This window comes from Hippopotamus amphibius, chromosome 7 (genome assembly GCF_030028045.1).
Source record: "Hippopotamus amphibius kiboko isolate mHipAmp2 chromosome 7, mHipAmp2.hap2, whole genome shotgun sequence".
NCBI classification, from domain to species: domain Eukaryota; kingdom Metazoa; phylum Chordata; class Mammalia; order Artiodactyla; family Hippopotamidae; genus Hippopotamus; species Hippopotamus amphibius.
The window spans coordinates 87,296,791-88,411,781 of record NC_080192.1 but is presented as its reverse complement, the minus strand read 5'-3'; the positions used below and the strand labels follow the sequence as shown (position 1 = coordinate 88,411,781).

General features: G+C 40.2%; 4 protein-coding genes, 1 long non-coding RNA gene and 1 other non-coding gene across 35 annotated transcripts; 1 reads left to right on the top strand and 5 right to left on the bottom strand.

Annotated features, from left to right (window-relative positions):
• Positions 1-74,875: 74,875 nt before the first annotated feature.
• On the bottom strand, positions 74,876-76,278 carry LOC130857311 (acyl carrier protein, mitochondrial-like). The gene is made up of 2 exons (XM_057742857.1): positions 75,797-76,278; positions 74,876-75,011 (listed from the first exon to the last, which is right to left on the bottom strand). The coding sequence occupies exon 1, from the start codon at positions 76,273-76,275 to the stop codon at positions 75,805-75,807; it is 471 nt and encodes a 156-aa protein (XP_057598840.1). The 5' UTR covers positions 76,276-76,278; the 3' UTR covers positions 74,876-75,011; positions 75,797-75,804.
• A 164,911-nt stretch (positions 76,279-241,189) lies between these two features.
• LOC130857170 (uncharacterized) lies at positions 241,190-249,584 on the bottom strand. The gene is made up of 3 exons (XR_009054772.1): positions 249,415-249,584; positions 243,021-243,332; positions 241,190-242,351 (listed from the first exon to the last, which is right to left on the bottom strand). It is a non-coding gene; the product is annotated as an uncharacterized LOC130857170 (long non-coding RNA).
• Positions 249,585-417,579: 167,995 nt separating this feature from the next.
• LOC130856942 (cytochrome P450 26B1) lies at positions 417,580-438,424 on the bottom strand. 18 transcript variants are annotated; one of them, XM_057742031.1, is made up of 8 exons: positions 438,307-438,424; positions 437,801-437,879; positions 436,347-436,754; positions 432,636-432,860; positions 423,583-423,858; positions 423,148-423,303; positions 421,425-421,709; positions 417,580-421,053 (listed from the first exon to the last, which is right to left on the bottom strand). In XM_057742031.1, the coding sequence occupies exons 1-8, from the start codon at positions 438,342-438,344 to the stop codon at positions 420,661-420,663; spliced, it is 1,860 nt and encodes a 619-aa protein (XP_057598014.1). In that variant the 5' UTR covers positions 438,345-438,424; the 3' UTR covers positions 417,580-420,660. The 18 variants fall into 18 exon arrangements, with proteins under 18 accessions (XP_057598014.1, XP_057598020.1, XP_057598025.1 ...); XM_057742037.1 differs by having other exon boundaries at positions 436,347-436,537; positions 438,307-438,325; XM_057742042.1 differs by lacking the exons at positions 437,801-437,879; positions 438,307-438,424 and adding exons at positions 434,278-434,406; positions 435,541-435,601 and having other exon boundaries at positions 436,347-436,420.
• A 25,439-nt stretch (positions 438,425-463,863) lies between these two features.
• On the bottom strand, positions 463,864-1,112,407 carry EXOC6B (exocyst complex component 6B). 13 transcript variants are annotated; one of them, XM_057743617.1, is made up of 24 exons: positions 1,112,147-1,112,286; positions 1,088,772-1,088,909; positions 1,038,897-1,039,062; positions 1,034,362-1,034,409; positions 1,032,587-1,032,677; positions 1,032,430-1,032,475; positions 1,020,200-1,020,404; positions 858,823-858,999; positions 834,596-834,664; positions 795,214-795,297; positions 794,804-794,850; positions 793,084-793,204; positions 780,917-780,988; positions 780,105-780,202; positions 778,271-778,376; positions 777,294-777,403; positions 758,864-758,975; positions 747,610-747,744; positions 734,391-734,570; positions 645,919-646,060; positions 644,126-644,173; positions 616,988-617,061; positions 471,382-471,494; positions 463,864-467,228 (listed from the first exon to the last, which is right to left on the bottom strand). In XM_057743617.1, exons 3-24 carry the CDS (start codon positions 1,039,026-1,039,028, stop codon positions 467,102-467,104), a joined length of 2,337 nt encoding a protein of 778 aa, XP_057599600.1. In that variant the 5' UTR covers positions 1,039,029-1,039,062; positions 1,088,772-1,088,909; positions 1,112,147-1,112,286; the 3' UTR covers positions 463,864-467,101. The 13 variants fall into 13 exon arrangements, 11 of the variants coding, with proteins under 11 accessions (XP_057599600.1, XP_057599598.1, XP_057599599.1 ...); XR_009054872.1 differs by lacking the exon at positions 1,088,772-1,088,909 and adding an exon at positions 498,225-498,310 and having other exon boundaries at positions 467,214-467,228; positions 1,112,147-1,112,407; XM_057743615.1 differs by lacking the exon at positions 1,088,772-1,088,909 and having other exon boundaries at positions 1,112,147-1,112,407.
• On the top strand, positions 644,709-644,781 carry TRNAR-UCU (transfer RNA arginine (anticodon UCU)). Its single transcript has one exon. It is a non-coding gene; the product is annotated as a tRNA-Arg (tRNA).
• Positions 1,067,132-1,067,991, bottom strand: LOC130857815 (histone H3.3A-like). The gene has a single exon (XM_057743627.1). The coding sequence runs from the start codon at positions 1,067,885-1,067,887 to the stop codon at positions 1,067,477-1,067,479; it is 411 nt and encodes a 136-aa protein (XP_057599610.1). The 5' UTR covers positions 1,067,888-1,067,991; the 3' UTR covers positions 1,067,132-1,067,476.
• Positions 1,112,408-1,114,991: the final 2,584 nt, after the last annotated feature.

Genomic DNA, 1,114,991 nt, shown 5'->3' with positions numbered 1-1,114,991 from the left:
CCTTGGAGCCAGGTGGCCACACCTTGCACAGGACAGGCAGCGGGGACCGCTATTTCCCAACCCTCTGGGTCATGAACCTTCCCTGAATACCCACCGTGCGTGCCTGTGTGGACGCGGTGAGTCGGTGATTCCATGGAGAGGACTGGAGGCGAAAGGAAGGAAGAGGCGGGGCTGCAGCTTCAGGAGGTGCTGAGAGCGCTTTAGAGGCTGGAGAGACCTGAGAGTATTTGTAGGGAGGAGGAAGCCACTGGGGAGGGAAAGATCAAAGGCGCAAGAGAGAATATGGAAAAACTAATGAAACAAGCTTCTAGAGAAGGCGAGAGGGTGTTAGCTTTGGAAAGAAAGTTCTCTTTTTCTTACAGGTACAAGAAGGCTGGAGGAAATAAGTGCATACCATGCAACTATCAGCTGCATTAAATGAGTTTAATTAAATTAAATGGGACATTGTGCCCACTCATTAATTTTTTCCTTTATTTATTTGCCTTTTCCTACCGCTTTGAGTTGCAGATAATAGAAAGCATTACTTAAACTAGTAAAGAGAATATAATGGCTTTATAGAAATGAAACTTTCAGAAGGATTAGCTTCAGGCAAGGGCTGATCCAGCTCCTCAGGTCACCAAGACTTTGCATTCTCTCTCTGCTCTACCCTTGTCAGAGTTGGCTTCAGTCTAAAGCTGACTCTATTCCTTGGGCTGGGGTTAAAACTGCTCCCTGGAACTATATAGGCCACCAAGCAAAACTCAAGGGGAATGAGGAGCCCATGGTGAGGAGACACCATATTGAGAGACTCCACGTGGCTGCCCTAGAGCAGGTTCTGAGGAGATAGGAGTGAGTTACTTATGACTCCTGACCTCCCATAGCTCCCAGGGTCGGGGGGGAAGTAGACCAGGAAACCATGGTTATTTGTACCCTTAGGAGAGTATCAGAGAATGGACACCCTGGGGCAGGGAAGGGATGTCTTCTGAGTGGAACGTTGGACTGGCCCAGTGGCTAAGAAGGGAAAGCTGTGCTGAGCAGCAGAGGTAGAGATCAAGTCTCTCTGGCTGTCCGAGAGCCCGGCTCCTTCAGGGCGAGGCTGGGTGTTGAAGGGCCTGTGTCTGCAGCTGAGGAGTTAGAACTTCATTCTGGAGGTGAGGAAGAAGCATGGAAAGATTTAAAGCTGCACTGGCCTTGATCAGAGTTGTGGCTCCTTAGTGCTTATCTTGGGGGACAGGAGTCTTCTGGGAGTACATGATGGAGCTTCAGGTTGTATAAACCTAATGACCTTTGAGGGGGTGAGGGTCCAGGGATCTCACCCAATTCTCAACAAGGTCTATGATCACAAGTGGTGAAGAACACTTGCTCAGGATGCTGTGTGGCCAATTGCAGAGGCCATTCTGGAAGGCTGGTTCATTAGTCCAGAAGCCAAATGGGAAAGATCTGAAAGGCAGGGTAGGAGTCACTCACTCATTCATTCATTCACTCATTCATTCATGATACACAGACACACACACACACACAGAGCCATAGTACCAGGCAGGGTGCTAGGCTCTAGAGACACAATGCTGAGCAGGAGAAACGTGGTTCCTGCCCTCCCAGAGCTCACAATTGAGTAGGGGAGGGAGACAAGCAGATAGGTAATTACAACACATTGACAGGCAAGGGTTACAAGGTCAAGGGCAGGGAGTGGAAAAGACAGCAGAGAGAGCAAAGACTAATCCTGACCAGAAACGGTTCAAAGATCTGTAAGTCTCCATAGGACGCAGAGCCGTGGTTCTCCACCAGGGCTGATTTTTGCCCCTAGGGCACGTTTGACAATGTCTGGAGATGGTTTTGATCATCATGACTGGGAGTAAGGGGTGAGGGTGCTATTGGCATCCAGGAGCTCCTAAACATCCCTCAGTGCACAGGACACACCCCCCGCCCCAAATTATCCCGTCCAAACTGCAGATAGTGCTGCTGTTGGAAACTCTTGCATAGAGATTGTGGACTGCAGAGACTCTGAGTTAGAACTAACAAGCCTGGGGGATTGACTGGTTAGAGCTGGGGTGGTGGGTGGGAGCAGTGGGGCAGTCCCACTTGCCTGGCTTTAGGAGTGGTGCGACCATTCATGAAGTCCATTTTGGACAAGAAAGTTCAGACATTTTTTAGGGCGCTGTCAAAATACCCTTCCTGCCTTCCATGTCTCCCTGCTGGTCAGGGAGGAGGTCAGGTCTCTTCTCTCTTCACAAAGCTCTAGAAAGCATCATTTACACTTGCTGTCTCCATGCCCTTATCTTGCACTCACTCCTCCACCCACTGTGGTCTGATTTATTCCTGTGGTGGACTCAGTGGGTCTCCTTCTCCAACAGCCATCCCTCTCTTTCCCCCTGTGGCCCTGTGCTGAGAAAGGAGCCCTGCCCAGGCCCTCGAGGAGGGTGTCCTATTAGAGCAAGCCAATTATAGTAAAGCCATTACCCTTGTGGATGATTGGTTTAGAGAGAGACGTGTGACTCGTTTATGGCCAATGAGATGTGAGAAGAAGGTGGTGGTTATGGGGCAGGGGCTGAGGGGGTGGTGCTGGAAAATTTTCTAGTAAAGTTTTATCCCCAATAACAAAGCACATACAAGGAGGCACATCTTCATGTTTTGCCTTTTGATCTTATTGTGGAAAAAATGTAATGCCTGGAGCCATGGTTGCCATCTTGTGATTGTGAGGGGCAAGCCTGAGGAAGAAAGTCAATAGACAGAGGATGGCAAGAACCTGATTCTCCAGGAAGCTATCAAGAAAGAACCACCCCTGGAACGTCCCTACTTCCAGAAGTCTTGTTGTGTGGGATCATAAATTCCTTATTGTTTAAGCCATCTTTGGTTGGTTAGTGTGCTACCCACAGCTCAAAGCATCCTTGTTGGTAGATTTCGTTCTGCTCCCCTGAAGACTGTTTTTACTGCAGTTGCCAATAACCAGGGCGGCCGTGTACAGGCACCACATCTAAGGCCCCATGAGTTTATTATTTATTATAACAATTTTCCCACAGATGGCAGTAAAGTGTTTTGTTCTAATAAAATCAGTGTGTTACGGTTTTCTGATAGAAGTAAACTACCTTGAGGAAGGGGCACCTTGTTCTAATTCGCAGCAGGGCCCCATCTACCCTGGTTGTTAAACCTGTGGACACTTATCCTCCTGACTCCCTGCAGCAGCTGGCAGCACTGACCGTTCTCTGCATCTTGATGCACTTTCAGCTTTTGGCCTCCATGGCACCACCGTTGCCCGATATGCCTCTTTTCTCTCCAGCCCTGCCTTCTCTGTTGGTCTATAGTGTTCCCAGGGCTCTTGCCCCACCCTCTGTCCTTACTCTGCACATCTCCCTGGCAGCCTCACCCACTCCTATGGCTTTGGTTGTTCTCTAGAGGCTTCTAACCCCGGAATCCCTCCCTCTAGCCCCATTTATGCTCTGTGCTGCAGCCATGTTATCCAGCTGCTTACCCAGTGGGCACCTCCCCCAGGGTGACTTACAAGCACCACTGACTCAACCCCCACCTCCCATCCCCATCAACATCTCTATCCTCCACCCCACGAGAACAGGTCCTGCCCTGTGGTTTCCTCCATTGACCCAGTTGAATGTGCGGGAAGCATCCTTGAGTCCTACCTCCTCCTAAGCCTGTATCCAAAACAGCAGATCCCACAATTTTTGGCTCTTGAGTTTCTCTGGATCAGGCTACGTTTCTTCCCAATACCACCGCTTCCAATGAATGATCAGGCCCCCAGGAGCTTGGTCCTTGGAACGCAGGTGCCACTCCAGCAGCCTTCTCCCTCCCCATGCCTCAGTTCACTGCCCCAGGCGGGCAGCCCTGGACACAGCTGTGGTCCCCTCCTCCCAGCCCCCATCCTCACAAGGGAGGTCAACCAGGCTGGTGCAGGGTCCTCAGAGGGCAATCCCGCTGCACTTGTTGCCTCACCTGCCGCTTTCCCCTCTGCGCTACTGAGTGGGACCCTGAGCAAGTCTGGCCTTGGCCCATGGCAGGGCCGCAGCGTGGCCCCTTCCTCTGGGCGGTTTCCTCTGACCTGTCCTGGTGCCCGTCCACCACTGAAACCCAGCACACTTGACTGTCCCCGCCTCCCCCGACCCCTAGTCTGTGCCTCCAGGGCTGAAATCACATCTCAGCCCTTAATGAGATGTCTGCTTCCTTCACGAAAGGGACTTTACTAAGGGTTTCATTGCATGTTCTCTTTAAATAGGCAGGTCCTCGGAGCCATTGCAAATTGGATTTTTATGTTCTGAAATTCAGTTAGTTTTCAACATTTGAGGCCTATTCTTTTGCAAGGTGGAGAATCACTCTCATCTGTTAAAAAATGGTTCAGTAAAACTTCATAAGCCTTTTATATGCAGAATACTCTGTTCCCTGCCTTTATTTTCTCTGCTGGTATTTTGGAGAGAGATATTCTGCTCGCGTACTCAGACACATACGTATACACACACACACACACGTGCATGCACACACACACCATTTTCTGTTCCTTTTCCAGAACTCTGTGGACAGCCCAGGCTGGGGTGACAGGTAGCTTGGACAGACAGGAAGAGCTGTAAGCACAGCCCTGGCCTGTAGCCCCCTCCCCATTGCCTCCGCCCCCAGGGAACGCAAACTTGTCTCAATCCTCTCTCCATGTGTTTCATAAATGCAGGATTAGGGGATTTCCAGGGGAGCCAGGTGGGCATCCCCTGCCTGGGACTCGGGGACAGCCCAGGAAACAATTTTTTGCTCACAGAGGAGAACAGGGTAAGGGCCAGGGTTTGCCTGCCAGGCTGGCCCTTAAATAGTGGCTGAAATTCCCACGTGAAGAGTGGGACATTCCCTCTCCCTCCTTCTCCCTGTGCTGCTGTTCCATTCTGTCCTCTGGGTTCGACTACCTGCAGCTTCTGTGCCCTGTGGCTTGGCCCAGTGTGGGTTTCAGGCCGTTTCTCTGCCTTTGTTTCGGTCTCGGTTTTTCATGGTGTGTGTATGTCTGTGTGTGCGCGTGCGCGCGTGCATGTGTGTAAAAGAGAGACAGCAGATGAGACAGATGTTGAGAGACAGATTCATGGTGGGGGACAGACACAGAGACAGACACGCAGGAAGACTGCAGCGGGGGCAGGAAATGGACCATAGCCTCTCACGTGCATGCTGGACGGAGCATGGCCTCAGCTCCCCTCATCCCTCCAGGGCCAGCTCCCTGCTGCCCTCCCTACTGGCTCCCACGTTTGTTCGGTTAGACCCTGAATGTAGGAGGAAGAGAGACACACCTGCCTGGGCTGGCCACCCCAAATCCAGTTGGGGAAGCCTCACATTTTCCTGGGAACCCAGTAGTTTGCTTTAGACTCCATCGGTTACCCCGGCCTCCATTCCCCTTCACTCTACAGGGGAGTGTGTCTGGGGTGAGGTAGACTGGGATGCAGTGGTTGAGTCAGCTCCCTGACTGGTTCTCCATGTTTCCATCACGAGCCTGGGGCTGGCGCCTGGTTGCCTCTTCCCGCAGCAGGCTCAGGAGACCCCTGGGGCCTCCAGCAGCCTTTCCGGGATGATGCACAGGGCCTGACATATAGCGAGCGCTCGATTTCCTTTGAAAAAGAGCTCTGAGCTGCTGGGGGTGTTGGGACACGGGAGAGTGCTAAAGAAAAAGACAAGGCAGGTCGGGGGGCTCCCCTCTTGGGGGCCTCCTCCAGTGTAAGGGTGACAGTGGCCCCGTTTCTTTGCCTGGGAAGGATGGGACTTGTTGCTCTTGGATGTGGGAAAGGAGGGAGAGAAGCCGTGCAGCTGTTCTGCCACCTGGGCGGTGCCCACTGCACAACTGTCTCGGCCACTACGTCCGGGCTTTGCTTCCTGGAGGATAGCATGACCTCAGCTAGTCTGCATGCCCCCTTGGGGTGGGCTGGGTGACAGTCGCCCACCAATGACCAGAATGGGGATTCCTACAGAGACGTGCACCAGAGGACGCCCCCGCCCCATACAGACCCCCTCATGCAGCCTGTCACGGCCAGTCATGCTCAGACCCACGCAGGAAGCACCGTGCTCTCTGGAACACGGTCACAGATGCAGGCATAGCCACAGGCGCAAGCGGGTGCATTCAGGGCACATGTGTTTCTGTGTGTGTGTGTGTGTGCGTGCGTGTGTGCCTGTGTGCTTCACATTTTTGGCCAGAATACGCTCTGGAAACCTAAGCAGAAAAGAGCGTGTGAATGTGGCCATCATTAGGGATAAATTAATCCCAGACATGTAAAGGGTTTTCTTTTTTCATTCTCAGCCTGACTGCAAATTCAATTACAACTCTCTGCCAGCTACCGAACCGAGGGGACAAGTACGGACGTGGCTGAGCCTGGAAAATGGGGCAGGGCAGGGGACCCTCTCACTCCACACCCTCACCCCCCTTCCCTGCTGTCCGGGATCCAGGAAAGAGTTGCAGTCATTCCTGGATACCACACACCGACAGAGCTTTGGGGCAGCAGCAAGGTGCCATCCAAGAACGTGGACCTGGCGGAAGCAGAACTGCCCTCTGAGACCTGAGTGAGGAAATGACCACACGTGGGCTCAGAGCACAGGTTGGCAAAGGCTCCCTCAGGAGGCGACGGGTCCCAGGGCCTGGCAAACCTTGGTGGAGCACGTGGCCACCCACCCAGGGAGAGACGCGTGAGACGCACCTTGACTGTGTCCAGGGAGGAGAGACGTGGCTGGGGAAACCCTTGGCAAGGCTTTCTATCTCCCATGGCTGTTGGGGCCTGTGGCCATGAAACCCTGACGTTCCCCCTCACCCCTCACCCTCGCAGGCAATCTTCTGATGGCGATTCGGCTTCCAGCGCAAGTCTGCTTGTGGGGAGACGCAGGGCCTGCTGCCCCCCGAAGACTTGCCTACTGGCTTCACTGCTTGTACACCCCTCTCTGAGCTCTGCTAACGAGGGGCTCCCCTTGGAGCTGGACCCCTCTCCCTCCGACACATACAGTCCGGGGTCTCAGCCTGAGAGGCTCTAGTCCAAGTGCCCCTTGAGACGCCTCCTGGGGGAGAACACGGGCATCCTCTCCTCGGCCCTACCCTTTGCTCGGGCTGTGGGAGGTTTGGGCCTTCCTGCCTGCTCCAGGCTGAGAACGAATGCGGCCCCTCTGGGACCGAGGCTTGGCCCTCTGCGACGGCTCCCTTCTCGTCTCATCCTTCCCGAGGCAGGGAGCGGAACTGAGTTACTCGAAGGGGACTGCCAGGGTGGGGGGAATTGGGAACGTCTGGTTCCACGAGAATTCCCATAGAAGGTCAGGTGAGGCTAGTTTTCAAAGAGAATGGGTGAGTTGGCAGAGTTTCGATTTTGAAAGGGGGTGTTGTGAGTGGGCAGTCGGGGACTTTGAGGCTGGGAGGGAGCTGGGGGAGGTAGGCATGGCCTCAGTGACCCTGAACAGAAAGACTTGAAGGGGAGCCAAGGGGCCCCACAGGAAGAGGCCTGGAGGGGCAGGCCTCAGGCTGGAGGTAGGGGCTCTGTCTGCCCCTTCCCCCGGGCCTCTGGGGCCTTTTACATAACCTGGGCCTGGCCAAGGAGAGCCGGATTTTCACAGTTAGGCTCAGGCTGCCAGAAGAATGAGAAAAATGGGCCTCAGGGAGCACCTCCACCACAGAGAACAGGAGGGAGGAGGGTGGGGGCCAGGGATCCTTGTGTGTGTGTGTGTGTGTGTGTGTGTGTGTGTGTGTGTGAGAGAGAGAGAGAGAGAGAGAGAGGGAGAGCGAGTGAGCGCCACGCTGGCTCTCTGAGCTCCTGGCTGGCCCTGGAAGGGCCTCCAGTGCCTGGCTTCCCCAAGGGCCTCAGAGCAGGGAGGCTCCCGCTGCATCCAGTCAGGCCGCCTCAGAAGCCTGAGACTCACGTCCCACCAGGTCAGGGTCTCCAAGGGCACCTGCCGCTCTCCTTTCCTGTCCCCATCAAGGTGGGGGAGCAGGGGCCGCCTAGGAAGACCCAGGCCTTCCCAGCCTCAGAGCTGCTCAGCCCGCGGCTAAGGATGAAGTCGGAGGCTGCTGAGAAAGGAGCCCTTGGCGACTGAGTGCCGACCTGTCAGGGGCTGTGCTAGGCCCATCGTCCCCTTTCTTCCTCACCTGTGAGAGGCAGCTATCTGACGCCCCGTTTTAGAGACAAGAAGACAGAGGCTCAGGGAGGCCACACAGCTGTTAAGGGAAGGTAAACCCAGCCACGGCGACTCAGAGTCCTTGCTCTCTGTCCCCCTCCCCACACCCGGCCAACCCCCATCTCACACCTGGGCCTGGGGAGGGGGAGCAGAGTCCCTGTCTTCTGACAGGACCCAGAGCCCCTGCCTGGGAGGCAAGAGGCGGGTGAGGGTGATTGTGTGTGGAGGTGGCCCTGACACTGTGACGTTTTCAGGTTTTCACTCACTCAGCAAGTATTTTTTGAGCACCTGTCGTGCCCAGGCTACGTTCTAAGCACAGAATTCTTGCCCTTGTGAAAGCTCTCAGTCGGGGACCCAGATGAGAAACCATTTCAGGTAGTCATGAGTGAATGCCAGGAGGGAAATTAAAGCAAGGGGAGGAGACGGAAAGGATGGTGGGTGGGAGTGAAACTTTTCAAAAAGGTTGGAGGCAAAGCCCTCTGAAAATGTGACATTGGCGGACGTGAGAGAGCGAGTATGCAAAACCCGGGTGAGAGCGTTCCGGGCAGAGGGCAGGGCAGGTGCAAAGGCCCAGAGGCGGGACAGAGCTTGGCTCGCCCGCCTGCTTGGGAGGCTTGCACTGGCCACCGCCTGAGAGTTGGCCAGCATCCCCTGTATGGCTCCTCTGGAACCCCTTCTGGCCTCAGCAATGTCACTGTGGTTCATCCCTGCTGTTCCGTGTGCTGCCCCCGCCAGGACTGAGGCGGGCACTTCAGCTACTCGAGGCTGACTGTGACACAGACCCCCGGCCGTCCTCTTTCCCATGGTTGGCAGCTTGGGGAAATGCTTCGGGCGCTCACACTCTTCACTGCCCACTCTAACCCCTGCCGCCGATCTACGCAGCAAGAGGGACTATTTATTTTATTTTTTAAAATAGCCTTTATTGGTTTTTGTCGTATTACAAAAGTAATCTACGCTCATTATAGAAATCTGAGAAAACAGCTAGCCAAAGGAAGAGTATAGAAGAGCCACTAACTAATCCCATTGCCCAGAAAGAACCACTGTTGGCACTTGGGCATCTCTAGAATTTTCCATGTGAGTATAAAATATATGTTAGTATTTTTAAAAAATATGACCTCACTGTTTATAGTGGTTTGCAACCACCATACTGTGACTCTCCATCCCCATCACTGAGTGTGCCTCTGCCACGTGGTTTTATGGCTCCACAATAGTCTATCATTTGGATAAGCTATGGCTTATTAAACTAGGCCCCTATTGATGGACTTTCAGGTAGTTCCCCCCGGCCCCCCCTTTTTCTCGAGCATCTTGTCCACAGGGCTTTTCCCCGGCCATTCTAGGGGGCTCTTTGAAGTGTCTAGAAAATTCTTGAGATGTGAGGCAGGGTAATACGCCTCTGGGTGCCGGAGGTCAGGACAGGGGTCTGCGCTGGGCAGGTGAGTCCCTGCTTCCTTCTCGAGGTCAGGGACCCTTTAGGCCCTTCAGCTATCCCCAAGCCAAGGCTGAATCACTGAGAAGACCGAGGAGATAGGATTTAACTAAGAAAACTGCGTTTGCCCTGCAGTTGTCCACAAACAGTGCTGCTTCGGGAAAAAGGAAGCTCTGGACGTCCAGCCTGCCTGCAATACGCTTGGGGCGGGGAGTAGGGGGAGGGGTGATAGGGGAACTGAATCCTAGAGCAGGGAGCGGGGTGGGAGGCCAGGATCTCCTGCCTTGAGGTGACGGTCCTGAGAGTCTGCAGGCTGCAGGTGCTCCCGCAGCATTGCATTGTGGGAAAGCTGCGGGGTGGTGGTGGTGGGAAAGGTGAGGACAGCCAGGGGAGTGGAGGTGCCGTATGGATAAGTGAGGCTGTCTGAGCATCACTGGTGATGAAAACCCCTCTTGCCTCCTCCACGAAGCTGCCTCTGGTTTCTCCACCAGGGCAGGCTCAGCGCCTTTGCTGTCATGCCTTGTATCTCCCTCACGGCCCTCACACCCACAGCCCACCATCTCAGCAGTGATGGGGTCAGCCTGACCTTGACTCCCAGCTCTCGGGATTCTCTCACCACCATCTGTGAGGCCTGGGGCAGTCCCGTTCCCTCCACCAATTGTGGAGTCATCATACCCCCTTTAGAGTGTTCCTGTGAGGTCCAGAGGCCAGGAATGTAGAGCGCGGCACATGATAGATGCTCACTTTTTAAATATTTCTTTTGCATTTTCCTTTCTCTCCTTAGGCGAAGTCTTTGAGGGGATATAAAATGTCTTCATCACCTCTGTGTCTTCCCCCACCCCAAGTGGGTCTCCATAAACTTCAGGAGGTACACAGTACTTCACCGGGGTACAGGAGGAAAATATTTACAAAATCATAGCTGTCACTCTTGCCTAACATGTAATGTTCAGATTGATCCTAAACTCCACTTATGCCATATCGGCATGGGTTTTATGTCACAAGGTATTAGTGGCATCACCTTTGTTTATCAGTTTTTGGTGTATTCGCTTTTGGTGCGAGCCTGGTTAAGAGAATTGACAGATTACATTATCTGGATTTAACTTAAGTAACCCTCACAAAAAGGACACTTGACTTAGAAAGATTCTTGCCATGAAAATACTCTGACTAAAGATAAGCTAACAAAGCAGCCAGAAAAGAATAGCAGATCGAAGAGAAGCTAGCAATGCAAAGCACAAATGCCAGGCAGAGCCAATATACACATCTCCCAGCCCAACAAGGGCTCACCGGACAAGTTCATTAGGAAGCAAAACCAACCAACCAACCAACAAAAAAACACAACCCCAAACCAACAAGGACTTAATCAGATCTGACAAGAAGTCAGTGACACCAACTGAGATATTGAGAGGACTAGTTGAAATTAGGACTGTACCAGTGAACCCTGTCCTAAACATGGCGTGAGCCTTGAGACCTCAACTCATGGCAGTTGTGCATGGATGTAATTTATGAAGAGATGAATAGCCATGTATTGAGTGTGTGTTCAGGTTTTTTAGTGATATCAAAGGGTTTGGAGAGCCCTGCCCCCAGCCTCCAGCACCAGGCCTGGCACACAGCAGGGCTCAGGAAGCTTGTGTGGGGCTGCCTTGTGCTTCGTGTGTGTGTCTATAGAAGGTTTTTATGGTTGTACGAGTGTTCTGTTCCCTCCTTCATCCAGAGCACTTTCCCCTCCTCCTCCTGCACACCCCCCTCCATCACTTTTCCTCTCATTTTATCCCCTCCTGCCAGTGGGTGCCCCTGCCTGACCCTCATTAACTCAAGGTGTAAAAACCATTTGTCTGCAGCCCCCTTTCTCCCCTCCTCTCCACGCTGGGGCCTGGGGCCAGGCCCTTCTTTCCTCCCATGACTGTCTGAGCCCAGGCTGCTGTGCTTTTATTAGTTAGATCCGAATCTGCTAGGCCCCGAGAGCAGGCAGGACTTGTTAGGGGATGGCCTCAGGCTGTCCAGAAGACCTGCAAAGAATGGACAAAGAATAGGCAAACCCAGATCTGCCCCTCACTCCTCAGAAGGCCACACAGGATGTGCACTGTACACTGCTGAAGACCCAGCCTTCAGGACAGTGATGGGGATGGCACCCCTCCTCTGCAGGGCCAGGTAGGACATGTGTGGTACCACCATGGTGGACACCCTCTTCAGCTCTCTCCTCTCCATCCCTGCCCCAGCCTTCAGGGCAGCTCCTGCCCCAAGGACCTCTGCCTCTAGCCTTCTGACCTGGAAGGAGTGACAGGGAAGAAGAGGGGGCAACTGGGCCTGAGAGTAAACCAGATAATAAATGTCAAGTTGGTGGGAACGCTGTAGAAGTGTTTGCTGTGGGACAAAGCAGGTATTTGAGGAATAGGGCCTGTGGCCCTTGGGTGGTAGCACTGAAGGTGCTGAGGGCTGGGGACAGTCTGTAAATGAAGAGGGAACCAGCCCGGAGTGGGCTCCTGGGGGCTGTGCATGGCATCCCCAGGCCTTGTGGTGGTCCCGCCGGGGAGGGGACCCCATCCTCCGCTGGCTCAGGCTGCGCAGGCCGCCCGAGGGGCTCATCGCCTGCCTCTCTGAGGGTGGCCCAGCAGGGCGGGCAGAGGCGAGCCAAGGGGGGTGTCCCTCCTCCACCCCCACGCTGGCAGTGGCCCAGGGGAACCCAGGAGTCAGAAGTGGATCCAGGGTTTGTGGCGGGGAGCCCAGCCTGGCCTGGCATAAAAAGGTGCTTGAGTTTTCCTTACTCAGGGGGAGCCGCAAATTGTCTTGATGAGCGTGGTTGGGCGTATGTAACATAAACACCTCAGCACATAGCGTCCACCTTGCAGGGCGGGGTGCTGGAGGCACCAGTGGGGACTCGCCAGCCTCACCCAGGAGCTGGGTGGGGGCCCCTGAGGCAGCGTGCCAGGCTGGCACAGAGTCCCAAATTCCCCTGTCTGTGCTTTACTCACTGGCTTTGCAACCACTTCTCCTGGCTCCTTATTTAAAGAACAACCCACTTTCTGCTCCCAACTGAGGGTAATGGAACAGGTCTCCCCCGTCAGGGTAAGTTAGCGGAAACCCTTGCTTTCTCCTTCTACCCTCCCAACGTTCATGGCCCAGAGCATCCTCAGGGACCTGGAGGGAGGCAGGTGGTGGCCCTTAAGTAGGAGTGGGCATGGGGCTGGGGACCAGGCTCTGTCACGTGGTAGGGAGGGCAGAGCCAGGGTAGGAAGGCTTCTGGCACTCAGGCTCTCTTGTTCCTTGGCCCAAGGCAGGTTTGACCCGTGTTGCTTGGTGGGCTGCCTGGGTGGTTCCCAGCGGCCCTGGGCCGCCCACCCGCCTCCTCACTCCCTCACGGCTGTCCCAGCCCAGCCCCTCACTAGCCCCTGTGGTGGCTTTGGGACACACTCAAAGCCACCGCTGACCTGCCTCCCTGCCCGCCAGGGTAAAAATAGATGTTTCCACCACGGCCACCTCCGCAGCCTCAACTTTCTCCCACTTGAGCTCCTGCCAGCGCTTGCTCAGTGGAGCACGAATTGCAGAGCTGAGCCTGGCCGCAGGCCCCGCGGAGGGGCCAGGCTGCTGGTGAATGCCCCTTTGTTCCCGGAGGTGACCCCGTGTGTCCCTCCTCCGGGCCTGGGACCTGCCCCGCTCCCCTCCAGGCCTCTTCCCCTTCTCTTTGGCTCTGTGCCTGTCTGGCCTCTCAGCTACTTGCCCTTCACCTTGTTGGATGAGTGGCATAGTCCCTCCCTTCCAGGGCCGGCCCCACGGGCAGGTGACCTGTGCCTGGGACCCCGTGCTGAGAAGGGCCCCAAGCTTGGTTTTGTGCTCTGCTGTCACTGCCTTGAAATTCTTAATACTTTTTTTTAAAAAGGGGGCCCTATGGTTTAATTTTGTACTGGGCACCGTGAGTTATGTGACCGGGCCTGTTCCATTAGGAGTCACAGTCTGAGGAGGCAGCCGCAGATATGATGGGAGAGGCGCATCCTCTCCTTTAGGGAGCCCAGAGGTTGCAGAAAGAGGCATGGAAGCTTCAGGACACAAACGGTCCAGGGCAGACACTGGCCCCTGTGAGCCCCAGGCTGATGGGGGACACACTATCCTTGCTTTCAGGGAGCCTCAGGTTGCCAACCCCTGAGCGGGCAGAGCCCTGGGATTAATGCAGAAGGCACGGCCACCACTCTTAGAGAGAGTGAGCACATATTCTGATGGGGGAGGCAGAGTCCTTTAGTAAGTTCACAATCAAATGGTAGAGACATAGCCTCTCTCCTTGGAGACTCTTAGAACCAATGGCAAAGACCAGAGAGAACCATGGGTGGCAGGGTTGGTCCCAGTTGAAACTCAAGGATGTTCAAGTGGGTGTGGAGGAGTCTTACTAAGAGCAGGGCATGGGGCCCCAGGGTGGCCCTGATTCCTATGGGAGCTGTCAAGGGAGAAGAGCTTGGGCCTGACTGGGTCCCAGCAGGAGAGGAGGGGAGATGGAGAGGAAGGCAGGTGTGCTGGTCCTGCGGGGGTGTGGACGGGCTTCCGAGGGGCTTGAGAACTTTTCTGGGGACTCCAGGGAGCATAGCAGAGGGTGGTGGCCCTAGAATATCGTGAATGCTGGTATTTCTGCTGCAGAGCAGCTCCCGGCCAGGGTCTGTGTGCCGGAGGCCGATGGCAGAGTGCAGAAGTGGCTGGGAGCATGGCAAGCCCCAGAGAGCCAGAACCCCTGCTTGAGCCCCTGGGACCCATGGAACTTCCTGGGGGTGGGTAGGGGTGAGGGGTACTCACTGGGACCCTATGGGAAGAGGAACACTGGTAACTGGGTGCAGGGCTACCTGCCTCACAGCCCCAGAGAAAGTAAGTGGGAGGCAGTATTTGCCCTTGCCCTTCAGGGTCAAGGGACCACAGAACACAGGAGGGAGTTGCTTCCCCATGAAGGGAGGCTTCCTGGAGGAGCTGACCCACCTGAGCGGTTGGGTTTACAGGAGTTCTGAGAAAGCCTCTGTCTGCCCACCAGAGCATCACTCCTTGCCCTCTCAAGACTCCTGGTTTAAATCGACCTCCAAGAGTCACCTGGAGGAGAAACCTTTCTGAACAGTGCTGAGCCCCCTCACCCTTTGAGGAGTTAGCGTGCTCCCTGGGTAGAGACACGTGGCTGAGAAGGTGAGCCTTGGCATCTGTCCCCTGCCATGTGAGGTTGGTGCTCTACCCTGGAGGCATCCTCCCTGCATGCAGAGCCCGGCTGTAGGGTGCTGACTTTCCTCTTGCCTCCTACTTTGGCCTGGCACCCCGGGCCAGAGGCAGCCGGGCCTTGGAAAGCTCCCAATGGTGTTCTCAGTACACAGAATTCCTGGGCGCCCTCTGCATGGCCAGGGGCCATGGAAATTGTTTGCCCCAGGGTATGAAGCTCAGAGTATGCAGTGGGGACCCTGGGATCCAGGAGGACCCTTCCAGTAGAGTGACAAATGGAATCCTTCCACCAGGAATATAGGAGGAAGGGGGCTGTCGAGGAGGAGAGAAGGGAGGATGGAGAGATGGTGGGGAGAGGGCCTTGGGGGACTAGGGCAAGGGCTGAGCACAGATGTTTTTCGTTTAGCAAAATGTGTCCACCCAGGCCTGCCTTCTCAGCAGACAGTGTCCCTGAACCAAGTATTGCGGGCATGGCGCCTGCCATGCTCAAGACCTGACTCTGCAGGGTATGGTGTGAACACGTGCAGCAGATGTTGGAGAGGGTGTTGGAAAAACTCAGTTCAGTCTAACTCTGGGGTAGAGAAAAACCCGGTGTCTCTCCTGTGAGTCTCCTTCACTGTTCACACATAACACTTTACTTCGGACACTTCTATTCACCAAATGTGTGGAGGTTTCCCCCACACCAAGCAATTTTCTGCGACCCCAGCTGGGTGTCCTCTAATTTAGCTTCATTCTGATACTATCTACCTGGAGTCAGTGTCAGATCCCACAGGTTAAGGGCTCAGTCCCTCAAATCTGTTCCCATCCCACTTCTGATGCCAATTGCCAGTAGTAGGTCCCCAGGTTAGCCACAGCCTCTGTCCAGTTTGGCTACAAATTGGAGGGTCCATGACCCCTTCCTTGAGCTAATTTGCTAGGGCAGTTCACAGCACTCAGGGAAATATTTTCTTACATTGACTAGTTTATTAAAGGATCTGATAAAAGATACAGATGAATGGCCAGATGAAGAGTTGCTTAGCATGAGGGTCCCAAGCACAGGAGCTTCTGTCTCCGTGGAGTTGGGGGTGTGTCATCCTCTCTGTACTTGGATATGTTAGCCACCTTGGAAGCTCTCCAAACCCCATACTATTGGGATTGTGTGGAGGTTCCCTCGTGTAGGCATGAGCAGTTATTAACTCTATTGCCAGGCCCTCTTCCCACTCGGGAAGATGAGAAATAAGGCTGACGATTCCAAGCTTCTGATCACGGTTTGGTCTTTCTGTTGACCAACCCTGTCCAGGAGTCATCCAGAAGCTCACTCAGAGTTTCCTCATTAGAACAAAAGATGTTCCTAGTGCTCTTACCACTTAAGAATTTATAAGGGTTTCAGGAGCTCTGTGCCAGGAACTGGGAGCAGAAACCAATATATATTCTCTATTATCTCACAGAGAGTGAGCGCCAAGATGCTAGTTCTCATGAGTCCTCACGTGCCCACGGTGGCTGAGTGGTGGGATGTATGTAGCGGCTGTTTTTTGGGGGAGTGGGTGGGGTGGGTGGGGAACAGAGAAGAGAAAAAGGGCAGCCTTCCTATACCCTCTGTCCTTGTCTGACCCTTTGAATTTGCACCGACAGCAGGTCAGACAGCAGGAGGGAATGCAGTCAGACACCAAGGAGAACTTCTGGATGGCGCCAGGCATGGATAAGTCCTGCACCAATGAGCCAGGCACTTGGTGAGTTTCTCTTTCCTGGGAATCAAGGTGGAGGACTCAGCCTCCATCCACACCTGAAGCTGGGTGGATCAAGTTGCAGCCTCCTCGGGGGCAGGAGCAGCTCTTCTCTTTCTCCCCCAACCTAGGTTGCCACATGCAGAGCTCAGGTCAACCCCCTCCCAGAAGCGCTCCAACAGCTGTGTTTGCCTTCTCTGTCCTCTCAAAGCAGTTCCTGTGTGCCTTTCAGCCCCAGCCCCTCAGATCCTACCATGTAGGGGGAACAGCAGCACCCCCGCCCCCCAGCTAGTGCAACTCCCTGAGGCCAGAGACAGCAAGGAAGCTGCCTAAGCCTATACAGCCAAGTAGGGGAGAGCGGAACGCGGGGCTCCTTGCTCTGTCTCCCAGGCTGCCGCTCTGTATGAGTGCCGTCCTGTCAATCGTTTATTCACTCAGTCAGTGGGAATTTACTGTGTGCTGGGTACAGCAGCTTGTGCAAGGAGGGCAGACAAATGAGACTGAGGCTGCCCTTGGGGAAGTGGATGCGTGACTCTGGGAGAGCAAGCATCCCTGTGCCCTGCAGCGTGGCTTCTGCACCTGGGCGGTTGGTCCACCTGGAGGTGGGAATCCCTTGGAGTCTTCAGAGGGAGAGACTCCTGGCCCAGCGCTTGTGGGAGGTGGAGGATGGGGTGAGGCCGGAGCTGAGACGGAGGGCCAGGACGTCTTGGGTTGCGGGGAACCCAGCATCTAACCCTCCTCTAGGTCTCCCCCCAACCGAGACTGTGACCTGTCGTCTGCTTGACCTGGCCTCTCACCTCTGGACCGCGGCCCCCTCAGCCACCTCCTTTGCTGCCCCTTACACCTCCTGAGGAAGTGTCCCCCTCTCTTGACCGGGCTCCCACCTTCTTCTCCCCTCCCTGTCACCTCCACTCCAGAAAGAAGCCTTTGCTTTCTCCACCTGCCTCTCCCCTCGCAACCCCCAGCATCTGTGGGGGAAATTGGGCCATTTGAAGAATAAAGGAGAAGGCAGGGGGGAGAAAACTCCCGTCGCAGGGCCCGGCCCACAGCTGGGGTGAAAACCTGGTCCTCATTAACACCCTGAGTCAGGGACCAGAACGGGGGTGTCGTGTCTCCTCAGCCTCCCGCAGGGCCGGGAGGTGAAAGGCATGCTGGGAGAGGGTAGTTGGGAGTTATTGGGAGCAGATGGGAAGGGATGGTGGAGGGGCAGAGACGCTGGGGAGGGAGAGGGGCAGGCTGGGGTGGGGGTGGGGGGATCATGTGTGGGAGGAAACCAGACAGACCCTTACCAGACCCCTGGGTCCTGAGCCAATTATCTGAAAATATCTCCTCCACGGGAAGCTCTTGGGTCCGGACGACAGGAAAATCCACACTTGAGGTACACAGAGGCCTTCAGGAAGGGCAATGCCGAGAGCCCTGTCTGTCCGGGTGTCTGTCCCAGCAGAAGCCCCAGTGTATGGCCACCGGGGGTCCACGTCACTTGACTCCCTCCTGGACCCCTCTGGGGTCTGAGGACCCATGTCCAGGGCACTGACAGGGGCGGGGTGAGGGGTGGGAGCATGTGTTAAGGTTGGACTGTGCCCAGGGAAGCTGGGGCTGCTAGACCCGGGGCCGGAGGCTGGGCCCGGGCCCCGGGGGGGCGGCGGGACAGAGGCTGATTCAGTGGAGGGGGTTCTCAAGGGCATTGTGGGCCAGTGACCAGCATTCAGAGGGTTGACAGTGGTGGGGACAGTGATGGTGACTGTGGTGCTGGTTGCAGTGCTGACAGTGACCGTGTGATGGCAGCGAGGGGGTGATCATGCCAGAGACAGAAGTCTTCAGCGTGGCTCCACTCAGATGCCCGCTTTTATGGAGTTCAGTTGGCGAAACTTGCCTGACTTTCTGTTTAACAAGACTCCACACTCTCAGCTCCAGTCCTTGGAAACACCTTGGATTTAGCTGAGCTGAGTCCTGGTCTTCATCCCTAACCCCCTCTGTAGTCCCCAGCCCTTGCCCAGAGCTGAGTCTCTGCAGAGAGGAGCTGGACTGGGTTGGAGTCCCCAGCCACTTTAGAATCCGAGTGATTTAGGCCCTGGAGGAAGAGGTGGGGATGGGAAGGGTGGAGTCAGGGCTGCAGTTGTGGACCCCCTTGGCCCCTACTCCTCAGGCTCTCCTCCCTCTTATCCCAGGCCCAGGCCCAGGCAGGCCCGCCGTCTGCACTTCCTGCTCCACGTGTCTTGGGTCCAGATTCCTCCTCCGATGTTTTAATTAGATCCCATGCTCATTAGCTGCCCAAATGCCTTCCAGACCCACTGCAGCTGCTCTGGCCCTCCCCACACCTGCCCATCCAGCTGGGCCTCCCCCACACCTGGAAGACATCGGGGCCTCCAATGAGGGCCCTGAACTCCAGCCCCTCCCTGTGACCTCAAACAGCCAGGACCAGGAGAGGAGACGCAGACCCCTCAGCTGAGGGGGCAGGGGGTGGGGGGCGGGGTAGGAGGCCACAGGAGGGAAGCCTGGGAGGTAAGTTGTGGCCACAGCACAAGAGACAACGGGTCGGATGCCCCTGTCCGCCATGGCCAGGGGAGCCTGCTCTCTGGTCCTCTGCTGCCTCGCTGTGCGCAGGCCCTCCTCCACTGGGCCCAGGCCCTCCCCCACTGGGCCCCCTGCTTGAGTCAACTGGTCAGTGCTCAGGTTGTTGCCTTCTATGTGAGTGTAGTGGCCAAGAAGCGGATGTGAGGGAGACAGATAGCTCAGAAAGGGGGCTTTGGGAAGCTGGAATTCTATTTCAGCAGGTTTTCCTGCAGGCTTTGCCAGCCCAGATCATCATTCAATGAGTGGCAGAAAGAGGGTCATATCCAAGGTCGAGGAAAATGGCCCGGGTTTGAACTCAGATTTGCCCCTAGCAGCAATCTCCCTTCCTGGTCTGCTGATTTGATTTGCACCAGCTCCAGGGGGTACCAGGCACATAGAATCAAATGAATTCATTTACATTCATTTATGTACACTTATGAGGAAGCACTGTTATAAGGACTTTGCAAATATTAACTCACTTAATCTCACAATAAACCTATAAGATAGGAACTATTTTTTACCCGCATTTAACAGAGCAGTTGAACAGCTTGTTCAGATTCACCCAGGTTTTAAGAGGCCGATGGCAACAGGATTCTAATCCCTGCAGCCTTTGTTCTCAGTCCTTGGGCTCTGCTGTGCCTCTAGAATAAACCGTGAGTGGTGTTTCCTGGAAGAGGATGGGTGGCTGTACTTAAGGCTTCCCTCCAGTAACCAGTGCTGGGATTGCTGCCTCCCCAGGGGAGATGGAAGATTCTGGTTGTATGGCCAGGGGCAGGCAGGTCAGTTCATGCCTTCCTGACTCAGTTTGTGTCCCGTGAAATGGGAAAACCATCCTTAACTCAGCACTGCCTTGAGCATTAAACAGAGAGTGGCAGAGGTGCCACCACCCCCACCCTGGCCCTGGTCTGCCGTGTCTCCCCGTCATAATTCTAATCCTGCCGAGGGGGATGAAAGTATCAGCTACTGTTCAGCACCTTTGCTTCCAAACCCCCAACCTAACCCCTAGGATGATGGCTGTTTAGGATGTAGATCTGTTTCACTAAATGAATGTATGAGGACCCCAATTTATTAAAGTGGGTGAAAGCAGAGCAGAGCTGGTTAAAGTTGGGTGAGGATGGGAGTGATGGTGAGGGGGTGGATGCTGGGCTTCCTGGCCCCCGGCTCTCCTCTGTCCCCCAAGACACTTTGAAGAGGCTTAGGACTCCCCAGAACTCAGAATCATTGTCCTAAAGGGGCCAACTGACCATCTTCTGGAGGGCCAGCTGGAACCCTGTTTGATGGCCCCGATAGTCCCTTTGCAGTTTGCCTTAGGGCTCTCTCCCTCCCCTCACGTGGTGACAGTTCTGGGCTGAATACGTTGGTCTGAGAGGATGCACGGAAATGAAAGCATTGAGGCAGGGTTCACTTACATGCGGGGAGAGAAGAAGGGAAGTAGAGAGAGAACCCGCCTGCCTAGCAGCCATCCTGGCTGTGTGAGTGTGTGTGTGTGTGTGTGTGTGTGTGTATGTGTGTGAGATTAGTACCTTAATTAGCTTTTCCATCCACCCTCCACCCCTCATTGTCAGTTTCCCCAGCAGGAGTCTGGGACAGGCTGGCTGCCAGGACCATCTCTAAATGTCAAGGCCTGGAAAATCCCACCAGCCCCCTGGAACCCTATATCCCCACCCCAGGTGGCAAGGTCATGGGGACAGGCATGGGAGAAGAATGATGAAGTTATTCCTTCTGTGTCCCACCTCTGCAGAATTACTCTGCTCCTAGCCTGGACTCTGGGCCTCCCAGATCCAGGCTTCTCCCCGCGCCATTCCACACACCTGCACCCATGCAGACCTTGTCATGGCCCTTCTGCTCAAGAACCTACAGTGGCCCTCACTGCCCAGCTAGGCTGATAGTAGGTCCTCAGCCTAGTACTTAAGTATCTGCCATCAACAGGTCTCTTCAGTTTCATCCCTGGTTACTTCAAACCTGACCACTCCATGCCACCTTCTAGAAGCAAACTTCTCCAGGAAAACTTCTTTGATCAACAACAATTTTTCTTACTACCTAGTCTTGTGCTTAGGGAGAAAGCTCCCATTCAGCATGAGTGGGAGTATCATACCAGGCACGTTGAGTGCAGCCTCTGCACGTTGGGGTCTTGTCTTCTGATTCAATCGGAGCTGAGTTCGAATTGTGTGTCCAGGTCCACCCAGCTGTGACTTTGGACCACTCAGTTCATGCTTATGGACGTTAGTGTCTAAACCTCTAAAATGGGGATCACAGTCCATTTCCTGTCTATACAAACTCATAAGGTTCCTTGAAGATCAAGGATATGAAAAGTGCAACTTGCATCCTGCAGTCCTAAGGTGAGTTCCACGGCGCCTTATAGGTGGATATATTAGTCTGCTCGGGCTGCCATCCAGAGTACCACAAACTGGGTGGCTGAAACAACTGAAATGTATTTTCTCACAGTTCTGGAGACTAGAAGTCCAAGATCAAGATGCTGTCAGGGTTGGCTTCCGGTGAGACCTTTCCTCCTGGCCTGTAGATGGCCACCTTCTCACTGTGTCCTCACATGGCCTTTCCTCTGTGCAAGCAGGCGGAAGGAAAGACAGAGCTTGTGTCTTCCTCTTTTTATGAGAACATCAGTCCTGTGGGATTATAGTTCCATCCTTAGGATCTCATTTAAACCTTAGTTATCTACTTAAAGGCCCTGTCTCCGAGCACAGTCACATTGGGAGCCAGGGGAGTTACAACATATGAATTTGGTAGGGACACAATTCAGTCCATAACAATAGGTTAAAAAAAGTTTCGAGGTTGAGTAAGTTTGGGTACTTAAATGAGTTAAAACAAATTAAACAGGCTTTTTAAAAATATTTATTTATTTATATTTATTGGCTGCATTTGGGTCTCCGTTGCTGCGCAAAGGCTTTCTCTAGTTGTGGGGAGCTGGGGCTACTCTTCGTTGCAGTGTGTGGTCTTCTCATTGCTGTGGCTTCTCTTGTTGCGGAGCACGGGCTCTAGGCATGTGGGCTTCAGTGGTTGTAGCACACGGGCTCAGTAACTCTGAGGCACGTGGGATCTTCCCACACCAGGGATTGAACCCATGTCCCCTGCATTGGCAGGCAGATTCTTAACCACCGTGCCACCAGGTAAATCCCTAAACAGAGTTCTTGACTGAAGGTCTTCTCATAGCCTTTCACTGTGAACAGGATGCTCTAAGGTGGGACTGTGTTTCCCAAACACATTTGACCTCGGAACTCATTTCTGATCGATGTTGCCAAGCTAGGGTTTTCAGGAGCTCTGTTTGGGATCCTCTGCCCTAATCAATTGCTGCACAGCTTTTTCTAATTCGCGTACCTATGGGGAAGGTCAGCATTACTGTTCCATCACAGAAAAATAACCAGACAGCTTTTCCTGGTTATTTTGCATCTCCGGTGAGTAACCCCAGTTTGTGACATTGTTGACTTTGCCTGTTAGAATGCTGAGTGAGGCCCCCAAACCTACAAGTTTCTTTCTTTCTTCTTTTATTTATTTATTTTTTGGGGGGGAGGCCGGGACTGGCAGCTGAACCCGTATGTGGCTCCAGATCATAGTGGTTCAGCCTGGGCCCCTGGAGGGAAGCTCTTTGCCATCATGTGCCATTAGGCCTTTGCAATCTTTCAGTTGTAGCCTTGCCTGGAGGCTGAGTGACGGACAACCCTCAGTGGGGTAAACGTCACCTTCCCCTTCCACCTTGCATGCATGATCCCCCAGCACCTTTGCTTAAATGGGTGCCGTCCAGGAAGTTGTGGTCTGGAGCCTTGTACTCCCAGATCTGAGGACCAGCAGCATAGCGTCATCTAGCTTGTTAGAAATGCAGCATCTCAGGTCCCATTGCAGACCTATTGAGCCAGAATCTGCATTTAGTAAGTTCCCAGGTGATTTGTAGGCAGGCTCATTAAGGTTTGAGAAGTGCTAGTCTGCAGCAGTGATTTTCAGAACCATAGGTGATGACTCTAGTGGTTTTTGAAGATGATACAATCACCATTAAAAGAAAATAATGAGTAGAATTGAAAACATAGGATGCCCTAAGCAAGTATTTTTTGGGGGGGAAATTTTGTGTGTTCTGGGTTGTGACATAAAATGTGTGTCGCTATCAAAAAAGTTTGAAGATGCCCATCTAGAGGCAATCATGGTAGTAAGGCAGGGGACTGACTGTGGAGACCTCTGCCTGGCCCCGCCCACCCCTGCTCACCTGGCCTTTCCCCAGCTGCCCTGGATGCCTAAGGATGTCCTGCCACTGACCACACACACCTTGTCACCACACCCTGTGGCCCAATTCCTGGATTTTGGGGTGTGGTGGGGGAGAGCTGGAACCCAAAAGAGTGACTTTTAAAATAGGTTCTTCTCCACATTTATTTTCCCCTGGCTCCTTCTCCCCTTTCCTTTTCCAGCTCCTCGCCCTGGTCCTCCCTCTCCCTCTCCTGTTCCAAGCTGGAAGGCGAAGCCAAATCCAGCTCATCAGAGAGTCTCCTCCCAACACACTGTACATTTCTCCTTCCCAAGGCCCCTCACCCCATGCTGAGGAGTCAAAATAACCCGGCTGACCCCGTGCCTGCAGGGCCATTCCCACCTCTGGCAGTCGGCCACCAGCCCCACGTCTGCCAGAAAATTTATCTGATCTTTGAACTTAGCACTCCCCTGGAGATAAACCTGGGCGACTGCTAAAGGCATCAGCGCTGCTGCAGAGTCAGAGAGTCGGGGCATTTGAAGGTGAGCAGGGCGGGGAGAGGGCAGGAGGCCCCTGGGCAGAGAGACTGGGAGGCAGAGGGACTGCCTGCAGCCTTTTCTCCCTCACTTTGCCCTCAGATCCTGGCCCACGGCCAAAACAGAATGTCTGAAAATCTACCAGGGGCTCTTCCACTTTGGTAGAAGGCATGGGGTAACCCCATAGCCCCATTTGCCTGGAACATTGGGCTTCACATCTATTGTCTGGGTGTAATTATTAATAGGGCCTTGTTTCACTGTTAAGAGTGTTCCGGTTTGGATTTTAAATTATCATGTCAATTATTCTTGTCTATGTACGAAAACTGAGGAAAAATCTACCAAAGGTCATAAAGCTGATAAGCAGTTCAGCTAGGACTTGATGCAAATTATACGCTCCTCCCAAGATGCCTTATGCCCTTCCTAGGATGCCTCATGCCCTTCCCAGGATGCCTCATGTCCCTTCCCAGGATGCCTCATGCCCTTCCCAGGATGCCTCATGCCCTTTCCAGGATGCCTCATGTCCCTTCCCAGTGTGCCTCATGCCCTTCCCAGTGTGCCTCATGCTCTTCCCAGGATGCCTCACTTCCTGCTTCTCCCTCCACCTGGTGAGAAGGGTAGTGTGGATTGGTGTGTAAACCTGTGTGCTGGGGTCCTAAACTCCTCACAGGACTTGAGAGCTAGTTAGAGAGACCTCACTTCACCCTCTGACAATCTTTCTTAGCTGTAGGGTACAGTAGAACTGAGAGAAGTTTCTGAAGCCTCAAATTCCTCTTCATGGATGGATGGGGCTGAGATGGAGGTTGAATTATTACTCAGGGTGCGGGATCTTTTCTCAGGGTGCTCAGGGTGTTTCTTTGGGTTTTCCCTTCAGGCTTGCTCAGAATCCTGGTTGTGGACCTGTGAACTTTCTGAGGGTGCTTCCTCTTCCTGTTCTCTGCAAGGGTGTGTGTGGAGGGTAGAGTGGGGCAGGTGGACCTGGGAGTTAGTGGTCAGGTATGAAGCAGGGCCTATGCTTTGTATGCTGAGGGGCCTGGGGTCTGGGGCCTGGGAGCAGGATTTTGGGATAGAAGGACAGCATTAGCTGCAGGTGGTGTGTGCTGGCAGTAATAGCTCATGAGCTTGGACTTGGTGTTGGGGGAGCAACTTTGAGGCACAAGTCCACCCCAAGGGCTGCTGGTATCCTTGTTCCTCGAAGCCACCCATGGGCATTGAACTGTTGACAGTTTCCTGGCTCTGTCAAGGCTACTGGCCACAGGCTCAGAAGGCCTGGGATCTTGTTCCACTGAACCCAAGCCCTGGAGCTTTGCTGGGAGTCTGCCACATCTAGTCCAAGTATTGTGCAGGAAACACAGGCAGGCAGTGTGCCTCTCCAAGGAGCACGTTGCTGGTCAGGGGTGGAAGAGCAACATATTCTCAAAAACATATATGTATACAAAAGCACACATGTAGACACACCCCATATGTAACACATTCACAATATGCACATAACCCATGCACACCCACATACATACCAAACACACAGTCACTTCTAGACACCTCTCACATGCTCATATACATCCGCTATATCCTTACATATATGTATATGTGTGCAAACATGTACAATCACACACACATTCATGTACACATGTAGGTACAGCTGCATTTATGCATACAGGTATGCACACATACTGCATAGCAGGTACTCACATGTGCAGTGTCCCCTGGCCAGCCATGCAGGGATGGGGAATGGCTCCCTGCCATGAGAGGGGAGGTCCAGAGCTCTCAGAATAGGGGCTGTGTGTATGGAGAACATCCTGGTTCTCAGGGACTTGAGGCTCAGGAACACTGGGGGAGGAAGAGTGAGTGGGGCTTGAGCATAGGGCAGCAGATGGGGTGGGGAGATGGTATGACCAAGGCACCCTCAGCAAGGCTCCCACTCCCTTGCCCACACAATGTCCCAAGGGATGAACTTCTCTTTGCCCTTTCTGTCCCATAACCCCTCTCCTCCTGACTCATTGGAAGAGAATGAACAGATTACCTAAACAATGGAACCCAAATCAAATTGACACCAGACTTCTCCCCAGCTACGATGTATGCAAAAAGAGAATTTTGTTGGGGGATGCAAGGCACAGCTCTGTGAATACTCTTGGATTGGAAGGTTGGGAAAAGAAGATCCCTCTAAAAGTGACCCTTTTAGGGGACACTTCCTGTGGGGATCATATGGGTCAAAATGTTTGAAAACCTATATAGAACCGTCAGACTGGCCTTCTCAGCCAGGTGTACTGGACATGGCAAGAAAAAGAGTAAGCAGAAAGGAGAAGAAGGCCTGTCTGGTGGGGAACTACAGGACAAAGTCCAGAGGCCAAGCAGGCTGGTATACTTGGCAGTTGCTTGGCCCTTTCTGGTATTCCAGAGGGTGCTTCTGAGCTGTCTTGCCTTGGAGCAGTCACTCAGGACCTGTCTGCTGCAGGAGGCTTGGAGTTTACACAGGACAGACCCTCTTCCTCCAGGCACACATGGCTGTCACTCAAGTATAATCAGACTGCTACACCTGTGAGGCTGTGCTATGGTTTTGGTGGATTCCACTAACTCTATTCATGGGTCAGAGGTCAGCCTGTGGTCAGGGTCAGCATCAGTTTTGCAGCGGGGGTCAGGGTTAGTCTTAGGACAGGGTCAGTTTTGTGGCCAGTGTCAGAGGTTGGTCATGGCCAGGGCTGGAATCAGTCTGAGTCAGTTTCAGGGTCAGTCTGCGGTTGGTCTGAGGTTACATTGATGTGACCTCAGAATTAGGACTGAGTGTGACTGGGAAGCAGTTTATTCTCCATGTAGCTGATGTGGATGAGACTTGCAGTGAGTCCTGTGGCCTCCCAAAGCCCCAGCTGTTGAAAGGTTGCCTGGCCCCTCCTCCAGCGGAGACATTACACTATCTTGACATTAGTAGCTCCGTGTCCAAAGTCCGCGGTGAGGCCTGGGGTGGGAGCAGCAGATCTGTCACTCCACGTGCTCCACAACTGGAAGGCCCCAGCTCCCCCCCGCAGGACTCCTGCACGTGGCTGCAGTCTGGGAGGTCTCATGGGGGCCATGGCAGATGGTGGCTCTGACTCTGGAGCTTGGCATCTGGAGGCCAGGCTTTGACGTGGAATGTGGGCCATGGCAAGGGCTCTTCAGATGTGACACAGCTGGTCATGGGCTTTGTGGGGCCTCCAGCAAGTCTGAGTGACAACCTTCGTCTCATTCAGACCCATTCCTCGTCCCCCTGAAACAACCAGCAACCCCACTCAATGCTGCTCCTCTGCCCGAGGAAAGGCACAACCACACAGTTTGTTTGCCCTGAGCTTATACCTCTTTCAACGTTTTGTCCTGGGTGCTATCCATTCCAGAAGGAGAAGCAAGGAAAGGAAGGGGCTGGGAAAGCTAGGAAAAGGCCAGGCGCCTCTGCTCTGGGTCAGCCCAGTGTCAAAGCAAGCTTGCAGTAGATGATCCTACTGGAGGCTGGAATCCTGAGACCCTCCGATGCATATCACCCTACTGCCATCAGCTGAGGACCCTGCCTGGCCGAGGCTCTGCAGGAAATTCAGAATTGAACCAGCTTCTCACCCTCAAGTCTTCACACAGAGGGCTAGAGAAATGGATTTACTGTATGTGGGCTGACAGCAAATGCTAGCATTGCTCCCATGCCCAGTGGTCCTGAAGCCAATCTGCACGTTAGAATCACCTGAGGAGCTTCTGAAAAATCGGGATGTCCACACTCTCCTCCAGACCAACTGAAATCCGAATCTACGTAAATCAACATCTAGGAAGCAAAGACTTCCTTCAAGCATAATCAGAAATGATGCTGATGCTGATTAACAGTAATAATAAGAGCTACTCTTTGTCGAGCCCCTGCCATGTGTCCCCAAATCCTCACAACAACTGTGATGGGTTAAAAGCATGGCCACCAAATTCTCTGACACCCTTTCCAATGATAGGTGGGGGTCTATGTCCTCTGCCCTTGCATCTGGGCTCTGTGGCAGCCTGGCCAACAGAATGTGGTGGAAATGATGCTGTGCGCGTTTGTGGGACCAGGTCTTAAGAAACGGGCAGCTTCCGCTTCCTGTCTTTTGGGACATTTGCTTTTGGAAGCCAGCCACCACACTGTGAGGAAGCCAAGCAACCACAGGGAGAGCACACACGTAGGTGACCTGACCAACGGTTCCAGCTGAGGTCCCAACTGACAGCCCCCACCAACTGCCAGACAGGTGAGTGAGCAGGACTTCAGGCACTCCTCCCGCGACAGTGCGTCACTCCCTGCCTTAAGCCACCCCACGTGATCCTAGAAGGAGCAGAGACAACTTGTCCCCACTGAGTGCTGCCAGTAAAACTTTATTCTTCTTCTGATATTTTCTCAACTCTTTAAAAATATAAGAAACCATTCTCAGCCTTTTGGCTGTACAAAAACACAAAGTGGGCCATAGTTTGCCCACCCCTGTTTTAAGCCATTAGGATTGAGGTGGTCTGTTACGCAGCAGTAGATAACTGGAACAGCAACCCAGCCCTGTCGATGGTTTAGTGAAATTGAGGCAGGGCACTAAGACACTCCTTTGAGTTCACAGCTACAGTCCTTGTGTACTTCGTGTGTTCATGCTTAGCTCATTTATAAGAGGGTTGGTGGGTTGGAACGGTGAGATTACGATGAAGAGGCTCTGAGGAATAAGAGCTGTTTGTTGCTTTCCAGCCGTATTCAGGGACGAGAGGCTCAGGAGATGGGGGAGGGCTGTCTCTTGTGGAGTTGAGATATTTTATTAGGCTTCCTTGGAGCACAGTAAAATCTCCCTCCAAACCATTCCACACCCCTTTTCTAGTTCCACATTCACAAAGCAATCATCTGAGTAAGAATTTGTCTTCTCAGGTAGTAGAGCTCTTGTTATTAACATTTATGGGGTACTTAGTGTATTGCAGGCACTGTTCTAAGTTCTTTACGTGTATTAACTCTTTATCTTCACCATAATCTGTTATTATCCCAAATCTGTAAATGAGGAAACTAAAACTCAGAGAGCTTAAGTTAAAATGTAGGGCTAGGCTTTGAACCCAGGCAGCCTGGTTCCTGACCCCATGTATTTAACTCTTCTGCTATTCTGTTCCCTAGCCCAGTCCTGAGAAAGGGTGCCCTGGAGTGCAGGGTACATTTTAGGCCTGAAGAAGGGGCAGCCCCGGCTACAGAAGAATGAACTGGCATCTGGTTTGTACACTGGCTTGTGTGAATTGAGTTAATTCAAGTCTGTGTCTGAGAATAACCAAGACCCTTCAGCACTGAGCTAGGACTTGAAGGGCAAAGGCCTCCACCTAGAAAGGCAGAGGCCTGGCTGGAGGTCTTGCCTGGGGTGAGGAGGACATCTGGCGGGATAGGCAGACAGTCAGCTGGCTGGCATCATGGTCAGTGTCCCCACAGGTCATTTTACTTGACCTCTCAGTAGCATACAACTTTATTCACTAGCGGTTTGTCAATTTTATTAGTCCTTTCAAAGACTCAAATTTTGGCTTTGCTGAACCTCTCCATTATATGTTTGTTTTTGATTTTATTCCCTTCTGTTCTTATTTTTCTATTTCCTTTTATTATATTTGGGTTTGTTTTGGTGTTCTTCTAACACTGAAATTGATGCCTAGCTCATTATTTTTCAACTTCTTTCCTTTTCTAATATATCAAGGCAGTAAATTTTCCTCTTTCTGCTTTGGTTGCATTACAAATTTTCATATATAATATTTTCATTATTGTGTAGTTCAAAATATTTTCTAGTTTTCATATTTATTATTTGACATTTAAGTTATATGCATATGTGTTTCTTAACTTCCAAATATAACAGGATTTTTCTGTTATCTTTTTTGTTACAAATTTCTCATTTAATTGCATTGGAATTAGAGAGCATGTTCTTTATAGTTTTATTCTTTTACATTTATTGAGATATGCTTTGGAACACAGTACTATATGGTCAATTTGTATAGATCTTGCAAGTGTGCTTGAAGAAAAAAAGTCTCTTCTGTAGTTGCTGGGTGCTGTTTTCTACATATGTCCATTAGCTACAGTTTGTTAATTGTGTTTTTCGAAATTTTTATATCCTTATTCATTTTTTCTTTTTGTTGTATCAATTAAAAGAATGTGTTAAAATCTCCCACTGTGATTGTGGGTTTGTCAGTTTTTTGGAAGTTCTGATAAGTTTTACTTTATACACTTTTGGTGCTATGTTATTAGGTACACATAGTGTAAACCTGTTATACCTTTCTGGTGAACTAAATCTTTTTTGATTGTGAATAGATAGCCTTATCTTAGTAGTGCCTTTTTCTTAAAGTCTCTCTTGTCCATTACTGCATCTTTTCTTTGGTAAGTATAGCCATGATGTATATCCTATGCTTTTGATTTCTTATGTAAACACACTTAATTGGATTAAAAATACTGTATTTTAGCCCATTGATGTCTCGCCTTGCAGCCTGCCTAGGGATCCACCCTACCCAGCCTCGCTGTGCCCCGAGGGTCCCGAGGACCACTATGCCTGACGGATTGTCCGAGGCACAATGCCCTGAGTTTAGCAGGCTTCTAATTGCCTTGTTTTACATTTGAGGCTCCTGGAGACCCAAGACAGTGAATATCACCTGGAGATTAGCGCCTGGGCTAGAACCGCGATGTCTCATGCCTGCATTGTTGCAAAACAGAAAAACAAAACGCAAAGGCCCATTCTGATCCCTGACTGTGGGACTTTGCTAAGTATGCCTCGAGTCCAGGCTGTGTGCCAGGGCAGACCGAGGGCACTGAATCAACCAGGCAAATCTCCCTGGAAGCTCATTTTACTTGGATTAACCAAATAGGAGGGGAGGACGTTCAATAACTGGGTAAGGGAGTTACTTTAAAAATGATTTACAAATTAATAACAGAATAACATGCATGACAACCATTGTGCTTTGGATAAAACAGGAAACTTGAAAAAAAAACCCAAAACAACTGTATTTTAAATAATATAAATAGTGAAAAAACTGTATTTCCTTGACTTTACTGCCTGAGATTCTCATTGCCCCCAAATCAACAACTCTAGCCCCAACTCCTCTCCTGTGCACCACAGCATATGTCCAGTTGCCTACTGGATATTCCTCTTGAATCTTTTGCAGACACCTCAAAATCATCTTGTTCAAAGCTGAACTTGTCATTTCCTCCCACACTGGCTCCTCAGTATTATCACCTCAACAAAAGAGCATCACCACCCGCTAGCTCTTCACTGGATACTCAACAGTGTAACTACCTAAGATCTCTAGTATCAAATTATACTTACCAAACATAGGAGTAGTGAATGCCAATGTTATGGGTTGAACTGTGTCCGCCTCCAAATTTATACGTTGAACTCCTAACCCCAGTACCTCAGAATGTGACCTTATTTGGAAGTAGGGTCTTTGAAGATGTAATTAATTAGGTTAAGATGAGGTCACTAGGGTGGGCCCTAACCTGATATGACTGATATCCTTAATAAAAAGGGGAAATCAGGACAAAGACACACACATAGGGAGATTGCCTTGTGAAGATGAAGGCAGAGATTGGGGTGATGCTTCTACAAGCCAAGGAAAACCGAAAATTACCAGCAAACCACCAGTATGCAGGGGAGAGTCATGAGACAGATTCTCTCTCAAGTCCTCGGAAGGAACCAGCCCTGCTGACACCTTGATCTTAGGCGTCTAGCCTCCAGAACTGTGAGATAATGAATTTACATTGCTTAAGCCACTCAGCTTGTGGTTTTTGTTACAGCATCCTTAGAGAACTAATAGAGCCATTTTTTCCCCATAAAGCAGTTAAAATAATCTTTCAAAAAAGTGTAAATCAGATCATGTCCCTCCCATGCTTAATTAAAAACCCTCCAGTGACTCCCCTGTTCACTTAGAATAAAATGCAAATGCCTCACTGTGGTCTACAAGATCTGGCAGCTGCCTAACCCTCCAACCTCATTTTCTCCAAGCTTCTCCTCACTCACTACACCCCAGTTACACGGGTCTTTCTTCTCTTCCTCAAAAACTGCAAATTTTTCCCCACTCTGAGCCTTTGCATTTTGGTTCTCTCCTCTGGAAATGGCTTCAAAGCACATCCTGTCTAAGGTAAGCCCTTTCCTCAAACCACTCGGTATTATTTACCCTGTTTTGTTACCTTCAGGACATTTACCACTACCTAAAATGATATTGGATTTGTTAATGTGTTTATTTTACACTGTCCCTATGTAGCTAGAATGTAACCCCCAAGAGCAGAGACCTGTTGTCTCGCTCACTGCTCTATCCCCAGTGCTTAGCGAAGAACTTCATGTGTTAGATGTACGTCATAGCTGATAAGTGAATGTATGAATGAATGAATGAATGAATGAGTGAATGTTTTACTTCTGTCTCTCCACCCCACATCCAAGTATTCACCATATCTTATGGTTTCTGTTTCCTAAATACATCTCAGGACGGCCCAGCTCTCTCCACCCCCTCCACCTATCTTCAGGCTACCACTATCCCTAGGCATCTACTAGTGCCTCCTAACTGGTCTGCCCATATCCTGTCTACCTCCACCCTCCACCCCAATCACTCTCCATACTGTGGCCAAAGGATGCTTCTGACCTGGAAACAGATCAGGTTACCCCCTATTAAAACCCTTCAGTGGCTCCCTATTGCCCTCATGAGGATTCCCCTTAACATGGAGTCCAAGGCATGGTCTGGCCCCCTCTCCCTCCTCCAGCATCCTGCATCTCCTGTCTCTCTCCCCTCTCATTCTCAGCACCAGCTACACTGCCCATCTTCCACATCCTCCTCTCAGCCTGGGCCTTTTACGCACAGGATCCCTGCCTGGAATCCCTTGCCCTCTCTGCCTCCCTGGTCTCCAGAGGCCTTCCTGATCCCCGGTTCAGCTTCCTGCCGGCCCCCGTCATCACTCCCAACACACCTGACTGTGAGCTGTTTCCAGAGCAGCTCCTGGGCCTCATTTATTCAAAGCCATGGTAACTAGCAAACCACCTGGCAGATGGTGGGCTCTTGGGCATCTTTGTGAAATGAAGGGCCAGTGCCCCACACTGGGACCCCAGAGTTGACTGCACTGGGCCTGCATGACCAGCCTTTTCCCCACACTTTTGCAGCACCCCTGATGGCTGCAGCCTGGGGAGGCTGAAGGGTTCCTCTTGGCATTCTCCCTGCTGAGCTGCACAGAGTACTTGGCCCGGGCACCCTCGCCTTCTGAAGTGGGGAGTACAGCATGGCTTCCCACAGACCGCACTCGAAGAGGATTCCCCTGAATTGGAAGGATGTTGATGGAAGGGCAAGCAAAGTGTGCTAAGTGTGGACCACACCCTTGGCAGAGAGAAAATTGCTGAACTTTGTGGGATGTGGGGCACAGGCAGTGACACTTGGGGACCCACAGCACAGTAACAGGGACAGAGATGTTCTTTTTGTTTCTCTGTGGGGCGCTGATGACTCAAGGCTTGGGGAGGATCAGAAGGAAAGCCGTACAGTTTAGCCTTCTGCAGGCTTGGTGACCTTCGGAGCTTGGGGACACCTGGGCATGGAGGGAGTTTTCAGGGGACAGCAGCCGCAGGGGTTAAGGCAAGTGTCCTTCAGGTGGCTTACCGTAGGGGGCAGGTGAGGAGGCTTCTCCCCCAACCCCGAGTGAGATGCGGCCTGAACCTCCCAGGATGTCCGTGATGCCTCTGTGCAGGCGGGCGGCCTCAGACCTGGCCTTGCTGCCCTGTTTACTATTGCCTGTGAACGCTTGAAAGGTGGGCACACTGACTCCCTCAAATCCAGAGCTCAGAACCAAGCTCCTGCTTCAGCGGAGCAGCTGAAGGGGGGTGGGAGGGAACTGTTAGGAGCAGAGAAACGATTGCCAAGAATGTCACCCCTAGCAGCACCTTGGCATCAACCCGGGGCCTACCGGTCCAAGACCCTGTGCTCTGGAGACCCTGAGGGAAGGAGGGGCCATGGCTGCTTTTCTGAGGCCACTACCTGAGTCAGGCCTCTTGCTTGCTTCAGAGCTCCCTCAGGGCCCTGGACTCCAGAGCTTTCCATGTGTCTCACTTCCATTTCTGCCCTGGCCTGAGCCTTCTGGAAGAAGAGGCCTCAGCATCAGTCCTTCCGGAGTTGGAAGATGCATGGGGTCTTAACCAGCTGGTTTGGTGAACGAGATATCCTCTCCCCATCAAACTGGCACTTCTAGAAGATGCCAGCACGGCTGCTGCTCTTGGTCCCTAGTTTATTTGCAGATTTCTCCAGCCCCTTGAGCCCCATGGCAGCAAGGTCCCTCCAGCTCCTCCCCTCCAAGCCTCTGGCTCTCACATCCTTTGGGAAAAGGAGATCCAAGCTGACTTGGGAAACACTCTGTGCAGAGGAGGCTGGCCCCACGTCCAGGTCGGCGAGACTATGTTTAACTGGCTATATTTGCAGTCCCACTCACTTGTCCCAACCCTGGCCCCGCCTGCCACCCCTCTCCCCCCTCGGTAGCCTGTCCTGCACCATCCAGCCCCACGTCACCCCTGCTCACCCTGCTCCAGCTGTGCAATTGTGGTCTGGGCCACAGGCTATTTTTTGCTCGGTGCCAAAGATTATTCAGTTATCAGGAATGTGTGTTTAAGTGGCTGTCTCCGGAACAAGGATTATAAATAGGAACTTGGGGTCAAGGCCTGGGCCCCAGTGTCCTCCTCTTTGTCCCAGTTCCTGTCCCGGCTCCTGGACTTTTCTTGGGGTGAACACCAGGAGGCCATGGTGAGGTTGTCTGGGGGAAAGGACCCTAGACCGGGAGGCCAGAGGTCCAGGACTGAGTCTTTCCTGACAGGCAAGTCACCCAGCCTCCGTGAGACTTGCTTTCTCCATCCCGGAAACGGGGAGACTCAGACCCGTTCGTTGAATGGCAAACACATGGTTAATCTCTGTTAGTCTATGCAGGAAAATCCAAGTTAGACAGTTGGGTGTCTTGGAGGAGAAAGTATCAACCAGTTTTTTGGGGGAGATAGCAGGGTACTAAAAAGAAAAGAATAACCAGGAAACAATCTTGGGAGTAAACATGTAGAAGCAGAGGGGAGAGACACCCAGAATTTGCCCTTAGGAAGCTCTCTAAGGATGGAGGCCAGGCCCAGGCATGACTCCAGCACGGGGCGGCATAAGCAGAATGAAGTGGGCACATGGGGGCACAGGTGCTCGAGAGGAGCCTAATCTTTCTCCGGCAGAGCGAGGGCCGGTTCCAAAGGTGCCCCTTCTCCCGGACAACAGGTCCAGGCCAGAGGCCCTGGCCCAGAAAGTTTAGCTGGTCCGTGTGGGGGATGGCACCGGCCAAGAGGGTTGGGCCCCTTCCTGGTGACCGTGGCCCCTCCTGTTCTGTTGAGAGCCACCCTCGTTGACCTGGCTCCGGCAGCTCTGGCTCCCCTTCACCCCAGCCGTGGGGCGAAGACAGGGCTCCACCAACATGTGAGGCTGGGACCAGCCCCTGCGGGCTCTGTGAAGAAGGGGGCCAGCGAGGAAGGACACAGTGGCCTCTCTTCCCCTTAGCTATTCTCTCTGTAAAACGGCAGAAACCACGCACAGCCTCCCTCCCTGGAGCTGTTAGTTATGAGAGGGATCTGAAAGGAGACTCTTAATAAATGACAATGATATGCTGCGCAGAAGGGCATTAACCGACCTGAGTGCTGCCAACCTCCCAGTGTCACCAAACTAGGCCAAGGCCCGCGGGTGCTGTGGCTGCTGTCCCCACACTGCGGGCCTCGGTCTTTCCTTCACGTGCAGTTCTTTCCTCTGTCCTGAAATCTGAGTGGCCTTGCCCGTACGTCCCCCACTTTGGCAGGCCCAAATGACATCTGGGGCACGCTTATGGAGACCCCTTCCTCCCTCACTCCACATCTCTGGACCTGACAGGCCCCCTAGCTCTTTCTCCTCTTTGGGTGGGGCCAGAACCCGTCCCACATTCTGTCACCAGGGTGGGACGGTGTTGCCAGGCAGGGTGTGCACCTGCAGCTTCAGCCCTCATTCTAGATCCATCAGAGTACATGACAGTCTCTTCTTTCTTATGATGTTGGTGCATTCCATGTGCACTGTGATTAAATGAAATTGATTTTTGTATCTCGGTAAGGCTTTTCATTGACATTTGCAAGTAAGAAAACAAAATCTTTGGACCGACCGCAGCTGGCTTTAAGAAGAGTAGCCGTAGATGGAGGAGTGAGGCACTCCCAAATGGAGGTGGGGGTTGGGCAGGGGGCTGCCTCCCGGGCTGAGGATTCAGAGGGCTCTGCAGGGAGGAGAGTGGGTGGATAGCCAGGCTAGCCACCTGGCAGGAGAGAGTTCTGGGGACGGCAAGCCCATGGAGTGTCTTCATTACAGGCTCTTGGGGAGCCCTTGCTGGGTCATTGCCAAGGGTTCCCTTGCCTTTACTTCCGGCGGCCGTTCTAGCTTGGTTTGACTGTTCTGAGGGTCCTAGGGGACCTCAGTCTGGTTCCACAGGTAACAACACATGACACCAGCGGGGATGTTCCAGGAGGTCACTTAGTATTGTGAGGGGGGAGGTCAATCAGGAGGTAAAGAGGGAGTCAGGGACGTGATCCTCTGTGATCCCTGATCCCCACCCCTCCCCTGGACCCAGGCCACGGCTGCCCCTCAGGTGGCTCCTGGGGGGCTTTGGGGTGGGACGTGGACTTGCACTAGGCAACGGCTAGGATTCAGTCGCACACAGCACTGAATCAAAAGGGAGACTTAAATATCTTTCTCCGAGGGCTCAGCTGCCAACTTCTTTTCCTGTGACAAGACCAGAATGAGTCTCAGTCCAGAGACTTCCTCAGCTCCTGGCCGTGAAGCCCCCAGAGGGGAAAGACCCTCCCCTCACTTTCCCCAGGATGCATGCTGTCCACGTTCCTTGGCGCGTGGCTCTGGCATTCCAGTCTTTGCTTTTGTTGTCATTCTGCCTTCTCTTATTTCATCCTCTCTGTCCCCTTCAGTCCAAGGGAGCAGTGTCTCTGCTGACATAATATCCTCAAGACCCTCTCTTGGGTGACCCAGCCTTGGCCTTCTCTCCCTCCTGTCAGCCCCTCAGCTTGAATCCTGCTGGCCTCCACGGCCTGTTTTGAATAACAGGCCTTTACCTTGGCCTTCTGCCCCCTCCGCTCCCACCCAGGGGCCTGGCCTTGAGACCCGTCTTTTCAAGAGACGATGAGCTCCTCCTCAGGGCTAGTGCCCAGGGCAAGGGGAAATGATGTTGGCCAGCACAGCCCCACCTTGGAGATGCTGGAAGGCAGGGCCAAGATTCTAGACCTGGACCACACTGCCATGGGCAATGCCACCCACTGCAGACAGAGGCAGGACCGGGACAGTGGGCTATTATGCTTCACAGCAGCTCTATAGGGTAGGCGTTACCATTACTTGTTTATGGATGAGGAACCTGAAGCCAGAGAGGAGCAGAAGGTGGCCTGAGGTCACACTGCTAGTAAAAGACACAACTTGCCCCCCAGCAGCCCCCCTCCCCCATCATAGAGGTACAAGGTGCCCTGCTGAGATATCACTGCCTCTAGTCTCAATACCATCCTTAGACCTGGGAAAGGCAGGCCCTGTGCCTTGGGGTGCATTCCTTAAAAATTTTAGGTCCCCTTCTGTGGTTAGGACTGACAAGGGCTGGCAGTGCCATCTGAGTGGGGCACCCTGAACTTTAACTGGGACCTGTGTGGGCCCCAATCCCTCTTTCTCCTCCTTCAACTGCCCTCCAACCCTCCACCCATGTGTGGGGTTGACCAGGTGCCCCAACAAGCAATGCAACTCCTACCTATGCAGTCATCCTGGGGCCTCAGAGCCACGCTCAGTACCAGGCAGGCAGTCTGGTTGGTGAAGTATTTTTTATGTGGGATCACACGAGACTGGGGTTTCAGAATGGTGCTGACATGCTGATTTTGAATGACTCAAATTGTTTACGTAGATAGGAGCCTGGCAAAAATATATTTTCCTGGGGTCCCACACAACCTAGGGACAGCTCTGCCATTCCCCTGACATTAAGCCATCCTGCTGTATTGTTACTTATTGTATTAATTGATTTTCCCTTTGTTGCTTTGAAACCTCTTTAAAAAGACCTACACCAAGGGATATTTCCCAAATTCCCTTTATTACCCCCTCCCCATCATGTTTCACAATCCTTAGATTTTAAAATTGAATCCAGATCTGACTTCCAGGCCCTAGTTCTTCAGCTCAAACAATCTTCCTTTGTCTTGGTCTCTGTGGACAGTGCTCAGCCCTATCCGACCCTTAGCCTTCTCACAAAAAAGCAGGAGGCCTGCCCACACCCTGGGATTTCCAGGAGCCCAAACATGTAATAAAACCTGGCAAGGATCATATGGTTGTCCAAGGAGGTATGGGATTGTCACAGCTTATACTTCCAGCCTGAGATGGAGCACTCTGGATGGTCAGTGGAGACCATGGCTGAAAGGACCCCATCAGGCAGACATCCTTTGTGCTTGGCACCTGCTCCCCTCTCCTCTCTTTTTAGCCTGCTTGCCCAGGTCCTGATCCCTTGGGCCTCCTTCTAATGCATGCCCTGGCCTGTGCTCCCCAGTTAAGTTGGGATGAAGGGTTGGAATGAAACAGGCACGGTCCAGGGAGCAATTGTCCCTTGGCGGATAGAGGTGAACGGACCATCCCTCACCCCGGGAGGTCAATGCTGTGAACCACATTTCCTTCCCATCATCATCTGCCCATGGGCCCCTCTCTGAGCCTCTTTGTCTCTCTCTTCTCAGTGGGGCTGTCAAAAGCTGAGCCTCACAGGTTGTGACTAATCACTAGCAGATTTTTTTTCCATCCCAGAAGAAGGAGATGAAGAAAAACCCCAACAGTGAATAACTCGGAAGAGTTTCCAACATGTGGGTGTTTTTCTGGGACCAAAGATCAGGAAGATTCCAAATGTAAACAATCCCAAAATAGCTCAGCTCTCCCAACCCCAGGCATTCCCAGGACTGGATGTCCACACTCCCCCTCTCTCCCTCTGGGAACTCGAGGTCAGGGAGAGGTGGCAGGGCTTGGGCACTGTGAAGAATTGTTTGAGTGAGGCCTGCAGGCAAAGCATAGGCTCTGTGAGGCTGGGATTGAAACTTCTTCATCAGATAGCAATCTTTTTAAGAGAAGGGCTTCTTTCTGCCTCATCCGATCAGACCTCCTTGAGATCAGGGACCATGACAATGGCTCTCTCTGCTCAGAGTCATAACCCATTGTGCTTAAACCAAGCTCCTGAGATTTCTTGCCAGCATAGTGTAATGGAAAGAATATGGACTTTGAAGTCACACAGGGTTGGAATCTTGGCTCCAACACTTATTAATTGTGTGGCCTTGAGTATGTTATTTAGCATCTGGGAATCTCAGTTTCCTCCTTGTAAAACTGGGGCAATGATTCTTACCAGAGAAAATACTCTAACTCGTGTGCCTAGTATGATGTCTATTACCTAGAAAGGGCTCAGTGAATGTTCCCTTTCCACCCCATTCCTTCCCAGTATACAGCTTGAGCTGGAGAAACCAGTAGGTTCTTTTCCACCCCTGTCTTTTAGAAGAATGCTGTGTGTTCAAAGGTATACATTACTCCTTATCCATGTACTGGTAATCACTTTTGCAACCCAAAAAGAAAAATATATTCAATATATTGTTTAAAAAAACTTTCCTGAGGTGATAATCCTTGAGAAGATGATGAAAATCTTGGTGAAAATCATGGAAGTGGTAACAATGGAGTTGATGCTATTACGATGATGAGATAATGATGGTAGAAGGTGTGGTGGTATTGTCAGAAGTAATGGTGGTGATGGACACCAAAGAGTATAGATGGAGGTGGTGGTTGTGGTGATGGTAGGGGCAGTAGTGGAGATGGTAATGGAGGCTATGATGAAGTCATGGCAAGGGTAACAGTGATGGTGATGGTGATGGTGGTAATAAAGGCCACGATAAAGGTGATGATGTTTGTGTTGTTTGGGATAATTGTGTTCCACTTGATTTGGAGTCATGGTGAGATATGGTGATTTGTGATCAGGACTACCTTCAACCAGTTATCCACTCCAGGAGATAAAGGCACAGAAGGGGCAGGCAGAGCAAGGTGAAAGAATGCTTTATGATTAACTGTTACTTTTGCCCTAAACTCTAATAGAGAACATTAGACTTCTTAATCTTTGCTGATTGAACATACATGTTTATCTTGGCTACTTTCAGAAGCCTCACTAAAATGTCTTAATATGGGCTTCCCTGGTGGTGCAATGGTTAAGAATCCTCCTGCCAATGCAGGGGACACGGGTTCGATCCCTGCTCCCGGAAGAAGATCCCACATGCCGCGGAGCAACTAAGCTTGTGTGCCACAACTATTGAGCCTGTGCTCTAGAGCCCATGAGCCACAACTATTGAGCCCACGTGCCGCAACTACTGAAGCCCACATGCCTAGAGCCCATGTTCCACAACAAGAGAAGCCACTGCAATGAGAAGCCAGTGCACTGCAATGAAGAGTAGCCCCCGCTCGCCGCAGCTAGAGAAAGCCCACGTGCAGCAATGAAGACCCAACACAGTCAATAAATAAAAATATATATATATAAAAATAAAATAAAATGTCTTAATAGAATTAAAAAAATTAATAAACCTACAAGGAAAAAGAGAATGGGAGAGGAAACAGCAGCAGATAAGAGAAGTCAAGAATTTGAAAATTAGAAAGTGAATAGATGGGTGGTACCTGACTTAGCAGATCACAAAAAGCTGCAACCCAAGCCTGCAAGGTTGTGGGGGTAGATAGCAGGAGCAAATAGGTAGCAAAACATTTCTAGCCACAGAATCCCAGAAAAGCCTGGGAATTGGAAGGACCAGTTACTTCTGAAAGCAGGGATTCAGAATGAGGGTGAAAAAACGGGAGGATTGATTACAAGTTTTTTTAAAAAACCAGTAAGAACCTCCCCACCTCAGACTTATTCCCTACCCTATGCAACTGGATAATCATTTCCTCTTATGCTGGCAGAATGCAGAAGGTTTATGTTCTGAGATGTTGAAGCTAAAATGTTCTGAACGAAAGCATCAGGCAGAGCAGGGGGAGAGATGAGGAGCCAATCTGAAAAGAAGACTGTTTCCTGAGAGGTTAGGATTTCTACTCTCTTCCTCATCAATCCCCAGGGTACTGGAAGCCAGGTTAATATCACACAGGGAAGCTATTGGAGGAGACTTTCCTGGGGAAACTGATTTTCTGAAGTAAAGGCCTATATGTTTTGATATTTGTTCTTCCAGTGAAACAGTGAGTCCCACTCAATTACCATTAGGTGAAGCCCACATATGAACAACTTTCTCTCTTCTGCCGACATTTGTTATCAGAATTTTAATGCCTCACCCTTTAATATGAATGGACAGCTAAGAATTACTTGATATTTCAGGAAGGCCTTCAACATGAAAGGCAGAGACCAAAACAAACTAAGAGGGAAAAGGAACATAAAGGAAACAATGAAGAAGAAAGTGTGGAAATTATGATTAACATTTTAAGCATAATATTAAAAAGATGATGCTTCCTTTAAGTGAGAACTGGAGGTGACTTTTTAAAAAGGAGCAGAAAAAAGAAAGTTCTTAGGAATATAAATATAACATCCATATTTTAATAAAAGTCAAAATAAGGATGGAAGATAAAGTCAGAACAAATTCCAAAAAAAGGAGAACAAAAATACCAAAGAGATGGAAATTGACAGAAATGATGATCAGTCTAGGGGCATTATCTAAAAATATAAGTTCTAGAGAATAAATAAATAAAATAAAGGAAGGAGGTAAAAATTACCAAAGAAGCAATATAAGAAAACTTCCTAGGACTGCAGAACATGAGTTTATAGATTGAAAATTTCTATGAGTACATGTCAAACTGAATTTAAAAACAAAAACAACTCACCCCAAGACACATTGCAGTGAAATCAGAAAACACTGGAAATAAAAACTGTAAAAGTTTCCAGAATGGGGAAAAAAGATTATTTACAAATTATTGGGAATCAGTACTGTGTCAAAGATCTCAACAACTGCTATACAAAGTAGAAGGAAATGAATGCTTCTATATTCTGAGGAAAATAATTTCCACACTAGAGCTCTATACCCAGCCCAAGTAGCAATTGAATGTGACAATAAAAATAAGGATATTTGGGGCATGAATGATCTTTAAAAATTACCTCCCAAGTACTATTTTCCAGGAGAATATTGAGGAAAGTTATCCACCTTAATTAAGAAGTAAGCCAAGAAAGGGGAAGGAGCCAAAGATCTAGCAATCAGGATAGAGACAAAGGGAAGTCTGTGAATGATGGTGAAGTAGAGTCAGGATGACAGTTGCACAAAATATGCAGAGGACGGTCACTCCATATTGGCCACGAGGATGAAGGAGGGAAGTCTTCAAGAAGAAAGTAAAACTGACAGTTATGTACATTCAAAGGAAATTTTCACTTCCATTGGAAAATTTGGGGATGAATTAGTAAATGACACATAGAAAATTAAGCAAATAGAGAAACAAGGTAAGTATTAATTTCAAGAGAACCAAAAAATTGTGCAAGAAAGGAGAAGTGGCTCAACTGTGAATGATAGCAATTTAGTAATAGTAATGCAAAGCCTGGATATGGTTGTGATCAATATCAATATTGCTGTGCAAATGTGTGTGTGTGTATGTGCGTGTGTGTGGTGTTGTAAGAGCGCTGATTCCTTGTCTTCCATTGCAGAAGTCCAGTAGATAAAATTTAAAACTGAAAAATGCAAGAAATATCAGTATTACCATGTCATTCATAAACATGGAAATAAACACTAGAAGAAAGAGTTAAAACAATTCAAAGTGCTTGCCTCAGGGAAAGAGGACTCAGAAGTGAGCAGGACTGGAGCAGAAGTCTTATGGTTTTCATTATAAGCTTTGTAGAACATTTTACCTTAAAAAATATGTACATGTATGACTGATAAAAAATAAAGATTTAAATAGAATATAAAAATGAAAACTCTGGTGAGCCATGCTAGATTATGTGGAGAACTTCTTGACCAAATAAGTCAGTCCAAATGGCTTGGAACCAAAATCAGCTGAAAGACCTGCTCCATCTACCGCCTCTAGGTCCAAACCCAAGTCTTGGATGTGTCCACACTCACCAGAAAGCCACAAAAGGGAGCTCAAGAAACACAGAAACATCTTGCATTTGCTCCATTGCTCAGGCCTTTCCAGAACCATGTGGCTGCCACATGGGAGAGAAAGAGAGGAGTGGGAAGAAAAGGTTCAAGTCAAAAAGGAGAGATGATTGGATTTTCTCCCTGGGGGAGCAGGCTGTAGCCCTCATATTGCACCCATGTTGGCTAGACATTCACCCTACTACCTCCTAAACTAGCACAGTGCACCTTAAGATATTTTTAGATATGAGTAAGCACTCAGCACTCCTTCTTGAGGATAGAACAAGCAGGAAGGGGAGAGCTGTGAATGACCTGTAGAATCTACCAGTGAGGATGGCAGTGAAGCTGGAGATGATACTGTGCTGATGGAGCTGACAGAGGTAGAGAAATTGGCCGTGACAGTGGGAGTTTTGTAATGAGCATAATAGAGGAAGAGACGGGAGAAGTGATAGAAGCAATGATAATGCTAGTGACAGTGCAAATGATATTGATGATGATCTTGGAAGTAATGGTGAAAATTATTATCATGGAATGATGAAAGTGATTGCATTAGTGATGACCGAGGTGCTAAGATGGAGATGTTAGAGAAAGGGATGTTAGCAGTGATAGTGGAAGTGATATTGATATGGTGGTGATAGTGGTGGTGGTGAGAGGGATGGTAATAGTGGGGCTGATGACAGTGATGGGAGTGATACAAAGAGAGGTGACAGTAATATGGTTGACATTGACAATTATAGTAATGAAGGTGGAAGTGATAGTGATTGGGCTTAGCGGTGATAATGGTGAGAATGATGGGAGAGATTGTGGCACTGACGTTGGAGGTGGCAGTGGTGGGAATGTTGGCAGGGATGATGGATTTCATAGTTGTGGGGATGTTGGAGTGATTATGGTCAAGATATCAGATTTCACAATGGTGAGGATGGTGGTCTTGGTAACAGACGCAGTGATGCTGGATGTAGCAATGACAGACACCATATGACCAGTATGGGAATATTACTCAAGATCATAAGACAGCCACATATGTAGGGCATCTAAAGACAATAGTGTGGATAGGCTGGGTTATGCTGTAATAATGAGTAGCCCCCATACTTTAGCGGGTTTACACAGCAAAAGTTTAATTCTAAAACTATGTGTTAGAAGGTGGTTCTGCTCTCACAGTCACCCATGGATAATGCTGATGGAAGATCTAATTGCATGTGCTTTTAGGATCACTGCGGCAGTAAGAAGAGAATGGGGTGAATCATACATTGCTTCTGTATTGGTCAGCTTGGGCTAGGTTAGTGGGTGGTAATGAAAGGATCCAAAATTTCTACAGCTTTCAATAACAGACTTTCTCACTCACCTCTACGTACATTGCAGGTTGGCTGTGGCTTTGCTCCATATCATTTTCACTCTGGGATCCAGGCTGATGGAGCAGCCTCAAGGCATCTGTAACTTTGCCACTCTTGCTGTAGAGGGAAAAGAGAATACAGTGAAGCATGTTTGGGGTTTTCAAGATTCTGCTCAGAAGTGACACTTTTCATGTCTGCCTACATTTTATTGCCCAAAGGAAGAGTAATTTCCAAAGAGGCAGGGAAGTGCAATCTTCTGAGGGGCGTGGAAAAATGAAAACTGGAATATTGGTGAATTCTTTAATGACTGATAGCTGCTGTCTGCTCACAGAGTACAGGAGGCAGTGAGGACAATGGAGGCATCATGGGAGGGTGGTATGGTCATGGAGGAAGGATTTGGTCAATGTGGAGGGGCTCTGGGTTGAGGGGAAAGCAATTTAAAGGGAGGAAACTCCATGGGCTAGAGGCAGGACATAGCACAGCAAAGTCCTCAAACCTGCTTGCCATTCCTCCTCGGTTTCCAAGGTATTTCTGGCTTCCCAGAAATTCAGCAGAATCTGGGAAAGTAGTTTGGAGCACAAGATTCATAGAGAGAAGCAGCAGAATATAAGGACAGAAAGGTTGGCTGGAGCCAGAGCAGGAAGGACTTTGAATGCTTTGCTGAGGTATTTTGCAACCTAAACCACAGATCAAATCCTCAGCCAAACAAGCTTGCATGCTGAGCTTATATACCCCTCTTATACACGGACTCTCTTCACACCAGGAAACTCACTGCTATTCTCAATACCTGGCTTCCGGTCACCCTGGGTATCAACCTTTTGGTCAGCAGGACAGGAAAGAACAAAGAACGTTTTTACGGACCAGGCCAGGAAGTGGTGCACATCACTTCTGCTCAAGTATCATTGGATATAACTTAGTGACGTGATTGTACCTAACTGCAAGGGAGGCTGGGATGTGTAATCCTGATGTTTGCCCAGATCAGGAGAGATGAAGTTTTGGAAGAGAGCTAATGTTCTCTTCATGACAGCTCTCCTTAAATCTTTAAAGGACTTAAGTGTGAATAAAGGCCAAAAAAATTTCTCAGTATTGCTTGAGTAGGGGAGGAAGAGATTAGTAGGTAGATGTTGGCTCAATGAATAGAAGGACTTTCTTGACCATTTTCACATAACTCTGGACTGCCTAGATTGGGAGAACTCTGTTTAGAAACCTCTAATGTTGGAGCACTCTTCGTGTGTGAGGCAGCCTGTTCCATTTCCAGAGTTCTGATGGCTAGAAATATTGATCACTGAACTCACACAGACTTGCGAACAGGAGCAAATGAGCAAAGGTAAATATTTTTATCCTGTGCCCATCTCTACCTCCACACCTTTCTTCAACAACCAGGGCCATATATGTGGCAGCTTTCATTTGCACTGTGGAGGTCATGTTTTTGAGGTTGGATCCTTGCAAGCACAGCCCACGTGACAGCTTCAAGAGTGATCTCTAGCCCTTACTCTTCTGTAAAGTCCGTCTGTCACCTCTGCTTCTCATTCTCATTGGCTACCACATTGCCCCGCTCCAGCTCTCTCCCAATTCCCAGGCGCCCTTTCCTGTACCCCTGGGTTCTCTCCAGGACTGTCAAATTTTTGTTTTCCTATGCTGAACTATGACTTCCCTTTGCATCCCATCTCTCTTTCCTGAGGCCAGCTTTGCAAACCACATGGTTCTTCAAGGGACTTTGCTTGACACTAAAGCATCTACTTAGAAGAGGCAGATATTATATCACTATATCACTCCCTTAGGGGGCAAAAATCACTGCAGTTAGGGTGTCAGATGACTTAGGGCTTTTCGCCCCTGCTGTCCATCCATTCATCCAATCATTCAGTACCTTATTCATTGAGTACCTACTATATGTCCGACACATGACAAATAAAGTCCTAGCACAGATCAAGGACTCAATAATGGGCAGCTCATTTTCTTTTCTCCTTTCTCTTGGAAAATTCTCCCTGTAGGTGAAATGACACTTCCCATCACAAGGGGTGCCAGGGAGAGCTTCCATCTGTGGGACTGGCTTCCCCTGAAGATAGGGCTGCCTGTCCCTCAGGCTCCCACAGTGGAGATAATGACCTGGAGAGAGGTCAAGCCTGAGTGTTCAACCTCTAAGGCCACTCTGGACTATTACATCTGTGACTGACAATGGCAGTGACCCTGACAGTCTAATGTTCCCTGTACAGACAGGAAACCCAGGCTTCTGTTGTAAACTAACAGGGGTTCTGGGTGGTCCTCTAGGGAGGTCTGTTCTAGTCTCCCAAGCACCAGAGCTGTCCCTGTCTCTTCCATAGTCTCATTGACTGTCTCACTAACTGCAGCCTCTCTGATCTTGTCCTAATTTGGTGAGATGCAACCAGCCAGCTTCCTCCTGTAGACTCCCCTGGGAAGCATGACCTTGTTTAGACTAGAATGTCCTAAGCAGGACTGTCCTCCTGGCTCCCAGAGAGCCACCCACTGGTCAGGTGAGCAGGGTAGCCCCATTCCCCAAGCAGGGAACCTCCCAGACAGCCATTTTCCCAGCCATCAGTTTGGGTCTACAGGTCTGCACCACTCCCAAGAGCACCATTCACAGCACAGGGAGTGGTGGGCTTATGGGCTACAGGGTGAATGGTGCCCTGGGCAGCAGCCATAAGAAAAGTACACTGTACCTGCATCAGTAGTGTGCTCCCCTTGAGTGCAAAGAGCTGTGAGGTTTCAAAGCCCACTTTTGTACTTTCAAACGATCCTCAAAACACTCTAAGGTCAGATTGGGAAACTGAGGCTCTGAGACAGAAAGTGACTTTGCCAGGGTCACAGGGCTATGAAGCGGTGGAGCGGGAGCTGGGGCCAGATGCTCTGACTCTTGGCACAGTGCAGCATCACGTGGCAGCCCCTTGCCTCCTCCCATGATGCCCTCAGCTCTGCCAGGCTCCTGCCACCCTGACTACCTCTTCTGCTATGTTTCCTGTTCCTTTTGGGTCCAGGACCCTCATTTCCAAAGCAAATATGTGATAAGTAGTCTGGGCTGATGGGAGAGGAGAGAGATGCTGTTGCTCCTCCAGGTAACACAGGTGTGTTTTCTTTGGGGCCTGGTCATTATGGCTCCTTTGGTGCCTTAATGGGAAGTGAGGAGGGAAGGTCACCTATTTTGATCTGGTCTAGGACAGAGCCAGGCAGGCAGGAGCAGCAGTGGCATGGAGGGGAACACCGCTGTGCCCTACATCCCACCTTGGGTCTGTATCCCAGTCGCCTCTTGTCCTCCCCTCCTATCTGTCAGATGTGCCTGACATCCAGAAATCTGAGATGCCTGGAAAAGAGGGGAAGAGGCGCAAGCAGCTATGAGCTCATCCTTGCCGGCCGGCGCCGGGTGCCCCTGCGGGACCCTTTTTCCATTGGCGGGGTCCAGGCTCCTCTGGTAGTGATGACTTCAGGGCTGGAGATTCCCCACTGGCTGCCCCGGGGGATGGATGCTAGCTTCTGGTGCATTCCAACCATGCTCCCCTCAGCCCTGGAGACGTGAGAACCAGAGCCCGAGACCCTCTGTCTCCCAACTACTCTCCAGGGGAGCCTCAGGCCCAGTGTGTCCCCAGCCGTCTACTCATCACCTCCTCCTGACCCAGACCTTTCCAGTCCCCACTCTTCCTGTTCCAGGGATGGAAAGTCCAGGACAAAGAGATGGGTCCCTCCTTCTTTCTCTTGGCCTAGCTTTCTTTCTGTCTTCCTCCCTCCTCCATCAGGCACCCGGTCTGCCCTGAGCCCTTGACCCTGCTGGCCCAGCAGACATCGGCCCAGATGGAGCCAGAGACTGGATACAGACTGACGGCTCCGTGAAAGTTGCGACCTGAGAGAGGCAGTTGTGGGCAGACCTCATATCTGCCTTTCATGCTGATGATGGGGAATGGGCTTACCCTTCTCCTTCCCAAACCCGCCATGAAACACTCCAGGCCCACCCTTGTACAGGCCTCCCTGCTGTCTAGCCCCAAGTGGCCACTGATTCTCCCACCTCCCACTGCTTTGGTAGTTTTTTGCTTTCTCTTGGTCTCTTTCATGATCCTGGGGTGTGTTGTGGGCCCTGTGGACAGCGTGTACCCACCAACCACTCCTCATGTATCCATCCCAGTCTGGCTAACCCAGCCACCGTGCTGTAGCCCAGGACTTATTTTTCCTCAAGGGCATCCCCACAACTAAGGGGTTTCCCTGGACCCCTTCCCTCATGATCCCCCACCTCTGCCAGCCCTGCACACCTCTTCCCACTGTCTCCACACTGCTGGTAATCGTGGCTCTCCCTCTCAGCCTGCCCTCTTTAACTTGTCTACATCTGTTTCTCCACTCAACTTGACATTCACAGCTCAGCCTACTCCACTTGGACTCAGGCTGCTCTACCCCACTGAGTCTGTGTTCACTGTGGTCACCAGGGGCCTCATGGCCAAGTCCTTCTCTGACCTCTCTCCTTTGACCTCCATGGTGTCTGATTACATCGATCACCCTCCTCCTTGATCCCCCACTGAGCTAAAGGATCCCCAAATACAGTGGCTTTGGCAACAAGGAAATTTACTTCTCTCTCAAGGAAAAGGCTGGGTGCATGGCAGATGTGTCAGTGGGATGGTTTCAGGACCCAGCTCCTGTTTGTTCTGCCATCTTCCATGTGCCACTTCCATTACTTGGTCCTGGATGGCTGCTCCAGATCCTGCCATCCGTGGGGAGTGCAATGTCACATCAGCTCATAATCCACTGGCCGGAATGTAGCACATGGCCATACCAAGCTGGGGACGGTGATCCCTAGCCAGGCAGAAATTCCCTCGCATGTGAGGAAGGGAGAACAGATACTGGGGGACAACTATGTCTGATGGGTCCTTGTTAGTACTTTTCATGGGCAGTTTTCCTCTGTCTGCCCCTTTAAATGTTGGTGCTACCTCTTCAGGCCCACTTTCCTCTCTCTGTATGTGTTTTCTGTAGAGACCTAAAACATCCCATGGATTCAAACCCTGCCTTCCCAATGTAAGAGTTCTCATGTCTATATCTTTAGTGTAGAAGTACCTCCTGACTCTACAACTTCACAATGGGGTTATTTTTTAAGGAGGTCCCCCAACACCTCAAAATCAAATCTAACTCATGGTTTTCTTCCCAAACTTTCTTTTCCTTGGAGGGACCTTTCTGCTGTGTGGCCCCCTATTCCTCCCTAGGTTCTCTTCATATGTCCCCATGTAATCCATCCCTCGAGCTCCCTCAAAGCTGTCCCTTCGGCTCCATGCCCCACCTCAGTTCAGGTCTCATCACTTCTCTCCTGGCTTCACAGCTGCCTGCTAGGTGTCCTTTGCCTCCCCTTTGGACTTGCCTCTCCAGGTCTATGGTGCAGCCAGACTCTTTCTTACATGTGAATCCCCTCCTTACACATCTTCCATGTCTCCCCACTGCCCACAGTGCACACCCAGCTGCCTGCCGTTTCTCTTTCTAGCCCAGGCCCCTCTTCTTCTTATTCCTGGTTTGCTATTCCAAATGGCTCTGTGACCTCTGAAAACCGCACATCCTGTTCCTTGGCCTGGGTTCCCCCTCATCCACTCTCTACATCTCCGCAACCATGTGGCAGACACCTGCTCCGTCCCCAGGACGTGGCCCGAGTATTGAGCCCTCTGGGTAGCTTTTTCTCCCCCCTCTTCAATGCCTTTTGGGGGCACTAGGTCATAACTGCAGGCCTGGTCTCTATGGCATAGCCTCTGTCTGTGTCAGAGCCAGCACTATGACCATCCATTTCTGCCTCTCTTCCTCACCTGCCCAGCAGCTCTCTGAGAACAGGACCAAGCACTTTCAGTCCCTCTGTCCCCAGCACCTGGCACAAGGCCTGGAAAAGAGCAAGCATCCAGGACGTATTTGTTGCATGAATGAATGATCATATCACCCTGGCTAAAACAACATTAGTGGCTTCTCAATGACTGTATAATAAAGTCAAAGGACCATCAGGTTTTTCAGGCCCAACCCCCACCCCATCACCCAGACACACCATCTCTTGTCATATCCACATCCCTCAGGCTCCAGGATCTTTTGCCATTTGCTGTTCTCAGCTTGGAGGGACTTTCCCCTCTTCTTCACTCACTGCGGTGCTACCTTCTTCGATCCACCCAACTCAGTCACATATTTTTTGCTCTGCACTCCTGCTGCTTACACTGGCATTATGGTTCTTTATTGTGATGGTCAATGGACCGCAGTGTCTAGCTGTGGTGTTAATATCCAGCCCCCCTCATTCCACCTGGAGTTCTTTCCCTTCCCTGCTGTCCTCACCACCCACAAGGCTGAATATAGGGGACTGTCCTGGTCTTTGGCAACCCTGCTTTTATGGTCACCATTGGGACTTTCCCAAGCTGGGTCAACCATAGCTCTTTACCCTTCTGGTTCTTGTTCATTGGTTCAGGACCAACCACCTCAACTCAATTTCATATCCCTGATATGCTTTTTAAAACAGAAACTGAGGAGAATGAGAAGAAGTGGTATGATGGAAAACTTGGAGGGTGTTGGACGCCATTTTTCTTTATGTGAAGGAAGCTGTTGTGCAGTAAGAGAAGGAAGCCAATATTCAGAGAGTCATGGATGAGAGATGGAGATGGACATGGAGATGAGAGATGGAGATGAGAAATGGAGATGAGAAATGGTGATGGAGATGGAGATCAAGAGACAGACAGACAGACAGACAGACAGAGAAACCTGGGGGTACATGAAGGTTTCCTGAAGCCCAGTTGCATCCTTGCTCTTGCCATGACTTGGCTGAATTCTCTGAGGAAATATTCATCTTTTTTTCCTAAACTGGTTCAAGTTGCAACCAAAAGCCCTGAACTATACATGTACCTGTCTGGTTCTGCTTATTACTGGAGCTGTCTGAGTGCAAATCTGACCCCTCCCCAACTGTCTCCAAGTCTGTAGAGAGTACAGCCCCCATTGGGTGCCCCCATGAGGACAGAGGCCCCACCCAGGCCCAGGGCCCCAGACCAGGACTGGTCCACCTTTGCTAACTCAATGACTAAATACCGCCATACCGTGATGATTGGGCTGCTGCCTGACCATGGCTTTCCTCCCATTTTAAGCTGTGTAAACCCATCAACAATCAGCAAATTAATAGTCTGTGAGCCAAGGTCGCTTGTGGTTTGTTTACTGCAGCCGCTGTTCCCCTGGGTTGAGGAGTTCTTTCCACAGGTGTTTCTTCAGCCTGGGCTTGATTTATTCCTTTTCCCTTTCCTCCCTCACCCAGGCTAATTATTGCTTTTGTTTATAACCAAGTTAAGTAAACTGACCTCCATGTTGCCCAGCACAAGTCTCCATGCCTACATGGTCCATTAATGCTGCTGTGGTGTGGCTGGACACTGGCCAGGCTGCAGGACACCAAACATCTGGATACTGAGGAGGCTTCAAGGGTCACTGCCGGAGGGCAAGTGCTGCAGCTCAGGGAAAGGGAGGCTACAGAAGACTTTCATTGCCAGTGACCCGACACTTTGCCTGGCATTCACACCAAACCTTTCCTGAAACAAAATGGAGAGGTTGGCCTGGGTGTACATTCTGAGCTGTGGGCCAGGCCTGGGAGGAGAGCAGCATGCCTTCCTGGGAAGAGACCATGGAGCAGATCTATAGAAAGGGATGGCCAGCTGGTTGTGGATGAACAGAGGAGGAGGCTTTGATGGGGGTGAGGGAGGCACCATTCTCTGCTTTGCTGGGAGCTGCTGGGATGGGCAGTCACTGGAGCCCTTTTTGGTGGAGCTGCCTGCACTGGAATTGAAGCTGCAAGGACTGAGTCCAACAGTCTCCAAGGCCCAACCATGGGCCCAGAAATATTGGGTTGGTTTTCGTATATAAAGACCAGCCCCAGGCCCGTCGGCAGGGTATCCTCAGCAGGGAGGAACAGGCACACTCTACTCTGGCTCCCGTGTGGCCCAGCACATGGGGAGCTGTCTGCATGGGGGCTACCAGTCAGAGTTTGGCTGTCCCCCAGCCCCTTGCCCTAAGCCCTGATGTCACCGGCCTAGACATCTGGCTGTCGGGTCTCATTGGGCTTACGCTTGGAGGTAGCTGTGGTCCAGGAAGCCTAACTCCATGCACAGCCATGCCACCCAGCCAGGACCATTCACAGACACGGACCACACTGAAGTTGACGTCCTCATAGGTCTAGGGGGGAGAATAACAGCTCAGGCCTGGCAAGGTTGTCCCGAGGATGAACAAAGATTGTGAGCTGAATGTATTCAGCATGCAGGACCTGGCAGACTGTAAGTACCCAAATAGTGATAGCTACTACTTACTAGATTACATAACAAGCTGCTCCTATGTGACACCAACAAGTTGTGTGACCTTGGGCAAGCCATTGTCTCTGAGCCTCAGTTTCCTCATCTGTAAATTAAGAGAATTTCCACTGATTTTCCTTTCAGAAGCCAAAGTTTCATTATTTGTAAAATGAGGATGACATTATTTTTAAAATTGTCTTCATGGGGGCTGGGAGGAAGGAAGAGGCTCAAATGGCATGTGGTCAAAATGATGAAGCTTTGAAAAGTTAAAGAACTGTTCTAATCAAGGGATAATACTAATAATCAGCAATAATGATAAGTGCTAATTAATGTTAGTAGTTTCCTCATCTGATTCTATCTGCTTGTCAAGGGTTGGAGGGGAGAATTTCCAGTGTTTCTGTTGAGGAAGAAGTCTGGCAAGTGGTCCTGCGCAGAATGGAAATTCTGCAGGGATGCTGCTGAACTGGAGACTTTCAGCCCACTCTTGGGATGTTTCCAAATTATTAAGTGTGTGGTTTGGACAAGCTCCTCACGTCGTGCTGATGCGTTTGACTCCCACCCGGTTACCCTTCTTGGGTATTCCTCACTTTAGCTCAAGGCTTTGAGGCTTGTTGTAAAGTCAGTGCCCCAGGGATCCCATTCACAGCTATTCTCAGCTAGTCACGCCTGTGTGTGATTGAGATTTCTGCAAGGGAAGAGTCTGGACTAAGATGCAGTAGACTTGGAGTTGGAGCATGCAGGGAGAGCTCCACAGAAGGGAGGACTACAGGCAAATAGCACCTTTGCCAACAGTCCTTATGTGTCTTCATTTTGTATTGGCTGAGATCATTTTTGTTGCTGTGTTCTCAGGCTCTAGATTACAGTATCTTGGCCTCTTTAAATCCATGTTTCCTTTCTCTCCATTGGTCTGCCCCTTTCTCAGAAGGAGTCAATTGCTATCTTTTGCATATCTCTGGGAGTCAAGCTGAGTGTGGTAAGCTTTACTTTCTTGCCTTGTATTGTGAGGGCAATACGTTTCCTTTTTTGAACATAGTGTATTATAATGTAGATTAAGTATCCTGGGTGGGATCCCCTAGAAGCAGTCCTGAGACAAGGATTTGAGTGCAAGTAGGGAAGTTAACCTGGAAACTACGGGGAGTGCAGAAATGAGAAAGGGAAGGAAAGAAGCCAAGTGTGCCATCAAGTAGCTCTCAGTGTGAGCAACTGGGGCTCAGTTTCAATGGGAACTTGGGAGACAGAGTCATCCCATGCAAGAGGAAGGAAGCTGGGGTAGCTACTCACCACTGCTCCATCTTTCTTTGGCTGAGGACTGCCTCCAGGAGCACTAAGCATCCGGCACCTTAGGCTTTCCCTGTGCATAGGTAGAGCATCTATAGCAGACAGTCTTCAGTCTGTCAGGTGACTGCTGAGGACGATGGCAGGGCACCAAAAGAGCCCGCTGCAGTGTGCTTTTACATCCCCTACTCTTGCCTTCAGTCTCACCAAGACTGTGACATACAATTCAGAGTTGGAGATGGCAGGGTTTTCGGACAATGCCAGAGGTGGTTACTATGAGATGATTGAAAAAATGGATTGAGCCTCCTATTAGGAGAGAATGTTCCATGGGTCTCTCACGCACTGCTTGCCAGCACAGGCCCAGTCTCGCTTTGTGCTTGATGACCTTTTCAAGGTTGTTTGCATGGTTAACAGTCTAGGAAGACAGAAGAGTTGTCTCCCTCTGGAGCAGAGGGCAATTTTGTTTACTGTTCAGTACAACAAAGAGAATGTCTTCCTCTGGGTCAAGTTTAGGCATTACTGCCTATTATGAAACAGTCAGGCTCCCTAAACTCAGGGATCCATTCCTGTAATGCAACCTACAGGTGTGTGCAGGCATCACCAGGCCCTCTTAGCCTCACCCTGTAGGAATGAGGGTTCCTAAAATGGGCTCAAATGCTGATGATCTGGGTACCGCTATCACTGTGAGTAAGAAACTCTCCTTTGTCTCTGACCCAGGAGTCTTGTGTCTTCTGCCAGCATCCCTGAAGCAGTGTCATTCAAACTTGCTAGTTTGCAAGTAGGGTAAAAACCTTAGCTCCTTGTATAATTCTTGAATCTCTCCCACCTGTCCCCCAAATCAAGTGCCTTGTCATTATGTAAGTGATGAAAAGAGACATAAGACCTCCTGCTCATGAGCTCAAAATCTACTAGTAAGGCAAACGAATAGGAAGTAAGAAATCATCACAACATGGTCATCAGGCTCAGAGCATTGTGCTTGATTGAGTGGGGGCTCTGAGGGGAGGGGCTGGGGGAAGGGAGAAGAGCTGGAGCAAACAGGGAGGTGGAGTAAATGCCGACTGTCCATGCAGTCCTGGAGAGAGGTGAGGGTTGGCCCCAACACAGAGTCAGGGGTGTCCAGTGAAGAATGCAGACTGGGCCCTGGGGGTCCTGGAAAGACCTGGAAGCCCCTCCATCCTATTGCTGGTTTCTCCCATGCTTCACTCTTATCTTTTCTGGGACTCACTGCCCTGACTCCTTCATCTCCCTCAACTCATGGTGCCCAAGGTGTCTTAGAAAACCCCCCAGAGAATACATGGCACTTTTTGAGGCACGTAGTTGTTTGCGTGGCCCGGGAGCCAGGGTGGAGGCTGAGTCCTGAGTCCATAAGCGCCTTCACCTGCTCACCCCAGTGGCAGCCAAAGACCACCAGGAACGTACAATGGGTAGAAGATTTATGGTCGAGTCAGGAGAAGCATCCTTGTGAAGATACCTACATAGTCATTTCAACGGGAGAATTTACAAGCATCCTCCTTTGCTTGCTACTGAGTGGAAAAATACACTGGGCCCAGAGCTGTGAGCTCCTTGCCAAGGCCTGTGACTCATCCCCAAGTCATAAATAACGGGTCCCTCATGACAAAGCAGAGAAGAGAGCTGGGCCCAGGGCCACATATTTATTAGAAAAGAGAGTGGAACCATTAGTTGGGGGGCTTGGCTTCTGGAAAACTCAAACCACACCACATTAGAAAAGGTCAGGAGGCACTTCCACAGGGATGCAGACCTGACATTCTTTTCATTCTCAACCTTTCATCTGGGGTGGAGAACCCCCCGTCCCCCACCCCGGCAATGCATCCACCAGCAGCATCCCTGGCCACCTAGTTCCATGGGCCAAGATGGGGCCTTGCCATGTCCCAGGCCCTGCTGGGCACTCCCTCCACCTCCTGATGCTCCTGAAGGCTGCAAAGGGAGGCAGAGGGGTGAGCCTCGGTGGCCACCACACTATGAGCATCAGGAAACGTTTGCTGCCTGTAAGTGTGACCTCTGGCAATTTATGGTCCCTCGTGGGGCCTCCATTTCACAAGGCTTCAAGGGTCGCTGTCAGAATGAGGTGAGAGAGTGGATGCAGGCCCTGCACAGGCCCCAGGACTGGTTCTGCCTCGTGAGAGGCCCAGTCCAGGGGCAGAAGGAGAGAGAAGGACAGACTCGCTCCTCTCTGATCACTTTCTCTGGGGCTCTCTCCCCATCTTCATGCTTCTCTCTGCCTTTGGGGCTATAGGACCAAGAATCCAAAGGATGATGAGTGCAGACAGGGAGGAATAATAAATCATTTCTAAATTGTCCACAAAACCTTTTATGCTTGAAGAAAACACGGCCGTGTGTGATTCAGGGAAAGCTGAATCTTCCTCTAAACCCACTCCAGTGTGTTCAACACTGCCTTTCTAGTTGCTCAGGCTGGAAAACCAGGTGTAGGATGGTACCCTGCATCCCCTCTCCCTGCAGCAGCAATGAAGGCTGGTGCATGCTCCCTTTACCCTGTCCCCTCCTTGCTGCACCTGCTCAGGGCACTGCTGTGCTTCACCTGCTGGCACAAGCCTGAGCAAGTTGCACTTCCAGCCCATCTGTGGCCTCTGGCTGAAGTCCATTCCCTCCAGCGTGGTTCCCAGCCCCCTGGGATGTGGGCCTGGGGGTTGCTGAGCCACTGAGACCTCTGGACCTTCTTTACCTGGCTAACACCTACCCACGCACCAAGGCCCAGGGCTGCCTTCTGCATGCTGCTTCCTCAGAGTCACCCTGGCTGGGCAGACACCAAACTTGGCCTCCTGAAGCTCTGGTGGCCCTTAACTGCACTACCCATCTGTGTCCCAGCCTGGCCATACTCTCTTCCACGTAGAGATGGTCTTACTCACCTAATCTTCCCTCTCTGCACAGACCCTGGTATATAACTGCAGCCAGGGGAACTCAAAGAGAGAGTGATGAATAGCTGAAGAGATGAAAGGAGTGATGGCTCAGTGCTGCCTTTGTGACAGCCCTTGGCCCATACAGGCATTCATGCTGAGTCTGCTTCCCCGCTCTGAGCTGTGCCCTACTTCCATTGCCTTCTTCTGGCCTTCAAAGCTGGTGGCCTTAACTACCACTGGCCTTGAGCACAGATGACTAACAGAAGCTCCGCGTGGGGCTTGGCTGTTTGATCTTCGCTACCTCGGCTGTTAGGGACATGCCACTCTTCTACGCTAAGCTGCACTGGCCATTTCAGACACTGCTTGAGGTCCATGAGTATTTACTCATGTGGGCTTCCAGGGCCCTGATTTTGAGACATTGAGATTGGAAACACATTCTACCACTCTGCGCTGCAGTCACAGAGCATGAGATTAAAACAAAACAGAATCCTGACTGTCAGACCTGGGAAAACTTGCAGGAATCGTCTGGACCAACCAACACCTTCATCCAGACGAGGCCCTTGGAGATAAGGGTTTGGTCCACAGGCCACAGTGCTGGTGGGAGAGGCAGCCCAGCAAGCCCAGGGCTCTCTGGTGAACTCTGTGGCCTGGGCAGTTGCCCCCATCATCGCATCTTCCCGCTGCCTTCCTCCTCACCTCCCAGGAGCCCTGAGCTGGTCCGGCTCCCTCTCATCTAGCAGATGCCTCCATAGCCTTCCAGACCCTCGCCACATTCCTTGGCTGCTTGTTTCTTTCCTGCCTCCCATGAGGCCCCTGGTACTCAGGATCTGCTGGGGGACAATGAGACCTCAGCCTTGAGGACGATGGATTTGGGTCTCAGAACCCCATGGCTTAGAGTCAACTTCTGGGGACTGATTCAAGGCACAAGGTCATCAAGTACCTCCCCAGTCCTGTCCCAGTTGCTGGAAGGCTCAGAAAGGGCCAGGAAGAGCCTAGTGTCCATTAGTACAGGCCCATCCTTCTCAGAGGGGAGAATGCACCCGGCCAGAGGCTACACAAAAAGAGAAACGAGTGTGAATAAACACAAGGCAACTCCTGGGCTTGAGTCTTGAATCCTCACTGCCCGAGTGTTCTCAGAATCAAGAGGGCCACTTGCGGAGGGCTCTTGAAGGGGGAAAACTCTGGGGAGGCTCAGGGAAGAAATGCTCTGGGAAGAGAGGCAGACAGAGGCCAGGAGAGTGCCCTTTCCTCCCCGGAGCCCGCTTAGCACTGGTGCTGGAGCAGCTCTACCCTGGGCTTAGGGAGGGCAGCGCCTTGCCCCCAGGACCCGCAGGGGCCGGAAGGGAGGGGGGTTAGATTTAGCCTAGAGGGGCTGCTCACGCGGAGGCCCTGGCTGAAGCTCTCAGCCTCACCGCCTTAGGCTCTGGAGGGACATTACCTCCTACAAGGAGGGTCCCCACGGTGGTCCTCATGGGCCAGCTCTCCTTCTGAGCTGCTGCCCCGCCCTATCAAGCCCACTCTCTGGACACGATGTCTCCCAGAGAGTAGACCGAACTGGACTCACACCTTCCCTCCCCTTCCCAATCAGGTTCATCTATGTTTGTGGGGGAGTGAGAGTCAGAGAGATGCAGCTCTAACAGGGGGGTTAGGGGTGGTGGGGATGAGCTTGAGTGTTATTTGGAGGAATGAGGGCAGCTGGTGACTCGGCCCATGCACGGGAAACCTCAGGGAGAAAAGTCGGGCACTGTTGGTTTCTCAGCTGCGTTTTCTGCCTCGACCCACCTCCCCCTGTGTTTCAGGCGCATTCAGCTCCAAAACCATCTGCTTGTTCCAGGTTCCCGCCCAAGTGGTTTTCTCTGCTCAGAGCGCCCTGCTTACCCCCTTTCTATCCCCATCTCAGGCTCCCCCCCACCCCCGACCCTGGATAACTCCTGGATAATAAGCGTCCACTCACATGATATGCATGTGATAAGTGTTTGTTGAGCAAGACAAAGCCCAGATCCGGGGCCGTAGGGACTGAGAGATCCGAATTCACATTCAGTTCTCTTTTGCAAATAATCTTGTGCATCGAATTTGCTTGTGATCGTGGGCAAATCTCTCCCCGTCTCTGGCCTCAACTTCTTTATCTGTCAATGAGGCTGCTGAGCTGGCTGAGCTGTGAGCCTTCCAGCTCTGACACAAATCCTGGGTGGCAGCGAGGCCAAGGTCCCGTCCCCGTGCTCTCCCCGCTGGCCTGCCTCACCCTCCCCAGCTGGGAGGAACATCCTGAGCAGCGTTAAGAATAATAAACACGGGCTGATAAACATCAATAGGCCCACCCGGTGCCAAAAGGGAAAGAGGGAAGACTGTGCTTTGCTGGCCGGGGCCTCCCTGGACCAAGGAGCCACTGCCAGCTCTTTAATCATCTGGAGACAGCCGGCCGGCTCCCCTGGCCCCGCCCTGGGCCCAGGGCAAGTGGAGGCCAGCCCAGGCCCCGGGGAGCGGGCCACTAGGTCTCCAGCCACAGGCCGGCCACAGATGGCCCCTGTCCCTTGTGCCAGGGCCTCCCTCTGGACGGGGGTTATGTCCCTGCACTACTTTAAACCTTCAGCGGCTCCCCACTGCCCACAAGACAGAGCCCACATGCCCCATCCTGGCACAGAAAGCCCCTCAGACTCCGGCCTCAACCTGCCTCTCCAGCTCCATGGCTCACAGTCGTGGAGAGTGTCTTTTCTGGGAATGCCAAGCTCTTATTCCTCTGAGATATTTTCTTACTGCTCCCTTTGGGTGAAGGTGGAATCTTACTCTGATGCCCAATTAAGGCACTAGGGCCCTGCTGAGTTAGCCACTGTAGCTCAGAGGGCTCCATATTCCAACGATTTGTTTCCTTAGCCCTGTTCTCTCCTAGATGGCGAGCTTTTGAAAGAGGAGACCTGTTAGTGGAGGAATAGTGTAGATTGCTAACCAGAGCTTGAACCCTGGAATCAGGTGGTCTGGATTTGAAACCTGTTCTGTCATTTTGCTGTGTGGCCTTGGGCAAATTACTTAACCTCTCTGTGCCTCAGTTTCCAGTAAAATAAGGTTGATATGAAAGGTTGTTAGCAGGCTCACATGGGCTGACACACATAGAATGCTTAAAGCAGCTCCTGGGACCCAGCAATGCTCACCAGGTGGTAGCCCTTATTTTTGAGCTCTGCACACCGTGCACTACTGGGCCCAGCACACAGACTGCAGCTGCACGTGTTGAATGACTGCTTGACTATTTGACTCACAGTTAGAGAAAGGACCATAGGCCTGGCTCCTCCGTCATGTCCTGGTCTGCTGTGGTTGTGCAAAGGATGTGTGTTGGGTGCCTAGCTGTGGTAGCCACCAGTGTGGCTGAGGACAGGCCCCCGCTAAGGGCAGGGGCTGCATTTTCTCCATCAGGGCAAGGGGATCATTTCACATGGAATCTATGGGTGTTGGTGAACTTGGGGGCTTCTGGTTGCCTGGGCCTCTCCAAGGGGGATGATGAACTCATTGGTTAGTGGCTCTGGGTGCTGAGTCATGTAACGCTTGGAGTCAGTGGTGGCTGGGGGAGAGAGGGTGGCCGAGGCAGGAAGTGGGCTGCAGTGGTCAGGGGGGGCTGTCCCTATGACCTATGGGACCTCAGGGACTCCTCCCAGAGTGGGTGACCTGGCTCATTCATTAAACCACAAGTCCAAGGGCACCACCATTCCCAGGGAGGCTCAGCTCACCGACTTCCAGCCTTCCCACCTCCCTGGGGAAGCTGTGTCTCCCTGCTTCAGTCCAATTTTCCATGTGGGATTTCCGGAGACACCAAATGGGTCATGTGATAGGAGACATGGTTCGGGAACTTCGTACATTTCTAAAATTCCTAACCCTATTTTCAGATGCCTGCTCCCATGTGCATACCCCTCCCTGAACATACCCTTTTATTATGAGCAATAGCCTCTCAAGTGGAGAATAAGAATCATTAAAAGATTCATGAATCAGAGTTCCAGTGGGTTGGGAATCATCCCTTAATTTGAGAAGATCTTTCTGTTAGATTATGGTTAAGGCTTGACTGAGGGGTCCTGGGGGGAAATGTACAGCATTTGGAATGCAAATACACTGGAGGAAACCCAAACACTCTGCTTTCAGCTGGGGATCACCTATTGTCTGGTTATTCACAGCAAGGAGCTGTCATGCCCTGTCCTTCAGGGAACTCGGGAGTGACCCTGCCTCAGGCTGCCTCAGAGAAAGTCCTGTCCCAGCTCCTTGCATCTGTAATTGCAGCAGTGTGTGGGCACCTGTAGCTACGGGCTTCCCATTCTGAGCAGCACAGAGCTGGGGAATGCAGGGCCAATAGCATGAGGAAATCAGAACCTGGGAAGGGGGGGGTCATGGGGGGCAGGGCCTCACCTACACAAGGAGTGGGAAAGCAGCTGGGAAGACTGGGGTTCTAGGAGGAAGCAGGGCCAGTGTTGTGGACTAGGGAAAGTGGGGCTAGGAAGGAAGTGGGAACGCAGGGGTATGCCCAGCCCTGCAGCAAAGACCATATCTTTGAATGAATCAGAAAAAGGTACCTGAGCACAGCCCTGAGCCAGAGTGCAAGGCTCAGTGGGCAATGCTTGGCTGGATTTTAACCATGTGTGTGTGTGTGTGTGTGTGTGTGTGTGTAGCCCTTATGCAATGAATGTGTGGCACATACAACCTGCATCTGTGGCCAAGAGCTCTGGGGCAGAAGTGCTGTGTGTGTGCATGCTGGAGCTTCTGGGGTCAAGGCTATGTCTCTTCTCTACTCTCTGTCCTTCTGCTGTACCTTCTAGGGAAGTCTCTCCTCTACGGGGCCACAAAGTGGGGGCTGTGAGGCTAGCAGGGAGGGGTCAGCTGCTGTAGCCCGGGGCCTTATTAATGGGGGCACTGGATACAGCCAGGGTGCCCTCATTCCCTCTGCTGAGGTGCCCTGGGAACAGCTGATTAAGCAGACTGGCACAGTGTCTGAGTGATTTACAGCTACCCAGCAGCTTCTGCCTGGAGAGTGGGGCTGCTGCATTATTCATGGCTGTGAGCTGTAAATCTGCTCCTGCAGCTGGCTCGGCTCTGCACTGGAGGATGAAGATGAAGGGAAGGGTGTTGGGGGAGGAGGGGTGAGGCGATTCTTAACAAGACTTTAAAGATTCAGATCACCTTTCTTTAGAATAAACGATCTGTCTAAAGTCCTGCCATCCGGCAGCGGTCTGTGGGTGGGGCCTCCATCAGTCAAGACTGAACCTGTGCTGGTCTTACTTCTGGCTGTGGTTACTGACCTCAAACACGACTATCTCCAAGTGAGAAAATGCAGAGCAAGATACAGCCTTAAGCATGAGAGGAACTGTTGGTGCAGTGCTTCTCAAACCTTCTCAAATTCTGAGGTTGCATCAGAATTACTTGAAGGGGTTGTCAGAACACAGATTGCCCCGCCTCCAATGTTTCTAACTGAGAAGGTCCTAGGTGGGGTCTGAGGATTTGCATTTCTAGCAAGTCCCCAGGTTATGCGATGTTGCTGGCCCAGGGATCACACATTGAGAACCACTATGAGTGTAGTTTAGCCCAGCTTTGTTGTGCTAACATCACTTAAAATATGCAATTATTAAATTCATTCATTTAATAAACATTTATTCATACCTACTAAAATCAGACATGAAGAGCCAGGCACTGGCCTCCATTCTAACTCACAGTTCATCTGGGAAGAGAAGAAAATGTGAGCAGACTCTAGGCATTTCCTGAGAGTTGAATCAAGCAATTTAACAAATTCAGTCCCTTTGGGGGCCTATAAACCACTATCACTGCTCCCGGCTGTGGGCTGTGGTCTAAATAAATGGAGAAGGCATAGTCACATCTCTTCTGTAGCTGACTGGAGAAACACTCAGAGATGTATTTGATGGGCTGGGAGTTGGCAAATCTGAAGGTACTACTGTCCTAAAAAAGAGATATCCCTGCAGATTGGGGAATTAGGAGAATTTCATGGAGGAGGTGAGACTTGAAGGGTGGATTGGGAAGGAGAGGGAACTGGTAAACATGGCTATCCAAGCTAGGTTAACAATCTTTTCAAAACTTTTCATCTGACCTTATTGATCCTGGATCCTTAGTTTTTGCATTTTTTCCCTGGGACTTGCAGACAATAAGCATGCTGTATCAGACTTAATTATAAGTGCAAACGGAAGAGTAAAGAGTAAAGGAGGTTGTCTGGGAAGTGTCTGAGCCTGCAGGGGAGGGAGGAAGGGGAGGATTAATAAGGAAGGGGATTTATGACAGAGTGGAAATGGGTTGCAAGGGGGTGCCTGGCTACTACAGGGAAGTTGTATGGGGTAAGGAGCAGGTTATTTGGATGCTGTAGAAGGAAGTTCTATTGAGACCACTCAAGACTGTGCCCATCACCCCCCTCCCATCCTCCTTCGCAAGAGGAGATATTTTAAACATTTTTAGTGTTTCTTTTAGCATTTATATCCAAATTTCTAACTAAAATAATGCATTGCCTTGTCTTTATCCTTTAGCTTCAGACATTATCGACTCTCTATTATGACAGATAAAAATATAAACTCATTTATACACTCTCTTCTGCATCTCTATTCTCCTAATATCATTATATCTCAATTCTTAGTTAAAATCATTTTCAGAGTTTCATTATTATGACTATAAATTTTGCTCACTGTTGACACAAATGGTATAGTCTGATTACATCTCCATTATTGTTCAACTTTTAGTTTTTCCTGGAGTTAATAATTGCACCAGTTTTTCATCTGTTCTGTTTCCTTTGATCCTTTGACTAAGGAATTTCATACCGTTCCATAGCTCTGTAAAATACCTCTCAACACAATTTTCCATTTAGTCAAATCTAATAATTAATAATAATAATAAATAATAATAAATTCATTACTTCCATTTTCTCCCCCTTGGAGTCAGGTCTGCTTGTGTCATGAGATCCACCCCTCTGTCTGGTCTCCCTTCTCTCTGTGACTGTTGCATAGCCTTATCCTGCCCCTTCCCCCCCTCTAACATTCCTGCATTCCCTTTGCCCCCCCACTTATGTTTATTCCTTGTTGATTTGATCCCACGTCATGTCTTCTCTTTCTTGATTTACTTCCTTGCTTTAGACTGGATTTCAATCTGGAGACCTTTGATCTTCAATTCTGAGATAATTTTGTGTGGTCCTTCTTTCCCTACCTACCTTCCTCTCTCCTTCTCTTTATCTGTCTCTTTCTTTCAACTTTCAATTTTCTCTCTATAATTACTTTGATGCCATCTTTTTTCCTCACGTTGGAAACTCCTAGAGGTTATAAATTGGGTCTCCTGCATCAAAGGAGACCCAATTTCTTTAATATTCTTTAATATTTGAATATCCATTATATTGTCCACCTCCTTGTCATTTTGTTCTACTTTATCTTTCTTAATGTTATCCTTTAATTCTCCTATTGATTTTTTTGGCTCATATACTTAATTTTTGTGAGCTCCTTATTATTGTCTGATTGTTCTTTTTTATAGATTCTCTTCTTATTTTGTGGATGCAATATTTTAAAAATCTCCCTGAAAATATTAATAACATATTTGTTGAGACTTTTCATTGCTTTTCTTGTCATTTCTGTTTCTTTTGAGTTCTCTCTTGTTTATCTCCAACTATCATGTGTGGAGTTTCTCTCAGATGTCTACCAATCCTTGATTATCCATTCATATTTAGAGGTGAGGACTAAAAAGCAGATCAAAAGCTGGGAAAGGAGATGGGGCTTGTAGACAGGTAATCAGGTAGCTCAGTCTTTTGTTGTGAATATCCAGAAAATCTGTGTATTTTTTCTTTAAGGTAATTCAGTTTTTCCACTGGAGAAAAATCCTCCATGCTCCTCTCTCCATTCTCCTTACAGTGTGAGGTAGAGCCTTGATTGTACTATACAATGGCTGCTAGTGTTGTGGACTGGGGTGACTGTAGTGCATTAAATATGGTCACTGAATTTTTGCCATTCTCCTCTTAAAAGGTGGTGTTTTTTCCACCTTAAATCTGGATTGGCTTTGTGATCGCTTAGACCAGTGTAATATAGTGGAAGTGCTGCTGTGACAGTTCTGAGACTAAGCCTTAAGAGGGCTTGGACGCTTCCACTTTTGTACTTTTAGGAGCCCTGAGACACCATGTAATAAGTCTGGCTACCTTGGGAGAGGCCGTGCAGAGAGACTACATGGAGAGGCCAAGTATAGAGAAGGCAGCCCTGAGACTACATGGAGAAAGAGAGGCCCCACCATCCCAGCAGCCCAGCTTAGCCCAAACTTCCAATGTAACCAATTAAGGCACCAGACATGTGAGTTGCCCGTCTTGGATGTTCCAGCCCAGACGAACTCTCAGATGACTACAGCAGCCAGTCAACATCCTATGGTGTGGAAGAACTCTCTAGCTGGGTGCAGTCAACCTACAGAATTGTAAGCAATAAAATGCTTGTTGTCTTAGGGCAGTAAATTTCAGGGTATTTGTTGCATGGCAATGGAGAACCAGAACAGTGTGGGAAGAGAGCTGGGGGCTACATTGCATGATTCAATATGAATATTTTCACTCAATGCCCTACGTAAGCTGGCACCTTACTTCCACCATTTCTGTACTTGGATTCAGGAGCATTTATAATTTAACTGCTGATATTGACCTCAACATTCAAATTGTAACATTCAAGACCTCTACCCTGATATAGGTCAAACCTAAAACTTGGCACTATGATGATACATACATTTTTACATTTTTGAGAATCCAATATCTTAACTGCAGCTAGAAAAACTTGTTTCATCAAACCAGCTTCTCTCTCTAATATAGGACATCTTCCTCACAATCCTTTGCACCCTTTGAGAAAAAGGAATTCAAATTCCTTCTGCACAATGTCTTCCTAGAATTACTCCTACTCATGCCCTTCCTCCAGCAGATATGATATGGACTTCTATCTGACACTCATTCTGGACTGCTAATGGCTTTAGTGGAGGCAGGGTTTGCAGTCCCTGATGGGGCCCCTGTGACTTTCCTTCTAAAAGTCTTAGAAAAAACTTAGAAAGAGATGAAAATATATAACATTACTGAAAATCAAGGCTGATGAATAACATATTCTCATACCGTAGAAGGAATTCTTATTAAACACAATACTGATAAAGCTGTATGAAAACCCAGAAACAAGTGGCATACTAGTGCTTCTCTTAATATAAAGCAGAACACTTCTTTTCTCCTCCTCTGGTTGCCCTAAAATACTCTGAGACCAGATTATTTAAAAACCTAGGAAACCTTCCCACTACTCTGTGGTACTGCTTTTCTGCCTTTCTACAAACATTTCTACAATACATTCCTTTGGAGACTGAACTGCTGCAAAAAAACAGGGCAATATAGGGTGATCTCAATGGAGGTGCTTTGCATTCAAGAAGGTGTACTACCCCCATGTGTGGGCACACCTGTGGGTGAGGACAGAGATTTAACATACCTGGTAACAAGTCATGCTGGGAATCATAGTTTCAAAATTCCAGGAAGCCAGATAGTAGGACAAGACTTCACCGTACAGCACAGCAGCCGCATATTATAAGAAAGCATGGGAAACAGACCCTGGGAGTCGGGCTGAGATGTCTATAGTTTAAAGAGTCCTCAAAAGTCCTGTTGCTATAGAGCTGGGAAGGGGACTCAGCTAATTTCAAAGGAACAGTCGGAGGACCATGGGAAATCTACACATTCTGTTGGTTGTTAAAATGAAATTTTAATATATCTCTTTATATTCTGAAAATGAATATAAAGGGAAAACCGTCAACTTGATCTATTAAAAACAGATGAACTGCAGAACATTAAAAAGAAAAATTCATCTTGATGACTCAAAAGAGCATGGAGTAACTAGAATTCAATTTTAGAAAATTGTTTGGAACCCTCACTAAGTTGCAAAGAAATGTGGTCTCCATGAACAGCTAAAGACAATCATAAGGAGAGACAAGACCAAGAGGAAATAAGATGAGATGAACAAATGACAAAGTATGATGAAAAGGGAACCAGGTAAGATGTGAGAGCGTGTCAAGTTACCTATTGCTCCGAGATGGACCACCTTAAAACTTAGTGGCTTTAATCACACCATTTTACTTGCTCACAATTCTGTGGGAAGGAATTAGGGCAGGGTCAGCTAGACAATTCTTCTGTTCCACATGGTGTGGGGTCTGCTCCATGAGGTGGTAGCATTCAGTTGGGAAGTGGGCTGGAGCTGGAATGTTCAAGGTGGCTTCACTTCACACATCTGGCACCTGATGACTACAGAATTGTGGGACCCCTCTCTCTCATGTGGCTTGAGTTTCATTATATGGCAGCTGGATCGCCAAAGTGAGAACGTGGAGGCTGCCAACCCTCTTAAGAGTGAAGTCTGGAAGTCTTATAATAGCACTCCTGCTGCATTCTATTGGTTATGTCAAGTCATAAGACATCGCAGATTGGAGGGGAGGGAATAGTCTCTGCCTCTTGATGGGAGGGGATAATTGTGCAAACAGGTTCAGGAGGAATTGTTGACAGCCATCTTTGCAGTCAACTCTCCCAGGAATTGTAAGTTCAAAGGAAGGATGAGAACAAAACTTAATATATATATATCTCCACACTAAAGTAGGTGAGGAGCAGAATTGACATTATGGAAAATTGTAATACTGATTTGGAACACAAACTTGAGTAATTCTCCCCAAAAGTATGAATGGATATTGAGATGAAAATAGCAAGTGAGAAGATGGAAGACAGAGAAACAAGGTCCTAGTGGAACTTCCTTTCTCTGCCTGTGAAATTCCCCAAGTTAGGTGTTCTTATGGTAGAACTGTCTCACACATAGAATTGGAAAAGGCCAGAATCCCATTTTCTCAGGATGTTTGCTAGGGTACCAGCACGTGACCTAGGCCAGCTAGTCATGCATACACATATGGTACTTTGAAAAGGAAGCTTGTAGCAGAAAGATGAAAGGATTGAGGAGAATTCATTTGGAGGGTGGCAGCACTGGGTCCAGGGTGGCAGAAGCCATGGCACAAGCCGCAGTGTCTGGGGTCCAGTGCTAGAGTGGTCCTGCTGTGAGTAGCCCCCAGGGTTCAGTGGTAGCATCTCTGGAGTCTTCACTGGATGTGTTCTGTGGTTTAGCCTGGCTGTAACTCTGACTGCTGCTGACCCTCATTCTGTGCTTCCCATTTTCTGAGACTGGGTCTTGGTCTTCTTGATATTTTGTAAGATTCCCAATATCTGTTTAATAACTTCTTTCATGACAAAAGCAGCAAAAGTTAGTATGAGTTGCTTGAAATTTAAGATCCTTGGCTTGTACAGTATATGAACAAAGAATAATAGATGCTGCTGTGGGAGGAAAACCAGGATAACTGGAAGAGGCGATAACCAGTCAACACAAAAGGGAATCCAAATATGTGTCTATAAGTGTTTCACTCTATTTTAGGCAAAATAATATAAAGAGATCTCATCTAGACATATCATGGAAATAATTATGTTTAATAAGAAAAAGATATTATGTGAGAATCAAGAACTTAAAAAAAAAAAAGATTATCTGTAGGTTAAGATGACTTTAGACTTCCCATCTGCAACACCAACTGCCAAAAGAAAGCATGGAAATGGTTCCATTTTTCAGTTTTTTAGGTAAGAGTCTATGATCCACATTATTTCTTTTAAAGGAATTATTTGAAGATGTTTAGCCCAGAACTGTGTGAGTGATTCTCACACTTCATTCTTCTTTCTCAAGGTTGTTTTAGCTATTCTAGGGCCTGTGTCTTCCACACAACTTTAGAATAAGCTTGTCTATGTCTACAAAAAAATCTCACTGGGATTTTGATAAGAATTGTATTAAATCTACATGTCAATTTGAATAGAATTGGCATTTTTATTATGTTAAATTATCTAATTTATGAACACAGTATGTCTTTAAATTTATTTGATTTAGTTCATCAGCATTTTGTAATAGTTAGGATACAGACCCTGTACATGCTTTGGTAAATGTATACCTAAGTGTTTAATTTTCTTTGGAATCATTGTAAATGGTATTATGTTTTTAATTTCTGTTCCCATATGTTCATTATTAGTATGTAGATATGCAATTGATTTTTCTGTGTTGAGTTTGTATCTGGAAACATTACTTAACTCACATATTATAGTTTTTTTGGGGTAGAGTCCATGTAATTTTCTACAGAGACAATCATATCATCTTCAAATAAAGAATTTTATTTGTAAACTATATGCCTTCTATTCTTTTATCTTGCCTTATTGCAGGGGCTAGGACTTCTAGTACCACACTGAACAAAAGCAGTGAGGGCAGACATTCTTGCCTTGTTTCTGATCCTAGGGAAAAAGCATTCAGTCTTTCACCAGTAAGTATGTTAGCTGTATTTTTGTTCTTGTTGATATTTTTTTTAATAGATGCTCTCTATCAAGTTGGGGTAATTCCCTTCTATTCCTAATTTATTGAGTTTTTATCATGAATGGCTGTTGGATTTTGACAAATGCTTTATCATGGACTTAAATGTAAAACAAAAATATAAAACTTGGAAAAAAACAGAAGATCTTGGGGTCTGGGTCTAGGCAAAGAGTTCTTAAATTTGACATGAAACCATTATCCATGCCAAAAAAGAAGAGATAAATTAGACTTCATCAAAATTAAAAGCTTTTCCTCTGTGGGAGCTCATGTGAAGGGGATGAGACAAGCCACAGAGAGAAAATATCTGCAAATCACATCTTTGACAATGACTAGTATGTAGAATATATGAAGACCTCTCAAAACTCAACAGTAAAAAAAATCCAATTAGAAAATGGGGAAAAGACATGAACAGACATTTCACAATAAATGGAACACATAAAGAGCAAATAAGCACATGAAAAGATGCTCAACATTCTTAGCTTCTTTATTCATCACAGCGCCACTGGAAACAACACAGATGTCCTTCAGTGGGTGAATGGTTAAACCAATTGTGGTACCTCCATAATATGGAATAGCACTCAGCAATAAAACAACAGCAACAACATCAACGACCACCACCAGCTAATGATACACACAACTTGGATGAATTGCAAGGGAATGATGGTGAAATTGTGAAAAAAACCAATCTCAAAAGTTACAGATTATATGATTCCATTTATATAACTTTCTTGAAATGACAAACATACAGGAATGCAGAACAGTTGGTAGTTTCCAGGAGTTAGGGATGGGGTGTGGTGGTTGATGGGGGGAAAAGGAAGTTGTGGCTATAAAAGAGCAACACAAAGGATCCTTGTGGTGGAGGAACTGTCCTGTGTCTTTACTGTGGTAGTAGATACAAGAATGTACACATATGGTAAAATTCCTCAGAATTAAAACACACATACACATGCATACACACAAATACAAGTAGAACTGGGAAAATCTGAATACAATGGATACATTGGATTGATGTTAATATCCTGGTTGTGACTATACTTTCGCAAGCTGTAACTTTACAGGAAACTGGGTAGAGGATACGTAAGGTCTCTTTGTGACTTACAACTGCATGTGAATCTATAATTATCCCAAAATAAAAAGTGTAATGAGAAAAATGAAACAGAGACATTTAAGTTAAAGTCAGAAGTAGGACAAAGATGCTGACCATAACCATTACTAACTGACATTGTTCTCAAAGTTTTAGCTAATGCAATTGTTTAAGAAACTGAAAGAAGAAACTAAGAAGTAGGAAATGAAATTACCATAATTTGCATAAAATAAATTGTTTCTGCCTTGAAAATCGAGGGAAGCTACAGAAGAGAGTTTACAGGGGAACCAGCTACAAAATGAATTCAGTTAACAAAGTCAAGAGCTTTCTTATAAAATAGCAATAGCTAGCTATTAAGGGGGAAAAAAGATTTCCCTGGCATGAACTATTGAAAACTGTGCAGGACCCACAGGAATAACACTCTGAAACAGTACTGAAATTCACAAAAGGGGACTTGAATAAACGGAGAGACATGCCCTTGTCTGGAAGATTAAATATGTAAAAATATTGTTTCACCACAAATTAATTTATACCTTTAATAAAATTCTGATAAACACTCTCAGGATTTTTTCCAAAACTGGAAAAAAGAGAATACAAAGTTCGGTTGGAAAAATGAGCGGGCAATACTGCTCCATTATTAAATAAAAACATTAGCATTCAACTCAAGAAAGTCAAAAAAGAACAATACACACCAAAGGAAATAATGAGGAAAAAGTAATAAAGAAAAAACGAATCACAAAAAGAAAAATAGTAGAATTGATAAATATATTCAATAACTTCCTTTGAAAAAGAAGTAATACAATTAACAAATACTCCCTTATATTGTTCATGATAATAAACCATGGAAAAAATAAAGTGAAAGAAAAAAATACATCTATAATTCTCTTCTTATGTTAGGAATAAGACAGGTATGTATATTTCTTCCTATTAATTTGTTCAGTTGAGCCCTCTTTCTATACCAGGTCATTTAAATTACTCTAAGCTTTGTAAGATATTTAGTTAGTATAGTAGTTAAATTTTTAAGTGCTAAAGTAATGAGTCTTGGGTTCAAATAAAACTCCTGGTATTTAGTACCTCTGTTACTGGCAAACTTTTTAAATGTCTCTAAGTTGCAGGTAATTGTGCTTCATTGAGTTTTGAGGAGAAGAAAATAGACTCCAAAACGGATGTGAAACACTTAATTCAGTACAATGTAAGCACTCAGTAGATGTCAAGTTTTTAGTATGTGGTGGGCAACATCCCAAGTTTTTCCTGGCTTCCATTAAGTCTTCCACCTCAATTTTAGAAGTGCGTTGTCAAATTTTGAAAACAATCCCATTGGGATTGCATTGAATTTATAGATTTATTTAAGGCAGATGGACATTTTTACAATATGCATCTTCTTACCCATGAACAACACACGTCTCTCCTTTTACTTGTCTCCTTTTTATATCCTCACATAAAATATTCAACACTTCTTCAATATTTGTACATCACTAGCATCAATCCTCTAGGTACTTTATAGTCTTTTGTTGATATTGTAAATGGAATTTTTTCCCCACTGGTTTTTCAAGCTGGTTATTGTTGACTTATAGGAAATTTATTGATTTTGGAGTATTCATTCACAGATAAGAAAGACGGTTTTACCTTTTCCTTTCCAACTTTTATTCTTTTTGGTTCTGATTTGGTGACTTCCAAGAGATAGCCCTATGTGTGTAAACTTGACTTGGATTCTGTTACCTGCAACCAAAAAAGTCTTGACTTTCTGGAAAAGAGTCTGAATTTAAAAAAAAAAAATCCATCTGATGTCAACTGCTATCTCCATATAGCTGCTTTTACCTATTAGTTTAGAGTGAAGAGATTTCCTAGCATTGACCCGCCCCTGGATTCCCAGAGTTAAATCTAGTTGGTCATGTACTACTCTTAAAATGTTTAATTGCTGAATTCAATTTATTATGATTTCTGTGAGGTTTTAATTTCTTTATTTAGGTTTTGATATCAGAGTTTTACTAGGTTAGTAAAGTGATTTGCGATACTACCTAATTTTTTCTCTGGTCTATTCCTTGAGAGCTGGAAATACATCTGGGCCTAACATCTTTTGGTGGGTAAGCCTTTCTCAGGTTCTTTGAAGCTTATTTCTCTATTTGAAAAAAACTCTATTTTGATATTCTATATTGCCTGCTTCCCAGTCTTTCTGCCTCTTTCCCTTCCTCCCTTCTTGAATAATTCTTTCAGAAGTCATTGGGGAGAGCTGGATAAGTTGGGGTCCATACAAGGTAGGTGGTGTCCATAATTCTAAGTTGGGGTGTTGGGGTCTGAGTGGGTGGAGGAAGCCCACACTGGGTGGCAGTGGCAGTGAGAGGAAATTGGTTATAAATGGGGGGGTGGGGCATTGACCCAATCAGTAAGTATATTAAAGTGATTCAGGTTCTCACCGTCTGAGAAGGAAGTCACAATCATGGAAAGGAAGAAAACTAGAATTAATCCTGTGGTGTTGAATTGGAATTGGAGGTGTGGTGTACACTCTTGATTTTCAATATGTAGAATAGATACAGAAAGAAGTGTGTGTGTGTGTGTGTATTTAGCTTTCTATTGCTGTGTAATAAATTATCCCAAACCTTCGTGGTTTAAAATAACAGGTCATAGGTCATATTTATTATCTCAATTTCTATGCATCAGGAATCCACGAGTGGCTTAGCTGAGTGCTTCTGCCTCAAGTGCTCACAAGGCTGCCAGGGTTGCAGTCTCATATGAAGGCTCTGTTAAAGGAAGACCGGCTTCCAAGCTCACTCATATGGTTGTTACAAGGACTCACTTCCTCAATGGCAGATGACCAGAAGCATCCTCAGTCCCTTGCCATGTGTGCCTCTGTATTAGGGCACCTCACAGCATGGCAGATGGCTTCCATGAGAGTGAGTAAGTGGGAGAGTAAAAGAGAAGGCCCAAGATAAGTCACAGTTTTTTGTAACATAAACTTGAACTTGAACTGCTGCCATATTCTTCTGTTTGTTATAAATGAATCACCAGGTCCAGTCCACGTTTGAAAGGAGGGGATTACATAAGGACTTGAATACCTGGGCAATCTTGGGGCTGCCTAGCACAGCCTCAAGATAGATGGTAGATAGATAGATAGATTATATAGATAGATAGATGATAGATAGATGATAGATAGATAGATAGATAGATAGATAGATAGATAGATAGATGATAGATAGATATAGATGGATTTCTCAATTCTGTGCCCTGTGCCCTAATAGCAACAAGCACACCTCATACCTAGACCTTTGTTTTAAAGTATTCAATACCTTTGTCTACTGAAAGAACAGGGATTTTTAAAGAAATGATGGATTCCAGGAATGGGGCAGGAAAATTACAAGATGAGCCTGGAACATCCTGTTGTGCCAGAAAAGAAGTGCTCAGAGAATGACGAGTACAGGTAAAAGGACATAGAAAGCAGTTTGAAAGGACTCCCACTAGCCAGATCTGGGATAATTTGGCAAAATACAAGGAAATAGTAACAGATTTTCACCACTGAATAAAATAGGAATTCAAGAGTCTGCATTGATATAAATAAATAAATGATCATGCAAATGGATAAAAGAGAAAAACCTTTCCTTAAGGGCAGAATGTCAACTAATTTATAGCAGAAGGAACAATGGAATTAAAAAATTACCATTTGATAAACAACAAGGTCCTACTGTTTATCACAAGGAACTATAATCAATATCCTGTAATAAACCATAATGGGAAAGAATATGAAAAAGAATGTATGTATACGTATAATACAACTGAATCACTTTGCTATACAGCAGAAATTAACACAGCTTTGTAAATCAACTATATTTCAACAAAATTTAAAATATACAAAAATTACCATTTGACAACCATCATAGTAATGAGTGATTCAGCCAAGAAACATCCCTATGTTATAACAGTGCATGAGGAACTGGTTAATTATATAATCTCAAAGTACTTCCCTATAAAGTACTTATTGATTACAAAGGGAGGAAGAGTCACTTGACAGTGGAAGATAGTCCCTTAATTCAGTGATCAAGGCCAAATTGAAATCATGTGCCTCCTGATAGGATGCAATGAGGAGCCACAGAATGTGATGTTCTTATTCAAAGTATGTAAGATGAGGAAACATCAGACAAATCCAAATTGCGGGACTTTCAACAAAACAGCTGGCCTGTATCTTTAAAAGTGTCAGGGTCAAGAGTGTCAAGAAAAGACTGAAGAGTTGTTCCAGATTGAAGGAGACTAAAGAGAAATGACAAATAAATGCAACACGTGATCCTGGATTAAATCCACTTACATATGGATATTGAGAGAGCGGGCACAACTTGTATCTGTGTTTTGGATGGTAGTAATACATTGATATTATTTTCCTAATTCTGTTGGGAATATCTATACTTCCTACCTCATGGTGAGATTGTGAGATGAATGTGTGGGGTGTTTAAAGTGTTCAGCACAGTACTAGGCGATCAGCTGAGTATGCAATAAATGATTGCTATTATTATTCTCATTATAGTCTTTTCAAAGATTCAGGTCTTGAATTTCTCAGATCTTTAGTTTTTATTATTTTCAGTTTATCATCTTCTAATTGATTATCTTCAAATTCTTCCTCTAGTATTTCATAGGTTCACTTTCTTGCTCTTGTACTTGCCTTTTGAGTTGAATACTTTGTTCAATAAATTTCTTTCTTCCATTTCATGAGACAAATATAAGACTATGTATTCTGTTCTTTAGAGCTTTGTGTTTCTTCTTTGCTATAGATCCCTATTGTTTCTGAAACAATCATTAATTGTAGTTTTGATTTCCTCTTTAACTCTAGGGCTATAAAGATAAGATTTACCCCCTCCAGCATGGCTTCATTTTATTTGTTTGTTTTTCCTTTTGCTATTTTTTTTTTTTTTTGGTTTTATATATTTACTTTCAAAGGGCAAAAACACTTAAGACAATTTAAATACAAGTCTAAACAGAATTACTCTTTCAAAGTCAGCAATGATGCAGAAATGAGGTCTCACTTCCGGATACTCACCAGCATCTTCTGAGTCCTCAGTGAAGAAAAGGGGTCTGGCAAAAGATAAGCTCAATGTTTCTCTCTGGTGTTACTGACTCTAAGTGATAATCTTTTAGGTGTTAAATCCAGAGTAACTAAAGTTATAGACACTAATAAAATGTTTTATTTTAAAAGTCTGATCGCTTGATTATTCTACAGCCTAAAGAACAACAGCTAATATTTATTAAGAGCCTTCTTTATAGCCAACATTGTATTAAGTGATTTACACACAATATTCAATTTTACCTTCACAAAAGCCCCAGGTAGGTTCTATCATTATCCTCATTTTATTGAATACATATGAGGAAAGTGAGGCTTACAGAGGCTAAGCAGCCTGCCTGCCCAAGATCACAGGCTTGTGAAAAACTCAGATGTCTTGATGCCAGAGTCCATCCTCTTACCCATGAGGCCTCTCCTGCCTAATTAAGAGCCAGGCCATCTCAGCTTCCTGGACAGCAGGCTGGGCAGACCTTGGGTGGGTAACTGAGGGAGGCAGAGGTCTCTGCTTCTGGGTTACCTTGCTCAGTTTTTTGTACAAGGATGCTTTTACGAGGAGGGCTGACAATCAAGAGGGTCCTGTCTAGGAATGAACTGCTGTTAACACCTCTGGAGGAGAAGGACACTCACTAGGGCTGGCCCCCTGGAGTGGCAGGTAACCAGAAGGCACCTGCATTTTGTAACCAGTGAAACTGTCAAGCACTTCCATTTTTCCATTTCTTCCCAAGTCTTGTCTTTATCGAAGAACCACAGAGAAATTAATTCTATGGGAGAATGTAATTCTGTAAGTCAAGTTATTTACCCGATATTTTACTCATATACATCCTTCTTGTCTGCAATGTAATCTACAATTTCCTGTGGGCACATCAACTTCTCCGCATCTGTATCAGGAATTTCAAACCCAAATTCGTCTTCCATGGCCATGATAATCTCCGCTTGGTCCAAACTGTCTAAGCCCAGGTCTTTCATAAAATGGGAATTTACTGAGAGCTTTTCTGGGTCAATCTTGTCATAGAGTTTCAAGACATAAAGAACACGGTCCTTGATTCCCTCTAATGTCAAAGGGGGCGCATCACTATACTGGCGGCATAGCTGTGTAACTCCACCTGGAACCTGCGCGAGCACCGAGGCTGGCTGCGGAGCCCCAGGTCTCGTCTGGGCCCCCGCGGGGAACAGGGTGGTGCTGAGCGGCCGGGCCGCGGCCAGCGCGGGGAGCCTGGGCAGCTGCGCGAAGGCCGCGGGGAGTCGGCGGACACACACGCAAAGGACACGAGCCGCCATGGCTACCCCTTTTGCTATTAATTTCTAGTTTTGTTGCATTGTGATTTGAATTTGTGTATTGTACTACTTCTGCTATTGAGATCTTAATGAGATTTTCCTTGTGGCCTAAGATATGAGCAAATTTGTAACTATTCCTTAGCCATTTGAAATGAATGTTTTCTGTTTCTAGGAAATGTATTTTGATATAGATCTAAGTCAAAAATTTAATAATAATGTATAACTCTTCTATATTCTTATTAATTTCTACTTGATCTCACAGATATGGTGAGGCATATTAAACCTTCTATTATGACTGTGTTTTCTTTTTTCAATTTCTCCTTAATTTCTAAACTTTCTGGCCTTGCACATTTGATGCTACTTCCAGTACACACAGATTCCATGGTTCTTATATTCTCATTTAGTTTGTACAATTTACCAATATAGGACAAACTTTTCTCCCATTTTAGTGCCTTCTTTCTTTCTTTCTTTCTTGCTTGCTTGCTTGCTTGCTTGCTGTGAATTCTACATTTTCTGATATAAATATTGCTTTCTTTTTGTTTGTTCTTGGGTAGTAGACATCTAGCAGATTGTCCACCCTTCTCCTGGAAGGTGGTCTACTTTGTGTGGCGTTCTGTAAGACCCTGTCCCTGGCTACACTTGTTTGCTCCAGATGGGCATCTGACCTATGCTAGGCCAATCAAAATCCTCCCTGAGTGTTAGAAACTGGGACCGAGGATTTTCACTCAATTTTGCCACTCTCTTGATCAAAGGGAGATATACACTGACTTGTTGCCCTTGCCATGGCTGTCTTCCTACAGGTACACTGAGAAACAGAGGGCAAGGATTATTGCAAATGGGGAAGTTAAAGTAGACCCAGTGATGAGAGACAGGGAGAGTCTCCAGCGTGAGGTTCCCAGTGTCATTTTAGTGCTGAAGCTCTGGAATCAGGATATTTGATCATTTATCTCATATGATAATAATGCTTTCTGCTCTTCATGCTTCTTTATATTTTTCTTTTTCATTTTCCCATTTGCTTAAGTTTGCTTTGCAAGTTACTTTGTATTTAGAAATTAGAGAGTCATGTTTTCCATTTTTAATCTACTTCTGGTTCCGTTAATCACACACACACACGCGCGCGCGCGCACACACACACTATATATATATATATATATATATACACATACACTATATCTTTACCAACCTCAAAAAAAACATAGTATGTATTTATTTGTGTAGGATGATTTCACATTTTTTAAATTTCCCCCTACTTCTACCTCTCATTTTTCTTTTTCTTTCTTTTTTTTAAAGAAAGAGTTGCCTGATGCTTTATTGTTTTTTGTTTGTTTTTAGTTAATTAATTAGTTTATTTATTTATTGGCTGCTTTGAGTCTTCATTGCTGCACATGGGCTTTCTCTAGTTGCACTGAGTGGAGCTACTCTTCATTGTGGTGCACGGGCTCCTTATTGTTGTGGCTTCTCTTTTTGCGGAGCACGGGCTCTAGGTGTGTGGGCTTCAGTAGTTGCAGCACATGGGCCTAATGGTTGTAGCTCACTGGCTCTAAAGCACAGGCTCAACAGTTGTGGTGCACGGGTTTAGTTGCTCCATGGCATGTGGGATCTTCCTGGAGCAGGGATCGAACCAGTGTCCCCTGCATTGGCAGGTGGATTCTTAACCACTGTGCCACCTAGAAGTCCCCACTTTTCTTGATATATTGATATTTTAGATTATTATTATGGATTTATTTCTTATATTTATGTACCTTCTCTTTCAGTAATTATTTTGGACATTTCTATTATTTTTAAAATCATGTTAATATTGACTTTAAATAAATTAATCCTAAATTTGACTTTAAATAAATTAACCCTAACTTTTACTAACTTTTCTTTTTGTTTCTTGCTCAGCTGAGCCATTACTTTGAACAAATTATTCTGGATGCTTGAGTGTGTGGTATGCATTTGAATGCATAAATGTTTGAAAAATATTCTTTGAATTGACCTCACAAATGAATTATTGCTTTCCTGTCCTAGAATGTAGGTTTTTCCCCTTTGGAGCTTTGTAGATATTATTATATTGCTCATATTTCTTTTTGTTTTTAGGTTTGTAGAGGAGAAGTCTGGTTCCAGTTCAATCCTCTTCACCTTGACTTGTAAACTTATTTCCCTCAAATACTTAAAGGATTTTGAACTTTGTCCCTGACATCTAAAATTTCACCAGCAGATATTTGTGTGGTTTCTCTTTTATTAATAATGCTTGGTCCTCCCTGGGACCTTTTGTTCCTAAGATTAAAGATATCATTCATCTCTTACATCTTCCACTTGATCCACCTTCTCCTCTTTCTCCTTCTGGATTAATGATAAGAAAGTTAGTTTAAAATGTAAGTTTTATTGTTATTCAGGTATGGCAAGGTCAACAGATCAGGAGATGACTGCCATTGAAAAGGTAGCTTGTTCCTCACAGCTCCTGAGAGGAGGGAGCATGCTCCCCCAGCAGGGCCATGTGGGGAAGCACAGGGTCAGTCAGGAGGCAGCAGGGGTGAGGGGAAAGCATGGGCAGGAGACTTTTTGTGATTCTGAGAGAATAGGCAAGGTAGAGTAGGAAGGCTTAGGATTGGCTAATTTGAATAATTTCAGCAGGCTCTGAAGCATAAGTGCTGTTCCTAGTTGTATGGTACCTGCCCTCAGGTGATTAAGGCAGGTGGATAAAGGATGTGGATGGAGTGTGGGCTCTGGATTGGTTGTTTTGCATATGAAGGGTGTCTGCAGGTGAGTCCTTCACTATCTCTAGGAATTCTGAGGGGCAGTGTCTTGGGGGTAAGCAAGACCACAGATAGCAAATCATCAGGAAATATAGAAAATAAAAAGATGTGATTAATACAGAAGTATCTACTGGAAGTCTCCCAAATCACTCTACTGTATCTAAAATTATGTTTGCTTGATTGTAACAGTATTGCAATACTGAAACAATATTATTACTATTACAATGTATTACAATTTTTCTAGCCTTACTAGAGGCTTTTTTTCCCAAACAACCACTTTTTATTTCATTAGTCCTTTCTATTTCTTGTTATTTATTTTTATTTTATTATTTTTGACTTTCATCTTTATTATTCTCTTTTTTTCTTCCTTTTGGTTTGCCCCATTATCCTACTTTCAACTTCTTGATGTGAATTATCAGTCTATTTATTTTAAATCTTTCTTGATTTCTAATAAATACAAATTCTCTCTAGGGACAGCTTCACAAATTTTGATATGTCATGCTCTCGTTATTGTTTATTTCTAAAAAGTTCATAATTTTTATTATGGTCTCCTCTTCAACCTACAAACCATTTGGCAGTGGGATTGTTTTGCTTGTTTATTTCTGAATATATGGGCTTTTGGGGTGCCCTCTTTTGATGGTTTATTTTGAGTTTTATTATATGGCAGTCAGAACATGTGGTCTCTATCATACTGAGTCTTTGGAATTTGGTAAGACTAGCTTTGACATGCAGTTCAGCTCAAATATCACAAATGACCCATGCGTACTTGAAAGATATGTGTGTTTTCTATTTATTGGGTACAAAGTACTACATGGCTCTATTATATTAAATCTTCTATAATTTTATTATTCACATCTTTTATAATCTTGGCAGTTTTTGAGTGTATGATCTATTCAGCCTGAGAAACTGGCCTATTCTGATTGTGGATTTGTCAACTTCTTTCAATATTGTCAATTACGTATTTTGAGTCTATGTTGTTAGTTGTGTACACAGGCATTATAATTATATCATTTTAATGGACAATTCTTTTTAAGACCAGGAAATGTTCTGAAATGTTCTTTTTTATTTCCATAAAATTAATGTTTTCTTCTATTAACTAATATTTCACTATTCCCCTTTTGGATAGCATTTTACCTCTGTGTGTGTGTGCGCGCACACACAAGTTTTGTGTATCTTCATTTCCAACTCTTCTGTCTCAAGTTTAGATGTTTCTTTCATAAATAGCATGCATGTGAATTAAAGGGAACAAAACATTGTGAAATTTTGTCTTTTAATAAAGGTTTAACCCACTCAGGCTCATTATTATGAAGATCAATATACTTAAAATTATTTCTGCAACGTCATTTTTATTTCTGTTTACCATGATTTGCCTTGCTTCTTTACTTCCCCTCCATTCCTACTTGCTGTTGAATCAATTTTTGTTCATTTTTTCTCTACATGTTTGAAAGTTACACATTCAACTTCTATTCTTTCAGTGAATAATCTTTTTTAGAGTTTTATTTCATGGGGTGTTCTCCCTAATGCCCTTCCTTATAGGGCTACTTTGTGGTTACCTTAGCCCCACCTCTGAACCATGGGATTCAGAGTTGTGAACAAGGTATTATGGGAGCAAACTTGTCTAGGGGTCTTCTCCATATGGATGTAGTTGTTCCGAACGTCATACCTACACAGGGAACAGGGTGAGAACTCAGTTTTGTCATTGGGCAACACCTCTACTTCTGGCCTTGGATAGACAGTGTATTTCCAGACACCTGCCTGAAGGTGAGCAGAGTCAATTCACCTCCCCTGCTGACTGGGCTGTATATTCATGGCTCCCTGGTTTCACAGAGGAGCCCAGTCCTGGCACAGCAACCCAGTCCCCAGTGATTTGTCCCTTTTCTCAGTTTTTAGCTGCACTTCAGCTCCTGTTCAGCACTTTGGTTTCCTTCCACATCATTTGCCTGTGAAGATCTCCCTTTATTAATTCTCTTTAACATAGTTATATACATATATTCTAAATTGACAAACGTATCTGTCATTCCTGTATGTTGAGATGGAAGCAGAAGGTTGACATCTTTACCCAAAAGTACCATATTAATTATTCATATATAAATTAGACTGAATGACTAACCTAAATGAGCTAAATGACTGACACATATTGGAACATGATAGGGTAAAATTCCCCTCTGGGCAGCCATCCACCAGGAAGCAGGGCCTTGTCCTCTTCAAGCAGCCCTAAAGGCCACATCTTCATTTTGGCTTATGCTTTGCCTTCCCTGGTCTCTCTGGGCTCATCATGGGACCTGGAGGTCCTTACTGCCCTGCTCCCATACTCACTGGCCTGGACAGGGAAGCCCGACAACTTCTCGTGAAATACCTGCAAGCAACTTGAAGGTCAAAGAAGGCAACACGACAATGCAACAGCACAGGCAAAATTGTGCTGACAGAGATGGGTGGGCGGAAAGCTGAGGAAGAGCTTTTCCCGGGGCTGGTTTCTGAACTGTTCTGGACACTGAACGACTGTGTTCAGATGTTTGCCCAAGGTAGCACTGGGCTGGCTCCAGAGCTGCTGGTTGGGAGGACTCTGGTCCTGGAGCCTCCTCCCCATCTGTGGGCATTGGCCTAGGTCATGGGTGCTGCTCCTGACCAGGCTCCTGGGGTCCCACCGGGTCTCTTGCATGGTTCCCCAACACTTCTTCCTGCCTTTCTGAGTCAAACAAATTCACTGACTGCTTGATGAGGCTGGCAGGAGCCTCTCTGCTTCTCTCCCCCTCAGTGTAGTACACTAATGCTAAATTTTATTGATTAATTGATTGATTGATTGATTTGCGCTGGGTCTTAGTTGCAGCAGGTGGGCTCCTTAGTTGTGACTTGAGGGCTCTTTAGTTGCAGCATGTGAACTTTTTTAGTTGCAGCACGCGTGTGGGCTCTGATTCCCTGACCAGGGATTGAACCTGAGTCCCCTGCATTGGGAGTGGGGAGTTGTAACCACTGCGAAACCAGACAAGTCCCTAAATATCATGTATTAAGCACTTACATATGCTTCACATCAGACAGACCCTGTGCTAAGGGCTATGTCTTCTTTCACCCTTGTTGGACCCTTACATGAGTGCTATCATGATGTGGGAACTAATGTTATCACCATCTTACACTGTTTTACATGAAATCAAGGCTTACAGAATTTAAGCCCATGCCCAAGTTCATGCACTTGGCACACGGCACCCAGATTGATCTGATCTCAAAGGTTGGGCTGTTTACACTTTTCTGCTGACCCAACACAGTGGGAGTCAGATGTCACATCAGGATTTGCTTCCAGGGTAACTGCCAAGGCAGCTTCCAAATGGCCTGTCTTGGCTGGGGGAAGGGCTAGAGGGGCTCAACCATTCACTGATTCTCCAGGAAACAGCACAGCCCTTCCAGGGTCTTCTGGAAGGAACTCGGTGCATTCCATAATGAGGATGATGACATCTTTCAAGCAGCTTAGGCCGGGAGTGGGGGACTGGTTGTGTGGGGGAGGTTCTGGAGAGCTGTGAGGGATGAGATGTCAGGGGAAGAGTGACTGGAGGGAAAGGGGAAAGTGGTGGAAAGATATTTGGGGTCACTTATGCCTTGAGGCATCCCTCCACTCACACTAACCAGGCAGCTGTCACTTAAGGGAAACTCTCTCTATTCCCCTCCCTTCCCCCACTTCTATAGGTATCCACTCTGAACAACAAGTTCCAGGATCTCTCCCAGTTCAAATCCAGCTTCATAACCACCTTGACCCAGAAGGGGCTGTTTTGTAGTCTAGCCACTTGCCCTCTAGCTGTCTTTCGGAAGAGTGGGATGGGGTGCTCTGTTTATGCTGGAGGAGGGGAAGATATAATCTGAGAGGCGGGTTAGCGCCTCACTCCTCCCCAGCGTCAGACACACTTCCAGGAGCTCCTCCCAGCCCAGTCCTGCTGCAGCAGTTAGTGTTCCAGAGCTCATGCCCACAGAGGACCCTGTCCACTGTCCCCAGGGTCTGCCTGGGGAAGGGAGTCTGCGCTCAGGTGACGGAGCCCCAGTGCCTGGTGTGCATCTACAACGATGCCTGTCTGCTGCTGTGAGAGGCCCCGCTGGTGCTTGGCCAGGGTGGGGGAAGCGAGGGTGGTGGTGAGCCGGCTCCTCCCAAAGCCAAATTCTGACTCCTCTTGCACGAGGCTTGGACAGCCTTGATCTAGACTGTGTGAAATAAGACTTCCCTGACCCAGCCCTCCTAACCTCAGGTGGGCCAGATGACCTTCCTGTGGTGTGAAAGCTCTGTGGCTCAGGGCTGTCGGAATCCTTGTCTTCCCGAAGGCTCATTTTTCCTGGGCCTTGGCATCTCTGAAACATGATGGTGTGGTGGGTGGAAAGGTGCCCCTGTCCTTTCCCTTTGCTGAACACTGCTGCCTACATCTAGAAGGATGCACCTGCTTCCTCCTCCCAGAAAGGGAAGAGTATCAGTCAGGATGGGATAAGTTATACTGCGGTAACAAACCCGGAATCTCAGTGGTTTAAAGCAATGAAGGTTTATTTCTCACTCATGCTCCATTATCCACTGTGGGTTGGCTGGAGGCCTGTCCATATTGTCCTAATGTAGGATTCAGGCTGATGGAGCAGTCTCTTTGGAACAGTGCTGGTTGCTGTGACAAGACAAAAGCTTTGAAGGGCTTCCTACTGACAGTGAAATGCTCCAGCCTGGAAGTGACACACAGCACATGGTCCACCAACCACAAGGAGACTGGGAAGTGTGTTCAGAAAGTAAAAGGGTGGGAACATAAATCACAGGATTCACAGTGTGGCAAAGAAAGGACATTTCTGGAAGGGTGAGGAGCTGGTGTCTCACAAATCAATATGTACCTGGGGAGATTGATTTCCCCAACTGCTTCTTCTTTCAACACTATTGACTTTAAAGCTAGACCATCCTGGTTGAAATTTGGATACTGCCATAAGCTAGATGTGTGACTTTGGGCAAATTGCTTAGCTAATCTAAGCCTCAGTTTCCTCATCTATAAAATGGGACAATACCATCCAAGATGCCACAGCCAGTAAGTGTTAGGGCTGTGGTCCCCAACCACCTGGGTCTGGGTCCACAGCCAATTCTTTCAAAATCCAGTCTTCACTGGTTGAAAAAAAAAAAAGTCCAGGTGGATTAATAATACCCAAGTGGCACAAGATGGCAGCGTAACCTCTTCCATGTCCTACTCGCCCATCCTTCTTCCCCTTGCCTTCCTTGCCCCAGATTTCTCCCCAATAGTTAATAGTCCAGGGTGCTCTGGAGCCTCCCTGCAGCCCCAGCTCCAGCCTGCCTGGAGGGTAGAGCTTGTTCCCAGGTCCTCCAGAGTCATTTGTTAAGGATGATGATGGATCCACTTCAGACCCATTCAACCCAGGTTCTCACCTGGCCCTACCTCTCACTGCACATGCAGTGACCCCAACCCAGTCAGAGGCCCTGAACCTCAGGCTTCTTTAGACCTGGGTGCACTTGGGAGGGATCTGGGGGGTCCCCTCGGCAGGAAGGAGGGAAAGGTTACAAAACCACTCTAAACAAGGCAAAACAAAGCCATTTATCTTGGGGCATTAGTCACTGAGCTGCTGACACAGGAAAACATGCTGTACTCTTGGCAATTGCCATTTACATTAAAACAGGATGATTTGTGGACTTGGAGGCCTGAGACCCTTCCAGATTCCCCCACCCACTTCTGTCCGTCCTTGCAAGTGCCAGAGGCTGGAGCTTTAGCTTTTCCTTGGAGAAGAGGGGCTGGCGTTGGCCTGGGCCTAACAGGTGCCCAAAGGCCCAGCCTCGTTCCCTTCCAGGCGCACAGTGGCCACAGGATTGCAGGAGGTGCCCCAGGCTCCCAGAGCTGTGCTCGCTGGGTTCAGCGTCCACATCACATTGTATGTGTGGGCCTTTTTTCTTGGCTATGACTGTTCAGTGTTTGGAAGGAAGGGCTTTCAATCCCCACATCTGCCTATATTCCAAAGGAAGATGACATCACCACCACCACCACCACACACACACACACACACATACACACACACACACACACACAAATTGTCCTATAGATGAATGAAAGTTGTACTTCTGAGAGCTAATGCTCTCTTATACCAGCTTAGGTGATATGAAAAAATAAATCGGGAAAGGAACTTGGGAGAACTTGGGGGCCCACCATTTTCTCCCGGAGTCTTCTTTTTCAAGGTGACCTGTTCTTTGGTTTGAAGTAAATCCCAGGTGACCCTCTCACCCACATTCATGTACTGGACAGGTACCTTCTCCAGCCTTGGGTCCATCCTCGGGTGCTCCTAGTTGTCGTGTCCTTCATGCCTACTCTCTACCTATATGCTCAAGGGTAGAGCACATGACTTGACCTGAGCCAATAGGAGGATCACATTCTCCTGGTCTCAGTGATTGGTTCAGAGATGGATATTTAACCCAGTCATAGCCAATGAGCTTCAAGGAAACATTTGCTGTATCTCTGAGAGAGTGAAACGTCACTGAAGAAGGAAGGGGGAGTGAAGGTGACTGTGTCATTGGCACAGGATTTCTTCTCTTGGGCAGGGTGGTGTCAGGGGGTCTGGCACTGCTATCTGGAGTGGGGAGCTGGAAGGTGCTGGAGGGCCACTTGGTAGAGCTGAGGACAAAGCAAAGACACAGAGAGAAACTGAGCCTCTGGTGATGTCCTTTAAGCAGCTGGGTTGAGATTCTCTGGATCAATCTGTTGAGTTTGGGTTGACAGTTAACACATTCTTTTCGTTGTTTAAGTCAGTCTGAGGTAGCCTTTGGGTCACATGGGGCCATAAGGGCTTTGACCTGTATAATAGGTAAGTGTGATCAGGGGACAGACGACCTCGAAATCTGGCCTCCGAGCCTTTGCCTAGGCGATCCCACCACTGAGAACACCATTGGTGCCTAGCAGAGCTCTAGTCCTCTTCCTGTATGCCTCCCCTCCCCACCCCGCCCCAGGACATCAGAAGCGCTCCCTGATTCTGGGACCCAGTCCACACCTGGGGCAGGATCTGTGCTGCAGCACGGCTCCACCACACGGATTGGGTCACGTCCATCTTCTCCACCGGAAGACAGGCCTGTCCTTGCCTCCAGTTCCTGTGGCCACTGGCACAGAGTAGGTGGGCATTCAGTAACGATTATTCTCCTGAGCAGCTACGCTGGTGGGGAGGGAGGGTGAGGGGAGAAGGGGGAAGCAGGCAGACCTCAAGGGTAGGACGGCAAGAGTCCAGATCAGAAGCTGTGACAGCCTGAACTCGGCAGTGGAAGCGAGGAGATTTGGGACAAGGAGAGAAACTGCTCTTAAAACAAAGGGGAAAGACCTTGCAAGCTGGAGCCAGGAACAGTCCATGTTTGACATGGGAGGTGTGGTGAGTGGCATGGAAGTCCTAGGGCAGAAAAATAGGACAGAGAATAGCTTCAGGATGGAGTGGGGTGAGGGCAGGGCAATGTCTTGGCCACGGCCAGGAGTCGTGCTCCTCTGCGCTCCCCCAGTAGGACGGACAAATTAGCAGGTGCCCCCTTACCCCGGCCCACACCCCGGACTGATCTAGGTCATCAAAATGAGGGGTGGTAGAAAGGAAACATTCCTAATGGACTCTGGAACACATTTTTATACGTCAAACGGCAGCGAGGTTCCTGAAGTCTGGGCCACAACTTCAAGCTGATAACGAGCGTTGGGCTAGCAGTGGGGATCAGTGTGTCTCCCCCACTTCAGATCTCGCCCCTCACCCCGAGCTCTTCTTTGGGGTTCACTGTGAGGCTGCCTGGAACTAGCCCAAGGGGCACTCTCTTTTCTCTTTGATCTGCGGATGTCCTGGCCTTCCATCCTGCTTGCTGCGCGGGGCGGGGGTGGAGGGGATCGAGGGCAGCCAGGGTGAAGTCCTGGGGGCCAGGGCAGGGGCTGGGGTAGCAACCTGGAGCAGAAAGTTTGAGGCTCCCATCCCCACAGGGTGCAGAAATGAAAGGACGGAACCAGAGGCACAGGTAGAAGGTGGCAGGGTGAGGAGGGTGCTACCTCCAGACGTTCTTGAGGGTACTTCGGCTCTGCCGAACCCAGGCTGCCAGACCAGGCCCTGCAGATTCTGGTTGCCAGCAGGAGAAGGGGTTCCCAGTGTCCCCCTGGGCCAGTCTTCTGACTCAGAGCCTGGAATGTCTAGAGCTGAGGCTCACAGGCTAGCACTGCTGTCCACGAGCAGCGCAGGTGCAGATGTTGGGGAGGTGGAGCGTGGCCTAGCGAGGAAGGGAGTCAGGCCCTAGCCTGGCCCCACCCAGCGGCAGCTCCCTGAAACTTTCAGCCTGGAAGCTTGGTGCCACCCATCCATGGGCACATCCAGCCAGACTGGGTCTTTTCCCCAGTCTGGAGCCCTTCACAAGCATCTCAAGTACAAGCGCTGAAGCTGTGGGCACTCAGAGCTGCCGTGCTGCGTTCCCCTGGCTAATACCCACTTTGTGGGCTCCTATCCTCTGTGCTCAGCTGGCCTTAATTCCACTGTCCGCCCGATTCTTGGCTGTGCTGCTCTTCCCTTGAGCCAGGGCTACTGTCCCTCTCCCCCAGCCTTGCCCCAGCCCAGCCCAGCCCTTCTCACCAGCAGGGGCCCTGCTGCACACCCATGGAAAGGTCAGAGTTGGGGCTCAGTCACTAGCAGGCCCTCTGAACATGCCCAGACACCCCTGGCGGCCCCCTCCCCCCGCTGGGCCCCCACGAGGTTGGCGGGGAGCTCCCGAGAGCTTTTGACTTGAATTAAGGAGGAAGAGAGTGAAGTGAGGCAGCTCAGGGGTGGGCCCAGCTCTCCAGCCCCTTCTGCCCCGGCTGACACCTCCCTTTCTGCCCTGTCCCATTCACGCGAGAGTCTTTACATAGACACATTATTTCACTTCTCTTGGGTATATGTCTAGGAGTGGAATGGCTGAATCATAGAGGAAGTGTATTTAACTTTGGAACAAATGCACAGTTTTTCAAAGTAGTTGTCCCAGTTCACATTCCCTCCAGCAACGTGGTGGGTACTGGATGTTCTGCCTATTTGCCAACACTTGGTATGTTAGTTGTCTTAGATGAGGGCTGAGGTCGTGTGGGTTATACCGGCACAAAGAAAGGGACAGAGTTAGAGTTGAGAGCACAAGTGGAGAGTAAACTAAGAAGAGAAAGTGGGTTTGGGGATGCCGTTTGAATCTCACCTCCACTGGTTATCAGCCCTGTGACCTTGGGCAAGTACTTGAACCTGGCCACACTTCCATTTTCTCACCTGGAAAACAAAGACATCATATCTACATTTGTTGAGGTTAAATGAGGTAATGGCTGTAAACATTTTCACAGTACTTAGCATCAGGACTCCAGTCGAGGGTCTTTGTGTGAATTGGGTAAAGGTGCCCCCTTTCCAGGTTGATACAGCCCAGGGCCACAGTGCAGGAGCTGCCTTTTGATGCTATTGTTTCCTAGACAAGGAGCCTTGGGCAGCACACCAACTGCACAATTATTACAGTGATTCTATCGGACCCACAAATTCTCAACAAAAGCACGCTGAACAATTGACGTTGAAAGGAGGAGGTGAGTGTATTTGTTGGGGAGGGGTCCTGTGTGTGTTGACCTCTCCCCCACAGCCCTCTTACTTGCTCTGGTGGCTTCCCCTACCCTATACCACCTGTTCCTTTGAGTCTCTGAGACCTTGGACACCAATCTCCAGGTTGAATCCCACGGAGGGAAACATCTTTGGAGTTTGGAATTTGTACTGAGTCATAGAGAGCCTTGTTTCAATTCACAGTCTGGTTCTTGGAAAAAATCCAACGTCACAGAGAAGTGCTTGAGGCAACAGCACTTGTGGTAACTAGATTTGGTCTTTGGAGGGAGACAGAAGCACAAAATATTTGGGATCCCCGGGAAATATGGCCAGAGTTTGCTGTTTACAGCAGGGAGATGCTGAGACGCTAGAGACAAAATCAAAGGATGCCAGCGCTACGTGAAATGTCTCTGGGTTTCTGAGGTGAAGCCTTCAGTCAGGGAAGCAGCTCTTCAGCAGGCAGGCATTCCTGCTGCTCTCTCTGGCCCAAACACACAGAAGGCCTGTACATATCTGCCTAAAATGAACTCAAGGGAGGCAGCCTCAGCTCAGCACACAGAGCTCCGTAGATGAAAAACTCAGCTGAAGCAGGCCTTTGGATTGATGTGTTTACATCCTCAAAAGAAGCCTTTCTTTACCTGAGGGACTTTGGGCCGGGCTCCTTTAATTATGAGAACAGGACACGTCCACTTTGTTTACAGAGAGGCTGTGGCAGATGAGGAGACAGGGACCCTCCGGGCTGAGGGCTAGGCAGGCCTGAGAACCCCCCGGTGGAGAGCGTTGCCTCTGAGCCTTTGCTCTCCAGTCTCAGACCCCGCACACAGTAGGACTTCCTAGTTGGATGACCCATGAGTCATTTCTGAGACACTCTGGTGAGTCACTGGAGAAGCATTGTTACCAAAATGTAATCTACCAGCGATGTGGGGATTTCAGCCGAGTGCAGGGTGAGTGGTGCCAGCAGTTTCCTGTGTCCCACCCCCACCCCCACCCCAGAACATCCACCTGCTGGCCGGGAGCGGGGTTGGAAGAGAGAGGACACAGCAAGCACCTTCCAGCCAGGTGAAGAGGAGGGAGATCAACTTCCTCTTTATGGTCATCCCAAATAGATCACAATGTACTCTTCCTTCCCTTTCCACCCTAAGAGTGAGGTTAGACTTCAGAGAGCTCTGATCAGTGAAGGAAATGCAGTAGAAGCCACTGGCCTCCAGTCTTCCTGGGCTGAACCTTGCCAGGCCCACAAGAGTTGTTGGCCAGATCCAGGCAGGACCCCAGGGAAGAAGGCGACAGTTGAGGTTAGGGGGCTGGGGTGAAGGGGGCAGTGTGAATGCGGAAAGGCCGTCAGGAAGGGACCGCTGAGCGAAGGGCTGGGGGGGCGGGTCAGGCTGGAAACGCCCCCTCCGCTCTCTCCTCTTCCGCGCATCCTGGGTGGGAAGGCAGGCTGCTCTGCCCACGTCCCCTTGCCTCTGAAGGTGAAAGTCACCTTCCGCCGCTCTCCCGACTGCCCGCTGCTGGGGTGGGGAAGCAAGCAACATAAATCCTTCCTCGTCCCTGTCCCTCGGCGCTTGCCTGCGCGGCCGCGGGGAGGAGACTCTGGCGGCTGTAAATCAGCGTCCCCTCCGCGGGCCGCCTGCCCTTCATCACGGTGCTTTACGGCGCTGACACCGGCCAGGATTTAGTGGGCTAGCCGGGCTGAGGCCGCCTCATTGAAATGCCCCCTCCACCGTCCCACCTCCTCCCTTGGAACGGAGGCCACCCATAAATCCTGAAGATGCCTATTTGCATATCCATCTGCATACATTTGTCCCTCAAATTGCCTGCATGGAACTCGCAGCATCATCCGAGCCAGCCAGGACTGAGAGTTTCTGTGTCCCAAGCCTTGTTGGAGAAGGGGAAACTGAGGCCGGAGAGGGCTAGGGAACCTGTCTGTGGCACAGTTGGAAGGCAGGGACAGAGTGGGGGTTTGGAGCAGGAAGGATTTACCAGAGGCTGGGAACATATAAACCAGGGCCCCCTCTGGCTCCTTCGCCCTCAAACTGGTGTCAGCCAAGACCAGGCCCCAGTCTGGACATGAATAATCTGTTGGGAAGGGTCACAGCCTGGTGGAGCCAGATTCTTCTAACTGCATGAGCCCCCTTGCCCTACACCTCAACACCAACCTAGCCACCACGTGCCCAAGAGCATCACTCATCGGCTCAAAGATGGCTTCGCTGGGCTCCTTTGGCTGGGCCCTCTCCAAGGGTGAGGGAGCACAGGCCCCTCCCTCACGCTCCCTTCTGCTCAGGGAGGCTCTGATCTTTCTGGGCTCTCAGGGGGAAGTAGAGCCATGGCAGGGCCAGCGAGCTTTGCGTCTCTTGACCCCAGGCCCCATTCAGTCTTCCAAGTAGAAGCTGCCTGGGTGGGACCCAGTGCCCCCAGCTGGAACCAGGGCTGGCTGGAGACCAGGTCAGGCAGCCGTCTGCCCAGTGAGGTTGCCTCTGGCCATGCATGTCTGCCCCCTCCCCTGTCCCTGCTTCTCTGTCCCTCACCCCTGTGGTGTGTGCTTCATGTGTTTCTGATTGACTCATAAAAAATGCCTTCTCATCAGAGGCCTGTATTGCAACAGCCCGGGGAGGGGCAGGCTCTGTGGGAAACCTGCTTCTCCTTCTGAGACCTGGAGTCCTGAAAGGATTGGCCTGGGTTCGTCCTTGAGCCAGGCCTGGGGGGCTCACTCCTTCCCTCCCCCAGGATAGGACCTAGAGGGGCAGCTGTGCTTGGCCCCAGATGTGGAGCCCTCCGCTCAGTCTCCTTTCACTGCCCCCGTTCCTCACTCCATGTGGCCCCGGCCCATCCCACTACCTGGAGGCTGGTGAACAAATCCTATGCAGGACAGAGCAGGGTAGAGACCCTGCAGGGCTGAGCCCTGACGCCACTGTCTCTGCACGGCTCCTTCTCGGATCCCTCCAGGGCTCTGTATGGCCTCCAGGTGAGGCCAGCTGCCCAGGATGGGGCTGCGTGTCCTCAGCACCCAGCTCAGGGAGTGGCTGATGGTGGGGACAGGCCGAGAGCAGGGATGGGAGCCAGGGAGGTCAGAGGGGAGAGAGGCGGGAAGGGGATGTCCCTGAGCATGGGCACCACCTGGCTTCCCTGAGAAATACCCCCAGGCAACAACAGGAGAAGCATGGGAACCCACCCCCAGCAGCCCTGGCTGTGTGCTGGGGGAGGGGTGGACCCTAATTCCCCCTCCTTTCTGTTCTCCTTCTCCCCAGCTCCTGCCTCTCCTTTCCACAGATGTCCCGGGGTTGTTCTGTTTTCCCTTCTCTCTTGAACTTCCAATGGCCTCCCCTGGTTTGGGGAGAGGCAGGTCCTTCCCTTCAACCCCTGCCCTCAGGGCAGACTGGCCCGGAGGAAGTGGACAGAGGGGATGTTGGGATGCCGAGACCCTGGAGAGCATCTCAGGGGAAGGGAGAGGGCGACAGAGATGAGCCCACGCTCTCTGTCTCTGAAGCCTTTTAATAAGAAAGAATAATAGTAAAGAATGGGATATGGCCTCCTAGTAGCTCCAGGATAGGGGGGAGCCTAGAGGCAGGGGAATGGCTCAGAAGACCTCCCCAGAACCACCCTGGCTAACATTTGCTGGGATTCTTAGAAAGCATTGCACAGACTTTGTGGCGGCACGGCAGCAGAAGGGCCCCCCATCTGGAAGCCTTTAAGGTCTCCCTCCCCCTCTTCTCCAAATAGCTTGTTCCCAGAAAACAGGAGGAGAAGTTGCCCAACAACAACCTGGGGCTTCCTGTGGGGCTGGCGGCCCCCTCCCTGCCTCTGTTGTAGCACACCAGGCCCTCGCCTGCCCCCCAGGCTCTGCTCAGTGGGGCCCCTGCCAGTTACACATCGCAGAGTTGGTTCCTGTCACCTCCTCGATGATCTGTGCTCACAGTTCACCTCCCCCAGGAAGCCCTCCGGAGCCACCTCTCTGCATTCCGGTAACTGCTCCCCCTCCTTTGTGAACACACCTACCCAGCCTTTGTGTGTGCCCTTGTTCTCTCTTTTCATCCAGTCTGGGCTGGAAGAGTATTTAGGTGTTGGTGAGCCCTCCCTTTGTATTTTACGTAATGGAAAATTGAGGCCCAGAGAGGCCAAATGACTTGCCCTAATGCAAACAGAGCCAGATGTAGACCCCAGCTCACCTTCTCCCAGTCCAGGGTCCATTGTCCTCTCACCATGTTCATCTGGTTGTGCCTATCTCCCTAGGATAGGGGAGCCCCAAGAGAACCCCCAAGTTCTGGTTTGCTGACGATGTGCAGTTGGGCACAGCTGAAGTGCAGAAACTGCCAGAAACTGCAGGGGCAGAGACTTTGGGGAGGTGGCAGGACTGGCCACTGCCCGGGGGAGACGTGGTTTTCAGGGGAAAGAGAAGCGGCCCACCGATGAGACCCCTACCCGGGGGGCCCGGCGGCCTGGCGTGCGTGCTGACAGGCCGATCTGGATCCTGACCTGCTCACTTGGCATCTGAGGGCATCACCTTGGAATGAAAAATCCCCAACAAAAAGAGGTTTTTAACTTTTAGATAAGCAGAGTTCAGTTCTAGATGGCACTCTGGTCCCTGTAAGATCTCGCCAGAAATACAGTGACTGCTGGGTCTCAGTTTCCTCATCTTTAAAATGGGGATAAGAGCACTGAAGCTTCAGGATGAAGATGGCAACGGACTTTGAAGGATGGGAAGGAAGAGGCAGGAGAACCTTCTAGAGCAAAGCGTGAGCAAAGATTCAGAGGGGTGAGTGGGCACCGACTGTCTGTGAGCGTGGAGCAGGCCAGGCTCTGTCACTTTTACCAGGTGTGAGACCTGGGACAAGTTCCTTAATTTGTGCCTTGGTTTCTCACCTGTATAAAGAGGATTACAGTAGCGCCTGCCTGAGGTAGTTGAGGCCATATTTGTAAACATGAGGTAATGGTTGTAAAATTCTTGTACTAGTGCCTGACATGTAGTAAGTGCCCTCTGAGAGGTGTATTTATTTACTTATTTATTTAACAACACCATTTTCTTTGTACTATCCATTTTATTTCCTATAAGCAACACAAGATGGCGTTTACTCTGGCTTGTGACTCATGATACTGGCCCTGAGGGCCTTTCAGGGAGGGAGATCCTGGGACTTGTACACTGCGGCCTCCTCACACAAGATGCTGCCCACGTCTGGAAGGCCTTCCATGCCTCCCTGAATTCTTCCCGGGGTTGTGGGGAAGGGGAGATCTTCTGTGCCTCTGGGGCCAGGAGGGGGCATGGGATGGGCGGGGGTGGGGTGGGGAAGGGCTGTCAGTCTCCAGGCTCCAGAGTCCAGTCTGAGTCTCAGCTTCCGGTCCCACTGTGTCCACAACCACAGCATGGTCGGGGAGGGGTCTGAATAGCAGGCCACCCTCTCAGGATGCACCAACCTACGCCAAGGACCAGAAACCCCACACGTCCCTGACTCTGAGGGCAGCCTGGGTAGAGGGGGTGGGGTGTGGGGAGGGGCATGTGTGACCAGGGATTACAGCTCCAAGTGAGAAATAAGCAGGAGCAGATGGAGCCCAGAGCACAGAGTTGCTGTTTTCACGCAAGTGTCCGGGACAATAAAAGTCAGGGGGGGCAGCCGGGGTGGGGGGCAGGGGGGCAGATGGAAGGAAACATAGACAGAAACAGGGTGGGGGTTGCTAAAGGAAGATGCCGCGTGGACAGAATGAGGTCTTATTCAGAGTTGCCGTTGAGTTCGTTGGGGATGGGGGTGGCCTTTCCAGCCTTCTGCCCAGGGCCCTTGGCTCGTCTGCGAGGGCCAGGCTGGCCCCAGGAGAGTGGGGAGGGGTCTGGGCCTGTGCCTGCTTGGGGACAGCCAGACAGCAAGTGCTCTTCAGAGCTGATTGCATTTCCTGGCCTTTGATGCCCGAGATCAAAGCAGTGCCAAGCTCTCCCTGCCTCCCACCTCCTGGCAGGTCCTCCCTGCCCTCATGGTCCAGGCTGTGTGGTCGCGGTGGCTGGAGGGGGCAGGCCAGCCTGGCATTCATGGCAGGCCCCAAGTGAGCTAGAGGGGCTGAGATGTGAGCTCCTTCCCACTCTGGGGCTGCCAGGAGCTCCAGCTGTGGGTACAGGCCACACCCACTGTCTGTGCTTGTCACGCTGGCTCTGTGTCCTCAGACACCCAGGGGTTGGACATGGAGGTCACTAACACCAGGCCACGGGGGGTTGGGGGCAGGGCCCACGTGGCCCAGTTCAACGGCAAGAGCCAAGGTTGGAAACCTGCAGCCTGTGGAGGTGGCACGGGGTCTGTTTTGCTGTAGTGAGAAAGGGCTGTAACATTGGTCATGCAAACCGGCCTTTCCCGGGATCCCGGCTGGGAGGGGCTTGGAGATGGTTTAGAGGAGGGTTCCTACACACACCTTCCTTCCTCCAAAGGATCCCTTATCCCCCTACTGACCATTCGGGCTCCATCCTGGGGGATTTTTCACTCCCCTGCTCTTGTTTCCACCTGACCTGAGCCCCTCGTGGGGAACTAGCCCCAGGGGCATTCACTGCTGGGATTCTGCTCTGAGTCTTCAAGGGTGCACTCTGTAGATTTATAAGGGTCCCACGCTCTCCTGGGAGGCTTTCCTGGGCCTTTGTGCCTGTGATGCCCTTGGGAGGGCTTCACATTCAAGTGGCTGCCTCAGCTCAGGGCAAACTACTTCTTGCCTGGCTGCTTCCACCCAGGTGTCTCTCAGCTGGCACTGCCTCAGTTTCCCTTTGGCAGAAGCATGCAAAGGGATGCTAGGCAGAGGGCAGGGCGAGAGTAGGAGGTGGGTGGGTTGTGTGGAACTCTGAAAAGAAGGCAGAAGTTTCTGCGATCACAGACCTGCAGGTCTTGAGGGAGGGGTCCTTGGACAGAGTTATTGTGGGGCTCCTGCCGGCCAGCATGCCTGAAAGTGGGGCCCTGGCTCTCCATGGTACCCGCCCATGTGGAGAAGATTAGGGCCCAGAAAGACACGTTTTCCCACCTTCCTTCTTGAAAGGAGGATAAAGGGGACCTGGTGACAGCCCAGAGATTCTGGGCATGTGGTCAGGCCCGCTTCCCTTCCTGTCCATCTCCCAGGCAGCCTGGGAGATGCACACCATCTGCTGGCAGCCCCAAGCCTCGAGCCTACAGCCAGCCTGGAGAAGCAGCTGCGGACAGACCTGCCTTTCCATTCCCTGGGCCCCTGCCTGAGAGGAAGCATTGGGCTGGGGGCTTGATGGAAAAAAGGCAGCAGGTATTATGCACAATGGTTATTGGGCTGAGTGGACCTGAGCAAAGTAGGTCAGGGGCTGCAAAGATGTAGGGACGCCTCCCACCGTGACTCCCCTGTGCCCATTAGATCCAGGAGCCAACGCTGGTTCAGGAGAAGGAATTATAGGATCTGTTAGTCCCGGAAAGTGGGCTCAGGATTGGGACTGGATCTGAGGGTGATCTTGGGATCCTGTTTTTGTCTGGATTTGTGTGTGGCAAGTGGGGGAGTAATTCCTAAGCCCAGATGCATGCACACACATGTACACACACACACACACACTTCTATGAGGACAGTGTCCAGCATAGTGCTTGCATGTGGTAGGTATGCAATAAATATCTGATGAATGAACGGTTGAATTAGAGAATGAACAGCTTAACCTATAGAGCTTTTCTTCCTCTGTACTCAGAACCTTAGTTTTCGAGGCTTTTTCATTCTTTATCCCCGGTTGGTGACATATACTGGGTTATCTGGAGTGATTCCTTCTCATTGGTTGGCTGTTCTCTAATTGTTAGCATAGAATTAAACTGTGGCTTCCTGGGATAGGAGCTTTGATCTCACCCCACAAAGTTCCCTTATACTGGCCTTGGTCTCCATTCAGTCCCTGCTACTGATTTCTTGGAGCATCTATGGGGCCATGCAGGGTTTGGGGTTGGGCACAGAGATAACAATTACCATTCTAGTCTGAGTTGTGCCCCTGGGGCATGGTTTCGGGGACTAGGAAAGGTCTGGGACTCAGGGTCCAGGAAGAATTAGGACTGGAACAGGGATTTCTACACTGGGAATGTGTGTGAGGCCAGGCACCACCACCCCCATCCCCCAAACCCTTGCTGCTCCATGCAATGTGTGTGACTGTGCTCAAGAGCACATTCGAGAATGAAATTAAAGATATTTAATTCTGGTCCACACAGGATGGAGCAGTGAGAATAGACACCAGGCAGAAACAGCTACAGGTCAGCCCTGTGGCACCCTTTTGCCTCTCCTCTCCCTTCCCCATCTCTCCTTTCCCCTCCCTATCCTTCTCCTCCCATCCCCTCCACTCCACTCCACTCCTTCCCCTTCCTTCTTCTCCCTCTTGGGTACAGCAGATTGGGTGGTACCCGTTCTGTGTCGAAACTGCCCTCCTACTGCCATGCCTATCACTAAGGGGCTAGAAACTTTCATGCTGGCCCTGGACGCAAACTTATGGGATGACTGTGTCTCCTTCTCTCCTCTGAGCCTTCGGCATAGGTGGGCATGGCAGGATTGGTTACATGAGGGAGGAGGAGGGTGGAGACCTTGGTCATTGGCCAGCTGTGGGGTCTGGAGACTGAAGTTGGTTTTCATGCTGTTACTCCACAGGAACCCTCTTTGGGAGTGACTCGGTGTGGCTGAAGGGTGCCCAGGATTCTGAAGGGTCCCTCTTCCCGTGCCAGGTGCCCTCGGGTCGCTGAGCAGCGGAGGGCAGGGCAACGGCTGGGACCTGCCCTGTGACAGGCCCTATGCCCGGCACCTCGACTGAGCCCCTCGGTGCTTGCTGTGTGTCTGGGTGTGTACACGCATTTGTGCACACTCTGCGCATGCGCGCATGCATGCCTGCCGGTACGCATGCCTGTGAGAAAGCGTGGGCCCGGTGTGTGCGCACGCGCGTGTGCACACGCACGCACGCACACGCACGCACGTGAGTGTGTGGGGATGATGCGCCGGCGTGTGCATGCGACAAACGGAAGGCTTGGCTGGGAAACCGGAGTCTCCCCCTCCCAGGCCTCAACCCCTGCTCCCTGGGGCCCTGGTGGAGGAGAACACAGAGTCCCCAGATCCCGAGATCTGGGACAGCGGCTTCTGTCGGATTCCGCCCCTCTTCCCCTTTCTTGACACAAATAGCTTGTGGAACAAAGGGAGCTGGGGATTTGGATTATTTATACAGTCAACATTAAGCAACTTGTGGTCTATTTAAATTCTTCTTTATTAGGCCGGGAAATTCCATGGCAAACGCTCAGGCAGTAAGGAAACCTCCAACACAACGCGGCAGCTCGCAGCTCCGCTGTTGCCATTTGGTTCCTCATCTTTCCTGCTCCTGACTTCTGACCCCTGCTTCTTCCATTCAGGCTCCCGGAGGCCACGCCCAACCCTATCTTCCCCATCAGCACGCCCTCCGGATGCCCTCTCCATCCTTCCTATCCCTTCAGCCTCCATCTCTCAAACCTCTACCCTAGCGCCCTCCCCCCGCCCCCGCACCCCCCCTCCGCCCCATGCCTCCCATGCTTTCTGTAACTTGGGAGGGGTGGCCAGACACCAGGCCTTACACTTCAGTGACAGTTCTACAGGAGTAGCAGTGAAGGAGGTGTGAAGTGTTAGGTCAAGGGAAGTGAGGAGCCATGGGGGTGAGGGGTGGGGGTGAGAGGCAGGTGGGGTGGGCGAGTGGGAGGTCCCGGAGGCAGCAGGGCTGGGCGGGGCCGAGCCTCCTGGGAAGGGAGGTAGCTAGAGCCATGTTAGCTGTGTTCTTTAAGATCTTTCCTATGAGGCCCCAGAGCTTAGCCCTGGAACCCGAGGCTGGACGATTGAGAGAGGTGGATTCTGGCCCCTGCAGGGCAGGGAAGCTCTTTTACTTCTTTAGAGCTGTCAGAAGTGCTCCTGGATGCCTTTAGACATTGGGGATTGCATCCCTGGAAGTGCTCTGGCAAAGGTGGTAATGCCTGGAGGGGCTTCTGGCATGCGTGCCATTGGGCCAGATGGCCTTTCCAATCTCGCCTCCTCTGGCTGCTCCAATCGCACATGGAGCCAGGCAGGGTCTGGGGCAGAGGAGGGGCTGAGGGTGGGGGGGCCCAGGGACCACGAGATCCCTTCAGAAGGGACAGCCTCTGGGCTGAGGGTCTGCAGGGCCAGCCTATTCTCCCCTGCAGTGGGCCCTCCATCCTCTATCCCCAGGCTGTGGTCCCCAGGACTCGCCCCAGGGCAGATGTGGCTGAGAGCAGAAGGAAAGCTTGGGAAAGGGGGAGGGGAGAAGGGGATGAGAACCAGTAGAGCACCCTGGGGTCCTGGAGGATCCCAGTGGGCAGTCTGTGTCTCCCATTCCTGGGTGGGTGTGGGTGCCCCTCTCCTAGTCCTCAGCTCTCAGGGACCCTCCTGTCACTGCTCCTATCTCTAGTGAAAGCTCCTCTCTCCTTGTTTCTCTCTTCAACTAGACTGTGAGCCCCTCAGGACAGAGACTGCAGACATTCACCTTGTAGCCCAATGCCTGGCATGCAGGTAACAGCAGGTGCTTCATAAATACTTCCTGAACTCAAAGAAATGGCTTTTTCAGGGGTTTTGGCCCAGGCCAGTCCTTTACCTTTCCCCCCATGACCTCAGCCCCAGAATCCCTTCTCTTTTATGCCTTTCCCAGGGGACAGAGCCTGTGCCCAGATGGAGAGGAGCCCACTGTAGGCTCAAAGGCTCATCTTGAACCTCTCCTAATGGCAGGCTGTGCTGGGGGAAGCGGGACACGCCTCAAGGGTTTGGGGGGCTGTCACTAGGGAAGGGAAAGAGGTACAGGTCACTGGGCCTGACTCCATCCTCTGGAGACTGGGCCACGTCTTCAGCTATTGTTTAAGCTGATGTTAGGGTTATGGATAAGCAGCGTGTCCCCCTCCAAGCAGACAGGTCAGGGGCTGAGACACTGCCCCTTCCAGATCACAGTGTGACAACCTCTGTCTCCAAACGGCAGCCAGAGAGGGTAGGGAGATGGACCTAGAGCTTGCTGCCAATTATCACCTCGCTGTCGGCCCTGCCCTCTGGGCCTGTCCCCGCTGCCACCTCTGGGCCTGTGTTTCTGATTAGTGGGCCCCAGCTGTGCAGCATTAGTTGCATTTTTCCAGGATGAATCTTGGTTGTGACTTCCTGCCACGGGTCTGAACCAGCTGCCTGCCTTTGCCTGCTTCTCATCCCAGTCCCCTGGGCTGCCCCAAATGCCCTCACTCCCAGGGGGCCCCTTCTCGAGGGGACAGGGAGGCTGCCCCCATCTCAGGGGGTCTGCCTCTTGGGTTGGGGGAGATGTCCCTTAGGCTGCCCGGGGCAGCTCAGGGCACAGCCACTGCTCACCAGCAGAATCCATTCAGCTTCTCAGATGTGTGGCCTTCAGAGTGGGTGACGGGGCCCCAGACCTTAGCAGACATGCAGATGCCACTGGGCAAGGGCAGAGCGGGTCAAGGCCAGGGAGGTGTTTGGACAGGGCTAAGGAAGTTTCTCAGGGAAGTCTCCAAAGACAAAGCCGCCTTCTGGCTTTCTGGGGTCTGTGCTCTGCCCAGTCATGGTCTTGATTTGGTGGAGCAAGTCTCCAACTGAAGCCTCGCGCTGCATTAGCCTTTTGTCTCTGGTTTTCCAGTGGGCTTCTTGTGACCCCTCAGTGAAGACACCAACTCACACACACTCAGCACCTGCCTAGGAGGTAGTGGACTTCCCGTGCTGCAGGTAGATAAGTATGAGCTGGGGAATAAAATCTTTTACATTCATAGTGGCCTTTATAGCGCATGTGATCCTCACTGCATCCTTGTAAGGGGGCAGCGCAGGAGTAGGGGTGATCCTTATGATTTTCAGGGGAGGTAATAGGACGGAGGGAGGTAGTGAGTGCTGAAGTCTGGGCTAGGACCCAGATGTGAGGCCCACTTCGTTCAGCGTGAGTTTGATCAATATGCCTCCTCTCTGACCCCAACCTGACTCACAGAGACCATAAGCCTAGAGCCCAGCCTGGCCACTGGTGCCTCCTCTCTCTCTCTCTCTGCCTCCCAGCTTCCTGGCTGATACCTCCAAATAGTCTGACAGCTGTATCCCAGGCAAGCCTGATTCTGACTGCCCCTCCCTGTCCCAACAGCCTGCCCTCAGCCACAGCCTTTAGTCTCTGCCAGGATCTCTGACCTGGGACAGGTCTCTGGAAAGCAAAGCCCTAGAGGATTCTTGAGGCTGTCAGCATCCTGAATAGGAGGTCCGTGGAGGGCAGCCCACTTCTGCGTCCCCAGTGCCCAGAGCAGGCCTGGCACATGGGACGACTCAGGATGGAGAGTGAGCCGAGCAGCTGGAAGATTTGGAGCCGAGAGTGACCTAGAGAAGCGGCTACAGCTGGCTCTGGAGAGTCAGGGAGACCGGCTCACTCTGGGAAGGAGGCAGAGGCTGGAGGCGGGTGGCGTGAGCTCTCCCTAAGGAGAGGGGGCTTGTGTCCCAGGAGCATGTGGCCCTTGAAAATGCTGACTGAAGGGCTGTCAGCAGCCCTGGGTGCCAGACACTCTGGGTGGGATAACGTTCTCTTGTGGCCTTAGAGGGCAGGGCTGCTGAGAGGGGACCAGATGCTGCTGGGAACTGGGGGCTGCCACAGGCTGCCTCTCATCTGGACCACGGCAGGCGTGCAGTGTTCCAGCCCAGAATCCATTCCAGGAGCCCCAGCCAGCAGCTAGGCTCCTGAGAGATGGGCCTATCAGCTCTCTCAGACACCCTTAGAGAGTTTTCTGGACTAATTTGGTGGGTGGTGTCAGGCCGGGGACAGAGACTCTGCCCTAGGGAAGCCTCTGTCCCAACCCGGGAGATGCTGCCTCTGCCCTCAGGCTCCTCTTCAGTTTATGATGTGTTGACATATCGTAACCCCCAGGTTTCCTTTGCCCTGGAACTAAAGGTTTTATTCCTTCAATTCTTTAGTTATTTTAGGCAAATGTGAGCTGTCTCTCTAATTATCTGTAAGGAATTGCCAACAACTACATTTGGCTAGATTGAGACTGTGAATGAAACTTGTGTTTGTCTCTCGTGGGCTCGGTTGGTTTCAGTATTCACTGTCCTTTGGGTGGCTCGTGGCAGAGTGCTGTGTCCGTGGATCAGCTAATGGGAACACAGTGTCGGTTTGCCCGGGGCCATGTCAACAGGATCTTGGAGCAGGGTGGATCCATGTCAAACTTTTGCATGAGAAACAAATTCCCCTGTTGGAAGACAACTCCTTCAGCCTCCATCACATACCTGCAGAGACAGGGAGCGCCCTCTCTGTTAGTCGATCTTAGATTCTGTCATTTGCTCTAGGGCTACAGGCCAGGCCAGGGGTCACTGAAGGGTCTCCTACAGAAGCAGGTCTTGCGGGGTCCCCCAGGGCCCCCTGGTGGTCGCTATGAAGGTGTGCTGCTCTCCCCAGGGTCTCTCTTACAGTCCTCAAGTGGACAAAGGGAGCTTCTTCTCTTGGCAAGGTGTCCCTTGTGCTAGCCCTGTGGCTGGCAAAGGGCCCTGAGTTAGAGTTTCCTTGCTGCCCACCACGCATAAAGTCAAGGCCCATTCCCATCTCCATGCAGTGACCCTCTTTGGGCACCTCTTCGAAACATGCTTACCCAACCCTGCCAAGTCCTGACACACCCAGAACCTGCATAGAACTCAGAGTAGACCTGAGCTTCCCTGTGCTGAAAGGCAACCTTCTGAGAGAGGCTCAGTCTTCACTTCAGGGAAGAAGGGACCACAGACTGGGGAAAGACAGAGGAAAGGCAGAAAGCAAGAAAATGTCATCCTTGCCTGCCAAGAGGTCAGGGCCCCTTTTACCATCTAACCAGATAGCTCAGCCTAGGAGCAAACCTGTCCTGGGCTAAAGCGCCCTGGTTATTGTGGGTTCAAAGGAGAGGAGGCTTTTGTCATACCCAAGAGACCAGGGGAAGAGGTATAACTCTCCTCATGTCTTGGCTTGGAAAATGGCTACCTGCAGCCCCAGTGCTGGGGGCTCTGAAGAATGACCCTCCATCTTCCCCATCACCAGCCATATCACCATGGCTACATCCATCTTTCCAACCGAAGCCTTTCAAAGCCATGCCTTGATGGGAGGAGCAGGAGGTGGCTCTTCCATAACAGTAGAGTCTAGGCTGTGACTTTAAATAAGACTCACTGAACAGCTGAGGATAATGGAAGGGACGCAGGGGGCTGGTGTGGCTCCAGTCAGCCCTTGGGCCAATTCCATGAGCCCAGGGTACTCTAGCCCAGCAGCAGGCCTGGGAGCACAAGAATGGTCTCCAGACCCCTCTCATGTCCTGTGTTCTGTCCCACCATAGACAACAGGCAGTGTAGACTTGTCCCATGGCCCTTGCATGGCAAGAGAGCATCACATTGGTTCAATTTGGGCTTTTCATCTTTCAATAGCACCATAGCAGGAAGTTGTGGGCCTGTCCAGTTACTTTATACAGCCTCCCCCAGCCTGAGCTGACACCTACGCCTGCAAGTCTTTCCTGTAGCCCTTGGGGTTTCCTCTTCAGCTCTCTGGCAAAAAACCATTCCAACAAAAACCTCCATATCTCCTCAAAAACTTGCTATAACTTATAGGCACAAAGCAGCCCAAATCCATGCAGAGAAAAGTAACAATCCTCCCCAAGAAGTAACTCAGTCAGTTGAAAGGGAGAGAGGGAGAAAGAGGGAGCAAGGAGAGAGGGAGAGAGGAGAGAGAGAGAGTTATTCTGCTAAAAGATTTACTCATTTACAAAATAAACCAGTGTAAGGCAAAGAGGAAAGCATAAAGTGAGCAGATGTCATCCTCAGAACATTCAGTCTAAGGGTGACCAGTTGTCTCCAAGGACAAAGGATGCCTTAGGACAAAGATGGCTACTAGTTTTTATTTGCCCAAATGGTGGTTTTCCTAGAACAAAGGGACTCATTTTTCTCAAAGGTAATTCAAGCCACTTTCTTTAGAGAAGCCCAGAAAGATTTGCAAATTTTTTATGAGTTTTTCCAGCATTTTCACCATCATACAATTTAACTTCTCCAATAAACTGGGGAGATTAGGTTTTTATCATCCCCATTTTATGAATGAAGAAACTAGGGTTCAGGGAGATTACATTCACTCTGATGAGGTAACAAAATGAGGCAGAAGGCAGAGCTGGGCCTCCAGCCTCCAGAGCCCATACTGGGCAGGGCTGGGGGGCGGGGAGGCGGGCGGAGGAGAGGAACAGGGGAGCCCCAGAACTCAGAGGATGTCAAGTCAAAAGAAAAGGCCAAGTAGGGCTGCACAGGAATGGGAGGGGTTGAGTGCCATACAGCGGAGGCCGTCTTTTCAACACCACCCCCTCCCCCTCTTTCTCTTCCTTTTCCACTGAGTTGACCTTTAAATTAAGGCATCAGCTGCTGTGCCAGCCACGCTGCGATTTCCCCTCATTCCATCTGCCTAGCCTTCCTCCTGGCGCAGTCTCTCCTCTTGCTGCTTTCTCCACCCTCTTTCCTGCTCAATCCGTCTCCCTCCTCTGCCCATCCCGTTCACAAAATCCTGGCAACACAGGAGGCCCTGCTGCCGGTGGGCTATACTGCTCCCCCCCCACGCCACGGCCCTGCTCAGGGGTTGGCAGTCAGGAAAATCTCTTCTGAGCAGACCTGTTCCGGCCTCCCCTCCCCTGGCCCCAAAACCTTCACGCCAGCCCCTCCCCGCTGGTTCCCCATCCCCAGCTCACTCTGCTCCCCCATCTGCCCCAGCCTCACCCCTCCCAAAAGCCTCATGCAGGGATGTACCCTCTGCTTAATGTTCATTTACATTTGGCCCAAGGCCTAAACGATATTTTTTAGCATGACTGTAGTATATAGCAGACATTAAATCTTATCGGTTTAATTTTCTTCCAGATAATAGTACAGCCTTTGATTTTTTTTTCCCCCAAACTATGGAAAAAGTGTCAAAGAAAAGTGGAACATTAATCAAGGAACTTTGATGAAAAGAATGAACGTGTTTTCCTAAGAGCCCAACATGTGGTGCAGCTGCTGGTGGATATTTAAATGACATTTTTCATATGTTGCTGTAAAAAAAAAATCTCTTTGAGTCGATTCTGGAAATATATTCCAATTTGCTACAAGGCCAGTGGTTTTAACATTATTTAGAAATAAAATGTGTTTATGATTTCTGCTCTACTTTGTATATTTGTCTGCTGCAGGCCTCTTTCCTTTGAGGAGGGCCTAGCCTGTCTCTCCCAGAAGCTGCAGGCCTCTTAAAACAGAAACTTTCAGCTTCGGCCTAGCACATCCCTCTATCCCAAAGGCTTAAACTGCGACAGGAGGGATTTAGGTGAGGAAGAAAAAGAAGGTGATGGGGAACGTCATTATGATTTGAAAGGTCTGGGGAAACCTTGATAAAAGGCGTGATTTCTCCCGTAAATGAGAAAATAATTAACTCATTCAACTCCTAGGTTGCCTTAGGAGCCTGAACACCTGAGTGAGGGAAAGCCAGAGGCCAGAAAACCTTGGCCTCCGGCCTCTCACATGTGGAGGGAGCCCCAGTCTCACTTTTCGCTTCTTTTTGGAGCCCACTGGGCTGGAAAATCCTTCAAAGGATGCTCCCCTCCCACCCTGCTGGGATGCCGCCCTCAGAAGATCCTTTAGAGCTTTCCAGACTCCTGCCCTCTGAGGGACCAGCTTCTTCTCTCCGAACTATACCACCTTTGGGAATTTCTCCAACCCTAGCATCAGGGGAGGGAGAGAGACTTCTGATAGACCCCCTTTTGAGGGTGTGCACCAAGGTTGTTCTGTCCCCGTCTCTCTGACCACAGGGCCAGAGCCCGGCCGGCAGCAGTGAGAGCACATAAATTAGGTTCCAGACAGGGAGAGGTCCCACAGGCCCTCCCCACGTCCAGGAAGGCACACGGCCTGGAGGTTTGCGGCCCTTCCCCAGGCGGGGCGACCCCTGGGGGAGATGAACTGAGGCCCGAAGCCCTCTCTGGTCTGGCCGGGGCCCTGCACTCGCAGCGGTCCTGTCCTGGCTGGCCAGTGGGGGGCACACTCTCCCTAGTTTTCCTGTCTCTACCATCGTTATCATGGACCTGAGGGAATGTGCAGGGGAGCTGGTGCCTCTCCCTCGCCAGGAGCTTCCGGGGGGAGCCTTCATGTTCTGTCCGGGGCCATCTCCAGACTCCCAGCTGCTCCGTCCTCCTGTACTGGCCTTTGGTTTCCTCACTTTGTCCTCCTAGGGTCTTACCTGGAGAAACCCTTTTATGGGGTATATGTGGTTTGGGCGAGGGAAGATGTCTGCCCAGACCCAGGGGAGAGATGAGAGCTGCTGAACTTCTTTGACTCTGAGCTCAAGCCCAAGCTCAAGCCTTCCCTCCTTTCAGATCTGCCTCCTCTTCCCTCCTAATCTTGTGTCCTCCTCTTCCTACCCCACTCGCTCAGTTCCACATGCTCCCTCGAGTGTCCAGCCCAGTCCTGCCTCTGTGTCTCAGCTCCAGTGAAAAGCCTCTTGCAGGCCCAGCGGAGGCCCCACCTTCTCTCTAGGGCCTTCATGTCCAACTCCTGAGAACTAACTGACTGAAGCTGGGAAAGGGAGAATTGGGGGTTGTGTCTAGTCACTTACCCGTTGACGTTGTCTTGTCTTGCATCCTTGTGGAATGTGAGCCCCTGAGGAAGGATGGTGGGGGCTGTTCCTTCCTTTTTTTTTCCCCATACACTGCTTGGTGTGGGGTGGGGCTTGGAAGAGCTGCTGCAGGTGGGTTTGGAGCTGCCTCTTAGAGAAAGCCTACCTGGTCCCAGCTGCTGCTCTAACTTAGCTATCACAGCAATCCCTTTATGTAAGAATGGGATAAGAGGGATGTCTGTTGGGAGTTTCCGGGAAATGATTCCTCACTCTTAAGACAGAGACACAGGAAAACAGGTCTTTTGCCTTCCTCTGGGCGTAGTCATACCAGATGGGACGTCAAGAATTCCTGCAGCATCCAGACATGAAGCTGAGACACGGGAGGGAAGATCAACAACATCAGAGAAACATGCAGAGGGAGCCCTGGTGAGCCTTCTTAGAATAAGAGATAATCAATTTCTCTCCTTGGAATCTGCTTGGAGATGGGCTGTCGTGTTATTTATGGCTATAAAGTAGCCTACCACGTAGGGTGAGAGTTAGGGTGGTTCCTGGAGAAACCCCTACTGCTGCCACTGAACTGGGACTGCTTGATACCAAAGACTTGCCCTCTCTCCCTCTCTTCTGCTTTTCAGAAGGAGAGAAGAGACCTGAGTTTTGTCTAAGACCACCTCCAAGATTAAATGGGGTTGGCCAGCATGCCTCATTGAGCCGTTCTGAGTATTTACTAGGATAACATACATACTGAAGGCTCATTGGATGGTCCCTCTCTTCCCCTTTTCCTTGCTGTCTTGTTTGCAAAGATAGGGTCTTCACGTGTCTTCCTTGCTGTATGTTAAATGTGGTCATTAGTCTGGAAAGGGGAACTGAGGACTCTAGTGGAGGAATCCTGGTGTCTGCCCTTGGGCAGATCCAAGGGGCTTTCAACAGGGACAGGGCATTGCAGAGTCTCATCATGCCCTAAGCACTGTATTTTATGATTTAATATCATCAGGAGATAGACTGCATCTCACAATGGACTCGAGAATACAAGGGTGGCCCCTCCAAAGGTGCTGCATGACCTCGGTTGGTCCCACAGCCCATCCCCTAGTGCGCTAGGGATGGGTGTCAGCAGCCCATGCCAGACGCCAGCAGTTGCCCTGAAGGGTGCTGGCAACCAAAGACCTGGCCGTGCCTGCTGAGAGCATGCCAAGCAGGGGAAAGGGCAGGCCTGGCCTGGCCTGGCCTGGCCAGTGCTCTTGGGCTTTTGAGTGTTAAGTAGAACTAACTAGAACTCAGTGTTAACCAGAGCTCCAAGGAGTCAGCTAAACGCTATGCTCCTGCAAACCAGAGCCAATGAATGAAGCATGGCAGCAGAGCGCCAAGTTTCACTACAAACTGGCAGGTAGAAACAGGCTTGAACTACATTCATAAGGGTGTGGGTGAGCTGCAAGGAGAATTCCTGAAAAAGCGGTTGGGCCGTGGGTAGAAATGGGCAAGCTGTGATGTTTTCTCTGTTTTCTGTTTTCGACTCAGGTGTCTTTAAAGGCAGGGGAGCTGCTCAGGAGACAGGCGTCGAGTCGGTGCTGCCCTAATTTAGAGACCAGGGCCGAGTGCCCACCTGCCCCTCTCCAGGTGTGGACTCGGTCTCAGTCCTGAGATACTGCATGGCTTGTCCCTGGTTTGCTGGGACTTTTGGGAAACCCACATGCAAAGTAATTAGAGGGAGGGGCTTTAAATGTCTTCAAATGAAAATATGTTTCTGCTGGATGAATACCTTCGCGGGGTTACTTGCTAGCATTGTTTATCTCCCAACCTCGTTGAAAATTAATTCATCCTGTTTCAGGAACACACACAGAAGGACAAACGGGGCCACAACTCCACGTACACGACTCAGTTTCCGACAGGGAAGATTGAGGGGAGGACAGCAGTGAGCTCTCTAATGAGAGCTGACCTGGGAAGGAGAGAGGAGGCCAGGACACAGCTGGGGGGAAAGGAGATGATCAGGGGAGAGAGGAACAGACGCATCCACCTCAGCCCCGTGCTGGGGTTCTGTTCTTGTGACCAGCCGAATCATCCTAGACTGGATTTCAGGGAAGCCACATAGCTCCTGCCTTCAGGGAACCCTAGCCTGATGAGGGAGTCAAAGTCGTTGTCGGCAAGGAGCTGCCAGGTGATCTCTGGACTTGGGAAGCTTCGTGCCCATTGGCTCGGATAGAAAGCAGAGACTAGTCCTAATACTTAGCACAACTAAGAATCTTTGGACCTGCAACTGAGTTCTTGTGGCAGGGCAAAGGGGAAAAAAGGAAGTCCTTTCCCCAAGTAGCTGGGACAACAGGGACTTGAGTTCCTAGACCCTCATCCCCAAGCCCTGGCCTCCTAGAAGTGGGCTACTTTTTTTTTTTTTTGAGGCAGCGGGGAGGATGTCTAACACCCCCACTGTCTAACACCCCCACTGTCTAACACCACAGAAAATCTTTCAATGTTGCAGCCTTCTTTTGCTAGAATACATAACCACTTAGCCCCCTGATGTCCTTGGCTTCCTTCTAAGACATCCCTGCTTATGAACTCCTTTAAGAGGATGTCTTTGTTTGGGTTCCCTAGAAAATAGAGCCTGAGGCAAGGCTTAAGTGCTACTACTTTATTTGGGAGGTGCAAATTCAGAGCAGCAAGAGTGAGGCCAAGTGGAAGTGAAGCAATAAAGACTGGGGACCAATGCAAGATGATAGTTATTGCACTGGCCATTGCTTCCTGACAAGGTGCAAAGAGACACAGCTGATCAAGATGTAAGTGCATCCCATCAGCCCAGGCAGGACATCTCTGGACAGACTATGCAGAAAAACTGTGCCTTAGAACAGTATATTAGAAAGGGAAAGGAGAGAGAATTTTATCTGAAGTTCTCTCCCATCTTCTCTCTGCCAAAATCCATCTCATAGGGAGCTGACTAACCTAAGCTTCCTGACTGTATCACTCAGCTCCTTCAGCAGCTGTTTAGGAGTTCAGAGCCCACCTTCTGCATATTGATGCTTCTAAGACTGAAAGTGCAGTAGGAGCCTGAGACTCTGCAGGGTAGCTGGTCAACCTCAAATGGCAGATCCGTGTGAGCACGTATGGAGTCAGTAGACTGCCGTGGCAGCTGAGGGTGAGTAAGTGACTGAGGGTCTGAGAGAACCTGAGAAGTTTCATAAGCCATTTCCAGCAGAGATGGAGACAGTCCATGGAAGGGGAGGATGAAAAGGGGGTCCCTGCAGAGTCATGGTTCTTAGAGACCAGGGGAAGCCAGAGAAGAAGAAAATCTGAGAGACAGAAGATGAAGATGGCAAGTTGAGGAGTTTGTAGTAGTTGAATTAGGCAAACTGGAAGTCCTCAATTACCTCGGGTGGGAAGTTACTGCAGTTCTGAAAGCTACTCCGAGGGCACTTCTCTGAATAACAAAGTGCATTATAGTAGAGCCCTCTTAGCCAGTGTATGCTCTTGATTGTAAAGAATAGGTATATTTTTTCTAAGCTCTCTTGTATGGTAAATTGTAAAATGGCCATAAATTCTTCCCCTCCCTGAACCCACGCCCCTGCAATGTGACACTGTAGATTCTTCCACTAGGAGGTGGCATGTTTCTCCATGTCTTGAATCTGTGCAAACCTTGTGAATTACTTTAGACAATGGGACATTAGCAAACATGATGTAAGTAGAGGCTTGGAAAGCACCCTTGTGCATTGGGGCTTGCCCTTTTGCTAAGCTTAGCCCTGTGAGACCACTGTGTGAATAGTCTGAGCTAGCCTGCTGGAGGATGAGAGGTGACATGAAAGAGAACTCAGGTGCCCCATCAGATGTGACTGAGACCACCCTTCATCTGACTGCTACCTGATCTATCAGCTGACTGCAGACACATAAGGAAGTGGAGATCAGCTGAGCCAGCCCAGATGAGAGCTGCCCAACTGACTCAAGAATCATAGGCTAAATAATTAAATATTTGTTGTTTTAAGCCACTAATTTGGGGGAGAGGGGTTGTTCATTATACAGCAAAAGCCAAATAATTCAACCTGAATAACCCATTGTGTGTTACATTCATAAATTGTGTTTAGTATAGATTTTTAGAATAGAGCTGAATTTCATAGAATCCATTACAGAGAAAATCATCTGAATAAAGAGGATACATGGTGACAGGGATAGTATGCTTGGTGGTGGTAATGGGGGTTGATATTAGTAACGGTACTGATGTTTGTGAGGGTGATGATCGTGGTGGTGGAGCTGGTGCAGTGGGTAACAATGTTTGTGAAGGTGGTAGTGCTGAGATGCTGTGATGCTCGATGACAGCAGCAGTGATGGTACCTGTGAGGGAGACGGTGAGTGTATAATTTTTGTGGTGTTGCTGATAAAACTGATGAGGATGATGGCACAGAAGCTGATGAGGATGCTTGTGAAAGTGGTGTGGCAATGGCTGTGGTGGAGATGTTGGTAACAGCAGTGATGCTAAGTGGGGATGATTGGTGGTGGAGGTGATGGTGGAGGCGGTAACGACTGCCGGTGATGGTAATAGTAACCATGGTGAAGATCATGGGGAAGCTGATTACGATGAGGGTGAGGATGCCCATTGGGTGGTGGCGATGGCTGTCATGATCACATTCGTGGTGGCGATGATCACGCTGTTGAAGCCAATGGTTTTGACGGCAGTAAGTTGATGTTGCTGGCGAAGATTCTGTCCAGATCTCCATGGGGAGCAAGTCCCTTGGCCTGGATTTCTCCTTCCCATTATAACTCAACACCAAAACCTAGCTCCCAAGGGAAGAGGGGTTTTCTGAGCAAAGTACTCCCTGAGCTGGGAAGATTAGAACCCCTGGCTGCCGTTGCTCTCTTCACTAGAACTGATGAGCTAGAGCCAGCATAGAAGTGGAAGGAGGGGCCTCTGTGGTCAGCACCAGCTGCCTCTTTGAAGGTAGAATGGGAGAAAAGGCCCACAAAAGGCTGGGCAGCTGGTGGAGGGAGGAGAAGGCAGTTCTGACACCACCTCAAGCCAGAAGACGCAGAGCTGGGTCTCTAGGAGCTCCCAGAGCATGCTTCCTCGGCCCTGGGGAGTGCAAGCAACTAGGGAACGGGACAGAGACAGTGAGATGTCTACAGCCTCATGTGGGCAGACCAAATCCCTGTGGCAATGTGTGGGGAAGGCCTCCGGGGGCCAAAGGCTCAGTTTTGATGGGGCTTAGAGTGCTTATTATCTGCCACCTGAGTTGGGAGGAGCCCCCGATGCCTTTGCTCTGTCCCAGACACCCTGGGAGTTTGAGCTGTGGAGTGCGCTCTGAGCTGGAGGATGGGGAGAGAGTGAAATAAGATGCTGATGACAGGCTGCTGGCTTAGGGGGCAGTGTGATCCTCGGGGCCATGCAGAGGTCAGACGTGGGGAGGACAGGGAGGGCCAGAGTTGTCCCAGCTGCAGTGCAGCTGCTCACTGACCGGTCATCCAGACCTTGCCAAGGACTGGGAATGCTGCAGTGCTTTTATCACCCAACATGGGCTCTCCTGATGGTCAGCTGGATGTGGTACTGGCTTCTCTGCTGCTTCCCAGAACCTGGCTCTCAGAATTCACACCGATGTTTCCCCTTGGCTGAATGGAGACCACCGCCCTCTTCCCCTGTCGCCTGCCATCACTAGTCGCAGCATAGCTGGGAGCTCAGTGGAGTATTCAGGGCTGGGGATGCCTTGTCACGTGGCAGAGCCTTCTCCTCAAACATGATGCTTAGTGAGGCCCATGACAAGTGTCAGCAGAAGCAGGAAGAGAGTAGGGGAGGGCGGATCATTGGTTTGGGAAGAACTAAGGGAGGGGAAAGTGGCCAGAGCTTGTGGAAGGACCTGAGATGTCAGCAGAGTCAGACTAGGAAATAAAACTCTGAGAGAGGGGTCAAAGGCCCTGGTGGGGAAGAGGGGACATAACTTCTAGAGCCCCAACTGGGTCTTGACAAAGCCGCAGAGTTTCAGAACATGGGTCAGTGTCTTCAGCTAGCTTGCAAATTAGCCCATTTTTGTATCTGGGTCTCAATCAGGGCATGTCCTGCAAAAAGGCGTTTGCTCCGCTGGTGGGTTGGAGCTGAAAGGCAGTCAGGCCACTCAGAAAGGCCTATGCCCGCCACTGGGCTGCACTCCCCGCCTCTCAGGAAAAGGAGCATCTTTTCCTGATCTCACAAAGGTGCCGCGCAGGCTAGTGGGAGCTCTGGTCTAAAAGCGCTTGGAGCAGCACCTCCCACCCAGGTTGGTTCCTCCCTCCGGCACTCAGACCGCAGCCAGTCAGTTAGAGGAGGGAGTGTGTCAGAGGCCTTGGAGCGCTTTCCCATGAAGGCCTAGAGTTACTTGAGTCAGTCCGATATCTGTAGCCAACACAGACGGGACCCCTCCCTCAAGGTGCTAGTTCTAGTTGAAGGAAAGGGACATGATCGCGTAAATGATTACTGAAGTTTCCTGATGTGAAGGGTAATGATGAGAGCACACAACAGGGCACTGACTTCACCTGCAGGTCAGGTACGATGGCCCTTTCTGATTCTTCACATCAGTGCCACTTATGTTGAAATGTGAACGAAAATGTGATTCCTGTGCAAAGTCGGCAAGAAGTGTGGGGGGAGGGGAGTGTGGTGGGCTGGGAAGAGCATGTGTGTAAGTTGTGAGGGAGGCACATGGAAGCTGGCACGTGGCGGTCCCAAAGAAAACCAGCGTGTCTGTAGCAAGTGAGAGGACGCACAACTTGAAATGAGATGGGAAGGTCATTGGGGGCCAGATGGTGCAGAAATTTGTATACCACGAAGGATGTGGACCCGATTTGTGTTCTGAGGATTCTTGCTGGTTTCTGAGTGGAAGGGGATTAGGGGTGGGGAGGTGGGATGGTGGTCTGTGATGGCTTCATTAGCGAGCAGTGGAAAGGCAGGTGACCCCTGGAATTCTAACTCACAAAGGGATCTTGGAATTTAGTTTTCACTCTGCATGCCAAGTTCTGTGCCCAACTCGGTCCTGGGATGGACCAGCTTTATCCTTGGTCAGACTTTATCTTGGCCTGGGATCCTTGGCTCTACTTTATAAATAATTTTTTTCTAATGGAGAGAGAAGAAAGAAGACAGAAAGTGCCCAGCACTCTGTATATTGCAGAATCTTGGTCAATATGTGGCAAATGGAGGAACAATTAGAGAAATATAAGGTACAGTTGGTGAAAAACAGCAATAGAGCTCCCCCACCTTTGTGAAGTTTAATAAAATTCTGTAAAGATCAGAGGTTAGAGATACAAGGTCAATATGAGGAAGGGAAGGAAGGATGTAGTCTTTGCAGAAGAGCTTGGATTTTTAGAAGAAAATGATTATTATTCAAACACAACCATAAAAGGCACATTTTTAGGCAGTTGGGGAAAGGGAAGGGAGAGAATTGGGACAAGAAATGAGGTGTTTGGGACTCTGGCCACCTCTGGGATCCCCTTCTCTAGTTTTTCTGCCACACTGGGTATGTCCAAAAGGATAGGCCATGACAACACGTGGAGATTCAGGAGCCCACATGGGCTCCGAGGGTGAGAAGAGCATGAAAGAAGTGACATCCACACTTAAGAGAGACTTGCAGTGCTGATGGGGGTCCAAGGGTAGGTCAAGGGAGAGCTCCATGGAGCCCTCAAGAGAGCTGATTGAGAGCAGAGAGCTATGAGAGGCCTGAGAGAGGAGCACAGATGTAGAAGGGGTAGCGCTTGAATAAACCCTGTGGTAAGACAGGGTGAATAATTGAGGACATGGTAAGTACATCACCCTCTAAACCTTGACACTGTTGGGCTGCCATCTTGGGCTTGGGTCTTCATATGGAGAAATGGGGAAAAGATGAGAGCAGGCCTTGTAGGGCTCAGGACCAGTGAGCCCTTCCTGATGGCAGAAGAGTTTCTATGAGGCAGTGAATTGTGGGAGACCAGCCCCTTCCCAGCCAAGGTGGCTGTGAAAAGCCTCCAACATCTGCTCTCTCAAGTGCTTCTTGTCCCATACTTGAGAGTTGGCTGGAGGGCCCTGGGGTCATCGTGAAGGGATGGTTGGAGTCAAATGAGGACCAGAGTTAGGAATGTGTGTCCAGGGCAGGACAGTGTGAGGCTGAGGGGACAGCCTGAGGAATAGCCTCTCACTGGAGTGTGGTCTGCACACTGGTTTATGGTCTGTCCGTGCTGGGGTGAAGGGAACATATCCCTTAAACGGCAGGGGTGGTCATGCCTTAGGGCTCTAGCTTCATTAGAACTTTTCTAAGATCTCTGAGCCAGCAGGTTACTTTTCAGGGACAGGGAATGAGAATGACAGGGTCATGGGGAGCCCACTGGGTGAGTGGGTTGCTCGGGGCCCTACCAGGAGGGAGAGGATGAGGTGACCTTGGAGGGGTTGTGAAGATTTGGGCCAAGATTCCTTCAGGCAGCTTAGATCCAGAAAGCTTGAGCAGAGTGAGGTGGAAGGAAAGAAGCCAGACTGCTCCCAGGAGCTCAGACCACCTTAGTGCCCTCCCTGTCTCTCTCGCCAGAGTTCTTCCTGGAATGTAACAGAGGGAACACAAGGTCCTGGCCTTTCCTGGGTTCTGGAGTCCCAGGGAGAAGAGATAGAGGCCACCCTGTGGTCTGGGTGCTGGCAGCACAGAATCGCATTAGGTATGGACCCCTGGGAAGCCAGCAAGCGGAAGCCAATGCTAAGGATGTGGAGAGAGAGGCAGGGGAGCGGAGCTGGGGATTCACATATGAGGGAAGCTGGAGAAACCTGCTCCCTTGAGGAAGTAGCTTTTAGGATCTGGGTCCAGCCAGGACTCCCACCCTAGACAGCCTCCAAGGCAGGGGTGAGCTCTGAGCACCCACACCACAGGCTGGGAGGATGGACCCATCAGATGGGGCCTGGTGAGCTCCATATGGGTGGTGAGCCTTTAGCCTGATGGATTGGGGACAGTCCCTGAAGCTATGGTGAAACTGAGCACCCAGGAAGAGAGGAGGAATCCACCAGGTGATGGAGAGCTATAGGACTTGGGCTGGTGGAGGGAGGTGGTCCACTGTGGGATGGATCGATACATTTTGGAGAGGTGGCAAACTGTGGTGAGGGGCAAGGGAGGTGAGATGCTGGTGTCCACCGCAGAGTGTCTTTCCTAGTGTGTTTCCTATCAATCCACAGGCTTCACTTTCTCCCCAACCCTTTTATAGTGAGTTCAGGCCTCTGCACATTCATTCCTGTATTCATTAATATTGGTGTCTCCATGGTGCTAGAACTGCTCCAGGGGCTTGGGCTCCATCAGTGAACAAGAGACCCAAGATCCCTGCCCCAGAGGGTGCATATCCTAGTGAGAGCCCAGCTAGTCAGGAGGAGCAGTGTGCGGGAGGTGTCGGGAGTCTGGGAGCAGGGGCTCTGGCCATTGGGCTGGGGATTCAGAGGAAACTTGGGCCTCTGGGAGGAGAAGCAGGAGCAAAGCCCAGGCTTGGGCTTCAAAATGGTGCTGAGAGGATCGCGGTGTGGACGTTCAGACTCGGGGAGTGGGTTCGGTGGCTCCTGGGTCTCAAGTATAAGGTAGAACCCATTTATCAGAATGCAGGCACAAGGTCAAGGCTGCCAGAGAATGGGCCTGCCTCTCCCCGGCTACCCTTCCTCTGGCCTGCCTGAGGGGCCTGTGATCCAGGTGGGCCTCTGTCCTCCCACCTGTACACGAGGGAGCAGATGCTCTGACAGCAGCATCTCAGGCTAGAAATGGATTCAGCATCTTGGGCAGAAGATTCCTAAAGAGAGACCTCTCTCCCAGAATACTTCAGATGCCTTAGTTTGCTATCTGGGTGCTCTGGCAACTCTGGTTTCTTGTTAATCCTCCCCTGGGAGTGAGGTGAGGTTGGGATGTATCTCCATTTTGCAGAATGGGGATATCGAATCCCTGACCGTTTATAGTCATCCCATTTACAAAGAGAGCTACTGAGAGAACTGGGCCTGGCTGCCAGCTCCGCTGGGCATAGCCCAGCTTTCCCATGTGGCTGGGAGCCAGAACAGAGCACATTCCAGACTCCATCAGACGCACAGGGAAAAGGAGGAGCAGGTGGGCTGCGCCTGTGGTCTAAGGTCACAGCGGTGCTTGCAGGAGGAAGGAGGATATGTGGGAAGCCCCACATCTTCCGCTCACCTCCTCCCCTGTTCCTAGGGACTGTGGTGAGCTAAGCACCGAGTCTGGGGCCCAGAACTGCCTGCTGGCTCCTGCCCTATGATAGCGAGGTGAGGCTGGGACATGCAGTGGATTCCTGGTTGGAGTTCTCAAAGCAGCAGCAGTGTGGTACACGTGGCCAGCCTCAGTCCTTCGGAGGCCTCCTGGGGAGCCAAGGGCTGGGCAAGCTCAGCCTAACCTTGACTCTTCATCCACTTGGTCTCACTCAGCTGCTCCGCCTGGGGCTGGTCCCCTCCCTGGCACTTTGTCTCCTCCCTGGGATGCTTTTTGCTCTCTGTGTGTCTATTTCTAACCTTCTTATTCTTCACGCTTATGATCTCCCTGCCAATCAGTGGCCGATCACTGTAATTATTGCCACAAAACTGGCCTCCAGAGAACATCAGCTGGATCCTTCAGTGGACTGTAAGTGACCCAGCTGAGATGCATGTCTTTCTGTGCCATGGGGCCCTCCCAGCCTTGGGGCACATCTCTCCCTCGTGGCTCTTTGCCCCTCCCTGGGGATAGGGTGGCAGCGGACTCCCCAACTCTGGCCCCTTCCCCAGCTCTGTGCCTCTGATCCTCAGCCCAGCTGCTTGCATCCCTCCCTCTGCAGGCAGCCTCCTGGCTGACTCCACTCCTTGTCACATTCCTGGCTGTGAAAGGGACCTCTTCCAGGACCCTGGGGAGATGACATGAGTTTGTTTGTTTTTGTCCTGTCTCCACTTCAAGGGCTCCACTGGCAAAAACAACACCCTGATGACTTCCAGCTCTTCGCCTCCTTTGCCCCAAACATGGGAAAGGCAAACTCCAGCTCCAGCCATGGCAGCTGCGGAGAGATGAGCAAGGGGCTGGCTTTGGGATGGCCACTTGCCCCCACTGCCCTTTCAAGGAGCGGTCACAGAGTCACCTGGCATCCACAAAGCTCTCCCATGGGACCAGCCCCAAGAGCCCCTCGGGGGAGGCAGGGAGACCATTGGTTGAATAGAAGGGTCTGAGGAGGGCAAGCCTCAACCCAAAGGAGTGAATCTAGTGGGAAAACATTGAGCCAGATTTGAGGCTCAAAATATCTTTCCCAACACCTCTCACACAAAATTGTGTGAGATCAAGCCTCCTCATAACAGATGTGTGTTCCTGTACAGATGAACTGTACTGAGCCTTTCAAATTATGACTCTAAGACACTTTCCTCCGAGGAGAGGGGTGTCACACAGAACCAGTGAGAAGGGACTCTGCATGGGGCACAGGCTGTGCCCACCCTCCAGGTTCCAAAGATGAGCTGCTGAGAACTAGACTCTCTTTCAGGGAACAAAGGGAACAGCTGCTGTCCATTTTAAAGAGTGGTGTTTGGGTCAAAGAGGCTGATATTGAGAGCCCAGAAGGACAAGGCGAACGATCAAAGACATTCTAAATGCTACATCACCCTCCATAACCTTGGCATCTTGGGATTTGGGCCTGTTGTTGAGAATGGCTTAGTTTCTAGTGAGATAAGAAGCTGAACTGTCTCCAAGGGCACAGCAAAACTTTACTACCACCAGCTCTGTGCATAGACTCCAGGGGACCACAGAGAAATGGGCCCAGTGCGAGAGCAGGACTCTAAGGGCCAGAGAACCCTTCCTGATGGCAGGAGATTCTCTGTGAGGCAGTAGATGCAGGGATAGCTCTAGGGTCAATGAGGAACCCATAGAGAGCCAAGTTAGAGCTACAGAACTGCCCAGTCCCTCTCCCTTGGATTCTCAGAAAGCAGAGGAGGAGGACGGGGCTCAATGTACTGAAATAGGAGCTGATACAGGAAAACACAGGGCAGTGGAGGAGGGAAGATTCAACTTCTTCAAATCCTCAAGGTTCAGGCCCGTGTCCCTCACTTCATCCAGGGCCCAGCCACCTGCCCAGAGGAGAAACTGCTGCATAAAGTCCATTTGAGATTGTACAGGAGAAACAGCATCCTCTCGAGCTCCCTCAAGCCCCTGCTCTGTGACTGCCATGATGGGTAGGACTCTGGGTGAATTGTTCCCACAAGATCAGATTGCATGGTCCTTCCCCTAAGGGGCCTCTGCGTGATGAGAAAGTTCCTCTGCGAAGCCCTCACTCATCTTGATCAGTAAAATCTTTTCCCTGGGGAGCCCAGGTCTTAGGAGGCATCATCTTTGGGCATCTGTTGGTTAGTCAGCCCAAAGGAGAGAGCAGAGTCATGGACGTGGGCCATATGCACTGGGACACAAAGTGGACAGTGACCACAGCTGCCAAATGGAGTTCCTTCAAATTATACTTGGGGATGCTATCCAGAGTGTGGAAAGCAGGACCAGCTGGGGTTGGTCAGGAGAGCCTTCTCAGGGGATTTCGAGGACAGTAGGGGGCATGGATTGGCAGAGAGGTAAAAGGAGGTGTCACGAAGGAGAGGCTAGTAGGATGAGCAGTCCTGTGCAACGGTGCGCTGACATACTGGTGCTATTGAAGGGCGCTGGCAACAGCATTCTAGCGTCTCAGGATACAGAAAGCCCACCTTGCCCACACTGAGTTGTCCTCTCTGTCTTTCCCCTGTATCATATTTTCTCTTGGTTCCTGTCTTTGGAACATCATGAAGACCATCCGTATTCCTCTTGACATGAAGCGTCTAGAACTTATTCCCTCATCTACTCATTCAATCCATATATATTTAGCATCTTCTATGTTCTAGATTCTATACTGGGTGCTGGGGGGCAAACATGAATAACACCCAGTTTGGTCCTCAGGGAGTTCTAATGCAGTGCTGTTCAACAGATCGAGAAATGCTCTCAATCTGTGATGTTTAATATGAGAGTCACTGGCCTGAAATGTGGTTAGAACAGCTGAGGAACTGAATCTTAATTAATTTAAATTTAAATAGCCACATGTGACAGGTGGGCAGCATATTAGAAAGCATAGATCTAATGGAAAGAGAGACAAGTAACCAGGCCATTTCATTATCAGCGCAGCACGATTGGACCGCCATTGTGGTCTGGTCAAAGAAGTGGAGGAGAGAGAGTGACTAGATGTGGGAAATTAAGGAGCCTTCCCAGATGAAGTGACCTTTGAGCTAAATCTGGGATGATGAACAAGACATGCATGGTGATGGGGAGGGGGCTTGTGTGGGTAGAAGGCTCAAACTAGTGATTCCTGTGTTTTTTATAGACTTCCCAGCTGGGCTTCTCCATAGATTAACCAGCAGCACTGGGCTTGAACAAGGAGATACAGATGTGCTCTGCCCGCTGGCCTGGCTATCTGCCCTCCTCGGTTCCCAGGGAGGTGGGTGATGACAGATGGACTCATGACTCTCCCTACATTGAGGGATCCAAGGAGTTGAACTGACCCTAGGAATGATGATTATACCCGGGGGAGAGGGTGTGGGTTATCTGGAGACCATCTGGGATGCTGGGAAGCATTTAGGGGAAGAGGATTGACGCAGGGGGAGGAGGTTGCTGGGAGCCAATTTCCCAGTAAAGGCCAAGAATCACTCCCAGGGTCAACTCCATCCTCCTGTCCAGACAGAGGAATGGGGAAGGGGTACTTGGGGCCCCATGGGGCTGTTGGAGAACAGTCATTGAGGGGCTGGGGCAATGAGTGGGTGATGAGCTCTTCCAGGGCTCTCCTGTGCTTGAGTCTTTGGTGGTTGGCTAGTAGAGCCCATACCACCCCCATCAGACAAGGGTCGCCCAGGGGTAAGGCCCAGTGTGTGACAATAGATAAAAGAGAGTTTTAAAAGTAGATGTTTAATTTCTACATGCCTGAAGAAGAACTCTTGATTTACCCTTTCAAGACTCACCCCTCCCCCATGCTTTCCCATCTCAAGATAGTATCACCATCCAACAAATTGCTCCATCCAGAAACCTGGGAGTAATTATGGATTCTCCACATTTCCTTACATCCCACATTGTCTTCATCAGCAGGTTCTGTTGATTCTTCCTCCAACATACATCTCTAGTCCATTTACTTATCTCCGTTTCCACTGACACCATTCTGGCCCAAGCTTCTATAATTTCTCATTTGGGAACTGGCCTTTAATCAGTTTCCCTATTTCCTATGCTGCCCTTTCCTATCTATTTTATACAGAGAAGTTAGAGGAATTAAAAAAAAAAAGAAATCAGATTACTTTATTTACCTGCCTAAAAACATTCTCAATGGCTTCACATCTTACTTAGAATAAAACCCACACTCCTTAACATGGTCAAAGTGGACCTGCATGATCTGGCCCTGACACTTCTTCAGGGTCATCTCACATGAGTCTCCCCTACCATGTGATGCTCCCGCCATACTGACCTTCCAGCTCCTTGAACAAAACAAGCTCTTTCCTGCTGCCAAGACTTCGCCCACCTCCTCAATGAGATGGCTTCTTCTCACCTGTGACACCTCCATGTGGGTCTCCTCCTCTTCCATAGCACACTATTCTTTTCCCTCTTAGCAGAATTTGAAATTTGTTCCCTTGTTAACTGTCCTTTTTTCACTAGACTCAAAGCTCTGTTAAAGCAGGGACCATGTTTACTGTGTTCACCACTGTATATCCAGCAACTGGTGGGCTGCCTTGCACACAGGAGGAACTAGGTAAATACTCATTAAAGTGTAAATGAATGGTATTCCTCCTTGTTCAGTCCCATGAAATCAATACCATCCTCTGTTAGGAAGAGCTAGCTAACCCCAAGGGCTTCCAACATTGTCTTCAGCTATTATTTATGTTTGTCCTACACTTTCCCACTCTCCCTTCATGATAATTAAGACAAGTCAGACTTTTCAGGGATTACCAAAGCCCAGGGCTTCCAAGGAACCCTGGTTCCATTAATTTTGATGCACACTCTAGCATTTTGAATATAAGAGCTGTTAGCTATATGAACATTGTGATGGGGACATTCCTTTCTCATCTTAGTCTGGCTGGGATTTCCATAAACTTTTCCTTTTCCTAAAAACTCTCTCTCCCTAGAAAACTGTGGGCTGTGTGAGAATAGGAAGACTGGATCTTTCAGAACCCATTTGGGCAGCAGTAATGGAGGAGACCAAGCAACTGATCCTGGTGAAAAGGGCTCTGTGACCCAGAAGAGGCCTCAGGCCCAGCCAGGAACAAGGATATTGGCTCCTCCCTTCCCTGAAATTTCTATTCCAAGCAATTTATAGCCCTTGTTCTGAGCAGTACAGACCAACCTCCAGGATAGGATAGTGGTGAGACTAGGAGCTCAGGCTTTGGAGGTATTCCGCCTGGGCCCAAAACCTGTGTAACTATGGGTAAGTCACAGGCTCTCTGCACCATGTTCTCATTTACCTTTTGAGTACTTCTTTCCCTCCATCAGATCTTGATCCTGTTTTCTGCCCTCCATGACCATCCCTAACCCCATGTGAAAGGAGTAGTCGGTGGATTGGACGGTCCTGGGCACTTGCTTCTTACATGATTACTGTCAGTGTCTTGGGTCCGGGAAAGGCAAAGCCCTAAAAGCTGGGCCTCAAAACAGAGCCAGATGCCATATCTTTTTTCCATATCCTTGAATCTTGGCTCATATATGCCCTCCATGGGTACATAAATTTTTCTCCCTTTACCAGGCGCTCTCCTGAAATAGAAAAATGTCACAACTTGCTTGTTGCTTTTCATAAGAAAAGTAGTCTCTTCATCCCCTCCATTATAAAGCAATTCATAGAAATACAGAAACAGTCCAATGTTAAAAAATTTATTCATGTAATTCATTACACAAATAAAAGAGTAGATTCATGGTCATAGCAACTGACATTCAATAAAATTCAAAATTAACTTTTAATTAAAAAATTTCAGCCAGCTAGGCCTGGAATGGTATTTTTCTTACTTGGTAAAGAGTGTCAAATTTTATCGAAATCATTTTATCTAGAATGGTAAAATACTAGAGGCATTCCCATTAAAGTCAAGGAATACTATTGCTACAGTTTTTTCAGCATAGTTCTGGACATCCTAGATAATTCAACAAGAAAAAAAAATTGGGTAGCATAAATATTGGAAACAAAGATGCAAAAACACCGTTATTTTCAGATGATTTGACTGCCTCTGTATTGAATATCTATTGCCACTCCAGCCTCTGTTGCCTCTTCTTCCTGAAATAACTCACTTGAGGATCCACTCCTTCATACATTCTTGGTCCCTGTGATCTGGATAGCACTTCTCCCTTAACAGCAGGAGTCAAACATGTGATCCAGGTCTGGTCAATCAGAACACTCCATGCTCCTGGGTTATTTGATGAAGCCCATGTGACCAACTGCAAAGAGTCTGAGAGTGAATTTTACACACCCAAAACCCAAGGCGCTAGATGGATAAAAACCCAAACCTGATGTCAGTCTGTCCTGGACTTCCATCGTCAGAGCAAATAAATTTCCTTTTCACTTAAGCAGACTGAAAAAAAAAACAGCTTTATTGAGACATAATTCATATATCATACAGTTTGCTCATTTAAAGTGTACAATTTAATGGCATTCAATACCAGAGTTATACAACCATTACCACCTCTCTACCTCTAGGCAGCCACTAATCTACTTTCTGTCTCTATAGATTTGCCTAGTCTGTACATTTTATATAAATGGAATTATATAACGTGTGATCTTTTGTGACTTGCTTCTTTCACTCAGTCTAATGTTTCCCAGTTCATCCATGTGATAGCACTGTCAGGATTCCATTCTTTTTTATTGTCAAGTAATATTCCATTGTATGGAATACCATATTTTATTCACTTATTCATTAGTTGATGGACATTTTGGTTGTTTCCACTTTTGGGTTATTAAGAATAATACTGTTATGAACATTTGTGCACACATTTTTGCATGGACATTTGTTTTCATTTCTCTTGGGTATTTATCTAGGAATGTAATTTCTGGGTCATATGGTCTATGTTTCATCTTTTGAGGAGCTGCCATACTGTTTTCCAAAGTGGCCACACCATTTTGTATTCCTACCAGCAATGTATTAGATTCCCAGTTTCCCCACTTGCTATTATCAGTCTTTTGCTTATAGCCATCCTAGTAGACTCATGGGATCTCGTGGTTTAGGTTTGCATTTCCCTGATGATTAATGATGTTAATCATCTTTTCACATTCTTATTGGCCGTTTGCATATTTGCTCGGAGAAATATTTATTCACGTCCTTTGGAATTTTTTTCTTCTAATTGTAGGGTGGGAAAGACCTTCCTAGGCATTGCACAATCTCAGAAATGTTAAAGGGAAATATTAAAGATATTGAAACTACATGAAAATTTTAAACATTTGAATTTTCAAAGGCAAACTGTTAAATGAAAATCACTTTCTCTCTACTTTACAGGAGAAAATATTTGAAGCACCTATAACAAAGGTTAATATTGATAATATACAAAGAAATTCTACAAATAAAGAGGAAAAAATCAAACAACTTAAGAGCAAACTGGGCAAAGAGTAAGAATGAGCATTTCCCAGAAGTTCCAATAGCTAATAAACATGAAGTGATGCCCTACCATCCTGCAGCTCTAATATTTAAGATCAGTATTATCCAGCATTAATATTAGGTCTCAGCAAATAGGAATCTCAAGCACCTAGTTGACATGTACATCATTACAACCTTCTTGAAGGTCATGGCAGGATCTGTACACAATGAACTATTAACAGAAGAAATTTTAGGGTGGTAAGATTGCAGATGGCTTTTGCTCTGTGCTTCTGTGTGCTTTTCTAGCACTCTGCATAGGTATATTTTAGCTTCGTAGTTGGGGTTGGGGAATGTTATTTAAAAATAACAAAGGGCAATGTTGTGCAGCAGATTTACAGAACTTATTTTGCATAACTAAAACTTTATAACTGTTGAACAGCAACTGCCCATTTCCCCCATCTCCCAGCCCCTGGCAACTACTATTCTCCCCTCTTTTTTTATGCACGTGGAATCATGCAGGATTTGTCCTTCTGTGTGACTGGTTTATTTCACTTAGCATAATGTCCTCAAGGTTCATCCATGTTGTCACCTATGGTGGAATTTCCATCTTTTTATGGGTAACTAATGTTCCATTGCATGTATATGTCACATCTTCTTTATCCATTCATGCCACTGATGGGGCATTTAGGTTGTTTCCATATCTTGGCTCTTTCGAATTATACTGCAGTAACATAGGAATGCAAATATTTCTTCAAGATCCTAATTTTAGTTCTTTTAGTTGAATTCTTTTGGAACTCCTGGTTCATATGGTAGTTCTATTTTTTAATTCTTTGAGGAACCTCTATACTGTTTTCCATAGTGGCTGTACCATTTACAATCCCACCAACAGTGTTCAAGTGTTACAATTTCTCCACAACCTCATCAGCACTCTTTTTTTTTTTTTTAATAATGGCCATCTTAAAATGTTTGAGGTGATATCTCACTGTGATTTTGATTTGCATCTCCCTGATGATTAGTGATGTTGAGGCTCTTTTCACATACCTGTTGCGTATGTCTTCTTTGGAGAAGTGTCTATTCAAGTTCTTTGCCCATTTTTAAAATGGGTTATCTATTTTTTGCTATTGAGTTCCTTTTATATTTGGGGTATTACCCCTTATGAGATATACAATTTGCAAGTATTTTCTCCTATTCCATAGATTGTCTTTTCACCCTGTTGATCATTTCCTTTGCTGTGAAAAAGCTTTTTAGTTTGATGTAGTCTCAACTTATCTATTTCAGTTATGCAAGATTAGTAAGTTCTGGACATCTTCTGTACAATGTTGTGCTTATAGTTAAAATACTGTAGTATATACTTAGAATTTTGTTAAGAAGGTAGGTCTCATGTATGTAATCTTACCACAATTATTTATATGCATAAATTATATATCTAACCATATTGTCATCTGAATGACAATGCATAATAAAAATATTCTTAGTGATACATGGACTTGGATGACCAGCCATGAGAAACCCACATTGAAGACACTCTTTGAAGTGTCCTTTAAGAAGAGAACTAAATTCAAGCGACAATGCAAGGTATATCAGATGCAAAGGTGGTCAAAAATCTTGGCAAAGTTATTTCCTTGTCTGTTTTTGTTGATAGGCTCAAAGAGGAAAAGGAGAAAGGGCCCGCTGTGACATGGACAAATCTTGGTAGCATAATCTTGAGTGGAAAAAAAGAAATCTCAGAAAGTTCTGGTGCTCAACTATAATCCCCCAAGTTTGAAAACAAGTAAAACAAAACAGTCTTATATTTAAACATACATATATATCTGATAAAACTATATTTTTTAAAACAAGAGAATGATACACATGACATTCGGCATAGTTACTCCGCAGGGGTGGGGTCAGGGGACAGGAAAAGAGGGGAACGTGATAGTTTGTTCATCATCTGTAATGTTGGTTGGTGCTCTGTGGGTGTTTAGTTTCTTAGAAATAAACAAAAATACATAGATACAAAATAATAGAGAGCTGCATACGAACCAATGGTGATGATATGCCAAGAGGTAAGCTGGGTATCATTGTAGCTTTGTAAACCTGAGTCCATAAGAAATAGAAGTTAAGGAAATTCAAGGCAGCCCCATTAATTTGTCCTCTTGAAGTTGCAAACTGTTTCATATTCAGTGTTGGGAGCCTTTGTACAAAGTAGGCCTGGGCCAGAAGTGGATTCCAAGGTTTACATGTGCCTCTGGCTGCCCACACTACCCCTACCCCCCCTTAGATGCCTTATACTACGAGGAAGGGTGTAGACACGTGGCCCAAGAGAGGCAGGGTGGAAGGTGATCAAAACGCAGGTTTGGGGGGTCAGAGCTTGGTTTCAGCTCCCATTCCTGCCACGGAGGAGCAAATGTGGGCAAATTATTTAATCCCTCTGAGCCTGATAAAATGATATATGTGCACATTGCTTGAGTCAGATAAACTGGTTCATGATCACATCGCAAAGGGCTTAGTACATGGCAAATGCTCAAAAATATTAGTAAAAAATAATAAAGAGAAAGAATTAGAACAATAAAATAAGAATAAGAAATAAGAAGCACTTCCATGAAAAAAAAAAATCCTGGGGGATTTAGGTTGGGTTCTTTGATCCAAGATTGTTGATAAACTCTGGAATTCTGTAATAGTTCCTCAACTCCATCACTTGCATTCCTTTTTGCTTTGTTTGTTTCTTAGCTTCCTAGTAAACATTTTGAAAAAGTCCAACCTTATTTTTGGCTGATTGAAGGGGGAGAGGGCGTGGCCAGAAGAGCCAGGAGGAGGCTATTGCATTCCTGGTGAGGCTGCCATCCAGACCTCCTGGGTACAGTTTGTTGAGGCCCTACTCAGAGCCAGGCACCATATTCTGTGTTCTCTCAAAGGTCAGAACAAGTTTGGGTGATGTCACATCCAGTCCTAAAATGCCAAGATTTTATGCACTAGATGAGCAGTCAAAGTCTCCCGGGTCCCAGTGAATGAAGAGAACGCAGAGAAGCTGAATGCTAGCAGTTAGCAAGCCCGTTCTCCATCACCTTACTCAAAGAGGTTTGAATGTAGACCATCCTAGCAGGAATTCAGCTGCCTTGCCTAGCATTTGGATGCTGTTTAAGTCTTTCGCACTCTCCAGGTCCCCCAGAAGTCTGATCTGAGGCCCTGCCCCGAACTCAATGCCTCTGCTTCAGTTGCCAGTAAGGACACAGAGGTGCAGAGAAGCAGGCCATCAACTTCCCTGGCTTTTGGAAGCCAGTGGCATCTGGGCCATCATGAGGTCATGTAGGCCTCTGTGGATCATCCAGGCTCGCTCCACAGTTTGTGCTGGGGTTTCTGGGAGTTTCCCGGATTGTGTCCAGTTTGCCTGTAATACAGGCAAATCCTCTTCATCCGGCTGCCCCTACAGCTCCCTTCCGGCAAACCCTTGGGAAGGTGCCAGAGTTCCCTTTCCCAGCGTGCGAAAGCTCAGATCGCGGAGGGCCCTGGGTCCTGTCTGGCAGCTGGCACAGTGCATATGGACAGCCCAGGCATGGGGCTGGACACAGGGTGGGTGGCAGCCCCAAAAGGCAGCTGCTGATAGATGGCGGTCCAGGCCCCACCTTGACTCCTTGATGACATCTGAGTCTTCGTTGCGTTCGAAGCTACATCTTTTGTCTTCCTGCTTTCCTGAAATAAGGAATGACAAACAAACCCAGAACTGGAGCCACATGTCCCCAAATGCGTGTGGCTCAGCATCAGTCATGTTTTTCCAATTATCCCTTGTTCTGAATGCCACAGCTAATATGCGCGTGCACACTCACACACATACCCAGGACAATTTTTAGCCAGACATTCAGGCTCCTCTTTTCCCAGAACCCCATGGCCCTTCAAGGCCATGCCCCACTCAGCCCCTCCATCCCTGCTCCATGCCCCCTGCAGCCCCCTGGCCCCTGGGCTCACCCCTGCTGTGGGAAGGCCACTGTCTCAAGACAGAATGTACTTGTTTTTGTGTTGCATGGAACGCCTGCCCACCGCCTGGGGACGTCTAAACCCTGCCCATCCTTAAGACCCAGCGCAAGGCGGTCCGCCATGACGACTTCCCCAGGCCTGGTCCCCACACCCATCTCCTTGAAGCCTGCATTCTGACCACACTTGAGGGTCCAAATGAATGCCTCCCAGCCTTTTTGAATCTAAGAATACTTATTGAAATGTTTAAAAAATTATATTTTGGGTGGATAGCAAAAGGAAAACAGATTCATTGGAAATACAGATAAACAGAATGAAGAAAATAAAAATGGCCCTATTCTATCTACTTAGAGGTAACCACCATTCACATCTCCATGAGGGTCTGAAAGGAAGGCCTTTTTCTAGACGCGCGCGCGCGCACACACACACACACACACACACAGTTGCACTCAGTTTTTTAAAGGAAAAGAATTGAAGTCATACTTACATATGGCTTCATAACTGCTTTTTTTTTCATCCTACAGTATATTGTGAACAGCTTTCCACAAAAAAAAATCCCTTTTTTAATGTCAAAAGATTCCGTGAATGACCACATAAGAGCACTTATACTTTTCAAAAAACATTTTATTATGGAAAAGTTTGAACATGCAAAAGTAGAGACAGCAGTATAATCGCCCCCCATATACTCATCATCCAGCTTCAATAATTATTAACATTCTCTCCTTCTAGTTTCTTCTACCCCCTGCCTTTTTTCCCTTGAGTATTTTAAAGAAGAGCACAGATATCGTTTTATTTCACTGTTAACCGCAGTTGTCTTTATAAGGTCTGCTGTGTGAAAAACTGCCTAGTAACCCAAAGGCGGTCTGCACTCAGGACCACTTTCCAGTGAATCTGTGTTTCATTCGTGACAGCAGCGTTGATGATTTGAAAAATAGTCACACATATATGTGCAAGTTGTATTATTTACTCAGCCTTCGGTCGATGCTTGTAGGGCATATGGATGTACAGCTTCCTCGCAAGAGTTCCAGCCCACAAGCCAGCACGGCCGGTCTGATCCACTCACTCAGGCATTCAATCAAACTCTGCCAAGCATTTGTCTCCAGTTGGTCCACACATGTGAGTTTCTCTCCTGTCTCCACTGCTCCACCGTTCAGTTCCTTCGGCTCCTGTCCTGCACACATGGCTGAAGGCATCAAACTGAAGTCTGACCCTGAAGTTGCTTAATGTGAGAGGTTGTGAGGTCCTCTGGGGTCTTCTAGATCCATCTTCTCATTCTGCACATGAGGAAACTGGGCTGTGAAGGGGGAAGGATTCCCTTGGGGCAGAGCCGAAATCTCAAGTGTCCTATCTCCTGGCCTGTGCTCTTCACCTTATCTGCCTGGGGAGCAGAACATGATGGAAATGTGACCTTGAGGATGCATTTTTAGCATCTTTGCTGAGTTATCGCTGTGCTGGCTGCTTGTTAGGGGTTCGCACAGAGGTCTGGGGCCTGAATTCTACTGCTTACCTCCCTGCCTTTCAGCTTTCCCTGCCAAGGGAGTCTTGAACATAAGGATAAAATCCAACAGGGAAACAAAGTAGCAGCTCCCTAATCTCTGGATGCGCGCCCAGCATCTCTCCAAAGCAGAGCTGCTCTGACCGGCTGGATGGACAGGAAGCTCTGCCTGTAAGTCCAAAGGGAGCTTCCTGCCCTCCCCCGCCCCACCACCCCACCACCCCGCCCTGGGGCTCCGCAGCCTGGGGCCCAGTGGCAGGCCTGGCAGCCACTTGCCCACTCGTCTGTAGGCTGGGAGCACCTGGTTTGCCCAGCCACAGGCAAGCTGTGAGGATCTGGCTGCCTTCTCCTCTGGGAGCCATGTTACAGTACAGGGAGTGGAAGTGAGAGGAGGCAGGAGGCTGGCCTGGCCAGTCTGGGAAGGCTGAGTCCCAGGAAGTGAAAGAAACAAGAAGGTGCCTCCTGAGTCAGCCCACCCACCATGAAACCTGCCAGGGAAGTGCCAGCGCTGACCAGATCGCCATCTCGGCTCACCGGGGCATTTGGGAGGGAGAGGAGAAGGTCTGAGATGGTTCCCCTGATGTTCCTTAGATTGGAAAGGGATGGAGTAGGCGTCCCCACTGTGAGTCAAGCTGAATTGTGGGGGTCAGACTCTCATGCCCTTCCCCAGCATATCAGACGCTTTAATGTTTACTGTTTTGACTGTGTGATCGTCACTTTGCTAAAACGGAAATGCAGCCCACGTCTCTGTGAGCCTCTGTGCTGACTGTGCGCTGTGTGTGCTGCACTGACGCTGAATGACGCTGCAGGAAGTCTACATGTTTCAGTCCTTTTTTTTTTTTTTTTCTTTACTATTCTCTTGCCAGACACTTTAGGCCTGAAAACCAATTTTCCTCTCCCACCTTCCCTCCTTCCCTCCCTTCCATCCTACTGCAAATTTGGGCTACCTACGGAGGGTCAGATCTTATGCTGGGCTGAGGGCTTCTGTAGCTTAGAGGCTCCCAGATTAGGAGCAAAGCAGTTGGACAGAGGCCATGGGAAGGAGAGGGTACTGAGAGAAAAGCAAAGGAAGAGTTGTCAAGAAATGGTCAAACACTAGACATGCCCTGGACCCCATGTGTCCTATCTCTCACCCACCGAGGAATGGAAATCAGTCATCAAGGCAGCAAATATCCAAAGTCTCTGCTCCAGGGTCCCTCCAGGAGGGCTCCCCGATCTCCAGGCAAAGTGAGGAGGTTCAGGGCAGGACCCAGGCAGGTCTAGCACAAAAGATGGGTGCATTGGCTCTTCCAGATCTGTCTTAAGAAGCCCAGAAATTACTCAGGAATCCCAAACATTCTAGGTGTGTGCTCACGTGCGCGCGCACACACACACACACAGTGGGGTAAGGCTCCCCATCCTTCCCCGTCATCCTCCACACCCTCCATGCTCCTTAACCCCTTTGCTACCACTAATAAGCTGCATATATGCAAATGAGCTAAGCCATTCTATTCATTCAATTGATCATCAATATTTATTAAGCACCTACACGGGCCTAATTTTAGACTGAATGCTTTTGGAGATAGAAGAAAAGGAAAACATTAGGAGTCCCACCCACCTCCATTAAGAAGGTCCTATTATGGCTGAAGAGATCCATCTAACCTTCAGAAATTGAGGGAAAGACAGACCATCTGATGGTCGATTGTATGGTTCGGGTTCTTGGTTTAGGGGACTCCGAAGTGGGAAGATCAGTCCCGGCATGGGTGGCCTGAGAGGCTCCTGGGAGGAGGCGATTCGAGGGGGTCTGTGAGATGAATCCTGGACAAATGGGGACAAACCCAGTGGAGAAGAAAGGTGCCTCGGGTGGGAGGGGGGACATAGGCAGAGGGGGAGGTAGGGATGAGCCCAGCCTGCCTCGGGGAGTGGAGAGGAGCCAGCCTGGGTGGAGGGCAGGTGCACAGGCCAGAGTGATGAAGAGGCTGGTGAGGGAACAGCCGACGGCAGGGGCCTGCGTCAGACACGTTTGTAGGACACGCTGCCTGGAATTTTTCCGGAGAGGTAGGGAATTTGGGTCTGTGTGTATTTTTAGCCTTGTCTTTTCCATTCTCTTCTAAGCAACGCTTCTAAGAGCTTTCAGCCTGAGGTCATCTGTTTTCCTAGTCCCCGTTCCAGGGAAGCAGATGCCAGCACCACCACCTCACACGGAGGCTGCTGCCGCCCCGGCGCTGACCCCAGGAGAGCGACGTGTCCACTGGACCACAGGAGCAGCCTGCGGGAGGCCGCCCCGGTGGCGGGCGCAGCCATCCTGAGCGCTGACAGAATGTCAGCCCTCTCTTCTGGCCTGGCTCTGGAGGAGGGCTTCGCTGAGGCTGTGGGAAACCCTCAGGTGCCCGTCCTCACTTCCCTTCCGGGCCGACAGGGGCCCCCCTCAGGCTGGATGACCCAGCCTCCAGGACTCCCCTGGTTATAGCGGACCCTCTGCCTTTCTCTCTCCCTACTTCTGGCTCGCTCCCTCTCTATCACGCTCCACTCCATCCTTCCCCACCACCACGGTGGGTAGTTCCCAAGATCTGCTTTCTCCCTCGCAGCATCTGTCACACAATCTCCATCGCCCTCGGAGGACAGCTCCTTTGATTCTTCACCTTCTAAGCCCACATCCTGGTCCAAAGCCTTATTTCTAAGTTTTAGGCCCACATTTCCAAGTCCCTGGTGGACATGACTACTAGAAAAACATGACCAAAACCAATTCATCATCTTGCCTCCAGAACGTAACTCCTTCCAACCATCTTGTTGCTGTCAGAGGTACCAAAAGTCTACTTGCCAGGGTGAAAGCCCAAGGCCCCTCACTGCCTCACCTCTTCTTCAATTGTCATGGCCCGTGAGGCGACAAGACGGATTCATGCTTTCTCAGCCCATGTCTTGTGTTGATGCTACAGTCACCATTTCGATCCCACTTTCACCATTGCTTGGCTGGATGACCCCAGCTACCTCCAGGTGGCCCTTGCCTGTGAGCCCTCCTTGCCCAGCCACTCGGTCATGAGCTTCCCACCCGACCAAGAGACCTCTGTGTCACCTCTTTTTTTTGTCTCATCAAATCCCAGGTCCTCGCTTTGGCTTCCAAGTCCTTCCCTCATTCCCTCCTCCTTTCGGCTGCAGCTTCGCCTCTTCTCTGAATCCTCCTCTCCACCCTAGTCATTCTCGGAACATATCAAGTTTATTCCTGTCTCAAAGCATTTGCTCTGTGGTGCCTCCACCTTCCTCCTTTCTCTCCAGTCTATTTCAAGTCCTTAGCAAAGATTTACTCCTCCAAAGGCAAACTTCATTTCTCAAAGAATACAGCACATCCCAGCCTGGAATTGTTCTCAGAGGCAGTTTGAAAATCACAGAAGAAAATCCATCTCATTTTTTGAAAATGCCTATTTTTATCTATTTTTAGAGATTTTATTGTCACCAGAATGATATTACCCAGCTTGATCATTCTGGTTTGTTCCCCTGGGCCTTCTGAAAAGCATAGAACAAGACAAGAAAAGACACAAAAGGGATTTACCAGGGGAAACACCTGTGAAGGATGAAGGAGGAATGCCCTCCCAGGATAAAGGAGACAGAGTGAGGGGAGTGAGGGGAGCCTTCAGAAGGCAGTGCAGGTCTGCCCCCTGTGAAGGAGAGAGGGAAGAAAGCAGGGCTGGGGAGAAAGGGTCTAAGACTGCGGTGCAGTTCCAAGAAAGTCTCAGCCATGGGGAGGATGGGGAGCCCCGGATCAAATTCACCTGGCTGCAGAGTCCTGCACCTCCAGGAATGGGCCAGTGTTAGTAGCCCTGCTGTGCCTGGAGTAGTCCCTGCGAAGCACAGGAATCACTGTGGTGGACCCAGAAGGGCAGCAGCTGGAGCTGTCTTCCCATGTACTCATCAATACAGCAGTTCTGAGCAGGATATTTTCATGGCTACCTCAGGAGGCTTAATTTCTGCTGCTGAAGAAAGATTACAGTTAGGGCTTAGATTCTGAATCAGTTCAAATTTGAAGACTAGAGCTGAAATTATTGGAATGCGCTATGCATTCCTAAAGAGAATTCCTTAAGAGAAGGGGGGTTCCTCTTTATTATCGCATCAAGGCGTTGTCACCCTCATCACCACCCTCATCACCACCCTCATCACCACCATTTCCACCCTCATCGCCACATCACTACTATAACCACCTTAACTGTCATTGTTACCGCCTCATCACCTTTACTGCCATCATCACCACTATCACCACCTTAACCTCATCACCTCCACCATCACCACCACCATCACTGCCATCATTGCCACCACCTTCACCATCACCACCCTCACCACCAGTACCACCATACCGGCATCAATACTTCCATCACTGCAACCATCACCACCATCACCACCACGATCACCACCATCACTACCATCATTGCCACCACCTTTATCACCATCACTCTCTCCACCATCACCACCATCACAATTAAGAATTCAGGGGGTACGGTGCAGGGGAAAGGAATCTGATTCCAAGGCCCAACACCTGGACTTTCACCCTGTGTCAGCTGCTCGTTTGTTGTATGACCTCAGGCAGCTTCCTATCCCTGTGAGTCTTTATTTCATTTTTCCATTTAGCAAATAACTACAGTGCATCCACTCTGAGCCAGGCAGTCCTGTGTGAAGCAGAGAGTAGGCTGAGATTATTGTAAGTCTGATGGACTGCCAGTTCTGAAGTCAAAGAATCAATGGCATTGACTGAAGTATGACCACACCCAAGGCTTCATGAAAACAGTGGTCATGGTAGCTGCTGAATGGGATGTGACCTTGCCCTGGTTAGAATACCCCAGGGCAATAAAAGAGGTTTTATATTTTATCAAGTTCCTGTGGGGAGTCAATAAATGCACCACTAAACTCAGGGGTCTCAGGATGGATGGGGGAAATTCAGGAGAGAACTTAGGGCTCAAGCTTTAGCACTTGTCTATCAAGGCCCAGGGAGGGTAAGGCCCTTCCCATTGGTGGCACAGCATAGCATGCATTGTATGGCTGATCTGGGCCTATGATTCTCAGCTGCTAAGTGTTCTCTGGAGTTGCTGGAGGAGGATGGTGGCCGGGGTGGGGCCTGTCTGGGATACGGACAGGAATGTTGCTAGAATACAGCTCAAGGGTGAAATAAAGGCCATAGGCCCCGGGTGATGACAGAGACAGCTGCCGCAAACCAGAGTCCCAGCCACATCTGGGCTGCTGATTGCACAACCCAGCTGTTGGCTGGGCCTTCTGAGTCCCCAGTGGGATGGGCTGGCTGGGGGGACTAGAGGAGGGTGGGCACGAGGGCTTGGGAAAATTCAGCACCTGCCGGTGGGTCTGGTGAGTCCTTCCTCCTTTCAGAGGATGCCCTGGCTGAGGATGAAAGTAGAGGCAGGAAGCCAAGGGGTCCTTCTCAGTTTTCAGAATTTCCTTTGTTTCTACCACCCCCTGATCTATGGGTCACCCCCGTGTTGCTGAAAAGGGAATTTCCATAGTTCCCTTCCCACCCATCCTGGAGACTGGGCAGGGGTGGGGGGTGAGCCGAGGGGCAAAGAGCAGATGGAAATTCCCTTAAAGTTGGTAATAGTGGGGGATGCCATGTGTAGGACTGAAACTACAAATCTGTGGCTTCAAGTCCATTCCAGGAAGGATGCGTTCTCTGCTCCATCCCCCACCCTGCACCCCCTCTTTGAACCCCTCTGTGCCCAAGGGCCCTCTGTTCCCTGGAACCTGAAATAGGTCCTGATCCTGCTTGGGCTCGCCACCTTTTCATTCATCTGTGCCCCTTGTCTGACCCCTCCCCACACAGATGTCAAGGCTGGGACCCGACAAGAGGAAGGCAGTGGCCTGAGCCATCCCTGAGGTCAAGAGCCATGCCTTGTTTTGGGAAAGGAGTTCCCCCATGCCTCCCCCACAGGACTGGGGTTCCTGAGGGAATGGGAGCAAAGTACTCCAGGCAGGGGGAGGATGGGGGCTTCCTTCTTCTTTATGATCAGGAGGAGCTAGGCTCTGTGCTGAGTGGGACACTGCTGCTCATCTTAGTGCTCTATTTTTGGGGGGAGAACTGGCACTAGAGCCCAGAAAATATGACATTTCCTCAATTCTAAGATTTTATTCATAGTAAGAAGCACTACTGATATAATTACAGATTTTTCTTTGGTTGTGTTGTTTGGTGAGTTGAGAGAGGGGATGAATTGCCTGGCAAAGACTCAAGATCCTCTCTTTTATCAGCAGGATTTTGGGCTCCAGGATGGAGGCAGAATTCTACATGCCCAGGTTTCTTTCTACAGCTGTGGCTTGGATGGAGGTGACAGGGCTGGGTGAGAAAGTGGAATCATCACTCTTCTTTCTGTGATCCCATACCTACCTTGTTTCCCATTCAAGGGACACAGTCTCTTGAGGGCCAAAAGAGACCTTAAAAGACAAGTCCAGGCTATGCTCTGTTACATCTAGGGGCAGGAATTTCAAAATACTCTCCCTCAAATTCATCCTACCTCAGGACCACTGTGTGGGTGAAAGATTTCTTCTGAATTAAATAGATCCCTTTGGAGCCCTCTGGTTTGAGTTCTACCCTTACAGACCACAGAAAATAAGTCCCATCCCTTAAGAGAATGGTATAACTTCTTAGATTTTTCTCTTATTTTGATGAAATCTTCATACCTAGTTGCTTCCCTTTTAAACATGTTTCTAGATCCCTTCACATCTGTTCATTAGTATCCTTTTTAAAGTGTTGAACCCAAGGCTGAACACTGTGCATTGGTGATGATGTGGAGCCTACAGGATCCTTCTTAATGATGACCTGGAACTTCTATTTCTCTATTCCAAGCCCACACTTTTTTTGCATCTCTTTGTTTTCTACTGGGCTTGTAGTCAATTAAAATTCATAGACCCTTTACATCTTATACTTTCCTATATCCTGGCAATCTGGATTTGGTTGTTTCCTTTGATCTCAGTATAAAATTTTGCATTAAATCTATATTTTTAAATATTTTGTTAGACCATCTTACACTTTCAGCCAATATATTAGTTTCCTTTTGCTGCTGTAACAAATTATCACAAGTTCAGTGTCTTAAAACAATACAAATTGATATCTTATAGTTCTAGAGAGCAGAAGTCCAAAATGGGCTTCACTGGGCTGAAATCAAGGTGTGGAGGGTGTAGGATAAAATCAATTTCCTTGCCTTTTCTAGTTTCTAGAGGTTTCCCACATTCCTTGGTTCCCCATTCCTTCTTCCATCTTTAAAGCCAGAAGCACAGCATCTTCAAACTTTTTCCTGCCTCTGTTTCTGTCAGCACATCTCCTTCTGTGACTCTGAAGTAGTCTTATCATTACATTGGGCCCACCCAGATAAAACAGAATAATTTCCCCTTCTCAAGATATTTAATGTAATCACATCTGCAAAGTACCTTTTGCCATGTAAGGTAACATATTCACAGGTTCCAGGGAATAGTACCCGAACATTTTTGGGGGGGAACATTATTCTGCCTAGTGGAGATTTTTTTGTCCTGATTCTATCACCTAATATGTTAGTTATTCCTATTAATAGCTATAGCATCTGTCAAACTGAATAACATCAAGTAATTATTCTCATCCAAATTATTGATAAAAATGTTAAGTATAGATTGAACACTAAAATCCTTCTTCAGGTTGATGCTGATTCATTAATAAACACTCTTTATGATTATCCAAATAGTTGAGTCTATAGAGAGCCTTCCTTTCCTCTCCCTTTCTTCTTTCCTTTTTTTCTACCTTCCCTCCCCTCTTTACATAAATCCAGTTTGTACAAGCACTGCACCAAGTTCCAAAATAAAGGAAGGGACAAGATAGAAATTGTCCCTTCCAAGTTGGATCTTATGGTATATTGGTGGAGAAATATTATTCAACAATCATACCAGTTAATATTAGATTTGGCAGTGCCTGCTAGAGATCCAACTTTAACACCTTAAACAAAAATCTGGATAGGTTGCTGGAGGCTGGTGGGGAACCTGAGGCCCAAGCAGACTACAGGAACCCTGGAGAAACTGGGTAGGACCTGGAGGAAGTCAGGGGGCGGGGAAGGGGAAGCCAGATGGGACTGGAGCCCCTGGGGGGTGGCTGGGTGAGGGGGGAGGTTCCTGCCTGGAGGGACCTTTGGGGGCTGGGGAGATCTGAAATTGCAACTGGGTTTCTCCCGCCCAGGAGGCCAGGAGGCCTGCTGAGCTCCCTGGCTTGGGAGCCTGCTGGACTCCCCAGCAGGGTCCTCCACCCTCCAAGGCCCCCTCCGGGCTGCCTGGGTCCTGGGGGTGTGGGAAGGAGGGAGGAGGGGTGAGGAGGTGGAGAGGGAGGAGAGAAGAAGGGGAAGAAAGGTGGAGAGTGGTGGGGCGAACCTTGCAGGACTGGAGGATCGGGGGAGACAGTTTAGGAAATCTCCCTAACCACTTGGCAGTGGGAGGCCTGTTGCACCCCCAGGGCTGGTCTTTGGTCCTCCAGGGACCCCTCTAGGTCTCACTGGTCCTAGGGGTGTAGAAGGAAAGCAGAGAAGAGGAGAGGTGGGCAGGGGAGGGGGCCTTCTGGGATTGGAGGATCAAGGGAGGCGGAGAAGGTATTTCCCCTGTCCACTAGTTCTGGGAAAACTGCTACGCTCACGGACCTGGTCTTTCACACTCCAGGGCCCCTTCCAGCTGCTTGGGACCTAGGAGAGTGGTGGGCAGAGGAGAGGAAGAGAGGCAGACAGGGACTCAACACGACTGCGAGATCTGGGGAAGTGCCGCAGGCATTATCCTAGCCCAGTTGGCCCTGGGAAGCCTGTTGGGCATCAGAGTCTGGTCTCCTGCCTTCCAGTGACCCCTGCACCTGTGAGGGTCCTAGGAGAATAGGAGAGAGGGGGTGAGGAAGAAGAGAACCCAAGGAGGAGTGACCCCCGAGACTGGAAGACTAGGGGAGGTGCCTAGCATTTCTTCCACCAACTTGGGCCCAGGGAGCCTGCTGGGTACCTTGACCTGGTCCTTTGCCTCCAGGACCAGAGGCATTCCTGGGCCCCTCTGCCTCATTGGGCCTAAGCCCCATTCCCTACCACCCCCAGGGCCTTTTCTAAGCATAGGACCCCCGCCCCCACAGCCAAGGTCTTTTCTGGCTATTTTTCTTTTTCTTTTTCTTTTCTTCCCACCTCCTCACTTAGGCTATTGCAGTTGTTTTACCTTCCAGTTGTTGCTCCATCTATTTTTTAAAAAAATTTTTTCTAACACATCTGTTAGTTTCCTATTTTTATCTTGCTATTGTTCTGCTGTTCTCCTGCTTCTTTTTTTTTTTTTTTAATTTTTTTCATTTTTCTGCTCCACACAGTTCGTGGGATCTTGACTCACAAGCCCAGGGTCAGACCTGAGCTCCTGAGATGGGAGCTCTGAGTCCAAAACATTGGTCTAACATGGAAACCCAGTTCCCAGGGAATATTCATCACAGTGAGGTCTCCCAGAGGTTCTCACCTCAACACCAAGACCCAGATATACTCAACAGCCTACAAACTCCAGTGCTTGAAACCTCAGGCCAAACACCCAGTGGGACAGGAACACAATCCTGCCCATCCAAAATAGGGGGAAAATGAGATGAAAAAAAAAATGTCACAGATGAAGGAACAAGGTAAAAATACACAAGACCAAATAAATGAAGACAAAATAGGAAAATTGCCTGAAAAAGAATTCAGAGTATTGATAGTAAAGGTGATCCAAAATTTTGATAACAGAATAGAGAAAATACAAGAAACAGTTAATAAGGACTCAGAAGAACTAAAGAGCAAACAAACAATAATAGATAACAAAATAACCGAAATTAAAAATACTCTAGATGCTATAAACAGCAGAATAACTGAGCAGAACAAATAAGTGAGTTGGAAGATAGAATAGGGGAAATAACTGCCACAGAGCAGGAAAGAGAAAAAAGAATAAAAAGAATGGAAGATAGTCTCAGAGACCTTGGTGACAACATTAAGCACACCAACATTCGAATCATAGGCATCCCAGAAGAAGAAAATAAGAAAGGGTCTGAGAAAATATTTCAAGAGGTTATAGTGGAAAACTTCCCCAACATGGGAAAGGAAATAATTAATCAAGTCCAAGAAGCGCAGAGAGTCCCATACAGAAAAAACCCAAGGAGAAATACACTGAGGCACATATTAATCAAACTAACAACAATTAAACACAAAGAAAAAATATTAAAAGCAGCAAGAGAAATGCAACAAATAACATATAAGGAAAAACCCATAAGGATAACAGCTGATCTTTCTGCAGAAACTCTGCAGGCCAGAAGGGAATGGCAGAATATACTGAAAGTCCTGAAAGAGAAAAACCTACAGCCAAGAATACTCTACCCAGCAAGAATCTCATTCAGATTCGGCAGAGAAACCAAAAGCTTTACAGACAAGCAAAAGTTAAGAGAATACAGCACCACCAAACCAGCCTTACAACAATTGCTAAAGGAAATTTTGTAAGTAAGAAACACAAAAGAAGGAAAAGACCTACAAAAACAAACTCAAAACAATTAAGAAAATGGTAATAGGAACATATATGTCAATAATCACCCTAAATGTAAATGGATTAAATGCTCCAACCAAAAGACACAGACTGGATGAGTAGACACAAAAACAAGACCCTTCTATAGGCTGCCTACAAGAAACCCACTTCACACCAAGGGACAAATATAGACTGAAAGTAAAGGGATGGAAAGAGATATTCCATGCAAATGGAAGTCAAAAGAAAGCTGGAATAGCAATACTCATATCAGACAAATTAGACTTTAAAGACTATTACAAGAGACAAGGAAGGACACTACATAATAATCAAGGGATCCATCCAAGAAGAACATATAACAATTGTAAATATCTATGTACCCAACTTAGGAGCACCTCAATACATATGGCAAATACTAAAAGCCATAAAAGCGGAAATCGACAGTAACACAATAATAGTGGGAGACTTCAACATCCCACTTACATCAATGGACAGATAATCCAAACAGAAAATAAATAAGGACACACAAGCTTTAAATGACACAGTAGACCATCTTGACTTAATTGATATTTATAGAACCTTCCATCCAAAAACTGCAGAATACACTTTCTTCTCAAGTGCACATGGAACATTCTCCAGGATAGATCACATCTTGGGTCACAAATCAAGCCTCGGTAAATTCAAAAAAATTGAAATCATATCAAGCATTTTCTCTGACCACAATGCCATGAGACTAGATATCAATTACCTGAAAAAAACTGTAAAAAATACAAACACATGGTGACTAACTATACACTATTAAACAACCAAGAAATCACTAAAGAAATCAAAGAGGAAATCAAAAAATACCTAGAAACAAATGACAATGAAAACACAGCAACCCAAAACCTATGGGATGCAGCAAAAGCAGTTCTAAGAGGGAAGTTTATAGCAATACAGTCCTACCTCAAGAAACAAGAAAAATATCAAATAAACAACCTCACCTTACTCTTAAAACAATTAGAGAAAGAAGAACAAAGAAACCCCAAAGGGAGCAGAAGGAAAGAAATCATAAAGATTAGAGCAGAAATAAATGAAAAAGAAATAAAGGAGACAATAGCAAGGATCAATAAAACTAAAAGTCTGGTTCTTTGAGAAGATAAACAGAATTGATAAACCATTAGCCAAACTTATCAGGAAAAAAAGAAGACACAAATCGACAGAATTAGAAAGAAAAAAGGAGAAGTAACAACGAACACCTCAGAAATACAAAAGATCATGGGAGACTACTACAAGCAACTATATGCCAATCAATTGGATAACCTGGAAGAAATGGATACATTCTTAGAAAAGTACAATACTCCAAGACTGAACCAGGAAGAAAGAGAAAATATGACCAGACCCATCACAAGTATGGAAATTGAGACTGTGATTAAAAATCTCCCAACACACAAAAGCCCAGGGCCAGATGGATTCACAGGCGAATTTTATCAAACATTTAGAGAAGAGCTAACACCTATCCTTCTCAAACTCTTCCAAAAGATAGCAGAAGGAGGAACACTCCCAAATGCATTCTATGAGGCCACCATCACCCTGATACCAAAACCAGGCAAAGATGTCACAAAAAAAGAAAATTACAGGCCAGTATCACTGATGAATATAGATGCAAAAATCCTAGCTAACAGAATCCAACAGCACATTCAAAAGATCATACATCATGATCAAATGGGGTTTATCCCTGGGATGCAAGGATTCTTCAATATATGCAAATCAATCAATGTCTTACATCATATTAATAAATTGAAGGATAAAAACCATATGATAATCTCAATAGACACAGAAAAAGCTTTTGACAAAATCCAACATCCATCTTTGATAAAAACTCTCCAGGAAATGGGCATAGAAGGAAATTACCTCAACATAATAAAAGCCATATATGACAAACCAACAGCCAACATCGTTCTAAATGGGGAAAATTGAAAGAATTCCCTCTAAGAACAGGAACAAGACAAGGGTGTCCACTCTCACCATTATTATTCAACATAGTTTTGGAAGTTTTAGCCACAGCCATCAGAGAAGAAAAAGAAATCAAAGGAATCCAAATTGGAAAAGAAGAAGTAAAATTGTCACTCTTTGCAGATGACATGATATTATATATAGAAAACCCTAAAGACTCTACCAGAAAACTGCTAGCACTCATTGATGAGTTTAGTAAAGTAGCAGGATACAAAATTAATGCACAGAAATCTCTTGCATTCCTATACACTAACAACGGAAGAGCAGAAAGAGAAATTAAGGAAACTCTCCCATTCACCATTGCAACCAAAAGAATAAAATACCTAGGAATAAACCTGCCTAAGGAGGCAAAAGATCTGTATGCAGAAAACGTTAAGACATTGATGAAAGAAATCAAAGACGACACAAACAGATGGAGAGACATACCATGTTCCTGGATTGGAAGAATCAATATTGTGAAAATGACTATCTTACCCAAAACAATTTACAGTTTCAATGCAATCCCTATCAAACTACCAGCGGCATTTTTACAGAACTAGAACAAGAAATTTTACAATTTGTATGGAAACGCAAAAGACCCTGAATAGCCAAAGAAATCTTGAGAAGGAAAGACGGAGTTGGTGGAATTAAGCTTCCTGACTTCAAACTATACTACAAGGCCACAGTGATCAAGACAGTATGATACTGGCACAAAAATAGAAAGGACGATCAATGGAACAGAATAGAGAACTCAGAGGTAAACCCAAGCATATATGGGCACCTTATCTTTGACAAAGGAGGCACGAATATACAATGGAAAAAAGACAGCCTCTTCAATAAGTGGTGCTGGGAAAACTGGACAGCAACATGTAAAAGAATGAAATTAGAACACTTCCTAACACCATACATAAAAATAAATTCAAAATGGATTAAAGACCTAAATGTGAGGCCAAATAGTATAAAACTCCTAGAGGAAAACATAGGCAGAACACTCTATGACATACATCAAAGCAAGATCCATTTTGACCCACCTCCTAGAATCATGGAAATAAAATCAAGAATAAACAAATGGGACCTAATGAAATTTAAAAGCTTTTGCACAGTGAAAGAAACCATAAACAAGATAAGAAGACAACCCTCAGAATGGGAGAAAATACTTGCCAATGAAGCAATGGACAAAGGATTAATCTCCAAAATATGCAAGCAGCTCATGCAGCTTAATACCAAAAAAGCAAATAACCCAATCCACAAATGGGTGGAAGACCTAAATAGACATTTCTCCAAAGAAGACATGCAGATGGATAACAAACACATGAAAAGATGCTCAACATCACTAATCATCAGAGAAATGCAAGGCAAAGCCACAATGAGGTATCACCTCACTCCGGTCAGAATAGCCATCATCAAAAAGTCTAGAAACAATAAATGTTGGAGAGGCTGTGGAGATAAGGGAACTCTCCTGCACTGTTGGTGGGAATGTAAGCTGGTACAGCCACTATGGAAAACAGTTTGGAGGTTCCTTAAAAAACTAAAAATAGAACTACCATATGACCCAGGAATCCCACTACTGGGCATATACCCAGAGAAAGCCATAATCCAAAAAGAAACATGTACCATAATGTTCATTGCAGCACTATTTACAATAGCCAGGACATGGAAGCAACCTAAATGCCCACCAAGAGATGAATGGATACAGAAGATGTGGCATATATATATACAATGGAATATTACTCAGCCATAAAATGGAATGAAATTGGACTGAATGTAATGAGGTGGATAGACCTAGAGACTGTTATACAGAGTGAAGTAAGCCAGAAAGAGAAAAACAAATACCATATGCTAACTCATTTATATGGAATCTGAAGAAATTTGGTACTGATGAACCCAGTGACAGGGCAAGAGTGGAGATGCAGATGTAGAGATTGTACTGGAGGACATGCAGTTGGGGGGGGGGGCAAAGGAGAAGCTGGGACGAAGTGAGAAAGTAGCATAGGCATAAATACACTACCAACTGTAAAATAGATAGCTAGTGGGAAGCTGCTGTATAACAAAGGGAGATCAACTCGATGATGGGTGATGCTTTAGAGGGCCAGGACAGGGAGGGTGAGAGGGAGTCGTGGGAGGGAGGGGATATGGGGATATATGTATAAATACAGTTGATTCGCTTTGGTGTACTTCAAAAACTGGTACAAGAGTGTAAAGCAATTATATTCCAATAAAGAGCTTAAAAAAATGTTTACTTTCCCCCAAGAAAGAAGCCTAAGGGTAGGCAGCCCAGAGGTGGTAGATACACATTTATCTTATTTGGAAGATATGCATTTATTTTTGTTTTTATGGGACTTATTTTTTTTACATTACTACATAGCAGAGTCTAAAGTTAGTCTATCTACTCTCTTTCTACAGTATGAGGATCAAACATACCCTAACTTTTATTAACATATTATTTTCCATTATTTCATTCCTACTTATGTAATACTCCCAAATTAATCATTATAATAATTATTATTCTATAGAATTAATTCTTCTTTATATCTACTTACATGTTGATCAATTTCTTTGCTCATTATCATTTCTTATGTCCCATTAACTTGTGTTTAATTTCTTTTCTCCTGAAAAACATGCTTCTGTATTTTTTTTTCCAGTGAGGGCCTGTGAGTAGTATACTTCCTCTGTCTTTATGAAAATATTATTTTATTCTCACTTTTTAATTATACATTAGCTGGGTATGGAATCATAGTTGACAATTACCCTCATCACTTTGAAGATGATCCAATTGTCGACTGACATTTGTTGTTGATGATGAAAAGTCTGCTGTCAGTTTAAATGCTGTTCCTTTGTGAGTAATCCGTCTTTTTCCCTTGGCTACTTTCAATATTTCCTCATTATCTTTTGGGTTGTGTAATTTCACTATGATGTGTCTAGATGTGGATTTCTTTTTATATTTTATTTCCTGAATATGTCATCTTTGATCAAGGACACGGAAAATTCTTAGCCATTATCTTCAGATGTTGCCTCTCTCCCATTCTCTGTTTTCCCATTCAGAAATCTCTATTAGAAATATGTTGTCTTTTCTCATTCTACCCTCCAAATTTCTTAAATTCTCGTTCATATTTTCCATTTGTGTTGCTTTCTGTCCTGCAATTTGCGTATTATTCTCAGAACTGTCTTCCAGTTTACTAGTCCTCTCTTCATCTGTGTTTAATGTGCTCATTCATTGAGTTTTTAACTCTGATGATTCTATTTTTTGTTTCTGGAAGTTCTACTTGGTTTTTTCAAGGTCATCTCTCTAAAAAATTTTAGAGAGAATTTTTGGTTTATGTCATATATTTAGTGTTTTGTCTTTAATAATTAAAATGTTTATTTAAAGTATCTGTTGGAGAGTTTTATTATCTGAATTCTTAACAATCTAACCCAACTACTTGTTTTGTTTACTAATTCTTGTTCATGATAGAATTTTTTCTTTCTGAGTTTCATCAAGAGAGTCTTTATTTATAGGAAACTAGTGCTATCTGGGTTGAGTACTTGCTGTTCAAGTATTTTGTGTTTGTTTCTGCCAGGCATCCTAGGGATTTCACTGGGATAGAACTGCTTTTCATGAGGTTCATTCAAGTAGTGAATGAAGCCCCAACTTGCATAAAGGCAGGTGAATGATTAAACATTCTCAGAGGTTAATTTTTCTCCACATCTGGATCATAAATGGAGAAAGTAGGTAGTTAAATGTCATTCTGTTCTAGTCTTGTCCTAAGGATACATCCCATGATCTTGGCATTAAAAAGAATGATAAATTCCAACTCCCTAACTTTAGGGGATGTATCTTTCCTGGTTCCATGTGAGCATTAAAACCTGAACTTCTTAATTCCTGAGTTTTAGAAACCACTAATATTATGAGAGCATTCAAAACATATCCTCTGACCTTGGTGGAAACCCAACCAACTTCTTTCACGTAATGGAAAAGTAGACAAGTAGAAAGAAACTTAATGTTTTTGATGATAAATTAGGCTTTCTGCTGAGCATTACCCTATTCAATTCTCAGAGCAACCATTAAGACAAGTATCATTATCCTCATTTTTACAGATGAGGAAACAAAGGCTTAGAGAGGTTAAGTAATTTTCTCAAAGTTACACAGCTGGTAAGTTTCATAGACAGGTCTTAATCCTACGTTTGATAGATGCCACAGTTCAAGCTTTCTTTCATTGTATATATATTTTAATATACATTAAAAATGCTACCTCCTTCCATCTTAAAAAAAAACAAAACAAAACATGCCTTCCATTGTCTGTACTTCCCATCAGCTAATGCTCTCATTCTCAACTTAATCACAAAACAGAGGTTCTTGAAAGATTGGTGGATTATGACCCCTATTCAATCCTCTTTACTATCAGACTTCCCCTTCCATTGTACCCCAAGACCACTTCTTATCTTCTCTGCAGTGAACCTCCTATGTGCTATACCTATGGCCCTTATCCACATGACTTTGGCAGAATTTTTGGTTGTTCCCTGACTCCTTGTTAGAGGACTTCTTTCTTTGGCTTCTTGAGTTTGGCTGGTTCTTCATTTGTTTCTTTGCTTTATATCTCTTCTTCTTTTCCACTTCCAGAGTGTAGGTATTTTCCCACTTTCCCTCACATTCTCTTTGACCCTTCCTTTACTTTCTTCTCTTCATGATGGTCTCACCAATCCTGTGGCTTTGACCTCTACCTCTAAGCAGATGAATCTCAAACTTCTGTCTGCAGCTTGGGCCTCTCACCCCAGCTTCAGATCCCTATGTGCAACCACCCTCCAGACATCTCCACTGGATGACTCACAGAGACCGCAAATTCAATGTACCCAAACTGCTACTTCCTCCTAAAACCTGATTTGATCCCATCACAGAAAACACCCCATCCGTTCCCATTCATGCATAGATCTCTGGTCTTCCCATTCCTTCCATGGCTTAAACATCATCTAACAAAATTTCTCAGCCCATAACTCATTTTAAGATTCCACTGTTCCTGTGGTCTTGCTTCCATGAACTTACTCTTGCTATTCCCCTTTCCTTGAATGCTCTCCTTGTTTTAGGTTTTCAAACCTTACCCAATCTTCTAATTCCACCCCAAATTTAACTCCTAGATGAGCCATTCTTGATCTCTGTCTCCTTTAAACAAACTCCTTAGTACAGTATAACAGATGCTGTCACTGCATGTATCCGTTTGCCCTTTCCATTTTAGTGCATTCTGGCTCAACTTCCAACCAACAGCACTCACACTTATTTTCCTGTGGGGTTTCTCTGGTTACCAGTAGCTTTGTTCTCTGTGTAGCAGGCTAGAAGGATTGGGGTATTAACACTCCCTGAAAATAGCTCTCAACTAATAAAATACCCAGATCCCTTACTCATGGGTAAAATAACTGAATAAGTGTCTTATGTTGTCCCCTAGAGAACCCCCAGTGGAGTTAATCTCTTGTTGCCCACAGTGGTAGCTGGCTTGTTAGGGCACCCATTTACTGTCCTTTTCTGTCTCATGCCTCCCCTCCAATACTGGTGTTTTCTTTGGCCAAAAAGTTCATTCGGGTTTTTCTGTAAAGTCTTACAGAAAAATCTGAACGAAATTTTTGGCCAACCCAATACCTCTCAGATAAACTACTTCACTTATCCTTGTCTCAGGGCCTGCTTCTGGGAAACCCCATTTAGGATACATGTTGTGTGTGTTTGTCCCAGCACACTTGGCTCCTGGAGGGCCAGGCTGGCCTTTGTCTTTTTCCCCAGCAACGGTTGAGCTCCTGCCTATCGAGGATGAGGAAATGGCAGTTTAACAGAGGCTTTGGAGGCTACAGAGAAGTAAGCTAGAGCCTACTTGTGGTGTGTCCTGTATGTCAGAAGGAGGATCTAGGACTCTCATCACAGGCTTGGGGGTGTGGGGGTACTATTGAAGCCATATGAGGAGAAGAACACGCAGAGAAGAGAGGCAGGGGGTGTGGAGTCCTTAGTGATGTGGAGGCCAGCCTGGGAAGGCACAGATAAAGGTCAGTGACAAAGAAATGGCTCCAAAAAGCCAAAATGAGACAGATGAATTTGAGAGTTAAGGGTGAAGAAGGGGAAGATTTACCTTAAGAAAAGCAAACAGTGAAACTTAAAGAATCCTGCCACAACCTGAGCATGTCAATTTCACCTTCTGTGCAAGGTAGGCCCCCCTTTACTTCTGTAGCCTCACAAGGTTTCTCCAGGACAGTAGCAAACAGAGCCCTATGCCCTGGGCACTGCCTTCCTATCAGCACCTATTCTTAGTGAACCAGTGCCTGGGAGTCTAGGGCTCCTCCAGGGCCTAGATAGGAGGACTCAGGCTCCTTAGTGTCCTGACCCCCTACATCAGGCACTTCCTAAATGTCTGTTCTGTTATTACCCCAATCTCTACCTTTGAGCTGTCCCTGACGCATTCTCATCCTTTCCTCTCTGTCCCTCCAGGACAGGCCTGGGAGTCCAGCGGGTCTGGGAACCATTCTGAATGGAGAGAGTATTTCAGGCCCTCAATGCTGCCCCACACCCTCCTGTAGGCTGGGCTCATACAAACAGCACACTCCTTATAACAAATACCCCGAACTCATCTGCATGTACCTCAACAGGACAACAGAGGCCCTGGTCCTGGAGCAGGTTTGGAATGTGTCAGAATTTACCAAGGGGATGGGAGCAAGGCCAGAAGGCCCCGGAAGGCCAGGACTTGGGCCAGTATTTGTATTTGGCTGGGATGCCTTCCTACCTGCCCCAGAGACAAGGACCTCAGACAGTTCTTGCCCAGCCTGCCCAGGATGGGAAATGGGAGTTCTGCTGAAAGCTTCAAGCTCTATAATGATAAGCAGTGTTAGAGGGAAGCAGACAAGGAGCAGCGTGGAATAAAGAAGGTTGTCAGGCTTTTGAAGAATTGTCCCTGGCAACCCCACCCACTAAACCCAGAGCTTTAAACTAGGTAGAAGCTGTATGGCTTCAAAGTGAGGCACTAAAAAGGACATTATTGAAATCAACTTAACAAGGCAGTGTTGATCACCTGGTCTAGGACACTTGTGATAGAAACAAGGGAAGAAGACATCTTTACCACAGGAAGGAGACATCCTTACAGTCTTATCCCACTGGCTCTGAACCTTCTCCCTAGATCCTTCCCCCAAACTTGGGGTCAGAGGCAGAGGAGACCCTTCTCTTGGGAAAGTCTCATCTTTCCTTCCATGTCCCTTATTCAGGCCACCCTGGCTCCCTGCCATCCCTTAGGTCTCTGCTCTGATTCCATCTCTTCACAAGGACCCTGGGTCTTCATCAGACCCCCCCACAACAGCACTGTGTGCCCTTAATACCCCTGGAAATAATATTATGAATTTACTTGTTCACTTCCTCCTCTTCCTCCTCCTTATATTTTAATGAAGGATCAGACCTCCTCTCTCTGGCCCGGCCACTAGACTGCACCTCAGGACTCAGACCATGGGGTTTGGCCAAGAAAGCCAGAGGGGAAGAGGCATCACTGGATGCAGGAGTAGCGGGCATGTGGGGAAGGAGGGAGGAATGGAGGCTGGGAAGGGCTGCTGCAGGAGTGGAGCTGTGGTGGGTGACCCAACCCAACAAACCATCTCCTTCCATTCACTCTTCCTGGAGGATCCCCTCGGCAGGGACATGGTTTGGACGAGAGGCCCCCTGGGAGAGGCATCTCAGGCCTCAGGTCCCAGGCCTCAATTCCACAGACCTGACTTGAAAACCACAGGCCTAAGAGAAGTTGGACAGTTTTCCCTGGTGCTGACTGTGAAGCTGTGATTACTCAGGGCTCCTGGCGAAGTTCCTGGCAGAAATCCTAGGAAGTGACTGGTATGGTAATTAGAGTGACTGAGCAGTCCAAGCCCCAGTTCAGATCTAGGGTGGGGTCATTCCCATTGTTCTGCTTCTCATCTTCTCTCCTCCACCACAGACTGAACCTCTAACGACCTTGGCAGGCCGGAGTTTGACCCCAATTCTGGGGTGGCAGGGATCCCCACTGTCCCCCAGTATCTAGGTACAGGAGGGACTGAACTTCCCCACCACCTATAAATTAAGAGTGGTCACATGATTTGCTTTGGTCAGTGAGCAGAAAGGACGTACACCCCCTTCTGGTGGAAAATTAAATTGGCTGTGCTCAACTCTCCAGCTCTTTCTCCCATTATTGTGGCGACTGTGGAAGCACCATTGATATGAAGGTGCAACATTAAGACGTTGCTTGGAAGGAAGACCTTGCCCTGAAGAGTTACTCAGACCTTTGTCACTTAAGTCATTGATATTTCAGGGCTATTTGTCACTGTATCATGAGCTGGTTATTGTGACTGATACCAAGCTGAGCCCAATATGCCTTCTGGGGGTGGGGGATGGGAAGTGGAGAGAGGAGAAAATAACCATCTTCCAGAAAGTCTATAAAGCAACTGGGGGAGATGGAATACCCTTTTAGATGTAATTCTGATCAGCAAGAAAAAACTAATTAGAAATTGAAAATGAGAGGAATCCTGATGAATAGTGACTATATAGCTGGAGAGATTACCAAAAGCTCTGAGAAAAATACTCATTCATTAATTCGGGCATTCGATCAGTCCTCTATTTGTCCAACAGTTACTTTTTGAGTGCCAAGCATGATGCTATGATGCTGGATACTGACAGAGAAGGTAAGGCCACTTCCCTTGAGAAGCTCATAGAGAACAGAAGCCCTTACAGCCTAGAATCCCAAGAGAAATGCTGCCTGGAGAATCTTGAATGATCATGAAAAGGAAAGAAAAGAAAGAGCATAAACTTAGATGTAAGAGGCATGGACGGATGCAGAAGATAGAAAGAGGCTCACAGCCCAGTTTGAGAAAACTCAAAGTTATATCACAATCAGGAATTTCACAGACATTTATTGAGCATCTGCTATGTCCCAGGCTTTGTTCTAGATGTTAGGAGGATGCAAAGGTAAACAAGGCCTGGAGAGAATTGACATGCAATATTGGTTTAGCTAATAATGTATTATTGAACATAGATGCGTCATGAACTAGGGGTTACTATGGACTGAGTGACTCTGCCTGGGCATTGGGGAAAGGCCTTGGTGTTTGAAGACTAACTAGGAGTTTACTGTTCACCATTCATTTACTTATTCATTCATTAAACCTCTCTTTGGGGCCCTGGTAAACCTGGATGAGGGCTGTCTGGAGGGGCCCTGCCCAGATGCAAGAGCCCAGGGTCAGGCTGAATCAAGGCAGCATCTCCCCAGGGCAGGGGCAGCAGTGCAGCCATGGGAATCCTGCATCCTGGTTACAGGGAGAAGCTACCAGCCTGAGTGAAAAACAGGTTGAGGGGTGAAGTAAGGGCTTTGAAAGGAGGTAAGACAAGGTCAAAATCTGAAAAGACTAGGGTCGGGTCAGAAAGGGGGAGCTTTCAGCGAGGGGCCTGAACCATCTCCCTGGAGGACCAAGGAACATCAACTCTCATCACCCTGAAAAAGGGGCTGCATGAGGCTGTGTTTCAAGGTGTAAGCTTGTTTTCTGACTATTGGTCTAGATGGATATTGGGCAGCTGCCAAGACCTTAGCTTCCCTGAATGGGGCCACCAAACTGCCTGGCTCACAACTTAAGAAAGGCTGAGAGTACCCGGGCCTTTTGAAACAGCTGCAGATGAGGTCGGACCCCACAAGCCCAGCTTCTGGGGGCCCTGGAACCCTATGCCCAGACTTCCCCATTCTTAGGCCCGGACTCCAGGGCTGTCAAGACCCTTTCACATGTGTTTGTGTGATTTCTTGGTTTATGCTAGTCTTTCTCTATCTTTAATTAAATTCCTTTTGGAAAAAATCCATCTTTGTATAACCAAGGGATGAAAAGTTTTCAGTTTTGTTTTGAATTTTGTTTTCACTTCATCTGTGCCATGGCTTGGGGGCCCTTCATGACCAATTTGCATGCTGAGGACAGCAGACACCTGATGGAACTGTGTGTGTGTGGAGGGGCTGTTGAGTGAGGGGACGACGTGAGGCCAGACAGGTGGCCAAGCCAAGGAAAATGGCTTCCTCTCAAGCTTCCTAAATGCCCACCCTCAGGGAGCTTCCCAGAGGACCTGAGCCCTGAACACCCACAGCCATCAGCCCTGACCACCTCCGCTTAGCCCCCTCCCTCCCAGGCCCTCCCCTCTCCTCCTGTGTGGCCAAGTCCCAGCCTGGACACTCCACCTTCAAAGGGAGAAGACAAAGCCTGCTTGTTGCTCCGTATTTGTCTTGGGAGCTCCTGTTCCTAGGAGAGCCTCCTGGCCTCCCAGGCCAGGAATAGCACCGCGTCTACGGGGCCGGCCAGCCTGCTTGCCCCGCCAGACCTTCTGAATTGCTTGTTTTTATTAAAATTCTTCTGCACGCGCAATCCCGGACGGTGTGTGGATCTTGGATGAGGTGGTGTGGGGGGGACCCGGGGAGAGGAAGGCCTCAGGCTTATTCGGCCTGGTGTTTATTTGGCCCGCCTTTCCAGAGTAGTAGAGAATGGAAGCCCATAAAAGTGACCCGAGATTGGTGTCCCAGAGTGTGGCGTGGTGTGACAAGGGCCGTGGCAGGCCTCAGCCCGGCTCTGGCTCAGTCCCCCGACGATACAGAAAACACTCAGGAGAGCTGTGGGAGCAGAGAAAGGACTGGGCCCAGCACCATGAGGCAAAGCTTATAGCAAGGGGCTCTCTCGGCTCTTACCTGCAGACTCCTGCGGAGTGACCATCAGCTTGGCAGCTGTCCCCTGGCCACAAGCACCATTCTGAGGCGGGTGGGGGGCTGCCTGTGACAATGCCAGCAGTACGAGCCTGTTGGGAGCAGGGTTGGGCTTCCTTTTCTCAAGTGTTGCCCTGGTCCCAGGCTCTGAACCTAGTGCTCTGCAGGGCTACGTGTGTCCCCTTCCCAGGCCCAGATATTCTTCAATATTCTGTCATCTGGTCTTAGAAGTCATCTGGAGTTTGTTCTGTGCAGTTGGAGTTATGCAAAGGACTTATATTCCCATCATTCTAGCCCATTTACCTGGAGATTGGGCTCCTTCTTACCCCAGTGATCTCTACTCTGCTGGGCCTTTAAGCCTGTCATTGTCCTGGGAAGCCCTCAGGGAGACACGCAGGTGATGGGAGCTTCTAGCTGAAGGGTGCACTTTGCAATGTCACAGTTGAAGACCTAGCGTTATGTTCCCAACAGTCTCAACTCTGAGCCCCTGCTGAGGTGACCACCCCACTAGACCTGCGGGCGTGTGGTGGAGGGAGCAGGGGTGGGGGAACAGTTTTCAAGTCAGGAAATTGCAAAAGTTCCAGTGTCTGCAGCCAAAGTCTCAGTGTGGAAAATTTCAGGCTCCAAGCAGGGTTCCAGAGGAGGGGGAATGGAGCCCTAGGGCCAAGATGCTTGTCCCGGGCTTCCCAGACCTGGGCCGTCCCGCCACGGGCAGGAGGTGTGGTGAGGGCACAAGGCAGTATTCTTCGGCAGAAACCCAGGGAGTCCAGGGCTGCTGGCTCACACACCTTCCCTGCCCTTAAGGGGTTCACTCCAGTCACAAAAAACATATAAAAAGGTCCTAGTTCCCAGGGCAGTGCTATAGAGGAACCCCAGCCCTTAGTGTTCAAAGGGAAACTGAGGCACGATGAGAAAGAATTTGCTCTAGACAAGACCAGAGTTTCAGTGTGGGGACTGCCTCTCCCATGTAAGGGGCAGTGAGCCTCTCTTAGTAGGACATAGGAAGGCAGTGCAATCATAGGGGAAGATTTAGGGTAAGAGGGATGGTCTGGGCTGGGGATACTTCCCCTCCCCTTGGATCCATGGCAGGGGCTGGGCCTCCTCTAGGAAGAGCTGAGGCTCAGGGTACCCAAGACAATGAAGGGATGGAATGAAATGGGGGTGGGGAGGTGCCAGGCATAGATGCCAAAAGTGGCTGCAGCCCTGGCTAAGCGACCAGCCAAGATTTCCTCCTTGCCTGGCCCAGACACCACTGTCGTGTCCCCTGCAAGGGCCCTGCTCTGCTTGGTGGCCTCGCTCCAAGTGGCAGGGCTCCCACCTGTCATCAGGAATCACCAAGACCCCACAGGCACCATGCTGACCCTGTGTCCAGGCCGGGACCATTTGACGGGACCTGGGGGGAGCCGCCCGCCTGCCGCAGCCACCAGCATCCCCACTGCCTGCTCAGGCCTCCTCGGGGCTCCTGGAGCCGCGCCAAGAGCGTGAAGCCCGCCGGCTTGCGGCTGGGGATTTCACTCGGAGCCGCTACATTTGGAACCCATTATTTAATCATTAATTTCCTCCTCTCGTCGACCCCTTCCACCCCGCCTCAGCTCGGCGCCCCCGCCCCAGATTAGATCTCCACGTGGTGCTTTGCAGTGATCCCTGACGGGGGCTTCTGTGCTGAGGCCCGGGAGGCAGGGAGGGGAGTGAGGAGGCGGCCAGGGCTGTTTCAGGTCTGCTCAGTGATGGGGCAGCTCAGGCCCTGGATCTGAGACCCTGGAAGGTGCACCCTGAGCTCAGAACTTGGGGTACAAGCTGTGCCTGCCTGGGGCTCTCAGAGGAGGGAGGCCTTTCCAGAGGCTCAGGGAGTCCATCCAGCCCTGCTCTGGAGTTTTTACAAGCCTGAAGCTCCTCTAAGCCTCCATGGTGGGATGAGACACAGTGCGTCCTTTCCTGCCCCCAGCCCTTGCCCCCTTCTCTCATGGGGGTTCATGGAGGTAGAGAGGAGGGGAGCAGGGTGGGGAGACCCACGCTTGGGCCCTGGGCCCAGGCAGGTAACAGGCACATCCCCCTCCCCAGGGACCTCCCAGTCCAGGTGAGGAGCACACTCACCAGGAGCTTAGACCCGGCAAGGCACGCAGAGCACTGGCGCCGGCCCAGAGAGCCCAGGGAGCCGAGCCTGAGCCAGGGAACAGAGCCTCTGTTGGGCTTCTCAGCACGTGAGAGCAGGTGAGGTCGAGGATGTGCATCCTTCCCCGGCTCCTCCACATACCCTTCATCATAGGCTTAGCGATCTGATGGGTGGTCATGACCACAGCATGCCCCATTCCTGGGGAGGGGCAGCCCTGAGGACACTGTGCACATTGGGAGGGAGAGAAGGCACTGGAATCAAAGAAAGAGGGAAAGAGAAAGCACTTATTGGGGGGCCTACTCTGGGCCTTCTCTGCATGCTAGGTTCTTCATTGCATCTTCATCCTTGTCGTCAGCAGTAGCAACATGGCTAACCCTCTACAGTGCTTTTATGTGCGAACAATGTTCTAAGCACCTTACATCTGGTCCCTCATTGCAATCCTCCCAGCAGACCTGTGATGGAGACACTGCTATTTTGCTTACTTTAAGGATGGGGACATTGGGGCTGAGATATGCCGTAACTTGGTCTAAGTGAGGAGAGGCAGGACGAGGATCTGAAGTCCATGCTCAGCCCAGCACCTAGAGGGCTTCTAGCTATGAACCTCATGGTTATCTGGGCTCAGGTCCAAATGCAGGTTACCACTATCTTCCCTTGCCCCTGGTCCTGGAGAAAGCTGGCCAGCTCAGGACACACTGGCAGAGCTCAGCAGGAGATGGAGAAGGAACGGGGATCTCCTCTTGCCCACAACCCCACTCACAGCAGCATGCCCTCCTCATCCCCCATCCTGAACCCTCCACCTTCTTCCAAGGCCCAGCTCAGTGCCCAGCCCTCCCTGACTTGCCCAATCCCTTCTCTGAGTCTTCATAACTCTTAAAGGCTGAGACCCATCACTGCTCTGTGCTGTTCTCTAAAAGTTCCCTGTGAGACTTTTCTTTACCTGGATGCCCTTGAGGGCAGAAAAAGCATCAGAGAACCCCTTGGGGCTTGAGGCCAAGATGCTCAGGTCCAGCTCTGGGCCTCACTGCCCTACCCCCATGCTGAGGTATATGAACATCGGTGAGAACCCCAGGGGCAGGCCTGTCTCTCTTTCATAGACTCACTGACCATAGTAGGTACTGGTTGCTGGCTGAGCCTGTGAAGCGACATTTATTCTTTTTGTTTGTTTGTTTTTGCTTCTTCTCCTCTGAACCCTTTTCCTGTGCTTGAAAGAATCCCTAACTGAATGAGTCCTGGTGCGAGACAGGTCCTGTGTCTTACTACAGATGCTGGAGCCAGATACTTACTTTCCGTGCAATTGGGACCTGGACATCTGACCTGGGCCTATTGGAGGCATCCTGACTGGACTTGAAACCCAGGACAGGGAAGAATTATTACTGCCACTTCCAGTTTTGAGGGATGGCAGCAGCAGTGGCAGTTGTGGTACCAGTGTGCAGAAGAGCAGGTGTTAGGACCACTTCTGCAGCATGCTTTGGGCTGTGCTCTGGCCTTTCTGCCTCCCCTGCTCCCCCCTCTTTTCTGAGCCTGTCTTTGCACCTCTGGGAAATTCTGGAAAACACTGAATAGATTTTCTCTGCTTAAATCAGCCAAACTAAGTTTCTGTTGCTTGCAACCAGCACAGTCTGGATTCTCAGAGCCTTCTTTGCCCACCTTCCACCCTCACTTTGGAATCTACTTGGCCTGCAGTCAGATATGTAGTGACACGTTACCAAGCTGACAGCCTTTCCAGTGCTGGTTTCCCAAGTCAGATACCCTTTCTTTCTCAGAAGACTCTAGGAAAAAAGAAAGGACATATGATATAATAGGTGAGGACAGGCTTCAGCATGGTCAGAACCAAGGTTGAGACCCTGCCCTAGGCCTCTGCAAGTGATATATTACTTAACCTCTTTGAGAAACAGATTTTTAAATCTACAAAGTAAATATAATAAAAAGTGTTTCATATCAGTTGTTGCAAAGGTTGATTAATGAATTAATGAATTAATGATTAATGAACACAAAGCACTTAAGTAGTTCCTAACATATAATAAGCACTAAACATTTATTTATTCAGCTAGTATTTTCAAATTATTGGCTCCAATTTTCACTCCTCTCTATATTCATGCCCTTTGCCATGTGAATTTGTGGCTTCTCCCACTAGAGGTTTAGTTTTCCAGCCCTCAACTGTGTGGGCTCCTCTATATGACTTGCTCTGGCTAATGGGATGTTAGTAGATGTGATACAAAGAGAGACTTGAAATGTTCTTGCACAGTTGAGCTTGTCCTCTTGTTACTCTACTGTCATTTTGAGAAGATATACTCTGGGTTAAGTGCTAGCTTTAGCAGGATGAGAAGAGCTTGGGGCAACCCAACTACAGCTTAGAGCCAAGTCCAGCTGGTCCTCAGAAGCGTGGGTGAGGGTGAAAGATATTTGACTTGGGGATGATTTGTTATGCAGCACTGTGTGGCAGTTGCTAACTGACACACTCAGTACCAAGAAGTTCAAAGATAGGAAATCCAGGGATGGCAGAGTCTGGCCTCCAACATGCTATTAGAGATCCATGCTTTTGCTACCATTCTGTTTTGCTATCCTTAGTGTATAACATTTGTTCTCATTGTTTCAGACTGATTCCTGTACCTCTAAACATCATGTCCATCTTCTAGGTAGGAAGAGAGACAAAAGATGAAGGGTGAGGGTGAAGGACAAAAGCTGGAAAGGAACATGACCATTGAGTCTGTCCTTTCAATAAGCTTTCCAAGAAGCCCCAGCCACTACATATTTTATATCATATATATTATATTATCCCAGTTACATTTTATTATCCAGAACACTGTCTTAATGTGACCCTAGCTGCAAGGGATTCTAGGAAGCTGAATACTTTTAATACTTCACACTGCTTCCCTGAACAGATTTGAGGTTCTGTTAGTAAGGAAAAGAAGGAGAATATCTGCCTTAGATTTATTGCGAAGCTACAATGTGTCCGGGAGTATGCTAAGAACTGGGGATGCAGCTGATTCCAGGCTCCTGGCCTAGTGTGGAAGAGAGGTGAGTATAAGAGGGATATGCATTCTTCCCTATTGTCCTGTGTGAAGGAGCATCTTGAGTGGGCTCTGTTCTGCCTGGCGTGTAATGGGTGTGAGGAGATTTCCTTCATCATCCCATTCCTCCATCCCTTCCAAAGCCCCACGTCCCTGGCATATTGCAGTGTTGGTGGGGGTTGACCCTGCATAAGTTGGATGGAGTTGAGGACACAGGGCACAGAGAGAGGCTTCCCTTTCTCTGGATGATCAATAGGCAGCATTCTGGCTGCTGCCCATAGCAGGTGCTGTCCAGACATCAGGGACATCCTAGGAGGTCCACTCAAGTAGAGATCAGGGAGCTTGAGGCTGTACCAACTTGACTCCCACATGGCTGCCTGCTGTTGGTAATGAATGTTGCCTACCAAAGGGCCAGGCATTTCCAGATGCTGATCCCACCCCTGGACACACAGTTCCTCTGGGTTCAGTGCCTTCCTTCTGTTCAGGGCCCACTTCTCGCCTCATGTCTCCTCCCACTCCCTTCTCTTTACTCTGGGGCATTTTACCTGCACTCGTCACTTCTTCCATCTTCTCAGGGTCTATGCTTTGAGTTCTGTAAAGTCTATTTCTGCTTTTCTACTGAAGCGGCCTTTCCTGTGAGCATGGCTCACAATCTCACTTTAATGAGAGAAAGCCATGGGATAAAAATAAATACTGGAATAAAAGAGCACATCAATGAAGATGCTAAAATCCTGTCATCTGCTTAAGCAATCAGGCTATTTCAACATAATCTGATAAGAGTAAGGAAGCCTAACCCAGCTAGAGGTGCCTAATCTGGCATGTGGGAAGTGAGAGAGGGCAGAGTCTGAAAAATTCATTCATTTGTTGTTATTCATTGGCACCTGCTTGGTGCCAGGTGCTGTCCTTGGTGCTGGGATGAGAGGCGTTAATCAGGTGCATGGCAGAGGGTACTGCCCTGGCAGAGGGGGCAGCCAGTGTGGGGGCAGGGAGAGTGCAGGACAATCAGGGAATGACAAGTGGTGTGAAGTGGGTACAGGAACACGGGCAAGGTGGGGTGTCAGGACGTGGTGTTAGAGAGGTAGGAAGGCACCCAGTCATGTGGGACCTTTGGGGACATACTTGGGAACTTGACTTCTATCCTGAGAGCTGAGGAAAAACATTGATGAGTTTTAATGAAAGGCAGGTATTAGTATGTGAGGGGAGGAAGAGGTCTCTTGCCGTGATATGGGGAGTGGCTCTAAGGGGGCCTGGGGTACATACAGCAGGTTTGGTTAGGAGGCTTTGCCTTTGTAGTATTTCAGAGCTCCCACTCCAGCCAGAAGCATGGGCGTGGAGAGAGGGGGATGAATGAGAGGCAGTTAAAGGCCTCTGGGCGTGTCTTCTCCTCCTTTTCAGAAAAGTCAATAGGGCAGACTCACTGCTCCTTCCCCCTGCCCACCACCATATTTTCCTTCTTGGGACCCAGTTCTAGTGTTTTGCAGGGGGAGACTCATGCAGGTATGGGGGGTTGGGAGCGAGGGCAAAAGTGAGCTCTAGGCCAGAAGAAGCAGGGACACAAGTTTGGGGAGCACATCCAAGCACCGAGTGACACCCCTCCTCCCACCAGGCCAGTCACCACCTTCTCCACCAGAATTAGAGCCTTCCTGCTCCCTGGAGGGTCCTCAAGGAACCTTAGGAATCTCCATCCATGCTCAGGTCACCCGCGTTCTGGCTCTAACCTCCTGCTGACAATCTCCAAGCAGCCCATTTTGGGGAGACCAACACCCAACTTGCCTTCATCCCCTGCTCTGAAGCCAGACAGGACCCCCTTTTCCTTGGCCCCCTAGTCCAGGGCCTCCTGCAGATCCCTGCCCACGGCCTCCATCTGGCCTTCAAGGCATCGCTTCATTTTCTTTGGCTGTTGCTTTTTCCTCTTTCCACATACCTGGTTGGCTTCCAGGATCAGCCGAGGCTCAGACTTGGCTACATGGAACTAGAGATAGACACAGTCCCTCTATTATTTAATTTAGTGAAATTTTTTTTTAAAAGAAGAATTCTTGGCTAGGTTGGTACCCTCGAGCCAGGAGACCCTACCAAAGACCCCGGGAGCTTGGACAGGAAGTGGCCGACAAGGATCTCCCTCCCAAGCTCAAAGGGCCTCCCCACCCCCACCTCAGGTCTTCTCCTCTGGCAGACTCCAGGCCTCTCGGCTGCCCTCTGCCTCCCACCTCCTGGGCCTCCCTTGCTCCCAACCCCCCAGGGCTGCAGCCCTTGCCAAGCCCTGGCAGTGACACATTACTCAGCCCCCGCCTGAGGCCCTCCCAGCTCCAGCGACCTCTGGATGCCCCCCCAGGCCCACCACACACTATGGGCTGTTCCAGCCGAAATTCCCTTGCACTGTGGAAAGAGGAAATGAGAGCAGGGGTGGGGGCAAGGGATTGCAGAAAAAAACAAAAAGATATGGAACCAAATCCTGGAAGGAGAGGGAACTGAAGGACGAGGGAGGCGAGGGTGAACTGGCTTAGCCGGGGTCTACTCTGGGGCCGTGGCAGTGGGTCTTGTCAGGTCATACCCAGAGCAGCGTGGCCCACATCGCCCCTGTGACAGTGCCTGAAAGCAGATCTTGCCTTGGTCTGGGCTTGGGTGAGTCTTCAGCCCTGCCTCCTCTTGAGTAAGTATTACTGTCCGTGAGAGCTGGCCAAAGCACCGGAGCATCTGAGGCCGCCGAGGAAGTAGGGGACGCGTCTGGGCTGGCTGGCCCCACAGGAGGAGCTCTGGGACAGTGGCCCTTACCACAATGTCCCAGTGAGCCTGGCATCCCCCATCACACTTCTTGGCCCTACTTTCTCTCACTCTCTGACGCCTGGTTCCCAGTGCTCCACCCTCGAGACCTTTCACACTCCACCATCGGTGCTATCCCTTCCCTGAAAAAAGCGTTCCACCCTCTAAATTTCACAGCACCTTGTCATTTTGCACCTTTATTAATCCACTAAATGCTTTCCAAAATGCATCATGGTGATTGTGTAACTACTATATTGTCTCTACAAAATTACAGCTCTTGGGGAATGGGCTCTGTTCCCACATGTGGGATTCCCTGATGTCACTGCATCAGGGAGCAGAGCACAATGTCCTACAGCTCACCCGAGTTGAGGCAGAGCTACTGGAGAACAACCCATCCCCTGGCTGAGCGGCCCAGGGGACATCAGACTCTCACCAGCTTTGACAGTGGTAGAAATAGCACTAGATCATTGCTTAATGAATTACATGAATTTAGAGAAGCAGGGCATTAAGTTAATCTACACTAAGACATAAATGACTAAGAAGCTCGTTAGTCTCCCCAAACAAGATGCTCCCATTTGTGGTGAAAATGCTCAGTCAACTAGGAAGAGAGGGAAAGCTCCCCAACCTGAAAAGTTTGATGGGGGTGATGGGACTCTTCGAAAACTGGGTTGTGGTGGCGATTGCACAACTCTGTGAATTTACTGAAATCATCGACGATGTTGTATTACAAGCGAATTTTATGGCATGAAAATGTACCTCAGTATAGCTATAAGATGAGGTATAGCTATAAGAAAACCAAAAAGATGATGCTCTTAATCTAACTGTGTTAGCTGTTAATGGAGTGATTCCTTCCAGGACTGTGGAGACCTGGGGGTCAGATGAGGGGAGACTGTGGTGAGAGCCTGATGTCCTTTGGACCCCTCAGCCAGAGGTCAGGTCCCTTTAGGTAAGAGGTAAGACATCCTGCTCTTCTCCTGATTCAACTACACCAGGAAATGCTGCACTTGGGAATTATTGGGATTCTGACTCTTGGCTTTGATCCTCATTCGAATCCCAGTTGCTCAGAAACAGAAGGTACATGTGTGAGCATATGAGTGAGTGTAAGGGTGTATGCCTGTGTGTACGTGAACTAGTGTGGGTGTGGACATGTGTGTGAATACGTGTTTTCATGTTTGTGATCTCAAACCTCCAACTACCCACCCTGCAGCGAGAGGGGACTCAGCAGAAGAAACAACCAATCAGGTGGACTGGCTGGCAGAGAGGGATGATTAAGGGTTAACAGAAGCCTGAAGCCAGCCTGTCAGAAAAGATGGCTTGAGGTCCTCTCCTGCCCCACACACCTTGCTATCACGCGCATGTGGGCTCGCGCACGCGCACGTGCACACACACACACACTATTCTGGGTGCTGAGACCAGTCATCAAGAGGGTCACAGCCACTTCTGCACCCCCAGACACTAAGAAGCAGATTCTGAATTCTCCCCTTGACCCTTCTTGCTGCCATCACACCCTCTTGAAGAGGACAAAAGGCGGGGAGTCACAAGCATGTAATCCTCAAATCTTTCAATATGATGCAGGATACACCTTTCATCTAGCATGCGGTAGGGAAAAGGAGTAGACATATCATCCTAACTGGCTCTTAGCCAGAATCTCTTGCTCCCTCTCCCATCCCATTGGAGCATAAATAACAAAGTCCAGACCCTTTTTCAAGCATCCATCTCTCCACCCATCCATCTATCCATCCATCCATCCATCCATCCATCCATCCATCCATCCATCCATCCATCCTTCCATCTATCCATCCATCTGTCTATCCACCCACTCATTTGCTGAATGAACTTTTTATAATACTCTGTACCCACCAGATGCCAGGCACCATGCTGGGTTCTGAGAACTCAGTGATGGAGGAACCCAGGTTGCTGCCCTTAAGGAGCTCATGTCTGCTGGGGAAGACAGAGAAACTAGTACACAGTCACAGAGGCTGAGTTGTGTGCATGTATGTGTGCAGTGAGAGGGGTGGGTAGTGCACTGGGGGTTCACAAAACAGGGTCACCCAACTGAGCCTCAGAGGAGGGAGGCTGGTCAAGAGAAGATTCCCACAAGGGGTGGTGCCAGGGGAGGGGCAGAGGGTATCTCCGGCAGAGGGAACAGCTAATACACACCCTACAGGTGAGGTGAACCTTGACTTGGCACTGGGGGCTATAGGCAGACAGGGGATGGATGGTGGCCTCAACAGGCTTCTTGACACTGGAGGAAAAGACAGGCTTTGGGCTCAAGACCGAGGCCACAATGGCACACAATTGCCCCAGCTTCTGGGAGCCCCCACCAGACTCCCTGCTATGTCTGTAGAGGCTGGAGCCACATAGATGTGCTTCTGTTTGTAAGGGATGGAGGAAAGAAACGTGAGGGAGGAAAAATTGTGTAGACCAGTAAAACTCTGCCCTGGCCCTGTGCCTGTCCATGGATTGGTGGTCAGGAAATGCTGGGCGAGAGGCTCGCTAACATTCCATCAAACTAATGTTCCTGCCTTCCTGGTTGGGGAGCTGCAACACTGAGTCCTTTTCTCCGAGATATCAGGGAGCTGTGGGCGAAAGTAGGCCAAAGGGTGTTGCAGAATACAGACCACATGGCTCCTCAGGGGGCCCAGATGACGGTCACAGTCCCTGCCCTGAGGCATAACCATCTGATGGAGAAGGCGGGATCCTATCTAAGTCCCTCAAAAGCAGCTGAGAAGATATGAGGGCAGGGGAGGTCCCACCTCTGAAGTACGAGGCCCAGGCCATACAGTGGTCCTAAGGACTGGGCTCTGGGCCACAGGCAGCCACACAGCTCCACCCTCAGCCACCAAAATGGTCGCAGGATATTTTAAATCTTTTAATCCCATCAAATGTGTCGCCCAAAATTTCATTTTTTGAAAGTGTGCCTCAAACACAAACACTATCTAAAGCACCACAGGATTTGAAACGTGGGGAAGATGTTTGAAAGAAGAGGAGAGTGTGGGGAAGTCAGAGACCCTGTGCTCTTTGCAGGTGTCTTCAAGAAGGAGGGCAGGAGGTGAGCCGAGATTCCTGTGATGGTGAGAGCACAGCCTTACCCAAAACAACAGAATCCAAATGTCTGCCTTTCCAGCGAAGCAAAAGCACAATCAACCTTAACTCCCTCAGGGCTGTGAACAGTCAGCGTTGTGCTCATGTCACTTTCCAAGACTTTGTCCACATCACTGGTCCAGCTGGAGCTCTCTCCCCTCTCTGCTCCTGTCCACCCGCCAAGGCCAGCTCTGGTCCTGTTTCCGCTAATCCTCTGAAGTTTCACATGGCTCTCATGTGACTTGGGAGAGGTGCCAGCTCCTCTCTAAGAGCTCTCGGAGAGCAGGTGGCCACTTGTTCTCCACGTCCCCAATGCCCACCTGTCACATGCCCTGTGCCAACACATACAGGCGGTGCCTAATAAATGTTTGTCTGATAAGATTAGATGGAGGCTTTTACTTCTACCCATATGAGTCACGTTCCCCTCCATGTGAGTTCTTCCAGGTTGCAAAACCTTATCTTCTTAGGCAGAGCGGAAACAAAACAGGGCTATGTTGCCTCCTCTTTCGTTTCTTAGAGTTTCAGAGCTGAGCTGGAAGGTTCTGTCACAAACCATCTGTGGCCTCCTAGCTTTACTCGGAGAAAACTAGGCCCCAGTGCAGCAAAGTGCGGTAGAAGGAAGAGTACTCAGGTGTGTAGCAGCAGACCTGCTCTTAATCCTGACTCTGTGTTCATCAAATACGTGATGTTTTCCAAAGCATCATACTCTGAACCTTGTTTTTCTCATCTGTAAAAGCAGGCATTAATTCCTACCTCCCAGGTGTTGGGAATATAAAATGAGGAAACAGCATCTGGTCCCCAGCTCCTAATGTTGTCCCCAAGACAAACATTGTTAATACTTCGATCCATTTTATTTCTATCCCTTCGCCATGATTTTTTTTGTATGATAGTGACCATGTAGTGTGTATAAAGTTCGATATATTGACTTTTTCACTGTCATTATTTCTTTAAGAATCTATCACTGCAGAATTGATTTCTTCTTTATCCCAAGAGTTATTCAGGAGACTGCATGTAAATTCCTAAGTAGTTGCATTTTTTTGTTTCAATTTTTGTTATTAACCTCCGGTTTTATTGCAGTGTCATTAGAGAATGTGGTCTGTCCAGCTTCTACTTTGAGGATTTTATTTTGAAGTATTCTTTGTGGCTTAAAAAAAGATCATTTTTTTAATGTATTATGAATGCTTGAACGGGAGGTGTGTTCTGTTTGTAGGACGTGAGGCTTATAAGCATCTTAATCCTACTTTATTAGTTACTTCATCCAGACACTCTACACTCTTGCTTTTGTGATTATTTCATTAGTTCAATGGTGACATGGACATGTTAGATCTCCCATAAGGCCCTGTTCTATCAATCTCTCCTTACATATTTAGCGGATTTTACTTTTTCAAATTCAACAGTGTGTTAATTGTGCATAAAGGTTTATGAGTACTGAAGCAGAGGTATCCTTTAGCATTTATCAAGTGAAACTCTGTCCAGTTGAATTGCTTTATTTCATACTCCTGTGGCTTTTGCTTTTTTTTCTCTTTCCTCATTTGTTTAGCATCCTTTTACTAACTCTGTTACTTCTAAATCTTCTGTGCCACTTTGGTATAGGTGCGTCTTTTGTGACTGGCATATAATTGGATTTATTGTCATATTTTTGTTACCATAGATAGCCATACTTCATGTTGTTTATAATTCCTCTTGGGGCTCTGCTCTACATTGTATTAGCTTTCGTTTGTTATATGCACTACATTTCCTTGCTTCCCCCAGCTGGCTTCAAGTTGGTGTGGAAAGAAAAGAGAAACTACCTGGGGAAGACACCTCATATCTGGGGCACCATTTGGAGACTTGCCCAGGGTTTTTAACCCTAAGGACACTGTAATAGGAAAGAACACATCTGATCCCATGTTGGATCTGTTTCTCTTCCTTTAATCTTTGTTTCCTGTTGCTCTTACTGCAAGTTAATAACTAAAAGAATGTTGCCTATAGCCTGAAACATATAGGAGAGCCCATTCTCAAGGCTCTGACTTTAAAGCTATAACACTTTTCCATTCGTATAGAGATAAAAAAAATGCAGAACAGAGAATAACATCTGTCTTGTTGGAGGTTTGTAGGAACACCCTGACCAGACCTATGTGGACAGCTGCAAGAACAAAGGATTCTGCACCAAGAAGTTTGCAACAGCCAACCACACCGCTCTCCCCTTTCAGTACAAAAGAAGCCTGAGTTCTGACTCGGGTAAGATGGTTCTTCGGGACACTAATCCACGGTCTTCTTGGTCTGCTGGCTTTCTAAATTAAAGTCACAATGCTTTGTCTCAACAAATCATTTCTTGATTTATTGGCCTGTCATGCAGTACGACTTAGGAACAGCAGTACCCAGACATGGCACAAACCAAATCGTTATCCAAGAATACATCCCTACTACAAAGCCAAACTCTCAGACGCTTGGTGCCTAGAGGAGGGACTAGCCCATGCGCGCTGCCCAGGGCCCTTGACTCCACCTTAAAGTTGAAGGGAAGCCAGGAAGCTGTCTGAGCTTAATTTACAAACCGTGGGGGCGGCTCCCTCTGATGTTGGTACCTCAGACAGAGAGCCGAGGTCGTGCAGGGTTATGTCAACTCACTAAAGTAAGTCTAACAGATTCCCTGGTGAAAACAGCAGGCCTTGGTAGATAAACAGTTTCTTTAAAAATTAGAGTCTTTCCTGGAAGGGGAAGGGAGATCCCTGCCAGATTTCCTTTAGCTTTCATGGTCCTGATTCACCTGCTGACACGCTTCACTGACCCTAGGGCTGTGGCAGAGGGTCTTTACTTCCAGAAACCTGGGGCACAGTGTGATTTTCATGGACCCCAGGCTCTGTTGCCTTCATGTTCCTCTTCCTCCATTATACACACACACATACACACACACACACACATTTGTATGTAATATACATATGTATATGTATGTAAAGATTAATTCAATTATTATATGTCATTATTATTATATTATTTTTTCTTCTGATTTTAAAAGTAGATAAAATTAAAACACTTCCATGAGTCCCTAAAATTGCCATGAGCCCGGGCACTGCATCTCATGTGCCTAACGGACAAGGAGGCGCTGCAGAAACCAGGGCCATGTGTGGGGATTGGCAAACCCAGAAGGATGCGGGGAAGGACTTTGGGTTGTGCTTATAACTTTGGGGTGCTTGCTTCAGAGACAGAGAGCTCAGACTAAGAGAAAGTCTGATAGGTCAGTCAGACAGTAAGAGTGTAAACAGTCTCAAAGCCACAGATGCCTTTCCATCTGCAACCAGCACAAGGCCTGCCAGCCCTTGAATGGACGTGTGATGATGTGGGACGGTGCTGGAATGCCCTTAAGGGTTCTGACCACAGCTGACAAGAGGACAAGAGGCCTCCACACATATGTTGGGACACATGGGATTCTGCTTGGAGACACACTGTCAGGTGCTAAGGGGGAGAGACTGCATGATTAGACCACCTGGAGCACTTGCAGCCAGAAGGAGTGGAGGGGAGCCTCAGTGCTGGCCTTCATCAGTGGCAATCCCGTTCTCTGACTTAAACTTAAGTCTGGTCTTTTAAAACAGCATCTCTTTACAGATCAACTGCTTTGCAAGGCAGAAGTAGAGACACAGATGTAGAGAACAAACATATGGACACCAATGGGGAAAGTAGGTGTGGGGGTTGGGATGGGATGAATTGGGAGATTGGGATTGCCATATATACATTACTAATAAGAAAAAAATATCAAATTGTACACTTTAAATTCATTCAGTTTATTGTATGTCAATTATATCTCAATAAAAGTTCTTATTGTCAAAAAACAAAACAAAACAAAACAGCGTCTCTCAACCTCAACACTCCTGACATTTTAGGCTGGTAATTCCTGGGGTGGGTGGGGGCCGTCCTGTGCAGTGTGGGATGTTCAGCAGTGTCCCCAGCCTCCACGCACTAGGTGTCAGGTTGTGACAACAAAAAACGCCTCCTTCATTGGTTACCCCATGTGTTCCTTATACCTGGGCATCACCACAGCCACCCGCTGGCATGCTTTCCTCCCTTTTGGCCATCCTCCCTTCCCTCTTCCAAATAAGGTCTAAGTAGATCTCTTCGACCCTGAAGTTGTGTGGGTCCAGATGGATGCAGATGATTTTGCACACACTGGCCATTTGCTTCAAAGTGTGGAGGTATTCTGACCCTTTTTATAACTTCTCTGGGGGCTGAAATTATTGGCCATGGTGAGCATCAATCGTAACTCTATCATCGCATTTGAGGGCAATGAACAAGTCTCCCTGTGTTCTGTAGTAGCAACATCTAACAAATTGGCACAGTTTGGGGCAGAGTAATTTCTCACAAGAATTTGTCAGTCTTATGCATTTGATTTTTTACAGTTTGTAAAATTCACCTTTAGGGAAACGTGCACACAAATTTTAGTGCCACTGACCTCTACAATGGAAAGCTGTTAAAGTTTGTTAATCTCATTTATTCTTTTTTTAAAAATTTTATTTATTTATTATTTTTGGGGGGTACACCAAGTTCAATCATCTGTTTTTATACACATATCCCCGTATTCCCTCCCTTCCTTGACACCCCCCCAACCCTCCCTCGAGTCCCCCCCACCCTCCCCGTCCCAGTCCTCTAAGGCATCTTCCATCCTCAAGTTGAACTCCCTTTGTTATACAACAACTTCCCACTGGCTATCTACTTTACAGTTGGTAGTATATATATGTCTGTGCTACTCTCTCGCTTTGTCTCAGCTTCCCCTTCACCCCCAGCCCCCTCCCAAACCTCGAGTTCTCCAGTCCATTCTCTGCACCTGCGTCCTTGTTCTTGTCACTGAGTTCATCAGTACCATTTTTAGATTCCGTATATGTGAGTTAGCATACAATATTTGTCTTTCTCTTTCTGACTTACTTCACTCTGTATGACAGACTGTAGTTCTATCTACCTCATTACATATAGCTCCATCTCATCCCTTTTTATAGCTGAGTAATATTCCATTGTATATATATATGCCACATCTTCTGTATCCATTCATCTCTTGGTGGGCATTTAGGTTGCTTCCATGTCCTGGCTATTGTAAATAGTGCTGCAATAAACATTATGGTACATGTTTCTTTTTGGATTATGGCTTTCTCTGGGTATATGCCCAGGAGTGGGATTACTGGATCATATGGTAGTTCTATTTGTAGTTTTTTAAGGAACCTCCAAATTGTTTTCCATAGTGGCTGTACCAACTTACATTCCCACCAACAGTGCAGGAGAGTTCCCTTTTCTCCACACCCTCTCCAACATTTGTTGTTTCCAGATTTTGTGATGATGGCCATTCTGATCGGTGTGAGGTGATACCTCATTGTGGCTTTGCCTTGCATTTCTCTGATGATTAGTGATGTTGAGCATCTTTTCATGTGTTTGTTGGCCATCTGTATATCTTCTTTGGAGAAGTGTCTATTTAGGTCTTCCGCCCATTTGTGGATTGGGTTATTTGCTATTTTGGTATTCAGCTGCATGAGCTGCTTGTATATTTTGGAGGTTAATCCTTTGTCCATTGTTTCATAGGCAATTATGTTCTCCCATTCTGAGGGTTGCCTTCTAGTCTTGTTTATGGTTTCTTTCACTGTGCAAAAGCTTTTAAGTTTCATGAGGTCCCATTTGTTTATTCTTGATTTGATTTCCATGATTCTAGGAGGTGGGTCAAAAAGGATCTTGCTTTGATGGATGTCATAGAGTGTTCTGCCTATGTTTTCCTCTAGGAGTTTTATAGTGTCTGGCCTTACATGTAGGTCTTTAATCCATTTGGAGTTTATTTTTGTGAATGGTGTTAGGAAGTGTTCTAATTTCATTCTTTTACATGTTGCTGTCCAATTTTCCCAGCACCACTTATTGAAGAGGCTGTCTTTTTTCCATTGTATATTCGTGCCTCCTTTGTCAAAGATAAGGTGCCCATATGTGTTTGGGCTTACTTCTGAGTTCTCTATTCTATTCCATTGATCGTCCTTTCTATTTTTGTGCCAGTACCATACTGTCTTGATCACTATGGCCTTGTAGTATAGTTTGAAGTCAGGAAGCCTGATTCCACCAACTCCATTTTTCCTTCTCAAGATTGCTTTGGCTATTCGGGGTCTTTTGCATTTCCATACAAATTGTAAAATTTCTTGCTCTAGTTCTGTGAAAAATGCCATTGGCAATTTGATCGGGATTGCATTGAATCTGTAAATTGCTTTGGGTAGTACAGTCATTTTCACTATGTTGATTCTTCCAATCCAGGAACATTGTATGTCCCTCCATCTGTTTGTGTCATCTTTGATTTCTTTCATCAATGTCTTAAAGTTTTCTGCATATAGATCTTTTGCCTCCTTAGGCAGGTTTATTCCTAGGTATTTTATTCTTTTGGTTGCAATGGTGAATGGGAGAGTTTCCTTAATTTCTCTTTCTGCTCTTCCGTTGTTAGTGTATAGGAATGCAAGAGATTTCTGTGCATTAATTTTGTATCCTGCTACTTTACTAAACTCATCAATGAGTGCTAGCAGTTTTCTGGTAGAGTCTTTAGGGTTTTCTATATATAATATCATGTCATCTGCAAAGAGTGACAATTTTACTTCTTCTTTTCCAATTTGGATTCCTTTGATTTCTTTTTCTTCTCTGATGGCTGTGGCTAACACTTCCAAAACTATGTTGAATAATAATGGTGAGAGTGGACACCCTTGTCTTGTTCCTGTTCTTAGAGGGAATTCTTCCAGTTTTTCCCCATTGAGAACAATGTTGGCTTTTGGTTTTTCATATATGGCTTTTATTATGTTGAGGTAATTTCCTTCTATGCCCATTTTCCGGAGAGCTTTTATCATAAATGGATGTTGAACTTTGTCAAAAGCTTTTTCTGCATCTATTGAGATGATCATATGGTTTTTATCCTTCAAGTTGTTGATATGATGTATCACATTGATTGATTTGTGTATATTGAAGAATCCTTGCATCCCAGGGATAAACCCCACTTGATCATGGTGTATGATTTTTTTAATGTGCTGTTGGAGTCTGTTAGCTAGTATTTTGTTGAGGATTTTTGCATCTATATTCATCAGTGATATTGGTCTGTAATTTTCTTTTTTTGTGACATCTTTGCCTGGTTTTGGTATCAGGGTGATGGTGGCCTCATAGAATGAGTTTGGGAGTGTTCTGCCTTCTGCAGTATTTTGGAAGAGTTTGAGAAGGATAGATGCTAGCTCTTCTCGAAATGTTTGATAGAATTTGCCTGTGAACCCATCTGGTCCTGGGCTTTTGTGTGTTGGGAGATTTTTAATCACTGCCTCAATTTCTGTACTTGTGATTGGTCTGTTCATGGTTTCTATTTCTTCCTGGTTCAGTCTTGGAAGATTGTATTTTTCTAAGAATGTATCCATTTCTTCCAGGTTATCCAATTGATTGGCATATAGTTGCTTGTAGTAGTCTCTCATGATGTTTTGTATTTCTGAGGTGTCCGTTGTTACTTCTCCTTTTTCATTTCTAATTCTGTTGATTTGCATCTTCTCCCTTTTTTTCTTATGAGTCTGGCTAATGGTTTATCAATTTTGTTTATCTTCTCAAAGAACCAGCTTTTAGTTTTATTAATTTTTGCTATGGCTTCCTTCCTTTCTTTTTCATTTATTTCTGCTCTGATCTTTATGATTTCTTTCCTTCTGCTCACTTTGGTGTTTCTTTGTTCTTCTTTTTCTAATTGTTTTAGGTGTAAGGTGAGGTTGTTTATTCAATAATTTTCTTATTTCTTAAGGTAGGACTGTATTGCTATAAACTTTCCTCTTAGAACTGCTTTTGCTGCGTCCCATAGATTTTGGGTTGTTGTGTTTTCGTTGTTGTTTGTTTCTAGATATTTTTTGATTTCCTCTTTGATTTCTTTAGTGATTTCTTGGTTGTTTAAGAGTGAATTGTTTAGCCTCCATGTGTTTGTATTTTTTGCAGTTTTTTTCAGGTAATTAATATCTAGTCTCATGGCGTTGTGGTCAGAGAAGATGCTTGATATGATTTCAATTTTCTTGAATTTGCTGAGGTTTGATTTGTGACCCAAGATGTGATCTATCCTGGAAAATGTTCCATGTGCACTTGAGAAGAAAGTGTATTCTGTCGTTTTTGGATGGAATGTCCTATAAATATCAATGAAGTCAAGATGGTCTAATGTGTCATTTAAAGCTTATGTGTCTTTATTTATTTTCTGTTTGGTTGATCTGTCCATTGATGTAAGTGGGGTGTTGAAGTCTCCCACTATTATTGTGTTCCTGTCGATGTCCCCTTTTATAGCTGTTAGCATTTGCCTTATGTATTGAGGTGCTCCTATGTTGGGGGCATAGATATTTACCATTGTGATATGTTCTTCTTGAATGGATCCCTTGATCATTAGGTAGTGTCCTTCCTTGTCTCTTTTAATAGTCTTTACTTTCAAGTCTAATTTATCTGATATGAGTATTGCTATTCCAGCTTTCTTTTGACTTCCATTTGCATGGAATATCTTTTTCCATCCCTTTACTTTCAGTCTATACATATCCCTTGGTCTGAAGTGGGTTTCTTGTAGGCAGCATATAGAAGGGTCTTGTTTTTGTATCCATTCAGCCAGTCTGTGTCTTTTGGTTGGAGCATTTAATCCATTTACATTTAAAGTGATTATTGACAGGTGTGTTCCAATTACCATTTTCTTAATTGTTTTGGGTTTGTATTTGTAGGTGTTTTCCTTTTCTTGTGTTTCCTACTTAGAGAAGTTCCTTTAGCACTTGTTGTAAGGCTGGTTTGGTGGTACTGAATTCTCTTAACTTTTGCTTGTCTGGAAAGCTTTTGATTTCTCCCTCAAATCTGAATGAGATTCTTGCTGGGTAGAGTATTCTTGGCTGTAGGTTTCACTCTTTCAGGACTTTCAGTATATCCTGTCATTCCCTTCTCGCCTGAAGAGTTTCTGTAGAGAGGTCAGCTGTTATCCTTATGGGTTTTCCCTTATATGTTATTTGTTGCGTTTCTCTTGCTGCTTTTAATATTTTTTCTTTGTGTTTAATTGTTGTTAGTTTGATTAATATGTGTCTTGGTGTATTTCTCCTTGAGTTTATTCTATATGGGACTCTCTGTGCTTCTTGGACTTGGTGAATTATTTCCTTTCCCATGTTGGGGAAGTTTTCCACTATAACCTCTTCAAATATTTTCTCAGACCCTTTCTTGTTTTCTTCTTCTTCTGGGATGCCTATAATTTGAATGTTGGTATGTTTAATGTTATCACTGAGGTCTCTGAGACTGTCTTCTATTCTTTTTATTCTTTTTTCTTTTTCCTGCTCTGTGGCAGTTATTTCCCCCATTCTATCTTCCAACTCACTTATTCATTCTTCTGCCTCAGTCATTCTGCTGGTTATAGCATCTAGAGTATTTTTAATTTCAGTTATTTTATTATCCATTGCTGTTTGTTTTTCTGAGTTCTTATGAACTGTTTCTTGTACTTTCTCTATTTTGTTATCGAGAGTTTGTATCATTTTTACTATCATTACTCTGAATTCTTTTTCAGGCATTTTTCCTATTTCCTCCTCATTTATTTGGTCTTGTGGGTTTTTTTTCCTGCTCCTTTGCCTGCATGGTGTTTCTTTGTTTCCTCATGGTTGTCCAAACTTTTCAGGTTGCTTGTCCTGGTGATAGAGGTGTTTATAGAAGACTGCCCAAGCCTCAGACTAATGTCCAAGTATTGGATTAAGCAAATACTAAGTCTAGGAAACACATACATGTATAAGATACACAATTACTGAATCTATTAGGATATAAGGCTCTGGAAAGACCTGACAGAACCCCAGTATGCTACCAGATATTCAAAGAGAAACCCAACAGAAATGGACAACTGAAACAGAACAAATCAGAGACAAAAGCAAAAGCAAACAAACAAACAAATAACACCTTACACATACAAACACTAATCCAGGTAGATTTTGTAAGCTAGGATCAAATATAGAAAAGAGCTAGAGTACCACCAGACAGAATGGAGATTCTCAGAATGAAATTAAACAGTTGTACTAAGAACTAAGATAAAGACAAAAACCTAATATTAAATACCAAGGTGGTGCGTCATCTGGAAAATAGAGCAAGGAGTCTGAGCAGATCGATAGTGTTGCTTATAAGTATGTTAAGATAAAATAAACTTAAAATGGCTGGAAGAAAGGGGAACAGAAGAGCATAGTGTGGTTGGAAATATGCAAATAAAAAGAAAGGAATAGAAATGTATAAAAGATAGGGATGAAAGGAAAGTATGAGAGATATATTGCCCGTACTACCAAAAACTTAGCTAGATATAGAAGTATACAAAAAGGCAAAAAAATGAAAATAGAATAAAAAATATCATTAAAAAAATTATGTTATAAAACTTGTAGATCCCTTAGGACTAAGATCGTAATTAATAAAGAAAAAAAAAAAAGAGAGAGAGAGAGAGAGAAAAAATCCAGAACTGATCCCAGAATGGACCAGTTCAATAGGATCGATACTAATATTTCTGTTTCCTTAGAGTCTCAGCTGTAAGTGTCCTTTTACTCACCTTGGGTTTTTTGCATTATTCTGTGACCAGCAGAGGTTCCTTTATTGTTGGTTTGTAAGCGTTGGTGTGTGGGGAGGGAGAGGGTACAATAGTGGCTCCTTCCCCTGGGAGTGAATGAGCAGTGGCGCACTGTTGTTTCAGTCGGGCTTGGAGGTGCCTGTTGCAGAGGGACACCGGTGGCTCAGGTGTAAACAGAAAGTCTTAGAGTTGGGCCTCTCTCGGGTTTTTGTTTGTTTGTTTGTTTGTTTGTTTTCTCGGCAGCCTCCCTGCTGCCGGCGTTCCAAGGGGTTTTAATCCAGCCTCACCCAAGGGCCTGAGGGTGCTTCTTATCCCTGAGCGCCTTAGGTGGCCCACAGGGCGTCTCTCCACTGCCTGTTGCAGAGGCGCAGAAAGAGAGAGAGACTATGCCTGTGGCTCCTCCCCGCCGCCCGTGAGCCTGCAGTCTCCAGCCACCATCATGGCCGGGCAGCTCTCAGGGGCAGGCCCTCCTCGCCGTGGACCTCTTCCCTCCTGTCCTCTCGGTCCGTCACCTCATTGGCAACAATGTTTCTCCCCCTGAACCAGCTCTCTGGTTCCCACGCTCCCGCTCCCGGACCCTCTGTTCAGCTAAGGATCGACGTCTCAGTCCGGGAACACTGAGCTGTGGTGCAGACCCTCCGTATGTTTCTCACTCCCTCCCCTCTGCCATAGCTCCGCCGCTTCACCCTCTTTGAGCCCTCGTAGATGCCTCCCTACCGGTTATGTCGGGCTCCTTGTGGTCCTTTCTGGTGTCCAAGGCCGTCTGCTGGTGTTCAGCTGGTTCTCTGTGGGAATTATTTTGTCCTTCGGTGCATTCCCAATGCATCTGTGGAGAGGGATGCATTCCATGTCCCTCTACTTCGCCGCCATCTTTTTCCTCTCTCATTTATTCTTGAGATGAATAAACAAATGAATGAATGAATAAATAAATAAATAAATAAATAAATAAATAAATAAATAAATTCTATGATGAGAACCACGGGGCTTTAGACCTATCAGGGGAAGTGAACACTACAAAACCCTACAGCTCATGAGAATAAAGTTGCCCTCAAATTCTTGTCATTAGTGTAATTAATTCAGAAAGAGAAGGAGAAGGTGGAGACACTGGTTGCCCTTAGGGGACAGACAAAACAGTATGGTGGGGGCAGGTGGCACTAGGGAAGCCCCAGAGAACTAGGGGAAGGGGTGTGGGAGTGACCTTTCCTGGTCATCAGACTTCCCAAATAAGCCCAGGGGTCCTGTGGGGACCAGGCCCACTAGTTTGTTTCCTATGTTAGGGTGCCTGGTCACAAACAGGAGAGGAGTGACCAACTACACAGGCCCATCCCCTACTTACCAGCAGGCCCTAGTATCTGTGGAGGTAGGTTTTGGAAAAGACAAGGGGTTTCTGAGCAGTTGTAAGAGGTGGTGGTCATCCACTCATTTCTGGCAATTGTAGCTAGTAATCTCATGCCAAACTTATGGCGAATCCTACAGCACACTTCCCTTGTGCAGAGACATCAACCCTATTTCTCTAGAAATTAGGCTTGGTAATAAAGAATGGGCCAAGATCAATGAACTCTGCCAATCAGGCAAGAAAAGAGCCCAGCAGCAGTTGGCCCTTACTCTAGGCAGAAGCAGAGGCTGTGGAGGCAGGGTGGAGGGAGGCAGGTTTGGCAGGTTGTGCACTGCACAAGTACACCACAGCTGAGGGGATATTATTTGATCATCACCATCAAAGACGTGGTAAGTCATCTCTTACAGTTTCCAAGAGATGGAAATAAAGGATCTTGAGATATCATTTTCTAACTTGCACAAAGATGTCACGTGGACAGTTCAAGGGCCCCCTTAAAGGGCATCCATTTAATGGCATTTCTTTCTGGTGGTGGGAATGCCAACACTTTCAATATCAGCGGAATTTTTGTCTTTTCATTTTGTTTATTTTTAAGGGAAGTATAACTTATATGTGATTAAATACACAGATCTCAAGTACCTACTACAGCTTAAAGAATTTTTACATGTGGATACACCTATGTAAACACCACTCACATCAAGGTAGCACATTAATGGCTTAGGGAATTCTTCTGGTCAAAGAATTAATGAATCTAAAATAGAAGCTACATAGAAATGGCCACCTAGGTCCCAGATCTTTTCTCCAGTTTTGGACAGGGGCAGTCATTTTTTTTAAACCATATTAACCATGATTACTTAGATCCAAGTCTATATTTACTAGTGCTCACTGTCAGTCCTATGCTATATCTTCTGCTTTCTTGAGTTCTTTATTAGTTGGATATCTTCAGGTGGATTATATCTTATATATATTTGAAATATGTAAGTATTATACATACATATATATATTTTTTCTCCTAGGAAGGGTGCATGGATGCAATACTCTGAACCCTTTCACATCTGACAATGACCTCTACACACAAATGGCAACTTGGCTGGTTTGTGTTTCCAATCACAGACTTTCTCTCTTAAAGTTCCTTAAGACCTCACTCCCTTATTTTTTGCATTAAACAGAAAAGAAGTCCGAAGTGGACTTTTCTTCTTTTGTGAGTAACCTACTTTCTTTTTCATCATGATGTCCCTCATCTTTGAATTTTGGAAGTGTCATTGGGGTTATATCCAATGTGTTGATTCCTTTTCAGATCTTCAACTCAGGAAAGTCTTGTTTCTGTCATTGTTGTAATGGGCTTCCTTGGTTCTGATTTCTTCCTCAGGATTATTGGATCCTGTTCTTTCCTTCCACAATGCCCTGTTCTCTTTTTTCTCTTTCTTTTAAATATATTTTATTTTTCAGAGCAGTTTTAGGTTCAAAGGAAAAGTGAGCAGAAAATACAGAGAATTCCCATATAACACTTGTCTCCCCTTCTCAGTTTCCCGCAGTATCAACATCCACACCAAAGTGGTACATTTGTGACACTAGATGAACGTATATTGACACTTCAGTATCACCCAAAGTCCACAGTTCACATTAGGGTTCATTCTTGGTACTGCATATTCAATGAGGTTTGACAAATGTATGATGACATCTGTCCACCATTATAGTATCATACTATTATACAGTATGGTAGGATATTTCACTGCCCTAAAAATCCTCTATGCGCCTATTCAGCCCTCCCTCCAGGATAACCTCAGCAACCAGTGATCTTTCTATTGTCTTCATAGTTTTGCCTTTTCTAGAATGTCATATAGTTGGAATTATACAGTCCATAACCTTTTCAGATTGTCTTCCTTCACTTAGTAATATGTATTTAAGGTTTATCCATGTCTTTTCATGGCTTGATAGCTTATTTCTTTTTAACAGTATATAATATTTCATTGTCTGGATGTACCACAGTTTATCCATTCACCTACTGAAGGACATCTTGGCTGCTTCCAAGTTTTGATAAAGCTGCTCTAAGCATTCATATGCAGGTTTTTGTGTGGATGTAATTTTTCAACTCATTTGAATAAACACCATGGAGCACAACTGCTGGTCGTGTGGTGAGAGCATTTTTAGTTTTGAAAGAAACTGTTAAACTGTTTTCCCAAGTGGCTGTACCATGTTGCGTTCTCACCAACAGTGCTTGAGAGTTCCTGATGTTGCATATCCTCGCCAACATTTTGGTGCTGTAAGTGTTCTGGATTTTGGCCATGCTATTAGGTGTGTAGTGATATCTCGTTGTTTTAGCTTGCGTTTCCCTGATGACTTATGATGTGGAATATTATTTCATATGCTTATTTGCCAACTGCATGTCTTCTTTGGTTAGGCATCTGTTCAGGTCTTTTGCCCATTTTCTTAGTTTTGAGTTTTAAGAGTTCTTTGTGTGTTTTGGATAACAGTTCTTTATCAGATGTGTCTTTTGAAAATATTTTCTCCTAGTCTGTGGTTTGTCTTTTCATCTCTTGACAGTGTCTTTACCAAGCAGAAATTTTTGATTTCACGGAAGTCCAGATTATCAATTATTCTTTTCATGGATCATGACTTTGGTGTTGTAGCTAAAAAAAAAGTCATTGTCAAACTCTAGCCATATAGTTTTTCTCTTATGCTATCCGCTAGGAGTTTTATAGTTTTGCATTTTTACATTTAGGTCTATAATCAGTTTTGAAATCATATCTGTGAAAGTTGAACCTCTGTGTCTGGTTCATTTTTAGCTTGTGGATACCCAGTTATTCAGCACCATTTGTTGAAAAGACTGTCTTTGCTCCATTGTATTGCCTTTGCTCCTTCATGAAAGATCACTTAACTATCTTGATGGGGGTCTATTTCTGGGCTCTCTATTCTGTTCCAGTGATCTACTCATCTTTCCGTTTACCAATACCACACTGACTTGATTACTGTAGCTTTATAGTATAAGTCTTGATGTCACGTACCATCAATCCTCCAACTTTGTTCTTCTCCTTCAATATTGTGTTGGCTAGTCTGGGTCTTTTGCCTCTCCATATCAACTTACAATCAATTTGTCAATATCCACAAAACAACTTACTTAGATTTTGATTGGGATATAGATCAAGTTGGAAAGAACTGATCTCTTGACAATATTGAGTCTTCCTAGCCACAAAAATTCATTTTTTCTTCTGACCATTCTATCTTCTTATTCTTTTCCTTGACATTCTGAGAAAATTTCTGAAATATCCTTTACATTGTTAATTCTATTTTCTTCAGTGTCAAATACGCCTTTCCATTTTTAATGGAGATTTCAATTCTTTATGGCATTTCTAGTTTCCCTACTCTCTTTCCCCATCATCAAACTCCTCTTTTATTATCCCCTTCCATCTCAGTCTAATTTTATCATCTCAGCTGTTATCTCTTTTTTCATAGAGTTCACATTTTCCTCAATTATTTTAGAACACAAAGCAGCTATTTCTTAACAGTTCTTTCATTTCCTTATTAAATATTTGACAAAAACATATTTATCATCTGCATCTTGATTGTGGTGCTTTATTTTGCAGAATCTCTTTGGCCCATGGTGCCTTCTTTGGCTTCCTCTTGAGGACAAGTCAATAAGATCTGGTGTTTGCCCAGCTACTGCAACTGATGAGTGGATTGTTCTTAGTTCCCATCACCTTTTTTTGGTTGCTGTACAAATCCTTCTACCAGATCTTAAGTTGGAGAGGTGCCTGGCAATAATTTACACAGTCAATTCAGAGTGGAAGAGAGGCAGAGCTGTGAGTGGTCCTAGCAGGGAATTGTGTGTCTGCGACCCTGGCTCAGGGTTTGGGGAAGCTGTTTTTACTTCTGTTTCCCTGTTAGGTCTGACCTTCATACCAGGTGTAAACCATAGCTGCACCCAGCCTGCTTCCATGGGTCATAGCCTGCTTTACCAGAGGCAAACTCCACTCCCCTGCAGGCTTTCTGTGGGAGGTTGCTGCCACTCAAAACCAGCAGCCCCCCAGTGCTTCTTACGCATGCCGCTGCTTTGTAGTATGGAGGGAATTCACGTGGTGTTTGCTTCCTCTGCTCTCAGATCTCCCTCTCCTGTGACCCTCATCCCTCAAATGAGGGCATAGTGGTAGGCTCTGCAGGCTTTCTTCTCCTCACTTTCTTATAAGCGTGCTGCTTCTCAGGTAGGGCTGCTGCAGACTGATTTTGCTACTGTCCTTCAATCTGCATTCACACAAAACCCCCTTGATTTTCTGGGTGTGAGTGGTACTCTTCTGTATTATCAGTGATCCTGCACATTTCCCATTTCCACATTTCTAATATTTTGATCATTTCAGTGACAATCTCGGGTAACGTGAGTGGGTGGTAAGGCAGAGGAGACATCTGTGCTCATATTGTCATCTTATTCAGACCTCAGTTGATCGGTCTATCCATTCATCCGTCTAGTTAACTGTCATCAAGGTCGGATGGCCATAAATTTGGACCAAGTCTCATCATCCTGCTATTTCCTTCTGACTCAGTTCACATGGTCTCATCCACCCTTTCTCATATTGGGAACCTGACCCCATAGCTCTAGACATGTCTTCATGTGTCTGAAGATTATCAGATATTATAGTCTCATATCATTGACCAGTCCAAAGGAATTAAGTCAAATTCAGTTAAAACCAATAGGTAAGGACAGACCAGAGACATTTCCTTAGAGAGGAAAAGGCACAGTCTTAATGGGGGTAGGGTAGTGGTCAAGCTTCTAATTCCACCATTAATAGGCTAGGCTGCCCAAGGAAATATCCATTTTTCACGGTGTCTCAAATTTACTCCTTTGTTAAACAAGAGTGTTGAATTTCCAAGATCTCCCTCAGTCTGGTATTTTTGGATTTTGCAGTGAGCCAAACTCTGCTATGGAAAAGACAAGAAAAAATACAGCTTAGATTTCTGGTTAAAGAGGCAATACTTACACTTGCATCAGCTTTGGAGCCTCACCATCAGGTGAGACTAAACTTTGCAAACAAGTATGGGATTCTTAATATTTTGTTGAGAAAAGAAAGGGAGAGGGATACGGAAACTGGATGAGAAAAAAGAGAGATGATGTGAAAAAAGTACAGAGAGACTGGAAATAAGAAAATAAGAGAGAGAAGGAGAATGAGAGGGAGAAAGATGGAGAGAATGAGATGATGTGGAGAGAGAGGGGTAGAGGAGAGCCACCCAAGGATGTTGTGGCTGTGGAATGAGGGTCTGGACTGGTGGAGGGAGGAAGAGATAAATTGAGGAGGGTTTCTTTCATTCTGGTCACTGTCTGAGGTGATAAACAGAAGCTCCGAAGGTCTAACATGTCTTAGTGGCTGCCTCCCACTCACATCACCACTCAAATTGCCAGCTCATTCCTGAGCACAGGAGGGAGATGCAGCTGATGTAGTGACATCCGGGCCCCACTAGGTGGCCACGGGCCTCCTTGAACTCCAGGCTTAGCCGAGAATTCCTCCCCTGGTAACCAGAGATCCCTTTCCTACTTCCTTCGTTCCCTGGAGAAGATAGGATGAAATTGTGATGAAAGGAATTCTAAATAGAATAAAGGACACACACACACACACACACACACATCTTTGGGAAGCAGTTAGTGTGTGTGAAAATGATAGCCGCTGCAGAAAGGCTGCGTCTGGCCTCCATAATTTCTTAACTTAGCAACCAATGTCTTTCTTTGAAAACCAGCAGATAGAGTTCGGCATTAAGTTTCAGACCAGGGTTAGGGTCTACCTTTGGTTAGGTTTCGCTTCAGTCCACAGTCAGTGTTACGATCAGTATGAGGTCAAGGTCAGGCTCTGACTGATGTTGGAGTTGGAGTTATTCTGTAACCGGGAAATAGAATGTCTATAAGCAGAATAAGTGACCCCACAACACTTCGAGCTCTGCTCTCTAAGATAAAAAACCAGTGATGGTTTCCTGGAGGGAATAAGCTTATGGTGAGATTTTGAAGAAACCTGAAACCTCGGGGACCAGAGAGTGGCTGAACACAATTGAATGTAATGACAGGAGAAGTCCCCAAGTGATGGTATCTCCTGGTCGGAGTCCAGCTCAACATCAGACACCTGGACTGCCGGTCACCTTCCCTTACCCTTGGGGAAGCGGACTGTCCACTGGCTTTGGCCAAGGGCCCTTCTCCACACAGTCCTGGCCCCAAGTGCCCCCGGGCTCTGTGTCTGCACTCAGGGCTACCAGGGCAGGGCAGGGGCTGGCGCCGGGCGGGGTGGACACAACCTGGAAACAGGGAGTGGCCGTGGAAACAATGCAAGTCTGGCACGTACCCTCCAGTCACTCCCAGGCTAGCGATGGGCGGGGTTGCTGCTGAGGGAGCCAGAGCCCTGGGACAGAGCTGCAAGGGGCCCACTCAGCCCAGAGCCACCTTCTCCAGGATGGCCACCTGGGAGCCTTACCAGCTGGCCACCCTAATGTGGCGGCGGCAGCAGGCCAAGGGCCATTCCACTGTGTTCCCTGGCACTTTTTGCTATGGTTTTTGGTACTCATCTTAGCTCTGTTTTCTCAGATGAGAGCCTCGGTAAAGCACGTCTGTTCCTCAAGGTCCTTCTGCACCTGTCAGCAGTCTCTGGGCTCCCTGAGGGTATGGACGTTATCCCTTAGTCAAAGGCCTCCCTAAAGAGTCCACTTCAGTCAGAAACGGCTCTCTGAAAAGACTCTCCCATCAATATGGGGAGGGAACTTCCTAAGGAAATGCCTCCCACAGCCATCTGGGAATCCCTGAGGAAATTCCCCCACCTTCAGTCTCAGACTCCTCTTCCATCAGACTAGAGGGTCCCTAATAGGATTTCTCCCTCAGGGTTCTCCATCCATGTGGTTAATCAATGAAGGAACTTCTCCAGAGAGCAGCCCTGGAGAATACGTCTCCCCCAGGAGTCTGGGGTCCCTGGGGGGTGCCATCGCCCTCAGCAGAGTGGGAGCCCCTGCAAGTTCTTGGAGAAGAGCAGTCATAGCAAGATGGAGGCATCAACCATGAAGCCACGTCAGGTGGTCGGGACAGTGGTGTCAGCCAACGCCCATGCAGATTTGATAAAGGAAATGAGGGCAGACGTCACAGAGCTCATGGTGTTGGTAATTAAGGGAGCGGTGATGGTGGCAGTGGCAGTAGTGATGGTGGGGGTGATGAAGACCAGGGCTATGGTATTGATGGCGGTTTTTGCAGTGGGGGTGACCACGGAATGGGAGGCATTGGTGGTGGTGGATATAGAGGCTTCAAACCATCACTGCTGCCCTAAGCGGGAAGGGTCCTGGAGCAAGGGGAGTAGAGAGCTGGAGAAGAAGGAGGATATTGATCTACAATAGCTGGGAAGAGGATCGAAAACATATTTTTTTTTTAAAAGTGCAAAAAAAACCTTGGGAAGAAAAACGGCTCAAATTTGACCTGAAACAGGAACACTAATTACAGAGGCCAAAGCTGTGAGTTTTACAAGATGTGAGTGAGAAGCAAGCAGAAGAAAAGCCCACAGGACCAAGACGGTACACCCGAGAGGGAGAGGCCCACTTTGATGGAGCCCTTGCCAGGGTGGGTCTGATGACCTTGAAGCCAAAGGGGAGGAAGGTGAGACCCAGCGGCCTCCATGCCTCCGGATGGTCCAGAGGAGGCTGGAGTGTCCGGGCCTGCCCAGGGCTGACTGAATGGGGAAGGACTGATGGCCAGATTGTGAACCTCTCTTGTCCTTCAACCTCTTTGTTTTTCACTCGGGGGAAGGTGGGGCTGGGTGAAGGACGTAAGAGTCCGTTGGTGAATGTTAAAAATATAAACATCCCTTCTTACAACATGTCCTTGGTGTTCTGACTCAGTTTCCGGTGTGGGGTCTGGGTATATGTATTTTTTTTTTTTTTTTTTTTTTTGGCACACGGGCTTAGTTGCTCCGTGGCATGTGGGATCTTCCTGGAGCTGGGATCGAACCCGTGACCTCTGCATTGTCAGGCAGATTCTTAACCACTGCGCCACCTAGGAAGCCCCGGGTATATGTATTTTTAATAAGCTTCCAAAGGGATGCTGATACAAACACACACACACACATGTCAAGACCCATGACCAGATGCCATGTTAAGCGCCCCACCTCTGCCACCAGGGCATTTATAGCTGAAAGCAATAATATCTCCACATCATCACATCCTCACCTGCCCCACCTGAAGAGTCTTGGAGGCTGCAGGTTACTGAATGACATGAGAGGCGAAGAGGCGGGGTGCAGGGCTGCAGCCAGGCCCAGGACGGTCATTTCCCAATGAAGGCCTGATGCCGGCCTCAAAGAGGAAAGGGGAAGTGTCGATGCCCAGACGTGACTCCATGCGGACCCCCTGGATTTCCCAGAGAGGAGATCTGGGGGTAGGGGCTGGAGGTTGGGGGAAGGATGCAGAGAGCTCCCAGAGGATCAAAGCTGAAGGAAGAGGAGGCTGAGGTGGCAGGGGTGCTGAGAAGGAGCTGGACAGCGTCCCTGGGCCCAGTCTTCTAGCCCTTTAAGGGAGCCGGGCTTTGCCCTCCCACCACTCGCCTGCTTTCCGGGCCAGCTCCCACCTGGGCTCATCTGTCCATGAAGCCATCCCAGGGCCCAGGGACCCCAGGGTCCTCCTTCTTGGCTGGGTTCTCAGACCGTGTCCTCCGTATTTGGGATTAGACACACGCAGTTCTCATATTCTAACCCATTCTGACAGTTCTTCTGTGGTGCCCTCACAGGCAGATTTCCCCACACCCCAACTGATTTGTCTTTCTCTGGCCCTCAGGCCGACACCCCATGTTAAGTGGCGGGGAGCGTTTATTAAAATGTGTGGGCTTACAATGAGGTATCACCTCACACTGGTCACAATGGCCCTCATCAAGAAATCTAGAAACAATTAATGCTGGAGAGGGTGTGGAGAAAAGGGGACCCTCCTCCACTGTTGGTGGGAATGTAAATTGGTACAGCCACTATGGAGAACAGTATGAGGTTCCTTGCAAAACTAAAAATAGAGTTACCAATATGACCCAGCAACCCCACTGCTGGGCATATACCCTGAGAAAACCATAATTCTAAAAGATACATGTACCACAATGTTCATTGCAGCACTATTTACAATAGCCAAGACATGGAGGCAACCTAAATGCCCATCAACAGATGAATGGATAAAGAAGATGTGGCACATATATACAATGGAATATTACTCAGCCATAAAAAGGAATGGCATTGAGTTATTTGCCGTGAGGTGGATGGACCTAGAGTCTGTCATACAGAGTGAAGTAAACCAGAAAGAAAAAAAATACCACATGCTAACACATGTATATGGAATCTAAAAAAATGGTACTGATGAACCCCGGGGCGGGGCAAGAATAAAGATGCAGATGTAGAGAACGGACTTGAGGACACTGGGGGTGGGGGGGGAGGGAAGCTAGGACGTAGTGAGAGAGTAGCCTTGACATATATACACTGCCAAATGTAAAGCAGATAGCTAGTGGGAAGCTGCTGCATAACACAGGGAGATCAGCTCGATGATGGGTGAAGATCTAGAGGGGTGGGATACGGACGGTGGGAGGGAGGCTCAGGGGGGAGGGGATAGGGGGATATACGTATACATACAGCTGATTCACTTTGTTGTACAGTGGAAAATGGCACAACAGTGTAAAGCAATTATACTCCAATAAAGATCTGAAAAAAATAAAAATAAGAAAATAAAATAAAATGTGTGGGCTTCATGTGAGTGTGGGATGATCACCCAGCAGGAAGGGAGGGCCCTTGGGATCTAGCCCCGCTCTGTCTTTTCCTGGCTCCTGGGGACCCACTCCAATGGGAAAGACACGGCAATAGCTTGTTCCTGGCTCTTCTCACTTCCTCGAGCCCTGGTGACCCTGTGTCCCTTGTTCTAATGCCGCAGACTGATCCCAGCAGCGACTGATAGATGAGTCTCCACTTGGGGCCCACTACAGTTCCGGGGAAACTGAGGCAGTCTCTGAGATGCTGACAATCTTATTCTCTTCCCCCTGAGGCTCTGCAAGGGGGTCACTTCAGGTCACAGGCCTTGTGAAAAAGAACTAAGGTTGCAGTTCAGATTGAGGGAGGGACTTGAGCTGATCAGAGGATCTTTTTAAAGGAGGACAAAGTGATAAAGGCCTTGGGGGTAGACATCTCACTTTGAAGACTGGGAGACCCTGAGGTGAAGGGAGCAGGCGGCCTGTGGCAGAGTGAGCTGGGGAGAGAATGGGTTTGAAGACCGCTTGTCCGCGTGGTGACCGCAATTTCGGGTAGAAGGCAGCGAGGGCCAGAGTGGGAGGTTTGGGGACAAACAGATGCTGGGCCCGAGGTCCAGAGGGAGGGGGTGAGGCTGTGGTGTTTAAAGCAGCTTAGATACCAATGCGGTTTCTCAAACTCTTCCATATCAGCTGCTCCCTCAGTGGCCCCACCGTCACCTGGAGTCAGGCTGGAGCACCTGCTCCCAGACTGGACCATGAGCCCTCAGGGCAACCCCACCGTCTCTGCCTGGAGGCCCACCTCTGGGCTCTGAGTGACCTCTTATTTTCTAGGCCCTCAGCCCCACAGATCCTAGCCCCTCTGTTTCTGCGTGGGTTACAGAGGACTCTGTGTGTGTGAGTGTGTGTATGTGCGCTTAAGAAAGAAAGAAATCGGTTGTGGGGAGGAAAGGACATTTCCTGTCCCCTACCCGAGAGGGAATAGAACATGCTGGCAGATACTTCTCTGTTCTAAACAGGGTGTGAGTGAGGAAGCCTCTAAAACTTTTTTCTATAATCAGCTGTGTGGAGACAGCAACCCTGGTAAAGAGCAGTCAGGAGCCTTGATGGGGCGTGAGGGTCGTGTGAGAGCTGGCACCTCCCAGGCAGCCAGACCCTCCCCTCACTGCCCCCAAGGCCTTCGTCAGTCAGGCTTGTGTTTATTCCTCCTGGCTCCACGCCCCCTGCCTTCTCAGGATGTCTTCCTGACCAGGCATCCCACCCCCACACTGGAGGAGTCCATGCACGAAGGCAGGGATAAGGGAGATGAAAGCACCCGTCCACACAAGGGCTTGTGCAGAAACTCCTGCACAGATGTCGGGCAGCTTTATCTGGCGTAGCTGCAAGCTGGAAACAGCCCAAATACCCATCAACAGGTGTGTGGATAAACAACTCCTGGTAAATCCATCCGGTGGAACACTAGTCAGCAATAAAAAGGAATGAACTACTGATTCATGCTACAGCTTGGATGAATCTCAAGATAATTGTACTGAGTGAAAGAAGCCAGGCCAAAAAAGAGCACATGCCATATGATTCCATTTATATAAAACTGTAGAAAATGCAAACTAATCTATAGAGACAGATGGCAGAGCAGGGGTTGCCTGGGGACAGGGAGGGGGCTGGGAGAGTCAGGAGGAGGGATGACAAGGGGCAGGAGGAAACTTTTGAAGAGGATGGAGGTGTTTGTTATCTTGACTGTGTGTTGGTTGCACTGGTGTATGTGTGTGTCAGAAACGGTCCAACTGTGTGCCTTAAATAGGTCTGCTTATTATACATGAATTATACCTCAATAAAGCTGTTTGAAAAAAAGATGGTGATGGTGATCATGGCGATGGTGATAAAGCTAAAGCGAAAGTTGTGACAGTCAACCCCAAGCGTGAATGAGGTCGCCACTTTCTGATAGTAGTTTAGGTGGTTGCCTCTTCCTGTAAACTGTGGGGATGGATGGGATGGTGCTTCTTCATCCCTGTCCCCAGCAGCCTGCAGAGGGCTTACCATGCAGCAGACACACAATGAAGAGTCCATTTGTTCATCTTGGCAGTAACAACCCAGCATGAGAAATGCTGGGGGGCTATGAGAAGCCCAGAGTTCTCTGAGAGCACAGAGGAGCAGCACATGTTCCAGGAAGTCTTCCTGGAAAAGGTCACATCTGAGATGAGACTGGACAGGCAAGTAGGGGCTTGCTAGGCAAAGAGGCCTTGGGTCGGGGAGGGGTGTCCCACGTGTAGGACACAGCTTGTGTGAAGGCCCAGAACCTTCACAGAACAAAATGTACTAAGGAAGTTCAGTGTGAAGGGAGCCAGGGTAGGAAAAGGGAGAAGCAGGATGTCAGATAAGTTTATTAATGGATGGATGGGTGGATGGATGGGTGGTTGGATGGATGGATGGGTTGGTCCTGTCTACAAAGCCATAGGGAGCTCCTACCATGAAGGGGGTATGGAGATTGACATTGGAATGTGACAGCGGTGTCCCAGATGTTTCCTTCGGATGTTACAGAGGCCTCTGCCATTTCAACTGTCCCTCGGGTCCAGTACCCATGTGCCCACTCTGGTACCAGCTCATCAAAAGCAGGGGTAAGGATACATGGGTTTTTAAAGACAGCCCCCCCACCCCCACCTGCTGTCCCCCTCACTGGAAGATAGAGAACCTGTGACTCTGGGAGGGGGCTAAGGAGTGGGTTTCCTCCTAGGCAGTGCTATGAGGCACCCCTTAAACCTTTCCCCTGCATTCTGCCACCTTCAGGTCCAGAGCGGCAGGGTAAACAAGGCAGGGCCAGTGCAGGGGTTGGGGGGGGGGGGGGCAGTCCTTTGCTGAGGGCTGTCAGTTGGAATGACCTGGGCTGGCCCTGCTGGTCCCTGGGGGCAACAGGAATGAAGTGAGAAGGATGCAGACTGTGCTGGGCTCTTCCAGGCAGGCCATCTGTGCTCCCCACACACGGGGCGGCCTTGGGCAGCACAGCCAGACCTGCCCTGAGGCCTGGGGTGAGCCAGAAAGGTAACCTCTTGCCCTGGCTCGAGCCCATCCTGTGTGTGGCCTCGCTTCCCCAGTACACAGCCTGCCTTGCGCCCTGGCTCAGCCTGGTTTATGTAGGGTGCAACCACCCACCAAGGCTGGACTCTGTCTCCCATCCTGAGGATCAGTTTTCCCCAGCACCTGGTGACTGGGGGCTGCAGAGACCACCTGTCCATGGTTGAGGAGAGCCCAGTGGAGTGGATTTGTCTTCACTGGCCATAGTCGCCGCCCTCCCCTCTGGATATGGTTCCTGTATCATGCTGCCTTCTATGTGGCACTCCCTCTTACCCCTGACACTACCTAAAGCCCCTTCCATCTACCCCACACCCTGCCCCCAAGGCTTCTTGTCACTCCCGGCTCAAGTCCAAGCAATGGCCACCAGTCTCACTCCATGTGATGAGCCCCTGACCAGCTGGAGCATCTGTTCACATCTTCTGTGGAGCCACATAATTGTCATCTGTTGCCCACTAGGGCTGCAGTGTTTGTAAGTGATACTGCCCTGCTTTTTCTCATGGGTTGCTTGTTTTGGGCTCCAGGGAGGGCAGGCTGTCCCAGGGATGCTGCAGCTGCAGAGATGACTCTCAGCTCTCCTGGCCTCCCTCCAGCTTTGCCCAACGCCAGGCAAGGGGCAGGAGCAGACACTCATCCTCCCTGCCCAGGCCTATCCCCAGTCACCGCTCGCTCCCCCACCTTCCTGGAGGACAGCTTTCCAAAGGCCTGCTCCCTCATGGCCCTGGTTCACTTCTTCAGTCCTGGGGAGGGACTGGGTCATCCCTTTTCCATGGTGGCTCCATGGGTATCCACAAAGTCGTGAATTCCAGGCCCAGGTCCTGCAGACTATTCCATTCATGACTCGCAGCTCCATGGGGGCCACATCCCTGCATGTTCGTAGGGAGGAAGAGCAGAGAAGGAAAAGGGATCATTGTGATTATCACCACATCCTCTATTCCAGGGACTTTGAAGCCTCTGTGGACAGAGCCAAAGTCTGAAGGTGGCTGGGGTGGGGCCAGAGATCCCCTCTGATGGTTGTTGGCAGAAATCACAGAGTTTCACAAGAAATCAACCTGTCCCTTCCTCCTGCTTCTTCTCTCCTGCCCTCTGCAGGGGGTGGTGTTGACCAGGGATGCTGGGTGGCCTTTGCTCCCTCATCACAGATGCTTCCAGGTTGCAGATTGAGAAGGGAGCTCAGGAATAGGATATCTATTTCAGACAAGCTAAGGCTGTATCTGAAAAGGCAAGTGGGGTCCAGAAGGCAATGCATTTGAAAAGTAGCTGGAACTGGAAAAGCCAGAGTGGGCTGAGACACTTACAGGCCTACAAGTGCAAACGCCCATCTTGTAGATGGAGAAACTGAATTCTGCCAGCCCTGATCTGGGATTTCTGAAGGCAGGACCCTGGGATCCCTATGGGATGTCCAGACCTGCACTTCCCAAGCTCTCTCCACACACACACACATACACACACACACACATACACAGAGCTAATTCACAGGGTGCTGATGCCTTTGTGGATTTAAAATTGTGAGAGTGACTGAAACACATAAATGGTGCATCTCTTATGCTTGCCTTAAAGCTTTCACACATCCAAAGGTTCAGTGAAATCTGAACAGTCACACCAGGAGTGGGCAGAGCTGGCTGCACGAGGCCACCACCTGACCTAGGGGTTCCATGTGAAAGCTGTGCTTAAGCCATTTGGATGAGTGCTGTGGAGACTGGGCAGGATGGATAAAATGAGACAAGGTTTGGGGAACATCAGAGTGGACCCCAAAGAAGGGAATCCCCAGTCACTGTCGGTGGCTCAGGCCCTGAGGCTGAGAAATGAGAGGCCTGTCCTTGCTTTGCACAGCCCAGTGGGTTAGGAGCAGCGGGAGGAAGTTGGCAGCCAGGGAAAGGTCTTGGACCTTTTTTTTTCCACTGGTGAATCAGAGGAAAGTGGGAATGGGATCCAGGCTGACCTGACCCCAGTCACCTCTGTGAGTCAAAGCTGAGGTCCCTGTGCTAATCTTAACCCCTCAAAGAGGACTTGTTGGGACTTGCCATTCAGCCGTGACCACCAAAATACTCTTGGAGCTGATGTCACCTTGGAAAGGCCTGGCCCATCAGGGCAGGGTCAGAACTCAGAGCTAGGGTGGGGAGGGGCTGGTCCAGGTATTAGTTTCTGCCTCCAGCTCACCTGTGACCTTGACCAGGTCCCTGTGAAGAGTCCAGTTCCCAGGGCCTCCCAGTTTAGATATTCTCCCAGAGCCCGACTGAGTTGGGGTCCAAGAGGGAAAGGACGAGGCCCAGGGCCAGCAGGAGGCCTTCAGGCCAGGCCTGGTCCTGTCCTCATCACAGCAATTGCTCACCAAGGACCTGACCTCTAAGGATGAGCAACAAATGATGGCAATCTGAATGGGGGGCCAGCTGCACCCCAGATTTGTTGTGTGACTTTGGACCAGTTGCTTCCCAAATCCCTTTTCTACATCAGAGGCAGTGCAGCTTGTGGTTGAGCACTGAACTAACTTGAATCAGAATCTTTGTTCTAACACGTAGTAGCTGGGTGTCCTGGGGCAAGGCATTTAACCTTAACAAGACTCTGTTTTCAGGTCTGTAGAATGGGGATAATGACAGTAGTTTTCTCAGGGGGTTGTTGTGAGGATTAAATGAGGGAATAGATGTGAACGGCTCAGCTCACAGTCTGGCACACAGCAAATAGTCAGTAAATCCCTGCTACTGTCACTACCAGCTACTACCTCTGGACCTCAGTTACATCCCTTTATAAAAAGAGAGATGGCAAGAATGATTTCTAAGTTCCTTTCTCTAGCTGTCCTTTTCTCTAATCAGCTTGTCCACCCTGCACCATCAGTCGAGGTACCAGGACTTGTGGGGAATGAATAAGCCATGAGGTGTGGAAAGATCTCCAGGGCCACAGGGAAGAGATGTGAGAGGTGAGAGAGGACCTGCAGCTAAGCAAAGGTGAGCTCCAGAGAAGCTCAGTATGGAGCAGAAGCCTGCCACATACTGAACTTCAGGGGCAGGAGCCCAAGTGACCCTGATGTCCAGGAGGAAGTTTTCTCCTTCACTCAGGCTGGCACTCAGGTTTCCACTGAATTCCAGCAGAAGGATCTTTGCACAGTTTCTCCAGGTGTTCTTTTCATCATGCTCTTAAACACAATCGTGTCAAATGTGTGTTTAAAATGCTGCTGCTAGAGAGGGTTAGGTGTGACGCGTCCCCACTTTTCCTCCCAGCCTTCTGAGGGGTATGTGTGTGTGTGTGTGTGTGTGTGTGTGTGTGTGACACAGAGAGAGAGAGTGGTCTGGGAGTATCCATCAGTGTCCTGTTGGGTCATCTGAACAGACAGATACAGGTATCCTTGCCATCTACCAGGGAAGCGGGGCAGCCATGGAGCTGTGTTCTGATGCTAAGGTCAGGACATGGAAGTCTGGAAAGGCTGGACCACCATTTCCAAACTCCCACCCAGGCCAGAAAAAGGCCCTGCTCCTTTCCCACCCAACACCAGGATTGCCCCCCTCCAGCACCCCTGGAGGTCAGGAAAAAACAGAAGCCCCCTTCTCATTGGAAGAATAGCTGCAGATGGGGCTGGGGCCAGGATGTTTGGATGGGCCTGGGACCAGAATGCTTGGATGAGCCTGTGGCCAGGATGCTTGGGTGGGGCCAGGGTCACGGCAGGAGAAGTAGAGGTAACCCTCCTTTGGGAAGATGAAGCCAGGTGGAGACCCTGAAAGGAACATGGCCCCTGGGAGTGATGAGGGGGTGGGTCTGGAGCACCGCATCTGGGTGGGCTTGTCAGATGGTCTTCTCCCAGTCAGGAGGACTCTGGAGCACTTGGAGGGCCTGGACACCTGGTGCAGGGGACTAGTCCTGAGAATCTGGGATGCAGGGTGCTGTGGGCACAATGAAGACATGAGGGGCATCTTTTATATTGTTGCCAAATGCTGGAGTCTGCAGAAGCTGCTGAGGAGCTGGGGGTGAGAGGGAAAACTGCAATGAAAAGGCAGCTCGGACCCTCTCAGTTCCTGCCCTCATAGGAAGGGGGCAGGGCAGGGGAGAAGGTGGGGAAGGCCAAGGGCAATCCCTTGACATGGAGAGCTTTGACTCAGGGGTCAAGGGAACAGCTGGGAAAGCCACGGGCACATCTGGCTGGGGCTGGGCTGGAGGAGGGTGAGCCTGCGACGGCAGGAAGCCAGGGACGTGGTGGAGAACAGATAGGGCCGGTGTTTACTGCCCAGCCGAGGTGTTGCAACAGGAAGAGGGCTGGGGGAGGAGGAGACAACTCAGGCGGAAACAATTTATCTGGAGCACGAGGAACAGCTGCGGAGGGAGGCCAGCTCTGCTGCTTTCCAAGGGCAAGTGGGATGTGAGGAAGGGATGCCTGGTGCCAAAGCAACGAGCGGTCCCTGTCTCCTACCCCCTGGCTTCCCTGCAGCCTCAGAATCCAGCCCCTCAATCCTCACCAGGGTCACGGGTTAGCCATCCCCAGTCCTCATCCCCAGCTCGGAGCTGCCCTTCTCAGTGGGATGCCCCCCAGACATCAGGCTTTATCTACTGCTGAATGCACAGCATCACACAGTCCTTTACTGCATGAGACTGGTGTGTGCTCCATTTTCCAGAGGTGGAAACAGAGGAGTGATTTGTCTAGGGCCACATAGAAAGGAACTTGAACCCAAGGGTCTTGTTTCCAGAATCACTCAAATGCTCCTGAGAATGTGGAGGTGGACTATGGGCCTGCCCTTGGCCCTATGGGACAGCCTCTCCCTCCTCAGTCTAGCCCCAGGAACCCTCATCTCCACCCAGCCTACAACCCGCCCCTCTAAGTACCCCTTGCCCACCAGGGACTGGTCAGGCTGTCACATGCCACTCCTAGGTCTCTGTGCCTAGAGCTGGACACACAGAAACAGCAGCAGCCTCAGAGCCAAGATTTCCAGAGCCCAAACAGGGACGAGGACCGAAGGCTGGCAGAGTTCTCCCGTAACTCTTCCTCACATCTTGGGATGGATTTCCAGAATGATACGAGCAGCTGGGACAGCCATGAACCACTGACTTCCCTCTTGGAGGAAACTTGGAGAGAAGGGAGGGCAAAGGAACAAATTGGGCACCACTTAGGAAGACCCACTGAGTTGAGTCTTGAGTTACACCCATTTTTGAGATGGGCAGGAAGAGGCTTGGGGAGCCCTGTCAAATCATGCAGGGCAGACCTTACCTCACCTCCACTTCTAAATCCCACCATCCAAAAAAATTGAACAGAAGCTCCACCCCTACATTTAGCAGATTCTCAGGGAATGTCATTTTCCACCTGCAAGGATGTTACGCAGCCCATCTCACTTTGTGCCATGTATGAAACTGGACATCCTACAGGTCAGGGTCCTTGCTTCCTACCTCTTTATGTCTTATTCATGGAAGCAGAAATGAAATGAACAAGATTTGTGTGTGTCTCATAATGAGCCAAGTGCTGTCATATTCAGTCCTTTCAATGATCCTATAAATAAAGCAAGTGTAACCACTCCCAGTTTTTAGATGGAGAAACAGGCCTAGAGAGGAAGGGACTGGCCCAAGGTCATATAACTGGTCAATAGCTATAACTTAAATGGATGGATATCGAGCACATATTGTGTATTGGTAAAAATATGTGATGTTATGCTGCAGTAACAAACAGCTCCAAATCTTCATACAGCAAAGGCTTATTTTTCTGTTGCTTGAATTCTGCAGCTGGACTCTTCAGGGCAACTATCGTCCACTCTAGTTGCAGGCTGCTTTGACCTGGGGCTCTGTCATCTCATCAGAAGACATTCACAGGACAGGTGATGAGACAGTTCATCAATGCATTGGTCAGAACTAGCCTCATGGTCCTGCTTCCCTGCAAGGGGGTGGGGATAGCTATGGGGCAGGTGGGATGCTGGTGGGCACCACTGTCTCTCCATAGCCATCAGGATGTGCTGGGGCTCAGTCATCAATGCTGGACTCCACCCAGTTCCTGAGCCCCCGGGGAAGTGTTCTCACCGTGAATGTTCTCCAGGGTCCGTGGGTTCTGCCATAGCCCCTACCCAGACTGAGCTTCTTCAGCTGGTGCGAGTTTAGGGCTCAGCCTCAGTTAAGACTAGAAGAACCCATGATATAATTCCACCTCATCCAGGTCCATTTAAAAGTCCTACTTTCTTAGAGGCTACTTCTCCAGATAACATTCTGTGGCCACCACCCACTGAGATGGCTTCCATAGCACATGGTGAAAGCTCTTTCTCTTCACTGTGTCCTCTAATCCCTTCTAATCCCTCTAAACCAGGCCAGCAGTTTTCCCTACCACAGGCAACTGCCATGTGGAGAGAGACCTCGGGGTAAAGAGAAATCCACCCCCACTGCCTCAACTCAGCTTGTCCTCAGCAAGAGGGGAACTCACTCTCACATCTCTCTCTCTAGTTCAGTCTCTGCTTTCTCCCTTGGCCCAGCGCTCTAGCTATTTCTCTGATGCCCAAATCCCTGGGGAAGCACAGTTCTTTGCATCTGGGCTCCATGTGTCCTCATGTGTCCAGGGCTGAGCTGTTCCCCCAAGAACTTTACCCAGACTCAGAGGCTTCCCTTTTCCTGCCTCCAGAATTTCACTAGATCAGGCTCTGCTTTCCTATGCAACACAGTCATGAGAGAGGCTGTTCACACCCACCCATTCAGGGAAGATTGGGGAGAGACCCTACGGGAGTGCTGGGTGCCTCAAGGAATGTTCTCATCCACTCCACACAGGAAACAAGGTGGTTTTAAAGAGCCTCCAGTTGCTGGGGATTCAAGTTCCCTTCGGGCATTAGGAAGCTTAGTGAATAATTATGCAAGGTGTCTAGCTCAGCATTCAACAAATCTTACAAAAACATACATAGCAACATTATCTTTAAAATCTCTGCTGTAGAGATTGTCAGACCTGCATATATGACTGTCTGCTTGGCATCTCTACCTGAGCACCCCACAGGTACACCTGGTTGGAGCCTCCCCAACAGCCATTCTTCCCTCACTGCCCGTTTTTCTCTGTCAAAGCCCACCTCTCACAGAGGGGCTATAAAGGCCACGTGGTTGTTCTCCCAGCCTCCCTTGCAGCTAGGACATATGACCTCATCCCAATCAGTGGACCTAGGGGCTTCTGGGAAAGTTTTCCTCTCTACTAAAATAGGCTCATAAATGAAAACTCTGCTCTTCTTTGGCCAGAAGTTAGCATCCAGAGGTAGTGCCTAGACATCCAGCATCCACTTTACGACCATAAGGGAACAAACCTGTTGTGCTGAGATTACAGACTAAAGTATAGATGAATCTTGCATCATTGATTATACGATTGAACCAATGACCTAACCCTGGGATCTCTGGGCTTGTTGCTACATGAATAAACACACATCTTTATTCTAATCCACTTCAGTTAGGTATTTTGTTCCCTGTAGCTGAAATCATTCTGACTAACACACATCTCATAATCAACAAATCCATTAACAAACACATCAACTCCATCCCAAATCACTCTTCCTCTAAAGTTTCTCATCTCAGCAATAACAGTTTCTTTGGCCAGAAGTTCTAGTAATCACCTCAGCTCTCTTTCCAAAGTCTCTTTGGTCACTTGCCGCTGTTAGGATCATGGTGACCATGTCCTGCTGATTCTCTTCAACTCCGATTTCAGTCTGCCGAGCGTTTCCCTCTCTGTTCCCTGGATGTGCCAGGCTAGTCAGATCTCCGGGCTCTTGCACTTGCTGTTCCCTCTGCTGGAATGCCCTCCTCACTCCCTTTTCACAGAACTCCCATTCAGCCTGAGACCAGCCCAGGGTGCTCTTTTCTCTGTGAGCCTTTTATTAACTGGCTCCATCAGAGCTAGTAGAACTTGCCTTTGTGTCAGCAGGTTGTAACTACCTCATTGCCCATACCTCTCCCCCATAAAACTGCAAGCAGCTGGAGGTGAGGGAGGGTGTCCTAGTCACCTCTGAGCTTCCAGGACCCAACAAAGAAAGCCAGGCAGTAGCTTCTTAGAAATTTTTAACCCCGTAAGTGAATAGCTATGTAGAGTAAATGGACTTCTTGGGCACCTATCCTGGCTATCAATTGCTATGTGACAAAACCTAATGACTTAAAAACGACATGTATTTTGTTCACAAACCTGAAATTTTTGCAAGACACAGTGGGCAAGGTTCATCTCTGCCTCACCTGAGGTTAGTGGGTCAGAGGCTGGAGACTAGAATTTTCCCCAGGCCCATTCACTCCCAGGTCTGATGGCTGATACTGGCCGTTGACGGGGACCTCAGCTGAGGCTGTCAGCTAGGGAATGTTTCCATGGTCTTTCCACGCACTGGGCTTCCCCACAACAGGGTGGCTCAGCTCTAAGGGAGAACACTTGAAAAGAGCCTGGTGGAAACCGTGTGGACTTTCATGGCCCAACTTCAACAGCCCTGCAGCACCCCATTCTGCCCACCAAGGCAGTCACAAAGGCCTGCCCAGGTTCAAGTGGAGGGGAAACGGACTCCACTTTCCGATGGGGTAGCGACAAGGTTCAGGAAGAGCATGTGGGACTGGAAATATTGCTGTAACCACTTTTTGGGAAATGCAGTCTGCTTCTGTACCATTTTAAGTATTTTAAGTCAACTCTTTTGTCTACAGCTCTCCCCAGATTGTTTTTAGTCTTCCTCGTGAGACCTTGTGTCCAGACCGCCCGGGTCCTCTCCTTGTGATGTGCTTCTCTTCATGAAGTGCTTTAGACATGTGGTTCAGTGGCGAGAGCCAGCTGCGAGAAGCTGGGTTTATGACCCAGCTCTGCCACAGTCTGATTCTGTGACCTGAGATGAGTTATTTGAATTTCATGGGCCTCACTTTTTCCCTCAGTAAACGAGGAGCTGACAATGCCTCCCCAGCAAACTCGCAGGGCTGTGCTCAGGGTGAAAAGAGGGCAGTGCTGAGGGTGGCGGTCTTGGAGGCCAGGGCAGGGCACACAGGCAGCTTGTGTCAATCAGGTTTCGGTAGGAAATAGATGACATCAAAGCTATGTTAAGCAGAAAGGGATTGAATACAGGTAATTAGGTGATTACAAAACCACTGGAGGGGCCAGAAGAGCAGGATCAAGGCTGACTTTCTGAGAAATCCTTCCTGGATGTGGCCAGGGGAGCTTGTAGCCTGCCACAACCAGGGTGGCAAGGAATCTGGAGGCTGCTGTGGGAGTGGGACCGGGAAGTTCCCCTGGCCACCCCCACAACTGCACCTTAGTGTTCAGGAAGCTGGTGACGGATGTGCTGATCATTAGGGTTTCACCAAATATTTCCACTTCTTCCCCAGCCACTTGGTAAAATTAGCCTTCTCTGCCTCACGGACTGAAGGGATCACGTGAGTCAATGACATATGTATCATCTCCTAGTGGATGCTTTGAGAGCTGTTGTGTAATTTTCTGTATTCTTTCTTTCCCTTGTCACAGTGACCCACATTCTCCACATTCTAGTTTCTTTGCCAGCCTGGGTGCCCAAGTGGGGGAAACAGTGATTAGTTCCCTAGTCACTCCTGTGATGTGGTGACCAGAGTGTAGGCCATTCTCAGTGGTATCACCGGACACTGGGACAGTGCTGGTCCTGATCACACTTGCTCAAAGCAAGAGCTGAGGTAGTGGGAGGATAGCCCTTGCTGCAATTCCACCTTCCAAATCCCACATCCAGTTGGCAAAACCTAATTTGCATCCACAATCAGAGCTTTAGGGGAGTCTAGGAAATGTAGTTTTTAGCTTTCTAGCCTCTACGATACAGGAAGGCGTTCTCAAAGGATTGACTCTGGAGGCCAATTTAGCACCATCGCAAACTCACACGGGGACCCTACAGGTGCTCCAGCTCGAAGCCAGGGTGAGAAGAATCTACAACCTGATACATGGACCAAATGGGGCTGGATGAAGGGAATTGAGGTACAAAATCACAATAGATGGGCTTGGGTGGGGGGGGCAGATGGAGAAGAGGGAGTTGTGTTAACTTTGGTCCAATGAAGACCACTACAGTATTGTGAGTGTGTGTGTTTGAATATGTGTGTGCGTGACATCCATGTGATTCCTGAGAACCTTTAAAGGATCCTAAGCACAGCTGACAGCATATATTTTTGCTTTCCAAGTTTTGCTTTATAAATTATTAAATGTTATGTGAAATCTGAACGCTGCCGACATCACCAGGCTGTGACCTCCGTGTGCGCCAGGAGCGTGTCCCATTTCTCTGTGCATGCCCTGCATCTAGCACAGTGTCGGGCATGTAGTCGGCATTCAATGAATGCTTTATGAAGGAAAGAATTCGTCAGTGTTTCACTGAGAAATTGACTTAGAGAACTTGACTCGATGTTCCCAGTGTGGTCTGATTAATCAGAGCCTGGTGGGAACGCCCCCTCCCCTGGTCTTAATATTATACTTCTCTTAACGTGGCCCAAGACTATATTCATCTCCTTGGCAGCCACACAGCACAGATGATTCATATTGAGCTTGAGGTCAGCTGTAGTCTCTGGGTCTGTTTCACATGATCAGCGATTAAGTAAGGCAGGGCTTCCCCATCCTGTCCATATGCAGTTGATTTTTTGAACTAAATGCCTTATGTAACATTTCATCCTGCTGAGTTATAATCCATCCTTCTAACTTCTCAAGATCTATTCAAGTCTTGTCTTTTCACTCAATGTATTGTTCATGCCCCTTGGAGGGTTTCATCCATGATTGTGACACAAGGGCAATGATTCTTCACTCATGTTCAATGACAAAAGTGCTGAACGAGGTGGGCCACCAAAGATCTCTCTGCTTATGGACATCAGCTCTTTAATCAGTGGACTGAGGAATGATAATTTAGCCACCTCTGATCCTATCTGTATCCTCATCCATTTTGTCCACAAAATATGACCAGAGGCTGTGCAAGCCGAAACAATGAAGTATACAGAATTCCCCTGGTCTCTGGTACCCACACCGGAAGGGAGAATCAGTTCTGCCAGGTTTTATTTGCTCTTTGCAAAGTGACACTGGCTCCTAGGCATCTGCACTTTCTCTTATAGGCTGTCAAAGACATTATTTTATCACTGTGTATCGAGAACCATGAAGTTGTTCAAATTCTTAGACATGATAACCCTACCACAGTGTTAACAGCTGCCATCTAAGAGCCCACATGCAAGGAAATGGCAAAGTTGATTGTGATACATCCTTTCCATGGAAAAGCGTTGGCACCATTAAAACAAGAACAATTAAAAAAAACATATGTGATAACACGGGGGGAAGACAGATATAATGTGAACTCAGAAAAGCACGCTATAAAATTATGTGCAACCCATGAGAGTAAATATACAGAACAATGTGCACGCATGAGGGTCTCCCAATATTGTAGAAGTTGGGTCAGGGAGATAGGACTTTGGGTGATTTAGCCTCTCTGTTTTCCAAACTTTCCACAACTCTACAGAAAGCAGCTTCTGAGATAAAGGTTAAGTGAAAGCGTCTTATTGAGACAGTGCCCAGGGAGCAGGAGGGAGGGACAGGGGATGAAGTGGGTAGGATGGAGCTGGCCTCCACCACTGCTGGTCTCTGAGCTCCACAGGGCTGCCCAGGGAGCCTTATGAAGTGCATTTCAGGGCTGCTTGTCTGTGGGGGGACGTGGGAACCCCATCAGCCCCAGCTTCAATCTTGGGAGTTTACTCTGCGGCACTTCCAGTTCCACATGGGAGGGTACCTAGGAAGTTCCTGGGGTGTTCCTGCTGCTGCTGGTGTGCCCCAGAGCACTCTGTGGGGAGTGGGAGGTTAGGGTTAGAGTTAAGTGCCACCGGGTGGTGCCCACATGAGCGTGGCTGGCGGGGCAGCGCCAACACTGTAGCAGGGCTGTGGGCAGAGCTGGGTGGGACTTAGAGAGCCCAAGGGGCTGCACACAGTGGGTCTGACCAGCTCCGCCAACCATTTATAATCATGACCTGCTGTCATCTATTGCTGGACTGGCTTCACTGTCTCCATCTTCCAAATTCCATCTGGAAGATCAAGTGAATCTTCCCCCATCTCTGATCTTCACCTTTCCTCCTCTTATCAAGGGTTTTCAGCAGCAATTTCTCCCAGAGCTGAAGCTCAGCTCACCTGGGGCCATGTACCTCCCACCTCTCTGGGCATCAGGTTGCTGCCCCCACGTGCAGAGAGTTCCCAGGGATGCTCACTCTCCAAGGAAAACCAGAATGTTTTTAGGAGGCAAACGTTCAGGCATTTCTCTCATCAAAGGCCCTTTTCAGCTTTGACACTTTCTGGCTGGGGTGGTCCTGACACATTTTGTACCATCTGATCTGAGTAAATTCGGGGGCGTTTGTTTTTGTTCAGGCAATATGCTGAAATTCCCCTTCTCCCACCATCTTATTCCTTGTTTGTTGCTATTGGTGATAGTTTTCGTTTTTCCTTTCTGAGTTTTTCAAGGGGCCACATTGATCTTTTGAGTCATCTTCTCTGGGCCAATATATTTTCTCTATTTGAAAACTATCTACTTTCTCAAGATTCACTCTACATAACTGGTTTTGCCCACCACTCCCTTCCTGTGACATTTCCGATGCCAGGATGATAAAGTCCTCTTCTTCCCAGGCCTCTATCACTTTCATTTCACCGCTGCATACCTCTTAGCTGATTAGAATTTGGTGTATCCTGCCTGTTCCACTTGTTGCTTTTTGAGATATTAAATTATTAGCCAGGCAAGAATGTAACAGGCATCCTGGCTTCAGCAGATGTCCTTGTAACTGCAATCCCGTCACTCTGGCAAGCACCGGGCTTCTGCCAGCTTTTGGAGCCCTGATCTTGGACATGGAGAAATACTTCTCCTTCACCCTCCACAGAGGACCCCAAGGAGAGGTCTGGGAGAGGACAGTTGTTACACATGGCTAGTTCCCCAGAATAAGTCTTTCAATACATGGGAAGCAGAGAGGAGGGGGATGCCAGGTTGCAAACCTCAGCTTCACCACTCATTGACTGTGTGACTTTGGGCAACTTACTAAACCTCTCTGTGCATTTGTTTCCAAATCTGTAGATGCTGGAACTCTCTTGATCTTTCAGAGAGTGTCAGAGGAAGGTTTTCCACACACAGCCACCATGACTGCTACCTAACTGACAGTGATCGAAAAAATGCCATTGGCTATGTTCTGATTTCAGAGAGGCTAGAGTGCATAAAAAATTGTGCATCTTGGAACCGATGAAATAGAATAGTATCTGCTCATAGGTTGTTGTAAGACTTACAAGATTTAAAATATGCAAAGAATGGAGAGCAATGACCAGAACATAGTGTGTGTGTGTGTGTGTGTGTGTGTGTTAGCTATTTGGATAACAAGGAGGAAGATGGCAAGGATGAAGGCCTGAGGGGTGGACAGTGAGATGGCTCACTCTCCATTGTCCCTTTCTAAGGAACAGAGATTTTTTTCCTGGCAATCAACTGCCCAATGAAGAATGTCCCCAGCCCTCCTTTCATCCAGACGTACTATATACTGTGTGGCTAATTCTCACCAATGGTATAGAAATGATCACTTCCCAGCAAAGAGGTTTCAAAAGGCACATGTGCTTTCTCCACCTGCTGCCCATCCACTGGATATACAGAGAGGCCTCAAGGCACTGGGGGACGATGAAGCCACAGAAGGAAAAAGCCAGGGTCCCTGAATCACCACCCGGAGGAAAGTCACAGGCCAGCCAGGAACGCCCGTGTTGGACTGCCATGTAAGTGAGCCAAAAACCACCTTTGAGTTAGGCCACTGAAATTTAGGGGTTAATTTATGATGGCACCTATAGCATCACCTTGACTAAACACATGGCCAGTGTGGGAGGCACGAGGGGGAAGGGTGCCTGTGGAGGGAGCTTGGAAGAATGGAAGAGTGCTTCAGAGCAATCCAAGGGACTACAAGATCAGGGACTCACTCCCCCATCAGATTCTAGTGCCTCAGAAAACAGTTGACAACATCCAGCCCTCCACACACTGCCCCCACACAGTGCTGACTGTATCGAAGTTTTCATCAACGGACCATTCATTCAACATGCCCTGTGTCTCTACCCCATGTCAGCACGGAGTCCCTGCACGATGGGCCTGCTGGGTGTGGTCCCCGCACGGCCCCCATCCTGTGGTCAGGCCCACTCCTGCAGCCCATTCATCATCCTGACATCCAGAAGAGACCCAATCAATCACAACACCTCATTCACTAATGTGATTTCCCTGGGCCACCCTCCGCCAGGGAGGGAGCCCCCACTGTCTTGCGGTAGGTGGAAGTCAGGGACAGCAGCCTGCACCCTGCAGACCCACAGCAGGGCTTCTGGGCCCCAGTTCTGGGTCCCAGGGATAGAAACCCCAGAGTGTCTGTCTCTGGCCAGGTCACCGCAACTGAACTGGAAGGTTTCCTCCTGGGAGCTGTCTGGAGCCAGGGACAACCCCACCTCCGCCTGGAAGGCTACAAAGTCCCAGCACCATTACCTGAAGTAAGCTTGGAGTTTTATTTCTTTTTTGTTAAAAAAAATTTTTTTTAAACCCAAACCCAAATGTTTGTCTGCATTTTCATTCAGCATGTTAGGATCAAGATTAAATCATCCGTGCCTGCTCCCAAGTTCACCTCTCAGGTCATAAAACCTCTGTCGTGACTGAAAGCAGGAGGCCATCAAGTGGCTTTCTGTTCTCCTCTGTCCCCCCAGGGCTAGTTACCAGGAATCCAAGTTACAAAGTACAGGCGCCCCAAGGCCTGGCCCCAGGTGGCCTCAGAAGTCTCCCTGCCTGAGAAGAGGTTCTCGTAACCCCAGATCCACAATTGGGTGTGACAGGTTGACCCAGGCTGACCCAGGTTTCCCAAGGCGCCTCTCCCAGACTCCCAGCTGGGGCCTCTTCCCCCAGCCAGAGCCCTTGCCTCGTCTAGTGGCTGAGCTCTGGCCTAACAGGCAGGGCAGCTGGAGGAAGGACCAGCCAGAAGAGGCTGCCCCAGCCCCTCCCACCAGGGAGCTCAGTCTCCCTTCCCCAGTCCCCAATACCACTTTACTGTAAACTCTTCACAGTAAAGCAAACCCTATAAAGTCAAATATTTGGGACCAATAAACTCTACCCATCAAGATGTTGCCAGCTGGGAAAAATGAAGTTGCTCCAAAATACAAAAGAGCAAAATTGGAAATAATAAGTTTTTAATGAACACATTCAAACATCGTAAATTATCCATTTTGGTATCATGAAAGTCTCCCTCCATTTGAAAACAATTTGTACCTTTGATTCTCTCGCCTTGTACAGATTCCTGAGTGTGCGTGATGAGGCCTGGGAAGTCGGAGCCAATCATAAACTAAATGAGTAAACTTCAGCCAAATGATTTCAAAAGCGAAATTATAAAAATTCTTTCCAAGTATTTCACAGCAAAATAATTCTATTTAATGTGGGATGTGAGGGCATTTTAATTCTTTTATACCTTCTGGGATGGGACCTACAAAAATAAGACTGTCTGGTACCCAGGAAGTCCCTGCCTCTCTCCTCTGCCCCTCCTTTCTTTCTCTCTCTCTCATCTCCTCCTTTTCTCTCTTCTCAGACACCTTCTCCTCTGCAGCTTCAAGGAAGTATCAGCAGAATCTCCTGCTAAAAATATTAATTTTTATAAAGATACTGATTCTTTTTTTTCTTTTGCATTATGGTCTATTACGGGATATTGAATATAATTCCCTGTGCTATACAGTAGGACCTTATTTTTTGTGTATTTTACATATAGTGGTTTGTATCTGTTAAACCCAAACTCCCAATTTATCCATCCCCCACCGCCTTTCCCCTCTGCTAACCATAAGTTTGTTTTCTGTGTGTGTCTGTTTCTGTTTCACAAATAAGTTCATTTAGATTCCACATGTAATTGATATCATATGATATTTGTCTTTCTCGTCCTGACTTACTTCACTTGGTATGATCATCTCTAGGACCATCTATGTTGCTACAAATGGCATTATTTCATTCTTTTTTATGGCTGAGTAGTATTCTGTTTCTGCTTTTTTTTTTTTTTTTTGGCCACATAGTGAGACTTGTGGGATCTTAGTTCCCCGACCAGGCACTGAGCTTAGGCCCTCAGCTGTGAGAGCTCAGCGTCCTAACCGCTGGGCGAGCAGGAAATTCCCATATACTGCGTCTTCTTTGTCCGTGCATAAAGATACTGATTCTTAATATTCGGAGGCCCCAACTTGAGGGTGGTACATGCAGCACAAAGGGATTGCTGCTTTTGTCTCCCTCTAGTCCCTTAGCTATTCCTGGGGACAACATGCCCTGCTGAAACAGACACTTCCTTACAGCAGAGGAACTAAAAATACCCCTGAATACTGCCTTTGGCTCTTCCATGCATAGATGGTCCCCTCACTCTAGCTGGCTGAGTGACAGGCCATCATCATGGTCCATGGATTTGTGATGAGGCTGAAGGCTCAGCCAGCAGCAAACAGAGGCTGTAACCTGTGGTTTAACTGAAAGGTGTCTTTTCAACTAGATAGCTGGGTCACCCAGCAGCCTGGCACCTTCTTGCCAAAATACTCAGCATCCTTGGGGCTCATAGGCAGCCTTCTCCTGGAAAACCACGTGGAGCCCCCAAGGGACTCCCCACAGGCCCCTCAGCAAGGGCAGCTGTTCACGGAAGCTGGGGGGCAGCTGAGGGAGCTCCTGGCCAGGAGAGAGGTTTGTAGACTCTCTCACACAGCACTGGAGAGGGCCAGTTATCTCACCCTGGGGAGCACGTTCCAGAATGTCCCCTCAGGCCCTCCCAGTGCCTAGCCACACTTTGCCCTGCAGCTGCTCTCCTCCTACTCCCCTCACACCCAGCTCTCCAAATGGAGACTCTGGAGTTACCGCTGCCCCGCTGCCTGGCCCTAAGTCTCTGTCCCTGCAGCCCCCTCCTGCCCTGCCCATGGCCCCAAGCCTGCACCTGGCTAACTCCCCCATCTCCTTCAAGACTGAGCTAAGGTACTCCTTCCTCTCAGGAAACGTTCCCCAAGCAGCTCTCCCCTCCCAGCTGCTCTGCTGTATTCATGGTATCTGATAGATAGATATATACGTATATAGATGTTATGTAGGCATGTGGTTGATAGATACATAGATAGATACGTAGATGATATGTAGATACTTAGATGATGGATAGATAAATAGACACATACAGTAAGTCCCCTACATACGAAACTTCAAGTTGCGAACGTGTGTTCACATGTCCTATCACATAAGTTAGTTCCAGTGTCTGGTGTACATTGTCACATGCGTGCATCCTCTACAAGTTGTTGTGCTTCTGTGTACTTTACAGTACTGTATAGAGTACAGTAGCACAGTATCTTTATTTCAAGCTAGAGCCATAAGAGGACGACTTCATTGAACTCCTTGCTGTGCAGCATGAGAAGTTTACTAATGAAGACCCGATGGAACTGAAGCCCCAGAGAAAGGAAGAAGAGAGACAAGAGGAGGAAGTAACTGAAGAACCAAAGAGATTCACGAAGCAGGAAATGGCAAGGGGATTTTCTTTATTTGAGGAAGCACTGTTAATTTTTGAGGCAGAGGACCTGAACGTAGAAAGGTACACGAAGGCTGCAACAGCCATTCAGAATGCAATCAAGTGCTACCGTATCATCTATGACACGAAAAAAACAGCTACTACGCAGACATCACTGGATGGCTTTTTCAAGAGCGTAGATAGAATTGAATCCAGCAAGGAACCAGAGCCTGTGCCATCAACATTAGGCATGAGTGATACTGCAGCTGGCCCTCCGTCTCCTATTGCTGACGGTCCTTCAGCTCCACCATCTCCCACCTCCTCTCCATCCTCCAGTCAGTAACTCTTCTTGCGTGTTCACTCGATGCCAGCTGTTGTACTGCACTACTGTACTTTTCAAGGTACTGTACTGTAAGATTAAGAATATTTATTTTTTGTTTGTTTTTTTATGTATTATTTGTGTGAAAAATATTATAAACTTATTACAGTACAGTACTATATAGCCGATTGTGTTAGTTGGGTACCTAGGCTAACTTTGTTGGACTTACAAACAAAATAGACTTACGAATGCACTCTCAGAACAGAACTTGTTCATATGTAGGGAACTTACTGAAGATATGTACATAGATGCATAGATGATAGATACATAAAGACATAGATGATAGATGATAGATAGATAGATATACATAGATAGATGATAGATAGATAGATAGATAGATAGATAGATAGATGATAGATAGATAGATAGATAGATAGATAGATAGATAGATAGATAGATGATAGATAGATAGATGATAGATAGATAGATGATAGATAGATAGATAGATAGATAGATAGATAGATAGATAGATAGATGATAGGTAGGTAGATGATAGATTTAAATGTTGCCCCATCAGACTGGGATGGCCCCATCACTGTGCCACCCCCGTTTCTAGCACAGAGCTGAGTACACAGTAATGCTTAATGAATGAATGGATGGATGTCGGGGGCAAGGCTTGGGTGAACAGGAAGTTAGGACAGATACCTATGGGTCTAGAATGACTTGCCCGCTGCTGCTGTCTCCAATGCTTCCAGGGAGGGTGTGGGGTCACATGAGGCCCAGAGACCAGGGTTGGGGCCAGATCACTTCCAACTTTGCTCTGCCCCTCTTCTGTCAGCTCTTGGGTAAAAACATGAATGTGATGTTATCTAGCAAGGAAGATGAGGTCCCTGACCACCTGCCAGTCCAGCAGAAGTGCTGCCTCTCCCTTCCTCCCTACCACCATGGATGGACACCAGCCCCAGGTGCCAGACCACCTGAGCTCAAACCCCAGCCCCAGCTCACTGTGGAATCTTCACAGTGCCTCCCAGCAGTGCTCAACTTTGATGAATCGTTGTGTGGATTTAAATAAACAAATCCACAGAACCTGCTTAGAACAGTGGCCAGCATGGAGGAAGGGAGGTGTAACATTAGTCCTAGTTATGCCAAGCCAGCCCCCGCCCCCGCCCCAGGCACCAGTCTGAAGACAGAGTCAGGGTCAGTCGCGGTCAGTTAGGGTCTGAATTCAGGGGCAGGACGTGGCCGTGGCTGTGCTGCATGAGTGTTGGCAGTGCCTGAGACATGCTTAGCACGTCCTCGTCAAGCCACTGGCACCCCCACAAGTCCCCTCAGCAGGAAGGAGGGTGTGTTGTGCCGGGGAACCCTGCCCCAGCACTGCCCTGGGGAGGGGGGAGGCGGGTGGTCTCCTGTCTCAGCCTGGCCTCCTCCCTGCTGCTCCACTGCAGAGTCATCCTCATGCCCAGCTCCGCACAGCCACGAACACCAGGCACCGTCAAGGGCAGGCCGGGCCCTGGTGTACAGCATGTGGGAAACCCTGTGGTCCTGCTCCCTGCCCGGGCACTCAGGCCAAGAACAGCAGGGTACCACCCCAGTCAGTGCCTGCCAGCCACCTATCGGGAGGAAGGCCTCGCAGGGCAAACAGGGAGGAAGGGATCCGCATTCTGTTCTGGAAATGTCCCTCCCTGTCCCCTTGGCTTTCCCAGAGGCTCCTGCAGCCCTCCCCCAAGCCCTCACATCCATGGACCCAAACACAAGACTGAGGCCTACTCAGAAGCACAGCCTCCTCCAACGTCCTTTCCACCCAAGCACAGCCAGGACTTCTGAGTGATGTAGAAAGGCCCATGGGGAACAAGGACACAGTGACACATGAGGGTGGTTTTCGAAGGCTTGTTTTACACGAATCTGGGGCACAAAAGCAGTTCCATCCATCCACCCATCCATCCATCCCCTGGCTAGTCCTTCAAGGCCCAGTTTGGTCCCCTATTCCAGAAAGCCTTCCCTGACGGTCCCAGCACACAACCCCTGTCTCTCCTCAGTTCTTCCTGCTGCTATTCTAAACTGCCCCCATAAATAAGGGTGTTGGACTAGGCTGGTGGCCAGGCAGAGGGTGGACATGGGACCTGGGAGTATACACCCCTCGGTGCTCAGGTGCTGCTCTCTGATGGTTCCCGTGGCTGGGTCCGGGCCTCCCCATCACCTCCTATCCTGTCCACAGCGTGCTCCAGGGAAGGACAGGAGGGAGCCAGCTGCCAGCCCCACTGGGGTCACATGTGTGGAACCACTTGTCAGCATGAGAGCCTTTCCAAACATGAGCACAAGGTCGGTGGGGAGGGGCTTCAGAAGCCGGGCTGGGCTGCCAGCACTGCAGGTCTGCAGCTCGTTTTTCCTCCGCTCGCCCGAACAGGATCCCTCTGGCCTTGTGCTTGGCGGGGTTTGAAGAGGCTCCCTGCTCCCTGCCTCCTGAGAGCAAAGCTCTAATCCACGCAGGACCAATGGGAGCCGACCCGTCTCTCCTTGACGCCAGCCAAGCTGTTCGTCCTTTACCTGTTTTACATTCAAAAACGTTCTCTTCTATCTGATTCGTTTCCTTCGGTCTCCAGAGAGGTGGGGAACACTGTCATTCTCCTCCCAGATCTGCCCACAACTCGGTCCCCTTTAACTCACCCTCCTTCCTGAACCCCCTCATCTTTAGCCAGCCTGCTCAGCCAGGGGCCGCCCAAAGGACTTCACTAGCGCCTGAAAGCCTCTCTCACCTCCCGGGGGAGAAGCAAAGGGCTGTCACCACTCCCTCCTCGCTGGGCTCTGGCAGCCTCAGAGGGCAGCCCTGTTTCCTCTGGAGACCACGCAGACCCCTGGCCTTGGATGCTTCTGAGGGGCCCACATCTATCTTCACCTCTTTCTCTCTTTGCTCCTTCCACACCCCTTCCCAGCCCCTCCATCAAGCCTTCTGACCCATGTGACGCGTGAGGTGAGGAGTGGGGTATGTTGTGACTCTCCATGGGTTCTAAAGCCTAAATGAGTGTGCCCATCGCCCAAGGGGCTTGTTGTCAAAGTGGACTCTGAATTTTTAACCAGCACCCCAGGTCCCATCCCTCTTGTCTTTGAGGCCTGTGTTCAGCGGCCGTGTGAGGGAAGAGAGGGAGGAGATGAGGCTGGTACACCCAGGAAGAGCCCCTGCTGCCCTGGTGCACACTCAGGAAGCCAAGTTAATTGGGGAAATCTGGTTCCACCGCCCAGCTCCTCGTGGAGCAGTAAGTTTAATGCGCTGTCAGAGTGGGGCAAGATCAGGGAAGCATTTGAAGGCGGCTTCTGTGTTGAAGCAGGACTTGAAGGCCTGCTGGAGTTTGAATCCATAGAGAGGAGTGAAGAGGTGTCCAGGCACCAAATGGAGGAACGGTGGCTCCAAGGGAAGGAAATACCAACGGTGGCGTTTCAGACCCTGTGATGGGCTGACGAATGGACCACTTACACCCTTCATCAGGATTGGCCCTTGGAGGGATTCGCAAAAGAGGAGGGAGGGAATAGAGAAGACGGAATGGATCCCAAGAAAGGTCGGAACTGAATGTTTCAAATATCTAGGTGAGCCCTAAATTCCCAGTTTTGATGCCATTTCTGTCTTTCAGCCCCTAGTCAGGGTTCGAGTGTGGAAGAAGCCAGGGCCGGGAGGAGGAGCACAGCCAGGTGTGGTCCTGGGCCCAGGCAGGGGGTCCCACAGCCCCAGCCACACTTTCGTTAGCCCTGTGCTCAAATGTCAGACTTTCCTGGCAAGGACGGCTGGCCTCTGACCACGTAAATATCTTGTAGACCTGCTTTGAGAGTTTGAGACTGGCTGCTGCCCACCTCCCTGTCCTGACACGTGCCTCAGGCCTGGCCTCCTTAGCCTCTGGATAAACGACTCCCTCCCCCGGCCCATTTCTTGCTCTTGGCTGTGTTCAAAAAGCCCCTCTCCTGCGCAAGCTCAGAGGGTGTTGATGAAAGCCAGTGCCTGCTTGGGGTGGAAGGATGGAGGGCAAGACAGTGAGGAATGTACCCAGGACCCCCAGGAGAGGGCACGATGGCCCAGGAGGCCCCAGGCCTAGGTTCTAGTCGTGGCTCTGTCCTGTGGTCTTGGGCTGGCCTTTCGTCTCTGGGCCTCAGCTCTCTTTTCTGCAAAGTGGAGGGGTTGAAATAGCTCATCCTCCTCCATACCACTGTGCCTGGGGGAAGGCTCACAAGGAGAGCATCAAAGAGCAAACTTTGCAAGGTCAGGGCTGGGCCAGGCACAAAAGGAGGAAGTTTTGTTTCTGATATTGAAGTCACAGCCCAGCCAGTCTTGAAGAGGACAGAGACATAATGTTTACCAAAAACTTGAACACTCGTTGAGAGCCTGTATGTCACGGTTTGACTAAAATATGTTATCATATTTAGTTCAGGATATAGGTGTTACCTTCACTTCAATTGTAAGGAAACAAACTCTGGACGTGTGACTGACTTACAAGGTCAGATCAGCTATTAAGTGATAGAACTAGGATTTTCCCCCAGCTTGGTCCAGGCAGAATGGAATAACCAAGTCAGGACTCCGCTTTGTGTGAAACTTCCTTGAAACCCTTGCTCTCCCCTCCGAAGACGAAGCTACCTCAGAACCCACACCCCTGACCCCTGTCTGCCACCCCTACCCGCACCTCCTGCCCAGAAGGTGCCTCTGGGCCTAACCTGTGTGAACCTGGCTCTGGGGAGCCAGCCTCTTCACCTCACATTCCTGGCCACGGAGCAGGTCCTGTGGATTTGGAAGGTCCCTGGGCCCACCCCCGACAGAGGCTCCATCAACACCCCAGGTCAGACTGTCACTGACTAAAGCACAGCTGGGTGCTTCAGGTTAAATTGGCCTCTTCTTTGAGAGAACAGAATGACAGGAGGTAGGTGCAGGATGGCTAAAGATGGTTCAGCTTCTTGACTGACAGCTGAGCTCTGGGAGAAGTACTGCTGGGGACGGGAATGTGCTTTGTGTCTTTTTCAGAAATAGCTTTTAAATGAGTGAAGCATGAAATAGAATTTCAAATATTAATTAATATTTTTGGACACTTAGTATGTGCCAGGAACTGTTTTAAGTGTTTCATATCAATTAACCTACTGCATTCTCACAATAGTTCCATGAGCTAGGTGTTACTATTACGAGCCCATTTTACTACTGTGGAAATTGAGGCACAGAGAGGGAAGGGACTCGCCCAAGGTCGTGTAGCTGGTAAGTGGCAGAGCAAGGTTTCACGCGGAGCAGATACCTGACCAGGATCGCACAAGGCAGGTATGGGCCAGAACGCCCCGGACAGCCCCCAGTGCCCCACATTCAATGGGTTTTTGCAGACCCAGTCTAGCCTCCAAGGGGGCGATGAAGCTCCATGGCCTTTTGCTGGGGAGACGGGGCAGCTGGGGTCTCCACTGCACTCAGAAGTGCTGGCTCACTTCAAGGACTATCCTTGTTCGGAAGGGTCTTCCACATGGACACATGAGAGCTCTCAGCCTAAAACACACACTGGCAACACGTCACCTGTTCCTCGTAGAGCCTCCTCTGACACTTGAATCCTTGCCCTGAATCCCTCCTACTTGCTGCTACTTTATGCTCAAAGAACAAGTAGGTCATTTGTATGTTTTTCTTTTGTAAGTTGCCTGTTTATATTTTTTCTCATCTTTTCTATTGAAGTATTTCATCTTTTCTCACTGATTGGTAAAGGCATTCTCCCCTTTGTGCTCTCCGTGACCGTTGTTTGCCTTTTTGTGCAAGATTCTCATTCTTGCAGCTCAAATATTATTCCCTAGCAGTAAATGTATTCAGGAGGTGATGTTGCACAGTGGTTAAGAGAAAATACTCTGCAGCCACCCTGCTTGGGTTCAAATCTTGTCTCTAATGTTCATTAGCTGTGTTACCATGGATGAATTATTTAACTTGTTTGTGCCTCAGTTTCTCTGTACATAAAATGGGGGTAATAATAGTTGTACTTCCTTCATAGGGCTGTTGAAAGATTAAGCGAGAAAATCTATGTAAAGTGTTTAGAATAATATTTGGCACACAATACATGTTCAAGTGAGACATAATTTTTTTTAATATTAAAGATATTGACCCTTTGTTTGCCAAAGGGTCCCGGTGGATGGTGGTCTCAGCTTTGCTGACCTTCTGGAAGGATTGTGGTATTTTTGCTTTTGAGATAAGACAGAGCACAGAAGAGCTGAAATGCTCTGCATGGCAGAGGAGAAGAATTGGGAGTTGGAGGAATTCTGGGATGTAGGGTGAGAAGAGGAGATGGAAGTGAGAGAAAAGGCATTGTGGGTAAAGGAAAAATGTGGGTGGGTTCCAGAATATGATTCCTCCCCATGACCCTCAGAGAAGTCCACTGGCTAGTACTTGGTGTACATATGGTTCTTTTGGTCTGAATTCTGCATCCTGGTTGACGTGAAATGACTATCTCAAGCCCTGAAGTCAGAAGACATCAGAGCTAGCTACACCCTTGGCCCCTGAATTGCCAAACCCAACCCATCAAGATGCCCAGGAGGACCAGGAGTTAATATTTGGATTCCACACATCCTTTTAAAGCCAGGTTGTCTTTTGGCTGTGTGTTTTCATTATGGTTGGAGTGGACATTGTGATGTACCACCTAGGTCTCCCTTTAGGACTGTAGAGCTTAATCTCCCAGTTGCAGAGAATGCTGTCAGCAAAAAATCCTCAGCTGTAAGCTCTCAGAGCCGCCTTGCCCAAAATCACAGGTGCAATAGTTACCTGATGCTACGTAATAAATTACTCTAACACACGGGAGCTTAAAACAACATTTATTGTCTTGTGCTTTCTGTGGGTTAGGAACTTGGGAGCCACGTAGCTTGTGGCTCTGGCTTAGGGTCCCTCACAAGGTTACAGTCAAGAGGTGGCCAAAGTTGCAGTCATCTGAAGACCTGATTGGGGCCAGATGATCAGCCTGTAAAGGTGACTCACTAGAACGGCTGTGGGCAGGAGACTGGTGTGGGCCTCTCCTTGGGGCTGCTTGAGCATCCTCACAGCATGGCCACTTTTCTTCCTTCAGGAGAGGCCCAAGAGAAAGCCATGATGTCTGTTAGGACCTGGTCTTGTCATCACTTTTGTCACATTCTATTTGTTAGAAGTGACTCACTAAGTCTAGCCTTCATTCAAAGTGAGGGCAAGTAAGATCCACCATTTGAAGGGATGAATGTTAAATAATTTGTGGATGTATTTTTAAACCACCACAATGCCCCATTCCTGGAGGAGCCCATATGTAAGGATGTAAAGGCCAGGCCCCTTTCCCCAGCTTAGGACAACTCTGAAGGGCCATCCCAGCTACAGAGCCCCCTGTGGGGTCAGCCCAGCCTTCATTGAGATGCAACACAGTTCAGCCTCTCACAGCTCAGTCCTGCTGGCACAAGTTATATTCCCAAGAACACTGCTAGTAAGCCTCCTACACGCTCCGTCTGAGAATTGGCTTCCTAGAGAACCAACCTGCTGAAAATGGTGTTTTTTGTTAATGTGCTACTGTTTACTTACATGGTAAATTGATTAGTGTCTTTCTTTGTGGATTCTGCTTTTGTGAGTGTTTTTAGAAAAGCCTTCTAAATCCTGAGATGAAATAAATACCTAGATTTCATTCTAGGTCATCTATGATTTCAAACTTTATTCTTAATTATTTAACATAATTGGAGTTTATTTTAATATACCTTGTGAGATAGAGATCTAATTTCACTTTTCACCAATGTTTCATCAATTGTCCTAACATTATTTTTCCTAAAGAATTATTTTTCTACTGATTTGAAATGACAGCTTTACATATATACTAAATTCTACCATTTAATTGGGTTGGTTTCTGAGCTTTCTATTCTATTCTGGACCCCAGCCATAATTATTTTGATTATTATATATCTAAAGTAGATTCTAATATCTGAGAGTACAAGTCCCTTTTCCTTTTTCTTTTAAAATTTTTAATTTATTTATTGGCTGCATTGGGTCTTCTTTGCTGCACACGGACTTTTTCTAGTTGTGGAGAGCAGGGGCTACTCTTCATTGCGGTCCCCAGGCTTCTCATCGTGGTGGCTTCTGTTATTGTGGACCACAGGCTCTAGGTGCGTGCACTTCAGTAGTTGTGGCTCACTGGCTTTAGAGCACAGGCTCAGTAGTTGTGGCACACGGGCTTAGTTGCTCCGCGGCATGTGGAATCTTCCCGGAGCAGGGGTCGAATTCGTGTTGCCTGCATTGGCAGGCAGATTCTTAACCACTGCGCCACCAGAGAAGTCCATCCTTTTTCTTCCTTTTTGATATTGGCATGAGTTTATTCTTTCAGGATAATTTTACAATTGCTTGTAATTTTAAATTTGACAATTGCTCCACCTTCTAAAATCACACTAAGATTTTGATTGGGATGTGTTAAATATATTGATGTCAGTTCTTCCAAAATATCTATTTATGAAAATCTCATTTAAAGTTATTTTTGGATATGGCTATGTGTATAGACGGTATATTCAAGTAAGTGTGTGTGTGTGTGTGTGTGTGTGTGTGTTTTCACATAGGCCCCACTATGCTTATTAAGCTTATTCCTAGATGTTATGGTTTTTGTTGCTTTGGGGGATGTATTTTTCTTCACTATGTTTCCTAGTTGGTTATTTTGGTGTATAAGAAATCCATGGAATTTATATATCTATTTTTAATCAACTCACTGTTTTAATACTTTTTTAATACTTGTTTTAATACTTTTCTGATTGATTCTCTTTGGTTTTCTTAGGCAAACTATAATATTCTCAAATAATGATAATTTCTCTTCCTCTCCAATATTTAGACCAACAAGGAGAGCATCACCCTCAAGATTCAAGGGAAGAGCACATTCTTGCCTTGTGTTACTTTTGTTTCCTCTTCACATGCAAGTAATGTACAAGTATAGTATAATTGCTAGAAAATTTTAAAAAATCAAACACCTGAAATGCAACTGCCTATTTAACACTTTCATGGATTTTCATTTTAGACTGCTTTCTATGGAAATACATATGTGTGTGTATGTGAGTGTCTGTCTATATAAACCATATATGAATTTATAGCTCTAAAATAGACTATTTGTAATGTGAATTTTAAACTTTCTATATCATCAAAGTATTTTCAGGAAAATATATCTACAACATAGTTTTATATTGCTTTATGTTTTTGTATCATAATTGGAGACCTGCCTACTTACATAGTTTGTCTAGATTTAGATTTACAGAGGGGTGATTGAGTAATTTTGTTTTGGAATTTTAAGCATTCCATATATATATAAGTACAAACCCCTTTTTTGTCACATATTTTGCAAATATTTTCACAGTTTGCTTTATGAAATATAGAAATATGACATAATATCTCTGTATTCTTTCACGTGGCCTTATGAAATAACTTGGCAATTTGCATTAGATTTTTTAAAGCAACAAAATATTCCTATTACAATTGACGTTCTCTGTGTTCCTTTCCATAATTGTATTCCCCTTCCTCTCTCTTCAAATCTAATCACTAACCTATTTGTAATATATCATGCTCATGCATGCTTTAAAAGCAATGCTACAGCTGTGTGTCCATAAACGATTATGTGACATTGTTTTGTACATTTTATGTTTTGAAACTTTACATGAATGAAATCTTTCTGTAGGTGTCCTGTAATTTGCTTTAGGTCAACAATGTGTTTTAAAAATGTATTTGTACTGGAATATACAGCTGTAATTCATTCATTTTAATGGAGACATAGTATGCTATTTTATAAATACATCACAATTTATCCATCTTTTTATTGTTTGGTGCTTAGGGCTTTTCCTTCTAAATTTTCACTATAAGAACAACATTTCATTGAATATTATTGCATGTGGCTCTTATGTGCATGTGCAAGAGTTTCTCCACCTACATGCTGAGATGTGGACTCCCTGGGTAGCTGGTGTGCATGTTTTCAGATTCCCGAGATGGTGCCAAATAGCTCTCCCAAGCAGTGGTGCCACTTTACTCTCTCCCGGGAATTGTTTCTCTACTCCAAATCATAGTATTATCAGACTTTTAATTCTTTTTAATAATATGGATAAAAAGTGTTATCTCACTGTTTATTTTTACATTTTCCTGATCCTGAATTAATTTGGTTGTTTTTGTACACATTTTTTGGACATTGGGTTTCCCTCTTCTGTAAATCCTCACATGTTTTGCCCATTCTTCTATTTATTTTTCTAATTCAACTGTATCAATAGTATTCCTTTATAGTTTTACCTGTTGCAGATTGTTTTACAGTTGGTGGTTGGCTTAGTAAAATTGTATAGTGTCTTTGTTAAGAAAAATCTTAAACTTTAATGTAATCTTACTATCAATCTTCTTCAGGGTTTACACTGTGTGTGTTTTAAATTTGGTTTTCCCTGTCCAAAGATCATAAAGATAGTGTCCTACATTTTCTTCTGAAAGTTAAAAACTTTCACTCTTTATATCTTATCTACCTGGAGTGTTTTTTTTTTTTTAATATGGTGTGAGGTAGGGATCTATTTTTTTTTTCCATATGGATAACCTATTATTCCAGCACCATTTGTTAAATCATTCATCCTTTGCCACTGGTTTGTTATTGCTCTTTTTATCATATTACTTTTCTACACATGAGTGAGTCTGTTTCTGTGCTCTCTGTTATATTACATTGGTCTCCTTGTCAGTCCTTCCACTCCCAACACATTATATTAATTATACCTTTATAATGTCTTGATACATGATCAAAATAGCCCCTGTATCAGGTTTTTTCAAAAGATGTTTTGAAGTATATTTAAGTATAATATTTCCCCCCTTTATATTTAGTCTTATATTTGGGAAAGTTTGCCCCACCCCAAGATTACAAAAATTTCAGAGGGAAAATGTTTAAATATTTGATAGCCTCCCTACCTTCCTCCATGCCAAAGAATATTCTGTGTCTGCTTAGATCCCTGATTTTTTGTTATACTTATAAATACTTAGTAGAAAGAGCTGCAGAATCAGAAGGACCTAGAAGAGGGGTTGGAGACTTTTACCTAGGAAAGAGAATGCTAGCAAAAGAAAAATGTATATCCACAGAAGAGAAGGTGTGGGAGAATTGAGCCATGGTTCAATTTGAAACCTCAGTTTCAAAATGAATTTTGATTGGGCGTTTGAGTGGAACAAATACCAAATTTTGTAGCTACCAGCTGTTGTACATGTGGAGAACATAGAGAATGGCAGAGATGGGGAGAGAATTTTTTTAATGTTTTGTGGTTTATTAAAAATGTGCTTCTTTCACACAGGCACACACTGTCACTACAGCCCATTGGTATTTACTCAAGAGTAAGATTTAAACTCTTTTCAATTCTACTTTTCTGCATAGATTCTGTTTAACTGTTATTCTGTGTTAAGATTGAAATATGAAACTACCCAGGTTTTATCTGGATAAATAACCACCTGTTTTTTTTTTCCCTAGTACTTCCACAGTTCATTTGTAAATGTGCATGGTAGAAAGTAGATGTCCCTTCCATACCTGTTCCCCAGTATCCAACTTGCCTTCTTCAGAAGCAAATTGTGTGAACAGTTCCTAGGTAACTTTCCAGAGATACTCTAGCATAAACCATATATATACTTTATATTCCCACCACCCTTTTTTCCCATTTAGAGTAGCACACTCCATAAAGTGTTCTATAGTTTGCTTTAGTTCCCACTGAACACATTATGTGGAGATCATTCCTTATCAGCGCATAAAGATCTTTCTCATTATTTTTAACAATAGCATAATATATTACTATATGGACACATTAGTATACTTATCCAGTCCTTTTTTTTTTTTTAATTGAGATACAGTTAACATACAATAAGCTGCATATATTTAGGGTGTACAATTTGGTATCCCAATCTCCCAATTCATTCCCCCCCAACCCTCCCCACTTTCCCCACTTGGTGTCCATATGTTTGTTCTCTACATCTGTGTCTCTATTTCCACCTTGCAAACCGGTTGATTTGTACCATTTTTCTATAGTCCGCATATATGTGTTAATATACGGTATTTGTTTTTCTCTTTCTGACTCACTTCACTCTGTATGACAGTCTCCAAGTCCATCCATGTCTCTAGAAATGTCCCAGTTTCCTTGCTTTTTACAGCTGAGTAATATCCTATTGTATGTATGTACCCACTGAACGCATTATGTGGAGATCATTCCTTATCAGCACATAAAGATCTTTCTCATTATTTTTAACAATAGCATAATATCTTACTATATGGACACATTAGTATAATTATCCAGTCCTTTTTGGTGGACATTTAAGTTTTCCCAGTGTTTTACTGCTGTAACTTGTACGTTGAACAAGCGTGCCTCATGACATAATCAAAATAAAACTATATTTTTCCTTCCGTCATCTCTTTAAAAGTATTTCTTTAGGTTAACATTTCCTGCGTTTATCTGAAAACACTGGAACTTCTTATGGGTTTTCATTTCTGGTCAAATACAGCCTCAATTCAGAAATTATAATATCTATTCCCATGTAATGAGCCAACTCCCTGAACTTAGTGTGATATCTTCTTTCCTCCCCAGACCCTGGCCAGCTTCCAATAGGAAGCCTGCAGTAGAGAAGCAGCCATGGTCCATCTGCTTCTCTTCCTTTCATCACCTACAACTATTTGCTGTTTTACTCCCCATGAGAGTCAAGATGCAGGTAGGGGGAAATGAACAAGGAAAGGCAAAGGAATGAGATGGTTGTCATCATTTGGTGGGGTGATTTTGAGTTCTCTGCCCCTAGCAGATGGCTCATGCTGCCTCTTTCTCTTGGGAAGCTTTGGGGGATTTTTGGAGGTTCCCTAGAAAGCCCTTCTTCCCTGCAGTTCTCCTGGCCTGTCCCTAATGGTCCCTTGGGACTCCTTCCTTCATGTGAACATATGGAGGTATTGCCACCATTGTTCTACCTTGGCCTTCTGGGAAGCTCTACTAAACCAGACCCAAGGGAACCCCACGCTGGTCCTCTCTTTGCAACATGGCCCATATCTGGCCTTGGAAACATTCGTGTATCCTTTGTCCTAACAATCTCTGATCTCAACACAGTGGTGATTGCAGGGCTTTGCCACCAAAGCCACAAGGCAGACCTTCTCTGACTTCTGAATTTCTTGAGATAGTCAGCCCTGGCCCCAGGCCACTTTAGCACCCCCAACCCTGAGCCAGGCACTGGTCTTCTGTGTCTCCCACTGCTGGCAAAGCCTCTTGAAGCTCTCTGAGAGGTTCCTTAACACCCCCCTTCCTAGTCTTGATAGTAGCCTCCCTCACTGGTCCCCTAAATGTTGGTGAGGACCCAGAAAGGTAACATTTCTCTCTAAAGAATCTCCTCCTGAAATGCACCGCCCTTGTAGTCTCAGACCTTGTTTTCATCCTTGATGAGGCTGAGCAGCCCAAGAATCATTGAACAGATTCTTGGCCAAATTTCTTCACCAGTTTATGGAGAGGGTGGGGTGTATGGCACATTCACTCTGGTGTTCTAAGCCAAGAAGAGTTCTGTTCTAATATTTTGTTACACTATCATAAATAATGCTGCCATTAGTATTCTTGTCCAAGGATATTTATTTGTATACATGGACCAGTATATCTACACAAAGTAAAGTACCAGATGAATTAACAGAAGAGGAATTGTGGGGTCAGTGTGTATGAGGATCCCTTTATTTATTATTTAGTAGGTATTGCCAAATTGTCCTCCAAGGAGTTATACAAATTGCTCTCCACCAAAAATATATGAGAGTGCCTATTTCCTACCCCCTTGATAAGCTTAATTTTTCGGGGGGGGGGGGTGTTGGCCAAAAATTTGTTCAGTTACTGAATGTTTTTCAGTAAAGTTCTTGGTGAAAATGAAAAAATGTGTCTTCTATTTCTATTTAAAACCAAACAAACTTTTTGGCCAACACAATACATTTAAGCCTTTAATCTACCTGGATTTATTCTGACATAAATTATGTTTTCTCCTTACATATTCCCTCTCCCACAATACATTAGATAGTAAACTCAAATTTATTTATTAAATAAATCCATCCATTCCTTTCCTGACTTAAAATGTCACTTTTTACTTGCAATGCTTTCTTGAATATTTTTTGACTTTTTCTGGCCTTTGTCTTTTGTTCCACTGATCTGTTTTGCCTATTCCTGCACTAGTTCCATACAACTGTGATTATTATAACTTGATTATACATTTTAATATCTGGTAAGGAAACTCCCATTTTATTACTGTCCTTCTTCAAATCCCCTCTGGATCTTCCCAAACTTTATTTTTTCAGTGATTTTTAGAATGATTTTGCCTAGTTCTAAAAATTCCCATGTGGATTTTAGTAAGGATTACAAATAATTTATAGGTTAATTTGTGGGGAATAGACAACTTTCCATTACTAAGTTTTCCCAAATTAGAACACGATATTTTCACTAGTTAATTAAAAACTCAAGTGAGCTTTGAGTTTTACATATATATGTGACATTGCATGTATTTGTTGCTACTGTAATCAAGATCTTTCCCCATTATATTTTCTAATTAGTTAATATCAGCATATAGAAATCTTCTTTTTGCAATATTTTACCATCTCCAGTCATTTTTGGTTTATTTTCTTGAGTTTTCTAAATAGGCAATAAATTATATTATCTGTAAATAATGATAACATTTCTAACTCCATTCCAACATTTATACTACTTATCTTTATTTTGTTTAATTACCAAGGCTTTGTCATCCACTACAAAGTTAAAGTTATAAACCCATATCTATGTGTCACCAAATATAGAAAATAGTTGTGACAACACATGTCAAAATATTAACAGTGGTTATTATCTTTGCCCTAACTTCTGTATTTTGGTAATATTTGTAGTCAATATCAGAAAATAATCAACAAAGATAATTTCTGCAACTTTTTAAGTCTATAGTTCTATAATTTTCAAATCAAGAAGGAAAAGAGTATCTACGCTTCCACTTCCAGTGATGATGGATTAACAGGATAGGGCTTACCCTCTAACCTTAAACAATTAGAAACTAGAAAAATATATGAAACAACTGCTTTCAGATTTTGGACAATAGGCAGCTCAAGATTGTGGTCCCTGGGGAGGAGGGGAACAAATAAGGAGACTCCTATGATTGCAGTGGCTTCTGCCTGGAGATACCTTCTGGACCACAGAAGAGGGAGGGGTATCCCAAGCTCTGTACAGCAATCTCACTAGGTTGATGAAACAGAGGTTTGAGTTAGTGGAGTCTGAGGTAGCTGAGTGCTGAGAATTCCCAGATGGAGTAAGCTATTTAGAAAAGAGCTTGAGAAATTTGCATATGTAGGGTCCTCTGTTTGTTTTGATGAATACTAAGATGGTTATACATAGAGTAAAGTCCCATGAGGGTGGGAAAAGAATAATCAGGGAGACATATGCTGAACAATTTTAAGATATCAGACAGGACTGGAAGAATCTTTGTTGAACATGTAGAGCATTCAACACAGAAGCTAAAAAGACTCACATATTAATAGTAGGACTAAATCTAGATTAAAGGCTCACCAGAAAAATGCTTAAAAACAAGTCTTGAAAGGATAAGCTAAGCCGCTAGGAATTTCACAGCTTACTGCAACAAAGACCAATGCTCTTGAAAGGAAGACAACAAAATCCCAGCTCTCAAGAATGCATCATTGACAATGTCCAGGGAAGCCTCTAATATAAAATGTGATCCATAACCAGGGGGAAAAACAAACACTCAATACTCAATAGAAAGAGATTCAGATGGTACAGATCATGGATGCTTAAACAGATATTATGAATATGTTCAATAATTTAAAAAAAATGAAATAGATAATAGATAGACAGATAGACGATATATTTCAAATGGAACATTTGAAATGAAAATTTTCCTGAATGTGATTAACAGCATATTGGAACCAGCAAAAGAAAAATTAACAAACTTGAAAATACAGCATTGGAAACTATACAAATGAAGCACAGAGAGAAAAAAGATAGAGGACAGGGTATAGAGCCTTAGTGATGTGTGAAGTAATATCAAGGGATCAAGGGCATAACATACCCATATGCTATTAGAATCTCAAAGGAAAAAAGAGAGGGACATAAAAGTATTTGAGGATATTATAACTAAAAATTTTCCAAGTTTGATGAAAATTATAAACCCATGGACACCCCTCTCAAGTTTCACAAACCCCACAAAAGATTAACACAGAGAAAAACATTATAAAGTTTCTAAAAAGTGATGTTAAAGAGAAAATCTTTAAGGTATCAAGTGAAAAAAGATACATTATATACAAAGATAAGGGTATAGTCACAGACCTCTCATCAAAGACTTTTCAAGCCAGAAAATAAAAATGACATCTTTAAAGTGCTGAGACAAAGTGTAAAACTAGAATTATAAATTCAGTGAATATTTATTTTAAAATTGTGAGTACAATTAAACCTTTTTTAGAATAAGCTGAGATAATTCATTATTTATATACTTTACTACAGGAAGTGTTAAAGGAAGTAGTTCAAGTGGAAGGAAAATGATACCAGATGGAAACTGGAATCTATACAAAAGAATGAGGAACACTGAAAAGGGTACAAATGTAAAATAATTTTTTCTTATTTTACATCTCTTTAGGGGAAGTGGCCAAGATGGCAGAGTAGGAAGACCCTAAGCTCACCTCCTCCTATGGGCATACCAAAATCACAACTATTTACAGAACAACTATTGATGAGAAAGACCAGAAGACTAGCAGAAAAGATCTTTTACAACTAAAGATTTAGAAAAGGGACCACAATGAGGCTGGTAGGAGGGATAGAGGCATGATGTATTCAAACCTCTTACCCTCAGGTGGGTGACACATAAATAGGAAGATAATTACAAATGCAGAGGTTCTCCCCAAGGAGGGGGTCTGAACCTTACATTAGGCTCTCAAGGTAGGGGTCCTGCACTGGGAAGATGAGCCCTCAGAAAGTTTGGCTTTGAAGAGAGTTTACTTGGGAGAGCCAGAGAGCTGTGGGAAATAGAGGCTACACTCTTAAAGGGCACATACAAAATCTGACACTCTGGGACCCAGGTCAGAAGCAGTCATTTGAAAGGATCCTGGGTCAGATGTAAGCATAGGAGGAGAGGCAGGAGAAACTGGAGCTCAGCCTGGGGACATAGGCACTGGGGCAGCCATTTTTGTGAGTTCATTTTACCATGAATACACTGGTGCTGGCAAGCACCATTTTGGAATCTCCCTCTAGCTTATTAGTTCCTGGACCCAGCCCCACCCACCAGTACTGGGATGCCTCAGATCAAACAGCTAGCCAGGTGGGAACACAGCTCTACTCACAGGCAGCCTGGATGCTTAAGACCCTCTGAGTCAATAGCTGCAGTGGGACTTAGCCCTATCCACTAGAGGGCCCAAGACCTGGCCACACACCAGTGGGCTGGCAGTAGCTGTAATACCAGCTTCAACCACCAGTGGGCAGGCATTAGCCTAGGATCACCTGGGTCCCCCTGCCCACCAGTTGGCTGACACACCAAATCTGAGACCCCCGGAGTCCTGCAGTCAGAGGCCCTGGGGCCTGGCTCTGCCCACCAGCAGGCTAGCACCAGCCCTGGGACTCCTTTTACCCCTCAGCCAGCTGCCCCAGGATCAAGCTGCACACACCAGAGGGCTGTCACCAGCTTTGGGACACCCTGGACCCTGCAGCCAACCACTAAGGTCAAAAATTGGCCCTACCCACCAGCAGGCCAACACTAGAGCCAGGACAGCTAGCCCTACAACCAAACACCCCAGAACCTGGCTCTGCCCGCCAGTGAGCCAGCACTAGCCTCAGGACACCTGGCCTCCACAGCCAGATACCTTATGATCCAGCCCCACCCACCAGCAGCAAGCAGTCTCTTCACAAGCTAGAACCTAGCAAGAAACTGAACTGGGGGCCATCCATGCCTCCCAGACCACCCATAGCCATCAACCCGCCACAGTGAACAGACCCATACAGTGCACGTGGTGGGCACCCGTATGCATAGAGCTCTGGTGACCAGAGGGGAGTTTGCTGCTGGGGTGCAAAGGACATCTACAAAGGCCACTTCTCCATGGGTGGGAAACATAACCAACCTGCCAAATACATAGAAATAATAACAGCTAGGCAAAATGAGGTGACAGAGGAATATGTTCCAAATGAAGGAACAAGATAAAACCCCAGAAGAACAGCTAAGTGAAGTGGGTATAAGCAATCTACCTGATAAAGTGTTTAAGGTAATGATCGTAAAGATGGTCAAAGAACTCAGGAAAAGACTGGATGAACAGAGTGAGAATATAAAAGTTTTAAACAAAGACTTAGAAAATATAAAGAGGAACCAAACAGAGATGAAGAATAAATCACTGAAATGAAAAATACACTGGAATAAATCAATAGTAGATTAGATGATACAGAGGAATGGATGAGTGAGTTGAAAGACAGGGTAGAAGAAATTACTGATGCTGAACAGAACAAAGAAAAAAGAATTTTTAAAAAATGAGGACAAAGAGAACCCTAGGACAACATAGGTTCTCCTTCAGATTTGATGGAGAGATCAAAAGTTTTACTGGTGAGCAAAAGCTAAAAGACTTCAGTACCACAAAACCAGCTTCTATTAGTGAAAAAGAAAAAAAGGCCACAAGAAGTATGAAAATTACAAAGAGAAAAATATCATTGTAAAGGAAATATACAGTAAAGGTAGTAAATCAACCATGGGTAAAGCTAGTAAAATCATCTATATCCACAACAAGTAGTTAAGGGATATACAAAACAAAAAATGCAAAATATGATGTCAGAAACAGTAAACATGGTTGGGGAGGAGTAAAAATGCAGGGTTGTCAAAATGTGTTTGAACTTAAGAGATTAGCAACTTAAAATAATCACATTTCTATATAGATCACTATATATAAACCTCACAGTAACCACAAACCAAAAATCTGTAATAGATAAATACAAAAAAAAAAAAAAAAAAGAGAAAGGAATTCAAATATAACACTAAAGATAGTCATCAAATCAGAAGGGAAGTGAGCAAAAGAAGAAAGGAATAAAAAAGAACTATAAAAAAAAACCACCAAAAAATTAACAAAATGGCAATAAGTACATATCTATCATGTATGTAAATAGGCTAAATGCTCTATTCAAAAGACATAGAGTGGCTGAATGGATACAAAAATAAGACACAATAGACTTTAAAACAAAGATAAAAGATAAAGAAGGACATTACATAATGATCAAGGGATCAATCCAACAAGAAGACTTAACAGTTGTAAATATATATACACCCAGCATAGGAGAACCTAAATGCATAAAACAAATATTAACAGGCATAAAGGGATAAATTGACAGTAACACAATAATAGTAGGGGACTTTAACACCTCACTTACATCAATGTACATATGATTCAGGCAGAAAATCAGCAAGGAAACGTTAGCCTTAAATGACACTTTAAACCATAGAATTAAAAAATATACATAGAACTTCCATCCAAAAGCATCAGAATACACATTATTTTCAAGTGTACATGGAACATTCTCCAGATTAGATCACATGCTAGTCCATAAAAGAAGTATCAGTAAATTTAAGAAAACTGAAATCATGTCAAGCATCTTTTCTGACCACAACATTATGAGAGAAGAAATCAACTACAAGAAAAAAAAAAAAAAACTGCAAAAGCCACAAACATGCAGAGGCTAAACAATGTGTTATTAAACAACAAATAGGTCAGTAATGAAATCCAAGAGGAATTCAAAAAATACCTGAAGACAAATGAAAACAAAAACACAATCCAAAGTCTATGTGATGCAACAAAAGCAGTTTTAAGAGGGAAGTTTATAGTGACACTAGCCTATCTCAGGAAAGAATCAAAATCTCAAATAAACAGTTTAACTTTACACCTAAAGGATCTAGAAAAAGAAGAACAAACAAAACCCAAAGTTAGTAGAAGGAAAGAAATCATAAAGATCAGAGAAGAAGCAAATGAAATAGAGACCAAAAAAAAAAAAAATCAATGAAACCAAGAACTGTTTCTTTGAAAAGATTATCCAAATTTATAAACCTTTAGGCCGATTCATAATGAAAAAAGAAAGAAGGCTCAAATCAATTAACCAGAATAAAATTATAGGAGAATTTACAATTTATACTATGAAACACAAAAAAATCATAAGAGATTACTATGAACAATTATACACCAATAATATGGACAACCTTGAAGAAATGGAAAAATTCCTAGAGATTTACAATCTTCAAATACTGAACCAGGAAGAATTGGAGAATATGAACAGATTAATTACACAGTTACAGAATTTATTCAGTAATAAAAAAAAAACTCCCAACAAACAAAAGTCTCATATCAGATGGCTTCATAGGTGAATTCTACTAAAATTTAGAGATGAGTTAACAACGATCCTTCTCAAACTTTTCCAAAAAATTGCAGAGGAAGGAACACTTTTTGAACTCATTCTCTGAGGCCAGCATTACCCTGATACCAAAACCAGAGAAAAAAATCACACACAAAAAGAAAATATCAGTGATGAACATAGATCCAAAATTCCTCAACAAAATATTAGCAAAACAGATCCAACAATACATCAATAGTATCATACACCACGATAAAGTGGGATTTATCCCAGGGATGCAAGGATGGTTCAGTATTGCAAATAAATCAATGTGATACACCACATTAATGAAATGAAGAGTAAAAAGCATCATCTCAATAGATGCAGAAAAAGCTTTTGACAAAATTCAACATCCATTTATAATAACAAATCTCAACCTCTGGATATAGAGGGAATGCACCTCAACATAATAAAGGCCATATATGAGAAGCCCACAGCTAACATCATACTCAATATTGAAAAGCTGAAAGCATTTTCTCTAAGATAAGGAGCAAGACCAGGATGCCTAATCTCACCACTTTTATTCAACATAGTGTTGGAAGTCCTAGCCATAGCAATCAGACAAGAAGAAGAAATTTAAAAAATCCAAATTGGAAAGGAAGAAGTAAAACTGTCACTGTTTGCAGATGATATAATAATATACATGGAAAAAATTTTTTTAATTTATTTAATTTATTTATTTTGGGTGTGTTGGGTCTTTGTTGCTGCACGTGGGCTTTCTCTAGTTGTGGCAAATGGGCTACTCTGTTGTGGTGCACAGGTTTCTCATTGTGATGGCTTCTCTTGTTGCAGAGCATGGACTGTAGGCAGGCAGGCCTCAGTAGTCGTGGCACACGGGCAATATTTGTGGCTCACTGGCTCTAGAGTGCAGGCTCAGTAGTTGTGGCACACAGGCTCAGTTGCTCTGCAGCATGTGGGATCCTCCTGGACCAGGGATTGAACCTGTGTCCCCTGCATTAGCAGGTGGATTCTCACCACTGTGCCACCAGGGAAGTCCCAATATACATGGAAAATCTTAAAAATGCTACCAAAATACTACTAGAATTCATCAATGAATTTGGTGAAGTTGCATGATACAAAATTAGTATGCAGAAATCTGTTGCATTTCTACACACTAACAACAAATTATCAGAAAGGGAAATTAAGAAAACAATCCATTTCCAATTGCATCGAAAAGAATAAAATACCAGGAATAAAGTTAACTAAGGAGGTAAAAGAATTGTACTCAGAAAACTATAAGATACTGATGAAAGAAACTGAAGACAACACAAACAGATGGAAAGATATACCATGTTCATGGATTGGAAAATTAATATTGTTAAAATGACCATACTACCCAACGTAACCTACAGATTCAAAGCAATCCCTATCAAAATACCAATTGCATTTTTCTACAGAACTGGAACAAATAATTCTAAAATTTTTATGGAAATATAAAGGATTCTGCATAGCCAAAACAATCTTGAAAAAGAACAAAGGTGGAGTATCATGCTCCCTGATTTCAAGCTTTACTACAAAGCTGCAGTCATCAAAGCAATATGGTACTGGCACAAAAACAGATACATAGATGAATGAAACAGAAGAGAGAACTCAGAAATGAACCCACATTTATATGGGCAATTAACCTATGACAAAGAAGGCAAAAATATACAATGAAAAAAAGACATCTCCTTCAAGAAATGGTGTTGGGAAAAATGGACAACTACATGCAAAAGAGTCAAACTGGTCTACTATCTCACACCATGCACAAAATAAAATTACAAATGATTAAAGACTTAAATGTAAGACCTGAAACCATAAAACTTCAAGAAAAAAATATTGGCAGTACTCTCTTTGACATCATCTTTGACAAGTCTTAGTAACATTTTTAAATTTTTTTGGATATGTCTCCTCAGGGGAGAGAAACAAAATAAAAAATAAACAAATGGGACTACATCAAACTAAAAAAGCTTTTTCACAATGAAGGAAACAAAACAAAAAGTAGCCTACTAAATAGGAGAAGATATTTGCAAATGATATATCTGTTAAAGTGTTAATATCCAAAATATACACACACACACAAAAATCCCAACAACTCAACATTAAAAAAAAAAAAACACCTAATTTTAAAATGGGCAGAAAATTTGAATGGACTTTTTTCCAAAGAAGACACATGGATGGCCAACAGGCACATGAAAAGATGCTCGATATCACTAATCATTAGGGAAATACAAATCAAAACCATAATAAGATATCACCTCACACCTGTCAGAATGACTATTATCAAAAAGACAACAAAAAACAAGTGTTGGCGAGGATGTGGAGAAAAGGAAAATCTCATAAACTGTTGGTGGGAATATAAATTGGTGCAGCCTCTATGGAAAACAGTATGGAGAGTCCTCAAAAAATTAAAAATTGAACTACCATACAATCCAGCAATTCCACTCCTGAATATTTACCCAAGGAAAACAAAAACAGTAATTAGAAGAGATATATGCACTCCTATGCTCATTGTAGCATTATTTACAATAGCCAAGATATGGAAGCAACCTAAATGCTCATTGATAGATAAATGGGTAAAGAAGATGTGTTATGTACCCCCCCCCAAAAAAAAGAAGATGTGTTATATATATACAATGGAATATTAGCCATAAAAACAAATGAAATCTTTGGCCTTTGTAACAGCATGCATGGACCTAGAGGGTATTATGCTACATGAAATAAGTCACACAAAGACAAATACTGTATGATTTTACTTATATGTGGACTCTAAAAAGCAAAACAAATGAACAAACATAACAAAACAGAGACAGAATTATGGATACAGAAAACAAACAGAATTATAGATACATAAAACAAACAGGTTGCTAGAGGTGCAGTGAGTGGGGGAGGAAAAAAATAGGTGAGGTAGATTAGATTAAGGGGTACAAACTCCAGTTGCAAAATAAATGGGTCATGGGTATGAAATATACAGCATGGGGAATACAGTCGGTAACTGTAATATTTCTGGTGATGGCATATCATAACTACTCATCATGGTCATCATTTTGAAATCTATAGAAATATTGAATCACTATGTTGTGTAATGAGAAACAACATAGTGTTGTAGGCCAATTATACTTGCAGGTTAATTATACAACACAGTGTTGTAGGTCAATTGTAAGGTTTTATGTAATACATAAAACAATATAATGGTATCTGAAGGTAGACTGTGATTAAAGATAGATATATATATATATATATATACACAGATATATATATATACACATATATATATTAAACTAGAGCAATCTCTAAAAATGAAACAAAGAAGTATAGCTAATGAATCAAAGTGGAGGCAAAATAGAATTATAAAAAGAATTATCTCAAAAGAAGACAAAATGATAAAGTACAAATGGGACAAAAAGAAAACAAATGGTGAGATGGTAGACTTATATACAACTGTATTGATAATCACATTCAATGTAAATGGTCAAAACCGGAGTTTGGTAAACATTTTCTTTAAAGGGCCTTAGAGGCATCTCACCCCATGGGAAAAAGAATAAGGGGGAACTGCAGCAAGTCTCACCTTGTGGACATTTGCAGCCTTTGATACTGAGCCCTCCTACAGTCTTTGCCAACACTGATCCCAGTTGATGAAGCTCCTCAGAGTTCCTGTCACTGCATCTCTTCCCAGGGACTGGAGCTGTCGCTGAGGTGAGGCCTGACCCCAGGGGCCCCAGTTGGTTCTGTGCTCTGCTCTCCAAGATCAGGATGCTACAACATCTCACCATATATGGAAATGAAGCTGCTGTTGCTCTGTGCCCCACCCCCAGCCCCATGCTTTGATCCACAATTACTCCCCCAACCACTGCTGCTCTGAGCATGAATAAAATGAGAAATTCAACAATGAGATAGAACACAATGGTATAAAACTAGAAATCAATAACAGGAGGAAAGCTGGAAAATTACAAATATATGGAAATTTAATGACAAACTTCTGAACAACCAATGGGTTAAAGAAGAAATCAAAAGAGAAATTTAAAAATATCTTGAGAAAAATAAAAATGGAAACACAACTTACCAAAATTTGGGGGATGCAGCAAAAGTATTTCCAAGAGGGAAGTTTGCATCAACAAACATTTAATGAAGAAAAAGTAAGATATTAAACTTATAAACTAAATTTACATCTAAAGAAACTAAAAAAGGAAGAAAAAACTAAGCCCAAAGTTAGTAGAAGAAAGGAAATAGTGAAGATTAGAGCAGAAATTAATAAATTAGAACTAGAATGACAATGGAAAATATCAACAAAAAACTAAGAGCTGTTTTTTTTTTTAAAGAGAAACAAAATTGACAAACCTTTAGCTAGACTAAGAAAAAAAGGAAGATGACTCAGATTAATAACATTATAAATGAAAGAGGAGACATTACAACTGATACCACAGAAATACAAAGAATCACAAGAAACTAGTAAGAAAAATCATATGTCAACAAATTAGAAAACTTAGAGAAAGTGGATAAATTCCTAGAAAAACACAACTTACCAAGATGGAACCTTGAGATAATAGAAAAACTGAACAGATCAATAATGAGCAAAGAGATTGAACTAATAATGAAAAATCTCCCAACAAATAAAAGCTCAGGACCAGATGACTTCACAGGTGAATTCTACCAAACATTTAAAGAATAATTAACACCAATCCTTCTCAAACTCTTCCAAAAAATTGAAGAGGAAGGAATACTTGCAAACTCTTTTTATGAGGCCACCATTACCCTGATACTAAAGCCAGAAGGATACTACAAGAAAATAAATTTACAGGCCAATATCCCTGATGAACATAGATGCAAAATTCCCAACAAAATGCTAGCAAACCAAATTCAAGAGCATAGTAAAAGGATCATACACCATGATCAAGTGGGATTCATCCCTGGCATGCAAGCATGGTTTAACATAATGCAAGCCAATAGAGAATTAAAATAATGTGATCATTTCAATAGATGCAGAAAAAGCACTCAACAAAATTGAACATCTTTTCATGATAAAAACTCTCAACAAAATAGATATATAAGGAATGTTTCTCAACATAATAAAGGCCATATATAACAAGGCCACAGCTAACATCACACTCAGCAGTGAAAAGTTAAATCTTTCCTCTAAGATCAGGAACCATCCAAGAATGCTGATCCTGACCATTTCTCTTTAACAGTACTGTAAGTTCTAGCCAGAGCAATTAGGCAAGGATAAGGGATAATAGGCATCCAAATTGGAAAGGAATAAGCAAAATTATCTCTGTTTGCAGGTGACATGTTATTGTATACAGAAAATCCTTCCTAAAGACACAACCAAAAACTTTTAGATCTAATATATTCAATAAATAAAATTTGCAAATTTGCAGGACACAAAATCAACATATAGGAATCACTTGTGTTTCTACACACCAACAACAAACTATTTGAAAGAGAAATTAATAGAGCAATCTCACAATAGCATCAAAAACAATAAAATACTTAAGAATAAATTTAATCAGGAAGTACACTGAAAACTATGAGACATTGATGAAAGAGACTGAAGACCACACAAATAAATGGAACACTATCCTGTGTTCTTGGATTGGAAGAATTAATATTGTGAAAATATCCATACTACCAAAAGCAATCTATAGAGTCAATGAAATACCTATCAAAATTCCAATGACATTTTTCACAGAAATAGTGAACCTGAAACCAAAACCTTATACCTTACTTAGTACTTAACAATGACAATGTATGTCCCCTAACATGGGAAACAATGCAAAAGATATTCAATTTCACCACTTATATTTAACATTTTGCTAGAAATCCTAGCAAGTACAATAAGGCAAGAGAAAGAAACAAAAGTGATATAGTTTTGATAAGTATTAAACTCTATTTACAGATGACATGGTTAAGTTCGTAAAATAAGGAATCAACCTACAAAAATCCTACTGAAATGAATAAATAAATATAGAAATGTTATGGAATAAAATGTCAATAAACAAATACACCTTGTATTTTTAAATACTAGCACTGAATGACTAGAAATTAAACTTTTAAAAATTCCATTTACATTGCCACCAAAAATATGAAGCATTTAGACATAAAATTAAAATCTATAAAACACTGCTGATAAAATTAAAGAAAATTTAAGTAAGTGGATAAAGAGAGGTCATATTCATGTATTGGAAGACTCAAGATCATTAAGATGCATTTTCTGCCTAAATCAATCTATAGATTCAACAGGAAATTCAGTCAAAATTCCAGTAGGTTTTTAATATAGAAGTTAACAAGCTGATTCTAAAATTTACATGAAAAAGTAAAGGAACAAGGACAGATAAAATGATTTTGAAAAAATAGAACAAAACTGGAGAACTTACAATACTCAGTGCCCAAAGCTTATTAACTATACTGAAGAAAAGAAGCCAGGTGCAAAACAGTATATACTACATGATTCCATTTATATTAAACTCTAGGAAAATTAATCTACAGAGATAGAAAACAAATGGTTTCCTGAGGTCAGGGTAGGGTGGAAGGCAGTAAGTAACTTGGAAGGGCCACAAGTAAACTTTCTAGGACAACTAAAATGTCCTATATCTCGTCTACAGTGGTGGTCCCATTGTTGTATACATTTGACAAAACTCAGTGGTTCGTATACTTAAAATGTGTGTGTTTTATCATAGTAAATTATATCCCAATACAACATATCTTTAAAAAGAATATCTATTAAGATAGCCCTATGAAAGATAAAGAACTGGTATATGTTTACTTCAGACTTTCCCTAAATACCTCCATCCAATTTTTGTCAAAATGATTTGATATTTTTATCTCAGTTTTATCACTGTCAAGTCATTATTGTTTTTACATTTATCTTTTTAAAATACAACTAAGAAAGCAGTCTGCTTCAAACCAATAATGGCAATAATTTAGACTGTTTTGTGCTCACTTTACTTTGATAATCACCACAGTTTTTTTTTTTATTATGAATTCCCCATTTGTGAATGCTTGTTCTATCTCCTTGTTAGATGGTTTATATATATTGTGTGTGTGTGTGATGTTGGGTTATTTATTTTGTGCATCTGTGGCAATAAATGAGATCTCAGTGGTGGTATGGATCTGACTGATCTCTGCAACGGTGCATGGCAAGAGGCCTGGAAAATGATATCCAGATCCCAGTAAGGGGTGGGGAAGGCTAGGAGGTCTGCACATCTGGGCCGGTAGAGACATCAAAGCGTAGGAAGGAAGGGCTAAGAGTGCATCTCTTTGCTCCCTCCCTTTTTCTTCCTCTCCCAGAGACCCAGGCCCCTGGGACTGTGTTGGATCTGTCTCCTAAGCTGGAAGACCAAAGGCTGAGGAGATAGCTGGCTCTAAGTGACCAGTCTTGAAGCCAGCTTTGTCAGAAACCCTAGGTCACACGAGAAGGGTGAGGAGAGAGGACATAACTATTTCTTTTTCCATTTCCCATTCAAGGTGACAATGACAAAGACCTCTCTCTCTCCTAACTCCTCCTAAGGGCATGAGGGTAGTGGGCAGGAGAAGAGGGAAAGGGCTAAAAGCCCTGAGGTCTCACATAAGACCTCACATCCCACATGCAAGGACTAAGAGTTAGGGTGACATAAATACATGACTGAAAGAGCTCTAAGCCAGGATTAACAAGCATAGCTGGGGCAAGATTGCCTGGAATCTGGCAGTGAAAGCTGGGGCTGTTGCAAACCCAATTTAATGGTTTGAAACTCAAGTAGAGGGTGCAAGGGGCCATGATAATTGGATCCCAGGACAGGAAGTTTGGCAGTGAGAACAAAGGGAAAAGATTGGGACCAAGATGCCTGGATCCCTGAAGAGAGAAGGAGAAATGAGGGCTGGGGGAACCCAGAAGCCTGGGTTCTGGAATAGCAGCAAGTCAGAATTCCAGGATCTCTGTCCACCCTCCTCTCCCTCTTACCTCTAATCAGGTAGAGGAGAGGGGAGGAGGGGGCTGGAGAAGGGATCAAACCATGGGTTTAGTTCCCGAGTAGCCACATGAATACATTCAGGGCCAGACAGACACAGGAATGGCGGGGGAGAGAGGAATTTAGTGCTGCATGGGCCCTGGAGGGGGCTGGGAGGGGTCAGGAGGCTGGGGACGGGTGGTGGGGCTTGGTCCTGGGGTTGCACGACGCCGTCCTTTGCGGTGGCCCCGTACACAGTGTGTATGACCACAGCCCTCCTCTTCCTCCTCATCACTCTCCGTGGAGCTCTCACCAAAGGCCCGAGGTTTCTCATAAATACAGCAACATTGTGATGAGCGGCGGCCCATGTGTTCATTGTCTACAGTGTCACTCGTCGATTCCACCTTTTTCTCTAGCTTCCGTTTCCGAAGTTTGATGGTTAGGCTCCGGTTCTCCTAGGAAAGGTCCCAGAAAATCTCCCAAGGAAAATATAATCCTCGCTGTTTCTCCGTCTTCCTCCCTAAATCATCCAAAAATCCCCGATACTTTGCGAGTCTCCCAACCCCACTTCCTCTGATATCCCCAGGCCCAGTCACTCCTAGATGGTTTATATTTTTAAATAAGTTTTTTTCTGGAAAACATAGTTGTGTGGCACTTTTCCCAGTTACATACATAACTGAGAATTTACTTCTATTGCCTTAATGCACAAATGGCACCTTACCTTTTATACAGAATTCTTGAATCTTAACTTTTCCTTTCAAAATTCTGTATAGATTGCTTCTAGTTTCTTTTGCTATCTAACAAGGCAAAGAAATCTGAGCCCAGCTTGATTACTGTCAATCTTGAGAGATTTTTCTTCCTTTGGTTCCAGGCCTCCTGGTCTTCCCTGTTTCTCAGGATGTTCTTTCTTACATTCCTTTCCAATACTTCTTCCTCCTCTGCTCTTGAATATTGGTGCTCCTAGAACTTCTTTCTACACTCTCTTTCCTTCTCATGCTAAGCCAAGGGTTACAAATGCAGTCAAGTCTACACTTTAAAGCACTCAATAAGATAAATTATTTTCTTGGGAAATACAAATTGCCACAAGGAATTAAAGAAATATATAGCCTTAAAAGACCAATAATTAAGGAACAAATTGAGAAGGTTGATACAGAACTACCTCTGAAAATGTTGCAATGACCTGAATGTTTTATCACTCAAATGTTCATGGAATTGAGGATTTACATGCTACATAAACTTGGACAGAGAATAGAAGATGATATAAAAGATCACAGTTGATTGTATAAATGTAGATAATCATGATACAAATACACAAGAAATAAAGTAACAAAATTAATTATTTAACAACACTACAAAATCAAACCTGGTACTACAGTAAAAGAATAATTTAACACGAGGCAATGGTCATTATTAAAATAATGTAAATATGATTTAATAGGAAATACATTAATATAATTTGCTGCATCATTAGGCAAAAGGAGAAAACACAATGATCACCTAGATAGGCATGAAAAGGGAAGAAAAATCTGCTTTCTCTTAGGATGAAGACATTCACAAGGGAACAATGCTTGCCCTCATAAAAAAGGTTTAAGAAAAGCCTGATAATCTGCAAACTTATCACTTTACCTGAATCCATCAGAGAGCTGATGTCAGAAGCTACCACATAAGCTAGATTTCAAAGAGTGAAAAGCCCACTTGAAGAGAAATGGAACACACAAACTATTTCCTTTTGGCAGAGGGCAGAAGAAAGGGGTGGCTGCACAAGTAGCAGCAGCCCACTGCTAGAGGAATTTGCAAGATGTGCTACTGTGAAGATAACTATAGTAACAGCAGTACTCAAATCCAGTTCAAATATTGACTAAATTAACTCAACAACTGCCCCCCCCAACACAAACACACACACATACACATATACTAGTGATCTCACAGAAAAAGTCATGTCCATCTCAGGGCAAAGGTACTATTTATCTCAGTCTCTACTATTTTACTACACACCATGTCCAACATTCAGCAAAAAATCACAAGGTACATTTTAAAAAGCTATAAAAAATTGACAGGAGATAAGGCAGTCAATAGGACCAGACCAAGAGATGACCCAGATGTTGTAATGATCATATAGGAACCTTAAAATAAATGATTAATTCATCAAAGTAACTAGTGGAAAAAGCATACTTAGATGGAGAATTTAAACTTAGAGATGAAAGCTATAAAAAAATTAAATAGAAATACTGGGGTGGGCAGGACATGGCATCAGAGATAGAGAAGAATTCCTTTGATAGGTTTATCAGTAGACTAGACACAGAAGAGAAAAGAATCGTTGAACTTAAAAGTAGGTCAATAGGACTTCCTAGGTGGTGCAGTGGATAAGAATCTGCCTGCCAATATAGGGGACACGGGTTTGAGCCCTGCCCCAGGAAAATACCACATGTTGTGGAGCAACTAAGCCCGTGATCCGCAACTATTGAGCCCATGTGCTGCAACTACTGAAGCCCATGCACCTAGAGCCTGTGCTCCACAAGAGAAGCCACCACAATGAGGAGCCCATGCACCACAATGAAGAGCAGCCCCCACTCTCTGCAAATAGAGAAAGCCCGTGTGCAGCAACAAAGATCCAACACAGCCAATAAAATAATATATCTAATAAATAAATGAATTTATTTAAAAAAAATAGGTCAATAGATGTTTTCCAAACTGAAGCACAAAGAGAAAAAAGGATTAAAAATAAAGAACACCCAAAAGCCTTAGGAAAATATCAAATTGGAGTTCCAGAAGAAAAGAGAAAGAACTTGGAAAAAGAAATATTTGAAGAGATAGTGGCTGAGAACTTTTCCAAAATTATTGAAGGACAACAAACCACAGAGCCAAGAAACTTGGAGAAAAAAAATATTAAAAAGAAATAAAATAATATCTAAATATATTTTAGTCAAACTGCTGAAAACTAAAAATGTTCCCTGTATTTAAAGTTTCAAAGAAATCCCAATAGAAATCCCAGTAAGTTTTTGGTAGAAATTGGCAAGATAACCCTAAAATTTAGAGGCATACCTTGCTCAATTGCACTTTGCTTTACTGTGCTTTGCAGATGTTGCATTTTTTAACAAATTGCAGGTTTGTGGCAACCCTGCACTGAGCAGGTCTATCAGTGCTATTTTTTCAACGTCATTTGCTCACTTAGTGTCTCTGTTGCATTTTGGTAATTCTTGAAATATTTGAAACGTTTCCATTATGACTGTATTTGTTATGGTGATCTTTAATCAGTGATCTTTGATGTCACTATTATCATTGTTTCGGGGCACCATGAACTATGGTCATATAAGACAGTGAACTTCATAAATGTATGTGTTCTTACTGCTGCACCAACTGGCTATTCCTCCATCTTTCTCCCTCTCCCTTATCCTCTGAGACACAACAATACGGAAATTAGGTCAACTGATAACCCTACAATGGCCTCTAAGTGTTCAAGTGAAAGAAAGAATCACGTCTCTTACTTTAACTCAAAAGCTAGAAATTATTAGGCTTATTGAGGAAGGCATGTCAAAAGCTGAGACAGGCCAAAAGCTAGGCCTCTTGCACCAGTTAGCCATGTTGTGAATGCAAAGGAAAAGTTCCGGAAGGAAACTAAAAGTGCTCCTCCAGTGAGCACACAAATAATAAGAAAGTGAGACAGATTTATTGCTGATATGGATAAAGTTTTAGTGGCCTGGATAGAAGATCAAACCAGCCACAACATTCCCTTAAGCCACAGCTTAATCCAAAGCAAGGCCCTAACTCTCTTCAATTCTGTGAAGACTGAGAGAGGTGAGGAAGCTGCAGAAGAAAAGTTTGAAACTACCAGAGGTTGGTTCGTGAGGTTTAAGGAAACAAACCACCTCCATAATATACAAGTGCAAGGGGAAGAAGCAAGTGCTGATGTAGCAAGTTATCCAGATCTAGCTAAGATAATTACTGGAGGCTGTACACGAAACAATAGATTTTCAATTTGGATGAAACATCCTTGTATTGGAAGAAGATGCCATGTAGGATTTTCATATCTACAGAAGAGTAAATGCCTAGCTTCAAAGCTTCAAAGGACAGGCTGACACTCTTGTTGGGGGTTAAAGCAGCTGGTGACTTTAAATTGAAGCCAATGCTCATTTACCATTTGGAAAATCCCAGCGCTCTTAAGAATTTCGCTAATCTACTCTGTCTGTGCTCTGGAAATAAAACAACAAAGCCTAGATAACAGCAAAGCTGTTTACAACATGGTTTACTGGATATTTTAAGCCCACTGTTGAGAAAAGGAAAAAGATTCCTTTCAAAATGTTACGTTCATTGATAATGTACCTGGCCACCCTAGAGATCTGATTGAGATGTACAATAGATTAATCTTTTTACACCTGCTGACACACCATCCATTCTGCAGTCCATGGATCAAGGAGTAATTTTGACTTTCAGGTCTTATTATTTAAGAAATACATTTCATAAGGCTCTAGCTGCCATAGATAGTGATTCCTTGGATGGATCTGGGCAAAGTAAATTGAAAGACTTCTGGAAAGGGTTCACCACTCTAGTTGCCATTAAGAAAATCTGTGATTCATGGGATGAGGTAAAAATATCAACATTAATGGGAGTTTGAAGTTGACTCCAATCCTTGCAGGTGACTTTGAGGGTTCAAGACTTTCATGGAGGAAGGAACTGCAGGCATGGTGAAAATAGCAAGAGAACTAGAATTTGAAGTGAAGTCTGAAGATGTGACTGAATTGCTGTAATCTCATGATACAAATTTTCACGGATGAAGAATTGCTTCTTATCAATGAGCAAAGAAAGTGGTTTCCTGAGATGGAATCTACTCCTGGTGAAGATGCTCTAAAGACTTGAAATGACGGCAAAGGATTTAGAACATTACATAGACTTAGTTGACGGATGAAGCAACTTCAGTTTTGAGAGGATTGACTCTAATTTTGAAAGAAGTTCTACTGTGGGTAAATGCTATCAAACAGCAGTGAATACTACAGAGAAATTGTTCATGAAAGAAAGAGTCAATTGATGTGGCAAACTTCATTATTGTCTTATTTTAAGAAATTGTGCCCCCACCCACACAAAGAAATTGCCACAGCCACCCCAACCTTCAGCAACCACCACCCTGATCAGTCAGCAGCCATCACCAATATCCAGGCAAGACCCTCCACCAGCAAAAAGATCATGGCTCACTGAAGGCTCAGATGATAGTTAGCATTTTTAGCAACAAAGTATTTTAAAATCAAGGTATATAGGTTGGTTTTTTACACAGAATGCTATTGCATACTACAGTATAGTGTAAATATAATTTTCATGTGCTCTGAGAAAACAAAAATTCATGCAACTTGCTTTATTGTGATATTCACTTTATTGCAGTGATCTGGAACCAGACCTGTAATCTCTGAGGTATGCCTGTATAGGGAAGAGCAAAGGAACTAGAATAGCCAAAATAATTCTGAAAAAGAAGGTTGAAAAACTCATACTATTTGATTTCAAGACTTAATATAAAGCTACAGTAATCAAAATAGTAGTATTGGTGAAAAGATAGACACTAAACTCAACAGAACAGAGTCAAGAAATATACCCTCACAAATATGGTTAACTGATTTTTGACAGAGCATTAAAAACAATTCATTAGAAAAAGGATAGCCTTTTCAACAAACAGTGCTGAAACAATTAAACATCCACATGCAAAATGACTGACTTCAATCCATACCTCACTGTATATAAAAATTAACTCAAAATGTATCATAGACCATAATGTAAATTCTTAAAAGTGTAAAACTTCTAGAAAAAAACCTTGGAGGAAATATTTGTGACTTTGGGTTGAGCAAGGTTTTTTAGCTATGACCTTAAAAGCACAATTCATAAAAGAAAAAAACCCATAAATTAGACTTTATCAAATTAAAAAATTCTGCTCTTCAAAATGTACAGTTAAGAAAATGAAAACCCAGGACACAGATTGTCAGAAAATATTTGCAAAACACATGTACAATAAAGAATTTGTATCTAGAATATATATGGAATCCTTACAACTTAATAACAGGAAAACAATTAACCCAATTAAAAAATGTACAAAAGATTTAAACTCTTAACCAAAGAACATATATGGATAGCAAATCAGCACATGAAAAGAGCCTCAACACTTAATGGTTAAGAAAATATAAATTAAAAGCACAATATGATACCACTACATTCCTATTAGGATGGCTAAAATTTTAAAAACTGATAATTCTAAGTGCTGCTGAGGAATATGATTAATTGGAATCTCAAACATTGCTGGTGGAAATGCAAAATAATACGGCCTATGAGAAAAATGGTTAGCGGTTTCTTATGACGTTAAAGATACATTTACTGTTATACATGACTCAGAAATTCTATTCCTAGGAATTCACCCAAGAATGAAAGCACATGTCTACCCAATGACTGGAATGTAAATTTTTAGGAGCTTTATTTATAATGGGTTCAAATTGGAACATTCTTACACTGTTGGTGGGAACGTAAATTGGTGCAGCCATTATGGAATACAGTATGGAGATTCCTCAAAAAACTAAAACGAGAGTTGCCATATGATCCAGCAATCCCATTCCTGGGTGTATACCTGGAAAAACTATAATTCAAAAAGATGCATGCACCCCTATGTTCACAGCAGCACTATTTACAATATTAAAGACATACATGGAAACAACCTAAATGTCCATCGACAGATGAATGGATAAAGAAGAGTGATACATGTATATATATGTGTGTGTGTGTGTGTGTGTGTGTGTGTGTGTATCTCACAGTGTAATATTACTCAGCCATCAAAAAGAATGAAATAATGCCATTTGCAGCAACATGAATGAACCTAGAGATTATCATACTAAGCAAAGTAAATCAGAAAGAGAAAGACAAATACTGTATGGTATCACTTATATGTGGAACCTAAAATACAATGCAAATCAATGTATCTACAAAACAAAAACAGATTCACATATAGAGAACAGACTTGTGGTTGCTGGGGGTGGGAAGTAGGGGAGGAAAGGAATGGGAGCTTGGGATTAGCAGCGGCATAATATTATATACAGGATGGATAAAAAACAAGGTCCTACTGACAGCACAGGGAACTATATTCAATGTCCTGTGATAAACCATAATGGAAAAGGATATGAAAAAGAATGTACATATATATGTATATACATATATACCTATGTGTATATTCATATATATGTATAACTGAGTCACTTTGCTGTACAGAAGAAATTAACACTACATTGTAAATCAACTACATTTCAATAAAATCTAAAAAAAAAAAAAAATGATAGGCCCAAATTGGAAATAATCCAAAAGGTTATCAACTAGTAAATGGATATGCAAATTATGTTATATCCATATAATGGAGTACTACATGGCAATGAAAAGAAATGCAGTATTGATATATGCAATGACATGAATGAATCTTAAAAGCATTATGCAAAGTGAAAGAAGCCAAATACAAAACAATGTGTACAATATGATTCCATTTATTTGACATTCTAGAAAAGGCAAAACTATACAGATTAGAAGTCTCCAATATCTCTTCCAAGTTCATAAGCATAAATATTCTCCAAGTTAATTTTCTTCATGCAAATTAACTTATGCAAAAATAAACTTGTGTGAGAACAAATCAGACTCAAGCTTGTGCCCTCTTAGAATGCAGAAGGATGTTCATCACAGTGTTATTTATATTAGATGTTTACAAGAAAATGGTCAAATAATGTATGATAAGAATACAGCCATTCAATTATGCCATAGAGAATATTAATGACATATGGAGGTGTTGATGTCATACATATAAGAGGAAAAGACAGGATGCAAAGTAGAAACACTAATAGCTAACAACTATTGAGTGGCTGCTATGCACTGGGACTCCTCTAAATGCTTTATGTATACAATCCCTTTCAATCCTGGCAACTGCCATATTATTACATTGTTGATGTTGGCATCAGTTTGAGATGCAGGATCTGAAGTTTGGGAAAGTGACATGCAGCAAATGGTGGAGTTTGGATTTGAACCCAGTTAGTCTAGTCTGGACCCCAATTCTAACCAGTATACTTTACTGTCTCCATCCTGCATGATGCTGAAATTGTTTTTTTTTTTTTTAAACATACAACATGGGCCTGGAAGCAGCTGTACCAAAATGTTAACAAAGTAACCTCTGAGTGGGGTTACAGGTAGCTTTTATTTCATTTTGCTTTCCTGTGCTTTTAAGATTTACATTAAAAAAAATGATGTTTACAAAAAAGTAAAATAATACATGTGACTTAAATAGATTGAAGACACAGTCTTGCCTGAAAAGTTGCCTTCTCAGGAGACACTACATTCTAAGAGGGGTCTAGTCCCTGACGAGGGCCTTGCTTGCTTCCTGGCTCTGCCCTCCTGCTTGGGTCGCCCACCTCAGGATCTAGGATGAGCAGCAAAGCACAGTCTCCAGAGAAAAGCCTTCCAGCTGCTTCTGCCAGGCGTCCTTGGACGGCCGCCGGAGGGAGGCTGGGAGCATCCAGCTCTCCCTGAATCTGATGCTGGCAGGGCTGGCCCTGGGTCTTCGGCTGAGCACCGGCGGCAAAGACCCAGGCCTCCCACTCCTGGGGGTGGGGTGGGGGAGATGGTGGAGGACAGGGAGCCCCGGAGCAGTGGTGGCAAAGGTTAACTGAAAAAGAAAAGACCTGTTTGATTAAGCCACGTCTTTCTTCCCCAGACCCCACCCCCTTCCCTCCCTGAGCTGTATTCAAACCCCATTGCATTTGGAGGGAAATCCAACCCATGTGTTTCTGATTCATGTACACTTAACTCATCAAAATCCTGTTTTGAAAGAGACCATTGGATGGTCTACAAAGTCTGAGCAGAGCTCCCGCCGCTGCAGGCTGGTTGTGGGCTCACCAACTACCCCTTCTAATCCACCAGGCCAGGGCTGTCTGAATGGTGCTCCCTGGCCTGGCCCCCTTGGAGCTCTTTGGGAGCTTTCCACTTCTTTGGGAGCTCTCAGACTGCCTGCAATGGTCTGGGAAATTCACATGGCTCGTGGAGGGGCATCAAATATGCCATCCTGCGTGGGGTAAGCCTGGGTTTGAAATGAGCCTGAGAAGAGAACCCAAAGGAATGCCACAAATAGTGAGATTCCAGGCACGGAAAGCACATTTTGGGGCAATGGGGTGTCCATCAGAGTGGAGGCTGTGCCCATCTCAGAATAAGTCATGCGAGGAAGAAGCAGTGTGCCTTATGCAGGCCTGTCTCTCCCATTATTTCTCAGCCTCGTATCTGCTTGCACTGGATTTGAACAAAGAGACTGTCTTCCATTAAGAGGAGAGCACCTACTTACCACCTTCAGGCCCAGCAGGTTTTCTGGCGTCACTGTGGGTGGTGTCAGTGTCAGCTACTCATGCAAAGTTCTCCCAAGCAGACACTTGGGAGTCACTCAGCCAAAAATGGTTGTCTCAAAGGCAAAGCATGCCAGAGCTGGGAAGGACCTCAGAGAACTCTGTGGTCCAACCCCCATGCTTACAGCTCAATTCCCATGAGATCCCCTCTGGAAGGATTTGCAGTAAGCCAAGCTCCTCTGGCTTTCTGCTTTGGGAGAGCGTGGGGTGTGATCAGCAGACACCAGAAAGGCTGGGCCCCCTCCAAGCAAGGCCTACAATGAAACACAGGGGAGGGAGAACAGAACTGAGAGAGTGGGGACCAGGTCCTTTGGTGTCACCATCACAATAGGCTGTAACAATTACAATAACCCCCTTCTCTGTGTACACATTCCTCCCTTTCCCCTTTGGTTACCGGCAGGGAAAAGTCTTCAAAACCTGCCATGAGGGTGTGTGCGACTGGGAACCAGGAGGCAAGTGATGCCCTGTGGGGACCTGAGGGGGGACACCAGGCGCTGAATGAGAGAAGGGGGTAGAAGATGAATAATAATAGTAGCAACCCTTTATTGGGGGAGGGGGTATCCTTTAATCATGAAGCTCAGAGAGTTTCAGTCATTTACCCCATGTCACCAGGGTCAAAATCCACATCTGCCTGTTTCTAAAATCCATGCAATCAAGGAAATAGAGGATGGGCAGACTGAGGGGAAAAAATAGCTGGCTCTGTGCTCCCCAGCGTGCAGGGTTGATAATCAAGAAAGCTCCCAGAAGGAGGTGCTGTTAACAGGGTCTGGAAGAAGAAGAGGAGCAGGGCTTACTGTGGAGGGGAGAAGGATGGTCCAAATGGAGGAAGCCAGGGCACGGCCAGTGGGGTGCTTAGCTGCTCTGGGCAGTGATGGTACACGGAGGTTGCACCAGAAATCTGCCAGCAGGTGGCAGTATCTCAGAACAAGAAGGTGACAAGTTAGGACCATGACAGAAAGAGGAATTACTGAGCTCTTACCAGGTGCCAGGCATTGTCATAAATGTTTTATACAGAGCATCTCACTGAATCTTCACAACAATTCAGTGAGGTAAGTACTATTGTTAGCCTCATTTTACACATGAAAAGGGTTTAGTTCACAGCCACAGAGCCAGGAGGTACTGCAACAAAGATTCTTACCCAGGCAGCCTAACTCCAGATCCAGACCTAAACTCTGTACAGATGTAACATTGTGCCTGAATCCACAGCATGTGCTGAATTTCCATCATGCATTAAGTATTGTGCTGGGGGCTAGACACCCAAAAGTGGTCTAGACAGGGTCCTGCCCTGGGAGCTCTGATGCCCTAGGGTGGTGGAGGCGGGCAGCTGCTGAGGGGCTGGGCCCTGACCGGGTCCGCAGGCCGGCTCAAGTCCAGCTCCTCTGCTCACTGCAAGGGGTGGCCTTGGTACATTGACAGATGTCTCAGGCCTTCAAATTTTTTTATCTCTCTATAATTAGGTATAATACAGACCTCAAAAGGTCGAGTGCGAGAAGAATCAGGCATGGAAAAGTCTGTATGCTTTACTGAAATGACCACACATGGCAAACACAAAAGGCCCTGGGAGTCCAGAGTAGAGGCCATGAGATGAGTTTCCCAGGTGGAGCAGCTGACTGACAGGAGGATGAGGTTGCCCGGGGCAGGAAAGGAACTCAGGGAGTACCCCTCTTCTCCATCCTGCCAGGGTTGGGAAATGTGACCTTCAGAGGGTCTCACAGTGAGCCAGACTTGAACAAGGGGGTGGAGGACTCGGAGTTCTCCAGTCAGCAGGCCATTGTTCGACAAACATCTCGTGGGCCTCCTGAGGGTCAAACACCAGTCTCATGTTGGCCCAGCCTGGGCCTTTGCTCTGTACTGTAGATGTGTCACACAGCCACGCACAGCGCTGTCTTGCCCTCACCTGGATCCGGCCCACCTCCCAGCCCTGCCCTGCACATCTGTGAGCAACCTGGACCCATCAGAAGTTCCCTGCATACTCTGTATAATCCACTCCACCTGTGACCCCACCACCATACCCCCAGGGGGTGAAGTGGTACCCCACCACGGCAGGAGATGTAAGACAGTCTCCACTCTGTGGGGTAGTTGAGGCATTCAGAGGATGCCCCCCCAGGGCATTGTGGGAGATAAGGGAGAGCAGGCAGAAGTGCAGAATCGAGCCCCATCACCTGCAAGCACAGTGCCACCGGAGGCTACTTCAGCTGGAAGACATGGAGAGGTGCTCAGGCAGCAGGGCCTGCCTCTCCTTCTCTCTGACATTCATTTCTGACATTCGAATCTTCAGAAGCGGACATCCTCCATCCGCTCCAACACCATGCCTCCCCCCAGCACACCCTGTGCTTCCAGCCCTCCTTCTTGAGATATGGCAGGAACAAAGACTAGGGCTCTTCAGGGTGGGCGGGTGTGATGGGAGTGCACTTCTGGCTCAGGCGTTATCTGCACGGAGGCACATTCCTTCCCTGGCCTGCCCCCACCCAGAAACATCATCATTCATTCCATCACACACACAGCTGGGGCTGGAGGAGGCCGTGACAGGTGGGCCAGCCGGGGAGGCGGGGATGGGGTGCCGCAGTCTCCTCCCCACCCCCCCAAACAAGACAGATATGTCCCCTCTGAACATGCTGGGGGAGATTATTTTAACAAGCACTTTTGTACCAGGAAATCAGTGTGTTTAACCTAACAAGCAAAGAACAGCCCAGTGGGGCCCATAAATCTCGTTCCCACCTATTAATTTTACGGCCTACATAAAGCAGTGTTGAAGTCCAAAGTATATGTGACCTAAAAAGGCATTGCTCATTCTGACACATATACGACGTGGCCAGGACTCGAACTCTGACCCTGACCCTCACTCCAGGAAGCCAGCTCCCAAGCCTCACAGGGTGCAGGGGCTCACACTGCAGAAAGCCGCCCAGGCTCTTCTGGAAGATCAAGACAGCTGGAGGAGATGCTGGGGAGAGGGTGGAAGATGCTGGGTCAGCGGGGATCCCCAGCCCAGAGACTCCAACCAACCCCAGGGCTGATGTGTGGAGTCCTGCGGGTTGGTCACTGCCCGAAGGCACCCACACAAAGAGAACTGAAGGCTGAAATCCACCCGCATCCTGTCCACACTTGTCCCCTGGGGCAGGGCTACATCTGCCCAGAGTGGGGCATTTTTAAAGCCCACACAAAGATGCTAAATGATGGGCCGCTGTGCTCACAGACCCTTTGGATAAATCCAGATCTCTACCTTGACTGCTTCAAATATTGACCCCCAAATCCAATGACTCACTGTTTTCCCAAATTTCACAGCCTTCCCACCCGCAAAATCCATGACAGTCAACTCCTGACATCAGTAGCTTGCTGATTCTCCCAATCCTAAGCGTGCTTTGAGTGTCTACTCACCATATAATGACCAAAACGGGTCACCCCACAGCTACTGCATGTCCATCCTCACAAGGTCATCAGGACACAGACCACCCCAATGTAACTGATCCCTAAGCTGAGCCACCTCAGTCTCCCGCTGATCCTACAATAGAATAAACAGAAGAGGACGTCTCACCGGCACACGTACTGCACCCCAGCCACACGCCAGCCCTCAAACTCAAGCGTACAGGTGGGCTCAGTATTTTCCACCCCCACCCAGATTCCCACCCTACCCTTTTCTGTGCTATCTGTGCCCAGGAGGCTGCCCTCTAGCGATGCATCGTGCCCCCCTTGCCTCTGGCTTCCAGCCAGCTTCCCAAATTAGAGCCCCTGTTGGTGAGGTGAAGGAGGGGACCCCTGATGCCAGGAGCACGCACTCTCTGTCATGGTTTTTGCTTTATTTTAAAAAGTCACGTGGAATTCATGCTCCAGAATATATCTTTGTTAACTTTATTATGAAAATGTTTCTCTTGGGTTGGGTTCTCCAGAGGCAAACCCAAGGCAAGGATATGAGGGCAAGGTATTTACATGGGCCATGATCCCAGGAAGCACCGTAGGCGAGTGGGGATGTGAGCTGTGAGCCGGAGCAGGGAAGGGAGCCCATAGAGGGTGAATTAATGAGCAAGGGACTCCTTAGGAAAAGGGGCTCCGTCCTGCTGAGGATCCAAAGCCAGGGTATTTCTCCACCAATTCCTGCATGTGAGTGTTGGACTGTCATTGAGGGCATCTGCCTGGTGAAGCCTGAACCTACTCCCACAACCAGGCCACATGCCCAGGCCGAGTTGCAGGTGCAAAAAGCAATGAGCATATAAGGAATGGTGAGTACCAAGGGGGTATGGTCAGGGCAACAGGAGAATTTATCAGTGTTTTTGCCCAAATAGTCAAGTAAACTTGAACCCTATTTATCCCCTGGTTTCTGCATGCTCTAAGAAGCCCAACTTGGAAAGTCCACACCCAGAACTCTCCACCCCAAACAAGGCACTGACGCCAAATACACTCTTTACAGCAAGTGCTATGACCCTTTCTCGCCCTCATCATCACATGCTGACCAGCTGACCTCTAAACCCCACTGCATGTGGAACCCACTGCCCAAGTCACCAGCTGATGCCAGTGCAGCCTTGGAATCTATGCTTATGGGGTTCCATTCTTCTGGGAGTCTTCCCTGGGAGACAATTCATCCATCCCCACCCCCAATTTCCTCCACATCCTAACTACTCCAACTGAACCTCAAAATGACCAGCTGATCCCCAACCCACACTGACCACCCAAACCTGCCTGCACCTTGATCCTCCAATCTGATAACACAACTTGCAAAGACCCACATACTGCAAGGCCAACTATATCTTGAATCCTCAACCACGAGTGACCCCCAAACCACATTGGGCCCCTAACGCCAACCACACACAGATGCCTCGGTTCCATCCCTTCCCTACACACTGACCCACGGACACAACCACACTGGAACAGGTCGCCCAGCCATACATTTATCTCTGAACTCAGTCATACACGTGGTACCCCAACCCCCAATACACACCAGCTACCCAGTCCCAAACAGCACACACATGGTCCTCTCAGTTCAACAAGACACAGATCCACCAAAGCCCAAAGCCAGCTTTCCAACCACAAGCTGATCCCCAGTCCCAACTACTGCCAGTCACTCCCATCTTAAGAGCCACATGGATGCCCACGATCCAGTTAGAGCCACCGGCATAGACACCCCAAGCTGAACACTCATCGATCTCGTGATCTTCAACCAATGACTTCAATTCTAGCCATGAACCTCAACCAAAGACCTCAGTCCCAGCTACCCCAAAACCAGGCACTCTAACCCCCAAACAAAGCCTTATTCTTAACCCTAGAACTTCACCTCACTCTCAGCCCCAACTGAGAAGAGTGACTTTGACTTAACTTCAAAGTGACCATCTCCCAAGCACACACTGAGCCTCACACTCCCTCCATGCTCTTACCCCCAGCCCAAGCCAGCAAGCAGACGTGCTGACCCCAGAGCCAACCACCACAGTAATCCCCAACCTGTCTACAAGCTGAACACCCCATGCCAAGCCTCACTGCCCTGCCACAGAGAGTGGGTACTCTGAGAGCAGCCCTAAGCCCACCCAATGTTCACTTTTCACTGGATCCCCAAACCACACTGAACGCCCAGCTACATGGGGCCTTCAAATCCTGTACACATACCAACCCACCACAAAACACTGCCAGCCCAGCCTCACTCTGTACCCTTCAACCTCACTCACACCTCAAGGGACCTGCAATTCCATCTTCACAGAGACCACCCAAGTTCAACTGCACCCTATTCTCTAAGACAACCTGGCCCCATGGAGCCTGTGAGCCCACACAAGCCAGCACACACATGGATGGTACTCAGAGAGAGATCCTCTCCAGACTCCTGCTGGAGACTGCCTAGGCCCGTGACCTTGAAGTTCTCCTTACAGCCTAGCTCTGCAACCCAGGGAAGGCACCAGAAGTTCTTACCCAGCAACACTGAGACCGCTAGCTACATTTCTCCTATTATGTGTATGTCTAACTTGACTAAGTCCCAAATTCCTCTCCAACTTTGCCGTACATACTGACTTCTTCCATGGGCTACAATTCCCTTATGCCACGTTTGGGTCTCCAGGGGACCATCTCAGGCACTGCACTGAGTTGGGTCACAGCAGTCTGTGCAGCCTTCTGGGTCAGGAGCCTGGGTCACTGTCTTGCTCACTTGCCCACAGGCTGTATGATCTCAGCTGATCACGTCACCTCCCTGGGACTCATTTGATCCTATATGCCAGGGGTCAGCGAACTATTGCAGTTGGATCAGATATGGCCATGTCCTCTCAGTTACCTGTTGGCTACAGCTACGGCTGCCTTCACCCACCAGTGGCAGACTTGAGTAGTTGCAACAGAAACAATATGGGGCTCAAAGCCAAAAATATTTACCTCTGATCCTTACAGAAAAAGTTTGTCACTTCTGCTGTGCATCCCCTACCTTCCTCCCAGAGGGTTTCATCACACTGGAGAATTCTGTGTGTGAAGCCTTGGATACAGGATACCTCCTCCCCTTCTCTGGGCTTCTCCAAAAAGATGCTCCTTAATGATGTGTGGATTGTTCATTATGACAGTGATAAAACCTGTGACTGCCTGTCCCCAACCTGTGGAGGAGGAGCTGAAGAAAGATCAGAGGGTCAGAGAAAAGGCCTTAGGGCTTGGGTAGCAATATTGGGATGCCCCAGTCTCTGTTTAGTGTAGAGGCTCTTCCAACATTATTGCTTTTGTTTATTGAAACCCAACCCCCATGGCACTCAACACCCTTGGCAGTGGGCCCAGACCTGCCCAGGCCCCAGCCTGCCAGTCCTGGCCAAGAGGACTGGGGGTGGAGGGTGCACTGGCCAGGCCCCATTCCAGGAGCCCTACTTGCTTACAGCCTGAGGCACTAACCACCCCCCCCCACCCCCCACTTCTTAACGTCTTGCTTACAAGACAGCATTTGGAGACAATTTCTCATCAGACCTTCTTGTAAACATCCTCCTGGATGAAGCAAGCCTGAAGGAGCCCTTATTAGAAACACCTGCTCCAGACGGCGGGCCTGGTGAATGACAGCTTGCAGAGCCGCCACTGGCCCCCCTGCCCATCCTGGTAAAAAGGGTGGGACGGGAGATGGGGATGAGGGTTTGGGTGGAGGCCGTCTTCCGTCCCTCTCGCCTCCTCCCTAAACCCCCACAGGGCCAGCGTTGCCAAGGCAGCGCCCTTCCCATTGCTGCGTGGGACTCGGGTGTCAGGAAGGCTCAGTGAACAAGAATCTCTCATCAGCTGGTTCTTGAGGTGCCCAAAACTCCCCCAATAAGTCACCCCCATGAGGGAGTCATTGTCCTCTTTAGGTTCTCTGAGATGGCAGCCACACTTCTTTATCACCACATATCCCAGGAGTGTCAATACAGTGAGTTTCTTACCACTTTTAGTCCATGAGAATAGTCAAGACTTTCAGCACTAAGTTGGGGGGTAGATACTTGGGATGGGGCCGATAGGAGGCTCCCTACATGCAATTCCCAGGCTGGAAGTAACCTTGATATGCCAGCAAAGATACAGAAGAAGCCAGGTCAGCCTCCAAAGGCCACATCACCTACCACAAGGCAGTTTCAAGCTATCTTCCCTGCAACAACTCAGCGTTTTAGCCAGTGCTGCTCTGAATCTCCAATTTGCTAAGAGAAAGCAGCAGGAGAAGGGGGAGGAGGGAGCGAAGGGAGTCTAGATAAACCAGACCCTGAACTCGTAAGAAATCAAATCTTGTGCCATGAGCATTCTGCCATCGGTCTTTGATGGAACCTTCTAGCACTCTCTGCCCCCCTCCCACCCCACCTCACCTGGACTCCTGGCCAAGTACACCCCAAACTCTTCCTGCAATCCTATTGGTAGAATCTCTCTGCCACTGCCTGCTGTCCCATCCTGGGATGGGCTGAGGTCATCCTAGGCCCTCCTTGGGGCCTGGAAAGGGATCTTCTGCTGCTTCCGGGCTGGATGCCCTGTTGCAGCATCCTCCCTAAGGTGAACTGAGAGGTTCTAGAGGGAGCAGAGGCATGAAGTTCTCTCAAGGACCAACGAGACAGCCCACACTCCAGGCCACCCCTCACCCCGAGCTCCCAGCAGGCCACAGTGCTGCTCTGAGCCTGATGTGGGGGAGACCCCAGTAGGGTGGCTGGAAGAAAACCTGTCTTTAATGATTTGGGCAGAAAGAGGAAGCACGAAGCTCCATGAAATAAATTACTGAAATCTCAATTCCGATAAATCCAGTTTCTTAAAAAAAAAAAAAAGCAACTGGTAGGAAAAGAAAATGTAATTTATGCCCATTGAAAGGAGGCCAGGTTTAAATTGATGAAGTCTCCTGTTTATGTAATAAATCCATTTCCATTCATGTCACCAATATATTTATCCACACATCCTGGTCCAAGTCAAATCTTCATTATTTTATTATTCAACAGGGGGCAGAGGGGAGGGCAGGGGAACAGAGTTCTGTGTCGAATTAATAAACTCTCACTCTCTCCCCCAGACCCCTCCTTGCACAGGGACAATTTATTCCTAAGAAGGAGGCAGAAGAACTGGATGCAATTTATGTGCTTTGAAAGAGACCCAAACGTAATTAGGCAAAGTCTCAAGTTCACTGAGAAATAAATCCCAGAGAAAGTAGCCAGGGGTAAAATTTACGTTCCCTGAAAGTCTGAAAGCCTCTCTCCCACCGGCCTCCCACCCCTCCCCGGGGCCACCACGCTGGGTTCCCAAAGCCGGCCAGCCCAGGGATTCTCTCCGGTACCCCCACTTCCCAGGGGCCCCGATGTGTCTGCACGGCACCCCCCTCAGCCTGCCTGTCCCCAGGGGTGCTCGCCTTGCCTTTCTATGCCTCCCCTTGATATGCACACACCCCTCCAGCCACGGTCCGTTTTCTCTGCAGGGCTAGTCGTGGCTATTGATAAACCTATGGGACTTTTCAGCCTGTAGTGGCATTTGCCCCAGAGAAATGAAGAATTCCTGGGAGCGCCATGCCTTTGCACCAAGTCAGAGGGATTGGGGTGAGCAAGGCAGTTTCCCCAAGATAAACCACCTCAGGCAGCCCCTCTAAGGGTCCAGGGCATCTCATGAGACTCCTGAGGCCCCAACTTTGATCATTTGGGAGTGAGGCTTTTTCCCAAGTCGGACATTTGGTGGTGGGGCCAGGGTGGTTCAAGATTTTTAAAGCAATCGATTTGGAGACTCCAGAGTGGCTGGGCAAGGAGACAGTGATCTGGGGTGGGGGCTGTGTTGTTGAGGGGCTGCTCTCCTGGGGTGGGCAGAGCAGAGCTTTCCACAGCAGAGCCGTGGGGAGGCACAGGGGCTGCTGGAGCTCTGTGTAGGCAGGGCGTGTCCATATGGGTCACAGGTGGGGAACCTCCACCCACCAGACAAGTCCCTACAGATGGAGCTTTGCGTGGCCATGAAGTGAAGATGCCCCCAGAACTGAGTCTGCCTGGGTGCAAGGCTTCTGGAGACACACAGCCAACAAGGGAAGGCTCACATCGCTGTGGACAGACCGTGGGACCTAAACGTCGGTCCAGCCATGTTGCTTCAGGTCCTCCTGGCAGGGAGCTAGGCTTGTGGCCCATCCCCCGAGCTCATTCTCCCTCAAGGAACAGGCCTCCTGCTCCCGGCAATCAGAGGCAAAAGCACTCCAGGAAGGGGCTGGAAGGGGATGACAAGGTCTGAGCAGAGTCCAGGCCCTGGACACAGAGACAAAGGGCAGAAGTAATGAGTCACGTGTAGGGAAACCCAACAGGGCTCCATGGAGGGCCAAGGGGTGAAAGGGCAAGGGGTGGGGGCGATGCCCGGGTTTCTGGTGTGAGCACCTGTATAGCCAGGGATGCTACTGGCTGTGATGGGCAGTGATGGGGGGAAAGGAGCCTGATGGGTGCAAAACTTGATGAGTTTAGTGAGAAAGAGCGGGTTTGGGGAAAGCAGGGATCAGATGGATTTAGTTTGGGGCAAGCAAGCTGGCCAAGACTTTAGCACATTCCCGGGGAGATGTCTGGTAGGGACACCATCAGGAGGGAGCACCAGGACTCACTGACACAGAGATGGTCACTGGCGCCAGGCAACAGCCCAGCCGTACCTGTCCAGGGAGAGTGCGAAGAGTGAGGAGAGAGGGGCCCAGGCCAAGGGCAGAGGACAAAGGGCCTGCAAAAGGCTGGAGAAGTCACGGCCAGGGGAGGAGAGACAGAGAAGGTGGTGTCAAGAAGGAGGCCATGACCAAGAGCGTCCAAGGCTGAGAGAGGACAATGCACTGACAACTGAGATGCCCCCATCTCTGGTGGCAGGACATGGATGGCCTTTGTGGCATGAGCAGACAGAGCAGAGGCCAGACCTCAGCGGTGGGTGAGGCGGGCCTGTCTTATGTGTCACTCGGAGGATGGGATTAACATCACAGGCTGAACAATAACTCACATGGGATCACAAAACCAAGTGCTGGGATAAGGTCTCAGAGAAGGCACCAGAGGGATGGTTCTTGGAGCAGAGGGCCTCTGCAGCCTTGGAGAGCACGCGAGACACATTTTCTCCTGAGATGGGAGAGACGGTGATTCTGGACGTGAGACGGAGGGCTGTGCCCAGCTGGGGGAAGGGGAGGGAGCGCGAGGGGTGAGGATGTGGGAGGAGCTCCGTGTGCAGCCCCAGGCCCTTCTTCCCAAGCTGATGCTCTTTGTAAGGATTTTTGTAAGGATTTTGTAAGGATTTTTGGCTTTTGCCGGCCACCGGCTGACTGGGTGACTGCTGAAGGCTGGCTGCCTTGCCCCTGGAGAACATCAGGGACCTGACTGACCCCGACAGGACCAGTTTCAGCATCTGCATTCCTTTGCTGCAACTCAGGGGAGGCTCCTCTGGCACGGGGTCCCAGCTTCCCTATCCAGCCCACTCCTGATTGCTGTGCTAATTGGAAGTGACCTGGATGCCAGGAATACTGGCAAAAAGGCCCAGGCTGGGTCCCATCTGCGGGCAAGCTGCCTTCGAAGACTGCCTCCCCATGGGCCACACCTCTGGGAAAGTCATCGTGACTGAAGGGGGGGCATCCAATCCAACTGACACATCATTGCTCAACACAGCCCGTCACACACGTTGATGGGAACTGGGCTCACAGTTCAGCCAAAGGGCTGGTGTCTTTGATGATGCAACTGCCTTATCTGTGACGTGGGTGTTCTAGAGGCTTCCAAAAGGGAGCCCATCTACTCACAAACTCCCTCTGCACATAGGAGGCCTTGGATCAATTCAGACCTGACAGGTCCGGTCAGGTGGTTGTGAAGACATTGCGGAGGTTGGGACCACCCTGAGGTCGGAGGGGTGGACGCACAGTCTCTGCCGCGCCTCTCGATGGTGCCTTCCCTGTGGCCACACGGCACCGATGGGGCTGCTTGATGTCTGTCTGACTTCCCTGATCTGGGCAGCAGAGACTCTGGCTATAAAATTCTTGTTTTACGAGGTTCTCTGGGAAGCCAGAAGTCCCCTGGCAAGCTGACCAGGGCAGCCCCGGAGGAGCAGGGTGGAGGAGGCCAGAATGCACTGCATCTCAGTCACTTGATAAGCAACGCATTTCTCAAAAGTCCTGACACCCAGCCGGTTGTCAGGTCTTGCGGGTGGTCCTTGGCTGCATCACGAAAGGATGACAGTGAATAGAGACCCCAGGACCCTGCTGCCCTTGACCCAGGCAGAGTGCAGGGAATGAGGTGTGGGAGAACGAGTCAGTGCAGGCCCGGGTCTCCTCCTCAATTCCTCATCAGGCCCTGCAAAGCCCCCTTAGTGGACCTGCTGTCTCCCAGGAGCAGACCCCGAGACAGGGATTCATGTATGAGTGATTCATCGAGGAAGTGTTTCCAGGAGAAAACAGCGAAGGACGTGGGGGAAGCAGGACGGAGACGGGGAGATGCTCAGTAACGGTGTGATTTCAGGTGAAGTCCTAGCCTCTGCCTGATCCTTCAGGGAGCTCTGGGGCAAAAATTACATCACAGAGTTTCTCCGCAGAGATAAGGAAACTGGGCTGCCATATTCCTCCAGTAATTAGGTAGGAGCTTGTCTGCCCCAGGCGGATAGAAACTCAGCATTTCTAGATCTCTGGGAGTCTAGGTGAAGTGGCTCTAGTGACCTAAGAGTAGCCTTCAAAGGTGCAGACTCTTAGGAGTGAAGCTCACAAGAGCTGGGGTTGGGCACAAAGAACTGGCAAAGGGCATCTGGGTGGAGCCCCAAATCATCCTTTTCACCTGGTGACGTCATTGATTACAGATTGCCTCCTAGAGCTGAGGGATGCAACTGAAGGGCCTCTTTGCTCCCAGAGCTCTTAAACTTTTGCCCTAAGCAGTGGGTCCAAATTCCTGCAAACTGCCTATTCTGTTTCCTGGGTAAGTAACAAAGGCTGAACCCAAAGCAGGGTCTTGGGTCACCACTGAAGGGGCAGCTCCTCTGCTCTAAGTATCAGACCTATCAGCCTGCTGCTTTCAAGCTTAGCAAGAAGTGGAAACTCCTCTTCTGTAAGCTTCAAATCTGGGATGACAAAGACCCCCTCACTGATGCCCGTCACACTATTCTACCCAACACGGGCAATAGCTGAAAACCATGCATCTTTTTCCCGCTATCGGTCCCACTGTCCTGGCCTTTAACTCCTAGGCAGGAACCACTTTGGGGCCAATTGTGTGGCGTTAGTATGACTCAGGTATGTCCTGAGAAACTCTATGACCACCTTACCACACTGGGAGTCCCAGGAGTAACCATCTGACAGAGAAAATCCCTTCATGAAACGGGGTAGAAGAGGACTGATTTTGAGGTCCCTCCGTGCTCTAAACCAAGTATTTGGTTCAGGTGTGCAGTTTTTACCACGACCAGCAGAAAGACTGGACTTCGGGACAAGGCAAGTTCTCGCTCCTCTAGGGGCTCCCGGCTTTGCTCACGAACCACCAAACTGGGCACTTGGACCGTGACCTGGACCTTTCAGAAAAAATGTCAATGAACCCCCACAGAGAAGCTGTGTAAGAGAGAACTGCATGTGGTCATTGTCCATTTCCCTTTAGGCTACAAGGAAGCGCCTATCAAAAGTCTGTGATTAGCAACCAGCCATAGCTTGCAATTACGTGATTTCTTGATATAATTTTCCCTTATCTACCTATACCCCCTCTACATATCTCTGGATTTGGGGCCTATCTATGTAGACACTGTTCCCAGTGAGGACGTCTTCATCTTCACGAAAGCCCTTTTCTTGCTTATGTCATCAACAAAGCTCATGGTCCTGCCTTAAATCAATAGTAGAGGGTATTTTCACTCTGGTTGCTTGCCTGATATTGTAACCTGAACTCTCTGGTACTCAGTTCTACTCAAAAGCTTCCTTTGGAGAAAGTCATCATGGGGGCAAGGAGGGATGGTTCCCGGTGATATTAAAAATCTTATTCCTGAATGAAGCCAGGCTATTCTAAGCCACTGGAGAGCCCATACTTGGACCACATGGCTTTGAACTCTCCTATAATTGCTGTTCCTGAATTGCCTCGGCTTGAATTTCATTCCTATAATCAATAGTAAGTTTCGTATAACTGTGTATGTGCTTTGAAACTTAGTAAGTTGTATGCAATTTCCTATTTGTTACAGAAAGGTTGCATATGATCTTGTCTATTAAAATACACATTGCCCCCAGGAGCAATTCAGAGGAGAGAATTTTCTCCAACCTCATGGCCAAAAAGCTATAACCTTTTATTATTATATGGGCATTGAGAATCTTGCAGTTAATCATCTGCTCCTCTTTGCACTGGCTGGTAGGAAGCTTGGAGCCAGATTAGCATCCCTTCTGTACAGTTGGGCATGTGTGAGAGTTTCTATAGAAGAGCTGGGTGCTCATCTTCAACTTTAGTAGATGTTGTCAAATTATTGTCCAAGGAGGCTGGAGTTATTAACACTCCCATCAAGAGACCCAGAGTTCCTGTTTCTCCCTCTCTTCACCAACACTGGGTATCATCGCAATGTTTCGCTTTTGCCAAGATGAGGAATTTGGTATTTCCTCGAAGGACGGTGATTATCTCATTCTTTCCTTAAATTGCATTTCTCTAATTACTCAGGAGCATCTTTCATATATGCATTGGCCTTAGAGTTAACTGACTTGGAAGCTACCTGCTCAGAGCCTTTGTCTCTTTTCTTCAATTGGAATATTATTCTTCCTCTGTAAGATTTGCAAGACCTGTCAACTTCCTTTTACCCTCAAATTTATCTTACCTCCCTCTGTTTCACCCTCATCTTGATTTCCTTAGTTATTTATACTTATATTCTTGATATATATATATATGTATATGTGTGTATATACATATATATATCCATGTAAGCTGCATAAGTGCTCTTGGGGTTGTAGTAATCAGGGTAGGGTAACCCAAATTGAAGTGTCTTAGAAATTAGAGTTTATTTCCCTCTACTATAGCAATCCAATACAAGCATTGCTGATTGGGTGACCCTCCTCCTATTGTGATTCAGGGACCTGGAATCTGTCAACTCCATAATTTCACAGTTCTCTGCTAGACTACATATCCAGCCAGGATGGAACATTGTCAGGGAGGTTCTCAGGGCCAGGCCTGGAGTGCCCTCTATCCCTTCTGCTCATATTCCATTGGCCAGAATTTAGTCTCTGCAAGGGAGGATGGAGATGCCTGGTCCAGGAGGCAGAGGAAGTGAGGTTTGGAGAATGTACTACCATCTCTGCCATTCTGTGGATATAAATACATTGACTTTGTCTTTCACTCTATGTTAATGACTCAGTGTGATTGTATTTGCTGTCAGGTCCTCTAGATCTGTTAATTTGACAGCAGAAAAGCAAGAAGTACGTGCAGACATGGTAGAAGGAGAGCCATGTGGAAGGTCCATGGAGGGCGACCTTTCTCAGAACTGCCTTGAGTTGGAATCACTTTGAAGTGTTATGAACACCCATCTTGACTATCAAGGGAGAAAAGGAGTGGCCTGAGCAAGGGAAAACCTAGGAAGATAGTGACAAAGACAAAAGGAGAAATTCATTTCTAGAAAAAGGGAGTGGTCTGCCTTATCAGGCATTGAAAGAGTCAGCAAAATAAAGAATAGCAGTTGGGGTCACAGGTGGCCTGAGAGGCAGGAAGCAGGCCATGGGGGCTGGGGGATGACAGGCCTTAAGGAAGCAGAGTGTTGAGACTAGAGGCCTCTTCTTTGAGAGAAGGAGGCAGCCCAGGCGGGCATGGCCAGAGGGCACATGTCTGGCGACTGCTGAGAGCTGTCCCAACAGCTGTCCCCTCCTGAGCCAGGGAGGAGCAAATAAATGAAGTGAGTACAGCCCCTGCCCTTGGGGGCGCACTGTCTGGAAGGACAGACATATCCTCAACTGATTACAGCCAGACCATGATAAATCATGCAATAAAGCTGTTACCAAGCTTCTAGCAGGACAGAAATCAGGGAAACAGATTCTGCCAAGAGGGATGAAAGGCATTTACACTGAGCTTTAAAAGATGAGTGGAATGTGTAACAGGTGGACAAGGGGAAATGAGGAGAAGTCTGAAGATACGGCCCCCTGAATGAAGCGGTCCACCTACGATGTGCACCTCAGTGTCTATGATTCCATTTATTCACCCGCAACCACGCTATACTATTGGCCCCAGCTTACGGATGAGGAGGTGGAGGTGTGAAGATCTGTGAGGAGAATTGACTGGAAGCTCAGCCAGAAAGTAGCAGAACTGGCAGAAAAAATCATCTGAATAAGGGCCTGAAGAGCAGAAAGCATGGGTGTGTTTAGGGCAGGATGTCACCCGGCCCTCCTCTGCCACTGAGATCCAGAAATTCCACAGTGGTGTCCGCCAGGACCAGATGCCCCCCTCCGCCGTTAAGGCCCAGCTTCCCTCCAGGGCTGGGGTGTGAGACAAGACTCTCTGCCTAGCAGGTGCCTGTACCCTCCCTAAGATCCTGATCTCCATGCCGGCTCTGGGGCTGAAGGTGGGGGCCATTCCAGGCATGGGGGGGAGGGGGAGGAGCGGAGCGGGTGATGGAAAGAGTAGAAGCCCTGGAGTCAGGCAGGCGGGGGACAAACCAGCCTGTGACCTCCAGTTATGTTGCTAGTTCCTTTGGTTTTGGTTTTTTCATCCATGAGATGATGTTAATACTGGCAGTGTTGAAGGCAGTGTGAGAGCTCAGTAGAGATGTAGATGCCTTGTGGAAGCTTGGGCTGGGGTCAGGGGTTACTGAATCCCAATTATCTGAGATATTTCTGGGCAGAGGGATCTCTCCAGGGCCCCTCTCGCTGCCCCTAATCAGCAATAGTGACCTTATAAGGATTTCCAGCCCTGCTAGTCTACTGTCTGCCCCACAGCCCTTGGGGCTGAACCTCTGCAGCCAGCCAGTCTTCCAGGTCTCCCACCCAGAGCCTGTGGGCTCCAGCCCGTCTCAGTGGAGTGGCTGCAGACCAGCGTGCAGGACCTCGATCACACCCAGCAACGACTCCCTCTTATCAGTTAAGACTGAGCCCCTCTCCCTGGAGCTGAAAGCCTTCATACCCCATCCCTTTACCGTGACTCCACACTGCCCACGGCCCCCTCTCTCCAGCAGGGACCTGAGCTCTCACCTTCCCGCTGCCACACCGATGCTCATGAGTTTGCCTGTGCTCTCTCCCATGCCTGTTGGCAGGGCTTAAATGGATACTCCTCCCGCCTGAAGCCAGTTCCACTGGGAGCCTGGCCCAAGCATCTGGGACCGGGAAGGATGGACAAAAAAACCAGGATGGACAAAACACCTCTGCCTCTAGCCTGCGGAGCCCACATCTTCTCCGGGCCAGAGCACCCGGCAGGGGGAGGCAGGGCCAGGAGAGAAACCATCGTGTTGCCACACTGCTCCAGGGCTGAGCATTCCTCAGCCAAGAACCAGAGGAGTCCAGTGCGGCAGGAACTTACCTTGAGGTTCATTTGATCCAACCTCCTCATTTTATTGGAGAAACTGTAGCCCAGAAAGGGCCAGTGATGGGCTCAAGTCCCAACAGACAAGAGCTCTCTGCCAGCCCCATGGGCGCCCCCCCACCCCGATTGCTGCCAAGGGAGCCCATGTCCCCACCTCCAGGGAAGATGGGATAGAGTGTGTTGCAGGCTTCTTGTCACCAAATCTATTTGAAAACTGTGAATGGATCTGAGATGCTTGGGAGAAGGCAGAGGGAGGCCAGTAATGGTCTAGTCTTAACAAAATAAAATTTTATGTTCCTTAAATACATGAAGTCACCCTGAACAGCCATTAACAAAACGTGGTCAAGGAGAGGTGCTGGTTGCCTTGCAGATGAGGTCAGAGTTCACCTGTGATTGGCATGCTAACTGCTCCCTTGCAATCGGGTGTTGCCGAAGGGCACAGTGCTCCCTCTGCCATCGGGACCACAACCCGCGCTCAGAGGCCCGGGAGCTCCTGTTATTATTATCTCGTTCCCACTAGGAGTTTGCTCAGCGTGCGTTCCAATCAGCAGGGTCCCATTCCACTATGGCCCTGCAAAAGCATCACAAATTCGAAATTAGAGGTGTCTGAGCTAACAAGGGCCTCTCTACTCTTCTTAATTTTCTTTCATTGTGTGTTTCTCGTCCCCAGCCCTGTCTGCCAGCGAGATCTCCAATTCCATGGAAACAGGGACCATGTCTTCTATTTCATCCATTCAACAAGTATTGATTGACCCCCTGCCACAGGTGGTACCAGGTGCCCTGGGGTAGATAAAACATGGGAAAACCGCAGTCTTTGCCCGCATGGAAGAGGCAATTACCTTGTTGTGAATACAACGCCTTGCTTTATATATCAATATTTTCAAGGCCATTTTAGACACTAGCTCATTTGGATATCATGATGGTCCTGAGGGGGAGACAGAGCTAGTATTGTTCCCATTTGCTTGTCAAGTAAACTGAGGCCCGAAGAGGCTGACTCTCCCAGAGCCACTCAGTCTGTTGGTAATGGAGCTTGGACTAGACCCCCTGGTTCTCTCTTCTGCCAACAGGGGCCGGTTGGACATGTGCGTGCTCACCCACAAACCTTCTCTGTCTGCTCGGCTCAAGCCCCCTTCTCTCTGGCCCTGCCCGGTATAGCACCAAACATCCCCACCCTCCCCCTGTGCCTCCCACAGGGCTTGACCAAGAGCCCCACCAAGCAGGAGTTCCGTGAAGGAGTAACTGTTCAGCGGGTGATGGTTGCTTGCGGTTTTAAAGAACATAGGGGCCCCTGGTTGGAGGTAACGTTGTCATACGCACTCCCTAGGGGCAATGAAGCTGTCCCGTCCCAGGAAGCAGCCAGCAGACAAATGATTTTGTCTGCAATGCACACCAGCCTTTCATCTCTAACCTACAGGAGCCAAACAGCAGGCCAGTGGCTTGGAGTTGGCCCTCTTCACGGTGAGGGACAGAGTTCTGGGGAAGAAGTGGGAGCCGGGTAAACTGACCTGGGACGGGGTCATTGGGGCACCCCCCTTCGCTTTTCACAAGCCAACACATTTATTCTGCTGCCTAGAATTTTCTCCGCGGGTGACGCTGGCTTCTCTGAGGACACTGCATGGATGTGATAGAACAGGCTGGTTGGGGTGGGAGGGTGAGAAGACAGCAGATGCAGCCACCTGGCCTTCACTCCCGCAGCCCCAGTCGGGTGGGAGTCGGGCAATAAACTCGAAGAGCTAAAGAGTCCATATGGGCGGAAACGACTTCTGGGGAGGAGCCGGCTGAGACCCTGGAAGGGCCGAGTGGGAGCTTCCTCTCAGGGGCGACAGCAGAGGACAAACATCTCCGCTTTCCGGGGACGTTTTCTCCAGGACGGCGACGTTCCTAAACTTGAGCATGCCCCCCGATTCCCCAGGGGGTCTTGCGAAAACCCAGATTCTGAGGTCCCACCCTCAGCAGTTTCTGATTCGCTGCTGCTGTTGCTCCTCTGGGGCCCGTACCTTGAGGACCGCTGGGGCTGTCTAGAGGCATGGCCACGCTGACCCGCCACGTGGGGACCTTCAGAGCAGAAGGTCAGCAAATGGCCGTCTTCAAAGACCTCTTAGCGGGCCCCCCGGGGGCGGTCTGGGATGGTGAGGCAGGGGCGTGGACAAATGACTGCCCGTCTCCTTCCTTCTTTCCACCGCATCGGGGAAGAGGGAGACATAAGGCTGAGGTGAGAGGTCAGGGGGCCTCCTGGAAGTATGCATGTGGGTGTGTGCGTGTGTGTCTGTGTGAGAGAGACAGACAGACAGAGAGAGCGAGCGTGCTCGATGCAGCTGGTGCTAGCCTTCCCCTGCCTCAGGGGCTCATCTGAACGGCTGACTCTCCTCCCACTTCCCACTGTTTGACCTCAAATAAGTGTCCACAGCTTTCTAGGACTCTTTTTCTCTCCCGTGAAAGTAATTTCATGGGGATTCCCCTCCTGGTCTTTCGACCACCCAGCTCGTACCTGTCCCTCCTGCCAAGCCAAACACCTGCCTCCTCCAGGAAGGCCTCCCTGACTGCTTGGGCCCTTCTCTGCCCGTGCCCCTGGCTGTCCCCACACCATAGGTTGGACCTCATGTGCCCCTTCTCCTATTTAGCCCACAGTGGCTCATGTGGCTGAGCCATAGCAGGTGCTTGGTAAATAATTCTGAGGCAAATTTGATTTAGAGCAGAGCTGGGAGCACCAGGAGTGGGAGGCAAGGAATGGCAAGGCCACGGGCTCCCAACTGCTGAGCTAAAAGTGGAAAGTACAATCACAGCCGCAGAGGCTTGGCCTTCTTCCTTCTCTCGCCATCTGTTTTGCAAGGAAGGGAGCAGAAAGAGGCCACAGCACGTGTTACTCACTTGCTGGAGTCACGGGTTGCAGCAGTCAGGGCCGGGGCAGGGGGGGGAAGGAGGCAACCTTCCTGTCCCGGGGAATGACCTCTCCAGCCACCCTGCTTATTCAGTCTCCAAACTTAGGACCCTCCGCACCCTCCTCATCCAATCCCACAAGAAGTCCATGAATCTTTCACCAACATATACCCAAATCCATCTACTTCTCTCCATCTAACTGACTTCCTTGTCCAGGCCACCTTCTTCACCCACCTGGACCCCTGAAATAGTCCTCCTCTCTTGATGCTCTGCTCCACTTCTCTTCCCTCTAACCCACTCCAGCCAGCGCGATGCTGCAAAAATGTCAGTCACGCCACTTCCTTGCTTAAAGCCTTTCAAAGATTTCCCAACTACTCTTCGAATAGAATCCAGACTCCTGGCCACGGCCTTCCTGACCTCTGCTGGGTTGGTCCCTGCTTCAACCTCACACCCCCTGATTCTCCTACTGCCCTCCTCGCTGCTCCCTGCATTAGCTCCCGTGCATTCCAGCCCTTTCCCGTCCTGGCCTTTCAGCTCTGCCTCTTCCTCTGTCAGGACACCCTCCCCATGTCAGCAGCTCATTTGTCTACAATTCAGGAGTACCCTGCAAGGTGCTGGCTAACACCAGTTGGATGACTGAGTGACTGGTTGTTAGAGACCTTCTCACCCCTGGAAGGATTAAAAAGGAAGGATTTCCAGCCCCAGGGCAACCCAGAGGGGAAAGATTTCAAACAGAAGTGGAGGCCTGATTTTTTATCCCCCCTATTAGCAGACTCAGACTCCTCTGCGTTCCCAGATGAGCAGGGATTCCTCTCCATGCCCTGAGGAGGCCTGGGGTCCCGCCTCCTGCCTGGGCGGGCATCAGGAAGGCTCAGCGGGGGTCCAGGGCTGTCATTCACATCACTGAATGGTGCCCCCTGGAGCTGTTCAGTGCACAGGGCCACGTGCAGCGCCCCGCAGAGGGTATTGCTAGAGTCTGTTTCTCAGGGGGAGCTGGGAAAGAGACCAGTGATTCCTTTGTCCTGGGAGGAGAGGTCAGGGAGCAAAGGGAATGCACAGCCACTTTCGTGTCTTCACACAATGGTTTCTGCAGGGACAGCTTTAGTTTTGCTTTTTTTGCTGCGAGGATCTCTGGGTAAGATACTAATCTTAAGTGGTCAATAAAAGGAAAAAAGACAATATCTGAGCCCCGTCCTCCCTTGCATCCTGTGGGATGCTGAACTAATAGACCAACACCTCCCTCAGAGGCTTTGGGAGGATTTCATGAGCAGAGAGCCCCAGCCCCACCCCCTGCAGTGTCCATCACAGGTCTTGTCGTGTGTTCTGTTGATGGTCCGGGGGCGAGGATGGGGATATTGGAACAAGGAGGACTTCCTGGCACCTCTAAAATTATACTGCAAAGAGAAAGAATTCTAAGAAAGAACAGAAAAGGGGGAAATGACAGGATTGCTTCTCGATATGCTTCTCATTTGGAGATTCTGGCAAAAGGCTGGGAGACAGCGTGGCAGGGTAAGTGGAGCCCTGACCCAAAGCCAGGAGCCCAGGTCTAGATGCCACTCTGCCGCAGCCTCGGGGCCCACCACCATCTCCCTCCGTCTCCACGTCCCCTCTGCCACGAAGGGGCCAAGGGGAGAGCCCCCCGGCCCGGCTCCCGCCAGCGCTGCAAGTCTGGGATTCTATTTAAGAGCACGCAGCCCATCTGGTTCCCATTGAGCAGGCTGCGTTTTCTCAAGTGCCGCCCCCACCCCCCTTGCAATCCAGATTCCCACCATGTGACCCCATCTTCTCCCAATGGTGTTCTGTTTTATGGCTTGTTGTTCTGTGTGCGTGATTTGAGTTTGGGGACTTTTTTATCCCCCACACACAGATTTCCCTCCCTCTTCCAGAAAACGTGGAGCCTGAACTTTTGACTGCCTGCAACCCTCAGGGGGATGGCGTTGAGGACAGAGGGCAGGAGGAGATGGATGTCTCCGCCTGTCTCCTACTGCCGATTTCTTGGTTCTACGTTTGTTTCTTCTCTGTTTGAAGCACTGCTCCTGATGGCCCCTCACATGAGTCAGTTGAAAGCTGGGGCCAGAAAGGAGGCTGGAGAGAAGGATTGGTTTAGTTCAACAGTTCAACCAACATTTATTGAGCTGCCGGGGCCTGCGCGTGCTAGAGCTGCCGAGGGGAGAGGCCAGGCTCTGGGCTAGAGGAGGCCACACACTAGTGGGAGAGACAGGAAGGCACGAAAATCACCCAGCTCCTGGCTGAGTGCTCCCACCCAGTTGTTCATGGGGCCTGGGGAGAGAACAGGGAAGACCAGGAGCTCCACTGGGGCTGGGGAGGGCCACAGAGACAGCTGCCTGGAAGATGAGATACCCGGTCATTGGTTCATTTAGTCATCCCACAATTAAACAGGAACCCCCTTGTAGGCACCAGGCCCCATGCTGGGTATACTGTATGTGGAGCGGTGAGTAAAACAAATGTGGTCCCTGTACTCATGGAAGGAGTCCAGTCTCTAGGACGAGAAAGACAGCAAGCAGAGAGCAAACATATATATAGTTACAAAGTGTGAGAATGCTAACAGCATTTATAAAGGGGTCTCATTTTTTTTTATGCATAAATATTTAATAGATGGAACAAATACCACACACATCTCTACCACCCCGGCCACTGGGCCCATGCAATCTACTTAATTCTAGGTACGGGGGTCTCATTTAAGTTAGCTGATCGTAACGGAAGTGACATCTAAGCAATTATTGAAAGAAAGAGTACGGCTAGCAGGAAAAAAGTGCTTCTGGCGGGGGAAAGTGTATACTGGGGTATTGATGCCCGAGGGAGTTCTACTCCTTGAAGCGACTGGAAGAGGGGCCATGTGGCAGGAACATGGGGATGAGACACGGGGAAAGGGGAGCCAGCAGAGGCGGCTGGGGCCAGCCCATCTGAGCCATAGCGAGGCCAGGGGTCATTCTGAGGTCAAGTTTAGGGGTTAGTCTGAAGCTGGGCTTAGTGCTCAGGCACCAGAGCAAGAGGCTGTGCTGAGGCTGTGGCCAGGGTTAGGGCTTCGATGCCAGAATTAGGTGTTGGTCTGTGGCCAGGGTTAAAGTCAGTCTGAATTCAGGGCCAGAGTCATTCTGAGGTCAAGTTTAGGGGTCAATCTGAGGACAGTGTTAAGATCAGTCATCCATTAAATATTCGCTGAGCGTCTCCCTGGCCAACTCCCGAGGAGTACAGTGATGGGCCTGACAGCATCCCCTGTCTTCCTGGAACTCAAAGTTGAATGGGAAAGACAGTCAAGAAGGAATGGCCTGATAGTGGATTCATTAATTACCATTGCACTGAGTGCTATGGAAGAGAACAAGGTATCATTCTGTTATTATGGCCGTGGAGCAAATGACCCCATAACTTTGCCGCTTAACACAACCATTTATTATGTTCGCAGACTCTGTGGGCTGGAAATTGGAAAGGCCTGGTGGGGATGGCTAGTCTCTGCTCCACGCTGTCTGGGGTTCAGCTGGGTAGAACCCAAGGCTGGGAGCGGCTCTGTGGCCGGGGACTGGAATCATCGGAAGCCTCCTCAGTCACACGTCTGGCACCTGGGCCATGACCGCTGGCCAGAGCACCTGCATGCGGCCTCTCCACGTGGCTTGGCTTTCTCATAGCATGGCGGCCAGCCTCAAGGTGTCTGGACTTCTTCCATGAGCCCCCAAGTTATGGAAAATGGGCAGAAGTTGTGTCACCTTCTCTGACCCAGCCTCAGGAGCATCACCTCGCTCTACTGTTCAAGCAATCAAGGGAAGGGGAAGAAATAAGAAACACGGCAAGGGGAACTAGACGCCACCCTCCATGGGGGTGTGGTGCGGTCACGCTGTAGAACAGGTGCATCAGAGATGTTTGGAAATCTCTGGAAAATACCATCTGCCGCAGACCAGCAGAGGGCAGGTCTGATTGGACTTTGGTTTGGGCCTTTTGAACAGCATTTAGAAAGAGGGGAAGAGAGTTGGCTTCTGGAATGCACACTGGCCTCTGGCACAATGGGAGCTAATCACAGTTAGGCAGCCCCCAGCCCGCAGGACACACAGGAATAGGTGGGAGGATTCAGGGAAGGAGAGAAGCTCTATGTGGACCAGATTCCCAGCACGCCCCCACCCCTGCACAGTAGAGGCCTGACAGTTTCCCTGGTCTTGGCTCTAATTCTTTACTTCAATATCAGTTTTCCCTTGATGAAATAGGGGTTAAATCCTCCCAATCTGGACAGATTGGAGGCCAGCATAGTCCAAATTGATTTGGGGTTCCCTGAAGTTTGAGGAACCTACAGGCAGGCCTGACTTTGATGAGATGCCATATTTTAAGAAAACCTTTGGTGCCTTACAGATGGTAATTGTTAATAGCATTTTGCTGATGAAATTAGATGGTTTGTGAATCAAATTCCATATGAAACACACCAGGAACTCTTTGCCTTAATGGAATCCTATGGTAAAATCTGCTCTAAAATGAAGAGTAGTTTGTAAAGTGAAGAATTTCTCCAACTATAGTTTTTTGTTTTTTGTTTTTTTTTGAAAATACAGATTTGTGTCAGCCTGGTTGGGGGAAGCGGAGGCTACCTTCCGTGGCTCCATTTCCTTTGCTCACATTGGTCTTTCTCTGCCATCTGGAGCTTTGCCATCTGTCCTGGGGGGATGAGAGGAAAAGAAATGGGTTCCAACAGCAGCAAAGATTTAAATCAGAAGTGGACAGAGCATGAGTTATGTGGGTCTCTAGGAAAAATAGAAACAGCTGGAGCAGGCACCGACCTGGAGATGGTGGGAATGAAATCTGGGCAACACTGCCTCGGGGGCTCCTTCACATGGGGTGCAAAGGGCCTTCCACTGCTAACTCCCTGAGTGTCCTGGGGCCTCTCTCTGGGTCTCAGTTTCCTATCCCAGTTGAGATCCGTCCCACGGCTCTTGGGTCCTGACCCCAACAGCACCCGCCCCACCACCTCCACCCCTTTCGCAGGGGCTGGAGCTCTGCAGTAGTCAGGGCATGACCCCCTTCTTTACTGTCCTTGGGAAACTCCCTGAACTTGGCCCCAGGGCTGGGGTCAGGCGGGAAATGTGGCCCAGATGACCTCATGCTGGGCTCTTGCCCTGCCGTTCATCTGTTCATCTCTCGGCAGGCAGCTCGGTGACTCACCTCAGGGGGAGAGAGCCAAGGCCATTTGAAAATGGAAAGCCCTGTGGGGCCTTTTCCATCCAAGGGCTTTGAGAACAGGCCTTTGGCAGCTCTGAGCTCTTCTCTTCCCAGGGACACAGAATGGAAGGCTAGATGTGTCTCAGCCAGGGCTGTTGCTCCCCAAGGGCAGGTAGAACATCCCGCCTTCCCCCTTTCCTCTTCCCTGAGCCAGGACTTTGAGACTCCAGCCTGGCTGTGTGTACTCCTTGTCCTTTCTGGGCCTGTCTCTGTATCTCTAAGCTACAATCCCTCTGCACTATTTCAGTCCACCCCTGCCCTTCCAGACCATCTCAATCTGCCCCCCACCTCCAAATTTGCATGCATCTTAGCCTTGGGAAGTTTTGACTGCACTTAGAAGAGTTCTGTGGCAAAGCTATTTCTTGCTCCCTGAATATTCATGGGTTCTCCCACATTTTCTAGAAGGCTTGCAGTTAGGTGGGGTCTGGTGTCCAGCTCTGACAAGTAATGGCTTCTTGGCTGAGCACAGAAGGGCAGCACAAGTCTCCACATCCTCTTTCCTCCTGACACCTAGGAGGTGAACGTGGAGACCTCATAGTACAGCTGTGCACTGCCAAATGTGGTAGCAACCAGCCACGTGTGTCAATTTAAATTAGTTATAATTAAATGAAATTTCAAATTCTGTTTCTTAGTCACACTAGCCACATTTCAAATTCTTGAGAGTTGCACGTGGTGGGCAGAGATGGCATTGCACGGCACATCCAGGACATCCCCATCCTTGCAGAACGTTCTGGTGGACAACACCATCCTAGGTGGCAAAGCTCCAAGATTTCAGGTCACTAGCAGCCCAGGACCTCAAGTGAGAAAGGAGCAGGGCCTCCCAGCAGCCCACAGGGGACATAGAGCATCAGGGTCAGCACCAGCAAGAAATAAACTGGCCTCGTGTGAAGCTGTTGTGCCCCCAGAGCCCGGCCTCCCGGGCTGGTCAGACTCGCACGGCCCACGTGCATGAAATGAGCAGGGAGCAGCAAAAACAGGCAGGAGAGGACCAAGTTCTAGCTTGCTGGGCAAAGGCCAGATGCAATCCAAGCAATCCAAGTGACACAGAGTCGGCACCTTGTTGGCCCTGCAGGGGGAGCTGGCTGAAGCCTCATCCTGGGAGAGCCCCTGGAGGAAGGCCTTGGAAAATGGGCAGGGTTTGCATAACCTTGTGGTTTTCAACCTAGGAGAATTGTTAGCTGCCCACCTGGGAAAGCTGAGATAAGCCAGGAAAAGGGCAGACATCCCAGCAGGAGCACCAGGAGGGGCCAAACACACGAGCAAAACTGTTGGTGAGAACTCAAACGACGGAGCCATGCAGCTTTCCTTGGGGTTGCCGGGGAACATTAGGGAAGCTCAGGAGATAAGTCAGATTCCACCCAGAGTTGGAAGAGGAGGTAGAGGTGTAGAGGATGAAGGATGAACTAATGTTGCCATCACTGATAGTCAAGGGTGGGGTTGACCTCAGGAATGACAAGCCAGAATTCAATCACTGGGGTGGCAGGGTTTGCCTGGGAAGTGTGGGAATTCACAGAGGCGGCATTTTGCTTATAGAATAATCAGTTAATTGGTGATGAATTCATACCGGAAGCTAGTTAACCCCAGAGCTCCTCCCTTTTGTGTTCCAGGCTTAATTTTCCAGTTCTCCACTTCGCTTCCCCAGCTGAGTGTCTGCTCAGCACCTCAGCCTGGGCTTGGCCAAAGTGATCCACACACGGCAGCCCAACCGGGACCAAATGCCATGGTCATCTAAGAGTGTCGCTGGCCTGGGAATCCTTTGAGATTCACACCAGCACCACCACCTGCACACGCACACATGCACAAGCACACACACAGCTCATCTCTCAACAAGTCCCACTGGGGCCTCTGCTAGCAGTGCCCCAACCTCTACTCCTCCCAACCTTCCTGTCTGCCCCATAATCACACCTGACTGTTTCCCTCCTAGAGCACAGCAGCCTCAGAACTTCTGGCCCTGCCCCCTACCTCTCCACCCCAACTCTGCCAATCCATTCTGCTTTCCAGTACCAAAAAGATTCCTGATGTTGATGTGGGCCAATCTGCTGAGAGGACTCCAAAGAAATCACATTACATTTCTGAGCCTCTTACACACACACACACACACACACACACACATATCTTGCCTGCTTTTTTGCCTCCCACAGTATGTAGTTCACAGTAAGGATTCACCAAAGATGCAGGTGGGAGGCACTTGAGGCCTCTGGGTGAAGCGTTTCTGGCATCTTGAATGCCCTGTGGGAGCTGCAGAGATCACACCCACCTCCCACGTCAGTCTGTACATCCCTAAAACCAGAGGAAGATGGCCTTTCACGGCACCTGTCATCCTCCTGCAGGCAAGGGCGCAATCCTGTGGGGAAGCCTGAGAGCCCAGAGCAGGGAGAAGCTGGGTGTCCCTCTGTTTTTAGCTATTCCCCAGGGAGCATTCCTGGGTGGAGAGAAATCAAATGGAAAGTGAGGCTGGGAGCGGTGGCCTGGACTTCTGTTTCCATTTCCTGACTAGAAAGGCCATCTTATCATTGCCGGGAGGAGGCCTCCACACCAAACCTCTGCCGTCCACTGCATGGCAGCCAAGAGCTTCCTATTTATGCCCAGAACCCCTTACTGCCACCCACAAACCCCTGCATGTTCTAGCCCCTGCCAACCTCCCTAATCTCATCCCCCTCCACGCCCCACGCTTTTCTCTGTGTCCCGCTATCTGCCTCCTGGAACAGCCCACTTCCGCATCCCAAGGACTTTTTCACATGCTGTTCCTTTGGCTTCAAATCCCACACAACCCTGGTGAATGGCCACTTAGGCATCAGGTTCCAGGTCAAAGGTGGCTTCCCCAGAACCCCAACCACTGCACCCTCCGTCCTTCAGGGTCCCTGTTATATGCCCTCATGACTCACAGCTGTAGCTCTTTCACAGTTCCTCATTACACTTTGGCACACCTATTTGTTTATGGTCTGTCTCTCCCACAGAATGTAAGCTCCATGGGGCCAGGACCAGGCCTATTTCACTCAGCAATAAGCCTGGCATATAGTTGGTGCTCAATAAAGATTTGGAGAATGCGTGAATGAATGAATGAATGAATGGGAAAATGAGACAATTTTTAAAACCGTGCTAAAGATCCTTACTGCCACATGGGTCAGCCTCCCTCTGGGCCCATCTCCCTAAATCACCTCTACACTCCTGCCCTCCCCGCTCCCCCTCCTCTGCCCATACCCTGCTCATCCTTATGGGACAGAGGGGCAGGGGCCATTCTACACAGCTTCAGCTAGCCTGGGCCCCACACAGAGCCCGGCTGGGTTGGGCTTGTGGAGAATACACAGGTCTAATCCAGATGAACTTCGCTTTGCACAGGAGCTGGGCTTAGACATGTGGACTTCTCTGAAGCTGACTTCCCCAGGCCGCAGGACCCTCCCTGAGCAACAGCCTCTACTGGCCTGGTGGGGCCTCTGGCCAGGAGCCAGATTCTGCCGCCCTCGGGGTCTTTCGCCCTCCCACAGCTCTCGGGCCCCCCAGCTCATAATCTCTCCCCCAAGATGTAAAAATATGTTTCAAGGCACTAACTAGGGAGGTCATTACTTCAAAGACCCTCTTGGCAAATTCTTTTATTGGCCCCAGTTTAAAGAGCCAGAGTCTTCTTATAAGGGGGCTCCTTAGAGCAGGGCCCACCTGTGAGAACACTGTCCTCTTCGGGGACTGCACCGAGCGGGAGGGCAGGCCAGGCCCTCGGCTGTCGCCAGAGGAAGCGTGGGGAGGAGGACCAGAAAAGCTTAAGAAACAGTCTTTTCCTAAAGAAGGGGAAACTCCTCTAAGCCAAAAACTCCAGATGGGAATTAACACTTTCAGGGCCTAGTCGAGGGACCAGTGGCATTCTGGCTCCAGAGGTGCCCTCTTTAGTAAGAATTCAGTGTCCTAACAGGATGGGGACCAAAAACCTTTATCTCTCCACTGCCCAGCCCTTGGAGCAGATGCCCTTGGCTCCCATCTCCCTGTGAGGAGAAGCAGTGGGATGGAAATCCCTGGATCACCTGTCCCCAGACATAGAGGGCTCCCTGCATCCAGCCTATTCTGACCTCAGTCCTCCCCTCAAGTTAACATGGGGGAGCTCTCTGCTCCAAGCCTCTGCCCCTCTGGGCTCCATCCCCAGTGAGAGTCACACAGGGGCCTCCTCCTGCCTCCTCGGAGACATCCCTCTTGCAATTAGCACCCTGTACCCCCTCCATGATTTAATCTCTTGCTCTCTACCTGCCCCTCCCATCGGTACTTACGATGCTCCAGTGTCTGCCATGTTAAAGCTACAGGGCGCCAGCTGCCACCCCTGCTCCCTTCTCCTGTTCACAGCTGACTTCCTGGAAGTATACACACTGGCTGGCTCTCCTTCCGCACCCTGACTTTCTCCTCAGTCCATAGTAGTGTGGCTTCTGTCCCCACCACGTTCCTGAAACTTCTTTCTCCGAGCAGTCAAAAGCTTCCTTGTTGCTAAAACCAATTTCAGCAGCACGTGGCCCCGCCCCTCCAGCTCACCAGGCTCTTTCCCCTGCCTTTCTCAGCACAGCGCCCCTGAACTGGCTCTTACCTTTGGCTTCGTCATCTTCTCATTCTCCATCGTGATCCATTTTCAGAATTCTGGTTTTGACTCTCCTCCTTTTTCCTTCTCACTCTACACTCTCCCCGGGGTGATCTCATTCACTTCCATGGCCTCAGTGACTAGCATCTTCCTCCACAGCCCAGAGCTCTCTCCCCGGCTTTGCACCGATACACTCACTCAAACAGATTGTGCACCTACGACGGACCAGGGACTGTTCTCAGGAATGAAACAGATCAAGCCCCTGCTCTTGGGGCCTTCACGGTGTAGCAGAGACAAACACTATACAAGGACACAAGACCACTCTATGCAGGATACGTGCCAACAGTCATGGGCCAGCGTGACAGGGGCCAAGCAGGCTGCATCCGTGAGGGTTACGTCAGGAGGCAGAGATGCTATGAGCATTAAGAAATGGGGATATATTACGGGAATAAGACACTATGAGTGTGTGGGGAAAGCTAGGAAAGTAGAAGTCCTAAAGGAGAAGATCAGAAGAAAGTCACCAAACAGCCCCCTGAAGCCAGCCCGGAGTGGACCCTGAAGAAAGTCAGTGGAGAAGCCTGTGGAAGGCTGTTTCCTCCATACCTGGAAGAGAGCAGGGCTGGAAGGAGCAAAGATGGGTTCAGAGATGCATCAGTTCTCACCCGGAGTACTGCCATGTGTCCTAGGCTGTCTGCCTGGCTATGTTCTCATCTCGTCCCTGTGTGTCCATCACAGTACAGCCTAAGCAGTCTTTCTACAATGCAGCTCTAACCTGTCACTCCCTTTCTGAAAGCACTTCCTGCTTCCCACTGCCTTCCAGGCAGCGTTCAGACTCCTGGGCAAGGCTGCCAAGGCCCGTGTTGCCCTCGATCCCACACCAGGCCCTCTCTCTTGCTTCTCCCTCGTGGAAACTGCCCCATCCTGGGCTCACACCCCAGCTCTCCAGATGCTCTATAGATCAAACTTCCTCCACTTTCTCGTGCTCTTGCTGTCTCCCAAACCCCCGGACACTCTTTTTACCCCTCACCTTCTTTTCCTGGCCAAGTCTTACTCACCCTGTAGGACTCAGCTTAGCCACTGCCTCCTCCAGGAAGCTTCTGTGACACCCGCCCCACAGGCATCTGGGCTTCTCGTGTGTGCTCCCCCAGATTCTGTATTTTCCTCTCTTTGCCCTTGTCTCAAACTCAGGCACCTGTAGGCTTGATGTGCTCGTGCCTTGGTGCCTCGTGAATGCCATGAGGAAGAGGCCTCGTTGTGAAGGGTCCATACCTGGGCATCGTAGGTATTTGATGAGTGTTTGTTGAACTAACAAACATTTACAAGAGCTGTGCAATAAAACATAAATGTGTCTGTTCTGTAATGTTCTTGTAAAAAGAATACCAAATTTTGTGTACATTAAGACTTCAGTTTGTAAAAATAAATAGAAGAAAATGTATGCACAGTTAAAATAAAAGTAGGGGTATGGGAACATCTTCATGATAATTGTTAATAAAGTTCATCTCTGGCTGGTGGGACAAGCACTGACTTTCCTTCTTTCTACATTTCAGTTTCAAGCTGTTTTTTAAAATTTAAAAATTTACCATTAAATATTTTTCAAAAGCAATACGTTGCTCTGTTACCACCGACTTCTATTTTTACACTCACATTTCTTCCTAACCACATTTGTTCTATACTTCCGAGAATGAAGATGTCGTCTTGGGCTGAGAGAGCCAATTTTTTCCTTTCAGTAGGAGTTGACTGACCTGTCTTCTCTTTGTCATCTGTTCCCAGATGCCATCTGCCAGAAAACGTGTTCCTATCCCTTCTTTATTCCTCTTGCTTTGTCTGACACAAAGTAATCATGAGGGTTTTGAGTTGTATCAGAATGATGTACTGATGGGTATATGGAGAGACATAAGTGGCCTAGGTATGGGCTCCCACATCTGGCTTTCAACAACAAGCCTTCCCCAGACTCCCCCAGAGGGAAAATAAGCACAGAAGACAAACTTAGGCAAAGGCTCCCTTTGTTTCCAGGGGGACCTTTGTCCAAGATCCCAGTGCAGGGCTGAACCAGGTCTCCCTTGGCTAACCTGAGTGACCTTCTCCTCTCCAGGTGAGCTTCGTCTCAGATCCTGGAGCTGTCGCCATGTGAGGAAAAGGAATCCTGAGCACTTCTGCTTGGGGAAGAAGAGGAGGGTGTGCGATGAAGAGGGGGTTGGCCCTAGAACCCAGGCCAGCAGTGATCCAGGAGGCCCACCGCGGCAGTGGGAGCACGACTGGGTTTACCCAACTTGCCATCCCCCTGAGAGTAAGTCACCACTGCATTCAGGAGAGAAAGCAGACCATGCCTCTGGCCCTATGGACCAGTCTTCAACCCTGAGCATCCTTATCGCAGGAGGGAGAAAGAAGGAGAAAATCTGATAGAAGCCTGGTCCTCCCACTGAGACCAGTATTTAAGTTAGCATTTTGCACTTATTTTTTAAGCCTGAGTTCTTTCTGAAATCTGATTTTCCTTGGCTGCACCAGGTCTCCATTTTTGTTTACTTTGTCTTATTTTATCTGTGCCCATGAGAGAATTCCCTTGGGAGCTTTACCATTTGAAATAATTTCTGAACACCTCCTACTCACCTTAGGACACCTTCTTCTTATCATTTTGTCATTTCAGACTATGTCAAGGCTTTTGGTTTGATCCCATAGGGTGAACCTTGAAAGTTGCCAAGCAGTGGATAAACTTACTGGGTTTAGTGCCCTGAAAAGAAGTCTCTAACCTCAATGTAAAGAATAGGGTAGGCTGAGAGTTGCAGCAGGGGTTTTGTTGAGAGACTGTTGCAGTAGTTCAGGGAGAGATAACAAAAGCCTGACCTAGGGCAATTTGAGGATATAGGTTCAAAGGAGTAGGGGAAGGTTTGACAGCGATTTCTGAGATAGAACCAATAGGATTAGAGGGGGAGTTAAGGTTATGTCCAAGGTTATAGCTTGGGGAATCCAGTGCATGGTGACAACTCCACTCAAGGAATGTAATACAAAAGGAGAAGGAGGCATTTGAGGAGAGGATAATGAGTCTGAGATGCCTGAGAGAGAGCCAGGTAGACATTCGCAGTATGTATTTGAAGATATGGGCCTGAAACTTAAGGCAGAGACTGGAGATACGGATGATATAAATGTAGCTGTAGATGTAGACACAAGTACAGATACAAATATCAATGTAGATATATATGAGAAACAGAGATAGAGATTGAGAGAAATAGCCCCAGATTGATCTTAACCAATGGCAGTCAGAGCACAAACCAGGATGACTACAAGAATTTTTTAAGGAAAAAAGATTGGTAATTGGTGATCACCTAAACATATGTGATAAAAAACACGTAAGCAGTTAAAAATGATAACAAATGTTTGAGTCTTGGTGTCTGGAAAAACAATGGTCACATTGGCAGAAAGAAAAAATACCACGTCGTGGGGAGAAATGAGGACTGGTTTCAGAGTTTTTGAGACTGAGACCGTGTCAGGACATACAACTGGAAATGCTAGGCAGGCAGGGTTAGGACCAGAGCTCTGACTGATTCAGCCTAGAGGTGTAGAATTTGGAATCATAAAATTAAAAGATGTTAGAGCGGGAAGGAATTTTGGACCCCATCTAATTCAATCCTTCCTTTTATTGATGAAGTAATCAAGACCCAGATATGTTCAAGGCTCTCCTCAAGCCCACACAGCTTTTGCTAGCAGAACCAGAGGTAGAACCTTGGTCTCTCTATTCGGAGTCCAAAACTTCTGCACCTGCGAAGGGATGGGTGTTGAGAATATGAAGATGGATAAGACAGCTTCCAGAGGGAGGTGTGCAAAGGGCTATCACAATGTTAAATCATGGGGACTCTGAGAGCTCTGAAATAGTTATATTAGAGCACTGGGTTAAAAGTGTCAGAAATTCATGTCAAACTAATTCAAAGCATTAAAGGGGAAATTCATGTAAGCAACTCATAGTGAGGCTGGGAATGGAACTAGCCTTCAGGGAGAACTGGACTGAGGGACCAAACACCATCTCAACTTTTTCTTTTATGCATCTCTTTTCTCTGCACATGAACTTGATTCTCTCAGACCGGCTTTCACACAGGATCGAGTGATCCTGGCCAGAGGCATACTCCAGACTCTTTTTCTTATAGCTTTGGCCCATGAAGGAAAAGGGCATTCCCAAAAAGAGACTTTGGCCAGCTTGCATCACGTTTTAGTACTTAACCAAACTGCTATGGTGTACATGACATCACATGACTATGACCTCAACAAAAGCTTTGAACACAGACTAGAAAGCCTGAACATCCAGGGATAAGCAACATGAGAGGGCTGAAGGAGGGAAGACTCAGGGCACCAGGTGATTTGTAGCTTGAGAGTCTGGGAACCAAAGGAGATATCTATCTGCAAGGAATGATGTATGAGGGAGGGGAAAATAGGAAAGCATTAGGCGAGCAGAGCAGGATAAAAGAGGAGAGAAAATAGACAATTAGTGTGTCAAGCACTACTTGAAATTGAGGTCACACTAAATCCAGGAACTGTGCCTAGAGAAGAGCCAGAAAGGGTTCTTTCTTCAAGGACAGGAGGGCGTAGAAAGGAAACCATCAGATGGGCTGTCTGATGGGCGAGGTGAGCTAAGGGAAAGAGCCAGAAGAGAGATCTAGTCTAGGCTCTCCAGGAAATGAACAGTAAGCCTTTAGACCCCTAGAAATTTGGCTCATATTTGATAGGGTTACCAGTCCAGTGGATTAGGAGACTAAAGAAAAATCGAGGTGCCAAAAGAAAAATAAACTGCAATCACAATTCCCAGAGGTGATACTATTAAATTCCACACATTATTTTCAAAAACTTTATCTTTTTTGCAAACATTGAATCTTACTGTATGTATTCTTTTATAATTTGCCTTTCACTTAACAACAATGTAAACATCTTTTTTTAAATTGGGGTGTAGTTGCTTTACAATGTCATGTTCATTTCTGCTGTACAGTGAAGTGAATCAGCCACATGTACACGTATATCCCCTCCCTCTTGGACCTCCCTCCTATCTAGGTCACCACAGAGCACTGAGTAGAGCTCTGTGCGCTATACAGCAGGTTCTCACCAGCTATCTATTTTACACACAGTAGTGTATATATGTCAATCTTAATCTCCCAATTCATCCCACCTCCCAGCGCCACCCCCCCCCCCAACTGGTGTCTACATGTCCTTTTATTGGCTGTATATAATTCTATTCTATGGGTAAAGCATCATTTATTTAACTAATTCTCTACTGGAGTTATTTAGGTAATATCTAATTTCTTGCAATTTTCTATACACAGATCTTTATACACATGACTCTTAACTTAGAACAAATTTCTAGAAATACAATTACTTGGAAAAGAGTATGCATACTCTAAAAACCAAAATTGCCTTTCAGGAAGGTTATACCACTTTACCTCCCATTTGTGGTAAATAAGTGGCCTATTTCTTTGTTTTTTGCTAGCCGTATTCCTTTCCAGCTATTAATGTTAAAAATAATATATTTGTCTAGTATTGGGAATCTATTATAAGGGACCCTGTTTGATATATTTGGGAGTCAGATAAGAAATAAAGGGAAAATATTATATTTTGTAGATTTTTATTGGGTTGTTTTCCTTCTAATGAACAGATTCTGAGTTCTTTATATATTCTTGACATAAGTACTATGTCAGATATGTGTATTGCAAATACTTTTTCCCAGTCTGTGGCTTACCTTTTCTTTTTCTTAATGGTGTTATTTAAGTAGCAGAAGTTTTCATTTTGATGATTAATTTTTCAATTTTTTTTCTCCTATGGTTCATGTTTTGCACTTACCCCAAAGTCAGGAAAATTATTTCCTATGATTTCTTTTAAAAGTTTTATAGCTTTGACTTTTGTATTTTAGGTCCTTGATTCATCTTGAGCAATGTTTTAGTATGGTGTGAGGTAAGGGTTGAGGTTAATATTTTCTCCACACGAACATCTAGTTGATATAGCACCATTTGTTGAAATGACTATCCTTCCCCACAGAGAATTAGCTTGTCCACTTTGTTGCAACACAATTGGTCACATACACGTGGGTCTATGGCTAAATTCTTTATTCTGTTCCATTGATCTACATGTTTACCCTTATGCTAATATGACACTGTCTTATTTTCTGTTACTCTGTAAGTCTTAAAATCGTTTTTTATTAATTTTTAGCTTCTTGAATGATTAGCTTTTAAAATTTTCGCTTTTAGTTTTTCTTAGTTAACACTGAAAGCATTTAGGATTACAAATTTCTCTCTGAATAAATCTTTGGATGTATCTTTATTCTATATGATGGACTGTACTAGCAGGCATTAAAACTAAATTTTAAAATATTTCTTAAAGCTAAAATAATGACAACTTATGTTAATTGCAAAAAAAAAAATATGTGTTTGAGTATAAAAAAGAATTTAGGAAGAGACTGATTTCTAAAGAAAAGTAGTAAAAGAATAGTAACTTTCCTATTTAAAGTCCCAGTCTTTGCAGGGCCAGCCCCACCTCTCAGACATTCCTAAGACCCACCCATGGGTATTGTATACGCTCCTATGAATCTGTTCAGGTTGCTGGTCACTGCTTACCTTGGTTGCTCTAAAACACACAGCTGCTAATGGCCCGCACTACCTTGCACTGTTTCCCATGGCCCCCACCAAGCCATGCTGCTTAAGCTGCCCCTTATTGCTCTGAGGCACACTCTCCTACCCTCCTTCTGCTGTCTTCTCTTCCCTTCCTTTTCCCTGACCACTAACCCTGGCAACTAATGTGCTCAATTTGAACTGAGATAGCTCAAAATTTCTTCCAGGGTGAGATGAATGCACCTTTCCAAGATGGTGCACTGGGTGTGGAACAGAGAAGGTGGAAAGGGTATGTTCTACATCAGGATCACTTGGGCTCCTGAAACATTACAGTTTTGTGAAAATGACTTACTTCTTAGGTAGCTTTCATGATTTTGCTGCTCCTTTAAGAATACACAGTGTGGGACTTCCCTGGTGGCACAGTGGTTAAGAATCTGCTTGCCAGTGCAGGGGGCATGGGTTTGATCCCTGATCTGGGAAGATCCCACATACCGCGGAGCAACTAAGCCCATGCACCACATCTACTGAGCCTGTGCTCTAGAGCCCGAGGGCCACAACTATTGAGCCCACTTGCCACAACTACTGAAGCCCATGCACCTAGAGCCTGTGCTCTGTGACAAGAAAAGCCACCACAATAAGAAGCCCATGCAACCCATCGAAGAGTAGTTCCCACTTGCCGCAACTAGAGAAAGCCCGCGCGCAGCAACAAAGACCCAACGCAGCCAATAAATAAAAATAAATTAAAATTAAAAGAATACACAGTGTGATGAAAGTAATACAGACTCAGTGTGGAACAACCAGAACATGCAGAAAAGTGGAAAGAGATGTAAAAATTATCTGTAATTCACTACTTGTATGAACACTGTTAATATTTTTATGCATATTTTAAACTTAAGAATCAAGCTGTTTCTACAGTTTTATGTCACACTATGATATGTTAATATTATTTGGGGATTATTGTCCTATTTCATTTAATGTCTTTAAAAACCCTAGTTTAATGTTTCTATATTTTTCCATAGATTTAACTTAAAGTAACCATCAACTATTGTCGATTATCTAGACTACTCCCATTTTTCTCTTACAAATATGTGTGCTTTCCATAAACACAACTGCATTGTTTATATTTCTTTATAATAAATTTCTAGAAGTGGAATTACTGGTTGAAAGACTATGAATTTTTATAAGGCTCTTGATACACAGAAGACAGATTTCTTTCTAGAAAATCTTTATCAGTTCATAATCCCACCAGCTGTGAATAACAGTGTCATATCACACTTTTGCAAGCACTATGTTTTTCAATCTTTGTTAATTTGTTAGGCTAAAAAAGAGGTATTGCTTTCATTTGCATATTTTGATTACCAGCCATGTTAAAAATTTTTAAATGTGTTTATTAACCTTTCATAACTTTGTTTCACAGCTCTTTATATTTTAAGAACATTATCTTTTTGCCATATTTATTGGAGATATTGCTCAGTGTTCTAAGTTGGGCATTTGAAAATTGTACATATTCTTTTTATCAAAGATGCAAATTTTACATTACTGCTTAAACTGTTTAGATGGATAGTGGTTGGTTAAAAACATCTCAAGAAAATTTGCTTTTATAAATCTCTTTCTACAGTTCTGATAGGTTTTGCTTTGTGCCTTTTGATGCTATGGTATTTGGAGCATTAAGCATCGATGGAGTTCTGAAAGGAAACAGATGGCCCACTCTAAGTGGGTAATTTGAAGAGGGTTTGATAAAGAGACTATATGCAAAGGTGTGGTTCTGGTGCAGTGAAACCACAGTGGTAGTACAGCACCCCAGGGCTCGAAACAACAGGGGACCATTATCTTCCTTATGCTGGAAGGGGTAAGGATGAGAGCCCATATGGGAACCTGGAAATAGGGAGCACCACATGGAACAAGCTCCCCTGCGGGAAATGCAGGCTCAGGGGAGGGACAGAGACAACCTGTGACACCCTTGCAGGAAGGCTTTTGGGCAACTAAGCACCCAGTCCTAGCCTCCAACCTCGCCTCAATCTTCTGCTGATGCTTTCTATTGGCCAAACCCAAGTGGAAGCAAAGTGCAAAGGAGCTGTAAATGTGGCCCCTACAGGTCATTCTCCTGGGTCCTAGAGCAGCAAGGAGATGAGAGTGGATCCAGAGGGCAATACAGAAGGTGTCCAGCACAAAGACTCCACTCTGTTAAAAAGTCCCTTTGTGTTTTAACTCTCATCAATAGAAACTGACCTTTCATCATTCTCTGTCTTTAACTCTCCTTTTCCTGATTTCTTGTTTACATGTTTTTTTCTAATATAATTTAGTCTATGCATTTTCTAATTGCATAAGATTGATTTTGCTTATTATTGACATAGCTTAAACTTATGCTTAAAATTTTCAACTGTGTGCTAAGACAAAAGTGTATAGATGTTGGTGAGGAAAACCTAGCCTCTGTTCACTGATGCCAAATAGAAATACAGAGACAGAGATTTGGGAGCGTAGAAAGGAATAGCTTTATTACTTTGCCAGACAAAGGGGGAACACAGTGGCTAGCGCATCAAGAAGAAGTGCCCCCTTCCCTGGGGAATAGGGAGAGGTCTTATAGTTGGGGCTCGTGGTCAGGGGTAGGCGATAAGGATCAAGGCAGTAACAGTCCTGCATTCTTCTGATGGGTTGGTGATGATGTAAGTAGGAGTCAGCATCATCAGCCTTCAAGACCAGCTGGTCTGGGTTCTACATGCTTGTGGGCAGCATAACATCGTTCATCATTAACTTCTCGCACCTGGAGGGGGTTTCAACGTCTGCAAAATAGCTCAAAAATATTGTTGTGTGTATTGTTGTTGGGGAAACAGGACCTTGCCCAAAGGCTGCTCTTGACTATTTCTCCCAGGTCTCATGGATCCTCTCCCTTCACTAATTAACAACTGCTTGAATCTGCCCATTGGAACTCAGGGAATGTCATGGAGGCTGAATGAAAGCTGTTTCCTATAATCAAAGAAATAGGGAACACAGAAAGGCTGTGTGCCCAGGAGAACCACAGGGCCCTGCTCAGTATCATAGACACTGAACAGAAGTTGTAAGCTGTCCCCTAATACCCATTTCCCTTTCCTCTATAATAATAGAAACCTCAATTATCACCTGGGCATATGGCTGCTCAGAATAAATACATTTCACAGCCTTCCTTATTGCTAAGGTGGCCATGGGACTAAGATCTGGCCAATAGGATGTGCAGGGAAGTGATGTAGGCAAATATTGTTTATTTCCCTGAAGGAAGGAACATGAGCCTTCTTTCCCATTCCTCCACCCTGCTGTGTGGAGCATGATTGTGGAGTCACCCTGGACCATAGGGATGCTAGAGCAATGGGGTTCCTAGAGCACCTGGATTGCTTATCTTTAGACACTAGATGAGAAAGACATAAACTTCTCTCTTAAATTTAAGTCACTGTTATTTGGGGTGTTACACCAACACTAATTCCTAACTGCTACAGATATCAAAGAGCAGAATTTCAGTCATTCATTTAAAGAGGAAAAGAGAATAGAGATTAACATTTTCTGAGCACCTTCTCTATCTTTCCACCTGTATTACTCCATTTAGTCCTCCCAACATTTCTGTAGAATGGGTGCCATCATCCACGTTGTTACTCATGAGGAGACTGAGGTTCAGTTAGCTAAAGAAACTTGTTCACAGTCACACAGCTAAAACACTGACAAGACTGAGGTTTGAAACAGGGTGTATCTATCTGACTCCAAAGCCCAGGCTTCCTTCACATCTATCTGCTGAAGATAAGTGAACAGAAAAGAGACTCCCAACTGGACCAAGAGCAAGCTTATGTAAAGACCTTAATTGCCTCATATTCTATGTGCCTTTGAGAAGCAAATAGATAAACCATAATATCTTGTCATCACAGCAACTGTTGTTTACAACTGGAATTCATTCTTCAGTTCTGAGGAATGGCCGGGAGCCCTCAGCTTTGGGGATTTATGAGTAATAGGTAATGTAAGAACTTCAGCTTCCTGTTGTCAAGGAAAGAGACCATGGAAGACCAAGATACATCATGCACAGGGTAATATATTTATGATTCACATTCCATTGCCAGGCATCATCTTTACAACTCCCTTGATTCAGAGAAACTGACATTCCCCAATGGGATTCCCATTTCTCTCTCCATACCAATTGCTATCAACAAGAGAAAAGAATCATAGAAAGTTTGGATTGTTTTGATATTTCTCAAGGATTGTAAGAAAATGAAATGGATTAGTAAATGCATCCAGTTCCTGGATATCATTGGGTTATCATTATTACTTAATGAGCGCTCCACGTATGTACTTTCCTGGGCTCACCTTCAGAGGGTGCTTTGGACCAGCACTTTGTGTGGTGCACTATGAAATTAGCCCATCTCTAAAAATAGTCAGGTTGTCACTGCTGTTGTCCATCATGAGCCCCCATTATCCATGTCAAGGTGCGTATTCCACGTGCTGCCAAAGCTTCCAGTCCTTGGGATAACAAAGTTTTGCTGGGTTTTATGTAAAAAGGAAGCGAATTACCCCTTCTCCATTGATTTGTCATTTGACCTCCAAACAACTCTGGACACTAGTGTTCTCTCTAAATTTCTCTTTAAGTTAATCTATGGACTTCCCTCTCCTAAGGTGCAGGTATGGGGTATAGGTTGAGAGTCATTTTTGGCATATGAATATCCAGTTACTGCAAACCCTTAACTGAGAAAACTGTCCTTTCTTCATTGAAGTGCTTTTGCATCTTTGTCAAAAATCAATTTACCAACAGCACACCATATATAAAAATTAACACAAAATGGACCAAAGACCTATGAGTAAATATATACAAATGTAAGAGCTAAAACTATAGAGTTTTTAGAAGATGGTTGTAAATCTCTGTGACCTTGGTTCCATAGCATGACAACAAAACAGAAGCAATGGAACAAAAAATAAATTGGACTACAACAAAATTAAAAACTTTTGTGCATCAAAGGACACAACCAAGAAAGTAAAAAGGCAACCCACAGAATTGGGAGGAGGGGAAATATTTACAAAACATATATCTGATAAGGGTCTGGTATCCAGAATACATAAAAAAAACTCTTACAACTCAGTAATAAAAAGACAATCCAATTTAAAAATGGGCAAAGGATCTGAATAGACATATCTCTAAGGAAGATACACAAATGGCCTATGAACACATGGAAAGATGCTCAACATCACTAGTCATTTGGGAAAAGCAAATTCAAACCACAATGAGATTCTACTTCAGTCCCAAACTAGGGTGCCCATAATAAAACAAAAAAAAACTGGAAAATAATATGTATTGGTGAGGGTGTGGCGAAATTAGAACCCTCCTTGACTGCTGGTGGGTATATACAATGTTACAGCAACTATGTAAAAGAGTTTGTCATTTCCTCAGTAAATTAAACAAAGAATTACCATGTGATCCAACAATTCCATTTCTAGGAATATGTCCAAAAGACTTGAAAGCAGATATTCAAACAAAAACTTGTACACAAAGATTCATAGCAGCACTACTCACAATAGTCAAAAGGTGGAAATGTCCATTAACTGATGAATGAATAAACAAAATATGGCATATCCATACAACAATATATTATTCAGTTATCAAAAGGAATGAAGTACTGGTACATGCTCCAACATGAATAAACCTTGAAAATATTACGTTAAGTAAAAGAAGCCAGACACAAAAAGCTATATATTGTATCATTTCACTTATATGAATTATCCAGAATAAGCAAATCCATAGAGACAGATATCAGATTAGTGATTGACAGGGCCTGGGGACAGAGGGGAATGGAGAATGACTGTTTAATGGGAACAGTGTTTCTTTTTGAGGTAATTAAATTGTTCTAGATCTAGGCAGTAGCGACAGGTACTTAACATTGTGAATGTATTAAATGCCCATAAACTGTACCCTTAAAATGATTTAAATGGTAAATTTTATGTTATGTGTATTTTACCACACACACGATTAGCAATTGGCCACATTTGTGTGGGTGATTTCTGGATTCTCCATTGTGTCATTGATTTATGTGTCTACCTCTTCATTCAGTTCACAGTGTTGATTACTGTAACTTTAGTAAATTTTAAAATTAGGTAGTATAATTCCTCCAACCCTAGTCTTCTTTTTCAAAATTGTTCTGGCTAGTCTCTAGTGCCTTTGTTTTTCATATAAATTTTTAACAGCTTTACTGAGATATAATTTCCTTATCACTTAAATTCACCCATTTCTGGTGTACAATTCAATAGTTTTAGTATATTCATATATAGGTACAAATATCACCACAGCCAATTTTAGTAGGAGTGTTGAGAGTGAACTTTCTTGCCTTGTCTCTGATCATAGGGGGGAAACATTCAGTTTTTCATCATTAAGTGAAATGTTAGCTGCAGGTTTTCTGTAGATTCCCTTTATCAGGTTAAGAAAGTTCACTTCTACTGCTAATTTGTTGAGAGTTGTTATCATGAAAGGATGTTGAATTTTATCAAATGCTTTTTGTATCAATTGATGTAATCTTATAATTTTTATTTATTCATTCTTTCATATTTATGTATATAATTTATTGATTATATAGAATCTGCAGACACTGTTCTAAATACCTTTCGTGTATTGATTCTTTTTTTAAATATCTTTATTGGAGTATAATTGCTTTATAATGTTGTGTTAGTTTCTGCTGTACACAAAGTTAATCAGCTATATTTATACATATATCCCCATATCCCCTCCCTCTTGAGGATCCCTCTCACCCTCTCCATCCCACCCCTCTAGATCATCACAAAGCACCAAGCTGATCTCCCTATGCTATGCAGCAGCTTCCCACTAGCTTTCTATTCTACATTTCCTAGTGTATATAAGTCCATCTTACTTTCTCATTACATCCCAGCCTCCCATTTCTCCCCATGTCCTCAAGTCTGTTCTCTACATCTGCGTCTTTGTTCTTGCCTTGTCACTAGATTCACCAGTACCATTTTTCTCGATTCCATATATATGTGTTAGCATATGGTATTTGTTTTTCTTTTTCTTACTTCACTCTGTATGACAGTCTCTAGGTCCATCCACCTCACTACAAATAACTTGATTTTGTTCCTTTTTAAGGCTGAATAAAATTCTATTGTGTATATGTATCACATCTTCTTTATCCATTCATCTGTTGATAGACATTTAGGTTGCTTCCATGACCTGGCTGTTGTAAATAGTGCTGCAGTGAACACTGGGGTACATATATCTTTTTGAATTATGGTTTTCTGAGGGTATATGTCCAGTAATGGGATTTTGGGGTCATATGGTATTTCTATTTTTAGTTTTTTAAGGAATCTCCATACTGTTTTCCATAGTGGTTGTATCAACTTACATTTCCACTAACAGTTCAGGGAGGGTTCTCTTCTCCACATTCTCTCCAGCATTTATTGTTTCTAGATTTTTTGATGATGGCCATTCTGACCAGTGTGAAGTGATATCTCACTGATGAAAGAAATCAAAGACAATACAAACAGATGGAGAGATATACCATGTTCTTGGACTGGACGAATCAACATTGTGAAAATGACTATACTACCAAAAGTAATCTACAGATTCAATGCAATCCCTATTAAATTACCAATGGTATTTTTCACAGAACTAGAAAAAAAATGTACAATTTGTATGGAAACACAAAAGACCCCAAATACCCAAAGCAATCTTGAGAAAGAAGAGCTGAACTAGAGAAATCAGGCTCCCTACCTTCAGACTATACTACAAAGCTACAGTAATCAAGACAGTATAGCACTGGCACAAAAACAGAAATATAGATCAATGGAACGGAATAGAAAACGCAGTGTTAAACCCATGCATATGTGGTCACCTTATCTTTGACAAAGGAGGCAAGAATGTACAATGGAGAAAAGACAGCCTCTTCAATAAGTGGTGATGGGAAAACTGAACAGCTACATGTAAAAGAATGAAATTAGGACACTCCCTAACACCACACACAAAAATAAATGCAAAATGGATTAAAGATGTAAATGTAAGGCCATACCCTATAAAACTCCTAGAGGAAAACATAGGAAGAACACTCTGACATAAATCACAGCAAGATCTTTTTTGACCCATCTCCTAGAGTAATGGAAATAAAAACAAAAATTAATAAGTGGGACCTAATGAAACTTAAAAGCTTCTGCACAGCAAAGGAAACCATAAAAGAGACAAAAAGACAACCCTCAGAATGGGAGAAAATATTTGCAAATGAATCAACAGACAAAGGATTACTCTCCAAAATATATAAACAGTCCATGCAGCTCAATATCAAAGAAACAAACAACCCAATCAAAAAATGGGCAGAAGACCTAAATAGGCATTTCTCCAAAGAAGACATACAGATGGCCAAGAGGCACATGGAAAGCAACTCAACATCACTAATTATTAGAGAAATGCAAATCAAAAATACAATGAGGTATCACCTCACAGCAGTTAGAATGGGCATCATCAGAAAATCTACAAACAATAAATGCTGGAGAGGATGTGGATAAAAGGGAACCCTCTTGCACTGTTGGTGGGAATGTAAATTGATATAGCCACTATGGAGAACAGTATGGAGGTTCCTTGGAAAACTAAAAATAGAGTTACCATATGACCCAGCAATCCCACTACTGGGCATATACCCAGGGAACACCATGTGTCAAAAAGACACATGCACCCCAATGTTCATTGCAGCAATATTTACAATAGGTCATGGAAGCAACCTAAATGTCCATCAACAGATGAATGGATAAAGAAGATGTGGTACATATATACAATGGAATATTACTCAGCTGTAAAAAGGAACGAAATTGGGACAGTTGTAGAGACTGTCAAACAAAGTGAAGTAAGTCAGAAAGAGAAAAACAAATGCATATTAACACATATATACGGAATATAGAAAAATGGTATAGATCAACCACTTTGCAAGGCAGAAATAAAGACACAGATGTAGAGAACAAACATATGGACATCAAGGGGGGAAGTGGGGGGCTTGGGGTGGGATGAATTGGGAGATTGGGGTTGCCATATATACATTACTAATAAGAAAAAAAATCAAATTGTACACTTTAAATATACATAGTTTATTGTATGTCAATTATACTTCAATAAAAGTTCTTAAAAATTTAAAAAAAAACAAAAAATCAAAATGAAAACATACACATAGATACAGAGAACAAAGTAAGTGATTGCCATAGGGTAGGCGGATTGAGGGGTTGGGGTAAATAGGTGAAAGAGATTAAGAGGTACAAACTTCTAGTTATAAAATTAATAAGGGGATATAATAATATAAAATAATGGGGATATAATAAACAGCATTAGAATTACAGTCAATAAGATTGTAATAAGATTGTATGGGGAAAGATCAACATGACTTATTGTGGTCATTTCATAATGTATTTAAATGTTGAATCACTATGTTGTATACTTGAAACACATAGTATTTTACATTAACTATATTTCAATTTTTTAAAAAAGAGATAATGTGATTTCTGATATTGTTGGGTGAAGTGTTCTATAGATATTAATTAAATACACTTGATGGTATTGTTCAGTTCTGTATTGATTTTCTACTTATCAGTTCTATCAATTACTTAGAGAAGAGTGTTGAAATCTCTAACTATAATTTTGTCTATTTCTCTTTTCAGTTCCATTAGTTTTTGCTTCCTGTATTTGAAGCTCTGTTTTTAAATACATATGCTTTTAGGATTGGTATGTCTTCTTAATGAATTTGCACTTTTATCATTGTACAAGTTTGCTCTTAATGTCTGAAGTCTTTTGTTCTGAAGTCTACCTCTCACGATACTATTAAAGCCACTCCAATTTTCTTTTGATTGGTGTTTACATGGCATATCTTTTCTATCTTTCTACTTTTAACCTACATTATTATACTATTTATTTACTATTTATATATTTATAAATATATTTATGTGCTTACATATTAGCTATTTATTATTATATTATGTTATTTATAATTTTAACTTATATTATTGTATTTCAGCGGTCCCCAACCCCTGGGCCACAGACCAGTAGTGGTCCACGGCCCATTAGGAACCGGGCTGCACAGCAGGAGGTGAGCATCAGGCAAGCGAGCAAAGTTTCATCTGCCGCTCCCCATCCTTCCCCATCACTCGAATTACCACCTGAACTATCCCCCCACCACAACGCCTTGATCCATGGAAAAATTGTCTTCCACGAAACCAGTCCCTGGTGCCAAAATGGTCAAGGATTACTGTTATATTTGAAGTGATTATTTTTACACATCATATGTTTTAAAATCCATTTTTACAGTCTCTGTGTTTTAATTGGTGTATTTAGACCATTTACACTTAAATATTGCTATGTTGGGATTTAACTTTTATAATTTGTCTTCTGTTTATTCCCCAAGTTTTTGTTCCTCTGTCCCTTTCCTATTTTCTTTTGAATTATTTGAACATTTTTCAGTATTCCTTTTTAACGCACCTATTTTGCTTTGAATACATCTTTTTGTGTTGTTTCTTTAGTAGTTCATGCAGGGTTCTAATAAACATACAACTTATCATAGTCCCCTTAGATTCAATATTTTACCATTTCAAGTGGAATGAGAAACATTACCACCAGATAGATCTCTTTACCCTCCCCCTTTATGTTTCAGTTATCTTATTATAGCTACATACATTAAAAAAAAACCCATCAAAATGGAAAAACACAGTAACTAAAATTAAAACCTCAATAGATGTGTTTATATGTGGATTGAGCCAAGTTTAAAAGAGGATTAGCACACTGAAATATATGTGAGTAGAAAAGTCTGAATTAAATCATGGAGAGAGAAAAGGGATAGAAAATACTGAAAAGAGCATAAAGGACATATGGAACCTAGTGAAAAGATACAACATGCATGTAATTACAGACCCAGAAGGAGAGGAGAAAGAGAATGGAGCAGAAGCACTATATGAGGAAAACTGATGAAAAAAGACTCAAGAATCATTGTGAACTCCAAGAATGATAATTACCAAGAAAACACATCTATGCATATCTTAGTAAAACTGCTAAGAATGAAAATCAAAGATAAAATCTTAAACGCTTCCAAATAGAAAGACACATTACCTTTAAAGGAGTAATATCGGGATGAATCTCAGGAATACTAACCTTATACGACAGTAATAATAAAGTCTTGTGGGATATAAGACATATGTGAAGTTAAAACCAATGGCAATAGTAAGACAAAAGCTTTACAGGGAGGTCTCTAGGACACTTACGTTGCCTGAAATAGGCAATGATATTAATGTACACGGTACTTGTCGATATCCTTGCTGATTTTATATCTGCTAAGAGAATTAAAAAAAGAATGCATATCCAATAAGCTAAAGAGAAATTAGAATTTAAAAAAAACACGGGTTTAATGCAAAGAAGATAAAATTGAGTAAACAAGAGCAGAACAATAGGTGTGAACAGAAAACAAATAGAGACACGGTAGATGTACATCCCAATATACCAAAAATTAAATAAAATGTAAATAGACTAAAAACTCTAATCAGAAGTTAAAGATTATAAAACCAAATTAAAACAGCAGCAGCAGCAACAATAGCAACATGTTTCTTATAAGAGACAAGTTCAGAACTTAAATATAAAGACAAAGGAATATTGAAAGTAAAATGGTATAAAATGATATACCGTGCAAGTTACCCAAAAGAAAGTTGATGTAGCTTTATGAATAACAGAAAAAAATAGACTTTAAGGCAAAAAAGCACTACAGACACACATTTCATAATGATTTGTGTCAATACGGCATTAAGATATAATAATATTAATTTATAAATATCTAAAATTAGCATTCAAATATGTAAGGCAAAAATTGACAAAATCAAAATGAGAACTAGACAACTTCAACTGTAAGTTGGAAATTTTAACAGACCTCTCAGTAACTCATGGAACAAGCAGATAAAAGTCAATAAGAATTTAGAAAATGTGAATAAGGTGATTAATAAACTTGGAGTCCACTGTACTAAAGAAATTCAGAATTCACATTTGGAATATTTTCCAAAAATGCTAGGTCATAAAGCAGGCCTCAACAAATTTCAAAAAATGGAATAAGACAGAGAATGTTCTCGACCATAGTGCAGTTAAAAATCAATAACAAAAAGGTAGAAAAAATCCCCAAATATTGTGCAATTGAGTTATATGCATCTAAACAACTGATAGATCAAAAAAAGAAGTAACAATAAAAATTAGGAAAAATTAATTGAATTTTTGCAGGAAGCACCTAAAGTTGGGCTTCAAGGAAAATTGATAGTTTTAATGCATATATTAAAAAAGAAGAAAGGATGGAAATTAAAGGACTAAGTACCCATTTCAACACTTAGGAAAGAAGATTAAATACAAAAGAATTTTTTAAAAAGAAATGTCAAGATGGGAGTGGGGGAGGGATAAATTAGGAGGTTGGTATTAACATACACACATATGTTTTACTGTATATAAAATAGATAACCAACAAGGACCTACTGTATAGCACAGGGAACGATACTCAATATTTTAAAACAACCTATAAGGGAAAGAGTCTGAAAAGGAATATATATACTGTATTTTATATATAAATATAAAATACAGTATGCTCTATACCTGAAACTAACATCTAACATGATATTGTAAATCAACTATACTTCAATTAAAAAATAAGATGAAAGTAGAAATCAATGAAAGAGAGAGAAATCATACAATAGAGAAAATAAGCGAGTTCTTTCTTTCAAAAGTCTAATAAAAATTAATAAAACCTTAGCAAAACTTAACTTATAAAAAAGTGAAGCACACAAATGACTAATTCAGTAATTAAAATGGTAGTTAATTACAACCTCTATAGGCATTAAAAAGCTAATGAGCTCATATTTTCAACAACTTTATGCCAAAAAAATTTAATTTCAATTAAACAAACAACTTGCTAGATAAGTATAACTTACCAAAGTGGACATAACAAGAAACAGAACACCTGAATAGTACTACATATATTTTAAACATTGAATTTGTAATTTGAAAACTTCCCACAAAGAAAGCTCTAGTCCAGAAGTTTTCAAGAAACATTTAAGAAAGAATTAACACCAATGTTTCACAAACTGTTCCAAGAATGAAAAAAAAGAATAAGCACTTCCCAAGTTGTTTTCTGAAGATAGATACAAAAAAATAAACAAATTATAGCAAAGTGAATCCAATGATGTGTATAAAAAACCAAGGTGGGTTTATTCCAAGAATGAAAGGTGAAAGATTAGTTTAACATTCAACAACTCAAGCAATGTAATTCACTATATTAATTATAATTGATTTAAAAAATCAAATGATCATCTCAGTAGATGTAGAAAAAATTATAAAGCTTAATATGCATATTCATGATAAAATAAATAAATAAAAACTGTTAGCAACTAGGAGTAGAAGGGAACTTTCTTAACCTGATAAATAGTATCAACAAAAGACTTACGGCAAACATCGTACTTAATGATGAAATATTGAAAGCTTTCCAAACTGAGATCTGGAATAAGACAAGGGTATCTGCCATTACTTCTATTTAATGTTTATTAATGATTTTAGTCAATGAGTTAAGGCAAGAAAGTAAGAAAAAATTAAGAGATTGAAAATTAGAAAAGGAGAAATAAAAATGTCATTATTCACACGACATGATTGTCCTCATAGAAAATCAGCAATAATTTGCAGGTAAACTATTACAATTAGTAATGGATTTAACAAAGTCATTAAAAACAAAATTAATGTAGGAAAATCAATTGTACCTCCATATATTAGTGGTACATAATTAAAGAATAGAAATGATTAGATGACACTACTTACGACTGATCAAAAAAATCAAATATCCAGGACTTAATCTAATAAAACAGTTATAAGACATCTATAAGAAAAATAGAAATACCATTGAGAAAATTTTAAAAGATTTAAATAAATGGAAGTATATATCATGTCAACAATTAGAAAGCTCAATATTGTAATGATATCAGTTGTCTCCAAATTATGTCCCCCACACGCAGAGACCCACATATACACAGTCACTAACTTAGACAAAGGTGACACTACCACGCAGTGGGGAAAGGATGGCTTTTCAGTAAATAATGTTGGGTAGTTGGAAATCCACATGGTAAATAAAAGAGTCTTGACCTTTACCTAATATCATTGTCAAAAATTAAATTCCAGGTGGATTGTAGATCTGAACGTGAAAGGTAAAATTATAAAACTTCTAGAGCAGTGGTTGTCAAATATTTTCTATAGTTAGATGGTAAATACTTAATGCTTTGCAGGCTATATGATCTCTGTTGCAACTACTCAATTCTGCTATTGAAACACAAAAGCAACCATAGTCAACATGTTAATGCACATACATGGCTGGTTCAATAAAACTTTATTTTCAAAACTGGTGGGAGGCTTTAATTTGTCAACGCCGTCTAATGCATTGTCAGCAAGAGCGATATTGCCCTCAGGGGGTTGAAAATAGTTCTATGGGGGTGAAAAAAATCTTATTCTTTTTATGTATAAAATACAGATATACATACAGTACATAAACAGATGAATAGTATATTTATAGTATTAAAGTGTGATTAGGAAAAAAATGTCAAAAAGGTCTCCTTTGGGGGTGTGACATTTTAGTTAACTATCGCTGCAAAACAATATTACCACAAACTCAGTAGCTTAAAACCACACATTTGTCACTGTTTTTGTGGGCCAGGAGTCTGGGCATGGCTTAGATGGGTCCCCAAAGACTGTAATTAAGGCATTGATTGGTTCATCTGAAAATTTGCCTAGGGGAAGGATCCACGTCCAAGCTCACAAGGTTATTGGTGGAACTCAGTTATTTGCAGTCTTTGGGCCTGAAAACTTTAATTTCTTCCTGGCTGTCATCTGGAGGATATCCTCAGTCCCTTGGGAAGCTTATAATATGGAAGCTTGCTTCTTCAAATCCCGCAAAGAAGAGTCCCCTAGCAATCTTCGGAACCAGGCAGAAGTGACAACCCATCACATCACCTTTGCTGTTGTCTATTGGCTAAAAGCAAGTCACAGGTCCCTCCTGCACTCAAGGGGAGGGGATTACACAAGGGCATAAATATCGGGAGGTGGGGATTATGGGGACCACCTTAGAGTCTATTCATCACAGAGATGGAAAAAAGTTGAGAAACATTTTTCTAAAGGATAGCTCAGGAGAATGTTTTCACAATATTGGGGTAGGCAAAGATTTCCTAAACAGTACACAAAAAGCACTAAGTACAATAGGAAAAAAAAATAAATCAGACTACATTAACACTAAGAACTTCTATTCATCAAGAAAAAAAATGTCATTAAGGGAAAGAAAAGAAAAGTGACAAAATGGAAGGAGACATTAAAATATGGATATCTGACAAAGACAAAGAATATTTTTCCAGAATATATACAAAACTCTTGTAAATCATGAAAGACAGGTAAATGACTAGAGAAATGGGCAAAAGACTTGAATAGGCATGTCACCAAAAAAAAAAAAAAAAAAAGAAAGGATTATCTACATGGCCAATAAACATGAAAAGGTGCACTGTATCATTAGTCATAAGGAAAATGCAAATTAAAAACACACCCAACAGGCTAAAGTTATAAAGATAAAAATGCTTGTAAAGCTATAGAGCAGCTAGGACTCTCAAACAGTGCTGGGGTAGTGTGAATTCGTAAGAATCATTTTTGGCAGTGGTCTTTGGCAATAGATCCTTGCCAGAATTTCCTAAAAGTGAGCGCATGGATACATCTATGGTCTAGCAATTCTATTGCTAGATATATATCAACAGGATATCATGATGAACCAAAATGCTCATGGCAACAACATTCATAAAAGTTAAAGCTGGAAACAACCCAAATGTTCATCAACAATTGAACAGATAAATGGTGGTGTATTTACACAATGTAAGTCTTTATAACAAAGAAGTAAAAGATTTACTGCTTCATGAAACAGTATGGATCTCACAAAATAATACTAGGCAAAAGTATAGCCTATATGATTCACTTATATAAATTTCAAAAATAAACAAAACTAATCTATGGTGATAGAAGTCAGAATAATGATTCCCCTTGTAAGTGGAGAAGCCAGTGACCCGCAGGGGCTTTTGGGCAGCTGGTAATGTTCTATTTCTTTGTCTGGTTGCTGGTTTTAAGGATTTGTTCATTGAGCTGCACACTAGGGTTTGCGTACTTCTCTGTGTATATGTTGTGCATCTATAAAAAGTTTACTTAATAATGATATTCATTGAATTACTAAAACCCAAATACAAAATCTAAATCACCAGTAGGCAGAGAAACACAGATTCAAGTAATAATGAAATGTCACTTCATTCAACAACATCTATTCCTAGAGGACATGTGGAGGAAAAGGAACTCTAACATATTGCTGATGGCAATATGAAAAGTTACAGCTGTTATGAAAAGCAACTTATGAAATTAAACTGTATATATATATATACACACACACCTATAACTTAATACTCTCACTGCTGGGAATCTGAGCATAGCATTAAGAGCACTAGTGTATATGAAGACATATATTCAAGAGCATTTACTGCAGCATTGTTATTGTAGAAGAAAAACTGGAAGCAAAATTAATGCCTATAAATAGGGGAATAGCTGAGAAAATATGATTCAGCCATACCATGGAATATTATGCAGCTGTTTTTTAAAAGTAGGATTAGAAATATACCTTTTGCCCTAGAGAGATTTAGATGAGGTTTTATTGAGCAAGATGTAGAAAAGGGTAAATATATTTCCTCTTCATATTTGTATAAAAAATGACAGAGAAACAAAAAAACTCTTATTATGTATATGAGTGTGTGTATATGTGCACATGTGTAAATTATCATATTAACAAGAGAAAAATATGGAAGATTATTTACTAGTTCACTAACATGGATTAGAGTGCTATTATAGAGGGAGGGGGAAGGAGATGGGGAAAGAGATGCCAAACAGAAAAGGGAAACAAAAGCAACACATTCACACCTTTTTCTCTTTCTTTTTTCAGCTGTTTATTGGAGTATAATTGGTTTACACTGTTGTGCCAGTTTCTGCTGTACAACAAAGTGAATCAACTGCGTTTATACATGTATCTCCATATCCCCTCCCTCTTTCTTTTTAAAGTTTTATTGAGATACAACTGATATACAATAAATTGCATATATTTAAAGTGTACAATTTGATATTTTTTTTCTTATAAGTAATGTATATATGACAATCCCAATCTCCCAATTCATCCCACCCCAACCCCCACATTCATGCCTTTTTATAAAATTACCTGTGTATGTGCACAAAGAAATTAAATAACTTTAAAAGACAAAGACCAAATAACTTTGTAGTCATTTTATGAAAGAATAAATAAATTAGTTCTTTTGCCTCTTCCATCTTGCTAATCATTTCAGACATTTAAAAAAATTTGATCCAGTGTTATGAACTCTAATATTTGCTTCTAAATGTGATTGAGCTGTTTATCCTCTTCTTCTTTTTTATTTAATATTTTAAACATTTTTACTTAAAATGTTTGTCTTGAAAACGTTCAGTGCAATAATTATGGCTTGCCCCACCTTTCCTTGCTTTATTTTTTTCACAGTACACACTGCCACCTGAGAGCATACCATCTGCTCACTTACCTCCAGGCCTCTACAGTGACTGGAATTTGCATAGGCTGAGGCACAGCTTGGGTTTAGTGTTTACCAGTGTGTCTCCAGTGTCTGGAGGGGTGTCTAGCAAACAGTAGGTACTCAATCAATGCTTGAGTGGATTTATTCATGAATGCCTTTTCTAGTATGAATTCTGCTTGAGTTCATATGCTCAAGAATTTACTTAGCACATGTTTAAAAAGTGCTTACTATGTTAGAAACAGGAATAAACACTGGGCTATAAATAGGAACAAACAAAGGAAGAAGACATGGCCCATTTTCTCAAAGCAGTAAACATTCCAACTGGAGAAGAGACCAGGAAGTCAACGACTACATAGAACAATATGACAGTGCTAAGCATGATGGACTAATAGAGTGCTGGAGAGGGGCACTTCACTCCTAATTCAGCCTATTTGGAGGTGCAGGTATGTGGAAACTTCCAGAAAGCAGTAATTCCGTGAGGGAAGGCACCAATGCTGGGAGGGAACAGCTCTGGAGGTAGCGAGCAGGGCCCTGAGGCTGGAGCCAGGGTGCCCAAGGGAATATCACAGGGCGCTTGTGACTGGAAGTAGCTGGACAGGAAGGCTGACAAGGAAGGGCTGGGAATGGTTTCCGGGTCAGCACAAGTACAGGCACCTCAGTACAGGCATGGCTGACTGTCCACTGAGGGATCCAAGTAGAATTATGGTAAAATTCTTGTTCTGTTGCCTCTGCCAAAGTTGAGCTTGAGAAGAATGGGTTGAGGCAGCTTGGTACTAAATCCTCAACACCCATTTCCAGCAGAGTTTTCTGGGTTAGCACTCTCCTTTGAATTTTCTCTGGGCCTCAGCAAGTAGATTTTTGCTTAGGGAAGGTGAGATTCAAGGCCTTGAGATGCTGCTGCAGGACCCAGGTCTCTTGGTTTTCAGCTGAAAAGAGCTTCTGGGGGCCCATTGGTACATCAGATGCCTGGATTAGAGCTGTTTTCTCATCTCTGAGTCAGTGATGAGCTGTGAGCATGCCTCTTCCCCGTGCAACAGTTCTATCTATACACCTCATATGAATTCTTCTGTCAATTAGTTGTAATCGCTTTTTGCTTAGTGCACTAATCCCCCTTTCCCAGCCCTCCTGGGGTTAGTATCAATGGTTACTATGAATTGGCTTATTACTGTAGCTCATTAAATTTTCGTAAGAATCCTATGAGGTAGTCAGTGTTATTATCCCCATTTCCCAGATAAAAGACTTGGAAGGATAAGTAACTTACATGAAGCCATGCAGCCAGAAGGTGACATAGTTGCATTCCCCGACATTCCAGGCTTTACAAATTCAGGAAGCCACACCTGCTATACTTCCCCTTAATCCCTGATTCATAGAACTCTGAGCTACCCATCCCTCCCCAGCTCTGCCTGGGCTTCCTGGGGAATATTGGTGTGTTCTCCAAATGCCTCCTGAGTTTTTCCCACCTCCAGGCATCATACGGATCTGGGACACATCTTGCTCTTCTGAATGTTGGCTTTGTGCGGTCAAAATCAGCTTCCCTCAAGATGTTCCTGTTCTTCTGAAACCAACTCTTCCCCAGGTGTGAGAAGAGCCCTCCTGCCATTCTTCTGTTGATATATGACCTAGCACAAGCTGGCTGAAGAGTAGGTTGTGATGGGCGGGATTGCTGCACAGAGTTTATACTGAATGTTAGTGATGGTTAGCCTGAGTCCACAGGCCCGGGCCCCTTCAGAGGGACTCACTACTGCCTTCCTCTTTCTCTTGATACTGGCCATCCTCGCCGGGCTAGAGGCCAGCCTCCCTGCCTTGCCCGCATCTGTTCCTTGTTACTAGGTCCACCCCAAAGGAAGTATCCTTGAGCATGACGGTCCAACCCAAGATCCAATTGAGTCATATCCCAAGGCCTGATGCCAGGAGGCAGTTTTCCTTCACTCACTTCTAGGGCCCACCTCCCACGGTCTTATTTTTCAGTCGTGTGATTAACCTTTTGCAAATATGAGTGACGATGAGACATCAGCTTCCTTCAAGAAAAGCCCAACCCAACCCACAAGGATATGATCTTGCCCTTTGACCCATAAAAGATATCTGTACCCAAAGTTACAAATCAAGACACATCCCAAACTCTAACTTACTTAGTCTTGAAAAATACCATCTGTGAGCTATCAAAAGTCTAAGCCAACCCAAAACCACTCCTTTCTCATCTTCTCCAGCAACAAGTGGTGACCAGACTTGTACAGGCTTCTTGTCATCTTCAGGGTCTCCTCCAAGAAATGCATCCTGAGAACAAGCAATATTATACCAAGAAAGGCAGCCTAATCCAGTAGTTGTGAAAGAAGCATTTCTTTAAATGAAGTAAGTGTTTCTGCAGAGGTGCAACTCTGTCCACCCCTCCCCACCTCCATCACTCTCGGTCAAGATGGCCTGTTAACATTGTTATGCAGAGACTTAGCTCTTTGGAAATCCATTCCATTTGCTTTGCTTAACCACAGGGCTATTGCCCAATAATGAATCCAAGAACCCACCTCTAGCAACAAAGAAGATCACTTGAAGCTTTGACCCCCTTTACCAGGACTACGTAAACCCTAGGACTAATTCTCAGTTTGAGGATCAAGCTTAGAATGTCTTGGCCTTCTCTTCCCTTAAGAGGGGAAACCTCTGCAAGAAGGAAATTTCCAAAGCAGATGGTCTACAGTTGGTAGTTGCTAACACCCCTGCATTCTGTGTGCTGGGCACCAAGCGTGCTCTCTTATTTTCCAACAAGAACAGTGAAACTCAAGGAGATGAAGTGGTTTGCCCGCAGCTGATAATTTGGAGATCCAGTATTTGAACTTAATCAGTCTGGCTTCAGCCTCCTTAACTGCAACCTACAGGTAGGGAGTGAGAGCCCAGACTGGGGAGGAGAGTCACTGAAGATCACACCTCTTCCACAGCGGACTGTGAGTACCATGATATTCTCCAGGTGCAGACTGAGAAGTCCATGTTCCTCCAAGATTCTTATAGATAGCTCTGTGATGAGACCTCCATTTCCCCACTGTCAAGGGGAACCACTGAGTGTGGTCCCTTTGGTCCACTTTTCAACCTTGTTATTTCTGCTTGGTCTGGCTCATCCCCCAGGGCTGACATCTGCTACAGATGCTCACTCCTGACAGCTAAGTGGGCCCTGCTGTCACTGCAATTTCCCATCTAACATGGTCTCTCTGGAGGCTGCAGCAATAAACTGGAGGAAGGGATTGGTCAGCAGGAAGAGGAGAAAGGAATTCAACCCAACTCAGTGGAAGTTGCTAGCTTGATTCATTTCTTTCTATTTTCCTTTCTCAACATTGTCTTTTCTCATCCCCAAGGGGCTCTCCGAGGGTTCTCTTTACCCTTAGTTTACCAAACATCCCAACTATTTGTTTTGGATACAGGAGTGGAGCCTGACAACTCTTTATGGTATTTATTAATCAGGCCCATCAGCACTGTGTTTAGTAGACCCTCCTTTGCATCTGTGGTATTGGTTGAATAAGTGTATAGCCTCCTTTATTTAATATCTTTTACACAAGAGGTAACTTTAAATGAACTCATGTTTTAGATGAATTAAGTCTCAGAACACAAATGCCATTGCAAATGTGATTATTGAACCACGGTTGATAAAGTTTGTGAGTTTCCAGAGAACTGGAGATGGGCCACAAAACAGGAGATCAACAGATGTTGAATATTTTTCATGTAAGAAAGATAGATGGCATGTGGGAATTGCAGACTGATGAGTGTGACACCTCTTACCAGCAAAACACCAGAATGGACTAATAAACAGATTCTGCACACTAAATTGCTATGCATAAACATGGGTTCTCAAGGAATGAATAGCTCACACCAGAAAACCTAGTCTATTTCCATTTGGTTATTTGGTTTATAAGTTAGAGACCATTATGAGCGTGGCTCTTCCTTGCTTTAGCGAGCCACTTGACAGAGTCTCTCTGGAAATTTTAGTACAGGAGATAAAAGAAATGTGAGTGGGCTACTGATGCATTGGGTAAATGTATAACTGGCTAAACAACTAAACCTAAAGTACGTTGATAAAATATTTTTAATCAGCAACTCAGACAAGAGTATTTGTGACACGCCTATCAGATCTGCAAAGAATGCCAAACTGGGAGGGATAGCTAATAATTTAGATGACAAAATTTTGATTCCAATGTCCCTCGATAGACTGGAATTTGGACTAAAGCTAGCACTAACAAAGTCAATGGAAGGAGTGAAAAGTTTTTCATTTAGGTAAGAAGAAGCACAGGAAGAGTTGATGTGAGTTAGCAGTAATTCCTTGTATTAGATGGGCATGCTTTGGGCTGCATGTAACAAAGATACACGTTCAAGATGGATAAGGCAATTTATCATCTCCTATAACAAAGAAACAGAGGAAAACTATCTGCCAGTGTGAAAGTTTTACTTCTCTGAAAGTAAAGTGGTTCTCAACCAATGGGGGTGGGGGTGGGGGTAGTTTCCCCCAGGGAATATTTGACAATTTCTGGAGATATTTTTGGTTGTCACAACTGGGGGCATGGGGTGTGCCATTGGTATTTAGTGGGGAGAGAGAGGCCAAAGATGCTGTTAAACATCCTACAAAGTATAGGACAGCATCCACAACAAAGAATTATCTGGTACAAACATCCATAGTGCTAAGAAACCCTGATTTAGAGTCATCTACAACCTGGGGGAGCTGAGGGATTGCTTTCCCCAAAGTCACATGGAAGAGGGATGGATATGTGAACAAATCTGGGGTTTGCTAGGAAGGAAGAAGGGAAGAGATGAATACTGGGGAGTCTGCCATAAAGACTGTATAGTCATATTAAAAATATCTATTGCTTCATTGCAATCCAGGGTCATTGCTAGCCCATAGAAGGTCTCCATATGAATTAGAAAAAGCACCCCCTTCCTCAGACACTTTACTGCCATCTGCTGGAAATTATTATAAAAATATATATAAATCTATAATCTGTTGTAATTAGAGCCCCCTAGAGTTGTGCAGTACATAAACTCACAATTCATTAGAGCATGCCTTCTGCAAGTCTGGTATGATCCAGCTATGTAAAATGACAGTCAAAGAAGTAGCTTAGGACTTTACAAACAGGACCTGTATATCCCAAGTAAGGAAACTCAGAAATCTCACTGTATTCTATATTAGACCACAACTGGAATTCTTGGTTAAAATCTAGGTTCCATAGTTTAAGATTAAAAAAAGACCAAAGGAAGTTGGACAGGAGGAAGAAGAGTCAATAAGTCATAATATATGAAAAGTGATTTTTTTTTTAAAGGAACTGGAGACATGGAGCCTGAAGAAGACATGAGAAGTGAACTGGAGAGTCCACTACAGTTACCTAAAGGGCGTTAAAAAGTGAGAGATCAGGCAAAATCTGTGTTTCTCCAAAAGACAAAACTGAATCCAATGAGTAGAACCATAGAATCATGAGATCTCAAGGCTCAATGTTCAGGTAACAAACTTCCACAAATAACATCTACGTTCCTTCTACAATGCTTCCCAGCAGTCACCCCACCAGGGCACCTTCAATCAAGCCTAAAGATTTTGTTCGTTACACTAAACTCTGTCTCCTTTGACTCCCATCCATCATTCCCAGTCTTCTCAACTGGTCTCTGATGACAAGTAGGTTTCAGAGAGTCAGATTTGCTTTACCTAAGGCAGGTTTTACCAGGTTTTCCACTCAAGGTCTATCAAATAGAACATGGATAAACATTTGTCCTCATCTTTAAAACAAAAGTGTTAAATTTGTATCTCCAAGTTCTTTCCTAGTATCCAAGTGGAGTGTGGTCTCTTGGTTACAGAATTAGGAGTATGATGTTCAAACATAGAACTATGTTGCTGCCAGGTTTTCCCTCCCAATTCCTCACCTTCCTTGTATACATTTGCACAATTTGGCACTTGAATTGACCATAATTAATTTAATTAGTCCCCAATTGATGAACCTTCAGGTTTTTTCCAATTTTTCATTATTTCAAACCATACAGATAAACATCCTTATATATAACTTTTAGGTATTTATGTAAATATTTTTATAGGTTAAGTTCTCAGAAATAGAATTGCTGACTAAAAGGGACAGACACTGCAAACTTAGTCTCCTTAACAATTCACATCAATACTCTTAATCCTTTCTATCAAACTGATAAATTTTAATTTCAATCTCTTTGAGCATCTTTTCTTATATTTATTGACTTCTATGAATTGCTGTTCATAATCTCTCCCCTTTTTATGAGTTATCAATATTTTGTAAAAAGTTCTTTACATATTGTGATTACAATGATATTTTCTTATATATATATTACAAATGTTATTCCCAGTTTTGCATTTGTCTTTTAAAGTCTATTTCGGTCTGTTTCACTGGATATAAAGTTTAATAAAATCTGACACTGTTTCATTTTATAACTTTTAGGTTTTAAGTTATGCTCAGAGAAATGTTTCAAATGGAAAGATTATGCAAGTATTCTCCAATATTTTTATGGTAAGATGCTTTACATTTAATTACTTTATAAAATTCATTTTTGTATATGGTGTCAAATGGATATCTACATATTCTGACACCATTTACTTAAAAGATCCTTCTCCTAGTAATATGATTGCAATCTTTTCGTATACTTCGCATACTTAGTTCTTTTTATATGTGTATGTAAGTCTATCTATTTTTATACTCTTTACTTTCTTTGATTAATCATTTTCTTTTTCTGTATCTCTGTTATACAATTTTTATTACTGTATTTTATAGTACTTTCTGATAGCTCATAAAACAAATTCTCTCTCTCTTTTTTCTTTTACAAAACTATAATTGATTTGCCATGTTCAAATGTTAAAATCTTGTTGGGTTTTTTTTATTGGAATTAAATTAAATTAACAGAGCAATTTGGGAAGATGACATTTTTACACAGTTAAATCTACCCATCCAAAACCTTACTGTGTCTCTCCATTTATTAATTCAAATATTTTTCTATATCCTTTTTTAAAAGTGTATGATTTGTTCATATACATCATATACATTTCTTGTTAAATTTGTTACCAGTTATTTTGTAGTAAGCATACTCTTTGAATGACTTTTTTTTTTTTTTTACATTTTATTTTCTAACAGGTTGTTTTTGGTATTCAGGAAGCCCACCTGACTTATAAGGAGTTTTCAACAAGACCAGAATTTAACTTTTGTCAAATAACATTCTGCCATTTATTGAGATCATCATAATTTTTTCCTTAATCTATTAACATAAATTAATGAATTATCTAATATTGAATCAGCCTTGAATGTCTGGAATGCTTAAGGTTGGTATTTTTGTCTTTTAAAAGTTATATTGATACAATGAAATTTCCAACGATTTATTTAGGATCTTTATACTTCCATAAATTGGTTCATATTTTAGTGCTGTCTTTGTCAGATTTTATCATTAGGGTTAAATGAGTCTCATAAAATTATTCTGGAAGGGCTTTATCTCTAAGTACAGATAAGAAATATTTGCTCTTTGGAGATCTGATAGAACTCACTTGTAAAAACAGCTGGCCTGAGATTACATATTTTATTACCTTTACAGTTTCTTCTATGCTTGTTGATCTTTTTTAGGCCTTCTGTCTTCTCTTGAACCAATTTTGCTATTTATATTTGTCATGAAAAGTGCCCATTTCATCTAGAATTTCAACTTTACAGACACAAATCTATACATGACACAAAGTTTAAAAAACTTTTCCTCTATATATGTCATTATATCAACTTTCTTATTTATAAAATTGTGTATTTGTATTCTTTTTCACTCTCTCCTTTTTTTTTTCTTGCCAGTCTTGAAAGAGTTTTTTTCTATTTTATTAAACTTTTTAAAGAAATTCCACAAGAATAGCAACCACATCTGCAGTGTTCATCTCAGGATCCCCAGGGGCTTTGTGCAGTACCTGGTGCAAATTTGGCACACAATAAATATTTATTGACAGGGTAAATCAATAGAGTTTTGCTTTGGCCTTTTATAGCAATTCCTTTCTTTTTTTCTTTTTTTTTTTCTAATCCATCAATTTCTTCCTCCTATCTTTTTGATGTTTTGTTGTTTCTTTTCTAGTTTCTGAAATAAAACTCTCAAGCAGTCCCTTTCAATCTTTTATTTTTAATAAAATAATTAAGACAATGAATTCTACTTTGAATGCAGCTTTGGCTTCACTTATAAGTTTTGATATATTGTTTTCTTTGTTATTAATTTTTAGATAGAAAATAATTTAAAAATTATTTATAAGGGATTCCATTTTTAGAAAACTTTTTGGTTTTTAAAAATTATTCCTAGTTTATTTCACTGTGGTCAGTTTTGGAAATTTATTGAGAATTTTTTTATCTACTTACACATGGTTAATTTTTGTAAATGATTCACAGGTATTTGAAAAGATGTTTTTCTATGTATTGGGTATAAAGTCCTATTACATATATTAAATCAAATTTAATAACTGTGTTATCTAAATCTTCTTGGGTGTCTGTCCAATTCTGACAGAGGTGTACTGGAACCTCTCATTATGGTTGTGATTTCATCAAATTCTTGCATTTCTAGCAGTTTATATCTCTCTATACTTAGCTTTCAAAGCACAAAGTTTCATTAATATTGAATATTTTCGTTGATTATACCTTTTATAAATATATATTATTCCATTTTTTCCAATCTAATTTTTCACTCTGAATTCTATTTACTCTGATACTGATATTGCTATCCTGCTTCTATTTCTTTTCTTAATTGCCTCTCTCTCACTCTCTCTCCCTTTCTAGTACACATGAATTGTATCTTTGTTCATATCACTATTTTTCATGTTTTGAATCAGTTTGGTTTACATGTTTCTCTTATAGACAGCCCAATACTGGATTGTGCTTTTACAACCAATCTGAGATTTTTTTTCTGTAAATAGAGAATTTAATTTAGTTACAATTATTGTCATTTTCATGTTTGATCTCATTCCCGACATTTTATCTTCTAGTTTCTATTTGTGAATAATTCCTATTTTCCTTTCCTAAGTTTTACTGCATAAATTTTTGGTTCCTTTTATTCTGCAATAATTTCAAAGTCCTACATCCTGTTTCTATCCTACCATTGGTTATCTCTAAATTTTAACAAATAAATCTGAATAAAATATGCACCTCAATAAATAGGCAGTATCTCAAAAAACAGAATGAAAATTTGCATATGCTTTCTTAAATTTCTTTACTGTGTCTCCCTACTTCCCAGATTTTTACACTTATGTTTTTCTTTTTTTAATCCTTCCATAATACTTGCATTAAATTTCCAAATCCCATTACTAACACATTCATTTGGATTAAACTATTTCTTACCTCCTGGATCTTCCTTTACCTGGATTTATTTTTCTCTGGTTCATTTTCTGTTTTGTTTCTCCTCAATTCCCCTGCCTTGTCCTTTCAGAAAGGCCATGCAGGTATTTTGACTTCTGTGTTCTAGAAATGCATTTCTTTGTCTCTCACCTATGAACACCAGTTGGGCTGGTATGGATTTTCAGGTCACCATCATTTCCCTTAGAAAATGTAGCTGAGTGATGGCTGCCAGGCTTCAGAGGTGGGGTCTGCCTGGGGCAGGGAGTGATTTGGGCCACAATGGTTTCCTTTCAGGCTGGATGGGCAAAGAATGGAGCAGCAGGCCGTAGTTCTCAGTAAAAGGCTCATGGCTATAATGGCTCCCATCCTCATCCTCAAGTGGTATGTAGCCTAGGGGCTATAGAGTGCCTTGGCCAACAGCTGGAATGAAGAGCTCTGGGCAGCCCTGGAAGACCATTAGGTTTTTGCTGATAACTTCCTGGCCTCCTGCTGGGAGACCTACAGTGCACACATGTCTTTAGCAAAGCTGTTGATGTCAAGGGGAAGAAGGAAAGGAGTTGCCACTGTGAATGCCTTAGGGGATTTCCCCATCCTTTGGATTCCTTTCAATTCTCCATATTTGCGATACTGTTCAGTTTGTGACACTGTGGCCCTGCCACACATCTCTATTCTTTAGTCCACACCGAGATGTGGGAAGGAATACACATAAAATGAACCCACGACTCTCGCCATGGGGAAGGGACCCAGCTTCCAGTCATATCCTTTCAATTTGCCAGAGAGACCGTTCTGCCACACACCCCTCTTTGCTGACCCTGTTGCTGCAAGCATTGGGCCCTTTGAAGTTTTGTAGGGAAGGCAACTTCCCTCACTTCCAGGGGCATCCTCTTCACCTATACTTCATGCTCACCTGTGTGTTGATCAGCTCTCCCTCCAACCTGACCCTATCTGCTTCATTTCTCCCAGAAATTTCTATAAATTGTCTTCTCTTTTCATAGCAGCCTCCTCTGTTTATCAGTACTGCTATAAACTTTTCCTTACTATTGCTCTCTTTGGTCATTTCAGTGCATCTTCAGGAGGTTAGAAGTGCCAGCCTGGAGCTGCATCATGATGGTCCAGAAGGAGCACAGCACTAAGGAGGAGCTAGGGAGTGGACACTGGGCTGGGAGACTAGGATGTGCAAAGTTAAGCCATATGAAAGAACATGGCCAGTCAAGACCATCAGCCTCATTGGCAGGTTGGAGGGATGTGGCCTGGGTCAGGGTCAGGAGACACTGGTCAGCAGAGACCAGCTCCCGAAGAGCTGGCATACAATGCCAAAGAGTTTGAACTTTGTTCTGCAGACTCTAGGAGCTGTAGAAATGGGAGTGAGGTAATTGGGTCTTGTGTTTTAGAACCATCACTGTGATGACAGGGAGGAGGAGGTTGGATGGATGCAAGAGGCGGGGAGGAAACAACTGCTCCAGAGGAAGCAGGAGCTGCTGAGCCTGTGAACTAGGGCAGTGGCCCCAGACACTGACAGCATGAGATGGATTCCCAAGATAATAGGGAACTATAATCCCTCTAACCTGGAGACCTATTGGATATGGGGGGTAAGGCAGAGAGCAGAGTCAGGCATGACTCAGAGATTTCTGGTTTGGGCAACTCAGAGGATTATGTGTCTATTCATCAAGATAGAGAATACAGGAGGAGAAGCAGGTTTGGGGGGAAGTTAATAAGTTCATCCTTGAATTTATTGCTTTTAAGTTCCCTGTAAAGTGACAATAGGTTGGGCCAGCAGTTGAGTTTGGGGCTTGAGAAAGAAGATGTATCTGGGAGTCATCAGCATGATAGTTAATGGCAACATGGATGCGATTGTCCTAGAAACGTGTTGAGTGAGCAAGGCTGGCTTCATGGGTGTGTGACGCAGAGCCCTGTGCTCAGAAATGCCCCATGCTTGGTTGAATGCTCTGCTGTCGCCATCTTGGATTTCTTAATTTTTAAAGTAGGTGCCGCACATCTTCATTTTTCACTGGGCCCTGCAAATTATGTAGCAATCTTTGCGGGTAAGAAGGACAAAGACAAAATGTTCTGAAGCACCAAGCTGAAAAGGGTGGGTGGTACAAGAGAAGTGCCCGTCATCCGGAGGAGTTGTTAAAGACCTGTGAGGGGCCGGGGCAACACCTGGCTCACCCTGTTTGAGAACGAAAAGGATGAGGACATGTAGACAACAGAAGTAGACAAAACAGATTTCTAATTTGGCGATACAGTGTGGAGAAAGATCCAGAATCAGGCCACTTTTTCCCTCTTCTCTTCCTGCTGTTGTACTTCAAACACTCATCAGCTCTTGTCTGGACCACGGTGTCCTCCTAACTCCTCTCCTTGCTTCATCCTTGCCCTGATTGTCATGGTGATTATGCTGAAACTTAGATCATGTCACACTTCTGCCCAGACCCATCAAAGGCTTCTCCTCTCAGAAGAAGCCTTTGAGTCTTTACTGTGGCCCAGGGTCAAGACCTGCTGCCCATCTCCTGCCACTCTCCTCACTGGTCAGCTCTGGGCACAGCAGCCTTCTTGAGTCCCTTCAACATTCTCAGCTTGCCACCAAGCTTTGTGCTAGCCAGTCCCTCAGCCTGGAATGCTCCTCCACCAAGGACATCCCAATTACCTCCGTCTCTTCCTTGAGCTCAGCTCAAAAATCCTCTCTCAGTGAGATCGCGCCTGGCCAGGCTGTCTGTGCCCTACTGCCCCTACCCTGCCTTATCTTCATCACAGCCCTTAGCATCATCTGACTTTGTGTCGTTATTTTTTTTGCTTTTTTCTCCCCATCCCTTGGAGAGTAGATGCTGAGCTTCGTTCACAGTTGATCTCTTTGGCTGGCCTTGTGGAATAATGGTGGCCCTGGGGACAGCAGGAGCTTTATGGACCCGATTTCCCAAACCAAAAAGTATGATATGTCTTCTAGTGATGGGGAACATTCATTTGTTTGTTTGTCTGTTTGTGTATATACCTCTTTGTTTCACAAAAGGATTTAAGGCAGCTTACAAAGATGCATAAAATTCAGCAAGATGACATAAATTAGAAGCAGGTGAGAAAGAAAAAAATGAAAAAGCAAGGGTAAAGCCATAAAATGGAGCCAAGGATGGGACTATACAAAATAAACATACCATAAACTTTGATCCATTTGCTAGGGGTGGGCCACAAATTTGGCTCTAAAACTTCTAACAGCCAGTGCCAAGATGAAACACGATCAGCTGCACAATTCCCAGGATCCTCAAGATTAAAGCAAACTACTTGCCCAGGAGAAACACCAGCATTCCTGATGTCCCAGAGAACAAAAAGAAATGTCTCCTTAACCTTCCCCCCAACGCACGCACACACAAAGAGGACAAAGGATAAGACAATGGGCGAAGTGCTCCGAGGCGTCTTTGCGGTAGATGCAACTATGAGCTTTGTTTCTTGTATTCATCAACAGGCACACGAGAGTCTACTTCGTGTGAAATGCAGTTAGTTGAGGGGCTAGGGATGTGAGGTTTGGTACAGCTACACCAGTTCCTGATGATCTGACTTTGTCCAGGGGTAGGTGTCAGAGCAAATGATGGAGGGTGTTGTCTGCAGATCCCTATGCTTTTGAAGGAGGGTGTCTCTAGGCCAGATTCAGGCAGACAGTGGGGACTGTAAGTTCTCATGACTGGCGCCTTCATTGAAGCCCTTCTAGATGATAAAATTTTGCATAAGACCCAGTGAGCCTCCAGATGTCAAACTGGGGAAGGTTAGGCATCCTCTTGTGAAAATCAAAGAGGCCTAACAAGGACCAAGATTCTTCCTGGAAAATAATGATGGACTCAATGAAATATGTTGCGAGTGACTTGAGCCTGGGACGTTTTAAAGCAGAGCCAGCCAAACATCAACGCACTTTTTTTTTTTTTTTAAGTGTCAGTGAAGTCTCCTGGATGCATGGTTTTGAGCAGTCTCCTTCCTGCTAAACCTTCCAAGATAAACCATTTGTGAAGTGCAACCCAAAGTAGCTTGGAGGAGACCTGTGTGGGATGATTACTGGCATTAAAAGCTGAGGGATAGCACCAAAAATAATGATTTTGCTAATAAAGTATTTGACCTGAGGTCTTTCTTTCTGGCAACAGTTAGATAGCTAGGCCAGATGTCTCCTGGGCCAAATGTTGAAAACAAGCTGCCCCAGAAGATCTAGACTATGGACTGCCAGGAGTTTGAGCAGAGATGGGGTGGCCCCTCCCCAGGCCCGGGCCCCGCCCCTGATAAGGATCCCAGTCACCTCCCTGCCTCCCCAGATGTTGCAAGTTTCCAAGATAACAAAGTGCCCCTCCTCTGAGTTCCTGGGAAGGAAGGCACTAGGCAAATAAAAACCAAGCCCTGGGTGAAGAGCTCCAGGAAGACCTGCATGGCAGGGCACGCTCCAGGCCTGGCAGCCCCAGCCCCCAAAACCAAGGTCTCAGCTCTGGCACCCAAGAAATGGGTTTGTGGTCCTTCTAGGATCTTCACTAAGTCTTTCTTGACACAGATGAAAATATCCTGTCAAATCCACAGATATTGAGCATATTCACCGGCCTAAGTCTGATGTATCTGGAGCCCTAAGAAGCCCCGGGTTGACTCATGGCCGCCTTTCAGCTTCTTGGCTCTGCCAGAGCTGCCTCTCAACCTCCAACGCCCGGTGCAGAATCAGCCTCTATGGGGGCTCAGTCGTCCCCCTCTCAGCTATGCCTCCAGCCCCCTCTGTCCTCTGGGCCTGACCTGACTGCACTCTCTCCACCTGTTCACCCTCTCGCTGGCTCTTTGGCTCTAGTCACAATAACCCTCACTGGCAGGGCAGGAGATCTCCTTAGGTCTGCCCCACAGCTGCAAGGAGGCAGGTGGTTGGAGGCTAATTGTTATCTCAATTTTGCAGATAAAGAATCAGGCTCAAAAATCATCCCATGGTTTTCTCACAGCCATGCTACAAGTGAGCATCCAGGTGGGCAACAGAGCTCAACACTCTAGGCTCCCAGCCTGCAACTCACCCCCCCGCCCCCCACCACCCAAAGCCAGTCACCTTTCCAGGTAGGTCAGCCTCCCAAAGGGCCACTGGAGCACACAGTGGCCAGGTGTGTATGAGGGAGGCCAAGGTAAGAGGGGGCCAAGAAGGGTCTTTGGGACACCATTACCACCACATCTCCTGCTTCACTTCATGGTGCCAGGGAATGGCCCAGCCAGAGGCAACCCATGAGTTTTCCTACTGCAACACTTCACGTTACAGGTGGGGGTGCTGAGGCTCGGGGAGAGGGAGGGGAAACAAGCTAAGCGTTCCTACACAGGGTGTCCACACCACGATCAGAGCCGGGCTAACTGCAGGACTCGGTCAGAATCGAGGAGCGGCAGGGATTTTCATTCACCCCCACACACCCACGTACACACTTCCCCTTCACCTCCCACGTGTCTGTGCCACCCTGTGTGAGTCCTGGCCACTAGGTCTTCCTGCAAGAGCATAGAGTTTTGGCATCAGTTCCTTCCAGCCTTGACCGCTGACCATCTGGATGGCCTTGGCCCTACTCTTTAACCTTTGAGAGTCTGTTCTCAGACTTTACTGCAAAGGATTTGACCTGAATGAGTCCTAGGTCTCTCTGGCCTCCATGTTCACCCTATGATTCCAGAACTTCCTTCAAGAAAGTAGCAACCTCCTTGGAGATATGAGATGTGGCTAAGTGAGGCAGACCCCATGGGGGCCCTGAAGGAACAGGGTGAGTGCTGGATGGCGGTGGGAGGTGGGGGCAGGAAGGCTGCCTTGAAGAGGGCAAGAGGAGGCAGGACCCTGAGGCAGAAGAGGAGCAGGGGCCCTGGGCCAGGGAGACGTCTGAGAGCAGGTGAGGCCCTTGAGGGGCTCTGTGGGGCCACAACCCAGGCCAAGGCCCTGGAGTCCTAGAGCGTCCAGTCCCTTCTTCCTCCAGATGGAGAGAAGCCAAGACCCACCTTTACCTTGAGTTAGCCTGCAATGGCTCTTGCCAGACACTTTTACAAGCATGGTCTGGTCACTGCTTCACAACCTACCTATGCAGTTGGGACCGAGAGCCCCAGTTTGCAGGCAAGAAAATGAAGGCCAGTAAAGTGAAGCCTGGGCCGAACTGAGACAGAAGCAGGGGTGGCAGGCTCCGGACCCGTGCTGTCTCCGCTGTGTGGCCTTGGCCCCAGCACAGCCCCGTCTTGACCAGACCCCCACGTCTCGGACCTGATGAACACAAACGCTTAGCTCATGAATAGAGGCTCGGAATCTAAGACTGTTTCTGGTCAGAGCATCAGCAGCGTTCTGCCCCAAATGTCCACATTTTGTATTCAGAACTAAACTCACCCACATGCTAATCTTTTCTTTCATTTCACTCATGAAACCCACACGTAATGAGTTCCGTTTGTGCATCAGGCTCTGGGCTACACTGTAGTTTTACAGTTTCTCTAGGGCACAGGCATTAAAATTATCTTGCCTGTTATTATTATGTTGCACTCAAGCATCGCTGGAATGTCTAAACATTCCCAAAACCCTCATGTGAACCCCCAAAACCCTCAGGAAAAGCTGTGTCCTCAGCTCCTCCCATCAGGGCGAGGAGCAGAGCCTGCGGGAGCCGGGAGGAGGAGGGAGAGAGGGAGCCTGAGAGATCTGGAAAAGCAAGGAGGTAATCGCAGGAGGAGTCCCTCTCCGTCATTACAGAGGATCTTAATTAAGATCCCGGGAATAGAGGCAGCTGCTGTGGGAACCAGATCTGGTGGGGATGGCGAGGCAGCCCAGAGGTGCTGGGTGTTAGCTCTTCACCTGTCATTAAGGAGTGGGAAATCGCCCCACATCAAAGCCAGCTAGGAAGGAATGTGACAAATGCCATTCACCTTAAAAAGGTGATGAAAATAAAGCGAAGAGTCTGCCAACCATTGTATGTGAAAACTCCTGAGGGGAAGGAGATCCCCAGAGAGAGGTGAGGTGTGTCCAGCCAGAAAGCAAAGAGAGACGTCTGGATCTGGAAACGGAGTCCTGCCTCAGGGTGGCGGTCTTGTCCTGGATGCCCCTCTCTTGACCTTTGACTTTTGGGTCACCACTTTCTCCCCACTATCCCAGCACCCTGCCCAGTTACCTAACTTGGTTCCTTCGCTCCCTGTGACTGCCGAGTCAGAGCCACAGTAGGATAGGCAGAGGTCAGGGCTCAGCCACCCCAGAGGCTGACATTGGGTCACGGTCATTTCCTGTCTTGGACCCGCTGATTTCCCTCTTCTGGAAGACAGTTGTTTTCTTTCTTTTCCATTTGTGATATAGATAATCTCAGACAAAAAAAAAAAAAAAAAAGACCTATGAGCCAGGGGGGCTTCACTGCAGCATAATCCAGGGTGTGGGGGACCCACGGCAGGTTGGCATTTCAGGCTCAGGACTTTGCCAGTGTTCTCCTGGAAAATAGATCCTGGGGGCCAGCTGGCCAGTCTTTGCCTTGGCAGTGTGCCTTGGCAGTGTGCTGATGTTAGATGGGAGTCTGTCAGCAAGGGTGTGTGTGGGGCGGTGGGGGGGAGCAGAAGGCTCTCTGTGCCGAGGCTGGGTCTCCACACTTCCCTGGCTGATGTGTGAGAATGGTCACTCCAGGTGCCTTTGTAAGAAGCCTGCCTTAAGAGAAGGCTGAGGAACAGTGACCCAAAGAGAATCAGGGCTGCAGGATGAGGGTGCATCAGCTGCAAAACAGCTTTTCCGAGACACTGGTGCTTCCTAGATAGCTTTCTCTTGGCACTTGACCTCTAAATCCAGCCCTGAGGGAGGCCAGCCCATCCTCTTCCGCCCCAGGCCTTAACTTTGAATACTTCATGCATTTCACAGCAAGTTCAAAGTGAGGTCCAATGACTCTTCCCCTCTTTCCAGAAGCAGGTGTGGCCAGGGCTCCATCACAGCCTTGTGCAGGGAAAGATCCACCTCCCCAAGGGCAGGAATGCAGGTCTGTTTCTTGGCTTCTGAAGAGATTTTGTGATGCTCTGTCACTTCATTCTGGCCGCAGACTACAGCCATCACGGAGGCATAGGGTGGGAGGGTGGTATAGGTCCTGATAAGCATTTGGCCTATCTCATATTAATGCCTAGGGCCAAAGGAATTCAGAGAGGGAGAGCATGGCGTGGACTAAAAGGCTCAGAGAAGGTGACATGCGAGCGAGCCATGAAGGATGGATAGGAGCCAGCACAGAGCAAAGAGAACACCCTTTGCAGCAGCTCCTGTGTGAACAATGAACTGATGTTTGGGAGAACATACCTTCCTTGAGTCATAGGTGATGGAGAGAAAGTCACGGGGAAGGAACATCTGTGTGGCCCTTGCAGTCAGAGGCTGCTCTGGGGTGAGGGGTGGATACAATGAGGGTTGTACACAAAGCCTTTATGGGCACTCCATCTGGGTGAGCGGCTGCCCTTGTTCTAAGGGCTGGATCCGAGGAAGTGGGGCCACAGCTATTGGGCTAGCAGAGTGGCATGCCCCGGGACTACTCTGGCATCCTCTCCACCTTTTGGACTCTCTAATCACTGGGATGTCTTGTAGCCCGGAAAACTGGGCCTTCCTCCTTCTCTACATGAGGCACGAGGGAGGCACAGAAGTGTGGTTTGGCTGCAGCATGCAGGCTCATAGTCTCACCTAAGGGGACCCTCCTGACAGGGGAAGCCTGAAGCTCACTGAGAGTTAAGGATGGTCTCAGAGGCTTTAACGAGATCTTTGTCTGCTGGTGGCTGGGAGCCGAATCCACACCTCTGAATCATGGAGACCCTGGTTCTGGGGAGTGGGACTTGGGAAGGTCAGAGTTTAGCTCCTCCACGCAGCAAACAAAGCATCAACTACCCGACACACTCCAGGTTTGTGTGTGAGACAACGGGAGAAACCGGGCTGGTATAATGGACCAGGCTTCCTGGCAGAAAACTCGAGAACCTACTTGACAAGTGGAGTTTCCACTCCCATCCAGGGAGAATGGCGCACACAGGCAGGATTAGCTCACCTTGTTTTAACAATCCCAGAGCTTTCCCAGCTCAGAAATAACAGCTGTGCAAAACCCCAGTTGGGTGAGTGTGGGCAAGATGGTGTTTGTGGTGGGTGGAGGCCCTATCCTTTCCCTGCTAGAGAAAACCATTTATGACCTCACAGGATGAAAGGAACCAACGCAGGCCCGCTGAGCTGTTATTATAACAATTATCAAGACCTATCACCTCCCTTTGGGAAATGTTCGCTTTCAAGTCTCAGTGCCCTCGTGTACCCTGGCTCACCATCGCTCACAATCATTACTGGGTGCCCAGGGCAACTTAGTAATAACGTTTTGACGTGGATAGATGTGATCTGTTTAAAGGGCCATAGCTTTGCAAGGGGCTCATTAAAGCCACTGCAAGGTGCTGGAGAGGGAGTGTGTGCCTGTTCTCATTGTTACATCGTGCAACGTCCTCCGCACCATCCACTCTCCCACCCCCTCCACCCCCGGGCCTGGGTGACTAAGTATGCCAATTCTGTCTCTTGGAAGCGTGTGGCTTTGATCCTGCTCAGCCTCCCTGCTCCAGAGCCCCAGAGGGGGAAGGGAGGAGGCCAAGAGGAATGCTTTCCCTATGTCTTCTGCTGCTGGGTGACTCACCCCTACAATATCCCAGCTGCAGAAGGCTCCAAATATTTGGGTTTGGGGCCCCAGGGCATTCATGGGCGCTATTTCCTTCTAGAAGTTGACTCAAGACCAGAGTTCTCCTATCTGGTCTCTTTTTCCTGGATCCAGGCTCTTGGAAGGAGGCCTTCTTCTCACCCACTCACCCCCAGCCCCCATCTGACTGTTCCCACTGCCATGGGCCATAAAAAAAAAAAAAAAACAGTGACGCTGGATTCTTGAGGAAATAATGTCAACCTGCAGAAACTTGAGAAACATCTTTTACAGCTTCCTCATCTTACAGATGGGCACACAGCAGATGAGTGGCAGAGACAGAGTAGCATCCCGCTTTTTCACTCGGACACGCCAAAGGACAGCTGGGCTCCTGTGTAATTGCTTGGAAGGCTGTTCACACTTCACTTAGCAATGGTTTTGAAATGGGGCACTTTTCAGAAATGTCCTTTCTTAAAGCAAAAATATGTTGAGCCCTTTCGGGTGTTAAGCCTCACACACACACTATGAGATGGGTCTGAACATTATTCCCATTTTAAAGATGCGAAAACCAAGCCCCAGAGAGTCACATGTCCAAGGTTACACAGTAGAAAGTGTTGCCACCAGAACACAAACCCGGGGGGCCCCAGGCCGGCTCCCCTGGCTCCATGGTTCCCAATTCTTCCCGTCCCAGCAGCAAATGTTTCCAAGAAGACTTCCCACATCCCAAACCTGCCTTCTCTCTGGTGGGAACTGAGCTGTTCTCTCTCATACTTGGAAGCACTCTTGGCAGCCCTCAGGTAGCCCGTCCACTGGACGTGAGCTCTGGAGGACAGGCAGGGCCGGCTGCCTCCCGGAGAGCAGACCTGCTCTGACAAGGCACGCAAAAGCGGTCTTTCTGAATTGCCACGCCCAGCTTCCTACCCCAAAGGGTCCTCTCTAACTCACCTCACTCACCATCTGGGTCACCATAACTTTAAGCTTTTTTTAAAAGGTCAATTCTGTCCTCAAAGAGGGCAGGAGATTGACCTTAGACACACATGCCAAAGAAAGTACCACGGGCTCTCCGGGGTTTCTGAACGACGTTTGTCGCCTCTGCTGGGCTCCCCTGGTTCTGGCTCCCCTGGTTCCTCCAAATGTCCAAGACCTGAGGCTGCTGGCTCCTACGTCCAGGCCCTTGGCTTCCTTTCATGTAGAGTCTAGAAGCACTGTCTCCTGCAAGTGTAGAGGCGGCTCCCATCTCAGGTCCGGGGGTGGGGGCGTGGCGGTACAGCGGGGGTCTAGGACAGCGCAAAGCCGGGGGTGGGGGGGCAGTGGGAGACAGGGCCGTGAGATGAGGGGTAGAGGCAGGGGTGGGAGGTATTCACAGTAAGGGAGGCAGTTCATGGCAGTGGAAAGGCAGGAAGGGGGAGGAGGGGGGAAAGAGAGGAGACAGCAACGTGGGGAGGAGAAGGCAGGAGGCAGCAGAAAGAACAGCAGGTGGACGGCCCTGGGGCGCTGTGCCGGGGCAGGGTGCTGGTGGGGCATTACTTCCTGCACCCCAAGGTGGCAAGTGTTTCCTTGGGAACAGCACCCCCAAGTGAGGCCTGGGAAGAGCAAGTCAGAGACGGGACGAGGAGAGAGAGGTGGGGAGGTACCCCCACAGGAACTCAGGGCACAGGAAAGGGAAGCAGGGCACAGGAAGGAGAGAAGAAGGCCGAGCAGGAGAGGCCGTGTGGGGCTGGGCCCTCACGCCACCCTCAGGAAAGGGCCTTTCCTTCCTCCAGGCTCAGACTTGCCCCCACTCCCAGCAAAGGACACCCTGGCAGACACAGTCCAGGACGAAGGCAGGCTGTGTCCACGGTGCCAAGGAATCCAAGCTCAGAGCCCCGTGCTCCCGCAGGGCACACATGCCTGTGTGGGAACGCAGAGACAGGAAGGCCAGGGCTCCGACTGGCACAGCTTCCTGCCTCTCAGGGGCAAAGTGCTTACAGCAGGGCTGGGCACACGGCCGGTGCTTGATGGTTGTCAGCTCCAGTTGCTGTTACTACAAAGCCAGGCCCCTCTGCCCTGTCTGGAGCCCTCCCAGGGTGTGCCGTCTCCACACTTCCCCAGCCCAGACCTTGGCCCTTGCTTCGGGAGACCGGGCATCTCAGAAAACCCACCAGGACAACAGCCAGAGAGGTGAGAGGATGGACAGTGGGCTCCAGCTGTTCTGAGCACAGCCTGCCTGGGGGTCTGGAATACAGGCTTCAGGGGAGAAGGAAGGTGAGGCACTCTTTTGCCCAGGACCCAAAATGTAGGTATCACAAGACTCTTTAAGACTCAGGTGCCTCCTGGGGCCAGGCCAGGACCTCTGGTACAAGGGAAGAATCACAGGGTGGTGGAGGAATCCCCATGTCCTTGAGACCCGCCCTCGTGGAGTGCCATGTTGGCTCCCATTCCTCCCAATGGAGCCAGCGAAGCCAGCAACAAGGAGCGCCTGGGGCCACGTTTACCTTTCTCTTGGGAAGGAAGGCAGGACCGGGTGGAAATGGCACAGGCTCGAGGTGCAGACCCAGAACTAACGCCCTTCCTGGCCACGTGAACTTAGGTAATTTACTTAACTTCCCCGAATCTCAGTTTCATCATCTGTAAAATGGAGACGCTGATACATTCCCGGAGGATTAAAGGAACCCCAGTGCCAGCACCTGGCAGCTGTGGGTGCTCAGCAAACACTGGTTCTTTCCTCTTTCCTGAAGGGGGACCAAGGGTGTAGAGCGACGGTTACCTTGAGAGGCTGTGTTGAGGGCTGTCCTACTTGCAAGAGACTCAGGCAACCAGGCACCCAGAGGTTCCTGAAACTGGATGTCAAACTGGCCTTGGCCCTGCCCACAGACAGAAGGGCACGGACCATCCAGGACACCCGGGGCAGCATGTGATGGCTGTAAAGTGTGGACTATAGGCGAAGGACAGCCAGGCCCATCTTTTCCCCACTGTCCTCCAACACCTAGTGTAGCACCCAGGCTGAGGTGGTCCACACTGAGAGCCCTGTGGGCTGGGTGGAAGAGGAGTTTGGGCACAGGCCTCCCTTGAAATGCAAGTTGTGACATGTCGATGTAATTATGAAAATGCAAACACAGGAACGTTTGAGTATGGGAACTAATGGTTTTTAATGAAGATAATCAGCTTAGTTACATCAAATTTTTAGCTTTGACAATTGATGGTAAACAGGTGCATAGTGAATTTGCCAATTGGTCTTGCTTGCTAAAAAGATACTGCAGTCATTGGTCTAACCTAGATACATGTGTCTGGGTGCTTGGACAGTGCCCCCACCATACACACACACACACACACACACACACACACTCACATGCACACACACACACTCACACAGCTCCCCTGACAGAGAGTATATCTCTCCCATCAGCTCAGAGGATCCCAAAGGTTGGGGCTCTTCTCCCACCATTACTTCATGTGTTTTTGTTTCTGCTCTGATACACTCTGGGCATGATTGGCGCCCAGGAGACAATCCTTGGCGAATACAGGACTGCAGGGACAGAGTCAGGAAGAGGAAGAACGTTAAGACATTGGACTCCTGTGTCCAACACTTTTGCATACATGATCTCTTTTGACCGCAAAGGGACTCTTCATACTTTTATTCCCATTTTACAGCTTAGGAAACTAAGTCACAGTGGGAGGGGTGGGTTGGTCGTGGTGGTTCACACAGCTGGTGGTAGGGGTCGAGCCAGGCTGGGAAACCAGTTCTGTTGATGGCATTGTCCCTAGTCTCCTCTTACTGTGGGAGGGACTTGGGGCCAGGAGGAGACCCTCTTCAGCTGGGGGGAGCAGAGAGGAAATCTCCTAGAATAAGGAGCTGGGAACCCACTGGTGTAGGAAGTGGTATTTAGGGGCCATTCAGGAATGGGGAGCTGGACCTCAGGGCTCAGGGTTCATTGCTGGGATTCTCTGCGAGCTGGAAGATGGAAACAAGGCTTCCCATCTCGGGAGCTACCCTGGCAGCAATGATGTCTGCAGAGCGTCTACTAAGGGACATGTCAGAAGAGAAATCCTGGGGCTAGTTCAAGAGGATATGCAGAGAGGACCCCCTCCCCTGAAATGCATACACACCAGCATTAACTAGGGAGGGGGTCTCACAGCATTGGGGGCAGGGGCACTGGGGCTAGGGTCCTATGAATCATGCAATGAGCTCAGGTGGGGGCTGGGGGGGGGGCAGGTGAGGGCTGAGGCAAACAACAGGCAGGCACTCCCAAGAGACAGCTCACCCAAACCACCCTCTGTTGATACCATCAGGCAGTTACACCGCAAACATAGCCACTCGCCGGGGCAGCCGCGGGAGACGCAGCTGTCTCTCACCTGGGGCTTGCAGATGGGAGCGTTAGTTAGACAGACGGAGGGAGGGAGAGTGTGCTGAAACCACCTGAGGCCCTGCCTAGGTTCCCCCCATAAACAGGCCAGTCTGCAAGGTTCTGTGGGCTTGCTGCTGCTCTGGAGCTGGGGAGACAAGAAGGGCGAGGTGCTTCCCCTGCCCTAGGCTGATGGAACAGACACAGCCCCTGCCATCTGAACCCCACGTCAATGGCAAAGACAGCCTGCACCCCGTAGCCGCCTTGCTCTTTTTGGGAGATTCACATTTCCTGCTCTCTGATTCTGGAGCCTGCCACTAGTTAGAGGCACAATATTCCATATCAGGATACTCAAGATTGAGAGCCATTACTAAGAGACCTAAGCCAAGGGCCAGGAGGTGGAGTGCGGGCAGCAGAGTAGAGGGCACAAGAGGGGCTTCCGGCCTGCTGTCCACTGCCCCGAGTAAGGAAGCCGCTCCACACTGGGGACAGCACTACTTTATCTGTGGCCTCGCCAGTCCTATGGGTGGAAGTGGCCGGACATTGGTGCCACATCTCCCCAGGGAGCCTTCAGGAAGCAAAGAGCCTATCTCCATAGATTTTGGCTAACACCTCAGGGTGCCTGGCCAGACGTGGTGGATTGATTTGGTGACTCCAAAATTCCTTCCCGAAAGGAACAGGTCTCTTCTCAAGGTGAACCTGGTGACTTAGCACAAGGAAACTGAAGAAAATTAGCCTGCCACTGGACCCAGCCCTAGGACAGGAATTGCTACCAGAACAGGAGAGTCAGACGCAAGGAAGGAAGGAGGAGGCCTCCTTTCTAGCCCCTGGCCCCAGCCATAGAGGGTTCCACCCTCTCCAGAAATCTCTTCACATATTGTACATTCCTTTACCAACACAGCATGTAGTCATTAAATATGCTGTGTTCTTCACTAGACAATGAACAGCTTGAGTGCCAGGAGGTTATGCCTGACTCAGAGTGGGTGCCTGGTGTTTGTTGTGGTGATGGATGGATGAATAGATGAATAAGCAGATGGATGGATGGATGGATGGATGGATGGATGGGTGGTTGGGTGGTTGACATATAGATGGATAGATGAATACTACACCCATATCCACCAACACCTCTAGTGGCCACTGTATGATTCTCTTATTCTTAGGTTGGAATTGTATTAGCGCTTCTCCATCGTAGCTCCATGCAACTGATCCAAATGTCCACACAAATGTCCTCACCCTGTAAAATTTCCTTCTCAGAAGTGAGTTAGAGGCCAAAGCCCATTTCCCCTCACCCTTCTAAAACCCCACTCAGGATTGTGGTTGTATCAAAGAATATCCACAGCCCTGCTGGCATACAGACAAGAAAGAAGAAGGGTCAGGGTCAGAACTGGTATGGACAGGGAAGGCTTCCAAGGGAAGGTGAGATGGAGCCCCACTGGGCCGTCATTCAATCCCAAACTGGTCTCCAGAGAGGGATTGAGGGAGGGCCATCCAAGGAGGGGTGGTCCTGGTACTCCCCACCCCAAACCCCTTTGACCATGAGGTGGAACCTCCAGTACTAGGTGGAATCATGAACTAGAAATCACCTTTACCCTGCAACTAAGCCAGCCCCAACCCCCAGTCTAACCCCAATAATAGTAGAATAGCAAGCACTTATGTAGCAATCACAATGTGCCAGGCACCAATCCAAGTGCTTTATATATATTTACTCATTTAAACCCCACAACAACCCTATGAGGTAAGGATTCTTGTTATCCTCATTTTACAAATGAGGAAACTAAGACACAAAGAGGTTACATAACTTGTTCAAGGTCAATAGCTATTAAGTGGCAGAGCACAACCACTGGATCATCCTGCCAAATGTAGCCCTGCCCTGAATTCAGACCCCAACCCACCCCAACCCTAATGTCATCCTCTTCAGTACAGCCCTAACTTCCATCCCCAGCTCTCACCATTCACCCTTTATACCCTGAGCCCACCAGCAATACTATCCTCTAGAAACAAATTCCATTGCCACAAAATATATGATAAATGATACCAGAAGGAGGCAAACAGACAGAACACAGAATGTGGGACACTTCACAGGGCAACTGACCTGGTTTCTCCAACAAGTCAATGGCATGGAAAAAAAAAATTAAGAAGGGAAGGAGAAATGCTCTAGATTCAAAAACTTAAAAATAATAACATCCAGATATGAAATGTGGCTCTTGTTTGGATCCTGCCCAGTTTGAATAAAGCAACCATAAAAAGACATTTTTGAGACAGTTGAAGCAGTTTGATAATGGACTGAGCATTAAATGTTACCAAGGAATCAGTGTTCACTTTGTTAGGTGTCATAATGACATCGTGGTCCCGTAAGGAAATGTTCATTATACGTTAACCGTTGATTTTTATTATCTTTGGAAGTTATGTTATATAAAGTCACCAAAACACTAATTGAATTTATTGGCTTTGAATTCATTTTAATTAATTAGCTAATTGAATACTAAACCATTGTTCCCAGGGGATATACAAGGTTAGGTTCCTGTGAGCTTCTAGTCACATTTTCATCAACTGATCAATACATAGCCTTGTTTTATGTGTCTGTTTAAAGACACCTTATTTAATATATGTTATTTATTCGTTAACATTGAATTTGGCCAATAACACTATAATTTATGAAAGGGAATAATTCATAAGCCCAAATAAAGCCTATCTAACACAAGTTTTCTCCCTAAAGCACACCATAGCCTTCTTGAACTCAGAAACACTAGCCAGCACTTCAGCACTATGCTTGAGGGCCATTTTAAACAGAAAAATCACCAGAAAAAAAAGGTACAAAAATGTGAAAAGTGTGGCACCAGATAGACTGTGAAAAGGCCGCTTGCTATGGTATGAGAGCCAAGAGAAAAAGGCAGAACAAATTGTTAAGAGAGTAGACCTTAAATGTTCTCCCCACAAAAAGAAAATGGTAATCGTGTGATGTGATGGAGGTATTAGCTAATGCTATGACTGTAATCATTTTGCAATACATAAGTATATCAGATAACATCTTGTATACCTTAAACTTACACAATGTTATATGTCAATTATACCTCAATAAAGCTGGAACAGACGAAAAACGAAAAGGCAGAACATTGGCTTGTTTGACCTCAGCTGAGGACAGCTGGCAACTCAGATTTTTGACCACTCTATGCATGTCCATGAGTGACCACGAAAGCACAGCAGTGTTGATTTCGGCCTTACAAATAAAATTTAGCAGTAGGTGTGCTCGCAAACTCAGAATTCGTGAATAATGAGCAGTAACTGTTCTCAGAGTGAAATGGCATTGTGTCTGGGATTTGCTGTAAATCACTTCACGGGGCAGGGGGAAAGGACGAGGGAAAAGAAGATGAAGCAAATGTGGGAAAATACTGATAACTGTTGACCTTGGAGGACGGATGTATGAGATATCAGATCTGTTAGTCCAGGTCCTCCAAGAAGCAGACATCAAGATAGGATTAAAGGTTCTTATTTTATTAGAGGAAATGCCTGTGAGAAAGGGAATAGAGAAGGGACAGAAAGGCTGGGAGAGCCGTCATTCTAAATGAAAGTCTGCCCCTGAATGAAGGAGGGCGGAGAGAGATTGGAGAGGTGCATCTGAGAGTTCAGGGCCGACTTGGAGTCTGAGGACAGTTGCACAAAGCCACAGAGGAGCCCTTGACTGGACGTCGCCAGCACAGGAGCGCACATGTCCCATCTTCCAGGACAAGGCCTTAGTGTACCCGCCCTGCTAGCGGGGTCCAGCCTTAGGGAGGTGCAGACCCCGCACCACTAGAGCCCAGCAGTTGGACCCCAGGTAAGGAGGTCTGTAAAGCATGCTCTCTTGGCCACCACATAAAGAGTTCATTAAACTACCTCCTTTTGAGTATGTTTGGAACATTTCTCAGTGAATATTGAAGGGAAAAAGAATGGAGAGAGCAGAAAATTTGGGGGAGAAGGAATATATAACCAAGCTACCATATGCAGCAGGATTTGGAAGCACAGAGCACAGACTGATGTTGGTAGGCAGTCCACGCAAGCACTCCTTCTCATTTTAATACTACAGATTTGTATCATAATGCGCTATGGTTTCCACATCATTTCCACTCTCCCCATTGAACATTCACACCCACTTCAAGAGATGGCAAAAGTAGATATTAGGGTATCGTCATATCCACTGGACAGAGGAGTACCTCTCTCTCAGTACCCAGACATCACTTTGGTTAAGAGAGTAGTCGAGAGGCATCCATCTGAGTGGGAGCCAGGGAGAAAGCTGGGCCTGATTCTCATCCAGTGGCCTTCCAGGCTCATCGAGGGCCCCCCCTCCAGGCATTAAGACTCAGGCTGTGGGCTTGGTCCCTCTGGATACGTATGGAGCTGCCACACTGCTGCGCCCAAGCTCCCTTGGAATAAAGAATGCTTGCTTTGTAAGATAAATAGGGTTCGGAGGTCATTCTGGAGAGGGAGGTGGATTAAAGCTCTGTCTGAGGCCAGGGTCAAGGGTTAGTCAGGCTAGAACAGAGTCATTCTGAGGTCAGGGTTAAGAGACTGGCCCAGTGCTGACCGCCGTGGGCCGGGACCACCCCCTCCCTGGCCTTCAGCCCTCTGACCCTGCTCTCCACGGTCCCTCTGGACCTGAAGCCAGGAGGGGTGACCGCACCCACAGCAGAGGTGGCCTGTGTTTGTCCCTCAGGCTCTTGTGCATCTGGTGCAGCTTGGGCTCACCCGTGATGATTTCTCAGGAGCATTTCGCAAGCCACCTGTTTGCATTTAAGCCCATTGACAGCAAGAATTTGGGGATGAGATCTGTCCGATCCCCCGCCCATTGCTACAGACTTAATTACAGAGCCCAGCCGCGGTAAGTGGCCACCTGCCGCCCCCACATGGGGCACAAGAGGGGGCAGGCTTCTGCTCCGCGAGGAGGTATCAGGGAGAGGATCACGGAGCCTTTCACAACAGTGGGAACTGCCTCGGTCGAAACTGTGACCACAGAAGTGACTGCCTCGCATTCCATTTCTGTGTTCCTCCCCCCATTTCAGCAATATTCTCCCGTCCATCATACGCCCCTCCCCTCATCCACCCTGAAAGGGAAGGTCTGGATGTTCCATCATGCTGTGAAAGGAGTCTGAAGGGGCAATGCTGAAGCCCAGGAGAGGTTTCTCCACCGTCACATCGCTGGCCTTGTAGCCAGCGAACATGGAGACTGTTTCTGGCTGCAAGGTCCTCCTAGTGCCCAGTAGCAGCACGGCCCCATCACACGACAGCAGGAGCAACGTCCTTGTCTTCTTTGGTGTATCGGCCTGAGCCAAGGCTTCCGGATGGGCTCTCCTGAGCCATCTGAGAGAAGGTGCTAGGGGACTGCTGACTCCGTGGGTAGGACGGTGCTTCCCAGTGCCAGGTCTTGCCCACCACCCCACATTGTCTGCAGGGCCCTCTCCCCACACCTAGTCACCTGGGAGCCCACCTCAGAAAAGTCTAGCAAATCTGTCCTGCCTCCCCACCTACACTGCCCTAGCCTGAGGTAGCTGGGGCCCACCTCCACAAGGGCATCTGTCACGTCTCAATGCAGCTCAGCCCGGAAACAATAGGTCTACACCAAGGTCAGCAGACAACGTGCAAGGCCAAGTCTGAGAGTGGTTTTTACAGACGAACATTCACAGTCAGTCAGATGATTGGGACCACTAACTTTAAATTCGAATTAAGCAAAATGTTATATCTCTCCAAAAAAATTCCATTCTTCACATGAATAGACCTGTATTATTTATTTTCAAATTGTACTCCATTATTATTATTAATTTCATCAATAAAAAATTTGTGGGAATTTATTTTCTCTCTAGCTATATAAGTACCTATGATATCCTCAATTTTTCAGCTTGGCCTGAAAAGTCTAAAATGTTTACTCTTTGGCCCCTTACAGGAAAAGTTGGCCAACTTCTGGCCAACTGCTGGTCTAAATTCTTTCTTTGAACATTCAAGTCCCTTAGTCTTAAGTAGCCCTGCTTCCCTCCAGCCCCACCAGACTTCACGAGTTCCAACCCTGGCCTTTCTGTATACTACCTGGGGTAAGGTATTTATACTCTTTGGGCCTCAGCTTTCTAATCTATAAAATGGGGATATTAATAGTAAGATGATCATTCTAAATTATTATAAGGATTGAATCAGTTAAAATTTATAAAGCACTAAAACAATGCCTGGCACATCATAATCCTAAGTGTATGTTTGATAAATAAATAGAGCCTCTCTTAGCCCAGTGCAACCTTGAGCACTCCATAAGGTCCCATCTCTCCATGTGGCTTCCTTTTCCTTTCACTGAACCTCTATCTGCATATCTTATCTCTGATGTAGATGAGAGCAGTGATAACGCAGGCTGGTACTCCCTCTCCTCTGTTCCCTGCAAGCTCCTTGAAGGCAAGGATAATGTCATCTCTTCCTTATTTCCCAAATGATTACAGAGCTGTATGTAAAATGATGCCACACATGCACAAAAAGAAAACAGAAATGAGAATCAACATCTAGAATAGGCAAGAGCATTCTTAAAACTGAATGGAGCAGTTCTGAAGGAAAATATTTTCAGTTTGATTGTTTAGATTGTGTGTCTTCTCTATGTCAAAAAAAAATAAGCAAAATATAAAATCAAGTAGGAAACATGGAAACAATATTTGAAATAAATATGACCAGTAAAGGAAGAGTTTGCTTTCATATGCAAAGAGTTCTTACAAATCAATATTTAAAAAAAAAAAACTAGGAACAAAATAGATAAATGGGAAAAAGAGCTTAAATAGAAAAAAAATTGGAGATATAAATGACTAACCAACATGTAAAAATGTTTGTAATCATTAATAATCCACAAATGAAAACTAAAAGAATGACAAAAAACTATTTTGCACATGAAATTAATTGTTTTGAAATAAGAGTATTTAGGCTTGGCAAGGGAATGAGAAAATGAGCACTGCTAGTGGGCACATAAATTGACCATTTCAGTAAATTTAACAATATCTATCAAAGGCCTTTAAAAAAAAGTCTTACCCTTTTATATGTCAATTATACCTCAATAAAAATGGGAAGGGTACTCCAATAAAGAGCTTTAAAAAATGGGGAGGAAAGTCTTCCCCTTTGAAAATATTGTGATTTGTGGGAATTCATTCCAAGGAAATCATCTGTTAGGTGGATAGAGATTATGCACAGTCTTGTGAAAAACTGGAAACGACTTACTTTTTCAATATTAGGGAATTGGTTTTAATAAATTATGGTCTGCCCGTGTGACAGATTATGCAATGATTTAAAACAGTGTTTATAAAAAGTGTTTCATGACATGAGCTACACAATTGTACAAACAGTTCAACTGCAAGTATTGTTTTTAAGTGCATAGAAAAGAGGCTGGAAGGAGACCTGCATGACTGGCCAGCCTCCCGAATGGGACCGGGGCACCGAGCCTGCACGTGGAGGCTGGTCCATGCGTGCACTGCTGCGTGAAGTCTCTGCGTTGGTGCACAGGAGCTGATTATGGCTGTGGTCACTCAAGAGCACGTCTTCATTTGTGGATATGTGTGGGAAAGCACATGCCAGCGTACGCTCTGACTATACACACACATGTCTTATGTAGAAGTCTTTCTGTTTAAGCAAATTAACTAGTAAGTGATGTGGACATACTTCAGCCTGCCCACCCTGGACATAAGGAGGCCAGCAGCCCAGTCCCCATAAAAAGTATCCCAAGCACTCAGCCCCCAAGCTGGCCCTGGCCAAGGGCACTGTCACATCTAAGGAGACCTCAGGAGACCATAACTGAAGTTGGTTCAGGCCTACTGATTAGAGGTGATTTTAGAGACCGCCCTACCAAGGGCCTAGAAGGACGCTGCAACTGTTTTCCAAGACCCCAGAAAGTCAAGATCTACACAGCCCAGGACTGAGCCAGCCTGAGCACTGCCCACCTGCGTGTCCTGCAGAGACAAAGCCCACCTGCCTCCAGTTTGAGAGGAGTCTGAGCATCTTCCACAGACCCCAACCCCTGGCGGCAGCCCTCTGCCCCTGTCTCCCGGGTCCTTTCTGTCCACATTCTCAGGAAGGGTCCGTGCAGTGAGGTGATTTTCCACTGAGGAGTGCTGGTGTGATTGCCATCTCCCCAGAGCCGGGCCAGCTCCACCTGCTGGCCTGGTTGGCAATAAGCGGGCCCCGCCTGCTGCCCCCACCCCAGGAGCAGGTGGGGGCAGGCCGCTGGGGGTGCGCCAGGATCCTATCTGGAGCACCCAGCCCAGATTGTGGGGTGTGGAACTCCCCGGACTCCCCAGCGTCTTCCCCTGAGCCTGGGCCCCACCACCTGACCCTGAATCGAACCCTGACCTCCGGAACCTGTCCTGTCTGTCCCTTCCTCTGAGGGCCCACCCTCCTCCAACCAGGCCAATCTGTCCAACCCTCTGCCTCCAAGCTTGGCTGACACTCAACTCGGCACACGTTTCTTGAGCACCTACCCGGTCTCCGGGGAGCTCCCTAAGAGCCAGGCCTAGCCACACTGGGTGTGAGTCACTGGCAACCCTCCTGCAAAACAAGTAAGCCATGACCCAGCCGGTGAGTGGGGAAATATCCACGTAAGCCCATCTGAGAGTGTGCAGATCCTAAAGAGGCCAGGGGAGCTGTGAGCGTACACAGGCTCCTCCTGTCCGCCTGCCAGGAAGAGAGAACTTGCACATTCCTTCAATAGTAACTGTGGAGCTCCACTGTGTGCCAGGCACAGGCAATGTGCCAGGCATGGACACCATCTGGGCCTCCTCAGAACTTATAGTCTGAATGGGGAGATGATCTCCATCAAAGAAAAGTAAAATTGCAACTGCATTAGGGGCTTTAGACAAAAGATCACTGTGCAAGGAGTGCCCACGCAGAGGAAGCTGCGTCTGCGGAGGGATGCCTCCCTCCCCACTACACTGCAGGTCTGTGGGCCCGGGTTCCCAGTGCTGCATTAGCTCCTGCAATCGGCACAAGCCCCGAGCCAGGGTTCTCCCAGTGCCGCTCAGACCTCCCAGGTGGCAGGATGGCTCCCAGTGCCTCCCTTGTCATGTCAAAGGACCTCCACCCATTCCCAATGTGAGAGGTAAAATCATGTTATAACAATCTGGCATTGAGCAGAGCAGCCAGGGTGAAACAGGGGCACTGCAAAAAGCCAGAAAGGCTCCTGGAGAAAGCAAGAGCTGAGTGAGGAGCCCCCCAGGCAGAGGGAGCAGCTAGAGCCAAGGTCGGGCAGATGGGTACCCAGCAGGAGTCAAGAAGTAAAAGGGGCCAGGGGGAGATGAGACTGGTGGGGGTGGGGGGACAGCAGGGTTGGGCCCTGGGAGCCAAGGTCTGCCTCTTGTTTCTACCCTAAGCGTACTCGGAGGTGAAGCCGCTAAGGGATTTTAAGCAGAGGGTGACATGCTGAACTTTGCACCTTGCCATCCCCCTGGCTGCCATAAGAAGAACCAATGAGAAGTTGGTAGAGAGGAGCAGCAGGCCAGGCAGGAAGCCCCACGACAGAGGGGATGTGGAGGCAGGCAGGTGTGGCGAAAGCAGGGAGCCTTGAGTAGCAGCCATCAAGGGAGAGTGTGGGGAGGCAGGACCCAGAGGTAGATGAGGCGCCAGCGCCAAGGAAGGTCAGAGGGGAATTCAGCCCTGGAACCTCACGTTCCAGGCTTGCGCCCAGTGGGCTGGGACTGAGGTGGAGCTTCAGAGGCCAGGATCCTTACCCTGGGGTCCCTAGACCCCTTTATCTTCACCAACCCTTAACTGAATTCTCTTTTAATTATGCTTATAGGCCATGCACCACAGAATTAAACAAAAGCACCTGTGACTTGGACACCAATAGAAATCAGGTATTTTCAGATCTCACTGGCTGGGGAAATACCCTCAATTATCATAAATGCTCATCATTACACTGAAATTGCAATAATTCTTCAACCCGTGGCTAGATCTTATTATTTACAGCACCAAGGAGGAGCAATGTATCATTATATCACAAATGTGTAGGACTGACATTCCCAGCTGATGGCTTTCAAATACCCCACAAGCAGCCTCTATGCCACCAGCCATTCTTCTAAGGGAAGAACAAGGCACTCGGTCAACCCAACAAAGCTAATAATTTCATGTCCCAGTAAACCACTAAAGATATTTTTGTTCAGTATTATTCAGTGGAACTGAAGATCCAGATTTTCAGTTAATATAAATCACATTTTTCTTTATGTTCAAAATAAGGAATCAACTATTTGCAGTAAATGTAATACATTTTAATTTACTGGGAATTGCCTTTATTTCACAATCTTCCTGTTATTTATAACTGGCCACTATTAACCACACTCTCAACCTTATATACCGATCATTACTAAGCCTTATTCACAACATATTTAAACCTTTTTTTATGTGGCTCATGGTCATCCTTTGAGCAGTTTCCTCAAGTTTTCAGACTTCCTTTTTCTAAACCACACCTGCTGTTGAGGATCATGTCAAAAGCTTTAACTTTATATAATTAAACAAATCCTTCCTTCCCCCAAAGCCGTGCCATATGCACCATGCATTGTTTGGTTGCAAGATTTTGGCTGATTGCAGCTTTGACTCTGGGTTCTAGGTAAGAGGCGTGGCATGCAAAGCCATCATGCAACATGTTCTTAATTCTGCTCAAGGTCACTATCCATTTCAGTGGGAGTAGAGCTACTTTGCATCCGGCAGTTATGGATGGGGTCACAGGCGGAAACCTGAGATGGCATCATTTTACAGCCTGACTCTTTTGTGCCCTCTACAGACTGGCTACCTGACAGGTGCCCAGGTTTGCTTTCCCTGAATTAGGGTCCACCTGCTAAGGGGCACTGGGCTCCAACACCCCCCTTCTCAGTCCCCCTAAATCAACTCCTACACCCCCCTATCACAAGGAAGAACAAGACCCACCAAGAGTCTTATTAAAGGAGGGCAAAAGTTGACCCAGGTGCCGGGGCACCGGTGAAACACGGGGAAGCCTGAAAATGGACCCAGTCCTCCCACAGCACAGGTGTGAGGCAACGCGATGTGTCTCTGCCACCCGGCCTTCCTGTGGTGTTCTCAGGCCGCCTTCCTCTTCTCTGCTCCCCCATCCCACCCTCACCACCCACCCAGGGAGGAAATTGTGGCATTCGTAGGGACGGGAACAATGACACTCTTCTCCAGGAAATCTGCCCGTGATAAGCGGGTGTGCCTTTGTCCAAAATGGTGACTCTCCACTGCTTGAATTCCAGGTGCTATAACATTTGGTTGGGGCTCTTTGGAGAGAAGACTTCTGGATACACCTCAAGTAAAATACAATCCACCTGTCGTGGGGCTGGTCCTCCTTCTGAGCATTGATGCTTCTTGGGAAAGTCCCTGGTTTCTATGATTAATGTGGGTACCCTGTAAGCTGCCCCATGACCTTTTCCCTGGAAGAGAGGGCACGACCCAGGAAGTTTCGTGCTTTCCTTCTGAAGTGCAGGCTATGGCAGGGAAGGAAGGAGAGCCAGCTGGGGCAGAGGAACCAGCAGTTTATACAGGAAGGCTTCCTGGGAGAAGAGGCACCTTAGCCCCTCACCAGTACTGCCCAGAGCATTCCACAGGCATTTAGAAACTTCTGCAATCTGACCTTCCCCCACCCTATACTCACACCCTCTGATCCTGATCCCTGAATACAATTCATTCCATTCCTCTGGCTGTTTCGCTCCCCAGAATGCCTTCTACCAGCTGATTTCGTCTCTGATGCTCTGAGTGCTTCCACGGAGCTGCTACGAAGCACCCACCCACCGAAACTTGTCCCACAGCCACTGTCAAGCCCCTGGTGCACAGTCACCCAGGAGGCTGCTCCTCGCAGGCCCCTGTCTCCTTCCATCACCCCAAGTTCAAGGTGAAATTGGCAGATTTCCCCAAGGTCAAAGTTTGCCTCCCAGAGCAGAGAATAGGGGCCAAGATTCGGAAAATGGCTGCCAGGCTTGGGGACAGTAGTGACTGTCCCCGGAAGAGCTCCTGGAGTCGGACAAAGTGGGGTCAGACCCTGGCTCTCGTTATGAACTAGCTGGGCACTCTTGAACCAGCCTTTTCCTTTCTCTGAGCCTTGGTCTTCTCATCTGCAAAACAGGACAATTTGAAAGTGGTTTGTAGTCTGCACAACACTGAGCACCTGAACGGAGATGGGCACTCAGGATTTGCTGGCTGGATGGATAGCGAGACAAGTAAGTGAATTCCAGGCTGGGGCAGGGATCTGGAGCAGGTGTGGGTGGCTGCCTGCCTCACACAGGACTAACCCTGGGCTCTAGTTCCCATTGCTCCCCGCTGGGTCCAGGGATTTGCCAAACAGGCAGCAGCTCTCGCTTGGAAAGAAAGTGACTCAGGGTGCCAGGAGAGCTGGAATGAATCAGGGAGGCAGGGATTGAGTGTGGGGCCCCCACCCAGGAGCCCGGGCCTCTCCCAGCAGGAAGAGCATGAGCAGGTCCCCAGAGCTCACTGGGTGAGAGGGCAATCCTGCTGACATGCACCCCTGGCCAGCCAACAGGGCAAATTATAATCACCACTGCACTCACTCCCACATTCCAGACCTGTCAGGGCGCTTCCACGAGTGCTATCTTGTCACGCACAAATCTCTCAACCCTGCGTCAGGAGGCCTGGGGTCCAGCTCTGCCGCCTGTCCTTGCTGGCCCAGGCAAGTCACGTGGGCCTCAGTTCCCTTCTCTGTTACAGGGCATGGTGGGCTCAGCCAGCCACAGCCCTTTCCTGCCCTGGCTGTCGCTGGGGAGCAGCAGACGTGGGAGCTCCTTTGCCCCAGGGATAGCAAGGGGTGACAGTCCCAGTCCTGCTACTTGTCTGCTGCGTGGTCTGACCTCCCACTGCTCCTGGTCCTCAGCAAGCCCTAAGCGCTGATGCTGGGACACCCAGACACAAGGCGTCAGCCTCGCCTCTCCCTGGACTCCAGACCCATAGGTCCAGCTGCCGGCTCAACAGCTCTGCCTGGGATGCACCATAAGCAGTCCCAACCTAACACGCCCAAGCCTGAACTCTGGCTCATCCCCCAAGCCCCCCAAAAGAAACTTCTCCACCCAGTATCTCTGTAAATTGTAACTCATCCTACCAGTTGTTCAGGCAACAAATTTTGACTCCTCTTGTTCCCTCCCATCACATCCAATCCAGTGGCAAATCCTTTGGCTCCACCTTCAAAAGAGATCCAGGATCCCACTGTTTCTCAATGCACCTCTCCTCCCTCGCTAGACCAGGCCCCAGGGTCTCCCCTGGACAATTACAGGAGTCCAGCCCTTGAACCCCTGCCATCAACTCTCCCTCTGTGTAGTCAGAGCGTCCTTTGTAAGCATGAAGTCAGATCAGGTCCCTCTGTGCTAAGAACTATTCAAAGGCTGCCTGTTATTTTCAAAGTAGAAACCAAAGCCCTGAGGATGCAGCCATCCTCCTATTTGTATAATAAAATCAACTTGGTGTTGGGGGAAAAAAAAAAAAGTCCTTACAGTGGCCATCAGGGGCCTGCACACAGTTTCCGTATCCCCCATTCTCTCTCTGTCCTCATGCCCCTCAGCATCCCTCCAGCCACACTCGACCCTCTGCTGCCTTTACACACGCCAGGCTCACTCATCGGGCCCACATGTGCCTTTCTCCCAGGGAGCCACAGGCTCTCTCCCTCGCCGTGTTCAAGTCTTCCCAGAAATAAGGCCTTCCTTGGCCATTCCACTTCAGTTGCAACAGTCCCTCTCCCCAGCATCTTTAGTCCACTTTACTCTCCTTTATTTCCCCCATACCGCTTACTACCCTCTAACGTGTTATATAATGTATTTGTCCACTGTGTCTATTCTTTATTGCCTTCCTCCCTGCTCTGGAACGTCAGTTGCAAGTAGGTAGGGCTTCCAGTCTGGTTCATTCACTAGTGGAGCCTTACCACCTGGCACGTGATATGCACTCAATAAACCCTTGTGGAGTGATTGAATGAGCGTGCGTAGATTGTAATGGTTAAGAGAATGTTGGTAATTCACCATTTCCTAACTGTGTGACGCAACCTCTTTGTGCCTTGGTTCCCCCATCTGTAAAGGGAAGCTAATAATGGTACCTGACTCATAGCAATGTTGTGTGGATTAAATAAAGTGTTCAGCTCAGCAGGTGGCGTATGATGTGTGCTCAGTAAATGTTGACGGTGCCCGTGAGATCATCTGCACAGAATCATTGGGAGGCAGGTGGGTCAGGTCCCACTCAGCTCATTTCCAGGTTAGAGATGCTCCTGGAAGCTGCCGCCGGCTGGGTCCGTAGGCTCCTCTTGTTCAGAGCTTTGGGAGGGCACACCCCCACGCTGAGAAGTCGGCTGTGGCTCCAAGGGAGTTGGGCAGCTATGACACATGTGCTGGGCCACCATGAGATGCTGGGAATGTGACACAGAGGGATCCAGGCCGGTGGGAGAGGCAGTGGACAGAAGGCACGAGGCCTCAGGTGAGGAGTGGTTCTTTCTGGCACAAGAAGCAGCCATTCTTATAACACATGGATTCCTCCTCTAGGAGCTGGGAGTAGGGGGCCTTTCTAGCCCTGACGTCTGAGAAAACCCACCCTGTTCCTTCTCTGAGCAGCAAGGGCAGTGCATAAACCAGTCCTGACCAGAGAAATTGTTCAAATCACCCATTGGCTCAGGGGAGCCTTGGAGGAGCCCCATGAAAGCCAAAGTCAGGTCACCCATCATAGCCACTTAACACCCAGATAGATAGAGGCCCACTGGGGCAGGAGGAGCTGCCCTGGGTCCCACTGCCAGAGAAAGGTGGAGCTGGGGCCAAAAGTCAGAGCTCATGGCTCTAAACCTGGAACACTTTCCCTCCACAGAGAGCTGCAGTTTGGGCCAAGGCCCTCCTCACCCCAACCAGGGGCTGGAGCTGAAATTTGTTTCCAGGTCTTCAGGCCCCAGAAGATCCATTTTATTCACACCCTTTAGCTTGAAGGGTGACCAAGAAGAAAACATACAGCATGTTCCTGTGAGTCCCCCTCCGTGGTCTGTGAGCTCCTCTGGAGCCCACTGTTTGATTTTTGATTTATACTCTACTTACTTCCAGAGAGGACTCAAGGTAGCTTACGATAAAATACATGCCTACTACTCTGCTGCTACCCACAAACAATAATAATAGATAAAAACTCAAGAGGAAAAAGACACAAATATGTCAGACATAGAGGCTGATACAGATCATTGTGATTAAGGATTAAATTAATATCCAAGCTCCCCAACAGCTAGGGTAAAAAGAGAGTCTATGACTCCAGGAGTCATAGAATCATTTTTTTCATTTTCCTCCCAAACCTGCATCTAGAAGACCATTGAAGAATGCTTGTGGCTGGCTGAAAAAATGGATGTCCCAGTCTCTGGGGCAGCCCGAGTTCACACCTTGCTTTGGCAGAGTGACCCCAAAGGGCGTCACATCCTTGTGTTCTTGGTCTTTCTCCCAGAGGTCAGTCCTGGGGCATGCATGGGGGTGCCTGCCTTGCTCTTCTCTCTCCTGAGTAATGGTCTGTGGGCAGGACCCCCCAGCCTGGCCACAGGAAGTGTGCCCCAATCTCATGAAGTCATGGCTGACCTTGGCATTTGTCCTGTTGTCTCAATGAATCAGGCTTCACTAAGGAGAAAGCCCCAAGTGGCTAACTGGAGTGATTCAAAATGACTTAATTGATTTGCTTAATTGAAAGGAGAGAGAAAAAATCTCAAACCCTCCCCAAAACAGTTTGGGTACTTGTTTGGGTCACAAGTGATAAAGAAAGGTTCCCAGCCCAGTGGCTCATGTTCAAGTGACTTACCCCACCTCTACCACAGCCCTGCCCTAGGGTCCAAGATGGGAAGGGCAGGCTTGGCCCCAGATCCTCGCTGTCTCTGGAAAGCCAGGCAGCCAGGGATCACAGCAAGGCCATCAGCAGTAGAGGATCAGCCCCAGCTTTTGTGACTTAGCCTTAGAGAGCCTGGCCCCAGCAGATGTCAACGCAAGAGGCTTCCTGTAGAGGACAGGCTGGGCCAGCCACCCAAGAAGGATGAGTAGATGTAGAGGAGTGAAGCCAAGGAGGAGAGGCCTTCTCAGGGTGAAAGGCAGAGAGGAACTTTGTGGAGAGGCTGGACCAAGCTCTGCAGGCCCAGAGGCCCTGAGGGTGGCAGGGGAAGCCAGCCCAAACACTGCCATCTGGTCCCTCACCAGTGACAAAAACCTGGTTTGAGTGGTCGAAGGCAAAGATCTCAGCTTCACTGAGCCTACCTGCCCTTGAAGAACCCCTAACACAATACAATATCTTGAAAATCATCTCATTTAATCCTCCTGGCTCTACGAGGTGAGTAATGTCACTGGCTCCATTCCGCAGGTGCAGAAACTGAGCTCAGAGAGGTTAAGAGACTGGCCCAAGGACGCATGCTAACGAACGATGTCAAGATGTGAATCCAAGTTTGTACAGCTCCAGCACTCAAGCTGCTCTTATCCGCATCTTGGGGACACCCCCTCAGGTGATTGAGACTGAGCTCCAGCTTTGGGGGATGTCCTGGTCTGATGGAAGAGACACAGTTCCTTAAGAAATCTGGTCTGATTGGGGAGCTCTGTTGCTGCTCTGAGGGAGCCCCTGGACTAATGAGGGGGGATGGGGGGAGGTTGGTCCCTGGCATCTGGGAGCTGTAACCAGAAGGGGCAGGAGGAAGGATGTTCCTCGGTGGGCATCTCTGAGAAGTGGACTAAAGGGACAAAGCCAGGATCTTCTCCTCCCGGCCCGAGGCCCCGTCTCCATGTGACTGCTCCCAGCAAAGGGGGTCAAGCAGGCACTCCCTGCCTTTAGGGAGTCGGGCAGGTGGAGCAGCTCAGCCCAGAGCCCAGGGAGCAGAAGGGAGTGACAAGTGATGCTGAGAGAGAGACTTCATCCCAGAAGCCCCCTGACTACCTTCCATGCCTGGGAGATGGGTCAGTCTGTAGCCAGGGCCAGAGTTGGGACTGTCTGAGCCCAGGAGTCAGTCTGTGCCTAGAGTCAGTCAAATGCCAGGGTCACACATCACTCAGAAGCAGGCTTGAGGTATCAACTAGAGGTCAAAGCCAATGGTGCATCTGAGACTGGCGTTAGCTGCAGAAGGGAAGGGCCGAGGGGTCCCACGCACTGGGTCTGGATGGAGAGGCCACAGTGAGTCACTGGGGTGACCCCTGGAGTCCTGCTGCCGGTGGGTCACCTACTAGGGAGCAGGCACAAGGCGGGGTCGGGAGGGCCCCAGAGGGAGGCAGCCATATAGACTCCTCATTCCTCCCGGCTGAGGTCATTCCCTGGGCCCAGCCACCCCAGGCCTGGGAGGGGAAGCAAAGGTTCCGAGGCGGTTCCCCCAGAGTACCTGTGAGTCACGATCCCTAAGACTACAGCAATTGGGCCCAGCAAAGGATGGGGGTACCCTAGCAGCACGCTGCTCTCAGCCCCAGAACTTCATGCGTCAGCAAGTCAGCTAATGGCAAAATCACACGGTGCCAGGCACAGCTCTAAAGCTTTATGTACATTGTTTCCTTTAATCCAATGCTATGTTATTATACCGTTTATAGATGAGGAAACTGAGGCACAGAGTGGGTAAATTGCGGCTCCTGCATTTAAATCCAGGCATTAGTTTTAAACCCAGGTGGTCGGCCTTGCTCTCAACCACTCTATGCCAATAAGGCTGAGATTGACCCCACCCCCGCCCCACTGGCGCAAGCTGCAGCTTGGCCAAAGCTCTCCCCGCCACACGGCCCTCCCCTCCCTCCCCCGCCATCACCCCCACTCCACCACCCCCCACCTCCTGGAAGAAACGGAGAGCCAGCACCTATGTCTTCAGGAGTGAATTCCAGGGGAGCGGGGCGGATGCCAGGCAGCAGCACGTGCACCATTGCCACACTTCCTGATACCTGGAATTTCACCATCGCCATTTGTTTCTTTTCTGTGGAACACAGGGCTCATCCACACGCCGTCCTGCCCTGGGAGGGGCAGTCCAATAGAATGTGCTGGCCTCCTGGGGAGAGGGGTTAAGAAATACTACGTTTTGGTGCAGTGGCAGGATGCTTTGGTAACAGCCTTTTTTTTTTTCTTTTCTTTTTTTTTTTTGTCTTTCACTTATCTTTTTTTTAATATATATTTTTAGGTAATTAATTTTTTATTAAAGTATACTTGATTTACAATGTTGTGTTACTTTCTGCTGTACAGCAAAGTGATTCAGTTTTATACACACACACACACACACACACACACACATTCTTTTTCATATTCTTTTCCATTACGGTTTATCACAGGATATTGAATATAGTTCCCTGTGCTCTACAGTAGGACCTTGTTGTTTATCCATCCTATATATAGTGGCTTGCATCTGCTAGTCCCAAACTCCCACTCCATCCCTCCCCCACATACCGCCCCCCCAACCACAAGTTTGTTCTCCACGTCTGGTGACAGCCTTTCTGTTTGATGTTAATGGCGTGAAGGAGTCTGGTGTTAAAACACGGGATTGTGAGGACATGGGCTCCAGAGGGCATGAACAGGGATTCCTAAAGATACAGCGGGGTCCTCCTAGTGGTGAGTACTTTACCCCTCTCCAGGAGTGTTCACAGTTCCCTGCACTAGAGTTTCACAAGGGAGGAGGTAGGCAGATCTAAGATCAACCTATTTCACAAATGAGCAAACTGAGGCCCCACCATGGGCTGTGTATAGCTTCCCACCTGACGTTCACCCCCACCCCACAAAAGACTCTGTTGCTGGGAACCCCCAATTTTGTCCTGAAGTTTATCATCTCAGGTGCCCAAGAAGGATGACCCCTCTCAGCCTCAGGGACAAAATCTATTAGACTAAGGCGGTGGCTCACAACCCTCTCAAACCCACCACCCTCTTTTGGTAGCTGAAGTTTTGAGCCAGCCTCTTTTCTATCCTGGAGTGAAACCCATAGATAATATAGTTTCAAAAAAAAAAAAAAATCAACACAATGCCATACCTAACATAAAGGAGGAATACAAGAAAAGCAATTTCAAATAAGATGAGTGTATCTTGATGCGTTACATGGCAAGCAAGACCACCCCAGAAGATGCACTGGGACAGCAGCAAAGACAGGGACCCAAGGGGCGGCGGTCACTCATGCCCCGTACAGCCACACCCTGGCTTTGGGATCTTCCAAAGTGGTGGGCAGCTCTAAACCACGGAGTATTTTCCCTCAATTTATGTGGCAAGTCTTGGGCAAGAACACGTCTATAACATGGAGTTAGGGCCTATGCTTGCATAACAAAAGTAAGGTTTTTCACTTTCAAGAATTGCTCATATGAGAGTCAAAAGTCATGGAGGATGCGAACCATCCCATGCGTTGCAAGCCATCTCCAGCAGCCCTGCCTCCAAGTCCTATGCACCCCCATCACCAGGACAACCACAAGGTGCCATGGCCTGCCTCTGAGAGCCAATGGTGCAGGCTGATGGCAGGGTCTCACTCCCCTGGCCTGAGTGTGTCACCCAATCTTAGTTAATAGGACCTGGAGGGAAGGGTAGAAGGGAAAGTTTTCTCACTGTTGAAAAGCGAGATGCCGTTTTACTATTTACCACCTTGAGGGAGACACTGCCAATGGCTGCTTTAGGCAGGGAAAGGATGAGAGGTCCCAGATCCCTGAGGGTTGAGGGACTGTTGGCCTGCTAGGTCCACCAGTCTGGGATCACCCTGCTGTGTGAAAAGACAAACCCTCTTGTTTAAGCTGCTTTGAGGCAGGCCTTCAGTTACTTGTCACTGTGGGCGTTCAGATACAAGATGTGTCTTTTAATGACCTCACAGCCACTCTAGAAATCAGAGCCTGGGTCTCCTAACCCTGCACTAGGTCCTCTCTCTACCTCATCCCAAGGGACAGAAGCAACCAGGACCAGAATATTGCTCAGGGATTGCTTCCTGGAAAGGGAGTCTCCTGGACCCTCCCCGAGGGTGCAGACCCTGAAAGGGCAGATCTCCTGAAGACGGGAAAGAGATGGGTTCAGAAGCTTCTCGGGACTGTCCCCTTCCCTGTTCCTCCTCTGACTCAAGACACACTGAGATTAGAAGCTGCATTCCTCACTGGTGTCAACCTTTACGCCTTCAAGTGCTTTACAGGCGCCAATTAGCAGCCAGGCTCCCCACCCGAGGCTGCCTAAGGAGGATCCAAGGCTCCCTAAGTGTGACACAGGGGCAGCACCAAAGCCCATCTGCAGTGGGCGAGGCAGGCCTCCCTGTGGAAGCCCCTGGAGAGAAGCAGTGGGCTGAGAGACAGTGCGTGGGGAGACGGCCTGAGCATATGAGAAGACCCTGCCGTGGGGAGACACAACAGAACACAAGCTCCAGGCCAGGCAGGGACTGCGAACTTGGCACAGATTCTAAGCTTTATTCCAGGCACAGGAGAAGCCACTGAAGGGCATAAGCACAGGGCACACAGCCATCACAACTTTCCCTGACCTACCTGGGCATATGCCCAGTGGTCCTCATCCCTGCAGACCTCCCACTGGAGACAGATGCTGTGGCCTTGAGTTTGGTCCTCAGTGGAGACCAGGATCTGCACAGCTGACTTTGTGAACATGGATAATGTCCCTGGTCCAAGTCCTTTGGTGCTTGTATGTCCAGGGAGGAAGCAGGATGCACAAAGCAGTTTGGAGTTGTTTCCTGATGGTCACTTGAGGCCCATCAGCCCTGTGCTCAAGAAGCTCCCTTGCCTCCCTACTGCCCAGTGGGTCAAGTCCAAGTCCACTATCTGGACTCAAGTGGCCTCCCACTTTTCCCCCTTTGTTCACAAACACCAACGCCAAGGTCTCAGCAGGCTAACCTGCCAGGACTCTGACTCCACGCACATTTTTACCTCTGTACCATTGTTCATGTTTCCACCCTGGAATGGCCCCCTCACTGCTCACATGCACTCACTTCATCTACAAATCACACCCAGTTCTCACGAGCTCCAGAAGGATCTGCACAGCTCCCTCAGCCCACGATGACTCCTTAGTCCTCAAAACAGTAGGGGGACGTGCCTGCACATTCCACTAGAGCCCCCAGGTATTGCATTCAACAATTACTTTCATTCCTTCTTTCAGCATTTGTGTTCTTGTCTCCACCACTACCTCTACTCTGTTGTAAACTCTTGGAGGATGGAGACCTGTTTTGCTAACACATCTCAGCCCCCAGCAGAGTGCTGGTACCTGCCTGGTAGGAGATTGGAGAACACTCTGTGGTTTTGAATTCTTTAGCTCCAAGAAGTAAGTGGGTGATGAAGTTTCCTATAGGGGGAATCATTGAGTAGGGGAAAGTTAGGGGAAGTGTCCCTCCCTCAAACTACAGTCATTACCAACAGGTATTTGTCATAAGTCTCTGCTGCCAAGTAATTGAGGATGAGACTTGCCCCTCCAATCTGTGATGATGGAGTGAAAAGTTTGCAGGCAAGAGATACAGACAGAAAGGGAGGAGCAACAAGACAGGGGCTGGAGCCAGGCCAGGGATGGAGGCAGAGATATGCAGCAGGAGCAAGACGGCGACAGGGACAAACAGAAACAGGGTCAGGAAAAGAGGAGAGGGGCAAGCAGAGACAGGAAGAGGCCAGGGCCTGGGTGGGGCAGGGACCAGAGAGAGCAAAGACAACAGAAAGGAAGGCCGACAGAAGCTGAGAGAGACAGAAGGGCAGCCAGAGCGTGGGCCCCTCCCTCCCTGGCTGCCTCAGTGCCAGGCTGGGCTCTGCATCCTCAAAGCCACTCCTGAAACTCCTGCATGTTGAAGCATGAAGGCCAGGAGGAAGGCAGCCAAACTGGAAAGCAGCAGAGGACCAGATGCCAGGGACGCATGCACCTGGGGGGGAGGCAGTGAGTCAAGGAGGTATTGCCCTGTCCCATGGCCCCCATCATCAGACCTCCACTCCACCTCAACCTAGCTGAGGGACAGTCCCTCACCCAGAGGGCCAAGCTGAGCTGGATGGGAAGTCCTCCTCCAAGGCCTGACTCAGGTGTCTGCTGGGGACAGGGAAAGGGAGTGGCCTGACTGAGACCATGGCAGTTGGGGGTGATCAGGAATGAAAGGAAAGCTGGGATTAAAGTTTCAGTAACCTGCCTCGAAAGCACCCATGCATTGTGTGGGCCAGGATTCCTGGGCACTGAGTAAGGCAGACAACCCAACATGATGAGGGGAGAGGAGCCACTGGCCACTGGTTGGAGTGAGGTAGGCAGGGGGACAGGGAGACCAGCTGCCTCTTGCAGGAGACCAGAGCACCACCACCACCTCCCATCATGCAGACCCTCCTCACAGCACAGACCAGACACCCACTGCCTGAGCGCTTGGACCCCGGCTAATGAGAACGGGGCGGGGGGGGTGGGTTGAGACTTAGTGACAGCTAGGCCTGGGGAGGGCTGGGAGAGATGCCTGTATATGTGGTGTGGTAAGAGGGAGACAGAAAGCCAAAAGAAGGGGCAGAGGCTGAAAGGCTTTGAGAAAAATAGCTGGCCAAACTTTGCAATTCACCTGTGAACTTAAGCAACACTTATTGACGTGGGAAAAAATGGGATCAAATCAGAAACCATCAACTGCTGATAAACCCTAACACTGATTGCAGACTGAACCCTAGACCTGGCCTCAGACTGAACTTTAACCCTGGCCACAGACTCATCACTAAACCTGTCATCAGACTTACCCCTAATCCCAACTCCTCCAGCTTCACTGAGCCTAATCTTGGCCAATGGCCACTTCAGAACTTCATGTTTGATCTCAAAGGTAGAGGAAAAGAGCATATAGGTGTTTCTGGAGAAACACGGCCAAGAACTCCGCTGCAGGGCTTGGTGGGAATGAGACTTGGCTGCACATGGGAAAAGACAGCACCAGTCATTCATAGCCCTTGTTCAACACAGCCCTAGCACCCTATGCAACTGGGTCTCTTCTCCTCAACATTGCCTCCCCCACCTGCCAAGCAAGTGTACCCACTCTTCCCTTACCCTGGGCTCCTGCCTTCTCCTGGGCCCTTGCTAACCCCCTGCTCCAGCTTCAGAACTCCTGGAGTCCCATCTTATCAGCCAAACACAGACATCATCTTCTTCCCCAAACCAATCACAGCCAGAAGGCTCCCTCCCTCTTCTGAAATCCTGCAGCCATGTAACTTAATAATCCATCTGGCCACTAATAACAAACATACCTTCTATTGTCTTCTTCAACCGTTATTTTCCTTGGCAGAATGATTGTATGTAAGATATACACTCAAATTATCTCCCCAAGGAGATAGTAATTTTTCTACTCTCATAAACAATGCTGAGATGAACATCCTTAAAATACATCTTTATGCACTTATATACTTGAAAAACATCTTTCCAATCAGAGAAATACCCTGAACATAATTTTGAAAGTCAAAAAATCTTGTAATGAAAACCAGCAATGCCCTATCTCACTCCTTTCCCTCTGCCAAGACATTCACAGTTCCTTTAGTGGTTTTCCTGGTATTTAACTGCAAATGTAAATAATTTGTTTGCATTTTGCTTTCTTAATTATTTAAGTTTAAATATCATCTATTTACTTCCTACTATGGGAGATAAGAAGGGAGTGCTCTTACACTGCCACAAACAATTCCCCTCTCCTTGATCTTCCAATAGAGATTAATTACAACATTCTTAAACCTGAGCCAAGTAGTATACTATGATTACATTTCCTTTCCTGTAAAATTTTCATTTCTTCCCAGACTTAGTAACTGCCTCATTTTTTTTATTTACCTCACTTTCTTGATACTTATTGCTAATGCTTCTCAAACTCTCTGACAGAACCACAAAACTTTTCTAAATAAAGTCAACACCTCAAGTGGTTATTTACCCTGCTGTTATATGGTCTGGCTCCCCAGCATTTCATACCATTGTATGTACTTCTATATCATCTAATACTTCTTTTTTTCTAGTATTTCTTTCATCATCATCTTATGATTCACTTTGCTTCTCTCTTATATTGGCTAGCCTAGTTCCTAGTTCCACTGTTTTTATTTTCTTAGTTTATTCTCTTATTTCACTGGAACACAACCTCCTGTAGTTTCTTCAGAAAGAATGGGAGATAAAATTTTTGAGAAATTATGTGTCTGAATTGCTTTTAGTCTACCCTCCAGATTGATGAATAGTTTGGCTGGGTATAAAATTCTAAATTTATATTTTAAAGGTTTCCCCTACTAAATTATAACCAGATCCTAGAAAAATTACCTTAAACACAATTTGTATTTTATAGTCAAACCCAAAAACATAAGGGAAATAAAAAGAAAGTCAGGAAACAATTTTTGCATCATTGAGATTTATGTCAGAGCAGATATCCTCAATACTGGCTTTACATTAGAATCACTGGTAGAGATTTAAAATATATATACTGATACAGCAGAATCTGATTTAATTGGCCTTCAATGGGGATGGGCATTTTTTTTTTTTTTTTTTAGTAAGAAATTTCTGCTGGTCCAATGCAAAATGCTGTATTTTGTTTATTAAGATAAATTTTACATAACATAAAATTTTCCATTTAACCATCCTTAATTATACAATTCAGTGGCTTTAAGTACACACTGTTGTGCAATCATACCACCATCCAACTCCAGAACTCTTTTCTTCTCCCAGAACTGAAACTCGGTACCCATTAAACAACAATTCCCAATTCCTTTCTTCCTCCAGCCCCTGGCCACTACCATTCTACTTTCTGTTTCTATAAATTTCACTCTACTGGGTACTTCATACAAGTGGAATCAAATAATATGTGTTCTTTTGTGATTGGTTTTTTCTCACTTAGCATAATGTTTTCAAGGTTTATCCATATTGAAGCATGTGTCAGAATTTCCTTCCTTTTAAATATTACATTGTGTGTATTTTGCTTATCGATTCATCTGTTGATGGACACTTGGGTTGTTTTCACTTTTTGGCAACTCTGAATAATGGTGCTATGAACATAAAAGTATAAATATCTGTTTGAGCTTCTATCTTCAATTCTTTTGGGTATACACCCCAGATTGAAATTGTTAGAATATGTTAATTCTCAGTACAATTTTTTGAGGCACCACACACTGTTTTCCATAGCAACTCACCATTTTATATCCCACCAGGCATGTACAAATATCCTAATTTCTCCACGTCATTACCAATGCTTGTTATTTTCTGGATTGTTGTTGTTGTTGTTAAAGTATCCATCTTAATGGGTGTGAAGTGATATCTCACTGAGATTTTGTTTTGCAGTTCTCTGATAATTAATGATATGAGCATCTTTTCTTTTCATGTGCTTATTTGCCATTTGTAGACCTTCTTTGAAGAAATGTCTATTAAAGTCTTTTGCCTGTTTTTTAGTAGAATTATTTGTTTTTTATTTTTGATTTACAGAAATTCTTTATATAGTGTGGATATTAATCCCTTATCAGAGATGTGATTTGCAAATATTTTCTTCCATTCCATTGGTTGTCTTTTCACTATGTTGATAGTGTCTTTTGATGAATAAAAGTTTTTAATTTTTATTAAGTCCAATTTATCTATTTTTTCTTCTATTGCCTGTGCTTTTGGTGTCATATTCAAAAGATCATTATCAAATCAAGGTCATGTAGCTTTTACCCTACACTTTCTTCTAAGAGTTTTGTAGTTTTAGCTCTTACCTTTAGGTCTTTGATCCATCTTGGATTAATTTGTGTATACTGTGTAACATAAGGATCCAACTTCATTCTTTTGCATGTGGATATCCAGTTTTCCCAACACCATTTGTTGAAAACACTGACATTTCCCCTTTGTATGATCTTGGTACCCTGTTGAAAACCATTTGACCATACATACAAAGGTTTATTTCTGGGCTGTATATTCTAGTCCATTGGTATACATGTTTGTCTTCATGGCAGTATGACACTGTTTGGACTACTGTGGCTTTGTAGTAAGTTTTGTAATCACAAAGTGTGAAACCTCCAACTTTGCTCTTCTTTTTAAAAACTGGCGACTACTCAGAGTCCCTTGAGATTTCATATAAATTTTAGGATTGTATTTTCTATTTCTGTAGAAAACTTCACTGGGATTTTGATAGGGATCCATTGAGTCTATAGAACATTTTGGGTAGTGTTGACATCTTAACAATATTAAGTTTTCCAATCCAGGCAAAGATTTTTGTAACTCACATTAAAAAGACCGTGTGAGCAAGGAACCCAAGTTCTCTCATTTGCTTTTGAATTTATTTTATCTGCCAAGTCATTCAACTGAAAAACTCAAAACATATTTATTAGTTGCTTCACATGCTAATCAGTGGGAATTATAATTACTTTTCCTTATATTATTTATCAATAAATAATCCACAGTTCTTCCAGATCAATGGCTTATGCATCAGAGTCAGCTGATGGATTTTTTTGTTGTATATTAATTTTAAAAAACCTATTAATCACATCCCTGGGAATTACTCAATCATACTGAATCATAATTTCCATGGATTTAAAAATAAAATGAAATCTACAGTTTGGTTAAAAAAAATCCAAGAGCAAACATAAATCAAAAATAAATAAATAAATAAAAAGAACCTGAAAAAGAAAAGGAGGCTAGTAGAGGTGAAACATAAACAAATGTGAAAGAAAAGGTGATCCTGAGGGCAAATGTCAATATTGGCACTACAATAGAAAAATAAGCAAATCAACCAAAATTCAATATTTTTTTTAGAAAAGCAAAGAAAAAAAGAAGCATAGACTGACATCAATAGTTAAAAGATGTATATGGTCAGTTTAAAAATTTTATCTATGTGTTGTTTAAAATGACACACATAAAACATGAAGACAGGGAGTTTGAAAGTAAAAGGATAAGAAAATATATTGTAAGTAAATACTTACAAAGGAAAGATAGCTAGTCACCTATATCAATAAAAGACAAATGTTAAGATGAGAAGATTTATAATGGATAAAAAGAATCATTTCATAATGAGAAAAAATTTAATGTACTGGGAAGATACAATAATTACAAACTTGTCTATACTTATTAGAATAGCTGCTAGGCCCAGGGACAAATTCACCCTCAAATGAACAATTTTAACACAACTCACTCAAGTACGTAGGGTTAAAGGAGGATAAAAATCAATAATAATGAATAGGACTCCCCTCCACGTCCACCTGGGTGACAGCCTGGATTCCGGGACCCACCTTGTCTGGAAGCTTTACACGAGGGAAGGGAGAGGCCGGGGCTCATGTATTCAGGCTAACTGAAGGAAAACTGAGTGAGTGAAAACTTCCGGTTGCTTTATTAGGCCTGCTGACAGGTGGGGGCCAAGGGTTGTCTCCAGAGAATCTAAGTGCTTTAATAAACACTGTGGAAAAGGAAAAAAAAAAAAAAAAACCAGGCAGTAACTTAGCCTTGATGACTTACTTTTCCTATTTCTAAAAGTAGAGGCAATGTGCTTTTCTTTTCCTCAAAAGTACTTTAAAATCCTGTGAAAGTGCTGCTGAAAGGGATTTCACTTGCCGGATGAAAGCATCTCCTAAATTCTGAGTATGACTGTCATAAGATGGTCCTTGATGTGTGCCAAGTGCCAGTTTTACTTTATATTTTAATATTTGCTATTTATGTAACAGCTACTTTATTTTATGATGAGAAAAAGTTTAGAAGGAAAAAGAAAACACGTTTCAGTGATGAGTTTATACATATATTAGGAATTTGAGATGAACCAGTATAAATAATTGTGGACCTTAAAAGATTTTAAAAAAAAATTAAAAAAAAAATAATGAATAGGATTTAAACAATTCACTACTAGAGTAGTTTGATTTACTGGATATTTTCACTACAATCAGAAAATACACATACTTCTTAAGCACACATGAATAATTTACAAAATTAACTACATACCAGGACATAAAGCAAGCTTTAACACATTTCAAAAAATTGCTATAATTTCAAACCACAATCTCTCATCACAATGCAATTAAATTGGAACTCAAAAACAAAACTATGATTATTGTAGAAACACATTTCTAAATAATGATTCAAAAAGAAATCATAATAGAAACTTAAAAATGATCATAACAGTAGAGTTCAGCTTCTAGCCAGCATTTAGTAACAGTGACAAGATTTACTCTCTCATTTTACACAATCAGAAAACCAGAAAATATATACAATAATGGTTTTCAGACATTGGAATAAGTTGCACAGGACTTTAATAACTGAGAGAAGGGAAACAAAATGGGCTCTGTGAACTTACCACCTTACTGGCTTCTTATTAGAAGCTATGCAAGATAGAATACAAAGGTGGAATATAATTAAAGTACTGAACAAAAGAAAAGTCTGTCAACCTAGAATTTTTACTCAAAAAAAATTTGAGGGGGGGAGAGAATTCCCTGGTTGTCCAGTGGTTACGACTTGACAATTCCATGGCTGGGGCCTGGGTTCAACACTTGGTCAAGGAACTAAGATCCTACAAGCTGCATGGCAGGGCCAAAAAGAAAAAAAGAAAAAGAAAAAAGAAAAAAAAGAGAGAGAAGAAAAAATATTTTCAAAATTGAAAAAAAAAAATAAAGTTTTTCAGACAAAAGCTGAGAGAATTAATTGCCATCAGAACTGCACTATAAGAAAAGTTAAAGGAAGATCATAAGGCAGAAGGAAAATAAAACCAGACAGAAAAATGGACCCACAGAAAGAATAAAGAGAACTAGAAATGCTAAAAGTCGCATTTGAATCTCTTTAGATGATAAACTATTTAAAGTAAAAATAATAATATATTATGCAGTTTATAAATGTGTATAAGGAAAATTATGGAAAATAGTATAAAGGATGGAGAGGGAAATGAAATATACTATTTTAAGTTTCCTACAACTACATGTGATGTTATATATATTTTAATTAGACTATAATGTAAGTTATAAGTTAAAGATGTTTATAGCAAACCATAGAACAATAACTAAAAAATAAAACAAAGCAGCAGAGTAATAAGCCAAGCAGAGATAAAACAAATTTTTTTAAAAAATTTAATCCAGAGGGACTCCCCTGGTGGCACAGTGGTTAAGACTCTGCCTGCCAATGCAGGGGACACAGGCTCAATCCCTGGTCCAGGAAGATCCTGCATGCCACAGAGCAACTAAGCCCATGCACCACAACTACTGAGCCTACATGCCACAACTACTGAAGTCCTCACACCTAGAGTCCATGCACTGCAACAAGAGAAGTCACCACACTGAGAAGCCCACATACCACAAGGGAGATTAGCCCCTGCTCGCAGCAACTAGAGAAAGCCCACACAAGAAATGAAGACCCAATGCAGCCAATAAATAAAAATAAATTAATTAATAAAAAAATAAGTTTAATCCAGAGAAGAAAGGAAAGAGGGAAAAAGGAACAAATAGCAGTTGGAATTAAAAGAAAACAAGGAGGAAATTGGTAGATTTAAGCTGAAAAATATTGAAATGTATACTAAATATAAATGGTCTATGCATACAAGTTAAAAGACAGAGACTGTCAGAATTGATTTTTCTTTTAAAGCAAGGCCCAACAATATATTCTCTTTAAGAAACCCACTTTAAACACAAAGACACACATAGGTTAAAAGTAAAATAATGAAAAAAGATATATCTTGCAAATACTATTCATAAGAATGCTGGAGCAGCTCTCTTAATATCATATACAGTAGACTTCAGAACAGGAATATTACCAGGGATAAAGACAGAGTAAAGGAATAAATTCTTCAAGAGGACACAATCTTAAATGTGATATATCTAATAATAGAGATTCAAAATAGATGAGGTAAAAACATATAAATGAAAGAAGAAATAATTATAATTTGTCAACAGTCCTCCTTCATTAATTGAATAGAACAAGTAGAAAATTAGTAAGAATATGGAAGACTTGACTTAAGTCAACTAATCTGATTTAATTGACACATAGATCATACCATCTAACTATAGCAAAATACAAATTTTTTTCAAGGGCATGTGGAGCCTTTACCAAGATAGACTGTATTTTGGACCATAAAACAAAGTCTCAATAAATTTAAGAGTATTGAAATCATGCAAATAAATTTCTCTAACCACAGAGAGTTAAACTATACATCAGTAACAGAAAAAAATGAGGAAATTTCCAAATACTTGGATATTAAATAACGCAGTTCTAAATAACCTGTGCTACAAAGAATTCACAAGTGAAACAAAAGCATATTTTGAATGAAATAAAAGTGAAAATACAGTCAGTCAAAATAAATAGGTTACAAGTAAAGCAGTGCTTTGAGGGAAATTTGTAGCATTAAATGTTTATATATGGTGGGGGGGCAAGGTGGGGAATAATTGCAAACTAATGGTTTAAGCTTAAGACACTAAAAGAAACAAACAAACAAAAAGCAAATTAAACCCAAGTTTAAAAAAGGAAGAAGATAATAAAGAATAGAAATCAATTTTGAAAAGGGAAGTAGAAAAACAATAAAGAAAAACCAATAAAACCAAAAACTGGTTATTCAAAATACATGAAGTGAAAAACCTGATATTAGAACCATGATATCTAAACCTAACATTTAGACAAATGTCCTTCATGATATTCATGATATTCTATCTAGGAAACATCTGTTAAAATTTTTAGTAAATTGAATCCAGCAATGTATTTTCAGGAAAGGTATAATTAAAATAGGGTTTATCCCAGAAATGGAAAGTTGGTTTAACATTTGAAAATCAATACATTTAATTTAGCATATTTGGCAGGCTGAAAAATGGTCCCCAAAAAGGTATTTACATCTTAATTCCTGGAACTTATAAACCTTACCTGATTTGGAAAAAGAGTCTTTGCAGGTGAGATTGAGTCAAGAATTTTGAGATGAGGTGATAATCCTAGGTTATTCAAGTGGGCCCCAAATGCCATCATAAGTGTCCTTATGCAGAAAAGACTGGCACAGAAGAGGAGGAGGCAATGTGACTACGGAGGCAGAGACTGGCATGATATGGCCAGAGGTCAAGGAATGCAAACAGCCTTCTCCAGGGAGAATAAACCTCCCATCATCTGCTGGGGTAGGGGAGAGGCAGGAACTCAGTGACACAGAGTTGAAGAGGGGGCATAGGGATCTTAAGTAGTTTTCAAACAATCCTCCCTATGTTAGTCACACACATTCCTTCCCCCACTTCCTTCCAGAGGAGCTGAGGCCTCCAATTCTTGTGTCCTTTGAAGATTCTGTGGTATAAACCAGGTGAGTTCTCAGCTTTCTCAGATTCACCAAGTAAATTATGACTCATTCATTGACTTTCCAGCTTACAAAATAGTGTTCCTCCTTTCTCCTCTCCCATTCTCCCTACCCTTGTGGGGTCAAGCCTTTTTAAACAATTCCTTTACTGTAGTTTTAGTGGGATTTTTGGAAGAGAGCAAAATTAAATGCATGTGTTCAATTTGCCATACTCTGCTCATTCATCCATTTTCAACTTCCAAAGCTATGTTGACAACTCTATCCCACTGTCATCTCCTTGTTACTTTACACTTCTCTTTTAACTTTGTAACAGTCTAGTGGGGTTTCAGGCGAGGGGCAGGGTTAAATCCATTTTTTTCAATCCACCCTGTTTAACTTGAAGCTCTCCAATTATCTGCTTAGGATAAATTCCTTCCCAGAAGTGGAATTACTTTGTCAAAGGGCTTGTTTGCATTTTAAGCGTTTCAGGAGAGATGGTCAAAATGCCCTCCAGGAAAGTCTAATTTATACACAACCCCAATGGGGTATGAAAGTGACTATTTCCTTATACTCTGATAAGAACTGTGCAGTTTTACTCCTTTTAATCTTTGCCAGTCTGTTAGGGGGAGAAAGATATCTCATTTTGCATTTTTTTAATGAATATCAACTTTTTTCATATATTTATTGGCTCTTTTGTAAATTGCTTGTGTAATTTGCCATTTTTTACAATTAGGCTATTCATTTTGTTACTGATTTTTAGGAGTTCTTTATATAGAGAATATTAACTCTTTAGGTACTTTTATTGCAAAAACTCCCACTTTGATATCTTTATCTTTTCATTGTTTCAGAATAATAATTTTTACAGCACGAATTTGTACCTTCTATGTAGTCAGATCTATCAATATCTTAACTTTATTGCTTTTGCTGTCAAGAGTAGACAGTCTTCCCCATTCTGAAACAGTAAAAATAATATTCTATATTTCTTTTAATTTGTTCACTTAAAAATGTATTCACTATGAAATTTATTCTAAAGGAATAAGAAAGAGAATCCAACCATATTTTTTCTTAAAAAAAAGAAGCCAGTTATGCAGATACCATTTATCAGATAGCCTGTCCTTTCCTTACTGAAATAAATCTCATCTTTATCTTATACTAAATCCTTATAAACATCTGTCTGGGTTTGGACTTTCTATTTACTTCCACTTTTATTCTTTAATTTCTTTTAATTGAAGTAGAGTTGATGTACAATATTGTATAAGTTACACAGGTACTATATAGTGATTCACATTTTTTAAAGGTTATACTCCATTTTTAGTTGTTAGAAAATATTGGCTATTTCCCTGTGTTGTACAATATACCCTTGTAGCTTATTTTACACAGAATAGTTTGTACCTCTTAATCACCTATCCCTATATTTCCCCTCCCCCCTTCCCTCTCCCCAAGAATATATTTTATACCTGGTAAGAAATGTATCTTCTCATTACTCCTCTTTTTTTCTAATGTTCTTGACTGTTCGTTCATATACTGAATCTCTGCATAAACTTTAGACTATCTTTCATGTTGAATCTTTGCATAAACTTTAGAATTTTTTGTTTTGATGAGACTCATATCAAGCTAATATATTATTTGGGGAGAATAGATCTATTTATGATGTATAGTCTTCCCATAGGCTTTTATGTAAAGATGGTTGCCATCAACTCCTCTATTCCTCATCCTGCCTGACTCTCCAGAGGTGGAGGGAGATGGAATCTATTCCTCCCTTTCCCTTAATTTCTGAGGGAACTTCATAGGAAGCCTTGCAACTTGCACTGAGTCACTCTAGAGTTCTCAGCCACCATGTAAGAAGTCCAACTACCCTGGGGCTGCCGTGCTGTGAGAAAGCCTAGCCCCATGGAGATAAACAGAGAAATGCCTAGTCACCCTCTTGCTGTTCCAGCCCCCTGCTATTGGACTCACCCCCAATGGACCCAAGCCATTGTAGAACAAAGACAAGCCCCTCTGCGCACTGTCTAAATTCTCAACCCAGAGAATAATGAGGTATGATAATAACAAATGTTCTGTTAAGCCATTAACCTTGGAGTGACTTGTTATGCAACAATAAATAACTGAAATGGGTAGTAAATTAGTTACTTAGTTGGTTCTAATAATTAAATGGGTAGTAAATTAGTTACTTAGTTAGTTCTAATAATTAAATAAGCATCTGTGAACCCAACATCCAAAACAAAAGCTTGGACCTTGAAAATAACCTGCATCTAACTACATGGTCTCCCTCTATCCTATTCCCCTTCCTGACCCAACTCAAGATAATCATCATTCATAATCTTGTTTTCATCATTTTTTAAACTTTCCTTTTTGTATAGTTTCATTGCATATATATTCATTAAAATTGCACATATTTTAATTTTAGTTTAAAAAAATGTAATCTTTTGGGACATATTTTTTCCTTAATATTATACTACTAAGATTCATCCATATAGTTGTGTATCATGTTCGTTCATTTGTCTTGTCCGCATGTATTTCTTTATCATGTAAATATCTCAGTTTAATTGATGGGCACTTAGATTGCCCAATTTTTGCTATTGTGAACAATACTGCTATGAACATTCTTGTGGATGCTTCTTGTACACGTGCAAATTTCTCTTGGGTATATACCTAGGAGTAGAATTGCTGGCTCAAAAGAGATGATAAACTTTAGGAGGTCATCCCAAATTGTGTCCCATCGTGGTTATATCAATTTAAATTCCTGCTGGCAACGTATAAGAAAGAGATCATCTGGAATCATATCCACTCCAACTTTTGGTACTGTCAGACTTTTTCATTTTTGCCAGTTAGATAGGTATTAAATGCTGTCTCATTGTAGTGCTAATTGTCATTTTCTTATCACTAATGATGGCAAACATCTCCTCATCTATTTGCAGGTGATATGTGTTTCCTCTTCTGTGAAATGTCTCCTCATATCTTTGGACAGTTTTCTGTTGGGTTATATGTGCTTTTCTTATTATTTTGTAAGAGTTCTTTATATATTCTTGATACAAATTCATTATCATCTGTAGATATTGCAAAGATCTTTTCTGTTTCTAGATTGACTACCTTCTTTCAAAAGTCTTTTTTTTAAGATTTTTTTTGATGTGGACCATTTTTAAACTCTTTATTGAATTTGTTACAATATTGCTTTTGTTGTTTATGTTTTGGTTTTTTGGCTGTGAGGCATGTGGGATCTTAGCTCCACAACCAGGGATCAAACCCTCACCCCCTGCATTGGAAGGTAAAGTCTTAACCAGTGGACCTCCAGGGAAGCCCCTAAAAGTCTTTTAGAGAGCTAAAATTCTTAATTAAAAAAAAATTTGCCATATTGTTTTAATTTCTCTCTCTTTTTCTAAGACTTTTTTTTAACAGCAGTTTTTTGTTTACAGCAAAACTGAGGGGAAAGTACAGAGATTTCCCATATACCCACCCCCTCACAAATGCATAGCATCCCCCATTACTGCAATCCCCTACCAGAGTGGGACATTTGTTACAATCTATGAACCTACATTGACATATCATAATCATCCAAAGTCCACAGTATACATCAGTGTTTACTCTTGCTATTGCACAGTCTGTGGGTTTTGATAAATGTATAATGGTGTGTATCTACCATTACAGTCTCATACAGACTCTTTTCACTGCCTTAAAAATCCTCTGTGTTCTGCCTGTTCACCCTCATCCCCACCCAACCTCTAGCAACCACTGATCTTTTTACTGTCTTGATAGTTTTGCCTCTGCTAGAATATCATAGAATTGGAACCATACTGTCTATAGCCTTTTCAGACTGGCTTTTTTCACTTAGTAATATACATTTAAGCTTCCTCCATGTCTTTTCATGGCCTGATATCTCATTTCTTTTTACTGCTGCATAATATTCCATTGTCTGAGTACATCACAGTAACCATTCACCTACTGAAGGTCTTCTTGGTTGCTTCAAAGTTTTGCCAATTATTTGCACCACGGAACATGATTGCTGGAATATTTAGTAAGAATATGTTTAATTTTGTAAGAAACTGCTAAACTGTCTTCTAAAGTGGCTATACCACTTTGCATTCCCACCAGCAAGGAATGAGAGTTCCTGTTGCTCTATATCCTCACCAACATTTGGTATTGTCGGTGGCATTGGCCATTCTAATAGGTGTGTAGTGGTATCTCATTATTGTTTTAATTTGCATTGCCTTGAAGACATACCATGTGGAGCACCTTTTCATAAGCTTATTTGCCATGTGTATATCTTCTTTGGTGAGGTGTCTGTTAAGGTCTCCGGCCCGTTTTTTAATCAGGTTGTTTGTTTTCTTATTAATGAGTTTCAAGAGTACTTTGTACATTTTGAATAATAGTTCTTTATCAGATGTGTCTTTTGCAAATATTCTCTCTCAGTCTGTGGCCTGTCTTCGCATTCTCTTAACATTGTCTTTCACAAAGCAAAAGTTTTTACTTTTAATGAAGTCCATGGATCATGCCTCTGGTGTTATACGTAAAAGTCATCACCATACCCAACATCATCTAGGTTTTCTCCTATGTTATCTTCTAGGAGTTTTATGGTTTTGCATTTTACATTTAGGTCTGTGATCCATTTTGAGTTAATTTTTGTGAAGGATGTCTATTTGTTCCAGCACCAAGCTCTTAATTTTAATATAGACAAATCTATCAATCTTTTCCTTATAGTTGACATTTCTGTGTCTTGTTTAAAAAATATTTTTCTGCTAGGAGTTTTAAATATTGGATATTAATGCTTAAGTCTTCAATTCACTTACAGTTGATTTCTATATATGGTAAAAAGCAGGATTACAGTTTCATCTTCTTCCACGTGGATAACCACTGTTTTCTAGCTATGTTCACTTCTTTGCTTATGTGATATGCCACCTCTTTATTGTACTCAAGTTCCACACATGTTGGAAATTTGATTGGAATTGCCTTAAATCTGTAAATTAATTTAGGGAGAATTGACAGCTTCACTATATTGTTTTCTTACCCTTGAATCTCTCTCCATACATTTATACCTTTTAAAATTCTCATAGTAAAGTGTTATAATTTTCCCTGTAGAAGTTTTATATACCGTTTGTTAGATAATTGACATTCTCTGATAATATTTTAAATGATGTCTTTGTATTTTCTAGTTTGCTGCTGCTGTGTAAAAATGCAACTGATTTGTGTTTATTCTTGTTATGCTCACTCATCTTGCTAGCATCTATTCTACTAATTATATGTCTGTAGACTTTGGCATTTTTATGTAACTACATGATCATCTACAAATAATGATGGTTTTAATTTCTCTGTTCCAATCCTTATGCCTTTAATTTCTATTTTTTGTCTTATTAAACTGACTAGGTCCTCCAATAAAATGAGGAATGGTGGTGATATTGTTGGCATCTTGTTTCTGATTATAAATAAAATTGTTTCCCCATTTGGGGGGCTTTTCATAGGTACTCTGTACAAGATTTAGCATTTCCATTCTAATCCTGATTTATTAAGTGTTTTAATAATGAATAAGTTGTATCAAATAATTTTTTACAACTTTTAGGATGACCATGAAGTTTTTTCTTTTAATCTGTTAATGTTTACGAATTTCAAAATATTAAACCATCTTTTCTCATCTAGAATAAACACAACTTTGTGGTATATTAACCTTTTCTAACACTGTTGGATTCTTTTGGACTCTATTTGAAAATATTTTATTTAGGATATTTGCATCTATACCCTTGAGTGAAATGGGCCTATAGTCTTTCCTCCCTCTCTCCCTTCCTTCTTCCCTTCCTTCCTTCCTTTTTCCTTTCTTTCTTCCTTCCTCAATATGTCTTTGTTTGGCTGTGGTATCAGGGTAGTACAGTTCTCAGAGAATAAGTTACATTCCTTCTTTTTCTACTGCATGAAAGTTGTATAAAATGGAATGATGAGTTCTTTGAAAGTGTTGTAGGACTCGTGCAAAACCATCTGGGACTAATGCTTTGTTTTAATTCTTTTTAGGCAGCACTTTCAGTTGTAATTTTCTAGGAATTTGCCTATTTTATTGGCATATTCAAAATCTTTGGCATATAGTTGCTGATAGTATCCTCTTATCTTTAAATCTCCATGTGAAGTTATTTCTCCCTTTACCTTCATATGTGTTTATATGTGTCTTTTCTTTTCTTTTTTTGGGACGGGTTAGTTTTAATAGAGATTTATCTATCTTATGAGTCATTTGACAATCCAACTTTTGATTTTGCAAATATTCTTTACAGAATCTTTTTTTCTTATTTCTTGGATTTTTTATTCTTATGTTTATCTGTTTCTCCTTCCTTTTATTTTATTCTATTGTTTTCTTCCTACCTTCTTAAGGTAGACACATAGTTTATTGACTTTGAGGCTGTCTTGTTTTCTTATATACATATTTAAAGCTATATTTTTTTTAAGTTCCACAAGCTCTGATATTTAGTATTTTCACAATCTTCAAGATGTAGGTATTTGTATGTTTCTATTATGACTTTTTTCTTGATCCATGAGTTACCTATCAGTGTATTTTTCAAGTTTTCAAATACGTAAGGCTTCTTATTTATCTTTTGGTTACTCACTTCAAAATTAAGTACGCTGTGGTCAGAGATCATGTCCTGAGTTATATCTATTATTTGAAAATGTAAACATTTCTGATGTGCTTGAGAAAAATGTGTACTTTCTAATTTTCATATGCAGAACTTCATAAACGCCCATTAGGTAAAGCTAATCATTTGCATTATTCATATTTTTTATATTCTTGCAGATATAATTGAGAAAGATGTGATCTCCCAGTATGGTGGTATATTTACCACCTGCATGTTATTTACTGGCTTTTGCTTTATATAGATGTTTGAGGTTATTTTGTTAGATACATACATCTTTAAAATTGCTATATCTCCTTGGCAAAAATAAACACTTTATCATGACATTATGCAGTGCTCTATCCATCCCTAATCATGCCCTTTGCCTTAAAGTCAATCTTATTTGATATTAATATAGCTATAACAATTGCATTTAGGTTAATATGTGCTGATATATCTTTTTCCTTTCTTTTACTATTAACTTGGGCTTGTACTTAGCTTATAAATAACATACATCTAGGGACTTCCCTGGTGGTCCAGTGGTAAAGAATCCATTCTGCAGTGCAGGGAAAGTAGGTTTAATCCCTGGTCGGGGAACTAAGATCCCACATACCTCAGGGCAACTAAGCCCACGCGCCTCAGCTGGAGAGCCCATGTGCCACAAACTATGGAGCCACACATGTTCTGGAACCTGCGTGCCACAACTACAGAGCCCACGCGTCCTGGAGCCTGTGCTGCAACTAGAGAAGAGAAAACCAGCATGCCACAACTAGAGAAAAGCCCATGCATCACAACTAGAGAAAAGCCCACATGCTGCAGTGAAAAGCCCGCATGCCTCAACGAAGATCCCACATGCAGCAACTAAGACCTGATTCAGCCAAAAATAAAAAGTAAAAATAAATTATTAAAAAAAAACATACATCAGGATTTTTAAATCCCATCTGCCAACACTTGTTTTTTAACCTGTGAGTTAAGTCCATTCACATTTATTATAATTATTTTTAAATATTTGGATTAGTGTCTACCATCTTAATTTTTCAGTTGTCTTGCTTTTTAATATTTCTTTTCAATCATTAACCCTCTAATTTGACAAGAATTTTAGCACATTTTTACTTTCCCTTAGTTTTCCCTCCACCCTAACCCCAATCATATTGTTATATCTAGACCTGTGCTTCTCAAACTCTCAAAGCATCTAGGATTCTTGTTAAAAGGCAGATTCTGATTCTGCATGTTTGGAGTGGGACTTGAGTTTTTCTTACAAGCTCCCTGGTGATGCTGATGCTAGTTCAAACAACATACTTTGAATAGCAAGGATCTACACTTGTGCTATTCAATATGATAGCCAAATCTGTGTTTGCATTTCTTCTTTACACACTTCATCCAAAACAGCTTTCAGTGTGGATCTTTTTGTGACAAACCTTCTGAAGATTTCCGGGACTAAGAATATTTTTTTATGCCCTTATATGTAAATGTCTTGACTAAATATAAAATTCTAGAGTCTAAGTTATTTCCTTCTAATATTTTTAAGATGGTACTCTTATGACTTCCTGTATCCAATGCTTATTTGAAAATTCTCTTACAGTCAATCTAACTCTTGTTCTTTTGTGTGTGAACTCTTCTTTCCCTCTGGAAACTTTCAGAATTCTTAAACTTTGCTATTCTTAAGTTGCACATTCCCATTCTGTCCTCCCTATCTCTTCCCTGCAGTATCTTTCAATCTAAAGACTTTCTTCTCCTCTGCCTTCTCTTTCTCTTCTTCTCCCCTCCCCCTTCCTCTTTCTCTTCCTCCTTCTGATCCTCCTTCCCTTTTCCCTCTACTTAACTCTGGAAATTTTATCATCATTATTTCTTCTAATATGTCTTCCTCTTCATTTTTTCCCTTTCTGGTACTTCTATTACCTGAATGTTAGCACTTCAACCTCATTTTCCATATGTCTTTCCTTTTCATTTCGTATTCTTTATTCCTTTGTCTTTTCCCTCTTCCTTAAGGGAGATGATCTCAGTCTAGTCTTCCACATCACTAATGCATCCCCTCCACATAGATCCTGTCTGCTATTTATCTGAACTGTTCTATTATTTATTTATTTATAAAGACTTATTTATTTATTTATCTATTTTTGGCTGCATTGGGTCTTCATTGCTGTGTGCGGGCTTTCTCTACTTACGGTGAGCAGGGGCTACTCTTTGTTGAAGTGTGCGGGCTTCTCACTGCAGTGGCTTCTCTCGTCTCAGAGCACAGGCTCTAGGGCACACGGGCTTCAGTAGTTGCGGCACATGGGCTCAACAGTTGTGACCCATGGGCTCTAGAGCACATGCTCAATAGTTGTAGTGCACTGGCAAGTTGTTCCATGGCATGTGATATCTTTCTGGGACAGGGCTCGAACCCATGTCCCCTGTATTGGCAGGCGGATTCTTAACCACTGTGCCACCTAGGAATTCCCTTATCACTTTTAGTCTATTACCCTAATTCTAAATTGTTCATCTGTCTGTTCTAATATTTCTCCTTCTGAAGGAACCCGTACTCCAGTTGTGTGTTATTTTTTGTTTGGAATGGCTGTGATTCTAAACTGTATTATTTGGACCTGAGCTCATTTTCTGTGGAGGATGTTGCCATCTCTGTGAGTCAATGCAACTGAGAGAAGGTCAGACCCCTGTCTATGTGAGTCCCAATGAGCTGAGGGGATAAGGGTGGAAGGGACCTGGAGTGAAGAGGAAAGGCACCAGAAATCCAACTCAATCACTACCCACCCCATAAAACAACTCTTTGGGGCTGGGCTTCATTCATTCTTTGCACCCCAGAAAGTAACAGCAAGCACTGTGAGGAGCTCCCCCTCCCTACCTACCAGATAGAAATATCTGTCCTGGGGACTTGGAGAGGGTGGAGCTGCTAGCAAAAGTCCAAAGTTAATCTCTACCTGTTTTTCTTAGTTCCTCAAACTTACCCTGCATGCCTGAAATGAATGCTAGTTTAGTAGTGTTATTCTTCTCATACAGGAATGTACTTGATTTGCTAATGTTTTATTAATGTTTTATTCAGGTGCATATTATTTTGTAGCTTTCTGTTTTGTGCTATTTTGTAAGGTTTTGTATTAAGGTTAATTAAATTTCATGAAACAAATGGAAACCTTTTCCTTCTTTATTTATTCACTAGAGCAATTTAAGTTGCATAGAAATTCTCTCAGGTTTGAAATAAATCACCATCAAGCAGGCCTACCTTCTGTTCCTATGGTACAGTTTAGAGGATATGAGGAAAAGGGGCAAAGTTCTTCATAAACTTCTTGATTTATTCCATGTTTATTGCTCTATTCAGAGTTTCTTCTTCTCCTTGACTCTATTTTAGTTATATTTTCCTTAAAACTCAACCAATTCATCTAGATTTTCAAATTTCTCACCTTTTAGTCTTTCCTTTTTAATATTAGCTTTATTAAAGTATGATTTACATTTTAAAACACACATTTTAAGTGTCCATTTCAATGGGTTTTCACAAATTAATGCATTCTTGTAACCACTACCAAAAGTACAGAGTATTTCCATCATGCCAGAAAAGTTCCCTCTTCCCCGTTGCTAGTCAACACCCTTTTCTAGCCCCTCCCCCATGCAACTACTGGTTTGATTTCTATCACTATAACTGTGCCTTTCCTAGAATTTTGTAGGAATGAAATCAGATAAAATTTGTGTTTTATTTTTGACTTCATTTTCTCAGCATAATGTTTTTGAGATTCATGCATGCATATAGTAGGAGTTTGGCCATTGTTATTAGTGAATAGCATTCTATTGTATGGATATACTAAAATGTGTTTATCCACTCATCAGTTGATGAAAATTTTGATTATTTCCAGTTTGAGGCTATGGCTGAAAAAATGGCCCTCTAAAAAATGTTTACATACTAATCCCTAGAACCTGTAAATGTTACAAAAGAAACTTTGCAGATATGATTAAATTAAGGATCTTGGGATGAGAAAATTATCCTGGATTATCAGGGTGGGCCCTAAATGCAATCCCATGTATCTTTACTAGATTGAGGCAGATTCAACACACACAGCAAAGAAGGAGATGTGCAGACTGAGCAGGGAGTAATTTGAAGATGCTGCAGTGATACAAGCCAAAGAATGCCAGCAGCCTCTAGAAGCTGGAAGAGGCAAGAACTATGTTCTCGCCTATAGTCTCCAAAGTGATTATGGCCATGTTTATACTTTGATTGTATTCCAGTGAACTCTTTGGACATCTGGCCTCCAGAACTGTGAAAGAATAAATTTATGTTGCCTTAAGGTACCACATTTGTAGCAGTTTGTTAGAGCAGCCTTAGGAAACCAATTCAGAGGCTGTTACAAATAAAGCTGCTTTGTAAACCTCTGTGTACAAGTCTATGTGTGGACACATTGTTCATTTCTCTTGCATAAATAAGAACGGGATTCCTGGGATATATTTTAAATTTAGAAGAAATTGACTGTTTCCCCAAGTGGCTATACCCTTTCACATTTCCGTCAGCAATGTATGAGTGTTCCTGTTGTTTCACATCCTTGCTAACACTTGGTATGATCGGTCTTTTTAATTTTAGTATGTGCATAGAGATATCTCATTGTGGCTTTAATGTATATTTTCCCTGAATACTTGTGATGTTGAGCATCTTTTCATGAGCTTTTTGCCATTCATATATCCTTAATGGTGAAATCTTTATTCAAATCTTCTACTCACTTTTTATTCAGTTGTTTGCTTTCTTGTTATTAATGTAAAGAATTATTTATATAACAAGTATGTTTGCAAATATTTTCTCCCAATCTCCCAATTTCTCAACAGTGTCTTTCAAATAGCAAGTTTGTTTATTTTGATGTTCAATTTTTTTTATTTATACTTTGTGCTTTTTGTGTCCTAAGAAATCTGCCTAACCCAACAACACAAGATTTTTCTTGTTTTCTTTTATAAGCTTTATAGTTTTAGCTCTTACATTTAGGTCTATGATCTACTTCATGTTCTTTTTTTTTTTTACGATGCAAGGTAAGGATCAAGGTTCAATTTTTTACATATGGATATCCAATTGTTTCAGTTCCATGCATTGAAGAGAGTATCCCCATTGAATTACTTTGGCACCTGTGTAGAAAATGACCATATATGTTCCATTGATCTGTCCTCACACCAGTACCACACTATCTTGATTACTGTTGCTTTACATTCATGAAGTCAAATAATTTAAGTCCTATAACTTTGTCCTTTTTCACCAAATTGTTTTGGGTATTCTAGATCTTTCGCATTTCTATGTAAATGTTAGAATCAGTTTGCTAATTTCTACCCCTCCTCTTCAAAAAGTAAAAACTTTCTGGAATTTTTATTTGGATTGTTTTGAATCTATAGAAAATTTGGGGGACAACTGAAATCTTAACAATATTAAGTCTTCCAGTTCATGAACATGGTATATCTTTCTGTTTATTTCAGTTGTATTTAACTTCTTGGCAAGGTTTTGTAATTTTCAGTGTACAAGTCTTGCACATAATTTGTTATATTTATCCTTGATTATTTTAAGGTTTTAATGCTCCTGAAACAGGTGTTTTAAATTTGAACTTCCAATTGTATATTGCTGTACTTTTTTTTACAAATCACTCTTTCCAGGGTTTTATGCTATTTCTCATTCATAACATTTTGTGTGCTATTTTTTGTTTTACTAGGACTGCTAAAGATTTTCTTATTTTATTAGCCTTTGCACAAATAAACACTTTGGTTTGTTTAATAAGTCTATTGAGACTTCATTCCTAACTCATTGTTTTGCTTTTGTCTTTATTAATTTTTTCCTTTTACTTTCATTAGGTTTGTTTTATTACTCTTCTCTAAGTTTTTGAGTTAACTGTTGAATGCAATTTGCTTTCATTTGCTTTTATTTAATTATTGTGATGGCTTTGTACTCTGACCACTTAGCTGAGCTAGAAGAACTACATTTCACAGAATTCCCTTCCTTATATGATTGTGGGTTAGAGTGGGCTCCAAAAGAAATTTACATGGGATTTGGAAGGTAGGAATGATGGAGCAGTCATTTTTTTTTTTTTTTATACCAAAGGTCAGTGTAGGACCAGGTACTATTGCAGTTCACAAATGCTGTATGCCTGCTGACTGATCTTGGGGTGGTCAGCAGCCAGGCCCTCAGCTTCACTGGATCTATTCCTGCTCCTCAGAATTCTGCCCTATTGCACCTGCAGTTGATGCCAGCTTACTAGAGCAGTGAGAGTTAGACACATGTTCCTGTGTGTTCTGGTGGGTTCAAGTTTTCTTATTCTTTCCTACTTCACATCTATCTCCCTTCTTGATTTAACCTAATCTGAGGATATTCATTGGAATAACCAGAAGCTTTTTGGTGTCAGTTATTACTACAAATTTCTTTTTACTTTGGTTAGCTCTGTAAAGAATTTTTTCTCATTTTATTAAATTTCTAACTATGTTACTAGCAATAATATATACATTAACTGTAAGTTTTACAGTTGTATTGCTTGCCACCATTTTTTATAGTACAACTTACATATTGGAGTTCTTATTTTGATTCATTTCTCAGTTATAGTATTTCAAGCAGCTTTTCAGATAATAGATGATTTAATTTCTGAATCTCTGTATATCTAAGAATGTCTCTGTGTTGTCTTCCACATGAACAATCATTAAGTTGGGTAAGTGAACCTAACTTCTGCTGACCAGCACCCATCTCTTCCTTTAAGGAATCACCTCTTCCTCATTCTTGTGGGCTGGGTGGAGATGACTCTGTCCCGGGATTCCAGGAGTGAACAGATATAGGACAATAAAAGTGTGGCAATTCCATGGCCATATAATAAATACAGTAGTGGGCATTGACCAATGCCAGGCCAATGAGACTGATTTTCTGAAACTATTATAAAAGCAAAGTCTCAGAGCTGCTAATGGACATTTGGGCCATCATGTAGACAGCCTACCTGAGAAAGGAGACAACCCAAAGTAACTGCAGAGCTGAGGGATGACAGAAGACAGAATCTGGAGTACCTGGATCCTGCCAAAAAAGAAAAAGTATTGACCAACAACTAAAAATCCCAAAGAGAGATTCAATTACTGCTGGATCCTAATTTTAGACTCCTCCTTCATCTACTGGAAATATATAGATAATTTCTTCTTAAAATAGGTTTTAAAGGAATACGTTTGTTTCATATTTTCTTATATATTTTTTTATTTTTCTCAGTGAATCACTTGCTTAGAGCTGCTGAATTTACTCATGTGTTTGGTGACTTTTTTTTGCCCACACAGAAGATGTATATATTTGTTCAGGACTAGGACTTACAATCTGTCAGCAATAGTTTAGATATTGGATCCTATTCAAATTGTTTAGTCCTGGATAAAAAGATTTTTTCTTTGCTTTTATTCTGCTAGATTTTGGTTAAGTTTGGCTTCTAGTTGCCTAGGAGTATGGGATAAGTGAGGGCCCTGCTTATTCACTTCTCCATAGTCCTTCAGCTAACTGAGATGACAAGGACTAGAACATCCTTTAATGGTAACTGACAATAAGCTCCAGAAAGCTAAAGCTCAAACAAATTGTTGAGAAAGACCAATGATAGGTTAATTAGGCTTCAGTGTCCCTGAAAAATCTAAGAATCGGAAGTACCAGGTACCTTTTAAATTGAGGGTGCAGGTGAGGCTGAAAATAGGAGGTTTGATTAAAAGTCTTTATGAGGGGTAATTAGACCCCCAGTACTCTCTCCTATCCTGGCAGACTAGAGTTTACCTCTCTAGAGAGATAAACAGAGAAGCTCTGAATTCAGAAGCACTGGCAGCAGCCAAGGATCAGGGTGAGGATTCCAAGCTGTAAATAAGGGAATTAAGTGAAGAGGGCATGAAGTCCATTCCCCTAACTCAGCTCCCACACTCCTGCAGCAAGATTTGGGCACCACTCCCACCCTGGGGCAAGAGACTGTGGATCCCTCTTTGATTAAACCAATTAGCCCAGGAGAAAAGACCTGCAGATACTGACATTCAGTGGTACCCCCAACATATCAGCCCAGAAACTTTGCCCTGAACTATCACCTATGATCAAAACCTTCACCCATGCATATAGTCTTCAAGCAGATTTTTAGTGCCCCACTCTTATATATGAGCACACAGCCAAGGAACACCAACATATGATGAAGAATGTGGACAAGAATAAAATGGATTTGATTGATTACTAGTGTTAATTACAATATGTTTGAACATATTGAGAGGATATTTCACTTCATTTGGAAAGTTGAGGGATTAATAAGTGATAGGCATAGAAACCAAACAACCAAAAATGGACAGTTATTGACCCCAGAGAAAACAAAAGTTGAACAAGAAAGAAAATGTAACCATAGTACACTACATGGCTCAACTGTGAAAAATGAATTAAATGGACATAATGTCAACATTAAAAATTAATTCAACCAAAAATATATGAAAAAGATATAGTAAGCATGATACTTAACAACATGGAGAGTAATATCACTGAAAAGTTAAAAGTGACTACCTCTGGGAAATGGGACTCAGAGGAGGGAAGAGGTAGAACTATTAGACTTTTCTAACCATGTACATATATGACTTTGCCAAAATAAAACACAGGTTTAAGTAAGGTGCAGACATTTGTGAAGGCATATTGTAAATTAACTAGTACTGTAGCCATATAAATTGTCATAAATTATTTCCTCTTTATGTGTTTTAATTAATGGTGTTTCTCTCTGCAATTATTAGTTTTCTGGAAATTTCCTCCTGATTGGAACCTAATGATTTAGGAAAGTACTGACAGTAATGACAGATGCTAACCTTCATTATCTTATTAAATCCTTGCAGCAGCACGATGAGATAGGTGCTACTAACTGTTCTATCTTAAAGAAAAGGAACCTGAGCTTCAAGAGAGGCAGCAACTTTGTCCAGGTGATAGATCAGGGTTTTGAATGTAGGCATTGTGGTTCCAAAGCTTGTGCACTGACACTTCATGCCATACAGCTCCCTGCTGTGGAAGCAGGTGGAAATCACAAACTTCAATATGACTTGAGTCAGCCAACTTCAAATCTGCAGCAGTCAAGAGCCTGTGAGTGAGAACTGCCATCATCAGGACAGCACTTGCCCTCCCCACTTTGACCAGGTGGTTGTTGCCTCATCTGCCTGGGCCCCCACATCCCTGCTCCCTAACAAGGCCTCTGAGCTAGGATTTCATGGTCCTATGATTGTACCTGGTGTTTGGAGAACAGCTCATGGATAATGCGTGTCATGGACATGATGCTTGACCTATACAACTCATCTTCCAGCTCCTTGGGACCACTTCTACTGTCTTTGTTAAACATCTGCTGGGTATAGCCTCTGCCTGCAGCACCTGACCAAGACCTCCTGCTCCTCCCTCCCTGGAAGAGTGCACAGCCCAGCTGGGAAGCCAAGACCATTGAGGACCTAGGAAAGAGTTACAAAGCAACAGCTTATCTGCAAGGGCAAAGTGAGCGGCCTCAGCGCAAGACTTTGAAAGATGGTCTGGTAAATGAAAGATGGCTTGAAAGTCTTTGCTAGTCCCCACATTGAGAGTGGAATCTAACCCTCCTCCTGAATGTGGGCTGGCTCAGCTGAGGCTGTCACCCAGAATGTCTATATTTGAGACCACCATGCCGGAGAGATCACCTGTAAGTGCTCCAGGGGACAGCCTCAGCTAAACTTAGCCTGGAAGCTTCCATCCAGGCCTCTTGTAACACTCACTCTGGGAAAAGTCAACTGAGAGTACCAGACGTCTGAGTGAAGCATCCTAGATCCTCCAGACCAGACCTTTCACCAGCTAAGGACCATTGAGTGATTTTAATCAACATCGCAGAAGGAGCAGAAGGATTGTTCAGCTGAGCCCCATCCAAATTCCTGACCCACAAAATTGTGACATATAATAAAACGGTGGTTGTTTTTAGCATCTAAATTTGGGGGGTTGTTTGTTACACAGCAATAGATAACTGGGGCAGACCACTCAAGGCCAGGATAAGTGCAAAAAGCCTTTGTGGACTGAAGTGAAAGGAGACATGGTTTGTGTTGACATTAGTGGGGCACAGGGAATTTGCTGGGGAAGAGACAGAGTAAATGTTTCTGATCTTGAGGGGAAGAAAGTGGAGTAAGGAAAAGAGGCACTGAATTGGGAGAAAATAAGCTCTAAAGTTGATGTAAAGGGATGAGGGGGCACAGCTGGTGGAGGAGTCGAGAAGTCATGTGGGCCAAAGGGGCCTCCTTGAATGAGGGGTGAAGGGGCGGGGTTTCAGGGGAAGAAAGCAGGAAGGAGGCAGAAGAGGGCGGCAGCCCCCTGAGCCCTCATGGGGTTCTAGGCACTCAGCCTGCTGTGTCTGCTGCTTGAGTCTGCAAGGGAGGAGAAGTGCCATCTTCACTTGCCAGAGAAACCCTCGCAGGGCCACAAGCCACACACAGTGGGACCCATGGCTCCATTTAGAGCCCTTCCACCATCCCAAGTTCTCTGAAGAGGAAAGGAAGGGCAGGCAAAACTCCAGCTTCTGGGATAACCATGCCAGGGTGAACAAGAAACTGCCCAGAGCCATACAACCAGTCCAGGGGTGGAGCTGGGTGCAAGGGTGCCTAGATTCCCACCCCTGTTCTTTCCACCAGCTTGCACCTAAGTAACCACCTCAGAGGAAGTGGGGGGGCAGAAAGGTGAGGTGAGGTGAGGTGCTTCACATCCCAGCTCAAAGCTGGTTTACAAGAAGGACCATGGTTACTCACAATTCAGGGAGGGAGTTCACTGCGCTGGCATGCACGTGCGTGCTCGCACACACATGCACACACACGCACATGCACACACACACGCATGTATTGGACTGCAAGGAGCTATGAATCACACACCACATTCTGCTCAGGGGAAATGCAGGCTCTGAAAAACTTTCCAGAAACATGGGAGCACCAAGCAGTCAGACTCCAAACCAGCTCTCTGCCCACCCTTTATAATCAACACTGATGCTGAGAGCCCAGAAAAGAAATAGTGCCTAGATGGATTCCTGGCAATGCGGACCCACACCCAGTGCCCACCTCATGCCTGGACCACTGGCAAGCAGGGCAGTTGCCGGTCCCTCTTTGGATGGGGTGAGGAAAGCCAGGGGCCACGGAGCTGTTCTTCAGCCCGCTCTGCAGCCAAAGAGCACATGAACCACAGGCACACCCACGTTCACACACCAGTGCACGAGCCTGCCATCTCTCTGAGATTTGTGGGGCTTTTCACTCGCCTGCAAACCCGAGTGACTCAGAGCTATGGGGCTTCCAGATCTCCCTCCCTGTAGCTAAAATGGCATCCCTGAGTAATCAGAGAGCTTACAAGGATGAGCGCCACTGGTTTCCCCACCCTCAAGCTGCTTTCTGGAAGGCAGCAGAGACCCTTTGTCCTAAGGATCATCTTTCTTCACAGCCCACTCTCAGCCCAGCCCTCAGAGCAAGCGCCTCAGTCCCATCTCTGGGCCCCGTACCCCATCCCCTTCTTGGTCTCCATCTTGGCAAGCTGGTCTGCCCCCACCCGTTAGAATTCTGGGAAAGGCAAAGAGGAATGGAACAATGGCCTAAAATTAGAACCCACAACAGAAGCGTGGAACTCTGAGTCATGCATTGTTCTGTTTCTGCTGCTCGGAGTGCTGCCGGTAACCGCGGCAGTTCTGGCCCTGATGGAGTGCTGACAACAGGATTAGAGCGAGCCAGGCCTCGGGGGAGAGGGGCTGCGGGGAGTGCTGGCCCCGTGGAGCCTGGGCTACTGGATGTCAGAAACCTGTTGGAGGACAGAAGGCCAGAATCACCCTCATGTTAGGCCCGAGTGGCATGGAGACCACCTTGTACCGGCCTGGCTGCACCTCGCACCTACCCTTTAGTGTGCGGGGTACAGTGAGGGTGTGCAATTATACCTGTTCACACAAAACGATGGTTGGCTTGGAGGATGAATCAGTCACGATCAGGAGCGCCCCAGGAATTGCTGGGCAGCTGGTCCCTCCCTCCTGAGACCCCACACTTGTCACCTTCTCAGAAAAAATTGATTCATGGGCATGTCCTCCAGTTTGTACCACCAGGATGGGGATTATGTCCTTCACCCATTAGGTTGCGGACATCACAAGGGTGGGAACTCCCAGCAGGAACCCTGGCCTGAAAGACCTCTTGGCCATCTTCTACCCTCCCTTTAACAAAGGAAACTGGCATTTTGAGGTTCCCTCCTGTGTAAGGCCCCTCTTTGGGTCACTGATGACCTAAGTGTCCCCACCTGCAGACAGGCCAACCCGTGGAGGGTCAGGCCTCCTAGGACATGATTTTCCTCAAGTTCTGTTTGTGCTGGGCTTTGTGGGAAGGGTGGAGCCAAAAGAGACAGTCCCTCACCAGCCTTCAGTCTCCCTCAATGTCCACAGGCTCCTCAAAAGTCAACAATAACCAGAACCACCACCAGGGCAGCTGGCTTAAGAGGTAACTCCAGAGGGTCTGAGTCCGTGGGGCCCGGGGACTTGCAGTCTGCTTTTCTACCACACCTCCCAGGAGAGTCCCATGCGGGCACAGGGGTGGGGGTGGGGCTGGGGGTGAGAGAAGATGGTAATTTGAGAACCATGAGCTGAAACCTAGACATAAAACAGCCCGATTTGGTGACCCACTGCCTGGGTCACCCACTGTCCCTTGAGGGTGCTGGGGGAGCCTGATGGGTGGAAGAGGATGTGTGCTGAGCTCCAAAGGTGGGTGGCATATGGAGAAGCAGGAAGGCGAAGTAAAATTAGAAAGATTGTGAAGAGTCTTTGATGCCTGCTAAGGACCCTGATTTTCTCCCCTTGACGATGGCGAGCCACGTGGGGTCAGGCGTGCAGGCAGAGCTGTTTGGGGAAGGGGCCCGGCAGAGTGGAGAGCTGGCCTGGGAGGGATGCAGGGAGATGAGGCCATGACTTTGCCAGGTGCTGCTTGGAGGCTGGCCCTTAGCAGCGGCCAATAAATGTCTGTGGGTCCAGTGAATCAGTGCCTGAGGAGCCTCCGGCGGCTGTGTGATGCGAGAAGAGGCAGGCTCGAGCTGGGACGGGCCAGTGAAGGAGGGTCAGGAGGGACACAAGTGGTGACACAGGTTGTGAAGGTGGGAGACAGGCTTGGGAGCCTTGGGGCAGGGAGGTCTAGGTTGGTGAGTGGGTGGAGGCACCCCATGTGCCCTGGGGAAGGTGAAAGAACGGTGATGCCAAGACCCGAAGGAAGGTGCTAACATTGTTCGTCCATCATGACCTCTGCTTCCAAGATGTGTGCTCAAGGGGGCAGTGAAGCATGGGCACCTTTAGCCCCGTGTCCTGGGTCTGAGGGGACCCATCCATGAACCTCAGTCCCTCAGCGGGCAAGGGCCACATCATCTCGCCTCCCAGCCGGCTGGCACTGTAACAGAAGCTGCTGGAAGAATTTCCCACAGCTGGAGAGTTCCCGGCACGTGGCTGGACTGCAAGAGGAGGTGCGCCAGCCACTGGCATCCAGGCCTGGAGGACAGTCAGGGCTGGGGCTAGGGTGGGGCGGGGGGGGGTGTTCTATTTAGATAGAAAACCCAGAGGTTCAGTTCTAGTTCAGACTGGCTCGTTGGTTTGTTCTCTTTTTAAGACGCCGTCTTTGTTTATAGGGAGGCTTTGTATTTGTTTCCATTTGGGATGCGGCAGATGAGTGTAGGGAATTCCAGGCACCACTTCATGGATCAGCTCCTCTTGGACACATGCACAGTCCGCCTCAGACAGAGCTGTCTCCTGTCCGTCTGCTTCCCCAGGATGGAGGGCGCCTGGAGCAGACAGGGGACAAGGCTGCCCCTGACAAGGACACCAAGGGACAAAACACCACAGTACCTGGCTCGTGGATCATCTCATCTAAATCCTTATGCTAACATCATGCACTGGGTACCACCATTAGCCCCATTTTACAAATGGAAATGGAAGTTCAGAGAGGTTAAAAAAAAAGTGGCCATACGTTGTTCTGCTGGCACCTCCACAGCTAGGATTCAAACCCAGGAACCCAAGCCATCTGGGTCCAGGGCCCATCCTGGACCAGGATTCATTCTGCACGAGGTACTGCTGCCCACAGAGGGTAGTGGCCCCAAGGACCTTGTTCTCCCTGAAAGAGGATGCAGACTGAGAGACAGGAGGGGCTGGCAGCCCCAGAGCTGGGTGACCTGTCGTGCCCTACCCATCAGGGCTGCCCCCGTGAAGGCCTCCCCTAGGCAGGTACCTGGCAGGGCTGGAGCAGCAAGGGCTCCCCTAAGCCAGGACAGTTGCAGAGGTGTGGAACTCAGCCAAGCCTCAGGCTCCGGAGGCAGAAGCTGGGGCTCAGGACCCCCACAGCTCTGGAAGGACATCTCACCTCCCTGAAGTCCCCTCTTGGTACCTCCTCATGAGAACTCTGCCCTGGAGCCCCAGTAAACACCTGGGGGGTTGCCCAGCTGCCATCCCCCAAGACCACCTTCTGCCTGGAGTGTGCCTTGGGGAGAGAGGTGGGCCCAGTCTCAGGAGAGAAAGCATCTTCACAGACAGACACTCGCCTGCTCCAGAAATGCCAAGAGTGAGGATCAATGAAAGCGATGACACGAAGCCATCAGGCCAAGTACTAGGGAGCAAGGCCACTGGGCTAGCTATGAGCTGTGCAGGAGCCCACTAACTCCCCACCAACCTGGGAAGGCTGCTCGGAGGAAGCTGCCCTTTGCCCAGGCTCCATTCCCAGCACCACTGTGGGCCAGGAGGAGGAGCAGGGAGAAGGAGCACAGCAGGGGAGGAGGTGAGAAGATGGTTCATCCCAAGGAACCACACCAGATCCAAACCTTCAGTTCTGTCCAACTTCACTCCCACAGCGTAGCTCTCTGTCTGTGTCAACAGCTCCTGGCCCTAGAGCTCCGGCTCTCCTCCCACATGGGCGTTTCTGCAGGCCTGCTGGGCCCCCAGCGCTACCTGACAACTCCAAAGGAACACCCCACTCGACTGTTCCAAACCAAATTCCTCTTCCTCCGGAGATCCCTCTCATTCCCTGTTGCCCCCCAACAACCTCACTATGCACTCAGGAAGTTTCTTTACTCCTTTCTTTCCCTCATTTCCCACACCCCACAGGTCACCACGGCTGACCGTCTACCCCTCAACTGTCTCTCTCATCCGTTGTCTCTTCCCATGCCAGAGCCAATGCCTGGGCTCTCCTGACCCTCTCTTCCCTACACTACAGCAGTAGCCTCCTCTGTCAGTCAGGATGACTCCACCCGCCCGTTACAAGATGCCCAGCTAATAGAGGCTTAACCAAGTAAGATGTTGAATACTGGTTTTTTCATGTAGTAGTTGCTGCATTCTCTGTGCCCAAGTCACTTTGGTCCTCTGTGTATTCATTTCCTCATCTGTAAGGTATAGATAATAACCTACGTGTGTTACATGTGTAGACTGTGTGTGTGTGTGCGCACGCATGCATATTTATACAGTTTCTTTAATTTCCCTGTGAGGTTATTATAAGAAATTAAAGAATCAATACATGTGAAGTTCTTGGGACAGCTCTCAATAAATGTTAGCTTCTGCTGTTCTACAACAGGTAGCCAAGAGGAAGGCAAGCAGGGCTTGCTAACTCAGCCACCGAGATGTTAGGGATTGGGGCCAGCCGCGCCTTGATTTCCATGGCTTTCCCCTGAAGTGTGTAAGACAATGGCCATGGATTCCAACATCACAATCACACAAGGCAAAGTTAAAGGCAAAGAAGACATTTTCCACCTCGATTTTCTCTTTTTATCAGGGAAGAACTTTTTTCCCTCAGAAACCCCACCCCCAGATTCCCTTGGGTTCCATTGGCCAATTCAGGTCACATGCCCATATCTAGCTGCAAAGGAGGCTGGGAAAGTGAGTGTCTGACATTTTTAGTCCTTTACCAGGGGCTGGTCTCTGCCTGCAAGAGAAGGAAGGCTGCCATCCTGGTTAACTGGATCACCTGCCCTTAATCTTTTTCCTCTCTAGGCCATCTTCTATCCTGCCACCAGAGAGATCTCTCTAATGTCAGATTTAGTTGTGTTGTCCCTACTTAAAAGCTCTTAATAATGAACCTCAGGATAAAGGCCACAGTCCTTGGCGCAGCTTATATAATGTCTTGCACCGTGGGATCACAACTTCTCTTCCTCCATTCCCCAATCTCCAGCCAGTTTACACTTCTCACCATTCTCTCAAATTGGAATGACCTTCCCCTGCCCCCCACCCCCTCCTAAATCTGCTTGACTAAACTAAACTCCTACTCATTCCTCCAGACACAAGCTCCTCTGTAAAACTTCTTTGGCCTCTTTGTTCTCCTGCGAGGCCAAATACCTGCTATGGTTCCAGACCAGAGTTGTTCAGTCACTGTTTGATAAAGGAAGAAGGGAAGAAGAGAAGGAAGGAGGGAAGGTAGGAAGGAAGGGAGAAAGAAAGGGAGGGAAGGACGAAGGTTTAGAAAGGAAGGATTAAGAAGGAAAGCTCAGGGTGATGCCCTGGGCACCATGGGCTCCTTTGCTCCTCCCATGGAAAGCTCCGCCCACCACTAGAACAGCCCATGGGGTCTCACGACATTTTGTCCTAGCTGGAGGTTGAACTAGAGACCATACTCTCATTATTATAGGATTCAAGCATTTTGGTTTCCCTTCGGGGCAACTTCCTCACTCTGGGCTATTTTCCTGCAGCCAGTGAGACACACCACGTATTTTTAAAGAGCTGTAGTGCTACCCCATGGGTGGATGGAGCAGTTCCTGTTTGTCCCTTGAGTGCCACGGACTAGCGTGTCAGGCTCCAACCTGTGAGAACAGGAGCAGGAGGCTTGCAGGCTGTGGGAAAGCAAGGATCAGAAACCAAACATGATTTTGGAGCAGTCCTTTGCTCAGGACATGTCAGTTGTTATGGGGGCAGGAAGTTGTGCTTGGGCCAGTGGAAAGAGAGCAGGCTGGAAGCAGATACTGTCGAGGCAGGGCCAGACGTGGAGAGGCCTAGCAAGAGGGGCGAGAGGGAGGACAAAGCCGCAGATGGTCATGGCAGTCCTGGCCGGCCAGGTGGCGCAGCCTGCAGTTCTTTAGGAAGAGGGGATGCAGCAGGCTGGTAAGGACCAGACACAGACCCAACACTTGGATAGACCACAGTTCCTGAAAGGGCTCAGGGACAGGAGGGACCCTATATTAGGTGGAGTCCAAAGCCATCCCTAGTCTTGGGATCTGAGGCTTTAAGTCAGAGCAAGGCTGAAAACGAGATAACTGTGCTGACTTAACCAATTCCACACTGAGCTCCTTACATTTCCCAAAACGCTGGTTGGGATTTATTCCTGAATCAACCTTCCAGGTAGCTGGACATCTACCTGGTCTCAGCTATAAGGGGAGGAAAGAGGCAGGGTCAGAGAACAGCTGGGTCATCCCAGCCCCTGGGTCACCATTTGGCCCCACAGGGGTGACCTGAGTAACTCTGGGTAAAATAGACACAGCTGCCCCCTCCTTTTAATTCATAATCCATCAAAAATGAACATGAAGGAATTTCACAGGTTTTTCTAGCAGAGTCAGGGCAGTTCCTGGCACTAACCATTTTCTTTTTCACCCATCCAGTCAAGGAGCCAAATTTGGCATAATACCTTCTGCCATAATCCATCTTCTCTTCAGTTTTTAAATTCAGAATGGCATTGGGCCAGGCTTCCTGATCCCCTCCCAGCTTCCATGACGACGTGGAGTTGTGCAATCACACAGCCGGCTCTGGGCCTGTGGTCCTGACCGCCACTTACAACAGATTATCAGCACATCAATTGATGACCCTGGGGCAATGCTTGGGTATCATCTGAGTCATCGGTTCAAAAGGACAGTGATGGAATTGAACATTTGTATTCATTCCGGATCATTCACCTGAGAGGAGGGAAGATTCAGGCCAGGGGCAGCAGGAGGAGACCTGCTAACACCAGGGGGTGGTTAGCATAGGAGCCAATTTCTCACTCATTTTGTAAGATCAAGTCGAAACTCCTCCGCCTCATATGAGGAAATGACTACTATAGGTTTGCAGTGTATTGCCGCTGCACGTTTTGAAACATGGTTATAAAGCAGACGTAATAAATTTCCGGAAAATGATCTCACTTGGAAGGTGAGAAGGAGGCCTTGGGCATTAGAAAAGGATGGTGACTTCCTCTGGCAAGAGCTTGCTCATCCCTCAACCTTAATTATCTCTTCCTCAAAAGTGTGGCAACTTAAAGGGGTCCCTGAGTTGAAACAGGAGACTCCAAGCTCCTAGGGGGACTGTGAACTTGGAACAGGGCATCTCATTCTCTCTTCCCCTCCAATAACACTTTCCCTCAGCATGAAAGTTCTGACCATCTTAATAAATGAAAATAACTTCAACCAAGAGAGAAACAGTTACATAAATTATAAAATCACTTAATATATACTAAATGTATATGTATTTAATATACCCATAAATTATATTTAGTGTAAAATGATATGATTAACTTTATTTTGCTATTAAAGTTTAAATTAGAGTTTTAAGTAACATGTATTGCTTCTTTTTTTTTTTTACTGGCAAAGCAAAAGACTTCATTGGAAATGGGCATTCCAGCGGAGAGCAGCAGGGTAGGGGAACCCAGGAGAACTGCTCTCTGTATTGCTTTTATGACAAGAAAATATCAGATTACTTAACAAAAGCTAAAAATATTGGCTGAAAAGCATTGATTTTTTTTTTAAGTTTGAATTAACACTCACTTTTTTTTCCTTCAGAGGAAGTCCTTTATTAACGCAATTTAACTGTTAACTTTTTTTAGTTATTTGGTTTTTAAATTTAATAGAAGCAGCTTTCAGTTTTTTCTGAATTTTCTGTCTATCCGACTTTCCCTTCCTCCTGCCACTATCTCCTTTTGCTCTCTTCCCAATCAAGCTTCTCCTTAGAGGGGCTGGATTCACCCTTTCTATCTCCCCACCTCTCATTCTCTCCCCAGTGCTTTGCAATCCGACTTCCGCCTCTATCCTGCAGAAAACCTGGTTCCCAAGGTCGCCAGCAGCCTCCTGGTGCAAAATTCAATAGATGCTTTCAGGCCTTATCGTACATGATTTCCTGGTTGTGTCTGATACTTGGCAACTCCCTGCTTCTCCCAAGTGTCTCTCCCTCTCTGATTTTCCTCCTGGCCCTCCCTCAGGTTCTCTCTTTCTAGCCTGTCCTTAGAGGTTGGCATTCCCCAACTTTCTCTCCTGAGAGTCCTTTCTTTTCCCGTTACATGCAGATCCACTCCCACCAAATCAATTCCATTGATTAGGTGACGACCCTCTTGGGTTCCAGAGCCAAATCCCACAAGGCCCTCAAACCCGACAGAGTCAAAACCCAACCTACCATCTCCACCCCATGCCAACACCTCAGCCTCTCCTCCGGGCTTCATCACCTGATCACGGGTGGCCTCGGCCCGCAGCAGCTTGAAGCAGGGTTTCAGTTCCTGGCCAGTGATTGGGATCGGGTCGCGGTGGTGAGAGCACCGAATCCTAGCCGCTAGACCAGTGGTCAGTGACGAGGCCCTGGCCCTATGGCTTTGCAGAAAAGAATTTCCACAAAGACGGAAAGTAGTGAAACAAATAAAGTATATTAGGAAAAAAGTATGTGTGGATAGACACACGGGTGGGCTCAAAGAGAGACTCGCACCCTCGTGGCAGTTTAAATCACTTATATGGGGTATTTTTCCTGTGTTTCCTTCGACCAATCATTTTGATTTGCCTGGTTCAAAGTCCATATTTGGCATATCTCAGGATTTCCCACGTATGCGTGCGTATCTCTTAGCCAAGATGGATTCCACCGAAGAGGCCTATGGGTAGGTTTGGCCACTTGGCATCACTCCCCTTTTGACCTCCAAGGAGGCTTTCTGAACATGTGTAGTTGGGGGAGGTCTCCTGACTTCGAGAATGAGGAATATGTGGTCTCTTATCTTTTATCTGGTCAGGACCCTGCCTCCTCTCCCAATTGTCCTGTTATTTCTGTCTCAGAGCATCGGTCCAGAGGGAACGAACTCAGACCATTTGCCCCAGGGGCGCATCTGTCTCCTGCCTCAATCCAACCAGCAGCTTTGGTCAGAAATGTGGGAGATACTCTGGATTCCTCCCTTTCCCTTACCTCCCTCATTTACTCCATCTCCAAATCCTAGAACTGCCTCCTCCCTGTTGCTCTCAAACCCATGTCTTCCTCTCCACCTCCTTCTTGGTCCCATGTGCCATCTGGCCTCACACAGGATGCTGCTATTGTCTCCTAATTGGAGACCATCCTGCCCATCCCATGTCCAACCTCAATCTAACTCTTCCTCCACACAAGATGTAATTTTTGTAAAATGCAAATCTGATGATATTATTCCCCTTTTTAACACTTCTCAAGGGATCTTTATCATCTTTGGGAGAAGATGGTCACCCCTGGCTGAACCTGCAGACCGTTGCATTCTGAAGCTGCCCACCTCTACAGCTCCTGCTCTGACCCAGACCTCATCCCTGGACCATCTTCCCCAACTCAAGCAGGCAATGATACCCAAGCCTCCAGGTCTCATTCTGCAATCCTACAGTTGTGTAACCTGGGCTGGCCAAGGCCTCACTAGCCTCTGGGAATAAATGAAGTAACCCTATTGATAATAACCCTAATTTCTCTGGTCCATGTTATGCAAGAATTTGGCATCTTACAACCTCCACTTAAAGTACTGCTGGGAGGCCCGGGAGTGCCTCACCCATGTCCACATGACAAGTCCAGTTGCCACCTAGTGGTCCATCAGCATTTGTGGAGGGTAGCACGCTGCCTTCTCAGCATCCATTTCATCCTTCCTGCGTGTAGCAGCCAGGCAGTTTGAAGGTCCTGATCCAATCTCAGCTGTAAAGGGGATCCTGATTGATCCAAGCTAGGGTTTCTCAACCTCAGCACTACTGACTTTGTTTGGAGTGGGGCTGACCTGTGCATTGTAAGATGTTTAGCAGTATCTCTGGCCTTTATCCACTAGATGCCAGTCACATACACATACACCACTTGTAATAAAATACCTTCAGACATTGCCAAATGTCCTCTGGGGGGCAAAATTGCCCTTGGTTGAGAACTGCTGGTCTAAGCCAATTATATAATGTCATTCCCTTTCACATTATTAGTTTGGACAAATGACCTAAACTGGTCCAATTAGCATGAAGTTCTTGAGCTATGTTCAGTGATTTTGTTTTCTCACCTGTTTGTACGTGCCATCTGAGGAATTAGAGGTAGATAGCCATCTTGCAAAAACAAGGGGACCCATTTGAAGGATGAAGCTGATCTCGTGGATACAAAACAGAGATGAAAAGAAATCAATTCCTGAGTGACATCCTTAGACCTCTTAATCAAATTGCCTTAATCTCACTGCATTGCTGGACGTTTCCATATGTAATACTAAGCCTATAAATTCCCTTTACTGTTTTCATCCTTAACGATCCTTATATTTGCAGCTGAAACCATTATTGCTACATCCTTTATACAGGCCAGATCCGCCATCTAACACCCTACACGAGCACTGCACTATTGCCATTTCCCACTGGGCTCTGATCTCCACCCTTGAACATGACTCCTATCTATAGCACTTACCAGTGGGCACAGCTATCAATGTCCTGGAACCCTCAGGATGCAAAGCCATCAGAGAGTCAGGGCGGGCAGTGAGATAGACTCTCTCTTCCCCCATCATGTTACACTCTGGGAGAGAATCTCAAAGCTCATTGCTCTGGCCACAATATCTTTTAGACTTTTAATGAAACAGATATTTTGCTTTTACTTGCTCTGCAGCTCTCTCTCTCCCAAGGATAAGATATAAATTCATGGGATGTGGCCAAGGACATATTTAAGTAATAGACATCACTCTGTATTATACTCCCTTAGCCTCTCCAAGACCAACAAAGATCTTTCTAACCTTAGGATGTATTCTTTCCCCAAAATCCCCTCAGTCTCTCATTCAAATAAACTCTGGTTTATTAGACCAATATTGATGTATCAATTAGCTTGCGCTAGTTTATCCTGCAGTGACAAGCAATCCCAAAATTTCAGTAGATTGCAACAAGAGATTTTACATTTTCAATATATTTATAATATAAATGTAATATTTCTATATACAAATTTATTATTAAAGATTCATCACCTGCCATTTAATATAATGGTTGCTCCATTCCAGCATTCTTTATTTAAATTCATCCCTTGATTAACTGGATTCCATCCCCAGGTAGCTTTTCAAGAAGTACAGGATGCAACAGGCCTGGCATATTTTCAGGTTTGTGAATGACTATTGCCTGTAGACTTGAGTGACAATTTGGCTGAGTGAAAACTTGTTGGGTCATACTTCCTTCAGAACTCTAGAGACAGTGCTCCACTCTCTTTTGCTACTGAATGGCACTAGAGATAAGCCTCAGGCCAGTCAGTATTGTTTTCTCCCTTGAGTGACTTGCTTTTTCTTCCTGGATACTCATGTGATTCTTTCTTTAGCTTTAATACCTAATTGCTTCACTAAGATGTGTTCTTTACGGAACATAAATGTGCCCTTTCAAACTGTACATTCAGGTCTTGCTTTATAGGACAGTTTTCAGTTACTTTTGAATTTTTTTCTACTCTACTCTATCACTTCTAATGGAACAACAATTGCGTACATGCTGGAGTTCTTTGCTCAGTCTTGAACTATTTAACCAATTTTTTTCTTCTTGTTCTTCCCATTTTATTTTATGAGATTTTTCTCATACTTATCTACTAAGCATCTTACCTTGCTTTCAAAAGTATGCTCAGCCTTTGTGATTGCCAATAAGGTTTTTATCTTTCTAACACATTTATTATTATCTTACATTTCTATTTTTTAATCTTCATTGGTTCACTTTTTACCTCTCTCCATTGTCTTAATGTTGTTTCTTCAATCTCTTCTATTTCTTCTCTTCCTTGCATTTGCCCCTTAATAGTTCATGTTCTCATTAATTTCTTTGAGATCATGGACAGAGTATTTTTCTGAAATGTTCCTCTGTTTCCTGAAGTAATTCTTTTTCTGATATGCAGTCTTCATCAGCTTTTTACTTTTATGTGTTTTTTCTCCTTTCTCTATTGTAACAGTTTTCTTGATGATTCCTTTCTGTTTATTATTCATTTTGAATGGGGAAAATTCTGTCTAGGCCAGCATTTTTCTTGAGAATTATGTTGGTGAGGTATGGCCATGGCTGACAACTTCAATTTAGGCATTACTCTAAGACCACTTTCTTACCAAAAGAACTGTGTTTTCTGTCTCAGGATGCAGTATCCCTGAGGGTCCAGTGATCACCTCCCACTCTGAGGATGAGCAGGAGATCTTTTTGCAGTCCCCTCTTCGTTGAATGTCCTTCTTATTATTTTCCTACTTTTTTCCACATGATTTTTAAAATCAGCCTTATAGAGTATAACTTATGCACATTAATATTTTTTGTTTATTTTAATTTTATTTATTTATTTATTTTTTAATTTATTTTTATTTTTGCTGTGTTGGGTCTTCGTTGTTGTGCACAGTCTTTCTCTATTTGCAGCAAGTGGGGGCTACTCTTTGTTGTGGTGTGCAGGCTTCTCGGTGCAGTGGCTTTTCTTGTTGCAGAGCACAGGCTCCAGGCACACAGGCTTCAGTAGTTGTGGCACGTGGGCTCAGTAGTTGTGGCTTGTGAGATCTAGAGGGCAGGCTCAATAGATGTGGCGCACAGGCACATGTGCTCTGTAGCATGTGGGATCTTCCCAGACCAGGTATCTAACCCATGTCCCCTGCATTGGCAGGTGGATTCTTAACTACTGTGCCACCAAGGAAGTCCAATATATGCATTAATATTCATTTTAAGTGTAAATTTTCATAAGTTTGGGAAATTAAATACAGTCATGTAACCACTGTCACAATCAAGATAACAAGTATTTTCATCACCCTAAAAACTTTCCTCGTGTCTCTTTTTATCAGTCCTCTCCTCTAGCCCCATAGGCTCAGACAGCCACTGATCTAGTTTCCAGCACTATAATCTTGCCTTTTCCAGAACTTCACATAAATGGAATCACATAGTATGTAGTCTTTTATCCTTTACTTCTTTTACTTAGCATAATGCTTTTGAGATTCATTCATGCTATTGTGTGTATTTTGTTCTTCTTATTGCTAAGTTTACTACATGGAAATTCCACAGTTTGTTGTCCATTTGCCAGTTGATGAACATTTGGGCTGTTTCCAGTTTGGGCCATGTATGAATAAAGCTGCTGTGAACATTCACATACAAGTATGTCAGTGGACAAATGTTCTTTCTCTTGGGTGGGTGACTATTGAGTGGGATTGTTGGGTGGTATAATAAGGTGAACCATACTGTTTTCCAGAGTGGGTGTACTGCCTTACATTCCCAAGTAATGAATCAGATTGCTAGTTGATTGTCCTCAACAATGATTGATATGATCAATGTTTTAAATTTAATTCTAACAGGCGTATAGTGGTCTCTCATTGTGGGTTTAATTTGCATTTCACTGAAGACTAGTGATGTCAAGCATCTTTTCACATGCTTGTTGGTCAGTTATATGTCTTCTTTTGAAATGTCTCTCCAAATATTATGCTCACTTTTAAATTGTGTTATTTGCCTTATTATTGAATTGTATGGGTTCTTAAAATATTCTGTATGCAAGTCCTGAGCCAGATATATGTTTAGTTAAATATATTCTTCCATTCTGTGGCTTGCCTTTTCATTTTCTTAATGATATCTTTAGAAAAGCAAACCTTTTTAATTTTGATAAAATTCACTTTATCAGTTTTCTTTTATGATTCATGTTTGCTGTGTTCTCTTTCAGAAATCTTTACCTAAATCAATAACACAAATATTTTCTCTTATTTTTCTCTAGAAACTTTATTATTTTACCTCTAACATTTAAATCCATGACCCATTTAGATTTAATTTTTATGCAAGGTAAGGGTTGAAATTTATTCTTTTCATATAAATATCCAGTTGTCCCAGCAACTCCAATTGTTTTTTAATAACTTTCTAGATCATTACTTTAGTAATATGTGCTCAGTGTAAAACCTTCAAAAATGCATATAAGGAGAAAAAAAACACATCCATAATCTCATTACCCAGAAATTAATACACTAGCCAGTTCAAACAGCCTTCCTAAAACCAGCTATTTTCATTGTTTTAGTCTTTGCCAACCTGACAAATGAAACTTCTCTTTTCCTATTTTGGATTTATTTGATTGGTATTAAAGTTTTCATATGTTTACTGGTCATTGTATTTCTTCTTTGTGAATCTTTATCTTCTTGTCTTTACCTGATTTTCTCTTAGTATGTTCATGTTTTTCTTAATGATGTATGCTGGCTTTTTATACTTTAAGGCTTTTTGTTATATATGAAATTTAATATATTTTTATATATTATATTTTTCTCATTTATCATTTGGTTTATATTCATCTATTAAATATTTGTTGAGTACCTACTATGTGCCAGACACCTTATTAGACACAGAAGAATTATCAGTGAACAAAATACGATTAAAAAACTATGACCTCATGAAGCTTAAGCCAATACCCATAAACTTTTCTGTAAAAGGGCCAGATAATACTAAATACTTTAGGTCAATAGGCAAATTTGAGGTAGGTACTGATGTAACAAGAGACAAAACTCTCACTCCTCCCCGCCTCACTCCAGTTGCCAGGGTGATGGGCACAATTTGCACCGGTGGCCATCCACTGCAGACATTCTTGGGAAGAGGAGTGACCATCCCAAGGAGGAGGGGATGGCAGGCAAGAGGGGGGTGCAGCTGCAATGGGCAGTTTCACCCTCTGCCTCAGTGACAACCGAACCCTAACACACTTTGCTTTTCCAGGAAAGCCTGGCATCTCATCCAGAGCAGCTGGTTAGAGGGGAGGTCGCTGGCTTAGTCACTGTCTCCTGGACAGAGATTCCCTCCATCAGTCAGTGCCTGACAGTTGGCAACAGCACAGAGATGGCAACCAGAGGGTCCTGGGGGCCTGGGAGATGGGACTGGGGAGGCAGTCCCTGGAGGCTGAGGGGAAAATGGGTGCAGGAGTGTGCTCTGCGTAGGTCTTCATAGCTTATGGTGTTGGCCCTTAAAAACACAGGCTGCCGCTGAATTTGACCCACATGCTGTAGTCTGCTAACCTCCGCTCTAGAGAAGTGAGACATACAATAAAAACAAAAATACATGGATATATACATACAGATTATTGAGGCACTAGAGAAAAAAACATGAAGCAGGTAAGAGGGACAAAGCATGCTGGTAAGGAGATAGGGATTGTAACTCTAAAAAAGGAAGAGATCTCCTGAGAAGGGCAGGTCTTCAAGTCAGAGCAAGACGTGAAAGAAATGAGGCAGTGAAGCCACACAGATGTCTGAGGAGAGAGGTTCTAGGCCAGAGGAAACAGCATGTGCAGGAGGAGGCAGGAGCACACCTGGTGTACTCAAGGACAGCGAAAAGGCCAGCTCAGTTGGAATGGTGTGAGCAAGGGAGAAAAGAGAAGCTGTAGGAGATGAAGACAGAGAGGTAATATGGCAGATGGTGTGGGGCAGTTTCTACACTCGAGAGCTTTCCTACACTCCCAATGCCCACACCCCACTCTCAGAGATTCTCATTTAATTGGGCCTGTTTCAGGCATCTCTACTTCTTTTAAAGTTTCCAGATGATTCTAACGTGCAGCCAGAGTTAAGAACCAATGATGTTGAGCTGTATGGGCCATTATAAAGACTTTTCCAAGTGGTATGAGAGCCACAGGGGCAGTGGGGATTCTGATGGAGGAATGATGTGATCTGAGGGAGTGGGGGAGGGGTAGAGAACTTTGAGATTCATAGTGGACATCTAAGTGAAGATGCTGAATAGCAGCTAAGCACACAAATCTGGGCCCCAGAAGCAAGGTCCAGGCTGGAGATGCAAATTTGCTGAGTATCAGAACATAACAGTCCTTAAAGCCATAACATCAAATGAAATCACCAAGGGACGGAGTGTGGAAAGAGAAGAGAAGAAATCCAAGGGATAAGCCTTGGACCTCTTAATATTTTGTTTATGATAATTTCCTAGAGAAATTCCTAAATTTGTATATAATTAAATCTATGAGTTTGCCTTTGATATTATATTTAAAAGTTCTTTCTCACCCAAAGATTATATAACTGTTCATCTATGGTTCTTTCATGATTTAACTTTTTATATTTAATTATGCCCAGATCTTTATTTTTCAGTACCATTTCCCAATAAAAAGAACCAAAGTTCCTTAGAGAAATGGCTGACCCCAAGTCTGGGGCAGAGAAAGTACAAAATGAGCCTGGAACATCTTGTTGTGCCAGAAAGCAAAGGAAAGCTTTAATAGTGATGGGAATGGGTCACAAGGACAAAGCACCCTCTGGCCAAATGTGGGACAAGTTCAGCATCAAAATGAATAATAACAGTAATGGATGATAGCCCATCAAATAACATAGGGATCCATGAGTCCGAATTGATAGGGAAGAAGAAGAGGAGGGAAGAGAGAAGAGAGGGAGGCAGGAAAACAGGGAGAGAAAGCTTTTCTGTACAATAAAGGGCCAACTAATAAATACAGAAGGAATAACAGAGTTAGAAAACCACCACCTTACAACTTAAGCAAAATGGGTAACAGATATTCACACAGCCTTAAAGTATCCTCTCTTAGATTTTGTGTTGATCATAAAAGGAAATAGAGTAACTTCACAGTGGAGAAATCCGTTAACCACTATTTCACCAAGTGATCAATCAAAGTCGACATCACCAATAATGGAAAAAGCCTACATCATATGCCTCCCAGTGCGGCACCGAGAAGGGCACAACATGCCTTGTGTAGTATTCCCACACAAATGCAGAACTTGATTCCAATTATGAAGAAGTATCGGATATGCACAAATGGACTGAGATTCTTCAAAACTACTAGTCCATATATTGCAAAAATATCAGTAATATGAAAGACAAATAAAGGCTGAGGAATTATTCCAGATTAAAGGGAACTAAAGATATGACAACTAAATGTAATGAATGATCCCAGATTCCAGTCCTGGATAGGAGAAGGGGAAAATCTATAAAGGATAGTAATGGGAAACTTAGCAAAATTTGAATATGGACTAAACATTAGATAACAGTATTGTCTCAGTGTTAAATATTTTGAATTAGATCATTGTGTTATGGTTATATAAGAAAATGCCCTTGTTCTTTGGAGAATCTTGCTGAAATATTTAAGGATAAAGGGTACATGGTGTCTGAAACCTACCTCTCAATTGTTATAGAAAAAAATTGTGTGTGTGCAGATGTAGAGAACAAACATATGGACACCAAGTGGGGAAAGCAGGGGCAGGGGGGTGGGGTTGGTGTGGGATAAATTGGGAGATAGGGATTGCCATATATACATTACTAATAAGAAAAAAATATCAAATTGTACACTTTAAATATATGCAGTTTATTGTATGTCAATTGTATCTCAATAAAAGTTCTTTAAAAAAAAAAGTGTGTGTGTGTGTAAATTTCACAGTCAGGAAGTGGAAAAAAGCCAGGATTTGAATTCATAAGATTTATAAGTTTATTAGCATAAAGTTATAAGCAATTGTAAAATGTTAACAATTGATGAATCATCATGAAGGATAATGGAATTTATTGTACTATTCTTGCACCTTTTCTAAAAATGCTAATCTTTTCAAAACAAAAAGTCAAAAATAAAAATATACATAAGTAGAAGCTGAGATTTGTTTATTGACTGGTCTACAAAATACTTCCATAATCGACAACAAATTCTCATGCACACTTGGATCTGTTCCTGCCTTCCTAGTCTGTCCCATGAATCCATCTGTCTGTTTTTATGTACCAGTGAATCTGTTTTAATTGTTGGAGTCTTAATTATATTTAATATCTGGTAGGGCAAGTCCATCCACCTTGCTCTGCTGCAACATTTTCCTCTTAACACTTCTAGACTGCCAGAGAAATTTACAATAATTTTGTCAAAATCTCCCTAAGAAAAAAACTCATTGAGATTTTCATTGGAATTTGTTCATTTATAGATTCATTGGGACAACTGAAAATTTATATTGTTGATTCTTCTCAGAAAAGAGTGTTTATCTCTCCTTTTGTTTGTCTCATTTGGAGTTTCTTTCTAAACTTCTTTTGGATTTCTTTGCATAAATCTTATCCATTTCTTGTTAATTCCCATGAATTTTGTTGCTGCTGTAAATACAATATATTTCCATGACATGTTCTAACGTCTAACGTCTTTATGATAATGTATCGTAAAAAAAGATATTGGTTTCTACATCTCTGTTGCTGCATTTTGTGACTGCTACCCTACTAAACTCGTTTGTTAGCTCTGACTTTTTCCAGTGATTTTTTTTGAGAGGTTCAAATTACAAAAAAAACATATCCCCTGAACATGATGATGATATTTCCTCCTTGCGAATACCTGTGACTTTTGTTATCCTCTTGTTTAATCCCATTACTAGAACTTTCAGAACATTAGTAAGTAATAACGGACAGATAGGAGCATCCTTATCTTATTTCTGAGTTTAACTGGGATGTTACTAATATTTTCACAGTTAATTATGCTGTTGCTTTGGTTTGAGAGAGACTATCTTTGCAATACCAAAGGACTGTCCTTCAATTCTTATTTTATTTACAAAACATCACCAGGAATGGGTGACAATGTCTTGGAATTTTTCTAAAACTCTCATTTACTGAGCTCTGATTATGCGCCTAGCATAGTGCCAAGAGTTTTATATTCATTATTTAATGTAATCTGTACATGACCCTGACTTCAGACATTATTTTCCAAACTTGAAGATAGGGAAAGTGCCCAAGGTCCGCAGTTAGCAAGTAAAAAAAAAGGCAGGATTTGTACTCAGGCATTCTGATTTCAAAACCTAAGCCCTTAAGACAGCCATAACGTGTTTTTTTCTCCTTGAACTACTAACATAATTGATCACATTAAGAGATTTCCTGATATTGAATATCATTTGCTTTGCTGATATTAGCCCTGCTTGTATAATAGTGTATTGTTAATTTACACATTTGGTTGCATTCAAGTTCTAATATTTTGTGTCTATACTTGTGAAATTGGGCTGCAGTTTCTCTTTTGTCCATCTGACTGGTTGGCTTTTGTGTCAGGGCAATGCTGGCTTACAAAATGACTTGGGAAGCTGCCCATCTTCTTCTACGTGCTAACCCTATTCAAGCAGCACAGAGATGATCTGCTCCTTGCTTCACCTCCCAAACGGTCTGGATTTAATACTTTTTTTGACAACTTTTTCAGCTTCTAGGATTATTCATCTATGCAGCTTTCCTACCACTTCTTCAGTCAAATTTGACAATTTTTATTTTCCCGGAAAACTCTTCACTTCATTGAGATTTTCAAGTTTACTAGCATAGAGTTATAAAACCTATTCCTCTATATTTATCATTTACGGCATACCATTTCTCATCTCTGCACAATCACATTTTCCTTTTCTTGATTAGCCTTGCCAATGGTTTCTCTAAGTCATTGGTCTTTTTAAACAGCCAGACTCTGAATGTATTTATCAGTTTATGTTTCCCATTTTCTAATTCATTAATTTCTGGGGGGTTTGTGATTAGCTTCTCCTTCTTGTTTTTTTATGGTGGTGGTGGTGGTGGTTTGCTTTTCTCTCTTTCTGGATCTGGAAATAAATATTTGGCTCGTTTCTTTCTCTGGGTTGTCACCGCGATCATTACATTCTACACTGCCCGTTACAGACGTTTGTATTCCCTCTTAGACCCAAGAGTGACTTAAAGAAGTGATGTTTAATTTCCCAAGTGGTTCAGTGTTTTTGTTGTTTGTTTAGTGTATGCTTTTTAAATTCTAGTTTTCTTGAATTCTGGTCAAAAAATGTGACCTATACAATTTGTACATTTTAGAGGTTGTTGATAATGTGCTTGTGAGCTGGCATAAGAATAATTTTTGAAAATGTTCTCAACAGTGTTTGAAGAGAATGTATATTCTGCTTGTAGGATTCTCTCAGATGACCCCTGAGCAAGCTGGAAGGATGAGGAAAATGTGACTTTACATCCCCCCCCCCCCCGCCCCCGGGGCTAGATAAACCAGCTCCTTCAAAACCAGAAAGAGGAAGAGAGACCAAGGGTGGGGGGTCTGTGGATGGCAAAGTTCTCCTGCCCTGCTTGAGGCAGGACCCAGGGTGGCCTGGAAGCTCTCCCTCGGTTCCCTTGGGGAAGGCAGGAGATGGGGGTGTGGGGGCCCCTCTAGGAGAATTGTCCAAATTTTGCCTGCTTATTGAACAGGAAAAGGCAGAGAGGCCAAGTGGATCCACAAGATATCATCGGAACCAACAAGACTTGCTGAAAACAGGTCGACTCCTCACAGGCCCTTCTCTCCCAAGTGTGCAGGGCGGGGGGTGGGGGGGGGGTTGAGGGAAGAGAGAGGAGTCATTTAATCCTGACATGAACTCAATAAACAGAGAAACTAATTATCCTTGGCTCAACTGCTTTGTCTTGCTTAGAAAAAGACAAAGTGCAGGGATACAGTTCTAGACATCCAAATGTGCATGTGTGTGTCCTGCACAGAATTCTCTCTCCTGCTTCTCAGAGCAGCACATGGGGATGTGCCCAGCACTGCAGGGCCCATGGTCCACGTCTCCCAGGGACCAGGCCATGCCCTTGCCTTGCACTCTGAGTCCTTCTCCCCCTTCTCTTTCTCTCTGCCCCTCACCCCAAGACCCCTCCTTCTCTTCTTCACTACTTTATTATGTAGAAGGATCTAGCCTTCTTTGGTGAAGCTCCCACTCCTCTTTCCAGACTGAGCCCTGGGCCTTCTGTAGCCCACACACTGAGCCTGGATTATACGATGACATCAGAAGCCTCCTTTACTCTTGTCTCCCATCATCAGCCCTTTAAGTTTTATTCAGTGAGCCATGTTATTTTATCCCCAACCCTTGGGTTAAAAATTGCAGCATTATTATTTTTTCTCTATCTTACTTTCAGATAATAAAAATTGCTTGAAGTCCCAAACATTGACTGAATTAAAAGTGTCCAGACTCCTGAGTGAGAATAAAATCCTCAAACCTGATTTCGATTTTCTCCCCCATGGGGGTGGGGGGAGTATCCATAGGGGGCAACTGGGGGTGGGCATTGGGCATAAGACTTGTTTTCTCTTTTACTGCCTGGCACTCCTCTACCTCCCCTGGCCAGTAGCTGTGGCGTCTGCCCCTCCTGGGCTGGGGGTCTTGGGAGGGGGGAGAGGAAGAAGGAGTAAGGAGATAGGAGAGTTCCAACCCAACAGGTACTATCACAAGATGGCTTTACACTCTGTGGTTTAAAGATGACTTTCTGAGCGCGCACCTCCATGGGAACGTCCTGCTGCGTTTGCTTTGAAGGGGGAGAGGCATTTTCTCCCACAGCCCCCTTTCCATTTCACTATCACTAGAAGGGCCTACAACCCTTAGGGCAGCTGGTGAGCTCTCATCCACGAGGCTCGCTCTGGTCCATGAGAAATGGGCGCCCCCAGACCAGCCCTTGGTAGAAGCAACCCTGGCCCCTGTGTGGCCAGTCTCCCTCCGCCCTGCTGCCTCAGCCTCTGCTCAGGCAGATCGGACCCCAGTCCCCTGCATCCCCACATCCAAGCCACACAGACCATGCTCTCCCAGGCTCTGAGGTGAGGGGGGAGACGGAGGCTCACTCATGCCCACGTTCTCCAAGGAGATCCTCCCTCGCAAATCCTCTCTAACCCCAACCATCTGGCCCTCACCCAGTGGTTTTATAAAGGACTTAAGTCACAAAACCAGTTTTTGACTAAGTCTTTTGTCACTTCTGCATATGGTCTCTGCAGTGGTTCACCACTTGGGTGCATACCAAAATCACCTGAGGTGTTTTTAAAAATACTAATACCTGGGCACCAGCACCCAGATTCCCGTTTAATTGGCCTGGAGTGTGGCCTGGCCATTGGGATTTTTCAAAGCTCTCCAGGTGGTTCCAATGAACAGCCAAGAATGAGAACGGGTGTCCTGGCCCAGTGCTTCTCAAACTCAAGTGTGCTTGTGATGGGCCCAGGATGCAGTTAAACAGCAGGTCCTCATTCCACGGGTCTGGCCTGGGGTCCAGAGTCTGCGTTTCTAGCAAGCTCACTCCCAGGTAATGTCGACGTACCTCATCTGAAGACCACAATTAGAGCATCAAAGCACTAGAATATCTATGTGCCTTTTAGATTCACAGCAAAACTGAGCAGAAAGTACAGCATTTTCCCATATACCTCCAGCCCCGACACATGCACAGCCTCTCGCATTATCAACACCCCACACAAACGGTGAATCTACACTGACATGTTATAATCAACCGAAGTCCATAATTTACATTAGGGTTCACACTTGGTGTTGTACAGTTTTGACAGACGTATAATGACGTGTACCCACAACTATCACACAGAGTAGTTTCACTCTCTAAAAGCCCTCTGCGCTCAGCCTATTCATCCCTCTCTTCCCTCTAATTTCTTGCAACCACTTAAAACTGATTTTTAATCTTATTACATATTTATAATTTTTTAAATCCTAGGAAGGTATCTTCAGGATTTAAAGAAGACAATAATGGCTCTATAGCTGAGTTTTCCAAACTCCACGCTATTATTTGGGGTCAGGGAATCCTTTGTGGTGGGAGCTTTCCTATGCATTGCAGGATTTTAGCAGCATCCCCAGTTTTTACCCACTAGCTGCTGGCAGGTAGCCATACCCTTACCGAGTTGTGACAATCAGAAAAGTCCCTGAGAGTTACCAAATGTTCCCCCCAGGGGTGGGTACAAAATCACCTCTAGTCAAGAACTACTGATTTATAGCAACACAAAGAACTTGCAGAAGTTTAAAATTTTTTATATTTTGTACTTCATTCATTTCTGAATTATACTACTGAGCCAATGCCATTGTGTGCCCAAAAAAGTGTTCCAGTACTGGAGATATAAAGGTGAACAAACCAAATGCTTATATAATAATATAATGTCAAGTAGTAATAATTTTATGTGTAGAAAATAAACAAAGAAAGCAGGTTAAGAAAGTAGTGATGGCCTAGAGCCAACAGGGAAAATCCTATCATGAAGAAACAGGGAAGGCTTCTTTGAGGAGGTGACTTTTGAGCTTTCAAGAAAATGCAGTGAGGATGAGTCAAGTAAACATGGGTGAGGCAGAGGCCAGGGTGTTCCAAACTAAGGGAAAGCTGGTGTAAAGGCACTAAGGTGAGAGTGTGATTTAATCCCAGAACAAAATCTTAGGCTAGGCTGAGAATGAAGCATTTGTGTTCCTTTCTTCCCCAACAGACTCTGAAGAGAGCAGAGCAGCCTTAGAAAGTGATTCTGCTCTGTTCAAACGAAACCTCAGGGGTCTCCACTTTTCCCCTTTACTGTTATATCCATGGTATCCAATTTCTCTAGAGCTCTTTTTTGTTCCCTCAGTCTGTCAAATACTACAGAGATTTCTATGTTTTAAATCCCTAACTAATACAATTGATTTGTGAATTTCTTCTTTTGTTTGTAATAATTTTTGCTTTCTGTTTTTTAAAGAAATGTTATTTGGTTCATAAAAGTTTACCATGTATCTTTATTGTGGATTGCTCAATAGTAACACTCTCTCTTTTTTGCATTTTCTCTTGAGTTTTACCTCATATACTTTCAGTATCACTTCTGCCTTTTTTTGTTTGCATTTCCTGAGTATAATACTTTCATATCATTTATTTTTCACTTTTCCATAACATTGTATATTTCTGATAAACAGAATACTTTAATTATTTATATAATCTAAAAGTTTTCAACTATTAATAGTAGAATTTTGTACATTCGTATTTGAATGAAACTTGTGTGTTTAGCATTGATTTTGTCATATTATTTTGTGCATGTTTTATTTCCTTGCTGTTTCTTTTTTCTAAATTTTGCTTAGTTGATTAATTTTTCTTGGCTTGCTTTGCTGTAATAATTTGAAAGGTATGTACATATAACATAATCCAAAATATTTAAAGCAAAAAATTCTACCAATTTCAAGAATTAAACAATATCTATAACCACACTGAAATTGGATAAAAAATTAAGGGCACTTCCTTCTTTGCTTTTCCCTCATCTTAAATTTTTGTCAGAATAATTATATAGTTGGGATTTATGCTTCTTTCCCTTCAAGAATTACTTTTTTTGACATTTGTATTTGGTTTCATAACCATGATCCAAACAATGATTTAGACATTAACTATTCTTTACTGGCTTAATCACTCATGGTTGTTTCCTTTGTATCACCTCTTCCATTCTTGGGTTCTTTATTTTGACTCACTTCTCGGTTTGTTGGTGGACCTTTTGGGGCATTACTTTTCAGGCAGGTTATGTGAGTCCTTACATGTCTGAGAATGTCTTTCTCTTGACCCATGTATGAATGACATCATAGCTACTTAAAAAATTCTTCACATTTGTTACTCCTAAAAATTCAGCAGATATTGCTTCATTGTCCTCTAGAATTTAGAGTTACCTAAGTAAAGTCTGGGACAACTTCATTTTTTTCTATGTGGATAAACTGTTTCTTTCCAAAAAAAGGTGAAAATGTTTTTCCTTTGTCCTTGAAGCTTGAGGTTTTATAAAGTTACAAGTATGCATGGATCACTTTACATTAATTTCAGCCATTAAATCTGATGTCTCACACCTTCCTTAACATCAGAGAAAATTTCTTCTATTATTTCTTTGATTATAGAAATAGATGATTACAGAAAATAATTAAACAAAATCTTTAACTAGAACTTTTTTGGATTTTTTTCAGATCAGTTTTATTAAGATATAATTAACATACTGAACTCTGTAAGTTTAAAATGTACATTATAATGATCTGATTTACATATATTGTGAAATGATTACCACAGTAAGTTGAGTGAACATCCGTCACTTCACATAATTGCCAAAAAAAAAAAAAGAAAACAGATAGAGAGAAAATGTTTCTTTCTTGTGATGAGAATTTTTAAGATCTACTCTCTTGCAACTTTCAAATATACCATACAGCAGTGTTAACTACAGTCATCATGTTCTACATTACATCCCCAGTGATTATAACAGAAAGTTTACCTTTTGACCACCTCCTTCCAGTTCCCCCACTCACCACCCCCACCTCTGGTAACCACATCATTTTCTTTGAATATGGTTTGCTGTGTTTTTTTTTTTTCTCATATACAAGTGAGATAATGTAGTACTTGTCTTCTCTGTCTTAACTAGAAACTTTAAATGAGTATAAAAAAAAGCTCCACTAGCAGTTGGCTCCTAATAGACTCAATAAATATACGTTGAATGAATGACAAATGGATGAATGAATGAACCTTTTTTCCTCTTTTTTTGTTCTCTTCATCTCCTGATTATACACATGTTGTATACCTGTATTCTCTATGTCACTTATGTTCTCCTTCATCTCATTAGCCTTTTCCTTTGGTATTTAATAGAAATTTTTAAGCTAGTTTTCTAATATTATTTGTTTTTATACTATTCACATCTTATATTTTTATAATTTTATAATAATGATTTTTCACATAGAAGAAATTTTTGTAATTGTAATTACCCTTTTCTCAAAGGTGCAATGAAAATTATAGAAACTATAAAGAGAGATATAATTTTTTAATTAATTTATTTATTTTTGGCTGCACTGGGATTTCATTGCTGGGCACGGGCTTTCTCTAGTTGCAGTGAGCAGGGGTTACTCTTTGTTGTGGTGTACAGTCTTCTCATTGTGGTGGCTTCTCTTGTTGTGGAGCACAGGCTCTAGGCATGCAGGCTTCAGTAGTTGTAGCACATGGACTCAGTAGTTGTGGCTCATGGGCTTAGTTGCTCTGCGGCATGTGGGATCTTCCTGGGCCAGAGATCAAACACATGTCCCATGCATGGACAGGTGGATTCCTAATCACTGCGCCACCAGGGAAGTCCCAAGATATAGTATGTTATTTCACTGCATTTTGTTTTGTTTTCTCTTGTTTTTTGCAATAACTCTGCTCCACAGGGGGAGTATTCGTTCAGTTTCCTTGGTCTAACCACCCTCCAAAAAGTCTCCCAAGGTGTCCCACTCCTGCTATTCCTGCCCTTCTGTGTTCTGCCTGCACAGTGAACCAAGGTGACCTGTGAGACCAATAGTGTCTCACCACCATGCAGACGTCATGCTGTATAACTTTTGAAGCTAGGTGATAAAGGCATCATGGTTTCCTCCTTTTGCTCTGGGATCTCTCACTCTGGAGGAAGCCCACCATCATGTCATGAGGAAACTTTGGACCAAATGAAGCTCACATCCATTTTAAGCTCATAGTCTCCACTTGTTAAACATTTTACAGAGTGTGAGGGTCACTGGCAAGTGACAAAGTGACTTTAGTGACCAGGGTCACGAAAGAGGCCTTGTCCTCCTTGAGAAGACAGGGCCACGCACAGCACACAGAGAGCAGTACAAGCAGAGGGCCCCTCGAGGGTGGATTCCCCGGCACAAACACATATGGGCACTGAGAGAAGTCACAAAGCAGGGGGCGAAGCTGGGGCTGTCCCCTGGAGCCAAGTGTCCTATGGGTTCAGAAAACACTGCAAAGGTCAGAACCAAGGATGGTTTGGGGGAGAGGTGACAGTCATGAGCTCAGGTCTGCAAGACCATGGGCTGAGTGCAGCGTCAGGCCAACGGGGAACAGAAATGGAGTGGAGCCATGGGATGGAGGGGTTCGTGAAGCCTTCTGGAGGGGGGGCCGTGTCCACTCCTCAGGTGTGAGGCCCTCTTCATGGCTGCAGGATGCAGTGTCACCATCCGACACTCCCCAGTGATGAATGTTCAGTGTGTAGAAAATCTTGGGGATGTTCTAGCACCAAGCCTCCAGCAGCTGGGTTTGACCCCATTTGGTGGCTGACGGAGCCTGTGGCAGGGAACACCTGTGGCTCCTTGCCACCTGCTCCACTCCATCTGCAACTGGCGGAGTGTTTGGGAGACGTTTGTGCAGGACCTGGTACTTTGTGGCTGGGCCAAGGGTGGGAGGTGGGAGGTGAGTGTTATCTTATTCAAAATGAATTTTGTGGCCTGGTCTCCCGGAGAGGGAGTTGGCCTCCTGCAGGGCCCCCAAAATTAGCCTCAGCCAAATGCTGAGAGGTTAGTTTAACAAGAAGGTGGATGGGGCAGAGCTGCACCATCCCGTGGGGATGGTATCCTGACCACGCAGCCAAGGAGCCCCACAATCGTGGTCCTTCTCCCAGACATGACATCTGGCCCTGCTGTCCCCAAATGAGGTGAGTGACAAGGACCCAAACATCCTGCTGGCCCTGGGGTTGGTACATCCCCCACAATCAGCTTCCCTAGAAGACCCAACAAATGTGTGTGGCCTGATCGCAGGTCTCTGTTTGCTGGACACAAGGGAAAAGTTTTCTCTGCAGGAGGTGGTCTACCAGGGATTGGATTGAAATTCTCTCTGTTACTGACACAGCAGTTCTGCTACAGTCTCCCACTAAGTCCCCTCAGGTCTATTACCTCCCCAAACCGTTAGCCTCAAGACAGATCAGGACTTACTTGGTCACACAGCTAGAAAGGGTCAGAGCTGCAAATGCCCACGTGCACCGCAGGCCATGCATCCCAGAGGGGCTAGGAGACCCTCCTCATGGTCATCTGGGAAACTCCTCTCTCCCTCCAGGCACTCACAGCTACTGACAGTTACGCTCCCATCATCACCCAATCGGGGGCAAGCACGTGACCCCACTGGCCAACTAAGTATTCGGACCCTGCCCACAGCCAGAATCTTCCTTGGCATCATTGTTTTTTGAATGGGGAGAGAGATCTGTTTCCACTGGGGTTGTGTGGACAGGGCGGCCCATGGCCAACCTGCCCCCTACTCACTTAGAATGGAGCCAGACACAGACAATCAAATGGGGGATCCCATTTGAACCCCGGAACCAGTGTGCCTGAGCTGTACTTGGCAGCTCTGGGCACCAGGGGGACCTATTTCCTGTTGCTCATAAATGAAAAAGTCTTGACTGACATCACCCTAACCCACAGGATACCGTGTGCCTGGACCTTCACTCCTCAGCTGTCACTGTGGCGCACCAGCTCCTCAGTCCACCACGCAGCACCTGTGACCCCACAGCCCCGGCTTCAACATGACGAGGACGTCAGTGCTAGACTGGCCCTTTCTGCGGCTCAGAGCAGATGTGCAGAGCCAGGGTGCAGCGCCTGCCCGTCCCGGGAGCTGGATGGCATCTGAGTACAGCTGCCGGGCCTCAGCCGGGAGCCCCAGGTCCCTACCTCGGGAATGCAGCCTGCGTGAAGAGCTGCTCTGTAGCACGAACACTCAAGGTTCACTGCCTGCCTAGACCCTTCACTCTGTTTGTCTCCTTAGCTTGAAAGTTTGTGAGCTATTTCTCACTTAAAAAAAAGGGTGTGAAATCAGAACTAATAATGGGACTAAGTAGGATGTTAGGAAAATGTCTTTTTGGACCGTGGCACACAAATAAGCATTTCCCATCTTGTGGAACTGAGGAAGCTGGGGGTCTACACACTCCTGCGTGGTCTGGGGCGGGGGGGGGGCGGTGGCTGGAGTGTCATTTTCAGCCAGCAATGAAGGGGAGCATCACTCACTCAGTCACCAGGAGTGTTCCCAGCACGCGCATGACCTGTGCCAGGCTCAGGAGTGGGCCTTGCCAGCAGTCTGGGGTCCTGGTGGCAGGGGGCGGCCCTGTCCCGGACAGAAGCCCGGTGCCCCTTGCTGTGGGAGGAGCCGCCCAAGAGAGATGCCCTGTGCTCCCCAAGCCCTCACCCCCCTCAGCGTGTTGTGACAGGGAGACACAGAGGTGGGGAAATCAGTCAGCCATCCTCAGTGAGTCAGACCCCTGGCAGGCGGCCCCCAGCCCCGGAGCATCTCTGACTCAGCCTGCTGACTGACAGACAGGGGACCGACAGACAGGAGGCAGTGAAAGTGCCGGGAAAGGGTGGCACCAAGGGCAATCTCCTGACACAGGGCACCCTCCAGGCCCAGCCCCACGGGGCCCTCACTCGCTCCTTCTTCTCACACCCCTCCACAGTCTGCGAGGCTGAGCGTGAGTGAAGCCTGAGGGACAGAGGAGTGCACCCCTGTTCCACACACAGGCAGCAGACCTGCCCAGTGGTCTCCCAACGCCAGGCCAGACATCGGCCTGCCCTTCAGAGGACAGGACACTTCAGGGAGGGTGGGGTTGATGCTGAGGGCTGGGGAAAGATCACTTCCTGGCTCTCAATCCTTCCACACCCTGTCGTGGGCCCCACCCCACAACCAGCTCTCTCTAAGTGCTGCTCACTGCCAGCTTGGGGCCAGCCCTGACCCCCAGGTCGTTTTCTTAAGCATGTGTGCCTCATCAGCTTCTCCCACCCTGTATTAATGCTGCCGGTTTGGCCCCTCAGGACAAACCTTATGCTATTTTTCCAGTTTGAGCCCACACAAGCCCTGACTCTTCTCTGTGTTCCCATCGCTCTTCCCAGCCTCCCAGGCACAGAGCCCAGCCCGCTACTCCGAGAAGTCCCCCAGAATCACCCCCAGCCCCAGAGCCCCTTAAAGGCCAGAGAAGGGGCTGCATGGAGCTGCTCTTCCCCTGCTATCTCAGAGCCCTCGGCGGGGCCTGCTTGTCCCTCTGTTCAGTCCCTTCTCTGCCACCATACAGGAGGGAAGGGAGGAGGCCATGCCTGACAGCTTTTGCACCGACCTGGAGCTTCCGCACGAGCGCCCCAGGCCCATCGGGCAGCCATCCCAACTTCCACGTCTGCGCACTGAGCCAGGAGAGGCCCCGGGCTTCCTGTGAGCTGTACACTGCCCACCCCCGCCAACTCCTCACCTCGCCAGGAGAGAAAACCCCAAGGAATAGCCTTTGTCTGAGGACTCCAACTTTCCAGCTGTGGGAACCTGGACAAATTGCTTCGTACTCTAAGCCTCAGTTTCCTCATCTGTAAAGAGAGAGACTGAGGCCTGGGACACAGAAGAAAGTGAATAAAGACGGTCTCTTCTTGTTTTACTCTTATTGACATAAATGTAGAGCACGAATTCTTAACCTCTTAAGATCTGGAGCCCTTTGAGAAGCTCTGGAAGCTATGACCTCTTGCCTCTAAGAAGGCACATCACACACACACTGTAAATATAATACTAGGATTGGGAAGGCCTCTGCAGCCATCCATGAACCTCAGGTTAGAAATCTGTCCCACAAATGCAGTCTGGGGTTGGGCTTGGAGCTCAGGGCTGTCTGAAGCCAGTGTTCGTGGTCACTCTGGGCCCCGCAACAAAACGCTTTTTCTGCTCCAGTTTGCCCATCCAGGAGCGCGCTCTCAGGCTCATGCAAGGCAGGAAGGAGTTCCATGTCGCTCTGCTCTCCATTCTAACCGGGGCCTGGAGATGGCAGCAGCTCTCCTGGCAGAGCGGGGGGAGGCCTGCAGGACCGGCAGGGTCTCTCTCCCACCAGGCCGCCTGCCACCCCACAGCGTCTTTGTCCAGGTGTCTCCAGGCAGGGTGGCTGTCCTCAGAAGGACGTGGTCCCGTGCCCTGCTCCGCACTTCCCTTCTATCTCTTACCTGGGACAAATCTCATGTTCTTTTGAATTTTAAGTTGTGTGTGTGTGTGAACTACACCAAACCAACAGAAATAGCACACAGAGATATATATATGTATAGAGTAGAGAACATTAATAAACGGAACACCAGGGTAGCTACTGTTCAACCTCCTCCAGTGCCCAACACAGAGAGAGGCTGGGGTCTGGGGGGCTCCCCCAGAGCTGACTCCAAGTTCTCTCACTGTCGGGGCTCTCCAGTTCAAACCCCTAGGGTATGGCCCCTAATGGTTACATTAGGTTTGGTTTTAGCTCTGGGTCCTTGATGCAGAGAAGATGCTTGTGCATCCAACCCAGATCAGGGACAACAGGGACTGTACAGAGAGCCAGGGATGAAGCATCCTGGATGCTAATTCCAGTGTTAACTGTCAAGTGACTTTGGCATTGAATTCCCTACAGGCAAAAGAGAGGGAGGAAACACACCTCACTGGTCTGTCAGGTCTCTTGGAACCCTTGACATGTTCCCTGTGAGGACACCAGAGAGCCATGCTGCAGCAGCCAGATTTTAGCCAATCCTCCTGCCTGGGTGACCTCAGCATGTCCCAGCATGGAAGTTCAGGAGGAGCAGCATCTGGAAGTGGAGAGGCAGGGAGGTGAAACCAGCAGTAGCTGCTTCCCAAGGCTGTGAAAGAGGGTACCTGGTCTCCTGGTGTCCTAGTGACACATGGGCAGGATCTGCCTGCCTTTCTAGGAGACAGGAGGTTAGGTTAGAATAGGTGCAGATTGGGTGTGGGTTTCCCAAGAATGTGTCCCAGGTGGAAATGCTTGGACCCTTGCTTTAGAAGGCAGCTGATTGGAAGGGGCATTTTCCATCAAGCTGGAAACAGTTCATCCTCTAGAAATCCTCTAAGATGCATTCAGCCAACCTGTGAGCCCCAGATGGGGTGTTCAGGGCTGCCCTCCAAGTGGGTTAGAAATGACTTTCATAGGCACTCACAGACATCTGGTTAAAAAACAAACAAAAACAAAAACCCTCTCCCCATTTGCCCAGAACTGAAGGGTTTTCTGGGACACAGGACTTTCAGTGCTAAATCCAGGAATGTCCTGAGCAAACAGGGATGGTTGCTCACCTGCCCAGCAGCCAGGAGGACTGGGGGATCCTGCCAGATAGCTGGGCCTTCTCAGTGCGCCCAGGGAGCTATGCCACACCTCCTTAGTCCAAGGGTGGCCGGAGCAACCCCTCCTGTGTCACTGATTCGCTCAGCCATTTGCAATGCAGGGGAGGGGGTGTCCTGTATCAAATGCCCCTGGAAGCCAGGAAGGATCAGGTAGGTTGGTGACCCCTACTGGGCTCCCTGTCTTTAGGGCTCCCTGACTGCTTATCTCCACTTCTGGGCCTTTCTGTACTTGGCAAAGATTAGTTCAGGCCTCTCTCCAACCTATGCCAATCTTCCCAGGACTGCCTTGCCTAGAATCAGATGCCCTGGTGGCCGCGGATGGGGCCAGGCTTCGGCACATCCCCCATTCCCCACAGGCTACCTGCTCTGGACCTGCCCTGAAGGTTGAAGGAGGGGACGGAGAGAAGAAAGCAGGGGGAGAATTCTGGGCAGTGTTGTCTGGACCCTGCTCTTCTCTGAGCCAGTGCTCTTTCTATCTATGGGCCCTGAAGTCATCTTGTTTGGCTAAAGAGCAGATATTTGCACTTAGAAATTTGCAATGTTTTTTATAACCAACCCCTGTGCTAACTAGGGTATTGAGTTATTCATGAGTTATAATTTGGACGATGAAATTATTAAAGAGATACCTGGCTCGTGGCAGGCAAAGATGTGTGGGTTATGTCTCAAGTCCATGGGGTAAGCTTGGCATCTCTTGGTCTGAACACCTTGGGAGGGGTTGCCAGGTGACAGCTCTCACAGAGGAGGTTGATGCATCTTCCAACCTCCAAGCAAGGTGGAAACAGCAGAGGATGTTCAAACTTGAGGTTTATTTTTCCTTCTTGCAACAAGCTTCAAAAGATATCCCATTTTTTTTTATGAAATTAAGATCTGGCCTTGTGGAGCGTTACTTGGGATGTAAGTGACTTTGGGTAGGATGTGGTTGTCTAGAAATTTAGTTGGGAGTGGTGGTAGAGATGGGTTGGATTGGTTCAAGCTTCTCCTCTTTTTTCTCTAATCTTTCATCCCTTCAAGGGGATGGAGAGGAGAGAGAGAAAAGTGAATATGCGAATGAGAAAGCATTTGTGGAGGCAACTTCTGAGGTAAATTCTCCCTATAGGAAAGGTTTTGCCTCTCTGAGAAGAGATGAGGAGACCAGGGCTTTTGCACAATCCACACTCATCCACAGGCCCTTTTTGTTCCTAATAGAAATCATTCTGTCATATCTGATTTAATTTCACCCCTTTTTCCCCATTCACTCTTCAAACTGGTAGAGGACTATTGGGGGAGTTTCCAATTCTGGTTGTTTTTAGAACAGAATGGGAACAAACTAAAGATGTCAGCTAGGCTCCTCTGCCCTCAAGAGGTAGGTAAAAAAAAAACAAACTCCCATCCCCATTGACTGTACAAGTGACAAGCCCTGGGGTTCCCAGAGGCATACTTTCTGCCTACCCTCTGACCTTGGACCCTGGACTCCTGTTTCTATGCATCTTAACACCTCTGTATTCAGGGACTCAGATGTGAAACTCAGTTCTGCTTTAATTTTTAAAAACGCACACAGTTACACACACACACACACACACACACACAGAGTCACACAAAGCCCTTGGCACGTGGTAGGCTTAATTTTGAAGGAGGAAGATTTGACATCATAATAATTCAAACAACTTCACATGGAGCAGCAGCAGCTTCATCTTCGAGCTTCTCCGACCTTAAAATGTAATTTCCCACTCCCAGCCCACTCGCTGGCTTGCTAGCTCCTTCCTCCTCCTCCAGGATAACGGTTTCCATCCATCCCTTCCCCCATTCCTCCCCATCTCAACCTTGGACTGCCAAGATGTCAATTATCCTCACATCGATATACAAATTTAATACAATTCCTATCAAAATCCCAGCAAGAATTTTTGTCGATATAGATAAGATTATTCTAAATTTTGTATCAAAAGGTAAAAGGACTGGAATAGCTAAAACAATGTTGAAAAAGAAGAATAAAAAGAACAATTCTACCCAAGTTTAAGGCTCATGTAGCTACAATAATAAAGACAAGCATCCAACCTGGGAAGTACCCTCATCCTGCAGGCCTGATGCTCCCCACTACTTCCCAGAGATACCCAGAGCTGTAGTGGCACCAGCTGGGGTGATCTCACCACAGCTGACAACCAGCCTGGGAAACACTCTCCTTCGCTCAAGGCAGGGACTATCCTGTCACAACAAGTACGCAGCCCTGGAAGAGCAATCTATCCCTGCAGGCTGGAGACTCCCTTCTCCCAAATAGAAGCAGCAGGCAACCCAGTCTGGGGAGGTTCCTTGTGCCCTCTCAAGCAGCACCAGAAGGGCCAGTGGGAACCTCACTGGCGCTAAATAAATTAAGTAGACCAAAATAACTCTGAAAATTAAATTTTCATTGAAACTACAGCTCATAAAAGTAAACTAAGACCTTTGCACTAAACCCAAACAGTGTGACTGAGGGCGGAAATAAAAATTTGTATAAAACCCAGAGTCGCCTAAGATAATAGCCAAAACATAGATGACAGAATTTTAAAAAATCACCCATCATACCAAGAGTCAGGAAAATCACAATTTGAATGAGGAAAGACAATTAACTGATGCCCGCAATAAGATAAATTATCTGGCAAGAATTTTAAAGCACTAGTGGCTTCAATAAACAATTATAAATTATCTTGAAATAAATGAAAAAATAGAAATTTTCAGCAAGTAAATAGACACTATAACAAAGAAGCAAATAGAAATTATAGAACTGAAAAATAATAATTACAGAAGTTTTTTTTTTTTAAATAACTTACTGGATAGGCTAAATAGTAGAATGGAGATGAGAGAGGAAAGAATCAGTGAACTTGAGGACAGAATAATAGAATTTACCCAGTCTGAGGGACAGATTTAAAAAAAAGACTAAAAAAATAAATAAATACAAAACTTCAGGGATCTATGTGATAATAACAAAAGACCCAACATTCACACAATTGTCATCCAATAAGCAGACTAGGAGGGGAAGTGCTGAAAAAGTCCTTAAAGAATTAACGGCGGAAACCCAAAATTTGTCAAAAGACATAAACTCACAGATCAAAAAAGCTGAATGAACACCAAAGGATAAATTCAAAAGAAATCCATGCCAAGATACATCATAATTAAATTTATGAAAACTAAAGACAAGGGGAGAATCTTGAAATTGTGAAATAGAAATGACCCAATCACTCAACAAGTTATAATTGAGGAATATAAAATACTCCACTCAAAAAGAGCAAAATACACATACTTTTCACCAAAGAGGCCATATCCTAGGCCATGAAACAAATGTCAACAAGTTTAAAAGAATTGAAATCATACAGAATATGTTCTCTAACCATAATGGAATCAAACCAGAAGTCAGTAGCAAAAAAACAATAGAAAAAAGTCTAAATACTTGGTAAGTAAACAATACACTTCTAAATAATCCAAGGGTCAAAAGGAAAGTCTTTAGGATATAAGAAATAGATAGGACTGAAAGAAAATAAAAATATATCATATGAAAACATGTAGAATGCAGCTAAAGCAGTGCTAGGAGGGAAAATAAGGATACTAAGAACTAAAATAAGAACACTAAAGAATACATTAGAAAAGAAGATAGGCCTCAAATCAACAATCTAAATTCCTACTCAAGAAATTAGAAAAAGAAAAACAAAAGAAATCCAAAGCAAGCAGAAGGAAAGAAATAATAAAAAGTAAAGAAAAAGTGACTAAGATGGTAGAGTAGGAAGACCCTGAGCTCACCTCCTCCTGTAGGCACACCGAAATTACAACTATTTGCAGAGAAACTATGGATGAGGAAAAACTGAAAACTAGAAGAAAAGATCTTCTACAACTAAATATATAAAGAAGGAACCAAAGTGAGATGAACAGGAGGGGCAAAGACATGGTATAGTCAAGACTGACCCTGAGTGGGTCACCCAAAAAAGGGAGGATAATTATAAATGCAGAGGTTTTCCCCAAGGAGTGAGTGGTCCAAGCTCAATATCAGGACTCCCCTCCAGCCCGGGGGTCCTGCACTGGGAAGACAAGACCCCAGAACGTTTGGCATTGCAGGCCAATGCAGCTTACTTTCAGGAGGGCCAGATGGTGGTGAGAAATAGAGACTCCACTCTTTAAAGAGCACACACAAAACCTCACAAGCTCTAGGACCCAGGGTAGAAGGGGTAATTTGAAAGGAGCCTGGGTCAGACACATCTGCTGATCTTAGAGAGCCTTCCGGAGAGGCAGGAGGCAACTGGAGCTCACCCTGGGGATACAGACACTGGCAACAGCCATTTTGGGGAGCTCATTCTACCACACGGACGCTGGTGCTGGCAAGCACAATTTTGGAATCCTCCCTCTGGCTTATTGGCACTGGAAACTGGCCCCACCCAACAGCCTTTCGGCATCAATACTGGGACACCTCAGGCCAAGCAATTAGCCAGGCAAAGACACAGCCCCACCCACCAGCAGGAGGGCTGCCTTAGGACCTCCTGAGCTCCAGCTGCCCCAGGATCACACCACCCACAAGTGCATTGGCAGTAGCCCTGGGAGCTGGCCCTGTCTACCACAGGGCCCAGAACTCAGCTCCAAATACCAGCACCTTAGCACAAGCCCCTAGGCCCCCAAGGCCCTACAGCCAGAGACCCTGGGACCAGGCTCCACCAATTAGTGGGTAGACACACCTCCTGGACCCCCAGGGACCTGCAGCCACAGATCCAGGGGACTGGTTCCATCCACCAGTGGGCCAGCAGTAGCCCCCAGGACCCAGCCTCACCCACCAGTGGTGGACACCAGCCCCAGGACCAAAGCAGCCCTGCAGTTGGTCATATCAGGACCTAACTCATCCACTAGCAGGCCAGCTCCAACCCCGAGACCACCTAAGCCACAGCCCTGCCCACCAGCTTTGAGACACTTTGGGCCCCTCAGCCAGCTGCCCTAGGATCTGGCCCTACTCACCAGTGGGCTGACACAAGCTCAAAGAAAACCAGGGCCCTGCAGCCAGAGACCCAGGAACCAGACTCTGCCAGCAAGTGAGCCAGCACTAGCCCTGGGAAGCTTGGACCCTAGCCCTACCCATCAGCAAGCTGACACCAACTCTGAGACACCTTGGACCCTTTAACCAGTCACCCCAGGATCCAGCCATATTCACCAGCAGGGCAACACAAGCTTTGGGGCACCCTGGATCCCACAGCTAGCTGGGTCAGGAACCAGCACAACCCAACAGCTGGCTAAGACTAGATCCAGGACCCCTGACCCTGCAACCATGTGTTCCAGAACCAGGCTCAACCCACCAGTGGGCTGTCACTAGCCCCAGGACCTGCTGGGGTTCTGCACTCAGCTGCCTAGTGACACAGCCCTACTAACCAGAGGCCAGCAGCCTCCACACAAGGCAGGGCCTGGCAACCAACCAGACGAGGGGTCAGCCATGCATACCAGATTACCCACAGTAGTCAACCTGCCACAACAGAAGGACCCACATAGCCCACATAAGGGTCACCCCTGGAGTATACAGCTCTGATGACCAGAGAGGAGTGTGCTGCTGGGATCATAGGGTGTCTCCTACAAAAGGCCACTACTCCAATGTTGGAAAACATAACCAACCTAACAAATATATAGAAATAAAAGCATAAAATGAGGCACAATGAGGCAACAGAGGAATATGTTCCAAATGAAAGAATAAGATAAAACCCCAGAAGAACCCTCCTACACTGCTGGTGGGAATGTAAACTGATGCACCCACTATAGAGAACAGTATAGAGATTCCTTAAAAAAACTAAAAATAGAGTTAACATATGATCCAGCAATCCCACTCCTGGGTGTGTAGCTGGAGAAAACTCTAATTTGAAAATATATATTACCCCAATGTTCATAGCAGCACTATTTAAAATAGCCAAGACATGGAAGCAACCTAATGTCCACCTATAAATGAATGGGTAAAGAAGATGTGGTATAATTTACAATGGAATACTATTCAGCTATTAGAAAAAAGTGAAATATTGCCATTTGCAGCAACATGAATGGACCTAGAGATTACCATATTAAGTGAAATAAGTTGGACAGAGAAAGACAAATATCATATGATATCACTTATATGTTGAAACTAAAATATGATACACATGAACTTATTTACAAAGCAGAAACAGACTCATAGACATAGAAAACAAACTTATGGTTACTAAAGGGGAAAGATGCAGGGAGGGATAAATTAGGAGTATGGGATTATCAGACACAAACTACTATATATAAAATAGATAAACAACAAGGTCCTACTGTATAGCACAGGGAACTATATTCAATATCTTGTAATAAAATACAATGGGAAAAATATGAAAAGAATATATATATACAGACAGATGTATAGATGTAGATAGAGATAGATAGATATATATCTGAATCACTTTGCTGTATGCCAGAAACTAACACAACATTGTAAATTAACTATACTTCAATTAAAAAAAAAAAAGATAAAACCCCAGAAGAAAAACTAAGTGAAGTGGATATAGGCTATCTGCAGGATAAAGAGTTCAAGGTACTGATCATAAAGATATTCAAAGAACTTGAGAGATTGAATGAACAGTGAGAAGTTAGAACTTTTAACAGAGAGTTACAAAATCTAAAGAAGAAACAAACAGAGATGAAGTACTGTATACAATCATTTAAATGAAAAATACACTAAAAGGAGTCAGCAGTAGATTAGATGATACAGAGGAACAGAACAGCAAGATGGAAGACAGAGTAGTGGAAATCACTGAAGCTGAACAGACTTTTTTTTTTTTAAATAAAAAGAAATGAGGACAGTTTAAAAGACCTCTGGGATGACATCAAGCCTATTAACATTAACATTATAGGACCCCCAGAAGGAGAAAAGAGAGAGAAAGGGTAGAGAATGTTTTGAGGAAATAATAGCTGAAAACATCCCTAAACTGGGAAAGGAAAAAGACATCCATATCCAGGAAGTATAGAGGGTGTCAAACAGGATCAACCCAAAGAGGACCACACCAAGACACACTGTAATTAACATGGCAAAAATTAAACATAAATAGAAAGCATTAAAAACAGCAAGGAAAAAGCAACAAGTTCCATACAAGGGAAATCCCATAAGGCTTACAGCTGACATTTCAGCAGAAATTCTGTAGGCTAGAGGGAGTGGCACAATACATTTAAAGTGATGAAAGGGAAAAACCTACAACCAAGAATACTCTACCCAGCAAGGCTTTCACTCAGATTTGATGGAGAGATCAAAATTTTTACAGAGAAGCAAAAGCTCAAAGAGTTCAGCACCACAAAACCAGCTTTACAAGAAATGTTAAAGGAGATTCATTAAGTGAAAAAGAAAAGAACATGAAAATTATGAAAGGAAAAAGCTCATTGGTAAAGGCAAACATGCAGGTAGGAAAAGGTAGGAAATCAGCCATATATATAGCTAGTAGGAAGGTTAAAAACAAAGGTAGTAAAATCATCTATATCCACAATAAGCAGTTAAGGGATGCACAAAACAAAAGGATGCAAAATATAACATCAAAAACAGTAAATGTGGGAGGAGGGAGTAAAAATGCAGGGGTGAATGCATTTGAACTTTAAAGATCAGCAACATAAAATAATCATCAATAGATAGATGATAGATAGATAGATAGATAGATAGATAATAGATGATAGATAGATAGATAGATAGATAGATAGATAATAGATAGATGATAGATGATAGATGATAGATAGATAGATAGATAGATAGATAGATAGATAGATAGATAGAGATAGATGATAGATAGATGTAAACCTCACAGTAACCACAAACCAAAAATCTATAATAGACACACACACAGAAAAGAGAAAGGAATACAAACATAATGCTAAAAATAGTCAGCAGATCACAAGGGAAGACAACAAAAGATAAAGAAAAGAACAAAAAAGAATTACAAAAACAACCAGAAAACAATGAACAAAATGTCACTAAGTACACACCTAACAATAATTACTTTAAATTTAAATGGACTAAATGCTCCAATAAAAAGGTATAGAGTGACTGAATGTATACAAAAACAAGACCATATATCATGCCTTCAAGAGACTCACTTCAGATCTGAAGATGCACACACACAGACACACACACTGAAAGTGAAGGAATGGAAAAAAGTATTCCATGCAAATGCAAATGGAAGGAAAGCCAGGGTAGCAATACTTTTATCAGACAAAATAGACTTTCAAAGAAAGTCTGTAATAAAAGACAAAGTAGGACATTACATAATGATTAAAGGAACAATCCCAAAAGAAAATATAACAACTATAGATATATATGCACCCAACATAGGAGTACCTCAATATATAAGGCAAATGTTATCAGACATAAAGGGAGAAATAAACAGTAACACATAATAGTAGGGGACTTTAACACCCTATTTACATCAATTGACGCATCATCCAGACAGAAAATCAATAGGGAAACAGGGGCCTTAAATAACACATTAGACCAGTTGAGCCTAATAGATACGTATAGAACATTCCATCCCAAAGTAGCAGAATACACATTCTTTTCAAGTGCACGTGGAACATTCTCCAGGATAGATCACAGGCACAGGCTAGGCCACAAAACAAGTCTCAGTAAATTTAAGAAATGAAAAATCAAATCAAGCATCATTTCTGACCACAATGCTATGAGATAGAAATCATCTATGAGGAAAAAAAACTGCAAAAAACAAACAAACAAACAAACAAACAAACCCACAAACACGTGGAGGCTAAACAATATGCTATGAAATAGCCAATGGGTCGCTGAGGAAATCAAAGGGGAAATTTAAAAAGTACCAGAGAGAAATGAAAATGAAAAGTCAATGACCCAAAATCTATGGGATGCAGCAAAAGCAATTCTAAGAGGGAAATTTACAGTGATACAAGCCTCTGCCCAAAAATAAGAAAAATCTCAAATAAACAACCTAGTCTTAAACCTAAAGGAACTAGAAAAAGAAAAACAAACATAACCCAAAGTTAGTATAAGGAAAGAAATCTTAACGATCAGAGCAGAAATAAATGAAATAAAGACAAAAAAAATGAAAATGATCAATGAAAATGATCAATGAAATTAAGAAAAGATAAACAAAATTGATAAACCTTTAGCCAGACTCATCAAGAAAAGAAGAAATACCAAATTAAAAAAAATCAGAAATGAAGAGACATTTACAAAGGATTGTAATAGATTACTATGTACAAATATACACCAATAAAATGGACAACCTAGAAGAAATGGCCAAATTCCTAGAAACGTGCAATCTTCCAAGTCTGAACCAGGAAGAAATAGAGAATATGAACAGACCAATTACAAGTCATGAAGTTGAATCAGTAATAAAATAACTCCCAAAAGACAAAAGTCCAGGACCAGATGACTTCACAGGTGAATTCTGCCAAACATTTAGAGAAGAGGCAACTCTATCCTTCTCAAACTATTCCAAAAAAATCACAGAGGAAGGCATGCTTCTGAACTCATTCTGCAATACCAGCATCACCCTAATACCAAAATCAAAGATATCACAAAGTTACAGGCCAATATCACTGATAACATAGATGCAAAAATCCTCAACAAAATTAGCAAATCAAATTCAATAACACAGTAACAGGATCATACACCATGATCAAGTGGTGTAAGGATGGTTCGATATCCACAAATAAATTAATGTGATAAATCACATTAACAAATTGAGAATAAAAATCATGTGATCATTTCAGTAGACACAGAAAAACTTTTGTCAAAATTCAACATTCATTTATGATAAAAATTCTCCATAAAGCGGGTAAAGAGGGAACATATATCAATATAATAAAGGCCATATATGATAAGCCCCCAGCTAATGTCATACTCAACAGTGAAAAGCTGGAAGCATTTCCTCTAAGATCAGGAACAAGACAAGGATGCCCACTCTGGCCACTTTTATTCAATATATTATTGGACATCCTAGCCACACCAATCAGACAATAAAAAGAATAAATGGAAACCAGATTGGAAAGGAAGAAGTAAAACTGTCGGCAGTTACAGATGACATGATACTATACATAGAAAATTTTCAGGATGCCACCAAAAATCTACCAGAGCTCATCAATGAATTATGTAAAGTTGGAGGATAAAAAATTAATATACAGAAATCTGTTGCATTTCTATACACTAACAATGAACTAGTAGAAAAAGAAATTAAGAAACAGTCTCATTTACTATTGCATCACAAAGAATAAAATACCTAGGAATAAATCTAAGTAGGGAGATAAAATACCTGTACTCGGAAAACTATAAGACACTGATGAAAGGAAATGAAGACAATACAGATAGAAAGATGTACTGTGTTCATGGATTGGAAGAATTAATATTGTTAAAATGACTACCCAAGGCAATCTACAAGTTCCATGCAATTTCTATCAAAATATCAATGGCATTTTTCACAGAACTAGAATGAATAATTCTAAAACTTATATGGAAACACAAAAGACCCCCAATAGCCAAAACAATCTTGAGAAAGCAAAACAAAGATGGAGGTATCATGCTCCTCGATTTCAAACTATACTACAAAGCTTCAGTCATCAAAACAATATGGTACTGGCACAAAAGCAGACACAAAATTCAATGATACAGAATAGAAAAACAGCAAATGAACCAACACTTATATGGTCAATGAATCTATGACAAAGATGCAGGAATACACAATAGGGAAAAGACAACGTTTTCAATAAATGGCACCAGAAAAACTGGACAAGTACATGAAAAAGAATGAAACTGGATTACTCTCTCACACCATGCACAAAAATAAATTCAAAATGGATTAAATATTTAAATATAAGACTGGAATCCATAAAACTTCTAGAAGAAAACATAAACAGTATGCTCTTTGACATCATTCTTAGTAATATTCTTTTGGATATGTCTCCTCAGGCAAGGGAAACTAAAGCAAAAGTAAACCAATGGGACTAGATCAAACTAAAAAGCTTTTGCACAGTAAAGAAAACCATCAACAAAATTAAAAGGCCCTCTACTAAATGGGGAAGGTATTTATAAATGATATATCTTATAAGGGGTTAATATCCAAAATATACAAAGAACTCAAAGAGCTCAATTAAAACAAACAAGCAAAAAAAAAAAAATTAACAAATAGGTAAAGGACCTGAATGGGCATTTTTCCAAATGAAGACATACTGATGGCCAACACGCACATGAAAAGATGCTCAACATCACTAATCTCCAGGAAATGCAAATCAAAACCACAATGAAATATTATCTCACACCTCTCAGAATGGCTATTATCAAGAACACAACAAATAACAAGGGTTGGTGAGGATTTGGAGAAAAGGGAACCCCCATACACTGTTTGTGGGAATATAAATTGGTGCAGCCACTACTGAACACAGCATGGAGGGTCCTCAAAAAATTAAAAATAGAACTACCTTATGATCCAGCAATTCCACTCCTGGGTGTTTATTTGAAGAAAATAAAAACACTAAATCAAAAAAGATACATGCACCCCAATGTTCATTATAGCATTATTTACAAGAGCCAAGATATGGAAACAACCAAAGTGCCCATCAATGGTGGAATGAACAAAGAAGATGTGTTATATATATATATATATATACACATACACAATAGAATATTACTCAGCTATAAATAAGAGTGAAATCTTGCATTTGCAACAACATGGATGAACTTAGAGGGTATTATGCTAAGTGAAATAAGTCAGACAAAAACAAATACTGTATACTTTCACTTACATGTGGAATTTAAAAACAAAACAAAACAAATGAACAAACATAACAAAACAGAGTTATAGATACAGAGAAGAAACAGGTGGTTGCCAGAGGGGAGGTGGGTAAAGGGAGAAAAGAAATGGATGAGGGAGATTAAGAGGTACAAATTTCCAGTTGCAAAACAAAGGTCTCAGGTATAAAATGTAAAGTGTGGGGAATATAGTCAATAACTTTATAGTATCTTTTTATAGTGATATAGTGCAACTAGACTTATTGTAGTGATCATTTTGAAATGTATAAAAACTCAAATCACATCAGATATGTGGTTACCAGAAGCAGGGGATGGGGGGGGAGGGGAAATTAATAAAGGCAGTCAAAAGGTACAAAATTCCAATTCCAAGATAAATAAATACTGGGGATGTAATGTACATCATGATTGATATAATTAACACTGCTATATGCCATATATGAAAGTTGTTAAGAGAGTAAATCTTGAGTTCCATTATAAAAAATTTTTTTCTATTTCTTTAATTTTGTATCTATATGAGAAGGTGGATGTTCACTAAACATTGTAATAATCACTTCACGTTTTGTATAGGTCAAATTACTATTTTGTACTTTCATAATATTTGTAATATTTTGTACTACTTTTGTATTTTGTAATACCCTAAACTTATACAGTGCTGTACATCAATTATCTCTCAATAAAATTGGAAGGAAACATATTTTAAAAATCTTAAAAAGTAGAAATCAATGAAATTGAAACAGGAAAATAAAGAAAATAATGAAACCCAAACCTCTTCTTTGAAAAAATCAATAAAATTGATAAACTTCTAGAAAAACTTACGAAAGTAAAGAGAAGTCACAAATCACCAATATTGGGGATGAAACAGGGGCTATCACTGCAAATCCTTAAGCCATTATAAAGATAATAAGGGGATGCTATAAATAATTTTACACCCACAAATTCAACAACTTGGAAGAAATGGGCCAATTCCTCAAACCATAAACTACTAAAACTCAACTAAAATGAAATCAATCATCTAAAATAGTCCTATAATCATTAAAGAAATTGGATTCATTGTTTCTCCCAAAAGAGAAACGTCCAGGCCCAGATGGTTTCACTGGAAAACTCTACCAAACAGTTCAAGATCAATCAACACCGATTTTACACAAATCTTCCAAAAAATAGAAGAGGAGAGAATACCTCCTAAAAAATTTTATTAGGCTATTATCCTGATACCAAAATCAGACAGAGACAGTACAAAAAAAGAAAACTACTAAATATTATCATAAACATAGATGCAAAAATCCCCCATAAAATATTAGTAAATCACCTCCCAACAAAGAAAAGTCCAGGACTACATGACTTCATTGATAAACTCTACCATATGTTTAGAGAATAACTAACACCAATCCTCTTCACACTTTCCCCTAAAATTAAAGAGATGGGAACATTTCTAAACTCATTCTATGAGGCCAGCATTACCCTGATACCACAGTTAGGCAAAGACACTACAAGAAAAGAAAACTACAGATCAATATCCCTGATGAATATGGAAGTAAAAATCCTAACAAAATACTAGCAAACAGAATTCAATAGCACATTAAGAGGATTATACACTGTGATCAAATGGGATTTATTCCTAGAATGCAAGGATGGTTCAATATATAAAATTCAATCAGTGAAATACATTACAGTAACAGAATGATTGTGGGGAAATGACAATATCATCTCAACTGATGAATGCTGAAAAAACATTTAACAAAATTCAACACCCTCTCATTGTAAAAACACTTAACAAACTAGGAATAGAAGGAAGTTACCTCAACATAATATTTGTAATAGCCAAAAATTGGAAACAACACAAGTATCCTTCTATAAGTGAATGGTTAAATAAACTGTGGTACATCTATACCATGGAATACTTCTCAGCAACAAAAAGAAATAAACTAATGATGTATGCAGTAACTTGGATGGCTCCTCAGGGCATTATGCTAAGTGAAAAACAATCTCTAAAGAAAGATTGCACATTGAATGAGTCCACTTATGTAACCTTCTTGAAATGACAAAATTATAGACATGGAAAATTAGTGGTTGCCAGGATGAGGGAGAATAAGGAGTGGTAGGGAGGTAGCAAATGACTGTAAAGCATAAGTGAGATCTTTGTGGTGATGGGTTAATTCTGTATCTGATTTCAGTGTTGATTGTACAAATCTACAGATGTGATACAGTGGCACCAAACTATAACATAAACATTCTGCCAGTGTCAATTTCCTTGTTTTGATATTGTACTATAATTGTGTAAGAAGCCATTAAGACAAACTGAATGAAGGGTACATGGAACCTCTCTTGTACTATCTTTGCAACTTCCTGTGAATCTACATTTCAAAATAAAACACACATGCACAGTCACACAAAGCCATTGGAAGCATGGCAGACTTCATTTTGATGGCAGAGGAATTGACATCAGAGTAATGCAAACATCCTCACCAGAAATGGCCAAGTCTTCCACTTAAGAGCATCTCTTTTCTTGAAATATCATTCATCACTCATCCTCCTTCTACACTCCTGGCACATCACTTCAGCAGCCCTGATCTTCCCTCATCTTGCTAGTTCCTTTCCCTCCCTCCTTGGCTGGTTCTAGGGTAAATTTCACTTCCATCTGTCCCTTCCAACAATTTCCTCACATCTCCACCTTGGGCTGACAATCATATGCCACCTCTCTGCCCCCACCCAGGGCAACCAATCCAGGGTAGCCATCCTCCTTCTCATGGAATCACATGTGACTCAAATTGGACCAATCAGAGTCCTTGCAGGGCGTTGTCATGTGACCACTGCAGTTAAGGGCTCAGGGTGAGGCATTCTCCCCTGCATACCTCTGGGGGCAGCACTTGCAATGTGCTCTACAAAACATTCCACACAGAGAGAATCTGAGCCTGTGTCCAAGAGGAAGAAGCTGTGGGAAGGAAAGACTTACCAAAATGTCAAGTCCAAAAATAAAAAAAAAAAAAGGCAAGCCTACATCACGGCATGCAAGAAGGGCTTTTCTGGGTGCAGACAAGCCAGGAAGGAGGGGACTATAGCCAAGCAGGTGGCCCTGCCCAGGCACATCTGCCTCCCAGACCACCCACATTCCCACATTCCCTCCCAGCGAGCCTGATACCCTCATGTGGGCCAGCAACCTGGTCACATGGCTACCGCCAGCCAAGGAACCCCCACCGTGCCTCCAACAGCCCCCAGCGTAGATCCAGCTGCTCCAAGGGTGGTGTCCCAGTGCCGCACCCCCATGGAAGTCTTTGTGGGCTCACCTGTCACTCGCCTGCTATGCAGAAAGCGGTATCAATTGGAGGGGACCAAAGTGATAGAGCACCAGAGCTTGGGGGGCTAAGGAGAGGCACTCTTCTTACAGGAAGGCCAAGGTTGCTGGAGCTGGAATAAGTGTCTCCTGAGAGGCCAGAGTCCCTGGAGGTGGGTGAGGCCAGTCGAGGCCAAACCTTGGGGCAGACCAATCTGGTGAAAGGGAAGTGGGCCAGGAGGTGAGGAGCTGAGCCGGAGTCCCAGCCTGCTGCCCCGCCATCCCTGCCTCCACACTGTGCTCAACGCTCCAGAGCCTCTACAAGGAGCGGAGCCCGGCTGGCTCAGCCTGAGGGCTCAGGCAAGTCAGGCTTGTTTCTCCTTTAGCCGCCAACACAGACACACACAGTCCTCCTCCTCTCTCTTGCATTCCCCGCAAAGCCCGTCGGAGCTGAGCAGGCTGGCTCTGGCACCTGGTCACCTCACTCTGCTGGCCCTGAGGCCCTGCTTTCCCCTGCCCTGTTCCTGGCTCCCAGCCCCCAGCCACCCCAGGCAGCCAGGCCCAACCAAGGCCAGGCTGTTTTGGAAAAGTGCTGGGAGGTAGCAGAATGTGCGGTCTGTGAGTTCCCTCCAAACTGGCGCCCCAGCCCCTGGACAAACAGCAGCCGTGTCGGCCTGTCCACAATGGCCTGTGTTCTCCTTCCAGGCCAGGAGATCCCAGGGGCAGGCAGCCGTGCGGGAGACGTCACAGACCCGCTGGCCCCGCGCAGGAGAGGCAAGGACAGACTGGGTGATGACAGGCCAGCCACCCGCCCGGCTGGGCCCTCCCACCCCGCGGCAGGGCGGTCAGACCGAGGGCAGCCCGAGGACCACGCTTCCTTCACCTCTGCTGCCACACAGGACATTCCACCGGGAGAGATGGAATTTACACTCTGAAAAACGACTACCTTCCGCTGGCACGTTTCCCGGTGGAAGTTGGGGGTGTCCGTTGCTGCTTCTTGCTGACCCTGGAGGCCTCTGTCTGAGGGACCCCCTTGGTGGGGAATGTGCTGTGCAGGGCAGATGGCCCCCATGCTGGCACAAGACCACCCTCTGCTTTTGCATGGCTGTGGGAAGGTCCCTGCTACATAGAGACTGTGCTTCATCTTATGGAAAACAGGGGATCATCTTGCTCTCCCCTCCCCAGGGTGGAGGTTAGGGTTTGGCGAGGGCAGACCTGCGGTGGGGAGGGGCAGGGGAGCCAGAGAGATGGCACAGGGGAAAGGACAGGACTAGCCAGTGGCACTGTTCAGGGGGTGCTGGTGATGGCCCTCTGGGTGGCCAGGCTCTGTGACCCAGGTTGCGAGAGGCCCTGTGTTCCAGAATGTATCTGGGCCGAGGTTGGGTCTGACTGACTGTATCAAAAAGAAACACTGCAGCCACAAAATGGCCTTTCTCAGGCCAGCTCAGCGGGGGCTTTTCCTCCCCAGGCTCTGGGGAGGGGACCTGGTAAGACAGGGGCGGGGATCGGCCTGGGCATCGTGAGGCCTTGCCCGTGCCTCACCCCCCGGTTCCTGGTGCAGCTCCAGGGGTCATAGCTCTGCCACTCACTGCCCTCCCTCCCCATCCGCCACCCCTAGGCTCTGGGGACCGCCCTGGACGTTCCTTGTCTGGCACTGGAAGACATGACCTCTGCCAGGCCACCTCTGGGCTCTGTGACAGTCAGGCTGCAGAGCAGCTTTTCATAGTGTGAGAATAGGTGAAGAGGGCATGGTTTCCGTCATCGAGGGGGCCTGGGCAGGCCTGCAACCTGTGAGCTTTACACCATTCAGCCCCTCAGCATGTCCACCCCCAGGCTCAAGGTCGTGAGAAGTCCCGCAGTGAAGAAATCTGCCCAGCTCTGTTTAAGCCCTTCCCCAAACTGAGTTGATCCCAGAATCCATTTGCTCCTGCAACACCCATGAAACAGGCTCTGAGAAGCGCCTCATGGGGCACGAGGCTGGACGTCGGGAGAAATGAATTCTGCTCTCCTGTTTGCCATGTGGCTGTGGACACCTGTGTCCTCACTAGTGTAAACAAGACGGATTCTGCAGCACTCTGGTTGCCGTGTCCAGGACTGAGACACTGGGCCCGGCCACAGAGCCTGGGACCCGGCTCCCAGCCACCCCACCCCACAACAGGCCTCTGGGGACAGGGGCCATCCAGGCACATCCTCCCCTCCCCGGGGAACGTACTGCTCACAGGACACGGCCCCAGACCTCTCTGTGCCTTCACGCAGGGAGTGGGCGGCTGGCCTCTCAAGACACACACTGCAGGGAGGAACTTCCTGCCTGACAGGTGGGACTGGGTGTTGTTGAAGGGAACGTGGGTGGACAGGAGGACCCTTTCAGGGAGCTGAGAAGGCAGAGACCAGAGAGCCAAAGGAGGGTGAGTCCTCAAGGTTTATTATGGAAGCCTATAAAAGAGCCACATTGAGTATTTCCAAAATCACAAAATGCACAACTTTTTTTAAAATGCAACATGGAATATTATATACAGATTAAAACCACATGACAGCAAAAACACTCACACGGCACCAGTTTCATATCAAAACAAAACACACAAGTGCTTTTTCAATATTAAAACAACTGTGATAAAAACATATTAATATTTTGAACCATGTTTACAATAGAGGAAAAAATTCATATTTTACTAAATAACAAATATTTAACAGCAAAAACTTTATACTAAATATCTATTTTGAATTATAACAAAAATAGTACTTATAATAGTTTATAAAGACAGACACAAAATTATAACATTTATGAAAAAAACAAGTCTTGTGTATAAAATTATATTATAGCGATCTGGGCAGGGTCAGGATGGTGACCAGAACACAAATGCGAGCGCCCAACCTTGAAAGTGCTTCAATCTGCAAGCCCTTGGCGGGAAGAGTTTTGTGGGGTTTTGTCTTTTTATGTCAAGTTACAATAGTAGGAATGGTAAGTGAGAACACATCACCCACCTAATGCTACCTCTATAAAACCTACACACAAGCACACAGACACGGATGGATGGAAAGAGGAGAGACGGATCAGTCTCGACATCGGAACCCTCCTGTCAGCCAGTCAAGAGCTTTCTTCAGTTCTCTTCTTATCGCCTTTGAGACCCAGCAGGGCAAATGATCCTTCTTCCCTCCCTCACAGGGATCCCCTCAGCCTTGCCTTCTCTGCCCCTCCCAGGCTGGTCACCCAAACCAAGGGCCACTGAGGCCTCCTGCAGCCCTCCAGCTCCCTGCCGCTTGCTGGGGCCAGGCCTGGCAGGCTTCCCGTCTGAAGCTGCGCTTACGGCAATCCTAGATATTCAGTCAAAAACATATGGTTCAGAGCAAGCTGGGTCAGCTTAGAGGAGCATGAACCTTCCAGACATTGGGCTTTTTTGTAGGTGACAAATTCTGGTGCACCATGCAGCTATTTTGCAAGCTTTGATGAGTCTTTACACATTTTTGCCTGTTTTTCAAAATTGGGCATGGGTAGGGGGGGCGGGTTGAGAGAGATTACTAAATTTTTTTGATGTCAATTGTTGCCAATAATATCTGTGCTGCACTGGCTTTTTGATAGTGAAAAGGTAAGGAACCGAAGGAAACATTTGAGAATGGGGGTTACAGAACAGTCCGCGGGCAAGAGCCATTCAGGTAAAGCCCACCGCAAGGTAGGTGTGCGTGGGGGCGAGAGTGGGGCTCTGGCGCCTGCGCACTGAACACCCCTGGGGGGCCACTGCGCTGCTCACAGTGGTCACCGCTACGGAGAGGCAACTGGGGGATCGACGTCCACATTCTTCTTCTGCGTTTTTGATTTTCTCCAAAAGAGGATTCATTGCCTTTATAACATCAAAAGCCAACAGAGAAACACGAAAAGCAAAGAAAATTTTGAAAACAGACAAAATCACTTAGAGACTCACCAAAGGCCCCAAACCATCCCCGGGAAGCATCCCTAATTGCAAACACTCAAAATGCCAGTGGCAGGAGCTGCTCCTCTTTCATCCCCTGACCGGCCGGCTTTCAATCAAATCACTTCTGACAAATCACACATACCCACCTCCTCCGCTCTCGCAGCAGCGCCCCCTACAGCCGCCTCACGACCAAGCAGAGGGCCTGAGTCCGCTCTGAGGAAGGGCTGCCTTCTGCACTCACCTCCCCTTGCTTTCCTCTGGTCCCCACACCCCTGAGCTGGGCTAAGCAGACAGTGGCATAGAGGTGGGAAGGGACTTCGAAGACACCTTTCCAAGGGCAAAGGGTGAGGGTTGAGGGAGGGACGACGGAGGCCCTGGCTCCCCGTCAGAAGAAAGAACCCGTATCCTTCCCTATAGTCATTAGCCAGCCTGGGGGCGCCGGGGTGAACAGTCACCACGTGGGACGCGGCAGCAGCCTCCAGATCCCTGCGATCAAGGTTTCTGGCAGAGCATGGAGAGAGTGGGCCACTTCCCCATCACCACCAGGGCACAAAGGCAGATGTGCTGGATTTCACCCCAGGGATGAGGTTCTGGGGCTGAACCTACAGAAGGTCTGGCACCTGGGGGACCTGCTCGACCCTACGCTGGCGGGGGCGGGGAGGGGGTGCTGGGTCACTTGCATAAGTCCTGCCAGGGACAGTTGGGATGGAGGCCAGGGGACGGAGGAGATGCTCATTCCAGTCCCAGTAACACCAAGAATCGGTCATATCAGTGAATAAATATGGGGGATGGGGGTGCGAGGGGGGCCGCCCATGAGCCGAGGGCCTTGGGCATATGTGTAATAGTGAGCAGGGTGGGCTCCAGGCCACCTGGCAGAAAGGTGGGGGTGTCAGTGCACGTGCCCAGGGCCACCAGGGAGGAAGCTGGGAGGACAGGGCCTGGGGCTCCTTTGCCCTAAGGTCAGAAGAGAGAAAAAAGTAGCAGCAATAGGTAATTTCAAATGTCCAAAATGGCAAGGGGTGGGCCTCCAGGCTGGTTACAGCCGGGCGCCGCCCTGCCAAGAGTGACTGGTGTTCTATTACCCAGGATGCTGTTCCCCGCGGGCACTAGTGGCCACACCGGGAGGGGCACGCGCCCCATCTGAGCTGAGGCAGGAGGGGAGGGGGTGCTGAAGAGGGGGCCAAAGGGGGCATCTCTTTTCCTCCCTCCCCCACGTCAACCACCTGACCTCAAACTAAAAGAGTCCAAAAGAAAATGGAGGGGAGAGAGCAGTTCAGAACATCACAAGCAGAGGCTGCAGCACAGCCGACACCTAACACTGTGACGGGCATGCAGGGCCGGGGCCAGGCCCTTTCTGGGGGGAGCTAAGCTGTTGGGAACTGGAGAGACTAGAGAGAAGCAGAGGCCAGAGGGAGAGCCTGACCCCGGAGGATGGGGCCCTTTTGACTTGGGGCAGGTTTGCCAGGGAGGGGAATGGGGGAGGGCAAGGCCTGGGGGCCCTCCCCCTTCCCTAGGCTCCAGCCCCCTCCTACACACAGGTTTCTACCCTTCCATCACCTCCCACCCCGAGGCCTGGCGCCTTAAACAGTGGCGCTCAGCATGGCCTCTGTCTCTGGCAGGATCTTGTTCTGGTTGGAGTCCAGGCCAAAGAACTTGACGCTGAGGCCGTCCACAGGGTGCAGGACAGGGACCAAGGTGATGCGGGGGAAGGTCCGGGTGGCCAGCTCGAAGCGGCTGGTGCTGGCCAGCTCCACTGCCAGCACCTTCAGGAACAGCTTGGCCAGGTGCTTGCCCAGGCAGGTCCGGACACCACCGCCGAAAGGGAGGTAATGGAAGCGGCCATCCTTGTCCTCACTCCGCGCCTGACCAAAGCGATCGGGGTCGAAGACGTTCACGTCCTTGAACACAGGTGCTGTGTCATGTGTGTCCCGGATGCTGTACATGACACTCCAGCCTTTAGGGATCTGGAAACCCTGGAGACAACGTGGGGGCAGGGGTGGGATGGGTTGGTGAGAACCAGAGGAGCTCTGAGAGGACCCAGGACCTTCTGCCTGCCAGCCCCCACCCAGATGTTCCTGGAGGCACCCCACTGTGGTCCCCAGGAGGCCTGGCCAGCCTCTCCTTTAGGCATGCCAGTCCATCTATTCATAGATGTCCCCATGCAACTTCACAGGACACCCAGGTGGGCTGCATCTGACCTAGCATTTGGGGCAGGGTCCCTCGCATCAGCATGAAAACTCCCTGAAAGCAAGCACCATCTCCCCATGAGGCTGAGGTACCCCGTGGGGAGCTGGTCTTTCCCATCAGCCAACCTCCCACCCACAGACCACGGCCCCAGCCTCACGTCGAGCTCGAAGGTCTGCAGCACGGTGCGGTAGCCGCCAGAGACGGGCGTGAACAGGCGCATGACCTCCTTGATGACGCAGTCCAGGTAGTGCAGCCCGCTGAGCGTGTCGAGGCGCAGCGTGCCCTCGCAGGGGCAGCCGCCGCTGTGCAGGATGCCCTGGGCTCGCAGCTCCTCCCGCAGCTTCTCCAGCACAGCGGGGTGCTTCAGCAGCTGCATGATAAGCGACGTGCTGGCGCTGGCGGTGGTGGCATAGGCAGCGAAGATGAGCTCCAGGGTCCCATCCTGCAGCGACAGAGAGGCACCGCTTGCAACCTGGGTTCAGCCTGGTGGCCCCAGCCTGGGGGCAGCTCCTCTCTGCCAGTGTCCCCGGGGCCCTGGGGTCAACTAGTTGGACCCTGCTGCTCCCCCTGAGCCTCACACGGCTGAGGCATTTGGGCCACAATGGACACACATCACAGGTCCAGTCCCCTGGCTGGGCAGAGGTACTAGCCTAAACGTCTCTTGGGGCGGGGCTGCTTCTCGCTCACTGCTGGATACCAGGGCCCGCCCCAGCAGCCCTGAGGAGTGCCGTGAGCTCACAGCAGAAAGAGAGCAAATCCCAAGGAGCAGGCACTGTGCGGGGGAGCGGGGGTGAGGTGCAGGGTCTCAACCTGTGCCTCCAGACGGGCAGCCCCAGCTCCTTCCACCCTCCCCAGGAGAAGGACATCTGGTAGGTGATCAAGAGAGCGTAGGGGTGGGCAAGACAGCCTGGGGTCACACCCACGAGGACCTGCGATGGGACTGCAGTGAGAAGGCTTTGGGGAAGTAGCCCCCAGAAGACTTAGAGACCCTCCAAGGTCCTCTGGGGAGCAACGGTGCCCTATGGAAAGGCCCCACCAAGTCACCTTGTTCCAAGCCCTGCATTTTACCAAAGTGGGTGCTGAGCCCAGACAGGGGAGTGAAAAAACAGGTCCCTTACTTGCCATGGCACTACCTACAAGTCACAAAACTTCTTATGAAATGGGAGAGTCTTTGGGGCTCCCTCCTGGCTCATCAGGAAGAAAAAAACTGGAGCTAGAATATAGGGAAGCAGAGACAGTAGGGATGGAGCAGTTGGCGGTAAGTGTCCACAGGCACCTGGCAAGCACGTGGGTGGCAAAGTCTAGACGAGGATGAACTAACGCTTCCTCCTCAGGTGGCACATTCACCCTAAGAAAGGCCAGGGAAGCCATTCTCAGGGCCAGCAGCCCGACTGGGCATAGCCAGTGCCAGGCAGGCTGGGAGAGAGTCACATACCACCAGCCTGAAAAGGCTGCTCTTCCCCAAGGGCTGAGGCTGCCCTCCAGCAAGTGGCTTCTCCTTCTGGGCCTGTATTTCCCTGAGTGACCTCCCAGGGCTACCATGACCATGAAATGCCCTGAAATGGTGAACACTGGTTGGGGGGGTTTGAGGGGAACGAGAGGGTCAAAAACGCCACTGCCGCCGAGTCTGTTGAGGGTTTCTAAGGGCCAGTGTTCGGCATCTTTTCCAAAATGGTAGAAGGCGACTGTGGGTGGGATGGAGCGCGTGGGACCCAGCTGCTGTGGGGACCCGCTCACCACCAGGACTGGGCGCACAGCCAGCCGTGGGGAGGGAAGAGGCAGCCCCACCCACGCGGGTGCTTCCACCCTGGGCTGCCCCAGCGTGGAGCACAGGCACTTGTGCCTGCCCGAGATGGGCGAGGGCGGGGGGGAGTGCCCACCTTCAGCTCCTGCATGGTCATCTCCTTCCCATGCTCCTTGCTGCTCTCGATGAGGATGTCCAGCGCGTCTGAGTAGTCCTTGCCCTGCGTGCACTGCAGCTTCTCCTGAATCGCCTTTTCCAGGCCCTTCTGCAGAGTCTGTCGTGCCTGAATGCCCTGAGGTGGGGAGGAGGCCGTGGTCACCCAGGAAGAAGGGCCGGGTCACTGAGGGCCTCCTCCCAAGGCCGGGCAGGGCAGGGCAGGGCAGGGCGGGGACTCCTCTGAGAATTTCCCATCTAAGCAGCAGAGACCCCGGGTGAAGGCTCCACCTCACCCTCCCGTTGAAACCTGCCCTCTGTCTATGTGACCAGTGACCGTCTTAGCGGTCAGCTGCCCCTCCCTCAGGATGGGCTCATGGATGCACATCTCCTCTCCTCCCAGGCCCTGGGTGCTCACCCGCCGGTAGCCGCTAAAGGGCAAGTCGACAGGCAGGGAGAAGACGTTCTCCACAAACTGCTGGTAGACCTCGAAGAGGTGCCCGAGGTCCTCCTCGGGGATGCTGAAGCCCAGCAGCACGCGGATGGCCATGCGGAAGGTGAGCTTCTGTGCCTCCTGGTACACGTTGATGGCCTCAGGGTGGCTGCTCCAGGCGCGCAGTGTGTCCTGAATCACCAGCTGGATCTTGGGCAGGTAGCTCTCCAGGGCCTCATGGCTGAAGATCTTGGAGAAGACCTGGAGGGCAGAGGGTCAGATGGACTTGGGCCCACCTGCTCGGCCCGACTGAAGCACAGCCCCCACGACTGTGATCAGGGAAAACTCCAGGTCCTTACCCTGACCGAGTTCAAGCTATTCCTTCTCTAGACACAGTCCCTCTGCGGGCTCCTCTACTCTGAACCCCCCTCCTACTGCCCACATCTTGGAGGGGAGGCAGCGGAAGGATAGGAGTAAAACACAGTTCATCAAGTCGGGACGTTCAACATCACTCACAGGGTGACATGGGCTGTCATTCCTTTCTGAAACCCCAGAAGAGCACGTGCTCCAAATAATGGAAAGCCTAGGGACTGGGCAGTCCAGCTGCCAGCAGGTTTGCAGGCGATGTGGCCGTACCAGCGTGGGGGGCAACACAAGAGGGGGCTGGGCAGGGCTGGAGGGGAGGCTGCCCCTCCACTGCAGGGGCAATTCCCGAATGCCCAGGCCACAGGCAAGTCGTGCCCAGGAGGAACAGAACACAGGTGAATGGACTGGACAAGGAAGAGGTGGAAAGCAGATGGCTCTTTTACTCCACCGATGGGAGCACAAGAGAGTCTAAGGCTAGACTGCAAGCAGGACTTCCTGAGACCCAAGATTGTTCTCACTCCTGGGAAAAACCTGCTGGATGGAAACCTTAGGGAGTTTGTTAACTGTTTCATCCAAATGTCTTCAGTGTGGCCAGGTCTGGAGGTAGGGTGGTGGGGGCAAGGCTTTCCACCTCAAAAGATCAGAGAGCTGAACAGAAGGCCTTTCAATTCCCTGCGTCTTCCCGGTCCATTTTAAGTAGCTAGAGAGTCCCTGTTTCCACCTCCCGCTTTCTGTCCTCCTGATTCCTGAGCAAGGAACTCCTCAGACCCCCTGCCCCCTCCTCACCCAGATGCCCTTGTGCAGAGTTTCACGCTGTTGCCCCGGGGGTATAGGAGAGGGTAAAATGTTAGTTTATTTACTGATGGCCTGTGGGTCTCACTGGCAACCAACAATTTCTAGCCCCAACCCCCAGAGTCCAGAGCAGAAGGGGGTGCCCCCATTGGCGCCAAGGGAAAGGTCATCGGGGAAGGCAGAGAGGGGAGGGGCAGTGCAGAGGAAGGAGACAAATATTCCTCTAGCCACCCCACCCCCCCCAGCCCCACGCAAACCACACACACGCGCCCACCCTCCCCTCCTGCCCCCAAACACAACCACCGCACAAACTGTAAATGTGAGAATTTCCCCTGCAGTCAGCTCAAGGAGGAAAAGGTAACATTTTCCTGGCCTCAGCCCTGCATGGCTAATGGGAGGGCTGGTTTGCAGAAATAACAGTGCTGGCCCTTCAGTGGCCCAGCCAGACGTTCACAATAGCACTTTCATTCCGAAATTCCCGGTGGGCAGAGGGAGGGAGGGAAGGAGGCCGGTGAGGAGCAGAAAAGCCAGCACTGTTTGGGGCTGCTCCTGCTACTAAGAGACAACTGAAATGCAGAAGGATGAGGGGAGGTGGCCAGGTCACTCACACCTTGCTCGGATGTGGGGGCCCGGGGAATTTCCAGGGCCACCTCCCTCCAGGGTGCTCTCTGCAGCCCCCCCGCCCACCCCGGTGTCCTTCGGATTCCAGGTTCTACTCTTGGTCCAAGAGTTTTATAGGTAGGAGTGAGGCTCTGCCCCAGAGCCCAACACTGGCCAACTAGGGGCCCTTAAAAACAGTAAAGAACCCACACAACGAGCAGTAAGTGGTCCGTGGGAGCCAAGCAGGCTCATGAGGGAGGCAGAATGATAACCCCGTGGCAGCCAGGCCTCGGGGGGGGGAGGCTGGAGGTAGGGCAGGCAGGGGCAGGGGGGCCACGCCAGAGCCAGTCGGCCCAGGGCAGAGTCAAGGGTACTGACCTGAGGGAACAGGGCAGGGGCTGGCCAGGGCCCCCAGCACACAGGAGACCTGGGCCTAAAGGTGGGCATGTGGAAGGGGAATCAAGCAGAGGCCCAGGCCGCCCAGGACCAGCCAAAGTCAAAGCCAGCTAAGCTCCTAAGGTGCAGTGGGTGGTGGGAAAAGGCAGGCTGGGCACCCAGAAACCTGAGTTTTAATCCCAGATTATCCACCAACTTACTGTGGGATCATGGCCAAGGCACCTCCTGGCCTCAGTTTCCTCATCTGTAAATTGGTGAGGTTGAACCAGGTGATCTCTGTGGTTCCTTTCAACGTGCGGATCACATGAACACCAATATCCACGTGCCCCTAAGTAGACGCTATTCCCTCAAAGAAGCCCAGAGTCTGGCCCTGCATCAGTCACCCGGTGTAAGTGCCTGCCAGGTCCCCACTCACACAGCTTATACGGGCTACAGTGGCTCAGGAGGGGCCATCCCAGGGTTACCAAAGGGGGAGCTCTGAGGGACCCCACTGCACCCCAAGGAGAGGCCAGAAAGGACCCAGGGACAAGCCTTGCCCTGTCCCAAAGGGTACATTCCCTTCGCCCTCTAGTGATGGCCAGCTGAATTGCTCCTTTCCAAGCCCTGGGAGCCATGGAGAGCAAGAAGGACCCAAGGGGACCTTGGACTGAGCAGAGCAACTCCAAGGGCAGGGGGTCTACACCTGACCTCTAGATGGCAAGGGGCCCTGAGCAAGGCCAGAAGCTGAAATGACCCCAGGAAGCCTGCATCTACAGGCCACCTTGGGTGGGGCTTCTGAAAGACTTGCAGCCATGACCCAGGCTCTTATCTTGACCCATCCAGGAGTCTAACTGGATGCTCTGGGGTCCATTTCCTCCTGGCTGTCCCAGGATTCTCCTCAGAGTCCCCCTGAGGTGAAGAAACAACCCAAATGAAAAGGCAAGCAAAGGCAGATTGTGGGCACTCCAGGCTCAAGGGGCTTTGCTCAGTGGTCACCAAGTCCATGCCCCTGCTTCCCACCCAGCTGTTCTACAGGCTTCGGAGCCTCCCAGGCGCTGGGAAACTCCAGGACCTCATCTCTGGGACCGTGCCCAGGGTTAACAACGCAGGCACTTCCCAAAGCCCGGGCAGCCCAGAAACCACCGCCCACCACAAAGGCCAGGAGGAGGCGGAGGTGCTGGCCAGGGCAGAGGAAGGCCTGGGCACGTGGGGGCGGGCAGGGTCAGGACTCGGGCACAGGGGAAGGCACCGGCAGAGCAGCTCAGTGTGAAGAGGGGAAGGGTTCCCGGTGGCCCCAGAGCCCATGGCCTGACCGCGGTTGCAGCAGGAGCCAGGGCTGCTTTGTTTCCCTCTGGGGTTTCCCTCGGAATTCCCACAAGTGAGCCAAGAATGCTGGACAAAGGTCACCGGGAACCAGCCTGGCTTGGGCAGAGCCCTGCAGAGGGAGCAGCAGGTATGGACATCCCATCAGGGTTGGTGCTGGGAGGAAGCAGAAGGGCAGGGCAGAAAGCGCACGGGAGACCTAGGAACTCCAGGCACAGACACGGAGCAGGATGGGCTCTGGCCTTGAAGGATGTGCTTGGAAAACCTCCTCCTACCTCTACCAGTTTTCCCAACAGTGCAATTGGCTCAAGAGCCCACATTCCTGGTTCTCCCTCTCTGGAATAAAAGCTGAATCCACAACCAGGGTCTGAGGGAACCACCAGGGGGCTTGTCAAGGCTCAAATTCCCTATAATTGTTTCTACAAGTGTCTCCCCCACACCCCTGGGTCTCCCTCCCCATGCCTGCCTCTCACCCAGGGCCCCTGGGAGGGGAGTCGCTCACTGGACCCCCACAACCACGCATGCCGACTCACTCAGCCAGATAACCTCCCAGCTGTGGATGGATGGAGAGAAGGATGGGCAGCCTCAGAAGCGGGAAGAGCCGGAGAGGGAACCCACTCCCCGGGGCCAGTGACTCAGACTGCGAGGAATGGAAGTGGCTGCCCGGGAGGGTGGGGGCCTGGGCCGGCCGCCCCGCCAAGCCACCGGAGCCGCGGCCTGTGGAGTGGAAAGAATAACAGAGGGCAGGCAGCCGCCGAGGCAGCTGTCCGCACAGCACAGGGGTGACGCCAAGGTGTGTACTTTATACTCAAGTAGGAGGGTGGACAAGAGAGGACGTCATCCCTCAGCTGCCTGGCATTTTCACTGGACCTCCACTTCACCCTGGCTGCCTCCCGAGCCAGTCCCCATTCAGCCCTTCTGACTGGGGGGGGCTGGCCAGACCCCCCTCCCCGCCTTCCCCAACCCCGTGCATGCCACTTCTGGGTCCCCAGCATCTGTGGGAACAGAGTATCTGTCCCCCATTTGAGTCCAGCTCTGACTGTATCTCCTAACTCTCCCACACACAACAAAAGCACGTGGTGGGTGAGCAGAGGGCAGCACTTGGCACATATCTGCCGGGCCACAGACTCTGAGAAGATCTGCCCAGATCCTCCTATCCCTCCTCCAGCCATAGAGAAACCCCCATAGAAAGCTGAGGCCCAAAGCAGGAAGGGCCCTCCCAAGGTGTCAGTCTGAGGCATGGCCGGCCACATCACCAGGGTCCCTGAACATCCTGCCTCCCAGCACTCCAAACCCCACTGAACTGCCTTCTACCAGTCCTGGGGGCTCTGAACGTATCTAAGAGCCTGAAGGGGATGCTCTCCTAGGGCCCAAGTTTATTCTCAGGGTAAGGCCAGCTGTTGTGGCTACTCTGATTTACTCTCAAGCTTTTTCAGCCCCTGGAGGCACACCCCCAACCCCTGCCCTACAGCTCGGGGAACCTGGAACAGATACAACTGGCATAGAGGGCTCAGGGCCAGAGCAGACCCTGGCCAAGCCTCCCCACTTCCAGCCAAGGCCACAACTGTCTCCCAAGGCTGGGAGAGAGAGCAAATACCTCAGCGTCACAGCCTTGGAACCCACCGGCCCCCACCCCCTGGAGAAGGACGCAGAAGGGAGGGGATGGCCCCCACCCCACTCGCCCCTGCCCGACACAAGGGCACGCACAGGGAGGAGCCCACTCCCAGGCGTCCTGGCTGCTGGCTGTGGGCACCCTCCCCCGCTGACCTTCAGAGACATCCGCTCCTGCCACCTGCCCCCTCAGCAGCGCCTGATGCTACAGTAACTTCTGGTGAAGGACCTCCGCTGGCAGAACAAAGGCTCTGTGCCTATGCCAGGGGGAGGGGGCAGAGCTCCCACTAGCAGGGTTGCCTGGCCATGCCACCACCCTCCCATCCAATGCAGGTGGAAACTACTGCCCCAAGCTGAGTCTGGCGGACATGACTTTGAAGCCAGAAACTGTGCATTGGTTCAAAGGCCACCTAGAGCCAGTCTGAGATGGCCTCCCCCAGGACCCCAGGACAACCATGGGCCCTCTTGGCTCTGCCCTCCTGCCAAGGCACCTCCTGGCCTCTCCATTCCAACACAAACCCCAGCATACACAGGATTTCGGAGGGAAGTGTGGTAACTCTGAGCCTGACCTCCACTCCCACCCAAAGGCCAAGTCCGTGAGAAGCGGTGGGTGGGCAGCCAGGGTTTCTTAATTCCTATCCCCAAAACCTGGGGAGCTGTTCCCCCACCTCAGCCACAGGCACAGAAGTCCCTGAAGCCAGGGGTCAGGATAGGAAGGGCAAGAAGACCACTCCTAGGGTCTCCCCAGTCCAGAGTCCAAAGCTAAGTTCATCCTTGGGATGCACTTCAAGTTCTCTGACAGAATCTCACGGCCACTGCCTGAAATGCCCTGAAGATGCTGGCACTTGCGTGCAAAGAGGCCCAGCCCTATCTCCAAAGGAAAAGAGAAGATGATCTTGGTGTGTGAGGTTGGGCACCAGATGCTTCCAGAGCTACCCATGACAACCCTCCCCTCCTTCTCTACATCTCTGGTAACCCCCACCCCCATCTTCCCTATCAGACTCCATCTACCCTTCCCTATCAGAGAGATGCAGTCCCTCCCCCATGAACCAGAGACATGCCCAGTCCCAGTAGGGAAGGGGTAACAAAGGAGGAGGGTCAGAAGCTGAGGTTGTGGCTATAGGGACACAGGCTAGCTTCCAGAGCGGATTCTGTTAGATTGGGAAGGCTATTCTGGACGTTTTGCCTGGCAATCTTACCCCTCTTGGCCCTAGACCACCAGGGCAGCCTGGAGAAACACCTGGAGTGCAGCGATGGTTGTGAGGAACCCCTTCCCAGCACATCTGGTCGGACCTCCCAGAGAAGGGGTGGGGTACCAGCCCCAATGGAAATAGTGACGCTCCTAGTTCCCCGCCAGCAGGGCCTCAGCACACCTGGGCCCCACTTCCTGTGAGTACATCCTAACCAGGCTGGGGCCTGGCCCAGCAGCCCTCTCTCCAGCCAGGTCCTGCTTGCAGTGTGAGCTGGATAAGACAGTGTGAGTGGCACTAGGGAAGCCCCCACCCTGGCCAAATTGGGTCCACCAGGCATTGGGTCCCGCAGACTGGCCATTCTCTCCAGGACCAAATGTGTGCCTCTGAATATTCTCATCCCTCCAGCTAGATTCCACTTCTCAAGGGCAAGGACCAAGTTTCCAGCTTCTATGTTTGTATCTAACCCAAGGCCTACTATTTAACTCAGTAAACTTAAGTTTATAGAACATCGGTTAGAGATATGGGTGGAGCGGGGGGGAGGAAATTTTCATCTACCCATTCAACATAGGACCCCCACACACACACACACACATACACCAGATAGCAAGCACACAACTAGTACACACAGAGACGGCCCTGCTTTGGGTTCCCAAGGCTCTGTCAGGATGAGCTGGTTTCTGGATGCTCTTTACCCCCAGGAAGCTGGAGGACAAGGGTTCCTAGAAGAGGGAAACTATCTATGCCTCATCTGTGGTCCTTGTTTCTGGCCCTACCCCCTCACCCTGTCCCTCACTCTGGCTTCCTTCCCTGTGTATTCCTCCAACGGCATTCATCTATGCCCCCCCCCCCACCGCCTGCCTTGCCCCCTCCCAAATGGATGATGTAAGCCAAAACCTTGGGGCTTTCCAGGGGGGCCCTCCCCACCTGGAGGCCCAAAGCCAAGTCAGGCAGAGGGTACATGGAACTCTCCCCCAAAGCCCTCTACACTCCCAGGGTCTCACACTCAGGTCCCAACTAAGCCTTCTTCCGCCCACCACCCCCTCCCCACCTCCACCCCCACCCTCAGCTTCTGGCAGCCCCAGGTGGGCAGGGCTGAGTAGCGCTCTGCTTTGTGGCTTAGAAACAACTCTTCCCATGGATGCCCAGGTTTCAGGCCCTGCCCTGCCCTGCCTTTTCTTCCTTTCGGGACCTGGTTCAAGTCCCTCAATCTCTCTAAGCCTCAGGGTCCTCTTCTGTGAGAAGGGGACAAGAATTGCTTTCTTGTCAAAGGCTTCATAAAGATAAAATGAGGAAGCAGCCACATTCTTTGGAGCTGGGTTTCTGAGTCTCAGGCTCTCTCCTAACTCTTTAAAATAAGCTTTTGGTGTAGTCACAAAGACTCAGAAAAAAAGTGCTCAGCATATTTGAAAAGCCCCCATTCCTGAGCCTACAGCCCTCTCCCAGCCACTCCTGAGAACCCTCCCCATCTGTCCCCCGGGCTCTGTTAGCTGCTTCCTGCTCTAGTGAAGCAGATGGGGAGGCTACTTTAGAAGTCCCTTTCCCAGCCCCTGAAATACGTGCTTTAGTGGGGCGGGGGGCAAGTGCAGACCAGTCCCTTCTGATTTTTTCCTCCTTTTGTCCGCTACGAAGAACTACTCTTCTCAGGCAGTTCGGAAGACATCAGATTCTACAGGATGAATTCTTCAGTTCACGCACAGACATCCGGAGGAGGGGGCTGCTTACCACGGCCCTTTCCTGTCTCCCAGGCTCTGCCACTCTTCCCAGAGAGCAGAGGCTGCCTCTCCCTTCCCTTTAGGTTTCAAACCTGGTGAGTGCTCTGACCCAATGGAAAAAGTGAAGGGAGGGTAGGTCGCGCAGCACCGCCCCCCCGACCGCCCCCACTCCCCCCACCCCTCCCCGCACCCCAGTGGCGGCCGCTTTAAGCCCGCGGGTCGGCGCCCCGCCCGCCGGCGGCTCAGCTTTCGGGTTACTGTAGTTCAAACAGCACGTGCCGCCCGCGCTCGGAGCCGCCGCGGCGGCGCTGCCCTGCGAGGGGGCGGGGAGGCTTGCTCCGTGCGCGCTGGCTCGCCTCCTCCGCGCCTCTTCCAGGCGCTCGGGAAATCCACAGGATAAACACCCACTTTCTCTTCCTCTTTATGGGAGGGGGTAGGTGTGCTTTGATCCCTGCCCGCGCCTCCGCTGTTCTCCCACCCCTCGCCCTGCCCCCTAGGTCCAGACCGTTGCGCGCAGTGGCCCAGATTTCACCTCACTCCTCCCAGGCAAGGCCCAGTAACCGCTGCCCACAAGGTGCCCCCAGGCCCCTGCGCCTGCCTGCGTCGTCCTTAAAGCAACCTGTGGCAGGGAAGCTAGGTGTGATTTTAGAACGATCCGTTTCCAGTCCTCGGAATTCCAGGGAGCGGAAAGGGGGAGCGCTGGCCACCTTCTGCTCTTTTTTTCCAGGTTTATGGAGCACGACGAGGACAGGCACTGGACGCCCCAGTCGCCGCATGTTCAAGCTGTCCAAACCAGCCCCCAATTAGCCACCCGTTGGGCCTGGTAGTGCGCGTGGCGCGGTGGGTCAACAAGAGGGCAGACCCAGAGGAGGCCTGTGCAGGCCCTGGATCCGGGGTCGCAGCCGCCTAGGCGGGGAGCTTCGGGATCCTCCCGCATGGTGTGCAAATGGGGGCGCGGATTGTGGTGCGGACGTCCCCAGGGCTCGGAGAACTCCTTACCCCGAGGGGCTGCACGGGAGGAGGGGATCGGAGCATGGTTGCGGGGCTCTTGGCCCAGAGTTCTTACCTTGCGCTTGTTGCGGTGGATATCGCCGATGGAGTTGGCCACCGTGTTCGGGCCCAGCAGCATGCGTGTGCTACGTGGCCACTCGGTGCTCACGAGGTGGTGCTCGCCCATGAGGATCTTGCGAACGTTCTCCGCGCCCGTCACGCGGATTAGCGGCCGCCCGAGCAAGTGCGTCTTGAACACGTTGCCATACTTCTCCCTCCGCGACGACTGGAAGCCAGAACCCTGCAGGGGCCACGCAAGAACTTTCTCAGGGCCCACATTTCCAGATGGGACGTCCGCGAGGCCCAGCCTCGAGGGCCCGCGGGAGAGGGGCGGAGGATCCCACCCGGGGAACCCGTCCCCTGCCCCCCTCACACACACACGCACGTACGCAGGTTTTATTTTTCATAGCATGCACGAGAACTGGGAAGTGGGGCCTAGAGGATAATAAATAATGCAAGGGGGCGAGAGGCCCAGGGCACCCCGCGGGAGGTAGTTTTTTAGTAAAGACTTGCGGAAGGGAATAGTATCGCGGACGGCTGGACCCGAAGCTAGAGCCTCCGCCTCCCCCCTCCCCCGCCTCGCGCTCGGGAGACTCTCGGAATAAATATTTCCAGGCTCCCGGCCACTGGCTGGCGAGACCCCGCGGGGTGGCCGCAGGCCAAAGATTATTTATAGCGGCGAGCGGTCGGTGCCCGGAGGCAATCACTACGGATGGGGGGTTGGGGTTTCCTCCTTTCGCTGGTACCGGGCGCGAAAGGACCCGGCGGCCCAGTGAGGGCTCCTCAGGGTAGAGTCACGGGCCAGGAGCCGCCAGTTCCCTAATGCAATATGCCCCGAAAATAACTGAGAAGGACTTTCGTCGCCGCCCTGGAGTTTGGAACGCGAGCGAGGAGGAAGGCGCTTCCCGCGGGGCGGGGCGGGGTGGGGCGGGGCGGCCGTCACAGGTAACCGGATCCCTGGCGGCGGCGGCGGCGGCGGCGGCGTGAGCTGAGCGGAGCCAGGCCCCGGCCGGGACCCGGCGCTTGGAGGAGCTGGCTGTGCCGGCCCAGCGCGGGTACCGGAAACCGAGGGGACCTCCGCGGGGCGGGGGCAGGGGCGTCCCGCTCACCTTTGACGTCGTAGCTCGCCACCCCACCCCGCATTAACCCTTTTCCGGCCGGGGCAGCAGCGGGTGAGAAGGGGAGGGGCGCCACCTGTCAGGCTCTCCCGCCTGCCCGCCAACAGACGTGCGGATGCGGGCTCCAGACCTGCGAGGTCATGCACCCCCCGAAGGGACACTCTGCTTCCTCTTTTCCCGGGTTGGTTCCCCTCCTCACTTTTCTTTCTTCCACTGAAAGGTATTCGCCAGTTAGATGTGTACACACCCCAGCCCTGCCGAAAAGTGACTCTGCAGAACCCGGAGCCCTAATCACTTTTCCACGTGTGCCTCCTGCCCGGGCGCGCGACAGGGAGCGAACCCGGAGCGCCCGCGCCTCCAGGAGGGGGGCTGGGCCGCGGGGGACGCCGCCCCACTTCCAGGTTGGCGGGTGGGGGAGAACTCCCGCCACCCAGCCGCGGTTCTAGACGGCGTCTACCCCTTTAAGAGAAACCAAGGAGAGGGTGGAGGTGCGACAAAAGGGGGGTAAGGAGCGGGGTTCCCTCCCTCGGTCTGCAGTACCGGTCTCTCTCACTCTGTCTGCCTCTCCTCTTCTGCGTTTCCTCTGTTTTCCTTTTCTTTCGACACAAAAGTTGGGTTGTGAATTTTCCGAGGTCGCCGCCGTCTTTCTCCCGCCTCTGATCTGCCTAACTATAATTAAAGTGCGTTTTTTGTGGCATTAATAAAGAGTTATTTGTCCGCCGTTTCCACGGTCTTCACAAAGAGGACTTTCATAGGGGCGGCCGCTCGAGCCGCGAGTCCAATTTATACAAAAATGTTGTATTTTTAGCCCTGGGCTCTGTTTAGATGGCGCACGGTGGAAATGGAGAGCCCTTGGAGGTCCCCCCGTAAAATCTGATAAATGACTCCGAAAAAATAAAGCTGGGATTCAGAGGGCTCCCATTAACCCCTTCAGTGCTCCTCTACACGCAACCTCCCATTTCCCTCCCACCGCACAGTCTAGGGCCCTGGGGGCGGTCGGATGGGGAGAAGTAGGCCTGCTACCCCACCTCCCCATCTTACGTGCGGGTCGGACGCGGAGCCCCAGAGGCCCTTGTGCGATTCCGAGAAAAGGTCAGGGGGACGTTGGGGGGGGGGAGGTGGTGAGGAAAGGGGTGAGGGGGTGACAGACCACAAATTCTGCAGATTGACTCTAACAAGGCAGGGGCCGACGCCCCTGTGAATTACTTTATTTCCTAAATTCTCGGCCAAAAGCCTAGACCACCGCTGCAGTTAGCCCTTTAAGTGTGTTGGCGCAGGAGAGGCTCTGAGGATTTCTTTACGGCGCCGGGGGGCGGAGGGCATTGGTTGAAGTGGACCCCACCCTGTTGCACGAACAGCCCCCCAAAGAGATGGGTTGATTCCGGAACTTGGGAAGACCACAGGGCAGAGGAACCTCGCGTGCCCTTCCCGCCCCAGCTCCGCTGTCAATTGGCGCGGGGCGGGGCGGGGCTGCGCAGGGTGTCTGTGTGTGTGCGCGCGGATTGCACGCGTCTGTTAATTTCAAGCCAAGCTTCCGCACTTCTAAGCCCACAGGTCTCTGCGTTCACCTCCGCCTCAGCTTTCCCCGGTCCGGGCTGTCTGTTTCAGTACAGCCATCCTTCTGCTAACTTCCCATCAGCATCTGCCGGACAAACACGCGTGCACACGCGCACACAACACACCTTCCGCGGTTAACCCCGAGGACTCCCCTCCCCAAAGAAAAACCTGCTGTGTATCAAATTGCAAACGCGATTGTCTAGCACTTGAGGAGGTTAATTCCAGGTTAATCTCCCCATTACCTACCTGGGTCTGGTCTCCGACGCGTCCACCCCCATTATCGCCAGCAGTGTGAATAGTGTGGCGTCTAACAACAAACACAAACGCACTCTATGGATCTCACACACACCTCTCCCAAGTTACTCTCCCCTGCTAAACTGTCCGCACCCAGTAAGTAAACAGACCCTTTTCTCCGAAAGCTGAGCAACCTCGGGTCTCAGACTTCTCATTTTCTTTGGGTTTCCTCCTTCCTCCCCGACCACGAAACATACACACTTTCTCCGACCGTAGACCAGGGCAGTAGTACCTGGAGTGGCCGGTGACGCAGAGGGAACACAGCCCCGGGCCTTAAAGAGGCAATCCTGGCTGCCTCTGGACCACTCTTTCTTTCCCTGACTCAGTTTTCTGGTCCCAATGACACTGCCAAAGCCCAGGAAGTCGACGGCGACTGGGGCCTGGAGCGCTAAGGGGAGGCAAAAGCGGCTCACGACTGGATGCCCCCTCCGGCTCACGCTGCGCGGGGAGCCCCACGATGCTCGATGCATCCCTGCTGAGTCGCTTGCGACTGGAAAAAGTCGGTACTGGGAGCTCTGTGGGATCCGGGAACCTCTCTTACCAGCCCCTTGAACCTGCGCACCCGGTGCCAGCGGGCTCCGAACCACGCCGCAGGCGGGCAGGGAAAGCCCGGGCGGCTCAGGCACAGAGGAGGGAAGGGGCGGGGCGGGGACCCGTGCCTTCAGGCTCCCGGCGCCCCCTGGCCGGCCCGCGGCTCCATCCGCCGGGTGCTCGCCGCTAGCGGACCCTGGAGAGCAACGGAGCGAGCGCGCTCTTACCTGCAGCAGCCAGTGGCCGGTCTCTCCGATGAGCGGGAAGCCCATGGAGCCCTTAGGGATGGGCAGCTTGCAGCTCTTGTCGCGGGTGGCAGCCCAGCGCAGCTGCCACAGCTGCTGCGACACGGCCAGCAGCAGCGTCACCGACACCAGGCACGCGGCGAGGGTGGCCAGCGCCGACACCAGCTCCAAGCCTTCAAAGAGCATGTTGGCGGCCGCTCGGGGGATTGGCTGTGCGGGCCGCGGCGGGGGAGGGGAGGGCCAGACCAGAAGGGACGGGAGCGGCGGGGGAGGGGAGGCTGCAGCCGGGGGTCCTGGCACCTCGGGCCGAAACAGAAAAGGAGCAAGGGGCCAAGGGAAGAGAAGTGGAGGCTGCGAAGGGAGCGAAAGGTGGGTGGGGGGAGAAATCGCCTAAAAGAAGAGAGAGAGGAGACACGAGGCGACTCGGAGTGTAACTTTGTCTGTTTGTTTGTTTGTTTGTTTGTTCCCTTATAGCGGGCTTAGGGGCTGCTCGAGGGGTGGTGAGACGAAGCCGTGAATCAAGCTGATGGATTAGCTCTCCCCGCAACCATCACACTCGGAAAACTTTGGAAAACTTTGTCCAGCGGGAGCCTCTCTCTTAAGCCCCTTCCCCTGCTCGGGGGGGAAAAAAAGAAGAAGGGGGACAGAGAACTAGCGGAGAGAAAGTGCGATCGATTTGTTAAAAGTTTTCCCCTCAAATTCCTAGGTTAAAAAAAAAAAGGCAAAAATCCTGAATCCCCAAATTCCAACGAACCCAGAAACTTTGGGTGCGAGGGGGAAGGCTCCCCGGCCGAGGCGAGTGGAGAGGCCGAGCCCAGCGCCCCTGGGCTGCCCCGGGCGGCGCGCCGGAGCCGCAAAGCCGCCGCTGCACCCCCGAGGCGGGCGAGGCGGCGCGGCGGGCGCGGGTGCGGAGCCGGCGGACCGCGGCCGGGACGGGACGCAGCCGGCGACAGAGCCCCGGGCGGGCGCTGGGGCGGCGGCGGCGGCGGCGGCGGGCGGGAGGGGTGAGGCGGGGTGGGGTTGGGGGAGGAGGTGAAAACCCGAGCTGGGCTATTGTATCAATTAAGAAAAGGCAGTCCGTCCCGGGACGCAGTCTCTCGGCTCTGGAGTTGCTGCTGGGGGAAGAAAGGGGGGGAATAGAAAGGAAGGCAAAAGGAATGAAAGAGGGGAAAAAGCAGGAGGCAGGATTTCAGGGCTGATGGTTTTAAAAGCGTCTCTCAATGTGAATTTGTGCCTCTGAGAGCCAGGCGATGCGTGTGTTTATATAGAGGCGGGAGGCTGCGCCGTGGGCGCTCCGCCAGCACCCCCACCCCCACCCCACCCCCCCGCCGCGTTCTCGAAGCCGGAGGCGTGGTGAGAGGCCGGCGGCCGGAGCTTGTGAGCGCCCGCCGGCCTCCAGCCCCGCCCCGGCTGCCCGCCGCCAGCCCCGGACCCACTTGTAGCCGCCGCAGGATCAAACTCAGTTCACCTCTCGCCTCCTCTTCCTTCTCGCAGGCGTCTCGCTGAGCCCGGCACCTACACACGGACGAGATGAGACACACACACGCGCGCACGCACACACACACACACACACACACACACACGGTGTGCGCTCGCACGGTGCCCGCTTGGCTGCTAGGCTACTTCCCTCCCTCTTCTCCTCCCTGCCGGGCCCCCGGCCCCCTTCTCGTACCCCAGGCAGTCGCGCGTGGGCCGTCGCCCCAGCAGCTGAGGTCTTGGGCGGACTGTCCCTCGACTGAGGGGCGCCAAAAGCCCCTGAACCTGTACTTAGGGTCTCCAGCTCCTATCCCGCGGGACCCCGCCGGTTCCTATCGTCTGGAACCCCTCAATCCTCTCATTAGCCACTCCCAATCCCCCCTACCCGGGGGTCACCCATCCCGGATCTGGACATCCTCAAACCTCGGAGGCCAAGGTCCCTTCCCCCGCTCCATACGTCTCTTACCCTACAGGACTCCGATGTTCCCCTCTCCCCATCCGCATTTCGGGCAGCTGACTCTGCAGCCTTCCTCTCGGAAATCTCGAGACCCCCTAACTTTGTAGTCCCCTCTGCCCCCGCCCCCCCCCCGCCCTGCTGCGTCAAAGGAACCCCGATGCTGGTCCCGTCAATGTCCCTAGGACAAATGCGGCGGCCCCGGCACCCGGAGGCGGGAGGAGTCGGGTACAAACGTTCATTGATAAATTAGTAAATAAACACGCCAGGTGAGCGAGGCCACCTTCTCCCAGCCGGCCGCTGAGGGCCCAGCGCGCGTGCCTGTGCGAGGTGTGCGTGTGGCCCGGGGCCGCACCTGTGTGCGCGCGCGAACGTGTCCCCGGCTCGGCCCGACGTCTGTGGAGCTGTGTGGCGCGTCTTCAGGTTTGTGTGTTCTCTCTGGTGCTGTATGTGTGTCTGTGCATCGTGCGTCCGTCTGTCATCTGGCCTTCCCTCTTGCGTGTCTGTGATACATGGAGTTATGCGTGCCAACCCCGACATGGTCTAGCTGGTGCCCGGCTCGCCCTCTCCCGCGCGTCCTGTTTCCCCTCAACCCCCTTTCTCCGTCGTTCACTCCTGCACTCCCAGGGCAGAAGACCTAACCTTCAGTTAGGATGGTGTGTGTGTAAATGAAACTAGATTCCCCTTTTAACACCTCCCCTGCATCCAATGCGAGTTCTATTTTAGAGTTCACCAGAAGAGAATGTGTGTGAGTGTCTAAGGGGCGAGCATCTGTGCTGTCCCTCCCTGTGTGAGCGCTTCCGAGGTTGATGTGGCAGGGCGGAGATTTAAAAGCTGATCTCTAGCTTCTAGCGCTGGGCCATCTCGACTCACTCTCTGCCCTGGAACCCCACCTGGTGGACAGTCACAGCACTACAGATTCAGGGGGAAGCAACTTCTGCTCCCCCTTCCCTCCCTCTCCATTCACAGGGGAAGATCAGCTCTAAAGGGCCTGCTTGCAGGCTTCTAAGTGGCTCCACTCCTGTCTCAGTGCCCTCAGACTTCCACCTCAGGCAGCTTGTGGCCCAGACACTCACAAAGTCCCTGTCAAGACCACTATGACCCCAGAAATAGAGAGCTGAGGTACATCCTCACAACAGGGAGGTTTCACAGACAGTCAGCTCTGGACTGGGAACGCAGGAGCCATGAGACCAAAACCACATCGTTCCCTATGGGGGGTGGGTATGAAACTGGATGAGAATGGGGCTGGGGAGAATTGTTGAGGCCCTGCTGTTGTGAAGAGCCCCAAGAATCTAGCCTGATCCCCAGACACAGCACTCCCTGGAGATGGCAAAATGGGCAGAGTGACCCTAGGGAACCCACCTGTGGAGACATAAGCCTCTGAAAGGATGGGCACACAGCCTTATAAAGATGCAAATAGATGAATAGATGCACAGGCAAATACTTAGTATGCATGCACACACACACACACACACACACACACACGGAAGACAGGCACATACACTGAGAGAATCATTGTCAACAAATTCACACAACACCTGCCTCCAACCTCAAGAGACCACAGGAGGTGTCTGCTCTACAGGGATCACAGCCCCAGAAGTCTCCACGAACCCACTGTCTTCCCCTTCCCCTCTCCCACTTCACCTTGGCTTTTGGGCAATTCCATCCTCTCCTCCTGTTCAGGTGGGAGTTGGGAAGGACCCTGGGGGAGTCATTCTGAGTCCTTATTGCCCAGCCACCAAGTGGGGTCCTGGGGAATGTCCATAGGGACAGCACGGCTTCACAGCAATAGTTGCTGGATTTCCTAATTGGAACCAACTCTCTGCTCAAATCCCAAAGAGTACTTAAAAAAAAGAAGAAGAAGAACAGCCATGGTATTGTAATTCTCTATGTTGCCAGAAGTGCTGGGGAGAGTAAGGATCCTGGTGCGGTGGAGCAGCGTTTTTAAGAGAGGGGCTAGGACAGAGAAGGGTCAGCAACCATCTTCACAGGTCAGATTCCATCTAAGGACATTCCTTCATCTGCTTTCCATGGACTTCTGACCCTGGCCTCAGACCAAACCCTGATCCAGACCTCAATCTGACCCATAACCCTGACCTAAAACAGACCCCTGAGCCTAATCCCAGACGGACCCTTAATTTTGGTCACAGAGTGACCCTGTCCGTGACCCCAGACTGAATCCCAGTCTTTTCAAGCATCATCCAACCTTGCCTTTGGCAAGAGGAGTATGGCTGGCCCCTTATGGACTCCCCAAAGATGGGGCACAGCTCATCATCTCGAGATGAGCAGGACTGGGAGCAGGACTGGACTGTAGGACAGAATATCTCCCTCCCAACCCCCACCCCACCTGCAACCTTTTTCCATGGGGCTTCAGCTACGGTCTGAAGTGCTCTGAAGCCTTGGTTCACAGCTTGCCTCCCACGTCCCTGTAGCCTTATAGGTACCTTGAAATCAGTCAGAACAGACTGGGGGATCAGTCATGGGGAATGCTAGTTCAAGTGGACCTCTGCCTGGATGAACTTTGCAATGCTTAGCAGAGGGCCTGGGAGAATACAGAGGGCAGGCATCAGACACTCTTAGAATATGTAGCCAATTGGGCAAGGCACAGCTTCTGTGCCCTCTACGGGCTCAGGAAACACCTATGCACAGGGGCAAGTCTGCTCCTCACAGAGGCGCAGAGCTCCCCAGGAGGATCCCAGCACTCCTATGCCCAAAGGAATAAAGACATTGCACTTTCCGAGTCCCTTACACGTGTGCAGCCCTGTAGGGCCAGCAAATCTCTTCTACAGCTACTATTTTATTTCCTCTCCACACAGCCCTGTGAGATAACACTATTTTTAGACATCAGATTTACATACTATTTTTTGTGCTGATGAAAAACCTGAGGCCCAGAGTGCCCCTCCCCCTCCCCATCGCAGTGCCGGATTCCCTGTCCCCCAGCCAGCGCGCAGCCCCTTGAGATGTGAGATCCTGTCCCGCAGGGCAGCTGCCCCTTTGTTTAACGTCCATGCTTCTGACCATTAAAGCTGACCACAGAGGGAGCCGTTAGTTTTACACTCAATTTTTCATAGTTTTGGCCCTGAATTTTTTAAACTGATGCTTATTTACTTTCTTTTCCCTGAAACTACCTCTGCCTCCTCCAACCAGAGCCAAATGGAAAGGAGCAAAAGCCCGGGATAAAAGTAGGGGTGGGCAGTGTCCAGAGCAGAGGCCAGGAGGCTGTGGGCAGGAAGCAGGGCTGGCGTGCAGGGGTCTAACAGAGGCCATGGGGTCCTGCTGGCCTTCTACTGGGCCCACCGTAATCTGGCCTGTGGGATAAAGCTGCCCTGTCCTGCCTTTCTGGCACCGAGGTACCCTTGGAAATCAGCTCTCAGCTCCTCCTCATCCTCCCCAGGGCCTCAGGCTGGTCCCCACTTCATTCTGAGGCCTCTCCGTACACACCTGCCAGTGGCAGGACCCCTAGCCTGAAAAATTTCAAGTCTAGTGGGGAAGCGACGTTCTGTTTCTTTCTGAGGCCGTGCAGGTCAGGGCTCACCCTGTGCCACCAGGCTCTGCTCAGACGCTCCCCTCCCCTGCTTCTCCAGAACTGGGGTGGAAACTCCGACCCCAGCAGATTAGCAGTGGCCCTTCGGCCCTGGATCCCAGCGACGGCCCCAGGTATTCATCCTGAGGTCTGTTCCTTCGCCCTTCTCCCACGCTATGCCCTCCCTCTGGATTGGGCACCACAAGGCCAGCAGTGCCCCTCTGGTGCCCAATCTTTAAGGACAGTTTAGAGGACAGTCCCTGACTGTGCCTTGGTGATTCTGAGAGGGGCTGGGTCCCCGGCTGTCCAGGCTGGATGGGGGTGAGGACGTAGCCCAACCTGGCTCGGAAATCACCGCAGTGCCATGGCTGCTGCCTTTCTAGAGCCCCCAGAGGCTAAGCTCCCCTCCACCCCACGCCTTGCAGCTTCAAGGGCTCTGTGGCTGTTGTTTAGAACATTTACTGGCCCCTTCAAAACCACCACCTGCCAGAGTTCCAACCAGCCCACCCACCTATTGGGAGCTGCCATCCTGCTATTTGTGGTGCTTTCAAAGCAGAGCTAGATTCTGGATTCTAGTTATTTATTTCTTAAAGGTTTCCTTCTTCTTCTATTTCTCCCTTCGTGTGACTTGCTCCCACCCCACCCCCAGTATCCGCTCATCGTTGGCTCTTTAGACTTTTTTTTTGTTTTCGTTTTGTTTTATCAATAACAACCCCCATCCAAGTGTCCCTACCTGGCAGGGCCAGATGCAGGCACAGCCTGGCGCATCACTCCCAGCTGCTCAGAGACCCAAGGCTGGGAGAGAGCCCCTTACCCACCCCCTTGCAGCCCTGGGAAGGGGGAGGCCCTCCCTCAGGAAAGAACGTTGCAGCTTTCTCCTTTGCCTGAATATGCAACAAGCCTCACCCCATACCTCGTCTCAGAAACCGCAGCTTCAGACACTTGCCCCAGAAGGAATTTTCTCAGAGACATGGGAATACCCCCATTCTCCCTTGTCAAAGCCCCCACACCCAGTCCCCTTCCTCCCACCCCACACCCAACCCACACGAAAACAACCCAAAAAGGGACTTGCCGGTGGAGAGAATGAGGTAGGGACGAGGAAGACAGCTGGCAGTGTCCAAGTCGGCACTGCCTGGAAAAGAGTAGGCTGCCCGGTGGCGATGGGACACCGGCAGTGCCCCAAGCTGGCTGTGGCTGGCAGGGACACTGTCGCAGCGATGGCGTTCCCTCAGGCCCGGGGAGCCAAGAGCCCTTTATAGCCTGAAACCTGCCCTGGCACCGCCCACTGGGCGGTTGCAACCAGGCCTGCAACTAGGGAAGTCGCTAGGAGCTGGGAGGGCATCCGCCCCAGGACCCCAGGGCCAGGCCCCACACACAAGAATCTAGGATTCAACCTCCTCCCATCCCAGGCAACTCCATGTCCTGGTATGTGCTTGAGCCTGTGTGTGTGTGTGTGTGTGTGTGTGTGTGTGTGTACGCGTGCGCGTGTGCATGCGTGCGCTCGTGCTTAAACTTCCATTCAAAGACCTCAGATCTCTTTCCCTCATCCTCTCTCTCTGGCCGTAACAGTTTTTGAAAGGATGGGGAGAGCAGTGTGTTTCTGCTCAGTTTATCAAATTACACTCAGTGACAAAGGGCTGAAGTGCATTTTCTTGAAGGCTTGACAATTGGAGATCCCGGAAGAAAAAAGAAAGGCATGACAGAGAATCCAGGGCTTTTGTGGAAGGTAAAACACCGATGTCAAAGGCGGGGATGTGGTCGGGTGGCTCTCAGTGAATTTGCCTTCGTGTTGTTTGGTGTTAAAAACTGTTTCCCCCACCCTCAACCTCAGCGGCAAAAATCCTACGGATCCTAGAAGTTGCAAGATTGTTGATTTTTAAAAGGAAACACTGTTCATTTTCACATGGGCTGAGTCAGACAAGCTGGAGCACAGCTTCCTCCCTCCAGGGCAGCCATTCTCAGCGCCCCAAGCCAGGGAAGCCTTCTCAGAGAAGTCGCTCGAAGGGGTACAGTGCCCTCTGTCCCCCTCCATCTCGGCCTGTGCAGCCAGCTTCTCTGCTGGGGTCTGGTTGGGACGGGGATGGGGCGGGCTTTTCCTTGCCAAAGTTCTGCCCTGCACCTGAACTCTGAGGATTGCTGGATGGAGAAGGCTGAACTGTCAAGGCAGTTTGGGGCCTGAAGCAAAGTACATGGGGTCACTGGACTGCTTTCCCAAAGGATTCCATTCTTGAAGGGTAGAGGGGAGGGCAGAAACCCAAGTCTCCAGCCTCAGATGCAGACGAACGGGAAGAACATCCCCTTATCCAGAGCTGTGAGACAGTGCCTGAAACAAGTCCGCCCCTACCCAGCCTTCCCATTCCCAGCTGGCTCCGGGCCAGAAGCCACCCAGCAGGCAGGCAGGCCCACTGACTGGCAGCCTTGCTCCGAAAGCTCGGAGAGCAGAGCTAACCTGAGAAGCTGGTTGGCAGAGCTCCCCAGCCTCGAGTCCAAATCCCTTCCTCTTGCGTGAAGCTGTGGCTCCTGCTGGCTCTCTCAGGAGAAGGAGGTGGAGGAGAAGCAGAGCAGGGAGGCTACAGGACTGCCTGCCCGAGCTCCCCCCCCCCTTCTCACACCTAGTCACCACCATCCACCCCAGCTCCAAGCTAACTCGGTCCCAGATGCCCCAGCTTTCATCAGTTTCCTCCCCAGACACTCCCATGGTGGCCAAAGATCAGAGGAGGAACTCCTAGTAAGATGCCCTGTGGTCCAGATTGTTCTGACGGCCAGGGCGATTCTAGCATGTGCCTGTGATCCCTCCAGGACTCCACCTGGTCCTCACTGCCTGAGCCTGACCGCTCTAAAGTACTAAGAAATTCTTGGGAGGACCTGGGCCCCTACTACACATTCTTTCCATCAGCAAAACTCTATGCTTCCTCTTCAAACCAAGCTTCAATACGAGTCCCCTGGTCTCCCACCCCCTGCAAGTAGCTTGCCGCCCCGAAATCCCTTCTGTATGGAAAATCTGGAGCTCCTCTGACGCTCTCTTTTAGTTTTCCCTCCGTTGGTTTCATTCCTCCCTCGTGGTCCTGCTATTCCAGATCCATTCATGCGTCATACTTGCAGCAAATAGGCAGAGTGGCTTATAGCTAAGAACAACGGCTCTGGAATCTATGAGACCTAGGCCCCGAGTCAGCTGTGCCACTCATTACTGTGAGCACTGTGCTTTCCCTGCCTGAGCCTCGGATACGTCTCCGGTGTGGTGAATGCATTAGAAGGGAAGGAGGCTTGAGGCAGGGAGTCCTATTAGGAGACAAGAACCATAACAGTAGTAACAGCAGTGACAACAATAACACAGTAACAAGAGCTAGCGTTTATTGAGCGCTTCCTGTGTGCCTGGAGCTTTTAAAAGCACTTCGTGTATATTATTTCATTTAATCCTCACATCAGCCCCAGGAGGTAGATACTATATTCCCACTTTACAGAGGAAGAAGCTGAGGCACCAAGTGATTTGACAACTTGCCCCTTGCTGCACTTTGGGGGTTAGATTTACACTCGTCTAGAATTCAAACCCAGGGAACTTGGATTAGTCTGAGCTCTTAGCCAGTATACTAAGGACGAAACCAAGCTAGTAGCAGTGAGGATGGAGAAAAGTGGATATATTTTAGAAGCGTTTAGAGTTCCAATCAAAAAGTTGACATATTTGGCAACTGATTAGGTGGGGAGGGAGAGGTGGGGTTAGGATTTCAGGCTGGGTAGCTGGGTGCATGGCAGGATTATCTACTGAGGAGAGGCTCAGGAGAAGAGTGAGGCTTAGGGGACAGGATGATGAGTTTGGTTTTGCCCTGGAAGGTCCTGGATGACTAAAGGATATTCAAATGGAGCTTCCTGGTGGGCGGTTAGAGGCGATTTAAACATCATTTGCATTCAGGTGCTAATGGAATACATGGGAGTAGAGAGGCCTACACAGAAAGAGAGGTGGGCCTAGGAAAGAGCCCCAAGGAGCACCAAATTTTAAGGCACAGCAGAGGAAAAGGAGCCTGGGAAATAGGGACTTTCCTTTGCCCAAAACTCATGTCCTAGTTAACCTCACCTGAGACTGATTCAGCTATTTGTTTGTTTCCCCTCAGCACTTAGAATCTCAGGGTTACCAAGGAACTGAGGTTAGTAATTTCACCTCTGCCTAACCTAGGGACACACACACACACGCATGCACACACAGCTTTCTGACCTATGAACTCCCATCGGTAGGATTCTTTATCCAGCTGCTGTGCTATTTTGGCATCTTATACTTGTACAGAAAGCCATCTATTTCACTGAGCTTTTTAACCATGTCATACGGTGACATAAGACTTTTAGGGTCACCTCCTAAGCGGGCCTGGGTCTTGCCTGCCCCAGACTAAGACTCCATCCAGGCTACATGTCAGGTTGGAGCTCCGGCATTACACTGTGTGTCCCAATGGACTTTGGGTTTCCAGAGAACACAACCCAACTCTGTAGCCTTCCGCTGTGTGTTCAGGGCTGAGGCAGGAAGGGGGCCTCTGTGGGAGCAGGCAGCGTGAAGATCCCGTGAGGTCAGAAGAAGGACCAAAACCTAATAGATAGAGTGGTCACATGGAAACCCCATGTGGGAATGGGGGAATGGAGAAAACATGGGAAGAAAATCAGGCAATGAAGAGAGAGGGATGGACTCTGTTCCCTCGCAGTCTCCTGACCCACTCTGGAGAGTCCATGTGCTGGAGTTGCAAGCAGGGGTGCAGAGCTGGCCTTGGAGGGGCCTGGGCCTGGCGGAACCCAGGAGAGAAGGGTGACAGACTGGTGAGGGAAGGGGAGGAGGATGGATGTACTTAGGTAAGGTCTCCACAGGCTAGTTAAGAAAGCACCAGCTCAGCCTGCCCTAGGCTAGGCCCGCCCCCTGAGGGGAGACAAGACATTGCCCCAGGGCCAAGTGGCAGCTGTGGGGAAGTTCCCCAGCACAGTCATCATGCAGAGAGCAAAGGAGCAGGGCAACATTTGCAATGCTTCCTCTCTGGGTGGATACACACATTCTGAGGCTCACAGATGCTCCTCCTGCACTCATATGTGCTCACAGAGACTCACATGTTCTTCGGCCCCCTCTCCCCTCCCCCCCACCCTTCACAGGCCCAGCCCCCTCCCCATTCTCCACAAGCTGGTTCAGGGATGGAGCTTCATGGTCTTGGAGCCTCTGGCCTGGCAGGAAGAGGGCCACCCAACCTTCTCAGCACCTTAGTGCCCACACGAGCAGTGACTGGCTTGGCCTGCAGGGTGAGGGACAGGCCTGGAGCCTGGAGCCTGGGTGGAGTGAGAAAGGCCTGGGGGATGAGCTTGGGGGTGGGGTGGGGCAGACTTCTCAGAGAAGGCTACAAGAACATGAAAAGGACCCTCCGTGGCCCTCTGCCTGGGCCCCAGATCCAGGTTTCCCGTGTGCTCAGCCCTGAGCTCCCTCTACCAGGACCCAGCTCCAATAACACCCCAGTCAGTTTAGGGGAAGAGAAAATAACTACTGTAGGGCAGGGGCAGCCCCAAGCTCAGAGCACCATCACTGATCCCTCAGGGCTCTATGGTATGAGGATTTCTTCCACCGTCTTCTCCCTGAGACTGGTCCCTCACCAGCATCCCCAGGGCAGCTGAGGCACTTGTGTACAGAGCAACCTCAACCAGAGGGCACACCCCGCCTATAGCTTGCGCTTGGCCTGGAAAAGAGGCCCTGCCCTGCCCACCGCAGGACCGGGAACACAAGCACCGGGCAGTCAGTCCTGCCATTCATCAGCTGTGTACTCTTGGCCAATTCACTTCGCCTCTCAGGCTCAATTTTCTTATAAGAATAGAGAGAAGTCTTGCCTTATTGGGCAATTGGCAGTTGCAACATCGAATAAAAGGTACTCCGTATAAAACACTCAGCTCAGTGGTGGGCTCAGAGCTGGGACAGATTTAGGGTTACGCCGAGGAAGCCAAAATTTGGGAGTTCTCACTACTTGTACAGGCTCCTTCCAAAGCCCTGGCAATTCATACTTTGCATTATTTTCTTCAAGAGGGTCCCCGAAGTCATACAAGCTTCAGGTTTCACAAATCCTGGGACCTGAAAGGCAGTGGTGGCCTTTCTTGCACCACTCCATCCTCAGTCCGCTCAGTCTCTTCCACGCATGGAGAACTGCCCAGTCTGGCCGGGCAGAGCTGAAATGAGCCGCGGGCAAGGCCTCATCCCAGATGCAAGGTCTGGGTGCAGTCACCTTCCCTGGGACGGTGGCCCTGGGACTGGCCCATCCCTCAGCTGGGCTCAGTGCCCGCTGCTCCCCATCCTCTGCTCACAGCACTTAACCCAACACCGGACCCCCTTAAATGAACTCTCTGGCTTCTCAGAAGTTGTGCTGACTCTGGGCACTGTGTCCCTGTCCTGGCAGGGACTTTGCTCCAAAAATTATGAACTCCTAGAGAAGCTAGTTCTAGGGCTGTGCTAGGCAACCCCGGGGCTCAGGAATGGGCCTCAGGAAAACAAAAGCAACTTGGCTGGCTTCTCCATTAGCACCCGTTTCCCTAAGGAGCCTTGCAGGGAGTGGGGACACAGGACTCCCTCCTCAGTGTCTGGGAGATGGATGGGGCTGATTTTTTCCACGATTCCTCTCCATAAATCTGATTTGGCCCCTCATCTGTCTAGGCCAGTCTCCATGGAGGTGCGCACTAGTGATGAATGGGCTGCCTGACTAATGTGACTGCGGTGGCAGGGGCTTGGGGAGGGGCTCCGCTCTGATGGATGGTCCTCATGAGGGCATATTGCATTAGACACCCATAATGCGATCAGCAGGGCCATTACAATACCAATTTGTTGCTCTTCCTCACCAGGGCGGGGCAGTGGAGCTGGAAGATTAAGGAGGATGTCAGGACTTTGGAGACACCTGGGGGGAATTTCAGGAGGGGGCAAGGTTTCCTTGTTGGGGGCTATTACTAGGGAAATGATATGGAGCCAAAGAAAACGCAGACTGGAAAGGGGAAAGGGGAAGTGAGGTCCAGAGAGAAACTATGACCTGTCCAAGGTCACTTCTGGAACCAGAGGGAAGAGCTGGATTTAGCACTTGAGTCTCCTGCTTTCCGCTCCAGGGTGGCCAGAGATGGAGAAGGGAATGGGATTAGGGGAGGAGATACAATGTTACTCTGACCTCTCTGCTGCTCTACTGAAAGGAGGAAAGCCAATGACTGCTTGCATTCAAAAAGGAGGTGGTCTGGCGCGGATTCCAGCAGGGGCAGGAGATGGCACTGACTCCAGACCACCCACAGTCTTGCTACCCCACCTGTCCACATTAGTTCCGATCTCTGCGTCTTTCTCCTGTCATTCTAAAGTAGTCTCTAAACACTGCACTGTCTCCAATCTTTCCTCTAGGTCACCAGAGGGGATCCTTTAAAACAAAATGATCGTTTCTCCTTAAAAGCTGTCAGCAGCTCCCTGTTGCCCTCAGGATGGGGCCCAGGCTGGCACTCTGACTCCAGCCTTTTCCCCAGCCTCAGCTCTGGGGCTCCCTCCAACTCACCCAGCTTCTTCTGTGCCAAAGCATGCCATACACTTTTACACTTCTAGGTCCTTTATTTGGACTTTGGGGGCAGGAAACTGATCGTGGTACGCTTCAGTTCCTGGATATTTCAGTCAGTGCAGGCTTCACTTATTTCCTTCTCCCCTTTGATCCCCAGCCCTAGTCTTGATCCCCCACCCTCACCTCCAGACCCCCAATCCATAGTGGTGGTATATGCCCCTGTGATGTGTGTGCATCTTTGAAAATAGTGCTATCTTTTGTATGTATGTATTTTTAAGTAACATAAATGATCCTGCAATATACATCTTGTTTGTTTCGGATTTTTAAAAAAATTTAACACTGTTTTTGAGATCTGTTTTTGTTGCTTTATGTAATTCTAGTTTGTTACTCCAACTGCTGTAAAATGTTTCAAAATATGTATCTACCACATTTTACCCTGGTAACAGACACCTATGTTTCCTCCAACTCCCTATTTCTACAAACATTGTGCAGTGAATGTAATTTTCTCTGGGCGTTTAACCAGGAATGAGCCTACAGGGTCCTAGGGGAAGTGCATTTTTAAATTAAGTTCTGTAGTGTGACTCCCGACAGGCTGCACTGGTCCACATTCATCAGCAGTGCACAAAGGTGCCTGATTCCCCTCATCATAAACAACACTTGGGTTATTCCACTTTGTAATTTTGCCAGTGTGATCTGTATAAAGTGACCTAAGCCTTTACACATGCTGGTTACCACTGTTTTGAATATTCTTCTGCTTTAAATATCCTGCTCTCATTGACTGGTAAACTCCTACTTATCTTTTAAAATCCAGTTCAAGTATATATTCTTTGAGTGGAGTTTTCCAGTTTGTCACCCTTTCCTTGGTGCTCCAGAACATCCTGTACACAGTACCCTAGCGTTTATCATCTCACTGTAATCCTTTCTCTCTTTCTCACTCACATGCTACCCTCTATGTTGGCCATTAAGGCAGATGTGATTCCTGCCTTTCGGAACCATTGGAGAGAGGGAGGAAGAAGAGTGAAGGAGGGGTGGGCTATATCGGTGGGAACTGCGAAATCAGGCAATTCATGACATGCTCCTTTTTTCTTGATAGATTAAAATTATATCAAGTACAGAAACTGTGCACTCTTGCTCTTCACAGTGCTGGTGTCTGTGCTCTCGCTAAGTGTTTTCCTGAATAAGTCCTGTCTTAGGTACTCCAGGACCTCACTCATTTCAAGCAACTGTTTTCTAGTCATTTCTAAACGTTTCTTTCCTTCTGGCTGTGACCAAGCCAATATCTCTCTGAACCTGAAAACACCTCCCCTTGATGCCAATGAACTCTGGGCTGATACCTCATAAAGGACGCATTGGAAAGAACATGATTGTTAGAATTAGAAGACCTCGAAGAACTCAATCTTTCCAGGCCTCCAGTTTACTGATGTGTACATGGGAGGTCAATTAGTTGTGAGCATTACATTAAGCATTTGACAGCACTCTGCGCCCAATCTCTTTCCTTCATCAAGCTTCTGAAGAATATCTTCTACACACATCTAAAACCAGCCCTCCTCTGGAACCTCTTGTTTCCAGCAATGCTCTCACTTTTTCCAGTAAATCAAGGAGATATTAACTTGACATCTCCCACCTCCTTTGCTGTTTAGTTAACCAAAGGCAATTGATTCACCTTCCATGTCAGTTCCTGAATCAACTCCTCATCTTCATCCCCATTTCCACTCTCCTCGGAGTAGAGGAATCTTCAGGATGGGTAAGAGTTTGTTTAGAGATGATATATGCAAACTAAGTCTGCCGGTAACCTATTATCTCAGGTTACTTCCCACCCTGACTGCTTCTCTCCATCCACACTCATCTGATGGCTTATAGGAATCACAAACCTCAATGACCAGCACTCTAGCTACCTCCGTCTACTCCAGATGAAGTTAATTCTACAAGTTATGTCAAGGAACAGATAACCCTTGATACATCAAAGCAAAAAAAAAGATAAGATCTCTCTCAAAAAAATTCTTGCTGAGTCCCAAAACAAAGCTTTTGAAGGTAGCACGAACACAGTGCTGGTAGTGACAAATCTTACTCGTGAATATTTATACAAAAATCCTAAATTAAATGCTACTAAAGAAAATTCAGAAATTCATCAACATAATAAGACATCATGACATATTTATGGTTGAACCCATAAATGAACCAAAAAAATGTTTCAACATTAGGACTTTACTATATGAATAAGTGAAGGAAAACGCTGAAAAAAGCATTTAGTAAAGTTCAATTTCTTGTAAAAGCCTATAGTAAGCTAAGAATAGAAGAAAACTCCCTCACGTTCATAAGCCTATAGCAAACCTCGTATTTAATAACTAAACATTAGAAGCATTTTGACTAAAGCAAGAAAAGAGACAAATTCTTACCATTACCACTAATATTCAATGCTGTCTGGTTGTCTTAGCTAATTAAATGACGGGAAAAAAATCTGAAATGCAAGGGTAAATAAAAATTATAAGTACAAATATTAGAGATAGCTCTTGGAAAAATTCTCAACTTCTTTCATGTTTGTTGATTTTGGGGGGCTTTCTCTCACTTTCTGGGCCAATCTGGGTAATATATATTTTTCTAGAAGCATCAGCCATCTTTCTTTAGGTTTATGGGCTTGTTTTCACAAATTACATAAATTATTCTCAACATCACTTATATCAAAACTATTATTTTATATTATTATTTAAACAGCCTTTTCTGTGGTAATTTCCATTTTCTGATTCCTAATTTTGTTTAGAAATCAAGATAGTGTCTGTACTTTTTTACATTGTTTTTCCTTGATTAGGCTTGCTTGGTGAGTTGTGTGTTTCATCCCCCCATCAATAAACAGTTCTTTAATTTACAAAAGAACAGGAAATTGTCATTATCTACAGATATTAGGATTGCCTACAATAGAATATTCCAGAAAATCAACTGAAAACCTACTTGATCTAACATAAGCATGCAGTAACTTGTTCAGATACATGATAAATATATATACATCAATAGCTTTCTTGAATGTTAGCATTAATAAAATTGAAAATTTAATTTAAAATATGCAGTGAATAATATGAATATTCATGTGGATTTATGTGAATAATGCAAATAATGTGAATTCATGAATAATGCAATAGTTACAGGAAGAAAACATAAAACTTTATGTAAGACATAAAAGAAGACTAAAATAGAGACTCACCATGTTGGGAGTCAATTGCTCCAAAATTGAATAAATTCAATGTAATCCTAATCAAAATCCCCATGGGACTTTAAAAATAAAATTTCACAAAATAAATCTAAAGTTCATCTGTGAGAATAAACATACGAGAAGAGCCAAGAAATTTTTGGAGAAGGTCAATGATGAGAGACATTCCCTATCAGAACATATTTTAAGTTTACAAAAATTAAAATGTCTCCTATTGGCACAGAAATAGACAAATAGACCAGCAGAATATTGAGTCCATAAATAGACCTATGCATTGCAAATCAGTGAGGAAAGGATTGACAAATAATAACATATGTTTAGGACCCTCAGAGAGCCACTTGAGAGAAAAAAAAAAAAAAAGGTAAGGTCTGCATCTTATATAACCCCAAAATAAAATCCAGAAAGACTGAATATCTGAATGTAAAACAAAACTAAAATATTTTTATAATCTGGGGGAGGGTTGGAAAGACTTTCTAGGTTTAAAGGAAAGGACTGGGCTTCCTAGGTGGTGCAGTGGTTAAGAATCCGCCTGCCAATGCAGAGGTCACGGGTTTGATCCCAGCTCCAGGAAGATCCCACATGCCGCGGAGCAGCTAAGTCCGTGTGCCAAAAAAAAAAAAAAAAGGAAAGGACTGACAAACTATATCAAATTTCAAAACGATTGGTAGATGGTAAGAGCCAGGTTCTCTTTGTGTGTGTGTGTTTGTGTATGTGTATGCGTGTGTACACACATATATATATCATACCATACACACATATACACACAGATGTACAGATATAGATATGTGTATATATGCATTATCATACATAAAGTATCCAGCTCTGAATGCTGAGAGCCAAAAAAATGGCACCTCAATAGCAGTGAACACACCAAGCACCCAGATCTTGGTTTCTAAATATCGGTCTCTCACAAAAGGAAACAGGGCTCCATGAAGAACTGGTTAATTCTAGAGCTGGAACAGGGAAAGGACAAGATAATCTTGTAGTGTCTTGTACTTTTATATAAGGAAATTTTTTTTAACAAAAGAATAGGGGTTTATCAAAGGTACGCTGGAGCCAACCTGAAAGAACTCCCAGTTACCAAACCCAGAATAATCTGAGCAATAAAATAAATAAATAACATAGCATTGGATTATAACCCAGAAGATAAAATAAATATATAAATCCAAAGGATATATATATAGATCAATGGAACAGAACTGAGAGTCCAGAAATAAACTCATACATCTATAGTCAATTGATTTTAACAAGGGTGCCAAGACTATTCTATAGAGAAAAAATAGTCTTTTCAACAAATGTGCTGGGACAACTGGATATTCACATGTAAAACAATGAACTTGGACCCCTAACTTATACCCCATACAAAAATCCATATCAAAATGGATCATCAAAAACCTGAATATAGGAGGTAAAACTACACAATTCTTGGAATAAAATAAAGGCATAAATCTTCATGACTTTGGACTAAGCAACAGTTCCTTTTTTTTCCCAATGTATAAAAATCAACTTTTTTTTTAAACTTTTTATTTTATATTGGACTATAGTTGATCGACAATGTTGTGATAGTTTCAGGTGTACAGCAAAGTGATTCAGTTATACATATACATGTATCCAATTCTTTTTCAAATTCTTTACCCATTCAGCTTGTTACATAATATTGAGCAGAGTTCCCTGTGCTATACAGTAGGTCCTTGTTGGTTATCCATTTTAAATATAGCTATGTGTACATGTCAATCCCAAACTCCTTAACTATCCCTTCCCTCCACCCCTCCCCCTTCATAACCATAGTTTGTTCTCTGTGAGTCTGTTTCTGTTTTGTAAATAAGTTCATTTGTATCATTTCTTTTTAGATTTTGCATATAAGTGATATCATATGATATTTCTCTTTCCCTGTCTGACTTACTTCACTCAGTATGACAATCTCTAGGTCCATCCATGTTGCTACAAATGACATTATTTCATTCTTTTTAATGGCTGAATAGTATTCTATCATATATATGTACCACATCTTCTTTATCCATTCCTGTTAATGGACATTTAGGTTGTTTCCATGTCTTGGCTATTATAAACAGTGCTGCAATGAACACTGGGGTGCATGTATCCTTTTGGACCATGTTTTTCTCTGGATGTATGCGCAGGAGTGGGATTGCAGGATCAGGCCTCAAATAGCCAAAGCAATGCTGAGAAAGAAAAAAGGAGCTGGAGGAATCAGGCTCCCTGACTTCAGACTATATTACAAAGCTATAGTCATCAAAACAGTATGGTACTGGCACAAAAATAGAAATATAGATCAATGGAACAGGATGGAAAGCCCAGAAATAAACCCAGGCACCTATGGTCAATTAATCTGCAACAAAGGAGGCAAGACTATACAGTGGGGGAAAGACAATCTTTTCAATAAATGGTGCTTGGAAAACTGGACAGCTACATGTAAAAAAAATGAAATTAGAACACTTTAACACCATACACAAAAATAAGCTCAAAATGGATTAAAGACCTAAATGTGAGACTGGACACTATAAAACTCTTAGAGGGAAACAAAGGCAGAAAACTCTGATATAAATCACAGCAATATCTTTTTTTGATCCATCTCCCAGAGTAATGAAAATAAAAACAAAAATAAACAAATGGAAACTAATTAAACTCAAAAGCTGTTGCACAGCAAAGGAAACCATAAACAAAATGAAAAGACAACCCACAGATTGGGAGAAAATATTTGAAATGATGTGACTGACAAAGGATTAGCCTCCAAAATTTACAAATAGCTTATGCGACTTAATATCATCAAAACAAACAACCAAATCAAAACATGGACAGAAGACCTAAATAGACATTTTTCCAAAGAAGACATACAGATGGCCAAGAAGCATGTGAGAAGATGTTCAACATCGCTAATTATTAGAGAAATGCAAATCAAAACTACAGTGAGATATCACCTCACACCAGTCAAAATGGCTATCATCAAAAAATCCACAAACAATAAATGCATGGAGAGAAGGGAAGCCTCGTATACTGTTGGTGGAAATGTAAATTGGTACAGCCACTAGGAAGAAGAGTATGGAGTTTACTTAAAAAACTAAAAATAAGCAACAGTTTCTTAAGACTCTTAGCTAGGACACCAAAAGCACACACAACAACAAAAACAAAAGATTAATTTGGACCTCATCAAAATTTAAAACTTTTGCATCAAATCATTTTTTGCATCAAATGATTTGCAATATAAGGGTCTAGTATCCAGAATATATGAAAAACTCTTACAACTCAAAAACAAAAGATGCAATTTTAAAAGGAACAAAGAAACAGACATTTCTCCAAAGATAACATACAAATGACTAATAAGCACATGGAAAGATTCTCAATGTCATTAGTCATTAGGAAAATGAACATTAAAACTACAATAAGATATCACTTCACACCCACCAGGATGGCAATTATATATAAAAAAAAAAGCAAACCAGAAAATAGCAAGTGTTGGCAAAGATGTGATGAAATTTGGACCTTCATATTTTGCTGGTGGGACTGTAAAATAATGCTGTCACTTTGGAAAACAGTTTGGCAGTTCATCAATAAGTTAAACATAGAATTATCATGTGATCTAGCAGTTCCTCTAGGTATGGACCAAGAGAACTAAAAACCCATGTTCAAACAAAATTGTACACTAATTGTCATAATGGCATTGCTCATAATAGCCCCAAAGTGGAAATAAGTTGTTTGTTCATCTGTTGGACTTATTTGTCCGTATGTTGATGGACAAACAAAATGTGGTATATCTATACAATGGAATATTATTCAGGTATAAAAGGAAGGAAGTACTGATACAGGCTACAACATAGGTAAACCTTGAAAACATTGTGCTAAGTGAAAGAAGCCAGACACGAAAGGACACATATTATGATTCCATTTATATGAAATGTCCAGAATGGGCAAATTAATAGAGACAGAAAGTAGATTCGGGGGATGGGGAAAGAGGGGAGTTAGAAGTGATTGTTAATAAATACAGCGTTTCTTTTGGGGTGATGGAAACATTCTGAAACTAGAGTGATGGCTGCACAACATTGGGAGAATACAAACATCCATTGAGTTGTATACTTAGAAATGATGAATTTTATGTTGTGTGAGTAATATCACAATAACAAATTACAAAAAAGAAAAAAAGCCTAAAACTGGGGCAAAAACATGTACATGAGTTCACATGGATATAAGTAAATGATTTAAATTAATAAATGAGGATGAAGAGACAAAAATTCCTTATAGAATTCCAAAGAATTTTAGACATCCTTTCTAAGAGATAAAGCGTAACACCCCACCGCTCCCTGTTACCATCTTAAGTGTGGGCTGTAATTAGTGACATGCTTCTAATAAACAGAATATGGAAAGGGATAAACAATAACTTTGGAGAAACCTAGCAGATACTACCTTACCCAAGTGATCAAGGGTCACATCATTAATTACATGGACATCATGTATTCTCCAATATATAATGGGGAGAACACTTTACCTTTGTGGTATTCTCTCAAAAAACCCCATAACCCTGGTCTAATCGAGAGAAAAACATCAGAGAAACACAAATTGAAGGACATTCTAACAAAATACTTGACCAGTACTCCTCAAAACCATAGAAAACAAGGAAAGACTGAGAAACTGTCACGGACAAGAGGAGACTAAGGAGCTAGGAAAACTTTGCTGGTTTTTTAAATTTTCACAAGGGTACACGGTAATATATTAATAGAGAAATCTGGGTGAGGGATATAGAACTCTGTACCACTTTGCAACTTTTCCATAAACCTAAAAGTATTCGAAAATTAAAAGTTTATTAACAAATTAATGAGAAAAAGGAATGCTCTTACATTGCTGGTGGGAATGTAAATTGATACAGCCACTATGGAAAACAGTATGGAAGTTCCTTGCAAAACTAAAAATAGAACTACCATATGACCCAGCAATCCCACTACTGGGCATATACCCAGAGAACACCATCATTCAAAAAGACACATGCACACCAATGTTCATTGCAGCACTATTTACAATAGTCAGGACATGGAAGCAACCTAAATGTCCATCAGCAGATGAATGGGTAAAGAAGATGTGGTACATACATGCAATGGAATATTACTCAGCTGTAAAAAGCAATGAAATTGGGACATTTGTAGAGACATGGATGGACCTAGAGACTGTCATACAGAGTGAAGTGAGTCAGAAAGAGAAAAACAAATATTGTATATTAACACATATATGTGGACTATAGAAAAATGGTACAGATCAACTGGTTTGCAAGGCAGAAATAGAGACACAGATGTAGAGAACAAACATATGGACACCAAGTGGGGAAAGCGGGGAGGGTTGGGGGCGGGAATGAATTGGGAGATTGGGATACCTAATTGTACACTCTAAATATATGCAGTTTATTGTAAAAAATAAAAAGTTAAAAAAAATTAATGAAAGACTGGGAGAAAATATTTGCTCAAATGTAACAAACACCTAGGTAGTTAACATCAATTGGATCAGTGGGTTGAGGATATTGTGACAGACTCCCTCTCTTGACAGCATTCATTTCTCATGGCTTCCCTGCTATCAGGACTCAGATTGGCTCAAACAGTGATACAGATCCCGCCCCTATTCCAGCTCCATTCATCTTTTCATTCATGCACACAGTTTATTCAGCAAAATTTACTGAACATGTTCTATGTGGCAGAAACTCTTCTAGGCACTGAGGATAAAGCTGTGAGCAAAACACCTTGCTCTCATGGAGCTTACAGGGTATGAACCGGCATTGGTCTAAACTGGACATCATAGTCTGGCTGTGATTGGTTTGGCCATGATTGGTTTAGGGGTGGCCGTGCGATTCAGTTCCAGCCAGTAAGATGTAAGCGGAGGTAATATAAAGAGATAAAGTTAGAAAGCAATTTAAATGTAAGTAATTCTGAGACTACATAATTTTAGGGTAATAAATATTCAAACCTAAAGAAAGATGAAAATCACAGGCTTCTAAGAAAGGGACAGATTCAACCTGCACAGGCCTTTATCTCTTTGTTTTTCCTTCTTCCTCCTGGGAAAGTGGATGGATGTGATGTCTGGAGGTGACGCAGCTGCCCTGTGCCTGTGAAGCGATAAGCATGCCAAGGATGACAGAACAGGAAGACAGAAAGTGCCTGGGTCTCTGCTGCTCAGCTGCCCTAGTCCTGTGTTTCTTGTGCTTAAACCTCCAGAATTCTTCTTATGTCAAAACACCAAAACCAAATAAAGAACAACAACAACAACAACAACAAAAAACCCCTACCTTATTCTTTACCACACTCATAGTCCATTTTCAATTACTTGTAGCTGAACACATTTTGAACTGATAAAGATATCAACAGGCAATTTCTTGAGAGTACTATAAATGGCTAATGAGACACGAAAAGATGATTCAGCCTAACAGAAACTGGCATTTGAAAATCAGTAAACCATTTCTCCCAACTCCAGTTTGACAGTTTCATTGAGGGTGTTGGGAAATGGGCAGTCTCCTAGGTAATTGGTAAGAATATAAATTACTATAACCTTCTAGAAGACAGTTGGCATCATCTAGCAAAATATAAAATGTATATATACCCTTTACCTAATAATTCTGCTCTTAGAAATTACTAGGAATCTTATAGAAATGTTTGTACATATGCAAAAAAGATGTCAAAGGTGCTTAATTCAGCAATTTTGGTTATAATTAGTAAGTGAAAGCAAGTTATATAAATAATAAGGAAATGGCTAAATTAAGGGGTAGTCCCACCATGGAATACTATGTAGCCATTAAAAAGGTTGAGACCATATGTAGGCTACAAATCTAATTGTAAAAACATTTCAACATTTTGCCAGGTTCATTTCAGATTTTTAAAAAAGAAATCAGACTTCATAAAGTAAAAAAAAGAAAGAAAGAAAGAAAAAAAAAACCCAACAAAACCAAAACAATCCTGTGTACCCCAGTGAATCTTATTTTGTTCCTCCCTCTGCAGAGGGAGCTTGGTGTTTATCATTCTGCATGTTTTCAAAGTTTAAATTGTATTAGACTGTTACCATTCTTCAACTTGCTTTTTTCACTCAAAAACTTTTTAAAGATTTATTCATGTTGACATATGTAGCTATAGTTCATTTTAACTGCTATATTCCATTAGATGAGTATATCACAATTTATTCGCTTCTTGGTGGACATTTTGGTTATTTCCAACTTTTCATCATCACAAACAAGGCCAGAATGAGCAATCTTATATGTGTCTCCTTGTGCACACATGGATATATTTCAAGTAAGACAATTTTTATTAATATTTATGATATTTATAGTTTTAACCAATCAATTCCACTCCCGAAACTTTATGCTATAGAAATACCTAAGCAAGAAGGCAAAGACATGTGTATATAAACGTCTTGAAATACTGTTTGTAATTGTGAAATATTGGAAACATCCCAAATATCCACCAATTCAGATTTAGTTAAATAAACTCAAGGTATATACATGCAATGGAAATCCTAATGGGTTTCATAAAGGATGAAGATATCATACATGTTGCCACGAAAGATGTTTAAAATACATTGTGTGGAAAAAGCCCTGTAATTTAATACACTATAATTATAATTTTTTTGTGAAAAAAGTCAGTATGCACGTGGTAAAATGATCTGAAGAAACATCACCATCCTGTTAGCAGTGCTTATATGTGGGTGATGGGATGAGGGCTCAGTGGGGAAACCCTTCAGTAGTTCTGTCAGATACCCGCACACACATGTACACAGACATGTACACACATGTTCACCACCACTGCCAGGACCACATTCTGCCCATCAGGAATTAAACTGCTACCTTGATTTCTCACCTTACTCAATCTGTTTTCATCCTGTTCCTAATTCCATGGCATACCAAGAGTGGAGTGGTACATATTTGCAGAGAATTTTACACCATAATAAAACTGGCTAAAAGTTGGTTTGCTTTTTATTATCACCATATGCTTTCTAAAGAACGTCAGTGACAAAATGTTCCTCCTAGCAAGGAGTGCTGCTCCCACAGTCCCCTCCCTTGGTAGCGAATCGTTACCAAGTGCGATTGATTTGGTCATGGGTGCCCAAGTGCCATTTGTTGGGCAACTTGTTGCAGGGAATTCAGACAGGCGTGTGATGTCTTTCCTGCCTTCGAAGAGCAGAGGCACCAGACAAGTGCACAGACACTAGAAACTATCCGTCTCTCTGTGGTTCACTTCACTGCTGCCCCAAAGTAGTTTCTCTGCCAGCTGCCCTGGGTGGCCCCATCCTCACCCTCCTACCTTGATGCCCTCAAGCTGCCCTGCACTTGAAGCCTTACTGTTTTTCCTCATCCTGGGGAAAAAAAGAGACTCTGACCCCTTGGTCTTACTTTTTCCCATACCCATCTTTGCCTCCCTTTGTCTCCAGTGTCCAGATCACCACTTAACCCTCCACTTTGCTCCTGAGTGGTACCTGAAAATGTTTTCCCTTGGAAACATACCTGGAGGAAAAAAAGTGAAATGGTTGCTCAGAACTGGCTATCTGAAAAGCCTTTAGCTGGGGAGTCCGAGGCCCCTTTCCTGTGCCTGTGGAAATAGGGTTTCCCCAGCAGGCTTCTCTGGAAAAGAGGTTCGCTGGAGACAGCAGGGCGTTACTCCACCAGCTTTAGAAATAAGCACTCCATGGAACAGAAAGAAAGAAAAGCCATCCACCCAGCTTAACCTGAGCCTTGTAACAGAGAGGGGAGTGTGTGGGGAGAACAAGAGGGAGATGCAATTAATTACCCTTAGAAGCAAAGGTAAAAGTTGAAGATTACGAGACCCATTTACAGGAGGAAATAGACCCATCATTGAGCCTAGAGAATGGAAGGATTGTTTAGGGCCAGAAAAGCGTCTCAATGTTCAGATTTCATTCCTTTTCTGGAGCTTTGGAGAGAGGAAGGTCACGGCTTGGGCTTGGAAGGTACACTTAGCAGTGGGTCCAGACTGGGAGGGGGGCTGTTGTCTTGGGCTCAGCTCTGGGCCCACAGACTGCCCCTTCCCTGAGGGAACAGGAGCTGGAATCCTCTCCAGGGGCTGATGTGGGCTGGCTGGCGAAGGGGTGCCCCCTGTGTGAGGCCCCTCCATTAACATCACAACAGCTGATGTCACAGACCCCACAGAGCAGCTGGGGCCCCAAATGCAGGGTAACCCTAACCTCAGCAGTGATTGAGACAGATAGAGGGGTGGCGCTCCTGCACAATGGCCAGCCCCCACGGCTCCCCTCCTCCTCCCTGCACTTCCTCCAGAGCCTTTGTCTTCTGGTCTCTTGGGCCTGGAGGCTCTCTCATGCCCGGCAAATACTGTCCATTAAATTCAAAGCTGAGGCCCCCGGGGAGAGGGTCCGGCACTTTTCCTCCTCCCTCCCCTTGTCTCCCAGTGGCTATTCCCCATTCTCACCTGCCTGGTGAGCAGATCAGTCAAGGGGCAAGCTGGTGATGGCCCCACATCTCCCCTGGTTTGGTTTGGTTTAGTTCCCCACAGAGCCCTCTCTGGACAAGGCTTTGGGCAAGACATTGTACCCGTCCGTGCACAGCCTCAGAAGCTGTGGGGAACATTCTGGGGTGAATTGGGTCCAGTTTGGCTTTGGCAGCCCAAGCCTCTATCCTGGACTCTCTTGTCTGCGATCCCCTCGTCCAGCTGGAAGTCTCCGTATTCTTAGAAGTACAGGGTCCTCGTGCCCCCTCAGTACCCTGAACTTATTTGGGGAGATCAAGCTAGGAACGGTGGTTGTCCTGGTCTCTAGGTGTGACCTGGGGTTCATGGGGGAGCTCCTGGAAGAGGGGGGTGGCAGAGCTGCGGGTCTTGAAAAATCTCTTGCCAGAACTCTGCGAGGCAGGAAGAGGAGCTAAGCACTCAAGAGTGCCTGGCTTTTCCTCACAGGGAGATCTATACTTCTGAAGGGATTTGCTTATTATTCAAGATTTTAGTCCTGAATCTTCCTTAGACATTGATGAAAGCCATGTACCTTCTAGCCAGAAAAGTGAGTGGATGCAAGCCTGTGTGCATGTACGTGTATTCACATACACACACACACACACGCCAAGGGTTCACGGACCTCTGGTCAAGAAGGAGGGGATTCTAGAATTCTAGAAGGAGGTATAAGTTTTGACAGAGAAGGCTGCAGGTGGAATTGAGGGGCAGATTCTACCTGAGGGACTGAATCAACTCTGAGCCAGGCAACCGGCTGTCTGATGTGAAGGGCCTGTACCTCTACGTCTACACAGGTGCTCGAGGGGCCTCAGTACCATTAAGCCTGTGATGGGCTTGGGGAAGGGAAGCCAGGAGGCAGAGAAGCTCTGGACACTGTCGGATGCTCAGCCTCGGCATGTTGTGGAATTGGAAGGGAGGGAGGAAAGGCCGGAAAGAGTTCCTGTGCTGTGGCTAGGAACTGGCTAGGCATTTTGACCATCCATAGCTCACTGACACTTCACAGCGAGCCTGTAAACTGGTCACTACGGTTTTGCTTTCACGGATGAGGATTATGAGATTTAGGGAGTTAATTGTTCAAGGTCATCCAGCTAGTAAGTGGCACAGCAGGATCTGAAGCCCAGGTCTCTCAGGCATCAAAGCAGTAGTCAGACTTGTTACTGAAGAAATTCCCTCCAGCCTATTCCCATGGCTTCCGTGCCAGCCTCGGGGCCAAGAAGGCTGGGTGTTGTTACACAGACATTTCAGGCCGTACTCACCACGGTTTCAGATATGTCTACCAGGCTCCCCACTCTCCTCCCAGCACACACCAGACCCGTGCCAACTTTTCACTCTAATGTGTTCTGCACCACACTGAACTCAATTCCTTCAAGGCCCAGCTAATTAACATCCTGATTTCTCTCTGCTGTCTTCCCCGACCAGACGTTTTCCTACACCAGGCCGTGATGCCTGTCCCCATCCTCCACCCAGCTCTATGAGGGACTCATTTTGCTCCTTCCCCTAGATAATCCTTTCTGGCTCCAGCTTAACCAGCAGCCTTTCCATGGCGGGGCCAGTGTTCAAAACACAGTAACCCCCAGTTGCCTAGCCTGGTACTCCCCATAAACTGGGCATTTCAAGGGTTATTCCTCCTGATGAGGACGATGCCAAGGTTAACTGTATAGACAGAAAAGCCTAGCCCAGTAGTTTGGAATGTTTCCAAGGCCACAATTCGACTCCTTGCCTTGTGTGGCAGGCAGGCTTTCTCCTCCCCACCAGGCTCCTGCCTGCCCTAGTCCTCAGTCTGGCTGAAGGGGTGCAGTGTCTGTCATCCAGGTCGCCAGCCGTGGCTGCACTGTGCAGAAGGGGAGGGAGGACAAAAACCATAAGACAACACCGTGGCTTTTGAACAGGTACATAGGCTCTCTTATTTAATAGCAGTTAGGAGGAAAACGTACAGGAGGAATAAACATGCTCTTTCCACATAAGAGGTTTTCTACTAACCATGAGTCCCACCTGTATCAGTAGCGTTACTGGTGAGTTTTAAAGAAGAAAGTTCCCTTTAGAGTTACAAATGGATTTTCCTAAATTTGCCCCATAAATGTGCAACTATTTGTGCAAAATAAAAAGGCCATCTCCAACACATTAGTGAAAATTAACTGCAAATTCAGGCAAAAAAGAAAAAAAAAAAAAAAAAAAAGAGGCAACAGAAGCAGTCAGGTGCAGAGTCCTGGAGAAGCGAGGCTACGGTGAGGGCGATTTTTGAGCAGGCCCCCGTGAATGTGCTCCGAGGCCTCATGGGGAAAGTCATGGCTAATGCCAATCTTGGGGGTAAAGGGCCCTGGGTCTAGGACTTGCTGAGCAAGTACTTGTCAAGTGTGCAATGAAACTAGGCTGACTTGGAGGCCTGGGAGACAATGAAAATACTGGGGACTGCTCCCGGGAAGCTGTATATCCCCTTTATTAATGGCGACTCTCTGCTGTTTCCAATTTCCAGGTCCTGTTCTTCCTCACCCCCAAAAGCTTCATTTACACTCTACTCAAAGAGATTTTGCTATGAGATACGTTAAAACTATGCCAGCTGCCTAAATTACTACTGAAACCCACTAGGGTCCCAAACCTGACTGTCCCCTCAGGAATATGGACCTGGTTTTCCCAAGAACTCAGTCAACTAGAAGACGGAGAGGCCTCTTACTGAGGCCTCTGGGGCCCTTCTACATCTCTGAGCATTTGAGGTCAGATCTTAGAAGTCTGAGGGGCATGGGCACCCATGCTTTGCACAAGTCCTCTCAAAGGCAGGCGCAGCTAGAGGCCTCTAGACAAAACCGCAAACTCCTATTCCACCAATTCCAACAGCCTGGACATTGCTGGTCCCTGTTTTTCACCTTTCCCTGCTCACCAAGCGTGTGTCTCCACAGACAACTCAGTAGCTGCACGTTGGTTTTGTCAGGGAAGGCTGAAGGCAGACCGAGAAGGGAAGAAGGGATCAAAAAAGGATCCGCCCTATGAGGCTTGGGCTGGAATAAGCATTTTCTGTAGAGGGACTTCTGCGTGCAAGGGGCAGAGTCACCCCCATTCCTCCACCCCGTTCACTTTCTCTTCCATGGCATTGTTTCTCCAGGGTACAGGATTGACACCAGACCGGCAATGATAACACTTGACAGATACTATGACATGCTTAAGGTTCTCTCCAGGCCACTTCAAAGTCTCAGCACTCTCAGCGGAAGAGATATTGAGTAAACTGGGGTCTCGTGAAGGAGGGTGTCTGGGGCCCTTCCTAAGCAATGGGATTAGTGTGATCATGTCTCGCTCTTTTCTAATAAAGTCCAGAGCTTGAGAGATGGCATTTTGGGTCTCATCCCTTGGCTATGGAAGTTCTGGGTGGCAGCATTCATCTCTGACCTCATCCTAAGACCTTGGGCCAACGGCCTGGCCCTCAGGGTGAGCCTCAGAAGGCTTGTGCAGAGCCCACGTGCAGCCTGCTCTCTCCAGCTGTGAGGAAGCCTGTGTCTGGGTGCACATGTTTTCTCCATGGTCTTCAAGTTGTGATACAATATTTGGTGGGCGGGGGGAGTGAAAAAGGAAGCCACTCAGTAGCTGACAAAGGTAGGGAAGAATTCTGTTTGATGAGTCTTTCCTCCCACTAATCCAAGCTGGAAATGCCTGTGTGGCTTACTTGTCATTGTTTGGCGACGCACAATCATACTCCTGCCAGTAGCCTTCGTAGCGTCTTCCTGAAGTGTCTTAAAGGGCAGGTTCCTCTGACTGACCTCATAGCGAAGCCCTTGCATTAAGTCTCAGAAGCCCATGTGGAACAGAGGACACAGCCTCCAAGCTAGCCGGTCCTTTAGCAAACTCCGGAGCTTGAGGGACAGGATTACAGGCAATCTTTCTCAGACGAAGCCAAAAGACAGCTATGGGGATTTCAAAAAGGGATGGAAGCTTTGGGCGGGAGCAAGAAGAGCTTCTTACCCAGGACGTGACTTAGCGAGGGACAGGTGGGCCAGAGCTGACAAACCACAAGCCATGGTTGACCCTGGCTCCATCCCTAGGGGTACCCAGTGCAGCTGTAGCTGTCCCCACAGTACAGAGCTGGTGACATTTCCTTTCAAGGTGGTGGCCAGAAAGTTGGTTTTAAAACACAAAGGAATGATTCCAGGTAATCTTCAGGTTTTACCTAAGGGTAAAGCGAGGGCCATTTTCAGGCTTCTGGAATCTGACTGTGTCAATGGCACCGCTGAAGGAGGCCAAGTCTGAGACTCTCGTCTATGGAATAACTGTTAACGTATGCCCTGAACCAAGTGCCCTGACCCCGAAAGAAGGCAATGGGAGGAATGGGGAGGGGCCGGGGCTCGGATTCCATGTGCACTGGCTTTCAAGATCTCCTCGTGGTACGGGGGCAACCCACAGTTAGTCACGAGGTCCAGTTATTTCCACTGCACACTCAGCTCCACCGCGCCCCAGAAGATGTAGAAGTAAAAGCATTGGGTCAGATCTAGGCAACAAAATGCCATTCTCGGGGAACTAGAGTGAAGCCGTCCTCTGGCCACACAGCATGCTCGTTCACTGGTTCACTTTTCACGGTCAGTGAAAGTCAGTGGACTGGGGAGATGAACCTCCAGAACTCCAGAACGGTGTGCGGCTCTTTCACAGACTAACTAATCATCTTTTCCAGGCCCTTTCCTTGCTTCGAGAAGAATCAGCCTCACCTACACGGGGAATGGGGCACCTAGGAGTGAACAGGATGTACTGTATTATTATCCTTCTGCCTACTCACCTTACCTCCCAGTGCCAAGCACCCATTTTGTTTGTGTAGTTTCTGAGCCCCAGACCTAAGCTTCAGAGCCACGGATGAAAGGTGGTTCATCATACCGGACGGATGACACCACCATCTCTGAGAAAATACAGACAGTGTAGTAAGACTTCCTCTGAAGCCCAGCCTAGCAACATCTCATGGACTTGCTTACTCTTGTGCCTCTTTTACTATAGGGAAAGGTTATGCGAATACTGTACATAGGTTATTAAAAAAATACATTTGCTCTCTTTGAAGAAGAATGCACAAGTGCGGGGCCAGCCAGCGCTGGATCCCGGACTCTGGGGCTGCAGCCAGCAGCCTCTGGGGGCCTGAGGCCCGCCTTCATGAATGGTGGCTGCTGATGAGTCCTCGGAGCTGCTTGGCCACAGTGTCAATCAATTTCTGCTTGTCTCGCTCATTTTTCCGAAACTGTGCAAACATGTTGTTCTTGCGGCTAGTGTCCTTCATCCTAAACAGAGAAGGAGAGAGAGCAAAGCGTTTAAGGTGGTGATGGTGGCCAGTGTGTCTTAACCACCACCCAGAGTTGAGAGAGTCCAGAACATTGCCACTGTCAGGCCCATACTCACCTACTACTCAAGAAGCTGCCCTGCTGACACCCACAGCCCTCCCCACTTCAGTCACCTTTGGAAAACAGTCAAGAGCCAGCCGTGGCCAATCCCCTTATCATCCATACCCACCCTACCTTTTTCCTTCCCATCTATAACCAGGAAGGCCTCTGTTGTAGGTATCTGGCATCTGCTGCAGCCCTGATGGCCAACAGGACCTTAGAGAATGTCTAAGGTCTTCTCATCACCTCGTGAACCTGCTAAATCTTGCTGGGACCTTAGCGCTGGTATTTGAAAGGTAAAGCAGAACAATGCTCTCAACTAGCTATTCCAAAAGAATATGAGTAACTGAAGGCCGCTGTGCATTTCTAAACCCCACTCTAGCTGGTTACCCTGTCCTACCCCGAAGAAAACCAAGGGCTTGTCTGATCTCTTTCCCTCTGCCTCAGAGTAGGGGCCCAGAGGCAGTGAGGTGGCTTAAGAGGGCATGGGGCTGAGGAAAGCAGAGGCCAAAATGCAAGCCCTCTCTCACTTGATAAACCCTGGCTCGAGGCAAGAGAAGCCCGTAAGTTCTCAACGGCTGCTATATCTTCAGATCTTGACCTTTGAAAAACTTTTTACCCGGCTCATGCTAAAGCTCCAGAGATAGCATATTCCTAGAGCACAAACCATGGGCAGTTCTGGCCACCAGCTCCACCAGATGGAGAGACCTAACCGGGAAGCATGGATGGAGAAAGTCAAGGCCCGGCTGCGGTGGTCAGAGAAACCCCAAGCCTGACTAAGCCGCTGTGATGGATCCCAGGAATCTGTTATTCCCCAAATAGGGCCCACAGCCCCTGACATCTGTTGGTGATTATTAACTCTGGCTCCAGCCTCTGTACACTGGACCTCCAGCCCACGGAGAGTTCTAATGGTAGAGGATTAAGGACACTGCCCACACTCATTTCTCCTCGGGGTCAGGCTAGGCGGCACCTCACCACCATCCCAGGAGCTCGGCCAGCTCTGACTTCACAGTCCCCTGGCCTGCACGGCGATAGGCTAGGAGAGGGGACAGAAGGAACCTGGCACCGGGGAGTAAACTACTCCCAGGCAGACTTTCCAAGGCCTTTGGCCAATCCTGGCCCATTTTTTTCCTGTGGGGTGGCCCTGTGCAGAGGCACAGAGTAGAGGCCAGTGGGTCAAAAGGCCAAAGAGCCCATAAGGACATTCCTATCCATATAGTAGGGAGGTTCTAATGAGCACCGTAGCTTCATGGCTCTGGCTGCCGGTGACAGCCACAAACGAATTGAGACTTCTCTCTCTTCTCTCTCTTCAGGGCCTTCAGCCTGGAATTACTCATCAAGCATACTTAGGCACTGCATATAAAGGTACAACTACCCACATGTGGAGGCCTGTGCTTGGAAGGAAGAAGGAGCGATGACAGAGGTTTAGAGGTTTAGGTTGGAAAGAAAGCACAAAGGTCCTCAAGGCTATGATGATTATTGTACTTGGTCCCTTAAACATTAACTGCACAATTATGTTCATGGAACTGGCTTGATTTAGGATTATTTATCCCAGAGAAGAACTCCTTTATCTTTGCTGGATATACCATAAATCTAAATAAAACTAATACGAAACAAAAAGAAATAATAAGGGAAGAAAAACACTTCCTACCTTTACAGGACATTTAATTTAACATCCTATGTGATTACTAGTTTCATGACTCCTCAAAGCAGCCCAGAGATAGGCAGCCAGAGCTGGCTTTCAGCTCCCATAGGGGAGCTCCAGAAACAAGGTAGGAGAAAGGGAAAAGGAGGGTAGTCTCTGGGCCCCAGAGGCCAGGATTTTTTGGCCATTAAGACCTGGAGTTGGGATTACTAGAAAGAGAAACTCCAATGCCCTGAGGGCTGATGGTGGCACACTGGTTTGTACCCTGGAATGCTCTAAAACCAAGGAGAGCCCTCCCCACCCCCATGGCATTCTATAAGCCTAGGATCTGGATATGCTTTGCCTGTGGCCACCCCTCAATGACACAGGGGCCTCTTCCCTTTCTTGAATGTCCTCATCAGGTCTTTGGGTCTTTCCATGTCTCAGCCTGCTAAGAAGTGTCAGGTTGAAAAGGAGAGAGTGTCAACAGGAAAGCAGGAATGGGTCAGGTAAAGGGATTGATTCCTATGAGGCTGGGAAATACAGATTTTAGAGATCCGGGTGGCCTTTGGCCCTACTCTGTTTGGAAGGGAGCCTCTAAACTCTGTTGATCACTTGGGCTAAGCACATGGCTTTATTACTGGCTAGGCCTCCAGGATGCTACCGAGAGGCTGATTATTTTAGCCCATTGTTGATCCACAGGAAGTAGATGAACCAGTATTTCTTGAATCTAGAGATCCTCAGGAACAGAGGACTAGAGAACGGTTGAGAGAGGTAACTGGCCGAAGGGAATCCTAGAGCCATTTGGACATGTAACAAATATGACATCTAAGCACCAACTCAAAAGCCATTTCAGCTGGGTACTGAGAACTCTGGGATGACGCCTTGTCTCTAACAAAGAGTCTTCGATGGGAGATCTTAAAGCCATGGGCCTCCCTACTGGGAGGGAGGGGAGGCTGCTGGGGAGCTCCCTTGTGTCAGGGCTGAATTTCAGGCCTGGGACTAGCAAGAGTATTGAGTGTGCCAGGAAGCTGGGCGGGAACAGCCCTGTACCTGGCATCAATAGGGGAAAATCCCCGTCACCACTCCCAGCCCCAAAGGAATTGGTAAGCCAAGGGTCACTCTAAGGACCAAGGAGAGAGGAGGCAGCCGGCCAGTTGGCACCAGGCTGGTTTAGTAGATTAGTATGTCAGGGTGGGGACAACTCACAGGGTAGGGGTTTTAGTGTAGTCATTAGTGTCAATGAGGAAACCAGAAGGACTTGCCTCAAAGTGATGGAAAAGGCCCAAGTGAATAATATACTTACTCTCTAGATATCCTAGGGAAGAAGGGCATTGGGAGAGAGAACCATGGGAAACAAAGTTAAAATGGAAACATCAGTCTGTGTCTCGATCTGGAGAAAGTCAACTCTGGGCTCTTAGCTTCTTGGCTTCAAACACACACCTCTGCCTCTGGCGCTGGCCTGCTCTCCACCTCCTCCCCTACTCTCCCCTATTATACTGCACGGTAGGAAGGTACACCTCAGCCTCTTCTTCTGCTGAAGGCCCCACTCTGGCTTCCTGGACTCTGATCCTTGCCTTCCTAGGATTTGAGACCTGCTTGACTGGCTATATACGTAGACTTGCTACACGGTCTAGACGCAGGGCACTATTCTAAGAAGCTTCTAAGAAGCCAGGGGTTATCTAGTTTGATGACAAGAAAAAGCTTCCCTTTTACATGAGTTGGTGTCTTGTCTGCCAGCTCTCAACTAGGTAAGCTAAAGCCAGAGCCAGGCTACAGTGCATAGCAGATTCCAGCATCTGGGTGACATACTGGTTAGTGAGGTGTTCTGGAGCTGGCTAACTCAATCTCCATGGTAGCACCTCTGCTTCAGAGATGCCACAGCCCAGTGGCAGAAACTTTTGCTGGCTAGTGACTGCCTAAGGCAAGAATTAGACACCTCCAACATAGCTTCCTTGCGACAGTCAGCACAATAAAGCTCAGTCTGGCAGGGGCGGGGGTGGGAGGGCAGGTGAAGGTTTCAGTAATTCCAGGTGCTTCTCTGCTAGGAACCAGAGAAGCCATCCGTTCTGTGGGGCTGCTCTCCATCCATCATCACACCCCAGATGGCTGGGGCCAGGCTCACTCTGTTCACCAGGCTGACCTGAGCCCCAAACCCAGGCATCTTCCTTTCTCCTTCTGTCATCTCTAGGTAAGCTATGACCCATACTTGCCTTAGCTTGTTGGGGCTCAGGAATTAAAAGGCTACACGAGGAGGACTGGCCTGCCAAATCCAATGATGAAGACTGCTAAGAGCACCTATGCCAACTTTAAGAATGGGGCCTCTTTGCTGTCTTTTCAAGGTATTGGCAAAGAGAAAATTATCCTCTATGCCAAGCCCCCGTCCCCATTTCACCACCCCTCAACACAGACCACTGGATGGGTACTCACTTCTCAAGCAGGGTCAGAGCTGTCACAGGGTTTACCCGGAGGTACTTGCAGGTGGGCTGACCATAGTCAGCAAGGTAGGTTGACCAATCCCACTGGATGAAGAGATCCAAAAGCTGTAAAATACCCGAACCCCCATCCCAGTAATTAATCAGACAGATAAGACAAATCAGGATTTCAGAAACCCCTAGCATCCTTCACTACCCGCTATAGTAGATTTGAAAAATAAAATTTAAAATATAGTAAGAGAACGAATGGCTACAGACTGTAATGCAACTAAGAAAATAAGTGAGTAATCACTATAAGGCAGAGTCATCTCTGCCATAAGCGCTGTAACGCTGCTAAGAGTGCCTGCTAGCAGATAGCTCTGAGAGGCAAGCCGGTAAAGAAACTAACACTGGACTGAATCAAAACAGGAGACTACCACAATAATTACCCACTCACTTAATAAATACTTATGAAACGCCATCCATGTACCAAGCACCAATCTAGGAGCTCAGAATTCAATTATGAACAAAGGTGGATGTGTCCAGTGCCACATACGCAACTATATGAGCTTTCAGGTTAGGTCTGAGTTTGAGGACGAGTTTCATGACTTGCTGCGTTGACTTTGCCCAAATTACTCAGTTGATATAGACACATGCACACGCCAAAAACAAACAGGACACACAGAAACACTGAACCAAGGCATAAATGGGCCACGTAATGTTTACATGAGGCAGTATACTATACCTATGTGGACACAGGCTGAACAGATGGAAACCTGTTAACTAAATACATTTTGTCAAAGGCTTTCCTTCCCAGCCAGCTTTAGCCTCAGGTATCACTTTAACAAATATTTAAAAACTGTAACTGAATAAAGCTAAAAAAGAAAAAAAAAATCAGTGCCTTTCAAAGCTAGGGGTGATGAAAGGGAAGCTGTTAGTTCCCCTCTATAAACTTCTAGAGGGGTCCCCATCACAGACTCACATCATTACAGAGCAGAAGGGCCTTCAAGCAGTCTTTCTAGCAATGAGATTCACATAAGTGCTTTAGACGCAAGACATTTCCCTATTTCTCCCTTTCCAAGAGATAACAGTTGATAAAGATAAGTAGGTGGCTGTCTCTCTGTGCAGAACAGAGGCAGAGAGGCCTAGAGTCAAGCCAATGCCAGAGCATGGGCTCGTAGGCACACCTGCCTCCCTTCTCTGTCTTCACTGCACAGCTGGGCAAATAGGCAGTGTGGGCCTTGTGCTGCTTGGCCAAGCCTTCTCTTCTATCCGTTCTCTTAGGATAGCTGTTACGAACTTCCTTGGGCAGGATGGGAATTGGCTGAATCCCAAAACAAAAACAGAGAAAAGTCCCTACACCCCCAGCTAAGAAAGTTATGCTAAAGATGAGAGCAGAGGGGGAGAGAGACAGACATGTTGGTTGGCCTGGGTCTGCAGGGCCACAAACAGCCCTCTCAGGCTTCTTTTAGGTCAGGCCTATTTTAGTCGGCAAGTAAAAGGGCTTCTACCACTTCCTTTTGCTGTCCCTAGGCCTCACAGAGCTCTCCTTTAGAAGAAAAATTTCCCCCGACCTTCTATCCTAATCTTGGTATTTCTATCCTATAGTGTCCAAAGACCCCCCCCAAGACAGTTCCTTCTAGGGAGCATGATAGACGCTTGGAGTGTCCCTTGTTCTAAAGGTCTTCTACAAATATGATTATGCTTTGCCCCCAAATTCCAAAAAAAAAAAAAACCATGGAAAAGACAGTATTTTCTGAATTAGAATTTTTTTCTCAGAAAATTTAAAAAAAGCTTTTACTGTTTGCATGCTATGGAGCTAACAAAAGAAAGGTGAAAGAATAACAAATAAGTTTAATTGGAAAAACCTGAAAACCTGATTTCTTAAAGCTATTTTAGGTATTACTTTTCAGATGTGGACATATATATGCATTTAATAAAACTACCTTCTCTACTAACGAATTCCTAATTTGGTGATGGAATAAATGGTATCAGTATTTTCTGATTTACTGCAAAGAACACCATGTCTTTCTGGCTGATGGAACCAGGGTAAATCACCAATGGGGTGTGGAGGGCAGTTCATAACATAGCTCTAAGGTTTTCTATTTTTAAATTCTTGCCGAAGTCTCAATGCCAGTACTGAGCCTAAGAGCTCTGGGATGGCAAGCTACCTAATTTATCCTACTCCAGGCATGGAAGCTACACAACTCTATTAAGCGTAACCAATATGAGCCTACAGCTCACACTCTGGGTCTGTGCTCTTTCCACAGTCCTTTTCAGTGGCCTGTACCTAGGTCTGACGGCCTCCTCTGAGACAGACGGACACATACTAGAGTCTGGGTGGGACTTAGCTAAGTTAACTGCCTTGAAGTGCAGTTCCACTGGATTCCTTAGAACAGTGTTAGAATAAGAGAACAAGAAAACTGGCAGGTCTGTTTATCAATATAGCACTTTGATCTCCAGACTATGACTTTCAAAGGTGAATCAGGCCCTCTCAGCCTGGTTCTCTGCCTGCAATGACCTTGTTAAATATCAATAAAGTCTCTTTCAAGGATGCAGAACATTCAATCAACACTAATGATCACATTATTTTTTATTTTAAAAATTTTTATTTGGAAATAATGTCAATTTGTCAGAAAGTTCTAGGAATAGGCATAGTATAAGGAGCACCATATACCCTCCTCCCAGATCCATCGTCAACATTTTACCCCAGACGCTCCATCAGTTGTGTTCTCTCTTTCTTTCTTCGCACACACAGTATTTCTTTTTGGAGTCTCTTGAGAGTAAATTACATATATCATGGAACTTTATCCCCAAATATTTCACTGTTCCTAAGAATTAGGGCTATTCTCATACATGGTCACAATATGGTTTTAAACTTTAATAAGTTTAATATTGATACTGTCCATATTCTAATTTTATAAATTGACCCAATAATGTCCTGCATAACCTTTTTGTTTATTTAGGATTAGGTATTACATTTAGTTATCTTCTGAGTCTCCTTTAATCTGGACTATTGCCGCAGTCTTTCACTTTCTTATATGATACTGATGTTTCTGAAGGATGTCAACTCTTCAAAAGTTCCTGGCCTCCTTTCCCCACCCCTCAGTTTTGGTTTTTCTAATGCTTACTCATAATAAGATATAAGACATTCATTTCTGGCCAGAATACTACACATGATGCTATGTCCTCCTCAGGGCATCACATCTGGAGGTATACAATATGCAGTGTTCATTTGTCTCTTATTGGTGATATTTTGATCATCCAGTTAAGATGTTGTCCAATTTCTCCAGTGTCTAGGTATCATATATTCTTTTGCAATTAGTAAGCAATTGAGGAGACAATTTAAGACCACGTGAATATATTGTTCCTGATTAAAAATTTCCCTTAGATTTAGCATCTATTGAGGATTTTTCTTGATTTAGTCTTTACTATGATGGTTTCACACTGATGACATTCCAATTCTATCCTTCCCTCCACGATTATCAGTTGTCACTCAGCATTTTACCATAAGCAAGTGCTCTCCCCTTGTCCCCCATTAATTTATCTATTTTATTATTGGTATGGGTTCATGGGTATCCACTTTTCAATGGTTTATATTCATTACTATACCTAATTACTTTGATGCTCAAATGGTCACAGATTTGGCAAGTGGGAGATCCGTCATGCTAGAGTCTGTGTCCCTGTGACATGCCCCATGATTTTTTTCAGAACTTCCTTACTTTCTGGCATAATAAGGTGTTGCAGTTTCATCTCGCTTTCTACCATGCCTGGCTCTGAAATCAGCCATTTCCCTGAAGAGCCCTGGTTTCTTTTAGCGGGAAAGTTATTAGAGATCAAGATTTGGGTGCTAGGTGTGCTCATTGCTACTTGGGGACAACCTATGGGGAGTTAAGCCCTCTCAGCAGACAGAGCTAGGAAATATATGCATGTAATCCACATATGCACACACACATATACATACACACATGTGTACTTATATAAGCATGTCCGCACACATATTTTAGAAATCATGGGTTTATACCAACATCTCCAATGCTAATTATTCTCACAGAGTTCTTTTTCGCCTTCCTCTATTCCGTATATGTATATGCTTTCTGCCAGAGTGAGGATCCTGGCTCTCAACAACATCATCTCATTCACTAATTTGCTCAGTCCTATAATAGATCTAAAATTGCTTCAGAATTGTCTGTATATACCACTACAAAAAACAACCTACTAAAAAAAGAGGTCAAGATTTGTTTGTATTTCTCCCTCCCAACCTAAGACTGAGTGTGTACCAATCAAAGCCTACTTTCGTAAGACACTTAGATTAGTCCTTTTACTATTTTCCTCTCAGTTTGTTATGGTGTTCATCTAAATACAACTGGGTTCATTTGTTTCTATTTGCTTTTAGTTTTAGCATCCCCCCTCCCATCCTTCTTAATTTTTTACAAATGTAGGACATCAACATGCTTCCAAAAGTCAAAACTACACAAAAATGTTAACTCAGAAAAGTGTCACTCTTCCCCTTATATCCCTTTTACCCCAATTCCAACCATGCCTTATAGGTACCCAACTCCATTGTTTTTGCACTTGTTCTTCCTGTGTTTCCATTTGTAAAGATAAGCAGATACACGTATGCTTTCTTATTTCCTCGTCTTTCTTTCACAGAAATTAGCATACTATACATGCATCTTCAGGCGTCTTTATCTCTCGATGTTTATAAGTAAGTGGTAGATGAAGAAGTAACAAAAGGAGCATCAGAGGTGGGAGACTGAACTTAAGATCACTATTCCTCAAACTTTATTGAGTACCACTGTTGCAATTTTTACCATTTCCTCACGTTACATATGTTATTATTAACTTAACATTTTTGTTTGTATTCATATTTTTGTCATAAAAATTTTTTAAAGAATACTTTACATCATTATCATAAATGGGAAACCATTCTTAGTTGCCATAAATAGAAGATAACTCAAATACTAGCTTCACAATGAGATGTTCTCTTTGTCATCACAAAGAGTATAACATGATTTAGTGTTTAATGATACATCTGGGTACTATCTAAACCTGTATCTCAGGAACCACTTCATATGGCCTTCTGTACCTCCAGTATTCCATCCAAACTATGTTTTGGGATATTAGTTTGTAACTTCAGCCAAGAGTTGAGTGATGACCGTGTGCCTGAAACAGTGTTAAGCGGTGTATGTGCACAAGGAAGTGCCTATAACGTTAGTCTCATTATGAGAGAAGAGCAGTGTACACATGGGTCCCATGTCCTGGGCTGGTCAGGAGGGTCTATAGCTAAGGGTCTGATTTGCTGGTGAGGCCTGGTGAGCCTGGATGAGCGGGGGCAACTTAGTAACACAACTACAAGGATAGCTCATATTTCTCATCACCAGGTATCCCCATTTAGTTAGTGGGTTTCCATGTAGCTGGCTTTTGATGAGTTCTTACTTCTGTGTCAGGACAGTGTTAAAATTCTTGATTCTGCATGTGATGACTTCTGATTGACTTTATAGAACGTCACTGTGGGCCTGCACTGTGTTCATTCTATTTATATTTCTTGAGACTTGCAGAAAAATTACAACCATCTTAAATTTTAAAAGTTCCAGTGAAGTGACCTCTTCTAATATTTACTCATAGGATTTGAAATATGAATAATAAAACATATTTGCTTGTCTTGGATATGCTTAATGAAGATATAAACCCACTGAATTCAGCAAGTGTTTTTAAAAGCATCTAATATGTGCAAGGACAGGGTTGGCCTTTCAAGTGATATTAAAATATGTGGTTTCCCCCACATAGGAGAATACTGTAAAAGAAAATCATAAATAACTGTAATCTAAGCCAAATGAATTAAATGCTATTAAGTGACATGTTCTTCCTTTTGAACTATCAATCAAACATTTTGCAAGGTTTTCCACCTACAACAAAATTTAAAGAGAAAATAGAAATTGTAGTTCAAAACACATACACACGTACACACGCACACATACGCTCATTGGGTTTAAGTTTATTTTGCTTATCAGACAATGTCTTAAAGGTGATGGGAATCATCTTAGCGATAACAGACGCCTTAAGCGTCCATCTTTGTCATAGAGTCAAATATGGAAATGTGCCTGCATTTTATTAACATCAGTGGCAGATTTTGTTTTTAAAAAAATTTTTATTTTGAAACAATTTTAGACTTACATTCAAGTTGCAAAAATAGTTTAGACACTTCCTCTACACCCTTCACCCAGCTTCTCTAATGTCCACATATTATATTACAATAATCAGAACCAATAAATCAATATTGGTACAATACTATTAATTAAACTATGATTTCACTCCATTTTCACCAAGTTTTCTACTAATGTCCTTTTTCTGATCCTATCCAGTATCCCACAGTGCATTTAATCATGATGCCTCCTAAGACTCTTCCAGTGTGTTATAGTTCCTCATTCTTATCTTTCAAGACCTTGACATTTATACTTTACTTTTACTTTCAGTCACTTAATTTTTTGTTTTTTGTTTTTGGCTGTGCCACGCAGCATGTGGAATCTTAGGTCTCTGACCAGGGATGGAACCCGTGCCCCCTGCAGTGGCAGTGTGGAGTCTTAACCACTGGACCGCCAGCGAAGTCCCCAGTCATCTATTTTGCAGAATGTCCCTTAATTTGGGTCTGACCAATATTTGCTTACAGTTAGATTGAGGCAGTAGTTCTCAACTAGGGGAGATCTTGCCTCCCATGGGACATCTGGCAATGTCTGGAGACATTTTTGGTTGTAACAAGGCTGGGTGGTGGTATGATGCTCCTGGCATCTAGTGAGTAGAAGCCAGGAATGCTGTTAAACATCTTACAGTGCTCAAGACAGCCCCCACAGCACAGAATTACCAACCCCAAATGTCAGCAGTGTCTAGGTTAAGAAACTCTGGATTAAGGTTATGCATTTTTTTTTCTTTGCAAAAATACTATAGAAGAGAAGTGATACTATCCCCTTCCTAGTGCATCACATGAGGTGTACATGATGTCCACATATCTCATTATTGATCACTTGGTTAAGGTGGTGAGTTTCTCTACTGCAAAGTTACTACTTTTACCTTTGTAAATAATTAATACGTTTCTTGTGAGAGATATACTTTAATACTATGCAAATATCCTGTTTCTCCTCAAACTTTTGTCCACTAATTTTAACATCTGTTGGTGGATCCTGCCTTCAACAATATTTATTATTAATATTGATAATGTTAATAATTTTAATATATGTAATTATTAAATGGAATTCTCCTGTGAGGAAAAGTGCCGTCCCTTTTCCTCCATTTATTTATTTGTCCAATTATTTATATCAGTATGACCTCACAGATAAGTATTTTATTTCATGGGTTATAATCAATACAATCACTATTCATGTTGTTCAAATTGTTCTGGCTTTGGCCATTAGAGACGCCTTCAGACTGGTTCTCCTGTGTATTTTCCACTTATCCTTTCTTGAACAATTCCTTACTTGCTGGCATTATAAAATGTTCCAAGCTCATCTTGCAGCTTCCCTGCCCCTGCTCTGGAACCAGTCACTTCTTTAAGGAGCTCTAGTACCTTGTATTGGGGAATGGTGTTTAGAAACCAAGATCTGGGCACTTAGCATGCTCATTTCTATCGTGGTGTTACTGCTTCTAGGCCCTCTCAGTGGACAGAGCTAAGAAATGTATGTATGTTTATTAACATATCTATATCTATTTGTGAATAGAGTTTAAAATCATGAGTTCATATTTGATGTCTGTGATTCCAGCCTAACACCATAGGATTCATTCTACTCTCCCTCTTTCCTTATTTATCATTTCGTTCTCTGACAATGAGAAACCTGGCTCTCATTCTATTTTACTTATTGGTTCAATCCTAGTACAGTATAAAGTAGTTTCAGAATTGCTAATCCACACCCTGAGAAAAACAAGTTTACTAACTAGAGTACAGTATTTTTATACAGTTCTTTTATCTTTAGCCTTACAATTTCCATTCAAAATACTGGTTTCTAAATGATTTAGGTTAGTTCTTTTCTTCCTCACTCCCTTCAGTGTGATTATGCTATTTTTTCATAATTTAGTTAGATTTATTTTTCACTGCTTGTCTTCCATTTTGGACCCCCCACCCCGCACATTCTGGTTGGTTTAAATCATTTATTTGGGGGAATGAGTCAGAGTTATATAATATAAAAAAGTATACTCAGATGTATTGTTCCCTCCTCATCCCAACTAAGCTGCTCCATTCTCTCCATTTCTTTCTACATCTTTTCTATCAGCCCTTTGCAGGTAACCAACATGGCTTCTAGTTTCTCCTTCTTTTACTTCTTTTGTACAAATGAGAAGATAACATGTGCATTTTCTCATATCCTCTTCTTTCTCACCTGAAGGGTAGCATGCTATTGATACTCTTTTGCACTTTTGCTTTTTTCACTTAATGGTAACTGTAGAACTCACTCCAAAGATGTTAATTTCTTATTAATGATCATATTCTTGATTTATTCATATACATATGGTTTTTGTTAACTAGATAAATCATTTTCCAGGGACAGATCAGACATTACATTTGGGGATATTTTATCATTTAACTGGTGGAACAGGAGTGTTAGATATTTTCAGAATAGAACATACTGATAAATGCTATGGCTACTTAAATCAAAAGCAAACTCAACCAACCATTAATGATGCTTTGACCTCAAATACAGAGTTATTTGTTTATGGTATTTATCAGAACAGGAGAATTAAACTAGTGTAATAGTTGATGTGACATCGTATAAACTACATAGGTTAATAAAAATTGCAAATCATGTGATTACTGGTTATTATACAAAACTGTGCACAAGTGGGAAAGGATAGGACAAGGGAAGACATTTGAATCAGGTTATACTAAACAAGTTACTATGATGGAATATTTTTTTTTGCCGCCTGTATGACTTTATCTATATGACTTCTAACTAGCGCTTTGGCAGTTCTAAAGCTGTCTCTAATATATTTTTGTTATTGCAAAACATGCTCATGGCCTAATAGGACTCAGATTACAATTCTGATTTCATGGAGGTGGGGGAGTAGGGAGGACAAAGACCCAGAAAGAATGAACAAATTGCTGAAAATCATGAAGTAGACAAGTGGTAGAGATGGCATATACCCCCCAAGACACCACAGCTGTTTATTTTTTAAAATCTTCATTGACTCAGTCTCTGGGTAAGGTACATACATGCCTAAGGCTAGGACAAACTTCTGAACAGGCTTTCTTTTTTGCAATGGTGGCTAAGAAAGAGTAGCAAAAAATCCAAATGAGTCAAAGTGAAAACTAGTCCAAGACCAGAGAGTGAGTTAATAGAGTGCAGATAGCATTATAATAGCAGAACAGATGCAAACTTCTAGGAAAGACCTTCGAAATGAGATACTAAGATAAAGTAGGACTCTGTGGATCCTTGTTCATGCATATCAACAGACATACTTCTCAACAGAAAATGCAAAAGTGATTCAAAGGGATGAGTTGTTCACGGGAAAAGGAGAATTATAGGTTAATATTTAAGCAAATGATCCTGAGGGTGCCCCTGTGTTCTCATAGGCAGAAAGGATTACCCAAAGAACTCAGAAAGTAAAAATGAAAAGACTGGTGGAGAATGTCCTGCTTGTTCCCACTACTAGACTAGTATTTTTTACCAAACCAGTTCACATCATGCTTACTTTTGGTGAGGAGAATTGTTTTATATATTTTCACCTTCCCCACTAATTCCTGAGATGTGAGCCTCACTTCCTACATATACTGAGAGCGTCCCAAGGATGGGCGTCATGTTTTCTCCTTCTGACTGCTCCAGAGCATGGACCAGCATAGGGTTAGGTTGCCAGCAGGTAGTCAGTAAAAGCATGTTAAATAGAACTAAAATAGGTAAACAGGTAAACCGATATTTCATAGGAACAACCTTGGCTAGATGGTGGGATGGACTAACAATTTGTGTTTCTCACTACAAGCTTTCCAAATAGACCAAACCTAGGGTCCTTCTGACCAGCTCTAGAAAGTAGTCTGAGGAACAAGAGAACATCAAACAGGAGACATAACAGCTATGACAGATGTGTGGGAACCCAGCCCTGGATATTTGGTTCTAAGGTTCCAGGGGAAGATCCTCTGACTAGGAAATGGGAATTCAGCAGACGTTTGGCTTCAAGGAGTCATCTGGGCTGGCTCCCAGTGGGCAGCACGGGGCCTACCTCATGTTAGGGAAAGCCTCTCTTAAAGATTCCATGGGAAGCAAAGGACCATCGGAGCGAAGGTACACACAGACAGACACAGATACAAAGAAACACTGACAACAGCCACACCTCTTTTCCCCAGGGGCGCTATTCTTTACATGCTCTCTCTTGAACAGGCACACTAAGTCCTGTAGAGAATTGTGCTCCTGAAGTAATGTCCTTGAAGAAAATGTGATTTACAAAAATCTGAATTTGCACTTTATATACATTTCAGGAGAAATCTTCCTGTTAAACAGGTTAGATGACAAAACGATTTCAAATAACATCTGCCTCTGGAACACTTAACATATAATCTAAATGACAAAATTCTAAATATGCTACCTCCTCAGAACACAGCTACGATATAAAGTGCAGTCTACTTACTTAAGAGAACAGTAAACATACAGAACACTAAGCCAGGAGATTTTTTTTTTTTTTTTTTTTTGGTTACTCTCAGCCTTTGACAGGATGAAATCAATTGCATCATTATAAAGTATTTTTCATAAACACGAATGCACAGGTGCCTTTTAAGAGGCAGTTTAGCACAGCAAAAAGACCTGCAGGCTGGGGGTCCCCCGGCTGACAGTTTGACCCCAGGTAAGTCACCAAATCGTTTTTTCTCATTTGGATATGGAAACATAACAGCTCCTATTAATAGCTGAGGGCAGATAAAGACAACAATTGTGGAAAGTCCACCAAAAAGCATAGACTTGACTAATCACTCATTCGTGTTACTGCCCAAGGTTCCCACAACTCCTTGCTCCCGGTGCTGGGCCACTGTCATTCAAAGAAGACCATCTGTCTGCCTCCCACATATCCTCAGGAGCAGTTCCTGACAGAAATCTGGGCAAACACAGGAAAGAGAAAGCAGCAATTATTTTAACAAACACAAACTGAGTACCAGCAATGTATCAGGCACTCTTCTAGGCACATGAAAGGATGAATACAACATCTGTAGTCTTGAGGAACTCAGTCTAGTAAATAACAGATACAGAGTGATGTGAGCACTCCGAGAGTTACTCTAACAGGGTGCACAGAAAGTTCAGAGGAAGGGCATCTAAGCCTGAGCCAGGTAGGTGGGACTGCCTTAGGAATAAGCAGGACAAATGAAGCAAATGATAAATGGCCCCATGTGCTAATAAGTGAAGGAGACTGAATTCAGCCTGGAGGCTTCTCTACTTGTTTTCATCAAACCTGCTATCTGCTTTCTTTAAGATCATGGGATGGAAAACTACAGCCACCACTCGTTTTTGTAAATAAAGTTTTATTGGAACATAGCCATGCCCGCTGGTTAACATATTGTCTATGACTGTTCATGTGCTATAACAGCTAAGTAGTTGTGACAGAGACCATTACAGCCTGAAAAACCTAAAATATTCACTATCTAGTCCTTTACAGAAAAAGTTTGCCACTATATCCAGCCAGGGAGGGCAGTGTGGTCTGAAATTCTCTCAGATGTAAAATGTCTAACAGCTACAAATTAAAGAAAAGGATGATAGAAAATGGCTTCAGGAAGACCATTCTGATTCTTATGAGATGGTAAAAACTTCATTATGTTAACATCTGGCATCAGAATTCCTTTAGGATAGAGAAACGTGTTTGGGGGAAATATCTTGCTTTGTAAGATCCCTAAAGTGCCAAGACATGCGGTAGAGGAGGGGGACGGAATTTGTTACTCTGGTTCTTAAGGCAGGGAGCTAATCTAAAGAGAGGAGACTTAACTAACATGTGTGAGAAAGGTTAATAAAGGAATTCCTATTGCTATTATGGCCCCAAACAACTTTGGAGATCTGGGAGGTCTGATAAGTGAGTTTTTCAAAGCTGTTTGCTGTGTAGTATGTGATATAAATCTCCCTTAAAAATCCATGCCCTCAATTCCAATCTTTAGATAAATCTACTGTGTTCTTAATTGCTTGGGTGAATGATTTTTTTCCCCCCTGTGAACTCAGAAAGGTTGAGTTTCGCACCTAGAAAGCTGCAGATCTACACTGTGGAAAGGGGAGCCCAGGAAACAAGAAGACTGGAGGTATCAAGGGAGTCACAGAAATCTGAAAGAGGCCTTTGGATTTTCCAAAGGCTATGAAGCTGGGGTGGGAAGAGGTTCCAAGTTTCTCTGGATCTCTGTAGGTTAAAGAGATCTGGCTTACCCCTGAGTTTTGCAACAATGGCCACTCTGTAGGCTGGTACAGGGCCTCCCAGAAAGTTCTGCCCTCCTCCTCTTTCCCCCCCTGGCTGAGTGCAGGCAGGTGAGGGGTAAGCAGTGGCTGTACCGCTCCCTGCTTTCCCTCCAGCCCAGCTGCCAGGTGGATGGAAGCTGCACTCAGCTCTTTATCAGAGACCAACTGCACATTGGCAGCTTCGCCTGAAAGGGAACGTCGCTCTGAGAAATATTTATTTGCCTCATAAATGTGGGTTTTAGGTTTGCTATCTAAACTTTTCACCTCTGAGACTACCCTGGTTAAGAGAAAAAGAAAGATTGGGAGGCTTACGGCTCTCCCATTGTCATCAGTTGGTGTCTGAGGGAAGAATCCCAAAGTTAAAAAAAATGCTAACACCAAGCATTCCTTTGTGTCAGATACTGTCCTGTAAGGCCATTTCTCATTGATGACAGCATCTATCCTGCTGCAGGGTGAGAATAACCACACTGCACATGCATGTTCCAGGCGAGGATGGGAGACCTCTGCCCGGGGCTGACTGCATTGCCCCTTCTGCGGTGGGGAAGGGGGGAGGCAGGCAGGTGTGGGTTTGGGATGCGGTAGGAGGAGGCAGGAGCCATGGGCGAGTTTCCTTTCAGCATGTTGTGATTTGCTAAAGGTTTCTAGGTAAGTGGACTAGGGATTATACTGTCGAGTTTTTAACGAAGCTCCCCTCCCTCCCTCTTTGGCCAAAATAAATAAGCGGTTTAAAAATACCCCTGCAAAGACACCATTAATTGAAGATAATATTAACAATATAAGTATAAGCAAACATCAAGAAAATGTCAGGGCTCACAAGTCTCCATATCATGTGCGAGGTCTTTATCATCCACGTTACAAAGTAAAAACAATGGTGACTATGTAGCTTTGATAAAGCAGTCCTCCAAACTTGAAATTATAAAAAGGCTATTTAAAGCATGATTTGTATTCACTATTGTGAACAATGGCCTTTACTTAGCCTAAGTCCATCTTGTGCCTTGAAACAGTAATGACAGTAACATGAGTACGTACACGCACACGGGCATACACACCAGCAGACTTCCAAACGTAATAGTACTGTTCTGTTTCTTAAACTGAGGTGGGGAGAAGGGTGTGTGGGGGACTATTCTTTTGTAGCTATTCAGTATCTAATTACAATTTGTTAATAAATTGTCATACATATACATATATTAGGGGTGAGTCCTCAAGATTTCTTGGTCAACAGTGGTGGCCAATCAAAAAAGTCTGGAGATACTGCTTAGAGAACCTGCAGGAAAAACTATCACAAATTCATAATGAAAATGGTTTGGGTTCTCTTTTGTAAATGGATAAATTAGAAATATCAGTTGCAGAAAATTACTTCTTGTCTTATATGAGCCATTACAAATTATAGTCCAGGAACTGCATGATCGGTATAAGAAAAAATATCTGACATCAAAAGGATAGTTAAGCAGGGAGCATCCTTAAACCTTGGAACAATCTAGAATCTCAGTGGCCTGGGAAATATGCATGGGTCTGGACAAAAGGCTCAGCACTAGACGGCTAACTTCTTAAGACCCTTAGCCCAGTCAGATATGCATTTAAAATCTATTTTGTTCTGTGTGTGAGGGGTTGGAGATCGAGTAAAACTGCAACTCAGATTCCACTGCCAAATTTTGGAACTAATCAATAGACCAATTAAAGAGCTATTAGATGATAAATGGTTCTCCACCACCCAGGGTTGCTTTTTGTTTGTTTCCCCTCTATAAAATCCAAACTTCAAAAGGGTTCTGTCTCCCACAGATTGTGTTAAGTAAACACCAGCTCCTAGGAAGGCTAGCCCCATGGGGTTGCTAAAATATTTGCTGGTTCCTTTTTCATTAAATTTCTTTCCTTCCTTTCAATTCTATTTTCCTAATTATATTGTATGTATCATTTTAATGAGTCACCTCAAAGCCATTTTGGAAATAGGTGGAATGAAACAAATTTGATAAAAAGTGCTTTGCTCATGGCGCTTGCCCTTGAGAGTCAAATGAAGGTGGGTAGTGAGTGCAGGATGCATTCAGGACAAGGAAGGATGGGAGAGGCTCAGAAGGTTTCAAGCTCTAGTCTTTCAAAAGGATGGGCACAATTTAGAGGAAACAGAGAATAGGACAGAAGGAATTCAAATAAAGAGACTAGTGGAAGCCAAGGTGCAGGAAGAGGAGTAGCTGAGATTCATTCAAGGGAAGAAGGAATTGGACATTTATTGCTACCACGTGACAGATACTGGCTGGGCCAGTCAACTTATCTATTTCATTTAATTTCCAGGAAAATCAACAGCCTAAGAGGTAAGTATTTCTGCCTCACGGATGATAAAACGAGGGCTCCAAAAGGTTAAAAGAATGGATTGAAAGGTACATATTCAATAAGTGATAGAGTTCAAGATTTGGACCCAGGATAGTCTGACCCCCCAAGACTGAGCTTTCCCTCTTTTCTCTTTTGGGCTTCTCTCAAAGGCCTACTGGTATACAGCTTGGATGAGCAGAGATGGCATATAAAGGAACAGGAGTGGGAAGATTGAAGAGGCAGTAGTTGAGTTAGACTACAAAGAGTATTGATTTGCCCTTATAAGGATTTTAAACAAAATTTATATGTCATGGAGAGTGGTAACGTTTCAGTAGCAATTTCATCAAGCTAAATGGACTGGTGAAATTTTTCAGGCAGGAAGATCTGAGGTAATAAGGATCTAGACTAGAATGGCAGTAACAGGACGATAGGGAAAAGGATGGCTACTGACTTTATCAAGTCCAACTGAAGGACTGAAGGCTGGCTGGGTGTTGGAAGGGGATAGGGAAGACTAAATGGTGATCACAAAGCAGTTTTCAAAATTGGTATCCTCCAGGGACCAGGCAAGTAATACAAATGAATGAATCAAGCAGGTGCTTCCTATAACTGTTCTCATTCCAAACAAAAGCAGAGAAATCAATATGTCTCTGAGTTCTCACACCTGCCTTTCGCTTAACCTATGGAGGACAGAAATGCACATCTTGCTTTTCTCTTCCTCTTTGCTCACTGTGAGTTTTACAGGTAAGAGGATCAGGCTGGCCAGCAGCCTGTGGCAGGTTTCAATGCGACTAAAGTCAGTTTAAGGCTGAGAGAAACAGTGAAATCTTAAGAAATTATCTAAACCCTAGAAAGCATTCTTCTCTACCTCCATTTCCACCCCCGCCCCCAATCACTATGACTATCCTTCCTTCTTCTATCAGAATTTCCTTCTAAAATTGTCCTCATGTCAGAAACTATCACAAAGTTACTTCTCAGAATTTTCCTCTGAAGGAGGAACAATTTTTGCTTGAATTATGCCTGGCATTTTAAAAACACTCAGGATCCCAAACCTTTTTGGTTTGTTTTATATTATCTGCCTCTTGGTTAGTAAACATACCTTTAGCCACCCTCCTTTCCTTTGCCAGCTTTAGATGTATTCCTTTGGCTTTTGAAAGGTTTTCAGACTGCCAGAATAAAAGACAAATGCCCAGCACTGCAGCCCTGGATCTGCTGCTAGCAGACAGTCCTACTACTAAGTAGGATTCCTCTAAAAATCCCACTTATTGATGACCGACAACATTAATGTCCCTTCCAGCTCTAAAATTCTAAATCTAGAGGATTCCTTATTAGGAAGTAACCAGCTACGGGACAGAGAAAGTAATTCTCATCACTTAGCAGGAATGAGCCTGCTAAAATGGCAAACCGTGAGGAATCACAGAGAATAGGACCATTCCTTCATCATACAGAGGAGGAAAGTGAGGTTCAGAAAGATTTCATGATCATTGGCAAAGCTACCATGAATGGATGTGGGGTTAGAACACAAGCCCTTGACTTCTAGTCCACTTTTCTTTCTACTACATGGGGCAATTTCACCAGCTGGTGAAGAACCAAAATCTATGAGAACAGAATGCAAGTCAGATGCCTAGAGAGGTGAAGGAGAAGGAAAGAGAGGCTTTTTTTTTTAAATTAAAAAATAAAAAAGAATATAAAGTCCATCTTAGCCCTACTGAACAAATGTTAACGATTTGTCTAATTTACTTTACATCCTCCCTTTGTTTTCAAGAAATAACACATTATAAATAACGGTGAAATCCCCGTCCCTTCTGCCTTCTTGGAGGAGACCACTACTGTGATTTTGTCATGTATCTCCTAAACGTTTTTATGCTTTTACTAGAGAAATGATATGTGGTAATGTTTTGTGTTTTATTTCACATATATATCATAATATTGCACACAACGTTCTGCAACTTGCTTTTTTCATTCAATATTATGTTTTCAAGATCTATCTAGGTTGACCCATGTAAATCTAGTTCATTGATTTTGACTGCTACATAGTATTCTCCACTGTATAAGTGTACTTAATATACTACAATTATTTATCAAATTCATTAAATGGTGGAAATTTGCACAATTGTGTTTCTGGCTGATAGGGAATCTCTGCAGTGCTTCCTGTACCCAGGGAACAGACAGCATTCTAGGTGAGTATAGTGAGAAAGGACTATCAGTCCATCCTTACCACCATATGTAACTGAGATGATGTTAAATGTCAGCTCACATAATGGGCCAACTTAAATACCCCCTGAATCTGATACCACAGCAAGCGGCACAGAGGAAACTCAGTCCAGGCCAAGACTCTTAAAGAGAGAACTGAAAGAATCTCCATCTTTCCTTGAAAAACAACATGCAGAGGAATAAAGAATGAAGCACGCCCACTCTGACTAGAATTAAGATAAACACAAAATATTTCCTCTCTGAATAGCAATGTCAGGAAGTTACATCCCCACTTCTTAGCCTTTGGGAATGGATCAGGAATTTTTTCAGGATTTTCAAAGATATTTGAGGGTGACCTGGGATGGTAGTGAATGGCAAACTCTGCTTCCACAGCCACCATCCTCCGTCTCCTTGAACTTGGAGCACCTAAATGCCCATTAGCTAGTGTTTGAGGTGGTGGGAAGGAGAAATTAGAAGAAAGAAGCCTCCTTGGGGGAAAGTTTGGTGTCATTCTCAGAGATCCTAGAATGGAAAGATTTCTTCTTTTACTGTGCAAAGATAAACTCAACCTTCTGATTTCTCGTATGGCCAGAGTAATAAGGTCTTTAGTCCTAGATGGCATGGGAGTCTTTACCCAACACTCGACCTTTATGTTTATTATCTCTGGGTTAGAGTATGGCTTGTTGTGAGGTCTCAGGTAAATCATTATGGTTTTTTGACTCAGTGTCTCAATCGTTGATGTGAATTTGTTTAAAAAAAAACTTCAATTTATTGCATAAAGGTATAAAAAGAGATATAGTAAGTGAAACCACTTAAAAATTTCACTTTGTTATTATAGTTAGTAACACTCTTATCACAGGGTATCATTACTATTCAAAGATATGTTTAAAAAGCAACTAAACATTACCCTTCTTGAACTTTAAAGCAAGAAAAATTGTCTGACTTTTGTTTCAATGTAATATAGGCTGGAGCCCCTGGCTCTCATTCAAGCTACAACTCCCTTCTCCTGACCCCAGGGCTATCATGTCCATATTCTCTGTGAGCCAGGGGCAGACAGACATTCTCCAGATTAGCATTTGTCCATGTGGCTTGTTCCCTGGGAGCAGAGTTCCTTCAAGGGCCAGATCATAAGCAGCAGTTTTTAGGAGGGGACCACCCACAGTTTACATACCATGGGCGAGCTGTGGGAAAGACAATCTAGCCTCTTACCTGAGACCTTTCCCATGTCTATAAGCAAGTAATCTCAAAGTAGATGCCACAGTGCGCTGGCAAATCACCATCATCTTGTCACCCCTTAACTAGTCCTCTCCATGGACTAGCCCCATTCCTGACTTGAACATGTCCTCTTTAGCAGCTATAGTTTCCCAACACCTTCCCCTGTCCCCCTTATGGGTCTCAAAATCAAACATTTTACAACAATTGGGCTGGGGGCAGAGGGAAGGGCATTAGGAAATCTTTCGAGTTATAAAGATGAGTGGTGTTGAGGCAAATCCAAGTCATTCTGCTTAGGAGCTACAGTTCAGAATTTCCACTGTTTCTCACTTCTATGGCCCTGGGCAAGATACCAGCCTCTCATTAAAGTGGAAATAGTAGTACCTACCTAAGTAAAGTACTCAGCACAGTGCCTGGCACATAGTAAATGCTCAGCAAATACGAGTTATGATGATAATGATGGAAGAAGGGGGAGAAGAAAATGACAACGAAGCTGACCAACTCATTTCTGCCCTCACAGTGCCCTCGTGCTGTTCTCTGATTTAGTATACCTCCCCCTTTCTCTCTGTCCTATGCAGATCCTTCCCTTTCTAAAGAGACCCTTAAGAAGGCTTCATCACAATATTTCATTTGGTAGTATCATAGCCCATCTTAAACTCCTAATTATTACTATTATTTTTTTGTCTTGCTTCCTTGGGGAGGTTATAGGCTCCTTAGGTCTGGGCCCACGTTAGTCATGAAATACTTAGCATCAAGTGTCGCTAAAGAGGTGTCTATTTCCTGGTTACAGAGTGGTACCAAGCACAGTACAAAGGGAATCTCACAGCTGAAGACTGTGTCTTCTTGGCAGCTCAGGACCTCATACTACTAAAATGGTCCTATGTGGGCTGAAAGTTGGGAAAGTTCACATTCCCTAAATACTCCTCAAATGAGTAAGGGGTTCTAGCAGCTGGTTTGAGATTTAACACTTGCCACAGATAATTCACTAATTATTAATTCCTGCTCTGGATACTGGAATACTAATTACACTCCCACATTCCCAAGAGGGCTGCTGAGGTACAGCAGAGGTGTGTTCCCCAAGCACATTTGTACTGGCCCAGAGGCTCTGGACTCCCAAGGAATTGGGCCTATGGCAAATAAGAGTTGGTCACAAACTATCAAGTAGTCACTGCTCTACGGTAAGCTGTTGACGCTCAGGCTATGGGCCCCCATACTGCCCACATACACTGCCTCTATAAGCTTCTGGAATTCTCTGACCTGGAGACATGTCTGCAAATGGGATGAAAACCAAAGCACAGCCCTACAATGGAACTTCTGACAGGGTTCTATCTAGAAGCTGTCGTCAGCTTTCCCTGGATACCAGCAAAGTCCCCTGCTTCATTCTCCCACCTCCAGGGCCAGATCATCGGTACTCTCGCCTTTCAGCCTGTAAGCACCTTAGGGCTCGTTCATGTTTGTCTTCTTAGTGTTGCACTGAGTAGTGGGCAGAAAAGAAGAGGAATAAATGCATGCTGACTGATGGTTGTCAGAAAGCATCACCAGAGGCCAGTGTGCTGGAGGCCCTGCATGCATCACAGCAAATGCCTCGGCCTGAGGTCTTCTCCACAGCCTCCCCCTGGGCTCCTGCCAGTTCTCTAGGGGCACCAGAGCCTGCCTCCACAAGGTGCTAGTCTCTGCTTTCTGTTGGGGTTTCTTCATGCTCTCCAAAAGGCAGAGAATGGGTGGAAAGGCTCAGCCACAGGATATTGGACTGTTTACAGTTGGCCAGGCCAAGATTAGCGTGAGCACAACATATGCCAAGTTCATTGGAAGTTACATTTTCCCTTTGTTTACACATTAAAGGGGAGAAGACCAGAAGAAAAAAAAAAAAAGCAGGTGACCTCCTGTTAACCTCACCCGTCTGCAAGAGGCTGCTGCCCTCACCTCTGAATGAACTTTCAGATTATCTCAGACAAGATTCACCTTGCGCTGAACTTGTACGCCTGCTCTGAAGCCCCCAGTCACGTAGCTGTGATTAAACATTACAGAGTGGCCATAAATTTACAGAAGTATTATTGTGGCTTGCTTTCCTCTTTCTTCTTTGGGAGAGGAAGAGAGCTATGGGTTTGGGGTGGGGGTGGGGGGGTTAAAAAAAGGGAAACATAGTCAAACAAACAGTTCCTTTTCACAGCTCTGAACAAAAGAGAAAACAGTGCATAGGTGTCCCAGAAAGAAGGGGAAAGAAATTTGGCCATGTGAGAGAAACTGAAGCTCTAGAAGACTCAAAAGCCCCAAACTCAAAAAATAGCTGAGCTGCTCTTGGTCCCACTGCCAGGCAATCTGCAAGTTCGCAGGTGAACACGAACCTGTTCTACTGTTGCTCCTGGCTTGTCATGAAGGGTATCTCTGAAGTAACACTTCTGCCTGCGAGAGACAGTGATGCTCTTCCTTGGGTTTGCTACACAGTATGAGGCAAGCTGACAGGCCAGCAGGCAGAAGAAAGAAGCCTGCAAGAAAACACTGCTTGTTTTGTTCTTTGAGCTGCTATGAGAGATGAGGATGCCCTAACATCTGGGACATTTAAACGGCGACTGGACAAAGGCTAGACCGTACTCTGAAGGAAACACCCTGTAGCTGTACCCGGGAGATTGACCAGATGACCCATGAACATTTGTTTCTATGATTCACTCTTTCATGCTTAAAGTAAGAAAACAAATGGATATTCCAGTGAAGTAAAGTTTGCTAAACCCTCTAGGATTCCAAAGCCAAGACACGCTTGCAAAAGACTTGTATTGACCATTAAACAATGAGACCTCTATAACCAGAAAAGGCCACGGAGTATTCTATTTGATCCAAGAGAATTGTAAAAAGTGGTCAGGAAGCCCCAACTGAGGTGATAGGCTCTGGCCAGCAAAGTCACCTTTGGAAAGGAGTAGTTCTGTCTCTAGTTACCCTGTGGCAGAGACAGGGGTGCAAAAGAGGCTCATTGTTTCTATGGTTGGCAGGGCCTTGACCATAAAAGCAGCAAAGCCCAGGGTCCATCACATGAGAAAAGCAGCTGATGGCTCAACTCAGCTTCTACTCTAGGCAAGATCTCTTGCTGCCTGTAAGAAGAATGAGGCCTTCGGAAATGCTTCGGCATTGCCTCTGACACACAGAGCTGAGTGGGGAAGTGAAATGGCCACGGAGTCAGGAAAGTATTGGGGATATTTGAGTTTGGCATGGCAGTTCTGAAGTCAACCTCTGGTCCCAGGGGGCGAGTGGTGTCCAAAGCTTTAGCCTGGACTTTGAGAAGAAAGAAAATAGGTTCCTGCCTCTCAATTCAAGTTCTGTGTTTGGTGGTGAGCCCAGGAGTCTGAACATATAGAGGCTGGGAAATGAGAATCATGGGGAAGTGGGGTGAGTAAGTAGGGGACTGTACTGAAGCTGACAGCCTGAAATCAGGCAAACAGTTGCACAACGCATAGATACCAGCCAAGGGCAATGAAACAGACTCAACAGGGCAGCTAGGAACTGAAAAGGCAAACATGAGAGAAAGAAAGGCATATATATGCCAAGAGATGGAAAATATGAAATTAGACTGTTGGGTGGAAACTTGGGGATGAGGGGTGGGAAGCATAATAAAAGTTGTGTTTGTTGAGAGCTGAAAGTGGGCCAGGCACTATCTTAAATGCTTTTTGGCATGTCTCATTTAATGTTATTCTAAGAGAAAGACATCATCACTATGCCCATTTTAAAGAGAAGGAAATTGAGGCACAGGGCAATTAAGCAGCTGCTCAAAAGTTCACTGCTAATAAAGAAGCAAGTCAGAATTTGAACCCAGGTTTATTTGATTCCATGCATCTTTAAATATAAGAGCAGAATCTTAGAACCAGGAAGGAAACCTACAAAAGTTCATGCTGGTAGGATTGAGTAAAACATCCTCCTCCTTTTCCTACCATCCTTCAAGATACTGCTTAAGTTCTTATCTCCCTAGGAAAACCTGAATACTGCTATCAGCTTCTTAGATTTATCCCTTCTCTGAACTCCATTTGTACCCATTGTTTATGGTTCACAGGAAGCACTATATCACATATTTTTCTATTTTTCCAACTGTTTGTCCCTCACAACTGAACAGTTGATTATGTCAGTAAACCAGATGTTGATAGAGAGAGAAACCCAAACCTAAGGGAGATAAAATCTCCCAGGATAGAAAACCAGTTCTTCGCAGTTTGAGATCCACAATGCCTAATACAGCAAGGGACACACAGTGTGGCCTAAAGCCCCCAGAAACCAACAAAAAACTCTTAATGTACAAAATGAGGAGGTATTTTATAACAAAAATATTCATTCGTCAGTGGAATGTGCTGGAGTGGAGGCTGTAAGTATGTGAGAGTAGAATGAGACCTACTTCTTTTGAGTATAATTTTTCCCCCAAATGATGTAGCTTTATTGTGTATTTCTTCATAAAAACAAAAAATGCTCTCTGCAAAAAATTTCAAGAAAAACTTCTCTAACTCAAAAAAGCGTACTGGAAAAACTATCATTCATAATCTCATCTCTGAGGGACAATAATTGTCAAGGATTTGGTATTTAGCCTTCAAGACTTTTAACTCACCAAAATAGAGCAAATTATATGTACTTTCAAAAGCTGATTTTTTTCACTAATCCAGCACAGACATTTGTTACATGTAAAAGAACTTATATAGATGAACTTAATCATTTTAAAGACACTACAGTATCTGTTTTTAATGGCTATATATACCATGCTAAGTTGAACAAATGCCTTGCTGGTAGATATTTTGGGTTCCCCCCCAATCCTTTCCTATACTGCACAATGACTTGATGAAACACTTGAATATACATCTTTGTGCATTTCTTCAGTTGCTTCCTCAGGAAATAGCACAAGTTACAATATATTACAGTGGTTAAAAGTGTTGACTCTGGATCTAGGCAGCCTAACTTAGATTACTAGCTCTTCCATTTACCAGCTTTGTGACCTTGGGCAGGTTATGTAACTTCTCTATAATCCAGTTTCATTATCTATATAACAGGGATAACAATAACATGTATCATAGCATTGCTGTGAGGACTGAATGAGTTCATTCATGTAAAGCACTTAGAACAGTGCCTTTCACATAAATGTGAGACACGACGAACGTCAGCCATAATGATGATGATGATACTTGATGATAAAGTTCTGGGAGCAGAATTCTCAGTCACAGCTTTTGATATCCATTGATAAACTGTCCTCCAGAATGGTGTATCAATTTACTCTCTCATTAACATATATCAGAGTGTTTTTGAATGGAAACAGTTGAATAGGGCATAGATGAACGAAAAGCTTTAGGGACCTCGATGATTTCTAGTTAGGATAAAATCCCATGCTTCCTTGCCCTAATTCCTAAAGCATAAAAATGTACTGAAAATCCCGAGAACACATTGAAAATACCTGGAACGTTTTGGAAGGAGAATACTAACTTGCATTTATACAGTGCTTTATCATTTGTAAAACGTTTTCAAATACACTCTCATTTTGTAGTAACAACAATACGTTTCCACAATAATAAGTTATTGGCTAAGAAAACTCATATTTTCCAACTGGGACAATTGAGTGATGATTAAGTTACAAAATAAAATGGATGCCAAGTCTCCTCTTAACTCTTTTCTAGATCTTAAGAACCAGCCCTACATCTCAGGATGCTATAGGCTCAGGGTGCCTGCACCCTTCACCTCACATCATCAAAAGCCCTCTAAGGTTCTCTTATCTTCCACTGTACTAATCAAGCATTCAGAACCGTCTTCTCTTTGGATTTTATCTTGCAACCACAGCTATTTCTCTCTACGCCATAGTAACTCATATATCAAAGAGGCACACAGGCAAGGAGTTAAAAAAGATACAATCTTGTTTCCTGAAGTAGCTTGAAATATTTTAGTTTACTTAGTTGTCTCTCCTTTCACCAAGGGTGAGCATTTACTAGAATTTAACAAGTGAAAGCTCCTTAGTTGTTTCTCTCCTGCTACTTCCGGCTCCCCTCAAGGCCCTTCTTTCTTAATTTTTCAGGTTTCTAAAGAAGCAAAGCTCAGCCCTGTGTCTTCAGGACCTCTCTAAATCTCTCCATCCTTAGCACCCTCTCCTGCTGATAGGAAGTGTAAGAATTCCACTCTATTGGAAGCTATATGTGTTTCAGCCAAAGACCCAATGCAGATTTAAGCTCATAGCAGAAAAGAACAAGTGGCTCTTTTAAAAACTGGTCTCTAGTTACAGTATTTGCTGAAGTTAAGAGTTATGTCCACATCGGAGAATGAGTGCCATAACCTGTGTCCTGAGTGTTAAAATCAAGACAAGTGCACTGGAAATATAATTGTGAGCACCTGAATACAATGGCCATAATCAAGGCAATCCTTCTTTCTTAAAATACATGGTATTTAATTTTGGTCTTCAGTGATAACGTATTTTGGGACTGCTCTTCAAATTCAAATATGATGCACCTAATGATGCTATTATGCATGGATTATGCAGGCTTACATTTAAAAAAAACTACTGTAAATAGGAAGGCGTTATTTTGCTGGGTATCTGGAGGTGCCACCTCTTTTGGATCCTAAACGTTTGCTATCAGCCTCCTCCCTAGTTCTCTTTGGTTGTCTACAGATATTATTTTTCAGGGATCTAGTCAATCACCCTTCACTGAATATTTTCTCTGCACTTACCATCATGTGAAACGCTAGGAGGACTACAAAGGAAAGAGACAATACTACCTCTGTCCTCAAGGAGGCTACAATTTAACCGCGGATGGAGACCAACATATTGAAGTCAATAAAAATACTATTTTTATGGATGGCATACTGTTAATTGTCCATTGATGCCAAATAAAATGAGCATATTGGTCTGCAGGAAGGTATGGATTACCACAGAAGGTTCAGAAGAAAGAGCAGTGGACAATAACACTATTTGGTTCATGCTAGATACCCATTTCCTAGAACAGTGCCTGACACGTAATAGACACCCAATAAATATTTATAGAATGAACTCCCCCCTCTCCTGACCTGCCATCTATTTCAAAGCGAAGGGACCAGGTGTTTTCCAGGACATCTACCTTCCCCAAAGGGCCCCTGAAGTCATTACAATTTCCATAAGGTTGTGCAGTTTTCTGGCAGCCATCCCAGAGGGGGATATGCCTCACGTAACAAGTCAGTGTGTGCTGCGTCTCCAGGGACAGTGCCCACGGGAGCTTGGTTTGCACTTCTAATGAGACTGGGGTTTTTTGGTGGGTGGTGCTGCAGGTCTGCAGTGGTGAGGCTTGTTTCCTCAGCAAAGCACACCCATATCCCCGTAGAAACCCTGTGGCTCGTACCCCTATTAGCCGTTTGCTGACTGGGAGAGGGCATTCAGCCGTGAAGTCTTTGATGTTATGGCTGGGTTACAAGAGAGCAACACTAGTTTACGAAGGCTTTTTCTCAAAGTGTTTTCACTGCGCACTTATTTGAGGGTGCCGATTATGAAAGAGTAGCAGGTCGAGTCAAATGGCCTCTGTAGAAGGCAAATACACCGCCTCTCACCCTCCCCAGGCAGCCACAGTTTCCTCTTGCCAGAGCCGATCCAGGAAAGGGCTAGCAGTTTCACGCTCCTCCCTCTCCACCTGAAATGTGTCCTGTCTGCACCAAATGCCTGGGCACCTGCGACCTCTAAGACCCAGTCCTCAGCGGACCAGTTTATATCCGCCCCTTGCAGAGATTCAGTTACAGACGTACTGACAGGTGATGCTGGGGAAAGTCATAATATTTCTGGACTCAATTTCCCCATCTGTAAAATGAAGTTTGGGAGCTAATTGATTTCTAAGGGCCCTTTTCTAGCTCTGAAACAATCTTTAAATATGCTGTATTCTCCAATGGGAGCTTGAGGTGGGAAATTGAGCCTTCCTCTTCTGCTAAAGCTGTACTGCCAGGGAAAGTAAAACCCTTAGAGAAGTCAGGTACAAGGTCAGCACTAAGGCTGACAGAGTTATTTCCACACATGCATTCATTTTCTCATCTACTCGTTAATGAAGACCTATAATGAATGTCTACCATATGCCCCAAAGAGTGCAAAGCCATAACAGAAACAAAAATCTGGTCGCTGCTTAAGATGGAACATAACACCACACCCACCACAGGGCAGCTTTTATGGAGATTTTAATGAGGCACCGCGCATGGCAAGGTTACTAGAAGGTGATGTGCAGACTTATGAATGATTTTTAATTACCCAACTCCCCACTTTTCACTGTAAATTTATTATGTGGTCAGGCAGCATAATCAGGGATTACTTTGAAACCAACGTGATTCTGGATAAAAGTATTTTTTGTTTTGTTAACCTCAGAGGCTGTGTGAAGGATTTAAGAGGTTGTATATTAGCTTGGTTGACCTGTTCCTTTGGTTTGGCTTTCTTTGCCATCCAGTGTTACCTTAAGCTGTTTAAAGTTTTATCTCAGTGATTCTCAATGGTGGACTTTTCCCAAACCACAAAGCCCTTCACTGCCCTAATGAGTCTCTACCACTGGTAGGAGTGTGTGGAATCCCTTAGGTGTGTTGATGTGGAAAAAAAAAAAGGCTCCATTGCTTTGGAATATGCTGAAGGTGTTTCTCCCTTTGGCCCAAGAATGCTGAGTCAAAATGAGTGCTGTTTTAAAGGTAGTATCTGGGCTACGTTGGTGCCTCTCTTTCTAGAAAAGTGGCATTTTTGCACACAGGAGGACCTGAAGTATGTCTAGATGTATGGAGCAGAAACTATTTCAAAGGGTATAATGACGCGTGTATCACCTACCAACACAGCTCTTTATCTTCGTTTGATTCAGCTCTTAGTCCTCTCCGTAGTTCCGGTGTCTTGGGGCAGGGCAGGCTGTTTTATGGCTTGTTGTAGAGATTTGCTTTAATTACTAACATATCATAGAGATAAACCCAATTTCTAACACACACAGGAATAGAACAGCCCCAGAAAATAACAGCCCTATAAAAGAGGACCTGGAGCTGCTGGTACTGAGAAGGGATAAAAGAATAGGGTAATTAAAAAAAATTAAATGTCAGTATCAAGCATATTAACTGAACTGAAAGTCCCTGTGTGGATAATAAAACATCTTTAACTTAGTAATAATAAAAATGCATTTGATTTAGATAATAAGGGGGAAAATGAACTAAGAATTTGCATCTTGCTTCCTTCCAAGTTTTTCCTCAGAACTCCTAATCTTACTTAAGCAGAGTTCAAGCCTTTAGATAATCAGTCTTTCAGGGATGTATGGAGGGGTAATGGCTCCCATATTCTCCATCTCCAGTATAAAGTGAACAAAAAAGCATGAATGCCAATTGCAGTGCACAATGCTTCAGTTAAATACAAAACAGTTCTTGCCAGAGCAGTATCTGAGACACTGGAAGGAGAGCATTAGGTGGTGTAGTAGATTGTGTTTCAAGAGATGGTTGCAACAATATGTTGCATGCCATGTGCTCTTTTGCATAGTAACCTTTCCACTTCCCCATCAAGAAGTGGAGTCCATTCTTCTCCCTTTGAATCTGGGTTCAAAGGGAGACTTGTTTTCATCAAAAGACTACCATGAGTGATGCTATATATGTACCTTCTGTAGTTGGGCCTTAAGTTGGGTGTAGCTTCTGCTTCACCACTTGGAATACTCATTCTTGGAATCTGGTTGCCATGTAAAGAAGGTCAAACTATCCACGTGAAGAAGTAGAGAGACATCCTAGCCTCCTAGCCAGTCTTCCAAAGGTGCCACACTTGTGAGTGAAGCCATCCTGGTACTCCAACCCCAGCTGCCATCTGACTGCAACCTCATGAAAGACACTAGCTAATACCTGGTAAAGCAGAAGAACTGCCCAGCTGAGCCCTGGCCAAATCCTTGACCTACAGAATGGTGAACAAATAAAATAATTGTTGACTGAAGTCACTAAATTTGGGGTAGCTGGTTAACATTAGCAAAAGATAATCAAAACAGGTGAAAATCTCCCTCCTAGATAAATTCTAGGAACAGGTTAGATAGTCATTATTTTGAGAACTCAGTCAGAGACAGTTTGAAGCCTCAAATGCACCTTTCTGGTTTTAACAATCCACTGAACATGGGGAAAAAGGAGGAATGAACTCCTTTAGGCTCTGTACAGTAAGTCCTGTTAGGATTTCTGAATGGTACTTATTGAAAGGAAGCCTTCAGGGAAAATTGACTTTTCTCTGTAGGCTGGTAGCTCTTGAAACAAAAACTCTTCATTCTTGCTCAAAAAGGGGCCCCAATGATGCTCTTTTGCCTACTACCTCCTAGAGTCTCTTCCTGCTGTGGAAAACTTAAGAATGAATCATTTTTGTTCATCTTGTCGTTTGCTATTATTGAGAATTGTTACTGGTGCCTGGGGTACAGGATGTGCTCGCAAGTACCACCCCTGATGACTATTTGTTACCACACACCACTGTGGTAGCCCAAGCCCCTTTTCAGTGTCTGTTTCTGGCTAGGATTCCATAGCCAATGAACCCTGCTTCTGTTGAATCATCTCTTCTATTTCTTTTCTGCTAGCCATACTTTCCACTCATCAGCTGAGGTGCAATTAGACTGCATCAGGCACATGGAGAGATGGCCACTTGCAGGCTTCCTCCTTTAAGATCATACCAATGCCACTGGTGGAACACCTACTATAAAGGGTTGATGTGATTTAATGAACAGAAGCACAGGCTGAGGGCTCAGGAGAAGCTTTCCCAAAGGGTTTGGTTCACGCTATGTTTTTGTATGTGCAAATTTTGCTTTGGGGTTGTGAACTCTTTAAAACAAACAGTTGAGGTCATTGTTAATGGGAGACAGGATGACTCGCATAGCTTCTGTCAAGACTGACTGCTTTTAGGGAGGAAATGCAGCAAACAGGGTTGGGCCTTTTCACAATGATCCATCTTCCAAAAGCATTAGTGAATGCCCTATCGCATTAATCATAGGAGTCTGGCTTACATTGGAAATGGGGAGCAAGAGCTACTCATGAGGCCATCACATCTCTCCTCTTGCTGAATCGTGAGAGAAGGCCAAATAATCTCAGCTTCTTCCCAGTTGCCTACTCAAGAACACCTCTCTGGCCTGGGTGGACACAAAAAGAAGGCATGGATACTCAAGTCAATAAGTCTTATAGTATCGTGTCTCTCCTCTGAGGTAAGATGTTATGGAGGAGAAATCTTGTTTCACTCTGGGATTGCCCTGGGCTAGGCACAAGTTCCATCATGTCTCCTTGATTCACCATCCTACCATCACCCAGTAACCACGATGGCCAAAGCAGATGTACCTTGTGACTCACATTACCTCTGTAACACGTCTTACTCCCCTACTAAACACTATGCTTATTAAACTTAACTTCCAAGAAAGAAACCATTATACTGCATAAAAATGACTAAGAAAATCAAAGCAGAGTAAAAACTTCAAAGGAAGGAACAACTCTTGAACCTATCAGACAGCTGAAGTTGCAGAATCAACTAGCCTGAAACCTTAAGAAAGACAGGCACCTTCAAGCATATGGGGGATACAAGCATTTACTTACCTGGAACAGATGCGGGGTGCCAGGCAAGCTGGTAAGAAGTCAGCTAAAATTGTTAACACATTCCTAAAGGCTGAGTGTGTACTAGTAAGAGAGTATAGAACCTCTGGGAGCAATATACACACGAGGAATTAGGAGACTCTTACAGACCTCACCACTCAAGAGAGATTGGGAGCAGAACAGGAGAGACTAGAAAAGGCTTCTTTCATTGTGGAGACCTTCGGAAGATGTGTAGTAGCCACTTCAAGAAAGGAACAAAACCCTGCCCTAGGTGCTTCTACCCTTTCTTCACTACAAAGCAAAAGCCTTAAGCTATTCAGGAAAGAAAGGGCAGCATTCAGGGCACAGATTGAGTACAGCTGGGGGAAGGGAACAGGAAAAGAAAAACCCATCCTGTATCCATGAGGGAGAAAGAGAAAAAGGAGTGTGTCCAAGATCAATAGAGATTCCTTACTGCTTAGGGAGGGACAGGATTACTGAGAACAGAAAATGTGAACACCTCCACCCCTACCACCAAACTAGCAAACAACGTTAATAACCAATGTGAGCAGTAAATTGTTGCAGGAGACACTCATTTAAAGCACAAAGTGAAGACTTAAAACAAGGATGGTCGCTCCTACAGTTCTCTTCAACACTGTAGTGGAGGTTTCTGGCAATGCAATGAGGCAAGGAAGAAGGAAGGAACGAAGGAAAGAAAGGAAGGAAGGAAGGAAGGAAGGAAGGAAGGAAGGAAGGAAGAAAGAAGGAGGGAAAAATAGCACTACTCACATATGATAAGATTATCTACATAGAAAATCTCCTCAAAATCTACAAAAAAAGCTACTAGTATTAATAACTACGTTCAGTGAGATCACAGGATATAGGGTCACTATACAAAAAGACCCACCCTAATGCTGTATACTAGCAATAAACAATTGGAAATTGAAGTAAATTTATTAAAAAACAACACCAAAAACCGTGAAATACTCAGGCACCAGATCTGTATGATGAAAACTACAAAACAATGAAAGAAATCAAAGCAGACCCAAACAAATGGAGACATATATTATGCTCAAGGACTGGAGGACTCAAGGTTGGGAAGATGTCAAATTTTCCCAAACTGTAGATTAAACACATTTCCAATTCAAGTTCTAGTAGGAACTTTTCAGTAGAAATTGACAAGCTGATTCTAAAATTTATATAGAAAAGCAAAGAAACTAGAAAAGCCCAAACTATTTTGAAAAAGAACAAAATTGGAAGATTCACACTACTTATTGTCAAAACATACTATAAAGCTACAGTAATCATGACAAAGTAGTATTAGTAGTATTAGTGAAATTACAGACATACAGGTCAGTAGCCACAAACTGGGTGGGTTAAAACAACAAAAATTTATTTCTTCTCAGTTCTGTAGACCAGAAGTCCAAAATCAAGTTGTTGGCAGGGCTGCATTCCCTCTGAAGGTTCTAGAGAAGAATCTTTTCCTTGCCTCTTCCAGCTTCTGGTGGCTCCAGGTATTCACTGGCCTATGGGCGCATCACTCCAATTTCTGCTACTGTGGTCACAATACCTCCTCCTCTTTGTGTGTTTCAAAAAATCCCTCTGCCTCTCTCTTATAATGATAACATGTGATTGCATTTAGGGACCACCTGGGTAATACAGGATAAACACTTCCTCTCAAAATTCTTAACTTTAACATGTCTTTTGCCTCATAAGTAACATTCACAGTTCTGGGGGTTAGGACATGGACATATCTTTTTAGGGACTACCATTCAGCTCACCACAGGTGCGTACAAAAAAAGAGAGACAGAGAGCGTTCCGATTATACCATGTACAAAAATTAACTCAAAATGGATCATAATGCCTAAACACAAAATCTAAAACCGTAAAACTTCTAGAAGAAAATCTTTGTAACCTTGGCTTAGGCAAAGATTTCTTAGATATAATACAAAGTGCATAACTCATAAAATCAAAAAATCAATAAATTACACTTCAGAATTAAGAACCTCTGCTCTTCAAAAGAGAATGAAAAAACAGCTACTGACTGCGAGAAAATATTTTCAAATCATATATATGAAAAAGGACTTATATCCAGAATAAAAAAAGACCTTTCAAAACAATAAGAAAAACAATCCAATTTTTAAAATGAGGAAACAATTTAGATATTTTACCTAAGAAGGTACAGAGATGACAATAAGCACATGAAAAGATCCTCACCATCATTTTGGAAATATAAATTAAAGCCACAGTAGGATCACTACACACCTATTAGAATAGCTCAAATTAAAAACAAAATTGTACATCCATTTTGGAAAACACCTTTGCAATTTCTCACTAATTCATACACACAAATCCTACTCTGAGGTATTTATAAAAGCTAAATGAAAACTTATTTTCAGAGCAAAACCTGTATGTGAATGCTTAAAATGGCTTTGAATAATTGCAAAAACCTACACACAACCCAGATTTCCTTTAACTGATGAGCAGATAAACAGACAGTGGTACCCCCATCCAATGGAATACTACCCAGCAACACAAGGCATGAACTACAGATACATGTTACAATATGGATGAATCTCAAATGCGTATGCAAAGTGAAAGAAGCCAGACTGAAAAAGCTCCATATTGTATAATTCCTTATTTTTTTCTTTTCCATCATGGTTTATTACAGGATATTATACATAGTTCCCTGTGCTATACAGTAGGAACTTGTTGCTTATCCATTCTATATATAATAATTTGCATCTGCTAATCCCAAACTCCCAATCCATCCCTCCCCCACCTCTCCTCCCCCTTGGCAACCACAAGTCTGTTCTCTATGTCTGTGAGTCTGTTTCTGTTTCATAAATAAGTTCAATTGTGTCATAATTTAGATTCCACATATGTGATATCATATGGTATTTGTCTTTCTTGTCCTGACTTACTTAGTACGATAATCTCCAGGTCCATCATGTTGGTGCAAAATGGCATTATTTTATTCTATTTTTATGGCTGAGTAGTATTGCACTTACTTATATATACACATGTGTATATATGTGTGTATGTGTATATATATACACCACATTTTCTTTATCCATTCATCTGTCAATGGACATTTAGGGTGTTTCCATGTCTTAGCTATTGTACATAGTGCTGCAGTGAACAGAGAAGTGCATGTATCTTTTCAAATTATAATTTTGTCCAGATATATGCCCAGGAGTGGGACTCCTGGATCATATGGCAACTCTATTTTTAGTCTTTGAGGAACCTCCATACTGTTTTCCATAGTGGATGCATGTATAATTCCATTTATATAACATTCTGGAAAAGGTACAAATACAGGGACAGACAACAGAGCAGTAACTTTTAAGAAGCCAGGACTTGGAAGTGGGGGTGAGAAGAGAAAGGGTTTGACTACAAAGCAGATGAAATACTTCTTGAGGGTGATGGAACTGTTGTATATCTTGATTATGGTGGTGGTTACATGACTCTAAGTTCTTATCAGAACTGTACAGTACAAAGAGTAAATTTTGCTGTATGTAAAATATATCTCAATAATAATTTTAAAAAAGGACAACATAAAAGCTGTGTCAATTTACATTCCAACACAGTAGTGAATGTGAAAGCCAGTCTCTGTACCTTTTCCAGGATTAAATATTATTTGTCTTAAAAATTTGATAATTTGATAGAGAGAAATGTTTTTATTTTTACTTTCTTGACTATGAGGGACCTCATATATTTCTTGGCTACTTATTTTGTGACTTTGTGCTTCTTATTTAGTGACTTTCCTGTTCACATTTGTTGCCCACTTTTCTGTGGGCTTTTTCCTATTGATTAGTGAGAGCTCTTTATATATTCTGGATATTAATCTGTCAATTACAGATATTGAACATATTTTCTTCTAGTCTGTTACTTGTATTTTAACTCTGTTTTCTAAGTTTTCATCAAACTTCAATTAGTTTTCAATTTATTCTTATATTTTTTATTACCAGACAATTATATTGTTTATAATTAAGGACAATTATTTTTTGTTTTCCTTGCCTCTTATTTCTGCTTGTCACATTTATTAACCAGAATGTAGAGTACCATGATATTGGTGACAGTGGGCATTCTTATTTACTTAGTGAAGAAGTAAGTATTAGTATCATTTACAGATAACGTGATAATGTGAAATACCCTTGTGTTTCTCAGGTAAATCTTATTTGGTCAAAATAAATTATTCTTTTAAAATGCTGTTGAATTCACTCAGTAGTATTTTATTTGAGATAAAAAAACCCTATGTTCTAATTAAAAATGATAGTTTGCTTTTTTGGTGTGTTTTTGGAAATGCAACTTTCAGAATTAGGCTAATTTCCTAAGGTGAACTGGAAAAATGTTCTATTTTTCTTAAGTTCTGATATAATTTAAATAGTGTTGAACAGGAATACATTAAATAGGATTATTCACTAAATACAATGGAAAAAACCTCATCAGAGCACTGTTCACTCTCTTTTAGTAAAAATCTTTGTTCCCAATAACATTAATCTATTTAGTTGTTTACCTAAAATATATATAAAATTGATTCAAAGTATAACATCAATATTACCAACTATAATGAACCTATGAGTAAAATTTAAAAATTTTTTTGCAGTCCTTTTGTGGAAAGAATAGAACTGAATACAATTAGGTTAATTTATTTTGGTTTTCATGTAATTTTTGAATCTATTTTTTTCCCTTTTTGAATTAAATATTTTACACTTTGAAATAATCACAAGCTTACAGAAAAGTTGGAAGTTCAATACAAAAAAATTTTTTTAAAATTTCCTAACCATTTCAGAGTGAAATGCCAATCTGATGCCCTATCTCTAGCAAATACTTTAGTACATATTTCCTATAAACAAGGACATTATTCTACATAAGCACAATACAACTATCAAAGTCAGAAAATTACAATAATAGGTTACTATCATCTAATCATGAAATCCCACCCAAGTTTCACCAGTTGTCTCACTGTCTTTTAGAACAGCAGCATCCAGCTGAGAATTATGAGTTACATTTAACTGTCATTTATTTAGACTCATTGAATTTTAGAACTGTTAGTTCCTTGACTTTACTTGACTTTCATGACCATGACACTATAGAAGATTACAGATCAGTTACTTTATAGAATGTCTCTCAGTTTGGATTTGTCTGATATTCTATGATTAGATTCAGATGATTTATTTTTGGCAATAATATTATATCAGTGATCTTGCTTTTCCCTCATTGCATCCTATCAAGTGGCACCTAATTTCAAACTGCCCTGTTACTGATGATGTTCACTTTGATCACTTGATTAAGGAGATGTCTGCTAGGCTTCTCCAATGTAATAGCATATTTTCTCGCTCTTAACTAACCAGTATTTTGTGGGGAGATACGTATTCTGAAATTATATAAATATCCCATTCTACATGAAACTTTCAGTGTATTCAGTTTTTTTTATTTGTATCTGTATTGACTTGTGATTTCTTATCTTTTCAATATAATTTGTTACCATTTATTTTGGTGCTCAAATTATCCCCAATTTAGCCAGTGGTGGCCCCTTTGGGCTGGCTTCTGTATCATTTTGACATTCCCCCATCATTCTTTGAGCACTTGATTTCTGGTACAAAAAGATGTTCTAGACTCATCTTATGCTTTCCCAGGAAATAGTCATTTGTCCAAAATGCGCTGGTTCCTTTTACTAGAAAATTATATCAAGAAACCAAGATAGAGCACTAGACATGCTTGCAGTAATACCCTATGGGATATTCCCAGACAAACTTAGGGAATATATGTATTATATATGTTTCTATATATGTATACATAACACATACACTTATTTACTTCTATATTTATTTCTATATTTATCTATAATAAAAAACCATGAGTTGACACCATAGGGTTCATTTGACTTTTTTCCCTTTCCATATCTGTAAACCCCTTCTCTGACAGTTAGAAACTGGCTTCTGTTATCCTTAATATATTCACTTATTTAATCTATTTTTCTTTATATAATGAGTTTCCTGTTTTGGTTTCTACCCTCTCCCTCATGTGGACACTCTCCTTTTTGTGTTTGGCTCTGACTCCCTTTTCTGAACAGCTCTCCCAAGTGCAAGCCCTCCTTATGCTGTCCCTGTGCTCTGAGTGCCAATGCCATGCCACTCCTCCAAGCGTGCGCTTTCCTCTACTCACATGGGTTCTGACACCTGGAGCCAGACTGCCCCCATGCACATACTCCTGCCTCACCTTGTGTGGCCTCCGACAGCCCACCACAGGCCACCTCTCTGTGGAGATGCCTTCCTCACCCTCCTGGGCCCTAGGTCCTCTCGCCAGGCCACCCTCCACGCAGACAGGCCTTCTCATCCTGCTCAGACTCTGACATGCCTGCCAGGCCATTCCTCTGCAGACACCTCCTCACCTTTAATTTTATTTTTTGAATATATAAATGCTTAAGGACTACTGGAAAATAAGAAGAAGGATAGAGTTGACCATATGTTGTCTCAACTTCCAAAAAAAGGAAGAAAACGGATGCTGGAAACTAAAATAAAATTGACATTTTGTATCCTGTCAATGATATGCTTTCACAGCATAATTTTATTCTTGATAGCTTATAGTACTGAATCACCTGACAAGCTTTTAAAAAAGCCTTCTGTACCAAAATGATCATAACGGATTAAAATCGGCAACATTGAACAATAAGGGAATGTTAATGTAATCTGCTGTACAGCCATCACAAGTTTAGTTATGTTTGTAAAAATATAGGAGAAAATGTTCTCAAAATAGTCTGTATATAAAAATCAGCATATAAAATTAAACACACACACACACATATATATAAAATGAGCTATGATACACCAAAATATTTACAGTGATTATCTCTGGGTAGAATAACAATGGGTAATATGTTTTCTTTCTGAATCATACCTCACATTTTCTAAGTTCATTTAATGAGCATTCATTAGTTTTAAAATTGGAAAAATTAAACCTTAAGATATTAATTAGCATCTATTTCCACTGCACTGGAAAGAATACAGAGTTAAGTAAGGACAGATTCTGTTTTTTCAGAGCTGGTACTACAGCAGGTACTCTTATCCATGACCAAGAATGAGTCTTCTTTATGGGAAGGTTGTCCCCTTAGAAGCAAGCACAGAACCTGAGAAGCCCTGAAGAAAGTCACAGTCATCTGACTAGTAGCAGTAGTAGTAGTAGTAGAGTAGTAGCAGCAGCAGCTTGCATTTATAGACTATTAACTGTATGCCAGCTATTTTTCATGCATCTCCTTACTCGATCTTGAGTAGCTCTACAGGATTCTATTATCATCTTCTTTTTATAAATGAGGAAACTGAGGCACTGAAAAGTTAACTTACGATCAGACAGCTAGCATGTGGCAGGCCCAGGATTTAAATCAAGGCAATTGATCCCATAGACTAGTACAGACTGGGCAGCTCATAAAAAAGAGAACCCTGATAATCAAAGAAAGGAAATATATTGCAGCACAGTGACCTTGTAACTTTCTAATCTGGCAAAGACAGGATATTCACACACAGTTCTACATACAGAGTTGAAAGCAATAACTGTCAAAAGAGAGAACTATGGTTATGCGATCTTTGAGTAACAAGAGATGACTTTCATCTGACAGCAACATGGAGAATACCATCCAGTGGAAAATAGGACTGGTAGAAGGGAGACCATGTAGAAAAATTGTAGCAAATGAGGTAAGGGAAGAAGGTGGCCTGAACTGAGGTGTCTCTCTGTTCTCCTACAGGCCTAGCTTTGGGGATTAAAGGTGGTTATTGTGTGTTTCCCATAGAATCCCACTATATATCCTGTTTTCCCACTGCAGGTATGCTTTGGATGATACCAATATTTGCAGGTCATGAGAAGGATTAAAAACATTGTGCAATTCTGTTACTTAAACCTCACAATCCCTCCCTCTTGGTTACTTTCTCTTCCTTTACTCAAATTAGGATAAGGAAGGAACATAAAACAAATACAGAGGGGGATCAAGAAGTTGGTATAGCATGGATATCCAAGTTGAACTTCCAAACTCAGTGGCATGGAATGACGATATTGATCATCTCTGCTACATACAGTTCCTTAGCTACAAAATGGAGCTGGTGTGAAAGGAATGGGAGCTTTCAGAGCTCTCACTGTGTGCAAGACTCACGAGGCACCAAGTGCCCGCAGTGGAGGAAGGGAAATTCCCTCAACCAGGGAGATTCTGGCCTAATGGTCAAGACACAGTCTTCCACCAGAGAGGCATCCCTTGTTCAAGGCAGGATAGAGGGAACTTGCCTTCAAGAAGACAGACAGAAGAATGAAGATGGGGAAAAAGATACAAGGCAATCCAGCGTGCGTATGGGTGCCGGAGTGCTTAGGCACATTCCTGAGTGCCTGCTTCAAGGTTATGTCAGGCATTTTTAGTTAGGAATTTCCAGGAATTGAAGAGAGGATGAACATCTTGAAGGCTCTTTGATTATGCTTTACTTTCTTTGTACCTCAACTGCCTTAAAAACAACACAGCACATAGGCATTCAGTAAGTGATGTGTTAATATGGTTACTACGTGCCAGATACTGTGCTAAGCATTTTTATATATCACTTTAATTATGTTCAAAATGACCCTATGATGCAGGATTTATTTTTATTTTTTTAAATTTTTATTTATTTTTTGGCTGCGTTGGGTCTTCGTTGCTGTGTGCGGGCTTTCTCTAGTTGTGGCGAGTGGGGGCCACTTTTCATCGCGGTACGTGGGCTTCTCGTTGCGGTGGCTTCTCTTGTTGTGGAGCACGGGCTCTAGGTGCGTGGCCTTCAGTAGTTGAGGCACATGGGCTCAGCAGTTGTGGTTCTCCAGCTCTAGAGCACAGGCTCGGTAGTTGTGGCGCACTGGCTTAGTTGCCCTTCAGCATGTGGGATCTTTCCGAACCAGGGATTGAACCCATGTCCCCTGCATTGGCAGGTGGATTCTTAACCACTGCACCAACCAGTGAAGTCCCCAGAGTTTATTAATAAGCCCACTTTGCAGATGAAGAGAATGAGGCCAGAGAGGTTAAGTGACTTGTTCTAAATCACTGAAGGACTGTTCAGAAAAGGAAAATGCATGCTACTGGGAATAATGAAGGTAGATGAATTTGCCATTAACAAAGTCAGTGTGTACCCAGAGGAAAAAATATCACTTGCCTGTGTCAACCAAGAAGATACCTCCTAAATGTGTTTGTTATTTGTAGATGTGTGCAGTAAGGCCTATCGAGTGGCTACTTAGTGTTCAGCTCCTCAGCAAGGTGAATTTTTCAGGCTGCTTCCTGCTCTAGCAGCCATGGAGCTTTAAAGGCACTTTACATTTTAGCTTTTACGCATGTGAATGAATTCTTCGATCCTATCTTAATTTCTAGGGACTCACCTAGAGTGTGGAGGCCACCTAACAAACATGCCTCATAACATGGTGTGTGCGTGAATGTGCATGCACAGATGCGTGTGCACATGTACGCGTTTACAACCATAACTAGTTCCTGATTAGTAATGACTTATTTGTCCACCGTCCTCCAACACTGTTCATCACATCGCTGAGTTTTTAATCTGTTCCCAGGAGCTCTTCTTTTGCATTTATCCCTCACCACTTACTCCAGTTTTTATATTTCCTTAAACCTTCAATTTTACTCTTATATGGCCCAATTAAAAAAAAAAAAGAATGAAGAATAAAAATCCCAGAGAGAATGAAAAGAAAGCTAACATTTTAGCAACTTGATTGTACCTGCAACTGCCTGTCCCTGGGGGCCTTGCTTTACACAGGCAACAAGAGGCACTGGCATTCGCCAGTGATGATACTGAAAGAAAGGGCTGGTCTGGAATTCTCAAGGCCAGACTAGAGAAGGCTGAAGGGAAGGCCATCTGCAATCATCAAGTGGTTAGCCAGTGTGTGGATACTGACAACCAAGTAACAGTCTCATTTCCTAAAGCTTGGCTTAGGCAGTGGTTGGAGGGAGTGAGGTGGAGAGTGGGGAGGGAAAGAGTGCAGGGCTACATGATCCTGGAAGATGATTACCAGATCTGGGACACAGACCAATGGTTGGGACAGCAGAATCCAGCTAGCATCCTCTGCTCTGGAACTTTAAGCTTCTCCCTGTATGCTGCAATACTGCTTGAGTTCAGGCAATGGTTCTTAGGCCAAGATTAGCTGTTTATTGCTAATCTTGGGAAGAATCGCAATTTTACCTTTCTCATTTCTCTCCTCCTAGCAATACTCACTCTTTCAATCTTTAGTTTACTGCTCTTTGTTTTTCTTCTCTTCCCTGCTCTAATCTAAGCTGAGTCAAACAAGCAGGAGGACTCAACTTTGTTAAAGGGTCAGCAATAGGTTGTCTCTTTTTCCATTTTCTTCAGTGTGGCCCCAAACAAGTAGCACTCCCTAAATAGTAAATGATGAGGTTGCGGACTCCTTCTGACTTAATTCATTACCTAATTATAATGAGCATTATAACACTTTCAGTGTGCCTTATTTTATTTTCACAATCATTCTTCGGAACAGGTAGGACGAAGTATCTACCTATTAGTATGAGATATCTATTAGTATACCTATTAGTATGTATGTATCTCATACATACATAAAAAAATAAGGCTCAGAGAGGTTAAGTGATTTCTGCTGGTGGGGCCATGGTTGAGTACTGGCTCACGTACTGTGGAATTAATGGGGACCTGACTCACGGTACAGCCTCAGGTAAGCCACTTAACCTATCTGTGTCTAATCTCTAAAATGGGGATGAAAGTATCAACTTGCTTCCCAGGGACGCTGCAGAGCTTAATTAGCCAATAAACAATTGTAAAGGGTTTTGGAGATTCCAAGTGTTACGTAAATGTTTTAACAGACTTTGAATGTTAAGGCTCCATTAGGTAACCAAGGGTGGAAATAAGATGAATTTATCTGTGAGCGCTCATATTTTCCAGGGTCTACGAAGTATATAAACTGGACTGAGCTTAGGGAATATGCCCAGCTCTATTTAAACTGCTCCTAGGTGATGGCCCTGCTACTTGCAAGTCCTCTCTCTGCTGGCCCTCCTCACTTAAACCAAAGCAGATGGTTGTTCTCTATCCAGCCAAGGTGGTGAGAAAATACTGGAGGAGGGCTGGCTCTTCATGCCCCCTTGGGCAGCAGAGATGATCACAAGCAGATTCCCTACAGACCTTCCAGATGGGCACTCTGACCTCTAAGAAAACATCCAAGTAATTTCCAGGGCATTCAAAGTATGTATAGTGTGGCAATGCTGCTAAGAAATGACCCAGACTTATGTCTAGGGTCTCCATGCTATAATCTCCCCCCTTCATTGAAATTCATTTAACTTGCTGTATAACAAGTTTAAGTACATCATATCACATAGGTAAACTGATGACAATTTATCAAAGATAATAACTGAAATCAATTTACAAGGAAAGAAATCTCTAAGCCCCAAGGAAGATAAACCCTGTGATGACATACTATTGCAGTGCTAATCTAAAAGACTGTGGCCTGTTTCATGTTGCTCAGTTTCATAACTCTAAAGAATTTAGTTCCCCTTTCCCTTCTGTGTCTTACTTTTCCCAATTTGTAAAACCAAGACAATGGCCTCTGTCTAAAATCTACCTCAACTGACGGTCGCTTTAAGCCAGAACTGACACTCAGCTGGTATATCCAATCTCATCATTTGAAAAAGAACAAAACAGTCTACATCAAATTACTAAATTTAAAAATGCCTGCCAATTTTAAATGATAAAACATGGCTCTCCTGTCGCCTAGAAAACTGCTCTTCTCCTGGTATCTGCTTGGCTAATTATATTATATCCCTCAAGGCATTGCTCAAATCTCACCCTCAAGGAGGCCTACCCAATCTTATTTAATACTGTGATCTGTTGCCCCAAATCTCCATACTTTTAACCCTCTTTCCCTTGTTCTACTTTCTTATTCTTTCCACAATGTTTATTACCCACCTGCAAGTATACGGTTGATTAATCATTCTCCTTATTTATTTATTTCCTCACTCCTCCATCCTAAATTGTAAGCTCCGTGAGGTCAGAAATCTTGGTCTGTTTTGTTCACTGATATATCTCAAGTGCCTGGCACACAGCAGAGGCTCAGCAAATATTTATTGAATAAATGAGTGAATGAACCTCTAAGAATAATTTACTTTTTTTGTTTGTTTGTTTGTTTGTATATTTATCGGCTGTGTTGGGTCTACGTTGTTCTGTGTGGGCTTTCTCTAGTTGTGGCGGTGCGCGGGCTTCTCATTGTGATGGCTTCTCTTGTTGCAGAGCATTGGCTCTAGGTGCATGGGCTTCAGTGGTTGTAGCACTTGGGCTCAGTAGTTGTGGTTCTCAGGCTCTAGAGCGCAGGCTCAGTAGCTGTGGCGCACAGGCTTAGTTGCTCCACGGCATGTGGGATCTTCCTGGACCAGGGATTGAACCTATGTCCCCTGCATTGGCAGGGAGATTCTTAACCACTGCACCACCAGTCTCAGAATAATTTACTTTTAAAGTACTTGATGGCAGAGCCAATCTTCTTTTGAGTGTCACTGTAATCAACTTAGGGTTTCGGTCCAGAAGATATCTGAAAACACATCCTATTTGACATAAGTATCTGAAACCCATAAATACTCTGTGACTGCCTTCTTTTATCTGTCTTTTCCTTGGTTTGGGGAAACCCTTATGAATTAACCAGCTGGTAAGAGGGCCAAGCTGGGGAGGTGAGGCTGCTCAAAGGCAAGGGATATGAAGGAAAATGACTGAGCAGAGGTCCACAATAACTGAGAAACAGCCAATATTCTCACAATAATGAGACAAGTCATTAAGAGCTTCTCAGAACCTGGGAGATTCACTAATGAAATAGCCAAAGAAGATGGTATTTCTTTTAAACGTTTACAGCTTCTGTCCTTTTGCTGGCTGGACCCCACTACCTGATGTGTTCTGGGTACTTGAATAATGAGTCCTATAAGACAGAGAATTCTTTGATTGCCACTGGAAAACAGAATCAGATCTAAAAAAAGAGAGGCAAGTGCTATACCAAGCTGACTAACACCTACTCACTGCAGTAGGGAAATGCCACGTATAAGAAGAGTTCAAAAGGGCATCTTTGTGTCCAGAATTTATCAGAGAAACCTCTCTACAGGAAAGGTAGGCCTTCAAGTATGGAATATTTCTGTGTAGGCATGAGAACTATGCAATAATTATATATTTAAGGCATAGGAGGATTTATTCAGGAAACTTAATCATTTCTAGTATAAAAACTTTATGATATAATATATTTGAGTGGCACTGTACCTAGTTATAGACTCTCAAAAACAAACAAACAAACAAACAAACAAACAGCCTTAGGCTAGAAGCTGCACTAATTATCAGCTGGGGAGAGCACGTGGAGCATACAGCCTTTCTTCTCATGATAGAGTATTTTGTAACTGAGTCCTTCTGGGGGCACTAGTACCTTGCTCAGGAAATATCTGATACTGGCCTATGTTGGAGAGAGGTCATGGGGCTGCCTGGACTACATGAGTAATTCTCCTGGAAAATGCTATAATTGCACAATGAGCTGTATGTATCACTTAACATGTGAACAACACCTCAAATAACTCATCACAAGCTACTCTGAACCCTAACTGGGCAGAGGGGACTTTCATGCTAGGGGTGCCCTCATGTATTTACCATTCCATAGTAGCGCAACCAACAACGTGAGGCTGGTGGCTAAGACACTAGGAGGAGGAGAAGAGACACTTACTTTCATGTGAGATCTTGCAGTACACTCATTCTCTCTTCAGAGACTAGCTGCTTTCTATGTGAGTCACCAGCACTGAAAATGTGTGGTGGTAGCAGCATCTGTGTTCAGTATGTCTAAGGTCCATCCCCTCTGCCCTGCATCCCTCCCTGCAAAGGACACCGCTGTCTTCTCCTTGGTCACCAGGCTCCACTCTAATGTGGTAAGAAGACAGGAAAAGCCCCATAGGCAGATAAAGTTATGAGAGTTAACTGATTTCAATAGCTAATAGCCACTGAGAAACCACTATTCAGAAAATGCAGTGGGAAAAAAACCCCAAAACAGAAAGATTCCTTCAACTTGTTTTAAATCATTGGACCAAACACTGAGACTTTGGGGAAGTGAGTAAAGCACCAAGTTATGAGTGCAGTTTATAAAAGATAAAGATCTGAGTCATCCCTTTGTGGTTACAGATTATGAAACCATTTCAGGCTCTCCCTAGACAGTATTCCCCATGAATGTCAGATTGCAAACAGAGCAAGCAGAAGGGACAGCATCTCTGATTACAGCCCCTGTTAAGGTTTTCTCCTCAGCATCCTTGTATAGTTTACAATTTAATTTTTTTCCTTTGTAATCTTTAGTCCTTGTGTATATATCATCTAATGAAAAGGCCTTTTTTGAATTAACATGGTATTTGGAAAAAGAACATGTGTTTCTATTTTATTATTAAATACATTTATAAAGAGAGAAAATGTTCTCAGATCTAGTAGATGCCTGTTTTTTGTTTTTTGCTTTTGTTGTTGTTGTTGTTGTTGTTTTGAGCCAGAGTCCTGTAACACTTTAGGAAAACAGAATCCTTAACGTAAACACTTAGATGGTGAGGGCCATGGTAAGTTTTTGGGTAGAGAGTAATTGTGGAGTCTAGGAATTCAGATTTGCCTCATCTGACCACCTTGGGGGTAGACACACTGCTCTGCCTTTTCCCAGCTAGTTGGTGAGCTTGGCATCCATTAAGCAGGACATTCTGGGATACAGACCATTCCAATTACCACAATGGTCTTGTGTTTCAAGATTGCTTGTTTATAAACACAGGCACTTTCTAGTTTAATTTCTCTCCTTTTTTCAGTTTGTTTAAGCTCCAAATATTTTCAGAGTGCAAAAGCCTAAATAAGGATTTTTCTAAGATTAATGCCTGGTGACCCACATTGAAGTAATGAAAGACAGCAAAAATGTATGCTGCATAAACAGCTAGTTTACATTCACTAGTAATCAAGGCAACTGACATTAAAACAACGAGAAGCTGCCGTTTTACACCTAAGAATTAGCAAAGGTATTAAATGTTAACTTGATGCTTGCAAGGTTTTGGTAAAATCAGTATACTCATGCATTGCAAACAGCACTATAATGTAGCAAATCATTTAGGAAGAAATACTACCTTATGTTTTGAGGATCACAAAAATATTTCTACCCTCTGGCATAATTGGTTCCACTCCTAGAAATTTATGTGAAGGGAATAATTTACTAGACTAAAAATGTTATATGTATGAAGATGTATATAACAGAATTCTCAGGAAAAAAAAAAGAAACCAAACTACATAAAATTGGAAACAAGCTAAATCATTGGATATCAATTAGGGTACAAGCACCCTTTTATGGGGGAGGAAAATGTATCAGAATTTTCCCAGGGGGAAAGAGGAAAGAAACCAAATATACGTGTAGTTTGAAAAGGATATTGAAAATTACCCATGCTTTTACTTTCTTTTAGACATAAAATTGCTTTATTTTATAATTTTAAACAATACTAAACAGGATATGATATTTTTAGGCTCATTAAAAAGAGGTATAAGTAAAGAAAGTTTGATAAATGTCCATTTAAATATCAATAGCGTCTGACAGCACACACAAAACTAGAAAAGGCAACTCAACAATAGCTAATGTTTATTGAGTACTTTATGGGTCAGGTATTGAGCTAAATTCTTTGCATACATTATTCTTTATTTAATTTTCATATTCCTAGATGGCAGAGTAGTTTTTTACATTAATGTAAAAAGTCATGATCAAAACCAGGCAATAATGAAAAATTCATTTGGTTGTCCTAGAGGGCAGGGAGTTGCCTGAAGCTTGGGTTTTCAAGCCCACATGAGGACTGAAGACAATGACTTGGACCTGTCTATGCACCCTGGTTAGAACGGAGACTGCTGTGTAAAGACAAGACTTTTCAAGGGCTGAACCTTAGTCAAAGGGCAATCCAGAAAACAAATCTAGTAGGTATAAAGAAACATGCTTATCAAAGCATATTAAATACACTGTTCTGAATTTTGCTTCCTTGTCCCCATTTAACAATATATTGGGCATAATTTCCTATCAGTATATAAAACTTCTTCATTAGTATCCGATTAAACAATTATAAATACTGATGCAGTATAACCTAGTATATGTGCACAAGTATATAAATTGGTAGGACTGAGTCTCTGGAGGGGAACTGCTGGATTAAAAGATATACACACTATATTCCCTCCTAAGAAGTTGTACCAATTTATACCACCACAGCAACATATGTGACAGTTTCTCCATATCCCAAGAAACACGGTGTGTTGGTAGTTTCTAAAAGAATAGAAACAGAATGCAAAACTACCAAACTAAAGGGAAAAAGAGGAAAAGGAGATTTAAAAAAACAATCAAACAGAAGGCAGAGTCTAAGGAGATAGGATGACTAAATGCAAGGTAGTATCCTGGATTGGATCCTGAAATAGAAAAAGGACATTAGTGGAAAAACTGATGAAATTTGAATAAATTCTATAGTTGGTTAACAATAATGTGCCCATGTTGATTTCTTAGTTGTGACAAATATACAATGGTAAGAGAAAAGATGTCAATGTTAGGGGAAATTGGGTGAAAGGCATACAGGAACTCTCTGTATTATCTTTGTAACTTTTCTGTAAATCTAAAATATTTCCCCCCAAATATTAAATAAAAAACAGGGGGAAGGGGAAGGACATCCCAGCAGGGGAGGAGGGCAGTATAAGCAAAGCCATGGTGGGGGAAACAGCACCATCCATGCAAGGAACTAGAGGGAGACTGGTGTTACTGTAGAATAAAGGTGCATCTCTGAACATAGGAGTTATTTAATTATTCCTTTTTCTATAACATCCCCTTAAAATAGCTTGATCTAGGTTCACTCGGGTTCTCATGTTTTAAAGAAAAAATATGAATTTAGGTTTTATGTTTGCTTTGATTAGCTCTTAATACCATCCCTGAAGCACTGTCATTCTGGTAGTAACTGCAAAGGGATTTTCATTCCATAAGCCAGTAGAATTTGTATTCAAAGTATGTGAACAGCCAAGTGGTGATGATTATATTAAATCTGACATCTCTGTCATTCAAATAAATAATGGCAAAAGGAAAAACGAATGCTTTGAAATTAAGAATGGGATGTTTTCTGCCCCTTAACTAGAAGCTAATTGTCAGCGTATTTGTCAGGTAAATAGGAAGCAGTAGAAATGACAGCCATTATATATAACAACAAAAGATATAATCCTTGAGATGTGTGTCAAAGACTGAAAGTAATTCCAGGTGTAAAACAGTTTAAAAAATATCTGCATTCTATAAATTCATATTTGTAATGCTAATATTTTAAAACCAAAATATAAAAAATAGAAAGCAGGAAAAGATAAAAACAAAAAGAAACAAAGAAAAGACATGGTGAATAGCACAAATAAGATGTTAGAAACAAAAATTGATTGCAATGATCTAAATTAATCACTTAAAAGATAGATGTTTTCATGTATTAAGAAGCAAATACAACTGTATGCTGCTTATAAGAGATAAATCTAAAAATAACTATGCAGACACAAAGTTCAAAGTCAAGCAATGGGAAAAGACATACTGAGCGGAAAAAGACATACTGAGCAGATACTAAAAACAAAAGAGAAAGTAGGAGCAGTATAGAATATAAGACAAAAAGCAATATTTAGGAATAAAGAGAGCCACTATATACTGGTAAAAGAATAATTCATCAAGATATAAAATTTCTAAACTTTTATATAGCCAGAGCACAGTCTCAGAATAGACAACAAAATATACAAAATAAAACTGACACTATTATAAGAATAAAATGATATGCCACAATAATAGAGGGAGGTTTTACCACTCTTCTTTTGGTAATTGGATAAAGCAGGTTTTAAACAAATTAGTAAAGATGCAGATGATTTGAACAGCACAATTATTGAGTTTGATTCACTGGATATGTAACCCCGCATTTATTTATTAGAAAATACACTTTCTTTTCAAGCACCTGTGGGGTGTTCACAAAAATAGATCACAAAGATGCTCTTAAGCAAACCTCAAAAAATACCACATTCTTTGAATCAGTGCAATAAAATCATAAATAAATAACTTGAAGCTGCATGTATTTTTTTTTTTTTTAAAGAAAACAATCTTTCATCAGGAAGCTAATAATTCTACTTAACTTAGAAAAGCAACTTGGTTGGGCAAAAGCTAAGGAGGTACCTTCATTTCAGCATTACATAACCAATGTTGCTCACTAACAGTATTCATCAGGCCAACAAGAAGAGTACTGCCGGTGGAGGAACAGTGTTTGTAAAGGTAAGAAGACATAAATGAGCAAGACATTCAGGGTGAAAGTATGACTGAAGCATATATAGGATGAGAGGAGGAAAAGTAGAAAAGAGGCTGTGAAGGAGACTGGAGTCAGCAAGTTTGGATTTTATATAGGAGAAAAGTTTGGATTTTATCATTTAGACAAAGGGAAGTGATCAAAGGTATCTAAGTGTGGAGTTGATAATTTTGATGATTCTACTCCATTGTGGAGGATGGATTACATTGAAGAAATAATGAAGAAAGTGATAAATTGAAAAAGCTTCAATTGGGGTAGAAGTAGTAGAGATACAGAGTAAACAACTGGTCTGAGATGTGGTAAGGGCATAGAGTTGACGTCACTTGAAAATTTACTCTATACCCAGGAGAATGAGTAGTAAGTGGGAGGAAAAAAGGAATCAAGGATAAATTTAAGATTTTTTTAGTGTGAGTGATGGATTGGGTAATGATGCCATTAATGGGGAGAAGGAATGGAGAAAAAAGGAAAAATTTAAATTTTTTAAAAAATATGTCTCAAATTTAGGACATACCACATTTGAAGTCCTAGTGGGACATCATGAAGAAGCTCCAACTCTGACAGTGATGGGAGAGTTTAGAGGAAGCAGCACCAAGCAAAGGGGAAGCAGGTGGAGATCAGAGGTTAGAAAGATTCCAGTTGGCAGAAACTGAGCAACCAGAATCAATCTGCCATTTGCAATCTTTATGACAACAGGACAAGTTTAGTCCAACAATTTATGGTCTATAATGATAAGCAAGACATCTCTTTCCAGGCCTGGAAGAAATCAGATATTTATCAGAGGGGTCAAGGCAGGGAGTTCCCCAGTGGAGGCTGCACAGCATCACACAAATGGAAGAAAAGAGGAGAGAGACAATTCACAAATTCAAATATTTGTTCCATTTTCATTCTTCTATAGTTAATGCTGCATGAAAATGTGTATTACAGAGTCACTTGCAATAGCAAAAATGATAAATCATCTAAATTCCCAACAAAGATTCAAACTGGCAAATTTTGGTACATTAACTCAAAACATTTCTTTTAGAAAAGCTGCCTGTTTCAAAGATATAGATACCAAATGCCACTTAATAACATTCCTTAAAATGATAAAACTTTGGCTATTTTTGTGGTACTAGATTATAATTATATCAAGACAAGGGATTCTTTCTGACAAGCATCCTCATCTCAAAACATATTATAAAGGTAGGCTCACCTTACTGTACAATATACCCTAGATGGAAAACCAAAAAAGGAATATAAGAAGCAGGAAAGAAAGGAGTGAGTGCAGAGGGAAAGGAATAGAACAGCACTATTTCCCAAAGTATGTTCACAGATTCTCTGTTGGGGGGATAAAAAGAACTCTGCAGGCAGTAAGTTTGACTCACTATATTAAATACCATACTAAGGATTCTGAGACGCTGTCCTGTAAAGAAGCGCATTTGAAATTTGTTTGACTCAGCATGTCCCAAATTTATTTACTATGGAACTCTTTCATCGCAAGACACTTATTAGTATGCTATGGAACTATGCTTCTGTTGAACATACTTTGACAAATATAAGCTAAATCTAAAAAATTATTTGGCAACAAAGTAGCTTTGGAAAGGTAGCTAGTAACTAGTAGAAAGACAAAAAGACTGAATTTGGGAGGTCTTCTGAGTGATATATTTAAGTAACTGATGGTACTTTTCTGTATTACAATTCTTTCTTGTGTCAAGTGGGGAAAGTAATTTATTTTGCTTCCTCTTACAGAGACCCTGATACTAGCTGTGTGAAATGCTGGCAGAAAGGGTGGCAAATATATAACAATGAAATCTCTGCATTCTAATATTTTAGCTATTGACCTGATCCATATATTTAAATGAGATTAAAGAAAATCTTAGTGCTAGGTATTAAGGAAGATAAGAAATAGTCTCTGCAAGAAGCTTACAACATCTGGTAAAACAAGACTTACACATGGGATAAAATGAATGAAAAGCCTCAATTTTTATGTATAGATTATCAGTGCTACTGGAATTCAGAGGACGGACGGACAGAAGACATGCAGCAGGAAGAATTAGGATTTGATCTGGGTATTGAAGTACTGTTGGGACATGACTAGAAAGAGGGCCTTTCAGGCAAAAAGCACTATGAATGAAAGCAGGAATAAAAATGACATATTCCTAAGGGTGAAGAAACAGGCCTTGCAGGTATGTGTCAGAGAACAGAGGCTAAAAGAAAGGAATCAATAAAGAAACAGTTGAAATCTTTTCCCATCAATGAAAACAGCTGGAGATAAAGAATAACATTGATTTGACAAAATCAAACCCACTGAGAATGTTTAATTTAAAAGTTCCCACCAAAAACAGAACCTAGTTCTGTTTTAATATGGTGGAAGATTTTCCCAACTTTCCCAACTTCCTATTTTACATGAAAACATCACACAAATACACACACTCACACACTCTTTAAATATACAGCACTGTAAATTTAAAAGACCAGATTGCCAAATCCGGGGAAATAGATTAATCAACAATGGTGCTGGGAAAATTAACTGCATGAGATAAAAGTAAATTAAATCCCAATTTCAGACCTTTCTCCAAAATAAATTCTATATGCATTTACAATATAATTTTTTAAAAAATGGAACAATAAAGAAGAAATGGAGGTAATTAGTCTTATTTCTGATTGTGGAGGGACTTTTGAAGAATAAAATAAGAACAATTACAAATTACTACATACAAATTTATAGCTTTAGTGTATATATATATATATATATAAAAGAAACAAAAACAAAAGGCAAAGAAACCATGGAAAATGTCTTCAGTACATATGACAAAGAAGTAATAACTCTACTATATGAAGTTACAACTGATGAGAATGTAATGCTCCTATGAAATATGGGTAAACATATTTAAAAAATTTTCAATAATAAGCATGTACTACTTTTATCCCTAGGGAAATAAACCCTACTAAATATGATAACCTTAAAAAAGCTACAATGGGATCGAAAACCTCAAAAGATCACATGACTGTGGAATTGTAGTTTCTTTATTAAACAAAAGGGACTAAAAAATTCAGGCAGAACTGATAACTATAGCTTCTAAATGGTGCTATCTAAAAACGGAGTGAAACATAAGGATAATCTCACTTCATAGGTGTATGGGGCTTTCAGTTTATAACTTCCTTTACTCCAGCCCTCTTTCCCAGCCATGTTCTTTGGATATGTTGTCCTTCTTTCTACAGCACAGTCCTTGTCCTCCGCCTTGCTGCATGGTTAAGGCCCTGGGTCTCTCCAGGCAGCCTTTCCACACCATTGCAGCCTCTGTTATCACCTCTTCTTCCCAATGCTTGTACCACTTATCTGGCATTTGTCATACACCACCTTGTATTGTGGCTTATCTTTTTATAGGTATATTCTGCCTCCCTCATTGAGAGGACTGTAAACACAGCCATATAAAAGTGTTTAATAGATATCTGTTGATGACAGAGCTTAAAACGTCTGAGAAATGCTGTATTAACCATTCTGACCATTCCTGAGAAGAAAGGATTCCTACTTACATTTTATGGAAATGAAAATTAACATCCAGAAAGAGTTAACTTACTTTCCTCAGATTCCTGAGCTGAACCTAAATGAACTAAGAATGCTTCTCTCCTGACCAGATCAGGCAGCCTCTTGGCAAATCAAAGTATCTAATTCAGTACCACTGCTTGCTTACCAGCATAGTTGGTATTGATTTTTGTTTGCAGACGCATGGCTGGAAAACTAGGCTACTCCATACACAAGAGGAGATGAAATGGTTTGAAATATTCAGAATCCTGGTTTTCTCTGAGCCTGGACAATAACTTTCTGGATACACTATTTTGAGGGCAAGGGGAAGTAAATCACATCCCGGCACTGACTTTTCAGTACTGTCTTAAGTTTAGACTTCTAAAATCACTAAATATTTGGTTTTCAAATACAATGTAACTTTCAACATACTTTCCTGCAAGACAGCTACCAATAAATTCATGTATTCTTAGGTTCTGCAGAATGCCCTGGAAACTTCATACTAGCATTGTCCCTGTCTTTGAATTGTTTTTGACATATTTGGCCCATGATGACTCAATCAATTAGTGACGCTATTCCACAGGCAAAGTGGTTGGGATTTCTGTGACTCAGCAGAAGAGTCTTGAAAGATGTAGCTACTTTCCTGGCAACTTCTGACTTAGCTGTCATTTAGCCAGATCTAGTGCAAGCAGATATATCGTGGAAATCAAGCAAAGAGTGACATCAAAATTCAGGAGACTACAAGGGTCTCAATTTCTCCCATACAATTTCAGGTGATTCCACCACTGTTTGACAGACAACTTGGCTGTAAACTCTAAAGAGAGTCAATATTTCCTGAGACTTCAAGGTAGAAAGGTAGACTTGGAAAAGAAAAAGGCATAGTGGCTCAGAGAAAAGAAGGGAGTGGACGCATCAGTACTAGGTAGAGGCTATCAAGGTAGTTCATTAATTCATTCATAAATATTTATGGAGCACATTAAGAGGGGTCAGGTGTTACATTAAGTAGTGGAAATGGAAACTGTTAAACTCCTAAAGTTATATATATATCACTAAGATGAGTAAATGCCAAGACCAAAGCAGGAAAACATGTGTGCTGTGTGACAGTCAGCTGGTAATTGAGATGCTATCTCCTTTACTTCTTTTTTTTTTAAATTTATTTATTTACTTATTTGTTGGCTGTGTTGGGTCTTTGTTGCTGTGCAAGGGTTTTCTTTAGTTGCGGCAAGTGGGGGCTACTCTTTGCTGTGGTGCGCAGGCTCCTCACTGCTGTGGCTTCTCTTGCTGCAGAGCACGGACTCTAGGTGCATGGGCTTCGGTAGTTGCAGCACATGGGCTCAACAGTTGTGGCTCACGGGCTCTAGAGCACAGGCTCAATAGTCGTGGTGCACGGTCTTAGTTGCTCTGCGGCATGTGGGATCTTCCTGGAGCAGGGATCGAACCCGTGTCCCCTGCATTGGCAGGCGGATTCTTAACCACTGTGCCACTTAGGAAGCCCCACTATCTCCTTTACTTCTGATCAATATTTTTATCATTAGCCAAATACACTTCTCTCTCTGAGAATATAATTATGAAGTTGAAAACGTACACATGCAAATTTCAACAATATATGTTTTCTAGAAAAGAGGGCAAATACTACAGAGGCATAAAGAGTCAATAGATACGCATAATAAAAATATACAAAGAACTCAACATGTAGATTATGAACAAAACACACAGAAAACTGGAAACTTGAGTATAAATGAAGTAAAGCAGACAATATAAAACAAGCTACACAGCAAAGAGAATTTACACACTTTCCAGAGTCAGCTTGTCCTTCTTCTTACCCTCGCCCCCTGCCTGACCTCTAAGTGTCTATGCAGTTGCCAGTTTGTGTCGGACTTCACATACTATGACTTTTTCTGCTCTGCATAACATATTTCTACAGAGTTTGACATTGTGGCAGCAGGGGCTGTAAAGTGAGTGCTCCTTGGAGGCTACTGACTTGAAGTGTGGGTGGAGAAGAGGCAGGAGAGAGCCAAGGCCAAAGAAAGAAAGAAACAAAAATTTCTCTCACTTTTGGACTTGAGGGAGCAGTTTTTTTTCAATAGTTTAGCTAAGATACAACTCACATACCATAATTCAGCCACTTAAAGTGTACAATTCAATGATCTTTAGGATGTTCACATAACTGTGCACCAAGTACCACAATCACTTTTAGAATATTTTCATCACTCCTAAAAGAAACCCTATAGCTATTTTCAGTAGTCATTTTGAAATACCCCCAGAGCATTCTGTTCTTAACAAGGCTTGCTCTCAAGAAAAACTATTTTGTAAGAACCTAACTGGGGTTTTATCAGAGCCTAACAATCCTGGGGAAAGGAAATGCTCCAGACTGTTCCAAGTTTTTCCTTTTAGCCTGGGGGAAGGAAAATACTGGACTCCAGCCCTCTCTAGTCTTCCTGTTTCATCAAAGTGGGTGGGGAGAGCTGAGATGTGCTTGTGAAGGTAATATCCCAAGAGCAAAGGCTCAGTAAAGGACTGAGATCAAACGCTAGGACTATAGAACACTTCTCCTCTCTCCACACCGTATGACCATATTATAGAGCTCCTGCATAGTAAAAGAGGAACATAACTGAATGATCAATGTATCTCAGGTTTTTTTTTTTTAAATAAGTGTCCAGGGAAAGCCAAAGACAACAAGGGAGACAAAAACAAGGACACCAGAGAAAATTTTAGCCTCTCACACACCTAAAGCAAATACTAAACACAACCTAACTCCTACCCAGATATTCATAAAACCTCACACTAAAGGCATATTTACTTCAGTTTCTTTTGCCCAGTACATCATGTCTGGGTTACAACAAAAAAATTGCAAGGGATACTGAAAGTCAAACCACAGAGTTTGAAGAGATAGAAAAAGCACCAGAAACAGAGTCATATATGGCAGAAATGTTGAAATTATCAGACTGGGAACAAAACTACTATGATTAAGATGTTAATGGCTCTAGCGAGGAAAGTAGATGACATGCAAGACCAGGTGGGTAATGTAAGCAGAAAGATAAGAACTCTAAGAAAAAAATCAAAAGAAAATGCTAGAAATCAAAAGCTCTTTGGAGCAAAAATGAAGAACACCTTCGATGTACTCATCCCTAGACTGGACATGCTGAGGAAAGAATAAGTGAATTTGAAGAAATGTCAACAGAAACTTTCAAAATCAAAATGTAAAGAGAAAAAAAGTGAAAAAGAACAGAATACAGGTCTCTCCCACTAACTGAAAGCAGAACATAACTATGAAAACTTTTATAAACCAAAACGGCATAAAGCAAAGAGTATCCCATGCTTGCCAAAAGTCCACACCATGCCACTTTACTTTTATGAAAGACCTTTGTTAGCATGGTAACAACTTTTTTTTTATTTATAAAACCAAGAATTCCCTTTGGATTTATTTTAGTTAGCAAAAACAGGTACTAACGTAGGCCTTTTGCCTTTTGGAAAAGCAAAGTGGTGTAACATGAACTTTCAGAAAGTGGGGGGTACTGGTATCTAAGAACTGTGGTAGAATTACAAAAGGTATAATGTGTAATGAGAACACCAGAAAGAAAATGAAGATGGAAGAGAAGAAATATTTGAAGTAATAGTGACTGAGAATTTTCCAAAATTAAACATAGACATCAAACCACAGATACAGGAAGCTCAGAGAACACCTGCAGGATAAAGATCTAAAAACCACACTTAGGCATATCATATTGAAACTGCAAACAATCAAAGACAAAGAGAAAATCTTGAAAAAAGTCAGAGGAAAAAACACCTTACCTACAGAGGAACATGAACAAGAGATATTTTGAGCTTCCCTTAAAAAAAACATGTGAGAAGAGAGTGGAAAGAAATATTTAAAGCATTGAAAGAACCCCCCACCCCGCCCAACCTAGAATCCCATACAGAGTTCAATTATCCTTCAAAAATGAAGGCAAAATAAAGACTTTGTCAGAAAGATAAAAATGGAGGGAATTTGTTGCCAATAGTCCTGCTTTGCAAGATATTTTACAAGTTCTTAAAAGGAAGAAAATTATATACATCAGAAAATGAGCTCTAAATAAAGAGCATTAGAGAAGGAATAAATTAAGGTAACATAAAATCTATTTTCTTAACTTTAATTGATCTAACAACAGTTTGTTCAAAACAATCATAGCAACATCATATTAGGCAACTATATATACCTTGTGGGTAAGAGAAATAAATTGACAGTAATATTACAAGAAAGAGAAGGGAAAAATTTCGAAGACTTTGTTATGATGTACTTGCACTACCCATGAAGGGGCACTGTTATTTGAAAATGGACTTGGATTCATAGTAAATTTATATTTCAAACTCTAAGGCAACCACTAAATAAAGTATTATAATTGATATGGTAAGAGAGAAGAAAAAAAGGAATCTTTAAAACGTTCAATTACAACCATAAGAAGCAGAAAGAGGAAAACAAAAAACAAAAATAAAAATAAAAAACAAACATGGAACAAGGGCAATGAGTAGAAAACACCAACAGATATGGTAGATATCACTCTAACTATATCAATAATCATTTCAAATGTAAATGACCTAAATATCAATGAAAAGATAGAGATTAACAGAGTGGATACATTTAAAATATGCAATTATATGTTATCTATAAGAAGCTCACTTTAAATATAAAGACACAGACAGATGAAAAGTAAAGAGATGGAATAAAACATTAATTTCAGACAAAACAGACTTCAGAGTTAAGGAAAATTATCAAGAATGAAAAGGGCATTCACAGCTATTTACAGATTCAATGTGGTCTTTATCAAATACCCAGGGCATTTTTCACAGAACTAGAACAAATAATCCTAAAATTTATATGGAAACACAAAAGACCCAGCATTGCCAAAGAAATCCTGAGGAAAAACAACAAAGCTGGAGGCATAACCCTTCTAAACTTCAGACAATACTACAAAGCTACAATAATCAAAACAGCATGGTATTGGCACAAAAACAGACATATGGATTAATGGAACAGAATAGAGTGCCCAGAAATAAACACACATGCCTATGGTCAATTAATCCTCAATAAAGGAGGCAAGAATATACAATGGAGAAAAGACAGTTTCTTCAGCAAATGGTGTTGGCAAAGCCAGACAGCTGTGTGTAAATCAATGAAGTTAGACCACTCACACCATACACAAAAATAAATTCAAAATGGCTTAAAGACTTAAATATAAGACATGATACCATAAAACTCCTAGAAGAGAACACAGGCAAAACATTCCCTGATGGAAATCATAGAAATGTTTTCTTAGGCCTGACTCCAAAAGCGAAAGAAATAAAAGCAAAAATAAACAAATGAGACTTAAAATCTTTTGCACAGCAAAGGAAACCGTAAACAAAATAAAAAGACAACCTATAGAATGGGAGAAAATATTTGCAAATGACTGACAAGGGCTTAATTTCCAAAATATACAAACAGCTCATACAACTCAATATAAAAAAATAAACAACCCAATTAAAAAAATGGATAGATGACCTAAATAGACATTTCTCCAAAGAAGACATACAGATGGGTGACAGGCACATGAAAAGAAGCTCAACATCACTAATTATTAGAGAAATGCAAATCAAAAACTACAATGAGGTATCACCTCACATTGGTCAGAATGGCCATCATCAAAAAGTCTACAAATAATAAATGATGGAGAGGGTGTGGAAAAAATGGAACTCTCCTACACTGTTGGTAGCAATGTAAGTTGGTGCAGCCACTATGGAGAATGGTATGGAGATTCCTCAGAAAACTAAAAATAGAGTTGCCATAGGATCCAGCAATCCCATTCTTGGGCATATATCTGGAAAAGATGAAAACTCCAATTTGAAAAGATACATGCACCCCAATGTTCACAGCAGCACTATTTACAATAGCCAAGACATGGAAGCAACCTAAGTGTACACAGAAAGATGAATGAATAAAGAAGATTCCACCTAAACACACAATGGGATATTACTCAGCCATAAAAAGAATGAAATAAAGTCATTTGCAGCAACATGATTGGAACTAGGGATTATCATACTAAGTGAAGTAAGTCAGCATGAGATCACTAATTTGTGTAATCTAAAAAAATGATGCTAATGAACTTATTTACAAAACAGAAACAGACTCATAGACACAGAAAACAATCCTATGGTTACCAAAGGGGAAAAGGGGGAAGGGATAATTAGGAGTTTGGGATTAACAGATACAAACTACTATATATAAAATAGATAAATAACAAGGACCTACTGTATAGCACAAGAAATTATATTCAATATCTTGTAATAACCTATAATGGAAAAGAATCTAAAAAAGAATATATATATTTGAATCACCTTGCAGTACACTTGAAATTAACCCACCATTGTGAATCAACTATACTTCATACTTCACTTAAAAAAAAAAAGAATAAAGAGGGCACTGCATGATGATATAGGGGTCAATTCTCCAAAAGACATAGAAATCCTTAGAACATATGTGTCAAACAACAGAGCATAAACTATGTTTGGCAAAAACTGATATAATGACAAGAAGAAACAGACAAATCCACTATTATAACTGGAAACTTCAACATACCTCTATCAGTAATTGACAGATCCAGCAGCCAGAAAAATCAGGAAGAAAATAGTTGAACTGAACAGCACCATCAATCAAGTGGGTCTAATTTGTATTTACAGAAAAATCTGTTTAACAAGAGCAGAATAGATATCTTCTCAAGGTCATATAGAACACTCACTAATACTGACCACATTCTGGACCATAAAACGTATCTCAACAAATTAAAAAAAACAGAAATCATAGAAAGAGTGCTTTAAGACCACACTAGATATCAAAAACAACATACCAAAAACAGAAAGATGGCTGAAAAATCCCCAAATACCTGGAGATTAAACAGTACATTTCTGAATAACACTATTCAAGTCTCAAGAGAAATTTAATATTTTGAATTAAAGAAAACTGCGACTTATAAAAATTTGTGCAATTCAGTGAAAGTAGCTCTCAGATGGAAATTTATAGCACTGAATGAGTACATTAGAAAAGAAGAAATAACTAAATTTAATAATGAAATCTTCCACCAAAGGAAACTGGAAAAACAAGAGCAAGTTAAATCCAAAATAAGCAGAACAAGGAAATAATAAAATTTAGAAAAGAAACCAATAAAATTGAAAACAATAGATAAATAAACTAATGAAAACTTGGTTCTTCAAAAAGATCAATAAAATTGATAACCTCTAGTCATGCTAAGAAAAAAAGATTAAAGACACAAGTTACTATTATCAGAAATGAAAGACATACAGATGGACAAGAGGCACATGAAAAGCTGCTCAACATGGCTAATTATTAGAGAAACGCAATTCAAAACAATAAGATATCACCGCACATCAGTCAGAATGGCCATCATCAAAAAGTCTACAAACATGAAATATTGGAGAGGGTGTGGAGAAAAGGGAACCTACACTATTGGTGGGAATGTAAATTGGTACAGCCACTATGGAGAACAGTATGGAAGTTCCTTAAAAAAATAACTAAAAATAGAGCTACCATATGATCCAGCAATCCCACTTCTGGGCATATATCTAGACAAAACCATGGTTCAAAAGGATTCACACACCTCATTGTTCACTGCAGTGCTATTTATAATAGCCAAAACATGGAAGCAATCTAAATGTCCACAGACAGATGAATGGATAAAGAAGATGTGGTATGTATATAAAATGGAATACTACTCAGTCATTAAAAAGAATGAAACAATGCCATTTGCAACAACATGGATGGACCTGGAGATTAACTTACTAAGTTAAGTTAAGACAGACAGAGAAAAACAAGTATCATATGACATCACTTATATGCAGAATCTAAAAAAAAGTGATACAAATGAACTTATTTATAAAACAGAAAGAAACAGACTTAGAAAACAAACTTATGGTTATCAAAGGCGAAAGGCTGAGGGGAGGGATAAATTGGGAGTTTGGGATTGACATATACACACTACTATATTTAAATAGATAACCAACAAGGACTTACTGTATAGCATAGAGAGCTCTGGTCAATACTCTGTAATAACCTAAATGGGAATAGAATTTGAAAAAGAATAGATATATGTGTATGTATAACTGAATCACATTGCTACACACTTGAAACGAACACAACACTGGAAATCAACTATAGTCCAATATAAAAAAAATTTAAAAAAATGAAAGTGAGGCTACCATTGACATTAAAAGAATAAAAGGTCAGCAAAATGTCAGAATAGGTTAGTCTCTGACTTTAGCCCCCTCACATAAAGACAAGTGGCAAATATTCAAAGACAGGGCACTTTTGTGAAAATCCCAGAACCCAAGGTAAGGCTAAAGCATCCCTTGGACACAGAGACAAAGAAGGATTGCAGTAAAAGAATAAGAGGAGTGGTCTCACTTTAACTGCATCACCCTTCCCCCAGGCTGGCACGATGCCACTCTGAGAGGGCCTGCCTAGTGTCCCTAGCGGGAAAAAGAGAGCCCAAGATGGACATCCAGTTTCCCCAGCATTGATGGATGATTCTCAAGAGACCCCCTTGGGTCTTACCCCACCTGGGGAATCTGGGAGGGTGGACTCTGGGGGAATCAGATAGGGATGAAGAAGAGGTGCAGCTTTAAGCAGCCAGCAGTTTGATCTTGGCAGATCATGTTCCTGTTGGCAGTGGCAGCACTCAGCAGAGATCCCAGCCAGTGACTCTGCCCATTTGCATAGCTGTGCTGGTGGCCCTGTCCTGCCAGGGAGCTCAAATGGCAATTCTGCCTGGTTTTGGTCCCCAGTAAATGAATTGTACTGGCTGTGGAGCCCTTTAGATAGCACTGCCTGGACAGGAAAGCAAGTCAAATCTCTACCCAAGTTCTGAGCATAGCCTCAGCCCTGCCTGACCAGGAAGCCTCACCAGAGATTCCAGGCAGCCAAAGAGCAAATCCTACAGACTCCCTTGGGGAAAGAGGAAAGCCAGCAGTCCTCTGGCCTACCTGACCAGGAAGCCTGAAGAGTGATCCTGGGAAGCCTTGAAGGCCAACCTATGGCCCACCCAGTTGTTGAGCACAGACTACAGCCTTACTGAGGCAGGTAGATGAGCCAGTGATCCACCCAATCATGGAAAGCCTGCAGTTCTACCTGATCAGAGAACCTGGACAGCAACACTGCTTGATCATGGAGCATAGCCTCTATTCTCACCCAACTGTGGAGCACAGTCAGCACCCTTTCTATTAATGGAACCCAGACCAATTTTAGTGCACAGCCTGTAACCTCACTTGACCATGGAGCACAGCCTGAAGCACTCTCTATTGTGAAGCCCTCCCTAAACTCTAAGTTCAGCCTGTGACATCTCTTGACAGGGAGTACAGCCTGAGGCTTCATTTGACCAGGAATGACTGCAGAGCACAGAATGCAGCCCTGCCTAATCACAGTGTCCAGCTAATGGTGCTGCCCTTCCAGGGAGCATAGCCTGATTCCCTGTCCAACCAGAGTTAACTACAAGTCCAGCTACTGGCTCCATACTGCTGTGTTCTACATTCAATCAGAGCACAGTTAGTGGCTCTGACTGAATGTGGAACACAGCAAGAAGACCCTCTCAATCATGGATCCCAGTCAGTGGCCCTCCTACCTTGAAATCATAGAGCATGGGTAGAGGCTTCACCCAACTGTAGACCTCAAGATCAAGCCTAGCCTGCTCACAAATACTATCAGATGACCTGTCCAGAATACCAAGCTCAGCTGATTGGTGAAGGCCTTTTCATGGAAAAGTGAACATGTAAAGTATGGAGGAGACTACATCCTCAAATGTACATATACCAATACAAGGATACAAGGATGACCAAGAATCAGGTAAACATGACACCACCAAAGAAAAACAATAAGCTCCAAAAACCGACCCTAAAGAAATGAGGAACTATGAACTAACAAAGAATTCAGAATAATCTTCTAAAAGAAACTCAGTGAACTATAAGAATACAGAGATAGACAACTAAAAAAATTAGGAAAACAATGTATGAACAAAGAATGAGAAGTTCAACAAAGAAAAAGAAACCATAAAATAAACAAAACAGAAATCAGTGAAAAATACAATGACTGAACTGAAGAATTCAACAGAGCTTCATTAACACACTGGACCAAGCAGAAGAAAGAATCAGTGAACTCAAAGCCAGATCATTTAAAATTAGTCAAAGGAGCAAAAAATAAAAAAGAAAAGAAAAGAAAACAGTAAAGAAGGCCTACAGGACTTACAGAACACCATTAAAACAAACAATAGGGACTTCCCTGGTGGTCCAGAGGTTACGACTCTGCGCTTCCACTGCAGGGTGCACAGATTCGATCACTGGTCAGGGAATTAAGATCTCACATGCATGGCCAAACAAACAAACAAACAAAAAACCCACCAAACAATGTATGCATTATGGGGATCCTAGGAGAGGAGAAAGAGAAAGTGACAGAAAGTCTATTTAAAAAAAAATAATGGCTGAAAACAACCAAAACTTGGGGAAAGAAACAGGCATTTAGATTCATAAGGCCCAAAAGTCCCCAAATAGGTTGAACCAGAAAAAGGATAGAATGAGATGCATAATTAAATTGTCAAAAGTCAAGACCAAAAAAAAAACAAACATAGAAATTTGAAAGCAGAAAGACAAAAGCAACTTGTCTCATACAAGGGAGATTCCATAAAACTATGAGTGGATTCCTTCAGCAGAAACCTGGCAGGCATGGAGAGAGTGTGATGATATATTCAAAATATGAAAGAAAAAACTGTCAAGCTACATTACTATCCTTGACAAAACTGTCTTTCAGAAATGAAGAAAAGATAAAGACTTTCCCAAACAACAAAAGCTAATGGAGTTCATTACCACTAGACCACGTTTAAAAGAAATCCTAAGGGAATTCTTCAAGCTGAAATGAAAAGACTGTAATCAACAACAAAACATAGAAATGTTTAAACTCACTGACAAAGGTAAATATATCCTCAGAGTCGACTCTCTGATAGTGTAACTGTGGTAAATAGCGTTTAACTCTGGTTTAAAAAATACTAAAATAACTATTACTACAATAATTTGTTAGTGGATAAAAATATAAAAAAGATGCATATGGTTACATCAATTACCTAAAATATAAGGGGTGGAGAAGTAGAAGTACAGAATTTCTATATGCTATCAAACATAAGTTGTTATCAGCCTATATCGGGACATTATAACTATAAGATAATTTATATAACCGCAAAGGAAAAACCTGCATTAGATACACAAAAATTAAGATAAAAGAATCAATGTATACCATCACAAAAAGTCATCAAATCACAAAGGAAACAAGCAGTGAGGATAAAAGGAGCAAAGGAACTACAAAAACAGTTGAAAAATGATTGACAAAATGACAATAGTAAGTCCTTATCTGCCAACAATTATTTTAAATGTAAATGGATTAAATTATCCAATCAAAAGACAAAGAATGGCTGTATGGATAACAAAACAAGATTCAGCAATACACTGCCTATAAAAAATTCACTTTATCTTGAAGGACCCACATGAGCTGTAAGTGAAGGGATAAAAAAAGATATCCCAAGTAAAAGGTAACCAAAAGAGACCAGAGGTAGCTATACTTACATCAGATAAAATAGGCAAATAGGCTTTAAGCTAAAAATGGTCTCAAGTAACAGATAAGGTCATTATATATGATAAAGGAGTCAATTCCTCAATAAGATATAACTATTGTAAATTTTATGCACCCAACACTGGAGCAGCTAAATATATGAATATAAAGCAAATACTAGCAGACCTAAAAGGGGAAATAAACAGCAATACAATAAGAGTAGGGGATTTTAATACTCCACTCTCAACAACAGAATCCATGAGGAAAGAGTGGATTTGAAGAACACTACAGATCAAAAGAAACTAACAGACATATATGGAACATTTTATGAAACAGGAGCAGAATACACATTCTTCTCAAGTGCACATGGAACTTTCTCCAGGTTAGATCATATGTTAGGCCATAAGCCAGGTCTCAGCAAATTTAAGAAGACAGAAAGATACTTATGTCAAGTATCTTTTCCAATCACAATGGTAAACCTAGAATTCAATAACAGGAGGAAAATTGGAAAATTCACAAATATGTGGAAACTCAACAACACACTCCTCTCAGAAAATATCTTGAGACAAATAATGGAAACAACATAAAAAGATTTTTGATGTGTAGCAAAAGCAGTTCTAAGAGGAAAGTTTAAGTGCCTACATTAAAGAAAAGAGAAAGATTTCAAGTAAATAATTTAACATTGCATAATAAGAAACCAGAAAATGAAGAAAAAACAAGCTCAAAGTTAGCAGAGGAAGAAAATAATAAAGATTAGAGCAGAAATAAGTGAAATAAATAATAGGAAAATAATAGAAAAGATCAATGAAACTAAAAGTTGGTTTTCTGAAAAGATAACCCAAACCAACAAACCTTTAGCTAGACTAATGAAGAAAAAAAGAGAATTCAAATAAATAAGATTATAAATGAAAGAGGAGACATTACAACTGATACCATGCAAATACAAATGATCAAAAGGGACAACTATGTACAAACACACACCATTAAATCAAACAACATAGAAAAATGGATAAATTCCTAGAAACATAAAACATATCAAGGCTGAATCATGAAAAATAGAAAATCTGAACAGACCAGCAACAACTAAGGAGACTGAATCAGTACTCAAAATCTAACAAGCCCAGGTTTGGGGTTTAAAACCAGATGGTTTTACTGGTAAAACAGAAAATCCTAGAGTCTGCCAAAAGACTGTTAGAACAAATAAATGAATTCAGTAAAGTTGCAGAATATAAAATCAACATACAAAAGTCAGCTGTGTTTCTATACAGGAAGAACAAAGTATTTGAAAATGATATAAAGAAAACAACCCCATTTACAAGAGCATTAAAACTATAAAACATTGATGAAAGAAACAAGAAGACACAAATAAATGGAAAGCTAGCCCATGTTCATTGATCAGAAAAATTAATATTGTTAAAATGTTCATACTACCCAAAGTCATCTGTAGATTCAATGAGATCCCTATCAAAATTCCAATGGCATTTTTTCAGAGAAAAAAAAACCCCAAATCTGCATGAAACTATAAAAACTCTGAATAACCAAAGTAATCTTGAGAAAAAAGAAAAAACCTGGAGGTATCACACTTCCTGATTTCAAGCTATATTACAAAACTACAGTAATCAAAACAGTATGGTACTGGCATTAAACAGATACATAGACTAATGGAACAGAATTGAGAGCCCAGAAATAAACCCATGCACATGTGGTCAACTAATAGTTGACAAGGGTGCCAAGAATACTCAGTGAGGAAACAGAAGTCTTTTCATTAACTAGTGCTGGGTAAACTGGGTATTTACATGCAGAAGAATGAAACTGTACTCCTATCTTACACCACTCACAAAAATTAACTTGAGTTGATTAAAAACTTAAATTTAAGACCCAAAACAATAAAACTAGAAAAGACCTAGGGAAAAAACTCCTTGACACGGGTGGTGGCAATGCTTTTTTGGATATGACACCAAAAACACAAGCAACAAAAGTGAAAATAAACAAGTGGGACAATAGCAAAATAAAAAGCTTCTGCACAACACAGAAACAATCAATAAAATGAAAAGGCAACCTACAGAATGGGAGAAAGTATTTGCACACCATCTATCTGATAAGGGATAATTTCTGACATACATAAGGAACTCATACAACTCAATAGCAAACAACAACAACAACAACAACAACAACAACAACCCAACTCATTAAAAAAATGGGCAAAAGACCTGAACAGACATTTTTCTAAAGAAGATTTATAAATAGCCAACAGGTACATGAAAAGGTGCTCAACATCACTGATTATCTGGAAATGCAAATCAAAACCACAGTGAGATATAATTTCACACCTGCTAGAAGGGCTATTATTCAAAAGATAGGTGATAACAAGTACTGGCAAAGACGTGGAGAAAAGAGAACCCATCTGTACTTTTGGTGGAAATGTAAACTGGTAACTATGGAAAAGAGTATGGAGGTTCTTCAAAAAAATAAAAATAGAGTACCATACAATCTACTAATCCCACTCCGGGTATATATCCCCAGGAAATGAAAACACTATCTTGAAAAAATATCTGCACCCCAATGCTCACTGCAGCATTATTTGCTGCATGGAAATAAACTAAGTATCTGTCATTTGATGACTGGATAAAGAAAATATGGTGTATATATCACAATGGAATATCAGTCAGCCATAAACAAAAAGGAAATATTACCGCTTGTGACAATATGGATGAACCTTAAGGGCAATATGCTAAGTGAAATGAGTCAGACAGAGAAAGACAAATAATGTATGACCTCACCTACATGTGGAATCTAAAAAAGCCTAACTCATAGAAACAGAGAGTAGATTGGTCGTTACCAGGGGTTGGAGGGTGAGAGAAATGGGAAGATGTTGGTCATTGGTACAAACTTCCAGTTACAGCATGAATGAATTCTGGATATCTAACGTACAGCATGGTGTTATAGTTAACAATATTGTATTATATACTTGAAAGTTGCTTATAGAGTAGATCTTAAATTTTCTCACTATAGTCACAAAAAAATTGTAACTATGTGAGGTGATATATGTGTCAACTAACCTTACTGTGGTAATCATTTCACAATATATATGAATATCAAATCATACATCTTAAACTTATACAATATTTTACATTAGTTATATCTCAACAAAGCTGGGAATAAAGGAATAATCAGTATAACAGGAACTAATAAGCAATTATATAGCAAGGTTGTAGGTACAGGGTTAATACATAAAAGTCAATGTTCTTTCCTATGTACCAGAAATAATGAACTAAAATTTGAAACAAAAAATACATTACACTTAGAATTAACTAGCACTACAAAAATGAAACACATATAAATATAACAAAACATACAAGATTTGAATAAGAAAAACTACATAACTCTGATGAAAGAAGCAAAGAAGATGTAAAGAAATGTAGAGATATTCCGTGTTCACGGACAGAAAGATTCATTATTACCAAGATGTCAGTTCCTCCCAAGTTGATCGACAGATTCAATGTAATCCCACTCAAATTCCTAACAAGTTACTTTCTGGATATCAACCAACTGATTCTAAAGTTTATAGGAGACGGAAAAGCCCCATAATAGCCACCATAATAGTAAAGAAGAACAAAGTCAGAGGGTTGACATTACCTGACTTCAAAACTTGTTATGACAATATAATAAACAAGACAGTGTGGTAACAGAAAAGGATACCCAAGTATAATAGATCAGTGGAACAAAATAAAGAGCCCAGAAATAAACCCACATAAATACAGCCATCTGATCTCTGAGAAAGAAGCAAAGATAATTTAACAAAGAAAGGCTAGTCTTTTTAACAAATGTTGCTAGAATAATTTGGTATCCACATGAAAAAAAATTAATCTAGACACAGATCTTACACCCTTTATAAAAATTAATTCAAATAGATCACAGACCTAAGTGTAAAATGCAAACTATAAAACTCCTAGAAGATATAACATAGGACAAAATCTAGGTGACTTTGGGTTTGGCAATGTCTTTTTAGATACAATGCCAAGAGCATGATGGATAAGCTTCACTTCATTAACATTAAATGCTTCAGCCCTGCAAAAGACATTTTTAAGAGAATGAAAATATAAACCACATATTGGGGGAAATATCTGCAAAACATATATCTGACAAAGGACTCGTAGCTAAAGTATATGAAGAACTCTTAAAATTCAACAATAAGAAAACAATCAACCTAATTTAAAAATGGACCAAATATATGAACAGACACCTGACCAAAGAAGATAAACAGATGGCAAATTAGCATATCAAAAGATGCTACACATCATATGTCATCAGAGAATAACAAATTAAAACAATAATGAGATACCAATACAGGCATACTTCGGAGATATACGGGTCTGATTCTAGACCACTGCAATAAAGCAAATATTGCAATAAAGTAAGCCACAAAAATTTTTGGTTTTCCAGTGCATACAAAAATTACATTTATACTAAACTGTAGCCTATTATGTGTGCAAATAGCATTATGTCTAAAAAAAAACCAATGTACATACCTTAATTTAAAAGTACTATATTGCTAAAAAATGCTACGCACCATCTGAACCTTCAGCAAGTTATCGTAGTAACATCAAGATCAAGATGATTACAGATCACCATAAAAATATAATAATAATGAGAAAGTTTGAAATATTGCAAGAATTACCAAAATATGACAGAGACATGAAGTGAACATATGCGGTGAAAAATGGCAGTGACAGACCTGCTCGACAGACTTTCAAAATACAAAACCTCAATGTCTGTGAAGCACAATAAATCAAAGCACAATAAAACAAGGTGTGTTTGTAAACACCTATTACAATGGCCAAAATCCAAAACTCTGACAAGATGAGAAGCAATAAGGACTCTCATTTATGGCTGGTGCGAATGCTAAATCATACAGACACTTTAGAAAACAGTTTGTTTCTTGCAAAACTAAGCAAAATCTTAGGATACAATTCAGCAGTTTTGCTCTTTGGTGTTTACTCAAATGAGTTGAAAACTTATGTCCATACAAAAACCTATGCATGAATTTTATAGCAGCTTTATTCATAATTGCCAAAACTTGGAAGCAATCTAGGTGTCCTTCAATAGGTGAATGGACAAACATACAGTGGTACATCCATATCGTGGAATATTATTCAATGATAAAAATAAATGGGTTATCAAGCCACAAAAAGACAATGGAGCAACTTTGAAAGCATATTGCTAAGTGAAGAAATTCAATCTGGAAAGTCCACATGTTGTATGAATCTAACTGTATGACATTCTGGAAAAAGCAAAACTATGGAGACAGTTAACAGATCAGTGGTTGCCAGTGGTTTGGATGGAGGGAAGAAAGGAAAAATAGGTGGAGCACAGGAGATTTTTAGGGCAGGAAAACTATTCTGTATGACATGTAATGATGCATACACGTCATTATACATTTGTCAAAACCCACAGAATGTAAAATACAAAGAGAACCCTAATGTAAACTAGGTTAATAATAATGTATTCATATTCATTCATCAATTTAAACAAATGTACCATACACAAGATGTAAATAATAGGGGAAGCTATGGCAAGGAGAGGAGAGAAGGAGGCACATGGGAACTCTGTACTTTCTAATCAATTTTTCTATAAAAAAAATCTCTAAAAAATGGCTTTCATGTTTTAGAAGGTGAAATATGTTTTATATCTGTATCTTTTTTTAATAATTAGATGTGAATAATCAAGGAATTGAACTTGTATTCTCCTTAAATATTTTACTCCATTTCTGTTGCTTATCTAAATAAATAGCATTACCCTTAATCCAATTGCTCAAGTTAGAATCCTGGATGTATGATCATATGTTCATTTATTCATTCAAACATTATGTAAATACCTTATACATGCTACATAGTAAGGATACAATGAAAAGTAAACACATCTTAACAAACAAAACAGGGCCTTCTCAGAACTCATGGTTTACACACCATACATCTTCTTTCTTCTTCCCTGCTTCTCAGTCTTTTGCCAAATATCATCAATTCTACTTCTTTCTAATACACCAACTTTTTTTTTATCTCTCTTGCTATGATACAGTCCAAGCTTTCCTTCCTTCCTTGCATCCTTCCTTCCTTCCTTCCCTCCCTTCCTCCTTCCTTCCCTTTCTTCCTTTCCTTCTCTCCTTTCCTTCCTTCCTTCCTTCCTTCTTTTCTTGCTTTCTTTCACATTTGACCTACTGCAAAAACCTCCAGATTGGTCTCTTATATTTATTCTTTACTTTCCCAGTTTGTAGTAGTGATTTTTTAAAAAGAATCGTATTACATCAGTGCCTTGCTTAAAACTCTTCAAGGGCTTATTGGTTTTTGGATAAAAATTTTTAAACATTAAGAATTTAACATGGTCTACAAAGCCAAGACCCATACCCTGTCTATGAACTCATCATCTATCCATCTCACTAAGCTCTAAAGATACTGCATTATTTTAGTTCTTCATATGCACCAGTCTATGTCACCCTTCATTTTCAAGACTCAGTTTAGATGTCTCTTTTTCACAAACACTATCTCCAACTCCTCCACATTAGGCGAGGTAATTATAAGTTATGCTTCTATAATTTACACTTCCCCTTTTATAGCATTTGACATATTCATCACATATTGCCATTTTGTTTTCTAGAATGTAAGCTCCACGAAGACGGGGCCTGTAGCTTTCATTCGTATGTCTGTAGTGGTTAAAATATGGCAGATACTCAGAACTAGTTGACTGACTGACTGGTTGATGTTTTGGGATAGGTTAATTTAGGAAGCAGTTGATACCCTATTCCTGGAGACAGAGCTAAACAGATCTAGAATACTGGTTAAGAGACTGGACAACATTTCTCAGATCATTTTCCATTGTAAATCTATGAAAGCAGGTTGCTGAAAGATACAACCTTCTAAAAACCTGTTTTGTTGAAGTTTTTGAGTTTCCACAACACAGTTTCCCATGGGAACAATTTAACAGTTATTTACCTACAGAGGAAAGTGGCCCACATGGTACCAAACACACATTTCTAGAAGAGGGAAACAAAAACTGCTATCTAAAAATGCAGAATGTAAGACTCTATGCTGTAAGGCAAACATCAAGAAGAGAAATGTACATCAGGACTTGTTCATTAGGTTGGCAGCAGAGGGGCAGAAGAAAGTATAAAGGGAGGGACGTATGAGGATGTGTTCACATTTATATTTTGATGATAACCATGGATATGTGTGCATCTCTTGGCTGTGCTATAGGAATACATTGTTAAGTAATTCAGTGGAAACATACCTTCTTGCTAATACTTTAATAGTTTAGATCAGATACTGAATTCTCTTAAAAGCATTATACTTTGTGTACTCCGTTGCTTTATGTCTCATTTTTAATTGAACATTTAAGGGAATGCAGTATTTTAATCATAACTCTGCCAATATCTTTATCTAGAGGCCTGTTGCCATTTTTGTCTTTTCTAAAATTTCTGTCGCCAAGAAAGGCAGGATTACATTTTTTTCCCTCCAGACTGAGGTGATGTAGTGTACTCCTGGTTATCAAAATACTCATAGCTTTGGGACTTTGAAATGGTAAATATTCATGATGTGTGAAAAAGCATGATACATAACTGTGTGATCTTAACTACATACAAATGGATGCTTAGTTGTGTAAATACGTAAACAAGACCTAGAAGGACACATCAGATGGTAAACTGCTTGTGATGATGGATGACTTTGTTTTTTGCTTCTTGTGTTCTTTGGTTTCCTATTACACACATGTTAACTTTTAAGAAATAAATGTTATTTTAAAAACCTTAAAAAAAAGAAAAAGAAGAAGATGTCATCAAGAAGATGAAGAGAATTTTTCTGGTAAATATTTTTAAATTAATGAAACACAGATTCTGTTCTGTGGGGTAGTTATTTGGTCAATCTTATCCCTGTCTCAGGAATGAAGTGGAAAGGTAAGACATGGGCAGATACCAGGAATTGTACTACTGATACCACCATGTGTACAAGATAGGGAATTACGACCCCTCCTGTGAGAAGCCAGAAGTCTTTGAAGGATTCCTCTGAAGTAGTAGGAGAAAAAATTCAGCAGAGGCTACTGTCTGAGAGAAAAAGGACACTTGAGAATGCTATCATTATCATACAAATGCTCTTGTTTGCTTAGTGCCTTTTAAAAGTTTCTTATCTTCCTCTAGCTCTTCTTTCAGGGTTTCCCAAGGATAATATACTGTGCTGACCTGATGATGTGCCTCTGGCCTTTCCAGCTTGATCCAGATGTCAAAATCCTCCCTCTTAGATCTGCTATGAAATTGAGACACTTTTTGGCAGGCTGAAGTTTGTGACTGTACTCACGTAAACTCCCATCTCCTTTTCTACAGCTGCCTTGGAAGGCAAATATGGAAAATTTGCAAATTTATCAGAACATGATGATCAGCTCCTAGATGAGATTCTTTTGCAGGGGAGAGGGGAAGAATGGCTAGTAGTTTTCTCAAAGTTGATACCTTTGGTCAATGATTTGTTTTGATTCATCTTATGAAAAAGTTTCTAACGCATATTAAGATGCTCTGCATCTAAACTTGGATCTCTTTCTTAAGAATCTTGGGGATTTAGAAAGGTTGTTATCTCTTTTTTTTTTTTTTTCTGATGTAGGTAGAGGATGCCTAGGGATGGGAGATGGACTAATTTTTGCCGAAGAGCCTTTCACCAAAGATTCTATAATAATACATAATCAAATCAGAGATTGAGTCTATTGGTGGCTATGCTTGCCAGTGGCCCTGGCCTATTCTCTAATCCTCTTAGAAGCATTTTTCCACATTACCTGACCCCCTCTGCCAGACTGTGAACTACTTAGATAACACAAAAACAATGACAACAACTAAAAATGTTAGAACTTTTTTATTATTATAATTCTATATCCCATGGCAGATACAGGTACTATACTTTCAGTTACTTTAATCTTAGATTTGTATTCTTATTCACCAACCAGATTGACCATCTTTGAAGGCAGGATCTAGGTCTGATAAATCATCATTTTATTGCAAACAGCACTTAGAGACACTTAAGAAACAACAGTTATATCTGGATTTGTTGAATTTTAAGCTGTTTGTAGGCAGAGGCATTTTAGCTTAAAGTTGGCCCAATTTATACCATGTGCCATATGCAATGTAGATTTATCCAAGGGTATTTGTAGAATAAATGAAAAAGTGTTGTGTATTAAGAGCTAGTTAAATTATTATTCATAGCTTATCTACTACCAAAAAGGACATAAGGTTGCCTGTGGTATTAAAACACATACAGACTGCAAAATAAGATGATTTAAAAAAGCAAAAGAAAATAAGAAAAAGTAGAAATAAGAAAGGTAACAGTAGAAATAATAAAAATATATTATGAATGTATATAGGAAATATAAATAATAGAATAATAGAAATACAATAAAATTTTAAAACAGATACAAGATAAATAGAAAAGAGATTAAATAATAGGTGAGAAAGAAAGATGAACTGGAAATCTGGGTAAATTTATCACTGTAATGGAGTATTAAACAGTTCTACTGGCTTCCTAGCTGCCAAACAAAAAGAGAAACACACTAAATTTCTAGTTTCAATAGGGTTTATCTGAACAGTCAAACATTTGCATGGTACTGAATTCTAGGAGAGAAATTTTTTTGCATGGTGGACAAAAACACATACAGGGTTTCTGACTTTGATTTTATTAAAGATTTGTAAAATTTTTTCCAAATGGATATTTCTTATGTCAGCATCAAAAGTCAAATGTATATGGTTTATTTTCACCATAAAACTTAACACTACCTGATAATTTATTGTTTATTTCTATAGTCATTTGTCTCTTTCCGTCAGCTTGCAAACAGACCGGGGACCTCATCTGTCTTGTTCAGCATTGTATCTCTGCCTCACGAAAGAACGCCTGGCAGAGAAGGTGCTCAATAAGTGCTTGCTGAATATATGAATAAATTGAAGTGGGTGAACTATTAGCCAATGGCTTTGCCTGCTTCTTATAATCATTTCTAGTTTATAGAAATAATGCTATTTAAGTAAATACATAAAGCTTTAAAAAGCTTAAATAAACAAAAGTTTAAATAAATAAAGCTATGTTAATGGCACAGAAAAAAATGCATATCTTCTTCTTTGGTATGGTAGGTAGGCATTCAACTAATTAATTAATAGCTGGCTGAGTTGCGTGAAATTGCTGTTTTCGTTGAGCACTGGTGGTTTTACATGGTTCAACCTAATATAATAGCTTTAGTAAGTTATTCAGGTTAAACATCAAGAGTGAGTAAGATCAATTTTGATTGATATTATTAGAATGTAGGCTTCCTGAAAATAGTGATTTGGCTTAGCTTGTTTACTGCTGAATCCTTACTGTCTGGCATATAGCAAGTATTCAATAATGCTTTGTTGAATTAATGGATGTTCTACTCCTTGAGTTATTTCAAGGAAATGCTTCATTCACAAAGTAACACAAAGCTCAAATGGCAAGAGTAAAAAGACTGATGATCAAGCTTCAATCAGTTTTTATAATTCTGGGGATATATGCAGTCTCTAAATTCTTGTATAAGCATGGCAAAGTCAGAATGTGTTGCCCCTATATAGTCTCTATTATGTTGGACCAAACAGATTGGTACCTTTCTGATCTTGACAAACACTGTCTAGATATGAGCATAGTCATAAAATCTGCAAAAGTCAGTTTTTTTGTAAGCAAATGTATTTATTTGGTTTTAAATCTATTATGATTTTTGGGAAAATTTATGGTTCCTTTTCCTCTTATCACTTATTAAAAACTCAATTTCAGTTTGTTTTCTGAAGATGAAAGAAGCACGGGTCTTCATTATTTCACTTGCTTACTTTCTATTCGATATCGGCAGTGCCTCCATACTTGCCTTCCCCCTCCACCTTGCTCATCTACTTAATCCTTAGCATGCTTCTTCCTGACCTTATTCTTTGATGAACTTTTCCTACTTGGATTCCAAGCCTTTCATCATAAAGTAACCTCTTAGAACAGGTTTTCTAGGCACAAAGAATGGTTCAAAGTGCACACGGGAATTTATGTTTAGGTAACACAATTTGTTCTTCACTGGAGTCTAATAATCTAAAGAAGTCGTTAATTTAAGTGCCTTATATCAAAGAAGTAAGTACGACGATGACACACCTGCTGTCAAATGTGAACTGGGTTATTTCTCCAGTGGTAAGCATAGATATGAGCCAAATCCATTCCCACTGTTATTCATTTGAAATAAAGGTAGGCATTTGCAAGACGGTTAGAAGTGTTAAGAGGTTAGTTAATGAGATATATGTATAAGTTTGAGGATAGAGTTTTAATTTTAATTTTTCTAAGGAGGACAAATGACAAAGATGAGGTTTGAAACTACAACTTCAAAATCACTTGAGATAACTGGGTCTCAGGCAAATATACTTTACCTATATGGTGATGCTCCCTACAGAGAGATGCATAAATGTTTTGGTCATTGGGTGTAACAAACACTTGACTTAGCACTTCCTCAGTTCCACTCCTTTGCAACTTTATTCATTAAGCATAATCATGACTAACACAGCTATAGCTGAAATAAAATTTGACTTTTTATTTAACATTTAGCAAATGTAAAGCTTAAATAACTTTATACCTGATCAACATCAACATTAGACAACTATTTTTGTTTATTCCATTTTATCACCACCAAATCTATTAGCACTTGCATCCGTACCCATACCTTCTGCTTCTTCCTCTGTTATAATCAATGAACTATCCTTGCTCCTTCAATTGTGCACTAATCCTACTCCTTTTTGTCTACTAAAAAACACTGTTCCTGCAATTATCCCCTCTTTCTCTCTAGAATCAACTTTTCCCTCTTTATTAATCCCCTCACCACATAAACGTGTTGTATTAATCTCTCAATCTGATTAATATTAGGGCACAGGAAAGGGAAGAAGGGCATTGGAGCCACAGAAGGGATTTTAGCTATTTTGGGAAATTACACAATTTTATTTAACTGTATTTATATAAACAAGGGTGAAATGTCTGCCACTGTTGCCTTATGTAGACATTCTTTCTTCTTGCTCAATTCTCTGTGTGTGTGTGTGTGTGTGTGTGTGTGTGTGTGTGTGTGTTGGTTGGTGGGGGGGGGGACTGCTGGGGGATTATTTTCATAAAAAACATGCAACTCATCAATCTACTCTTGATTACCATTGGCACAATCTAGATTTATACCCACTACCCAGGGGTGAAATACCATTAAAAAAAGAAGGCCCACCATAGATCTTTCCTGGTTAACCCACTTCTATTTCTGGCTTCTGCTGAGATGGTTGAATGCATCAATGGGTCACATACAGAATCTCTTCAGCAAAGGTTGTCCAGGCACACTCTTCCCTTTTTCCCAGGAGCACACTTTCCTAATAGTAAATTTCCTAATTTTGGTATTCTTTTTGGAATGGAAATGTCTATCATGTGCCTGTCCCACCATAGTATTCTGGAAAGAGATAACTTATTTTCTAGGTTCACAGAGCCATAGATGGAGAGGAGTTTTGCCCCAGGATGGATCATACCCAGATTCCTACCCACATCTGATACAGATGACTTAGGTGGTGAAATTTGGGACTTTTGAGCTGACATTTAAATGCGATTTCAGACCTAGAGTAAACGTTGTAATGGGTTGAACTTTTGGAGATGTTGGAGTAGGGTGAATGTGTTTTGCATGTGGGATGGATTTGAATTTTTTAAAGCTGAAGGTAAAATTTAGTGGATTAAATGATGATCCCCCAAAAGATATGACCAGGTCCTAATCGCTAGTGTCTGTGAATGTGACCTTAACTGGAAAAAGGATCTTTGCAGATGTAACTTAGTTAAGGGTCTTAAGAAAACATCACTCCTGGATTAAACAGATGAGCCTTAAATCCAATGGCAATTATCCTTATGAGAGACAAAAGAGAAGACACGGGGAGAAGAAGAGAGGCCATGTTAACACAGAAGCAAAAATTGGAGTAATGCAAGCCACAAGCTAAGGAACCCCTGGAGCTACCAGAAGCTGCAAGAGGAAAGGATGGATTCTCCCCCATAGGCTTTGGAGAGAGCATGACCCTTCTGACATTTGATTTTGGAATTCTGGCTTCCAGAAATGTTAAAAAATAAAATTCTGTTGTTTTAAGCCAACAAGTTTGTGGTAATTTGTTATAGCAGCCACAGGAAACTAATAAGGCAACTAAGATAACATTTGGCAGATAAGGTAACTAAAGTTTAAAGAACTTAAGTGATTTCAGTTTGAAGAAAATGCATGAAACAGATGGTCTTTGCAACTGTTGCTTCAAGGTAGAGTGAAAAGGCACTGGAATGAAAATTAGGAGACTGGAGTTCTAGTTCTGGCTTTGGCTTTGGGACTCTGGACAAGTCCTAACTTCTCTGGGCATTAGTTGCCTCATTTGTAAAACTGAGAGTGCAGATGATGGGTACTGGTGAATATAGTTCAAAACTGGCTGATCAACTGAATCACATGGGAAGCTTACATAAAACTATAGATCCCCAGCCCTTATCACACTACCCCTGCCCAACCTGCTAACTCAAAATCACTGCAGCTCCGAAATCTATCTATCTTTTAGAAGTTCCCAGGTAATTAAAGCCCACCAAGTCTGGGAATCACAGGGCAAGATGATTATCAAATCCCTTCTAGTGCTAAATTTTGTACTGCATTAAAGACCTATTCCCATAGTTTTCAACACTTAAATATATGGATGGTGTGGACTGTGTGTATCTGTGAACATAAAGAGGCTGAATGTAAAAGCAAATATCTGGAAATTATTTATTCCAGGCTCGAGGCTCATGGAATTTGGGCCTAAAGTAACCCTTAATATCCTTTGTTCTGCATAACCAGTCACTGTCCCTAGACTGACTCCCTCTTGTCACATCTCATCATGTTCTATGAACAAAATGACTGTGTAAAGAATTTTCTCTCCACAAATGGAAAGCACATATGTGACACAACACAGGCCAAGTGAAACAGGTATTGTTCAAAGTGTCTGTATATAAGCTACTACTGCCAACGTGGATTTGTCACATCTGAGAAAAATATTCACAGAATCTTTTCCATCTTTCAGAAGTCGCACAGCTTTAAAAAAAGAAAATAAAACACATCTTCCTTCTTAGAAAAAAGGCCCAGTTTGACTAAGTATGGTTTTCTTGTTTGTTTGTTTTTAAACCCAGGCTTGAGTTATCTTCTTGGCTCTCAAGTTGAACATTGTTTTTTCTCATGAATTTAATGTCTAACTGCAATAGTAGGTATGGAAAAATTACATTTGTATTAGAGCCTAAATTTAATCATTAAAACTCGTTGATCCTGACTAACCCAATCTTAGCAGAATGAAAAATCACTATGAATCTCTGGTCATTAAGTCAACAAGGAAGGAAATGTATTTTTCTGATGTATACCATTTGCTGAATACCGTGTGTTAACAAGGCCTGTTAACACATAGAGCCTGAATTACGTGTCTGTCAGCTACAGAAGATCTTTATGGAGACAGGATTTGTGAATTCTGTAGAATTAGGAAGACCTAGAAAGATCAATGAAACATGGATGCCTCCTTATCTTGAGGAAGATCAAAGCAGGAGTTATTTCTTCTGTTCCATCCACCCCATATTCTAGGGCTGGGCTAGTCACCACAACCTACACAGTCACAGGACAGTATGAGGCTGATGGGGAGGAATCACATCGTCCCAGACAGCATTCTGATTCCTACAACTCCAGTCTCTTTGAAGACTCTCTGAAGAGTTGAAGTTAAATGGGCACAGAAATATCTCATTCAGGCAACTGAGACTCTTCCCACGGTTCTGTGTTAAGTTCTAAAAAATGGACATCCTCTGGGAATTTCTGTCCTGAGATTTTCAGGAGGAGGCTGGTTCACTCACTAGATTTCACCTTTAGAGTCTTTAAGTACTTTACAACTAAAATCCTACATTTGACTAGATTCTTATGCATTCTTTAAACCTAAATGGCCTAGTATTCTTTCAAGTATTTCTTATTAAGTTCTCAGACTACTAAGACAAAGAAGCAAGGAAATAAGGATGTTTTTCTTCTAGAAAGTTAAGTATGAACAGCATGGAAGCACCTCTTATCTCCCCTATTAGACTGTGAACTCTTTAAGGGAAGGGCTTATGTTTCTTCTATCCTGATATTACCAGCACTTAGACCAGGGCTTGATGCAGAGTAGGTATTCTACAAATGCTTGTTGAATAAGTGAATGAGTGAATATAATAATAATAATAATAATAATAATAGTATTTGAAGGCCCTAATATATACAGACTGAGACAGTAATTACTCCACTGAAAATTTTAAGCTTGGCTTTTCTTGTCACTGTGGCTATTAACGCTTCCCAACTATCCCCACCAACATTTTTTAAAAATTTTCAAACATACCGAAAAGTTGAAACAATTTAACAATGAAGAACTATATACTTATCCCCTAAATTTTACAATTTACATTTTACTATAGTTGTTTTATCATACACATATTCATCAATTATTCTGTTTTTTGGTAAAAGTAAGTTGCAGGCAATTTTATCATGCATATCAGAGTTTGATAATTGTTTACAATTCTACTTTTTTATGAGATAAAATTTACAAATAATGAAATGCACAAATCTTAAGTATACAGTTTAGATGAGTTGTGACAAATACATACACCTGTGTAACCACAATCCCCATTAAGATAGACTATTTCTGTCACTCAGTCCCTACCCCCCAGAGGCAACCACTGTTGATTTTTTTCCCGCCTTATCTTAGTATTGCTTGATCCATGACTACTGTAGATAGTCACCAGTTCTGAAATTTCACATAAACAACAGCATGCAATATGTTCACTCTTGCGTAAGATTTCTTTCATTCAGTATCATCTTTCGGAAACGCATCCATGTTGTATGTATCAGCAGTTGTTTCTTTTTACTGAAGAATGATATTCCATTGCATAAATACACTGCAGTTTATCCATTCTCCTATTGACGGACACTTGGGATGCTTCAAGCTTTTACAATTACGAATACAGCTGCTATGAACATTCTTTTTAAAATCTTTTTGTGGACATATGTTTTCATCTTGGATAAATACCTGAGGGGCCTGGAATTGCTGGGTTATAAGGTAGGTACTTGTTTACTTTCATAAGAAAGTACAAAACCACTCTCCAAAGTAAATATCATTTTACACTCTCATTCACAATGTAGGAGCATTCTGGCTGCTCTAATCGGCCCATTTTTTACTGAACAATTTAGCTCCAGCTAGTGTCACCCCAGTATGACTTTCCAGATTCCTTTGTCTTAGAAGGGTAACAGTGGCTGAGCTCCCCCTTAAGTTTATAACTAATAGAGTTTACAGATAATAATAAAGCAGTATCTTTAATTATACCTTAAAGAAATGTAGACATATGAAGGGAAGTTGAAGTGTGTGTACACATCCAAGGGGAATGCTGTGGTCCATGGAGACTGTCGGGCTTTCATTGATATCATAGGGTGAGGTGAGCCTGACTGGGGCATTACGAAAGAACGGCAATCGACTTTTGAAAATTCACTTTGGAGCAAGTCTGTAGGATAACAGAAGTCATACCCAGTTTTGATTATGCAAAGCAACAATTGTGAGCAGAGGGTCACTAGTACAACCTCTGTGAAGCTGGAAGAGATTGCTTTAAAATATGTTGCCACACAGATCAAGTTCAAAGATTCCCTTTCCCTACCTTATGGCCAATAATCTAGACAGGATTTCAAACACCGGTAAAGTGTAATGGGAAAGAATCTCATATAAAATGTGGGCTCCAGCAGATTTCAGAGAGAGGAGTGGGGGAAGTTAAAGAAAACAAAACAAAACAACCCAGCCATCCAGATAATTTGATAAGAGAACAGAGAAGATCTTGGCAATTTCATTGTAATAGCTGCAATTCTCAGTAACTTAATACTTGGGGGGATGGTGAGGTGAAGATATTCCCACATGCAAGAGCATATTCCAACAAATTTCCTATTAAAGACACTGTCCACCAAAACTGAAATCTTATTTTCTATCTCGTGATAATCTATAGATTTTTTTCTCCTAAATCACTGACTTAAAAATATGTTACTAAATTTATCCAGTTTAGAGACTACTGTAATTCTGCTTGACTCTGTATGTGTCTGCTGCACGACATCTGTGATACCATGAACCTCCTCTGTCTGTTCTTCAGAGAGATGGGAAGATGAATGAAGAGTTTATGTTGACAAGGACTATAAACTAAGCAGCTCCAAACACACTCCCCCAGGCTCCTAGAATACAAAGAAAAAAGTAATCACTCCAAATGACCCCCAACTATTTAGAATTTCATACCATCAAGTCAGATGAACCAAAATTGCTACCACCTGTAAAGATTCAAAGAAATACAAAAATCACTAAGAAGAAGAAGAAGTAAAAAAACACACACACACAAAAACGTGGCAGATGTGCTTGGAGGGAGGGAGAACAAGCAGAGGAAGAACAAGCCTGGAGCACCCCCTCCAGGGAACTTGTGATCACATCAGAAACTGAGAAGTTCTGCCAGATTCGAAAGTAATAAAACAACATGTTTTATCTATTCTTCTCACGATTTTAAGAAACGTTTGTTAAAATGTATAGATCTTTCAGGATCAAAGAAGTGAAGAGTGGAAAGAGTTTGAGTCTGTCTACTCAAAATCATAGACTTTTAGCTTTGGAAGGGACTTTGGGAATCATTTGGTATAATTTGCTACCCAATATAAAACATCCCTTATAAATGTGAATCTGTTTTCTGCTTGCATGCCTCAAGTTACAGGAAATGTCTGCTACGATTTTTGAGCTCTTTAGCTGTTGACAAGTTTTTCTCTAATATTGAGTAAATCTGCTTCCCTTTAACTTCCAATCATAGGTCCTAGTTAGCAAAACAGAAGTAAGTCTACTCATACTTTTCTACAAGTTAGGTCCTCATATATTTGAAACTGGATATCTTAAATCTCCTAAGTCTTCTCTTTTCCAGGTTGAAATATCCACAGTTATTTAAACAGGTTTTCCAGATCTCTTGATAACCTGATTAATTTTTTCTTCTAAATGCACTTTATCGGTGTCCTGCTTAAAATGTGATACTCCAAATCAAATGCAATGCCTTAGGTATGGGCTTATTATCATAGCTAACTGCCTCCAGTGACAACTGACAAGAAAAGTTAATTACTTGTTCACATTTACTCAAGAAGGTAGTGGCAGAGATAGAAAGAGGAAAGGGATCTCTTTATTCTCAGGTCAGAATTCTTTCCCTACATTACATTGAAAATAACCTGCTGGATAGAAAAAATAAACTTCTTCAACATGGATAACAGAGTTTTTGTGATGACAAAAGGAATGAATGGAAAACAATGACTCTCAGGATCAAGAACTTTCTTCTTCTAGGCCAGTGTAATTCCCTTACTTGGGTCTCCACTCCTGCCCACAAAGGAAAACAAATGTAGTCTTACTTAACCTCTCTGGATAAAGGTCTTAAAGGATCTGGTAGCAGAGGATCAAAGCATCTGAGTGAGCATCCCCTGGTCTTTGTTTAAGAGGTCCAGTGCAGCCCGAATGGGTTCCCTGCACCTCCCGACTGAAATCCCAACACCTACTTCCCTGACATTAAAGACAAATCATCGGACTGTAAGTTGGTACAGCCACTATGGAAAACAATTTGGAGGTTCCTTAAAAAACTACAAATAGAACTACCATATGATCCAGTAATCCCACTCCTGGGCATATACCCAAAGAAAACCATAATCCCAAAAGAAACTTGTACCATAATGTTTATTGCAGCACTCTTTACAATAGCCAGGACATGGAAGCAACCTAAATGCCCATCAACAAATGAATGGATACAGAAGATGTGGCATATATATACAATGGAATATTACTCAGCTATAAAAAGGGATGAGATGGAGCTATATGTAATGAGGTGGATAGAACTACAATCTGTCATACATAGTGAAGTAAGTCAGAAAGAGAAGGACAAATATTGTATGCTAACTCACATATATGGAATCTAAAAATGGTACTGATGAACTCAGTGACAAGAACAAGGAAGCAGATACAGAGAAGGGACTGGAGAACTCGAGGTATGGGAGGGGGCGGGGGGTGAAGGGGAAACTGAGAAGAAGCGAGAGAGTAGCACAGACATATATATACTACCAACTGTAAAATAGTCAGTGGGAAGTTGTTGTATAACAAAGGGAGTCCAACTCGAGGATGGAAGATGCCTTAGAGGACTGGGGCAGGGAGGGTGGGGGGGACTCGAGGGGGGGGGCGTCAAGGAAGGGAGGGAATATGGGGATATGTGTATAAAAACAGTTGATTGAACCTGGTGTACCCCCCAAAAAAAAAAAAAAAAAAAAAAAGACAAATCATCAAGAAATTCAAGACAATTAAAGATTGGCCTGGGTGGTTGTAGGTGAAGCCCTGGCATATAAGCTATACTCACCTTTTAATCAAAACTTTGAGTAAAAAAAATATATACATATATAGAAAAGGTGCAGAATGACGTGATATATATTACCTCTGGGGTAGTAGTTAAAATTAAGTTTGAAAGCCTGGGGTAAAATAGCATTCTGCTGCATACTGTTTGGGTTTTGGCTTATATGCTTTCTTTGTATCTTTCCCACCTCCCATAAGTTCTGAATTCATCCCTCAAAATACATATGGAATTAATTCAATATATAGTTACTGCAAATCAACAAGGCAAAAGGCATTGAGAATTGAAACTCACAAAAAAGAGAATGAGGCCTGCCTTAAAGGAACTCAGCAACTAATGTTAAAAAGACAAACATGCAGACAATGAACAAGTTATGCTGATATGAGAAAAAAATGGATGCATAAATATAAACACACCTATACTGAAGCTTTTCCTCTGAAAGCAAGATCCAAAGTTGAGGAATAATTTAAAATTGGGATTAATTTACATTTGACATGAGATTGAAAATTACATGAAAGCCTCAGAACACAAAAGATCCAGAAACTCCTCTTTTTCTATCAATGGAATACACTTGCCTTATAAAATTAACTGGCCTCTAGGATGAGCAGGTCTGTAGAACAGGCTTCCAGAGCCAGTTAGGAGGAGGATAGCAGCCAGTGCCAGACTTGGCCTGCATATCCCAGCAGGGTCAGTTCTGCAGTACTTTGACTCTGATATACCTGAACTTTCTATGACTGAAGATGGGCTGATGGAAAGGGAATATGCTCCATGGTCAAAAGTGATACTCAATCCTTGTTTGTTTGGGAGTGGGGCACTGCAGTGTTTGAAGCAGAATAGAAAAAGAACAACTGAGATAGGGCCAGGGCAAGCCATGTTGTGCTTCCGCTCCTGTCACTCGGTAGACTAGTAAGCAAAAAGCTATTATGCTGGACACAAGCCATTCTTATCCCTAAAGTGATGGATTTTACAAGCCAAATAACAAATAGAAACCAAATCTAGGAATGTTGAATTCACTGAGAAATCCAAAAGAGAAATATCAATTGTCAGTTGTTTCCCAAAGAGGTTAGGAGGAGAGAGGAATAAAGCAATTCTGTAAAATGCAATCCAAAAGCTCTCATTGTTTATTGCATGGTAAATCATAATGGCAGGAGTGGTCTTATCCTGTTATGCTAGAAAATGAGCTAGAAGAAGATAAAGTCACAGCCACAGCCACTAAATAAAGTAAATAAATACTTTATAAATACAGCAGAATGCCCAGATAATGCACAATCTTGCTGTTCTCAGCCACTCCTGCAAAGGGGAATTCTCTCTTTCAGGTTCTGCTGCAGGCACCACAATAAAGTATTCTGACAGACAGTCAGAATATTATGAAGATCATGAAAGCAATTTGCTTAGAACATCGCAGAGCTGACTGATGTTTGAATTTGGGGATAAAACATTTTATTTCCTTTTTCTGAACTAAGGAATGGGCCTATCCCCGAATGTATAAAAAAGAGAAAATGTACCAATAAAGAGACGATGACATATATAATCAACTGAACCATGTTAAACTGTCCTGCCTATAGAGCTGAGACTAACATTCTGTCTTTTGGACAGGAACAATGCTATAGACAGCCAGGGGAGCCAGAGTCTCTCATTTCTACACTCTATACTGACACTATCCCCACCTTTCCTCTCTTACTGTAAACACACACTGATGGTTTCACTTGGGTTCATCTCAACACATAAAAATCTCATGTACATCTAGGCAAGACAACTCAATGAGCCATTTTACTTCTAGGTATGCTTTTAGGTATAAACTCTCAATAAACACACATATGTTTGCACAAGGAAACAAATAAGAATGTTCCATGAAATGCTATTTGGAAGCAAAATAATAAAATGGAAACAATTGTAATGTTCATCAACAGCAAAATGGATAATAAAATGTGGCATAGTAATCAATGGAACATTATATCACAGATGAAAGGAACAAATTAGATCTCACTACTAGCATAAAGAAATTCTGAAAATACTACTGAATGAAAAAAATGTTGCAGAATGATATACAGCAAGATCTACATACATAAACTTAGAAAATATACAAAGCAACATTACATATAATACACAGATCCTCATGAATGGCTTAAAATATTAAAAAAAAACCTGAAAGGATAAATGCCAAATTCATGGCAGGAGTGGGCTTTCTTGGATATCAAGTAGGATGTTATCTATGTTACAATGTTTTGCTTCTTTTATTTATTTTCATTTAACTATTTTTCCTTTCTTTTTCAATTTCTTACCAATTGTATTAATTTTTAAATAAAAATAAAGATGAAACAAACAAAAATGCTAATTTTCAAGTCTGGATAGTGGGAATATAGTATTTGTTATATTTAAATTTCTTAAAAAAAAATAGATCTCAAAGGGGCCAATCACTTGACTGTATGCACTTTGAGGTATGGAAAAATGCATCTATGGGATGTAAGGAATTCTAAATATAGTAAAGACTTAGCACTGTTTAATGTTTTTCTCTGAAATGTAAAGGCAGAGAGTTCATGGCTATCTGAATGAACATTTGCTACTTCAAACACGGGCCAGCCATTCAGCTGTACTGGTTCTGGGCAAGGTCACTGGCAAGAGGAGGCAGAATAGCATAAAATTAAGTAGCTTTGGCATCAGAGAGATCTGGGCTCAATTCCCAGTTCAGCCATTAAGTGTGACTTTAGCTGCACTGCTTAACCTCTTTGAGCTTCAGTTTCCTCATCTATAAAATGGAAATAATAATTCTTATCTCACATAGTTTTTGGAAAACTTCCTGAGCTAATGTATGACTATACCTGCTTAGTTTTTGCTTAGCACATAGGAAATATTCAAAGAATGGTCAGTGAAAATGAAAGGGATGAGGAAGCATTTGTTGTTATATATGGGCTTTTTAAAGTTAACCATTCTTTTATTAATTCTACATACATGAAGAATATGAGAGGTTTCCATCATAATAGTGGGAGATATGAAGGCGTGAATAAGTAAATATAGCATGTGAAGAGGTGACCAGAGACAAGAAGCCTTCTAGATATGCCCCAACCCCCAATGCCCTCCCATCATCACTGAGAGTCACTATTCTAGTTTAGCAGAATCCAGGCCTGGGAATTTTAGGCTTCTAGAACAACAGAGGTGTAGCTGGTAGCAGCTCTGGATAACTGCTCCCTCTAGGAACCTGGATTCCAGAGATCACAGAAATGTGATACTTCCTGTTGGCAGCAGCTGAATCCCCTGGGTGGACAAAATTCTGGGGCATTGGAAGGTGATGGTGGCTGGTACTCTTCCTAACCAGCCTAGTGGTCTCAGGGGACCCCACCTGGAATCACAGGGAAGGAATCCCAAATGAAGGCCAACAGACTGTCCTAAGATACCTGTCCACTCCAAGTCTCGCTTCCCTCCTGAAAAGGGACAATACTCTACATCTCTTTCCTCCAAATATCAATAAAGGTTCAGAATAAGAAAACTAAAATAACTTGAGCTCTTCACACATATTAAATCACAAAATCTAAAGAAACCTTCAATGCAGTCTATCTGTCTACCTATCCTTCCTTTTCTACTTTCCCACCCACACTATCCAGAACACATCACAAGCCACTGTTGGAAAACATAATAAAATTGCTTTTCATAGCTGTTTACATTTCTCAACGACATTTTCTGTCAATGAATCCAACTTTACCCAAAAAGTATCAGTAGCAGGTGTCTATCTTCCTCTAGTTATTAATCTTCAAAAGTCACAATGATCAGAAAATGAATAAAACTGACTTTCTTGGTATTAAGTCTCACCTAAGTGGCTCCTTCCCTAGACAAATAGGTGGCAGGGCATTTCTAGGCTAATCTAAATATTTCTTGCTGAAATTTAAACCTCTGCTCTCTTAATCTTTGTGCGTACAGAATACTTTGGAAGGAAGAAACCAGCAACCCCAGCAATGGTTTTCAGTAGTTCTCAAGCACAAGATTGCTTGAGCAATACTCTCCAGATTCTCCTCTTAGTCCAGAGACAGTGCCTATCACTTCAGCAGCCAGGTTCTTTGACATGTTTCCTATTACGTTTAGAAAATGAGGAAACAGATGGTGGGAGGGATTAAGTGACATGACTGAGGCCTAGAGGAAGGGTTTTAAAACTCCTTCCCTTTCTTTTGTTGGGTTATGTTCTTTCTGCACACTGGCCTGCATACTCTCAAGAGTTTAAATTAAGTAGGCAAAGATCAAGGTGAATGCTGACTATTTGGGAGTAAGAGTTAAAATTCCAGCCTTTGAATATCTTGCCTATAACTGAATCTTTGAGTAAGTCTGGCTACATTAATCAGTATCTCCTGAGGAGGGTACCTTGAGAGTCAAGAGTTGGTTTGTCAGCATGGTACTGGCACAAAAACAGAAATATAGATCAATGGAACAGGATAGAAAGCCCAGAGATAAACTATGGTCAACTAACCTGACAAAGGAGGCAAGGATATACAATGGAGAAAAGGCAGCCTCTTCAATAAGTGGTGCTGGGAAAACTGGACAGCTACATGGAAAAGAATGAAATTAGAACACTCCTTAACACCGTACATAAAAATAAACTCAAAATGGATTAAAGACTAATTGTAAGGCCAGACACTGTAAAACTCCTAGAGGAAAACAAAGGAAGAACGCTCTTCGATGTAAATAACAGCAAGATCTTTTTTGATCCACTCCCTAGAGTAATGGAAATAAAAACAAAAATAAATAAGTGGGAACTAATGAAACTTCAAAGCTTCTGCACAGCAAAGGAAATGATAAGCAAGACGAAAAGACAACCCTCAGAATGGGAGAAAATATTTGCAAAGGAATCAACAGACAAAGGATTAATCTCCAAAATATTTAAACAGTTCATCCAGCTCAATATCAAAAAAACAAACAACCCAATCCAAAAATGGGCAGAAGACCTAAATAGGCATTTCTCCAAAGAAGACATACGGATGGCTAAGAGGCACATGAAAAGCTGCTCAACATCACTAATTATTAGAGAAATGCAAATCAAAACTACAATGAAGTATCACCTCATACCAGTTAGAATGGGCATCATCCTACAAACAGCAAATGCTGGAGAGGGTGTGGAGAAAAGGGTACGCTCTTGCACTGTTGGTCAGAATGTAAATGGATACAGTCACTATGGAGAACAGTATGGAGGTTCCTTGCAAAACTAAAAATAGAGTTACCATATGACCCAGCAATCCCAATGCTGGGCGTATACCCAGAGAACACCATCATTCAAAAAGACACATGCACTCCAATGTTCATTGCAGCACTATTTACAATAGTCAGGACATGGAAGCAACCTAAATGTCCATCAACAGATGAATGGATAAAAAAGATGTGGTACATATATACAAAGGAATATTACTCAGGTGTAAAAAGCAATGAAACTGGGACATTTGTAGAGACATGGATGGACCTAGAGACTGTCATACAGAGTGAAGTGAGTCAGAAAGAGAAAAACAAATACCGTATATTAACACATATATGGGGAATATAGAAAAATGGTACAAATCAACTGGTTTGCAAGGCAGAAATAGAGACACAGATGTAGAGAACAAACATATGGACACCAAGTGGGGAAAGCGAGGAGGGTTGGGGGGGAATGAATTGGGAGATTGGGATACCAAATTGTATACTCTAAATATATGCAGTTTATTGTATGTTAACTGTATCTCCATAAAAGTTGTTAAAAAAAAGGGTGCATATATATGTATAACTGAATCACTTTGCTGTACAGCAGAAGTTAACAGAACATTGTAAATCCACTATACTCTTTTTCAAAAAAAAGAGTTGGTTTGTCAAAAGAAGTTTTTCACAACAGAGAAGCATATTCTATCAAAGGAGAGGGTGAAGGAAGGAGTGAGTGAGAGAAGGCGAGAGAGGTAGAGAGAGACTGAGGGAGGAAAGGAGGGAGGGACAGAAAAAGGTAGGGAGAGGGGCAGAGGGAAGGAAGGAGAGAATGCCACTCTACTCCCATTTTAGGGGGGAAACTCCACTTATGTTGCTGGTGCTATTTAACATAAAGTGGTCTGTGTATCTGAGGAAAAGCTTCATTTTCATCTTGATAAATACTTCTGGGTTGGCACATATACTGCAACAGATTACAGTTTAAGATCAAAACTGCACCTGCAATTCACAATGACCTATTTTTTGCCCCAGTCCCCCAAAGTTGCTCTGTAGCAAAGCCAAGTCAAAACAATGCTCAACAAAAGACTGCAAGTTCCTGGCAATTTCCCTTCTACTCCACATGCTGCCAAGGTCACATAGAGGTGAAGCTGAACTCTCCATTTGGCCTTTTTTGCTTTTTCCTCCCCATTTCCCCTCCCTCTACTTACGTACATACTGATATGGTTTATAGCCTGTACCTCAATAGCATTATCACCCTGGATTTCTATCAGACCTGGGGTCAGGGGAAGCAGACTGGACGGGTGTGGCAAGGTCCTGCCGCCTTATCAGGGAGGTAGGGACGGGAATCCACCTGGTGTGCTTCTGGCTGTGAAGTGTGGTGAGGTGAGCCAGGGTGCCGGGGGGTCACTAGGAGTTCACTTTGAATAAGTGCCCAATGTTTGCAAGACTTAGTTCATCAACTCTTCTAATTTGCAAAGATGTATTTCCTGTTGGGTTTCTTCCTCCCTGTCATCTAGGCAAAAGAATCCAGTATGCAGCTTGTTTGGTGTGTACAGGAAACACCCCCCTCCTGAATTAAATCCAATTACGGTAATTCATTCAGAAAATCCGTGCGATCACTGGCACAAGTTAAACTGCCCAGGGTGGCAGAGTTGGGTGTTTAGCCAGGATATCTGTCAAGGATACCTGGGTGCTTTCCTCAGCACTGCATTGACCTGTACCTGAACCTTCCCAACATCATTTCACAAACTATATAACCTTGGCGTGCCTTGGTTTACTCTCCTATAAAATGGCAGTTCTCACTATTTATTCCTAAACTGCTTCTATTACCTGCTTAGACAGCCCTGGCGAGTAGACAAACTAAGTCTCAGAGACAGAAAAAGAAACACAAGATCATTGGCTGATGGGGAAGCCCTATGGCTGGCCCTGAATAGGAAGTTAGTGGCATTGTTCTTTTATGTTAATTTTGGATAGAACTGGCCACTGTTTGGGGTCTTACTAGAGAATAATTACAATGCAGGTGAGAATATTGACTAATTCCCTCCTGTTAAGGTCTTGGCCGAAAATACTGCAAAATACTAAGGAATAATGTTCATTTTCTGAAGCTCACATTGAATTAAAGAGAAGGTAAAAGATGAGACTAAAGATTCTACCCTTCTAGTTACAGTCAAATTGTCCTTACACCTATCTGACTTACTTTGCAATCTAGGTGTGATCAACAACAATGGCAGTAATCACTCCCACTCAAACTAGAAGACTTTCTCCAATCAAAGTATTCATGGTCAAGACACATTTCAAGGGACTGGATTCTCTGCTGAAATACAACAGACGGTGTGTACCCAGGTCCCTTAGCAAGTATTGATGAGCAAGTATGTCAATTATGTCATATATTGACACACAAGAGGGACATTTATAGATATAAAATACTTTAAAGCATCTCTGTGATTGGAGATTATTTGGTTATTTAAAAATTTTCATTTAAAAAAGTTCATTTGTTCATTCATTTATTCATTTGACAAACATTTACTGAACAGCTGCTATGTGCCAGGAACTGAAGTAAGGATATAAAAATGAGGAAGGCAACAGTTTCTATCTTAAATAGTGCACAGCCAGTAGAAGAGACACATAGAAAAATAAATACAGTGCAATAAGATATGCTGTATCAGAGCACTGTGTAAGGTGTTACGGAGGTGCAGAGGGCAGGCCAGTCCTGCCTGGGAGAGTCAGGGAAAGTTTCCAAGGGGAGGAAATATCTGAGTTTTAAAAGTTGAGTAAATGTTTGCCAGGGGTATAGGGGTATAAGTGCCTAGCTAAAAGGAAGACACTTGCTATGTCATGTTGGGTGAACAGCAACAAATTTTGTGTGGGTATACCAAGGGAATGGTGGAAGACACAGCTGGAGAGGCGGGTAGGAGCTGGCCTAAAAAGATAGTTATATACAAGGGCTTTCTCTTTCTTCCCCGGAGGTGATGGGCATATCTAGAAGAATGATCAATCAAATCTGTATTTTAGAAAGGTCACTTTGGCAGTAGTCAGAAGGGAGGGGCTACCATGCAAAAGCAGAGGGGACATTGAGACAAGGATGTAAAATAACTACGATAAAGTGTATAAGTGCTGATATTAGTGTGGATACTTGTGCAAGTTTTGTCCTGTATCTGCCACCATTATGAGTGCTGTAGAAAATCAATATAAGAGTTCAGAGGTTGGAATGGGATTATAAGGAAAGGCTTCACAGAGAAGGCAGGCAGACAGATACAAGCTAGGATAGGGCGCACATCCCAGATTGCAGCAATAGCACCAATAAGTGTGATGCTTCCAAATACAGGATAGAAACATGATGTATCTGTGAACTGGAGAACACCTACCAGACTACTGGGGAAAGTGAGAAGAGGCCTTATACATTTAGGCAGGTATTTCAAGTTACATCAAAGTTCATCAAAATCTATACAGCACCCCAAAGTGGGATATGCAGTCAATCACTGTGGACAGTGAGGCAGTCAACCTCTGCTGACACTGAGCCGACATGATCACACATATAACTGCTATAGAGGGCTTAGTGCATTTCTAAGTTGGTGCATTGGATTGAGATGAGACATGCTGGGCAAATACAAAGCATTTTCCTTCAAAAGGATAGATTCCTCTGGCCTGTTAGAAATGTTGAAACTTATTCACCAGCCAAGTGACATGCATTAAGTTGAGATGAGCCTGGATTACTGACTAGTACCTTGTGAAGTTTCTTCTTCAGTTAAGTGCTCTATAAGAAATACAAGAGTATATAACATAGGCTCCTACTGAAAAAGGAGTTGGGAAGGCCGAGTGTTTTTATGCGTGTCCTAACAGAAACTTCTTTTGAAATAGGAAAACCTCCGTGTTACCTATACTTTATTGCTTAAACTAGGCAGAGATTCCACCCAGTAATAAAACCCTATTTTGGATTATTATTCTTTGTTTATTAAACCAATAAGAGTATTCATTCTAGCCAGTTTGTCAAAAGCACAAAATGAACCAAACACTTTGTTTAGTCTAACAATAGGCACTCTCAGCCAAAACAAGGAGGATCCCGAAGTTTTTGCTTTTATAAAATGTGACTTTACCACGCAATGATATTACATAATGAGAGAGAAGAGATGTGAAGGCGGAAGCAAGAGAATAATGTAGTTTTTTTTATTCAGTGTGACAAGGGAGGAAATGGATTTCCTGACAGTTTAAAGCCATGACAAGGTATAGCTCATGATCAATTCTGTCAATAAATCAATTGTTTATGGTACTCCCTTAACCTAGTACATACTTGATAACTGCAGTACCATTATTCAATTTTGTTGATTACATAAGGCAGTAAGCTGCCCACTTCCTTTAAAATAATATTTCATGGACAAGAGAGAGTTAAAGTTTATCTCTGACTCATTCATTCAACACCATAAATGACCTCACCATCCTTCCTTGTCATTAACAATGCTAAGTTACTGCTGTATAATTTTACCTACCTCATTTCGAATAGTTCCATAAAGTTGTCCAGCGCATGTGTCAACAGACCACTTGGACTTCGAGCAACACTTCATAGCTCTCAGCTGGTAATTACAATGTTTTCCTATACATGTAGATAATATATGATTTCCAAATTGCAATAATCTTCCTAGGCCACTATCAGGCCTGGTAATCTCTCTCACTTCAGGAATCAATTCACAAAGTGGGCAAGTAAAGTCATTTTCCTCAGCAGTTTTAACCAATTTTATGTTTCACATAGACATGGATGGCCAAAACTCATTTTTATTTTCTGATTAGTGCTGCTCAATTAATCCTCAACTCTCTTACAATAGGCACTAAAAGAGACATAACCTTTTTTCTAAAAGTACAATTGGCCCTGGACATATCCTAATTTCACCTGTTCAGGTCTCTGGGTATTCAATAAAGCAAGTTCAGCCGCTGTGCCAAGAGGCCACACAGAGTTCAAGGTAACACCTCACAGCCATCAGCAGGTTAATTATAATTTCATTTTCAAACACACCGACTGCATGCTTGTTTCAACTCCAAATGACCTTACCTGCTTAATTTTTTTTTTGGGGGGGGTGGTGTCTACATGGAGTAAATTTCTGTCAGCAAAGCTGAAAGGCCACTCAGAGTTCATGGTAACAATTCATATTTTTAACAGGTTGCCCAGACCTAAATCCTCACCTTCAAACATTCCAGAGAGAGCACTTAGTAGCTATGAAGGAAGTAGGGAGTGGGGGATAAGGAAGGGAGAGGGTAGAAAAGGGAAGCAGAGCTAGGGCTCCTGCCTTCTGGAGTTTTGAGAGGCTCACTACCAATCAGCCATCTTAGCTGATTCTGGCTTGTGGGGGGAAGGCCTGCACTTTTGGGATGGAGCCTTACATGAGTTTCTAGATATTTATGCAATGATTACATCACTGCCAGAAACAAAACTGGCTCAAAAGTGGCCTTATATTTTCATTCTGAAGTGATCACAGCAGTGGAAGCTTGATTCTGCATTGAAGGCAACTGGGACAGATGCTGATTTCCTTCTGTTTCCTCAATGGGTAGGAACAGAAAAGGAAGTTCTCAGAGGGGTAAGTGTTTTCTACAGACAAGGGCTCTTTTTCTTACAGATCAGGTTGAAGAAGCCCAGGTAACGTCAATGAGAGGAGTCATTTCAGTTGTGATTTTTCTTACCTCTGCTGCCTATATTGTACCACATGTCAGAATGACAAGTTTTGTCGGAGTGTTTTATAAGACCAACTGACCCATTTTCCCACTTAAAAACCAAACCAAACCAAAAGCAAGTGGCCCCAAAGCTTTTGCTCAGGAATGCTTTATGCATAACTCATCAGTCATCTACATGGAAATCTCATTTCCCATTTCACAGAGCTTAGCTGTTTTTTGTTTGTTTTAATTCCTTTATTTTTTCAAACTATCTAAATGACTCAACTGCTTAGTATTTATTGTTCATACTACGAACTGTCTTGGAGAGACAAAAAATAAGTAGAAACCCCACTAGCATATTTCATTCTTGGCCATTTATTCCCCTTGGAACAATTACTAGTTGCATGGTACTTTGCCTCAAATTGTTTAAGAGAAGTCTTCCCTGGCATTTAGATCCCACTTGGCTTGGCTGCATCTGTTTTTTTACAGCTTGATCTGTCTTGTCAATCCCTTTTGACAACATGAAAGGACAATTTCTATAATGTTCACTCATTCCCTCTTCAGAGGATCCTTTCTTGGCAAATAAGTGGGTGGTGTAACAACTCTTTTCACTCTCAAAACTTAACCGCAGATTATCTCAATACTGCTTTTCAAATGAGGGAGGTAATTTCTGGCTGCTGCAGGATCACAAAGCATGCAGATGAGTGCCCTACCATAAAGCCTGAATGTTCTGTAATGGTTGCATAACCCAGTGATTTTAAATTTTAGTTGCAGAGCCTGTTTACTTCTTCCAAATTAATCTTATGAAGAAGCCCAAAATATGAAACATATAATATCAAATCTGCTTAGGCACATTTAGGATAAACCACCCAGGGACATACCAGCTCAGCCCATCTACCTCTCCCATTTCTTCAACTTCCATCACCACAGCACAGAATCACACCCAAGGGAACTCAACAGAACCACTAGCTGCCGTGCAGTACAAGTTAAAAGCTACTACAACATCGTGTTGGGAATAATTAGAAAATAGGTATTTGTAAGTGGCAAATCATTACCTCAAACTTAATTAACTCTGAACTATATGAATGACCATGTTAGAACTTTTTTTCCATTAAATGAGTATCTCTTGAAGACAAGAACTTTGGTTTGTTTCTATTATACTCCCCACAATACCTAGCTCATCCTAAATGTTTAATAAATGTTGCATTACAAAGCCTTGCCTAAGATTGGAAAAAAATATTTTCTGTGCAGAACAAGTTTTATGGGGGCAGAAATCATCTCTCCCTCCTCCTTCACTCTGTATTCACCCAGAAATCCTAGTTATCACAGGGATCACAAGAGACAAGTCATCATATCAGACTCTCTTTATCACTGAAACACTCCATCTTACCTTCAAACAAGGTGACAACCTCCACACATCTCAACTTTCCTTAATGAGAAATGTAGAATGACAACTGAAAGTTGAGGCCTTCAATAAAGCCTATTTGGTCTCAACTTTCCCATTTAAAAATGGCAATAATCAAACTAATCATTTCTCTTGCCCAACATTCAAAAGGAGGACATGATTTTTAATGAGTGTTAAACCATGGCAATGAAGTCATCTGAAGTCTGCCTTTTATTTTAGGAAAATTGTTCCTTTTCAGTCAACAATCAACCAAGTATTTACTGATATCTATTGTGTTTGTAAAAAGAGCACTGAACTTGAAGTTAGAACACTGGAGCCCAAATTTAAGATTGCTACTTCAGAGCAGTAAGATGCTGCTCAAGAGCACCTTGAGTATTTGTTTCCTCACCTCTGTAAGTAGAATAATAATTGCTACCTCACAAGATTATTTTCAAGATATAAAAGATAATATTTATGACAATATCAAGCACTGTTCCTGGTGTATAACTGATTCAGGATCCTGTGTGAGATCCTAAGTATGTAAAGAGTCAAAAGAGATACTAAAGAAATGTATTGTGACTTTGTAAATCAACTGTCATAAGGTGAACACCCAGGCAATCTATATTTTAATACCCAGGGGGCTCAGGGGTACAAATTTAGCTCTAGGGGATTAAAGTTGTGCAATGGGGGAGGGAGGAACCCAGAGCTCTGGGTTTGTTCCAAACTAAGCCTCAGGATATATCAAATTGAACTGGATTCAGAATATTACTAAGATTAAAGGCAAAACCAGAGCCACATTTAATTTGTAGGGAAATCATACCAATAGTTGCTCCATGACATGAAAAGGACTTTCATTTCAATCACCACATCCTTCCCATCCCGACCAGGGATCGAACTGAACCCGTATCCCCTGCAGTGGAAGTGCAGAGTCTTGACCACCAGAACGCAAGGGAAATCCCTCTCCTTCCTTCTTTTATACCTGAGTCAGGGCTGACCTGGAAGTGGAACAGAGACTAGATATTCTCAGAAGTGAAGAAGTGATAGGCCTATTACCAGTGTTAAGATCTGTTCCTTTAGTTAAATATTTCTCTGCCAAACTTTCTGGAGCCACAAAGTCACATTTTAGATTCCCCTCAGGGATAATCTGACCCAGTCCTTTAGATCAGAGTCAAGATGCCTAGGGTAAAGGACGTGGTGGCTTAGAAAATCTGGGCCTTGATCCACACAAAAATTATATACGGGTTCAAATGCTAAAGAATTGCTTTTTGTATGTGATAAAATATAATTCTGAGCTGGAAGCCATTTTTTATTCCTCTCAAAGTGCTGATGACAAAGGGACTTTAGCTAAGCTAAATTTACCCCTTCCTTCTGGATCAACATTAGTGAACTAGCAAAATAAGTAACTTTTCTAAAGGTACAAAGTCATTGAGAAACAGATGACTGAGGAACAACATCAGTATCAACAACAACAACAAAATCCTGTTTTACTGAACCAGGTAATGCTTCCTAAAAGCACATTTTCCACTTGTTTCATAGCAGGCATGTATAAAGTGCTTAATCTACATAGGGTCTTAGTCATTACAACCTTGGTCATCATTAATTTCATCTTATCATTCTAGTTCAATTTTGCTATATTCTCCTTTCTGTACTTTAAAAAAAATGGTATCAGAACACAGCAATTTTTTATGAGATAGATTCAAATAACATATCCTAACATTCCTTTCTGTACTTTTATTTCCCTATTACAGCTCATATTCCTTTTTGGGAGCCTGCATTGCCTATGATTCATTCACAAATTAATTCAAATATGTTTCAACCATGGAAACTCACTATTTTTTCTTTCTTTTCACATTTCCTGTGCTCATAACCCTTTTTCTAATAAAGTGCCCTGAGATAAAATAAATGTTAGAATTAAGCAAAAAGAAATGACCATTTCCCATATACCAATATAGGTATTAAAGTCCATGATATTTACATGAAAGAATCATTGGAAGTTAAAATTAAACATATCTTCAGAGATCATTTAGTCATAGACATGGTTGGGAACCCCTGAGGCTTCAAAGTATTCAAGGTGATAATGACATTAGTAAGAATTTCTATTTTAAATCAATAAACAGATTTTTGAGTATAATGAAGTAACTTGCAACATTTCTGCCAAAAACAATTAGAAAAACCAGGAATAAAACAAAACAAAACAGCATCAGCTAACTACTGGGGCATCCAGAAGACAAGATTTGGAAGAAAAAAAGTTCTTTGAGATGAATCTAAAATTCTGTATACCAAATTCTTGGTGTTGGGAGAAAGGCAGAGAAGCCAGGAGAAATTTTGGCAAACTCACAGGGCTGGAGAGACAAAAACTGAAGTTTGGTGCTACCAAGGGAGAAAGAATTTAAGTAACTAAGATTGCAGAGGGAAGAGAGGGACAGAAAAGTGAGCCTACTGGCATGTGCTAATGCTAAGGTGTAGAAGGCAGGGGGCTGCGAAACCAAGCAGATAATGGCTGAAAAGGAGAAAAGAGTTTTCTACAGACTCTTGGTGCTGAGGAAATAAAAATTAGAGTTCAGGTCCCGCCTAGGAGGAGCTTTACTAAAATGCCCTAGGCTCTCAGTTGGGACACCAAAAGGGATACCTATAATGGTAGTTACAAACAAAGTGTAGGCTGAACCTCATAAAAACTGCTTCCTAGACACAAATCTGCAGAGTTTCTGAATGGATCGTGGTGACATCCCCCACGCTCTTAGATACCTGACAAAAGACAAGAGGAATCTCGGAAGTAGAATATCTTCATCCAGGACCACTAACATTTTTCATTCACAATGACTGGAAATCAAAAAAAATTAGATTTGCCAAAAACAGGAGTAAGAGAAAACTAGACAATAGAAACAATCCTACAGGTGAACAAAATCAGAAATGGGCTTTAAAATAACTATGACTGACTTGTACAATAAAGTAGAGGAGAAAATGCAGAATTTCACCATGCAATTGAAAAATTTTAAAAAGAGGAAATTTTAGCATTGAAAAATATAATAACTAAAATTAAGAATATAGTAGTGGATTGAAGAACAGACTGTACACAGCTGAAGAGAAGATTAATAAATTGGAATAGTAGTGAGAACAAAATATCTAGACTGAAGCAAATATATAGATTGAAAAGAGCCAAAATATGTGTCACTGGAGTCACCTAAAGCAGGAGCTAGAGAATGGGGGAAGGAAAATTTGAAGAGATAATAGCTGCAAAATTTCTAAACTTATAAAAGACAACTAGTTACAGACTCAAGAGGAATTTTAAACTCCATAGAGGAAAAACACAAAGGAAACCATACTATGCACATTAGAGTAAAATTGCCAAGACCAAAGACAAAACTTCAAAGGAGTAGCTATAAGACTTACACTTGACTTCATCAAGAAACATGATGGAAATCACAAAACAATGGAAATATACACTGATGTGCTAAAAGAAAATAACTGGCAACTTAAAATTTGTTACCCAGTAAAAATATTCTTGAGTAATGAAGGCAAAAACAAAAACAAAAACAAAACAAAACCATTTCAAGACAAACAAAAGTTAATTTATCATCAGCAGACCTACACTAAAAGTTATATTAAAAAGAATGTACAAAGAAACAAAAACTTAAATATGTAGATATATATAAATAAATATTATCAATAATAATACTAATATTCCTTTGGATTTAAAATATTTGTGAAGTTAAAATGATAGCAATAATAAAAAAGTAGGAATAGAGTAAATTAAATTAAAATTGTTTTAAGTTCTAACATTTTTGTGGGATTTAAGTTATATCAGACTCTTAATAAGTCAAAGGTACATGTAGTGTTTAGAGGAACTACTTAGAGACTGTAGAATGAACAAGCCAATAGAGAAGAAAAGTGTAATAGAACATAATTAATTTTTAAAAGGCAAGAAAGAAGGAAAACATGAAAAAAAAAAGAGAGGGCAAAAATAGAAAACAAGAAGTACAATGCTATGTATAAATCCCAATATATCAGTAATTAATTTAAAATGCAAATTAACTAAATACTCCAATTAAAAAGCAAAATTTGTTAGAATAGACAAATAAACATTCTACATGCCACTTATAAAAGCACACCTTACATATAACAATCTTGAAAAGGTAAAAGTAAACTGATGAAAAAATATATACCATGTGAATACTAGCCAAAAAGAAAACTGATGTGGTTATACTAATATCAGACAAAGTAGACTTTAAGGCAAAAAGCATTACTAGAGATACAGGGGGACATATTATAATGTTAAAAGTCAATCTAGCAAGAAGATGCAACAATCCTAAATTTATGTGCCCCTAGTAATATACGCTTCAATATACATAAAGGAAAAATGGACAGCACTAAAAGAAATAAACAAATCCACAATAATAATTGGAGAGGTGCACACAACTCTCAACAACTGACAGAACAGTTAGAATAAAACAAAAAAATCTGTAGAGATATAGAAGATTTACCCATTATGATTAGCAAATTTGATCTAATAGAACATTGCAGCCAGTAACAGTAAATGAGCACACATTTTTTTAAAGGGCGTGTAGAATATTTACTAACATTGATCATACACTGAGCCAAATGTCAAGTCTTAACAAATTTCACAGGACTAGAATCATTCTAACCACAGCAGAATCAAGGTAGAAATCAACAACAAAAAGACAGCTAGGAAATCCAAAAATGGAAAATAATGCCCTACTAAATAACTCATGTGTCAAAGAAGTAATAAAAATGGAAATGAGAAAATATTTTGGGCTAAATGTTAATGAAAATATGATGTACCAAGATCTCTGAGATGAAGGTGTCTCAAGGGAAGTTTATTGCCCTAAATGACTAAAAAAGAAGAAAAAATGAAGAAGAAAGAAGATAGATCTAAATATGTATCTCAAGCAGTTAAAGAATAGCAAACTGCTGCTGCTGCTACTGCTCATAGCAGAATAAGAGAAGTAGAATACATGTGAAAATGGAATCAATGAAGTTGAAAATGGCTCTTTGAGAAGACTACTAAAAATGACAAACCTCTGAATCAATAATAATCAAGAACACAACCAAGAAAGAAGGCACAAATTATCAGTATTCAGAATGAAAGGGCCATATAACTACAGATCCTACAGATATTAAAAATATAATGAGAGAATATTATGAACAACCTTATGCCAACATATCAGGAAATTTAGATGAAACAAATTCCTAGAAAAACACAATTTTCCAAAATTGACACCAGAATAAATAGAAGATCTGACTAGTCACTTGTGTATTAAAGAAGCTGAGTCTATAATAAGTTTCCTAAACGAAATTTCCTGGTCCATATGATTTTACTGGTGAAATCAAAACATTGAAGGAAAAAAATAATACTAATCTTACACAAATTCTTCTTTGGAAAGAAAATGAGGGAAAATTTCCCAACTACGTTAAGTAGATTGGCATCACCTTGATACCAAAACCCCAAAAGGCCATTACAAGAAAGGAAACCCAACAGAAAATTGGGCAAAATAGTTGAACTAGCACTTCACAAAAGAAGATATCAAAATGGCTAATTAAAATATGAAGAGGTTGCTCGATATCATTAGTATTAGGGAAATAATACTAATTATTATGTTATACAATATAATATTATGCAAAATAAACGCACAATGAGATAGCAGTACACACCCACCAGAATGGCTAAAATTAGAAACAATACATCATGTGTTATTGAACTATCATCACTCTTTGTGTAAACTGATTACAATCACTTTGAAAAACTAGTGGTATCTACTAAAGCTGACATATATATCCTAACATATGACTAGCAATTCCAACCCTAGGTATATTTCCAACACAAATGGGCACATCAAAATGCATATACAAGACTGTTCAAGGCGGCACTATTTGTAAAAACTCCAACCAGGAAATATCTCTAATGTCCATCAACAATCAAATAGGAATGAATAAACTGTGTCATATTTGTATAATGGAATGCTTTATAGCAATGAGAAAGAATAAACTACTGCTCAATTCATCCCAAATCCTCCCCCCCCTCTTTCCCCCTTGGCATCCATATGTTTGTTCTCTACATCCATGTGTCTATTTCTGTTTTGTAAATAAGATCACCTATACCAATTTTTTTCAGATTCCACATATATGCGTTAATATATATTTGTCTTCCTCTTCCTGACTTACTTTACTCTGTATGACAGTCTCTAGGTCCATTCATTTCTCTACAAATGACCCAATTTTGTTCCTTTTTCATGGCTGAGTGATATTCTATTGTGTACGTATGTGCGTGCATGCGTGTGTGTGTGTGTGTGTGTGTGTGTGTATGTATCATCACATCTTCTTTATCCATTCATCTGTTGATGGACATTTAGGTTGCTTCCATGTCCTAGCTACTGTAAACAGTGCTGCAATGAACACTGGGGTGCATGTGTCTTTTTGAATTATGGTGTTCTCTGGGTATATGCCCAGTAGTGGGATTGCTGGGTCATGTGGTAGTTCTATTTTTAGTTTTGCAAGGAACCTCCATACTGTTCTCCATAGTGGCTGTATCAATTTACATTCCCACCAACAATGCATGAGGATTCCCTTTTCTCCACACCCTCTCCAGCATTTATTGTTTGTAGATTTTTTGATGATGGCCATTCTGACCAATGTGAGGTGATACCTCATTGTAGTTTTGGTTTGCTAATGAGAACCTACTGTATAGCATAGGGAACTCTACTCAATGCTCTGTGGTGACCTAAATGAGAAGGAAATCCAAAAAGGAGGGAATATATATTTACGTACAGCTGATTCACTTTGCTATACAGTATAAACTAACAAAATACTGTAAAGCAACTAGGCTCCAATAAAAAGAAAAATTAAAAAAAAAGAATAAACTATTGCTTCATTTAACAGTTTGGATGAATCTTATAAACAGATCAAACTACTCAACGCTGATAGAAATAAGCATAGTGATAACCACTGGATGGGAGGTATTAGGGACTGGGAGCAGGTAAAATGAGAACTTCAGGGTACGTTAGTAATGTTTTATTTCTTTATCTGGGTTTTATGGGTGCATTCACTTTACAAAACACATCAAATTGCATAATTATGATTTATAGCTTTTTCTGTTCTACAATAACCTTTACTTTAAAAAGTCAATAAAAGGAATAAAACTTTCCTCCTTTGTTTTTTTTCTTCACAGATAGAATTTATTAAGAAGTAGATGTGAATTGTTTGTCTTCTCTTTTTAAAAAAGTTTTATTAGAGTATAGTTGATTCACAGTGTTGTGTTAGTTTCTGTTGTACAGCAAAGTGTATCGGTTATACATACACATACATATACTCTTTTTTAGATTCTTTTCCCATATAGGTCATTACAGAGTATTGAGAACAGTTCCCTGTGCTATACAGTAGGTCCTTATTAGTCACCTATTTTATATATAGTAGTGTGTATTTGTCAATCCCAGTCTCCCAATTTATACCCCCCCCGCCCCCCCACTACCTCAGTCTCCCCTCTGGTAACCGTTGTTTGTTTTCTACATGTAAAACTCTTATTTCTGTTTTGTAAATAAGTTCATTTGTAAACTTTTCTCCTTTAAATCTGTACTGCTTGAGATTCTCTAAGTGGGTGTACAGTAAGTCATGAGTAGTAGCCAAAGGAATTCAGAAGACTGTGTTCATGATCCAATCACTTGGTTGGTTTTCTCTTCGGCTGAACACAGCTAGGTTCTGTGATATGAGTGCGTGTGTGTGTGTGTGTGTGTGTGTGTATTTTTACCATCATAAAAGTTGAAGATGTCTTCATTTTTACTCATTGTGATGGTTAATTTTATGTGTCAACTTGACTGGGCCAGACATTTGGTGAAACATTACTCTGGGTTTGTCTGTGGGTGTGTTTCTGAATAAATATCAACATTTTAATCAACAGACTTAGTAAAGCAGATTGCTCTCCCTAATGCAAGTGAGCCCCATCCAGTCAGGTGAAGGACTGAATAGAACAAAAAGGCTGACCCTCCTGCAAGTAAGAGGAAACTCCTGTCTTAACTGCCTTGAGCTGGGATATCAGTCTTTTCTGGCCTTTGGACTGAAATGAATACGTCAGCTTTTGGGGTCTCAAGCCTGCTGCATTTTTATGGAACTATATCTGTGTCTCCAGCTTGCTGACTGCAGATCTTGGGATACTTGCCAGCTTCCATAATCACATGAGCTAATTTATTATAATAAGTAAGTAAATAATTATATACACATAAATATACATACACGTACATCTTATTGGTTCTGTTTCTCTGGAGAACTCTGACTATACACTCATACATTGCTTAATTTTTGCCCATAATAGATTGTTTGTTAAAGGCAGAAAACATAAGAAATACTGAAAAAATAAAACTATATAAAGACCATAAAAATAATTATAATTTTGCAAATAAGTCTGAAATATGATCTTAAATAAACTTGTAGTTGCATTCATTGATCAGATTCCTTATAATGTACATAAAAATATTCTTAGTCTTTTAAAAACTGATATTTAAAAAGAGAAAATGTATTTAATTCAATTTGATTTTGTATTTATTAGGATTTAAGGTTAGTCATGTTGATATTTATTTTTGAGAAATACCTGTACTTACTAGCATGAAATAGCTTTTCTTATTTTATTTACAAACACAATTTGAAATTTAAAAAAAATTGGTTTTCAATTTTCAAAATTGAAAATTTCAAACAACAGGTCACATAAGGAGATGTGGATCTAATGTCTACCCCCAAATTTTACAGATAAGGAAATCAAGATCCTAGAGCAGTTAAGCAATTCAACTAAGAATACAGTTTTAGTTAGTGGCAGAGTCAGCGTAAACACTCAAGTATCCTGATTATTTGGCCAGAATTCTTTGCACCACAGCATAAGATATCTGTCCCTTCTAGCACTATGGGTCATATTATAGCTCCTCAAATGATTTTTTTTTTACATGCACAAAAAGAATCTGGTCAACTCTAGCTATTAAAAGGTTGCCATGTCTGACTGAGAAATTCACAAATATAATGGTTCTTTACATTTTCCTCCACCTTCAATAAATTTGGCTTTCACCAGCTAATGTCTGAAAACATCTTTGGATAATTTTCAGTGGAGAAACAATAAATCAGGGATGTCAGTGGCTGAGAGGGGAGAGCTTTTCCAATTTTCATAAACAAAAACTTCAGTGACAGCCGCTTCCAGGTTTTGGATGTAATTTTCCCAACTGATGTCTTCACTGTGGTGTGCCTTGGCTGTCTTCCACTCACTAGCCAATCTTGAGGGAAACATGATTTATGTTGACGCCACATCAATGTGAAGATCGGATCAAGTAAAGTAGAACTCTGTAGCCTAACTGGGGAAAGCTGGAAGCAAGTCACCATTCACATGGGGATAAGGCAAAGACAGGGTCCATCTATAAAAGTACTACTGCCCTGCTTCTGGTTTAAATTGGCAACTGATTTGTAGCTAAAGACACAGCCTCAAGACAGTTCCCACTGTAATGGCTATAAAAACTCTGAAAAAAGTAAAAACTTTTAACAATGTTAAAATCTAAAATGAATGGTTAAAACTATTGCCAAAATTCAGAAGGATTTTCAAACTAACAAGACTAGAGCAGAACTGAGGATCACAATCCAGGGCTCACACAGAACAGACCTACCAGTCTTTTCCACTCCTACCCTTGGCTCAGAAACCAGGCTCTATAACAGTGTTTCCCAACACTGGGCAAATTTTCTGCAAATACAGATTCCTTGGCTCCCTTTCTAGAGATCCTGATTCTAGAGGTCTGGTGTGGGGGATGGGGGGAAGGGAATGTTATCCAGAAGTGAATATTTTTCTTTTATAAAGCACTTTAAATGAATCTGTGACCTCCCAGGTTTGAAAACTACTGGTCTACACCAATTACAAAAATTGGGTGGATATTGGGTGGATAAATCTGTTGCATATTTGATGCTTTTTTTTAAACATAATTTAAAAATTTTGAAATAGACTCATGAAAAGTTTAAAAAATAATACAAAGGGTTCCCATAAACCTCTCAACAAGCTTCCCCCAATGATAACACCTAATATAACCAGAATACATTGTCAAAACCAGGAAACTGACTCTGGTATGATACCATGGATGCAGGCGTAGACCTTATTTGGATTTCACCAGTTTTTACACATATTCTTGTGTATGTGTGTTTTATATGCACTTGTATGTGTGTATGCTGTATACAGCTGCATAAAAATTTATCACATGTAGACTTGTGTAAAGAATGCAAAACTGTTCCATCACCATTAAGGAACTCCTTTGTTTTACTTCTTACTAGTCAAAACTTCCCCTATGCCCAACCCTAACCTCTGGCAGCCACTGATTTGTTCTCCATGACCATAACTTTGTCACTTAGAGAATGTCATATAAATGGAATTATACAGTATATAACCCTTTGGATTGGCTTTTATTTTTTACTTAGCATAATGCACTCAAGAGCCATCCTACCTTTTACATATAAATCAATAGATCAGTTCTTTTTACTGTCAAGTAATACTCCATTGTACAGATGTGTCACGGATTGTTTATCCATTCATTCTTTGGATTATATACTGGAAGTGCATTTCCAGTTTTTGGTTATTACAAATAAAGCTGCTATGAACATTCATGTACAGGTTTTTTTTTGTAAACATGTTTTCACTTCTTTAGGACAAATGCCCAGGAGGGTGATTGCTGGTTTATATGGTAAGTATATATTTAATTTTACAAGAAACTGCTTGGCTATTTTCCAGAGTGACGGTACCATTTTACACTCCCACCAGTAACGTATACATGAGAGATCTAATGGTGCCGCATTCTCACCAGCAGTTCATTTACCAGTTGCTGCTTTCTGAAGTGCACAGAGCTGGATATCCTTTGTTCTCAGCCCCTACCTTGTACTTATGCTTTTATAACATGACAGAAGGCGGTAGGACTTGAGTGATGCAAAGCATTATGGAGTTACAACATGGGTACAGACTAAAGATCCCAGTAAGAGGCCATATTGGGGCAACAGAGTTTTCATTCATCTTCTGGTTAATGTCAGAGAAAGAAACAATGCAGGTATAGGCTTATGATAAACCATTCATATGGTATTTGATGAATAATTGCTAATGGTGAGGTACCTGCATAGGAATTGTGTATGTCAATGTGCTCTCCAGCTATGGATCTGAGATGAGGCTAATCACACTTAAGAAAAGTGTAAACAGGTGTCTTGTTTTTAAAACTGAAAGTCTAGTATTTGAGCTTTTGGCCTAGAAATGACTTATGGTGATGTGCCCAATGAATCAACATTTTTTTTCCCCTCTAGATTTCCAACACATGCTACTGTGCTGACTCCTAACTTAGATACAAGAGCATGAACTTTCTTTCCTGATATTTCTTGGGATACTGTATGGCAAACAAACCCAAGTAAATAGAACCATAGTGAACGACATATTCTATCTGTTGATATACAGGATGCATCTAAATACTCCTTCCATGATGAATAATCAGGAAAAAAAAATGATGGAAAAATACTCTAGGATCACAGAAGGGACTATCATTCTGAAAGTTGAAGAGAAAAGGCATATTTTTAAAATAGATTTAATATAGAAACCAGAGAGAAATTAAAAATAAAAACTAACTTGCATTCTTAATACAATGCAAGGAAACAGAATTCCGCAACAAAAGTAGTCATGATAAGGGAGATAGTGCAAACAATGCAAAAAAAAATGCAATAGTAGAATTTCAATAAGTATTAAAGGTAGTAATGATCATAACTTCAGCAACTTAAATAATAGATATGAAGGATAAGCCTGAATAACTTTCATAAGTGTTGAGATGAAAAAAAAAAGACAAATAGAAAGAGAAAATGATTTGTATGGGGAGACAAGAGCTAAGAATTGAATGAACAATTATTTATTGTTTACTCCCAAAGTTAGCATCATAGTCATTCTCTTCTCCTGTCCTCAATTTGACTCTTCACCATAGAAACAGACCACTGAGAATCTGTTAACAATTGCTGTCTAGAATTTTGACCAATGTGGCTCTAATTTCAAGGCATTCAGAATGAGGAAGGCACATGTTGAGCATAGGCAATAATCACCTGCGTCTGACCTTCTTTCCTCAGAAACTTGGGTGTGTTCTTCTGCTGCTAACCAGATTTTCTTCTTCTTTCACACATTTATGCACTAATCCAAAATCTAATATACTATATTCTCCAGAGAGTATTTACATGTTTACTACAATGGTAGACCTGAACAATCGTGCTTCATCAATAACTCAATAACAATGTTCAGTGAAATTAAATGCAGTTGCACTTCAATTTCTTCAAGTAAAAATCAATATATTAACTCCTAACATGTTAATCAATTTTAATACTACAACTTATACTTTCCTTTAAATTGTATTTGCTTGACTTTTTGTCTTTTATTTGTCTTTTAACATGTCAGAGTTACTTTTGGATATCTGGCTATTTTTAAAAAGCCAATCTGAGCCTTTTAGTAGGGACATTTAATCTATTTACCTCATAATGAGTATGTTTGGTCTTATATTATCTGTTTTTGTGCTTTCTGCTTTGTTTTCTTGTTTGTTGTTTCATTTGCTACATACAAATTTTCTTTGATTAGTTTTTGCTAATGATTTAGAATGTATACAGTCCCAATTAAATTTTTTAAATATAAACATAATTATCAGTGTCAAGAATAAAAGAGAATTTATTAACCCTACTCTTCTTCTCCCAAATGATTGATATTATTAGGGATTTCAGGCCCGGTTTCTTATTTTAAAGTATTTTTAAGTATTTACATACAAAAATATCTTAAATATTAAAAAGTCTCAATATTTATTCAGACTTCATGTTTAAAAATACTTTAATGCTCCCTACCAGTCTTTTTATACAATTACATCCTCTTACTTAAAAAATAAAACACATTTCTATTGATCAAAAACATGAACAACTTAATTATCATTATAGAGAATTTTTTTCCCTCTTAAGTTTGCAAAGATTTTCACTTTCTTGTGTTTAATACTGTAAAGCAGGAGGTGGCAAACCTTTTTTGTAAAGGGTCAGATAGTAAATGTTTTAGATTTTGTGGGCCACATATTTATTCTCTGTATCAAGTCCTCAGTTCTGCCACTGCAGTGTGAAAGCAGCCACAGACAGCAGGCAAATGAGTGAGTATGGCTACATTCCCATAAAACTTTATTTCTAGAAACAGGCAGTGGGCTACAGATTGCCAACTCTTGTTACAGAGAAAAGGTGTGGCACCAGTCTAGTTGAGTTCAACCTTTCTCTAATATTAGATGACAGTACATGAAATGAGAGGCACAGCTCTACGTTCTCCACTCTCCTATTTCTCTTATAAATCTAGTAGATATTCAGTCATTATTTACTGTGATTTTTTTAAAACTAAAACTACAGCTTCAATGAGTATTTTGAAGCCAGATGACCAAATATGCTCTTTTCAAAGCACATAATCTCTGAGAATCTGCTTAATTTCTTTTGACATCCTCATTCTATCAGTAGAAAACTTGATTTTGCTGTAAAATAAAAGCCAGCCTAAGAGCTTGTCCCATGTCCCATTCTGATGACAGTAGAAACATTAGGGCTTCACTTTAGGGTGAATCTTAAAGGTTCTGTGATTCTGTACAAGTATGACAAACCCAGACTGGTATACAGAATGAAGAGTAATAACCTCAATCTTGTCTGCTTCCTGAACTTGACTGGAAAAGGAATACAGAAAGATCTGCACGCATCTTATAGTATAATGATATGGATGAAGCTTTCAATGATTCTAATGGGTGGGGTTTTCATTTTCACCAAATTGGAACTGTAAGAAAGAAATTGGAATTGAAATTATATCAGCAGATGTATGTCTTCCAGATGGTAAGAGGAGAAAGCAGGAGAGATAAGGAGTCAGTTACCAGGAAAGTAGAGCTTTGGGACTCCTAATAAATTCAGACAAAGATGCAGCATAGTCTAGTGGGACCAGTGTTCACTGCAACCAGAGGCACAGCCAGGACAAGTCCACAAACCTCTGAGTTTCAAAATACCATTTAAAATAAGTACAAGGAAACTCTTTTGATTTTCAGAGCAGATATCCTTGGTTTGCCTCTTTTTTCATCTCTCCTAAATTTACTGCAGATTTGCCAGAATAACATCCTTATTAGGTGTTTATACTTATGTGTATATTTCTCTCTATATGTTTATATCTACCTATCCATCTATTTACATATTCAAGGAGATGTCTAGGACCTATATTATAAAAATGTAATCCTCTAATCCATCTCTAATAACCAAAAAAAAAAAAAAAAAAAAAGAGTAAGATTAGAATGAGGGACTGGATACAAAGGCTTGCAAACAAAAAACAAAACTCATTTTTATATGAAATATCTGTAAAAATACCTGAAATTGAGGCTCTCAAAACCACAGAGACATAAAAAAACTACACTAAAAATTCAAAGAATGCCTTAAGCCACAATGTTTGAGACAGAGCACAGATTCTAGGAGAGGCTAATAAAGTTGGGGAGAATTGAACCTTGAGAAGAAAGGATGAGAGGAAAATTGCCTAAGTGTATGTACCTGTTTATATATATACACTGGTATGTATGTCCATTTCCAATTGTGATCCAAAATTAATGCAATAATAGTTCTGAATGGCTTGTGAGCTCAATCAAGGCCAGAATAATAAGAAACAGGTTTCAAGAAAAGGGTTGAAAATACTGGAAAAAAGTTACCATGAGACTGCAGAATCTCTTTTCTCAAAGACAGTGAAAACCAGTCCCTCCCACCTAATAAACTGTCACCCTAATTTCCTAAGATGGGTAAACTTCAGTATGACCTAGAGAGAAAGAGATTTCCTTGCTTTATTACTCAAGAGGCCCCTTCCTTACCAAAACTGATCTGATTTGCTTTCTTGTTTCATACGTACATCTTCCAGTGGTAACAGTGTTCCAATGGTAACTGCCTGGTTACTGTCTGGTTCATTACAGATGATCATTACAGGTGATAACTTTCTGCAGAAGAAAAATAAGCCTAGTTTTCAACATTGTATTGATCTAGTTGGAAGTGAAGATGTTTCATCATCTATATAAGTTTCTGTATTACTTCTCAGACACATGTGCCTCAGTCTGTCTTCTATCCAACCTTTTAGATCTAGAGGAAAGAGGAAGACACGAGGAATATTTGGTTTCAAGGTTCTGTCAGGTGATTTGCTAAATCAATCCCTAGTTTGAATCCTGGTCCTAAGTGTGAATTCAGCTGACTACAAATTGGTGTAGATCTTAAATCTATGTCTACAGGTGAAATTTTTTGTTTTCATTAGAAACAACTGTATATTTGCTATCCTGTGTCTGGACGTGTCAGCAGGTAGGTTATTGGTACCTCCTTAAACCCGGACTAGAAAAAACAAGTAGAACGTGGGAAAAGTGAGGGGATTCTGTGATTAGGTTCCAAAGATTGACTTCTGTCTTGCCATCAAACTCTCTCTTACCCATCCACTTGCTTGCTCTCATGAAGCAAGCTGCCATGTTGTGAGATGCTCTAGGGAGAGGCCCATGTGACAAGGCACTAAAGGTCTGAGGCCAACAGCTCTTGAGGAACTGAGGTCTCAGTCCAACAACCTATAAGGAAATGGATCCTCTAACAACCAACTACTAAGTAAGCAAGGGAGTAAATCTTTCCCAATAGAGTTTTGAAATGACTGCAGTTCTGTGGGAGACCCTGAGCCAGAGAACCTAGCTAAGCCACACTCACTCCTGACCCCCAGAAACTGTAAGACAAAAAATGTGTTATTTTATGCCACTAAGTTTGGAGTAATTTGTCATGCAGCAGAAGATAACTAATAGAAATGATTAATGGGCAAATTAAAATTGTCCATTAAGTCTAAGGAGTGTTCTCTATTGTCAAGGAGCACCACAGTAAGTGTTCATTAAAACAGCAAGAACCAGAACAGGGCTTAAAGAACTACTTCCTCAATCTTAGGGGTCTCAGGCTAGATGACTGAAAAAGGAAAGATGTGAAGTTTGCATCTTCCTAGGGTTTTCAAAAAGAGAAAAGATGACTCTGTCCTGAGTTCTTGAAGCATCTGCTTACCCTATAATTAGACCAGATGACATTTTGAAGTCACTTCTAGTATATTTATTTTAAAAGATTAGATGACTGAAAACAAAACAAATTAAGAAGGGAAAACAGATTTACAGTATATATATATATTTTTTAGAATATAGCAAAGATATTGTATAAAGGAGAAGGTAGAAGTTAAATCTTTACAAGGGGTCTTTGTAATAAGAATTAGGCTTTATAATTTCTCTGTAAAATAAATACAAAGATACGTTCTTCATCTTAAAGATGAAGAACTGAAGAATTAGAGTAGTTACTGGTTTGTCCAAGGGTTCACAGAAAGAGAATCATAACAGAATCCTAAACATGTATGTCTCAATTTTACATATTAAATAAAAATATATTAAATACAAATTTTTTTTCAGAAAAAAAATGAGTACGTACTACTGAAGTGCTGAATATAAGATTATATTCATTCTGGCAGTTTCTAATATAAAACAGGAAGTTTCTAATGTAACATTGTTTGAACTAGCTGAAATGATACCTTGATACGCTTGGGGGAGAATAAACATGCGTCTTTCAGATTTTTCCAGTGGAAAAGCTTTCTGAGTTGCCAAAACCATAAGTCAAATTTCCTTGGCCTTCCTAATAGCAATATCACTGTTCTTTTTATAGCACACATGGACAGGGAAGAAGGGGAGTTCAAGAGAATCCCCTAAATATTTTAAGATAACTCATTCCGTATTTATTGAGGGCCTCTTATATGTATAGCATACATTTAAATAGTAGATGAGAGCAGAGCAGACAGATGAAAATATCATGATTTATTATGATTATTTACCTATTTTGTCTGCTCACAAAAAGTGTTCTAGGTATTTCATGATAAAAGATACATGTACAATAATGCTTTGAAAATGGAAATAGAAAAGACATGATCATATGACGATTCTTCAGGTATTTAAAGAATGTGACTATCAAGGAGGAGAGAAGAGTAAAACATCTCAAGAGACTTTAACTAGGTGTAGTGGGATGAAATTAGGCAAAGGAAAATGCAGGATAAACAGAATGTTTTTCTGACTTTTCCCAAGTTTCTACTTGTGAACTAAATTCCCTGAGGAAGATGTTTTGCCATCATGCGAAAGACTGTTCTCTTGTACTATTCTACAGAGAATACACCTGCAGAAAGAAGAAAGACAAGGGATGAACAAAATTATTCTACAGAAATTTCCCACCTCTAAATTTATCCTCTATACTTAATTGCATTTTGAAAAAGTATGCAAGGAATATGTGAACACATTCTCAAGTTTAAAGAAGGATGTCAAGTAAAGGTTGAAATTCTCCCTTTTCTCTCATCTTCAAGATGAAAGGATAATTTAAGTGTTAATGTATATAAATATGTACAATATAAACAGATTTTTAGGTGTAGAAGAGATTTTACTGAAAGTATTGTTTGGTGACTTATCTTTTTAAACTTGGTATGTCTTGGAGATCTTTTCATGCCAGTATATATATGACTGCCTCAACCTTTTAAAGGGATGTATAATATCTCAACTAGGAATGGTTCACAATTTAACCATTCTTCAACTAATGGATATTTGTTCTAATTTCTCACTCTTACACAGAATACTTTAATGAATATTTTATATTTATATTCTTGGATACATGACAGTATCTCTTTAGCTTAGATTCTTAGAGGTAAAATTACTAGAGACCAAATGGAGGGTGTAATTTAAAATACTGATAGTTATTTTCAAAACTGTCCTCAAACATGCTGCACCAATTTATACCCTAATTTACAGCTTTGAAGTGTCAGTTTCTTCACTCCTTCTTGCAAACTTTTTTCCTAATCTGATAACTGAAAATGATATCTCATTATTATTTTAATCTCCATTAATAATGAAGGTAAGTATCTTCATTTGGGGGGAACTTTTAGTTCTTATTTGAAGAACTGCCTGTTGATTATCCTTTGATCGTTTTTTTACTGAGCTGTTAGCATTTTTTTCTTATTGAGTCCTCAGAGTTTTAAATATATTCTAGATATTAATCAGTTTCATGATAGATATTGCCATTATTCTCTCAGATTGTGACTGAACTTTGTTTACACTGTTTTCTACCATATTAAAGTCTTAAATCTTGTCAATCTTTTATTTTATGGCTTTAGATTTTTCATTTTAGTTAGAAAGTCTTTCTCACCTTGAGCATCTAAATATATTCTCCTATTTTTCTTAAATACCTTTTACGTTTAGGTCTTTAATACACTTGGGATTTATTTTTGGGAATGGTATGAAGCAGCGATCTAACTTAAGGTTTTCCCCAAAGAGACAGTGAGTTGTCTCAGCACCATTTACCAACATTTTTCTGACTGATTTTAGATTGCCCCTTTATCATAAATAAGTTAAATTCCCATGGACCTATTTTATTTCATTGTGCTAACTTTATTCTTGCACGAAATCATAACTTTTAATTTATAGCTTTATATGATGATGTGATATCAAGTGGTGAAAGTATTCCCTCAGTATACAAGCAGTAGTATAGTAGTTGAACAGGGGCTAGAATCAGACTACTGAAATCTCAGCTCTGTCATTTACTAGTTGGGTGACCTTGGGCAAGCTACTCAATCTCTCTGTACCTTTCTAGTAGGTGTGATCTGAAGAATGGTCATGTTAACAGTTCTTACACTTTATTACTAGTAGGATTAAATAAGGAAAGCTATGTAAAGTACTTAAATCAGTACCTAATACATAGTAAGAATTCAAATATGATAAGCTATTATTCAAAAATTTCCTGGCTATTCTTATACATTTTATCTTCCAGACAAGGTTGAGAATCAATCTATCAAGTTCCATAAAAAAATTCCACAGGGTCTTTGCTTAATATTCCACTGAATTCACTGGTTAGTTTCAAGCAGAAAATACTGACAGAAATGTTGACAAATTCCTAGATCTTCCAATCTAGGAACATGCTGTGTCTCTCCATTTATTCTTCTTTTTTGTCCTTCAGCAAAGTTTTATGATATTTTCCCTACACATGCTGTACGTTTCTAATTAGGTTTGTTCCTCAGGACTTTTATCGATTCTGTTCCCTCTATTGGTATTTTCCATTATATAGGAAAGCTATTTGTCTTAGTATATTAATTTTATGTCTGACCATCTTGCTGACCATTTTTATTAGCATATTATTTTTCAATCAATTCACTTGAATGTTTAGGCTGATGATGATACACTCTGTTAATAAGGATACCTCTGTTTCCTCCTTTCAAATATATATATATATATTTATATTTAGCCAAAATCACTGAGAAAAAAAACATCATTTCTCCCTGTGTTCTGGTTGAGTGACAGTAGTCATAGGGTAATAGATACTTCACTAGAACTTCTGCTCCACTTAAATACTGCATGGCTCAAAAAAACCCCACACAAACATTAGGAAACAATAGTGCTACTATATTCTAGGTATTCTTCTAAGTGTTTTAAATATATTAATTCATTTAATCCTCACAACAACCCATGAGGGGTAACTGGAATTAGTCTCCCCAAATAGCATTTTCATAGAAAGGAGATTCTGACAGTTTTCCCTTTAAGAAACTTTGTAATCTGTTAATTATATCTAAACACCCCCACCTAAGGTGAGTTAAGCAAGTTGCCACTTGTCCTCTAACCCCAAAGCTCCTTAATTTCCAAGTAAGCAAGCCTAATCAGTTTGAGCTCTAGAATCTCATCACTCTTAATCCGAACAAAAACAAGGCCCATAAGAATTTACTTTGACAGCCACATGGACTAAGAGGAGCTAAGGTAAAACCCTTAAAACTCGTCACTATTAAATATATCTCTCAAGGTCATATATAACCCAACTCTGACTTATTGCCAAGGAAGTCAGGTGTTAGAAAAATTAGGCTGGATTTCTGGCTCTGCACTCTTTAAAAAAATATTTTAAATATATCTTTCCAGACCTTTTAAAGTGATATCATAGATAACTGTGTTATGACCTATTTTCTGTCTTAACAATATACTGTGACCAATTTGAATGTAAATAAAAGTAGATTTAAAAAAAATCATTTTTAACAAGTGCATTACATTCTGTGATTTGAATTTACCATTTTATGAAAGCATAGCAATTACTATGTACTAGGCACTGTTCTAAGTACTTTATAAATATCAACTCAACACTCATTACATCTGAGATATGTACCATGCCATATAGTATATATGTATCATAATTTATTTAATCAGATTGAAGGAATCAAATTTTGATTCAATAATTTAATCCAAACTTGGATTAAATAAATCAAATCTTAATTTAACTGAATTGTTCCAAATGTTTGTCATTATAAACAATGCTGTGACAAACTTCTTGGTACATACAGCTTTGTGCAGTTGTGTGAATATTTCCTTAGTCTCAGTTAAATGGGTGCCTTTTCAATGGATTGAGATTAGTGGCATAGAGAGAACAGGGAGGAGAGACATGAAATTAGAAAGGCACAAAGTATGCCTGGGAAACCACAACTGCAGAAAAGGGAAAAAATAAACAGTTAATGAACATTTACTATTTACCAGACACTAAGCGTACATACATTGACATGTTCAATCCTCATAAGAACTATTTGCAGTAAGGTACAATGACCTTTTCATGAATGAGGAAATTGAAGAAGAAAGAGGTCAGTCATTTGAGAAGATTACACAGCCAGTAAGTAGTTGAGGTTCTGCAATTATCAGCTAAATTATGTTAAACAAGTTGCTTAATCTCTTTGGCCACATTTTAGTTCAGCTGTAAAACATGACTCAAAAGAGTAACATGGAGATACAAATTAAGGTAATGTGTATAAATTATAAACTAAATACTAGAAATGAATCAACATTTTAAATGATTAAAAAAGGACTGAGCCCAATCTCTCTAAGAAGGTCACAATCTTAAAGTGGAACAGCATTTATACTTAACCACTCTGTAAGATGTATGCCATTATAAAGTTTCAGGTGATTTCACCTTAGGGAAAGGTATATAAACTGGACTACATGCAACAAAAGGACCACTAAACGGTAATATGTTTGGGTGGGAGGAAACCTCGAAGTCATTCATGCAATCTTCCATCAGTGAGGAATTCTTCACATAGCATTCTTAAAAATGGCCATCTGGCTCCTGCATTTTTATAGTGAGGACTTCTCAATGATGGGAATGTTAACAATGCCCTATTTGCCCTTCCTCAGCTTCCCACTAAAACTCTCATGAAACTATAGTACATGATGACATGTTTCAACCTGATTTGAAACTAAGAAACTTATTTGTCAGGATTCAGGAAGAATTCACAATATTCAAAGCATAGATAAGGCCATAAAGCATGGACAAGGACATTTCAGGACTATGATTCCCAGAATATGCCCCTCCAAAATATGCCACTTTAGTATTATTTAGGATTATTTTGAGCTGAAGGTAAATGAGAAATAGCTTACACAGGAAGAACACTCTGCCCTCCCACTTTCAGCCTAAGAGCAGGGCATAAATTTTCCTTTGTAAAGATGACATAAATTTCCATTTGTAAAGGTGTCCTATACCCAGAAGAGCAGATAAGATGCCAGATGAGTCTGCATAACAAACCTTACTAAACAACCCCTAACTGTCATACATTTCCCAATCACTGTCCCGCAACTCACCTCCCCTAGAATCCCAAATTCCCTTTCCTTTATCTAGTCACTTCTCCACAATTTATCACCCTTCGTTAAAATGGTATATAAGACACTGAATCTAGCTGCTTCTTTGGGTTTTCAATTCTTTTCTGTGAAGCCTCCATGTATATAAAAATATTAAAATTTAATGCCTTTTCTCCTGTTAGTCTGTCTTTTGTCAGTTTAATTTATAGCCCCCCCAAAAAGAACCTAAAGTTATAGAATAAAAGTATTTCCTCTTCTACACCAGGAATAAAACACAGTTTGAGGTTGAAATAGCAAAGGGGTACGGCTGTACCTCTGAGTGAAAAGTTGTCAACAAGAAGGAGATGAGCCTGGAAAACCCATGAGAGTAGTGTATTCTGTAGGTTACTGATTCCTGCTCCTCCCCCAATTTTTATGGCAAAAGGATAACTGCAGATTGCTTCCCTATATAAAAATAATCAAGCAGTTAATCAAATGGGTCTAGGTGATACTTCCATCAATTATTCCTCAAACTTGAGATTATATGTATATATACATGTGTGTATATATATATATATAACAGCATTAATGTAGATTGGTGCCTCTTAAACTTTAATATGTATATCAATCATCTGAGTATCTTGTTTAAAGGCAGATTCTGATTTAGTAAGGCATGAGACTCTACATTTCTAACAATGCCTGGATGAGAAGTGTGCAGACCACGTTTTGGTAATTACGTGACAACCTGTTCACAAGCAAATAATATATCCAAAGAGACCCTTTTTTTCAGAGTTAGTTACACAGTCTTAAGGAAAAGGAAGACAAGAAACAGGGAAGACATGGTAAAATTCTGTAACTTAAAAGAATATACATGGAGTTTATAACAAAAAAAAGTAAACTATAGAAATAAACTTTAGCATGGAAGAAAATTTTAATGTTTTCAATAGATTTCAAGGAATGATAAATTCTCTGTGGGAAAGAGTTGAAAAATAAAAATACAGAACAAAACAGAAAGAGTGCTGGTTTCATGGAATTTTAAAATGAGGTAGATGATAAAAGAGATGGTAAAGAAATAAAGATGCAAGTAAAACTACAACCTGCCCTACAAAGTGAACTGTAGAATCAATATTGAAAATAAAAAAACCCAATAGATATAACCATTTGGTTGGAGATGCTTCCTCTGAAAGCAGAGGAAAGGAGAGAAAGAAGAACATAATAGTGAATACAAAGTTTTTATGACATACAGATTATTCAAATCTATGAAGATGAAAAGAGCAAAGAAAATAATAAAATAGAAAACAAAAGTTGAGCAGTGCCAAGACCTAAGCATACAGAGTGGAAAGAGTCACCATATAACTAGCAAACTTAATGAAAAGAGATCAATACCTGATTATATATCCTAGGGAATTTATTAAACTTCAACGATAAGGAAATAAGCTTATAAATATGTGGGCAGCAAAAGAGGTAAATTGCCAAGTAACAAAAATCAGGCTGGCAACAAAGCAATGCCCAAGAGGAAAAAAAGGATATGACCCAAGAAATTTATACTCTTGAGGTTGTTATTTCCATGTGACACTAAAGAAGAGAGATTTTCAAGTATATAAGGACTTACAAAATCTACTTCAATATACTCCTGAAAATATTACCCAAAGACACCCACTAGTCTACCAAGAATTCATGGACAGAAAAATGATGTTGTCATTATGGTCTGTGTTCTGGTAATGAACACAGAAATCAGCCAAACATATTAAATCTAAAAATTGTTATAACTATAAAACAGGACACAGATGCCAACACTATTTCCTGAAAGGACTCCCATCCCTAATTCAGGTTAGATGTGTACTGCGTGCCCTGTCATTTCCTTTTATAGCATTTGTCATATTGTATTGTCATCCTGTTTAAACTTTCTAGCTCTCTCACTAAGCTGTTGTCACTTACCTAACCCTCCTCTCCTCCAGATTTCTTACTGATAATATATTTTATATATTTGTATACTATGATATGTATGCAACTGTATACAAGTATCAACAGCAAAAGCAAGGTTGAGGGAAAAGATTAGAAGGAAAATCATGCTTATTAACTCATATGGGAGAGGAGTAGGAATAAACAGGTAATGTCTCACACGAATAAGAAAATAAAAGGCAGTTTGGTAAAACTAAAAACTAGTAGAAGCAAAAGTATAACACATATCTTGTTTATCAGAGAAAATAAAAACACTGAAAACATAGTAGGCCAAAGAGCAAAAGAGAGAAAACAAACAAAAAAGCAAGAAAATATAAAAATATTAATATTAAACAAGATAACAAAAGCTAGTCATTCATGTATTTTCCTTCCACTAGGGAAAGGACTACAAAGACATAGTCACTGCCTCTTCAGCCAGGAAGTTTTATTTGTGATTCAGGTTCAAAACTGAGTATTGGGCAAGGGTGGGGGTGGAAGGTAGTTCCGAACAATCATTTGAGGGAGATATTTATGATAAAATGTGTAGTGGAAATATAAGGTTCAGTAACCAAGAAAGTGATCGTTTATCTCCAAATTTAAAATATCTAGATTAAAATAAAATACAAAAACAAAGAATAAAGTACCTACCATACCTCTAGAACAGTTATGCTTCATTTCATCATGAGCGAGGAGTAGATCTCATTCCCTTCATTTGCCATAACACACCTCGAGCTCTAGACTACTGCTTCCGAGAGATACAAAAAGAGATAAATCCAGCTGACCCAAACTAAGACAAATTAGGTAACTTCTCTCTTTTTTTTTATGTAGTAAATTAAAACAAACAAACAAACACATACCTTTCGATGTTAGGTGATGATCTGTTTGTTGCCTACCACCTACCTCTAGTCTGTCAGTGCAGGGCTCTCAAAAGTCACGCTAAACTAAATAGACTGGAGTAGATGGAGTGAACTTTGCATAGCAGAAAGTCAACTTGAAGATGAACCCTCTAATACAAAATCCTTTGTGTGATATGAAAAGGTTAGTCAGCTCTGCACTTGACAGGACCCTCACTTTTGGTCATATCAGGTCTATTATTATTAACCATGTTTACCCCAAATGGGAAACTACTGTTTGGGAACCTGACAACTTTTAAGTTGCAAGGGCCCCTAGACACCAAGGAACAAATTCAGTAAGACTGGGGCTAGGTTATCTGGGTCAATATTAGGCACCTGAGATTGAGAACAAGGTTTCTTAAGAAAAGTTATGTGTTCAGAGGCACCTGGTAGGGACTCTGGGAGCAGATGCACCATACATTTTTTTCTTTCAATGAATTCAATGTGTGCATACATCTAAAGGATGAAGGAGTTTCTGAAAGGTACAGTAAATCAGAATAACTACATATCACAAACATTGACTGTTTATCATAGGAGAAGGAGTGTGGTAAGCACTTACAAAAAGTTTCCCTCTAATGTATTCCACCAAATTCCTTGTCTGCTCTAATAAATAGCAAGTTTCAATGTATTATTATGCTCTAAATTTTTAGGAAAGTAATCTCTACTGATTCTTCAAATTAATTTAGCTTTGTTAGAACTCTGAACACCAGCTGATTAGATTCAAACTATCTCAAGAAGCCAGTGAAATAAAAAGATTATAATTTTAGGGCTCAGAAATCTGTTCTAATTTATATATGTGACTGGGGCCTCCTGTCTTGTTCTTCTATTCCAAAAGGGGGAGCAAGCAGCATGGTCCCAGCGACCTAAAAATTCGGAATACATTTTTCCTCTTGGAAAGAGCAGGCCCAGTTGAAGGAAAGGAGGACCTTTTCCTACCCTGAATAGGCTGACAAATATTAAGACATATCCCAAGATACATTCATACATATTGCCCACTTAAAAACACATTTACAGAAAAGGGCATAAATAATTCATAGATCAGAATTGAAAAGAAAATGTATACCTTTAAAATCCAATATCCTCATTTCACAGTTAACAGAACTGAGTCTAAGAGACATAAATGATGTGTTTCCTATCTTTACTATTAAAAAATACATTTTATATAATTATATCTTTATGGATGTGCCATTTTCTGATGTTTTAAATATTACTTTGTTGTACATTTTATATGTATTATTCCCCTCACATGCACTAACATAGTCCACAATTTTGTGATTTTAATTACAATATTCAATTTTGATTAATATACAACAGTTTAACTCTTCTCAACTGTTAGATATTTATACTGTTTCTCATTTTTCTTTATTAAAGATAGTGATGGTGCAGCTACAAATATCTTATGTAGTACTTCTCTTTTACCCACTTTGGATAATTTTATGAAAATAAAGAGTATTTTTAGGTCAAAAGTAGTGGTCATTTTATGATCTTCATTGTATACTGCTAAACTCCTCTCCAAAAAGACTGGCAATTTACTCAATTATGTTTAAGCCTACCTCTCCAAAAATCCTAGTCTTCTCTTGTAACTGGTGGTGAGTTTCCATATGCTCTCATCTCTATAATTCTGGGAAAATGTGGTAATGGTTCCTAATTTCTAGTCATGAATTTCTAGATAATGCTATTAAAACTGAATTCTATTTTATTTAAGATATTTGCATCTATGTTTATAAACGAGATTCCTCTCATGTCGCTTTTGTAAGGTGCTCACTTTAGCACACATTTTAGGATCAGGACCATATTTAAAGTATCTCACATAATAAACTAAGGAACCTCCTAGTTTGTTTCCCCCAGTCTGTCAAGGCCTCCTTCAATTCCTCCACATTGTAATTAGAACAACCTTTTAAAAACTCAAGTCTCATTACATCCCTTTCTTAAAATCTTCAATGGTCTCCCATTACTTCTATGCTATAGTCCAAAAGCCTAACTTGGTCTACATGGTTCTGGAACATCTGGCCATGTATGTCTCATTCTCTCTTACTTTGGGGGCTTCAAATGCATGCACCATGGGACTGCCACTCCCTCTCACAGCTAAATTTTACTGAGCTAGTCTTAAATGTCACTGAACTCTACCACTAAGTTAAAGTTCCTTCACTATCCAGCTCACCTTATTTAAAATTACTTATTGAGTGTCTGATCTCTCTGATAAACTGGAGAAAACTCTGTAAGAGCAAAGACCCTTTTTTCAGGTGAGCAGTACACAGGCACTCTTTACTTCAGGAATTTAAGTACTTGATACTGTATAAACTGTCTCCCTACTAGAATATAAACCAAAGATAAGGACCAGTTCTTACATATTTCTTCCACCCAAAGTTTAGCACAGAATCTTACATTCAATTAAGAGTTCAATGGATTTATATCAACACGTAATATAAAGAGCAAATGTAGTAAAGTCTGTGTCTGGTAAATACTCCTTAATATTTTAACATAAAACATTATAAATATGTTTATACAATAGAATATAAACTAGAAGAGGCAATCATACATCACAAAAACACAGCCATTTGGGTGTCTAGAGTCCATTGTTGAAAATTCATCGGAAGTGCTGAGTTAAAATAGTCGACTCATTTGAAAGACTCATAAAATTAAATAAGTCCTTTAAATACTTTGAAGTGAAGAAATCTCCACTGCAGAGACTTCAAAGAAGGAAAACCCAGCAAAGATCACAACACCTAAATATTTTCTGCTTTTTCCACTTGCTTCATTAAGTCCAAATAATCCTAAAGTCTCCAGGAAACGTCCATGTGTCCACTGGTATATGCCCAACTAGAACTATCAACCCCAAACACTACCTTCTTTCCACAACAGTTCATCATCTCTTTAAACATCTAATCCCTAGATTCTCATATTTTAAGGCATTATTCACTTTCAAACTCAACTCTCATTTAATGTAGATACAGTGAAAGCCTAAACAAAGAGATCTAAGAAAGGTAGAAGACAGACAGCTATGGAATAAATAAGTAATGGGATGGCTATGGAACAAGGAACACACTAAAGTAACAAGGAACACACTAAAGTAAAACAACATTTCTAACTGATCAACTTCTACTACTGAAAGCACATCTGTACAGTGAGAATAAATAGCTATAGTATCTACCTCACAGAGGTATTATAAGAAATAAATGAGTTAATGCACATGAAATGCTTAGTGCCTGGCACTATTATCATGTTATTTTTAAATTTCTTATCAGGCAGCTGGAAGTTAAGGCTTTAAGTAAATAAAAACCTGCGCCAGCATTCTGGGCCAAGAAGAGACCTGCTAGTTTACTCATGGCCAATGACAGTCTGTATATACGTACATTTCTAGGAAAGTTCCTAATATCCCAACATTATTACTTTCCCCATCCTAATAGGAAGTTCTTCATAACATCCAAAATTATTTTAGTTAAAAACTTTTGTCTACTTCTTTTATTTTTTATTAGTAGGAAAAGAAAGGTGTTTTCTGTTATTTAAATGAAGACGAAGACTAAATGTATAAGTACGTAAATCAAATTGCTTTCATTGTCATGAAAAAAAAATAATTTCTACCAACACAAAATGATGGCAAATCTGATAGAAAGAAAAGTAATAGAAACCTTAGGAAATAAGTCATCTCAAGCAGAATCATGGGGAATCAAAGGATAACCTTACATTATAGACTGAATGTTTTATGCCCAATGCCAATTCATCCTAATCCCTGACATGATGGTATTTGGAAAGGGGGCCTCTGGGAAACAATTAGGTCACGACGGTGGAGCCCTCATTAAACGGGATTAGTACCCTTATAAAGGAGACACCAGACAGCTTCTTCATGTCTTCTGCCATCTGAGGACACAGCAAGAAGACGACCATCTATGAATTAGAAAGCAGGCTCTCACCAGACACCAAATCTACCAATGCCTTGATACTGGATTTCCCAGCCTTCAGAACTGTAAGAAATAAATGTTTGTTGTTTAAGCAATCCAGTCTGTGATATTTTTGTTATGGCAGCCCTAACAGACCGAGAGTCCCTCTGACCAAGAGGTGATATTGCTTTCTACAGCAACACAAAACTGCCCTAAAGTTTTCCTGTTTTCATTTTTCTCTATTTCTGTGATTGATCCTAAATGGCCACCTAATGATTTTTACAGGAGAAAACAGGGACAAAAACCAAGTAGATGGGAGAGAGAACTTGGAAGGAGGAGAAAATGATTTGGCTACTATAGGGGATTCATTTGGCTCCCACCATTTGGTGCCAAGTTAATGATAATCTTCTAATCTCTTCAGAAACTTTGCCTTCAGGTGAACCTCTGGTTATACACCCCTCACTAAAATATGGAGCTATTGAAAATTAGTCTGAAGATGCATACTTACATTTTTGGTTCCTGCCTAGTTACTTTTGCTTTCTGTCTCTATGAATTTGGCTATTTTGGATATTTCACATAAATGGAATCATACAGTTTGTGGTGTGATCCACTGCATCTGACTTCTTTCACTTAGCATAATGTTTTCAAAGTTCCTCCATGTTGTACCAGTATCAATACTTCATTCCTTTTTATGGCTGAATAATATTCCATTGTATACATACTACATTTTGTTTATCCATTTATCAGCTGACGGACATTTGGGTTGTTTCCCCTTTTGGCTATGGTGATATTGTTGCTAAGACTAATCAAGTACAAGTTTTTATTTAAACATCTGTTTTCAATTATTTTGGGTATGTACGCAGGAATGGACTTGCTGGGTCATATGGTAATTCTTTTTAACTTTTTGAGGAACCACCAAACTGTTTTCCACAGAGGTAGCACCATTTTACATTCTCACCAGCAATGTACAAGGGTTCTAATTTCTCTATAACCTCACCAACATTTGCAATTTTCTGTTTTATTGATTAACGTTATCCAGTGGGTATAGAGTAATATTGCATTGTGGTTTTAATTCACATTTCCCTAATGCTTAATGATGTTGAGCATTTTCTCAGGTGCTTATTGGCCATTTGTATACCTTCCTTGAAGAAATGTCTATTTAAATCCTTTGCCCATTCTAAAATTGTTTTTTTTAAATCTTAAGTTATAAATTCTTTGATATAGTCTAGATACTAGTCCCTTATTAGATATATGATTTGAAAATATTATCTTCCATTGTATAGGTCATCTTTTGCTTTCTTGATAGTGTCTTTTGAAACAAAAAAGTTTTAATTCTGATTAAGTCTAATTTATCTATTTTTCTTTTGTTGCATGTTTCTTTGGTATCGTATTTAACTATGGTGCTTCTTTTGAGAGCTAAAATATGTCAGTGTTGTCTTTAATTTTTATTATATTAATCACTATAATTTATCAAATTACTACCAGATGCCAGGCATTTTATGTGTGCTCTCTCAATTCCTTCTCCCTCTCCCTCTCTTGCTTTCGCTCTCGGTCTTACTCTCATTCTCCCTCTCTCTGACCTAGTTGGTATTGGGCCATTTTCTAGAGAAAAAAAAAAAGTTCAAAAGGGGAATTTTCTCAGCTATTTAGTAGGATATGAGAGAGGCAAGATTCAAACCTACGTTTGTCTAGTTGTACAGACCACATTCTTTTTTCTCTACTGCACTGCATTTCATTATTAAATAGCATAATGTAAAGTTTTTGATTTTGGCAACAAAAGAGGGAATGTATGTTGTATTAGTTTTCTATTGCTTCCGTAATAGATTACCACAAATTGAGTGGCCTAAGCAATACAAATTTATTATCTTACAGTTCTATAGGTCAGAAGTACAACATGGGTTTCCACCAACTAAAATCAAGGTGTTGGCAGGGCTGCATTTCTTTCTGGAGGCTTGAGGAGAGGATTGGTTTCCTTGCCCGTTTAGGTTGTTGAGAGAATTCAGTTTCTTGTGGCTATAGGACTGGGATCCCCATTTCCTGGGTTGTCAGCTATTCCTAGCCATTCTTAGCCTCTAGAGGCCACCTGTACTCTTTTGCTCAGGACCTCCCTCTTCCATCTTCAAAACCAACAAGGTTGGTCCAATCCCTCTCACACTTTGAATTTCTCTCTTTTCTTCCATCTCATCTCTCTGAATGACTTTTCTGCCTCTCTATTCTGCTTTTAAGGACTCATGGGATTAGACTGGGCTCACTCAGATAATTCTAGGATAATCTGCTCAAGGTCCTTAACATCATACCTGTGAAATCTCCTTTGTCCTAGCGTGGACAGGTCACAGGGATTAATATGTGGACATCGTTGGGGGAACAGGGCATTTATTCTATCGTACACATACACACACACACAAACCTTTACAATTTTTCCTCAGCTAGGTAAATATACAGGGTAAGAAGAACAGAGGACTGACAGAACTGATAGTACAGAGGACTGGTAGAGCCCTTGAAGTATGATATTAAGTATGATATTAAGTATGATAATAAGGGATATCAAGAAGAAAAGAAAGCCTCTACTCCTGCCCCCTGCAAAAAAAGAGCCTGAGAAGAAGTAATCAAAGAGATAGATCCAGAGGTATCTTAAAGATTCGTTTGAAGTTTTGCCTGCTCTTGACTTACTGATTTCCTCATTAACTTGGAAACAATTTTCTCAAAGCTCTTTTGCCCAGTCTTTTACCTCCTAATCCAGTCATTGTTAATGGTGCTGATTCTTGGGCAGTGACCAGACAAATTTCAATTTTGCACATAATAGTCTGAAATAACTCAGAATACTGAGCCAATGAATTGCTAAATTGGCTGAACATTCAGAGACCTCTTTTCCAGGAACATCTTGCTCTAGGCAATAGAATAATAGATCATGCTAGAACTCCCTAAAGCAAGGTAGCTGTGGCAAGCTGCAATATCTTGATGGCAGATTCCATTGCTGGCAAGCAAGATCCTGACCTCAGGTTTTCAGAAGATGAGACCAAGCAGGGAATCTCCTGGTGTCAGCACTTTTTTTTCCCCCCGACTGAGTCAATAAGTTCTATGAGATATAGACTTGTGGATCAGTAAGTATTAATTTAACTAAAAGATTTCGGTGGATCCTGTGTTATAAGGTGAGGGTCATCAGTGACAGTAAAGCCAAAAGCTTCCTAATAAATACATGCTATATTCTAAAACTGAAATATAGGAATATAGGAATTCTAAGCGAGTACATATAAGAAGTTAAGGAAGAAACCATTTTGAAGAGGATAAGTTTAAAGCAAGTAAGGATAATCCAAAATCACAGGACACAAGAGATCAAAGACAACATGAAGATTAACCTAATTTTTTCATTTTACATAGTGGAAAATTAAAATACAAGGAGGGGACTTTTCCAAAATAACCTAGTTGCTGGCAACATCACAGGTATCCTGACTTCCCCTTCAATGCTCTACATTCTGGGATGGTCCATAGTGGGTGGCTCTACTAGAGGTATCTTAAAGTTGCTAAAGGTATCAGTTGCTAAATGGATTCCTTTCTCAGTCACTTTATTCTGGGACCTCAGTGAGGAGGACAAAAATGTAGGTGAAACACCGCCACTCACAATGCTTTAACACTGAGCAATTTTAGCCTTGTTCTACTGGAAACTCAGTCCTATGATCTCTGAGCCTAAAGAACATCTTTTCAAATGTACTAGGGGATGACTCATGAAAACCAATGAACTCTAGGTCACTCCCAGGGGCCAGCATGCCTAGAAGACCAGAAGACAGTACACAAGTGAAAACTCAAGCTCTGCAAAAGAGATTTTGAGGTGTGTGTGTGTGTGAATATAAAATTACCACTAGATTCTGGGGAACAAAAGTGGGAAAGAGAAAGTAGGAAAAAAGGTGAATGGTTTCACCTCTGCCACAACTGATTTTTGCCAAGATTTTTTTAGTTCTATTACCTCATAAAAAGCGGGAGCCACAATAAAGAAATCTCTGAAACTTATGCTCCCCAGCACATTACAGGATACAACTAACATAAAACCACAGCTATTTTCTTCTGTTCCAGATTGGGAAATTAAAACAACAGCAAAAAAAACCCCCACATTTTAAGGAGTCAGTTGGCCTATGTAGGCCACCCAACCCTAGCATCTGTGCAATTAGCCAGTCACAGATTTAATAATTAAATCCTATGATCCCTGTCCAGGCAATTTGCTACTTAAGGACAGTGAACTGCTGCCAGTTGCCCTTTGTAAAAGAAGTGGGAGATTTCAGCAGGCTAGATCCTCCACAGATCACCCTCCTTTCTCTGGGTTTTGGTGGGCCTTTGGCCCTCTAGGACACTGACAACCATACTGAGAAATGAGATGAAGAAAAAGAACATGAAGAAAGCAAAAAAGGGACTAAGTAGCCTTTAATATCTTATTTCAGATTTCTCTGCCACGTCTCAGGATGAGCTACTGAATTTATAGATTCTAACTGTAGGTTACACAGTTTAAGTATTGCTTGCTGTTGTTATACAAAATACTGTATTTGGACTATCACATTGCCTCTCTCTCCTTGGTATACTCACACTCACTATCCAGGATGTCACATTCACCTGGTATCCTTTGATTTCCCAGACCCTCCATATCTCATCACACTCTACTGTACTCTGCTGGAAAAAGAGGTTACTCTGTCCCTATATATCATCAAAAGTCCTCTGTAAAAATCACAACACACTTTTGCGATCAGGAGTCAATTTTCCATTTACCAAAACACTGCTCTCCACATGTTCTGGTGACTTAATTAGACCATTTTAAAGTGACTTCTGCATTTCTTGATAAGCTGGGTTGCCTGAAGTCTCACTACCAACTTGTGATGAGAAACTGCGGCACCTGGCTCACAGCTTACCTCTGCAGACTTAGTATCACCATCATCACTATCATCACTATCATCTTGGGTAATATATTATTAGAGAGAGACATTGATCAGCAGGTATCTATTAATCGATATTATGATGTAAAGAAATCCACAACCAAGAACACTTTTAGGAAATATCCTTCCTCTACTTCATTGAAAGGTATAGAATTTACGTCCAAGATGTACAACTTTTAAATCGCTGATCAAAAACTTTCTGAAATCCCTACTTTTAATTGTATATCAGGTTGCTTTGTAGAACAAGTCATGTCTAAAAGGCTATTAACCTGTAAGTACTTAAAACTAAGGCAAACATGTAGAGACTGCACTTTTTCCTTCAACAGTATTTACTGAAGGCCTACCATGTGCTAGGTATTGTTCTAGGCACTAAGAATAAAGTTGTTCACAAAATGGGCAAAATCTCTACCCTCATGAAATCATTTTCTAGTGCAGGGAAAACAAATTAAACAAGATATGTAAGATATATCATATAATAGAGAATAATAAATTGTACAGAGAAAAATAAAACAGGGAAAAGAACAGAGTTTTGCTTTGGTTTTGGTTTGGTGGTGGGGTGGCAGGGGTAATGGAAGAGTGAAATTACAATCTTAAATAGGAAAGGCCTCTATGAAAAGGTGAACTTTAAATGACTTGAATAAAGGCCCAAGGAAGAGAAAGGAGCAAGCACTACAGGTATCTGGAAAAGGGCCTTCTAAGGAAGAGATGATATCAAGTGCAAAGGCCTTGAGATGGGCCTGTACCTGACATATTCAAGAAATAACAAGGAGGCTATCAGAGCAAGAGCAGAGTGAGGAGAAAAGAAGTAGGGGATGAGGTCAGACAGTTAAGTGGTATGTGCGTGTGCATGAAAATTCTATAGTATCTTGTAGGTCATTAAACAGACTTAGGCTTCTACTTAGAGTGAAATGGGAAGCCATTGTGGGGTTCTGGAGAGAGGACTGATGTGATCTGACTTCTGTTTTAACTGTTTCAAGCTGGTTGCCATATTGAGAATGGTCTATAGAGGGGCAAAGTCAAACTATGGAGACTAGTTAAGAAGCTACTGCAAGAATACAATGAGAAATAATGATTAGTTGAATCATGAGAAAAGAAATGATAGTTATAAATGGCTGGTTTTTGGATATTTTTTGAAGGGAAAGAAAACATGGCTTGTTGACAGACTGGATGTTGGATGTAAGAGAAAGAAAGGAGAAATAGATGATTTCAAGATTTCTGTTCCTAGAAGAAAGACCAGAACTGCCATTAATTGAGGTGAAGAAGACTGCACAGGGAACAGGTTTTTATGGTTTTAGTTTGGTTTGGTTTTAGGACAGTTTAAATTATAATAGAATATAACACATTGTTTATTATTATTATTATACAAGATGAAGATAAGTATATTTCTGGCATGGAGAATAAGGCCATGTTACATTTTCAGCGCATTAATCACTTTCATTCAAAATTTCTCACTGCCTCAGCAGGAATTATTTGTAAACTAGACATCATTCTAAAAAAGATTTCAACATCTTGAACTGGCTTCAGAGTTTGGACTGACATTCTGGCCTAATTTTGAAGCTCAGTTAGGTGGGATACACGCATGTCAGAGGGAAAACAGGATGAAATGCTGGATGAACTCTAAGGGTGCACTTGCATTGAGAAAAATGGCCCCTGTCCGGCCACAGAAACAGAAAGGGAACACCTGATACTTGAACCCAGGTGCTCACCAGGGTTGGAAGAATATGATCACGTGTTTCGTCTGAGAAGTCATCTCCTATTGAAGCAGTAAGAATAATTTACCACATGAGGAGATATTTTCCTTTCCAGCATGAACCGCCTAGCTACATGGTGCTCTTTCTAGGTAGGCTTCCCTCACGACTCTCACTGTAGAAAGTCCTCCCTATGTTAGGTCACAAGGACTACCAGAGAAGTTCCCTCTCCCCATGTTTGGTCTTTCCTTCCTCAAGGTTGTGACCTCTGCACTTCATTTAACAAGATTAAAGTAAAGTGAAAATGAAGAGCATGGTGTGGGAGGAAAATAATGAATACTATTTATTTAAGTTTGAGTTTGAGTACAAATATTACTCAGAAATTCAATCTAATTCCATTTACTTCTGAAATGCCACAAAACAATATTAACTCAATGCATTCAGAAAGCAGTTATGAAAGCATAATATCTATTAGGAACTCTGTTATCCACTGGGGGAGGGGAAATCCAAGTATAAATAAAACAGGGATCCTACCCTTGGTGGACTCAGAATCTGATCGAGAAGGCAGATGATTAAACAAGTAATTACAAAGGAATTAGTAATGATGGGACATACAAAATGTCAGGGACCCAAAGGGGGAACAATTAAATCTGTCTGAGGAGGTTGGGAAGAATTTATAAAGGAGATGACATTTGAGCCAAGCTGTTTAGGAAGGGGAGTTTGTCACTTTATCAAGAGAGAGCACTCTGTGACAGGCAGAGGGGGCCTAAAGCTTGTCCATATTTTGGACCAGGGAGTGTAAAGAGTGGTTCTGGTAGAGGTTACATGGGGAAGAATGACAGGAAAGGGAGACTAGAGAGACAAGCTGGGACCAGACTTGCTTTGCTAGAGTTTGTCCTTTGTTCACTGGGCAACAGAGAGCTCCCAGGCTTTTTAAGCAGGCAAATGACATAATCATAATTGTTTTTAAAAAACAATAGGTAGCAGAACGAAAGAAAAGAAACAAAAGATTCTCAATGGTAGCGGCATGAGACAGATCAAGAGAAAAAGTAAGAATAAAATAGTTTCACACTTAATAGAAAGAACCATGAACATACCCACTATCCACCTCCACTCCCTTTCCCTTCTCCCCAAGCCTATCATTACTTCCTCCAATGAAATTAACTATTTCCTTTCACTATCGCTTCATCAAGCAGACAGTGAAAGAAAAGAGGTCCACATAGATAGATAGATGTAGGAAGTTCATATTCCAGAGAAAACACATGTAAAACCACCTTCTTTCTTTCAATGATTTCTGTCAGGGATTATAAGGGAAGGAACTCTAATCACACTTGGATTTAGAACAGGGAAGCACATATACTACAAAGGCTGTATTGACAAATGATTAGCAGTATACACTCTAAAAAGAATGATACGTTTCCCCTTACCTCATAACACACATTCACTTTCAATGACGTTGCTAATTTACTATTGTCTAAAATAGTTCTTTTTAAAATAGTCTTGGTGTACCAGTAGCTTCTGAGAACCACTTTCTCCCCATTGTCTCTCCAAGTCTCCTGTGGTCCCAAGTCACAGAATACTACAGACTATACTAGCAGTAGCTTTTAAGGCAGCCAAAACATTGCTATAGAGAACCTGCAGCTTGTCTTCCATCAGGCTCCAAGCATCAGAACTCTAGGAAGAATTTGGGAGCCCTCTTTCTGATTAATGTTTAGCTTAGGTGAACACCTACACCTCGATCTTCAGATTAATTCTCTAGAGCATATTTTTTTAGCATACTCTGGAAAATAGAGAAGTGCCACCTTAGCTTTTCTAGCCAATAGCAGGCTAATTTGCTCTTTCTACAGTAACACTGGAGACAAGCAATGGTTTGAACATTTTTTATTATTAGCATGGAATTAAATTTCACACACAATTTTAGAGACACCATGAACAATGACTGTCAAATGGTTTGGTCACAGAATGCTTTTATAAAACTAAATGAACAAAATGAAACTAAGAAACAAAATCAGCTCCTACTGACCCATTAACCAGAAAGGCAAGAATCACTTCTAATGGCTCAGCAATATCTCCCTCTTTCAAACTCATGCAATGCTTGCACAATACTTAATTTGTCACTTAATCATATGCTACGTTTTATTAGTAGTTAGCTTTTAGAAATATCAGTCTTATTTTTCTTACTAGATCGTAATAAGCTAAAGTTTAATTAGAGATTCAACAAAACAGATTGCAAAGAACCTATCACAGGATAGGGCAATGAGAACTAAAGACCAGACGTTGGTAAATTCATGCCCTTACTGATGTCCATGGGCTACTCAATTCTCTTTAATGTGTAGCAAAAAACAGACATGGAATAAAAAAATATGGGTACCCTCTCATACCTGGCATATTAACCAACACTTAAAATTTATAATTTATAGACTCAATGTTGGTGAGGCTGCTGTAAAACTAGCGCACGAATACACTACTAGATGTACTTTAAGTTGGTATAACCCTTTGTTATAGGAACCAGCAATACATTTAAAAGCCATAAAAATGTTTTTAGAATTCCTGAATAAAGAAATCAACTTAAGGAAAAATTCAGATTAAAAAAACAGGCTTTAAGTATGAACATATGTATTATAATTTAAACATAAAAAGAAAACATTAGAAATAACTTGTAAGTTCAACAATAATAATGGCTAATTAAATGATGGGATATAAAACTGACATACCATTGATAATAAAAACTCTAAGCAAACTGCGGATTAAAAGAAAATTCCTCAACTCATAAAGAGCATAAAAAACTTACACTTATCATTCTATTTAATGGTGTAAGGTCTAATACTTTTCCATTAAGACCAGGAATAAGCAAGGATATCTGCTCTCAGCACTTTTATTTAACACTGTACTGGAGGTCCTGGTACAACAAGGCAAGAAACAGAAGTTATCTAGATTGGAAAGGCAGAAGTAAAACTGTCTTTTTTCACAGATGCCGTAATTGTCCACCTAGAAAATCCCAAAGAATGTATAAAATACTACTAGATCTAATAAATGAGTTTAGAAAGTTTGAGATTCAAGATCAACATACAAAAACCAACTGTGTTTCTATACACTAGCAATGAATTAAAAATTGACATAAAAACAGTAGCATTTAAGAAGAACATGAAGTACTCTGATTTATTCTAACAAAATACGTGCAAGATTTGCTGAAAAACTACAAAGCACTGAAAAAAGAAATCAAAGACATAAATAAATGGAGAGATAGACTATGTACATGGATTAGAAGACTAAATATTGTCAGAATGTCAATTCTCTTCAAAGTGATCTATGAATTCAATAAAATCCCAGTCAAAATTCCACCAAGCTTTTTTGGCAGGAATTGATAAGCTGATTCTAAAATATATAGGTAAAGGACTTAGAGTAAATAAACAATTTTGAAAAAAGAAAAAATAGTTAGAAGACTCATACCACACTACCAGATTTTAAGACTTAATATAGAGTCCAGAAATAAAACAATACGTATATGGTCAACTGATTTTTGATAAAGACATTAAGGCAAATCAATAAAAAAGCACAATCTTTTTAACAAATGGTGCTGGAACAACTGTACATTCTATATAAAAATATGAACCTTGACCATATCTTACAGTATATTGAAAAATTAACTCAAAATGTGTCAACAGAGATGTAAATGTAAAAAAGCCTAACACTATACATAACAGTCCTAGAAGAAAAAAATAGGAGATAATCCTTGTGACTTTGAGTTAGGCAAAAATTTCTTAACATAGGAAACATGAAGCATGAGCCGTGAAAGAAAAAAATTATGTCACTGTGAACTATATTTTATTAAGATAAGAAACTCAAACTTTTGGAGAAATACTGTTAAGAAAATTAAAAGCTACAGACTGGGCAAAAAAGTTGCCAAACACATATCTAATAATGAACTGTTAATGAGAATATATAAAAATCTTTTACAACTCAGTAATAATTATTTTTAAAACTGGATGAAAGACGAAAAAACACTTCACAAAAGAAGAGATACAGGTGTCAAATAAGCACACGAAATAATGTTCAGCATCAACAGTCATTACATGAGTGCAAATTAAAACCACCACCAGCTACTACTGCATACCTACTAGAATGGTAAAAATGAAGAGAGAATTGACAATATCAAATATTAGTAAGGGTACAGAGCAACTGCAAATCTCATATATCGCTGGTGAAAATGTAAAATGGTAAAACCACTTTGAAAGCAGTTTGACAGTTTCTTACAAAGTTAAACATATACTTAACATATGACTCAATAATCCCACTCCTAACTACTCTAGAGAAATGAAAACATATGTCCACATAAAAACCTTTACACAAATCTATATTGTGGCTTGTTTTAATGATATTCCCAGCTGGGAACAATCCAAATATTCATCAACTGGTGAATGAGTAAATAAATAATCCACATAATGGAATATTATTCTGCAATAAAGATGAAGAAACTACTAATATATGCAACAATATGAATGAATCTCAAAAGCATCATGCTAAGTGAAAGAGGCCAAATGAAAAGTATGGTTCCATTTATATCTATTATTTCATTTCAATGACAAAACTGTAGCAGAATAGTCATTGCCAGGAGCTGGGAGTAGGAAGAGGAGACTCACTGCAGAGGCAGAAAGGAATTTTTTGAGCAATGGAAACATTCTTCATTTTGATTTTGGTGGTAGTTAACACAACTGCATAAGTTTATAAACATTTATAGAGCTGTATATCTAAGAAGGATGAATTTTACTATATATTAATTATGCCTCAACAAACAAACAAACAGGTGAAAGACTGTCACACTGAGTGTTGAAGAGAATGTGGAACAACTGGAACTCTCATTCATTGCTGACAGGTATGGAAAATGGTACAACCACTTTGGAAAATAGTTCGACATTAAAAAAGTTAAACATATACTTCAACAATTCCACTCTAGTATGACCCAAGAGAAATAAAAACATATCAATGTATCTACACAAGCACTTATACATGAATGTTCATGAGCCTTATTCATAATAGTGCAAAACTGGAAACAACAAAATGTTCATAAGTATAGCAGGTATGATACATGTAGGATAAAAGTATGATATACGATATAGATATATCCATATAAAGAATATCACTCACCAATAAAAAGGAATGAACTACTGACACATCCAATACCATGGATGTATCTCAAAACATTATTCTGTATGAAATTCCTTTTCTGAAATTTTACATAAATTCTAGAATTGGATGAATTGGATGAATCAATAGTTTATTCTTTTTATTGATGAGTGATATTTCTTTATCTGGGTATAGCTTAATTTATTTAGGCATTCACCTGTTATATTTATGAACTAACCTACTGGAAACATTTCTTAGGCTATAAAAATGAAGATTTTTATAGCTTATAAGACATATACTGATGGAGAAAGCATTAAATAAGATATTGTAATTACATCACTTAATATTTGGTAAGCATATAATCAAAGATAGTAGGAAACTACACCTTAGAGAGGTCAAATAATTTGCCGATGTCACAGCTAGAAATCCAGTTCTGCCCAATTTCAAATTTCTTAATCACTATGTGATCTTAACACCCAGTATACAGGTACAGGAGTCCCATTGTCCTGATGTTTAAGAGGTTGAGACAAAGAAGGGAGATGCTAGAAGTTTAACAGGCCAAAAAAGTTTTCTTTCTCTACTAAAGGGGTTTGGAAAACTGCTTACACAGCAATTAGAAGAGACTCTAAACAGCTCTCTGCTAACCTACTGGGAACAGATCCTAGATCCTTGGATTGATTGGGATCTTGCCTATATAACTAGTCACCAGAGCCTGTTTTTCTTTTCCATTGGATATTCTTAGCAAATGTTACAGTATAAAATATCAAAAGGCAACATCAGAAGCTATTCTAGGAAAGTGAGCTGTCCTTTGACACCAATGCTATCCAGAAGGGCTTCATGCCCAAGTTTAATTTCACATCATGGATAAGAATCCCTGAGTCACATCTTAAAATGCCACATCAGCTCTCTCTCTCTCTCTCCATTCTCAGTGAGTTATTTTGCTCCTGAAATCAAGAAAGATCAAGGAAGAAATAATCCTGCCTAATCAAGGAGGGACTACGTTAAGAGATAAGCATCCCATTGATATAGCTGTGTGACTGTGTCTGAAATTGGTTCCTCTGCAGCTCCCTGCTTGCTGATACGCAAAAGACTCTTCCTGGGTATGGCTGCCTCAGAGTTGATCTTTCCTGATTGTCCGTTTGCCTCCTCAACTCACTTACTCTGGCTTACTTCCCACTGTAGTTCTTTCTTTCACTTGGTTCCTGTTCCGTCTTTGCCCCATTGGGACTTGATACTGTAGACTGTCCTTTTGGTTCCCTATCTTTACTGATGCTGTCTGGTTCCCCTTTCATAGTTTGTTCTACTTCATTCCTTTACCAAATCCTGGTTTTTTGAATTTGCCTAATAGGAGGGTTTTAACCTTCAGGTCAGTGTTCTGGATACCCTATTTGTTCCTTGTTCCCCAGGGGCCTATGTGTGTAATGGTGGCTCCCAGATAGCTAATTTTCTTACAGCTATGGGGGCTTCCTTCTTGGCAAACAGAGATATGCCCCAATTCCCTAAATTGTTGTCACTCTCTGCTGCCCTCCAGCGGCTATCAGTAGGATACACTTGTTAGAAATTAGTTCCAAGACCTGGCTCTACTGTCCTTTCTTTGGCCTGAGTATCCCCTAATAGGACACTAGACAGTGTAGTTAATGCAGATGAGATTTGTGTTTGGAACCCGTTAGGCTTGAGCTCAGCCAGCGCTACAATAGCCTCTGATTCCACTGCTAATCCCAGGGAACTTCATTGGTGATGACTTTCCTGTCCTTTCTCTTGAAGATATGATTATCTAAGAAATTCACAAATTCCAGTTTTATGGGTTTGCACATCCACGCTCTGTTGGAGGTAAGAAAGAAATCTCCTAAATTTCTAAGGCTTGGCTTCTTGGGAAAGCAGAGAGCGGTGCAATGCCTCAGGCTAGCCTAGAGGACTACCTAGGTCTTTTATGATTTAGTATAAGGATCACAAACACTGTCTATGAGCTAAGGTAGAAATAACCAGGTGGCTTACTATGCTACGCTTATTAGCTCTTCACACAAGAGTTGAAATGAAATGAAACTCTAGCCTCTGAACTGATAGACTTCACTATGAGGCTATCTGGAGTGATGCTGGCACCATGCCCACATTAAAAGTTACAGCTGTTTTACCTGACCAAAGGGGTAGGAGGGTTGTCACTGACTAGACTCACACCTCTGGAAAAGGTCTTTCTAGCCACTCCTGGAAAGGCTGTTCTATACTCTGGTGGAACCTCTAGGTGGCAGATCTCTGCCTCCAGCTTAAAGTAGGAAGTAGTGGACAACTCTGCTGACCAAGCTTTAGATTAGATTAGCCTTCTAACCCAGAACTGTACCATGTGAGTTCCAGTAACAATGGATAATGTTAGCCTGGGAGGCCCATAAGTCAAAGGCCAAATCCAATGTATTATTCATGAGAAAAATACATCAAAAGCCTGGTGTTTTGTCTCCTGCTACCCAAAAGATTGTCCACAACCTCTCTAACTGAAGGTTCTTCATCCATTGCTTATTTCCACATATCTGCCATTAGCACAGTTTAAAGACCCTGTCATTTAAGATTCAGCATTTCCAGACACACAAACTATCTAAAGGGGAAGGCCCTCAAAGAGGCTAAGAAGAGGCTTCTCTATGACGCACAGCTGTGCAAAGAACCAAGTTTCTGTTGCCTACATTCTTGCTAAGTGGACATGCCTCCTCTCAGAGGAAAAGCAAAGCCCCTGGAAAATACACAATGGATATTTGTGTATTTTCATAAAATCTTCCATCTTCCCTTCAAGGACCCCAACTATTCTTTATTTCAAAAAAACCAATGAGGCGTCTACCTCTTAGGAGACTACCACAGTCTCAATGCAGTTAGCATCCACTAGTAATATTGGTACCCTCTCTTCTGACTTCTGACCTGCTGAAACAACTCCATAAGACTTTAAGAAATTAGACCTCTGAGTTGCTAAAATGATTTCCATAGTGAGAGGCTAATGAATAGAAAATCGTCTTCCTAACATGCTATAATGTCATTTGGTCCATTAAATATCTGGTCTTTTCCTAGTTCTTAAGCGACACCTTACATGATTTTCTATACCAAAGAGTTGTACTCTGCTGGGATATTATTTCATGAGATCTTGGTCTAGAAAAAAATGGATTCTGTGTTAAATCAAAAAAAGCCCTGAGACAGAATTTCTGAGCTCACCTCCTCCCCAGTTAAGAGGCTGGTATAGGTGAGACAAAGTCTCAGCAGTTCTGGAATAAATTCTCCTCCAATCAACCAAAAACATTCAGTAAATCCCAGAATGTGTAACACATTACTGGCTATTCCTTCTATAAATTTTCCATGATGGCTCTAGTTAGTAATGTCCCAAGCAAGGTTAGAGGACATATCTGATTTGCACAAGCTGCAGCCACATCCCATAGCTGAAGACCTTATTCACCTGTGCCCCCTCCTTGTGTACACTAATCTAGCGTTGGCTTATATGAGGTCAAAGGTCTAGCTCAGTGGAGTCTATTCCCAGATATATTCCCACTTTTATTTATTTATTTTTTTACAGAACCAGACCCAAAGGTCTGAGCTCTCCCTTACTTGGGAATAGGAATTATTTGAGATCAGAACTTCCTTTAAGGTTAGAGGTATCACTGTGAAGGTTATAAGTGTCTGTCAAAACAACTTGGGCAAAAAATTTTGTCACTACAACCAGAAAAACCTGCTTTCAAAACCTAAAGGACTACCTACGGACCATCTTATTTATGTCAGGCTGCCCAACCATAGCTAAATGGTCTTTTCTGAAAGCCTGCTTATCAGTATACAGCAGACCTGACCTTGTCTTGGAGATCTTTCCATAAAATTCTGCAGCTGTCCCTAAAACTGACTAATATAGCATCAATACAAAAAATAAAAATCTAGACAAAGTGGCATTCCCTCAAAGCACCAGGGCCACCTTAAGAGAGATTCTGGGAAGGTCAGCATGTTAAAAATGCCTGTTTTACAAGCATGGGCAAACTACACCAGAATGTAAGCTCCACAAGGGCAGGGACCATGTTTTATTCACTACACTAAACCCCCTATACCACTATACCCACTATAACAGTGCTAGGCATAGTGTTGAATGAATGAGTAAATGAATACTTCCTGATTAGGGAGGTCTACATCTACATTCAAGTGCTTGCTGTGCCTATGTCAAGACATTGCCTATAGTCTGCAGGAACTTATAATGGCCTTGTATCAGCAGAGATTTGTACAGGTGTTCTAATATATTAATACTACTAAATCCTCTTGTAATCAACAAATGCCTTTGGGATATGATAACCTCAGATTTCATTTCTGAAATGACACCTACCCACATATACATGCTATATATGCTACCATACCAGTTGTGCAGATAATCTTTTCCAAGATAATGTGCTTTATGGCTTAAACCATTCCTTCCAACCCCACCATTCACATCAGTTATAGAAATGAATCTTCCAAGGAAGGAAGGAAACTTTACTTGCAGTGTGCATGCTTGTGCAAACTATTGTAGCTTCTTTACTTCTCTGTAACTGATCTAGATTTTCTCATGATCTCCCATCCCAAAGGAGAGCAGAAAGAAAATTAGCTTGTTAGTTAAATGTATTTCAGCATTTTTGATAAAAGCATTATTTTGTACTAATCAATCAATTATAGGTAAGTATTCAATTAAAAAAAAAACCAAACAAAAACAAAAACAAAAAAACATAACAAAACAAACAAGCAAAAAAAGAAATGATATCTTCCAATTTCATGAGTTATCAAACTGTTTGATTACTAACTCTGATGCAGATGACTTCCAGTTTTATAGGCTGTTATTATAGGCTGTTATAGATCAACAAAATATTTCAGTTGAGTACCTGGAGAGCATTTCTACTGACATTACTGATCCACACACTTCACTACTAAAGGGTTCACATACTACTGTCTCTATTTTCCTCCACCAAGAATATCATTTCATAAAAACTTTCCCCTGTGACGTATACCCACACCTCCCTTCTTTACCATGACTCATTGACAACCGCTCAGTAAATACTTGGGAAAATTACAGGCCACTACCCCTCCCTACTAAGAAGTACATGTGGGAGATGGCTTCCTTCCAGTTTAATACAGCTTAAGGGTTGTGATGAAGACTGATCCCTGAGGCCTTTTATGTGAGCCTGCCCTACTCCCACCCCAGCCTCCTATGCAATCGCCCAGATAGGGGTTGTTTAGGGTGAAATATTATAAAAGAAATTCTATTGAGTATCATTTTGATATGTGATATATCAGACAAAATCAGTTTTTGATATAAAAGGATGTTCTATGGAAGCTAAAACATAAGTGATTATTAAGCAAAGTTAGGATTTTTTCCATAAGAGCCAACAGCAGTCAAGCAAAGGCGACATGTTCCTCTTAATGGGAATATTGTTCATTAGACTTGAGAGTAGGGCAAAAAGAAAGGAAGGCAATTTTATTCAAAAACCAAAATTTTATTGAATAGGATCAAGATAGGAGAGGAAATAAAAGGGGACACATAGTTGGATTCTTGAGTGGTTCTCAGGTTTCCCTACCTGACGATGACTAACTGAAAACACTGATTTTAACCTATATACCTCTAGTAGGCATACTATCAGAATTTGTTCAATGTCCCAAAAGAAATATACAATTATTTTTCTTAGGTTCTATAGTTGTTTTTAAGGCAGGTTAAGTGCCTGCAATGGAAATGCACTGTGTTTACTTTAGACTGAAGGTTTACAAATTGGGGAATAACTGGCCTAGAGGGAATGTCACCAACCTAATCTAAAAAAAGCCACAGATATCTTGGGATGGCTTTGCTGTATAAGAGTTGTTGCCAACAAGCTCCATTCAGGAGATCTGATGCAATGTCACAACCTAATTCATTCAGCTTTATAAAAACTTATGTATATTGGAAGTAAATAACAGTTGGTGCCAAGGAACAAAAAATAATGTGATGTTACTAAAGAACACATTCAAACCTTTTCCTGTTGGTCAGACATGGGAGGTGAACAGCTAAAAATTTAAAAAATAACGTAACTAAATAATGTAACAATTATCTGGGGAAGTTAAGATTCTCTCACAACGAATGAAATAAGAGAAATGTGAAGTGTTTCAGGGTAGCCTGTAATAAGCAGCATTTGATGATGAGATACGGAATATAAAAAAGAGGTCAATGAAGAAGCTGAAAAGTAAAAGCAAAGAATAAAGAAGAGAAATTAAGAAAAGGGGATTTAAAGAGAATAGCTTAATACTTAAAGGTGGAAAGATAGTCTTGATCGTGGTTAAATCAACACACACATACACAGGCACACAAACACACACACACATTTTTACAAAACAAAACTTAAATCCAGCTCTTCTCTATGTTTGAAATTCCTTTTCCTCTCATCAACACCTAACTTTCTCTCAGTTTAACTCTCTACCTTTTCCATGAAATATTTTATAACTATTGAGGCCTACAAAGACCTCTCTACTTCATGGCCTTTTTTTGCACGTAGAGATTCACTCTTGCTCCTGATTTGTATTGTTTATGTCGCATCATTTTATAAAAGTCTTATATTCCAACTAGAGTGTAAGTTGGAGTCTATTTCCCCATTCCTTGAATTTGGGCTAGCCTTGTGACTATTTCTGGCCAACAGAATGTGGAAGAAGTAATATTTCAAGTGTAGGCCTCAAGAGGTTTTCACATTTCCTCTTGCTCTCCTGGAACTCTGCCAGGACGCCATGTGAATAAGCCTGCCTTGGGCTGTTGGTTAGCGAGAGATCACAAGAAACAGAGAAGAGTCAGTGTAGCTAAGGCATCCTAGATCAAGCAGTCCAGAGACGATCTAGCAGCTGATCTAAACGTACGAGTGAGCTCAACTGAACCTATCCAACGAGCTAAATAAATTGTTCTTGTTTTAAGCCAATATGTTTGGGGGTGATTTGTTATGCAGCAAAAGCTGTTGAAATAATTGAAACATACACAATGGTTTTAGCCTTCCAATGAAATACTTAATCACAGTGTGCCTGATATTCGACTCAAGTATTTGCCGCTCACCTCCGCTACTGCAGGGCAGAGACTGTATTATACTCATGTGTGTATTCCCACAACACCTAAGTTGTGCTTTGTTCACAGTAGGCACTCAGAGTTTGATAAACTGAAAGGAAAATCAACTGAAGTTCAAATTCTGGTGTTCATCAGCATTATTTACTAAATGTCTAACAACAGAAGAAAAGACAAACCACAGTACTGTTTAAGAATCAAAGAACTACTGAGGATCCACTAGTGGCCTTGTGCTGTTATTCTAAATTATGAAAAATTAAGGGCCAGCAATTATTAGTACTTGGAATATAAATGTTACTTCAAGATAGTTAATAAGTGAGCCCTTAAGTTGTCCTTCTCAAGATTTAGCATTAACCCAAATTTGGATTTTCATAGAAACAGGCACATATATTGGATACGTGAATGTGAAGCTGTACTGCAATCCTACTTTTATGAGTTTGGGAATATAGAAATTATAAAGTGGCAAAGAAGAAGATTTTGATTTGCACTAATTCACATTAACAGCTGGTTTTCTAAACCCAGAAACCTGACAAATGAGTTATGTATGTAAATATACTTTAACTTTGAAGTGCTGTACAAATGTAAAATGTCATGAAAGCCTGTGTATTCAAAATGTCATTTCACTTTTTTCCTTAAGAAGCAGAAAAATTAGAATAGACAGGATGACTCAGAAAGGATGAATAGTTTTGCTTTCCACATCTAATTTGCTTCCTAATAAAATTCTACGGCTTTTAAATGACACTCTGCTATTATAGTCTATACAGAGATGATTTCATCAAATATTCCATGTTTTGAATATTTTAAAAATTATCATTCGATTGATAGAGTCTGAAACACTCTAAAGCAAAAGAAAATGAAAACATGATCAGAACGAATATATTCATAAACCAGTGAGGAAAATACACTTGATGACAGCAGAAGAATATCCTTGCTGCACTGAACTGGGGACAAATCCCCTTTTTGAATAAGTGCATTTATGTATCCTATAACTTGCCTTAACTTTAACTTCTTCCTTTAACTTTGGCCATTCCTGATTAATACTGTTATCTTTGACATATTAAGGGCTTAATGTTTAAATCAGGTAGTAAGGTGGATAACTGAGTTAGGACCTTAAAAGATTTAGACAGGCTAAATAAATAAGAATGATTAAAATCTGGTTTGTTAATGAACTGTCTAAAAGGAAAACACAGACCAAAGAGAGTGAAGTCTTCAGTTGTGGTGTATAAAATCAACCACATAAGGACTAGATATAGAATGAGTAATGATGCTATATGTGAAAAAGATTCAATTACCAGCAGATGGAAGCTCAATAAATCAGGTTAGAAAGCCTGTCCCCCAAGTTGGGGTGCATTAATAAAAATATAAAGAGTGAAAGGGTCAAAGTTAAGTGAGACAGATTTCAGCCAACTTAAGAAATACCTTTCTTTTAATCAGATTGTCTTAAGGTGGACCCTGCTGCTTTGGGGCAGCAAGTTCTCTTCAAGAAGAATATTCAAGCACAGTCTAGGGTGCTGTACAGGGATTCAATTATCAAGCCAAAGGTTATACTACATGATTTTTAAGATTTGCACCCAGCCCCCAAATTCCATCTATTTTAGGATTCCAAAGAGTACAGGCAAAAGGGCACATATTCAAGGACACCTAGTCATGTCTCATTTGAGGTCAAGCTATTTCCTTTGAAAACATATTTCCAGACTTTCTATTTAAAATTTGATCATCTCATAGTTCATAAGCTGCTCACTTTAAAAACGAAGCTCACTTTAAGTTATGAGAATGACTAAGATGAAATGTAAAGAGAAATATTTTCAGCATGGGATGTGGAAAGATAATTTTTGTCACACTGATTCAACCTACCTGAGGCCTGCAATAATGAGCTATGGAAGTTTTTCAAATGATCTAATTAAAATTTAAGCTGCTTTAATAGAGACAGACATAAATAGAAATTAAGTGATAGATTCAATAGGAAGAGGCATACTCTTTCATGATTCAGTGAAATTTTGGAGTTTTGGTTTCTACTACTAAAACTTCATAAAAGGAACTTAGAGAACAAAAATGTAACAGAAAATAGGAACTTAAGCATAAACAACAGTGCTCACTGAGAGCTCACAAGTACTTGAGCATTCATCCCCAGCTCAGATCAACCTTATTTTGGCTGTGCTTTCTAACTTACTCCGTTAGTTAACATTTTCTGTGAACACTAGTTGCTTTCCATAGGGACCAAAACCACAAACTCGAGAGAATGACCACACACTTCCTTTTCATGAATAGTGAGAAGGGAAAATTTTTTCCTTGAATGTGTTTTTCCAATGAAATTCAATTTCTGCTTTCCAAGAAAAGCCAATTGGCTCAGAAGTCTCTGAGAAGAAATAGTGGGGGAAAAGTCAAACAGATACCACTCCACAAAACCCTAAAGCAAAATCCCAATCTTTCAGCCTTACATCAGCCCCAGGTTAAAACCTGAACATCTCAGTTGAGTTGCTGAATCCACAGGTGGAAGATCTAAAGTGTGGAAAGAGATACTCAGCTCCATTTGGGACCATGCTGGGAAAGCCTTTATGTGTTAAGAGAACCCCCACCCCAACTCCTAAATATTAAGTTGACACACGTTTCTGGGACACGGCCTGAATCCTCAAACTTTGGCAGGTCTATAGAGACACAATTTTCTGTTTTCTGCTTAACAGGGCTTTCCAGAATTGTCATCAGATGACAGATTACACCACCCATCCACAAGGATTCAGGGGTAGCTCAGGCCATCCATTATGGGTTAAAAGCTATTCTAGCATGAATTGAGTCACAGGGGTAAGGAGACTACCAATACGAGGGGTCCTACAGCTTTAAGAAATACCCTGGGCATCTAAAAGTTCTCAGAATGCAAACTTTGTCAGCTTTGAAAACAAGAGGCACTGCATCATTATGGCAGGAGAAAAAAAGCCAGCCCCCTTTTAAAAACAGACAAAAAAAAAAAAAGATTGTTTTAATAGGAGAGAAGCATCAGTCATTGATTCTTACTTCATTCACACTTTCTATCCAACCCCATCCATCTTCAGAGTGAAGAGATGACAGAGCCCAGTTAACTGTCTCTCTCTTTCGGCCCCCACCCATACTACTCCTCTACAGCCAATCCACCAAGGCCTATCAACCCACCCTTTTCAATCTGCAAGCAACAGCTCTATAGAATGACTCTTTCTATCTGATGGGCTTGCGAAGTTCAGGTATACCTAAGTACCAGCTTTCATCACATTACTTTAGTAGGGCTGCCTGTCAGGTTAGCATGACTGGTCAGAGCCTTTGCTAATCATCTAAAATGACCACTTAGTCACTCATAGCTGACCACATTCTAAAAAGGAAGGGATGGGAAGACTTAAGGCAACAGAAAAAAAAAGTCAACAAACCAAACCAACAATCCAGAATGTAAAATATTTCATTTTTCTTATATGCTACTGCCCTCATTATCTGCAAACAAAAGTTCTCTAGGCAGGCAGTCTCTGCATCAGTGCACCTGCTTAGCATTGGTTTCCTGAGTTATCTTTTTGCTGTGTCTGCAGAAGCCAACTATAGTACAATGGGTCACATCACTTGAGGGTCACTTGAGTCCCTCTACATTCTGGGTCCCTCCTCCCACCTCCTGCCTTCCCTTCCACCCACAAAACCTTTAACTCCACCATAGCTAAGGATCCCAGATAGCTAAATAAAAGAGGTGGCCTCAAACACAGGGAAAAACCCTTAGGTCTCCAGTGTGAATCGCCAATGCCAATCCCCCTCCCCTCCCCTTTTCCTTAAGACCTGATGGTCTTCAGTCACACATCTTAAAAGAAAAACAAAAAACAAAAACACAAAGACTTACTTGTCTCAAGTCGATGAAGGCCAACTGCAGCGTGTCCTCCTGGAACCCAGGCACCGGGCCGGATCTGGCAAACTCTGTGGGAAAGAAAAGAGGATAAAAAGCGCCTTTAACTAACCATGGACAGGGAGATTGGCAGACGGATGACAGGGAAGACAAGAGAGGCTGGGGGAGAGGAGGACCAAGCTTCTAAGGAGTCATGTCTCTCTCCCTTCAGCTTCTTTGTTTGCCCTTCAAAATTCGTGTCATCAAAACACCATTAATTCCAGCATCCTGACAGCAAGGAAACTGTACTAATTCGACCTGAAATTTATTCCCATGAGCCGCGCTGGGCTTCAGAGTATTTGTTTTGTGAATGGACAAACAACTTGCAAAGGAGGAGGGAATGGGGGAGAGAAAAAAGTTTTTCCTCTCAACACAATAAAATCTTCAGCTGTGAAACTCTTTTCAGTTCCGAAAGCTATTTATATTTTAGATCGCTGAAGGAATTTTCTAATTTCACGCCTGTCACCTCATTCCCCAAGCATTTATCAAAAAATATTCCCTGCCACATCATTAATTATTCCCTCACTGATTATTTGTATTATCTCATGAGTACATTATTGCCAACACACACACACACACACCCCCCAGCAGCAGAGGCTGCCCCATTCCAATGCTTGGCTCTTCAGTAAAAGAGTACTGAAGATATGAAAAGATCCATCTAAATAAATCTCACTGCAAAAACTTAGGAAACATTTGTACATGTCCATCCTTCTAGCGTATTCTTTGTTCTTGATTTCTTCTATTCCACTCTCAAAAATTCTTTTTTCTCTTCCCTCTACCCCAATTTAGTCTTAGGTCAAAGAGACCACATGAATGCTATTTGCAATTTACAGTAGCGCCTTGGGTACATGCTCAGTTTATGACTCTGGCTTCTGTGTCGTTAACAAGAAGATAACTGCACAGGACTATAGGGACAAATACTAGTAACAGTTAAGAATGTCAAGTTTTATTGTCCCTAAGCCCTGCTTATTATGAAATCAAAAGGTCTTCTTTAAGCCCCTACATACACACGAAACACACACACACACACACACGTACAGAGCAAAATCAAAAGTTGTAAGGTTACTATGCCTTAAATTCTCCCTGTGAAGCCAAAGCATGATAAACATTTAACTTTAATCTACCATTCACCTCAAAAACAACTCAAGTCTCTGCTCAAAGCAAATATAAAAAGGAATATTTTCCTTTCAATTATATTTTTCTCCAGGGATGAATTTAAGAAATTATAGAAAGTTGGTATCATATTTTTCTTTTGAACTTAAATAAAATCCACCAAGATATCTGCATATATGTCTGGAAAATTATTTCAAACAACTAGTAGCTGGATAGATTCAAGTGATGATTTATAAAAATTACAGAAATTTCTGTTCTTTAAAAATATTTTCCACCTAGGAAATGTCTAATAGGTTTTCATAAAATCCTTGCCCTACTTTAAAAAATAATGTTAACAAGTTAAGTTGCAGGGAATACAAAAACATTATGTGAAATGAAATTGAAAACAATTTATTAAACTAATTATATAGAGCACAAATGTGTTGTACAACTGTAACACAAAATATTCTAGAGCTTTCAAATAAAAATGACTCAAATGGAAGGAGATAAACTACATAGAATGATTAGCACACTAACTTTCTATTTACTTTGGAAAGAAAATCTATCTGCTATTTATAAATTAATTCTATCATATGTATAGCCCAAATGATCGAAGTTTTAAAAGACTAAAGTTATAAAACTGTACAAATATATGGTGAGAGCCATGTTAATAAAAGCGTGACAGAATCCATCCTTCATATCTCACAGTAGCCATTACGTGTGATAACCTTGTATATAGAAGCTGCTCAATCACATGTACAACTTTCCCATACTTTGCTCCTGTAGAAAGCAGTTCTTTGGATTATAGCCACAGCCACTCTTTTTGACAGTCTTGATTGTCAGGTGGTCAGCTTAAATAAGCTTCCCATGCCTGATAGTTTCATCCAAGGTTGGTAGATTATCACTGTTGCTCCCGTATGACATATGGCTATGCTGCATCATTTTAAGTACTGCAGTCCCCTCTGTCAGTAGGAACCCTACATGAGTCAAAATGTAGCAACTATCAAGGTGTTCTGCCACCCCACACATGTTCAGTTCGACAGGATTGCCCTATGATACATGGTTTGAATGCCTGAGAGCTGGCTACACATTCTTGAATCTCCTTATTGGGCATGCTCCCTGGGCCTGACACGATGCTGACAAAACCATTCAGGAATATGGATGTGATACAGATTTAGTCAGAGCTGTACTTTATAGACCTCATTTTATGACACACTGAATCTTCCAGGTTCCCAGAAGACGTGGTGGCCTTTTAGATTTGATTTTCCTTTTACAAATCAGGGAATGACAACTGTATCAGGTGTGACAAAGTAAAGAAATTAATTTTCATGTATAGCTTATGGAAATGTTTAATTACTATATATTCAACTTCATATTTACATTTTTTTCTCATTGTTTTATATATGTAATTATTGTCTTCCCTTACAGACAGTAAAGTCCTTAGGGATAAGGACCATATTACAGAACTTAGCAAGTATTCAAAATAGACGTCCAACAAATACTTATATATTAAATTACAGAAATAACAAGATTAATTAATTACACATATAATTTACTGCCAATGAAAATCTTCGGATTGCAATAGTAAGGTGCCCTTAACAAAAATATCAATAAGCAGGCTTTAGGAATTTATGAGCTCCCTAAAATTAGGTGCACAATGATTGAGAGGATGGGTTTTGGGGTCATAAAAATCAGTGTTTGAGCTCCAGTTACTAGTTCTATGGTCATGTGCAAACTACTTAATCTCCTTAAAGCTTCAATGTCTTTACCTCTAAGATGAGGGTAACAGTGTATTCCTTATAGTGCTGCTTTGAGGATTAAATGAAATAACTTGTAAAGCAGTTGGCAGAGTGCCCAGCATATCATAATTGATTATCATTACAATTAGTTTTTTGTGGGAATATGCATTTCTCTGGGAAGAAGTTTCATTTCTTTTACTGAATTCTCAGAGAGTTGGTGACCAAAACAAAGGTCAAGAGACACTGTTCTATATCTAGGACAAAACATTAGAAGAAATTCAGCTACCATTCAGTTATGAGTTAGTGAGTTGGTATTGAAAATGTATAGGCAAATATTTAAGTGCTTCACTTAAAGCAAGCTGATATGACTAATTACTAGTGTAGTAGCCGCAGCACAATTTTCACTGGTATTATTTTAGAAAATCAACAAATGCATTAAATAGATCTCCTATAATTTTGTGACTCAATATTCCCTTTAAAACATGACTGTTCTTCTAGAGTCAATTTTTTTACATATATGAAAAATGTTAATAGCATAAGAAAGTGTGAATTTTTTAAAATTAAAATTTGTATTTAGTCTGACTTCAACTATGTAAAATACAATGAATAGAAAACATGACAGTAAGCACTCATTTCATAATGTTAACTCGGGCTATTAAAGAGAGGAAGATTACAAAGGATTTTACTATTCTTTGCATTTTATAAACTTTAAAAATGAGTAGAGACCACTTTTATAATCAGGGAAAAGGAAATAGAACACACACACACACACACCCCAAAATTATTTAGTGCTATTTTCTCTAGTAACGAGATATAACTTGTTCAAGATTTAGCATTACAAGCAACTGGGACTGATCTGCACACCCATATTCTCAGAGGGTGCTTGATAGAGAGGATGAAAACTACACATGGGAGGGGGACAAGAAGCCCCAAGTCTGCTGACACGTATACAAATGGACTATATGTACAGAAGCTTTTCTTTAGAATTATGAATAAAAGCTTTCCTTCTTCTGACATCATCAAAAGGACTACACGTCTATACTAGTGGCCAAGTGGAACCGATGGATATATGGGACACAGTGAAAAAGTCTCTTCCTGGACTTGTCTCTGAATCCCAAGGTCTGTGGTAGGTTTTCAGCCCCCAAGTGGCTTAAGCCAGCATCTAAGTTTCCAAAGGCTAGAGTTCTGCAGAGTGGCCCCAGCCTCAGAAGAATATCAAGGTATCTGTTCCATTTAACACAGAACCAAATCCTACCTTTGACTACCTCGTTATTTGGGGACTGAATCAAAGATCCAATGAGGCCGGCAAGAAAGCTTCCTCTTGGAAAACTTGTTCAGGTTAGTGGAGCCCCTGACCAGCACCCAACCATCCTTCAGAGAGCTCGGCTCTCCCCAGCAGCTCTTCCCTGCCCCTGTCCAATCACAGTATGGACTCTCAAGAGTTACAGCTGATATAAGGGCCTGCCTCCAAGATCCAATTTGCAAGTGTCAAAAATCTTTTAATGAAATAAATATTTTCATTTAAAAAAAATTAAAAGGAGGTGTACAAAGTTATAGGAAAGAAGACATATTGTTAAGTGAAGGTATAAACAGGGAAAGAAAATCCCCAAAAAACCCCTCAATTTACTTCATAAATATCCAACATTCCTTCACATTCTCATACACATTTAAATCTATGAAGTGTGGCAATTATTTTTAAAGTAATATTAATTTCTCAAAAATATCCTATAGGTTTACATTTCTAATAATCTTCACATTACAATGAAATAAAATTACCAAAGTAGAAAAAGGAGAGATTCCGCTAATTTCAAAATGCTTTCTCAACTTCTTAAAGGCTGTTCTTAAAATTAACTGCTGCTCAGAGGGGGGAGAAAAAAATTTTTAAATAAACTTAATTATCTGGTACATTGACATTTGGCTGAGGAAAACAAAATATACATTTTATAAAGAGCACAGAACCCTAATTAGAATAAAATGGGAGAGTCAGAGTTAGTAGGGGCATTGAGGAATCAAAATGACTGCCTTACAGCCAGAGAAAAGCACTCTAGTTTTTCAGAGTTCAAGGCCTTGAGAGAGCAGAGGGAAGTGAATTAAACTCAGAAAGGTTAAAAGGTTATAGATGAAGTTGGCTGGTGAGGATCTGGAAAAGCTTGGCCTATGCATTTGTCTATCTCTCTCTCTCTCTTTCTTTTTTTGGCCCCTACTTGCATGTAGGGTTCCCAGCATACAGGACTTTTAAGTTTTAACACTGGTGTGCATAAAAAAAATGCTGCCTGTCATACTAGTAAACAAGAATGTTGCCTGCCATTCTGGTAAACAATGAATGCTGTCCACCATCAAGCCACTGACCATTGCAGCCACCCTAGACAGTGTGCCCTGAAGGGATTTCAGGATGAAGAAAAACAGGATATTGATTCTAGATAGTTAAGACGTATATCAAAGGAATAATTTCTATGAGTCCAGACTCTTGCATCTTTCCATATATGGACAAGCACTAAAATCATTAATTTGAGATGTCTGCTTTTTTGTGATTAGCTATTATCTATTGATGTTTGACTCCATATTTTGTTTTGCTTTGTTTTGTTTTCTCCCCAGCAAAAATTCCTATATATCCTGGCTCCTCCCTTACCTCTTTGAAACAATTCTATCAGAGAGTTGTCTCCCAGGCTTTAGTTCTCAGTAAGGTGACCAAATAAAGCATAACTCAAAAGAAAAATGACTGCCTTAGTCTGTAATCTGTATATCTAGACAGGATATTTGAGAATTTATCAAACACAAGTTGTGGGAAACAGAATATAAAAGTAATGCTTCTGAATCTTTGCAAATTGTCCATAGAACAAGAATAATTTTCAAAGAAAGATGAGCAAGGTAAAAGTTATTTCAGAAAATCAAAACTAGTACAGGAAATAGGTAAAATAGCAATTCTTAAAGGAAAAGCTAATGTGTTCAAATAAGAGAAAGCTGAAAAGGCAGTGGGCAAAATTTTAACCAGAAGTTCTTGATTAGCACCATATAATATCACTTCCAGTGAAGTTCCAGGTCAGACAGTGGACAAGATAGCATCACCAGCCTTCACTGAATGAATCAGGGATTTGGTTTTTGGCCAAAATGTCAGGTGAGAAAGAAAAGTCAGTGCTCTGGAGCCCAAGGTATGTTGGGTACTTGTTTATATCTTAAGATCATATCAGGTCACATGTGGTTTTTGTGGGATTAAAAAAATAAGAGCTGCTGTTGCTGTATTAATATAATGGTTTCCTGGTATCTGGGTCCCTGGAGCAACAGATAAGGAGTGTGCTAGACTACGAAGCGTGGCTCTGGGGAAGCTAAAGCCTTCTTGCATCATTTCACAGTGGCTCCACTAAGCTAATTACAGAGGAGAGTTGATGGACCCCACAGGGACTCCATTTGAGGCCCTGCTGGTCAGAGAAAGGTCAGCCAGACATAAGGAAGTAAGTACTAAGGAGAGAGCTATCAAGGAGACAGAAAAAGGGAGGGAGGTCTGGTGGGAGGGAAAAGCTCCTTGGAGATTTAGCTGACTATACTTGCATACGTGTGCTTGTATGAACACGTGATCATAAAAAATAGTTACCTTTAATTATCTAGGGTATAATTCTGTGATGTAAATTTTTCTTTGTTTTTACATATTTTAAATAAGTAACTCACTAAATCTCCTACCTCAAGAAGGGCAGAGAAAAGTACAGTCCAAACTATTCTGAGTTTCTGTGTGAGAAGTATGATTAAAACTGAAAATAACAAGTCTGATAGCAAATGCAAAACCAGTACTCTAAACAGATGTATAAATTGTTTTCAAAGTTTAATTCTCCTAGCTCCTTTTGCTCTAAAAGACAATTGAAAACTAGGAGAGATAGACATAGCTTTTTAATTAGTAAGGGATTAATCCCCTATAAGCTAGGAACTGCTCACAAGCATGAAGGAACTTCTGTGATGCTGTTGAGTAAATAAGCCAATCAGTCTCCATCTGGCTGTCCCTTATAACAGTACCACTGAGAGGAAATGAGGGTTCAGGCACTGGCAGTGACTGGTGTCAATGACAGTACACATTCCCCTGGAGAGGGAAGCTGTCTTATTGTGGAATAAACCTAGAAAACTGGAGAAGCTGATTTCTGTGCCTTGCCTAACATATAAGAAAAATCTGTAAATAGTTTAGTGAAATTAGTTGCTTGAATCTAGCAAAGCAAACTAGCAAACAATGTTATTCAAGACTTAAAAGAAGGAGATAACATAAATTCCTACCATGTCATGGAGTCCAGGAGACCACTGGATGCTTTTATAGAAATATAGTGCTGTTCTTTGTTTAAGAAAATGATATTCTAAATGGTGGATAAGAATACTTTAGCTGTATTCACCAAATAGAGTATCTTTTTTTTTAAGAACTTTTATTGAGATACAGTTAACATACAATAAATTGCATATATTTAGAGTGTACAATTTGGTATCCCAATCTCCCATTTCATTCCCCCCCCAACCCTACCCGCTTTCCCCACTTGGTGTCCATATGTTTGTTCTCTACATCTCTGTCTCTATTTCTGCCTTGCAAACCGGTTGATTTGTACCATTTTTCTATAGTCCACATATATGTGTTCATATGAAATATTTGTTTTTCTCTTTCTGACTCACTTCACTCTGCATGACAGTCTCTACGTCTATCCATGTCTCTACAAATGTCCCAGTTTCATTGCTTTTTACAGCTGAGTAATAGTCCGTTTTATGTATGTACCACATCTTCTTTATCCATTCACCTGTTGATGGAAATTTAGGTTGCTTCCATGTCCTGGCTACTGTAAATAGTGCTGCAATGAACAATGGAGTGCATGCGTCTTTTTGAATTATGGTGTTCTCTGGGTATATGCCCAGCAGTGGGATTGCTGGGTCATATGGTAACTCTATTTTTAGTTTTGCAAGGAACCTCCATACTGTTCTCCATAGTGGCTGTATCAATTTACATTCCCACCAACAGTGCAAGAGTGTTTGTTCCCTTTTCTCCACACCCTCTCCAGTATTTACTGTTTGTAGATTTTCTGATGATGCCCATTCTAACCGGTGTGAGGTGATACCTCATTGTAGTTTTGATTTGCATTTCTCTAATAATTACTGATGTTGAGCAGCTTTTCATGTGTCTCTTGGCCATCTGTATGTCTTCTTTGGAGAAATGCCTATTTAGGTCTTCTGCCCATGTTTTGAATGGGTTGTTTTTTTGATATTGAGCTGGATGAACTGTTTAAATATTTTGGAGATTAATCCTTTGTCTGTTGATTCGTTTGCAAATATTTCTCCCATTCTGAGGGTTGTCTTTTCGTCTTGCTTATAGTTTCCTTTACTGTGCAGAAGCTTTGAAGTTTCATTAGGTCCCACTTATTTACTTTTGTATTTATTTCCATTATTCTAGGGAATGCGTCAAAAAAGATCTTGCTGTTATTTACGTTGAAGTGTGCTCTTCCTATGTTTTCCTCTAGGAGTTTTATAGTGTCTGGCCTTACATTTAGGTCTTTGATCCATTTTGAGTTTATTTTTGTGTATGGTGTTAGAGAATGTTCTAATTTCATTCTTTTGCATGTAGCTGACCAATTTTCCCAGCACCACTTATTGAAGAGGCTGCCTTTTCTCCATTGTATATCCTTGGCTCCTTTGTCATAGATTAGTTGACCATAGTTTATCTCTGGACTTTTTATCCTGTTCCATTGATCTGTATTTCTGTTTCTGTGCCAGTACCATACTGTCTTGATCATTGTAGCCTTGTAGTATAGCCTGAAGTCAGGAAGCCTGATACCACAAACTCTGTCTTTCCTTCTCAAGATTGCTTTGGCTATTTGGGGTCTTTTGCGTTTGCATACAAATCGTAAAATTTCTTGTTCTAGTTCTGTGAAAAATGCCATTGGTAATTTGATCGGGATTGCATTGAATCTGTAAATTGCTTTCAGTAATATAGTCATTTTCACAATGTTGATCCTTCCAATCCAAGAACATGGTAGGTCCCTCCATCTGTTTGTGTCTTCTTTGATTTCTTTCATGAGTGTCTTATAGTTTTCTGAGTACAGGTCTTTTACCTCCTTGGTTAGGTTTATTCCTAGGTATTTTATTCTTTTCGTTGCAATGGTGAATGGGATTCTTTCCTTAATTTCTCTTTCTGATCTCTTATTCTTGGTGTATAGAAATGCAAGAGATTTCTGTGTGTTAATTTTGTATCCTGCAACTTTACCAATTCATTGATTATCTCAAGTAGTTTTCTGGTGGCATCTTTAGGATTTTCTATGTATAGTATCATGTCATCTGCAAACAGTGATAGTTTTACTTCTTTTCCATTTGGATTCCTTTTACTTCTTTTTCTTCTCTGATTGCTGTGGCTAAAACTTCCAAAACTCTGTTGAATATTAGTGGCAAGAGTGGACATCCTTGTCTTGTTCCTGATCTTAGAGGGAATGCTTCCAGTTTTTCACCATTGAGAATGATGTTTGCTGTGGGTTTGTCATATATGTTCTTTAGTATGCTGAGGTAGGTTCCCTCTATGCCCACCTTCTGGAGAGTTTTTATCCTAAATGGGTGTTGAATTTTGTCAAAAGCTTTTTCTGCATCTATTGAGATGATCATGTGGTTTTTATCCTTCAATTTGTTAATATGGTGTATCATATTGATTGATTTGCATATATTGAAGAATCCTTGCATTCCAGGGATAAACCCTACTTCATCATGGTGTATGATCCTTTTAATGTGTTGGATTCTCTTGGCTAGTATTTTGTTGAGAATTTTTGCATCTAAATTCATCAGTGATATTGGTCTGTAGTTTTCTTTTTTTGTAGTCTTTGTCTGGTTTTGGTATCAGGGTGATGGTGGCCTCATAAAATGAGTTTGGGAGTGTTCCTTCCTCTGCAATGTTTTGGAAGAGTTTGAGAAGGACGGGTGTTAGCTCTTCTCTAAATGTTAGATAAAATTCACCTGTGAATCCATCTGGTCCTGGACTTTTGTTTGTTGGGAGATTTTTAATCACAGTTTCAATTTCATTACTTGTGATTGGTCTGTTCATATTTTCTGTGTCTTCCTGATTCAGTCTTGGAAGGTTATACCTTTCTAAGAATCTGTCCATTTCATCCAGGTTGTCCATTTTATAAACAGAGTATCTTCTGCATTACAGAAGAAGAAGGTTAACGAAAGCCAAAACCGTAACAAGTGGCAGAACAATGTCATGCCACATGGCACTGGACTTTCCCTTAATATTCCACCTATAATCACCAAAGAGATGGCACAAGATGTCCTAGGACTTGCGTTTAAAACCTGGAATCCTAAAGCTGAAAGGAGCATTTGTAATTACTGGAGGACTTTTACAGATGAAAAAATTTGAAAACCAAAAAGAGTAAGTCAATGAACCAGTTTGAAACTAATCCCTCTAAATCTGTCTATTATTTCAACATGCATCCCTGACCTAGAATGTCTAAGAGCAAATATTCACTTTACATGTTCCTTTTATATACACACACACACATATGTATGTATGTGTGTATATATATGTATATATATATATCTTTTTAATTCAGTTAGAGAATAAAATCATAAAAATATATAGATCTGTGTATAAATGTATAGATCTGTTTAATTCAGTTAGAGAATAAAATCATAAAAATATATAGATCATAAAAATATATAGATCACAATTTTCCTCTGAAGTTCCCAAATGCTTTACAATTCTGCAAAATAAGGGCCAATTTTATTATAGATTTTTTATAACTATAGTGAAAAGAAGCATCTCCCAATTAGCAATCAGCAGTGTTTCTGTGCATAATCTCTAAGAGAGCTGAGGATCTGCCATGAAAGGCGTGGGTTTCCTGAGAGATGAGAAAGACTGGGGTACTGAAGTAGTAACTTACTACTTTATATCCTTGACATTTTCACCATGATTTCAACGACTTAATTTTATTCATGTGTTTGTTCAGCAGTGATTATTCTGTTGTATGAACATAGATTCAGAGCTAAGGCTATCTAAAATTTTTCATTGAGAAAGATACTGTAGGGCATTTAACATAATGGTGAAAATCAATTCTCTAGAAAAGCACTGTCCAATTAGAAATGTGAGCTACATGTGTACTTTTAGAATTTTTAGTAGACAGATTAAGAGAACAAAAATGCATTTTAAAATTAATAATAGTATATCTTGTTTTACCCAATATATCTAAAATATTTTAATTTCAACATAAAATTAGTATTTTAAAAATTATTCATGAGGTTTTTTAAAAATCCAGTATGTATTTTACACTTAGATCACAACTCACTTTTAAGCTGCATGTTAAATGCTCTAATAGCCACTTGTGGCTGGTAACTAAAGTACTGGACAGCACAGCTTTAGGCGATGTTGACCATAAAGAATGAAAACTAAAATGAAATGTGCAAGGAAAGATTTCAGACTTTGAAATGAGAAAGAAAGAGCACCCCCAAAATTCATAGCAATGTGAATTCTATTTTTACATTGGCTATGAAATTAGGGTTGAAACAAATGTTCCTGATACTACACAATGGCTTCTATTCGGCTCATATTTTAAAATATGTCACCCTCTACATATAGCTCTCTCAGAGCTATATGTTTTGTATATTCTTCACCATGCCGGTCAATAAAGTTTTATATTACCTCTCTATTAATTCTTGTGCTAGTATTCTTACCTTTCTTCTCTTCATCTCATTTTCTTTTATCTAATTTATTATTTTTTTTTTCAATTTATCCTACTGAAAGTAGTCTCAAATCATTTTTGGAATGATTAGGGTATAATTCTTAAAATAATGATAGTTGAGCAGCATGTGTTTGTGGACAAAGCTCTTCGGCTCTCAACTCAGTTTTCCCAGCCAGTGATGACAGTAACAATCCTGATCTAGAACTGCAAAATGTTTTGGAAGCATACAATACAAAACAAATGCTGACTCATTAAAAGGAGAAACATCAAGACACTGTCAGTGCTCTAGAACAGGGTGGAGGTACGTCATACAAGGTTATGAAAAATGCTGAAAGAAATGATTAAGGTAGGTCCCACATAGGATATTTCCCAAGTTAAAAGAGCTGGATTTTTTTAAAAAGTCAATTACAATTCTTTCTAACTGAAAGCAGATAGTTAATGTTTCTTTGGTATACATTTCATGGCTAGCCTCACAATTTGCTAAGAAAACTGAGTCTCACAGTCTAAGTTGATTGATAGTGCACAGAAAATGGATTATACCATTAGCTAAGGTAATTGGGATTCCAATCCTTTCTAGAATTTACTTATGTGACCTTGGGCCAATCACATAAGTTTTTAGTGCTAGATGTCTCCTCTGTAAAATGGAGTTAATAATATTTCACTTGCTTAAAGCTATGCAACTGAGTGAAATATACTCTTGAGGTCTATTATATAACAAGGAATATATCTGGTCTTTGGTCCCAGCTCCTGACACAGAGTTTCAAATACCCTTAAAAGGTCCTGAGCAACAGGAAAGTTCCTGAGCAATTCATAATGAGCTCCTTTTGACCATACCTATGTTTATGCTGAGAAGATGACTCTTGTGGGCCCTTAGGTAGTTTTAAAGGAGGGACTGGATAAGCCAGAAAGACCAAGCCTGTGATTAGAGGGTTGAAACTTTCAGCCCCACCCCCAACCTCCAGGGAGGGAAGGGGATGGTGACTGATTTTAATCATGTGGCCAATTATTTATTCAATCATGCCTCTGTAATGAAATCCCCATATAAAAACTCTGGACACTGAAGCTCAGTGGATCTTCCTAATTGGTGAACATGCTGATGTGCTGGAAGGTTGACAAGCCTGGACTCCTTAAGGACAGGACATGGAAACTCTGTTCTGACTCCCTCCTCCTCAGGATCCTGTCCTATGCATCTCTTCCATTTGGCTGTTCCTGAGTTACAGGCTTCATAATAAAACTATAATTATAAGTACAGCATTTTGGGTGAGTTGTAAGAGTTTTTCTAGTGAATTACTGAACTGAAAAGGGATGCGATGAGCTCCAAATCTGTCGTCAGCTAAGAAGTGGGAATGGCTTGAGGATACCTGAGACTTGTGGCTGATATCTGAAGAGGGGCAGTCTTGTGGGACTGACCCCTTGACTTGTGGAGTCTGCACTAATTCCAGGTAGTTCATGTTAGAACTAGATTGAACTGTAGAATACCCAGTTAGTGTTGGAGAAATGCTGTTGGCACACAAGGCCCAATCTAGATCAAGCACAATACAACTTGATATTGGGTCTATTTTAATATCTAGGTTACAGCCAGATGTGTCTCAGCATAATTAATGTAAAATTTGCTGGAATTGGATACAATAAAATAATAATATGCTTTTTTTTGCCTACTTGGCCACTTCTTCAATGAATCAAAAAATTTAAAGATATTACACTAAAGCAAGTTTTCATTATGAGAGATCATTTTTGATATGGCAAAATTAAAAGTTTTGCATATCTTGCCCAGAGAAAGATAACATTTTCTATATTTTCTAGCTTTACTTCATATAATTGTTCTATTGTTAGTTGGCAATTCCAACCCCACCTCCTGATGGAATTACAATGTAAAGTATTAAAACAATGATCCACGTCCATGTTAAATGTTTGCATTAGATCCATATGAACATAAATACTGGTCTGCCATTATGGTTATACAGACTAATGAATTTATTTTCAGAGGTCAAGATCTAAACTTAGGACCTATCTTACTAGAGAACATAAACTTCAACACTAAGAGCTCAGTTTGGGGTGTGTTTTCCCTTTTCTTTTTTCCCCTAAAACAAACAAACAAACAAACAAAAACAAAAGAAGGAGAAGAGAATCTCTGTCAGTGAAACCTGAGACCTTAAGCTGGTAGTTATGAGATCAAGGAACTGACTGCAGACACAACAGGAACTCCAGAGGAAGCATCAGGCATTTTAACTCCTCGGCACTGGTAAGAGAGGGGGAGATTAGTGTTTTAAGAGAATTTAGGTTAGTTGGAGGAAAAGGAAATGAAAATAATTGTTTCTTAAGGTACATAAGCAACTTCTTTCCATGATAAACTGATGCTTTTAAAGGAATATCTTGACTACTAGGAAGTATAAGAGATAAATGAGCACCTCAAATATTAAAAGCACTCCTGTCTTTAAAATGTTGTCTTTAAAATGTTTAAAAGCCTTCAAAAATGCTTTTCCACAGGAGAGTACAGAACCTCATTCTTTTCCCTGGTTAATTGTCTGGGCAGGAGCTGACGCTACGCCTTGTTTCCATCCATTGACAGGCAGACAGCTGACAAAGAGATTCCTGTGAGTCAGAGGTGAAGGGCAGGCCTTAAGCCATCTGACTGCTGGGATTTGGTGAAAAATTGAGGAGACTTGAATTTCTTCAGAAAGGCACATCATTCAGGAAGAAAGGGCAGAGAAAGACAAAAAGAAGAGAAAGATTACTAGACAAATTTTACCGATACCTACAAAGAAAGTAAAGTAAGAGTTATTTTTCTTTCATTCTTGGTTACATTATATAAAATATTTGGGTGTTATTTATAATTAAACAGTCCCAATTATTAGGCTTAATAGAAGCAATGAAATAAACAACTTTTTCTTTCCTCTCTTTCAGTGTCAATTTCTGAGAGTCCTTTACAAGCACTGATTCAACTTCTTTATCTTCCATTCATTCCTCAACTCTCAGCAATCTGGTATATCACCCTACTCCCATTGAAAGTACTCTCTCTAAAATCTGCTTTGGCTCCACTAACAATGATTATATATCCACATTTCCTTCTGGCTACCCCACTTCATTTCACTGTATTCTCTAGTCATAATGAACTAGTTTTAGCTCCCTAATATGCCATATTCTTTATCTCCTCTCAGAATTTATATTAATACTTGCCTTTGTCAGAACACCCTTCCCAATCTACCTCATCCTACTTGAATGGCTAATTCCTAGCCATGTAGTCCCATAGTATATCCTAGTCCAAAGCACTCACGTATAACAAATAAGTAAAAAGATTTTGAAAGAGATTAAGTGCGTTGCCCAAATTCACAGCTACTTAGTGACCAAAGACAAAGACACAGGCCTCAATCCACCCATCCAAGTGTACATTATCCCACCAGTGACCCTACTATATAGACCTTCTCCTCTCAGGAAGAGAGTAGAAAATAGAAGTAAAATGTAGATCAATCATCATTAAAGAACATTAAAGGTAAGACTTTTAAAAATTCTATAAATTGACTTATTAGTTTCTGAAAACGTCAGTTTTTCTAAATGGAAGTATGGGCAATGATATTTTCCTCACATTTTCTAAATTCCAATCTGAGAAACATGAAATTGGGAATGCTAAGGGGATTTTCTGGTGTTTCTCTCCCTCTCTCTCTCTCTCTCTCTCTCAGAAACACACACACGTAAAAGAGAGGAAGAGAGAAAGGATAGGAAGAGAGGAAGAGAGAAAGGATACACTTCGAAAATTTGTAATACAAAAAGTAGACTAGATAGATGGTTTAATTAAAACAACAGAACTCAAATCAAAATCTGTTAACTGCTGAAATAGTAGAGCAGGTGATAATGGAAAGGAATGAAATTTTTTTCTTTTAAAATGTCTCTTAAAAATTAGGGCTTTCTGTGTGCCCTAGAGCCCGCGTGCCACAACTACTGAGCCCATGTGCTGCAACTACTGAAGCCTGAGTGCCTAGAGACCATGCTCCACAAGAGAAACCACTGCACTGCGACACCCGTGCACCACAACAAAGAGTAGCCCCCACTCGACACAACTAGAGAAACCCACAAGCAGCAATGAAGACCCATCACAGCTCCTCCCCCCCAAAAAATTAGGGCTTTAATCAATTTTTTGAGATGTATAACGTACTGTTCTATCCAAAGGCAGCAGATGGGCGAGAATGTTACAGGAATTTCTTGTAGGCCGGAGTAGAAGCCTGTCAACTTTCAACAATTATAATAATTTTTAAATAGACATGGTATTTAATATGATTTCCTGGTTTACACCCTATAAAATGGCCCAATTAAAATAACAGTTTACTGGCCTCAGCTCCAAAGACATGAAGTGAGGGCAAAAGAAAATATAAAATGTATAAAATGTCCCAATGTAAACACTTGGAGACAAGAGCAGTGAATGCATCAGATATCCTTGGGAGAGTCTGACTTAACACAAACATTAGGATTTTAGCTTATGTGAGTAAAAGGGAGGTGCAAATGGCTTGATGGAATGAGGTAGCGATGCTAAAGAAATAATTTTCAGCTGAGGTGATGTTTGTAGCTAGCTGATACAGCACAAAGAGGTAGCCACACATTGCTTTGGTGCTGATGGTGAGGTGGGGTCTCTGGTTTGCAATGATTAAGACAAGTTGTTTCACTGGGTTCATTTCTCCATGAAAATGCTTCTGGGTGTTTCCAAGCAAATCATAAGGATTAATGAAAATTTTTAAATAATTGTTTTTTAAAGTTTCTAATAAAGAAATAGTAAAAAGGCTTTGGAGATTATGAAATTGCTATAACATACTCCTTTAAATTTAGGAAAAATCTTTTTACTGAGTCTGGAACCAAGGTTAAATAACAGGAAAATAGCAATAACCACAATATATTTTTAAACCTTTTCTTCTTTGAAATGGCATTTCTTAATCTTTCTAGTCCCTGAAACTTCCAAAGTGTGTAAGGTCTCAAAGTTGAGAAAAAATAAGGAATGAAACCTGAAACAGCTAAAATGGAAAATGTAGAAAAAGAGGGAAGGAGCACCAAGTTTGGAATATCACTTAAAAAAAAAATCTGTTCCTCTCCTTTTCAAAATCATACAGCAGGAAAATGGGCTTTTGGAAACTACCAGTTGTTCCCTGCTACCACCTCTACACCCCTCCCCCAAAATATCCCTTGAAATAAAGCTAGGAAGAAAAATCTAACCAATTTCAAAGAGGAGTCAGTCACTGTCCTCATTTAGAGCTGGGATAAGTACCCCTTTTACCAAACAGCCAAACAGAATTTAGGGTATTGGGAAGTTTGCCACAGATAAAGAAGCTTCATTGGGTATTATGATTCTTCACGTAGCAGGTCCTTTGTACTTCCTCATCACTTAAATGCCTCAGAAACAATCCAAGGTAACATTTGCTACCAGAAAAAGTGCTCTGTCTCTGTTGGCCAATCTCTGGACGCCAACAGCAGGGTTTGACAGTGATGTATAACAAGGTTAGAGCAGCATGATCCATCTCCATTCGCCTGACAAGGATGGCATCTTAGGCCACAGTGAGGAAGAGCAGGTTGCCTGCCTTCACTGCTCAGGTTGGCAGCACCTACTATCAAATGACTGGGTGTCTGGCAATGGGCTCAGAGAGACAAAGACTGCCTTATCTCCTGGAATTCAAGGAACTTCAGCCATAAACCAAAATAACTGCTGAGTGGGCACTACTCACTGATCCATGTCTGAGAAAAGTCTTTCCAGAGGGTACAGGGTCCATCATCCAGAGTCAAAGAGAAGTGACATGGCCATTTAAGTAGCAGGGAAGACTTCTCTTTGGGCTTTCCATGGCTAAGAAAGGCACATCATAATAGCATAGCACCTAACATGACAAAACTTGCTGGCGTGGGAAGACAACAGCAAACAAAGCAGGGCTTTGTACTGCCTATTTTTGACAGAAGGAAGATATTTGCAGTTTGTGCTCTTCCCACACCATTTTAGATCTGAGAATCCAAGCTCAATCCTGCTTTTAAAAAGAACTGGTAAGGGCCTGGGAAGTGGGAGAGAGACAAAGCCATACAACCTGTAAGTTTCTGGGGAAGCTTTTGCATAGGTTGATTGAGAGCTGTGTGTCTGAGAAAGCACCAGACTATGCCCTCTATTTTCATCCTACAAATTCCCACTGCAATTGAGTTTTAAATCTGATTTCTTGTATAGAATATCTACAGTGTTCCAGGTCTTACAGAGAAAATGGAATGAAGAGAATAAATGAAATGTTGATAACTGTAACTATATATAATAAATATTCATATATAATTGCCAACTTAATGATTCTTCCTTGCAAATCTATGTTTGACTGCAAATATTGAATCAAAATGAGAATTAGAAACAAGAATACAGAACAAAACTGAGAAAAGGGGAAAATAAATGATAAAATAAAGAAGGACATGTTCTAACAAAGACTGGATACCCAAATCCCTGTACATTTCCAGTAGAGAATGAAAGCATTTTTGTGAAGAAGAAATATAAAATATTTTTTCTGATTCCATTAACCAGTCAATCAACCAAAAGACAAAATTCATTAGCCATAGAGCTTGTCTCATAGAACAAGTTATTGTCTCCATCACACTAAAGCAATAACAACTAATTATCCTTAGATTTTCACACGTGCAGAACTCTGCAAATTATAGGAAGCAAGTTTATTTTTCTGCATACAAACTTGAAGTCTATCATCAATCTTTTAACCTTAATGTTTCTCAGATGGAAGAGGGCAGAATGGGAAAGCTTGTTTTAAAATTGTAATTCAGAAAGATGAGGCTGAGGATAGAAACTCTGAAATTAATGATACTGAAACACACAAAATGTCCTTCAGTAGTCTACAACAGGAAATTTGCATCTTCAGGCATTACATATCCTCAAACAAAGGAGGCATCTGTTATTTTGATACAACCTAGGGAGATGAGGTTTAAAATTTTACTGGGCTCAAACTTTCTCCATTTGTCTCTCTTCAAATCGTATATTCTTAAAACGGCTCTCTTTTTAAGACTCGAAGAGCTACAATTAAGATAATTAAGATGCAATTTGAAAAGTGTCTTTTGGATAAAAATATAAAATATATACTTTAATTGGAAAGGAAGTATTTAAATTCAAAACTTTTCACAAGAATCCCATAGTATGTAATGAAACCATTTGCTACAACAATTTAACAGTTCTAAGATTGAAGTAAATTTCATAGAAAGCCAACTTCTCTTCTTTAAGTCTATTTCTCATATCAGTACTATATTAATACTCATGTCCTAATAACTAAGTTTCCAAAAGAAATGTATTCACTCTTTAGACTATTCTGAAATTCAGGACTGCTTAAGTAACACATTTCATCATGGCAACTCTGATTTTACCTGCGACCACACTGACATTTCTACAGGATACTATAGTGCTTTAGGTCTTGACTAGACAGCTTTCTTTCTTTCTAAACTAATAATATCCAAAAGTAAATAGCATAAAGCAGACTCTGAGACAATCTTGTCTTAAACAATTATATAGAAAGTTTCTTTGAGGAAAAAAATTACTGCCCCTATTCCAACGGTCATTAAATTTATAAGAGCCCCTGATGGCAATCACTCAATGCCTGCTTTCTGCTTCATATACTCTAAGTCCCCTGATGAACATGTTTTCATATATAACTATAATGAAAACTATAATAAACATATTTAATATTTACTAGTGATTACAGATATGTATGTACTAGGATCTGTAAAGCATTTCATATGCATTATCTCATTTAATTCTTTAAACAATTTTCCATAGACATAAAAATATCCACACAATCTTCTCGCCCAAGATAAATCATAATGTCTCAGAACTCAACAGAAACTCAGAAATCATCTAGCCAAGTGTTCTCATATCATAAATGAGAAGCCCAAAGCCCAAACAGGTTTAATGAATTCCCAAGATCACACAGCAAGTTGGTGGCAAAATTGAGGTTATAATACAACTTTCCTTCCAGCTTAGTACTCTTTTTGATGATTATGATAATGACACGATAATGAGGATGGCAGCTAGCAGTTACTGAGCATTTGTTATGTGTTAATTACTCAATCATCTCAATAAGTCTGTGAGATAGTACAACTGTAACTTCATTTTATAAAGAAACTGAGGTTTAGAAGAGGAATAAAGTATGCACAAACTACTAAATGTAATATACAATATTAAAAATCAGACGTGATAGAACAGGTTGGTTTCAAAGTCCAATCTGTTTCTATCACCTCTGATTTTAATTATTATATATTATACAGCTGATATACTGAGAACTGACTATTGGTGGCAAGAATGGCTTTATAATCCACAGAAGTTGGTGGAAGGATATGTAAACTCAAGTTGCCAATTGTACATCCTCCTAAGAGAATATTCCTTAGGATTCCGACTACATCCCTGGCTGTCTTGCTATTCATATCACATGACTTCCATCCCATGCCACTTCCTACTTCTACTCCCTTCCATCTTCAGAGCTAACCAAAAAGATCCAGAAACTTAGGTAGTTGAGGATTGAGTCATTTTTATTCATTCAACAAATATTTATTAAGCAAATATCATATGTCAGGCACTGTGCTAGAGGCTAAGGAGACAGGACTGTGCAGACATAATCCCTGACCTAAATGATCTGCTGTTTATCTTTTTCTTGGAGCCTATGAAATTCATATATTCAAAATAAGCCCTCCTCTTTTCTTGAACTGTTTTGAATAAATTTTTGTTCCTTGCAAATAAACACAACTTACTTAGGACAGATTATTAGGGATTGAGCTGGCAAACCAAAGACGTTAGTGAAAAAGTAGAATATTTGGAACTTGTTAACAGGTGATGGCAGGGAAAAGGGCATTAAGACATCCCTTCATTTCCCAGAATGAGAAGTCGACAGTCTGTGGAATGTAGCAGCCAAGCTCATGATTAAGGTATTATCTTAAGTCACCTGGGAACAAGTTCCTAATGAGGGTGAAGCTTTGGAGGACTAGGTCTGCCATTGCTCAATTTAAAGAAACTGTAGAATATGAAAAACTTTCATGTGAAAGCTTTTAATAACACCGGGAAACTTACAATGAAAATGGGGTACTCTGGCCTTTGCTAGAATGCATAGCTCAAAAATCCAAGAAAACAGAACCATAGTGAGGCACTACTGTAATAATCCTCTTCTATCTGCAGCTGGATAACTGGGAGAGCTGAAAATCAAGAGCACAAACTGATTTTTCAAGTTATGAACTGATACAACAGCTGTCTTCATACTTTCACCACATTTCCTTGATAAATGCAAGGGTGCTAAGCGAAATTATGAAACCTTGATCCTTCAGCCTTTCCCAGAATGCTTTCCATTGTATCTGCCTTGCCAGAGAAGGGTAGCACTCTGCTCTACTCTATCCCTTATTGAATCTTGTCCTGTGACTAGGATCTAAACAGAACATGGGCTTGAGGATGATATGCAAAATAAGAGTAAGGGAGAAAAGAATTATATTCAGAAGGAAATGTAAGCGTTTTCTAAGGAATCTCAGGGAAAAAAAACCTGTGTGGATATGCATTTTGTATTACTTATTCAAGGATGACTAAACATAATTTTGAATGACAAATTAATTAGTACAGGGTATCTCACTGGAGAGGCTTGATTTAATGTACGAGCTAGTAGTCACTTTAATAGTTTGGTTGACTTATGCAGTTTGGGTTTAGTACTGGCTTAGTTATTAAGGACCAAAACTCCTTTTGCAAAATGTAGACTTCAAAGGCAGCGAGAGAAGAAGGATAGTGAGACCTGTCACATGTTTCCCTTATTCTTCTGACCAGGGTCCTGAGGACTCACTTCTCTTCTATTTCCCTCATATTAAGAAGAGATTGGTAAAGGAATACCTGAAGCCCTAAGACAGACTCTTGTGGGGAGTGACCAATGGTGGACAGTCAACTATGTGGAAGTGGAGAGTCACGGACAGCTGGGCTCAAGTAATGGAGAAAATCAAAATAAGTAGTTACCCCAAATGGCAGGTGTTTGGGCCTGGTACTTAAGGTTCAGAGAGATCACTTTAAAAAGATTCCTTAGTTCAGAAGCCCCAGCGGCAAAATCATAAGCAAGCCTATCAAGGTTTGCCCGATTAAGATTTGCTAAAACATCTCACACCTGAGTGAGAGGAGAGCCTGCTATACCACAAGGGAACTTGCAGCCATTTATTTTAGTGAATATGTAATAAGAGATGGAAAACTCAAACTTTTCAGTCCTGGACTATTAGATCCTATCTCTGAGCCAAAACTACTTCTTTAGGGAAGCAGAACGTGATGTGATCTTTCAGTTAGAGTGGGATTTCCAGATTTAAGTGGCAAATGGTGTTCTGCTAATATTTTATACCATAGTAGGCTCAGTGAGATCATGAATCTACTCTGAAATTGTTTCATTAAATCCTGAGTTTAGGCAGATTCTCCACATTGGTTTCCTGACCTGTAAAGTGAGGGCTACTATGGTAAGAAGGGTGAAAAGGAAGGCTTTGGAGTCCTTGTTCCTTTCCAAAATAGTAAGCCAAGCTCAGATTAACCTGACCATCAAAGAACTAAGAATTTGGCAAGGTGTATTCTATTACCTTTCTGTACAGGGACTTGGTCTATTCTGTGCAAAAGGCTGATGGGCCCTGGGAAAAGATGGACTACACTAAATGTTAAAAGATGCAGTTGCTGCTGCATTTCCTCACAACCAAATGTCCCTTGGATTTGGTTTAATTATATTTTTAATATGCCAATCTTTTGAATAATGTAGGAACCTGAGCAGATAACTAAAAACTGGAAATATTTAACATTATAAACCATAAAACAATGGAAGTGGGAAAGAAAACCAGACAAAAACACATGAAAGCATATGGATAAAGAAATGATAATTGTAATAAATAAAATTTCCATGGCTGTTTACAAATGATTTTATGTACAGTATCTAGTTTGACTTCATAACAATACCATGAGAAAAACATAGCAGGGATTAGTATTTCTAGCTTACTGATGGACCCAGGGAGGGTAGGTGAGTTCATTCACTCCAATGGCTTGAATTATGATGCATAAATATGCGGAAGCTCCCAAATCATCTCCATCACGGATTACTGCAACAGCCTAATAAGTGCTCTCTGAGGCTCCTGATAAACTGCAGAATTCCTTCCAAAACCACAAATCTAATCAAGTCACTCTCCTATTTAACACCAATGGTTTCCCATTTTGTCTCACGCCTGTAGAATGATACTTTGCATAGAGTAGGGGCTCCACATATATTTGTTAAATAAATGAACAGATTACTGAATTAGTGCTGTTAACAAGTAGTTGAGCTGGAATATGAACCCAGACCTTCTTATTTTTTAGAGTATACGAGGTAAAAGTTTGGAAATTCCATATTCAGGCATGGACCGAACCTCCTAGTGTGTGAATGCTACAATAGGTCAAGTTTGATCAAGGAGGTAAGTATTGGGTCATCAAGACCTGCTAGCATTTCAAATCCAGTTTTTCTGTTGGCATTCAGTGTTCCAATATCTAAAACCACATACAAGATATACGAACATATGGAGGTATAAGATGAAATTCATACAGAGCAGAAATACCCAAAGGTCACTGTCAATTTTTAAAGGGAAAGGAATATTTTGTTCACATCTCCTAAATCCTAAGAATCTTCACCTTAAAGGTACTTGGTTTGATCGCATGTCAGTCAGAATCAACAATACCCCAATTAGACAGTGGTATCCAAAGCAGCAGTTACCATCTTTAGTAAACATCTGAGCTAACTAATTGATTTCTTGCAAAAGTATAAGCTGGGAATTAGAAAATCATCAGTTCTGGACGATAACTTTCGGAACAATCACAGAAGTTCGACAGATAACTACCAAAAAGCAAAACTTATATCAAATAAAAGGGAATCTCCAAATCCAACGGATTCACAAACTACAGACAAAGGTCTGCACGGTCTGCAAAGGACCTTCTGAGAGTTGCTGGATATTTATTAACTGCTGCTGCTGCTGTTGATGACGATGATGGCAGGAGAAGCGTCTCTTTAGTGCATATTTGATGTTTTGCTACATGAAATAAACCCTTTCATGCATTATCTCACTTAATTCCGACCCCATTCCTATAGCATTAGGTACTATTATTATTCCTACTTCATAAATGGGGCTGTGAGAGGTTAAATAATTTCTGCGTGGTCACACTAAAAAGAAGTGGTGACTTGAATCCATCTGATTGAGCTGACTCTAAAATCTGTATTCTTAATGACTACAGTATACTAGCTGAATATCTCAGGCTTGTACGCATTTAATTCCTCTATGCATTAGGATCTAACAAAGTGGCAGCCCAGGCCTCAGAGTCAAACACTCAAGGTACATTCACATTCTGTCTTGTCCAAAGTTTTATTTCTTTTGGGACCTATACACAGTTCTTCCAAGGACTCACAGACAATAGCAAAAATACCTCACGTACACACCACTGGGTAGAAAGATGTAAGTGTTAATTATCTTGTCATTTGGGGCTGCTTTTATACGCCTCTGTATAGTTATGTGAATCTTATGTATCATTTCTTTAAGATTTTTTATAGACCATTGAGCAGCTAAAGAAGAAAATGAGGGGGATGGTATAGCAAAAGACACAGAATTCTTTCTTTTAAATTAAAATAAATGTCCATGGAAAGTTTTTTGACAGACAAATTAATGCCAATCAGAAATGAAACATTAAATTCTAAATCAATGAACCTGAGTGGCTCTACAATATATGGGGAAAAATTTCAGTGGTAATATAGTTATTAGAGGCACTGTCATGCCTCACAAATATTAGCTTCAAGCTGATCCTAAGCCTGAAAGGCTATTATAAATATTGAATGGTTTTTCAGATAAGACACTGGCTCTCTGGAACCCCTTTTGCATAGTTAAACTATTTGCTTAGTTTCCACCTTTTCATTAAATGATCTCTCTACCTCTGGAATTCTTCTGGAAAGAATTCTGTGGCTGCTGGATGTTATCGTGTCTGGATGTAATCCCTGGAGTTGTACTTATTTCTGAATGATGAGATTATGATAATTTTTTGTACTTTTCTTCCACCCCCCCAGCCCCCAAAGTTTGCACAGAGAGTAGGTATTACTTTTATAAAAAAAAAAAATTAAATTAAAAAAAGAAAAACCTTGAAAAGATATTCACTTAATTCCATGATGGAATTCACCTAATTTCATGATGGAATTCCCTTAATTTCATGATGAAGTAATAGGAAGAGGACATCTTCCCATGGGCGGAGGTGGGTGGGGGGAGCCTGGAAAACTGGACAAAGCATCTGAAAGAATGGTTTTAGATATCAGACAACCATCGACGCAGGGCTGTGATCCCTGAAAGAAAGAGAACAAACCAGTGAGCATGCCTAGCAGCAGTTTCTAGAGTGTGATGCATAGCGGGCAAAGGGAGGGAACCCAAACAAAGCATGGTAGTCTGAGTTGAAAAGTCAGAGGTTGCAGTCCAGAATGCCAAGGCAACTAGTATTTGCAGGGCCAATGACCAGATGGAGTGAGCTGCAAAAGGAAAACTATAAAAAAGGTCTCACTGAATATCTGGCTGAGTACTAATCTGTGCACGTATGAGAAGAAACTACCCAAGGCTGGGGAAAGAATCATCAGAAAGCAATAGGCAGAATAATTTGTGGAACTTTTCTAGAGCTGGGCATACTTTGGGTTTCCACCAGACAGAGTTGAAAGATCTTTAGATACCTGGGGCATGGGGTAGAATCCTTCAAACGGCATTGCTTTAGACTTGGAGTTAAATATGACCTAGAAAAAAGGCTGCTCTAGACCCAATATAAACGAAAAAGCAAACCTTGAAAGGATCCAACCAAGTAATGTAAATCCAGGTCAGAACAAAACCTAGCACTGTTTAAAGGAATACAACAAAATACAGTACCAATAGCACAAAATTTAAAATGTTATGCATCAGAGCTCCTGCATGTGGTCTCTCCAAGTGAGCTGGTTTAGGCTTCCTCACACCATGGAGGCCTCAGGGTAGTGGGACTTCTTACACAGTAGCTAACTAAGGAGATGGAGGCTTCATTGTCTTTCATGATCCAGCCACAGAAGTCACAAAGGCCACTTCTGCCACATTCTATTGATTACAATCAAGTCATGAGCTTGCCCAGATTCAAGAGAAGGGAAATTAGATGTTGATTATTCTTTTTCTTCAATTAAATAATTTAAAATATGCATACAATACTGTGCATTTCCCTCGAATAGATGTCAATTCTCAATAAGGTAGTGTCAAGATTCTAGAAAAAGACGTGGGAAAAGAGATATTGTGGTAGACATCTTTGAACAATGTAATCTGCACTGTAGAGCTGGGTTGACATCTAGTATAATTTCCTTTCAACGTGAAAAACTACCTTTTAAATGTGTTGTGGTATAGATCTTCTGGTGACAAATTTTCTCAACTGTTTATTTGAAAATGTCTATATTTTACCTTTATGTTTGAAGGATATTTTTCACAAGATAAAGAGTTTTTGAGTTAACAGGCTTTTTTTTTTCTTTTCTTTTTTTCCCTTTTTTATCAGTATTCTAAAGATGTTCCTCTACTGCCTTCTAGTTTGCACTGTTTCTGATAAGAAGTTAGCAGTAATTCTTATCATTGATCTTTATTATGTAATGTCTTTTCTTTTGCTTTTAAGATTTTCTCTTTTATTGCTGTTATTTTTGGCAATCTGACCATAATGTGCCTGGATGTGGCTATATGTTTATCTTGCTAAAGATTTGTTGAGCTTTTTGAATCAGTGAGTTAAAACTTTTTACCAAGCCTGGAAAAAATTTCTTCTACAGTCATGCATTATATCCATCTTTTCCTTTAAATTACCGAATATATTTAAATTCTGTTTTCTAAAGGCCCTGTCCACTATTTTCAACATTTGTATAATCAGTGAGTCTCCTTCTATTGTTTATTTTTTCCTTCTGTTATGGGTCATATTTTCCTACTTCTTTGTTTGTCAAATTTTAGTTTTTTGATATGAAAATGTAGATGCTATATGGTTGAGAATCAGAAAACTTTTTCATGTTCCTCTTCCTTCAAAGATTGTTGAGTGTTTTGGCAGGCAGTTATTTTACTGGCAGATTACCTTTATCTTGTTAAGTCTTGTTATTAGGCTTTATTAGGGTGGATCAAGATTAGCTCTTACTCTAGAGCTTGAATAGCATTCTTAATGCCTAACCTTCTGGGGTATTACTGAATGCACAATATGTTAAGGTGGTCTCTCCACTCTGGTTGGTCAGAATTCTAGTGTTTCCTAGCACTCTGTGACCTCTGCCATTCCTATTCAGTTCATAGATCCTCAGTGGCTATTCTCTGCTAAGCCTCCCAGAGTTTCACACCCTACATGGCACCTTAGTTTTTGATCAAAGACTCAAGGGTTCTCCAATGCAGATTTCTAGAGCTACTTCTCTAAACAACTCCCTGCTCTCTGGTATCTTTCTCCACAAAACTAAGCTGCCTTAACAGTCCTATATGCCAACCTCTGGGGGATTTTCTGCTCAAAACACTGCTTTTTACTTGGGCTCTATTTTCCTGTGCTGTGTTTGGATAGTGCCCCCAGACAGAAAATGGGTAAATGTCAAGCTTACCTTGTGCATTTCCCCTCTGAAGGATCACAGCTTTGTGCTGTCTGCTGTCTAATGCATGAAAAAAAAAAGTTGTTTCATACAGTTTTTCCAGTTTTACAGCTGTCTATGGCAGAAGGGTGATTTTGATACCTGTTATTCCACGATGGCTGGAACTAGAAGTCTTAATTAAAACTAGCATATCCAATAAACCCTTATTTTCCAGCCATCAAAAGTCAACCAGGGCTTCCTAGGTGGCACAGTGGTTAAGAATCCTCCTGCCAATGCAGGGGACACAGGTTTGATTCCTGCTCCAGGAAGATCCCACATGCTGCAGAGCAACTAAGCCCATGTGCCACAACTATTGAGCCTGCACTCTAGAGCCCATGAGCCACAACTATTGAGCCCATGTGCTGCAACTACTGAAGCCCACGCACCTAGAGCCCGTGCTCCACAACAAGAGAAGCCATGGCAATGAGGAGCCCGCTCATCACAAAGAAGAGTAGCCCCCACTCACCGCAACTAAAGAAAGCCCACGCACAGCAAAAAAGACCCAATACAGCCAATAAAATTAAAAAAAAAAAAAAAGTCAACCAAGCAGGGGAATTCCCTGACAGTCCAGTGGTTAGAACTCTGCACTTCTACTGCAGGGGGCCTGGGTTCAATTCCTGGTTAGGGAACTAAGATCCCTCAAGCTGCAAGACATGGCCAAAAAAAAAAAAAAAAAGTCAACCAAGGGAAACCAATAAGCAGTAAAAAAATTAAAAGCTGGGGCAGAAGTATTAGCAGGCATGTAATTCTCCACTATCTTACTTTTCTTAGAATCAGAAAAAAGTTTCCAGAAGTCATACCATTTTTGTTCATTTTCATTTCTCGCTGATAGCACAATGAACACCAAAACACTCATCATTCCTTCCTTCTTCCTTGCTAACCAAAGCCGAATTCTGTGTTTAATTCCAAGTAGACGATTCATGATAAATCAGCTATGTCAGTAATGATGCTCCTCTTTCACTTTGCCAAATACTCAGTCTCCCAGCCTCCCTGAGAGCTGGAGGTGACCACACCAACTATATTTTGACCAATGAGGCATATAGGGAAGTTTGTTAGGGGTTTACTGAAAAGATTTTAATTTTTAAAATAAAAAATAAGTGATGCTGGCACCTCTCTCCTGCATTGGATGTGAGTCCCTGCTGACTATAATATATATGAGGAGGAAAATTCTACACTCTTAAGTATGACAGAGCAGAGGGAACAAAAGAGCCTGAGTCCTTGATGACATCACTGAACAACGAAATTAATACAGCAACTCACTGCCTCTGAGAAAAATAAAACCTATTTATTTTAACCACTCTGTCTAAGGTTTTCTGTTTCTACCTGTCATAGAAAGCATTTCTGACTGACAAATGCACACTCCACTTGTACGTTAGACTAAGAAGAGTTTGCAGATAAGATGAAAAAATAGTTTTAAAAAACAACATAAAAAGGAAACGGTTGAAAACTGCATTTTTTTGAAGTCTTTGAACTAATCAGGCATTCTTTGGCATGTATTAAATGCATGTCTGCCTTGTATCCCCCTCTAGACTGCAAACTTCCAGGTGGCATGGGATCTTCTTTTTCTACACATGGGCCTAGGCACTTTTGGGTGTTCAAATGAGCATGCTGACAGACTCTTACTTCTAGACGTCTTACAAATTATTTCACTTAGGTATTCTTTGACTCCATTAGGACCAAAACCCCGCAGACCTAAAACTTTTTTTTCCCACAGAAATGAAAATGCAGGTAAAATAAATAAGCAAAGAGATGGTTTACTGTCTTACGTTCACATTCTCTGACATCCAAGTTAAACTGTTGTAATGCTCCCAAGGTGAGTTGCCTCACTTCAGCTTCCAGCAAAAGTTGCATCAAGGACGTGGCTAAATGCTTGCAAGCTGACATACATGCTGTCTGGGCCACCTTTCCCTGAAATACAAGAATGTAAATCATAAGGCTGATTGATTAAAATGAAATTCCAACAAAAATTAAAATCACTTATTTTTCAAATAGGAATTTCTTTAAAGGTTTTCTCCATCATGATAACCCTTGCATTCGAATAACTTTGAAATTAATAGCACCTGATGGTAAACATCTGGAGTATTAGCTCCATCAATCATGTCACTATAACACTCAGCTGAAATTCATAAAGCCCAGCTATTCATGCATGAAGTGCTTTTTTCCTAAATCAACAATAGATAAACAGTATTCAAAATCTTAATTACACTGAAAGGAATGTTTCCACAGAGAGTAAATATCAAAAAGTCCCTTCCAAGATTACCATAATTCCTAAAAAGCAAATGTAAACAATTTTTAACTTATCTAGAAACCAAAGGGTTTACTACTTTATGATTTAACACATATAAAATGAAAAAAATGGTTTAAAACAAAAAGGTTTTCTGAAAAAAATAATTAAAAGGATAAATTTGGTTTTCTAAAAAAAATAAACACTGAGGTTTATGAACACAGACTCTAAGCTAATTTTTAAAATACTGATATTAAAATTAGTATCTTATGATCTTCTTTAAAAGATTCACTTTACACTAGTGAATTATATCTTAGTCTCAGGTCTAAGTTATACATCATGGAAGATATACCCATTTTTTCCCCAGATATATATCCATTTTATTTCTGTTTATTTATTTATTTATCATCTAGTCTGCAAAACAGGATAAGTTTAAAAAAGTGAGTCCTCATATTAGTCAATAGATCCTTCTTTTTTGAAATTATGAAACGTTGTCATACAGAAAGATATGTAGAACATTTATGTCCTACACAGATATGCAGAACACTACAAAGATATGCAGAACACCTATGTTATACGATAAACACTTATGTATACACCAAACATTACAAATATAGTTAAAGCCCCTATATGACCTCCTTAAACCATTTTATTCCCTCTCCCCAGAGGTGACCAATTCTTGTGTCAGGTATACCATTTGTATTATAGAAATACTATATGACAAGTACATAACAAGAAACGATATATTGTATTATTTTATGTATTTGATATTTTTTATAAAATTACACAGGATGTCCTTCTACAACTTGCTTTTTTGGTTCAATGTTATGAATGTGAATGTTTTTAAATGAAATACATGTGTTGTAGTTTATTCCTTTAATTATTCCACAGTATTCCATTTTAGGAGTATACTACAATTTATTTGTCCATTCTTCTGTTGTTGGAGGTTTAGGCTGTTTTTTTTCCTTTTTCTTTTTCCTTTTGCTATTATAAAAAGAGTAGGTCATACAGTAATATTGGTCTTCATGAAAATGCCAGATTCTGACTATAGTTTATATATACGTGTGTATATATATATATACACACACACACTTTTTTTTTCATATTGGGCCAGGGCCTTCCACAAAAGTAGCAGGCTTTAAATGGAAAAAATATAACAAATAATACCACAATGAATTTTTAAATTTGCATGCCTTTTTATATACTTTGGATAATTCCTTAAGATTATTTCTCAAATCTACTGGAATGAGGGGTATTAATATATTGTAATTCATAATGCACATGTGTATGTATGAAGCGGAACATAGGTAGAAGACAGATTTCCAAATATCTAACTATAAACTGCTTTGCCTATGGTATGTTCTGATTTACAATGTCCCTAGATATTTCTGAGAGTACCACTTAATTGCATAATCACCAGCCCTGAGTATTATTACAAATTTTTCTACTAATTAAACAAGAGATACTTTATGGTTTTTATGTCTTTGATTACTTTGTGAGATTGACTATCTTCTAAATTTTTATTTGACTAAAATTATTTTATAGAATAAAAATAACAGTGATAAGCAATGACCTACTATATTACACATTCTAAAAATGTTCCTCTTCTATATGGTTCTGTTTGTATGTTCTGAAGACCCACACTCTGTGGGTGATTTAAGGCCACAAATGGAAATATTTAAGTTAGGCAATACCATAGAGGCCAAGTCAGAACGAAGCAATGGAAGCATAAAGAATTCTAAAGAAAAAAAAAATCCACATTAAATGGCATGCTTTCAACTAAACCCACTGGAGACGTGGAACAGGTATCACCAAGGAGCCACAGAACTCAACGTAATTGTCAGGCTATATCCCATGTGAACAATCAGAGGGTGCAGATCAAAGCTGTGAGAAGCCCCATGGCTTTTCAACAATGAGAGTGGGAGTGCAGTGAAGAAATGAGGATAGATTAAGGCAGATGTCCAGAGACAACACTACACATCAGAAGGCAGAGAAAAGGGAAAGAAACTACTGTCTCTTAGACACTGCTATATGCCCAAGATGTGCTAATAGGCAGCTGACATGTTATTTCACTTAATTCTCACAATCACCTCAAGAAGTTGGCATTATTCCTTTCTTATAGATGAATAAACTAAGGTTCTCCATGCGGTTAAGAAATTTAGAAAAACGCATACAGCTCTTTGTTACTTCCATCCAATCCTAAATCTGTTATCTTTCCTGCAAATCATCACCTAAAAAGCAACAGTAAATCTTACACAGTCTTATACTGGAACAGCTGGGCAAAAACAGATCCAGATAACAGGGTTAACAGGTTATCCAAGACAAAAACTAGGTCCAAACAGGTAAGAAAGTGGCAGTTCAGGAGTGAACTCTTCAAATACTGAGTATCTGCTGGGGCATGCTTTTTAACTTGTGGTCCAACATAACTATCTAGGCCAAGAGAGATACTTAAAGGTCCTAACAAAATGAACACGGAGATGTTGTAAAAATCAAAGAGCTAAAAGCCCAATTAAGCTGGAGGCTGAGAAGATAGCATTTGAAAGGCTTGTCTCCAGTGGCCAAAACAGATTGCCAAGGACAAGCAAAGCTGGCCTAATAAAATGAAAATAAGATCGCTCACAGTCAGAAAGTCCCAAGTTTGAATTTTTACCTCCACAATCATTAGAATGTAATTTAGGGTAAGTTAGTTGACACTTCAGACTCATCCTTCATCTCAAAGTATTAAACAGCTTATTAACTTTAACATGAAACTAGTCCATATCAATATATATCAATCAATAGAGCCAAAAGCACTTATACATAATCATATGTTATACTACCCTAACATACTGAGTTACTTAACTGTCCTCCAATCACTTTCCACCCTACTTCTCCTCAAGCTAATTCTTTATTTCCAAACACAGTGATAATTGCAGAAATGTATATTTTCATTGTTAAATATTTTCCTAATTCTAGAAAGCATTTTGGAGCTTTGTTAATTCACAGTCTGCTATCCATTTTCTTTTTCACTTCTGGTTTCCGTTACTACCACGGTATGCATGGATTTTCTAAGGATAAACAGAGATTCAGGCAATAACAATCAACACACTAAGCAACAAAAATTGGTGGTTTCACCCTCTTCATTAAGTAATCTTATTATGAAGCAGTTTCTTTCTAGGTACAAACTGCCAATCTCTAGAACAGGGTAAGAATTTGGAACATAATAAAACCTAAACTGACCAAAATCTAAATGACCAAAACTGCCTTTGGATACCTCCAGGGACAGTTTCAAATCAGCGATAATCACAACTAGTTTCTATCTTATGAAGCTATGATACACTCAGTGTACGTTGTACACTGTCTCTACTACACACGAAATAGAATGCCAGACAAGGTGAAAAATGACCTAAGTATTATCATCATATTTTGAACATATGAGGAACCTGGGATGCAGGGAGATTTGAGTCACAAGGTCTTACAACTAGCTCTCTAGGCCACATCATACTGCCTCTAGATGCAGCTACAGTAGTTCCATATTCCAAGACAGCCAATAAATATCAACTAAATGAACTGAAAATCAACCATCAAAGCACTTAAATACTTCATACTACTTCTCAATCCAGTTAAAATACCTTTTAAAAAAAAGTTTTTGGAAGGAAGACGAGTACATTGGTGAGAAAATGCATGTTGTTAATTCAAAGTCAGGCTTATGACCATAATGAGAACCATCAATGGGTATGAGTCAAGATCTATGAAAATATTTTTTTGATTTTCGTCATGTAGCTCTTTGGTAATCAAATCAACTCACTTACTTCAAAAATATATCCAGATTCATATTCTCTAATTTGAATTATTCCATCTACCTCCTATTCTCTATTTATGATCTTACTTGTATCATAAACCTTTGCACTAGATGATTTACTGCACTGTCATTTCATGCATCTACATTTCCTTGAAAAGTACATGATTTGCAAGGAGAGAAACTATGGCATTTTTATTTTGGTATATCTAAATGAAGCAGACTTCTAGACTGCAGAGTAGGTATACACCGCCGCCCAACTTTATGCCTTGGAGGCAACTCATTTTCTTCTACAAAAAGGGAGATATCATGCATTGTTTCTTACACAAAGATACAATTAAACACAATTAAGACAAATGTGTAGGAATCTCACAAATTCCTTCCTCAAAGAAATACGGATACGGAAAGCTCAGTATTCATTACTTTCAATTACTACATACTTCAATTACACAATACTAAGTGCTATGTCATAGTACTAAATACAAGTGAGCAGAGGTGAAGAGCTCAGAGAAAACATTATCACCCTCAATGTCACCAAAAACTCTACCACCATCACCAGAGCAGCTGTTTCCATTTATTGAGCATTGACTATGTGCCAAATGTTCTGAAACTATTTTCTCACATAATTCTCACAAGAACCCCATAAGGTATTTAACCCTCTATTTATAGATAAGGACAGAGAGGTTAAGCCATCTGAATATACCTTGTAAGTTATGGACCCAGGATGTGAATCCAGCCTTGTCAAACTCCAAAGACTCTTAACAATCATTTGATCCTGCCTCCCAGTAAAACGCCTTGTGGTAGTTGCTACATCATCTTTCTGTTGCTTTGTGACTTTGGGTAAGGGAATGATGAAGACAAGAAGAAAACATTTTTTTTTAACCTCCCTCCTCCATCTAAAGCAGCATCACAAGAATGCTGGATTCACAGCAGATATTTAGAATGGACTCCAACCACAGCTGTCTGTCAACCTACTGGCATCAGATCTGAGTTCCAGATCATCAAGAATCTTAACTAAATGACCTTAAGTGGTCAAAGCTGAATTTCTCTTTCTCTGGATAATCTTAATAAGTTTCAAAGTAAGGAACGCTTAAAGAGAGCCAGGAACTATTCTGTGAAAGAGAGCTGTCTTTTCACACCAACTTTGTCTTCTGCTTTCTGAGTAAAGATCCCGTGCTTACATTTTGGTGTGCCAAATTTTATCTTTCCTTAGTTATTTAATGAGTTATTTCACCATGAAATAGAGAAAAGTTCAGACACAGAAACTGATCTCGCAAGGCAAGTAAGAACTACTCAGAGTAAAGTAAAGCCACCTTATAAATTGCTCTTTTTTCCAGTGTACATATACCTCTAATTCCTTAACATTCTACCCTGACCATTACCGTAGACAGTTTCTTCTGTGTGCCCCTTCCTTCACTGAACAAAGAAGCTGTCTTGTTCCTTTTACCTCAATATCCCATAGCTATGGGTGAGATCACTTCAATTCCAGAGCACTAAGCCTCCTATATACTTAGGATGGACATTCAATAAGCCACATTCAGAGGATAGAGTTCTGGATCTTCCCATAAGTTCCTGTTATCTGGGACCCATGCTTGGAACCTTGGTTCCCATGTGCTACAGAAACCCTATGACAAAGTCTTTCTTACTTTATCTTTACACCAAAACCACCTTAAAAATAACATATCCTCTCCAAGCAGATTTTCCCACAACTGTATCCATGTCTTGGGAAGGATTACAATCCTATTTAAAGAACATTCTTAAATTCTATTAGAGAATCTATACAAATATCCACTCATTAAAAGATTTACAAATCCCTATTTTAGACAGACAAATGTTCCCTAACAGCTAAAGAAAATGAAACACACAGATGATAGTTAAAACATCCTGTGCAAGATACGTGGTATTACTTAATGACATTAGTAGAGCCTACAATGAGATGGTGAACCTCTAATAAATCAAAAATAAGAAAAAACATAACAAAAAGCAAATAAGGAAAACAATCCCTACTTAATTTATCATGAAAAACTCAAGAAGTTTGAGGTAAAAAGCATAGTCAAAAGAAAACTGGGAGTATATACTCAGGATGTAGACAGAAGGAGGTGTCAGAGACAGGATATAACAGATGCCGTAAACATGGTTCTCAGACTTATCCACTTGTTTCACTTTCTTATTCTCAGTCATTTTCAAGAAACGCAAGAAGTCTTTTTAAAAACACTTTTTGCTATGCATGCTTTTATTGAGATATAATTACAAACAGTACATATGGAGAGATTTAAGAATATACAGTTTGATGACCTTTACATATGTAAAAACTTATAAAACTGCCATCCAGATCAAGATATGAAATATTTCCATAAACTTGAAAGTTCCTAATGACCCTTTCAAATCAGTAGATCCACCCACACCATGAGGTAACTTTTCTGACTTACAGCCCCATAGATTTGTTTTGCCTGTTTCTGAACTTCATATAAAAAGAACCCTAAAGTACTGTCCTCTTTTATACCTTAGCTTCTTTTGCTCAGCTTGTTTTTGAGATTCACCCATGTGGTTGCATGTACCCATAGTTTGTTCCTTTTTTATTGCTGAGGAGTATGACTAAATCACAATTTGTTTATTCATTTTTTCCTATTGATTTCTATTTGTGTTATTTCTACCTGGGTACTATTATGAATAGTCTTTAAGTGGAACTATTTGTTTTCTTGGAAAAATACCTAGGAGTGAAACTGCTGGATCATAGAGTAGTTGTATGCTTAATTTTATTACAAACTGCCAAAGTTTTCCAGAGTGACTGTACTATTTCATATTCCCACCAGCAATGTTTGAGAGTTGTTCCATATCTTTTGCGATACTTGGTATTGTAAGTCTTTTTAATTCCTGCTAGTCTACCAGAGTATAGTGGTATCTTATTGCAGTTTCAATTTATATTCCCTTATGAGTAATTCTGTTAAAAGCATATTTTCATGCCTATTGGTCAAATGGATACCCTTTCTTGTAAAGCACTTGTTCAAGTTTATTGTCTACGTTGGGGATGCGTGAAAGTGCGGACTCTAACATTTCCTTAGAGATTTGTACAAGCGTATTTTCTGGATGACTGCTTTGTCACATAGAGGTACTGCAAATATTCTCACATGTTCTGTGGCTTGCATTTTTGCTTCCTTAAAGGTGTTTTTTCATGATCAGAAATGTATAATTTTGATAAAGTACAATGTATCAACCTTTCTTTTCATGGCTAATGCCCTTTGTGACTTGTCTGAAGAATCTTTGCTTAAGTCAAAGTCTTGAAGATATTCTCATACATTTTTTAGACAATTTACCTGTTAGCTTTCACATTTAGCTCCATAATCCATCTTCATTTTTTAAATAAATAAATTTATTTATGTATTTATTGGCTGCATTGAGTCTTCATTGCTGCACAGGGGCTTTCTTTAGTTGCAGCGAGTGGGGGCTACGCTTCATTGCAGTGCGTGGGCTCCTCATTGTGGTGGCTTCTCTTGTTACAGAGCACAGGCTCTAGGCACATGGCTTCAGTAGTTGCGGCACATGGGCTCAATAGTTGTGGCTCACAGGCTCTAGAGCGCAGGCTCAATAGTTGCGGCACATGGGCTTAGTTGCTCCATGGCATGTGGGATCTTCCTGGACCAGGGATCGAACCCGTGTCCCCTGCATTAGCAGGTGGATTCTTAACCACTGAGCCACCTAGGAAGTCCCAATCCATCTTAATTTATAATGTGGGGTAGATGTCAAGATTCATTTTCTTTACGATTCAAATATTGGATTGCTTGAACACATCTATTGAGAAGACTCATCTTTCTCCCACTGAATTGCATAGGCACCACCTTTGTTGAAAATCAAGTGACCATATACGCGTGGATCTATTTTGAGACTCCCCATTCTAGTCCATTGATCTTTTTGTCTAATTTTATGCCAACACTTCACTGTCTTAATAGCCAAAGCTTTAGAGTAGATATAGAAACCAGGCAGCATAAAATTCTCCAACATTATTCTTCTTTTTCACAATAGTCTTAACTATTTTAAGTCCTTCGAATTTTCATATAAATCTTAGAATCAGCTTGTTAACATCTATACTCATTTCCCTCAAGATTGGTATAGCTAGTATGATTTTATATGAATATAAGAAATGTTAATTTATTATATATAAAGGATGACTTAGAGCATTAAGGTTTAATTCTCACCCAGAAGCCTGGTGAAGAGCTACCATAGAAGAGCTGCCATAGATTAGTTTTGGGAGAACTGACATTTTAACAATATTGAGTCCATAAACATAAGTAGACCTTTCCATTTAGTTAGACCTTTAATTTTGCTAACAACGTTTTGTAGTTTTGAGTGTACAAGTTTTGCACATATTTTGCTTATTACAAAGTACTTCCTGTTTTTTCATGCTATTTAAATTATATTCATTTTTTAATGTCAGATTCTAATTATTTCATTATCATTACATAGAAATAGAATTGCTTTTTGCCTAGTTACTTTGTATTCTGTGATCTTGGTAAACTATTAGTTTTAACATCTTTTTTTGCAGACCTCTTAGGATTTTCTACACAGACAACAGTGGGTTTTGTTTTTTGGGTTTTGGTGTTTTTTTTGTTTGTTGGTTGCTTTTATGCACTGCAAGTCTTCTCTGACTTTGTGGCTTGATTTTTTTTTCCACTTTGTATACTGTGTATTTTCTGATGCAGAAATTTTAATTTTTTATGTAGTCCAATTTGTAAGTCTTTTTCTTGTGGTTTCCTTATTTTTTCAAAAAACATTTTGTAAGAATAAAGAAAAACAGTGTTATCTTTTAAAAAGAGAAAAAAGTTTAACTCTTCCCCCTTTCAAGTAGCATGCTTTTTATTTCCTTTACTTGTCATACTGCACTAACTAGCTCCAATAGGATGCTGAAATGAAATGGTAAGAGCAAACATTTCTAAGCTTATTTTATGAAATCAACATTACTCAGATAGCAAAATCAAAGGCAAAGACAAAACAAGACCAGAAAACTATAGACCAGTATCTCACATAAACACACACAAAAAATTTAACATAATCAAATCCAGCATTATGTAAAAAGAGAAGATGATGCACTATGTCTGTATAAATATGTCTGTTATTGATTTCCAATTTATTTCTGTTGTAAATGGAAAAATAGTCAATATGATTTTACTCCTTTTGAATTTATTGAGACTTGTTTTATGGTCCAGAGTATGCTCTAGTTTAGTGAATGTTCCTGTTACACTGGAAGAAACAAGGCTGCTGTTTGTGGTGGACTGTCCTCTAAATGCTAATTAAGTCAAATTGTTTGATATTGCTGCTCAAGTCTTCAATATCCTTACTGGTATTCTATCTACTTGTTTTATCAGTTACTGAAGGAGTGTTAAAATAACTAATTGTAATTGCGAATTTCTCTATCTTTGCATTCCTCAGCTTTTTTTGTTCATGCATTTTAAAGATCCATTGCTGCCTGCAGACAATATCAACATTGTAATAATATATTCTTGATGAATTGGCCATTTTATCATTATGAAATGTCAATCTTTATCCTTAGACTATTCCTTCTTCTGTGATTTACTTTACTTGATATTAATAAAGAAACTCAACTTTACTATGATTATTGTTTGCATGGTATATCTTTATTCCTTCTTGTTACTTTTAACCTATCAGAATTTAAAGTGAGTTTCTTATAGGCAGAATATAGTTGAATAATTCCATTCATCCAGGATAATCAATCTCTGCCATTTATTGAGAGTGTTGTACAAAATAAATAACAGTATTGGCTGGATTTAAGTCTATTACCTTGATCTTAGTTTTCTTTTCATTCGATTTGCTCTCTCATTTTCCTATTTTTTGGCCTTCTTTTCAATTAATTGAATATTTTTATGAATCTATTTAGCTCCACCTTTGGCTTATTAGCTCCAGCTCCTTGTTTTATACATGTAGTGTTACTCTAGGCTTTATAATATGCATCGTTAACCCATCACAGTCTCTACCTTGCTGAATTTCTTTAAAGAGTGTTGACTTTTGCAGGAAACTGTCCCATTTCTTTTGTTTCAGTTTGAAATTTCAAGGCTTGTTGGCATGCACTTTTATGTAGGGATTAGAATCATCTTTTCTCTAGTTACTTCAGGCCCAGTATAAATGATACTTTAGATCCTCTACTAGCCACTCCTCTGGCAGCTTTACTGCGTGCTTTAGGAGTTCATTGGGGTGTTTCCCATCTTACAAGCTGGAACTTGAACATCTCCCTTTCTTATGTGAATTCTGGCAATTGTGCTCAGCTTCTGTGCCCTGGAAATTGTTTTTGGCCTGACCTCATGGATTTTTCACCCTATACATGAACAGTTAGTATTCAGCCAAGGCCTCAGGTGGATCCCAATGCTTGTCAAGCTTTCAAAATCTGTGGACTGATACAATTCTTCAAATAAAATGCTCAAGCATTATTTCTTTAAGTAGTGCTTCTGTACCATTTTCATTCTCTCCTCTCCTTTTGACACCCCAAAGAAATACGTTACACTTTTCAACTATGTTTCATCTCCCTTTCATGTTCCTTGCCATTTTTAAAATTAAAAATTTTATTTTTTTCTTTCTATGTGTTTACATTTAGTTTACTTTTTTAACAGATCTTTGAGTTTACTAATCTTGACTTCTGCTTTGTTGAGTCTGTTGCTAAACCCATTAATGCATTTTTAAAACTTCACCTAATGAGTTCTTCATTACAGATATTGTATTTTGCTATACTAGAATACACATTTTCTTCTTAACATCTGTATAAATAATCTTTTTTGGTATTTTGTCCATTCTTTCCTCTTTAACATATTCATCATAGTTATTTTGAAATCACTGTTTGCTAGTGTAAATATCTGGATTATCAATGATCTGCTTCTATTGACTGTTTTAACTTTTGATTATAGTTCAGTTTCTTTCCATTTATTATCATGTTAAGAAATTTTGTTTTATACGCCATATTGTAGATAAGATGTTATAGAGGCTCTAGATTATCTTATCTTCCTCAATAGATTTTTGAGTTTTGTTTAGGCAGGCAGTTAAATTATTAGTGGATCATCCTGATCTAGTCAAGCTTGTTTTAAAAGTTACAGTGATTTTGGTTTTGACCTTGTCTTTAAATCCTGCAAACATCTTTACTGATGTTTAAACTAAAAGGCCATAATCTTCATCAGGTCTCTCTGTAGGTCCAATCTGCAATGTCTCTGCTGTGCAACTTCTAGAATATTTGTTCCGCTATCAATATCTCAGCAACTGATATCTTCTAAAGCCCCATAGTGTGCCCTATTCATATGCAGCTTAGAAGCTGGCCAAGGACTGAAGGGGAATTTTATAAAGACATGGGTGGGGGTCCTTTTCCTGTATTTCTTTCTTATTTGATATCTTGTTTCTCTACAACCTATTTTTATTGGCATCCCAAGCACTGATTCATTCTTTTGACAATACTCTGATTTTATATTGTATCCAGTTTTTATAATTGTTTATGACTAGAGTATAAGTCTGACAGTAGCTACGGCATCACAACTAGAACACCAAAAGAACTTTCATTTACCAAGTTATATCAACCAGGAAAAAAAAACACAACTATAATAGCCATTTAAAGAATTTCTCTCTGGCCAATAATTTTACATGCCCTAGTCTTGATTTCTTTTATCAGCTTGGCAATCATTTTTGCCTTATAAAGAAAATGCATACATATATGTGTCTTTTGAACTCAAATTTACAATAAGGGATAATAAGTGTAGCCAATAATCAGTACATATCCAGTACAAAACAACAATACCACCACCAGCAAAAATCCTAACTTCTATGTTCTACTGCCACAGACCTAAACAGTGTCAGAGCAAAACAAAGAAAAGTATATAAAGGTAAATGGAGGAAGTATAGATATGAGGTTTAATGAAAATCAACATACACGTTAAATACAATGCCCTATAGCACTAACTTTAACTGCTGGTCTTGATTTCATCATCTGCAAAATAAGATTGTTATAATGGTTAAATAAAAATAATTCCTATGTAGTATTTACCACAGTACCTGTCTTATATTAAGTATACAGTAAATGTCATATGATTGTTATAATTTTTATTCCTATGATCCTGAACATGAAAAACAGTTGAAAAAGACATTGCTTAAAATGTAAGTATTTTATGAGTGCAAAATGTTTTACTAACCATTTACACCTTTTATAGAGTCATATGATTTTCTTCTTTTAAACCAAAAATTCTGTCATGCAAAAAAGTGAAAAGTGTACTTCCTATTCTGAAGCAAATCAAGGAGAACATGCAATTAAGTGCTAAATAGAGCAGAATAAACTCTAAATACTATATGATTTTAGAAGAAAAGGTTATGAGGCTAAAATAATCAGAGAAGGCTTCACAAAAGTGGTAGGATTTGCTGGGTGCCCCTCACTGCATCCTGACAACAACAACATGGAAATATTTAAGTGGCTTCCAATTTGAAATGAGGTAATATAAAGTACTCTACAAATAACAACAATTATTACTACACAAACCTCCATAGAATAAAAAGTCCTCATAATGAGAAATAAAAACTTTTTCTTTCCCTTTTCTCAACTCCTGTTCAGGTTAAAGGTCAACTTCAACAAGTCATCTCATTAACACAGAAATATCTTTAAGGGTATTCAGTCTTTGCCACGCTTGACATTTCACTGGAATGCAACCAAGATGCCAAAGAATCAGATTCAAATATTAATGAGCAAAAGGTCATGATGAGGTAATCTCTAAAGTTCTATTAGTTCCTGTTTTCTGGCCCTATCCAATTCCCTCTCCCTTTCTCCAGTTCTCTCTTACTACATACACATTTACAGTCACTGGCTTAGTTTCAAGATGTACCCTCTAAACTGTAATTTCATTTGAAGTGCATTTTAAGTGGCGGCCTCCCAGGTGCTGAATTCCCAATCCAAGAGTGATCTGCAGAAGTATAAAGTTAAAATAAAAAGAAGAGTGGGAATCAGCTAAAAACTACATCCAATTTTGATATTTAACTACTGGAACAAAAAAGAGGGGGAGAGAAAAAGAAAAATAGGAAAAATAAAAAAGAAACCCTCTCTTTCAAGCTTTCCAATAAGCTATTTAATAATGTGACAAAGCAGAGTGTATTAAAATATTAACCAAAGCTTCCAGGAAAACCTCTATAATCTCAATTGTTTATTCAAGACCTTTACAAATCTCATAAAAAATTAAGTGGGCTTGGAAAAAACACACCACAACCATAGGAGAAAGTTTACAAAACACAGTGCTACAGACGCCTGACTGTCTGCCAGCCAGTCGCTTTTAACTTCCACATACAGCTTATTACTCCGTTCCTAACTGGTCAATACCCTAAATAAGAGCATTTCTCCACCCAAACACCTCATTAGCCTGAGAGTTTCTTTTTTGCTTTTTTGAGCTAACATATCCTGTAGGTGCTTTGGTTCATTATTTTCTGCCAATAACAAATCTTTCATTTCAGAATATTTAAAACCTTAGGTTTCTCTGAGGGAAATAATTTAAGATTTTCTTTACAAGAATTTAATTAGCTCTGTAATTAATCTCACTATTGGGAGAACAGTGCATCAACCATCATACTCATTTTATGGTAAGTGGTAGTGAAAACACAACAGGACTAGAGTGGAAGTGAGACATAGATAAAGAGTAAAGACTTTGGTTCATATTAACTTAGGCTTAAATCCCGACCCTATCACTTAAGTGACCATTAGGAAAGTTGTTTAATCTTGGTTAGACTCAGCTTCCTCATCAGTAAAATGAATATAATGACACCAACCTTGCAGAAAACATATGCAATAAATGAGATAATATAATATAGAGCCCTGTACAGTGTCTGGCACATAGTAGAGGCTCAAGGAATGGTAGGAATATTTTATAATAAAGTAGGTACTACTATAAAGGTCATTTTGAGGAGCACTGCCTATAGTTCAAGGAAAATTTAAAGGGAAAATTTATTTGGGTCCCAAGCAGAATTAAGTATGCCACATTTCTTGGAAAGTGGTTATATAAAAATTCAACATACAAATTTTAATATGAGCTGGACTAAATCAACTTTCATACATGTTGCAGGAAATTGAGCATAAAGTGATACTATGTCTCAGGTTTGGGAAGATAAATGCTCTTAAACCATTTATATCTCAAGGAAACATGCTGCATATTCTTCCCATCCCTGTCTTTTTCCCTTCTGAATGGCCCCACAGAAGCTATAAAAGAGGAAACTTTTCATCACAGTGTATCTGTGTGAAAGCATCAAAATATGTTAACAATTAGAGAAGACGAAACCTGAAAGACTGCCTTGTTAATTAAGGAACTTACTATTAAAGAACTCATTAAAAGGCAATGAAACAAAATGGCTATTAAAATAAATACCCACTGAATAAAGGTTGCCTGGCTAACAGCCCCACAATATAGCTTTTCACAAACACTTCCAGTAGTAAAGACCCAGAGAAAGATGAAAAGCCACAATAATGCTAAAACCAAGATCGACAAACTCAGATGAAGTTATGTTAGGTAGAAAGGAGAAGCTGACTTAAGAAAAGCCTTCCTAGAAATTCAGAATATGAGACATTAAGCATTCTTGCAAATTCCTCTACCTTCTATCCTTTGCTCTCAGAGACCCTGAGCACTGCATAATATAGAACAAAGCAGCTGTTCCTCTTTATACTTTGCTATGCCTAGCCATTAAGTTAGAATGTGGTTCTCCCTATTCCTAGCGAGTCCCTCACCTACTACCTGCTGCCTGGTTACTTTCTTATTTAGTCTTGGCGATGGCATAAAGTTATGGTTGAAAAAAAACTGGTGGAATGGAATGTGATTTGAGAGGTTTAGTTCCTTGAGCAAAGTAAGAACAAGAACTGAAGGCTCTCTGCAACAGGACATGCTAGATGTTGATGATTCATTTTGTATTCCACAATTTCAGAAAATTTTCAGAGAACCAAACATTGGTGATAGGAAGAAGATGCCACCACTGAAAAAAAGAATATATGTGCAGAATATGTTAGTTGCTGACTCATTATCCATGCTCTCTTCTACCTTAACAAAATAATCCTTGGCTGTATAAAGAGTTAGGATAATTAATTGCTCAGCCTCTTATCAGCTGTGGAAGGCAAATGAATTAAAAGTAGAAATGTCTTCAAGAAGCCCTTTGGCCTGATCTTTCCTTTTTTCTGCTGTCTAAATGTGGATATGATAGCTAGAATTATAGCAGCTACCTTGGAAACTTGAGGAAAAAGTCAAGAGAAAGGCAATGACCTTAGCCCTGACATTCCTGAGCCTCTAAGCCATTATCATTTCTGGATTTGTTATTAAATGAGAAAATATGCTCTTAGGTATTCACACCACTGAAGTTGGTCAGCTGTTATTATTGATAACTTATAACCAAATGAAAGCCAGAAGAATCAGAAGACTGGATGAGAGATGTGCACACCATTATGCACATAAATAGCCTGGAGAAAAGGATAAAAGGCTACCTACTTACCTTGCTTTTTGACAAGTATACAGTGTGTAAAGGACTTCTACATCTGAGTTCAAGTAAGGAGGAAAGTAAAAAATTAGCATACAACCCAAGTAAAAATACTGCAAAACAAAGGAAAGGTACAAAATCTGTGATGGTTAATTTCATGTGTCAACTTGAATGGGTCATGGGCTGCCCAGATATTTGGTCAAACATTATACTGGATATGTCTGTAAGAGTATTTTTGGATGAGATTAATATTTAAATCAGTAGACTGAGTAAAACAGATTGCCCTCTCTATTGTGGGTGGGCCTCATTCAATCAATTTAAGGCCTGAGTAGAATAAAAATGCTCTCCACCTATAAGAGGGAATTTTTTCTGCCTAACTGCCTTGAGCGTGAACATCAGTCTTTCCAGCTCTCAGATTCAAACTGAATCGTGGCTCTTACTGGATCTTCAGCATGCCAGCTTTCAGTCAGGAACTTATACCAACTTCCTGAGTCTCAAGCTTGCCACAGCAAATTTTGGGACTCCCCAACCTCCATAACTGTATGACTATACTCCTCATAATAAATTTCTTAGATATATACACGCATATCTTATTGGTTTTATTTCTCTGGAGAATCCTGACTAATACAACATCCAAAAGACCAGGAGAATTATCAAGCCTCAGAAAATTGTATATTAGGGAATCAAAAAAAATTTCTTCAAAAAACTCTTTGGCATCACCAGCTAGGGTATAAAATAAACCATTTCCATTAAAAGAGAAGCATAAAACAATAAAGAGAAAATAATGTGAGGTGAAATGATAGCATAATAAATCAAAAAGTCAGTTAGAAGTATAAAGGGAGATGAGTAAGATATAGAGTTATTAAGAAAACCCAAAAGCACAGTAACTAGTTTAAGACCCAAATGAGAGGGAGTAAGTTTAGGATTTATGCTGTGAGAAATTACCCAAGTTATTTGGAAAACAAACATGAAACATTTTCCCAGAACTTAGAAAACTAGTATGAAGTTAAAAATCATAACAGAGAAGATGATCAATTTGAAGACAGAAGATTAGGTTAATGCCAGGTCAACTGATATTTGTAAAGGGGAGCCAAAAAAAACAAAAAACAAAAAAATTAAACACCAAGAATAATCAACAAATCAGAGGAAAACATTTACAAAATAAAAATAGTGCAAACATCCAGGCATAAAAGTTGGGTTGATAACCAAAGAACAAAATTAGAGTGCTCTACTGCAACACTAAAACCTAGATGGCAGTTAAACAAAATGTACAGAGTATTGAAAGGAAAAATGTAACATAAAAAATTTTTTAATCAAGCTAAAAGGGGAGAAGAAAACATTATGAACTACATAAGAAAGGCCTCATAAAATACGAAACAAATATCTTTACTTGAAGGTATACATTGTGAAAGCATAGGAGATAATTAAAAGTGAGATGTGTTTAATAACTGCCTTAAAACTAAATGTAAGTTTCTGTATTTACTGTTGAAAAAAAGACATATAACAGAGAAAACAATGCTGTAATAATAATACTCGATCTAAAACAACTGAATATATTTAAAAATATAGGAGAGGAAAAGTGAGAATAAAAATAAATAAATAAATAATCACTTATATTAATATGTCACAAATAAAATTTTGCATGCTTAATTCCAACACTTAGAGAGAGAACTACAAGTTGAAGAACACTTTGAAAAAAATTAAAGGACTTATGTCCTTCGAAGCTCTGGGGATTTGCAAAGCTAAAAATTATGACATATGAAGCAAAACAAAGGAAACAAAAGAAACATTAAAAAGAGAAAGAACAAAACAAAATAACAGTTATGGCCAAATAAACAGCACAATAATTGTATATTCTTTAAATTATCCTATTAAAAGACAAAGACGACAAAAAACTGACAAAACTGACAAAATAATGGGTGAAGGCATAAAAGAGAAAAGCAAATAAAAAGGGAGAGGTAGTAACATATTAATAATAGGTCAGTTCAAATTCAAGGCAAAAGTTATTAAACAAAAGAGTCATTTCCTATTAGCATTCTAAAACAAAGATCTGACTACCACAAGCCCTAATACAACATATATAGCATGAAAAGACATAAAAAAATTGTAGATAAAATACCCATAAATATGGGTAGCACAATGATAGTAAAAGATCTTAAAATATACTGAGACTGACGGATCAAGCACAAAAATTATAATAAGTGAGGTCTGAAGAATAATGGAACAGTATGGATTTAAAACTTTGTACATCATGGTCAGGAAATATGTCTTGTATTTGATAATTTTCAATGAAATCCTAAAGAATATTTCAGAACTATGCTTGAACAAGTACATAACCCCACAGCTAAACATAAACCTCAACTGTTTTGTCAGTTATAAAAAAGTAAATATCTAAATGGATCTTACATGTAAACCCAAAAAGTTGATTATAAATCTTCTAGAAAAAAAATGTAGGAGAAAAATTTCTAGAACTTGGAGTAGTAGATAAAAAGGCAAGGACTCATCATATATAAAACTGAAATAGAACTGGTATATATAAAATACCAGGATATATAAAATACTCATAACTTAATAATCAGAAAAATAAATTAATTTAAAATATAGGGAAGGAGGGTGGGAGGGTAAGAGAAACAGGTGAGGGAAATTAAGAGGTACAAACTTCTATTTACAAAACAAGCGACTCACAGGTATGAAATGTAGAGTATGGGGAATATAGTCAATAGTTATGTAATATATGATGACAGATGGTAACTTATGATGAGAGATGGTACAGATACATTTCAAAAATGACCACCAAAATGACCACCACATTTTGGTGGTCATTTTTGAAATGTATAGAAATATCAAATCATTATGTTACATACCAGTAACTAACAAAGTGTTGTTAAGTCAAGTACTCATCAAAAACAAATAAACTCATAGAAAAAGAGATCAGATTTGTGGATAAGGGTTATGGGGAGGGGGAACTGGATGAAGGTGGTCAAAAGGCACAGACTTCCAGTTATAAGATAAATAAGTACAAGGGATACAATGTACATGATAAATATAATTAACACTGCTATGTTACATATGAAAGTTGTTAAGAGTAAATCCTAAGAGTTCATATCAAAAGGAAAAATTTTTTTTTCTTTTATTTTGTAACTATATGAGATGATGGATGTTCATTAAACTTACTGTGGTAATCATTTCATGATTTATGTAAGTCAAATCATTACACTGTACACTTTAAACATACAGTGTTGTATGTCAATTATATATCAATAAAACTGGACAGAAATGAAATAAAATAAAATATAGGGGTAAAGATGTGAACAGGGACATGACAAAAGAAGATATATGAACAGCCAATGAGCACATGAAAAGTGCTCAGCATATTAGGTATTAGAGAAATGATAAAACCACAAGGAAATGCCAGTACATATTCATTAGGGTGACAAAAATTAACAGCAAAAAAAATGACAGTACCAAATGTTGATGGGAATTTTAAGCAACTGGAACTCTCATACATTGGTTTTGGGGACATAAAATTGTATAGCTACTTTCAAAAACCACTGTCAGTTTCTTAAAAAGTTAAAAACATACATTTACAAAATGACACAAATGCAAACTAAAATAAAATTGAATCCATGGATTAATTTCAACATCACAAAAACAGAGAAAAGCCAGACATGAGTCTCCAAATTCAATGCAATTAGAAATACACACAAATATTTATAAAGAATTTTTGTCAAAGTTACATCTGTATCTAACCATCTCTTTAAAGGAAATACAGAGCACACAGGAACATGTTAAGCAACATCACAGGAATGTATGATGGGAAATCTTATAAAACAAATAACTGAGTGGCAAAGCATTAAAAAAAGCTAGACTACCTACAGATAAAAAGAGATTTAAAGAGGCTTCATTGACAATGCCGCTTATATAAAACAAATCCTTCCATCAAGACCCACTGTAAAACTTGATAAAATAACAGAAACAAAGCAAAAGAAAAACAGCTGTTTGAAGGCATTAAAGAACAATCAAAAACATAAGAATTTAGGGAAACAAGAGGCAGAAGTTAAACATGAGGTGATGTGGAATGTCTCCAATGTTTCTTCCCCTCGAGGAATTTTCTTATTCCTAACACAGACCATGGAAGCTGAGAAGAGGAGCCTTTCAATAATATGGAGCTGAAGAATAATGGTGTTCAGTACCTCCTCTTCCCAACAAAGGCAGTCAAAATTAGGAAATAAAATGATGCTGGGGTAAAGTATATTGTAGAGAAATAAGAATATTGTTTATATTGTTTGCTTTTACTTACTCCTAAATGAAACAAGGGGTATGAAATAGAAACAAAAATCAGGAAGCACCTGCTAAGAGGTGAGAAAGTTAAGCAGAGTTTAAGCAGACTCACAAAGCTAGGCAGAAAATTAGAGATCACGTTCTATCAAGGAGGAAGGGCCACAGAAAACAGCCTAAAATTCAAGTTGAGATCCTAGCAGAGCTATGCGCTATGATTAAATGTAAAACAGGAATAGACCAAATTTTACAAAGCTTTAAGGGTATCTTGCTTTGCAGGGAGATTAAATGATCCAGAAGTTAAAAAAAAAATTATAGATGCTTTTCTGTATTCAATAGAAAAAAATCATCTGAGGTGACAAAAGACAGAAAAACATCAAGGAAGGGAGTGAGGCAAAACAAGATAAAAAATATGACTCAGGGACTTCCCTGGTGGCGTAGTGGTTAAGAATCCACCTGCCAATACAGGGGACACAGGTTCTATCCCTGGTCCAGGAAGATCGCATGTGCCATGGAGCAACTAAGCCTGTGTGCCACAGCTACTGAAGCCCATGTGCCTAGAGCCCATGCTCTGCAACAACAGAAGCCACCACAATGAGAAGCCTGCGCACCACAACAAAGACTAGCCCCCACTCACCGCAACTGAAGAAAGCCCATGCGTAGCAACAAAGACCCAATGCAGCCAAAAAAAAAAAAGAAAGAAGTGACTCAGTGGAAATAACTATACTTGAATTAAAAAATGTGATTCAAATACTGTAATTATCACACAAAATAATTTAATATGTTTACAAAATTGGTAACAAGATAGAGAATGTCACTAGAGACCTGAGATCTATAAATATAAAATCAATGAAATTCTACAACTAAAAACAACAATTTCTGAGATTAAGAGCTCAAAAGATGATTTTAATGATACATTAGACACAGCATAAGAGAGGATTGGAACACTGGAAGATAGGTCTAAAGAAAATATTCAGACTCAAGCACAGAAAGAAAATCAGATCTAAATGACTGAAAATATTGTAAGAACATATAAACACAGTAAAAGATAAAATATGTGTGTAACTAAAGTTCTTGAAAGAAAGTAAAGACAGAGAGAAAGGGGTAGAAATACTGATGGGATACTGGCTGGGAATTTTCCAAAACTAATGAATAACATTAAGCTCTATGAATGCCAAACAAAATAAATAAGAAGAATCCCACATCCAAGCATCTTAATACAACTGCAGAAAAGTAAAGACAAGAAGAAACCATAAGAGTAGCTAGGGGAAAAAATTACAATAATATTGACAGCTGACTTTTCAATAGCAATGACTGATGTAAGAAGACAACTGGATTACAACTTTAAATTGCTGGGGGTGGGTTTGGGGGAAGGGGTGGGAACAACTGGCAACCTAAAATTTTAAAAAATCCTTCAGTTTAGGTCTTCTGTCCAGTTTTTGATTGAGTTGTTTGTTTTTTTTTCATATTGAACTGCATGAGCTGTTTGCATATTTTAGAAATTAGTCCCTTGTCAACTGCTTTGTTTGCAAATATTTTCTCTCATTCTGAGGGGGTGGCTTTTCTTTTTGTTTATGGTTTTCTTTGCTGTGAAAAAGCTTTTGTGTTTAATTAGGTCTCATTTCTTTATTTTTATTTTCATTTTCATTATTCTAGGTGGTGAATCAAAGAAAATCTTGCTGTGATTTATGTCAAAGAGTGTCCTGCCTATGTTTTCCTCTAAGGGTGTTATAGTATCTGGCCAAACATTTAGGTCTTTAATCCATTTTGAGTTTATTTTTGTGTATGGTGTTAGGGACTGTTCTAATTTCACTATTTTACATGTAGCTGTCCAGTTTTCCCAGCACTGCTTATTGAAGAGACTGTCTTTTCTCCCTGTATATTCTTGCCTCCTTTGTCATAGATTAGGTGGCCATAGGTGTGTGGGTTTATCTCTGGACTTTCTATCCTGTTCTACTGATCTATATTTCTGTTTTTGTACCAGTACCATACTGTTCTGATTACTGTATCTTTGTAGTATAGTCTGAAGTCAGGGAGCCTGATTCCTCCAGTTCCACTCTTCTTTCTCAAGATTGCTTTCACTATTCAGAGTCTTTTGTGTATCCATACAAATTGTAAAAATTTTTGTTCTAATTCTGTGAAAAAATGCCCTTGGTAATTTGATAGACATTGCATTGAATCTATAGATTGCTTTGGGTAGTACAGTCATTTTCACAATATTGATTCCTGCAAGCCAAGAACATGGTATATGTCATCTTTGATTTCTTTCATCAGTATCTTACAGTTTTCTGCAGTACAGGTCTTTTGCCTTCTTAGGTAGTTTATTCCTAGGTATTTTATTCTTTTTCATGTGATAGTAAATGGGATTTTTTTTTAATCTCTCTTTCTGATCTTTCGTTGTTAGTGTATAAGTAGGCAAGAGATTTCTGTGTATTAGTTCTGCATCCTGAAACTTTATCAAATTCATTGATGAGTTTTAGTAGTTTCCTGGTAGCATTTTTAGGATTTTCTATGTATAGTATCATGTCATTGGCAAACAGTGACAATGTTACTTATTTTCCAATTTGGTTTCTCCAAAGAAGATATACAGATGGCCAACAAACACATGAAAAGATGCTCAACATCACTAATTATTAGAGAAATGCAAATGAAAACTACAATGAGGTATCACCCCACACTGGTCAGAATGGCCATCATCAAAACATCTACAAACAATAAATGCTAGAGAGGGTGTGGAGAAAAGGGAACCCTCCTACACTGCTGGTGGGAATGTAATGTGATATAGCCACTATGGAGAACAGTATGGAGGTTCCTTTAAAAACTAAAAGTAAAGCTACCATATGACCCAGCAATTCCACTCCTATTGTAGGTATATATCTGGAGAAAACTAGAATTCGAAAGGATGTGTGCACCCTGATGTTCACTGCAGTACTATTTACAACCTAAATGTCCATCAACAGAGGATGGATAAAGAAGATGTGGCACATATATACAATGGAATATAACTCAGACATAAAAAGGAACAAAATAGTGCCATTTGCAGAGACATGGATGGATCAAAAGAATGAAGTAAGTCAGAAAGAGAAAAACAAATATCGTATACTATCACTTATATGTAGAATCTAGAAAAATGGTACAGATGAACTTATTTCCAAAGCAGAAATAGAGTCACAGATGTACAGAACAAATGTATGGTTACCAAGTGGGGACAGGGGAATGGGATGAATTGGGAGATTGCGATTGACATATATACACTACGCTGTATAACATAGGTAACTAATGAGAACCTACTGTATAGTACTGGGATCTCTGCTCAATGCTCTGTGATGACCTAAATGGGAAGGAAATCTAAAAAGAGTGGATATATATATATGTATAACTGATTCACTTTACAGCACAGCAGAAACTAACACAACATTGTAAAGCAACTGTACCTGAATAAAAATTAATTTAAAAAATCCTTCAAAAATGAAGAAAAAATAAAAAAACTTTTGACACACAAAAATAAGAATTTGCTACCAATAAACCCACACAGATAAAAAATACTAAAGGGAATTCCCTAGGACATAAATAATAGCAAGATGAAAGTAAGATAATGCAAACAGAAATTTAAAATGAGGTTAGTGCATAGACTGTAAAAAATAGTAATAATAAGATATTAAAGTTTCAAAGTAAATATGAAATTAATATACATGACAATGACAGCACAAAAGGCAGAAGGAAGGTTATCGAATGGTAGTATTACAAAGTTCTTGCACTATTCAGGCAGTAGCATAATTACTTATTTGTAGTACATTTAAACAATTTTTAAATGCATGTTGTGATCTCTTGAGAAACAACTAAAAAATAACAAACATATGACAAGCTAACATAGGAGAACAACAGAATAATAAGAATTGATTAAATTAAAAGAAGGCAATGAAGAGAATAAAGAAACAAAAAAACAGATGGGACAAATAGAAGGCAAAAAGTAATGTGGTAGATTTAAACAGAAATGGTACAGTAATCATATTAGAAGCATGTTGAATAAATAGTACAATTTAACGAAAATTTATCAAAATAATTTTTTAAAATATATAATAATACATATGTAATATGCTGCTTGAAAGAGATGAACCTTTAAGTAAGGACACAGAGATGGAAAAAGATACACTATGTAAAAATTAAAAGAAGTCTGTGTACCTTAGCAAACATCAGATTAAGGTTAAGATGATAAGATATGAAAGATTATAAGTATGAAAGATTAAGGTATAAGGTATGAAAAGGTTATAAGGTATGAAAATATCCCCAGAGATAAAAAGGGTTAATCCAATGAAAAGATATAATAAATCTAAATTTATATGTACTTACAAGCTTCAAAAATATTAAACAAAAATAACAGAACTATGAAAAAGTCTAATCCAAATAAATCAGAAAAATACAGAATATTTAAATGTCACAATGAAAAAACCTTACCCTAATTGTCACATATAAAATAATGCAGCATGTAACAACTGCAGAATATGCATGTGTTTCAAGTGCTCATATAACTAATGGGTCATAGCATATGTCCCTATAAATTTGATAGTATTAAAATTTAATATAGATTTTGGTCACTGGCCATACTGGAATTAAGCTAGAAATGGATTTTTGAAAAAAGACACCAAGGAAAGAAATTCCCTCTCCAACAGAAACAACAACAAAAATAGAAAATCAAGCAACATACTTCTAAATAATCTATCAGCCAAGAGATAAATCACAATGTAAATTAAAAAATACTTTGAGCTGAACCAGGATAAAAATATAATGTGTTAAAATTTGAGGAATATAACTAAAGATATGCCTATAAGATTTACAGCCATAAATATATATATTTTTTAAAAGGCTGTATGTTGATTATCTAAGTATCCATCTTAAAAATATAAGAAAAAATAGGAAATTGTATTTTAAAATATATCAATAGGAAATAATAAAATAAGAATAAAAATAAATGAAATGGAAAAATATACAATAGAGAAAACTGACAAAACCACAAGTTGGCTTTTGAAAGCATAAATCAAGTTATAAGCCATCAGTAGGAAATGATTTTAAAAATTTTAATGGTTGGCATAAATAATATCAAGAGTATCAATAGTAACAGGAAGATTGAAAAACAGGACATCACTATAAACACTGACATTAAAAAGAAAAGAGTATATTATTAACAAATAAACACCAATAAAATTAACAAAGTAGTTGAACAAATAACACAACTTACCAAAAGTGACACAAGAAAAAGAAAATCTGAATAGCCCTAAAGTATAAAATACATTGCTACTGTAATTAAAACTTTACACCAAATCAAACTTTCCTTAAAAGCAAAGATCCAGGTGGCTTCCCTGAATCTTCCAACAACAAAGAAAAAAAAAATAACACCAATCTTACACAAATACCTCCAGATAATAAAACATTTCCAAACTTGTTCTGTGAGGCAGAATAACTCTAATACTAAAGTCTGATAAAGACATTACAGGAAAAAAGCATAGGTTAATCTCTCACATGAATATAGAAACAAAATTCTAAACAGAATATTAGCAAATGAAATCCAGTTTCATATAAAAATGAATCACAATCAATTTATTCCAGAAATGCAAGAGTCATTCATTGTAATTGATCTTATAACAGAATAAAGGGGAAAAAATTACATACTTATTTCCAATAAATGTAAGAAAAGAAAGTGAAGAATTCAATAACAACTGATGATAAAAACAATTCAAAATCTTGGAATATTGGGAAATTTATTAATCTGATAAGTGTACCTACCAAAAATCAACCAACCAACTCACAGCTGCAAAAATATGGAAAACATTATACTAAGGGTGAAATATTTAAAGACACTGTTGTAAATGGAATTGCTTTCTTTCTTTCTTTTTTTCTGGATTGTTACATTGTGACTGTACAGAAACAAAACCAGTTTTTGTGTGTTTATCATGTACCTTAAAACTTTGCTGAGTTTGTTTATTAGCTATAGTAACTTTTTTTGTGAATTCTTTGGTTTTTCTATATCGAGAACCGTGTCATCTGCTAACTGAGATACTTTAACTTCTTCCTTTATAATTTGGATGCCTTTTATTAATTTTTTTCTCATCTAGTTGATCTGGCTAGAACTTGCAGTATAATGTTGAACAGCAATAATGGAAGCAGGGATCATTGTCTTGATCCTGCTCAGGGAGAAAGCTTTTAGTCATTCACCACTGAGTATGATATTAGCTACAGAATTTTCATAAATGCTCTTTATCATATTGAGGATGTTCCCCCTCTATTCCTAGTTTTCTGATTGTTTTTTTCCACAAAAAGGTGTTGTATTTTGTCAAATCACTTTTCTTCAAGAATTGAGACGATCATGTGGTATTTTTGCTTCCTATTAATGCAGTATATTACAATAATTGATCCCCTTACACTGAACCGTTATTGCATTCCTAGATAAGATCCCAGTTGGTCAAGGTGCACAAAACTTTCGATCTTCTGTTGGATACACTTTGCTAGTATTTTGTCTCTCTGATCTCAGGAGGACATGAGGCCAGAATTACCTAACAGCTACATATTGGAATTTAATATCAAAACATGGATAGGCCTTGGGTTCTGCAGAAGGCACAGGGATATAAAATAGGTTTCTGCTTAGTCACCTCAGACTGCTACAACAAAGTACCATAGACTGGGTGGCTTATAAATATCAGAAATTTATTTCTCACACTTATGGAGACTGGAAGTCCAAGATCAGGATGCCAGGATGATTTGGTTCTGGTGAGAACACGCTGCCAGGTTGCAGACTGCCAATTTCATTGTATCCTCAAATGGTGAGCAGAGAGCAAGCTAGCTCTCTGATTTCCTCTTACAAGGGCACTAATCCATTATTCATGAGGGCTCCACCTTCATTCCTAATTATCTCCCAAAGGCCCACCTTCAAATATCATCACATTGGAGTTTAGATTTCAACCTATGTATTTTATGGGGACACAAATATTCAGTCCCTAGCATATGCATACTTTTGAGACCTCAAAAAGGCTATACGTTTAGCGAAAAGGAATCAGATTAAAGTGACATGGAAGCTTTGTTTTACCTGTGTACTTGGCACTGGGAAAAAAAATAGTCTCCCATGAGAAATCAAAATCCAAGTGTGTTGTGTGCTGTCAGAATTTACAATACAAATGTAGTACAGGAAGCCCTGAGCTAAAATATGAACAAAAAAACTGGTTTTAGATCAGTAAAACTCCTGAGAAAACCAGGAAAAACAAATGTAAAAGAGCTCAGTATGGACACTTTTATAATCTAAGAAACATGAGTTCCCATGGAAGAACAATTCATGTCAAAGATAAGCTCACAGTCAAAATCAAAAAATGCATAAAGAACTGATTTTTCATGAGGTAGAATCTAAAGATCAAAAAGAATAAAAAGCAATAGGCAGAGACCTGAGATAAAGAACTTTTAGGAAGTTAAAATAAAATACCTATGTTTAAGGTGACAAGATAAAAGAAATTCAAATCATTACAAAGTAACAGAACACTATGGAACTGACAGATATGAAAAAGAACCAAATAAGACTACTAGAAAAATACTGTCACTGAAATTTAAAATTTGAAAGACTATGTAAACAATAGATTGGACTGTAAGACAGATCTCAGGAATTACCCAGAACATAAGTCAGAGATATAAAAAGATAAAAATCTTAAAAGTAACAAGAAAGAAAAGACAAATTGCCTATAAAGGAACAATAAATAAGACTGACAGCAACAAGACGCTAGAAAACAGTGAAATAATATCTTCAAGAGGCAGAAGAAAAATAAGGTTTAATTCAGAATTCTAACTCTAGCTGGAGATGAACAGAGGTGAAATAATAACATTTTCAGATAAGAGGGGTTCATACATCACTTAAATCTGAGAATATTGCTCTAGGTAATAACCAGAAGCTCACTGAGAATATGGTAACTTAATACAAGTCATAGATATATACTCTCTAAGTATAGAAAAGGCCTTAATTAGCGACATTTGATACACCAATGACTACTACAGCATTGCCATTAACAGGGTGTCTAAAACTTACACAAATGCCTCCAGAGAAGTGAAGATCACTAAATCACATAGACATCAAGTAAAACTTTTGCCAGAAGGTTTTTTCAGCCAAGTCTTACCTTCTGGAGCTAAGACAGCCCTTTAGCTAACTGAAGGCCACGATTATATGTCTTAAGCCTCTAAGTTATCTTTTCTCTAGGCTAAATAAACTTTCTCAAATATCCCTCTAGGATTTAGTTTCTAGTCCTTTCCATACCACAGCATTTTCTTTTAGAAGACTCCAGCTGGTCTAAAAGCAAAATAATTGATCCAGAAATGCTCCAATCAGCATCAAGTAGAAAAGGATTTTGCTGTAGATCAGTAGTTTTTAAACTTTAGCATACATGAGAATTCCCTAGAGGACTTATTGAAACACCGATTGCCCAAAAGCCCAGTTTCAGATTCAGTATGTCCTGGATGGGGCCTGAGATCACGCATTTTTAACATAATGCTGACACTGCTGTTCCAGGTACCACATTTTGAAAACTGTTAGGTAATATTCTTCTATAACAAAATCTTAGAACAAATTAGCTTTTTGGTAGTTCATCTTGCTTATTAAACCTGAATTTGCAGTCAACTCAAATTCTCAAGCCTTTTTTTACAGGCATAATTGATCTGAATAACCTACTAAACATTCCCTTTCCTTGTTTTGTATCTCTACTGAGAAAATCAACAAAATGCATGTTACATATGGCAGACCATTAATGACATATTCATATATGAGAGTATACTATTTTTTATAGTTGAGCTTTAGTTCATCAAGCTAAGAGGAGTTCCAAACCTCCATCAGCTCTAATTTATAAGCAAGCCAGTTTTTAAGATTTCTTGGTGTCCTTTCCCTGACATTAAGTGAACTCGAAGGCTCTGATTGAACATTCTACAAATTATTTTTTTAAATTCCATAACAGAATTGCTAATGATGCCAAAAAAACAATGAATCAACTACATAATGCTTTCCAAAAACTCTTGAAAACTAAATGTTTCCTTTACAACTATATGAATAGTTTATCTAACTGTCTAATTATGAGTCGTCCAAAAAAAAAGTTTTATAAATACTTACCCAAAACTGAAAAAAAAATTACTTTCAAATTTGAGCACTTGACTCCAGTTAGCTAATGTGACAAGACGACAAAGAACCCTACCAATTCCACATAATATTGACAGAGGCTGTCTCTGATGGGATATTAATACACTCAGAACAGCCTTTCAAGGAACAGATGCACTCAGTGTCAGTTGGTTAAACTTCAGAAATTAACGACCTGCATATAGCTTTTCTTAGTTATTTTTTGTGCCAGCTTCTTGGGCACCAAAGTTGAAATCAAGTCACTTTGATGCTTTGGTTAGCAGAGGATCAATGGTCAGACAAATTTATTAGATTACAATCTAACTTTTATGACAGTCCCTTTTTCCTGGCCTAATTTAAGACTCTGTGTCCACAGCCCTGGCTGAATTAACCTGATAATAAGCACTTCTCTCTCACTCACTTGATGAAAATGTTTTTGTAAAGGATATGAACATGCTGTGTTTTTATATATCTTTCTTTTATGAAACATAATCAATGGCTGTAGCAACCCTGAAATATTCTTAAAACTCAGGTACTCGTTCATATTTTGAAGTAAGGAAAGATAATGAATGTTAGGCTCTACAATTCAGCTAAATTAAAGAAAACAAATTTCCTGACTGCTTTTGCCTCAATCTTCCAAACTTAGCTACGGAGTTCTGAAAGCTTACAAGTCAAAGAGCAAACAAAAAGGAAAAAGATGCTGAGTTGGGATCCTCCAAAGAATACACTGATCAAAGGCCAAATCACTGTAGCTGTGGCAAAGAAAAAAAAAAAAAAAGCAGTGGGGGAAAGTAGCAAAAATCTTCTCAGGGTACAAAAAACAAAAATCTATGTTTGAAAAGGATCCTGAAAACTCTTAAAAATGTACTGACACTGTAGTTTGAAAAGTATGGAGACATTTTTAAGTATGAAGACAGTACAGTGTTTTTTGACTGTAATCAATCACAGACAGCTGCTACAACTCACTATTTCTGTGTCCAAAGTATGATAAACAAATTTAGATCAGAGTTTCTAGAATTAACCATGCCAATACAAAAGCGAATTGAATAAAACTGTTCCAGAACACTGCTTCTTCCACTAATGAGAAGGAATGGGTAGCACAAAGTGAAATTTCTAACCTTATGACAAAGCAAGGAGGAGCTTAGAACTGTGAAAAAATAACAATAGTATATATGGTATACATGACATAGTGCCAAACAGCAATAGTAATTTTTACTCTATATCTTCTGTTAGTAAAATGCAGAGAAAAAGCAGTTTCTAGCAGACGTTGGAGTTTTAGCATCTTCAGGATTCTAGCAGTAAACACAAAAATTTTGACCAATATTGATTTTTCAGATAGCTTGCACTAGGCTATGCTGCAGTAACAAATAACTCACAAATCTTTGTGGCTTACAACTACAAAGATTTATTTTTTACCCATGTTACATGTCAGTGTGGGTCAGGCTGAAAAAGCAGCCCCTTTCTGGGACATGGTAATTTCATGGCCAAGGGAAGACAGCCATGGCAGAAAAATGTGATGTTTCTAAGGATTCTGCCTGGAGGTGACATTCATGCCTTCTGTTCACAATACATTGGACAGAGGCAGTCACATGCCAAGCTTGATGTCATTGAATACAGAATTATAATTCTGTTACAGAGATGAGACAGCAAATAATTGGAGAAAATAATACCACAGTCTGCTAACTGCTCACAAATCAGTTAGCTTTGCTTTTTTCTTCTGCACATGAAATACACATAGCCTGTTTCCCAGAGGGGATGACCTGAAAGCCCTATCCAATCATAGCAATAGACTCAATTTAAAATTCAGATGTGGCACCTTTTACTCCGAGGACCAATAATCTAAAAAGACAAGTTAGCTGCCCTTCAAACATCTAACATACAATCCTTGAAATTTCTAGATTCTCCCCATTCCCTTTATACTCATTATAAACAGGCCAATTCTTTCCTGAGCTCATCTCTATTTTGCAATCAGATGAAGCCAACAGCAACCAAAGAACATTGGTCATATTTTGTTTCCCAAACTCTTTGCTTAATATTGAGACAGGCTGGGATCTGGGGCCCTTTGCTGCAGTGCTGCAATGCTTGCACCTGGACAAGCCTCTCCTTGAGCAACCCAAATACAAAGAAACTATATGGGACTAAAAATAACTGCATGCATGCACAGTTAGGGCAAATTCTGCACAAAAGATACAAAAGACCAAAAAACTCAACTGCCACTTCTGAAGAGCCAGGAGCTTCAGGGTGTTGGGAGCAAAAGTAGGGTACTGCGTGTGCCCCCTGTACACAACACCACCTAAGGGTGGGCAAAACACCTAAGCCATCCCTCTGGTCCAACTCCTAGACACACCCCTACCCTCACCCTATATCAGGAACAAGCTTGCCCCACCTCGGGGAGTGAACAAGCAAGGGAACCTATTGTTTGTTCTCATTCTCCCCTGCTGCAGCAGGGGCCCCAGTAAAGCCTTGCCTAAATTCCTTGTCTGGCCTCTAGTCAATTTCTATTAAATGGGGAAGGCCAAGAATCCTGGTCAGGATCAATATCACATACTCATCTGGTACATTATCTGATTTTCAGTTATCTCAAGGGACAACTTCACCAAAAGTTTTATTGTGGGAATCACCTTTTGCCTAGCCCCAAAGTCAGTGACATTTATTTTAGGTATTTTTGTATGTGTGTTTATTATAGCAGTATCTCATTCAGTTATCAATTTCTGTATCAGTCACCTTATACTCAGTTATGATACAATAAAAAAATAACTACTAAATCTCAGTGTCTTACAACCAAGGTTTAATCCTCCCTCAAGTATTGTTGGCTAGGGATCAGTTGCTCTGCTTCATGACATTTTTATTCTAGAAAAAAGTTGGAAATGAAGCAGCTACTCTTTAGGACATTCTATGCACATAGCAGAGGGAAAAGAGTGATGAAGAACCACAAAATCGCCTTAAAGCTTCTTCTGGAAAATAACATATGAAACACTTCCACTTCACTAGCCAAAGCAAGTCACATGGCCAAGACTGACACAGGGAAGGGAACTGAATAACTGAAAATAACACAGTCTACTAAAACAATGTATCACAACAGACAATGCAGAAGTATTGATAAGAATACAGCTGTCTTCTATTAAGCCAGAAAGTAAAGAGATTTGCAAAAATGTAAAACAGAGCTACTCAAAAGAGTAAAATTTGGCTTAGAAAATAGTAATTTTTCATTAAATTGTTACTTATGTTAACATATTGGATTTATTATTGTTCTTTTACCAACTGTAAAATAGATAGCTGGTGGGAAGCTGCTGTATAACAAAGGGAGATCAACTCGATGATGGGTGATGCCTTAGAGGGCCAGGACAGGGAGTGTGGGAGGGAGTCGCAGAAGGGAGGGGATACAGGGATATATGTATAAATACAGCTGATTCACTTTGGTGTACCTCAAAAGCTGGTACAAGAATGTAAAGCAATTATATTCCAATGAAGAGCTTAAAAAAGTAAAATAATATAAAATAAAATAAAGTAACATTTAAAAGGTGTCTAAGAAAATTTCTTATATGGCATATATCAATACATACAACACAAATAAGCAAAAGTTCTTTGGGGTCCCTGATAATTTTTAGGAGTATAAATAGTTCCTGAAACCAGAAAGATTGAGAACTGCTGCTCTAAATGACAAGCAATGTTAATGATCCAAGGATTTGCTAGGATTAAAATAGATGCTATTTGTAATGCACAGTGCCTGACACAGAGTACACACTGAATAAATATCAGATATTATTGTTACTACTGATAACAATTAAAGGGATGAAAAGTGAATAAAAACAAGAGAAGACTCTTTTATAAACACAATATTCAACTCCTAAAAATCACAAAAGAGTAATGTTTTGTTTTAACAGAAAGGCAGATTCTTAAAGAATTTATAGCTTGATTGCTGTATTTGTGGTTCTGTGATAAAGCAAAGTATAATTGTGGATAAAAAACATCATCAAACATCATGGCAATCTTTAAGGAAGAAAGAAAAAGTCCTTTATAATCCTACATTGGTGAGACTATTGATTTCATTTACCTTTAGGAGTTTTTTTCCTAACCAAAATACCTTGCAGATACACACACATTTTGGAAAAATGAGATCACACAAGACATACTTATTTGTAACATACATTTTTTTTAACTTAATGTGTATCTTGAACAAATTTTGACACAAGAATGTGTCAAAATTTAAGTCTCTGCTGATTGTTTCCACAGCAGTGTTAAAAACTGAATAGCTGAAAAACAAAGCTATCTAAAAAAACATTTTCAAGACTTCCCTGGTGGCACAGTGGTTAAGAATCCGCCTGCCAATGCAGAGGACATGGGTTTGAGCCCTGGTCTGGGAAGATTCCACATGCTGCAGAGCAACTAAGCCCGTGAGCCACAACTACTGAGCCTGTGCTGTAGAGCCCAAGAGCCACAACTACTGAAGCCCTAGTGCCACAACTAGTGAAGCTCATGTGCCTAGAGCATGTGCTCCGCAACAAGAGAAGCCACTGTAATGAGAAGCCTGAGCACTGAAACAAAGAGTAGCTTCCATTAGTGGCAACTAGAGGAAGCCTGCGCACAGCAACAAAGACCCAATGCAACCAAATAAATAAATTAAAAAAAAAAATTTTTTTTTGAAATACACTGTTGCCTTTTTGTGAGTTGCTGTTAAAGTAATATATGAGAATGAAATTGCTAAGTAAAAAAGTAAGATTAGAATTTTAATAGATGAAGTCAACAATCTATTAAAAAATCATATTCTAACAGTGTATCAGGGCCTATTTTGGTCACAACCTTCCTTCTTTTTTATGGCTGAGTAGTATTCCATTGTTATTATATGTACCACATTTTCTTTATCCATTCCTGTACTGATGGAAACTTAGGTTGCCTCTGTGTCTTGGCTACTATAAATATTGTTCCAATGAACACTGGAGTGCATATATCCTTTTGCATTATGGTTTTCTCTGGATATATGCCCAGGAGTGGGATTGCTGGATCATATTACCAAATTTTATTTTAAGTTTTTTAAGGAACCTCCATACAGTTCTCCATAGCGATTGTACCAATTTACATTCCCACCAACAGTAGGAGGGTTCCCTTTACTCTGCACCCTCTCCAGCATTTACTGTTCGTAGACTTTTTGATGATGGCCATTCTGATTGGTGTGAAGTGATGTGATACCTCATTGCAGTTTTGATTTGCACTTTTCTGATAATTAGTGATGCTGAGCATCTTTTCATGTGCTTTTGGCCATCTGTATGTCTTCTTTGGAGAACTGTCTATTTAGGTCTTCCACCCATTTTTTTAATTGGGTTTTTTGTTTTTTTGACATAGAGCTGCATGAGCTATTTGTATATTTTGGAGATTAATACCTTGTCAGTTGCATAATTTGCAAATATTTTCTCCCATTCTGTGGGTTGTCTTTTCATTTTATCAGTGGTTTTCCTTTGCTGTGCAGAAGCTTTTACATTTAATTAGGTTCCACTTGTTTATTTTTGTTTTTATTTTCATTACCCTGGGAAGTGAATCAAAAAAGATATTGCCATGATTTATGTCAAAGTGTTCTGCATGTGTTTTCATCTAAGAGTTTTACAATGTCCAGCCTTACATTTAGGTCTTTGATCCATTTCGAGTTTATTTTTGTGTATGGTGTTAGAGAATGTTCTAATTTCATTCTTTTACATGTAGCTGTCCAGTTTTCCCAGCACCACTTATTGAAGAGACAGTCTTTTCTCCACTGCATATTTTTGCTTCCCTTGTCATAGATTAATTGACCAAGGGTGCATGAATTTATTTCTGGACTTTCTATCATAATCATTGATCTATATTTCTGTTTTTGTGCCAGTACCATGCTGTTTTGATTACTGTAGCTTTGTAGTATAGTCTGAAGCCAGGAAGCCTGATTCCTCCAGCTCTACTCTTCTTTCTTAAGATTGCTTTTGCTATTCAGGGTCTTTTGTGCTTCCATATAAATGTTAAATTTTTTTGCTCTAGTTCTGTGAGAAATGACATTGGTAGTTTGATAGGGATTGCACTGAATCTGTAGACTGCCTTCAGTAGTATAGTCATTTTGACAATACTGATTCTTCCAATCCAAGAACATGGTATATCCTTCCATCTGTTTGTATCCTCTTTGATTACTTTCATCACTGTATTATAGTTTTCAGAGTAGAGGTCTTTTGTCTCCTTAGGTAGGTTTATTCCTAGGTTTTTTTTTTTTTTTTTGTGATGCAATGATACATGGGAGTGTTTCCTTAATTTCTCTTTCTAATCTTTTGTTGTTAGCATACAGGAATGCAAGTGATTCCTGAAACTTTTCCGAATTCATTGTTGAGCTCTAGTAGTTTTCTGGTAGCATCTTTAGGATTTTCTAAGTATAGTATCCTGTCATCTGCAAACAGTGACAGTTTTACTTCTTTTCCAATTTGAATTCCTTTTATTTCTTTTTCTTCTCTGATTGCTATAGTGAGGACATCTCACACACTCTCATTTATTATTTTTGTTATCTTCTCTGAATACATATTGGTCAAGTATTCCTGTTTCTGTTTTTCCCTCTGCTGTTATACTTGTTTATATTATATGTATATATAATATATATTACATATGCTGTTATATTTGTTTCAGTATTTTAAATTGCTACTCTGAAGGTTTTAAAACATGTTTTAAAAAAGTATTTCAGTTAGTATCTAGAGTTAATCAATACTTACAGTCTCCAGGAAAATAAGACAAAAATCTTAGGATACTTTCTCTGATTTTTCTCCTGCCTAGTATCTGCTGTATGTTGAGATTATCTGACATTTGTCTTTTACAATATACATAAATATCATTTAGCTTTAAATATATGTTGTGTTGGTTTCTTTGCTCACTGCTCTTACCTAGATTTAAGTTTAATTTTGCTGATACATATTTTTGAGTGATTTCTGAGAAAGATGGAAAGCTAAAGTTCTTCCACATCCAACAATGTCTTTATTTTGCCACTGTAATACTATTTCAGATGTAATAGAAGTCTAATTTCAAAATAATTTTCCTTCAGCTGTGCCTATTCTATTTAGCTAGCACAATTTTTTTAAAAACAATTCACTTAGCATAATTTTAATTTTTGAATTTTCCCTTCTTTTGAACTTCTCTGAGGATTTAATTAAACTTATTTTTGGAAGTTCTTCTAAGTCAGATGTTAGTTCTTCTCTTTGTCATTTCATGCCTACCTTTCATATTGTTGGTTACCTCAATTATTGCTTTGATTTGTCTGTTCAGCTTTGTATCTAATCCATTCATCCTTCTGTTACTGCTGGTTCTATCTACAGCAATATGCCTTCAGTGAGTGTGGTACAGGATGGGACATGCTGGCAAGAGTGTATTGGCAGTTTATATTCTGGCTATTAGTGATGCCCATCACTCTTACTGCCTTATCAAGTCAGCTGTGGTTCCCACACACACTTTGTTAGACACATAGAGCACTTCTCAACTGCCCACTGGATAGAAGTAAAAAAGGGTTAGGGTGAATGGACCAACTTCTCTCAAAAAAAAAAAAAAAAAAAAAAAAAAATCACACTGACAAGTGTCCCAGAGCTCATTTTCTACTTCTACCCACTGTGTTGAATACAAATAATTAATCAAAAAAGATATCTATTATAGAAGAATGGTAAAACATGAAGAAGTCAGCAGTAAATCTGAAAGAATTCTGAAGGTGAGACAAATCTTGTGGAAAGAAAACCAGACCTTCTGGAGAGTGTCAACAGTATGACTACTAGAAAATGCTGTCAGAACCCTGGAATGATTTGAACCTTTTTCATCACATACATGAGGATAGCTAGGGGAACAGAAATTATACAAAGGGGAGTTAAGTGTTAGTAAAAGATACATGGCATATAATTCCATTCCCAGTTGCCTGGCAATAGGGCCTCACACCATGGCAATGAGAAAAAAACATGAAATAAACACTAAGTGGAAACTGAGCAAAATAGGATCTTTTTTAACCATACCTTGTAACCATAGTTTGAGAGAGGGGTCATGCCACTGAAAAAAATAAAGACATGAAGGAAAAGAACGTGATTTATGTGTAAAAGGGTTAAGATCATCCTGATAACTCAAGATAGCTTCTGGGAAGTGCTACTGTGGATGCCACAAAGTTACATACTCATGTTGTCTTACCAGTTCTACTCATTAACATTGAAGAGGAGGAACAACAGACTTTCTCTCCTGGAGCACTATATAAATAGGCTGGAGTCTGGAGAAATCCAGGGAGCCTTCTGCTTAGATTGTTCTCAGTATCTTTATCCTAGATGCCCTAGAATTGAGCTGGCCAGCAAGAATATGAGAGAATGAAAAGTTGCATGCTGGCTCTGAGCTTGGCAGACTGGAACCAGAGTGATTTCCTACTTGACATTTACAGGACGGTTTACTCCAGTATTCTTTCTCTAAATAATCTCATATTATTTATATATTTCAAAAATCCCTTAATATATGGTATGTCAATAACATTCCTTCTTTTTCCATGCACTGTTATTAACTTATTTGCATTAAAATATATATCTGCTTTGTTATTTTATGGGATTGGAGGTCTAAAAATATTTTGATATGTATACCAGTCTATCTTGAACTTGTACATTTTTACTGTTTTTTTTTTTTTTACAATAAATCGCATATATTTAGAGTGCACAATTTGGTATCCCAATCTCCCAGTTCATTCCCCCCCCCCAAACCCTCCCCGCTTTCCCCACTTGGTGTCCATATGTTTGTTCTCTACATCTCTGTCTCTATTTCTGCCTTGCAAACCGGTTGATTTGTACCATTTTTCTATAGTCCACATATATGTGTTCATATGAAATATTTGTTTTTCTCTTTCTGACTCACTTCACTCTGTATGACAGTCTCTAGGTCCATCCATGTCTCTACAAATGTCCCAGTTTCATTGCTTTTTACAGCTGAGTAACATTTCATTGTATATATGTACCACATCTTCTTTATCCATTCATCTGTTGATGGACATTTAGGTTGCTTCCATGTCCTGGCTACTGTAAATAGTGCTGCAATGAACATTGGAGTGCATGTGTCTTTTTGGAGTATGGTTTTCTCTGGGTATATGCCCAGCAGTGGGATTGCTGGGTCATGTGGTAGTTATATTTTTAGTTTTGCAAGGAACCTCCATACTGTTTTACATAGTGGCTATATCAATTTACATTCCCAGAAGCAATGCAAGAGCGTTCCCTTTTCTCCACACCCTCTCCAGTATTTACTGTTTGTCGATTTTCTGATGATGCCCATTCTAACCGGTATGAGGTGATACCTCACTGTAGTTTTGATTTGCATTTCTCTAATAATTAGTGATGTTGAGCAGCTTTTCATGTGCCTCTTGGCCATCTGTATGTCTTCTTTGGAGAAATGCCTATTTATGTCTTCTGCCCATTTTTGGATTAGATTATTTGTTTTTTTGATATTGAGCTGGAGCTGGATGAACTGTTTAAATATCTTGGAGATTAATCCCTTGTCTGTTGATTCCTTTGCAAATATTTTCTCCCATTCTGAGGGCTGTCTTTTCATCTTGCTTATAGTTTCCTTTACTGTGCAGAAGCTTTGAAGTTTCATTAGGTCCCACTTATTTACTTTTGTATTTATTTCCATTATTCCAGGGGGTGGATCAAAAAAGATCTTGCTGTGATTTACGTCGAAGAGTGCTCTTCCTATGTTTTCCTCTAGGAGTTTTATAGTGTCTGGCCTTACATTTAGGTCTTTGATCCATTTTGAGTTTATTTTTGTGTATGGTGTTAGGAAGTGTTCTAATTTCATTCTTTTACATGTAGCTGTCCAGTTTTCCCAGCACCACTTATTGAAGAGGCTGCCTTTTCTCCATTGTATATCCTTGGCTCCTTTGTCATAGATTAGTTGACCATAGTTTATCTCTGGGCTTTTTATCCTGTTCCATTGATCTGTATTTCTGTTTTTGTGCCAGTACCATACTGTCTTGATCACTGTAGCCTTGCAGTATAGCCTGAAGTCAGGAAGCCTGATTCCACAAACTCTGTCTTTCCTTCTCAAGATTGCTTTGGCTATTCAGGGTCTTTTGCGTTTCTATACAAATCGTAAAATTTCTTGTTCTAGTTCTGTGAAAAATGCCATTGGTAATTTGATCGGGATTGCATTGAATCTGTAAATTTCTTTTGGTAATATAGTCATTTTCACAATGTTGATTCTTCCAATCCAAGACCATGGTAGGTCCCTCCATTTGTTTTTGTCTTCTTTGATTTCTTTCATTAGTGTCTTATATGTTTCTGAGTACAGATCTTTTACCTCCTTGGTTAGGTTTATTCCTAGGTATTTTATTCTTTTTGTTGCAATGGTGAATGGGATTGTTTCCTTAATTTCTCTTTCTGATCTTTCATTCTTGGTGTATAGAAATGCAAGAGATTTCTGTGTGTTAATTTTGTATCCTGCAACTTTACCAAATTCATTGATTATCTCAAGTAGTTTTCTGGTGGCATCTTTAGGATTTTCTATGTATAGTATCATGTCATCTGCAAACAGTGACAATTTTACTTCTTCTTTTCCAATTTGGATTCTTTTATTTCTTTTTCTTCTCTGATGGCTGTGGCAAGGACTTCCAAAACTATGTTGAATAATAGTGGCAAGAGTGGACATCCTTGTCTTGTTCCTGATCTTAGAGGGAATGCTTCCAGTTTTTCACCGTTGAGAATGATGTTTAATGTGGGTTTGTCATATATGGCCTTTATTATGCTGAGGTAGGTTCCCTCTATGCCCACCTTCTGGAGAGTTTTTATCCTAAATGGGTGTTGAATTTTGTGGAAAGCTTTTTCTGCATCTATTGAGATGATCATGTGGTTTTTATCCTTCAGTTTGTTAATATGGTGTATCACATTGATTGATGTGCATATATTGAAGAATCCTTGCATTCCAGGGATAAACCCCACTTGATCATGGTGTATGATCCTTTTAATGTGTTGTTGGATTCTCTTGGCTAGTGTTTTGTTGAGGCTTTTTGCATCTAAATTCATTAGTGATATTGGTCTGTAGTTTTCTTTTTTTGTAGTCTTTGTCTGGTTTTGGTATCAGGGTGATGGTGGCTTCATAAAATGAGTTTGGGAGTGTTCCTTCCTCTGCAATGTTTTGGAAGAGTTTGAGAAGGATGGGTGTTAGCTCTTCTCTAAATGTTTGATAAAATTCACCTGTGAATCCATCTGGTCCTGGACTTTTGTTTATTGGGAGATTTTTAATCACAGTTTCAATTTCATTACTTGTGATTGGTCTGTTCATATTTTCTATGTCTTCCTGATTCAGTCTTGGAAGGTTATACCTTTCTAAGAATCTGTCCATTTCATCCAGGTTGTCCATTTTACTGGCATATAGTTGCTTGTAGTAATCTCTTAAGGTGCTTTTTATTTCTGTGGTGTCCGTTGTAACGTCTCCTGTTTCATTTCTGATTTTATTGATTTGAGTCCTCTCCCTCTTTTTCTTGATGAGTCTTGCTAGAGGTTTATCAATTTTGTTTATCTTCTCAAAGGACCAGCTTTTAGTTTTATTGATTTTTGCTATTGTTTTCTTTGTTTCTATTTCATTTATTTCTGCTCTGATCTTTATGATTTCTCTCCATCTACTAACTTTGGTTTTTGTTTGCTCTTCTTTCTCTAGTTTCTTTAGGTGTAAGGTTAGATTGTTTATTTGGGATTTTTCTTGTTTCTTGAGGTAGGATTGTATCACTATAAACTTCCCTCTTAGAACTGCCTTTGCTGCATCCCATAGGTTCTGGATCATTGTGTTTTCATTGCCATTTGTCTCTAGGTATACTTTGATTTCCTCTTTGATTTCTTCAGTGATCTCTTGGTTATTCAGTAGCGTACTGTTTAGCCTCCATGTGTTTGTGTTTTTTACAGTTTTTTTTCCTGTAATTGATTTCTTATCTCGTAGCGTTGTGGTCAGAAAAGATGCTTGATATGAATTCAATTTTCTTGAATTTACCAAGGCTTGATTTATGATCCAAAATGTGATCTATCCTGGAGAATGTTCCACGTGCACTTGAGAAGAATGTGTAATCTGCTGTTTTTGGATGTAATGTCCTATAGATATCTGTTAAATCAAGCTGATTTGTTGTGTCATTTAAAGCTTATGTTTCCTTATTAATTTTCTGTCTGGATGATCTGTCCATTGGTGTAAGTGGGGTGTTAAAGTCCCCCACTATGATTGTGTTACTGTCGATTTCCTCTTTCATAGTTGTTAGCATTTGCCTTATGTATTGAGGTGCTCCTATATTGGGTGCATATATATTTATAATTGTTATCCCTTCTTCTTGGATTGATCCCTCAATCTTTATGTAGTGTCCTTTCTTGTCTCTTGTAACTTTTTATTTTAAAGTCTCTTTTATCTGATATGAGTATCACTACTCCAGCTTTCTTTCGATTTTCATTTGGGATATCTTTTTCCATCCCCTCACTTTCATTCTGTATGTGTCCCTAGGTCTGAAGTGGGTCTCTTGTAGACAGCATATATATGGGTCTTGTTTTTGTATCCATTCAGCCAGTCTGTGTCTGCTGGTTGGTGCATTTAGTCCATTTATATTCAAGGTAATTATCGAGATGTATGTTCCTATTACCATTTTCTTAATTGTTTTGTTTTTGTTTCTGTAGGTCTTTTTCTTCTCTTATGTTTCCCACTTAGAGAAGTTCCTTTAGCATTTGTTGTAGGGCTGGCTTGGTAGTGCTGAATTCTCTTAGCTGTTGCTTGCCTGTAAAGCTTTTGATTTCTCTGTCAAATGTGAATGAGATCCTTGCGGGGTAGAGTATGCTAGGTTGTAGGTTCTTCCCTTTCATCACTTTAAAAATATCGTGCCACTCCCTTCTGGCTTGCAGAATTTCTGCTGAGAAATCAGCTGTTAACTTGATGGGAGTTCCCTCGTATGTTATTTGTTGTTTTTCCCTTGGTGCTTTTAATAACATTTCTCTGTCTTTAATATTTGTCAATTTGACTACTATATGTCTTGGCATGTTTCTCCTTGGGTTTATCCTGCCTGGGACTCTCTGCACTTCCTGGACTTGGGGAGCTATTTCCTTTCCCATGTTAGGGAAGTTTTCAACTATAATCTCTTCCAATATTTTCTCAGGTCCTTTCTCTCTCTCTGCTCCTTCTGGGACCCCTATAATGCGAATTTTGGTGAGTTTAACGTTGTCCCAGAGGTCTCTTAGGCTGTCTTCAGTTCTTTTCATTCTTTTTTCTTTATTCTTTTCTGCAGCAGTGATTATCATCATTCTGTCTTCCAGGTCACTTATTCACCCTTCTGCCTCAGTTAATCTGCTGTTGGTTCCTTCTAGTGTATTTTTCATTTCAGTTATTGTGTTGCATATCTCTGTTTCTTTGTTCTTTAATTCTTCTAGGTCTTTGGTAAACTTCTCTTGCAACTTTTCAATCTTTGCATCTAATCTCTTTTCAAAGTCCTGGATCATCTTCACTATCATTATTCTGAATTCCTTTTATGGAAGAATGCCTATCTCCTCTTCATTTAGCTGTTTTTCTGGTGTTTTATCTTGTCCCTTCATCTGCTACAAAGTCTTTTGGCTTTTCATTTTCTCTGTCTTTCTGTGGCTGTGGTTTTCAGTTTTATAAGACGAAATACTGCTGATACTGCTTGATTCTGCTGTCTGCCCTCTTGTGGAGGAAGCTGTCTAGAAGCCTCATGGATGCTTCCTGATGGTAGGGACTGATGGTGGGTTGGGCTGGGTGGGTGAAGCTCAGTAAAACTTTAATCCAATTTGGTGGGTGGAGCTCAGTGACACTTTAACCTGCTTATCTGCCACTGGGTGGGGCTGTGTTCCCACCATGGTGGTCATTTGGCCTGAGGCGACCCAGCACTGGAGCTTACAGGTTCTTTGGTGGAGCTAATGGTGGACTCTGGGAGGGCTCACACCAATGAGCACTTCTCAGAACCCCTACTGCCAGTGCCCCTGTCCCCTGGGTGAGCCACAGCTGGCCCCACCTCTGCAGGAAACCCTCCAACACCAGCAGGTAGGTCTGGTTCAGTCTCCTATGGGGTTACTGCTCCTTCCCCCTGGGTTCTGGTGAGCACACTTTTTTGTGTGCCCTCCAAGAGTGGAGTCTCCATTTCCCCAAGTCCTGTGGAGGTCCTGCAATCAAATCCCGCTGGCTTTCAAAGTCTGATTCTCTGAGGATTCCTCCTCCCATGGCTGGACTCCCAGGTTAGGAAGCCTGATGTGGGGCTCAGAACCCTCAGGACTTCTGCGATATAACTGTTCTCCAGTTTGTGAGTCACCCACCCAGCATTTAGGGGATTTGATTTTTAACGCGATTGCACCCCTGCTGTCGTCTCATTGCGGCTTCTCCTTTGTCTCTGGATGTGGGGTGGGTTTTTTTGGTGAGTTCCAGTGTCTTTCTGTCAATGGTTGTTCAGCAGTTAGTTGTAATTCTGCTGCTCTTGCAAGAGGGAGTAAGCACACGTCCTCCTACTCCGCCATCTTGATTCTTCTCCCCTGCTACTTTACTCTTAACAGCAGAATGACCTGGTACAGGTTTCTTAACATCTCCGCAGCTCTGTTTTCTCACCTTCCCTACAGGGATGAAGTGGGCAGCAGAGGAGTTCACTTTTCCCCATGCACTGTGCCTTCGGAGAACTGAAAGGGAATCCAACCTACATTTTTTTTGTTAATATCTTAACTTAAAATGTAAGACCACATAAGATGTAACATATTATCTATACACGCTCTTGATATATAACAGCATCTTGTTTTTTAGGAAATTAGCCCTGTCTGTCCCTACAAGATTTCTGACTATTTATAGTAATTTTGACAGAGAAGTACTGAGTTTTCATAATCAAATTTAACAGACATTTATGACCCCTGAGTTTCATGCCATGCTGAGAAAATCTCCACTCCATTTTCTTCTTGTACTGTTATGACTTTTTAAAACATATATTTAAATCTATGGGGTAAGGCCAGTGAAAAAAATCCATTTTTTCCCTTCTTAACTTTGTCAGTACAACATTTATTCCATAGTCCATCCTTATTCCCAGTGATCTGAGATATCTCTATCATATATTAAATTCCCAAATAGTCTTGGATCTATTTCTGGATTATCTACTCTACTTAAAGGAACTATATAGTCATATCCTTACAAGAACCTAATGTTTGAATGACTCTAACCTTCCAATGTGTTCTCCCTAATATTCTTTCTTAGAATCCTCACATTCTTTCTTCCAAATAAATTGTACATAATTTTAATAAGTTCCAATGAAATTCCCACTGGAATATTTATTGAATTGCATTGGATTAGTGGATAACTGACATTTTTGCAAACATCTCACCACATATGAAAAGATTATTTTACAATGCTCAGTAGAGTTTTATAAACTCCCTACAATATTATTCACATATTTCATGTTTATAACTAAATGTTCCAATATTTTTGTTGTCATTATGAATGCAATCCTTTCTTCCTTTACAATTTGTAGGTTTTGGTTTATTCATAGGAAAATTACAAATTAATGTATTTATTAAATTATGTAAATTTTTGTTTCTCATCAATTGTTCCTTAGGTAAGTCTCATGGAAGTCCAGATACTGGACCATATAATCAGCAAGTAGTAATAATTTTACCTCTTCTTTTCCCAATATTTAATTTGTGGCTCTTACATAATTGTTTTAGCTAGCACCTCCAGAGGAAAAAACATTTAATAATAGTGCTTTGTCTTCTTTTAAACACACACATTTACTTCAAAGTATTACTTATTCACCCACGGATATATATAAAACCTAAGGGTTTTAAAGGGAAATGAATATTCAATTATATCAACTGTTTTTAGGTATCCAAAAATTTAATCTTTTTTCCAATATAGCCTGAGGATTATACTGAACTAAACCTGCATCCTAGAATGAATCTTATTTGGCCATGGCTTATGTTGTTTTAATATACCACTGTATTGCATTTGCTAAATTTTTAAAGATTATTTTTATCAACGTTGTGGTGGACTTGCAGATTCTTTTTGCTTTTCAATGTCATGTTTTCGTATCAATATTATGTTGTCTCATAAATGTAATTGTTGATTATGCCTTCTATCTCTATGATCAAGGACAGTTTAAACAGCATTAATATTATCTGTTCCTTGATAGTCAAGGACAATTCACCAACGAAGTCATCTAGAAGGCATTTTAATTAAGAGATAGGGGTAGATAAGTTCTTTGGAACAGTTTTATTCCTACCAATATGGTTTTTTTTTTCCTGTTTAAATATTGTATCTCCTTTTAACTTTCTTAAAATTTCCTAGAAAATCATCTATTTCATCTGTTGTGCCAGTTTCTGCTGTACAACAAAGTGATTCAGCTGTATTTATACATATATCCCTGTATCCCCTCCCTCTTGAGTTTCCCTCTCACCCTCCCTATCCCACCCTTCTAGGTCATCATCAATCACTGAGTTGATCTCCCTGTGTTACGCAGCAGCTTCCCACTGGCTATCTATTTTACATTTGGTAGTGTATATATGTCAATGCTACTCTCTCACTCAGTCTCAGCTTCCCCTTCGCCCTCTCCTCCCACCCCATGTCCTCAAGTCCATTCCCTACATCTGCATCTTTTTTTTTTTTGGCACACGGGCTTAGTTGCTCCGTGGCATGTGGGATCTTCCTGGAGCTGGGATCGAACCCGTGACCTCTGCATTGGCAGGCGGATTCTTAACCACTGCGCCACCTAGGAAGCCCTACATCTGCATCTTTATTCTTGCCCTGCCATTGGGTTCATCAGTACCAATTTTTTAGATTCCATATATATGTGTTAGCATACAGTATTTGTTTTTCTCTTTCTGGCTTACTTCACTCTGTATAACAGACTCTAGGTCCATCCATCTCACTACAAATAACTCAATTTCATTCCTTTTTATGGCTGAGTAATATTCCATTGTATATATATGCCACATCTTCTTTATCCACTCATCTGTTGATGGGCATTTAGGTTGCTTCCATGTCCTGCCTATTGTAAATAGTGCTGCAATGATTGTTGACAATTTTTTTAAAAATTATTCATTTTTAATTCTTGCTAGATTAAAACTGGAAACAGTCAGGTTATGAATTTTTCTTGACAAATGCTTCTAACTATAGCTCATAAGCTATGAGATATTTTGCTTTCATTATTATTATTTTTAACATATTCTGAAGTTACAGTTTTGATTTCTTTTACAATCATAGAGTTGTTTAATAGAAAATTTTCGAATTGTCCAAGTTATTATTACAAAGATAATTTGACTGACTTTGCAATTTGAATACAAGTCAGTGTGACTCCATAGTTGGAGCTCTCAACTATTATCATTTTCTATTGTCTCCTTTATCAGCATTCCTTTTGTTTTCAGTCCTTTGTTTTATAGTCTGTATTTCATTAATTTTTCATTCCCATTGTTCCCTTTAATCATTAACTTATATAATACAAAAAATTGTCAATTCTAGTTCCATTAGTGATGACTTTAATATGTTTAAAATATATATTTAATGCACTCAAAAACTTCAATAACTGTAACATGCATTGTTATTTTAAAATGACCCTGAAAGAGAAGATGGTGCCAATTATAATTGTTAAGTCACTATTGATTAGGAGATATATTCCAATTCCAGAAATGTCAAAAGGTAAAAACAAAACAAAACAAAAAAAGTTCTTTACAACTGATGAAATAAACTAGTATGCTGAAATCACACTTTTCCAGTTATATACTTCAAAACTAAACTCCCCTAGGCATGTTAATATGACCTTCATTCTCAACCCCATGCCCTAAAACAACTCCATTTTGCTGGCTCTTTGTGAACTTTTAATCCTAGCTAATGATCATCAAATTATTTCTAAATTGTATATCTTCTATTTAAGAATTCAAACATTTCATCCTTTTTTTACTAGTCTGTTTGATTCTGTGTTTAACATGTTCACCACCAATCTTTCTATATAATAATTTTACCATTTTTGGATTTCTTCTTTTGACTTATCTAATTTTTACGAAGGGTTCATAGAAGCTGTAATTTCTTACTTTTTAAATTAAGTCATCTTTCTTTTTTTTCTTCAAAATTCTATAGACATTATTACAGTGTCATTTGGGGTCTGAGGAAAAAATATGAAGCCCACTTTAAAAAGGTGTCTTTTTTCTTACTACAGTAACATCTAAGGAATTTTTTTAATCTTAAAAGTTACCAGGAGACATCTAAGTCTTTATTACTTTTTCCTGGTATTTATTAAACTCTTTCAATCTGTAGATTGAGGTCCTTTATTTTAGGGATGATTTTTTTCCCTTCTGTATTGACAAATTTCTACTAATAGTTCTTAATCTTTCTCACTGCATTTTGTGTGATTTTTCTCAAGCATTTCCTTTAAGTCATTAAGACCACCTGCTGTACCGTTCAATCTACATCTTCCTGTATCTAATGTGGTTTTAATTATTTTTATACTTTTATTCATCCCCCTCTGCCAGCTCTCTTTTAATCTTACTTTGGTGTCCTATTATCTATATCTTAATCTCTTAAATCTCTTCTCTGATCTCTTATCATAGAGTCTATGGTCATTTTTAATTCCTTGAGAGTGTTGAGAATTATTTTTTTTTAAGTGTTCTTTAGTTTCCTGAGGTAATTCTTTCAAAAATATATTCCTCATTTGCCTTTTATGTTCCATGTATTTTATTTATTTTTGGTAGCAGTCATACACAGGTTCTAAGCTGTGCTTGTCATTTAGCCAAGAAGAGGAGAAATTTGGTTCTATCTGCTATTTATTATGATTAGTGTGGTTGGAGTCTTCTGCTTCTCAGTCATTTTTTAAGACACGCTTTATAATCTGAGATGGAAAGCTAGAAATTGAGTGGATATAACTTCCGTGTTCACTCCTTTATATGCCCTGGAAAGGGGGGAGAGGTTGGTAGAAAAGAGTAAATCGAGCAGAGATGACCTAACCTCAACTATTTTGTCTCCAAATACTTTCTTATCAAATTGGAAAACTCTCCTGTCCTGAACTGATTATGTGAGGGTAGTTCTCTCCAATTTTAACCATTATCTATTTCAGAGCTAGCAGCACAAATGGAAGAATTTTTCGACAAAAGGAAATCAGATTAAGAAAAACATAGTACAGCATGACCCTCTAACAACTTCACCTCCCTGTCATCCTATATTCTGTAGTATGAAAATCAGCCCCAATTTGGTATTTGCTATTTATATTCCTAATGCTCCTATCTCTAAGTTAATATCTACAAAATAATTTTTGCAATAAATGGAATGGGGCTAAGGTCACTCCTATAGTTTCATCTACGGCTGAAGCTTACATCCCTATTTTTGCTTCTTTACATCCATTTCGGAGTGTTTCCGGTAGGGCAATCAGCTCAATCAGCCATCTTTCCTAGAACTCTCAAATTTCAATTTTCACATAGATTTCAGATAAATTCACATAAAAGTTGATGAAGCCAGATTTAAGGATATCAGATAATAGGTCTTTGTAATTAGTGGTAATATATTTGAATTTTATGCTGACTTGGAATGTTCTGACATAATTTCATTAATTTCGTACCTTTAAAAGCACAAGCAAACAACAACAAGAAAAAGTTATTTTTAGTTTTTGTTTGGTTCCAATGACACTGTAATCATTCCAAGAACTTTTCTAAAACTCATCGTAGAGCCACATATCCTGATGTCTTTACATTTGATGCCTAGAAATATTCTGGTACTTTCTGTCAAATGAGAACTCAATTGTTTTCAGCGGACTATTCCTGCCCTTACTCAAAATGGAAAAGGCAGATAAAAAGATGAAGATATTGGAAGATAACAAACATTTTTTAAGTTGGAGATTGTTTTAGGTGATTAAACAAGCCTGATAAAAAGCAAACAGTGGACTTCCCTAGTGGCTCAGTGGTTAAGAATCTGGTTAAGAACGTGGGTGCGATCCCTCAGCCGGGAAGATCGCACATGCCGCGGAGCAACTAAGCCTGCGAGCTACAACTACTGAGCCTGGGCTCTAGAGCCCGAGAGCCACAACTACTGAGCCTGTGTGCCACAGCTACTGATGCCTGCGTGCCTAGAGCTGGTGCTCCACAATAAGAGAAGCCACCGCAATGAGAAGGATGAAAACTGCAACAAAGAGTAGCCCTCGCTCCCCACAACTAGAGAAAGCCCACGCACAGCAACAAAGACTCAATGCAGCCAAATAAATAAATTAATTAAAAAAAAAAGCAAACAGGCAACATTGGGAGAAGTGAATAAAGCCTCAAGGACAAGTAATGAGACAAAATATAAGCATGAAGTGGTCTACTTACTTCAAAAAACATTTCAGAACTTAGGTAACCACAGGAGGTCACACAATAGTGCTAATTATTCTCTCAGTATTCCTGAAACTTCTCTTTTAGAACAATTTTCATGGCCATTGCTTTTATCATCTTCAGTGGTAGCAATTATTCACTGAGGTCTTTGGTTTTTTGGGTTTTTTTCCTTTTTAATTTTAAATTCAGACATCAGAGCAGTGATTCCCAACTGGGAATGATTTTGCTCTCCAGGGGACATTTGGTAATGTCTGGAAACATTTTGGGATGTCGCAATATTGGCAGGGGGACGACTGGTATCTAATGGGTAGAGGCCAGGGATAGTGTAAAATATACCACAGTGCACAGCCCCCTTAGCAAAGAATTAACCAGTCCAAAATATCAACAGTGCCATGGTTTAGAGCCAAGACTGAAAAATAAGATGGGAGATCACTTAAGCATGGTTCCTTGCAATCTACAGGCATTTACCAAATATTTTGTGGATGAAGAAATATCTAAATTGAATAACACTCTTTGGGATAATAATTACAAAATGACATGATTCACGAAGTGGCTCTAAATATATTGTTTTGGGGAAAACTAATAGCTTTCCAAAAAGACTATATTGAAGGATAAAATTTATTAGAAGTATGTTATGATATGATACACACACACACACAGTAAAGAAACAAAACATCGTTGAGACTCGGGTTAAATTTCTTCATCTGATTACCTGTAGAGTTTTATAAGAAAGCAAAAACAAACTGCTGATGTAGTCAACATCTTCTGCTCATCTATAAAGTTTGTCTTTGTTTCCAAATGTATGGATGGAAGAGATGTTTCTCCCTATCTGTTTCTCCCTTGAATATTCTTTATGATAAAGTCTGAGAAAAAAGATGTAAATGGAAAATAGAACCTACAGAAACTCCTTAGTGTCTTGAAAAGTTATACCAGAGGGAAATTTAACTTTATAATTCACTTAGGATATCATTTCACTAGCAACCAAGGTCCACTGAAAGAAATGAATAATCTTAATTAAAGGGAAAACTAAAAAAGCAAGAAGAAATCCTGAATTCCTCTTTTGGTAAAACTATTCAAAGACACTGAGCTGCCAATCCTGTCAATGAGAGCTATAATGCATTGTGCTCCTAACAGAACAAACTTTAGAGCCAGAGATTTGAGATTGATTTGGGGGGAAACCAATTCATGGCTATGGGAACAAGGTACTTAAACATAAGGGCACTAAGTTCCTCCACTGTTAAAGGGGTTACTAAAATCTATCTTCTTAGGCATTGTGTGCTATTATAATCACAGATCATAACAGAGACCAAAAGATCAAATAGTTCAGCCTGCCTGATTTAACTTCCTAGGGCATTAAGAAGATCACAGTACCATTTTTCAGTTATTGAGTACTCTTACCTAGTACAGAAACTCTCAATTTGCACATACTTTTCCAGAATTATTACCATGGCTTCAAATAAGTTTCACCAACAATTTCATAATAAATTTTAAGTAGTTATTTTGATGACTAGCTTATTCCTTTAAAATTTATCACACATTACCTCTACCAATACTGGACACGGAATTAAGGAGTTGCTCTTTTCCGACATGGTTATAAGAACAGAAACAGGATCAGACTGTGTTCTTACCTAGATCTTTACTGAGGGCAAAGAATTAAACCTCAAGTAAATCTCTTTATTTACTGATACCAGCTTATCTTAGTGATGAATTACTCTTAAAGGGCATCTTTAGGATCACTGGATTCCAAATGCATCCAATGCAGTTAAATCAGCAATACTCAAATCATTGCATTACATTCTTCCACAGAAAAGAGATTTCATCTTTATAACATTACCAAGCAGCACAGCATATCACTGAGCACATATTAGGTACTCAATAAATATCTGTTGAGCTAAATTTCAAATTCTAGGAGCTCATATTATTCTAAAGTTATGCACATAATAATAAAATAGACTAAACAATGCAAAGGAAAGGTAATTGAATTAGAACTGCATTATGAACAATTTATCTAAGGCATTAGACTATGAAGATATATTAAAACTTGATCAGAAAAACATCGGAGAGAAAAATATGATAATTCTGAAACTCGAACCCGAAGTTATCAATATTTAGAAAGATATGTTCTTAGAGAAAAGTGTATATCCTTTTTTTCATACTCTTTTAGAAATCACCTTCAACTCACATTTAATGCATTCTCTTCTCATTAACACATCAAATTACAGGTTTTTTTTTAATTGAAGTATAGCTGATTTACAATACTGTGTCAATTTCAGGTGTGCAGCAAAGTGATTAAGTTATATATCATTTTTAAGAATATTTTTCATTATAGGTTATTACAAAACATTGAATATAGTTCCCTGTACTATACAGTACATTCTTGTTGCTTATACATTTTACATGTAGTAGTTGGTATCTGTTAATCCCATATTCTTGATTTATTTCCCCCTTCCCTGTCCCCTCTAGTAACCGTAAGTTTGTTTTCTATGTCTGTGAGTATGTTTCCGTTCGTATATAGATTCAATTGTATTCTTTTTTAGATTCCACATATACGTGATATCATAAAATATTTGTCCTTGTCAGTCTGACTTACTTCACTTCGTATGATAATCTGTAGGTGCATCCATGTTGCTGCAAATGGCAACATTTCATTCTTTTTTATGGTTGTATGTGTGTGTGTGTGTAGGTGTGTGTGTAGTTTTGAAGGAACCGCCATACTGTTTTACATAGTGGCTGCACAAATTTACATTCCCACCAACAGTGCAGGAGGGTTCCTTTTTCTCTACATCCTCTCCAGCATTTATTATTTATAGACTTTTTGATGATAGCCATTTTGACTGGTGTGAGGTGATACCTCATTGTAGTTTTGATTTTCATTTCTCTAATAATTAGCAATTGTTGAGCATCTTTTCATGTGCCTGTTGGCCATCTGTATGTCTTCTTTGGAGAAAGATTATAGTTTAGAGTCTTGCTACATGGAAATCTGAAGCAAGATATACAAACACAGAGTCAATGAGCCAGAATTTTCTCTTAAAATGTTTCCTAAAGCCTGATTTTATTTAACTTACACAATGTTGTTAAGAGAAACATCGGTTATTATGAAACACTAGGTTGTAAATGTCCACTGAAAGATGAACGAATAAAGATGTGGCACATATAAAACATTGGAATATTCATTAGCCTTAAAAAAGGAAAGAAAATGAGTTATTTGTAGTGAGGTGGATGGACCTAGAGTCTTTCACACAGAGTGAAGTCAGTCAGAAAGAGAAAAACAAATATCGTATGCTACCGCATATATATGGAATCAAGAAAAATGGTACTAATGAACCTAATGGCAGGGCAAGAATAAAGACACAGACATAGAGAATGGACTTGAGGACACAGTGGGGGGAGCGGAGGTTTGGGTGTAGTGAGAGAGTACCACTGACATATATATACTACCAAATATAAAATAGATAGCCAATGGGAAGCTGCTGCATAGCACAGGGAGATCAGCTCAGTGCTTTGTGATGAACTAGAGGGGTGGGATAGGGAGAGTGGGAAGGAGACACAAGAGGGAGGGGATATGGGGATATATTTATACATATAGGTGATTCACTTGGTTGTACAGAAGAAACTAGTACAACATTGTAAAGCAGTTATACTCCAAAAAAGACATATTTAAGAAAAAAAAAAAAGAAACACTAGGTTGATTTGGTAAAAGGTTGATGATGGAGGAAAGAAAGATGATGGCAAAGTAGAAGGACGTGGAATGCATCCCTCTCCACATATGCATCAGGAATACATCAAAAGACACAATAATTCCCACAGAGAACCAGCTGAACACCAGCAGATGACCTCGGACACCAGAAAGGATGCAAAGAACCTGAAATAACTGGTATTTGTTTGACTCAACTCTGCCGTTAGTCTGGGGCTTGGACAGTCTTGCTGAAAACGCTTTATTGCTGGGACAAGCAACCTCTGAAGTCTGGACTACTCCATCATAAGTCAAGTAGGAGGCTCTGGGGAGAGAGCACTGAACTCAGGATGCCAGACTACTAGGGAGTCCTCAGACACAGGGAAGATTAAGTGCAGAGAACTCTCACGGGACCCTGTATCAGTGTCTAAGACCCAGCTTCATTGGACTGCCTGCAACTGTCAGTGCTGGACACCTCACACAAGACTGCAAACAAGACAGGAACACAAACCTACTCATCAGCACACAGAGTACCTAAAGCCATATTAAACTCACAGATACCGTAAAACACACCACCTGACAAGGCCCTGCTCATCACAGAGAAAAGACACAGAGCCACACACCAGAAAGCAGACACCAGACCCCCCCACCATGAAGATTGCTCAAGACACTGGACAAACCCCAACACAGGGGGCAGAGGGCATAAACAAAAGGAATTACTAACAGGCAGCATAGGGAAAGGAGACAGCAAATCTTATAAATTAGACAAAATGAGAGAACAAAGAAACACCATGCAGGCAAAGGAGCAGGAAAAAACCCCACAAGACCAAATGAAGAGGAAATAGGAAAATTGCCTGAAACAGAATTCAGAGTAATGAGAGTGAAGATGATACAAAATCTCAATAACAAAATACAGAAAATACAAGAAACAGTTAATAAGGACTCAGAAGAACTAAAGAGCAAACAAACAGGAATGGACAACAAAATAACTGAAATTAAAAATACTCTAGATGCTATAAACAGCAGAATAACTGAGGCAGAAGAACGAAAAAGTGAGTTGGAAGGTAGAATGGGGGAAACAACTGGCACAGAGCAGGAAAGAGAAAAAAGAATAAAAGGAACAGAAGACAGTTTTAGAGACCTTGGTGACAACATTGAGCACAACAACATTCGACTCATAGGCATCCCAGAAGAAGAAGAAGAAAAAAAAGAAAGGGTCGGAGGAAATATTTGAAGAGGTTATAGTGGAAAACTTCCCCAACATGGGAAAGGAAATAATTAATCAAGTCCAAGAAGCACAGAGAGTCCCATACAGAATAAACCCAAGGAGAAATCCACCAAGGCACATAATAATCAAACTAACGACAAACACAAAGAAAAAATATTAAACACAGCAAGAGAAAAGCAACAAAAAACATATAAGGGAAAACCCATAAGGATAACAGCTCATCTTTCTGCAGAAACTGTGCAGGCCAGAAGGGAATGGCAGGATATACTGAAAGTCCTGAAAGAGAGAAACCTACAGCCAAGAATACTCTACCCAGCAAGAATCTCATTCAGATTCGATGGAGAAATCAAAAGCTTTACAGACAAGCAACAAATAAGAGAATTCAGCACCACCAAACCAGCCTTACAACAACTGCTTAAGGAACTTTTCTAAGTAGGAAACACAAGAAAAGGAAAAGACCTACAAAAACAAACCCAAAACAATTAAGAAAATGGTAACTGGAACACATATGTCAATAATCACCTTAATTGTAAATGGATTAAATGTTCCAACCAAAAGACACAGACTGGCTGGATGGACACAAAAACAAGACCCTTCTATAGGCTGCCTACAAGAAACCCACTTCAGACCAAGGGACACATATAGACTGAAAGTAAAGGGATGGAAAAGATATTTCAGGCAAATGGAAGTCAAAAGAAAACTGGAGTAGCAATACTCATATCGGACAAATTAGACTTTAAAGTCAAGACTATTACAAGAGACAAGGAAGGACACTACATAATGATCAAGGGATCAATGCAAGAAGAACATATCACAATGGTAAATATCTATGCACCCAACACAGGAGCACCTCAATACAGAAGGCAAATGCTAACAGCCATAAAAGGGGAGATCAACAGGAACACAATAATAGTAGACTTGAACACCCCACTTACATCAATGGACAGATCATCCACACAGAAAATAAATAAGGACACACAAGCTTTAAATGACACATTAGACCATCTCCACTTAATTGATATTTATAGGACATTCCATCCAAAAATGACAGAATACACTTTTTTCTCATGTGCACATGGAACATTTTCCAGGATAGATCACATCTTGGGTCACAAATCAAGCCCCAGTAAATTCAAGAAAATTCAAGCATCTTCTATGACCACAATGCCATGGGACTAGATATCAATTACAGGAAAAAAAATCTGTAAAAAATACAACCACATGGATGCTAAACAATATGCTATTAAACAACCAAAAAATCACTAAAGAAATCAAAGAGGAAATCAAAAAATACCTGGAAACAAATGACAATGAAAACACAACAACCCAAAACCTATGGGACACGGCAAAAGCAGTTCTAAGAGGGAAATATATAGCAATACAGTCCTACCTTAAGAAACAAGAACAATATTGAATAAACAGCCTAACCTTACACCTAAAACAATTAGAGAAAGAAGAACAAAAATACCCCAAAGTGAGAAGAAGGAATCATAAAGATCAGACCAAAAATAAATGAAAGAGGGTCCTTCCCATCAGGAAGCATGCAGGAGCCTCCTAGATAGCTTCCTCCACAAGAGGGCAGACAGCAGTATCAGCAGTACTTCATGTTGTGAAACAGAAAACCACAGCCACAGAAAGATAGAGAAAATGAAAAAGCAGAGGGCTTTGTACCAGATGAAGGGACAGGATAAAATCCCAGAAAAACAACTACATGAAGAGGAGATAGGCACCCTTCCAGAAAAAGAATTCAGAATAATGATAGTGAAGATGATCCAGGACTTTGAAAAAAGACTGGATGCAAAGATGGAAAAGTTTACCAAAGACCTAGAAGAATTAAAGAGCAAACAAACAGAGATATGCAACACAATAACTGAAATGAACAACACACTAGAAGGAACCAATAGCAGATTAACTGAGGCAGAAGGGCGAATAAATGACCTGGAAGACAGAATGGTAACAATCACTGATGCAGAAAAGAATAAGGAAAAAAGAATGCAAAGAACTGAAGACAGCCTAAGGGACCTCTGGGACAACGTTAAACTCACCAAAATTCGCATTATAGGGGTCCCAGAAGGAGCAGAGAGAGAGAAAGGACCTGAGAAAATATTGGAAGAGATTATAGTTGAAAACTTCCCTAAAATGGGAAAGGAAATAGCTCCCCAAGTCCAGGAAGTGCAGAGAGTCCCAGGCAGGATAAACCCAAGGAGAAACATGCCAAGACATATAGTAGTCAAATTGACAAAAATTAAAGACAGAGAAATGTTATTAAAAGCACCAAGGGAAAAACAACAAATAACATACGAGGGAACTCCCATAAGGTTGACAGCTGATTTCTCAGCAGAAACTCTGCAAGCCAGAAGGGAGTGGCATGATATATTTCAAGTGATGAAAGGGAAGAACCTACAACCAAGAATACTCTACCCCGCAAGGATCTCATTCATATTTGATGGAGAAATCAAAAGCTTTACAGACAAGTAACAACTAAGAGAATTCAGCACCACCAAATCAGCCCTACAACAAATGCTAAAGGAACTTCTCTAAGTGGGAAACATAAGAGAAGAAAAGGATCTACAAAAACAACAACAAAACAATTAAGAAAATGGTAATAGGAACATACATCTCGATAATTACCTTCAATGTAAGTGGATGAAATGCATCAACCAAAAGACACAGACTGGCTGAATGGATACAAAAACAAGACCCATATATATGCTGTCTACAGGAGACCCACTTCAGACCTAGGGACACATACAAACGGAAAGTGAGGGGATGGAAAAAGATATTCCATGCAAATGGAAATCAAAAGAAAACTGGAGTAGCAACAGTCACATCAGATAAAATAGACTTTAAAATAAAAAATGTTACAAGAGACAGGAAAGGACACTACATAAATATCAAGGGATCAATCCAGGAAGAGAGATAACAATTATAAATATATATGCACCCAATACAGGAGCACCTCAGTACATAAGGCAAATGCTAACAACTATGAAAGAGGAAATGCAAGGCAGAAAAAGAGACACAGGTGTAGAGAACAAACACATGGACACCAAGTGGGGAAAGCAGGGAGGGTTGGCGGGGAATGAATTGGGAGATTGGGATACAAAATTGTACACTCTAAATATATGCTGTTTATTGTCTGTTAACTGTATCTCAATAAAAGTTCAAAAAAATCAAAAAAAAATAATAAATGAAAAAGAAAGAAAGAAGACAATCACAAAGATCAATGAAACTACAAGCTGGTTCTCTGAGAAGATAAACGAAATTGGTAAAACATTAGCCAGACTCATCAGGAAAAAAAGGGAGAAGATGCAAATCAACAGAATTAGAAATGAAAAAGGAGAAGTAACAACTGACACTGCAGAAATACAAAAGATCATGAGAGACTACTACAAGCAACTGTATGCCAATATATTGGATAACCCGGAAGAAGTGGATAAATTCTTAGAAAAATACAACCTTCCAAGACTGAACCAGGAAGAAATAGAAACTATGAACAGACCAATCACAAGTACAGAAATTGAGACTGTGATTAAAAATCTCCCATCAAACAAAAGCCCAGGGCCAGATGGATTCACAGGCGAATTCTATCAAACATTTCGAGAAGAGCTAACACCTATCCTTCTCAAACTCTTCCAAAATATAGCACAAGATGGAACACTCCCAAACTCATTCTACAAGGCCACCATCACCCTGATACCAAAACCAGGCAAAGATGTCACAAAAAAAGAAAATTACAGGCCAATATCCCTGATGAATATAGATGCAAAAATCCTCAACAAAATACTAGCTAACAGAATCCAACAGCACATTAAAAAGATCATACACCATGATCAAGTGGGGTTTATCCCTGGGATGCAAGGATTCTTCAATATACGCAAATCAATCAATGTGATGCATCATGTCAACAAATTGAAGGATAGAAACCATGTGATAATCTCAACAGGTGCGTAAAAATCTTTCGACAAAATTCAACATCCATTTATGATAAAACCTCTCCAGAAAATGGGCATAGAAGGAAATTACCTCAACATAATAAAAGCCACATATGAGAAACCGAAAGCCAACATCATTCTAAATGGTGAAAAACTGAAAGAATTTTCTCTAAGAACAGGAACAAGACAAGGATGCCCACTCTCACCATTATTATTCAACATAGTTTTGGAAGTGTTAGCCACAGCAATCAGAGAGGAAAATGAAATAAAAGGAATCCAAACTGGAAAAGAAGAAGTAAAATGTCACTCTTTGCAGATGACATGATATTATACATAGAAAACCCTACAGACTCTACCAGAAAACTGCTAGCACTAATCGATGAATTTAGTAAAGTAGCAGGATACAAAATTAATGCGCAGAAATCTCTTCCATTCCTATACACTAACAACAAAAAAGAAGAAAGAGAAATTAAGGAAATTCTCCCATTTTCCACTGCAACAAAAAGAATAAAATGCCTAGGAATAAACCTACCTAAGGAGGCAAAAGACCTGTATGAAGAAAACTATAAGACACTGATGAAAGAAATCAAAGACGATAGAAACAGATGGAGAGACATACCATCTTCTAGGATGGGAAGAATCAACATTGTGAAAATGACTATACTACCCAAAACAATTTACAGATCCAACACAATCCCTATCAAATTACCAATGGCTATTTTCACAGAAGAAGAACAAGAAATCTTACAATTTGTATGGAAATGCAAAAGACCCCAAACAGCCAAAGCAATCTTGAGGAAACATGGAGTTGTTGGAATTAGGCTTCCTGACTTCAAACTATACTACAAGACCACAGTGATCAAGACAGTATGGTACTGATCAGTGGAACAGAATAGAGAACCCAGAGGTAAACCCAAGCACATATGAGCACCTTATCTTTGACAAAGGAAGCAAGAATATACAATGGAAAAAAGACAGCCTCTTCAATAAGTGGTGCTGGGAAAATTGGACAGCAACATGTAAAAGAATGAAATCAGAACACTTCCTAACACCATACCCAAAAAAAACCTCAAAATGGATTAAAGACCTAAATGTAAGGCTGGACACTATAAAACTCCTACAGGAAAACTTAGGCAGAGCACTCTATGACATACATCAAAGCAAGCTCCTCTTTGACCCACCTCCTAGAATAATGGAAATTAAATGAAGAATAAGCAAATGGGACCTCAAACTTAAAAGCTGTTGCACAGTGAAAGAAACCATAAGACAAGAAGGCAACCCTCAGAATGGGAGAAAATACTTGCCAACGAAGCAACGGACAAAGGATTAAGCTCCAAAATATACAAGCAGCTCATGCAGCTTAATAACAAAAAAGCAAATAATCCAATCCACAAATGGGCAGAAGACCTAAATAGACATTTCTCCAAAGAAGACATACAGATGGCCAACAAACACATGAGAAGATGCTCAACATCACTAATCATTAGAGAAATGCAAGGCAAAGCCACAATGAGGTATCACCTCACACGGGTCAGAATGGTCATCATCACAAAATCTAGAAACAATAAATGTTGGAGAGGATGTGGAGAAAAGGGTACTCTCCTGCATTGTTGGTGGGACTGTAAGTTGTTACAGCCACTATGGAAAACAGTTTGGAGGTTCCTTAAAAAACTTAAACTGTAACTACCATATGACCCAGTAATCTCACTACTGGGCATATACCCAGAGAAAACCATACTCCAAAAAGAAACATGTACCATAATGTTCATTGCAGCACTATTTACAATAGCCAGGACATGGAAGCAACCTAAATGCCCATCAACAGATGAATGGATAAAGAAGATGTGGCACATATATACAGTGGAGTATTACTCAGCCATGAAAAGGAATGAAATGGAGCTATATGTAATGAGGTGGATAGACCTAGAGTCTGTCATACAGAGTGAAGTAAGCCAGAAAGAGAAAAACAAATATTGTATGCTAACTCATATAGACGGAATCTAAAAAAAAAAAAAAAAAAAAAAAAGGTACTGATGAACCCAGTGACAGGACAAGAATAAGGATGCAGATGCAGAGAATGGACTGGAGGACACGGGTGGGGGGACGGGGGGCAAAGGGGAAGCTGGGATGAAGTGAGAGAGTAGCACAGACATATTTACACTACCCACTGTAAAACAGACAGCTAGTGGGAAGCTGCTGTATAACAAAGGGAGATCAACTCGATGATGGGTGATGCCTTACAGGGACAGGACAGAGAGGGTGGGAGTGAGTCACGGGAGGGAGGGGATATGGGGATATATGTATAAATACAGCTGATTCACTTTGCTGTACCACAAAAGCTGGTACAATAGTGTAAAGCAATTATATTCCAATAAAGAGCTTAAAAAAAAAAAGGTTGATGATGCTTTTACTCAGGAACTAGAGGAGCAATGTCTTCCACTTACTGGCTGTGTAACCTTGGGCAATTTAATTAAGCTCTCCATGCTTTAGTTTCCTCATGTTTAAATGAGTAAAATACTACCAAACTCATTGGGTTCTAAAACAATTAATATTTGTGAAATAATTTACAAATTACTTTTAGAACTGTTGTAATTGTAATTCTAAATTACAATTTAGGACAGTTGGTGTATACTGTAGGTCTATATGTTTTTGTTAAATAAATAAGATTTATTTTGGAAGAAACAACCTCAAAAGGCTTATTTCCCAGACATAGAAATATAAAAATTATTGTAAAATCTATAAATTAAAACAATTTTACTTAACTCTTTATATTTTTGAATTTGGTGGCAATTAAGATATTTTCTTTTCTAAAATAAAAATACAAGCCTGAAGTGCCATTCTGATCTGGGATCCTGTTCCATCTCTTGTAAGTGAAAAAAGATCCCTGGAATCATAATTACAGAGGTTAGTATTTCTTGCTATATAAAATACCACCAACAATATACAAAATATAGATGCTACTCACATCCTATAGAGTGAACACAATTAAGAAATTTCAATATTAGAAATATGCTTTCATTAAATACAAGACAATAACCTCTCCATTTGCTTTTCTGTAAAAGGACAAAGTTGAAAGATATGGTCATATCAGTAAAAGGAACAATTTAGGTCCATATTTTCCAAATATTTTACAAAATGCCATAAGCATAATACTGCAATCCTAAGAATAAGTACATATTAAACGACCTCAGTTATGTCCAAATCTAAATTCATCAATTCTCCCTAAAACTGCTCTTCTTTATATGTTATCTATCTTATTGATACAATCACCTTCTCAGCTCCTGGATCAAAGTTTTTAGTCATCTATAACTCTTCTCATGCTTTACAAATCCACTCATTATCCACTTATATTAATTCTATCTCCATAATATCTCTCTTACTGATTCTCTCTTCATCTCTGTTGTATCAATTAAAACAATCTTTAATCTAAAGTGGATGTACTACGAGGAATTTCTGCAACTAACTCTTAGTTTTTCTATTCATAATTTGTTCCATCTCCAATCCAATTTCCTGCTATCAAATTAATTTTCTAGAAACAAAGCTATGATTTTAACACTTTCTTATTCAAAACTTATCAGTGATTCCCCATTTTTCCTTTACTTGCTAGTTTGGGTCTTCCAAGGCCAGGCCCTGAACACTGGCTTTTCTGATTTATTTTTCCCTACTATTTTCCTTTATATAACCTTAGCTCAGGAAATATCAAAACAGTCATTATTTCCCACACAGACCCCAAGCTTTCAGTAATTATTTCTTTATGGGGTTACTTCTGCCTTCAAAGACTTTTTCTAAATATTCTTCAAGACTCACCGCAGATGGCATTTTCTTTATAAAATAATTTCCGAACTTCCTCTTTCTCAGTTAAAGTCTTCTTGGACTTTCATTATGATTTATCTATATCACTCTTAGGGCACTGATTACATCTTTCATTAAAATACCTGTCTAGTGCCTTTCACATAGTAGGGATTCAATGAACTCATCTGAATGATTGCTGAATATCACATCTATTTTTATATCAGAAAATGGAGGTGAAAGGTTTTGAAGTTACCACTCCAAGAATACACAAAGTGTTTACTGGCAGGGGAATTACCATATCAGTGATTTTTCTTCGACCTAGACCCTATCTATCTATCTATCTATCTATCTATCTATCTATCTATCTATCATATATCTATATATATACACACATACATATACTACATGTACACACATATTACATACATACACACATATGTGTGATACACACACATATCACAGTTAAAAAAATCTTAGAAGCAGTATAATATCTAAAAAGAGTGCTGGACTAAGAATCAGGATCTGGGTTTTATCTATATTTTTTTGCCACTAAGCAATTAAAATTGCTTGAATAAGTCACTTAAGGCCTTTGAAATTGATTTTCCTAATCTGTGTAAAATGAAATATGTTAAATATCAGGCTAGATACCATAGTAACATGAAAAGACAGAGGCTGCTACATTACCAAAGACAATTACTATTTTGCTGTATTCTCAATGTCTAGCACACAGGTAAGGTTGCCTTTTCCTTTATCTTCTACAAGATTATATGGTATATGAAACTGTACATTATTTTTTTGAATCCTCATTTTTTGAAAAAAAGTTATGCTTGTCTATCTCTAGCTATAGAAGAATGCATCCCATTCTCTGTTAATTTAAGTAACTGGTTTTCAAATTAAGTGCTTAGGCAACTGTTTCCAAAATCAACTTATGATGATACAGGTAACAACTTACATAGAGACAAATAATATATTTTCTATATTTTCAACATATTATTTAAAGCATTTTCATTTAAGGTTTATCTACCTATCTATCTATCTATCATCTATCTTTTATTTATTTAATTACTATTTTTGGTTTCTTGGCCATGCCGCACAGCATGCAGGATCTTAGCTCCCCGACCAGGGATCGAACCCATGACTCCTGCAATGGAAGCATGGAGTCTTAGCCACTGGACTGTCAGGGAAGTCCCTGAGATATATTTAAAACAATAGCTTGTGGGAGAAAAGTTTAGACATGTATTGTATTATCAGTGACTCTCAATTAACAAAAGAATTTTTATTGTGGGAACACAGAATAAAAGAACAAAATGTTAAACCTAACATATCATCCTAGACAACTAAAATAATGGGTTAAATATAAAATGAAAGTAGAATATAAAAATTAGCAAAATGACAATATGTTCCACTATAAAAACAATTCCCTTTTCCTCTTCAATCTACCAGTTAATATCATGAATGCTTCAGGATACCTGTGATGTTTGAACCATAAAGTAAAATATAGTAAATACATGTAATTAAAGAACACAGACCTACAAGAAGCAGAGATCACACACATCAACAGTACAGAATGGACAACTCGATATTACAAAGAAAACAGAGAGGCTAGGAATCAGAGATGTGGCACAGAGAAGTAGAATAGGGAAATGATAACATGAACAACTTGCCATGACCAGTACTCAATACTCTAGGGAGAAAAAAGTTGAATTTTGAAAATTATACTTAAAAAAAGAAATTTATACTTCTCAAACGGCAATGTGTACCATCAGAAGACATCATTAAGTGCGTGGAAAGGCAAGCCAAAAACTAGGAGAAAACATTCACAGTACAGTATAAAAGACTAATAACCAGAATAGCAGTTCTCCAAGTGTCATCTGCAGATGCCCTGGTGTTCTTCAGACTCTCTCAAGGATCCACAAATTCAAAACAATTTTCACAATAGTATTAACATGTTATTTGCTTTTTTCACCATGTTGAAATCTGTACTGATGACATTTCATTTGTGTCAACATTTACAAAAGTAATGATGGGCAAAACAACGGATGCCTTAACATGAATTAATGGCGTGGCACCAAACTGTACTGGTAATTCTTGTATTCTTCAACGCCAGGCACTCACAATAAAACAAATGCCAGTTTCATGTCAGAATGTCCTTGAAGAAGCAGTAAAAGTTATTAATTTTATTAAATCCCAACCCTTGAGTATGTCTTTTTTATATTCTGTGACAAAATGGTAAGTATGCATAAAATATTTATGCTGCATACTAAACTATGATAAAGATAACTGTCTTAAGGAAAAGCATTTGCGTGATAGTCTGAGTTGCAAGCTAAACTAGCTACCTTTTTCATGGAATATCCGTTTTACTTGAAAAAATAGCTAACAAATTACACTTATTCATACAGGTTTTTAGTATGCATTTTCTTGAAAATGAACAGAATGAGTCTGCCACTTCAAAGAAAACAACTGAGAGTATTAGTTACCAATGACACAATCCAAACTTACAAGCAAAATTCTGAATTTTGAAAAACTAGTATCTGCCATTGTGATATAGCTCCCCAATACTTAAAGACTTTTTTTTTGTACGTTTTAGTCTCCATTTATAAACTTTTTAAAAAATATTTATTTATTCATTGGCTGCATTGGGTCTTTGTTGCTGCAGGCAGGCTTTCTCCAGTTGCGTTGTGGGGGCTTATTGTGGCAGCTTCTCTTGTTGTGGAGCACGGGCTCTAGGCACGTGGGCTTCAGTAGTTGTGGCACATGGGTTCAAAAGTTGTGGTTCATAGGCTCTAGAGAACAGGCTCAGTAGTTGTGGCACATGGGATTAATTGCTCCACGGCATGTGGGATCTTCCTGGACCAGGGATTGTACCCATGTCCCTTGCTTTAGCAGGTGGATTCTTAACCAGAGTCACCAGGGAAGTCCCTACATAAAGACTTTTTAAATGAGGCTGGTGGTAATATTATTGAGTGTGATTTTTTTCTGTATTACATACTAAAATATGTCAACATTTGGAAGATCTGGATAACTCAGTGAACCAATATTTTCTAACAATGCATGATGCTACAAAATCATGCATGGGTAACAGATCTATTCAAAGTACAAAACAGACCAATGAACTTTAAGGTAACAGAATATGAAAAATTCATTGATAAGGTTTCAGATTCTATATCACAACTAACTTTTAAGACACTATTATATGTCAAGTTCTTCTATGGTATCAAAAAATATCAACAATTATCTGAAAAAGGCTATTAAAGTACTCCTCCTTTATTCAACATATCTACAAGGCTAGATTTTCTCATATATTTTCACCAGAACAATGTATCACAGTAGTAGATTTGAGGTATACAATTGTCTTCCATTAAGCCACAGGTTAAAGTTATATGAAAATTATAAAGCAATGTCATTCCTCTTATTCAATTTCTCTTGTTTTGGAAAACAGTGTTATTTTTCTTGAAAAATACATTATTCACATAAATGATAGATAATAAGTTTATTGTTATTATTTTAAAATAAATACACAAATATTTTTAAATTTCTCAGTATTAATTTCAAATATGATAAATATTGATAGATATAAAGAGTATACACAAAAGCTCTTTGGATTTCTCAATAAAAAGGAGTCTGGGGCTTCCCTGATGGCTCAGTGGTTAAGAATCAGCCTGCCAATGCAGGGGACATGGGTTCGAGCTCTGGGCCGGGAAGATCCCACTTACCATGGAGCAACTAAGCCCAAGCCCGTGTGCCACAACTATTGAGCCTGTGCTGTAGAGCCCACAAGCCACAACTATTTAGCCCACATGCCACAACTACTGAATCCTGTGCAGCTAGAGCCCGTGCTCCACAACAAGAGAAGCCACAGCAATAAGAAGCCCACGCACTGCAACTAGAGAAAGCCTGCCCGCAGCAACAAAGACCCAATGAAGCCAATAAATAAATAAATAAATAGATAAGTAAACAAATAAATAAAATTAAAACAACAAAAAAAGGAGTCTGAAGACCAAAAGTTTGAATACAGCTGTGTTAGCTTCTTACTGCTCCTGTAGCAAATCCTGTAGCAAATCACTACAAATTTAGTGGCTTAAAATAATACAAATGTATTATCTTACAATTCTGGGGATCTGAAGTCCAAAATAGGCCTTATAGGGCTAAAATTAAGGTAAATTCCTTCTGGGGGCTCTAGGAGAAAATCTGTTCCTTGCTTTTTTCGACTTCTAGTAGCTGCCCACATTCCCTGGCTCCTGGTTATATCATCTGACCTTTGCTTCCATCATTACATCTCCCTTTCTGCCTCTGACACACCTATCTCCCTTTTATAAGGACCCTTGAGATTACACTGGGTCCATCCAGATATTACAAAATAATCTCCCTAACTCAGGAAGCTTAGCTTAATCACATTCACAAAGTTCCTTTTGCCATTAACATATTCACAGGTTCTGGGGATCAGAATATGGACATCTTTGGGAGATCATTTTTCTGTCTACCACAACTGCTTAACTAAATATACCCTGAAAGGAAAATCTTTAACAAAAAGGCAGATAACCCAGTTAAAAAACAGGCAATAGACTTGAACAGACACTTCACAAAGAAGTATATACAAGTGGCCAATAAGCAAGTAAATAAACTTATTTCCTTTTCTCAAGGATGGAGCATTTTAAAAACACATTTTTCAAGGGCCTCTTAACTAAAACAATGAGCTACAGGGGTCACTGTGCCTATTTTACAAGAGTAGAAATATAGATACAGTCAACACAGCACCAAAAATACAATTCTAGAGAACAATTCTTAGATTTTACACAGTTCCAGTTGGAGTCTATATTCACATATAGGAGAAACAGGCACAGAAGAAAACTACCTTCACAAAGGGTTCATGTTAGATTCCTTGAGACTGTAGAGTTAGGGCCTGTTTGTCCATTGAAAGACAGCTTCCCATTTTCAGGTCCTCATAAATTCTTGATCCTATGACTATCTTCCAAAGGAGTTATCAAGACACAAAACAATGAAACTTAAAATAATAACAAAACCCAGCAATCCACCAAAACAAAACACTCATATTCAAAGACACAACATAAAACTTCCTCACTTTGTTAGTCTGACAGTCACTATAAGTGTTGAAAAAAGTCTCCATCTTGGAACAAAGGAAGTGAATAATTCATTTGCAGGAATATTATAAGGGCAATCAAATTATCCCAAATGAAATAAAAAGAACAAGTAGATATTCTCAACATAATCAGAAATGTATTACACTATGTTTCTAAAATATAACGTAATACGTTCACGGGAAGCATTTCAGGGTAGAAAATTCCTTTTTTTGGCTTTGTGTGTGTGTGTATGTATGTATACCACAAAAGTAATTTTTCAAGATGGTAATTTTCCCTCAAGAAGAGCCTGGACCTCATCTACAGCCAGGGAGCTAAAAAGCAACAAGCTTGCAATTTCTAATTCAAAGTAGGAGGAGTCCCCAGGGGCAAGTATGCACTGTGTCTGATTTCCAATAACGTGTGTTATTTGTTTGGAGAAGTTCAAGCACTTGCTAAACCATATTAAAACCATGGCTATAAACCACCATGAAAGTACTGCAGAACAGTGGCATGTGCCAGATTCCTGTTAATTTAACTGTGAACTTCTCACCCCACAATATGTGCACTAGATGTGCTGGAGTATCTTGGCACCAAATGGCAGACTCAAATTTACCATCTTGTCAAAGAAGTAAAAATGTAGTTTTTAATGACCTTACTGCAATATTCCTAAGCAGCAGTATTTTCTTCCTTGGGAACTTGGATAAATACATTTTCAATGCTTTCCCAACCTCATTCTTAATGAAATGGAATTATAAAGCAAAATAAATTTATAATAAAGAGCAGTAATCAGAAGAGATGTCACGTGATGGCAAATTGTCATTTGAGTTGGAGGTCACCTTTCCATACATGATGTCCCTGTTACACATATCCAATCTCTTCATGACATTCACTGGATACTTACCCAGTGTTGGATATATTAAAAAGTCTAAGACATTTTCTTTCAAAGAACTTGTAATCTGAGTTGATGATAATGGGAATATACAGAAAAAGTAATAATTAAAGATAATATATCTTAAATTTCAAATAGAGAATTGACACAATAAGATCTATAGACATTTACAAGAAAGTCAAACCCTTGGGATTTTCCTCCTTCTGGGGAGGAAGGGGACCAGTTCTGAAAGACTTTCTGGGGAAAATAGGCTTTGAATTGTATTTCAAAGGAAGGAAATATTTTGAAGTGAGATGAGAAGCCCTTCTAAGGAGAAAGAAAAGTATAAACAAAAATCTACAGCCAGGAATAAGCATAGTATGTTTGGGAACAATGAACAGATATACTCGGCTGAAGTCAAAGGGTTTATCTAAGGGAATTATGGGAAATATATGTAGTATGAACAAGAGTTACACTAGAAGGTGTACAAATTATTAAAAACTGATGAAACGAGGGCATGACAGACACTAGTATTTTTAGAATACATATCTGGAAATACACTGGCATAAAGATAAACTCTGCCTTATGTTCCTCCTTTAATGACCACACACCCTCAGTTGTCCTCAGTTATGATTTATTATCCCTGATCTAATCTCAATCATGTTTCTCAGTCCTCTTGCCTATAATTTTACTAGGATACCTCAACTCTACAGCATCCCTACATGTTCCAAACATCTTCTTTAGTCTTTGAAATTTTAGGAAAAAACAACTCGCTTACTATAGCAAAAGGTCATGGGCTTCAGCAAGAGAGGCCTCAATATAAGTATCTCTTCTACCATGTATTCTTGTATGATCTTGGGCAATAACTTACTGTCTATATCTAAATTTAGTCTGTAAAAAGGGGTTGCTCTGCAGACTGAAATGAGCTAAATGAAGAAGACCAGCACAAAAATAAACTTAAAAATGTGGGGGTTTTTTTCCTTTCACTATTGTATGAGCAAAGGCAAATAGGAACTGAAAGAGGAGTTATGAATATCAGGTTTTTTTAATATAGCAAATGGTTAAATATTTTTAAAAATACCAATAACGAAAAATTATAAAATACCAACAATTTGAAGATTAGGAAGCCTTACCACAAACACAAATAATTACATTTAACATAGTTCCTTCTGAACTTTAACATGTTTTTAGAGTTTTACACGTTTGTAATCATTATACTTACAAAATTTTCGTTCTGCTTCTTTCATTTAACATTGTATTATAAATATTTTCCAATATTATTATTTAATATTCACAAAATTCATTTTAATAAATGCATAATAGTTCACTGAACATTATTATAGTTTATATAACCTTTTACCTGTTATTATACAATTAAGGTTGTTTTAAATTATTTGCTCTTAAAGGCAATATAGAAATAATCATTTTGTCCTCAGAAAATACCCAGCTTCCCATTACCCCAGCACCGATGAGGAAAAAATCAGAGCAGCCTCCTTTCCATTTTATAAAGGTATCCAAGATATTAAGATGACCAGATACAGCAGTATCCAAGATGTTCTCACGGTATCTCTGACTCTTAAATAGCATACTGGATATGGAGCGTTAAAGTTGTAGGATTTTGTAGTCCTTTAAGCTCCAGATTCTCCTTATTTTCTATCTTATCACCAAATAAAGAGTTAGAAGGATTAGTATTTGGAATCAAACTGTCTTACTCTTTCATTTACTAATTATAAGACCAGAAGACAATCCAACGATCAACATCATTAAAGAGGCAAAGGACTACTGGCTGAATACTACTGGAAAGAATGGCTGTGGCTATTGGTAATAGCTTTATGGGGGAAAAGTACTAAGTAATAGCTAAATACACAAAGATATCTCTGAAGAAATATGAAACTCCTAAGGGATGTGAGTGACTAACTAAACTCACAACTCCAATACCACACTAACAATGAGCTATTTTTTTTTATTTCAAAGTACTCTATCTAGCTCAAATAACCAAAATCTACAGAAAAAGGAACATAATCAGTTTCTCCGTAGACAGAAAAATCATCAGTAAATCTGTAATTTTTGCTCCATCAGAGGAAAAAGATGAAATAAAAATTTCTTGGACACTGGCTCTACCTATATAATTAATTTGAAGAAAAATTTAGATGATACCCTTAAGGCTCTGATGCCTCTGATCCTTGAGGACACCTAAAACTTCCTTATTTTGTTCCAGAGAAAACCATAAGGTTTGAGCTCACTTAGAGAATCATTATGAATAGTAGATGAAAGAATTGCCATATGAGATTTCAGCTAAGGGACCTAGTTTAGGTTAGAAAGAGGCAACCCACTTACTGGTATTCTTCCCACCATCAAACAGAGTTTCTACTTTCTGGCATATTACCACAATTTATCTCTCCTACTGGGAACTGTTCATGTCATAATGACTAAAATTTTATTCACTTAACAAAAAATACTGATCAAGAATCTCACAGAGGAAATGACATTTAAATGATGGCTCCATGGAACATAGCCTAGTGTTTCTCACATATATAGTTTAGAGGTATCTACTACCTCTAGATGATTAATTTTTGACATGTTAATAAATCTTACTTTCTCATCTGTAAAATGGGATAATAATAGTTGTTTTACAAAATTGTTGCAAAGAATATATGAGTGTATATATATGTGTGTGCATATATTCTTATACACATGCACATACATATATATACACACACATATATGATGTATGTACATTCTCATTTATTCCTTGCAACAAATTCATACACACAAAAACACACAAAGAAAACATGCTTAATATAGTACCTGGTGCGTGATATGTACTCAAAAGATAGTACCTGTTATTAAATATTGAGAGAGAGTATTATATAGTGGCGAAAGCATGACCCAGAGTAAAAAACGTAAGATTTACACCTACTAATAAATCATTTTCTGACCTTGGGCAAGATCACTTTAGGTCTCAGTTTCCATTTCTGTCCATGGTAAAAAATAATAACTATTCATACATCACAGAGGTTATTTTTAAAAAATGAGATAATTAGAATATGCAAAAGAACTTTGAATATTATAAAGTAATACACAAAGGCAAGGCATTCTCATAACTAAAATTCTGTCACCTGAAAAATAATTATCTTTTTTATTTGGGTAAACTTGAGAGAATATGGAAGGAGAAAGACCAGTTTAGAATTTTAACCGAAACAAATCTTTGGTCCTTGTCTCAGAATCACAGTTTATGACTTATATTTTCAATAATTAAATGATTACTTTTAATAATGTACATGATCCAAAAATGGTTTTCAATCCCCAGGTAGGAATTCATTTGTTTTATTATTCAAAATAAGAACTCTACAAAAACTTACTGTGCACCAATTCATGGGAGATGCTGAGCTGTACAGAGCTAGAAATGAATAAGACAAAGTCTCCATCTATCCAGAGTTCAGCCCTACAGCTGGCAATCAATCTAGTAGGCAGGATGGTAAAATGGAAAAGTTTTAAATTCAAATAAATTTATTTAAATCCTGACCCTGCCACCTATATGTTGTATCTCTTACAAAGTACATTACTTCCCGAGTTCATGTTCTCATTACGAAAATGTAATACTTAACCGACTGAGGTATTTTGAGTCTTCATTAACTAGATGATGTATAACACGTGTAAAGCATCTGGCACACATACATCTTAATTACCACCCACCCCTTTCCTGAAGTAAGCACACAAATGAAGGAAACATCCCACCCAAGACCGAATTAGACTAGTGCCATAAAAGAAGTGCCACAAAAAAGGAAGATGTCACATCTGGTTAAGTGAACTGGAGAAGACTTCATAGAAGGTGTGGGATTTGAAATGAGCGTTGAAGGATGGGTAAGATTTCAATAGATATAGTTAAAGGGTAGAAGCAGTTAAAGAAGACAAAAAGGCATGAAAAAATACCAAGAGTAGAAAACAGAGGAGTGTGCTTGACAAACAGCAATATCTCAGTTTGGAAAGGAATATCTTGGGCAATTAGAAAATTGAGAGAGAAAGACAAAAAGGTAGTTTGGGGTCATATTATGGAAAGTATTGATGATTACAGAGCAGCTTTTGTACTTAATGGGAGGTATCGACAGTTTCTAAATAAACAGAAGAATTTGGTTAGTCCTGAGATGGCAGTAGTTCACAGAATTAAATGGTGTGCTACGACAAATGTCCGTTTTTAAAGGGCTTAGGCAGGAAGAATTTCAGGAACTTGTATGTAGAGAATAACTTTCCCTTAAAGATGACCTATCAAGTAACTGCCCAGGAAGGATGACCAAGGACAGGTATCACTGTATTTTCAGACAAAGAAACTAAGGCAAACCAAGGTGGGTTAAAAGAGATCTTGCCCCAGGTCATATAAATTAACATTAACAGCAGACAGAGAAAACTAATTCAAGATTCCCTCCTCTGGGTCCGTTATTTGAGACAGTATTTCCTCTCTCTCAAACATCTCTAAAAGATAATTATCAGAATAACAAGGACAAACTCTCAAAAGTACGTTCTTACGCTGAGCATGCAAAATGAGTAGCTATGCATGCAACTGTAAATTATACAATTGGAGGCTGAAAAAATGCTTGTGTGCTTACCTCATCTGTTAATTCAAAGGACACAGCAACATTTTAGAAGTCTAACTGTGGAAAACCTTATTATTACAATGATTTGTGGGTGCCTCATGAAAAGAGGTAAGCTACCTTGCTCACCAAAACTTCAAGGGAAAAATAGTTGCAAATTTCAAAAATTTCCCCTTCATCATTCACTGTCTAGTGAAGTGTAATCTACGACAACATCTCTCTCTCTCTCATACACACACACACACACACACACACACACACACACACACACACACACTGACATACCCTTTTAGCTTTGTTTCTATTGGGGTGATAAAACATCCCTGAGAAGTTAAGAAAAACTGGGGACTTCAAAATGTAAGAGAACAAGATAGTCTTTGCTTTTTTCTTTACAGTTCTTGATATATCCATATCTCCTATCATTCCATCCCTCTTTGACAGAGAGTCACTCTTGTTAGGGAATTTTTTTAATGAAAATAAGTATTCATATTTATTAAAAGACAAGTGACTCTGGTTCTCAGAAATAGCTAGCTCCTTCCTTTCTCATCTTTCGCTAATAATGCATGAGTGAATTTTAAACACAGCTCTATTTTGCTAATACATTTTACTAAAATGAGGTTCCACAAAGAAATTACCTAGCATGCTAGAGAACATGAACATAAATGCTGAGTGGTCTATTTTGCTCTCTGTGGAAAACCAGAACAAGGGATAGTTTTAGAAATCATACTAACTTGATTCTAACGAATACAATAGTTGGTGACTATGATTACTTTTTGAAAGTGCGGCTTCAGAAAGACAGCTTTATATTAGACAAGATAAAAACATGGCAATTATGAAAGCCATATTGAGGCTCCAGTGCTGTGAATAACCTCCAACTTCAATTCTGAATGGTAAGTGGTAAGGTGATTATGAATGGTAGGATCAACTCAATCTATACTAAGAGGTTATTGTATATTATTTAGGTAGCAGTGGCAGCTTAGAATAAACAAAAAAACAAACAAAAAAAATCCTCAACTAATTACTTACAATATAACCGTGTAACAAGGATCACAACTCTACAGGTGGAAAAAGCATCTATTTGGAGTTAGACAAACACGAGTTTAATTCAGAGCACTACTTCTAAATGGCCTGGATGTTGAAGTAAGCATGGTATTGACATATGATAGCTACTGTATATATAGGAACCACTGTATTATATGACATGTATGAACAGTAACACTTAATATGAGGATTGTTTTTATATTTTAAGAATAGAGAAATAAAAAAACAAGAAATTTGAATATAGAGAACACCTATACAGAATGGTTTTGATTTGAAGTATTGCATTTTTACCTTATGAGACTCCAAAATCTTACTCACACAAACAACTGTACAATTCTGGGGGAGACATAATGACCAAAATACTACTGGCCATTTTCCTTTCAAAATATGAAATACATTAAAAACATATTTCACCAATAAAAGCATTTTTAATATAAATTAGTTATCAAAGACAAAATAATCTTGAGACAGAGAAGAATGATTCTAAACATCACCTTCCCCCAATTCAGGATTAAAAATGTTTCATGACAGAAAAAAAATTTAAAAAACCCTGTTAACACAGATAAACAAAAGGGAAAACTTACAGACTATATAAAGATGAGTACAGTTAAATCAGGGAGTATTTAACTCTAGATTTTCACTATATACAATATAGATGAATAATGCTCCTATATCGATATTAACAAAAATGAGATCATATTGTTACGGTTTGGGTTTTTTTGGTTTGTTTTTGTGTCTTTTGTTTGTTTGTTTGTTTGTTTGTTGGCCATGCCTCAAGACTTGCAGAATCTTAGTTCCCTGACCAAGGATTGAAACCAGGCCCCAACAGTAAAAGGGCCAAGTCCTAACGACTAGACTTGCAGGGAATTCCCTTTTTTGTTGTTGTTTTTGGTTCCAGGCTTTTTCATTTAAGAACAAGGTGATGGGTGATGTGGGGATTAAAATCAAGAGCATCATTGAACTTCGCCTTCCCTCCAACCAGTTTGAAAAGCAATCTGCTTTTAAAATTAAGAGATTAATAACAAATTTTTAAATGAATAAATATCATCTACATTAATTTAGTGAATGATGGATATCACATTATGTCAATATATAATGTGATATAGTGTGAATATACTTTATTTAGCTAATACATCTGTTACTGGACTTTTAATTTATTCCCAACTCTACACTATACAAAAGATAACACTATGGTGAACATATTTATATCTGAATTTTACAATACACCCATGATTTATTTCATTAAGTTAGAGTTCTATAAATGGGACTGCAGGGTAAAAGGTAAACAAATTGTAAAAGATTTATGAGAAATACTGAAAAACTAACCACCAAGAAAATTATACTCATTTATATGCCTACCAGCAATGTATCAGAAGAGCTATTTCCTGCAATATTAATCACAAATATTGAATGTTATTTTCTTATTTACTTTTGGCAGGTTTATAGGCAAAAATACCCCCATGACATTTATATATATCTTATTACTAGAATTACATGTTTTGTTCATGTTATCATTAGTCTTTTATTTTTCTTGTCCTCTGACTGCCTTAATACAACTTTTGTAAACTTTTTCATCAACTTGTGTCTTCCTATTAAATTTGAATGAATGTGTTATATTGTTATACATTACAGATATTAACCTTTGAGAATATTTACTGTAATTGTTTTTACTGATACTTTTACATTCTATTTTCTTAATTAATACATTTTAGGTATGTTAAATATCATTTTTGTAGTCAAATTTTTAACCTTTTCCTTAATGATTTCAGTCTTTGGTGTCATCCTCATGACAGTGAGTCATTTTCAGATTATAGAAATATTTGTTAATATTTCTATTGGTTTCCCCATAATTTCTTTCTTTTAAAAAGATGAACATGTATTTGATCTAGAATTCGTTTTGATATATGAGATATATACAATATTCTTTTTACCCAAATAAGCAGATAGTATTGGTAACAGTGATTGCTAAATGCTATCTTTACCATATTCTAAATTCTTACTTATGCGTTGAAATATTTATAGATTTTTGTACTTAACTATTCCTTTAATCAACCACACTATTCCAGTGTAAGAAGGATATTAATTAAGTTATTTTGCTTAATAATAATATTTCTATACTTGAAAAGACCACACTCATTAATTTTCTTTTTCATACTTTTTGGAAAATTTTGTCCATTTTGTCTCAGAATGAATTGTAGAATTATTTTGTTAAGATAACCTGCCACCATCAAATTCACCTGATATTCACTGCAGTTAGAATAATTTTGGAAAAACTTTCTACAATATAAAAAATTCTCAGCTTAGAACTCTGTATATATTTGTACATAATAAAGTATCTTTTAAATTGTTCTGTGACATGTTTTCCACATTTGTGCTATATTCCTTGCTAAGCATATTCACAGAGATCTTATATCTTATGCCTCAATAGCAAATAGGGCACTTTTGTGGCAATATTTTCCATGAGGGTATTGCTAATATAAGAGAAGATGATTTGTTTTCTAAGTGTACCATGTAACCAAAAGTCTTATTGGTCCTAACTATCTTTCAGTTGATTTTCTTGAGTTTTCCAACCACACAATAATAATCTATGAATAATAAGATACATGGCTCATTGTAACATTTGTAATTTACTTCTTTGTTAACCTCATTTATTTGATAGAATTTCTAAAGCAGTGCTGAAAAGAATCTTCACTATTCTTCTGATGTTGATGCAAATAAATGTTTTTAGTTTCTACTGTTAAGTCTATGGTGGCTGCTGAATTTCATATAGATGCTCTTTATCATGTTATTGAAATAGTATATTGCTTGTATTTTAGCAACTTTTTTAAAAAATCAGAAATGTAGGCTGACTATTTACAATAGCCAGGACATGAAAGCAACCTAAATGTCCATCGAAAGATGAAAGGATAAAGATGTGGCACATATATACAATGGAATACTACTCAGCCATAAAAAAGAACAAAATTGAATTATTTGTAGTGAGGTGGATGGTCCCAGAGTCTGTCATACAGAGTGAGGTAAGTCATACAGAGAAAAATACTGTATGCTAACACATATATAGGGAATCTAGAAAAATGGTACTGATGAACCTAGTGGCAGGGCAGGAATAAAGATGCAGACATAGAGAATAGACGTGAGGACACTGGGATGGGGGGGAGGCTGGGATGTAGTGAGAGAGTAGCATTGACATATATATACTTCCAAATGTAAAACAAACAGCTAGTGGGAAGCTGCTGCATAGCACAGGGAGAACAGCTTGGTGCTTTGTGATGACCTAGAGGGGTGGAATTGGGAGGGAGGGAGGAAGGCTCAAGAAGGAGGGGATATGAAGATATATGTATAAATATAGCTGATTCACTTTGTTGTACAGCAGAAAAGCAATTATATTACAATAAAGTGGTTAAAAAAAAAAGAAATGCAGGCTGGATGTTATACAATGCCTTTTTAGAATTCATAAAGATGATCATATACATTATTTCCTTCACCTAGTACTGTGATAAATTATATTATTAGGTTTTTAAATATCAAACCATCCTTGTATTTCTAGAATAAATCCTACATACTAATGCTAAATTACTTTCTTAAAACATTTTGGAATTGACTTGCTAAATTTTTTTATCCATAATTGTGATAACAGTTCATAAGTTTTGTCTTTTGTGCTACTTTCTCCGGCTTTGGTATGAAGATGAAGCTAGATGAAATGACCTAGTTTTCTATAGGCCACTGCTCCCACCAAAAACTAGGAAAAGTAGTAAAAAGAAAAATTAGAGAAAACATATATTTAAAGACACCAGAAAACTAGGAAGCAAAACTAAAGGGAATAAAATTGCAAAGAGGGCAGACCTGTTAAAGGTGAGCTGAGGATCTGAAACTGTCCCTGGAGGCATTTGGCAAACCTAGGAATAGGAACAGACTGAGAATCTGGGTTAGGTCCAGGCAGAAAGCAGCTACCCGGGTGAAAAAAAAATCACTGAATTTTTGCTGCTTCCATGTGGCTGAAGTAACAAAATTAGAGATCTCAGGGCCAACTTTCTCAAGACACTTTCTGAATTCTAAAGCCACACAGCTGAGGAAAATAAGGGTCTAAGCCAAAACATTTCAAAAGCAAAGTAAGGGTTCCTGCAGTCTCACAGTGTTTCAAAAAAAAAAAAAAAAAAAACCACCAAAAAACCCGAATCACTAGTGGGAGGATTCAAGAGGATTTCAGGTGGGAGCTTGAACGCTCTTGAGGGAGTAATGAATTGGTATTGACAATCTCTAACCACGTTTTTTCCTGTTGGCCATTGTTGATCTGGGTAAGACTCCTACTCAATATATTTGCCAAATTCTAAACCTGAAAAAAACAGGAGGCTGAAGAGATAAGTTTATCTGAAAAGTGGAAATTTCCATAGTTCTATTGGTACTGAAGAGACAATAATATGCCAGGCTCTCATTAAACGCTCTGAAGAACCACATCCTAGCAACAAAGGTAAACCAAAGGTACATTACAACTGCAACCCAAGCTCAACCCAGATCAGTCCATGATTGGGTTAAGGTGATGAGGATCAAACCAGAACCCACCCACTCATTCTAGTTACTTAGTAAGGGAAAGGATGAACTGATTCTGGTGGCAGATGATATCGTTTAGAACCTCTACATATTTTAAAAGCAATGTCTAACATATACCAAAAAAAATGGTAGGAAGAGATAGGACCATAAGATTGATAACAAACAAACAAAACAACAAAACCCCCCAAATCTCAGAAACAAATACAATCAATATGTAAGTGAACTACACATAGACATTAATAAATGTCTTTAAAACGACTGCAGATGAAGAGGACCAGGAGAGTGGATTAAGAGGACATGGAGGGCTTCCTAGGTGGTGCAGTGGTAAAGAATCTGCCTGCCAATGCAGGGGACATGGGTTCGATCCCTGCTCCAGGAAGACCCCACATGCCATGGAGCAACTAAGCCCGTGCACCACAACTATTGAGCCTGCGCTCTAGAGTCTGTGAGCCACGACTATTGAGCCCATGTGCTGTAACTACTGAAGCCCACGTGCCTAGAGCTCGTGCTCTGCAACAAGACAAGCCAAGGCAATGAGAAGCCCGCGCACCACAACGAAGAGTAGCCTCCACTCACTGCAACTGAAAGAAAGCCCACGCACAGCAAAAAAGACCCAACACAACCAATAAAATAAATAAATTTATTAAAAAAAAAAAAAGAGGACATGGAGCTCACACCTCCCCATGAAACAATCAAAAATACATCTACATGTCAAACAATTCTTATTGAAAACTAAATGGAAACTGGCAGAAGGAATCCGATACAAACAAGGCTGTAAGAAAGACACACAGGAGAAGACAGATGGCGGTGAAGTAGAAGGACGTGGAATGCATCCCTCTCCACAGATGCATCAGGAATACATCAAAAGACGCAATAATTCCCACAGAGAACCAGCTGAACACCAGAAAACAACCTCGGACACCAGAAAGGACTGCAAAGATCCCAACATAACTGGGTAGGACAGAGGGGGGAAAAAAGTGAAAAAGGAGGAGAAGAAAGGAAAGGGATGGGTCCCACACGCTAGGGCAGGGAGATCTGAAACAGAAGGGAGATTGCCAAATTCGGGGAAACATCCCTTATCTTACAAGGAAACCCCTTTTTCAACGGGTAATTTCCCTGGGTCACAAGGGAGGCATTTGGGACTGCTCAAAGAGGGTGAAGTGGCTGAGCTGTGGCCGATGGGAAAGAGTGAGAAACACATGAAGGGTCGGCACCATGGCTCAGCATGCCCATACTGAGACGTTGGTTCACAGCTGAATAGAGGGTCTGGGAGCTGGAACGGGGGAACCGGAAAACTGGTTCAGGGTGAGAAATGTTGTTGGCAGTAGGGAGACGGACTGAGAGGACAGGAGGGAAGAAATCGGCAGCAGAGAGTGCCTACCATGGAAAGCTGGGCAGCATAGTGGCAGCTCAATACTGCTGACTCACAAGCAGTGGGGAGGCGCCACGAGTGTAGCCTCTCTCTTGGCACCTGAGACGGACAAAGGAAGGACCCCTGTGGGCCTAGCTAACAGACTCAGGGATAAGAAAGGCCACCGGGCGGGGCTGGCCTAGAGTGCCTGCAGCCGAGAGCCAAAAGTCTGAAGAGTAGCCCAGCTCTGGAGACATTCTGCTTACACCTGAGCCACCGGTGTCCCTCTGCAACAGGCACCACCACGGCCAACTGAGGTGCCATGACTCAGGCAGGGCGCATGGGCAGAATCATAGCAGTGGGGAGGAGCCGTGGTTGGAGTTGCTCTCTTGGCCTGAGCTGCCCAAGCCACCGTGACCCAGGCAGGGCACCACAGCTCACTCACTCCCTGGGGAAGGAGCCACTATTGTACCCTCTCTCTCCCCACACACCAGCGCTTACAGACAAACAATAAAGGAAGCTCTGCAGCTCGCAGAATAATACAAAAAGCCCAAGGCAGGTAGAAGGACACTTACAGCTGAGATCCCAAGGAAACAAAAATATTAGTATTAATTCTATTGATCTGGTCCATTCTGGAGTCAGCTCTAGTTTTTTTTTTTTTGTTTTGCTTTGTTTTTGTTGTTTTTTTTTAATTACAATCTTAGTCCTAAGGGATCTACACATTTTATAACATTTTTTATTCTATTTTTATTTTTAGCCTTTTTATATATTTCTATTTCTAGCTAAGTTTTTTGGAGTGCTGACTGTATCTCTCCTACATTCTTTTCATTTTGGAGTGCTGACTGTATCTCTCCTACATTCTTTTCATCTCTATCTTTTATACATTTCTATTTCTTTCTTTTTCTTTTCATATTTCCACTCACACTAGGCTCTTCTGTTGCCCTGCCTTCTATCCATTTTTAGTTTATTTTATCTTAATATACTTATAAGCAATATTATTGGTCTGCTCTGTATCCTTGCGTTATTCTCCAGATGACACACTGCTTTGGTATTTATTATTAAGTTCTATCTTTATCTTAGTTCTAAGTATAATTGTCTGATTTCATTCTGAGACTCTTCAGTCTACCTGGTGGTACTCTTGCTCTTTATTATATTTTATCCTAGCTTTCAAAATCTCCCTGGATTTGTGTTTGTGTGTGTGGTGTGTTTTTTTGTTGTTGTTGTTTTGTTTTGTTCTTTTTGTTTTTGTTTTCTCCTGTTTTGGTTTTGAATTTCCATTGGTTTCTTTTCGACTATCTGCTAGCATACTGGGGTTTTTCTGTCAGGTCTTTCTAGTGCCTTATGTTCTATTGGATTCAGTATTTGTGTGCCTTATACATGTATGTGTTTCCTTCACTTAGCATTTGTTTGACTCAACAATCTGCCATTAGTCTGGGGCTTGGACAGTCTTCTTTAAACCCCTTTATTGCCAGGACAAGCAACCTCTGAAGTTTGGACAACTCCATCAGAAGTCAAGCAGGAGGCTCTGGGGAGGGAGAACGGAATCCAGGATGTTAGACTACCAGGGAGTCCTCAGACACAGGGAAGATTAACTGCAGAGAACTCTCACAGAGCCTCATATCAGAGTCTATGACTAAGCTTCGACTGACTGTCTACAACTGCCAGTGCTGGACACATCACACAAAACTACAAACAAGACAGAAACACAAACCCTCCCATCAGCATACAGACTACCTAAAGCCATATTAACCTCACAGATACCCTAAAACACACCACCTGACAAGGCCCTGCTCATCACAGAGAAAAGACACAGAGCCACACACCAGAAAGCAGACACCAGACCCCCCCGACCAGGAAGCTTACTCAAGACACTGGACAAAACTCCCCATCACAGGGGGCAGAAGGCAGAAACAAGAGGAATTACTACCAGGTAGCAAAGGGAAAGGAGACAGCAAATCTTATAAATTAGACAAAATGAGAGAACAAAGAAACACCATGCAGGCAAAGGAGCAGGAAAAAAACCCACAAGACCAAATAAATGAAGAGAAAATAGGAAAATTGCCTGAAACAGAATTCAGAGTAATGAGAGTAAAGATGATAAAAAATCTCAATAACAAAATACAGAAAATATAAGAAACAGTTAATAAGGACTCAGAAGAACTAAAGAGCAAACAAACAGGAATGGACAACAAAATAACCAAAATTAAAAATACTTTAGATGCTATAAACAGCAGAATAACTGAGGCAGAAGAACGAAAAAGTGAGTTGGAAGGTAGAATTGGGGGAAACAACTGCCACACAGCAGGAAAGAGAAAAAAGAATAAAAGGAATGGAAGACAGTTTTAGAGACCTTGGTGACAACACTGAGCACAACAACATTTGACTCATAGGCAAAAATGGTAAAACATTAGCCAGACTCATCAGGAAAAAAAGGGAGAAGATGCAAATCAACAGAATTAGAAATGAAAAAGGAGAAGTAACAACTGACACTGCAGAAATACAAAAGATCATGAGAGACTACTACAAGCAACTATATGCCAATAAATTGGATAACCCGGAAGAAGTGGATAAATTCTTAGAAAAATACAACCTTCCAAGACTGAACCAGGAAGAAATAGAAACTATGAACAGACCAATCACAAGTACAGAAATTGAGACTGTGATTAAAAATCTCCCATCAAACAAAAGCCCAGGGCCAGATGGATTCACAGGCGAATTCTATCAAACATTTCGAGAAGAGCTAACACCTATCCTTCTCAAACTCTTCCAAAATACTGCAGAAGGTGGAACACTCCCAAACTCATTCTACGAGGCCACCATCACCCTGATACCAAAACCAGGCAAAGATGTCACAAAAAAAGAAAATTACAGGCCAATATCCCTGATGAATATAGATGCAAAAATCCTCAACAAAATACTAGCTAACAGAATCCAACAGTACATTAAAAAGATCATACACCATGATCAAGTGGGGTTTATCCCTGGGATGCAAGGATTCTTCAATATACGCAAATCAATCAATGTGATGCATCATGTCAACAAATTGAAGGATAGAAACCATGTGATAATCTCAACAGGTGCGTAAAAATCTTTCGACAAAATTCAACATCCATTTATGATAAAACCTCTCCAGAAAATGGGCATAGAAGGAAATTACCTCAACATAATAAAAGCCATACAAGAGAAACCGAAAGCCAACATCATTCTAAATGGTGAAAAACTGAAAGAATTTTCTCTAAGAACAGGAACAAGACAAGGATGCCCACTCTCACCATTATTATTCAACATAGTTTTGGAAGTGTTAGCCACAGCAATCAGAGAGGAAAATGAAATAAAAGGAATCCAAACTGGAAAAGAAGAAGTAAAATGTCACTCTTTGCAGATGACATGATATTATACATAGAAAACCCTACAGACTCTACCAGAAAACTGCTAGCACTAATCGATGAATTTAGTAAAGTAGCAGGATACAAAATTAATGCGCAGAAATCTCTTCCATTCCTATACACTAACAACAAAAAAGAAGAAAGAGAAATTAAGGAAATTCTCCCATTTTCCACTGCAACAAAAAGAATAAAATGCCTAGGAATAAACCTACCTAAGGAGGCAAAAGACCTGTATGAAGAAAACTATAAGACACTGATGAAAGAAATCAAAGACGATAGAAACAGATGGAGAGACATACCATCTTCTAGGATGGGAAGAATCAACATTGTGAAAATGACTATACTACCCAAAACAATTTACAGATCCAACACAATCCCTATCAAATTACCAATGGCTATTTTCACAGAAGAAGAACAAGAAATCTTACAATTTGTATGGAAATGCAAAAGACCCCAAACAGCCAAAGCAATCTTGAGGAAACATGGAGTTGTTGGAATTAGGCTTCCTGACTTCAAACTATACTACAAGACCACAGTGATCAAGACAGTATGGTACTGATCAGTGGAACAGAATAGAGAACCCAGAGGTAAACCCAAGCACATATGAGCACCTTATCTTTGACAAAGGAAGCAAGAATATACAATGGAAAAAAGACAGCCTCTTCAATAAGTGGTGCTGGGAAAATTGGACAGCAACATGTAAAAGAATGAAATCAGAACACTTCCTAACACCATACCCAAAAAAAACCTCAAAATGGATTAAAGACCTAAATGTAAGGCTGGACACTATAAAACTCCTACAGGAAAACTTAGGCAGAGCACTCTATGACATACATCAAAGCAAGCTCCTCTTTGACCCACCTCCTAGAATAATGGAAATTAAATGAAGAATAAGCAAATGGGACCTCAAACTTAAAAGCTGTTGCACAGTGAAAGAAACCATAAGACAAGAAGGCAACCCTCAGAATGGGAGAAAATACTTGCCAACGAAGCAATGGACAAAGGATTAAGCTCCAAAATATACAAGCAGCTCATGCAGCTTAATACCAAAAAAGCATATAACCCTATCCACAAATAAGCAGAAGACCTAAATAGACATTTCTCCAAAGAAGACATACAGATGGCCAACAAACACATGAGAAGATGCTCAACATCACTAATCATTAGAGAAATGCAAGTTAAAGCCACAATGTGGTATCACCTCACACGGGTCAGAACGGCCACCATCAAAACATCTAGAAACAATAAATGTTGGAGAGGATGTGGAGAAAAGGGAACTCTCCTGCACTGTTGGTGGGAATGTAAGTTGGTACAGCCACTATGAAAAACAGTTTGGAGGTTCCTTAAAAAACTTAAACTGTAACTACGATATGATCCAGTAATCTCACTACTGGGCATATACTCAGAGAAAACCACAATCCAAAAAGAAACACATACCATAATGTTCATTGCAGCACTGTTTACAATAGCCAGGACATGGAAGCAACCTAAATGTCCATCAAGAAATGAATGGATAAAGAAGATGTGGCATATATATACAATGGAATATTACTCAGTTATAAAAAGGAATGAACTGGAGCTATATGTAATGAGGTGGATAGACCTAGAGTCTGTCATACAGAGTGAAGTAAGCCAGAAAGAGAAAAACAAATATTGTATGCTAACTCATATAGACGGAATTTAAAAAAAAAAAAAAAATGGTACTGATGAACCCAGTGACAGGACAAGAATAAGGATGCAGATGCAGAGTATGGACTGGAGGATACAGGGTTGGGGGGGCAGGGGCAAAGGGGAAGCTGGGATGAAGTGAGAAAGTAGAATAGGTATATATATACTACCAACTTTAAAACAGATAGCTAGTGGGAAGCTGCTATATAACAAAGCGAGATCAGCTCAATAATGATGGGTGATGCCTTGGAGGGCTGGGACCGGGAGGGTGGGGGGGTGTCACGGGATGGAGGGGATATGTGTATAAATACAGGTGATTCACTTTGGTGCACCTCATAAGCTGGTACAAGAGTGTAAAGCATTATATTCCAATAAAGAGCTTAAAAAAATAAAAGGAAAAAAAAAAAAAGAAAGATACACAGTTAATCAGGTAGGATGGAAGAAAGTGATCAGGCTGGGCCCTGTGTTCCTGGGATGTGACTCAGAGTAAAAGGAAGAATACATATGTGGACACCTGCCCTGGGTACTGAGCGGTGAGAGCCACAGATCAGATGCCCAAGTCTGGGGTCCTATGCAGGAGAGACAAGACACCTTGGCTGGTTGGAGGACCATTGGGACTAACAGGTGGGTGGTGTGAAGCCTGCACTCTGCTCATGAAGAGCATATGTGTGCTGGGTTACCCTCAAGGCAGGGTGGAAAGAGGTTTGCTCTAGTGGCTGCCAGGTTTCCCACAACCACCTCAGTGTGTGCCTCAGCCTGAACAGAGGCAATGCACCAGTGCTGCTCATTCCACATTGCATCAGGGTATTAAATCTGGGGTAGTCATTACCAAAGAGAAAACTGGATCTTGAGATGTAAAGACAACCCAGTCTTTGAGTGGAGCCTGGCTGGGACTGGGGTCATTGTTAATGCTTACTCAAGTAGAACATCACAAGCAGCCCAGATCTCTGATAGAAGCATTCAAACATAGCTCACTTCCTGATACACACTGAGAGTCCACATAGGCAACAACACCTCTATAGTGTGGTTCCACAACAGGGCAGGGGCCATAGGGAGAGGGGCCAGTGATCAGCTGTGAGGGACAATGGGGACTTGCTGAGTCAGAGTGGAGTAAGGGAAACAACTGTGGGAACATTATAGGCAGCATATCAGACACAGCTTGAACCTCCGTCTGCAATCAACACAAGCCAACAGCTGCCATGGACCCAACTTACTTTAGCACTTTCTGCCACTCAGGCAAGGGTCCCAGTGTGGAAAAAGAGGGAAACACACACTTAAAGGGAACAGAGCTGGCCCAGGCCAGACTTCAGGGCTTCTGCTCTAGGAATTTGGGATCAGACCCACCCCTCACAGGGTGGTGATGGCCATGGAGCAGAGAGGAAGTCCCACCTCACACCTGGTGCCAGCTCTAGCTCCTCTATCTCTAGCCCCACTCCCTACCAAGCTGATAGCTACCAGCACATCCTGAGGAAAGATGTGACTTGTTTCCACCCCAAATCCAGCTCTCCCACCAAAGGCACTGGGCACACATAGGGGTGCTGCCACATATGAACACCCCTTCAAGACCACAATAGGTAATTGTTTCATCTAAACTCATAGAAACAGAGAAAGTTAAGCAAAATGCAATGTCAGAAAAACTGTTCTCAACAGAAAGAGCAAGAAAAGACACCTGAGAAAATAATGAAACAGAAATAAACAATTTACCTGATGAAGAATTCAAGCCATTGGTTATAAAAAAATATTAACTGAATTAGGGGAAAGAATATATCTAGATAGTGATAACTTTAGTAAGAATATAGAAAATATTTTAAAAGACCCATAAGAAATGGAAAATTCAACAGCTGAAATTAAAAACACACTAGGAAGTATGAATAGCAAACTAAGTGATACAGAAGAATGTGTAAGTGATCTGGTAGAATAATGGAAATCATCCAATCAGAACAGCAAAAAAAGAGAGCAAATTTTAAAAAATGAAAACAGTCTAAGAATTCTCTGGTATATATTACCAAAGAAAACCAACAAAATCACAAGGGAAGAAACAAAAAGAAGAAAAAATGAACAGAGAAGAACTACAAGAAAAACCAGAAAACAAGTGACAAAATGGCAAAAAGTACATACCTATTAATAATTGCTTCAAAAGTGAATGGACAAATGCTCCAATCAAAAGATAGAGGGTGGCTGATTAAATGAAAAAACAAGACCCTTGTATATGCTGCCCAGGAGACTCATTTCAAAGTAAAATACACGTACATTGTTTCATGCAAATGGAAACAATAGGAAAGCTGGGGCAACAATACTTGCTTCAGATAAAATAGACTTTAAAGCAAAGGGTATAACAAAAGATAAAGAAGCACATTTTATAATGATAAGGGGATCAAGACAAGGATATTACACTCATTAATATGTACACTCAATACAGGGGCACTTAAATATATAAAGTAAATACAGACATAAAGGGAGAAATTGATAAGAATACCATAACAATAGGGAACTTTCATACCTCACTTACATCAATGAATATATCATCCAGACAAAAAAATCAATCATGTAACAGTGGTCTTAAATGACACACTTGAACAGTTAAACTTAAAAGATATCTACAGGACATTTCATCCCAAAACAGCAGAATACACATTCCTTTCAAGTGCACATGGAACATTCTCCAGGACAGATCACATGCTAGGCCACAAAATAAGGCTGAACAAATTTAAGGGGACAGATATTAAAGCATTTATCCCCACTACAATGGTATAAAACTAGAAATCAATTACAGGAAGAAAAAAAGGAAAAGCACAAACATGTGGAGACTAAACAACATCCTACTAAAAAAACCAACTGGTCAATGAAGAAATCAAAGAGGAAATCAGAAAATATGTTGAGAAACGAAAATGGAAACATAACACTCCAAAATCTATGGGATGCAGCAAAAGCAGCTCTAAGGGGGAAATTTATAGCAATACAGGCCTTCCTCAAGAATAAATAAAACCTCAAATAAAGTACCTAACCAACCACTTAAAATTAGAAAAAGACAAACAAAGCCCAAAGTCATCAGAAGGAAGGAACTAGTAAAGATTAGAGAGGAAATAAATAAAATGAAGATCAAAAAACAAAAGAAAAGAGGGAAAGAGGGAGAGGCAAGACAGGAGAAAGGGATTAAGAGATACAAACTACTATGTATAAAATAGATAAACAACAAGGACATATCATATAGCACATGGAATTATAGTCATTATCTTATAATAACTTAATGGAGTATAATCTGTAAAAATACTGAATCACTATGCTGTACACCTGAAACTAATATAATATTGTAAGTTTTTTTTTTTTTTTTTTTTGGCTACACCATGAGGCATTCAGGGTCGTAGTTTCCCAGTGAGGGACTGAGCCCATGCCCCCTGCATTGGGAGCACGGAGTGCCAGGGAAGTCCCTAATATAATATTGTAAATCAACAATACTTCAGTTTTAGAAAGGCTGTGATAAATACCCTCAAGAAAATAGAGAAAAGATAGACAAATTAGAAAAGAGATGGAGAATGTCACGAGAGAATTTGAGGATACAAAAAAGTTAAATGGATGTTCTAGAATTAAAAGATACATATCTAAAATTCTAACTCCTAATTTTCTATTCTTCTACCAAGGCATTCATTACATGTTTGTACTAACTGCCTTGAACTTAGAAGGGATATAAGCAGACATAATATTAGGAACCATTTTCAGAATAAACAAAATGTAAATATCAGTGAAAAAATGATGGAAGAGGTCTGTAAATCTTATTAAGGGATGATAATTAGAGTGTGAGCTTTTCTATCCACAGCTTCGTGGATAGTTAAAGCAGAAGCAAACATCTTTCACCAACATAAATTTTAAGAAACTTTTTTTATATGATGGACAAAGGAAAAGCAACTGTCACTTACAGGAAGGTGTGTGAATACAGCAAAGGTGCTACGTAGAAAGGCAATGAGGTCTACTAGGTAATCACTAGCTTTGTTGCCCAAATCTCCTGTCATCCAGTCATAGTCAGCCAGCTGTAGAAACTGGTCAATCTTCTGGTTTAAATTGGTATAAATCTCTTCTTCAGCTGCATGTCTGGCATCCTGTGAAATATGAAATTTTAATAATCATTCAGAATTCCAGTATAAGCAAAGCAGAAATCTCTGCTTGGAGACATCTCAAACTAAGTAACATAATTGAGAATATCAACTAATACCACATTCTCCATTCTTTTTTCTTTTTTTTTTCAAAAGCTCAGGAGAGTCTTTTCTATTTTATATCTGTAAGACAAGCTATTATTCTGATTTACCAAATAGAGAAATTGCCTTCACTGCCCTCAGCTATCTACATTCTTTGTACTTTCTTATCGATGTTCAAAACTACACTCATTCTCAGGATTCTATTCTCTCTCTTCTCTTCCTGGATTCCAAGAACCTCCCTTCCTGCAATATCAACCTCTCTTATAATCGCTAGTCTCTTCACTTTGCTTATTATAAGTATTCCGAAATTTTAAATTTAATGCTGTATGTTCCCACTAGTTATTATCCTACCTTTCTAGATTCTTTATAATAAAGATTCTTCAAAGATTGCCACACATTTCCTAAAATATGCTCTAAATAACAACAGTCCTGAAAAATGCTTAAACAACAGCAAAAAAGTTCCTAGATCAAATAAGTCTGAGAAACCCTGTTTAAAAGAATCATGATGCACACTGGCATATAAAAGGCTCTAAGAAGTGTTATGGGACTAAAGCTCCAAGAAAAACATTTTTAGGACAAAACAGTCCACAATGCAAAGTTTACAATCCATCCATCAACATGGACTGGTCCAGGGTAACGCATAACCACCAGGCTACCATATTCAATATTCATTTTTCAGTCTGATCTTATTTGATCTCTGTAAACATTCTCTGCTATAACCACATTCTCTGTTGGCTTTCAGGACATAGTTTTACTTTTACTTTTCAGGCCTCTAATCCTCTCACTTTTGCTGGGTGATTTCATTACCTCCTATGGCTTCCACTATCTCTGTCCAAACCCATTCTTGTTAAAGACCCATACATCTGATTGTTTCCTGCATTATGGCTCACAGAAACTTTGAATTCTGTAAGTCAAGGATGAGAATAATCATAATCCCCATTCTTCACCTGTTCATTTCAGTCCAAGGCAGAGATTTAAGCAACATATTAGATTCCATTCATTCCTTCATAATCAGTTGCTGTGTCCTATATTGTACGGTAACTCGTACCCTCTTCTCCATTTTTACCTTTTTAATGGCTGCATAATTTTACAAGGTATTTACATACTATAATATAGGCAATGACTATGTTTACTTATATGAACAGCATTTTAAGAGCATTTCTCTGCTTACATATTTACTTACTTGTATGATAATCTAATACTGTCCTTGAATTCCCATTTTACTGAGTTTTCTTTTAATTAATAAACATTATTTTCTAGAAATCTGGGCTTAAAGAAAAACTGAGCAGAAAGTACAGAGCATTTGCAGATCCTGCCCCCCGTCCCCCTCCCACTGTTTCTCCTATTAAAAAAACCTTGCTGTTAGTGTGGAACATTTGTTACAACTGATGAACTGATATTGATATTTTATTGCTAACTAAAGTCCATAGTTTGCATCAGGGTTTACTATTTGTGTTGTACAGTTCTATGGGTACTTACAAATAGATAATGTCATGTATTCACTATTACAGAATCATACAGAATAGTTTTCCTGCCCTAAAAATCCACTCCGCTCTATCCATCCCTCCCTTGCTCATCCCCCAAATCCTGGAAACAACTGATCTTTTTACTTTCTCCAAAACTTGGCCTTTCTAGAATGTCTTATACATGGAACCACATACATAGCTTTTCAGATTGGCTTATTTTACTTAGCAATGTGCAGTTAATAGCCCTCCATGTCTTTCTGTGGCTTGATTATTCCTTTTCATCACTGAATAATATTCTATTGTCAGGATTATCAGTTTGTTTATCCATTCACCTATTGAAGGACATACTGGTAGCTTCCAAGAGTAGGCAATTATGAATAATGCTGCTGTAACCATTCATGTGTAAGTTTTTGTGTGGCTTAAGATTTCAAATTCACTTGGACAGCTACCAAGGAACACAACTGGTGAATTTCATGGTAAGACTATTTCTGTTTAGCCTTGTAAGAAACTGACAAATTGTCTTCAAAAATAATATTACCATTTTTCATTAGCACCAGCAATGAATGAGAGCTGCTATTGCTCCAGCATTTGTTGTCAGTTTTGGGTTTTAGCCTTTTTAAGAGTTGTACAATGGTGTCTCACTGTTGTTTTAACTTTTAACTCCCTCTCCATCCTTTGGTGTGGTATCTATTCAGATCTTTTGCCCATTTTTAAAGTGAATCCACGCTGAGCCCACTTTTTAATTTTCTTATTGTTTCGTTTTACCACTTCTTTGTATATTTTGGATATAAGTCGTCTATGAGATATTCATTTTACAAACATTTTCTCCTTGTCTTTTCATTCTCTTAACAGTGCCTTTTCTACAGCAGAAGTTTTTCATTTTAATGAAGTCCAACTTATCAGTATTTTCTTTGATGAATCATGTTTTGGCTGTTGTACCTTAAAAGTCATAGCCAAACCCAAGGTCACCAACATTTTCCCTTATGCTACTTTCTAAGAGTGTTATAGTGTTGTGTTTTACATGTAAGTCTGTGATCTCTTTTGAGTTAATTTTTAATTCAATTAACTCAAAATTTTTGAGTTTAACTCAAACTCAAATTTTTAACTCAGTTTTAAAGTGTAACATCTGTGTAGGTTCATTTTTTTGTTCTCTTTTGCATGTGGATGTTGAGTTGTTTCAACAATATTTATTGAAAAGACTTTCATTTCTCCATTAAACTGAGTTTCCTCCATGTCAACAATCAGTTGACTATATTTGTGTGACTCTACTTCTGGCCTTGCTATTCTGTTCTCTTGACATAATTATGTTTGTTTTTTTTTTTTTTTTTTTTTTTTTTGCCAATGCCATACTGTCTTGATTACTGTAGTGTTACAGTAAGTCTTGAAGTCAGGTAGTGTCAGTTCTCCAACATTGTTCTCCGTCAATATTGTGTTGGCTATTCCGGCTATTTGCTCACCATATAAACTTCAGAAACAAAACGTCAATGTCCACAAGATGACTTGCTGGATTTTGGACTGGGATTGAATCTACAGGTTAAGTTGAAAAGAACTGATAATTTGATAAAATATTGAATTCCCTTATCCTTGAATAAGGAACATATCTCCATTTATTTAGATCTTACTTCTTTGATTATATTTTATCAGAGTTTTACAGGTTTCCTCACATAGATCTTGTTTATTTTGTTAGAGTTATACATATTTCTCTCTTTTTTCAATGTTAATGTAAGCAGTATTGTGTTTTTAATTACAAATTCCAGTTATTTGTTACTGGTATAATGATAAAGCAGATGACTTTTGTATATCACTTTTATATGCTGAACCTTGCTATATTCATTTTTTACTTCCAGTAGTCTTTTTCTTATTGTTAATTCTTTCATATTTTCTACTTATACAATCATGTCAATTGTAAACAAGGTCAGTTTTACTTCTATCTTTCCAATCTGTACATCTTTTATTTCATGGCTTACTGAATGCTGAATAAGAGTAGTATGAAAGGACATCCTTGCCTTTTTCATGATTTTAGCAGGAAAGTTTCTAGTTTCTCTCCATCAGGTATAATGTTATTTGTAGGATTTTTGTAGATGTTCTTTATCAAGTTGAGGAAGTTTCTCCTCTATTATAGTTAGCTGAGAGATTTTTTTTTTTATCACAAATAGATGTTTGATTTTGTCAAATGTATTTTCTACATCTACTGATATGATTCTATAATTGTTCTTTAGCCCATTGATATGAAGAATTATAATACTTGATTTTTGATGTTGAATAAGTCTTGCAAGCCTGGAATAAATCCCGCTTGGCTATAGTTTATACTTCTGATACATTGTTGGATTCGATTTGATAATATTTTATTGAGGATTTTGCATCTAAATTCATGAAAAATATTGGTCTCTAGTTTTCCTTTCTGCAATGTGTGGTTGGTATTAGGGTAATGCTAGCCTCATACAGTGAGTTAGATAGTATTCCCTCTGCTTCTATTTTCTGGAAAATATTACTGAGAAGTGGTGAAATTTCATCCTTAAATATTATGTTAAATTTCTTTCAGCCTAATTAGGGTATAACTGACAAGTTGTACAGTATTTAAAATGTACAACATAATGATTAAATATAGGTATACAGGGCAAAAGAATTCCCCACATCAAGTTAATTAATACATCCATCACCTCACATATTTACTTTTTGTTTGTTTGTTTTGGTGAAAACATTTATATTCTACTCTCTTAGCAATTATCATTTATACAATACAGTATAATCAACTACAGTCACATTGTTATATACTAGATGCTCAGACTATTCATCTTACAATTGAAAGTTTGTACCCTTTTATCAACTCTATTTCCCTCACCCTCCAGCCCTGGCAATAAATTTCCTACTCTCTGTTTCTATGAGTTCAACATTTTTTTTAGATTCCACGTATAAATGATACTATGAAGTATCTGTCCTTCTCTATCTGGTTTATTTCACTTAGCATAATGCCTTCTAGGTTCATCCATGTTTTTGCAAATGATCAGAATTTCCTTCTTTTTTATGGCTGAATAATATTCCATTGTGTATATGGCGTGTATGTGAGTATGTGTGTAATTTACGCATTCATCCATTAATAGACACTTAGGTTGTTTCCATATTTTGACTATTTTGATTAATGCTGTAATGAACGTGAAAGTATACATAACTCTTCAAGATTTTGATTTCTTTCAATAAATACACCCACAAGTAGAATTGCCAGATCATATGGTAGTTCTATGTTTCATTTCTTGAAGAACCTCCATACTGTTTTCCATAGTGGTTGTACCAGCTTACATTCCCACCAACAGTATACAAGGGGTCCCTTTTCTCTGCATCCTTGCCAGCAATTGTTATCTCTTGCGTATTTTTTTAAATAGACGTATAGTTCATTTACAATGTTATGTTAGTTTCTGATGTACAGCAAAGTGATTTAGCTATACATATATATATATACACACACATATATATATATATCCTTTTCCATTATGGTTTATTACAAGATATTGAATATAGTTCCCTGTGCTCTATAGCAGGACTTTTGTTATTTATCTATTTTATACATAGTACTTTGTATCTGCTAATCCCAAATTCCTAATTTATCCTTCCCCCATCCCCTTTCCCCTTTGGTAACCATAAGTTTGTTTTCTGTGTCTGTGGATCTATTTTTGTTCTGTAAATAAGTTCATTTGTATCATATTTTGGATTCCATATGTAAGTGATATCATATGGCATTTGTCTTTCTCTGTCTGACTTACTTTGCTTAGTATGATAATCTCTAGATCCATCCATGTTGCTGTAAAGAGCATTATTTCATTCTTTTTTATGGCTGAGTAGTATTCCATTGTATCTATATACCACATCTTCTTTAACCATTGATCTGTTGATGGACATTTAGGTTGCTTCCATGTCTTGGCTATTGTAAATAGTGCACTATGAACATCAGAATGCATGTATATCTTCAAACTAGAATTTTCTCTGGATATATGCCCTATCTCATCTTTTTGATGACATCACTCTAATGTGTGTAAGGTAATATCTCATTGTAGTTTTGATTTGCATGTCCTTAAAGATTTGTGATGTCAAACATCTTTTCATTTACATGTTGGCCATTTGTATGTCTTCTTTGGGAAAGTATCTGTTCAGTTCCTTTGCCCATTTTTTAATCAGATTGTTTGGGTTTTTTTGCTATTGACTTGTATAAGTTCTTTGTATTTTTTTTAATATTAACCCCTTATCAGATACATGATTTGCAAATATTTTCTCCCCTTCCATTGGTTGCTTTTTCATTCTGTTGATGGTTCCTTTGATGTACAGAAGGTTTTTAGTTTAATGAAGCCCCACTTGTTTATTTTTTATTTTATTGCCTTTGCTTTTGGTGTCAGCTCCAAAAAATCATCTCCAAGACCAATGTCAAAGAAGGTAACCCCTATTTTTTCTGCTAGGAGTATTATGGATTCAGTCTTACATTCAAGTTTCTAATCCATTTTGAGTCAATCTGTGTCTATGCTATAAGACAGAGACCCAGTTTCATTCTTTTGAATGTGGCTATCCAGTTTTACCAAAACCACTTATTGAAGAGTTGTCTATTCTTGGCCCCTTTATCATAAATTAATCAACCATATATGTATGGGTTTATTTCTGGGGTCTCCAATCTGTTCCATGGATCTATGTGTCTGTTTTTATGCCAATACCATACTGTATTGATTACAATAGCTTTATAATTTGAAATCAGGAAGTGTGGTGCTTCCAGCTCTGTTCTTTCTCAAGATTGCTTTGGCTTTTCAGGGTCTTTTGTGGTACCATACAAATTTTAATACTGTTTTTTTTTCAATTTCTGTAAAAAAAAAAACAGCATACTGTAAAAAAATTACCATTTTGATAGGGATTGCATTGAATCTGTAGATCACTTTGGGTAGCGTGGACATTTTAACAATATTAATTCTTCCAATCAATGAACATGAAATATCTTTGCATTTACTTGTGTCTTCCTCAGATTCTTTCAGCTGGGCCTGGTGTTTTCTAATTTAGAAAGCCATTAATTATTGATTCAATTTCTGCAATAGATACAAGGCTATTTAGATTATCTATTACTCCTTGTGTGAGTTTTGGTAAATTGTGTTTTTGAAAAAATTCATTCAATTTATATAGGTTGTCAATTTGTGGATATAGAGTTGTTCATAATATGCCCTTATTAATCTTTCAATATCCATGGAATCAGTAGTGATGGCCTTTTCATTTATGATATTAGTAATTTGTGTCTTCTCTCTTTTATTATTGGTCACCCTAACTCAAAGTTTATCAATTTTATTGATCTTTCTAAAAACCTGTGTTTGGTTTCATTGATTTTCTTCTTTGCTTTTCTGTTTTCTGATTTCTGCTCTAATTTTTCTTTTCTTCTGATTATTTCGGATTTAATTTGCTTTTCTTTCCCTAATTTCCTAAGGTAGAAGCTTAGACTATTGATCTTGAAATTTCTTCTTTTCTAATTTATGCAATTAACACAATAAATTTAATAAATTTCCCTATAAGCAGTGCTTTCACTGATGCCACAAATTTAATAAACTGTATTTTATTTTAATTTAGTTTGAAGTACTTTTTAATTTCTCTTGAAACTTTTTCTTTGACCCATGTGTTTTTCTGAAGTGTGTTGGTTAATCTCCAAATATTTGGGAATTTTCTAGCTGTTTTTCTGTTATTTATTTCCAGGGTTTAATTCCATTTAGTCTGAGACCACGTTTTATACGATTTTTATTCTTTAAAATTTTTTCAGATGCGTTTTAATATCCAAAACATGGTCTGTCTTGGTGAATATTCCTATGAGCTTGAGAAGAATATGTATTACGCTGTTGTTAGATGAAGTATTCTATAAATGTCAATTTGATCTAGCTGATTGATAGCACCATTCAATTCAACTATATCCTTACTAATTTTCTGCCTCCTGGATCTGTCAATTACTGATAGAGAAGTTTACTAAGAGATTTTATCAGGAAGAGATGTGGCCTTATATAAAATACCTTTTTAGTATCTTTTTAAATACTCATACATTTTTTTCTTACTTGATCTATCAGAGTAGTAAATAATTTTAAATGATTTTCTAATACTAATCATCCTTGCATTCTTAACTTTATCCTTACTTTCTATGCACTTTTGGATTTTGTTTGATATTTGATTATTTATGATTTTTATATCAATATTTATCTTTAATTGTTCAGGGTTTTTTTGTGGTTTCTCTAGTTTTTGAATCACTGTTATGTTGACTTCACAAAAATTAACTGAGATATTTTCCTTTCTTCTCTATGATCTGGAGTAGTTTAAATTATACAGAAATTAGCTGTTTCATGAGAGCCTAAATGAATTCACTGGTAAAATCAAGTGACTCTTACCCAATTTTAAGATGTCTTTAATAACTTTTTCATTTTTTTCATAGTCATGTCAATTTTCTATATCTTCTTGAATCACTTTTTAAATCACATATTTTCCTATAGACCATCAAATTTATTAGCACAGAATTACATAAAGTATTCTGGGTATTTAATTTCCTCTGATTATGAATTTCAAGTAATTGTGATTTATTTATTCCTTCCTTTCTTCTTTCTTTTGCCCTTCCCTTCCTGCGTTCCAACCTTTTTTCAATCCTTCCTTCTTGTTTCCTTCCTTCCTTCTAATTAGGCAAAGTAAATGATTATTTTTTAAATTGCAACACATCCTTGCTTGAAGTCTCTCAAAGACTTTAGCAGGATAAAGTCCAAATTATCTATCATTAACAAACAAAGTGCTTCACAAATTGATATTTACCTACTTCCCTATGTCTTTGCTACCCTTATTCTACACTGAACATGTATGATTTTATTTCATTATTTCATCTTTGTATATGAAGTTGTCTCACCTAAAAAGTCCCTTACTCCCTCCTCATGCTTTCTCCATCTGGATACCTTCTGCTGGTCCCAAGATACTCCTGCTGGACACCTCCTACTGGGCATTTTCTGGTAAGTCCTCCCTGAACGTCTCACAGCTAAGTGCCACTCACTTCTTCTTCTAGGCCTGTCAATGTTGATTTCCTTGGAGCTCAATCCTCACACCTTTTCTCTATCTATATTCAGTTCCCAGAAGAAAGCAGCTCCACAGCATTAAATACCATCTTTACACTTACGAATTTAAAATTTTTATGTCCAGGTATGACTTTATCCTGTCAACTTAATATCTCTATGATAAATGGCTACTAAATACCTCAAGCTTAATACGTCAAAAACGGAAATCTTGATTCTACTGCCACTCCCCAAACCTGTTATTTTCTCACTATTCTCCATCTTAGTTAATAGCATCACTATTCATCCAGTTTGCTTAGTTTAAATATCTTGGAATTATCTTTGACTCCATTCTTTCTCTTACAACGTCATACCCAATCTAGCAGTAGAAACTGCCATCTCTACCTTCAAAAATATTTCTTACCACTTCCACCTCTACCACTGTAGTCCAAGTGACCATTATCTCTTACCTAGACTACTGCAATGACCTTCAAATTTGATTCTCTTCTTCCACTCTTATTGACCTATAGTATATTTTTCATATAGCAACCAGTGCTACTCATTATAAATCAGGTTATCACCACCATTTCCAATCTTCTTATGGCCTCCCATTTCATTTCAAAATAAAATCGAAAGTACTTACTGCAGCCTACGAGTCCAGAAATCACATGACTCCTGATGATCTTATCTCTTACCACTCCTACCATCAATGCCAGACTCACCCTCTTGCATACTGATCACCATGACTACACCAATACCTTCTACTATATTGTTACTGCTGACTGGAATGCTTATCTATCAGAAATTCAAGTGATTCAATTTCTTATTTCATTCAGGTCATTTACTTTTATTCCTAGTTCTTACCACTACCTGACATTATATTTTTTGTTTGCTTGTGTACCATCTATCACCTCCACTAGAAATATAAGCTGTGTAAAGTCAGGAGACTGTTTTATTGCATGGTATGTAGCAGACGCTTTATAAAAACTTATAGGATCAGTGAGAGATTTAATGCATTTATTATATTATTCCAGCATTTTTTGCACATTTCTTTATAGAATTTACAGTGTCTGTCTTTCCCATAGATTATAAACTCTAAATCCATGAACTAAGTATTTTTTCTTCCTCTACCCAAAAATCTACCATATTTTATAGTAAGTACACAAGCAATATTTGTGATGGGATAAATTAATAAATATCTTCATTCTATTTTGTAAGTGAGTGAGGGAATTCTTATAAACAAGGGAAGCTAATGATACCAGCTTGATTAGGTCACATATGATAGAAACAAGAAGGAACTCTGCAAGAAAATATCTTGAAGACCTTCTGATTGTTTTTGCCCCTTTTTCAGCATTAAGGTTTCCATTTGCAAGGGAAAGTTTTCTGGAAACAGTAGCTTAGGAAAATACACAATATGTAGCTGTTATAATTGTCATGCTTATACTGAGTTCTGGGTTAGCTGGTCTGAAACAGTCCTGGTAAAAATAAACTTTCAATGTGTTTTAAGCAATCAGTGTTTCCAATAAGCACTGTCAACATGACCTTTAGTGGTCTCCAGAACTTCTCCTTTACTGAATATTTAACTGGCTGCTCAACCTCTATAGCTTCCTGTCTGCCTTAAATTTTCCCTCAGCAATTTTAATGCTGGAACAACAACAAAATACACAAGCCACCCTTTGGGAGGATTTCTGACCATAGTTTGAAAAGCTCTTGAAATAAGAAAATTGAGATAGGTTAGAGGGAGAATAGCAGTACATATTACATATTCCCCATAGGATAAACAAGTATAAATGGACATCACATTCTAATTCTCTAACTCCTATTTTCTATCAAACACTTAACTATAAGCCTCTCCCTCATTTTCTTTCCTAGAGAAATTTTGGTTTCCACATGTAGAAATCATGTAGGAATATTTTTGATAAAATTATTAACCCATGCTCCATAATAATGCTAATATTTAAGAGTACTTATAATTCCTATTAAACTATCTAAGGAAGGTCATCTTGAAATTCTTAAAGCTCTTCTCATACTTTCATACTAATAATTGGGGCCTCTTTATTAAATAAGTCTTTCCCTCACTAAAAGAGTATCAATATTAGTACAATGAGATGTTATCGAAAAGTTTACAAGTAAAGATACCAACATAATATCATGTATAATTAGTTCTCTTGTAAGCAATTTTATAGGTAATTTGAAACAACCCATGGTCACATCATGAATGTGAAACTCATCTAGCAGCTAACCTAATCATAAACATAGATAAAGAATATTTTGTTGTTAAACATCTCATTTTTTTCCTTTTTTTCAGCTTCACTGAGGTACAATTGAAAATAAAATTATAAGACATTTAAAATATACATTGTGGTGATTTGATATACATATATATTGTGAAAGGATTTCTTTTCCATCATCTAGTTATTTAACTCATTCATCACATCAGGTATTCATCTTTTTTTTAGTAAGAACATTTAAGTTCTATCCTCTTGGCAAATATTATACAATATAGTATTATCAACTACAGAAACCATGTTTTACATTAGATCCTCAGACCATATTCCGCTTACAGCAGAAAATCTATACCTCTTTTACCAACTTCTCTCTATTGCCAAACCCACTCTCCCAGTATCTGGCAACCACTTTTCTACTCTGTTTCTATGAGTTTCAATTTTTTTTTTTAAGATTCCACATATAAATGATAGCACACAGTAATTTTCCTTCTCTGTGTCTTATTTTATTTAGCATAATGCCCTCAAGGTCCATCCACCTTATCACAAATGGCAGGATTTCCTTATTTTTCATGACTAAATAATATTCATATATATACATACACATACACACACACCACACACATACACATGGATACATATATCAATAATATGTATATAACATTTTCTTTATCCATTTATCTATTGATGGACACTTAGGTTGTTTCCATATCTTGGTTATTATGATTAATGCTGCAGTGAACATGGAAGTATACATAACTGTTCAAGATAATGATTTCGATTCCTTTCAATACACACCCAAAAGTAGAACTGCCAGATTACATGGTAGTTCTATTTTTCATTTCTTGAGGAACCTCCATACTGTTTTTCATAGTGGCTATACCAGCTTACATTCGCACCAAGAGTGTACCCATTTCTCTACATCCTTGTCAGTATTTGCTATCTCTTGTATTTTTGATGATTGCCATTCTAACATGTATGAAGTGGTATCTCACTGTGGTTTTGATTTGCTTTTATTGAAAAGACTATCCTTCCATCATTGTATATTCTTGGCCCCTCTGTCATAAATTAATCAACCATATATGCATAGATTTATTTCTGGGCTCTCCGATCTGTTCCATTGCTCTATGTGTTTGTTTGTATGCCAATACCATATCATTTTGATTACTAGATCTTTATAACATAATTTGAAATCAGGAAGTGTGATGCTTCTAGCTTTGTTCTTCTCTCTCAAGATTGCTTTGGCCAGGATCTTTCACATTTTTTTTTCTTAGAACAGAAAAAAGAGCAGATCATACCAACAATTTTTATATCTTATAAAATGTAATAAGCAACATGAATCAAATTTGATTTCTTCTCTTAAATCTATTCTCAAGGGAAGGTACCAATAAATAGAGAAAGAGAACAAACTGATCAAAAAAAGTAGATACCATAAACATAAATCATGATTCCAACTCTACAACTTCATATCTAATTAACATCAGCTTCTAGGTTTCAAAAGGGTAACATAGATTTGTTTCAAAACTAAAATAATCAAATAATAATAACAATAACAAAATCCCAAAACATACATGTTGGCCTTTATGTCAGAAGCTACCATTTTAGTTTAAGATATTGCCCTATTACTCTTTCTGCTTAATATTTATTTAAAGCTCATATGGCAATATAAATGAGTTTACTAAGGCTCCTTACTCTCCAGAAACTCATCTACCACCAATTCTTCTTTTGCTCCACATAAGTGTCATTTTTCCCATTTAATCCAATACTGGATCAAAACTAGTACTGTGGCCTTGTGAGATGATTATAAAATTGCTAACTACAATAGCAAGGGTCAGAAATTCCTCACTAAAAAGTAAGGTTAAAAAAAAAAAACTGGACACAGGACACAGAGAAGAGAGGATAGCTAAATTAAACATTTTAATTGCTGTTGATTTCAGCTATAACCACTATTTTCTAGACCATAGTTAAGAATACTTGACTGTTAGGCAGTCAACTAAGGAAAAAGTCATTTTCATGTATGAAATATAAGGAAGATTTAGTGGACACAGCTGTAGACCTTTTTTAGTTTAAACACCCCAAAATTAGCATTGATGTTTGTTTTTCTAAGGAAATCATATGAACTTATTCTCAAGACCATGTATGACTTACAGGAGAAACAAAGCCATGTTAGGTAGAATGCCCCAGCACACCAGAACCCTTCTACAGTAATGCAGGGCTTTCTCACCTTAAAAGTCGTGGTGCCATAGAGCTTGGTGGTGTGGACTGTCTCTGGAAGCACATTTGTGATATTGGTGATGAATTCTTCCAAGTACTTACAGGATTTCTCCAAGTGTGTTGTATTGATAATAATCTGGACAAGCTAGAAAATAACAAGAACGTGTAAGATTAATTTGACTACTCACTCTAGGATGAATGGCTCAATATGAACCTACTGGTACAAGACCAACAACAGCCATAATGGCAGAGGCCATCTGTATTTTATAAAAAGTTAATGTTAAAGCATAGGCTTAGGTATCACCTCCTCTGTGAAGAATTCCCTGACTTCCCAAAGCATATTGTATTTCTCCCACTATAGGAGCAACTGTCACTATTTTAAACTCGTTTTCTTCTTTTCAAAATAAAGCCTAGGCTAAGATAAAAAGCTGACAGTGTTTATCATAGTACCTGGCAATAAATAATTGCCAAATGAATGAAATAAATGAACTCCCATTAAAAGAACAAGAATGACTGAAATGACAAGAAGTTTCAAAATTAGGCATAACGAACACAGGAGCGTCGGAACAGGTTGCAGTATATTAACAAACTACATTAGTTTGTGAAAGAAAAAAATATGAGCACTGAAGTCAAAGAAACCAGGGAGCAACTACTTACAAATTATCGATATTGAGAAAGTTACTTAACTTCTCTAAGCCTGTTTCTTTACCTGTAAAATGTTAATAATAATTTCTAACTCACAGGGTTATTGTGAAGATTAAATATTCTTTTGTTAATACTATTTTCCTTTCCTTACAGCAGAGATCCTTAAAGAAGGCAGTACTGATAAGATAAAAAGTCATCTGTAAATTACTTTGAGAGGAGAATGAGGAAGAATACTATTGTCTACATAGAATTAATGTTTGTAAAGCACTTCACAATTCATTTTCCTAGATCATCCTCCCAGCAACCTGAAGAAGTAAGTTAAGTTGGCATAATTATTACTTCCATTCTACTGTAAGAGAAACAAAAAAATGAAATGATTTTCTCTAGATCATGTAACATTCACATTGGGATTCAAATTCAAGTCATCAACCTTCTAGTTATGGACTCATCTTAATGACTTCTGACAGTGCCTTTTACCGTAAGCTTAATAAGATGGCAGCCACTCTGGAGTGCTGCGTGTTTTTCTGTACATTAGGCTGAACTATCAGACTTAGGGCTGACATCAACCAGACCTCTCCATGCTTTGATTCTACTTTATGTAAAAAATTAATTAAATTTTTAAAGGAGTGACACCTACTATGTATTTCAACTATAAAAACTATTCACATTCCTGAGCCTAAAAGAAACACAAAGAGAAGGTGGAATGGAACATTTTTTTGTCTTTCTTTTCTGCATTTTTAACTTTTCATTTTCACAAGAATATGTTAGTGGTGGCATAGTGGCAGGTAGGGGGAGTTTTGGTGTTTAAAGCTACGAATGAACTTAGGTCTTCTTTTAGTCTAGTGAGATAGTAATCTAGAGGAGAATGGGTAGATGATAGAAGGGGGAAATTGGAATTAAAGATGAAGGGAGGTACTACACATTTTTATAATCAAATGATATTTCAAAACAATGTTTACAAGATGGAATTATACGTCAACAGAAGTCACTGTATTATGCTGTGTAATATTAAACAAAATTATTAACAGGACTATAATCAGAAAGTATATTCTTACCTCCTCAACAGCACCCAGCACAGGGCTAAACACACAGTTCATTCTCCAAAAATACATGTCAACTAATGACAATGCTTTAGTAACAGATTGGAGTAAGGAAAAAAGGTAACTTCTTACTCCCCTAAAGATCAGCCAGAAGAAAACAGCTACTTTTGAAACATAATGACCAAGGTTAAAGACCCAATTTAAACAAAGATAAAAAGTTAGGGCAACAATGGGATGAAATCTTTGCACTATTTCCCACAACTCATCAGACAAGTTCATATTAATCACTAGGCCCTTTCCATTCATTCAATAGTTTGAATTTGGAGACTTTGAGTTTTCGACACAAATTCTATCAACCATAAAATTACCCAAAGCATTAGCTTTTTAACTTTAGAGTGTTTTAGAAAGAAAACACCCACCAAAATAAGCAATTCCTCACCCTCTTCCTTTCAACATGTTTTTCCTTCAGAGGAGGACTAAAATCATTTAAAAAATTCTAATTGTCTACATTAAATCACTCTTCTTCAAGAGTGGGAAGGTGGCTACTGGCAAGGTTGTCTTGATGGGGAAGCCAGAAAAGTAAGAGAGTTAATTTGGGGAACTGAAAATTTTCTATTTTAAAATGAGCATTACCTACAGGGAACACATTCTATCTATCAAGAGAAATCCTAATAATAAGGAGGAATCGTGTCATGTTATAGAAATAAAAAACAGTGGCAGTCAAAGAGAAAATTGTCGTGTTTTGCAGGATATTGGCAGTTAAAAAAAAAAGGGGGAGGCAGCTTCACTGGGTACAGTAGTAATTTCCCATGACTTTTTAAAGATCTGTCAACACAAAAGATCACCATGAATTACATCAATTGGCTGTCAGTCACTTTTGAAATGTTTCATTGCTGAGCATAGAATAGGCTATTAAAACACTCTAGGATTACAGCAGATACCATGTCATTTTCAAAGGGAATATTGCCTGTTAATGAGGTCTAAGTGATCTCTACTCCTGAATGACAGCTAACCAAAATCCTTAAAAGGGCATTTACAAATGTGAAGCCAGATGCTTTGGGGGTAATTTTGAACTTAAGGGTGAAATGAAGCAATTTCATATATCAACTTCCATCAGAGTTTGAGCTCCTTTGATATTTTTAACCCCCACTTCCCACTCTCTTACAAAAATATATCACTGCAGCAATCCAAACTGTCCTTATTGTTTCAAGGACATGGAACTAACAATGTATTAAGATATTGGTCATATCTTATATAAAGTGGAGTTCTATGAAAACCTGTCCAAAACAAACAAACAAAAACACTATAAAGCAAACACCTCTCACAACTAAATGACAGAAGTTACTTAGGCTAAAAACCATTAAAAAGCAGAATTTTTTTCTGTCTTTCCTTCCTAATATCAGAGAGAATCTAATAAGGAAGGCACAGATTAGACTGTGAAAGTCACTTCTTTTCCAACCCTGCTCCAAACACTGCAGCAGAGTCTGAATCAGGATCACAGGTGGATACTCATATTCCCGACAAACTCCAGGAAAGAAAACGTCTTCATCATCTTCAATAGTTCAAAACCAAGCCCTAAATTCCAAGAATTTAGGTTTCCAGTCTCAATTATAAATTACTTCTGGGGCATACACATCTACTTAAATTAGGATCAATATTATCTCGTTTCCCAAATCAGAGAATTTAGTACACGGAAGCTCCAAATGGACTAATCTAAACCAAGAAAATGACTCCTCTCCACACCATCAATGTGTCTCAACTACTGATTTGCAAGAAGATGAACTAAATGATAGCCGTGGTTCTCACTCACAAAAATAAGCTATCTGCAAGACTTCAAGGAATTTTATCTCCATTTCACCCCAGCAAGGGTATAAAAAGCTGCGTCAGCTATTCACTTTATACCATCTCTAAGGCAAATACCTATGCTACTAAAATATTTGGAACTACTGGTTTCAGATTCAAAGTTCTAGTACAAAGCTTATATTTTAAAAGACTTATGTGTAAAATGTTTTAACATAATATTAGCAATATCATTGCTGTTAACAACAGGGGATGGAGACAAACGGTATGTGGGAGATAAATAACTTAGGACAGAGCCATATGGTCATCAATTTAGACTATACTAAAAGCAAAGGGTGAATGCAAAGCACTGGTCATCTATTCAGGTCTCCTGGGGCATTATTATAATCATAAAAATATAAGTATTCAATGTGGTATCACTACCAGGACCTCCAAATTTTTTAACTTTACCCTAAGAACCTACCTACATACTTTTTTTTTCTTTCTTCTCCCTTTCATTAAGAACTCCTAAGTGCCATGCAACTGGGATAGAGCTGTCCACAATTCTACACAAGACAAAGTCTCTGGCTTCATGGAGATTAGAACAAATACATACACATATCAACATCTAGTATGATGACAGGTGGTACTAAGCACTGGGAATAGAAGGGAGGATAAGGAATTATATGGAGAGGTAGAGCTGAGCTATTTTGAGATAGGGTGGTCAAGGAGGCCTCCTTAAAGAAAGAACATTTGAGTAGGGACTTAAGTGAATCATCTATAATAAATAAGTTCTTTTAAATCTAGTTTATATTTTAAGCCTTTCCATCAATACATACTTCACAAAGAAGCAGAGTATCCTCTGATACATCGTAAAACCTTCTTTCAAATTTAACTAATTCTCTGATATTCTGAGATTAATAAACTGGTGGTTTATTTCCTTTCTCTACATGATATCATTTTTAAATTAGTGTAATGAAAAAACAAAGCTTTAGAACCAAAGAAATCTTATTTTAAAACTTGTTTCCAATCTTTTCTTTATTAAGTACAGTTGATTTACAATGTGGTATTAGTTTCAGGTGTAGAGCAAAGTAATTTAGTTATACATACATCTCTCTATATATATTTTTTCAGATTCTTTTCCCATATATTGATAGGTTATTACAGAGTATTGAGTCGAGTTACCTGGGATATACAGTAGGTCCTTGTTGATTATTTTATATATAGTAGTGTGTATATGTTAAGTCCAACTTCCTAATTTATCCCTCCCCCTCACCTTTCCCCTCTGGTAACCATAAGTTTCTATGTCTGTGAGTCTGTTTCTATTTTGTAAATAAGTTCATTTGTATCAACTTTAAGATTCCACATATAAGTGATATCATATGATATTCGACTTTCTCTGTCTTACTTCATGTAGTATGATAATCACTAGGTCCATCCTTGTTGCTGCAAATGGCGTTATTTCATTCTTTTTACAGCTGAGTAATATTCCGTTGTATAAATATACCACGTCTTCTTTATCCATTCATCTGTCAATGGACATTTAGGTTGCTTCCATGTCTGGGCTATTGTAAATAGTGCTGCTATGAACAATGGGGTACATGTAACTTTTCAAAGTATGGCCTTCGCTGGGTATATGCCCAGGATGGGATTGCAGGATCATATGGTAATTCTATTTTTAATTTTTTAAGGAACCTCCATACTGTTCTCCATAGTGGCTGTATCAATTTACATTCCCACCAATGGTGTAGGAGGGTTCCTTTCTCGCTACACTCTCTCCAGCATTGATTAATTATAGACTTTTTGATCTTATTTTTAAAAGAAAATGTATTTCAAAACTTATCTCAAATCTCATTTCCAAAGTATTTACTGGTTGGGTGGCCTTAAGCAAAGTTACTGTCTTTCATCATCTTAAAATTGAAATAATAATATCAATGTCATACCAAGGAAATAATAAATATATTATAAATAATTAAATATAAATACTAATATAAATAATAAAGTATCAAGTGTAAAATATACCAAATTCATGGAAGCGATTGACATGGACTTACCACTTATTACAGATCCAGCTAAATATGGCTTATATGACTTAAGAAAATATACAACCATGCTAGCTAGTCTCACTTTAATTCATATCCACTAGCCAAAGTGGGCACTTAAGGCTATGAAATAATCATATTATTGGTCATGAACTAATTCTCTTTTCCATAGGCCCAGAGACACCTTCTGTTCTCCAGAGATAACTTCAACCCAACATTTGTTCTCCACTTCCAGCTGAAGACCCTTCTTTCACTGGGAAAACTAAGCATTTGGAGAATGCCACCATAACACATACACAACCACCACCATCTGCATCTACCTACTCTGATTCTCATCTGTTACCAGAGGTGAACTTTACAGTACCTAAAACCAATCCCTTTAATTGTGCATGAGATTCTAAACTCTCTCCTACTTAAGCACAGTACTCCAGAGATTTCCCCCTTTTTCCTACATCATCAACATTTTGCTTTCTATTGCATCATTCTCATCACAAATAACATGCTGTTACTTCTCCTACTACAAAAAAAAAAAAAAAAAAACCAAACCAAACTTTTAATTAACTGACTTCCCCTGCCAGCCACGACCTCATTTCCTTACTTACCTTTGTAACAAAATTTCTTAAAAGAATTGTTTTATATACACTGTCTCCAGTTTCTCTCCTCACATTCTTTAAAATTTTTAATTTAAATAAAGACTTTATTTAGAATAGTTTTATATTTACAAAATAGTTACTAACAGTTCCCAAATACTCCATACCCAGTTCCCCCTACTATTTCTATTTTACATTACTATGGTACATTTGCCATAACTAAGACAACACACTTTATTCAGGTGTCACTAGTTTTGCCTGATGTTCTTTACTGTTTTCAGGAGCCCATCTAAGATATCACATTACATTTATTTGTCCTGTTTCCTTAGCCTCCTCTGGTCTGTGACAGTTTCTCATACTTTCCTTGTTTTTAATGACCATGAAGTTTTGAGGAGTACTGGTTGGGTATTTTGTGAAATGTCTTTCAACTTGGGTTTGTTTAACGTTTTTCTCACGGTTAGACTAAGGTCATGGGTTTGGAAGGAAGACCACAGAGGTGAAATGCCTTCTCATCCAATCATATCAAAGGTACATGCCATCAACACGACTCATCACTGATGATGTTAACCTTGAACACCTGGTTGAAATAGTGTTTGTCAGGTTTCTTACTGAAAACTTATTCCTTCCTTCCACACTCTGCTTTTAGGAAGTTAGTTACTAAGAACAACCTACACACAAGGGGCGGGAAGCTAACCTCCAGCCCTGGAAGGGGTAATATCCGTATAGATTATTTGAAATTCTTCTGTGTAGGATTCATTCTCTTTTAAACATACTCCATCAGGAGTCTCCTATCATCATTCTACTAAAAATGCTCTTATCAAGGTTACCATCTTACTCCAAGTTGCTAAATCCAATGGTAATTCTTAATCTTCAGTATGCTTGATGTATCCCCAGTATTTATCATAATTGACCACTTCTTCCTTCCTGATATACTTTCTTCTCTTGGCTTTCAGGATACCATACCCTTGCGTTTCTGTTTTTGTTTTTTTCTTATTGTTTATTCTTACTTTCCTAGTAGCTCATTCCCAACCTCCATTGCAGATTCCTCTTTCCTCCTGGCTTCTTAATATTAAAGAGCCCAAGGGTTCAATTCTTTATCCTCTTCGCCATCTTTACAAATTCCCTTAGTAATATTATCCAGTTAGGTGGTTATAAATATAATTTTTATGCTCCCAACTTTTTATCTCCAGGCCAAACCGCTTTCTCAAACTCTAAACTCATATATACAACTGTTAACTCAGTATCTCAAACTGTATGTCAAATAAACACTACAAATTTAATATGTCCAAAACCTAATTCCCAACCTTCTTCTACCCCAAATTTAGCTCTACCTGAAGTTTTTCACAAATTAGTACATGGTATATGCAGCCTTCTAGTTGCTCAAATAAAAAAATAGGGGGCTTATCTTCTTTTCCTCACTTTCTTGCTTCTTTTACCTCTAACCATCAGGAAACCATGCTGGCTCTACAGTCCAAGTAAGGACCACTTGTCACCACCTCCATCACCCAAGCTTCTGAATTACTGTGATAGCTTCCTAACTGGTTCTCAACACCATAGTCAATGTGATCCTTTTTGAACATGTCAGATCATGCCACAAATCAAAATCCTGCCATGGCTCCCATTTCACACAAAGTAAAAGCCAAACACTTTATAATGGCCTACCATGAGCCCCTGGTACCTCTCTGATCTAATCTCCTGTTTCTCTTCCCCTTGCTCACTCCATTCCTGCTACCCCAGCTTCCTTATTATTCCCTAAACTTGCCAATAACTCAACTACCTTAAGACCTTTGCTCGAGTTCTAACTTCTGCCAAGAATGCTCTTTCCCCTTCAATAATAACTTACTGTCAAGATGTTGCTCTTTTTAATAAGACCAACCGTGAATACCCACCAGACTTCTGATTTCCTTAACCCAAGTTCTTTCTCTTCCTCCATAGCATTCACGACCTTACATCATACTAGGTGATGTACTTATTTATTTTGTTTACCATTTATTACCTGTTTTCTGCCATTAGAATGTAAGCAAGAATCTCTTTTGTTGCTGTTCTTGTTGTTGTTTACTTATTTATCTTCAAGACTTAGATCAGTGCCTGTCACATAGTAGGGACTCAATAAATATTGTAAAGTTAATTTTTAAAATTATTTATCTTAATAGAACATCTTGTTTTAATCATCTGACTTCTCTTAATTGAAAAACTCCATTTCTATACTAGTCTTAACAACCACTGTTTACCTGCCCAGACCTCTTTATTAATAATAGGCAATATGCCAATAGGCAATATGCATTGAATATTTGCTATGAACCAGGCACTATTCTAAGCACTTTACATTTAATCTTCACAACAATCCTATAAAATATATGCTATTATTGTCCCCATTTTACACATAAAGCCAAGTAACCTGCCCAAGAACACATTTATTAAGGGGAAAACCAGAACCCGAACCCAGGCAGTCTGCTTTAAAACACTCTTGACTCAACTGACTTTCTTTTCACAGACCTGGAAGAAGCAGCCCTAGGAAAACAGCTGTACCTGCTGACTGAACTAGAGATCATTACTTAGGGTCTGAGAGTACAAGGCATTCAAGTTACAGTAGGAGCTAGAACTGAAAGGCAATGCTGAATTGGCTTAACGTGGGGAAGTAAAGAAGCCATGAGAAAAGCATGAAAGCCAGTATATAGAAAGTGATAAAAGGATAGAGCATATAGAGAGAAAAAATAAGAGATAAGATACTGTATAACATCAAATCAAGACAGGCAGAAAGACATTAGCTTATACGAACTTTTAAATACTAAAAGAATCTGGTAACCAGAAATAGGATTCTGTGAGTTCTGAGTGTTTATAATATTTCTATCATTTGAGTGGATATCTGCTCCCTGTTATAAAATCATCTTTAACTAGAACAATTTCCATGTAACTATGTACCTCCTGTAAAAATCTCTCTCTTTGTTATGATGGGATAATTAAATCAATATGGAAGGTGGTACAATATAGTAAAAGTAAGTAAGTTTGGGAAAAAAATAACCTGAACTTAGGTCTCATTTCTATCATTTTGCTAGCTTGGGCATTCTCCTTAAACTTTAATTACACCATCTATAAAATGGGAATAATAACACATGCTCAGCCTGCTTCAAATGTTATTGTGCTAAATAAGGCGATTATCTGTGAATGGACTCTGAAGAATATAAATTGTTCCACAAATGTTGCCTATTATGATGATGATTCCAGATGTGAAATCAATTTAGTTACCTATAAAGAAGGATATAATGTCCTCTCTTTCATAAAAGGTAATATAGTTAGTCAAAGATTTACTGATTGGTGATGAAAAAATCACTGTTGTGTGTGTGTCTATACATGTACATACCACCGTCATAGCCAAAATAAATAAATATGTGTGGATGTTCCTTCATTCATATGCAAAGATTTTGATAACAGAAGTATTTTTGCCTAAAAAGATCCAATGACTTAGGAATAATATTTAGCATTCACTGAAATGATGTCAAGAACTATGATATAGTCCTTCTTGATAAACTTCTATTGTTACTTGATCTATACAGTGTCTTTGAAAAGGACAATGGAGTCAGAAAAACTGAAAACTAAGGAAAACTGAAAACTAAATTCCAGAGCTTTCTGTGGCCAAAGCTGTTTCTATTACACCATTTTCCTGCTATGCTACTTGTTTAAAATGGATTTTTTTGTACACCGGAAACTAACACAGTATTGTAAATCAATTATACTTCAATAAAAATAAGTTAATTAAATAAAAAGCTTTTGAGACTGCTAAATCAAATGGCCTAAGAAGAGTTATATCGAGTTTTAATCCAGTGGTAGTTCACAAAATAACGAATTCCCTGTCCTACTAGGGATTCAGAAAAGGACAACAGGATAATCTACAAAAGCAGAAGGACTCCCAAATTTTCAGTCCAACTTTGCTTTCTTGTAGTGTTCCTGATTACAAAAGAAGTTAGCCTACTCTCACATAATGGCAATACCTAATATTTCTATACCTGACAAGAGAAACGAAGCTCTGCAAAATGAGGGGACTGTCCAAATAATACCAAATGTGACTTTAAATTGTAAAAAAAAAATTTTGGTTATAAGCAGAATTCAATCAAGGTCGATGTCCCACATTATAATACACTATTTATACATTATAATACAGTATTTTTAAATCTTAACACAGGGAAAGAAACAATAACTCCAAAATCAGAAATAGATGTTCACCTGGCTTCCAGATGTATTTGCCTATGGGTCAGTGTCATTAACTACTTACTGACATTCATCCTTGACAATGTATATCTAAAACTGTCAATTTTTCCTAGACCAACTGACTGAAACTATACCACCTCTAAAAACAGATGGCCAATAGCCTTTTCCTTCACCTGCGAAGAAAATTCCTCTAAGCTCTCATGTTTGGCACTTTAATTTCCATAAAATGGCAGGTTGAGGCTCCCACACAAACCTGGGTTTCTAAGAGAAGGGAAACTTCACATCTTTCTAAATTTTAGGACTTACGCCAATGTGTCAAATCCTCAGTTTGCCAAGATACTGTTCTCAATGTACAATATCCCTCCACCCTTTGTGAGATTGTGTAAGCGTCCACAGAAATGTGATGATTGCCTTTCTCTCACATTTCCTCAATCCCAAATCCCCAGACTTACATGCTAATAAAGAGTAATTTACCATTCACACACCTGATGTGTCTCAAAAACAAAATCTGAGTCTAACACTAACCAATGACTATGAATGCAAATGCCCCTGGCATCAGTGACTTATGCAGGCAAAATGTGACTTCATATTGTATGTTGTATTTGAACTGCCATTGTTTTAAATAGAACCCGGATGTTGACTCTATTCTCCAACCAACAATTTTTTTAATATAATCAATGGCAAATAAGGCAGATTTAACCCAACAACCTCAGAAAGGAAAATCTATTAAACTAGTAAAGATAATGAGAGAGAGAAAAAGAGTGACTTTTCCAAAAAATAATGGATTTCTCCAAGGCAATGAATGAAAAACACAAGGAAGTTATTTGCACTTTCACCATGAGTCCATCAGGAAGAACATGATAGACCACATAGAAAGTTATAATTAATTCACACACAAGCCCCAGAGCTTAGGACATCTGTTCACAAATTGCCTTGGCTGCCTCCAATAAGAGCAGCTTTACCTCAGTAAGTCCAATATTCTTCCTTTTAATGACATTCTGCAGAGAGTTGCTCAGAGTCCTTGTTAACAGCAGGTTTGTAGATTTACGAATCATGTCATCAACTTCAGTTGAGCTGAAAAGGAAGTGTCAAGAGTCAGTAACACAAGGTAGAAAAATTATTTTGCAAACAAACAAGGTGCCAGTGGTACTTGTAGCAGTAGTAATAATAATAATGATGATGATAATAGCAGCAGGAAATAACATTTATTGTATATCAGAAATTAGATTCTAAGTATTTTAATGTATCAAAATTCATTTAACCTTCACAATAACCATATGAAGTAGTTTTAGTATTATCTCTACTTTACAGATGAGGAAATGAAGGTAAAGGGAAGTTAAGTAACTTGCTGAAGGTCACACAGTGAGTAGATAGCAAAAAAAAGGATTTTAATACAGGCAGTCTAGCTCTAAAGCCTACAGCATTTAAACACAATGCTATACTGCCTCTCAGGACAGAGTTCTCTAACATGATTCCATACCCTGAAACCATTATTTATCCCATACAAGTTCCTTCACAGTTATATTTATAATTTTTCAACCTGATCTCTTTGTAGACTTCCTGCACAATTAGACAATAAATGTCCCTTTAAGAAAAGAAAAAAAAAAAAGATTTCTCTGCTCCTATGTCATCATTTTTCATATAATGTCTATTTTGCTCTCATTCCAAAATAAATGTTTCAGGCCAATAGTTTGGTGGGGTTTTTTTGACTTTTTTAAAATTAATTTATAAGATTTTATAACTTTCAGATGTACAACATAATGAATCAAAATTTTCAAGATTATACTCCACTTAAAGTTATACAATATTGGCTATATTGGCCTGTGCTATACAATATATCCTTGTAGCTTATTTGTTTTATATATAGTAGTTTGTATTTCTTAATCCCCTACCTCTATCTTGCTCCTCCTCTCTCCCCTCTCCCCAATGCTAACCACAGACTTTGAAACTAAATCAGCAGTTTAATTCAGCATAAATGTTATATAACCCTTACTATTCCAAAAATGATCAATAATGATATTTTCTACTCAGTAAAGGAAACTAAACATCAAGAAAATGATTCCAAGGCAAAGTTTAAAAAAATAAAACAACTCTTGCAACCAACAAATGAAATTCTAGACCTATACATCCTTCACAAGCCCCTGAAAGCATCACCCAAGATGGCTTTCTATAAAAGACACCCTTTTGAGACAAATATTACTTAATAATAAAGTTAGTTGTAATGATAATTCTATATCAAGAAATAAATGTAAATAAAGACTTGTGAGCAGTCCTTTTTCAATAATTCATTGCTTGTGGACAGTGGTCACAAATTTTATCTCATTGATTTCTCTTTCTACAGAATAAAATCAGAGGCTTAGTATAGTTCAATTAAAAACTTAAAATACTAAATATATAGGTAAGCTACATTGTCACGCTACGTGGAAGACAAAAATATTAGAAATAAATAAGACTACAGAATGCAAGAAATTCACTTAGGAAATTTACTTAGGAAAAAAAGATACCTCAAAATATATTTACAGGGTCCATGTAAGGATATATTTAATTGAACAATAACCTCTGGCCTATTGCGACCCTTTTCAAAATTATCATTGAATTTAAAACTTCATTCTAAAAATATATAAGGTACTGGGCATTGTGTTGATGGGATAGTGAAATTACAATGGTGAAGAAGTAGTCATGGTTCCTACCTTCATATGTTAAACTCACAATTATATCATATCAGTTGTAATATGAGCTATGAATAAGTATAGGTTGCTATAAAAGTGATTAACACCGGTGCCCAAAATAATCTGGTGCCCCTGATATTAATCACTCTCCTGGCATCTCTGCTTATTACATATTTCTATTATGCTTTAAGAAGATTTAGTAAAAGTTCCATTCTTGGATATGATGTAGAAGATCTAGAATGACTGTCACTAACTTCAAAAGCACAAGAAAGCTAGAACTAAGCTAAAAGTTGTATTTTCCTTTAATGTTAATGAAGTATAATGAACACAAAAAAAATGTATAACTGAATTAAATTGCACACTGGGATAAAGCCCGTGAAAGATGATCAAAGAGTAGCAGCTACTTTCACATCTAAGATCAATTGCCTAATCTGGGTACACATAGATGAGGGGGTGAAACAGTCATAGGCTGAGAGACTTTGGTGGGATGAAAAAAAATCATCCAACCTTTTAACAGTGTGGGCTGCTATTACAGCTTGGAATCTTGGAAGAGCCTCCAAACAAAAATAAATATACTGACCAACAACTCTTCCCTCTAAGAATTCTGTTCCATAAGAAATGGTGGGGGTAGTATAGAAATCAGAGACAAATCTTGCAAATTTTGCAAGGGATTTAGATTCCAAGGCTCTAATCAAATTCAACCCAAAGGAGAGTAAAAACTAACTAAAGCTGAAACCCAGCCTAACTCAAATCCTCTTAAAATTAGAGATAAGGCCCTGGATAGAAGCTTTGGAATTTCAGTCTTAAAGAAAAGAGACTTCTAGAATAGCATTTGTAGAATTGAAATCAGAAGTAATTTGAAAAATAAAAACTGAGACATTCAGTTCACTCAAGTAGCAATGAAATCTGAATGATATATCAAGCAGCTGGGAGTTGCAGAAGAAGAAGAAATGAGAAAAGAAGACATATTTAAGGATAAATTGGCAATATAGTCTCCAAACCTAATAAAAGATCTCAACTTAAGATCTCAGAAGTTTAGCAAAACCCCAACAGAATTAATGCAAAAAAAACCTCACAGGAAAATCACAAATTGCAAAATGCAAAGATAAAGAGAAGACCTTAAAGGCAACCAGAGGAAAAAGACAATTCATTTAGGGGAACAACAATAAGAATAATGACTTATTTCTCTTCAGAAATAATGAAAGCAAACAGAGGAATAACATCTTTAAAGTGTGGGGAAAGGAGGACTGTCAGCATAGAATTCTACATCTTAAAAAACATATTTTTGAAAACAGATGAAAAAAAATTTTTTAGGCAAACAAAAGCTAAGAAAATCTAAAACCAGCAGATATACACTGAAAGAATAGCTAAAAGAAATTCTTCACACTGAAGGAAAATGATACCAAAGGGTAACACAGATCTGTAAGAAAGAATAAGAAGGCCTGGAAATAGCAAATATGTGGATAAATATAATGAACTACTTTTCTTTCTTGAATTTTAAAATACTATTAAATATTCAAAGCACAAACAATAACATAGTGGGTTGGCCAAAAGGTTGATTCAGGTTTTTCTGTAACATCTTATGGGAAAATCCGAATGAACTTTTTGGCCAAGCCAATATTTTAGTGTTTAAAAACAAGTGTATAAGTAAAACATATACCAAAAATATCAAGAAAGCAAATGGAAAGATAAACTACACTATACTGCTCTAAGAGTCTTCAATTACATGTAAAGTGATATATCATTATTCAAGGTAAACTGTGATAAGTTAAGGATGCACACTGTCATCCCCAGAGCAAACACACAAAGAAATAATAAATAAAACTAAAAGTTATAGTCCAGTAAGCCAATAGGAAACTAAATCATAATACTAAAAAAAACTTAATAGAGAAGACAGAAGGAAAACAGGAAAAAAGGAGGGAAAAAAATGAATGGAACAAATAGAAGAACAATAGCAAGATGAAAGGCTTAAATCCAACTAAATCACTAAATAGATTAATATAATGGAAAAAAAACTCCAATTAGGCAGAATGAATAAAAAATCAATACCCAATTACTCACTGATACAAAATGACACATTTTAAATACAAAGACACATGGCCAGATCTTATTGTTATGATGTCACTCAGCACAAAAAAGAACTGAGCTCCTCAAAAAAATTAGTGATATCATGGTTAAGTCAGGAAATGTCGGTAAAGTAACAAAAGTATATCAAGGCACAGGAGCCAACTTGAAGTGGCTCACACTAGCTACATCTGGGATAATCTAAGTATCAAAATGAATAAGGTCATTAAAGGAATAATCCAACTGAATGAAGTAATAATTCATAAGTCTGATATGATAATAGGAGATGATAGGTAGGTAGGTAGATAGAGAGATGATGAGGAAGGCCTCAATACACAATGCCAAGTAATACATATAAAGGAATAAAAAAATTATAAATTAGTCATACATTAATGATTATCAGAGGAAAAAACTGATTTCAGGCAAGAATCACTAATGAATACTATAATGGGGAAAGAAATGAGGGACATATAATAACTAGCAAAATAAATACATGGTTTCAAAGTATTTAAACACAAACATTACTTATTACAAAAGAAAAAATAACTATATAAAGAAAACAGACAACATCTTTAGTAGTTAATCAAAATTAATATAAACCAGTCAGACAAATAAATGCACTGCACATACTATATTAAAAAAATTAATAAAAACCATAAGGGACTAAAATACTAAACACACACACACAAACACACACACACATACACAGATATGTACAGAGAAACAAACAAGGAGGGAGGGAGGAAATCATAAAGCAAATATGGGAAAATGTCAAAAACTGAAGAATTTCAGGAAAAAGCTTTCAATTCATCACAACATTTTCAAAATTCTTCCTTAATGTTGAAATTATTTGAAAATAACAAATAATTGTTATTTTATTATATTTTTACATATTTTTGTTATACTTATTTATTTATTATTATGTATTATTCTTGTTAAAAAAAGAGAAGTTTAAAAGCAATAGAATAGACAAATGCATACCATAAAAGAAATAGTTATATTAATATTAGGCAAAGAAGACATTAAGACTACTTTAACTTTTAACAGATAAAGAGAGACACTCCATAAAACTAAAAGGATGAATACAAGAAGATATAACAATCCAGACTGTATATAAAATTGAAAAGATATATTCAAAATAAATGAAGCAAAATTTGAGAGATTTCAAAAGAGAAACAGACAAAGCTACAATCATACATGGATAGTTTAACACTCTACAGTAATTGCCAGAAAAAGTAGGCCTAAAAAGGGAAGCATACAGAAAATTTGTACAATACTATTAACAAACAATCTAATTGTCAGAGAATACAACACTCAACAACTACAGAACACACATTCTATTCAAGTGTACATGGAACACTGTTGTAGCTGGATTTAAATTTACCATCTTGCTAGTTGATTTCTTTTTGTCCCACCTGTTCTATATCCCATTTAACTCTTGTTGCCTGTTTTTAGATTGAGTGTTCTTTTCATGATTCCTTTTTATTCTCATTATTGGCTTATACTTTCACCTATGTCATGTTTTTGACCATTTGTTCAGTGATTGCTCTAGGTCATACTATATATATAGGGAGAATATAACAATATATTTTCAAATAATATACTACTTCATATATAATGTAAAAACCTTAAAGAGTAAATCAAATTTCCTCTCTCATATCCTTTGCCCTATTGCTATCATACATTTACTTTTATATTTACTTTTCCTTAACTAGACAGTTAGTATTTTTCCTTTACAGAAGTAATTTTCTTTAAGAACAATTAAAAATAGAGAAGTAACATTAGAAATGGCAGAACACAAGCCTCCTAGATAGCTTCCTCCACAGGAGGGCAGACAGCAGTATCAAGCAGTATCAGCAGTATTTTGTCTTGTGAAACTGAAAACCACAGCCACAGAAAGATAGAGAAAATGAAAAAGCAGAGGACTTTGTACCAGATGAAGGGACAGCATAAAACCCCAGAAAAACAACTACATGAAGAGGAGGTAGGCACCCTTCCAGAAAAAGAATTCAGAATAATGATGGTGAAGATGATCCAGGACTTTGAAAAAAGACTGGATGCAAAGATCGAAAAGTTTACCAAAGACCTAGAAGAATTAAAGAGCAAACAAACAGAGATATGCAACACAATAACTGAAATGAAAAATACAGTAGAAGGAATCAACAGCAGATTAACTGAGGCAGAAGGGCGAATAAGTGACCTGGAAGACAGAATGGTGATAATCACTGATGCAGAAAAGAATAAAGAAAAAAGAATGAAAAGAACTGAAGACAGCCTAAGAGACCTCTGGGACAATGTTAAACTCACCAACATTCGCATTATAGGGGTCCCAGAAGGAGAAGAGAGAGAGAAAGGACCCGAGAAAATATTGGAAGAGATTCTAGTTGAAAACGTCCCTAACATGGGAAAGGAAATAGCGCCCCAAGTCCAGGAAGCACAGAGAGTCCTAGGCAGGATAAACCCAAGGAGAAACACACCAAGACATATAGTAGTCCAACTGACAAAAATTAAAGACAGAGAAATGTTATTAAAAGCAACAAGGGAAAAACAACAAATAACATACAAAGGAATTCCCATAAGGGTAACAGCTGATTTCTCAGCAGAAACTCTGAAAGCCAGAAGGGAGTGGCATCATATATTTCAAGTGATGAAAGGGAAGAACCTACAACCAAGATACTCTACCCCACAAGGATCTCATTCAGATTCAATGGAGAAATCAAAAGCTTTACAGACAAGCAACAGCTAAGACAATTCAGCACCACCAAATCAGCCCTACAACAAATGCTCAAGGAACTTCTCTAAGTGGGAAACGTAAGAGAAGATAAGGACATACAAAAACAAAACAATTAAGAAAATGGTAATAGGAACATACATATCAATAACTACCTTGAATGTAAATGGACTAAATGCACCAACCAAAAGACACAGACTGGCTGAATGCATACAAAAACAAGACCCATATACATGCTGTCTACAAGAGACCCACTTCAGACCTAGGGACACATACAGCCTGAAAGTGAGGGGATGGAAAAAGATATTCCATGCAAATGGAAATCAAAAGAAAGCTGGAGTAGCAATAGTCACATCAGATAAAATAGACTTTAAAATAAAAAATGTTACAAGAGACAAGAAAGGATGTTACATAAAGATCAAGGGATCCATCCAAGAAGAGGAGATAACAATTATAAATATCTATGCACCCAATATGGGAGCACCTCAATACATAAGGCAAATGCTAACAACTATGAAAGAGAACATGCAAGGCAGAAATAGAGACACAGGTGTAGAGAACAAACACATGAACACCAAGTGGGGAAAGCAGGGAGGGTTGGGGGTGGAATGAATTGGGAGATTGGGATATCAAATTGTACACTCTAAATATATGCTGATATTGTCTGTTAACTGTATCTCAATAAAAGTTCTTAAAAAAAAATCAAAATTACTCAACTTCAAAAGAACCAGGAAAATGTTTAAAAAAAAAAGAAAAAAAGAAAAGATGGCAGAACAGGAAGTCCTGCACTTATATTCCCTCTCAGCAACAATAATTTAGCAGCCAAGCAGAGACAAAAGTACTTTTGTGCAGCTTTGGATTTAAGAAAAAAGACTATAAAACTCCAGTAGAGCCCAAGACCAAGAAGGGTTGCTTTCAGAAGGCAAGCCCAAACTCATTCAGGTGGCATACTTGCTAACCATAGTCCTAGCTACAGACCCAGGAACAGACCCTGACCCCTGACTGCCTATGGACATGGCCTATTTGGCCTTGCCATCATCATCATTTGCCAAAGGAGGCAGTAAGAGTCATGCCAACCTGTGCCTTAGGTAATAGGCCCACCAACCTCAGTTTCAGCTGTAAACACTGAATTGTTCCATGACCCAAAGCCAGCCCCTATTAGCTGCCATCCCTGCCTGCCTATGACTGGGCAGAGACATGCCAGTCCATGAATCTATGCAAGTTCTCCAAACTCAGTCTGACTGTTATATTTAAAAGTACTAAAAATAATAATACTAAATGTAATCTAAAAAATCCCTGTACCTTGGCCCCATATCCACATAGCCACAAGCCAGGAGTACTCCTGCCCACTCAGGGATCTGCCGGGCCACATACTCTTCCATTTACCTGGAGGTAGGGCCACCAACCTCAAATCTGACCACAGATGTTGAAGTGCCCCCATAACCTGGCTCCAGCCCCTTGTAGCCATGGATGGGAGGCAGTCCTGCCTGTCCAGGGACCCAACAGGAGACACGACCATATGCCCCTAGAGATAGGCCCACTGACCTCAGTCTCACTGTGGATTTTGAAGTAGTTCTGGAATCTGGCTCCAGCCACTCCCAACTATGGTCCAAGAGAAACCCTACTTGTCCAGGAACCCACCAGGAGGAATCCCCATTAGTGCCCACAGATGAATCCCACAGTGCAATTGCAGAGCCACAATCTGTCAGTCATCCTAATTGTGAACCTTAGGTAATCCTGTAATTCAGCTCCAGGCCCTTTCAGGCATGATACAGGAATAGTCCTGCCACCCAGGGACCTGGGGGAGACATATACCTCAATGCCTCTGAAGACAAGCACAAAGGCACAGCCACCACCACAAGCCTACATGGATTACAAATAATCAGACAAACCACCTGACACCACCAAAGAAAACAAATAATGTTCTGTAATGAATCCCAAAGAAATTAAGATTTACAAATTGCCTGACAAAGAATTTGAAACATCATCTTAAGCTAAATAATATGCAGGAGAACACAGACGGACAACAAAATGAAATCTGGAACAATGCACAAACAAAAGGAGAAGTTTAATAAAGGTATAGAAACCATAAAAAAGAACCAAACTGAAATCCTGGAGCTGAAGTATACAATGATAGAACTGAAAAATTCAACAGAGAGCTTCAATAGTAGACTAAGTCATGCAGAAGAAAGAATCAGGGAATTAGAAGACAGGCCATTTGAAATCAGAAAGAGAAACAATGGAAAAAATAGAGTAAAGAAAGCATAAGAGACCTATTGAATACCATTAAAAAACAAAATACACACATTATGGGAATCTCAGAAAGAGAAGAAAGAAAAAGACAAAGATTACTTAAAAAAATAATAGCTGAAAATTTCCCACATTTTGGTAGGAATATGGACATACAGATACATAAAGCTTAAAGGTCCTCAAGCAAGATCAACTGAAGGAAGATTACAGCCAAACATATTATAATGAAATTATCAAAAGTCAAAGACAAAAAGAGAATATTGAAAGCAGCAACAGAAAAGCTGCAACACTGCAGCTAAGGAAGCATTGGGATGATATAATCAAAGAACACAAAGAAAAAAGTGGTCAAACAAAAATGGTATACCCATCAAAGCTGTCCTTAAGGAAAAAAAAAAAAAAGGAAAGGGAAATATTTTCCCAGACAAACAAAAGCTGAGGATTTTCATCACCACTACACCTACCTGATAAGAAATACTAAAGTAAGTTCTTCAATTTGAAACTTAAAAAGGCAAAGAAATAACATGAAAATGTATGAATGTATAAAACACACAGGCAAAAATAAATATACAAATTCAGAAGAGTATAATACTGTAATGGTGGTACATAAGTCAGTTTGAAATCTACTGTAAAAGTTGAGAATAAAATATTAAAAAATAATCACGTATAATAGTATGTTAATAGATACATAACACCAAAAAATGTACAGAATGATATCAATAGCACAAAATGTGTTGAGGGGGAGAAAAGGGGTATAGTTACTGGATTCAATTGAAGCTAAGTAGTTATCAGCTTAAAAGAGACTTTTAAGATGCTTTACGTAAATCTCACAGTAAAAACAAATAAAAAACTTCAAGAAGACAAACTAATGTTAAAGAAAAGAAATCAAAGCACAGTTCAAAAATCAACAAACCTAAAAGGAAGACAGCAAGAAAGGAACAAAGAAAATACAAAACAATGAGAAAACAATTAACAAAATGGCAATGATTTCTTCTTCTCTATCAATAATTACTTTCAATGTAGGTGGATTAGATTCTCCAACCTAAATACACATCATTGCTAATGGATAAAAAAACAGGATTCAATAATATGCTGCCTACAAAAGAGTTTCATTATCTTTAACAACACATATAGGCTGAAGTGAAGGGATAGAAAAAGATACTCCATGTGAATGATAACCAAAAGAGAGCAGGAATCACTACACTTATATGAAACAATATACACTTTCAGTCAAAATCGGTCACAAGAGACAAAGAAGGTCACTAAGTAATGATAAAGGGATTAATTAATCAATAGGATAGAAGAATTGTAAATATTTATGCACCCAACATTGGAGCACCTAGTATACAAAATAAATACTAAAAGAAGTCAAGGGAAAAATAAACAACATTTTATTAATGGTACAGGACTTCAATATTTTACTTTAATCAATAGATAGATAAGACAGAAAATTGGTAAGAAAGTAGTTGACACGAATGACACTAAAGACCAAATAGACTTTACAGACATACACAGAACATTTAAACCAACAGCAGCAGGACACATATTCTTCTAAAGCATAAAAGAAATATTCCCCAGGATACATTATACATTGGACAACAAAACAAGTTTTAACAAATTTAAGAAAACTGAAATCTTATCAAGTCTCTTTTCCAACCACAATGGTATGAAATGAGAAATAAATAATGAAAGGAAAATTGTAAAGTTCACATTAAAATTAAAAAAAAAATTAAATCCTATTACCATCTTAATAGATGCAGAAAAAGTATTTGACAAAATTCAACAGCCTTGCATGGTAAAAACTCTCAGAACATTAGATAAAGAAGAACATACCTCAGTGTGATAAAGGTCATATATGACAAGCTCACAGCTAACAACACAGTCAACAAAGAAAAGCTGAAAAATTTCCTTCTAAAATCAGAAAAAAGACAAAGGTGCCCACTCTCACCACTTCTATTCAGAAGTCCTAGCCAGAGTCATTAACCAGAATTCAGAAGTTCTAGCCAGAGCAATTAGACAAGAATAATAAATAAAAGGTATGCAATTGAGAGAGAGAAAAAGTTAAGTGGTCTCTGTTTCCAGATAACATTATCTTGTATATAGAAAACCTTAAAGACACCACCAAAACAATATAGGAAATAATAAACAAGTTTGGTAATGATGAATGATACAAAATCAATTTACAAAAGTCTGTTGAGATTTTACTCACTAATAAGAAACTCTCCAAAAAAGAAATTAAGAAAACAATATAATTTAGAAATGTATTGGAGTATAGTTGATTTACAATGTTGTGTTAGTTACAGGTGCACAGCCAAGTGATTTAGTTATATATATACATATGTTTATTCTTTTCCAGATTCTTTTACCTTATAAGTTATTACAGAGTATTGAGTAGAGCTCCCTGTGCTATACAGTCGGTCCCTATTGATTATGGTTTCCTTTGCTATACAAAACCTTCTAAATTTAATTAGATCCCATTCGTTTACTTTTGTTCTTATTTTCATGACTCTAGGAGGTGGATCCAAAAGATATGTCAAAGAGTGTTCTGCCTATGTTTTCCTCTAAGGCTTTTATAGTATCCAGTCTAACATTTAGGTCTTTAATCCACTTTGTTTATTCTTGTGTTAAAGAATATTTTAATTTCTTTTTTTTTTTTTACATGCAGCTGTCCAGTTTTCCCAGCACCACTTATTGAAGAGATTGTCTTTCCTCCATTGTATAGTCTTGCCTCTTCTGTCATAGATTAATTGGCCACAGGTGCATAGGTTTATTTCTGGGCTTCCTATCCTGTTCCACTGATCTATAAGTCTGTCTTTGTGCCAGTACCATACTGATTCCCTTACTGTAGCTTTATAATATAGTCTGAAGTCAGGGAGTCTCATTCCTCCAGCTCCATTTTTCTTTCTCAAGATATTGCTTTGGCTATTTGGGGTCTTTTGTATTTCCATACAAATTTTAAGATTTATTGTTCTAGATCTGCAAAAAATGCCATTGGTAATTTGATAGGGACTGCATTGAATATGTAGAATACCTTGGGTAGTATGGTCATTTGGATAATATTGATTCTTCCAGTCCAAGAACATGGTATATCTTTCCAGCTGTTTGTGTCATCTACTATTTCTTTCATCAGCATATTATAGTTTTTGGAACACAGGTCTTTTGCCTCCTTAGGTAGGTTTAATCCTAGGTTTTTATTCTTTCTGATGTGATGGTAAATGACACTGTTTCCTTAATTTCGCTGATATTTCATTGTTAATGTATAGAAATTCAGCAGATTTCTGTGCATTAATTTTGTATCCTGCAACTTTACCAAATTCATTGATGAGCTCTAGTGGTTTTCTGGTAGCATCTTCAGGATTTTCTATGTATAGTATTATGTCATCTGCAAATAGTGACAGTTTTACTTCTTTTCCAATTTGGATTTTTAAATTTCTTTTTCTTCTCTGATTGCTGTGGCTAAGACTTCCAAAACTAAGTTGAATAAAAGGGGTGAGGGTGGGCATCCTTGTCTTGTTCCTGATCTTAGGAGAAATGCTTTTGGTTTTTCACCATTGAGTATGATGTTAGCTGTGGGTTTGTTATATATGGCCTTTATTATGTTGAGGTAGGTTCCCTGTATGTCCACTTTCTGGAGAGTTTTTATCATAAATAGGTGTTGAACTTTGTTAAAAGGTTTTTCTGCATCTACTGAGATGATCATGTGGTTTTTATTCGTCAATTTGTTAATGTGTTGTATCACACTGATTGATTTGTGGATATTAAGAAATTCTTGCATCCTTGGGATAAATCCCACTTGATCATGGCATATGATCCTTTTAATGCATTGTTGCATTTGGATTCCTATTGTATCTTGTTGAAGATTTTTCCATCTATGTTCATCAATGATATTGACCTGTAAATTTCTGTTGGTTTTTTTTTTTTTTAATTATTATTATTTTGGTGTTATCTTTGTCTGGTTTTGGTATCAGGGTGATGGTGGCCTCATAATATGAGCTTCAAAGTGTTCCTTGCTCTGCAATCTTCTAAAATAGTTTCAGAAGGATAGGTGTTAACTCTTCTCTAAATGTTAGGTAGAATTCTCTTGTGAAGCCATCTGGTCCTGGACTTTTGTTTGTCAGGAGTCCTTTAATCACAATTTCAATTTCAGTGCTTGATTGATCCGTTCATATTTTCTATTTCTTCATGGTTCAATTTTGGGAGATTGTACCTTTCTACGTACTTGTCCATTTTTTCTAAGTTGTCCGTTTTGTTGGCATACAGTTGCTTGTAGTAGTCTCTTTTGATCCTTTGTCTTTCAGTGGTGTCAGCTGTAACTTCTTTTCCATTTCTAATTTTATTGATTTGAGCCCTCTCCGTATTTTTTCTGATGAGTCTGGCTAAAGGTTTATCAATTTTATTTATCTTTTCAAAGGACCAGCTTTTAGTTTCATTGATCTTTTTTATTGTTTCCTTCGTCTCTATTTCATTTATTTATGCTCTGATCTTTATGATTTCTTTCCTTCTACTAACTCTGAGTTTTGTTTGTTCTTCTTTCTCTAGTAGCTTTAGATTTAAGATCAGGTTGTTTATTTGTGATTTTTCTTGTTTCATGAGGTAAGATAGTATTGCTAAGAACTTCCCTCTTAGAACTGCTTTTGCTGCATCCCATAGGTTTTGAATTGTCACGTATTTATTTTCATTTGTCTCTAGGTATTTTTTTATTTCCTCTTTGATTTCTCCAGTGATCCATTGGTTACTTGGTAGCATACTGTTTATCCTTCATGTGTTTGTGTTTCTTACAATTTTTTTCTTGTAGTTGATTTCTAATCTCATAGAGTTGTAGTCAGAAAAGATGCTTGATATGATTTCAATTTTCTTAAATTTCACAAGGCTTGCTTTATGAACATGTGATCTATCCTGGATAATTTCCTATGTGTACTTAAAAAGAATGTGTATTCTGCTGCTTTCAGATGGAATGCTCTATAAATATCAATTAAGTCCATCTGGTCTAATGTGTCATTAAGTCCTGTGTGTCCTTGTTGATTTCCTCTCTGGATGATCTGTCCATTGATGTAAGTATGGTGTTAAAGTCTCCCACTATTATTGTGTTACTGTCAATTTCTCCTTTTATGGCTGTTAGCATTTGCCTCATATATTGATGTGCTCCTATATCTCTCTCCTTCTTTGGGCCACTAGTATAAGTAGTTGAACTGAATTTGGGTTCTATTGTTACTATGATTACCTTCAGTGCTTCACAGATTTCAAATTTTTCTAATGATAGTATGGGCCTATGTGTGACTGCTGGGGTCCCAGATGGTTTTTCAAAAAGTTTCTGCATCATCTACATTTTAAAGCTATACCTACATGCCTACAATACAGAATTGATCCCTCTCTCTCTACATGCTTGCCCATCACCTAGTGGTAGGTTGCTGCCACTTGTTATTCAGTTCTTACTGGACTAGTAGTGGAGATCAAAGGACTTACTCTGTTGCTCTGGCCAGCTTCAGTTTTAGATTGGTCATGTGTCCTGATGCTAAGGCATAGAGCTTGCTCAGCATCCTTGCTCTTCCTTTCAGTGGCAGCCAAACACTGCCTTGTATATGTGGTGGGTCTAGTGCAGGAGTTTTCTGCCCTCTTCCAGTACTGGAAGACTTCTAATGGTATTGGTATAAGATCCTGAGCCCAAGACTATTTTCTCTCCTTCTCCCAAGGGTTGAAAAAGGCTTTTTCTCTTTTATCCTGTCCACAGTAACAATTGGTCTTTACCTGTGTTCTGCAGAAAGACAGAGTTTGCTGTCCATTCTCCAGTGTCACAAAGTTTTTGGTCTATATGAGTGAAGGGTCCAAACTAGGGGGGTGGTGCTTCATGCCTTTTTCAAAGCAGTCGTGGATACCATCCTCCATGCCTGTAATATCATTGATGGCTTCCTCTGATCTCTTACCCAGCTCCCAATCTTATGAGCACTCAGTGGAGGTCCATGGAAAATGACAAATGAGTGAGTTAAATTCCTCATGGATCTTAGCTTCAACTAAGATGTTAGTAACACATTAAGTCTTTAGTTGATTTCTTCTTTCTCATCTGTGTGATAGGTATGCCTTTCTTCTTTGCTCTGCCACAAATGAGGGAATCTGGGAATCCTGTCACTTTCTCCTGAGAGGGGCTAGTCTCAACTTGGATTTCCAGGTATTGGGTCACTCCATAACTTCAGTTCTCTAATGGGTTCCAGAAAAGTTTTCATTTTGTAGTTTATCTATTCTGTTAGGGAGGAAGCAATACTCTTTCCAGCTTTCTATACTGTAGACAGAAGTATCTCATAGCAATTAGCTTTAAAAAAAAAAAAAAGCTGTCCATGTATTCACATGGAAGAAAGACTGAAAAAAAAGAAAGAAATTCTCATATAGAAAGGATGGTTATTAATGTGGTAGACTTTTGGGTCATTTACATTTTTCTTCTTTGTTCTATATCTCTCAAATTCTTTATAGAGATCTAATTTTATAACTTAAAAAAAGTTATATGTGTGTGCATATGCATGTGTGTATTCTACTTTTTTAAGCCAAGTGCAAATACTAGAATATTATTTTCCCATAGAAACACCATTTATTCGCTGTTTTTAAAAAGAACTTTCAAATAAAGTTTTGTGTCCTCAGAATTCATACAATTACATACATATTCAATATTTGTAATCCTTTTCAGTATCTTCTGGTCAATATGAAAGACAAAATTCTTGCTTTAAAAAAATGGAAGTTTGATTTAAGAGAATAATTATCCTTAAAGCTTCATAAAAACCTCAATACAGAAGTTATTCTTGTTTTGAGAGCTTTGTGTTTAAGAGAACTAATTGTTTTTATTCATATTATGTATTACATCTCATATTATAATCTCCCCACAATGACAGCTATGATTGTCAAGATGATCTCTGTCACTTCAGGTAAAAATGTAAATGCAGCCCAGGAAATAAGATAAATGGCAATCAAAGAGTAAAAGGCAGCTGTAAACCACCCCCACCCCATTGAATATTTATTTTAAATTGTCAGTGCTAAACACATCAAAGGAATTTTCAGGCAAAAACTTAATATAATTAAGCAATAAAAAGACTTCTGAGTAATTTACTCACATTATCCCTTTACCATACTGCCTTTCCTCCAAAAAAGGATAGAAAAAGTCGTTATGCAATGAACTTGTAATAATTTATACACAATAACGTACCAAAAAGTACCTTAAAAATGCTTCTCTTGTACTAAGTCATTTGATGATGGTCAAGATAAAAATGTTTTGGTTTATAATTTCCAAAGAATCCCATTTCCAAAAGAACATTTCTATGAAATTAATCTCATTTTCATAGAAAAAAACAAATTAATTATACAAATCCCATGTTTCATTTTTTTAGTTAGTAAGAATGGCTATCAAGCAAGTTACCCAAACTATTTTCCAACTGTTTATTTTCAGAGTTGCCTGGCATACCATACATTCCACTCTTTCTTTCTTCCTTTCTTCCTTCCTTTCTTTAAAATTTACTAAGCTGGGTGCAGAGAATATTGTGCTGAACAAAACTTAAAATGTTTCTACCCTTCAAGAGGCTTTTCCTTACATCCTCAATTTGTCTCAGACTTGGTTCCTATTTTGTTCCTGTATATTTCCATCATAGCACTTAACAATAATTGTACAGTTCCTCAATTAGAGTAGGTACTCTTTGAAGACATAGACCATATTTTCAGCATCTTAATGTCCTTACTACCAAGCACCATTTGACAAATAACAGATTACTCATAATGCATGATGAATAAAACAATAAATAAATAAACAAAAGAGTTTATAGTCTAGCACACAGAAACACAAAGATACAATAGAACAATAAAATCTAAGATGAGCTATAATGACATTATTGAGAAAGTACTGAAGTAGCACAAAGGAGTCAGCAGATCAACTCCATTAGGGGTGGAAGTGGTCAAAAAGCTTCACTCAGCACATGATATTTAAATTGAATCTTGAAGGATGGTTAGAAGTGAGCTTCAGAAGAGAAGAAATAATTTCAAGTAGAGAGAAAGTCATGAGCAAATTAAGAGATATAAAATAGCATGTTATGATCAGAAAATAGCAAATGGTTGGTATAACTGAAGCATGGGGTGACAGGGAAAATTACCCTGGGATACGAATCTGGAAAAGGTATACGGGAGGCTAGGTACACGGGAAGCTAGGTCAAGGAATGGCGAAGGAGGCAGATAGCCAAATATGTCAAACTAGAGTATGAATTTTACCCTGTATTCCGTGAAAAATCTCTGAAGAGGTGAGAATAAAGTTAAATGATAACATTTGATTTTAGAAAACTTACTCTAGGGGATATACAGAATAGAATAAGGAGAACAAAAGGACAGATGGTTGAGAAAGTAAAGTTAGAGGTAGAAGAACAATTAGGAGACTACTTAAATAGTCCAAGACAAATATGTCTACAAAATGAATTAAAGCAGCCATACTGGGAAGACAAAACTTTAAGGAAATAAAAAATTACTGAAAAAAAGAAATCAATGTAATTTTGTCCTTGGTTAGATTTAGTACAAATGACTACTGCCCTCATTTGTTAAATGGGAATAATTAGTGCTTACCTCAAAGAAATATTATAACTACCTGAGATAATGCATGTAAAATACTTCATAATATGACTGGCAAAGAATAAGGTTTATAAATATGGCAGTAATTATTTTGTTGATGTTGATGCTGATTGGATTTGAATCCTAGCTTGAATACTCACTCCCTGTGTGACTTTCATGAAGTTACTTAACCTCTCTTTGCCTCACATTTCTCCTCTGTAACAGTGGAGTATGCTTCTAGGACCTCATAGATAAGTATTATTTTGAGGTTTATAGATGTAACAATAAATTCATGAAGGGTTTATAAAAATTTAGACCAACGCCTGAAACTTTTCTTTTTAATGAAAAATAGTTATTAATAGAAAATAGGAGTTGAAAATGATTCTCAGATTTCCAATACGGGCAAACGGTGATATCATTCACTGAGAGGAGGAGGTTCCTTTAAAAAGCCAATCATGATAACTGTTTTCCCTCAAATTCTTTAAGATGAATTTGTTCTTTTCAGTGTTTTGCAAGCACACTATACATATTACAACACTCACTATGGTATATTTTAACTGTCTATTTTCATGTCTATTATTCCCAGTAAATACTGATAATATCTAAGGGCAAAAAATTGTGTATTTTAATTCTGCATTCCCAAAAAGCAGGATGCATCTGGTATATAAATAGGTTCAATATATGTTAGTGAAATAATTAAACTTAAAGGAGATGTGAATTCATTTAACAAGTCCAGAGAATATTTGGAAAGAACATTATTTCCAAAGGATTTTACATGCTACTTCCCTACTGGCCTTAAAATTTCATCAAATAGAAAGTAAAAACTAGCATATTATAGTACTCTTTTCTAGTGAATTCTCACTAGAAAGTGTTGAAATGCAAATCTGTAAAGAAATAGTAGAGAAAAAAGTAATATAAACAAAAGAAATTATTCAAGAGTTTCCAACTTTCCCTTTCACCATGACCATAAAAACATAGCAGTGCCATACTAGAAAGGGCTAATATTAAGACTTTCAAAGTCAGAGCTGAAGGGAACATCAAAAGTGTTCCAGAATATTTACATATATGGAGCCATAATCTCAGTATCTGTTGGATTTCCACTGCTTCATACTGTACCTTAGATGAAGATCTTCTGAAAACTTCAGGCAGGCATAGATAAATTCTTTAATTTGGTTGTAAACTTTTGGCACAAATTCAGAGAATGGAAACTTTTTTGGAAATGGTTGCTGTAAAAGCAAGAATTAATGAAAGTCAAGTCACAATCCAACATACACTGAAAATACTTATAAATTAATTAAAATGCAAAAGAAATTTTCTTCCATACTGTGAACTGCCTGCTTACCAACCTCAACTTAAAAAAAAAAAAACATATTTGTGAAAGTTTTCTGATACTAAAGAGAATAAGATTACAGTAAATAAACAATAATTCAAATGTCCTCCAAAACCTGATAAATTGTGATATATATTCAGCAATTAAAAGGAATGAACTATTGATACATGCAACAACTTAGATGAATCTCCAAAGCATTATGCTCAGTGAAAGAAGCCAGTCTCAAAAGGTTACGCACCATATGATTCCATTTATAAGGCATTCTAGAAAAGGCAAAAGTATATGGATAGCAACAAGATGGGTGGTTGCCAAAGGCTTGGGGTTAGGAGAGAAACTGATTAAGAAGGTGTAGCATGAGGGAAGTTTTTGGAATGATGGAACTGTTCTCTATCATTATTGTGGTAGTACATACATGAGTCAATGCACAGTCAAAACCAATACAATTATAGAGCATGGTAAATTCTACTGTATGTTTTGGGGATACAATGTCCTAAAAGTATAATAAAAGCAAATATTTCAAAGTGTAAGCCATAATGGAACACTGCCAGAAATCCCCCAATCACTTCAGAGGTGACAATACCCCAAAGCCATTTACTGATTCTCAAAACAGGAATGTCTGTTCTGCTAAGCCCCCAAATCATCCTTTGAAGGTGTTTTAGATTTCTAATCCATTGAGTTAGAAGTTATGCCTTTAATGAGACTGATTCAAAGAAATCTTTAAGAAGATGCCAAATCAAGAAGTTTATTTTAAAGTGTTCCTTACCTTTTCCAGCTCTGTATCTTGGAATGGGAATTGTCCTACCACCTTTTTATACATCTCTTCACTTGTTACTGGTATGGGACTGTAGTTGTCAGAATCAAGTATGTTTCTATAAGGAAAATAAAAGAAAAGAAGGGAGGGAGGGATAAAGGAAAGAAGGAAAGGAGGGTGAGTTAATCACTATAGTGATCACAAATAATTTTCAGGTGAACTCCAAGAGTTGTATATCCACAACAACCCAAAATAAACATTTCCCAGTCCCCAATCTATTCCTTTTAAAATACAGCTATTTGGTCTCAGGTAAGGATGTCTCAAAAAAAAGAGGGGGAGGAGGAGGAGGAGGGGGAGGAGGAAGAAGAGGAGAAGGAAGAAGAGGAAGAGGAAGAAGAGGAGGAGGAAGAGGAGGAAGAGGAAGAGGAAGAAGAAGAAGGAGAAGGAGAAGAAGAAGAGGAAGAGGAAGAAGAAAAGACAGAAGGAATATTACATTCTAAAGCAAATGGAACACAATTACAAACATGACCTATAGTATTCGAGATTTGCAGGTCAGACAGAAAATTTTAAGGCAACATGTTTAAGCCTTAAGGCAAGTGAGAAGTAAAAAATAAAAGAATGTGAGCTCTGGAGAAGGCAAAGAGGTTTTATTTGTTTTTTTAAAAAAAAAAACATTTTTGATTATGTTCTTTAATTCTGTACTAGATCTTCTATTCTAACTGTCAAAATTGGTAGATGAGGAAAAGCAAGTTCTATAATAAATCCAAGTTATGTTCATTTACTTCATCTACTGCTCTATATTAGGAATGACTTTTTTTTCTTCCATAGGTTCTGCCTCTTTAACTAGACTGGGGGTTCTCTACAAGCAGAGACCACACTACCAAAATCAAAAAAGAAATTTACTGAAGGCATCAAATCAGATGCTCTTAAAACCACAGGCATTCATGTTACTAATTTTCAAGAGATAATCCTCTCTAAATAAAATTGTACCATTAATAAACAGGGCTTTTAGAAATACAAATGTTTATATTAATATACAAATGAGTTGCACTACATGATTATCAGAGATACGTTCACAAAATGTGAAGAGTAAGATTAAAGGGACAATGTAATATCTTAAAGCCATAAGAACTTGAAAATAGAGTAAGCTGATCTGGGGAAGAGGTCTTACAATAAGCAGAAAGATCACTTTAAGTAAAGGAATAAAAGTTCAAAAGGAGAAGAAACTTGTGAGTTGACATGAGCTGTATGCCAGGAAAACAGTCCAAGGAAACTTTCATAAGTGGAGGTGTAATACAATAATTGTCTTACTGTTGTATGCATGTTGCAGTAACTATTTAAATAATATACTTCAAATATTGGATTGTGATAGGTCTCTTCTCTGGGTATGGAGAAGAAAAAAGATGAGGAATCACATGAGCAAGTCTTCAAAAAAGTTCCAAAAAAGCTAAATTATTTAAAAGGGCTCAACTTCCTTACAAGTGAGACAGACTAAGCACGATCCTCAAAGAGAATATCAAAACACAGATTAAGAAGACGCAAGGTGATGTGGTTGGTATAAACCAAGGTACACAACATTTATTCAAGGAAACAAAAAAGTCAAAATGGGATCTGCAGCCTCCTCACATAGTAGGTACTAATATACTGAGATTGGATATCTTGGGAACTTTATTTGGGACACCACTACAATTTACTTGAATTCTCAATCATAACCGGAATCAGAGCTAGAAAAAAATAAGCCACATATACTTGTTGCTTATTACATCTGAAAAACCTTATGTATAAAGACGATAAAGACGTGTGTACACACATGTGCGTGCACACACACACAGCTGTAATTTCTCACCTGAAAATACCTGACCACTTCTTTAACAAAGTTTCACTATATTGATCTCTGATTTCTAACAGCATGTCAAAAAGCTGATTTACAGGAAAACCATACACCTGAAACAAAACAAGAAAATAGCTTCATTTTATAAGGTGATTTTTTAAAGCAACATGAGAGAGATTAGGCACTAAAAGATATTTTTGTTCTTTGGCCAACGATTTAAATAAAACCTTGACAGGAGACTCTTTCATTCCCACCTAATATCTAGTGTTTATTCTCAATAATTAAAATATACCAAAATATCTAAGCCAGTCAGAAAAAACTTAAAAGATGAATGCTAAAATTAATATATACTGGGTGTAAGTGTCAGCTAAGTTTTCCCTACAACTCCTTCTGTATCTCTTAGCAACCTTCAGGAATAGTGAGAGAAAATGAGAATGCTACCAATCTCACCCACTTTTAATGCTATTCTATAGGATATAATATGTAGTTCAAATCAATAATCATTATTTAAAATAGTAGTTAAGAAACTCTAAAACCACTCAGACACTATATCTGAATTAATGACATTTTGAAGAACTAAGGTAATGAGTTCAATTAATTGCTTTGCTTTGAGAAAAAAAGGGGGATGAGAACAATTTATGAGAACATAAACGGTCATGGTGATGGCCAGGAAATTCTACAAACAGATTAAAAGATCTAGCTCTAGGAAAAGACAAAACAGAACTAAAAACTAAAAGGTACTTCCTCAAGCTTAGATAGACAATGAAAAGATTTAGAGCTGATGAAACACTCATCTAGATAAGTCTATGTAAACATAAGCCACAAACCTGAAGTGTGTCAGCAAAAAGCACAATGAGATTCTTCAAATCTAACACGAGGTTTGGATCAGAGCAGTAAGACTAAAGGAAATAAAAGACAATGAGGAAAAACATCTTTATTAAAAATAAAACTAAATTTTGATTTACTCAATTGCTTAATGCTTCACCTGGTGAAGGCTCTATGGAAAGCCTTCCTGGTTTAAGGTAACACCAGATCCAGCCAGGGAAGAGTGAGTAAAGACTCCAATAATCCATGATCTACATTTTTAACACTTGGAAATTTAAAAACACACTTGTAAATAACTGGTTAAAGAAGAAATCAAAATTGATACTGCAGATTATTTTAAAATGATCAGCAATGAAACAGTTCGTATCAAAACCTATGGAATGCAGCTAAAATCATTTTAAAAATAAATTATATCTTTATATGCAAACATTAGAAAACATAAAAGGTTTAAAATGAACAAACTAAGCACTCAACTCATGAAACTAGGCCCCAAAAGCCGAAATAAACCATAAATAAATGAGAGAACAAATTTGATAAAATAAAAAGCAGACATTAATGATATAGAGAAGACATGAAAGATTTGATCAATGCAACCAAAAGCTCAAGTCAAACAAAATCAATAGAACAGACAAATCACAGGTAAGTCCAATTAAACGGCAAAGAGAAAACAAAACTAAGCAATACAAAGAACACAAAAAATAAACACAAATACAGAGGAGAATAAAAATTACAAGTAAAGTCCATGTGTAATCTCTTATCAACAAATTTGAAAACTGAAATGATGTGGAAGATATCTTCTGCAGGCCACCTACAAAGATGTATATGTCACTATTTCTCAGTGATTTTGATATTCAAATTCTCTTAATTATCGTTTGGTTACTTGTGCTCTACTTAATTGCTCAATTCCTGAAGGAGGCGTGTGGAATTCTCCCACAATGGTGTGATCCCTCAGTTTCTCTTCCTACCACTAACAGTTTTGTTTGTATACATACTCATACTTGCTTGTCCCCATGAAATGGGCTATTACCTTTTTGGTGGGTTAAAAATAATATCAAAACAAGTGTTCCCCTATTCTCTCATTTAATGGTCTTTAACTTCAATCTAATTGTCTTGAAGAATATTGCCCTTTCTGCTCCCCATTCTTTATTTTTAATCTTTGTGTCATCTTAATGTATGAATCTCTCCTAGTAACCAAACTATAATACTTTCTAACTCTGGCATTTCTCATGAATACTGACATATTTGGACCTATTCTAGCCATCTTATTTTAAGTTTTTTATTTTCAATGATTTCTTTTTTCTTTTTTGTTTCTTTTCAAGTTTTTCATTGGATTGGTTTTTTCAAATAATTTTACACTGGTTATTAATAAGTTCTATATTTTCTGCCCACTGTTTACTTGAAATAATCTGGGGTTTTCATTTTAAAACTATGTTAAACATTAAGTCTCTCCTCCTGTAGGGATTCTTAATAGCTTTAAACTTTACAAATAATCAAACAATCAGTTACTTAGATTTATCTATGAGTTTTACTCTCATTTTTGGCACACATTTTACTTACTCCCATCCCATTTTGTATTTTGAAACTCTCTGCCCTCATTTACCCTGCCTGACCAAAAAAACGCATCCTTTCAACTGGAATAATCTACTCTTTCTTTCATGCAAGGAAATTTCCCTCTTTTATTTAAAGTCTCCTTCTTTGCGACTATAATTTCTTTCTAAATCCCTGTTACATACAACCAAAAACCTACATCAATTATCCATGTTTCTTAACTTTCCATCCATGTTTTCCATCTCTTTGTGTCTTCACTCTATATTTGGGGATATATATTTGATTTTGTCTTCTTGATCACAGAATGATATGTAGTTTTATCTATTTAATCTTTGAATTAAATTTCTCTATTGTGGTAGTCAGAAATTTCCAAGAAAACAATGTTTATCTTTGATTTCTATCCTTCTGTGGCTTGCTTCCTTCCTTTTCCTCTTTCCCACATTTTTAAAAATTGTGAATATAGTATACATAAAGAAAATAATAAATAAACCTGTATGTATAATTTTGCCAAGCAAACAAAACTGAACAGCATCAGCATGCCAGAAGCTCCAATACAACTTCTTTCCTCTCCACTCAGGAAAACATTATCATGACATTTATGATAATCATTTTGATGTCTTTCCTTCATTTTTTGTTTCTTTGTATTTTTTAACTTAATAAACTTTATTTTTTAGAGCAGTTTTGCATTTACAGATAAGCTGAGAAGAAAGTACAGAGCTTCCATATATCCCTTCACACAGACACTCACGCACAGATTCCCTTATTAAAACATCTTGCATTAGTGTGGTAACATTTGGTACAGTTGAGGAACTGACATGGACACATTATCAACTCAAGTCCATAGTTTACATTAGAGATTACCCTTTGTGTTATATAATCCATGGGTTTTAACATATTCCACCATTACAATATCATAGAGAATAGTTTCACTATCCTAAAACTTCCGTCTTCCACTTGTTCATCCCCACACACCTCTCCCAAATCCTGGCAACCCTGATCTTTTTACTGTCTCCATAATTTTGCCTTGTCCAGAATGTCATATAGTTGGAACCATATGAGTATATAGCCTTCACAGATTGGGTTCTTTACTTAGCAATATGCATGTCTTTTTGTGGATTGATCATTTCTTTTTTGCCATTGAATAAATATTCAATTATAAGGACGTATCAGAATAAAGGACAGCTTGGTTTTGGCTATTAGGAATAAGCTGTTATAAACATGAGTGGCCAGGTTTTGTGTTAACTAAGTTTTCAACTCATTTGGCAAATACCTAGAGTGTACTTGCTGGATCATATAATAAGACTATGTTTCATTTTGTAGAAACTGCCAAACTCTCTTCTAAGCTGGCTGTACCATTTTCCATTCCCATCAGCAATGAGAGTTCCTGCTGTTCCACATTCTCTTCAGTATTTGGTGTTGTCAGTATTTTAGCCATTCTAACGGGTGTGTGGTGGTAGCTCACTGTTGTTTTAATTTGTAATTCCCTGATGACATATGTTGTCGAGCATCTTTTTATATGTTTTCCTGCCATTTGAATATCTTCTTTGGTGAGCTATCTGTTCAGAACTTTTGCCCATGTTTTTAATTGGGCTGTTTTCATACTGTTGTGTATTAAAAGAGTTCTCTATATATTTTCAATACTCGGCCTTTATCAGAAATGTGTTTTGCAAAGATTTTCTCCCAGTCTATGGCTTGTCAGTTCATTCTCTTAATTTCATTGTTTTGTAACCATCCAAATACTCAGCCTTACTCAATATTTTCTTTCTTAACATTATGTAAATGAAAAAATTTGTATGTATAATTTTGTCTTGCTTTTATAATTCAACATTATACTTCTGAAATTCATCCATGCTACTGTATACATAGCTATAGCATTGGCATTTTCATGCTGTATAATATTCCATGTTATGAGTTTAACCCAGATTGTTCATTTTATTACCAATGGGCATTTAAGTCATTTCTAATTTTGAAAATTCAACAATGCTGGAATGAATATTCTTGCATGTGTCTTATACTGCATTAGGGCAAGTTTCTCAAGGGAATATAGTTAGGAAAAGACTTTCTGGTTCATGAGGATCTTTGATTTTAAAAGATAATACTAATTTCTTTCAAAGGGTTTAATCAATTTAAACTCATTCCCTCACTAGTATATAAGAGTTCTGAATGCTTCCTATCTTTATCAACATTTGTATTATTAATTCTTACATAATGTTATCTCATTTGGTTTTAATTTGCATTTCACTGATGCACTAAAGTTGAGTACTTTTCACATGTTTCTCAGGCAAGTGAATTCCTTCTTTACTGAAACACCTGTTTAAATCTTTTGCTTGTTTTTTCTTTTGAGATGTCTGTCTCTATTGTCATGATGTGCAATGAAATTCTTTATATATTTTATGTTAGTTCTTTGCTGATTTTGTGTTGAAAATATTATTTCTTATCATATAGCTTATTTTATCTACTACCTTTCATTTTTCTGTTTTTTTCTTACAGTTTTAATGTAGCTTACTGTTTAATGTATGAATCTTTTCCTTTATGGTGAGTGCCTTCTGTATTTTAATTAGGAAATCCTTCCATATCCTGAATCATAAAGATATTCTCTTATACTATCTTCTAAAAGATTTATGGCCTTACATTTCACATTTTGACATTTTATCAACCTGAAATTCATTTTTTTGTACATTATTTCCCCCATACAGATAGTCAATTGTCCCAGTACTATTTATTGAAAAGTCTGTCCTCTACCCACTTACCTGCCATGCTATCTCTTTTATAAATAATCAAAGATCTTTTTTGGAGACCTTATATTCTGTTTCATTATCAATTCAATGACAGTACCAGAGTATCTGGTTCTCATTAATAAGATTTTTAAATTGTCTCGATATCTGGTAGAGAAAACCCACCTAGCTTATCTCAGTCCTAAGCAGTCTCTCAGCTGTTCTTCACTTTTGTACTGGCTTAAAAGTATTATAGTCACATTGCAAAGGTACTCATCTTCCCAAAAATAAGATTATTGAGATTTTGATTGCCACTGAATTAAATTTATAGATCTATTTTAAGAGAATAGATATCTACAATAATTATTCCAATCAATGAACATGCTATTTCAATTTTATTTAGGTCTTAATTCCTTTTTGTCTCTCAAAAACATTTTAGAATCTTTTCCATGGAGGTCTTGAACATATTTTGTTAGATATATTTCTACTGCTTTTAATGTATGCTATTGTATCAATTTTATCTTTTAAAAATTTTAATTTTTTCAACTTTTATTCCTGGTTTATAAAATGAGAATTGATTTTGCATAATGGTTTTGTATCAGGGAACATGATAACCTCGTCCATTAATTGTAATAATTTTTCCATAAATTCCTTTGAATTTTCAATGTACAAAAACATATTATCTGCAAAAATAGCAATTTTGTTTCTTCCTTTCAAAGTTTTATTTTTTAATTTATTTATGTTTCTATCTTTACAACACTAAATACAACTTCAAATACACTACAAAATAGGAGTGATGGTAATTAAATATAACACTTGTTATAGGTTTTTGAGGATAGCTTTTATCAGTTTAAAGAAATTCTCTTATGTTTTCAATTTACTAAGAGATTTTACCATAAATTTAGTTGTGTTTTATTAAATGCTTTTCTGTATCTATTGAAATGATTATATAATTTTTGTCCTTTAATCTATTAATTCACTGAATTATATTAATAGACTTTGTAATACTGAACTAAGCTTACTATAAACTCAATATATTAATGCTGTTTGTAAACTGTTAAATTCTATTTCCTAATATTTTAAGACTTCTGATCTATATTTATGAATGAGTCTGTGTATTTATGAGTCCTTATACTATCCTCATCTGGCTTCATTAAGATTACATACACCTCATAAAATCAGTTGGTGAGTGTTTCCTCTTTTTTATTCTCTGAGAGTTTACATAAGATAGGAATTGAAGATAAAACTCCCTAGACTTGAAGATTTCTTTGAGGGAAGAATTTTGACTGCTTTTTCATTTACTTCTGATTCAATCTTAACCTGAAAGGAATAGTTCTTGCCAGCTTAATGTGGGGAGGACACCATATTAGATTCTCCATCTCAAGTAGCCCCAAGAGACTATCAAATCTGAGTACAAATTGTCTGAACTAACAAATAACCTTAAGGCAAAGGCAGCTTAAGTGTTTAAGCCTATCTCTCTGGACCTCTGGACTCTCAATTTCCACCTGGATTTGGCCTGGTAATTCCTTAATAACCTTACTAAGCACTCTGAGGCTTAAACAACATTTTATATGAGATACACACACACACACACACACACACACACACACGTAAAGCAGTAGTTAGTTGTTTCAAGCTGAACAGTTGCTGTGAATAACCTAGTCTCCTATATTTCTAAAATGAGAAATGATTATTACTTGGTAAATTTTTCTCCTAGTCCATGAATTACTTGTGTTTGCTAAAGAATAGCTATTCAATTTGTTTATTATTGTCTTCTATTTGATGTAATTGGTTTTCCTCAAATATTCTGTGACTCAGCATTTGTTCATGTTTAGAAATGAAGGACTAGATTGGATTGATAGTAAGGTGGGCCAAAGGAACTGAGTAACCTGATGTCTAGCCAAGATTTTTAGAAGGTAGACCTCGAAATAATTTCCCGTAAGATTTCTTCCAGCCTTATTCCTGCTCATAATATTTGTTGACTGAATTTAGAATGTTCCTAGATTCCATTTGCAATAATTTTTCTACTTTGATAATAACCTCTACACAATGTTTAATGTAATATTTTCTTTTCTCAGATTGAGTCATTTTTCTGATTCTGTTTTCTAAATTTAAAGAAATTTTTCAAAACTTCTGCCCTAGAGGTACTTTGTGCAATGTTTCTCTTTTTACTTTTTCTTACATGTTATTTTAATGGCAATTTGGTTAGGAGAGCTATACAACATATATGCTTAGTACATCTTTCGACTCAAAAACATTTAAAATACGTGTATGGGGGGGATGGGTATGGATATGGGTGTGTATGAAACCACTATCACAGCACACACTCTCATCTGCCTGTCACATAATAGGAAAAAATGTCCAATATTTAATAGCTAAAAAACATGAGGATTTTGGGCCACACAAATTACATTGTTCCATAATTTTAAATTAATAAAGGTAAAAAAATACCTTTCCAGTATTATCAGATGATCTGTTTATCATTTTATTAGCAGTCATACTAGCAATTATATTAACAGATCTCCTAATATTAAACCATTCCTGATATGAACTCTTTGTATTAGCATACAAAGAGTTTTAACATACAGGTATTGCTAAGTTTGAATGCTAAGTGAGATGGATTGTGTAAGATTCTATAACATTTTTATCATGTTTTGAAATCAGCATTGAGAATGTTTTCAAATTATGTTTTCCAATTTATGGAAATTGGAAATGTTTCCAATTTATGCAATGACTGATAATTCAATCAGAAAACATAAAGAGTTTTAATTAATGATATAGAATGTTAGAAAAATATACAGATTTTTTATAAAAAATAACCACTCAGATACAATGTTTCCTTTTGAGATTTGTTTTGATGTTTGGGTTGTTCTTATTTTTCTTTCCTGCTGATAATATAATGCAATAAATAGTGTCATAAAATAGAATTGGTATCTGTGGCATCAACTGCTTTGTCTCATGATGGATAAAAATGGTTCAGTGAGTAAATGTATGTTATGTTGAGTTACATTTTAATGATTCTGTTGAAATACAATTCCCATACCATACAACTCACCCATTTAAAGTATATAATTCAATGGTTTTTAGTTTTTTAATATATTTTTGCAGATAGGTGCAAACATAACCAGTCAATTTTAGAACATTTTCTCACCTCAAAGAGAAACCCCGTGCTCTTTAAGCTATCACCTATTTATTCCTTGTACCAGCTCTGAGCCCTAAGAAACCACTAATTTCTTTCTGCCTCTGTTGACTGATACTGAACTATTTTTTTAAAGATATTTTTATCATTTATTCTTCAGTTCAAAAGAATATACAGTAGATCTACAAGGAAACATTCCACTAAGATGAACTGTCTCCACAGACACACACATTAATCAGCACGCTGTAAAGTGTCCTATTCTTAATGACAATAAGTATGACTGTGTGATGAAGACGCGAGTTTATTTTCCTGCTGAGGGAGACCTATGGATTTGTCACATTCTCAAGTGTGAAGAGCCACTGCTTTACAAAAAAAAAAAAAAAAAAGAAATTGTGCAGAAGAAATCTAAGTTTTCTAAAGAAAAACAGCTTTTCCCAGGAAACAAATAAAACTGGTGAAATCAGAGAAATGGACAGATATAAAATAAACAAACAAAATCAAGGACTCTGTCCCATAAAATGACGGTAATACCAGGTAATAAATGAGTGGGAAACAAATCTTCCTCAAAATACTACCTGAAATAAACCATAAAACACCAAAAACAGGACTTAGATAGGGAACACATAAAATATTTTACCAAAAGACATAAGCAAATAAGTGAGGAAAAAAAATATATATCCCTGGTGAAAAAATAACAAATGCTGAAATACATCAATTACCTCCATTTAAATTTGCAGATTTACTGCATAATAACACTATAGTTCAATTTTAGGGGGAGGTAAGAGGTGGGAGGGATGTGAAAAAGTGATTCTAAAATTGACCTAGAAGAATAATAAGAAAAAGAGCATATTTTAAAAAGAGGGCTTTACAGGATACACAAGTTCTATAAGAAATTAAAGCATCGTATATCAGATGTAATAATCAAAACAATGCTGTACTGGTTCCAGACATACAGATAGAAGGAAGGGGGTGGGCAGGAATCAGAGCCTAGAAACAGATCTTAGTACTTATATAACATATTATTATATGATAAAGGTGGCCTTCAAAATATGTTTGGAAAGGACAGACATTTATGCACTGACAGCTGTCTTCCCCCAAAAACTCTATGTTGAAGCCCTAACGCCAGTGTAGCCTTATTTGGAGAAGAGACCTTGGAGAGATAATTAAAGTCAAATGAGGTGATAAGGGTGAGGTCCTAATCTGATGGGATTGGTGTCCTTATAAAAGGAGAAGACACTAGAATACATGCTGAGGGAAGGCCATGTGAGGACACAATGAGAATGTGATCATCTGAAACCCAGACAGACAGCCCTTACCAGAAACCAACCATGATGGCACCCTGATCTCAGACTTACAGCCTCTGGAACTGTGAGAAAATAAATTTCTGTTGTTTAAGCTACCCAATCTATATATCTTGTTAAGGTAACCTGAGCTGAATAAAACAACAGATTATCACAATAATGTTATTGGACTTGAGAAGTCATTTTTAAAATAATTAAAGACAGAGTCCAACCTCACACCCAACACCAAAATAAACTTTTAGTTTGTGAATTATATGCTAAAAAAGCAACTACAGAAATACTAAAATTAACTATAGACAAATAATTACATTTATTTGGAATAGGAAGACAAAAAGTAAAGCTAAAGATCAATAAATTTAACTCCATAAAAAATTTTAACTTTCTGTAAAGCCATGGAAAAGCAAAGCAAAGGTTAGAGACACACGAAACTAAGGAAATATTTACAACCTATATATCAGACTAGAGATTAACATTCAGATTAAAGTTAATGTTAAACATTAACATCCATGTGTTACTAACAAATATAAAATAAAACAATTAAAATAGAAAATAAAAGCAATGCATATGAACAGGAAATTCTAAGATATAAACATAATTAAAAAGCATGTGAAGAGATTTTCAATACCAGTATTAAAGAAAAACATTAAGATATAATTTCTGACATTATTATTATATTGGAAATGATTTTCTTGTTTTTAAATGTAACTTTCTGTGGAATAAAAGGAATCGGGAAATAGGAATTCTAACAGATGATGCTTAGTATGCTAAATGGTTCAATCTGTCTGTAGAATAAATTAGCAGTACACATCCAGAGCCTCAGAAATATACAGATCGTTTAACTCACTAACTTCACATCTAAGAATTTATCCTAAGTATAATCGGTTGTGCGAGGATATGTTAATAAAAATATGTTAATAAAAATATGTTACTGCAATGTTTATAACAGCTTAAAAAAACTTTTAGAAAGCTTATCAAGTGAATTAATTTTTTAAAATGGTACACTCCTAAAAATGGAATATTATACAAACTGACATTAAAACTAATACAAATTCATTAGATATTAAATGAAAAATACAGCATGCTTTATTTAAAATATATATTGTACATCATGTATTCATACACAGAAAAAGGGGTCTTTAAATTTACATATAAGAAAGCTAATAATAATCATGCCAGGGATCATGGCCAAATTCATTAGTATTTATAATCAATATTTCCTTTTAATAATCATGCTATCTTTGTAAAACTGTTTTTATGTAAGAGCATGCCATACAATGGAGGAATGTAAGGTATTTAAAAAATGATCCTAGGAAAATGGATATACTATTGCAAAAAAACTGTATGAGATCAAATGACAAGAAGAAGGGGTGGTAGTAAATATATAAATGTGTAAAAATCAAGCCATGAAATAGTTAAGAAACTATTTTTAGTCTCAGAACAGGCAGAAACTTTTAAAAAACATTTTTAAATGTGCCAGATTTTATCATGATGCAAGCATATAATGGTAAAAATGTCAGATCAAGTCCTTGGACACATATAAGCAATGGGGAAAATTTTAAAATAAGATAAATATAATTAGATACATAAACATTTAACATTTTAAATACTAAAGAAAAACCCACCAACAAAAATAAAAGGGAAAAATATTTGCAACACATTCAATAACGACATATCCTCTTTGGTTTCAAACTCATACATTAATCAGTCTCCTAGACCTTACTACTTGAATAGCATAAAGGCATCTCAAAGTAATCATATCCAAAGGTAACTTATGACCTCCCCACTCCAAACTATCAAAACCAACACTATCATCCAAGGAAGGAACCCATAAACCTAGGCATTACCTTGATACTTTTTTCAACCTTACCTCTTATATATTAATTCATGAGAAAGTATAATTAATCTTCCTAAAAATCTCTCAAACTCATCCATATCTCTCCACATCTACTATCACCTTAGTCCAGTAATCATCATCTCTTGTCTGGAATACTAGACTAGCTTACAAACTGTTCTCCCCACATCCATTCTCATCCCTCATCTGTAAGTTAGCCAGCACAATCTTTTAAAAATAGAAATCTGATCTTCACACTCCAATTTACCCTACTCCTGCCCCCAACACACACATACTCCACTCAACCCACTTCTTAAAGGGTCAAATATGTCCTAAATAATATGTCATCTACCTACTTCTTTATTCTTATTTCCTACCATAGCTGCTTAGCTTTCCTTGTTTTATGTTCTAACCACTTGGGACATCTTTCAGTTTTCTAAAATGGCTACACTCCCTTTAATTATTGGTTTTACTCATGGTATTTACTCTGGAACTCTTGCTAATGACTAGATAAAAGAGAGTTGAAGGGTTATGAATGACTTTTAAGTTTCTGGCTAACATACCTAGATGGATACTAGGGCCATTTCTTGAAATTTTTTAAATATCAAATTATCTTCTATTATTAACTCCTCACTACTATTCCACAAACACTTCAAACATAAGAGTACCTCAAAGTCCTTGCACTACTTTTCCTTATACGTGGAATGATTTTTTAATTGATCTCTGCACAAATAGTGACTCCTTGATATTTAGATCTCAGAATACCACTTCAGATCAATCAGTCAAAAGCAGGGACCTTGCTGCCCTAACCTACCACTCTATTTTAATTGTCTGCATTGCATTATCACTGTCTGATATTCTTATTTATTTGTTTATTGGGAATCTCCCCAATTAAAATATAACTCTCTGAGAGCAAAGACTTTATTCTTATTCATTCTTGTATTCCCATCATCATCAACATGTAATCCTTGTTCAAGAAATACTGAATGAATTAATAATTTGAAGCCAGCATTCTCCACCTGTAATAAAGTAGATTATCATCAAAAATTGATGCTATCATAAAATATATCAATAGATCATGGGAACTCATAATTAGGCAACTTACTGAAATGTTGTAGAGTAAGAATAAATCTGTGAACTCCAAATCAGTATTAATAGGCATTATGAAGGCAATATGGAGCAGTGGCTAGGAACATGGGCTCTGCAGTCATACCGTCAAGGTTTGAATCCAAGCTTCACCACTTATTGGGTGACATTAGGCTGGTTACTTAACCTCTCTGAGGTTCAGTTCCCCAGACTATAGGGTAAATATAAAATCAGCACCTGCCTTATAGGGATGAAGTGAGGATGAAATATATATGCAGTATACAATAACAATACAATAACAATGCCTGAGACATAGAGAGCAACCAATAAATGTTAGCTGCTGTTTTCTTATTGCAAAGAGCATTCACAAAACTGGGCTTTGTGTTAGAGAACATGCCGTTTAAAGTGGCTACTTCCATATTTCTTTGAAGAAGACTCCAAATGGGTAATTTCAAACAATACACATATGATGATTTTAAAGCAGTAGAAGACTGAATAGCACATAGGTAATTAGCTTGAAGTAAGAACTTCTCTTGGGCTTCTTACATACCGAGTGAGTACGGAGTGCTGCGATGGTTTTTGAAAGTGCCATTTCCCACAGTTCATCAATGTAGGCTCTATTTACTAAGCCCTGGGTTGTATGTAAAATGTGATCTTCAACCACAAAAAAGCTAAGATTGAGGAAAAAAGAAAGCACAGCTGTCAGAAATTACAGTTTGACTATTATCTTCAGGGTATGATAAACATTAAAAACTGCCATCAAATTTGAAGTTAATATTAGTCATTTTTTCTTAAAGAAAGCTGTTTGGTATCACAAACAAAATCAGATTTCTTAAGACTTGGAATTATACATCTGATCATGATATCATCTTAACCACTTATATAGAAATTGCAGTTACATTTCTATTAAATGTTAACCATGCTATCTAGAAATTTAAAAGGGAAAAGAAATGTTTATATGTAAAGAATGCTAATTTCACTACATTAAAAACATCAAACCATTAATACATTTTAAAAAACTAATAGAATCTAAAGAGACAATGAAAGTTAAAACACACATTTTTTTAAGAATCCAACACACAAAATATCAAAATAATTCCCCTTACATAAACTTTCTCATCAAAGTATTGAAAAGATATCTTACAAAGAAAAAAAAATACACACATATTTTTTGATATTCTTCTGTGGCTTCTTAATTTTTATGCATTTAAAATGTATCTCCAGGGACTTCCCTGATGGCGCAGTAGTTAAGAGTCCGCCTGCCAATGCAGGATACACAGGTTCGATCCCTGGTCCAAGAAGGTCCCACATGCCGTGGAGCAACTAAGCCCATGTACCACAACTACTGAGCCCGTGTGCTGCAACTACTGAAGCCTGTGTGCCTAGACCCTGTGCTCCGCAACAAGAGAAGCCACTACAACGAGAAGCTTGCGCACCGCAGCAAAGAGTAGCCCCTGCTCACTACAACTAGAGAGAAAAGCCTGCACAGAGCAATGAAGACCCAAAGCAGCCAAAAATAAAATAAAATAAATTGACAAAAAAAACCCAAAACAATAAAACAGCCAATTTATAAATTAATTAATTAATTAAAATGTTATCTCCAGCTTTCTTGCCTAAATATTCATACTAATTAAAACAATTCTTTAAATAGGGCACTGTTATGATACATTTTAATCAAAGCCATCAATTACATTGCAACAATCTAAATCTGAAGAAAAAAGAAATTTCATGGAACAATCCAACTTATTTCCCTTTTTTTTTTAACTGCAAAGTCTCTATTTTGTAATTAGAATAAGCTGCCTATATTTGGGATGTTTATTTGGGAACTGCAATTCCATGCTAGAATATATACTCCAGATGAGGGTGGCAAACTATACAGTCCATGGAACAAATCTGGCCCACTGATTGTTTTTATAAATATTGTGTTATTGGAACACAGCCATTGTCCCTCATTTGCATATTTTCTATAGCTTCTTTAGTACTGCAACAAAGCTGAATAGTTGTAACAGAAACCGTATGGCCTGCTGAGCCTAAAATTCTTTACAATTTGGCCCTTTTAGAAAAAACTTGCCAACTTTTGCTGATTATTTGGTTCCTTCTTAACAATAATGGAAAAATAAGACATCACATATAATAAGATTACAATTCAATATTTTTCTCCCTTTATCCATAAAAACTATTATCCAACAATATAATGTTGAAACAAATAGACATTCCTTTAAAATCATCAGATATTTAAAACACACACACACACACATATATATACCCACCCTACAATTTGATTAAAATACTTCCTGTAGCCATCTAAAGTTTCATGCTGCAACAAAACAAAGAAGAAAAACATTATTATTTCTGTTTTGACACATTAAGACAGTTAAAATCAGCTAATTAATTTCTTAAGGCTCAATTCCCAAGACTATAAAGTAAATATAATAACAGTACCTACCTTACAGGATACAGTGAAGATGAAATGAGACAATACTTATCTAGTACTTAGAACAATGCCTGACACATAGCATCAACAGATGTTAGTTGCTACTTTCTTAGTGCAAGTCATATCCACCAAAAGTGGTCCCAGAGTGACAGTTGGGGGGCGGGGGGAGAGCACAAATGGAAAATAATTAAAAGATACCAGAGAAGAAAAGTGAAAAAGGGAGGAAAGTAAAGGTGGTGATCCTACCATGTTGGACGGAGGCTGAAGCACCAAACGAGCCTGTTTTCGCCTCTGTTTTCGGTAGTAGTTCTCAAATGTTTCCCGGGCACCCTGTAAAACAAACAAAAGAAAATGGGTTGATACAAATGGACCAATTACTCTAATATTTCATGGGAAAAGAGAAGCTCCCAGGTCAGAAATTGAGGCAGTCCCACATTTCTCAAAATCTGCTACTTTGACAATGATAATCATCAAAAAAATAAAAATAACCATTACTACTTACTGAACTTTACTTGCAAATCTCAATAGAGATGGAGACAAAAGATTCTTAAGAGGAAACTACCAGAACTCAACCTCCAACACACCAAAGCTCGTTTCTGAATCAATTATCACAAATTCACAAGAAAGACAAACCAACATTCTCATAGGTTATAACAGTTTAGAAAATGGTCCTTTAAAAAAAGCTCGCCGAACACTCAAGAAGAAAATTGCAGAATAAAAACCAGTCTCAAAAAAATCATGAGCAAAGGGCCAAGGGAGGCAAGAAAAGGGCAGGAGCTGATAACAATAAGTCAGTCTTCTCAGACAGAATATAATCTAGCACAGGATTAATACCAAAAAGGAAGGAACAAAGTCTTGGAAATTCTCAGCACACAGTTTCTACTTTTCATTTAGGGTTTCTGGGCTTAAACTGAAAGGTGCTCTAGAGAATAAGAGCAAACTCACGAGCTCTATAATTGGGGTTGAATAGTGTCCACTCAAAAGTCATGTCCTTCCCAGGACCTCACAACATGAACCTATTTAGGAACAGAGTCATTACAGATGTAATTATTCAAATTAAGATGCAGTCATAGTACAGTAGGGTGACCCTTAATCCAATATAACTGGTGCCTTCATAAGAAGAAGAAAATGCTATATGAAGACAGAAACACAGGGAGAACACCATATGGTGCCACAAGCTGAGATGGGAACAGTGCAGCCACAGGTCAAGGAAGACTAAGGACTGCTGGCCACCACCAGAAGCTACAGTGAGGCAAGTAAGGATTCTACCCAGAATCTCAGAGGGAGGATGGCTTTCTGATATCCTGATTTTGGATTTCTAGTCTCCAAAACTGTGACAGAACAAATTTCTCTTATTTTAAGCCACCCAGTTTTCAGTACTTGATTATAGCAGCCCTAGGAAACTGATATAAGCTCAAAGCTTTTAAAACATTATGCTCCCCTATCATTAACCTCTACTCTCAACCCAAGACTTTTCTAAATAAATAAGAGTAGAAAAGGAGAGACAGCATTGCACAGTGGTTAAGAGTACTGATTTTGGAACCAGATGATTTTATTCAAATCATGCATGGCTCTGCCCCTTACTAGCTGTATAACTCATATGACTAGCTATATAACTTCCCTTTCATTAATTTAACCTCCACTATTTAACTCCTTACCTTCCACTATTAGATATGCTATGGTTTACTCATCTGTAAAGATGCCAACCTCATTTGGTTGTTATATGGATTTAGAAGAGTTATAAAGCTTTTAGAACACTGCCTGATGAATAATAACCACTATGCAAGTACTTATTTAAAACATAAATACGATGAAATCAGTGATGAAAGTGAAAGCCTCGCCCATGTGAAGATAAATTCCATGCAATACCTAGTTCAGTTTTCTTCACCTTCCCAAAAGTCTGAAGAATTTTACTCAACATGACTTCTTTGTTAGATCCCTAACCAAGAAAGCTGTTTAAGGTACTAAACCATGCAGACTCAATAGTGTAGCTCAGGGGTTGGCAAATGTTTTCCATAATGGGCAGGACAGTAAATAGGCTTTGGTGAGCCATGCAGTCTCTGATGCAACTAGTCAACTCTGCTGCTGTAGCGCAAAAGCAGCCATAGACAATACATAAATGAGTGTGGCTGTGTTCCAATAAAACCTTATTTGTGGAAACTGAAATTAGAATTTCATATCATTTTCACCTATCATAAATATTACTCCTCTTATGATTTTTTTACCAACCATTTAAAAATGTAAAAGTTCACCGGTCATACAGAAACAGGCAGTAGGCTAGATTTGGCCCGTGAATCATCGTTTGACGACCCCTGGTGTAGCTTAAAAACAAAGGTTTTAAAACACTAAGGTTATTATAACTGTACACACCTGAATTTTTCTGCCTAAAAAATGAAAACAAACATTAAGACAGCTATTTCAAGGCTTTCTTAATCCATAAGTTAGTAAGGTAGCAAATAATTCAATTTAAGAAATTAGAAGTGGAAACTGCCTGTTGGTTTGTTAAAGTTATTTCCCACTTGTCACCATTTCACAGCATAGTGGTATTATTAAATGTCAATTACATTCTACACACACTGAAGGGCTTTTCATTTTAAGGTTAACAGCCCTAAAGGCCTTTTATTATTTTAGTGTGACGTTACATTTTCAACATGCTTTCAAGCCAAGATACACTTAGCTGAGAATTTAGGGAAAGCCATCTAATTAGAACATAGTATACTAACTTAATTATTTGTTGTAAATGATAGAAAATAAACAAGATGAAATTCTATATAAAAAACCAAATCATGCAGCTCTACTTAACTCTAAAGTACATATATTATGCATTTCAATAAAATTAAAACATAAGAAAATACTAATTTATCTAATAGATCTGGCTTTCCCATTTACAAAAATGAGTTAGATTTTCCCTAGTGGATGCTAAATAAATTCACCTCTGATTATTCTATTTCCTTTGCCAATTTTGTCAACTCAATGCTTATAGAAGGAATTTGAGAAATAGATGTCCGACCAATTCAGTTGAGTAATTGATGAAGTGCCTGCCTATTCACAAATACGTTAATAGACAATGAACTATAGAGTTCTGCCACTTCAGCCTCAAGCTCCTTTAATCACTCAAATGAAAAAAAGAAACAAAACACAAACCAAAAAAAGCCACCTCAAAAGCTACTGAAGGTATAAAACAAATAGATATAAAACAACAGGCAGGCAAATGAAAAGTTGTTTTGTTTTGTTTTTCATTTTATGTCATTAGTATGACAGTGCTACAAAGGCTATATAATAATTAATGAATTAATACACACAATGTCACAGAAAAATTAGTCACAATGTATATAAAGTGCTTACATGTGATGGACACTGAGAATCTCCTCACTGAATTTATAGTCTATAGTGGAAGACTAGAAATTAAACAAGGAATTATGTTAAAATAAACTACAGAATCCCATGGATTGGAGTGGGATGTATGTCTGAGTGTGTGTGTGTGTGCGCGTGTGCGCGCGCACACGCAAGCGCATTTAGAGGGTGGAAGGAATGTTAGAGAAAGATTCTCAGGAAAAAAATGACATTTATACTCATAATTGAAGAATGACTCAGAAGAATAAGCCAGGTAAATAGAAAGGAAAAAAATGTTCCTTGTAGAGACAGAGAGGTTCAAAGGAAAAAGGTATCACACACCCCATGAACTGAAAGAAGTTCTTCATGGCTGGAACTTCAGGGTGTAAGGGAGAGGAATGAAAAGAGATGAGGATGGAGGACTTTGTAAATCATTTAAGATATTTGGACTTCAACTCTAGTTTTAGACACCTGGAAGTTGTAACGTAGTGAGTAGAATGAAGGCAGGGGAAATTAGCTACAAAAAGATCAGTTACAATCTGACATATATTTAGGAGGCATAAGCCAACTGGATATATGTAGCAAAGGACATGAAGGAAAGAAGGCTGATGTGAGGTTTTTAACCCAGGTAACTAATTTATTTGGTGGTGTCATTTAATGGGAGAGCAATCAGAAGGAAATACAGTCGATTATTATTCATGGATTCCCAGTTTGACATTTGCCTATCTACTAAAATTTATACATAACCTCAAAATCAGTACTCATCGCACTTTCATAGTCATTCAAGGACATACACAGAGGGGTGAAAATTTTGAGTTGCCCGACGCACATGTTCCTAGCTGAGGCCGAAGAAAGCAACACTCTGCTTTCTTTTATTTCAATTCACACACTATAAACAATTATTCTTTTCACAGTCTATCTAGTGCCACATTTTTCAAATTTTTGTGTTTTTTTTTAAATTTGAGACAATTGACATAACATTAAATTAGTTTCACATGTACAACATGATGATTCAATATTTGTATATACTGCAAAATGATCACCAAAATAAGTCTAGTTAACATCTATCATCTCTTAGTTATACATATTTTTTTTCTTGTAATGAGAACTTTTAAGATCTGCTCTCTTAGCAAGTTGTAAATATATAATACAGTATTATTAACTATATTCATCATGCTGTACATTCCATCCCCAGGACTTATTTCTTTTATAACTGAAAGTTTGTACATTTTGGCCACCTTCATCCAATTCCTCCAACACCTACTCCCTGCCTCTGGCAACCACCAATCTGTTCTCTGTATCTATGGGTCCAGATGAGGTCTGTTCATTTATTTAGATTCCACATATAAATGAGTTACTAAAGAGAATCTGTCTTTCCCTGACTTACCTCACTTAGCACAATGCCCTCAAGGTCCACTCATGTTGCCACAAATAGAAAGATTTCATTCTTATATATGACTGAATAATATTTCACTGTGTATATATATCATATCTTCTTTATCCATTTATCCACTGATGGATACTTAGGTTGTTTCCATATCTTGGCTATTGTAGATAATACTTCAATGAACATGGGGATGCATCTATCTTTTTGAGTTAATGTTTTTATTTTCTTTGGATAAACACCCAGAAGTGGAATTTCTGGATCATATGGTAGTTCTATTTTTAATTTTTTGAGGAACCTTCATACTGTTCTCCACAGTGGCTGAAGCAATTTACATTCCCACCAACAGTGCAAAAGGGTTCCCTTTCCTCCACATCCTCACCAACACTTGTTATTTCTTGTCTTATTGATTAACAGTCATTCTAACAAGTGAGGTGATATCTCATTGTGGTTTTAATTTGCATTTCCCTGATGTAGAGCTCCCTTTCATGTACCTGTTAGCTATGTGTGTGTCTTGCATTTTTTGTGCTTCTTGTTAGTGATTTCGTTATTCAAAATGAATCTCAAACATAGTACTGAAGTGCTACCTAGTGTTCCTAAGCTCAAGAAGGCAAGATGTGCCTTACAGAGAAAACATACTTTAGATAAGCTTCGGTCAGGCATGAGTTATAGTGTTGAATTCAATGTTAATGAATCAACAACATACATTAAATAAGGCACCTTTCATGAGAAACACATATAAAACAAGGTTATGGAGTTGACTGGTTGATGAAAATGTTGTGATCAGAAGTTCACAGGAACATAACCCTGTATTGCTCCTAAGAGCAATGGTTCAGTATTCATTAACTAAGTGTTTACAGTTTATAGAATATGACTACCATGAGTAACAAGAATCACTGCATTTGGAGAGACTGATAATACTGACTTTCATACTGGATATGTCTGGCTCTTCCTTGTAATCAATATATAACTTTTAATGTCACCTACTTAGAAGATTTTTCTTTTTTTCTTTTTTCTTTTTAATTTTATTTATTTATTTATTATTTTGGGGGGGCACACCAAGTTCAATCATCTGTTTTTATACACATATTCCCATATTCCCGCCCTCCCTCGACTCCCCCCCCCCACTAGAAGATTTTTCTAATGCTTGATTTAAAAAGGAAAGTTTTGCTTAACATATAACCCTCTTTAAATTCTTTGCATAGCACATTATCTTCATCTGACATTATGTTGTTTATTGTCTGTCTCCTTTCACTAGGATATAAGCTCCATGAGAACAAATTTCTTGTTTCTCTTATTTATTGTTGTATTCATAGCCCCTAGAACAATGCCTCACACATAACTGGCATTCAATATACATTCATTTGAGAATTGATTAAAAGTATGAATAAAACATTAATCAATATTTTAAGACTCCACTTTTATGTAATATTTACACTGTCTGCTATTGCAATCATCACTTCTTTATAATCATTCCTATTCATCTCATCCTGTTGTTTTTCTATCTCTATTTATTCTTTTAAAGACTTCTGTTCCTATTTCACAGAGGTTATGTCTTCCTCATACCATACAATTTTCTAAAATTTCCTTTAGGTTCCTTTAGAAAATCGTTTTTAGAATCACGTTCCCTCTGGATTTTCCTGGTGGTGCAGTGGTTAAGAATCTGCCTGCCAATACAGGACACAGGTTCAATCCCTGGTCCAGGAAGATCCCACATGTGGCGGAGCAACTAAGTCAGTGCACCACAACTACTGAAGCCTGCGCACCTAGAGCCCATGATCCGCAACAAAAGAAGCCACCGCACTGAGAAGCCCGCGCACCACAGTGAAGAGTAGTCCCCGCTCACCACAACTAGAGAAAACCTGCGTGCAGCAATGATTATCCAACACAGCCAAAAAATTAAATAAATAAATAAATAAATTAAAAAACAAAAATAATAATCATGTTCCCTCTGAATTTTTAGGATGATGTTCTTGTCCCATTTTATTCAGTATGTTTTTTCAGATCTCATATTTTGTTTTATGTTATTTCATTTTCCCAACTGCTCAATCTAGAACAATAGGAGCTCTTTCTAGCCTGGTACATTCTTCTTGGTTTGTGGTTTGCTTTTGGCCAATTCACCATTTATTTGGCTATAGATCTAATATTCTTATGGAAGTGGCAATTTATAGCTGGTTGATGTGCCCAGATTCAGAGCTGTTTCAAAGGCCATCCACAAACTAATTCCAGTGTCTAGCAATTGGCCTACTAAATTCACATGAAATATGGCCAAACGTCCTCCTACCAGACAGTTCCCAGTGTTTAACTCTCTGGACTTCTTAAATTGAATGAAAACAACAATAATGTAGGATTTTCCTATCTGTGTTCTTGTACAGCACTATTACTTTGAGTACTCTCCAGCACAGGATGAACTGTGCTGCCAACCAAGGTTCATCTCATTCCCCCTTATTCCACATCCTGGTAGCATTAAAAAGGAGAATCCATGCAGTAGAGGGGTGAACAACCAATGTACTCATCAATTCAGGACTGCATTTTCAAACCAGAAGGCATACCATGGAAAAGGGATAAAGTGTCTTTTGACTTTTAAGGTTTCCTTGGTTGATGACAGCAAAACACACATCATTCAACAACTGGATGTTTCAATCCATTCAATTAGCTCTAAACTTAGAGAAAATTTATTCCAATGCAGACAATGTCATGTTAATTATTAGCCTTATTTATCAATGAGTAAAGTAAGTTTTCAGACTTCAATGCATCTAAAGTATTTTAATAAAAGTTAAGAGAGACTTAGAAGCCAAGCAAGGCTTTGTTTAATATTTTCTAATTTAAGTGTGTATATCCCATTTGAAAGTTAACTTACATACTATAGTTTATATTATAAAGAAATCTGCACAACAAATTTCTTATCATTCACTTATAGAGCAATTACATAAGAAGAGCTAAATGGTCACAGAACATATTCTATTTTTACTTAATGCTAAAACAAGAGAAAGAAATATTCTCCAGACTCTGTTAATCCCTTCATACCATTACTGATCCCCATGCCTCCAAACATTAGTGGAATGTACATGTCTAGTTTCATAGAAATAAAAAAAAACTTTATGCTGGGACAATACTACTTTGTATGGGCAATATGTCTACATAACAGGGAAAGAGGAAAAGGCCTTATATATTCCTGCCTAATTATTTACTGTGCCATTATTTGGCTAAACAGTTCTTCATCTAGTGCATCTTTCCTGGTAGAGATTGATATGAGGTCTACTGGTGAGTAGGCTGAGTCCTTCCCATCCATCACAATAACAGAAAATTAACCCTTGGATTGAGAAACAGCTAAGGACAAGTATGCAAAGAACAAGAGAGGGAAATGGAAGGGGGGAAGCACACACCATTGCTCTTCCGGCTTTGCCTACAGGAAGCAATATTTCCATTTGGTCTTGGGCAAAGCCTGTAATTTCACCACCCTGACTGCAGCTGGAGAACTCCCTTTCAACTGTCCCAGCATCCAAGTGAAGACAGGTTTATTCAGAGTGTTTAAAAAAAAAAGAAAAGAAAAAAAGCCTGAAAGGGCCAGTTTAATTTGCTTCCATGTGAAAAGGGGAGCACATATCACAGGGCCCCGTAATGATATTCAGCGGGATATTACACTTCACCATATGGCTAATTTGCACAGCAGGCCCAAAGCAGGATTTTCTTTCATTAGAAGTGCTCTAAAGATCAGACTACAGAAACACAAGCAAAGAACAAACCCAAGATGCCCCCTATTGCTTAAATCTAGAAGCATTCATTTGATTCCCAGATATAAAAGCCCATTCAGAGAGTTCCCATGGAAAGGTCATTCAAGAGTCGCGAAGGTGGTATGTGTCACAGCTCCACTTACCTATATTAGTGCTTTGAAAAACGTCTAAAATTCAAGAACCACAACATTGTCAAACACCTCAAAAAAAAAAAAATCTATGTATGAGGAAAGGATAATTGCTCTGGTAGATAATTTATTATGAAAAAAACAAAAGAAATTACTTTCCAAATGCCCTAATTCTTTATATCACTCAGCCTACAAAGTAAATCTACATAAGCTTCTGATCCTTTTTGAAGAGCAAAGGCAGTCTGACGTTCTAAGAGAATCCTGTTTATTTTTAAGATGCCCCTTATGTTTGTCTTGGCATTTCCTCTTTCTGCCATAACCCAAGCTTGAGCCATAGAAAAGAACATCCCCTCCGGGAATGACAGAAGTCTGCAGAATTTTAAAAAAGAAAAAGAAAGAAATCTGATGTCTAATGATTATGGAGTAGTTGAGTTTGTGCTTTTGAAGAAAGTAAACATTATGATTAACAATCTTGGGCTTTGTAATTAGCTTCCCCCTTTCCATGAGAGAGTGTTAATTTATTAAATATTTTAACAAAGAGTCTTTTATTATCAGATTCAATTTGGCTGGCTCCTTTCATAGCATTACCAATTACAACCAATAAAGCTTTAATTGATGCCTACTTTTTATAACCTTTGACCCAAGATGATAAACAGTTGTACCTTAGAAGCGAAAGGGTAAACCTCAAAGGGAACGGTGTCTTAATCATGCTTAGCAAACCAAACTGCTTAAAATTACAACCTACCTACCTGGCTAGAACAAAAACCCAGACTTCCTCTATGATTAAGGTAATTGATCAGGAAAAGACTTGGATTTCACTTTTAAGATAAGTGTCCCTTTTGTTAGAAAAGCCCTAGCTTGAATAAGCTGCATATAATTATATGTATGTGCACATACAATTATATGCAAAAATAATGTGCTAACTGCATATTATAACATGATTTAATCAATTTGTAGACAATTAGCAGGAGAATTTTTCCTTTTTCATGTTTTTTTCCAGTTTTATTGAGAAATAATTGACTTACATCTCTGTATAAGTTTAAGGTATACAACATGATAGTTTGATCATGATGGTTAGAAGTCTCTTCTAACTCACACTTGCCAATCTTTTAAACTGCTGAAGTGCTTCACAGTTTAGAAGTTTAGAAGTTTAACATTTCCCAAATTTCTCTTAATTTGCTTCATGTTGCCAAAATGAATAGGGCCTCTGAACAATTACTAAAAAGCACACAGAAAAATGTAACATCTAAAAATGTAAATAAAAATAATATCATGTCACAGTTGTTACACACAATCACTTCAGGGAGATGAAAGGCGATGAGACATTATTAACAGTTCTCATGATTAACAATAAGTAAATAGAAAATGCTGGCTTAACAGAAGATACAATACAAGATTTTATACAAGAAGAACTAGGCATATACTTTTAAGCAACTCCCCATGTATATTAAAAGAAGTCAATGCCAGGAAAAGCACAAAATCTGAGGCTCAGCCTAAGTACTTTATAAAATGAAAGATCTATACACGTTATTCTTATGATATATAAATGTATGTAATGGCTGCTTTATTAAAGACATATGGCTGTTTCCTGCATTTCAAAATCAAATTTGCCACACACACACCCCAAAACAGCCCTTTATATAGTTAAGTGAGGATTGCAGAAATTCTGTATAAATAAATCTATGCCTTTTCTCCCCCATTAACATAAACTGTACAGAAACAGACAACTTTAGAATGTAAGAATAAAAAAATCTGTCATACTGAACTTCAGATGATCAGAAAAAGGCAGAATATCTAAAAACAGAAAAATATGGACATATATTTAGCTGATGTTTGGTTAAAAAACTTTAAGAATATATATAGGTTAAGAGAAAAAAGAAAACTAAAAGTTGAATAAAATTTGCTTCAATATCAATTAGTAGTTAAACTTTTTATATTGAGAGGATTATAGATTCACATGCAATTATAAAAAATAATAGACAGACCCTGTGTTCCTTTACCAAGGTTTTCCAATGGTAAACATCTTAGAAAATTATAGTCCACTGTCACAGCTGAGACACTGAAACTGATACAGTCAGTCAAGGTGCACAATTCCAAAACTACAAGGATCTCACAAGCATGCTTTTTATAGCCATATCCATTTCTGTCCATCCCTACCTCCTACTTAACTTTTGGTAAGCACTAATGTGTTCTCCACTGCTATAATTTTTGTCATTTCAAGACTGTTATATAAATGGAATTTTACAGTGCATAACCTTTTGAGAGTGGCTTATTTCAGTCAGCATAAATCCCTGGAGATTCATCCAGGTTGTTTCATATATCAGTAGTTCTTTCCTCTGTATTGCTGAGTAATATGCCATGATGGTATTGTATAAATGTACCACAGTTTTACTATTCACCCACTGAAAGATATCAGGGTTGTTTCCAGTTTGGCACTATTATGGACAAAGCTGCTATCAGGTATGTAAAATACCTGAAATAAGTTTTCTTTTCTCTGGGATAAATGCCCAGGAGTGCAACTGCTGGGTCACATGGTTGTTGCATGGTTAGTTTTTTAAACTGCCAAACTGGTTTCCAGAGTGACTGCACCATATTATGTTCCCACCAGGAATCATAATAGTATATTCTGAGTACTCATTATTTTGATAAGAGTGTAGTTATAGCTAATGATGGCTTTAATTCAAATTCTTTTTAATGACTAATGATGCTGAACAAAAGATGTCCCCATGTGCTTATTTGCCATCTGTACATCTGCACTGATGAATTGTTTATTTGTGTCTTTTGCCCATATCTTAACTGGACTGTTTTTTTATTGTTGAGTTTGGAAAAGTCTTTACACATTCTAGATACTAGTCCTTTGCTGGCTATGTGATTTGCAAACATTTTCTTCCACTCTGTAACTTGGCTTTTCACGCTCTTAATGGGGTCTTTTAATTTTGGTGAAGTTCAATTTGTCAATTTTTTTCTTTTGCAGTAAGTGCTTTTGGAGTAAAGTCTAAGAACTCTGAGGATCTTCTACTTGTCTCAAAAGTTTTATAGTTTTCCACTTACATTTAAGTCATGATCCATTTTGAGTTACTTTTTGCACAAAATGTGAGAAATAGCTCAATATTCACTTTTTTGGTGTATGAATGTTCAATTGTTCTAGCACCATTTGTTGAATTACTTCTGCAACTTTGTCAAATATTTTTATATTTGTGAATTCTCTATTCTGTCCCATTGATCTGTCTAGCCCTTTGCCAACTGCACACATCTTTAAAAAAAAAAGAAAGAAAAGCTTTTTATTGAACTACAACTGATGCATAACATCATGTTGGTTTCAGGTGTACAACATAATGATTAGATATTACTATACATTGTGAAATGATCACCACATTAAGTCTAGTTACCATCTATCACCATACAAACTTAACTTTTAGGATTTAATCTCATGGCAACTTTCAAGTATGCTCTACAATATTATTGACTGTAGTCACCATGCTGTACATTATATCTCCAGGACTTTTTATAACTGAAAGTTTGTACCTCTTGATCCTCTTGACCTAACTAAACTTAAAAGCTTTTGCACAGCAAAGGAAGCCATTAACAAAATGAAAAGACAACCTTTGGAATGGGAGAAAATATTTGCAAATGATGCAACCAAAAAAGGGCTTAATTTCCAAAATATACAAACAGCTCATATAGCTTAATATCATAAAAACAAGTAACCCAGTCAAAAAATGGGCAGAAGATCTTAATAGACATTCCTTCAAAGAAGACATACAGATGGCCAATGGGCACATGAAAAGATGCTCAACATCACTAATTATTAAAGATGTACAAATCAAAACTACAATGAAGTATCACTTCACACCAGTCAATATTGCCATGATTAATACCACACAAACCGGCAATTCCACTCCCGGGCATATGTCCATAGAAAACTCTAATTCAAAAAGATATATGCACCCCAATATTCATAGTAGCATTATTTACAATAGCTAAGACATGGAAGCAACCTAAAGGTCCATCGACAGAGGAATGGATAAAGAAGATGTGGTGTATACACACACACACACACACACAATGGAATATTATTCATGCATAAAAAAGAATGAAATAGTGTCATTTGCAGCAACTTGGATGGATTTGGAGATTATCATAATAACTGAAGTAAGCCAGACAGAGAACGACAAATACTTGTATGATATCAGTTACGTGTGGGGTCTAAAAAAATGATAGAAATGAACTTATTTACAAAACCAAAATAGACTCACAGACATAGAAAACAAACTTATGCTTACCGGGGGGGGGGGGGGGGGGGGCGTAAATTGGGAGTTTGGGATTAACAGATACACAGTGCTATATATAAAATAGATAACCAACAAGGACTACTGTATAGCACACAAAACTATACTCAATATCTTGTAATAATGTATAATGGAAAAGAATCTGAAAGAGAAAATGTGTGTGTGTGTGTGTGTATATACATATATATACATGTATGTATAACTGAATCACTTTGCTGTACGCCTGAAACTGTCACAACTTCATGAATCAACTATACTTCAATTAAAAGAATAATTTTTGTAAAAAAAAGAAAAAAGAAAAATTCACAATCAATACTGATTTCTAAAATGCAAATGAAATTCACCAATGTACCATATGTTTTCCTGCTACCAAGTTAGCGAAAGAAAAGAGACAACACTCAATATTATTGAAAATATGGTAATACTGCACTCTTAAATTCTTTTGTAAGGAATGCAACTTATTACTTTTTTGAGAGATTAGGTATCAGGAAGCTTAAAATGTGTATGGCCTTTAACTTACTTTAATAATTTTACCTAAAGTAATCATCAGATCAGTGATTTTTTTTTTTAAATGCTTAAAATGTGCATACTGCAAGAACCTGGATTCATATTCTTACTGTATGCGTTAGAATCCTGGCTTATTCCTAACTCTGTGATCTTAAGCAATTTATTTAATCTAACTCTCAACTGCCTCACCTATAAAATAGGATATTAATATATATACTTGTCAGGATTGCTATGAGGATCAAATAAGACAATGTGTGCAAATCATATAATAGGATGCCTAACACATACTAAGTTCTCCATAAATAGCAGCCATCAGCAGCAGCAGCAGCAGCATCAAGACTGTAATGATTAATTACAACATTAGATTAAGTAAACCCATATAGTGAAAACAAAAACAATAATGTTGGATCTATATTTATTGACCTGTACAGATATTTGTGGTATGGTATATGTTAAGGGGAAGGGGAAGCAAAATATAAAGAAATGCACATAGTATAATTAAATTTATGTAAAAAGCATATCAAATGTGTCCAGAGAACAATGTCTGCAAGGAAGCACACCAAAATTAAGGTGAAACTGCGAATAATTTGGTTTCTTCAAATTTTTCAATTTTTTAAACAAAGAACAATGACATTTAGGTGAAAAATAAAGGTATTTCCTTAGTTCCCTTCTATCAAAGGCATCACAGTGTCCACTGACTGATCTCGCCAAGTCAGGACAGAAAGAGCCTAGAGCAGGAACAGTGGAATGATTAGTATAGAAACTGTCAGATCCCAAGATAAAGGACACAAGAAGAGAAAAAATGAGTGCCTTCTTCAAAGTTGACAAGTGAGAATAAAAGTGGTTCCTGTGATAGCAGTGTTAGACAGGGTTAGAGTAACAATGGTGGCACCTGGAAAGGAACTCACTGTCCTGGTAGCAATAAGAAGACCATAAAGCTGATACTTTATGGACCCTGTCATCTACCACTTCGGACTACAGACAAGGTGGCTGGCTATTTGAACACACTTTCCTGTAAATACCAAGTATGCAACTCTACAATAACTGTACAGGATGATTTCAGGCAACAGAAGACATCCTGCACTGTAGAAACTTTCAACAAAAGGTCTTTTGAAATAGCCAAATATCTGAAAGTTTCCCTTAAGACAGTAATAAAGCTATGCCTGGAAAGAGGGGAAATTTTTGCTCTTTTCTGAATGGGAGGGTCCAAATGAAGCTTGATCCTGAAACAAACTGCACAATAACCTGGCATTATGAAGGACTATTTCACAACTCAAGGAAGGATGATCTACCCTAAGACTAGTCCAGAGTGATTTTGGCTTTGCGTTACTCAGGGCTGGCAGTGATCCTTTTAAAACAGCAGTATTATCACCCTTTTGATTTTTCCAAGCCAGGTTTAGAGTGAAGAGCAGAGAGAGAGAGCACAGGATAATTTCTAATTAAAAATAAACCCTTAGGATGAACTGTGGAGAACCACTCCAGCACGGCTGCAGTTTTACATGGCAGTTGCAGAACCCTGACAGGCCCAAAGAGACCTTGTATGACGACACTAACACATTATTAGAGTTCCTCATGAGCCAATACTCCTAATCTAAGAAGCAAAATATTAAACATATTTTGTCCATCTTCTCTCTCTACCCCAGTCATTTTTCTAAGCCAAAATCTATGTGGTTTATATGCCTGAATTTCTCCAGGTCCTTAAAATCTGATTTCCAGGTCTTTGCCAGTATTAGAAGGAAGGGCATGACTATTATTTTCAACATAGTTTTTTTCCACAAACTACCAAGAGCATTGCTTTCTTAATAAAAAATTTTATAAATTTTTCTTTCTCCTCAAACTTCAAAGACGAGATATTAATGCAAAACAATGCCAACGTATTTATTTTTAGTAGTATGTTCAGAATGTATAGTTATAGAAAAAGTCTTTTAAAAGTTACTGCACAACTTTTGGCCCTGCAACAGAAACATTAATAATAAGAAAAGTAATAAGAGGTTTCAAATACAACTCAAAAACAAGCTTGGCTCCTATGTTTGCCAATCACTAGCGCTGTGATCCATTGGGCAGCTCAGTTCATCTTGCTGAGCTTCAGTTCCCTCAACCACCAAGTCAATATAAGATGCTCACTATGTAAGACTGGTATTCTAGGTTCAAATGAGATAGTGTGTGTGAAAGTGCTGTGGAAAAAACACAAAGCTCCTAAACTTGAAAGAACTCAGCAATTTAGGGTGCTGGTGCTGACTGTAGAATACCTTACAGCTACAGCTAATATTGTCAAATGGTGAAAAAAGACAAAAACTATCCTTCCTTCTAATGAGGATTATAGTTTGATCCTTTTCTATTTTTATACTTGCAAGAACTGTTGGAGTAGAAGACAGGTATAGCTCTAAAAGTTAAACTGGATCCTCTGTGCTTGCCATTTTCACAAAGAATATTCCATAGAAGCCACAAGGAAACAAATATTTTTAATTATTCTGAAAAAAAAGAGAATAGAAAACAAATAATCTATGCTTCAGGTTTTAAAAAGCATCTAATAAAATTTTCTCTTGAAGATGGTATATTTTAACTATATACTTCATAAAAATAAGCTTCACCTAAGAGTCTTGAAGAGGTAGGACCTGGATTTAAGATTTGATGAAATGAAGCTCAGCAATTCTACAACTGGACATTCATCCCAGAGAAATGAAGATGAAGACCTATGTTCACACAAATATCTGTACATCAATTCTTACTGTACAAGTTTTATTCATAATAGCCCCAAAGTACAAATAAATACCTGAAATATCTTTCAGCTGAGTTGATAAAGAAACCACGGTATACCCATAATACAGAACAATAAGCAGTGAAAGAAATGCAACTATCGACATACTCAACAACCTGGATGAATTTCCAGAGAATTATGCTGAGTGGAAAAAAAACCCAATCCCAGAAAGTAACATGCTGTATGACTCTCTTTATGTAATAACCTTGAAATAACAAAATTACACAACTGAAGAATACATTACTGGGCAGAAGACCTGAACGGATATTTTTCCAAAGAAGACATACAGATGGCAAACAGGCACAAGAAAAGGTGCTCAACATCACTAATCACCAGGAAAATGCAAATCAACAGCACAATGAGATATCATCTCACACTTCTCAGAGTGGCTATCATCAAAAAGAACACAAATAACAAACGCTGGTGAGGATGTGGAGAAAAGGGAACCCTCATACATCGTTGGTGGGAACGTATATTGGTGCAGCCACTGTGGAAAACAATATGGAGGTTTTTCAAAAAACTAAAAATAGAACTACCATATGACCCAGCAGTTCTACTCCTAGGTATATACCTGAAAAAAAACAAGAACACTAATTCGAAAAGGTGCTTGCACGCTAATGTTCACAGCAACATTATTTACAATTGCCAAGATATAGAAACAACCTAAGTATCCATCAACAGATGAATGGATAAAGAAGATGTGGTACATACACACACATATATATGTATATATGTATACCATGCAAATACTACTCAGCCATAAAAAAGAATGAAATTTTGCCATTTGCAACAACATGGATGGACCTGGAGGGTATTATGCTAAGTGAAATAAGTCAGACAGAGAAAGACACATACTGTATGTTTTCATTCACATGTGGAATCTAAAAAATAAAACAAATGAATGACTATAACAAAACAGAACAGACTCATAGATGCAGAGAACAAACTCGTGGTTACCAGTGGAGAGAGGGAAGTGAGGAGGGGCAAGACTGCGGCAGGGAATTAAGAGGTACAAACTATCATACATAAAATAAATAAGCTACAAGGATATATTGCACAACTCAGGGAATATAGCCAATATTTTAAAATAACTATAAATGGAGTATAATCTTTAAAAACTGTGAATCACTATGTTATACAGCTATAACTTACACAATACTGTATTATCAACTATACCTCAATAAAAAATAATAATTAAAAAAAGATTTGATGAAATAAAAGAGGCACACTTACAGATGTTAAGAAGCAATATTTATTACAAAGAATTAATATATACTGAGCAACCACTATACCTACTATATGCTTTATAAATCCAATTTTATTATCTCACTTATTATTCTCAATAACTCTTTAAAGTATATTTTTTTACCCCTATAAGGAAGCTGAAAGCCAAAGCTACAAAGTTCACTGATAGCAAGACAAATTTGTCTGATACCAGCTCATGCTGTCTGTACCAAACCCTTTTCTATATAGGTTTTTCTGTCTAGTTCCATAGACTCTACTTCCAGGAACCTAATAAGGGTAGTTTTTTTTTTTTTTTTTTCCTCCTCCATGAATGGATGAAGATTTTCTTCTGAAACTCTCCCTTCCACCAAATCAAACTTTTGAGACTAAGCCACATTAAACTTCAGGGGAGGTAGACAGGTCCACTGTGGTTTCAGGGAACTTTCATCAAAACTTTTTAATGAAAGAATGTTTTATCCATTGGTTGGAGATGAAAAGCTTAAAATGAAAAAGTTGCTAATCATGTCATTTACATTACTTTCCCTCTTTAAGAACAAGGACCTTCTCGAAGACAACCCCCAGAATGGAAGAAAATACTTGCCAACGAAGCAATGGACAAAGGATTAAGCTCCAAAATATACAAGCAGCTCATGCAGCTTAATACCAAAAAAGCAAATAACCCAATCCACAAATGGGCAGAAGACCTAAATAGACATTTCTCCAAAGAAGACATACAGATGGCCAACAAACACATGAAAAGATGCTCAACATCACTAATCATTAGAGAAGTGCAAGTTAAAGCCACAATGAGATATCACCTCACACCGGTCAGAATGGCCATCATCAAAACATCTAGAAACAATAAACGTTGGAGGGTTGGAGAAAAGGGAACTCTCCTGCACTGTTGGTGGGAATGTAAGTTGTTACAGCCACTATGGAAAACAGTTTGGAGGTTCCTTAAAAAACTAAAAATAGAACTACGATATGATCCAGTAATCTCACTACTGGGCATATACCCAGAGAAAACCATAATCCAAAAAGAAACGTGTACCATAATGTTCACTACAGCACTATTTACAATAGCCAGGACATGGAAGCAACCTAAATGTCCATCAACAGATGAAGGGATAAAGAAGATGTGCCACATATATACAGTGGAGTATTACTCAGCCATAAAAAGGAATGAACTGGAGCTATATGTAATGAGGTGGATAGACCTAGAGTGTGTCATACAGAGTGAAGTAAGCCAGAAAGAGAAAAACAAATACTGTATGCTAACTCATATAGACGGAATCAAAAGAAAAAAGAAAAAAAAAAGGGTACTGATGAACCCAGTGACAGGACAAGAATAAGGAAGCAGATGCAGAGAATGGACTGGAGGACACGGGGTTGGGGGGCACGGAGGGCAAAGGGGAAGCTGGGATGAAGTGAGAGAGTAGACACATATACACTACCAACTGTAAAATAGATAGCTAGTGGGAAGCTGCTGTATAACAAAGGGAGATCAACTCAACAAAGGGTGATGCCTTAGAGGGTCAGGACAGGGAGGGTGGGAGGGAGTCGCGGGAAGGAGGGGATATGGGGATATATGTATAAATACAGCTGATTCACTTTGGTGTACCCCAAATCTGGTACAAAAGTGTAAAGCAATTATATTCCAATAAAGAGCTTAAAAAAAAAAAAAGGACCTTCTCAGTGTCACTGATGTTTACAAAGGTGCTGAGACTTTTAGCAAGTAACGTCTTTTTTCAAAGAAAGAAAGCCCTGATGTACCTCTTCAAAGTCTGGAGTGTTAGCTGCTTTAAAACCCACCCTGAAAGAAGAAAATATATCCGCAATAAATATTTGTTGAGAGAATAAAGTAGACTGTATTAAAGCATTAATTACTTAGTTTCTTTGTATACTTGTTTTCCTTTGAAAGATTGAACTTTAAAGACTATATGGTGACTAAAATCACTGTAGGAATACAGATATACACACGATCCTTGCTGTAAGCATCAAAGTCTTTTCTATTTTGATTCTCCAAAATAGATAAGGAAAACCACTTTGTGTGGCCTGACATATACATCAATAACCTTAAAAAGAATTACTGGTTTTCAAATTGCAGGAAAGTAAAAGGAGTATACAAAATCTTTCACCTGTGTTTTGTGGCAATTTTGTGAAGATTTTCGAGGTAAAAATAGCAGCCTTTTGACAAATGTTAACGGAATTTCTCTCATAATGTGACATTCAGGCAGAAGCAGTTTAGAGCATTTTATTAGGGCATCACTTGCAAAGAACTGACTTTATAATACTATCCCAATTCAAGACATACTGTTGAAGCATGCAGGATTACACATTTTGGTTTTTTCTTTTTTATACCTCATTCCCAATTTCATTCCCTTATCAACATAAGCACCCATCCTACTATATATGACATGTCATTCAAATGAACTTTTTGTAGTTATTTATATAAAAAGTCTTTGAAATAAGTATATATAGTGTTAGTTTATGCATTAATTTTAATTTATATAAATGATATTGAGCTATCAATTGTATGTTTCTTACTTTGATTCCCAGCACCACATTTCTGAAATCTTTATAGTATATTGTTATATATATGTAATATATGTCAAATATTATTCATCATTTACAATGCATGGTATGTATTTCATATTACATTCAATATATGTAAATACCAATTTTACTTATCTAGTCCCCCGGCAATGAATACCTAGACTGCCTCCACTATTTGCTACCCTAGCCAATGCCAAAATAAACACCCTCATAAATGTATCCTTGTGGAAATAAAGGAGAGCTCTTTGTGGAGTAGAGGCCATCACAATGTGGCCTTAAGTCTTGACAGCAGGCCACTAGCCTATACATACAGCACAGCAACTTTGACGAATTAGAGAAAGGACCACAAAGTTATCACAAACTTCCTATATTGTGATTATTATAGGAATTTCCTTGATTTTACTAATCAAATTAGGAAGAAATTGACAATTTTACAATATTCACACATCCTGTCTATTAAAAGAGTATCTCTTTCTTCATTTATCCAGTACTTCCTACACCTACATGTCCTTTAATAGAAATCTGAAATTTTCACCATAAAGGCCTTGTACATTTTTCAGGTTAACTTCTATATAACCTATTAAAAGGCTTATTTATTTTCAATTGTACTTTCTTGATGGATATAATTGTTTTAGAGAACTGCTACTGGGTATGTTATACAATTTTTAAATCTATCTTCTTCTCTTTTTTATCTTTTTTTCTTGGCCTAGAACCTTGGGAATAATGATCATGACGGCTGGCAGTGGGCATCTTTCTCCCAGTATTTGTCTTTGTCTTCTTGACTTATTGGGAATTATCATAAAGTTTAGTCATTGTGTGTGACCTTTGCTGTGGATTTTTCATAGATGCCTTTTACCAAATTAAAAAACTTTCATACATACTGGTAGTCATGTCATGTCATGTCTTATCTATACCAATTTTTCTTTTTTTTTAAGTTATTTTATTTTATTATTCTATTCTATTCTATTCTATTCTATTCTATTCTATTCTAGGCTGCACCACACGGCATGTGGGATCCTAGTCCCCTGATCAGGGATTGAACTCATGCCTCCTACATTTGAAGCATGGACTCTTAACCAGTGGACCACCAGGGAAGTCCCAGAATATCAATTTTTCTTGAATGTAAGACTATGTCTCATACTTTTTTGTCTCTCCTCAATGTATAAGACATGGTAAAAACAATATTCTCAGACTGACTGGTGTTTTTCCCAAGAAGTTCATTGCAAAGATCTGTCAATGCCAGGTAAAAAAAAAAAAAAAAGGAAGGAAGGAAGAGAAATAAGGGATGATAATTCCCATTCTGGCTTCCTATTGTGGAGCTCACCTTGTTTAGATGAATATAATTCTTCTTGGCTAAAATCGATGCTTCTACCCTCTGCTTAAGTAATTCTATACTAGGAGTTTGTTTCTCCCCTCCCTTAAAGTTGCCCACAACTTCATTCCTAATCAAGGCTGTTCCCTGCTGGGGCCTCAAGTCATAGAAGTCCCTACAGCCCTGAAAAGTATCTATACCACAGTTGAGACTTAGATTAAAAACTTTCCCAAATTCATGTAGGCCACTAACACCAAATATGACTTACCTAATAAAAGACAAACTAAATCCCAACCATGGGGCTATGATGACAAGAGATGTTAATACTGCCACAATGATTTGCAGAGCTCCAACACTAGTATATACACATTGTAATGTATACAATGAAGATTTAGCTTCAAGCTTCTAAAAAATAAAGCCATCTGTAGGGCACTGCAATACTTATATCTTGGCAGCCTTCCCAAGGCATGAAAGAACCAACATTTCCAAAGATGCAGCCAGGCAGCCATCAAAAAAATTTCCCCAGTCTATTCTCCTCAAAGCAAAATGCACCACAGATTTCAGCAACAAAAAGTAATCTTTACAAATAAGTATTAAACATGCACTGCATCATTTTTTACTTATAATTTTATAAATTACTAAATGTTCAAGATCAGAGATGAGTTCTTCTTTCTTTCATATTTTACAACTCATGCAACTACCATGACCTTATTTCTCTGTAGCTAGAATAGTTAAAAAAACAAACAAAAACAATAGAAACTTTCCTTAAAGTTTTAGCAGCTTGTATAAAAGTTCTAGCAGAATTCATGAGAACACTACATTCAAGATTTCTGACCAATAGTCATCATTTTTACAAATGTCAGCTTGTTATTAAGGTATCTAGATACTTAGAAACATTCATCAATATTTCAAACTTATTCATAAATGACATACCAATTTGACAAGAACTGATGGTATTTTTGAGATGTACTGACCATCATCAAAATTGAAAGAAAAAAAAAACACAGGTATAATCATTGTGGTTGAATAGTCTTTTATATAAAAATGTTAAACATATTAGAAATATGATCGGAAGGCCAGAACATGCGTCCTGCATACACTAAGTATGCAATAAATTTTTATTGAACGGATAAATGAACAAAGTGAGTAAAGTAAGACAAAACCCTGAAGCAAAAAAAAATTACAATACAAGCATATAAAAGGAAAAATAAGCCATCAAAGAGGACTTGATTCTATGTGGAGTTCTCTGCATCAAGCATCTCTGGCCTGTTATGCTATTACCATAGTTCTTAAGTTATAGGAACTGAGCTCTATGGATAAGCCTCTTGAGCGAGGGGTAGACATTGGACGAAATAATGACTCTCAGGTCACAACCAAAGGAGCCAGTGAAACATAACAGTGTCTCACTAAACCTCAAGTACCATTTTTGTATTAATGGGATAAACTCAAAGTATCTAATTCACTAGAACACACCACTATCTATTAAACTGAAGCACAAAAACTGTCCCCAAAGCCCAGAGTAGTGCAAGAACTCCAGCTGACAAAACAGCCTGCCCCAAACTGCTTGATTTACCAGTAAAGCAAAGAAAAGGGGAAAAAAAAAAAGGGTGGGGGTATCTAACATACTTCTTCTGCCCTGTTATTTTTACTCCCCATGATGACAAGACCTTTGTGAGCAGGCAAGGGAGTTGAGAAGAGAGAATTCAATCTCTGCAGTCCAGGCTGCTTCACATTTTTCAGAAATTACTGCATGTTCAAACAATGGAATATTTGTCAAAGTACAACTTGATCACCAGAATTCATCTGTTTTTCATAACCACATTTGACCTAAACTGTGCTGACTAAACAAGGTACCCTGTGTTTCACAGTCTGGAAAATGTGGCTCCCACCATCGTTTTCAGACCGCACTAAAACCTCTGGCCCCTAGACTACAGCATCTTGGTAACTAAATGCATTCAGATTAGGCCAAGGATGATGTCTACTGACTTCCCTTGTTACATCAGCCACAGATTTTCATTTTCAATTCATGTTTTGGTTAATTTCTCTTTTTTTTTATAGGTATCTACCAAGACAGCATAATCTTTTATATTTTTCTCTCTCTAGGGACTATGTGCATGCATATAAGTTCACATATATAAACACATATACTGTTTTAACTCTTTATGTGGAAATAATTTCAATTTACAGAAAAATTATAAGAATAGTATAAAAAAAACACCCATATATTTTACCCAGGTTCACTTACTTTTACTATTTTACCCCATATCCTTTATCATGTGCTCTTTCTACATATATTTTTTTCCATATCCATTTGACAGTATGTAATATAGAGCAGATTTCTTTACTCTGAAATACTTCATTGTGTATTTCCTGAGAATAAGAATAATTTCTTACATGAAAATAGAACATTTATCAATATTGGAAAATATAACATTTTCCTAACCTACTGTCCATGTTCTAATTTAGTCAAAGGAAAAAGAACAAAAATATTCTTTATAGCATGTTTTCCCTCAAGCACAAGATTCAGTCTGGGACAGGGGTCAGTAAACCATGGCCCATGGGTCAAATCCATCCCATCCATTACCTGTTATGCAAATAAACTTTTATTAGAATACAGCCACTCTCACTCCTTTACATATTGCGTCTGGCTGCTTTTGAGCTGTAACAGTAAACTTGAGTGGTTGTGATGAGACCCTATGGCCATCAAAGCTTAAAATATTTACTATCAGGACTTTCTGAAAAAATGTTTGCCAATCCCTGGTCTAGGACATTTAGTTAGTTGTCATGCCTCTTTACCTTCCTTTATTCTGAAATAGTCTCTAAGCATTTCTTTACCTTTTATGACTTATATTTTTGAAAAATATTCCCTCCCTCTCTCCCACTCTTTCTTTCTCTCTTTCTTTCATAATAGAATACTTCTCACTTTAAGTTTCTGTGATGTTTCCTCATAAATTAGATTCAGGTTATACACTCCAGGTCAGAACAGTACATAAGTAAATGCCATATCCCTCCCAGGGTTTCTCATTCAGAAGCACACAATGATCCTCAATTGTGACACTAATTTTGATCACCTGGTAAAGATGGCATCCAGCTAAAAATTTTTGCCTTGTTATTAATAAGCAATCTTGGGGAGACAGTTTAACACCACACAAATAAATTATTGAGTTGGCCAAAAAGTTCATTTGGGTTTTTCAGTAGCATCTTATGAAAAACCCAGCGAACTTTTTGGCCAACCCAATACTTCTTACCATTTCCCCACTAGATTTAATGGCTATTGATGATTCTTGCCTGAATTAGTCTTTATTATAATGACTGGAAAATAAAGAATCATAAAAAGTCTGAGATTTTACCCTCTTGCAAGCCAACAAATTAGCATGCCACAGAAGGCATGCTAGCAGAAGGAAAAAAAAAAAAAAAAAAAAAACCAATCCTGGATCCCTGGATCAGGGACAAAGGATTTTGTTACTAGTATAAACAACAGTGGCCAAGGTACCAGCATTTATACTTGCACCAGCTTCCAGAGTCTCAATTTCCACATGGCAATGTGAAGGAGTCCATGTGACACCTGCACACACAGTGGTTTGGTCTAAAGGAGAGGAACCCTGAGTGTAGAGAATCCAAATATCTTTATTCCATAGAAAAACACTATCTCAATCTTCCAAGCACGGAAGCACACCTGCATTTTTCCTCTAGTGGGAGACATTATCCCCAGCTTATAAAGCTGTTGACTACACAAACATCCTTGAAAAGATGGTCCGGAACAAACAAAGTCAGTGCCTCTGCTCACAAGATGTAGAGAGATACAAGACATCCATAACTGTCTCCTAACAGTCAACATGCAGCACCCTACTATGACTAAAATCACAGCCCTCTTCTCTATTTATGTATGTACTTAAAGTATATATGTAATCATTCATTCACTTATATACCTGTTTATTATTAGCACAGATTCATAGTTTTCTACTTTTTCCCAATGAAAATGCCCATACTCACAAATTTTCCTATTTTTCTATTTTCCACTAAGATTTTAAAGCCCAACTACACTTTACTGTATCATTTGATGGAAGAAATTATGCTTGTGCATTTCTGAATAATGTAGGAAAATCTAGAAAGACAATAGGCCAAATGCAGCTAAAACTTAGGGTAAGTGTCCTCAAGGCCCTCCTAAAAACTTGAATAAGAGCTATAAAAAAAACCCTCACAAATAGTTGCTATTGACTGCTTAAGCCCAAAAGCAGTTGAGCCAACTATGGTGTGGTGTGGACTATCCATTCTCTTATAGATACTGGTTTCAATGGCACCCTTTTATGTTACAAGAAAAAACAGAAGGGTTGGAAAGGGAAGGGAAGGGAAGAAAATAACTAGGAGGCAAACAGACCATTTTCATGGAAGAACAATAACTGATCTTACTGTTTAAGAAAGGAAAATCCTGTTCTCTTCCCTATAACAACTACGGTCATCAGGCCTCCCCATAAGATGGTTCTGGACAACCAGAGCAAGAATTTTGACAAACACAGTCACGTAAAAACTGAGAGTGCGGAATTGTTAAAGTAATACAAAAGACAATGCTGAAAAAGAAAAGTTGTTTTTTTTTAAAGATAGACTAATAAATGTATTGTAGAAGGCTTTCCCACTTCCACCCCTATTTGCAATCATTACTGACAGGAAACCAGGTCTAGTCCCTTACTGTAGCAGAATAAGAAAAACCATGTGTTAATTAGGTTTATAAAGTTCATATATCTATTCTATACCATATTAGGGTACAATATAATATACTGATTAACTTAACACTTTTAAGTGCCTAGAATAGGACATTAGACAAAGTATGACAAATTAAGCTATTTTAATGACAAAGAAAACTGATGGAGTAAAGAACACAAGACAGAGAATTTACTTCTAGTTTTTAGTTCCAATTCTGCTATTTACCAATAGGTGACTTTACGTGAGTAATTTAATTGCCCTAGGCCAAAATTTCCCCTTCTGTGAAAAGAGATGGTAAGTCAGAAAGAGAAAAACAAATACCATATGCTAATGCATATATATGGAATCTAAAAAAAAAGGGTACTGATGAACCTAGTGTCAGGGAAGGAATAAAGACACAGATGTAGAGAACAGACTTGAGGAGATAGTGGGGGAAAGGAAAGCTGGGACAAAGACATATATACACTACCAAATGCAAAATGGATGGCTAGTGGGAAGTTGCTGCGTACCACAGAGAGATCAACTCAATGCTTGGAGACAATCTAGAGGAGTGGAATAGGGAGGGTGGGAGGGAGGCTCAAGAGGGAGGGGATATGGGGATATATGTATACATACAGCTGATTCACTTTGTTGTACAGCAGAAACTAACACAACATTGTAAAGCAATCATACTCCAAAAAAGATCTGGAAAAAAAATTTTTTTAAATAAAAGAAAGGGTATACAAAGGCCTTTCTCCCCCAATATATCATGGCCTTTAATCACTAGATTAGAATATTTATAAAGGTAACATTAAATGGGGATGGGCTGTGGGAAGAAGTATACAGGTTTTCTTGTATTGTTTCTTATACCTACATGTGTATGTCTACACATGCTTTAGTCTAGTTCCTAGTCCTTTACTCCTACTGTACTGAATTCTTTTAAAGTCCTTTTTAGAATATAAAAATTTGGTGATGGGGGATAGGTGATCAGAACATGTACAAGTTAGAAGGAGAAATATTTCTTTAAGATTTAGCTAGTATACCAGGTGTTTTTACATATACTCTTTCATTTCATCCTCATAGAAACATTGTGAAATAAACACTATTATTTGCATTTTTAAATGGGGAAACTGAGGGTATAAGAAGTTAAGTAATGTATATAGATCAAGATCTAGATTCAAGCTTATCTAATTTGTTCCCAATTTAAAAAAATCATGTTGACTAGAAATCAATAGGTTTTTAATTTTGTTTTTAAATTACAAAAGAATTCAGCATTTTTTACAAACCTTTTATTTTTTTGACTGAAGCTACTGTTTTCCTGACAACAGAATAGACACAGATGGAATGCAGCTTTTGCACTTTGATCTTCCCACCTGTTTTCTTTCTGAAATATGAAAATGATCCACCTTGCAAGAATAAGACAAATTAACTATATGCTAAAGAAGGAGGACTGGAACAACTTAAAGAACCTAAGTCTTTGATGACAGTGTACAGTCACCATACCAACAGTGAACTGCCTACATCTGGACTTCTTGTCATAAATAAAGAAAGAAACTCTGTATTCATTTAAACCATTATAGTTGGGTTTTAGTTACACATAACCAAATACAGTCTGAACTGCTACAAACATCACCATTAAACATCATATATGACCTCATTTTTCACATCTAAAAAAATGTGTTAACACATCTTATAGTTTGTTTCAGGGCAAGAAGAAATTCCAAATCTTCCATAATAACTATATAATAAATCAATTAACTCAATATATTAATCAAAACAACTAAATCTTCTTAGACTATGGCATATTTTATAGTCACTTTATAGATCTCTATTTTTTACAGTATTTTCTTGAGGTATTTTGATGATTCATTTGTTCATTTATTCATTCTACAATTATTCGTTAAGCTTCTTCTATGAGGTGGGAATGACACAGTATTCTGAGATTTCCAGAAGCTCTAATTAAAGACACTGAAGAAAGAAACTAAAATGAATTGTGCCTACATTCCCTGAGAAACTCTGGGGTGTGGACAGGCAAAGAGTCTGAATTTCTACTCCAGTGTTAAAGTCCTAAACTACTTCACCTCAAGATTGTGGTCTGAGTATTGGAATCGGAAAAAGTTAAAGAATTCACTTCAGTTTCAAACTCAGCTTTTTGAATTTAAAATAAATTAAAAATAAATCATTTATAGTCATATAAACTTAAAATAATTTATAGTCGTAGGTTAAAAATAAACTCCTCATTACACCTGCTACAACCAACCACAGATAACCACAAGCTCCAGTATTTGTTTCTGGTTAGATCATTTTGGCACATGCAACTTACATAACTGAATGACAAAATTTCCCCTATAAAACAAAAGGAAATTCCTCCCCTACATGCCCTCTTACTTAGATCACAAGGCTCTGGCAAGAGTTATTTATGCCCCACACCCACCCCCAAACATCCAAAACTATTAGGGTAATGTATTAAACTAAGTACCTAGCATAGAAGGCATTTTAGAGAAATAAACAAAAAAAAAACCCAAAATTTTAAATTTAAAAACTGGAAACAAACAAAAAACCTGGCAGTCACAACCAAGAAAGAAAGGAAAAGGAAGAAAAAGATGTAAGAGATCTGGTTGGATAGATGAGATGAAGGAGAGAAGATTATAAATGCCAAATTCAGAGATCACAGCAGTAAAGAAATCTGGCATAATTAATAGGAAGAAACATCAAAAGAAAGAAAGAAAATACGAAGTATGTTTCAGGAAAGAACTGCCTGTGCAAAGGCATCATTACGAAAGAACACTGGGGTCTGTACATCTGGAGCATAGACCATGAGCAGGTAGGAGGAAAAGACCAACTAGGAATGAGGGAAGAGAGATAAGCCAAGGATACAATATGGAAAACTATATAGACCAAGTTAAGAAGTTTACTTTATTCTGAGAACAATAAGAAACTAAAGCATTTCAAGCACAGTTTTGATATGATTTAAACTGTGTTTAGAAAGATTACTGGGCATTATATGGAAAGTGAATTATTTCTTGTTCATTTTGTCAAGGCTTAAAAAATAGTTATATTATTGTGGTATCTAAAGCTGTTTAAGTGAGATATTCTTGTTTAAAAAAAGTAAGCACACTTGAGAAGTTCAATGTTCCCAAAGTAAGCATTTTGAAAAACAAACGTAAGCATGTCTAGAAAAAAAAAATTAATCTCTTTTTTCTACCTCTTGTTTTATTCAAAGCCAAATGACATGTTTGCCCATGGGTAATAAGGTCATCAGGTTAAAAGAGCAACACGACAATTAAAAAAAGTTAGATTACAGCTACTACAAACCAGGGCCCATTAGCCCATATTACAGGAAAGTTATCACTATAAATGGCTTTTCCTGTGTCCTTATCAATGCAGTGCACAAAGTATCTCACCCTCAGCTTTTCTCTATGATCTATGTAGTGTTTACGCCTATCTAACCTCACCAGGCACTGGTAGGTCAGTAAAACCAGGAGGCAGTGAGATATGGCAGGAGAGTGATGAGACAATCTGTTAAGTGTCAAAGATGGACTAGGAGTCACCAAATATTTCAGGGAAAAACTTTCCACATTAAAAAAATATATCTCTAAAGAAAATACTTAAAATACATTCTTATTGCTCAGAAGTACTCAAGGTCACCATGGAAACAATCAGGCAAGCTTCCAGCTCTGTCCTAACAGTACAAAGATTTGAAAATAGTACCTATTCATTTCAAATTACGGTTCTCAGGAAGACTTTTTGATTAAAAGTTCAACTTTCTTTTCTTATTTAAAGAAAATATATATATTTCAAATAAAGATGATGGATTTTTAAAAAAACAAAAAACAGGCCTCTTCAAAGTCTCTTACAAAGGAGCTTTTCCTTAGATCCATTAAATTATAAATTTTTGATCATCAACATGTTTGATGATCAGAAAACATCCTGATCATCTTTACATCTTTCACTTTATTAGGAAATGCTTGCTTGAATAAAATATAGCATGTTTATTCTTTGCAGATCTTCTCAGAACATACTTGACTATATTAGTGTGAATTGTAAAAAAATCCACAGTAGAAATAAAGCATACAGATTTTCAATGACATTTGAAACAGGGCTCCCCTCCTTTTTTTTTTTTCAAGCAGAAAAAAAACAGATCAACTGATGAAACTGATGTTCCGCGGAAACACAGCTCCAGAAACAACTTTAAGGAGACCTAGATCCTTAAACTATCTGTCTCTGGCAATGCTGAAATTCTATATCCACAACTTCCAACTTCATGTGGCCAGCAAAATCAAGTAATGCTTCCCTCTCTCTGTACCACCATCTTTGGAAATGTCAAATAAGGAAAACAAACAAACAAACAAATGAAAAACCTTATTTACAAACTAAACTCTAAGCAGCTAGAATTTTGCATACAGGCCTTACTCATTTATCTCAATTTCTACCATTGGAGTAGTAAATGACCCCACTTATATTTATACCCAAACCAAAATTTAAATGTTCATTCAAGTGTCTTCATAAAAAACTGAAAGTTTAAATACTGAAATTTACTACAGTTATATAAATTAATACAAACCAATAGTCTCTGTGTAAAGTATATAAAGCAATTATACTCCAATAAAGATGTAAAAAAGTAATTAAAAAAAAGTAGAATCAGGATAGCTTTTAAAAAAGAAAAAACTAGGCTATGGTAAAAGTATAATCAATTCTAATGAAAACTAAAAAATCAGTCAGAGCTCTATTTATATATTAGCATTCACTGCCAGATCAATGGTCTGTAAGAAGCACTGTCAAAAGCTATGTGAGCTTGATATATGAATACCATTTTTTTCATCTGCCAATCAACTATCTTAAAATCAAGATGTAGCAGAGATGTTTCACTGCTTTTTAAAGGGGGGGTTCTCATTTTTTTAAATCAATAACAATAAAAATAAAATCTGACCATCAAAAATACACCCAATGCTTCAGATTTGCTTTAAGTCTGTGTTCCAATTCTTACTACTAAATTTACTTGGTTATTAAAGAGATAAAGTGCCTTTTGATAAAAGTACAGAAATAAGAACCCTAAAACCTTACCTCTGGTAGCAATAAAAAGAACTATTTCAGTGTGAGGCCAGTCTCTACCAAGTGAGGTGTTTTCCTCATTTAATATAGTCAAATTTGTATAGTACTATGAGACTGCTTAACTAAGAATTATATAAAATCCAAGATAACGTTATTATAAATATATGCATAAGCAACAACCCTTCAACTACCCCTGCTTAAAAGGATCTTGAAGTCTAACCTTGAGAATGACAAAACCAATCATTTCTTTAACTGAAAACTTCAATACTGTTTTAGACTCTTCAAATATTTATTCCCCAAGGACTTTTTATATAATAGCCAATTGCTACTGCAAAGTTCTTTAAGTAATTTCATTAAGTAATTCCCTTAACACTTCAGAAAACTCCTGTCGCTTAGAACTGCTTATATCTTTTCCTTTTTCCACTCTCCAAATCCTTTGCTTGCTATAATCTGTAGTTACATGACCATGGGTTTTGTAAGTTCTCCCAGCTGCCAGTACAGATAGAAATCCTCAGATTATAGAGGGAGAAACATGTTCCAGGAAGATTCCTCCCCACGTAACCTTCCCCATCCCCTGCCTCAACAATGATCATGAAGGACTGTAAACAGATTGTGAGTAGCTTCTAACTCTGCTGCTGATTCACCTCTCCTAACTATAGCCAAGTACTTTTAAAAAGAGATATTATTAAATGCAAGTAAGAGATAAAATATTCTGAAATTTAACACAATTAGTTATATTCAGGGAGATAAACTACTAAGTACGGTTCTTACAGTTACTTCTAAATCTCTGCTCTGAGCTCTTCTAAGTAGAAGAATTCAGGGGACAAAACTATCAGTTTAGATGCTGAGGCTAACTTACCCTTAACAGAAAAACAGGTCACCAGCTTGCCACATATAATGGCTTCCCAAGGAATAAAGATTTATGACAAAGAAATAAGGTCACTTTGAAATATGCTTTTAAATTTAGATTTTGGCAAGGTTTCCAAATCTAAGAAAAAGACAAGGCGGTAGAGAGTCCTTAGGAACTTATAAAAGGGGATACTCAAATGGAATTGGGGTAAACTATTCTGGAGCATAGATCTATAGTCAGCAGATACCTGATACCTAGTTTCCTTTAGATGAGGAATTCTTTCTAGGTCTATGAATAAGATTCAGGCCTCTGAAATTCTAAGCAAAATATCAGCTGCATGTACATATGTGAATTTGTCTGGGGAAAGGGTTCACAGCTTTCATCTAATTCTCAGAGGCCTCTTGCTGAAGAAAGTTTAAAAGAAATACTGAACTTGCAGTATTATATTGCAATGAATTCACTGCACAACAACATTCTTCTTTCCTTATATCTTAGGCTGTTGTACAGTGTCCTTTAGTGACTAAAGGAGAATTAGATAAAACTAAGGTTCTGATGATGTATGTAACACTGAGGGTTTGCTGCCTCCTAAAAAAAAAAAAAATCCATATATTGCTATAATTGCTGTCCCTGAACCTGAGAGGTCAGAAATCTTTAAGTAAAATTTTCATTATAGTATAACACACATGCAGAAAAGTACATAAATCAAAGGTGTACATTTGTTAACATTTTTAATCTGCAATTTTTAAATTGTTAATGAAAAGATGATCATTAACAACCAATATACCTCAAGAAGATCATAAATGAGGCTCACAAACTAGGGGTACAGTTATATTTACAGGTTTATTCCCCTAGTCTCTTAATGATACCCAAGACCCTTGCTATGGGGTATATATATACCCTAGTGATAGAAGAGTGAGTGAGCAGCAAACTTGGAGAAGAGTCAGAAAGATGTTATAGTATGTAGAGAAGCTTAAAGTACATACAAATCTTTGTCCAAATTGATTGGAGTTCAAGGCTTTGAGCCCATAAGCATGGCTGACATCACTGGGTTGAGAGAGTTTTCTGAAAATCTGTAAGACAGACTGGTTTCTGTCTTCAATAGACAGATAGTCTGTCCATCTTTTTTAACTACAACCACACTATGTACAAGAATCCAAGATTATTATTATTCATCATTCCCCTTCCAGTAAAATTTTCAGTTTATGTTATTTTCTCCCTTCCTAAAAAAATTATCTTTAATGACTATAAAATGTTTTATATCTTGTCCCTTACCTGCCCATTTCTAAACTGTACAGAAGATTGAAACAGTGTAGGTTGTTTAAAACAATTCTATAAAACACACCTACCTTTGCCCTGCACATTTCCATTTGCATTACTACATCAAGGACCAAGTCTCAATTAACCACTATCTGACCCTTGTTCACTTTCTTCCCTCCCCTCCTCCTGCCAAAGCTTGCCCTTCCTGCCAAAGTTCAGCACTTCCTAGAAAAGTCTCACAGCCTGTTTGATATTGTACTTCACTTTAGTCACCAAAGGAAGAATTTACAGGTGCTTGGCCCCATCTATAAGACCATGACCGAAATCTGACCTCCTGTTACAATACGTGAACTCCTGCCCTACTGATAAGGCTGGCAGATATAAGTAGGATTTTTCAAATAATCCTTTGGGAATTTATAAGCAGCACAGCCATAAAAGGGGGGTGAATGGAAGGTCGGTTTCACTAAAAATAATAAATATTGCCATGTTTATTCAAAGTGTGCCTTGTTATCCTCCAGGCCAAAAGTTCAGATAAACACTATTGTAAATGACAAATATTAGAACTTTTTGTTACTTCTGTTATGATCCTTCCGTTGGACACCAATAGAACTGTTTTCCCTTGTATAAGTCCCAGCTCTGATATTGTATAACACTCACTGAGACTAAAATACTGGATTTATTTACAGGTCAAAAGGAGGGTAGTTATCTTTCAAAGTAAAAAACAAACATTTATTTAGTATTCTATACTACTAATACTAAGTGCTAAGTGTTAGGGCTAAAAAAAATGAATAAAATATGGTATTTGCCCTAAAAAAGCTTATAGTCTATTGAGGAAAAAGAATGCCTATTTAGAACACAATGATATAATACAGTAAGCACTAATGAAAATAGGTACTGAGTCCTATAATAGTGAAAAGAGGAAGAGGGTCTGAGCTCAATTTGAAATATCAGGAAAATCTGGTAGAGGACATAAGTAGGAAATAAATATGAATCAGTAAAATAGAAATGGGAATAGTAATTCAGGCAGAAGGACTAGCATGAGGAAAGGATGAGATGCATGAAATAGCATGGTGCATTCAAAGAAGTGGAAGCATTTCAGTACCATTAAAGCAAGGTGGTAATAAGCAGCAGGAAATATGGCAGACCAGATATGGAAACCTGCTACACTTCCATATGCTATATCTTCTTCTATACATCTATATTTTACTCCACAGATGACCAACTAGAGCATTTTAAGCAGAAAACATTGGTCAGATTTGTATGACAGATGATTATTAACACTACAGTGAGAAGTTAGTGAGGGGATTATGATATAAGGTAGGGGGAACAGTTAGGAGACTGTTTTCAATAACCCTGATGAGAATCTGCACTAGGGCAACCATTTTAGGATACGGAAGGATGAAGTCAAATTGCATTTACAAGGTGACATGTGCAAGATTTGGAGATCTGGATATGTTCCTGAGAAAAAAGGAGGGGATTAAGAGTTTTAAGTGGTAACTGTCAACAAAGTCAAAAGCAGCTGAAAAGTCCAGTAAGATACAGATTCAGGATAGTGGTATGAACAGATGATAAATATACTGTGTTGATGAGAGAATGAAGAGTGAAGAAGTAGTGAAAAGTATAGGAATGGAAAGGAATAAAAGAAAGAAGGTTCACTTTCTCCTCAGTTCTCATTTCTCTATCCCTAAATCTTTTCTTAAAGTCTAATGTTAATATTAACTACAACAGGAAATAAGAAAATACTTATGTTACAAATACTTGAATAAATATCTCTGTCATTAGTATTATGAGGAGCTGTCTTTCATCACACAGTAATACAAATTAGTGATTTGAGAATGGGGAAACAAACACAGAAAAGTGATAAATTACTACTGCCTCCAAAAAAGCTGTGAAAAAGGTCAGCTCTAGAAGTTATATATGCTGTGGCCTTTGCTTTAGCAAATGAGATATTTGAGTTCTTATTTAAGGTCCCTATAGATCTGGAACAGCAAAGTCTAAAAAATAAAAATGTATTCCAGAAAAAATAGAGCTGAGTTCTTACCACCAAAGCTGAGAGTTGTACCTTTTCAAAACTCATAAGGAACATTACAAATGAGTGAAGAAAAAAAAAAAAAAAAGAATGAGTGAAGAGGCCTGTTTCTGCCATATAAACAACACTTTAAAATTTATGAATACTAAATGTTTCAATATTATTGAATACCAGTGTATAGAATTTACTTTGAAATGGGCAGTTTAAGGTCCCCTTGTTTTTCCTCACAATTTAAGATTATACAAGCATTGCATATTTAAGAATGTGTGAATTCTAAATAATTGATAAATTTTGCATGCTGATGGCAGAAACTACAACCTCTATCAACATGATTACACTTTGTCATATACTCTGAAAAATCCAATAACATGTCTAATGACCAGCATCAGAGACACATAATTTTTGCCATATTAACTTCCATTTCTTAACTATGTGCCAGAGACTGAGCACAACAAAGCACTATTCATACAATATCTATAACTGCACTAAGCAGGTAATTATTATCGCATTTCATATATGAGAAAGCTAAGGTTTGAGTGACTTGCTTAATACCACTAGTGTGCAAATAAATTACCTCAGTACTCTTATGAATCACTATTAGAGTCCTCACTTGAGAAAAATTTGTTACATTGTCTATATCATTAAATCTTAATAAAGCTTAAAAAACTAGCATATACACAGTGATGAGATATAGTGCTGTCATATGATAGTCATTCAAAGGTTGTAACTTCTTTTCTGATAGATTATAGTTTTGTAAAAGCATTAAGTCCTTGACTTATTTATCCATCTTTATGTACCATTTATTTGTACATTCATTCAAACTGAGTACCTACACCATGGTCTGTTATTAGTACTGAGGATACAACATTAAACAAACTACCTATTTCATAGATTTTACATTATTTGAGAGGAAATATTCACTTGATTTTGCAATTATGAGGCTTATAATAAACCTTGGAACTAGCTATGAGTGAATATGGTTTTTTAATCACTACTGAAGAGACTAAACAAAATCATGGAGCACAGAAACAAGATAAGAAGGGAGAAAGGAGGAGGAAGTATGTGGCAAAGGAAAAATGTGAATTACTGCATATGTGATTTCTACTCAACTTTCAATAAATAGATAACTCCTATCTTATATAAATCATTTTATAAAACAGAAAAAAGGGAAGGATGTTCAACAATTCTAATTAGGTTAAAATAACACTGACTTACAAACTACATAAGGACAATGCAAATAAATCAATAAATACATAAATACACAAATAAATAAAATTAGAAGAAGAAAGGGAAAGAAAACTAGGCCTGTGTTTCTTATGGCCATACACAGAAATACAATAAAGATTAAAAATAAAATAAATAAATAAAAAGGAGTTAAATTCTGCAGGGTGTTAAAAAAAAAAAAAGGCAGTAATACATCCTCATCGAGTTGGATTTATTTAAAGAATGCAAGGATTGTTTAATATCAGAAATATCTATCAATGAAATCCATTACCTTCATGAATTAAAGGATAATGCTATAACCGTAGCATTATATCAATATATTTGGAAAACAAATTCAGTAAAGTTCAATACTCATTTATGTTTTTATAAAAAATTATAAGAAGTCTAGGAATAACTAGATAAAGAATATTTACCAAACTCCTACTGCAAACATTAAGTTAATGGCGAAACTTTAGATACTTTCTCTTTGAAATTAGAAATCAGAGAAGGATGTCCATTCTCACTTTACTAAACAACAAAGTAATGATGATCCTGGTTAATACAACCACACAATAAGAACAGAGAGATATACGGCTAGGAAGAAAAGAAACTATGTCAATATCAGCATATATTATAATCAACTGCACAGAAAATCTATCATAAACCAAAAAAACTATAATAACTAACAAAAGAGTTGAGCAGGTCGCCAGATGTAAGTTAACTTACAAAAATCAATAGTTATTCAATATCAGCAATAATATTAGAAAATAAAGTAGAAAATAGCAACAAAAACTGTAAGTATTTTGCTATTAACTTAACAAAAAATGCCCAAGACTATTAACATAGAAAAAAAGCTTAATTAAATAACTTTAAAGTAGATCTTATCCTTCCACAAATGGGATAACTTAGCATTATAAAGTGGTCACTTTTTCCCAAAACTTATCTATAAAATTGATTCAAACAAAAACTCTAAGATTTTTTTTCACATAAACTCAAACTGACTGTAAAATATATATGGAAAAATAAAGGTCTATAAATAGTGAAAGCAATTTAAAAGAGGAAAAATGAGAAGGTACTTCTTTTACTATACATGCAGATATATTACAAAACCAAATATAACAAAGTATAGAGCTGAGAAACAGATTGACGTAAATATGAATAGCGTATTCCAGGTACTACAGGAATTACTGAGTGATGTACAGATTTTGTAATAGATGGGATTAGTAAAACTGAATTCATCACATAGAAAAAAATTAAGTTGGACCCCCACCTCATACTATATACATACAACAGTGAAAATAAGATGGATCAAAATCAAAAATAAGAAAGATAAAATGTTTAAGGTAATGGAAACGGAATACTCTACGATCTTGGAAGAGAGAGAGATTTTTTAAAGACAAGAATCAAAAAGTATAGATTATAAGGTTAATACTGATTGACTTGGTTACATTAAAACCAAAGATTTCTATTTCATAAAAGATAACACAGACATAGTTTAGAATCCTGTGGAAAACTGGAAAAAAGATATCTGCAGTATCCCAAACTGTTATTATTCACAATTTCGGAAGAATTCCTGAAATGTCTCTTTCCAGCTAACAAAAATGACAAAAACAAGAAATCCACCAAAAAACTGAATTAAGACTAAAAGTAGGCAGTTCAGAGAAGAAAAATCTTAAATGATTATTAAGTCTATAGAGAGAAGCATAATGTTACCATTAATCAGGGAAATGCAAATTAAAATGATATCAATATCCACCAGGTTAGCAAAAATTAGAAATTGGTGAAATTAAATGCTATATTGATACATACACCTTATAACCCAAGAATTTCATGCCTAGGTATAGAAACCACAGAAACTTACACACAAGTCCATAAGAGGGTACTATGTGTTACAGCAGAATATTATAGGCAATTTGTGTTGATCACTAAAGTAATTAAAATACAGCAAATACAAACCAGCAATTAACTACCATGTATAAGTGGGAGGCAATGAACTAGATATACAGACTATAATGAGGACAGATATTAAAAATAGAGCTAAACAAAAGATACAAGAAATAGAACTAGGTCCATAAGACAATAACAAAAACAAAACAAAGTATGCTTATCTGAATAAGTTAAAAACAAATACAAAGTCACTATATATTTTTCAAGGACACAAACACAACCATGATCATATATGAAACACATTAGAGTTACTATACTTGGGGATGAGAGACAAGTAGGCTTATGAACAGGGGATAAATGGAAAAAACATGATAAAATAAAATACTACAGGGGGTCTCATACAAAATGACGAAAAGAGTGTGTCACAAACTAAGATATGTATAATTTACTTAATTCTCTGTACATGATTTTGAAAAGAAATTGTTGACTTATTTTACACGCCTTGATACAATTTTATTTATATCTTGCTTCATTTTTATATAACAAGGATGATAAATAGAGAGAAGGAATAGAGAGTGAGAAAAGAGGGAGAGGGGAAGAGGGAAGCAGAGAGCAAGGAGAAGTGGGAGAAGGAAGGAGAGGAGAGGAGAGAAGAAGTTATCAGTTCTTTTCTCAAACTACTGGAGATCACCAAAAATACTTCAGGCCATAAAATCCACCCAAACCACCTGGAGTAATGACTAAGTGACACTATGGTAAATATATGAGGAAAGAAAATGGATAACACACTGGGCAAAAAGACATTCAAATGCACTAAAAGAAACATGATAGAAGTTTCACTGAACTTTGCTATACAACATATCAATAATGGACTTCTCTCATCAATTTGTCTTTGATGATACTTTAGCTTCATACTTTAATTTTTTTATTGACTATATGTATCTGTGTGTCTGCATGTAGGTGTACTACCAAGAAAGAGAAAGTGCCTTTCTTAGAATACCATTAATAACCATAATATTTTTCCCCAGAGAGGTTCCTCTTTCCATATGTTATATGACAAAAGAACAATTATCATCAGGAATAAAAAAATAAACAGTTTTTACAAATGTAAATTTTAATATATAAAGGTAGGCTATTGTTATATAAATAACTACATTATTAAGAACAGAAATCTGAATTTGTGTGTCACTATTTCTAGGTATAATCTAACAATCTATTGATGACTGACAGAAATTAATGTTACTAGCTACAGCATATCACATGGAAAGCATAAATACAAGATTCAAGAAGAAAAGAAAGGATTATTTTTTAATAATTGATACTCCTTAAATAATAGTTTCTTATTCCTTACTCTTAATAATAAACAGAAAAACTATCAAATATGAGAAAGCAGAGTTCTGAATTCAATATAGATTTTTATTAGGCAGAACCAGATAAAGACTCACCAGGACAGAATATATGTGTAGACACCGATAAACAGGAGAGAAATCAACCAAATCTTGGGCCCCAGGTACCTGCAAAACAACCAAGATTGTCACAAAATATTCAAACAAGGTTATTAAGAGCAACTGCACTCATTTTTAGTACTCAAGTGTCAAAAACAAAACAAAACAAAATATGCTTCCAGAAACCTAGTTTTAGCATTTCAGCCATGGGATTAATAAACAATAAGGATATCACCAAGGTGGGACACAGAACAGAAGAATGGATAGCAGAGAAGAGTAACAGGTGTCACTGGTCCTGCATCTGCTTTTAGAGATACATTTGGAGGCTATAAGAAAAAGAAGGAAAAGAAGAAGGTGGAAATATGACTTTGCTAACTTGACTTTGTCTTCTTAGATACATGGTACTCTACATAAAAAACCAAGTTTCAGTGGTCAAAACAAAGCTTGCCACCTGAATGGCCTGCCAGGCAACTTCTGAAGGGCATAAGAATCAGTGAGTATTTAAGTCAGCATGCAATCAAAATATAGAAATACTCCAGGAAGAGAGGGGAGATGATATTTTTTAAAGAAGATAATCAATGGAAAATCAAACCTAGAGTAATATCAACAAATTGTAATGTGAACAATGCAAGCAGATTAATCCTAGACATCAAAAGAGAAAGTAAAACAAAAAAAATCAGGTAAGAACTGCAGTATAATCACAGTGCTAAAATTGATTCGTTACAATTGTGACAAGTCACAATTTACTTTGACCTCAATTTCCTCATCTGAAAAAAGAAATCATCAGTTGACCTATAGAAATTTAACGAGAATAAAAGGGAACACTGAAAGCAAATATTAAACAAAACAAAACAAAAAAGACAAAATTACATAAAGAAATACAGTAGTCAAAATAAAGACCTAGCTGAAGTTTTTACTTTAACACTAGTAACTGTATGATTCATCAGAATATAAGAAGCGGGCACATCTAAATTGGGTTGAGCTGATTCATGATTACAAGGTCAGTTTTCTTTACATCATCAAGAAAGCCTCATATTTTCTTATAGGACACAGATTCTTCATCAAGATGCTGTTCCTAATGAAACCTACTCATTCTGCAATTCAACAGTACAATAGCTACTTTCTTTTCCCTCCAAAACCATCACATCTCTCTATATATTTGTTCAAACTTATTGACTATTCTGTTAATTTGCTTTGCATCCATGAGAGCAGAGATTAAATCTCTACGTCTGGGAACCTCACTCTACACAGTATGTACTCAATAAACACTCAAAACAAACTTTTTTGTGAATCCAAAGACTGATAAGGTACTCAAGATCCTACACCATGGCCAAAGCATAGTTTTACTTTAAAAAAAGAAGAAAAAAAAAAAAAAAGCATTTAGAAAAGTCAGTGAGCATTGGGCTTCCCTGGCAGTCCAATGGTTAAGAATCCACACTTCCAGTGGAGGGGGTATGGGTTCAATCCCTGGTCAGGGAACTAAGATTCCATATGCCACGTGGTATAGCCAAGAAAAAAGAAAAGAAAACAGAAAAAAAAACAAGTTAGTGACCATTACCAAATTGTTGAGAAAAACATTTTATGGACAGATGGGCACCATGTAGGTAAAGAAAAGTACGACTAAAAAGCATGTAAAAATCCTAACTTTAAGAGTACAAATGGACACTCATTTTCATCTTAACACAAAAAGAGGTAACAGGTGATCATTTCAGGCATTCTTATTTGAAATGAACACAACATTAAGGCACCTTTACAATAACTCCTCTTTGATTTTGAAGTGAAGATTTCAAGGATATTTATTTTATTTTTCCAGAAAACCAGAGCCTACTAGTGAAAACTTCAGCTAAGTGAAAAATAATCTCAAAAGAAGATACACAGAAAATTTCCATAAAATTATATTTACAATAGTATTTAAATTACTTAAAAATTACATGTGCACGTGAAAAAAGGTAAGAAAGAAATGCATGAAAAAATTTTTTGATCTGTACAGAAAATGAAATTTTTTCCTTTTATTTAGAATTAAAGATTATAAAGTTATTTTTTTAAATATATACTTTAAAAAAGTTTAAGAAAATTTTACCTAATTTTAAATAACAAATTTAATCACAACTTTGTTTATATATTCTTCTTCATGCAGTTTATTGTTTTGTTTTGCTTTGAACTCAGAGCCATGGTTTCATTCAAAAGGAAATTTTTTCTAGCCATTACTCAGACAGAGCATTGGCCCTTTCACAAGTCAGACCCATCCTTACAGAATGAACACCCACATTAGGGGACAGTTTCCTCACAAATCTGTGACAAATAACCTAATGGGTCCCTTTACTAATGGGCTGAGAAGATTGGTTTATCTGGGCCAACTAAAAAATAGGCCTTTCCTGTCATCTCCACCAAATATTTATCAAATCTACTCTCTGTGAGGCTGTCTTGACACCATTATATTCAGCTTCAAACTGTTTAAAGTACTCCAACCTGGAAGTACTGGCTCTACTATTTCTTAGCCTCTGAAATCATAAACCAGTTAAGTCCTCCTAAGCACATGCTTTCCTGCTTTGAAAGTGGTACAAAGAAATCTAGACAAGAAGGAGCAGAATGGGCTTCAGTTCACAAACTTCACTTCCACCCTCCAAACAGCCTACTATTTAGAAATCACTTTTCCTCCATGCTCCTTCTGTGAAGAACACTAGGAACACTGTGAGGACCCCAGAAGAGTGCTGTGAGAAGAAAGGTATGTAAAGCATGCACTGACTCATGTTGCTTTGAGCTAGATGTGTTTTCTCTGCTTCCACTAATGAAAAAGAATCACATCTACAGAAAGGTGAAAGGAGGAGAGCAACATACACTGTACGTGAAGGAATGCTACACATTTGGAAGGATAAGAAATGAACTTTCAAAAACCTAAATAAATGGGAGTGGGGAAGAGCCAGAACAAAAGGCAATGTTTCCTGACTCACATAAATAGTCTGTTTCAAGGTCCACATTTTGCTCCGTATTTAAAATGCTAAATCTCTGTCAGAGCTGTCTTCATTCTTCTCCTCTGTTACCCCTCCCTCCCCTCAAGTTGCAAAGAATGATTCAAGCAGGTTTAGGTTTCAGCTGGAGCAGAGGGAGGGGTCCAAGGACACTTTCCTAAGCTAACAATGACTGCCTCTAATGGTTTCTGTCTCCTAACAAAAGCCATGACTCCGTCTTTATCAGCTTCATCTAATTTTTCCTTTCCAAAGTAAATAACACAGCCCTTGCATTTTACACATGTCCAAGTTTGACAAATCATTATCGACTGAGACTATAACTGATAAGAGATAACTTTGTGGTAGGACATTGTCATTTCCTCTCATAAGGGCTTTCTTTCTGAGATACAGAAACATGATTAAAATAGTTAAACATTTCCTCTGCATGGCAGTCAGGAACTCAAGACACTGAGATACTGGAGTCTGTATTTTTCTAGTTAAAATAGATCTATCTTCATACCAACAGTAGCCACAAACAATATACTTAAAATTATCCCACTTTTTTAACTAGTTATTTTCCTTAAGAATTCACATGAAATAATTTCATCACCAAGGACAGCAGCTGCCTAATTCCCTATATAGTTTCTGAATGGAGGGCCTCCTGCCAGCTCAAACCTCTTTATTTTCAGGGAGGAGCAAATAGTAGGCAAAATTTTAGGTCATGCAACTAAGAAATCTATGCCTGAGAGCACATTATAATATATAAATTAAGAGAACTTTGATATATTTTTAAATAACAGATAACAATAAGCTGTCAAAAGAATTTAACAACAACCACAGGCAGTTGTCACGGAGGCAACAACTACATTTGACAATTATACATTCACATACCCACTAGAGATTGTGTACCATTAGATACCAATATATATGGCTAATCTGTCTGTTTCAATCTTATATTCCTATGATAAATATTAACAGCTTTAGTCAAAGCAATATTTCCTAATTATTGTCTATAGACTATTTGTTGTTAAATAACATTATACCCATCAACACACCAGCTATCACATGATGCCACTATATATATGAAAAAAAGAGTCTGGAGACAGAGGATGTTGCAAAGCAAGAAAAGTAAATTTATAAGTAGGATTAGTGAAAAGCACCTTGAAAAAACAGTCTTATGAACCTCTGTACACAATATACATTAGAGAAGATATAAAGATTCAGAGGAGAAATAGGAATATTAGATGTCAAGAAGAAAAGAAATATGAGTATTTCTGATTATGAAAATTCTTGCAAAACATCAGGATCTGATTTTTATGATATGTTTTTCTTCTTTTCTAATACATCTTATTTCAAGTCAAAGGAAATTTCTGAAAATGGAAAGGTTAGTGGGTAAGTTCGTCTCATAAATAAGGAAAATGTTTTCACTTTTTTCTTTAAAAAAAAAAAAGGAGATTTTGATTTTTAAATAATGACACTCAAGTTTTAACAGTTATATTCATTTAATATTTTTATAACATATCCCTAGCCACCCGCCCCCCCAAAAAAAAGGAGTTAGGAGTTAGAAGTTAGTAGTTCTTTCCACTACATTTAAAGGCTCACTACTGAAGGGACACAGAGGGAAAGAGCATCTGCAGGTAACAAGCTGGTAAATTTACTGCTTTTCTACAGGGTAAGCACATCATTAGAAAACGGGAAAAGAGTACAAGAAAAGATCGCTTGTCTCCTTCTACTCAAGAAGAGTAGCAAATGTACTAAGAGAGATTTACCTAGGCTGCTGATAAAGACAGTACATGAGGGACTTCCTAGGTGGTGCAGTGGTTAAGAATCCGCCTGCCAATGCAGGACACAGGGGTTTGAGCCCTTCTCTGGGAAGATTCCACATGCCACAGAGCAACTAAGCCTGTGTGCCACAACTATTGAGCCTGTGCTCTGGAGCCCATGAGCCACAACTATTGAGCCCATGTGCCACAACTATTGAAGCCCACGCACCTAGGGCCCATGCTCCACAACAAGAGAAGCCACTACAATGAGCAGCCTGTGCACCACAATGAAGAGTAGCTCCCGCTCGCAGCAACTAGAGAAAGCCCATGTGCAGCAATGAAGACCCAACGCAGCCAATAAATAGATAAAATAAATAAATAAATTTATAAAAAAAAAAAAGTACATGAAAACGAAATGCATTAGTGTGCTCTAGTTCTGTTGTTCACACAGGCATCCCAGGAGATAGACAAACACACACACACACCCCATTTATTTTTCTCTTACAAACCCTTTCAAAGCAGGTGATCTACCAAAGGAGTATGATAGAAGTTTGCAGGGAATTTAGATATGTTTCTCACTAATTATTTGAGTCACTCCCCATCTTGAAAATACTTTTGATTACCACTTAACACAAAACAGTATTTTGTTATTTTGGTTTCTTGGTATTTGTAAATGAATGTAGGCACTTTGTGCCTATTTCTGAAAATTAGTCGGATCTCAAGTCATTAAAATGTACCAGGCACTTTTCTCAAGGGAGAAAACAACAAATGATTAGCTAACGGGGCATTGCCTTTGAATTCAGAGGATCAATTTTGACTGCTCATATTATGTTTGGAAGCCAGGAAATACCTGGCAAACATTTTTTACCGGTGTGCTTTTCTGAACTACTTGACTCCTAAATTTCAGAGAACAGAAGGGTAGAATTCATTTGGACATAAGCTTTAATAGAGCTGGACCAGATGCCACAGATACACCAACAAACTTGAAGGCATAGGATTCTAAGTGACGAGAACTGGCAAAGGTATAAAAATTTTTCTAAGCTTTTGAACACATAAAAGTACCCTAACCAGAACTCCACACTATAAAGTACAGTATTTTTCTACTGAGCTTCTCACAAATTATTGTTCTTTCTGAGTAATCCCTAAGTAGATTACCACTTAATTTACCCAAGTGTTTGTACTAAACAAAAGAAAATCAGGAAAAAATATCAGCATTTCTCCTTACTGAGGCATTGCAAAAAACCTGGCGGCCACAATCAAATGAGGGTCCCTCAAGAATTCTCTGCTTGAACCTGAACACTTAGGAAGTAAAAATTCAACTGGTCTTTATTTAACAATGGTCTACTATATGCTAAGAAACTCTAAACTATTAGGCAAAAAGGAAATTTAGCACGAATATGGTATTAAATATGAAAGTTCTAAGAGAAGGAAAAGTTAAGGTGATCAAAAGTAGGTAGAAGAAAATCTTATTATAGGTAAAGAACTAATCTCTCTAATATATAAGGAAATCATAAAAATTGAAGCGAAAAAAATCATTAGAAAAAATGGGCAAAAAACATGAACAGATAGTTTATTGGGGAAAAAAATACACAAATAGCCCTCAAACTTATCAGATACTACATTTCACCCATAGTAATAGGAATGCAAACTAAATGCAACTGGCAAAAATTCAAAAAACTTAACAAAATGGTCTTTTAAGGAAGCTCTAAGAAAATAGGCACCTCATACATTGCTGGTACTGGGGAGGGAGATACAGAAAATGGTACAACCTCTATGAAGCAGAATTTGGCATTATCTAACAAAAATATACATGCATTTATCCCTTGATTCAACAATCTAGAAACTGACCCTGAAGAAACATCTTCAACTATATTGAAAACAATTCCCAGGTTTTGGGGTTTATTATGAAACTTTTATTAAGTTTTAAGGTGTTTTACATTCAGTAAAATTCATCCTTTCCAGTGAACAACTCTGTATGTTCTTTTAAAAATATATATATATATATATAGTCCTATAATAACTATCACAATCTAGAATTTAAAAAAAGTTTCCACCACCCCAAAAATGTCCCTCATGCCCCTTCATAGTCAAATTGTTCCCTAATGCTCAGCCCTTGACAGACACTGATCCATTTTATGTCCCGAGAGTTTTGCCTTTTCAAGAATGTCATAGAAGTAGACTCATACAATATGTAGGCTTTGAATCTTGCTTTTTTCATTTAGCATAATGCATTTGAGATTCATTTGTGTTGTTTCATGTACCTATAGTTCACTTCTTTTTATTTCAGAATGATACTCCAATTATGGACATACCACAGTCCATTTATCCCTTTACTCACTGAAGGACACTTGGGTTGCTTCCACTTTCTAGCAATGTATGAATAAATTTGCAATAAACATTCAGGTAGAGATTATTATATGAACTAAATGGGTAAATTCCTAGATGTGAGACCACTGGGTCAGGGTAGTTACCAAACTGACTGTAAAATTTTGCATTTTCACAGCAATGTTTAAGTTGTTCGGCATCCTGCCAGTACTTGATTTTGTCATTACTTTGTTAAGCTAATTCAAATAGTTGTGTAGCAGAAACACTACACTTTTACAGGAAAAGATTGGAAATCATTAAATGCCTGAATATAGGAGACTGGCTAAATAGACTATGATATATGGTTCATTCAAATAATGAAGTAAAATTTAGCAGTAAAAACAGAATGAGAATGATTTCTATAAGCTGATTTGAAAATTACTATTTTCAGGATATATTTTCAAGTGAAAAAAAAGTACAAAAAATATATATGTATTATGCTATTACTGTTGTGTAAGGTATGAGAAAGGGTATGTACACACACCACGAACACACACAAACTCAAAACATTAATTACTTGCAAAGGGTGGGTAGGATCAGGGTGGAAGAGATAAAGAGGAGAATGGGATTTCCCTGAACATATCTTCTTACATAATTCTGCCTTTTGAACCATGTTCATATTTTATATAGTCAAAAAATTTAAATTAATAAGGATGGGGAACCCCAAAAATAACACAAAAAGAAACAAATGAACCTAAGAATATATAAATTTGGTAACAATCACACACGAGAAAATAAAATAGCCAAGAAATATCTGAACAAAATTCTCTGAAATATATAGCCCCACTGTATTGCAAGATGAGAAGAACTGCAAAGAAATCTTAATAAGGAGATAGCTTCCTCCACAAGAGGTCAGACAGCAGTATCAAGCAGTATCAGCAATATTTTGTCTTGTGGAACTGAAAACCACAGCCACAGAAAGATAGAGAAAATGAAAAAGCAGAGGACTTTGTACCAGATGAAGGGACAGGATAAAGCCCCAGAAAAACAGCTAAATGAAGAGGAGATAGGCACCCTTACAGAAAAAGAATTCAGAATAATGATGGTGAAGATGATCCAGGACTTTGAAAAAAGACTGGATGCAAAGATCAAAGAGTTTACCAAAGACCTAGAAGAATTAAAGAGCAAACAGAGATATGCAACACAATAACTGAAATGAAAAATACACTAAAAGGAACCAACAGCAGATTAACTGAGGCAGAAGGGCGAATAAGTGACCTGGAAGACAGAATGGTGAAAATCACTGATGTGGAAAAGAATACAGAAAAAAGAATGAAAAGAACTGAAGACAGCTTGAGAGACCTCTGGGACAATGTTAAACACACCAACATTCGCATTATAGGGGTCCCAGAAGGAGACGAGAGAGAGAAAGGACCCGAGAAAATATTGGAAGAGATTATAGTTGAAAACGTCCCTAACATGGGAAAGGAAATAGCTACCCAAGTGCAGGAAGCGCAGAGAGTCCCAGGCAGGATAAACCCAAGGAGAAACACGTCAAGACATATATTAGTCAATTTGACAAAAATTAAAGACAGAGAAATGTTATTAAAAGCAACAAGGGAAAAATGACAAATAACATACAAGGGAACTCCCATAGGTTAACAGCTGATCTCTCAGCAGTAACTCTGCAAGCCAGAAGGGAGTGGCATCATATATTTCAAATGATGAAAGGGAAGAACCTACAACCTAGAATACTCTACCCAGCAAGGATCTCATTCAGATTCAATGGAGAAATCAAAAGCTTTACAGACAAGCAACAGCTAAGAGAATTCAGCACCACCAAACCAGCCCTACAACAAATGCTAAAGGAACTTCTCTAAGCGGGAAACATAAGAGAAGAAAAGGACCTACAAAAACAAAAACAAAACAATTAAGAAAATGGTAATAGGAACATACATATCAATAATTACCTTGAATGTAAATGGACTAAATGCACCAACCAAAAGACACAGACTGGCTGGATGGATACAAAAACAAGACCCATATACATGCTGTCTACAAGAGACCCACTTCAGACCTAGGGACACATACAGACGGAAAGTGAGGGGATGGAAAAAGATATCCCATGCATATGAAAATCAAAAGAAAGCTGGAGTAGCAATAGTCACATCAGATAAAATAGACTTTAAAATAAAAAATGTTACAAGAGACAAGAAAGGACATTACATAAAGATCAAGGGACCCATCCAAGAAGAGGAGATAACAATTATAAATATATATGCACCCAGTATAGGAGCACCTCAATACATAAGGCAAATGCTAACAAGTATGAAAGAGGAAATGCAAGGCAGAAATAGAGACACAGATGTAGAGAACAAACACATGGACATCAAGTGGGGAAAGCGGGGAGGGTTGGGGGGGATGAATTGGAAGATTGGGATACCAAATTGTACACTCTAAATATATGCTGTTTATTGTCTGTTAACTGTATCTCAATAAAAATTCTTAAAAAAAATCTTAATAAGTTTATTGCTTTTAGTGGTACATGCACAGAAATTCTGCAACTATTTTGTGTTATATGATTAGGCAAATGGGTAAATATATTAATACTCTGGGAACCAGAATTCTGAAAGACACAAATATGGAACAGAAGAGGAAAAGCAATGATATCAGGTTTAAATTAGAAGCATCAGGTTTAACTCACAATTTATGAAAATGTCTATGTCAATATAGCATATATATTTCTTAACTCTGTCCACAAAAGGAGCATACCTAATGCCCACATCTCAGTTGCTAAATATCATTCTCCAGTAAAAGAAACAAGAACTCAGACAAGATAGCTAATACTGGGACTGGGACAAAACCTGGAGTGAGCCAAGAACATCTTGAGCCAGAAAAAAACGAAGTGCTCAAAAATTGATGAAGACAATGGATGAGACTCCCACTAGCCAAATTTGGAAAAATTGGAGAATCAAAATACAAGACAAGAATGGACTATAACTGGTTGTATATAAAAAAGATCATATGTGCCAACACTGACACACAAAAAAAGGAAAGGGAGAAGAGGAAAGCTCTTTATAGAAGAATGTCAACTAATCAATGCGAATGAAATGATAAAGATAGAAAAACCACTGTTTTATAATCACCATAGTAACACATGATTCAGGAAAGAATCATAAATGAATTCTAAAACTAACAGGTGAAAAACAGGCAACAGGATAGCTGCATGATCTAAAAGTGATCACTCCATAGATCATTTATTAATTACAAAGGAGAAAAGGCAGCTTTACAGTGGAGAAATCTGGTAGATACCACCTTAACCAACTGTGTACCTCCTGATATGATGCACTGAAAAGAACATAATATTACTTTTGTAATACTCCCGCCAAAAATAATTAACCTGAATCTAATCAAGAGGATGCATTAGATGTACCTAAATAGAGATATATTAAAGGAGAATAAATAGACATAAAAATTAAAAGCAATGTGTGATACTTCTCTAGATGTGGCTGCAGGAAAAAGATGAAAGAAAAAAACTGCTGTAAAGGACATTATTCGGACAACTTGGGAAATGTGTATAGAAGTTATATACTAAGTGGTAGTATTATATCAAAATTAAAATTCCTGAGTGTGACCAGTGTATTGTGGTTATATGGAAGAATGCCATTCTCAGAAAACTACAAGCTGTTGTATTAAGAGTTCAAATATGATGGATGAAATATGCCACTTTCTTTCAAATGACTCAGCTTTAGCTGGGGCATTGGGGGAGGGCAAGGAATAAAACTGACTCTTTCAAAATTAATTTTTTGAGAGAAATAGCTCCAACTTTAAAAAGTAGAGTATTTAAGTGAGGGGTATATGTATGTTCATTTGACCACTCTGATAAGTCTTCTAAAGATTTAAAATTCTTTTTAAAAAGTGTTTTTAAAAGAGGGTATTACTCTAGACATGGGAGTTGGGGGATGGGCAAGATGGAGGAAAGGGTCAAAAGGTACAGATTTTCAGTTACAAAACACATGTAATGTACAGCATGGCAACTATAGTTAATAAAAATGTATTACATATTTGAAAGTTAAGAGAGTAGATCTTAAGAGTTCTCATCCCCCCCAAAAAACTGTAACTACTTATGGTGATAGATTAACTAGACTTATTGTGGTGATCATTTTGCAATACATAGAAATAGCAAATCATTACATTGTACACCTGAAACTAATATAATGTTATATGTCAATTATACTGTAATTAAAAATTTTTATAAATAAGTAAAAAGGGGATGTTATAGAAGAAATGAGATTGAGCTAGTCCTCAGGGAAAAGTAGAATCTGGTATTTTAGACAAGCAGCAGGGGGAAAGTACATTCCCTAGATGGAATTACTAGCAACTTATCACATAGTGAAGGTGATAGCTTAATAAGCAATGAGTACATAAAGGAGAAATTCTAGAAGACCTGAAAAGGCATGTAGACCTTTATAATTAAGGCAAATAATTTCAAAACAAGAACTTTACACTATAAGAAAATGAAAAAATTGTAAAGATCTTAAATCAATGTGAGCCATAATAAATTTTTACCAATGGATAGATCTAAAGGATCAAAAACTAGGAATAAGAAAAGCAAAACAGAATGTCTAAGCATGTCATAATGTTTTCATTCAACTTTGTCAATTGTCTTTATTGCCATTTGATTATAAATATAGATACCTATTTTTCACTTGACTACATTTATCCTTAATGTACCAGCTTTCATCAAGAATAGAAATGGAACACTCAAAGCTGACAGGGGTCAGTGGGTACAGGGAATCAGCAAAGCAGGTCAGCATGTTAAACTGTATTTGCTTAACAGATATACTTTGTATATGAAATATCTAAGACTACTAGGGCTACTACTCATTTTTACAATGGACTATATTCACATCATTTTTTTTTTCCAAACATGTGGTCCTGTCAGTGTATCTTCCATTTTGCCATTTTTTAAATACACACTCGGTAAAAGTAATAATGTATTTCCCTCAACAACTGCACAAATATGATAATAAATGGCAATATCCAATGTGCAGACCCAACAGGGATTGTGGCTTAGTAGAAAACCCATATCCTTTGTAGCAACCTTGCAGCTTAAGGCTAGTATATTACTACCATACTTAGAAAGAGACTAGGTTGTAAATATTTTTTTATGTGAATTCAACTAACTTTCAAAAGTTGGAAACTAATTTTATAACTTTTAAGTACTGCACAAGCCAACAACCATTCTGTGAGCTGTTTCTGGCGCATGTGCTGCCAATATGCAACCTCTAATTTAAACTCTAAAGTCCTAACAGCATCTTTTATTTCACTATAAGTTACTGAGAAATAACTCTCATCTTGTTACCTTCCTGTCAATAGAAAGTTCTCCAATAAACAATTTGAAATTTTGATCAAATATCATAATAACCACAATTTTACATAAGTGATTTGACACTAATTAATTATTGTCACTATTTTATAGGTGGGAAAAGAGATGCTTAGAGAAATTACAGGACTTCCTCCAATAGCACAAAAGTTGACAGAACTTACACTTTCTAAATACAAATCTTGTGTTTTTTACAATCACCTTGTTATGGACTGAATTGTGTCTCCCGCAAAATTTATATGTTGAAGCCTTAACCCCAAAGTGACTGCATTTGAAAATAGGGCCTTTAAGGAGGTAATCGAAGTTAAAAAAAGTCTTAAGGGTGGGACCCTAGTAGAATAGGACTGACATCCTTATAAAAAGAGGAAGACACACCAGGGGCATGCAAGGAGAGAAAAAGCCATGCGAGGATGTAGCAAGAAGGTGGCCATTTGCAAGCCAAGAAGAGACGCCTGAGGATAAACCAATCCTGCTGCCAATTTGATCTTGAGAGTTTCCCCTCCAGAACTGTGAGAAAATAAATTTCTGTTGTTGAAGCCATGCAACCTATGGTATTCTGGTAAGGTAGCTCTAGAAAACAAATACAATTTGTTACCTCAAAATTAGTGAAGTACCATAATCAAAAAGATATCTTGGAAGGCTTTAATTAAATACATGACATTTGTATTTAAATTAGCACCTCCATCCTGTTAATTACATATTTCAAAAAAGACACCAAAATCTTAAAAGTTAAACCTGACATGGATCATTTGTTCAACAAACATTTATTTGATCCACACTCTATTAATAGTTGTGTGGATAACAGAGTGACCATCTGCTCACTAACAGTATGTCAACAAATTAAGAGAGATAAAGTAGAATATGAGATGTGACAGAAATATGGTACCCATGAAGTGTTCTAAGAATGCAGAAGCTCTGAAGTAACCTAGAAACAAAGAACAAATCATAGGCCCTGCTTCTTCAAGCTATTTCTTATCAAATACTGCTTTATTTCAGCAGATTTTTTTGTTTAAAGTAAATGGTATTCATCACTTCATGCAAATATACATCATCAAAAATTATATCAAGATATATTTCACCTTTATTCCAAAAAAAACCACACAGTCAGAATGCCATAATAATAACTATTATATACTGCTAGTATTATATGTGCCAAGCACTATGACGAAAGCATCATATAGGGCTTCCCAGGTGGCACAGTGGTTGGGAGTCCATCTGCCAGTGCAGGGGACACAGGTTTGAACCCTGGTCTGGGAGGATCCCACATGCCGTGGAGCAGCTGGGCCCATGTGACACAACTACTGAGCCTGAGTTCTAGAGCGCAAGGGTCACAACTACTGAGCCCACATGCCAAAACTGCTGAGGCCTGCACACCTGGAGCCCATGCTCCACAACAGGAGAGGCCACTGCATTGGGAAGCCCGCACACCATAATGAAGAGTAGTCCCTGCTCTGTGTAACTACAGATAGCCCCCACGAAGCAACAAAGACCCAACACAGCCAATAAATATAAATAAATAAATAAATAAATAAATAAATAAATAAATAAATAAATAGGTTTTTTTAAAAGCATCATATAAATCACTTCAGTAAATCCTCACAACAACCCTATCTTTTTAGGTATTATTGTCCCCTTTCTCACAAACAATATATCACTGTAAATGGTTCTTTGTACTGTATCTTCCAATATTTCAAAAATAATATTTCTGATGAATCTAATATGTTCTCAAGTTAAAATGTTCACTACTTCTAAAAATATTTTTTAAGTTCTGTCTAGACATTTAGAGAAAAGCAATAACATCTTCATATACCACAGTATGACATAAAGATTCAAAACAGATTTCCAACATCAAACCAGGCCAGGCAAGTACATCACTCCCCATCTGCCCCACAAAGCAGCTGAGGTCCCACCACAGCTGGAGGACATGTGTAGCCCACATTAGGGACAAGCCTTAAGCAACTGGCTCTGGTGGCCAGGGAATACTGTGCTTCCAGGCCCCATGGATCATATCTTATACAAGAACACTCCTTTAAGACTGAGAGAGACAGCTCTTTCACCTACCACATATAGACAAACACAGAATGTCAGGCAAAACGAGGATACAAAGGAACATATTCTGAACCAAAAAATAAGACAAATGCCCAGAAAATGACCTTAATGAAACGGAGATAAGCAACCAACCTGATAAAGAGTTTAAAGTAATGGTCATAAAGATACTCACCAAACTCAGGAGAGTCATGAATGAACACAGTGATATCTTCAACAGAAAGATGAAAAGTATAAAAAAGCACCAAACAGCAGTTATAGCTCAACTGAAAAATACACAGTAGACTGGATGAAGCAGAAGAATGAATCAATGAGCTGGAAGAAAAGCATGGAAATCACCTAGAGAAAGCAGTAAAATGAAACAAGAATCTTAAAAAGTGAATATATCTTAAGGGGCCTCTGAGACAACATCAAGTGTAATAACATTCACATTATGGAAGGCCCAGAAGACAAAGAGAAGAGAAAGGGTCAGAAAAATTACTTGAAAAAATAATAGCTGAAAACTTCCTTAATCTGGGGAAGGAAACAGACATACAGGTCTAGGAAGCCCAGAGAGTTCCAACTAAGATGAAACCAAAGAGAACCACACCAAGACACATTATAATTAAAACAGTAAAAGTAAGGACTAAGAGAGAATCTTAACAGCAATAAAAGAAAAACAAGTTATTATATACAAAGAAAACCTCATAAGGCTTTCAGCAGATTTCTCAGAAGAAACTTTATAGGCTGTAAGTGAGTGGCATGACATATTCAAATTGTTGAAAGGAAAAATTTTCCAACCAATAATTCTCTACCCAGCAAGGTTATCATTCAGAATCAAAGGAGAGATAAAGAATTTTCCAAATAAGCAAAAGCTACAGGAGTTGATCACCACTAAAGTGGACTTACAAGAAATGTTACAGGAAATTCCCAAAGTTGGGGGAAAAAAAAAAAAAGGCACTAACTAATAAGGAGAAAACATATGAAAGTAAAAATCTCATGGGAAAAGGTAAATAAAAAGGTAGCAGATCAATCACTTATGAAGCTACCATGATGCTTAAAAGACAAGGGAAGTAAAATTAGCTAAAAATTCAATAATTTGCTAAGGGAACATAAAATACAAAGGTGTAAAATGTGACATCAAAAACATAAAATGTAGTGGGTAATAGTAAAAACAATGTAGAATTGTGGAATGTGCTCAAATTTAAGTTGCTATCAACTTAAAATAGACTGTTATATACATAAAGTGATACTTGTGAACCTCATGATAACTACAAAGAAAAAACTTATAGTAAATACACAAAAGAAAATGAGAAAGGAATCTAAACAAAGCACTAAAGAAAATCATCAAACTATAAGGGAAGAGAGAAAAAGAAACAGAGAAACTATAAAAATAGCTAGAAAATAAATAACAGAATGGCAATAAGTACATAACTATCAATAATTATTTTAAATATAAATGGACTAAATTCTCCAATCAAAAGAAAGAGAGTGGCTGAATGGATTAAAAAACAAAAACAAAAATAAAAAACAAGACCGATCTATATGTTACCTACAAAAAACTCACTTTGCAAGTAAGGACACAAACAGACTGAATGTAAAAGGATGGAAAAATGCATTCCATGCAAATGGAAATGAAAAGAAAGCTGGTATAGCTATACTCAAGTGAGACAAAATGGACTCTAAAACAAAGACTAATAAAAAACAAAGAGAGGCACTACATAACAATAAGGGGGTTAATCCAGCAAAAAGATATAACATTTATAAATATGTGTGAGGCAAACGTGATAACCCCTAGACTACAGAAACAACATTTATAAATATGTATGCACCCAACATAGGAGTACCAAAATATATGGAACAAATATTAATGAACTTAAAGAGAAAATTAATTGCAACACAATAATAGTAGGGGACACTAACACCCCACTTACAGCAATAGATACATCATCCAGACAGAAAAATCAATAAGAAAACATCAGCCTCAAATGACACATTAGATTAGATGGAATTAATAGATTTACACAGAATATTTCATCCAAAAGCAGCAGAATACACACTCTTCTCAATTGCATATGGAACATTCTCCAGGATAAATCACATGCTAGGCCAAAAATCAAGTCTCAATAAATTTGAGAAGACTGATATCATATTAAGCATCTTTTCTGGCCATAATGCTATGAAAATAGAAATCAATATCAGGAAGAAAACTGAAGGAAAAAACCCACAAAAATGTGGAAATTAAACAACATGCTACTGAACAACCAGTGGGTCACTGATGAAATCAAAAGTGAAATAAAAAAATATCTAGAGACAAGTGAAAACAGAAATATTATATGCTAAAATCTATGGGATGCAGCAAATGTAGTTCTAAGAGAGAAGTCAACAGCAACACAGGACTACCTCAAGAAACAAGAGAAATCTAACTTTACACTTTAAAGAACTAAAAAAAGAAAAACAAAGCCCAAAGTTAGTAGAAGGAAGAAAATAATAAGATCGGTGCAGAAACAATTGGAATAGAGACTAAAAAGACAATACAAAAGATCAATGAAACTAAGAGCTGGTTCTTTAACAAGATAAAATTGATAAGCCTTGAGACAAAGCAAGAAAAAAAGTGAGAGGGCTCAAAAAAAATCAGAAATGAAAGAGAAATTACAACTGATATCACAAAAATACAAAGAATCATAGGAGAATACTATGAATAGTAATATGCCAACAAATTGGACAACCCAGAAGAAACAGATAATTCCTAAAAACACAGTCTACCAAGATTCCATCATGAATAAACAGAAAAGCTGAATAGACTGATTACTAGTAAGGAGACTGAATCAGTAATCAAAAACCTCGCAACAAACAAAAGGCCTAGACCAGATGCCTTCACTGGTGAACCATTTGAAATATTCAAAAAAGACTTAATACCTATCCTTCTCAAACTCTTCAAAAAAACAAACAAACAAAAATGAATAGGAGGGAATACTTGCAAACACTTTTTGTGAGGCCAGCATTACCCTGATACCAAAACTAGACAAGGACAACCTCAAAAAGAAAACTACAGGCCAATATCCCTGATGGACATAGAGGTAAAAATCCTCAACGACATATCAGCAAACTGCATTCAACAATACATTAACAGAATTATACACCACAATCAAGTGGGATTTACTTCAGGGATCAAGCATAGTTCAACATCCAAAAATCAATCGATGTGATACCACATTAACAAAATGAAGGATAAAAATTATAGGACTATTTCAACAGATGCAATTAAGCTTTTGATAAAACTCAAGATCATTTATGAAAAAAACTCTCAATAAAGTAGATACAGAGGGAACATACTTCAACATAATAAAGGCCATATATAACAGACTCACAGCTGACACCATAGTCAATAGTGAAAGGCTGAAAGCTTTTCCTCTAAGATCAGAAATAAAACAAGGGTGCCCACTCTCACCACTTTTATTCAAAAAAAGTATTCAAAGTTCTAGCCACAGTAATTAATTAGTCAAGGAAAAGAAATAAAAGGCATCCAATTAAAAAAAAAAAGTAAAGCTGTCACTCTTTGTAAATGACAATGATACTATATATAAAAACCCCTAGCTCAGTCTCTCCGGACTCTCCCACCCTGTGCCGGCTCTCCCTCCTAGCCCTAACTGTGGACCTGAAATTCCAGCACCTTGACTTGTGGGCCAGCCTCCATGGCCAGGTCCCAGGATTGCTGGACTGGGACATGGGGTACGAGTCCTTCCTGGCCTTCACCATGACACACCTGCCCTTAGCCGAACAGAACCAGTGTTAAGGCTGATGAAATAGAAAACCACCAAACCAAGCAATGTATAAGATACAGTCCCGGGACTTCCCTAGTGGCACAGTGGTTGAGAATCCACCTGCCAATGCAGGGGACATGGGTTTGAGCCCTCGTCTGGGAAGATCCCACATGCCGAGGAGCAACTAAGCCTGTGCACCACAACTACTGAGCTCACATGCTGCAACTACTGAAGCCCACGTGCCTACAGCCTGTGCTCCACAAGAGAAGCCACTGTGCTGCAAAGCCCACACAACACAACGAAGAGCAGCCAGAACTAGAGAAAGCCCTCGCACAGCAACGAAGACTCAACACAGCCAATAAATAAATAAAAAACCAAAAACAAACAAACAAACAAAAACCCTAAAGACTCCATCAAAAAAATTAGAACTAATCAATGAATTCAGCAACATTCCAGGACACAAAATCAATATACAGAAATCTGTGGCATTTCTTGTATGATAGTATTGAAATATCAGAAAGAGAAATTTTTAAAAATCCAGTTTACAATTGCATCAAAAAGAATAAAATACCTAGGAGTAAATTTAACCAAAGAGGTAAAAGGCCTATAAACTGAAAATTCTAAGACTGATGAAAGAAATTAAAGAAGACACAAACAAGTGAAAAAACATTCCATGTTCATGGATTAGAAGAGTTAATATTGTTAAAATGTTCATAATGCCCAAACCAATCTACAGATTCAATGCAATCCCTATCAAAATTCCAATGGGATATTTCACAGAACTAGAACAAATAATTCTAAAATTTGTATGGAACCACAAAAGATCCCAAATAGCCAAAACAATCTTGAAAAACAACAAAGCCAGAGATATCATGATTCTGATTTCAAACTATAGTACAAAGATATAGTAATCAAAACAGAATGGTACTGGCCCAAAAGCAGACACACAGATCAACGGAACATAATTAAGAGCCCAGAAAAAAAAATCCACACATATGTGGACAATTAATTTATGACAAAGAAGCACAGAACATACAATGGAAAAAGGAGAGTCTCTTCAATAAATGGTGCTGGGAAAACTGGATAGCTACAGACAAAAGAATGAAACTGAACCACTATCTTATACAATACACAAAAAATAGCTCAAAACAGTTTAAAGACTTGCATGTAATATCTGAAACCATAAAATTCCTGGAAGAAGACATAGGTGCTAATCTCATTGACTTCAGTCTTAGTGATGTTTTTTGGATCTGACTCCAAAGGTAAGAGAAATAAAAGCAAAAATAAACAAATGGGACTATATCAAACTAAAAAGCTTCTGCACAGCAAAGGAAATTATCATTAAAACAAAAAGGCAACCTACTGAATGGGGGAAGATATTTGTAAATCATATATCTAATGATGGGTTAATATCTAAAATACATGTAGAACTCATATAGCTCAACAACAAAAAATAAATAGCCCGATTAAAAAATGGGAAAATGATCTGAATAGACAACTTTCTAAAGACATACAGATGGCCAAAAATCACATAAAAAATGTTCAACATCACTAATTACTAGAGAAATGCAAATGAAAACCACAAGATATCACCTCACACCTGTTAAAATGGCTTTATCAAAAAGATAAGAAAGAGCAAGTGTTGGAGAGGATATACTGTTGGTGGGATTGTAAATTCATGCAGCCACTATGGAAAACAGTACAGAGAGTCCTAAAAAGGTAAGAATTGAACTACCATATTATCATCCAGCTATTCCACTTCTGGGTACATATAAAAAGAATATGAAAACACTAATTCAAAAAGATATATGCACTCTATGTTCATTGGAGCATTATTTACAATAGCCAAGATAGGGAAAAAAACTAAGTGGCCATCAATGCATGAATGGATAAAAAAGATGTGGTGTATAGGTATAGATAAAGATACAGATACAGATCTAGAGACACAGATATACCCACGATGATATTATGCAGCTATATAAAAAAGTGAAATCTTGCTGTTTGGGATGACATGGATGGAACTGAGGGTATTATGCTAAGTGAATGAAGTCAGAAGTAAAAAGACAAATACTGTAGGATTTCATTCATATGTGGAATCTAAAACAAAACAAAACAAATAATAAAACAAAAACAAACACATAGTTACAGGGAATAGAATGGTGGTTAACAGAGGGGAAGGGGGCTGGAGGATGGGTGCAAGGCATTAAAGGGGTCAACTGTATGGTGACAGATATGACCATTTGGGGAGTGATCACTTTGTACTGTATACAGATCTCAAATTATAATGTTGTATACTTGAAACTTCTATAATTTTTTTAAATTCCCCAAATCATATGTATTCCCACTGAAAACCAATTGAATTTAGCTGTTGATCAAAAGTGGTCAAATATCAGCAGTTTATATAGTTCAACTTTAATATATGACAAGTTAAAAAAAAAAGCTTACCTTACTTAAGGTAACCCTTTCATTAACTTAGACAAAAATAAAATACAAATAGGGAGAGAATTTACAGGGGAACCGTTTTCCTGCAACACTTCTTGGCAATCAAGGGACTGACAGTCAACTCAACATCTAGTCAGTTTTTCATTCAAGATGACAATTCACTACTGTGACTTCATCTTCAGTTCCCCAGGCTATTAAGTTTTTCCCATCTATGGCACAAACTTTATTTCAGTTTAATGATATACGAACTATCTGTTTACTATGTGCAAAGCTATTTTCTAGGTGTTTGGTTTTCCTTACCCATCTCATTCTACGGTCTACTATTAAGTATTATCAAACTAAAGACAAAGTAAATAATGTACAAATGTCACTTGGCTCAAAGAATGTATTAAGTATACTTCCATTAAAAGCACAGGAAAGGGCAAAAAGTTCTTCAGAGAATGAAAAAATTGCCTAAACTTAAGTATATTAAATCAGAATCATAAGATTTCATAAAAAATAATGCTAAACATTCATAAGTTTGTTTTATGTATTAAAAATGCTTCCTCATGGTCCACTGTAGCCTTGCAACTCAAAGTGTGCCCAGGGACCAGAAGCACCATCCTTACTTGGGAGCTTGTTAAAAACACAGATTCTCAGATTCACCCCCAAACTGCAGAATCAGAATCTGAATGTAAATATGATTCCAAAATGATTTCTATGCACATTTAAGTTCAAGAAGCACTTTGTCTACAACATGGGTTCTTAACTCAGGTCCTAAGGGTAACATGAGTTTCATGAATTCCCTGCAATTTCATGCAGAACTTTTGTGAGTGAATATACATAGATTTTACTGGGTAAAGACTCCATATATTTTTATCAAACTCTCATAGGAATATATGACCTCCAAACACATTAAGAACTACTAGATTCTATGCCACAGTTTAAAAGTCAAAATATTTCAAAAACTATTTACGCTACTCTCAATGAGGTCTGTTGAAGAATGACAAGAATGAAGGTCAGAACGTCACAGTGGGTCACGGAAGACCTTATCTGAAGAATTTATTCACACCATGCAAGAACTATGCCAAGAAACCAGTTTGGAGACATCTAAATAAATAATTCTCTACATGAGGTTTGAGATTAAGAATGTGCACTTGAAGAAGATTCAAACTGAGAAGTAAATAAATATAAGGTAGGATTTTTTTTTTAAGATAGGATGCCATTAGATGACAGGGGAGTGCTGAATTCCTCTTGTAAGAGCTCAATCAGCAAATCTCTAATACGAATTCTGTTTGACTTGGGATACAGAACCATTTTAAAATGTTAACTTCCAAGTACATTCTTATAATACTTCCTTTATGAAGAACCCCAACACATTTTACTAGTCACACTTCCTTCATCTTCTCTGGACCTCAGAAGACAAAACAATGAAGAAATATGGCACAAAAATTAAAAAGGACTTGCCTGGGATCTTCGGTGAATAATGATAAAGAATGGCTCATATCTAGAAGGTTCACTAATATATTAGAAGTATGTACATGTTTCATTCTTTCATCTTATCACATAACCATCTCTTCAGGGTGTGTGTTATCCAGAGGCATACACAATGTTTAACTTCTGCTCACTTAAACCATAGTGCCTGATAGAATTTAATTTCCTTAATGGGCACCCAAAATGTAAATTAAAAATGTTAACCAGTGGGGCGGGGAGGGTGGGGGGGACTCGAGGTGGGGGGAGTCAAGGAAAGGAGGGAATACGGGGATATGTATATAAAAACAGATGATTGAACCTGGTGTACCCCCCCCAAAAAAAAATGTTAACCAGACTTAATCTTGATCCTGATGTTTTACTGTACTACTACCATAACGACTTGTCATCTGTGATGGGTCTAATCCCTGACAATCTGGTCTCCAGGGTGGATCCATATCCAACCAGACCAGTCACTCCAGGCAAGAGAGGATGCTAAAAAATATTCAGGGGATCAAGTCTTCCCTGCTCCTTTCTATTTCCATGGGTATCAGGGAAATGCCTGGTTTTTCCTTAGCTCTATTTCTTAGAGTTATTAAAAGCTCTTGTTAGTCAAGTACAATAGAGATTATGATGAAACTTTCATACATTGTTAACTATTAATGTACCCCATTTACATAGTAAGCACATCCTGATAAATTATAAATACAATTATTGACTTGTATTATAGAAATGTGTCCTGTCAATAACAAAAACTATATAAAAGAATGTAGTACCTTACACATGACGGTCTCTCAGATATGCAATGAAAGTTAAATGCTAATGTTTTAGACACCTAAATCATTTATTTGTTTTTCAGCCCAGTTTAAACAGTGCTAATTTGATTTTTGAAGTGAAAACAGGAATGATAATAAAGACAGGCACAATGACAATAGTGATACAAAACAGAAATCAGCAAGGAAGGTAGTGAAAGCAGGACAGAAGTTAACATTTGCTGACCACCTTCTATGATGCAGGCACTTGTGCAATCCTATGGGGTAGAGACCACTGTCTTACTTGATAGAAGAAGACACTAAAGTTCCAACAGATTAAACATTACCTAAGATTACAAAGTTAGACGGTGAAAAGTTTGGGGCTGTAGTTTTGGCTGGGAGAAGAGAGTAAGAAGGGTAGCAAGGGTATAACAGAACAACGATGGGGAAGAGACAGTAAACCCAGTTTTATCTGGAGAAATGAAACAATGCAAAGCAGACAAATATTTAAAGATATAACAGGTTACTGAGAACAGAAGTAAATGTTTCCTTGCACATTTCAGTGAGCATTTGAAAGGTAAATAATATGATCATTAATGATAATTTTTAAAGTAAAATAAAATAAAATCACAAAACCAATATCTGAATGCAGTATGTAATCTGCAAAGCTCATATGCCTAACCACTATGCTCACAAAAAACTGATCCAGTTTATGCAAATGATAAGTAGTTCAAAAACATTTTAACTGGAAATCTTAAATGTCATAGTAGTTTTATTTTTAAAAACACATTAAATATACTTATGACAACACAGAAGGATATAAAAAATGTACTAATTAAGCCACGTATTCTTTACCTGAAAGTGTCACAGAACTAAGTGTCACAAAATTCCCCAATACCCTATAATCACTCATACATTTATTTCCTCCAGAAATGTGTTCTCAACTTTCTGAAACCTTTTTATAACTTCAATATGAACCATTTCTCAAGGCTAAGAAATCTCTTTGTTTACTCCTCACGGTTTAAAGTTACATCTTTTGTTTGTCTCAGGTAACTTTGTTCCAGCTTCAGTGGAAGGCATCTATCCACAGATCCCATTCTCTAGGTCAGGCAAACTCTTCCCTTAATGTAGTAACCAGTCAGTACACAATCAAGAAACCCTGAATGTTTTTTTAAAAATAGAGGAGTATATTTAAATTCTAAAGAATCAGAATCTAAGATATCTTAGTACATCTTTAGTTTCCTTAAATCAGGGAACATTTGTATTTAAAATGATATTTAATATCCAGAAGCTCACACAAGCTATCTTATATGGATAAATCCTTCATCACATCTCAAATGTACTATATTTAAATGTAACAATAGGTTCACTCCCCCAGTTCAACTGCTAGTTACCTCTTCATCATCTTCCTCATCTTCCACATCCAGAATTCCTGAATCCTGTTCAGACTTGGGGCTAGTGCTTTCTATCTCTGTATCAAAAATTGTATATGCATCTTTCTTGGATTTTCTCTTGCTACCTATTCTGGGTTGTTGCAAGATGATGTTATCCAAGTTTCTTTGTTGTTGGGCCTAGGGTAGAAACACATACACACAAATAAACAAAAAAAGAAACAAAAGAAACAAAACAATTAAGCATTCAAAGAACTTCTAATTTTGAACTAATTGGTATCTTAAAGAAAATACAACAAAATGCCTTAATTCACAAAGTTTCAGTGCCAGAAATAAAACCAAACATATTAATGTATAGATTTTTACATCTGGAATTATCCATCTTTATTCATTTTCCCAGATTCCATAGGAAAAAAAAAGGATAATCAGTCAATATTACCATAAGACTTTTCAAATATACACACTAAGTCATCACAAAAATAAAACCTACTGATTTGCACCTAAGTAGCCAAGAGATTAGTACAAATGACTAAATATTTATCTTTTAAAAGATAAGCGCTATACTAGAACCACTGTGGTTGGGGGAAGAGGGACAGGAGCCTTTAAGCTTAGGGAACTCTTAGGAACAGATATGTGGATATAAGAGACCAATAAATTTTAATCCAGAGAATGAAATATCTTAACAGAGTAATCTGAACTAACCAATCCAACAGGATATCATGATCTTACTCTGTGGAAAACAGAGTTTTAAGCATTTCTTTTTCTAAACTTTCATAGGAAAGTATAATTTCCTCATCTTAACAAAATAGACTCGAACCATGGTGTGGTTTCCATAGATCCTAAGAGGTGGAAAGTGTGACTATACAGAATCAACATCAGAAGTTAAACCAAAGTATTAGAGCTAGAAGGGACCTTAGTCACCACTCAAGAAATAGGCTAGAAGACAAATGATTTGTTTCAGGCCACAAGGCTAGTAAGTGGTAAATCAGAAGCCCAAATTCTGACCTCCTAATTTCCGTATCAGTGATCTTCCCACGACACCAGAAGTCCCTCAAAGCATGACAAAAATGTTTCCCCAAAAAAGAGTTCTGTGGTCAAATAAGTGGGAAACACTGCATGTTACACATATTAACAGAATAAAAACTGGGAGAAGTCCTATTTTAAGGAAACTTCTTTAATATGGTTTAACCCAGCATATTCCAAAAGTATTTCACAATGAAACTTTCCTTTTTAAAAGAAATAATACTAATACTTAGTATCATCTGAAGATACAAAGCTTAAGAAATGTGACCTCTCAGAATACACATTTCTTAATCAATATATAATATTTCTACTCAGTGACACGTAGAAATTAGTTCGGGAGGAAAATCAGACTCTCCAAATATTCTGAATGAGATTAAGGAATTCTAGGTAAATATTAAGTATAAGGTGTTAGTCCAGGTACTGGTTAAATGAGACAATTATAATAGGACAGAGAAAAACTTGAATTATGTGAGCTAGTTTTCTGCCAAGAAAATGAAAAGAATCTACATTCCAGAGATTTGAATCAATGGACTAACTTGTTTCTCTGCATAGTACTTGTTGATATTTTGGTTTGACTTACATAAAATACATGGCTTCAGTAACAAAACTGAGAGAGATGGTACCCAAGCATATTTAATTTATGTTTGTACACAAGACATACATATCCTCCAAGCATTTGAGACCCCAAATTAGATAAAACATTCTACTCCTCTCAAAAGTAAGAAGTTCTCCCCCACTTACTTCCAATGCTAACCACACAAAAAGGGATCCAGGACTCTAGAAAGCTAAAGCTTTCATATTTAAAAAAGCAAGCCCTCAACTAAAGAATGATCCTCTCTTTCAGTATAGCAAAACCAAAAGCTTTCATAAATTTGTCTTATTTTATTGAATCCAAGTTAAATATTTTTCTTTCACAATCACTAAAATACTATCAGTGTACCAAAAGCAATCAAAAGGAGCCACACTTAAGTACTATCACTTATATCTGAAATGACACAAATCTGAAAGTATCCTATAGAAGTAATTTTACATCATCTATGATTTGTTCTTTTCAGCTGTGTCTGGTTTAGCAATCAATTTGATGGAGCACAAGGTAGTTTAGGGCAAAGCAGCAAATTAAAATAGCAAGCCCTATGCTAGAAATGAGAGCAATGCAAGTTTTATTCCAAGGTTCTATGAGAACTTGGGGTCTCTGTCAAAATTATCAAGGCTTCTCCAGCCTACAAAGGAGAAGTCAGGGCAGATCTGCCAATCAAGAACTGGGCAAGTTGGAAGTACTAAAACAGGTAGAACAATGAAATAAATACTCAGATATTACCCGTTAGGAAGCAAATGAAAACTACCATCTATCCAAAATGTGTATTATGGGACTGGCAAGAAGTGGAAAAGAGTAAATGTAGATATAAATATGTAAATACACACAATATATATTAAAATTAAAATGTGACTCTAAAGCCCATAAAAAAAAATAATAAAAGCTCTTCAGAGCTCTTTTCTAACATGCTAAGCCACCTCACCAGGACCATTTATTCTGTCCCTCCAAAGACAACCTTGGAGCCAAAGAAGTAGCCACCTGATTGCTGCTGCCTAGGTTGGAGTAGGGGTAAGAGTGTATCAGGCACACAAATAGACTTTAGACAGCATTTATGCTTTTTTTTTCTTGGTTGTTCATTCTCTTTATGAATAATCTTTACACATTTAACCACCTCTTCCTCAAGATTCCCTCACATATGTTCTTCTCTGGTTTCCTAATATACAGAAATTAAGCAAGGTTTATTCCTCAACCCTACTCTTCTACCACTCTTTCCACTCTCCCAAGATCCAACAGCATATCTCTAGTTTCCAATTACTACTGTGTGTTCTACCATCACTTCACTTCCAACATACCTAAAATGGAACTCATCACCTTCTCATTACAATTCCCATGCATACTGAGGCCAGGCTCTTCTTAAACCACATCATTCACCACACCAATTAAATATGAGGGAAACTAGGGGAAAAAATTTGAACAAGTACAAATTCAAACTCCATAATCTTATCACTTAGACTCCATCATAATGGAAGCTGAACTTAATTTTCCAATGAATTATCTATCCAATACTCTCCAACATGAATCTTCCACTTGGATCAGAACCTACTTCATAATATACTAAAAATATTTCCACTACTGTATCTTTGCTTATGCCATTTCTCTTCTAGATGACCTCTCTGGGCCTGGATCCAACCTTTCCTCCAAAACCCAACTAAAATTCTTCCTCCTTTAGGAAGCCTCCTCTCACTGTTCTAACTCGCAGTGCTTTCTCTCTGTATCCCTACTTTCAGTCGAAAATGTATTGAATATCTACTTGGTACCAGGTATTGTGCTGAGTATACAGAAAATCTGAGTATGGAAAGAATAAGATGGATTCTCTGACTCTTGAAGCTCACATCATTCTATTATAAGAAGTAGATTAGCAAATAAGTGTCTGAAATTCAGTGCATTGAGTATAATAATATAAATAAACACAGGTGCAATGATTAGACAAAGGAGAATAATCATATGTGCTTGGAGGAATTTCAGGAACCTCACAGAGGCAGAGGTAGCAAACTGTGCTCTTAAAAGATGAACATGATTTTTCCAAAGGGAAGCAGGTAGAAAGGGTAACCATTCTAGAAGAAAGAAACCAGACGAGAAAAGACCACCATGTGTGAAATAACGTTATCCACCCAAGGAATAACTAATTTTGCATAAGAACATACATTATGAAAGACTAATGAGATAAAGTTAAAGATGCCATACAAAGCAGTTTCAAGGTTAGCTAGCAGGCAATGGAGAAACAACAAGAAGAATGTGAGCAGGGGAAGAACAGGATCAGCTTTACAATTTAGGCAAATCCTCTAGGAGCTGAGGAATGGTCAACTGGGAGAAGATAAGGACTAGAAACAGGAAAACCAATATAGATCACTAAAGGAGTGCAAATAACAATGATGACGATTTGAATTGAGAAGCAGAAGCAACAGAATTTACTGATTTAAATGCAGTACATGGAAGAAGGGAAAGAAACAAGAATAACTCCAAGTATTCTGATCTTTATGACTAGATGGTAGGATCATTCCAAACAATAGGAACCATGGAAATAATAAGTTGAAGGCAGGATAGAGAAGATGAGTTCAGTAAACCTGTCAGATATACAAGTAAAAGGACAGTATGGCACTTCAGTATGTAACTCCTCTCCTCTTGAGGATAGAAAACATACTTCACCATTCTTAGAATCCCACAAGCCCAGATACAGTGACACATACACAGGAAATTCAAATGTCTACTATATAAAGGCAAAAGATAACAAAAGAAACCTATGTAAGAATGAGATCTGGCCCAGTAAAAGAGAGGGATATCTGTAAAAGACATGATTTGGATATTCTCCTATGGGCTGGTGGGGGGGCAATAAGAATTACCTAACCTGAGCTATCCACCTAAAAAGGTAGCTATTAAAACTTTTACAACTGTCATTACACATGCTATTAAATAAAGGTTTATTGTGAATACAACTTTCAAGGGTTCCTAGCAATAACACACAAAGAGTTAAAATTCTGTGAAGCAAAAGCCAAAGGCTCCCTTCTTTAGCAGCCCAATACTGACCTCTAGTGGACTAAAGGAATATATACAAAGGAGCTTGAAAATCGGAAATCAGTTGAAAAGCTCTAGGCTTACAGGTTCGAGACCCGATATAATTATGAACTTCAATTACAGGATGCTATACCAGAAAAGAAAAAAAAAAGGAAAAGGAAAAAAAAAACTTCTTGGAGTAAGACGGATCTTTAAATCTAAGCTCTGCAACATATTAATTCTATAACCATGGGCAGGTTCTTCTCAATGCAACATCCCCATCTATTTAAAAAAAGGTTAATAAAATGTACCTCAGAACTGCCACAAGGATTAAATGAGATAATACACGTAAAATATCTTGAATTAAAAGATAAGTCAAAAGAAAAAAACACTAAAAATTTATGCTCCACCTGTCTTCCCTCTGAATATGAGATAGGAATCTTGTTTCACCGTCTACTCTGGAAGCATCTAAGATCTACCAATATTTAGATACATAATCATTAATGGCATCTAGTACTGCTTCATGGCTATTCAATTTTGTATTTGTACTACATTCCAAGTATTAGATTTCTGTACTGCACACCTCTTGTGCTTCACTTCAGATCCTCTCAGCCTCAGCTCTTATTCCAGGTAGAACATCAGCAACCTGCCCTGGACAGCCCTGGAAGTGTTATATAGTGTAAACTGAAACAGCCCTAGCATTTACACCACACCTCTAGCTTCCTGCCCAGAGACATCACAGTGTGGAATCCCACAAGAACTACTTTAGCGTTCATGATTCTCAACCCAGAAGTGAGGCAAACCTTGACCAAAGAGCTGACAGATAAATGCTCCCCATTTCGTCCCTCCCATGGTGAGTTCCACATGGTTTCTTCACGGATTAAGGAACCTACTGCCCTACAATTGCACGACTGTACTGACTCTACAATTTTTCTTTTCACTCCTGCTGACCCTTATGCTTGCATAAGGCCACTCAAATACCAACTTCTCAGGTTCCCCAGGGAAATCAAGGCTAAAATAACATCCCATACGAAAAAACAATGAAGTGGAATTATGACCCATATCTGAAGCCCAAAAGATGTCCATGAAAATAACTGGTAGATCAAGATATGAAGACTCCATAGCTACCCTCTTCAGTTCTCACCAATCAAAAGAACTACAAGAGCTATAATTTCAAAAAGGTTTCTTCATGTTTATTAGCACTAACTCTAGCAATTAGTGTTCTTAGGCAACTAGCTCCAATATGAGATCATATTCAAACAAACAAAAAAACAAGCATAGTAAGTTGAAATGAAGGAAAAAGAACATATCAAGATCATATCCAAAAAGTTATTTGTATATTAGTGCCCATAGGGGTGTGTATATGCATTACATATGTGTATTTTGTGTAATACTTTAAAGGAAGGATAAACAAATAAACAGTTTTGGGACCTTAATCAGGTCCCAAAGAATTTCCATCAGTAGAATGAGAAACCCAGGATTACGATATTCATGGAAATTTTTTTTAATTGACAAAGGTGTTTACTTTATCACCTTTAAAATTATAACTGAGATCCTGAGGCATTTGAAAGTCTCCAGTTGATATTTAAACCTACATTTCATAGATGGGAAAAAGTCTTTGAACTAACAAAATTCATTGCAACAAGATGTACTAGTTATAGGGTATTAAAATTTGTATGAAGCAACAGTAAAAATTAAAAGAATCTCTTGTGAATTAGGATAGTCCCAGCTCTTTTTAAATACTATCTTTTTCCTTTGTCAACATATATACACCACAAACACAATGTTAACCACAGTTAATTGTAAAATAAATTAGAAAATAAACATAAAAAAAACAGAAAAAAAATCTCTCAATAATAATCAGTATTTTCTGTACATATATAAAGATTTCTTTTTGCTCATCTGTTTTCTATTTATCTGCATAATTGTTAATGTATTCATATTGGTATGCCAAAAAGTATCATACTTTTTTAAAATCTGCTTTTTGATCAAAAATATTTTGCAAATATCTTTCCCTACAAATACATTTACAATAATATTTGCATTGTATTACATTTCAAGGAATGGATGTTTATTTGAGCTTGGTCTACCATAGGACATTTACATCACTTCCAATATTTTGCTATTTAATAATTGCTTCAATGACTATCTCCAGAGCTAAAATTATGTGGATATCCTTAATTACCTTATTAGAGGAAGAAAACTACTCCTTCAAATGATTATTTAACTCAACTTTATAGAACAATTTATCTTTTCTCAATTTATTTGTTTTATTTTAAATGTCTGCAAAATGAATATAATTTCATGGTTTAAAAAATCTAATAATACTGAAACTACTGTATTGGGTTGGCCAAAAGGTTCGTTTGTTTTTTTCCATAGGATGGCTCTAGTAGTGCTTAGTTGTCTTTTACTTCATTTGAAACAATTTTGTTAGACTGTATTGTGACAGCTGTCATATCACTATGTATTTAAAAAAAAACATCGTAACTGAATAACCATTTTAATATTGAAGATGGAAGAAAAAAGCAACATTTTCAGCATATTATGCTTTATTATTTCAAGAAAGGTAAAAATGCAACTGAAATGCAAAAAAAGATTCATGCAGTGTATGGAGAAGGTGCTACGTTTCATCGAACGTGTCAAAAGTGGTTTGCGAAGTTTCATGCTGGAGATTTCTCACTGGACAATGCTCCACAGTTGGGTAAACTAGTTTATAGCAATCAAATTGAGACATTAATTGAGAACAATCATCGTTCTCAATTACCATGTGGGAGATAGTCCACATGCTCAAAATATTCAAATCAAATGTTGAAAATCATTTGCACCACCTTGGTTATGTTAATCACTTTGATGTCTGGGTTCCACGTAAGTTAAGTGAAAAAAAACCTTCTTGACTGTATTTCTGCATGCAATTCTCTACTTAAACATAATGAAAATGTTTTGTTTTAAAAAACAAATTCTGACAGGCGATGAAAAGTGGATACTGTACAATAGTGTGGAATGGAAGAGATTGTGGGGCAAACAAAATAAACCACCACCAACCACACCAAAGGCTGGTCTTCATCCAAAGAAGGTGATGTTGTGTATACCGTGGGATTGGAAAGGAGTCCTCTATTATGAGCTCCTTCTGGAAAACCAAATGATTAATTCCAACAAATACTACTCCCAGTTAGACCAACTGAAAGCAGCAGTTGACGAAAAGCACCCAGAATAAGTCAACAGAAAATGCATAATCTTCCAACAGGATAATGCAAGACCGCATGTTTCTTTGATGACCAGAGAAAAACTGTTACAGCTTGGCTGGGAAGTTCTGATTCATCAGCTGTATTCACCAGACATTGCATCTTTGGATTTCCATTTATTTTAGTCTTTACAAAATTCTCTTAATGAAAAAAGTTCATTTCCCTAGAAGACTGTAAAAGGCACCTGGAGCAGTTCTTTGCTCAAAAAGATAAAAAGTTTTGGGAAGATGGAATTATGAAGTTGCCTGAAAAATGGCAGAAGGTAGTGGAACAAAAAGGTTGAATACGTTGTTCAATAAAGTTCTTGGTGAAAATGAAAAATGTGTCTCTTATTTTTACTTAAAAACTGAAAGCAGTTTTGGCCAATCCTGCTCTGTAGAGTTAATATTTTTACATCCACATTTCTAATAATACCCTTACTTTACGTTAAAAATGTAGATCACTTAAAAATATAGACCCCCTTACATTACTGCTTCTCAAATTATTTTCCCAAAAAAAGTATTTTAAGTGAAAGCAATAATCGATAATAATCATTATGTCATGTAACCAAACCATTACATAATGTAACTAAATCATTATGTCATGTAATCATGTCACTATAGAGTCAAGTACATATGCAATGATTACATATATTTGATTACAGTTCTTTTTGGTACAGCCTTTTGTTTTTCTTGGAGTTTCAAACTGCCTACATTTTTTTTTTTAATCTCTAATATTCTAGCTACAACAATCTTTATTTTTTTCAAAAAGCTCATCATAATAGATATTCTATCCAAACCCTATTATTCCTAAAGGCATAACCTAGGCTGATTGTCCTATAAGGCCTGCTTCATAGCTGTCATTCTGGAAGGGACTTACTTTCATCTCAATTTCAATAATTCCATACCTATATTTCACTTAATCCAGATTCTCATTTTGTTGGCACACATCTTCAGGTAATTCTTAAGAAGTGAAACACAAGAGTTAAATTTCTTGAATTCTTCAATTCTAAAAATGACTTTAGGAACTTCCTTGGTGGTCCAGTAGTAAAGAATCTGCCTTCCAACACAGAGGACACGGATTCTATCCCTGATCGGGGAACTAAGATTCCACATGCCGTGGGGCAACTAAGCTGTGTGCCACAATGGCTGAGCTTGTGCACCCCAACTAGAGAGCCTGTGTACTGCAAACTACAGAGCCCATGCGCTGTGGAATCCATGCACCACAACTACAAAGCCCACGCACCTTGGCCTGCGCACCACAACTAGAGAAAACACGCAAGCCACAACTAGAGAGAAGCCCAGACACTGCAACGAAGAGCCCACGCACCACAATGGAAGATCCCACATGCCTCAGTGAGGATCCCGCACACCTCAACTAAGACGACGCAGCCAAAAAAAAAATCAATTAATTAATTAATTTTAAAAAATAAAAATAAAAATGACTTTAATCTTTCTCCAAATAAACTGATAAAATATTTAACAGAGTATAGAATTCAAGGTTGACAATAATTTTCCCTTAGGTTACCGAAGGCATTGCTCACTCTACTGTCTTATATTACCCATTATTGCTAGTGGGAAAAGCAATGACATATTTGATCTTCATTCCTTTATATATTACATTACCTTTTCTCTCAGGAAGCTTTTCAAACCTTTTACTGCATATGTTCTCAATTTCACAGGGATGTACCTTGGTGTAGGTCTTTGTTTAACTTCTTCATTATACTCAATAAGTAATATATCTGGAATTCTGAGCCCTGAGATTTTCTTATATTAAAGCTCTGATGATCTTCTCCCTTTGTCTATTACTCCTAATGGATACTGAATTCTCCTATAATTCCCCTGATGATCTTTGGGTTTTTTAAATTTAAATACAGTTGATTTATAATGTTCTGTTAATTTCTGGTGTACAGCAAAGCAATTCAGTTATACATATTTATGTATATTCACTTTTATATTCTTTTCCATTATGGTTTATTACAGGATATTGAATATAATTCCCTGTGCTATACAGTAGGACCTTGTTGTTTATCTATTTTATGTATAGTAGTTTGTATCTGCTAATCCCAAACTCTTAATTCACCCCTCCCCCACCCCCTTTCCCCTTTGCCAGCCGTAAGTTTGTTTTCAATGTCTGTGAGTCCATTTCTGCTTCATAAATAAGTTCGTTTGTGTCACATTTTAGACTCCACATATAAGTGATATCATACAGTATTTCTTTCTGACTTACTTCACTTAGTATGATAATCTCTAGGTCCATCCATGTTGCCTCAAATGGCATTATTTCATTCTTTTTTATGGTTGAGTAGTATTTCATTGTGTATATATATGTGGTATATCCATCTTTACTCATTCATCTGTTGATGGACGTTAAGGATGTTTCCACATCTTGGCTATTGTAAATAGTGTTTCTATGAACACTGGGGTGCATGTACCTTTTCAAAGTAGAGTTTTCATCTTTTCCAGATATATGCCCAGGAGTGGGATTGCTGGATCATATGGCAACTCTACTTTTAGTTTTTTAAGGAAACTCTATACTGTTTTCCATAGTGGCTGTATCAATTTGCATTCCCACCAACAGTGTAGGAGGCTTCCCTTTTCTCCACACCCTCTCCAGCATTTGTTGATGGTCATTCTGACTGGTGTGAGGTAGTACCTCATTGTAGTTTTGTTGCATTTCTCTAACAATTAGCAACGTTGCACATCTTTTCACGTGCCTATTGGCCATCTATATGTCTTCTTTGGAGAAACAGCTATTTAGGTCTTCTGCCCATTATTTGATTGGGTTGTTTGATTTTTTGTTATTGAGTTGTATGAGTCGTTTGTATATTTTGAAAATTAACCCCTTGTCAGTTGCATCACATGCAAACATTTTCTCCTTGTCCCTAGATTTTTTGTTGTTTTGTTTATGATTCCCTTTGCTGTGAAAAAGCCTGTAAGTTTGATAAGGTCCCATTTGTTTATGTTTGCTTTTATTTCTATTGCCTTGGGAGACTGACCTAAGAAAACATTGGTATGCCTCCTGATGATCTTTGTAATATTTTTATATAACAAAACAAATTTTTAATTTTTAATTTTTGGGTATACCAATGAATTTTTCTGACATATTTTTTTGTTTTCTGAATTATTTGCTCCATCCAGGTACTTTTTATTGTTGTTACTTCTTTTTCTCATATTGGTATTTTTACCTATCTCTTTCCAGTTGGATATTTCCCTCAAATACCTATTGATCCTTGGACAGTCATTCATATTCAATAATAAATCACTTAAGAGTTTACAGGAATGTCTATCGGCATAGGAAGACTTGTCAAGTAGCAAGCTTCACTTTAGGGAACTCTACAAAGGAAATCACCTCTTTGATGGGGAAATCCAAATGGCACTTTGTGGCAGTCCTTCATTAATTTCTCTAGAAAAGCATTTTCCAATCTCCCACCTAAGAATATAAGTGCAAATATTCCATGCAAGGGAAAAGAGAAGTGGCAAAATTAACTACTTTATATACTAACTTTCAACAAATTGTGCCATTTTAAGCATCTCATCTTTCCCTCATCATCTATAATAACTCACACCTCCAAAGACTCATGTTGTCTGGAGTTGTCTGTATTGAACTGTTTTCTCCATTCCATGTGTATCTGTTTATAGTTTCAGTTGTGGCTTAATATACCCTGCTATATATAGTGGTAACTATATATAGTTAACACTCTTCCCTCCACTTTCTTTTTTTACCTTCCAGCTTTATTGAGATATTATTGACATATAATTAATATAGACATTTACAGTAAACAATGTGCTGACTTGATACACATATATATTGCAAAATCACTACCAGAGTAAGTTACTTTATATCTCCATCCCCTCATATAATTATAATTTTTGTGTGTGGTGATAACATTTACGACTTACTCTCTTAACAACTTTCAAGTACATAATAATAAAATACTGTTAATTATAGTGACCATGCTGTATATTTGATCTTCACAACTCACTCATCTTATAGCTGGAAGTTTGTACCCTTTGGCTAACATCTTCTTATTTCCCCTACCTCCCAGTCCCTGACAACCACCATTCTATTCTCTATTTCTACAAGTTTGGGTTTTATAGATTCAACATCTAGGAGACACCATGCAGTTTTCATCTTTCTCTATCTGATTTACTTAGCATAATGCCCTCAAGGTCATTCCATGTTTTGCAAAAGGCAATATTTCCTTCTTTTATGGCTGAAATACATACACACATACACACATATATACACACATATACACATTTTATCTGGTCATCTGTCAATGAACACTTAGGTCTTGGCTATTGTGAATAAACCCTCCAGCTTTGTTCTTCTTTCTCAGAATGACTTTGCTATCTAGGGTCCTTTGTGTTTCCATACAAATTTTAGAAAGTTTTTTTCTATTTTTTGGAAAAGTACCATTGGAAATTTGATGGAAATTGCATTGAATCTGTAGGTCACTTTGGGTATTATTGACATTTTAACAATATTAATTCTTCCAATCCATAAATATGGGATTATCTTTCCATTTGTTTGTGCTTCTTCAATTTCTTTCATCAATGTCTTATAATTTTCAGTGTACAGATATTTCACCTCCTTGGATACGTTTATTCTTAAGTATATTTTTTATGTTTCATGCTATTATAAATGAGATTTTTATGTTTTTTACAGATAGTTCATTGTTAGTATATAGAAATGCAACTGATTTTTGATTTAGTATCCTGCAACATTACTGAATTTATTTATTAGTTCTGTTTTTTTATGGAGTCTTCAGGATTTTCTATAAGATCATAACATTTGTAAATAGAGAGTACTTTACATATTCTTTTTCAATTTGGATATCTTTTATTTCTTTTCCCTGCATAATTGCTCTTGCTAGGATTTCCATTACTCAGTTGAATAGGAGTGGGAAGAGTGGGTACTCCTGTTTTCTTCTGGATCTTAGAGGGAAAGATTTCAACCTTCACCACAAGCATGATGTTAGCTAGGGGGTTGTCATATATGGTCTCTATTATGTTGAGATATATTTATTCTATACCCAATTTGTTGAGAGTTTTACTGATGAAAAGTGATAAATTTTCTCAAGTGCTTTTTTAGCATCTATTCAGATGATCACATAATTTGTATCTTTTGTTTTACTAATATGGTATAGCACATTAGTTGATTTGCATATGTTGAATCATTCTTGCATCCCAGGAATAAATCAGACTTGATCATGATGCATGATGCTATTAATATATGGTTCAATTTTGCTTGTTAGTACTTTGTCAAAAGTTGTTGCATCTGTATTTACCAGGAATATTGGCCTGTAGTTTTCTTTTCTAGTAGTGTCCTTACCTGACTTTGGTATAAGGGTAAGACTTGCCTTGCAAAATAAATTTGGGAGTGTTCCCTCCTCTTCAGTTTTTTAGAAGAATTTGAGAAGAAGTGATGTGATTTTTGTTTGTTTGTTTGTTTTGTTTACCTGGGTGGCAGCTGCCCCACTGGCTCTTTTTTTTTTTTTTAATCTTTATTGGAGTATAATTGCTTTACAGTATTGTGTTAGTTTCTGCTGTACAACAAAGTGAATCAGCTATATGTATACATATATCCCCATATCCCCTCCCTCTTGAGCCTCCCTCCCAACCTAATTCTTCTCTAGATGTTGATGAAATCATCTGGTCTTGGGCTTTTCTTTGTTGGGAGGTTTTTGATTACTGTTTGAATGTGTTACTCATGATTGATCCTTTCAAATTTCCTATTTCTTTTTGATTCATTATTGTTAGGTTGTTCAGGAGTGTGTTGTTTACTTTCCACACATTTATGAATTTTCCACTTTTCCATCTGTCATTGACTTCTAGTTTCATACCATTGTGATTGGAAAACATATTTAGTATGATCTCAGTCTTCTTACATTTGCTAAGTCTTGTTTTGTGAACTAACATATAATCTACTCTGGAGAATGTTCTGTGTGCACTTGAGAAGAATGTATATTCTGCTACTGTTGGGTGGAATAATCTGTATATATTTTTTTAAGTCCATTTGGTCTAAGGTTTAGTTCCAGTCCAATGGTTCCTAACTATCCATTGCTGAAAGTGGGGTACTTAAGTCCCCTATTATTATTGTATTGTTGTCTGTTTCTCCATTCAGAACTGTTAGTATTTGTTTAACATGTTTAGGTGCTCTGATATTAGATGCACCTTCCCTCTCTTTCTGCCAAAGATTTATTATGCCCTCTTCATTCTCATTATGAATTAATGAAAATACAGTAAATACCAGCAGATAAATAAAAACTATGTAGAACAACCAAATGTAAATTACAGAACTGACAAATACACTATCTGAAATAAAGAATTCATCATTTAATGCACTTAACAGTCAAAAAGAGATAACAAAGGAAAAAGAATCATTAGACTTGAAGACAGCTCAACAGAAATTGTCCAATTAGGAAACAAACAAAAAGATTTGAAAAACAAACATGAAAAGCAGAGCCTGAGGAATATGGGGGATAATATCAAAAAGTCTAACCTAAGTAGAACTAGAGTTCTGGGAAAAAAAAAGGAGAAATAATATAGTAAAGAAAAAATATCTGAAAAAACAATGGGTGAAAACTTCTCACATTTTATAAAAGACATAAAGTACCAGAGTCAAGAAGCTTAGTGAATCCCAATAGGAACATCATAGCGAAACTACTGAAAATCAAAGATCAAGAGAAAAATTTGAAAGCCATAGGTGGAAAAAAAACACCACATTATATACTCTGGAAAAACAATACAAATGACTATCGATCTCTCATCAGAAACTACAGAGACCAGAGAGCAAAAGAAATGAAAATAAAATTGAAAAATTATCAACCTAGAATTCTAAATCCAGCAAATATCCTCCAGAAATTGTTATGTGCTGAATTGTGTCCCCTGACATTATTTGGAAAAAGGGTCACTGCAGATGTATTTAAAATGAAGTTATACTGCAGCAGGCTAACCCTTTAATCTGGTATGACTGGTGTCCTTATAAGAAGAGGAAAAGGCAAAGATAGAAGAAGAAAAGGAAAACAGGAGAACATCAGATGATAATGGAGCCACATATTGAAGTGCTGCAACTGCAAGCCAAGGAATGCTAAGATTGCTGGCAAAACACGGGAAGATAGGAAGACACAAGGAAGGATTCTCTCCTGCAGGTTTCAGAGGGTGCATGACCCTACTGACACTTTCATTTTGAACTTTTAGGCTCCAGACCTGTGAGACAGTAATTTTTTTTTTTTTAAGCCACCCAGTTTGTGGTACTTCGTTATGGCAGTCCTAGAAAACCAATACAGGAATGAAAGCAAAAGGAAAACATTTCCACATAAAAGAAAACTAAGGGAATTTAAGACCAACACATCTGCACTATAAAAGTGCTAAAGGAAGTTCTTTAGGCTGAAGAGAAATGATTCCAGATGGGAACTCAGATTCTCAGGAATGAATGAATAAATGAATGAATGGCATTGAAAATAGAAAACAGTTTAGCAATTATAAAAGAAGAAAGAGGCTGCTTTTTTAATACAGAGTAATCAAGGAGAGTATCTTTCATAAAGTGGCATTTGTATTTCAGACATTAGTGCTTACTTACTTAATATTGGTAGACGCTTAAAAAAAGAGACAATACATGTGGTCAATATTTTAATCCTGAATTCTTACAAAGATTTTATACTATTGTAAACATTATAATATATTCTAATATCTGGAAGGACAATATCTACCAAGTTAATAATACTTCAAGAATCCCTTAGTTATTTTTCAAACACAATATTCTTTTAGAATGCCAATATCCTGAAGATAGGAGCATTACAGTAGGCTTGCTAACTGTCTAGCACACTAAAAGATCACTCAAGATCATTTATGCATTATTCTAAGATAGGCTGGTCTTAGATAAACTAAATTTCAGGATAATCTTTAACATTATTTTTGAAAATAGTATTAACTTTCCTCCACAATTTTTTACCATATATCAGTTTGAGTTTTACATCCTTTACCAATGTCAATTTCTAGGTGGTTATAAAAATGACCCCCAAATATCAAAAATATAAGTAAAGTTGGGAAGAAAAATAATCAAGGGTAGGAAGTAGTACTAGCTGCTTAATATTTTATTAACCTAGTCTCCCAGAAAAGATAACTCATATATAAGCAAGGTTTCCTCCAAGGACCACACCATATCAACTGAAAAGGGCCAGAAATAGTTATAATTGAAACTATTGGTTCAATCAATATTTCAACTTAACCAATAGTTTCAATTATAACTATGGTATCAACAAAGACGCCAATATTCCATCCAACTTCTAGGCTTTCAGTACAACAAAGAATAAAATTATACCCAAAAATATATGACTTTTTTGCAACCCTTTTTCTGTTCAGAAGTCAACTGCTAAAATTGGAGGGTGGGGAATTATAGGTATATATCCCACTATACCTATTCTGTGGTTAATTTTAACAAACTCACATAACTTTTAAATCACTCATCCCAGTCAACCCAAACTAAAGGAGATCTAAAAAGTAAACACCTAATAAATATATTACAGGGAGTCCAACATGGCAGCATATGAAGATCTGAACTCACTTCCTCCCATGGACACACCAAATCTACAGCTCCATATGGATCATTTCCCTATGAAAAAGATCTGAAAATGAGATGAACTTTTTCTCCACAACAAAGGATAAGAAGAATCACATCAAGACAGACAGGAAAGGCGGAGACATGGTCTTCGCAAAAACCCCAGTTCAGTGCAGCAACACACAAGATGTAGGGATCTTACCAGTCCAGTGTTTCTCCTGGAGGAGCAAGGGGTTGGTGCCCCATATCAAGCACCCAAACCGCTGGGATCTGCACCAGAAAGACGAGCACCAAAAAAATCTTGCTTAGAAAACCAAAGGAGCTGATGTTCAAAGGACACAAAGTGCTATAGGAAACTGAGATTCTGCTTTTAAAGGGCTAGCAGATGGTCTCACTCACCCAAGACCCTGCAAACAACAACAACAACAACAAAAACACCACTCTGAAAAGCACCTGGACTATATGTGAAGGATACTCAACTGCTAATCTAAAAGCATCTGTAGGAGGAGCAGGGAATGTTTGAAACTCTCTGGAATTAAAGGAACTGGTGGATGCCATTATTTCATTCACCTCCTACCCTGCTAACACAGGCAGGCAAGTTTGTACAGCACCTTCCCACCACCTTGCTAAGACAGGCAGGGGCAAGTGGCCACAGCACTATTTTGTTGCCTTCCTAAAGCTCAAAAGCATGGGCAGTTGTAGCACACCCCTACTCCCTGGCTGGGGTGGGAGAGCAGAAGCAGTGGTGGCATTCTCCCACTCCCAGCCTAAAGCTGGCACACACCCACAGACAAGGTACTCTCCCACTGCATTGCAGAACCATATGCAAGTACCACACAGTCAAGAAATCCTCCCACTGCCTTTCTGAACCTGGTTAGTATGACTCAGCCCATACATTCTTAGCTGCCTTTTCTAAAGCCAGCAGGTGCACACAATCTACACAGGGGACATTCTTGGATTACCTGACCTTCATGGCCAAAGGAACTGGAACTACAGAGATCCACAGGACTACAACAATCAGAAACACAGTTCTTAGCAGGTCACCACTCTCAGAACACTATACAGACAGCAGACTGAAACACAACTCCAGTCTTCCTGTGAAGAAGGTCTATTTACTTAGCCAGGAGCTTCAGTCTGAGGGACAAGTTTCAGATTTCACATACATCTAGGGATCAGGTAATGCAAGCAGAAAGACAACATCCCTGGGCATCCCTCTGCACATACATACAGCTCAAGACCTCACAGAAAGGAGATTATAAACTTATCTGGAGCCCTGAATTTTGCAACAATCACCTAAGGGACACATTCCAGATCTCCTGGACTGATAGCCAGCTGGAATTATGTTTCTGGCCCCAAAGGAATGTATATATGTGCATACTTTAAAAGCTGCTGCCTGAAGATCTGGTTGCCAATCAGCCTGAAAATAGGTGTTAAATGACATTCCTCCCCTCGACACACACTCACAGGCTTTGGTACACTCTCATCAATGGGGACACATCAAGAATAAATCAGGCAGTTCAGACAATCACAAAGGTTTAAAAGACAATGAATAGCTAATGCAAAGTTGAACAAGAAGGTTCATCACCTCCACGAGGCCATTTCTTCAAGACTGAGAGAGATATCTGTTTCACTTTATATAAAGAAACAAATACAGAGTCAAGCAAAATGAGGATGCAGAGAAATGTGTTCCAAATGAAAGAACAAGACAAAAACCTCAGGAGAAAAACCTAAATGATACAGAAGTAATCTACCTGAAAAATAATTCAAAGTAATGGTCATAGGTATATTCACCTAACTCAAGAGAAGAATGGATGAACACAGTAAGAACTTCAAGCAAAGAGAGAGAAATTATAAGAAAGCACCAAAAAGAAGTCACAGAGCTGAGAAGTACAATAAATGAATTGAAAAATACACAGCAGACTACATGAAGTAGAAGAACAGATCACTGAAATGGAAGACAAAGCAACGGAACTCACACAGAAAGAGCAGTAAGATTGAAAAAAAATTTTTTTTCTAAATAAGGGAACTCTGGAACATAATCAATTGAAATAACATAGGCAATACAGGTGTCCCAGAAAAACAAGAGAAAGAGAAAGGGCCAAATTATTTGAAAAAGTAATGGCTGAAAACTTCCCTAACTTAGGGAAGGAAACAGGAAACCTAGAGAATTCCAATAAGATGAACCCAAACATATCCAACTAAAACATATTATAATAAAAATGTCAAAAGTTAAGGTCATCAGCAGATTTCTCAGAAGAAACTCTGCAGGCCAAAAGTGAGTGGCACAACATATTCAAAGTGCTGAAATGAAAAAACTTACAACTGAGAATACTCTATCTGACAAGGTTATTATTCAGAAATGGAGAAAAGATGAAGAATTTTTCAGATAAACAAAAGCTAAAAGAGGCCACTACTAAGCCAGCCCTACAAGAAATGTTACAAAGACTTCTCTAAGCTGAAAATGACAAAAAAAGGCACTAATTAATACCTAGAAAACATATGAAAGTAAAGATCTCAAGGGAAAAGATAAATATATAAGACAGTAGCAGATCAATCACTTATAAAGCTATCATGAAGCTTAAAAGATAAAAGAAGTAAAACTGGCTAAAAATACAATAATTTGTTAAGGGAACATAAAATAAAAAGATGTAAAATATGACATCAAAGTCATAAAATGTGGTGGGTGGTAGAAAAAAATGTAGCATTGTGGAATGTACTCAAACTAAAGTTGCTAATCAACTTAAAATAGACTGTTATATACATAGGATGATACTTGTGAACCTCATGATAACTACAAAGAAAAAACTTACAGTAAGTACACAAATGAAAATGATAAAGGAATCTAAACAAAGCATTAAAGAAAATCACCAAACCACAAAGGAAGAGAGAAAAAGATATCAGAGAAACTATAAAAATAGCCAGAAAACAAATAACAAAATGGCAATAAGTACATACCTATCAATAATTATTTTAAACATAAAAGGACTAAATTCTCCAGTCAAAAGACAGAGTGGCTAAATGGATTTTTTTTTTTTTAAAAAAAGACCAATCTATATGCTGCCTACAAAAGACACTTCATAATTAAGGACACAAACAAACTGAATGGAAAACGATGGAAAAACACACTCCGTGCAAATGGAAATGAAAAGAAAGCTGGTATAGCTATATTCATATGAGATAAAATGGACTCTAAAACAAAGATTGTAATAAAAGACAAAGAGAGGCACTATGTAACAATAAGCAGGTTAATTCAGCAAGAAGATATAACATTTATAAATATTCATGTACCCAACATAGGAGTATCAAAATATATAAAACAAACACTAATGAACTTTAAAAATTAACAGCATTATAATAATAGTAGGGGACTTTAACACCCCACTTACAGCAGTGGATACATCAACCAGACAGAAAATCAGTAAGAAAATATCAGCTTTAAATGACACATTAGATAAGATGGACATAATAAATATATATAGAACACTCCATCCAAAAGCAGCAGAACACATTCTTCTCAAATGCACACAGAACATTCTCCAGGATAAATCATGTGTTAGGCCAAATATCAAGTCTCATTAAATTTAAGACTGAAGACCTCTCATATCAAGTATCTTTTCCAACCACAATAGTATGAAAATAGAAACTAATTACAAGAAGAAAACTGGAAAAACCACAAAAACATGGAAATTATACATGTTACTGAAACACTTGCCTCACAAAATAAAAGCCATGTATGACAAACCCACAGCTAACATCATATTTAACAGTGAAAAGCTGAAAGCTTTTCTTCAAAGATCAGGAACAGGACAAAGATGCCCACTTTCCCCACTTTTATTCAACATAGTATTGGACCTCCTAGCCACAGCAATTAGGAATGAAAAAGAAATAAAAGGCACACAAATTGGAAAGGAGGAAGCAAAATTGTTGCTGTTTGCATATGACATGATATTATATGTAGAAAAACCTAAAGAGTCCACCAAAAAACTATTTGAATGAACAAATGAATCCACTAAAGCTGCAGGATACAAGATTAATATTCAAAATCTGTTTTCTTTATACATATATAATGAACTTTCAGAAAGAGAAATCAATCAGACAATCCCATTTATAACTGCATCAAAAAGAATAAAGTATCTAGAAATGAATTTAACCAAGAAGGTAAATGACATTGATGAAAGAAACTGAAAAAATGCTAATAAGTAAAAAAACATTCCATAGTCATGAAGTAGAACAATTAATATGGTTAAAATGTCCATACTCCCCAAAGCAAACTACATATTTAATGCAATGCCTATCAAAACTCCAATGGCGGGACCTCCTAGGTGGTGCAGTGGTTAAGAATCCACCTGCCAATGCAGGGGACACAGGTTCAATCTCTGGGCCAGGAAGATGCCACATGCCACGGAGCAACTGAGCCCATGTGCCACAACTATTGATCTTGCACTCTAGCATCTGTGAGCCACAACTATTGAGCCCATGTGCCGCAACTACTGAAGCCCATGCGCCTAAAGCCCATGCTCTGCAACAAGAGAAGCCACCACAATGAGGAGGCTGCACACCACAATGAAGAGTAGCCCCTGCTTGAAACTATGGAAAGCCCATGCACAGCAACAAAGACCTAGCGCAGCCAATAAATAAATAAATAAAATTTTTTAAAATGGCATTTTTCACATAACGAGAACAAATCCAAAATTTGTATGGAACCATAAAATATCCTAAATAGCCAAAGAAATCTTGGAACATAAGAACAAAGCTAGGGGCTTCCTAGGTGGCACAGTGGTTGAGAATCCACCTGCCAATGCAGGGGACATGGGTTCGATCCCTGCTCCAGGAAGATCCCAAATGCCACGGAGCAACTAAGCCCGTGTGCCACAACTAGTGAGCCTGCGCTTTAGAGCCCATGAGCCACAACTACTGAGCCCACGTGCTGCAACTACTGAAGCCCACATGCCTAGAGCCCATGCTCCACAACAAGAGAAGCCAAGGCAATGAGGAGCCTGTGCACTGCAACAAAGAGTAGCCCCCACTTACCGCAACTAAAAAAAGAAAGCCTGCACACAGCAAAAAAAGGACCCAACACAGCCAATAAAATAATAAATTAATTAATTAATTAAAAAAAATTAAAAAAATTAAAACAAAGAACATAGCTGGAGGTATCATGCTCCCTGATTTCAAACTATGCTACACAGCTATAACAAAAACAGCATAGTATTTGCATAAAAACAGACACATAGATCAATGGAAAAGAAAAGAGAGTCCAGAAATAAACCCATGAATAAATCAATTAATTTACACAAAAGAGGCAAGAATATACAATGGGGAAAGGATGGCCCTTTCAATAAAGGGTGTTGGAAAAACTGGACAACTACACACAAGAGAATGAAACTGAAGCACTATCTTATACCATATACAAAAAATAACTCAAAATGGATTAAAGACTTAAATGTAACACCTGAAACCATAAAACCTCTAGAAGAAAACACAGGCAGTACAAAGCTCTTTGAGAGATGTTTTTTACATCTGACTCCAAAGACCAGGGAAACAAAAGCAAAGATAAATAAATGGGACTACATTTATTAAAAAGGTTCTGCATAGGAAAGGAAACCATCAAAAAAATGAAAAGGCAACCTACTGAATGGGAGAAGATACTTGCAAATCATATATCCAATAAGCGGTTAACATCCAAAATATATAAAGAACTCACACATCTAAAAAAAACAAAAACAAAAACAAAAACAAAAACAAAAACAAAACAAAACAAAAAACCAGCCCAATAAAAAAAATGGGCAGAGAATCTGAATAGACATTTTTCCAAAGGAGACAAAAAGATGGCCAACAGTTGCGTGAAAAAATGCTTAACATCACTAATTATCAGGGAAATTCAAAGCAAAACCACAACAAGCTATCACCTCACAACTGTCAGAATGGCTACTATCAAAAAGATAAGAAATAAGTGTTGGCAAGGATGTGGAAAAAAGGGACCCTCATGCACTGTTGGTGGGAATGTAAATTGGTGCAGCCACTATGGAAAACAGTATGAAGGTTCTCCATAAATTAAAAAATAGATCTACTGTATGATCTAGCATTTCTACTGCTGGGTACTCAGCTAAAGAAAACAAAAATATAATTTTAAATGATATATGCGTCTCTATGTTCATTGCATCATTATTTACAATAGCCAAGGTATGGAAACAACCTAAGTATCCACTGATGGATGGCACATCGCTGGATAAAGAAGATGTGGGGTGTGTGTGTTGGGGGGGTGTATGTGGGTATGGGTGTGTATGTGTATAATGGAATACTACTAAGCCATACAAAAGAATGAAATCTTTCCATTTGTGACAATATGGATGAACCTTGAGTATAAAATTATGCTAAGTAGAGTAAGTAAAACAGAGAAAAACCAATACCACATGAATTTACTTATATGTGGAATTTTAAAACAAAACAAAACAAATAAGCAAAGCAAAATAAAACTCAGACTCATAGATACAGAGAACAGATTGGCTGTTACCATGGTGGGGGAGGGAGGCAGGAATGGGGATAGGGTTGGGGGAATCATGAAGTACAAACTTCCAGCTATAAAATAAATAATTGGGATGTAAGGTACAGCATGGAGAATATAGTCACTAATATCATATTAACTTTGTATGGTGATGGATTGTAACCAGACTTATGGTGTTCATTTCACTTACGGTGTTCATTTCACAATACAAATGTCAAATCACTACGTTGTACATTGGAAACTAATATAATATTGTATGGGAATTATATTCCAAAGAAAGAAAGTGTTACTAGGTAGTATAGTCATAGTATATCATCAAAGTAGAAAATAAACTATTATTCTCAATGTCCCTTTCATTTCTTCTACATTAGATAGGCTTAAGGAGAAAATGTCTTCTTTTTTTTCTATTCCACTTACAACACTTACAGTCAAAACCCAAGTAAGAAAAACAAAAACACAAGGATAAAATGAAGAGCTGTAGTGGTAGAAAGTAAAATCAATAACAACTTGGGATCTATTCCTGAATAGGAAGAATTATTCCAAAATTATCTCTTCTACTGATTCACCCTTTCAGCAAAATAAGAATTCTTTATATATTTTTATCAATCTTTATCCACTGTCTTCCTTCTAGCAAACTAGGTATTTCTTGCCTTTTGCCCATACCTTTAAATTCTGGAAACGCATTTCTAATAAAATCCAGAGTCTCTTTGCTGAGCAAAAGCTTTTAAAGTTTCATTAGGTCCCATTTGTTTATTTTTGTTTTTATTTTCATTACTCTAGGAGGTGGGTCAAAAAAGATCTTGCTGTGATTTATGTCAAAGAGTGTTCTTCCTGTTTTCCTCTAATAAGAGTTTTATAGTGTCCAGTCTTATATTTAGGACTTTAGTCCATTTTGAGTTTATTTTTGTGTATGGTGTTAGGGAGTGTCCTAATTTCATTCTTTTACATGTAGCTGTTAAAAAAAAAAAGGAAACCATAAACAAGATGAAAAGACAACCCTCAGAATGGGAAAAAATATTTGCAAATGAAGCAATGGACAAGGGACTAATCTCCAAAATATATAAACAGTTCATGCACCTCAATATCAAAAAAAAAAAAAAAACAACCCAATCAAAAAATGGGCAGAGCACCTAAACAGACATTTCTCCAAAGAAGACATACAGGTGGCCAAGAGGCACATGAAAAGATGCTCAACACCACTAATTATTTAAAAAATGCAAATCAAAACTACAATGAACAAGGAAGAAAAATACATACAAGATGCCTAAAAAAAAAAAAAAAACTACAATGAGGTATCACCTCACACCAGTCAGAATGGCCATCATCAAACAATCTACAAACAATAAATGCTGGAGAGGGTGTGGAGAAAAGGGAACACTCTTGCACTGTTGGTGGGAATGTAAACTGATACTGCCACTGAGAACAGTATGGAGATTCCTTAAAAAACTAAAAATAGAATGACCATATGACCCAGCAATCCCACTACTAGGCATATACCCTGAGAAAACCATAATTCAAAAAGACACATGCACCCCAATGTTCATTGCAGCACTATTTACAATAGCCAGGTCGTGGAAGCAACCAAAATGCCCATCAACAGATGAATGGATAAAGAAGATGCGATATATATATATAAAATGGAACATTACTCAGCCACAAAACAGAATGAAATCGGGTCCTTTGTAGAGATGTGCATGGACCTAGAGTCTGTCATACAGAGTGAAGTAAGAAAGAGAAAAACAAATATCACATATTAACACATATACATGGAATCTAAAAAACAGGGTACAGATCAACCTGTTTGCAAGGCAGAAATAGGGACACAGACATAGAGAACAAATGTATGGACATCAAAGGGGGAAAGGAGGGTGGGAGGAGTTCGGAGATTAGGATTGACAAATATACACTACCCTGTATAAAATAGGTAACTAATGAGAACCTGCTGTATAGTACAGGGAACTCTACTCAATGCTCTGTGGTGACCTAAACGGGAAGGAAATCCAAAAAACAGTGAATCACTTCACCATACAGCAGAAACTAACACAACACTGTAAAACAACTACACCGCAATTTTAAAAAACAAAGAAAAAAATCCAGAGTCTCAAGAGCTCTCAGAAACAGAGGAGATCTTTCCAAAGTGTCTGAAACACAAGTCATTTACTCAAAGGCAACTATTTTTGTCACATTTCTTCCTCCCTTCCAGACTCTTATGATTATTTGTTATTTGTTTGAGTACAGGTAGGGCAAGAAGGGAGCTGAGAAGGGAGGGAGTAGGAGGAGGGAAAATAATATTTGGTAAATCTAAAAAACAAAAAATCTAGTATCACTACTAATAGAAACCAAAGGACAAATGCTTCCCATTCTAACAACATTATATTGAAGATTCCAATCCTTTCAAATGTACCATTAGTGCTTTCCCTCTGCAGTAACCTATTATAAAAAGAGAAATCCAATTAGGCCCCAGTTTTGAATTCTCCATCAGAAAGATTTTTTTTCATGACAGATTTCTTCACAAGGAAGTTAAAATTAACGAATTACTATGACAAAACAACAAAACAGCATGACTAAAAAGAAAAACTACTGGACAGAGTCATGAGACGTAACGTGTATGACCTTACGTGATTTTGGTTTGTTTGCTGAAAAAAAACAAAAATTTTTAGTCTCTAAAGATAATTCTACCTTGAAAATTATACATACATTTATTTCAGCACCTGAAACGACATAAGCTCATTAAAAAAGTGATAGAACAAACAATTATCAGACTTTGAAGATGAAAAAATAAAGGGATCAGCTTTTTTAAGTACCATAACTCTTTCTGCCAAAATCAAGATACAAAGTTAATAACTGCTGTAACAACTGATATCCAAAAAATCTGAATCAAAAATAGTAACTGTAGTTCTAAGTAAACAGCAAATTTTTCTCCCTGCCATCTTCTTCAACAAAATATTACAAAGTACTCTGAGTTTCTTAAATATTATCAAAATGGAAAACATTCAATAATATACATTGAATATTTGAAAAATTTAAGCACATTTTCTAGATAAAGAAAACTATTTTTTTTGTTAAAAGAATAAGTTTTAAATTTTGGAAAAGAGCAGGATATTAAGGTATATCTGTAATTACTTTGTACCCAATACATCCAGTAAGACATACTATCTGCCTAAAAATTAACTTTCCCCTAGCAAAATTAAGACGAGTCTAAAAACAAGTTGCTCTAAGTATGTGCATTGAGTCACTAGGACTACTTCCCCATGTCTACCTACATATGCTCTTCTCCTCAAGGCTTTGCATCAAGAAAATGATTTAGCAGATCCAACATTATTGACATGGTATTGAATGAAAAAAAAAATGATGTGCTAGAAACCCACATTTGGATTTAAACATTCTGCTTCAAATAAAGGCTTCTGTAAGAAGTCCAATGAAGAGAAGAAATTTAAAGACCACATCAAAGTGAAAGGCAATACTCCAAACTGCCCTCTAAAGAAGGGAAAATGACAAAGGAAGCCAATTTTTAGCAGAGGAAACCCATAACTTTAGTGTGGTTTACTAGGAAAGCCATGGTATGCTTCTCCTATCCTGTAAATTACCTTGACTTTGGGGCATGATCTTGGGACTGTAGTAAAATTACTGGATATAATTCATTGGCTATGTAGAGTGCTAATGAGAGCAAGCATATGGGAGTCAAATGTATATATTTTCTGTATAATTAGCTATACAGAAAAACTCCATACTAGGAAACACTTGGTTACGGTCCTAGTAAAATCCATACATTGTATTAACTACTGGTAATAAAGCAAATCTGGAAAAATAATACAAATAACATTGTAGTTTATGATATGAATAGTAAAGTTATGAAAATACTAAGCGTAAGTCCATATTCTAACACAAAGACTATTTAAAGAAAAGCTATCAAGAGATCCAGCCTATATAGAATAGGAATATTTACAAAAAGTTACATAAGTTACTATTCTCTACTTGATTCACATCCACTGGAAATAATAAAAATTACAAAGAAAATACTGCACAAATTAAGGTTTCCAAAGCTAAGCTTCAACCACTTTGAGAAGTTTTCATTAAAATGTGAAAGGTTCTAAGCAAACCATTCTCTTCATTTTATGTGAGAGTCCCTAGCACTGTAACTGGCACACAGTAAAATATGAAATGACATTTGAAAAATAACAGTTTCTTTCTTCCTTCCATAACATAACGTTTCCTTGCTTTATCAATTGCTTTCTATCAATGCAGAAGATATGTTTTTCATGAACCACATTAGACAAGTACAAAGAATATCAGGACAGTAAGACCCTATCTCTACTACCCACTTCTTTAAGAAGTGCCATAGGAAAAGGAGCAGCATAATTGAATTTAGTCAACCTACAAAAGACTGTTAAACATAACAGCCATGAACTAGTTCATAAAAAGAATTTAAAAACTGAACCCAATTTCCCACAACATTGAGTTTTGATAAACTATAGTAGAGAGTGTTAAAGAACAGAGAAAACATATCTCTACTTCCTACTATTAAGAAAGTGCCATAGGAAAAAGAATAACAATAATTGCAATTTAGCCAATCTATGAAAGACCATACATTACAAATATGATCCAGTTCATGAAAATAAGTTAAAAGGCTGATATAAATGTCACACAAAAACCGAGCAGTAAATTGTAAGATTTAATCTCAATGACATTATTAAAATTTCCAATTTGGACCACCTAACAAATATGATTTTAAATGCCTCATTCTTATCCACAAAAGAAGTTAGTGATGCTTGTTTCAAAAACAAACAAATTAATTTGCTGTTTTGTGATGATCACTGCAAGCTGATTTACAATGAAATAGCTAGAAGAGGGTTAAGATTAACTCTGTAGTTCTAATTACTGCATATTTTGTGTTATGATGTTTTATGAGTCTTTTTAATGGGCTGAGATACACTATTTTAAGACACCATTTTGAAATACAAATGGAATCATATTTTTTAAAAATATCAATATTATAAGAAGCAGGCATTCTGTAAGAAGAAAAAGAAAACAAAGTTAATATTAAAAAAAAGAAAGAATGGCTCAAGGCCAAAGACCCATTTGAAACTTATAAAATCTTCCTAAGATCAGATGGACATTTGTTCTCTTATTGCTAGGTGTAAAACTATACATTTACACAAGCTTCTGTTTCCAGTTTTAACTTAAAAGCCAGGTGTTTCTCAAAATATTAAAGGTTCCTATTCATCTTCCCCAAAATATTCAATTTTGTTATCACAGCACATATCTAACCCAGTAAGGATGACCAAGCTTATATTTTAAAAATGTGTAGAGAGTCTGTAAATAATTTTGAATCTAGAAATAGCACTACACAGCAAATAAAAAGAGGGAATATAAAATGTCTACTAACAGGGAATTGGATCAGAAAAACTAATGGGAAGTTATACAAACATAAATGTGAAGAAATATTATTCAATAAATATTTTAAAGATATGTCTTTAAAGAATATTTAGTTACATGGAGAAATATTCTTGTTTGTTTGTTTGGCCACACCATGAGGCATGTGGGATCTTAGTTCCCTGACCAGGGATCAAATGTGCGCATTGAGAGTACAGAGTCTTAACCACTGGACCTCCAGGGATGTCCCCGAGAAATATTCTTAATATTATAAGTTAAAAAAAAAAATCAAGATATAATTTATATATACAATATGGTCAAAATTTTATAAAACAGATGGGGATATAAACAGCTATAAAGGAATATCCAATTCAGACAACAATAAACTAGATAATTGAGATGAGAATAACTGAACAAAATATAAAAGCCATGTGCTTAAAGACTTCAGAAAGCTAACACAATAGTGAAAACTTATTAGGTAGAGATCTCAAGATGGCGGCGAAGTAGAGAGACGTGGAGTGCATCCCTCTCCACAGTTGCATTGGGAATGCACGGAAGGACGCAGTCATTCCCACAGAGAACCAGCCGAACACCAGCAGACGGCCTCGGACACCAGAAAGGGCAGCGGGGAGCCCGACATAGCCGGTAGGGAGGCATCTACGAGGGCTCAAAGAGGGTGAAGCGGCGGAGCTGTGACAGACGGGAGGGAGTGAGAAACATACGGAGGGTCCGCAGCGCAGCTCAGCGTTCCCGGACCGAGACATCCATCCGCGGCTGAACGGAGGGTCCAGGAGCGGGAGCGTGGGAACCGGAGAGCTGGTTCAGGGGGAGAAACATTGTTGCCGGTAGGGTGACGGACCGAGAGCACAGGAGGGAAGAGGTCCGCGGAGAGCAGTGCCCGTCCCTGAGAGCTGCCCGGCCATGATGGCGGCTGGAGGCTGCAGGCTCCCGGGCGCGGGGGAGGAGCCGCGCGCATAGCCTCTCCCTCTCTTTCGGCGCCTCTGCAACAGGCAGTGGAGAGACGCCTTGCGGGCCACCTAAGGCACTCAGGGATAACAAGCACCCTCAGGCACTCGGGCGGGGCTAGATTAAAACTCCTTGCAATGCCAGCAGCAGGGAGGCTGCCGAGAGAAAAAAAAAAAAAAAAAAAACAGCATCAAAAAGAAAAAACCCCGAGAGAGGCCCAACTCTAAGACTTTCTGTGTACGCCTGAGCCACCAGCGCCCTCTGCAACAGGCACCTCCAAGCCTGACTGAAACAACAGTGCGCCACTGCTCACTCCCTCCCAGGAGAAGGAGCCACTATTGTACCCTCTCCCTCCCCACACACCGAGGCTTACAGACGAACAATAAAGGAACCTCTGCTGGTCACAGAATAACGCAAAAAAAAAACCCAAGGCAAGGAGAAGGACACTTACAGCTGAGACGCTAAGGAAACAGAAATAGTAGTATCAATACCTATTGAACTGGTCCATTCTGGGATCAGTTCTGGATTTTTTTTTTTTTTTTTTCCTTTCTCTCTCTCTCTTTTTTTTTTTTTTTGATTTATTAAATACGATCTTAGCCCTAAGGGATCTACAAGTTTTATAACATAATTTTTTAAGGATATTTCTTATTCTTTTTTTTTTTTTTTTTTTTTTTGCCTTTTTATATACTTCTATATCTAGCTAAGTTTTTGGTAGTACGGACAAAATATCTTTCATACTTTCCTTTCATCCCTTTCTTTTATACACTTCTATTCCTTTCTTTTTCTTTGCATATTTCCAACCACATTACGCTCTTCTGTTCCCCTTTCTTCCAGCCATTTTAAGTGTATTTTATCTTAACATACTGATAAGCAACACTATCGGTCTACTCAGACTCCTTGCTCTATTCTCCAGATGATGCACTGCCTTGGTATTAATATTAGGCTTTTGTCTTTATCTTAGTTCTTAGTACAGTTGTCTAATTACATTCTGAGAATCTCCATTCTCTCTGGTGGTACTCCAGCTCATTTCTATATTTGATCCTAGCTTACAAAATCTCCCTGGATTGATGTTTGTATGTGTAGGGTGTTATTTGTTGTTTGTTTGCTTTTGCTTTTGTCTCTGATTTGTTCTGTTTCAGTTGTCAATTTCTGCTGGGTTTCTCTTTGAATATCTGATAGCACACTGGGGTTCTGTCAGGTCTTTCCAGAGCCTTATGTCCTAACAGATTCAATAATTGTGTGTCTTATACATGTATGTGTTTCCTAGACTGAATATTTGTCTAATCCAATACTTGGACATTAGTCTGAGGCTTGGACAGTCTTCTATAAACACCTCTATCACCAGGACAAGCAACCCCAAAAGCTTGGACAACCATGAGGAAACAAAGAAACACCATGCAGGCAAAGGAGCAGGAAAAAAACCCACAAGACCAAATAAATGAGGAGGAAATAGGAAAAATGCCTGAAAAAGAATTTAGAGTCATGATAGTAAAAATGATACAAAATCTTGATAACAAAATAGAGAAAGTACAAGAAACAGTTCATAAGAACTCAGAAAAACAAACAGCAATGGATAACAAAATAACTGAAATTAAAAATACTCTAGATGCTCTAACCAGCAGAATGACTGAGGCAGAAGAACGAATAAGTGAGTTGGAAGATAGAATGGGAGAAATAAATGCCACAGAGCAGGAAAAAGATAAAAAAATAAAAAGACTAGAAGACAGCCTCAGAGACCTCACTGATAACATTAAGCGTACCAACATTCGAATTATAGGCATCCCAGAAGAAGAAGAAAACAAGAAAGGGTCTGAGAAAATATTTGAAGAGGTTATAGTGGAAAACTTCCCCAACATGGGAAAGGAAATAATTCACCAAGTCCAAGAAGCACAGAGAGTCCCATACAGAATAAACCCAAGGAGAAATACACCAAGATACATATTAATCAAACTAACGACAATTAAACACAAAGAAAAAATATTAAAAGCAGCAAGAGAAAAGCAACAAACAACATATAAGGGAAAACCCATCAGGATAACAGCTGACCTTTCTACAGAAACTCTGCAGGCCAGAAGGGAATGGCAGGATATACTGAAAGTCCTGAAAGAGAGAAACCTACAGCCAAGAATACTCTACCCAGCAAGAATCTCATTCAGATTTGAGGGAGAAATCAAAAGCTTTCCAGACAAGCAAAAGTGAAGAGAATTCAGCACCACCAAACCAGCCTTACAACAAGTGCTAAAGGAACTTCTCTAAGTAGGAAACACAAGAAAAGGAAAACACCTACAAATACAAACCCAAAACAATTAAGAAAATGGTAATTGGAACACATATGTCAATAATCACCTTAAATGTAAATGGATTAAATGCTCCAACCAAAAGACACAGACTGGCTGAATGGATACAAAAACAAGACCCTTCTATATGCTGCCTACAAGAAACCCACTTCAGACCAAGGGATACATATAGACTGAAAGTGAAGGGATGGAAAAAGATATTCCATGCAAATGGAAGTCAAAAGAAAGCTGGAGTAGCAATACTCATATCAGACAAATTAGACTTTAAAGTAAAGACTATTAAAAGAGACAAGGAAGGGCACTACATAATGATCAAGGGATCCATCCAAGAAGAACATATCACAATGGTAAATATCTATGCCCCCAATATAGGAGCACCTCAATACATAAGGCAAATGCTAACAGCTATAAAAGGGGACATCGACAGTAACACAATTATAGTGGGAGACTTGAACACCCCACTTACATCAATGGACAGATCATCCAAACAGAAAATAAATAAAGACACACAAGCTTTAAATGACACATTAGACCATCTCGACATAATTGATATTTATAGGACATTCCATCCAAAAACGACAGACTACACTTTCTTCTCAAGTGCACACGGAACATTCTCCAGGATAGATCACATCTTGGGTCACAAATCAAACCTCAGCAAATTCAAGAAAATTGAAATCATATCAAGCATCTTCTCAGACCACAACGCCATGAGACTAGATATCAATTACAGGAAAAAAACTGCAAAAAATACAAACACATGGAGGCTAAACAATTCACTCTTAAACAACCAAGGAATCACTACAGAAATCAAAGAGGAAATCAAAAAATATCTAGAAACAAATGACAATGAAAACACAACAACCCAAAACCTATGGGATGCAGCAAAAGCAGTTCTAAGAGGGAAGTTTATAGCAATACAGTCCTACCTTAAGAAACAAGAAAATGATCGAATAAACAACCTAACCTTACACCTCAAACAACTAGAGAAAGAAGAACAAAGAAACCCCAAAGTGAGCAGAAGGAAAGAAATCGTAAAGATCAGAGCAGAAATAAATGAAAAAGAAAGGAAAGAAACCATAAGAAAAATAAATAAAACTAAAAGCTGGTTCTTTGAGAAGATTAACAAAATTGATAAACCATTAGCCAGACTCATCAAGAAAAAAAGGGAGAAGATGCAAATCAACAGAATTAGAAATGAAAAAGGAGAAGTCACAACGGACACCTCAGAAATACAAAACATCATGAGAGACTACTACAAGCAACTATATGCCAATCAATTGGATAACCTGGAAGAAATGGATACATTCTTAGAAAAATACAATCTTCCAAGACTGAACCAGGAAGAAATAGAAACCATGAACAGACCAATCACAAGTACAGAAATTGAGGCAGTGATTAAAAATCTCCCAACACACAAAAGCCCAGGACCAGATGGATTCACAGGCGAATTCTATCAAACATTTCGAGAAGAGTTAACACCTATCCTTCTCAAACTCTTCCAAAATATTGCAGAAGGCGGAGCACTCCCAAACTCATTCTATGAGGCTACCATTACCCTGATACCAAAACCAGGCAAAGATGTCACAAAAAAAGAAAACTACAGACCAATATCACTGATGAATATAGATGCAAAAATCCTCAACAAAATACTAGCTAACAGACTGCAACAGCACATTAAAAAAATCATACACCACGATCAAGTGGGGTTTATCCCTGGGATGCAAGGATTCTTCAATATACGCAAATCAATCAACGTGATACATCATATCAACAACTTGAAGGATAAAAACCATATGATCATTTCAATAGATGCAGAAAAAGCTTTTGACAAAGTTCAACATCCATTTATGATAAAAGCTCTCCAGAAAATGGGCATAGAAGGAAATTACCTCAACATAATAAAAGCCATATATGAAAAACCAAAAGCCAACATTGTTCTCAATGGAGAAAAACTGGAAGAATTCCCTCTAAGAACAGGAACAAGACAAGGGTGTCCACTCTCACCACTGTTATTCAACATAGTTTTGGAAGTGTTAGCCACAGCAATCAGAGAAGAAAAAGAAATTAAAGGAATCCAAATTGGAAAAGAAGAAGTAAAATTGTCACTCTTTGCAGATGACATGATATTATATATAGAAAACCCTAAAGACTCTACCAGAAAACTGCTAGCACTCATTGATGAGTTTAGTAAAGTAGCAGGATACAAAATTAATGCACAGAAATCTCTTGCATTCCTATACACTAACAACGGAAGAGCAGAAAGAGAAATTAAGGAAACTCTCCCATTCACCATTGCAACAAAAAGAATAAAATACCTAGGAATAAACCTGCCTAAGGAGGCAAAAGATCTGTATGCAGAAAACTTTAAGACATTGATGAAAGAAATCAAAGATGACACAAACAGATGGAGGGACATACCATGTTCCTGGATTGGAAGAATCAACATCGTGAAAATGACTGTACTACCCAAAGCAATTTACAGATTTAATGCAATCCCGATCAAATTACCAATGGCATTCTTCACAGAACTAGAGCAAGAAATCTTACAATTTGTATGGAAACGCAAAAGACCCCGAATAGCCAAAGCAATCTTGAGAAGGAAAAATGGAGTTGGTGGAATCAGGCTTCCTGACTTCAAACTATACTACAAGGCCATAGTGATCAAGACAGTATGGTACTGGCACAAAAATAGAAAGGAAGATCAATGGAATAGAATAGAGAACTCAGAAGTAAGCCCAAACACATATGGGCACCTTATCTTTGACAAAGGAGGCACGAGTATACAATGGAAAAAAGACAGCCTCTTCAATAAGTGGTGCTGGGAAAATTGGACAGCAACATGTAAAAGAATGAAATTAGAACACTTCCTAACACCATACACAAAAATCAACTCCAAATGGATTAAAGACCTACATGTAAGGCCAGACACTATAAAACTCCTCGAGGAAAACATAGGCAGAACACTCTTTGACATACATCAAAGCAACATCCTTTTTGACCCACCTCCTAGAATCATGGAAATAAAATCAAGAATAAACAAATGGGACCTCATGAAACTTAAAAGCTTTTGCACAGCAAAAGAAACCATAAACAAGACTAAAAGGCAACCCTCAGAATGGGAAAAAATAATTGCCTATGAAACAACGGACAAAGGATTAACCTCCAAAATATACAAGCAGCTCATGCAGCTTCATACCAAAAAAGCAAATAACCCAATCCACAAATGGGCGGAAGACCTAAATAGACATTTCTCCAAAGAAGACATACAGATGGCCAACAAACACATGAAAAGATGCTCAACATCACTCATCATCAGAGAAATGCAAGTCAAAGCCACAATGAGGTATCACCTCACACCAGTCAGAATGGCCATCATCACAAAGTCTGGAAACAACAAATGTTGGAGAGGGTGTGGAGAAAAGGGAACTCTCCTGCACTGTTGGTGGGACTGTAAGTTGGTACAGCCACTATGGAAAACAATTTGGAGGTTCCTTAAAAAACTACAAATAGAACTACCATATGATCCAGTAATCCCACTACTGGGCATATACCCAAAGAAAACCATAATCCCAAAAGAAACTTGTACCATAATGTTTATTGCAGCACTATTTACAATAGCCAGGACATGGAAGCAACCGAAATGCCCATCAACAAATGAATGGATACAGAAGATGTGGCATATATATACAATGGAATATTACTCAGCTATAAAAAGGGATGAGATGGAGCTATATGTAATGAGGTGGATAGAACTACAATCTGTCATACATAGTGAAGTAAGTCAGAAAGAGAAGGACAAATATTGTATGCTAACTCACATATACGGAATCTAAAAATGGTACTGATGAACTCAGTGACAAGAACAAGGAAGCAGATACAGAGAAGGGACTGGAGAACTCGAGGTATGGGAGGGGGCGGGGGGTGAAGGGGAAACTGAGAAGAAGCGAGAGAGTAGCACAGACATATATATACTACCAACTGTAAAATAGTCAGTGGGAAGTTGTTGTATAACAAAGGGAGTCCAACTCGAGGATGGAAGATGCCTTAGAGGACTGGGGCAGGGAGGGTGGGGGGGACTCAAGGGGGGGGCGTCAAGGAAGGGAGGGAATATGGGGATATGTGTATAAAAACAGTTGATTGAACCTGGTGTACCCCCAAAAAAATAAAAAAAATAAAAAAATAAAAAAATAAAAAAAAAAAAACTTATTAGGTAGGTCAGAATCCAGGAAAGGGAAGTGACATGAGGAAAAGATACCAACATCTGTAGCTATTTTTCCTTTCAGACCATTTAGCAATCCTGAAAGGGTAACAGACTGGCTAAATGGCACTTTTTGCAATGCCAAGGATTAGAAAACAGGAATAAAAGTCAAGTTCTATCAGGGAGGAATGGTCTTGGGTATACCTTTCTTAATGGGCTGAAACCTTGAATGTTGCACCCTTTGACAAGGTTAAACCAGGATTAGACAGGCCCTTGTAGGGACTCATACTAAGCATTAAATTGGATTAAAGTGATCCCAAAGTGATATTGTCAACCAGTATCTTAGAATAAATACTGTCTACTCGTGTCTGGTAAAAGCAAACACGTCGCCTCTCCAAGGAAGGATATCGTCACCCTACATTCTAAATTGTTCCTACAAATAATTTAAGAACTTCAATGCCCAGCACACAATCAAAAGTGAACAAGCACATAAGGAGATAAGACAACATGAATAAAAAATAACATGGGGCAAAAAGACAGATGAAGAAAATATAACAGAATTCTAAAATTTATAATTATTAGATTACACACTTTAAAGATTCAAAAGCAGGACATCACTACAGATCCAATAGGCATTCAAAAGATTAGGGAATACTATGAACAACTTTGTGCTCGTATATTCAACAACTTAGATGAAATAGATAAATTCATAAACTACTAAAACTTGCTCAAGAAGAAATAGATAACCTGAATAGTCCTATATGTATTAAAAAATGGCGTTTGTAGATAAAAATCTTCCCAACAAATAAAACTGCAAGCACAAATGTTTTACTAGCAAGTTCAATCAAACATTTATTTTATATTGTGTATCTATATCTATACCTATATCTATATCACACAATGCTTCCAGAAAATAGAAGAGAAGAGAATATATCCAAACTCATTTTAAGAAGCCAGTATTACCCTGACACCAAAAGCAAACAAAAACTATACTGGAAAACTACAGATAAATGTCCCTCATGAAAACAGATACAAAAATATGCAACACTATCAGCAAACCGAATCCAACAACAGAAGTGCGTGTGTGTGGTGTGTGAGAGAGAGAGAGAGTATGTGTGTGCTGTGAGTGTAAGTGATGCTAACACTTCATGACCAAATGCGGCTTATCTTAGGAATGCAATCTGGGGCTAAGATCTGTTTTTACTCAAAACAGGTCTGACACCAAATGCATGGGTTTTTGTCACACACAAACCAGTTCTCCAACCCTCTGAAGTTGGAATGGGTGTTCTATGATTCATTTAATAGTTGGAGTGGCTGTCATTCATAGCTGGAGTGGGTGTCCTATGATGCATTTCAATTTTGATACTGACTACTTGGAATTAGTATCAGACTCCAGAGGTTTAAGGTCTCAGTCTCACAGGACTGCCATCACTTCAGATGCCAGCCACAAGTATGGGGTGCCCAGCATAACCACACTTCTGTCCAACTTGCCATCAGGAGTTTCCATGATTCCTTCTTCAGGTTCCAAAATTTGCTAGAACAGCTCATAGAACTCAGGAGAGTGTTTCCAGTAGTACCCCCTTATCTGTGTTTCACTCTCCATGGTTCCATTACCTGCATTCAACCAAGGTCCAAAAATACTAAGTGTAAAATTGCAGAAATAAACAATTGTAAGTTTTAAACTGCATGCCATGCTGAGTAGCATTATGAAATCTCTCACTGTCCCACTACTTCCTGCCCAGGGCATGAATTATCCCTCTGTCCAGTGTATTTTCCTCATTAGTCAGTTAGTAGCCATCTCAGTTATCAATTTGACTGTTGAGGAATCAGAGTGCTTGTGTTCAAGTAACCCTTATTTTACTTAATAATGATCCCAAACCACAAGAGTAGTGATAAAACCAAAGTTCTGAGTTTTGTAACTCAAGTTCAAAAGGATGATTTAAATGGTATATATATATATATATATATATATATATATATAGTTAAAGAAAGAAGCCAACGAGAATTTATTGACAATATTTTTTGGAAAATTACAGGTCTAGAAATAAACATTCCCATTCAAAGATAATTAATAAGTGGAGAGGAATCAGCATGGAGGAAAAAAAGTAACAAAAAGGAAAAACACAAAAATCAAAAGATAGGCTAATAATACAATTTTAAAAATAAAAATAATTTTGTTAAAAGAAAAATTTTTTCAAAAATAATTTGATGCAGTAAAAGAAACAAAAACAGAGAAACTAAGAAGTAGTACAAAACAAGTAATCAAAGAGGAGAAACAACATGCCAAAAAAAAAAAAAGGAAAATGTCAGAAGAATATTTTTTTAAGAGTGATGAGAGTTAGTGGAAGAAACCAAGTAAAATATTAAAAGCATTACAGAACTGAAAGCATATTAGAAGCCAGAAGCAATACACCAAGTTAGAGACAAGAAGCAGAGAACTGACATAAATTAAAGGAAAAATACACATATACATAATAAGATTACAGACAAAGATATAAAAAAATTAGTGAAATGATAAATATGAAAAATTAACAATGAAATGCTAGCATACTGTTAAGTACTATTTCAGATTAAGAGAAAGAAGTAGTAGAATACAAAAATGTTGATTAAAAAATTTTTGACATGGGAAAGTATTGAACCTAGGCCTTCGAGGCATTGTACACTCCCACTCTCTTTTGGACTCCTGCCCCTGCCATGAAAATGAGCCCAGGCTAGCCTGCTGGAGGGTGACAGAACATGCAGGACAGAGCTGGTGCTCCTGCTGACAGACAGCCAAGAGCCAGCTATGTGGCTGAGGCCATCCTAGACCAGCCAAACCCCAGACAAGCTGCTCAGATGTGCAAGCAAGTCCAGGTAAGATCAGCAGAGCCTGGATCAGATCAGTGAACCCACAAGCTGAGCCTAGACTCATGAGCAAAAATGAACGTGTAAGGTTTTGTGATTGCACTATTGTGGCTGTGGTTAACAGATACAATGACATTATTTCCACCAAACATAACTCCCCAACAACCTGTCCTTCAAATTCATATTATGCCTCTTAGTCAACATGGTCATATCATCACTTTCAACTGAATAACAGTTTACAACTGAAAAATTCTTTTTCATATCAATTATTCCATTTGATCCTTCCATAACCCTAATGAAGTAATGCAAGGCAACTGATTTTAAAATTTTATTAAAAAAATTTTATTAAATGAATTCACATATATAGACTTGAAATCACAGGGTGACAAAAGGCCCATAGTGGGACCAACAGTCATTGACCATATCCCATTCACCAACCCCTCCAACCAAGTCCCTAAGAGGTGACCACTTTTAAATTTTCAGCTATTTCTTCTGGTCGAATCCATTGTAATTCTATATTATATGCTTATAATGCTATTTCTTAATTTATCCAAAGTAAAGAATATCTATTTAGTTTCTCTTATGATTGAGAAAGATTAGCTCATACACCCCATTACCCCCAGGCTACGTTTGGGAAGTTTGGGAGAGAGTAGTGAGGGTATATGAGAGCAACATCAAAAAAAAAAAAATTAAGTTCTAAATTTCTACATCAAAAAAAACTGCCATGTTCCCCTCAAAATAATCAATATCAAGATACAGCCTAGTAAGATTCCAAAAGTTTAAGTCTAAAGATCTTGTCATCATCAAGTCAAAAGAAGCACACCACATCATAAAGGAGGGAAAAAAGGAAAAGAAGTCAAGTAGATCTCGGGCTTCTTCTCAACAACAAAAGAGGACTCGAGGGAGGGTGGGGGAGAGTCAAGGGAGGGAGGGAATATGGGGATATGTGTATAAAAACAGATGATTGAACTTGGTATACCCCCAAAAAATAATAAATAAATAAAATTAAAAAAAAAAAAAAGATAAGGGGGTTAGGAGAAAGCCCAGGAAGGATTTGTGCCAAAGATAATATAAAAAGCAAAATGGAACAGACTTCCATTTTCAGCTCTGAAGGGCAAAGAGCTTAGAAGTTGTCATTCTTGTCCGCATAACAAGAAAAAAGTTAAAAAACAAGAAAAGAAACCAACTCTTCTAAATCCATTAGAGAACTGAGGTCACAAGGCAGACTGCCACCCAAAAATTAGAGAGGTGGACACAGAGAATCACAGCTTACCAGAAGCACAAGTGTCTAGAGCCTACCCAGTAACTGGTAGGAAAACAAATAATAATTGAATTTCTGGAGGCTAGGTGTGAGATCGCTTGAGAGTCGAAACTCCTGGGGACCCAGTGACAGGAGGGCCCTACACATCCATGAGTTTTACCTCCAGAATCCTTCTAAGGCTCTGGAATATCCAAGAAAAATCCACTCATATTTACAACAGGGGAAATGGAAAAGTAACCATTTTGAAATATGCCCCCTATAGCCCTGCTTTACCACAGAATGGGACTAAAAATGAAAGATTAAGAAACTCGGAAGGTCACAGCTCACAGGTTTTGTCCAATCTAAAGCAAAATAAAACCAAAAATGGAGATCTAATCAAAAGACTACAGACTACTTCCCTTCCCCAGTACCTTACCATCACATCAACAGGGCTCCAATGGAATTATAGTGAATTACAACTAAGAGAGCTACAAGAAAAAAACTCTATTTTAAAAGGAGTGAGTAAGGAAAACCAAAGATAAAAGGTCAAACAAAAGCTAAACAAAAAATTGAAGCCTCTGACAACTACTGTTATAGCAAACATTACATACAGCCTAACTCCTACTCAGATAAACATAAACACACACATTAAAATCCTGTTTTCCTTAGTTCCTATTATATGATACATCATGTCTCCTACAGACAGGGTGAAATAGAGAATAAATGGGTACAGGGTTTCCTTTGGGAATAATGGAAATGTTTTGGAAATGAATAGAGGTGGTGGTTACACAATGTTGTAAAGGTACTAAATGTCACTAAATCATTCACTCTAAAATGGTTAATTTTATGTTATCTGAATTTCACTTCAATTAAAAAAAAAGATTTTTAGAAATGTTATAATAGCTAAATGTATTGGGTTATTACAGTTTATGGGTAAGGGAAATGTACAACAGCAATGATGATATATGGGACAGAAGGAGGACCTGGAAATACTCTGTTTTAAGATATCTGCCCAACCTGTGAAGTGTTATTTGAAAGTGGATTTGATTAATTATAAATGTACATCATAAATGCCACAGCAGCCAGTAAAAAAATTTTAAAGAAAGTATAATTATTTGCTGAGAGAAGAAAGAAAATGGAATCATAAACTATTCAAAATTATAGAAGGCAGAATTAGAGAAAGTTTTTTCAAAAAGAAACAAAGAACAAATGCAGTGAATTGAAGAATTATATATATAGCAGATATTAAACCAACTATATTAATAATCACTTTAAATGTGAATGGTCTAAATATACCAACTAAAATACAAAGACCAAAAGATTGGAAAAAAAACAAGACCCAACTATATGTTACCTACAAGGAACATACTTTAAACATAAAGTCACAGATCAAAATGTAAAGAAATGGAGGAAGATATACCATGCTAACACTAATCCAAAAAAAAGAAAAAAAAATGAAGTAACTATATTATGTTCAGATAAAGCTGACTTCAGAACAAGGAAAAGCATAGAGGATAAAAAGGGTATTACATAATTACATACTTCCTAAACTTAATGAAGAATATTTATTAAAAACTTCCATAGCACATTATAGTTAATGTTGAGAAACTATACGCTTTCCTCCTAAGCTCAAGAAGGAGGCAAGGATGTTCCCTCTTATTCAACATTATATTGGAAGTCCTACCTAATGCAATATGGCAAGAAAAGGAAATGTATACAAATTGAAAATGAAGAAATAAAACTGTCTTTGTTTGAAGATGACATGCTTGACTTTGTAAAAATTTCCAAAGAACCAACAACCAACAACCAAAAATCCTCCTAAAACTAGTAAGTGATTACAGAAAAGTTGCAGGATAGAGGTGAATTTACAAAAGTTAATTGCCTCATTAAATTCATGAAATGAACAACTGGAATTAGAAATTTAAAACACAACACCACCTACATTAGTACCCAAAAGAAATACTTAGGTATAAATCTAACAATATAAAACCTATAGGAGGAAAACTGCAAAACTCTGATGAAAGAAATCAAAGATCTAAATAAATGGAGATACATTCCATGTTCATTGATAGGAAGATTCAATATTTTTAAGATATCAGTTCTTCACAACTTGTTCTATACATTCAATGCAATACCAATAAAACTCCCAGCAAGTTATTTCGTGAATATCACCAAACTGGTTCTAAAATTTGTGGAAAGACAAAAGACACAGAATAGTCAACTGTATAATACTGAAGACAAAGAACAGTATAAGACGACTGATAGTGTCCAACTTCAAGATTTGGTATAAAGCTACTGTAATACAGTGTGGTATGGGCAAAAGAACAGACAAATATATAGATCAATAGAACAGAAGATAAATTCCAGAAATATAAATTCTAGACAAGTTCAGCCAACTGATCTTTGACAATAAAACAAAGCTAATTCAATAGAAAAGGGAGAGTCATTTCAACAAATAGTACTAGAACTACTGGACACTCACATGCAAAAAGAATAAATATAAATATAGACTTTAATACCATTCACAAAAAAAATCAAAAGGGATCACAGATCTAAATATAAAATGCAAAAATGTAAAACTACTAGAAGATAATTAGAGAAAAATCTAGGTGACCTTGGGCTTGGTCCCTTTTTAGATAACAATACCAAGCATGATCCATGAAAGAAAAATTGGCAAGCTGGAGTTCATTAAAATTAAAAACATTCTTCGCTGTGAAAGGCCCTATTAAGAGAGTAAGAAGACAACTCACAGATTAGGAGAAAACCTTTGCAGAACACATATCTAATAAAAGGACTGGCATCCAAAATATGTAAAGAACTCTTAAAACTCAACAAAAACCAAACAACCCAACTTAAAAATGAACAAATGTTCTGAATAGACACCTCACCAAAGAAAAATACAGATAACAAATAAGCATATGAAAGGATGCTCAACATCATCTGTTATTAGAGAACTACTAATTAAAACAAGATACCACTACAGACCTGTTATGGCTAAAATTAAAAAAAAAAAAAACACAGACACTATCAAATGCTGGTAAGGATGTGGAGTGATAGGATCTCTCATTTATTGCTGGTGGGAATGTAAAATGGTATAGCCACTCTGGAAGACAGTTTGGTGGTTTCTTACAAAGCTAAATATAGCCTTACCATATGATCCACCAAGTGCACTCCTAGGTATTTACCCAGAAGAGCTTAAAATTTACATATACACAAATGCTTATAGCAGCTATATTCATAACTGCTTAAACTCAGAAGCAACCAAGATGTCCCTCAATAGATGAAAGGACAAAAAAACTGTAGTATATCCATACAATGGAATATTATTTGGAAATCAAAAGAAATGAGCTATCATGCCATAAAAAGACATAGAGGAACCTTAAAAGCATACTGCCACGTGAAAAAAGACAGTCTGAAAGTCTATATATCATACTATTCTAATTACATGACATTCTAGAGAAAAAAAGACTATGGAGGCAATAAAAAGATCAGTGATTGCAGATATTTGGGGGTGGAGGAAAGGATTAATAGTTGTGAAGCATAGAAAATTTTTAGCATGGTGAAACTATTCTGTATGATATTACAATGATGGATACATGACATTATGCATGTCTCAAAACTTATACAACTGTACAACACAAAAAATAAGCCCTCATTTAAATTATAAACCTTAGTAATTATATATCATGTTGTCACAAATGGTAGGATCTCCTTCTTTCTCATGGCTGAATAATATTGTATTTTATTTATACGCGCGCACACACACACACACACACACATATCACATCTTCTTTATTCATTCATCCACTGACAGACACTTAAATTGTTTTCATATCTGGCTACTGTGAATAAATGCTGTAATAAACATGCGAGTACAGTTATCTTTTTGATATCTTGTTTTCACTTCCTTTGGATAAACCCTGCCATTAGCAACAACACAGATGAACTTTGAATACATTATTGTTAAGGAAGATAAGTCAGACAAAGACAAATACTGTATGATATTACTTATATATGGAATCTAAAAAAGCTAAAATTCATAAAATCAGAGTATAGAATGGTGGTTACCAGGGGCTAAGAGCTGGGGGTAATTGGGGAGATATTGTTTAAGAGTACAGACTTGCAACTAGTAGATAAATAAGTCCTGGAGCACAGCACAGTGATTATAGTCAATGATACTGTATTATAAACATCAAAACTGCTTAGAGACTAGATCTTAAATGTTATCACCACAAAAAAAAGAAATTATATTATGTAACATGACAGAGGTGTTAGCTAAAGCTATGATGGTAATCATACTGCAATATTATAAATAGATCAACCCCACACATTGTACACCTTAAACTTACACAATTACATCTCAAAAAAATCAATATTGATTCATCTATTGTAACAAATATATCCCACTAATGAAAGATATTAGTAATGGGAAACTGTAACAGGGAGAGATGGGTTATATAAGAATATTCTGACTATTTACTCAATTCTTCTATAAACCTAAAACTTACCAAAATATTATAGTCTATCATGTTTTTTTAAAAGCCAAGAAGCTATTTAAAAATAACATATATCAGGGACGTATTCATATTTTTTAATCTCTGGGGGAAAAAAATCACATTTTATGAGCCCTTATTGAAAACCCTACTTGAATTTAGAAATGCATCTAATCTTGATTTAAAATAAAGTACTTGTGACTGAGGAAGTTGTCTATTAAAGGATTAACAGAAATACCAGTTCTTTTAAAACTGAATTAGCTCTAAATAATTTACCATACATTTAGTAAGACAACATGAAACTGCTATAATTAGTAGAAGCTTTATATTACATAAAGATCATAATATATTTTAAAACTTCATGTTACATAAAAAGAATTAATTATAATTATAAGCAGAACTCATGCCCTCCAAAACAAAAAAGATAAGAATAAATGAGATGGAAAGAAAAAGGATATAGTATAAGAGTAATAATTTCTTTATCCTTCATTGGGAGAGTCATCATATCCAACAATTAGAGTGCTGTGAAAAGTGAAAAGCTGGTTGAGGGCGCACTGTGAATGCCAGGGTAAACTTCTGTAGCACTGAGTACACATCTCTATTAAAGCGTCTATCACTTAATATTATAACTAGACCTACTCTTCATCACAGAGATGAAATATGCATAAACTCTTAAAAGAGAGAGGCCATAACTCGTTTATCTTTGTGCTGAGCACACAGTAGGTAGGCCTCAGTAAATACTGAATTGAACTGAAAAACATCAAAAGTATCACTGCTAAAGCATTAAAAAGAACTATAAAGCTAAAGTTTCATTCAAGAGGGAAGCATGACTAGAACAATTTTTTTCTTTTTTTATTAATTATTATTATTATTAAGTACAAGACCAAGTTTGCAGGCAGAGGGAACAGTGCTAACTAAGGGACTGAAAATGTAAGGAAAAGAGGGATATACTATTGAAACAACATTTTAGAAAAATTAGGAAGAAGCAAGATCAAAAAGCTTGTAGCTATTAGCCTCATTATGGGAGCCAGGCACTTCTTTCTCTGAAATGAGAAAGGGAGGGTGATGACCCAGAGGAAATTTGAAATAGAAAAAAAGAAACTTGAGAAATTATTCTAAATGGCCTAGATCTCTTTTAAACCTCTACCTAATCATCTCCCTTTTCTAGGTAAAAGATCATCTGCTGAAATACAGGAGAGAGGTAAAGTTGTGGGATTGAGTAACATGAGAAAAGTTTAGAAGAGTCACCCCGGAAAAAGTAATTGGGACTTGTGAGATAATTATAAATATTTATAAGTAGACATACATGTCTAGGTGAGTTCAGGTAGCATGATTATAATGGATACAATCTGGATAATTATATTACCTTTTCCAGGAATAAATTCTCAGTAGCAGTAATTTTTTTCTCGTTATGGAATTTACTGCCTAAATCTCTTGCTTGTTCAATAAAACTATCATACTTCATATAAGGAAGAGAGAGCAACAATGAACATGGTGGTTAATAGTAAGTAGAACGTTCTGTCACCAAAAAAACAGACAAACCATGTTGACAACTCCATATTCTCATGCCTATCAATTAACTAAAATCTTACCAAATAACTGGTTGTTACTTCAGAATCCATTTGCTATATAAAAGACTGCTTATATAGTAAAGCAATCTGATAGGAATTTTAATTCCTACTCTTAGTACTTCATGCCCAATGTGTTTTTTTTAATGCTCAATGTGTTTCTGATGATAAATACTATGTACAATTCCTGTTGTATATAGCAACCTTTTATCTGAGATATACAAACAGAAATGAGCTCCATATTCAAAAGGAACAGTCTGCAGAGACTAAACAGCAGACTTAGATCAAAATTAAGCATTCTTCCTCCCCATTCAACATCCACGAATATGTATCAGAGACATCAATGTATAAAAATGACAGCTTCTAAGAGATGGTGACACACAAATTTTGTGAGACCAAGGATCTGGCTTTAAACTGAGTCTTTGACCAAAAAAGGAGCAGAAGAAGAGGAAAAGGAGGAGGAGAGGGAGAGAGAGAGAGAGGGAAGGAAGGAAGGAAGGAAGGAAGGGAGGGAGGGAGAGAGAGAGGGAAAGGAAGAAAGAAAGAAAGAAAGAGAAAGAAAGAAAGAAAGAAAGAAAGAAAGAAAGAAAGAAAGAAAGAAAGGAAGGAAGGAAGGAAGGAAGGAAGGAAGGAAGGAAGGAAGGAAGGAAGGAAGGAAGGAAAAGGAAAAAAGAAAGAGAAAGAAAGAAAGCAAGCAAGCAAGCAAGCAAGCAAGCAAGCAAGCAAGGGAGAAAGAAAGAAAGAAAGAAAGGAAAAGAAAAGAAAGAAAGAAAGAAAGAGAGGAAGGAAGGAGGAAAGGAGGAAAGGAAAGAAGAAGAAAAGGAAGAAAGAAAGAGAAGGAAAGGAAAGGAAAAAAGAAGGAAAGGAAGAAAGAAAGAATGGGAGAAGGAAAAAAGGAAATAATAATAAATAGTCAGGGTTAACTTGAATATGGACAGATGGATTTTTTTTAAGTACTTTCTTTTCCACCAGGGAATATCAATAGCCTTTAAAGCAGTCTAGCGTTTATTTAAATGTGTATTCTGACAGTCATGTCAGAGCCTGGGTAAAAGCTTTTTCATGGAAATCATTAAAATGAAAAGATCCAGACAAGAGGCCTGTTTTTTTCCAGGGAGTGAGGGTGGAACAGAATTATGTCAGTTTTAAAAGATGCAGTACCTTAAACACCAATGGGATAGATGAAGCACCTTCCTTTTCCTCCCATCCCTCCCCTGCTCCCCTTAGCACCCCCACACCTGAAAATTTTTACCTGCTGCTGGCTAGAATACTCTGTTATAAATAGTTAAGGAACCGTGGGGGTAGGGTAAGGAGTGAGGAGAAAAAAGAGAAAAAACCTACAACTGCACATCAGCCTGTGATTCAAAGCAGAAGGGAATATAGCAATCCCAGAAGTATTCCAGCAGAGCTGACCCTCTTGGGTCCTGTGTTCCCCATGTGGTAACTCACAAAGTCTCACAGCTCTCAACTTTAAACTGCTGAATCATTCTAGCAAGTGATGTGTACCTAGCTGCTGGTGAGAAATGACAGTCATTCCCTGCTTCAACCATCATTTCCTTGCTTCCCACTGATAAGTGATCTGCTGCCCACTGTCAAGCACTGAAGCAATGCTGACTGACTCTCCCTAGAAAAACCTGAGGTTGAGCCAGCCATGAAGGTCACTTTTTATCTTGGCTCAAACACAAAGCCCTCTGCAAAAAGATGTTTTTTGTTCCTGAAAGACCACAGAGATACTGGTATTTCCCTTACCCAAGTTAACAACTTTTCAAGGACTTCCCCCACCCACTACATTTTTCCCTTATGGTCCTGGAATTTTTTCCCCACTTAATATCAAGAGTGGATTCTTGATCTGTTAAAATGTTTTTTTCATTTATATGTTCCTTCAAGATAGCTTCTGAACAATTATTAACTGTGCTAGAAAAAGAAAATCTTAGATTTATTAGTGCCTGGTCACTTGGTGCTGATGTAAGTTTCTGTCACACTGATCTTCTAGATTCCCCAAATGATTTACTGACTCTAACCACCTTAGGAAGAAGTATAATACAAGACCCAAAGTCAGTGTTATTGAAATAGATCTCATAGATGTCTGGAGATTTCCCCATGAAAGTGAGCGTTATTCATAGTCTTAAATTCACTACAACAACAAACAAACAACAACAAAAACCTGTGAATAAACTGGTTTTAGGTCCTTTAAAAATACTTTAAAATTTTCACTTTACCCTTAAAATGAAGAAAACCTCATCATTTTTTGCCTTAAAAAATAATTACAAAAAGGAATCCTGTAAGAATAATAAAAATGTTTATGTATGTTCTTTATACACCAGGCATTATACTAAACACGTAATCTGGATAATTTTATTTAAACCACAAACAACTCTATAAATAGATAATTTTGTTATTCCCACTTTAAAGAAGTGGAATCTAAAGTTTAGAAAGGTTCTTTAAGTGACCACAGGTTACAAATCCCAGGAAATGGCACAACCAAGATCTGAAGGCAAACTAACAATAATGGCTGTACACTTAATCATTACAACTATATTCTCATGTGCACAACAATTGAACATCTCTTGCTGATCACATCAGGCTATCTTACATTAAAATTATTTAATCCCAACTCTGGCATATATTATACCAAAGACTGAAAGAAATTATTACCAAACATTCTAGGCAAAAAGAAAAAGGTCTTTCCAATCTGTAAAGACAAGCTTTAACACAAATTATTTTTTCAGAATCACTCATTCATTTATTCAGTTTCCCAATCACTGACACTATAAAAAAAAGTAGCAGTAGCCCTATGTATTTAATTATTCAGTGGTATGTGTACAAAAACACAAGCATCTCTTAATGCACTTAAGACTCTCATAAAATCTGAAAGCGAAACACTACGGATAAAGGTTACAATTACTCTCCAAACTCACAGAGAGGAACACTAAAACCCCAAGATAAGAAGGTATGTCACTTAATCAGTTTACATCATGAAAAGAAAGTGAGGAGGGCTTCACAACTTCCAGTCCCATCTAATAGTCTCTTCCCATTCTTATTTTGATTATATAATTGTTCTGTTAGGCCAGAGGAAAAGCATTTTGTAGGTTTTTACTAGCTCTCACTATATCATATTAACTTGTCTCAGAGGTAAGAAGAATTAAATTGTTTTCTTTGCATTTTAAATTTACAAAATGTCTACAATATAAAAAAACCTTTACTCTTTTAGTTGTTCTTCAGTGGGAAGGATCACTCAGGTGGCATTTCAGGAAAGGTTAGACTAGCATACATATGTTAAAAGCCTGATTCATTAACTAATCAATTCCAGGCAAACATCTCTTGGGAGGCTTTATTTATATGTTCTCAAAATTTCTTTAAGCCTGCTTTTTTCATTTAGCCCTCAGAAAAGATAAAACCACAGTTAATGAAAAATATTACCATAACAAAAATTCATGGTAATTAAATTATTCACAGTTTCATAACTATCTTTTACCACAATCCAATATCATTAAAGATAATAATACTGACATTTATGTCATATCATAGAATATGTGAATAATAACTCAGAACCTATTCACCTTGTACAATGACTTCAGATGAAAACTGAAAACACAAAGCTGTATTTTTATTTACTATTCATGTAATGCCCTCTACAGGCCATCAGTGAAATGAATCAGAAAAAGAGACCTAAATAAAAATTTTTCAGATTATAATGCATTAATATAGTTTGTTTTCTAGACAGACCAATAGCAATTGCTCTCATTTTAAATCTACATCAATTTCAAACAAAATATTCTAAGTGCTTTCAACTCTTTAAAGGAAATCTTTCAAAGGGTCAATCAGGTAATTTACCAAGCTTATTTAAATTCAGTGTCTCCTATTAAAATAAAGGGATTTATATATACTGTAAGGGTGTTTGTGTGTATATACACACGCACACATATATACACACATGCCATAAATAAATAAATACACACACATACAGGCCTATGGACTAAACACTAAAAGTCTATTTCATATTAGTAAAATCTTCCACCCATCCTCCTTCCATAATAAACCAAATATTAGTGATGATTCTATAATATAAAGTTTAGAAGATAATCACTTCCCAAAAATATAAATACAGTACATTCACATTCTTTTAACCTAATGTTACCAACATTAATCTATCAAATATTCCAAGTATCAAACTTAAATCACTCTCTTGACTAATGCATATAACACAACAAAACAAGAATTTATTTCAGTGAAATTATTTTTTCATGTCATTTTAAACACATTGCTATTCTCAGAACAGCATTAAGCAAAGAGAGTGAACACAAATTACAATATAAAAAAGCTATTTCCAAAATACCGTTAGATTTGAACTGAATCAAACTCTGAATCTCATTATTTCCCCAAATAATTAGGACAGTCTTGTGTCTCATAACTTATTGAAAATATGACTATACCAACTCAATTTTTTAAAAATCATCTATGTTTTAGAAACTCTCTCAAGACATAACATTTTTACAAATACATTCTAATGCTCAATCCAAGTCTTTAGGTGGATGCTTGAAAAATGTATGTTATACCCTAGAGTCCAGTCAGTCACTCCCTGGTCCACAGACAGAAAAAAAAAAAATCTGTCTTCCCTTTTAATGAGGTTTACATGGTAACTGGATGATTAATAACATGATAAATTTTTCTAACTTCATAAAAATTTATATATAAATTAATTTTTCTAAGATTCTTCGAACATACTAAGTCAATTAAATGCCCTTATGCTGGTATCACTTCTTTGTGTAATTTAAAAAAAAAAAATCATACTCATAGAAACAGTAGAAGCATTGTTGCCAAGGACTGCAGGGTGGGAAAAATAGGATGAGGTTGTTAAAAGGGTACAAACTTTCAGTTATAAGATGAATTAGGTCTGAAGATCTAATTTATAACATGACTATAGTTGATAACACTGCACTGTATAACTGAAATTACTAAGAGAGTAGAATTTAAATGTTTTCACGAGAAAAAAAGGTAAATACGTGAGGTGATGGATATGTTCATTAACTTGATGGAAGGAATCTTTTTACAATGCATATGTATATCAAATCATCATGTTGCACACTTTAAATATCCTGCAATTCTACTTATCAATTAACCCGCAATAAAGCTGAAAAAATGTCCATTTGTGAAGAGAGAAATATATGTTTAAAAAAAAAAAAGAGCCAACACAGGATAAACCAAATATTAGATTGTATTCAGTGTGACAATACAAGAAAACATGGTTACAATACTAGCCTGCTAGCTGACAGGTCACATCCAACACATTCAATTTTCTAAGACATCAGATAGAACTATAGTAAGATTCTCTAGTGTGTGGTCAAAACGTAGAATTGAAATTTTCAAAACTGCTCAGACAATGGAATGAAAAGACTAAGTACGAAAGTTTTGCTATAAAGAAAGAAAGAGATTTCCAATTCAAAGTGAACAAAAGACATTAAGTAAATTACCAAAAATGAGCCAAAACTAATGGAATATTATTTGAAGAAATGACAGTTTATACAGGTTCAGCAAATATGAAAGAAGGGCATCATCAAAAATAACAAGTTTAAATGAACTAAGCAATGCTATTTAGACCTGAATGCGCAGTGCTAAATAAATTAAAACAGAACACAATATAAAAGATTCTAAAAATTCTCTCCCTGAACTCTTGAGTTTCCTGGATCTCAGAATAGAACATTAATATTTAGTACAAAAAGGCCCAGAGCTGTAAGGAACTTTTGAAACCCTTAAGAACTTAAAAGTTACTCAGTACCATCACAAAGAAGATACTACAGGGAAACAGGTGTAACAAGCAGAGAATAAGGACAATGTTGCAAGATTTCTAGATACTAAAGACAATTAAATTCCAGAAAGTCCTTCTTGTAAGGAGTAAAAAATTCTTTGATCTTAGAAATCATTGAGTAGTTTCACTGAGTAATGAATTTCCATTCATTAGAAACCATTGAGTAAGACCTTTGTATTCCTTAGTTTAATAGTTTAATTCTCCCTGTGAAACCCAGCCTCATCTCTTCTCCCCAAAATTGTCACATATCCTTAAAATCATTATTGAACTAAAGTCTTTATAATTTTTTATTGTATATACATAGACATACACACACACACACACACACACACACACACACACACACACACACAGAGAGTAGCCATGAGATTTGGAGTTATTTTCCCTTCACATTAATGTTTTTGCAAGGAATGAAAGAAATTTTTAAAAACTCAATTCAGAGAAGAAAAAGGAGGTTCAATTCTAGTTATGCTATGGAAGGCCACAAAAGACACTGCTTTCACCATACCAATAACAACAGTAAAAATACACACCAAAAAGTTAATATGTATTTTTTTCTTTAAAAACATACAGGAGGTGTGAAATGAAAAGCATCTAAACAGACAAAGTACCAGAAAGAGAGAAGCTCTTTTCAAGGTTAGCAAAGAATGACATCCATTGTCCTCAGTTGGGAAAGTTGTCAAGTCTGCGTCACAGGTGAGAAGACAAATAAGCCCACCATAGATAAAGGAACATTGTTGGAGCAAGGAGAAACCACTCAAAATTTTAATATTAACACTGTGAGGGATTGGAATCTAGAGATGTTCCAAACACAAAGCTAGTTATTCTCACCACCCAATTACCACTTCATACCCCACCTCTGCTCACAGAGTCACTCACATAACTGAGTAGCAACAAGTGAAAAGACAGGGATGGTATTCAAAAACACAGGAGAATCTATAGCTTCATAATGTTTACATCCTAGAGCCCTGCTAGAAAAGCAAAGAATCAAAAATTATGAGATACGGAATAAAGGGAAAAAAAAAAAAACAACTCACATCCAGGAAAACTAACAGTAATAGAGAAGACTCACAGATGACCTAATTGTGCAAATTAGGAGACAAAAACTTTAAAATAAGTACTATAAATACACAAAGAATTTAGAAGACTAGAAGAAATTCAGCAGAGAAATGAAAACTCTAAAAAGAATCAGACAGAAATTTTAGTGATTAAAAATACAGTATCTGAAATGAGGAATGTATTGGATGGTCTTAAAAGCAGACAGAATGAAAGAGAAGAAAAAAATTAATGAAACGAAACTCTCAAAGGCAAAAAAAAGGGTCAGAGACCAATGATCAATATCTAAAAGCATGACAGATGTATAACTGGATTCCCAGAAAAAGAGACAAAATATGAAGCAAAGGAAAAAAAAAATAGCTGAAGAGATGCTGTATAAGAGTTTCCCCAAATTAAAAAAAAATATTTCAAACCCGAGATCCAAGAAACTCAGTAAACCCCAAGAATGAAAAAATTGACACACACACCCAAAAACCCTCACCTGCACACTGCACAAGCTCAACAATAAAAAACATATTTTAAGAGCAGCTAGAAAAACAACACACATACAGTTGACTTTTTTAAATTAATTTTTATTGGAGTATAGTTGCTTTACAACGTTGTGTTATTTTCTGCTGTGCAGCAAAGTGAATCAGTTATACGTATACATATATCCACTCTTTTTTAGATTTCCTTCCCATTTAACGCTCATAGAGCACTGACTAGAGTTCCCTGTGCTATACTGTAGGTTCTCATTAGTTACCTATTTTATACATAGTAGTGTATATATGTCAATCCCTATCTCCCAATTCATCCCATCCCCCCTTGCCCCCTTGGTAACCATAAGTTTGTTCTCTACATCTGTGACTTTGTTTCTGCTTTGCAAATAAGTTTATTTGTACCATTTTTCTAGATTCCCCCACATAAGCAACATTATATGATATTTACAAGTGACTCCTCAGCAAAAACAATGGAAGCGGACTTCCCTGGTGGCACAGTGGTTAAGAATCCTCCTGCCAATACAGGGGACATAGGTTTGATCCTTGAGCCAGGAAGATTCCACATGCCACAGAGCAACTAAGCCCACATGCCACGACTACTAAAGCCCATGTGCCCTAGAGCCCATGTGCCACAATTCCTGAGCATGAGTGCTGCAACTACTGAAGTCCACGCACCTAGAGCCCATGTTCCACAAAAAGAGAAGCCACCGCAATGAGAAGCCCACATGCCACAATGAAGAGTAGCCCCGCTCACCACAACTAGAGAAAGCCAGAATGCAGCAATGAAAGTACACAGCACAGCCAAAAAAATAAATAAAATAAAATAATTTTTAAAAAAATGGAAGCAGAAAACAATGAAATAACATGATTAAAGTGATGGGGGTGAAAAAAATAAATTGACCTAGAATTTTATAGCTAGTGAAAAATATGCTTTTAAATGAAGGTAAAATACATGCACACTTAGACAAGCAAAAGCAGAAGAAGCTGTTGTCAGAAGACCTGCACAATAATAAATATTAAAGTAAGTTCTTCAGGCTGAAGAAAAATGATCCTCGATGAAAACCCAGTTATGAAGGAAGGAAAAAGGCACCAAACAGTTTAAATAGGTGGATAAATATAAAGACTTCCTGTAAAGTTTATTTAAGAGATTACTGACTTTAAAAGAAATACGGCAATAACATATTAAGAGATTTAGAAAATATGTAGGAATAAAACACAATATAACAATAGCACAAAAAATGAGAGTGCAGGTAAGTAGAATTATACTATTGTAAAGTATAAAAATTGTTAATTAATACTGTATGGGATAGGCTATGTTAAGTGAAACATACATACTAAAATTTTAGACTTACCAATAAAAACTTGATATATAGCTAAAAATCGAGACTATAGCCAAAAAGCCCATTGAGAAGATGAAATAGATTTCTAGAAAATGCTGAATGAACCCAAAAGAAGTTAAGAAAGGAGGAACAAATGAATAAAGAACATATATGACAAATAAAAAAGAAGAAACAAACTGAGAGATTTAAACACAACCATATAAGGATTTATGATAAATGCAAATGAACTAAGAATACCACGTAAAAGATAGATACTGTCAAAATAGATTTACAAAAAAAAAAAAAAAAAATGACCAAATCTATGCTATCTACTAGCAACACACCTTAAATAAAAGAACACAGAGAGAAGAGGGCAGACAGCAGTATCAAGCAATATCAGCAGTATTTCGTCTTGTGGAACTGAAAACCACAGCCACAGAAAGATAGAGAAAATGAAAAAGCAGAGGACTTTGTACTAGATGAAGGGACAGGATAAAATCCCAGAAAAACAACTACATGAAGAGGAGGTAGGCACCCTTACAGAAAAAGAATTCAGAATAATGATGGTGAAGATGATCCAGGACTTTGAAAAAAGACTGGATGCAAAGATCAAAGAGTTTACCAAAGACCTAGAAGAATTAAAGAGCAAACAAACAGAGATATGCAACACAATAACTGAAATGAAAAATACACTAGAAGGAACCAATAGCAGATTAACTGAGGCAGAAGAGCAAATAAGTGACCTGGAAGACAGAATGGTGATAATCACTGATGCAGAAAAGAATAAAGAAAAAAGAATGAAAAGAACTGAAGACAGCCTAAAAGACCTCTGGGACAATGTTAAACGCACCAAAATTCGCATTATAGGGGTCCCAGAAGGAGATGAGAGAGAGAAAGGACCTCAGAAAATACTGGAAGAGATTATAGTTGAAAACGTCCCTAACATGGGAAAGGAAATAGCGCCCCAAGTCCAGGAAGCACAGAGAGTCCCAGGCAGGATAAATCCAAGGAGAAACATGCCAAGACATATATTAGTCAATTTGACAAAAATTAAAGACAGAGAAATGTTATTAAAAGCAACAAGGGAAAAACAACAAACAACATACAAGGGAACTCCCATAGGTTAACAGCTGATTTCTCAGCAGAAACTCTGCAAGCCAGAAGGGAGTGGCATCATATATTTCAAATGATGAAAGGGAAGAACCTACAACCTAGAATACTCTACCCAGCAAGGATCTCATTCAGATCTGATGGAGAAATCAAAAGCTTTACAGACAAGCAACAGCTAAGACAATTCAGCACCACCAAACCAGCCCTACAACAAATGCTAAGGGAACTTCTCTAAGCAGGAAACATAAGAGAAGAAAAGGACCTACAAAAACAGCAACAAAACAATTAGGAAAATGGTAATAGGAACATACATATCAATAATGACCTTGAATGTAAATGGACTAAATGCACCAACCAAAAGACACAGACTGGCTGGATGGATACAAAAACAAGACCCACATATATGCTGTCTACAAGAGACCCACTTCAGACCTAGGGACACATACAGACTGAAAGTGAGGGGATAGAAAAAGATATTCCATGCAAATGAAAATCAAAAGAAAGCTGGAGTAGCAATAGTCACATCAGATAAAATAGACTTTAAAATAAAAAATGTTACAAGAGACAAGAAAGGACATTACATAAAGATCAAGGGATCCATCCAAGAAGAGGAGATAACAATTATAAATATATATGCACCCAATATAGGAGCACCTCAATACATAAGGCAAATGCTAACAAGTATGAAAGAGGAAATGCAAGGCAGAAATAGAGACACAGGTGTAGAGAACAAACACATGGACACCGAGTGGGGAAAGTGGGTAGGGTTGGGGGGGGAATGAATTGGGAGATTGGGACACTAAATTGTACACTCTAAATATATGCTGTTTATTGTCTGTTAACTGTATCTCAATAAAAGTTCTTAAAAAAAAAAAAGAACACAGAGAGGCTAAAGTAAAAAAAATGGAGAAGAGAACAGCCAAGATGGCAGAGTAGAAAGACCCTGAGCTCACCTCCTCTAATGACACACCAAAATTACAACTACTTACAGAACAACCATTGATGAATATAATTGGAACCTATCAGATGAGATCTTCTACAATTAAAGATATAAAGAAGGAACCACAACAAGATGGGCAGGAGGGGCAGAATCACAGTATAGTCAAGTCCCATACCCCAAAGTTGGTGACTCACAAAGGGGAGAGTAATTACAATTGCAGATGTTCTCCCCTAAAAGTGAGGGATCTAAGCCCCAAAGCAAGCTCTCCAGCCCAGGGGTCCTGAACCAGGAAGACAAGTTTCCAGAACATTTGGCTTTTAAGGCCAGCAGGGTTTACTTTCGGGAGTCCCAGAAGCCTAGGGAAAGAGACAACACTCTTAAAGGGCTCACACAAAATCTTATATGCTCCAGGACCCAAGGCAGAAGCGGTAATTCGAAAGGAGCATGGGTCGGACCTACCTGCTGATTTTGGAGAGTCTCCCAGAGAGGTAAAAGGCAACTGGAGCTAACTCTGGGGAAAGAGATAGTGGCAGCAGCCATTTTGCAGAGCTTATTCCACCATGTGAACATTGGTGCTGGCAAGCACAATTTTAGAATCCTCCCTCTAGCTTATTAGCCTCAGAATCCAGACCCGCACCCATCCAATGACCTATAGACACCAGTACACCTCTAGGCCAACATCACATTCAAAAATCTTCAACATGGGGTGGGATGAATTGTGAGATTGGGATTGCCATATATACATTACTAATAAGAAAAAAAATATCAAATTGTACACTTTAAATACATGCAGTTTGTTGTATGTCAATTATATCTCAATAAAAGTTCTTAAAAAAAATCCTCAACAAAATATAAGCGAACTAAATTCAACAATACATTAAAAGGATCATACACTATGATCAAGTAGGATTTATCCCAGGGATGCAAGGATGGTTCCATATCTGCAATGCAATAACACAACATGGTAAATCAACTATACCCCATTAAAAATTAAAAAAAAAAAACTGCAATATTAATGATATACCACATTAACAATTTGAAACTAAAAATCTTATAATCATATCAATAGATGCAGAAAATGCTTTTAACAACATTCAACATCCATTTATGATAAAAGCTCTCTAGAAAGTGCATATAGAGGGAACATACCTCAACATAATAAAAGCCATATATGATAAGCCCAGAGCTAACATCATGCTCAACAGTGAAAAGCTGAAAGCATTTCCTCTAACAAGAGGAACAGGACAATGATGCTGACTTTCACCACTTTTATTCAACATAGTTTTGGAAGTCCTAGCCATTGCAATCAGACAATAAAAAGAAGTAAAAGGAATTCAAACTGGAAAGGAAGAAATAAAACTGTCACTGTTTGCAGACTACGATACTACACATAGAAAACCCTAAAGACATTACCAAAAGACTACTGGAGCTCATCAATGAAATCAGTAAAGCTGCAGGATACAAAATTAATACACAGTAATCTGTTGTATTTTTATACACTAATAATGAACTATTGGAAAGACAAATTAAGGATACAACCCCATTTACAGTCACATCAAAAAGAATAAAATACCTAGGAGTAAACTTCCTAAGGAGGTAAAAGACTTGTACTAGAAAACTATAAGGCACTAATGAAAGAAACTGAAGAGGACACAAACAGATGCAAAGATATACCATGTTCATGAATTAGAAAAATATTGTTAAAATGACCATACTACCAAAGGCAATCTACAGGTGCAATGCAATCCCTCTCAAAATATCAATGGCATTCTTCACAGAACTAGACTAAATAACTTTAAAATTTGAATGAAAACACAAAAGACTCCGAAGCCAAAACAATCTTGAGAAAGAACAGAGCTAGAGGTATCACATTCCCTGACTTCAGACCACACTACAAAGCCATAGTAATCAAAACAGTATGGTACTGGCACAAAAACAGACACATAGATCAATGGAACAGAATAGAGAGTCCAGAAATAAATCTAAGCACTTATGGTCAAATAATCTATGACAAAGGCGGCATGAATACACAAAGGAAAAAAATAGTTTCTTCAATAAGCAGTTGTGGGAAAACTGGCAGGTACATATAAAAGAATGAAATTAGAACATTTTCTTACCCCATATACAAAAATAAACACGAAATGGATTATAAACCTAAATGTAAGACCAGAAACCATAAACAACCTAGAAGAAAATATACACAGAATACTTTTTTTATTTTATTTTTATTGACATAAATCCTAGAAATATTTTTTTGGATCTTTCTTCTAAGGCAAAGAAAACAAAAGCCAAAATAAACAAATGGGACCAAATTAAATTAAATTAATTAAGTTAAATTAAAGGCTTTTACACAACAAAGGAAACCATCAACAAAACAAAAAGACAACCTATTGAATGGGAGAAAATATGTGTAAATGATACAACTAATAAGGGGCTTTATCCAAAATAAACACCTCATATAACTCAATATGAAAAAAAACAACCTGACTGAAAAATGGGCAGGAGACCTGAATAGACATTTTTCCAAAGAAGACATACAGATGGCCAACAGGCACATGAAAAGATGTCCAACATCATTAATGGTAGAGAAATGCAAATCAAAATCACAATAAGATACCATTTCACATGTGTCAGATGGCTATCATCAAAAAAAAACACAAATAAATATTGGTGAGGTTGTGGAGAAAAGGAAACCCTTGTACACTGCTGGTGGAATGTAAAATGGTGCAGCCACTGTGGAAAATAGTATGGAGGTTCCGTAAAAGACTACAAGGGAATTCCCTGGTGGTCAAGTGGTTGGGACTCTGCACTTTCACTGAGGGCCCAGTTTCAATCCCTGGTAGGGGAACTGGGATCCTGCAGGACACGTAGCATGGACCAAAAAAAAAAAAAAGACTACAAATAAAAGTACCAGATAACCCAACAATTCCACTCCTGGGTGTGTATCTGTAAAAAATAAAAAACAAAAACACTAATTTGAAAAGACACATGCACTGTAATGTTTATAGCAGCATTATTTACAATAGCCAATAGATATGGAAGTAACCTAAATGTCTACCAACAGATGAATGGATAAAGAAGATGTAGTAGATATATACAATGTAATACCACTCAGTCATATAAAAATATGAAGTTTCACTATTTGCAACAACATGGATGGACTTGGAGGGTATTATGCTTAGTGAAATGTCAGGCAAAGAAAGACAAATATAGTATGTTATCACTTTTATGTGGAATCTAAAAAATGAAACAAACTAGTGAGTATAACAAAAAAGAAACAGACTCACAGATCTATATAAACTAGTGGTTACCAGTGGGAAGAAGGAAGGGAGAGGGGCAAGATAGGGCTGAGGATAATGAGGTACAAACTACCATGTATAATAAATCAGCTAAAAAGATATATTATACAGCACAGGGAATATAGCCAATATTTTAAAAGAGCTGAAACATACATAATATTGTAAATCAACTATATCTCAATAAAAAAATAAACTAAAAAAAGATGGAAAAATACAACACACAAACAGTAATCCTAAAAAATAACTAGTGTGTCCACCTTACTATCAGGCAAAATTACTCTCAAGACAAAGCATATTACCAGAGATAAAGTGGTAGATTTCATAATAATAAAATGGTCAAACCATTTTAAAGACATAATAAAAGTTAATATAAGTGTGTGTATTTATCTGTTCCACACATATACAATGGGACTCATTCCACTGAGGGACTAGAAGCAATGATACCCTAGCACTCCCAGCAACCAGATCTTGGTTTCTAAATGCCATTCTCCAATAAAAAGGAACCAGGGCTACCCAGAGAAATGGATAATTCTAGGACTAAGACAGGAAAAATAAAAGATGAGATTGGAACATCTTGTGATACTAAAGGTTAAGAAGCTGCTAAAAAAATTTTTTTAAATGGCAGTATATGAAAGGGATATAGAAAGCAGCCTTTAAAGAATTCACAATGGCCTAAATCAGAATGATGTGAGTAACTAAATAAAAAATACACTTTAGGATTACAGATCAAAGTATAAAATATACATGAGTTCATGCTGATATAAATAAAGGATTAAACCAATAAATTAATGATGGGGGGGTAGGGGGACAAATCTTTCTTACAGAAGAATTCCAGATAATTTATGCAGATACTCCTTCCAGAAGGAGAAACTTAATCTGCTCCTCCTCTCCCCACCCCAACCCACAATACCACCTTAAGTGTAAAGCTGCACTTAGTGACTCACTTACAAAGAAGAGGAAGAAAGGGAAAAACTCTTCGGTGAAAAAAACATCACTTTACCCAAGTGATGAAGGGTCACATCACCAGCGATGCCACGTGGATACCACACATTCCCTGATGTGATGAGATAAAAAGGGAAGTTGACTTGTGTGGAATACTCTCCACAAACCCATAACCCCAGTCTAACTGTAAGAAAAATATCAGACAAACCCAGACTGAGGGACATTCTACAGAACACCTAGTTAGTAACTGTCAAGACTGCCAAAGACATAAAAAACAAGAAAAGAGTGAGAAATTATCACATATCGGAGGAAAATGGGGAGACAGGACAACTAAACAATGTGCTACCCTCAACTAAATCAATGAACAGAAAGAGGACATGAATGGAAAAACTGGTAAAATACAAATAAACTCTGGGGTTTAGTTAACAGTGATGTGTCCATGCTGGTTTCTTAGTTTTGGCAAGCATAAATGTAAGATGCTAACAATGGGGGAACTGGGTGAGGGGCATAAAAGAGCTCTCTATATTATCTTTCAAACTTTTCTGTAAATCTAAAACTATTTCCCCCAAATTATAATTACATTAGTAAAAATCAAACTAACTAACTAAATGTTTAATAGTAAGAGAACTGGTAAACAAATTATGGTACACCTATATCATGGGATACTATGTGTAACCTTCAAAAATGTTTTACAGGAATTTTAACAGTGTGGTAAAAAATTACTAAATAATGTTTTAAGTGTGAAAATCAAAATTAATAACTGTATAAACAACATCTAAATCTTGTAAAAGGTACACACGCAACACTGGCAATAATGCATAGAAAAAGGAACAAAGTAAATTAAAGAATCTATACATTTTTCACATGATAGATTTTAAAATTCTCTTCTTGGTGTACCAAGTATGGTGAGCGCCACATCCCTGAAGGTAAAATTTTCAATTCTATGACCTCTCCTTTGAGGTTTCTACAAAAGTAGCATCCTAAATGAGGCAGATGCTGACATTTGCCTATCCGTGATCAAATCTCTTCTTCCATTCTAAAAGGTTTCCAGTTTTGTTAGAAGTAGCAGTTTGCTTAGATAAAAAATTACATTTTGAGACTGCATACAAATATCATTTAGGAACACTCTTCAAAAGGGTGAAGACTCAGCTCATTTTGCATTCCCCTTTACCTCTTACCCTTCCTTTTCTTCTTGACATAACACTGTAAATAGAACAGTCATCTTGAAATTATAAGAAGAAAACACATGTGGGTAAAAGCTACATGTTATGGATTTCTGAGCAGAAAGACAAAGAAGTCTGGGCCCCAAATGCATCAGCCCTGAACTACCTACCTCCATACTTCATGTTACAATAGAAAAATAACCACACCCTTTTTTTTAAAGCACCACTGTTTTAAGTTTTCTCTTCTGAGCATACGCATACAATCCAAACATTAAAGAACTGATGCCTATACTTAAATTTTTCTTATTAAGTATCCTGAAAAGAGAACAAAATCTACTTTTAAGAAAGTCATTCAGCTCAGTAGTATTTGGTATTTTTCAAGCCACAATAAATACTGGCTTAGGTTCCCCGAGATAGATAGAAGAGGAACTGTTCTATCCTTGTTTGGGGCAAGGCTAAGGACAATCAACTTGGGTTGTTTTATTTATCATTAAAACAAGGACAATAAAATCAGAGGTAAACCTTTCAATTTACTTTGACTTAATGATTAGTGTACATATAACAAAACATTTTATTGAGCAGGCATTTGCTGTGCAGAGGTCATTTGGAGTGAAAAAGAAATAAAACAAGATCCTCTCTTCAAGAAGCTCCTCCCTTCAAGTGTCTTAAACTGTCTTAACAAAATGAACCATGATGGGAGACAAAAACTATTTCCGCTTTTTCTAATTGCTATACTACTCAGTTACAATCAACAACAAAAACAAATACCTGAGGGAAAAAAACCCAATTCCTAAATAAGGAATTTAATTAAGGAAATCTTAGTATACTAAGAAAAAGAATATTAAATCTTCATTAAATAATAAATATGGAGATTGTGACTATGTATACAAAAGTCTAGAGAACATTAAATGAAAACACAGAATAAAAACAATGTACATACACTCTTACAGTTATATAAAACAAAGAAAGTAAAATAAGGATCAGACAAGGTCATAAAATCTAAAATAGGGAATGTCTTGCCTTTTTGTTCATATTTCACTATATACTACTACATATGAAATGATAAAATAAACATGAATCTGGCCATATATATATATATACCCTGAAATGTTCCTACTGCAAAACACCTAAAATGCTGGATAAAAAAGAAAATGTACTTTTTAAATTTCATATTAAAATGAGAATTAAGCTTTCCTAAGCTTGCCTGGAAGTGAGAAAAATTCTAAAAGGGCCAGGAATGAGAGCAGCAGGGAGGAAAGCTATCATAATGGCCTAAAGCAGCAGTCGGAAAACTATGGTCCACAAGCCAAATCCAGCTTATAGTCATAAGCTAAGAATAGTTTTTAAAATTTTTAATAGTTGAAAATAAAAAACTGAAGAAATCTTAACAAATGAAAATTATACAAAACTAAATTTCATTGTCCATAAATGAAGTTTTTTACAACACACCTATCCTCATTCATTTAAGTATTGTCTACAGCTGCTTTCATATCACAACAGCAGAGACTGTATGACCTGCAAAGTCTAAAATATTTTCTATCTGGCCCTTTACAGAAAAAGTTTGCCAACCCTTGGCCAAGAGCTTCAATTTTAATGAATACACAAGGGGGACAGGAAACAAAGCCTCTGGCTCACGCAGGGCAAGGAATTAAACTGGAGATGCGGTAAAAAAGCACTAACAAAGGGCTACACACTTAATCAAAAGTGAACTAGAGAAATACATATCCCCCAAAAACACGGACACATGCCTGCTTCTACAATAACTATTCACGGGCAGGGGACCAGGGAATAAGAAGAGGGCTTTCCCTGAGCATTTGTGGCCACTACACAGCCTGCATATGGTCTTGGGTGGGGCTCAAAAAATACCAAGTTTAAATTTTAATTTACATTGGGATTAAATAATCAATGTCTCCCACCCCACGAGCAGCTGTTAATATGATTTTCTCATAAGGACTATAGCATCCATAAATAAAGTTCCAAAGAACTGAGCTAGCACTAGCATCAACAACAAATCACAACAGAAATTCTATTTTTAGTACCAAAGAGCTTGGTTACTCAAACCAATATTTCTTCTTAAAACAAGTAAATATTAGCTAAAACATCACATAAAAAGCAGTGAAGTGTTAATAAGCTAACTGTGAAAGCATCATGACAAACTCCAGAAGAAACCTTATACCAAAGAAATAAGGAGAATACTAGAGCACCAAACTGATTTGAATTGAAGACATTTCCCAATTGCAATTCCAGAAATTTGAGGTTCATCTTGGGTGCCTGAAAGAGCAAGGAAGGCAGAAATTAAGGCTCAAATCCATCCAAGAATCCAAGATTCTTTCCCACATAAAGCTTTAAAGGACAAGTACAACCTAGAAGCAAGGATAGATCACTAAATCTTTACCATCCAGAGGGGAGTCCAAGGCAAGTTACCTTGGTGCAGAACAGAACACAATATTTAAAACAAAAAAAAAAAAGGCAGGGAGTTGGGTCAGGGAGTAGAAGAGGAAAACAAAAACAAGATGTTGAAGAAGGTACAGTCATAGCCAAAGCCTCACAAGAATTTGAAGCCCATACCTGGATGGACCACATGAGTTTGGTTTAAGGAAGTTCCTTATTGGCAGTGCTACTAGGTACCTGACAGAAGCAAACAAAATTCAGCCCTCGAGGAAGAAACTTTTATCCTAGACCTCAAAGAATACATACATACATACATACATACACACACACACACACACACACACATTTTTCCAAGGGTAACAGCCATGACAGGGTCAAAGGAAACTAGGCAAAAAAGAAAATCAAGATCCATGAGTATGAACAAGCAGAAAAATACCCACAAAGACTTCAGGTATTAGAATTAATAGGCATAGATATTACAACTATTCTTTATCTGTTTTAAGAAAATAAAATTGTTGAAAACATCTTATAAAAATAGAAAACTATTAAACTGGCATATATAGAATGGATAAACAACAAGATCCTACTGAATAGCACAGGGAACTGTATTCAATACCATGTGATAAACCATAATGGAAGAGTATAAGGACTTCCTAGGTGGTGCAGTGGATAAGGTGGTGCAGTGTTCCCAATGCAGGGGACACGGGTTCAATCCCTGCTCCAGGAAGATCCCACATGCCATGGAGCAACTAAGCCCGTGCACCACAACTATTGAGCCTGTGCTTTAGAGCCTGTGAGCCACAACTATTGAGCCCATGTGCCACAACTACTGAAGCCCACGTGCCTAGGACCCATGCTCCGCAACAAGAGAAGCCATGGCAGTGAGGAGCCCGTGCAACACAATGAAGAGTAGTGCCCACTCACTGCAACTAGAGAAAGCCCATGTGCAGCAACAAAGACCCAACACAGCCAATAAATACATAAATAAATAAATTTATTTTAAAAAAAAAGAATATGAAAAAGAATGTATGTGTGTGTGTGTGTATAACTGAGGCACTTTGCTGTATAGCAGTAATTAACAACATGGTAATTCAACTATACTTCAATAAAAAAAAATTTTCTTTAATAGAAACCTGTTGAGAGGGGAGTTTCCAGATCTGGGGAAACAACAGAAATCCTAGAAATCCTAGAAATCCAAAGGAAGATGCCTTAGAGGACTGGGATGGGGAGGGTGGGGGGGGACTCGAGGGAGGGTGGGGGGGAGTCAAGGGAGGGAGGGAATACGGGGATATGTGTATTAAAACAGATGACTGAACTTGTATTCCCCCCCAAAAATAAAAAATAAATAAATAAAAAATAAAAAATAAAAAAAGAACCAAGGGAAAAGGAAAAAAAAAAAGCCCTGAATTTTAAATTCAGTGTATATCATTGATAATCAGAAAGAGCAGAAGAAAGAATTAATTAACTGGAAAATAGATCAGAAGAAATTATACAGAATCAAGTCAGAGAAAAAATGATGAAAAATACAGAACAGGAATAACAAACATGGAGTTTAGAGTAAAATTAATCTAATACACATTTAATTAAAGTTCCAGGAAGAGAAAATATAGAGACTGAGGCAAAGAAAATATTTAAAGAAAGAACAGCTGAGAATTTTCCAGAACTGATGAAAGACACTAATCCATAAATTCAAACATGCAATAAAACCAAAATAGTATACATAAAAAAGAATCTATTCACAAACATTTTGCAATGAAGCAGCTGAAAACCAAAGACATGGAGAAAATTTTAAAGGAGACAAAGGAAAAAAGGATAAATTACTTTCAAAGTGGGAGTCAGACTGACAGTTAATTTAAATAATTTAAAACCATCAAAAAAAGAAGCTAAAAGACAGTGAGATACTATATGTAAAGCACTAAAGGAAAATAACTGCAAGCTCAGAATTACATACCTACTTTTAGGAATAAGGGTGAAATACATTTCAAGCCAAACACCAGGGGAAAAAAAAAAACTGAAAATGTTAGTGCAGGCAGACTTCCATCAATGGAAATTATAAAGGACATTCTTCAGGCAGAAGGTAAGTGGTCTCAAATGGAAGGTCTGAGATCAAGGGAAAGAAGGAATAAAAAGCTAAAATGCAGGCTAATATAAACTAACCTTCATTTAATGAAACTATAATAATGTCTAGTAGGAATAAAAAGAAAATTAAAATACAGAACAATGATACCACAAATCAAGTGGAGTGTAAACTGAATTTAGGTGTTCTAAGGTCCTTACCTAGGAGGAAAGTAAAAGTTTAATTAACTTTAGAATTTCATAAATTAAGGATATATGCTGTAATTTCTAGGGTAACGACTAAAAGAACAGAAAGTGTGTATAACTTTCAAAGAGGAAGAGATAATTGATGGGTAGTGGATAAAGGATTTCTAAAAATCAATCCAAAAAAGAGGCAAGAAAAGGTGAGAAAGAAACAGAGAAGAGCCAAAAAACAGAAAACACAAATTGAGATGATAGATAAAAATCTGTATGTACTAGCAGTAGATTAAATGTAAATGGACTGAATGCTGCCGCTAATAAATATAAATAGCACTGATAATACATCAAACTGGATTGTTTTAAAAGTCCAGCCATATGTTATTCACAAGAGACACACCTAAAAACTTACTTTCAAAAAAACTGAAAATAATAAAAATACTAACCATACATACATAAATACATATATACTAGTATAGTTCTTTTAATATCACACAAAATATCAGGCAAAAGCATTACCAGAGATAAAAATAATCTTACAATAAGATTCAAACACCTAATAACACGGCTTCAAACTAAATAAAACAAAAAGTGTAGTAAGCACAATAATATACTACATACACACATAACCTTTGTACATATATAATTTTATATATCAAAGCATACAATATGACTTTCAGCTCATCAAACTTGCCATCTTCAAACGTCCACTTTCAGATGAATGGTGAAATACTTAGTGACATTTTGTTAGAGCAACGAAAATAAATCAGACACAAAGAAATAGAGGATTTGTAGCAATATAATGTTGAGTGTATAATACAAGCCTCAGTTATGTTACCCTTTTCATACCAATCAAAAGCAAGGAAAAGAAATAATACATTATAGATGGTTAGACACATAACTACAAAAAAACAGAAATAAATGATGTACATAAAATGTAGCATACTAGTTATCTCTTGTGGAGGAAGAAGCAGGGATATGATGAAATTGATCTACTCAAGAGGGCTTCAAAGTTGCTGATAATGTCTATCTTAAGCTGGAGAGTAGTACAAAGATATTTATCTTATTTTTATGTATTATACATTTTATGTATTATATATTTTATAACAAACTATGTCCAATAGTCTATTTATAAATATGTCAATGTTTTTAATACATAAATATGTGTCCTTATATATCTTTCAAAAAAGTAATCTGTTAAAATGCTAATAATCTTTTTCTGGCTGATACATCAATATTGATGTGTATTTCTTCACTGTACCTCTTAACATTTTCCAAGTTCTCTAGAGTAAACATATGTTACTTTTATAATCAGGAAAAGAAGAGTTAGTTTCCATAAAATTAAAAATAGAAACAACAGCTCGAGGCAAATGTTTGGAAACTTTTCTGACTTACTGTTCACTGGAATTGCAACCGATTTTAATAAATAAAAAAAAAAAGGCTGCAATTTTTAAAACAACAACAACACTTTTATGTTCTACATAAGTGAAGTTCTAATAATGTAACCTTTGGAGCACTTTAGAAAACAGTGGAATACTGAAATGGTCACAGTGTGCTCAGGCCAAGAGCCCCATCAAAAACCAAAAGATGTGGGTAACAAGCTATTCCAAATACCCACAACTGAAATTGGATGTAGAAAAAAATTAGATGTAAAAAAAAATTTACTTTCATCTTTCATAAAGCCAAAAACATATGACCCCAAAGAGCATATTGTGCAAATTTATAATTAACTGTCTACAGATTTTACATAGCATTGATCGTTTCCATGCAAGACCAATAAAGGTCAACAAACAGGAAAGCAACTTGCTAAACTAAGGTATTCTCAAGAGATAAAAGGTGAAACGAAGGTTGATATCTTCCTGTCTTCCTTCTCTTTATCCCCTGGAGTATTTAATATTCTCATAGTCATGAAAGGGGATAAAATCACAGAAGCAATCATTTTAGTGTCAGTTGTCATAAGAAGAAGAAGAATGGGGCTGAGAAAAAGCATGTAAAGAAAATGTAGTTAAGTGTAAAGAATAAGAAGGCAAAATGCAAATAGAATACAAAGTCAACTGAGGGTGAAGGCTGAGCCTAAAGGTTTATACTAGAATCTACTCTTAAAAGATCTGAAAGGTCAGGGCTCACACTCTCAAAGTATTTAGCAAGTATTCTCAGAATTGCTGATTCGGCTGGCAGTTCTCATAATTTTGATCTATTCTAGGAAGTAACCACATCAGGTGATGGTTGGGAAAACACATTTAAGAAGTTTAAATGGCTTCGCTAAAGCCACAAGACAAGTCTAGGGCAAAACTAGAACCTAATACACCCACAACATTCTCCTCCTTCACATGCTAGTGCCAACTGCTTAGGATCTACCCACAATCTCTATTATATATTGACTCAAACATATTTCTCCTGTGAATAAAAATGGAAATGACTGCAGACAAAAACAGTTAATATGGTAAAAATTTCACTCAGATAATGTCACTCTCAAAGAAGGCAGACTAAGCACAGGATGCAAAGCTAAACACTTTTTTTTTCCTTCTTAATGACAAATTTGGTAAGCACAAGGCTAATTCTGTCATTTTTTTTCATCCTATCCAACATAAATCATAAAGATGTGACAGAGATTAAACTGTCAATGCAAAGCACTTCGAACACTAGTAGATTACAGCTGTGTAACAAATATGTAGGTCTTTTTTCAGGGTTCTTACTTGCCAAGTGTCCAAAAATAGAGGGGGTACAACAACAAAGTACATATTACTTGACCGGATTCAAAGAGCTGTAAAACAATTCGACGGGATATCGTAGGGGTATTGCTAGACTACAGGAATAAAGTCCTGACGTCATCAATGACAAAGGGAGAAAACTGACAGCAACGACAACAACAAAAATACAAGGGCAGGGGAAAGAACCAGCCTATACAGAAAATAGAAAGAATCACCAAAGAAAGCATAGGCTAAATGATTCCCAAGAAACCTTAATGAAACCCAGTGGTATGAACAGGTCACCATAAGAAAAAGCAAAGTATGAGAGAATACTCAAAGAATAGATCAGGACAAAAGGTAAATATTTATGAAAGTATTGATGATGGCCTAGCAATTTCCAATCACATGTATTTGATCCATGAAGACTATCAGCATTATTCGCCAGCATTTCCAGATAAGAAAACCAAAGTTCAAAGATACATATTACTGGTCCACTATCACTCAACAAAGCAGAAACAAGATGTGAACCACCACATTCAACATACCATGCTTCCAGTAAAATACTATCAAAAGTATTTTACTTTCCTTAAAATTACTGATTCCATATTGGGAAGAATAAATGAAATTTCAAAATGAGCTGTTTTGGCAATGAACTTGCCCACATGTACTTCTGTTTAGTGTCATTTCTGTGTGCAATGAAAAAAACTCACAGCTTCGTACCAACAATAGAACTCATATAACATATATCAAGACAGCAACAAGTATATGACACATACAGTGGTTAATACTAGAAATATAAAAATGAATATATCAATTCAGCTCAATTGCACAAATATCTATTAAATACCTATTGTGTGTCAGGCACTTTGCCAATGCTATATGCAAATATCACTGACATGGTCTTTACCCCCAAATACTCCAACTGAGTAGGCAAGACCAACAAAAACAAATCAGTGCACTGAAGACTAAGTGCAATGACAGAGGTATGTATAGGGTACCACACTAGCCCACAAAGGGAGGAAATGGGAGAAAGGATTTAGGGAAGGCTTCTAAGATGAGGTGACCTGGAATTGAATCTTCTAGATTTGTTCAGCCAAAAGAGAAGAATAAACAAAGCACAAGAGAGAATATGAGGAATGGTACAGTAGCAAGAACATAGAGAAGATTTGTAGGCTAAGGTGGGACACCAAAAGTGGATGACATCGGAGCCCATGAAGGAATTAGAAAATGAATGCTCAAATAACCAGTTTCTGTCTAAATAACTTCAGAAACCATCAATCTTACAGGTGCTAAAATGAAAAGAGACACAAGAGGTGGCAGGACAAGAACAGGAACTAGACAGGAACCAGAGAGTAACGGACAGCCTTGGATGCAGGGTTAAGAAGCCTGGTTACTATTCCCAGGTGTTGGGAGCTACTGCTATTCGAAAAAAGTTGCTCTGTAGTGCTGTTATCCTAATGACTAGGCAGAGAACAGATCTGAGGGAGAAAACAATGGAAGGCTGTAAAGTTTGTTAACCTATACCCAGGATGAAGAAAGTCTAAACTTGGGCATTAGTAGTAGAGGTGGATGTGAGGTGGAAGATTCAAAACATACATTCAAGACTTGGTAAGAGCAGAGATTTTAGAGCCAGACCGTGAAAACCTGCCAAGCTTCTCCACTCTCTAGCTGTATGGTCTTGGGCAATTTAATCTCTTAGCATCTCAAATTCTTCATCTGTAAAATAGGGATGCACCCACCTAATAGGTGTACTGTGAGTATTAAATGAGTTAACACATGTAAAGAGCTCAGAATAGTGCCTACCAAAGCATGAATACTGAAAAATGGTTTGGCAACTGTGGTAGTAGTGGCAGTAATAATGGTGTGACAAGCTGTAATAATGAAGTAGATGTAAAAAGAGGGAGGGAGAAAGATGAATGTCTAGGTCCCTAACTTGAAAGACTAGTTAATGCAGCTACCAAATGAGAAAGAAAAGAGAAGAGAAGGCTTTGTTCAGGCTTACAGGGTGAATGAATATGAGTTTAATTTCAGACAATTTGAGTATTAGGTATCATTTTGAGTTTCATCAAGTGAAGCTGTCCAGCAAACAGTCAGAAAACAGGAGTGGAATTCAGGTTAGAGTTCAGAACAAAGATATTTAGGAGTCAATGATACATAGATGATATTTGAAGTCCTGAGAGTTTCCATGTTTCCTTAGGCAGAAAGCCTACAGTACAAACCAAAAAAGTGGCCAAGGACAAAATTATTGAAGTGCATGACACCAGCCTGTAGAGGCCTTTGGGGGACAAATGCCCTATGTATTTTTTAAAATGTTCTTTAAAATATCTTAAACCACAGGAAATCATGGAGAAGATAACAGAAAGATGGGAAAGGCACTGAAAGGGGGGAACAGAAAACACAGCCACCAGATGGGCATAAGGGGAGAAGAGACTACCCTAAACAGTATCTAGCACAAGACTGTTAAGAACAATATATAATGCCAAACCAAGCTGGTTATGGAGAGAGAGAGAGAGAGAGAGAAAGAGCAAGGAGGGAGAGAGGGAGAGAGGGAGGGAGGGAAGGAAGGAGGGAGGGAAGGAGGGAGGAAGGAATAGAGATGAAGACAGAGATGAAGATGAAGAGAAGAAAGAAGGAAGCCCACTTCTGCCCATAACTCTTGTTTCCATTCAACTGCCCAGCCCCTTATCAAAAACATTGGTTTAGTCCTTCCATCTTTCCTGCCAATACCTCCTACGAAAGAATCAAAAGTACTACACTCTAAGGAAAGAAACCATAAGAAAAATAAATAAAACTAAAAGCTGGTTCTTTGAGAAGATTAACAAAATTGATAAACCATTAGCCAGACTCAACAAGAAAAAAAGGGAGAAGATGCAAATCAACAGAATTAGAAATGAAAAAGGAGAAGTAACAATGGACACCTCAGAAATACAAAAGATCATGAGAGACTACTACAAGCAACTATATGCCAATAAATTGGATAACCTGGAAGAAATGGATACATTCTTAGAAAAATACAATCTTCCAAGACTGAACCAGGAAGAAACAGAAACCATGAACAGACCAATCACAAGTACGGAAATTGAGGCAGTGATTAAAAATCTCCCAACACACAAAAGCCCAGGACCAGATGGGTTCACGGGCGAATTCTATCAAACATTTCGAGAAGAGTTAACACCTATCCTTCTCAAACTCTTCCAAAATATTGCAGAAGGCGGAACACTCCCAAACTCATTCTACGAGGCTACCATCACCCTGATACCAAAACCAGGCAAAGATGTCACAAAAAAAGAAAACTACAGACCAATATCACTGATGAATATAGATGCAAAAATCCTCAACAAAATACTAGCTAACAGACTCCAACAGCACATTAAAAAAATCATACACCATGATCAAGTGGGGTTTATCCCTGGGATGCAAGGATTCTTCAATATACGCAAATCAATCAACGTGATACATCATATCAACAAATTGAAGGATAAAAACCACATGATCATTTCAATAGATGCAGAAAAAGCTTTTGACAAAGTTCAACATCCATTTATGATAAAACCTCTCCGGAAAATGGGCATAGAAGGAAATTACCTCAACATAATAAAAGCCATATATGAAAAACCAAAAGCCAACATCGTTCTCAATGGGGAAAAACTGGAAGAATTCCCTCTAAGAACAGGAACAAGACAAGGGTGTCCACTCTCACCATTATCATTCAACATAGTTTTGTAAGTTTTAGCCACAGCAATCAGAGAAGAAAAAGAAATCAAAGGAATCCAAATTGGAAAAGAAGAAATAAAATTGTCACTCTTTGCAGATGACATGATATTATACATAGAAAACCCTAAAGACTCTACCAGAAAACTGCTAGCACTAATTGAAGAGTTTAGTAAAGTAGCAGGATACAAAATTAATGCACAGAAATCTCTTGCATTCCTATACACTAACAACAGAAGAGCAGAAAGAGAAATTAAGGAAACTCTGCCATTTACCATTGCAACCAAAAGAATCAAATACCTAGGAATAAACCTGCCTAAGGAGGCAAAAGATCTGTATGCAGAAAACTTTAAGACATTGATGAAAGAAATCAAAGACGACACAAACAGATGGAGGGACATACCATGTTCCTGGACTGGAAGAATCAACATCGTGAAAATGTCTGTACTACCCAAAGCAATTTACAGATTCAATGCAATCCCGATCAAATTACCAATGGCATTTTTCACAGAACTAGAGCAAGAAATCTTACGATTTGTATGGAAATGCAAAAGACCTCGAATAGCCAAAGCAATCTTGAGAAGGAAAAATGGGGTTGGTGGAATCAGGCTTCCTGACTTCAAACTATACTACAAGGCCATAGTGATCAAGACAGTATGGTACTGGCACAAAAATAGAAAGGAAGATCAATGGAATAGAATAGAGAACTCAGAACTAAGCCCAAACACATATGGGCACCATATCTTTGACAAAGGAGGCACGAGTATACAATGGAAAAAAGACAGCCTCTTCAATAAGTGGTGCTGGGAACATTGGACAGCAACATGTAAAAGAATGAAATTAGAACACTTCCTAACACCATACACAAAAATAAACTCCAAATGGATTAAAGACCTACATGTAAGGCCAGACACTATCAAACTCCTAGAGGAAAACACAGGAAGAACACTCTATGACATCCATCAAAGCAAGATCCTTTTTGACCCACCTCCTAGAATCACGGAAATAAAATCAAGAATAAACAAATGGGACCTCATGAAACTTAAAAGCTTTTGCACAGCGAAAGAAACCATAAACAAGACTAAAAGGCAACCCTCAGAATGGGAAAAAATAATTGCCTATGAAACAACGGACAAAGGATTAACCTCCAAAATATACAAGCAGCTCACGAAGCTTAATACCAAAAAAGCAAATAACCCAATCCACAAATGGGCAGAAGACCTAAATAGACATTTCTCCAAAGAAGACATACAGATGACCAACAAACACATGAAAAGATGCTCAACATCACTCATCATCAGAGAAATGCAAGTCAAAGCCACAATGAGGTATCATCTCACACCGATCAGAATGGCCATCATCACAAAATCTGGAAACCACAAATGTTGGAGAGGGTGTGGAGAAAAGGGAACTCTCCTGCACTGTTGGTGGGACTGTAAGTTGGTACAGCCATTATGGAAAACAATTTGGAGGTTCCTTAAAAAACTGCAAATAGAACTACCATATGATCCAGTAATCCCACTACTGGGCATATACCCAAAGAAAACCATAATCCCAAAAGAAACTTGTACCATAATGTTTATTGCAGCACTATTTACAATAGCCAGGACATGGAAGCAACCGAAATGCCCATCAACAAATGAATGGATACAGAAGATGTGGCATATATATACAATGGAATATTACTCAGCTATAAAAAGGGATGAGATGGAGCTATATGTAATGAGGTGGATAGAACTACAATCTGTCATACAGAGTGAAGTAAGTCAGAAAGAGAAGGACAAATATTGTATGCTAACTCACATATACGGAATCTAAAAATGGTACTGATGAACTCAGTGACAAGAACAAGAATGCAGATACAGAGAATGGACTGGAGAACTCGAGGTATGGGAGGGGGCGGGGGGTGAAGGGGAAACTGAGACGAAGCGAGAGAGTAGCACAGACATATATATACTACCAACTGTAAAATAGTCAGTGGGAAGTTGTTGTATAACAAAGGGAGTCCAGCTCAAGGATGGAAGATGCCTTGGAGGACTGGGGCAGGGAGGGTGGGGGGGACTCGAGGGGGGGGGTCGGGGAAGGGAGGGAGTACGGGGATGTGTGTATGGAAACAGATGATTGAACCTGGTGTACCCCCCCAAAAAAAAAAATTTAAAAAATTAAAAAAAAAACAAAAACAAATGAATGGATACAGAAGATGTGGCATATATATACAATGGAATATTACTCAGCTATAAAAAGGGATGAGATGGAGCTATATGTAATGAGGTGGATAGAACTACAATCTGTCATACAGAGTGAAGTAAGTCAGAAAGAGAAGGACAAATATTGTATGCTAACTCACATATACGGAATCTAAAAATGGTACTGATGAACTCAGTGACAAGAACAAGAATGCAGATACAGAGAATGGACTGGAGAACTTGAGGTATGGGAGGGGGCGGGGGGTGAAGGGGAAACTGAGACGAAGCGAGAGAGTAGCACAGACATATATATACTACCAACTGTAAAATAGTCAGTGGGAAGTTGTTGTATAACAAAGGGAGTCCAACTCGAAGATGGAAGATGCCTTAGAGGACTGGGGCGGGGAGGGTGGGGGGGACTCGAGGTGGGGGGAGTCAAGGAAGGGAGGGAATACAGGGATATGTGTATAAAAACAGATGATTGAACCTGGTGTACCCCCAAAAAAATAATAATTAAAAAAAAAGTACTACACTCACTGAGAAAGATATAGCCAATTTGAAGCAGTAACAGAAGAAGGAGACACAAGCTATTAATTTAATGCAAAGTTTTAAATACTAATTATGATCAATTCACTGTACAAGAAACCAAAGATGAAATGAGTTTCAGGAGGATAATCATTCATTCAAAGAATTTAAAACCTCATTAGAGTCAAGGCAAATATGTAAAGAAATAAGATTTCATTTAAAAAATCACATGAAGATTACCAAATTAATGATCAGAGGGTAAATGCTATTCTCATTCAAATGAAGGAGGACTGCTATAGACTGGAGTGACCGGGAAGCAAACTAGCAGAGTGGAGGAAAAAGGAATGTAGAACAAGAATTGCCAAGTTTCTAATCCCAGCTCTGCTCCTAAATTTCTTTCTAAACCTCTGAGCCCAAATCTAAATCCACTAAAATTAGATAATAATATCAACAGCTATACCACATAAATTTCTTAGGAGAAATCAAGTGAGATAATGTATATAAAAGTGTGTTGCCAACTGTAAGTCATGTACAAAAGTTAACTAATGAAAGATGAAGTAGACCATACTTCTCCCTATTCCTTCAACTAAGTAGAGCTAAAAATTCTGGACATTATGTATAAAACAAACACAAAGATTCTGAAAGGTACAGAGAAGGAGAAATACTGCCTAGGGACCTCAGTATCGAGGAACATCCTGGAGGTAGGTTCCCTGGGGCTTTTTGTTATTGTTGTTATTTTTGTTCTTGTTTGTTTTGGCCTCATATATCCCAGAGTAGGTGTAGGAGAAATTAACAACCAAGAAAAAACAACCAAAGCAAACAGGTCAAAGAAAAGCACCTTCTCTCCAGCCAAAGGACTAGGAAAGGGGCAACCTAGCAAGATAGTACACTTTTAGAAAGTAACAATCCCATTCCAACCAAAAACACTGGGGGGAAAATGCAAACTCCACTCCTACCTCAACAGAAAAGGCCAAGTGGGGAACAGACTTCCACCCTCATCAGGCAATAACAAGGCCCCACTCCACGGTGTCAGTGGAGGTCATGAGGGGATCCTGGACTTCAACCCCCATAAAGTAGTAGTGAGGTACTCCTCTCTCCCACCCCAACATGGTAATGTCAAAGGAGGCCCAGTGGGGAACTCAGAACTTTCACCATCATCCAGTGGTAACAAATCCTCCTCTCCACTGCAGGGTCAGTACAGGCCACTTGAGGAACACTGACAAGGTGTCTCTCCCCCTCCCAGCCAAGAAAGTGTCATTGAAAGCCCAGGGGAGAACCTGAAATCCTACCTCCCTCTATTAGTAACAAAGCACTCTTTCTCCCAGGGTGTCAAAGCAGGCCAAGTGGGGAACCCAAATTCCCACTACAACTGGCAGTAAAAAGTAACCAATTTCTCTGCTGAAACAGAATCCAGAACTGCTTAAAAAAAAAGAAAAAAAAATCTGCTAAAACTGATAATTTAAAGAAGATCCAACCTCATGATATGTAAAATGCACATAATCAATAAAAAATCATACACAGTATCAAGAACCAGGAAACTTTTAACTTGAACTTAAAAAAAAAAAAAAAAAAGACAATCAATAGATGCCAAAAGTAAGATGACACAGATGTCATCATAAAAATGCTTCAACAAACAATTATACACCTGCTTGACTGTCAACTGTAAAGTACTATACAAAAGCTAGCTCATGAAAAGGATGTATGTCTCCTTATTTCTCTCACTAAGGAGAGCTAAAAACATTTTTAGAACTAAAAACTACAATAACCAAGAAATTTAAAAGCCTCAATGGATAGGCTCAATGGCTAAATGGAGAAAACACAGGAGAAAAAAATTAGTTAACTTGAGAACAAAACAATAGAAATTAACCTACACAACAAAGAGAAAATAGACTACAAACAAACAAATAAACAGAGCCCCTGGGACATGTAGAAATATAACGAAAGACCTAATATTCTTAGCACTGGAATCCCAGAAGGAAAGGAGAGAGTGGGGCTGAAAAGTAAAGAAATAATGACTAAAAACTTGCCATGTTTGGCAGGAGACACAAAATGCAATTCAAATAATACCACTATATATCAGAAACTATGGAGGACAAAGGAAATGATACAATATCTTCCAAGTGCTTAAATAAAAGAACTGTCAACTTCAATTTTTATATCCAGTGAAATTGTCCTTTAAGAGTAAAGGGGAAATGAAAAGACATATGCACCCCAAAGTTCACTGTAGCATTATTTACAATAGCCAAGATATGGAAGCAACCTAAGTGTCGATCAACAGATGAATGGATAAAGAAGATGTCACACACCCTCTCTCTCTCTCCCCCCTCTCTCTCTCACACACACACACACACAGGAATACTACTTAACCATAAAAATGAATGAAATTTTGCTATCTGCAACAACATGGATGAACTTGAGGGTATTATGCTTTGAAATAAGTCAGACAGAGAAAGACAAACACTATATACTATCACTTGTTTGTAGAATTTAAAAAATAAAACAAACTAGTGAATATTAAGAAAAGAAAAGAAAATAGACTCACAAATACCGAGAACAAACTAGTGGTTACCATCAGGGAGAGGGAAGGCTGAGAAGGGCAAGATAGGGGTGTAGGGGATTAAGAGGTACAAACTATTATGCAGAGAATAAATAAGTTATAGGATATATTGGATAACACACGGAATATAGCCAATATTTTATAATAACTATAAATGGAATATAACCTTTAAAACTTGTGAATCACTATGTTGTACACCTGAAACTTTAATCAACTATACTTCAATAAAAAATAAATAAATAAATGAATAGCAAAAAAAAAAGTAAAGGGAAAATCATGTCTTAGATATTGTCATCAGAATGTCTCAAAACATTACAGATGAAGGAAAACTAAGAGAATCTGTCACCCACAGACCTACCCTAAAGAATGCCTAAAGGATGTTCTTAAATAGAAAGGAAATGATGAATGAATCTTGGAACATCAGGGAAGAAGGAAAAATAATAGAAGGAGAAAAAACATGAATAAGTAAATAGATTTTCCAACTCCTCTTGAGTTTTCTAAATTATATTCAATGATCAAAGCGAAAAATATAATATTGTCTGGTAGAGATTTCAATGCACAGAGAGGGAAATTTTAAGACAATTATATTATCTTCAAGAGAGAGTAAAGAGACATGGAGAGGTAAGATTTCTACACTTTAATTGGTAAAACACTGATACCAGGAGATCTCTATAGCAATGGAATAGTTCTACATCCTATTGTGACAAAAGTATAGAACCTACACAAATGATAAAATAACACATACTCATCCATACACACACATTGTACCAATGTCAGTTTGCTGGTTTTAATACTGTGCTATAATTATGTAAAATGTGACCAATGGGAGAAAACAGGTGAAGAGTACACAGGACTTGTTTAAACTATCCCTGCGACCTTTGTAATTCTATGATTATTTCAAATTTTAAAAATTTTAAGAAAGTTCACTGGAGATACCAAAAAACCTATATGAAAGAGGTAGCAATTGACTGGGATCTGAATATAGTGCTGGGTTTTACGTGCAAGCAAAGGATACAGGAGGCCAACTGAGGTCCTGATGTGTTCACAGGACAATCTAGGCAGGAAGAAAACATTTGAGTAAAGGAGAAAAAGACAACAAGATAAAGAGAGATAGACTGTGACAAGCTGTGGACAACCTTGATGGCTGGTCTATGTAATATGTAATTATTCTATACTCAATAGAAATCTTAGGAATGAGTCCAAACACGGATAAAGTTTCATTGACAGTATGGCAAAACTAAGATTCATAAAAAAAGCAAAATACCACTAAATATAGGAAATACAAATGACATGGCTAAAAAACATTTGAGTATCAAATTTTAGGCAAATTTCAATAAGCACTGAAGATTGAGAGAAGCAAGGACTCCAGCCTGAGAAAATTTGAGGAACACTCATAATGTGATAAAGCAGTGCCCTGTCCTACTATAAAATCAGTAATATCCCTGGAAAGGAGGTAGCATTAACCTTTTCTTTTCCCTTTGTCTCTTCTACGTATGTGTCCAAATAATAGGAATCTCAAAGAAGAAATATCAAAAAAAAAACAATAAATATTTTAAAATAATAACAATAAAAATACTAGATATTTAGAGAACCTAGTATGATGAAAGAAGTATGGGATATCAGGTCTGAATTCCTGCTGTACTAACTACTAGGTATGTGACTTAGATTAAGTACTGTTTAACTTTCAAAGCCTCAGCTTTCACCTTTGTAAAAATGAGATAATATCAACGTCACAGAGTCTTTGTGAAGTTAAAGAAATTATGCAGAAAGCAACAAACACAGAGAAGGAATTAAATAATTCATTACCTGTATTATTTTTCATCTGCACACTTCGTTTTTACAACTTGGTTTTTAAAAAATCTAAGGGGCAAATGAATAAAAATCCCACAAAATTTTTAAAGGATAAAAGAAAGAAAGTGAAAGTTCTTTGTTAACGAAAAGAAATTAGGGTGATTTTTTTTTAATGGTCAAAAAAAGGCAAAGCTCAAAAGAGGTCTAAGCTAGAGGTCAATAAAGATGGCATTATCTGTTGATGTTTAATAAATGTTAATTAATATAAAGACACAAACATTATTCATGGTAACCAAATTTTATGGGCTGAGTTTTGTGTACCAAACAATCTTTCGCTTGCACCTAGATTCATAAATACGAAGATGAGTCAAAAATTATCTGCACTCCAGTTACATTAAAACTTCTATAAATGCTACAGCCAGAGTGCAGATGATTTTTGACTCACCCTCGTAGAAAATCAAAATTTTAGGAAAATCTCCAATCTTACTGTCTGATTTATGGGAGTGGAAACAGTGATAATTTTCTATTTAAATATGATCTGCTTAAATATTTGGATACAGCCCAGAAAGGAGGCACAACACTACAGTTTCATATATATCCTCTTCATTAGTCTTTGAATCAAAAAAAGGTGAATAAACTTTCCACAGGAGATAACTACAATTTTTTTTTAATTTTGCAGTTCATTGGCTCTCTCAAAAGCCACAATTTATTTCTGGGAATAAAGTTCAATAAGATAGAAAAAGGTAAAATCAGATATTCTTAAGGTTAAAAAAATTGATTTTATAAAAAAAAAAATGATTTTGTTTACTCAATCTCAATTAAAGCAATCAGAGATAGTTTTAATTTAAAAGCATATTTGTATGAATATTAAAGTTAAAGATCCTATTTTTTACGACTTTGTAATATATATATAAGATCTTTGAAAGAGCCATTTGACCCTAATATTTAGGTTGGAAATAATTTAAATATCCAATAGTAGAGAAATGATTCAATAAACTGTGACATATCAATATGATGATGCAATCACTTAAAAATATACTGTGTTCAGTCCTCAGTAGAAATGAAGAATGAAGATATAAAGAGTAACTCTATATTTTCTCCCCTTAGATCAAGATCAGAAAATCTTATTCATTGTATTTTACTTTAAAAACCATTTATGTAGTACTGACCATTTGCCAGGCACCATTCTAAGTACTTTACAATATTACCTTATTTAATTTTCATATCAACTCTATGAAAGAAGAAACAGACACCAAGAGGTTAGGTACCTTCCCCAAGGATTTGAAACAGATTGTCTGGCTGCAGAGTCCATGAAGTATGAACCACTACATACTTCTATCTCCTAATCAATGATAACAGCCTGATGGTTTGTCTTTTCATATTTTTTCCATGCTCAGGAACATACAAAATTTTTCTTTTCTATAAAAAGAGACATAGAAAAAGACTGTTTAACATTTGTTCACTTATGAAATTTCAAATGAGACAGTCTTTTTATATTTGTCTGTAATTATATAGTCAAATACATGTCCAGAACCCTAAATACAGCTCTGCTAGGTTCACTCATTTCAGTTATCTCACACAAAATTTATTTCCAGACTCCAAAGAGAGACTGGCCCCCTCTCCTGTCCATCAGAGGAGGGCAAGGAAACATCAGTTTCTTGTTTGCCCTATTGTCCTCGTCATTCCAGCAGCTCATGAGAAACTCTCCCATATATAACACATCTGGAAAAAGAACTTTTTTTTTCCCCTCAAAATTCACTAACATATGCCAAGGAAGGCTCCAGGCCATACCAATTACCTCCCAAATTCCTGCAGTCTTGTTAAAGATCCCAAATGTCGTGCATTCTCTTGGGATTCTTAGTTTTTTACTGAACTGTATAAATATCAGTGGATATTCCTATTCTCCTTCCATTGCTATAAGACCACCACAGCAGATCCATTACAAATATAACTTCAGGAATATCCTCATCTCCAATTCACATTTGGTCATCACTTACAGTAAACAACACAGGGAGATCAATTCAATGATGCATGATGACTTAGAGGGCTGGGATAGGGAGGGTGGGAAGGAGTCGCAGGACAGAGGGTATGTGGGAATATATGTATAAATACAGCTGATTCACTTTGTTGTACAGTAAAAACTGGCACAACGGTGTAAAGCAATTATATTCCAATAAAGAGCTAAAAAAAAAAAAAACAATGGTTTCAACTGAATTTACTGTGGATGTTACAAAATTATAACTTTTCCATGGTTTCAGAGACTAAACTTATATGTTCTGGCTACTCTATAAAGTTTCTACTAATCTATGCCTCCCTTCTGAATTCACCTTCATTCAGAATTTAAACAGTTGCCCTTCTTTCCCTATATCAGGACTACTGCATAAATCTGCTAACGTAAAGATATGCTTTTCCCCATCTCTCAGAACACCTCACCAAATCTAGAAAAAAATTATTTAAAATTCCAAAACACGCTTTTTCACTTAAAAGACATGATGAAATATGAAGATATCCTAAACTCCTTTTTATAGATGAACTCATTCATATTCAACTATAGAAATGATTGGGTCTTTCAGCATTGATCTAGCTGAAAAGAGAATAAACACTAAACGGATCAAGAAGAGACTATCAGAGAGTCCTAATAGTATATAGTTCTTTCTAAGATAATAAATAGGTGGCATAATAGCTCCCAAATCTATTTTGAGGAATATTTTATGATTTGGCTTCATCCAAAGAGGTAAGTTTCCAATTTTTAGAGGTATCTGAGTGTAGATCAGTCAACCCTTAAATGGGTTATTAGAGAAGATGCTTTTGGGGATCCTTTCAAACTATGAGATTCTGTGAATTCTCTGACTTAGTTTTCCTTGACCATTCCACCAACACTGTTAGAGAGATCTAACAGCAATCTCTCTCTATACTGATAACTCTTATTACACACTGCCTATAATGTTTATTTGCTATTTATATACTACCATTTTAGTTTCTTTCTATGCATAATGGTTTTGTCTCCCCACGTAGACTATAGTAATATTAAAAACAACATCATGATCTTTTAATAATATTTTTGGCATCTAACTTGCACAATACTTTACACATACTATTAAACATTGCTAAGTATGAGAAGGAGCTTTTTCTCTTCCTGATGCCCCATAATCTACTTAAATAGGAACAAACCTCTTTTTGCTTTTATATTATTTTAAAATATGTTTATTTTAAACATGTGGGCTAATGTTTGATCCCTGCTGGGCAATGATCTTAATTAAGATGATTCTGATCTATACCTTATTGGATAGATATTAGTATTCAGAAGCAATTTTAATTTTTATTTAATGAGGCTGATGGAGTATTCTACTACACAGGGTGGGTTGATTGAAGATTTAAGGAAGAGAGCAGTATCAGATGAATATCATATGTTTTGTAGTTGAGTAATGAGAGACTGCCCTCATAGCTATTATGAAGACAGGGTGGGGACAGAATTCATGCACAGGCTTTTAGTAAGCAAAATGAAAAATCAGAGTCATTTTTCTTAAGCTGTTCTGAATGCTGTTCTGCCTGCAAAACTGTTCTTTCTTCTTCATCTCTGCTTCTCAGGTTACTGAAAGGGCAAACTACAAACCAAATTCCTTCTCTAATTGAATCTAAGACCCTACAAATGTACAAATGTATTAAAAACATCTCCATTTCAGCAGTGCGCCCTTTACTGGTGCCACATTAGAGATCACTGCCCAATTGTACAATAACTTGCCACTCACAGAGCAGAACCTTTGTAATTTAACCGACTATGCTATATACGCTTATGCAGCCAGCGCTCCATCCACACAAATCATTCCTGAGGTGGAAAAGCTTTTGGATGCCTTTAGCTTCAAGTAGAATATATTATGTTTCTATATTCAAAGAAAAAAATTAATAAAGTTACTAACAAAAGCTCTTATATGAGTTGTTAATGAAAAGCATTGGTTGTTTCTGCTTATGTTATTCAATTGCCACACATAATTTGGCTACCTTGGAAGCATGTGCTCTTCAGAGGCCTGGCAGAAGCCTATCTTTTTCTTTTTTCTTTTTTTTTGGAAAGAAAATGATATAGTGTATCCCTCAGTGCTTTAGGTTCTTGAAATCAGAAAATGCCAAGGTTGGAAAATCTGCTCACAAGAAACAGAAAGATGTAGTGTATAGAAGGTTGAGGTTCCTCGGTTTCTCATTTTTTGTTGTGGTATTTTTGTGATAAATGTATTCTTGTAGATGCATTTGTTGCTCTTTACTAGTTTTGTAAAAGCAGGAAGTAGAAGCCATTTTAAGTAGAGGATTAGCTTTTAAATGCAGTTTTATGCAAATGTGGAATTAGCAAATTTGTAAAACTATTTTATATTATAAAGATGTTTATATATAAAATTAAATTATTCTTAAAGTAATATTTAATGTATTGGCTGTTATAAGGATTATATGATGTAATACATTTAAAGTATGAAATGTCAGTTCCCATCCTTTCACTTTCTTCCTGTACCCTAATCTTTCCCCAACCCCAAAGCTTCTATCCATCTGATATAATGTTATTATTGGTGCCAAAACACTACAATTCTAATTAATTTTCCATGTTTAACCTTTTCAAAATATAAAGATATATCAATGGCCCCCAAAGTTTTCTGCTTTCCAAATTAAAAGCACCTTTCAGTCCTTTAACTACACATCATATCCAATGGCGTTTTGTTGGGTAGCTACTCTACTTCCATTTCCCTGAAGATGTTCAGCTTCACTTGTAGCCTATTAGAGTGCTGCACCAAAAGCTGAATATAACATTCCAGGTGTGTTCCAAACAGAATACCCTCATTCAGTAACAAGCTATTCATGTACCCTTGGATTTTTTGAATGACCAGATTCCTACACACACACACACCTGCACACTGCTTATACATTTTTCTCATACTATACTTAACAGTTAATTATTACAGATTTAAGAGCAGTGCACTGTACTCAAGATAAAATGTCAACTCAAGACAGAATTTTATTCTACTGGATGAAGCCAGATTCATCACCCTATAAAGAGCCTTCAGAATCTTGTTTCTGATATTCATCCTATTCATTACATCTTTATTCTGATGAAGAAGCCAATACTCAACACAAAGGACCCTACTATACAACAGCAGCAATCTTCTATTTATATAGATTCATTTATCACTGCACTTTATATTCAACTAGTTACCTATTTATTGGTCTTTTTACTCAACTCATAGTTATTCACTGTGTATAAACAGTGACTAAAATGCCAATGATATAAAACAATGTTTAAAATGAGGGATAGTAACAAGAAGTGAATTACTTTCCAGTTTCTAAATGCACCATATCCTCTCTGGCCTTCAGGCTTTTGTAAAGTCTGTCCTCTTCTCACAACATGCCTTGCCTACCACCCCTCCTTCATCAAACTCCTTTTTCTCCATGAATATACCTCTTTTTATGGGAGGTCTTCCTTAATCACCCAAATCTAGGTTAGTTATCCTTCTTCTGAGATTCAGATACACGTTGCACTTGCTCTATTACAACATTCACTGCACCTTGTTATAATTTCTTCTTTACTTGTCTTTTACACTCACCAGACTGCAAGCCTTCATTTGGAAGCACTTTTAGCCATGGTATCATTACATCAGGCCAAGCCTCAAAGAGCCAAAAAATTCAGAAATATTCTGGATCAGAGCAAGAAATCTAATTACCCTCCATCATTTCATAGGCTTCATGAATGAATTCTATCATGCCTCACATCTATTTATTTCAGTAATTGAAGCCTAACCTTCTTTAATCATTCATCATCCTCCAGACTGTCATCCCCAAACCCTCTCCAGATCTCCTAAAAAAATCACAAATGTATAACCTGCCAATATTTAGAAATTATGAGAACTCACACAAAATCCATGTTTCCAATATATCTTGGGAAAAAAAAATTAAGGTCTGGTAACATTGAGCCCTGCTGAAATAATCAGCTAGAGCTAATAGTAGCTAATCCCTTTATAACTGCACAATCCCCACCACATTCATTTACACACCTGCTTAATTCCTGGAGTTAAATGAATATGTGACATCTGTCCCAATATGTCCTAGTCCTACCCATGTCCATAACCTCTTCCCCCAACACGTTCACTGTGACCTCTGAAATCTTATTTTGAGATCACCAAACTCTTATATACTCTTCTGCATTGTACAATAAATGTGTGTATATTTTTCCAAACAGGAAAAAAAAAGTTTTGTAATTTTGAAAGTAATAATGCTGTCAGAAGTTAGGAAATATAGGACTACTTCTCAAGCTAAATAAGAGAGAAAATAACCCCCAAGCTAGCTAATTAAACAATTACAGTAGGAGAAATGGCAACGCTAAAGCAATATTAATTGTATTTTTGCCCTGGAAAAAAAATTCTAGCTCTCAAGTGAAAATCTCAGGAGGAAGTAGCAATATGAGTAATAATGCTACACTAGTCAACCCTAAAGGAGAAATGCTGGCACCATACCAAATCACCAAACGAAACTAAATAATCCCAAAGTGATGTCCTAACATAGCAAACTACATAACAGCACATTCATCATGACTTTGCATTACTATCACTAATCAGAACATCCTACAAAAATTAACTTTTATTTATAAAGGAAAAGATGTCACAGTCTGAAAAGGCAATATAGCATGGTTAATATTCCTTCATAGTTCTAAAGCATAAAATTATGTGTGTGTTTATGGATGTATGTGCATATATGTATATTTGTGTGTGTATAAAACAATGTAACTTAAATGAGTTAAAGGTGAATTATCCATAATCCCACATCACTATTATACAGAACCCCTACTGCTCTACTCCTCCACTACAACCAACTGTCATGTTTAACTCTTGACATCAAACCTGTAAAAGTTAATGCACAAACACATGGGCATGTACAGGAGTCAAATTCATAATAGAATATAAGGATTATCCAATAATTTTTACTTTACACAACAAAATAAATTCCAAGGGGATTAAAGAGTTAAATTCAAGGAGAAAAACACTCAATTATCAAAAAAAATAGGATTAAATATAAATATCCAAACATAAAAACAGTAAGAAATCACAAAGAAAAAGTATAGAAGATATTATGTGGAGTAAACACAAATTGATGATTTAAAAAAACAAAAAACAAACAAACAAAAAACCTAGGTGCTCTCTCCCAATAGAAAAGAAGAGTGAACAAGGGAAATGAACACACAATTCACAAAAGAGAAATATAGCTAGTGGATAAACATGTTAAAATGTTTAGTCTTACTAGTGATTAGAGAAGTGCAAAGTAAAACAATGCCTATTAAGTTTTAAAATGCTGAAAAAAAATAATAAAATAATATATGCTACTGGCAAAAGTACAATGAAACAGAAACTCTACAAAAATATCAATAAAATATGAAAAATCAATTTAGAAAACAATTCTTTAATATGTAGCAAGAGCCTTGAAGATATTTATATTGTTTAACTCAATAATTCTATTTCTCAGAATCTATCTTAAAGAAATGATCTTAATATGGAAAAGGCTATGGCCACATCATTGATATTTTAATATTAAAATAAAAATTATCTAAATATCCATCATTTAGTAAAAATAATTAACATATAGCATAATGACTCTTTAGATGAATACAAAACATTCATTAAAGTGAGGTTTACATGGAATAAGCAATGTGAAAATACTTATAAGTAAATGTGTAAAATAAGGTATACAACTGCATATACAGTATGATTGAGAATATGTTTTTAAAAGCATAGCCATGGAGACAAAAATTCTAGAGGAAAATAAGCAAAACTTCAATAACAGTAGTCTCTTACATTTTTAGTTTACCCTCCATATTTCTTAGTACCCAATGTTATATCTGGTAAGATACCACACTAACTGGCCCCCAGGAAGTAAATCCCAGACACCAGCTTCTTAATTTACACTCTGGCTTCCCAATGAAGGAAATGGGATGTGAACAAACTTCTTTAAACTGTCCAGCTAGAATGAATTACACCCTCCTTGGTATATCCATTGGTATACCCTTTTTTATTTTATAGCATTTATTTAACTCTGCCTCATTAGCTTATTAGCTCAATAGCAAATTATAAAACACAAAATTGGTCTCTCAGACCAAATATTAAGACCCTTAACAAAAAGTACTCTGTCTGCCAGCAGGTAGAGGTACAGGGAGGAGCATATTCTTGGCGATCTGTCTTCCTGCCCCCAAAACTGGGAAAGGAAATAGGATCATATAGCGTTTGGTTTTGTTGTCATTGTTACTTTAATATCACTTCTCCATTCCCTATTGCCATCAAGATTCTGAGGCCTCAGTGAGAACTGCTGGTGTAATTAAAAACAAAGTAAGTTTGGATTCAGGCTACCATCCGATTCTGGTCCTTTTCTAACTCTCCAAACTTACATGTCTTTAGGTCTTAGAGCTTCAGCATCCTCACCTATAAAAAGGAATAACAATGTCTGCCTTACAGATTTATATAAATAGTAAATTAGCAAACATAAGTAAAACACCTAGAACAATATCTTGGAGCTGACTCAAAAGAAGATTTCAACTTCCCCTTAATAAACTGCTGAAGTGTCAACTACTGGGTTAAGCACTGAAATATTGTTCTAGGGCAGTGTAAGCTGGTGAATAAAACAGACAGGTGAATGAAACAGTGTACATCCACTGAAGAACATACAATTTTGTAAGAATGAAAACAAAGTTTAAACAAATAATCACACATAAAATTTAGAATAAGATAGTGTCATAAGCACTATAAATGAAAAGTTGACAGTTTTATGAAGTAGTGTAGGGAATCTAACTTAGATTGCTTAGGGTCAAGAGAGATTGCTTTTAAAAGATGATATTTAAGCTGAACTCTAAGGGATAAACAGGAGATATGGAGGGGGACAATGGAGATAAGAATGATCCCCATTAAGAAAGCACATGTTTGAAGGTGCAAAAACAGGAAAGAATTGTCAGGTTTAAAAAAAAATAAAAAATCCAGTGGCTGCAATATACTGAGCAACCAGGAGAAACACTCAAGATGAGACTTTAAAAATAGTGACAGCTATCATAGTGGTAAACTGCGGCCCATGACCCAAATCCACTCCATAGTCTTTCATACTGTCCTATAGCTAAGAATGTTTTTTTAACATTTTTAAGGATTGTACAAAAAAACATGATAAAACAATGGGATACCACTACCCACTTATTAGAATGGCCAAAATCCTGAACACTGGCAACATCAAATATTGAGGAAGATGTGGAGCAACAGGAAATTTCATTCATTACTGATGGGAATACAAAATGGTACAGCCACTTTGGGAGACAGTATGGCAGTTTCTTACAAGACTAAACATATCTTTATCTTACAATGCATCAATTGCATTCCGTGGCATCTATCCAATGGAGTTGAAAACTTATGTCTACACAAAAACCTGCATGAGTGTTTACAGCAGCTTTATTTATCACTGCCAAAACTTAAAAGCAACCATGATGTCTTTCATTAGGTGAATGGATAAATAAACTGTGATACATCCAGACAGTGGAACATTATTCAGCACGAAAAAGAAGTGAGCTATCAAGCCATGAAAAATCATGGAGGAAACTTAAATTCATATTATTAAGTGAAAGAAGTCAATCTGAAAAGACTACATACTTTACAATTACAACTATATGACATTATTCTGGAAAAGGCAAAAATATGAAGTTAATAAAAAGATCAGCGGTTGCCAAGGGCTGCAGGGGTGAGTGGCAAATAGGCAAAGCACAGAGGATTTCCAGGGCAGTGAAAATATTCTGTATGATACTATAATAGTAGATATACATCATTACAGATTTGTCCAAATCCACAGAATGAACACCAACAGTGAACTATAATGTAAACTATGGACTCTGAGTGATGATGATGTGTTAATATATATCCAGCAGTCGAAACAAATGTGCCACTCTGGTGGAAGATGCCAATAATGGAGGTGGCTACGCATATGTGGTGATAGCGCATACATCAGAAATCTCTGTAGCTTTCTCTCAGTTTTGCTGTGAGCCTAAAACTGCCCCCCCCCAAAATGTCTTAGAAAAAATAAAACAAAACAAAAAAACAGGCTTCCACTTCCAGAAAGATAGAACAGACATATTTTTTCCTACTCTTGCTGCTAGGCAGAACTATAAATTCTAGATATTACATAGAGATTCTGAGAGAAGGAAAGAATGCAGCAGACCATCTAGGGACCCAACAAACAACATGGCAGTGAGTTCCCTGGGTTTTATTTTGACTCATATATACCATACTGAATACTAGGGAAGCCAGCAACCTGGAAAAGCCAATGAAAGCTGACCAAAAGTTGTTCAAAAAGTTCCCTGTCTCTAGCCAAAGGATCAGGAAAGGAGCAGTCTATCAAGACAGAAAACTTACACAGTAACCACTCTACCCTAGCCAAACACCACAGAAAAAAACTGCAGCCCCACTCAGCACCACCTCATCAAAGGCCTAGTGAGGAGCCAAGACTTCCACACCTCCAAACTATGATGAGGTGTTCTAACTCCTCCCTCATTTACGGATGCTGTCAGAAAAGGCAGAGTAGGGAGCCAGGGCAGTAACAAGGAATCTGTGCACGGTGGCAGTGGAGACTATATGATAGAATGGAGAACAGAAACAGAAAAATTCACAGTTATAGCTAGAGATTCCAACACCCTTATCTCAACAACTGATAGAACAAATAGGAAATCAGCAAGGATATAGGAAATCAGCAAAGATATAGGAAATCAGCAAGGATATAGGAACTCAAAATGCCATCAACCAACAAGATCTAACTGACATTCACAGAACACTCCTCACAGCAACAGCAGAATATGCACTCTTTTCAAGTACTCATGGAACATATACTAAGACAGACCACATTCTGGGCCATAAAACATATGTCAACAAATTTAAAAAAACTGAAATCATAGGTGTGATCTCTGAAAATAATGAATCTCCCACACACTTGGAAACTAAGCAAAACACTTCTAAACAACACATGAGTCAAGGGAAAGCCTCAAAGAAAATTCAAAAATACACTGAGTTGAGTGAAAATGTAAATAAAGTCTGTCAAAATTTGTGGGATACAGTTAAATGTATACATTAGAAAAGAGGAAAAATTTCAAATCAATTAAGCTCAAGAAACAAGAAGAAGATCAAAATAAACCCAAAATAAGCAGAAAGAAGAAAATAATGATAAACACATAAATCAACTAAATTGAAAACAGGAAAATAATAGAGAAAAATCAATGAAACAAAAAGGTGGTTCTTTGAAAATGTCAGGAAAACTGACAAACTTCTAACAAGACAGACAATGAAACAAAGTCAAAAGGCATAAATTAGGAATGAATCGGGGAATATCACCACCGACTGTGCAGGCCATACTACAAGCAACTCTATGCAACTTGGATGAAATGGACCAATTCCTAGAAAACTACACACAATAAACAAACTGTGGTACATCTTAACATGCAACACTGTATCTCAAGAACAAGCAAAAAAGTCAATCTCAAAAAGTCACATACTATGTCATTCTATTCACATAAAATTCTCAAAATGACAAAAATATAAACAGATCAGGTATTTCCAGGGGTTACGGATAGTGAGATGAGGATGTGCGCGTGACCATAAAGGAGCAGCATGAGAGTTCTTTGCAATTGATGAGATAATTCTGTATCTTGATTGCAGATTGAGGTGGTAGGTACAGGAATCTACAGATGTGATAAAATAACACAGAACTTAACACACACATACCAATGTCAACTTCCTGTTTATGTAAGATGTAACCACAGGGGAAAGTGTGTGAAGGGTATATGAGACTGCTCTGTATTATCTTTACAACTTTCTGTAAATCTACAATTATTTCAAAGTAAAAAGTTAAAAATATACATATTTATGACAGACACTGTGTGCCCCCCAAAGCTTAAAATATTTACTATTAGTATTTACTGTCTTGCCTTTGAAACAAAATATTTGCCCACACCTGATATAGTGTATCTGGAGAATGGATAGAAGAGTGACAAAAGTGGAAACAAGAAAATTTAGGAGATGATTTCATCTTTCCTGAAAATCTTACATATATGCTAAGCAATAAAATCCAGAATCCTTGAGTTTAAGAATTAATGTTATCTAGAGATTAGTAACACCCAAGTATTCACTGAAAAGTAAATGAATAGAGTAGCACAGACATATATATACTACCAACTGTAAAATAGATAGTCAGTGGGAAGTTGTTGTATAACAAATGGAGTCCAACTTGAGGATTGAAGATGCCTTAGAGGACAGGACTGGGGCGGGGAGGGTGGGAGGGACTCGAGGGGGGGGAGTCAAGGAAGGGAGGGAATACGGGGATATGTGTATAAAAACAGTTGATTGAACTTGGTGTACCCCCAAAAAAATTTAAAAAAAAAAAAAATTTGCTAAATAAATAAATATCAGTAATTTCTAGAAGAAAAAAAAACCCAATGATTAAGTAAATGAATAATAACAACAAAACAATAGCCAATTTTTACTGTGTTACTATGTGCAAGGAATTATACTAAGCATTATCTGTTTATCTGCTTTAAACTTTCAACTATCCTTTAAATTAGGTTTATTACCTTAAACTGTGGATCACGGAAGTTAAGCTGTTTGCCCAAAGCCTCACTACTAAGAAGTGGGAAAGCCAGGATTCAAAATTCAGGTAGTCTGCTCCCAAAACCTGCAGTTCTATTCCCCGATTCAATACTGCCTCTACTACACTATCTTCCACCTTTACCTGGGAGTGAACAACCAAGTAAGATGCAAGAAACTAAAGACTGAGGTGAAATAGCTGGGCCTGAACTGATATAAATTTAGTTGACCTTTAAAAAGGAACTAGACAGGAAAACCTCTAAAGACACAGTTGTCATAAGTATAACTAACTGGTTAGTAGATGTTAACAGTAATTTCTTATTTAGTGGGCATTACATAACAGTTTGTAATCAGAATGCCTACACTTATTAAGTCTTTAAAAAAGTATGATTCCATTCTACTCGAAGACAAAATATAACTATGACGCAATGATATAAAGATTCAGTTGTAATTTGGGCTTCCTCTGGCAAGGGTATGAATTCAATACCTTCTAAAAATCTGTTCCTACATGATGCAAAATCTCTAATTAGAATTTGTTAATTTTATAAATAAGTCAATATTTGTTATTTTTGCAAATTTCTAAAAACAAAACCACACATTGCTAGGGAAAGAATTTTGATATAAACATATTAAATTTCAGATTTCCTCCCCAAAATAAGAAAACAAAACTGAGTGATTATACCTAATAAACACAGTAGAGGGAAAATCAAGCTTTAAAAGAATAAAAGGGGAGTGGGGGGTAAAAGAAAAAAAGTGTCAACATCTGGCAACCATACAATATTTGAGAAAATGTTAATGTTCTAATTGAGATCTAATTGAGTTTGATTTACTTGTCAAGATAATTGCTTCAGTATTAATTAAATATGTCTCCTGCAGCTGCAGAGAAAGCTAAACCTTACATTCCGCTGATTATATAGGATACACATCACTCACTCATTCAAGTCAACATTGCTAGGCTCATGTTACCCCCAAAATAGCTCTCTATATATTGATTATTAATATCTCAGATTTTGACAGAATTTTCTCCATAGATTTAAGACTAAAATTTCTTAAATCTTATGAGGAAATTGGTGAGGCTATCCTAGACATTAGTCAGAAAACTATTCAGTATCAACAATATTCAAGTCTAAAGAGCTTTTTTCTGGAGGAGAGATTTTAGTTGTAAATTTCCATAGTATCTGAGGCACTATGATTACCTGCATTTTATTGACTGACAAAATAAACATCAGAAAGAACTTTTATTTATTTTTCTTTACAACACTTCTCTACTTACAAGGATGTTTACAAATTAAAACAAAACAAAAGTTGGCACTTCCCACTGCTTCACATCATAAATAATTCCAGGATTTATTGGCAGTCATTAGTTTTTCCCCATATATTGAATTTAAATTCTGCTACAGAATCAAACAAATTACTTTTCCTCATGAAATGGTGGAGAACAGCTGATCAATATTCTTAGGAAATTAACTATGCATGCATATACTTAAACACAGCTTTAGATCATATGGCTAACTTTCAGGCTATTCATAATTTTCTTAATTCCTTTAACTTTGCCTCATTGGTTCTACTTTCTAGCTCTTTAATCATGAGGGCAATTCGCCACCAAATTCTTTCCAAGTTTAACTTCTCATAGCATAAAGAAGTAAAGAGAATTCCAGTCTAACCAGAGCAGGTTACATGAGTTATACTTATGGCCCATAATCAGTGCATCTCTACCTCTCATCTTCCTGTTTCATCTTTCATCCATCCATTCATTCATTCAGTCATCAACAATTATTTCTGAAGCTCCCACTCTATACCAGGCATTGATCCCTACCCTCCAAAGGTTTATAGTCAAATGGGTAATACAGACAAGGGGCAACTAAAATGCAATGTGGAAGGTCCTATGATAAGAATGCCATGTAAGTACACAGAAAGCGTGCTTAGTGTAGAATTAGGAAGTAGTGTAGGGAAGAAGCACCTTAGAGAAAGCTAACATTTATGCTGAAACCACAAGGAATTAGTTAGGTCAGGGGTGAAGTGGAAGGATATGCCCCACAAATAGTGGGGGAAAAAAGTGTTCAGATCTGAACAGTGAAACTAAAATACATCTTACATGATTTAAAATAAAAGGAGCTCAAAATGTCTGGAAAGTAGAAGTGGAGAATCATGAAAGATAAGCAAGAGAAGTAAGAGTCTGGGTTTTACTCTGGCAGCTAAGGACACATTAAGTACATAATTCTTCAGTTCTTAATTTTATAAAGATTATTCTGGCTGCTGAGTAAAGAATCGATTGGAAGGAAATAAGACTGGAAGTAAGAGAACCAGATTAGGAGTCTATTCCAGAAACCCAACAATGAGATTATAACAGACTAAACTGAGGTATAGTTGAAGGAATGGCAAACTAAGGAAAGACTAAAGAAACATTTGGAAAGTAAAATTGATACATCTTTACAACTGACTGCATGTGAGAGATGATAGAGGAGAAGGAATCAAGTACAGATTGAGATTTTAGTTCTCATGTTGAACCTGAAAAGAAGTGTCTTCTTCTACCTTATCTTTTTGGTTTTTAAGTTGTTTCAATTTTTTCCTTTAAAAATTTCTTCACTATGAAAGGTTTTAAAAACACACATTAACAAAAAGCAGAAAATATAATCACCCATATCTCCATCATACGAAATAAGCATTGTAAACATTTTGGTGTATATTATTTCAACATTTTTACAAATGAATGTTATTTATTTCACTTATAAGAGTGGAATCACATTATAAACACTTTCATAATCTGTATTCTTTCCTTAAATATTTCTCTTAAAAAGTGGTTCTCAAAATATGGTCCCCAGACCAGCAGATGTTGATCAACTGCAAGTTCATGGCCCCCACCCCAGATCTGCCAAAACAATTTCTGAAGACGAAGTTCTGGGGTTCTAGTAATTCTGGAACACATTCAAGTTTGAAAATCACTGGTCGAGAACACCATTTCAGCATACTTTTCTACTGTATAAACATACAATGACTTATTTAATGGTGGACATTTAGGTGGTTCCAATTTTTACTAACATAGGGCAGAGTTTATCTTATAACCAGATCTTTGCAAACATCCTTGATCATTTTAACTAGGATAATACGTCAATCTTTAAATTCTAGGTAAAGGCTTTAAAGCTTTGATGTATGTCCTCGAATTTCATTTTACTCACTAATATTGCTACCTCCTCCAATCAGAAGTATGTGAAAAAGGTTGTTTCTCTAATTTTGGTCACTGTACATTATCACTTTTTTAATATCTCTGCCAATTTCACAGGTGGCAAATAACATCATATTAGAGCTTTAAAGTACATTTCCATTGTTTTTACTGAACTTGTTTTCTTCTGTTCATATTCTTTGCCCATTTTATGAGGCTCTTTGTCTTTAAAGTTCTCTAAAACTAAAGATATTAACTATTCATATACATTCCACAATACAAATGTTTTCCAGTTGTTTTGCCTTTAATTTTTTAGGCATTTTTTTATTGAAGTATAATTGATTTACAATGTTGTGTTAGTTTCAGGCATATAGCAAGGTGATTCAGTTATACATACATATATATCTATTTTTGTCAGATTCTTTTCCCTTACAGGTTATTACAAAATATTGAGTATATTTCCCTGTGCTATACAGTAAGTTTTTGTTGGTTATCTATTTTACATATAGTACTGTGTATCTGTTCATCCCAAACTCCTAATTTATCCCTCACCTCCCCACCTTCCCCTTTGGTAACCATAAGATCCTTTTCTATGTCTGTGGGTCTATTTCTGTTTTGTATATAAGTTCATTTGTATCTTTTTTTTTCTTTTTTTTAGATTCCACGTATAAGTGATACCATATGATATTTGTCTTTCTCTGTCTTGCTAACTTCAAGTAGTAAAATAATCTCTAGGTCCAACCATGTTGCTGCAAATGGCATCATTTCATTCTTTTTCATGGCTAATATTCCACTGTATATATGCACCACATCTTCTTTATCCACTCCTCTGTCGATGGACATTTTGGTTACTTCCATGTCCTGGCTATTGCAAATGGTGCTGCAATGAACACGGGTGCACATATCTTTCCGAATTATGGTTTTCTCTGGGTATATGCCCAGGAGTGGGATTGCTGGATCACATGACAACTCTACTTTTAGTTTTTTAAGGAACCTTCATATTGTTCTCCCTAGTTTGCTGTACCAATTTACATTCCCACCAACAGCGTAGAAGGGTTCCTTTTCTCCATGCCCTCTCCAGCATTTATATGATGGCCATTCTGACCAGTGTGAGGTGATATCTCATATCTCATTATAGTTTTGATTTGCATTTCTTTAATAAGTAGCAATGTTGAGCATCTTTTCATGTGCCTTTTCGCCATCTGTATGTCTTCTTTGGAGAAATGTCTATTTAGAGCTTCTCCCCATTTTTTGATTGGGTTGTTTGTTTTTTTGATATTGAACTGTATGAGCTATTTGTATATTTGGAAGATTAATCTCTTGTCGGTCACATCATTTGCAAATATTGTTTCCTATTCTGTAAGTTGTCTTTTCATTTTGTTTATGGTTTCCTTTGCTGTGCAAAAGCTTTTAACTTTAATTAGGTCCAATTTGTTTATTTTTGTTTTTATTTCCGTTACTCTAGGAGATGGATCCCAAAAGATATTGCTGTGATTTATGTCAAAGAGTGTTCTCAGGCATTTTTTTTAACTAACATTTTGTGTTGGCTAGTTAAAACCAACTAACTAAAAGTGTAGTGGTACACTTGTTACAACTGATGAACCAATAGTGATAAATTATTATTAACTCAAGTCCAAAGGTAACATTAAGGTTCACTCTCTGTGTTGTACAGTTCTGTAGGTTTTGACAAATGCACGTCATGAATCCATCATTTTAGTATCATACAGAATAGTTTCATTATCCTAAAAATCCCCTATGCTCCACCTATTCATCTTCTCCCCCAGTTTCAACACCTGATCTTTTTATTGTCTCCAGAGTTTTGCCTTGTCCAGAATATCATACAGTTTGAATCATACCATATGTAGCCTTTTCAGACTGGCTTCAATCCTTTAGCAATATGCATTTAAGTTTCTTCCATGTCTCCTCATGGCTTGACAGTTCATTTCTTTTTAGTGCTAAATAGTTTTCCACTGTCTGGATGTACCACAGTATATCTATCCGTTCATCAACTGAAGGACAACTTGGTTGCTTCCAATTTTAGGCAAGGATGAATAAAGCTGCCATAAACATTTGCATGTAGGTTTTTTTGTGTGAGCACAAGTTTTCAGTTCATTTGGGTTAATATCCAGGAACGTGATTGCTAGATCACATGGTAAGAGTATGTGTAGCTTTATAAGAAACTGCCAAACCATCTTCCAAAGTGGCTGTACCATTTTGTATTCCTACCAGCAATGAATGAGAACTCCTGTTGCTTCACATCACCACCACCATTTGGTGTTGTCAGTGTTTTGGATTTTGGCCATTCTGTTAGATGTGTAGTGGTATCTCATTGTTATCTTACTTTGCAATTCCTTAATGACACATGATGTACAGGGTCTTTTCATATGCTAATTTTCTTATGTGATGATCTTCTTTGGTGAGGTGTCTGTTCAGCTCTTCTGCCAACTTTTTAATTGAGTTGTTTGTTTTCCTGTTGAGTTTTAAGAGTTCTTTTATGTTATGGATACAAGTCCTTCATCAGATATGAAATAGTGCCTCCTAATCTGTGTTTTGTCTTTCACTTTTGATTTTAATAAATAAGACACAGGTTTTTAATTTTATAATGAAATTTACTAAATTTTTCCCAACATTGTTATACCTCCTCTGGTGTCAAGTTTAGAAGTGCCTCCTGACCCCAAAATTAATAATCAATCATATTGTCTAGCACTTTGGTAAATTTTATATGTAGTTTCTTAATCCACTTGTAGTGTTTGTGTGCCACAGTGAACTCCTTCAATCTTCCTACTAGCAATTTAAAATACTTCCTATCATATATCAACTTCTTGTGTGTACTAGGGTTTGTTTATACACCTTCTAGTCTAGTCTTATGTCTTCTCTGTCATTACTATATATTATAGCATTATATATTTTCATATGTAAATTACAAATACACACCACAGAAACCACACACCATTATTCATAGTAATATGATTGTAGTTATTCCACCAAGAGAATTCTGAAATCACTTTTTCATTTTATCAAAAGAATTTCCCATTTCACTGTGATCTTCATTATACCTATGTTAAATTTATGATTTCCCATCCATCAATGTTGTCCTCATTTATCAAAGTCTTATTTTAAGTCCCTTAATAATATTTTGTTCTTTGCTTCACATAGATTCTGAATCTTCTTTGTTCGTTTGTTAATTGTGTCTTATTTTTTCCAAGGAAATAAACACATGAGTACGCACAGTTGTTGTCAGTGCTCTTGTAAGCGGGATCTTTTTTCCCCCATTTTATTTTTCTGTTATTTCTTGCATATGGTAAAGCACTGAATTTTATATATTTGCAGCTAGTTACTACTCCCTATTACTAGTTCAAATCATTTTCCAATTGATTTTCTTGTATCCAGTAAATGGCATTACATTGCAAGTTTAAATAATCCTCTTCCTTCTTCATTTTTTACACAACTCATTTCATATTATTCGCTTATTGCAGTGATTGATTTCTATTAAATGTTGAACAGTGGTAATGATAAAGAGTACACTGTCATTTCATAAAATTACAGGTTTGTATTCCATAACAAATACTACTCAGTCATAAGGAAATCATCTTTTAATAAGCCATTGAATTTGTATTTGCCTTATAGCTTATGCCTACCCTGTACACATTCCTTTCTCTCTATTCTTATTAAGTTTGCATCTATGTGTCTTTCTAGTTTGCTCTGACTTTATAATAAATTCAAATCCTCTTATCCAGTGAAGGACCTGCCAGCCTCTTCAATGTGATATTACACTTACATTTATGTAGCCCAAAACAATATTACCCAACAACCCCGCAACCACCACCAACTCCTTGCTACCCCTTGTTCTACAAATGCTAAAGTTAGAAAACTAAGGGAAATTAAATGTGATAACCACCTTACAGATAGGAAAGGCTGATTAACTTATGGGCTGAGAAGACACACAAACCTTAACTTTTCAACAGATTTTACTGCCACAGTGCAAACACATCAAAAACTTTCATAGTGGCTTCAACAATAACTCACCAAAATAATGTTGCTTTTCCTAGCCAGTAACACAGAGTAACAGTTTCCATAGAAAAAGAATTCTTTCTACTTATCATTTTTCCTGATTAATCAAGTGAAACTGCAATTATCAGCAACAACCTAATGATAAAATTTTTCTTATTTGTTGCTACACCAAACAAGCTAATTATAATCTCTATTTCTTACCGAAGTGAAAAAATTCCACAAATATAAGCTACATATATGTTTATATATATGTTTTTATATTCTTTAAATGTATAGATTTTTAATTCTTTAAATTTATAGATTTTTAAAAGATAAGCTAAAAGGAAAAATCAAGCAGACATAAGATTTCTCTACCATAAATGCAAGAAAAAAATGGCAGAAAATAAGTACGTTATGAGGTGGTAAAAACGTGACACAAAAATTCTATATCCAAGAAAGTTGTTATTTGTGAGAGAAGGAAAAGGGTAGTGTGTGTGTGTGTGTGTGTGTGTGTGTAGAGAGAGAGAGACAGAGACAGCGGGACCAGGGGTGGGGGGGCTGTTTTCTCTAACTGAAAGAAACCTGAAGATTTTCACTTTTATGGAAAAAAGTCATTACCATACTTTCACAAAAGCTAAGTGGTGTAATGAGAACTTTCAGAAAGCAGAGTATACTCTTTATATCATTTAGGCTTACAAAGGTTTCATAGGAATGCTGTATTTTCAGATAGTGGGGGAAACCTGTATATACATATTTTATGTATATATCATATATAATTATAAAACATTTCATATATATGTATATAATCCTATAGAGAAAAAGAAAAATTACTTACTCTTTTATAGTCATTTTGCTTTTTTCTAGAAAGCAATGTGAAAGCAATATCTTTCAACTGACCCTGAGTTGAAAGAGACTTTAAAAATCATCTGATTTTACTCCTTAATCCTGAATATATAAATACTCTCTAAAGAAGGAATAATACTAATTGGCTGAGCAAAATTACTGATTTGACACTATCATTGGAGCATAACATTTAGCAGAGGCTTTATCAAATATAAATCTTCCCATATATGTGTTTCAATGGGATATTCCAAGCTTCTATAAGCAATGATCACAGCATTGCTAGAAATGAATCTAAAAAGATATTTACTATTAATAACATCCAAAGGATTGAAGGGCTATCTTCGATAACATACCACTGCACAACATCCAGCTTTCAATCCACATAGACATCAACAACTGTCTCCTAACAAGTCTTGTCTTATTCCCAAAGTGTTCATATATCAAATCCTTCAGTTTCCAAATTTCTCTTATGTTTGTAATTAGCTGGGTTAACCAAGAAAAAACCCAAAGGATTTAGCAACAATCATTTGGGTTGATAGGGAGATTAGATTTTAAAACTGACATATAAAGTTTGTCTGATTGTCTCTCATTATTTTTGACTCTTCCAGAGATGTAAGTTAAACAACTAAGTGCCTTTTCTTCCTTTCTGAATACATGAAATATTTACATGCTGAACACAAGGATGAGTAATTTCTTTTTCTTTCTCTTTCTGTCTTTTTCTTTCTTTCTTTCCTTTTTTTTTTTTTTTTTTTTTGCCTTTCTTGACCACACAACTTTATGTCAGGACTATTTTAAATTAAAAGCCCTCAAATATAATTCCCAACAGCTGTTATCACCCACATATCAAGATAGCCACAAATGCTCCAACCACAAAAATCTCTCAGCAAGTTAGCAGGCTGTATGATTTTATAAGTTAATTAAGCAGAAAACAGGCTGAACATGTTTTCTTGGGTTTTACTCTACATAAACTACCTTGAATACTTTCCAAACAAGAGAAGAAATATTGACTGAAAATAAATAACACCATATATAAGTAGTTACAAATAATTACTTCATTGTTTCTACTTACAAATATATGTATCTTTTGAAAAAAGCAATCTGATTTTCTTACTGAATCAGTCTCATTATCGGATCAATGATTCAAACAAATAAGTAGATTTTAGTAACCACTCTACGCAAAGCACTACTAGGAGCAGTGAAGCTTATGCAGAAATAACTATAACTATGATCACTTCAATAGCTGGGAAATATGACAGTCAATAAAAAATTTATAGCTACATATTACAAATAATTGTAATGCTAACTTATTCAAAACTATCCAGGGTTTTTTATTTTTTCTTAATTTTTTAAATCCATAGATTTTTTTTTTTAAAGACTAGCTAAAAGGAAAAATCAAGCAGATATAAGACTTCTACCATAAATGCAAGAAGACAATGAAGGAAAATACCTTCTGAGGTGGAAAAAAGATGTGACATGAAAATTCTGTTTTCAAGAAAGTTGTATTTGTGAGAGAAAGAAAAAAGGGGAAAAAATTCCTCAGCTATAAAATAGTTTCAAAAGATTTTCAATCATGTAAATTCCATTCCATGTAAACTTACTGAAAAAAGTATTCAAAGATGCACTCCAATAAATAAAAACTAATCAAAATAAAAACCCCAACATGGAGAAGCTCTAGTATCCAACATCTGAATATGAACACTGAAATATTTAACAAAATAGATTCCAAAAAATTATTGAAAGCATGATGACCAAAATTACAAACTTCATTTTTATGTAGAAAGTGCCTTTCTAATTTAGTAATACTGAACTAGTTAACTATCCTTGAGATGTTCTGAAAAGGCTCCCAGTTTAAACATATATTTTCTGATAATATCTTGGTCTACAAAACTTAATAGACATAATAAAAGACCAGAATAAATGACGATACATACCATATTCTTGGATGCGATGCCTCTTGCAAAATGTCTACTCATCCACAAATTAAATTAGAAATATAAGGTAATTCTTTTCAAAATTTTAACAAAGTTCTAATGAAGCGTGAGAGTGTTTTCTAAGACAACGTTGAAAATGAAGAAATTAATGAAAATCCTCAAAATCATTTTGAACTGAACAACAATTAGGGGAAAGCTAAAATATCAGATGTTAGACTATACTTAAAGTGATAATAGTTAAAACAGTGTGCAACAGAAGAAAAAAATGAATAGACTTGAAAGTCCAAAAACAGCCTAAAATTATAAAAGTAGTATTCCAAATCAGTGAGGAAAAGATTAATTACTTAATAAATGAAATAAATGAATAAACACTGGTGAAAATATAAAATGCCAGGTTTCCATCTCATACTACAATAATCATACCATAAGAAAATAAAGAATAACTATTTAATCTTATAATGGAGAAAGATTTCAAAACAAAAAAAAAAAAAGGAAAAGTGCATCAAATATAAATCCAAGGGACAAAAAAAGGCAATTCACAAAAGAATAAATTAGTCAAAAAATTGCAAATCAAAACAATAAGATATCAATTTTCCTTTTTATATAAGAAAAAAAATGTTTATTTAAAAAAACAAAAACAACCCAACTGAAAAATGGGCAGAAGACCTAAACAGACATTTCTCCAAAGAAGACATACAGATGGCCAATAGGCACGTGAAAAGATGCTCAACACTGCTAATTATTAGAGAAATGCAAATCAAAACTATAACAACATACCACTTCATACCAGTTGGAATGGCAATCATCAAAAACTCTAGAAATGACAAATGCTGGAGAGGGTGTGAAGAAAAAGGAACCCTCCTACACTGTTGGTGGGACTGTAAATTGCTACAACTACTATGGAGAACAGTATGGAGGTTCCTTTAAAAACTAAAAGTGGAATTACCATATGATCCAGCAATTCCACTCCTAGGCATATATCCAGACAAAACTATAATTCAAAAAGATACATGCATCCTTATGCTCATAGCAGCACTATTCACAATAGCCAAAACATGGGAACAACCCAAATGTCCATCAACAGATGAATGGATAAAGAAGATGTGGTACATATATACAATGGAATACTACTCAGCCATAACAAAGAATGAAATAATGCCATGTGCTGCCATATGGATGCAGCTAGAGATTATCATACTAAGTGAAGCAAGTCAGAACGAGAAAGAAATACCATATGATATCACTTATATGTAGAATCTAAAATATGACACAAATGAACCTATCTATGAAGCAGAAACAGACTCATAGACATAGAGAACAGACTTGTGGTTACCAAGGGGAAGTGAGGATGAGGGAGGGATGGACTAGGAGTTTGAGATTAGTAGATGCAAACTATTACACATAGAATGGATGGACAACAAAGTCCTACTGTATAGCACAGGGAACTATATTTAATGTCCTGGGATAAACCATAATGGAAAAGAATATTAAAAATGTGTGTGTGCATATTAACAAATTGAAGGATAAAAACCATATGATCATCTCAATAGATGCAGAAAAAGCTTTTGACAAAATTCAACACCTATTTATCATAAAAACTTTCCAGAAGGTGGGCATAGAGGAAACCTACCTCAACATAATAAAGCCTATATATGTCAAACCCACAGCAAACATCATTCTCAATGCTGAAAAACGAAAGCATTCCCTCTAAGAATCAGGAACAAGACAAGGATGTCCACTCTCGCCACTATTATTCAACATAGTTTTGGAAGTCCTTGCCATAGCAACCAGAGAAGAAAAAGAAATAAAAGGAATCCAAATTGGAAAAGAAGAAGTAAAACTGTCACTGTTCGCAGATGACATGATACTATACATAGAAAATCCTAAAGATGCCACCAGAAAACTACTTGAGATAATCAATGAATTTGGTAAAGTTGCAGGATACAAAATTAACACCCAGAAATCTCTTGCATTTCTATACACCAAGAATGAAAGATCAGAAAGAGAAATTAGGAAATGATCCATTCACCATTGCAACAAAAAGAATAAAATACCTAAGAATAAACCTAACCAAGGAGGTAAAAGACCTGTACTCAGAAAACTATAAGACACTCATGAAAGAAACCAAAGACGACACAAACAGATGGAGGGACCTACCATGTTCTTGGATTGGAAGAATCAACATTGTGAAAATGACTATACTACCAAAAGCAATTTATAGATTCAATGCAATCCTGATCAAATTACCAATGGCATTTTTCACAGAACTGGAACAAGAAATTTTACGATTTGTATGTAAATGCAAGAGACCCCGAATAGCCAAAGCAATCTTGAGAAGGAAAGACGGAGTTGGTGGAATCAGGCTTCCTAACTTCAAACTATACTACAAGGCTACAGTGATCAAGACAGTATGGTACTGGCACAAAAACAGAAATATAGATCAATGGAACAGGATACAAAGCCCAGAGATAAACTATGGTCAACTAATCTATGACAAAGGAGGCAAGGCTATACAATGGAGAAAAGGCAGCCTCTTCAATAAGTGGTGCTGGGAAAATTAGTCAGCTACCTGTAAAAGAATGAAATTAGAACACTCCCTAACCTAATGAAATTTCAAAGCTTCTGCACAGCAAAGGAAACTATAAGCAAGACAAAAAGACAGCCCTCAGAATGGGAGAAAATATTTGCAAAGGAATCAACAGACAAAGGATTAATCTCCAAAATATATAAACAGTTCATCAGCTCAATATCAAAAAAAAAACAAACAACCCAATCAAAAAATGGGCAGAAGACCTAAATAGGCATTTCTCCAAAGAAGACATATGGATGGCCAAGAAGCACATGAAAAGCTGCTCAACACCACTAATTATTAGAGAAATGCAAATCAAAACTACAATGAGGTATCACCTCACACCGGTTAGAATGGGCATCATCAGAAAATCTACAAACAGTAAATGCTGGAGAGGGTGTGGAGAAAAGGGAACACTCTTGCACTGTTGGTCGGAATGTAAATTGATATAGTCACTATGGAGAACAGTATGGAGGTTCCTTGCAAAACTAAAAATAGAGTTACCATAGGACCCAGCAATCCCACTGCTGGGCATATACCCAGAGAACACCATAATTCAAAAAGACACATGCACTCCAATGTTCACTGCAGCACTATTTACAGTGGCCAGGACATGGAAGCAACCTAAATGTCCATCAACAGATGAATGGATAAAAAAGATGTGGTACATATATACAAGGGAATATTACTCAGCTGTAAAAAGCAATGAAACTGGGATATTTGTAGAGACATGGATGGACCTAGAGACCGTCATACAGAGTGAAGTGAGTCAGAAAGAGAAAAACAAATATCGTATATTAACACATATATGCAGAATACAGAGAAATGGTACAGATCAACCGGTTTGCAAGGCAGAAATAGAGACACAGATGTAGAGAACAAACATATGGACACCAAGTGGGGAAAGCGGGGAGGGCTGGGCAGGAATGAATTGGGAGATTGGGATACCAAATTGTACACTTTAAATATATGCAGTTTACTGTACGTTAACTGTATCTCAATAAAAGTTCTTTAAAAAAAAAACAGAATTACACTTAACCCAATCATGACACTTAACGAAATGCATAATTATAACTGTCTGCATACATGTCTGTCCCTCCTGCTAAATTCTACCTGTATTACCAAATATGAAGTCCCGGCACTTACTTATTACAGAACATAGTAGACATTCAATAAATGCTTTCGTTTTATTAAAAAAAAAAAAGTGTGTGTGTGTGCATATATATATATAAAACTGAATGTGTATATATATAAAACTGAATTACTTTGCTGTACAGCAGAAATTAATACATTGTAAATGTATTACATTGTAAATCAACTATAGTTCAATTAAAAACAAACAAGGCTGCCAACAGTGTAGATAAAAAGCCACATTTATTCTGAAACTAAAATGTATTCATTCAAGGACGTTCATCATACAGCAGTTCTTACATTTTTTTTTAATACATAAAATTGCCACCCAGAGATGACTACTACTATCATTTTGGTGTATGTCCTTCCAGATTTTTTTAATGTGTGTGTGTGTGTGTGTGTGTGTGTGTTTGCACGCGCGTGTGCGCGTACACATACACAAATACAGTTGCATACATACATATACAAATTTAGTCGTCCCTTGATATCTGTGAGGAACTGGTTCCAAGACCCCCTGCATATGCTACAACCCACAGATGCTCAGGCCCCTTATATAAAATGATGTAGTATTTGCACAAAACCTACGTACATCCTTCCGTATACAGGCATACGTCATTTTATTGAGGTATGCCTTTATTGTGCATCACAGATAATTTTGCTACAAATTGAAATTTTGTGGCAAACTCTGTGTCAGAGTGAGGTTATGGACACCATTTTTCCAATAGCATTTGCTCACTCTGTGTCTCTGTATCACATTTTGGAAATTCTAGCAATATTTCAAACTTTTTCATTATTATTATATTTGTTATGTTGATCTATGGTCTGTGATCCATAATAGCACTACTGTACCTGTTTGGGGACACCATGGACAGCACCCATATTAGCCAGCAAACAATCAATAATTCTGTGTGTTCTGGCTTCTTTACTGATCAGCCATTCCCTGTCTTTCTCCCTTTCCTTCAGCCTTCCTGTTCCCTGGGACACAACAATATTGAAATTAAGCCAATTAATAACTTTACAATGACCTCTAAGTGTTCAAGTGAAAGGAAGAGCCTCTCACTTTAAATCAAAAGCTAGAAATGATAACGCTTAGTCAGGAAGGTATCTGAAAAGCTGAAACAGGCCAAAAGTTAGGCCTCTTTTGCCTAGTTAGCCAAGCTGTGAATGCAAAGGAAAAGTTCTTGAAGGAAATTAAAAGTGCTATTCCAAGGACTTCCCTGGTGGTGCAGTGGTTAAGAATCCGCCTGCCAATGCAGGGGACCAGGTTCAATCCCTGGTCCAGGAAGATCCCACATGCTGTGGAGCAACTAAGCCCATTCACCACAACTACTGAGCCTGCACTCTAGAGCCTGCGAGCCACAACTGCTGAAGTCCACGCACTCTAAGCCCACGTGCCCCAACTACTGAGCCCATGTGCTGCAACTACTGAAGCCTAGAGCCCATGCTTGGCAACAAGAGAGAAGCCACCATAATGAGAAGCCCTTGCACCGCAATAAAGAGTAGCCCCCACTCGCCACAACTAGAGAAAGCCTGTGCGCAGCAACAAAGACCCAACGCAGCCAAGAAAGAAAGAAAGAAAGAAAGAAAGAAAGAAAGAAAGAAAGAAAGAAAGAAAGAAAGAAAGAAAGAAAGAAAGGGAAATTCCTATAATCACCACAACCTTCAGCAGCCACCACCCTAATCAGTCAGCAGCCACTAACATCAAGGCAAGACCCTCCACCAGCAAAAAGATTATGACTCACTGAAAGCTCAGATGATAGTTAGCATTTTTAGCAATAAAGTATTTTTTAATTAAGGTATGTACACTTTTTACACATAATGCTATTTGCACACTTGCTAGACTAATAAACGTAATTTTATATGCACTGGGAAACCAAGAAATATGTGTGGCTTGTTTTATTGTGATACTCCCTTTATTGTGGTGGTCTATTTTCCTTACATCTTTCCTCACACTTAGACTTAGGATCTATTCTGCTGTTGCTTGAACTGCTCTCTACCCTTTACAGTGTGAATCACAACTCTCTCCAGTGCTTTCCCAATCTGTACCTCACCTTTTACCTTGGCCCATGTACCAAAAATATGACCTATGCCCAGAGGATTTTCCAGTCTCTAGGTCCTAGACCTCAAGTTTTGTTCATTTTATCAATAATAGAGTTCCATTTTCTCCTCCTCCTTATTTTTCTTCTTCAAAACTTTAAGGAATAATTTACATATGAAAAACTGTTTACATCTTAACTATACAGTTTGATAAATTTGTGTGAATGTATATACACATGTATTATAAATACACAATATATGCACACACTATATATGTGTATACATAAACACATATATACACACAACTATGACTACTACATATACCAAAATATAGAAAATTTGTAGCATGCCAGCAGGCTCCCTTTCTCCTCCCTTCCCCCCTCCCCATAGTAAATACTTGACAAAGGTAAATGCCATTCTTCCTTCTTTTATCACAAATTTTGAACTTTTCATAATGGAATGATCCTATAAGTACTCTTTGTGTTCAACAGCTCCATTCAACATTTTGTGTTAAAAGAACCAACCACATGGTTATGTGTAACAGAGATACACTTAATCTTCATTTTTATGTAGTAGTCCATCATATGAATATACCTCAATTCATCAGTTATTCTGTTGGTGTACATTTGAACGATTTCCATTATCTTGTTATTATGAATAAACCTATTATGGACAAAAGAAAAAAAAGAAAGCTAACTGTGCATACACATATTATTTTATAAACTGATATTTTTAATTAACTATATACATCACTATCTATTTTATTATCTATTTAGCCATATTACCATGACTGTTAAACATTAGGTCTTTCCTTTTTTTCTTTTTTTTTTCTTTTGGCCGTTTTGAACAATTCTCCTTCTGGCTAGGATATGGCTAAGACAAATGGAACTCACACAGTGCTACCTGAGGTAGCACTGACAGATGACAGAGAAGCAAGCTAGAAAAAGACTCGGTCTCTAATGATTTTGTGGGCTAAAGTCATTACATTTGTCTTGGAAAGCCAACCATAAGAATTTTACATGAGAAAAATAAAGCGCTCAATAAATATTAGCTATTATTATTATTGAAGAATATTTCCTTACATTAAAAAATGTTCACAATATATTATTAGATTTTAAAAGCTGGACGTATAAAGAATCATAAGAACACTACAAGAATATTATCAGTGGTAAAGTCTAAGTATTAATTATGTGCAATTTTTATTTTATTTATTTCCCAGATGTCCTATACTAAACAAGTATTACTTTCATAATTTGAAAAAAAAAATGTATAATTAAAATAAGGCAATAAGTATTGAAAAATACCCAACGAGCAGGTTAACAATCCAGTCCTGCTCTTTAGTTCTGACTTCCTCTATAAAACTACACTAAAGGTCACATAAAAACATTTTCAAGGAACCAATATAAATATGTTCTTGACCTTTAAAGAATCAATGTAGCCTGCAATAACTGGAGGGAAGGAGCAGGAGATGGACAAAATCAAAGTTAATTATATATCAGAGTAGAAGCAAAACTACTTAAAAAAAAAAAAAATCAACCAAAAATGTTTAAACCAATAAAGCTTCAATAATATAGGTGGACCAAAAAAAAATTTCTTGTTGGCAAAGTGCAACAAATGTTTCTGTCTGTTAAAAGAAACTGTAATTTTTGTTAGTTTCATGGCTGAGCTCTCTTTTTTTCAAATATTATAACGGATTCAGGGAGGAGCAAAGACTCAGTTCCAGTTGCAATGTTCCCTCCCTCCGGTTGCCTTTCCGCCATCACCTAATTCCTTGGCCTTCAGAGCCCTGACACTGCGGTACTAGAGCCAAGAAAGAGCTTTTGCTTGCCTTTCCTACCTGAATGGCCATTTGATGGTTACGATTCTGGTGGGCAAGAAAAAGAGAGAGAGATCAAGAAACAAAAAAACACTTTCTAATAAGTGTATGTATTTTTATTAACAGTAATTTTCATTTTTTTCACAAATATACTTTTGCTATTTTTAACCTTCATTATTGTGTACCCTTCCCTCAGTGGTCAAGAATAACATTCAGTTTAAAAACAAACAAACAAACAAAAAAAACCCCTCTGTATTCTCTTAGAAACTTCCAAGGGGGAAAATGATATTTCTTATCTGATAATGATGAAAATTATGGAGCCTATGTTGACGGTTTTAACCTTAGCTGACAGAAAATTCAGAGTAAGTTTACATACAGAAACATAGTAACTTTTTGTAGATCAATTTCCTGGTATAGTTATTTCCTCTTCATTTTCATTAGGCCTCCTACCCACCATCATTTTCATTACTATATTACTGTTCATTTAACCCCAGTATTTGTAGGTCTATGTCTTTCCCCAAACGTACCTCAAATTTTTTTGAAAGTAGGCAGAAACATACAATAAATTAATAAACTGGAACATAAACAATATGAAAACAATGCAGTCTTCTGACTATAGCCCAAGTTTCAAAAAACAACCTAAAATGAGATATTATCTTTCCATGTGAAGAAGATAAAGTCACACAAGAAGCAAATCTCTCCATGGGAACTCTAGCCCCTCAATCAAGCAACTGCTAAACTCTTACCCACTGCAAAACAAGCATAATTCTTTCCACCTACCCATGATCCACTTTTCACTGAATTCCTACAATTTTTAATTCCAATTCCTTATTATTTTACCAAAAAAAAAGAAAGTGAAAGAATTGTGAGTACAACTATATTTTATTTCCCTGAGCCTACATAAAGGTTCTTTAACTTGTTACTCAAATACAAACAGATTCTGTAAAGATATTTTTTGCATCCAAAATTTCACTATTACAGTGACCACAATGCTGGCAAAAGCCTCCTGAGCTGGAAGCAGAACAAAATTTCAAATAATTTATAAATAATCATTTCAAGAACATAATCTTTTCTTCTTTTATCCCACAAGACAGTATTTTGTTTAAGACCCACAAGCTGTCAACTTCTCAGCATACCCAAAATCCCACTTAGTTCTCTATTGTAAACAGCGTAGTATTTCACTACCACATCAATAAATAAAATTCTTGAAAGAATCAATTTTGTGTTTGATTCACATTTGTTCTGCATATGCCAATGAACCTAAGGTATTTGTAATGTTAAACTATTAAAAGTTTTAGCTTACTAAAGGGCAATCTGAAAACAGCAAAAGATCTATCCCATGTAGATCAGTCTGGACAAACCCAAAATGAGCAATCACAGCAAAAACTGGTACAGTGGTCTCCTTTATTACACTCTCTCACTCTCTTCTTTTAGTAAACATTTTTTAGAGTAAAAGTGAAGGATTAACTTTTAAAACTCAGTCTGGCAATAGGCAGTACTATCCTAATTCTTTAAAACCATGATTTATCTAATCAAAGGGGGGTGGGGGGGGAGCCTGCAATAGCATAATTATCTTGAATATAGTTAACAATACATACTTATCGCACATACTTCTAGGGACATTTGTAGACTGGTATTCAGAAAATACTCCTTTCTCAGCCTTATGATTACTGGGTTTTTTCCTATTCTCTTTAATTAATTAAAAAAAAAGTATAGAAATGTAGCTCTTTCTAATGGCACAATAAAGATGAACAACCTACGGTATCCTTGAAATTCCCTTCAGAAGCGGTGTACAAATGCCATTCTGATTCAATGCCTCCTAACAACAACTTTGTCTCCAACAATGTATTTGCCTATTAACTGATCTATCATAGAATATTTTCAGTTATAACTATGGCAACATCATGAGATCATTCATTCTTGATTATTTAGTCCATACGCAAGAGAGATGGTTTAGCTCAATTTCTGTAAAACTCCATTAATGGAGTCCAGTTTCAGGTAAAATTGAGTAAACATACTCAAACCTATCTCTCCTACTGAATATAGCTATAAAATATGGACAGAAGGCATGGAGCAGCTATTTGAGGACTTTAAAAAATAAGTAGCTAGCAGGCTGACTGGAGAAGATCAGAATTTGAAGTACCACCAAACTGACAGTAAATTTACTTTTTTTTTCTTCTGGTATATCCTAGCCTGAACTCAATGTACCAGAAACTTGGAAGTGGGCCATGAAGCTTCAGGGCCTGCACTCTGGTTTTCGCCAAAGAAACAGGAAAGGGACTACTTACTGTTCAGCGAGTACAGAAATATCCCAACTTTTTTCTCTTTCTCTTCTCCAGCCCACCATAGCCTATAAGCAATTTCTAAACAACAGTGGCATTGGTCACTACTGGGAGCCTAGCCTACAGAAGCTAAAACTCTTAAAGGAGGAGAACTTTTCCTTCCATACAGTAGCATTGTGGTTCTTAGAGGGTAGAGCCAAACCCAGTGCTTTTTGCTTTCTCTCTGTTTTCCCACTGTTTGGCTCAGGATGATGGGGCAGGTGGGGAAGTCCCACAGCAAAGTGGAGTAACAAAAGCCCCAGCTTTTGAGTCAGAAGATTTTTTTAAAAAGTCAGGGAACTGAAAAATACCTAGTCAATGCAAGAATGGGAAATAAAAAGCACACAGATTAGAAAGAAAAAAAAAAAACTGTCGCTATTCACAGGTGACATGATATCTACCTAGAAAACATCAAAGAATCGTTAAAAAAAAAAAGTCCTACAACAAAAAAGTGAGTTTGGCAAGCTTGGAGAGTATAAGGTCAACACACAAACATCAACAGTACTTCTATAAACTATCAATAAATAATTGGAAAACAGAAAGTTTAATATCATTTATAATAGCTTAAAGGAAATATGAAGTAACTGGTATAAATCTAACAAAATATATACAGTCTCTATATGTTGAAAACTACAAAATGCTAATGAAAGAAATCAGAGGAAATCTAAATAAATGGACAGACATACCATATCCATGTATATTAAAAGACTCAACATTATAAAGATGTCAATTCTTCCCAAATGAACCACAAATTTAATGCAATTACAATTAAAATCCAGTAGGATTTTTTGTAGCTATTAGACAAGCTGATTCTATAATGTATGTAGAAAGGCAAAGGAACTAGAATATTTTTTTATTTTGGAAAAAGAAGAATAAAGTTAGAGGAACTATACTACCTGGTTTTTAAGACTTACTGTAAAGCTACAGTAATCACGACAGTATATTATCAGTGAAGGGATAGACACATACATCAACCAAACAGAAATAACAGAAACAGACTCACATTAATATAGCCATCTGATTTTTGAAAAAGGTGCAGAAACAATTCATTGGAGAAAAAAATAGTCTTTTCATCAAATGGTGCTGAAATTACTGCACATTCATATGTCTCCCCCTCCAAAAAAAAGGCTTTGAACTTTACTTTTTACCTTATAAAAAATTAACTAAAAATGAATCATAGTCCCAAATGCAAAACCTAAAACTATGAAATGTTTTATAGAAGAAAATATTCACGGCCTAGAGTTCTTGGACATGACACCAAAATCATGATGCACTTTTTTAATCTGAAAAATTGAGCTTCATCAATATTAAAAACTTTTGCTGTGGGAAACACACTGTTTTAAAAAAAAATTTTTTTTTAACAAGCTACCAACTGGGAGAAGATATCTGCAAGTCACATATCTGACAAAGGACTTGTATCTAGAATGCATAAAGAACTCCCAAAATTCAAAATAAGAAAACAAACAACACAATTTAAAAATGGGCAAAATATTTCAGCAGACCCTTCACAAAAAAACAAAACAAAACAAAACAAAAATCACCTGGATTTCATTAAAAGATATTCAAGATCATTAGCCAGTACAGACAGGCAAATTTAACCATAACACATCACTATACACCTAAGACTTACATGGGGTAGGGGTGCAGGGGCAGCTGACAATATCAAGTGCTGTGGAGGATGTAGAGACACTGGAACTTCAGACATTATTGGTGAGGCAGATTCTAAAAACACTTTGACCATTTCTTAAACAGTTAAATATACACCTACCCTATAATCCAGCAATCTCATTCCACAGCATTTATCCTAGATAAATGAAAACTTCTGTTCACATAAAATTCTGTACATAACTGTTTATAGCAGCTCTATTTAAAATATTTCATATTCATAAAATATGAAAGCAACACAAATTCCTTCAAAAGTTGACTATATAAACAACTTGTGGTACATCCATACAACGGGGTAATATTCAACAATAAATAGGAGTGAACTACTGACACATGCAACAATTTGGATGAGTATCAAAGGCATTCTGTTGAATGGAATATGCCAGTCTCAAAAGTGTACATATGTATGATACCATTTATATGACATTCTCAAAGAGACAGTGCTCTCAGGCGGGGAGGACTATAAAAGAACAGCACAAGGGAGTTTTAGAAATTAGTAACAGAAAGATAGATGGAAAACCCCAAAATAATTGGAGATTAAAAAACACACTTCTAAATAACATATGGGTCAAAGAGGAACTCTCAAGAGAAACTAAAAAATATTTTGTACTAAATGAAAATGAAAATATAGCTTATCAAAATTTGTATGATGCAGAAAAAGTAGTGTTTACAGGGAAATTTATAGCTATATGATTCCAAGTACATGACATTATGGAAAAGGCAAAACTATGGGAAAAGTGTAAAGATCAGTGATTACCAAGGATTGGAAGAGGGAGTGAAGGAGGGATGAACAGGTGAAACGCAAGAGATTGTTAGGGCAGTGAAACTATTCTATATGATACTGAATGGTGGATATATGTCATTATATATTTGTTATTTATACTGTTAAAAAAAAAAAAACCATAGAATATACAACACAAAGAGTGACCCTAATGTAAACTATGGATTTTAATAATAATGTATAAATTTTAACTCATCAGTTGTTTAAAAAAAAAAAAAGTACCACACTAATGCAAGATGGAATGACAAGTATATGGGAACTCTCTGTACTTTCTGTTCAAATTTTTGGTAAACATAAAACTGTCCTTAAAAATAAAGTCAATGTATTTTCAAAAAGAAAAAAGAGAAGAAGCCACCCATTATTCGAATATGGAAAAACAGTTATAAATCTTGGGAACATTAGTGACCAAGAAGAATGCAGCAGCCAAAAGTTCCAACCACTGCAAGTGGTCAAGAAATCCTCACAACACTCACGAAACAAGTGAAAGGTTCATTATCAAGCTTCTCTTACCCAAAATGTAACTGTAATCTAGGCTAATAAAGACCATTCAACTTTTAATAAGACATAAAAACAAAGTCAAAGAAATGATTCTGATTTATAAAGAGAGTGGCTACCGTTTTCACCAATTTGTTTTCATATGCTTGAGAGCTCAAATAATATATATGAGGCATTAACACTACAATAAACATACCATTAACCCTGGGATCAGAAACTATTTAAATGTACATCTATACAATTATAGAAACACCAAACCAAATAGTACCATTTCCTGATGATTCATAAAAAGTTCCAACATGACACTACAATTCACCACAAAACTCTCCTCAAAGTTCTTTAAAAAGAGGCATACCAGCCACAAAGAAATCAAATGTGCTATTATGCCTTAAACTAGGGATCTCTACGCTGTGTGCGTGTTGAGGATGAGGCATTTAAGAAATCTGTGGAGGAAGTTTGGTTATCACAATAGCCAGACATTCCTGGCAGTCAGTGCACAGAGCCAGAGATGCTAGACATTCTGAATGTGCTGAATAGTCCTACAAAAGGACTGTCTGTGGTCCCACTCACATTTATGTAAGCCAAAAAATTGTAATTAGTTATCAGAACCCATAACTTAGAGGTTTTTCACAGCTTTAATATACACTGAACTTTCACAAATGCAATGACCATGTAAATTAAGGGAAGACTGTGTTCTGTGGTTTGTCCAAAACTTCACAGAGTTGTTCTCTAATTCAGAGAATTAAGCATCAATGGTAATGCTGCTAATGGTATTTAAGTTGCAAACAGAGCATGTTGGTATGAGTCTGCATGTACAGATATAATACACAAGGTTAACAAGTATCTAACCATTCCATTATGCCTCCAATATGTTCCATTATGTCTTCAAGCATTTTTAGATAGAAATACATAATTGTTCATCTACGAGTTTTTTTGTGTTTATTCATCAGATCTATAAACAACATTTTATACAAATCTTAAGCAATTCTTTTACAAACATGTCCAGAATACATAATATTTTATAGAAACAAAATATAACAGAACTAAGAAAAGGAAACAGCTTCAGATTGCAGGGATAAGAATAACACCCCCGTCCCTGAAGCAAAGATCTCATAGAGGGATGACCAGGATCCGCCACAGTAATACTTCCTACTCCCATTTTATAAACAATCAACTCCCAATTACTAATTGTTTCCTCAAGGTTGTAGTGTCAGAAGAGAACAAATGGAGAGATGTCTGGTAGAAGCCTCACTGGGGTAAGCTGTTTAATAAACATTTTATTTTATTTTATTTATTTATTTATTATTTGGGGGGGGGGGTACACCAAGTTCAATCATCTGTTTTTACACACATATCCCCATATTCCCTCCCTCACTCGACTCCCCCCCCACCCTCCCCGTCCCAGTCCTCTAAGGCATCTTCCATCCTCAAGTTGAACTCCCTTTGTTATACAGCAAATTCCCACTGGCTATCTATTTTGCAGTTGGTAGTATATATATATATCTGCGCTACTCTCTCGCTTTTTAAAATACACAGGCTCAGTTCTATTTTCTAGATTCATATCTGTAGGAATTATATGGTCTTAATGGTGTCTGCTTCAGAGTCACTCATGTACACCTGGATGGGTTGTAATAAAAATACTTTACAAGTCAATAATAAGTTATATCATAATATAACTTTCATGTTATGATAATATTTTACTATAAATTACTTTCCTTTTATTTCTCCTTTATACTACAGGTAGTATATTATATTAGTTCTTGAATTATGTACAGAGTTAGATCATATTATCTACTTATTTTATGAAGAACTGTGAAGGGAGCATTACAAAATATTCCTTATAAAAAGGCAGCATTAGGTCTGACAGAGTTGAATCAGTACATTAAACTGTATCACCTCTCCCCTGAAATTCTGCAATAGTCTCTCTCTTTTTGTTTAACCTGGCCATCAAAATATTTACCAGCAAGCCTACCTAAAACACAAATCTGGCCATGCTCCTCTGATGTTTATCAACATTTTATAGGACTAAAGGAAAAAGCCCAAATTCCTCAAAATGATATTTAAGACCCTATATAATATGATACTATTATTTGCCCAACAATATTGCTTTTTAGGAACTTTCTTTCTCTCCCCTCATACTGAAAGTTTTCTTCATTATAAAAGAACCTGGAACACTTCTCTCTTTTGGCTCTCCTACTTCTTTCTTGAATGCCATTCTTAATCTGATTTGCTAGCTACACCTCCCTTCCTCATCCTCTCAGTTTTGGAGAGGTTCCTGTGCTTAGTCCTTAGACGTCTTCTTTATCAACATTATCCTTCTAGTTGATTCCATCCAGTTCTATGATGAGTCTCAAAATTATATTACAAGCTGAGGCCTCTCTCCTGAACCACAGACTCATAAATCCAATCACCCTGCTCAACATATGTACTTGCAAGTCTTACAGGCATCTCAAACCTAACATACCCAAACCCAAACTCTTGCATCCCTCTCCAAACTCCTCCTCCCCCACGGAAACCTACTCCACCCACATTCTTCTCCATCTTGGTAAAGAACAATTCCCTTCTTTGAGCTATTCAAACAAAAGCCTTAGAGTCATTCTTAATCTCTCTTTATTCTACAACCCTACTTAATCCATCTATTGGTTCTACACACAAAATATACTAAATCCAGAGTATAAGCCTTCTCCACCATTACAGTCATATCTAAGTTATAGTCCTCTCATGCCTGCATTATTAAAATTGCCTCCTACATGGTCTTCTTATCCTACTTTTACCCTCTTTGTCTACATTCCACACAGCAGTAAGAGTAACATATCCAAAGGGTAAAAAGTGATCAATTCTTTCCATCGGGTCAAAACCCTCCAATGGCTTCCTTCTCACTCAAAAGTAAGTTTTATACTAACGCTCAAGGCCTACATCAGCATTAATCAAGACTGGATACACAGAATCAGCTGGGAAGCTTTTAAAATATACCATTGCCCAGGCCCCATCCTTCGTGATTCAGGTTCAACTGGCCTGGAGTATAGGGTATTGACGTTTACGGAATGAATGAATATGACTGTCCGTGATCATGCTCTGTCTTCCCCACCACAAGGGTACCCATATAACACTGGTTAGCCAAAGTACCCCATTCTTCTAGTCACAGTTTAAGATTGAGCATATGACTCAAGCTAAGTCATTTTCTGAGCTTTAGAAGTATTGGCTGCTGAATATTACGTAAGCCTAGAGCCACTGGCAGCCATCTTTGCCACCTGGTAGAAAAAATATCCTTAAGTCATCACAAAGAAAAGCAGATAAAATTAGCACGTTAGATCCATCTGTGGATCCATTCCTGGAACTTTCAATTATGTACACCAGTAAATTCCACCACCACCACTTTTTTTGGTAAAGGTAATTAATTAGTGTTAGGTTTCTATTAATGGAAAGAAAATAATTCTTATCACAAAATTATAAGCATGTATTTAGTTTTTAAGTCCCTTAAGATTATTCTTTCTCCACCATCAACCCCCAATTAGTAAAATTCATGAGCAGAAGACTATGTATTTCCTTCATACCTGCATTAACAGTACAGTGTCTGATACATACCAGACACTAAGTATTTATTGACTGACCAAAAGAGTTTTTTTTAAACATTTAAAACTTCCCTTCAATTTTAAGGACTTCTGCATTGGCAGAAAGGTTAAACTATATGACTTAAAAGATATCCTTTACCACTTTGATTTTATGAAACTATGATTTCTTTATTTCAGTGAGTTTCACTAGGAAGTCCCAGTTACCCCAATTCCCTACTTCCCCAGTTTGGTCCTTTGCACATCTATCAATCAAGCATATTCCCTTCAATGAAATCACCCTTCATCTGAGATTTCTCTCAGATCTTACTGTATAATTAGGAAAGTCCTGTCTTTTATAGACGATCAAGCTTTCTACCTTCAATGTTCTTTCAAATCCAGAGTCCAAAAGTATTTCATTAATTAACAGTCTTGGAACCAGTGCTATCTCAACTTCCAATGTTCTTCACTTACTTTTCACGCTCTTGTATACACAAAGATGAATTTCTACAGATGTCCATTTATTTCAAGCATTTATATCTATCCAAGAGTAATGATTCATATACCTTTAAAAAAGCTCTGCATTTGACTAAAAACCAGTATTACAGCGTAATACTGGTTTAGCTTACGAAGCTCTAGAAAGTAGACAGTGTCAATTTAACTATCTAAATTGCCCCATACACAACAATAAGTGTGTTTAATAATGATGCTTGAATGCTTCTTAAATATATTCCTTTCACATCATTAGGTTAATAGCCACCCCAGTTGTATATTCCATCTACAAAATCAGGTTGACATGTTTCTTTATATACCACTCAAAACAGGTGAAACTAAAATATCTGGCTCTCCCATGATTTATACAGGTATGCACCCAGCACAGTCCAATCCCAAGGAGTGTTACTGATAAATGCTATATGATCAGGACATATGACTAACTAGTTCTTTGAACTTTGTATTGACTTTCATATTTGGAATTCCGTAATGCAAAATTTCTACAGCTGATTAAAAAGCAGAATAGACTAGAATAGATTAGAATAGGAAGCTGAACATGATCTCTCCCAGTTTAAGGATAGCATTTAAACATCCCACTAATCTGATGTTACTGAACAAAATTCCCTAAAAAATGCACCATTAAAAGCTGGGATTTTCTATAAGTTACTGATTATGCAAAATGAGTCAATTACCTAAATACTTATGTTGTGGAATTTTTATAGCTCATAAGATCCCCTGAGGCAGTTTCAAGCAGCTAAACGCCTTCAACTCACATGTCAAACTCAGGATTAGAAAAAATAATGTGCAAAAAACACAAAGTTCTCAACGTATACTCTGTCTTTGGCTCAATACAGACACTTACGTAGTGCTTTCCTCTATGTTCTACTAATATGTCCCTGGTACCTGAATCAAGCTATAACTTCCTCTGCAGTAGAATTTAAACACACACACACACCCTCGATGTTTTTTTCCAAAGAAATTCTCATCGAATAGAAGGCAGACTCTGGAAAACAACCCCTATGAAAGGGCTGACATGAATAAACAAAGCTCTGAACCAATATGTATGAATCTCATTCTAGTTAAAAAAGAAGTAGGTTTTCTACTTTTGAAGGGAAAAAAAGTTAGCTTTGCTTATGATAAGCCATTTTTAGTCTTTAGAGAATGCCTGGCCATTTTCTGTCTCTCAACTCAACCTTTCAAATAATTTTTTTTAAGGGTTCAAACACTACAAAGCATCTGATTTAGTGAAAAGCACTTTAAATACCTCTCCAAGTACTCCCCACTGGATCAAAATGTCATAGAAATGTTGTAAACACTATCAGTCATGTTCCAGAGAACAATTTAAACAAACATTGTTTTGCTCTTTTGTCTGGAAAAGTAATTTCTGAAGTGAAGAGTTCAAAACTTTTAGCCCTACATACTATGCAGTAGGGAAAAAAAAAAAACAACAACATCTTTTAAGCATCAGAAGCAGAGTACACAATAGGCTTTGTCTTGTTAAACAAAAGAACATGCTTTTCCTTCAATCATTTCCAGCTGTATGATCTGGCCTTCATGGAATCTGAAATTAACAGCATATGGCATCTGGCTACCTGCACAGGCTGCATATAAAATCTCAAGTCTTCAATAAGATTAACAGGTCTAGCGATTGAGAGTGGAGGGGGAACCACCAAATGCTATTTCCAAAACAGAGGCAATAGCTCTAACTAAAAGAAGGCAAGAAAAAGCATCCCTATCTAATTAGATGTCAACTGTATTCTTCAGAAACAATCAGATCACAAGATCTTCTGCCTCCTAGACAGCTGAAGAAGATACTACGCTGACTGCAAAACTACTGTGTTCTCAAACAGGGAAAGAGCTATACAAAACAAAACCCCAAAACAAAGAAGTTCTGGGTTAACCCACACTATGACACATCAGAGTGATGCTCTGGAACCAAATGAGCCAGAAACAAACAAAAAAAACTCAAATGACTTAGTGTGCTTACCATAAGGTCCACTAAGTCTTAGTAACAGAATATCAGAATACATAGAATCTTGGACTAAAAGACCTTCAAGGATCTTCTAAAATAAAGCCATTCCAAACAAAACACTAAATTTATCTTCCTTATTAAAATCCCAAACTGCTAACTTTTGGAATACATTTCAGTGTTTCGGAATCCATACAGACCTAATCTCTAACTTGATTCTCAGCTATCAGCGCACAAACCCTAGACCTTCCTTTCTGTAGTTCAAGTGCAATAAGTGTACAACAGTAAAGGATAACTAAGTACCTTCAAACTTATAAGAAAAAGATCCTTATTACTCTGAAGACTGATCCATTCCAGCCCCTCCCCAATTCTTTCTTTTACAGCTTCAGCCACTCAACACCTTCAAGCCTACTCTTCACACTTTTAATACTGTTTCATAGTTTTATCTGGACCCTCTCCAAAGCATTACACATTGAGCTTCAGTGGGCCCAAAAGTCAAACAGTGGTATATTCCTTGACAGTTTACTTCATAACTCCTTGAGGAGAAAGAAAATGTAATTTATTAATAAATATTATGAGAAGTGGGCTTAAAGTAATTTCATCAATAAAGTTTAATTCTGCCCTCAAGCATTTGTATCTCATAAAAGAGTTCCTCAACAGTGCCTTAAGTGAAGACAGAGGAGGAAACCCAAACACATTCAAAACAGAATTAAAACCTCATAAAGGCATACAATCCAGAATAGACAAAATTTTAAAATGGGCAATCCATGAGAGAGATAACTACTTTAAATTTTTAAGGCAAACATGGTCTGAGGACAATCAACTATTGGAATTTCGATATCAAAAGCTCTTTTACCGACTATGGGAATTGCTAGATTCCAGTAGGTCTATCTAGATTTTTTTCAAAAAAAAGCAAAAACTTAAAAGAATAACAAACCTATTTTCATCTCTTAGACTCTCCCTCTCTCCACACTTCTCACCAGGACCCTGACAGCCTGATGACATCAATGTACTACACACCCTGAGGCACTAGGTCAAAGGCAGGAATCTATCTATCACAGCTGTTAATGTTTTATCTTCACTTGAAATTTCAGAAATGCAAATGCAATGCACCAACAGCTGTTCACACTTTCAATTTTTTCTTGTAAAGCTGGTCATGAAACGTGGCTTGCTGAACATTGTAGCACGATTACCAACTTCTGTTTCAATGCATATAAATGCTGCTGCCACTAGTGTACAATCTGATTTCACTGCCCAGTAGTAAAACAGTGTGGCTGGATTGGTACCGGTTCCCTGGAAGAGGTGGCAATGAGAAGGAGATAGGGCTGCTTATTAACAAACTGAAGCAGGCTAATAGCTAAAACATACACAATAGCAGTTTGTTTAAATTAGGAACATATAAATACTAACATGTACATGCATACACATCAAATTGGCATGTAGTATGAATTTTCAAAAAGTGCACTTGATTAAAATTTGCTAGGATCTACTGTTTTGTTGTCTATTAGGAGGTCATAAGACATACACACACACATACACACACACACACACACACACACACACACACACACAAACCCTCAAGATGTAATTTCTCTCCTCTACAAGGTCCTAATGTATAGCACAGGGAACTACATTCAATATCCTGTGATAAACCATAATGGGAAAGAATATGAAAAAAGAATGTATATGTGTGTATAACTGAGTCAATTTGCTATACAGCAGAGATTGGCACAACACTGTAAATCAAGTATACTTCGATTTAAAAAAAGAATTCCAGTTCTAAAAAAAGACATTTTAAGGTAAACAAAGGAAATGTGGATCTCTTAGTTGTAATCTGTTGAGATTATGGTTTTGAAAGTGTATTTTCAAGGAGAGAAGAAAGGAAGTTCAGGAGAAAGAATAAAATTTCTAATATTAAAAAATTGGTAATTGCATGGGACTTCACTGATGGTATAAAAGCTGTAAAATGTAGGAGAAAGTGACAGAAAAGGTATATATATAACCGGAGAAAAAAATTCTGAAAAAGAGAAAAACAGAACTTTGAAATTATTAAATGTTTCAACTAATATAAATGGTGACAGAAGATTTCAAAAGAAAAATGGAACATAACCAATGTTTAGCTGGAGACAATGATTCTGGTAGTACTAGCAATGGTGACCAGCCCATGGGAAGGCTGTACAATATAGAGATTAAGAGCACAAACTCTAGTAGCACAGACATATATATACTACCAACTGTAAAGTAGATAGCCAGTGGGAAGTTGTTGTATAACAAAGGGAGTTCAACTCGAGGATGGAAGATGCCTTAGAGGACTGGGACGGGGAGGGTGGGGGGGGGAGTCAAGGGAGGGAGGGAATACGGGGATATGTGTATAAAAACAGATGATTGAACTTGGTGTACCCCCAAAAAATAATAAATAAATAAAATTTAAAAAATATAAAAAAAGAGCACAAACTCTGAACAGGTGATGCTGGATTGGATTTTGGGCCAAAACAAATTTTTTTTTTTTAAATATTAAAGAGTTCCTGTCTATCTGCTAGATTGGATGCTGCCTGATTCATGAATTGCTGAATAAAATCAATAAGATCTTTAAAATGTCTTAATTGAATAAGGTTTGTGGATTGGATAATATGAATATTAATTCCCTAATTTTGATAATGTGATTATAAAAGAGGATATATATAAGAGAATATATTTTATATAAGAGAATGCAATTTTTAGAGGAGGCAGTATGTCTGCAACTGACTGGGAAAAACTAATAATATATATAATTATATAGAGAGAGAGAAAGGTAAAGCAAATATGATAAAATGTTAACATTTGGGCAATCTGGATAAAGTATATATAGACTTTGTACAACTTCTGTAACTTTTCAAGTCTGAAATTATTTTTATAAGTACTTAAAAATATGTGCTCTGAGCATGGCTGTCTAGGTTCAAATTTTGGCTCTGCCACTCACTCACTATGTGACATTAGACAAGTTTTTCAACTCTGTCTCTGCTTCTGTTTCCTCATATGTAAAAATAGAGATAATATAATACTACCTCAAGCTGTAAAGAATAAAATGATAATGAGATAATTCATGTAAAGTGTTTATTAGAACAGTATCTGACAAATAAGAAGCATTCAAATCTTAATCACTATTGTTGTTGTTATTCCTTTCCAAACATCATTCTTATTCCCATCCCATTTCATCCTACCACTCTCTGCCTTAGACTAAGCTAATTACAGAAAAAAGAAACACTGGGGAAAGTCATGGTTTTTCATTTTTAGCTTCAAGGTTATAGATCCTCTATGTGGGCTACCTGTCTCCAGGTTGGTCATTCTTTAACCTATTCTTTAATGGCTGTCAAGGGGGTTTTTACACATATAATTCTTTATACATACAACTCTGATAAGTTGATGCCTTCCTTAAAATCTTCAATATTAGCTTTAAGAATAAAAGCCTAACTCCTTTAACTTATTATATAAAGCCCATCATGATTCAGTTACAGCATACCTCTGTTCTCATCTCTCAATGCACTTCCACAAATATACCCCTCACTCAGGCCACAACGTAGTTCTCTGAATACAAACCTTCAATCCCTAAAACAGATGATTTTTTCCTGCCTAGAACAAGAGCTCACCCTTATTCATCTAGCCAACTCATATTCACTCTCAAAACCTATCTCAGTATGATACAGATGCCTCTCTGAGCACACAAAACCCTACATGCACACCTCTACCACGGTATCATACTATAATCACCGATTAGTTTATCATGCTCATTAGGGTCTAAGCTTCCTGGGGGCAGGAATTCCCTGGCAGTCCAGAGGTTAGGACTCTGTGCTTCCACTGCAGAGAGCCTGGGTTCAGTCCCTGGTTGGGGAACTAAGACCCCACAAGCTGTGTGGCACAGCCAAAAAAAAGAAATTTAAGCTCCTTAGGGGCAAGCACAAAACCTGACATAATACAACCTTTCAATTCGTGTTGAATGAATGAATCTTTTGATAAGAATCTTGACAAGAAATTCCAGTATGTCTGTAGACATAAGATAATCTACTGAGTAGCATTTGTCCAAAGCAGAGGGCTAATGTTTAAGTGAAATCTATACTTTCAATCAAGTATACAAAATGTTAGCCATGCAAGTTTCCATCTTGAAAAGTCAGCTCCATGCCTCAAGATCTCAGAAAAAGTAGATGGCAGTGTAGTTTGGTAAAGGCATCCCCCCTGAACACATGTTCATTGATTTCCTAATATATACCAGTCACAACAATATTGTGCTCTTAATTTGTTAAAAACAATATTAATAATTGAAAATGCTTTTGCTGCCAGAGGCACACACTATATAAAATGAGAACATTCTAAGTCCCTTCTCTCCACTGGCAATGAAACAAGGAGGCCTAATTTCAATTCATAAAGTTATTTCTAAAACTAGAATAAAAAAAAGGAAAAGAAAAGAACTAATACAATCTATCTGTGAAGGCTTTTAATCTTGCTAGTCACAATGCCTGGTTAATTTCTATAATCAAAGTCTTGACCAGAGCTCCTTTTTGCACCATAAGTTGGGCAAAACACATGGCCAAATAAAAAAGGTGCTGGAAATAGGCCCTTGAGCCATATTAAATACAATGGAAATAACATTTGAAAATAGTATTCTTCCCAGCTGGGTAAGAAACACAGTGGCTCCAACCATCTGCTCTTTCTTCCTGAGATTCCTTTTTCACAAATGGATAGGCTGACATTATTTATTTCATTCAAGAAACAAGATCCCTGGAGTTGAAGATCACAATTTAAACCAGATAAAATTCAGAGAGTAGTAAGATTAGAAGCGCACAAACTCCTAGACACATTTTATTGTTTTTCTATTTATATTATTTTCTCCACCTCCTTTGCTATCCCTTCTGTAAGAAAACACTGTAAGAAGAATCTTAGAAGAAAACATGTTTTAGAGTACTTTTGAAAGGAGAGATGATGGGTTCAAAAATAAACCAGAGGGTAACCGTAAGAGATAAGGAGAAAGCACAAGAGAAAACCAACTGTTCACTTATCCAATGATTTTAAAAGACAAGTCATCTGGTAACAAAGTTACCAAACAGTAATATTTGAACTGATTTTGTTCTGACTTTATAAACATAAGAAGAAAACTATAAGGAAGAAATCCATCTTGATTTCATATTAAGTAGAAAGGCTAAGAAGCTATTCTGTGGTATTGTATTATAACCTAGATCTTCAAATCCTATTGTGGGATTACATGTGAACACTGGAAAAGATACCCCCTCTAAAATTATTCTTCTCATGCAATTCTAGGGTTCTGTGGAACCACATATGAAAACTGCAGGAACAGTTTTTTATTCTTAACTGCAACTAGTTTAAAATACTTCTTAGAATACCAGACTCTATCAAAATTTGGCAGTCTTTCTGCTCAGGTATATTAACAAAGGACTGACAAGCAATAGAGTCATAATAAATCTGACTTAAAGAGTTTTTGCACAAACCACCACACACTTAAAGTAAGTAAAATACTTTGAAAGCTTTTAGCATCTGATTCAGTTTCACTCACTTCTGAGTTCCTAGAAGGCAATACTACGTCTTTTTCATTTTTGATTCTCTGCCTTCCTCAACCTCACCCAACCAGTGCCTAGTATAAAGCATACACTTTAAAAAAAAAAAGGCTACTTTAAAAATATTAGAAACAATCCAATGTCCAGAAATAGAGGAAAAGTTATATTATGGTAACTTATGTTAATATAATTAAATAATTATTATATAATTATATAAATACTATATAAAATATTTTAAATGACTTGGCATATTTATACTTACGGACATTAACTATGTCTAAGATGTGACTGAAAAGTCTATATAGTTTGTATATACAGCTTAAGTTCATTTTTACAAATACGCATATACTGCCATGTATATATATCAATACATAAATGATTCTCATTTATCCATAGATTAAAAATCTAAAATCTTTTCACCAAAAGGTTATCTGTGAACAGTGGGATTTTTGAATGATTCTCACATTCCTGGTTACACACACCATTATATAGTGTATGAAATTTTTAAATAATGAATATTAATCCCTCCCATGGATATCAAAACAATTAAAATGTTTTTATGTTGGGGAAAAAAGTCAACTAAATTTAACTCTCTAAGCTAACTACTATTCTTTTTCCCAAATCCCTGAAGTGACTTCAGCCCTGGTAGCCCTCAGGTCCTTTGTCAACTGCCTCATCACTCCACCCTTCTGTCTTACTTTTCTTTGTGTTTTCTTCACTCACAGCTTCATCCACATCCAAACACCAAGGGCAGATAATTCATTGTGTGGGCTGTTACAATTTTATGTCCTTTCCATATCTTATTTATCATTCCCACATTAAAACAAAAATAAATGTTGAACACAACGAGAACACTATACACCCATCAGAAGGACTAAAAATAAAAAGACTGGCAACAACAAATGTTAGCAAGGAGATATAGCAATTGAAACTTTTACATATTAATAGCATGTAAACCTTTGCAAAAAGGTTTGGCAGTCTCTCACAAAACTGCGACCCAGAATTCCACTCCCAGGTATATTTACCCTGGGAAATGAAACATATGTCCACAAAAGACTTATATAAGAGTGTTCCGAGTACCTTTATACATAATAGCCAAAAACAGAAACATCCTGAGTGTCCAGCCATAGGAGAATGAATAAACAAACTCTGTCAAATTCATGTAAGAGAATAAAATTCAGCAATGAAAAAGAATGAACTAGTTAAACATATAACAATATAAATGCATCTCAAAATCATTATGCTAAATGAAAGCAGCCTTACATAAAAGAGTACATATTGTATGAATCCATTTATTTGAAGTTCTACAACAGGCAAAATTAATCTATAGCAGGAAAAAATGGTTGTCTCTGGGGAGAAAAGAGTAGAGGACAGAGCAGAAAGGAGCATGAAAGAACCTTCTAGGGAGATGGTAATGTCCTATATCTTGACAGGGGTTAGGTTAAACAGGTGTAAATATTTATCAAAAACTCACTTCAGATTTGTGCATATTATGGTATTTTAAATATATCTCAAAAAAATAATCATACGAATACTGAACTCTAGCTAATACTATGCATGCTAAAGTATTTAAAGAAGTGTACTGATGTCTGAAACTTACTTTGAAACTCATAAAAAAAAAGATGTGATAGGTTGAGGAATAATAGATAGGTGACAAAAAAAGGTATTGTAGAATGTTAATTGTAGAATCTAGGCAGTGGGTAAATATGGGTGTTAACTGTACAATTCTTTCAGCTTTTCTGTGTGTTTGAAATTTTTCAAAATAAAATGTTAAGAAAAAAGTAAACTTTGACCTCCAACTAAAATTACTTTTTGCTCAGGCTCCAGAGATAGACAGCCTTATTTGGGGGCAAGTGAAATCCAATTTCCCTCTACCAAGACTGCTAGACAGGCACACTCAATATGCTACTTAGTAGTGGAGTCAAAAGTGGTAAATCAGCAAGCCTGCCTGGAGGGAAGACTGGTCCCAAAGGATGAGCCAAACAGGAAACTCACTGGTGCAAAGCAATCAAAGAGCTATGACACTACTACTAACTGTAACAGCACCTCTGGCGACTTCTTTCTTGAGCTAAAAAATCAAGACCACTTTCAACCAGTACAAATCCTCTTTAGGGGAGTCTGCCACCACCACCCAAATATTCACTAACATTCTTAGGCAGCTTTTCTTCCCTAAGTACAACCAGAAGTACCTTCTAACAAAAACACACACAGCTTTGAATTGCAGCACAAGACAGATTTATGGAATATGGAAGACATTAAAGTATTCGCTTTCTCTCTGAAAATAAAGAGCGCAGACTCATAAACAATGCCTGAAAGGCATTTCAGCAGCTTAATCCACGCAGGACATGTTTTGCTTTTTGAGACAATCAGGAACTGTTGGGTACAGGAAGCCATAAACAACAAGAATTTGGCTTAAGACAGAGAACAAAATAAGTGTTTTTTATGGAAATCACTTAACATTTTTTGAAGGGGTTTATTTATGTGTGACAAGGTCTACAAGACACAACTTGTACATAAGCAGCCGCTCTTACAATACATCTAATACTGACTGACTTCTTACAACAGTGGCACCAAGCAGGACCAGTCTGTCAGCATTTCCATCAACAACTACATTTGCTGGGCTTAATAATGCCCTTTTTCCAATTTTCTTCAGACAGAGAAAACCACTTAGCTGGTTCTCAGCATTCAAGCTCAGCCAAGAGTTTTTCTTTTAAGTGCCATCATACATGAAGCCTGGAGTTTTGGAAAGTGGATTTCCCTAGGTAGGCTCAGGCTTTTAAGTCTAAGAGGCAAAAGACTCATGACAGAAAAACCACCCACAGAATTCTGAAACTTAACAAATATGCCACATACCAAATTCACTGATTTAATACAGTTAAGATAGAATAAAACAGACAATACCATGGGTGATGGGAGAAAGATATTCTCTTATGGAAAAATTACTGGTCAATAGGTACCTTAGAAAGTACAATTATGATCTGATAATCCTACTAAAGTAAAACAATTTATGCACATGGCATAGATTTTTTGCCAAGAAGTAGTATCTGAAAAAGTCCAGGTTTCAGAAATGAAGGATTAGTGTTCTGTTTTGAGACTTCTGTGTAACCATAGCAAGATTCTGAATTCTTTATTCACCTCATCAATAAAATTAACCAAACTTTCTAAGTTACTTACGTTTAAAGACTTTGAACTTCTCATATAAGCAACAGTAAAGAAGTACTATTGCTATAGTCTTATTTCTTCCTACTATAAAAGAAGAAGCTTTGTATAATACATATAAATAGTACTTACAACCCAAACAGTGAAACTCGGCACAAATATCCTACACAAATAGAGAATACACATCCCATGCCACTAATAAGATCTTAGTTTCTCCCCAACTTTCACTTCTCTGTTTTTCTTACCCAACAGTATTTTTTGAACAGTCCAAAAAGAAATAATCACTTGGAATGTTTTTCCTCAGATGCTCAGAAATACATAAATTGTTAACTACTAGGGCACTATACACAACCTACCACTTTATTCAATACTGCTGGCTGTATGGCCTTTCTCTTATTATGTTTTCTTTGGTGAAAACTAATTTCTGTGATTTCAAGTTAAAGATGGCAGATTGAGCATGTTCACCGAGCTAAACTGCTTCCTCAAAACTCCACTGAAATAAAACTGAACAGCCTTTTTTTAAAAAAGGCATAAACCTACAAAAATCAAAGAGTACAGAAGAACCAACAGCAACAAAATTTGGAAGCCCAAAAGTAAGAGGGCCCAGTTGGTAACCAGACAAAGTAAGTAATGGGGAAAACCAAGTGGCAGCCTGACTTGCACCATATTGGTAGCACTAGGCATAACTGGAAGGGAGAGTAGAAAATGAAGCTTGAATGGACTTAGCTGAAAGTATGCTTAAGAAGCAATTAGACTCTCAGATTCCCCTTTCTAAATTCATCTGGGCACCACCTATCCTTCCCTCACTACAGCAAAAGGCTAGAAAGTCTCTGGACTGGGGGATAGCTGTCACAATTGAGAATATAAGTATCATTCTGAAAATGGGGGTTTAAGCATAGGAGTTTACTTACTAAACGCTGAGATCCCCAATCTTTTCCTCCCACTTAGACTCCTTAAAATGCTGGCAAGCAAGAAGGATTCTAGACGCTCACACTTGGGATAATTAGACCAGTCCAAAAAAAAAAAAAAATCACCAAAAGATACTAACAAAGGAAATTTCTCGCCAAAGAAATTGTCCATCCAGATCACCCTACAGGTGGGGAGACAGAAGGGAAAATAACTTCAATGGGAGTTGGAGTTAAGTGGCTACATAAGTATGCTTTGCCTTGGATCCACCAGAAACTCACATTTATGCTGAGTACGTATAGAAACAGGGTCCAGACTTCTCATTGCTATTGATTATTGTCTTATTTTAAGAACGCCAGAGACAAGCTTCTCACTCTAAGGAATTTATTGGGGAGAAGACCCCAGGAAGGACTAGTAGGGACACGAAGAAGTAAGTGAGATAATGAAAAGAAAGAAGACAATAAAGGATCTATTATCAAGCAAGTTAGGTCAACTGAAACTTAATTCCATGGAGTACTTGGAAATAGTATACAATACTTGCCTCGGAAGTATTCTATACCACCGACTTCCCTGGTGGCGCAATGGTTAAGAATCCACCTGCCAATGCAGGGGACATGGGTTCGAGTCCCGGTCCTAGAAGATCCCACATGCCGTGGAGCAACTAACCCCGTGCACCACAACTATTGAGCCTGCACTCTAGAGCCCACCAGCCACAGCTACTGAAGCCCGCACGCCTAGAGTCCATACTCTGCAACAAGAGAAGCCACCGCAATAAGAAGCCCAAGTACTGCAATGAAGAGTAGCCCCGGCTCACCACAAGTAGAGAAAGCCCGTGTGCAGGAACAAAGAACCAATTCAGCCAATAAATAAATTAAATTAAATTAAATTACATTCTACTCTTTAAAAAAAAAGTATTCTATACCATCCTTCCACCTGATGGACAAGGGAGCTGAGGTATTTACACACCAGCTTCCATCAGTTATTGATTGAGGGATACTGGGACCAGGGATGTTGCAGTAGGGTGAGTGGCATTAATTCCCTATTTCTGGTATCCAAAGAAAGCCCCTAGGCAAAGAAATGCAGGTGCTGGAACTGGAGTTCAGTAGGCACACACTGAAGGGGTAAGCTCTAAAGGGATGTTAACAGGGCACAGCAGCATTTGCTACATCCATCATGATAACTGAGTTAATCTGTGTCACTATCTTATCCAATTAAAACACTCATTTGGAGGTTCACTCTTGAATCCTTTTCTTAACTGTCTTTTAGAAAGCTAGTAACTTAGTAGTAAGTGATAGGGGTCCCAAAACTATCAAGCATAATTTTACAAAATTACCTAGTCAAAGCTGTACATTATTTTGCTTAATAATACTAACCTCATCACTCTGTATCATAAACAGTAACCACCCCTACTTCACCAATGAGAAAATGAGTCCAAATCAACAGTGATGCATTAGGTCCAAAAGTAAATTAAGGTAAAATTAAAAGCTAAACTCATGGTGCCCATTTTAAACCTTCAAAATGTATTGCCTGCTAACTTTCACATTCACATTATGCCAATCCCCAGCTCTAAGAATTTTAGCCCAGAGCAGCTGGCCAGAAAGTTACATTACCTTATTTCACAATTCGGTAACCAAAACTAAAAGGTATACCTGGCTGCAACATTAAATCTCTGAAAGGTAAATGCAACCTGAATGTTCCCTAGGCCCATTAACCTAAGTATCCTATTAGGCTATGCTAACAATATTATGTCTTTAAACCCACTGGCTTAAAAACTTCACTTATCAAATTGGCTAGACTTCAGTTTCCACTCATATTCTCACTCACAGTCCACTCTGTGGGAGTCTCTATTCTTTATAGAAATGCCTTTTCCTTTAATACCCAGTTTGTTTAAAGATGGGTACCTCACAGTAGAAGAACTGGGATTCCTAATGATATAAAGTTTCATATCCTAAGGTATACAACTGCTTGGTTCTAGAGTGAAGTTAAGAAGAAGACTAAGTCAGAATGGTTGGATCAATGCCCCTTTCTAATATTCAGGTCCTGTGCCAAAGTCTGGCTCACTGTGCCAGGATCCTTACACACACACTTGTTTCTCCTAGGAGCTCCACTGTCTCTCCTTGCAATCTGATCACCTTATTCCAGTTTAAGTATACACAATTGTGCACAGTGTCTACTTTCTTTCCCATGTAGTCCACAATGTACCAGACAAATAGGGGACATAGCTAGGTGCTACTTAAGTGTCCCTGAGATTTCTGGGACAGTGAAAGAGGCTGTCTGCCCAAAACACATATAAGACATCCAAGGGAATGTTGCCTAACTCCTCATTCTAGCTCTGACTCTGCCAAGACAACTTGTTATACAAGTTTGACGTCTTCGCAACACGATGGCAGAGATGGTTTATTAAAAGCCAGGAATTAAACCTTCAGTTCAAATCAGTTTATTATCAAGTTTCTATAGCCAGCCTGCCCAGAGAAGTTGCTTTTCCTCACAGCCTATAAGGCAGAGGGGAAAAAACACAGACCTACTTCACAAAAATAGTCAACAGTAACTACAAAACCTCTACACCAATGTTTCCTATCATCAATAATCTTTTCATCATTTGAGTACCATCTGGGTACATGACAGCCAAGAATAGCAACACTATAATTAACAAATGACAAATTAACAAATGGCCTTCTTTATATCCCCATGCATATTCCAATAATTTCATTTCCATGGGACAAGAAATAAAGAGGAGTATTTTATTTTCTAAATTAAACTAACCTAATCATTCCTTTATTCCCAAGTTGCCTCAATAGTTTTATTAGTTGCTCATACATCAATTCATTTTTCCTGAAAAGGTTCTCAAGGGATTCTTTCTTTTGAGTCCTTTGACAATACCTAATATAAGTCCTTGTACTTAACGGTCACGCAAAAAATGTCAATGACTAACCATTATTGATTTTTTGACTACAGTTAGGCACAGCCTGTTGACAAACACTAGTAACAAATCATGAATCAGTCTTTTTAATCAATTTGACAACTTTGTGTCTACTGTATTAGTCTGAGTTTCTGAATATAGAGCCTCGTACTTAGCTTTTATCAGTTTTTCATAAAGTACAAAGTTTCTTATGCTAAAAATTTCTGGGGTGTTTAGAGCTCATTTCTACATTTTTCTTGTGTCATGAAAATACAGAGAAAGCTGCTAAGAAAGGCATGTCAGGCACTCAGTCAACTTAAATTCTACTGTAGTAGGTTAAACTGTGCCCCCCCAAAATACACGTTGAAGTCCTAACTCCCAGAACCTGTAAATGTGATCTTATTTGGAAAGTGTGTCTTTGCAGACCTAATCAAGTTAAGATGAGACCATAAGGGTGGGCCTTAATCCAATATGACTGGTGTCCTTATAAGAATGCCGTGTGATAAAGGATGCAGAAATTGAAGTTATATTGCCATAAGCCAAGGAATGCCAAGGATTTCCGGCAACTACCAAAAACTAGCAGAGGCATCAAACAGATTCTCTCCGTAAGGCCCCAAGAAGGAATCAACCCTGCCTACACCTTGATTTCAGACTTCTGGCCTCCAGAACTGGGAGAGAATAGATTTCTGGTTTTTTTAAAGCAACCTTATTTTTTGTTGCTTTGTTACAACAACCCTAGGAAACTAACACACCTAACTTAAGAAATTTAACTGTAAACTGAGGGATCACATTTAAAAGAAAAAAAATTAACACAAAATACCGTTTAGCTATAAAGCTTATAGAAAAACTATGATGAATATGCAGTTAAATGTACAAAGCTCTAAAAAGAATGTCAATCAATAATGTGTTATAAATAACTTTTATTGTATTTCTGATAAACATTTCAGACAACTTAAAAATGCAAGGGTAAAAATAAACAAAATTTTAACAAGAATGCTTGCAAAAAGAAAATATAAACTAGGCAAAGGTTCCTAGTGATAAATAAATACAATGTTCTAGAGCTTTCAAGAAGTGTTTCTAGATATGGGTCCTCTGGGATCCAAAGAATCCCTTAGTTCCCACAGAATGAGGGTCAGTAAACTTGCTCCTAAAGAGCCGGAGAGTAAATAGTTTAGGCTCTGCAGGCCATACAGTGGCTATTGCAACTATTCAACTTTGCCTTGGCAATTCAAAAGTAGACAACATGTAAACAAGTTAGCAAGGCTGTGTTCCAATTAACCTCTATTTACAAAAACAGGCAGTCCACCTGTAGGCTGTAGTTCCAACACCTGCTATAGAGTAATGATTCTTTATTGTCCTAGAAACAGACACATAGTTGTAATGAGTCAACTTGGCTAGGCCGAACTACATGTCCCCTCCCTATGTGTTTCTAGTTAAGGTGAGGCACAAGAGATACTCCTGTGCAAGATGTAGAGAGTGGAAATGAAGCAGCAGCCATTTTGTAGCTCCCACATGTTACACTTATCTACTGGTTAAGCTTGTTGGCACAGGACAGCAGCCAAACCTGCCAATTACTCCACCTTCCCCTGGATCTGCTTTCAGCTTCTCCTAGGCCAGGTGTGTTTAGCTCCAAGATGAAGAGCACCATTTCTCCTGCAGTATATGCAGGTCACCAAAATCAAAAGCAGCAAAAATTAATGGGTTGCAGCCCATTTTCCTAGGATCCAGCTCATGCCTGTGAGTTCCAGCTTGCCTTTGCTTTCCCCTATTTTATACTTTCTTTCCCTTCCCTTTGGATTTCAAACTCCAGTGTCAGACACAAAGATAACAGCTCTGCTCAGGGACTGACATGCAACTGTGGGAAGTGGGTAAGTACTCTCCTAGTGGTTCTACTCCTCTGACTCAACGTGGACTGATACATAGACTGCTGTGAGAGTCCATGAAAGTTAGGAACCAAGATAATGCACACACATACACAAGGACAAAATATCGAAGGCACTTCAAGAGGTTCAACAAATCCATCTCAAAAACCCTATTATAAAGTAAAAAAGTAAAAACTGCAACCAAAAGATGGAATGGTCTGACATTTTCCAGCCCTGAAATAAAATAGTACAACATAAATGTCTACTAACCTATCTAAAATCTACAACAAAAAGAGGAAATACATCCAAATCCACTTTTGACCTAATATATAAATTTATAATGCATAAAAACTTCTTTAAAGTTTCAAGTACTTCTATTATTATTTGGTAACTTGCCGTTGGCTTTGCACTATCCAAAGATACTACGAAAAACAAGGACAAATACAAAATCGTATGCCCATTTACTTAAAAATAGTTGCTTATAGTCAGAATCTGGGCTGTTGAAGAAGCAGAAGCATTAAGTGCCGCCCGCCAAAGACAGCCTAAACTCTAACAGGATGAAGAGTTTCAGATGATAAGAAGAGGCAATGATTCTTGAAAATATAAAAATTAATTTTTAGGTAGCAAGGACAGAACACCTTACCCAACCTCAAAATAAACAGCTAAACCTTTCCCCTTCCCTGCTTGATTTCTTCCATAGCAAATATCATCATCTGACAAACAAAACTGACTTGTTTTCAATACACACTCAATAGGTATTTATTGACTGAAATAATACATGAAGTATAAAACTATTAATTTTGACTTAAATATTAATATGCAATTGTGGGAACTGGGTAAGCACTCAATATTAAATCTTGACTTTTTTAAAACTATATTCAAATTCTGATATATTTCTAAAACAAGGATAATCCTTGACACATAAAATAGTGAAATGAATGTGTTATGTAAGGAGAATACTATGTGATTACTGACAAGTTCCAAATTCTTTTTCTATTATCCTTCCTTCTGTTTTACAACTTTGATTACACAAAGAAGTGTGCAGAATCTTCCTGTTCTGTTTTCACAGAATTCTTTATTAATTAAGATTACTTTACACAAAGTGAAGCTTCCATTTAGTAATCAACCCATCTGAAACTCTAAGACGATCCTTGGAAAGAAGTGGCATTCACTAAGATTGGTGACTAACTACATCACAGTTGCGTTTTTCCTCTCTGTGCAAAATATTTTACAAAAGCCCTGGAGAGGAAGCTAAGTGGAATCTTAGGTTTCAAACTTCTTTTACATGAAGTCAATACTAATATCCTCAAGGCAAATCCTATTTGACCCTACCAAAACTCTAGGAGAAAGAAAAACAGATTATCAATCTCCCACCCCCAAACCACTCACACAAAAGTTTAGTCAAAAATACTCTTTAGTAATAAGTATCTTCATGACTGAAACAATGAGCTTTAATACCAGAGGAAAACAAAGAAACTGTATGAAATTCAATAAAAGCTCCAAAATAGTAGGCAAACAGCCAGCATTATCTCTTTCTGCTCCCTGAACATTCTCCACCCTTGTTTCAAAAGAGTAAAGACAAAGGAGGAAGAGAAAGGAGAGGAGGAGAAGCACAGGGAGGAGGGAAGAATGAAATTTGATTTAACAAAGAAATAAGATACATCACAGAAAACACTTAAAAGCAAAACAGATCTGATGGTCTCACCTGGAAAACTGGAATATATCCATATGTATAGTGTTTGATTTTTGTTTGTTTTTCACATAGAGTTTATAAAAGCAAGTTCTGAACAATAAAATGTATTTGTTTTCCCAATCCAGGATCTGCTCTACACAGTGCTTTTCTTTGCCTGTGAGGTTGTTCAAGTTATACCTCCCCACCTTAAATATAACCTAGGTGATAACAAAGTCCTATAGTAAGTCCCCAAAGCCATCTTTTGGGCCATTCTGAAAAACAAAAGGATGTTGCAAAGGATCAAACAATTCTTTATTCTCCAGAGCAGGGAATGAATGTTATGGAATACATCAGTGTTTAGTGGGGTTATTTAAATCCATAAATCTATATAATCATGGCTACTTTTTGTTGATATTTCATATCCACTCCACATTTTGTAATCCCTATTATTTGTTCCCTCTGATTCACCCATGAATTAGAAGCCTGGCTGATCTCTTTACGCACCCTCCTCTCTCCACCGATTTCAATTCTTTCTTCTTCTTCTTCTTCTTCCATTTTTTTTTCTTGCATGTGTGCACTTACCCTTCTTACTACTCTAAATTCCTTACCTTTTCCTAATAAAATGTCTAAGTCTCTTTAAAAAATTGGTGGTCTCTCTATCCTAACTCTGTCATAAAAGCAGGCAAGATGTCTAAGGAAATGTGACCTGAGATACTAGTTGTTTACGTTCCCTCTGGGGAAGTGTTGATCTATGCATATGATATAAATACATACTTCCTTTTAGAAAGAAATCTTGAGGAGATCTTGAACCTAAAAACCTTTGGACACAAACTTACCTGCTTTGTAAAAGTTTGCTTCCTTCAACAACGACATTCATAGATTTCATCCCAAAGACCCATAAATCTAGCTTCAGAAGGTAGACAGTTCTTCCACCTCTGTCTCTTTAGTCCAAGTTAGGATTTTTTTTTATACAACTTAATTCGGAAAGCCAGCAGATGGAGAAGATGGCAGACTAGTGTCTTTAAATACTCAATGGGAATGTCGAACTGAAGGACATGGTAATACAAACTATTATTTCCATATGGGTTTTGCTGTTGTTGTTTAAAGGAGAAGGAAAATAAAAAGGTTTTCTTTCCTGTTAAAATGCCATGCAACAAAGGAGTTACTAAAGAAGCCTGAATACTCCACAGGCTGTGTATACATATATGCCCAGAGTCACCTTTCCTCTGCAGGCTTACATATTGCTAAGATAGACAGAATTCAGCCCTTCCATTTGCAGCAAGACATTTCTCTGTATGTCATTTGGCAGATGCAGTTGTGGGGCTCTGCCAATTCACCCTGGAGCCCTCTATTTTAATCAGTATCACATAAAGTTTAACACATGCTTTGAAATGTGCACCAGATCCCAAGCTTTGCCTGGGGATGGGGGTGGGGGTGCTTGCTGCAAAAACACATACCATCCCAGCCACTACTCCACAAGCAATTATCTTTCACCTTTGGCTGAACCAGGAGAACTGTCAACACCAGCACACTGCCAACCAGAAGAGAGGTTATGGGGTCAAAGCAGGGAAGAAGGTTGAATGCTTTAGGTTCAGCTTGGCTATTTGTTAATCCTGCTGGCTGCGTGGAAGAAGCATTCTCCATAGTCACCAGGACACAGAAAACCACACTATAAGAGAAGTAGCTGTAAGTACACTAGAATTTTAACAAGGCTTTTCAAGTAGTAAACTCCTTAGTAAAAGCACAAAACTCTAGCAGTACCATAGGACAATCATATATCAAAAACTAAAGAACTCACATCAGCAAACTCTCATACATCAGGAAACTGCAACTGTGAACTGAGTTTTGTAGAAACAAAGGATTAAGACAAACCTCATATATTAGAAATAAACACTTTTCATCTTGCATCTAAACACAAGTTCTAAATATTAAACATATTAAAATATTATTAAAGTTTCTTTGAAGATGGAAACCAAGGGAAAGTTACCATTGATGATTAAACATAAAAGACAATTACTAAAGCAGAGATGGAAGGCCATTATCTCTCCAACTTCCTCATAGAAACCCCCCAAAACACACACAAACTGTTGATAAGATCTTTCCCAAATGCCAACTACAAAATACAGGAACATTCTACCTCTTCCAAAAGTACAATCAATCTCTTATTACCAGAATAACAAACACATTTTATTTCATGTGCCATCTATGATCTATTTGTGAAAGCTGGCCTAGATAACTGCTGGCTTAATCCACTGAGAAGGATTCTAAGTCTTAGTCTTAGTACAGTGGCAAGACTGCCATGCTGAATCACTGACTTCTATCAGAGTGGGCACTAACAGGCATACCAGTGCCACAGACTTGTGGCACATCACTGTTCCACATCAGTTAGACGGACGGTCTCGAGACCGGGTGGTGTCTACCCCCAAGGTTACGCAAAAACGATACATTAGTACTTATATTTATATTTGTTTTCATCTTTAAAAAAATAAAGAAATTAAGTTACTAACGTTTGATATAAGAAATGACACTGACACCCCCACTCTCTGACAGTCAAGTACCACACATGGAATTCAAGATATATACATTGAGGAAAAACAGTGCAGAGTGGTTGATAGTAATACTCTCATTTGCTGATTTTCTTTCAGTTTACTGTGATGTATTATAGATTACATGTGCTCAGTTAAATAAAATTAGATTATATTATCTAGTTTTAGTTAAACTTGTAGAAAATGGGAGATGGTTTTAACGTTTTCCTAGATATACACTGTGGTTTGAAATAATACTAATAAATAGGGTTAACACCTGCCTTCGTCCTAGTGTGGTAAGACCATTATGATATTGGTCCCCAATGAACCAAGCCTCCCTGTGTTTATGCCCCTTAGCAACGTGACTCTGCTGCTTCTATCAAGAGGTAGAGACCATTTCTCTACCCTCCTCAACCTGGACTGGCTTTGTGACTTACTTTTCTTTACAGAAGGTGATGGACATTGCCAAATGCTGGAGTCTAGGTCCTAAGAGGCCTAGCAGCTTCGGCTCTCTTTCTCTGTCTGAAACCATGCTATGAGGAATGCTATGAGGAAGACCACCATGCTATGAGGAAACACAGTTTAGCCTACTAGGAGTGAGAGGTCAGGTACAGAACCAAGGCAACAGCTAGCACCAACTGCCAGCTAGCCATGTGAGTGATTTCCAGGTGAGGACAGCAGACAAACTCTCTGGCTGTGCCCAGTCTGAAGTGCTAATGCACAGAAGCATAAGAAAAAATATATCAGGGAATTCCCTGGTGGTCTAGTAGTTAGGACTCCACACTTTCACTGCCAAGGGCGCAAGTTCAATCCCTGGCTGGGCAATGAAGATCCTGCAAGCCGCACAGCGCAGCCAGGAGAAAAAAAAAAAGCAAAGAATTAACATAAACAAATCTTTATGCTAAGCATCAGCTCTACTATGATGCCACTCAATAAATGTTTAAAAAAAAAAAGAAAGAAAGAAAAAAATACATCAGTATTATTTTTAAGCCATTAAGTTTTGAGGTAGTTTAAGAACAGTAGATAACTGATACACCTGGTAAAAGCCCCCTGCCAAGTATATCACTGTGGCATATATGAAGATGATCAAAGTGGATCTGACAGAAAATTATAGCCCAAAGTTGAAATTATAAACTGACTATTTGAAAAGGGGATTTAAATGCATTATTAACAGTGAATCTCTCCCTAAATATACATCCTGCCCAGAGATAGTAGCTAATAAGTGTAGTACATATGTATACCACTTATCAATAAACAACATCTACATATATAAGGAACATATACACAAAAATGTTTTACTCAAGGCAGGCCATAATCAAAAAAGTTTAGAACCATATATGTATTACTACTGAAATTAATATACACATATAATTTATAAATATACAGCTATTGGGTATAAATGTTCAATTTCTTTTGAAGATTAGGGTGTCAAATTTTTTGGAAAACTTTTAGTGAGCTGTCATGCACTAGTACATGTAGTAAAAGCTGAGAAAAGAGCTTCATCAAGCTCTTTAGTCCACCTCTATTTCCAGACATTACAAGTTCCAACCTATCCCAGGAAGTAAGAATATCCGTAGTTCTAATATTCTGCTTTTACTAATGCAATGCATTTTTACTTTACAATATTTTGTATACTCCTCCCCATCCCACAATATTTTACTTACTATAGTACTTACTACACTTAGGTCACCACCCAGCTATCAAATTCCTTAGCATGACAGATTTTAATCTTGGATGAACAGTGATATCTTTCAACAAGACAGGAAATATGGAAGAAAAGCACTAGTTGATTTGATGACAGGAAGAGGGATTACAGTGGTGTGGCCAATGAAAGGCAAACTTGAGCATGTCAAGTGTAAAATAGAAGGAATCACTGAAAGAGAAAAGGTTGAAGAAAAAAGGAAGGAAGAGAAAGACAGAACATTTGACAGAACAAAGAAACAGGACTGAGCAAAGTGGAAGAAACAGTCTTAAATAGGAAGAATAGCCTCTTCCTCTGAAACTGGAGTTGAAGCAATAAAGAATGGTGGAGACATATAATAAAGGAGTAAGAGTGCTGAGAGCCAAGTGAGTTTCTGCTTAAAAGTCCTCAACTTCTCTATGGCATTGGTTAAGAGGTAAGATCACCTATACAGAAAAAGGAGTATTTTCTCTATGAAGAAAAAGGTGAGTCTTCACCAAAGTATTATAAAATGCCTTTTTATGTCATACTGAATATGACCAATTTAAGTTTAAGTCATACTGAATATACCAATTTTAAGTTTACTTATATTATGCTATCTCTAGCTATTTCAAGTCAAAATAGATTTTTTTCATCTTTATTTTGCCCTTCTCTAGTTCTTCTGTACTACCTATACAACAGAAGTAAGAAGAAAAAAAGTGACAAAAGCACATGAGAAATCATAGGCAAACCAAAGTTTGGAAATACAGCCTTATCCAACTTTCACAGTATATAACACAGGTCAACTTATTCTCAGACACCTATCTACCATCTAAACTGGGCAACTCAGAAAAGTTTACCAACATCTTGAATCTACCAGTCAATGTGTCAGTAAAAATAGCATCCATTTTCACTAATGATGTAAACTTGAACTGTGAGACTGCTATAATTTTATTTAAGCTTTTCCACTATGTATTCTTCAAAAACCATGATGAAACTAGAAAAGGAGCATCTCAGAATATACTGCTGAATCTGATACTCATACTGGATCTTAATAGTCCAGATGGCTCCCACAAGGATATAATTCATGGAGTACTCAAATCCTCTGACATTTATGAAAAATCTGTGTCCACACAATAATTTTTCTGAGGAGAGAGTTCATGACTTTCATTGGATTCTCAAAAGGTTTATGTCCCTAAAATGTTTATGAACTACTGCTACAGATATCTCTCCTCTCCAATGTTAAAAGACCAACTCTGCTGAAAGACTTACCAAGAAAGATAAACAGAACACACGCCCAGCTAGACCATAGCCTCTTCATCAGGGCAGCTAAGAGATTCATATATTTAACAAACTGAGGAGAGCTGAAGTCATTCTGTTGGAAAGCAGGCTATACTATTTTTTGACATTTGCTTGCTTTCTTATATGGGAAGTAAGGGAAAGGTACAAATTAATAATAGACTTCATTCAGCCTAAGTCAAAAAATAAGATTATAGTACCTTATCCTTAAGTTCTCTGACACCAGACTAAAATCACCATATTCAAGGGCACAACCCTCCAAAGTAGATTAAGACCACCATGGTTCAAGCCAGCAAGTAATAACACTAAAAACAAAACCTAAGGTGAAAATATAGCTTTGTATTTATCTGGTTGGATACAAAGGCTACAGAAATACACACACACACACACACACACACACACACAGGAAATACTTTTGAGAGAATAAGGGCTACTCCCAGTTACTGCTTATGAACAAATTTCTTAACAAAACTGAAGAAAAGAAAAACCTGTCTATAAAATTCAAGAACTACAATCTATTTCTTAATAAATTAAAAATCTATTGTGTGAACTACAGTTTTGCTTTATGCCTCTTTTCCTTCCTTGCAAAGAGATCACAAGTTACTCAACACATACATAAAAGACTTTATTTGTTCAATCAGTACTATAGCACAAATCATAAGTTTTTAATTCACTGCTTATAGGGTTTCAGTTTCAGAAGTCGGAAAAGTCCTGAAGATGGATGGTGGTAATGGTTGCACAACAATATTAATCACTGGAGGAAAATCAAAATAAAATTATACCCAAGTGAAAAAACTTCACCTGGTACTTCAAAGATAATTTGCATCCTGAGATATCAAAGTTGAACATAACAGTCATAGATTTCATCAGCAAATTAAAAGCCTAAGAAGACCAGGAAAATATTAAAAACTCCTACAATATCCATGGAAATTCTCTGTCCCTAAATGCATAAGTGCCCTGCCAAAGGAAAAAAAAAAGAGTATGTATGTATGTAAGTATTATATAACAGAAATTTGCTGAATGCCTAGTTTGTACAAAGCAGTGTGCTAGGTTCTATGGGAACAAAAAGATGAAGCCAATTCAGACACATGCCCTCGAGAAAATGCCAGTAAATGATTATGATCTTAGTTCCACTTCCTGGACTCTATCCTATCTATAGGTTCCCCTCCTCCAAACACCTGTCCCAGATTCCTTTTATTACCTAGTATTCTACAAGTGAGTCCCCTGTGATTTATGGTGGTATGCCACAGAACACATCTTAAGCATTGGCACTGCAAGACTTTTTAAAATAAGGGCTCTTAAATTCCCTACTTCCTTCCCAATCTCATTAACATCTCACTAGTATAGAGCGTAATCATCTCCCCCGACAGCCCACCCAGACTTCTAAAACAGAATTTTCTCAATTTTTAAAAATTTCCAAATACTTAAACATTTGTATAAAGATCTATTATCACTGTTCTGTTTTAATAGCTAACCACACTAGAGGCCTCAATGGTTGGCTGACTTCTGAGTTTAAGCAAACACACACGTGCAAGTAGGCACCACAACCTGACAAGGCCTTTTCTTTCCCCTCAAACAACTGCCCTAATCTGCGAAGCATTTTCTCCTCTGCATGCACACACAAAAGTAATAATTGAAAGGAAAGCTGTTCTAAATTTGCTGTAGATGTGCAATTAGAAATTATGTCAGGAAGGTAAAGTAGCCTGAACTTGTCAACAAAACAACTTTTTTGCAAGCTTTCAAAACAAATAAAATATACAGTTGAAAACTTTCAGCTCATAGTATAAACTCTTGCCATTGCTTTGTTCAGTAGCCTCACATAAAGAACAAAGAAGAGTCTATGAGTGAAAAATTCAACTCTAATGATCTAACCACTTCCAATACTTCCCAGTCCAATGTTTTATTCTCTAGCCATCTTAGTGCAGTCATTTATCCATTCACCTTCTAATGAATACAGAAAGAATCCACCCCAGTACAGTCAGGTTCAAAGGTCATAAAGCCTTAGAATCACACAGACCTAAAAAAAGCAACAACTTAGGTGATCATCTGTTACCGGTCAACTGCAAAAATTTAATGTTTCTGTGTTTTTGGTTTGGGGTTCATTTCTTTGTTGAGATCCTCAACAAGAGGGAATAAAAGAAAGGCCACATTCTTAATCAGGAGATAATAATTAGCAATAATTAAATAATTAAATTTTCTGGTAGTCTTCATTACCTGTTCAATCTGCTTCCCATCCTATACTTTTGATAAACTTCATCACCAATGGCCAGGGGTTAGGAATAGAGAGAAGGTTTGACTGCAAAGGGGTAGCACGAAAGAATTTGGGGAGGTGATGGAACTGTTCTGTTTGTGGGGGTGTTTACATGAATCTACGCATGTTTAAAAACTTATGGACATCAAAAAAAAGATTTTATTGTATGCAAATATTTTAATTTTAAAGCTACTTTAGGGTTACTTGCTAAAACTTTTTAGCAGGGAGATCTAGAAGGATGTGAGCAAATAGATTCTTCTTGTTCCAAAACATCCTTAGGTCCACATCTCTGGCCCTCCTGAATATATCTGAATATATCTTTTTCTTCCTTTCTTTTTATTTCCTCACATACCAGTTCCCTTATCATTATTCTGATGGAGTTTTGTGCTCAGTAAAGAAAATATCTGGCAGAGGACAAGAATAAAGCACTCACTGAGAGCACAACAATCCTAGGAATTCTCAACTGGATTTCTCCAGGGCCAGTAAGAACTATCCCCCAGGTCAAAGGGCACACTATGGGGATTTGGGGAGGGCTCTAAATCCAAACCTCAAATTTGGCTCCACTACACTCTGCACATGTGGCAGGCATCTAGAGTTGTCAAAAAGAAAGTACAGCATACCAGTAAACTGATTTGTTCATATCAAGAAGTATCGGCACAGGAGATGAGAAAATACACTGAGCTCAGTGTATAGCTCAATCAAGTAACTGAAAAACACCATCACCACATGCATAGTGAAGTTATTTGAAGAGATTGTAGAAAGACTAAGAACCCAAAATACAATTTCCATTAACAAAATAAACATGTCCATTTAAGTCTCACTAATTTCTATGGTCTGAATTGCTCACTTTAACAGATACAAGGTTTGGTTTCTCACTGACATTAAAGCCATTTTTGCAAATATAGTACAAAAAAACAAAACAAACCAAAACCCTGCATTTCTTAACACTGAAGCCTGAAAAAAATAAGGAAAACCTTTAGGTTAAAAAAAAATTTTTTCCCCTGTAAAAGTAGTGGCTCATGCTTTCCCAAATCAGTTTCTTTAAAAATACTCATGAAAAAAATGTAGTTGCAATCATTTAATAAGAAGATGGAGAGGCAGAGAGACCACTGATATCAGGCTATCAATACCCAAGCTACCCCAAGTGAAGACTTTAATTGCCTGATAAAATCACATAGATCTCTAAACAAAAATATCTAAAAATGCCATACTTATTAAGTGCTTATTACCATGTATTGAACACAGTGCTAAGTACTTTATATACAAGATCTTATTTGACACATTAATAAAAGAGGAAACTGACTTAGATTAAGTGTTCTGCCCAGTCACATTATAAGTGAGAGGTTTCAACCCAGTGTTCTTGACTCCAAACCTACGTTCTTTAATACTGAAGACACTATAAAAATTTTTTCTACAAGAAAGACGACTAAAAATGGATATAAGCTAATTTTCTCTAAAAATTATTACAAAGAGGGTTGACTGCTGCTCTGTATTCTTTACCACTATAACTGCATGACAAAGATAAGGGAAGGCATCACCTCTCCTAGTCTGCAATTAGTGCAAGCTAAGTTGATAATAAGTAAATGCCTATGGTCCTTGAGAGAGTCAGCAACGGATCCAGTCTCCTTTCTCCTATTTAAGAGTCTACATTCTTAGACCACTATCTTGAAGTGTCCTTATAACCAATATAATCAAACTCAGCCTTTTTAAAGTAAAAGTAGCTTTGACTGGTGCTAATTGCTCTTTGATTATGACATTTTATAACTCATAATTCTCCTACTTATAAAATGTTACAGTAACCTCTATAGTCAATTACATGAGACCTATTTTCTTGGGTATTAATGATCCCTGGTAGCCCAATGAAAGCATTAAAAAAATAAAAAGAGTTGAAATGACCAAATGACCAGTCACGCTCTATAAGATCTACTTTACAGAACTATATTAAACAGATCTAAACTTAGGGTAAAGAAGCACGAAATGCGAGAAAGCACTCACCAAATTTAAGACACAGTTCAAACAGCAGAATAAATTACTATCTGTAGGCAAGGCCCAATTATTAATCACATTTAAGTAAAAATAAACAAGACTTACAACCATTTTAAAACATGTCCTTAGTGTCCTTGTTTGCTTTGTACACTTTTCACTGTGTTAATATAAGATTAGATATTAGAATCTAATTAGAATTAATAGTGAAGGTATATCAGAACATCAAGAAACTCTGGGGTCTGGGAAGAACCAGAACTGATTAGTTTTTATCCTTAAATTTAAAACCTTTAAAAATGTCATACTTGGAACTGTTCTTTAGACCAAAGAACCATTATCCACACAACTAAACATATACATAATAGAGAGCAAATACCATGATTCTTAAACTTGATCTAAACGTTATTATAGTTTCAGATCTTATATCATGGTTGATTTTTGAAAATAAAGATTCCCAGTTGGGGTGGTAATCATGTAAGGCTGCTCAGGATGAAGCTGAATTTTCAGGTCTTGCAAGCAGGATTTCTAGAACTAAGAGAGAGGGAAATGGAGGAAGAGAAAGAGAGAGGGAAAAAAAAGATGGGAAAAAAAGAGAAGAAAAAAGAAAGGAAATGGAGGGGGGGACCCTAACCATATAAAGAGATGCGAGTAAAAGAGAAGAAAGTCTTTGTTTTAAAATACATATTCCATATTTCAATCATGCGGTTGTTATATCTGACTTGAGGAAACACCATCCATACACAAGCAGAGTAAGATAGTAACTTTATAAATAGACATAATACAAGAATACTAGTTCATTTGGACTACAAGAGACCCACTTCAGACCTAGGGACACATACAAACTGAAAGTGAGGGGATAGAAAAAGATATTCCATGCAAATGAAAATCAAAAGAAAGCTGGAGTAGCAATACTTATATCCGATAAAATAGACTTTAAAATAAAAAATGTTATAAGAGACAAGAAAGGACAAAATAGAGACACAGATGTAGAGAACAAACACATGGACACCAAATGGGGAAAGCGGGGAGGGTTGGGGGGGGATGAACTAGGAGATTGGGATACCAAATTGTACACTCTAAATATATGCTGTTTATTGTCTGTTAACTGTATCTCAATAAAAGTTCTAAATAAAAGAGAAAAAAAATAAAATATATATTCCATATTTCAATCATACGGTTGTTATACCTGACTCAAGAAAACACCATCCATACACAAGCAGAGTAAGATAGTAACTTTATAAATAGACATAATACAAGAATACTAGTTCATTCGGACCTGTAACGAGAGATTACTACCTATTAAACACAAACTTCTATTGTTCATTCCAGTGAGATGAAAAATACATCTTGCTTCCATTCATCTTTTAGAAAGGCAGAGAGAGATTGTGTCTGACCAGATCTAAACTTAATCTGATAAATGGGAATTCCCTGGCAGTCCAGCGGTTAGGACTCCGTGCTTCCACTGCCAGGGGTCCAGGCAAGCGACATAGCACAGTCAAAAATAAATAAGTAAACAAATAAAGGCTTTGTCAAAAAAAATGATAATAATAAACTTAATCTGATAATAAAGTAAAGTGGTTGTTGTTGGCCCCCTATATAGTAATATTTAACAGCACTTGGGCTGTATATTTACATATTATATTTAGGCATCATTTTAAATAACCTTTCATATCCTTTCATATTTCAGAGGCTAAATTATATAATAAAATACAAACAGGTAGTATCTTATTCATGTCAATAAGATCAATTCATTTCCACCTCATAACTTAGATCTAAAATGCTGGTCTCAAGTTCAAGTCAAAAGTGAGTTCAGTGATCTGAACTTCATTTCCACATTAGTGTGGTACAATTATTCATGATATTTGGAGGCTGTAGCAAATCCCAGGAGTATTATAATGGAATGAAGCTCAGTTATTGTGCAAACCACCCAAGAAAAACTTCATAGTGTAGGTCATTTTCCTTTGTTTTAAATTTAACAGAAAGTTAAGTTTCCCAATGAAATAATAATGAGGCCACTGGCTCTCTCCCACAAGATTTTGAGACCAAGCCAAATTATACGTAGGCTAGCCTATCAGCACTATTTTCTTTCACTGCTCTTTTAATTCCCTCTTTCCTCATCTTCTCTTGCAGCAGCACAGGGACTACTCACTCACCAGAACACATGCCCAAGTATGAAATGAGCGTGAGCCTGCAGTAGTGGCAGAGTGAGGTAGTGTGACATTTTGCAACCAAAGGAGGGTATTGAAGAACTCATATTCTCTTCTGAACAAGGATAAACATTTATCTTAAGAATTCAAGGCAAGGGAAAGAGATTATTCTGGTTATCACAAATTTGCAAACTTTATCATCACTTTCAAGATTTTTATATTATTTTTTTTAAAATATTTGCTTCATTGCCCATTATATCAAATTTATCTGTTCACTTCTTTAATAAGGCACACAATACAACAGAGATTTGAATGGACCTTAGTTTAATTTACAGCTAACACATAATTCCTTTCCCATCTTGTTACAGCTATGAATCTGAAGACTGGAGACTCCTTACCCACATAAAGCAGAAAATAAAATCAATAATGTCGTAGATAGGTATAAATAGTCCCTTGAATAAGGGAACACTTCCTTTGTGCCCTGAGAGTTGGAACATTTACTACCTCATATCCAGTCCACCAACAAATCCCATCTGTTATACACATACATCAAATCTAAGTTTCTTTTCTTTTTTTTGTTCAATATATCTTCTCTAAGTTCTACATGCAAATCTATGCATAGCTAAATTATACACAATCAAAAAGTTTATTATGAGAATGAACTGTTTCCTCCTCTCCTCTTTGCCCCCAAATCCTGCTCCCCAGAAGCAATCACTCTTTTGACGCTTACCTCTTTATCTCTATGTATCATGCTTATGTGTGCTACTACCTGTTTCCTTAGGTTTTTTTAGTTGTGGTAAAATTTATGACATAAAATTTTCCATTTTAACCATTTTTAATTGTACACTTCTGCGGCATTAGGTACATTCACATTGCTGTACAAACATCACCACCACCCATCTTCAGAACTTCTTCATCTTCCCCAACTGAAACTCTGTATATCCATTAAACACTAACTCCTCATCTCCTTTACCACTAGCCCCTAGAAACCATCATTCTACTTTCTGTCTTCATGAATTTGACTACTTCAGGAACCTCAGATAGGGGGAACTATACAATATTTGCCCTTTCATGCCTGGCTTATTTCACTTAGCATAATGTCTTCAAGGTTCATCCATGTTGTAGACATGTGTCAAAATTTCCTTTTTTAAGGCTAAATAATATTTCATTGTATGTATATATACCACATTTTGTTTATCCATCCATATGTCAGTGGACACTAGAGTTATTTCTGCCTTTTGGCTATTGCGGGGGGGGGGGTTTAGTTTTAAGCATTATCTATTGACTTTCCACCATGGAAGATGGGGGTTTAGGTTTCTTTCACATTCTCAACACACCACATATCTGTGCCATGTCCATTCACCTATCCCTCTACAACAGAGATAAACCAATGGATTAATTACATATATTAACTTTTACCATTTAATTCCTATAACTGTATGAATGCAATTCATAGCCAAGCCATGTAAGACACTGTTTCTAACCTCTAAAGACATTTAGGATTTTCACTTTGTCCTCTGGCCTCTGAAATTTCACCATATGCCTTGATATAAGTCTATTTTCATCCCTTTTGTTGGATAGGTAGTGGGTCCTTTAATCTGCATGTTCATGTCTTAGAATTTTGGGAAATTTTCCCACATTATTTCTATGATGAATTGCTTCCCTTCATTTTGCTTTCTTTTTCTAGAATGCTTAGTATTCAAATGCTAGATCGCCTGGACTGACCCTTTGATATTCTTAGATCTTTTCTATTTCCCACGTTCTATCTCTTTTTCTTTTTACTCTTCTCTCTCAAAGATATTTTCAACTTTGTTTTCCAAACCCCCCTTTAAGTGTTTTCTGCTATCATATTTTTTATTTCTAAACATTCTTTCTGTTCTCTGAACTTCTTCTTTTATGTAGCATTCTGATCTTATTTTTTCCATGTAATTTATTTTCTCTTATCTTTCTAATGCTACTGATGATAGTTTGTTTTGTTTTGCCTTTTACATTTTCCTCTTCTTGCATAGTCCCTATCTTCTCCAAGTTGCTTCTTTGTGCATGTTTGTTCTGACTCTACTTTCATGTTAGAATCTTTTTTCAAATATCTGGTGATCCTTAGCCATCTGCTCAAAATTTAAATTGGGAAACTAAAAAGCTGGCTGAAAGTTCTGTGGATGTTCACCAGTCTAGTCAACCAGAGCCTTCAAAGTGACCTGACTTGCCCTTTTATTGGGGACTACTAGTGGACATATATTTAGACACTTCTCTTGGGCTAATCATATTATTCAGAGAATTCAGATTATCTTCCAATCTCACAACTGAAGGGTATAAGCCTGGTTCTGGGAACCAAATCAGAAAAGAGGGCTGTGAGATTTAGGATAAATCTCAATATTTAGTATATTAACTTTCACGTTTGTGTCTATCGTTCTCCGGTCTTCTGCTAGAGTTGGGATCAGGTGGTTAACTGGTAGAAAAAAGCTGGGGAAGGAATCCAGTTGGCTAACTGGCTCTGGAACAGACATTCAACCAATCTTTCTATTTGGGCATCAATTTTGTCCCCTTTCCCTGATGTCAGCAATTTCTTAAACATGGGGGTTCTGCAAAACACTAAAAATTGAGTTGTTCTCAGTTTCTTCTATACTCGTTTAGGACTGAGTTTTCTTGGTTTAGGACTGAGTTTCCTTGGATATGTTAGGACAATTATCACATATCTTTTTACTTTCTGATTTCCAAAAAAATATTGCTATCACCTATTCTCCCATATTATTTATGTTTAGGAGCTCAATTTTTTTAAGAAATGCCCTTAGCTTTTGTTTTTATGAATTTGGAGAGGTAGAAGATAGAAATATATGTGTCCGACACACTATCTTTAACAAGAAGCTAATTTGCTCACTTCTTAGCACCTTCACAGTACTTTCAGATAGTTGCAAAATCCATTCAAAGAGCAATTTTAATATTTTCATATACTTAAAAATATAATTGGAATAAGAGGATATAGCTTAGAATATTAAAAAAGATGGCTTTTCCTGAAACATGTTAACGTGTAGGTACATTAAATTTAATTAAATACACAATTAAGAATAATTAATTGATTGATTAACTATATACTATGACCAAGCAACTATGCTAGTAAGGTGCTAAAGACATAAAGATAAAAAACATACCTCTGTCCTTACAAAGACCATAAACTGGTTGGGAAGACAGAAAGTAAAGCAGCAATCACGCTAGTGGCATTCCCTACTGCTATGAGATGCTATCTTGGAGGGCCCTAGTGGCTCTCCTCCTTCCCCATTCTCAAAGCCTAGCAATGAACTGGTTCAGTAAGCTGAGTTAGCTGATTTGAAGAATACAAGGTCTCTTTAGCTAATCTAAATGGCATTGATATGAGAATTCCCCTAGCCAAGTCATTTCTCTGACTAGCAAGGATCCTCCTAGTACATATTGACCAGATGTTCTTGCCCTTCTCCCAGCTTCCCTATCAATAATACAAGAGCAGAGTCCTTCTCCTGAGGCATGTCCCACTCTCTGTACAGCAAAGTTGAACCCACCAGATCCCTCCACAAAATGAAAGGAAGATGGTATTCTCGTGCACTGTGCTGACCTTTCTGACTATAAGTTTTACTGATGAAAACTTACTTTACATTTATATGGCATAATGCTAATCTGTGTGTGTCTATGCATCTTGCATAATACTACCTTTATCATTTATTAAATTCTTATACTATATATTTGGGTCAATTTCTGTACTTGTATTCTGTTTTACTCAGCAGTTTATTCTTATGATACCACGTTGTTTTAAATTAAGTATTACTGCTCTCTAGTACAAGCCAAGGGTCAGTAAAAGGAATATTTTCAAAAGAATTTAATCTTAACTGGAACATATATATGTATGTATATATGCAGTATATTTCTAAGAGATGGTTTAAGTATTGTAATAGCTGCTATTCCTCTAAAGTAATGGTCTATTTTAGGATGAGCACACTACAAATCCATGTTCACAAATCATACTGAGAACCCGTATGACAATTTTCTCTTAAAATTTAATAACAGGAAAATTTCTCCTAATAAGCTGGCATGCTTTGCTGAGTCAAAGCAAATACATAATATGTTTATTCTATATATACACATAAACACATACCATATAGTTTCCTTTTTACCCTGAAGAAAACTCAAAACCAAACTACAATGCTGCCCTCAAATTAGATTTGAGGAATAAATTCTCTTTCTTCTTTCACTCAACATGAATCAATGGACAATGAGCTTTCAAATTTAATGGTCATCTTTTTAATTGAAATCAGGTTCAAAATATTTTAGAAGGGTATATAATAGAAATAATTTTTATGGTAAGGAGAAAGAAATGTTTAAAAATGAGATCTAATTCAAGGCTAAAAGTTGTCACAGAAAATTGAATTTTAGTAATAAAATTAAAAGTATTTCAATCACCAAGTTTAACTCTAATTTTAACCTTCTCCTTCTCCATACTCTTAGAATCTATTTAGATTCACCATTCATCTAGGGTGGTTCTCTTTCTTTTTTTTTTTTTTTTTAATTTAACATGTATTATAAGCCTGAGACTAAGCTAAGTACTTGATTTCCCTAAATGTTTCCACATCTTTGAAAAGAAGATTGAAAATTCCAACTATAGAGTTGTGAAGACTGAATGTGATGTTTAGTAACTTGCCCATTGTCATATAGCTAGAAAATGGCAAATCTAGGAGTCTAACCCAAACTCCAAAGTCTATTCTGTTAACTATCATATTACTGAACGGTAAACCAAATCCCTACTATCCTCTTTAGATTCTAAAATTGCACTACCTATCATAAGCTACTCTGATTGTTGTCTACATCAAGAATCCCTAAAACAGCTCTCACATTCCCCCACCTTACTCACAGGCCATCCATATCATCAAAGAGTAAGGAGCAAGAAATAGTACAAACACATAAATACAAAAATCAAGAAGAAAAGAAAATAAAAAGTAAATCCAGGAACACCAAACCAAGTGAACACCAACATCTTTGACTCCAAAGGCCATATTCTGTGGAAGTTTTGCATAGCATCCAGAACAAAAGAGGTTTCAACAGCAATACTGCTTTTACTTGGCAGTCATTACATGGCCTATGTGAACTCAGTTGGTAGTATTATGCTTGATCTAAGTCAAAAGATGTTCTACACAATAAATAAAAGAGCACATTTTGCTCTAGTCAAGACTTAACCAAAGAAAGTCAAGGGCTGAAAGAAACATGGTGACAGCTAATCTCACCCAAGGATCAGTTTCTTTAAAACTAGTTACTAAAGGAAGAATGCCTGGGAGCCTTCAATTTCTTTTATGAGCAACCAGTTCCTTTTCTAAGCATCATTTATATAACCTATATAATTTGGCAAAGCCAAGTTAGAATTTTAAAAGTAAATAAATTCTTCCCTTTGTTAAAGGGCCTCACATAGAAATCAACCTAGCCAAGAATGTTTACGTTACAAATGTTATTTAGTCCCACAAAGCCTAAGGCAAACTAATCAAAATAACAAATACAGAACTTCCCTCCTGCACAAATCAATTCCATAACAAGTGAATTACAGAAACCAATTTCAAAAGAACTAAAAAACAGTAGACAATTAACAAAGAACTACTTCAGACATTTTTAATAAAATCAGTTCAAGCTAAAATGATTATTCCAAAATAAGACATACACAGTATTTTGGAAGCGCACTGTAAGAATATCAACACAGAAAACGGGATAGGATAAAAGGGAGGGTTTTTCTACTTGCTTTAAAGATGGCTCTACTTCCCATGGCAGAACTCATAGGTGGGTCCATTAAATGCTTTCATTCCAATACCATGTTAAAAAGATACAGAAAGGAACATGAAAGTTGCTTTTTTTTAAATAAGACTGCTTGACTTAAAATTCCATATGGTAATAAACAACAGTGGATAATTTTAAAATTCCTCCTCAGATTCTACTATATGATTGAACTTCTATCCTAGTTTTCATACTTGTACATTTTCTTACTTTTCTGCAGCTTCCCAGGTATTGGAAGACAAGTGAAAGACTCAGAGACTTCTAGCTTGACATCTTTTAGAACATTTTTTTTTTTTTTTTAAGGCGCACAGGCTTAGTTGCTCCGTGGCATGTGGAATCTTCCCAGGGCAGGGCTCGAACCCGTGTCCCCTGCATTGGCAGGCAGATTCTTTACCACTGCGCCACCTAGGAAGTCCTAGCTTGACATCTTTTAAACCAGACTGACTATACCATTGTTTTCTAGACCCAAAGTCAAAATTAAAAAGTACAGTTTAGGGAGGGAATATGGGGATATGTGTATAAAAACAGATGATTGAACTTGGTGTACCCCCCAAAAAATAATAAATAAATTTAAAAAAAAAGACTTAAAAAAAAAAAGTACAGTTTAGTAAAAAGCAATTCTATTCAAGACCAAAATAATAGAGTGTATTAGTTTTCTATTGCTGTGTAACATACTATTATAAACTACACACAATTAATATCTAAGTTTCCATGGGTCAAGAGTTCAGCACATTTTTGCTGGGCCTTCAGCTCAGGGTCTCACCAGGCTGAAATCATGATGTCAGTCAGGACTGTGGTTTCGTCTGGAGCTCAGGGTCTTCTTCTAAGTTCACCCATATTGTTGGCACAATCCAGTTCCTTGTGGTTGTAGGACTCAGGTCCCCATTTTCTTGCTGGCTGTTGGCTGGGGCCAGCTCTCAGCAACTCAAGGCTGCCTACAGTTCCCTGCCACATGGCCTCTCCAAAACAAGGCAGTCTGTTTCTTGGCAGATCAACAGTAAAGCATCTGCTGCAGTTTTTGATCTCTCTAACTTCTATATGTGACCTCTAGACCCTCTTTTAAAGATGCTCACCTTACATTTTAGGCTCACACACTCAAGGGAGAGGATTTTACAGGATGTACAGATCAGGGGGCAGGAATCCTGGAGAACACCTTAGAATTCTGCCTACCACATGCAATCAAAGCTAAGAGCTTCCTACAGATAAAACTTTATCCAGAGACAGTATAGTACTTGGAATACAGAGGAATGGATAAACTACATATCCTTCAGGTCATCCTCAAATAGTACTTTTTGCATCATATCTCTTGATAAAATTGGATAACAAACAGCTTGAGATTATAATCTCAGATAAAAGTTTGGAGCCTAGTTTGCTCATTAAATCCTAATTAGGGTGGAGTCCTTCTGGTAATTTAATTGGTATATTCCAAAGAGAAGCCAATCTACCAACTGCCTCCATCATTTCATTGTACAAAGGACAAAGCCCACCCATGGGTCAGTGGAACAACTCAGGATAGGGTAAGTGGAAGAAGAAAAAGGGAGATGTCCACCAAGAAAATGCATAATCATCTACATAATTTCCAGAAGCGCCCAGACCAGCTATCAATATTAAGTGATACTTTCAAATCTGTTTTCTTGTATGATTCTAAAGAAGACCACTTAGAATTTTTTTTTAAAGGACAAGAACACATTTTTAAGGCTAAAACTGCAGTTGCTGAACTAAAAATGATGATGATGGTAAAGTTCTGAATAGCGGCATAGACAATGCTAAAAACTAGATTAGTAAATTAGAAGGCAAAAATATGGGAAAGAAATATCAAAGAGATGAAACTATGAAGAAAAATAGCAAAAAATACATGGAGGTATGTATTTTTCTGGGCTATGTAAAGCAGCTTGTAGCAGACTAGCTAGCTATTCACCAAACCTATTTCCTCTTTCTCCTGGTCACATGGATGGACTATATTTCCAATCCTCACTTGCAGTGTGTGAGCTTCAGCCAATATAATGTTGGCAGCACTTGTATGTATCACTTACAAGCCTGATCAATTAAAACAAAAAAAAAAACTCCAGGCACTATTTACTCTTTTCCCTACTGCTGTAACACTGAAAGCCACATGTTGAAGTGATAGAGCCACAAGTTGGAAGAGTCCTGGATCCCTTCACTGTCATTTGAAGAAGAGCTACCCGACCAGGAACACCCATTTTGGACTTCACATAAGCGAAAAATAAAATTTCTATGGTGAGATTTTAGAGCTTAGCTATTACATCAGGCAGCATTATTTAAAGAAACAGGCACTGGCATTGGAAGAATGGTGTTGTCATAACAAAAAACCTAAAATAAATGGCATTAGTTTAGAGGTGAGGCAGTAGGCATCAAGAATATATATTTAGCAAGTCAAAAGCCTGAAAAGCTCTGTGATATTGCGGCAAAACAACTGGTAAAACTGGAACCTGTAATAAATGAAAAGGCACACCACATGTAGCTCTATAAGTGAATGTAGAGAGAGATTTGTAATGTACATTGGCATTTACTTTCTGCTTTTAGCAAGGTTTTACACAAAAGAGATGAGCACAGAATTTCCTAATTTGAAAACTGAAGTTATAGGGAATAGCATAAGTCCAGAAACTTGGACCTCAGAGGGTTAGAAAGCTGAACACATATAGATCCCAAATAGTAAAAGAAAAAGATGGTAAAAGTTGGAGCAACTAAGTCCAAAGAAGATTTCGTTGAACAAAGTGACTTAATCCTGAGGAAAAAATTAGATTCAGGTATGGTTTTCTTATCCGTTATTTCCTATAGCCTCCAAGTAGGGCCATTAAAGTAAGAAAGAGACATGAGGCAAGGGCTATGTTCCCCCAACTCCACTACCTCCCCCAAACAAGGAAGAAGGAAAAAAATCATTCCTGAAAATTATATTTAGAAAAGAACATTGGGTATGGTATCTAAATAGAACCTACTGGAGGGACTTCCCTGGTGGTCCAGTGTAAAGAATTCACCTTCCAATGCAGGGGACACGGGTTCAATCCCTGGTCAGGAACTAAGATCCCACATACCACGGGGCAACTAGGCCTGCCCACCACAACTACTGAGCTTACTGAGCTCACGTGCCTCAACAAGAGAGCCCGCGTGCCACAAACTATAGAGCCCACACTCTCTGGAGCCCCGCACCACAACTAGACAGAGAAAAACCCACACGCCACAACTAGAGAGAAGCCCACGTGCCCCAACAAAAGATCCCGCAAGCCGCAACTAAGACCCGATGCAGCCAAAGAAAGAAAGAAATGTTAAAAAAGAACCTATTAGAAAGAAACAGATCGGAGGTCTACTAAGTTTTGAGATAACTATAATGCCAAAAACACACAAATCTGGACTAAATAAACCTTTGTTCAGAACCTTAAAATAACCCTTGGGCTCCTAAACTTGTAGAAGCAGAAAGCAGGCACTAAAAGACACATAGAGATATAAATGTGGTTGTAGATATAAGTGTAGATGTAGATATATGTGTATATCTACAAAGAGAGAGAGAAAAATCTTCAAGTGAATGTATATTCTCCAGCACACACTTCAGAAATGTACACAGAACAAAACAGGGATAAAAAAACGAAGATTCAGCCAAGAGCCCAGGGGAACAATGGGCAAAGGAATTCTTTCCCGAGTCAACATCTAAGTAAGGAATTCCCCCTACTACTAAGGCAAAAAGATTTTCCAATGATGGCCCAAAAGCATTACATGACTTGCTATGAAGCAGGGACTACTGTACATCTCCTGTTCTTCCCTTTTCTAAATGGAAGTTTTTGTTGTAGCTATCCTGTTCTAGCTTCTCCATGGTATACTATGGGTGGGAGGATCACAGGTGCAGATAACTTATCTTAGTTCCTGGTCATCAGCTCATTGAAGAGCCACATCTGGATTTAGTGGAGAGTATTGAGCATCCCTGGAAGATACCATACTTTGAGATGGATGTAGTAAGTAGATGGGATATTGGGTTGTATTCCTTAGGGAAGGGACAAGTATGTTCTATGGATGAGAGGAAAAGTGAAGAGATATTTGATGACCAAAAGTGTAGACTGTACCAGAGACTAGCTACTATTCACCAAACCTGTATGCTTCTCTTAGACAGAGTGAGATTATATTTTCCAGCCTCCTTTGCAGGTTGGTATGGCCATGTTATTAAGTTCCGGCCAATGAAATCAGAGTAGAAGTGATGGTCATGTCCATGCCTAGCCCTTAAAAACCCTACCACATGCAATACTCTTTGGTCTTTCCCCTTCTGCAGCAATCTTCAAAACCATATTAAAACTGACAGAGCCATATAATCAAAACATTTCTTAAATCACCACTGCAAAGAAAACCATCACAAATCAGAAACATCATTTTGGGCTTGACGTAAGTGAGAAATTAACCATATCCTCTCCATCTTTTCCAATATCCATGAATACAAACAAATATTTACTGAACACCTACTATGTACAAAGTATACGATAGTTTCTCTCCCTCCTACTTTCCTTACTTTTTAGGTACTACAGAAGATTTTAAAAATGTGTAAGATACCTTTATTCAAGGATTTTATATATACCATAGAATAGGATAGGAATACATGCAATAAGAGCTATATCTAAGATGAAAAATGTTACAGAAGGGATAGACGGTTATCAGTAATTAAAAAGTCCTGAATTCACAAAAGGTTTCTTCATCATTTCTTTAAATGACAAAAATATAGCCAACAGCTAACAGTTCACACAGGTTGAGTGCTATAGCAGACAAATTCATCATTAGAATTCAATCTAATCTGAATTCTACTACAGAATCTGACCGTTACAAGCTGTCTGAACTTGAGCAAATAACTTTCCTGCCCTGGGCCTTAATTTCTTCAGATAATTAAAGGGACAGACCAGATAATCTCACATTAAATGAAATAATAATATTCTTCATGGAATCCTCTCTTTCACCAAAAAAGGAAGTAATTTCTCAAGCAAAGGCCTAGAAAAAGCAACTTTAAAAAAGGAAGATTCCACAGAGGTTTTGTACTATACTCTTCTATATTTTGAATGTTTAGTAAAAATTTGTCAACCACAATAAAGACCTGTCTTACAAGATACCTTCATTCCTGTAATCAAAATATACACAGCAAGGCAAAAGTATATTTTCAATGATTAATTTTGTTTCTTCACCGTTAAAAAAAAAGCCATGATATGATTATTTCCATCAAGGTTTATCATCAACTAGTTTTAAACTTTCCACTTTGTAAAGCATAACAATAAGAAAATTTAAAAGAATGGGAAAAGAATATCTGTATTCCGTTAGGACAGGGATTTCTAATAGGCAGATCTCTTTTGCAGAAACAAGTACATGTCTAAAAGATCAGCAAGGCTAGCTGAGACCAAGATATGACCCAAAATATGACCTACTCCCTCCTTCCTCACAGAATGATAAGAACTACAACTGACTTACTCAAGAACACAGTTGTTTATAGAACCAAAAAGCACTTTCCATAAACAACTGAATCTTCTGCTTACTGCTGTAGGTTACATTATAAGGTATACTGAGAAATTTTAATAAAATCAATGTGACAAATTTCAAAAGAGCAAGTTCTCTATTCATAACGACAAAGTAATTCTGGACGTTCTTTGTGACTTCCATAACTTAGAGATGAAGATACTGAAAGAAAAATATCTAAACACTTTCAACACATTGTTAATCTGTAAGTTATAAATAAATTCCTTTCTGTGATCATAATTCACAGCATTTCCCAATAGACCTTTTTTCATTGATACTCATTGATATCAGAAATAACAATTACAGAAATATTCATATATAACATGACATCTTGCTTACATAGTAAACAATCAACCAAAGGTACCTGCAGCACAATTTAGCTCATTAACCAGAAAGAGAACTTTTAAAAATCTTGGAAAAAAAAATCTTGGGCTTCGAATTATACCCAAAGTCAAGAAAAGTATTCAAAAAATAGAAAAACCTCTTCAAAGCACCAATATAAGCCATCACAATCAATCAGTATTTACTGAACATTCACAGAGCAAAACAATATACTAGTAAATAATTCATTGCTCTGTTAAGAAAATAAAAGATATTTTAAAATCATGTGTTCCCATAAAGATGAAGGACTTCCCTAAAATGACAAGAAACAAATAAGACACTTAGCAAAAAGAAATCTGTTTAACAGAATACTTGCAAAGTCACTGGCCAACCTATCGTAAACCCAAGACCTACTTGCTTCATGGCAGTCTCTCCAATTTTGTCTGAATGTTTGCGGATACTCTCCAGAAAGTCTTTGAGATCAGACATAGAAACATCCTTAATTTCTTCTCGAAGCTTGGGGATATTGTCCACCATCACCTTGCAGAATCGATAGTGGCTTACTTGAGGCAAATAGGTATGCTCTAGATGTTCCAGAGTTTTCAGGGCAGGATAATGCCTACAAAAGGAATTACATCACCTTTAGCTCAACTCAGTCTTCTTTAGCGAGACAGATATATTCCTTAGGCAAAATTTCTAGCCATAAATAGTTTTCACTATACATTAAGACAAATCTGGGATTAAGTTTCAATAAAAACATCAATGGGAAACAATGTCAAATTATTAAAAATTAATATAGGTATTACAGGACTTAATAAACTATAATCAAAAAAGATTTCATCCCACGAATACAGAAATCTTTGAAAATACACCAATGAAATTCATTACATAAAGAATAAAGGCCATTGCAAGGGATAAAAAAAAAAAAAGAATAAAGGGAAATACAAAATAATCATATCAATGCCACAAAAATCATCCTATAAAATAAAGTACCCAAGGACAGATTTCCAATTATGGCACACAGAAGAGTTTAGCAAATCTTCTACCCAAAAAGCAAATATAAACTAAACTGTCCCAAACAACCACTTCAGGACTCTGGAAATTGGAAAGGACTCTGGAAAGTAGAACAACAAATAGAGAAGGGTTTATTCATGAAAACTGATAAATAGAGAGGGGCTCTGCGGTGTTATTGCCTGGGGCTACCTCCGTCACCTTCTCCACCTCCCCTCACCCCATCATTGGTTATGGCTTGTCAGGAAAATCAGCAGCTTCTCTGCCATTAGGGGCTGACATGATTTGGAGCAGAGGGAAAATCCTGTATTGAGTGGTGCTGTTAGGAAAAGTAGCAAACTTATTTAAAAAGAGGAGGGGGGGAACCTCTAGCTCTACTGGCTGAAGTTCACCTAGGTTGGGACAGAGAGCAGACTGGAGGACTAACCAAAAACTTAACAGGCAAGTCCTGAAAATAAGAGACTCATAGAGTAACATGATAGCTCTCCACATATCCCTACCTAACAGAGAGAAGGTGCACAAACGCAGGGGACACCTAAAATGGCCTAAGCACTCCACATACTCCTGGCTGACTAGAAGGCTGCAGGCTTGCACCCAGGAGAAGGCTTGGCAGAATATAAACCTCAGCAGACTTGAAAACTGCCTGAATTTTGAATGCACTCCCTAACCCACATACAAGCCCACTGACAAAGGGTAGACACCTTTATCAGCTCAAGTTTCTTTGAGCACCCAGAACCAATCATTAGCTGATGACTAACCTTTAAAAATGAAAATGAAATATATTCCCATATAAACAAAGACTGAAAGAATTCCTTGCTAGCAGATCTGCCTTAAGGACTACTAAAGAAAGCCAGAAAGGAAATGACAGAAGATAGTAACTTGAATTCACAGGAAAAAAAAAAAAAAAGAACATACGAAACAGTATATATATGCTAAATATAAAAAATTGAATAGTTTTTTCTTTTTTATTCCTTTAATATCAGTAAAAGACAATATTTTTTAAAGCAATGATTATAACACTGTACTGTTGGGTTTATGAAATACATAGATATAAATGAGAATAATAGCACAAAAGAGGAGGGAAGAAATGGTGTTAAGTTGAAGCAAAACTACTTCTATATATTACATCAAACTACATCAGCAATGACCTAAAGTAGACTGTGACAAACAAAGAAGCAGATTATAATCCATGTAGTAACCTCTAAAAAAAACTCAAAAAATACGTCATTAAAAAAAATTACAGAAGAATTAAAATAGTATATTACAAAATATTTAATACAAAAAAAGGAGTAAAAAATAAGAACAAAAAAGACATGAAAAAACATAGAAAACAAAGAGCAAAACCCAACTATATTAATAACTATATTAAATGCAAACGTACATCAATCAAAATGCAGACACTGTCAGACAGGATTTAAAAAGCATGATTCAGGGACTTCCCTAGCAGTCCAGCAGTTAAGACTCCGTGCTTCCACTACAGGGGGCACAGGTTCGATCCCTGGTTGGGGAACTAAGATTCCGCATGCCACACAGTGCAGCAAAAATAAAATAAAATAAAATATAAATAAAATAAAAGGCATGATCCAACTATACGTTGCCTACAACTTCAGAATCACAGATACAAATAGGTTTAAGTAAAAGCTAGAATAAGATACATCCCAAAAGTAACCACAGAAGTACTTGAAAGGCTATATTACAGTATCAGATACATTAGATTTTAAGACAACGAATATTTCTGGAAACACAGAGGATATTTCATAATAACAACAGGGACAATATTTATCTGATAGGTAGGAAAGCTTCCATAAGCTTAAGAGAACAAATAAAACTACGATTGATACAGCTGAATAGGTAAAAAACAAAATAAGTTATACATAAAAAGAGCATATGAATAAAGAGGAAACAACAACCTGGTAAAGATTATTGGCAACACATAAACTTGAGGGTTTTTTTTTTAAGCAACAAAGAAAAGTCACAAAAGAGACCCCAAAAAGACGAATTTATGGGGGAAAAAAAAGTTGAACTGATGTGAAGAAATGAAAATAAAAAATATAATCTTGCCACTCCAACTGCCAATGATTTCTTAAAAGATAATGGATATTATTATCGGGGGTTTCAATAAATGAGAATTCACAGCTTGCTGGTAAACATACTTACATTAATGATACAAGTTTTCAATGAAAAATTTTACCAAACAAGTATTCTAAATAGTTGCACTTCCCCCTCAAAAAAATTAGATGTACAAAAATATGTATAAGCCTCTTGAATTGTAGTTATTTACATTAGCAAATAAAAAACTAATCTCGAAGTCTATTAACAAGGAATTGGTTAAACACATTGATATATCCATGTAATATATATGTATATCCAAAGAATAATAAAATAGCAAAATATTTACAATATTGTTGAGTGAAAATTATTTCAAAAAACAGAACTTACAAGTATAATCATAATGTTTTTCAAAATTACAAATACTTATATATGTGTAAATTATGAATATATATGTATGTATGAGCTACAGAGTATTAAATACAAGCACACACACAAAAGTAAGTACACAGAAAATGACTAGGAAAATACATACAAAAAAGTTAACCATGATTTTTCTTTCCTTTGGATAGAAACATTATGGGTAATAATTTTCTTCTTCATGTTTTTAATTTCCTAATTTCCACATTTCCCATAATACATTTAGTACAGGAAAAACTCAGTTCTGATCCTGCAAGTAAAAGACTTATAGTTCTATTTTAGGTTTTAAGAATGAATTTCATGGTAGATACTTAAACTCTTACTTCAATGCACTTAATACCACAAACACTAAACACTAAAGGCTGGATTTACTCGTTTTCTTTGTTTATGTTTTTCCCTCCTGTGTTCCAAGAATCAAAATCTTAGTCCAAATAAATGAAGGGAAGAAAGATTTATTTCCCCTAAATTTAGAAATAAAATTACAAATATAGTTTAATCTGAAATGGTTGCTTTTATTAAAATTTTACAGACTCAAAAACAGTACAATTCACATGGTTTAGTGTAAACAGAATGGTGTTTATACTACAATTAGGTATGAAGAGCTATGTGCAATAAAATGCATTTCCTCCAGAGAGAAACTTTAGAATGGATATAAACCCAGAAATTAAGCCAAAAGATAAACACACTTTAGGGTTTAGTTATATTTTGGAACATTGTTTATACAATGAGAAAAATCTAACATCGTTGCCTGCGGACACAAGGCACATTCACTGATGAGACACATGGCTGCATGGTGAAAACATCTGGTCTGTGAAATAACTCCACATTTTTCAAGGCTAATTAGTACAAAACCCAGTGATTTCTGGCAATAAAGAATGTTACTTTATTTCCGCATTATCCTTTCCCTAACATACTCATATTCCAACTATAACAGATCAATAAGATTCATTCAGATTTCTAGTGTACTTCAATATCAGTGACGGGTTAAAGAATGATAGCCAATTAAATACCTCTATAGCAGACACCAAAGGAAAAAATTCTATTTCCAGGGGCCATGGAAATCTAAAATAAGATTTTGACATTACTTTTGACAAGCTCCAAACATTAAAACTGAATCAAAAGCCAAATTCCGAAGTTTCATTTGCATGTGTGCTAGCTCTCCCCCTTTCCCCACCTCATGCAGGCTCCCTAACAGAGATGTGAGCAGAAAGAAAGTAAATGAAATAAAAGCAAGAAATTTTTTTAATAAGGCAGGAAAAGAGGTCTAAATAATCCTAAAAATTGGATAACTTAAGGTCAGAATAACTTAGACATGGTTGAATGCTATCCTGAGAAGAGGAATGTTGATTCTAGGCAAATTAAATTTTGGTACTTTTTTGTCATGCTAGGGAACTCTTTCACAATGATGGTTTTTAAAATTCTAATAAGTGATCTTTTAAAGTGGATCACAACTACCCATGAGAAATTTTTTAAAATTCAGAGTATGATAAGAATATAAAATAAAAGCTTTCACCACAGAATATATTAGTGTCTTTCCTAATTAAAGAGCATCATTAACAAATATTTAATCCCTTCTATGTGCTAGAGATAGAAAGATGGTCAGATATCTTTCCTCAGGGAGCATAAAACCTAGTATAATCAGTATTTATAGCTTTAAAAAAAAAATTACTAGGCTTCCAGCCATGAAGGAATAACAAGGAACAGACAAGAACACCCACTCTTGAGAAGTAAAATACTGGCTAAAATACATAAAACAACTGCTTTCAGATAGTGAACATCAAGTAACACAGAACTGTGATTTCTGAAAAAAGCGAAACAAACAAGGTGAATTTAATAGTTACCTGGATTATCTGCCTGAATGTGATTTCTAGATCATGGACACAGTCAGAGAAAACCCAGAGCCCAACAACTTAGCAGAGTTAGGTTAGCATCAGAGATAGGAGTTCAGGAAAGCTTACGCACCTTAAGGTTGTGCAGCAGAATTCCAAAAAAAAAAAAAAAAAAAAAAAAAAAAGGAAGTAATGCAGAAAAAAAGATGCAGAAATTTACACAAGGGTTCCCTTGAGTCATTGCTGAGTACTAGACCAGGCACAGTAAAAGTGAAATTCTGCATGCACAGGCATAAAGAAGGGAGGGAAGGAAGAGAAGGGAGGGAGGGAAGGCAAGGAAGGAGAGACAGACAGACAGCAGCAAGATGTAAGATAAACATTTCAAGGAGCTCAGACAAGACAGAGAAACATTTGAACTCTGAACGGCCAAAGTGAAGAGTCCCTGGAGATTTCTGAGTTTTTCATAGTTGATGAATACTACTCTGAGCAATCACTGGAATGAAGAAGGGCCTAGCAAAACTTAAAAATGGGGTCTGATGGGATTGGGATCAAATGGATCTGCAAATGACTAAACTATTTGCCAAAACAAAGACGAACACTCTCTAAGAAAAAAGCCCCCCAAAATCCAGACACTCAGCAACATAATATAATGACCATTATCTAGTCAAAACTTACATGATAAGAACCAAAAACTGACCTATAACTAGGAAAAACAAAATAATCTTCAGAGAAATCCAAAAGTGACAGAACTAGCAAAGAAGTATATAAAAGCAGAAATTAGAGGGACTTCCCTGGTAGTCCAGTGGTAAAAAAAAAAAAATCTCCCTTCCACGGCAGGGGATGCAGGTTTTATCCCTAGTCATGGAACTAAGATTCCACATGCCCGCGGGACAACTAAGCCCATGTGCCACAACCACTGAGCTCGTGTTCCTCAACTAGAGATCCTGCGTGCTGCAAACTACAGAGCCCACACGCTCTGAAACCCACTCTCCACAACTGCAGAGCCCATGCACCTTGGAGCCTGCATGCCACAACTAGAGAAGAGAAAACCCACATGCCACAACTAGAGAGAAGCCTGCACACGGCAGCAAAGAGCCCGCACACTGCAATGAAAGATCCCGCACGCCTCAACGATGATCCTGCATGCCATAACTAAGAACCGATGCAGCCAAAAAATAAAAAATAAATAATTTAAAAATGTAAAAAATAGAAACAGAAATTAGAGCTCTGTATCATGTATTTTTAAATGATGCAAAAATAACAAGAAATTAAACATAAAAAACCAAATGGAACTCCTAAAGATGAAAAATATATCATATGAAATGATAATTTCACTGGATGAGATTAAAAGATTAGACAATGAAAAAGAGAGAACACAGCAATAAAATCTATCCCATATAAAGCTCAGAGAAAAAAGAGTGGAGAAAAAGAAGATCCTCAAGTCACCTGTGCGATTACGTGAAGTTATCCAACATAGATATAACTGAAATCTCAGAATGAGGATGGAAAAAGAACAACAACAAAAAAAGTTTGGAAAAACAATATCTGAACATCTTCCAGATTTTATGAAAATTATAAACTCACAAAACCAAGCAACTAAACAAACCACAAAGCAGGATAAATATACACACACATGCATGCAAACACACATATTTACACCAAAGCACATCAAAATCAAATTGCTGAGAACAAATTATACAGACACAAGTTTTAAAACAGCTGAAGACAAGACACATTAAGCAGAGTGACAAAGAAGTTAAGGCTGTTCTGAGGCTTCTCCCTCAGAAACTACACAAGCCAGAAGACAAAAGAAAAAAAAATGACACCTTCAGAACTAATGAATCTATAAACCTAGAATTATATACCCATCAAAAATATATTTCAAAAATGAAGGTGAACAATGAGATACCATTTCACACCCACCAAGATGGTCATAATCAAAATACAGACAATAATAAGTATTGGCTAGTATATGCAGAAAACCGAATCCTCACATGCTGCTGGGGGGAAGGTAAAATGGCACAGTTGCTTTGGAAAACAATCTGGCAGTTCTTCAAACGGTTAAACACAGTTACCATGATCCAGCAAAATTTCATTCCTAGGTGTATACAGCCAAGAGAAATGAAAATATATGTCCACACAACTTGTAAACAAAAATGCATAGCAGCATTATTTTTAACAACCCAAAATTGTAAACAACCCAAATGCTCATCAGCTAATTAATGGATAATTAAAATGTGGTAAATCCATACAACAGAATATTCAGCAGTAAAAAGAAATGACGTACTGTATATGGTACAACATGGATTAACCTTGGAAACATTACGTTAAATGAAAGAAGCCAATTGCAAAGAACCATATATTGTATGATTCCATTTATATGAAATGTCCAGAAGAGGCCAATCTGAAGAAACAGAAAGTAAATCAGTGGTTCCTAGTAGCTGGCAAGGGGGGCAGGAGACAGGAGAAAATTGAGTGCTGATGGCCAAAGGGCTCAGAGTTTCTTTTGTGAAGAAAGAAAACATTCTATAATTGATTGTGGTGATGTTCACACAAGTCTGAATACACTAAAAGCCACTGCATTGTATATTTTAAATGAATGAAGTGAAAAGTATGTGAACTATATCCCTACGAAGCTGTTAAAAATATTTTAGGAAAAAGGATATTAAAAATAGACATTGTAAAAATTTAACAAAAGGAAGCAGCAGTGGCTGGCTGTATTAATACCAAAAAACATATATTTCCAAGAAAAAGAATATTACCAGAAATAAAAAACATTCCATAATAATAAATGGGTCCTTTCATCAAGAAGATATAACAATGCTTAATGTGTATGCATCCAATAAGAGAGCTTCAAAATACACACAGCAAAACTGAAATAACAAAAAGAAGACATATGCAAATCCACAGTCATAATAGGCAATTTCAACACTCCGTCAGCAAGTAACAAATACAAAATCATAAGGATACAGAAAACTTGCACAACACTATCAACCAAGTATATCTCAATGGCAGTTAAAGAATGCTCTCCTCAATAACAATATATGTTATTTTGAAGTGTATGCGTAATTTTCACCAAAATAGACCATATGCTGAGCCATAAAACAAGTCTCAAAAAAGATAAAAGGTTGAAATACACATTTTATATTTATGAAGACAATGAACTAAAATTACAAATCAATTTTGATAAATCTGGGAAAATCCCTTAATATTTAGAAATTAACCAATGAACTTCTAAATAGTAAAATAAATTTTAAAAATCAACAGAAATCAGAAAATATTTGAAATAAATATAAAAAAAACCCACAACATCATAAAACATTTAGAGAGAAATGTATAGCTTTAAATGGCTACATTACAAAATAGAACCAAAATCAATGCCCTAGGTTTCCACCTAATAAAGCTAGAAAAAGAGCAAATTATTTACAATAGCCAAGACATGGAAACAACCCAAACATCCATCAACAGATAAATGGATTAAGAAGATATGAGATATATATTATGAGAGATATATCTCTATATATATCTATATATATATATATGACCGAATCACTTTGCTATACACCTGAAACTAACACAACACTGTAAATCAACTATACTTCAACTTTTTTAAAAAAGAGCAAATTAAACCCCAAGCAAGCAGGAGAAAGGAAATACTAAAGATAACTGCAAAAATCAGTAAAATAGAAAAATAAGGAAAAAACTCAATAAAACCTAAAGATGCTACTTTCAAAAGAAATAATAAAATTGACAAACCTCTAGCCAAAATAATCAGAGAGACAAGAGATAGAAACAAAGACAGAAAGAAAAGACAAATTATCAACAAAAGCAAGGAAAAAGAAGTATCGCTAAAGATTCTACACATTAAAATAATACAAGAATATCATTAACAATTTTTGTTAATGAATTCAACAACTTGGATGATGTGGACAAATCACTTGAAAGACACAAATAAGCAAAATTTACCCAAGAAACACAAAATGCAAACAGCTGTGCATTTATTTTTTAAATTAAATTCATAGTTAACAACTTTCTCATCAAAAACAAACAAATCTCCTAGGTTAAGTGGGTTCACTGGTAGATTCTACCAAATATTTAAGGAAGATAATTGCCAACATTATACAAATTCTTCCAGAAACCAAAGAGGGAAAACTTTCCAAGTTATTGACAAGGCCAGCATTAATCTGATACCAAAAACAAAAGATATTACAAAAAGAGAAAACTACAGTTAAATATTCTCATGAAGATAGATTCAAAAATCTTCAACAAAATTTTAGCAAATCAAATACCACATCATATTAAAAGGATAATATACCATGACCAAAGTGTGATTTATTCCATAAATGCAAGTTTGGTTTAACATTCAATACAGTTCATCACATTAATAAACTAAAAAAGAAGTTAAAAAAAAAAACATATGATCATCTCACTGACATAGAAAAAGCATTTGACAAAATATTCATTCCTGAAAGAAACTTTCAACAATTAGAAATAGAAGAGAACTTCTTCAACCTTATAAATGGCAAGTACAAAAATACTACACTTAACATATGACTTAATGGTTAAATGCTTTCCCCCTAAGATCAGGAACAGGGCAAAGATATCTACTCTAACTACTTCTAGTCAACACTGTATTGGAGGCCAGTTCAAAAAGACAAGAAAAACAAACCAAAAAGAAAGCATCCCAATTGGAAAGAAAGAAACATATCTGTCTTTATTTGAAGACAAGATAATCAATCAGCTACATAAAATATCCAATGGAATATACAAAAAAGCTACTAGAACTAGTAAGTGATTTAGCAAGGTTGCAGAATACAAGATAAATATACAAATTAAATGACTGAAAATTGAAATCTAAAGAGCAATACCATTTTTTTTTAATTTTCTTTTTTTTGTTTTTTTTTTTTTTAGCTGCGCCACTGCAGCATGTGGGATCTTAGTTCCCCAATCAGGATTCAAACACATGCCCCCTGCATTGGAAGGACAGAGTCTTAACTGCTGGACCACCAGGGAAGCCCCAGCAATACCATTTAAAATAAGCATCAAAAAATACAAAATAATTAGGGATAAATATGACAAAAAATATGTAAGACCTGTTCACTAAAAACTGAAAACAGTGCTGAAAAAAATTAGAAAAGACCCAACTAAATCAGAGCATTCACACTGGTGAGTGAGGGGTAAGATGGTACAACATGGGATACAAGGTACCTAGTAAGGTAAGACTGTCTGTTTAGGAAGGCAGCATGGCATGGAGTGTCAAAGCCAAACAAGGATGAGGAGGGCATTCAGGCAGGACAGAAATGTTAACACAGGGTATTAGAGCCCAAGCAGAGTAAGGAGGATATCATATAGGAGGGCAACTCAGTGTGTGGTGTTCATACAGCTCAAGGGAGCCTAAGAAATATAATCCTACTGCATGTGTCAGAAAAAGGTGAGCTACAAATACTGGTGAATAGCACTTATGACAATAACTAGAATTAAGAGAAATGTGGATTGTTCATATAATGAACTACTATAAAGCAATTAAAATAAGTGAACTAGATCTCTATACATAAATTTTAAAAAGCTCTCCACTAGTATGTAAGCCCCCTAACAGCAGACATTTTTGTTTATTTTTTCAGAGCTATATCCCCAGCACTTAGAGCAATGTCTAACAACATAGTAGGTACTCAGTTCATTTTTATTGAATGAATGAATCTCAAAAAATAAGGACTGAGAACTATTCATGTAAATGTTTTTAAAAACAAAAAATACAATATATGATTTATGGATATTAAAAACATGGACGAGAAGGACATAGCAAATTTATGATACTGGTTTGCTCAAGGGAGTAGGGAAAGAAATAGAATTGAGAAAGGGGATATGAGTTTTATCTATAATTTTTTAAAATGTACAACTTTACCTCTCTCTGTCTATATATGTTTATATATATGCCATAAATATTTATGTATATATATGAGTCAAAACTGGAACTGTTACTATCCATTAATTCAGAGAAGTTGATACAGAAGCTTTTTTTTAATCTCTGTAATTTTTTATAATTTCAGAACTTCACAAAAAGATTCTCAGGGAAATAATATTACTTTCTATCTATCTCACTGAACAGAATTTCTCATACTGTTCAACCTGTTTTCTTATATGAATATGTCTTCCCGGGGAGAAAGCAATTTGGGAAAATATCCTAAGAAATTCAAAAAATATTGGTGCCTCTTGCTTTAACTTTAAAATTCTTGAGAATTTATCATTTTTATTCACAATATTTTTAATCTTATTTCAGTATTAAATACATTTTAATTCCATACTTTTTCCCTCAAAACTAGGTAAAATTCACATTCCAAGAAGTTGTGTCCTGTTTATCTTATAGCTTCACATACTCCCATCATACTGCAGGATACCCCAGGGCAGAGAGGGTGGAAATGCTTACTCTAGTTTGGGAAGAAGAGTCAGAGTCACTATCAAGTTTTCTCTGAAATAAAACCAGATGAAAATAACACAGAGGAAAGGAATCCTCTGAACTTAACCTTGATCTTGCCCCTTGTGATGGTTAATTTTATGTTTCAACTTTGTTAGGCCATAGTACCCACAGATTTGGTCAAATATTATTCTGGATAGTTCTGTGATGGTATTTTTTACGTGAGATTATTAGCACTTAAATCAGTAGATTTTGAGTAAAGAAGAATGGTCTCCATAATGTGGGTGGGCTTCATTAAATAAGTTAAAGGCCTTGATAGAAAAGACTAAACTCCCCAGAGGAAGATGGAATTCTGCCAGCAGACAGACTCAGGCAACAATATTTTTTCTTCCCTGACACTAGCCTACCAGCCAACTATGCAGATTTTGGACTTGCCAGCCTCCATAATCACGTGAACCAATTTGCTAAAAAAATCTCTCTCTCTCTCTCTCACACACACACACACACACACACACACACACACACACTCTATTGGTTTTGTTTCAATGGAGAACCCTGACTGATTCACCACTGCAGAATCAGTAACTATTTTTTTTTCTACTATAATACTAAACCAAAGTATGTTTCTCAAATTAACTGTTACTAAAACAGTTATATGCTTTTCCCCTAAAAAGCTGGGTCTTCTAAAAGTCAAAATATGTGTAGTGTATTTTATTAAGCATAATACATGACAAAATACATCAGCATACCACTAGTATATGTAAATAACTCTCAAGATGAATCAATCAGTATACAAAAGACTAGAGAAAATGTTTGTATGGACTTAATTATTTTTTGAAAGGTTATGCTAAATACAGACTTTAAAAAAAATTCTAAACAGAAAGTTCAGATAATATAAAGTATTCAATAAAAAAAAATCTTACCTTTTAGTTTTCATCTGGTCCCTCAATTTGCTATACATCTCCAGGACTTGAAAGAGAAGGGGAAAAAGAGCACACAAGCATTATTTAGAGAAAGTTAAAAACTAATTAAAGCTAAAGGAATTGCATCAAGAATTCTATTCTATTTCCAGTTCCTCACCTGGAAGACACAGCATTAATTTATCAACAGTGGCAGAAATATTTCTCTGTTGTAGTCGACACTGCTTCAGCTCTTCCATTGCTATTACCAGCTTGGCAAGAGGGAAAAAAACTGAATTATACCAACAGCTGTAAATAAAAAGCTTTCAGTCACATTTTTCCACCCTATGTTCAATTCATCAGAAAATCTCAGACAGTTTCATAGTAAGACCTGCCAAGTAGACTAAGGAACTGCCTTTCTCAACCAGTAAAACATCCCTGCACAGTTTCCCACTTTCTTCCCAAGATGCATACATACTACACTAGGAAAGGCTAAGTGAAATGAAATCTTAAAATTCAGAGGCTATCCAAGAGAAAAGAAAAAACTTGCAGATTTGCTCCAAACCCTATTCAGACTCTTCATGATTTATGATTTCATCAATCTTCTAAGAAGATCCTATATTTCTGTCATCAGTGCTAGACTCCTAGCGGAAAACAGTCCTTCCTATATGGCTTCAAATGAATCTTGAAAATAATCTTCAACTAAATCTATTTCAACAAATAAACCACACAGTTAGAAGTTGTGGCTTTTCCAAGGGTTCCAGTTTAATGAAGAGTAAATAACTTTTCTTCTCATAGCATTTTAAAGTCTTCCACTGAAGTCATACCACAATAAAATTAGAAGAAACTGAGCTCTTTGCAAAAACTTAAAATATGTAAGACAAACTTTCAAAAAGCAATAGTCTACACGGCCTCCCATAGTATTCATCCCATACCCATACCTAAAAATGTTATCTACTTAGATACTATGCAAAAAAGAAAAAAGGAAATGGTCCTGTTACCGATAAAACAAAGGCTAATTTTAAAGATTAGCCTTAAATGATCTTAAAGGTTATTAAAATTAAACATTAAATAACTATTAGGCAATAAGGAAGGTAGATGATACAGAGAAAAGTAATAGACTATAAGTCAGAAAACTTGGGTTTTAGTCCCAGCCTTGCCAATTACTATGTAAACATCAGCAAATCATCTGTTTTAGTTTCCTAATCAATAAAATAGTGATAACACCAGTTCTGACTTTGTCATGGGTATGCCATGAGGATTAAGTGAGAAAATGGATATAAAATAACTCTTATAAAATATGATGATTTAAATTGTGAGTATATCGATTAACAGAATCAATGATTCATTTCTTATAACAAATATTTATGGCACATTCACGTTGTGCCAGTCACTGTTTAGGCAGGTAGAGGGGATATGGCAATGCATTAACAAAAGGAAAAAGAAAGAAAAATCCTGACCTCATGGAGCTTAATTTCTAATGGAAGGAGACAAAAAAAACAAACATTTAAGGAAAACGATATAATATCAAAGCATGATAGGTGCAATGGAGAAAAATAAAGCAGGAAAGGTAAAAAGAATACAAGGGGTGAAAGTGAGACTGCAATTCTAAATAAGGTGGTTGGAAAAGGCCTCATTAAGGAGGTAATATATGAGCAAAAGTCTGAAGTAGGTAAACATTTGGGAAAGAACATTCCAGGCAGAGGAAACAGCATGGCCACATTATGACTACTCAAGCAATTTAAAAACACAGCTAAGGAAGGCTACATACCCTCAGTAAGCAATCTAGCGGCTATATTTATTTACTTCAGATAAACATTTAGGAGAAGCAACATAATATCCAAGCTCCTCCAACATATTGCTTGTGGTCTTACAAGCCACTAAATCAAGAACATAGTCATCAAAGAGAATGATGGGACACAGAAAAGATTTTTTCAAAAGGTAAACTGGCCTTACTTCCTTTCCCTCATGCTGTAGTTTTCTATTAGTATCCGTCACTTGATTCTGTGGAGAGAAGACAATTTAAATTCATAAAAAACACTTAGACAATAGTTGGATAAGATCAAAATTTTAAATGAAAAGACTAAGAATAGGTATTCGGATTGCTTCCATATTCCACCACATTTTGGTTTAGTGGCGTTCTCTTGGGATTAAATTATATTAACTTTTCTACTGAACATTTGTAAGACCTTTTGAACAATAAAAAATTACTAAAAAATATATTCAGTTTGAAATATTACAAACTAAAATAACATAACAACTAAAGATCATACTTTCATTTGGAAAGGAACGAAAAAATATAATAGGAAAAAAACCCCACAAAGAACCTTACCATCCCTACTATGTGTAGAAAGAACAAATTTTATCATAGATAGTCCTCACTTCACCAATGTATTCCTGGAAAACTTGAGTATAAACTAAACTTTTTAACTCAAATCAAATATTTCTACTTATTACCTAATTTTAGAAAATATTTTATCTTAATTTTTTGGATCATTAATTCTTAATAGTTCCTAACACCTCAATATTCCCATTTTTCTAAATCAATCTCTCCAGCAGATAGTCAAAACCAGGTAAAGAAGCTTTAAAATTATGCAGAGTTCATAATTTAAAGGAACTGGCACCACTTATTTTGGTAGCAACTTTCGAAGAAACAATTGATATAAAAAAATTAAGTATATAGAATAGTAATTTCCTCACCTTCTTAAACATTATCAAAACATGAGCAATATTAACTTCTAAAGCCTTAACAGAAGCTTTCTATACTTCCACCAATAACTGCCACTCCTTAAGCTTAACACTTAACTGCTATTCCCTTAACCCAGCATTTCCTGTTATGTCCCTCAGAACACCAAGAAATGTTAGTTAACAGGTACTCTTCACTCTGTATACACAAACACACAAACACACATACACACACACATCAATACATATAGGAAATACCACTAAACAGGTTAGTTTGTTCAGGACTTCTTAAAGCATTTAATAATCTATAGCACTGTAAATGCCCAGGAAGGAGATATCACACAGTGTTTTCCAACTTATTTTATGTAACACCCTTTCATTGAGGATCATCTCAAGAAACTAGTTTTTCAGGAACATACCTTTGAAAACTTTGCTCTAAACTATACCCTATACACTATACCTGGACTATCACTTTCTGAGCAGATTACCACATGCACTGCTATTGTAGCAAAAATGCAGCCATAAACATAACATAAATGAATGGGCATTGCTGTGTTCCAATAAAACTTTATTTACAAAATTAAAGGCAAGCTGGATTTGGCCTGTGAGATATAGCTTGCCAATCCTTGGTCTAGAATAAGTGAGACTGAAGACCTTATTATTCAAATCAATAAACGGATGTTATTCAAAAATGGGATTAATAGCTCAATATAAGAAAAAGCTTTTAAATGGAACTGGGACATTTGTAGAGACATGGATGGACCTGGAGACTGTCATACAGAGTGAAGTGAGTCAGAAAGAGAAAAACAAATATCGTATATTAACACATATACGTGGAATAGAGAAAAATGGTACAGAGCAACCGGTTTTTCAAGGCAGAAATAGGACACAGATGTAGAGAACAAACATATGGACACCAAGTGGGGAAAGCGGGGAAGGTTGGGGGGGCATGAATTGGGAGATTGGGATACCAAATAGTACACTCTAAATATATGCAGTTTATTGTATGTTAACTGTATCTCAATGACAGTTATTAAAAAGAAAAAAAAAGAAAAAAGAAAAAGCTTTTAAGCAGTGTGAATAAAAATGGGGTGGGTTGCCTTGAGTGATTATTATTCAAAAATAATTACATTTTTTTCATGTAAACAGATCTCATAAAATTCAGCCTTCCATAAATAGTACTAAATTCAGCATCACTGTCTCTACTAGAATACCTTGTTTACTTTATAAAGATACCATTCTTGAAACTTTTTTTTACCTCAAATTCATTGTCAGAAATATATTTTACATTGCAACCAGTACACAAGTATAGGAAATGTGCACAGGCGCGTGCTCACACACACACACACACACAGAAACAAAATTTTCAAGAAGCAATGTTTAGTCTTACTACATGTATTACACTTTATTGTCTCCTTTTCTATTCTATTTCAATTTTTATTAAAAATACTGATCATGGCCCACTAAATTGATTTCATGCAAACTAGAGTTCTAAAACATCCACAGGAGCCTAGCGAAAGCTTTTGATAAGAAAGATAATTACTATTTCAATACTATTTGAACATAACAATGGGAGGAAATCTATACTGCTTGTCTAGGATGCTACTTCTTGATTCAGAAAACATATATATGTATGTACACACATACACACATACGTACCATGAATCAAAAGAAATAATGGGCATCCTAGACATTGTAGGATTTTCATTGTTATGTTCAAATAATAGTGACAGTAGGTAATACTTAGTATTTTCCATTTTCTAAACGCTTTTCTGAAGTTCAAGAATTTCTAAGTTTCACAGGCTCTTAACACAGGTTGAATGGATGCCCCCTAGAGCAGAGTCTCTAGGTGTTAATGGTGAGCATTATGGGCAATATTCAGGTACTCCACCACATGACTACTTCAGTAACCAGAGACAAAGCGCCCAGTTGCCCAACATGGGCAACTGACCCAAGGAGCAGAGGGAGAGGTTTTGGAATACAGGCATCAAGAACAGTCCAAGGTGAGGACAGATGGGAACCTGGGATGGCTGAGTGAGGACAAACAGCACATACAGCTCCTGGCATCTTTGTTTTCACACATTTCAGATACTTCTGTCCATTTGAGGCTTTTCATCCCCCAACATTCAGTATAAATTTTTAAACAGAATCAAATTGCTCTTACATTTTAATCTGCTTTATACACTAAGCAAACATTTCTAATACTTTCCCATGTCAGATATTCTCCTACAATATATTATAGTCTATTACTCTTTTAAGTGGATATACTATGATTTATTTTACTGAAGTACATTACTTTTTGGGACATTTTAAAGTTTTAGCCATTAAAAAAAGAAATCACATGAACATCCTTGCACATGTACCTATAGCTTTAGAATAAATCTTAAAACGATGTGGAGTTTTCAGTATTGATAAATAAAATTGCTCTCCTTAAAAGCTGTAAGAGTCTACACTCCAACCAGGCTTCCCAGGTTGCTAGGTATCATCTCCAACCTTAATTAACATTTGTTTCATCTTTGTCATTTTATTAGGCAGCACTTTATTGTTTAAATTTGCATTCCTTTGATTCTAAATTATAGAGTTCCCTTGTATTTCTTCTTATGTAAACTGTATATTAACATGTATTTCTCAGTTTTCTATTAGAGTGTTCATATTTTTCCTATTAATTATTGACTTTTTCTATGTTAGGATATCAATCATTTATCATATGTATTTGTAAATATTTTTAGTTATTATTTACCTTTACATGTTTAACTTGTATGTGGAAAGTTCTTTCATTTTAATGTTGTCTATCAACATTTCTTTCTGGCTTAGGAATTGTGTTTAGAAACATATTCCTCACTCCCCAAAATCACATAAGTATTCATCTATATTTTCTACTAGTTCCTTTACGGTTTTATTTTTTACATTTAACTCTTTAGTTCACCTGAAATTAGATTTGGTACATTGACTGAGAAAGGAATCTAACTTAATTTCAATTAAAATAGTTAAGCATTAAAGAACATTAACAACAAATCAGAAGAATTGTTACTTTTGGAGGAGAGGGTGAAGAAAGCCACTGAGAAGGGTAAAAAAGAGAGATTTAATTTGTTGGCAATATTGTATTTCTCATGACGATTTGGACAGTTGTTGTACAGGTCCATAAAGTCTTATTTGAAACCTTGGGACGCACTGCGTTTTGGACTTCATAATTTTGGAGATTTTATAAAGATAACATGGTACATATTGTTTATCATATAACACCCCCCAATGGGCACTAGGACAGCATCCCATAATCAAATACAGTAATATTTCTGTAGCAAAGTCAGTTACCCAAGATAAGTGAATTTGCTATGCCAGGGACAAAACCAATATAGCTTTCCTGGACTTGAATCTGTCATATCAAGAAAACCTTCATGCTTTGGTAGAAGATACTCCACAACTATCACTAATTTTTTTTTCCTTTGGCTTAGATTGCCATGCTGCAGAGACTTCTACAGCCATGCCTTGCAATTCTGTCATCCAACAGGGATGGCTTTTACCTAGCAAGGAAGCAGACAGATGACAGAAGAGTCAACCGAGTTTCTGTTTGAAAGAAGCTGATTCTTGTTACTGGTTCTCATCCACATGTAGTTATCCCAAATAAATTTTAACTTGAAAGAGTATCATTTTCAGCTAAAAGCCATAATCTCAATTATCTATGTTTCAGTACAAATTCCTTTCTTATTATTCAAAAATCTTTAGTACAAATATGTAACCTGCAATGTATTCTCCACTCTTTTAATGTTCATCAAAACCCCAAGACAGAGAGAAACAACTCTTCTTACTTTGAGTTTCTGGGCTTCTCCTCTAACTTTCAGCAGTTCCGTTATAGAGTCCACAAAGCCCTGGTAATGAAAGTTGCACATTTTCTCAATTTCTCGGTCATGATTGCGGATGCGAGTTTCAAGCTTCTCCATGAATCGTCCATGTTCCTCACCATCATAAACAGACCTTTTAAAAAAATGGCATGAATATTATACCAGATTTACGTCTAAGAAAGAGAAACAGATTTACAAACCCAGAAGCAAATTTATTTGGAAATCAGATATTTAAGTTACATAAACCACAGAGTAATCCAATTGTATTAATGTTGCCACAATGCTAGATGAGTACTTTTTTTTTAGGAAAATCCAAAATTTTGTTTCCTTATTTATTGAAAAATATTTAAGTGTTTGACAGTATTCATCATAGAACTCTCATCATAAAATGAAAGAACTAAATTACAATTCCTCTATACCTTTCTTTCTCAGTTAAACTAATCTAAAAAATCTTAACTTTAGATAAACCCAACTATGCATTTACTCCAGGATTATACCCAAGAAGTTGACACTGCTGGAGGGAAATCACATAGGTGTGCTGCTAGACTCAGTTTAGCTATCTGATGACAAATTTAAATTGGGCAGCCAAATACCGCTAGATAATAATACTAAAACTATCCCACCAACTACCACCACCAAAAAAATCACTTCGTAGTCTCCAAAATATGTGAAAACCTTAGTTTCTCCTCTCCTCAAATGTCTGCCCTCTCTCTTACTTTCAGCTGCACTTCACAAGAAAAAAAACAAATTCCTCTCCTCTCACCCAACCTACTTACATCTGAAACTCCCATTCTGTTCCCCCTCCTGTAACAATGGAAAAAGTATTTTAAACTCTTTTATCTAGTCATTCTTGTTGTCTCTAAGAACTTTACTCCTGCAATTATTCCCTTTTATTCCTACCCTATAGTATATATTTCTCCCACTCTACTAAATCATTCTCATGAGTATATAAACATGAATTTAAGAAACCTGTCCTTACCTATATATTTCCCTCCAGCTACCATCTTATTTTTCTGCTCCCCTTCCCAGCAAAACTTCTTTCTACTTCCTCAGCTCCAATTAGTTAGCATTCATTTTACTGCACCTAACAGCAGCACTTGCTATGGTTTACATATACCTTTCTTCTTGAAACACTGTTTTCTCTAGACTTCAATGATACCACACTAAGTGGTTTTCATCCTTTTACTGACATGCCTTCTCAGTCTCCTTCCTGGGTTCCTACTTCTCCCCTATTTTTTTTCTAGATATTCCTAAAAGCTCTTCTCTTTCCTACCTATGGTCTCTCACCAAGAAATGCCAGCTAATCCCATGTCTTTATAATACCATCTATTAGAGTGGTAGACCTCCTAATCTATACCTTCAATTCTGAGCACTTTCCTGAGCACCAGACTCAAATATCCAGCTACTATTTAACAACTCCAATTAGATTTTTAAAAGCCATCTCAAATTTTAACATAGAAAAAAAATCATCTACCTCCAAACTATCTCCACTCCCAAATCCGATCCTCCCCAAACTCCCCACCACCCAGCTACCCCATCACAGCTAATGGCACTATCCAGTTGCCCAAGTCAAAAATCCAAATCCAGGAATCACTCCTCATGTACCTCTTTCCATCATACACTCCATCCAATCCATTAGTAAGTCCTGACAACTCAACCTCCAAAACATATCTTAAAATTGACCACCAACCCACCAAGTCCACTAAAACCCTAGTCTAAACCTGTATCATTGGCACACTGGACCAATGCAATAGCCTCCTGAAAGTCTCTGTTCTGCACTCCTCATCCCTTCTACTCCTGTCCCAATGCAGATACTCTCCACACAGCAGTAAAAATGGTCTTTATGAAGCAATAGTTCAGATGTTATCCTCCTGCTTAAACCTCTCCAACTCCTTCTCTTTACAAAATGAATAAAAATCATAAATCCTTACCATGGCCTATAACATCCTGCGTAATCTAGCCTCTGATTATCTCTCTAACCTTGTTTCTCTCTAGGTCCCACCCCTAGCCTTGCCTTCCTCAGTCCTCTGTGCTCCTACTGCAGAGGATTTTTTTTAGCCTTTTCCTGCCTCAAGAAATCTGTTTTTGCTGTTCTTAGGCTGGTAACACTTATCCCCTATATCTTCAAACAACTTTCTCCTTCTCATCATCCCTAGTTTGTTATCTATCTCCCCCTCAATTCATCCCAATTAGACTGTAAGTTCCAGGGCAAGAACTTTTTCTGCCATATTTACTACTGTACCTCTAAAACAGTGCCAGACTGGTAATAGGCAGTGAACAAACATTCACCGACTAAATAAATGACTAACACTATCTCTAAAAACACACTGATCTCTGACATTTATTCAACAAACATACATTTGCTCATTACCAACATTTTCTGGTTCTATAATCATTTGTAGGTACCAGATCACCACTCTGATCCTGTGGATAAGACAGCATCCACTCCGCAGCAGATCAGTTCCACTGCCCAAAACTCAGTAGTAACCATAGAAAGTACATATGCAAGTTTGGATTCCAGTAAAAATTTTGAACACTTACTTCAGAAAAACCAGAGCAATCCAGATTCATTCTCCTCCCTTTGAAATAAAGGGATGCGATCTTCAAATAAATTATAAACAATCCCTGCTTTGACATACTATAGAATAACCACTTGCCTAAAGGAGCTATTTGGAAAACACAAGACAGAACTATTATTGACATTTCAACTAATCTCAAATAAGCATAACTTTTCCCCCGCCAAAGGAAAGGAAAAGAAAGATTTCCATGTAAAGGTACCAGTACTCCTTGCCATTTGAAGAAGAGGAATAACCACTGAAAATTCATCAATCTATATGGCATAAGAAGATTATTATTCAATACTGAGACAAGCCTCTTGGTTTCATATCTTGACACAGTAATACTTTTAAGTTAAGTAGTAAGTATACTTCCTTCTACAATGTAAAACATTATTTTTCTCCCTCCAAAGATCTACATTAGTGTGACAAAAGACAACCTCAAGGAGAAGAAAATGTCAAAGTTAAGAAATCCATAATTTATGTTAATAATGCCTCCCTAGCTTCCTGAACTTTCTATTAAAAAAGTATAAATCAAAGAAAGGAAAAGTAGATTTTAGCTGCCTGACTGTGTGGCCTTGGTGTTTAGCAATGTCATTAACTAGCTATGAGTCTTTGGCCAATTCAGTTAATCCCTCTGACCCTCAGCTTTCTCATTCTAAAGTAGGAAGCAATCAATTAGAAATCCTCTTTAGCATCAGCCTAGCTCTAAATTTCTACAATTCACTTCCACTTTCAAGTCCAGTCAGTAACAATGTAAAGATGATACATTTTTCAGAATAGTGTAAAGAGGTAGTTCAAAACAAGTTAATGAATTTTCTACATCCTTATCACTAGGCCCCACCTGTTTCTCCTCTTTTAGGGCCTTTATGATTCTAATAGTCTCTTTAATTATAATAATGTTGAATAACATGGAAGATTTATAGTGGATCTCCTGAATATTTTGAGAATTTAAAAAGTTAGAATAAAATGTAAAATCCACACACTTAAAACAGGAGTTTTGGACTATATTTAATTAACTTGTGTTCCATGAGTACACATCTGGAAAACTACAATTTCCAGATTTTATGTGGATTTGTGTGTAATTTTTAACGGAAACATCCGTAGTTTTCATTCAGTTATCAAAGGGTTAAAAATCACTGATTTAAAGGTTTTGTTTCAAATTGCCTAACATAGGAAAAGGCAATTATAATTATAGATCAGTACCTAACAGTTCAACTCACATCAGCAACGGGTGTATCTCAGACTTGGTGCTAACCAGCTATCAGATATAAAATGCTTAAAACAAAAATAAACAAGTCTTAAATTCTGGAAAGGTCATAGAGCTCCTGAAATTAACCTAATATTGGTAGTCAACATTGCACTTGAACAAAGAGTATCTCCCGCCCCTACAGTAAATGGATTAAACTGGAGAAAGTCTGCCATCTAGTGATGGCCCATTTCTAACATTTCTTGAAACTTAAATTTGATGTGATCAAGCAAAGAGGGACTGCTTAAAAATCTAAAAACTATATTCTATAATACTTGCTAGCCAAAGTCTTATAACCTGTTATTAAGTGATTTTTTATATAAAGTACTCTAATGTTTAAATGTCCATTTCTAATAGAAAGCAGGATCTTGAAAACAAAGTCATCTGCTTTTGACATGTGTGACATAGGTGTGTCAAACAAGACTACAAAATAAACTGCACTGCTGGCTCAATTATTTGTGATAATCCAAAGAATATTCTGGTACCTAGTGAAAGGTAAACAAGATATGCTTAGAAACTAGGAACTTTTTATAGCCTAAATTTTTACTCAGCTACATAAATGATGCCTGTGGTGTCTAACTTCCAAAAAAATCCCAAATAAACCACAGGTTTTTACAAAAAGTAAAATGTTTTATCCTAGTGTTCATATCTGACACATATTTCTAAACATTCCACCTAGATTAAGAGAGAGATTTTAACTTACAAAACATTTCAGGAATTCTATGCAACAAAAATATGTATCATTCTCAAGTACTGAATCATTACAGGATTATATCACTTGCGGGAGCCTACATCAGTTCCAATCTGTTTCTCAAAAGAGAAAAATAAATAAATAATGTAAGGTATATATGTTATCTCATTTAAATCCTAGGCACCTTATAAATTAGACATTATTCCCGTTTTATAACTGAGGAACCTAAAACCCAAGAAGATGAAATAACTTGCCAAATCTACAGAAAGTGTCCTCTATAGTATATCAGCTAGAAAGTGTCCTCTATAGTATATCAGTCTGTTTCCTTTTAGAGCAAAGGAAAGCAAGAAAGTCACATGGACCCCTAAAATGTTAGAGTTAAAAGATGGAATACAAAGCTTTTATTGTACAATGGAGGAAACTGAAGCCAAGAAAAGTTAAATGCCTTAATCAAAATTACATTGCTTGTTACTGATACACCTGGGCCTGACTCCCAAAGAAAACAGTTAGGAAAAACAAATGCAACATGAAGCCTGGCACAAAGCTAAGTGGTGTTTAAAAAGACACACACACACACACACACACACTTCTACTTTATGATGAGTCAGTTGCCTATTAGTTGTGCCTATACCACAGCTATTCCATTCTTCCCATTGGAAGAGTACCCCAATTTGTCCTGGTATTTCACGTTTTCATTCTACTGCAAGGGGTAAATACTAATTTAGACCAATCATGGTAATTCCATTCCCCTTGTCAGTGACCAGTTAACAGATGACACAACTCGCTGATGGAAGCAAAGGGAAGTTTGGAAGTGAGGATCCAACAAAAGGTTTCTTTCCTGAAGGATGAAGAAAAAGAAACTGCTTTTCCTACTTTGGACATTGTCCTGTACAATGCTTAGGGATGCAGCAACCATCCTGAGATGAGAGGAGATATTGCCAGTAATTTGAGGATTGCAAAGGGGAAAGACGGAAAACAACTTAATGATGAACCAATCCTGAAACAGTCCTATCTCCAGACTTCATGTTATGCGCATTAATAAATTTCCTATTTTAAGGGAAACTTCCTATTTCCACTTTGTCTCAACCGTCTGCTACTTGCAAAGGAAAGTATCCTAAATCCAGAACACTTTTCATTCTTCAAAGGTAGCAGGCAAATCAAAGAAACAACCAGCAGTCAGTCAAAGTCTAAACATGGCTAAGGAATCCTGTTTCCAGAACCCAGACTGCTCTCCCTTGCTTTCTTCTTAGTTAACAGTTAACTCCCAATTCACTCTTAAAATCTCAGCTTGCACTTCACTCTTTCTGGGAAACCTCCTCTAATCACATAGACTCTGTTATGTGTTCCTCCTTTGTTATTAATGCCATCACAGAATTTATTTAATTATATTCTGATTACCTATTCACTTGTCAATTTCCCCATACCAAAATGTTAATCCTCTTGTGGGCTGAGACTGTGTTTTACCCATTTTACCTCCAGCTCATAGCACAGAGCCTGGCACCGAGGAGATCCTCCATGTATGCTAAAGACAGAGAAAGAGAAGGAAGGGTAGGAAACTCAGATGTGGGTTTCTGATTGCCTCAAAGATGGATGCAAAAGAGTATCATATCAAACAAAGTTTATTTGCTGAGATGTTTTCAGAACCAAGGAGAACTTCAAGACACAAAGGACTGAACATTTTGCTTTTGTTTTTGATTAATCCAAGAAAAAACTCCAGAATTTGTTTTGTTCTTTTCTTTTTCATATATGTTTTTTAACTTGTCACGGTTTTAGTCCTGAAACATTTTCTTCTCATTAAGCTCCATAAAAGCATCATTAGTATTTCTGTTTATTCCAAAAGTTAAAAATAAAGTGGAAAAACAGATTTAAGCATGATGTTGAAAGAGAAACTGCAGGAGGTCAAGAGGAGTTTAAAGTCCCTTCCCTTCCTTACTTCGGTTTGTCTATCAATTTAATTCAGACCTTACTATGGTAATATGGATGCTCTGAGTGCAAAAGGTAAAAGTAGATTACTGTATATCAGCATCAATGACAGAGGAAGCATATGCTAATTGATGAAGTCTAAGCTAAAGACTACACCCAAAAGGTTTTGTCCTGCCACAGGAGATCAAATACATTCAAATCCTTTTCCCGCCCTTGCAGATACAAAGGTATCCAACTGGCTTCACCAAGATAGCCCACGCAACCAAAAGAAGTGATGGAACTCTCCTTCAAGGCAGGAAGGGAACCCCACACTTCCATGATGGCTATTTTCAAACGGATAAAAACAGGGTAGAGAAGTTTCAAATGGCACCTAGCTAAAGAGCCTACTAAAAACCTGGTATTGGTTACATAGGAAAGTGGAGAAGGGGACTTTGTCACAAAACATTAGTCAAATCAACAACAGACTATTGGAAAATAAACTAATGAAAGCAAGGAAACTCCAAATTAAGGATACACAGACTGCTCTATTACCATGATAATGTCACACTGCTAAAACAACTAATCAGCATAAGTAACTGAAGACACAAAGGCACTAAAGGATATGTCAGTGGATTCATCTTGGCCTCTATATCAATTTGCATTAAGAGCAATAAAATTTATTCCATTGCAGTTTTCAGTGGTAGTCATAAAATCTGGCAGCTAAAAGTTGGGTTTTAGATGCTGCTACCAAATAAAAGAAATACTCCATCTACAGCCTGGTGACACCGATTGAAACTAACCTGGAAAACTGCTGAAAGCAGAGTGGTAATACAGTTGGTATACACAGGGTTATAATTAACATTGGTAGATTAGCTCCACTTTTACTGCATGGAATTCAAAGTGTCAGGTTTAACACTTAAACACGCAAAGCTGGAACTAAATGAAACTACTGATTCACTTACTATCTACCACCATCATAATGTGTCTGAATCTAGGGTATGTTAATAAAACTCTTCAAGATCCTTTACAAAAGATTTAAATATTTAATTTAAATAATCACTCTGAAAAGCTATGAAAGTATTTTAAAAGACTGCCTGTTAACTGAAGAAATGCTTCAGATTCTCCACACTTAAAATTATCATTATGGTTCCAACAAAGGAATCAGGGATCATAAAGATACTCATACAGGAAAACAAGCCAATGGGTGGAGGGTATTAGAAACACTTAAGTGAATAGTGAATAGTCCTAGTCTTCTTATGCATATAGATTTAATATGGGCCTAACAAAATTTGACCAACCAAGTTTACCAGAATCACTAAATCCAACTGTAATAAATGTGACATCATTTGTAAATCTGTATGCTGTGTATAATATATATGTACCTACACAGGTACACATTATATACACATATATGTATATTATATAGTGTGTATGCTATATGTTATGTGTGTATAATATATACACACATGCACAAAACAAACACACAAACACACTTTCCTATTTTCTGGGAAAGAACCAGACTTGCCAACATCACATTCAACCCCTGGTCCAATTTCACACCCCATGGCCAAAAATGACCACAATTTAAGTCTCCTTAAGTCTATAAGCAATGAAGACCCTAAAAGGAGGATGGATAAAAGGTGTTAGAATAGTTTCCATCCTAAAAACAGATGGAGAACTAAGTAGGCAAAACAGGATAAAATTCTATGAACAGTATGCAAGATTGGATATACCATGAAAAACCTTTCTACTACTAAACGTCTAAACTGCTGGATTAAGTTTCTAAATCTTTTTTAGTGCATGGCTAAGCAAAAACGAAAATAAGGAAAATTTCCAGAGGCTAAACAAAATTGGAACAGGAATCCAGATTCTACCAATCCCTTCTAATCTAATGCTTCTACTTTATAGCTATATAGAGAACAAGAGACAAAACCTAGGGCCCATAAGAGACAGGGAGTTCAATGAGAGGCCTCCAAATGAATCCAAGGTACCCAAGGGCTACACCCTTATTGAAAGATGTAGAAAAATTCTTCCCCATAAAAGGAGGCTGAAAGCAAACTTACTTGCTTTGGGTGGGGAAGCGGGAAGGTGGACTCCTGGGATAATCTGAAGCCATTAGCTGGCCTTCTCACCCAAAGGGAGGGCTGATGTTCACATTATTGATATTATCTGTGTAGTTTGAGATATCTCAAATTGAGGATTTACTTTAAAAGCAGTCCCGATCTGGTTGTTAATGCCCCCAGAAAACTGAAGAAAAGGAAAAGCTTCTCTAGAGGAATACATTTTAACCCATAGTTCTAATTATTCTCACAAGTAACATCCCTTTGAGCTGAACTCAAGTATCAAAAACCATGAAACATACAAGAAAACAAAGCATATAAACAAGAATCAACAAAAACAATAAATCAGACTTGCAAAGGCTTGAAAATAAACATACATAAATTTTTTAAATGTGTAATATGTTTAAAGAAACATGAAAGAATTACCAAAACAAAAACAGATACACTGGAAAAGACAGAACTTTTTAAATAAAACCTATAATAACTGATATTTTAAAATTTAATAAATGGGAAGGGACAATATTTAACTAGGAAATATATGTAAAACTTACACAAAATGCAGCACAGAGACAAAAGATGCAAAATGTCTTAGTTTGTTGGGCTGCTATAACAAAATAACACAGACTGGGTAACTTAGAAACAACAAAAATTTCTCTCTCACAGTTCTGGAGGCTGGAAGTCTGAGATCAGGGTGCCAGCATGGTCAGGTGAGGTCCCTCTTCTGGGTAGCCAACTTGTATCCTCACAGGGCAGAAAGGGCAAGAAAGCTCTCCAGGGCCTCTTTATAATGGCCCAGAAAATTACTCCTGTCCATGAAGCCTCCACTCTCCTGACATAATCACCCCTAAAGGTCCCACCTCTTGATCCTCTTAACACCATCACCTTGAGGGCTAATATTTCAACATATGAATTTTGATGGGACACAAAACACTCAACCTATAGCAGAAAACATTAAAGAAAGGCTAAGAACATGGAGAATAAGATGGGTTTAATGAGAGCTCTAGTAAAACATAACAAACAGGTAATATTCAAAGAAATATCTGAGGATTTCCCAGAATTGATAAAAGATACAAGGAAGTTGTTATCTTCAAAATAAAAAGACAAATCTATAAGCCTCACCAAAAGAAGTTCCCCAACAGAGGAAGGGCACTACTCTCTGTTCAGCTATATCTATCAACATTTAGAATTAGCTGCCATTCTCTTCATGACTCAACTACAGTGGTGTGTATAACCTTACACTGATGGAGCTAATTATACAAATACATGAACCATTAGCACCATCCAAACATTTGGTGTGTCTTTTATCAACTCATTCTTCCACTACTACAGCACTGATTCCAAACTACTGCCATTTTCTTTGAGTCCAACCTTGATCCTGCAACTTACTTGCACAACAAATGACTTTGCCACCTTTTCATAAAGAAAATTCAGGCTTAATTTCCTACATTCCAATATACAAGTCTATCTTTATCTCTACCTACCCTTACAGTTGTGCATTCCTATCTCAATAAAATAGACATCCTACCTTATTTGTAAGTCTAATTCTATTATCTCCTTTCTCCTCTACCCCATCAATACTTTTTTAAATGTCTGTACTTTTCATGTTTCAGCTCTATTGACTTCTTGTTCTTTAAAAAAACATGTCACCTCTTAACAGAATAACTGGGCTCTTTTTTTTAAAAGAAATACTATTTTAAAAAGTACTTCTTTCTTAGAAGTAATATTAAATTAAAATCTCTCTTCCAATATTTTTTATCTGGTATAGTTTCTCTTCCCCTCTTTCTCCTTTCACAGTTAAGATTCGTAAAAGAGCACTCTATACTCATTGCCTCCATTTCCTCAAACTGTATTTGCTCTTCAATCCAGTGTATCCTGTTTCTTACCCACAGCCCATCAATGAACCTATTCTTGCTAAGGTCAATAAAAGCCTACTAACTGTCAAATCAAATATTCATTCTTCCATTCATCATTTACTGGATTCCTCTTTTGTATGTGCCACCGCTAATCACCTCCTCTTTCTTAAATATCTACTTCCAGGATTTATATTACATTCCCCTCCTCAGTCTCCAATAATTCTTCCTTCTGGCCCTCAATACCTGCTTGGACTTCATCTCTTCTCATTCTTCACACTCCCTCGGAGATATCATCAATACTTCAGTTTTCACTGTTAAACACCTTTGGTTCCCAAATCAATAAAAAGGCATATCTGTCAAATCCTATAAACCTGAATATTCAACCACCATTCACCCTCAAACACATCTCAAACTGTGCATGTCAAAAGTTAAAAGCATTAGCTTTTCTACCCAAACCTACACATTCCTCCTATATTCACCATCTCAGTTGAAACAAACACCAGCCACCCAGTTACTCAAACTAGAAATACGTAAGTTAACCTTGATGCCTTACTCCACACTGCACCTCCCTCCAACTAATCAATCAATTACTAAGGCTTCCCAATCTAATTCCATAATAGCTTTTCTATGCTTTTCTTCCTCCCTATCCTCCCCTGCTACTGCCTTGCCTCATGTCATTAACTCTATTCCAAGCAGCTGTTTTCACCTCCCTCTTCTCATTTCCCTAAAAATCCATGCTCAACACTTCTTTCACAGTAATCTTCTTTAAATGAAATATGATCATGAAACACACACACATATATACACACACACACACCACAATTTAGGATTAAGTCCTGCCTCAGGATCAAGTCCAAAGTCCCTAGCATAGTACATAAGAACCCTCCATGTACAGATTTGTCTCTGAGTACTCCCCACACTCACTCTGCATCTGTACTTGGAGTTCCTTGAGTGAGCTATGTAGTCGCTCTGTCCAGAATCTCCTTACTATCACTTAATCTGGCAAATTCCTCCTCATCCTTCAAGATTCAGCTCATAACACACCCCTTCTATAAAATCTCCCTTCCTACTACAACTACTATAACCTGATATAGAAACTCCCCTCCTTACAAACTAGGCAGAACCTAAGAAACTATTCATAAAATCAAAAAAAGTTTAAGCTTGCACTCTCTGGAGACATTTACACCAAAGAGGATTGTGAGCCCATTCTTTGCAGATTCATACTGAAGGTTAATTTTCTCCTACTTACTGATATGCTGATTTAGGCATCTTTTCCCAAAAGAAGCCAACTTCAGCTACATTAAAAACCTGTTACAGCATATAATAGCCTATTTTTAAGAAATATATTTAAAATTCTATTTTAAAAAATGAAGAAAAAATCTGTTGAAACACCTAGACCTATCCTTGATAAGAAGTGATGTAAGTGGTACTCCTTTACACCCACAGTATCCTCATTTACCACCTGCCTCTCATTTTGACACTGTGCAAATCTGAACTGTCCTTGAACCTATGAAACCATGTGTGGTTTGAGGTAAATTTCACCAGAAATATTATCATCCTGTTTTGCCTGGATGTTCTTGAACAAATGCATAGTATTATCCTAGAAGTTAATGGACACCACCACTCATGACATTCACTGATGGAAAGCTGAATTGATATTCTCTTGTTTTGAAATGTTTATTTGTTCATATTTTTGAAAGGGTACTACACTGAGCACTCTACACAGTAATGATTTATTTACATATCCATCTCCCCTACAGGACCAGTTCTTTGAGTTCCTTGAGGGTTTACACCTGGAACAATGCCCACCTCCCATAGAGAAAACATTATAAAGTGACAAAGGGCCTAAAGCAGTGCTCAAAAATGTTTCAACATTTAGACTTTCTCCAAAGACAAGCACTAGAGTTAATAATAAACATTCTTGCTTCAAAAGTAAATTCAAGTTCTAGCAGGGCAAATAATTTGTACTTCAGCTAAAATGCTAAGTAGAAAAAGAAGGAATTAGAGGAAGAAAAGAAGGAACTTAGAGGGTTCAAGGAAATCTACTGTAGGAGAAGAGAAGTGTCTGGGAATAATTTGTTATTTCCCTAGCTCTCCTCAAAACTTCTCTGGAAGCTAGGAGAGGAAAGATGATTAAATTGCAACAAGGCCTGACTTTGAAGAGAACTGGTGTTTCTGGCCCTTGTTGCCAATAGAAGCGGGCGGGTGACAACAGTCCCTAAGGGCTTTTAGAAAAAAATTGCTTCCAGGTGGAAATTTTTTATGGTACTCCGCAGCCTAGAGCCATTTTTTGCTTTCCTTCTTAACCACCAATGATTAAACCATGGACAATCAGACTGCGACAATGGAAACAGATAGCTCCCAAACATCATGGTTACATGCTCCAAATTACCAAGCTAACTCTCAAAGGAGAGAAAAAATTTGTTGGCAAAGTCTTTCTGTTTTTAAGGGGGAGGGCAGGGTGGAGTCTGTTAAAGATTTGTATTTGGTAGAACATAAAAATAGTCAAGAATTCTCTATCATAATGATAAACATCAGTCTCATACCCAGACTAGACACCGTAATGTACAGTCACGGAGAGCTGAACAAAGAGCAATGCTAAATGTTCTGCTATTTTGCAAATTTTCATTACTCTATTTTGACCTGGATCAAGTGTTCTATTAAATGCTTATCATAGGGGTGTGCAGATAAATCCTACCACACATCATATGGAACAGCTAAGTTGATTTATACCTGATCATGGTTTTGAAAAAAGTCTGAGGTGTACGCCTGAGTTTGTAATGATGGCGCAAGAACACGATGGGGGAAAGTTACTTATAGTACCAACTCATAAAAAAAGCAAAGAAAATTAGAGTCTAATCATTTAACCACACAGCAACTCAGTCTAGGAAATCTTACTATACCAATATCACTCAGAACATTAAAGGATAAATCCAGTTCAAAATAATAGTAGTAAACATAAGCATTTTAAAAATATGTACCAGTCCCTCTATTGAATATTTTACCTACACTAACTCACTTACTGCTCAAAAATAACCCTACTGGAGTAGTTATCACTCTCATCATTTCACACAGGAAGCAATCTTCCTGACAATACCAGTACACAAAAACATCTACCTTCCTCAGGCTGTTACAATTATATCAAGGAAAAGATGAAAGAAAAAGGATGAGAGGGACGAAAAGGAAAATGGGACAGAGGAAGATGAGGACAAGAGGGAGGAGGCAGAAAAGAAAATCACCAAAATAATACAAATGGCAGTGTTTGAATAAGGCAATTGTGACTTTCTTCTTTCTACTTTTCTACTCTTCTTTCTACTTTTCTACACTTTTTATTTTCTTAAACATGTATTGCTTTTATAATTTAAAAAAGGAAGTCCATTTTTAAAAGTCTAGAATAGTACCTGGTTCATAGTAGATGCTCAATAAAATATTAAAATAAAAACCAAACCAGAACAAACAGTTCAGAGTAACTGGGGGCCTAGTTTTTAATAATAAATCAAAGACAATTATGTAAAAAAATAGAATGAGAATTTCTGCTCACAATCTATCACTTATAAACCCAAGAAGCAATCACCACTGATTGGATTTTTTTTTTTTTCAGCTTGCAGGATCTTAGTTCCCTGAACAGGGATCGAACCCATGCCTCTCTGCAATGGAAGCGCAGAGTCCTAACCCAGTGGTCCCCAAACTTTGTGGCACCAGGGACCAGTTTCATGAAAGACAATTTTTCCACAGAGGGAGGAGCGGAGGGGGCAGGGGATGCTAAAGGCAGTAATGCGAGCCATGCGGAGCCTCAGATGAAGCACTCGCCCGCTGCTCACCTCCTGCTGCTCAGCCCAGTTCCTAACAGGACACAGACTGCTACCAGTCTGGCCCAGGAGGTTGGGGACCCCTGTCCTAAGCAATGGACTGCCAGGGAATCCCGGAATTTTTTTTCTAAGCTCTTTATTGGAATTTAACTGCTTTACACTATTGTGCCAGTTTTTGCTGTACAACAAAGTGAATCAGCTGTATTTATGCATACATATATCCCTATATAAAATTCAGTATCTCTTCTATATTCTAACCTTCTCATTAATGATCATAACTTCAAAATGTACTTAAAACATACATATATTTGATACCCTGAAATTTTTTATTTGAAAACTGACATAGTTTCCTAGAGCCCTTCCATCACAACTGTGAACTCCACCAATTAATGTTCTTTCATGATCCTTCAAATGGGAGGGAAAGAGAGGAGCTTCAATGGTTATTATGATGGAAGCTCTGATCTATTACTCGATTTAAATAACTTGATTTGTGAATTGGAAAAGCAGGCCATTTTCTGTTGTTTCCTATACCACCAGCATGATATGCAAAGAACTCCCTACCAATATCATAAAACTATTTACAAAAAACCTTCAAGTTTTAGACAAAAATAAATGAGAACACACCCCACCTCTTACACCATGTTTCCACTAGGTGTGAATTTTTCAATATTGTATCTTTTTTTCACAGAAGCATTTGCTTAAGGACAGTATACATTAGACCATTTTAAAGATTTAATTTAATACAGAAATATACAGAAAAAAGGAACCTCTGAAATGACTGACATTAATTCACAGGCACAAGTTCAATTTTTTCTAAACATCTTTCACAATACTTATCTAGCTTGTGCTGAAACATCTCTAGTAAAGGAAAGTTCATTACAAGGCAACCAATCCCATGGGCAATAGCTATTGCAAAGTTCTTATAAAAAATAAAATATGCCTTCCTATAATTTTCACCATTTATCTTACTTTTGCCCTCAAAGGACCACCAAAAATAAGTCCTTTGTCCCTCTCTTCCCTTCTTCAGACTCAACAATCCAAAGTATTCAACTATTCTACATACAGCCTTTCAATTCAGGCTTTCACCCTCTGGACACACTCTCGTAGTCAACATTCTTAAAATGCAACAAAACAGGCAATATAGTACAGGAGTCAAGAGCACAGGCTTCAAAGCCAAACTTCCTGGATTCAAGTCTTCATTATTAATTGTGTGACCTTGGGAAAGATATTAAACTTCTCTATACTTCAGTTTCCACATCTATAAAATGCAGTTAATAATAACAACCACTTCATACAGTTGCTGTGTAAAGATTAAATGGCATAATATAAGTAAACATTCAAAACAGTACATGCCACACAGAAAGCACACTATAAATATAAGCAATTTTCAAATCAAACATGGTTTCAAACTAGGAAAATAAGACTCAGCTCCTTTAACTTTGTTAGTTGGCCTGTATTAAAACAGCCTAACAATAATGCTTTAGTGTTTCTGGCAGTCATATCATGCTGTATATTGAGCTTAGTTAAGGTCACATAAAATGTTTTAATTTGTTTTAATAATATATTGCTGTATTCATGCAGTTGATATTCTGAATCTACTACTTACTACTTATTACAATTATAATCCTTTTTCCAGTCTTCTGAGATTTTTGAGACATGATTTTGTCATTGAACTTTCCATTGTCATGTTTTGCTTTGTTAAGTAGGTACATGAATATTATCACAAAAGAAAACTCAACTATGGGGAAGGGCAGAAACCCAAGCAACTCTAGGACCTAAGAAAGGAAAACCTTGGGAAACACCAATATATATGAGATTTTCTGGTTCCATTTTAAGGGGGAAGGAGGGACTGTTTAACATATAAGGTCAAATAGAGCTTGAAAAAATAAATGTTCAAGTTCAAAAAAAAAAAAGTCCAGGATATAGAAGAAATCACCAACCCCACTTTCTTTAGCCAGCATTCAGCCCCCCAACTGTGTCCAACTTGGAGAGAACTTGCTATGAGCCAAAACTTTTAACGTCCCTCCTTTTTGAAGGCACAGTGGAAACAATTCCCCAGAACAAAGGAGTTGCGTCAGTGAGCTCTCTGCCCTTTCAAGTTGGAAGCACAGTTGATTCACACCATGTGTCAGCAAGAAACATCAGTTAGAACCAAGTGAGATAAATTTTAGGCCTCCTGAACTGTTTAATATTAAACTGTAATAAACCATTTTCACAGCAAATTATTAACAAAATATTTGTTTACCCTCCCACTCATACGCTATGAATTGTCTTGAAAAGAAATTCTGAGACAATTCATAACTCCAAGGTCACATATGCTCCATCAAGAAATCATTTTCAAATGCTAGCATCCAGAACCAATGATCCGGATCATACTCCCAACACACTGCCCTGGCATATCACAGTCAGCCTTGCTACACAGTCCTCTGTGTTCCAAGACAGGGTTAGTTTAAATGATGGTCATGGTCTTTGATTAAGACTTTACTTCTGTCATTAACTATCTCTACATGGAGTCATCTTAGTATCCACTCTAGTCAATAAATTTACTTTATACCTAGACCAAGAAATAAAATATATGTTCAACTACATAAGTGATACTAAAATGATCTTATTTTTAATATTTTGAAAGATAAAAAAAGATCTGAAACAACCTTGATCTCTATGGACTTACACGGAAAATGGTTCTAAAACAATCAAAATAAAATTTAACAGAATGAGTGATAGCAAAACTCACACCATAAAAAAAGTACTGGGGACGGACTAGCTTAACATGTTAAAAGACATTTTTCTGAAAAGAGAGGGCACCAAAGTCACATGATTGGTTCAATATAAGGAATTAAGGAATTTACAATGGGTAACTGGGAAAAGTAAACTGCCTTCCTTTCAGAAATGACCCTATGATTAAAGTTTGTTATATTTGTTAGATATCTACCTGAGGCCTAGTGTGTATTTTCATCACTCATCTATTATCAATTATATATTATCAGTCAATCTGGCCTAGATCATATAACTTCTTTGGAGAATCTGACACTCTACATAGGTCAATTCTGAAGTCAACAAAATGACAATCTAATACGGCTCCAAACATCACTGAAGAAACAAATATTGTTTACCAGTAACTTACTTCTCCATAGGGTTATGTTTAGGTCTATGGAATATCACTATCACACTCCAGTTCTCCAGTCTAAGGAGTAACCTGGTTATTTACTTAATGAGGGGAAATGGGAGCAATTTTTTTAAATGTTCATGATACACTAAACTAAAAGAAATAAACTTTTAAAAGGCAAGAGAAATTTGACTACTAAGTAATAAAACAAGCAAATAATAAAATAAAATGACCACAGCAAGTTAAACAGAAAACTGTTTTCTCAGAAACTTAAGAAAACTGGCTATGCCAGGTGGTTTGGACATTTTACCATCATAGGCTCACTTAGTAAGCATTTATTGAGAATTTACTAAAAAGAAGAAGACAAGAATATTTCCCTTTGAGGAAGCACATACTATAATTAGTAAAGAAAAGCACAAGGAAACACAATTGAAAGTAATTATAAATTATAAATCTGTATAGAAATTAATATAATGTTTAAATCTGTACACTTAAATCTGTGCACCTAAATCTGTACAGCATTATAGCAACATAATGTTCGGTGTGGAATTGGATTAATCAGGAAAGGCTTCTTGGAGTTGCTGAAAACCAGTAAAAAAAGGAGGAAAAAAAAAAAAAGACAGAGATACAGAGGAGGGAAAAAGAACACAAAGAAACAAACAAAAATATGACTGCAGATTTGTCATCCAAATTACGTAAGCAAGAAGATAGGGACTTCCCTGGTGGCGCAGTGGTTAAGAATCCACCTGCCAATGCAAGGGACATGGGTTCAATCCCTGGTCTGATAGGTTCCCACATGCTGCCGAGCAACTAAGCCTGCGACCCACAACTACTGAGCCCGTGTGCAACAACTACTGAAGTCTGTGTGCTCTAGGGCCCTCGTGCCACAACTACTGAGCCCACATGCTGCAATTAATGAAGTCTGTGCACCTAGAGCCCATGCTCTGCAACAAGAGAAGCCACCACAATGAGAAGCCAGTGCACCGCAACGAAGAGTAGCCCCCACTCGCCGCAACTAGAGAAAGCCCTCGTGTAGCAGCAAAGACCCAACATGGCCAAATAAATGTAAATAAATAAATAAATAAAGACAATGGAAAGATTTCTTTAAAGTGCTTGAAGAAAAAATTGTAGACCTAGATTTCTACATCCGGCAAACATATTCTCCAAAACCTAAGGACAAAATCTTAGGGAAGTTGTTACCAGCATGCCTGCACTATAAGAAACATTAAAGTAAGTTCTTTAGGAGAAGAGAAAATAAAATCAGGTCAAAATATGAATCTATACAAAGAAATAAGAGCATAGGAAATGATAAATATAAAGATTTTTATCATTTTTCAAACTTATCTATAGGATAACTGAATGTTTAAAGCAAAAATAATAGCAATGAATTGTGGAATTCATAACATATGTAGAAGTAAAATATATGTTAACTATAACTCAAACGTCAATGGGGGAAATGAAAGTATACTGTTATAAGGATCTTATACATGAAGAGACATGATATCGTTTGAAGGTAGATTGTCGTCTTAATCAGCTTGGGCTGCTATAACAAATTACATAGACTGGCTTACTAAAAATTTACTTCTCACAGTTTAGGAGACTGAAAAGTCCAAGAACAAGGCACTGGCAAATTCAGAGTTTGGTGAGGGCCAGCTTCTGGTTTACCAGAGAGCCATCTTCTCACTGTATCCTAAATATTGCAGAGAAGAGAGAGAGAGAGCATGCAAACTCTCATGTCTCTTCTTACTAGGGCACAAATCCCATTCAAGAGGGCTCCACTCTCATAACTTCCTCATGAATTAATTAACTCCCAAAGGACCCCCCCTCCTAATATCATCACATTGCGGGGGGAGTGGGGGGTGAGGGGGGTTAAGATACCAACATATGAATTTTGAATGGACACAAAACATTCAGGCAATAACAAGTTAAAGATGCCTAATGTAAACCCTACAGCAATCACTAAAAAATATATATATAACAAAAAGGTATACTGAATGAGACAATAGTGTGGGAAAATGGAATCCTAATTTAGTTAAGGAGAGTTAAGAAAAGAGAAAAAAAGGGACAAAGAATAGATGGGACAAATGAATAATAAATAGTAAGATAACAGATTTAAACCTAGTCAAATAGGTAATTATATTACTGTAAATGACTTCCTCTTGTCCTGCTTTCTTTTTAATTAATTGAGTGTACTTCCATTTCCCCTTTCCCATCTTTTGAGCTACTGTTGTGATTCCTTTTGTGGTGCCTTGGTGTAATTTTATTGCTTGTGTTTATCCTGCTTGAGGATCTTTAAGCTTCTTGGATTTCCATTCTAATATTCCAAAGACAACCACTTGGAGCTTTTTAAAATGTTTCCAGTTTTAATTTTGTGGAGGTAAGCCCATATCTGTAAAACAAAATATGATAACATTGCTTTCTTTTTATTAGTTTAGATATTGTCTACTTCCTGCTATAATCAGAGCAGATTTACCTCACCATACCACATCATACCCCCTTCCTCTCCTCTCAATATACTTATACCACTTTTAGTTTATCTAAAGATTTTTTAACTTAATATATTATGCTTAATAATGTGCTTTTATTTCTTAATAATATACTTACGCTTTTATTTCTTACATCATTATCTACAGATCATCTTGACCCCCTAACTGTGCAAAGTGAGGCATTAGCTCTCCCTTACTTTCTCTTTACTTCTTTTCTCACTTTCTTCCAACTGCTGAAATGAATTTTACATTGACTGGGTTGATAATATATATATTCTGTTCCAAAATCATAATTGTCTTTTATGGTTTACCAGTACTCTGTCTTTGAAAACCAATAAACAACATTTGTATTAGTTTAACTATATATATTCTTTACTTTTAAGCCAGGTTGTATACTAAGATTACTATTCCTTTCTTATTGGAATCCCCCCTTTTTCTGGAAAACTCTCTCTTGATGCCCCCATTTCCTCTGCTCCAATCTGAAATGACACCTGTCCTGGCTTTCTGCATACCTATTTGTGATGTTCTTTCTTGGTTGGATTACAGAGCTGCTAAGATGATCAGAAATTAAGGGAACAAAATGCTGGAGACCAGGGGAAGAATGAGAAAGTGTGTGCAAACATTCTTAAGTTACTTTTCCCCAAGATATTTGCCAAATCTGCACACAAGAGGCTAAGTTTCCAGTAAAGGGATCAAGCAGAAGAGGTACAGAAATCAGCTTTTGACAGTTTTGTGGCACTGAAGTGACATAAATTAGAGACTTAAGAGGTAAAGACCCTGGAGAGGAAAAATGGTAAAAAACACAACACTTCTCTGTTTTTCCCTCAACACATGTGCTGAATTCTTAACCTACCATGGGGAAGAGGCTAAGAAGACAAGTAAAAAGTCTCTGAGAAGCAGAGCATAGTTTTAGGTAGTCTTGAGGTATGGAGTCAAGATTAGAATGCAGTGTTCACCTGAGGAAAGAGGCCCTAGTCATCACTCAAAGGCTCTCTGGAATATGTGAAGGACTATACCAAAAGGCAGTATTGAACCAGAGATAGTCACATCTCTGTCCCTGACTGGACTGAGATCACTGCCACTCTATCCACCTTACCAAAAAAGGTGGCAGTGGGGGGAAGTTTAACCTTCTCTTAGGCAAGAGAAGGTTATCCAGAACCTCCATGACTTTTTTTTTTTTAATTTATGACCATTTTTTTAATCCACCATTATCACCAATGGCCAAATCTTTATTTATTTATTTACTTACTTACTTACTTACTTACTTATTTAATTTATTGGCTGTGGTGGGTCTGTTGCTGTGCACAGGCTTTCTCTAGTTGTGGCAAGGAGGGGCTAATCTTTGTTGCAGTGCATGGGCTTCTCACTGTAGTGGCTTCTCTTCTTGCAGAAAACGGGCTCTAGGCACATGGGCTTCAGTAGTTGCAGCACATGAGCTCAGTAGTTGTGGCTAATGGGGTTAGTTGATCTGTGGCATGTGGGATCTTCCCGGACCAGGGATCAAACCCGTGTCCCCTGCACTGGCAGGCAGATTCTTAACCACTGTGCTACCAGGGAAGCCCTCCATGACTTTTTTATCCCCATTCAGCCCATAATTACCAGGCATACCAAGGGAGAGCACCACATAACTGAAAATCAAGATCCTCATAAAGTTATGAGAAAAGGATTTTAAAGTGTCTATGATTAATATAAGAGAAAAGAAAAAGATGAACAAAATAGATGGAAAGATGGAAAATTCACCATAGCCTTGAAATCTACGCTATTTAAAAATCAAGAAAATTCAGAAGTAAAAAATGTACTTTTTAAAATTAAAAGCTCCATAGATGGTTTATTAGCAAGAGGAGATTAGTGAAGATAAGTTAAAAGAATATATCCAGATTAAAACATAAAGAGGAAAATAAAAATATGTAAAATACAGAAGGGTATAAAGAATATGAAATATATGGGATAGAGTCAAAATGCCTACCCTGCAGTTCTCAAACTGTTTGGCTTAAGGATATTTTTATACTCTTAAAAAATATGGAGGTCCCCAAGAATTTCTGTATATGTGGTTATATTTATTGACATTTATCACACTAAAATTAAAGCTGAATAAGAATATACAGCATATATTATATTAGCCATTAAAACAATGATCATCTTCACATAGCTCTGGGGTGCTTCACTATATTCTCCAGCAAGAATGTGAGTAAAAGAAGCAAATGATATCTTAGTGCTGCTAGGAAAATAGTTTTGAATTTGTGACTCTGCAGAAAGAGGTCTAGTCTTTCTATAATATTTAAAACAGTGGCAATATTTAAAACATCATAGCCAACTATTTCCCAAAACTAATGAAAGACATCAATCCACAATTTCAAGCTCTACAAACCCCAACAGGATAAATACAAAGAAAACTATACCTAAGCACCTCATAGCAAAACTGCAGAAAACAAAAACATAGTGAAAAAATATTAAAGGAACAACATTAAGATTAAGAGCTAACTTTTTTTTTAATAAATTTATTTTATTTATTGATTGATTGTGTTGGGTCTCTGTTGCTGCACACGGGCTTTCTCTGGTTGCTACAAGCAGGGGCCACTCTTCATTGCAGTGCGTGGGCTCCTCATTGCAGTTGCTTCTCTTGCTGCGGAGCGCAGGCTCTAGGTATGTGGACTTCAATAGTTGCAGCACATGGGCTTAAGAGCTAATTTCTTAAAAGGAAATATATGTCAAACAACAATTGAATGATACAGTAAAGTGCTGAAAAAAATAAACTGCCAGCCTAGAATCCTAAAACTAGTTTTTAAAAAAAAGTCCCTTTAAAATTAAGGCAGGCAATGTACAATGGTATATCCACTACAGAAAACAATTTGGCAGTTTCTCAAAAACTTAAAAATAATTTACCATATAATCCAGCAATTCTACTTCTTGGTACATACCCAAAAAGAGTGAAATTAGGGACTCAGAGATATTTACACATCTATATTCATAGTAGCATTATTCACAAGAGCCAAAAGGAGAAAGCAATTCAAGTGTTCACTGACAGATGAATGGATAAACAAAATGTGGTACACATACAATGAAATATTATTCAGCCTTAGAAAAGAAGGAAATTCTGACACATGCTACAACACAGATGAACCCTGAAGACATTATCGTAAGTGAAATAAGCCAGTCACAAAAGGACAAATACCGTACGACTCCACCTGTATGAAGTACTCAGAATAGTCAGCTTTATAGACAATAAGTAGAATAGTGGCTGCCAGGAGACGGGAAGGGGGAAAATGAGGAGTTATTGTTTAATGGGTACAGAGTTTTCAGTTTGGGAACATTATGAAAATTCTGAAGATGGATGATGGTGATGATTGCACAACAATGTGAATGTACTTAATGCCACTAAATAGTACACTTAAAAATGGTTAAAATGGTAAACTTTGTTATGTATGGCTTACAACAATTTCAAAAGTATTAAGGTAAAATAAAGACACTTTTCATACAAACAAGCAAAAAAAAAATGAGAGAATGTGTCAGTATTAGGCTTGCATTCAAAGAAATGATAGAGTTTTTCATGCAAAAAGAAAGTAATCTCAGAATAAAGCACAGAAATGTAGGACGAAACCAAAAAGGGTAAACATAAATGAATGCTGACTCTACAAAATAATAAGTATAATGTCTTGTGGACACAATGACATGTAAAATTAAAATTCATAATAGCAATAGATTAAGAGATGGCAAAGGATAAATGAAAACAAACTGTTTTACAGTCCCAGTAGTGTCAAGGAAGTGATAAAAGAAATAATTTAAATTATATTCTTATGAGTCAAGGATGCACGTTATAATCCTTAGAGTAATTCCTATAGATTAAAAAAAGAACCAAAAGATAGCAAAAGAAAAAAATGAAAAAAAGTCAATAATCAGGAAAAGAAAACCCAGCAACCATCAGACCTTTCCACAACAGCACTGAACATCAGAAGACAATATTCAGGGAAACAAAATATGAGTCAAAAATTTTAAGTTCAATGAAGCTGTCCTTTGAATGTACAGTCTACAGAGCAGCCATTCTGAATACACAACTCAAAAATTATTGTTTATATAAGTCCTCTGAAGGCAACTGGTAGAGAAGAAACTCCAACCAAACTAAATGACAGGAGAAACTTTAACAAAAAAGACTAGAAGTAACAAGGGAACACATTTAACTGCAACTCTAAGACAAAAAGAAGATCAGTTAAGAGTAGCAAAATATGGTATATGAAAATAGTATGTGATAACACAACATTGTAAATCAACTATACTCTAAAAAAAAATTTTTAATAGTAAGTAAAAATTACAAAACCAATAAAAAGAAGAGAGAAAAGACAGAAAGTAGTCTAAGCTGGTGATGCTTCATACCTAATGACCGGGAGTCAAAGCTAAGCAAATCAGGTACAAGCCTACAATCCCTAATCTAAAATCCTTGAAGCAGAAATGTTTCACAATTCAGAATTTTGCAGATTTTAAAAAACAATTATAGGGACTTCCCTGGTGGCATAGTGGTTAAGACTCCACGCTCCCAATGCAGGGGGCCCGGGTTTGATCCCTGGTAAGGGAACTAGATCCCACATGTATGTTGCAACCAAGAGTTTGCATGCCACAACTAAGGAGATGGTGAGCCAGAACTAAGGAACCCAAAAGCCACAACTAAGGAGCCCACCTGCCACCACTAAGGAGCACACCTGCTGCAACTAAGACCTGGCACAATCAAATAAATAAATAATAATTAAAAAAAACAATTATAGTGCATGTATCATACATTATATAACATATAGCATCCCCAGTGAGGTCTTAAGAAACATTCCCTAATCAATCACATTAGTAATTCTGCAGCAAAATGGAGGAATATTCACACAAGTGATAAATATAAAGACTATCAGTATCTCACGTCAACTCACATCAAGTTTTGTTGCCAAATAAATTCAGCTTTTGACAACAAATGGTTTCAGAGCCTTTGGAATTTTCAAATTGCAAATGGGAGATTTTAGACTAGCAGAATTCTAAACATTTTAAGACTACAAAGTAAAACACTAAGATAATATTATTGACTAATTTTTGTGGTAATATTTGCGGAAAAGAGAGGGAAGGAAAATATAGGAAATTTTACTCTTTCTGTCAGATGAGGAACCAATAAATACTACCTTCAAAAAAGAGAGGGGGTGGAAAGTGGGGGTAGCTGAGGATACAATTCAAAGGAAACACAAGAGCAAAATATAATTTAACAAATGAGAAGAAAAAACATATCATGAGATGTGGCTTCACAGTAGCATCTTCCTCCACCCCCAAAAAACATTATTTTACTTGATACTAAATTATTTTTAAATCATGACTACAGTGATCTAAATTCCCAACTTACTGTACTTGCAGAATGAATTGCTGATGAGCACAAAAGTCACTAGGGGGCAGCAGAGCACAAGGAATGTCCTCTGAAAAACCTCCAATTATCAACTGCTCAAAACTTCTGTCATTCATAAGCACAATAAAACAGGCACCAATTAATCTGTAAAATCTGCTTCTAAGAAATTCATTATATTACTTCATAATTTTTTCATTTTTACTTTGAAATAATTTCACATTGTACAAATAATAGAGAACTCCTTTTTAGCCATTATACAGTATTCACCAATTTGTAATGTTTTTGCCACATTTGTTTTATCATTTTCTCTTCTACATATATGTATATGTATGTTTACTTTTCCAAACGACTTGAGAATATGTTGCATGTATTATATCCTTAAAACTACAGTGTGTATTTCCTCTTACCCAACTACAATACAGTTATCAAATTCAAGAAATTTATATTGATAACAATTATAATATAATCCACAGTCCACATTCCAATTCTGTCAACTGTCCCATGTTCTGTAGAGCATTTTCATTTCCTCCTGGAGAGTATCCAGCCCAGGACCATATATAACATTCAGTTGCCATGTTTCTTCACTTTCCTTTCATTAAAACTATCAGTTCTCAAACATTTTAAACAAGAACCCCTCTATACTATTAAAGATTATTAAGAACCCTAAAGAACTTTTGTTTACGTTGATTTTCATATACATCAATATTTACTGTATTAGAAATTAAAACTGAAAATTAGAAAATATTATTTCATTTAATATTAACAACCAATAATATTCACATGTTAAAGAATATATTTTATGAAAAATAATTATATGTTCTGAAATAAACAAACAAAAAATAGTTGGAAGAGTCTGCTTAGCATCTGTACAAATATCTTTAATGTCTGGCTTGACAGAAGACATCTGGACTCTGTAACCACATTAAATCTATTAAAATGTGGGGTTTTGGTTACAGTATATAAAGAAAACTCAGCCTTGTACTTATGTAGTTGGAAAAAGGAGAAAGTATTTTTAAAGCCTTTTTAGAAAATTATATATATATACAAATTTATGATACAACCTTATACTTCGAATGAATCTTTTACCCATGTATGATTTTGTAACATCAAGCACTGGTCACCTGAAAAATACCGGTTCACTGGGTTTTACAGGTCTTGCAAATGTTGACATACTTCATTACACAATTCAAAAAATCACATTCATTTTATCACCACTCAGTCCCATAAGAAAAGTTTATAATTACTGGCAATCTTTCAGAGAGCAACAGGCCACACATGAAAGTATAAAACAGGCAGCAATAGTAAATCCCATACAAGTAGTGCAAATAACAAATCAGTCATTCTGCAGAGCACAATAATAAAGACAGACTTAAAATCTAATCATAATATGTTTTACACTAGTAATGAAAAAACTGTCATTTTATATATTGTAAAGAGTCCCTGGTTGATCTTTAGTCTGTTTATACCAAAAAGTTATCTTCTCAATTCAGGAAAGTATATACTAATCTCACTAACCAACACATTCAAGCAAGAACAGTAAATCATGACTAAGATTTGGTATTAGTCATCTCCTATTCCTTCTGAACACATTACATCTCTGGGTTAAAGGTTGGCATGCTCAAGCAAATGTTTTCCAAAAATGCCATGTTTCAGAGGAAAGTTAAGGTCACCAATGAACTCCAAAGTTTATTTCCTTTAGGTTTGTGAGTTTTCTAAGGTGCTGAAGTTCAAAAATGTAACACAGAAAACAAACAGATTAGTTAAAAAAGCAAGATACAAAATCCATATGTATCTATGCATATATTAACACAATACAAGTATATATAGCACATATGTACATAAATATAAACATTACAGTATTTATAAGTAACATTTAGTCCACATTCACTACTTATAAAGGACTGTTCTAAATACTTTGTATGTATTATCTTGCTTAACCTCAAAGCTACCCCATGATATAGAGTAATAGTATTATTTTCATTTTATATACAAAGAAATGGACTCACAGATAAGATAAATTATTTGCCAAGTCACAGAGCCATGATTAAGGTATAGGTATACTGACACCGGATCCCACACTGACCTATTTCTGTATCTGCCCATAAAAAAAGAAAATATACATATACAAAATGTACATATTATAATTTGCTACCCCAATACAAAATATACATAACTTTATAAATATACACGTTATATAAACATGTATATATATAAAATTTTATATGCATATTTTATACATGTGTGTATTTTTCAACTACATAGAAAACATTTGCTAAAAAAGAGAAGAACACAAGAGTCCCCTGTTGCAGTCCTTTTTTTTTTTTTTTTTGGATAAACAAGTTTATTTGTAAATTTAGTCAACATATATAATTGACCTAAAAACTTCAATAGAAGGATAAATCTTAAAACCACTTGGAAAGCCGTCTCTATGAAGTGATTTTCCCAGAACCTTATACCAGATAACACCATTTTAACTGGCAAAGGTTCCATAAACTGAAGCTGTGTCCCTCCCCCACAGCAAGTTTACCCTAAGGGTTATTATAATACAAACTCCACAAGGAAAAGTTCGGTGTTGTTCCCTCTTGGTAGAGGAAAAACTCAACCTAGTTATGAGACCAACCACAACACAAAGAAAAGCTGCACTACCTACTATATAAGTAACAGATGATGCTGGTGTAAATAACTCGTATTATAGTCTAGAGCCCTTATAAATAAATCCCCCCGTTAGTGTTTGCATTATCAGCTAGAGGGTTAGTTAACATGTGGTAGAATGAGGACTTATGCAAGGCATAATGCGCAAAGCATTTTACTACGTATGAAAACAAGTGCAGTCTAGGTACGAGAGAAAACCAACCGGACTCTAAATTACACACACCTTAATGACAAGACTCCCCACCACATGTGAATGTAAAACATTTAATTTAAAAATGTTGACACTACAATATATAAAATAGCTATTATAAATGCACATAGTATATTCTATAGCTGCCAGGTTTACTTTTTTTTTTTAAGGAAACTGTAAGTTACACTGTGGTTAAGACTTGTATTTTCACCCTTGAAAAAGCCCACATTCTATCACAGTGATGTATGGTCAGACTTAACAGCCCCAATTGTTGAACACTTGGATCAAGTCATAACCAGTTTTATTGCAAAAGGACCCTGTACACATTTATCAATTCTAGTACCTTAATAGCTACCCAACAAGTCATTAACATACAGAAACATGCATCATGAGAAGCAAGAAATATCACCCATCCCTTCTGCATATTAGCAACTTGTCACTCCTGAGCAACAGTGCTCACATCACTGAGGTCTGTGAACAGTCACTTTTCGCATTCATCCTGAGTGAAAGATGGAATGACTTAAGTACAAATGCAACATATTATAAACAATTTCTTACAAAAAAAGTCACAAATTAAACCAAAGTATTTTACAGAATTTACGACAAAACACCATAAAAACTGCCTTCACTTAAGCTCTCTCTCCCCGTATCCGGCGAGCCAACTGGATGTCTTTGGGCATGATGGTGACTCTCTTAGCGTGGATGGCACACAGATTAGTATCTTCAAACAAACCCACCAGGTACGCTTCACTAGCCTCCTGCAGCGCACCGATGGCGGTGCTCTGGAACCTCAAGTCGGTTTTGAAATCCTGGGCGATCTCCCTCACCAACCTCTGGAAAGGCAGCTTCCGGATCAGGAGCTCGGTGGATTTCTGGTAACTACGGATTTCTCGAAGCGCAACGGTCCCGGGCCTGTAGCGATGAGGCTTTTTCACCCCGCCGGTAGAGGGAGCGCTTTTCCGGGCCGCTTCAGTGGCCAGCTGTTTGCGGGGCGCTTTGCCACCCGTGGGCTTACGAGCAGTCTGCTTGGTTCGGGCCATTTTCTTTCACCCAATACAGAAGTCTTCGGCCCCCTCTCTGACCGCCGCGCCGCGCCGCTTCTGCCACCCAATGAAGAGCCGCAGTCACTGAGCTAAATCAGAGGCTCTTCCAACGAACGACTAAACCGCTCTGCGCTCCCCTGTTGCAGTCTTACCTAATACCGGCTTCACCCTGTGTCTTCAGATGCCTGCTCATAGTAAGCTAATAAATTAAACTGTTTTGCTAAAGTTAATTCACATAGAATTTCTATCACTTGCAACCAGAGTCCCAAGCAATAGAAACATGTATTATTTTCATAATCAATAAAAAGGCCAAAAAAATTTCTATACTGTTTATTTCTTTTAAAGAAATGGTCTATATGTGACATGTCGTAATATGTTATATTATTAAAATATAAACTCCAAGAGAAAAGGAACAATTAACAGCTTAGTAAACAACAAAATAAGCCTGCAATATAAGGAATTTTCCAAATTTCTAAAGGCCCCATGTCAATAAAATCCAAGCAAGTAAAAAAATACATTCTTTCACTAGAGGCAAGGAGGATTAGAAGAACAAGTTTGTCCATCACTTTACAAAATAACCTGATTATACAGAAATTTTCTACATCAATTTTTTTTTGTTTTTTTTTTCCTTCTATGTATCTTTAAAACATCCTATATGTAGGATGAAACTGCTTTAGGAAACCTGAATGATTCAGTACCCTAAAATATTATATCTTAACCTTGAGGAACTGCTATATACTCAGTTGCATTCATGTAATTTGGCAAATGGACAAATGTTTCCTTCAGCAGATATACAGCAGGTGAAATAACAGGAGATACAATTTCTGTACCTAATTCTAAAATGAATGTTTTTCCACTTTAAACTACCTTAGGCTACCTGACACCAAATTTCACTGAGTTGATGGCAGTATTTGATGTCTTTGCTTTATCTAAAAAAGAGGTAATCAAAGAAAAAAAGAAGGAAATTAAAAAACTGGCCCTCAACTATCACAACTCCCTTTACAATGATGCTTCCTCACTTGTGTAACAGTTCAAATTACAGAAAATCTGAGGTTGCTATTAAGCATTAAATGGGACAAGAAACTAAGTCACTGCAACTTGTTAAATTAAAAAAAAAAAAAAAAAACTCCATTTAAACCACTGTCAGTCCAGTTTTCAGGGACTTTTGTTTTACAGAGATCAAGTTCCTGACTCAACAAATGCTCCCAGCCTTTCTATAACTATTGACAGATTAAACTTTTTACCGTAAAGCTCCCACCATACTATTCTTCTGTCCCTTGAAAAAAATCGTAAGTCCTTATTCCATATTGAGGATTCTAAACAAAATCTAAACACCTGAGCTCAACAATCTCATACTTTCACAATATTACCTTTACATTCTTATCCATCTTTGTTCCACACTACTCCTGTCCGTAAGGTTTCCTCCTCTCTGAGCAACTGAAATATTTTTCCTATAAAAAGCCTAACTGTCAGGCTAGATTACACTACTGTAACAAACAACCCCAAAATATCAGTGGCTTAAAACAATAAAGATCTATTTCTTGCTGATGGCATATGCATATGTCCACTGTGGGTCAGCAGGAGTCTCTGCTCTACAAAATCCTCATTCTAAGAAGCGACCAACACCCAGAGCAGTTGTTCAGCAAAACTTTTCTGTAAATGGCCAGATAGTAAATATATTCAGCTTTATGGGACATGTGGTCTCTGTAACAACTACTCAACTTTGCTGTTGTAATGCAAAAGTAGTCATAGATAATACATAAACAAATGACTTTGGCTACGTTCCAATAAAACTTCATTTGCAAATAGAGATGGCAGACCATATTTGGCCCACAGGCTAATCAGAGCACTGTAGGTCACTGCGGCAGAGGAAAAGAAAGCATAGTGAATGCATGGACTCTTAAAACTTCTATTTGGAAGTGACTCAGGTCACTTCAGTTCACACATCATTGGTCAAAGCAACTCACACAGCCACACCTAACTTCCAAGGGGCAAGGACATGTAATCATAACATGCGACTAGGAGGAGAAAGAGAAACTTTGGGTGGATAACCCTAATGAATAACACAAAGCATATTTTCTTGGCCACTTATTGTTTTCACCTACTTGAATGCCCAATCTCTCCTTTTTCTACAAATCAAAATTCCAGCCACCTCTCAAGATTCAGTTGAAATATCACCTTCTCCAGAAGCACCTAAATCTCTAAAGCCTATGCCTCCCATCACCTCCCAAAGCCCTCTTGCCTCACCTTTGTTACATCAAGTGTTTTCTACATTAACAAATCCCATTTTCTTGGGACAAGTATTATGTATTACTGATCTCTTAAGGCATAGGACTTAGGATTCAATAAGTACTTGTAAGATAAATGAAAGTACCACTGGTTTCTCAGTTTTTGTCTGTTTTTTCACTAGTTTAAGGATTTACAGTGGCATACAAAGATAGAAGCAATATAACATTAAATAAAATTAAAAATAGGACAGCAATAATCAATACAAAGAGCAGCAACCTAAGACCAGAAGTGAAGCTGATACACAAGATGCGTATCATATCTTTTCTGAAAGTGAGTCACAAATTTAACTCTAAGTATCCTAGTAGACAAATAGAAGAAAGCAAGCAAGATTCATCCTACCAGTCACAGTATTAATGAGCTGTTAAGACAGGCATATCATAGAAATAAGGCCCCTTTAAATAAAATGTTTGGATTTTTTAAATATAGTGGGACACACCGGTCAGAATGGCCATCATCAAAAAGCCTAGAAACAATAAATGCTGGAGAGGGTGTGGAGAAAAGAGAACCCTCTTGCACTGTTGGTGGGAATGTAAATTGATACAACCACTATGGAGAACAGTATGGAGATTCCTTAAAAAACTAAAAATAGAACTACTATATGACCCAGCAATCCCACTACTGGGCATATACCCAGAGAAAACCATAATTCAAAAAGATACATGTACCACAATGTTCACTGCAGCACTACAATAGCCAGAACATGGAAGCAACCTAAATGCCCATCAACAGATGAATAGATAAAGAAGATGTGGCACATACATACAATGGAATATTAGCTATAAAAAGGAAAGAAATTGGGTCATTTGTAGAGATCTGGATGCACCTGGAGTCTGTTATACAGAGTGAAGTAAGTCAGAAAAAGAAAAACAAATACCATATGCTAACATATATATATGGAACCTAGAAAAGTGGTACTGATGAACCTAGAGGCAGGGCAGGAATAAAGAAGCAGATGTAAGTAACAGACTTGAGGACACAGCGGGGAAGGAGAGGTTGGGACAATAGTGAGGGAGTAGCAGTGACATATATACACTACCAAATGTAAAATGGGTGGCTAGTGGGAAGCTGCCACCTAGCACAGGAAGATCAGCTCGGTGCTTTGTGAGGACCTAGAGGAGTGGGATAGAGAGGGTGGGAGGGAGGCTCAAGAGGGAGGGGATATGGGGATATATGTATACATATAGCTGATTCACTTTGTTGTACAGCAGAAACTAACACAACACTGTAAAAGCAATTATACTCCAATAAAGACGTATAAATAAATAGAGACATTCTATAAAACAAGGGACCAATAAGTGCTTTTCTAAACAACAGAACTACAATGCAGAAGATACTGAAAGAATAATAATAATCAGCAAATATTTTTTAAGGATGTCCTTTGCATCAGCCTGGATATCAGAAGGAATACAAAGAAATTATCAGACAGTCTGTAACCTAGTAGTTGGAGAAACAAAACATACATACATGATATGATAGAAACTACTAAGACTATACTGTAAATCTTTACAGAGCACTTACATTCCAGATTCTATATCCAACACTGAGGATAAAGCAATAAAAAATACTATTACTGATTTTAAGAAACACAAACAATTAGAGGAAGCTAATACAAACAACTATAATGCAATAGAATAAATACTCTGAAAAGGATTTTTATAAGGTGCTATGGCGGGGAGGGGGGGGCACTTCCCTGGTGGTGCTGTGGTTAAGAATCCATCTTCCAATGCAGGGGACACAGGTTCAATCCCTGGTCCGGAAAGATCCCACATTCCAAGGAACAACTAAGCCCATGTGCCACAACTACTGAGCCTGAGCTCTAGAGCCTGCAAACCACAACTACTGAGCGAGCCAGCATGCCACAACTACTGAAGCCCGCGCACCTAGAGCCGGTGCTCTGCAACAATAGAAGCCACTGCAATGAGAAGCCCGTGCACCACAACAAAGAGTAGTCCCCACTCGCTGCAACTAAAGAAAACCCTCATGCAGCAATGAAGACCCAACACAACCAATTAATTAACTAATTTTTTTAACTGCCTTGGGAACCAGAATAAGAAAATAATTATTTCTGCTTCTAAGGAGAGATTAAGGATGGCTTCATTGCACAAGTCATTTGAACTGTTAAGGTATGCTACAACTTGACTATGAAAACCCTGAGGTAGGCAAAAGAGAGCCAGCAAAGATCAGACCTTAATTTTAGAAAACGTTTATGACAATGGTATGGAAAAGGGACTGACCAATTTTTAGACTACACACTCTGCTAGGGCAAGACCATGTCTGTCTTGTTTACTTGATACACTCAGTGCTGAGGATAGCGTTTCACACTTAGCAGACATTGTTAAGTATATATTTGTTGAAAAAATAGAAAAGAATGCAGCAGAGAGTAAGAAAACTGTTGTCCAAGAAAAACATAAGGGGCTGAATTAGGCCAATGACAGGGGGAGGTAGGTATGACATCAACACTGAGTTAAGTCTTTATTTAAATGCTAAATTCTATGTCTTATGAACTACAGGAACTTAGAGAAAACACCTATTGAGACTAAAGAAGCAATCTGGTCACAAAGATAACTCACAAAGAACTCTAAGAACTACCTGGCAATGTATTACACGTTATTAGAAAGTGATTCTCTCAACTAGCACTGATTGTGAGTTCATCTCAGAAGATCTTTAAAAAGCCTACACGCCTCAATCTCTAAGGTTTTCTTCTCTCTTATTTTCCATAACAATTTTAAGGGAAATTCAAGATTTTAATTTACTTTTAATTATAACACAAACTTCAGGAAGGTTTTAGTTAAGATCCAGAAAAAGACTACTGGTCTAATTTCTAAGATATGGCACTATAAATTCAAAAGACTAAAAGGAAGACTCATCAAGTCATCTGAGCTAGATAAGAGAAACATGACTAAGGACTTCCCTGGCAGTCCAGTGGTTAAGACTCCACACTTCCAATGCAGGGGACACAGATTTGATCACTGGTCAGGAAACTAAGACCCTACAAGCTACACGGCATGGCCAAAAAATTTTTAAAAAAAGAGAGAGAGAGAGAGACATGACAAAGAATTTTCTAATGCTTGATATTCACATTTTTCCTATTTAAGCTTGACCTTAAAAAAAAAATTTATTAGAAAAATGAGATAATACCTACCTTATAGTGTTTTTCTAATTTAGCACAATGGTTTGGATACAGCACAGCAGACAAAAGCAAAAACAGTACATCTAGACCCCCTAGACTCAAATTCCTGTTCCTTTCCTAACCATGACCTCTGCATTACTCTCTGAGCTTGTTTCCTCATCTACCTCACCGAGTTTTGTATTAAATGAGTTAATATGTGTAAAGCTGCTTAGAATAGGGCCCACACGAAGTAAGTACTCAATAAATGTAAACTGCTCTTATTACTTAAAATATCTAGTACAAATGTAGGTATTAAGATGAATATGAAGGCTAGTCATTTAGCCTGTGCATAAGCCTAACAAACTACCTTGCAACAACATTTATATTAGCATTGTTCTGGAACTGGAGATTCTTAACAACATATATCCTTCAGGAATGTCAAGAATGTCCCATATTACTAATGCCACCACCAGCAAAGCCCTGAGCAAGAACGCCATTCTTTGCCTGAGTTTCCTCCCTAGATCTTAATGTCAGCTTTTTCTCCAGGATCCTAGGATGAGTCACAACCTCTCCACTGAATTCCTAATTTAGACTCTTTAATGGAGTATGCCTGGATGATTCTGGGTGTGGTACCATGTTTGGCACCATCTCTTCTGAGAATGCTGATGTAGTGGAACTAAGCTGTATTTAGGCTGGTTCATTAGCTTGTAATTTTCCAGTTTCTTTTTTTCTTTTTTTTTTTTGAAAAATTATTGGACCTTATTACAGGCAAAGATTCTAAATTGCATAGTATGGTTTACACGCAGGCCCTTTATTTATTTACTTATTTATTCATTCATTCATTTATTTTCAATTTTCATTTGCATATAGTTGCTTTACAATGTTGTTAGTTTCTACTGTACAGCAAAGTGAATCAGCTATATGTATACATACACCCCCTCTTTTTTGGATTTCCTTCCCATTTAGGTCATCACAGAGCTCTGAGTAGAGTTCCTTGTGCTATATAGTAGTTTCTCATTAGTTATCTATTTTATACATAGTATCAATAGTGCATACATGTCAATCCCCATCTCTCAATTCATCCCATATCCCATTCCCCCTTGGTATCCATATGTTTGCTCTCTATGTCTGTGTCTCTATTTCTGCTTTGCAAATAAGATCATCTATACCATTTTTTTTAGATTCCACATACATGTGTTAATATACAATATTTGTTTTTCTCTTTCTGACTTCACTCTCTCTGTATGACAGACTCTAGGTCCACCCACTTCAATCCTTTTTACGGCTGAGTAATATTCCATTGTATATATATACCACATCTTCTTTATGCATTCATCTGTCAATGGACATTTAGGCTGCTTCTATGTCCTGGCTATTGTAAATAGTGCTGCAATGAACACTGGGGTGCACATGTCTTTTTGAATTATAGTTTTCTCTGGGTATATGCCCAGCAGTGGGATTGCTGGGTCATATGGTAACTCTATTTTTAGTTTTTTAAGGAATCTCCATACTGTTCTCCATAGTGGCTGTATCAATTTACATTCCCACCAACAGTGCAAGAGGGTTCCCTTTTCTCCACACCCTCTCCAGCATTTATTGTTTGTAGATTTTTTGATGATGGCCATTCTGACCCATGTGAGGTGATACTTCATCATGGTTTTGATCCACTGTTTCTTTATCAAAACACAAAACATGACTATAAGTTCTTCACGTAGCACTATCAAGTCCCCTGAAATCCCAAAGGAAATAAGACGTTTGTCAACTATCTTCTAAAAAGCGGTATTAACAAGTACCACCCAGACTGCCAATCATGTGAGACTTAAATAATTTATCCAACTACAAGATGTTAAAAGAATCATTTTTCACTTGAGATCCCTAATTCAAATGTACCTGTACCTGATATACTGTCATCACAGTGACCTAAAAATTAGTTTGTTTGTTTTTTTTTAATTCAAAAATACTCTTCTACTTACTACCAGTATGTGACTTTGGGCAAATTACTTAACTGACCTGAACCTCAGTCTCCTCAGCTATAAAATGGGGATACTAATATCTGTAAGAACACTGCTATAATTATTAAATGAACTAAGATATATAATACATCTAGCTCCAATCAGTAAATGTTAGTTTCTTTCTATCCTTTCTCTCCCTACTTCATCCCTACCTCCAGGAAGTATAAGATGAAAAAATATGGAGGAGAGACTAGGATGGGTGTGCATGGTTCACTTGCTGAGGCACAGCTTAGAGACACTGGGGTTCCTGATAGTAACTCAACATCTTCTGAGCTGAACGTAAATTAACAATATCAGTCTCCCAGTTCCTCATTTTCGGTGTGCCTCCCAAGTTCCTAAAACGTGGGTGTGATTATGTGTTTAATGTTTGTATCATGATTAACATCAGAAAGAAAACTGCTCCATTTTCTGACTCAGAAGTCAAAATGTTCTACATTTCAGGAAGAATGTGAAAATCAGAGCTACTAACTGGTGGACATCAACCTGAATTTTCTCTCAACTGTATAATAAAAAGCCAATTTGATGCTCAAGAAGGAAAATGTGTATAGATATAGTAAATATGGCAAATGTTAATAATTAATTATTGAATCTAGGTGACTGGTCTATTTTTCTGTAAATTAGAAATTTTGCTTAATAAAAAGTTGGGGCAGCAAAGGACAGAGTGGCAGTACTTGACACACTCATACATTAACACACGCAGAGTTCAGGGGAAAAAATTACTATTTATACCATCTAATTAATAAAAAGCAAAACCTCTCTGATTTTATAAATTTTACTGTCTTATACCAATCCACCTAGATAGATGTTCACAGACCCCCTTAAGATTGCCACACTTAGAGAAACAGCACAAGGCTAATTAAGAAAAGGAGTTTCCACCTGGCAGCCATAAATCCCCTTGCTAGCTAACACAGTCAGTTGAAATGGACTGGTCTGTTGAGTGTATTCCCAATTACTGCCACGAAGAACATCTCTGCTCCAAGGAAGCACTAGAAACCTTTACTGAGATAATTTTTTTAATTTTTAAATCCAAGAATGAAAATACTGAGTACAATCAAATAAATCTAAGAAAAAGTAGTTACACCAAAGCAGTAAATAGTGAGTTTCTATGGTTGTAAAGTAGAAAAAGTTGTAAGTAGCAAAAGTAAGCAGAAAAAGTAAGTACAAAGTAGGTTGTAAGTAGCAAAAGAGGGATTTTTTTTTCAATTAGATAGAAATAAGAAAAGAACTGTGTATTTAGTATCCATCAATACCTCAACTTCAGAGGGGACCTAATCCACAATATGCTCTTTAACAGGGAACAAACTAAAAATAATGTGAAAATGGGGACTTTTTTTAAAGCTTCATAATTAGCTTATTAAAAGGTCTCTCAAATAGTTTCTGGAACCCAAAGCAGTCCCACAAAAAGCTATGCTTTCAGCTTACTCTGGTCTCCAAAGTTTTTTAAGTTACATATAGGGAACAAACTGTTCATGGCTCCTTTCTTAAGTAATGTAGGAGGCAAGACAAAAGTGGTCCATTTTAATCCAAAACTTCTCAGTAGAAAACAAAATAAGAGTCTAGAAAATTAGACTAGAGGATTACTATTAGCACTAAAAGCAATCTGGATCTGGGGACTATACATCTTGATATCACTACAACCTCTCTGGGAGATTTTTAAAAGCCACTTAACTTTATCTGTCTGCTTAAATTGAAAGCAATACTAAACATACTTTCTGAACTGAAAATAGGCCAATCAAAAATAATTTTAAAACCAAGGGCTATATAAATGCTTATCAAGAAATAATAATGATGAGAGAACAAACACAACTGGGAAGAAGTCAACACCCAAAGGATATGCACCTAGTGCATAAGCAATTCTTGATGAAGTCATCTTTTTAATCCTTGGAGTATACCGTAAATCTGACTGCACTAGCACATCTAGCTTCACTGCAGTAAACACCTAAGACAGTGAGCACACAATAATTCAACATGAGATGTTCTTCAGTAACCAACCCTGTAAGTTTTTGCCATGTAATCTTGAATTCACTGAAATTTAGATTCCAAATAACTTCCCCAAATCCCAGCTTTGGCTTTCCAGAATGGACCCTGGTAAATCTGAATTAATCCTGGAGGCCCGGAATAAACTACAGTAGTTTAACCAGACTCTTGCATGTCCATAGAAAAATGAAGTCCCTCCCTGGAACTAGATATAATCTAATGTTCTTCAATAGAACTTTACCAGGATATATCTCAGTTAAATACTTTTGTGAGCACTTAAATGTACAATGAATGTAGACTACCAGCTATTTTCTGGCAACTTTCAAGTCAAATTTAATCATTAATAACAGCACAGTGGAAAAAAAATCTTGATTCAAATCCCAGCTCTACCACTTATTAGTTGTAGAACCCTGGAAAAGTTACCTAACCAATCTGACATAAAACAGTAATGATGAGACCGAAGTCACAAGGCATGTGTTAAATCTGGCTATTATAACTGAATCTGGTCTCAGGGTTATTTTGAAGATTAAATAATGTACCCAACTAACAAGACATATGACACAAAGCAGCAGTAGCACTTAAATGTAGTTTCTTTGTCATCATTATTTCTCGATTTTCTTCTTATTTCAATTCTTCCACTTTTTTTGAACTTTATCCCCCCTACCAAAAGCCTATACCATCTACTACAAGTCATGGTGAGAGAAACAAATAATAAGGAAAACAATTATTATTTATTTAGTATTAACTATTAGGCAGACACAGAGCTAAATGCTTTATATAGTTTCTCTCTCTTAATCCTTACAATTTTCATAAAATACTTATATTATTCCAGTTTACAGTTAAACAGACTGAGGTTAAAAGGTCTGATAATGTGCCCAAATTCACTAGACTCTTGGTTACTAGAATCATTACTTTTGCCCTACCAAGAATCCCTCCCTAATCACTACTTCACATTCCTTCCCCTAGAAGTAACTATTACCCTGAATTTGTGATAATCATTTCCTAGTTCTCCTTTATATTTTACTATATACATATGCACTTATAAACAATATTGGTTAGTTTTGCTTACTTTTGAATATTATACAAACAGAATATAAGACCGTATTCTTTTGTGCCCTGTTTCTTTCAATATTACATAAATAATGAGCTGAATCCCTGTTGTTCTACCTTACCTATGAGTCATCCATTTTCATTATTGTATAAAGTTCTACCAAACAATCCTATTGTTTTTGTACATCTGAATCATTTCCATGTTTTAGCTATTATGTACATTGGTGCTGTGACCATTTCCTTGACACGTACCCTGACGCAAATGCAAAAGATATTCTTTAGGGCAGTTATCTTCAAACAGACACATACCTACACAAAGGGTACACAAAGAACACATAAAGACTTTCTAAATAATAAATGGGCATACAGTTTCTCAAGAATCTAACTCAGACCCTAACTCCCATATATAGTATTTCCTAAAACTGACCTGCCTAAGAACAGGCTGCATTTATTATATACTAACTTTAGAAAATAAAGGCTTACTCCTCACCCATCCCAAATACTACTATGATTCATTGGTTCCAAATATAAAACTCATAGAAGGGTAAAATGTTTAGTCTTGAGGGGAAGAAAGAATTGATGGGGGAATAACATTATAAATTCCATAATAGAGATATGAACAATGTTCTTTAGAAGCAAAGAAAATGAATTACTTAACTATCTGAAGGAGTCAGGAAAAAAGAGATGACAGACACCTGAAGTGGCCCTGAAGAGCAGGTATGGTTATGAGGTGGAAAATGGTTGAAAGGACAACCCTCACAAACAGGTCAATGAGATGTAAGAGGAAGTCATTAGGTAGAGCGTCAGGAAAAACTGTGATGGGGGATAATTCAATTGGGAGATAAGCCCCTTTTGCCACTAGGAAGGTAAAGATGTACCAGAAAGAAAAACTATATTAGAAAACAAGATGCCGAAGTAATTTATACCTAGAACAACAAATATGACTTGGGCAAAAAGTTGGTAGACAGTATTTAAGACATTAATAAAACGGAAGAGAAGGAATGTTGAGAAAACTAAATTCAGCCTCAGTCTCTCCACTGGAGCTATGGTGTACCAGCAGGAGCTGCTCTAAATCTCATTCCAAAAAGGAGGTGTTCCTTGGTATTAGGGATGAGAGATGAATACTAATTTATGAGCAACTAATTGCCCTCCCACTAACCACTGCCATGTTGCTCATTTACCATTATATAAATAGAGAAATTTTATCTCATGCTATATAGAGCTGCTCTTGTTAGGAGTGGCTCAATTTTGATAAAACATAGGTAACGCATCATTTGACCTTTGATTTGGAGCTCGTATTTGAAACTCCTGTTTCTGTCTATGGCATCTTAAATATGTATGGCATGACTCTCCAAAGTGGCAGTCACATGGGCCTCTTAACCTAACGCAGTATCAGCTGCTCTGCAATGATAACTGCCTAGTTTTCAGGTGATCCTCCCTCCAGAGCTCCCAGAAGTCAATGTGAAACAATCCTAAAGGTAATCTTGAAATTTGGTGACTATCACCCAGATACTTTGATGAGATGTGGAGCTACAAACAGGAAAAGAAAGTTTATTCATATAAAGTACATTAATAATCAGAAACACTTTAATCAGTTCCTACCACTTTATATAAATTTCTTTCCTTTATTCACTTCCTAGAGAAGGTGCTGATATATCATGATCTAAACATAAGCAGATGAGTTCAGTGACTTTTACTTGACAAATGATCAAAATAAACATTGAGTACCTAACATGACTCATTTACTGTAGTAGGTGCTAGAAACAAGAAATTCATAACCTGCTCAGGAAACAAATGTGAACTAAACACAATGAGCTAATTGCTATAACAGAAATAATAAAAAGTGTGAAATCTAAGTGAAAAGAAATAACAGAGAAGATCTAATAGGAATTGAGTCAGGGAAACATCACAGAAGAGGTGCCATCTCACTTGGACCTTGAAAAATTACTAGGAATTTATCCAGTGGTGAGGGGAAGAAAGGAAAGAGATGACATTCTCTGAGAATAACTATCTAGTGTGGCTGTATCAGTGGATCTCAACCCTGGCTGGAAAGGGAAGGAGTCTTGGATACATAATTTTATACCATTTCACAGATGCTTCCAAGGTACAGCCAGGTTTGAGAAGCACTAGGCTAGAAAGACAGATTACTCAGGCTGGGAGATGGGGTCGGAGAAAGAGGAGAGCTAGAGTTAGATTAGGACTAGACTGAAAAGGCCTTCAAAGCCAGGCTAGCCCTCTAAGAGACCAACCCAAAACTATTACAAAATTTCTATGTGATCATTATTATAGTGAAAGGATCACACGTTTCATCACATTTGGATTCTGCCCCACCCAACGCCTCAAAAAATCCCTTTTGTTAGCAATAAGTTAACCAAGTTTTTAAACAGGGGAATGACATAAAAATTATCCTTTCCTGTGGTAAGCAGTGTAATGCTCATCCCTCCCCCGCCGCCCTCCAAAAAGGCCCATGAATACACTACGCTACATGACAAAAGGGAATTAAGGTGGAGTTGAAGTTGCTAGTCAGTTGTGAGATAGCATGATTAACCTGTACTATCCAGGTGGACCCAACGCAATTATAAGAGTTTTGAAAAGTGGAAGAGGGAGAAAGAAGATGAACTGAGAAAGAGGTATGAGGACGGAAGCAGGGTCAGAGAGAGAGAGGCTCTGTTGCTGACTTTGAATATGGAGGAAGGGGAACGCAAGCCAAGGAATGTAGATAGCCTCCAAAAGCTAGAAAAGGCAAGGAAATAAATTCTCCTCTGGAGCCCCAAGAAAGGAACCACTGACACCTTAATTTTAGCTCAGTGAGACTCATGTCAAACTTCTGAATTACAGAACTATAAGATAATAAACGTGTGTTGTTTTAAGCCATAAATTTGTGGTAATTTGTTGCAGCAACCATAGAAAATTAATATACTTCCTTATTCAAAAATAATTTGAGTTCATTATCTCAGGTGCAGCTCAAAAAGTACCTCTGCTTCAAAGAATTATTATTTTATCTGTCTTCCCTCATAAATACATACACTTATTATATCATAGTTAGCTGTTTACATAATCCTCTTCCCACTAGACAATGTGCTCTTCAAGAAGAGGGACCTATTTTATTCATCTCTCCACCCTGAATACATATTAGGCACTAAATAATTATCTGTTTAACAAATTAATCTCTCTCTTCACCCCTACTTTCATGTCTCTGCATTCCTCTTCCTTCCCCTCCCAGTACATCTAGGCCTGCTACTGGGACAATCCATATGCCACTCTATATAGTCAAGATTTGGAGGAAGAAACCTCCCAGGCATCTCCACGGGTCTCTATTGCCACCAGACACAACTAGCTCAATTTGCAACCAGAAGCAATTTGACTTAGACCACAGGAAGGGAGCACCCATAAAGAGAAGATAATTTACCAAAAGGAAACAAGGCTACAGCACTTCTAAGGAGAAGAGGGATAGAGTAGATAAATTAAGCTTCTGGGAGGATAAATTAATTGTAGGAGGAGACTTAAGATAAAAATAATCAGAGGAATGAAGTGAGTCAATTTAATGGCTTCCTCTGGAAATCCCAAAACTGGCACCATGCCTGAGGCCAATGGCACCACTAATCACTCATTTTCTTTGGTTCATCCTTTCCCACACTAACCAAGCAGCATTAGTCTGGTCCTCTTCCTCAGCAAGGGTGGTTTTCTGAAGGGACAAGTGAAGAGCTGTTTATATATCTCAGTTTCTTACTTACCTGGTCCTGACAAAAATGTCCCCTTTTCTCTGATTCCTTCATTAAAGGACAATACTTTAGCTAGACATAAAGAACTTCCCAAAATTGTTTAGCTCAATGTGGGTAAAAGATAATGAAAAGATAAGAGAAGGTCTCTATATAGAAGAATACAAAGAAGAAGAGTAAATGGTCTAGAATTTTACTCTTTTATTAGAGGAGGAAGCGGGACTAAGTTGGAGATGAATTTGGACAGAAAAGACCAAGTGAAAAAACAGAAATTTAAGGACTCTCTCAAAGAATCATTCCAATATAGCACCACTAGGAAAAATTATCATAAACTCAAGGCTATACAAAGTATAGCTAAAACAATATACTTTGCCAATTGCCAAAGTTAAGAAGAAAAGTCACCAGATTTGGGTTAGAGAAACTAGCTTAAACCCAAACTCTCCAACTAACTAAACTCTGGGACCTCAAGCAATTTACTGGGTTGGCCAAAAAAGCCCAACAAAGACTTGGGTTTTTGGCCAACCCAAGTCTTCGCCTCTTTAGGTCTCAGTTTACTCTCGGATATGAAATGCAGAGTTTGAAATGAGCTTCAAATACTACAGACCACCACTGCCTTTATTAAATTTAAAACTGGCTCTGGACAGTGATTTTAAAACTATCATCTTACTTCTTATTATCTACAGATAAGGCCATCAAGTTGACAGCTTGCATTGCCTCCATTACATTTGTACAGTCTAGCAAAATTAAGCCAAACCCTCTCCAACCTTCCTTTATCAGCTAAATAGAGGTGTAAACTTAGTGCACTTTGCCATTTTCCATCCCAAAAATTTATCTGTTGGAAAAGACAAACATAAAAGATGAGAATCCCATTTTGTGTAACTCTATAAAGCAAAGAAAAATAAGTATATGTGATTTTTACAATTCTTAACTTTATCACAAATTCATATTCACCTTACATAAATTCAAATTGAAAAAAGTATATAAAAATTGAATACTTTAACTTTTAAAAACTTAAACTCAGATCTGTAACATGTTGAGTTAAACAACATGCTACAAATAATAAATGTTGGCAAGGATTTGGAGAAAAGGGAACCCTTGTACACTGTTAGTAGGAATGTAAATTGGTGCAGCCACTATGGAGAACAGTATGGAGGTTGCCCAAAAAGCTAAAAATAGGACTACCATATGACCCAACAATTCCACTCCTGAGTATATATCTGAAAAAACAAAAACGCTAATTCGAAAAGCTACATGCACCCTAATGTTCACAGCAGCATTACAGTAAGTCCCTTATATAGGAACCTTCATGTTGCGAACTTTCAAAGATGCAAACGTGTTCACATGTCCAAACACATGAGTTAGTTCTATCTGAGGAGGCACCATTAGTTTTTCAGGCACAGAACCCGAATACAGAACGGTACATGAAGGCTGCAGTATCCGTTCAGGATGCAATCCACTGCTACCATGTCATCTATGACAAGAAAAAAAGAGCTACTACCCAGACATCACTGGATGGTTTTTTCAAGAGCGTAGATAGAATTGAGTCCAGCAAGGAACCAGAACCTGTGCCATCAACATTAGGCATGAGTGAAATTGAAGCTTGCCCTCCATCTCCTATTGCTGATGATCCTTCAACTGTACCATCTCCCATCTCCTCTCCCTCCTCCAGTCAGTAACTCTTCTTGCCTGTTCACTCAATGCCAGCTGCTGTATGCCAGCTGTTGTACTGTACTACTGTACTTTTCAAGGTACTGTACTATAAGATAAAAAATGTTTTATTTTTTGTGTGTTTTTTATGTATTATTCATGTGAAAAGTATTATAAACCTATTACAGTATAGTACTATATAGCTGATCTTCTTAGTTGGGTACCCTAGGCTAACTTTGTTGGACTTACAAACAAATTGGACTTACGAACATGCTCTCTGAACAGAACTCATTTGTATATAAGGGACTTACTGTATTTACAATTGCCAAGATATGAAAGCAACCTAAGTGTCCATCAACGGATGAATGGATAAAGAAGATGTAGTACATATATACAATAGGATATTACTCAGCCATAAAAAAGAATGAAATGTTGCCATTTGCAGCAACATGGATGGACAGCAACAGTAACATAACAGTCTACTCAACTAGGTAAACAAGAAAGAGTTGACAGTAATATAATAACAACAATGAATTTATTTCTGAGTATTATTTTATGTGGTCAGTTGGCCTAACATTCAACATCATTTGAAATGTATTCTAAATTAAAGTTTAAAATTGTATTTTAATGGCAAAATGTATGTAAAAGAAACTGTATTTTTGAAATGTTTACAAAATTTCCTGATGGTCCAGTGGTTAGAACTCCGCACTTCCACTACAGGGGACACGGGTTCGATCCCTGGTCAGGGAACTAAGATCCCACAAGCCACGTGGCACGGCCAAAAAAAAAAAAAAAAAACCCACACAAAAAGAATACTCTTTTCTTTTTGAAGAAATGGGACAAGCAAAATAACACAACTTACTTCTAACATAGAAGTGAGATAATTATTGTTTAGGGTTCATAGTATCTCAAAATTATAGAATACTACATAGACATTAAAAATTATAAATACAACAAAAGGAAAGCATTAAAAGAATTTATGAAATAATTTACTTTAAAAATTAAAATTTACAAATATACTTTCAAGTATCTGTAAAGAATAAAATATATAGATTTCATTGATCACTCATTATACCCAAGCATTCTTCTAACCTCTATACATGTAACATTTAATTCTTATAACAACTTTATGGAATAGGCACTATTATTTTCACTCATTTAAATGATGAGTAACCAGAGGCAAACATAAGTTGATTTGACCAAGATGACACAGCTAGTAAGCAGTAAAGCCAGGGCTCAAACCCAAGCAGTAGAACTCCCAGAAAGATATGCCATTCTGCCTGTCAAAACAACAAAGTATCTGGTGGGAGATTTATAAGTGAATTTACTAACTTTTAATTTTAAATATTCCTTTTCATATGAAGTTAATTTAATAACAATGAATGAATAGTGGTAATAGTAGCAAACATTTAGTAGAAACTCTGACTACAAGATAGACATTATTTCTCACAATAGCCCTCATAAGATGAATGCTCTTACAGCCCCATTTTACATATAAGGAAAGTAAGGCACAAAAAGGGAAAGTAATTCACACAAGATCACACAGCTTATTAGCAAAAGAGCCAGAAATGGAATCCAAGTAGTCCAACTCCAGACTCTGGGACTAAGTTCTAAACCACCACACTAAAACTTAGGTAATAAAGAGAAATGAGACAATATGATTTCTACAATGCTTTTTATAAACACTATGGTTCTTAATAGAACTGGATCTAAAGTCAAAGTATTATACACTCTATCAGTGATTTTAGATAGTAGAATTTTTCCATCTACCTAAAGGAACAAATAAAATCCTCTTCCTTCTCATTCTCCACTGTGGTGATTACAAGTAACCAGTTTTTCAGAAGCTGCTAAAGAAACATAAAGTGCATTATAAGGTTCAGGAACAAACTATCAAAACAGGTATTTGGGCTTGGTAGGACTGTGATAGGTATACATGCTCAATTCAGATATATGCCTCAAATCAGGAAGCCCCTTGATCTCTGTAAAAAATGATGCTTAAGAAATAAACCCTGCGTAGAGCAGCAGTTTCTATTAAAGTACAGAAAGAAAACATTAGCATCCTTACTATCAATATCCTAATCTCATCCTTTTAAATCTCTATGTTTCTGTGTATGTTTTACAAAATATACATATAATATTTTAGTACTTACATACAATTTATAAATAAATATACTTACAGAAAATAAGTGTGCTCATCGTTTACTGACAGGAACACATGGTCAAAAAATAGACAACTAGCAAAAAAAAAACTTACATCATTGTAAAGATGGTTTGATTTTTTATTTTAAAGCTTTCCTTTTACAGCCTAAAGTTTCAGGATATTTTTAGTTGTTTAACTGGTCACCAGATGAATTCCAAAAGCACCATGTTGACTGTCCCTACCCTGCAATAAAGGTCCTTCTCAGAAACTTTCAACAAAACTTGAATGAAGGACAAATAATGCAGTTGTCATCCCAGAAGGTCCTTTCTGTATCATGAATATAAAGGTACGTCTGGGAGAGTGTTTTGACACTCACCAAGATTAAGCAATCATATCAGAACTATGATGAAATTTGAAGGAATGGAGAACTAAAGACTCAATCACAGAATTATTAGAATTTTCATTTACTCCAAGAAGAGTCACTGTCCATCTTAGAAAAAAACATTTTCTACCATACAAAGAATGAAATAAAGGAAGTTATATCTTTAAAACCATTTCAGTTCCCAGGCAAAACCTGTAGAAGCTTTTCGGAAGTGTTAATTCACTACCTTACTGGAAGGTAATCTGGCAATATGTAACAAAATTTTAAATGTACATCTCCTTTGACCTAGCAATACCATCTCTTGTAATTGATAAGATGATTAGACATATGTACAAAGATGTAATATAAGAACTTATAACTGCTAGAAAATTGGAGACAATTTAAATGTTTACCACTATCATTGATTAAATAAATATATAATGGAATACTAAATTTGATGTACATCTGTGTCTATGCACATTGTTGAATTTTAGAAATAGGTTACAAAATATCAGGTATACCAACTGAATCATTTTAAATGAGAATATAAATGTATATAAATGGATTGAAAATTCATTTATATATATTTATAATGTATATTTGGAATGAAGTATACCAAAATTAGTTAACTGTATTGATAATAGGATTTTAAGTAGTTTTTACTTTTATCTTTAAGTTTTTCTTTTTAGTTTGAATGTTTTACTATATACATATATTATTTTCAAAATCAGAGAGAAAAAAATCCCTTTTCATCTTATAAAAAAACAGAATTCTAAGATTTGGATAGTTTTCTCAAAGACCTGAACCTATTTCTTTTCATGACAGATGCTAAGTACTATAAATACAGAGAAAAATAAGACAATTTTATCTTAGAGTGGTGGTTCTCAAAGTGACCAGTAACTGATCAGAATCACCTAAAACTAGTTAGAAATGCAAAATCTCAAGCCCCACTCCAGACTACTGAACTAGAAAATCTGGGGGTGGAACCCACAATCTGTGTCCATTGATTCTGATCCATGCTCCAGTCTGAGAACCACTGTTTAAGATGAACTCAAAACCTGGTGATTTGAAAGGCCAATTTAAACACCTCTTGGCATTGTTAGTGTCACATAAATCCAAACAAATGTAGGTGATATCTCCACCAGGAAAGCCTTCTTGCTGATTAACTTTGGGGATAAAGGCCTCAAAAATACTCGAAATATCAGAAATGAAGCGGCAATCCCACCTGAACTGTGACTAATATTGATGCAAAGAGAACAAAAAACAAAACTTCCCAGCCCAACTTTAGAAACAACAGCTCCAGATGGTGAATACTATCAAAAGCCTGATGCTACCAGGGCAACCTTCTGAAAACTCCAAGCAATAACAAATGGACTTGGAATGCCAGCTGACCACATACTGATAGAATCACAACTGAGTAATACCCAGACTTCTGGCAAAGATGTAAGGTTTATTCAACATACAATGGAGCTATTAACAGGATCCAAGCATTAAGTCATCTCAGAATGGCAAGAACATCCATATTAAGGCTTCAGAGTTGCTTAATTATGAACAAACTAAACACATCAAAAATAAGTCCAAGACATTTTCATAGCAAATTCACTTAAGAGTTCATTTTTCCAGTGGAAGGGGGAAAAAAACATGGTTAGCATTAAAATAAGAAAAATGTGGGAGAAATAATAAATACAGTAGAGATGGGTTAAATATATGGACCGTGCACTTAAAATTATTGCATCTATAAATACAACTTAAAAAAGAGTTCTCATTTACAGTTTTGCAAGAAATTTTTATATACTTAAAAATAGGGTCTACATTTGCCCATATGGTATCTTTCCCCTTTTCAAGATACTTGCCTGCCATCTGCTGGAAAACTGTCCCAATGAATGTACATTATATATGCTATAAACGTATCATCGTTGATATGGCCCAACTATGCAGTATACAACCTGCACAAATGTGCAAAGCAAACACACTTAAGAATTAACCTAATTTAGACCATACCTGAACCTCCATAGTGAATCAGAAATCTTTAATAAGAGGTCTGACCATAAAGCTGACAGAGGTTAGAATGACAGGAGTCTCCCCACTACATATATAACCTAATAACCTCATCTTTCCAAGTAACTAATGATAAAACTATATAGCTCTGGGGTTCCAGCCTCAAGCAGATAAAGAATAGCAGGTTGTTTTCTGACACTTGGATTTTCCAGCAAACAGGATGATGCTGCTTTGACTATGGATGCTAGTACACAGGAAGGCAAAATTAGTTTGAGAATTTTGCTGCAGGTTCATATTCTTCATTTGCTTCTGAGTCCATTTAATTTTTCTTTACTTCTTTTTTCAAATAAGTCTGGTTGTCTGTTTTGTCTGTTATATCTCTAAAAACAAGAATGCCACAATAGACAAAGGTCTGATACAGGTCATCCTAAGGCCATGGAAAACTGAATGGTCTGATTACTATCAACTAATTATTTTAGTGACAACATACTAACTTGAATGAAACAGTCTTTGAATTTTTTACTTGATGAACAGAACCTAATGGTGCAAAACAGTAATACAAGAAGTAAATCTGCTCACGTATACAGCAATTTGCAGAATTCTGCAGCCCCTCTTCACTCCTAGACCAGACAGATGACCACTTCTGCTTCATTTAACTCTTAAAAGAGCTATTCCAGAGCCACCTCCATGTATGATTGGCCTTAGAAGACTAGCAAACTGAGGAAAACCAGAAAGATCAAGGGAGTTTCAAAGTCTTTCTAGCAATTTGTTGTAATGCAATGATACTTTTACAACTCTGCCTCAAGTATCTTGAGAAATTTCTCCCTGCTTCTTCAGTCAACAAACTGTGGTTATTTAAAACTGATTGAGGAGATGATTGAACTTGGTGTACCCCCCCAAAAAATAATAAATAAATAAATAAATAAATAAATAAATAACTGATTGAGGGACTTCCCTGGTAGCCCAGTGGTTACAACTCCTGGCTCCCAAGGAAGGAGGTACTGGTTCAATCCCTGGTCAGGGAACTAAGATCCCACATGCCTCACAGCGCAACCAAAAAAAAAAAGAGAAAACTGATTGGAAGTGACATGGAATTTGTCCTCCTACTTTCTCAAGGACTGCCAGATAGCAAAAAATAAAACTGACCAAGTAGTTTTTATAGTTATTTCCTAGAAAATAAAACCACAAAAAAGGACATCTGGGAATTTTTTTAAGAATTAATTTATTATAAACTTCTGACTTTTTTTTAATGAGTCTGGTTAACAAGGGCAAATTCTGGGTCATGCTGTCCAAATTTGATAATGGAGACAACGACAGTTTAAATCTGGTATGCCTTTGGGAGGTTGTTTTCCCAGGTTTATAAACTCTCAGAACTTTGTGTATTGAAATGAGGCCACTTTAAAGCACTGGCCACAGGCCCCCACACTGTACAACAGATTTAAAAGTTCAAGCAAAAAAAAGTCTTAGAAAGATTTTCTTCCTCCAGAATATTTAAGAACCACTTTGCCAATTTACCTCCTCTACATGAATGGTCTTTTCTGATTGGAGAGTAGGGCTTGAGTCATTATTTTAAAGCACAACATTTTGTCCATCCTCAGTTTAAAAAAAAAAATGCAGTATGTTACTAAATAATCCACTAGTATTGTACATACTAAATAATCCATTACAATTACATGCCAGCAACCTCAATGAATGCAATGACTTATAACAAAGAATATCAATTGCATGAGGCTTTTATGGACCCTTACTTAACTTAAGACTCTCGATAAAAAATTTATGAGCTCAAAAAAAAAAAAGTCCTTAGAGTCTATTCCTAAAATTTGGCACAGGAGCTAGGAACTATAGGCAAAGTCTTCTGAAAGATCAGATGATAGTTTTCAGTGAGATAAACAAGGACTTCTTTTATTGTTATTTACTCTTATACCCTAAAGACTTGAAAACTCTTTTGGCTGACCTGAATGTATGCCTTTCTTCCCCTTTCTTTCCCTCCCCATCCCCACCCCCAAAGAGAATGGAAACAAAAGTTATATCTTATTTGCTGATTATACAGTTTTAGGTGTGACCTTAGAAAACTGGCCTTGCTGCCTCATAATTGCCAGAAAGGATAATTTCAGACGAACTATAGGCAGTCCCTGATTCACTCAATAAATAAGTTCCTAGGAGCGTACATATGAAGCAAAGATTTGTAAATTAAAGCAAAAATTTCCAGAAGTAATACAGGTGATTCTGATATGTTTATGGATAAATTGATATGATGTCTAGGATGTACTTCAAAATTAGCCAAGGCTGGCATGGGGAGAAGGGGTATGCAGTGAGAGGTAAAGAAGAAACAAGATTTGTTGTGTGTTGATAACTGTTAAGACTATGAGAAAGCTTTACAGGAATTTATCATACTATTTTCTCGATTTCAAACTTGAATTTTAAATTTTTCACAGTAAATTAATTTGGAACGAAAAAAGTATAGGGCAAAAATTGGCTGTACCTATCAAAGTTTTAAATTTACAAAGCTTATATCAACAATCCCACATTTAAGAATTTATCCTACAGAAATACCAGTATCAATATGTAAAGAGATATTTATGAAAAAACAAATTTTTTTGTAAGCATAATGTGGGGAGGGAGAAGAAGGCGATCATCTAAATGTCCATCAAGAGAGGAGTATTAATTCCAACAGAATATTCTGCAGTTATTAAAAAGAACGGAAGTAGAGCCAGAAGTTTCAATTCATAAAGATATCTGACATATTTATATACTGTTAAGTAGAAAAAAATAGATGTGTATCAAAATGTATATGGTAATTCCTAGCTAAAAAGAAAAACCGTAAGACTATGTGTGTATACACAAATGTGAGTACGTATATATACATGCTTATATAAGCATAGAAAAAAGTCTAGAAAACTACACATCAAACTACTAATAATGCTTTGAAGGGGTAATTTTAGAGTGGGGAAGAGAGGGAATTTTACTTATATACTTCTAAATTGTTTCTTTTTTATAATAAACTGATAAAATTATAAAATATTTAAAAGCCATTAGAGTTTAAAAATAGTCACACATTCACAGATATGACACAAAATAATTTCACGTAAAATAGAAAATAATAAAGTTTAAAGGAAGATCATTTAAACTAATATACTTTTTACAAAATATGAAAGTAAAAGAAGAAATGTAACATTGGAACACATACATGAATAAGACTTCTACAGGATAATCATGGATAGGGAAAAGTAAGCTACACTGGATTAGAAATGACCAGCAGTGTAAAACAAGGGAAGAGGAGGAAAAGACAGAAAATAAGTGGAAGGAAAATTAGGAGAAGTGAAAGAGTTCCATAAATGGGAGAGGGTCATCACATGGTATGAAACAGTATTAAAAAATGAGGAATGGGAGATGGGACAGGGTAGTTAGCAGCTATGGAAAGTCTTGTTTAGAGTTATCCTTCATGTTTAAAACTCTAGTGAATATCCACTATTTAACGTATACTGGCTTCACTCTAGAGGGTAACAACATAAGCTAGCATGAGTTAACTGTGGCCTCCAGAATTCTATTTCAATGTGATGAAACAGCCACATGCATTTATCTATCCCATTAAAGGAAAAGGTAAACCCATTACTCCAAAAAGAACAGGAAAAGAACCTGTAGCTAACAAGATATACCAACAAATTTCTGGAAGAAAAGTTGTTGAGGCAGTAAGGATGAAGCAGAATAATATATAAAAGAGCCTTGAGTATTTGCCAAGTTAATGAAATCCGAAAGGGAGTCCGGGTACCAGCCATAACCATGGAGAAGGTCAGGATTTAGAATGCCAAGAATAACAGAAGCACTGAAAACAGATTAATTGAAAGACAATATGGAACAGTCAAAACCCTACACATGCACCCCATACATGGGTATTCCAGCAGCCAAACACCTAACAAGGTATGGGGGGATTTTTCTCTGGAGAAATTACAAAGCCTGAGAATGTACTAAAACCACTGAATAGCACAATTTAAATGAGTAAATTGCATACTATGTGAACTATATCTCAATAAAGCTGTTACGAGAAAAGGAAAAAGCACTAGCTTTCCTTTTCCTCCATAATGGGAAATCAATTCATACTGCCTAAAACTGCATGTGACTTTTTTTTAAGCACAAATATAGAAACTGACTTTTTACCTTCTTAAGTTTAAAAGATCTTTTAAAAATGAACAGCTTTTGTGATGAAATACATTTACCTGAAATTCAACAATTCTTTAAGTTTCATTTCAGTTTCCTTTTCAAGTAAAATTAAATGTAATACTTTTTATTAGAAATAGTATTATAGTATATCCATTCTTCATGAAAATTGTTTTCTTCTTCTCATCCTCCTATTTGTGTATTTGTGTAATGTGATATTGATCTGGAGTGATAATCACCTAAAGTTAATGATGGTTATTTCTCAGAAACAGATTTCTGCCAGATATGTACTTGTGTCATCTTTATACTCTTCTATACTGCTTGATTTTATTTTTACTAATAAGTATGCAGCATACTTACAAAAATAAAAATAATTTGAAAATTAAAAGGCTTATAATAAGACTTGCACTTCTGGAAAGATGCAGCAGACATAGTTTTTCCTATTGCTCCTAATAAGTATAACTAAAAACTAGACATTACATGTAAAACAAAAATAAGAAAAACTGAAAGGTGGAAAGAAGGCAGCAAACTGGCTTGGGACCTCAGGACAAAACGAATGACACAATGGTGAGTTTACTGTGTTTCTTTTTGCTTCACATCCCAGACTTGGAAATAAAGAGACTGACAACCCACAACCCAGAAACACAAACAGGTGCAAATAAAAAAAACAAAAGCCCCAACAAAAGCTTGCTCTCTCTAGCCACAAGATAACAAAAGAGGCAGCCTACCAAGACAGAAAATATTTATACAATCACTCTTCTATTCAAGATAAACACCATGGCGGTGGGGGGAGAGGGGCCACCCATACCCACATCACCACAGGCAGAAAGAAAACCTAGACTTCCACCCTCACAGGTGATAACAAAACACACAACACCTCAGTCAGGGTGTCAGCGAAGGCCAAGAAGGGATCTAGGACTTGCATCCCCACCAGATGATTACAACCCCCTCTCCCACACCACGGAGACCAAGTATGGAGTCAGAACTGCCATCTCCAGCAGTAATGAGGAGCCCGTCTCAGGTGTCAACAGAGGCCAAGTGGACACCCACCTCCACCTAGCAGTACTGAAGTAGTAACCCACACCTTCTCCTGCCAAAGTGGTGTCAAAGCCACTTAAAAGAATAGGTTTAAATGAGAACCAGAGCCGCATAACATAATATGAAAATGTACAGATTTCAATTAAAAATCATTATTCATACCTGGTTCTTGATAACTAATGAAAAAGGACAATCACCAGGTGCCAAGACCAAGACAACAGAGAAGTCAGAATTATGATGAAGATTTTGAAGTGGTTATGATAAAAATGATTCAACAATTATGAACGTTTGAAACAAAAAGAGAGCCTCAACAAAGAAATTCAGGAAATGATAATCAAATGAAGAGTTTAGAACTGAAAAACTCAATAACTGAAACTAAAAACTCAGTGGATGGACCCAAGAACAGAGTGGAAGGGACAGAGGAAAGACTCAGTGAAATGAAAGATAGAACAGGAGAAATTACATTATCAGAACAACGTGAGAAAATAAACTGAAAGAAACAAACAGAGCCTCAGGGGCTGTTGGACTATGCCAAAAAATCTAACATTCATGTTACCAAAGTCCCAGAAGGAGAGTAGAAAAAGGGTGAGGCAAGAAAACACTTGAAGAAATAATGGCTAAAAACTTCCCAAATTTGGCAAGGGACATAAACCTATAGACTCAAAAAGATCAGCAAATCCCAAACAGGATAAACCCAAAGAAATCCATGCCAAAACATATTATAATTAAACTCCTGAAAACTAAAGACAGAAAAAAATCTTGAAACTAGCCAGAGGAAAATGACACCTTTCCTAGAAGGGAAAAATAATTTGAATGACAGCAAATTTCTCATCAGAAACCATGGAGCCCAAAAAGAAGTGGCACAGCACTTTTCAACCAGAATTCTACACCTAGGAGAAATATCCTTTAGCAATGAAGAGGAAATCAAAACATTCTCATGTGAAGGAAAACTAATCCATTCCCATGTAAAGAGAATTTGTTGCCAGCATGCCTACTCTAAAAGAATGGCTATAGGATGTTCTCTAAACAGAAAGGAAATGATGAAGGGAAGGGAAGGGAGAGGAGGGGAGGGGAAGGGAAGGGAAGGGAAGGGAAGGGAAGGGAAGGGAAGGGAAGGGAAGGGAAGGGAAGGGAAGGGAAGCTTGGAACATCAGAAGGGAAAAAAGGACACAGTAAGCAAAAATATGGATAAATAAAAGGATATAAAGGGGGGTGAAGTTTCTATACATCGCTCAAAGTGGAAAATGATGACACTAGTAAAATGTAGGAAGTTAAATAAAAACAATGCTAACACTAGAGAAACCACCAAAGAGTCCACTCAAAAACATTAGATAAATTAAAATGGAATTCTCTAAAAATGCTCAAGTAATTCAAAGAAAGGCATGAAAAAGAAAACAGAAAAACAAAAGAGAGAATAAACAGAAAACAATAAATGAAATAACAGAGTTAAGACTCAGCATATCAATAATTACATTCAATGTAAATATTCTAATTATACCAGATATACTGACAGGGTAGATGAAAAAACACAAATATATGCTATAGCAAGAAATTCATTTCAAATATAATGATATAGGCAGGTTAAAAATAAAAAATGTAAAATGATATATCATGCAAACAATAATCAAAGGAAAACAGGGATAACTGTATTATCATCAGATAAAGTAGACTTCATAGCAAAGAAAATTACCAGAGACAAAAAAGGTCATTATATAATGAAATGCTCAATCCACTAAGAAGACATAGCAATTCTAAATGTATATGTACCAAGCAACAGAGTTGTTAAATATGTAAAGCAAAAGTGGACAGATCTGAAAGGAGAAGTAGACAATTCCAGTTTATACTTCAGAGAGTTCAACACCCCTCTCTGAACAATTGAAACAGACAGAAAGTCAGCAAGGATATAGAAAAATACACAACCATCAACCAATGGGAATCTAATCAACATTTATAAAACACTCTACCCAACTGAATACACATTGAAGAGTCCACAGAATATATATCAAGAAAGACCATACTGTGGGCCATAACACAAACCTCAACAAATTCAAAACATCTGAAATCATACACAGTATGTTCTCCAACCACAATGGAGTCAACCTAGAAATTGATAACAGGAAATATTCAAACCCTTAGAAACTAAACAACACAATTCTAAATAATTCATGAGTCAAACAGGAAGTCTAAAGGGAAATCAAAAAATACACTAAACTGAATGAAAATGAAAATACAACATATCAAAATTTATGGGACACAGGTAAAGCAGTGCTGGGAGAGATATTTATAGCACTAGAGATAATTTATAGCATTAGAAAAGAAGAAAAACCTCAAGTCAGTATTTGAAGCTCCTATAAACCTCAAAAACCTACAGAGCAAAAACAAGAAACAAAAAACAAACAGCAGGCATGAAATAATAATGATGAGGGCAGAAATCAATATAATAGAAAACAGAAAAACAATACAGAAAATCAATGAAAACAGTCTGGTTCTCTGAAAACACCAATAAAATTGACAGACACCTAACAAATTATCAAGATAGGGAATGAAACCACAGATATCACTACACACCCTGTAGCCATTGAAAGGATAATAAAAAAGAGAACAATAAACTCTTTTGACATAAATTTGACAACTTAGATGAAATAAACCAATTCTTCAAAAATGATAAATTATCACAATTCACCCACTAGAAAATAGTAATTTATATAGCCCTAGAATTATGAAGGAAAGTGAATTTGTAATATAAGATCTCCCAAAAAATAAATCTCCAGACTTAGATGGTTTAATTAGAGAATTCTACAAAATGCCTAAAGCAGAATTAATCTAATTATGAATCGATTAATTCTAAAGTCTGTTCTTGGAAATAGACGAGAAGAGGAAAAAACAGAAGAGAAGGGAGGAAACACCTCCCAATTCATTGTTCTGAAGCTACCCTAACATCAAAATAAGACAAAGACAGCAAAAAGGTAAATAAACAAAACTACAGACCAATATTCCTCATATATATAAACACAAAAATCCCTAAGAAAATATGGGCACGTAGAATTCAAGGTATATAAAAAGAAGTATACACACTGACTAAGTTAGGTTTATTCCAGGAAGGGAGCCTCATTCAATATTCAAAATCAATCAATGTAATCCACAAGACTAAAGAAGAAAAATCACATCATTATATCAATCAATGCAATAAAAGCACTGGACAAAATTCAACACTTTTTCATGATAAAAAATCTCCAAAAATAGGAATGTAAAGAAACTTCCTCAACTTGATAAACAGCATTTGCAAAAATCCTACAACTTAACACCACACTTAGTGGGGGAAAGATTGAATGCTTTCTAAGACTGGGAACAAGGCAAAGATGTCCACATTCACCAGTCTTATTCAACACAGTCCTGAAAGTTCTAGCCAGTGAAACAAAGTTGAAGAAAAGGCATACAGATTGGAAAAGAAAAACTAAAACTACCCTTATTGCGGGTGACACTGTTATGCACATAGAAAACTCCAAAGAATCTACAAAAAAAGTCCTAGACTAATAAAGGATGTTACAAAGATATGATAAACATCCAAAGATTAACTGTATTTCTACATATTTGCAATTAACGTAATGACATTAAAATTAAAAACACAGTACCATTTACAATCACTTTTTTAAAAAGAAATACTGAGGTGTAAATTTAACAAAATATGGACTGAGTTTGTATGCAAAAAACTACACAATGCTCATTAAAAGAGATCAAAAGGGAACTAAACAAATTGAGAGACATACCATGTGTGTGACTGGAAAACGCATGAAGTAAAGATGTCAGTTCTCCACAAATTGATATACAGGTTTAGTACAGCTCCTATCAAAATCCCAGCAAGATACTTTTGTAGATTCAGACAAAATTATTCTAAAATTTATACGGAAAGATAAAGGAGCTAAATGAGCTAAAACTATTTTGAAAAAGAAGATTAAAGTGGGAGGAACCAGTCTACCCATTATCAAACGGTCATCAAGACTGTGATGCTGGCAGCGGGACAGACATACAGATCAAGAGAAAAGAGAGACCCCAGAATAGATCAACACAATATACCCAAGTGGCTTTTCACAAAGATGCAAAAGCAGTTAATTAGAGGAAAAACAGCCTTTTCAATAAATGGTGGTGGAATAATGGCTATCCATAGGCCAAAAAAAAGGAGAGAGAGAAATTTTGAAGTCTCACTCCTTATATACAAAAATTACAAAATTAAAAAAATTAACACAAAATGAATCACAGACTTTACAATTTAGTAAAACTAGAAACTTTTAGGATAAAAAAAAAAACACAGGGGAAAATCCTCAAGATCTAGGGCTAGGCAAAGAGTTCTTAGAATTGACACCAAAAACATACTCCATACAGGGAAAATCAGTAACTCAGACTTCATCAAAATAAAAAACTTCTGACTGGCAACAGACCCTGTTAAGAGGGTGAAAAGACAAGCCACAAAGTGGGAGAAAATGTCTACAAACCACATACCCAATAAAGGACTAGTATCTAGCATATATAAAGAATTTTCAAAACTCAACAGTTAAAAAAAATCCAATTAGAAGGGCTTCCCTGGTGGTGCAGTGGTTAAGAATCTGCCTGCCAATGCAGGGAACACAGGTTTGACCCCTGGTCCAGGAAGATCTCACATGCCACAGAGCAACTAAGCCCATGCGCTGCAACTACTGAGCCTGCAATGTAGAGCCCACGAGCCACAACTACTGAGCCAATGTGCCACAACTACTGAAGCCCACACGCCTACAGCCTGTGCTCCACAACAAGAAAGCCACCACAAAGAGAAGCCTGAGTGCCACAACGAAGAGTAGCCCCCACTCACCACAACTCGAGAAAGCCCACGCACAGCAATAAAGACCCAATGCAGCCAAAAATAAAGTAAAATAAAAATAATTTTTAAAATCCAATTAGAAATTGGAAAAAATAAAATAAAAAAATAAAATAAAATAATTTTTTAAAAGAAATTGGGCAGAACACATGAAGAGGCAATTCAACAAAGCAGATATACATATGGCAAATAAGCATATGAGAAGATATTCAGCATCATTAGCAGTTAAAAAAATGCAAATTAAAACCACAATGAAATACTACTACACCTGTATCAGAATGGTTAAAATAAAAGATAGTGATACCAAATGCTAGCAAGGATCTGGAAAAACTGGAACCCACCTACATTGCTGATGGGAACGTAGAACAGTACTGCCACTTTAGAAAAAAAGTTTAGTAGTTCTTCAGAAAGTTAAACACAGAGTTACCATATCCAAGAGAAGTGAAAATGTGTGTTCACACAAAAACCTTTACAGAAGTGTTTATAGCAGTTTCATTTTAATAGCCAAAAACTGGAAACAAACCAGATGTCCTTTAATGGGTAAATGATTAAAACACTGTGGTAAAGCTATACCGTGGAATACTATTCTGCAATAAAAAGGAATGAACTATTGATACACTACAATTTGGATGAATCTCCAGGAAATTACACTGAGTGAGTAAAGCCAATTTCAAAATGTTACACACTGTATGATTCCATTTATATAACATTCTTGAGATGACAAAATTATAGAAATGGGGAACAGTTTAGTGGTTTTGGGGGCCCAAAGTGCAGATAAGGACAGAAGGAAAATAGTCGTGGTTATAAGAGGGTAACATGAGGGATCCTTGCGGTGATGAAAATATTCTCCATTTTGACTGTCATGATGTCAATATCTTGGTCCTTATATATTGTACTATAGTTTCTCAAGATGCTACCAGTGAAGGAAACCGTGTAAAGGGTACTGGGGATCTTTGTATTATTTCTTACAGCTGAATCTTCAATTATCTCAAAATACAAAGTTTCACTTAAAAAAAAGAAAATAATAAATGCATAGAGTCAGATCCACATTTACCATTTAAAATGCTTCCAATAGCCTGTTTTTCTTTAGATTTCCAGAGCTCTTCTCGTTTCATTTTCCTCTTTCTTTTGCTACCCCAATGCCAAAAGATCGTTGTTGTACACTTCTCCCTTACAAATGTCAAGTAATTCTTTCACCTCATCAGAAACAAAATGTTTGGCTAGCTCCCTTATTTCTTTCCTTTTTTTTAATGTGTTACACAAACATGTCTTTCCCAAAATCAAACTCCATACCAAAAATGTTTCATAACATGGATTCAGTCAAGCTCAATGTCTACTGTTTTCCTTCATTCACATTTCTTGGTAAGATCACATTTCATATCAATACTCTTAAAATTTTATTGTTTATTGGCAGCAGAACTTTCCCAGAAAGTGAAAGTTAGTCACACTGTGATGATTCTTGCTTGCTCAGATGTTTCACAGGAAACAGAAGGGAAATACAAAAATCAAGTACAAATATGAAGAAAGAAAGCCACAATTTGCAAAGGAAAAAAAACATAAAAAAGCACTTTTCAAATATAAAGATACTGAGAACAATAAAAGCAAAGGCTTGGACATGTAACAAGATGCCAGTGCTCCACTATACAAAATCACAGTGCCAAGAGATACACTTTCCTCCCAGTTTGTAATTTTCCAAGTATACAAAAACAATCAAAATTGAAAGCCTGTGTTACTCCACAGCTTTTTAATCAAAAACAAATACAGCAAAAGTCTTATTTTAATCCAAATCATCATTTTTGGCAAATGGCCTTATCACTTATCTAATATACAACAGAACATTTATCCAGCTTCCTAAACACCGGAAACATCTAAATAATACTCAAAAAATGATAGAATTGTTCTTTTAACAAGTTTGTTATTGTTGTCATTGGTTTTGCTTTTGCTCATATCTAATTTGATTACCAAATCACAGTAGTAACTGAAGGTAAGTTCACTACAGTACAAGATACATATCAATGTGATGATCTTCAAGACTGTGAATGGGAAGACTTCCCTGGTGGTCCAGTGGTTAAGAATCCACCTTCCAATGCAGGCGAAACAGGTTTGATCCCTAGTCAGGGAACTAAGATCCCACACACAGTGAGGCAACTAAGCCCATGCTCCACAATGAAGAGCCCATGTGAAGCAACCAAAACCCGACACAACCAAATAAGTTAAAAAAAAAAGAATGGGAGGTGTGTATTTTAATAGAGTCCTAGTACATATGTATCATCACAAATCACATTAAGGTAATCTTAGTTCAGCAGTCCCCAACATTTTTGGCACCAAGGATAGGTTTCATGGAAGACAATTTTTCCACAGACGGGGCAGAAGGGTGTTCAGGAGGTAATGCAAGGGATGAGGAATGATGGGGAGCAGCAGATGAAGCTTCGCTCACTCAACCAATGCTCATCACCCGCGGTGCGGCTGGGTTCCTAACAGGCTGCGGACCATTATGGGTCCATGGTCCAGGGGTTAGGAACCCCTGATCTAGTTGGTTACACTGTGATAGTTCTTGCTCACTCAGATGTTTAACTAGGCAATGTATGCCTTAAAGTTCTAAATTACATTTTTGCAAATATATATTACACACAAATTAATTTTATCAATCACTGAGACTTATACATCTAAATTTTTTTTAATTATAAATCTACAACAGGGAGGTTCTAGACATTCCAGGTAAATAACCTCCCTAATAAGGCATACATTTTCCAGGAAGTATATTCTAAATTACACAGCTTAAGACAAAACATCTATGGTTACTTTATTTGTTGGCAATATTTTAAGTGGCCAAAGTGGGTTGGTCTTTTTTTAACATCAAATTTAAGACTGTTTAAGGAATAAAATTATGGTGGCTTTAACGGCATTTATTTCATTCTAGAACACAATCCAAGTAACTTCTAAAGAACCTTGGCCCTATCCTTAGGTACTCTCTCTCACTCTACTTCTTTTGAAGGAATAAAGTGGCTTATTCATATTCTACAACTTTCATAAAAAGATAATATTCCAACCCACAGCTGGTTTACTTTTAAAGCACATATAGGTATTACTTAACTAAAAACACAGGCAAAAAAATATAATCTTGAACTCATTGATACTTGTCACTTATCAAAAACCTTGACTACTAAAAGTAGTACATACACTCATCTAGATTAGAAATTATGAAGACTGGTCACATGCATTTTACTAAGGAAAGGGTGTATAGCATTCAAAAGATTCTCAAAATGATCTATAACCAAAAAAGGGGGTAAGTGGGATAATACACCTTCAACCTCCACTGTAGGTATTATAAAATCTATGCCTTGATTTAAGCCAAGACAAGCAGACAACTGCATTCCCTTGACGCCCTGCAAAAACGCTTTTACTAAACTGTACTTTGGTTACGCCATATGCTTTCACTAAAGTACAATATAAGAAACAGCCTGTCACATATTGCTGCATTTACTATATGGATATTAAAGTTGCATTATACAGGGCCTTCTTTGTGAGGACATATGGGAGAAACAGTTCTTGGTCTTACTCAGAACCAAGAATAGCTGTGCTTCTCCAAAGTAACTACTTTTTAATTTTACACCATAACTCAAACAACGAAGCATATCTCGTTTTTGCACTAGCTGCTGCAAAGCCTAGAGCCAAAATGATGGCCTACCTTAACAAACATAATCTTTTAACAGCTCTCACTCTTGACTTCATATTCTCTTTCCTACCTTTGTTTTCCCTTGCCGCAATTTGCTCACCACCTTTGATGTATCTATTATTACGTGTATTTTTTTTCAATCATGTAGATTTTTGGAAATCATCTAATTCCTTTCTACAGCAAGGCAAGGGGGAGACCAGAGAAAAAGAGAGAGAAACAGAGAACAGTCAACTGTCAACCAGAATAAGAGGGGAAGGATATTGGGAATAACCCCAAAACAGAGTTAAGCCAAAATTAATCACCCTTCAAAAAATCAGTCAAAATGTGAGGGAAATATTAATGCTAAGTTACCTGCAACTTGAAAGAAAACATTTAACATTCTGAGGACATCTAGAAATGTAAAATATAACATAAATATAACTTACAGATACACATCACAAACTGCTTTTTAAAATAGCCAAAATATTAAAATATTTCATTATCATTGTCTATTTCTTAAATGACCTCTCCTTATTTCAAATATTCAAACAAAATCCATGCAACATCAGCTAGTCAGCAAACTGTCTTCTTTGTTGTCTAAATACTCCAGCAGATACTACCACACTTCCGGAAAAAAGGCTTTACTCTTTTTTTCCCACAGCAATAGCAGACATCTCTAAGAAATAAGCTATTAGGCACATCAGGTTGCAAGTGTTTAAGCTCAGCTCTGTTTTTAACTCAGTTTTTACTAACTCCTCCCCCCTCATTATTTTTTGCTATTTCCTCCAAGCAAATATTAAATGTCATAGTTTCTCAGCATCTCAACTCAGATTCATACATTTCATAGATAAGCTACTCACTAATTTTATTTCTACAAGCTGTTTTCAGCTGGAAGTTTGATTTTGTATGGGATTAAATCAATTATTACATTAGCGAATACTAAAAACTATCAAATCCAATGATGTAAAGAATCAAAATATCTTTATTTTCCTCAATGACCTAATTAATATCCATACATATCATATTCCAAACTAAAGCTATGTCATAAATGTCATCTAAAATTCTAAACTGCTTCCAAAACTTTACTAAATTGTTGTCCTTATCAATAATTTTTTGCAACTAATTCATATACTAGTTAGGTAGATGCTGGAAATTATGTAAACATATGAATACATACCATAACACTGTAAAGAATTTATTGAAATGTTGACATCCTCTGATTTGTTAAGAATTTTATTTGTATGTGAAGCAGCATTATCTAATAATGTTTCTACATTCCCCCAAAAAAACCTTCTGATTTCAAATTATCATAGCCTCCTGATATAAGATTTTTTTTAATTCTTTTTAAATGTCTGTTTATCCATGTTCCTTTATAACTAAAACAACAGAAAGGCAAGTTTGAAACTTTCATTCCATAAAAAATAATAGTTTCAGTTTCTTTGTTTTAGTAATCAAACCCATTTTAGTTTGTACACTCCTGATGCATTTAAGCAAAGCAAAACTATCAAAGGTTCTTTACTGGTGCTCCCAAATCAAAAGGAAAAATACCAACCAACCTTATAGAAAAATAAGCAAAGGACATGGACAGACGGTAGACACACACACACACACACACACACACACACACACACAGAGCATTTATACATACGAAGAGATGTTCAGCCTCACTCATAGTAAGAAATACACTACAAATAAAAACTATACTGAAATACCATTTGTTATTTATCATATTGGCAAAAACTCAAAAGACTAATACACACTTTGTTGAAAAAGCTATGGAGAAATGAGCAATCTCAGAGACCACTAGAAGGAGAACAAAATGCTGCAATCTCTATTATTCTATAGAGTGTAATACCTACCAAAATACAGATACACTCATCATTTTACCCAGTAATCCCACTTCTGGGAACTGATCCCATAGACACTATATGAAATGTACAATAAGAAACGACAGATAGTCAAGGTTATTCATTGCTGCATTATTTTGCCCCAAAAAAGACTGGAAATAACCCAAATATACAGAAATAGGGGATTGGTCGAATAAACCATGGTATATTTATACCATGTAGCTGTAAAAAAGAATAAGGAAAATCTCTGCATACCGATATGGACAGATCTCCAAAATATACTGATGAAACAATATAAAACACTAAGCCATAGAACTGTATATACAGTACACTACTTATTTTATAAAAGAGGAGGAGAAAATAAAATCATATATGCCTACATTTGAATTAAAAATACAATGGAAGAATAGAAGACAAACTAATAAAGTGAGGAAACAGAGAGAGTGGGAAAAATACTAGATTTATGGTTCATATCCTGTTCTTTCCACTTTTTAGATATTTCAAACCAATACAAATAAAGATAATTTACCTATTCATTTTTTATTTTCCGAACTGTACTAGGTAAAATGTCTAGGAAATGCATGTCACTAGTGTTATATATTTGATCTGATAACAACTAATAAACTCTTCAAATCCAACATAGGAATGACTGCCAAATGCTACTCTCCCATTTAATTTCCCTCTGTGACTACTAATTTTTCTATGGCTTGAATCTAATTGCTCAGATAAGACACCAGAATAACCTTCCACTGGAAGAGTGTCAATGAAAACTGTTGTTTATTTAGCTCAAATAAAATCAGACTCAGAGCCATTGTTGATTGAGCCAAACCAGCACTGTCTTATCAGCTACAAGAAGGCTTTTTCAGTTTTTCATTTTTCCAATTTGCTTGACAAGTCAATGAGTCATTGAAATAAAATCTAACTTCTCTTTATCAAACCGCAAAAAGTTCATTATCCTATTCCATACTGTAATTGAAACATTAACACTATCCACCCCCTTTTCCCCAAATATACAAAAATTTTAACTTATTGCCAAATGCTAAGCTTTTTTTATACAATGTTAACTTAGATCACAACATTTTAGTCACAAGTTATCATACTTAAATTTGAAAATTTTTAACAACTCTGCAAAAATATTTAAGAATGACAGGCATTAGAGGCCAATACTTTTGATGAGGAGAAAGAGGAACTCTAAAATTATATGTAATTCCAAAAAATAAACACTTCTGATATGTCAAGGTTTTCAAGATTTTCAGCAGTTTTACTTTTTCTCAAAAGCCTAGTCACATTTTTTAAGACAGTTTATCTGCAAATCAATTAATTAACCCCCCAGATAATTAACAGTTCATGGTACAATTATTTTATTCTTCTATTTATTCAACAAATACTTATTGAGCACCAGCTGCATGCCAGGAACTCTTTTAGGTTCCCAGGATACAGCAGCAAACAAAAGGAACAAAATTCCTCCCCTTCTGGAATACACATTCTAATGGAGGAGACAATCAGAAATTATATATGTCAGGCAATAGTAAGTGCTATGAAGAAAAATAAAGTTCCTCCCTCTTTACTCTCTATCCCAATAAATGGCGCCACCATTTACCCATTTACTTAGGCCAAAAGCCTGGAATCATGCTTGATCCCTCTCTTTCTTTAACCCCCATAACTAATCCAACATTGTGGTTCTGCTTTCAAAAAATATTCTAAATCCAACTACTTCTCATCACCTCCTCCCCAACATCTTACCGCTTGCTACAGCCATCTCTTAGCTCTTATTTCTGCAAATATCCCTTGACTGGTTTTCCTGTTTCCTCTCTTATTCCAATCTCCACACTGCAGCCAGAATGTTCTTTGTTAAGTTAGAGCATGTCACTTTCCTGCTCAAAACCCTCTTGTACCTTGCCATAACATAGAAATAAAATGTCTCTTTCTTAGTCTACACTATCTGGACTCTCACTAATTTCCTACCATCACCTCCCACTATGCTTCTCCTGAGAGTCTTCACACTGTGCCTGCTGTCTGGAAGGTGCTTCCCCCAGAGAGCCCTATGGCTTGCTCCTTCACTCTTTTGAAACCTTGGCCAGAACAACTTTTTCTAACCACCTAATCAAAAACAATACCCCAATGTACGTAACACTAATCACTAAACAGCATTATTATTATATGTATCTGTTTATTCTGTGAGTGCTCCACTAGAAGGTAAGGTCCAAAAGGGCAGGGACATGTCTATTTTGTCCCCTGTTGTACCCCAGAGCCTGGAAGAGTATCTGACACATAGAAGTTGTTCCATAAATATTTGTTGAATGAATGAATAAATTAACTTATGAAAGAAGCCACTAAAATGATATAGATAAATAACAATGTATAAAACTGTATATAACATGTTAACTGAAAAAGCAAGACACAACATGATAATATATTTCTAATTTAATAAAATGTAATAACATGAATATGGAAAAAGTTTAAAAGAAATATACAAATATAAGAGTTCTGACAGGGTGATAGGATTAAGTTTTTTGTTGTCTGTTTCTTCTTTTTAAAAGTCATTACATTTATAAATTAAAATATAAAAATGTTATTTTTAAAAGGGAACTACTACTAAAAAATAAGCAATCAGCACTGGGAGATCATTTCTTTACCCTCATTGATTGTCAAGAAGGGAGTATATCAGAACCACCTGAATTGCTTTTATAAAACTGTTTCCTATCTCTTCCTCCATTCTCCACTCTATCTCAAAATAACCACTTCCAGGGTCTGATTATTGATGAAGATTATATCCCGCAAATATATGAGTGGAAGAAAAAAAAAGTCAAGAACCACTCCAAACACAAAGTTTTGTAATTAACATAACTCTAAAAACAGAAATACCTAAGTCCACATAGCAAACTCAAAGGTAAAAAGCAGAAGATGACTCACATTATCGGAGTTACTACTACCGTGTACATACAGTGAAGAATGCTTTATCTCCTTTTTTTTTTTAATACTGTTCATGCAACATAGGCAGTATCATCCCCATTTTAAAGAAGAGAAAAATTTGCCCACTCGGGTGATAAGTTGCTTATTAAAACAACTAATTGCTTAAAGAGGTCCATGCAGGGACCAATAATGAGAGAATGTCATGGACCAAGGATTACGATTAACTGGTTTCTGAACAACTTACGTAATGGGGGAGGGCAGAGGATGGAAAACAAAGCCACGTGGCCAAAGGCACAGAAATAGTAAGTGGGGAAGCCAGTTCCCCATATTTAATTATCAAATGACATTGAGCAAAACAGCTTTTGAAAATATTTCCCATATTACTTTTCTGTAAGAGGCAGCTTTATACACAACTTAATTAAATAAGCAAGAAAGAAAATTGTTCAACACCAAGAATACAGCTTTTTAACCACAAAATACATAAAGCAAAGGAAATGCACCAAAACAACAGCAGCAGTGTTATAGGAGTATAAGTAATTCTTAACATAGTTTCCAAAATTTTTATAATGTTGACATAATGGTTTAATGTTTTAAGAATAAAAAAGATCAGGGGCTTCCCTGGTGGTGCAGTGGTTGAGAATCCGCCTGTCAATGCAGAGGACACGGGTTCGATTCCTGCTCCAGGAAGATCCCACATGCCACGGAGCAACTAAGCCCGTGCGCCACAACTATTGAGCCTGCGCTTTAGAGCCTGTGAGCCACAACTATTGAGCCCATGTGCTGCAACTACTGAAGCCCATGCGCCTAGAACCCGTGCTCTGCAACAAGAGAAGCCACAGCAATGAGGAGCCCACGCACCACAACGAAGAGTAGCCCCCACTCACTGCAACTAAGGAAAGCACATGCACAGCAACAAAGACCCAACACAGCCAATAAAATAAATAAATAAATTTATTTATTTAAAAAAAAAAAGAATGAAAAAGATCAAATAGATAAGAGTCTATCATTATACACTTTATGTTCATCTTAAAACCAAGCAGTAAACACAAAACATAAGGTAAGACAAGAATCAGTCCCTAAAGTGCTTTACCAAGATCAAATGTAGCAATCACATCATTCTTATAATACAGGAACCTCAGAAATGGAAGGCAGCAATTAAGCTAAAAAGAGAAATCCTTTAGCTGAAAACATTACAGCAAACTTATTCCCAGGTAAGAACACTCAACAAGGGAGGTCAGGCTGAACAGCAAAGTCAAATAAATATAATGACAGAGTCTTGAAGGTTACACTTCTGCCACAAATAAGGGATATAAATTTCATGGAAAAAAGATCAGGATAAATCAATCAGAAATATATCTGAGTAAGAATAAATGGCACTCAACAAATGATGCTGGAACAACTACATATCGACATGTAAAAGAATGAAATTAGACATCCTTCCTTACACTATAGGCAAAAATTAACTCAAAATGGATCACAGACCTTAATGTAGAGATAAAATTATACAACTCTTAGGAAAAAAACAGAAGCAAATCTTCATAATCTTGAGTTAAGCAAAGGCTTCCTAGATACAACACCAAAAGCACAAGCAAAAAAATAAAAACTAGACACACTGGACTTATATCAAAATTTTAAATGTTTGTGTAGCAAGTGATACCACAAAGAAAAATGAAAAAAACAACCCAAAAGCATGGAAGAAAGTATTTGCAAATCCTATTCCTGGTAAGAGACTTACACCCAGAATACATAAAGAACTCTTACAACTCAATAATAAAAAGACAACCCAAGTAAAAACTGAGCAAAGAATCTGAATAGACATTGCTGCAAAAAAGATAAGCAAATAACTAATAAGCACGTGAAAAGATTAACCATTAGGGAAATGCAAATCAAAACCACAGTGAGATGCAACTTCATATTCACTAGGATGGCTAAAATTAAAAAGATATTAACAAGTGCTGACAAGGATATGGAGAAACTAGAACCCTTACACATTGCTGGTGGGAGTGCAAAATGGGGCAGACATTTTGTTAAACAGTTTGGCAGTTCCTCAAAATGTTGTATGATTCCATTTATATGACGTGAACAGAATAGGCAAACCCATAAAGACAGAAAGTACTGACTGCCTGGGGAAGAGGGACAAAATGAAGAGTGACTGCTAATGGGATGGCTATGGAGTTTCTTTTGGGGGTGATGAAAATGTTCTAAAATCAGACTGTGGTGACTGTTACACTACTCTGTGAATATATCTAAAAAACCACTGAACTGTATAGTTTAAATGGGTGAACCGTACAGTATATGAATTATATCTCAACAAAGCTATTGTTTTAAAGGCAATGTATTTCACTGTTAAATTTAAAAGTCTGCTTTAAATTCTTAAATAGCAATTAAGACTGAATGTTAATTGCTAGCACCCAGAGAGTAAAGTGAGTAAACGGCTTATTCTGAATTAAGTGATATGAAAGAAGACTAGAGATATGCAGATGTGATGTGAAAAATGAAAATATGAAGCTATTTTTCATGAGTGATTTGTGATCAATATTTTAGTATTAGCACTGCAAAGCAAGAATCAATATTATTTTAAAAACAGGACATGCCCTAACATGTTACAGGCCTCTTTCCTCATCTGCAAAATCAGGACTTATAGCTAACAAAATAATTTTTGAGATGAAGACAGAGAAGAAAGAGATGGCTGCTTTCCCAAAAGAATTTGCTAGGCAACAACCTCTATATGTATGGCTAAGCTTGGGAGTTTCAGAAATACAACAAATAAGGAAAGGCACTCCTTGTGATATATGGAAATCAACTAACATTGCATGTAATGTTCAAGATTAAAATAAGGTTAGTTATGTAATGGAAAAAAATCAAGCAACTGTGGCTCATCAAACAAAAAGGGGTAAAACTGGAAGAATAATTTGGTACCACAAATTATTGTTATTTAGTTCCTCTTCAGTTACAAAACCTATCTCAGGAACAGCTAAGAACCAGTGCCTTAAAAATGCTACCTCAAAAGATGGAAGAAATAGGAAAGACTAAGAAGGGGAGGGATACAGTTTGAGATTTACAGTTGAGGGTAAAGTTAGGGAAGAGGGCCTACTGCCTTTACCAAACCTGTTTAATGATTGTGATGGAAAACCTGGAGATAATGATTATGGATGTGCACCCAGGGTAAAGCATGAGATCTGAAACATCAAGTCTGTGCATGCTGCTGCCTCTGTATAAAATAAGGAAGAAAGATGAGATCATCCCCTATGAATATGGGCAGGAATAAGCTAAAGACAAAGACAGTGGATACTACTTGTATTATAGGATGTTCAAGAGATTGAATCTTGGGTCCAATAGTAGGATTCAGGGTTATCTGCCAAAGATAGGACAAGGTCAAAAATGAAAAGCCCCTAATAATGATGAAAGGGAGTCAGGAAAAGCAACTAAAACTAGTAAGATAGTGCAGCAGTTCTCAAAACTTTTTTTTTTTTTTTACTGTGTCCTCTTAGGACAAAAGATCCCTCATCCATCTACCCCAACAAAACCCCACTTTCTGGTGCAAAAAGAACTCAGTGAGAACAACAAAGCAAATTTTAGGGAGAATGGGTAACATGTTTTAAACATAATATATATATTCTTCAGTCAAGATAATGGAAAATTACAGGTCAAAATTCAGTTGAACAAATATGCATTACTATTCAGTGGAGGGCTAACATAATAAATCACAACAAATTAAATTGATAACACTAAAGTCACTTATCATATAAACCAAGAACGATAGCAAGTGAAAACGACAACCTACACAAGACAACAATGATGGCCTTCTGATGAAGAATCCTTACTAAAAACTCTGTTAATCTCAATTGTTACAAGCAAAGCAGCTTTGCTTGGCTGCCAACTATAGAGCTCAGCAGCCAAAATTGTCAGTAGAATACTGCAACAGCATTCAGTAACTCCAATAACATTTTGTTTCATGAAAACCAAACATTAACAACCATTAATAATGCATGTAGAATACCAGTAAGTAGTCCTTAGTTTTTATAAAAGTAGATAATGAAATGAGGGTCATTCACCCTTAAGAGTTTAAGAAAATGTGAAAAGAGAGGAGCATGACAGTCATGATCACAATGCAGTAGGGGACCAAGAGCAAACCACCAAGGACGGTAGTGTCCCATGTCCAGGGATGGCACTGGGAGAACTGTGCCAACAATGTGCCCTGGAGAGGGAAGCTGTGCAGGTGGAGATGAGCAGTGAAGACTCCAGCCTGCCCCTCCTTCAAACACTTTCATGAGGCAACTCTCCCCATGAAAAAACAAGCAGTGAGTAATAACTTTTTTGAGCGGAGGAACAGCGACCCAAGCCTGTACAGGTGGGTAAGATAATTCTCTCTGTTGGCTGCATGGAGATCAAAAGATGCCACAGGAAGGACGAAGATGAGCTACTTCTAGGACACTAATAAACTGAGGGGTAAGAGAAAGGTAGTTCGAATTGCGCTTGGTGAGTAATTAACATAAAGTACGGATAGATGGTGATCCCCAGGTGAGACAGAACAACAGAAGTTAAGAATGCACACTCTGGATCCGGAATGCCTGAGCAGGAATCGCGACTCCCCTATTTTCTTTTCTCTGTGTCCTTGGGCAAGTCACTCAACCTCTCTGTGCTTCATCTGCAAAATGAGAGTAATAATCGTACCTACCTAATAGGACTGTTATGCGGTTTGAATAAGTTATACTTGTAAATCGCTTAATAAATGTCTTGCACTGTCCATAGTAAGTGGTACCTAAGTTTTGTGAAATAAGTGGAGATAAGTGGCGACTTGTTTTGACGTCTCAAGTGGGGGTGTGTGGGCAAAGTAAGGGTCACGGGGAACCGGGGAGAGATAACGTCTCTTCGGCGATGAGTACCAGGACGACCTCACCTTTGGGGAGGTCGTCCGCCTGACAGGGCTCAGAGAGCACCCGCTCCCAAGAGGGCGCGCGGGTTGAAGGAAACTTCCTTCCTTCCAGGCCTAGGATTTTCAGGAACTCGTTTCCGAGAAGTGGTTGTGACTTTAAAGAGGCAAGAGTTTAATTTTCGAGCAACAGACAGTGGGGTGAATTCTGTTTTGCCTGAAGAACAAGACTGGGGTCTAGGGCAAGACAGGGTGTGAGTCGGAGGCAGAAGGGTAATGTCCTCAGGGGGAAGCTCTGCTAAGAGCCACCATCTGTCGGGCGCGCTCCGGCTGCCCGCGCCGGGCTAGCCTCGGAGGGAGAACGAAGGCTGCCCCAGCCCCGAGGGAGGCAGGAGGAGCCTACAGAGTAACAGGGATGCTGGCGCCGACGATCGGGAAGGGACCCCACGTCTGGACTGCGGAGAGAGACCCGCCTCGCGTAGGGTGGAGGTCGCTCGCCGGGCTCTCCAAAGGGAGGGGCCGGCGCTGGCCCTGTGGGCGGCCGGCCAGACACACAGCCCCGAAGGAGCCTGTCCCCCAGTCCCGCCCGCGCCCGCCCATCTGTGGCCCCGGTACCCAGGGTACCTAAGCGTGGGCCCGATGCAGGCCGTGTCGGTGCTCTCGATCTCTCGGAGGATCCGCTCGTGCTCCGCCGCTGTCTCCAGGCTCTCCGCCTCCGCCATCTTACCCCGCTCCATAGACTGGGGGCGCCCGGCAGCGCGTCCCCTCCTACAGATCGGCTCACCTTACGCGCGCTCTCTCTCTCTCTCTCTCTCTCTCTCTCTCACCCCAGTCTCCAGAGCCTCCTCAGCCTCCGGCCACCCGCAGGACGACCCCTCCCTCAGACTCGGCACGCCCCCTAGCGTCACCACATCCGCCGACGTTCCGCGCAATGCCCGCTGGGATTTGTAGTTCTCTGGGAGATATTAGACTGGGTGCCACATATTGTTCATTGAATCCAAAAACTCGTGTTAAAAGCTCCACTATAAGGCAGGAACAGTTAACCACTTAATATGCAACGGAGATTAATTCAGGCAATGGCGCTAATCCTACAAATTCTTGTTTAAGACCCTTGCTTTCTCAAAGTACAAAAGGCTCTATAGGCACAAATATTAAGAAAGGACTAACTAGGTTTCTGCGGACAGCGATCTTGCAAGTTGAGGGCGGGGGGGTGGGATGGAGCGGGGAGCCCAAAATAAGAGATAAGGCATAATGTACCTGTAAGCCAGTTCGAAGAATGGACCACAGCGATCACTTTTGGCTGCGAAGGATTCATTGAGAGACTAAGCCTGAACATTTTAAAAGGTCTGATTGGAAAGTGGGAGGAGCACCTAGAAAGCCAACGAGAATTACATTTGCACTGGTGTGTAGATAAGTAGTAGCAAGAGATGGGGCTGGAAAAGCATCTTGGAAAAGGAACGCCGGGAAGAGAAACTTGTACTTTATTCTAATGGCTCCACTGGTCCAACAACCGACTGCATCAAAAGCACCTTGGATATTTTTTAATTTTTTTTAATACAGACAAAAGATTCTACATATAGCCATTCTTATCCAGGCATCTGCATTTCATAAATGCACCAGATTAGAATTTTTAAATCAATCAAGTTTATTGACCACTGCTTGAGTTTTAAAACATAACTGGAAAACATGAATGGGAATCCACTGAAGGTTTTTAAGAAAGTAGTAACACAAACCAAATCTTGGCCTTAGGAAACTTGATCTAAAGCAAGTGTGTAAGATGGACAGAAATAGAAAATTTGGAGACAGGAAAATGCTATAGAAAATGTTAAGACCTAAACCAGGGAAGTGGTAATGAGAATGAAAAAGAATGGACAAATAGGAAAAACACTGTAAAAGTAGAATTGGTATGATTTACTAGATATGGGGAAGGAGGACCTTGGGTAATACTCCAAGGTTTGGAGCAGAGTAGCTGGGAGAATGGTGTAGGCATCAACAAACAAAAAGGCATATAAGAACCAAACCAGAAGTTGAGACTGAATAATTTATGCTACAGCCATACCATGGATTATTATATAATCATTAAAGAGAAAAAGACTCTATATTCAAATATGAAACTGTCTTCAAATTGTAGGGTTGGGGGGGGGGAGAAATGCATGAAACAGTATATAGAGAATGTTTTCATTTAAAAAAAAATATTCAAGCAACCTAAATGTCCATCAGCAGATGGATAAAGAAAATGTTGTGTATATACAATGGAATACTACTCAGCCATAAAAAAGAATGAAATGTTGCCATTTGCAACAGCATAAATAGACCTGGAAGGTATTATGCTAAGTGAAATAAGTCATACAGAGAAAAACAAATATTGTATGATATCACTTATATGTGGAATCTTAAAAAGTGAAAATAACTAGCGAATATAAGAAAAAAGAAACAGACTCACAGATATGGAGAATAAACTAGTGGTTACCAGTTGGGAGAGGAAAGCAGGGAGGGGCAAGATAGGGGGAGAGGATTAAGAGATACAAACTACTATGTGTAAAATGAATAAGATACAAGGATATATTGTACAGCACAGGGAATATAACCAATATTTTATAATAACTATAAGTGGGATATAAACTTTAAAGCCTGTGAATTACTTTGTTGTATACCTGAAACTTATTGTATATCAACTATACTTCAAGAAAAAGAGCAAAGGAGGTAAACAACAAGGTCCTACTGTATAGCACAGAGAACTATATTCAATATCCTGTGATAAACCATGATGAAAAAGAATCTTAAAAAAAAAGAATGTATAGGGACTTCCCTGGTGGCACAGTTGATAAGAATCCACCTGCCAATACAGGGGACACGGGTTCAGTCCCTGGTCCAGGAAGATCCCATATGCTGTGGCGCAACTAAGCCTGTGCACCACAGCTACTGAGCCTGCACTCTAGAGCCCAAGAGCCACAACTACGGAGCCTGTGGACCACAGCTACTGAAGCCAGCGCACATAGAGCCCACGCTCTACAAGTGAAGCCACTGTACTGAAGCTTGCGCACCGTAACAAAGATGAGCCCCCGCTCACCACAACTAAAGAAAGTCACAAAGCAACAAAGACACAACACAGCCAAAAAAGAAAGAAAAGAAAGAATGTGTATATTCTCTACAGTAGTAATTAACACAAGATTGTAAATAAACTATACTTCAAGAAAAAAAAGAAATACAAGTGGGATTAATTGATTATAGAATTTTTTGTTTGGTTGAATAAAAATAATTGAACAGATATAGTTGATGGAAAAAGAAAAGAAAAAAACAAAAAGAATACTGTATTGCATAATTGAAAGTTGCTAAGTGACTAGATCTTAAAAGTTCTCACCACAAGAAGAAAAAGTTCTGTAACTATGTATGGTGATGGATGCTAATTAGACTTATTATGATGATCATTTTCACAACATATACAAATATCAAATCATTATTTTGTACA

Bases quoted from the DNA above. Each gene is read 5' to 3' on its own strand.
- LOC130857311 (XM_057742857.1), bottom strand. From the start codon at position 76,275: ATGGCGGCTCGTGTCCTTTGCGTGTGTGTCCGCCGACTCCCCGCGGCC.
- LOC130856942 (XM_057742031.1), bottom strand. From the start codon at position 438,344: ATGCGGATGGGGAGAGGGGAACATCGGAGTCCTGTAGG. The intron at 436,755-437,800 runs GTGGGTCCGGGG...CTCTTCTTTTAG, and splicing joins TGATCCTGCGGCGGCTACAA to GCGATTTCTCCCCCCACCCA. The intron at 423,304-423,582 runs GTGAGCACCCAG...TCCCCACCTCAG, and splicing joins CCTTTAGCGGCTACCGGCGG to GGCATTCAGGCACGACAGAC.
- LOC130857815 (XM_057743627.1), bottom strand. From the start codon at position 1,067,887: ATGGCCCGAACCAAGCAGACTGCTCGTAAGCCCACGGGTGGCAAAGCG.
- EXOC6B (XM_057743615.1), bottom strand. From the start codon at position 1,112,259: ATGGAGCGGGGTAAGATGGCGGAGGCGGAGAGCCTGGAGACAGCGGCG. The intron at 758,976-777,293 runs GTACAGTATGAA...CTTCCTTTTCAG, and splicing joins TCAGAAGATCTTCATCTAAG to CTCAACTGAAGTTGATGACA. The intron at 617,062-644,125 runs GTAAGCTTGACA...TCTTTCCCACAG, and splicing joins TCAGAGGGGAAATGCACAAG to AGTTTGCCAGATCCGGCCCG.